The sequence below is a fragment of the Pleurodeles waltl genome, chromosome 4_1 (assembly GCF_031143425.1).
Source record: "Pleurodeles waltl isolate 20211129_DDA chromosome 4_1, aPleWal1.hap1.20221129, whole genome shotgun sequence".
NCBI classification, from domain to species: Eukaryota; Metazoa; Chordata; class Amphibia; order Caudata; family Salamandridae; genus Pleurodeles; species Pleurodeles waltl.
Genome location: NC_090442.1, coordinates 936785692 through 937848666, shown reverse-complemented (window position 1 = coordinate 937848666; position 1062975 = coordinate 936785692). Strand labels below are relative to the sequence as shown.

At 44.9% G+C, this 1062975-nt stretch overlaps 1 protein-coding gene across 1 annotated transcript; it reads left to right on the top strand.

Annotated features, from left to right (window-relative positions):
• The first annotated feature begins 95928 nt into the window (after positions 1–95928).
• Positions 95929–696316, top strand: IL17REL (interleukin 17 receptor E like). The gene is made up of 18 exons (XM_069229705.1): positions 95929–96103; positions 169100–169127; positions 244706–244855; positions 263243–263352; positions 280685–280799; positions 328183–328227; positions 340970–341109; positions 347018–347089; positions 358647–358701; positions 397159–397322; positions 427521–427565; positions 434984–435041; positions 480716–480861; positions 555446–555511; positions 566480–566537; positions 571250–571369; positions 692321–692392; positions 694418–696316. The coding sequence occupies exons 1-18, from the start codon at positions 96002–96004 to the stop codon at positions 694474–694476; spliced, it is 1605 nt and encodes a 534-aa protein (XP_069085806.1). The 5' UTR covers positions 95929–96001; the 3' UTR covers positions 694477–696316.
• Positions 696317–1062975: the final 366659 nt, after the last annotated feature.

Below are 1062975 nucleotides of genomic sequence, written 5' to 3'. Positions count from 1 at the left end.
GAGAGTCCTGCAGCATGCCACTGACAAACTTGACCTGAGTGAAGCCCTCTTGTGTGAGTGGGGAGGCCTAGCAAAGGCACTGCAGAAGCGTAGGGTTTCTACGTTAGTGAGTTTATGGGTTCTAGTAAGGTGAGAGAATGCCGAGTGGAATAACCCTTGGTGGCACTGAGTACAATGGTCTTATGTTGGATGCGGCCAGACACCAAATGGAGCTGTGCAGCTAAATAATGATATTCTAAGTCCAGACAAGCTAATCCATCCACAGTCAAGGCAGCTTTAGAGTTGGGAAAAAGCTACCCGGCTGAACCCCAGCCCCCAAATTAGACCTTTAACACGTTGAGGTATCTGAAAAAGGAACTAGGGCTGAGCAGATGAAGGTTTGCAAAATAATGCAATATCTGGGGTATCCCCACCATCTACACTAGTGCCACGTGGCCCAATAGTAAAAGTGGAAGAGAAGACCCAAAACCAAACTGGGCTTGAAGGGACTGAGTTGCTCTGCCCAGATTTCCTTCCAGCAAATTCAGTGAGTTGATGGTGGATATTAATCCCTTGGTATCAAAAGGTAACTGATTCCCAGTTCAATTTGGGCTCTAATTGTATATATATATATAGGAGGAAACACTACCACATGTTAAATAAACACTTCTTACATTATAAAACCTTTATCATGTTTTTACATTTTGCTTGTGTGATTTACATCCCAAATATTTTGATGAACCTGCATGTTCTTTGGCACTTAGGGATAAGCCTGATCACTGATTCGATTGTGGCTTAGCTGCAGGACTATTGTAAGCCATGGACAGAGTGGGCAATTGTCCAGCACAGCCTTCCAAAGGGTCTGGCCCCTGCTTACTCTTCACAAACGTGACATGTGGACATTTGTACCAGCAGTTTGCCAGGGTCAGGGGCGGCTCCTCTGTAATATCGGAGAAGTGTCACCCTCCTGGTCATAGGCAGTGAGAAAATGATCATAAAACAATTTTATTAGTATTTTATTTGTCACTGTCTCTCTGACAGCCATAGAATCTAGGGCAGGGTGGGGCCATAGGGGGGAGGAGGAAGGGTGGGCACTGTAAAGAGCGCATGGCGGTTTGGCCAGCCATCTTAGGGTGGGCAAACCAACATGTGCACTTACATTTCTCCAACCAAGCTGTGTTGCGCAGCTGGGTGGAGAAATGGTGGGTTCCTGTGTCTGAACGAGCATCAGACCAGCCCACTTAGGCCAATCCTGGAACTTCCCTCCTGCTTGGTATAGCATCAGAGCAGTATCTGGATTCGGAGCCTGTGCTTTGTGCCCCTTTAACTGCCGGAAGGACAAGGAGCCTGAGGCAGCCGGTGTTGGGACCAGAGTGGCGGTACATTTTTTAAATTAAATTTTTACCTTCCTCTCCCTTCGCCCTACCACTTTGGATTGGTAGCAGCCACTACTGGCTAAGGGAGGGTGGATGCTGCTTGTTCAAACTTAACAGTGACTTTTCTGTTTCTCTTCTCTCTGCTGAGACAAATCCCCAAGTACACAATACTTTCCGACACTCATGCTGGGCCCATCTTGTCTGATTTTAGAAATATTTCCACCTTGTTCTTCTCATCCTTATTTGTCCGGTTCTTAACAACCCTTTGCTGTGGATCTCCCATTTGATCTAATTTTCATCCTGCTCTTTAATTCTATTCATCTGGTATTCTGACCTAAATGTAGAGCTCCGGAAGCACACTCTAGCGCTGTGAGACTACAGCTTAGTTGTGGGTACCTGACATTAGGTTGGAGACTAGAGCCTACACCATCTGCCCTGCATCATTAATTCTTTTAGGTTTAAAATTGACTGGAGCTTGAAGTGAGCCAGAATGGTTTGTTCCGCTTGTCTAATCTAGCAAGTTTCACTTACCCTAACTGTTTGTGGTATGTTTTAAAATGCTCAGAAACATAATCAAAATTTTGCTGTTGCTTTCTGTCTAGGAAAGTTTGGGTAAATCTGGACAGGGACGACGCCCTTCACACCGTGCTCAGAGGCATCAATTTACTTTTGAACAAGAAAAATGATGTGCCACCTGAATGTAGCAGCATACCTGGAGGCAATCATATAAGGACCACAGTGAAACAATAGTGCTATGTAGAAAATAGTGAATAGATGCACTGATAAAGTAGTGGATATCGCCTCGCCTTGGATGTATCTGTAAACTTGGACCTTTTTGTCCTGCATTTTGATAGTCCTATCCAGAATTTGCCTCCATGTCAGGTGGTCACCCTAGTGTGCACAGGCAGGAGAAAAGTGAATTTAACTGGAATGGAGGATATGAACATCTTAACCTGGCAAACGGACTAGGAACGTTTAAATAGCTGAAGCTAAGGAGTCTCTTGTACTGTAAATGCTTAATACCCATTATTAATCTTGAGGCCTTGATGGACTGAATCAGGGCTATGGGTTGGTTTTACGTTAATGTGTTGGATGGCGAGCTTAAACTTTTCTGTAGGACTATGAGGAACATCTGAAGATATTCCCTGAAAAACGGATTCACAGGAGAGTATGATGTATTCAGGAGAATTATCTTTGATTTCTGTTTTATCCCTTGTTTTAGATCGAGTTATTTGAAAAGATAATTGTTGAACAATATTTAATATTGTGCTTATACAAAAAGGGCGCTGTTAATTGTTTGAATCCAAGTGTTTAGTTTATAAATGACATTGCAATCTGTTACTGTTCTCTACCCGGTGAATAGTCTTGCTAAAAACTTCAAATTGAAGACAATACTTAAACTTTGACATTGTCAATAGGTCTAGCCTTGGCAAACTGATGCAAAGTGTATTTTTGTTTTCCTTTTTATTGCAAGCACTTGGCACAACTCTAAGAAGAAGAAACAAAGAAAACATGCCACCTACTTGCAAAAAACGTTTTACAGTTTTAATATATTGTTGGAAAACAAGGCATATGAGTGCAAAGAAAAACTACTATTGGGTTTAAATTTCTGTAACCTGAAGGCAATGTAAACATATGAAGGCGATCAAAAAATGTAAAAAGGACAACAGTGGAAAGAAGATAACCTTGATAAAATATTGGTACTGAAGTGCCCTATTTTTTTTAAAGCAGATTTGTGTTTGTGGCTAGGAAAAATTCTATCACTCATGGCGCAAGAAAGCCAATGCATTACGAGTTGACTGTCCCATGCTGTATCCTGTGGTGTGCAGCAGCAAAATATGCAATGGCAGTTGAACAGATAGTCTAAGAGCAAGATGAACCAGCGCCCCGCTGTGGGGCGTGACGAAGTGGAGTGAAGAGAGTGCCTTGTGGGGAAGAACTATTAAAAAAGAAAGAGAGCAAAGAAGCACATGCAGGGGGAATGGATACAACTCTTCCAGTCAGATCAGTATGAAACCAAAATGCTCCTAGGTGGATCATATAAAAGAATTGGAAGGAAAGACATAAAATCGGGAGTAGACAACTGAGATACACAACATATACATCCACTCCTGAGTGAGGGGCTAACCAAAAGCCCTCTATGTATGTTATTTGTTGAAAACAATAGGTCTGCATGTTAGCCAAGACTTGAAGAAAAAGGTGTTTGTGTCTATGAATTCTGAACACATTGTGGTTTGCAACAATGTTGCAGCATTTTAAAGTAACTTCAGTTTAGGAGCTATTTAGGATAAAAATGTTAGCTCTGACAGCATATTTAGGTAGGACTCTCTTTTGTGGAGTCGTTCAGTGCCTTCATTTTACAGTCATTGAAATCTATCCCAAGCACTACTTGTAAATAAGTGTTGCCTAAGACTAACACTTGCATTGGATACGCGCTAAAGCTGGAGAATAAACAAATGGTAGACAATAATCACAATCCTGTTTTTTTTCTATTTAAAATAAAGGGTGTAGACGTAAGGCTTTTGCAGAGAGAAGGGAAATGGTAAGGCCCAATTTATCTTGCTGTTCTCCAAATCTAGGCAGATTGGTTACAAAGCAAAAAGCTTATCTGAGGCTGCTGGAAGTTTCTGCCATTACCTAACCTTAAAGGGGAAATGCCCTGCTTCAGCCCTAAACTGGGCTCAAATAACTGGTACAATTTTATGGTGCGCAGCAGAAGGGCAACGGTAAGACCATAATTAACTTGCTGGCCTCCCAGTGCCTGTCTGATTGTTTGAAAAAATGAGAAAACACAAGATCTGAGGCAGTTAGAGTGGTTCTGCCATTAGTACCCAACCTTAAACGGAACATAATCGTGCTGCAAGCCCCAAACTGAGGTGAAGTAACATATACAGTTATGGGGTGTATTGGAGGAGATAAGCCTTAGCAAAGGCAATCACTGTCCAGAGACTCAGAAAATAGCTGAGCTAAAAAACAAAATGGAACCCCTGAAGCCCTTTCAAATTTCACTTCCATTAGCCTGACAGTAGTAATTCATCCACTGGCTATCTAATTAATTGCTGACTGCAGGAGTTTAGGACTGAGAGATGTATTGCTATTCACATCTAACTGCCTAATAGCAAGGATTTACCTTTTCATAATTTGTGGAGCGGGATTTCACCACCTTAATCGGTCAACGTAGCCTAAGGAAGACGGCTATCAAACCAATTGGCACCATGATATGCACTAATTTATAAGAAACATGACAACTGCTGTAAAGTAAGTTTGCCTTACATAAGCAGGCGTTGTTAGTTTTTACATTATTGCATCGCACTATGGGTTGGAGCTACATTGATGATGTTTATGCACAGTTTGTACATTGTTGTTGATAAAGACCTCAACATCTCATTGATTAGTTGGCCGGTCTGTGTGCGTCCGAAGAGGACTGAGTAGGCTAATGTGATGGCACTTTTGTTGATGTGCAGACAAATCAGGAGTTGCACAGCTCACGCTTTCTTTGAGCCTTAGCAGTACACCTCTCCTCAGAGATTTGGCAGCCTTTGTGAGTGAGGCCACAACATGCTGGACAGTTCAGTGTGAGGGTTTTGCAGGTCGTGATGTTCATCTTGAGGGACTTCAGAGAGGGCTTCAATGTGTCCTTGAATCACATATTTTGTCCACCATGGGAGTTTTTTTTTTTTTTTCCTGAGTGAGTTCTCTGTAAAAGAGCTCTTTGGGGATGCTATCATCTGACAACATGTCCAACCCATTGTGTGTGTGGGCTCTCATCAGCACTGTAGGAACTGACAGCAGACTGGCTCTGGCAAGAATTTTACCAACCTGCACTTTGTCCTACCACATGATTCTTAAAAGCTTGCGCATACAGGACATATGTAGAAGTGATTCAGCCATTGTGCATGACTCCTATGAACAGTCCACATCTTGCAGGCAAGGAGCAGAGTTAGAAGGACGACTGCTCCGTAGACCTTCAGTTTAATTGGTAGGCTGATCCCTCAACATTCCCAAAGTTGGAGCGCAATCTACCAAAGGCAGAGCTGGCTTTCGAAATTTGGCAGTTTGCTTCGTATTGATTGGCATCATTCTGGACAGGGTACTGCCCAGGTACAAGAAGGGGTCCACTGCCTGAAATCTCTGTGCATTTATAGTGGTGGATGGTTCTGTGTACAGAGCGTGGGGAACTGGCTGGCGCATGACTACAGACTTGTTGATGAAGAGAGCAAAGTTGTTACATGCAGATGAAAAGTTGTCCATACTAGCTTTCAGTCTTCAACCAAATAAAGAGTTGCCCATATCACCCCTCAATACCTGGGTTCCTGAACATAAAAGACATATACTGTGGATTACCGAGGAAAAGATCAGTACATCATGGTACACAGATCAATGAAAATTTCAGTTTTCACTGAATCGAAATTAATCCTAATAGTTCAATGTATTGTAGTTATACAATGCCCTCAATCCTCTCATGATCCCACTCTAACACAATCATATATTGTATTTTATTGTGTTGTATTGTAGTAGTATTTATATAGCGCTTACTACCCCCTGATGATGCCTCGAAGCACTTTTCGGCGAGTAGCACGCTACTCTGGAACCCAAGAGGAATTGGTGGTGGATTAGTATAGGGAAATATGAGTTAACGTTTAGTATTTTTATGAGTTATTTTGAGCAGAGGATATGTGAGTTAATTAGTTGGATTGACTAGAGTAATGGAGGGATAGAGGAGGGAAGAATCCAGAAGTGTTAATTGGGAGTTCATAGTACTAGGATGAGGCTTGTGATGAGTAAAGGAGAGATGGAGGAGGGACGAGTCTGTTGAAAAGGGTAGGGAGATCATAGAAGCAGGAGGGGTTTTGGATGAGTCAAGGCGAGATTAATGAAGGAGAATTTATTAGGGTTGTACTAGAGATCATGGTAGTAAAGTGAGGTCTGGGTGAGCTAGATGTGGAAGAGACGGAAAGAGCTTAGGCAGGGTTATTTTGGAGATGAAAATAGTAGGATGGGTTTGGGATGAGTCACAGTTGGGATGGAGAACAGATTGATAGAGAAATGACATATGGTGATGGGTAGACAGTAAAGCTTATATGAGAGTAAATATATATTATGTATATTTATAATTTTATATATATATAGATATATACTTTTTAAATCATTATTTTATTTTCTTTAATGTATTTATTCTTTATTTTGTTACTTTAATTTACTTATATGAGTTTTATTTATAGATTTTATTTTTATTTATACACACACATATGTATATATATATACGTTTACACATATATATATATATATATATATATATATATATATATATATTCACATTCACATACATATTTAATCGTGAGTAAATATACATTTGTTGAACTGGTTTAACGAGTATGTGTGTAATTTATTGTTACTACATAGTAGCAATACATATTTCCTAAAGAACTATACATATCTAGAATATACACATATTCAGTTTAAAAATATTTATCAACACAGGCATATGCAGTCCATTGCTGTTTGAATATGGTGGTTATGAAGGAAAGAGCCAACTCTTGAGTATTCTTCTGAAGAGAAGATAGTTATCCGTGGATCTTATATTTGGGGGTAATGAATTCCATAGTTTGGCTTCAACGGAGAAGGATATACCACCTATAGTCTTTTTCTTGTATGATGGCGCTCTACGGTGGGGTGCCAATCTTGAGCAGAGGTTTCTTTGTTGAATGTATTTGGTTTTGCGCGTAGGCTCTCATTATTCTAATGAGACTACTGTATTTTGAGCAGCCGAATCGCCTGTGGTGTGGGAGACGGAATCTGACCCCCTGCAGGTGACACCTGTCTCTCCAATCCGGATTTTGCTCCGGCTAACTAGCAGTGCCTCATCTCTACCTGAGGGCAGAGATGACTGGGCAGCCGAGCGCATGACATAAATGGTTTCTCAGGGAAGCCATGGTCACTCAGGTCTCATCCGTTTCTCTGTTACATTAGTCTCATCTATACAGTGACAAACACAGGCAGTATATGTTTCAATGATGATGTTAATAAAACGACTGCATCTTAGATAGCAAAGCGTAAGCTGCAATAAACAGGACGACACAGCACAACAGTATTAAAATTGTTACAAGGCCAGTGAAGCATAAAAATAACGCTATCATATTGTCACTACAGTCAATGGACTAATCCCTACCTAAACTATGATAGGGCACAGCATGTTAAGCTCTAATTCTGCCCTTCAGGTTCCCCTGGGAAGACATCATCCCCCATACCTGAGCAAAGGCCTGCGCTCTGCATTAGCCTCAGTAGCGAAGCATTTGGCAACCAGCATACAGTTGTGGTTCCCTGGCTGGAATCTCCCTCTAACGTGTAAAGGACAGGGAGGTGTTTTTATAATAAAAAAAGCTGATGTTCTGAGAAAATGTCCCTACGTAAGGATGTTTTCTACGAATGTCGGAGACTAAACTTATACCACGTTCACCTGCAATGTACGGTGCTATAGCCTTGGAAGATGCACAGAGTAAGCAAGAATGTATTGTTTGAGAACAGAATGCTGGCCTAGGCAAAAATAGTTAGATGAACAGAAACGAAAACAAGACCGTAAAATTGGCTATTGTATCAATAATAAAATACAGCCAAATAAAAAGACCGAATGTCAAGAGTCAAAGTTATTTTTTTAAAGTTCCAATCGATTCTGGGACCAAAGAGGACAGGAAATCTTCCATTTTGGCAGGTATTAAAGTAGGAAAAGCATCGCCTAGAAGGACCAAGGAGCAGTCGTGTTCCATAGGCTCAGTCAAGGCGGCAATCCGTGGTGCATCCAAAGATGAGTTAAGAGCCACATCCTCCAGGAAGGGCAACTCAAGCTTCCCGTAGCAAACGCAACCTCAATGCGCATGTCTGATAATGAGCCCTCAGCGAGAACAACAGATCTGCGTCCAATGAAAGCAAGCGCTGCATAGAAAGACAGACTTCTAGTGCATGTTCAGAAGCGCACCAGAGGCACCGAAACATGGGTTGCACACAATGTAGAACCAGTCTGAATGACAGAGACTAGTCACACTCCAATTGCTCCAGGAGTGTTGCTCCAAAATACTGCATCATGCATTCATGACACAGCTGCGCTGATGGGAGCACTTTCATTCCTCCTTGTTGTGGCGGGACAGCCATTGCGCATAAAAAATAGCAATAGAAAAATGCCAGCTAATAAAGCCAAAGATATTGGAAATCCCCAGAAAATACTAGAGAAAATTTAGTGGATGGCTGATGGTATTAGGCCATACATGGAGGAGAAGGTGTGAATGAAACCAGAACCAACAGCCTTAAAAAAGTTTGCAATTCCAGTTGTACTGGATGCATTAAATATCCGTCCCACGAGTTCACCAAAGTGTCTCGGAAAGTTTGTACTTAAAATGGACTGTATCTCTACCGACGACCTTGCCACCTGAAGTGCGTAGGTCTCGCATGCAGATGTAAGGGCCACATGCTTTTGAAACCATAAAGCCTTGAGTCTGCTTAACTCATCAAAATTCACAGTAGAGGTAGCAATGCGAGTCCAAATGTCTGCCACCTCTTTTATTTTTGTAGGAGGAAACAGTACGTTCCCGCAGCATGTAACAATCTTAGAGACCGAAACAACATAAACTATTCCGGCCCGCATCCCACAACAGTCTTCACCACTGAGGAGAACATAGCTTCCGCCTGAAAGCACCTGTAACATAGGTAATTGAAGCATAGAAATAGGCAGATTAATGACCCCGTGTATTAGCCACTCAGCAGATCGTGTTTCAGCCACAGTAAAAGGCAACTTTTCTAATTTCTCAATGTTTAGCATGAACATAAGTTGCTTCTTTCTTATCCATTGTTGTTGCGTTAGATTAAAGGAAGAAAATATTTCCCTCACGCTGACATGTTGCCACGGAGCGCAACCCGCCTTCAGTGTTTGAAGTGTCCAACCCAACTGGAAATTGGAACTTAGCTGATTCTGTCCGTGGTGTAAGGAAGACATATCTGTTTGTATAATATCTGTAGCAGAAGAGACAATGTTGTTTAAGGTGTACATCCGGTCGGACAGGGTATTAATCCCATTATCCACAACAGCTAATGCCTTTTTTTTTTTTAGATTCTCTTGGTCTATTTGCCTTAACCGGGCAGCTGCCTTTGTTGGGAAATCTTTCAAATTTCATTATATACTTCATATAAGAAGCGCTTTCTGCTGTGTTTTCTGGGGCCTAACAGGAAGTCCTGTAAATTGGTATTACTAGACAGGAGACTGAGGTGTTCTCTAACCACTTCTAGTGAGGAAGTTCTTAATCATTGCTGGCATAGTTTCCCTACACTAAATGTCGTAGCTATACCCGCATGTTCGGATGATGTATAGCGAGAGTCCGGCCTATTAGTTCTAAACCCCCCTGAGGAGTTAATAAAACGTTTATGACACCCATTGGTATTTACTGGCCACAATAACCACCCGCCAGGTTGTGTCAGTGAAAAATTAAATGCATCATTCTGGACCTATTTGTCGAGCTTATCTTCAGTTGCATTTGTATATTTTTGCTATTTATAAACTTTTGCAGGGGCAGGTATGTGTGTTTAATTCTTTGATTTTTGCTAAGCCTAGACAACTTGTTTGTTGTACTGTTTCATTCAAGAATGTCATTTGTACAGGTATCAGGCATGCTCTGAATAAAACTTCCTTCCCTCTTATTTGCCAATGTCTAGTTCCCCACACACTTTTTAAGTCAATCTACTTCAGCCAATATTCATAGCCTTCTATAATCAACCGGGAAACCAAGGAATCTGAATATATACATTTCGTATTTGTCAATAATATATGCATGTTTTCCGTAGGTGACAATTTGAAATACTACGACTCAGCATTTGTAACATCATACCCAGAAACATATGTAAACTTCTCAGAATACGTTTTGGAACTCCCTTGTGGCGGAGTCAGACAATGTTCCCATTGTGTATAGCAAAAAATAGTTTTGGGGCTGCTTGCTCTGTGTATGAATTGGTGCCCATAATAATTATAGCAAAATATATCACCATAATTTTCTTTAGATTGATAAATATCTTTGTTTTCAAATACAGTATAATACTGCAATTCATCATTGAATCAACTGTTTTCACATCCCAATCATCAGAAACAATGCCTGGTATTATTATATCATTCATAGAAAGTTTGAACACATATGGTATTTGAATGACCTCCGTGGGGCCGTATATATCAAAAGTTACTTTATCCCAAACAATCCCATCAGGAATTGGTATCACAGAAATGTTCACAAAAGACAAGCCTCTTCAGGTCTTGTGTGATGAAAAATGTGGTTTTAAGACCTCATCCACCAGTTCAACTGTTGATTTTTCAGAAAGAAAATGATCATGTATTAGCAAAATGATGACACAACCAATCCAAAGTAGGAAAGCTAGTACAGTCAAGGAAAGCCACAGATAGTTCCATGGAAAAATAAAGTATGTTATTTTAAGCCAGTTCATTAGCCTCACGTGTTCTTTACAGTTCACATGTTGAAGAGGCAAATGAGTCTGAGACGTCATCGTTGATGTCAGCAAAATATCCAGAAGCAGTTTGTGCAAAAACTGGAGCTGTGTTAATTGGTGGTGTTGGTGTTTCTCGCGGATGCACAGAATAAATAGCACCATCCGTTTGTGTTGAAGCTGTATCGAATCGATAAACTATTTCTGTATCATTTGATCTTAGTGGAACCAATGCAAGATCATTTCCCACCCTCCCCAAGCTCGGAGAGGTGCTAGTGTTGCTACTCACAACTTTTAGAAGAACGTCCTGACCAGTAGTGAGAGGGATTCAGGAACTACTGGTTGTTCCTCTTGGTTGGCTGTGCGTGATCTGCCACATGATGTAGTTTGACATTGTCAATGGAGACAAAACTATTTTCTTTGGCACCTGCTAACGGTGGTAGAATTACAGTTCTGGTACTGTGTATTCCCACGACTGGGACTGGTACTCGATAAGAAGGACCAAGTTCCTATTTCACAGCAACCTTTTCATGTACTAAATCCCCAACTCTAGGAATCCAGCCGGTAGGCGTTACAGGTACATCCTTGATTCCTGTGGAGGGAGCACTGATAGAAGAGTTGTTGTCACAGAACTGTTGTAAATCCTGTAAGACAGTGACATGTTCATTTATGTCAAAGGGTGTTTCCGCCGCCTCCACGCCAGGACCATCAAGATCTGGAACATACACTTGAGTTCCGAACAGGCACTCATATGAAGTATGACCCCCCACTGACCTTCTAGGCAGATTGTTAAGTGCCCTCTGAACTCCATACAGGTGATTAAGCCAACTACGACCCGTACCTAAGACTCTGGCTGTTAAGGATTGCTTTAAATCACGGTTTAATCGCTCCAGAACACTATTTCCCTCTGGATGAAATGGCGACAAGTATTGGAGTTGGACCCCCAACGAAGCCATGGCGTCCCTGAATGCCCTTGAGGCGAAAGCAGGGCCCTGGTCCAAATGGAAAGCCGCAATCGCATATGTACCGTTAAAGACTCGCAAATCTTTAATAACAGTTTGAGTGTCACCCGAGTGTTGTGGCAGCAACCAACATATACTTGTATGCACTGTCAGGTGTTACAGGACCACAATGGTCCAAGTACACACATTGTAAAGGTTTATTTGAAATCAAGAAGGGTGTCTGCTGGCGGGCGTTTGGCAGTGGAAACTTTAATTTGTTGGCAGATGTCACAACAAAGGACATACTGCTTAGTCTCTTTGTAGAGGCCTGGCCCCCAATAACGGGCTTGTAAGATTGACATAGTAGACGCCACACCAGCATGGGCAGATACTACCCCTTCATGCGCTGCTTTAATCAGTTGTGGCTTATAGCTCTGTTGGAAATATCTTGCACCCCTACGCCTGGTATCTTAACTTCAGCATTCAGGAAACCTCCTATTCGGTAGGAATATTTGTCTGGAAATGCTTTTGTATGGGGTGTACAATCAGCCGTAGCTTTCACGGCAGCCCCTGTCTGGTTTCCAACTCAAACGAGTTACTGCAGCACTGCAGCTACATCAGCCACAGCCACTGCTGACTTTGCGGCTTCATCAGCCAGTGTATTCCCAGCAACATGTATTCAAAGGCGCAGGTGTCCAAGTGTGTGTGTACACAACTTCGACATTTGGTAGCGTTTCTTTTAGATCTGCTACTTTCCCCCACAGGAGTTTGTGTTTCATGGTGTTGCCTTTAGAATCTCTGAACCCATTCTGGCGCCAATAATGCAGGTACTCACTAAAGGACTGGACACAATAATATGAGTCACAAACAATCCGTGTATACGGTGCAGGCTCCGTATGTTCCAGTGCCATCACCAGAGCCTTAAGCTCTGCTAATTGTGCTGTGCAATCCCCTAGGGCTTGCGTAAATGTATGGAGTGGACGGAACTTATTGTCTTCCATATAGCCGCTTAAGACTGCACAAGCAGCAGAGTATTGATGCTTTGTGCCAATTGCAGGCTGTGCTGAGCCATCAGTGTACATGACTCTGTGATATTGTTCGATAGGCAAAGTGTCTGCTGGAATCAGATATTCCAGCTCGTATTGCAAAAATTCGTGAGTTTGTCATTTTGGGTCAAAGATGTAGTCTACATCAGTAGCTGTCAAAGATGTGGCCCACTGTATCCAACGTGGATGTAATGCTTTAGCGTTTGGGATGCTTGCTTTTGTAACAGCCTTTATGGCTGGAATTGGAGAAATTACAATAATGCGTTTGCCCTGGGCTAGAGGTCTTTCTTTAATGACATCCATCTGAACAGAAGTGAGAATTTTCTCAGTGAGAGCAAAGCGTTGTTCTGCTACTGAATATAAATGTGATTTGTAAGCTATCAGGGCGGTCTCACCCTCATTAAATGTTACAAAAGTGAAACCTATGACCCCAGCAATTACTCTGATGACCAAGTGTGTTTTATTGTCCCTTGTGTGTAGGCGTTGTGCTGCAAGGATGTCTATCTGCAGTTCACACGAATGTGTGTGTTCGACTGTCCAAAATGTACTTGAAAAGTCAGGACGTATTGTCATGTAATGGTTTTATGGGTGATGCATAATCTGGGATGTAAGTTCTGGCAAAATTTTGAAAACCCAATAGAGATTGGAGTTTTTTGATTGTGTTTGGAGGTTGTAGTTGTGCGCATTTTTCTAGGAATTGTGGCGCTAGGCTCTTTCCTTCATTCGATAGCTCATATCCCAGGAACAGGACGCTGAGGAAGGCAATTTTTGTTTTTTTAAAGTTTCATTTGTAGCCAAATTCCACAAATCTGACAACAATGCGGGCTACCCGCCTTAAATGTTGTAGTAATTCATCATCCGTAAGATATATATCATCTACATAGGACAATGCTTCAGGGTCAATCTTGTGTAGAATTGCAGTGACACGAGCTGCGAACAGTCCTGGGTTGTTTTGGGTCAAAGATGTAGTCTACATCAGTAGCTGTCAAAGATGTGGCCCACTGTATCCAACGTGGATGTAATGCTTTAGCGTTTGGGATGCTTGCTTTTGCAACAGCCTTTATGGCTGGAATTGGAGAAATTACAATAATGCGTTTGCCCTGGGCTAGAGGTCTTTCTTTAATGACATCCATCTGAACAGAAGTGAGAATTTTCTCAGTGAGAGCAAAGCGTTGTTCTGCTACTGAATATAAATGTGATTTGTAAGCTATCAGGGCGGTCTCACCCTCATTAAATGTTACAAAAGTGAAACCTATGACCCCAGCAATTACTCTGATGACCAAGTGTGTTTTATTGTCCCTTGTGTGTAGGCGTTGTGCTGCAAGGATGTCTATCTGCAGTTCACACGAATGTGTGTGTTCGACTGTCCAAAATGTACTTGAAAAGTCAGGACGTATTGTCATGTAATGGTTTTATGGGTGATGCATAATCTGGGATGTAAGTTCTGGCAAAATTTTGAAAACCCAATAGAGATTGGAGTTTTTTGATTGTGTTTGGAGGTTGTAGTTGTGCGCATTTTTCTAGGAATTGTGGCGCTAGGCTCTTTCCTTCATTCGATAGCTCATATCCCAGGAACAGGACGCTGAGGAAGGCAATTTTTGTTTTTTTAAAGTTTCATTTGTAGCCAAATTCCACAAATCTGACAACAATGCGGGCTACCCGCCTTAAATGTTGTAGTAATTCATCATCCGTAAGATATATATCATCTACATAGGACAATGCTTCAGGGTCAATCTTGTGTAGAATTGCAGTGACACGAGCTGCAAACAGTCCTGGGTTGTTCCTATACCCCTGAGATAAACAACAGAATTTTTTCTGGGAGCCCAGTGCGCTGAAACTTGTTAAGTCTGTACTCTCAGGTGCTATATTCTGGCAGAAAAACCCATTGGAAATATCCAGTGTTGTTTTTTTTTTTTTACGCACTATATTCTTCATCAGTGCTGTGCTCTGTGAGTTTTGTATAGCATATGTGCGTGTATGACTGTTTAAATGTCTGTAGTCTAAGACTATTCTGTATGAATAGTCCAATTTAGCTACTGGGAATAAAGGATTATTCATTGGAGAGACGCAGGGTTCAATTACTCCCTGGTACTCTAGTTGTGTGAGGATTTCTCTCGCTGGTGCATTTGCTTCATGTTTTATTGGGTACTGAGTTTGGGGTTGAGGTTCATTTTTAATGGGTATTACATGGTAGGGGGATTCTTTATCCCATCCTACATGATTGCGATATAACGCGGGTGCCTGTGCCAAAGCCCAATCAATGGCATAGGTTTCAGCGAGTTCCTCCGGAACAAGGGGCGAGAAAGAATGTTTAATACCAACTTCTCCATATGGGCAGGTGTGGACAACTTCAGGAGGCCAATCTTGTTCGGCCAATAAAACATCATATATATTTACTACGTGATCCCAAAAGATTGCATCTATTATGCGTTCAATGTCTCCTTGTAACTGTAGCATTACTTTATACACCCTATCAGGCGTGGAGACACGAATGTCGCAGTTTCCACTTGTAGAAAGTCATCAGTTGCTTTCACCTCCAGATGCTCTAGAAGACTCCGGCGAACTATTGTGACCTCTGCCGTGCTGTCTAGCAGTGCTAGTGCCCACTTCCTGTTTTTCAAGAGGACCCTCTTCTTGAGTGGCATGTCGTACTGTGACTGCTGGCACTTTATTTAATTTTTTTTTATTGGGGTTTTTGTTAAGGAGGTTTCTCTTCCTTTTTAATCGAAACCTCTGATGAGCGTTGTGATTCCTGTCTCAGTTTCAAGTACTCTGTTATTCGCTCTGATCGCCCACCCCTCTCACTTCGTTTTTCCGATGAGTCCTGAAAGGAACGAGATTGGCGTGTATCAGTATATTGACATCTATCAGGCGTTTTTATATTATCTCTGTTTCTAAGATTATACCTATTTTGTGGGGTCTCCGTACACGAAAATTGTTCCCTTTCTTTTTTCGGTGTTTTTTTTTTATCCCAGCGTTTTTTATTACCCTCAGGAGCTTGCTTGGAAAAATCTTTATTAGATTTACCCTGAAATTGTGGTTTAGTTGGTCTGGCCCCTAGACCATCTCGAGCAATGCTAGAATAGGTCTCTGCGATAATCTTGAGAATCTCACGTTCCTGATCCTGTTGAGGTACATCACGGAGCCACATGCACACTGCTAGTGCGACTTCTTCCCCTTTCAGATTGCTTAACATAATTGAGGTTACCGTGGCAAAATTGCCCATTAATTGCATCCCCAAGTCCAGGGCCGGGGCAGCCTCGTATTCATCTTGAATTTACTTCAATACTTGCGGTAAATTGGCAAGTGTTGGTGTACTGTGTGCGGTTGTATAGAGTACGGCAAATACTGTGCCCCATGTATTACAGTTATCTACTGTACGGACCATCCCAAATGGCAAGCACATCGTTAGCATTCTATGTTTATACTGAGGTTCCGTATGGAGAAAATACTGCTTCCAGCGCATTTATTTTTTGTGCTAACCAAAACGGAGTTTCCTCTTGTTTGGCAGGTACTTTACACATGATCGAATGTACAGTCGCCGGGTTTATACCTGGCGTTACTGTGTGTGGTTGTGCTGGAGCAGCACGTGCTGGGTTTGTATTTAATGTTTGCATTGCAAACTGTACTAGTCGTCTATATGTTGCTGTTAGTTCAGTTTATAAACGATGGACTTTAGCTACTGCTAAATTTGCTACTGCAGGGTGAGGTATATAGGTGGCCAACACTTAGAGGACCCAACTTTACTGGTAAGATTGTGTGGGGTAGGGCACCATCAAGCCAATTATTATGTTCTTGATAAGATAAAGGTATTTCTAAATATGCATATGCTCTGCATTGTCCAGATACGTTTGCAAGTGTATAGTGATGAAATATGTTAATGTTCCCATCAACTGCTGGAAGTGTGACCCAAGAATAGAAAAGTTCTGTTCTATAAGCTGGATGGGCATCCACCACAAATGTGACTGGACCCCCGTGTGCCGTTATGCCATTTGCTAATAAATGTGTAGTCATAGGTTGTCTCATATTGACTGCTATTGCTACCTGCTGCGGATTCGCCATGGTAGAAAATGTGTTCAGAGAAGGCACACCAAATAGGTTTTTCCTTTTAGTGTTCAAGCTTGAACTATCTCCAGCATCAGCTGGGATTTACCTGTGTAGCTGGGGCGGAAATCCTCAGTACCACGGACGTCTCCATATATTATACTGGGGTATCATGGTATATGAGACTGAGATATTCAGGAGGACCCGAAAATTAGAGCCTGACCAAACGTTGGCAGTGCCATGTCTTGTAGGCTCTCATTATTCTAATGAGACTAATGGATTTTGAGCGGCAGAATCGCCCACGGTGTGGGAGACTGAGTCTGACCCACTGCAGGTGACACCTTTCGCTCCAATCCGGCTTTTGCTCTGGCTAACTGGCAGTGCCTCATCTCTTCCCGGTGGCAGGGATGACTCAGCAGCCGAGCGCATGCCATAATTGGTTTCTCAAGGAAGCCGTGGTCACTCAGGTCTCATCAGTTTCTCTCAGTTACATTAGTCTCATCTATACAATGACAAACAGAGGCAGTATATGTTTCAATAATGATTTTAATAAAACAACTGCATCTTAGATAGTAAAGCGTGAGCTGCAATAACCAGGACGACACAGCATGACAGTATTAAAATTGTGACAAGGAGAGTGAAGCATAAAAATAACGCTATCATATTGTCACTACAGTCAATGGACTAATTCCTACCTAAGCTATGATAGGGCACAGCGTGTTAAGCTCTAATTCTGCCCTTCAGGTTCCCCTGGGAAGACATCATCCCCCATACCTGAGCAAAGGCCTGCACTCTGCATTAGCCTCTGTAGCGAAGCATTTGGCAACCCGCGTACATTTGGGGTTCCCTGGCTGGAATCTCCCTCTAACGTGTAAAGGACAGGGAGGTGTTTTTATAATAAAACAGCTGATGTTCTGAGAAAATGTCCATACTTAAGGATGTTTTCTACGAATGTCGGAGACTAAACTTATACCACGTTCACCGGCACTGTACAGTGCTGTAGCCTTGGAAGAAGCACAGAGTGAGCAAGAATGTCTTGTTTTGAGAACAGAGTGGTGGTCTAGGCAAAAACAGTTAGATAAACAGAAAATAAAACAAGACCGTAAAAATGGCTATTGTAACAATAATAAAATACAGCCGAATAAAATATATCTAGTTCAGAGTGCACAGCGGCTTGGCCAGGTATGTTTCTGATAAAAAAAAGCGGTCCTGTTCCATGTATAGCTTTGTGGGTGATACAAAGCAGATTTTGAAGGTGGATCTTCTGGAAACAGGTAACCAGTGTAGTGCTCTCAAGGCAGGGTAGATGTGGGCTTGTGGCTTTACATGTAATAGTAGCCTGGCAGCGGAGTTTTGAATACATTGTAATTTTTTCATAATAGATAGAGATGATCCATGGTATAGGTAATTGGCATAATCCAATTTGGATTGTACTAGAGAGATAGTACTCTGCACCTTGTGTGGAAATCCGAGGTGGGGGAAGATGCGTTGCAGAGTCTTCAAAGTGATGAAGCTTGTTTGTGTTAATTGGTCCACTTGGGCATTCATAGTTAGCTTGGAGTCCATGGTAATTCAGAGGTTTTTAACTTCCTTGGATAATTGAGGAGGGGGTTCGAGATCGTCCGACCAGGGGCACAGTAGGTCATAATTTTTCCAGTCACCGCCTATGAGTATTTCTGTTTTGGAGACATTTAGTTTGAGAGGGATCCAAGTCGTCCACTGATCAACAGCTCTGAGGCAACTGAAGATTTGTGAGTTTTCAATGTCTCTGGGGCGTTTCAATTTAAGTAGTATTTGTGTGTCATCTGCATAGTTGTAGCATGCGAGTTGAAATTCACTGATCAGGTCTGGGAATTATATCATGTAGATGTTGAAAAGCAAAGGTGAGATGATTGATGCCAGCTTTGTGGAGTCTTTGAATTAGGGTGTCATTTTCAACCGTATCAACGGCACCCGAGAGGTCCAAAGGAAGTAATGCCACAACTCCATTGAGGTCAACTGTGTTTTTAACCCCTTCCCCGCCGTGGGCGTAATGGTTACGTCCTTGGCTGCAGCGCTGAGGTGCCAAGGATGTAACCATTACGTCCAGGTACAGGCCCTCGGGGAAGCGCTAGCACTCCCCTCGAGGGCCAACCCACCTCAGATCAGGGTTGGATGGGGAATCGCTTCCCCTTCCGCGCCTAGCCCCTATACCTCAATGACGTCAGCGCGCAATTGCGCAATGACAACATCAAAGGGTACAAGACTCGCTGGAAGCCATTTGCTTCCAGCGCGTCTATGGAGGAGTAGGTGAGTTTTTCCTCCGGGTGGGTGGGGGGATTGCACAAAAAGAGTCATCGGGGAAAGGAAAGGGTTTTCCTTTCCCTCGATGTCTCTTTCAGCATTCCTGCTGCCAGATCACGATGCGATCGGGCAGCAGGAATGCCCACTAGACACCAGGGAATTAGTGTGTGTGTTTGTATGTGTGATTTTACAGTGTGAGGGAGTGGCCCCTTGGGCAAGGGTCGCTCCCCTTGGGGGTCTATTATATTTATCGATGTTTCTGCCCACCTTGGGGGCAGATCAGCCTTTTATTTTTAGGCCCATCTGCCCCCAACAGGGGCAGGAGCCACTAGAAACCAGGGATTGTTTTTGTGGCTTTTTCTTTGTGTTGGCAGGCGGCTCCTTGGGCAAGGGTCGCCCTCAACGGGCAAAAAGCACTATTGGGCCGTTCTAGCCCCCTTGGGGGCAGAGAATAGCCTATTGTTTTTGGCGCATCTGCCTGAAAGGGGGGCAGAATCCACTTGTGTGTGTGTTTTGTGTGGGGGGTGGCCCCTTGGGCAAGGGTCACCCCCCCTAAAGGGGACAATATAATCTATGCCATTTCTGCACCCCTTGGGGGCAGAGTGGCCTATTTTTTTTTCTTTTCTTTCTTTTGTTTTTTTTCTATGTTTGTGGGGCATCCCCTTGGGCAAGGGTCACCCCAAGGGGCAAAAAGCACTATTGGGCAGTTCTGCCCCCATTGGGGGCAAATCAGCCTATTTCTTTTAGGTTGATGTGTCCCAGATCCACTTAGCACCAGAGATCATGTGTGTGTGTGTGTGTGTGCTTTGTGTATGGGGTGGCCCCTTGGGGGGAGATTGGCCTATTTTTTTTTTAGCACTTCTGCCCCTGGGGGAGGAGGGGGCAGAAACCATAAAGACGCCAGGAATTATTTTTTAAAAAAATTTTTTTTTTTTGTGTTGGGGGCACCCCCTTAGGCAAGGGCCGCCCCCAAGGGGCAAACAGCACTATTGGGCAGTTCTGCCCTCCTTGGGGGCAGATTGGCCTATTTTGTTTTTAGGCCCATCTGCCCCAAAGCAGAGAACACTAGACACCAGGGAAAATTTATAAATGGTTGGTGGCGGGGTGTTTGTCAACTGGCGATGTATTTGCATTTGTGAATATAACAGTTTATTTCTCCTTTTTGTTCTAGTTCAAAGCTTTTGCTTCCCTTGCTGTGTCCTGCTGCAGTTTTGGCAGTGGTTGTCCTGCGGTTTGCGTAGTAGCATGTTTTGGGTAAGTGAATACATTTACTCCAAAGGAGTATTGTTGCCATGCATGAATGACATGTTTGTAGGTGGTGTACTGAATGCAGTATTGTGTGTGAAATTGTCCTTAGATTTATGCACAATGATATTTGTGTTATCTTAGGTCTTATTTGGTTTACTTTTTTCTTTTTAGTGGGATATCATTGGTGATTGCTGTGGCTGTGCAGAGTAGTTGCTATTGAGTCAAGCTTTTTCAGGCAAGTGAGCGGTATAGTTTTTGAGTTTATAACTCTTAGCGATAAAGCTACACTTTATTTCTTATCTTACACAGTGCTGGTTGTTGGTGGTGCATTTGCCCAGTTACTTTTTGTAGGAAGGATCGTAGCTAGCCGTAGGATGACTGCTCAGCAGGTGTGCTTTTTGAGTCGTCTTCTGACCATGATTATGACACTGACTCTGCATCTGAGGCAGAGGAGGAAGTGCAAGATTCTGGAAGTGAAATATCTTTCAGAGAGGAATCATCTGATGATGAAGCCACTTTTAGGGCCAGATGTAGAAAGCATTTTGCATGGCGCAAATTGCGAAAATTGCAGTTTGCGCCATGCAAAACGCGCATCGCGATGCACATTCCCATTTTGCGAGTCGGTACCGACTCGCAAAATGGGAATGCGACTCGCAAATAGGAAGGGGTGTTCCCTTCCTATTTGCGACTCGCACCGCAATGCAGAATTGCCTTGTGACCGCAAACACGGTCGCAAAGCACTTCGCAGTTACCACCAGTGTCACACTGGTGGTAACCCATGCGCAAAAGGGAAGGGGGGTCCCAATGGGTCCCCTTCCCCTTTGTGAATGTCACCATTAATGTTTTTTCATAGCAGGCAGTGGTCCAATGGACCACTGCCTACTCTGAAAAACCGAAACCAAATGTTTTCGTTATTTTTTTGTATTGCAACTGGTTTTCCTTTACGGAAAATGGGTGGCAATACAAAAAAAAAATGCTTTATTTAAAAAGCAGTCACTATCATGGAGGTCTGCTGTCTCCAGCAGGTCACCATCCCTGTGAGTGCAGGGAAGCTCAATGGGGTCGCAAAATGCGACCCACCTCATTAATATTAATGAGGTGGGTCTTTGCAACCCCATTGAGATTCGCAGACGGTGTCTGAGACACCGTTCTGCATCCGATTTTGCGAATCGGAAATTGAGAGTCGCACCAAATCGAAATTTCCGATTCGCAAAATCGGATTTTACTACATCTGGCCGTTAGTGCTGATGAAGGGCCTGTTTTAGAGGAGAATTCTGATGTGCCAATGGTGCAGCAGCCGATGGTTGAAAGGCTTCCCATTGGAAGACCTGACACGTGGGTTGCACCAAACACGGAGGTGCCACAGTTGCCTCCGTTTACTGGTTTCCCAGGGTGTCCAGTTAATATGGAAAACTTTCCATATTAACTTCTTTGAGTTGTTTATGGATGATATATTTTTGGAAGAGATTGTTGAGCAGACTAATTTGTGTGCAGAGCAGTATTTGAGGGACAACGCTGCCAGACTTAGGCGACACTCTAGAGCTATCCGGTGGATTCCCATAAATCTGGAAGAGTTGAAAAAGTTATTGGGTTTAACTTTTTTGATGGCGGCTGATAAGGAAGCCATCACTGTCTTCATATTGGCCAACTAGTCCCTTGATAGCAACTGCTATATTTCCTGCAATCATGAGTTGTAACCGGTATGAGCTTCTTCTTCGGATGTTGCATTTTGTAGATAATGCTTTAGCCTTGCTACAAGATCACCCTGCTTCTGACAGTCTTTTTTTAAGATTAGACCTGTCCTTGATCATTTGGTAGATCGGTTTTCAGAGATTTATGTTCCAGGTAAATGAATATCTGTAGATTAATTTTTGGTCCTGTTCAAGGGTTGTTTGGTTTTTAGCCAGTACATTCCTAGCAAGAGAGCACGATATGGAATTAAATTGTATGTGCTGTCTGAAAGTAGTACAGGATATGTTTATAATTTCAGGGTCTACACTGGATTCCAGTATTGACCCCCCTGGTTGTCTGCCCACTTTTGGAGTTAGTGAGAAAATTGTGTGGGAACTTGGTAGACGACTGTTTAACAAAGGTCACCATTTATATGTAGATAACTTCTACACTGGAGTTCAGTTGTTCAAGGAGTTGTTCAGAGTGGACACTGTTGCTTGTGGCATAATCCGCTATTATTGGAAAGGTTAACCAAGAGAGCTTGTCTGTAAAAAAAAACTTGAGAAGGGATAGTGCAGTGCCTTGCGGATTGATGAGCTGGGTAACTAACAAATTTGTAGACAGGAGGGATGTGTATATGCTAACTACCATCCATGATGAGAGTACTTCACCTGTGGCTGTTTGGGGTCAGCTTGCTGAAGTGCGCAAACCTGTGTGCAATTTAGACTACAATAAGCACATGGGTGGTGTTGATAGAGTAGATCAGAGGTTGGAACCTTACACTGCTGTTCGTAAGGCTTATGTTTGGTATAAGAAATTAGTGGTTCACCTGTTCCACTTGTCAATTTTTAATGCTTTTGTTGTGTACAAGGATAGTTCTCCAGAGTCAAGGATGACATTTGTGAAATTTCAGGAGTCTATTATAGTGAGCCTTGTTGTGCTGGAACAGGCAAGAGTTCCTAGAGAAGCAGTGGTGGAGGATGTGGCCAGATTGAATGATTGTCACATTGCTGAGCACATTCCTCCCACTGTAAAAAAAAAAAAAATAACTATCCTGCTAAGAGATGTAGAGTCTGTGCTCGAAGAGGTATCACGAAGGAGACAAGGATGTACTGCCCTGATTGTCCTTCAAAGCCTGCGCTGTGTGTGGGTGGTTGTTTCAGGAGCTACCACACACAGAAGCATTATTGGGAAATACCTTGAGCGTAAACTGCTGTTTTATATTTTCATATGTTCAGTTTCACGGTTGGTGTTACCTTCATGTATCCAGTTAGAGCTTTTGGCCCTCATTACAACCATGGCGGTAAATCCCTCTTACTGCCGTGCTGAAGGCCGCCAACATACCGTGACTGTGGCGGAAATCCTCTTCAGGTATTACGACCCACACCTCGTAATCCGCCAAAATACAGATACCTACACAAGTCCGCCACACCAAAGGTCAGTGATAAACTGGCAATACCAAAACCCACACGGTCACGCCAACAGGAATACGCTCACACTATCACGACCCACCAATCAATGTGACGGTCATTCAACTGTGGTAATCCATTGGCGGTACACACCGCTGCGCTTAAATACACACACATTTACAAAACGCAACCACATTGGACAAATCAAAATACACACACCTGATACACATACACACACCACACCCACACACTCACACCAATATAAAACACCCACCCACATTACCCCAAACCCCTTCCAACAATTTTTTTATAAAGAAGCAGAGAGAGAGAATAGCAAACACAACACCAGCATTCACAGGCGCACAACACCATCACTCATACAACATCCACGCACCCCAACACAACACACCCCAACACAACACATCACACAGCACAACAAACATCACCTCACACATTACCCACACCACATCATGGCACCTCAAAGACACCCCAGGTTACTGAGGAGGAGCTCAGGGTCATGGTGGAGGAAATCATCCGGGTAGAGCCACAACTTTTCGGATCATAGGTGCAGCACACCTCCATTGCTAGGAAGATGGAGCTATGGCGGAGAATCGTTGACAGGGTCAATGCAGTGGGACAGCACCCCAGAACACGGGATGACATCAGGAAGAGGTGGAACGACCTATGGGGGAAGGTGCGTTCCGTGGTATCCAGACTCCAGATAGCAGTACAGAGGACTGGCGGTGGACCCCCACCTCTTCCCCCACAACTAACAACATGGGAGGAGCAAGTCTTAGCAATACTGCATCCTGAGGGCCTCGCAGGAGGACTGGACTCTGGTAAGTCATATCTTTACTACTATATCCCCCACCCCACCTGCTTGCCATCACATACCCCCACCCTCACCCCATCAATCCAACACCTCACATATGCCCCACCATCACAACCCACCCATCCCAATCCCAAGCCCTGCATGCAACATCTCTGCATAGACACCCATCACCAAAGCATGTCCAGTACAGATACCCACCCAGAACCCAAAATCACTAATCACACAAGGGCAAACACAATAATGCAAGCACACGAGTAGAGGGTAATTCACCCGTTGCACAAGATGGCACACACAGATACAATAACTATGCATTTACACCCCAACAGGACCCCTACCCAATGTCACCGGACAGGAGGTGCCAGACATATCTAGTCCCCCCATAGAAGAGGCCCACAGTGATGACAGCAGCTCTGCACGCCTGAATCAAGATGACCAGCCCGGCGCATCAGGGACCTCTGGACAGTCGGTTCCCTTGCCACAGTCACAAACCACCACATACCCTCCACCCTCAGGAAACACCAGCACAGCACCGACCCAGTGGGCCCATCCCTCTGTCCCCAGGACACGTCAATCAGCAGTGTGTCCACCACTACAGGGACCCCAGTCAAACCCACCAACCCAAGACAAACAGGGACCTGGGGTCAGTGGCAGTGGGTACACGGTTCAGGGGACAGAGTCACAGGATAACAGGGAAACTGGGAGGACTGCTGTGCGAGAGGGGGAGGACAGGCACAGGGAACTTTACTCTCCACAAGGCACTATCCAACATCATGGGAGCATACCATAATTCCCAGGAGACCATGGGCACGGTACTGGCCAAGTTTCAGCTGCAGGAAGAACACTACCTGGGGATCAGGGAGGACTTGAAGTCCTTCAACACCACCCTGGACACCATTGCAGGGGTGCTGGCAGACCTGGCCAACACCATGAGGGACACAGTGACACCCAAGCGGGCCCCTGACACTAGCCTAAACGATGAACAGTCCTCCACCTCCGCTGGCGCTAGTGGACAGGAGGTCCCGCCACAGGACCAACAGGCCACCAGCACCCCACCCCCTGCAGAAGGAGAACCAGCCCGCAAACGGTCCCTGAGATCCAGGAACAAGACCGAGAACATTGCCAAGACCCCCGCCATGAAATAACACTCTCCTGATTGTCACCCTTTTGCCCCACTTTGTCACCCTGACAACTTTGAACTGCCATTACTCCACTTCCTATGCCCGCTTGGACAATTCACCTGTGAGACCAAGAGTCTGGACTCTACCATGGACATTCCTCCCCCATCACCCCAGCCCATTGCACACACCCCTCCACTTATTTGCACAGAAATGAACATGCTTGAATCACAAATCAATCTGGAGTCAGTCTGTACTTTCACAAATGTGTAATTGCAACCTCTCAGAAATATAGCAATGTCAATGTTCATGTTCACATACCAATGTTAGACAGTTGTTGGGCAGCAGTAAACATAGCAGAAGGCAGAAATTGGGACCCAGATCTGTGAAAGGGAAAGCCAAAGTGACATGTCAGGGTCCATACACAGAGGTAAAAAGGCAGATATATGCTATGTCCTACAGTAGTATGATGTGAGAGAAGCAGTGCCATCCTCTTACCTGTTTCTCACTGGAAGTATTGCATGATGATGTTGTTTCGGTTGTCTATATCTTCTTCTTCTGCCTCCTCTTCTTCACTGTCCACAGGCTCAACAGCTGCCACAAGACCAACATCAGGCTCATCCTCCTGCAGAAAAGGCACCTGGCGTCGCAAAGCCAGATTGTGCAACATACAGCATGCCACAATGATCTGGCACACCTTCTTCGGTGAGTAGTATAGGGAGCCACCTGTCAGATGGAGGCACCAGAATCTGGCCTTCAGGAGGCCGAAGATGAGCTCTATTATCCTCCTAGTTCGCCCATGTGCCTCATTGTAGTGTTCCTCTGCCCTTGTCCTGGGATTCCTCACTGGGGTCAGTAGCCATGACAGGTTGGGGTAACCAGAGTCCCCTGCAAATATCGAGGGACAACTGTTAGACATCCTCCAACCCTTAGGGACTCTCCCATACCCAGACAGCTATGTCAACTGTGTTGGGACCTTGGGCTCACCTATTAGCCACACCCGGTTTCTCTGGAGTTGCCCATCACATAAGGGATGCTGCTAGTCCTCAAAATGTAAGCGTCATGCACTGAGCCAGGATACTTGGCATTCACTTGGGAGATGTAATGGTCTGCCAAACACACCATCTGCACATTCATAGAATGGTAGCTTTTGCGGTTTCTGTACACCTGTTCATTCCTGTGGGGTGGGGGGGACAAATGCCACATGTGTACCATCAATGGCACCAATTATATTGGGGATATGTCCCAGGGCATAGAAGTCACCTTTCACTGTGAGCAAATCCTCCACCTGTGGGAAAACGATGTAGCTGTGCATGTGTTTCAGCAGGGCAGACAACACTCTGGACAACACGTTAGAGAACATTGGCTGTGACATCCCTGATGCCATGGCCACTGTTTTCTGAAAGGACCCACTGGTCAGGAAATGGAGTACTGACAGGACCTGCACTAGAGCGGGGGATTCCTGTGGGATGGCGGATAGCTGACATCCGGTCTGGCTCCAACTGGGCACACAGTTCATGGATTGTGGCACAATCAAGTCTGCAGGTGATAATGATGTGTCTATCTTCCATTGTCGACAGGTCCACCAGGGGTCTGTATACTGGAGGATGACACCATCTCATCACCTGCCCCAGCGGAAGTGACCTATGGAGGATAAGGGTGAGCAGAGAGTCATACACCACATAGGTTTCACAAGGCTGTTTAGAAGAATTGTGATTAATCGGTGTGTGGCGCTGTCTGTCCGTATTCCTGGCCAAAAGTGCTGTGATGCAGTTAGTTGCCCTGCCCTGTGCCCCCTGAAATGGCGGCGGCCTGACCTGTGAGGAGGGACAAGGGGAAATGGTAACTGAGCTGGCGTTGTGCAGCGTCGCGGTAGGCGGTTGAAGACCACGGCGTAATGAAACATTGGTTATCACTGGGCCCTATGCGTTCCAGGAGCCAGTGACGATGCACGCCGGAGGTGACGGTATGCACCGCCCCGGACATAACCACCATTTTCTATCTCTTCACTCATTTGATACCTGACCTTCAACAGGAGAGGACCTACACTTGCAGTGCTACTGTGACCTGAGTCTGGAAGCGACAATGGCTACACTGTCTGGGGAAAGGACCCTTGCCTTCACTGCAGAGGAGTTGGAGAAACTGGTGGATGGGGTCCTCCCCCAGTACACGCTGCTCTACGGTCCTCCAGACAAACAGGTGAGTACACTGTGAGCATGATGCATGGCACATGAATGTATGGAGTGTCGTGGATGGAAGAGATGGTGGGAAGCAGAGGCCAGCATGTGAGGATGGTGAGTGTATGTTTTTCTGGGCCAGGGTGGGAGGTTTGTGGCCAATGAGTAAGAAGAACCGGATGGGGGAGTAACATCCATTCTTACTTCACTATTCCTCTAGGTCAGCGCCCACCAGAAGAAGGGGATTTGGCGTGCCATCGCCAAGGAAGTGCGGAACCTGGGGGTCTACCATAGACCGAGCACCCACTGCTGCAAAAGATGGGAGGACCTGCGCAGCTGGAGCAAGAAGGTGGCGGAGGCCCAGCTGGGGATGGCCTCCCAACGTGGAATGGGTGCCCCATCGCACCATGACCCCCCTGATGTACCAGATCCTGGCGGTGGCATATCCTGAGTTGGACAGGTGCTTGAGGGCATCACAGCAGCCACAAGGGGGTGAGTACAGTCTCATTCTGCTGACTCTGCGCACTTAATGAGGTTTCTGGGTGGGGGAAGTGGGCTGTGGGTTCCCCTAGGCCAGGGCAGACGCGCCAAGGTAGATCCATTGTTTTGCAGGCTCAGTGCTACTCCAACCCCAAAAGTGGTAGTTGCCCTCTACACCTAGTCAGGCTCCGGTGGGTTCCAGCTGTGCATCAAGTGGGTCTAGGCAGAGTCCCCCATGGGCATGTGCTTTTCCCCTGAACTGTTAGTGCATGGGTTAGTGCATAGGGCTGCTCCCTGTGTGTTGTGTCTGCCAACCATGTCTCTTCTGTCTGCCAACCATGTCTCTTCTGTCTTTCCTCCCCTTTTTGTTTTCTCACCCTGTCCTTGTGTGCATTAGCATCATCTGGTGGAGGAGCATTGGCACCGGAGCAGGAGGGAGCTGCAACCCACATGGCCCTGGAGGGTGAATTTACAGAGTCTGAAGGCACCAGTGGGACGGAGGACGAAGGGAGCTCCACGACGGGGACAGGAGGAGACACCAGAAACTCCTCCTCTGATGGGAGCTCCCTTGCGGTGGTGGGCACCTCTGTGCCCACGGCATCAACAGGTACAGCCACCACCCCCCCTACCAGCACCGCCCTCCCAGCAGCCCCTCAGCGTGTTTCCCGTGCCCGCTCACCCTGGAGGGTGGGCATCTACTTCGCCCTAGGCACCTTAGGCCCTTCCCCAGTCAGTCCTGCTGCCCTCAATGAGAAGGCTATTGACCTCCTGCAAACCCTCTCTTTTGGGCAATCAACCATTTTGAATGCCATCCAGGGTGTCTAGAGGCATTTGCAGCAAACAAATGCATACCTGGAAGGCATTCATTCTGGCGGTGCAGCCCAACAGATAGAGTTTCAGGCTCTAGCGTCAGCACTGATGGCAGCCATTGTCCCTGTGTCCAGCCTCCCCCCTCCAACTTCCACTAACCAGACCCAATCCCCTCTACCTCAGCCTATCCCAAGCACACCATCAGACCAGCATTCACACTCATCAACACACAAGAGTGGACATGGCAAACATAAGCACCACACATCCCACAGGCACTCACACAAGCACCATTCCCATGCAGACACACCAACATCCACTGCCTCCACTGCGTCCCCCTCCTCCTCCCTCCCAGTCTCGTCTCCACTCACACCTGCATGCACTACATCCTCAGCCACTACCTCCATCACCACACACCGCTCACGTGCAATCACCACCCCTACTACCATGCTCACGTCCCCTGTGCCCTCTCCCAGTGTGTCTGTGAGCCCTCCTCCAAAAGTACACAAACGCAGGCACACACCCACTCAACAGCCATCCACCTCACAACAGCCTCCAGCCCATGCACCTTCACCCAAATTCAGCAGACGTACACCTCCTACAACCACTACCTCTTCCTCCACTCCCAAACCCCCTCCATCTTCCCGCCCCAGTGTGTCTATAAAACTTTTCCTGGCTAACATTGACCTCTTCCCTACACCTTCCCCCCCCTCCGTCCTTCCCCTAGGGCCAGGATGTCCAGATCCCAGCCCAGCCCCCGCCACCAAATCCTCCAGCACTGTGATCCCTGCAAGTCCTGTAACCTTGCGGGCGGCACCCATCAGGGCTGCCAGTGTGCCACTTAGCGAGGCCAAGGATCAGCCCATTCTGCCACCTGCCAAGGTGAAGAAGGGACCCACTTGCCGTAGGGAACAGCCGCACCAACCACCCAGCAAGGCCTCCTCCAAGCCAAAAGGGGACAGTGCCAAGGTCCCAGCAGTGACTTCCAAGGTGGGGAAGGGGCACAAGGCTAAAGGGACGTCCGCACAGGGCACAGGGCCTCCGGCTGAGGGACTGGTGTCACCCCTTCTGGCAAACAGAGCAGCAACCTGTACGGCGGTGGACACCGCCACCTGCACCGCCACATGCATGTCTTCTGCCTCAGCAACAGTCCCCAGCATCATCCCCAGTGGGCAGCCATCCGAGGCTGCAGGAGACGTCTGCTGTCTCCCTCCACAGGTGTTGACACATGCACCACCGGCAGCATCTCCGCCACAGACACCGCTGCAACCACTGCCACCAGCCCCGCAACATGCACAGACAGTGCCACCACAGCCGACATGGACAACATTCCCAGTAGATGGCCGTCCGAGGCTGCAGGAGACATCCTGGACCCTGCACAGCGTACATGAGGCAGCACAACCAGCACTGTTAGTACCAGCAGTTAGCAGGCAAAGTCCCAGCAGGGGGGAGTGTGTCTCTGACTCCATGGAGTATCATGCTACCTGTTCCCAGGCAATCTCATGGCATACACACCCAGGTGAGGGAATGGGACCTGCCACACAGCATGTGCAGCACTCTGGGCACAGAGCCCCCTCCAGAACCGGTGGAGAATAGCATTCACTACCCCAGTCCTTGGCAGCATGAAGCACTCTAGGCACTAAGCCCCCTCCAGAACCAGTGGAACATGTCACACACTTGAGAGACTGTGGCTTCGCACTCCCCAGGATAAAGCAGTGGGTAACCCACCCACATGAGAGACTTGAGAGACTGTGGCTTTGCACTCCCCAGGATAAAGCAATGGGCAACCCACCCACTTGAGAGACTTGAGAGACTGTGGCTTTGCACTCCCCAGGATAAAGCAGTGGGCAACCCACCCACTTGAGAAACTTGAGAGACTGTGGCTTTGCACTCCCCAGGATAAGGCAGTGGGCAACCCACCCACTTGAGAGACTTGAGAGACTGTGGCTTTGCACTCCCCAGGATAAGGCAGTGGGCAAACCACCCACCGGAGAGACTTGAGAGACTGTAGCTTTGCACTCCCCAGGATACATAAATGGGCATGGAGCCCCCTCGTGGAGCTGGCGTTGTGCACTCATCCGGCTGAGATGCCCCCTTTTTCCTTCCCCCTGAGGTACCGGTTTCATTTCGATCTGATGCCCCAGCAGTGTTCTCTCCGTTTGGAGTCTGGTATCGAGTGTGGGCCTCGCCCATGCCTTTTGGGACCAGAGGTCCAGGGACTATGAATGTTGCACTATCCGGACTTGTATAGTTGGTGTACAAAATTGTTTATACTGTATTTAAAGTTTTGACTAATGGATTTTTATTGATTACAATCGTTCAAATCATTTCATTTTGTCCTTGTGTTCTTCCGGGGGGGAAGGGGCTGTAAATGTAATGTTGCAGCATGTATTTGTGTGTATGTTGTTGTGGGTGAGGGTGGGGGTGGGAGTATTGCGTGTTGCGTGTGTGTGTCACTCTCTTTTCCCTCCCCCCTCCCCTGTGTTGTAGGTGCAGTACTCACTGTGGTCTTCGCCGCCGTCGTTCGTGCTCCTGGTAGAGGAGCAGGAATACTATTGCAGGGAGTATTTGGAGTTCTGGCTCCTTGGCGTCCTGGTTCCTCGTGGAATGTGTAGAGGTGAGTGTTTTCCCTTCCATGTGGGCAACTTTTTGACTTTTAGAGGTGGCGGAATGTCCTTGCTCTCGCTCCATGGAACACTTGCAGCCTTGTTGCTTGGCGCACTCCAAAAGCCCGCAATTGCTGGCACCACTGTGCCTGGTGATGTGGTGGCTGAGGTGCTGGGTTGGGACCTAGAAAGGCGGGCCCTATGGGGCAGACGGGGGGTGTAGGGAAGAAGTCAACATTAGATAGGAAAAGCTTTTTAGACACACTGGGACAGGTAGATGGAGAGGGTTTGGGAGTCGAGGTAGAGGTAGTGGATGTAGGAGGTGTATGTTTGCTGACTTTGGGTGAAGGTGCGTGGGCTGTAGGCTGTTGTGAGGTGGATGGCTGTTGGGTGGGTGTGTTTGTGTACTTTGGGAGGGGGCTCACAGACACACTGGTAGAGGACACTGGGGATGTGTGAATGGTAGTGGGGGTGGTGAGTGCACATGAACGGTGTGTGGTGATGGGCGTGCTGGTGATGGAGGTAGTGGCTGAAGATGTAGTGCATGCAGGTGTGAGTGGAGTTGAGACAGGGAGGGAGGAGGGAGACGTGGAGGAGGGGGACACAGTGGAGGCAGTGGATGTTGGTATGTGTGCATGGGTATGATGCTTGTGTGAGTGCCTGTGGGATGTGTGGTGCTTATGTTTACAAGAGCCACCCTGTTGTTGAGGTGTGTGCATGCTGGTCTGATGGTGTGCTTGGGATAGGCTGAGGTACAGGGGATTGGGTCTGGGTGGAGGAAGTTGGAGGGGGAGGCTGGACACAGGGACAATGGCTGCCATCAGTGTACAGGCCAGAGCCTGAAATGTTCTCTGGCCAGAATGAATACCCTCCAAGTATGCATTTGTTTGTTGCAAATGCCTCTCAACACCCTGGATGGCATTCACAATGGTAGACTGCCCAACAGTGAGGGATCTCAGAAGGTCAATAGCCTCCTCACTAAGGGCAGCAGGGCTGACTGGGGCAGGGTCTGAGGTGCCTGGGGTGAAGGAGATGCCCACCCTCCTGGGTGAGCGGCCACGGGACACACGCTGAGGGGCTGCTGGGAGGGCAGTGCTGGTAGGGGGGGTGGTGGCTGTACCTGTTGATGCGGGGGCACAGAGGGGCCCACCACCGCAAGGGAGCTCCCATCAGAGGAGGAGTCACTGTCGCTGATGTCACCTCCTGTCCCAGCCGTGAAGCTGCCCTCGCCCTCCGTCCCACTGGTGGCTTCAGACTCCGTTGTCTCTCCCTCCAGGGCCATGTGGGATGCAGCTCCCTCCTGCTCTGGTGGCACTGCTCCTCCGCCTGATGATGCTAATGCACACAAGAACAGGGAGACCACAAAAAGGTGGGGGAAAGACAGAAGAAAGACATGTTCAGTGCATGCAATACCTCTACCGTTGACGGGCACTACAGACACTGCAGCCCTCTCCACTACGCCATGCACTTAGAGTTCCCTAATTAATCCCAGGTACATGGGGTACAAGGCCTATGCCCGATTGCTGCACACATGGAAGTCACAGGAGCCTGACTAGGTGTAGTTGGCTCTTACCACTGGTGGGGTTGGGGTGCCACATAGCCTGCCTCATCAAGGGACCTTGCCTACAAAATTCACCCTGTCCTAGGGGAACCCACAGCCCACCTCCCCCACCCAGACACCTGGTAATGCGCGCAGAGTCAGATGGGTGTGACTGTACTCACCCCCTTGTGGCTGCTGTGATGCCCTCAAGCGCCCATCCAACTCTGGATACGCCACCGCCAGGAGCCGGAACATCAGCTGGGTCATGGTGCGACGGGCACCCCTCCCACGTTGGGAGGCCATCCCCAGCTGGGCCTCCGCCGTCTTCTTGCTCCAGCGGCGAATGTCCTCCCATCTTTTCCGGCAGTGGGTGCTCCGACTGTGGTGGACCCCCAGGGTCCGGACGTCCTTGGCGATAGCACGCCAAATATCCTTCTTCTGGTGGCCGCTGACCTAGAGGAATAGTACAGGGGAAAAGATTAATCTTTAACCGTCCGGACCGTCACAGTCATTGACCCATGTGTCCACCCTTGCCTTGACACATATACACTCACCGTCCGCTCATGCAGGCCTCAGTCCCCCCCCTGTATCTTCCATCCACACCACTCCAAACAGACATTGCCCATACAGCATGCTCACAGTGTACTCACCTGTTTGTCTGGAGGACTGTCGAGTAGCGTGTACTGGGGAAGGACCCCATCCACCAACTTCTCCAACTCCTCTGAAGTGAAGGCAGGGGCCCTTTCCCCAGACACATGAGCCATCGTTGCTTCCAGACTGAGGTCACAGCAGCACTTGCAGTGTAGGTCCTCTCCTGTTAAAGGTCAGGTATCAAGTGAGTGAACAGACAGAAAATGGCGGTCACGTCCGCGGCGGTGCGTACTGTCACCGCCGGCGTACATCGTCATTGGCTCCTGGGACCCCTAGGGTCCATTGTTAACCAATGCAGGATTGCGCTTCGGACTTCGACCGCCTACCGCGAAGGTGTACAACGCCAGCGCAGTTACCTCATATCCTCTTGTCCCACATTACAGATCAGGCAGCCGCCATTTCAGGGGGCCACATGACATTAATTTTAAATGCATCACACCTATCTAGGCCTTGCATACACATAGTAACAGGCACATTGCGGATTGACAAATGTGTGCAATAAATATATATTTTTTAATATCTCAGTGTTGGCTGACTCTCTGCTCGCTGTCTTGTCCATAGGGCACATCCGCTGGGGCAGGTGAGGAGATGGTGGCATCCTCTGGTGTACAGACCGCTGGTGGACCTGTTGACAATGGAAGACAGACACATCATTATCACTTACAGACTTGATCGTGCCACAATCCAGGAACTGTATGCCCAGTTGGAGCCTGGCCTGATGTCAGCTATCTGCCATCCCACAGGAATCCCCCCTCTAGGTCCTGTCAGTACTCCATTTCCTGGCAAGTGGGTCTTTTCAAACAACAGTGGCCATTGCATCAGGGATGTCCCAGCCTATGTTCTCAAATGTCTTGTCCAGAGTGTTGTCTGCCCTGCTGAAACACATGCGCAGCTACATCGTTTTCCCTCAGGTGGAGGATTTTCCCACAGTGAAAGGTGACTTCTATGCCCTGGCACATATCCCCAACATCATAGGTGCCATTGATGGGACACATGTGGCCTTGGTACCCCCCGCAGGAGTGAACAGATGTACAGAAACCGGAAGAGCTACCATTCAATGAATGTACAGATGGTGTGTTTGGCCGACCAGTACATCTCCCATGTGAATGCCAAGTTTCCTGGCTCAATGCATGACGCTTACATTTTGAGGAATAGCAGCATCCCTTATGTGATGGTGCAACTCCAGAGGCACCGTGTGTGGCTAATAGGTGAGGACAAGGACCCTATACCATGTGAATGATTGTCTGGGTCTGGGGTTGTCCCTATGGGTTAGTGTGTGTCTAACAGTTGTCCCTCGACATTTGCAGGTGACTCTGGGTACCCCAACCTGTCATGGCTACTGACCCCAGTGAGAAATCCCAGGACAAGGGGAGAGGAACGCTACAATGAGGCACATGGGCGAACTAGGAGAGTGATCGAAAGGACCTTCAGCCTCCTGAAGGCCAGGTTCCGGTGCCTCCATATGACAGGTGGTTCTCTCTACTACTCACCAAAGAAGGTGTGCCAGATCATCGTGGCCTGCTTTATGCTGCACAACCTGGCTTTGCGACGACAGGTGCCGTTTCTGCAGGAGGATGGTCCAGAAGGAGGTCCTGTGGCAGCTGTGGAGCCTGTGGACAGTGAAGAAGAGGAGGCAGAAGAAGAGAATATCAACAACAGAAACAACGTGATCCAGCAATACTTCCAGTGAGACACAGGTAAGAAGACATCACTGCCTCCCACATCTCATACAATTGTTAGACCTATCATATGTCTGTCACTTTCACCCAGTGTATGGACCCTGACTTGTCACTTTGCCTTTCCATTTCACAGAAGTGGGTCCCACTGTGTGATCTCTGTTATATTACCTTATGAAATGGACTAGAGCTGTGTGACATAGGTATGCTGACAATACAATCGACATTGCTATTTTCCTTAGTTATTGCAAATACACATTTGTGAAAGCACAGACTGACTCCAGATTGTTTTGTGATTCAAGGGCGTTTATTTAAGTGCAAGTTAGTGGAGGGGGTTGTAAAATGGACAGGGGTGATGGTGGAGGAATGCCCATGGCAGAGTCCAGTCTATTTGTTTCACAGGTGCATTGTCCAAAGGGGCATAGGAAGTGGAGCTAGGGCAGTTGATGGATGGACAGGGTGACGAAGTGGGACAGAAGGATGACATTCAGGGTGGTCTCATTTCTTTGCGGGGCTCTTGGCATTGTTCTCTTTCTTTGTCCTGGATCTCAGGGACCGTTTGCGGGGTGGTTCTCCATCTGCAGGGAGTGGGGTGCTGGTGTCGTGGTCCTGTGGCTGTGCGTCCTGTCCACTAGCGCCAGCGGAGGTGGTGGGCTGCTCATCATCCAGGCTAGTGTCAGGGGCCCCTTGTTGTGCCACAGTGTTCCTCCTGGTGTTCACAAGGTCCTTCAGCACCCCTACAATGGTGACCAGGGTGGTGTTGATGGACTTGGGTTCCTCACTGATCCCCAAATACTGTTCCTCCTGTAGCCGCTGGGTCTCCTGAAACTTGGCTAGTACCGTTGCCATCGTCTCCTGGGAATGATGGTACGCTTCCATGATGTTGGAGAGGGCCTGGTGGAGAGTGGGTTCCCTGGGCCTGTCCTCCCCCTGTCACACAGCAGTTCTCCTAGTTCCCCGGTTTTCCTGTTCCTCTGTCCCTCTGTCCCCCTGAACCGTGTGCCCACTGCCCCCAGGTCCCTAATGTTCTTGGGTTTGTGGGTTTGCCTGAGTTTCCTGTGGTGGTGGTGGACACACTGCTGCTTGACGTGTCCTGGGGACAGAGGTATGGACCCGCTGGGTGGGTGCTCTGCTGGTGTTTCCTGAGGGGGGAGGCGCTGTGGTGGCATGTGCCAGTGTGTGGGGAACAGACTGTCCCGAGGTCCCAGATGGGCCGGGCTGGTCATCTAGGTCCAGTTGGACAGAGCTGCTGCCATCACTGTGGGCCTCTTCTGTGAGGGGAGTGGACATGTCTGGAACCTCCTGTCCGGTGACGTTGGGTAGGGCTCCTGCAGGGGTGTAAAGGCATGATTATTGCTTCTGTGTGTGCCATCGTGTGCAATGGGTGGGTGACCCTGTACCCCAGTACTTACATTCTTGTCTAGGACCATGTGTGTTATTTGGTTTGGGGATCTGTGTGGGTATCTGTAGTGGACATGCTTTGGTTATGGGTGTCCATGCTTTGGTGTTGCATGCAGGGCTTGGTGTTGGGTGTGTGGGTTGTGATAGTGGGGCATATGTGAGGTGTTGGAGTGATGGGGTGGGGGGTGAGGGTGAGGGTGGGGTATGTGATAGCATGCAGGTAGGGTGGGGGATGTAATAGTTAAGATTTGACTTACCAGAGTGCTTTCCTCCTGCTACTCCTGCGAGGCCCTCAGGATGCAGTATAGCCATGCAGTATAGCCAAGACCTGCTCCTCCCATGTTGTAAGTTGTGGGGGAGGAGGTGGGGGTCCGCCGCCAGTCCTCTGAACTGCAATCTGGTGTCTTGAAACCACGGAACGCACCTTCCCCCATAGGTCGTTCCACCTCTTCCTGATGTCATCCCTAGTTCTTGGATGCTGTCTCACTGCGTTGACCCTGTCTAAGATTCTGCACCATAGCTCCATCTTCCTAGCTAAAGAGGTGTGCTGCACCTGTGATCCGAATAGCTGTGGCTCTACCCGGATGATTTCCTCCACCATGACCCTGAGCTCCTCCTCAGAGAACCTGGGGTGTCTTTGTGGTGCCATGGTGTGGGTGATGTGTGAGGTGGTGTGTGTTGTGATGTGTGAGGGGCTGTGTTTGTTTGTGTTGTTTGAGGTGCATGGATGTTGTGTGAGTGATGATGGTGCGTGCCTGTGGATGCAAATATTGTTGATAGTAGTGGTTCTCTCTCTGCGTTTTTCTCTATTTTTATCGTATTGGTTTGTGGGTGATGTGGGTGTGTGTTTTATATTGTATTGGGTGTGTGGGAGTGGTGTGTGTATGTGTATCAGGTGTGTGTATTTCAAATTGTCCAAAGTGGTTGTGTTTTGTAAATGTGTGTGTATTTTGAGCACAGCGGTGTGTACCGCCAATGGAATACCGCGGTTGAAAGACCGCTGCGTGGATTCGTGGGTCGTGATAGTGTGGGTGTCTTACTGTTGGCCTGACGGCGGAGGTTTTGTTATCGCCAGTTTATCACTGACCTTTGATGTGGCTGACTTGTGTGGGTGTCTGGATTTTGGCAGATTCCGAGATGTGGGTCGTAATAGCTGTAGCGGAATTCCGCTGCCGCAGCGGTGTGTTGGCAGTCTTCTGCACGGCGGTAAGCGGCATTTACGTTGTAATGAGGGCCATAGTGTTTTGGGGTATTTCTTGTTGCGGGCACTAGGTCAACCCACACAAGTGAGGTACCATTTTTATCGGGATACAAATATTTGAGGTTTGCAAAGGATTCTGGGGAACAGAACCTGGTGGGAGACCCACAAGTCACCCCATCTTTGATTCCCCTTGGTGTCTAGTTTCCAAAAATGCACAGGTTTGGTAGATTTCCCTAGGTGCCGGCTGAGCTAGAGGCCAAAAGCCACAGCTAGGCACTTTGCAAAAAATAGCTGTTTTCTTTGGGAAAATGTGATGTGTCCACGTTGTGTTTTGGGGCATTTCCTGTCGTGGTCAGTAGGCCTAGTCACACAAGTGAGGTACCATTTTTATCCGGAGACTTGGTGAAACACTTGGTGGAAGGAAATTTGTGGCTCCTCACCACGGATTTCAGAACCTTATGTCACCCAAATTTTGAAGTTTGCAAAGGATTCTGGGTAACGGAACCTGGTGAGAGCATTCACCCTATTTTGGACTCTCCTAGGTGTCTAGTTTTAAAAAAATGCGCAGGTTTGTTAGGTTTCCTGTTAGACTTTTCATCCTTGGCGTGGTCTCCCTTAACTTTTTGCCTCTGTTTTCCAGGTTGTTGATGTGTGCTGGAATCTGTTTTTGCTGTATTTGTTACTCTGGGCACTTTAGCACTGCTAACCAGTGCTAAAGTGCAAGTGTTCCTATACAAAATCTGTATGTAATTGGTTCATCCATGATTGGCATATTTGATTTACTAGTAAGTCCCTAGTACAGTGCACTAGAGGTACCCAGGGCCTGTAAATCAAATGCTACTAGTGGGCCTGCAGCACTGGTTGTGCCACCCACAATAGTAGCTCTGTAAACATGACTCAGACCTGCCACTGCAGTGTCTGTGTGTGCAGTTTTAAACTGCCAATTCGACTTGGCAAGTGTTCCCACTTGCCAGGCCTAAAGCTTCTCTTTTCCTACATGTAAGGCACCCCTAGGTAGCCCCATGGGCAGGGTGCAGTGTATGTTTATGGTAGGACATATACGAATGTGTTTTATATGTCCTAACAGTGAAATACTGCTAAATTCGTTTTTCACAGTTGCAAGGTCAATCCCTTACATAGGTAAACATGGGCCTGCCTTTAAATATAATTAAAGTGTAGATTCCCTTTGGGAGCGGATAGACGTGGAATTTGGGGTCTCTGAGCTCACAATTTAAAAATACATCTTTTAGTAAAGTTGATTTTAAGATTGTGTGTCTGAAAATGCCACTTTTAGAAAGCGAGCATTTTCTTGCTTAAACCATTCTGTTTGTGGATTCCCTGTCTGGGTCAGTTTGACAGTTGGACTGTTTGCACCTCTCTCTAGATAGTGACACAAAGGAAGCTCGGGTGTAGCCTGCATATCATGATGAGCCAACTGTGCTAGGATGGAGAGGAGGAGTGGACACTTGCACCGGAAAGGGCTGTGCCTGCCCTCACACAATGCAGTCTCCAGCCCCCTGGTGTCTGTCTGGGGCCTGGCCTGGCCAAGGCAGGATTTCACCAACACGAGACACTTTTCTTTGAAGTAAGCCTACTTCAAAGAGCAAAATGGGTATAAGAAGGGCACCCAAAACCACAGACTTTAAATCACTTCTGGAAACCAAGAGGCACCTCTGCCTGGAGAAGAACTGAGGAAGAAGAGCTGCCCTGCCCGTGACTGTGTTTTGTGGAGCTATCCTGCAATTGCTGCTTCTGCCTGTGCAAGGGGACAAAGACTAGACTTTGTGTGCCTTCCTGCTTGTGAAGAACTTTCCAAGGGCTTGAAACTGAGCTTGCCTCCTGTTGTTGAAGTTTCAGGGATAGCATAGTCTTCTCTCTGCCAGCACCTGGAGCCTCTGCTGAGACTCCTGCCCTGCCAAGTTGTACCCTATCGAGTTCTTGGGGCCTTGACAGGTGAAGCTGGTGGAACAAGGTTGGAAAACCACGCACGGATAGCACAAACGCTAGACGCCATCTTCACCTCCAGCAGCCACATCACCTTCACTCACATCACCGAACTCCACTGGACTGACCACCACTGCGTCCATTTCTCCATCATGAAACCCACTACCAACAACACACTGCACGCTACTGCAAGTGGAACAAGATCTCCAAGGAACACTTGATCTCCAACCTCGCTCAAGCTCCACCGGCCATCACCAACGACCCCAACACTGCCGCCCACAATCTCGCACAATGGCTAGAAACCTGCGCAGACTCATTCGCCCCTTTGAAAACAAACAATAACACCCGCACCATCAAGACCGCCACCTGGTTCACAACAGAATTTCAATCTTCCAAATGAGAATGCCGAAAAATTGAGAAAGCCTGGTGCCACGAACCCTCAATGAGCAACTTCTCTGCCTCCAAAACAGCCATTCGCAAACACAACCAACTCATCCGGACCACCAAACGGTCCTTCTACAAAGAACGCATAGACAACAACACACACAACAGCAAGAAACTCTTTGCCATCATCAAAGAACTCACCAAACCCAAATCCTGCACCATCGACCCTCCACACTCCCCTTTGCAACTCCCACTCCAGCTACTTCCACCGCAAAATTGCAGACATACATGACAGCTTCTCATCATCAACGCCCACCACCACCACCACCACCGAATCAACCAACACTACAACACCCTGCCGCACCAACCGACTGAACACCTGGACCCCCACCGACGACAAAGAAATTGGCAAAACCATGAACTCCATCGACTCAGGCTCCCCAACAGACCTGTGCCTGGGTTTTTCAACAAGGCCAGCCAAATCATCGCTCCCCAGATCCGTGCCGTCATCAACAGTTCCTTCGACACTGCAACCTTCCCAGATATTTGGAAGGACGCCAAAGTCAACGCTCTTCTCAAAAAACCCAAAGCAGACCCGGAAGACCTCACAAACTACTGACCCATTTCTTTTCTCCCCTTCCCCGCAAAGGTCACCGAGAAGATAGTTGTGCATTGACTGTCTCGCTTCCTAGAAGAAAAACAATATACTTGACGCCTCCCAATATGGATTCCGCAAGAACCACAGTACTGAGACCGCCCTCATCACCTGCCAGACAACATCAGGACCAGAGTGGACCAGGGCGAGACCGTCACCCTCATCCTCCTAGACCTCTGTGCAGCTTTTGACACTGTATGCCACTAAATCCTCCGCGCATGCCTTTTTAACGCCGGAATTCGCCACAAGGCCCTGGACTGGCTCACCTCCTTCTTCTCCGAAAGAACCCATAGAGTTCACCTCCCTCCTTTCCGGTCTTCAGCCACCAAGATCATCTGTGGGGTCCCCCAAGGATCTTCCCTCACCCCACCCTCTTCAACATCTACATGGCTCCTCTCACCAACATCCTCCATCCCCATGGCATCACTATAATTTCATACGCTGATTACACCCAGCTCATCATCTCCCTCACCAGGAACCCAGCCACCGCCAAGATTAACCTGCACGCTGGACTCCTCGACATCGCCAAATGAATGACAACAAGCCACCTCAAATTGAACTCAAACAAAACAGAGCTCATCATCTTTGACCCCAACAAGATAGCATAGAATGACTCCCTCGGACCACCCCTAACACCCACCACCCATGCACGCAACCTTGGCATTATACTGGACTCATCCCTCTGCATGACCCAGCAAATCAACGCCATATCATCCTCCTGCTTCAACACCCTTCGCATGCTATGCAAGACTTTCAAATGGATACCTTTAGAAACAAGAAGAACCCACGCCCTCATCAGCAGTAGACTGGACTGTGGCAATGCCCTCTACGCAGGGACAACAGGCAAACTTTTTTTTAACACTCCAGCGAATCCAGAACGCAGCCGCACGGCTCATCCTCATCCTCAACCTCCCTCGCCACGAACACATATCCACCCACCTCAGATCCCTACACTGGTTGCCCATCAACAAAAGAATCATTTTCAAAGTCCTCGTCCAAGCTCACAAAGCCCTCCATGACACTGGACCAGCCTACCTCAACGAATGAGTAAACTTCCACATACCAACTCGCCAGCTCCGCTCCATCGACCTAGCCCTGGCTACAGTCCCCCGCATCCAACGCACCACCTTCGGTGGCAGATCCTCCTCCCACCTCGCCGCTAAGACCTGGAACTCCCTCCCCACTAGCCTACGCAAGACCCAGGACCTCCTAACCTTCAGAAGGTACCTACAAACATGGCTTTTCAAGCAGTAACTGGCCCCTACCTGCCCCCCCCCACCGCCTTGAGACCCTACCGGGTGAGTAGTGCGCTTAAGAAATTATTTGATTGATTGATTGATTGATTGATTGATATCTAACATTGGTGATCAGATGTTGGGATTGGACTTGTATTTGTACTTGACATACAGTAATTAAGTGTAAACTACTATTTTGAGTTCAGACCACTTCGCGATCACATACTACTTGTCTTGTGATTTTTGCTTTTCTTTTTGGGCTTCTTTTTGTTCTTCTTCTTGCTGATCCCTTAATTGACTTTTTTTTAAACTTAATTTGGGAACTTGTTTTTTCTGCCTGTGGAACTTTGCACTTTCTTAACTCTTCATCATATCTCAATCTGGAGATGCATCAGCTGGAGCTGCTTTTGACATAGAGTAATTGGAGAGCTATACAGTGCCTCAGTTGTAGCAGTTCTGTAAGTATTTTGCCTGTCCCATTAAGAGCTCATCCAAGAAAGAGGAGCTATAAAAGGCGCTGAGGACCTGAGTGACACCCAAAGAAGCGGAGGGGCACACAGAGGAGGAGCAGGAAGGTGTGAAAGGGGTGCAAGTCACTCATAATGATGTAGTGGGAGGGCCTGTTATGTCCAGGGAGAGAGTCTCCAGGGCAGGTAGCAGTGTGTTTTCCAAGGGTCTGACTCTTGAATAGTTACATGACTGACAGGCAGAGAGAGAGAGTACAAATGGGAGCTGGAGAAGCTCAAACTCAAGAGGGAGAGGGAGGACAGAACGATGGCCATTGAGGAAAAGAAGATACTGCTGGCTCATGAGCTTAGCTTGAGGGAGCTAGATCAGAGGAGCCAGTCCAGTAGAGGTGGTGGCAGCAACAGCACGGTGCAGCCCGAGAGAAAGGTACACATTCCAAAAGACCTAGTGAAGGATTACAAAAGGGAGGATGACATATACTTGTGGTTCAAGCGGTATGAGTCTGCTCTCCACATGAATCTGGTCCTTGAAGCTCATTGGGGGGCGGGGTCTGTGGAAGCACTTTGAGGTAGAGGGGAGGGATATTCTGACATCATTGGGGGATTCTCAGGGGCTCACTTACTCATGAAGGATGCCTTACTCAGAAGATATGGTCTCACCCCTGAACAGCATAAGGACAAGTTTAGGTCCTATAAGAAGAAGAAATCCCAAACATGGTTGGAGTGTGTTGATTCATTCTGCAGGTCACTGGATAGTTGGGTGAAGGGCAGTAAGGTAACAACGTATAAGGGGCTTTACAATTTGAGTGCTTGGGATCACTTGCACAGTTTGTTTTCCAGAGCTGAGACAGCACCTAATCGACAGCAAGCTGACTAATCCCAGGAAGCGGACCACTGGGAGAGCACCAGTACCCTCAAGAGATATGGGGGAGACCACGTCAACGGTGGGCAGGGTCCCTCTCAGAAGAAAGGGGGGTAAGTGTAAACAGTGGGAGTTCTCTAAAGGGCCCCAATCTGATTCCCAGGGGAAGGATTCCCAGCCCCCCAGTGAGAGGAAGCCAGTGGCAGAGGGACCCCCACGTAAGTGTTATGGATGTGACCAGGTGGGTCATGTGAGGGGGGACCCCAAATGCCCCAAGAGTACACTGGCACCCACTAGTGTGCAGTCCCAGGGTTTGGCTAGTGTAGGGCTTGAGGAGGAGTTGGTTCCAGGTGGGTGGGAGCCAGCTGAGATGACCCTTGTCTCACTAGGGGACAGTGAGATGGTCCAGAGAACCCTCATGCCTGAGAACACTAAAAAGTACAGGCAATGGGTGACCATCAATGGACAGATGGTGGAGGCTCTGAAAGACACAGGACCCAGTGTGACTACAGTGAGGAGTCACCTGGTGTCTGAAGAGCAGATAGATCCCCAGGTACTTCACCAAGTAGTTGCAGTGGACAACTCAGAGTGCCTGTGCAGAGTGGTGTAGGTTCCCTCTGAATGGGGGGGGGGGTCTCAGGTTCCTTGAAAGTAGCTGTGAGTCCAACCATGCCTGTAGATTGTTTGCTTGGAAATTACCTGGAGGATTCCCCTTGGAAGGAGGTGGAACACAGGTCACACTTGAAGATGTTGGGTCTGCCTGGGTGGGTATGCGTATCCACCAGGTCAATGGCAGTCCGGCAGGGTGGTCAAAGGCCTCTGGAGCCTGAAACAGTGGCCCAGGGGACCGCCAAAAAGAGGAAGGGCAAGAGGCGTGGGAAAAGGGCCCCAGAAGTTCCCACTGTCCGGGAGGAGGCGAAGCCTGAGGGTGATGTCAAGAATCCCCAAGGTGCCTCCTGCGCTATCTGTCAGCATCTCCAGGGATTAGGGTTAAATCATATCTCTGTTCTTGGTTAAACATTCATGTTTCTAAGTAAACATAATGTGCTGTGTTACACAATTGGTTTTATCAATGCTTGTTTTACCAATACTTGTTTGCTAATGTGAGCAGGTGTAGACATGTTCATATAATTGGGTGTGGTGTAGACATGTGCTTCTAATTGGGTGTGGTGACTCATCCACATGTGGAAACTCAACTGCTTTCCTGGTTGGCTATAATGAAGCATGCCTCCCTGCTTGGCTTTTGTTTTACTTCCTGATCTCAGCATCTGATTTGGCAGTCCAGCCCCTGCTGTCATCCTCATATTCTGGACTTTTGAGGCACTTCTTTTCTTTGTTCCTGTATCAGCTGACACCAATCATTTCTCCAGCACTCTGGAAAAGACTGAAGCTAAGTGAGTAGTATTCTCCAGGGAGTTTGTTCTTTGAGCACCGCACTTTCCTAGAACAGCTGGTGTATTTCAGACCTCATATTTTGGCAGAGTGCTTATCTTGAAGAGACAAATGCATTTCTGAACATTCTCCATTATTATTGTAGTTACTTGCCTAAATGTGCTTCAGGAAATCTGCTTGAGCTCAAGTACTACAAAAAGTGACAGTGCAATTTTAAAAGAGCATTTACGTGGCTTTTCTTTCTCTAATAGCATAACTCTTGGATTTAAATTGTGTCATGCATGCCTGTGTTTCAGGTTTGAGGAATTTGCTCTTGAAGGGATTTTCACACACACAGTGAAACCAAACCAAACTGTGCCACCCTAACTGTTTAAACCCAGAGTGAACATTTGTATTTCTTGGATTGTTTTTGTTCCTTTTAGTTTAACCTTATGCATGCAGAAAAGTTATATGTGATATAAATAATGCCCTTGTTTGTCTTTCTTGTGCATGATAAGTGCAACCACAGTTCCAATTGTAGTGTGCAACAGTGAATCTCTGTGAAGCCAGCCTTAGTGTCACAGTACTTATTGTTATGGTACTCAGTTTGAGTTTTTCGTAATGCAGTGTTAGTAATTGTGCCAACAGTTATTATTATCCAAGAAAAGTGCTGGAGCATCCTGGTGCTCTTCTAACGCTCCCGTGCCCATATCAGAAAGAGAGATTCAGTTTCAAGGAAGTTGAGTGTACTAACTCTACTGTCACTCTGTCAACAATGACCTGCCCCCCGAAGATACAAGGTGCCTGGCTGGACCGGCAAGACGTGGCAGTGTTTTGTCTCTTTCTCTCCCACTCCCTCTTTCCTTTTGGGACACCTGACAGGGTTTCTGTGTCCACCAGGAAGTGCCAAAAGGTGTTCCAGGAGGTCAGGGGCATACCATTGTGCCTGCAGACATCCTGCTTTTCAGATGAGTGGCCCCGTCTCAATAGGTGATGCCCCAGAGCCTACAGGGGAATAGGTGGCTGAACTGGTGGATGTCCCTGATCTGTCATAGTGGCAGCAGGAAAGGGGGGGTGACCATGGAAGCATTCTGTGCAGCACAGAAGACATGCGTTACTCTGGAGGGTTTGCACCAGCAGGCTGCATACAAGGCGGCTGGCAAGGAGCCAGGATCTCACCTGATTTATTGGGAGGACGACCTCCTGTACAGTGAGCCTAAGGTTCCTGAGCCTGGGTCAGTCCGTGTGCTGCTGGTACCCCAGTGCTTCAGGGCCTTCCTACTGTGGTTGGCTCAATACATGCCTTTAGCTGGACATTTGGGGCAGGAAAAGATCTTTGAGAGGCTTGTCACCCACTTTCACTGGCCCCTAATGCGCAGGCACTCAGATGCACATTGCAGGTCTTGCCAAACTTGTCAGGCAAGTGTCAAGAGTGAGGGAGAATGTAAAGCTCCCCTCCAACATTTTCCTGTTGTTAGTTCCCCCTTTGAAAGGGTTGGTATTGACATTGTGGGGCCTCTGGATCTCAAGACATCCATGGGCAACAGGTTCATCCTGGTCTTGGTGGACCATGCCACCCTGTACCCAGAAGCCATTCGTCTAGGGCCAATCACTTCCCCTGTGGTGGGTCGTGCTTTGATGGGGGTTTTTACCTGCATGGGGTTCCCCAAGGAAGTGGTATCTTATGGTGGTACCAACTTCATATCCACGTTTATGAAGTCTCTGTGGAAGGAGTGTGGGGTAACCTACAAGTTTACCACCCCTTACCACCCCCAAAGTAATGGTCTGGTTGAGAGATTCAACCGCACCTTGAAAGACATGATTATGAGCCTGCCAGAGCCCTTGAGGCAGAAGTGGGACATCCTCTTGCCATGCCTTCTGTTCGCTTACAGGGATGTGCCTCAAAAGGGACTTGGGTTAAGTCCCTTTGAGCAGATCTATGGCCCCTCTGTGAGGGGACCTTTAAGTCTGGTAAAGGAGGCTTTGGAAGAAGCTCCTAGTAAACCTCCCGCCACCCCCCGGATGTATTTAGCAACATGCTGGCTCTGAGAAACCAGCCTGCCCATTTCAGGAGTCTCGCAGAGGAGAACCTGGAAGCAAGCCAGTAGGATATGAAACAGTGGTATGACCGGAATGCCACTCTGGTCGAGTTTCAACCTGGTCAGAAAGTGTGGGTGATAGCACCAGTGGAGCCTAGGGCTCTCCAAGACAAGTGGACTGGGCCTTATGAGGTGGTGGAGCGCCAGAGTGAAGTCACCTATCTGGTGGACTTGTAGACTCCAAGGAACCCTTTAAGGGTCCTGCATGTTAACCGCCTCAAACCCCACTTTCAGTGGACTGAACTGTCCATGTTCCTTGCAACAGATGATGGGGTGGAGGAGGAGAGTGAGCCTCTTCCTGACCTCCTGTCTGCAGGAGAAAAAGATGGGTCTGTGGAGGGAGTGATCCTCTCCCCTTCCCTGACTGCAGAGCAGCAGAGGGACTCTCGTCAGGTGTTGGGACAGTTCGCCTTACTGTTTTCCCTGATTCCAGGGGTCACACACTTGTGCATACATGATGTGGACACTGGGGACAGTCCATCCATTGAACAGAACATTTACAGGGTGACTGACAGGGTCAGGGCTAGCATTAAGGATGAGGTATCCAAAATGTTGACCCTAGGGGTTATTGAGCATTCCAACAGTCCTTGGGCCAACCAAGTGGTATTGGTTCCAAAGGCTGCTGCACCTGGTGCCACTACAGAACTCAGGTTCTGTGTGGACTACTGGGGACTCAATGCAGTCAGCAAGACTGACCCACAGCCCATCCCCCGAGCTCATGTGCTCATTGACCAGTTAGGAGCTGCCACCTACCTCAGCACATTTGACTTAACGTCTGGGTATTGTCAGATTGCCTTAATTGAGGGAGCCAAGGAGAGGTCTGCCTTTTCTACCCCAGATGGGCACTTTCAATTTAACGTGATGCCATTTGGGATGAAGAATGCCCCTGCCACCTTTCAGAGGTTGGTCAACCAGGTGTTGGTTGGGCTGGATGAGTTCAGTGCCGCCTACCTGGATGACATTGCTGTTTTTAGTTCCTCATGGGAGGAACATCTGCAACACCTCTGCAGAGTGTTGGAGGCCCTGCAGAAGGCAGACCTCACTATTGAGGCAAACAAGTGCCAAATAGGGCAGGGTTCTGTGGTGTACTTTGACACCAGGTAGGGAATGGCCAGGTGGCACCCCTACAGCCAAAAATTGACATTCTGGCTTGGGAGCCTCCCAAAACCCAGACTGAGGTGAGAGCCTTTTTAGGTCTCACTGGCTACAACAGGAGGTTTGTCAATTGATATGGTACCATTGTTACCCCCTTGACTGAGCTGACTTCTAAGAAGCAACCAAAGAAGGTGATCTCAACAGAGGCTTGCTAGGCGCTTTTGATGCCCTGAAGGCTGTGAGGTGCACAGCACCTGTGCTTCAGGCACCTGACTACTCCAAGGAGTTTGTTGTGCAAACAGACACCTCAGGGCTCTCACAGTTTAATAAAGAGGGCCTAGATCAACCCATAGCCTTTATTAGCAGGAGGTTACTTCCCAGGGAGCGTAGGTTGAATGGCATAGAACGTGTAGCGTTTGCTGTGGTCTGGGCACTGAAGAAGCCAAGACCCTACTTGTTTGGGACTCACTTCTGGGTTCAGACTGTAGTGAATCCTAGTTTGTTTTAATGGAATAACAAAAGTTAGCTCAGCCTTTGGCTTGCATACTCGTGCCCCTGTCACCTAGTGACTTTTAACCTACTTACCTTGCTCTATCTTAGCCCATTTATTTAATTAATTCTTATAAGATGGCGGCCTTGTTTATAGTTAGGCCATTTATTTAAATTTATGTTATCAGTGCCACAGCGCTGAGGTGTCAAATCAAGTGACAAAGACAAACAAACTGTAGGTGTTCACATTAGGTACTTTCCCTCTTCATGCCTTTGAGGGAATTGTTTATATTAAGTGCCGTCCCAAGCATGCTGTGTTATCTATTGTTTGGGAACAACCTACGTCAGGGGTCCAAGCAGATCTGTATAAATACACTTCCCTTTAAACAGATAATCAGAGGGATTCCGACTAGATACCATTGCTGCTATCGATGCTGCATGTCACCTTGACGCTGACCCAGACTTCGTGTTCCTATGGAGTCTGAGCTAGAGACCTCATTCCAACGTAACAAGGGTTGGGGGCTTTTCTCAGGGACATTGCATTGGCAGATTAGGTTTTACCCACGCCAAATTTGTGTCCCTTTTTCCCAACATCCTAGGGATTCTAGAGGTACCCAGACTTTGTGGGTTCCCCAGAAGGAGACCAAGAAATTATCCAAAATACAGTAAAAAATGTGTTTAAAAAAAAAGAAAAATGGAAAAAAGGTCTGCAGAAAAAGGCTTGTGGTTTTTTCCCTGAAATTGGCATCCACCAAAGGGTTTGAAGTGCTAAAATCACCAGCTTCCCAGCTTTCAGGAACAGGCAGACTTGAATCAGAAAACACAATTTTTCAACACAATTTTGGCATTTTACAGGGACATACCCCATTTTTACGATTTTTTGTGCTTTCAGCCTCCTTTCAGTCAGTGACAGAAATGGGTATGAAACCAATGCTGGATCCCAGAAGCCTAAACATTTCTGAAAAGTAGACAAACGTCTGAATTCAGCAATGGGTAACTTGTGTAGATCCTACAAGGGTTTCCCACAGAAAATAACAACTGAAATAAAAACATATTGAAATTGAGGTGAAAAAAACAGCCATTGTTCTCTACGTTTTACTCTGTAACTTTTTCCTGCAATGTCAGATTCTTTAAAGCAATATACCGTTATGTCTGCTGGACTCTTCTGGTTGCAGGGATATATAGAGCTTGTAGGTTCATCAAGAACCCTAGGTACCCAGCGCCAATAAATGAGCTGCACCTTGCAATGAGTTTTCATTCTATACCTGGTACACAACAATTCATTTGCTGAAATATAAAGAGTGAAAAATAGATATCAAGAAAACCTTTGTATTTCCAAAATGGGCACAAGATAAGGTGTTGAGAAGCAGTGGTTATTTGCACATCTATGAATTCCGGGGTGCCCATACTACCATGTGAATTCCAGGGCATTTCTCAAATAGACGTCTTGTTTACACACTGTTTTACATTTGGAAGGAAAAAATGTAGAGAAAGACATTGGGCAACAACACTTGTTTTGCTATTCTGTATTCCCCCAAGTCTCCCAATACAAATTGTACCTCACTTGCGTGGTTCGGCCTAACGCTTGCGTCAGGAAAAACGAAACATGGATACATAACATTAAAATCTGGCGTGTTTTTTGAAAGGTGTATAGCTGTAGATTTGGCCTCTAGCTCAGCCAGCACCTAGGGAAACCTACTAAACCTGTGCATTTCTGAAAACAGACACATAGGGGAATCCAAGATGGGGTGACTTGTGGGGCTCTCGCCAGGTTCTGTTACCCAGAATCCTTTGCAAACCTCAAAATTTATCCAAAATAAAACACTTTTGTAGTATATGTCTTAGGTGATCTCAGCTGGAGTGGAATGCTCACTAAGCTTTGCCTCGGGCTGAGGTCATCTATGACTTCATGATAGAATGTGGAGTGTTGGGTGATCGAGAGGCGAGCAGAGGGAGGAGCGTGTTGTACATAGCTGCTGGTGGATGGGATGTTCCAATAAAAGGACCTACGTTACATACTGGAAGATTGCTGCTTCTTCTTTTCCACACTGGCGACGAGGGTCTGTGGAGCCTCTCAACACAAACTGTTACCTCAAGGATTTATGGTATTGGATTTATGGAAGCTTTTGTTTTTCTGCTTATATGTATCCTGTTTGCTCTGCTCATGTGAGCTACAAAACAATTTTTTTTTTCTTAAGACTTTTCAACTGATTGGATCGTGAAGGTACTTTTATACTGTAATACTTTCTTAATCATTGCTTTACCTTTGCCATCAGTTCTTCTCTCTCGCGCTCCTTCACGCTCTCTGCCTTCCGACACGAGCTGAAGCGGTTGTGAACGCGCCTGTCCCTTCATCGTAACAGGGCTGGTGCTGCACTCGCGCTCAAGCCACTTAATAAACTCGCGCTCAGGAGCATGCGAGTATTTTGAGTGTTTTGATTGAAGTTATGTGCAGTTTAAAAACTGCATCAGATCGTCTACCGATCGATAACTGAGTGTGACCTAACCAGATCTTATTAACGTCGTATCGGAAGAAAAAAAAAAAGAAAAGATATAAAAATAGGAAGAAGATTAGGAAACAAGATCTATTTCCTATAGAAAAGGAGCTAAATTAACCATTTAAAACACAGACATCGATGTATATAGATGTGAACTGAGATTGTGCATTGAAACAAGGGATATTTCCTATAGAAAAAGAACTGAATGAACCAACTGCAACACAGACATCGATGTACTGAGATGTGAACTGAGACTGTTTAAGTCAAAATAGTGTTTTATTCACTTTATATTAGCAGCAGTACAACAATTTGGCTTAATTTCTTCATCTTACATTTCTGAAGTAAGAACAAAGTGAGAATATAAAAAGAAAGCATAATTAAAAATGACTACAAATTTAATTTAAACCCAACATAATGCAGAATATCCCACCACCTCCTTTCTTTCTAACCACACCTGGCAAACCACCAATAAAATGGTCCAAGTGGAAATAAATCTTTTCTCTATTATTCCGGAGTCTGAGGAACAAACTTATCTAATGAAAGAAAAACAGCACTTCTTATGCATTCTGGGTTGCGAGGGTCAGGAAATATTTGAAAACCTGACGGATCCTGGTGAAGAGGCTACAGATCTTAATGAGTTTGAAATGTGTTTGAAGAAACTTGATTTGCATTTTTTACCTAAGATCAGTACTATTTTGGAGTGTTTTCATTTTGGCATGAGGGAGCAGAGACCAGGTGTAAGTATTGAAGAATACATTACTGCTCTTAGTTAACTTGCTTCTACGTGTAAATTTGGGAGCACGATCGAAGAAAGGATCCATGATCAGTTTATGTTGAGATGTGCAAGTGACAAGATCAGGCAAAGGTTGTGGAGCAAAGATGATCCAACATTGCAAGAGGTGATTGTCCTGGCCAAAAGTGAGGAGCACACCATGGCGTGTGTAGAAGAACTGGAGAAGGAAAAAAAAGTTGATGTGAACAAAATTTCTACAAAGAAAGAACCTACTAGTGCAAAAGGCTACAGCATTGAACGTGAGGATGACAAAGTCGACCAGGGTGTAGTGAACCGGTACAAGGATGCTAGGTGTTTCCGTTGTGGGAACATAGGACATTATGCATCCTACAAAAAGTGTCCAGCTGTGAACTCAACCTGCAGGTTGTGCAATAAGAAAGGACATTTTGGTAAATGTTGTAAATCACATAGGAGTCAGACCACGGTGAAGGTAGTCGAGGACTGCATTTTAACAGTCTCCATGGGCACGGAAAAGAAGAAATATCCAAAAGATATAGGGGTTCATTACGACCTTGGCGGGCGGCTATCGCCGCCCACCAGGCGGTAACCGCTGTGCAGCCGCCATTGCGGCCTCACTCACGCGGCCCCCATTATGACATTCCCGCTGGGCAAACCAAACCAAACCAAGTTTGCACCCGCCGGCCCAGCGGGGATGAGGCCGCAACATAGGAGCGGGCTCCTAATGGAGCCGGCGGTGTTGCGGCCGTGCGACGGGTGCGGTTGCACCCGTCGCGCTTTTCACTGTCTGCTATGCAGACAGTGAAAAGCTGTCCGGGGCCCTGTTAGGGGGCCCCTGCACTGCCCATGCCAGTGGTATGGGCAGTGCAGGGGCCCCCAGGGGCCCCAGGACACCCCTTACCCCCAGCCTCTTCCTGTCGGTGCAAACCGCCAGAAACAGGCTGGCGGTAGGGGTGTCATAATCCCCAGGGCAGCGCTGCTTGCAGCGCTGCCCTGGCGGATTATCACCGCCGGGGCTAAAACGGCAGGAAACCGCCGGCCCCGGCGGTGCGACCGCGGCGCTTCCGCCGCGGTCGTAATAGGGCTAGAAGCACCGCCAGCCTGTTGGCGGTGCTTCCGTCCTTTTAGCCCTGGCGGTCTCGGACCAAAATGACCCCCATAGTAACCATTCTAGGAGTGTCGAATGAAATGTTATTGGACTCTGGGGCCTGGTTAACCTTGATCTCCAACAAATTTTTTGATGAACAACTGAGTCATAAAGTAGAGTTAAAGGATCCTGACATTGTTCCAGGCGGCTATGGAGGTCAAGTCATTGATCTGGGAGGTTACTTTGAGGCTGAGATTTGCTTCCAGACGAACACTATTTTCGGGAAGGTTTATGTTCCTGTTAAAGGAGATAGTGTCTTAAGGTGGCCTCATCATAAAGAGTCGAGTCTTTCTGGATCCAAACTCTCCTACACCAGTCATGATCAAGGAAGACTATGTTAATACCTTGCTTCGCATATGTGAGTTGGAAGTGCAGGAAAAAGTACCTTGGCCTGGATTTGTCGAAGAGTTCAAGGATGTTTTAGCGGGAAATTAGGCTGTTTAAAGAAATATTCTCATCAGATAAAGTTGAGGAAAGGCTCCATTCCGATGACAGCAAAGGTGCGTCCTGTTCCCATCTCTCTAAAAGATGATGTGGAAAGAGAAATTAAGAGACTGTGCGATGAGAGTATCATTGAGCCGGTAGAGTCGGCCGAATGGATTTTTCCAATTGTAGTAGCAAGGAAACCGTCCGGAGAACTGAGACTGTGCGTTGTCCTGAGGAACCTCAACAAATGTGTTGTCAGCGACCAGTTTCCTTCACCAAACATCTCGGAAATGGTCACGATGCTGTCCGGCTCCAAATACTTTAGTAAAATTGGTTTAACTTCTGCGTATCATGAGATTAAATTGCACCCAGATTCACGTGACTACACCACGTTCATCACTCTGTTTGGTACATTCAGGTTCATAAGAATGCCTTTTGGCCTAGTTTCAGCAGCTGCTGTATTCGAACGACTCATGTACAATCTGTTTGGTTCTGAACCTGGAGTGAAGTGTTATCAGGACGATATTTTGATACATGGGAGCACCGTAGATGAGCATAACTCAAGAGTTAGGAAAGTTCTAGGCATTCTCAGAGACCATGGTTTGACCCTCAAGATAAAGAAATGTTTTTTTGGGAAAACAGAGGTTGAATATCTTGGGCATAAGATAACAGCAGGAGGACTATGTCCCAAGGAAGAATTAGTGAAGAACATTTTGAACCTTTGTTTACCGGAAAAAAAAGAAGAATTGTTATAGTTTTTTAGGAAGTTAGAATTTCATGCTAAATTTTTACCTAATTTGGCATCTAAGACGGTCTACATGCGTAAACTTCTTAAAAAAAAAAAAAAGCCGAGTTTGTGTGGGACGATGAGTGTCTGAGAGAGTTTGAAGAAATCAAGGCAGAGTTATCTTCTATTGGGTCACTGATGTCGTTCGATCCTAACAAGAATTGTGTGATTATGACTGATGCGTGTGAGACAGGACTGGGGCCGGTATTGTTGCAAGATATGGATAATAATGATCTTAAACCCATAGTATTTTGTTCCAGGACGCTGCGGGGACCAGAAGTCAACTACTCCACCATAGAAAAAGAGGCACTGAGTGTGTATTGGGCAATTAATAAACTGAGGAATTTTGTGTGGGAAGAGAGTTTCAAATACTTACGGATCATAAGCCTTTGGTGGAGGTGTTTATGAGGAAAGGTCTGGATTTGATTTCAGGAGGAATCAGTAGATGGGTAATCAGTCTACAAGATTACAACTATACAGTGCATTATGTTCCAGGATCTTACAACAAAGTTGCGGATTGTCTATCCAGATTGAGTTCAGAAGTAGAAGAGTTTCCTGAGAAGGAAAGACAAGGAAATATATGTGTGTGCAGTGTGACGGGAAGTGTGATAGAACAAGATGAGTGGGTGAGAGCGGTAGCTGAGGATAGGATTTTGCAACAAGTGTGTGAGCAAATCAAGTTTGGCTGGAGGAATAATGCTAAACAGGATAAGGATCTGTGTGGTTTCTGGAGAGTGAAAGAAGAATTGTCAGTGGAGGATGGTATCCTGCTACATGGACAAAGGTTAGTAGTTCCAATAGAATTGAGGGACAAAATTATTGAGCTTGGGCATGAAGGGCACCAAGGTATGAGTAGAACGAAGGCAAGGATTTGTCTTAATTATTGGTGGCCAGGGAAGGACTTGATGGTTGAAAGATTTGTAAGGGAGTGCACAGACTGTTGCAGCAGTGACAAAATTTACAAGACAAGGGTACCTCCTATGTGTGTAAGATACATGCCGCAGAAACCGTGGGAAGTAGTAGCTGATGACATTGTAGGACCTGTGCATGGAAGAGGTGGTTCAAATTATCTTATAGTTTTAATTGATCAATTCTCGAGGTGGGCAGAAATTGGTATTTACAGTTCCACTGAGTCCAGAAGAATTATAAAAAAATGTAATTATGTTTTTGGCCGTGAGGGTTTGCCCACAGTTATAGTGATGGACAGTGGACCACAGTTTGTTTCAAAGGAAATGGAAGAATTACTTCAAAGATCTGGGATTAAGCATAGGAGGTTTTCTCCATATCATCCGGAAGGGAATGGTATGGTAGAGAGGTTCACCAGGTGTGTGAAAGAGTGTATTCAGTTGGAGGTTGGGTCTAATAAAGACTAGAAATAAGGTCTGAAAAGATTTCTTCATGCATACAGAGTCACACCACATTTCACCACGGGTAAGGTTCCATTTGATCTTTTCAGAGGTCGGAAAGCCAATACTTCCCTCTCACCTGCGTGGATGTTCTGGGGTAAAAATGATGGGGAACGTAAGAGTGTTGAGGGTGAAGAAAATGAGTATGAGAAAAAATGTGTGCAGAAGAGGAAGGAGTACTATGATGACAAGAAAAGTACACATTACTTTGATGTGAGAATTGGCGATCAAATTATGGTAAGAAAACCAACTTTGTGTAAAGGGGGAAGTACATTTTTGGGACCATTTGAAGTTATTAAACTTTTTAGGAATGCTGTGAAAATTAAGGATGGTACAGTGTGGAATCTTAATAGAGTAGTCAAATTCAAAGGGAAGTAAATTGTGTTGCTAGTAGTTTTTCACTAGTTTGCATTACTTTCTTTCTTTCGTTTTCTTGTTCTCTTAGTTATATATTCTTTTATCTCTGTGTTCATACGTGTAATTGCTTTTCTTGTGAAGTTTCAATGTTAAGAGGGAAGATGTGTAGTATATGTCCTAGGTGATCTCAGCTGGAGTGGAATGCTCACTAAGCTTTGCCTCGGGCTGAGGTCATCTATGACTTCATGGTAGAATGTGGAGTGTTGGGTGATGGAGAGGCGAGCAGAGGGAGGAGCGTGTTGTACATAGCTGCTGGTGGATGGGATGTTCCAATAAAAGGACCTACGTTATATACTGGAAGATTTCTGCTTCTTCTTTTCCACAACTTTTTCCTCATATTTCGGTGACAGAAAGTTCTGGAATCTGAGAGGAGCCACAAATTTCCTTCTACCCAGCGTTCCCCCAAGTCTCCTGATAAAAATGGTACCTCACTTGTGTGGGTAGGCCTAGTGCTCGCAACAGGAAATGCCCCAAAACAGTATCTGGACACATCAAAATTATCAAATAGAAAACTACCTGTTTTTGCGGGGGGCACCTGCATTTTTGGTCCTGGGCTTAGCAGCCATCTAGGGAAACCTACCAAACCCAGACATTCCTGAAAACTAGACACCCGAGGGATTCAAGGGAGGTGTGACTAGCGTGGATCCCCCAATGTTTAATTACCCAAAATCCTCAGCAAACCTCAAATTTTGCTAAAAAAAAAAAAAGAAATCCCATATTTCCGTGTGGAATCCCTGCATCAGGATAACTTTCCTACCACCAAACATCCCCCTTAGTCTCCTGGTAAAAATTATACCTCACTTGTGTAGGTGAGCCAAGTGTTTGTGACAGGGAAGAGCCAAAAACACGTCGAAATTGAAGGGGAACCAAAGTGGGTCCAAAAGGGCAGTTTGAAACAAAACATTTTTAGGCTGACAAGTGCAGCAGAACTTTTATCGGTATAGATGAGACAATGCTGGGTGGTAGGAATTTTGTGGATTCCTGCAGATTCCGGAAGGTTCCATCACTAAAATGTGGGAAAAAGTTGTGCTTTCCAGAAAAGTTGCACGTTTGCAGGGCATTGTGGGTAAGGAAATGGTGCGGGATGCATGTGAAGTACACCACCCTGGAATCAACTAGATGTTTAGTTTTTAGATGTGTCTAGGTCTTGTGGATTTTTCTACATGGCAGCGTCCCAAAGTTAAAAAAAAAAAAAGTGCAGCCCTCAAAATTCCAAGGGGGACGATTTTGAGACATACCAAGCTCTCATGGCCCAAATGTAAAACAAAAACCCCAAAAATCAAATGTCCTCTTGCTTGCCATGGGGTAAGATGTTTTAGTGTGCGGGGGAGAGCTGAATGACTGTTAGCCCCTTCAGTTCGGGTGAGGGCATAACCAGGCCCATAGTGGTTGGTAGTCACCATCCCACTATTTTTTTTTTAATTTCATGGCATCTAGTAGACTTCCTGCCCCCCCCGGGTGTGGATCGGGGTAATTGCCTCATCTGCTGGCGGGCAGAACAACTTTGGCCCCATTTATTTGGGGTGGGGGTATGGCCATAACCGCACCCTATCATTTTGAAAAAGAAAATCTTCCACGGTCTCTGGTGAGCTTTCTGCCCCCCTTGGAGGCAGATGGGCCTTCCAAAAAAACGTGGGCAGTTATGGCCAACAGTAATGTGTCCCCATGGGGAGCGACCCTTGCCCAAGGGGGTCCCCCCCCAAACAAAACACACACATACACACACACTAATCCCTGGAGTCTAGTGGTTTCTGCCCCCCCTTGGGGGCAGATTGGCCTAACAACAATAGGCGGATCTGCCCCCATGGGGGACAGAAATGGCCTAAATACAATTTGCCCCCCAGGGGAGCGACCCTTGCCTAAGGGGTCGCTCCCCATACATAAAAACATAAAGTAAATAAAAATATAAATGTATCCCTGGTATCTAGAGGTTTCTGCCCCCCCTGGAGGCAGATCGGCCTAATTCTATTAGGCCCATCTGCCTCCAGGGGGGGTCAGAAATGGCCTAAAAATATGGCCCCCTAGGGAGCGACCCTTGCCCAAGGGGCCACTCCCTTTATTAAAAAACACACACAAAAAAAATCCCTGGTGTCTAGTGGGCGTTTCTGCCTAAACACAATTTGGCCCCTCAGGGAGCGGCCCTTGCTAAGGGATCGCTCCCTGCACTTAAAAGAAAAAAATTCCCTGGTGTCTAGTGGGCATTTCTGCCCCGCCTAAAAATAATATGGCCCCCTAGGTAGCGACCCTGGCCCAAGGGGCCCCTCCCTTTATTAGAAAACACAAAGAAAAAAAATCCCTGATGTCTAGTGGGCATTTCTGCCCCCCTGGGGGCAGAAATGGCCTAACCACAATTTGGCCCCCCAGGAAGCGACCCTTGCCTAAGGGGTCACTCCCTGCACATAAAAAAAAACTTACAAAAATAAAAATTCCCTGGTGTCTAGTGGGCATTTCTGCCCCCAGGGTCAGCCTAATTATATTAGGCCGATATGCCCCCGGGGGGGGGCAGAAATGACATAAAAATTATTTGCCCCCTAGGGAGCGACCCTTGCCCAAGGGGCCGCTCCCCTCATGTTAATTTTTTTTTTTAAACGAAATTCCCTGGTGTCTAGAGGGCATTTCTGCTGCCCGATTGCATCGCGATCGGGCAGCAGAAATGCTCAGAAAGACATCGAGGGAAAGGAAAAGCCTTTCCTTTCTTCCCATGTCCCTCCCGCCCCCCTCCTCCCGAGCGGAAGAGAAATGCTAAGCATTTCTCTTCCGCATTGCGCTGGAAGCAAGCTTCCAGCGCGACGGGAGGCGACCTCTGATGAGGTCAGCATGCGATCGCGTGCTGACGTCATTAGACGTCACTGGGGGAGGATCGGGGGGTTGGGGGGATCGGGGGTGAAAGGGGAAGCGATTCCCCTTTCATCCCCGACGGGGGGTGTGGGTGCGGGGCTACGGGAGCCCGGTGCAGGACGAAGTGGTCTCATCCCAGGCACACGGGAACCATGTGCTGGGACGAGACCTCCTCATCCAAGGCACCATAGGGGTTAAGCCCTGTGTTTTTCCAAAGTGTTGGTTTTCTTTTGTCCTGTTTAGTTTTTCTGAGTGGTATTAGGATATCAAAAGCTTCCTGCAGTCACTCATAAAGTTTTGGAACAAAATTAATCATATTTACATTTGTGTTGGCTGTTAGTTTTGTTTCTACCTCATCAAAATTGAGTTTGCTCCATGGTCGATAGGTGCATGTATATAAGTAGTTGTGGAGTGTGTTGATTTGTGGTGTTTTATGTCAGAAAATTATGAAATGGTGGTCTGACCATGTGATTGGTGTGAAGCTATGAACGGTAACCAGCTCAGGCTTAGCAAAAATGGCCTGTAGGATGTGTTGAGCGATGTGTGTGGGATTGTGTACAATCAGATGTACGTCCAATGCGACTAGGCCAGTGGTGATAGCTTTTGGATGGGGCATCTTGGGTTTGTCAAACCAAATATTTAGGTCCACAAGAATGCGTAGGTTTGAGTAGAATGTAATAAGGTTCGAGACTGCATCTAGAAAAGCGTCTGGGAATGTTGAGTTGTTAGGTGGAGGTCTGTAAAGGAAAAGAAAGTTACAGGAGGAAGTTAGAGTAGGGTGGCATCTAGTGAGGAGGGCCGTCTCACAACCTTGTATGGAAATGTTGTCTGTTTTACTGAGATTTATTGCTTGTTTGAATATTATTGCTAGTCCACCTCCTCTCTTGTGTACATGGTTTTGTGTGATGGTTTGATAGCCTGGAGGAACGGCTTCATACAACACTGGGGCCACGTCATCTCCCAACCATGATTCTGTTAGGAATCGTAAGTCAGGTAGTGTGTCTGTGAGCAGGTCGTAGATGTGATGCATGTTTTTTTTAGAGGGATTAAACATTTATAAGCTGGCAGTATAGAAAAAGTAATGTATAATGTTTTTTTTGTTTTGTGGGAGATGGCAGGTTGTGTTAGTGGGAATGACAGAGTTGTGTTTGCTGTGAGAATGAAGGTGTTTTACTGTTGTAGTTGTTGTGGATATGTGTGGTTTATGGGGTTTAATGTTGGATGACGAGACATTGCAATCTGTAGGAGATCAGTTTGTGATGCAAGAGTTGGATGTCTTTGCTTATAATGTGTTTGCACTTTGATTGATGTGTAGTGAGTAAGGTCCCTTTTGGTACATGGCAAATTGAGCCGCATTTCTGGCCCTAGGCCCTGCCAGTCCTGAACAAGCCCAAACAGGCAACTGCCTTGTCCTCTCCTCCCCTAGCATTAACGCCCGGGCTGAGCCGCCATGAGCCCTAAGCTTAAATAGCCGTGCTGGCCAGTAGAAACCTAGACCTAACCCTAACCAATCAGAGCTGTAACCCTAACTCTCACAACCAATGGGAGACCCAACCCGATTCATCAATCATACCCCTAATCCTGACAACCAATCACAACCCCAACCCTAAAAACCAAAAGTCAATGGGAATCTCAACCCTTCTACCAATCACAACCCCAACCCTATGACCCAAGAGCCAATGGGAATCTCAACCCTATTACCAAACACAACCCCAACCCTACGAACCAAGAGCCAATGGGAATCTCAACCCTACTACCAATCACAACCCCAACCCTGCGAACCAAGAGCCAATGGGAATCTCAACCCTACTACCAATCACAACCCCAACCCTGCGAACCAAGAGCCAATGAGAATCTCAACCCTTCTACCAATCACAACCCCATCCCTACGAAACAAGAGCCAATGGGACTCTCAACCCTACTACTAACCACAATCCCAACCCTACGAACCAACAGCCAATAGGAATCTCAACCCTATTACCAATCACGACCCCAACCCTATGTACCAAGAGCCAATGAGAATCTCAACCATACGGACCAAGAGCCAATGGGAATCTCAACCCTATTGCCAATCACAACCCCAACCCTACAAACCAAGAGTCAATGGGAATCATAACCCTACGACCAATCAAAACCCCACCCTATGAACAAACAGCCAATGGAAAGCACAACCCTACTACTAATCACAACCCCAACCCTACGAACCAAGAGGCAATGAGAATCTCAACCCTATGAACCAAGAGCCAATGGGAATCTCAACCCTACTAACAATCACAACCCCAACCCTACGAACCAAGAGCCAAGGACAATCTTAACCCTACTACCAATCACAACCCCAACCCTACACGAACCAAGAGCCAATTGGAATCTCAACCCTACTACCAATCACAACCCCAGCCCTACAAACCAAGAGCCAATGGGAATATCAACCCTACTGCCAATCACAACCCCAACACTAAGAACCAATATTTAATGAGAATCTCAACCCCACTACCAATCACAACCCCAACCCTAAAAACCAAGAGCGTATGAGAATCTCAACCCCACTACCAATCATAACCCTAAAAACAAAGCGCCAATGAGAAACTCAACCCCCACTACCAAGCACAAACCCAACCCTAAAAACCAAGAGCCAATGGGAATCTAAACCCTACTACCAATCACAACCCCAACCCTAAAAACGAAGAGCCTATGAGAATCTCAACCCTGCTACCAATCACAACCCCAACCCTAAAAACCAAGAGCCAAGGAGACTCTCAATCCCAACCCTAAAAACCAAGAGCCTATGAGAATCTCAACCCTACTACCAATCACAATGCCGATCCTAAAAACCAAGAGCCAATGAGAATCTCAACCTTACTGCCAATCACAAACCCAATCCTAAAAAACAAGAGCCTGTGAGAATTTCAACCCTTCTACCAATCACAAACCCAACCCTAAAAAACATTAGCCAATGAGAATCTCAACCTTAACACTAAGAACCAAGAGCCTATGAAATGCTCAACCCTACAACCAATCACAAACCCAACCCTAAAAACCAAAAGCCAATGAGAATCTCAACCCTACTACCAATGAAAATCTCAACCCTAAAAACCAAGAGCCTATGAGAATCTCAACCCTTCTATCAGTCACAAACCCAACCCTAAAAACCAAGAGCCAAGGAGACTCTCAACCCCAACCCTAAAAACCAAGAGCCTATAAGAATCTCAACCCTACTACCAATCACAACTCCAACTCTAAAAAGCAAGACCCAATGAGAATCTCAACCCTACTACTAATCACAACCCCAACCCTAAAAACCAAGAGCCAATAGGAATCTCAACCCCAACCCAAAGAACCAAGAGCTTATGAGAATCTCAACCCTACTACCAATTGCAACCCCAGCCCTAAAAACCAAGCACCAATGAGAATCTCAACCCCACTGCCAATCACAAACCCAACCCTAAAAATCAAGAGCCGATGAGAATCTTAACCCTACTACCAATCACAACCCTAACCCTAAAAACCAAGAGCTGATGAGAATCTCAATCCTACTATCAATCACAACCCGAACCCTAAAAACCAAGAGCCGATGAGAATCTCAACTCTACTACCAATCACAACCCCAACCCTAAAAATCAAGATCCTATGACAATCTCAATCCTACTGCCATTCACAAACCCAACTCTAAAAACCAAGAACCAATGAGAATCTCAACCCTATTACCAATCACAAACCCAGGCCTAAAAACCAAAAGCCAATAGGAATCTCAACCCTACTACCAATCACACACCCAAACCTAAAATCCAAGAGCCAATAGGAATCTCAACCCTACTACCAATCACAAACTCAACCCTAAAAACAAAGAGCCAATGAGAATCTCAACCCTACTACCAATCACAAACCCAACCCTAAAAACCAAGAGCCTATGAGAATCTCAACCCTATTACAAATCTCAAACCCAACTCTAAAAACCAAGAGCCAATGAGAATCTCAACCCCAATACCAATCACAAACCCAACCCTAAAAACCAAGAGGCATGAGGAATCTCAACCATACTACCAATCACAAACCCAACCCTAAAAACCAAGAGGCATTAGGAATCTCAACCATACTACCAATCACAAACGCAACCCTAAAAACCAAGAGCCAATGAGAATCTCAACCCTACTATTCACAAACCAACCCTAAAAACCAAGAGCCAGTAGGAATCTCAACCCTACTACCAATCACAAACTCAACCCTAATCCCTAAGCCAGTAGAAAGACCAACTCCAACAACCTATCACAACACCCTATGCAACAACCAATAAAAACCTATATAAGGGCCAAGTTAACTGATGCCCCAACCCCGGTGGGAAGGGAGGAGGAAGCTGCTGCTCTGTTCAATATCTCCTTGGATACAGGCAGGAGGAATCCACATGTCCATGCTAGCAGAGTCTACTTTCCTGGTAAGTGAGAGATTGTAAAAAACACTAAAATACTGTTTGTCGCGCACTCAGAAATTTGGCTTTTTCAAGGCAAAACAGATGATGCAGATAGTTCCTAAAAACAATTTAAATTACAGTAACATTTTAAGCAGTCTCCTAAACATACTCTGGTTACCCACTGAGGTGTATGTAGCCTTTTTTTACTTTAAAAAAGGAGAGGGAGGGGGCTTTATGCACAAACTAGGCGGGAAAATTCGAACAGTCACTGCAAAAAAACCAGCACTTTTAACCCCTTCGCTGCGAGGCCTTAACCCCCTCAGGTGCCAAGCCTTTTTTTGACTATTTGGGGTAGTTCGTGCTTAGGCCCCCATAACTTTTTCTCCACATAAGCTACCCTTGCCAAATTTGCATCCTTTTTTTCCAATATCCTAGGTATTCTAGAGGTACCCAGAGTTTGTGGGTTCCCCTGAAGGAGACAAAGAAATTATCCGAAATACAGAGAAAATCTTGTTTTAAAAAAATAAATGGGAAAAGGGCTGCAGAAGAAGGCTTGTGGTTTTTCCCCTGAAAATGGCACCATGAAAGGGTTTGCAGTGGTAAAATCACCATCATCCCAGCTTTCAGGAACAGGCAGACTTGAATCAGAAATCCCATTTTTCAACACAATTCTGGCATTTTATTGGGACACACTCAATTTTTTAAAAAAATTGTGCTTTCAGCCTCCTTCCACTTAGTGACAGAAATGGGTGTGAAACCAATGCTAGATTCCAGAAAGCTAAACATTTCTAAAAAGTAGAAAAAAATATGAATGCAGTAAGGGGTCATTTTTGTAGATCCTACAAGGTTTTCCTACAGAAAATTACAGCTGAAAAAAAAAAAAAATGAAATTGAGGTGAAAAAACAGCCATTTTTCTCAACATTTTACTCTGTAACCTTTAACTGCCATGGCAGATTTTTGAAAACAATATATTGTTACGTCTGCTGGACTCTTCTGGTTGCGGTGATATATACAGCTTGTAGGTTCATCAAGAACCCTAGGTACCCAGAGCCAATAAATGAGCTGCACCTTGCAATGGGTTTCCATTCTTTACAGGGTATACAGCAAATAATTTGCTGAAATATAAAGACTGAAAAACAGGTATCAAGGAAACCTTTGTATTTCCAAAATGGGCACAAGATAAGGTGTTGAGAATCAGTGGTTATTTGCACATCTCTGAATTCTGGGGTGCCATAATAGCATGTGAATTGCAGGGTATTTTTCAATTAGATGTCTTTTTTACACACTGTCTTACATTTGTGACTTAAAATGTAGAGAAAGACAAAGGGCAATAACACTTGTTTTGCTATTCTGTGTTCCCCCAAGTCTCCCAATAAAAATGGTGTCTCACTTGCGTGGGTAGGCCTGATGCTTGCGACAGGAAAAGCAACATGGACACATCACATTTTTACATTAAAATCTGGCGTGTTTTTTGCAAAGTGCCTAGCTGTAGACTTTGGCCTCTAGCTCAGCCGGCACCTGGGAAAACCTACCAAACCTGCGCATATTTTAAAACTAGACACATAGGGAAATCCAAGATGGGGTGACTTGTGGGGCTCTCACCGGGTTCTGTTACCCAGAATCCTTTGCAAACCTCAAATTTTGGCCCAAAACAAATTTTTCTCTCATTTTGGTGACAGTTCTGGAATCTGAGAGGAGCCACAAATTTCCTTCCACCCAGCGTTTCCCCAAGTCTCCCGATAAAAATGGTACCTCACTTGTGCAGGTAGGCCTAGCGCCCGTGACAGGAAATGCTCCAAAACACAACCGGACACATTAAAACGATCAAATACAAAGCTACCTGTTTTTGTGGAGGCGGGCATCTGTGTTTTTGGTCCTGGGTGCAGCAACCATCTAGGGAAACCTACCAAACACAGACCTTTCTGAAAACTAGAGACCCAAGGGAGTCCAGGGAGGTGTTACTTGTGTGGATCCACCAATGTTTTCTTACCCAGAATCATCTGCAAACCTCAAATTTAGCTACAAGATCCCATTTTCCCACATTTCTGTGTGGTATCACCGCACTGGGACAAATATCCTACCACCCAATGTTCCCCTCAGTCTCCTGGTAAAATACCTCACTTGTGTAGGTGGGCCAAGCACCTGTGACAGAAAAGGGCCAAAAACATGTCGAAATTGGGGGAACCAAAGCGGGTCCAAAAAAACATTTTTAGGCTGACAACTGCAGCAGAACCTTTATCGGTATAGATGAGACAATGCTGGGTGGTAAGAATTTTGTGGATCCCTGCAGATTCCCGAAGGTTCCATCACAAAAATGTGGGGAAATGTGTGATTTCCAGCTAAGTTGGAGGTTTGCAGGGCACTGTGGGTAAGAAAATGGTGTGGGATGCATGTGAAGCTCACCACCCTGGAATCTCCCAGATGTTTAGTTTTCAGATGTGTCTAGGTCTTGTGGATTTTTCTACATGGCAGTGTCCCAGAGTTCAAAAAGTGCAGCCCTCACCATTCCAAGTGGGACGATTTTGAGAGTTAGCCAAGCTCTCATGGCCCAAATATAAAACCAAAACCCAAAATAATCAAATGTCCTCTTGCTTGCCATGGATTAAACTGTTTTAGTGTGCGGGGGAGAGCTGAACAACTTTGGCCACATTTATTTGGGGTGGGGGTATGGCCATACCCCCACCCTCTTATTTTGAAAAAGAAAATCTTCCCTGGTCTCTAGTGGGCTTTCTGTCCCCCCTTGGGGACTGATGGGCCTTCCAAAATATGGCCAACAGTAGTGTGACCCCATGGGGAGCGACCCTTGCCCAAGGGGCTGCCCCCCAAACAAACCACACACATACACACACCAATCCCTGGTGCCTAAGTGGTTTATGCCCCCTATTGGGGCAGATTGGCCTAATAGAAATAGGCCGATCTGCCCCCAAGGGCAGCAAAAATGGCCTAAAATAAATTTGCCCCCCCAGTGTTGCTCTCCATACATAAAAACATAAAGTAAATAAAATAATATATATATCCCTGGTGTCTTTCTGCCCCCCCGGGGTCAGATCGGCCTAATTATAATAGGCCGATGTGCCCCGAGGGGGGGCAGAAAAGGCCTAAAAATATTTTGCTCCGCCTGCGGAGCGTCCCTTGCCCAGGGGCAGCTCCCCTTATGCGTAAGTATATATATAAAAAAAAATCCTGGTGTCTAGTGGTTTCTGCTCCCCTTGGTGGCAGATTGGTCTAATAAAAATAGGCCAATCTGCCCCCTGGCCTAAAATTAATTTTGCCCCGCCGGGGAGTGACCGTTGCCTAAGAGGTCACTCCCCACATATATAAAAAAAATAAACCAAATAAAATTATCCCTGGTGTTTAGGGGGTTTCTGCCTAATTACATTAGGCCGATCTGCCCCCCGGGGGCAGAAATGGCCTAAAAATATTTTGCCCCAATGGGGAGCAGCCCTTGACCAAGGGGCCGCTCCACTTATGTGTAAGTATAAAAAAAAAAATCCCTGGTGTCTAGTGGTTTCTGCCCCTCCTGGGGGCAGAAATGGCCTTATTATATTAGGCTGATAAGAAATGGCCTAAAAATAATTTGGCCCCCGAGGTCCGACCCTTGCCTAAGGGGTAGCTCCCGACATATAAGAAAAAAAAAAGAGTATCCCTGGTGTCTAGGGGTTTTCTACCCCACCCCGTGGGGTCAGAAATGGCCTAAAAATAATATGGATGTTCCCCTTATTGAAATATATATATATATATCGAGCGCTCCCCCCGTGGGCCGGGTGCAGGACGAGACCAGCTTGCCCCAGGCACCCTGGGAGTTAATGGCTCTTAGGGTAGGATGGGCAGGTCCACTAGAAAAAAAACCTAGAAAGAGATTGTCTGATGATTAATTTCAAGTATTAAAGGATAGCACAGATCCTTTTCTTAAACTTAAAACACCGCAAAACTGTCATGCCACCTGGGTCCAGTACAATCAAAGGGGCTCAATTGATCATCATTCTGTTCATGCAACTAATACACTTTCCTCATTATTAGAATATGATAACCATGTTATAGATATAGCTTGCCCTCTTAATGGCCAGGCTGATCCCTGTGCGTGTGCTGGCGCCCTTGCAAAAAATATATCGGCTGTGGACGTCGACACATTCTAGGGAAGACTGGCATCCAGCGAAAGAGTGCTAAATACTTACATTCCCTCTATGTGTGAACCAGGTGTAGAGGAATCTAGAGTTCAACCTGTGCCGCTCAGATGAAGTCTACTCTTCCTTCTTCATTCAACAGTTTAAGGCCAGCAGGAGTCTCCCGTAATCAGACTAGATTTATTAATCGTGTCCCTTTCCCTGCCACATTAGCATTCCAGGAAGCAAATGTTAATAGCAAATACCAAAACCAATAGCATTGCTTATTTTCAATGTGGCAGGTGTTAAAACAGAACTAGAGAGTATAGAGTGGGGAAGTTCATTGAGGACCACGGAGGTCAACTGTCTTCGAGAGACATGATCAGTGGAAAACATCAAAGGAATGGCTATATATGCTCTTTGTCCCCCCAATTTACTCGTTCACAGGGAGACCCTCAGGAGGGCTACTAATTTAGGTTAACATCGCACTGAAATTTTCAGATAGAGCTGTTACTCCACTCTAATTTGCAAGGGCCAGTGTTGTCTTAAGGATTTTTGGGGCCCTGGCCCAGACACATTTTGAGTCCCCCGGATATGTAACTTCACTGCCTATGTAGTGCTAAACGAAGCCTGCATGATGAAAAAACAAATTCAGAAACAAAGTTCACACATGTCAGTTGAAATATGTCTTTCCATGGCCCACTAGAATCCTTAAGATGCCAGACAGAGAGAGACGCAGGGGTAGAGGTAGGCAGAGAGAAGAGAGGCTGAGTTATGGAAATAGACAGAGGTGAGCTATAAAAAGAAAATGTTCACCTTCTCGGGGGGCCCTTGGAAGGCAGGTGCCCTGGGACAATTGCCCACTTTGATTTTAAAAGTCTCTGTCAGGGGGCTTGTCGGGCTTTCTCTTCCAGGAAGCTTGGTGCTTACTTTCATTTCTCTGACTTCAAAGTAAGAGGATTTAAGTGATAATCCTGCTGGGTACCTGTTAGAAATGGGGTTTTTGGTTGGCAGTCAGGTTACCCTCTGTCCAAGCAAGAACCCTCACTCTAGTCAGGGTAAGTCACACACAATCCAAAATGTGCCTGTGCCCACCCTCTGGTAGCTTGGCACGAGCAGTCAGGCTTAACTTAGAAGGCAATGTGTAAAGCATTTGTGCAATAAATCATACAATACCATAATATAACACCACAAAAATACACCACACAGTGTTTAGAAAAATATATAATATTTATCTTGGTATTTGCAGGAAAAAACCATCAAAGATGCAATATGAATTTGTCAAAGTGAAAAGTGATATAAAGTGTCTTAAGTCTTTAAAAAGCAAATAAAGTCTCTTTCAAGCACAAAGTACCTGGTTTGGAGTGGAAATTCTCCGCAAAGGGCCGCAGAAGAAGAGATACGTGGAACAATAGTGTGTGCGTCAATTTCTTCCCAGCACACACGGACTTGCGTCGTTATGTTTCACTCGGGGAAGTCATGCGTCGTTTTCCGGCGTGCGGACAGTCTCTTTCTATGGATCGCGGGGATTACCAGATGTCCCGGGTCTGTGCGTGGATTCTCCTGCTTGTTTTCCGGCTGTGCGTCGTTCCGCGGGGCTGTGAGTCGAAGTTTCACTCTCACGGCAGGTGTTGCGTCGATTTCTCCTCTGGAAGTCGGGAGGCGTTGTCCTTGCAAGGCCGTGCGTCGAAGTTCCGGTCGTCCCGAAGGCGTCGCGTCGATCAGCGTCAGTGTGCGGCGTTTTTCTTGCCGCGGCACAAGCTGGGCATCCAAAATTTTGCCGTATGAAGCGTCCAAGTGAAAAAGAGAAGTCTTTTTGCTCCTGAGACTTCAGGGAACAGGAGGCAAGCTCTATCCAAGCCCTTGGAGAGCACTATTACAGCCAGATAAGAGTTCAGCAAGGCAGCAGGCCAACAGCAAGGCAGCAGTCCTTTGTAGAAAAGCAGACAGGTGAGTCCTTTGAGCAGCCAGGCAGTTCTTCTTGGCAGGATGTAGTTTCTGGTTCAAGTTTTTTCTCCAGTAAGTGTCTGATGAGGTAGGGCAGAGGCATAGTTTTATACTAAGTTGTGCCTTTGAAGTGGGGGTGACTTCAAAGAGTGTCTAAGAAATGCACCAGGTTCCCCTTCAGTTCAATCCTGTCTGCCAGGGTCCCAGTAGGGGGTGTGGCAGTCCTTTTGGTGAGGGCAGGCCCTCCACCCTCCCAGCCCAGGAAGACCCATTCAAAATGCAGATGTATGCAAGTGAGGCTGAGTACCCTGTGTTTGGGGTGTGTCTGAGTGAATGCACAAGGAGCTGTCAACTAAACCTAGCCAGACGTGGATTGAAGGGCACAGAAGATTGAAGTGCAAAGAAATGCTCACTTTCTAAAAGTGGCATTTCTAGAATAGTAATATTAAATCCGACTTCACCAGTCAGCAGGATTTTGTATTACCATTCTGGCCATACTAAATATGACCTTCCTGCTCCTTTCAGATCAGCAGCTGCCACTTCAACAGTGTATGAGGGCAGCCCCAATGTTAGCCTTTGAAGGGAGCAGGCCTCACAGTAGTGTAAAAACGAATTTAGGAGTTTTACACTACAAGTACATATAACTACACAGGTACATGTCCTGCCTTTTACCCACACAGCACCCTGCTCTAGGGGTTACCTAGGGCACACATTAGGGGTGACTTATATGTAGCAAAAGGGGAGTTCTAGGCTTGGCAAGTACTTTTAAATGCCAAGTCGAAGGGGCAGTGAAACTGCACACACAGGCCTTGCAATGGCAGGCCTGAGACAAGGTTAATGGGCTACTGAAGTGGGTGGCACAACCAGTGCTGCAGGCCCACTAGTAGCATTTAATCTACAGGCCCTAGGCAAATATAGTGCACTCTACTAGGGACTTATAAGTAAATTAAATAGCCAATCATGGATAAACCAATCCATAGTACAATTTACACAGAGAGCATATGCACTTTAGCACTGGTTAGCAGTGGTAAAGTGCCCAGAGGTCAAAAGCCAACAACAACCGGTCAGAAAAAATAGGAGGAAGGAGGCAAAAAAGTTTGGGGATGACCCCGTCAAAAAGCCAGGTCCAACAGTACCCATGTAGGGGAAGAAGCGATGTTCTTTTTTTTTTTCTAGCACACAACAAAAAAATGAACTGTGCGGATGTTTCAGACTATATCAGAATGAGTACAAATGAAACATTTTTGTGTAATTCCAAACTGTGGTGGAAACAAATGATTGATTACAGTCAAAAACATCAGTACAATAGGGCATGACATTTGCATACATTATTGTTTGTGTGCAGTAAAGCCGTATTTTGGTGCAAATGTAATCGTCATTTCAATTTAAGTGTTTTTTTTAATGCTAGTGGATTACCACACCATGCATACTCTACACTACGCCACTCCACTCTAAACCCTTCCATTCTATACCACGGCACTCCTTTCTACGACACTCAACGACATGGCACCCCACTCTATGCCCCTCCACTCTAAGACACTTTGCGGCACGCCATGCCACTCAACTCCACGCCACTCCAATCTATGTCACTCACTTCACGACACAACCCGCCACTCTATATCCCTCCACACTACTTACCCCACTGACTTCTATTCCTTTCCAATCTATCCCACTCTACTCCGGTGTACCCCAATCTGCCCCACCCCACTCAACTTTGCTAAAATCGACCCCATTCGCCTTTGCTCCAATCAACCGGACTCCACTCAATTGACCCCACTCCAGACTACCCCACTCCAATGTACACCACCCCAATTTGCCTACCCCACTTCACCCCAGTCTACCTCACATCACTCCATTCTAGCCCACATTAACCCAGTCTTCCCAACTCCAACCTAAGCTACCCCATTGCAACCCAATCTACCCCATTACAACCCAATCTACCCCAATATACTCCACTGCAATCCAGTCTACCCTACTCCACTACAATCAACCTCACTTCACTCTACCCCACTCCACCCCAAGCTACCCTACTCCACTCCAATCTACCACATTCCACTCCAGGGCAGACTACTCCTTTCCAGTCCGATCTACTTCACTCCACTCAGTCTAACCCAATCAACCCCACTCCATTTCAGTTCAACCCACTCCACCCCAATCTACAGTGCTAGACTATACTCCACTTTGCTCCTATCTACCCCAGTCTACCCCGACTCTACTCCAATATACCCAACTCCAATCCAACAATGAACCTCACTCAACTCCGATCTACCACACTCCAATCCACTCCACCCCACCTATTCCACTCTACCACATTCCACTCAAATCAATCCCACTCCACACCAGTCTATCCCACTCCACAGCTACCCCAGTCTACCCCACGCTACTCCAATCTACCCCACTCCAATCCAACAATCTACCTCACTTGACTCCAATCTACCACACTCCAATCCACTCTACCCCACCCACTCCACTCTACCACACTCCACTCAAATCTATCCTCCTCCACACCAGTCTAACCCAGTCTAACCCACTACACCCCAATCTACCCCAATCTACTCCACTTCATCTCACTCCACCCACTGCAATCTACCCCACCCTACTCTCCAGCATTTCAATCCAATCTACCCCACTCCACCACAATCTACCCCACTCCAAAGTACTCCACTCCAATCATCTCTCATCAGCCTACCCCACTCCATTCCAATGTACCCCACTCTAATCCACCCTAATCTACACAAGTCCACTCCACTGCAGCCTTCACCACTTCACTCTACTCCAATCTATCCAACTCCACTACTCCCCTCTCCACTCCACCCCACTCTACTCCAATGAACCCCACTCCAATCCACCCAATCTACCCCACTCCACTCATGTTTTTGAAACAAAAGAGCCTTTAGTTTGATCAGCTTGTCAAAAATTACATTTGAAGCAGTAATATGGGTTCAGATTTCTGCTTATTATCTCTCGCATGGGTAGAAAAAAAGCACATTTCTGCAACATGTAACAATTTGTGAGAACAAAACTACATAGGCAATTCAAGCTCGCATACCACAACAGCTCATTTATTCAGCATCACATAACTCCCACTTAAGAGCATCTGGAATGCCGAATGAATCAAAGGGACAGGGACCCCCTTCAGATAACAGGGTAAATGCTTATCTGAAGCATTACATGCTTATTCATTAGGGCAACTGTTTACAAATCATTGAATGACTTACAAAGGTTTCGCTCCCACTAAGAAAGACCTCCTTCATGCCATTAAAACATTTACAAGTGAAGTGTAGCTCCCACACCTCATGGATGTAACTATCTCCTAGGTTTTCAACTCTGCCAACAGGAATGAGCTTCAAACATGAAGCGAACTGAAGTGTTGAATTGGGCAGATCAATAACCTTGTGTTTTAACCACCACAGTGAAAGACACCTTTTCTAACTTTTCAATGTTTACCAAAAATATATGTTGCTTCTTTCTTAGCCATAATTTGTTACTGTCACATCAGGTTAAACATGCAATCAATTTCCTGGAGCTGATGTGTTGCTAGGGCACCCGACCACTTTTCAGAACTTGTAATGTCCAACCTAACTGCATAATGGACCTAAGCTGACCCTGTCCATGTTGCAAAAATGACATGCCATTTTGCATCTTTGCTAAGCCTTAACAACTTGTTTGTTGTACAGTTTCCTTTAAGAATATAATTTGCAACAGAGTAAAGAATGCACTAAACAAAACATCTCTCCCCTGTATTTGCTGATTTCTAGTTCCCCACACACTCTTTAAGGCAATCGACTTCAACCAATATTCATAGCCTTCAAAAGCCAACTGGGAAACAAAGGAATCAGAATAGATTAATTTGGTATCTGTTAACAAGACATTCTCACATTTCATGGGAGGCAATTTAAAATAAGACTCCGCATTTGTAACATCATTCCCAGAAAAATATGCAAACTTTTCAACCTAGGTTTTAGAACTCCCCATTGGTGGAGTTGGACAATGTTCCCATTGAGTGTAATTCTTGATCTTTCTTGGGGTGCTGGCTTTATGTGTGAAATGGTGTCCGTAATGATGGTAAAATAAAATTTCTTCATAATTTGTTGTTGTTTGGTAATCATCTGCATTTTGAAACACAGCATAACATTGAAGCTCATAAAGCATAGAATCCACTGTTTTCACATCCCAAACATCAGAAACCACCCCATGTGATATTATTTAATTCATAGAAACTTTGAATACATATGGAATTTGAATCATTTCCGTTGGTCCAAATATTTCAAGTGGTATTTGATCCCAAACTATCCCATCAGGAAACAGTATCGCTGAAATGTTCAAAAGGTCTCTGCGGACCTAATGTCAGGACAGGTGAGGCTTCAAATCCTCATTCACCAGTTCAACAGCAGAGCATTCAGGTAGATAATGACCATGCATCAACAGGAAGTAAACAATGACAAAACCAACCCAAAGAAGAAAGGCATGCGCATCTAACAATACCTATAGATAATTCCATGGATGAATCAGATAGTTCATTTTAAGCCAATTGAATAGCTTACATGCTCTTGATACAGGTGCAGTTGAAGATGCTGAAGTATTTGAGAAAGAATTGTTGATGTTGACAAAATATCCAGAAGCAGTTAGTGCAAACAATGGAGCAGGTGGTGGAGAAGGAGAACTGGCAGATGTAACCCTTAGTAGTCCGTAGTGAACAATTCCATCCATTTGCATTGAATTTGAGTAATATTGCTCAGAACTTTGGACATTTCTTGTTGTAGATGTAGAGATAGGTACTAATGAAAGTTCATTTTCCACCCTCTCCAAGCTCTGGGAAGTGTCATTGGTGTAGGTTGAATTTTGGAGGGACACATCCTGATTAGCAGTGTGAGGGGTTCGGGAACAACTCAGGTGTCCTCATGGTCTACTGTGTAGGACCGGCCACATGGTGTAATTTGAAATTGTCAATGAAAAAAAACGCTTTCTTTGGAACCAGGCAGTTGTGGTAGAATGACAGTTCTGGTACCGTGTATTCCCAGGACTGGGACAGGTGCTCAATATGATGGGCCAAATCACTCTTCACAGCAATCTTTTCACGTACTAGGGGCCAGATGTAGCAAACAATTTGCGACTCGCAAACGGCAAAAATCGCCGTTTGCGAGTCGCAAATTCGTGTTTGCTATGTAGAAATGCATTTTGCGAGTCGGAACCGACTCGCAAAATGCATTTCCGAGTCGCAAATAGGAAGGGGTGTTCCCTTCCTATTTGCGAGTCGCAGTGGTATGCAATTCCATTTGCGACCGCGTACGCGGTCGCAAATGGAGTCGCAGTTACCATCCACTTGAAGTGGATGGTAACCCACTCGCAAACGGGAAGGGGTCCCTATGGGACCCCTTCCCTTTTGTGACTGGACCCAAAATTATTTTTTCAGAGCAGGCAGTGGTCCAAGGGACCCACTACCTGCCCTGAAAAAATCCGAAACTAAAGGTTTCGTTTTTTTTTTCTAAGTGCAGCTCGTTTTCCTTTAAGGAAAACGGGCTACACTTGGAAAAAAAAAAACTGCTTTATTTAAAAGCAGTCACGGACATGGAGGTCTGCTGTTCCCAGCAGGCCTCCATCCCCGTGAGTGCCCAAAGTCGCTATGGGGGCGCAAATTGCGACCCACCTCATTAATATTAATGAGGTGGGTCTTTGCGACCCCATAGCGACTCGCAGAAGGTGTCTGAGACACCTTTCTGCATAGCAAATTGCGACTTGCAATTTGCGAGTCGCACGGACTCGCAAATTGCAAGTCGCAATTTGCTTCTTACCTACATCTGGCCCTAGATCCCCAACTTTTGGAATCCAGCCAGTAGGAGTTGTTTGTGAATCCCTCATTCCTAAGGTGGTGGCACATGCAGATGAGTTTTCATTACTAAACTGTTGTAGTTACTCACAGACAGTTAAACGCTCATTTATGTCAAAAGGTGTGCCTTCTGCCACTGCACCAGGACCATCAAGATCTAGGACATATATAGGTATGCCAGGCAGAACCTCATATGGGGTATGCCATCCCCAGGATCTTCTAGGCAGATTATTATGTGCTCTCTGGACTCTATACAGGTGGTTGAGTCAACTACAACCTGAACCTAGTACTCTAACTGTTAAGTCTTGGTTTAAGTCTCGGTTCTTCTGCCTCACAACGGCATTACCCTCGGGATGATATGGAGACGAGAAATGTATTTGGACCATCATCGTCACCATGGTGTCCCTTAATGCTTTGGAGGCAAAGGTAGGGCCCTGGTCCAAATGGAAAGCTGCAACTGCATATGTCCCAATTAAAACATGCAAATCTTTAACAACAGTTCAAGTGGAAGCTGATCGTTATGGCCATACCCATAGAAATCTGGAGCAAGAAACAACAGCTGCTAAAATGTATTTGTATGCACCATCAGGTGTTAGGGGACCATAATGGTCCAGGTACAAACAATGTAGTGGTTTGTTGGAAATTAGGAGGAGTGTCTGGGGTGGGCATTTAATGGTGGACTCTCTTATTTGTTGAGAGACGTCACAACAAAGGACATAATGGTCTTTTTGTCTAGGCCTGGCCACTAAAAGCTTTTTTGCAGTAATGTAATTGTAGCAGCCACAACTCTGTGGGCAGAAACAACCCCTTTATGTGCTGCTCTTCTTAGACCTAATCTCTGGTCTTGGTTGGGGATAACATGGTCACCCACCCCTGGTATTGTTACGAATGCAACATTCTGGGCACCTAAATGGTAGGAATATTTGTCGGGAAACACCTTTGGCAAGGGCTTGCTGTAAATTGAAGCTTTCACAGAAGCCAGTGTTTCATCATCAAACCTCATCTTGGAATGAGTAATCACAGCAACAGAAACCGTGGCTACTGATGACTTGGTGTCACAGTGCCCTTTCCTCAGGATCTGCACGCTGCTGAACAAAAGGCCCACCTCCCGGCGTCACCAACTCAGAAAGCTATCAGAGCATAGAGTTATGATGAAGCCAGGCGGGGGGAAGGGAATTAGGGTATGGAACTGCAGGGAAAGAGATCTGAAAAGAAACGGTTAGAACAAATATGCATATACTCATAACAGTATAAACTCACCAATAGACTCTTGAATAAAGGCATCTCTGTGATATCAGATTGAGACCCTTTGTGAGTTGGGCGTAGCCCCTTCTTTGAATCATGGAACAAGAACAAACTGCAACCTCTGAACCTAGAGATGGCAAGAGCTTTGGACTATGGTCATACTCTGAATTTCAATCATGTTACAACTATGCATTCATAACATAAATGTTTGATCTCAGCCTAGAAATTGTCAAAGACTTAAATATGTATCTCACATATTATGCTTCCCAAAAAACAAGGAAACTATAATTTGCTTATCTCCAAAACGTTTTCACATTTACTACTAAGGCCTGAAAGTTTTACTCATTGAACTTGAAGCGCTTTGTTCATTGGGCTGAAGTGCATTGTTTGTTGTTCATGAAGCGCTTTGATCATCATACACGAAGCGCTTTGTTCATTATGCCAGAGAGCGTTTTTACTTGCTTTGTCTGAAGCATACGCTCTTTATGCTAAGGGACGCTTTACGCATGTGGCCTGAAGCGCTTTGATCCTCGTGCCAAGACCGCTTTACTCATGTGGCCTGAAACACTTTGATTGTCGTGCCAAGGGTGCTTTACTCTTGTGACTTGAAGTGCTTTGCTCGTTGTGCTAAGGGGGCGCTTTACTCATGTGGACTGAAGCATTTTGATCCTCATGCCAAGACCACTTTACTCATGTGGCATGAAATGCTTTGATTGTCGTGCCAAGGGTGCTTTACTCTTGTGACCTGAAGCGCTTTGCTCATTGTGCTAAGGGGGCGCTTTACTCATGTGGCATGAAGCACTTTGACCATCCTGCCAAGGTCGGTTTACTTGTGTGGCCTGAAGTGCTTTGATTATCATGCCAAGGGCGCTTTACACTTGTGGCCTGAAGTGCTTTGCTCGTTGTGCGAAGAGGCGCTTTACTCATGTGGTCCGCAGCACTTTGATCGTCACGCCAAGGTCTCTTTTAGATCTGCTACCTGTCCCGATAGGTGTCTGTGTTTGATGGCATTCCCTTTTGAATATCTGAACCCATTGTGGCACCAGTAATGCAGATATTCATTAAAGGACTTGACACAATAATACCAATCACACACAATCAGTGCTAGGAGATCAGGATTCATGTGTTTCACTGCCAATAATATAGTCTTAAACTCTGCCAGTTGTGCAGTGCAGTCCCCGAAGGTCTGCTTGTATGTGTTTTGGGGGTGGAACTTGCCATCCCTCATGTATCCACTCAAAGCCGCACAAATGGCTGAGTATTGTTGTTTTTTGCCTACTGCTGCTTGTGCCTAACCATCAGTGTAAATAATCTTTTGATATTGATCAAAAGGCAAAATGTTTTCAGGTGTTGAGTATTCAAGTTCATATTCAAGGAACTGTTGTGTCTGATGTTTTGGATCAAAAGTATTATCAATATCAGTGGCAGTCAGAAAGGTGGCACATTGTATCCAACTTGGATATAATGCTTTTGCATTTGGAAGGCTGGCTTTTGGCACAGCCTTGAAGGCCAGTATTAGGGCCACAACAACAATTTGCTTCCCCTGGGCTAGAGATCTCTCTTTTATGATAACCATATTAACAGCAGTCAGACTTTTTTCAGTGGGTGCAAATTGTTGTTCAGCTGTTGAATACAAATATGATTTGTATGCTATTTGGACAGTATCACCTTAATTGCATGCTACATATGTGAACCCAATGGCACCAGTGATTACTCTGATTACCAAGTTTGTTTTGTTATCACGTTTGTGTAAGTGTTTTGCTTCAAGCATGTACAGATGTAATGCTTTAAGAATGCGAGTGTGTTGAACTGTCCAATATATACTCATAAAATCTGGATGTATCAGGTCATAAAGTGGTGTTATGCATTGTGCATATTCTGAAATGTATGTTCTGCCAAAACTGAAAAAGCCCGATAATGATTGTAGCTTTTTGATGGTGTTTGTATTTGCACACACTTCTCTACAAAAGTGAGGTGTAAAGCTCTTTTTTCATCTGATAATTTGTGTCTCAAATACAGGACAGTGACAAAGGCAATTTTGTTTTCTTGAAATTAAATTTGTAGCCTATTTTAAAGAATCCCAACACAATGCGTTCCACATGTCTTAGGCGTGTGACCATGGCGTCATCTGTCAAGTAGATGTCATCTACACAGGGCAACACCTCAGTGTCAATGATGTGTAGTATGGATAGTACACATGCTGAGAACAATCCAGGACCTTTCTTATACCCTTTTCGGTGTTGACAAATTTCCCTTTGTGAGTCTAATGTGTTAAAGGTGGTCAAATGACTGTTTTCAGGCGCTATATTTTGGCAGAAAAAAACTGTTGCAAATATCCAAGGTTGTTTTGTATTTTTGTGCACTAAATTGTTGATGTGTGCTGTGTACATTTTGTATAGGAAATGTGCATGTATGACTGTTCAAACGTCTGTAGTGCAAGACTATTTTATATAAATGTCCCGGCTTAGCTACGGGAAACAAACGGTTGTTCATTAGTGATATGCAGGGTTCTATCTCACCCTGGTACTCAAGTTGTGTGAGTATTTCCCTTTCTGGTGCTTTAGCTTCATGATTAATTGGGTATTGTGGTTGTGGTAATGGTGTCAATCTTACCAGTATTATGTGGTAGAGGGAGTCTTTGTCCCATACTACATAGTTGCGATAAAGTGCTGGGTCTTGTGCCATTGCCCAATCTACTGTGCAAGCCTGGCTTAATTCTTCAGGAACAAGGACCAATAAAGATGCCATAACGACATCTTCCCTTAACGGGAGATTACTGACAAATTCTGGTGGCCAATCTTTTTCGGACAATAGGATGTCATAACATAATGTTAGTTTTTCCCAGAACATAACTTTAATTGTGCGGACTATGTTTCCCTCAATTTGTATTTTCATCTTGTAAACCCTAATATCAATTAATTATTGGTGGTTTATGCTTAAAGTTTGCGCATCTGAACACAAAAAAACAATGTCCAATAATGAATGTAGCGAGTCCTTGGAAGGGTGCCAACCTGGTAGAAATACCCAACCACCAAGGGTATTAGTTGCAATAGATCAAGAAGAAGGAGAAAACTTCTTTTGAGACGTGCTGGAAAGTAAATTTCAAAAACAGAGATACCAGGGCACTCCAAATAATAATCCACAATGAGTAGAAGTCCAAAATCTTTAATTCCTTATGTTGAAAACATGGAAACGTATGTATGCAGAAAACAGCCAACACGTGTTTCATCCAACAGGACTTTTTCAAGGCTGAAACAATGGAGAATGGTATTTCTTTTTATATACAAATACAACACAAGAATAGTGAATAGTAAGCAAAACAAAAAACGAGTAGAAACATTCAAGGAAAAATTTAAAATTGAGATACTCTCATGCAGAGTAAGAGACCAAATTCTCCTAAAGAATGCCCAACACATAGTGCACGCACAAAATCAGAAATAGTAAGAGGCTAAAATAGAAACAAATATTATACTTGGAAGCACACAATTTAAATTTGTTGAACAGAAAGACAAAGTTGAACCTCTAAGTTCGGAACCGAAGGGAGGATAGATACCCAAAAAGCACTCAGTGCGATGTGAGTGGAAGCATGCGGAAACCCCCCGTAGTAACGGAAAAAGATCTCACCCATAGGTGTGAGCACATACGCAATGTATGTGTAGATGGCCAAGAACAGCCATACATATGGTAGGAAGTATTACCTGTAGTGAAGATTAATTTGTTTGCAATAATGGGTGAATATAATTAGCCCTAGAGAGTGAAATAAGTATAGTATGTAACGTACCAGAAATTGTATATATAAGAGGACGTATCCAAAGCAAAACCATGCGAATGGATTAGTTTCTGAAATAATTAATGGTGTTTCCTAGTCGCAGGAAACGTAAGTATTGAATAATGTTGGGGACATAAAAGCCAGCACTCCATGAGTCTTACGTGTAGTACCTAGTAGGGGTTCGTGATAAGCCCATTCACCTATAGGACAAAAACATTTTTTTGAAGAAAACACCATAAGAGAGAGCCACTGCTAACCCGAACAATACTGAAAACGAAATACAGAATATAAAGCGCAAAACGGGATACGATTAGTAATTAACAAGTCTGAACAAGCAAGAATCTATTGCCGGTCCAAAAGAGGAGGTTGTAAACTAATGGGGCAATACAAAATATGGGAGGAATCCAATATTATTTTGTGTACCTAAAACGGAATGAAGTCCGGTAAAACATAATAACAAAAGAGCTGTTTAAAGTGAGGACTATACATAATACTCATGAAAGTTGCGACAAAAGTATATCGCACTGACATTAAAAGTAAGTCTCTAGATATGTTGTGAGGTAATTCGACCTCGTTGGCATAATAACGGTCCTGTACTAAAGAAAGATTTTAAAGAAGCCAAAGCGGAGACATGGTCTGGAAATAAAATAACAACAATACTGGTTATGCTCGTGTAGGTGGATGCGGGAACAGGGAACTACTGTAAAGGAAAAAGACCCCTTACCTGTACTCTCCCGGTCCCTAGAGAGTCAGAAACAACGATGTCGGCGTGTGCGCGCTGTGATTAGAAGAAACACAGCGCCCGGCCATTCACTTCGTATAAGAAAGTAATAGACATCGAAAATGGACTATACTGGAGGCAGGATGATTTGTAACTGGAGCCACGGGGAAGAAACACGGGGGCCATCTTAAGAGGCACACAAAATGCTTGTTAAGCAAAGTGGTGTATATGATGCAAATAGATAAAAAACAAATCAGAGACGGTTATAATCAAGAAAAAAATAAAAATGAAAAATAAAATTAATTTGTTAGATACCGGCAAGTGAGTCGCATAACATTGGTATACAGACCTAGATGAAAAAAATTATTCCAACTAACGAGAGAGGCCGCATGGTAACAAAAATATGAGAATGTGACCATGAGAAAACACCGAGCTAAAGAAGAAACCGAGTGCATTATAAATGTAAGCAAGATGAGAAAATTAGAAATGGACAGTCAGGCAAAAAGAAAAGAGATGGAACTAAAAGTAGACATATGATTCAAGTTGATTACTTAAGTTGAAAACCTAAAACCATATGTAAGCAGAAACAGCCTCAGACCTGTACATTGTATATCTATAAAGTATATATTCGCTAGTCTCAATAAGAAAAACCCTTACTCATAGATCATTCATTGCAGGGACATCTGTGGAGCAGATCAAACGGCACCGAATCAGTCGTGCACGAAGAGATACATGATGTGTATATTGATATACATGTGTATACACGTGTGCAAGTTACATGCGTACCATCTAAGCGTACAATAGAAATATCCAAGACCAAAAGGTATAGGGAGACAAAATGTAACATTATAAGAACATATGCAGGTCCTTATGGATGTTCAGGCCATTTTCCACGGCCCTCAGTTCAATGATCCACCTGCTCTCAAGGCGTCTCAGGGACAAAGTCCTATTTCCCCCTCTCGGTTGTTTGTTCAATGAGTCAATTCCATGTACAGTAATGTCCAAGACCTCTCTTTGCCCATGTGCCTCGTTGTAGTGTACCGCAAACAGATAGTTTGTGTTGGATAAGCGGATGGCTCTCAAATGTTCCTGTACTCTTTCTTTCAGAGACCGAATAGTACATCCAACATAGATGAGACCGCAGGTACAGACAATACAATACACAACATAACTCATATTACAGTTGATGAAATGCTTGATTTTGTGTGTGACGTGTGTTATATTGAAAGCATACTATCCTATCCTTGATGTAGCTACAGATGTTACAAATGCCACACTTGTTAGAGCCTGGTGGATGTTTGGGCAACCAAGTGTCATTGTTGGCAGGTGGTATAAAACTGTGGCATAGATGGTCACTTAAGGTTTGTCCTCTCTTGTAAATAATGCATGGGCTTGTTGTCAAACCGCTCTTGAGTGTGTTGTCAGTTAACAGTAACGGCCAATGTTTCCGCATGATTTTGAAACTCTGGGTACTTAATGCACTATGGTTCATAATAAGAGACAATTTTTTGTGTGTCTTATCTCTTTTGGAACTAACGAGAAGGTCAGAACGTTTGATTTTCTAAATCCTACTACTGGCCTCTTTCAGGGTGTGAGGGTGGTAACCCCTCTGTGTGAATCGTAGTTCCATGTTGTGCAGTTCCTCCAGGAACATCCCGTCTTCACTGCAGTTCCGACGGATCCTTGTACTTTCCCCAAAGGGGATTGATTTTATCTGAGACTTAGGATGTGAGCTCGTAGCATGTAAAATCGCATTACATGCTGTTGGTTTCCTGAACAATTTAGTACAAATTTTACTGTGGTCAATGTAGAGTGTGAGATCAAGGAAATTTATGGAAGACAGGCTGGATTCATGTGTGAATCTGATGTTGAAAGTATTCGCATTGAGATGTTGGATAAAAAGCATCAATGAGTGTGCATCACCAGACTAGAACAAAAGGATGTCGTCAATGTATTTTCCCCAATACAGAATGTGTTGTGTTAGTGTGGGTGGACAGAATTGCCACACATGTGTTTTATCTAGGTACCCCATAAATAGGTTAGCAAAAGATGGAGAAAATTTGGCCCCCATAGCCACTCCTTGTATTTGGCGATACCAACAACCATTATGGATGAAGATGTTGTTATCCAAAACCGTTCAGATAAGATCTAGCAACATGTTGGAGTGTTCAAGTAGAGTGGCATCCCTGGTGTCAAGGTAGTGTTGGATGGCTAACAAGCCCTCTGTTCTGGGGATGCTAGTATATAGAGAGGTGACATCCAAGGTTACTAGAAAATGCCCCTCATTCCATTCAAAATCGGTAATCTTACATAGTAAATCCTTGGTGTCCCTGATATACGAGGGTAAGTTATGGATGAAAGGCTGGAGAAAGATATCAATATACTCCGATAGCTTCTTCGTGGGGGAACCTATGCCAGAAATGATGGGTCTGCCCGGGGTAAAGGTGCCTGTTTTATGTATCTTGGGCAAGATGTAGATGTAAGGTGATGTAGGTGTGGCATTGTAAAGATACTTAAACTCCATATCTGAAATAAGATCAAGGTCCAGCCATGTCTATAATTTTTGTTGTATGCAACTGTTTACCCCCCTCATGGGGTTATAGTTAAGTTTCTGGTAAGCAGTACTGTCTGAGAGTTGGCGATCCAGTTCGGAGATATAGTCAACTTTGTCCATAGTGACAATGTTCCCTGTCTTATCGGCTTCTTTGATTACAATATCCTTCAGTGTTTTAAGAGAATGTAATGCCTGTCTCTCTGCTTTAGTGATATTGTGCAGAGAGATTGTCTTGTGTCTTGAATGGTATTGTTCTTCCACGGACTAGAGGTCATTGGTTATCTTGTTATAGAAAGAGTCAATTGCATAATCCCTAGGTATGACAGGTGTGAATTTCGAAGTAGTTCTCAGGCCACTGGGTACCCTGGTGTTAGGGGCTACTTCTAGATCCACAAGAATCTCTGAGAGTGATGGAGGAGAACCCTCCTTATGTTCAATGGACAGCAAAGTTTGAACGTCCTTGATATCTTTGATGGACATGGAGCAAGAAGTGTTGCATAGGGCAGTGGCAACTTGAGGTGGGGTATTGCTATCTTGGAAGTATTTGAAAAGTTTACATTTGTGTATAAACTTGAACAGACTGACATGTAATTGCGTAAAGTCAGGTAACGCAGTGGGTACAAAGCCTAAACCTTTTTTGAGAATGTTTATTTGTTCAGGATTCAGAATGACTGTTAAAATATTAACAATCGAGATTTCATTGGGGGTATGTGTCAAAGAAGCAGAATCACCTGTCACTATTGCAAGTTGCATGTTGTTGAACGTGTGGTGAATCCCTCTAATTTTTTGCTTATGTCTGGATTTGTGTTTTCCCCGCCTGGTGGTCTTGCAGGTACCTCTTCCCTCCTGTGCATTTGTTTTTGGCCCTTCCGGAATCTCTCCAGTTCTAATAAAAAAGGCGATCTATGGGATAAACTAGAGGAAGGTTGTGATACCTGTTCTCTCATATCTTCACTTGCACTGTTGGAAATACTGGAGAGATCTGTGTCACTAGTTGTAGTATTAGAAAAAATAAGGTCTCTTTGTACAGGTTCCTTACTCCTATCCAATTTGGCATTGTCATATTTACGTGCAAAGGTAAAGACCCTACCATTTCTATAAGCATTATCAACTCTCCTGAGTTTGCGAAGCTTTTTGTCCTTTATATATAGTTGGTGTTTGTGTAGAACCTCCTTAAGAATATGGAAGTTTTTTACTTTGGTCTCAGGTGAATCTATGTCATTAATCTCTTTTTCTGGCAGTACAATGTCCTGTAATAGTTTGTCTCTTTTGGCCTTGGCATCTCAAATGAGAATGTCCATCATGCCAAATGATGATGCTATAAGGAGTTGTTCCCATTCTTTAAGTAAATCAGGGCTGAGATCGTCAAAGGAAGGGAAGAAAATGACCCTTAAACCCCCAGGAATTTGTTTGTTTTCCATATATCTTTGCAGGATAGTATAATCCCACCACCGTGAGAGTTCCTGTTTTTTTAGTCACTCAAGTTTAATAAACTTCATTCTTAAGCCTTCCTGCGAAGGATTATGTACGTTGAGTGATACATTATGGGTACCTGCCTGAAATAGTTCTTCCAAGAGAGTATCTCTATTATCGTCAAAAATAGCCATGGTTCATATGTAAAGTTACAATGTAAAGAAATAATAATATATATGAAACAAACAACAGTAACACGAGTGTAAATACAGAGTCAAGGTGACAGAGTGCTGAAAAACATCAAATAGCAAGTAATATCAATTAATTATTGGTGGTTGATGCTTAAAGTTCGCACATCTGAACACAAAAAAACAATGTCCAATAATGAATGTAGCGAGTCCTTGGAAGGGTGCCAACCTGGTAGAAATACCCAACCACCAAGGGTATTAGTTGCAATAGATCAAGAAGGAGGAGAAAACTTCCTTTGAGCCGTGCTGGAAAGTAAATTTCAAAAACAGAGATACCAGGGCACTCCAAATAATAATCCACAATGAGTAGAATTCCAAAATCTTTAATTCCTTATGTTGAAAACATGGAAACGTATGTATGCAGAAAACAGCCAACACGTGTTTCGTCCAACAGGACTTTTTCCAGGCTGAAACAATGGAGAATGGTATTTCTTTTTATATACAAATACAACACAAGAATAGTGAATAGCACGCAAAACAAAAAACGAGTAGAAACATTCATCAGAGTAAGAGACTAAATTCTCCTAAAGAATGCCCAACACATAGTGCACGCACAAAATCAGAACTAGTAAGAGGCTAAAATAGAAACAAATATTATACTTGGAAGCACACAATTTAAATTTGGTGAACAGAAAGACAAAGTTGAACCTCTAAGTTCGGAGCCGAAGGGAGGATAGAGTGGAAGCATGCGGAAACCCCCGTAGTAACGGAGAAAGATCTCACCCATAGGTGTGAGCACATACACAATGTATGTGTAGATGGCCAAGAACAGCCATACATATGGTAGGAAGTATTACCTGTAGTGAAGATGAATTTGTTTGCAATAGTGGGTGAATATAATTAGCCCTAGAGAGTGAAATAAATATAGTATGTAACGTACCAGAAATTGTACATACAAGAGGACGTATCCAAAGCGAAACCATGCGAATAGATGAGTTCCTGAATTAATTAATGGTGTTTCCTAGTCACAGGAAACGTAAGTATTGAATAATGTTGGGGCCATAAAAGCCAGCACTCCATGAGTCTTACGTGTAGTACGTAGTAGGGGGCCCTGATGAGCCCATTCACCTATAGGACAAAAAATGTGTTTTTTAAGAAAACACCATAAGAGAGACCCACTGCTAACCCGAACAATACTGAAAACGAAATACAGAATATAAAGCGCAAAACGGGATACGATCAGTAATTAACAAGTCTGAACAAGCAAGAATCCATTGCCGGTCCAAAAGAGGAGGTTGTAAACTAATGGGGCAATCCAAAATATGGGAGGAATACAATATTATTTTGTGTACCTAAAACAGAATGAAGTTCGGTAAAACATAATAACAAAAGAGCTGTTTAAAGTAAGGACTATACATAGTACTCATGACAGTTGCGACAAAAGTATATCGCACTGACATTAAAAGTAAGTCTCTATACACGTTGTGAGGTGATTCGACCATGTTGGCATAACAACGGTCCTGTACTAAAGAAAGAGTTTAAAGCAGCCAAAGCAGAGACATGGTCTGGAAATAAAATAATAATAATACTGGTTATGCTCGTGTAGGTGGATGCCGGAACAGGGAACTACTGTAAAGGAAAAAGACCACTTACCCATACTGTCCCGGTCCCTAGAGAGTCAGAAACAACGATGTTGGCATGTGCGCGCTGTGATTAGAAGAAACACAGCGCCCCGCCATTCACTTTGTATAAGAAAGTAATAGACATTGAAAAAGGACTATACTGGAGGCAGGATGATTTGTAACTGGAGCCACGGGAAAGAAACACGGAGGCCATCTTAAGAGGTACACAAAATGCTTGTTAAGCAAAGTGGTGTATATGATGCAAATGGATAAAAAACAAATCAGAGATGGTTATAATCGAGACCCAGGGCCAGGGCAGACCCATATCCATCCTGTATTTGTTTTTTATGCTACCAGAAGATTTGTGTCAGTGTACTGTGTGTGGTAGTGTAGAGTGCAGCAAATACCGCACCCCAAGTGGTGCAGTTGTCCACTGAGGGAACCATCCCAAATGGAAAGCACATTGTGAGAATTATATGTTTATCCTGGGTTCCTATATGGGGAAATACTGGTTCCAATGCACTAATTGTTTGCGCTAACAAAACAGAATCTGTTCACGTTTTGTGGGTACTTTACCCATAATTGAATGCACCCTAGCAGGACTGATGCCCGTTGTGGCCACATGTGGTGGCGCTGAAGCAGCCCACACTGGGGCGGTATTCAAAATTTGCATTTTGAATTATATTAATCGTCTATATATTTGTACTAAATTAGTGTATTGGTGGTGTACTTCTGCTAACCCCTTTAAACCTTTGTTGTGATATATAGGTAGCCAACTCTGCACATGTAGGTCTGCCATTACCTAAAGGACCTAGTCTAATGTTTTGTGTAACGTGGGGAAGGGCCCCATCAAGCCAATTTTGGTGTTCTTGATAAGATAGTGGTATTCCTAAGAATGCATCTTGTCTGTATTGTGCTTGCCCATTTGCTGAATGTAGTGATGAAATGTGTGTATATCCCCATCTGCTGCAGGAAAAGTGACTCAAGAATAAAAAGATTCTGTTCTTTATGCGTCTTGAGCCTCAACGACAAATGTAACCGCTCATCCATCATCTGTGAGGCCATTATTTAATAGATCTGTTGTGAGAGGGAGTCTCATGTTTACTGCAATTACGACCCTATTTTGGTCCGCCATTTTTTAAAGTGGAGTTTAATTGCTCAGAGATTGATTCACAAAATGGGGAATCCTTTTAAGCGTTCAAGCTTGAACAACCCACAGCCTCAAATAGGTTATACCTATCTAGCTGAGGAGGATTTTCATTAATACCACAGATGTCTCCGTATAAGGTAGTTAGGGTGTCTTTGCATGCAATGAGACAGAAATACTTGGGAGAACAGTACCTAACCAATGTTGGTTGTGCCATATTGCGACCTAAGGTAACTATAACTCAAGCTCTCGCCATTCACTGCTAAATACCCCTGATATTACAGCAGTCATTACACCTTCTATAACGCCCTTAAAACTACAAAAGAAACATTAGCAGTCACATTTCTTAAGAAAAAGCTGTGCATGGTGAGGGCACGAGTTATAGTTACTTGAAAGAACTCTAAATATAACTGCTGAATTTCTATGGTTTAGTTTGAGTAAATTCAGAACCAAACTATGAGGTCCCTGAAACTTTTGCTTTTTCAGTGAATTTCTAAGTTTTTTTAATTCTATTTCCTAACTATAACATCTCTGTAACCTTCATTTTTTTTCAGTGAAAATAAAAATAAAAAAAATAAAATATATATATATATATATATATATATATACCATCTCATATCTAACACTATTTTACACACCCTCAACACATCATTACATAGGTCTCAGAAACACACACAGCTGTGGCTGGTATTAAGCATGATAACATCTTGCACCACCATGGGATGTTTATGTGCTGACAGTGGTACGGTTTGCATGCGTGCATTACTTTCCCAAGGGGATGCCACTTTCCATACTCTTTTCAATTTGTGGTTCTAAAAAGTATACATGGACATCTCTTCCTACATTTGGATAATTTTCGACTGAAATGTGACCACAAACTTGCTAAAAGCAACTTTATAGTTGTATTTTGAGGTACAGATTTCCCTGGGTAAGTGTTGAGAACATATACTTGTACTACAAGGCGTAAAACTCGGCTCAGATTTGGTGAATTGCGCTTAGGCAGAGAATTACACAAAGATATGAGTAAATCCACCCCTGTGGCTATTGCCGTCCATAGATTTACCTTTGAGAATTGAGCACATGAAATCCAGAGCCTTCAGAGAGGCTGGTAGAGATCGGGCATAGTCACCCATGTTGCTTGTGGGTCTCCCCTATAGGCTGCCCATTCTGTATCAGAGATAAAATTGCAAGGTAATGTCTTCATGGTATCTGGTGGTTCTTTTGATTGTGCATCATGCAAGCACTCCTAGCCCATGGAAGACTTGCACAACTGCGGGTGGAATAAGTACATTTGTATCACAACTTCAGGTAAAGTGCTTCTGAAAAGCTGGGTGGGCTGCTGCAGAGTCGTTTCCCTTCTAGGTTCATCTGTGAGTGACCACATTGCAGTGTGGCATGCTGGTAAAGGCACTGGAAAGGACAGGAGGTCACATGTTTGGGTAGTCACATGTTTAGTCCTTATCTCTGGGCAGCCAGCAGGGCTGGGGGGAGGCAGTCACACAGCAAAGCTGGGATGCTGTTAATAACTACATGGTAGGCCAGCGCTCCTATAGATTCAGAAGGCTTTTGATACAATCACAAATCACACACAAAGTTGGGTAAGTCAGGATCACATTCAGGAAACTATTAGATTGATAACTCAAACCGCTCTGCGAGGCTAGCCATAGTATGTCATCTATCTTTTTTCGATTATTGTTTGTTGTTGAAGAGATACATAAATCAAATTAAACACTGGGAAGTTACAGACTGCACTCAGCTGTACCGGGAGGGACCCCCGGCAACGAACGCACAAGGGAGGGGCCAAGCCCTCCTCCATAGCGCTTATAGTGCTCTCGGCATTCCCGCCTCGTGGGACGCGGGCGGGCAGCGCCCAGGCGAAGCCCGGGCCAAGGGCGGGCCCGCCCTTCGACCGGAAGAGGCCGGGCCGAACACCCCTCCTGAAATCTAATTCGTCACCCTGGTCTGGACAACGTGTACTCGGCTGGAACCTGGTCAGGTACCCCCCTTCTTGTTGATGAGCGAACAACTGTATTCATTACAGGTTAATTTCACCATTTGTTTCTATTACCTGTAACTTAGTAAGGTTTTTATATTTCTTCCACTGCCTCAAGACTACTGACTCTTTGGTGTTGACTCTGAGTTTAAAAAATGTGTCATACAATTTGTATATGCACTAGGCTGTTCCTTATAGGTAACAAGTCCCTGATTGATATAGCGAGCCCTTTCTGTACATGTTGGCTTAGCCATAGTTACTGGATGGTAGCGCTCCAGAGTGGCTACAGTTGATCTTGATTGTACAACAAATAGATATGGGTAAGAGGAAGCAATTAAGTGCAAAAGATACGTCTCACCACAAAGATCACACTTCAATAATAAAATTCATATCCGGAGCAATGGGTGCTATTGATAAACAGATCATAAACGTTGAGGAAAGAATTTTAACCCAGAGAGGCCCGCTGGAATCTTTAGATAACCATAATAACCCCTTACCCCCAGAAGCAGTTCCTCAACCCCAGATCAACTTGCTAGAAAGCAGGGAATACTCGAAGGGCTTAAATGGATGTATCCACTATTTAAGCGAGACCATCTCCGAGGCCGATGAGTCTCCACCGCCATCCAAACATACAAGGAAACCTAAAGTTGCCCGAAAGAGTAGAGCTCCTAGCCTCGAGCCACCCGAAACAAGCACACACAACAAAAATGGAGACTGACTTACGGAACAATCTTTAGTTAATCCTCTCAATACAAAACCTTCCCAGAAGAATACCCGTACCATAGTAAAAGCAAAAACTAACACCCTAGATACCATCATTGCTTTGGAACAGCAAGTCAAGACGTCCTTTGAGTTACTGACTAAACGTCTAACTCAAGTGGAGGAAAACGTGGAGTCGATACTTAATTTAGTAAAGGCTCGGACCTCAGGTTCAACCCCATAACTTCCCAATACGGCAGCGATATAGAATCAAACCGGAACTCACACCTCCTTAAAGAGCAACAATACCGACCAAACATTTCTTTGGCTAATCAAGGCCACTCAGAACCTGGTATTCTTTCAAATCGCACCAGTAGTCTCCAACAATTAAATGTACTCATTAAGAGCTTGGAACCACGTAACATACTGAAACCCGCTTCGGACACATCATCTCCATCAAGAGATGCATTACATCTCCCTCCTGCAGCAACTCCTTATGTAGTAGTCCTTGCAAACGTCCCTATCATTCCTACGGAAAATAGGGAAACATGGACGACACCCAGAAACAAATCCCTTAACTGGATAGGAACACGCATGGAACCTGGTATGGTAGACACCCTCTTTGAAGACATTAAAATGGCCAGGAGAATGAAATGGGTGGGTAGGTCTCACAAAACATTAAGGGGTGATTGCGTGGTACTTTCATTCAAAACCCCAAAACTGGTTGAGCATATTTTGAGAACTTTATGCCCACTACAAATCGTGGACTATGGTATCTCTCTGCTCCCCCTAGGTTACTTCTACAAAATTAGGGGGAGGTCTGACCAACCCAGTATAGAGCCCTCAAACCAACAAGGTAGAATTGAAAGGAATTATCTAGTTCCTACCGAGAACAGATTCTTGGAGGAAGTCGATTGACTGATGGTAGATCATGTCGAGGGCAGGTTGATGACCATAAAGACGAACTCTGCCCCTGACCATCTGAATGGTGTAGTTGATCAGGCAGGGAGCAAAGAGGAAGAAACAACTGTAAAGCAGAATAGAGTACAACAAGACTCCACTGATGACTCACTGGTAGGTAGAACTCCTGCGCAACCGCCTACAGCCATAACAATCTTCACACCCTATATAGTGACAGAGATTACAATACCTACACCAACAAGGAAAGCAGGGCAACCTGACCCCCCGGGATTAGGTCCAATTATTTCGGGGGATAAACTCGTTTTTTGGAATGTGGCAGGTCTGTGTAATAAAATTGAAAAGGAGGCCTGGCTAGAATTTATTAGATCCTTTTCCTGTCTATGTCTACAGGAGACGTGGTCTATAGACCCCATCCATATAAATGGATACAGGACATTCCACACTCCTGCTATCCCTTCGCCACGGGGCAGGGCGAAAGGCGGCCTGTGCACATACATTTCTAACAAGTTTGACTCACTAAAGGTGTCTAGCCTAATCTCTAATACGTTTTTACCAACTGATCATATGCGAATTAAAACTTGGAGCGTATCTAGTCATTAATAACTTCTATAATAACGCTCCTTTACAAAAATGTTTACATATTCTCATACAATTGCAGGATGATATGGATCGCGTATGTAATCATACACATAAGGAGACCTGTATCATTTGGGGAGGTGATTTTAATATTCATTTGTGTCCCCAAATACATGAGAAAGTTTGTAGTCTAGGTGTAGGAGGAAATTACGATTTATTTCATTTTAGCCATAATTACCTTGGTAATTTGTTAAATGACATATTATTTCAATTTGATCTTTCTTTCTGTAATGGTTTAAATGATAGTAACCTACAGCTTAAACCCACTTTTAATGGTAGAGGTGCAAACACCATAATAGATTTCATACTAATATCAAACAACCTCATTTTTGGCGCAGCCGACTACAAAATATGTGACATTGCGTTTAGTGATCACTGTCCCCAAAGCATACACCTCGAACTGCCTCAAGCGATAAATAAAAACAAGAGTGCAGTAGAAAATGCAGCAAACATTGAATTGGGCTCAAGAAATGGGTATTCTATTCGCTGGTCACAGATTGAACCGACAGGCTTTATGGAACAGCTGTTGAGTGACTATTCCTCTCAGATAACATCAGAGCTTAGGAGTGCCTTCGAGCATTTATAGCAATCACCAGGGGAATTAAACAGTCTCTCACAGCAAGCGCAGGTAAATCTAGACCACGGGGCAACAAAGGGTGGTTTGATACCGAATGTACACGTGCCTATAGGAAACTTAAACAGTACCTACATAGTCAAAATCCTAACAAGCATGAGATCACTACCTTCAGGCACAAGTATAAATAGGCCATAAAAAATAGGAAAAAAGACATAAAAGAAGAGGCTTGGAACACTCTCTATGATACAAGTATCCAAAATAATAACTCTAAATTCCGGAAGATAGTAAATTCTCCTCTATTGGGCGAGGGTACGTCACCGAGAATTGAAATTGCTATTACTGATGAGGAGTGGGTGACCCACTTCTCCAAAATATACTCTTTGGGAAAGACATCCTCTGACATAAACGCCCATAGAGTGGATTTCCAGCCTATCACTCCACCATTTAGCTTAAGAGAGGTCATTGATGCTATAAACACCAGCAAGAGTGGGAAAGCACCAGGCCCAGATTGAGTACCAATCGACATTAATAAGTCTAATGTACCACTTTGGGGTCCCTTATTGACACAGGTTTTATGAGCCTGTTGTACCACAGCCTTTATCCCGACCTGGGCGGAGTCCATTATTGTCCCAATTTTTAAAAAAGGCGACCGACAAAACCCAGCATGTTATAGACCAATCTCACTACTTGACACCCTTGCAAAGATTGCAGGACGTATTGTGCTTAACAGGCTGCGGGAGTGGACGGAAGCTAATAACATATTAACAGACCTACAATATGGCGTCAGATCTGAGATAGGGACTGTGGAACAGGCCCTGAACTTAGATATGTTGATTGGTAAATATACGAAGGCCAAGCCAGGTCCCCTATACTTTGTATTTGTAGATTTGACCTTGGCATTTGATTGCGTAATTCACAGTAAACTTTGGCCCATCTTGCTGCACATGGGGGTCGATAACACAATAGTTCACTTTATTAGGGAACTATATTCCGGAGCAACAGCTAAGGTACTTTTCAGGTTCCAGGGGGAGTGTACTTCCTCTTTTTCTGTAAATCAGGGGGTACGCCAAAGTTGCGTTCTTGGACCTCTCCTGTTTTCTCTTTACATCAATGAACTAGAGGCTGTCTTGTCCACAGAATGTAGAGACCTCCCACAACTTGGCTCCCAACAGATTCCAGCACTAATGTACGCTGACGACGCTGTTCTCATGGCACGCACCCCATTAGCTCTTCAGCGATTATTGGGAATTTTTGCTAACTACATGGAAGACCTAGGCCTCAAAATTAACCACTCGAAAACCTACATGAGGACCTGTGGCATAAAATCTGCCACAAAAATCCCACATTACATTAAATGGCGCTAAATTAGATGATACAGAAACTTTCTCATACCTAGGAATTATGTTTGATAACAAAGGCACTTGGTCGCAAGCTATCAATTCCAGGAAATTACTTTTTACGAAAACTATTATGGCTGTAAAAAACGTTTCCAAAAAAGTTGGCAGGGCCACTCCTAAAGATATGCTGACAATTTACAACGCAAAATGTGTCTCTGTTGCAACGTATGGGGTAGGCCTATGGGGATATAGGAAATGTAATGTTCTGCAGTTAGTAGAAAACGATTTTTTTAAATGTATCCTCAGTGTTCCAAAATCTACCTCAACCATGGTGTGCCATTCAGAACTGGGGGTAACATATATTTTAGACTTATTAAATATCCAACCAATTTTACTCTGGCATAAAGTGTGGACCTCTGAATCCGCAAGTCTAAATAGGGCTATTATAGCAGATGCACAATCACTAAACTATTCGTCGAAAATCTCCTGGTTGGACTATATAAAGAACTTTTTTATGGCCTTGGGATATCCAGAGCTTTATCACACACCAGAAAAAATGGAAATATTTTCTAGGAAAGATCTGAAAAAAAATTGTCTCTCCTATCTGGCGGACCGAAGGTGGGCAATAGAGTCGAAGAAATCAAGTGTGATGAAGAATCTTTTGCTTCAGCAATCAGACGGCATGGAACCATATTTAAAGTATGTTCTGAACCCAAGGCATCGATATGTCCTCACAGGCTTAAGACTAGAGACATTTCACAGACTCATCAGCTTTCCTCTTACCAACGATTGGAGCCCAGTGTTGGAAAAATGTCACTGTGATTTTAAATCAGATCAAAGCACGATTTTAAATCAGATCAAAGCACTATGCATACTGTTTTATTTTGTACATTATATTCTGATTCAAGGAAAGTGTTCTTTATACCACTTTTAAAATCTTTGCAATTTACACAGTGTCGCCCTGCTTTTCTCTATCTGCTGACCCTTCCATCAGCTCAAATTTGTAATGCCCTAGCGGTCTACCTGTATGCAGTTATGAACTCTCGATTACACTTTTAGAGTAAATTTAGGAGGTCTCCCATGTATAAATGATTTTAGTAATGCCAGTAGTTTTCATCTCCTAAAATCCTGTTTTTATTGTCCTTCTGTTATTATGGTTTTTAATGAGTAACTGATTCCAGACTTTTGTGCAAATTTTATGACACTGTTTTAACTTCTTGAAGTTTTATTTATTTATATTAAGTGGAAGTTGATTGGTGTTGCTCTGTATATTTATGTGCTTCTATGATTGTGATAAACAATCGAATAAAGTATTTTGATGATAAATTAAACACTGTCAGTGAAAACTGTATTTCCCTGACCCCTTTTATGCTGTGCGTTAATCACCTAAGAGGTGTAGTAGGCGCTCATAGCGTTCAATCGAAACAATTTCTGAAACTGCTTAGTAATAATGCAGAAATTGCTTTCGCGCTGTGGCTGAGTAGAAACATATGTTTCATTGTTTTACGTATCTTTGTTGATTTTGTGCAAAAATTTCACTTATGTCGCAAGCAAGTGCTGACTTGGTTCTCAGGGCTAGAACACGAGTGGGAATTTCGCGAGCGGTTTTAGTTATCAAGGGGCTTGACACATGCAAGGGGATCCCAGCTGTCAACTTGATTAACCGCTCTGATAGCAAACAGACAAATGTCACCGACTAGAAACTGTCAAAATGACCTCTATGTAGCTTTTTTTGTGGAAAGTTAATGAATTTGAACAGGCTTGATGTCTGCAACAAAGATCCGATAATATATTTTATCGATACAACCGTCAACTATGTTTCACGTGTCACGACTGAGAAAGCCACCTAATTCGTCATTCACGAGTCTTGGCAGAGGTGCAATGAACATATTTCTGATGAACCGTATGAGTCAAATCCCACTAAATTACCCCGGGCACCTTAAATGCAGGAAGGGGCGTGGCCTAGCTTCTCATTCAAAGACGCTGAAGCGTTCACGGCCGTAGTGAGCGCGCGGCGTGCTGAAGAGACTTTTCATCTCCAGAGACTGGGCATTGGTCACCTTCGAAGATGTTAATAGAGGCAATAAAATTCCTCACGATGCTAATTTTAGGTGCTGGTGACTGCCAGATTATCCCCAGAATTGAACAGTGCGGTCTTACTTGTTCTCAGGTAAGTCAGACAAATGCGTCTTGGTTCAGCCTGTGTAACGCCGTGACAGTTCACACTTTCCGTTTGCAGTCTTTTTTTATCGTATATATGATGATTATTGTGACGACTGTTTGTGTCATTGAGAAACGCCAGACTTTGTAGGTGCTTAAATTTGAATTCATGCCGTACCAAAGAAAGCAGCATGTTGTATATCCAGTGTATATTTGTGCGGGTGACCTGTAGGTCGGGAGTTCGATTCCAAATAGGGCCCACTGGGTCTTCTATCTTTCCAAGGTCGATAATAGAGCAGCATTAAAATGGGTCATGTAGCAACTGTCCTTTATAGCGCTTCCATACAGTAAGGAATCTTGCTAAGACCTTATATAAGAAAAGTTATTGTTATATAGCAGTATATAGCATAGTGTGTATACGATTGGGGCTAGGAGTTCACTGCAGAATATGCGCATTTCCCTGTTGTCTAAAATGATAAATCAACGTTATATGTCATAGTGTCATCATTGAGCGTGCCCGATTATTCTTTGCATGCATGCTTGTCTGTACTAAATGCTAAGTATAGCGAGGAAAGTTTACACCTGAGGTGCCAGCGCCATTCCACAGTAAGATCACAGGGCAGTGTTGTGTTGTATTGAAGCATGTGTATAAGATTTACTACTATTCGGGGCACTCAAGCGCTAACGTGCTCAAATCAAGTTACACTGTGTGAAGTGTGTGGTAGGAAAGTTACTGTTTCCGGAGAATATTTAGTGATTGTTTTCATGTGGTGCTTGATGGCTACAGGATGTGCGGTTATCGTTATGGGTTGCTGCGCTTTTTGGAGTGATGGATGAGGGAATGTGAGTGGGCTCCGCTGCAGTTCCCATTATTATGTTTCTATTTGTTTATGTTTCTCAGTCCAGTGCCCTAGGCTGACACTGGGAGGTGGTCGGCCACTCTCAGATCTTATGGATCTGGAGCATATTACAGGTGTGGAGGAGCGAAGTGAGTCAAGTAGCGAATTAGTATATGATATCATGAGATGACCAAGACACTATTTCAGACTGAGACAGAAAGGAGCGTTTGAATGACAAAATAAATGGTTTTAATTGTGTGATTAGAAGTGGGTGGGGGGGGGGGGGGGGTTAGGTAGACATTATTTACTAAGGTACTGATATGTGAATAAAGGCTATGGTATTTCACTTGCCAAGAAGATGTTTTCAGGGGTTGCATGTTTGTCGGTATTTATAATTATGGGTGAAGAGAAATATTTAACTGATGAAATGGCTTATTTATTATATTCCATCTGTATGTCAGAATGATTGCTCTGCCAAGGTGTATGGACAGATACCTCCTTCCTTTGACAGGTCCCTGTGTTCACCTTCTTGTCATAGTCTACTGACTAGGACAGTCCCATATCTCTGGGCCGTACATGTACACACATGTGAGTTGCTGTTCCAAGGTTTATCCCAGGGTCAGTGTTGATGTAGTTATCTCAGGAACAGCCAGATATTCAACTATCTTTTTTTATTTGTTCCAGACCGCATCACATTTTAGCTGGCAAGGAGTTACAAATCTTGGCTGCTTGGACGGAGAAGCAGATTCTCCTTTCGCTTTCCTATTGTAAGATGTTTTGACACCTCGAGGTGCTACCCTAGGGCATAGAGGAGTCTTGCTACAGCGTACTGGATTGGTTGTAGTATGCGAATGATGAAACGGGGTGCTTCAGTGTAGGCTATTACATAGAAGACAAAAAGAACCAAACCCAGGTCTGCCCAGACACCAGAACATGGCTACATGCAAACAAAGAACAAATAGTTCTCACTTTAGACATTCTATGAGGCAAGAGTACATGCCCATATTTTTGATCTTGCACAAGAATCATAGTTTTACTTTTACTAATCTATGGTGCCAAGTAATATAATAAAGTGCAGATGACACAGTGCTCATAAGTGCAACAGTGCAATAATTAAATATGATACAAATATACAGTGTGGGTATCCATGAGTCAATCGTATCAGTCCAGCGTAAATGCGGCTCCAAACAATGTGATTGTTGCAAATGATAGCTGTTGACGTTTCGACCCAAAGATTACATATAGTGGTTCCCCTCAGGACTAGAACTCCGTCTGGCCTGGCACCTCTCAATTGTTTGTAACTTGCTTATCTGGAGGTCATTGTAAACTATTCCCAATTTAATTAGAGATAATGCAAATACTCTGTTTGGACTGCTTGGGAGAAAGGAACACTGGCATCATTGAATGAGTCCTTCATATAATCAAGTCACATACAATTGAGAGGTGCTGGGTCAGATGGAGTTCTTGTTCTGAGGAGACCCACTATATGTAATCTGTGGGTCGAAATGTCGACAATTATGTTGTCTGGCGCAGCATTTATGCTGGACAGATATGTTTGACTCACGGATACCGACCTTGTATATATACATCATATTTAATTATTGCACTTATGAGTTTTGCACTGACTGCACTTTATTCATATATTGCTTGGCACCATTGATTAGCAAAAGCAAAACTATGATTCTTTTGCATGATCAAAAACATTGTCATGTATTCTTACCTCATGGAATGACTAGACTGAGTCCAATGGAACCATTTATTCTTTGTCAGTATAGGTTATTGGCATAATTGAGCTTGTGGAGTACAAGTGTGGGGACACCTTGCAGTTTTTATTAGTTGATGAAGTATGGGAAGATGTATCGCAGTGTTTTCATTTTATAGAAGGTGCTTCTAGTGACCTTCTTGACATGTGGTATCAAGAATAGCTCTGAGGACATCATCACTCTTAGGCCCCTTGCCTCTCTTGCTGTGGCTGGTCGGGCATCAAGCTCTTTGGTCCATAAAGCCATAGACGGTCGTTCGTGCTATTATCAACAGCTCATGAACTCTGTTTTTGTGGTCTAGAGCTTTAGGTGGTTACTGGTCAGCCAAGCATCTATAGCACAGATGTAGATTTTGACTTGTAGAGGGCTTCTGGACCATCCATATTCAGGCTGATTCTGTATCACCTGCATAGTTGTAACACATTTGTAGGAAGCTGGCCTGGTGTGTGGTGAGCACCTATGGTGTTATCACATTATACCAGGTCCAGGTATCCCCTTTTAGTGAAGTGTAGACAGTGCCTAGGAAGCCAGGGCTCTCTACAGGTAGCTGTGGATGAGCAGCCAAGACGTATCTAGGAGAAATACAAAGCTTATGCAATACCACTATAGTCACACAGCACTCTCACACATGAAAGAACCACACAGTGTTACAAAAATAAAAGTACTTTATTAGGGTAACACAAATACTAAAATACTGAATAGGCAGTCCCCCAACTGGAGGTAAGTAAACACACTATTATGTAAACATTAGCAATCAGTAAATGGCTTAGAAAGCAATAAGCATTGGTAAAAGCAATAGCAAATAGTGAGGGCCCTAGGGGAGGGCCATACCATATACCAAAAAAGTGGAATGTGAAAGGTAGTCCCCCACCCAAGGAAGTGGGATCAGTAGAAGGGAGCTGGAGGAACAAGGACCCCAAGAGGTGAGTACCACTGTGACTCCCAACGACAGGGAGAGCAGAGGTAAGTACCTGGTTTGCCCAAAAACCAACAGGAGGACTTTGGAAAAGGATGAGGCAAGACCCATCCAATACTGAAAGAACCCAAAGGTGGATCCTGACAGAAGAGGACCTGCAAAGGAAGGGGACCAAGTCCAGTTCATCATGGAGTGTCCAGTTGTGGCAGGAGCCACTACCCACCCTTCTGTGGATGCAGGACCAGGTCGACGGTGGTCAAAGAAGGTCAACAGTGCAGCACAGGAGTGAAAGAGAAGTCCTAGAAGTGATGCAAGTGATGTTCCACATCGGCATTCATGACGCAGTCAGTTAGTGGTGCTGGAAAACCACAAACAAGCCTTGGCAAATGCAAGAGACAGGGAAGAACATTTGCAAAGCTGAAGAGGACCAGCAAGATCCAGGGGACTCGGCCCAAAGAGGGAAGTCTGGGGTGACCCTTCCCCACAGGCAACCCATTTCCAGCAGGACCAATAGTCCTGGTGAGGCCCACTCAGCATACCTGAAGAGGATTCCCACATCACTGGAGCAGCAAGCAGGAGATTGTGATTTGCACCAAGGAGTGCTGGGTGCCAAGGCTACACGGAGCCTGAAGATCCCTTGGAGGAGCAGCAAACAAGCCTTGTTAGCTGCAACAGCTGCAGTGCACGGGGGTACTATCCTGCAAGGAGAGGCAAGGGCTTACTGTCTCCCAAGTTGGAAAGCACTCCAGACCACCACCTGTGATACAGGGTCCACGCAATTCCGAAGAGAGAAGATCCACGCAGTCGGTTGTCATTGCAGTTGGTGCCTTTAGATGCAGGGGAGTGACTCCTTCACCCCAAGGGAGATTCCTTCTTACGTCTTGTGCAGGCTGAAGACTTGCCAACCTCAGAGGATGCACAGCTGGGGAAATGTTGCAGTTGCTGGAAGGAACCGGAGAAACAATGTTGAAGAGCTGACTTGTCACTGTAGTCGCAGATTGTCGGTTCCTGGAGGGTCCCGTTGCTGTCCCAGTAGCCCGAAGATGAAGTAAACAATGCAGAGAAGTCCTGCTGGAATCTTGCATGTTGAATCTGAGGACCCACCCAAGAGGTAGACCCTAAATAGCCGAGGAAGGGGGATTAGCCACCTAGCAGGGTGACCACCTATCAGGAGGGAGCTGTGATGTCACCTACCTGACCTGGCCAATCGGATGCTCCCAGGGGCCCCAGCCCACCTTGGATTCAAGATGGCAGAATCAAGTGGCCACCTGGAGGAACTCTGGGCACTGCCCTTAGGGTGGGGATGGACAGTGGAGTAGTCACTCCCCTTTCCTTTGCCCAGTTTCACACCAGAGCAGGGCTCCGGGGTCCCTGGATTGATGCAAACTAGTTTATGCTAGGAGGGCACCAAATATACCCTTCAAAGCATACCGGTAGCTTAGGGAGGCTACCCCTCCCAAGCCATTTAACACCTATTTCCAAGGGAGAGGGTGTTACCTCCCTCTCCCACAGGAAATACTTTGTTCTGCATTCCTCTGCCTGAGCTGGTCAAGCAGCAGGAGGGCAGAAACCTGTCTGAGGGGGTGGCATCAGCGCAGGCTGCCTGGAAAACCCCAGAAGACTGATAGGAGCAATGCTGGGGGTCCTCCAAGGAGCCCCGAGAGTGCATGGATTCATACAAATCAATACTGCCAACAGTATTGGGGTATGATTCTGACATGTTTGATACCAAACATGCCCAGGTTCGGTGTTACCATTATGTACCTGCGTCCAGTACATGGGTAAAATGGCTTCCCCAAATTTAGAGGGAGAGAGCACAGTCACTGGGGCCCTTGTTAGCAGGATCCCAGGGAAAACAGGCAAAGCACACTGACAGCAGGCAAAAAGTGGGGGTAACCATGCCAAAAAGAGGGTACATTCCTACAACATTAGATTTACTTAAACTGTTAGTTCTGGTGAGGGAGTTTTGTACATGTTGAATAAAAGAGGGAAGTTGATGGATCCCTTAGGAACACCACAATATTGAGTGTGAGGGGCAGATATGAAATGTATTGGAATACTACATTTTCTCTCTCAGGACATGTGTATTTGGAATATTATATATATATTTTTTTATTCTTGAGGCATAAGCTGAAAACTATACTCAGTACTAATTTAAAAAAGCCTCCGGTGGGAAAGATCCTAGCTCCAGTGACTTGTTCGGTATCTGTATAATTCTGACAATGTCTCCTGCACAAGTTGTCTAAAGAAGATGCTTGAATATTTTTGGGGTGGCTGAGTCTGAAGGTGATCCTGGTGGTCTGCCTCCGCTGATAATGTTACAGAATTTCTTTTTAGAGAGGGTGTAGTTGCAGAGGGATGGCACATAGGTGGTGGTAATCTTTTTTGGGAATTCTATTATGCGTGGGCAGTGTACTGGGTGTTTTGCCCATAATGTAGTTTTTTAGTGTGTCAATGAAATCCATTGCAGTTCAAGAGAACAACCTGTCCATTCCTGTTTATTTATTTTAGGTTGTGAGTTTGTTGGAAATTCTTGGTTCCCAGTTCTAGTTGGCTTCTGCTGAATCCAGTTAATGTCATGTGGGTTTTAGCATCTACTTAACCTCTACTGAATAATTCCAGCTATACTTTCCACCAAGGGAGAAGCGTTTGGTACAGCGTAGTATTGCATTAAATCTCCACAAACCAACAGTTTCACAATTCAAGCAATGACAACCCCTCAGTTTTAGAGCCTCTCAACTATTTGATTCCATGATTATTAAAAGCTGCAAACTGCACACCGGAAAGGCTGTAGTGACTCCCTCGTCATAAGAGGGTGTGTGATAATTTTAGTTATTTCCGCACAGTTCAAATAAAAGTAGAGCAGCAAATGTAGACTTTATTTTAACCCCTTCACTTTATTTTCTTATTTTCACTCTTTTTGAATAACTTCATTTTAAGTAACAAATGCCTACACTTAATTAAGCAAGACATCTCCACATCTAGTGAAATATTTATTGCACATATATGAAAATAAGTATTTACGTCAAGAAATAACTTAGAGGTCGTAACTGAGCAAAACACAACCGAACATTAGAAAAATGATCTACTGATAATAGACTACATTACATTGACGTTTGTATGGAGCGTCAAACCTCTGTCGAGGTGCCAACGTACTTTCAGTGGACCACAGCATGCTAAGACATTGGGTTTTGACCTTGAGTGAGAGGTCACCAGGTTGACTATGGACTTTGATTGTCTGACCCAGTTGGATAAAAAGTCATTAAAGACAACACTTTGTGCTCAATATAGGGTTAATAACCTAAATATATATTATGTGAAAGTCATTAGGTAATGTAGTTTTACCGTTACATACATGAGTTCACAAACCTATTAAAATCACTACAAATATGTAGTATTACAGAATTAATACATTACTGGAAAAGTTGACATCAGATGCAGGGGCGTATCTTGGTCAGTAAGATTTTGGGGGGTGAACTCCAGATTTCTCAACAATCACAATGACATATAATGTGAAAATAAATTGTACAACAAGCAAGGCACATGACAGGGGCTTGAGGGGCAGTGGAAAGGAGAGAGGAATGCAGATTGGTAGGGGTACTAAGTGAAAGAAAAACAACATTTTGTAAAATAACGAACATTTTGAGGGCTTTCAAAACAAAGGTGAAAGAGAGTTTGTGTTTTGTCAGTTTGTGCATGCAAAAATCCCAGGTGAAATCCAACGGACACCTCACCATACCCGACTGAAAGCACCAGTACCCAACCATTCATCAGAGGACACATTTATCAGGAGGGGTGTAACGCCCATATACCCCCTTGAAGCTGCGCTCTTAATCACATCAGTGTTATAAGAGTGTTTACTAAGCTGTGAGGATTGTATTGTGTCTTCTAGTTTGCCCTTCTTCCAGAAGTGGTGAACATTTTTAATAACACAATGGATAAGTTGAGGAATAGTAAATACATCAGACAGATGATTTTTGCATATCATGAGATGGATGTGGGATTGAAGGCAGAACAAAAAGACACTTTTCTAAGTTAGTCTTCCAGGCAGCGCAGCTGTCTAGTTGCAAATAAAAATTTGAGGACATGTTGAAAGTTTAACTAGGAATATATTCTGATGATAACTTACAGTTGGTTTGTGTTTTGTCACTCACAATTGCTTGCTTTCTATTCAATGAGTGATTTCTTTTTTTTTTTAGCCCGTTGTCTTTGTCCCTCCCATGGAGCATAACCTGCTTACCATCTCTCTGACTGGCTTCTTCTATTCTTCCATGAGTGTTTGTTTTCTGGGAACTATTTTTCTTGTTCGTGAAACACTTTGTGAGAGTGCGTGTGTATTCCAACTTTCTTCCTCATGTGCTTCTCTGCCCACCTCCAGCGCACCACATTGCTTGCTCTCCTGTGTTCTGCCCTCACCCCCTCCTTCTCTTTCTCTTTCTTTTCCCCCCTCCCCTTCATTGCTTCTTGATTTTCCTTGCCCTCTTTTTGTTGTTGTAATTGTTCTTCTGTTCTTTCAGCCTCTGCAACCATTTTTATTCCCCCCCTGCCCTCCCACCCTCCGTTCCCAATGCACCCCCGCAACCCACTCCCTGCTCACATTTCCAGCCTGCCCTCTCTCCTTGTTGCTTTACTGCCGACCACTTTTCCACTCAGCCCACTCGCCCATTTTGTAAGTGCTTTTGCACATTTTTTTATTAAAAGTTGCTTTTGGCGCTAATTTCTGTTTACCAATCCATTTCAGATTGGTAAATACAAGGAAAAAAATGCTCATCTCATTTTGTAGGTGTGTGCATGTGTGTTGCAGCAGCAGTGGTGCTGTACAGCATGGCTAAAAATAATTGGCAAAGAAAATAGGTCTCACAGGTGAGACCAATAGCCTATACTAAAGCTTGTTAAATGCTTTGAAAGCAAATCTCTTTTCCGTTCGCAACATCGGCATCAGCTATACATACATTTCTTTACCTGTTAGGTCAAAGGTGCTAAAAAGTGAGAAAGAAATGCAAGAAAACCAAAGTGTGAGATAACGTTCAGCGAGAAACAAATACATAGTTTGAAAAGTAACTTTACCTAGAGCTAAAGTTTACTGACGAGAGCCATGCCTCACATGAATACTTTAGAGCCATGCTATTAAAAAGGCGATTATCTCCGCTATTGCTGCAGATCTTAGTATCAACGCGTGGAGGCAGCAGAGATGAAGTTCGGACAAACCTTTAGCAAACTCAAAAGAAACAAGAGAGTGGCAAAGACCAATAAGATCAGAATACAATATTCACTCCCCTCTTTCATTTTTCGAATTCCAACTGTTGTTCGCTCGTTTGTGCTTCGTTTTATAACTAAATGTATCAATTCTGTCTTCCACCTTGTTCCATTCAACTCGGTTTATAATTCATAATCTGGCACCGGATGGGTGGGTAAATGACGCAGAAATTCACATCAATCTTCTGAAAGTCTGTTTGGAATGACCGACGCGCGTCCGTGTTGTCACTTTAGTCGTATGGACAGTGTAGTTTAAACATTTACGCCAGCCTTCGGATGCTTTCTGCCAGTTCCTGCAGCATAATCTGTCACAACAGTTTCCTTTCCAAGGAGGTCTGTAAATAGGATGTTTTGTGCAGCAGGTGCTATGATTTCGAAATGATAGAATATATGGAAACAACTGAACTGGCAAAAGGAGTAGTTGTGCACTTCGTAAAATCACCACAGATGAGTGAGTGTGAGGGAAAACTCCCACTGGCCGCAAGCGGTACAGAATCACGGTACAGCAGTAAGCCATCATAACTCAGCGAAGCCAGCTCTGAACGTGCTCCAGGAGGAACGGTGAAGTTAATGAACAATTTCAAAGTTTCCTACAGCTTACTTAAATCCATCTGGAAGAAAAGGGATCAGGGAATCTGCAGAAACTTGAACCGTACTGTACCGCTAAGAATCCACATTAAATGGCTTGCTGCTGATATCTAAATGACACGTATGTCAAAATGTTCAATATTGACTCGGTCTTTTATTCTTCAGTGGTTGATAAACTGAATGGCACTAAATTGGTTTATAATAACTGTGAACATTTACAGTGCTACGAAGTAGTAATACTGTGTCAGCGTGCATTATGTAAAAAGAGATAGCACTATTGTAATTATTATGGAGACAATTACCCAGTGCTTAATTTGTAAAGAAAGAGGTGTAATTATTATGGAGACAATTACCCAGTGCTTAATTTGTAAAGAAAGAGGTGCCGGTGCTGCAAGCCCTTCTCGGCTGCTGTAATTAAATCTGCCAGCTCTGAATACTGAGGCAGTGTAATCCTGAAGCCATCTCGGGTCTCTTCAATCCATTTACGGCCACCCCTGCCCCTTCAGCTCATCCTGCAACTTTCTACTTTCTCCCTCTATGACGCTTTTTCGTTTTTCCTTCTTCCGTCTTTCCCATATGTGTCTTTTGCTCGCAGCAAATGCTTGAGGCATAAGAATAAGCCCCGGCCCTCACAAATAAGGGCCGGTGCTCAGCACCGGAAACAACAAGCACAAATTAAACACTGCAATTACCCAAAGAATTCCTATTTTAGATGTTTGGACCAATCCTCCACATGGTTGCTATATTGCTTCTTAAAGACAGACCACTGTTTCCAACCGCAAGTTTCTCTTTTGAAAATCTTAGTTGTGGGATGTATTAGTCCAGTTGAAGGAAACCAACACTGCAGCTGCTAAAGTGCACAGTTTAGAATGGTTAAAGCTTAATGCTGGCTGTCAATCAATCAGGGATTTGTAAAATGCACTATTCACCTGTGAGGGTCTCAAGGCGCTGAGGAGAGGAGTGGGGAGAAGGCAGGGGGCTAGGTGCTGCTACTGCTCGAATAGCCAGGTCTTGAAAAATTCCCTGAAGGTAAGGAGGTCTTTGGTCTGGCGCAGGTGGGTGGGAAGAGTGTTCCACGTTTTGGCAGCGAGGTGTGAGAATGATCTACCGCTGGTTGTAGTTCTGCGGACACGTGGGACGGTTGTGAGGGCAAGGTCGGCGGAGCGGAGATGCCGGTCGGGGTGTAGAAGGAGAGTCGTCTGTTGAGTTATTTTGGTCCGGTGTTGTGCAGTGCGTTGTGAGCGTGGGTGAGGAGTTTGAAGGTGATTCTCTTGTTGACTGGGAGCCAGTGCAGGTTTTTCAGGTGGTCTGTGATGTGGCAGTGGTCGGGGATGTCCAGGATGAGGCGTGCAGAGGTGTTCTGGATGCGGTGTGGTGTCCTCGCGACATGGAACTAGTTGGGAACCCCAGTGTTCTCGGCTGGACATGGCTGGACATCTCATTCTAGTAGACTTAGCTTTTAGATATGACATATCTCTAGATGTCCGCTTTGAACACAAGAGTCACAATTTGGAAATCCATTAGGGAGTGGAAGAACAGCTTTGTGGTGCTTATGTTGAGTATTGAGCTGACCAGTTAAGAACAAGTGACAATTCTGAACCAATCTAGTACTTTAAATAGAAGCTTTTATGTCGTATGTGTGCCTCCAAAACACAGTACAGTGACAGGGGATTCCCAATGATACCCATGGCTAATATAACCAGTATATATACATTTCCTAGTATGACACTTCATTTCATCAAATAGTTATTCTTCTGGGCGTAAAAAAACATCACATTAGATCCCTTACACTTGCCCACATAAAAATAATGGCTTTCAACAAGGGTTCTCATTCTTAGAGTAGCATAGGCACATGTACCTGAAAGCTACGTATGTACTTGTACTTCCATTCTCTTTCGTGTGCTGGGCACGTTTTATTGATGGTTCATTCAACAAAATAAAAATAGGGCCACATCAGGGGAGCATGGCTTTGACTATATGTTGTGGATTAACCTGTTGGAGAACAACAGAGACTTCTGGAGCACAGCCTGTAGGTGCACAGCACAGTCTGTCATAGCACAACAGAGACTACGGGGCATAGCACAGACTGCAGGAACGCAGTGCAGACTTTAGACCGAAAAACACCGCAGAAGCAGAACAAAGAGTGTGGGAGAAAGGCACAGATTGCATAACCACCACGGAGAATATAGGGGCAGAGCAAGAATTGCAAGAACCCAGCACAGACTGCGGAAGCACAACAGAGACCGCACAGTCGTAGCAGAGACTGTCAGGGCACAGCACATAGTGCAGGAGCATAGGACAGACTGCCTGAGCACAGCAGGGGGTCAGCACAGACTGAGATCACGGAACAGAGTGCAGGAACATGTGCCACTTTGTAGTATCACGACACAAACAGCATAAACACACAATATACTTCAGGTGCAAGGCACTGTTTACAGAAGCAAGGCTCAGACATAGGGTTAAACAGACTGCAGGGGCACAGTAGAGACAACAAAAGCAGAGGCTAGGGATGAACCTCAACGACTGCAAGACAGATTACCGGGACATAATGCAAATAACAGGATCATGACACAGTCTGCCAGACCACAGCACATACGGTATGGGAACAGGCTACAAAGCACAGCACAGACTGTAGGACCACAAAGTACTGATCACCTCAGAAACTACCGAAGAAGAAGAGAGGCTGCAAAACCACAACAGAGAGCTCTGGCGCACAACATAACCTCTAGGAGCAATGCATTGATTGAGCACAAGAGAAACTGTAGGAGCACAGGATAGAGAAGCACATGAGTAACAGCAACAGTCCAACAGGGACTGGTGGTATTACAGTGGCACAGCTGAGACTGCAGGAGCGCAGCAGACACTACTGGGCCAACACTCCAGCAATACACAGCCCATGGCTGTACACAGACTGCAGGAACGCAGCAGACACAACCGGGCAAACACTGCAGCAACACACAGCCCACCCCAAGTGTACACAGACTACAGTAGCACAGCAGACTCAACCAGGCAAACACTGCAGCAACACACAGCTCACAGGTGTACACAGACTACAGGAGCACAGCAGACACTCCTGGGCAAACACTGCAGCAATACACAGCCCAGCCCACAGGTGTACACAGACTACAGGAGCACAGCAGACAATCCTGGGCAAACACTGCAGTAATACACAGCCCAGCCCCAAGTGTACACAGACTACAGGAGCACAGCAGACTCAACCGGGCAAACACTGCAGCAATACACAGTTCACAGGTGTACACAGACTACAGGAGCACAGTAGGCATTACAGGGCAAACACTGCAGCAGTACACCGCCCAGCCCCAAGTGTACACAGACTACAGGAGCACAGCAGGCATTACTTGGCAAACACTACAGCAATACACAGCCCAGCCCACTGGTGTACACGGACTACAGGAGCACAGCAGACATTACTGGGCAAACACTGCAGCAATACACAGCCCAACCCAAGGGCGTACACAGACTACAGGAGCACAGCAGACATTACTGGGCAAACACTGCAGCAATACACAGTTCAAAGGTGTACACAGACTACAGGAGCACAGCAGGCATTACAGGGCAAACAATGCAGCAATACACAGCCCAACCCCAAGTGTACACAGACTACAGGAGCACAGCAGACACTTCTGGGCAAACACTGCAGCAATACACAGTTCACACGTGTACACAGACTACAGGAGCACAGCAGGCATTACAGGGCAAACAATGCAGCAGTACACCGCCCAGCCCCAAGTGTACACAGACTACAGGAGCACAGCAGACATTACTGGGCAAACACTGCAGCAATACAAAGCCCAGCCCACTGGTGTACACAGACAACAGGAGCACAGCAGACACTCCTGGGCAAACACTGCAGCAATACACAGCTCACAGGTGTACACAGACTGCAGAAGCAAAGTAAAGACTGTGGGAGCAAAAGAGATACTGCAGGGGCACTGCAGAAGCCGAGCTGATACTTCAGGGGTACACAAGAGACTGCAGAAGCACAGCAGAGGTTGCAGGATCATGCTGCAGAGTGCCCCAACACAGGATAGACTGCAGGAGTAAAGACTGTGGGATCATAAAACAGACTGCAGGGACATGTACCAGACTGCAGGAGCACAACATAGACGGTAGAAGCACTACAGATACTTCATGGACAATACAAAGAATGCAGAAGCATGTCACGGAGTGTAGGGACATGACACAGACTGCAGAAGCACAGTAGAGGCACCAGAAGTAATGGGAGACCAAGGGTGCACAATAGAGACTAAAGGCCAGGAGACTGCCAGAACACAGCAGAGTCTGTAGGAGTACACCAAATACTGCAGGAGTGCTGTGTAGACTGTAAGATCGCAGACGAGACTGCGGGGCACAGGAGATAGAAGCACATGAGTAACCACAGCTTAGTAGAGGGGTTACTGCAGGAACATGACATACATGGCAGGGTCAGAGGAGAAACTGCAGAAATGCAGCACAGACAGCAGAGCATGACACTGACCGAGGAGCAGAAGACAAACTGCAAAGGCGTGGCAGACATCAGGCGTAAAGTGCAGGCTGCAGGAGCCCAGCACACAACAGCAGGAACACAGCTACTGAAGAGACCTCAGGAGGGGCTAAGCACAGATGGCCTCGGAAGGGTTCAGGGGCATAGCCATGGAGAAGGATAGGGAGACAGGAGGTCAGCAACATCCCTTTAAGAACACTGCAACAGCATCTCTGCTTTTTGTGATTGTTTCCTCTTAAACCGTTCTTTTGTCCATTTGTCTCATTGTAAACTCATCTAGCTACTGTATCCATTTCCCTTTTCCATCCCCGTTATTTGTTTACCGGCTCTTTACTCCTTTTTTAATCCTTATTAGGTCGCGGATACAGTCTGCCAAGCTGCTGCAATGTCAAATGAAACAAGTATTGACAAAGCCCAAAAGTCTGGTTTTAATTTGCTAATGCATGTACAGACAGACATATACAGATGATGCTTGCACTGCTTTGCACATTACCGTCACACATACTAGCTTTGCCTTTGCTGTTTTTGTGCCCACTAGAGATGCAGGATAGTAATGCATGAGTACTTGTTGGAATGAAGAAGACAGGGTGATATATAAAGATATTACGGAGCTTCTGATTTTATGGACCTTCAGATTTTTCATTGGTAATGATATTTCCCTATTTAAAACAAGGGGTGTATGGTGTTTGTTTTACCGTATCTTCTACAACTGGCTCTGTCCACTATGAATCTGAACCTTGTACAGAGACCTAATGTTCTATTTTTAAGGCTCAGCGAGTGCTTTTGTTTTTATTCTTGTTTTACATAGGGCAAAAGAGCTTTTATGCGCACTCTGCCCAGGTGATATAATCAGTTTTTATTAATCTGTATATTATTTTTTTCAAAACGTCCAACAAGAAGTTTGCTCAGTGAATCCCACGAGCCACTCAAATTCACTGGACTCTCCAGTAATGTCTTCATACTGCTCACAATTAAGTGAGGTCATCAGCTTTGTTCATTAATACTCAAAATAAGCAATTCCTTTAACTTTCTTTAGCTTTAAAGGATTTTGCTGCTCATTAGAGAGCTAGACATGATTAATCTGCTCACACCTGATGTTGAGGTCATGATTACACATTTGTTCATGTAGTGATGACCAGTCTCTCTCTCTGCTACTTCTTTCCACCAATCCAGTAGGAGGGTGGTCAATGCACACATGCCTAAATATATCATGAGAGTTTTACCATCTCCAAAATCCATTTCCTTTTACGTCCTGTTTGTACATTTGCTGCGGGGTCCAATATTCCCTTCCCTTTATTTGTAGTTTGGAGTTTTACACTGAGGCTATATAAATGATTAGGATAAAGTGACATATTTATTTTCAGTGTTGCAGTTAAGATCAAATTCCAAGTCTTGGACAGAAGATGCATATTGTGATTAATCAGATATTTATTATAGTTGCTAGGGGATGGGTAATCAGCAATATGTTTTAAAAAGTATAGTACAGTTCCTTTCAAGAAGGTGATGGTTTCACTGGATAGATTCACAATCCTGTGTGTAAAAGGATTAAATCTATCTCTCAAATGCTTTCATTAATATGTCTGCATGATTCACTATCACTTAATGTATGGATGTTATGTTACGACCGCTTCAAACTTTCCAGCAAATAACTTTCTTTTCTAACGTGATGCTTGTGTTCCAGATTTGTACTTTAAGAATGAGAAAGAGGAGTTAGCTGTGACATTTCCTCAACATTATTTGATTTTGAGAATTTCGTGGTTTTCATTTTTTAAAGAAGGAAGTCAGTAGATTTGTGAGCAGAAAGAGTGAAAAGTGTTTATCTATAATTAAAACACTTTTCTATTTCTACCCTTTACGGTTACGATGTTGCCATTTAAAGAGGCATGACCCAGTGTCTATTTTGGTGAAAGAGGAATAATGGATAATACTCTTAGTTTGGGGAGAATAAAGCTGCCTTTCTTACAGGAAATGTAAAGTTTTTTTTTAAAGAACAAGAATCTGTGTTTAGGTGATGAAATAAACTTCTTGGAACATTTCCTAGAGATATATAAACTGTATTGTCCCCTGTTGCACCGATATTTTGAAAGGCATAAATGATTCTGGTGATACGTTAATCTCGATGAGTTTATTTTAGCCCTTGCACTAAAGTTCATTTTTTTGCCAGAAAAGAGGTAGTTCCCACTTTATTAAGATTAATTTTGAGTAATATCTGGGCATCTCTTATAGATGGAATCCTAAAGTATATAAGTTGTATGGGTGGGTACCTATTGTAATCTTTCTTATTAATCATTTTTTAGATCAATAGCACATTTGACATTGACCGGTCAATTTTGTAAATGGAGAATGAACCAAAACTTTCTACAAATTCTCAGCAGGGTTACAATAACCTTGTTTGCAAGATCCCTTGGAAGCAATGTTCTTTTTCATATCTCACAGTCTCCACCAATAACTACATATGCAAATGCAAAAAATGATGGACCAGTGGCTAAAGTGAGGAAGGAGGAATTGGATTAGAGAGAAAATACACTTCCGTACCCACACACTGCCTCATCATTTCTAGGTTAAAGGAGGCCTGCAGGTTTTTGTGGATTTCTACAAGATAAAGAAATAGCGCAAGTAACTGGTCACTGGAATACTAAACATGGCTATACTTGTGAACAGATATACCTTAGCAATGTCTCTTTATAACCAACTCCTTATGCTTCAATAGATTAGTGGGAATTCCTAAAAGCTAAGCACAGGGGAACATAAGCATCTTGCAAAATACATGTTCACTCACACATCTCTCACTGTTTATAATAACTGCATTAAACTATACCATAAGAAGAATAACATTATTTCAACTTGACCTCTGTTGAAATGAAAAAATAAGAGCCTCAATAACACCATGTGGGTCTGAACTCTTAGCAACATATACTCAGACTGGCAATCTAATACCTTGTACACAATGTGCCTTAATATACACATATTTTTGGTATGCACTGTTAAGAATCTGTTCCTTCACAGAAACTCAGAACATTCACACTAGCATTTACAGTGCAGATAATTATAAATCAGTCATTAGATTTAAAAAGAAAATGCTCAAGAAATATTTCAAAGTTCATTTTCAATCACAAACAACTTTAGGATACTTATCAGGCATCCAAAAGGTCTATAATACATTTGGAAACTGTTAGGCTTGACATATGTGCCGTGCTCTCCCCTGACTTTTTACTTGTAGACCTCGTTTTTGGCACTTTACCATTGCTAACCAGTGCTAAAGTGAATGTGCTCTCCGCTTAAAACATAACATTTGCTGAATTGACATTTAATTTACCTAAAAAGTTCTAGCAAAGTGCACTACCTCTGCCCAGGGCCCATAAATTAAATGCTACTAGTAGGACTGCAGCATTGATTGTGCCACCTAATTAAGTAGCCATTCCAACATGTCCCCGGCCTACTATTGCAGAGCTTGTGTATGCAGTTTTAAACTACCATGTAGACCTGGTAAGTTAAACCTCTTGCCAGGCCCAAACCTTCCTTTTTTAATATATATGTCACCCCTAAGGTAGGCCCTGGGCAGCCCAAGGGCAGGGTGAAGTGTATTTAAAAAGTAGGACATGTACTTTTGAGTTTTACATGTCCTAGTATAGTGTAACACTCTTAAATTAGTTTTTCATTGCTGCAAGGCCTATCTCGTCCATAGGATAACATTGGGATTACCTTATTACATTTTATAAGTTTAATTTCCAATTGGGAAGAGATGGAAGCCCACGTTTTGTGTCTCTGGAATTACAATTTCAAATCACAACTTATGGTGAAATCAGATTTTAAATTGTAACTCTGAAAATGCCACTTTTAGAAAGTTGTAATGTTCTTACTTTATCCATTTGGTGCCTACTGCCTGTCTCTGAAGACACGTCTGGGGTGGGTGACAGCTGGGCTTTGTGCATTCCCTCTAGATAGCCACACACAAAGGGAGCTTAGGATGACTTATGGGCATCTGCTCATGATGGGCCATCCTGGGCAGGATAGGAGGGAGGAGGTGGCTTCTGAATAGGCTGTGTCCTGTCCCTACATAAAGGGTTGCATAGCCCCGGTAGTGAGCCAGGGCAGAAAGGGCAGGGATTCTGTGCACTTCGAAGGCTTCTTTTTGAAGCCTCCGTCATTTCAATGGCACAACTAGGTATAAATACTTGAACACTGACACCGGCACTTCAGTATACTTTGGACCTAGGCATTCTTTGCCAGGAAGGAGGACTGCTGTGCTGCTGAAAGGACTCCTTCTCTGCTGTGCTGATCTGCTGCCCTCCTTGTATAGGAGTGGGATGGACAGGACCTACGTCTCTCCAACACAGAACCACCGTGACTCCAAGGGCTTGCTGGCTTGCCTTCTGTGTTCTGAGGTCTCAGGGACATAAAAGACTTCCAACTCACCTGCTACAGCACCTGGACTCTGCCAACTGTGAGTCTTGCCCTGCCAAGTGGTGCCAATCCAGTCCTGGGCCCTTGAAAGTGGGTATAAAGTGCTGCTTCAGACAAAGTCGAAGCCGTTGTGCTGCTCGTAACCGATGGATCACCATCAATGCTGATACATCGCCACTGCTGCGAGGATCGAGGACACCACATGACTGAGGGTGCTGTGCATCACCTCCATTTTTAATGTGTTTCCGACTTTGTGAGGCTCGGAACAGACGCATCACTCACATCCTAAGGATCTAGGATGACGCCTCGCCTCCCCTGCTCCTCGCATCTTGCTTCACATCAACGCAAGCAAGGTACTTTTGCAGTGGGCCAAGGCTTTTCCCTGTATCTGACGAACACTCCATTGTGGCCAGCCTGAACTTTCAGATTTGATCTGGTCGAGTGCAACCAGATAGCCCCGGTTGGCGCTACATTTCAAGGTAATTCTTTAAAGACTCATATCTCAGGTTCTACCTATGGGATTTCTGTTGTTTGGCCTTGTTTTGTATATTAAATGAAAATCTATTTTTCTAACCAGGTGTGATGTCTTTTTTTGTGTGGTGTTTTCACTGTTTTACTGTTGCACAAATACTTTACACTTTTCCTCTTAAGTTAAGCATGACTGCTCTGTGCCAAGCTACCAGGGTTTGAATACAGGTTAATTTAGGGTGTGTTTGTGACTTACCCTGACTGGGATTGTGGTTCCTGTTTAGACCGAGTGCATACCTCTGCCAACCAGAAACCCAATTTCTAGCAAAATCCAACACCCGTGTAGCGAGATCCTGGCTGCAGCTATATAGTATCAAGTACATCACACACCATGAGAACAGTTATGCCAGAAGATCCAAGTTGACCACCATCTCTTTAGACATGCAGCAGTTTGTGGCCTACTGGGAAACCTGGTTCACTGCCAGAGCTCTGCTGCACAGCTTGTCCTCTGCACCTGCACAGCAGGAATGTAGTCAGCGTCAGCATTCTGTAATAACTACCAGCCTTTCTATCACTGACCGATATGTAACACTGTGGTTTACTAGATACTACTTCCTTGTACTCAAACTACGCTTAATGGTAAGCGCCACCTATAACTCCCTCTTCCTGACAGCGCTCCTCTCAATCCCCACTTTGGTAGGGCAATGTGTTTGTCAGGATATCTCACTTAAACATCTTACAATTATTGCGGAACATGAAGATTGGAAGCTAGTTCCTCTGATTGCTCTCTAGGGCGAAAACTCTTCCACCTCACCCAATGTTGCAATTTTCCTTGTAGAGTTCCTACATCCAATATCTTATGCACTTCATACTAGTTCTGTGAATTAAATCAACTGACACAACATGTGAAATAGTATGGGTTTTTGCAGGCCAAGACTAAAGCAGTCTCAGTCTTATCATAACTGGTTTGCCATCTGTCCTAGCACAAATGGCTCCACTAATTTAGGCTACAATTGTTAACACTAGTTCATATTATTTGTATGCGGCCACCTTGTCTCACTTACAGCACGCTGAGGTGCAGTACTTCTCGTGCAATCATTTAAAAACTTTTCAGCATATTTAGCTATTGTCAAAGGTTCTTGTGCAGACTGCTAGATAACAACTAAGCCCGTTAAATGTTGAGGTTGACAAAGAGTGATCCAAAGGAAATATATGAGGATGATGACTGTTAGACCTGACAGCCTTAGGGTGGTCACCCCCAACTTTTTGCCAACCTCTGCCCACTTTTTGACACTGTTTTTGCTGGTTTTAGGATTCTGCACACTTTACCACTGCTAACCAGTGCTAAAGTGCATATGCTGTCTCTAATAAAGTGCACTGCATGTGCCCATGGCCTATAAATTAAATGCTGCTAGTGGGCCTGCAGCGCTGATTGTGCCACTCACATAAGTAGCCCCATAACCATGTCTCAGGCCTGCCAATGCAAGGTCTGTGTGTGCAGTTTCACTGCCACTTTGACTTGGCATTTAAAAATATTTGCCAAATCTTAAACTCCCCTTTTTCGCCACATATGTCACCCCTAAGTAGGCCCTAGGTAACCCATAGGGCAGGGTGCTGTGTAGGTAAGACAGGACATATACGTGGGTGTTTTATATGTCCTGGTAGTGGAAAACTCCTGCTGTGAGACCTGCTCCTTTCATAGGCTAACATTAGGGCTACCCTCCTATACTGTTTGAGTGAAAGATTCTGAATGGAAGGGAGTAGACAGGTCATATTTAGAATGGCCAGAATGGTAATACAAAATCCTGCTGGCTGGTGAGGTTGGATTTTATATTACTATTTTGGAAATACCACTTTTAAAAAGTGAGCATTTCTCTGCACTTAAAATCCTTCTGTGCCTTACAGCCTGTCTCCAAACCACGTCTGGACTGGGCTGGTTGACAGCTCCCTTGTGCATTTCACCCAGGCAACCACAAACACAGGATGCTCAGTCACACTTGCACACATCTGCATACTGAATGGGTCTCCATGGGCTGGAAAGGAGGGGGTCCGACACTTACATTTCAAAGGACAGTGGCCTGCCCTCACACAATGGACTGCCAACCCCCCTACTGGAACCCTGGTAAATAGGGTTGTATTGAAAGGCGAAACCACTCTTTGAAGTCTCCCTCACTTCAAATACATTTTTGGGTATATAAACTGGGTCCCTGACCCTACCAACTTAGACACTTCTTGTTCTTCCGTACCAGAACCTGCAAACTGCCAAGAGAAGCTGCCTGGCTGCCCAAAGGACTCACCGGAATTGCTGAGAAGTGCCCTCCAAGGGCTTGGATTGAGCTTGCCTCCTGTTTCCTGAAGTCTCAGGGCCAAAAAGACTTCATCTCTGCAAAGAAACTCCTTGCGTGGCGAAAATCGATGCACAGCCTGCCTAGCTGTGAAATAATCCCTGCATCGCCGAACCGGATTGACGCAGCCCAGCTCCCAAGCAGAGATCAAGGCAGCGCCAGCGTTGCCCATTGGATTGACGCATCGCCGAGACGAAATGACACAGCCCGACTTCCTGAAAGAGGAATCGATGTCGCCTGTCATGTGACAGAAATTTCGATGCCTCGCCCACCAGATAGACGCAGCACCTGTGGCTTCGCCCTGCATGCCCAGGATTAACATGCATCGTCCTTGGGCGTCAAAGGACCCCACATAGCAAAGAGGATTTAAGTCTGTGTGCCGGAATTGGACGCAAAGTCCTTGCCATGTGGAAAAAGATCAACGTATTGTTTGTGTGCGACCAGAAATCCAACGCACACCTACCTTTCTCCACGCATCTCCTCCTCTGCGGTCCTTGTGCATGTAATTTTGACACAAACCAGGTACTTGGTGCTTGCAAGAAACAATTGTTGCTTTTAAGAACTAAAGACTCTTCTTATCAGTACAAAAGTGATATTTCAAATTACGATTATCAAATCTTGATCGTTTTGACATTAATTTAATCAGATAAATATCCTATATTTTTCTAAACCTGTGTGGTGTCTTTTTGTGGTGTTCTCACTGTGTTATTGCATGATTTATTGCATAAATACTTTACACGTTGTCTTCTAAATTAAGCCTGACTGCTCATTGCCAAGCTACTATAGGGTGGGCACAGGATAATTTGGATTGTGTGTGACTTACCCTGACTGAGATTGTGGTCCCTACTTGGACAAGGATGTATACTTCTGCCAATCAGATACCCCATTTCTAACAGTGACCATACATACAAAAGAAAGGTGTCAAACTTCTGCAAATTCTTTAGATGTTAAAAGAACAAGTGATGGACAGAATGCTGTAAAACATTCACCCTAGTACAGAGATATGGTCCTAAAGCCATAGTTTTTTTGCTACCCATGCCATTTCAGTTTGGACCCAGCCTTAAGCAAATGAGTCTTGACCCTGTTCCCCGTGGACTGGAATCAGGCATCCTGGGACTGGTTTCAGGGTATCACCCGACTCCAGTGGCATAGGGGAGCACAGGACCCACGTCTGGGCATACCTTCCCACTTAGGTCAGGGATTGCAAAAAGAACACGTGTTGGACGGAATGCTGAACAATGTCAAGCATTCACCTTCAGTTCAGAGATCTGGGCCTAAATCAATTTTATTTATTGTGCACCATGCTATTCCAGTTTGGACCCAGCCATATGCAAATTCGTCTTGACCTGCTCCCTATGGGAAGAGTACAGCCCGAACTGCCAGAGCAGATACTCCCTCAACCAGAAACAAGCATCCTGAGACAGGTTTCGGGAAATCAAGCATCATCAGCCAGGCTAGTTTGAATCCGGTGGCGTAGTGAGCATGAGACCCACGTCTGGGCATATCCTTTCCACTTAGGGAGACAAATCCAAAGGAGACTAGTGGTTTAACAACTAGACTGTAATAATAAAAGTAGAGAAAGCGCTATATAGTTTTTTAATCCTTCCATATATTATAAAGTTGTGAGGAGAAATTAAACTGAGTAGTGTGTAGCTCCTCAACTCACCTAACAGTAAGCAATTGGTAAAGGTGTAAACTGGACATGCACCCTGTTAGACTTGGCATCCATGGCGTGGTCTCCCCTAACATTTTGCCTCTGTTTCCCAGGTTGTGATGTGTGCTGGACTCTGTTTTTGCTGTTTTTGCTACGATGGGCACTTTACCACTGCTCTCAGTGCCAAAATGCAAATGCTTCTATGTAACATATATATGTAATTGGCTTTCCATGATTGGCTTATTTGATTTACTAGTAGGACCCTAGTACAGTGCACTAGAGTTACCCAGGGCCTGTAAATAAAATGCTACTAGTGGACCCACATAAGTACCCCTGTAAACATGGCTCAGACCTGCCACTGTAGTGTGTGTGAGTGCAGTTTTAAATTCGACTTGGCATGTGTACCCAGTTGCCCGACCTAAACCATCCCTTTTCTTACATGTAAGGCACCCCTAACGTAGACCGTAGATAACCCCATGGGCAGGTTGCAGTGTATGTTTAAGGTAGGACATATACTAATGTGTTTTGTATGTCCTGACAGTGAAATACTGCCAAATTCGGGGTTCACTGTGCAAGGCCTATCCCTCTCATAGATTAACAGGGGGGCTGCCATTAAATATTATTAAAGGGCAAGTTCCCTTTGGGAGCAGATAGGAATGTGGAGTTTAGGGTCTCTGAACTCCCAATTTAAAAATGCATCTTTTAGTAGAGTTTGTTTTTAGACTGTGTGTTTGAAAATGCCACTTTTAGAAAGTAGGCATTTTCTTGCTTAATCCATTCTGTGACTCTGCCTGTTTGTGGATTCTCTGTCTGGGTCAGTTTGACAGCTGGGCTGTTTGCACCTCTCTCTAGACAGTGACACAAAGGGAGCTGGGGTGTAGCCTGCATATCCTGATGAGCTATCTGTGCTGGGAGGGAGGGGAGGAGTGGTCACTCACACCTAAAAGGGCTGTGCCTGCCCTCACACAATGCAGTCTCCAACCCTCTGGTGTGTGTCTGGGGCCTGGCCTGGGCAAGGCAGGAACTTACAAACAAGAAAGACTTTCCTTTGAAGTTTGCCTACTTCAAAGGCAGAAAGGAGTATAAGAAGAGGACCCAACCCCCCTGAAAATTAGATCACTTCTGGAAACAAGGGGAACCTCTGCCAAGGAGAAGAGCTGAAGAGCTGAGGAGAAGTGCTGCCCCTGCCGGTGACTGTGTTTTGATGGGCTATCCTGCAGTTGCTGCTTCTGCCTGTGAAAAGGGACAAAGACTGGACTTTGTGGTACATTACTGCTTTAGAAGAATCTCCAAGGGCTTGGACTGAGCTTGCCCCTGTTCTGAAGTCTCAGGGCCATCAAAGACTTCCCCTACCAGCACCTGGACTATCTGGTCATGCCCTTACCAGTCCCTGGGCCCTTGAAAGGAGAAGCTGATGAAAATCCAAGAAAACTGACTTCGGACGACTCCGGACCTATGGTGCTGCTGAATCCCGTGATGCTGCCTGCAACCGACTCTGTGGCCCTCGCTGGAGTGCGACGACCCTCGCAGGCCCGACATAGCGGCAGCCCCGCTGAAGTCCGCGACTCCGTGGAAGTCACCACACCACGTCGTGACCACCGGATACCGACTCCGCCCAAAGTGCACAGATTCAACTCTCGCAGCGACGTTGCCTCACCTCCACCGCTCAGCAGCAAGGACCAAACGTCTCTTAGTGATGCCTCTGCCCTTTCATCTCCTAGCACCAGAACCGACACCACCTCGGATCCAGAAACGCCGCGATCCCCGACTTCATGCACCAGCTTGTGTTCACATTTTACTAAGGTTCTGTACCTGGGGGTCTGCATGACTCTGGAGCTGGCGCCATTGGCGTCTGATTTTTGGGAACGACTCTGTCATGACGCTGTGTTATCACCTCATCGAAGCATTTTGTGTTTCTAAGCGCTATTTTTGAGTTTTATCTTTACAAATTCATAACTTGACTTGTGTATGTCGGACGTTTGTCATTTTGGTCTTGTTTTGTTCAGATAAATATTAGCTATTTGTCTAACCTGCTGTTGAGTCATTTGGTAGTGTTTTTACTGTATTACTGTGTGTGTTGGTACAAATACTTAAACCTGGTCTCTGAAGTTAAGCCTGACTGCTCGTGCCAAGCTACCTTGGGGTGAGCGGGAGTTAACTGAGGGTGAATCTCCTTTACTCTGACTAGAGTGAGGGTCCTTGTTTGGACAGGGGTTAACCTGACTGCAAACCAAAGACCCCATGTCTAACAAACCCACAATTAATAGACTGGATTTTAGGGTTCGGTATTTGGAGGGTGTGTAGTGCTCCTGTCACAATTTAGAACAATGCATTAGTAATAGGTGCATTCAGTTTGCCTGTAAGGAAAAAGTTTGGCTTGCAAATACTAACCTGAAAGTATTCTGCTAAAAAATGCTGAGGTAAAGGATTACAAGTGCTCTGCCGGCTGCTACATCTGAGATGACCTTACCCTACAGTCGAGGGCAGGCCTTCCAGGAAATTTAAAACGTATATCAGTCTAATTGGAAGAGGGTGACAGTGGATAGCATGTGCTATGGTGCAGACTACAGGGCTGACCAAAGGCTGGTGCGACTGGTGCGGCTGCACTGAACGCTGACCTTGAGGGGGCCACTGATCTCATGGGGGCGCATTATTGTGCAATAACCTCCATTTTAAAAGCACCTGCTGCAGAGTTCCTTGTGCATCCAGTTTTCAGGCAGCAACAAAAATGTCATGATAACTCTTCTTACTCATGTTCCTGCTAGAGATAGAGATCAGAGTTTTGCCTAGTGGCAATTGTGAGTCACCATAAAGTAGAGCACACGGTTAATATGAATGCTGCAAATAACAGGTCTATATTTTAGCGGATACCTGAGTTAATTAGCTAGCCCTTACCAGTGCTTTAACACAAATAAAATGTATGTTAGAGTGGGGCTATGGAGAGATGAGGGTCACTTTTGCAGGATGGTAGTGAGGGAGTCCTGGAAGGGTGTCAGTGGGTGGGGGCGCCATATAATATTGTTGCAGTGCTAAAGCTGGGCCTGCCAGAAGATATTGCATCTCTTCCTTTAAAATGTGTGGCAAGATCGCTGGTTATTTCTCATCTAGAATATGCAAACTCTCTTCTTTATTTTAGGATCGCTAACAAGTTGCTATCCAGAACACTGGCCTGCAGAACCCTCGGGTTAGATTTATTACGAAACTAAGGAGGCTAGTTTCACGCATTCACTGGCTGAAAGTGAAAGATTGGGTCACATTTAAGTGCTCGTGCCCACAGTGCTTTGTTGGGCGCAGACAATTGTTACCTGCAAATGAAACTCTGCTACTCAGTAGGCCCTCCTCCAGGATCACCACATAGATAGCAAACGTTTTCATGTACAGACAGTCATGGAACAAAGAATGTCTGAACATATTTGATTCCTCATATTACTAGGGAGTTCACAAACGAAACTTTCCCCAGTCAAACATTACATTTGCCACAACATAGAAATTAAGTGGAGGTCGCAACTCCAATCTCTGCTTCACAAAATCAGAATTTGTGGAACTTCTCAATTTCAGAATCTTTCAACAAGGCACATTTTCTGCCGTTGAACTATTAGGGATAGCGTGGGAACATGAGTGATCCAAGAATATGGTCGCATGGGCCTTAAGGAAATTGGGGAATACAAACAAAGTCATAATTGTATAAGTGCGCACAAACATTGTCAAGTATTGGCATACCAAATTTGTACCCTTCAATGTGGTGGTAAAATTGCTGACATAAGTGTTCAAGTTTGGTTTTGAAAGAAGACCTAAACGCTGCTACGTTTTCCGAGGGCTAGGGGAATGCTTTTCTCCACAAGTGAAAACGAATCCATATGGAGAAGAAAAGGGAGAGAAGGAAAATATCTGAAGGTGTATTTACGCATAGTCGTAAAATGTAATGGTTTTCCGTGAGTTCCACATAGGAGCTTCCTAGATCCTAAACTAGTAGCTTAACGAATATTTTATGCATGAGCTTATCACTGGTGAAGTTATCCTATTTTGTGAAGCACTCTTGAACATAGACCTTCACACATCTTTACCACTGTATGAAAGTGAGGTTTCCGAAACATTTTAAGAATGTATGAGTCACACGAAACGCTGCCACATTCAGGATTCAAAAGGGCGTGTTCCTTGTCTGCATCATGTCAAGAGGAAGCTGAGAAATTAGTGCGGCCTGTGTTTTTTTCCTAATGACTTAATGAAATATTTTACCATATTGGAATAATCTTTTGGGGCAGTAAAAGTGTATGCAGCTGGACAGTTTAAACATTGATTTAACTTGGGCACATTTTTCACTAAATGTATACTTAGATCTCAGAGGCATCAGTCGTAAGTGCGAGTAACAAGAGACATAAGTACAGCCTGAAGAAAGAGACGAAAACACTTCCACTGCGCGTGCCCCAGCGACTGGAAAGCATAGCTGCATAAATAACTCGTTCCAGGATGTGCGGTTTCTCAATCTGCATGACATTAAGGTATTGATGAGAGTACTCATTGTGACTGTGTTGAGCAACATAAAAAAAACATGTACTCTTGCACTGTGGAACCCAGGGAGGAACTTACCGTAAGACAGGAAAAGGAGTAAAGACAGCAGCAGTCAAAGTTATGAAAGAAAACTGAATATTTGTGGAAGTTGACATGACGTCGGTTGATTCCTGCGTCAAGTTTAAAACCGTGAAAGATATAGATAATTTCCAATCTAGGTTTTAAGAATCGTGAATCATAACGTTATCCTCTACCTTCAATAGTATTTGATGTCTGTTACAGGCCAAATCCATCAATTGATCACCAGTAACATCATAGGCGACCACACTGTAGTGTTGCTCCAAAGTCTGGACATATATTTTCTCCATTGCTCTGAGCAGTGTACTTTGTTACCCAATGGAGTGGACAGTCTAACCCACCATTGTGTCATTTATGCATTGTCTCTACCAAGGAGTTTAAAGGCCCAGCTGGCTGGAGTTAGTACCCCTGTGCAGAGCGATGAAGCACTTACCCACACGAATGACGAGTTACATCGTGAAGCAATATCTGTTGCAGTATTGGTCCATTGACGAATGTGTAACTACAGGGCGATGTCCACGCTCCCACCCTGAGTTAAGAGAAAACATACAGTGACCAGGAGAAAAAGTTCTCCTGTGTTGGAAAAAACACGTAGGTGACAAGTAAGGTCGCTGCATGGTATTATCCTCTTTCTGTTCACCCAGAAGAATGACGTATTGACTGTGACATGGGTGTAGGGACCTTAGTCTTAAAGATGGCCATCGACCCTGAGTGGAGATTAAGGATTGTCTGACACAGGTTGACAAGTTATATATAGGGATGGTAGGGTGATAATACCCCTAGACCATGTCACACCCCTGTTTTTAACCATACCTAGGGGACCAGGAATAACATAGTGCGTTATATATTTTTAGGCATTCTAGGCTTGTTAAATTGTCACCATATACAAGGCCCCAGAGGGCAAAGTAGTCCCAGCTGTACAGCAAAAGCTCGAGCCACAGGAGAACTTGATAATGCATTGAATAATGGGAAAGGCGATGATTTTGGGGCACCTCCCTAACCTATGATGGGGACAGTGCGAGAAGCACAACAGTACTCCCCTGAATTCTTGATGTTCTGGGGGTCTGGGGATGGGATCCCGGCCCCCTTTATCATAAATCTGCAGGGGGATGGTGTCCCCAGGGGAGTTAGGAACATGGGGATGGGGCCCCACACACAGCCTCTTGGCTAAAAAGATAAATTCAGCTTTCTTGCACCATCCCCTTGGCCATGGTCCACCCCGGTGGAAAGTATTAGTACAGCAGTGAAGCCCCACGTGCTCTGTGGAAGGAAAGTAGGCCAAAGGTTGCCAAACTTTAAAGTGCCATGACGGGCCCAGTTAGGCCAATTTGAACAATCCTGGGCTCACTGTACTCCTGATGGTGAGCTCTATCCACCCGGGGCAGTTGCAACAAGCCTCCTCACCTACAAAGTGGGTCAGACCTCCAAAAGCTGGTTCTCCCAGTTTCCTGCACCAGTGCTCCTTTGTGGCTTTGTGGGTGGGCGCAGAAAAGTCCAGGACTTCCCCCAACTGGCCCTCAGGGGGAGTAAGGTGGCCAGCCTCACTGGCCCTACAAGAGACCCACTGGTTCTGGGGTCGACTGGACAGAGCCCTGGGTCCTGAGTGGAGGTCAGGGGTTCCTCCTTCCAGTTCTCCATGGCAGTCCCAGGATTCAGCAGTGCAGTAGTTAGAAAATTTGCAGGCAAGCAAGAGTTTTTAAAAGGCAGAGGAAGGTTGCAGAAGGCAGGCACCCCTAACCAATCCTGGGTCGCCACATCACCTCTCCCCTGTCCCACCCTCCGGCATAGCATGTTGGGACAATCCAAAATGACGTCATTTGGAGCCATTGGTCACATCAGATCCTAGGGTCTCAGCTCCACCTCTCACTGACATCACTTCCAGGGACTTGCACACTGGAATTTCAAAGGCAGCCCAGTGGATGGCTCCAGTTGACTGAGCTCTCGCCTTTGTTCAGTGGGCTGGGGCAGGCCCATCCCTGGTGCAGTGTCACGGCTGGGTGACTGTTACAGATCAATCCACCCCACCCCTTACCTCATCATGAGCAAGAAGAAGTAGTGCTAATTACTCCTTTTGTTGAGAGTGTGGCGGCCTGTGTTCTTGCTGCATGTAGTTAATGGACACAGGAGGGTGAAAACAGGCCTGAGCTCTGATCCTGAGCTTAGCCAGAAAAATATGAAAACTCTGAATGACACACAGGATATACAGTTATTAATTTTGTAAGATGCATATTTGGTTTTCTCAAACAGGTTACACTCTAATTTAAAATGTCAAAGGTCTCTGTAGGCCAAGGAAAAGGAAACCTACACTCTAAGGCAGTTCCCTCGTTATGTGGATAATGGAGTGTCACTAGAGTTAAAATAGTTAAGCACCCTGACTTTCCCTGATAGTGTACACTACTCCTATATGGCTTTTCCCAGCTAAATACCTATCCCTGCAGAGTCCCCATTGCACCAAGATACCTATGCTCTGTTACTGGGCTGTGCACGACAGTAGTCTCCCACTCACAGCCCACAAACATGTGCACATGCGGATGCACACTTGTTCACATGCAACCTGCCAAGTGTCCCTTGCCGCCTTGCAGTTTCTTATCTTAAAAGGTTGACACTGGCCGTAAACAAGCATAGTCCATTTACCGAGTGGTTACTATAGGCGATGCACCAATAGTGAGGCTCAACCACTGTAAAAAGTAAAAAAAAAACACAGGTGATCAGAAAATCAAAAAATTCAGGCGTACTGCTAGGGCACAACCCAGTGCAACAATGAGCTAGAGGATATGTTTGCTGACATTCAAACGTGGATGCCTCGGTTTAACCTTGGCTTAGACACAGACCAAAATATAATTATGTGAATCTGAGCTCATTACTTTATCTCCCAATGCCTCAAATGTGCCAATGTGTAATATACATGAGTAAAACCAAGTGTACTGTCTGTTGGGTACTACTATTTCAATGCCATGTTTCACCGTCCCTTACCAAGTTTATCCTGACGTTGGTATCTGGATCAAGCTCCATTGAAAGGATTTTTGGAACACCAGGCAAAATGGGGTTTTGCTGTTCAGGTGCTCTTTTCTGTTTTGTAGCTTTTTTAAAGCCATTTGCTGTGATCTGGCACCTTATATCGTCCATCAATTGTAGCACTTTTTGTTAGCTGCCTGCGGTGGCATTGATGTAACACTGTCCCTTATCTGTTCTCAACACACCCCAAAAACTACCTTGTACAAAGCTCAGAACCCAATCCAGTCTTTAAGAAATGCAAGTATGGTCCTCCTTTCGTCCAAGTACCTCACCAGTTGGATGATTTAAGGCTTTTGTACAAAGAACAGAACGAACACTTTGCAGCACAGATCTCTTGCTGGGTCGACTTTAGTCTGTCTTGTGCCAAGGAGACAATGAAAGGACTACAATTATTGTGGTGAATGTCATTGCCGACTGCTGGTGTCCAACTTCTGTCCTGCTGACATGGTACATCTTGTCAGCCAGTTGCTGGGGGGAAAAACGTTCGCTTCAAGCTGCTTCTGACTTATGTCTAAAACGCGCTAGAATACTATGATTTTTGGAATGTTTCTTTTCCAGGGGGTTTAAAAAAAGAACTAAAAAGTAGCTCGTCCAACAACAATCCTAGGGTCACTTCTAGCTTACGGAAATGACCCTATTTAGGGCTTCTCAAATAACCGAGAGAGAGCCTCCAGATGTTTCAGAAAGGGGCACTTTGCTTGGTCATCGAAGCATGAAGGTGTGACCACTAAACCCCTTTTTTGAGGTCATAGGATCGGTGTCCAGTGGTGTATCTCCGCTTAATCCTTAACTCCCTGCAGTCAGTGTTCCCTTTAGTTCTTCGGCCTCCTGACGACCCTCTGCTTTCAAAGAAAACGGAAGTGAAAGATCGTGCGCCGTATTGGCACCAACTCTATGGAATTAATTTCCTTTGACTTAGTGCTTTAAAAACAATTTTAATTCTTTAAAGAATCATATAACTATATTGCGCTTTCTACTTAATAATTTCCAGTTGCCAGGTTGACCTGAAAAAAAAAATACCAATCCAAGCTGGCTAAACATTATTATCTAAATGTAAAAAAATTCTGCAACATTGTGTTTAGATGCGTTCAGGTACCTGAATATCATAGCCAGAATATAGTTTGATATAAATATTGTGTCCTAAAGAGAATTTACAAAAATATCGCCTTATTGGGGTTAAAAATCTACTCCCAAAGGAACAATATTCATGTAAGCGATATTTAGGACACAACATTAGATGCAGTGTGGCGGCCCTCTTGGAAGCATAGAAAATGACTTTCCAAGATGACTATATGCTAATATTGGCCTCACAAATGCCATCACAGTTCTATAGACACTGGTAAGGCAAATAGCTGGTGGTAGGCACAGTGTAGGGAGAAAGAGATAGAGGAGGGGATCGAGAAAGCCAACAAGCCACAATACTGCTTGATTTTGGGTCATAAACGATGAGAGAGTAATATGGAGGCTTTGGGAGGAGCTGAAAATGACTGGGGAGGTGGATGGTGAAGAGAGACAGATAGGGAAAGAAAGAGATAACGAAATAAAAGGGAGAGCGAAGACATGAGCAGGGTCTGCACTCTTTTTGAGGGCCAAAACTCAAATGGTACAGAAAAATGCAAATAAAAAAAGTAGTTATGGCATCAGCAGTAAAAAGAAACTCAACCATTCATAAAGTAGGGTGAAACATAAACACTCTAGGGATGGGACAAATGTAATAATAGGGAGGAATATCATCAACATCAGGCAATTAGACAAGATTATCTACTCATGAGCAAGAGGCAGACTCACAATCAATAGGTATATGCTAAAGTATTGGCTATAGTGTTCTCTATAGCAGATAGCTAAAGCTGTTTGTAGTGAGACCGCAAACATATATAGTATACTTGACAAAACAGTGCATGGACCAGTTGTGTGGAGATGAAGATGGGCTATTCCAGGTCAAGCAATGACAAGATACTTCTGGACAGATTGCTTTGTAAATGTGGGCTGCTTTTGATACCATGAAGTAGAGTGGCCTCATGAAGAAGATACAGTAGTGCTGTAAGACTTTCAAGAACACATGGTGGCAATGCTTTCCTTAACAGTGGGCAATAATGTAACTTGGATACTTGGTCTCCAATCTTAGTCTCAGTCAACATAATTTACACCATATTTTTTAAGTCTTTGGTGAATTGGACGTAGTTCCTTTGTAGCATGTCGTGACACCCAAATTTGGTATAATAAGAATATTTCTTTTACAGCCCTGATGAAGTTCACGTGTGGTGAACAAAACACGTTGGCTGTCTCGTTTTATATCATCAAAGGAAATAAAGACTTTTTGGGACACACGTCACCTGGATTAGGTTTTTGTTCAACTGGATTGTAATCTATCGGTGCACTGATACTTATAAAGACTGGATTGAATTTGGCCTAGGGATCGCACCTTGGGAGCAGCAGATGCAGTGTCGTGGTGCACAAAGCAGGACTACATTGGTGCAATACATTAATAAGAATAAGGGTGTGTGTGGTTTTCTGAGTGGCTTGCTGCTCTGACTTCTTGTTGTTTGGCACCCAGATGTGTTTGCCTATTTTTTTTATGGATAATAAATATCACTGTTCCCTCGCCTTGCATAATGGAGGCCTGGACCTGGATAGGACATTGTTCTCTTCAACTCATCACTGAGAAGAAAGAAGGCTTTAGATCATCTCAAATCATTTCTTTATCTTATTGAATGTTGATGATTTATTTCTTTATATTTATTGTTGTGAACTGCAACCACAGGGGTAATTAACAAAATATCTGACACTAAATCCCAAACACAAGGCACTTAGAAGAGAATCAGTCACTATCTACCCCTTAACTGCTGCTCTGCTCCTCCTGCCTTGTTGAGCCCTTTTTTAGCTATTTGGGGTAGTTTGCTCTTAGGGTTCCATAACTGTTTTTCCACATAATGTATCCATGCCAAAATTGTGTCCTTTTTTCCAACATACTGGGCGTTCTAAAGGTATGCAGGGTTTGTGGATTCCCCTGGAGGGGGACCCAGAAAATAGACACAATTAGCTAAATTTGAAGTTTTTTTGGGAAAGATAGGACAAATGTGCTTCGGATCAAAAGTGTTTGTTTTTCCTTCCTAAAAATGGCATCGACCAATGGTTTGCTATTCTAAAATGATTTTAGAGGGTATTTTTCAAAATGTCTTCATTCTTACACACTGGCTTACATTTGGAATACACAAATGCCATGAAATCCAATTGGTAATAACACATATTCTACTAATATATGCTCCCACATGTCTACCGATTAAAAACTGTACGTCACTTGTGTGGGTAGGCCTAGTGCCCGTGGCAGGAAACATCCCAAAAACTAATATGGATGCATCAAATGTTTTCACTTAACACTTACCCTTTTTTCCAGTTTTGGTAGTGGTTGATTCTGTGCCCTAGCAAGTGCTTAATTTGTGCTTGTTGTTTCCGGTGCTGAGCACCGGCACTTATTCGTGAGGGCCGGCGCTTATTCTTATGCCTCAAGCATTTGCTGCTAGCGAAAGACACGGAAAGACGGAGAAAGAGAAAAACGAAAAAAGCATCACAAAGGGAGAAAACAGAAAGCTGCAGGAGTGAGTTGAAGAGGCAGGGAGTGGCTTTAAATGTATTGAAGAGGCCCGAGATGGCTTCAGGATTACGCTGCCTCAGTATTCCATGTTCACATTTAATTGCAGCAGCCACGTGTTTAAGTGGAGGGCTTTGGGCACTGGCACATTTTTATTTACAAATTAAGCACTGGCCCTAGCTCAGCATGCACCTAGGGCAACCTAGCAAACTGGCACATTTTTTTAAACTAGACCTGTGACAGAACCCCCAGTGGTGTTACGTGCATGTATATTGCCAGGTTTTTGTAAACAGAATCTCTTGCAAATCTCAAATCTTGACTAAAAAAACACACATTTCTGTGATGGAAAGTTCTGGAATCTGCTTGGACCCACAACCTTTTTTCCACCAAGCATTTCCCCAAGTTTCCAGATAAAAATGGTACGCCGCTAGTTTGGGTAGACTTACTGCCCGCAACAAGGATTGGCCTAAACGCACCATTGATACATCACATTTTTTCAGCGAAAAACGTACCCTTTTTCTGTAAAGTGGGTAGCTGTGGATTTTGGGCCCCCACTCAGCCACCACCTTGGGAAACTTCGCAAACGTTGACATTTTTGAAAACTAGACACCTAGAGAAATTCACGGTGCGGTGACTTGCATTGCTCTCACAAGGTTTTCTTACCCAGAATCCCTGGGAAACCACAAACCTTGACTAAAAAACACATTTTCCTCACATTTCTGTAATGGAAAGCCCTGGAATCTGTTGGAAGCCACCAACTTCCTCCTACCAAGCATTTCCCTAAGTCTCCTAATGAAAATGGTACCTTAAATGGTACCTTAATTGTGTGGGTATGCCTAATACTTTTTCCAATCAAAACTGAAACCTTTTTATTTTTTTGTGCAAAATGGGTAGCTGCCGATTTTGGGCCCTAGCTTAGCAGGCACTTACAGAAACCTGCCAAACATACACATTTTTGAAAACTAGACACCTGGGGAAGTCCAAGGTGGGATGACTTGTGTGGCTGTCAGCAGGTTTTTCTTTTACCTGAAACCCTTGCAGACTTCCAACCTTGACTAAATACAATACATTTTCTTCATCTGGAGGGAGCCACAAACGTCCTTCCATCCAGCATTTCCCCAAAATCTCCCGATAAAAAAGGTACCTCACTTCTGTTCTTGGTAGGGCGCAGTGTCCTGTGTACCTGTAATTCCTTTACATTATTGGTAATTCCTTTTTGTGATCTTGGTATGTTTATTCTATGGTATTAAGATTAGCTTTGGGGTCAATAGAGAACTAGAGCATTGTCCTTGCGTTTATGGATTCCGTATGTACATCATCCTCTTCCCACAGCTATACCTGTGCTTTGGACTATATTAAAAGTACAGTTACCTCACCACATTGTTTGGATTTTGTGGGGTAATCGGTGTGCTCTCTATGAGAAATTGGTTTGTTGGTTGACTGGCAACAGCCACAATCCCTTGCGGGTGAACCACAAAAAGTCACTAATTTACCCTGACTTAACCATGGGTACCCTGGCACAAAAAGCAGTCAAGCTAAACTTAGAGGCAGTGTATTAAGTATTTATGCAGCAACACAGAGAAAAAACAACACAATAAAAATCGGAAACTAGATTTAGAAAATAGAGAAAGTTTAAAAATGATATGACACCGAATCCATCAAAATCAAATTAGTAGAACCCGAGTTATGCATTATTAAAGTTTAATATTCAAAATAGCAAGTATTCCGTTTTGGAAAATGGCCACCTGGGCACCTTTAGCACCACAGCCAAGGGTCCAGGAGTGGATGGAGACCTCCTGGGGGTTCAAAACTCACTCATGCTGGATCCAGGTGACGTTTCAAGATGGTGGATACCTGTTAAGTCCCTGTGGCTCTGACCAGGGGGGGCATCTAAACTAGCCCAATGAGTCAATTTTGAAGTTCTAGGTGCAGATGAAAACACAGGTTTCCACAGCAGGGCTGGCCTCTGAATGTTCAAGGCAGGCTCCAGGCAGCAAAGCAGTCCTTCCAGGTATAGCAGCAGTGTGGTAGAGTGCACAGCAGGTCACAGCAGCTTGCAGTTCTTACACAGGTCCAGTAGTGAACTGAGGAGCAGGTCTGAAAGCCCTATTTTTATACCCTGGTGCCCTGCTCCTAGAACTTGGGGGACATTTCCAGAAGGATTCTCTGACGTTCCAGGTATTTCCTGCTTCCCCTTCCCTGGTCATTTAGCTGGCTGCACTGACAATACTGGGTAATTAAGCCTATTGTGTGGTGGCAGAGCCCAGCCTATTCAGTTGCAAGTGGGGCTGTGCATGCCCCACCAACAAGTCAGTTAATGGCCCAGTCAGACTCTGCTAATCCCACTATTGTGTGACTCTCTTGCGTGAATTCACAAAGCCCCAGCTGTCAGTTACACCCAGTCATGTTTCCTTGGCAGACTGCAGGCACAGAGGGCTAAGGGCAGGGAAATGCCAACCTTCTAAAAGTGGCATTTTCAAAAATGTAATTATAATTCTGACCTTACAATTAAAGAGGGTTTATCATTACAAGTTCATGGATACCAAACAGAAAATATCTACCCCCTCTTGTTTAGGAATGACAACATATTACTTTTAATAAGGAATCCCACTGATATCTCACAGTAGGGTAAAACCAATGTAATTGTTTTTCACTTTTAGGACATGTAAAACTAAAAACTACGTGTCCTACCTTTTTAATTACAGCGCTCCCTGCCATGTGAGTTACATAGGGTCTACCTTAGAGGTGACATATGTAATAAAAGGGGAGTTTAAGGCTTGGTAAAGAGTTTTCAAATGGCAAGTTGACATAGCAGTGGGACACTGCCTTCAGGCAGCAATGGCAGGCCTGGGACCTGTTTTAAAGTGCTACCTTAGTGCTTCTTAAGTGAGTGGCACAATAATGCTGAAGACCCACTGGTAGCATTTAATTTACAGATGCTAGGTATATGGTATACCACTCTATAAGAGACTTCCCTGCAAATTAAATATGCCAATCAGGTATATGCCAATCAAATCCTACTTTAGGGAGAGAACACAAGCACCTTAATACTGTTTAGCAGTGGTAAAGTGCACAAAGTCCTAAGGCCAAGCAGCAAAAATCCACCAAGAAGTAGGAGGAGGAAGGCAAAATGTTTAGTAGTGACCCTGTAGAGAGGGCCATTTCCAACACTCTCCTTGTCCCAATATATTGCTTTTTCTTACCAAGTCTTATATGCTTTCTTCCCTCTTGATCACATTACTGCATGCTCTTTGAGTCTTTGAATAAGGCTATTTTGGTCATTTTCCCATCTGAACCATTGGTAGACCAGGGTTGATCTTTCTCATTGTGTTCTCTTTTTGCACAATTTGTATTTCACACAGAGGTCTATGTGTGGCATACATGATGGACTGAGGTTCTGAGGCTCTTCCCATCCTGTTCTTATTCTTATTGGGTCACATGTTGTCACTTACACATGGTGGATTGAGATTCTTGAGACTTTGCAAGCCCCCTTTTTTAGTATAATTTTTGTTGGATTGTGAGCTGTCATGTGTATTGCTTTTATTGGCTTGTTGTCAGACAGGCTCGCAAGTGATGCAAGAATTTTCTTACATATGTTGTTTGCAGCCTTGAAAAAGCCCAGTGACGAAACACGTGTTTGCTTCTGTTTTTTAGACATATTGGGCCAGATGTAGAAAGATTCCAAATTGCGATTTGCAATTTGCGAGTCCCTGCGACTCGCAAATTGCAAGTCGCAATTTGGAATGCAGAAAGGTGTCTCAGACACCTTCTGCAACTCGCTATGGGGTCGCAAAGACCCACCTCATAAATATTTATGAGGTGGGTCGCAGTTTGCGACCCCATAGCGAGTCTAGGCACTCACGGGGATGGTGGCCTGCTGGAGACAGCAGACCACCATCTCCGTGACTGCTTTTAAATAAAGCAGTTTTTTTTTTCTCTTTGCAGCCCGTTTTCCTTAAAGGAAAACAAGCTGCAAATAGAAAAAAATACCGAAACCTTTTGTTTCGGTTTTTTTCAGAGTAGGCAGTGGTCCATAGGACCACTGCCTGCTCTGAAAAAATAATTTTGTGAGCATTCACAAAGGGGAAGGGGTCCTGTGGGGACCCCTTCCCCTTTGCGAATGAGTTACCATCCACTTCAAGTGGATGGTAACTGCGAGTTGATTTGCGACCGCTTTCGCGGTCACAAATCAACTTAAATCGCGGTGCGAGTCGCAAATAGGAAGGGAACACCCCTTCCTATTTGCGAGTCGGAAACACATTTTGCGAGTCGGTTCCGACTCGCAAAATGTGTTTCGGCATCGCTTGAGGGCTTTTGCACCTCGCAAACGGCGTTTTTCGCCGTTTGCGAGGTGCAAAAGCCTACCTACATCTGGCCCATTGTCTTATGTACAAGAATCCTTAAGGGAATTTGAGCAATAAAAAGACAGTTTGAGGAAAACTACTATCCTACCTTTGGCTTTGTGATTAAATATTAGTGTGCCTCTGTACCTCTTGTATCAGTATTCTACTCTGGGATTGTATTCCTGGACGGGATTTCCTCACCCATGGTGGTATGGTGAACGTACCAGGCGAGCACCATCTACAGAAAGGTGATGACACTACAAGAGTTTATTTTTTAATACTTTACCCTTTTGCTTTGGCTATCTCTGGATGTGTGGATGTTGCAGCATTGTCACCATTTGTGTTCTTCACTGGTGTGGGAAGGCCTACTGCCTTTGACAGGAAGCGTCCCAAAACACAATATGTACACATCAGATACAAAACTGACCCTTTTATTTTGCAAAGTGGGCATCAGTGGATTTTGGGCTCTAGCTCAGTTGGCACCTAGGGAAAGGTATCACACTTGAACCTTTTTGAAAACTGGACACCTTGAGAAATCCAGGGTGGGGTGACTTGCATGGCTTTCACCACGTTCTTGTACCCAGAATCCCTTGCAAACATCAAACTTTGAATAAACAAACACAAACACATTTTTCTCACATTTCTGTGATGAAAAGTTCTGGAATCTGCAGGAAGCCACACACTTATTTTTACCCACCATTTCCACAAGACCATCTATAAAAGTGGTACATCGCATGTTTGGCTAGGCCCAGTTCCCGGACAGGGAACGTCCCAAAATGCAACATGGATCCATCACATTTCTCCACTCAATACTGAACCTTTTTCGCAAAGTGGGTAGCTGTGGATTTTGGGCCCCAGCTCAGCCATCACATAGGGAAACCTATCAGACTTGCACATTTTTGAAAACTAAACACCTTGGGGAATCCAGGGTGGGGTGACTTCCATGGCTGTCATAAGGTTTTTTTAACCTGGAATCTTTTTCGAACCTCCAACCTTGACTTAAAAAAAAATGTTTCCTTGTATTTCTGTGATGGAAAGTTCTGGAATCTGTGGGGGGCCACAAACTCCCTTCCACCTAGCATTTCTCTACGTCTCCCAATAAAAATGACACCTCACCTATGTGTGTAGGCCTTGTGCCCGCAACAGGAAACTGCCCAAAATGCAACATGGATACATCACATTGTTCCACTCAAATCTGACCCTTTTTTCAAAGTGCAAAGCTCTGTATTTTGGGCCCTAGCTGATTTGGCACATAGGAAAACTAAAAATTTTCACATTTTCGAATACTGGACACCTGGGGAAATCCAAGGTGGGTGACTTCTGTGGCTGTCACCAGAATTATTTTAACTGAGAATCCCTTGGAAATCTCAAACCTTAACTAAAAAAACACATTTTCCTCACATTTCGGTGATGGAAGGTTCTGGAATCTGTGGGAAGCCACAAGCTCCCTTCCACCCAGCATTTTCCCAAATCTCCTAATCTCCCGATAAAAATGGTACTCTATTTGTGTGGGTAGACCTAGGCCCGTGACAGGAAACAGCCCAAAATGCAACATGGATACATGATATTATTCACTCAAGGCTGACCCTTTTTTGCACATCTGGTAGCTGTGGATTTTGGACCCTAGATCTGACTATCACTATGTAATTTTACTCAGAAACCCTTCCAAATGTCAAACTTTGATAAACATGCACATGTTCCTCACATTTCTTTGACAGAACGTTATGTAGTCTGTAGGGAGCCAGAAATTACCTACTATCCTGAGTTCTCACATGTCCCCCAATATCAATGGTACCTCATGGTCAACGAGACCATGACACAAAAGGCCCTACAGCGCTATGTTTTTATATAAACATTAGAAGTAGATGCAGTATTTGGGGCTGTGCGGTGGCATCACCCATGCAAACCTACCAACCACAGCCTTATTGAAAACTAGACAAGCAGGGGATTCCAGGCTAGAGTGTCTTGCGTGGTTCACATAAGGTTTTCCTACCTACAATGCCCTGCAAACCTTACATTTTTGTAATGGAAATCTGGAATCTGCAGGAATCCACAAACATCCTAGTACCGAGCATTGTTCGAGTTGTGCTGATAAAAATACTGTGCCACTAGTGTATCTGGGCTTAGTGCACACGACAGGAACTGATCAAACCAAGATCAACTCTAGCCCTTCCGAGGGGACTCCCAAACGCTGGACTTTAAAGGCAAACCCTTGCAGTTCCTTCAGGGATGTGGGTGCAACAGTAGTGCCCACATTTCTAGAAACTGGCATATGTCTGTAGCAGTAAAAAGATGTACAAGCCCTTCAAAGGACATACAATCACACAATGCTCCTTTTGCATCAACTAATGTTGCTAAATTACAGCAAATCTGTATTGTTTGTTTTTGTTTGGAGGTACTTTGCAGTACCACAACCTGTTATTATATAGGGGAATAATATTTACCACTGAAAGTATCATAGTTCTAATCCTTTCTAGAGTTTATAGGGACTCTTGTGGGCCTCATTTACATTGGAAGTGGCTATTCTGGAAAATCTGTCATTGGTCTGTAGCTTCATTGAGCACCCCAGCACTAGATGGTTATGCATTCCCCAGTTTGCTGCTTGCAGAGGCAGTAAGGCCATTCATGGGCATGCCAAGTGCTTGTATATAAGGTAACTATTCTGTCAAACAAGCATTTGGATTCCTGGCTTAATAGAGTCTAAACTTGTAGAAGCTCATAGATTCATATATGGGCAAAGTCGATTGGACTAAGGGTAACATTTAGAGTTTAAAAGTGATTGGCCACTGGGAATACGGCACACGTGCCCTCAGTATCATGTCCTTAACTTCACAGAAGTAAACCAGTTCAAAATTATAGTGGGTACTCGAAATGCAAGAGAGCCACCACTTCTTCTTTAGTTGGCAAAGACGCCCAAGTGAAGAAATATTTCAAGCACTCCAATAGTAAATCATAGTGTAGTAGATATTCCATCAAGAAACTCTTTATTCTTGCGAAACTTAGCACAAAGGTACAAACAGATCCTCCAAATAGGTTTCACAATCTTCAATTTCATAACAGAAGAACCATAAAACAGCATCCAAAGCCAACATGTATTTCATCTGCATAGACAATATAGTAGAAGACTTCAGCAGGGCTAAAATAACAAAATATATATTTATTTATAGTAAGACTAAGTCTAAAAAATACCAGCTATTCATACCTTCAAGAGAATCACTTATTGTGAAAACCAAGGCCATACCCCCACATTAGTCACTCACAGTGGCTTGTTACCAATCTCCATATAGCACCCTGTGAGAAAAAGAAATTTCAGAGTGCTAAAGCCAGTGTATGGACAGAGAAAAATAAGTAACTCAACAAAGTAACACCAAAAGGTAGAGGTAGATACCCAATGCTCACCTTGCACTAGAATATCTAATACCTTGCCTATCAAAGCTAAAGTGACTGGATCATCTTCACCTAGACCACATAGATATCACTAAGGGAACAAACTAAAGACCCAAGCCTAAACTACTCTCAAAGGTATATTTGTAATCCATAAACGCTCACCTAAAGTCAGGTAGAGGACTTATGCGGTATCTTTAAAATAATCACACAATCTTATAGGCACCCTCCATCCTGAAGTCATGAGTTTAGATAAAAGAATCAACAAGGTCAAATAATAAAAACCAAACTTAATTTAATCAAGAAACCAAAAGTGGAACACACATGTCCCAACCATAATATCCAAGTAATATCCTAATTGTCAAGAGATCATAATCATGCAGAGCAACTCAGTGGCATACTAATATATTTTCCTATGTGGGGTCATGAACTATACAGTGCAACATGAAAATGAATGTATACCAAAATAAGAGCCATCAAGTACCTAAATGATGATATGGGTAACCATATTGCCCAGCTTAAAAGTTTCTGAAACTACCAGCCTTACAGATGGAGAGTGCTGCAATTGGGTACGAAGAGTACCACAAGCTCGAGTTTGGCTGACAGCATGGCCGCCATCTTGATTAACATATTTATGGTAACAAAGTAGTGTTAGTAACACAGACAAGGGACTATCGGTGATGCTAGCACCTACAGTGCCCTGGGCACCAAAGTGGCAGCCATCTTAAACTGCTGAGCAACATATTAACAACCATGTGAGGTTGTAGGGTTCTGGGAATAATAATAACTAGATGAAAAGATGGGTGACCACACTGCCTCACATAAGAGTGTACAAAACTAACAGCCTTCCCCAATGGAGCATTTTTCTAGTGAGCATGCAGAGTCCCATGAGCTCAGGTTATTGGTGCACTGCATGGCTTCCATCTTTATTGACATATTCATAGCAACAAGCAAAGTAAGTAACACCGGCAAGGGACTATTGGTGATGCTAGCAAGTAAAGTAACTGGGGCTTCTATTGCCGGCATATAACACAGCTGCCGCCTTGGCTGGCATATTTCCAGGTCCAGACAAGGAGTAAGCAATCACATCAAGGAGGGACTAACAGCCTTAGATCAACACACTGGATTTCAACAAAAAGGCCCACTATGCCAAATGAAAAGTGGCAGCCATCTTGAACTAATGAATGCCAATATATTTATTCTAATGGAGTTGAGAGTACTGGGGAAATCCCACTCATTAGCAGTTAACATAGGTATAACCTCATCTTTTACATCACCATGTATATAGTATATATCTTTTTGCAGAAAATTAAAGTCGATAAAAAATGCGAGGGAAGGAGGAGATGAGGAAAGCACAGCTTATCAATGTGACAGGGGTAGTACCATCCCAACATGCAAGTGACTTTCGGTCATATTAGCAAATTGGCTGACGTGCTTGGCACCCATGCAAGAACATCATAACTTGCATAGTCCATTTTTTCTGCCATAAAAGCAATCATCATAATTTATTATTCAACAGTATTGTGTATATCACTTCAATGCAATTACATGATATCATTACTAAGCTTGCAAATCATAGTAAACTGTTCATTGATGAAACAATTTAATCCCAAAACCATATAATCTATGTTATCAGTACTGTCACATGACCTGTATGTAGAATATATCAGGTCACAATCACATAATGTACAGGCGGTAATTTGCCAAATCAAAATTTACAGACATGCTGTTATTCCCCCTGTGTTGGAGTTAGTCTTCCAAGAAATAATGGAATGTTTTATCAATATTGAGACCCCCGTCAGCTGCTTTCAATCTCGGAATCCATAATGCCTCCTCCATTCTCATTTTAATTCATGATTTCCCCTCTGGCGTCCAGATGAACTGTCTCTATGCCATGAAATTGAAAACTCTGGTGAACGTCTTGTTTGTGGCATTATAGTGTATGAGACGCAAAGGGTGACCTCAAGTTTCCTTGTTTCACTGCTCTCACATGTTGCTTTATTCTTTCATGGACTAGACTGTTAGTGCTATCAACGTAAATTCCATCACATTAAATATTAGTATATAAGTCACAAATTTAGTGGAACAATTTATATTATTGTAGCTAAAAGATGCTGTTTTATCTTTTGCTATTCTGCATATTCCACATTGACCACATTCATAAAAAATATTAGTCCTTGTTGGCCACCATGCCTCATTCCTGATTCCTAGTTGGGTAACTAGGGCTAGGTATGTTCCTGATGGCTCGACCTTTCGAAAAGATAATATATGGTTGAGTGTTAACAAACGCTCTGATCTTATCATCATTTCTCAATAGATGCCAATGTCTCTTAAGTATCCTACTAAGCTTATCAATGTTTTTACCAGATGTAATAACTGGTCTAATTTCATTACACAGAGATTATATCTTAGTCTTTCCTTGCTTCAAAGTGTCATTTCTATTTAATTCCAAAGCCCTTTTACTAGCATTTGTCACAGTATGTCTGTTATAACCTCTAGTCAAAAAACACAGAACTATATCATCCACATTACTTTTAAACTCATCATCAGTGCTACAGTTTCTTCTGGCCATAACTATCTCACCATGGGGAATAACATCCAGTTGATGTCTCAGGTGTGCACTAGAGGCATGCAAAGCTGCTTTGTTATGTTATTCAGGGTATTAACATAAAGTTCCACATCTAAAAATGTATTATGGGCCTTATTACAACTTTGGAGGAGGTGTTAATCCGACCCAAAAGTGACGGTAAAGTGACGGATATACCACCAGCCGTATTACGAGTTCCATAGGATATAATGGACTCTTAATACGGCTGGTGGTATATCAGTCACTTTTGGACGGATTAACACCTCCTCCAAAGTTGTAATAAGGCCCTATATCCTTAGAATAATTCAAGGTAGAGGAATGCTGTAGCTGTTGAAATGTCAATAGTTCATAAATTTAAGAAGTTCCTCTGAGCCAGTCCAAACCATCAAAATATTGTCAATAAACCTCCCCCAATAATTAATATACTCAATCTATTTTGCATCGCCCCGGACCCAGATCTGCCCCTCCTCAATCCAACCCAAAAAAAGGTTTTGTGTAACAAGGAGTAAATCTGAAACCCATTGCGGGACTACATATCTGATGGTACCATTTCCACCAAATAAAAATACATTGTTTTCTAAAATAAAATGTATCATGGTTAAGAGCACCTCTGTGTGTGAATATAATTCGACTGGTCTCTTATTTAACAAATGTCTAACTGCTGTGAGCCCAAATTCTGGTAAAATATTCACACAGTGGTCCAACACATCAAATGTTATTAGGGTCATGTCACGTTCCCAAACGATGTGACACAACATATTCAGTACATGTTTCGCATCCCTAATAAATGATGGTAGGTTAGATAAAAAAGGTTGTAAAAATGTATCCACAAATCGTGATAATCTTTTGGTCGGGCCCCAATACCTGAAACTATCGATCTCCCAGGTGGGAAGGCACCTCCTTTGTGTTTCTTGGGAAGTGTGTAAAAGCTGGGAACCTAGGTTTTACAATTTTTAGGTACAAGTATTTTTCATTAGAGCAGTTCCCTTTCATACCAAACTTTACTTCTGTAATGATTTTCTTAGAGATGTTGGAAATATGGTTTGTATCAAGTAGAGTGTAGCAGGATGTGTTGTTAAGATGACTGTACACCTTCTTGTCATAATCCTCCTTATTCATAATAACCAGGCATCCCCATTTATCTGCCTCTCTCTAAAAGCAATCTCTCTGTTTTCCTATATTTTCTTTAGTGTAAGGAGCCCCTATCCCATTCTCTTGCTGATTTATGGTTAGTATTATTTGTTCTAAGTATCAAGTCATCAGGGTCCCTGCATATATTTTTACGAACTTGTCACAGTTGTTATCAGGTGGTAATAATGGGGTCCATTTAGATTTTGAATGTAAACCACTGTCCACACTAGCTCCTACATCACGACCCAATGTGGATTTTGTTGTTGTCAGAATCACCAATTTATACTCACTCTTGGTCAAAGAGAAGTGAATGGCCATATCCATAATGTTCTGTATTGTATATTCACTAAATGTGGATTCATTAATAACATTGTCTCATTTACTAGGGAAGCTAATAAAGCGATTTTTTTTTTTTTACTTTTAGTTTGCAAATAAACATGAAGATATCAATTTTAACCAATTATTAATCCAGATTAAGCAGAGGACAGAAACGTAATCCATATTTCAAAACTTTAATCATTTCAGGAGACATTTGCATCTTCGATAAATTAACAACATTTATATCAGAGGGCATATGCAGCACATTGCTATTATCTATTTCTTGTGGGTCCAGGACCAGGTTTGCTTTCCAAACCTTTCCCTTTACTGCTCCTTTACGTATCTTCTGCCCTCTTCTTGTGTTTTTACACTCGATGATCTGGATGTCACATTTCGGATGCCCATTCTGATAGTCTTAGTTCTTCTAAAAAACTATTATTATCCCTTTCATTATAGGTACCTTCCCCAGAATCTGGATTACTCTCATTGGCACTACTTGATGATATACTTGAAGAGCTGTGACTAATGTTTCCCAAAGGTGTAGGATTAGTATGTTTAGTAATCAGGTGGTAAAAAAATTTCGTAAATGTAAACACTCTCCCACCTAGGTAGTCTTTCTTGTCCCTCTTTAGTTTCCTTGCCTTTCTACTCTTAATCTCATCCTGATATTTTTGTAGCTCCTCATTAAGGATTTCAAAATTCTTCTCTGTATGCTCGGGAAGATTCATGTCTTCAATCTCTTTCTCAAGGGCTGTGATTTCTAGTTGGTGTTTACCAATCTTCCTCTCTGCATTTTCTATTAGAATTTATATTAACGGCAATGAGCTATTGGTCTATTCTCTTTTCCACTGCATCAATTGATCTTCATCAAGATCATCCTATGTAGGGAATATGTGTGCCCTCAAACCCCTGGGGATTCTATTGAGTTTGATAAATTGGTTTAAAGTCACTGCATCCCACCATTTAGATGATTAATTCATTTTCAACTTCTCAAGCCCTTTAAATTCATCCCTTGTTTCAATTAGGTTTGGCCTTTTATTATTTGGTTATTTGCCTTGTTGGTTGTTTTATCTTAATTTATGACTTCAGGATGAAGGGTCCCTATATAATTGTGTGATATTATTTTTTAGATACAACTACGTAGGATTTTTTGAGAGGGTTGGTATACTGAATTAATCCTCTACTTGACTTTAAGTGAGCATTTATGGATTACAAATATACCTTTGAGAGTAGTTTAGGCTTGAGTTTTTAATTTGATCCCTTAGTGATATTTAAGTGTTGTACGTGAAGATGATTTGGTCACTATTGCCTGGTTAGGCAAGGTATTAGATATTCTAGTGCAAGGTGAGCATTTGGCGACTACCACTACCTTTTGGTGTTACTTTGTTGAGTTAAAAAAAAAATCTTCTGTCTATACACTGGCGTTATCACTCTAAAAGTTCCTTTTCTCACTGGTTGCAATGTAGAGTTTGACAATGGGCCGCTTTGAGTGACTTATGTACAATGGAATGTGGTGGATGGTCTTGGTTTTGACAATAGGTGGGTCTTTTGGTGAACGTATGAATATCTGGAATAGTTTAGACTTTGTCTTAATATATATTTATTGATATTATAGCCCTGATGAAGTCTGCTGCTATATTTGCCTTGCAGATGAAACGTGCTGGCTTTGGATGCTATTTTATGGTTCTCCTGTTTTGAAATTGAAGACTGTGAAACCTATTTGGCAGATCTGTTTGAAACTTTGTGGCAAGTTTTGTATGAATAAAGAGTTTCTTGTTGGAAGATCTACTACTGTACCACACTGTGATTTGCTATTTGAGTGCTTTAAATATTTTTTCATAAAATTCAGTTTGGTAGAGTGAAAGAACCTCTGTAAATTGATGTAGTTGCATGCCAAACAGGGGGTTCCTTTACGCACTTCCGCTACTGGTTTTTGCTACCCACTATTTCCTTTGGAGGCATGATGGTCCCAGGCATGAAATTAGCATAATGCCCCTGAGAGGCAGCAAGAACACTTGCTGCGCATCAGAGAATTACTTTGGCAAAGCAAAACGGAATACTGTGCAGGCTGCAACAATATGGTGGCCTGATTGGAATTAGGTGTGGGAGAAATATTCTGTTCCACAGGAGGAATTAGTGGAATTTTAGTGACTCTGTGTTAATCTTGCATTGTGGAGTTCTGGGGAAATTGAGCCAATCACTGCTTAGCAGAACTTTTTCTTGTGTGTGCCAAAACTGTATGTTGGTGAACATGATTTGGCATCATCTATCATGATTTTCAGTCGCTATAGGTCATCCAGTGAGATTCTTCTCATGCAGTCAGTTGCGGCTGTTTGCAGTCAAAAGGCTGCCACTCAAGTAGAAAATCTACATGAGCAACTGCAAAATCAACTCAAGTAACTGCGCCTTGTGACACACTGTGTGGTGTCGTTTGCGCTTATTTTTCAGCATGGAGCACACTCCTTGTGCTAAATCCCAGCGAGAGCAGCGTGACATGCCTATTACTGCCCGTTGGTGGAACTCCGTGAAATCTTGGGGAGTTTCAATCTGCTGATTCAAATTCCGTGAGTTCCACACACCCTTACTTGGCAATCATCTTTGCTGGAAGTGCCTTTTTATGGTCGAGCCTGCGAGTGTATGCTCTATCGTATGTGTCTCGCTTGCAAGACTCTGTTGTGTTCAGTAAAGCGCCTGTCGCTCACCATTTGTTGATTTGCATGGCACTCTTCTTTACAGCCTTGTAATTTGTAAAGGCACACCTGGCATCATTTCCGTTTCTCTGTGTAGAGCAGGGATCAAGCACTAATTGATCCAACTTAATTAGTGTCTGTCCACTGCTCCTGACGTGATTGAGGTACTATTTGTTCTTTTTAACTCCTAGTGCCCCACAAACAGAAGGCTTGCAAAAACGTACCCAACAGGACAAACAAAATGGCAAAGTTTTATTTTTTAAAGCTAACTTTTTTATTTTGCCAAGTCGTCTTATCTCCGTTTCCATGCATCTTTTCTTTTGTTTTTCCTCCTCGCTACTGTCATCAAAAGATGACAATTAACTTGTTCCAAATATGCGAGACCCCTTTGCATTGCAAACGCGTTTTGTACTGGTGGATACACCTTCAGCATACAGTAAACCAAGCCTGAGGCGTTAGTGGCCTGCCAGCCAGGCTCTTCCTCAAATCTTATGTGACCTGATGCCCTTTGACCCTTCTGAGGTTAATATATTGAGTACCCTTTAACTGAATAATAGCATCACTTTTAGTTTAGGAAACTTATAAATGCCAAAAAGCTAAGGTTCGCCTCATTATTTAAAAACAAAAGTAAGGCATAAAACAGATCTTCATGCTCGTTTGGAAGCAGTAAATAACTTTGCTTTTGGTTACATTTTCTAGCATACTGTGCTTTCAGGGGGAAGTGATATGGGCTTACATGGATATTCCATACATAAGGTCAGATTCTATGTGTTCAACCTTTCTAGTCATGAGGCGGAAGTCGTTTTTATAGGGTGAATCAATTTGTTTTAATTTCGTGATACACGCACTAATTTGCTTCCTTGATAAAGATACGTACCGAACTCCTGCAAGAAATAAAATGGTCTATTTACTTCAAAAGCATATGCAGTTTATTCCAGAACTTATATTTTTGGATAACTTTGACATTTTTGTTCTGGCCTGTGCGGGATCGCCACCATTGAGGAGACTATTTAAATATGAAATGTTCTTGACGTCTATAAACCCAGGATGAGGAATGCCTCCAAAACCCATCAATCCTGTGACGTTTTATAGAACAGCATTTATTGCGGCTACCTCACATCTAACAGCTGGAGAAGTTCCAGGGTTGATTGAAAAATCCCTTAATACTTTCGTGAAGTGCACTGTTTAATTTCAGTGTCAAAACCGAAACTCTGCTTATCTTTTTATTTTCAGTATGTTCTGTTCCCTGAGATGCTCTGGCGCTCGAGGAAGTAAGCAAACGTGACCGAGAGGGGAAAAGCCCCTACTCACGTTGTTCCTCTCCTTGAAATGTTACATAAATGTTGTGTGGCAACAGCTTCCCGAAAAAGAGCGATACAACCACAATTCAAATTTTGCGTCGCTAAAGCGACAAGGAAAAGGCGTGACTGATTTACATATGTCGCAATAGCGGGAAAGATACACTACATTACGTATTTACATATTCGGCTGCGGACAGTTGTCGGTAGCAACGAGTTCTGAGCAGCCACTGGAAGCAAGGGTGAACTTAACTGAAATCAAGCCAATTACATTCGTGTAGCGCGCTACTTCCTCTTGGAAACAGAATGCTCCTGTACTCTGGGCCCGCTGCCGAAAGGCTCTGGGATTTCCATTGGCTGCAACCCCTACGGCGCGGGTGGCCCCAACCGTTCAGAGCCCCTGCCTTACCCTTGCGGGGGCCCCATTGAGCCCAAGGCCAATGAATATTTGTGTGATGTGGGGAGCTTAATTGCCGCTCTTCACATTTCTGTGGGTGACTCAAATTTGCGTTATGTCACTACTGGCCATTGTTGTTTATGCAGTACTTACTTCGTGAAAAAAAATATATAAGCGAAGAACCCCAAAATAATTTTAGTGTCCACCGCCTACTGCTACTCGTCTAGACGAGGTGGCAGCCGAGGTGGCTGGCCCTATCTTCTTCGCCCTATGTACTTTGTACCAGGACAGCCGTAGCATTACCACTACTACTAAGAAACAGAAGTAAATGCATGGAAGAGTTTCATTGAGAACACAAGACTAATCCCGATAATCAGCTATAGCCAATAACCACTGGAATAATCATTACTCTTGGGGTCAGGAGTATATGCTAAACAAAAATTCTAAAATGTCAGTAGTTTCAGGATAGAGGGTAGCCCTCTTCAGTTTGTCACATTGCCCAGTAATATAAATCAGTAGTCTAATTTCTCTAATGAAACAGTAATGTTTTAAGTCTGCCTGCTCTTCTGCTGCAAGTGCAAAATATCTTGAAACTTGCCACAATAAATTCATGCACTTACGAGGCAATCCTCACGTTCAAGCGGGTGTTGTGTGTATGTGTCTGTGCCAAGAAGCCCTTCTGGGTGTACTCTGCTCTCTAGAAAATCCTAAAACAATATAAATAACGGTAATATAATGATAACACACCCAATAACATAAAATAATTTAATACATCACCTTTTATTGTTGGGGCTACAAATTGTGGTATTATCTACTTCCCTTTGTTCTTCCACTCCTATGTAAAAGTTGATGAAAACCAATGAGTCTTCGCAATGTCTGGAAAGCCCCACTCCCAAACTTCTCTGCAAAACAAATGGAAAGTGTGTTGAAAATGCAATCACTTAAGCCCCTACTAGTTTCCTCCCCTTCTCGATTCGCTCTCCTGCTCACTGATAGAAATGTCTCACTGCTTTATTGACGACGAGGACTAACCACATCAGTAGGCGGTGAGGCTTAACCATTCCGTTCCACAAAAGATCTTTTTACAACAGAGAAAGATCTTCCACCTGGGAGTGTAAATCTTACCATTTTTTTTGCAATTTTGCACCATTCTAGCACCAACATTTGCACCCATTCACTGGTCCAAACAGTCATTTTATTTTAGTCAAGTGATGCAAAGGTCCTTAAAAAAATATGCGAATTGTGTAATATGGATCTTTTGCTTTAAATTCACATTCAGCTCTTTGGTACCCTGTGCTCAGATACTTCAGGGTCTGTAATGTAATTGCCTCCACACTTGTTTGCCTCACATGTTTCATAGCTTGTCCGAGATTCCCATTCTTGGCACTGTTAAAAAATAGACCTGCTGATTACCGGTATATTATATATGTATACATTAGTAAAGAGAGTGTATCGTACAGGTTCCGTGGGTCATGTTAGCCAACAATAAGTAACATATTATACATCCAAAGAAAGTACCAAATTGCTACCTTAGTAGGCCAACGAAATTATTTATTTAAAAGCTTCTGTGGAAAGATTGTATTTCTTCAGACAGATTCCCAATGAGCCTTTGAAACAAATCAGGCGCAATATTTTGTTCAAAATGTCTAAGGTCTGTTTCCATTCCCTCTTTCCGTTTTATTAAGTAATTCCAGGTCGCAAGGTTTAAGGTTACACTATGTAGTCAGAATTAAAACTCTTAAACTTATATACCCCCGGCAAGGACATAGGGCCCATTTCTTAAAGGCAGCATCCTAAAGAGAAAGAATAAATGTCCTAAATGCCCTGCCATGCTTTAATTTAATCGTCTTGCATAGCATGCACTAGAACATTTGCAAACACATCTAATTCCCTTCTCTGAAACGTTGAGCATCTTGAAATTCTCCTGAATCCTTCTCTTTGTTAAGTCACAGGAAGCAGTTGATAGTCACATATAGGTTCCTATCACTGTACTTAAAAATAAAAACTTCTGTCAGATTGTTCTAACTTGGCATCGGTATACTATTTAGCTCCTTCTAGAACTCGTCTAAAAGCAATGCCCTTTGGTGATAAGCGGGATAGAGAAGGGCAAATCAATCGTTGGCTAAATTGTACAGCGTGTTACCAGGAAATATGGGATTCAAATTACAGCTTCCCTGCACAAATTGTGTGCTCTTAGTCAAATCACTTTACCTCATTGTGTTTCATTTTCCGTGATCATCACATTCTGAGAACACCATGAAGTAATTCCTTCAAGATGTGCCCTATACAAAAAGTATCATTTAAAAAAAAATACTTTACTTGAATTACGTTTTCTTTATTTACTAAATATCATATAAACATTTCATGGACATTTTTCCCAGTAATGTAAATCATAGAATTCAAGACAAACAGACGTGGCATATGGTTTCAATCTTACAGACCTCTCTGGACGATAGAGTCTTGCAAACTCACACAAGCAGCTCTTTTTGAATTGTAACTCGTATCCTTTTGCCTGACCAATGAGACAAACACACATGCATGCTAGCATGATGGGTCAGTTTTCTGAATGTACATCACTGTCAGTCAATGTAAAATGTATTCGGCCGAGGCCATAAAAGCAACATAATTATACAATACATAAAGACATTTTAGGCCTTATTACGACCCTGGAGGTCCAATGGCGTTGCAGTGGTAACACTGTGGTCTGATCGCCAGCATGCCAGATTACAATTTAACGTTGATCTTGCGGTGCTGGCGGTACTAATTTGCCAGGGCAGCGCTGCCCGGGGGATTATGACTCCCTTCTCCACCAGCAGTTTCATAGCGGTAGCGCCACCATGAAACAGTTGGAGGAGACAGGGTGCATGGTGCCCCTGGCATGGGCAGCGCAGGGCCCTCTTGGCCAGCCCCGTTTGCAGACAGTGACCATTGCAACGGGTGCTGCTGCACCCTACACGCTACAGCATTGCCATCGGCTCTATTATGAGCTGCAGACAATGCTGTAGGCCGTTTCTCACTGGGCCAGTGGGCAGAAACTCTGCATGTAATGAGTTTGCCTCGTGCCCCAATACAAATATGTAGTTCATGGTCCCCGTTGCTAGCACAGGTAGGCAAATATAAAAACTGCCTCATAAAAAGTTTGATGGCAGACTGTAAGAATTAGAAAACAATGTATGATGTAAGCTCTACTTGAAAGTAGTTAATGAAAACAAGTGAAATTAGCAAATTAACAACAGCATAAACACAAACTTATTTTGTGCGAAACATTAAACCTGGTAGTTATCATTTAAACCTTAATTGTTTAATGTGTAATCCTTCCTTCCAAGTGGGTATTTGGGCACGAATAAAGAAGCTGAGAGGCCTTTGTTATCAGAGTCATCTTTGAAAAGTTATGAATTTAGCCAATTTAAATTTGCAATTTGGTAATTTTACGTTTTCTTTTACTATTATGCATGTAACCTTGACATTCTCACTTGGTAAAATGTTTCTGCCTCAAAACAAATCACAGACAGGTGGTTTATGGGGTCATTTCTCAGCAGTGCAAGTGGACATGTGAGCCTGTTATGAGTTGTTTGTGGCTGTAAGCGTCCTTCGTGAGTTCTTTGTGTACCTGGGTGTCTCTGTACGTACTTTTGAACATGTGCCCCTTTATATGTCCTGTCTGTAGATATAGATGCCTGTCTGTTTTGCTGGGCTGTGTGTGCGTGAAACACTGTAACTTCATTGCTATGTCCCCCTTATGCTGATGTATGTGTGCGTGCTTTTCTTACGTTGTTCCCATACATGTCTGTTCACTGTACAGTAGCCAAACGAATTGGCTTTGTCAGTGCTACTGTTTCCCTGTCTGCAGAAATCTATCTTTTACAATGATGTACCTGCACGAAATGAAACTTACTGCAACGGTTCTAAGCAGGGCGTACAGCTGAACAGAATTTTAGATCTGAATGTGCCAGGTAATCAGGAAACACTTGTGTGACACAAGTTGAGACAATTAGCTGAAAAGTAATAAACATAAGCTATATTTGTTCCCTCGGTTGTTCTGTCTTTATGCATGAAGTGTTCTTGTTGAATAACTGCACTTTTTATATGCCACATGAAACTCTCAAAAAGTCTAAAGAAATTATTAATAGTGACCTTCTGAGCTGCGCAGGAACTTAGAATGAGGGTAGAATATAATATTTAAAGGCTTTGAGAAAATTAGATCTGGGAAAGTGATCACAGAAGGCAGGGTAGCCCAGAGTTTGGCTAAAATTTCCACCTGTGTGGCCGTCTTTTAAGGTGTGAAGGATCCCTTCCTTAATTAGGACTCCCCTGAGCTTTTGGGGGCGACATACGATGTCACTCTACTAGCGCGATAGGGTAATAGGTCTTCTTGAAAAGTGACTAGTTAATAACAATATCTGAGGGCCACTTACTTGATTTAGGGTATAAAACAAGAAAACTCAAACCTGAAAAGAGTACACTTTACACAGAATTCAAAAGAATCACATATTTAAACCACCGAGTAATAGCAAATAGTACATGTTTTCTGTGCGAGTCCTTTTCCACTGGAACTTCGCTAGGCTTCACAAACAAACATTTCCTAAGGTAAGGACCAATAAATGATCCACCCTACACAGCAGCCCCTACTCAGACAAAATACAGATAGTTGGTGATGGGCGAAATAAGCACCTTTCCCACAAAGCAAGTCCAAGTTTGACATTTGCAGTATTCCCCTACATGAACTATGACCGACAGGCACTTCGACCTTCCTTACCTCCATCTCTTGAACCAAGAAACAACCCATGCTTTTGAAAAACTCAAATATGCCAAGCTTCCACAGACTGAGAGACTCGAAACAAATAGCAATGGTATAGACACATCAATTGAACTTCTAATAAATTGAGACTGCCACACTACACTTTCACAATACAAATCGTAAGTCTTCTTAGAAAATGAAAACAAACCTGCTTCAGTTTTCAGCTGTCTGACTTGACTACTAGCCAACCCAAAAGATTCTCCACTTTCTCGGTCTCTCGTATCTCTCACAAGAAGGATTTACATTTTTCACATAAACAAACCTAGCAAACGATGTAGTGATAAGTATTTTGACAATCCATGCTGCGCTTCCTGAGGTACTTTCAAATTCGTCAGACAATCAGAGAGCGGGGCAGGACATACACTTCCTGCAGGTCCAAGGTCTCTCCCATCACTACTGCAGGTGACATTACTCTCCTGACTTGTTCTTACATAAGCTATGCACACAGTCTGTCAAATTATGGTAATGTGCATATTGATCGTGCAATGCTCAATGACAAAATTAACTAAACCACTAAAATGAAAAACAAATGTAAAATATACATAATAGTCCTGAGCCCTTTACATACCTCCGTAAAAAAAACTTGTTGTCCAGAGATTTTCATTTTTTGCTTGTGTTTTTGATCATTAGAGAAGTAATTTATCCTGGGTAGACATTTACTAATCTGGCCCGATTTTTTCTGGATGACATTTTTGAAAATGGCAGATGTGTGCAGTGCTGGTGTAATATTTCAGGAACCATGAGAGCTATATACTTCATTTTGGTGTCAAAACATAGGTTTTTAGGGGTCAAGTAGTCTAATAGAGAGAGAAAATAACTCCTCAGAGTAATCCTTCCACCATTTAAAAAAATTAGGTGCTTTAGTCATCATATTGGTCATTTACTATAACATTGTGTTCGTTTCAGGTTTTCCGTTGATTTAAATTCGTAAACATTAGCGAAGCAGGTGGTAGCAGAGGATCTTTACCTACTGACATAGTGCTACTAACCACAAAAGCTGAGGAGTCCTTCAACAAAGTAAAATGTGTCATATGACAAACTAATCTGAAAGAAAAGCTAACATCAACTTAGGATGGGCAGAAGAGAGATCGAAATGCAGAAGACGTATGGGAAGAAGCAGTTCACAAAAAATTCAAACTGATGGATGAAGAGGATCAAATATTTTATCATTGTAACAACAAGTGCTACAAGTCGAATACAATGGAAAAATGACTGGAAAGGATTTCTAAAAAAATAGCAGAAACCAATGAACCACAACAAGAATCTGAGTATTCTGAAAAAGCGAGGACAACCATGCCTAAGGCCCATTCACTTAGAAGATCAATGGCTACCCCTCGTCCACCTCCATCAACTGATCAGAAAGCAGAGGCCCAGGCCACGGTGGCGGTCTTACCGCCGATGGACTGGCGGTGAAAACCTTCACATTATGAGCATGTACTGCCAGGGCGGTTGGATCTGTTGGGCCAGAGATTAGCCTCTCCGACCCAGTGGTCCAATGAAGACCGACGGCAGTATTAGGAGTCAGCTTCCCACCATGGTTTCCGTGGCTGTAGCACCGCCACAAAAACTCTGTCCGAAAGGCTACCGGTGACAGGAAATTTCTTTCCTGTCACCGGTAGATGACTCCACCACCCCCTGCAAACCCAATTCCCCGCTCCAAACCAGAACCCCCACCAGAACAGCACCCCCAACCATGCATACATGCACACATACACCCACACGCACCACGCATACACTCATTCCCAACACTTGCAACCATGCATTCACTCACAACCATCCATACACGCATTCACTCACAAGCACCCATGCACATATTCACTTCAACATTCATACACACACTCACTTCAACATTCATACATGCATTCAACCACGCATACACACATACATTCACACACACACCCATACACACATGCATACACATACGCATACACATGCATACAAACATGCATACCCACTTACATTCACACATGCAGACAACACCCACTCAGACTCACACACAACACCTGCCTCCCCTGTCGGACGCCTGACTTACCTTGTCCGGCGAGGAGGTAGTCTGCCAGGGAACGGGACCTGGCACTTCCACAGCCTGCAGTGCCCCACCACAGGACACCGCCAGGCCATATTACAGGTCGTAATACGAGTGGTGGAGTCCTTTTGGCAAGGCGGGGCTAGTGGTGGAACCGCCCATGCACCTTCGACCAACAGCGCGACTACTGGAGGATTTCTGTCCAAAATGTGGCAGAAATCCTTCAGTACTCATAATATGGTGATTGGAAGCCCCCAGCTTTGGCCGTCTTGTGAAAAGAATGGCAAAGTCATAATGAGGACTGTTATAAATGGGGTCTTTGGTTGACAGTCAGGTTACACCCTGTTCAAGCAAGGACCCTCACTTTAGTCAGGGTAAAAGAGAATCACCCTCAGCTAACCCCTGCTTACCCCCTTGGTAGCTTGGCAGAGCAGTAGGCTTAACTTCAGAGCGCTAGGTGTAAAGTATTTGTACCAACACACATAGTAACTTAATGAAAACACTACAAAATGACACAACACAGGTTTAGAAAAATAGGAAATATTTATCTAAACAAAACAAGATCAAAACGACAAAAATCCACCATACACAAGTCAAGTTATCAATTAAAAATCAAAAAGAGTCTTTAAGTAGTTTTAAAAACACACTAGCGCTGCTATAGTGAAAATGTACCTGGTGTGCGTCAAAAATAACCCAGCACGGGCGGGTGTGCGCCAAAAATAACTCTGCACAGCGGTACTTGAGTCAAAAATCCAGCCGCACGATGATCCGAAAATCCCGCAGCGCAGGTTGTGATCTCCCAGCCTCCGTCAGCGATGCTGCGCGTCGTTTCTCCTGCTCCGTGCGTCAATTTTTCGGTCGCGTTTCTTGCGAAAGTCGTTTCTCAGCTGTGGAGCCGGCAGCGCGTCGTTTTTCTCAGCCGCAGATCGAATTTGCGTCAATCTTTTCCCCGCACGGCACTCTGTGCGTGGTTTTTCTTGTCTTTAGGCTGCCAGCTTCTCCTTTCAGGGTCCCAGGAACTGGATGGGCACCACAGGGCAGAGTAGGAGTCTCTCCAGAGACTCCAGGTGCTGGCAGAGAGAAGTCTTTGCTGTCCCTGAGACTTCAAACAACAGGAGGCAAGCTCTAGATCAAGCCCTTGGAGATTTCTTCTCAAGTTGGAAGGCACACAAAGTCCAGTCTTTGCCCTCCTACTCTGGCAGAAGCAGCAACTGCAGGATAGCTCCACAAAGCACAGTCACAGGCAGGGCAGCTCTTCTTCCTCAGCTATTCAGCTCTTCTCCAGGCAGAGGTTCCTCTTGGTTCCAGAAGTGTTTCTAAAGTCTGTGGTTTTGGGTGCCCTTTTTATACCCAATTTCTCCTTTGAAGTATGCCTACTTCAAAGTAAAGTCTCTTTGGAATGTGAAATCCTGCCTTGCCTAGGCCAGGCCCCAGACACTCACCAGAGGGTTGGAGACTGCATTGTGTGAGGGCAGGCACAGCCCTTTCAGGTGTGAGTGACCACTCCTTCTCTCCCTCCTAGCACAGATGGCTCATCAGGATATGCAGGCTACACCCCAGCTCTCTTTGTGTCACTGTCTAGTGTGAGGTGCAACCAGCCCAACTGTCAAACTGACCCAGACAGGGAATCCATAAACAGGTAGAGTCACAGAAATGGTATAAGCAAGAAAATGCCAACTTTCTAAAAGTGGCATTTTCAAACACACAATCTTAAAATCAACTTTACTAAAAGATGCATTTTTAAATTGTGAGCTCAGAGACCCCAAACTCCACATGTCCATCCGCTCCCAAAGGGAATCTACACTTTAATCAGATTTAAAGGTAGCCCCCCATGTTAACCTATGAGAGGGATAGGCCTTGCAGCAGTGAAAAACGAATTTAGCAATATTTCACTGTCAGGACATATAAACCACATTACTATATGTCCTACCTTAACCATACACTGCACCCTGCCCTAGGGGCTACCTAGGGCCTCCCTTAGGGGTGCCTTACATGTAAGAAAAGGGAAGGTTCAGTCCTGGCAAGTGGGTACACTTGCCAAGTCGAATTTACAGTTAAAACTGCACACACAGACACTGCAATTGCAGGTCTGAGACATGATTACAGAGCTACTTATGTGGGTGGTACAACCAGTGCTGCAGGCCCACTAGTAGCATTTGATTTTCAGGCCCTGGCATCTCTAGTGCACTTTACTAGGGACTTATTAGTAAATCAAATATGCAAATCATGGATAAACCAATTACATACAATTTTACACAGAGAGCATATGCACTTTAGCACTGGTTAGCAGTGGTAAAGTGCTCAGAGTTCAAAAGCCAATTGCAACAGGTCAGAAAAAATAGGAGGCAAGAGGCAAAAAGATTGGGGATGACCCTGCATAAGCAAACAAGTCCAACATGACCCCCTACCAGCCTAAAGCCAGGGGAGAACAAGCAATACCTTGATGTACTTCCCTGATTGGGGCGATAGAACAACAGCAGGGGCATGTTCCAGTTCTACACCTTCCTGACTCCAGTTGGATCCCTCTGTCCATACTCTCAGGGCCCACTAAGCTAACCCATGGGGAACCCTTCTCCACATCTGCCGATACCATCTGTGCAGCACCTAACTTTACTTTGCTCACAGATGTATCCCAATGGGCAGATAGCACCACCAGGGCCAACACAGTGGTGTTGCCCACTCCACCCCCAGGGTGTGACTCTCGCACCCCCCAGGGGCAATTCTGTCCACCAGGACAGCAAGCCACAGTGACCCCTGACAATTGTCAGGGATGAGAGCCCGACTTCAGGCCTCTCCAACCACTGTGACTGTGGAGAATGGGGGGCGGTAGCCCCAGGTGCCTGAAACCCTTCGACCACTCTCGATTCCATCAGGTCAGGGTTGACAACCTGACCCTGGTCCTCCCCACTGGGGCTCGGTACCCTCCCTCCAGGAGCGGCACCCCCAGAGACAAAAATTGTCAGGGTGCTTCTAGAAGCAGTCCTGCAAGGACCATAATGCAAAGCCAGACAATGTTCAATGTACTCATTTCATAATCAGAAAACCTGAAAACCAAGTCCATAGAGCTTTGTCAAAGAATATGAAGAAAAATCTGAACTTTGCAAGTACTGGGGAAATGTTTCACACATGATAGCTCTAGTGAAATACTTGGTACATGCTGATTGGGTAGGTGATTATGAGCTGCATGTGAAGACTGTGGAGTCACTGATTTCTGTTTCACGAATTTGATTACATAAACTACCTGAGATATGGATGCTGGCTTTTGGAAAGAGTGAAGAAGTTAGGGGTGCAAAAATCATACCTCTACAGAAAATTCATTCAAAGACATTTTGTGGTGAAAGCCAGAGAAGGAAGGTTCAATTCTGTAGTTCCAGATATGAGACTGGAACAGACGAAGGGAATTGTTAGTCAGACATGTAAAAGTGAATAAGTGGCTCAATAGCAGCTAATTTACCATGAAGTCTTTTCTATTTGCAATGTTTTCAGAGAGAAGATGAATTCAGAATTAATGGACCATTGTGAAAGAGAGGGAACATTTTTCTAAACATGTTGACAGCTTTCTTGATTTTATGCAGCAGCAAGAAACCCCCTTTGAAATGATGGAGCCCTTACGACTACACAACTTCGTGACCAAACAATATGTGGATAATGATATATAGACACATCTACTCGATGTCCTGGAACATGAATTGAAACTATACACAGAACTGAAGCAGGAGAGATTTTTTTATTGAAAGAGAAAAAGCTGTTTCACATATCACTAAGCTAAACTTCCACTCTTTAATTGCCACAGTAAGAGTTTCGTCCAACCAGACACTATAAAACAGGTTACAAAAAAACAAACTTTCCCGGGCACAGAGAGAAATGGATGTAGCAAAAGAAATGAGTGAATTGATCTATGACATTCTGTAGCATGATTTTCTTCCAACAAACACATTATTTGATGGAGATGCTTCAACCAAACCAGTAAAGCACAAACTCGTACAAGAGCTCAAAAACAACTTCCAACTGAATAATTTTAATTCAAAAGGTGTTCTAATTGAAAACTGCTGTTGTTGTGGACTATATTTCACAATTGTGAAAGGTCAAGATTTTATCCAGGCAAAACTTTTGAGAGGTTGTTCAGACTGTTCTACAAGTATCAAAGCCAGTGTGCACCTTTCAAGAACTGCACATTGTCTTTGACAGTTATCTTAAAATATCTGTGAAAGAATGTGAGAGAAACAAACAAATGTCTACAAGTGGAACATTTGACCTTGCCTGCATCATAAATTCAACACCTATACCTGTGCAAGTTGATAAAGTTTGGTCATCAACATCGAACAAGGTGAACTTGAAGATGTTAACTCGCCAAACATTGCTGATTCTTCAGTGAATTTCCAATTATTGCAAGTGGAATGATTGTCAATGAGGGGTTGTTGCTTGCAAAGATATATTCAAAATTGCCATATTATTCAAGAAATTTTAATAGCAAACTTCGTGTTGTGCCACATGTTGAGTGGGTTGTTCAAAATGGTTCCAATTGAGTCATTGTACTGTCAAGTGACAGAGATGTTATTAGCGTGTTAATTCGATTTTTTGCAATGTTCATAAGTCAAGAAGTGTCAGAGTTAATCCTGCTTCATATTCTGTGCATGAAACTTGACCCAGAGATGCCCAGTTTTGTTAGCAAGGCACATATTCTTATGGGTGATGATACTATGAGCAAAACTGCTGAACCTGTGAAGTTTCTAAAAGGATTTGCTGAGACAGAAGAAGAATGTGACTCTAAAGACATACAAAAATGTTTTGTGCATGTGTGGAGAACGAGTTCTGACTGTCACTCATTTGACAATCTTCGTCACAGTGAGTTTAGGAGATCAGTCCCACTAAGTGACCTTCCACCGACATCAAATTCTGTGCATGGGCACATTAAAAGAACGTTCTACTTGATCAGAAGATATGTAAATATTTTGGATCATGCATGTGTAGAGAAAAATCTGTGTGAATTTGTTTGGGAAGATACTGATGGGGTGCTAAAACCTACAAAATTTCTAAAGGCTCTCCCAACAGAACTTATACGTACTTGTACTTTCAAAACATGTGCTACAAAAAGATGTCCCTGTCAATATGCTCTTCTCAAATGTTCAACATTTTTCAAATGTACCTTGAGTGATTGCCAAAACAAATAAATAAAGTGAACAATGAAAATGTGTCTAAAACAGGAGTGATAAACATTAGTTGGTTTCCTACCCCGATCATAAACATTGTTTTGTGTATACATAAACGTTTTAAAAATATTATTATTTGTTTAATTTCTATCTTCCTCTATTACAGCTGCCATTTAGAAAAATGGCAAAAGGGTTGCTCAGAGGAGTTAGTTTCTGTCTATATAAGACTTCTTGACCCCCAAAACTTAAGTTTTAACACCAAAATGAAGTATATAGGTCTCATGGTTCCTGAAATATTTCATCAGCACTTCAACACATCAGCCATTTTAAAAAATGTTTTCCAGAAAAATTCGACCCAGGTCAGCAGTGTCTACCCAAGATAAATTTCTTCATTGATGATCCAAAAATACAAATCAAAAATGAAAATCTCGGGACAACAACATTTTATGGCGATATATCAGGGGGCCGAGATTATAATTGCATCTCTCACAGGCCCTAAATGACTACTAAAAACAAAACCCATTCTTCCTAGCTGTCATAATGGGTAGGTACAGCAATAACGGAAAAGCAGAAGACAGACACCACTCACACACGTTTTATGAAGAAGAGCTTCTACTTGGTGTCTTCAACTCGATGTTATCTTCATTGCTTTGAATGAAGACACACTACTACAGAGGTCTTCACACTGTGGGGCACGCCCCTCTGAGAGTTCTTGGCAGTATTTCCAGTATTGCCTCTACAAGGCTTGTAAATGAAGATGGCCTGGAAGAGTGACATTCTTTACTTGTCGCATTTCTAGTCTGTCTTTATGTACAGTGATTGAAGTACATAAAAAAATGGGACCTTTAGGTTACTACTTATAAAATAGCGCACACACCTTGTTTCTAAATGTATTTATTACTTTATAACATGAAACAAAAACAGCAATTGACTTGAATGCAGAGAGTAGCAGTATCAGTGCTTTTGCACAAAGTGGAAGAAATGTGTTAGTGTCTGAGGTATGTTCTGTGCAAAATAAGGAATGTTGTCAATTAATAGAATAAACAGGAAAATAGATATCTTTTTGCACAGAATTTAGGGGTTGCAAGTTCCTAATTGTGATTCTTTGAAATCACAGTTAGGAAATCGATATTCCTAATGTACAAAAAAGTACAAGTTTGAAACAGAGATTTCTAATGGGGTCACAATAGGCTAACCTCATTAATATGAATAGGGTAGGTTGCAATTTGTGACCCATTATTAATTGCAGGCCCCAAAGGGATGGTGGCCTGCTAGGGTCAGCAGACAACTATGTCTGTTTTAATAAAGCAAACTTTTTTTTAATGCAGCCTGTTTTCCTTAAAGGAAAATGGGGTGTGTTTCAAAAAATGAAATGAAACAAATTTGATTTTTTAAGAATAGGCATTGGCCTTTTAGACCACTGGATGCTCTTAAAAAATATTGGTTTCAACATTCACAAAAGAGAAAGGGGGTCTCTCAGGGACCCATTCCCTTTTGCGAATGGTTAGTATCACCCTTGAGGTGTCAGTAAAAAATGTATGTTTTGCGTCCATAATTCATTAGCAAACATTCATACATAGCACTGCAATTCAGAATTTTTAAGGGATGTTCTAAACATGCCCATCCAAATACTGAATTGATAAACACAAATTGCAATTCCGTAACATGTTACGGAATTGCAAGTTGCACTCTGCACATATGGAAAAGCATTTATGCGGTCAGTAAATATCCGATTCTGTGAACCGGGCCATTTCTAACTGCAAAACATGCTTTTGTACATATGTCATTTGTCAAAAAGATAATAAAGGCAGCACAAAGCGGAGAATAGCTGAAACCGATAAATGTTATATTATTGAGATGTGCGAATGACAGAGTTGAAGTAACAAAAACTACTAAACTAATATAGTTCACATATTGCTGCTAGGCTAGCACTTAGTATTTTTATTTATAATGTACAAAAATGCAAACTGATCAAGAAGAAAGGGATAACAATTGGGTAAAACTGTGTCATTGGAATAGTGGAATAGATCCGGTAACTGAATGTCAGGCATCCCAGAACATGTGTTTAGATGCGTAGAACGGCGAGAGCTGGTGGTCAAGGGGACATTGTATCACCCTGCTTCTTTGGTAGGTGTAGTATCAGAGTATCACACTGCAGCAGGGTACAACCTACATGCAGCCTCTGGCGGTGTGAGATCACATTGCCCTCTATTTCAGTCCATGTGTTCAATCTTTTTCCCATTCCCTAAAGGAAGGAAAAAGTAAGTGACTTCAAGGTCTGGACAATGAGTCATTTTGCCAATATCAGGCCCAATCAGTAAACATGGATTCATATATATGTTTGTTGGAATGTGTCATAACATCACAGTAAATAATGTCTTTCTTTATAAAAGGTCCATGGGTCTCATTGTTCTTGCCATTAGGGCGAAGGGCAAACTTGCTACAAAGTGAGACCTACTTATTTTTCTGAAAGGAAAAGAGAGCCTGTTTCAGGATTGGAGTGTTGACTAGGCATTGTGGGGAAAGGATGAAAAAGGCACAGGAGACAACCTGCTACTCTGAACCGCTGCTGTCATTTGTGCATCAGTGCAGTTGCACTGGGACCTAGGAGTATGAGGACTCAGATCACCTAATTTATGACGAGCAGTGTTTTTTGGCCAGTTTCTGTTTGATGCATTTGGTGGCTTATAAACCTCACACAGATTATGGAATATGAGCTATGTAAAAAAAAGTATCCCTGATGTAATCGCATAAGCTCCCCCCACCCGTGTTCAGCTCTGACAGTCCTGTTCCCTCAGTCTGTGCTACAAAGTTTTTGAAGGGGTCACACTTCGAAACATTTTGCTTAGCGAAGGATCAAATAAAAAAATGTTTCAGGACCTCTGCACTACCGTGTCCTACATATGCACAGCATACATAAACCACTAATCAACTCCGGTATTGACTGAAGCAACTTTCATATGGTGACTTTTTCATATAGGCCTGCACCTTCCACTCATATGCTACAGACATAAAATCATTACTATGTTGAGTCGAGTCATATCTTCTCAGACACGTCCTCGCATAAATCTTCAACACACACACAATACTGTACTGTGCTCTTGCTTCTTGCATGCCAGTGGGTTTCTCATAATCAGACACACACACACACACACACTCTGTCTACATACACACTACTTACTACTTCCACCTAAACCTACAATTAATATTCTGACTGCCAGTCAGTAGTTCTACAATGCCTTTGCTGAATGACCTCAGTTAATCAGTCTTCCATTCACTGTCCTAAGGTATGTTTTCCTGAGTCACAAATCAGTCCTGAAAGAAAATTTGTGAGGGTGCTAGCGTAACACCCAGCCAAACGACTACACACTTAAAACATAAATAAAAGAATTGTCTGCAGTAAAAAGAGAAACATTTTTTAAGGAAAATGCTGCCAAATTATTACTAAATATGCATACGTGTTTCACGTTTATTGTAAAAGGAAATACACCAATAAGAGTCAATGGGAAAACTGTTGCTAGAAATATGTTCTGAAAAGTGGAAACCTGATAGGTTTCGCGAGTGTCCCGCAGACTTTAGTGGGACTTAGGTACCGGAGAGTACCAAGTTTCAATGACAATAAGTTGAATGTTAGCAGGTGGTCGTCTGGGGAAGCACTCTACCTTCAATGTTAGAAAGGATTATGAACAAAAAATGTCCAGCATGGACATCCTTAACACCATATCCAAACACTGTTCAAGGGGGGCTTGACGGGTGTTGCTGAAAGTTCAGAGTAGGACAAGGTCATGCTGCTCTCCAACCAAGTTGCACCTTTGCCATGTATATCCTTTTATTTCACTGCAGTTCTCCATAACCCACGCGCATGGAAGTTTTTTTCCACAAGAAAAGACAAATTAACTACAAACTAATCAAAAAAGCCCAGGGGAACTCAAAAGGGAGTACATATGGTATTCAATGAATACAACATAAACATATTTCAACAGAGGCTAGCAGTGTCATCTATCCAACAATTAAGGAACTGGCGCACATTCTTGGAGAACATACATTGAGTTAGCAAAAGAAGGGCATTCACAACTTAAGATGTGCATTTTTCTGTTGCAGGGATTGCCCTGGGTCGGACCGGGACAGAAAATAGGCCCAGGCATCAAAATAAAATGGCCCCCATTAGTGAATTAGGAAGCTAAACAATGGCCCATCTTTGCAAACTTGGGCAGTTTTTAACTTGCTGCATTAGTGTTTTGCAAGGTAAGGAAGACTGCATGTATTTGAACTTGCTGCAGGCAATGTTTATTTTAATGTCAGGGAAATCCACAGTTAAAAGTGGCCCAGCAGGCCTTAAACATGCTCACAAGTAGCCAAAAACGTGGCACACACTGACTTGTCAGACCGGCGCATGGGCACAGCCTCATTGCCTCGTAGGCCAGTCTAACCCTGGTATTACTGCACTCAGTTTAGCGCAGGAAGCCTGATTTGGCTACTGCTTCTGTGCATGGATTTCACAGGCACACTTACAGGCAGGCAACTGATTGGCTCTAGTGCCATTGACTTCAGGATTAAAATATCTCCAGTAACTGTGGAATCATTCTTGTAGGAAATGTGGCAAGGCGCCACTGCTGATGGTAACAAGAGCTAAATGGTTTCAGGAATGATGTGCAGCCATGCCTACAACAAGTCTGTTATGATGGTCTGTTATAGCTATGAAGGTTGGCATATGTGATAGGTTTGCAACTTCTAGAACAACACTGGCTACCATAGGTTTCCTTTCCCTCGTTAGACATCCATACTGTGGTTGAATCTTGTTGGGGCATGCTTTTTCAACCTCCTGCCACTTGTCACTGATAGAAAATATGCATTATATGTAAAGCCTAGCTGGCTTCTCCAAACTGAGCCACACTATTACCACCGTAATTATAGCCAGGCCAGAACCCATTGACTGTGATCTTGCCTCTCTAAGGGCACTCCTTCCCTTGCAGAGATTCTCACACATTTCTCCCTTTTGCAGATGTATTGTTCCTTTCACAGGACTTCCAATGTTGACTTCACTAAGAAGGATTTAAACATTCAGGAAAGGAGAATGGCCTCTTCAAACTTAGGCCCATATTTATACTTTTTGATGCAAAACTGCGCCAACGCAGTTTTGCGTCAAAATCGTTAACGCTGGCTAATGCCATTCCAATACACCAGCCGGGCGTCATATTTAAGGAATGGCGGTCGCTGGCGCTGCGGCCTGGTTAACGACAAAATAAATGACTCTAACTGGGCAGCGGAGGCGTTGGGAAGACTGGGGGTTGTGCATCAAAGAATGGTGAAAGTCAGGTTAGAGTAAAAAAAAATGACTCTAACCTGACGCACAACTTCCATGGAAATGACTCCTGTCTGCCCCCTGCCCAATTGCCATGCCCAGGGGACTTCTATCCCCTGGGCATGGCCATAGGGCACAATGCCTCCTAAAAAAAATAAAAAAATGTACTTACCTCTACCTAACGTAGATGGGTCCCCTAGGGGTGGGAGAGGGTGGCAGGGGGTGTCCCTGGGTGCAGGGAAGGACACCTGTGGACTGCTTCCATGGTCAGAGACCATGGAAATGAGCCCACAGGTCCCTTAAGACCTGCCCTGACCCAGGTGTTAGAAAACAGCGCAAATCAGGCTGGGCGCCATTTTTTAAGGCCCGCCTCCTCCTGTGCGGCAAAATGACGATGGAGAATAAATAAGGCCACATGCCTTAAAGTCATTTTTGCATGGGAATGCCTACCTTGCATGTCATTAGCGCAAGGTAGGTTTTCACGTCCAAAAAATGACTCCAACTCCATAACATCCAAAGTGTAAATATGGAGTTAAGTTTGCGCCGGATTTGCGTAAAAAAAAAATGACGCAAATCATGCACAAACAGAGTATAAATATGCCATTAAGAGCTTTGTGAACTGTTTTGCTGTCTAAGATTATTTTGATTGTTTCATTGCAAGCAAAGTAGCTCTTCTTAACTGCGGTCCTTGGGCAGGATGCAACCTCGGAGATTAGGCAACCTGTATCTGAACTGAAATATCATATGATGGGGGACAGCGATGACATTTTGTTATTGGTGTCACCCATTATGTTAAATTTCATATTGTAATGGTAGATTTTGTGGGATTGGAATGCTTGTAACTGTAGGTGTGCGCCTAAGTTACAGTTTCAGCAGAGGTCACTAAAAGACTTATGCGTTGAGTCCTCCCTTATTGTTTAAACATTCAAACAGTCAGCATGAATTATTAAATTCACATTCAACTATTTATTTGAAAACCAATGGAATGTAATTTAGAATGAAAGATGAACATACATACACACACGTGCTGCAAATGTGGGGGAGGGGAGAACACAACAAAGTTTATTGTCTCAGTGCCTCCTCCCAGTTGTCAATCCACTACCCCTTTAGTTAAATTTTGTTGGCGCTCTTAAAGTAGTGTGACACTCCCACTGATGTTACAGACGAGGTCCTATACCACCGAACAGAATGAAAATGGACACTGCGGCCCAGTGCTTAATTTGTGCTTGTTGTTTACGGTGCTGAGCACCGGCCCTTATTTTTGAGGGCCGGGGCTTATTCTTCTGCCTCAAGCATTTGCTGCGAGCAAAAGACACATATGGGAAAGACGGAGGAAGGGAAAAACGAAAAAGCGACACTAAGGGAGAAAGTAGAAAGCTGCTGGAGTGAGCTTAAGGGGCAGGGTGTGGCTTTATATGGATTGAAGAGGCCCGATGTGGCTTTAGGATTACGCCGCCTCAGTATTCCGTGTTCCCACATTTAATTGCAGCAGCCGCATGTTTAAGAAGAGGGCTTTGGGCACCGGTACATTTTTATTTACAAATTAAGCACTACTGGGGCCACAAACAATGCAAATGTTTTTCAGGTTCATTTTGGAGTTCATTTTGGTATGGCAACAAGTCAAGCTTTAAATCCACCATCTCAGCACATAGTAAATGTAGTGTGAATTGAGGAAGAACTGTTGTACATTATTACAGCTAACTTAGTATTAGCCATTTTGGCACTTTATGAGCGTAAGCACAGATACTCACGCTTTGACTGCAGCATAAATTGCCAAATGTGTCTCCCTTTCAGGAACGAACTGGCAACCTCCTCTTAACTTTTGGATGGCCTCTGAAGTGTGTTGCAGAAGATTGGATCTAAATATTTCCTGATCAGTCTTTCCAGTGCCTCTCAAGTCTACAGTACTGAGAGTTGGCATTCCACTACCATTTCCTCCAAAAACTCAGGAATGCACTTTTTCACACCTAAGAACACTGTGCCTATCACGGGAATAGTGTCAAATATCCAGTTGAGTTACATTGTACAAACAGCATAGTGATCATGGTTGTCCTGCTCTGATGCAAGCCCAGCATTGGCAGATGAAGGAACTGGGGTACAGGGAGATAACATAACATGCCCAATATCCAACAAGTTAGTCAATTGAGATTCTGGGTTTAAACCTCTGGATCATTAATTTCACAGCTCTTAACCTACACATAGACCACATGTCTCACTAAAGCTCTGCATCTAACTTCTGTCATTGTTTCAGAGGCTAATAGTTTTGTGGGGTTGGCTAACATTTGACGATCTCTGTGGAAGGGGGATCTTGGATGGTGACTACCTCCTGGGCATCAGACCCTATTCCCAGGCCCCCCAATCTGCTGATGTCACAGCTGATGGGTTTGCTCATGAGTCAGGACCAAACTTAGCTCACTTTGTTTGTTATCACCTATGATCCTCTTCATTTTCAGAACGTTACTCACTTTAGTTCTCCCTATACCTGTTTGCCTTGTTTGTCTGCCCATAGGGGGTCTAACTTAGTCCAATGGAATATTTCATCTCCAAACACTTCATTCTGAAGGTGAAGCTCTCTAGCCAGAACCAAACAACCGTTCAGTACAGTAATCAACGGTCTGTGCAGGCTGTCACCTATGGTTCACTGGAGCAGCCCAATTTTTTTTACCCTCCTTGCTAGAAGTGCCTTTGGCTTATATTGTAGGTTTTCCTTTTTGTGTCTTTCTCCCAGAAGACACAGTTCTCTTTAGCCTGGCCAGATTCCTAAACTGGTGATCTTGTGGGTGAGGAAAGGCACATCAATGCAAGATGATGATGGAACTTTCCTGAGAATTGATAAGCTGGTCAACAGTGTACGGGTGGTTCAGTGCAGGTATATGGACAAAGGAATTGAAACAGCTATCATCCTCCTAGATCTGAGTGCGGCATTCGATACGGTCGACCTTAACATTCTTAAAGATAGATTGCGAGGGATTGGAATCTCTGGAGTAGCCTTAGATTGGATTTATCATTTATTCATGGAAGGTCCTTCCAGGTAGTGGACAGATCGTGTACTTCTAGGCGTACTATCAGCAGCTGTGGAGTCCCACAGGGTTCTGCCCTGAGCCTGCTGCTTTTTAATATCTATATGCTGCCATTAGCAGAGATTGTTGAGCCATTTGGGCTGAACCTGGTGTCCTATGCAGATGATACTCAACTTATTGTTTCCCTCTCCAATACTCAACCGGTAATATGTGACAGAACAACTAAGTCCTAAACAACTGTAGCCTAAACCACTATTGCTAAACAACTAAAAAGTCTCTACAACTAAGTACTGAAGAACTACTGTCTAAACAACAATCGTGCCTGAATAACAATTGCCTGAACAAAAAATATATATATATTCTAAACAACTAATAAACCATAAAAACCAAAAAGAAAACCTTACCTTAAAATTAGTTGTGCAGGCAATTGTTATTCAGGCACAATTGTTGTTTAGACAGTAGTTGTTCAGTACTTAGTTGTAGAGACTTTTTTGTTGTTTAGCAGTAGTGGTTCAGGCAAGTAGTGGTTTAGACCTAGTTGTTTAGGATGTTTCCCCTCAACCGGATATGGGGACAGCATTAGGTCCTTGCCTAAATGCAGTTGCTGCATGGATGTCGAGAAGTGAATTGAAGCTCAATGATGAAAAAACTGAGGTCATGTTCTTTGGGCAAACAAACACTTAATTAGCTTATCCTAGCATAACAACAGGAGTGGCCACTCTCCCGCCCCCTAAACGTCTTATTAAAAGTCTTGGGGTATGGCTGGACCCCCAACTCTCAATGTCGCAACACGCTAATAGAGTAGCTGGAACCTCCTTTGCCCTGCTTAGGACTTTGAGGAAGGTTTTAGCAATCCTGCCTTTTCTTGCCAGGAGACTGGTTATTCAGGCACTGATAGGATCTCGTCTTGACTATGGCAATGCCCTGTTTGTAGGATCACCAAGATATGTGATACAAAGATTACAGAGGGTGCAAAATGCAGCTGCACAATTGCTTCTAAAAACACCTAAGCAACAATCCATACGGACCGGAATTTCTTCCTTACATTGGCTCCCAGTAGACAAAAGGATTTAATTTAAGGCTTTATGCCATATTCATAGAGCTTTATTCAATCGGGGTCCTGAAATGCTCAAAACATTGGCATCTTTTTACACTCCGGGCAGTCCTCTCAGATTCTCCTCAGCTATGCTGGTCACAGTTCCAGCAGTGAAGAAAGCAAGATGGGGAGGAAGGTCGTTGTCATATCAAGGTGCTATACTCTGGAATAGCCTTCCTCTTAATATTAGATTCAATTTACAAGAGATTCCTTTCAGGAAGGCCTTAAAAACCTGGCTTTTTAGAGCTTAATTCCTACATGACTATGAACAGTGACAAGTTGTGTTGCAGTATAAGCGCTACGAGGCCTCTGGGCAGTTTAGGTGCTATATAAGCAATTTTAACATAACATATTGGGGGGGGGGCATTGTTTTGTTTCCTTAATTTTCTTCATTGTGCCTCTCACACAGCCTTCTTCTGCCACATTCAAAGTGTTAATTGCCATGTCACCCCATGTAAGGCTGTCTCCCACAATTGGTTGTATATTGTTTTTGCTTTTACTGTATATATTATGAAAGCATGGATGTTTGTGTTCCTCAAACTATACCAGATTGCACAGTTGTAGAAGGGGTGTATTCTTTCCCTCTATATTTAGAGAAAAATTTGAATTTAATAATTCTTTAAAAACATTTACCTTTCTTCCTGGGCTTCCTGAACTTTACTCTGCCTTGTGAACCACTCAGGGATCTTCAAAAAACAGGCTTTAAAAGTGTACAATAAACAATGGCCACTTTAGACGAAATTTCTTGCCGCGCACAGGTGAGTGCTGGGTTTGGTTTGTATTGGGCTCCCTGTGAAATGCCAGTTCTTCGAACTTTGACTTACAATGAAGCACTAAATAATTTAAATAATACTAAATGGAAAGGCAAAATGGAGGAGTTAGTACGAATATTAAAAGGTTGATGTGCTCGACTCACATATTTTATTTTTTTAGGTTATTTGAAGTGTTTCCATTGAAATTCCCGTTAGCTTACCATCTTGCCTTTGGGAATCTAATGTGCAGTTGGTTAACTTCAACCTTGTTCCATTCTGCCTTTTGTGCATTACCCTCCTCCAAGACTCATAATACAGGTGGTGAGCAATTTCTTCTGAATACGCTCCCTCCTATTCTTGGCCGTTGGTGATCTCTTTGACTGTTGAGTGACCGGCTAGGCCAAGCCCTCGTTACTTTTAGAATAATTTGGTACAGCGTGGGGAGAGTTTTTGGTTCATATATGCATCAGCCTTCAATTTGGCCCCCAAACAAGCACAATACATTGAAATAACAGTGGTGTTATACGACCGTCGCGGTATTTGCATTAGATTGCGTATATTCGTTTTGGTGCTATTTACTCTTCTAGCTCGATTGTCGTTGCACAGATTACTACTTAAAGTGCCATCTACTCTCAGTGTTTGTATCTACCTGTTTTTTCATCAGTACATAACTGTATCTTAATTGTGTCGCAGATGTAATAAATTCAAATGATTAATTTGGCTAAGAATTTACCTGATAAATTAATGCACCTTCTAGAGCAACTTACAGTTATCTTTCTTTTCCAGGCAGTTCCCTGCAAGAGGAAATCATCAGGCAAGTTTATACCCTTAATATTTCTCTGGCTATGTTTAAGACTTCATTTGTGTTTTCATAATTCATATCACTGACTCCTGTACTGGTGCCATATCTTAACAGAGGTCCAGGCCTCTTTTGTAATAATGTTTGTTAGAGGTGCACAGAGTACCAACTATACAGTACAAATGTGATAACATGGAAATTCTGTGACCTATTGATGCCAACTTAATCAGTGGTCAATTTCAGCATCTTTTAGCATAAACTGGCATTTTAGAAGTGAACCAACCAAATTTGTAGTCTTGGCTCTTTCCCAAAATGGACAATCAATCCCTATCAGGCTAAAACCCCTCTGATTGGAAACTCGAGCAACCCCAGGATTTGATGATGCCACGCCAAGTTTATTCAGCAATGGTAGCTGAATGCAGTAGTTGCACCAGATACTCAGCGTAACCACTTAATGTATAAGCAATTCTCTGTAAGTATCCTGACATGCAGAAACAGCTCTGATCTTCAAGACCAATGTTGTAGTTTGATGAAAAGGGATGGTTGAATTTCTCGATATCTTTAAGTGGTCTAAAGGAGCTGTGACTTGTGTTTACACCACTTCACCCCAGTTCGAGAAGAATTAACAAAAAGGAAATATAGTTTGTGATTTGCCATAAGGATAATTAAACCATCCCACCAACACAGAAAGGTATGTGCCCCTCCCTCATTGTGGTGCATGTCCATGGACGCCATTTAGAGGATACACTTGGGCTTGCCCTTGCGACCACTTGGCACTGCGATCCCTGGCTTCAGCAAAATCAGCGTCAGAAACACAGTGGCAGCCCTTTCTTAAGGACATTGTTTTGGGCCTTCACTTTCTTTGTGTTCTCAATTTTTTATTACACTAATAGCGATAGTGTTTCATTATTTACTATTAGTGTATTCAGAAATTAAGTACAATTAGCTGTAATATGTGTCCTTCCCTGGCAGCAGAGGTAAGGAAAAGATATGCTTTTAATTGCTTGCGGGTGTTTGTGCGCTTACTTGAGAGAGCATAAGTGCGAATGTGTACTTATGTAGCATGTGTGTGTGAGTGAAACTAAAGGCTGAAGGGTGTGTGATGTCACTGCCACTCCCCCTGACATTTTGGTGAGTTGACGTTCATGTGCATGTTTTGCACAAACAGAGGATTAGAAGCACAATCGGAACAAACGAGTGATAAAAATAGCACCAGAACAGAAATGGATAACATTACATCCAAGAATACTCTATGAACAAAGCACACAAAAGGAGAAGCCACACCTGCAGCCAAGGTGCTGAAAAGCTATATCAAAAGCGAAGCCATTGTCCTCGCAGCCTCTTTGTGGTGTAAATTTATCTTAGTTGGAAAAAACCCTACAATTCTTTGCAGATTTTCTTAGCATTGAAGTTTTTTTCTAAGTTTTTCAAAGTATTCCGGTCTGGGTTAAATTTAATCAGCTAAAATAGTATCGTGATTTTTTTATACTCTAACCGATGAGGTTATCTTTTATGTGCCTTCTGACGGTTATGCTTCTGTCATTGCATTGGATAAGTAGACATTTTGGGCCAGATGTCCTAAAATGCAATTTTGCATTTCCTAAATAGCGACTTCATATAAATCGCTATTTAGGAAATGTAAAATGGTATATACAGAGATACCGATTTCCTAATAGCAATTCCTATAAAGTAGGAATCGCTATCGGAAATCACAAATAAGTAATCCCATTAAATTTGTGTCAATTGGCCAGTTTTGCATTTCCCAAATAGTGATTTCCTACTAGGAAATCCCCAAATAGCGGTTTCCTAGTAGGAAAATTGCTATTTGGGAAATGCAAAACCAAGGATGGCAATGGGCAAAAGGTCCCCCTTGGTGAACCCCAAAAATAGGGGTGCACATATAGAGCACACATATGCCCAAGGGCCATGTGTATGCTCTAATGCAATTTAAAAAGCATTTTGCACATGTTTACAATCGACTTCAAGTAAATGGTAATTGCATTTCCGAAATGGCCAAATCGCATTTAGGAAATGTTTTGTACATCTGAGTAGGAATTGCAAATAGGTAATTCTGGGGATCACTTTCTACGAGGTAGAAATCTCAATTTGCGATTTCCTAAAGACCCAAAATATCGATTCGGACCGTTATTACCGTTAAGACATGCAAAAGGGCTTTGTACATTTGGCCCCTAGAGTTTGATCCAGTTTGTCTGGTGAACTCTCTACCCAAGTTTTCCATTGGACCACTTAGTGAATTAAAGTTTTAGGTTGCAAATCTACTACTGCCAGGCACCACTAGTGGCAAGTCTGTCACCAAATGTGAAACCTAGAATTGTTTTCCTAGTAGGGGTACGTTGTTTCTGCTCACTTTCTGCCCCCCCCTAAGAATGTCAGGTGTTCTTTTCAGCATGAAATAGACCCCATGTTTACCTTTCAATGTTTATCTGCAACCTCTTCCATGGTGGTGTTTTCTAGAGTTAACTCCACCGAGCATGGTGGCCAACCAGTCAGAACAGATTTGGGCATCTGATCGAGGCACCATGTTTGGTCGAGTTAACATTAAACCTTCTTGAAGATGGTAGCAAGAAAGCTTTCATCAGTAGCATATCACACACCTGGCTCAAAATAAATGTGGTGGTTACAATGCTGGTGTTGGAAAATGGGTTATTGGTAGGGCAGGTAGGTACCTACACCTAGCAACAAGCCACTAACCTCCACATAGGTACAGTTAGGTCTCAGTAAATTAATCCCAGCTCAACCCTTGGTAGCTTGGCAACGAGCGTCAAGGCTTAACTTAGGAGACAAAGTGTAAAGCATTCAAATATCACAAAACAGTAATTAAATAAAACACAGGAAACAGTTTAAAAATCCAAAACCAATTTATAAAAATAGTTTATATTTTTATCTTTAAAATGACACAAAAACGATTAAAATCGGTTCAGGGGAACCGGAGATATGAATTTTTAAAGAATTATTACTTTTCTAGCGCTTAGAAACAAAAAGCGCCAATCGGGTCATCTGGTTGCACCTCGACCGGGGCAAAGTCAAACTTTCAGGCCGACCGCGATGGAGCCCTGCTCGGCTACAGGTCGCGGGAGGCCTCGGTTAAAAAGTTACCTTCTGACTTAGTCTTTATTTTGAAGTTTTTCTTCACCGGGACGAACCTGCCAGTTGAATCCGACCTCCTGGAGCCCTTGTCCGGATACGCGATGTGGGTTTCCTCGGTGGAGACTTTTACCTTCGGACTTAGTCGTTTTTTCGAGATGAAAATCCTTCGACCGGGGTAAACCTGGATCTTGATCCGACGTCCATGGAGCCCTTCTCGGATACGATGGCTGGGAGGTCCCGGTCAACTTTTTACGTTCGGACTTAGTCTCTTTTTTGGATGTTTTTCTTTACCGGGACGAACCACAAAGTCAGGCCGGGTCGCGGTTGAGGCAAGCCGGCTAGAATTTCCGCGGCGGGTTGGTCCCTCTCTGGAGCTATTTTCCAAAAATTCTCAAATCTTTTCCAAACTTCTGGGGCTTCACCCAGATGTTCTTTTAAGGTTCTTTTAGGGTCCACAGCTCACCCCAAGGGTCCAGAAGTTCTGTGATGGTCCTTGGGGGGTGCGGACTTCAACTCCCAGAATGCACCTGGCGCAAACTCCTTTTTGGCCACTGGACAGTGGTCAGCTGGTCGCTTTCTTCAGGAGTTGGTGCAGGGGACTCTGGTTTAGCAATTTTTCACCTGTAGCAAACAGGGAGTCCTTCCTTGAACCAGTTGAAGCCAGGCAAAGTCCTTCTTGTGGTGAAGCCCAAGTGTGCAGCTGGTGCAGTCCTTCTGAGTGCAGGGTCCAGGTGCAGGCCAGGGGTCCAGCAGGGCAGTCCTTCTCATTCTTTAGTTCCTTTCTTGTTGAATTCTGGAGGGGATCTGAGGCGTGGGTGCAGGTCTGCCAGTTTTATCCTTGCTCCTGGGTGAAAAGCAGGGGGGCCCTGGTTCTCCAATCAGGGACAGGGTCGTCCCCCTGTGATGACCACTTCCTGGGAAGTGTGGCAAAAATCCATCCCAGAAGGCAACAGTCTCTAAAAATCCAACATGGATGAATCTGATTTTTGGAGGTTACATCTGGCTGAGCCCACCCACTGGTGTGGCTAAAAATCATAAACACACCCCTCTCCTGCCCTCTCCTAATCTAATCAAGGGGGCACCTAGCTGTCTGGGGTTGCAGGATGTGGGGGTGTTGCTGGGTGCTGCAAATGTCCTTCTCTGCCTTTGAAGACCAGTTTGGCAGCCCTCCCCCTTCCTGCCTCACCATCTGCTGAGGGGAGATTCTCTCCCCCAAGCACATTCCTTTGTGTGAAGCCTGGGCACTTCACACCTCATCAAGGCAGCCTGGCAGAAGCTGCTGCAGGCTGGCCAATCAGAGCACAGCAGCAAAAACAATGCAGAGCTGAAATTGGCAACTTTTTAGGTAAAGTCTAAACTTTTTACCTGAACTAGTTATATTAAATCCAACAACTGGAAGTTGTAGGGTTTATTACAACATTTAATTTGATACCAAATTCTTGGTATGCAACATTTAAGGAGACTTTAAAATTTAAAATAAAGTCTGCCCATTCTAGCCTATGAAGGCCATTTATTTCAATGAGGGAAAAACGAATTTGGCTGTTTTTACCTCACCGGGGCTTATAAATCTATTTTTATAAAGTCCCTGCTTATAGTTACATGGCACCCAGCCCTAGGGGCACATAGGGCACACCTTAGGGGTGACTTATATGTAAAAATAAGGTAGTTTAAGACTTGGGAAGTACCTTTAATTCCAAAGTCGAATTTGCATATAACTTTAATTTAAAAGCAGCCAGCAAGGCAGGCTTGCTTTTAAAATGACACTGGGCACCTCAGCAATGCACCTAGGTGTGCACCACCTATGCTGTGGTCCCTAAACCTACATGCCCTACCATATACTAGGGACTTATAGGTAGGTTAACTTAGCCACTTATAATTAGCCTAATTTGCATATCCATTTTACACAGAGCACAGGCCCTGGGACTGGTTAGCAGTACCCAGGGCACCTTTAAAGTCAGGAAACACCAGCAAAAAGTGGAAAATGGGGGCAAAAAGTTATGGGGCCTCTGCAATCAGCCCTGTTTTCTCACAGCTGGCTAGTGTGTTTCTGCCTTACACTAGAGTTTTTAACTTAGTTTGAGCATTTTCACTTCGAGTTGGTTCGATAAATACATATTTTTGTTTCTTTGTAGCAGCAGGGTCGCTCTAAATTGAGAATTGGCCGAATTATGAACTGGCATTCTCGGTGACCTCATTGAATAGTGCACCAGTAGTTGAGAAATCTGCTTTTTTGCCCAGTTCTCATTTACAGCCCACTTCTAAATGACTCAATAGGAGCACTAAGACAAAGGCAATGTTGACAAAGCTCTTTCCTGCAACCACCGTCGAGTATAACACAAAAGAGGAAGATACACTGCTTTTTTAGGGGGCTAGTTATAATTCCATACTAGAAAATTATTATCAGGCCTGCAACCAGTACAGCAACACCAAATACCAATCATTCAGCATAAATCTGGCCCTCTGTGGATCTGTACTCCCAGGTCTCTTAACCAAGCACCAGTGTTCCAAAATTTGTACTGGTATTTGTTACCCCCATAGTGCTTCATGCAATGAAAAGCCAGATGTTAATCACAGCTACCAAGTGTATACTGTAAGATTTCCTACAGAGACTCCTTGCTTGACTGCTGTCCTGTGAGAAGAGAGGCCACACGCATACTTCACAGTGAACATCTACACTTTCTTTCTCCGAGGGAGTCTATGTCCTAACTGCCCTCCCAGCCCACCATGGCTTCCATTTAGTGCCTGCTTATTGATGTGCAGGTTCAGTGTGTGTTCTACTAGCTCAGCACACGGGGAAGGCACTTCTGCTTTTGGTGAGCGACTGCTGTGACTTTCAAGCCCGGGATGGACTCTAAAGTCAGTCGTAGCAAAAGTTTTAGCCCAGCGCACGCTGCAGGATTCTGAAACTATATTGGGGCTTTGGACGCATGGTTGGGTTAAGGCTGCCCATCCTATGCTGAAAACATCCCCATAGCCTACAGCCCGGGACACTGGAATTGTGCGATTCTTCAGTTGCGGCAGTTTTCACAGTTATGAATATGCCGTACTTGCCACTTAATCGATCATCCGCCGCATTTGGATATTTTAATAAAAAAATGTAGGCCCAGCTCAACCTAATCAAAAGTAACTATGAATGCAGCAGCAGAAGGCAGCTGCAAAGGTTGACTGCTCACCTTTCAGTTGCTTATTGCTGTACCTGGGTGTTAAAGTAACACTAATGAGGTGAAACGTTTGTCCAGAGAGTGCTAACAAGCGTACAAATGACAAAATAATGACCTGATGCCAGCCCAAATGTGCTGCATTATGCCGCATGATTTGCATTTTCTTGCCACATAATTTCGTAAACCCTGCAGCATAATTTAGTCATCCCTTGCCGCATAAATCTAGCGGCCCTGCCTACTGGTGAAGTGAAGAGTAGTATAATGGCCGGTCCGACTCTGATCACAGTCTGTATGAGGCAAAATATCTGCGGTAAAATTATAAACCAGCGTGCATTGCACTTGCTACAGTAAAGGAGTGCGCAGAGACGAGATGGGCACATACTGACGCGTTACCCGATTTTGTTCTGAGTGCGCTCGTTCTCTGTTGATTTTGTACTATTACTGAGTGAGATCGGACATGCTCAGGCCTAGTGCTTTCAACTTGCCGCTATTGTCCGGTTCTGTACCTGCACTTCTCAGCACTTGTGCAATACATTTGATGGGAGAATACCAGCACTTCTCAGGAGCAAACAAGTACTCTCAAGAGTGAGTACTTGCACTTGTATATTCAGCCCTGCAAAGTTTCCCAGGTACTTGCGTTATGTGCTGCTCCAGTTCAGGTTTTTCCTTTGAATTTTGGGACTTGTAGGTTTTAGTTTTTTTTCATAATAAAAGAGGACTACAAGTCCCAGAATTCAAAGGAAGAAACCCGGACTGGAGCAGCATATCAGGCATGGACCTTTGGATCTTGGCTGCTATGTATATTTCCATTCGATGCACTACCATGGCAATGGCGCTGCACCCAAGTTGTGTGTGGCTGGACAGTGTGGGCTGGGTGAGAGAAAAGGAGGTGATAGGAGGTCCCCTTCTCTTTTGTCGCTATGGGACAAGTAGACCGGCGGCAGGAAAGGCTGGGAAATTGGGGAGGACGAGGCACAGTATGGGAGAAGAAAGAGAAAATGTAGGGGAGTGCAAAATTGACGGCGGATAGGGTGGAGCATGGAAGATACAGTTGACGGAAACTGTTGAGGGACAAGAGAGACATAAAGCACAGGGGGAACTGACAGAAAAGGTAAAGGAGGAGAGAAGCGCCGGACATGGACTAGGAGTGAAGCATGGGTGTGGAGATAAACTGAGTGAGGGGGCTGAGAGGGAGAGGGGAGGGGCAATGTGAGCAACAAAGGGGGAAGAGAAACACGGGAAAGCTAAAGGGAGAAAAAGAGCCACATGGTGCTCGAAGGAATATAGGAATATAGCAGAGAAGGAAGTTACCTTCTTTTTCCTGCCATAGTATACCTAATCCCTTTCTCATTGTTCCCCAATCTTTCCCGCACCCTTCTTTAACCCTTTCTGCCTTTCTAGTTCTTGCTGTTGGTCAAAGTCTAATTGAAACAAGCATTTACACTGCAACGGGTCTCGCGTTTGCTCATGTTAGAGCTGATCGCGTTGTAAACTCTTAACCCGACTTTTCACCTATCGGGCAAAAGTGCATTTATGTACATAACCCAAAAAAGTTCAATTAAGTATGTAAAGCGCTCGACTTCTGCCAAGCGAGATCGCGCTCGTAAATTAGAGAAAAAAAAGTCCACGAGCCTGATGGAAAACAGCGAGCCTCGCATGTTTTCTGTACTTGGTCACTGCACTCGAGAAGGGCTAGCCACAGGCATGACCTATGCGTGCCTCCGACTAATGAAAGAAAGCAAGCAGATTTTATTAGGCAAGCCCACAAACCAATAAAAAACACTGACGTGAAGTTGACAGGGCTCCGAGCCCTTTCCTAAATACAAAAGAGTCTTGTTGCGATACGCATGCGCGAGCGCATGCAACGCAGGCTCGACCCTAAAAAAAAAGGTTTCTATTACAAATAGTTCCCTGAAAGGACAAAGACATTCGTGCCCATGCGTGTGCGGCTCCTGGGCACTATGGATCACTGAAGGGGCCTCTCAGGAAGCCCCTTTCGTACTTTGGGTTATGCCTGCGCGGTGTGCCCAAGTGACCCCAAAAGGGTGTGCAAAAGAAGAAATCCTTTTGCGCCTAGTTACCGACAAGGGCACAGAGGCAAAGAGGCTGTTAGGAGTCCCGGTCTACGTGCACCACATAAGAGTTGGCACGTATTCATTGCGCCACGCAAGAATGCCACTTCTAAAGAGGGCACCTGGTCCCAGGGACCCCGAAGGCACCCCTCTGCATTCACGTGAAGGCAATCACTGCATCCGACTGCAGGGGATCTCTACCTTCCTTTGAAATTAGAGTCTGGGGCGACGCCTTCAGGCGGAGGGTGGAATGGTGGCTTCAAATTGCCAGGCTGTCTTTCACTAATGAGCTGTTTCCAGTGCTGGTACGGGCCCGTGCCTGACAGATTGTGACAGAGAATCTTACTGCAACATAGACATAGCACTATGTTGCAGTAAAATTCTCTGTCACAGTCTGTCACTGGCAATCCAGTTGAAGATGTGGTGCAGCACAGGATGGGCCAATGCGCCCTATTGGTAATATGCTACCTCATCTCCAAAATTAGTAGCCACCCTTGTGCACACTATACGAAGCACATCCCAATAAACGATGGACACAAGATCTTTGGAGTTAAAACCAAGATCGCCGCTTGTCATTTATCAAAAATGTAATGAATAATATCACACAGAATATAAAACTTTGAGCATTGTCTATTTGCAAAGAGAATTCAGGTAATAGGTATTGGCTTGAGATTACACAGTGAACCAGGTGGTCCGAGTGGTGCAATGCGCCTCTTCATAAAATCACAGATAACAGTTAAACATAAAGAGTGGGTGGAATTTAATTTCACGGAGTTCTGAGGATTTACATTAAAATTCTGCAAGATTCCGCAGAATTCGGCGATGGGGCAAAGCGGGTGTCTGGCACTAGTTTATTAGCGCAATATGCACCCTTGCATTCAAAAATAGATGCCAGGATGAATTTTGAGCTAAGAAAATAGCGCAGTCAAACACCACTCGGCGCCCTTACATACTCTGCAGTGGTTGCTGCAGAGTATGTAAGGGTGCTGTCAATGAGTGGTATGCAGTGGTTTCTAAACTTTAGAATCCGCTACATATCACTCAGCAGTGCATGCCTCTCAGCACCATTACATAATGACTGCAGAGTATGTCAGGGCCCGATGGATATGCACAGCTGTGCTGTACAGTGATCTTTTAACAGGGCTGGAAGAGGGAGCGGTCTCTCTATGTTTAAAAACCACTGCAGATTAAAGTTTAATCTGAAGTTAATTTTAAACATAGAGGGACTGCTACCTCTTCCAGCCCTGTTTAGAAACAATTCACTGCAGACTCATTCCTCTAGTGTAGCAGCGGAATTTATAAGTTATTCCGCATTACAAGAGTAATGCAGAATTACCAAATTCCTCTGATTCTGCTGGTGGAATTAATAACTCTGCCCAGGCCTACTAAGCACATTTAATACACCCTCATAGTGCCACACATCCTAGCACTAGTTATAGTCATTGGCATATTCATAGAAGACTCACAACATTCATGAGGTTATAACTAACTGTGGCTGAGCTCGACGTCACCATCACCCCACAATTTAGCCTGTTCCCAATCTGAGCACTCTGGGGTAGGGCTAGAATAGCAGGACCACCCTTAGGCCAGCCAAAGGCCCAACCAGCCCCAAACCCACATCCAAACCCTTTGAAAACGAGACACATTATATTAAATCTGGGATGTGCTGTGCCAACCTTTACAAATTCTGTTTGCCTTCCGCCTATCTGGCATACACCATCCCAGAAAAAACTTGGGGGAATCTGGTGGGTGGGGGAATTAACTGCCTCTGGCAGAAGGTCCTCCAGCTTGAGTCAGGCAGGAATACAAAGATGCCTGATTTAGTGATACAACAGGTTTAAATAATGGAGGGCATGCCACACCGCTTGACCCTCACAGCCCTGAACTCCGCCCCAGGCAACCCCTGTCGAACATCTGGTGGGAAATAACAAATGGGAGGCAAAGGGGGGGAGGGGCAACGGGCCAAAATGGTGGTTGTGACCGTCAATGGCCACTAAACCCTGGCTACCGCTAGGTTGCTTGTCTGGATGCATGATTGCCAGTGCCTACAACCTGGAACCATATGTACACAACAATTACTACGAGGGTCATGAAACGAAAGACAGTCTCCACTTCCAACTGGGATCAGTGCCAGAGTAGGCATATTCTACTTCTAGAACCAGTTATTTTACCATGCAGGATACCTTTTCTATGTGCCTGTTTGTGTGTCTGTTTGTGTGGGTCCTTCTTAGACGCCCCTTTGTGTTCCTACCCAACCAACCTCTGACCTGAGCCACATTCCTTCCCTCTTCTCTACACCTGTTAGATCCAAATGTAAGTCATTGTTTTGTTCTTCTGTCTTTTTGGCTCATTTTTTTAACTTTCAGTCCTTTTTTATTTGCACTGTTGACTTCATACTGTTCTAGAACTGAGTTAACATGTACTTTCTAAAGTGGAAGCCAGCACATCCACGTCAAGTGTTAGCCCACGCGTAGCAGTACTTTAGAGCAGGTTGGTTATGAAAAGTATAATTGTGTTCACTTTATAAAGTCTAATTTGTGGACAGCCAGGGCTGTACAGATCGCCTTCCTTATAAATTCACGAGATTTCCTTTGAGAGTTTTAAAGGTCTGGCTTTATTGTTTTCTTAACATTGCGATAGATAGAGCCTACTACCAGAGTTTAGGTTGCACAGTGCACTCTATTTAATTTATAAATTCCCCAATATATATACGTGTTCAGTTGAAGGCGTTTGCCGAAACGCATTGACATTTGGCCGGGACAGCGTGTTCTGGAATTACTACTATTACTATTTTTGATTTTTGATCTTCATATATTCACACATGTTTTTCTAATATATTTTTCAATAAAAGAGTCGACGAATTTCATATAGATCATTTTGGAATTTTTTCACGTTATCTACTACATACGATCTCTGGGATATTGTGCAGCCATTTGGTGATGGAAAAACATTTCACCGTCTTTTTAAATTTATATATATATATATATATATATATATATATATATATATATATATATATTAGAGCTTGTACAGTGGAAACTAGAGGAGAAACAACTGAGCATATGGGCATAGCCAAAGGGTGATTCAAAATGCTGTCTATAGTTGGGGGTCTAGCGAGTGAGCTGTCATGCCACATGAGGTTTTATTAGTAATAAATGTGTGTTGACTGTGTGGTACCTTTTAAATAATATTACAAAATGTCTCATGGAATCCAGACCTCGGCGCTCTCCACTCCCTCCCAGAGTGTAAAACGAGGAACATGCCTGGGCTGTGGTTAATATATTGTTAATGGGGAAAGAATAGCAAAGGTATGAGGAAGTGAAAATCATTGTCACGTGTGTCGTTGGGCGACTCAGTAAACTTTAAAATGGGTTCTGATTTGACAGGTGCTACAATTAAAGTTTCAACCTTTTCAAACGGTAACCAAAAATGAGAAGTTACCTTTGTATTCACGAAATATGAAGCAACGTTTCCTCATTTTAATTGCTTCGATAGTTACCCGCTGGGCAGGGGCGTAGCTGCTTGTGAATGGCTGGGTGTGGGTGCTTTCAGTCGCTATGGTGATGTGTCTGTCGATTTCACAAGGAATATTTAAACACACAACTACACCCTCTCCCTTTCTATGTTTGGAAAGACTTAAAAAGTGTTGCTTTTTCACTAAATAATGGCTTTCTCTAACTTAGGAAACCTACCAATACACATTCCTCTCGCTTTCCACTGACCCTTAAAGCCCCTCTCGCGCGCCCTGCTTGTTGTATAATGTATGTTAACATCATGTACCAGCGTGATTGTCGGGAAATCTGAAGCTAACACCCCCTCCCTCCCAGTCATACCGACCAAGCTAGGCCCCTGGCCCTGAGCCTGAGAGGAGTCCATGTTGGTTGGGCCACTGAAAGGAATTCTGACATCAAAGAGCAAGTCACATTTTTCCAACCCTCCCCTGGCATAGTAACAAGTACTGATACCTCTTGGTGAAAACTGTAGCCCCCTGCTGGTGATAGGCTAGGCAGCTGAAGAACCAGCCTCTGCTGATGGTAGGCTAGGCAGCTGAAGAACCAGCCTCACCTGCTAGCAGGTACAGCAGTGTCTTGGCTCACAAGGATTTTACGCACCATTGTCTAGCTCAGCGTGGATTCGTTCATCCTCAGCAATTCACCAAGTGACTATTGTCAGCTCCCTCTGTCTCCTTATCCATAAATATATTTTCTAAGTAGTTCAAAGCTGCATATTGAATGTATTAGCTTAGGCCGAGCAGGAAAATCCAGTTCGCAAAGATCTTTTTCTTTTGCTAAACTGCAAACCTTAATTGGCCACTGGCTGGAATAGTGCTGATTGCGCAAGAGTAATGCTTGACAACATCAATGGTTTGTGTGTGAGTAGCAGGCAGAGAGAGGGAAGGATAGATGGGGGCGACAGCTCTCTTTACGTGCTCTTGAATTCCACAGACCCGATTCACAAAGTTAACTATAGGCGTGTAGATCTATTCATATGTATATTTACTAGTCCACCTAGATGTAAGAGTACACTTTTTTGCCATTCATCATGTAGATTTACACCCAAATGTAGACATACATGTCTCCACTCCCTTATTTACGGGCCCGAGAAATATAAAACTCAGGCCCAGGTTGATTAAGGTTTTGCATCTCCCTTACGCCATGCAAGGGAATGCAGGTCGACACAAAACCTAAAATGAGATTTACCACATCATGCATTGGCCCACCTTGTGTAGCCTTGCATGGCTTGCTAAATCTGGAATAACACAAGGCAGTGTAAATTCGTGCCTTGCATTACTCTGCGTAGTAAGGGTATTGTATGGATGGTGTGTGGGTGTTCCCACGCATCCACCCATGTATTCTGAAGCATTACTAAACTTACCAACACTGATAGACCTGAGAATGCATTAGAATTACACACCTTCCCACTAGTAGTGCAATGAGGAGGAGTATCCATATTTCTACTCGTTGTTTCCTCTTTCTAAGTGCAGCACACAGAGAAAGAGGAAAATGCGTCTAAGGATTGTTTTTTAAGGAAGGTGTCCTTTCCTGCATGAAAACAATCCTGTCTGTAACACAGGCACCCTTGTGCCATGGCGCAGTGCCTGCTTTGAGGCTAGACTGCAGATTATGCACCAGTGCTGGCAGAAGACAGGAATGCACCATATTCTGATAGATATGGTACATTCCTGCCCTCTCTCCTTCATGCAGTGCTTTTCAGCAAGTCGTCTTGCTGCGTTGCCTGAATAAATAATAAATCTGCCCCTCAAGTTACGAGCATGAATTTACCAATAATAGATCTAGGTAGAAATTTCTACACTGTGGCAGAGCTTTCCATATGGGAAAGTATAAGGAGAATATTAAAGTTTATTGCTCTCTAAAAAAATAAAAAATAATTTTAACGTAAAAGGTAACTATAACTCATGCCCGACATGCACCGTTTTGTCTTTAATATTTGACTGCTATTGTTTCATTGATATTTTTATAGACGTTATAGCAGTTGTCATGAGTGTTGTAATATCTGGAGTAATTAGCAGTGCATGGCGAGGGCGCAAGTTATAATTACCTTAGGCCATGAGTTATAGTTACTTTAAATAAATGTATCTATAACTGCTGACTGTCTCTGGTTTTGTGCAAATACATTTAGAACCTAACTATAACGTCCTTGTAACCTTTAGTTTTTTTTCTGTGAATTTCTTTTAATGTGAAATAATTTTCATTACTATATGTTAATCCAACCACTAGCACGCTTGGTCTTTGGCCATGTGTGGTGGGGGTTAGCCACAGGGACTGGCTTGATGGCAGGACCTGTGGCCAACCCCTTATAACCACCCAACCCCATGCTATTTACGGACAAAGGCCATGCATGGAGGCGGTTGGCCACAGGCTCTGGAGCTAACTCCCATAACCCCAAACCCTGTGCCACGCACGGCCGAAGTAGTTAGCTGAGGATCCTGTCTCTCTGGCTGTGAGAATAGGTGTGAGAGGGTGTCTTGTGGTGTAAAAGTGGGTGTGAGAATGCCTTTCTGGTTGTGAGAGTGGGTGTGAAAGGGTCTATGTGAGTGTGAGACTGGGTGTGAGAGTGTCTGTGAGTGAGTGCATGAGTCTCTGAGTGGGTCTGTGAGTGTTTGAGTGCATAAGTCTTTGAGTGGGTCTGCGAGTGGGTGCATACGTGTCTGAGTAGGTTTCTGAGTGGGTTTTTGACTGAGTGCAAGAGTGCCAGAGTGGGTTTGTGAGTGAGTGCAGAAGCCTGAGTGGGTGCATGAGGGTCTGAGAGGGTCTGTGAGTCAGTGAGCGAATGTCTGAATGGACCTGTGAGTGGGTGCGTGAGTGAGTGGGTCTGGGAGTGGGTGCATGAGTCTCTGAGTGGGTATGTGAGTGGGTGCTTAAGTGTCTGAGTGCATCTGTGTGAGTGGGTGTGTGAGTGCCTGTGTGAGTCTGTCAGTAGCTGTGTGAGTGACTCAGTCACAAAATAACTTCACCTGTCCTTTTATCCAACAAGAGTCTACAGCTCTGCACAAAATATGTACCAAAGTGGAGTTCTTTATGTCTCCGTGGGTAAATGTCCAGTATGTATTCTACACTCCAGCTGTGTAACAGAGCACAAGGAAATGTCACCAGTGACCTCGTATGCATTTTGACATTATGATTGTTCCTGTTGCTTCTTTCTCTATAATGATGTTATAACATGAGTTCTCCTATAGAGAGGCCAACTTGACTACAAAGATGTAAATCTCAACCAAACCAGGGCCTTCCCCTTATCTATATGACGTAAGTGCTTCTTTGTTTTGTGGAGATGTCATCATATTTCTAGGTATCAGGAACCCACCACCAAAATTGCGAGAAACACACTGGAGGGCCCTTTGGCAAGCTGTCCATCGTCCTGGCAGAAGGATGGGAAGACATATGCATACTACTAAGGTGGACATTGCAGGGCCAAGTCGACGCAGCTTCCAGGGGATTCACACATTTGCATTCTAGTAGAAATTTAAAAGGAGAACCATAGACTCTAGGGGAGGGGGGCCATGTGGCCCTCCTCCCCAGGCCAATTTCAGCCACCGGTACCTAGCCATGTCTCTTGGGTACCCACCAGGGCACCCAGTGTGCAATGGGACCAGTTGGGATGCCTCAAGGCCCTCGTGGTCCCAGCCGGCTCCGTGCATCCTGTGGGAGTCGGCATTGCTCATGCACACAGGGAGCTGCTAAACATGCAGCTCCCTGTGTGCACGAGCAATCTTTTATTCTCTTTGCCTGCCCACATCTCTGTGGGCATGGAAAGAGATGATACCTCGGTTTCCAGCTGGCGAGAGCACTTTGACAGCTCTCACCTGCTGGAACTGAAGGGTTTGTTCTCACTTGGTGGGAGCTGTCAAAGCTCCATTCAAATCAGAGCAAACAGTATGGACCAGTGGTGGGCACCCTGGGACATAGCAGGAGCTGGTTCTTGGGGGTGGTGGACCCCAGGGCCGTTATTAGCTCTACAAGGGGGGTCACGTGGCCCCCTCCAACCTTTACTTTAGTGGCGGTCTCTGGGGCTGCGGTAGGAGCCGCATGGCCACCACATTAATTTCATATTTAGCCGTGGGGGGGTGGCGGTCCCCGGGGCTTTGGGGGAGGCAGTACGGGTCTCCCCCATTCCAAATTACTGTTTTGCCCTGGGGAAGCGGTGTTCCCCGGGGCTGTGAGGGCGGCCATGTGTGCCTCCTTCATTACAAATTACTGTTTAGCCTCAGGAAGGTGGTGGTCTCTGGGTTGCAGGGAGGTGCGCAGCCCTACCGCACACTTATTTTACTGTGCCCCGGGAAGGTGGCTGTCTCAGGGTCTATGAAAAGTCCTAGGAGGGGGGTTCCATACACCCCCTCCTTTTTTCACCCCTGAACACCCCCAGGATGTGGCACATCTGGGCAAAAAGAAAAGGAAAAGCATGGGAGGCCGCGCTTAAAAAAAAAAATCTCAGGAAAAAAAAAGCTTTTTAGCCCTGGCGGGGTCCGTGGTGGACCCCTAGACCAAGGCTGGGTGCTCATAGGTGCTCAGGGTGAGCATACCCTGGCCCCTTTTCTTTTATCTTTTCTGTGGGACTCAACTAAAGCAGAGTCCCAAGATGGCTGCCAACACTTCTTTGTTGAAGCGTTGGCCGCCAATCTGATATCAGCATGGGGACAGTTGGATCCGCAGTGGATCCTCAACCCTAAATAGCTATATTTTTAAACTCAAATATCTCAAAAACTATTGAACGGATTTACACCAAATCACAAAAAACACTCATTCTGGACCAAAAGCTAGCTTTCTGCTAAATGTGATGTAATTCCATCCACCGGTTCAGGCTGTAGTCATGCTCAAAATCCCTATGGGAAAATGCATGGGGAAAATGCGTTTTCAGACTCCCCATTTTTCTCAGTCCCCTCTTGACGGATCACCCCAAAACTTTCAAGACAGTAGCTGAACCGACTAAAGTATCCATTTTGAAAAATGTGTTAAGATTTATCATGCAATGCTAAAGTTATTGGCAAACCAAAAAGCTTTCTTCCTATGGAAACTAGGTCTTAGCTACAACTACCTACTGGCAACCGATATGGCGGCACAACACAGAATACACCCAGGCAAGGTGGTATATTTATAAGAACTTTTTTTTTCTTTATTGAAACGAATGCTGAAATCAAAGACACTAACAGCAAAAAGTTAAAATGTACACAGCCAACGCATATTGTCTAACACATTCAACTGGTATTGATAACTCCTTTCTCTGTTTCATCGACCCTTGGAGCGCTAGTGCTGTAACCCTATGTGGAGTCCGTCATTTAATGTCCTCCATTTTCCTCTCATCCCAATTACCCTTTTCTCTTTAATCTTTTCGAACCACTGCATTTTTTTACAGTGTGACAATGTTAAAATTAAGAAGGCATCTCTAATTATATTGTGCATAAGAGGAGATCCATGCCACTTAATTCCATCCAAAAGAGGAATACAACATGAATTAATACATTTCTCTTCATTAAAATAAATCATGATCCTCATTGCGTTCCACACACAATTAATGATATCAGTGGCAATGATATTATTATTCAAATTATTATGTAGTCTCCACATGTTGCATTGGGACCAGATTTAAAGTGCAAGTGCATAATTTCTAAGAATACCTGCATGTATTAAATTATAGATTTCTCTTCATAAAATAATTTATGCTCCACATCACATTCGATGCACAATTAATCATATCAGTGGCAATGTTATTGTTACTCAAATTATTAAACAGTCTGTACATATTGTATTGGGGCCAGATTTAAATTGCAAATGCATGATTCCTGAATACACCTGCATATCAGTGGCAATGATATTGTTATTCATGTATTACACAATCCTCACATATTGTGTTAAACCCAGATTTAAAGTGCAAATGCCTGATTCCTGAGTATATCTGCATGCATTATACCATATCATATACAGATTTAATATGAAGTGCAATAGCCTAATTCCTGATGGCATCTGAATTTATTAAATGTATATCCTTTTAATCACTAATAAACTGAGAGAGAAAATCAGTATCATAACCTGCGAGTACATGATATTCGACTAAAAGTGCAGTAATGAATCCTAGGGTTACTATTCCTAAAATATGTATGCTTTAAAATATATAATACTTTTAAATTGTATGATATTTGGGAAGTATATAAAATACATAACTCCCAGCAATACATTAGTTCTCCACTCATAACAAGTGCATATGGCGCTAGAATGCATATGATTATAAAGTGCGTAATATTTTTTTTAAAGTGCATAGTACCATGTCAGAAATTAACATGTCTCCAATAATATATAAAATCTCAATCCAAGTATCTTCATATATAAAAGGTTCATAGGATATATAAGGCTCTAAAATGCATGATACTTTTAAATTAGATGGAATTCCAATAGTATATAAGATGCATAATTTCCAATATATGTTAATTTCCAACTCATACGAAACACATGCTATTCTAAAGTGCATATAGTTGTAAAAATGCATAATGTTAAAAAAAAATGCATAGTATGTCAGAATTCAGGAATTCACTAAACTGATATACCATAGAATCCCTATACAAATAGCTGCATATATTCAAATTTGTCAAAGTAAACTGCTCGAACAAATATTATGATAAATTATGAATAAACGCCACACCTTCTCTTATGGGATCAGGGGGAAAGGGAGAATGGGAGGGGGCAAGGGGAGAGGGGAAACAAGAAGAAGTGTCAGTGCATAATGTCCTCCAATAATCATTAACAAGGGCAAATGCAGTTCAGCATCAGCATTGTGACCCATGGGGTTTCAGTGCCCAATGTTATTAATAATCGCAACCCTTGCTTTCTTAGCTCTCTTTCTCGCTCACCACCGCTAGGATGGGCACGTACATACTTGTTCCCATAATATCTGAATGCATTCAGGGACTGATTATGATAATATATATATATATATATATATATATATATATATATGCACACACATACATATATATATATATTGGTGGTCGCCAATTAGTTAGGACCATGTTTCCATAGATAAAGCATTTTTTGACTTGCCTATATTTTTGGCACGGTTTGACAAATCTTCATGAAATTATCCACAACAAGAGCCCTAGTGATTCTTGTTTTGTGCACGAAACGTTTCGGGTGATCCGTCAAGTGGGGGCTGAGAAAAAAGGGTCAGGTCAAAAAAGTCATGTTTCCCATGTCAATTCCCATAGGACCTTTGAACACGACTACAGCCAGAATCACTGGATGGAATTACTCCAACATTGGCAGAAAGCTAGCTTTCAGTACGCAGGTTATGCTTTCGCCTATTTGGTGTAAATCCGTTTAGTAGTTTTTGAGATATTAAAGGGCAAATAAATGTTTCTATCTCTGGCTGCGCATAAATTGCGAATATTCGTGAATTTTTGTGATTGCGCGCATGAATAGAAGCACTGGAATTGGTTGGCTGCAGCCTGACTAGATAGTTGTGGCCTCCATTTTATTTCATGGGACATGGTCCCTGGAGCTGAAAATCCAAATTGAAAGTGGCATAAGGAGATAAGGTGAAGGTACCCTGATGCCTGGCATGTGATTAAGGGGTGTTTTAGGGTCAAATTATGGGTTTAAAATGATTTTTCATCACTGTGTGCAATATTCGCGAATATCCTTGAATATTTGAGGATTTTCAGGGACATACATTTAAAAAAAAAAATAAGCAATTCAGAGACTCATTCATACACTAATAAAAAAAAACTGAAATTCACTGAAAAAAGCAAAGGTTACAGGATTGTTATAGTTAGGTTCTGAATTTATTCGTACAAAATCATAGAAATTCAGCAGTTACAGTAAGAGTTATTTCAGGTAACTACAGCTCGCGTTTTAAGGTAATTATAACACGTGCCTTCGCAATGCACAGCTAATTACTCCACATATTACATCATTGATGACATCTTCTATGCCATCTTTAATATCACCACTACAATATTTGCAACAAAATTATTGATGATAAAACAGTGCATGGCAAGTGCGTGAGTTATAGTTACCTTAGGACGAGAATTATAGTTACTTGAAATAATTTTAACTACAACTGTTGAATTTCTATGGTTTTGTATGAGTAAATTCAGACCCTAACTATAACATCCCTGTAACCTTTGGTTTTTCACAGAAAAAACAAAACAATATATCAAAACAAATCCCTTTCAGGGTTAGAGTGACGCATACATTATGCAAAAAAGAATAGAGAACTCTGGGTAGTTCCCAAGTTTAGGTGGAGAGCAGCTCCAGTAAGAAGCACCCTGCAACACCAGCGACACTCTAGATTTGCTCACCTCAAATGTCTGTTTATCTAGCAAAGGTTTTAAGAATAGGATCAGCACAGTATTACCCATGCCGAGCTAGATAAGGACAAAGTCTTATGCCATTTGCACAGCAAAGTCTTTAAGCATAGGTTTGACACAGTGTCAACCTTGCCGAGCTGTAAAATGACAAAAGCCATTTACCATTCCAGGCACAGTATTATAGCTTTGGACTGGTAAAATACCATCCAAGCCAACATGGAATGAGTAAAAGCAACCCCTGACACGTGTTTCGCTCTCATTAGATCTCATCAGAGAGGTTTAGCTTTGTCCCGACACAAGGGAGCACCCAGTATAAGTCAAAACAAATCCCTTGCAGGGTGAGAGTGATGCATAAATTATGCAAAAAAGAATAGAGAACTCTGGGTAGTTCCCAAGTTTAGTTGGAGAGCAGCTCCATTAAGGAGCACCCTGCAACACCAGCAACACTCTAGATTTGCTCACCTCAAATGTCTGTTTATCTAGCAAAGTTTTTAAGCATAGGATCAGCACAGTACTACCCACACTGAGCTAGATAAGGACAAAGTCTTTTTTGCATATATATATATAATATGCAAACTCCAACAAGAACCATCGTACACTCCCAGAGAGTATAGTTCATCCAAACAAAATAAATGTATTGAGACATAGGTCGGGCAGCAAAAACCAAACAAACACATTTGGCCACTTAGCCTTTTTCAGTATGCAGTGAACACTCAAGCAGGCTTGGTGGCAAAATGTGTTTGTTTACATATATCGCAGAGCAGCCTTCACAAGTCTGCACCCGTCACACTAAAGAGAGGCTCCAAATTTCAGTGGTCTGAGTTGAGCTTCAGCAGCCCTAAACATCAATAAATCAATCCTTGTGATCGAAAATATTACTTAGATAATCCTGTAACGCTAATCCAAAATTTAATGCAAAGCTTCCCCAATGCTTTTCGGCTGTAGTCTTGGTCTTATCACTGAGGTTATGGCCAAAGCACTCAGAAAGTGAAGGTATTTTAGAAGGACATTTTTGATAGGAGAGTCACTTCGTTATTTTACACTGCCCATATTTATATCACACACATATACACAATCTATGGTGGATGTAGAAAAATGTACTTGCCTTCAGTCACAAAATTTTGGATCAAAGTGCTGATGTCAGGATGGGATCCCTGGCTGTGAGAGGGAAGGTCACTAACTAGGCTACTAATCCCAATGAAATCTAAAAACAATCCAGACAATGGCCTAGAATCGTCATAATATAAAGTCAATGTCACTTTAAAGACAACTCATAATTTCTAAAAGATACACCCTTGGAAATGCCATGCTTTGACGTGAATTCAATCTCTAGCTCACACAAACATAAGTATGCAGCTCACTAGCAAATTATTGAAGACTAGAGAAACGTAACACACTTTGCACAATGCTCCACTGGTTCACTGGTTCCTTATGATGCAGAAGAAAATGTAATTGGTCCATGAGGTCTGGGCAGCTGCCACATTTAATCCAAATGGAATACATTTACGTACATTGCTCAAAATGGGAATTCTTTAGAAAGATAGTAGTTATCCTAAAACTGTGTCATGGATATGGCTATTGTGCACCAACATTGGACCCCCATGGCGTACATTTACCATGTCATGTACAAGAAAATACATAGTTTTATTTGGCAAGTTCCAAAGGTGATATTAAACTCCAGATCTTTCTGTGGGACAATAGGTAGGTTAGGACCAACTGTACTAAAATACTGGTCACAAAACGTGGATGGAATTGTGACTTATTTTTTGTGGCTAAGACACTTGTTTTACTAACCAGCGTTTTTAGTCAGTTTGAAAAACACTGAATTGTAGTGAGATGCAAAGCAATCTTCTTGATTAATATTAATTAGGGAGGTTGCAATTTGTGACTCACTATAATTGGCCCCAGTCACAGGCACTGTGGTCTGAAAGGGTCAGCAGATCACCATCCCAGTAAATGTTTTTCAAAAACGAAACTCCAGTTTTGCTAAAGAACAAGGGGTTGCTTTAAAAAAAAAACTTCAAAAAGTTTCTGTAAGATTTGGAAGTAGTTCTCTCAGCCACCACCTACGTGCCCTCAAGCAGCCACCACCAATAAGCGAAGAGGAAGGGGACCAACATGAGCTTCTCCTCCACAAATTGATTACCACCTCAACTTGGGAATCATTAACTTTTTATTGGGTTGCAACTAGAATTCTCATAGGGATCCAAATCGCAGTTTGGCAGGAATGCCCACAGTAAGCCCATTGCAAATTGTGAATTTGGAAATCCATTTTAGGAGTCAGTAACACTTTGCTGGCTTCTAAAATGGGGTTAGTAGATTGAAAATAAAATTTTAGCATTCTCAAACACTCTGATTTTGAGAATGGGAGTGTTTGTGAGTGCTCAACAGTTTTGTGCATGCAGCCCCTAGTTTCCAGTTAAAACATCTGCAGGCAGCAGCATTGTCCTACCATGCTTCATGTCGATTTATGCATCCCACTGAATTTCCTTCTTTTATTTTGAAATAATTCCTTATTAGGTTTGTAAATCAATCAGAGTATACAGCATAATAAAAGACAGAGACAACTATGTTGTTCACAGAAGTGACTCCTTCAAACAAATGAAATGTGTAATGCAATATTTGTTTCTATGAGTTTGTTATAAGTAATTTATACCACCATAAATGAGCCTGAACATAACTATGTATGTATGTGTGTATGTATGTATCTTTATATGTATGAACGGGTACATATGTATGTATGTATGTATACATGTATCTAGTATTTATTTAGCACAATTGTAACCGAGAGACAGCAGAGTTCTGTACGGGGTCAAAGGAAAAAATATAGTCACCGAGTGAGTGGAGGGGTAGGTAGGTTCTGAGAGAGGAAATGATTTGTTTTTGTATTGTGGGTCTGTATTCTTTACGTGATGCATTCCAGAATACTATCTCAATATACTGTAGTCTGCTTCATTATCTAATTGTTCAAATCTGTGTGAGTGTGGATGATCTCGAAAGTACATCGGGTTCTCATTGTGTAAACTAAAGGTTGTGTTCTCATTATACAGAGTTACCTATGATGAGTGCATCAAATGTTGAAGATGATGAGTAATAAGCAAAGGGTGGGCTAAAAATAGTAACATGTGTAAACAAAGAGTGCAAAAATAAACCTGAGGCTGGAAAAAGCAAAGATTCAGAAATAGAGATTGCCAAGCTACTGACTATACATAAATATCCCCCTTTCTTTTTTAACATGTACCTAAATGGACTATAAAACAACTGTCCAGTAATAATTTGGAACCAAAGATAGAATAGTTAGTAAAGCATTCATTCAGTAGGAGGGAAGTCATTATTGCTGGAGTTAGGATTTGAACACAGTTATAATTTTTTGTGAGTTATATTTGATATTGTGACCATCAATTTTTAAGTACTACATGCAATCTATGTTTTTCAGTTTACGTTTTCACATGGAACCCTAAAAATAGCAATAATGATGATACGTTTATGATTTACATATTAGCAAATAGAAAAATGGTTTTAAACGTTTGTCTCCATATATAAATAAAAGTCTAAATATGTAGAGGGAAATACGTGCAATTCTTAGCACTCATATAATTCACAGAAACTAAGTTAGTTCCACTGTCAAGAATATCTGTTTTGCCTAGAACTGCGTAATCTCTTCGTACAAGACAAGACTACCTACCAATACTGAGAAGCCTGATGAAAATCATGTAAATACCAGACCAACAGTGTGTGCTCTACATAGTTGGTCAAAATAACTTTTACATTGACATTGACATTGACATTGGTGGCAGACTGTTCAAAATAACTAATCATTTTAAAGTGCTAATAGTTAAATCATCTGAGTTTGCTTGTGGAATTTAAGGGCCCAGGTGGAATGTTGAGTAACTACAATCAGCTTCATTTTTAGGAGCTAGTGAAATAACATAAATGCATTTAGATGTTACAATTTTAAAGAACTGCATTTGTCTTCTTTCTTTAAGGGGCCTTCTTGTCAGATTACACCAGATTATAGACAAATTGTTGATTGATTCAGACTTAAATAAAGCATGTGTAAACAGGACCCACTGTGCTCAATCTGCTCCTTGCTGCTAATACAGTGGTAGGCGATCATTTTGTAATATCTTCAATCATTCCACGATTACTGCATATATGTGTGCATGTTTGTGCATGCTAGCATGCGTGGCAGGCACCTTGAAATGCTTTTTCTTAAGGTCTACTGGAGCATTTTCACCCTTCGCAGGAAGCAGTGCCCTTTGAGGTTGAGGAATCTTTAGACCCTGCGACAGAGTGTGGTAGAACTATTAACACAATTTCAATACAAACCCAATTAAGTTACATACCATGACCAATGTGGCCATGGATGGAAAACTCCAGTCGGAAATAGAGTTGAGGCATTTATTACAAGCTCAAAGTCATTAAGACTATTCCCAAAATCAAGGTATAAAGATACATTATCACAAAGGGTTGCCCAAGGTGACAAAATAAGCAAACATTAACAAAACTAAGCATTCAAGAAGAATAATTAATATTATTAGAAGAAATATCTGTGATGCAGAAATTCAGCATTGCTCAGAATTAGCAATCATCAATCAAGTCAATTTAGCAGAGTCATAATGTAGGTAAGCACAGGGAAATCCCTATAGTTGGCAAACTCTAATGAACAGATGTGTCGGACGAAACACATGAGGGCAAAAGACAAAAAATACAAAAGGTGCAAAAACATGTCAGGACCTCGAGCAAGAGTCTTTTGGAAGGGATTGGAAGAAAGATTTTTAAGTCTCAAAAATGCATCTCAAGGGGGCGAAGGCAGAAAGGAAGATACCTCTCCAAGGAGCACAGCATACAAGGATTCTTCATCAGCAAGGGTTCTGGAACTCTGGAGATGTCTGTAAAACACTGAAATGAAGTCCAACAGGTCATCGACATATTAAAGTTAATTCTAATTCACCAAAGGTATCAAGCCATTTTACATTGAAGGGGCATCATCCAATAGAAATCTATCACAAGACTCCAAACTGAAACATCTACGTCTTTTCCCAGGTCTGTTATGGGAACATCTTGAATCAATGTGGCTCCACATAAGTTTGAAACAATTGTATACAAAGACAGTCCATGGTCCATGATATACCATACTCAAGGACACCATTACACTTTCTCTCTATGGCCAAACAATAGGGGCCTTCTTCCAAAGCTCTTTTTCTCATGGGAACTAAGTCTGAAGGAAAGCTCATGTTAAGGAATGAATCACCATTTCCTGCACAGTCACAAAATACAAACTTAACAGGCCTCACTTAGGCCACCGCAAATTAATTATAGCAATACATTTTATTAAAACACATTATTAGGCAAACCTATAAACTCAGCATTAATAATACTTCATTAAGATGTGTGTTACATTCACTTTAAATGTGAAAAACGTTATTAATGCATTACATTAAGTATAATGGGGAAGTACATTTCGTCATTTTTGCATGCATATTTTAAATCATTATAAATTCTATATTTTTTCAATATATTCTATTAGCCTAGAGTCTACATTACATCATAATATCAGTTTAATCCTTCTAACATTTGATTTCATTCAAATACCACCTATATTGAATACTACAGTGAATTTGAATGCACGTTAGTAAAGATGTGTCAGTGCAGCTTCTACAGTCAAACCATTAGTGCTTTAATTAACATACGGCATAAACTGTCACATATTGATGACTTTTGTGACATAAGTGACGCTACTTAAACATTAGACTACATCAGCCCCCCCTTCGATGGCAAATTAAGCTATCACAAAGTACTGCCACTCTCATTTTCAATGAGACAACTCAAAAGGTTTATTTCAGGTAAGGTCTTTGGAAAAACTCTAATTGCTTGATGTTACTTTAATACAGTACAATTCTCCTAGTCTCCATTTCGGTCTCCTCTTTTCTCTGTCTGCCCTTTGCTCTTTTCTCATTCAACTTCTTGTATAGCTGTAAACCAGTCAAAGTGGCAGTGATGCTGAGAGCCAAGTAAACAGAAGGTCTAGGAGAAAAAGAGTGCCAGGCCGAAACTACTCAGCACCTGAATGAATATATTTTGCTGCTAATGACTGAGAGCAGGAATTTGTTACCTTTTGTGCTAAGAATTTGAATCCAGCTCAATATTCTTGAGATTGAAATGTCATTGGAGCTGAACTTTGAAATCTCTTTGCCGCTTGATGAACAAAGACATTACATTTCGAATTTCAGGTCCCCCAGATGAAACAGCACTTGTTCCAGAACGGTCGGTTACAGTGAGTGAAAGGGATCAGGCCAGCTAAGCTGTTGGGACTTGAAAAATGACTGCTATGCAAGTTCTGATGGGGTTCTCAGCAAGTCAACAACAGTGACTGGTGCAGAACGGTCAATCTGGAATCAGTTGACTCATGCTAGCTTATATGCTGATGAAGGACAGGTTGCTGTAAGTAACAGAGCTGTACCAGGAGACAGTTGGCCTAAAGAGCAAACTATGCCTGATTTGCAAGTGCCTCTGACTATTGCAGAAGAAACTGAAGTGCATACAATGACTAAGACATATCTCAGTGCATTGCACACTGGAAGCTTGATAAAATCTAACTGCATTCTCTTGAACGGTCCTCCTGATTTACCAATATATCTCAGTGTAACAACTGTGCACTTTTTTACATTCATCTGTTGACACGTGGCATATCTGTGGCATGCGGGTCCTGCAATCACTCTAAATCTAGGGTTAAACCATGTTTGTATGAATGTTCTGATCATTGCATTTCTACCTATGGGTGCTTGTCCATGGTAATGTCCTGCCATAGGGGACAATAAGCTATTTGGCAACAATGTTCTTCCATCACTTGAAAGCCAAACATCAACTTTATTTCTCTTAACACATCCTGCTCTGACCCAACTTTACTGCTCTTCCGCTTACATTTTTTCCTGCAATCTCTACACTTTCTCCCATGTATCAACAGCAGTTAATTGGAAATTTTGACTTGTCTCTGTCACGATTCGCCTTTCTCTTCCCGCCTCTGTTGGATGCAAGTGGAGTACGGCTTTGGATCTTGCACGTCCTGGCCTGGCCAACATAAAGGTGACCCCTTCCGATAACCACGTGCAGCTGGCAAGATGGAAGCCTAAGCAATCCCGGCCCTCCAGAAGGAGGTCCAGAGGAAAAACCACCAGAGAAAAACCTCCAGAAGGGAGCTCCATAAGATCAGAAAGGCACAGTAGAATTCAGGAATCCAGGAACTGGAAAATCAGGACTCTACAAGCAAAAACAGACAGGAACAATCCACAGCAGGAACACACAAGAGCGAGGATCACCACCAACCAGCATGTTGCAACGCAAAGAAAAAAGAAACTCAAGCTCCTTGTATACCAGAAAACAGGAACTGACCAAACAGGAAAAAGAAAAAACACCATGTTAAGTTGGGAAAGTGTCATAGGAAAAACTAGGCAAAACACCATATTGGAAAAGGACTAATTAAAGGAAAGAACAGTGCAGTAGCCCCCCACCAAAGCCCCAGGTTTAGCAGAAAAAAGCTGAATAAATCTATGACCAGGAAGGAGAGCATAGACAGAAGAGGCAGCTTCCCAAGAACAGTCACTAAGAGGGTATCCTTTTCAATGAACCAGAAATTGAAGACAGTTCTGAAAGAACCATGAATCATAAATTTCTTGTACCTCATACTCAAACTCATTATCCGCCAGCAGTGGAGGAGGACAAGCATGTTCTGTATGAAAAGAATTGGATACATACAGTTTCAACTGTGAAACGTGAAAAACAGGGTGTAACTTCCATGTCCGAGGCAATTGCAGATGGAAGGACACTGGATTCACTATATGTACGATCTTAAAAGGACCATAATGTTGAGGTTTAAACTTGTTTGTAGACAAACGAAGAAGCAAAAATTTAGATGAAAGCCAAACCTTATCCTGAACCTGATACAAGGGAGAAGGACATTATCTTACATCAGTAGTGTTCATCATGATTTGCTTTGCAGCCAACAAATTATAATATATATTTTTTTGGACACTACAAAGACGACAGGACAAAGAAGTTACAGCTGGATCAGAGGAGGACTCGATGTTCACTGTAGGAAACCCCATGGGATGATACCCATACGTATAAAAAAAAGGAGTTGCCTTTGATGCACTATGCACCATATTGTTGTATAAAAATGCTGCCAAGGATAGATAGTAGGACCAGTCACTTTGAGTTGCATTACAAAAACAACGAAGATACTGGCCTTCATTGTTCCTCTTCTTCTCAAGCTTCCAAGCGGCGTCACACATTACATTACAAGAACCACAAAGTGTCTTCTTAGGAATTTACTCACGCTGATTCACATCACTCCCTGACCTAAATCTCCTTAGACTTGAAGGAAGGTCTTTTGGAACTTGCTACGCTATGAGGTCAGGCAAAGTGGGTTGGCCACTTCACGACAGAAGGTCCCTGCAGGGGCAGTGTGAGAATTACCCTGGTCCTGCACCTTGGATTCAGACGACAGTTCCATATTGGGGCCCTTGGCCTTGTATTAGATGATCCTCTCAGGACCACCCAGGACCGGAACAACACTGGGAGTAAAATGCCCCACTGTGGGCCTAAGGCAAGTGTACAGTACTTCTGCAAGCAGGGAAAAATGAGGGTGGCGGTGAATGGACTGTCGGAAGCTTAGGTTGCAGCCATATAGTCTCCGACGGAGGCAGCTGGCGTTAGGCTAGTGCGGCTTGACAGGGCTATGCTGCCCTGCATCGTCCTGCCCCCTCTCCTAAATTCAACTGCCCTTTATTGTTCCTCTTCTTCTTTCAAGTTTCCAAGCGGTGCTCAGACATTACATTACAAGAACCACAAAGCGTCTTCTTTGGAATTTACTCACATTGATTCACATCACTCCCTGACCTAAATCTCCCTAGACTTTAAGGAAGGTCTTTTGGAACTTGCTATGCTATGAGGTCAGGCAAAGTAAGGAAGGAGCATCTCAGTCCTCAAAAGAGTAAGAAATGTTGCTGCAGTGTCAATGTGTGTAGTGTCACCTCACACTTATCACCGGCCCTTGAAAAGCAGATTAATCCTCTTTCCCCTACTTCAATTACAGCGGCCCCTTCACCATTGGCTGCTGATCTGCTTATTTCGGCAGCTTTGAAGCCTCAACTCTCTGTTGTTCATTCGTTGCATCCATGCTCCTTGAAACTCCATGAGTCCCCTCTTCTGGCTTACTTTAAGAAAAAACCTAAGCTGGAATCCAAGGTGAACAGTGGGGAGATCGAGCCAGAGCCAGGTTGGGGCGAACTCACGGAGTCTGCAGTTACAGATGTTCTCCCCATTGCATGTGGATCTTTGACAACAGCGGCGCTAATTAATTGTCCTGCTTCTTCTGCCCTCTCTCTGTCAGTATCATCACAATGGAGTGAGCCATTTTCCATCTCAGGAGGGCCAGCCGACCGCTTCTTTGTCAAAGCGGGAGCTTTCCCCAATCATTATTTCGAGTGACCATTCCTTTAATGTCGGAGAGTGGGTGACTTCTCTAGCTGCCTCTCCAACTGCTCTCTATCGGCAGGATGGGTCGGTCGCGAGTTGTCAAGATTACCCAAAGGATTGCAGCTTTGACCCATTAACCAGTCCCCCGACAGCACAATGGACTTGCAGCCCAACTGGCAGTATTCGTCCCATTCTGTTACCAACAAGGTCTTCCAGTGGGGCTGGTGACTGCAGCTCTGAAATTGAGTTCAATAAGGGTGAGCTCAATGATCAATCACTTCTTGATCTTTCCTGCCTTCAATCCGAAATCACTGGAGGTGTCGATGGTGAATCCATCCCTGAGCCTACCTCTAATACCACTGTAAGTGGCTCCACCTGGCCACTGCTTTTGCACACTCTTCAATCCACTGTCCTGGCTTTGAACTACCACTCTGATAAGCTAGACGTCCAAATTGATTTATTGTTCAAATTGATTTGTTGAATACAATGGCCAACTGCGTAGCTGGTATTGACCACAAAATAGAAAATCTAAACCAGCTAATTACTAGAGCCCAAACAAGTTCCAACTTTGTGCAAGTAACATGCTGCTGCTCTCCAATTATTGAAAGCCTCTCATCTCTGCCTACCTTTTTGAGTTTGGTTCTGTGTGAAATCAAGAGGCTATCCACAGTTCCTGTGCCTTTGGTGCCCTTGCCAAATCCAAGGTTCCATTCTGATTTGGCTCAGAAACCTACTAAACGAAAAACATTGGACAACTATTTATTTCTAGGTGAGAGTGCAACCGTCATCAACCCCTCTCGGCCAGTTGCTGCTGGAGTCTCGGAGCATGTCATCTTGGCCAACTGTGTTCCCAAGAATTCTCCTCTACCTAAAACTGAGTCCACGGAGCCTGCCCTCTCTCATCTCCCTTGCATTCCTACACAACCTGTTTTAATGCACCTATCACCTTCAAGAGCTGATTCCGTGGCTCAGCATCCATAGAGTAAGAGGTGAAAAAAAAGACTCTGCAAACGACAGAACAAAAGGCGGAGCTTATCCCCTCAAGGATCCCCAAACAATGCTCGACCGCTGGTTTGTCCTGAGGCACTGCAGCCCGCAGCTGCAGGAGGCTCCCAGGGCAACTCCATTGATCAATCTTTTGTTGCCCTCACTGGGCGGTTCCCTCCCCCCCACTGAGTACATCAAGGACCATCCGGCTGGTATCACTTGACAGGAATCTGAATTCCTCCCTAAGGACTCCGTGATCCTAGCTGAGAAAGGCAAAACAGGCAGTGTGTCTGATCCGACTGCTGTACACCGGGGGGTTAGAGTGCTCGTCCGCACCGCTGCCACACTGCTCAACCTTAAAGCGCTCATGGAAGTATTGATGGTGAAGTTCTGGGTCCCGGTCCTTCTAATCCTCATAAGTTGCCTTTGACAATACCAGCAGCCACCCTTTAATCCTTCCATCAAGGCACCGAATGTCTCCTACAGATACCCCGGACCTACAGATCCTTACAGCCCCCGTTCACCCCTGTGTCCGGTAACTGCCTCATTGGAGTGCACAACCAGCAAACTTGCGTTTATGCCAGAATATTGCTCTAGGGGCCCCCATGATATATTGAATAGGGGAAAACATCTAATGACTTTTTCAGCGCTATCACAAATCTGAATAACATTGGTTCTAAGGACATTGCGTCTATTGAATTCCTTAACTCAAGGGGGGTCTCAATTATGGGAATCCACTCTGGTTTCACTATTTTTTGCCTCAATAGCTCAGTCCATTCTTGCCAAGAGAAACCTATTCCACTCTTGAGGTATAACAATTATTCCCTATAAGGAGTCAGGTTGTCCTGCGCTGCTATCTGAATCCCAAAGTGTAATGGCTCCCACAGTATCAAAGCCCTTTTCAATTCTGAAAAGTGCTCTAGGCAGCACTTCCACTTTCAATGGCACCCCCTGTACCTGTCCATGACTGGCATATCTGATTTACTAGTAAGTCCCTATGAAAGTGTAGTGTGTGTGCCCAGGGCCTCTGAGTCAAATTCTACAAGTTTGCCTGCAGCACTGGTTGTGCTACACTGACATCCAGAACCTGTGTGTGCAGTTTAAACTGCCATTTTGTCCTGGCAAGTGTACTCACTTGCCAGGCCCAAGCCTTCCTTTTTATTACATGTAAGACACCCGTAAGGTAGGCCCTGGTTAGCCCCAAGGGCAGAGTGTAGTGTATTTCAAACGTTGGACATGCAATTTTAAGTTTAACATGTTCAAGTAGTGAAAAACTCTTCAGTTTTTCATTATTGCAAGGACTATCTGTTGGAAAATGGGTTATTGGGAAGGGCAGGTAAGTACCTATACTTAGCAATAGGCCACTAACCTCCACTTAGGTCCAGTTAGGTCTCAGTAAATTACCCTTGGTAGCTTGGCAACGAGTGGCAAGGCTTAATTTAGGAGACAAAGCGTAAAGCATTCAAATATCACAAATCAGTAATTAAATAAAACACAAGAAGCAGTTTAAGAATCCAAAATTAATTTATAAAAATAGGAAATATTTTTAGCTTTAAAATTACACCAAAACAAATAAAATCGGATAAGGGGAACCGGAGATAGGAAGACTTAATGCTTTCTAGTGCATAGAAACAAAAAGTGCCAATCTGGTAATCTGGCCGCACCCTGACCGGGGCAAAGTCAAAGTTTAAGGCCGACCGCGATGGAGCCCGCTCGGCTACAGCCCGCGGGAGGCCTCGGACAAAAGTTTACTGTAGGACTTAGTAGTTTTTCTGGAGATTTTCTTCAGCGGGACAAACCTGCCAGTCCAATCCGACCTCCGGGAACTCTTCCTCGGATACGCGTCACAGGAGCCCTTGGTGGAGGTTTTTACCTTCGGACTTAGTCGTTTTTTTGATGTGAAAATCCTTTAACCGGGGCAAACCTGAATCTTGATCCGACGTCCTTGGATCCCTCTTCAGATACATTGCCTGGGAGGTCCCGGTCAACTTCCTATGTTCGAACATAGTCACTTTTTTGGAGATTTTCTTCACTGGGACGAACCTGCAAGTCAGGCCGGATCGCGGTTGAGGCTAGCCGGCTAGAGTTGCCGCGGCGGGTCGGTCCCTCTATGGAGCTTTTTTTCAAAAGTTCTCCAAACCTCTGGATCTTCTTCCAGATGTTCTTTTAAGGTTATTTTGAGGTCCACAGTTCACCCCAAGGTTCCAGAAGCTCTGAGGTGCTCCTTGAGGGTGCGGACTACAACTCCCAGAATGCACCTGGCGCAAACTCCTTTTTGGCCACTAGACAGTGGTCAGCTGGTTGGTTTCTTCAGGAGTTTGTGCAGGGGACCCTGGTTAGCAAGTTTTCACCTGTAGCACACAGGGAGTCCCTCCTTGAACCAGTTGAAGCCAGGCAAAGTCCTTCTTGTGGGGAAGCGCAAGTGTGCAGCTGGTGCAGTCCTCCAGAGTGCAGTGTCCAGGTGCAGGCCAGGGGTCTAGCAGGGCACTCCTTCTTCTTCTGTAGTTCTTCCTTGTTGGAATCTGATAGGGATCTGAGGTGTGGGTGCAGGTCTGCCAGTTTTATCCTTGCTCCTTGGTGAAAAACAGGGGGGTCCTGGTTCTCCAATCAGGGGCAGGATCCTTTCCCCAGTGATGACCACTTCCTGGGAAGTGTGGCAAAAATCAATCCCAGGGCGCAACATTCCTCAAAAATCCGTCATGGCTGAAAGTGATTTTTTGAGGTTACATCTGGCTGAGCCCACCCACTGGTGTGGCTAAAAATCCTAAACATACCCCTCTCCTGCCCTCTCCTAATCTAATCAAGAGGCACATAATTGTCTGGGTTTGCAGGATGTGAGGGTGTTGCTCGGTTGCTCCAAATGTCCTTCCCTGCCTTTGAAGACCAGTTTGGCAGCCCTCCCCTTTCATGCTTCCCCATCTGCTAAGGGGAGATCTCGTCCCCCAGGCACATCTCTTTGTGTTGAGCCTGGCCACTTCACACCTCATCAAGGCAGCTTGGCCGGGCTGCCAGAGGCTGGCCAATCAGAGCAAAGCAGAAAAGATACTGCAGGGCTGAAGTTGGCAATTTTTCAGGTAAAGTTTAAAACTCTTTATCTGAACAAGTTATATTTAATGGATTTATTATAACAATTATTTTGATACCAAACTTGTGGTATCTGTTACTTACGGGGACATTTAAAATTAAAATAAAGTCTCCCCATTCTAGCCTATGGAAGACATACACTACAATGAGGGAAAAACAATTTTGGCTGTTTGACCAGGGCTTGTAAAACTATTTGTATAAGGTCCCTGCTTATAGTTACATGGCACCCAGCCTTAGGGGCACATAGGGCCCACCTTAGGGGTGACCTATATGTAAAAATAAGGTAGTTTAAGACTTTGGAACTACTTTTAATTCCAAAGTCGAATTTGCATGTAACTTTAATTTAAAAGCAGCCAGCAACGCAGGCCTGCCTTTAAAATGACACTGGGCACCTCAGCAGTGCACCTATGGGGGCACTACCTATGCTGAGGTCCCTAAACCTCCATGACCTACCATATACTAGGGACTTATAGGTAGGTTAATTTTGCCAATTATAATTAGACTAATTTGCATATCCACTTTACACAGAGCACTTGCACTGGTAAGCAGTACCCAGGGCACAGCCAAGAGTCAGTAACCACCATTACCTGTCCAAAAGGTTTGGGGGTGACCAGGGCAAAAAGGAGGACTTTCCTACACTGTCTCTTCCATAGGCTAGTATGGGGTTTGCCTTAAAACAACTTTTAAGTGTAATTTCCAATTTGGAAACAATAGAAAAATGGAGTTTGTTGTCTCTGGACTCCAAATTTAAAAACAAACTTCATGGTAAAGTAGATTTTTAAATTGCAGGTCTGAAATTGTCACTTTCAGAAAGTTGGCATGTTCTGACTTTAACCGTCCAATGCCTTAGCCTGCCTCCAATCCACGTCTGGTCTGTGTAAGATTAGGTGACATCTACTTTTGTGCATTCCATCTAGACAGCCATAAATACAGGACATTCAAATGCCCCGCATTCCATCCGCATACTGATGGGTCTTCCTGGGCAGGAAAGGTGGAGGGGCCCTCACACTTCAAAGGGTAGTGGCCTGACCCCTTACTGATAACCTCCCCATAGACCTCCTGGCAGGCATGACTGGACTGCAAGGGAATGGGGTGCTTTAAAAACACTCTTTGAAGTCTCCCTAACTTCAAAGGACCATGGTATTGTCAAGAGGGATTGCCACTTTGCTGTTTGCTCTGCTGTGTTGGCATGCTGCCTGCTTCTTCTTGCCTGGGAGTGACAGGACTGGATCTAACTCTCTACATCCTGCTGCAATCTAAAGTTTGTCCAAATCCTGACGGAGCTTATCTCCTGTTTTTGAAGTCTCGGGGACATAAATTGCTTCACCTGCATAATGCTACCAGCACCTTGGCTTCCTCCCCATTGAGAGTCCTGCTCTGACAAGTGGTGCCAAATCCAGTCCTGGGACCTTGTAGGTGAATGTGGTGCTGCAGCACAAGAACTGACACAATAACACAGGCGCATCACTTGGAACTGACCCATCCCGCTGCTGAAACGCTGCTTTGCCACTGCCTGCACCGCAGTTGCAGACACCACTTATTGACTGTGCAATGCAATGACCCCGACTTACAATGCAACCCTAGCTTGGCCGATGCAACACTGATGCATTGGAACCATTGATTCTGGACATCGGCGCATCAACGATGTTGCCTGGTAAGGAAACAACGCATTACTTGCAAGCGTGACAGTGTCCTCCTCTGGGTCAACACATTGTCACCGAGCATCGATGCAACAGGTACTGTCAGTGGGTCTGCGTGACTCCTGCACCTGGCCCGCGCTCTATCGCGGTTGGACTGCACTTTTGAATTTGCCCCAATCCAGCATGACAAGACAATTCTGGTTGGAGCAATTGTTTTCTAAACACTGCATTTGGATTTAATCTTTCAAAATTCACAACTTGGCTTGTGTATGCTGGATTTTTGTTGTTTTGGTATTGTTTGATGGATAAATATTGGCTATTTGTCCAAACTGGTGTGGAGTCCTTTTGTGGTGTATTCACTGTGTTGCTGTGTGTGTGCATAAATACTTTACACATTGCCACTTTAGGTTAGCCTTACTGCTCTGTGCCAAGCTACCAGAGGGAGAGCACAGGTAAGCTTTTAGTGTGTATCTTACTTTCCCCGACTAGGCTTGTTGTCTCTACTTGGACAGAGTACAAACCTCTGCCAACTAGAGACCCAATTTTTAACACTTTGTTAATACATTTCATTAAGTATAATGAGTAAGTATGTTTCTTTCCTTTTTACAAGCATATTTTAATCATTACTAATTCATCATTGTTTCAATACATTCTATTAGTTCCGAGTGTAAATTACATCATAATATCAGTTTAATCCCTCTAACATTTGATTTAATTCATGTACCACCTTTGTCGAATTCCAAAGTGTAAACAAATGCACCTTAATAAAGACATGCCAGTGCAGCTTCTACACTCAAACTATCAGTGCTTTGGTTAGTATAAGGCATAAACTGTCACATATTGATGACTTTTGTGACATGAGGAACACTGCTAAAACGTTAGACTACATCAGCCTTATAAGACATTTTTTCAGGTTAGCTATCAACGGTACATAAACATGAATCTGCACACACTACTCTATCATGAAATGCTTTTTATTAAGCCATTGTTATTATTTATATTCTTGACTAAATACCACTGATCACATTACACTTATTTTCAAATGCAGTAGAATAATAGGTATGTATTTTGTATGGTGTACACAATATTAAATAAAGTGGGATGCATTGTTTAAAATTGTATCCAGTGGTGGTGTAGTAAGTAGCCTGGCTACTGTTACTATTGTTAATGTTTCTGTAGGGACCTAACATTCTTTTTTCTCATCTGCATGTGACCTTGCTGTGTTTATGTTCTAATTGACCCACAGGCCTCTGCTTAACATTCATGGATCTGACTTTCAACCTCCTAAGAACAGATGAATTGATTGTTTCTTGCTAAATTGGTCATCTATTAATCAAGTCTGATACATACCACACAACTACACTAACTGAAAATAAACCCATGAAGGCAGCTGGAAATACAATGATTCAAACTCCAAAACTCACACGAGTTAAGATGTCATTAATTTTCTTTTAACTAGTTGTATGTAAAATGATACGTTATTCATAACCCCACAATACGGAGTCTGTACCAAGAAGTAAACTTAATAGCCTCATTTCTAGCTATTGAGTCAAACTGACATATTTTAACTCTGCTCAGTTCGTTATAGTCCTTTATTGGTGTAAATACCTACAGTGTATAACTTGTGTAGAAATACAAATAATTGAGTAGACAACAACAGTTAAATGACTAGAGATTAAACATAAAAAGCAGAGGGCAGGCATCATATTAGCAAAGATAACGAACGAAGCGTAGCATAGCGCATGTGCAGACCATACTTCCTGATTTTCCATGTCTCGGTTAACAAACACAATACAGTCTATTGCACACTTACAGGGTTAGTTGGATAACATAGGGGCTCATTCAGACTTCAGAGGTCTTTTGCATAGACCGCCAAAGTTGCGGGCCCCAGAGGACCGCCAGTGCTGGTGGTCCTCCGACCAACATATTCCGCGTACTGAATGATTTCTGCCTCAATTAGGGCAGAAATCCTCCAGTAGTCGTGCTGGCGGTCGGCGGTGCACAGACGGTTCCACTGCCAGCCCTGCCCTGCCAAAAGTACTCTGCTAGCCGTAATATGACCTGTAATATGGCCTGGCGGTTTCCTGATGGCGGGGCGGGGCCGGCGGTGGGAGAGTCGGGCCCGTCCCCTCAGGGAGGAGCACCTCGTCAGAAGGAGGAGGGGGGTGGGGGGCGTGAATGGGTGTGTGTGAGTGTGTGTATGCATGTCATGAATGTAGAGGTGGGAGGGGAGTGTTTGTGTTTGCGTGCGTGTGTGTCTGTGTCTAATTGTGGTGATAGTGATGCATGTGTGTGAGTGTATTGGTGGTGTGAGTGTGTGTCAGGTTGTGCATGTATGTGGGTGCATGTGTGTATGCTGGGGGGGCGGGGTTCAGTACAAGGATTGGGGGTCCCTACTGGGAGTTGGGGGGAGTCATCTACTGGCAACAGGAATGCAAATTCCTGTTGCCGGTAGCCTTTCCGCCAGGATTTCATGGTGGTGCTACTGCCACGAAATCCCTTGAGGAATGGGTAGCCGGAATACCAGCGGCAGTATTGGGAGACCCAGTGGGTCAGAGATGTTCGTCTCTGGCACAGCGGGTCCAACAGTCCTGGCGGCAGGAATGGGGAAAGGGCTGTTTGGCACAGGCCAAACCACCACAATTGTTATATGTCAGTTTGCACCGCCACCCTGGCAGCTGTCAAAAGACCGTCGCTGGCATGGCAGTTCAGTTACCGCCATAGTCTGAAGACTCCCCGTAGAGTCCTGGCAGCAATTTTTAACAGATGTCAGGCTTCATTTTCAGTAGAGGTTTTATCCAAACATCAATGCTATGGAGCATGGCTAAGATAAAAAAAAATATTTAATGCATCCGCTGATGTCATTTTGTAGGTGTGCATGCCTACACAATGACACAGATACTTTAGTTTGTTTTTAGTTACCGATGTGTGTTGAATCAGTAACTAAAACAAAACAAAATGTGGAAAAGCTGTTCTTAACTTCTTTGAAACAGGTGGAGGAACAGAAGTAATAGGGCAGAAGGCGGGGTGTCAGCAGCAATAGAGAGCAGGGGACACAGAAACAACAGGGGGAGAGCGGATGACATAAAAGCAACCCGGGGAGGGCTGAAGTCATGGAAGCAACAAGGGGGAGCGGAAGGAATAGAAGTAACATAGTGAATGGCAGGGTGACATTAAGATAGGGGTGGATGCAAGACGGAAAGACAGAGAAGCACACAGGTGAGCACAGCAGAGCGGGTGGGAAGAAGGATATTGAGGGACAGGCAGCCGCACAAGGGCAAAGAGGAATACACAATGGAGATGGCTCAAAAACACATGCAATCTCTCAGTGCTTACACAAAAGGGAAAAAGTAGTTCCCTGACATCAAGCACATGCACCAGGCAAATACACACATGGTCAAGAGGCAATGCTCCCTGGGAGGGACAAACACAAGGTTATAGAAGCTGGGACACAAATAAGAAGAAGGTAAATAGCAGTGACAAGGAAGGCCAACCAATGGTAAACAATGGGCGAGCGCCAAGTCAGTTTATGTTCATGGTAAGCCAGAGTATGCTTTGCAACAGACAGCACATGCGTTGACAAGTAGACTCGACCTAAAAAGGAGAAAGTGTATTGTAGCTTCAATATAATCAATCTGAGATCTGGAAACACTTTCCAGAACCAGTTGTCCCTTTGCTTGCCTTACAACATTTTAGAATGTTCAAGTGCAACATCCAATGACAAACAATCACATGTAGTAAACAACTCTACAGTACTTATCATTTTGATGTAGGATTCTGCGCCTTAATTGTCCTAAACCTCTAGCTATACAGCCTAGTACCCTAGTTTACGTTGCTCTATAGAATTCAAAACATTGATGCCAGCACATAATTTTGTACTAATTAAGACAGGTAATCAGTGCCATCTAGGCTCACTCAAGGCTGATTTAGAGGAAGAGGTATTTGCTTTGGCCATTACTTTTTGAGTTCAGAAAATATTTTTATTCTCTTATATGCTAACGGAAGAAAAAATTAATAATAAACAAATAAAACAAACAGCAGAAGCAAATTGGTAAGTAATATCACAAAATTACATAAGTAGTTTGTCTTAGCCCATGATATAACAATGAGTAGGTAATTTGGTTTGCTGGCAGGTTAGAGGTTTGAGCTCCAGGTATTAGGGATGAACCAACTAGAAGAGATTGTTCATTGGGGTTTACTGGAAGCAAAAAAGTTATCTAGGGTGCCCCATATGTTATGGGAGTGAGTTTTCCATGGGAAATGCTGGAACGCAGTATTGTCGGTTCCGTGTATTTGAATTAGCCAGTTCAGCTAAGATTGAAAATTAGTTTTGTGCGTGGATTTCCAGTCTGTGGTAACGGACTTGATTGCTGCAGTGAGCATAAGGTCAAGAAGGAGGTGATCTGACTCTGACTTGATGTTGGTATCTAGGAAGCCAGTAATTAGGTATAAAAAAAGTTTTTGGGATTAATATGGAACAATTTGGAGATAAAAAGGAATACTTCAGACCAAAATGGTTGAACCTGTGTACAAAAAAAGATTAAACGAGGAAGTCTCTTTCTGGCAGTTCCAACAAGTAGGAGTATCCGTTATATGTGTAGGCGAGAGGGTGTTCAGAAAATATTATGTAGAATCCAAAATTTAGTCTGCAAAAGAATAGGGGTGACTTTGTGTATAGTCACTGATCTCCAGATTTTTGTCCACTCCGAGCCTGTAATCATTGACCCAGATTGATTATTCTAAACGGCTATGGTCCTTTTCAAAGAGTTGGAGTTCGTAGTTGATGGTTGAAGGAAATGGTATAGTTTAGAAACTTGGTGGCGATTTTTTGATAATTTCAGGATTAAGGGAAGAATCGACAGGTCTTCATGAAGGCAGTGAGTTTTTGACAGTGCTACTTTAAGTTTGAGGAAGTTATAAAATTCCATGTTTTCAATATGGTATATATTCTGTAGATTCACAAATGTGTGAGGGTTTAAGGGTGTACGTAGTTGTTTTGGGTAGTAAATGCCCTTGTTTATCCATGATTGCCAGTGGAGGGTTTGACCTTTGCATTTGATATTTGTGTTGTGCCATAGGGAAGCAGTGTTAGAGGATTTCAATTTGACTTGTAGTTTATTGTCAATGAAGAGTAGTGCATGTTTAGTATTTCTGAATATATATTTAGAATATTGTGTATGCTTGTCAGTAAAAGTGAGTAGGGTTGCTGGGTCTAGGTTTCCCAGTATGTCTTTTTCTGCTTCAAAGCATAGAGGACTGTAATTTGAGAGTGGTGAAAGCCAGTAAGATTCTTATTTGGCAAGAAATGCTGCCAGGTAAGTTCTGAAGTTGGGTAGTTTAAGACCACCCAGATTTTTGGGGAGTTTTAGTTTGTGTAAGGCTGTCCTAGGTTTCTTACCTTTCCATAAAAAGTTATTGATTATTTAGTCTATTTTATGGTGGAAGTCATCAGTGAGGTATAAGGGGAGCATACTCACTAAGTAGTTCACTATGGGGAATATCATAATTTTTTTGTTTTCATGCGACCCCACCAGGTGATGAATTTAGGAGACCATCCCTCTATTTGTTGTTTGAATTTTCCCAGAGTTAGTTGTTTGTTATGTAGCAGGGTGTCCATTAGATCCGGTCCAAACTCTAAACCTAAGTATTTTATGTAATTTGGTTGCCATGTTAGCCCTGAATTCCCCAGTAGAGTTTGTGGGCCTAGTGGGTTTAGCAATTTCACTTCTGATTTATCTCTGTTTAAATTTATAGCTGAATACATGAGGATATTGTTCAATTGTGTCCATTAAGGCCTGAATGGTGCGTTGGTGGTCATCTGCTAAAATTCAAATGTCATCAGCATAGACTATCAGTTTGATTTTTTTCATTATAGAAGTCTATACCTGATATCTGTGGATTATTATTAATATGGGAGATTAATGGTTCAAGGGCTAGCAGGAATAGGGGAGGGTGAGAGTGGGCAACCTTGTCTTGTGCCTTTTTCGAGGTGAAAGGGCGTAGAAATCATGCTGTTTACAGAGATAGCGGCCCTATGGTGCTGTATAATGCCATGGTCATTTTTATAAAGACATTTCCAAGGTTAAAGTATTTGAGAGATTGTTCCAGGAATGTCCAGGAGACCTTGTCAAAAGCCTTTTCTGCGTCCAATGCTATAGCCACTGATGGTGTGGATAAGTGTTTGGCTCGTTCTATGGCATGGCAGAGAAGGTGTGTATTGTCGTTGACCATTCTGTTTTTCTAAAACCCTACTTGTGAATTGCTAATCAGTTGAGGAAAGAAAGGATTAAGGGGGTCATTCTAATCTTGGCGGGCAGCGGGCGGTGGGAGCCGCCCGCCAAGTGGGAACCGGCAGAAGACCGTACCGCGGTCAAAAGACCGCAGCGGTCATTCTGAGTTTCCCGCTGGGCTGGCGGGCGACCGCCAGAAGGCCGCCCGCCCGCCCAGCGGGAAACCCCCTTCCACGAGGATGCCGGCTCCGAATGGAGCCGGTGGAGTGGAAAGGGTGCGACGGGTGCAGTTGCACCCGTCGCGATTTTCAGTGTCTGCTATGCAGACACTGAAAATCCTTGTGGGGCCCTGTTAGGGGGCCCCTGCAGTGCCCATGCCATTGGCATGGGCACTGCAGGGGCCCCCAGGGGCCCCACGACACCTGTTCCCACCAGCCAGGTTCTGGCGGTCAAAACCGCCAGAACCAGGCTGGCGGGAAGGGGGTCGGAATCCCCATGGCGGCGCTGCCTGCAGCGCCGCCATGGAGGATTCTTCAGGCCAGGGGAAAACCGGCGGGAAACCGCCGACTTCCCTTTTATGACTGCGGTTTTACCGCCGCGGTCAGAATTGGCCTGGATGCACCGCCAGCCTGTTGGCGATGCATCCGCGGTCCCCGGCCCTGGCGGTCTATGACCGCCAGGGTCGGAATGACCCCCTAAGTCTTTTGGCGAGAATTTTTGCATACATTTTACAGTCAAGGTTTATTAGCGAGATTGGTCTGCAGTTCTTTGGTAGGAAAGAGTCTTTACCTTCTTTGGGTATGACAAAAATATTTGTGAGAGGTTGTGCCGGTGATTTCCCCAGAGGAGGCGTATGTGTTAAATAGTTTTAAGAGAGAGGGATGGAGGGAATTTGTGAATGTTTTATAGAATTTGGTGTTGAAGCCATCTGGTCCTGGAGCCTTATTATCTTTTAGTGTGCTAATTGCATCCGTGATTTCTTTTGTGGAGAGTGGTTTGGCTGATGTCTTCTTATCCTCATCAGATAGCTTGGGTAAATTTAGTTTATGCAAGTATTTCAAACATTGTTCAGGAGTAGTTTGGTTATCTTCAGAATATAACTCTGTGTAGAATTGTCTAAAATTGTCTATGATTTTTTACGGGTTGGTGTGGACTAAAGTTTGCTTATCCGCATTGGCAGATATAGGGGGTTATTCCAACTTTGGAGGAGGTGTTAATCCGTCCCAAAAGTGACGGAAAAGTGACGGATTTACCACCAGCCGTATTACGACTCCATTATATCCTCTGGAACTTGTAATACGGCTGGTGGTATATCCGTCACTTTACCGACACTTTTGGGACGGATTAACACTCCTCCAAAGTTGGAATAACCCCCTAAGTTTTTTGGTTTTGTTTATGTTTTAAGTATGAGGCTAACATTTTTCCTGCCTTGTTGGATTCACATAGTTTAAGGTCCTTAAGTGTATTAATCCACACGCCAGTGCATTTGCTAAGCATTCTGTTGTACTCATATTTCTAAGTGGTAAGTTTATTGAAGATTTGTTTACCTAGTGTTTTCATATGGGAGGCTTCTAAGAGGCCAATTTCACGTTCTAGCTCCAAAAGGGTGTTGTTCTTTGTTTTGTTGATTCTGGTTTTCAAATCTATCAGAGTGCCTCTTATGGGAGCCTTAAGAGCATCCCAGAAGGTTTGAATATGGACATCTGAGGAAGCGTTGTTTGAGCAAAAGGCAGTAATGGCCCACTCAATTAGTTGTATATTTTCTTGGTCTTTTAAAATCTCGTTGTTAAATCACCATTTTTTTAGTCTGGTTTCTGGGATTAGACCCAGTTATTAGCGTGTTGATGCATGCGTGGTCAGAGATCAGTATTGATGAGATATTTGTTTGATCTATGAGGTGGGTGTGGGAACCCGAGATGAGGATATAGGGGGTCATTCTGAGGCCAACGACCGCGGAAGCATCGCCAACAGGCTGGCGGTGCTTCCGGGGGCATTATGACCGCGGCGGTAAAGCCGCGGTCAGAAAAGGGAAGCCGACGGTTTCCCGCCGGCTTCCCACTGACCCAGGGAATCCTCCACGGTGACGCTGCAAGCAGCGCCGCCATGGGGATTCCGACCCCCTTCCCGCCAGCCTGGTTCTGGTGGCATGGGCACTGCAGGGGCCCCCTAACAGGGCCCCACATTGATTTTCAGTGTCTGCGTGGCAGACACTGAAAATCGCGACGGGTGCAACTGCACCCGTCGCACACCAGCAACTACGCCGGCTCCATTCGGAGCCGGCTTCCTCGTTGCTGGTGCTTTCCCGCTGAGCGGACGGGCGGCCTTTTGGCGGTCGCCCGCCAGCCCAGCGGGAAAGTCAGAATGACCGCCGCGGTCTTTTGACCGCGGTACGGTCTTCTGGCAGTTCCCGCCAGGCCGGCGGCTTCTGGGTCAGAATGACCCCCATAGTCTATTCATGTATACGAGTCCTGTTGGTGAGAATAGAAGGTGGAGTCTCTCACAGCGGGGTGTTGGAGCCTCCATGTATCTTTAAGATTGTGTTTCAAACAAATGTCCTTTAGGATTTTATGTGCTTTGGGTAGGCGATAGTTACATCTGGATTGTCTGTTTAGCATGATATCCAGGGCAAGGCTAAAATCACCTGCAACTATTATGAGATCATTATTTGGTATTTGATGTAATTTTCTTGAAATCATGTTCCAGAATTCACATTCGTCATTATTTGGGCCATATATATTAACTACGTGTATTTTCGCTATGTCACTCTTTAGAGTAGAAATTACCCATCTGCCTTCTGTATTTGCTGTGTAGGACTCTGTACTCAGATTGGCATTCCTGGAGATCAAAGTGACCACACCTCTTTTGTGTGTGTTGCCTCTGAACAGTGAATATCAGCAATCCAATTGGTTTTGACTTTTAGTGCCTCTGATTCGGAGATTCTTGTTTCTTGAAGGAGAATAATATTGCCTTTGGATTTGTATGGATGACTCATTATTTTCTTGCATTTTATTGGATGATTTATGCCCTTCACATTCCAGGATATGATGTTAATATTTTCTTTATTAGAAGAATTAGCCATCATAAAATAGGAGGAGATAAGAGTGTGTAGTAGTATGTTGTGGAGTACCTTCTTTAAAGAAAGAACAACTTTGTGGAAGAGGAGTCGCCTTAATATGCATTTGGAGACTTCAAACGTGTGTACTGTTCATAAAACTGGGTTTAGTGTTCCAGTATTCAGTGTATGTATGTTGGATTGAGCTCTTGATAACTGCGATCATACGAGATGGAAACTTGAATAATTTCATACCAGCCCTGTACTGTTCGGTAGTTAGATTCAAAAGGGAAATAGAAGAGGAAGGCGAGAAAAAAGGGAGAAGGAAGAAAAGAGACGGAAAAGATACAAAAATAAAAAATAAAACTAACTACCCCCCACCCAAGTAACCCTCCCTCCCTCCCTTCCCCTTGCACCAAAATAGTGCCATGGAGATGGCGACAGAAGAAGAGCAATACATCTCCTGTGGCAACGCGGAGTAATAACAAAGTGTAGCATATACATGCCGCTAAGCAGTTATTATCACAGGAGAGAATGAACAAAGGGCTAACTAGTCCTGTAACTCAGGTTAGGGTATAATTTTGTCCAAAAACTGTTACTATTTAAGCAACAACACAAAAATATTGTAATATCCTCTACATACTCATTGGGTAAAGTTATTATAGGAGTGATAATATAATTGTCTAGCATTATGAGTACATCAAGAGATAACCTTGTGGAGTATGTTCTTCTTTTGTTCAGCAAGATGGTGTGCAAATCCGTAAGTGATGCAGTGACACAATGAAACATAGTGATCATAGTATGCCCCAATAAAACCTAATAGCGAGGACAGATCCCATTCACGTAATGTACAGCAGCATGCAGAAGTTTACAAAGGTTTCTTTTTTTTTTCTTTTTAAAGATATCGTTTAGTGTAACAGAATTTACAGTTTCCTTTTGTTCGATAATGAACTATTTACATCCATTTCCTGTTCTGTCAAGTTCTCTCGATAAGATTTTAGCGCATTATGGTCATCGAAGATTTGGTGTTTTCCTTTTATTGTGATCTTGAATTTCGCTGGACCTGCAAAAGAAAATTGGATTTTCATGTCTCTAAGTCTACTGCGCAACACCAAGATTCCTTTCCTTGTGTCAACTGTTGTTTTGGAGTAATCTTGTGAGATATAGATTCTAGATCCATTCCAGCTGATGTGGTTATTTCTACGCATATAGAGCAAGATTGATTCCGTATATTGGAATCGCAGAGGTCTGCAAACTATTAGTCTGGGTTTGGAGGAAGGGCCATATTGCTGTTTGAAGGATGGGACTCTGTGTGCTCTTTCCACTTCAAATTTATCCTCAAATTGAAGACCAGTAACCTTAGGTAGCCATGTCTCAAGAGAGGAGATGCATTGATGGAGTGAGTCTTCTTTTGTTTCAGAGTCTTCAGGAAGTCCACAAATTCTCAGATTACCTCTACTGTTATGGTCTTCCAAATCAGGGATATTGCTCCTCATGGATGATGTAGAAGCATGAAAGAAGAGTTCCTTGTTTGTTTTGATTCTAGCATCTTCCAGATCGCTGATTCTTTGTTCCGCCTCAGAAACTCTATTATTGATGATGTTGATATCCGCTCTGATGGCTGTAAGTTCAAGTTGCATTGAGTCAGTGTTTGTTTTGGTAGATTTGGCCAGCTCATGTACATCCAATAGTGTTTTCAGGATCATATCCATCGTACTGTTAATATCAGTCTTCCTTTTGATTGGAGAATACGGAAAAGTTGGTTCCGCTTTGGAACGTTTAACATGTGGTTTGTTATCCTTATCAGTAATTTTGAGTAGTACGATTGGTAGGGCTTGGTTCAGATGTTTATTGTATTTGATGAAAATGGCTTTTAGGGGCCTTTGTCTGTCACTAGATCTTATTTGCGCACAGCCATGAGATTAGTTATGCCGAATGTCTGATCAGTGAAAGACCCCTGTGTGTCTCGTAACACGGTTAATTATAGTACTGCCAGCGTTAGCCTTATGACTTGGAGGTCATGTAGAGCGTTTTAGTTGTATGCCAGGAACTCTTTCAGTTGTCTTTTTATACCCAAGTTGTGGAGCAATGTGTAAAAATCAAAGCGTCAGCACATGATTAATGTCTGATTTGACATGCAAGGCCTCTGTGTGTCCCATAACACTGTGAATTATAGTTCTATCAGCGTTAGCCCTGTGATATGGAGGTCATGTAGAACGATTTAGTTGTGTGTCAGGGATTCCCTCAATTTTTCTCCCACATCCAAGTTGGGTAGCAGTGTGAAAAAATCAAAAAGTCGGCACATGTTCGAAGTATAGGCGCCATTTTAGGGTCAGGCAGACTGAGATCATTTCATACAGTTGAGTAGTTTTTATGCTTGATGTAATCAAGTAAGGTGTGCTTAGCCAAACTTTTTTTCTAATATAGATAGTGCATATTGTGTGAGCCCAATAGCATTCTTTGGGCTTTCGCCCGCTCCTCGTATTATTTAGGATCGGGGTGCCACCATTTTGTGAAATGCGTGATCGGAACTATGCAAAGAAACAAAGTTGGAATCCAACAATTTGGTTGTTTCTGACCTTGTTCCGAGTATGTATCTTGGGGTGAGAAGCTTCCCAAGACGGGATCCTCTGATCTCCAGTTGAATGAGGATCTGAAAGCGGCTTAATTGCTCATTTTTCCCACCGCATTGCCAGGAGAGACGGAGGTACACACCCATGCGTCTCCTCGTCCAAGCCACGCCCCCTTGCTTTGGCCATTACTGTAGTCAAACCAATACCACTGGTTTTAATCTGGCAATGTCTCCAATCATCTCTGACACTTTGCTCTAGCCTCGATTGCTTCTGTGGTGTTCCTTGGCAAAGGCTCAACTAGATTTCCAAAATCTGTTTAAGCCACCTGAATTGTATTGACCAAAGATTTAACTCAGAACTCGCTTCTGCAGGTGGCTATGCAGGGGCCTTTAGTCCATTTTAGTACATTCAAGACAGTAGGTTTGCAAGGTTGAAATCTTAGTTGTTAAACATCAATTCAGGGATCCCTATTTACTTAGAAATCTGTCTTGGGCCTAGATCTTCTTTACATAAGCATTGTTTTTATTTTTTAACTTACTATTGATTAAATATTATTATTAAACATTCAATGGTGCCATATTAAAATAAAAGCCCTCCATGATTTAGGCATTAATAATCAGATCTAGTTGGTAGGACAGCGATAAGATCAGCAACTCTTTGGTGTTTGGACTAGGATAATATATTTTCACAACTAGCAAATAAGATTTCAGATAATTGAGAAAAAGACTAAATAGTGTAGGGCTAGTAGGCATTCTTATCTGAACCCAGCGGTTATTGGAATGAGATGTCATATTTTCCTTGGATATTCCCTTGGTATTCATAAACTACAGGTTTATTTTTACTAATAGCAATTTTAGGACTGCCGAGACACTGCATTCGGGGCAGAGAACTCCGCTCATAAAAAGTAGGACAGACCTATTTTTATGTGCACATTGTACACACTCATAAAATTACTATTAGTAAAATTAAACTATTAGTTTGTGAGTACCAAAAATAGTAATATTATACAACAGTGTAAGATTACATTTGTGAATCAGGCCCCCAAACCCACTGTGTTACTTATAGAAAGTAGCTTAATAAACTGCAACATGTCAGGTGCTATTACTTCCCTGTGTAGTGCGTATCATAGATCTGGCATACTTATAAAATCAAATACTGCTTTCAAGTCAGAAAACATTGCTAAATGAGTAAAATTTTTATTTAGGCATATAATCATTATCTTGTATGTGTCATCACATGATGAAATATAGTTTGGCATACTCCGCAGTCAACCAATCCTGTATTTGATTCAAAGGGAAGCTCTTTTTGTATATGGGAAGTGCAAACACGTTTTTCATCCTTCACAGAAATCAGACGCTTCACTGACGTCTAAGGACCTTTTGACCCAGAAAGAGTGCGGTGAAGCATACACAAATTTACAGTAAAACCACCCAAACAATTTAGACACCATGACCAAGGTAGCTACGGAAGGAGACTCCAATCGATGAAAAGTTTCAAAGCTTTATTTTATAACCACAAAGCTAATGCCATGAAAACTGTGCAAAACCAAATTGTAAAGCTAAATCAACAATATCTGTTGCCAAAAACTGCAAAACAAGTTTAATCTGATTAGCATCAGCACAATTAAGCATCCAGAAGAATAATATATATCATTATGAAAATGACTTGAGCCACAGAAACATATCTCAGGTCGGACAGTATTAACGTTAGTCAAGGAACACAAACTGCACAGAGAACAGCAGGGTCAAGAGCCAAGAAAAGACTGACTGAAACTTACAAAGTCCACCCCTATAGTAAATCACATAATTAGTTCTGATTTGTCGGTTCAGTGGCCTCATATTACGCAAAAGAGGCACCATCCAATCAAAATTCAATACAATGTCAGGTAGCAACAATCCTGTGTTTTCTGAGGTTTGTTCTGAGTTCATCTCCTCTTTCAATGTGTATCCAAACAGTCAATTACAAATTACTTGTATCAATTCAATTTCTTCCCAGGGTGTACAATGGACTTGTCCAATGTGATCCTATGTTAGTTGAAACAATTTATTTCACATTATGTTGACAGGCCTAAATGTTCCAGAACCAAGGTCATTTAACTACAAGCCTCTCTACTTGCAAAGCATTTCATGAGAACAGAACCTAGAGGAAAATGTTACGTTAGAAAGAAAACTGATTCATCACTTTATATGACTGCAAATAGGAGCTCTGCAGGCCTAATTATGCTAACACAAGAAATATATTGCATTAATATACTTGTTAATAAAACAAACATAATATGCAAACTTGTAAACTCAGTATTAATAATATATATAATCAGTGAGAATAAAACATTAATTATGAATTGCAAACTTGTTAAGGTATCACAATAAATATGACAGATGTGCATTTAATTTTATGCTCATGTCTATTTAAACTCATAAATCACACATTAAACATTAGAAAATCAATGTGGTTTTCATACTAGCAATTATACTTTGACATTATTTAAATCTTATTAGCACATTGTCACATCTGGTAAGCACAATGGTGACCACCACAAATGTAAACATGAGCCCTTTTAAAACAAGTGTCAGTGTAGCTTATTTATGTTAGGCTGTTAATCATCAAACCTTCTGTTGATGTCTGGGTCACTGAAAGCATTACTAACATTTGCGCTCCATCACAAGGATAATAGCCCTACTCCATTGTTTGGGAAGTTAACCACTTTTGACAAAAGCATTGATAATCCTCCAAAGATCTGAATTACATGAACTACAGGTTCAGGGACGAAAATATCTACTGATAGAAATCAGATCCAAGAGCTTTCAGAAATTTTTGCAACATTTAAGCCTTTTTTTTACTTCTTCATTGTTGAACTCTGCTATCGCAAAGAAGGGCACAGACGACAACTGCAAATCAACAGGAATTGCTATTTGTTTTCCTCTTTCATCATCAAAGAGAAGATGGAATGCCACTCCTAATTTTTAATACACACATCAAATAATGCACCCTAATTTTGAATGTTCTATGTTAAAAGCTCCCAAAAATTCATGGAAACTTAGATCTTTCTGTTTCTGCTAGGTTTTTCAACATTTTGGGGCTCATTATAACTCCGGCGGTAAAAACCGCCAACTGCCGCGGTGACGGACACCAAAAGACCATTGCCACCAGCTGTCGGATGGATTTTGACCACAGCCAGATTTCTGCCACAAGGATGGCGGACATCGGGCTGGGGCCATGCCGGCAGGTGGTGTTAAGGTGGTGCTGCTGCCAGCAGCAGCGCCACGCCATTAGTCATCCGTAGACCGTATCATGACCCATGATATGGCTTGGTGGTGTTCTTCTGGCAGACACTGCTGCTGGCCGCAGCGCCCCGTTTCCTGCCGGAGGACCCACTGACATCAGGTAAGTTGGGTGCTCCAACGGAGGAGGGGTGTGGGGGGTGTTGTGTGTGTGTGTGGATGTGTGTGTGTATGTCTGTGCGTGAGTGTATGCGGGTGTGTGATGCATGTTGTATGTGTGTACATGTATGGATGTGTGAGTGCGTGTATGTTGTGTGAATGCGTGTGGGTTTGTATGAATGTCAGTGTGTGTGGATGTCTGTGTGCATGGATGAGGGTATGAGTGTTTTCGTGTGTGCATGAAGGTGGGGGTATGGGAAGTGGGGTAGAGGGGGAATCTGGGGAGGGGGAGGGGCGGAGAAGACCTCTGTCAGTGATAGGGAAGGAATTCCCTGTCACTGATAATGCCTACCTCCGTGGTTTTCGTGGCAGTAAGGTTGCCACGAAAACCATGGCAGTAGGCGGGGTCATAATCCCCCAGGTGGGCAAGTGACAGCCGCCAGGCTGACCCCCTTTATCTTTATACACTTGTTTCTTTATCATTATTTATTAATCCTTCTTTTCCCTACTCAAGTGTTCAGGCCAACTCTTGAACTGTTTTGCACACCTAAGTTCCTACTTCTGGTTAACAATTATTGCAGTTTATATACCTGTAGTCTATACATTTTACTAATGTCATGGTCATCTACTGGTACGGGGACTAACAATGATTTATATCAGTGATTCTAGAATTGATCATATCCTACATTACTTTATTTTTGTCCATTCTGGATCACTTAACTCTTTGGCTCGGTAAGGAGTTGCACAGTACTGGGTGGGTGGTGAAATCGCACCTACAAACCTGGTACTTTTGGATAACACCCTGCCAGTACCAAGCCACAGTCTCTCAAGTCTATACAGTGGGTGGGTTGCCCACTGTTACATCCTGAGGAGTGCAAAGCCACAGTCTCTCAAGTCTATACAGTGGGTGGGTTGCCCACTGTTACATCCTGGGGAGTGCAAAGCCACAGTCTCTCAAGTCTCTACAGTGGCTGGGTTGCCCACTGTTCCATCCTCGGAAGTGCAAGGCCACAGTCTCTCAAGTCTATACAGTGGGTGGGTTGCCAACTGTTACATCCTGGGGAGTGCAAAGCCACAGACTCTCAAGTCCATACAGTGGGTGGGTTGTCCTCCACTGTTCAATCCTGGGGAGTGCAAAGCCACAGTCTCTCAAGTGGATAACAGTCTCCACTGGTTCTGGAGGGGGCATTGTGCCCAGAGTGCTTCATCCTGCTAAGGACAGAGGTAGTGGATGACAGTCTGCACTGGTTCTGGAGGGGGCATTGTGCCCAGAGTGCTTCATCCTGCTAAGGACAGAGGTAGTGGATGTATTTCTCCACTGGTTCTGGAGGGGGCATTGTGCCCAGAGTGCTTCATCCTGCTAAGGACAGAGGTAGTGGATGTATCTCTCCACTGGTTCTGGAGGGGGCATTGTGCCCAGAGTGCTTCATCCTTAAGGACAGAGGTAGTGGATGACAGTCCCCACTGGTTCTGGAGGGGGCATTGTGCCCAGAGTGCTTCATCCTGCTAAGGACAGAGGTAGTGGATGTATCTCCACTGGTTCTGGAGGGGGCATTGTGCCCAGAGTGCTTCATCTTGCTAAGGACAGAGGTAGTGGAAGTATCTCTCCACTGGTTCTGGAGGGGGCATTGTGCCCAGAGTGCTTCATCCTGCTAAGGACAGAGGTAGTGGATGTATCTCTCCACTGGTCTGGAGGGGGCATTGTGCCCAGAGTGCTTCATCCTGCTCATGACGGACTCAGTAGCGTCAGTGCCCTTGGCGCTCATGGGCCAGCGGTGCTTGAGGTGGCGGTGCCCTGTTCAGCGGTGCTTGGAGCGGTGGTCCCCTGTTCAGCGGTGCTTGGAGCGGGGGTGCCCTGTTCAGCGGTGCTTGGAGTGGCGGGCTCCTTTGCAGTGACTCAGCTGCTGGCGGTCCTCTCTGTCCCCGCGGGGCTTGTGCTGGCGGTCCTCTCTAGCCAAGCGGGGCTTGTGCTGGCGGTCCTCTCTGTCCCAGCGGGGCTTGTGCTGGCAGTCCTCTCTGTCCCAGCGGGGCTTGTGCTGGTGGTCCTCTCTAGCCCAGCGGGGCTTGTGCTGGTGGTCCTCTCTAGCCTAGCGGGGCTTGTGCTGGCGGTCATCTCTGGCCCAGCGGGGATGATGGCGGTGGCCACAGTCTCTCAAGTGGATAACAGTCTCCACTGGTTCTGGAGGGGGCATTGTGCCCAGAGTGCTTCATCCTGCTAAGGACAGAGGTAGTGGATGACAGTCTGCACTGGTTCTGGAGGGGGCATTGTGCCCAGAGTGCTTCATCCTGCTAAGGACAGAGGTAGTGGATGTATTTCTCCACTGGTTCTGGAGGGGGCATTGTGCCCAGAGTGCTTCATCCTGCTAAGGACAGAGGTAGTGGATGTATCTCTCCACTGGTCTGGAGGGGGCATTGTGCCCAGAGTGCTTCATCCTGCTCATGACGGACTCAGTAGCGTCAGTGCCCTTGGCGCTCATGGGCCAGCGGTGCTTGAGGTGGCGGTGCCCTGTTCAGCGGTGCTTGGAGCGGCGGTGCCCTGTTCAGCGGTGCTTGGAGCGGGGGTGCCCTGTTCAGCGGTGCTTGGAGTGGCGGGCTCCTTTGCAGTGACTCAGCTGCTGGCGGTCCTCTCTGTCCCCGCGGGGCTTGTGCTGGCGGTCCTCTCTAGCCAAGCGGGGCTTGTGCTGGTGGTCCTCTCTGTCCCAGCGGGGATTGTGCTGGCAGTCCTCTCTGTCCCAGCGGGGCTTGTGCTGGTGGTCCTCTCTAGCCCAGCGGGGCTTGTGCTGGTGGTCCTCTCTAGCCTAGCGGGGCTTGTGCTGGCGGTCATCTCTGGCCCAGCGGGGATGATGGCGGTGGCCTCCTGCCCAGCAGGGATGATGGCTGTGGCCTCCTGGGCAGCAGGGATGATGGCTGTGGCCTCCTGGCCAGCAGGGATGACGGCTGTGGCCTCCTGGCCAGCAGGGATGACGGCTGTGGCCTCCTGGCAGCAGGGATGATGGCGGTCTCCTCCGCTGTGCTGCTCTTCCCAGACTTTCCTGGTTACTTGTGGCCCTTCCCCAACTTGGAAGGTGTCGCAGCTGACTCCACACTCCCACCGGGACCCCTGGGAGCAGCTTTGGTGGCTGGAGTCTTCCCCCTCTCCTGCCGGGCACTGGACAGCTTTTGATGCTTCACAGGTGGGGGACTGTTCGTGCTGTGGCTCCGTGCCACACTGGCTGCCCTGGTGGCCGGTGCACTCCAGATTCCGGTGACTACGGGCACCACTGGTCCCGGAGATGTTGTGGCTGGGGTGCTAGTTCGGGACCTAGGAGACGGACGGGGTGGGGGAGGTGTGGGAAAGAGTTCAAGGTTGGACAGGAAAGGTTATTTGGAGACACTGGGACGGGTAGCTGGAGGGGGTTTGGGAGTGGAGGAAGAGGTTGTAGTTGTAGGAGGTGTTTGTTTGCTGACTTTGGGTGAAGGTGCATGCGCTGGAGGTTGTCGTGAGGTGGATGGCTATTGGGTGGATGTGTGCCTGCGTTTTTGTATCTTGGAAGGTGGCGTCACAGACACACTGGGAGAGGACACAGGGGACGTGTGAATGGTATTGGGGGTGGTGACTGCACGTGAGCGGGGTGTGGTGGTGTGTGTGCTGGTGATGGCAGTAGTGGCTGTAGATGTAGTGCATGCAGGTGTAATTGGAGACGAGACTGAGAGGGAGGAGGGGGACGAGGAGGGGTACACAGTGGAGGCAGTGGATGTTGGTGTGTCTGCATGTGTCTGATGCTTGCGTGAGTGCCTTTGGTATGTGTGGTGCTTATGTTTGCCTGAGCTTCCCTTGTGTGTTGACGTGTGTATGCTGGTCTGTAGGTGTGCTTGTGATAGGCTGGGGTACAGGGGATTGGGTCTGGGTGGAGGAAGTTGGAGGGGGTAGGCTAGACACAGGGACAATGGCTGCCATCAGTGCTGAGGCCAGAGTCTGAAAAGCTCGCTGAAGGGCTGCCTGACCAGAATGAATGCCCTCCAGGAATGCATTGGTTTGTTGCAACTGCCTTTCGCCACCCTGGATGGCATTCAAAATGGTAGACTGCCCAACAGTGAGGGACCTGAGGAGGTCAATGGCCTCCTCACTGAGGGCAGCAGGGGTGACTGGGGCAGGGCCTGAGGTGCCTGGGGCAAAGGTGATGCCCACCCTCCCGGGTGAGCGGGCACGGGGCAAAGGCTGAGGGGCTGCTGGGAGGGCGGTGCTGGTAGGCGGGGTGGCGGCTGTACCTGTAGATGGGGGGGCACAGATGTTGCCGCCACCACAAGGGAGCTCCCATCAGAGGACGAGTCTGTGTCGCTGGTCTCAGCTCCTGTCCCTGCCGTGGAGCTCCCCTCGCCCTCCGTCCCACTGGTGAAGTCCGAGTCCGTAGTGTGGCCCTCCATGGCCATGTGGGATGCAGCCCCCTTGTGCTCCGGTGCCACTGCTCCTCTGCCTGATGATGCTAATGCACACAAGAACAGGGAGACCACAAAAAGGGGGGGGATGACAGAAGAAAGACATGTTGAATGCATGCATTACTGCTACAGTTGGCGACACGACAGACACACAAGCCCCCTGCACTACACGGCACTCTTGGGCTCCACTGTTCAATTCCTGGGAAATGGCCTACTAGCCAATGACGACATCTGCACACATGGATGACACAGGGGCATGATTAGGAGTACTTGGCACTCTACAGAGGTGCAGTTGGGTGCCACATGGCCTGCCTTATGGAGGGACCTTGCCTACGGATACTTGCCCTGGCCTAGGGAAACCCACAGCCCACCTCCCCCACCCAGACACCTCCACTGCGAGCTAAAGCAGCAGGATGAGAGTGTACGCACCCCCTTGTGGCTGCTGTGATGCCGTCAAGCGCCCATCCAACTCCTGGTACGCCACCCCCAGGATGCTGAACATCAGGGGGGTCATGGTGCGACGGGCACCCCTCCTACGTTGGGAGGCCATCCCCAGCTGAGCCTCCGCTGTCTTCTTGCTCCAGCGGCGAATGTCCTCCCATCTTTTCCGGCAGTGGGTGCTCCATCTGTGGGAGACAGGGTCCGGATGTCCTTGGCGATGGCACACCACATATATTTTTTCTGGTGGGAGCTGACCTACATGAATTGTACAGGGGGAAGAGAAACTTATTAGCAACTGCACCGTCACAGTCATTGGCCCCCATCCCTACCCTTGCCATGTGGCACATGCACTCACCGTTGTTTCATGCACGCCGCAATCTCCCCCCCCTCTTACATCCACCCCACTCCACAGAGGCATAGCCCATACAGCATGCTCCCAGTGTACTTACCTGTTTGTCTGGAGGACCGTAGAGTAGCGTGTACTGGGGTAGGACCCCGTCCACCAGTTTCTCCAACTCCTCTGATGTGAAGGTAGGGGCCCTTTCCCCAGACGCATGAGCCATTGTCTCTTCCAGACCGAGGTCACAGCAGCACTTGCAGTGTAGGTCCTCTCCTGTCGAAGATCAGGTATCGAGTGATTGAACAGATAGAAAATGGCGGTCACGTCCTGCGGCGGTGCGTACCGTCACTGCCGGAGTACATAGGCATTGGCTCCTGGGACCGACAGGGTCCAATGTTAACCAATGCAGCATTGTGCCGCGGTCTTAGACCGCCTACCGCGATGGTGTACAGCGCCAGCGCAGTTACCTCACATCCCATTGTCACAATTTACAGGTCAGGCAGCCGTCATTTCAGGGGCCCACATGGCTTAATTTTTAACTGCGTCACACATACCTAGGCCGAAACTCAACACACATACAGGCCACTTTTTGGATTATGATTCGTGTTCTGTGTAAGCTGTGGGTACGTACCTCTGAGTTGGTTGACTCCGTGCTCGCTGTTGTCCTTCATAGGCACCGTCCGCTGGGACATGTGAGGAGATGGCAGCATCCTCTGGTGTACCGACCGTTGGTGGACCTGTCGACAATGGAGGAAAGACATGTGATCATCACCTACAGGCTTGACAGTGCCACAATCCAGGAACTGTGCACCCAGCTGGAGCCAGATCTGATGTCATCTATCCGCCATCCCACAGGAATCCCCCTCAAGTGCAGGTGCTGTCAGTGCTCCATTTCCTTGCAAGTGGGTCATTTCAAACAACAGTGGCCATAGCATCAGGGATGTCCCAGCCTATGTTTTCCAACGTGTTGTCCAGAGTGTTGTCTGCCCTGCTGAAACACATGCAGCGGTACATCGTTTTCCCTCAGGTGAAAGATTTGCCTACAGAGAAAGGTGATTTCTATGCCCTGGGACATATCCCCAACATCATAGGTGCCATTGATGGGACACATGTGGCCTTGGTCCCCCCACGCAGGAGTGAACAGGTGTACAGAAACCAGAAGAGTTATCATTCCATGAATGTACAGATGGTGTGTTTGGCAGACCAGTACATCTCCCATGTGAATGCCAAGTTCCGTGGCTCAGTGCATGACGCCTACATCCTGTGGAATAGCAGCATCCCTTATGTGATGGGTCAACTCCAGAGGCACCGTGTTGGCTATTAGGTGAGCACCTGGAAGCAAGACAGTGGGAATGGTTGTCTGGGTCTGGGGATATCCCTATAGATTAGTGTGTGTCTAACAGTTGTCCCTCGCCATTTGCAGGTGAGTCTGGTTACCCCAACCTGTCATGGCTACTGACCCCAGTGAGGAATCCCAGGGCAAGGGCAGAGGAACGTTACAATGAGGCACATGGGCGTACACAGCGGATAATCGAGCGGACCTTCGGCCTCCTGAAGGCCAGGTTCAGGTGCCTCCATATAACAGGTGGATCCCTATTCTACTCACCAAAGAAGGTGTGCCAGATCATCGTGGCCTGCTGTATGCTTCACAACTTAGCTTTGCGACGACAGGTGCCTTTTCTGCAGGAGGATGGTCCATATGGCGGTGTTGTTGCAGCTGTGGAGCCTGTGGACAGTGAAGATGAGGAAGCAGAAGAAGAAGACATAGACAACAGGGACTCAGTGATCCAGCAATATTTCCAGTGAGACACAGTTAAGAATACATACCTGCCTACTACATGTACTTTAACACTACTACCTCCCTACTGTCTGTCGTTTTCACCCAGTGTATGGTCACTGAGTTGTCACTTTCCCTTACGATTTCACAGATGTGACTTCTGCTTTGATTCATCATGGACTACAGCTGTGTGACATAGGTATGTTGACATTACAAATGAAAGAGCTTTTTGACACTGTAATTGCTAATACACTATTCTGAAATCACAGACTGACTCCAGATTGTTTTGTGCTTTAAGGGTGTTTATTTTAGTGCTCAATGTTGGAGGGGGTAGCAAAATGGTGAGGGGTGATGGCGGAGGAATGTTCATGGCAGAGTCCAGTCTATTAGTCTCACATGTGCATTGCCCAAATGGGCATAGGAAGTGGAGCTGGGGCAGTTTAAGGATGGACAGGGTGACAAAGTGGGATGATGACATTCAGGGTGGTCTCATTCCTTGGCGGGGTCTTGGCATTGTTCTCTGTCTTTGTCCTGGATCTCAGGGACCGTTTGCGAGGTGGTTCTCCCTCTGCAGGGGGTGGGGTGCTGGTGTGGTGGTCCTGTGGCGGTGCCTCCTGTCCACTAGCGCCAGCGGAGGTGGTGGGCAGTTCATCGTCCAGGCTAGTGTCAGTGGCCCCTTGTAGTGCCACAGTGTCCAACCTGGTGTTGAGTACTTCCTTCAGCACCCCTACGATGGTGCCCAGGGTGGAATTGATGGCTCTGAGTTCCTCCCTGAAGCCAAAATACTGTTCCTTCTGCAGGCGCTGGGTCTCCTGAAACTTGGCCACTACCGTTGCCATCATCTCCTGGGAGTGGTGGTAGGCTCCCATGATGGAGGAGAGGGCCTCGTGGAGAATGGGTTCCCTTAGCCTGTCCTCTCCCTGTCGCACAGCAGCCCTCCCAGTTCCCCTGTGTTCCTGGGCCTCCGTCCCCTGGACCGTGTGCCTACTACCAAAGCCACCAGGTCCCTGTTGTTGTTGGGGTGGTGGGTTAGGCTGGATTCCCTGTAGTGGTGGACACACTGCTGATTGATGTGTCCTGGGGACGGAGGTATGGGCCCGCTGGGTGGGTGCTGTGCTGGTGTTTCTAGAGGGGGGAATCTCTGTAGTGGCTTGTGACTGTGTGATGGGGACTGTCCCGAGGTCCCCGATGGGCCGGGCTGGTCATCTATATCCAGTTGGACAGAGGTGCTGTCATCACTGTGGGCCTCTTCTGTTGGTGGTGTGGAAATGTGTGGACCCTCCTGTCCGGTGACATTGGGTAGGGGTCCTGCAGGGGTATAAAAGGATGTTTATTACATCTGTGTGTGCCATGGTGTGCAATGGGTGGGTGACCGTGTACCCCAGTGCTTGCATTCCTGTGTGGGACCTTGTGTGATGATGTTTTAGGGGATGTATGGGTATGTGCAGTGACCATGCTTTAGTGATGTGTGTCCATGCTTTGTTGTTGCATGCAGGGCTTGATGTTGGGATGGGTGGTTTGTGATGTTGGGACATTTGTGAGGAGTTGGAGTGATGGGGGTGAGTGTGAGGGTGGGGGGTATGTGATGGCATGCAGATAGGGTGGGGGATGTAATAGTTAAGATTTGACTTACCAGAGTCCATTCCTCCAGCTACTCCTCCGAGGCCCTCAGGATGCAGAATCGCCAAGACCTGCTACTCCCATGTTCTTAGTTGTGGGGGAGGAGGTGGGGATCCGCCGCCAGTCCGCTGAACCGCAAGGTGGTGTCTTGAGACCACGGAACGCACCTTCCCCGTAGGTCGTTCCACCTCTTCCTAATGTTATCCCGATTTCTTGGGTGCTGTCCCACTGCGTTGACCTTGTCCACTATTCTTCGCCATAACTCCATCTTCTTTGCAATGGAGGTGTGCTGCACCTGTGATCCGAATAGCTGTGGCTCTACCCAGACGATTTCCTCCACCATGACCCTGAGCTCCTCCTCCGAGAACCTGGGGTGTCTTTGCCGTGCCATAGGGTGGTGTGGGTGATGTGTGGGGTGGTGTGTGTAGTGATAAGTGGGGTGATATTTAGTGGTGTGTTGTGTGAGGTGCGTGGAACTTCTGTGGGTGATGGTATTGTGTGCCTGTGGATGCTTGGTAGTTGTTTGTGGTGTCTCTCTCTGGCCTTCTCTCAGTAATTGTGGTCGTAGGGGTTTGTGGGTGATGTGGGTGTGTGTTTTATATTGTATTGGGTGTGTGGGAGTGGTATGTGTATGTGTATCAGATATGTGTATTTCGAATTGTCCAATGTGGTGGTGTTTTGGAGATGTGTGTGTATTTTGAGTGCGGCGATGTGTACCACCAATGGAATACCGCGGTTGAAAGACCGCCGTGTGGATTCGTGGGTCGTGATAGTGTGGGCGCTTATTTCTGATGGCGTGACAGTGGAGGTTTTGTTTTCGCCAGTTTATCACTGACCTTTGGTGTGGCGGACTTGTGTGGGTGTCTGAATATTGGCTGATTCCGTGCTGTGGGTCATAATAGCTGTGGCGGAATTCCGCGGCGGTGTGTTGGCGGTCTTTTACCGCCAATGTTGTAATGACCGCCATAGTGTGTTGTACATATGCGGCCTTGGCAGCCCTCAGGATGTAGATGGGTACTTCAAGGGTAGGTCCCATGGTGAAAGGTGTTTTAAAATCACTTCTGCCCTTATTAATTTTAGTAATATTATCATTCAGTGGACCAGCACTGTCCCTACTGGTGCTTGCTAAAGTACCCATCTCCTGAAAAGTATTGTGACAACTAATGTTTCCACTCAATCCTATCTAGCCAGATGAAATTCATAAATGTTCTGTGGTTATGTCACTCTCATGTGTTCATCTATTTAATTTTTGATAAATACTTCTGTTTCTTGCCTGTAGTGGGAATTTTAACTTCCAGAGCAGATCCAACTTCATTGATTATTCCATCGATCTGCTTTCATATCTCTTTGACTACACATGTGTTTGATGCTGTTATAATTTGGTTGTGCTAACACCAGCCAGGGCTTCCACACAGGATGGATGCATTCTTCAGAAGTTAGTGTTCCTGAGGCAGTGAAATGGAGGCCACCCAGGTGAGACTTGGAGAGCAGTTACAGTCCCTGCATGCATGTGGAGAGCAGAACTTCTCCAGGCTTTTTTGCCAGGGTGTCAGGCACAATTCAGATCCTTCTTCAGATATTTCATCCAAGAACATTCTAAAAAGTTGGTGGGGAGGTGCCATTTTTATCCATTGCACTAGCCAGTTATTGAAGATTTCCCTCTGCCTATTCCTGGAAGAATTCCTGTCAAAAACAGTTGATTTTCATCACTTCCTCTTTCTTCCAAGATGGCAGGTGTCAAGCTCCTCACTCAGAAGTCTAAGATCACTCTCAAATTCAGCCCTATGAAAATGAGGAACCACCTGATCTGGGGACAGCTTCCCCTCATGCTGTGAAAAATGATTAGTATCTGAAAGACCCATCTGCATCAAACCATTCTGTCCTTTGGACCTCTTTGTGGGATCTTCTTGTGAACAAATGTGTTATTACTGTAATTTTTATGCCATCTGTGCTAATTCCTTCTTTATTGCTCATCCCAACTAAAAAGGTCACAATTTGCACCACACTAGTCTTGCTGACTTTAAAGGCTGATGTATTGTTATAAGACAGTGTTGGAGGCAGTACATTGTGGTTAGCTGAGGCAGGACCCTAGCCAGGCAGAACCACCCATTCCCATTAGTAATAGGTGATTACACTTCTTGGATAACCTGTGCTCAACTTTGGGTAGCTTGGCACAGAGCAGCCGGGTTTATCACAGAGGCAGTGTGTAAAGCAAAGACACAGCACTTCCCAGCCACAACTACGCAGCATGGCACAAAGGAGACTTCTCACACAGTGTATGTATAAAAAGATTGTATTCAACACACCCTGTCAAAACAGTACGGTTATAATGTAACTCTGGGCCTATGCCCCAACTTGCAATGGAAGCCACTATATGAGACCCAACTGTGTTAAACACTACTACTGTATGTACACATAAGGAAAACTGTACATTCCCTCCCTGCACCCACATAAGGTGCCAAATGTTGTCAGCACAAGACCCACCCTAAGATTCCCCGCAATCAGTATAATGCATAAAATCAAGGTGCACCCCGGTTCCCAACTTTAGTAGCAAAATGTACATATAAAGGTTACAACACTTTTGCATAGCACTGCAGACGAAGCCACACTAGTAAGACATAATGCCAACTGTAAGAAGTACCTGATAGGATAAATGTGACCAGCAGCACCATAGTGCTGCCTTCACATTCACCCACCCTTACTCCTGCACATCAAGAGTGCTGTGCCCTGCTGTGACCCGGGTATCAGCCGGTGTGTGTGTGAAATAAGTTAATGAGTCTCTTCTTGTAAGAGGCTGAATTTCTACAAGATAGAATACAAGGACTCAAAGTAGGTTTCCAGTTAGCATTTTATTTTGCTGCAGCAGGTCACCCTCAAAGAGTGTCGATGACTGACTGTCTCTGGCCAAGAGCAACTGACCTCTCCCTCCCCTTTTTGATGTCTTTATTGCAATAACCTCTTTACTCTGTCAAATGTATCTCCATGAGTCCCCGTTACGGGCCACCAAGTTTGTGAAATAAATTTACGAGTCTCTTCTTGTAAGAGGCTGAATTTCTACAAGATAGAATACAAGGATTCGGAGTAGGTCTAAAGTTAGCATTTTATTTTGCTGCAGTGGGTCACCCCAAAGAGTGTCGATGACTGATTCTCTCTGGCCAAGAGCAACTGATCTCTCCCTCCCCCTTTCGATGTCTTTATTGCAATACCCACTTTACCACATTATACATACGTCATCATTTCCAAACATGTTCAAGCAAATGTTTCCTGTAACACCATTGAACCACAGGATGTTCAAGTACAGAAATAACATTTCTGAGAACATGGGGCGGTTAGCCCATCTACAAAGTTTCAAAAGCAATTCTAAGAAACCAGCACATTTGTAAGAAACGAAAATGAGCAGGGTTGCTGAAGGCATACAATTTTGTTCGTAGCATAAAACAAATGTAGCTAAGGGTTGGACAAAATTGAGCCCTCACGCCAAATTAAGAAATCCATTTTCCACACGTGCACACACTCTCTTATATGCACTCACTCCTGGCACCCCAATGGGGTGCCTTGATACCCGGATAGTGGAGGCCACTGAGTTTGTGAGCACCATGGGTCCCAAAGCGGCCGTCACCCACCAACCAGCCTCAAATATCCTGCCCCTCCATGAGCCAAATATTGCATCAACCATTCCCTGGTTACTGGGGTGCTTGCGGCTAGTCGACAGTCTCAGGGGAAAGGGAAAACAACAGCAGGTAAACAATTAAGGAGGAGTCATTCGGGGTCCCCAGAGGAGGATCACTAAGAGGTCTGCAAAACAGAGCTGGAGGGTAACCAAGGCCTCCGTTAGACAACGAGGTGCCCAGTCCAGCCAGACAGTTCAGTGTTACCAAACAGTTCCCAATTTCAACACCTCCGGTACAGAGAGAAGCCATCAGGTCTTCTTGACATAAGTCACTCAACACTTCCAGTAGTACACAACACATTACTAGACCCACACCTCCTGTACCAGAAGATGCTGCGTCTGGGGGTAAGAAGACTCCAGTGACCCCAGAAAGTTACGAATCCACATGAAAAGTGCTCAGTGAAAGACACAAACTAAGCGGTCTGATGATCCGAGTCACTCTGACCATATGTGCATTCGCAAGGCAATTCACAATGTGGTACCTCCTCTGAAAGAGGCACTAGTCTGTGCATAGTGACTTGAACCACACCAAACAGTCCCGTATTCCCCCACAAATGATGTACATCCCGTACCCCACTGGAAGGCACAATGCCTAGCACACAATGACTTGAGACACACTAGTCCCTCCTGTCACACTCGGAATTTGGTTTCTGTACCTCTCTGAAATGAGGCACACTGTCTAGTGCGCAATGACTTTAGAAGCACCAGACTTCCCGGTTACACACTTCAACACAAGTTTATCTGGGCCATATGTAGCCAAATACAGCACAATTCAGGCTGTACGCCCACCTTGAGGGTTGCAACCAACCAAACAGGGCACCGCACACAATGAGCATGCATCCGATGCTCACATGAGAGAAATGTGACACACTTGGCAATAGTGGGCCAAACAGGGTCCCACACCGGGGGATCCTGTTCACACTAACAAGACTTTTTGGCGTTCAGTAGTCCCCATAATGAAGGGCCACTCACCTGAAGTGAGGGCAATCCTTGGCGAGCTCAGCACCAGGCAATTCTGGCCTCCAGACACATTACTTAGGCAACACCAATGCCTCTGCTGGCAGGTGAAATCCAGCATATGATGTGGACACAGCAGGGGGCACCGCTCTCCAGACATTACCAGTCCTCAACGTAAGTCCCTCTCAGGAGATCTTTGATGTCCTGGAGACCTCCTCCGAGAACAGGGGGCAAGCCAACGTGTCCTTGGAGAGTTACCCTTTGAGATGCTACATAGCAGCAGGCAATCAGCCCCAGGCCAGTCTCAAAGCAGGAAGTGGAGCTCAGATCCTCTCCTTGGACAGTTATCCTCCTGGGCACACAGATTCCTCTGCAGTGTGCCTATGTGGTCCAGCAGCACTCGTTCCACATCACATAAATGATACTCTCCCTTGCAGATGTTGAGTACCCCTAGTTATAATAGAAGGTTCCTTTGAAGTTGGGGGTGTTTCAAAAGGTTCTCCTTTGAACCACAGATGCGTCCCCTAAATTTCCTCCCTGTCCAATCTGAGGCTCTTGAATGTAGATCTTTATCTTTAGTGGGGCCATGCCCTGGCTTTGAGAGGCCAAGAGTCAAAAATCTCTCCCCTCAATCTATCTATCCAGGCCCCAAATGGCAGGGATATATTGTTCTGCATGCCCAAGTTTTATAGCGGTCACTTGGGGAATGCAGAGATGTACTTTTCCCCAGTGACCGCCTAATTTACAGAACACCTGAACCACTTTAGAACCAAGAAATGCCACTTCCTAGAAGTGCCATTTCTAGGGCATCACTGACAAAACCACCTTAACCATCCAAAGGGGTTTGTCATTCTGAATCCGACGATACTACATATCATGAGGCTACTCCCCTGCAATCTACTATTGCTGACAGACTTAATAAGACTCATTCTCCCTTCTTACCTTATAGGCAGAGCAGCCCTCATAGGTAGTGCGAACATGCATTGATATTTGGAACTCTCTGGGTCATGTATGCCCTGGCATACACCCATGCTTGCTGGGCATGTAGGACACTTTCGCTAAAGCCACCACAGGGTGCAAGTGCTCTATCAGGCTCAATTCCTATCTTAGATTGTCCGTGGACAAATGTGCACATCCTGTTGAGCTCCAATACCTAGACATAGAGAAAAGCCACCAGGGTGCAAGTTGCACAACCAGGCGAGTGTTACTTTCAGGTGGAAGGAAGGATGGCACTTTCACACTGTGGTTCCAGTGGGGAAGTGACATGGGCTGGTAGGCCCCTTGCGAGAACCAGCAAAACATCCTAGAAAAAAAAAATGAAACATTTGGGGTAACCACAACCACCACGTGACAGGTCTAACAGACAGCACAACACTTCTCGAATAATTGATATGTTAATTAAAGCCATTGGTGAAAAGGCAGGTCTGTAGAACTGATTTATTTCCATGTGCCCTTCACGCCGCACAAAGTGTAAAAGTTGCTTTCCACTTTACATGTCAAAATCTACTTTCACCATTGAACTAGATTTGAATGAAAAGTGAAAAATAACTTACAAACATGTTTCTTCTGCAAGTTTCACAGAAGAAACTGAAAATAGACTTACTCTGTATCAGACACTCCCATAAAAAAGCTGTTTTACTTACAGAGTGACAAAGAGCTATGAACACTTGTTCACTTTATCAAACATACATTTCTTTAATTGTCAGCATGGCTAAACATTAAAGATGTATGGCCTGATTTAGGTCTTGATGGAGGGGAATACCCCATCACAAATGCGACGGTGGTGGCGTGGCTAAGATAGCAGCTGAGTCGCACGCTTGGTGAAAAGCTCTGTTTCAGGACGCAAAATTATCCTGCTACATCTTGCCCATTCAGTTGCTACACTGAGAAATACGCTGCTTAGATGCATGCAGGGCACAGGGCACACATGAAATCTGCTTTTTATGCCTGCTGGGGTCGAGAAACCGGGGCTGATTGAAAACACACCACCCACCTGGAGGTGCGGCCTAAATGACCTCACTGCACATGCATCTAAACTGTGGCATCTGCAGCATCCGCTACTCCCTACCTATTGTCTTTGCTGACCAGAGGGCACAGACCCTGACAACACTGCACCGGAGCTGCGTGCATCCCGAAGCAGAACTACAGGGATCAACTTTTGGCTGACTCCAAGCGAGGCCTTTGCTGCACTATGAAGCAGCCATGGGGCGCAACGGCCCTTCGAAGTCCATGGTGCACTTATTCTGGTGAGTCCCATATACCCAACTGCGCATTGTCCTAGACCTCCCCATACATATATCTCCTGATCCATTCCTTGAGGCTGGCTGCAGCCATAGAAACAGGCATTACCTGGTAGGAAACCGTACAAGTAAACAGGCGGCCTGGAGCCTGTTCATGTAGGAAGGGCCCCAATACTAATTCTCCCTTGTCAAAACAACAACTCTGAGTGTGGGGCCTGAAGGAGTGCACAGTAATGTTTGAACCATGGCCTGATGGACTACAGCTCTGCTTGATCTCCCTTGGGTGGGCAGGTCTTTACACCACAGAACTCAAAGGCTGCATATCGCAGCAGCTGTCGGCGTTCGACATAGATTACCTGCACGTTCCCATTTGAAGGGACCTCCCTCCCTCTCGTTACCTAGTCATACTGATACCTGCATAATCCAAGTGAGGGAACATGTCGTCCTGCGCTACAGCACCTGGATGGGGCATTAAGTTAGGGACTACCTTTCACATGAGACCACCCCTGTTGGACTTTTATGCTTATGCAGGGTCATCCCCAATCTTTTTTGCATCCTGACTCCTATTTATTCTGACCTGTTGCTGTTGATTTTTTTAACTCTGAGCATTTGACCACTGCTAACCAGTGCTAAAGTGCGTTTGCTCTCTGTGTAAATTTTATTGTTGATTGGTTTATCCATGATTGGCATATTTGATTTACTAGTAAGTCCCTAGTAAAGTGCACTGGAGGTACCAGGGCCTGTACATCAAATGCTACTAGTGGGCCTGCAGCACTGATTGTGCCACCCACATGAGCAGCTCTGTAATCATGTCTCAGACCTGCCATTGCAGTGTCTGTGTGTGCAGTTTTAACTGTGAATTCGACTTGGCAAGTTTACCCACTTGCCAGGCATAAACCGTCCCTTTTCTTACATGTCAGACACCCCTAAGGTAGGCCCAAGGTAGCCCCAAGGGCAGGGTGCAGTGTATGGTTAAGGGAGGACATATGGTAATGTGTTTTATATGTCCTGACAGTAAAATATTGCTAAATTCTTTTTTCACTGTTGCAAGGCCTGTCCCTCTCATAGGTTAATATGGGGGCTACCTTTAAATCTGATTAAAGTGTAGATTCCCTTTGGGAGCGGATGGACATGTGGAGTTTGGGGTCTCTGAGCCCACAATTTAAAAATACATCTTTTAGTAAAGTTGATTTTAAGATTGTGTGTTTAGAAAGTGAGCCTTTTCTTGCTTATACCATTTCTGTGACTCTGCCTGTTTGGGGATTCCCTGTCTGGGTCAGTTTGACAGTTGGGCTGGTTGCATCTCACACTAGGCAGTAACACAAAAGGAGCTAGGGTGTAGACTGCATTTCCTGATGAGCCATCTGTGATCGGAGGGAGGGGAGGAGTGGTCACTTACACCTGAAAGGGCTATGCCTCTCCTCACACAATGCAGTCTCTTGACCCCCTGGTGAGTGCCTGGGGCCTGGCCTGGGCAAGGCAGAATTTCACATTCAAAAGAGACTTTGCTTTGAAGTAGGCCTACTTCAAAGGAGAAATTGGGTATAAGAAGGGCACCCAAAACCACAGACTTTAGATCACTTCTGGACATCAAGAGGAACCTCTGCCTAGAGAAGAGCTGAAGAGCTGAGGAGAAGTGCTGCCCTGCCTGTGACTGTGCTTTGTAGAGCTACCCTGCAGTTGCTGCTTCTGCCAGAGTAAGAGGGCAAAGACTGGACTTTGTGTGCCTTCCATCTTGTGAAGAAATCTCCAAGGGCTTGATTTAGAGCTTGCCTCCTGTTCTTTGAAGTCTCAGGGACAACAAAGACTTCTTTCTGCCAACACCTCCTGCTCTGAAAAGTGGTGCCCTATCCAGTCCCTGGGCCCTTGAAAGGAAAGCTGGTGGAAATCCAAGGAAATTGACTTCAGACGACTTCGGACCAACGCCGCTGCTGAATCTGGTGACGCTGCCTGCAACCGAGTCTGTGATCTTTGCTGGAACGTGACGACCTTCGCAGGCCCGACACTACTGCAGCCCCGCTGAAGTCAACGACTCCGTGGAAGTCGCCGCACCACGTCGTGACCGACGCCGCTCGAAGTGCACAGATTCAACGTTTGGCACAGACGCTGCGATCCCCGACTTCGCGCATCGACTTGTTTTCCCTCTTCACCAAAGGTACTGTACTTGGGGGTCTACGCGACTCCGTGTCCGGCGCCGCTGGTGTCGGCTTGTTGGGAACGACTCCGTCATGACGCCGTGTTAACACCTCATCGAAGCATTTTGGGGGTCATTCTGACCCTGGCGGCCGGTGGCCGCCAGGGCCACTGACCACGGGAGCACCGCCAACAGGCTGGCGGTGCTCCCACGAGTATTCTGACCGCGGCGGTTCAGCCGCGGTCAGAAGCGGAAAGTCGGCGGTCTCCCGCCGACTTCCCGCTGCTCGGGGGAATCCTCCATGGCTGCGGAGCGCGCTCCGCAGCCATGGGGATTCTGACACCCCCTACCGCCATCCTGTTCCTGGCGGGTCTCCCGCCAGGAACAGGATGGCGGTAGGGGGTGCCGCGGGGCCCCTGGGGGCCCCTGCAGTGCCCATGCCAATGGCATGGGCACTGCAGGGGCCCCCGTAAGAGGGCCCCACTGTGTATTTCAGTGTCTGCAATGCAGACACTGAAATACGCGACGGGTGCAAACTGCACCCGTCGCACCCCTGCAACTACGCCGGCTCAATTCTGAGCCGGCGTCCTCGTTGCAGGGGCATTTCCTCTGGGCCGGCGGGCGCTCTTTTGGAGAGCGCCCGCCGGCCCAGAGGAAATGTCTGAATGGCCGCCGCGGTCTTTTGACCGCGGTGCGGTCATTTGGCGGCTCCCTCCAGGCGGGCGGCTCCCGCCGCCCGTCGGGCTCAGAATGAGCCCCTTTGTGTTTCTAAGCGCTATTTTTTAGTTTAATCCTTAAAAATTCATAACTTGACTTGTGTATGTCGGATTGTGGTCGTTTTGGTCTTGTTTTGTTTAGATAAATATTTCCTACTTTTCTAAACTGGTGTTGTGTCATTTTGTAGTGTTTTCATTAAGTTACTGTGTGTGTTGGTACAAATACTTTACATCTAGCACTCTGAAGTTAAGCCTACTGCTCTGCCAAGCTACCAAGGGGGTAAGCAGGGGTTAGCTGAGGGTGATTCTCTTTTACCCTGACTAGAGTGAGGGTTCTTGCTTGAACAGGGGGTAACCTGACTGTCAACCAAAGACCCCATTTCTAACAGCCCCTATATTAATAAAGTCTCCCTTTCTGAACAGCAACACCCTCCAATCAGCTGACCTGAATGTTTGTCTCTCTGCCTTGGGGCAACACCATGTTGTGCGGCACATTTGCGGGACGAGCACTAACACTTGCTGCCCCGTGACATCATGGCGGTTGCCAGTCGCAGAGCTCCGCTCCAAAATGCGTCCTTAACCATGGACTCAGTCTGCTTCCCACCAAAGCTGATTCTTGCACAATACCTATCTGCACCCCCTGTTACAGTACCAGGGCGCATCACAGCATGATGGTAAAACCTAAAATCACCAAGCCTTCACTGCAGGTACGTCTGGACCCATCTCCTTCCTCGCTTAGCACAGATAACACCTCAGCAGCCCCGCATCAGAAGCTACTCTTCATACACACTCCACTCATTTAGAAAAGATCCTGCAGGCTAACCTAGACACTAACCCATAATTGGAAACCAAGATTGACTCAAGATGTCAGCCTTCTCCATGCTGACCACCGCAAACTGACCGATGAAGTGGAGGAAGCAGAATCCTCTATTGGGACCATGAGACTCACCATTGAAGTCTTTGAAATGCAGAAGTGGCAACCCTGCACTGCAGGGCGGAAGATGCGGAGGAGCACTCCAGATGCAACAATATTCGCTTTATGGGTTTCCCTGAATGAGTGGAGGGTCAATGCGCTGAACCTTTCATGAAAAAATGGCTGACGGACAATGTATTAACTGGAAAAGTCTGACCACGTCCAACAGGAGTGTTATCATGCCCATTAATTGCCCATCTCCGTAATTGTCACGATTAACACCTGATTTTACAACAGTTTCAAGCCCAGGGGCCGTGGCGATTTGAAGATGCTTCTATCATTGCGTATCTGGACTTCACTGTGGAGGTGCAGCAGCTATGGGGAGCCTACGCCAAGATTAAACAGCGTCTCTGCGACCACAACATTAAATATGCCTTGATGTTTCCTGCACAGCTCTGGGTAATAGACTGCGAGATAATCCACATCTTGTCCACGCCTGAGGATGTCTGAACACGGATGCACGCCAAAGGAATTGCCCAGCCCTTGATGGGGGAGCCAACATCTGGCAACTGGCTAACTCTTCGCACCCGTCACCACTGATTCAACCAATCACAAGCTAAACCTACCAAATCTCAGGCAGCGGAGGAACGAGCCAAGGTGCTACAGGAAACCACCCATTGCACCACAAATTCCTTCACAATACTTACAGAAAATCACCGTTCAGACTCTGGCTCAGATGCAGAGATCTCACATGCATCCTCAGGAGACATGACTAAAGGCCTGGTTATCACCCCTTGCATAGCTGATGATCTCTGAATATTGAGCATTGCACCGATCGCAGTGGTTCCATACACCTACTGACTTTGTGCATCAGGGGGGGCAAAAGTTTTCACTATCTGAATAGTGCTATAAGGTTGACATTTGTTTCTCTACTCCTACCATCGCTGTACGTCAAAGTTATACCTTCCAGTCACTGTCTCCATCCCCACTTGTGACACAGGAGTATCTGGGGATATGTGGTTGTAAAGCCCCAAGCTGCCACATTGATATGCCCATTCATGAGTGAAATGCTTTAGTTTTTGTAAAGGGAACTGGATGTGGACCCATTCATTAGGGGCTGAAGGTCTGAGGTAAAACACTTTCTGACCTACCACAGCCCGACCAGAGACTTCCACATGGACAGGTTTTACCCCCAAATGTTGTTCCTTTTGCATAAATTGTGGGATTGGGGTATACAGCGGTAGGACTGTGTGTCACCTGCCTTGGAGTTTTGCTAAGTATTGTTATGTTTAACTCCAATTTGTTTTTGCAGAGCCAGAGGAGCTGGGCGGGAGGGGGAGGGATGTCTCACTACAGGGAGATACTTGCCTAACATACATGCGAAGTACAGGTGATGGGGGTGGAGACTGTCATGGTCATGTAGCCTATATCACATATTTTCCATGCTTTTTGTCTCAATGAGTGCACACCAACTAAGTGCTACCAAATTCATGCATATCTCAAGTGCCACCGCATGCACTTTTCTGTATTACAAGAGACCCACCTTATGGACAGAGAGCTCTGGAAACTCAAATCCGAATGGCGCAGGCAGGTATATGGCACATCCTCATTGGCGTTTGCTTGAAAAATGCTACTATGGTTAGCACAGGGGGCCCCTTGCACATTGAAACAGTACAAGGCAGATGCTGATGCTGGGAGTTGATATATTGCTGTGGAGGGACTTTTGGGTGGGATACCCTTGACGATGGTGGGAGTCCATGCACCCAGTAACAGAGAATTCCTCGAAACACTCACACCTGCACTCTTTTGTGACTTGTAGGCCCCTTGTCTACAGGGGAAGACTTTAATTGTGAACAAGATGTAGAACTTGACCGGTCTTTCACCCACTACATGGGGTGCCAAGCAGAAGAGCATCCAAATGTTTTGGTTCTAGGCTCAAGGACAGGGGGCTCAATGATCTATGGCGTAGCAGGCACCCCTTAGATCATGAGTACTCCTTCTACTACCAGGCCCATGACCTCCACACTAGGATAGATCTGATATTGGGCACCATCTACCTGGGACGGTTGACTGTGCATTCAGAGTACCTAGCCCCTATTCTCTCTGACCACTGCACATTTCTAGTGGAGCTACAATGGGGCAGGCCATGCCCGAATATCCCCACATGCACTTGCAGACTGAGGCACTAACAGATCCTCCCTTCAGAGGGGAGTTCTCTGTATGTATCACGCAATACCTTGAACATAATAGGGAATCCACTGCCCTTCGTACCACGGAGAGGGATGCTCATAAATCAGTAGTAAGGGGTCACTGCCTATCAGCTACATGGGAAATGAGACACACAATGCATGCGGAATTGATGTTGTTAGAGAGGGAGCTGCATCCCTTGGAGAGAGGGGTCACGGCCTGGATGACTGAACTAGCCCATCTGCGGGAGCTTCAAAAGTGACATAGTGAGGCAGAAACGCAATTGTGCAGACATGACTATAGATATTATTTACCTAGATTACACGCTGAGGGTGACCACCTGGGAAGACTGCTGGCATGGCCCATTTGTGAAGAACATCAGCACACTCTAATTGGAGCTATTAAACTACATGACACTCCTTGGCCACCATGAAAACCACCATTAATTACACCTTCTGCTACTATTATCCCATATTATACATCGTAAATTCGGCTACCACCCCACAAGCATATGGAAACATTCCTGGGAGATATTCCTCTGACACTGCTCTCCCCTTTACAGACAGCTGACCTCAATGAACTCATTTGACCTCAAGAACTGTGAGAAGCCATTTCTCAAATAGCCAGGAACAAAATGCCTGGCACAGATGGCCTGCCGATTACGTACTACGCCACATACTCCACGCTCCTTAGCCAACCCCTGTTGGAGGTGGTTAATGAGGTTTTGGTACGTGGAGAGCTCCCGGAATCGCAGTGCGAGGCATTAATTGTAGTACTATCCCTCCTCCACCTTGACTGTAAGATACCCGTTAAGATCCTTGAGAACAATCTCCTCCACCCTGATCAAGACACTAGTCTATGAAGATCAGTCCAGATTCTTACCAGGTTGCAGCACGTTTCTTGACATTAGGCGGCTTCTGCATACAATCCATGATACCCCACGAGCTGCATATGACCAGGTTGCAGTATCACTAGATATTGAAAAAAGCTTTTGATACTCTCAGCTGGGAATTCCTGTGTGCAACCTAACATCAAATGGGCTTCAGCCCAGGATTCTCAGAGTTGATTTGCACTTTATACTCTAATCCAACGGCCAGAGCAGTCTTGCATTCCCCCATATTCACTCATTATTCCTATAACCCAAATAACGGGTAAACCTGCCGTGGTTGTGAGTCATGACTTAGCCCCTTGGAAATAGGCGGCGATGGTGACAACAGGGGACCTCTTCAATGACTGATCCTTTATGTCTTATGAGGACGTTATGGGCATTTCTTCCCTGGGCCCAGGACATTTCCTAACATATCATGCCATTCATCAATTGATGTGGGACACTTGAGGACCCACCACAATCGCCCATTCTCCACAAGCTCCTGTCGGGCATCGGCCAGAAAAGGGCCATCTCACTATTATATGAAGCCTTAATCATGAGCACTAATGTGACTATGGAAGGAACGCTTACCAGGTGGAATTTTGTTGTCCCACAACCTTTAACCCTGAAAACATGGACAAGAGCTCTCCAACAGGTAAAAGTAGTTTCCCATAATCCTAGCTTCTGCTTCACCCAGTTCAGCTATATACATCAAGCATATCTATCCCCCAGGGCATTAAACATATGTTCCCTACATCTGTGCCTGACTGCCCAAGATGTAAACTGGTTTTAGGCAGGATTTTACCACATGGCGTGGTACTACCCCCTGCTGCATCAAACGTGGCAAACAATTACTGCATAGCCTTCTCAAAATAACAGAACATCCACTGACCCATACCCCTCAATCATGTCTCTTGGGAATCCAACCCAGGACCAAGGGGGACAAATATCTCCACAGGTTTATTGACTTAGCATTTTATTTTGTTTGAAAGGCAAATAACAATGCAATGGAAAGCACCCGCAGCGCAAGGTACCTCCCAATAGCTCCAAATGGTACTACAATGGTCAAGGGCGGAAGCGAGTGTACTGTGATCCCTGCGTGGAATGGGCCTGCTGCTGTGCACAAGGAGCAAGAGCTGCAATGTCTTTGTAGTGAATATTGAGGCCAAAAATGACATTCGCCCACTGTGAGGGGGCTACTTAACACTTCAGAGATACCATCCTACAACTGCACAATCCCATATAACACAGACAATGAGATGTTCCCACCAGCTATAGCGAACTTGCTTTGTTTGCATCCTGCGGAGTGAGGTTACTTGTAGGTTGGTTCCTCCCCACTCACATCCATAGTTGTTCACCCTTAACCAGGTTAACCATCACACACTCCCACTTCCAAATAGCTGAATCATACCACGTGATCCAACACACCTGGTGCTGTGCCTTTCCACGTTCCTCAACATAAAACCCACCTAACTTACCTGTATGTATAATATATGAATACTGTAATATCTGCTGTGAAATGTATTTGTAAGGTTACTCTGTATTATGTAGCATGATTGTGCAATTCACCAACATGTGAAGGTCTCCTTGATCTCCCTCTACTCCCCTTGTGGCTTCATCCATTAATCTGCGACTGTTACTGTTGTTGTAATATAAAATAATAACAACAGATTTAAAAAACAAAAAAAAAAGCCAAACGCAACGGATTTCCCATCCGCCTTATTACAATCCCATGATATCCTATGGAGATAGTAAAAAGGCAGATGGGATATCCATCACGTTTGTGACGGAGTAATCCCTCCGGGAGGATCTAAATCTGGCCTTTAGTCTTCCGGGCTTAGAGGGCACAACTAAGGTTGACTTATTATGTCCAAAATGTAGGTTTCTCTAGACCACAGAGCATTTTCTCTGACATGAACTACTGCAGTGTTTTAAAATTGTGTGCTGCCAGAAAATAATAGAGTTCCCTGGAGTTATACCTCTAAGTCGTTACTCCAGGATCGGTGTAAATAAATACCACTGCCCACATATGACATTTAACTTCCATGACACTGGTGATTTTCCCATGCCAACTTACTATGGCTTTACTGGAAAGTTAAATAGCCAAATGTTGCATTATGTTTGGAGTAAAAGAACACATACCTTAGAACACTGAATACCAGTGTCACAGCCAACAGAATCGTAATACAAGCCAAACTCATTCCCTCTGTAGGCAAATAACCTGTGTAAATCACACAGAAAAAGTGAATTTGCTACAGGAAGAATACCTTTTTCTTTGTACGATAGCCTATCACGTTATGGGGTCACTGTCTTCTTTCTCTACAATTGAGAAAGAGGGAAGCTCACTGATGTAACGTCTGGGTTCTAATTCCAGTTTCAATACTTGGATACAAATAATCTGAATCTTTAATGCTGTGAAATGCAAATGAAAATTCCCACACCTATGTACATGATGTTGTTTTTATATAACCATTAATGTGCATTGATTCCTTGTTCCTCATCTAGATCAGCACTGCATGTGTGTCAGTACCAGAAAACATAGTATGCAACTTTGATGATAAATTGAATTTAGACCCAAATTATTTCCATAGGCATTGGAATAAGGACTGCCTTGTTTACTTAGGTCATGAGAGCTATTTGTCCTTGAAATATTTACCTACATTGCTATCTAGTTTTTTCATAGATTGAGGTCAATGATTGAATATAACGCATTTTCTCATTCTCTTCATTAACAGTTGATTTCTCCAGTCTTTTTTGCCGGGACGGCCCTTCTACTTTGTCCCGTTCTGTTTTGGAAAGTATGAAGATTTCCACAGTCATGAAGTGCACAGGCATAAGACGGTGCTCTCTTCACCTCAGTGTCAAAGGGACATTGCATCTGGATGGTATGTCAAACAAAGCTTCTCTAATAATTTAAGCCAAACAAATTTACTGTAAACAGATGTGTTTTATAATTTATGCAAAGAGATGTGATACCCAACTGGCACAGGGCATTCTTGGAATAATGTAGTGCACTTATAAGCAAATGTTAGTTTAAACGTTTTCTCAGATTGCAGCCTCAGTCTCCCCAAATGCCATTTTCCATAATCTCAATCAGTGAGCATAATGTATGGGTGTGGTCTTCCTTGTTTCCTTGCGTTTATAGCTAGCTCCTGTATGGATGCTATTTCATTTGCTAATGGCGTGGTGCTTGATAAATAGCAGCGTCTTGGTAATACCACATAAGTATATCTTTCATTCATCTCTAAGGATGGGGTGGTGGTGTAGGGGTGAAGTCCTGCGACTTGCATGCTGTAAGCGCACTATGAGTTGGCGTACCCTGTACATAGCAGAGGGAGCCCATCAATTGCTCCATAAGCAGGAGCTTTTGCCCTGAGGCAGTGCTGCATCATACAGAAACACACACCCTCCCACACCTGGAGAACACAGAAATATGAGCAGAAGAGAATGGGGCTTCCCTAGAAATTGGACTGATTGGCTGGTTTTGACCTCTTGATGGGGTAATGACATTGGTGGGCACAGGGCCTGCTGGCGGGGGAATGAGCAGGTGGAGGTCCTGGACCTTTCAGACCTACCCTAGGTTGCCTTGAGTTGATTATGGATGGGGTCTTCGCCTGGAAGCTGGTCAGGCCACAGTTACTCTGGCAGGGATGGTGCATTATGCGATGACTTGGAGTTGTATGTTATGTATCAAACTATGTGTATTTTCCATACCTAGTCTAGTCAGAGGTGAAAACATGTTTAAATTATTTTGTTTGACATAATCTGCCTAAGAACCCTAGGTGGGAATGAGAATTGCTGGCACCAGGTGCCTGCCCCAGCAGGGGATGTATATAGAAAGAATCTGCGAGCTACAATACATTTGTGAACTGTTTCACTGGACTTAGGAATCGTGGTTAAATGTATTTTGAATCATGCTATTTCATTTGCTAATGGCATATTGCTTGAATAAATAGTTATGTCTTAGTAATAGCACCCATTTGAGTATGTCTCTCATTCACATCTAAGGATGGGGTGGTGGTGTAGGGGTGAAATCCTGCAACTTGCAAATGGTGTGCACACTATACAACTTATGCAAAGAGATGTGGTGCCCAAATTGGATAGACTCATTCTTGGAATGATGTATTGCACTTCAAACCAAATGTTAGTTTAAATGTATTCTCAGATTGCGGCCTCGGTCTCCCCGTGCCATTTTCCATAATCTCACGCAGTTAGCAAGATGTGTTTCTGGTTACAATTGACATAATTTCATCAACTTGAAAAGGGTTTCTGAAGAGATATCCCTCTTCTGTGCTCCCCTGATGACATCAAAGCAAGTGTCATTAGAGGATTTGACACGATATGACAGCTGACCCTAATGAACTCATATGATTAACATTCATACAATTACAACCACAGTACGTGTGCTGTGGTAATCCCGAGGGCCTGGTACTGGGGGTTTTCAGCTCCTTCGGGACTTAAAGATTCGTGTTAACTCCTTACTCTGGAGATCTGGAGTATTCCACACCCTATGACTTTGGCCCTTGGAAGCATCAGAAATCCATTGGTGAAGTATCAGGCAAGTGCAGGAATCAGTGCAGAAACACTGATTACAATGTAATTCACCAAAATATCACCATTTGGAGTATTTCTGTCCAGAGAGTTAATTATGTTTCTGGTATGGGAACTGAGGGATGAGGAATCTGGACAGACAGCCTAAATGACCTGTAATGCGCCACTTAGAGTAAAATCATTACAGGACTTTAAATGTTGCAGTTCATGTGAAGACCATAGGAGTTGATCTTAGGGGTTATATTTGCAACCTAAGGTGATGTATAAATAATGTATTTAGAGTTCGGCAGGTTGGAAAAAGTGCACTGCCAAGCTTGTGGTGCTGCCTATCTCATTTAGAGGCGGGGAGCTGATATGATTTACATATCAGACCATTCATCGTCATCCCCTACACCAATAACTTCACTGCCAAAGATCTTCTAGCTTTAGAGCAATGAAAAGCATACCCTTCTTACGGTGGGCCTTCGTGAATAGCACAGTGTTCACAGAGAGAAAAATAGAACAATGGTCCCTTACTAGGGTAGAAAACTCCACGTTTGTCACGGAGATTGTTTTCTTATGCATAAATAACCCCTGAATTGGAATCTTGTTTCTACAAAACAAAAAACAAAAATGCCGACCATCCATGACCTGTTAATCAGCTGGCGTTTCAATTTTGCTCAAACTACATCTGTGGCACCAGCTGAAGCACTTTGTCAAAATTATCCCTTTTGTTAGGGATCTCTAAGTAAGGGTGCTTGATTTTTGACAGAAACGTAGAGGAGAGGCCCTCCGTCATCCTGGCAGGCTGGTGTATTGCAGAACATATTCTAAATAACCCCCCTGTCTTGTCATGTCTGGTCAGGGTTTAATTTGTGCAGATGTTTGTCAGTGCACTGCACCAGGACGTATTTCTCAAAACCAGCCCTTATTTCTGACAATCGACTGCATGGTGATGATGTCTCCAGTATTTTTGAGAAAAGAGATCAACTGGTCGGAGGTGTGGTCAATCCTGGGTGAACTGGAGGATGTTCGGATTACCATCTCTGACTGACTAGCTTTTTTACATGATATATCTGCTGTGATATTCCTGCCAAACCCAGGACATGGTGGATGGCGGTGCTGCTGACTATTGCCGAACTCTATGTCGCCCGTCATTGGAGAAAACCAACGGGTTCTGATGCGGCTACTTGGCTTCAGACCTGGCAAAAACTGCAGACTCTGAACGAACCATTTATAGGATGAACCGTCAACTAGATACTACACCTAGGGATGGGAACCATTTATGCTACCCCATGGAGCACTGGGGAGAAGACAGTGAGGCGTGGTGACCCACTTTCACCATGCAGATCCACATGACATGGGGGGAGGCTCACTCCTTCCTGGGACGTCTTTTTGGGGACATTTATTGTAACTGTGATATTAGTACAAATATCATCCGAGAGCAGTGATGGATTGGGGCCTGATGTCTAAGTGCTTATTGCCGATTACACAGCAGAGGTGCTGTTGGACTCCAGGGCCGCATAGAGACCTTTGTCCTGGTGGCGTTGTCATCGGACCAAACTTTTGCGATATTTTGGGCGAATACCCCGGCTTGGTGGGAGGGTTTCTGCTGGGGTCTATGGAGACTGTCAGTGGAAGATACTCTCTGTAGATATCGGTTACAGTAGATGGACTTCAGTGCACCAGTATTTGAGGTTTCATTTTGGCATGCTCTCTAAGAAGGGGTTTTATTCGACTGTTAAGGAATTCCAGTGTTCGAAGCGAGCAGAGATGCTGATGGCTTGCTTTCCTATTAAGCTCCATGTAAAACATTTGCAGTTCATTGCAGTGATAATTTCGCGCTCAGCGCCTGGAATTTTAATAAAGAATTATTGCAATAAAGAAAAGCACGCCAGTAGATCATTTAAAAATCAATATACACTGAATTTAAAAGAACAATACGTGGTAACGTTTGTTTTTACGGCTTTGGTGACATAATTCAAATTGTCACATACATTTCTTGGAGCTTGATGCTTAGTAGGCAACAGTGGCACTGGGCAGTACTGGTGTGGGAGCAAGGTGCAGTCACCTCCTGTGAAATATCTTGGGCCCTTGCACTTATCTTTTTACAAATCACCCAGTGTTTCTGACCTTCAGTTCCTCCTTGCCTCCAGCAAAAGGAAATGCTGTATAAAACCAGCCCTGTGCCACCACTGTGGATTCTAGGGGACCATAGTGTTTCCTGTGCAAATACCAGGAATTGCAAGTGTAATGCACACTTACAGCCAAATGACTTTCATTTTGCTTCCACAGAAGAAGTCAGAATATGTGCACAGCGCAAAGGGGATTAAAGCATCGATCCATAGTTTTAGACTCAAGTTTACTTTGTCCCACGTGATTGCATTGATCTGGATAGAAGTAGCTTTACAATCACCAACGTTCCTTTATATATGGAAAGCCTAATAGAGAGCTGTGAGCGACAGATCCGAGCTACCATTGCAGAATATGCACATAACATAAATGCAGATACTCTAAGTCTTAATAGAAATCATATGCATTGCTTGTGATTTTACCAAAAATATGTCGTGGATTTGTCTCTTCTGGACACAAACTATTTAGATTCTATTAAGTCCCATATACTGTTGTTTCCCTTACTGTGGCTATTCTCCTTTTTCGTGAAAAGCATTTCTCTCTGCGGCATATTCAAGATAGTTGAAAGAAGTATGCAGTTTTAAATTCCCTCTTCAATCTTCAGACTTCACAAAACCTATTTAACTCTTACTAACAGCACCAAAAATATGAGCGCCGTATTTACATATAATCCTGAAAACTGTACTTTAAAACTGGGTAGCTGAGGTCAAATTGTCTATATAACTGCAAGAAGTCACACACAAACAAATATGACGCCTGTAAATGAATATTTCTCTCCGGCATTGCAGAGAATGTGCCCTGAAAGCTCTGAAACAAAGATAGTTCCCCAGGGCCTCAGCTAGGGATGTAGGATTTCTAATCCACTTCCCTTAGTGGGTGTTGAGCAATTTAATAAGCCAAGGCGGGACTGACCCAAGAATCAATATAAAGGGATATTCTCCAATAAATATATCGGACATCTACTTGTAAATCAACATTTGTGTTAATAATTTGTTTTTAGGCATTTTTTGTAATCAGTTGTTGGCAGCTCAGATATATACAAACACACAAAAGCTGATGGGAGGATGCTTGCATTAAGTCACTGGCAACCGCTCTTGGTACATATATATTACCTACTGGCAGTCGCCAGTAAATAGCTATAGTTAGGTCTGCTTTTCCAAAGATGTAGTGGTTTTTGGTTTGCTAACAATTTTGGCCCCGTTAGACGAATCTTAACAAAACTTTCCAAAAAAAAGTGCATCCACCTCAGCTCTTTCCTGGAAAGTTTTTGGGTGATTTGTCAAGCAGAGGCCAAGAAGAAAGGGGGTACCAAAACATAAAGTTTCCATGCATTTTCATTAGACTTCTTTAAGACAGGTGTTAGCAAAAACTGATGAACTGAATTACACCAAATTTGGCAGTGAGCTCGATCTTGGGCGGCAGATTGTGCTTTTTGTGATGTGGTGTAAATACGTTCAGTAGGTTTTGTGAAATAAAAAGATAATTGTAAACTTTTGTAGTTGGGCTGGCAAGAGTCTCACAAGCCTCCCTCAAGAGTGCAAAATCAAAAATGAAGGCGTGTGATTGGTCGAGAGGTTGGTTTTCCTGTGAGCCTTCATGCTCTCATGGGAGCAGGAAGCTCCTGTGAGTCCGGGTAGATCAAGTGCTCTGATTGACTGGTTGTTGGAATGCTAGGAATGAAATGGCACTCATTACCAGTTACGATGAAAAACTGGAGATTTGTGGAAATGAAGTAAAAAAGTATAAGGTGGCAGAAGATGGACATGCTGTACCCCTAGATTTAGCAAGGAGGTATTTAAGGGATAACCACTGTGAAGATAATAAATGGATAATGTTTTTAACTAATTTTTGTGATCTCATGGGACTCTTGCAAAATTTTAAATAGTAAAAAGGATCATGTGAGTTCTCAATAACTTGTTATTGAGAGCAAGTGTGTGAAAGATAAGTACTGTGTTGAGTAGAAGGTTAATTCTTTTTTTTTTTTAAAGTTATGGTCTTGCAAGACTCTTGTGGGATCGTGAAAAGTAGAAAGGAGTAGGTGATCTTTGAATACACATTTAAGTATGCACAAATGCTACTGTGGGAAGGACTCTTACTAGAGATGGTGTTTATTAGTTCCTACTATTTATGGCCACTGGCTTGGTAAGAGTTGAGAGTACAGTTTCTTCCCACACCCTACAATGCACACCCATTATCAGAGAGAGGGATTTTAGTAGGAGATTTTCTGTACAGAGCATTCTATGCACAGCCATCATCTAAGAGAGAGGTCTCAGTGGGGAGGCCAGTCTCGTTCCACCCAGCCTACTACACACACTCATCTTCTGAGAGAGAGGTCTGAAAAGAGAGACCCGTCGATGCACACACCTTAATATGCACATCTCTAATCTCAAAGAGAGGTCTGACAGGAAAGGGCAGTCCATCTCCACTCACTACTATGTACACCTGTCATCTCAGAGAGAGAGCCCTGAAAAGAAAGGGCAGTCTCTCTCCACTCACTACTATGCACACCCATCATCTGAGGGAGATGTCTCAGCAGAGAGGCCAGTATCTCTTCCCACACCCTACTACACACACCCTGCAATGCACACATGTAATCTGAGAGAGAGGTCTGACAGGAGAAGCCAGTCTATGTATACACCATAATACGCACACATGTCATGTCAGAGAGAGGTCTGACAGGAACAGGCAGTCCTTCTCCATTAACTACCAAACACACCTGTCATCTCAGAGAGAAGTCATAGTGGAGACCGTAAAAAAATATTTTTTATATATTCTGTAGAACAGTACAAAAAAATAATTCTTCCGCCTTAACTAACATGCACAATGTTCTATTTTGTTCACAATTACAGCACAATACTGTAATTAACTTAATTCTAAATGTACGATCTTGCGAGTGGTTTGCAAGAGCTGAACAGAAAGTACAGCCCCCTCTGTGTTCATGCAGAGGATTGTGCATCTGGCTCCTACCAGCAACTGGTGAGAGCAATCACGTGAAAAAAAATCCAACCATCTTTTATTCACTACTCTAGTATAGAATAGCATTAAATAACCCAACGGTTAAAGTAACATTATAGTTAGATGTAATAAAAAATTGCTTAAAAACTGAAATTCATTGAAAAAAACAAAAGCTAAAGTAACATTCTAGCTAGATGAATTTGTCAATAACAACATTAATGTTTTGAACTAAAAAAACATAAAAAGTCAGCAGTTATAGTTATCAGCACTAACTATAATTTGTGCCCCCACCATGCACTGCTTATGATCTCACATATGACATCACTTATGGTATGTGCTATTACATCATTTATGACATCACTGATAGTGATGACATCTCAAATGCATCATTAATGACAGAAAAACAAAACTTTTGATTTCCTGCCAAATAAGTAGCGGCTGAAGTGGCTCATTTTTCCACTGTGAATTGAATTGGTGGGTTATCAATGCAATAGCTAACAGTGACGCCGGGGTACGCATACCGAACCACTAGGGAGGGTGAGGGTGTTTACAGCATCCAACTTTCAGTGAATATATATATAAATATATATATATTTATATATATATATATATATATATATAAAAAAATATATATATATATATATAGATATCCTACTGGCGGTCGCCAGTAGGTAGTTATAGTTAGGACCTTGCTTCCATAGAAACATTTTTTTGGGACTTGCCTATATCTTTGGCACCGTTTGATGAATCTTCACAAAGGTTTCTAAAAAAAAAAGTGCCCCAGTGATTCTTGTTGCACACAGAAAGTTTTGGAGTGATCCGCCAAGCAGGGGCAGAGAAAAAGGGGGGGTCAGAAAAGTTGCTTTTCCCATTTTAATTCTCATAGGACCTTTGAACACCACTACAACCAAACCCACTGGATGGATTTACACCACATTTGGCAGAAAGCTAGCTTTTAGTACGCATATTGTACTTTTGGTTTTGGTGTAAATCCATTCAGTGGTTTATGAGAAATTAAGGACAATCCAAATTCGTAAATATCTGGCTGAGAATAGAAACACTGTAATTCACTGGCCAGAACCTGACTAGAAAGTTGCTGCCATTATTTTATGCTATGGGCGAGGATCCCCAGGGCTGAAAATAAAACTGCTAAGTGGTATGAGGGGTCAGGATGATATTTTGCAATTGCTAACATTGACACCCGCGTAAGAGCACAGAACCACTAGGGAGGTGTTTTAGGTTCAAATTATGGGTTTAAAATGATTTTTCTTCACCATGTGGCATATTCAAGAATATTTGAGAATATGCAAAAAAGACATTCACAGAATCATTCATACACTAATTAATTCACTCTTACACGCACTCAGAGACTCATGTGCCCACTCACACACCCACTCAAACACTCATGCACCCACTCCGACCCACTCATAGACTCACGCACCCACTTTCAGACCCACTCAGACACTCATGCAACCACTCACAGATCCACTGACAGGCCCTATGATCAACACCCTCTGCCCACAGCCAAAGGCTGTGCGCTTTGGTGGTTGGATTAACATATAGTAATTAAAATTACTTTACATTAAAAAAACATTGAAATTCCCAGAAAAAAAACAAGGGTTACAGGGACGTTATAGTTAGGTTTTGTATTTACTCATAAAATAACAGTGAAATTCAGCATTTATAGTTAGTTACTTCAAGTAACTATATCTCCGTAAGGTAACTATAACTCGCGCCATCGTCATGCATAGCTAATTATTCTACATATTATATCATTGATGACATCTTCTATGGCATCTTTGATATTATCACTGCAACATTTGCAGTAAAATTATTGATAAGTAACTATGCATGATGAGGGCACGAGATAAAGTTACCTTAGGTACGAGTTATAGTTACTTGAAATAACTCTAATTATAACTGCTGAATTTCTATGGTTTAGTACGAGTAAAATTCAGAACCTAACTATAACGTCCCTGTAACCTTTGGTTTTTAAGTACATTTCCATGGTTCATTCTATTTCCTAACTATAACGTCACTGTAACCTTTGTTTTTTTCAGTTAATTTCTATGTTTTTAACGTAAAGTAATTTGAATTACTTTACATTAATTCAACCACCGCCAACCCCCTATAACCACCTAAACCTGCGCCATGAATGATCTTTGGCCGTGGGCAGCAGGGTTTGACTGTGGGGCCTGGCCTATGGCCAGGCCCTGTGGCCTACCCCACAGCACTTATGAAGTGCTTTTTTGTTTGCTGGAGATGTTATCATATTCCTGTACATCAAGAATGCATCTCCAAAATCATCAAGAAACACGCTCAGACGAGGTTCTTTTTAGTAAGATGTCCATCTTCCTGGGAAAATGGGGGGAAGACATTCCATATCACTAATGTATATGGGTGGGGCCAGAAGGGTGGAGCTTCTAGGCCATTTCACATACTTGTAGTTTTTAAAACATATAACACAATCTCTGGTCTCAGCAGCAGATGACAAGAAAGAACCCATTCGTCACAGTCACTATATGGGATATTGCACTCAAGAAAAGCAAGGATGCAAACGCCTCCATCAAGGATTACAGGTAACTTTTCACAGTGAAAATGCTGTAAAAAAACACTTGCTTTGCCTTGACCATGCGCAAGAAATTAGGATGATTTAGTACATCACAGATGTGAAGCTTCAACTTGGGAACATACTTTGTTTATATCTGTAAGTGCTTTCTGTTGAGGTCTCATTTCTGTGACATGAGCACCGTGCCAGAATGAATCCTGCCTTGCGTATTTATTTGAAATAAATACGCAGGGCAGCATTCATTCATTCTTTTATAAAAAGTTGAGGACTGTGGGGGGGAGCCTCAAAGTCCCTGCAGTCGCAGCCAGATCCCTGCCTCCTGTGGAAATGCAGCTCCATGTTCCATGCAGGAGCTCCAGCCAAACAAAAGCAAAAAGCTATCTCCCCAGAATGGGCACCTCAGGAGATATCAGGAGAAGGCCCTGGGGGTGGCAGTCCCCAGGGCCATATATGACTCCAGATGGGGGGGCCAAGCAGCCCCCCTCCTTTGCTCTGCACGGGCCGGCCCTGGATAGGTGGTGGTCCCTGAGGCCGTATATGGCCTAGGGGATGGGACACGTGACCCTCTCTCCTTCTTTTTAAACAAATGATTGGCCCAGGGGAGGTGGTGGTCCCTTTAACCAGGGGTCTGTGCAGACCCCCTCGTTAGTGTTTATTTTAGCCCCAGGGAGGTGGTGGTCTCTGGGGCCCAGGGGGGTCTGCGAGGCCCCACCACCTAATATTGGCTTATGCCCCAGGGAGGTGGTCGTCCCCGGATCATTATAAAGCCTTGGAGGGAGCCCCATGCAGCCCCTCCATTTTCTAAAATAAACTTGCCATGACCCCAGGACCTGGCCCACCCGGGGGCTACAAGTATAACATTTGTGAATGTTTTGAAATTCACTGTGAATTAAAAAAAAAGCTTTTTTGCCCTAGCGGAGTCCAAGGGGGAACCACAGGACCAAGCCTAGGGGGGTAGGGTATTTGTACCCTGCCCCCTTTTCTTTTTTCTTTACTTTTCTTTTTTTGGGACTTGGCTGAAGCTGAGTCCCAAATGGCTGCCAACACTTCCTGGTTGAAGTTTTGGCAACCAATCAAATCTCTGCATGAGATTGAACTATTTGCAAAATAATTGCGCTTCTAGATGTACACATTTGGATTTTCTTCAAAATCTTGAAAACTACTAAATGGATGTACACCAAATAGCAAAAAGCTGCTTTCTGGATCAAAAGCTACCTTTCTGCTGAATTTGGTGTAATTCCGCCAAGCGGTTCCGGCTGCAGTCATGTTCAAACTCCCTAAGGGAATTAACATTAGCATTTTGCCCCCCCTTTTTCTCAGCCCCCGCTGGACGGATCACTGCAAAACTTACCATGCACAACAAGCCCCAACTTGACACTTATTTTGAAAAAACTCATGAAGATTCGTCTAATGGTGCCAAAGATATAGCCAAAAGGTCTATGAAAACTAGGTCCTAACTATAACTACTTTCTGGCGACCTCCAGTAGGTTTTACAGCAAATAACAAAAAAGGCTCTTTTTAGACCAAGAGCTACCTTTTTGTCAAATTTGGTATAATTCTGTTCAGTGGTTCGGGCGCTATCACTGTTCAAAATCCCTATGGGAATTAACATGAAAATGACTCCTTTTTTGATCCTCCTTTTTTTCGCCCCCCCCACTTGACGGATCACCCAGAACTGTTTCAAACAACAGCTGGCGTGACTGTCAAATGTGTTAGGAAAATGTTAGGAAGATTTGTCAAGCAATGCCAAAGATATTCTATCTATCTATCTATCTAAAACCTACTGGCGGTCGACGTTAGGTATAGTCAGGAGCTAGTTTTCATAGGAAAAGTGTTTTAGGTATTGCCAATAACTTTGATGCTGTTTGACGAATCTTCACGAATTTTTCAAAATCAATATGATAGTCAGTTTAGCTGCTGTGTTGAAAGTTTTGGGGTGATCCAATGAGCAGCGGCTGGGAAAAACATCTGTTCCTCATGCATTTTCCCACAGGGTCTTTAGACACACTGCAGCCCGAACCACTGCACGGAATTACACCACATTTGGGAGGAAAGTGGATCTTGGTACGCAGATCGTGCTTTTTGTTATTTTGTGTAGATCTGTTCAGTAGTTTTGGAGTCATTAAAGGAATAAGAAATATAGATATATGGCTGGAGCCTAAGCACAGATCTCATGGTGAGATCTGATTGGCTGTCAGCACTTCAACCAGGAAGTGCTGACACCCATCTTGGGACCAATATACATATTAGCACCCCATTTAAGTGCATTGTGGTGAATGGTAGGTTTTGAGGGTCACAAAAAAAGAGAACATATAAAGGGTGATAACAGATTTGAGTTACAATATAAATAATTAGTTGATGATCCCATACTAATTTTAGGAATTGTGGTGTGTTCTAAGGTGATTTTACTCTGTGAAAAAGCCTTCTGCTAGGATTTCATGAATCATGTTGAGAGAAAACTGTTTTCTCATGATTTTCCCGTAGGTTATGGAAGGTGCTCCAGAAGCTAAAATGAGAGCATATTTTCTGTCAATTCACACTATCTTTCTCAGACACATGAGAATGAAATCTGACGTTCTCATTAAAACATGCACTTCCTACAGGAGCAGCCTTTCAGTTGATTCCCCTGTGTTCTACTGCATCCTCCCAGAGTGTTCTAAAGAACAATTAGAGCGCTAACAGTCCTACTTTTAAAACATTTAATTTGGGAGGGAACAAAATGTGGGGGTCCAATTTGTCATATAAATTATGGTTAGGGCTGTAGAAAGAAAAACTGGGGCATGTTTTAAGTGAGTTCTCAAATATCTTCCTCTTCTATTTTATTAAACATTCTAACATTCAGACTGAAATATGCACTTTCAGCACCAGCAGCAGACTGCCAGTTAACTCCCCGATTGTTAGCAGCTTTACTAGAGTGTTCTATTGTGCAGCTAGAATGCCAACATTCTGAATTTATGCCAGAAGTGTAGCACATCTGAATGCCATCTTGATGGAATCAAAGTGGAAAACTTAAATAATGTTCTATTGAGTATATTGAAGTAAATAAGGAAATGAGGGAGTTTCATAACAAACAAGACTCCAAAGATGGCCACCAGAGAAAAAAGAGTTGAAATGAAGCACATATTTCACCCAACTGTAGCCCAAGTATAGTCCAATGACAAAAGTGTGCAAAGAACTTAAATTCTTTTGTCTTTTTATAGCACAGACTTAACTCAAAGGTATTTGACTGCTTTGCATGAGTATCAGTTATATTACAAAAGGACAAGTTCTTTTTGGTTTTAGGCATGGGGTGATTAAGTGACTTGCCTAGAATCACAGGATGTCAAGCTGAGGCCGAAAGTCAAACCTGGTTCCCTGGTTACAAAGTCTGCAGCTCTGGCCATAACACTACATCCTGTCCTCTAAGTGTAACATATAATTAAGTGATCAGCTGAACTCCCAAAATAGCAAATAATACAAAAGTGCTTTGCCACTTTTTGAGAACTCAGGTAATATTTCCTCATTTTAGTTTTTTTAAAGTATTAACCATAATTTCTATGAGAATGAAAACTTCTAATTTTTATAATTTCTGAAGGAAATGCTTTAGATATCACATTTTTGATTGTATCAAGATGACATCTGATGTGCCACACTTTTATAACAATCATAGAACGTTAGCAATCTAGTTGTTCATTAGAATACTGTTCGGAAGCAGAGGTCAAGGGCACGGACTATGATAGTTGAGGGCAGGGAGGAGAGTGCAGGGGCAGCAAGTTGACCACGATGGGCAGGTGGTAGGGGTAGTGGTAGCACATTTGACAGTGGAGGGCAGGGGCAATAAAACAACCATGCACGACAGGCAAGAGAAGCTGTAGCAATATAACAGACCTTTGAGGGCAGAAGGAAGAGGCAGTGGGAGTACAACCATGGATGCCAACAGACCCAATTCAGACAGGAGACTCCTGATGTTTTTAAGCCCAAAAGGGCTTTATTTTATCTGACTCCTGCCTAAAATCTCCTGTTTTTCAAAATAAGTCAAGGGAGAAAATCAATTTCCTAGGTTTTGTTTTCAAAATCTCCCTCCTACCAAGTTCAAAATGTTGGCAAGTATGGTACATTGGATAACAGAGTGCAGAAGGGAGATGGGCAGGGACTCCAAACTGACCTTCCAGGGTAGGCGACAGGGTTTGCAGCAGCACAATACACCATACAGGGCAAGCGGGATGGCAGTGCAGCACAACGGACCATGGAAAGCAATAGGGAGGGACCAGGGCCATGATCATGGACACCAGAGAGCAAGGGGAAGAGGCAAGGGCAGCAAACTGGCCATACCAGACAGAGAGGACCATGAAGGGCAGGAGGGAGGGGGCAGGGGCCCAACTACGGACCAGACGAGGCAGGAAGGAGTGTTGTGGGTCCATTTTAGTTAGTTGTTTGGGCTCAGTGATAGCTTAGCTTAGGCTTTCAGCCTGCGCCCTTTTATTCAGTATTCATTCTCTGTATTCAATTTTATTCATGTTATATTATTGCTTCATTAGTGGCATTGTTTTAATTTCATTATCAACGGTTATTTTGCGAAAGCGTCATTATCAGTGCTCTGGATGACATCCTTTGCATCATGTTCTTTTCTCCAGGATTTCAAGAACAGAATGCAAGGCACACAGAATAATATTTTGTATTTCTGGCCCCAAGACTGCATAAGCAGTCCAGCACTTAGGTACATACCTGCATCAGACGTCCGTGCATGAACATAAACATGTCCACTATAAAAACATCTTGTAGAACAGAGAGCATTAGAGGGGGTTGCAGCCAGAATTTCCATCCAATGTTGTATGCCGGTTTTTGGTAGACCTCAGCCTTTGTGTCTCCATGGATCCGGATCTGGGGACGGACGGCCTTAACTTGTACCAAGGTAACAAGGGTGAGGTGTACTTCTCATGGCCACTGTATGAACAGATTTGGCTTACATCACCATGGTCTCACTTAGGGGCTAGAGATTAGGCTTTTAGGTAAAAATTGTATGTTCATGTTATGACAATACATTGGGGTTGTTTATATTCACATCTATAATTTTCACATAACCATGATTTTGTTGTTCCTCATTATCCTAATCATTGCAGTTCATGCAGTTTATCGTAAATTGCAGTCATTTCAATAAAGGTATTGAAAACTGTTCTGCATCTCTTTTCTTGCCTATGTCTGTCTAAGAGACTTGTATGTAGAGAAAAAGGATAAGAATTGTTTCCACCACAATTTCCCTGAGGGGTCTTCAGAGTCCATGCAAGGCTCCAACAAATCACCTATACCGGTTGGGTTTTGGTGAGGCACAGCTAGTAAGCTGAGAGGGTGTGTAGGAGTGACTCAGTTGCCTACAACACAGAAGTGCTGCTGCCTCAAATCCAGTAATCTCATTAGAGAACAAGAGTCCATATGTCAGAGGGGGATAGGGGTCTGCACTTCAAAAAAAGGGGGCCAGGGTGCAAGGGACCAGGGCAGGAGTGGCAAGCTGACCATGGAGGGCAGGTGGGATGGGCCCCGGAAACACAACACACCAGGGATGGCAACAGTGAGACTATAATGGCATACACACAGACAATGGAGGGAAGGTGGGATGGCATCAGGGACAGTAAGCTGACCACACGGCAGATGGGAGGGGCTGTGACAGCACAGAATACCATGGATGACAAGCAGGAGGGTTAATGGCTGCACAGCTGTCATGGACAAGACAGAGGGGGCAGGGGCATGCATAAAGGACTATGGAGGACAGAAAGGAGGGGTAGGGTGCTGGACACAGACAAGAGAGAGCAGGGGAAGGGGTTTCACAAGAGACCATGCAGGCAGGAGGAGCACTTGCAACACAACAGAGCATACAGGGCAGAAGGGAATGGCAGCAAAATGGTCCATGGAGGACAGGACGGATGGGATAGGGGCATGGAACTTGGACAGGCAGGATGGAGTTGGCAGGGGGGTTCAGCAGCCATCTGACCATGCTAGGCATGTGAGAGGGGCACAGTGGAAGCTCAACAGAACACTCAGAGTAGATAGGAGGGGCAGTGGCACGTCCTTGGAACATGGTGGGCAAAAAGGAGACAGCAGGGGCATGCACACAAACATCAGAGGTCAGTGGGAAGGAGAGTAGGGGCAGCAAGCTAACCACGAAGTTTAAGCAGGAGGGCAATTATGGGGCATAGAATGCATCAACAGAGGGCAAGAGGAGTGGGCAGAAATATCAAGCTAAATGGAGGGTAGTGGTAGCACATCAGACCATGAAGGGCAGGAGGGAAGGGGCTGGTGCATGGCCTCGGACAACAGAGGGTAGGGAGGAGGTGGATGGGGCAGCAAGCTTACTGTTCAGAACAGGCGGGAAGGACAGTGGCAGAAAAACAGCCACACAGGACTGTAATGAGGGAGAAGGGGCACAGTTTTTGACATGAACGTCAAGGAGGAGGGGGCAGGAGCTGAGATCATCCGGGGGAGGCAGCAGAATGCCAGGCCATTCCCTGCATCCCCCCCACCCCCCACTGTGCATTGTGATGATTATCTTAATGTTAAACACACCCTAGTAATTCACTGAACAAACAGAGGTTACAGGGACGTTATAGTTTGGAAATAGAAATTTGAAAAAAAACATAGAAATTCACTGAAAAAAACAAAGGTTACATGGATGTTATAGTTAGGTTCAGATTTTACATACACAAAACCATAGAAATTCAGCTGCTATAGTTAGAGTTATCTCAAGTAACTACAACTTGTGGTCTAAGGTAACTATAACTCACCAGAGTCCATGGTTCTCCCTTTTAATTACTGCTGAGTATGCAAATGTACAAATTCACCTGCAGGCTCCACTTGTTGGCCCCGCCCCTTCCACATTAGTAGACTTCAATGGTCTTTCTGCCATTTTCCATGCTGATGGACAGCTCAACTTACCAAATTGGCCTGAGCGTGTTCGTCCAAAGATTTTGATGGCACAATCTTGATTCTGAGGTATATGAGAACATCTCCACCAAAGAATCACTCACTCCAAGCACTTATTCCATATAATTAAGAGGAATTACCCTTGTTTGGTGTAGATTCAACTCTTTGGCTGTAGCCTCATTGTCTCCTCTATACAAGGATTCATTTTGTCACTGATTTCTGTATGAAGACGCTCAAGGAACATTCAGTCAAATGCTGTGCATGAAGTGTGGTTAATATCTTGCTGGGGTTTGGCCACAGGGCCTGGAGGCGGACCAAGCCCTGTGGCCAACTCCTGAGAGTGCACAGCCAAGGGGGTCTGCTGCCTATAGGGAGTTGGAAGCAGGGCCTGGCTGCAAGACTAATTCTGGGGTTGGCTGTCTCTTGATGGCTGCCTTTTGATGGCTGCCTAACGGAGTCCAGCACAGCTAGGCCATACGGCCAACCCCAACCTACCTGTGATGAAAAGCTGTGTGCAGCTTGGGGTTGGCTGTGTGCGGGGGTGAAGTTGGCTGCCTCTGGGTGGGTTTTTTACCAATCCCACCACCATACGCAGTCTTCTGCCATGCTTGGCTTTATGCATGGTAATAAAATATTACTTCACATTGAAAAATCCCTAGAAATTCACTGAAAAAACAAAGAATAAAGTAAGGTTATAGTTAGGTGTGGTAAACAAGTATTTTTTGTTTAAAAAAAACTTAGATATTCATTGAAAAAACAAAGGTTAAAGTAACATTATAGTTAGGTGATTATTTCAGTAACAACATTAACTTTTTTAACCTAAAAAACACAGAAATTCATTAGTTATAGCTAGCACAGCTAACTACATCTTGCGCTCCTGCCGTGCACTGCTTATGACCTCACATATTACATCACTCATGACATGTTCTAAATCATCATTGATACCATCACTGATGACATCTCAAAAGACAGCATTGATGACATCACTTATAACATCATCCAATGAATATGTTAGTACTTACGTCCACTCTTTAGATCATACGGAGTCAGGAAGTGCAAAGAAGCGGAATTGTTATGTATGCGATCAGATGAAAAACATATTGTGACGAAGGTCTCAACTTATATACTGGAGGCTTGGAAGTTACGTTTATCAATGCACCTGCAGTTGGCACAAGTATAATTGCTTGCATCGTCCCATAGCTGTTATCATCTTGAGAAGCGGGTGCAGGCTGCTGTAAAATGGGGATAGGTCCTGGGCCGCAATCAAACTGGTGGTTGGCACCGTAAGGCCCCAAATGATTAGTGCCAGAATAAGTTATCTAATTTCTAGATATATAATGTCTTTTAAGAATTTATTAAGTGTGCTATGTAAATTATTGTTATAAATCATGTTTATGATAATGTAGGGTAAATTGGGTGCACTTTGGCACACGTCAAACCAAAGATGCCAAGAGTAGTTTTTTATTGAGATGTTTTATCTAATGTGATTTTTACAGTGTTACGATGGATTGGTATTTATAGTGTGTAATTGTTATGGACGGATAGGCTGACAACAAATAAAAAATAGAATGGAATATGTTAGTTTGTTTTTTAGTTTCCATAGTGGTGGGGAGCTATCATAATACTTTTCTACCTAATCTGATCTGATGAATGTGCCTTATTTATGTACAAGCGAACAATAATACTCAGTACAATAATAGTATGTACCACCTCTGGATTTTAATCCACTATGGACGCCCATAAGAGCTTTTAGGATAGGGTGTTCACTGGATGTGGTTTTTGACAGGAAATTTGGCATAGCATGAGTAATCTGTATTTCCCACACAAATCTTTGCACGCTTTGACTTTCTTCCATGAATTTTCTCCAGAAAAATGTCACCAGGCTTTTGCTGGTAAACTCTTTCAGTAAAATCCTGTGGGCCTGCAATGAATATGGCACTACTTGGATTTGTGATTCCTTTTCAAACTCCTTTTTGCACAGAGATTGGAATTTAACTCACAGTCTAGAATAAGAGAATAACTAGTATCTTCTGCTTATGCAGAATTCACATAATTTGTCTACTCTAACATCTGACTTTGCTTTGGAATAATTATAGTTTCCAGAATTACAATACATTACTGATAACATTATATAGAAACCATTACTGCTAAGCAGAGTTTTAATAACTTGAAAACTTTTCATTTTGTTTAGAAAGCATTCGAGGGGTTGAGATTTGCTCACTGACACTGGACACATCTCACAGCCAATGTGTGAGTGTGAGGCTGTCCAGAAATGAAACCATGAAGTCCAACGGACATAAGGTACATTTCCATATTCATATTTGTTGTTGTCCTTTTCTAACTCTAAATTGTCTGACTAGCATTGTGGTTCCTGCTTGACCAGGGTGTGTAATTCTGCCAATCAGAAGACCAATTTCTATTAATTCCATTTTAAAGTAAGACATGCAAGAATTTAATGTTAAACGTCCTTAAAGTGAAGAGCCCCATAAGCTATTCTTACTGTAGTGTGGCTGGTTGTCCCATAGGAAAGCGCTATGTTTCATTATTACGTTTAATAATGCCAACTTCAGTTAGAAAGCAGCTAAAAATAATTAAACAGCTATTTTTATTAGTTATTAAAAATCTGATTTAATAAAGTCAGATTTTTGATAAATATATAGGAAAATGTACTTTTACAAAATTATCTTTTCCCTTCCTAAAGCCGTTTGAGACCCATTTGCATTTGCTACCCCAATTCTGCCAGCCAATAATTAGCATTTGAATAGGTGTCAATGGGTGTGGAGTGCCTTGCTGGAGCAAACAATATGGTGACCTGCATGGGTAGAGATGCCCCCTCTGAACTTAAAAGAATATGCAGGGTGAGGCTGTAAGAGTCTTTTTTAACTTTACAATGTCAAATCCTGCTTGACGGGTCTGGCATGGTTTTACATATAACACTTGGGCACCTTCAAAGAGACTTCCACTGTCACTGGCAAGTTTATAGCTGAAGCCTGGGCAGGGTCCATCTTTTGTCCTCCCAGCCAGAGAGGCTTCAATCACACCAGGCCTCTTTTTGACAATACAGTGTCAACCCCAGCCTGAATGTCAAATCCTTATTGAAAGGTGTACTGGTGGTTTACATATAACATTTGGGCACACATAAAAGGATGGAAACAGGATACCAAAACAATGCTTTTTTCCTTCACTATCTGGTTGCTGGAAAACCCACCTTTATCCTACTAGACTTCTGCATCTGAGTTCATTGAGGACACAGTGGCTGCTCCAAACTGGATTTTAGTTTTAGATGTTGGGGGGGCAATAGCATTACCATGGTACACTACACACACACTCACAGACAGCCATCAAAGACCAATTTTAGTGTGGCTGAAGATTTCTGCCATCTCGAAAATATACAAAGTGAGGTGGGTTACCCCAGGGAACTTTCACACAAAAGGTTTAGGGTGTGCCCAGGAGCACATGCCAGGTGTGGTTGTGGCTTCTCTAGGCACTTATTTCAGAACACTTCTGGACCTCGGGAAGATCAGAAGAGGACCCGACCTACTGTTTGTGACATGAGAAGAACCATAAAGGACTGGGCTTGTCTATCTTGCACCCATGACAAAGTTGTGTACTTCAAGATGTAGGAAGCTGGCTCTTCATATAGTGGACCAAAATGAGGTACACTGTGTGTTCTCTTTTGTGGTAGTGTGGGCAAGCAGTTAGGTGTATCATAGGGTAGTGCTAAGCAGTATTGTACACACAAAGACAGTAAGTGAGACACGCACTCAATAAAGAGATCTGACACCAATTTATAAAAATAACACATACTTTTATGTAAATTTTGATACCAAGATCATCAGAATCGGTTGAGTACTTTTTGCGTTATGAATTTTAACAGTTTTTAAATTTAAAAGTAGACAGTGCAATATTTGGAGTGCTAATGTTATCCTGTGGGGAAGAACATATGCGGCATATGGATACTTAGCAGCGGCTTACAGGACCCATCTTCTGGAGTTAAGGGAAGTATGGGGCACTTCAGGAGTTACTGGGGGTTGCGGGTGCAGAAATGCTTTTCGGCATTGGGTGCCCTAAAGATATCCTATTGGAAAAGAAAACTTTTACTGTATTCGGGCACTTAGCAATGACTTACAGGACTGTTCTTCTGGAGCTAGGTAAGTATGGGGCAAGGCCCAAAGCATCACCAACAGGTCACTTCAGGAGGCACTGAGACGTCTGGGTGCTTTTCAGCCTCAGGCTCCCTTTTGTTACCCTATGAGAAAGAAACAGACACTGCATGTGGATAGTTAGCAATGACTTACAGAACTGTTCTTCTGGACTTGAGGCAAGTATGGGGCAAGGTCCAAGGTCGCTGCAACAGTTCACCTCCAGGGGCTCTGGGGTGTCCAGGTGCAGAGGTATGTTACGGTGTCAGGTGTCAAATTAACTTCATTGCAGATCAGTCCGATCAGAAAGAGGCTGTAAGCAAGAACTTGAGGGACGGTTCGGGGGAACCCACAGAGGGGCTCAACCCCTGAGATCCTAGGGCGTATAGGAACACTGTTGGCCTACTTCACCTCGGGCTCAGGTGCAGTGGTGTCTTTTGGCATCGGGTTCTGGTGCAGGGCATACTCTTGGGTGAAGGGGGCCTGAGATGGCTGGCCAAACACATTTCACACGTAGATGCTGTGGCCGGGAAACCGGGGCCGGAGGAGACGTCATGGACAATGCTGCAGAGGAGGGCCTGCCTACTCAGTTCCCTGGGGTACCCGCAGAGAGAACACCACCCAGATGTTTTTACAACTTCCGGGTTAAAGACGGTGAGTACGAGGACGCTGGAGAGAGCACAAGGGGGAGCGAAAAAACAGAGACAAGGAACGAGGACAGTGGGAGCAGCAGGATGAGGAGCGAGGCCTGCAGGAGAGTGGAGGAGAGGAGCGAGGTCTCCAAGAAAGCAGAGGCGAGGAGCAAGGAGAATGGGAGCAGAGAGGCCTGAGTGAGAGGAAGAGAGGAACGATACCAGGGGGACAACAGGCACACACTCCCAGCTGCGTTCCACGTCAGCTGAACAAGGTACGGCCCCTCCTAGGGGCAGGAAAGGGAGAGAAAAAGGTGGGGGAAAAGAGGGGAAAGGAGCCAGAACCACTTAACAAAGCATGAATAATTCACTACCCCAACAACACTGGAGATGCACGGGAGAGCACCAAGCAGTATTTCAACACGATAAAGGTCCCTTCCCAAAAAGCACTTACCTGACTCCTTATGTCCTTTTCCTGTTCCACTGAGGTGACGTACACTGCCAAAACCACCACATTTGGAGAAGAAGAAGGAGGAGGAAAGGAAGTTACCCTAACGGACAGGAAGGAATAGAGGAGGAAGAACTCATAAGAATCCCAGACATCATTGTAGGATCATAAACCAAACCTTAAAATGAAAACAATATTTGCCCATTAATGGAGAAAGTATCCTACTTACTGTAGACTAGGATCTAATGGCCGAGGGGGCCAGTTACAAGTGCATTTGACCCTCCTCCCCCGTCCTGTGACCGAGCCCCGTGCCTACCTGTACTGCTGGCTGAGCCAGCTGATGAAAAATAAAGCAATATTAAAATATTGTTTAATTTTTCATCTCCTGGCTCTTGGCCAGGGGGTTGAAGCTCCTTTAACATTGTAGAGGAGCCGCCCCTGTTAGTTTTACCAGGATATCTGTTTATTAAAATTCCAGCTGATTCTCCAAATCCTTAACTCCTACTTTTTCTCTTGTGGTTTTAAAACATTTAGACCTTTATTCACTACTATATTTATAGCATGCCTGCACAGTTGAAATGCACATGTAGTTGTAACTCACAGTTTGTGCAAGCCATATTCCAAAATCATAGGCCAAAGCACATGTAAGTATTCCCCAAGTCACAGTTTTAACTTGTAGATATCCTGCTCTCTCAAATCCAGTATAGCATGTTTTATTGATATGTTTTCTTCCCCAACAATTACATTGGGTAGATAAAATGAAATGCAGATTCAAATCACATCAAATATTTTTGGAACTCCTAAGAGATCCGCATGAGTAGAAATACAAAATCATGTTAGTTCAACATAAAATAGTACACATTTCTAAGAAGGGGCAAAACATATAAATACATAATAAAATAGTACACTTTATAAAACATGAGGATTCAAAATATTTGCAAAAATGATTGAAAAAATGTAACAAATCCTGTAGGACAGACAGACAAAATTTGTGTAAGAGTCTGTACCCCACCTTGACAAGTGTTAGTAGAGTCATCCCACCTAGAAGTAAGATCTCTGAGGGGTATTCTATTAGGTCTAAGCAGGATACACAATCGCCTTACCCCTTGGTGTAGATTCCAGGTCAAATAGGGTTGCACCACTTTCATAGTTACAGAGTTAGTAAACTTCTCTAGACCTCTTCTTTGGCGACACGCATCCTGGTCCAACGAAAAGCCTTTGGACCATGTTGCTTCCTTCAAAAAAATGTTTAAGAATACATAGGGAATTGAAGGACAGAGGTCCAAGTCTAGCTCTAAAAGGCAAGTAGCTTTGATGTAGTTTCTAAAAAAAAACAGATTTTTCTCTCAGATTGTTAAAGATCTCACCATAGGCCAGGTTTCTCAGTGTAGATTCCTCGCTATGCATGAGGTTATGCGCCATTATCACTGCTGCAAGGCCTTGCGCAAAGATGTTCTTAATGCCAAATTCAAGTTGTAATGCTGCCCCTAAGACTGCATGAGTGCAGGAGACTATGCGTCTCAGAATGCGGCCCTCTGTCTTATTAAGAAAATCCCATTTGGTTAGTTCAATACATTCTATCGCGTATAAGAGAGTCACTGGAATCTTGACCTGATAGGCAGATAAAAAGTGTAGGAAGTGACGTTTACCATTTGCCTTATAAAAAGCCGACAGACCTTGGGCAAGTGAAAGAGCCTTATTAGTATTATGACAAATGTGGTCTTGTTCTTTTGTTGAAGCTGAAAAGTTCTTACCCAAAAACTGGTTTGAATCTTGCTGTTCCAGCTTGTATTGACCCAGAACCCAAGGGGAAAAGGGTTTCCTTCTGTTTTTCTTCCCGGAGAAGCAAACCACCTGAGACTTTGTTGTGTTGATTCTCAAGTAGTGCTCTGCAGAATAGGTTTTTAAGGTGGCCAAGCATAGAATTAGGCCTTTTGGGGTAAGATCGTACACTACTATGTCATCCTCGTACACTAAGCACACGATTGGCCAGCCCCCCACCACAGGGGCATTGCCAAAAGAGTTCCGGAGACTTATGGGAAGGGCATGTATATAATGGGGAAAAAAGCAATGGGGCCAGTAAGCAACCTTGTTTCAGGCAGTTCATTGTTAAAACATTTGAAGACAATCCCTGTTCTCCACCCATTAAGATTTTGCACCAGGTCGATGAGTGTAGGGCAATCACCAATCGCAGGAGACCAGGTGGGACCCCTAAATCTTGGAGTTTCTTCCACAGTATTCCCCTATCCACTCTGTCAAATGCTGTAGAGTAATCAATAAATGGCGCATACAGTACACCTCCCCTAGTCTGGACATACTTATCAATGATAATTTGCATAATCAGGATATTATCTAAGATATTATGGGCCTTTCTGAAGCCTGCCTGTTTCACTAGTAGAATACCATTTTCCTCTACCTAATCAGTCAATTGCAATAAAATGCCTTTTGCAAATAGCTTTCCAGTTGCATCTAATAGGGCGATTTGTCTGTAATTTGATGGTATTTTCTGTCTCCCTTTTTATGCAAAGGAAGACTTATTCTACCCGTCCATGATTCCGGGATGTTGCCTTGGGCATAACAGGAGCCAAATACTGGTTGGAGTAGTTTTGCCCAAAGCAAAGGCTCCCTTTTAATTAGGGTCATTGGAACCTAATTGAGGCCCATAGCACCTGAAGAGTGCGTTGATGTTAAGATGCCCTTTAATTCCGCCACTGTTGGAGCACCAGTATTATCCATTTCTCCCCCTCTGATTGATGCTAACACCTTTCTCCCTGGGTCAACGCCCTGGTTTTCAGCGTAAAGATCTTGAATATAAAATTTCCAATCTTCCTCTGCTATGAGGGGCGGCTAAGATTTTACATTTTCTACACCCCTCTGAGACAATAGCCCAAACTTTTCTGGGGTTTCTCTTTATGGCCGCTTCCCTCAGTGCAATACATTTATGGTCCTCTTCTTTTCTTCGGATTGCCAGTTTCAGCCGCAATCTTTTTCTCTTAAGTTTTGTTACTTTCCTATTCATTTCCTTAGACTTGAGTTCCAATTGTTGCCGTACTAGCTTATTTATTACTCTGCTCAGGTTCAGAATAGGAAGTTTACTTTTTTTCACTCTAGTTATATTGCGCTCAGGCTGCTTACGCAATGTAATGTGTTTTATTAAGTTGGAAAAATGTATTAGAACATCTTTCCCCCACACCTCCATATATCCCACAATGTTTTCCAGTAATGGATTAATTGATACAATTTTAACTGTCGTCCAAGACATTCTCCTATTTTTTCCATTGATTCTACGGTTTGTGCCTTTTATAGACCCTGAGTCTGTGGCCCCTAACTTCAAATTCAAAGTAAGCCTTAAGATTTAATGATCACTGTATAAGGTGTCTTATACAACCATATCCTCACCTTTTAGTGCTATATTGTATGAAGCACAGATGTAGTCTATAATAGGGTTATTCTTAACCGACTTATGGGTGGGGGCTGTGGGTGAATCCATACTGAAACGCCCATTCAAAATAATACAACTGCAGGCCCTCAAACCATTCAAAAAGATTAATCCTCTTTTATCTGTCCTAATTCTAGGAGGGAACATGATAGGATGGATGTTCAGCGCTTTTTCCCTATCTTTGTCACTGAAGGAATAAAGCGTGGTGTTAGAAACTTTACAATTTAGGTCCCACATTAAAATTAAATTACCAGGAGTTTTTATGGCACGAATTCATGAAAAAAGTTATTGTAAATTAATGTCTGATTCCTTTTAGGGGGGGGATGTATGCGCTTACAATAGTTAGGTGCAGTTTCCCACCCTTATCCCCCCAAACTTGTACTCGTACTATTTGACAAAAATTTGAAGAGTCGGGGAGGCAGTCATATTCCCAATTATATCTGTCACTTAAAAGAATGGCAATGCCCCCTTAAGCACACCCTTTTTTTGAAGGGAGTGCGTTTTTGCTTCAAACCGTGTAACCCAGACATGACAACTCAATTGAACACCAGGTCTCTTGAATTCAAATCAAATCGATCATCAATGAACACAAAACATGTAATTTACATTGATCTTTTACTAGACCTGCGGCATTCCAGGAGGCCAAGGAAAGGCCAGGGCTAGTAACATGGCTGAGTTAGCTTCTCCCTAGATTTAGGTCTGTTCAGAGCCCCGGCTAACCAATTCCAGTTTTCTTGATTGGGACCATAGGCCTGAGATTTAGGTCCTTCCAAGACATTCACTACCCTTATACCTTGATATCAAGAAACATACACACTTTCTCCTGAGGTGGGAGAATTTACGAGTGAGTTTGAAAAATCTAATCAATGAGTAGTAGACTGCCCACCAGAGTACATTGACTTCTCCCTGACTGGGATAACATCTATACCCCTCCGTTGGAACTGGGCACAATTAACCAAGATTAATTTCACAATAGCTTTGGAAGAGAACCAAACCTCTGCCTTGCTCCTACCCATACTTTGTTCAAGTAAGACCCTCACAATATCCATACTTTCAATTAAATTGGGCTCGTCTATTTCACGAAAGCATGAGAGGAGGAACGAACGATTTAAGCATACATTTAAGTCAAATATAGTCAAGAACTCCAGATAGTTCAGTAACTCCGTCTGCCCATGAAGGGCATTATTCCCTCTGAGTTTTTCTCCCACTTTCTGAGTGCTTAATCTGGATTGAATCTCCTTGGCCACAGGATGGACGGGATCAGGCGGAAACACGATGGTGGAGTCCGATCTAGCACATGGAATCGCTAGTTGGTCCGTCTGATCATGGACTTGTGATAGCACAACTACAGACACCACCTCCATTCTGTTCTGAGAGTTCTTAAATGAGGCGACCTGTTCTGAGATGTCCATAAATTCCACCTGCTCTCTCTCCTCAAACTTAACCTTCCTTTCTTTTTATTTTTTTGTAAATCTCCGGTTCTTTTTCTTTCCAGTTTTTCCAGAAATGGTACTGCTCTAGGATTTAGGGCAACTTCCTTTGGCTGGACAACATCATCCAGTGGGGTAGTGTTGAGCAGTGAGTTCGTATTAGACAACAGGTTGTCCAGAGAGTATATCTCATTCTCTTCAAAGGCTCGAATTGCTGTTGTAATGACTACTTCATCCAACTGTGGTTTTCCTGCTTGAGTTCCTCTATCGAAGTGAAAGAGCTTATCACCTGTGATTGTCAAGTCCTCCACAATTGGGAACTGCAGGCTTATGCCCTTTGTATTTAGACCTAAACTCTTACAAACTTTTTATTTAGTTGTCACAGTCAACTCTGCAGGGGAGTGGCCCATGCTTTAATTTGCTAGTCAGACTTTTAGAATGGAAAAAAGGATGTCTTGAGTCTGATCTGAGTTTTTTATAGATTTCTCCAAAAGTTTCAAAATGGATGATAAAATTCTTTCAAGGCACTTGAGAGATTCAGAAAGGACTATGGGGGTCATTCTGACTCCCGCCGAGCGCGGTATCCGCAGGGCCGGCGGGAGCTGCCAGAATACCGCTGCGCGGTCACAAGACCGCCGCGGGTATTCTGGGTTTCCCGCTGGGCTGGCGGGCGACCGCCAGAAGGCCGCCCACCAGCCCAGCGGGAAACACCCTTCCACAAGGATGTTGGCTCCGAATGGAGCCGGCGGAGTGGAAGGGGTGCGACGGGTGCAGTTGCACCCGTCGCGATTTTCAGTGTCTGCATGGCAGACACTGAAAATCATAGTGGGGCCCTGTTACGGGGGCCCCTGCAGTGCCCATGCATTTGGCATGGGCACTGCAGGGGCCCCCAGGGGCCCCACGATACCCCATACCGCCATCCTGTTCCTGGCGGCCAAAACCGCCAGGAACAGGATGGCGGTCGGAATCCCCATGGCGGCGCAGCAAGCTGCGCCGCCATGGAGGATTCCCCAGGGCAGCGGAAAACCGGCGGTACACCGCCGGTTTTCCGTTTCTGACCGCGTCTGTACCGCCGCGGTCAGAATGCCCTTGGGAGCACCGCCACCCTGTTGGCGGTGCTCCCGCGGTCCCCGGCCCTGGCGGTCCATGACCGCCAGGGTCGGAATGACCGCCTATATGTTGTGCTGGTGGGCACGATAAGTCTGGGGTATCTGATGGACTTATGTCAGAGAGAAAGTGATCCGAGGGGGTGTTGTTGCAAGCTTTAGCATGGGGGAATCGATAATAGATTGTGCTACTATGGGCGTTGTTGGTATAGACGATGGAGCTATTCAACCGGATCTATATCAGGGAGAGTAAATTCTATAACTTTGACTTGATTCGACCGCCTTATGGGGGGGAGGCAACAAAACCAGTAGGCCCCTCCGAAACGGTAGTGCCCTTGCCCATCAAAGCATTCAAGTTGTTACCCTGAACGGGGCCTTGAAGAGAATTATTATTGACACCAGATGTATTTCCCGACATAACCATTATTTTCTCACACGGATCCTTCGAAAGAAATGGGAGGATAGAGTTCAAACTTTTTATATTTTATTGCTGCACCCCCTTGATTCTTTTAAGTTTTTTTGCAGGCTCGCCTAAGGAAAGACCTACTCCTTCTCGTACGTTCAGAAGTCTTTCTATTTGCTTCTATTCTTTTATTCACACCCTCCAAGACCCTGGATCCTCTTCCTTCAACCAACCAATTATCCTGCCAGAGGATAGTGATCCCCAAGGCCTAATAGCTTATTATAAGTTCAATGTGTTTCTAATACATGGACTCTTCTTTATCCTTTACTTATAATGTCTTTGTCCTTATAAAGATGTCCTTATCTGCTGGGTGAAGGGCAAGGGCAAGGGGCAACCCTACCCCTATAAGTGGGCCCCAAGCATAACGCAGTCTCTTGTAGGGAAGGAATGGAAGGTCATAAGAAAAATGTCACTGGAACACAGCAGGGTCACACCAGGGGCAGAAGCAAGAAACAGAAGGTATGAAAAGGAAGACGGGAGCGGGCGGAAAGTGGAAGGATTAATACAACTGCCAGCCCTCCTAACTATTAAAACTCCTGATTCACTCTCCCCTGCCGCGGACTTCAGGGTCAAGGCTTCAAGGCTGCAGGGCCCTTGGCTAGGGGGAGCGCCTCACCGCCTGGCAATAGTCACGGCAACAGTCATGGCAGCTGTAGCACCAACAATCACACCAGCTCTGGCACCTTCTGCGTAACAGTGGAAGAAGGTGGAAGACAGTGTAAGGCGGAGGCAAGCAGACTGGGTGAGCTGGAAAAGCCGGGCAGCCGGTGACAGAGGCAGAAGTGAAGTGACGAAGCCTCAAAAGCAAAAAGCGGGGTGAGAGGAGGCTGAGGGTGAAGCTGCCCCCTCCCCCATTACCTTAATCCAAGGACCGGCTACCTGCCGCCTGCCCTCGTGCTCTGCTCCCCTCTCCGCTTTCTCTGCTCTCTCCTCTTCCGATCCTCCTCTTGCACCGGCACATCTGCTCTCATGCTCTCCTTCTGTGCTGGCATCTCCCCTATGTCGGTGTCTCGGTGGTCGGGCTCGCGGTCGGGCTCACAGTCAGTCTCGCGGGGGCTCCAGCTCTATGATACCGTCCTCCGTCCACTGACCAGCACACCTGGGCCCCCCCAGAGCCCGTGGGCGCCGTCCACTCACTGGGGGGGCTCGAGGGTAGGCTTGCGCTCCTCCGCACGGCCCTCCGGTGGGTCGCATCACAGCGTCCGGGCAATAGCACATCACAGAAGCACGTACCGGAAGCAGAAAGACCCACAGAAAGTCACGCCTCTCGAACTCTCTGATTCCAAACAATGTTAAAATGCAGATAATTTTTTGCCTCACAGTTTTGGTCAACAACAAGCACTAGCTCATTTTTGGGACTTTCAGATAAAAAGAGGACTTGGGAATTAAAGCAGATGATGCTGCAGCAATATTGGTTGATCCCTCTATGCATAACCAAGATGCAGACACATGATCACTGTTCTGTTATGGATTGGCGCCTGTAAGTCATGTGGATGTGATGTGCTGGCCTTTCACTGGTCAGCAAGCCAATTCCGCTTAACCCATGTGACCCATGAGAGCGCAGTCGCGTGGATGAGCCTTCAATGACCAATAATTGTTAAAGCTCAGAATTACAACTATACAGTGCTTAATTTGTAGAAGAAAGAATGCCGGTGCCCGAAGCTCTGCTCAGTCGCTAGTGGCTGCTGTAACTAAACAATCGGCATGCCGAATACCAAGGCTGGTAATCTACAGTCTACGTCAGGCCTCTTCAATCTACTACGAGTCACCTTAGCTCACTCTTGCAGGTTCTTGCTTTCTCCCTTTGTGACGATTTTTCATCTTTCTCTTCCTCCGCCATCCTGCTTCGCGTACTTTTCCCTCTGTTGCTCTAGGCAAACCTTTGATTTGGAAAAATAAGTGCTGCTCCCCCACCCTCGCCAGCAACCACAGGCTCAAATTAAGCAGTGCACTTCTAAATTAGTAACTGAGCTCTCCACCGCTCCTTCATATCAGGAACAGGTGGAGTAAGAGGTCTACAGTGCAAACAGGCGACATTTCTGTCCCCTGCCAGCCCTGCACATGGACAGGACTGCTGCACCAGAACGGTCCTGCATTCCTTAACGAATGGGATCGTCCACCCAAATTAACTTTAACATATTATTATTTTATTGAATCTTGACATTGCATTACATTTCTTCTCAAATGTTTTCTTTGTAACAGAAAAGATGCAAATAAACGTCATTTTGTGCACTGGCATCTGTTTTGTGCATGCTGACTTTCTCTTCGTGAACTAGTGTTTGCACAATAATAATTTTATTCTGTGGTAGCACAAATCTTGAACATGATTTCATTAATCAAATTTCAAAGTACAAAGCATAACGACTGCTCGAACTAAAATAAATAATGTCATCATATATAATACAATCATTGAAAATATAGATTAAAATACATTAAAAACGTCTACAAAAATAAAATAGCGACAATCCATTAGTAAGGGGTCCTTTAAATCACTGGAAAAGGAGTAAAAAGCTCATTAAAATTAAATTCCAGACATCCAATTCTCAAATAAGATGACATCACAATATAAATATGCCCCCCCCCCCACAAAATTACTAAGAATAACAGCCTTTCATCAACTCGCATACTCCAGGAGAACTTTACTTGATTTCTAAGAGTTCTTTCTGCCTACTTACTGATGCTGCATATATCAATTTAGACACCTCTGTCACTATCATCATTGCAGAATCGTTCTTGCAGAATCTATAAGCAGTAGCTTGATCAGATATCAAAAGATTTTTATAAAGGGGCACAATCCATCGTCACCTGGGGCTATCATATCGAGGGCCAAAAAGAACAATTGCTCATCTGTTTCATCAGCCTTGCAGCACAGTTGACACTTCCTGTCACCCTCTGCTGAAGGGGACCATTGGGCAGGAAAAAGCAGCTAGAGGTAACGTACCATATCTAAACTGTGAAAAAAAGGATCTGGCATGGGTTGGTCTAATCACATCCAAAAATGGCTCTGCTACAGGTTCATGTTTGGATTAAAGAAAACCTGAGAGCAATAAACCACTGTCTTTGGATTGAACGATCCGAAAACGAACCTCGGCCAAAATCTCAGCTTCACATTGGGCACATCAGTTGCTGGTATTGCTTCAGGAGTAGCCCAAAATTCTGGTAGGGATAGTTGTGCCCAGGTGGACCTCCGGTTCCTCAACCATCCTATCTTCACTGCTGCTAGTGCCCGTCCCAATATATCACAAATCCAGAAGAGCAGAGTTCTCAAAAATTGCCACATCTGTTATGGAATGAATTCTGAGGTTGAGCCTGAGGGGCACCAAGGGGGTTCCACTCCCCACCCCTGTAATATTCCTAAGGAAACTTTTTTCCTTAACAGCAATGGTATGTAGATTGCTTTGGCCCCACAGTCCATCCCCATATAGTGCTGCTCCCCTCTCTTGCATTTTGTATATATCAGTTGTAGGGTTGACTGGAAAATACTGGGCCTTTTTTGCCATTCTAACTTTTGCGCCCTCTGTAGCTAATTGAGTGCAAACTTTTCATTATCTGCGCTCCCCAGGCACCGAGTCACTAATCTCATTCCCAGGTAATCAAGCTTGGTGACTCTCTCTAGGCTTTCGGTTTTTAAAATAACCTTTGCATTCAGTTTCCTCCTCCTGGTGCAAATCATCAGTTTTGTTTTTGCTGCATTGACCTCCAGCCAAAAATCCTTACAAAAAACACAGAAGTTATTTATTAAATTGTGGAGACCCATCCTAGTTTTTGCAAGAAGGAGCTTTTCATCAGCATAAATGAAGCATGGTATTTTTTTGTCCACCCAAAGTAGGGCACTCATTGACACAGCTAATCAGAAATTCAATGCATTTGTTAATATATAGAAGGAACAGAGTGGGTGCCAGGACCAACCCTCACATACCCCCCTCTATAACCTGACTGGATCAGTTAGATCCCCCTTGCTGCCATATCTGATCCTTTCAAATGTACCCTTGTGTATATGAACAATAAGGCCAAGCAAATCTATCGGGACCTGCATTTCTTGCAATCTGCTCCATAGATTATTTTTAGGGACTAGGTCGAAGGCAGCACAGAGGTCTAGGAAAGCCATGTACAAATCCCCCCCTCAGATATCCACTGGCTTCCTTTTGATCTGGAGAAATTTAAATACCTGGTTTATACCACTAGTCGCTGGTCTAAATCCTGCCTGTGAACCGGAAATAGCACCACTCTCCTCAATCCATTCCAGCAACCAATCTAAAACCTGCTTGCAGAATATCTTCTGCAGATTATCTAACAGGCTAATCAGCCAGAAGTTGGACAGGTCGCTTGTGTTGTCCTTTATAAAAATGAGCAGTACCTCAGCCCCCTTCCACATAAGTGGAATTGGGGTACCAGCTGTGACCGCGTTACTGATGAAATTGATATGTGGCACCTAGGTAATAGTGTTAGATTTATAAAGATCACCTGGAACTTTATCAAGTCCAGGGGCCTTCCCCACCTTCAGAGTCTCAACCTCCGAAAGAGTTTCGGACATGGTGAATTCTGAGAAGACTGAGGACCCAGTCCCTGGGGATCTAAATTCACCATACCGGGATTCATCTGCCGCTGAGTAGAGGGAACTAAAATGTAACACCCATTTACCCGGGAGTATAGAGGAGCCAGTGAGGGATGTGGTGCTCCTATTATAGTTCCTTACTAATTTCAAAAAATGAGTCTGGTAATTTCTCCTGGCTGCATCAATAAATCATTCCAATGTTCCCCCTCCCATTGCCTCCTTGCCTGGGTTAATTCCTGCCTGTAGGCTGCTCTGGCTGATCTGATTACGTTTCTAGGACCTACTTTAATTGCCTTTGACAAGTTAGTCTTAGATACATTACACTTTTTGGTAAACCATCCGTCAATAAATCTGGTCCCCATTTTCCCAGTTGCTTCTGAAACGAATAGGGTGCCCAAGAGGTTATAGAAGTTAGAGAAGAACAAATGCTCAGGAAGTATTCTCCTATGGTTGACCAAGGACTGATACAGAGTAATAATAGTAGCGGTAGAACACTCTAGTGCTTCCCACTTAACATTTCTCCTATTATTGGACAACTTTAGTTGCTGGGCAAAGTCACCTAAAGTGGGAGTAGAAGAACAGGGAAGATCACAGATGAAGAGTATAAGAGGATCATGATCACTCTCTTTGTGCTCCAAAATCTCCATATCAACCATATATTCCCACAGCCGTACATCTAGCAGTACATAATTGATATGTCTCTTGCAGGACCCACATATAAATGTTGGGGCCAGATGGGCATCCAAGCGTGATCGACCATTACAAGCTCAGAGACCATGTGCTAATGTAATATCTACCACCTGTAGCGCCACTCTAGTTAACGTGCGCTTACAGGCCACAGTCATTTCAGTTATACACCATAGTTTATCCTCTTCCTGCAAAAGGTCTTGGGCCACTGCATAGGGCTCAAAGGTAACATTAACCCCCCCACAATTATTAGATGGTAGGCTCCCGTATACCCAGTGAAATGGTTGTCTAGCTTATACAGAGTTTCTGATTCACAGCTTTTCCCCACACTCTTGTACAGATTGATCAACAGAACTGGAATCTCTTTGTTTATTGAGAGGATGATACTCTGCATATCCTCGGATCCCAAATTTAGCTCCTTTACTGTATACTTATGACATCCTCTAAACCAAATAAGTAAACCCCCTGAGGCCCTCTCGGAAGCCGACCTCTGCGCAACAACCCAAAAGCTTTTAAAACCAAATCTATACTTAGGTTACAAAGCCCAAGTTTCTTGAAAAATACAGATTGAGTAGTTATCTACAAATTCCCCCCATGTCCGATTAGGCAGCTTTGGCCCTATTCCTGCTATGTTCCAACTTAGACTTCTTGTCAGATGATTGCGGTTACCCAACTTCAGGACCAACAAAGCAGATGTTGGATTAGGGCTCAAAAATCCCATTGCACGGATTGGGTCGGGAGAAGCAGATCAAATTCTTGTGTTTGGCCAGAGGGAGTGCCATTGCCTATTTGGATTGGCCCTGAAGGAAACCGCTGATCGCTGGGAGGAGGGTGGGATAACATACAGAGCCCCTGCAGTGCCCCATGGTGTTAATCCATCTCAGACAGAGAGCAAGAACCCTCCCTCTGACTGTACCGATGGTAGGCCGACACCGGTTCTCCACCTTTGCGGATAGTAAATTGCCTCACTCTTTGTCGGGCCTCATACAGCTTAACAGATTCTAACTGCAGATAGAATGCCACAAGTGGTTACAGACATGACACCCTGGGCCTGGCACCCACACCGTTTGGCATTTGAAAAAAATATGCTTGACAATAAAAGGGGAATCAGAATTAACAATAATGCAATCACCCTCACACTGTTTAGGCATCATACCTATCCACCTCACCTCCTCCCCATTAATATTGCAGGTGCTAAATGGTGGACGAAATCCGCATTGAGGTGCAGCCAATGGAGCACCTTAATTTTCAGTTCTATAAAAGACTCGCTGGAATTGGGCTGCAAACTAGGTACATTGACTATCACTGCTCCTAAGGGACTTGCTTCAGGGGAGAGATTAAGCACAATTTGTTCTAAGTTGCTATTATCCTTACCCCTGTATTCCATATTAACTTCATGTCTCTTTGGCCCTTCAGAACACCTTGGTTCCCAACATCACGGATGGGCTTAGGTTGAATCATGCTAGATCCCCGGGGGTCTTGATGTAACGAACCTGCCTGATTTAAAATAACGTTGTCAGTGGAGTCCTGAACATGGGGTTCAATTCTGTCACTGTCCGGGTCGACATTCATTGGACTGGGCACTGAATAGGATGTTTGATCCATGTTAGTATTTGACATTATACATATTTGATGGAGTAAATTCATAGACTGAGGGCCATGAGACACCTGTTTAACGAGGTTCCCTAAAACCTCCTCAATAGCCGTTAACTAGTCTATAATTGATTTTAGCCTCCTCATAAATTCTTTGGTGATCCTCTTGATGGCCAGTTCCAGAATTCCCTGAGGACTGGTCTCAGCGCCCCCTACTGGTGTTCCTTGATAAGTGTCTGCTGCAATACGAGGATGCTTGGTCTTGATAGTTTTTTTCATTTGCTTCCTCTTCCCTCTAGTATCTGCATTTGCGTCTGGTGGGCTTTTACAAGAGCTTCTTTGGTCAAGGGAACATCAGTAACAGAAGCAGAAAGGAAGCAACAGCCCCTTGTAGAAAGTTACATCCTCACCGCATAAATCCTTAGAGTGAAGTAACAAGAGACCAGATGGCATCTAGGTGGCAATGACAGTAGAAAAGTGCCTCTCTGCAGACTTGATCTCCCTATGAAGGGCACCTCCTGCCTTTTGTAGAAACCCATCTAGTGTGCTATTGGCAATAGACTTCTCTGCCGCTACTGATGCTTTGCGCTTCCCCATTCTTAGATTTCAAATTTACAGCTGCAATACCTAGCCAGGTTACAGCCATTACCCGGCCCCTCCCTCAGTAAACGGGAATTGAAATACTAATGAAGACATCACTTACTGTGGTTTACTGTCTGACTGCAGTTATTAGAGTTGGCCCTGTCCAGCCTTTTCTGGGTGATGGCGGCCAAAGACAGGCCCGGTCTTGGCACAATATTAGCCTCTCCTGCACGGGTCACTGGCAGTGGGGACTCAGGGAGCCTGATTTACCTCCGCGTTCGCGGTGCTGCTGGTCACCTGCCTCCTGTCAGGGCGAGAGGTCTCCTGGGTTTTGCAGTTTGGCACCACCTTTATTCTATTTATAATTTAAAATATTCATATTTAACAGCAAAATAAGCATACTAAATAGATACATATGTATTTAACTGGCACAACTGGTACACCAGGAATTGGAAATAAATACTGATACATTCTTGCGATGTCCATTGATATTTCACGTATTTTTTGAGGACTCTGTGTGAAGGTATTTACTTAAATTCAATTACTTTCCTATTAGGTGCAGGTGCAATACAACTGCTTTGAAGTAACTGCGGCCCAACAGGTCTATGTGACCATGAAGACAATTCCAAACTATTGTAATGTCAAGTTAGAACAGGAATATTTTGTTGAAGGTAAGTAATCGTATCTGTAAGTGCTTTAAAAGTATTTCAGTCAAGGACTTGTCAAACTGCAAAACTGTTAATCCAGACTAGTAGTGTAATGGCGGTACCTTGAACCAATAGATGTATACCTCTTACTTTGACTTTGGGAACAAGCTAAAAATTGAACAATTCTTGCCAAATCATGTTATGCTTCTGTGCCTCAAACTGTAGATATGATCCATTGTACGATATGTAAATGTATAATGTGAAATAAATCTTTAGTACACTGGCTGGTTTTGTAGCAATTACATATTAACACACCCCCTCTAGTGCACACCTCGGGTTTTTTAATCGAGTTTCATTAAGATCCACCAAACCCATTAATCAGTAAACAGAACACCATCTTTCAGATGTTCATGCCGTTGTACACTATTTCCTGCAATGTGCACTCCTGCTCCCCGAAGAAGCGAAACTTGTTTTATTCAACGTAACCAAGGTGAGACTTTTGGCTACTTTGTAGTATTCTAAAAATGGGAACACTGTCTGTGGGATGTGCATTTGGTCTATTTGTTATAAAACATACAAATAGTGGACTTTGGGTCCACCCAGAGACGTTTTACTTTTCCACTACAGGCTATTGTTTGGTGTATCATTCCCTATCCTGTGGAGTGCTTGCATTGCTGTACACGAGGGACTACTTTACATCTCAAAAGTATTTTTAACTATCATACAATAGATAATGTTTCTCATACATGCATTGCATGCACAAATCAGCCGGACTTTGGTTTGTTTTTTTCCCACTTCTGGCGGATCTTTTTTTTTACATGTTGGAGTCCGTAGACAAAATGGAAGCAAGGACTATTTGGCTTTGCCAATCCTTGTTGCATTAGTAATTGGTACACCAATAAACCTGATCACCATTAGAAACCTTGCACGATGCATTGTGACTGCCTCCTAAGCTTTGTGTTTGTGTTACCAAATGTCTATCTTTTTAAGATAAATATGTTTTCACATCAGCAAAAGGAGCGATTTCACCTGTAGCAATCAGTGAGTAAATCCAAGAAAGTTAATTCAATATCTCAAAAGAAAAGAAAAATAAACTTTTAAAAACGTACCTTCTCTCTCTTCTCTCTCTTCTGTACAGGATAAGTGTACTGTCAGTGGTTGCCAAGTCTCATGGAATTTATTTTCGCGGTGCAATAGATCGAGGCATTTTGCCCAGTGCCATGGTGGTCCATTCCAGAAATTGCTTCCCTTTTTCATTATGTAGTCATTTACTTCCTAGCTGCCCCCAGTATCTGTTGCAGAACAGCGATAATATGTAATGACATATGCCTCATGGTGCTGTCTCTTAATCCCAGCTCTAACTATTCTGGTCTTTCATAGATTATGAAGGCTGAGACCTTTTTAATGTGGCTCCCCTTTTCCAAAATGACTGTCTTCAGAAAGCCACGTAATATGGGTCAGTGTTGCCACCTTGCCTTCACACCTCCAGTACTGTGCATACACTTCTGGGTATATTTGCTTAAGCCATTCCGGGGAAAGATACCGTCCTTACGTGAGTTAATATCTCATATATCTGTATGAAATAAATGTTGATCCCTAGGATGTAACTGCCTGTAATATTTACCACTCTGCTTTGTCTGTCTCTACCTATTCAACAGGAATCTCTCGTATGTCCGTCTGTTCAGCGACCATCCCTTGGTCCGAATGGTATATGCATACATAAATAAGTTCAGCCCCGAAAATCACCAAATATCAGAAATAGATTTCTCAAACGGCATAAATTATCTAATTGCATCTTTCTAGTTAGCTGGATGAAATACCCAATGCTCAGTGTGGAGATAATGCATCCTTTGCTAAAATCTTGGATATTCTATTTCCTGTTGCCATGTTTTGCCCACAATTGGCTTTGTCAAAGCCACAATAGTGAGCAGTGTCCCACCTCCTATAAAAACAGCTCTTCGTCATAAACATAGTAAACAAACTGTTAATGTGTCATTCGTGAACTTTAACAAAAATAATAATTATGTTGTTTTCACAATAAGATCAAACCATGATTGATTATCTGTTTGGAGAAAGACAAGAGGCACGCAGACGTTTCAGTAGGCAAGTAGCTAAACAATCATGTTCATGTAGGATATAGTTTCACAAAATAAAATACATATTTGCAAACAGATAGCGGCTTAGTGTGAAAAATACTCAAAAAACCCATCACGAGCCAAGGAGGGGTGGGGGGAGGAGCGAGAGAGTGAGAGAGAGAGCCGAACTCTAGGACGGGTGCTCCAGCTCGTGAGGGTGGACTCATAGCTAACTTCAGAACACCTCCCAAAGGAAGGGAAAAGCGGGCACTCACGGGCTCCAGTATTCAAGTTCTTTATTTATAGCAAGCAAATGCGTTTCGGCAACATGTCTTTGTCAATGCTTCCATCGGTGAAGAAGACACCGTTGTAATTGTTCCATTTAAATTCCTCAAACCGTGCTCCAATTGGCAGATTGTGTAAACATAGAAAGAGGGCTGCTGTCATCTACATTTTATACTTCTTACATGGACACCATATTTGAATGTTATATATTGAGTAAGTTACCAATTGCAGCATCCATGCTGTTTAAAATATTGTAGAAACATACATTTGAAAAACAGTCTAGCCTCGGATAGGCATTTTCAAAAGAACGTCAGGATACGTGTCCATACTTCAAACACATGCAAATGGTTTATTTTACTCAGTCCTTCTTTCAAAATGTTGCCCTGTGAGGGCTACCACTTATCCCCCTGACAGCAGTTCCTCACTGTGAATAGAGACAGCATTTAATTGTGCATCAATAGCAATCTTAATCTTGGTGTGTATGTCTCTGAGTGGGTCTGTGAGTTTGAGCTTGAGTTTCTAAGTGGGTCTGTGAATGAGTGCATGAGGGTCTGAGTTGGTCTGTGAGTTTGTGCATGAGTGTCTGAGTAGGTCTGTGACTTTGTGCGTGAGTGTCTGAGTGAGTCTCTTAGTGGATGCGTGAGTGAGTGGGTCTGAAAGTGGGTGTGACTCTGAGTGAGTCTGTGAGTGAGTGCATGAGTGGGTGCTTCTGTGAGTGAATGATTTACTGTATGAATGAATGTAAGAATTTTTTTCATTTTATTTTCACTGATATTTGCAAATTAATTGCAACATTACTTGGGGGGGCCACGCTGAGCATCGTGACGTATTCGCAAATATCTTGCAGCGTGAAACAAATATTTTTAAGGTTATAATATGACCCTCAAAAACCCCTATGTCACTGCCGACCACAACCCCTTATTCCACTTTTCATCTTATTTTTCAGCACCGAGCACGTGTCCTGTTACCTACAATGGCGGCCGTAACTTTCTGGTCAGGTTGCGGCCAGTCAATCACAGCATTCCTTATGGCGCCTGCATTTGCAAATTCACCACGATAATTGAGAAAACGTTGTGACACATCCGTGGCCCAAGATATACAATTTATTTGATCTTTAATATCTCAAAAACTACAGAATGGATTTACGCCAAATATCCAAAAGCGTAATCTGCGTACTGAAACCCACCTGTCTGCCAAATTTGGTGTAATTCTGTCCAGCGAACCGGGCTGTAGTCGTGTTCAAAACTCCTATGAAAATTAACATGGAGAATGCACATTTTTTGACCCATTCTATTTCTAGGCCCCGCTTGACGGACCACCCCGAAACTTCCCATGCACAACAAGAATCACTACACACTTTTTTTTTTACGATTTGTCAAATGGTGCCAAAGATATAAGCAAGTCAAAAAATGCTTTTTCTATGGAAACATGGTTCTAACTAAAACTACCTACTGGCAAGCGCCAGTAGTTTATATACATATATATCTGTAATATTTTACATATTGAACATAGGTTGAGTTTAAAAGAACATTTTATTAATAATACGCCTCATCCAGCTTTAAATAATGTAATTCTGCACGTCTTGTACCAACTTGCTACAGTTTTATCAACATAACCACAGTTTTTATTTGCTCCCGTTGCTTCTATAAGGAACTCACTTCGTTTTACTAAGAACATTCAGAGAGGTTCACATATATTTGTATGCCTTAGCGTTGGTGGCAGTAAGGTGGCATATACCACACTTGGGTGCTATAATGTAATGTGGCTTGTCTCTTTGCTAAAAGTAGTGCCATTGCTGTATATTTCCTTTTATGTTTAGGCATTTCATGGACGCAGCCCAGCAGAATGAGTAATGGATTGGGTTGTATGTCCATATTCAGCTTTTCAATTATATCACTGTGAGATATTATTTTGTTGGCTTAGGGGGTGTGAAATCCTACCCAAGCAACAGCCATAATTCTTGTCATTGTAAACCACAATAAGTAATTAAGTTAATCTGTGAATAACCCTCTTGTAGCTTGCCACAAAGCAGTCAGGCTTAACTTAGTGGTAATGTGTGAAGTATTCATGCAGCACAGAAACAACAATAACTTGAAAAACACAACACAAGAAAAATTCCAATAGGCTAGTATGAAGTTTTTTGGTTGTGAACTGGACCAGTGTTTTTGAGGTGCCAGTGTGGTAGGTCAATGCTCCACCTCTCTCAAGCGACAATGGCCCTTTCTGCCAAAACCCAGACCCTCTATTGCGATAGTGTTTGAGAGGAGTACAAAAAGGCCAACTGCCAATTACATCTAGTTATGTGACCCAGCAATAGACTTCAGGCACTAAATGGGTAGTACAAGAAGCTGTCAACTTTCTTGCGCCTGAAAAAGGTTAGTGTTTTTTAAATACCCCAATTGAGTATCATTTAGGAGTGCCTCTGGATATTTAAAGCATAGACGTTTTCAGCTGTGGAGAACTTGCTTAAGAGACACCTTTGATTGAGTGTTTTGGGTGATCCATTAGAGACTTTGGCACACCTAGGGTTATTGATAGTGAAAGAGACTCAGAAATCAATTATTGATCAATTGAACAGTTGCTCTTGGTTTGTGAAAAAACATTAGTATCAAGAAAAAACCCTGACTTGAGTATTGCACAGGACCTTTAAAGGAAAATAATTATATGTGAATTAACGGTGGTGGCACCTTGTGTGACATGTCTCCTAGCCCTAAATGGTCCGAAAAGGCAAGTGAAATGGTCCAGAACTGTTAGTCAAAAGTGGGGCTTCAACAAACAGCTTCCCAGAGGTGTGCAAGCACACTCAAGAGGATCTACAGGTAACTTCGGTCTCCATGCTTACCCTATTGTTATTCCCTTAAAATCTGTTACTTTATTGGTAACGTTTTCTATTATTGCATTCTGATTTAGGTGTTGTGACACAAACCAAGTGACCCGTGGGTGTGAAGTGGAATTGTTTGAACACCAAAACAGCTCCCAAACAACATGAGCATCACAGAAGACAACATCTCTCTCTCTCTTCCTTCCCCACCTTCCTCTCGAGAACAACTGCCAACTACTGGTCTGGTGTCCTGGGTTGAGAGTTGTTCTCGGAAGGAGAGGCAGGACTCACATCACACCTTCGAAACACCTGGATCTACAGGTGAGTAGCAACATGACATAAAACTAAGCCTCACCATTTAGTGTCCGGCTGGCTGATATGGAATTCCCTGACCAAATAGATACCCATGACTCGGTGCAGGCCTTATCTGAGGAAGCTCTTGGAGTACTAGTTTTGGCCAGGGCTCTGGCCAATATGCATACATAGGTACAGGCCCTGTGGGAGGAAAATGCTGAACTATGCATGGAGTTAAATAGATATAAATCCAGTTATAACCCAACGGAGTGCACTGTTACCAAGGACAGTAGAGCTATTCTCCAGACCCCTAGGATCAGTGAGGTTTTTGTTAGGAGCACATGTTCCAAGTGGAGTGGCTACTCCACCTGTTAATGTAACTGTTGCTACTCCTTCTCCTTTCCCATTAGCTCCCCCGGAAATGTTTATGGGACTAGTTCGAAGTATGATGTTTTTAATTAGTCAGTCAGCTACAATTCCTCTCTAGACAAATGCCTTTCTGAACGATACTGCTAAGTGGCGTTCATTATTTCTTGTTGGGAGAGAACAGTGGCTGATTGATCTATTCCCTTTATAGACAACAGTGAGCTTATTTTTTTTATTTTAGTAAATTGACAGAGATGATAAGGACGTTGTTTGCTAAACGTGTATTTGCCCAACCCAGCGACAACAAACTTCTCAACTTGAAACAAGGAGCTAAAGTTTTCTTGACTTATATTACTACTATTAATAGCTTGGTAGTTGAGTCCCAATGGCCAGAAGAAAAAAGGTGTTCCCTGTTTTACAGGGGTCTCAGGGACTACCTAAGTGATTCTTTATCACATATGGTACACCTTGTGATAATTATTCTGACTTAATTGATCCAGTAATAAAACTGGACCGTCGTTTGGGTGAAGTACCCAGCAATCACTCCCTCAGAGACTTTCATCCCATATTTGTTAAGCATACAAAACGAAAACCAGAAAATAATAAAATTTTCAAGGTTGAACCCTTGCAAATTGATGAAATTAGAGGCCTCCTAACTACCTAGGAGAAAGACCTCGGACCTGGACACTTCACCAGAGACCTTGTCGCAAAACCCGAGAGTGTCAGAAGGACATCTGTAGCTGTCACCAATATTGATGAGAATGATCAGGGAAACTAGCAATCTCAGCGAGGGATGAGATTGACTTGTCGAGTAAAACTGAAGAACCGATCTGCCAGTACTAGTTTACTACATGTTGCCAAGTTCCTCCTCATTTAATTATCACGGTGACACTCGTGTATTCTCAACAAAGGGCATTACTTCCCCTGATGATAGATAATGGATCAACTTGGATTTTGTTTAGTTTTATCCCTTGCAGGGCAGTTGGGGTTAGAGAAAGTTCCCAAAAAGATACTTGAGCCAGTGCATATAGTGGAAGGCTCTGACCTATCTTCCGAGTTCATTAGGTTTCACACGTGGTCCATTGTCATGGTTTTTAAGAAAGGGCACACTGAGGAATCAGACTTTGATCTCATTGATACTCCCACCTTTGGAACCATCCGTGTTGCACTGTGGCTACAATATAATTTTCCCAAGATTGATTAGTCCCTGTGTAAAGTGACCCTTGATTCTGCTACCTGTGTGACTATGTGTTACCAAGAAGTCCCTGAATTGCCGATTCCCTTATGTTGTGCAGTTACCCAGGAAGAAGAGAAAAACCCAAAGATTATCTCAATATGATGAATGTGAATGATGCCAAATATGCTAATCATTTACCCCCTCATTATTCTTCTGACTTCAGAATAGATCTAATTCCTGGGGCACTCCTATTCTGTATTAGGGGTTATGCATTAAGGGAGCCTTAGAAACAATACCTAGAAAATGCATGGAAGAGCTCTAAGATATTCAATGTCGCTGTTGTCATCACCATTATTCTTTATGCCTCAAGAATGACGAGAGGTACCCCTGTATAGATTAGAGTTGTTAAAGAAGCACTATCAAAAATCTATATCATCTGCCTTAGATACTGGTCTTACTGGACTAGGTGCACAACTCTACCATCTATTTCAAACTGGATCTCTGAGAGGCCAACCACCTCATCTGTGTTTGTGAAGGCAGCAAGTAGAAAATTGATTTGAGGATGGAATTTGGTTAGTTTGAGTACACATTGATGCTCTTTGGGCTATGTACCACTGTAGCCTCCTTCCAGTACATCATCAGTGAGGTATTGCTGTAGTTTCTGGATGTCTGCTCGATCGTCTATATTGACAATACTCTCCTTTACTCAGCTTTGTAGACAAAAACACATGCAACATATCAGAACAATACTTCAGCATTTGTGTGAAAGCAAACTGTTTGCCAAATTAGGGAAATGTTATTTTTAAGTGTGTGCAGTAGAATTCCTAGGTTATGAGCTGTCCCACTCTGGGACAACCGTGGATCCTAAAAATGTGAATGCTGCATATCTGTGAATTAACGGAGTTGGCACATTGTGCAACATATCTCTTACCCCTAAGAAGGTCAATAAAGGAAAGTGATGTGATCTATAAGTGTTAGTTCCAGGTGGGACTTCAATAAAACAGCTTTCCAGAGGTGTGCAAGCACACTCAAGAGAATCTACAGGTAACTTTAGTCACCATGCATATGTAAGTTGATCAAAGGGGTCCAAAGTCTACTATGATTCACACATTTATATAGAAAATTAATCATGCATGTCTCCTAACACAACACCCCCATTATAACACTCATTAAAAAGGGCAGGTATTCATGTTGTTGGAAAAAGCAAATCAGGGCTCCGAACTGCTGAAACACAAATCCACTTCAGTCCCAGTTCTACGGCACCAGGATCCAGACACTCTTCTTTGTGTGGGCTGATGTCTTGCGAGGGGCAGCGGAAAGGGTGCTATCTCAAAAATACCCACAAACTGGATACCTACATCCCATAGCCTTCTACCCTGAAGAGCCCCTTTCAACTTAACAAAAATAGAAGAGGGAGAGCTGTCTTATCTATTGGGGGCTAAGCACACTGTAACAATTTATTCATGAGAACCTGTGATTCTTTAGGTCCTTAAAGGCTTTAATTCTGACACATATATATTAGCTGCATTTTTCCAAGGAGCATAATTGTATTATTACATACCGACCAGGAACAAAATAAGCAAAAGCTGAGGATTTACACCGATTAGGGCAGCTATGGCTGAGAACTTCCCTGAGGTGATCTCTAAGAAGAATATGATTGCAGTCTGCGAGAAAGACAAATATTTAACAAAGATTTAAAAGGATTTGCAGAGTCCAGACTCTGACCGATATGTAGAGAGTATAAAGGATGGGTCATTTTTTCACCATCATCAATTATTCATGCCCTTACCTGAGTTTTGTAAGCAAGGCATTTTATTGGAATCTTGATTGTCCTTTTGCAGTTCATCCTGGGGAAAAGAAAATTCTTGAGAACTGTAAAAAAGAGTTTTAGTCGACAACAGTATCCATGGACATCCAAGAGTATGTCTAAGCTTGTCCAGTATGTGCTCACAATAAAGCAAGATGCACATGTCCTGCAGGACTTCCTCAACCATTAGCAATCCCCCAGGGCCTTGACACTTTATTTGCCTGAAGTTAAGAAACCCACACCACCATCCTAGTAACAGAGAACTCCTTTTCAAAAATAGCTCACTTCATCCCCTTGGTTAAGATGCCTTCAGCCGAAGAGTTCAGTGGCATCTTCATTCAACAGATTGCATGGTTACCCCCACTAAAATAATTTCCTATCATGGCCCCAATTTACATCCAAGTTTTTGTGTGCTCTCTGCACTTCTTTGCACATTGAAGAAGGGTTATCGTCAGCCTATCACCCCCAGACTGATGGGCAGATGGATCAAGCCAATCAATCCATGGAACAAATGATACATTGTAACATTGCTACCCTGACTGGGATCAGGCTTTCCCACTAGCCAAATTGGCCTATAACTGATGCATTCAATTTGCCACTGGTTACCCTTGCTTCTACTGTAGAAATGAGATACACCCTAGGGCCTTACCCCTGAACAAACCCAAAGGTTAATGCCAGGTACTATCAGTGTCCAAATACGTTAAACATTTACATTGAAAAGTCATTACCAATTTAATTGAGCAAAACTCAGAAGGAAGGCATGAGCCGATAAACACTGATCTCCCAAACCCATGTATTATCAGGGGGACTTGGCTTGGTTGTCTATCTGAAATTTGAAACCTGACACCCTCCATACTTTTGAGCCCCAGTCTATTGGTTCATTCTCAGTTCTGAAAATGTTGAATCCTTCTCTACCAAACTGGATCCCCCCTCAGACTATAAAATACATCCTGTATTAAATGTCTCCCTACTCAAGGCCTATTACCCTGCATCTGGAGGGAGCAAGCCACCGCCGCCCATACATGTGCCAGACCACCTGGAATTTAAAGTTGTCAGAATTTTGAAAGCTAAACATATGCATGGGCTAAGGTCCTGGGGAACAAGTCCTGGGAACCCACTTTCTATGTTCATGCCCCCTGTCTTGTGCAGAGATTTCATGCCTTGTGCCCTGTTAATCCTCAACCTGTTACGGGGCCTTCAGTGGGGAGGACTGTTATGGCGACTCCTGCTGGCTTTAAAGGAAGGTGCCCCTTGCTGCACAAAAACAATCCTGCTTGCAATGTAGACACCTTTGAACCATGGTGCAAGAGTTCCTGCATTGGCACTATCTTGTTCCCACAGGAGTCAGTCTCCTGTGAAAGCGAGTGCTCTGATTGGCTGCTAGCAACATGAGAAAAATGTTGCTGGCAGCCATTATAGTACCTGAGGACTTAGTCCTCTGTCTTGAAGTTGTTAAAAAAAAGATATATTGGAGCAGGGTAGGGATTATCCTATCCCCCTAGGCCTCATGTATGGGACACAGAGAGACCGACTCCCTTCCCCACATGGGCAAAAAAAAGAAAAACAATGGCAAAAAATGTGAGGCTCCTGCAGGTCTTTTGTAGTATTTCAGGGAAAAAAAACTACAAAAACAAAACGGTGGCTGGGCAGCACTTTTTCATTATAAGTTCCAATGAGCTTACTCCTGGGGCTAAAAACAATTTTTATGTACAGGGTGGAACCCCTTCCATAGCCATTAGATACCCTGGGGAGCCCACCTCAGGGGCCGATCTTAATGATGAGATGTGGGCCCAAGGGAACCCACCGCCAGAGTGGATGTCGAATTTTATAGGGACTGGAATTCTTTTAAGGGAGGGGGACACAAGGCTCCCCCTTCCTGAGTCACCAATGGCCTCCGGGAGCCCATCCCCAGGGCCAATTTTGAATTTTATGGGAAGGGGGAGCCCACCCTGGGGCTGATTCCTTTAATGGAGGGGGCTCATGCCCCGCGAGCCATTATTGGCTCTGGGGAGCCCACAGCAGGGCCAGCTCAGCAGCTATGTCCCAGGGTGCCCATTTCTGGTACATAGTGGTTTCCCAGCCCGCAGTTGTGCAGGCAGGGAAGCCTGTGTTTGGTCTTGCTTCACAGGAGAAAGTTTAAATCTCCCGCTAAGCTGGAGCAAACACAAAGTTTGCTCACAGCAGACAGGAGTTTCAAAAATGCTTCCACCCTCTGGGAGTAGGATTTAGATCTCTTTCCCTGCCCTCACTTCTGTGGACAGGGAAACAGATCTAAATATTACTTCCACCCACAGGAAGCATCATTATTAGCAGCTCCTCTTCGGAAAGAGCAATGCCAACCCCTGCTGGATGCAGGGAGCCGACTGGGGCCGTGGAGGCCCTGGGGCTAGCCCTGCAGCCCCCAAAACTGTGGACTTTACTTGGACAAATAACATATCAGACAGGAGCTAGTACAGTTTTTCAGTGAGCACGAATATCTAGACCCTTCACAGAATGGATTAAAAAAAACATAGTTCAGAATCTGCTTTGCTTATGGTGGTGGATTGTATCTGCCAACAAGTCAACCAAGAGGGAGCAGCTATTTTGGTGATGCTTGACCTGTCCGCAGCCTTTGATATCATACCTTCATCTATTTTAGTGCAAAGGCTGAAACAGGCGAGACTGCAGGATGCTGCCTTAAACCTGAAGGAGTCCTTTCTTGGGGGGAGGGCTCTTACCATCTGCTGCAGAGTTTTAAGGGCTCAGTCATTTCAGCTCCCCTACAGAGTTCCGCAGGGCTCCTCCCTCAGCCCCACGTTATTTAACTTGTATGCCACCCATCTGGCAAAACTGGTGGGTTCCTTTGATTTTCAAATCTCTTCCTATGCTGACGATACCCAAATCATCGTCTTTATCTCAGATGATTGGGAGGAGCTGGCCAACAAATTTAGATGTTGAATGGCAGTGGTTAGCATATGGATGATGGAGAACTGATTCAAAATGAACAGGGAGAAGACAGAAATTGTGGTCTTTGGGGCAGAGAACTCCATCTTGTCTAATAGCTGGTGGCCTAAAACCTGTGGACTGCTTCCCGTGCTGATGAAGACAGCAAAAAATCTGGGGGTGATCTTTGACAATATGTTGACCTTTGATACTCACGTCAATAGAGCAGTGAGTTCTTGCTTTTGGATCCTCAAGACCTTGAAAGAAATACTCCTCTTTTTACCCAAGGAGCATATGGAAGCAGTAGTCATAGCGCTCATTATATCTCACCTTGACTGCTGTATTACCCTTTACTTGAATACCAACCAATATTCCTTAAATAAGCTACAAGTTATTCATCGCCATCCACAGAGATACAGTCTCTTCTAAATACAAACTCTCCAAAAGATTTTGATTAATTGGTCAGTCGCATCTTTAATGCATCGAACACCTCTGAGATTGTACACTTTTTTAAGGCTGTCGGTTCTGGATTTATCAAAGCCTTCCAGACTGTGTTCAGAGTAATACCTTCAGCCATCCACTCGCTTTTGTAGAGTGTTTTGGCGGATTTCTGATTACATTGGCATTAATTGGTGGTAACCCGCTATTGCTGATTCTCAATGGCTGCCGCCTCTCAACTAAAAGACAGGCTGGAACTCTCACCAGCCCAAATGTATCATGAACGCATGATGCTGTATTTCAGAGCATCACTGTTAGAAGAAGGAGACAAGAATTGATCACTGTCATTTTGGCCGGTCCTCAATTGTGTGCAGCCCTCCTTCTGTTGCCTGTGGTAGCGCTTTGAAAATGCACTGGAAGTGTGTCTTGCCCTACAACATGTACATTCTTTGGACGTACATCTGATAATGCTCCTGATGAGGGCTCATTACCGGACTTGTCCATTGAGTTGTGGCGGGATGCCTTCCATGCGCCGCCCTTTGTGGATTTGGTGGCTCCTGGTGCTTCAACATATGGCACAGCGTGGAATGATGCTCCCTCAGCCCGAACTGAGGATGAGACTGGGGATCCCGTGTGCTCCTTCTATCTTTTGTCTGACGAGCTGGAAGATTTATCGCCGCTGACATGGGGTCCATCCTGGATTCGCTTTCCAGTGACGCATTTGGAGAACTCCTGTGGAATCATGATTATTGTTAATTTTGCGTTTTGGATATTTCTTTTTCTAGTATTCTTAAATTGCTCTGTTTTGATTTGGCTGCATAATTCAGACTGGTCTGCTTGTCAACGTAGAATATTTTTATCTCTTTTATGTATATTTTAGCCTGCTTTTAGGTAGTTAGCTAGTGTAGTTCATTTTAGGTCTCAGACCCTGCACTCACAAACCGACAATGGGGAGAGTTTCCTGGGTTCCTTTTAGCACCTAGATTGGGCACCCATATTTTAGCTCTTAGGCCCATAGCCTGTACTTTTAAGACATTTATGTCCACATTTTATTTGCTTTTATTCATTTAAATATGTTTTAGCACAGCTCTTTTTAGCTTGTTTTATGTTTTATCAGCTGCATTTCTTAGAAAACATATTTGTTAATGTTTTTAATGTATCTGTCCCTTGCACGCAATTCACTATGACTCTGCTCAAGGCTGTCATAATTGTACATAATAGTTTACCCAGTAGTGCCACTTCAAGAGTCCATAGACATACCATCACGTCAAGCATGTTCTTAGAACACAACATGTTTTGTAATATCAACACCACATAAGCCTGAGAAGGATAGATGGCATTCCTGCCAGTGCCATCTTATGCTGTGTGCCACTTTGTTGACATCTGCACTGATCTTGGCCTTGTCTTTCCAGCCAACCAGGACATCTGTCAGCAGAACAACAGGCAGACCCTCACCTTCTCTCAGGTATGGGGTTGAGGCTCCTTCTATTGACTGGGGCAGGAAGAAGGGCTAACACTGCTATGCTCTCATGTTAGGCATTAAGGTGTAGGTAGGAACTAGTATATCGCACAATTATGTCAGGATGTTGGGACTGTTCATATGTTTTACTCTAATGGTCACAATCATCCCTGTATAATGTTTCATCGGCCTAATAATAATCTCAGAATGCAGTTGCTTCAATAAATACATTGAAACCTATCCTGCATCTCTCTGTCTGCCTTCGTATGTGTGAGACTTTGTGGAACTGAGACAAAAAAGTATGACCTTCTGGTGGATTCAGAGAGCCATGTTTGTAAACTGCCACAAATCACCTTTACTTTCTAGTTTTGGGTGCTACTAGATAGCTGAAAAGGTCAGGCCAATAGCTTCCAGTCGGTGTATGACTGACTCAGTCACCCACATGTGGTGGTGCTGCCTCCCTAATCAAGCAGTCTTACTCCCATGTTAAGAGCCCTATGACAGTATTTGCCTATCAACTTCAGTAATTTTTTGCATCTCAAGGTGAAGGATGCTATCCACTGAGGCCAATCTAGTTCTAATGGATTTTAAGACAACTGTATCCTTAGCTGTGAATACACCTCTAACATTGACTTGTAAAGGCTTCCATACTATTCCGAACCTGATCCTGACTCCACAATTATACAATAACGTGTTTAATTTCCTTTCAAAACACAGAGTCTAAATGCCTCAGTTGGAAATCGCCATGCCCTACAATATGTGTATAGATCAGAGGAAGTTAAAGTTAACTGAACTGGTTTGTGGTCAGACAGTGTATGGGCTAGGTGTGTGACCTCTGCAATCCAGTTGATGATCTCATCCAGGGTCAGCAAAAAGTAAATTGTAAAAATGTATTGTGCCTTACAGAATGGCATGCAAATGTGCGGGTGTGGGATTGTGGATTCAAGTAGCTGCATAACATGTCTTGTTGTCTGCCTTTGATGTGTCAATGATGAGGTAGAAGTTGCCTCCCCATATTAACAGGCGAGCAGGTGTAAGAGCAAGGTTTGTCTCACCTGTCTGAAAAATGGTCAGGAAATCAATGTTCGAGCCATATGTGTTTACGAAGGTGAGTAGTTGCCCCATATGGTGCCCTGCAAAACAAATTAATTAACCTCTGGGTCTTATTGCACTAATGTTGGTCTCAAGAGGACACCTTCCTTAATCGGAATTGCCACCCCTCTTGCATATGTTAACTATGAAGCAAAAAAAAAATTGGTGGGCACTGCATCCATCTGCGATATTGTACTCTGTGAATTTAGTGGTGTGTGTTTCCTGTACCATGGCTCTGCTTTTATTATGCCTCTCTAAGTAGGCCAGTTCTTAACATGCTTATTGCTGATTGTTTGAACTTCTTATGTTCTTAGTTAACATTCTAAGCTGTAAGTTATTAGTATGTGCTGTCTTTTCCATTTAATTGTTGATGCAGCTATTTAGCGCATAGTCACCATAGCAAACTACTGGATATTTTTAATACAATGTGTGATTATTTTACTATTACTGCTGCTACTATTACTGCTAGTACTAATTATTATTATTGTTGGAAATGGCTCTTTCTGCAGGGTCATCCCCAGACTTTTTGCCTTACTCCTTCTCTTTTTCTGACCCTGTTTTTTGTTGGCTTTAGGATTCTGTGCACTTTTTCACCATGGACTGGTGCTAAAGTGCAAGTATTCTGTGTCTAAGACATGGTAACTTTGACTTTGCCATGATTGGCATATTTGATTTCCTAGTAAGTCCCTGGTAGGATGCACTATGTGTGCCCAGGGCCTGTAAGTCAAATGCTACTAATAGGCCTGTAGCACTGGTTGTGCCACAGTAGCCTTTCAATCATGCCTCAGGCCTTCCATTGCAGAGCCTCTGTTTGCAGCTTAAACTGCCATTTCTACCTGGCTAGTGTACCTACTCGCCAGGCCCAAACCTTCATTTTTATTACATGTGAAGCACCCTTGAGGTAGGACCTTGTTAGCAACAAGGGCAGGGAGCATTGTATTTAAAAATGTGGACATGTAGTTTGAAGATTACCATGTTCAGGTAGTGAACAACTCTTAAAATCAATGCAAGGACTATCTCTCCCATAGGCCAGTATGAGGATTGCCTTAAAACATCTTTTCAGTGTAATTGCCATTTGGGAGAAGATAGAAATATGGAGTTTGGCGACTGTGGACTCAAAATGTGAAAACACATTTTGTGGTAAAGGTGGTTTTCAAACTGATGGTCTGAAAATGCCTCTTTTAGAAAGCTGCCATTTTTTTTTAACCATTCTGTGCTTTAGCCTGCCTCCAACTATGTCTGGTCTCTACGGGTTTAGGTGACAGCTAACACTGTGCATTACATCCATAAAACATGGGACAATCCACTGCCCATGCATTCCATCTGCGTACTGGTGTGTCTTCATGGGCAGGAAGGGTGGAGAGACTCTCATTCACACTTGAAATCGTAGTGCCTTGACCCCACACAAAGGACTGATAACTACACAGACCTCCTGGCAGTCAAGACTGAGCTGAAACGGAACTGAGAAACCTCAAATCTTCTCTGAAGTTTCCCCCACTTCAAAGGCACATTTGGGTATAAGTACTGGGCCTCTGACACCATAAATGAGAAACACTTCTGGACTGAGGTCATTCTACCAGGAAGAAGGATCGCAGGCTGTCAGGGGAAACTACCACTTTGCTGCTTACTCTGCTGTGTTGGTCTGCTGCCTGCTACTTCTTGCCTGGGAGTGAGAGGACTGGATCTAACTCCCTACATCCTGGAATCTAAAGTTTCTCCAAGGGCCTAACTGAGCTTGCCTCCTGTTTCTGAAGTCTCAGTGACATCAAAGCCTTCAACTACATCTTGCTACCAGCACTTGGACTCCTCTGCTGAGAGCCCTGCTCTACCATCCCAATCCAGTCCTGGGGCCCTGGAGGTGACTGTACTGCTGCAACACAAGAACTGACACAACAACACTGGTGCGTCACTTGGCACCGATGCATCTCGCTACAGAAATGACCCTCTGCTGCTGCCTGCACTGAAGCCACGGACTCCACTCACCGACTGTGCAACACACTACAGTCCCGGATTGGCCGAAGCAGCACTGAAGCATCATAACCAGCATGCTTTGCTTTTGGACATCAGTGCATAAACGACTTTCCCCGATCAGGAAACAACACATTGCCTGCAAGTGCTACACATCCCCTCCTCTGGCTCAGCGTATCGTTGCTAAGCATTGACGTAACAAAGGTACTGTCAGCGGGTCTGTGCTACTCCTGTTCTCGGCTTGCACTCCATCATGATCAGACTGCACTTTTGGATTGCCCTGGGCCAACTCAACCAGATAGCTCCGGTTGGAGATATTGACTTCTAAGCACGGCTTTTGATTTAATCTTTGAGATTACATAACTAAACATGTGTATGTTGAATTTTTATTTTTTGGTCTTGTTTGACTCAGATAACTATTGGTTATTTTTCTAAACTGGTGTGGAGTCCTTTTTTGGCGTTTTCACTGTTTTACTGTGAATGTGCACAAATATATTACACATTGCCTCTTTAGGTTAGCCTGACTGCTCTGATGCTAGCTAACAGAAGGTGAGCACAGGTAAAATTTTAGTGTGTATTCTACTTGCCCTGAATAGGATTGTGGTACCTATTTGGACAGCGTGCAAACCTCTGCCAACTAGAGACCAGATTTCTAAAACTGATTACTACTATTATTATTATTAGTATTGTTATTATTATTATTATTATTATTATTATTATTATTATTATTATTATTATTATTATTAGTATTATTGGTATTATCAATAGTATTATTATTATTGTATTGCAACAATGATGATGATAATAATAATAATAATGTATTATTATTATTATTATTATTATTTTTATTATTGCTATTTTATTATTATCGGCTAAAGATATTGTTACAATGGCACTATTAATAAAAATGCCTCCCCGAATAATAATTATGATAAAAATAAGAATAGGAATACGAATAGATAAAAATTCACTCAAGATAATTCTTAATTCGTTAGTTTAAAAAAAAATGAACTGAAGCTGAAACAATTATGAAGGAAGTTATTTCAGCCACTAAAAAAAAGAAGAATTTTAACATGATTATAAAATATTTGTGTAGTGTGTGAAATTATGTAAATAAAGAAGAATTTTAACATGATTATAAAATATTTGTGTAGTGTGTGAAATTATGTAGTGTATGTCACTCAAAATAAACATGATCAGTTGATTAAGGGTGAGAGGTTGAGCCTACCCACCAGCATTCAAATCTGCGCTTGTAGAGTTAAGCACAGGCCCTTGCAGTGGATGCATTAGTTCTTAAGCCCCCAGCCCAGCTATATGTGGCTTAGAGAGCTGGCAGCCCAAAAATATTCAGCTGCATATTGAGGTCACACTTCTCCTGTTCATGCTGATTGTGAGTTGATTCTCAAAAACAAAGCTACTGCTATTTTCTCCATCATCGTGGAGGGTATGGTGCTGTCATAGTTTCACTGCTGAGTTTGTTTCTCTGTGTAGAAGGATCAGGTAACCCTCAAGACTCCTAGTAGATTGTATGCCTTTCTCAGGAGAACGGTACTCATTAAATGTATGGTAGCGAGAGACCAGTCCTCTTCGCAAGTAGAGAGAAAACAAGTGTGTTGCGCCTATTAAACAACCATAAGTGCCAAATGTTCATTGTGGCACAGCCTCTTGTACTTGATTCGAATAAACGTTCTGCACTCTGCTATCTCTTCTATTCTTTTGACGACGACGTCAGATCAAAAGGCTCAAAAAACGTAAAGCTCACCAAGAACAAGCGTTCGACATGTGTACAACATGAATTCCATCTAACATCGAAAAACAAAAGAGGGATATCTGTCTCAAAAAATCCACTCTTCAATCTTTTTTTTAACAGAAATTATAAATATGGTCAAATGAGAATCTACCTACGCTGTGGCGCAAAACAATGGTTATCTGACATAGGTGAGAAAAGTGGTCACAATTGGTAGGCAACATAGATCTCTGATTAATCTCTGGTCTTCCTGACTCCAATTAAAACACCAGCTCATCCACTAAAAATGTTTTATAGTTTAATTCTTTATGCAAATGGAAGAATACTGCAGATTGCTTCCTCAGAAAAATAATAACATATTTATATTGACTATATGTAGGGTAAAGTACACCCCGCCATACATTAGAAGGTTATTATAAGTCACCCAGGAGTTCTGCGACCAGATAGAAGAACGAAGCCTAAGGCCGAATTAATTTAAGATGACTTGCAATATCCTCATAATGTACGGCAAAGGTTGTTGTATTACATATAATACGTCACACCCCTACCTTTACCACAAATCTCTTAAATCCTTTCATAGGAAAGAGGTAGAATGCTTACATGCATTGAGAATAGAAGCACAACTAAACACACCAGAAAGCAGTTACATATCTGTTGCAAAAAATAATGGAACCAATTTAATACAAATCAGATTTAAAAAATAGACTGTAGCTCAGAATGTGTAGAAACTTACAGAGAAATTCTGTCCTTCCTATAATCGTCCATAGTGTGCACAAAATAAACATTTTGCATAAATATCTTTTATTTTGCTCATTACTAGATCATCTTAAAACAGCAGAAAGAAAGACCAGGTTTCTTTTTTTTGTTTTAACAGCAGCTTTATTTATGCTCGTGTCATGCCTTTCACATTGGCTGCTCCCTAGGCAGCAAGCATTGTCACATCGAAGCTCTATGGTAAAAGTTTTTTATATCTGAACAGCTTTGCCATTTCAGGGCATTCAGAGACGAACTTTTGTTAACAGCACTTTATTTTTTTAATTGAGACACCGAATAACAGAAAAACATACACATACTACTGATCCACACAGGCGATCGCGTGTACATTTCCAGACACCACCCACCTTCAACCTTCCCCAACCCCTAGGAAACATGTGGATCTGCAGTGTGGTCCGTAGTATGACCACCATTCCTCCCATAACTTTAAGTGCTTCTTGGAGCATCCTCGGACCGGTATATGGCCTCATCCAGCTTTGATGAGTGGTACGTGCCAGCTCTCCACTCCTTCAGCATCTGAGCGATTGGAAATTTCTGACAACTGGCCACATCCCTTTTTAACATTAATCTGCCCAGCACCACAAGAGTGCGATCCCCTCTCGGGCCCTCCAAAGTCATCCACCAAAACCAACCAACGCAACGCAACAAAGCACCTTGAGGTTCTGGCCCAATTCCTCAGACAGAGCTACAAAATAGATACCCAGTATTTTTGGATGATGGGACATTCTTAGACCAAATGGTAACAACACTCCAATTCCCTCCAACATCTAGTGCAGGAGGGTAAGGTAGCCTTTGAGGCCCCCACAGGCTTCTGGGCCTGTAGGACGCGCTATGGAGGAATTGTAACTGGATAAGGTGTAACCGGGCAGAAATGGCTAAAGCACTGGGGCCATGCATGCCTCTCTCCATTCTGTCTCCTTTTTTGGACCCAGCCATCCCACCCAGCAGTCCATCTAGTGTGCTATTGTACAGAGTGAGTGGTTAACCAAGGCCTTGTAGACCTGGGATTTACCTGATTTAGCTGGTGCCCCTCAAGTAGCCTGACTTCTAAAGGGTTGTGTTTGGGGGGATCGGTAAGTGCACCATGATATTCATAGAATGTATGGAAGAGATGGAGGTAATGAACAGAGTGCGACTTATGATGGGAGACGGGTATTTGTATGTCCTGGAAAGACTTCACGTGGTCGCCCTCCCAGACATATAGTTGAGCTATAGAGTATGGCCATAAGATTATCAAACCCAATCAAGGAGACAACTAGCCTAAAGGCTATCATCCAATCATTCACTACAACAGTGTGTGCCGCTCGATAGCAGAGATAGATTTTTCAGAGAAGAGCTTCTATAGATGGATTGCAGGCTTTCATGTATTCTACATATAGAATTCAAGCTAGGAATTCGATAATTTCTTACCAGCTTCCGAGAGAAGAAAATGTATTCATTAACAACTAAACAACACTGATGCTAGTGCTACAAATTAAACAAATCTTATAAAAATATCCAAAATAAACTTGCAGTGGAGAATAATGCTTAGGTTTCTATGGCCATAGATAACGTCAAGATGGCTGATGACAGAAGGTGCTCTGGTAATATGTTTCTTCCCACTGCTAAACACAGCACAGAACTACTACAGCAAGTACAACACATGCATGAATGAATGATATCAGGCTGGGGAAATCTGAGTCAAAATGCCTCTGTCTTGCCAAAGTGCTTCACTCATTTGGAAAGGTAATCAATTTACTACACATATAAAATGTATGAGTGAATTAGACAAATTAAAAAGGATACTATTCAGTCCAGAACTTTTCATCTTAATAGTATAACACCTCAGTTTTCCATTGAAAGTCTACAAAAGAATCCCTGCAGAAAGGTTCCAGGATGTTGCAAATATTTGCTTATTTCAATGTATGCCTTGCCTAAATCTTAAGCAGTTACAGACACTCTGAAACGAGGAAAAAGAAATGCACAAGCAACTCATTATCTGTCTACGGCATCCGCATTTGTAACCCCACATTTCATACTTTTGAACATGTACAGGGGATTTTGCAAATAGAGTTGAAACAAAAAGTAGTTGAGAAAGTCAAATTTTTAGCCACATCGGTTTGATTATATCCAAGTGTATCATACTCCTGCTTTGCCTCTTTTAGGAAATAAACATTAGCAGATGAAACATTCCTAATTCTCAGACCATGTGTCACCCCCTCCCCCCTTTTCTCTTGACTGTACCGCCTTAGCCTGGCTTATTTATAGTTCCTTTCTGTTTCAGTTCACGTGATAAGACCAAACACAATGCTTTCTTTATATTTAACACCACAGAGAAAAGGAGCTTTTTCTAGACAGGCTAAGATAAACCTGTCTGGGTTCTTGTTACCTTTTCATTCCAGTTTATGGCACAACATCTCAATCCATTGCAGAACACCATGAGAATACTCACACCTCATTACCAAATTTGTGGAAACTCACTCCTCTCCCAAAGATCCAGAAATCAGGGGATGGCTATGTAGGAATGGTGTGCACAGGTGTGAAAGGCCCCAGGCCAGGGTAATCTTTCAGGCTGGCATCTTCTGGACAGGCAGCAGCATCACCAGGATGGCATGCTTTGGACTCTGTCTTAGGCTGGCTACCACTACTCTTTGTTCCTAAATCAAGAATGGGATTCCCTTGATTGTCTTTTGCTAACAAAGCAAAGACATTGAAATCATCAGGAATACTGAGGATCCACCAGGCGACCGGGAAGAAGAACTGAGACCCTGCACCATGTAACTCTACGTTCTTGCTAATGCCCCACTCCCTGTAGGTCACCCCCTCTGTTCTATTCTCTAATATAACACTTAAGCAGTAGTGGCAAAATACAAGAGTGTGAAAACTGGGTTGTTGGTTGAGGGGGTGAAACCCTACTCAAGCAACAACCACAATCCTTGTCAGGGTGAACCACAAAAAGTAAGTAAATTAACCTTTGCCTAACCCTCTGCTACCCTGGCACAAAAGCAGTCAAGCTTAACTTAGAGACGTGTGTAAAGTATGTATGCAGCACACAAGCAGCAATAAAGTGAAAAGAGAACACAAGGAAAATCCAACAACAATTTATAAAAATAAAATAAAATGTAATAAATTATTGTAAACCAAACCAGCAAAAATCCAATCAATAGAACAGGAGATGTGCAAAGTGCATAGTGCTTAAAAACACAAAGCGTAACTCACTGTTATCTTGTGTGCAAGTCCGATGAAAGTCAAACGTTTAGGCAAACCGCAATGGAGCACGAGGCGGCTACACGGACCAGGTTAGTTCTGCTGAAAAAGTTACTCCTAAAGTGCAGTGCAAAGAGTTCTGTTAACAGTAGAAGAGGCCACAAAGATCAGGGAGAGCATTGCAGATGGTTGTCTCTGTAGCAAAAAGAGCAAAGAGCAGGGAAGGTTATCACCGTAGCATGAAGATCCTGTTGGGCATCATGGACAGTTGTTGCTGGATAATCTCTTTGGTGGCCACTGGGGGCTGTAGATGTTGTATGCAAAGTGCAGATCTTGCATTACCGGCCGTTGCTGGTGGTCGCTGTTGCGCAAACAGTTGGGGTCACCGGAGCTTCACATTGATGGTGCAGACGGCAAAATCTTGACACCAATGGGTCCTTTTGTGATCACAAACAGCCCAACACATCAGGAGTTCTCCTTTTCTTTATGGAGAAACTCAACTGGTGCCACATCAAAGGTCCAGGACCCAGGAGGTACCTCTTGGGGATCAAGACCTCACTCAAGCATAGGCCAGCAGGGCTAAGACAGGTATAGTTGCAGGACATTCAGTTGAAGCGGGTCAGCTGGGCAGTTGTAGAGACTCTGGAGCTTGTTGTGTCCCTGAAGCTCAGAACAGGAGGTCAGTCAGCTGTCCCTTAGATTAATTTCAGCCTGAGATAAAAGGTGCAGATCAAGCCCTGTTAAGACAGCAGGGCAGGTGTCAAGCAGCAGGGTAGTTCTCTGGCAGCAGGACAGTCCTTCTGTATTATCCACAGGTCCAGGAGTCTAATGAAGACGGGGTCTGAGGGTCCCATATTTAGATCTGGTGCCCCCTTTTAAGTGGGAGAAGCTTCTGGAGTTTTCCCCTACAGAGGTGTCTGGAATTACGTGCCTCCCTGCCCTGGTCCCAGCTGTCTGCGGGCACAATAGGCTGGTGTGAAGTCCATTGTGTGTGAGCTGGGCCAGTACTTTTGAAGTACAAGTGTGGTAGGCGATAGCTCCTCCCTGCCCCTATCAAGCCAGGAGGGCCCATCCTGCCACCACTCAGACCCTCTAGTGTTATACTGTCTGGTAGAAATACACAAAGGCCAACTGTCAAATGCAGCTAGTCATGTGACCCAGGAAATAGGATGCAGTCACTAAATGATGAGGTCAATAAAATGTCAACTTTCTAAAAGTGACATTTTCAGAATTTCTACTTAAAGTCAGAGTTTACCATTAAAGAAGGTTTTAAATACAATTCTCCAGTCACCAAACATGACAATCCTGCTTACTTCCACACAAAATTGATAACTTATTAAATGTAATAAGGAAACCCAATACTATCCTATAGGAGAGGTAGACTCACAGTAGTGAAAAACACATTGAGAAATGTTTCTCTACCAGGCCATTTAAGACTTAAAAGTACATATGCAAATTTGTAAATACAATGCACCCTACCCTATGGGTTATTTAGGGCCTCTCTTAGGGGTAACTGATAAGTAATAAAAAGCGAGCTTTAGTCTTGGCAAAGGGGTTATTTTGCCAAATCGAATTTACAGTTTTAAACTGCATACAGGCTGCAACGGAAGGCCTGAGACATGTTTTAAGGGCTTATTGAAGTGGGTCAACCAATAAGTGCTGCAGGTCTACTTAATTGCATTTTATTTACCAGCCCTGGGTATATCACTTCATTAAGGACTTACAAGTAAATTAAAATTGTCAAACATGTGTAAGCCAATGTTACCATGCCTTTAGGGAGTGAGCACAAGCACTTTAGCACTGGTAATGTGCACAGAGTCGTAAAGTCAACAAAAACGAATTCAGCAAAACAGGAGCAGGGAAGGCAAAAGGTTTGAGGGGGTGGGGTGTAACTATGACAAGTATGTCGGGTCGAACAAACACACATTAGGACTATAAGTGAGATATTTGGAACTTTAGGCATTCCATTGGAGACTGTAGGAAACACTGAAACTGAAGAAAAGTAGAACTGTAGAAGATGATGGGAAAATTGTAGAAGAACGCCGAACACTGCGGAGATTGTAGGGGATGGCAAACAGTGCCTTTTAATGGTTACTGCATTTTGAGAGGTTATTAGGAACTGTCACTCAAAGAATAAAGAAGGAATTTTGGTAAAAAGGCCGAGAAAGGTTCGTCAAGTATATATAGAAAAAACAATGGGGGCTCTGTGCAAAAACGTGGTACAAGTACAGTCAGGCGCACTTTTACAGGTTTTTATATTCCAAAACATTTCCAAAAGTAAGCCTGGAAAGCTGCACCATGCACAGATTTCCACGCTTACTTTGGGCAATGTGACGTCTTCTGTGATGTTCTAACCCCTTTGTGTGGAACACTACATTCCCTGGAGTTTCACACCAGGAGAATTGAGCACCCTGTGCAAATGTATACTTTTCTTTTTTCTCTGTGGAAAAAACGTTTTCCCAGTGGAGGAAGCCCTTCACTTAGTTCCCCTGGAAATCTAGAGGTGATCCATTGTCCTGCAAATCCTGGAATGCTGATGTAACTTTACAACCATTTCTAAAGTGATTTGGAGTTTCAGAATGGCCACAACTATACATAAATTATTTTTGGGCTAACAGGTTCCTTTGTGGCTCTGGATCCCAGCATCTGAAAGGGAGACAGGAATGAAATGTGGGCTACTTTAGATAAGCAGCTCAGTTTCATGCATTGATCATATGCCAAGCATATGGTTTTGAAGTTCTGTTTTTTAAAATTTTATTTTGAATTTGTCTGTTCGCTTTCATGAATGTCAATTATGAGGTCGTCACAGGTAACAGATGCTATTCGTGGCTTGCCCATCGTGTCCCTTGGTAATGCCTTTACAAACCCCTAGACTGGGGGCTGGCAGGCTCAGCATCACGAATAAAAAAGGTAAACAAATCACGGAGATCAATATGTACCTTCTGTAGCCCCCTTAGCACTTCCCTCCTTTCGATCTTCTGTCTGTGTTCCCTTTAGCCTTCCCTCCCGCCCTGCGTCTGTGCTGTCTTTAGCCCTCCCCTCTCGTCATCGTCCATGTTGCCTTTAGCTCTTCCTACCTCCCACCCTCAGTCCGCGTTGCCTTTAGCTCTCCCATCCTCCGTCCTTGTTGCTTTAAGCCCTACCTCCCATGTTGCTTTTGGCCCTCCCTTCCATCTATCCATTCAGCAATTGTTGTCACATTGTTCTATCAATGTCTTTGAGACTATTACTGACTCCTCTGTCTAAGTGAGGCCCCATCCTGATGATGGTGAAATTGAATATCAGACCTATGCCTAAGTGTGCCCCCCATATCCTGGATTCAGAACATTAGAAATAGCCAACACAAATAAAAGTTACACTCACGAAAAAGAAAATAATTTAGCTAAGATGAAGTTCTTACGGGGATAAGGCGATTGCAACCCGCTAGAAGGAATGCATTGTTTGATGAGTGTCCCTTTAGAACTAGCTGTAACGTTCTTAGTCAATTTCTTTGAAAAAGTGATCTGTAAAATTCATTGTTTAGCTCCGTTATTTTGAAAATGTTCTTGGTGGAAGTTTGGGTTTGCATGCTTACTACATCATAAGCGTGTTAGCCTTTTTTGTACTGCGGGGAATAGTAAGTATATCTATATGTGAATTTATAAATGCATGTATGTATCTTGATGTGTTTGTTGGCCGATTAGAAATGGGCTGCCTCTACGTGTTGTCTGTGTAAATTGGTGAGTATATGTGTGTTGTCTAAGTGTGCATCATTGCCTGTGTGTCTGCATGTGCAACGCATATGTATGTTTGTAGGTCTGTATGCAGATGTAGGTATATGTTGACTGTGCATACGTGCCTCTGGGAGTGTTGGTCTGTGTGTGAATGAATCCCTCATATGCTCTGATTAAGAGGTTAGGTGTTTTTTAATCCCCCCCCCATGGGTACGTTATTTCATTTATCAGGTGCAATAAATAACACCTATTGCGAGTTATTGGGGACTACCATGCGGATTTTGGTGTTTAACATATACAAATCTGCATTGTAAAGTAAAACAGTAAACATTTCCTCTGTTAGATTTCAGCAGGTTTGACCTGCTGAAATAAATGAAGCTTGAGGTATTTAACGCATCAAATAATTATTAGATGCGTTAAATACCTTTTAACTTTCTAATTCCGACCAGTGCTAAAGAGTAGTTTAGGCACAGGTCAAAATATAACGAGACACTCATAATCAGGACCATAGATTGTTGATCTGTCAATGTGTGAATATTCATATGTGAATGTAGGTATTCTCTATATAAAGCCAATCGTATTTATATGCACTTGGGATGAGTGCCTACAAATTGGCACGTTTGTGGTTTTCACCACCTTTATGCTGGGCAGTAAATACAGTAATGTCCCTTAACCTAGAAATCACTCAAAACCCCTAACAGGGAGCTGCTATGTAATGTAAAATTAATGTACCCTAGTAAAGGTGAAACCCGCTTAAAAAAGTGAACCCCATACTAGGAAGTTGGTAGGGTCCCCTTGTGTCCCAGCTAAAAGACTATAATCAGAGTTCTTCACCCTTCTAATGTAAACTTCCTCTTTGCTCAAAAGTAGAAACATTCCACATCCGATTATAGCCATGTTTAACTGGCTAGCCAACATGCTCTTCCTGTAAGTGATGATAGGTTCTTGAAAGACAGTTTCTCTCTAGAATGCCTATAGAACAAATACACAAAGTTCATATCTGATGGAGTGTTTTGCGCTAGTTACTTACTCTTTCCCATGAATGCACCTACTAGGATATCCAGCAACACCATCAGATTTTTTAGGGCCAGATATACTAACATATATGTTTCTAACTCGGTAATTGAAGAAGAGTGCCTAGATACTCTCTAGATTTAAAGTCCTCTCGAATTTACTAAAATAAAAAAGGTCTGCTACACTGTGTACATATATGCATGCTTTTTCTTGTGGATTGTTGACTGTATGCGTGGCTGCCTATGACAATGTTGTTCTGTAGGTGCATGGATTCTTTTTTGGTGTGTGAATCTTCAATCTTTCTAGTTGCTATGCGGTTCCAGTAGGCTCAATGGTGAACCTTATACGAATTAAGAGTTATGCCTGGATAGTGTGCAAGAAGGGTGTGTAATAACATACTCATTGTTACATACTACCTGATTACTTAGAGAATTATCATTTTTCCTGTTCAGGTACAGAAATTCAGTTCTTGAAGGTGGACCTATTACTACATGATTTGCATTTATACAGCCAATTCCTTGTGGCAACTGCAATACAACAAAAATCTACCCCTGTATCCTCAAGCGTCCCTGGTGTATTAGACAATACTATATGAGCACAGATTTTAAGTTTTAAGTAAAATGGTTTCAAGAAGATTTCTAAAGACCCTAGATAGTGCGCTCTGAAATAGTCCTCCTGACAGAGTCATGATACCCTGATAGCTGTCTGATGCCAACAGGTTTAAGGAGAATAAGCATTGAATATGACTTGAAATGACCTATCTTTTATACATATTTCTTTGTAAAAAGGGTTATTTATAACTGTTAAACTTGGCATCCTTGGCGTGGTCTCCTCTAACATTTTGCATCTGCTTCCCATGTTGTTTCTGTGTGCTGGACTCTGTTTTTGCTGTTTTGTTTGCTCTGTATACTACCACTGCTGACCAGTGCTAAAGTGTAAGTGTTCCCTGTATAAATTATGGCCCTCATTCTGACCTTGGCGGGCGGCGGAGGCCGCCCGCCAAAGTCCCGCCGTCAGGTTACCGTTCCGCGGTCGAAAGACCGCGGCGGTAATTCTGACTTTCCCGCTGGGCTGGCGGGCGGTCGCCTTCAGACCGCCAGCCAGCCCAGCGGGAAAGAGGCTTCCACGATGAAGCCGGCTCGGAATCGAGCCGGCGGAGTGGAAGCTGTGCGACGGGTGCAGTTGCACCCGTCGCGTATTTCACTGTCTGCGCAGCAGACAGTGAAATACATGTAGGGGCCCTCTTACGGGGGCCCCTGCAATGCCCATGCCAGTGGCATGGGCACTGCAGGGGCCCCCAGGGGCCCCGCGACCCCCCCTACCGCCATCCGGATCTCGGCGGTCCGACCGCCGGGATCTGGATGGCGGTAGGGGGGGTCGGAATCCCCGCGGCGGTGCAGCAAGCTGCGCCGCCGCGGAGGATTCAATGGGGCCGCGGTACACTGGCGGGACCCCGCCAGTGGTGCCGGTCCGACCGCGGCTTTACCGCCGCGGTCGGAATCCCCATTGGAGCACCGCCGGCCTGTCGGCGGTGCTCCCGCGTTCCTCCGCCATGGCGGTCAAAGACCGCCAGGGTCAGAATGACCACCTATATGTTTAAATTGGCTTATCCATGATTGGCATATTTGATTTACTGGTAAGTCCCTAGAAAAGTGCACTAGAGGTGCCCAGGGCCTGTAAATCAAGTGCTACTAGTGGGCCTGCAGCACTGGTTGTGCCACCCACACTAGTAGCCCTGTAAATATGGCTCAGACCTGCCACTGCAGTGTCTGTGTGTGCAGTTTTAAACTGTCATTTCGACTTGGCAAGTGTACCCACTTTGCAGGCCTACAATTCCCCTTTTTATACATGTAAGGCTCCCCTAAGATAGATCCTAGGTAGCCCCATGGGCAGGGTGCAGTATATGTTAAAGGTGGGACATGTACTGATGTGTGTTACATGCCCTAACAGTGAAATACTGCTAAATTCACCATTCACTTTTGCAAGGCCTATCTCCCTCATAGGTTAACATTGGGGCTGACTTTAAATATTATTAAAGTGGAGATTCCCTTTGAGAGCAGATAGAAATTTGGAGTTTAGGGTCTCTGAACTCACATGTTAAAAATACATCCTTTAGTGATGTTTGTTTTTAGATTGTTAGTTTGAAAACGCCACTTTTAGAAAGTAGGCATTTTCTTGCTTAAGCCTGTTTGTAGATTGCCTGTCTGGGTCAGTTTGACAGTCGGGCTGTCTGTGGATCCTCTCTAGACAGTGAGACAAAGGGAGCTAAGCTGTAGCCTGCAAATCCTGATGAGCCATCTGTGCTAGAGTGGAGGGAGAAATGGTTACTTACACCTGGAAGGGCTGTGCCTGCCTTCTCACAATGCAGTCTCTAACCCCCTGGTGTGTGTCTGGGGCCTGGCCTGGGCAAGGCAGGTTCTTGTGGATAACAGAAACTTTTATTTGAAGTAGTCCTACTTCAAAGGCAGAAACAGGTATAAGTATTGGACCCAAAACCTCTGAAAATCAGATTACTTCTGAACCACGAGGAACTTCTGCCAAGGAGACGACCTGGAGAGCTGGAGGAGGAGTACTGCTCCTTTGTCTATGAATGTGCTTTGCCGGGTTGGCCTGCAGTAACTGCTTCTGCCTGAAAAAGAACAAAGACTGACTTTTGTGTGAATTCCCACTGGTGAAGAATCTCCAAGGGCGTGTAGTGAGCTTGCCTCCAAAAAAAAAAAGAAAAACATTTATAAAGTGCGCTACTCACCCGTGAGGGTCTCAAGGCGCTAGGGGAAGGCGGTTACTGCTGCTCGAAGAGCCAGGTTTTGAGCTGCCTCCGGAATGCAGGGTGGTCCTGGGTGGTCCTGAGGTTGGCGGGGAGGGAGTTCCATGTCTTCGCCGCCAGGTAGGAGAAGGATTTCCCACCTGCCGTGGTGCGGCGGATGCGAGGGACGGCGGCGAGTGCGAGGTTGGCGGAGCGAAGTTGACGGGTGGGCGTGTAGAAACTGAGGCGACGGTTGAGGTATTCGGGTCCCTTGTTGTGGAGGGCTTTGTGTGCCTGGATGAGGAGCCGGAAGGTGATCCTTTTGATAACGGGAAGCCAGTGCCTCCTGTTGTTGAAGTCTTAGAGAAATAAAGGTCTTCTCTCTGCCAGCACCTGGACTCTGCTGAGACTCCTGCCCTGACAAGTGTTGCCCTAACCTGTCTCTGGGCCCTTGAAAGGTGAAGGAAATGGACAGAAATCCACACACAGACCGCCGTGCGGGGACATTTTCGATGCACCATCCACAACGTGGTTGATAAATGATGCGCTGCCGGCCTCGCGGCCAAAATCGATGTTCTACCTGCATTGCGGCTGGTAGATCGATGTATCGCAGCTGGAGAAATGACACACAACATCTGTTAGTGGCTGCTGATAACGATGAAAGCCCCATGCAGCACAGTTTCCTGACAGCATGCGACCGGATTTCGAACGCAACATCACTGGGCATGAAAAATCAATTCAAATCCTGCCTGGACCCGAGATGCCAGTCTGGGAATTGACGCATCGCTCTCTTGTGGGAGAGAGGAAACGGCGCACGCTGACCCGACTGGAGCAGGAAGGATGCACAGTCTTGATTGCGAGTGAGAAATCGATGCATCGCTGGCCTTATTCAACACATGCTCGCCTGTGTGGCTTCATTTTTGACGCTGACCAGGTACTTTTTGTAACAACAGGATTCTCACTGTTTTCTAAGGAATAAGACCCTCATTACAACCCTGGCAGTCGGTGATATAGTGGCGGTAATACCGCCAACAGGCCAGCGGTAATAACTATGAAATTATGACCACGGTGGAAACCGCTCAGACAGACAGCCACTTTAACACACCGACCGCCAGGGTGAAATCAACAGGCACTACAGCGGTAACCGCCTACAGCCAGGCGGAAGACAATGTTCCGCCCACTGTATAATAACACACCAATCCGCCACCTTTTCTGGGGTGGTACCAATGACATCAAAAGCTTGGCGGAAACACTGCACAGAAGGGAAACGACTCACCTCTGGAAACTCAAGGAAGAACCACACCGCCATGGACCCCGATGTGCATGTCTTCTCCATGCTCTTTTACGTGCTGCTCCACTACGAACACCAACGCCGGCGAAGATGACCATGGTGAGTACTGCCGCCTAGCATACTGGGTAGGGAGGGAGGAAAAAGAGAGTGACACACACACGCAACACACCCACCCCCAACACCATACACACAAGCAGATCCAGCAACATAACATATGTACCCCGTACTCCTCAGGAAAAATGCAAGGACCAAAGGAATTGATGAAAGTGAGTGTAATAAGATAAAATAGTAGAAATATGTGCATCCAAAACAAAAAGTATATACATATTTACAAATCCAGGGACACTGCCCAGTCCTCAATGTTTGTGGGCCACAGGGCCACATCACAAAATCCAAGGCCCCACCTCACTCCTGCAACAACACAGAGAGAACAATGCAGGGGCATCAGGTCGAAAATAGCCAGGCACCTCAGAAGGACTGGGAATGGGGGGGCACCTCAGCCGGAAGATGGTACAACGCCACTGGTCCTGGAGGGGGCAACATGCCCATCACTCTGCCCTGGGGAGTGCAAGGCCACAGTCTCTCAAGTGGGTGACTTGCCCACTGGCTCTGGAGGGTGCAACATGCCCTGTGCTCTGTCCTGGGGAGTGATAGGCCACAGTCTCTCAAGTGGGTGACTTGCCCACTGGCTCTGGAGGGGGCAGCATGCCCTGTGCTTGGTCCTGGGGTGTGACAAGCCACAGTCTCTCAAGTGGGTGATTTGCCCACATGCTCTAGAGGGGGCTACATGCCCTGTGCTCTTTGTCCTGGAGAGTACAAGGACACAGTCTCTCAAGTGAGTGACTTGCCCACTAGCTCTGGAGGGGGCAACATGCCCTGTGCTCTGTCCTGGAGAGTGATAGGGCACAGTCTCTCAAGTGGGTGACTTGCCCACTGGCTCTGGAGGGGGCAAAATGTCCTGTGCTTGATCCTGGGGAGTGATAGGCCAGAGTCTCTCAAGTGGGTGACTTGCCCGCATGCTTTGGAGGGGGATACATGCCCTGTGCTCTTTGTCCTGGGGAGTGCAAGGCCACAGTCTCTCAAGTGGATGGCTTCTCCACTGGTCTGAAGGGGGCATTGTGCCCAGTTGTCTTCATCCTGTGGAGGATGGGGTGAGTGGATGGCTTCTCCACTGGGTTTGGAGGGGGCATTGTGCCCTGTGATGCAGATCTTGGGAGGTCACAGTCTCTCACCTGGCTGTCATACCCACAGGATTTGCAGGGGCCAGGCCGCTCAACAGCCCATGGACGCAGGACTACACACTGTCTGCCGGCGGTGATGGCTGCTCAGTGGTGGCAGTGGTGGTGCTGCTGGTGGAGCTGGCAGTGGTGGGGGGAGGCTCCAGCCCATCCCCTGCAGCCTTGGACAGCTGCTTACTTGGGCTGCTGCTGCTGGTGGCGGTGCTGGCAGTGGTGGGAGGAGGCTCCAGCCCATCCCCTGCAGCCTCGGATGGCTGCCTACTGGGGCTGCTGATGCTGGTGGCGGTGCTGGCAGTGGCGAGGGGAGGCTCAAGGCCATCCCCTGCAGCCTTGGATGGATGCCCACTGGGGCTGCTTCTCTGCTGGTGGCAGTGCTGGTGGTGGTGCTGGCAGTGGTGGGGGGGAGGCTCCAGCACATCCCCTACAGCCTCGGATGGCTGCAACACCCTGGTTGGTGGAGGGGGCTCGAGTCCCAGCACCAGGCCCCTTTTCACTACTGCTTGCTGTTGCAGGCCCCTTGCCCTTCCTTCCTGCAGCTGGGGCTGCCTCCTTGCCATTCCTTCCTGCAGCTGGGGATACCTCCTTGCCTGTCCTTCCTGCAGCTGGGGCTAACTCCTTGCCCTTCCTTGACGCACTTGGGGCAGGCACCCTTTCCGTCTGGCTGGCTGGTGGCCGGGATCCTTTCCCACCTGGAGTAGTTGGGGACACTACTGTGCCCGTGGACTGTATGGCTGAGGTGCCTGCCTAGGTTCTGGCCACCCTGGCCTGACGTGAGGGATGGGGGGGAGGGCTAGTTAAGAGGTCAATGTTGACGAGGGAAAGCTTCTTAGGGACATTAGGGCGGGAAGAGGGAGATGGTTTGGGAGTGGACGAAGAGGCAGTGGTGGTAGGAGGTAGCAGTCTGCTGTGTTTGGGTGCAGGTGCATGGGCTGGATGCTGTTGTGAGGTGGATGGCTGTTGGGTGTCTTGCTGTGTGCTTGGGATAGGTTGGGCTTGAAGGGAATTGGATTGGGAAGAGGAAGTTGGAGCGGGGGTGGAAACAGGGACAATAGCTGCCATCAGAGAGGAGGACAGAGCTGGAGATGCCCACCCTCCTGGGTGAGCGGGCACGGGCAACTCGCTGAGGGGCTTCTGGGAGGGTGGTGCTGGTACGGGGGTGGTGGCTGCACCTGTAGCTGGGGTGGGCACAGAGGTGTCCGCCACAACCAGGGTGCTTCCATCGGAGAAGGTATCCGTGTCCGAACTGTCCCCTCCAGTCTCTGCCGTGGTGCTCCCCTCGTCCTCTGTCCCACTGGTGCCCTCACCATTGGTGGATTCAGCCTCCTGGGTCCTGTGGGATGCAGCTCCCTCCATCGCCGGTGCCTCTGCTCCTCCACCAGATGATGCTAATGCACATAAGGTCAGGGTGACAAACAAAAAGGGGGAGAAGAGACAAAGGATACACCTGGTCAGTGGCATCAACAACACCACTGTTGGCGTACACAACACACTCACACAAAATGAACAGCCCTACGCACTAGGCAATGCACTACCAGTCACAATGCTAGTCACCAGCCCATGGATAGGGACACCTAATGCCAATTGCAGCATACCTGAGACCCACAGACCCCTACCCAGTAGTGGATGCCTACTAGCTTTGTTGGAGGAATTTCACATCAGAACCCTGCCCTACATGGGACCTACTGTGCAATGCCAAGCCTGGACTAGGGGCACCCACAGGGCCCACACCCCCCACCCGGATACCACCCCACCAGGTGTAAGGTGTAAATTAGGGCACTGTCCTCACCCCTTTGTGGCTGCTGTGATGCCCCAAGCGCCCATCTAGCTACAGATAGGCCACCACCAGTATGCAGGCTGTCAGGGGGGTCAGGGTTCAACTGGCACTCCTTCCTCATTGGGAGGCCATCCCCAGCTGGGCCTCTGCCGGCTTCCGTGCCCAGCGTCTCAGGTCCTCCCACCGTTTGCGACAGTGGGTGCTCTGCCTGCCGTAGACCCACAGGGTCTGCACGTCCTTGGCGATGGCACACCATATACCCTTCCTTTGATGGGCGCTGACCTGCAGGGAAATGAACACAGGGAAAGGTATTAGTCCGACCATCCTGCCTGTTACACTTATGGCCCACCATACCACTTCTCATCCCCATTTAGCACAGACATGGCCCACCATACATGCTGTACGCTGCCCAGGGCCCATCCACCAACACCCCCTACATGAGGCCTTCACACACAGCACTCCATGCATTCAGGCCCCATGCATCGTACTCATGGTGTACTCACCTGTTGGTCAGGTGGCCCATACAGCAGTCGGTACTGGGGTAGGACCCCATCCACCAGTCGCTCCAACTCTGCTGAGGTGAAGGCAGGGGCCCTTTCCCCAGTAACACGAGCCATGATCGGTTCCAGACACAGGTCACAGCAGCACATGCATTGTTGGTCCTCTCCTGTTGAAGGTCAGGTAGCAAGGGAGTGCACAGATAGAAAATGTCAGTCACGTCCGTGGAAGTGCGTATCATCACTGCCGGTGTACATCACCATTGGCCACTGTACCCCATGGGGCCCAATGTTAACCAATGAGGAGTTGCATAGTGGTTCTCGACCGCCTCCTGCAACGGCACACAATGTCAGCAGAATTACCTCATTTTCACCTGTCCCTCCATACAGGACAGGTGGACGCCATTTCAGGAGGGGGCGCAGGCCATGGATCCTTACTGCATCACAGTACACAAAATTCACTATTTGGACATTTCCAACAAAATAATGTTACAGTCACAATATGCATTGAACTGTAGTGGTTGGAATGTAGAAATAATGACCAGCTGATAACTCTTTTGCCCCATAGATTGCAACTGCTGCAGATGAATAGGAGATGGAGACATCCCCCGTGTACAGACCCCTGGTGGACTTGGCAACAATGGAGGACAGGCACATTATCCTAACCTATAGACTTGACAGGGCCACAATCACAGAGCTGTGTGCCCAATTGGAACCTGACCTAATATCTGCTATCCGTCACCCCACGGGATCCCCCCACTTGTGCAAGTGCTATCAGTGCTCCATTTCCTGGCAACTGGCTCTTTTCAAGTGACAGTGGGCTTGGCAGCAGGAATGTCACAGCCAATGTTCTCAATAGTGCTGACCAGAGTGTTGTCTGCCCTAATTAACCACATGTGCAGCTACATCGTTTTCCCCCAGGTGGAGGATTTGGCCACAGTGAAAGCTGCCTTCTATGCAATGGGACATATCCCCAACATCATTGGGGCAATCAATGGAACACATATTGCATGTGTTCCCCCCCGAGCGAAATGAACAGGTGTTCAGAAATCGAAAGAGTTTTCACTCCATGAATGTCCAGATGGTGTGCCTGGTGGACCAGTACATCTCCCACATCAATGCAAGGTATAATAGGTCTGAGCATGATGCCTTTATCCTGAGGAATAGCAGCATCCTAAATGTGATGGCCGAACTCCAGAAGCACAAGGTGTGGCTAATAGGTGAGCCCTGGTTCCCACCCAGTGGATGTTATTGTATGGGTATGATGTAGGCCCTAAGGGTTAGTGTGTGGCTAACAGTTGTCCCTCAATATTTGCAGGTGACTCTGGTTACCCCAACCTCTCATGGCTACTGACCCCTGTGAGGAATGCCAGGACAAAGGCAGCGGAATGTTACAGTGAGGCACATGGGTGAACAAGAAGGATTATGGAGAGGACCTTTGGGCTCCTGAAGGCCAGGTTTCATTGCCTCCATCTAACAGGTCGAGCCCTGTGATACTCACCCAAGAAGGTCTGCCAGATCATCATGGCATGTTGTATGTTGCACAACCTTGCCTTGTGTTGCCAGGTGCCTTTTCTGCAGGAGGAGGAGGCTGGAGATGGCCGTGTGGCAGCAGTGGATCCTGTGGACAGTGAAGATGAGGAGGATGAGGATGATGACAACAGAAGTACAATTATTAGTCAATACTTCCAATGAGACACAGGTAAGACAGTGTTAATACACATATAATTGACAGTTTCATGTGTGACATTGTCACTGGCAGGCTGTGTATTCCTACTTCTATGCCCACTCACTGTGCCCTTTGGCATCTGTTTTTGCAGATGTTGGTTTCCCACTATTGCTCCTGGTGTGTTCCGTGCAACCAACTACAGGTCTTCCCTATGTAAACATTACTGTACTGTTGAATTGCAATGTTTGGACCTTGTTAAACGAATACATTTTGAAAACATTTGACATACGCCATACTTGTATTTTATCAAAGTGTGTTTATTGCAGTGCTCTGAAGAAAAAGGGGTAGTGCAATGGGCTGGGATGATGATGATGGAGGAAAGTCCAGGTTGGAGTCCAGTCTATTTGTATCACAGGTGCATTGTTCCTTTCCGTTCCCTCCCGCCCTCCCGGTACGGACGCCTGAGTTGCTGTTTTGGGCTTGTTTCTGTACAGGAGGTGGTGGGAGCGAGGGGGACTTTTTAAAGGGGAAGGAAGGGGTCTAGGGGAGGCAAGGAGCCTCATTGGTTGGGAAAGGAAGGCGAGAGAGTAGGACTAGGAGTAATGCCATTACCGGTAAGTAATTGATGCATTTTCCATGAAAAGGCCAGGATATAAAAAACATCGCCTCCAGCTTGGAAAATGGCAGATAGATTCCTCAGTTATTTTCACTTAGTTTCAAACATCTGATTCCATTGTGGGAGCAGTTTTTTTTTAACCTTTAGTAGAAACGTATATTTAAGAAAATGTTCTTTGTGCTGTCTGAGAGGAAACTGATTCAAACAAGTTTGCCTCTCAGTCTTGCTCTAGAGGTTCAATGAAGATTTGTGGTTGTGTGTTAACAACCTTGCTCACAGAGCACAACGGCTTGGCTTCTAGGCCTAGGCAGGCATGGGTGTTGTCAACTGATGGCCACTTATCAGGGATTGGTGATTTGTGAGGGGACAGGAAAAATTAGCAGAATTCTTCCTTTGAGTTACAAATGCTAACTAGGGCTGACTGAATCTGCATCCATTCATTCCCAGAGCCATAATCGATCCTCAGGCTCCACCCTAGGAAAAGGGAGAGCCAGTTTAGATCCTGATGAAGAAGAGTTAAGTTAAATGTTTTTTGGGGCACCTAGTAACCCTTCTTGTGGAAGATAGGGTTAGCCATTTGGGACTTAGGGCTTATGGGAATTTTAAAATGTGATGAATAGGAAGCTTGTGCTGCTAAAGAAGGCAAGTGTAGTGCGGTAAACGCAGATAGGCTTTCAAAGGAAACATTCTCCTAATCACTCTGTACTGCATTGGATAAGAGTACATAACTGCACAACCTACACCTCCTTACAAAATTGCTGGATCTGAGGAGACTACAACTAAACAGAAAATTATTTTTGAATTAAAGAAGACTCATGGATTCCTTACTTCTGCTGCAATCAAGGACTGGAACTGCCCTCCAATGGTCAGGTAGCTGACTTCCTATTTGGCTGCTCTTGGAACACAAAAAGCAGACACTTAACTCCAGGAGGACACAGCTCACCCCAGAGGACTGGACACTGCAGACACCCTGGCAGGAGGGAAGCACTGGTTCCTAAAACCCTGCCTTGAAAATCTAGAGGCTGCATGAGTGATTTGAAAGAACATTTTCAGCAGTCAGAGAAAAGTGGGACTTACTCATTTTTTTCACTTCTGGAGGACTGGGACAAGATGCTCAGGCTTGCTTAGGGACATTCCAACCTAAGTGGGCAAGAAAACAAGGTTTACCCCACTCTGAGATTTGTGCATCACTGAAAACAGGTTTATCTGGACCCCATGTTGTATCGGCCTCATGGAGTGCTGTCTAGCTACAGCATCTAGTTAACCTGCTTGGTAGAAATTGAGTCTCTACTTGGCAGTGGTTTGCACCCTGTCTAAGTAGAGACCACAGTTCTAGTCAGGGTAAGTTAGTTGGTCTCCCTAAATTAACCTGTGCTCACCCTCTGGTAGCTTGGAACAAAGCAGTTAGGCTTAATGTAAAAGACAATGTGTAAAGTATTTGTGCAACTACTGTCATTAAATGAAAACACCACAAAATACTCCACACAGGTTTAGAAAAATGGAGAGTATTTATCTGAGTAAAACAAGGTCCAAATGACAAAAATCCAATAAGTAGAAGTCGAGATATGAATTTTTAAAGATTAAATTTGAAAACAGTGCTTAGAAGTACGAGCGGTCAAAAGGTCAGTTGAGGTCGCGAGGGACTGGTGCAAAGTCAAAATCCAGGCCCACCGCGATGGAGAGCTGGCTGGCTACAGAATCCACAAAGGGTCCACAGAAACGATACCTTAAGAGGAGCAAAGTGTTTCTGATGAGGGCACAATGTGTTGGTTTTCCTGCCGCACTCGGGGCACTGTGTCGTCGGTAGGCTCCAGGATAGTGGATGCGATATGTCATAGACGGGCCGGGCAGAGCCTTGTCATCGAACCGTGCAGCCTTTGAATCCGCTGTCATTTGGCAGCCGCTGCACTGCCGGTGGGGGTGTGATACGTTGATTTTTCTGCCACACTTGGGTGATGCATCATTTTTGGGAAATTGAGGCACAGGACTGGAGGAGACACCTCAGCCAAGGATAGGGCTCACAGATGGTAGAGTCCAGCAGCACCAGGGGAGTTGCAAGCAGTCGGTGATGTGCCTAAGAATGTAGAATAGAGTGCAAGCCAGCAAGCCCTTGGAGACACTCGGGTTCAGCAGGATAGATTCAGTCCTTGTCCTTAGCAGGGCACGATCATGAGTTGCAAGCAGTCGGTGATGTGCCTAAGAATGTAGAATAGAGTGCAAGCCAGCAAGCCCTTGGAGACACTCGGGTTCAGCAGGATAGATTCAGTCCTTGTCCTCAGCAGGGCATGGTAGGCAGCAGGGCCGCTCAGCAATTCAGAGAAGCAGTTACTTGGAACAGTCAGTCCAGACAGAGTGGCACTCCTTACAGCACATCAGTCTTTACTCCAGCAGAGTTCTTTCCAAGTCCAGTTGTGATTTGATTTCAGGGGGTCAGGGAACCAGTACTTATACCCAAAAGTGCCTTTGATTTGGAGGATGACTTCAAAGGATCTTTCTGAAGTGCACAGTTCCCCTTTCAGCCCAGCCTTGGCTCCAGACTATCAGTGGGGGGTAATCAGCCCCTTTGCGTGCGCTAAGGGCACTACCCTTTAAAGTGTAAGTGTGAGCACTTCCAAACCTCCTCCCCAGGAAGATCCATCAGTATGCAGATGATTGCAGATGCAGTTTAGTATCCTGTGTTGTGGGTATCTAAAGGGAATGCACAAATGCAGCTATCACCAAGGCTAGACTACACATGTATTGGATATAGGCTGTACGAATACCGGGCAGTGAGGGCAGAGAAATGCCAACTTTCTAAAAGTGGCATTTCTAAAATAGTATGATAAATCCAACATTACCTTTCCAATTATGCGAAACATGATGTAACTACTCATTTCTGATCAGGAATTACATCTTTAAAGTATATTAAGAAATTCCTAATGCTGGCCTGTGAAAGGAGCAGGTCTCACAATTATAAAAAAATTACTCTGGGAGTTTTTCATTACAAGTACATGTACAACTTAAAAGTACATATCCTGCCTTTTACCTACATGGCACCCTGCCCTTTGGGCTACCTAGGGCCTACCTTAGCGGTGTCTTACATGTAAGAAATGGGGATTTTAAGGCTTGGCAAGATGTTTTAAATGCCAAATTGAAGCAGCAGTGAAACTGCACACAAAGGCTCCGCAGACCAGGCCTGAGACATGTTTAGAGGGCTACTTAAGTGGGTTGCCCAATCAGTGCTGTAGACCCATTAGTAGCATTTAATTTAGAGGCTCTGAGTATATGGTATACCACTTTACAAGGGACCGACAAGTAATATAAATACGGCTATTGTGGATACATCAATATTACCATGTTTTAGGGGAGAAACCCATGCATATTAGCACTGGTTAGCAGTGGTATAGTGCTCAGAATCCTGAGGCCAACAAAAAGATACAGCTAAAAACAGGAGGTGAAAGACAAAACTTGTGGCGTAAGACTACCCTAAGGATGACTGGTCTAACGCCGCTGGAGGATTTTGAGAATAAAAAAAGAAACTGTGAAGGTAAACCCTTCGACCGGGCCTAGGCAACTAATCTGTCCCAGGGTTGATGCTACCTAGGTCGCTATGAAATACAGCTCTGAGATGTTGGTGCCAAAACCAACAGCTTCAGTAGGAACCTGATCACGATTTAAAGGGATCCTCGCTGACCTCAGTCTAGGACCTTGCCCTGCTGGAAGATTTTGACTTCCATAAAAAAACACCAAGGGTCTGATTTAGAGTTTTGTGGATGGGTTACTCCATCTCAACGTGATGAATATCCTGTATACATTACAACAAATGTATTAGGCTATAATGCACTTGGAATATGACTGACAGGACATTATATTTGTGATGGAGTAATCCATCTGCCAAACTCTAAATCAGGCCCCAAGTATGAAGCTAAAAAGTTTTACTGGGGTAGCCCACTTTCTGTGCCAGACATTAACTCCATCACTTTTGGCCTGAAATCACAGCTAGGTCTCAATCAACTCAAACTGATATTTATTTATGGTGCTTTGCTTTTTGTATATGCATTTGCCTTAAAACTTTAAGAATTCATCTCTGGTTACCCTTATCTGATTTTAATCATGTTGGTATCTTTTTGCTCATTAGATTTTCTTTATTTGGTTTAGGGATTTTATTGTGTCATTCTTATTATTGTAAAATATCTGGTACTGTTTAAACTTAACATACACTTCTCTGGAGAGATCTTCAATGAACTTTGATTTGGCCTAACCATATTGTCTTTATTATGTTGGTATGGGTGCTGGTAGGGGTCTTTCCCTCCAAAAATTATTAACCTTATTCCTGACATTTATGCATTGTTCCCACAAACCTCTTCAGTTCAGTGTGAGTGAATTACTCATGGCTTAGTATGTACATAAAAAGTACCTAAATCAAAGAAGCATGTCATTTTCATTACAGGTCCTGAGCATGAAACATGCACAAGAGCAAGTGCAAAGGGAAAAAAGTAATAATCACCCTTGACTTTGCTTAAATGGAATTTTTTCCATGGGTGATGTTTTCTTTTTTCAGGGAACACCTACACAGTAATATCTGTTTCTGTCGGCCACTTGCCCCTTGTCTTATTGTTCATTGGTTGGACCATATGTACTCTACTCCTGTGGAATCCAACAACTCCTGTGTAGTTTTGTGAATCATCAAATGTGCTATTCCTTTTGCTCATTTGTGACTGTAGAACAGAACATAGATGCAATTGTTTGCCCCAAGTCAGCCCCAAGAAACTTAATTAACACTCTGTAATTCCCTAGGAGGCTCAAATGTCTATGGCCATTCAAAATTGACATATGTATAAGTTACACATCCACAACATACATCATATATATACACATACACATACACATATGCATACAGAAACAGCACCCACCCATATGCGTTATTTATATATGGCAATCCAATGCATCTTACACCTGCTGAACCTGCACATATTTGTTGGGCATAAACCAGCTGGGAACAGCAATCCATTTGAGAACTAGCCACACTTTCCTTGACTTCAAAATCTTGATAGCTCTCCTCTGTAGAAATTGTGTGTGATTCTGGAGAACAATGTTGTTAGAGAAACCAGTTCCTGGAGAATCTTTTTCCACAAATCAGTTTCCTGGATTTTTTACAAAAAGAATGTAATTCCCCAGCTGATGAATCCATCCTGCTAACGTTTCTTCATACTGAAAAAATACACATCATCATCATCATCACATAGATCTCTTGTTATTCTTTTAAAGGAGAAAATCTCATATCCCCCTCTCCTCCTGCATGTCAACCCTATATTTTCTTTTTCTTGGGAGGACATCCCCACCCAACTCCCATTTTTCCTCTTTACCTCTCTTCCTCCCCCTTCTTATACCATAGACAGTTCCTTTCCCTTTCTCCTTAAAATGTGTTCCAACCTATAACTTAACCACTTAACCCCTACATATACCATACAACATTTACCTGTGCACTATCATTTCTACAGCTATCTATCCACAAGGTAATTCACCTGCTTACACCAGGACACATTATCTAACTATGGGCCAGATGTAGGAAATTCCTGAATTGCGATTTGCAAATTGCGAGTCAGAGAGAGGTTACCGACTCGTAAAACGGGAATTGGGCATCGCGATGTGGGTTTTGCACGTCGCAAACAGCTAAATTCACTGTTTACCACATGCAAAACCTTTCCTACATCTGGCCCTATATCCCTAGTTCTGTTACCACTGCGTTCCACCTACCTGTATCCTAGTACGTGGGCCTGACCCCTATCTATAGCCATTTACCAAGTCCCCTATCTCTTTTGCTCCTTTCCCTGTTTCTCCTTACCTATTTTCTTGTTGCAATTGCGTATTCCCTTTACTAATTTTTCAGTTTTTCTTTATTGCAGTTGTTCACATTTTTCGAAGGAATGTTTTTTCCTTATTTTAAAAATTAACCCAAATGTAGCTTTTTCTCCAAAATGAGGTAGAGCTATTTTGAATACATTTTAAATATCGATAATGTGCTTTTCTTTCTGTACATTTGGTCTCTAGAATTTATTTCAATTTGGTAGCAATTGCTATTTTACTTTAGGAACTCAACACAATGACCTTCCGTAGCCCGTCATTTGAAAGTGGTATTCTTGTAACCAGGAAGGCATGAAAGTTGGCACTTGACTATCAGTTGTACAAACTGAGCCATTGTTTACTCAAAACAGTCTCTATTTCAATGACAGCTAGACAAATTAGAATCTATTTTTGCCTGGACTGGTCTTTTGTACTACAGAGCACACACACAAGTGACCTTTAATGGATGGGAGTTCACTAGATTATCAGATGTGTTGCTGGCAGAAATGCATTCTTAGTAACAGGACAGATTTGAATGAAAATGGGAGTGGACACCAGTAACGAATGCTGAGATCGACCTTTGAAATGCAGGTCAACTTAGATGAATTTAACTATTATGAAACCTAAAGCCTGTCACCACGTACTGAATAACAGAAAGACAAATAGATACTTGGCCTCACCCTGTAAAGCCCCCACAGTGTGTTCTGGTAGGTGCTGCCTGAGGTTCGAGGAAGTGTACCTGCTGCTTAGTTATATCTGCAGATACAAATAGGGGATGTGAGAAACTGTAGATTTTCTTAACGTATCACACAAACGTACTAAAGGGATTATGGATTTGTGCATATTATGTGAGGGAGACCACCTCCAAGAAAATCAGGATTTTTGTAATGACTTTTATTGTGAAAATCCCAATGTTGCCATCTACCCCTGAGTAAAATTGTCCTCATGTAGCTTTCACTCGCAACTGTTCACTTTCCAGTCAGTCGTGCGGCAATTATATGTGATGTACACACTCTTATGTATATTCAGTTTCTGTAAGTTGCCCTATGAAATTTGATAGCACATGTGCCCTCACAACACATTCGGTCTCACAGTTAACCGGAGCCATTTTCTGTCTTGACCATATCTTGCGAGAGATGAGGCTAAGCAATGTAATAAAATCAGGAAATTACTTTTAAGATTGGTATTTCCCCCAAAATCAGGTTTTCTGCAAAATTAAATTCATAATATAAAACTTACCTCCAGCCCTACATAAAATACTCAAATGTAACAGTCAAAAGACGAATTCCATACTGGAGTTGTAGCAGCATAAACCGTAGGTGCCAACATAGTTTACTTGTTTAGTGGGTACTGCCTTGAATTTCTGAGATAGCCCTTCAATCGGCTATGTGAAAGGCTGCCCTATAACGCCTCATGGCTGATCTGATTATTCACATATTCTGAGCTAGAGGGGTCTTCCACTGCTTCTTCAAGGATAGAACATGCTCTCAAACCATGGCTGCAATAGCATGCCTCGCATGCTGTGGCATGGAATGCTGCTTATTGCGGAAGGCTATATCATCCATTAAAAAATTATTTGTAAACAAATTCTAGACGAGAAGATGGGTCTCTGCATTCCCCAAAAGTTTTTCATTATAAGAAAATGTACTGACATTATTGGTGCATTTATAAAGCCTTTTAGTATCCCGGTTAGTGTACTAACCAAAATTGACCTAACTGAAACTGTCACAGTGGAGATTGTATCACTGTTATAAAACGTGGCTTCCACAAACTAATGACGTCAGCTCACTGTCGGACAATTGAACTACTAATTGTTTTGCATTTTAGGTACCATGGAAGAGAGCTTTCTTCTATCATCCGCAAGTAAAAACATTGCATGAGGGTTTTTTTTAATCCAGGTGTTTAGCTTTGGTTTTGGTTTGACTTGCTGTTAGTTGCTGCCCCACTGTAGTGAAGTGCAGGATGTCACTCGGCTCTTTCACTGTAAAGACAAAGGGTCCAATTCACAAAGGTAAAGTTAGACTTTTGGTCTAAGTTTAGACAGAAAGTCTAACTTTAATACTTTTCGGTATTCACAAAGGTAAGTTATGAATATTATCTTTATGTCCACACTCAGGGCAATATCTCCGCACTTGGAACTGAGATCTTACTCTGGGTGGGGAGTGGAATCTCTGCACTCAGTTCGGACATTCTGCCCCGAGTGCGGAGATTCCACCCAGCGTGCGTAGGACCTGGCTTGTCAGTTCAGGCTGGACTGTTCCCATGAGGGACAGGGTCAAGACTGATTTGCATATGGCGAAGTCCAAACTGGGGTGGCGTGTTGAGCAAAAAAATGATGGATTAAACCCAGATCTTTGTGACTGGGGGTGAATGTTTGCATTGTTCAGCATTCCGTCCATCATCTGTTCTTTTTGCATTTGTTGCCCCAAGTGGGAACGGTATGCCCAGATGTGGGTCCCATGATCTTTTTGCACTTTTAGAAAGTAGACATTTTCTTGCTAAATCTATTCTATGACTCTGCCTGTTTCTGGATTGCCTGTCTGGGTCAGTTTGACAGTTGGGCTGTTTGTGAATCCCATCTAGACAGTGAGACAAAGGGAACTGGGGTGTAGCCTCTCACAAAGCAGTCTCCAACCCCCTGGTGTGTCTGGGGCCTGGCCTGGGCAAGGCAGTATCTTGTGAACAACAGAGACTTTCCTTTGAAGTAGGCATACTTCAAAGGCAGAAAGGAGTATAAGTATTGGACCCAAATCCCCTGAAAATCAAATTACTTCTGGAACCAAGAGGAACCTCTGCCAAGGAGAAGAGCTGGAGAGCTGGAGGAGGAGTACTGCCCCTTTGCCTGCACTAGTTGCTTCTGCCTGAAAGAGGACAAAGGCTGACTTTTGTGTGACTTCCCACAGGTGAAGAATTTCCAAGGGCTTGAACTGAGCTTGCCTCCTGCTGTTGAAGTCTCAGGGACTTATATCTGCCAGCACCTAGACTCTTTGCTGAGACTCCTGCCCAGCCAAATGGTGCCCTAATCTGTCTCTGGGCCCTTGAAAGGTGAAGCTGGTGGAAAAGGACAGGAATCCACACACAGACCGCAGTGGGGAAACTTTTTATGCACCATCCGCAACAAGGCTGATAAAGGACGCGTCGTCAGCCTTGTGGCTAAAATCGACACACCACCTGCATCGCAGCTGAGAGATCGATGCATTGCGGCAGGAGAAGCTAGCGGCTGCTGATAACAACGCAAGCCCCACGCAGCACGGTTCCTGACACCGTGCAACCAGATTTTGAAGCAATATCGCTGGGCATGAAAAATCAATGCAAAGCCTGCCCGGACGGGAGGTGCCCATCTGGGAATCGACCCATTGCTCTATTGCGGGAGAGAAGAAATGACACACGCTGACCCGACCGGAGAAGGAATGATGCACGGTCTTGCTTGCAAGTGAGAAATGACGCATTGCAGGCCTTTTTCGATGCACGCTCACCCGTGTGGCTTTATTTTTTATGCTAACCAGGTACTTTGTGTAACAACATCATTCTCACTGTTTTCTAAGGATTAAGACTCTTATTATTTTTAAAAATCATATCTTGACTTGTGTATGTTGAGTTTTGTCATTCTGGTCTTGGTTGAGTTAGATAAATATTACCTATTTTTCTAAGCTGGTGTGGTGTCCATTTTGTAGTGTTTCATTGTATTACTGTGTGTGTTGGTACAAATACTTTACACCTTGCTTCTAAAGTTATGCCTGCCTTCTCTTGCCAAGCTACGAAGGGGATGAGCGGGGGTTAACTGGAGGTGATTCTCCTTTCCCCTGACTAGAGTCAGGGTCCTTGCTTGGACAGGTGGTAACCTTACTGCCAACCAAAGACCCCATTTCTAACAGTTTGTTACACTGTGTTTTAGTAAAGATGATTTCACTTGATATGTTTGACCACAGGACTTTGACATTTGCATGATATGTTTGTACCTTAAGCAGCAGCTTGTAAATTAGTGCAGGAGCTAGCTTTGAAGACTCAAGCATAAGATATTGCTTTGTACTTGTCTAATTGTTGTTAAGCACCCCCTTTAGATGGCGGCTAAAAGCAATAAAAGATGTAGCAAGTTATTTGCTGAGCATATTATTATGGTTCAGAAAATATTTAAATTTACATTACAGTGTCAATTTTGAACACCTTGCATTAAGGTCAAAGATGAACGTTAGTTTAAAAGCACAGAGGTATTAACCTTATGTGAGCCAGCTCTCAGTATTTGGCTGCTATCATGAAATGGTATATCCACATTACTTTATGATGGCTTGTTCATCTGTGATATTACCCTCATGAGTCAAATGATAGTGACCCCAAGTGGCAATTTGTAATACGAGTCCCTCTTGAATTAGACCACATGACTAAACAACATTATTTCTCCAAAAACCAGACAAGAGTTCCAGTATATTTTTCTGCATATGAAAATAACACCAGTCCATGTGTAAATAGAGTGTGCATCATGTAAAGATATTCCTTAGACAGTTAGCACATGTTTATGCATAGTAAAGCTTTGGACAGAAATCTAAAATATCGAGCTTCACATAGGCATTGAAGAATAATTTTCTCATATTTGATTTTAATTTGTTTACGTTTGTAGATTGCAGAAACGAGGAGCTGGCAAAGAATGTTCCAGTCTGCATTGGTAAGGAATGAAGGCAGTATTGCATGAGCCAAATATATTAGTCTGCAAATCAGAACTTTTCTCACTCAGGTCTGAAGTGAAACAAAGAAGCAGACCTGGACAATATTTCAAAACACTGAATGAGCTAGGATAGTAACTTAAGTGAAAACGACCCACTCCATGGAGATTTTAGAAGCTACTCACCATAAAATAAATTCCAGATTATTAATGTTAAAGCAAAATTGTAAAATATGTTGTCTATTAATCAATTGGTTTTTGTCTCGGTTCAGCAGAGGTCGGGAGAAATATTCCAATTCTCAAAGCCGGCTCCTCAGTCAGGTTTTGTTAAGGGGCGATACATATCAGATAATTCTAGAACTTTTCTCAATATTATCTATCTTGCCTCTAAGTCCAGGGATCCTATAGCTGCCATAACTCAAGATGCTGAAAAAGCCTTTGATCGAGTTTGTTGGGCTTTTATGTTTGGAGCATTAAAATGGCATGGTTTTAGTCCTCATATTATTCAAATTATTAGACTTTTATACTCTTCACCCTCTACATCAATTTAGTCAATGGTAAACAATCTCATTACTTCCCTCTACACAGAGGTACTAGACAAGGTTGTCCTCTATCACCTCTGTTATTTATATTAGCCCTTAAGCCCCTTCTAGAGAAAATACGTGGGTCATCTGATTTTTATGGTTTTAAGCACAAAGATACTGAGATTAAATTCACAGTTTATGCTGATGATATTTTACTTTTTATCTCTAATCCTCACAAGACTATTCTGGAATTTGTTTAAATTATTACAAGAATACTCAAGTGTCTCAGGTTATAAGCTTAATGTAGATAAATCAGAGGTTTGCTATTAAATGCTTACTGTCTACCAGACATGTTTAAAGATACTGGGTTTGAGTGGAACTCTAAGCATATCAAATGCCTGGGCATATCCTATTCCAACTCTCTTAAAGACACTATTCGAACTAATCTCAAAGAGGTAGAGTCAAGGATTGTGAAATTACTTGATAGATGGTATCCTCTTTATTTAACTTGGTGGGGACGACTGGCCACGATTAAATGATGTTGTTGGCCATTTTACATTTTTATTCATCTATGCTTCCTGTTAAACTTCCTTCTAGTTTTTTTAAAATTATAAAGGCATTATTTATTAAATTGTTATGGAGCAAACGTAAATCTCGTATATCTCTAGTCAAATTGCAGGAACCTAGAGACAATGGAGGTGTACATTTTCCATGCCTTAGAAGATATCACTCTGCATTTGTTTTAAAACAAATATAGTTGTCCCTCTCTCCCACTTTTCATAAAGGGACCTCTCTATGGAGTCAATTGGAACACTCACAAATTACACCATTTACATTTAGAGATGCAGTTCGGCTTTCAAAACCCCCTAAATCTCTTTTCTCTTCGATAATAACTCAGTCTATTTCAATTGCCAGGCCATTACTTCTTGCCTCTCACTCCTCATATGAGAACCTTAGGCAAACTCCTATATGGTACAATAATGATATTACATTTCATAATAGAACTTTGGTATGGAAAGAGTGGATGCACAAAGGCATTATAACTTTAGATCAGTTAATTCTAGATAATGCTGTACTTGAATGTCAAGATATTCAACGGACATTTCATATCTCCACTTATTACGCTGTGAAATATCAAACTCTCGATGCTATCCTTTATAACTTATTGTCTCAATCTTTGGAGGCTCCCTCTTTTACATAGCCTAATTCCCAACCTTATAATTTTTCCTCACAAGTCCCGGCGTCTTTTATATACAGAACCCTTACACATACCACTCTTGTGAGACCAAAATCTAAAATAGAATTAGCATGGGAGCAGGATTTCAATCAAAGCATTCCTATATCTACATGGAAAAAAATATGGTCAAAACTCCATACAACATCCCGTTCAGCATCTACAACCCAAACGTTATTTTATTTTTACAATAGTTTGTACTATACTCCTGTAGACCTTTATAAATTTAAACTTACTACAGATAGCAAGTGTTGGTCGTGTTCTAAAGAAAACAGTCATTATATGCACATGTTTTTTGAGTGCCCTGCAGTTCACACGTTTTGGGAACAAGTTTGGGATAAAGTTAATCAGATTTTCTCCATCAATGTACCTTTCAATGTATTACATGTTTTTTGGGGTAGTACTTCATCTATTTGGTATTCCTAACCACTGCTTGGTAAATTGGCTGATTTGCTCATTGCTGGTGCACTGCAAATTATAACTTCTAATTGGAAAGATACTACGAAAATATCTGTTGTAACTTGGTGGAATCTGATCTGTTATAATCACAGAATGTGTCGCGGTTCTCAACGGTCTTACCCTCGCAGCGGAGAGGCGTAGGGGAACGGTCCTTGTTCCGACGGGTTCTGCTCTGGCCGAGGTAGGGGCGACCCCTTCCGGTAGCCACGGTGCTGTTTGGTATGAGCGAACCACTACAGTCCGTGCCCTCCAGAAGGAGTCCCAGAGGAAAAACCCCAGTAGGGTAAAAAACCTCCACAGGAACTCCCTGAAACGAAAGGAGGACACCAGGGTATTAGGACCGCAGTTCAGGAAGGCAGGAAAACAAAGCAAATCAGGAACAGACAGGATTCACAGAAGGATATCAAATAGGAGCGTGACTATCACCAAGGAGTGTTGCAACGCAATGAACAGGCAGTTGGAATCCCCTTAAATACCCCTGGACAGGAAACAGGAAACAGGAAGTAGAACACCGCCATCTTGGATTGGGGAAAAGAAAACAGTAATGAATTAGGTATGTGTGTTAGACAATGCATGCTGGGTAGAGAGGAAGTGGTAAGCATGCTGGGAAGAGAAAAAAGGCAAGTATAAAGAACCCCCAGTGTAAGGGTTCGGTTTGTCCTAGGAACATCGGTAAGTGGTGGTGGGCAGGTGAATACATGCAAGAGAAATAAATGTTAAGCGCATAATGCGCTGTGTGCGGCCATGCCTGAAACCCCCTCGGGGTTTCAGGCTCTGCCGCGTCTGCCTTTAAGGCAGAACTTGAAAAAGGGGGAGCGGCGAGCGCCGTGACCCCCAGACCGGCTCCCTGGAGCCTTTATGGCCCTCGCCGGAGCCACGGTGACCCCCGCGACCTGGGTGTCTGCCTCGGCGTCTACCGCGGCCCGGGTGTCGGCCGCGGCAAAATTAACGTGCCGCGCCGTGGCAACCTGAGCCCGCGGCCGCAGCGAGCGCTGCGGTGTAACAGTATGCCCCCTCCCCGAGGCCCCGGGTTTGTGAGGGAAGAGCCGAAAAAAGCGGCGGATTAAAAGAGGAGCATGGACTGAAGAGGCATCCTCCCAGGAACACTCACTCAAAGGGTACCCCTTCCAATGAATAAGGTATTGGAGGCGCCCATGGAAAAATCGAGAGTCACAGACCTCCTGCACTTCGTATTCAGGCACATTGTCAACCAACAAAGGAGGGGGACAGGGCAACTGCCTATGAAAGAGATCAGGACGGTAAGGTTTCAGTTGCGAGACATGGAATACTGGGTGGATCTTCCATGTCCGAGGTAGGCGAAGACGCATGGACACTGGGTTGATCTTCTTGAGAATGAGAAAGGCACCATAAAAGCGGGGCTTGAATTTGTTTTGGGTGAGTCGGAGAGGTAGGAATCTAGAGGAGAGCCAGACCTTATCATGGACTTGATATAGAGGAGCCGCACAGCGTCTCCTATCTGCTATTGTCTTCATGCGGGACTTGGTGGACACAAGGTTAGAATGGATAATTCGCTGTATACCCCGTAGCTGTCGAACGAAAGAGGAGATGGCGGGAAGGTTGGAGTTGTCTCTCAGGGGAGTTGGGAAGGCCCTGGGATGGAAACCATAGGAGCCATAGAAAGGAGAGACTTTAGAGGCACTGTGTAGAGAGTTATTATAGGAGAATTCGGCAAGCGGTAAGTAGGGAGCCCAATTACTTTGTGTAGCGTTACAGAAGCTACGTAAGTACTGCTCGAGACCCTGATTGAGTCGTTCTGTTTGTCCATTGGTTTGAGGGTGGAACCCGGATGACAAAGCCACCTGGATCCCCAAGATCTTGCAGAATTGGTTCCAGAAACGGGAGATATATTGGGGACCTCTGTCTGATATAATAACTTGGGGTAGCCCATGTAGCCTGAAAATTTCTTGAGTAAAGACCTGACTTAACTCCTTTGCCGTGGGTAACTTTCTCAAGGCCGTGAAGTGGGCCATCTTGGTGAAGGAGTCCACAGTTACCATTATGACGTGGTTTCCCATTGAGGAAGGTAAGGTGCACATAAAATCGGTGGATATGGTAAGCCATGGGCCTGGGGGAACAGGTAATGGGCGGAGTAAGCCCACAGGTCTGGTTCGGGGTGTCTTGGCTTGAGCACATGTAGGACAGGATAACACATATGCCTCAGTGTCAGCCTTGAGAGTTGGCCACCAGAAAGAGCGAAGCAAAAGATCTTGAGTCGCTTTCACTCCTCGATGACCCGCAATAGGAGAATCATGGCACATGTGTAAGGCTTCGATTTGCACTGTTTTAGTGGGTAAAAACAGGGCCTTATCATGATAATAGTAGTCATGATCTATGTGCAGCTGTGGACGTAACCTCTTTAGTTCTGTTTCGTGTAGACGGGCATATTCAGACTTAACTTGATCTAAAAAGGTCTGTGCTACCCCTATGATTTTATTGTTGTCGAATAAGTTTTGAACTGCGGAATCACCGCACCCAGGATAACGTCGGGACAGGGCATCCGCCAGGATGTTCTGAGAACCAGGGATGTAGGTGATATAGAAATCATACTGGCTGAAGAAGAAGGCCCATCGAGCTTGCCGGCTATTTTGGCACTGGAAATTTCTTAAACACTGTAGATTTCTATGATCGGTCCGGGCTTCGAAGGGCTCCTTTGATCCCATCAAAAAGTGTCTCCATTCAGTGCACGCGACCTTTAAGGCGAGTAATTCGCGTTCTAGCACGGAATAGTTTCGCTCAGAATCAGATAGAATGTGGGATAGATAGAATACAGGGTGTTCTAGGTCATCATCGTCTTGTCTTTGTAACAAGGCAGCCCCAATGGCTCTTTCTGAGGCGTCTGTGACAACAATGAATTGTTTGCTAGTGTCTGGGTGTCGAAGAATAGGGGCTTGACTAAAGGCTTTCTTTAAGTCCTGAAAAGCTGACTCAGCGCCTGGTGTCCAACAAAAACCTTTCTTTAGGTGTTCCTTTTTGAGGGTTTGAGTAATGAAGCTGGTTCTCTGGGCAAAGTCTGCTATGAACTGCCGGTAGAAGTTGGCTAGTCCCAGAAAACATTGAGTCTCCTTGATGGAAGAAGGAGATGGCCAGTTCAATATAGCCTGTACTTTGTCTGAGTCCATGGCAATTCCGGTTTGGTCTATACAGTATCCCAAATATTTCACTTCTATCTGATCAAATTCGCATTTTTCAGGCTTACAGAACAAATGATGTTGTCGGAGTCTTTCTAAGACTTGGCGGACGTGTTTGGAATGTTCCTCTGGATGAACCGAATAAATTAGGATATCGTCAAGATACACTACCACTGTTTGTTGCAAAAGATCAGAAAAGATAGAATCCATGAATCTTTGAAAGATGGACGGGGCATTAGTGAGTCCGAAGGGCATTACTCTATATTCGTAGTGACCAAAAGGTGTTCTAAAGGCGGTCTTCCACTCATCACCTTCTCTGACTCTTAGCAGATGATAGGCTCCTCGGAGATCCAGCTTAGTGAACCTCTTGGCTCCTCTGACTGCTTCTAAGATGTCTTTGATGAGGGGTAGCGGATACCGGTCTTTGATAGTGATCCTGTTTAACCCTCTGAAGTCGATACAGGGACGCAGGTCTTTGGTTTTCTTTGGTACAAAGAAAAGAGGAGCCCCGGCGGGTGAAGAGGAGGGAGTTATTAACCCACTTTGTAGATTCTCATCTAGGTACTCCTTCAGAATTTGTTTCTCTGGTTCGGTGAGGGAGTACATCCGCCCAAAAGGAACTACAGTGTCTGGCTCTAAAGAAATGGCACAGTCGTATTCTCTGTGGGGTGGCAATTCAGGTCTTTCTGGCTTCTGGAATACATCGATATAGTCCTGATACTGTCTGGGAACTCCCTGTAGAACATTAATGGATCCTCCCACCTGGGCAGGTGCTGTTGAGAGACTTTTTGGGGACCAATAATCCCCGGCCGGATAGCAATGGTGTTGACAAAAATGGGAGGATAACGAAATGGTTTTTGTTTCCCAGTTGATGTAAGGATTGTGCCGTGTAAGCCATGGAATTCCCAGGATCATGACATGGTGTGGTGATGAGATTAAGTCAAACGAGAGAATTTCCTGATGTTTACCGAACTGTAAACAGAAAGTAGGGGTGGTGTATTGTACCGGTCCAGAGGCCAAGAGTGACCCATCAACAGTATGTACCTGTTCTGGTATTTCTTTGGGTATTTGTGTTATTTGTTGTTCTTTGGCCCAGGTTTCATCTAAATATAGGCCACTGGCTCCGCAATCCAATAAAGCCAAAGTTCTTGCTTCGCGGCCATCAGTTAAATGGAGGATAACTGGTAAGAGAAAAAGAGCAGTTCCTTCCTCCCTGGAAGAGCAAATAGAAGGTATATCACGATATCCCGTCCTCACCGTTCTTACTGGGGACGGGAGTTGGCGTTTCCCAAGGGCTTGGTTGGACGAATGGGGCAGGCGCGAATTAGGTGACCAGCTGCACCACAATATAGGCAAAGCCCCTTCCTTCGTCTATGTTCCCTTTCGCTGGCGGATAGAGGTCCGCGAGCTGTGTCAATCTGCATGGGCTCTTCCTCGGTATTCCCTTTGGATTCAGGGCGGGCTTCCTCGGAACGATGGGCGAAGGGACGAGATGGTACTGAGTGAAAAGGCAAACGACTCTTCTTTTTCTCCATTCGTCGTTCATTTAACCGATACTCTATAGTTAGTGCTTGGTCCATCAACCCTTTGAGGTTTTCTATCCTGGCAGAATGTACTAGTTCATCTTTGATGTCCTCTCTTAGACCTCTACGGAAGAGTGTCACCAAGGTACGTTCCACCCAGGTTGTTTCTGCAGCTAATTGTCTGAAACCAGTGATGTATTGTAATACATCCTGACTCCCTTGTTGAACTTCGCAAAGAGCCTCTTCTGCTGACGCCTCGAGTCCAGGGCGTTCAAACATCTGTTTAAAAGTAGTGATAAAGGTGGAATAATTAGATAGACAGGGATCGTTTCTGGTTACTAGAGGTGTGGCCCAGGCCAAGGCTGGTCCTGATAAGGCACTAATCAAATACCCCACCTTGGTCTTATCTTGTACAAATTGCGAGGGGCGAAAGGCAAAGTACACCGTTAAGGCATCCAGGAATTCTTTTAATGTGGTGGGATCCCCGGAAAATCGAGGTGTAGAGGCGGCTACTGCAGGGACATCTGTGGTCCTGGAGGCAAAGGTTTGTCGATAAACAGTATTCTCAGTACGTAATTGCTGGAGTTCTTGAGCCTGTTGTTGTATCGTCGCCAGCAGGTCCTGGTTAGTAGGTTCCGTGTTTACCACTGGGTTATCCATAGTTCCGGACTGCAACAGGAATTGTGGGCGTTGCAATCTGTCGCGGTTCTCAACGGTCTTACCCTCGCAGCGGAGAGGCGTAGGGGAACGGTCCTTGTTCCGACGGGTTCTGCTCTGGCCGAGGTAGGGGCGACCCCTTCCGGTAGCCACGGTGCTGTTTGGTATGAGCGAACCACTACAGTCCGTGCCCTCCAGAAGGAGTCCCAGAGGAAAAACCCCAGTAGGGTAAAAAACCTCCACAGGAACTCCCTGAAACGAAAGGAGGACACCAGGGTATTAGGACCGCAGTTCAGGAAGGCAGGAAAACAAAGCAAATCAGGAACAGACAGGATTCGCAGAAGGATATCAAATAGGAGCGTGACTATCACCAAGGAGTGTTGCAACGCAATGAACAGGCAGTTGGAATCCCCTTAAATACCCCTGGACAGGAAACAGGAAACAGGAAGTAGAACACCGCCATCTTGGATTGGGGAAAAGAAAACAGTAATGAATTAGGTATGTGTGTTAGACAATGCATGCTGGGTAGAGAGGAAGTGGTAAGCATGCTGGGAAGAGAAAAAAGGCAAGTATAAAGAACCCCCAGTGTAAGGGTTCGGTTTGTCCTAGGAACATCGGTAAGTGGTGGTGGGCAGGTGAATACATGCAAGAGAAATAAATGTTAAGCGCATAATGCGCTGTGTGCGGCCATGCCTGAAACCCCCTCGGGGTTTCAGGCTCTGCCGCGTCTGCCTTTAAGGCAGAACTTGAAAAAGGGGGAGCGGCGAGCGCCGTGACCCCCAGACCGGCTCCCTGGAGCCTTTATGGCCCTCGCCGGAGCCGCGGTGACCCCCGCGACCTGGGTGTCTGCCTCGGCGTCTACCGCGGCCCTGGCGTCGGCTGCGGCAAAATTAACGTGCCGCGCCGCGGCAACCTGAGCCCGCGGCCGCAGCGAGCGCTGCGGTGTAACAGAATGGATCGAGCAAATGCTAATACTACTCAACTGTTAATTAAAAGGGACATGCTTTGGTTTCCCCTCACCTCTTTCCTTTCACAAAACAAGACTTAACATACTACTGTTAATACTTAATGGTTGCTTTATTGTAACTATGTGATTTTTTACTTGCATTGTTTTACTTTTTCTTTCTTTACTTTCTCTCTTCTCTTTCTTTCTTTACTAAAACATAACAAAAAATGCTATTATTCTACGGTACAATATTACAGTCTGGTTGTGTATACAAATTGTTTCTTATAGATATAATTATCTTTATGATTATGATTAATCCTTTTTTTTTAAATGTTTTTTCTTCTGGTTGCAAATGTATTTATTGTACTGTACCAGTGTATGCTAACTTATTCAATAAAGCATTACTAAACTAAAAAAAATAAAAACCCAGGTATCAGTCATAAATCGCCTTTCATGTCAGTCACATGTGTTTACTCTTATTTGTACCTCTTTGAAGGGTTAGTGTGGAAATATGTCCTGTTATTACAACCACTGCAAAGTGTACCTGGGTCAATAAACATACGAGAGTCACTCCACTTATAACATGCACTGGCAAAGCCAATAGATGTGGTTTACCATGCATTTCCAAAATGTGATTTGGGCATTTTCGAGATGCAATTACCGCTGACTTTAAGTCAGTGATAACCATTTGCAATTTAAAACAAAAAGCACCCCAAGGTCCTTTTTTTATTGCAAGAGAGCACACACATGCCCCTTAGACATATGTGAGTTCTACAGGGGAACTCCTTTTTTTTGGGGTGCACCAGGGGGAGCTTTTTCCCATTGCCATCCCTGGTTTTGCATTTCCTAAATAGCGATTTCTTAATAAAAAATCGCTATTTAAGAAATGCAATACCGGCCCTTTGATTCAAATGCAATGGGATTTCATAATACCAATTTCCTAATAGCATTTTCTACTCTGTAGGAATCGCTTTTAGGAAATCTGTATCTTTGTACGCAGTGTTTAGCATTTCTTAAATAGCGATTTCTTTGAAGTCGTTATTTAAGGAATACAAAATTGCATTTTCGCATATCTGGCCCTACATCCTCTCCCCTTTGTAACTGCTGTAAAGTTACCACATTCCCTCTCTCAAAAGTGCCTTGATGCAACTTTGTGGCAGTGTAGTGCAAATGTGTAACATATACATTTTATGTTGTCATCGACCCTATTGAGATTTGTACGGGAAATCCACATTGTGACACAAGGCAATCACTATTGTGATGTTCCATTACACTGTATTCTCTTGTTTCAGCATTGTGATATGATATATTTCCCCATCGCCATTATGTTCAGTCTGTTATCCAAACATTCCAGTCATTGCGAGAGATAAAAAAGCAAATCTACCATGCTGAACTGTAAGTGAACCCGTCAGGATGCAAACCCCGTTACTGCATTCAAGCAGTTTACTGAACTGATGACAACCGCACTCTAAGGTGACCAGAAGGAGTCACCTCAGGAGAAAGCAACCACACTACATACATTCAGTTTTCTGGGGATAAAGTTTCAAAGTGAAAGACTGGAATAAAGTGGTCTTTAAAACACAGGCTGGGGTGGAGTGCTGTAACCAGATGCTGGGGGAGGAAGTAGGACCAGGTAGAAAAGAGAGGCTCCTGAACATGCCCGGAAATCACCAAGGTGGTTACCAACTAGTTACCACCCGGCACCCTTGTTCAAAAGGGAGGGTCCAAAATTCAGTATGCAGATTATGTGCCGAGATTTGTCTGCAGACAGTCATTTCACCGCCTACAAGACAGTGCCCAATTAAACAGCTATACATTTGGAGGGAGAGAACCGAACCCCACATGGGTAGGATTGGAACAGTAGTGGTGGTACCGGGGGCACAGCCGTAAAAAAAAGAAGGAAAAAACAGTAATCACCACATGGCAAACAAACACTGCCCTCAAGAGTGTGTCGTGTTTAATCCATGGTGACACATGCAAATCCCAGAATTCAAGGTAGGCCGAGAGTTTAAAAGAATGTTGACATAGCTTTGAGAGTCATGGCTTCAAGAAGTAGATGAAACAGGGGAAGGTGAACATAGCAACTTAATAATGAGTTTAAGAAGCAAGGAATGTATCCGGGGAAAAGAAAACTAGAAAACAAAGATAAGTCAGTAAAGTCAGTTAAGAGATATGTTTCACAGACTGTTTTTGCTATTTAATATATTTACCTATAGAATGACTATAACGTGGACCTACCCACGGGAAAAATTGGTGTGCTTCAATGTAAATGGAACAATAAGAAAGAGGCTGCATGTTTCTGTGAGAAGGTCACTATTGATATGGTCCAAGCTAAGTAAACAGAGCATTGTTAGCTTAAAAATAACCTACTCTGAAAAATATGTGTCATCACAGGGACATTTGCATATCATAAAAGCATCAGTAAAACATTTAATACAGCAGCGACCTTCTCCACTTAGGAAAGGAGACTTTGTGCATGATATAGATGGTCCAGAACAGAACAAAGCCTGAAGTTGAGGGTTTTCTGGCCTTGAGAAGGGCAAGCTGTAACTCAGCAGTATACACTGGTGGCTGGGTAGTCTATAGTGATACTCAAAGTATAGCCCGGGAGCCGCAAGCGGCCCTCCTGTCCTTTACAAGCAGACCCCCCGGTCAACAGCAGCACTGAGCTGCTGTTTACTCAACTCAGCATTATGATCAAAATGATGTTAAATAAACAGGCAAACCTTCATTTAAAAGGTAATTGAAGATAAACAAATGAAGTAACTAGGTTGTCATGCACATTTAACTTTGGGAACACCTTTATTTTTAAAGGCGCACTGCAGCAAAAGTGTAAAAATATGATAAGGTCTCTTAAAAAAAAAATGAAAAAGTGTATACATTTCACCTTCGTTCATCCTATTATATCAGTGCATTGAAAAAGTATTTTCTTTTTAAGTAATAGCTTTCAAACATAATTCAGAAACATTCTTTCTCCCCCCTCCCCCAACCCTGAAAAAATGCCAATAGTGAACCAAGAGACAAGTCAGTTAGTATGTGCACTCTTTGTGTTTCCTGGGTTCCTTCTATACATGGACAACAATATAGTGTATTAAATGAAACACAGGAAAAGGTTTTGTGCAGCACAAACCCTGAAGTCATGTTTTTTGAGGTTCTTTTATATGCAATAATGACGAAAAGGGAGGGAAAGGGAAATAAAACAATTGACTAGGATCACACAGTTTGGTAAAGTGGAAAAGCCAGGCTTAATCCCAGGTTTTCTGGATCTACATTGTGCAATTCAGCCACTAGATGTATGTGCTTCTCTTCCCCTACACCTACCATACTGTCACTCTCCCACCATCCCCCAGCACTCTCCCAAACACCGCGCCACGGCACTCTGCTAGCATCAATGCAGCACTCGGTCACATCACTACCCAAACTTTGAGACCCCCCTGGAAAACATTTTGTGAGTACCCATGGTCAGTGCTTAATTTGTAAACAAAAGCCTGCTGGTGCACAGAGCCCTCCTCTTAAACTTGTGGCTGCTACTATTTAATGTGCGAGCAGGGAGTACTGATGCAGTGTAATCCTGAAGCCATTTCGGGCCACTTTTATCAATTTACAGCCACTCCCTGCCCCTTCAGCTCACTCCTGCAGCTTTCAGCTTTCTCCCTTTGTGACGCCTATTAGTTTTTCCCTTCCTCCGTTTTTCCCATAGGTGCCTTTTGATCGCAGTAAATGCTTGAAGCAGAAAAATAAGGCCGGCCCTCAAAAATAAGTTCCGGTGCTCTTCACCGGAAACAACAAGCACAATTTGAACACTGCCCATGGTCCAACGAATATGTGCTTCCGCATGACATGAAGGCCTTTATTACAATTTTCGAAACTGCTTCGAAGTGATCAGTGTTTATCGTGTTCGAGTTTTTCGTGAATTACATGCAGATCTTGGGGTTGAAACAAAATTCTTCAGGTTTGGCCTGCCAGTACTTCTCACAAAACTCATAATTCTGATACGTACAGTAACAGTAGTTAGCGGTCATCGAAATGTATTGCCATGCCTGTAATAACGGCTTCAATGTCATGTTATGCAAGCCCATTACCTCAGTAAATTCATTAGAGACAAAAGTCTGTATTTTCCTGTATATTATGTGAGCACATTTTTCAGTCTTTGCATTTAGGCAATATTAATATTATTTTATTTAACGTGTTCCTGTATATTTTACAAAATCATAAAGCAGCCTATTAAACCGAGTTTATTTTCGCCCTTTCAGTTGGAAATTTAAAATATAGATTGGACCGTGAAACAAAATCTATATTAGTAGATGTGTCAGAGTTTCTTGAAGAGCGAGATTATCATGTACGTCTCTGCCACAAATGGTTTAGCTGTCAAGATATTGGAGTGCATGCATTGGTAAGTCATTGTTTTATTAAATAATGAGGAATAGAGGCATGGTTTGAAACAATAATTAAACTATCGATCACGATGAGTCACTATACCTTATTGCAGACAAGCACGATGCTCCCATACCTAAATAAAAATGTATTTAAATCTTTAGAAGGCTAAGTGGTTGGAATGTCGTTGAAGATATCCTTGTGTAACATGTAAGTCAGAAATCTGAGTAACAACTGATGATACTGCATTTCATAAACCTGAGGTCAAATGAAGGGGTATCACTGAGTTGGATAGTATTACTAAACTTTTCGAAACATCAAAAGACTATGCAGCATGAGCGGTGTATTTACATACATGATGTAAATTCATGAAGCTCTAAGCAGACATCTGCCCTGCAGTGATTTGCACTGAAGGTACAAAAATATCGGATCATGTATTCAAGAATAGAACAAAATAGGAGCTGGTCACTGTCGATGGCTGGGAAGGCAGCAGGAGTGCTACACTGCCTGGCCAGTTAGGAATTATCTGATCGATGTCCAGCATGTGTATGTTCGATTGCCCCCTTCGTCCATTTGGGTTCAGACATCGAAGATGAGTGGTGTTAGAAATCGGATAAACTTCCTATCCGCATTTTTGAAAAATTGTGGAAAAGTTCAAAACTTTCATTACAATTTTCACTTAGCCAATATTTCTGCTATCTTGTGTGATTTGTTTATGCATAACTTTTTAAAACACGTTTTTATGCAAGTTCCATACTTCATGTATGTCTCACATAAAAGTCACCCAACCTACCAGGCAGAAGACTGTTTCAAGCAGAAAATGTCTCAGCGAGATATTTTCTGCATGAATCACTTTAGCAAAAGGCAAACATTAGGGAAACATTACTCAGTGGAACCCAGACTTTTCTGTCGAATTCACAGTATTTTTTTTTACAGCAGTGGAAGATGGCACATGGGTAATGGTGACTTCAGACAGATAGCTTCCATGTTAAGTTGTTTATTCAAGTAACTCTTATGTTTAGTTCACAAACAAAAGAAACCCCATTAAGAGCAATGTTAAAGCATTGTTTAGCCAATGGGATCGGTTTCCATCCCTATTCTTCAGCAAACGAACTTTTAGAACAATTAAGTAAGCACAGTCCTGGTATCTCTATAAGGCAAATACATTTCTCCTTTATAAAATTAAAATTGTTTCAGCTCATTCCGTCAAATTTGTCTTCCATTATTCTGCTTCAATTATAAATGCCTCTCTTTTTTAGATTAAATGGAAGTAATAGTGTACGTTTCTTTCAGAAGTTGTATTCCCTTCCCCTGCTCTGAATACTGAAATGCTGCAACAGCTGTGCCCTTTTATACTCTCAAAACATCTGCCAAATTGTTCAAAAAATGTACTAGGTCTGTGTTACACTACATTTTCCAGACATTGGTCCGGCAATAAAATATGCTAATCACCTAAATTATGAATAAGTGTTAAATAAGCTCAGTTTATGCCTCACATAAAATATCGAGTATAATCACAGTACTATTTAGTATTATTCCAGAGATACGGTTCAAATAGATAAAATGAGGAGCAGCTTGCTATGAAATTCTAAACAAGTTTTGTGTATTTCGTTCTTTCTCCTGCACTATTTGTGCAATGATGTGTAAGTAAAGCATCGCTCACAATAGGAGTTTTAGGTTTAAATGTTCAGCAATACTCTCACATGATAGTACTTCCTGTGAGATCAGAATGAGCCTAGAGATATGCTTTGAATTCACTCACTACTGACACTGACGACATGTTAAATAATTATTGTTATTTATTGGGTGTTGAACAAGATCTGAGGATGCCATGTAACTTTCTCAAAGACATTTTTGGACAAAGTCAATGCTTGTCTTTACAGTCAATCACGCACCCAGGGGCGGATCCCCCGCTATAGCAGAGGAGCACCGCCCCACCCCCAGCAGCAGCTGCAAAATGTTTATAGTAAAACCATAATAAACCATGTTTATTATGGTTTTACTGTAAAAGGGGTGGGGCCATGGGGCGCAATATGTGCAGAGAGGTTGTGCACAGCACTCCACCTCAGTACGCATGTATGTTTGGCTAGCCGTCTTGTGCCAGCCAAACACACATGCGCACTAGGCTCTCTCCAACCCAGAACTGTGTTGTTGGGTTTGGGGAGCAGGCAGAGACTCTCACTTTGCCTCAGAGCGCCATGGCTGGATGTTACGTCCAGTCCTAAGGCTGCTTTCATGTTGCCAGCAGCATGAAAGCAGCTTTAGAATTGGACGCAGGGCAGGCTGGGAGCCTGTGCCTGCTGTGGAGGAGGACCGGAGCAGATCGATCAGAGAGGTGCAGTGCGGCAGATATGTTTTTTTTTGTCCTTTCCCCTCCCCACTGTGTGCCACACTGCCCTGCCCCTTTTCCCTCCTGTGAGCCACGACTGCAGACACCACGTAAATTCAGTGTTCTCTTTGAGTAGCTCTTGGGGGAGCAGGAGAAAGATTGGCAAGTAGGATCATGGATGTCATGTAGGGGTTACCAGGGCTCACAGCTGCGACCTCTGGCTTGCACTTTGCTATCCCTGTCGCTGTCTTTTTGACCCCTGGCCTCAGAGGTGGCAAATTCGGAGTCAGGAACTCTGTGGCAGCTCACCCTTATGGACATAAGTTGAGGCTCCAATTTTTTTTTTTCTGTCAATTTTCTATTACACTAATAGTGAATGAAATATATGTCATTCCCTATCAGTGTAATAAAAACTGAGTACAATTAGGAATATGCCCTTCCATGGCAGCTGAGGTAAGTAAAAAATGCCTTTAAATGTTTGTTGTGTGCATGCTTGCGGGTGAGAGTGCGTTTATGTGAGAGTGTGTATGTAAGTGCTAATGTGTGGGTATGTTTAAGAATGAGTGAAAGCAGAGGTCATAGGGAATGTGATGCCACTTCCGCTACCCCTGACATTTCGGTGAATTGACGTCCATGTATCGTAAGGTACATTTTGAAGCTTGCTTGTTGATTTTTTTCTCTCTGCCAAGCAAAAAACTTTTTTTAATGATTTCTCATATACCCAAGGTTTTAAATCTCAAACAGGACAGGTGTTATAAATTGGCACCTACTGAGCCCTGCATTCTTGTCCTTAACTTTACTGGCAAAACCACTGATTTATTTCTTCAGAATGAATGTCATTTAGTAAACCCATGTCAGCTTTCCAGTAGCCATTTATATTTTACGTGCTTCACTTCATGTTGCCTTTCCTAAGATCCAGACTGTGTTTCTGTAGCTTTTATATGCAACACAATGACTTTATTAGAGTGCATAAAGTGACCTAAGTCTCCCCATGTGTCTGCAGGTGAATTCAGTTTGTAGGTGCATGTTTATGACAGGGTACACTTGAAAGCTCTGAATCTGAGGCTGAGGGCAGTAGAAGTTTCTCACAGTGCCCATCAGTGTGTTCAAATGGTAGTCAGACTACTGGTGCATCTAGTCATCAACATATCTGCAGTGTGCACATGGAAATGGTCACATATATGCCAATTGGGACTCTGTATGAAAGTGTGTGAAGGATGGACACAACCTTTGAAATATTGACAGTCCCAGAGGAAAAGAAAATACAGTGCTTATAGGTGAATGGTGGGTTATTAGAGGGGAGGAGATTAAATATAGTAAAGGAAATACATTGGGAAGAGAAGGGTGAAAAGACTGTGATAAGGAGAAAGGAGATGACACACAGGACACACTGATGGAGAAGGTCAGAAAGATCTGTAGAGAATAATGCTATATATTTTAATAGAGTCAGAGACTACAGAGGAAGGTTGTGTGAAGACGATAATGGGGTTGATTGAGACAATTCGAAGACCACTACCCCTCTCGCAGACCTCAGTAATGTTTGGTTCACAGTTTGGTATTTATGGATTTGAACCATTTTCAATTTTATTCACAACAAAATCACTTTTCGTACTCATTTAACTGACATGACTAATGAGCAACAGGTCTGGGTTGTTTTGGACATGTGCATTGTTGTGTTATATTTCTGGATGCAATAATAGAAATTGCATGGACACACACACAAAGACAGGTAAGGAGGCACGCTGTGTCACACAGAAGACTCTACTTGACATTTTTTCAGCCACACACTTTTTACGTAGACCGTGGTTCTTGGAAGAATTCCTAGTTATGCTTTTTTGGCCATGCTTTTTTAGAGACCCCTCACTCTTTTTCATTTCCATTAAAGCAGTATTAATACTTAATAAAATTTAAAGAGCATTTAACAATTCATTTACACTGAAAGGTAAAATCATTGATGCAGCTTAAATCAAATAATCCATGACTGAAGATTTTCTACCATGTGCATTGCCATAGTAAATTGGGTACATTAAGACTTTGATAGGGGATACTTGGGGAGTTTGTAAATATTATCAGTGAGACAATGTGCACAAACCTACACTGCAGATATTTACATTGCATATATCAACGGTTTAAGGTATAGAGATTCAAAAACATTTTCCTGAGATCAATTGCTTAGTAGACAACTGCCTAAGCCAAAACTGGAACCCTGAGAACTGGTTGCCTAGTCCAGTATCAGGCCCTGATTTTGAGTTAACTCTAAAGGGTCATTCGCCAAAAAATGTCAGAAGTCCCATCTACCTACTAAGGCTTTATTCCACCCAACTTAGAGGGTGGGGGCACGTCCGCCTTTGTAAATAATTTAACAGGGGAAGCCACCTCAACATGGTGGCAGACCCGCTGCTGAATTACGTTGCTTAAATGCCAACATTCTCAGCTGCACTTCCTTAATGGCCATCATAATCAGACATAGTGCTATATAAAACTAGCCTTTGAGAACATTCTCTGAAATCCTCAGTGACAGTTCTAATGTGAATACTGGAAATATACCCCTGTTTTGGTGTTGAGAATTCCATCATGTGATACAGAAAACACAGAACTGCTGTGATAGTCGTTTTCCCCTCTATTCTATTAGGATCTGCCTCAGGTGAAAATGCACTTCTGCCTCTTCATGGGTGGGTATTGTTAGATGCAAATAAACTGCTATGAGTAAGGAACTAAGACGTTCTAACTGTCAAATATTAAATGAATCCCATAACCATTAGATCCAATCTTATCATGACCCAGGCTATCATTGGTATTCTCTTAGCAAATAATAATTTTAAATTATGCTGTTCATATTGCTATTTAATTGAAGTCTTAAACGACTGACAGATCTTTCCATTTGATTTTTTATATTTATATATATATATATATATATATATATATATATATATATATATATATATATAGTTGTATGTGTGTACTTGTGTGTATCTATGCAGATACAAAGTCTGTTATATGCTATTTATTACCATTGTTGAGTGTGGGTGTCATGGCTTATTGGCTCGTGAGAGAGGAGGTATTTTTGATTATATATATTTGTTTTAACAAAGGCTTTTCACCAAAATCTAAATGCAAGTGTTTAAATTTGTGGAAAAAGATAAGTCCCACGTCACAGATATGTAAGGTTTAGGAGAGCAATTACCCAGTGTGGTAATAGTTACATGTAATCAGAGAGGCAGGAAAAAGTGTTTTCTCATGTAAAATTTCTGTATACTGTGGTAACTACACTCAAATTTGACCTTTGCACAGTTGTTATGAATATGTGTTTGTTATTACAGTTGCTATAACTAACATGTTGTTGGGCCATATTTATTTTCACTGCCATGGCACATATACATTTCTACTTTCAGGATTCTACATATCTCGTAGCAGACACATTTAGTTGAATCTCATGAACAAACACATACTATACTGAAAAAGGGTTTGTAAAGAAATGCAGTATCCTCCTTTGTTATGATATCACTAGCTACTAATACATATAATACAACTACAACATGTGTATGTGAAACATATGCTAAGGGTGGTAATCTGTTTGTAATTATTTGTTTACTTTTAGATAAAAGTGGAAGATCCTTTGAAATCCGCTTCTCTGCAGTACTCTGAGCTGTTGCCTTGTCTTTGTATTGAGGTAAATATATGTTTAACAATCTATTATTTTCTTTTTTTAGTTAGTTCATCTTCCTACAAAAAGCATATACTTAGTTCTGCAGCTAGTGGGGCAATTTTGCCATGATGCGGAACAAGAAAAAAGTGCATCTGCATTTTCACAATTGTTACTGCTTTTTTAAATAGGTAAGGGAACACCTAGTATTTGCACTTGGTGACACTTGTGGCACACAGATTTCATGCCACCTGGGCTGTTAACATAAAAAGAAATGGATACACTATACTTTCTTCACTTTTTAAATGTTGAAATATGCGTCTGTGTTTCGGGTAAAATCAGTCACGTTTACTATTTATCTTGTCATAACAAAACGCTTAGTGATGGGTTAGGATTTGCCAGGTAGTGTCTCATGAAACTCTGATTTTTATTTTTTTATTTTTAAGACGCCACTAGGTAGTTATAGTTAGGACTATATTTCCATAGAAAAAGCGTTTTTTGACTTGCCTATATCTTTGGCACTGTTTGACGAATCTTCACAAAACTTTCAAAAAAAGTGTGCTGGTGATTCATGTTGCACACGGAACTCGTGCAAGAGCATAGACATTCAGAATTTATAGTTAAAGTTCTTTCAGTAACTATAACTCATGCCCTAAGGTAACCTTAACTTGAGCCCTCAACATGCACTGCTAATTACTGCTAATTAATCACAAACCCTGCAGTGTCTGATTTCATCGGGCGCTGTAAATGTTTTTCTCTCCTTAGGGGGCTCATAATTAGGATTGTAGTGTGTACACTTAAGTAGCAAGTAGGGGCCTGATTTACAATTTGTAGGATGGTACACTGCCTGTCAGAGTGGTGAAGAGCACTGCCTCCACCTTCCTGATGGACTACTGTCTTTCAAATTTAGAGACAGCCACTGGCCCCACAGTCATCTCTGAACATTGAAAGGCATTTCCATCATGGTGGTTGCTTTCAGTCTACAAAATGTTTGGTGGATAGCCTCTGTTGATTTTGATGACCATTCACTAAACTTTAAACTTTTTTGTGTTTCGGAAACAAACTCACAAAGTGAGTGTTTTTTTTCATTAAAAAAAAAAATGAAACCCTACAACCTGAGAGTTTTCACTCAGGGTGTGAGGGGCATTTTTCTTTATTTTGTGCTTAATGTTCTCCCTCAGATGGACTTCATGCTATCTGGCCTTTGTAGAAATTTTACTTTGACAGAGCCAGAGAGGGCTCCATTGACAGAAAATGTAATATCTGCTTGACTGTAAATGTTGCTGCTGGACCAAAGGGTTGAGGACAGGTTTTAGACCTGGCATCTATGGTATGATTCTCCACCAACCTTTTTCCTTCAACATTCCTGTTTTGCTGACTTTGCTTATGCTGGCCTTAGAACTCGAAACACTTTACCATGGCTTACCAGTGCTACAGTGCTTACTTCTTAAAACATGGTGCAATTGGCTTACACCCAATTTACACATACAATTTACTTGTAATTTCCCAGTGAAGGGTTACTATATGTACCCAGGACCTGTACATTAAGTGGTACTCGTGGGCCTGCAGCATTCTTTGTGCCACCCACTTAAGTAACCCTTTAAACTTGTCTCATGCCTGCCATTGCATCCTATGTGTTCATTTTTAATCTGCCATTTCAACATTGCAAAATAAACCATTTGCCAAGGTACAACATCTCTTTGTAAACCATTTAAGTCATTCCTAGGGTAGGTCCTGAACAGCCCAGAGGATAGGGTGAATTGTATTTAGCTGGATCTGTGCTTTTACGTTTTACATGTCCTGGCAGTGTAAACCTCCTAAATTCGTTTTTCACTTCTGCAAGGCCTAGCTATCCCATAGGATATCATTGGATTACTTTAATATATTTAATAATTGATAACTTCAATTGGAAGCATGTAAACAGGCTAAATAAAGAATTGTAATTAAAAGCCCTATCTAATGGTAAAGTCAGATTTGTAGACACAGTTCTGAAAATGCCACTTTTAGAAACTTGGCCTTTTTGTCCTAACCATTTGGTGCCTGCAGCCTGATCCTGGGTTGCATTACTAGGTGTGGCTGGCAGTGAGTCTTTGTGTATTTTTCTCAGACAGTGAGACAAGGTGAAGGTAGGTGTTAGAAATAGGGTCTTTGGTTGGCAGTCAGGTTGCCGCCTGTCCAAACAAGGGCCCTCACTCTAGTCAGGGTAAAGGAGAATCACATTCAGTTAACACCCACTCACGCCCGTGGCAGCTTGGCACGAGCAGGCAGGCTTAACTCAAAGACAATGTGTTAAGTATTTGTACCACACACACACAGTAATACACTGAACCACTACAAAATGACGCAACAGAGGTTTAGAAAAATAGTAAATATTTTATCTAAATAAACAAGACCAAATACAACATAAATTCACTATACACCATTAAATATATGATCTTAGCACTTAAAAACACAAAAATAGTGCCTAGAGGCACAAATACTGCAATTTGATGTTAAACGGTGTTGTGATGGTCATTTCCCACAACACAATGCCACTCCTCTGTTTACGGAGTCGTACGGACCCCCAGGTACAGCACCTTAGTGAAATAAGTAGGAAATAGGCCGAAGCACAGAGTCGGGGAGTGAGATGTCACAGTATCTGATGTGGTGTCAGTTCTGGTGCTGCAGGGCAGAGTAGCAGAGGCGTTGGGTCCTTACTACAGAGCAGTGGAGGTGAGGTGGCGTCGGTTGTGAGGTGTCGGTCCCTCGGTACCTCCGGCAGAGATGAAGTCCGGTGAAGTCACAATGCTGTGGGGTGACGTCCCAGGGTCTCACTCACGTCATAGGGTCACAGGCACAGTGAAGGAGTCGGGTGTCACGAACATCATTGGTACGACACCCCGATCTCAGCAAAGTCGGGCGGCGATGCAAGGCCTGCAGTCGTTGGGGTCGTCGTGCATCTGCAAGAACCACGGCTTCAGGTGTAGGCGGCGTCGTGGGTTCCATGCAGCGGCGTCCTTAGCAAAGTCGCACGGCTTCGTCTGGCATCGTTTCACAGGATTTCACCAGAAATTCACTTCTATGGGCCCAAGAATTGAAATGCATCCTCTGGCAAGCTAGGGTCCACGGCACGTAGACTCAGAACTGGATGGTGAAGCCTTTGCTGTCCCTGAGGCTTCCAAACAGAGGCAATCTCTACTCAAAGCCCTTGGAGATACCGCTCTCACAGGCAGAAGCAGCAACTGCAGGATAGCCCAACAAAGCACAGTCACAGGCCAGGGCAGCACTTCTCCTCTGCTCTTCTCCTGGCAGAGGTTCCTCTTGATTCCAGAAGAGATCTTGAGGTGATCTAAAGTCTAGGGTTTTGGGTCTACTACTTATACCCCTTTCTTCCTTTGCAGTAGGCAAACTTCAAAGAAAAGTCTCTGTTGTTCACAAGATCCTGCCTTGCCCAGGCCAGGCCCCAGACACACACCAGTGGGTTGGAGACTGCATTGTGTGAGGGCAGGCACAGCCCTTTCAAGTGCGAGTGACCACTCCTCCCTCCACTCTAGCACAGATGGCTCATTAGGATATGCAGGCTACCCCCCCAGCACCCTTTGTGTCACTGTCTAGAGGAGATGCACAAACAGCTCAACTGTCAAACTGACCCAGACAGGCAATCCACAAACAGGCAGAGTCACAGAATGGTTTAAGCAAGAAAATGCCTACTTTCTAAAAGTGGCATTTTCAAACTAACAATCTGAAAACCAACTTCACTAAAAGATGTATATTTTAATTGTGAGTTCAGAGACCCAAAACTCCAAATTTCTATCTGTTCTCAAAGGAAAACTGCACTTTAATAATATTTAAAGGCAGCCCCTATATTAACCTTATGAGAGAGATAGGTCTTGCACAGTGAAAACCGAATTTGGCAGTATTTCACTATTAGGACATGTTAAACACATCAGTACATGTCCCACTTTTAACATACACTGCACCCTGCCCATGGGGCTACTTAGGGCCTATGTTAGAGGTGCTTTACATGTATAAAAAGGGAAGGTTTAGGCCTGGCAAGTGAGTAAACTTGCCAAGTCGAATTGGCAGTTTTAACTGCAAACATAGACACTGCAGTGGTAGGTCTGAGCCATGTTTACAGGGCTACTCATGTGGGTGGCACAACAAGTGCTGCAGGCCCACTAGTAGCATTTGATTTACAGGCCCTGGGCACTTCTAGTGCACTTTATTAGGGACTTATTAATTATGCCAATCATAGAGAAGCGAATGCATACAATTTCACATAGGGAGCACATGCACTTTAACACTGGTCAGCAGTGGCAAAGTGCTCAGAGTAATAAAAACAGCAAAAACTGAGTCCAGCACACAGAAACAACCTGGGAAGTAGAGGCAAAAAAGTTAGGGGAGACCTTGCCAAAGATGCCAGGTATAACATGTGTCCCCCCAGCTGAAAGTGGGGAGAACTGCCCAACCTCATGGAAGTTCTCATCACTAAGGCTGAAGAATCTGGACAGACAATAAGCTTTGGGGTGTTCTGTTCCAGGGGGTTGTTCTACCATAAAGTCCATCCCCTGGAGGGAAATGGACCACCTCAACAGTTTTGGATTCTCACCCCTCATCTACATTCACCATTTGAGGGGCCTGTGGTCAGTCTGGAACCAGAAGCGAGTCCCAAACATGCTGTGTCTTGGCTTCTTCAGCGCCCAGATCACAGCAAAAGCTTCACGCTCTATTGCACTCCACCTACGGTCCTTGGGAAGTAACCTCCTACTGATGAGGGCTTCAGGTTGATCTAGGCCCTCTTTGTTCAGCTGTGATACCACTGCTCCCACACCATGCTCTTAAGCGTCAGGCTGCATGACATACTCCTTGGAAAAGTCAGGTGCCTTCAGCACGGTGGCCGTGCACATGGCTGCCTTCAGGGCATCAAAAGCTGTCTGGCAGGACTCAGCCCAGATCACCTTCTTTGGTTGCTTTTTAGAGGTTAACTCTGATAAGGGAGCAACAATGGTGCCATACCCCTTAACAAACCTCCTATAGTAACCTGTGTGGCCTAAAAAGACTCTCACCTCAGTCTGGGTCTCGAGGAGCTCCCAAGCCAGAATAGTGTCAATCTTGGGTTGTACGGGTACCACCTGGCCACTCCCTACCTGGTGCCCCAAATATACTACAGAGCCCTGCTCTATTTGTCACCTGCTAGCCATAATAGTGAGGCCTGCCTTTTGCAGGGTCTCTAACACTCTACAGAAGTGCTGCAAATGTTCCTCCTAAGTGGAGCTGAACACAGCAATGTCATTCAGGTAGTCAGCACTGAAATCGTTCAGTCCAGCCATCACCTGGTTGACCAACCTCGGAAACGTGGCAGGGGCATTTTTCATCCCAAAGGGCATCACCCTAAAATGGTAGGGTTCCTAGAAGTCCACAAGTAGACCATATAGGTGACATCCCTCTTGCCCTCCACCACCTCAAAAGGCCCAGTCCACTTGTCCTGGAGAGCCCTAGGCTCTACTGGGGCCATTACCCACACTTTCTGGCCAAGCTGAAACTCAACCAGGGTGGCATTCTGGTCATGCCAGCATTTCATGTCTTCCTGGCTTGCTTCCAGGTTCTCTTGAGCGACCTTCCTGAAGCCGGCCATTCCTGAAGGCCAGTATGTAACTGAATACATCCTGGGGGTGCTTACTGGAGGCTTTCTCCAAGCCTTCCCTAACCAGACTCAAAGGTCCCCTGATAGGGTGGCCATACAACAATTCAAAAGGACCAAATCCTAGACCCTTTTGTGACACCTCCCTGTAGGCGAACAGAAGGCATGGCAAGAGGATGTCCCACTTACGCATCAAGGGCTCTGGCAGGCATGATCATGCCTTTCAAGGTGTGGTTGGATCTCTCAACCAGACTATTTCTTTGGGGGTGGTAAGGAGTGGTAAACTTGTAGGTTACCCCACACTCCTTCCACAGAGACTTCACATAGGTTGATATGAAGTTGATACCCCTATCGGAGACCACTTCCTTGGGGAACCCCATGCAGGTAAAAACCCCCATCAGTGCATGTCCCACTACAGGGGAGGTGATTGATATTAAAGGAATGGCTTCTGGGTACCGGGTGGCATGGTCCACCAAGACCAGGATACACCTGTTGCCCATGGCTGTCTTGGGATCCAGAGACCCCACAATGTCAATAGCAACCCTTTCAAAGGGGGTGCTGGTTACAGGAAAAGGTTGGAGGGGAGCCTTACATTCCCCCCCACTATTGCCACCTGCCTGACAAGTTTGGCAAGACCTACAGTGTACATCTGAGTGCCTGCACATTTGGGCCCAGTAAAAGTGGGTGACAAGCCATTCAAAGGTCTTGTCCTGCCCCAAATGTCCAGCTAAAAGCACATCATAAGCCAGGCCCAGTAGGAAGGCCCTGAAGCACTGGGGTACCACCAGCACATGGGTTGACCCAGGTTCAGCAACCTTAGGTTCACTATATAGGAGGTCGTCCTCCCAGTAGATCAAGTGTGATCCATACACACTGCCAGATGCCTGATCTGCAGCCTTCCACCGCAAACCCTACAGAGTAGGTCATGTTCTCTGTGCCTCACAGAATGCTTCCCTGGTGGGTCCCCCTTCCTGCTGCCACTGCGTCATCTCAGGGACATCCTCAAGCTCAGCCACCCATTCCCCCATAGGCTCCAGGGCATCACCCTCAGGCTCCGTCTCCTCCCAGACTGTGGGAACTTCTGGTGCCGGTTTCCCGCACCCCTTGCCCTTCTTCCTTCTGGCAGATGCCTGGGGCACTCTTTTAGGCTCCAGGGTCTCCTGAGCACCCTGATGGGCTGCCATTGGCTGGGTGAACACAAACATCCACCCAGCCAGACCAAACATCTCCAAGTGAGACCTGTGTTCCTCCTCCTTCCAAGGGGAATCCTCCAGGTCATTGCCAAGCAGACAATCTACAGGCATGGTTGGATGAACAGCTACTCTCAAGCCACCTGAGACAATCCCCCCCATTCAAAGGGATCCTACACAGGCACTCTGAGTTCTCTACCACAACTACTTGGTGAAGTACATGGGGATCTATCTGCTCTTCAGACACCAGATGATGTCTCAGAGTAGTCACAGTGGCTCCTGTGTCTCTCACAGCTTCTACTCGCTGTCCATTGATGGTCAACTACAGCCTGTACTTCTTAGTGTTTTCAGACACTAGGGTTCTCTGGACCATCTCACTGTCTCCTAGTGAGACAAGGGGCCCCCCCACCTGAAACCAACTCCTCCCCAAGCATCAAACCCTGTGCTTGAGCACCAGTAGGTGCCTGTGTCCACTTGGGACATTTGGGATCCCCTTTCACATGACCCACCTGGTCACATGCATAACACTTGCAGTACCCCCCTCAGCAGTTTTCCCTTTGGAGAACCATGGCATTTTCTCAACATGGGGCTGGGAAACCTTACCGTGGGAACTAGGTTGGGGCCCTTTAGAGAACTACACATGTTTACCCTTACCCCCCTTTCCTCTGAGAGGGACCCTGCCAAACTTTGGCGTGGTCTCCCCATACCTCTTTTGGACCCCTGTGGTCTCCTAATGGTCCGCTGCCTGCACAAGCTTCCTGGGGTCAGTCAGCTTGCTGTCAAACAAGTGCAGGCACAGCTCTGGAAAACAAAGACTGTACAAGTGCTCCCAAGCAATTATGTTTTAAAGACCCTCATAAGTTGTTACCTTACTGCCCTTCACCCAACCATCCAGTGACCTGCAGAGAGAGTCAACACATTCTAACTATGTTTGGGATTCCTTCTTCTCATAGAACCTAAACTTGTCCTTATACTGCTCAGGGGTGAGACCATACCTTGTGAGTAGGGCATCCTTCATGTTAGATTAAGTGAGCCACTGAGGATCCCCTAAGGATGTCAGAGTATCCCTCCCTTCTACCTCAAAGTGCTTCCACAGACCCGCCTCCTCCCCCAATGTGCTTCAGGGACCATGTTCATGTGGAGAGCAGACTCATACCCCTTGAAGCACAAGTATATGTCATCCTCCCTCTAGTAATCCTTCACAAGGCCATTAGGAATGTACACCCTCCTCTGAGGCTGCATTGCGGTACTGCTGCCACCATCCCTACTAAACTGGCTAATCTGACCTAGTTCTCTTAAACTAAGCTCATGAGCCAGCTGTAGCTTTCTGTCCTCAATGGCCACCCTGATCTCTTCCCTCTCCCCCTCCATCTTAAGCTTCTCTAACACAAGCTGGTGCAGCCTCTCTGCCTGTCTGTCCTGCAACTCTTCAGGAGTCAGACTCTTAGAAGACACACTGCTAACTGCCCTGGAGACCCCCCAGGCAGCATAGGTACCTCTTCTATGCCCTCATGGCTCTTGCATCTCCTCACCCTCATTCTCCTCCTCTGTGCCCCCCCACCTCCTTGGTTGTCACCCACACCCTCAGTGTCTTTTGCAGCTCCTCCTTCCTGGCGGTGCTCCTAATGGGACAGGCAAGATCCTTACTGAACTTCGTCAGTTGAGCAACTGTATAAATCTCCAGCTTCTCCAACTCAAAAACAGCTCCAGCTGGTGCATCTTCAGATTGAGACATGGTGGTAAGTCACAAAGTGCAAAGTTCCAAGGCAGAACAAAAAGTTCCCGAAGAGAAGTTGTCAAAGAGTGGAAGTAGATGAAGTCCAAAGCAGAAACACAACAGAAAGCAAGATCACCAAAAACAAGTGGTATGTGGTTATGCAATTGTCTGCACTGTAAATAGTAGTGTACACTTAACCACTATATGTCAAACACAAATACAAGTTCAATCCTCGCCGCTGATCACCAATGTTAGAAATGGGGTCTTTGGTTGGCAGTCAGGTTGACCCCCTGTCCAAGAGAGGACCCTCACTCTAGTCAGGGTAAAGGAGAATCACACTCAGTTAACCCCCGCTCCCTCCCTTGGTAGCTTGGCATAAGCAGGCAGGCTTAACTCAGAGACAATGTGTTAAGTATTTGTACCAACACACACAGTAATACAGTGAACCACTACAAAATGACACAACACAGGTTTAGAAAAATAGTAAATATTGTATCTAAATAAATAAGACCAAATATGACAAAAATCCAATCTTAGCAATTAAAAGCACAAAAATAGTGCCTAGAGGCATAAATATTGATATTTGATGTCAAGCGGCAGTGTGATTGAGTCGTTTCCCACAATGCGACGCCAATGACACCGTTTCGGGAGTCGTACAGACCCCCAGGTACAGTACCTTAGTAAAACAAGTAGAAAACACGCCAGTGCATGGATTCAGGGAGCGAGGCGTTGCTGGTTCCGGTGCTGCAGGGCAGAGGAGTAGAGGCGTCGCGAAGAGGGGTTGGGTCGTTACTGCAGAGCAGCGGAGGTGAGGCGGCATCGGTTGCAAGGTGTTGGTTCCTTAGTACCTCTGGCAGAGACGAAATCCGGCAAAGTCACGATGCTGTGGGGCAACCTCATGGGCTTGTGCTCACATCACAGGGTCACAGGTGCCGCAACAGAGTCGGGTGTCACGAACATTGGTGTTGGGACACTCCAATGTCAGCAAAGTCGGGCGGGATCAGTAGCTGTGGCAATGCGAGGCCTGCGGAGTCATTGGGGTCGTCACACTTCTGTGAGTTCAACGGCTTCAAGTGCAGGTGGCATCGTAGGTTCCGTGCAGCGGCGTCCTTAGCAAAGTTGCATGGCATCGTTTCACAGGATTTCACCAGAAATTCACTTCCAGGGGCCCAGGAACTGGAAGGGCACCCTCTGGTAAGCTAGAGTCCGCCCTCTGTACCAGCAGGAAACTCTTGATGGGACCTGTGGAAAGGTGGCCGCACTGGCAGCAACCTGATCGTCTGTACTTCGGTGGATGGCCTTTTCCGTCCGCCGAAGTCATAATCGACCCCTAAAATTCTAGCATGCAAAAATATGGAGAACCCAAAAAAAAAATATTACTATAAAATCATGAAGTCACCTCATCTGAAAAAAGAGTTTTACCAGCTAACCCATAAAATGAACAAATTTGAAAAGTGCCCTTGTGTCATTTGGCATATCTGCTCCGCAACACCCTATGCAACCATTGTGTAATCAAGACCTTAAGAATAAGGAAACATATTAAGGGAAAGCTGACTGGGGGTGAATGTTTGCATTGTTCAGCATTCCAACCATCATCCTTTTAGTTGCTAAAGTTTCTTTAAGTGGGAAGGGTATGCCCAGACGTGGGTCCCTTGCTCACTGTGCCCCTGGATTCAAGCTAGCCTGGCTGATGAAGGGTGATACCTTGAAACTGGCTCCAGGATGTTTGTTTCCGGTCCAGGGAGGCTCTGGCCTGGCAGTTTGGGCTGGACTGTTTGGATGCAGAACAGGATCAAGACTGATTTGCATGTGGCTAGATCCAAACTGGGGTGGCATGGTGAGCAAAAGAACGATGGATTAAACCCAGATCTGTGACTGGGGGTGAATGTTTGCATTGTTCAGCTCTCCGTCCAACATCCTTTTCTGTTGCTAACAGACTAGATCAATCTCAACTTGTGTTCATTAGCTATAGAAGCAAGGTATCTGCACTTTTAACAACATGCTATGGCTGGAAATTTCAAAAGAATACTGGAATCTGCAGCAAAAGTTACACTAACTGATCAGTGTGAAAATTGCATTTTTAATGTCTGACCTTCGTTGTGCAAAGAATACAATTGCCCTGACTGACTAGTGCAAAAATATTAGTACTAGCCACATAGTGAAATAACATCGTTTGTCGCAACCGCTTCGTGGAAAAATATTTACTAGTGCAACGCATTAGTAAGTTGTTGCAAATGTCATTCTTGCAGCAAGACTAACAAAGTGTATCTGTGCACTGATCGCCTAGTACAGCTATGCACTGCACCACTGCAATATATTGCAATATGGTCCCTGTACCAAAATATGAAGGTAGGGACCCAGTAGCACCATTATTTCAAAAGTGAAAATATGAATGAAGAATCATGTCTGAGGATCTTCTTTTTAGTGAAAAGGCAACATTGTTCTATCCGACGCAAATGGATTTTTGTGTCGAATTCGATATTACACATCAGGTACAAATTTTGCACTGCGACACCGGGTTTTCCTCACATATTTGGCCTGGTAATACGCGGAGTAGTGTGTGCGGACAACAACTGTTTAATTGCGAACTGGAGAAAATGTTGCATCACTGCGTCATCTACTATTCTAACCTACAGCACTCTCAAATTTAGGTGGGGGGTCAACCCAGAAGACACTGCCCTCGTAGTAAATGCTTGAAACTTCAACCAATGCGTGCTGCTTACTCTACCAACAACTATGATAAACTGTAAAGGAACACAGTGGAAATAACATGCACATCAATGTGTGTTTTGTTCTTTCTTAATCTGATCCCGAATAGAGTATTTTACAATCTCTGCTGTTACTTCTCAAGCAGACAGAAACATCTGTCACACAGAATGGGAAAACGGTAATTCTCCTATTTCGCTTAAAAGTCACGCGTTGACGTTTTTATGTGAAACGCATAAAATGTTGCATTAACAAAGTTGCAAATGTATATAAGTAACAGATTGTATCTTGAAGGACTCTCGACCTTGGAAGCGGGAGGCCGTGTCTCATTAAACTTGTGTTTACTTGCAGGGTTGGTCCGCCTTTCCCGATGCGAGGAGGAGACAGATATGCCCATTTAAAAACGGCAAGTATGGACCATGTTGGGGTGTAGCTTTATGAATAGTTTTACTGTGAGATATATGTTTGCTTTTTCTTATTTTTAAGTCTCGACTATAGGCAGATTCTGGCGAGAGCACATCGCGCACACTAAAAACACATTCAGTGCTCAACATATCAACGTACTCCTACACATACATACTCACACATGGATGACATGTTAGACAGCCCCTTTCAACTGTTGGCCAGTGTGGCTCAACTTGCTTTTGCCGCTGGGTAATAGGGCTCTCTTTTATGCCATTTTGCGGATATGAACACTTTAAAATTAGTCCACACATTAATTTTGTCTATATTATTATTTATTGCACTCTATGTAGGTGCTCCCTCTCTGCTATGTCTCCGCCATCCCACTCATACCTCTCCGGGTCCCTCCGCTGGTCCTGCTGTGCATATATTTTTTCTTTAAGGTGCTTGGTAGCTACAAAGTGCTACGGGTCTGCTCGCTTCACTTTTATACACTCTTGTGCACTTTGCTTTCTATTTTTTTGAGTTGGGGAAATCAAAAGTCTAACATGCTGTTAAATCAGAAAATATCAATAGGCCAGCAAAATAATTACCAAGAATTGTCTTTTCAACGAACCAGACCTTCCACCCCAATTCAGTTGACGCATATAATGCTAAAAGCTGTGTATTTCAGAAGCTGTCTTATACATTTTTTCACTCGATAGAAGTGAATGGAAACGTGAACATGTGAAGCTGCTCCTTCAACAAAACTAACCAACGAGCAGGAGGCAGGATCTTCTCACAAGAAAGAGTATGAGAATATCTTGCATAATTGATACAAACTCAAAAATATTGAATTCAAGTGCTCAACTACTGCCCAGCGAGATCGCACTGCCTAGGAAATAATGAGAAAAAGTAGTCCAGAAGCCATACAGAAAACATGGAGCCTCGTATGTTTTCAGTTGTTGGCCGGTGAGCTTGAGGAGGGCTAAACACCGGAAAAGGCATGACGTATACATGCCTTTCACTACTGAAATCAAGTGAATTTTAAAAGGCAAGCCCACGAACCAACCAAACTCATGGGCTTGACATGGGCTTGGTTACAAGCCCATAGAGAGATTACAAAAGGGACAGAGTGCTTTGCGCGCTTAACTGTAAAAAGTATTAGGAGCCAATGACATCCAATGATAACCTATGCTCGTGGTAGTCTGATCCCGATGGGACACACATTGGATGCATCAACCAGGTTCGTGATATTGCTTTCTGACTTTGGGCTTGATTTAGAGTTCGACAGATGGGTTACTCTGTCACAAGTGTGACTGATATCCGATTTGATGTATTACAAGTGCAGCTCAAAAATAAAGCACTCTTTATAAAGTGGATGGGACATCTGTTATGCTTGTTACATAGTAACCTGTTGGCTGAGATCTAAATTAGACCATTAGTCTTTTGAGTCCCAATGAACCATAGGAGTACACTTCTAAAGCACCACCAGGACCTCAGAGGTCAGGCAGAGGCCCACAGGATAGTCCAGACCAGGTCGAGTTGCCACTGATAACCTGGGTACTTCTAGGAAAAGGCCTCTTTCATCTGGTGGTCTCCCAGCAGCCACACAAACATTCCACCAACTGATTCTTGGAATTTGCTTCTTTGTCCTGTTCTTCCTCAGGCTCAAAAATTATTCTAAAGAGGGTAGATGAGGATGTCACATTTATGCCTGGCATCGCATTTATGCCTGGCATCTGCTTGTGGTTGGGGTTTGACCTCTTGCTCCTCCCTAACTAATGGGGTCGAAAATGTCAGGGGTAAGCATACCCACTTTTGCAGCAGTCCCTGTTTGCTTCATTGCAAACAGGCCCAAAATGTAATGTGTAAAAATATTTCGAAGGTAACAAAAGTCTTCGGCCACACTAAACTTGCTGTCTGAGGGCAAGAGGTGTGTGTTACTATAGTAATCTTATTGTCCTCCCACATCTAACACTAAAATCTAGTTTGAAACAGACATTGTACCCAAAATAAACCCAGAGACAGATGTCTGATTGGACAAACAAACCCAAACTATGGATCCAGAAGAATTGTCTTGCCATCCTGCTCTCCCCTTCAAGTGTAAGCCAAATGTTACACAAGGCTCAACAGACCGGCCAAGCAGGATTTGACAGTGTGGTGTCACAGGATGCCCATAGCTGTACTCTGAATATTCTGTGGAGTGCAGCCAAGTAATCTGTGCCCTTTCAGGTCAGCCTATTGTTTGCTTCAGAGAGAACTTTTATAACTCATTCATGCCTGTTCAAGGCTAATCACTGGCTGCTGTAGAGCCAATGCAAATTAGCATCTAGGAACTGCAGGCAGAGAAAAATAAACTTTCTTAAAGTTATGTTTCCTTAATATCTATTAAAAATTTGACTTCACCATTGAATTAGTTTCAATAACCCATAAGAATAGTGGTTTAATTATTTTTCTAGCTGATCCCTTTCCCGGGTTAGCAGGAATAGTATGTAATCCCCTATTCCATTGTTTTCTGTGCGCCAGCCCGAGCATTCTTACAGTGAAAATAGCTTTTGTATACTAGTCACTGTAAGGATGTGTAAACTGTATACACCCTGTCTTGATGGCTGCAAGACCTATACGGGGTGATTTATTTATATTTATATTTAATAGGAAGGTCACAAAGGGTTATTGTGAAAGGCCACAGCATGTGTTTTACACAGTAGCAGTCAGTCTATACAGGGTAGGCCTGAAGTCATGTTTGCCATTGCCACTGTAGTGAACAGCACATGCGACGCTGCAGTCCACCAGTGCCTATAACTTCCAAACCCTTGGTGCACCTTCCACAACATGTACAAGGGACTTATAGGTAAGTTAAATCTGCTAATTTGGAGTAAGCCAATTCAACCATATTTAAATGGGGAGCACAGGCACTTTACTACTGAATAGCAGGGGTAAAGTACACAGAGTTCTAAAGCCAGCAAAGCAGATAGGACAAACACATTTGTGGAGACATCACACAAAAAATTGTAATTTCGTAAAGTTATTGTGTACATTAAGGTCGATTAGAAACAACATTACAGTTCAACATAAAATATGTTTATGTATATTAAGATATCTTGGCATTTGCAAGTTCATGATTGGCATTGGTATTGAGGCACATAAATATATGTTTCTACTTTCTCAAAAGGCATAAATGAGCATGTGTCGTGATGAATACTTGCACAATCTTTGCACATGGTGTCCTTGTTGGAACAATCACACTCCAAGATGATCACTGTGCTTGCACATGGCTGTGTATGCATTGCAACACATGAATACATTTGTGTTGGAATGTGCTGATGGTCATTTTGGGAGAGACCCAATCAAAACAAGAACTTTGGGCCACATGTACAAAAGTATGAAATTGTGAGCTCCTAATTGCTATTTCATGTGAATCACAATTAGGAAAGCGTAATTTCAAATGTATGAAACTGTTTTGAGTGTCATATTGGATTCCCATTCCCAGTAAGTCACAAATAGACCTACCTAATGAATATTAATGAGGTAGGTCTCACTTGGCAATCCAATGCAAATCGCAACATTCACAGGGATGATGGACTGCTGGGGTCAGCAGACTACCTTGTCTGTGACCGTTTTTAAATGAAGCAATCTTTTTTTTTTTATGCAGCCTGTTTTCCTTTATTAAAATAGAATGTGTTTAAAAAAGAAAATAAAAAGCTTTCTTTTCATTCTTTAAGAGTGGGTAGTGGTCCATAAGACCACTGCCTGCTCTTAAAAAATACTTTTACAAACATCCACGAAGAGGAGGGGGTCCATTGTGTACCTCTTCCCATTTGCAAATGGGTTACAACCAATTTGAAACTGCATTTCAGTTGCAAAACATTCATACATACCAGTGTGATTTGGTATTAGGAAGGGACGCCCTAAACCCGCTGCTTCCTACTGAATAGCAAACCCAATTTGTGATTCGGTAACGGGTTACCAAATCGCAATTTGGCCTTAGTAAAAACAAAAATGCTTTTTAGCATTTGCAAACAACCCGACTCTGTGAATTGGACTGTTTGTGACCTCTAAAAAGCTTGGTACATGTGGCCCTTTATAACTGAGATTTGAACTGGAGACATAAATTACAAGGTTCTGGGAAATTTTGCACATGTTTGGGCCATCTTTCATAAGCTCCAGCCAATATTGCATCAGTAAAAAGTTGTCCTATAGTAATCAAACAGAAAAGCAGTGGTATAGCAAGAAATCCCTCGGTCTTAAGCAAGCAAGGCAAATGGGCACCAATTGTTTAAATCGATCAAAGTGTCAGCCAGCAAGCAAGTTCTTGGTCATGCTACTGGAGGTGTTTTTTCTTTTTTGTATATTCCTTCATGATTCCTGCTCTTTTGAGGAACATTTGTTGAAAGATGATAATTTTTGCATTTAGGATGCAACATTATTAAAAAATGAATATCATTTTACTACATCTATGATGGAAGGATTTCCATTGTGATGGTTTTTCCCTTGTGTTAGACCTGACAGCCATAGGGTGGTCACCGCTAACTTTTTGCATGATTCCATCAACTTTTGAGATACTGTTTTTGCTGGTTTTTAGACTCTGAGCACTTTACTACTGCTAACAAGTGCTAAAGTGCATATGCTCTCTCCCTTTAAACATGGTAACCTTGGATCATACCCAATTTGGCTATTAAATTTACTGATAAGTCCCTAGTAGAGTGCATTATATATGCCCAGGGCAGGTAGATTAAATGCTACTGGTGGGCCTTCAGCACTGATTGTGCCACCCACTTCAGTAGCCCTTTAACCTTGTCTCAGGCCTGCCATTGCAAGGCCTGTGTGTGCAGTTTCACTGCCAATTCGGCTTGGCATTTAAAAGTACTTGCCAAGCCTAACATTCCCCTTTTTCTTCATATAAGTCACCCCTAAGGTGTGCCCTGGGTAACCCCTAGGACAGGGTGCTGTGTAGGCAAAAGGCAGGACATGTACCTGTGTAGTTTGCATGTCCTGGTAGTGAAAACTCCTAAATTCGTTTTTACACTGCTCTGAGGCCTGCTCTGTTCATAGGCTAACATTGGGGCTGCCCTCACACATTGTTTGAGTGGTAGCTGCTGATCTGAAAGGAGTAGGAAGGTCATATTTAGTATGGCCAGAATGGTAATCCAAAATCCTGCTTGCTGGTGAAGTTGGATTTTATATTACTATTTTAGATATGCCACTTTTAGAAAGTGAGCATTTCTCAGCACTTAAATTTTTCTGTGCCTTACAATCCACGTCTGGCTGGGTTTAGTTGACAGCTCCTTGTGTATCCACTCAGACACACCCTAAACACAGGATCCTCAGCCTCTCTTGCATACATCTGCATTTTGAATGGGTCTTCCTGGGCTGGGAGGGTGGAGGGCCTGCCCTCACACAAAGGACTACCACACCCCCTACTGGGGCCATGGCAGACAGGATTGAACTGAAAGGGGACCTTGTGCACTTCTAAACCACTCTTTGAAGTCTCCCCCACTTCAAAGGCACATTTGGGTATTTAAACAGGGCCTCTGCCCCTACCAACTCAGACACTTTCTGGAGAAGAGAACCTGAACCAGAACCTGCATACTGCCAAGAAGACCTGCCTGGCTGCTCAAAGGACTCACCTGTCTGCTTTCTGTGAAGGACTGCTGCCTTGCTGATGCCCTGCTGCCTTGCTGCTCTCTGGCTGTGGTGAAGAAGTGGTCTCCAAGGGCTTGGATAGAGCTTGCCTCCTGTTCCCTGAAATCTCAGGACCAAAATGACTTCATCTCTACAAGAAGGACTCCTTGTGTGGCGAAATTCGAAGCCTGCCTGAAACGACGCACAGCCGGCACCGTGGTGAAAACTTCACCGCACGCCGAACCGAAACGACACAGCCCGACTTCGCAACGAGAAGATCGACACAGCGCCAGCGTAGCGACCAGAAATTTGATGCACAGCCTCACCGGATCGGCGCACTGCTGAGCCGGAACGACGCAACCCGACCTTCAGAGAGGAATCAACGCAGCACCTGCCATGCGGTAGAACATTTTATGCAACGCCTACCGGATCGACGCAGCTCCTGTGACTTCGTCCTAGCAGTGCCAGAAATCCACGCATCATCCCTGGGGCGTCTGAAAACCCTGCAACCCGTAGAGGATCCATAACCGAGCGCTGGATATCGTCACACAGCCGTCCCTGTGTGAAAACTGAATGACGCATCGCCATGTGTAGCCTGAGAAATCGACACACACCCCTTTATTTCCACGCATCTCCTCCTCTGCAGTTCGTTGGGGAGATTTTTCACACAAACCAGGTACTTTGTGCTTGAAAGAAACTTGTTTCGCTTTTAAAAGACTTAACACACTTTATATAACTTTTCAGTGATATCTCAACATATACTTATTGCATTTTTATCGTTTTGACCTGCATTTATCCAGATACATTTTATACATTTTTCTAAACACTCTGTGGTGTATTTTTATGGTGCTATATTGTGTTATGGTATGATTTATTGCACAAATACTTTACACATTGCCTTCTAAGTTAAGCCTGACTGCTCAGTGCCAAGCTACCAGAGGGTGGGCACAGGATTATTTGGATTGTGTGTGACTTACCCTGACTAGAGTGAGGGTCCTTGCTTGGATAGTGGGGTAACCTGACTGCCAACCAAAACCCCATTTCTAACATTGGTGATCAGCGGTGAGATAGGGCTTGTTTTTGTGCAGTGACATACAGTAGCTAAGTATTTCACTACCTACCCACAGTTGAAGGCCAACTTGATTTTGATCTCTTTTGCAAATTCGTTTTTTCCTGAACTAAAATCCTCAACTCAACATGTCTCAGGTTGGGTTTCAAGCAGGAGATTTTGACCTGGCCCTGTTGGAGACATATACTGTCAAACAGCTGAAAGGTTCTGCAAGGAGATGGGAGTACCCACCCAAAGTGCCTCCAGAAAGGAGGAATTTCAAGTGATGCTGAGGGCCTGGGCAGAAGCCCATTCAGAGGAGGATGCTGAGGAGGAGGATCAAGAAGATGGCTCCCCAGAGGATTTGTTGCCATTATTGGATGATGTTACCACTGCAATTGTGCCCCCTGCCAAGCCAGGAAGCAGTGTCTCTGATCAAGGCATAACCACAGAGGAAAGGAGAGAGAGAGTTTCAATTGCAAATGGCAAGGCTGAAAATTGAGGCCCAACAAGAAGAAAGAAGGGCAGAGAGAGCTTTGGCTGAGAAGAAACTTTTGTTGGCTCATGAACTGTGACTTAAGGAGCTGGATCTTAAGGTAAAGCATTCTGAGTCCAGCAGTAATGGTGGCAGCATTCAGGCAGGACCTGCTGGAGAAAAGAAGGTTTGTATACCCAAAAATGTGGTGCCCAGTTTTGTGGAGGGAGATGACATTGATAAATGGCTAGCTGCTTATGAAGTTGCACTAAGGGCTCATGGGGTTCCTGAAGAGCAATGGGGTACAGCTATATTGGGGGTATGTGCCAGCAATTGGGAGGGATACACTTCTCACATTGGACCCAAAGGATCAAAACACATACTCACACATGAAAGACATTTTACTTGCCAAGTTTGGGCTGACCACTGAGAAATACTGTCAGGTTCAGGGACAGCACCAAACAGTCCACACAAACATGGGTAGATTTCTTTGACTTTTCCAGTAAGACACTCAATAGATGGGTGCGGGGCTGCATAGTAGATGATTACACAGGATTGTATAATTTGATTCTGAGAGAGCATATCCTCAGTACTTCTTTTACAGAGTTGCGCCAGCACCTAGTAGACAGTAAGCTGACTGATCCCAGGAAGCTTGCTGAGGACGGGACACCCACAAAGGTGGTCATGGTTCCCATCAGAAGAAAGAGAGGGGAAAAAAACTTAAAAACAAGGAGTTCTCAAAAGGCCTGCAAAACAGTTCCTAAGGAAATAGTGGTAACCAGTCCCGGTCTGATTCCAAAAGGAAGGGATTCATTGACCATAAGACAGGGAGGTTTGTACCCCAATGCGCAGAGTGCAGTAAGTATGGGCACTCTGAGGGCGACTCCAAATGTCCCAAGAGGGCACAGCCCCCCAAAGGAGGGCAGACACCTGGGTTGGCTAGCGTAGCGCTTGGGAAGGAGGTAGTCCCGGGTAGTTTTGCGGAGCAGATAGAGGTAACTCTAGTGTCCCTGGGGGATGCAGAGATGGTGCCAAAAACCCACATGCCTGCCAATACTTCCAAGCATAGGCAGTGGGTCACCCATCAATGGGCAAAGGTTGGAGGCTCTGCGTGACACAGGAGCCAGCATGACCACTGTCAGGGGTTAGCTGGTGTCAGCAGAGCAGGTCCTCCCAAATACATTCCACCAAGTCATAGTCGCCGACAATCGTGAGAGCCACCTACTGGTAGCTCTGGTTCCCTTTGAGTGGGAGGGGGTCTTTGGTATTCTAAAAGTAGCTGTGAGTCCTGCCATACCTGTAGATTGTCTGTTAGGCAATGACCTTGAGCACTCTACCTGGGAGGAGGTAGAGCTAAGGTCTCACTTGGAGATGTTGGGATTGCCTGAGTGGGTCTGCGTGACCTCACAGTCCATGGCTGCCCAGGAGGGAAGTCAAGTGCGTCTGGAGCCTGGTGGAATGGCCCAGACAACTGCCAAGAGGAGGGGCAAGGGGCCAGGGAAACCGGTTCCAGAAGTTTCCACGGTGGTTGACGGGTTCCCGAGGAGGAAGCCCCCAAGCCAACTGGGGAAGACATTGCCGTCCTAGGTGACCTACCTGAGCTTGCTGGGTGGCAAGTTGAGGGTGGGCCCACCAGGGAGGAATTCTGCAAGGCGCAGAAAGAATGTCCCACTTTGGAGGGCATGAGGCAACAGGCCTCAGCCCAGGCAGCAGGTGAAGCCTCTGGCGATCACCATATATATTGGGAGAATGATCTCCTTTACAGTGAGCCTAAGGTTCCGGCTATTGGGGCAGCGCATTCGCTGGTGGTTCCCCAGTGTTACCGGGCCTTCCTACTAGGTCTGGCTCACGACATCCCCAAGGCAGTACATTAGGGGCAAGACAAGACCTTTGCCAGGCTTGTCACCCACTTCTATTGGCCCCGGATGAGGACAAACTCAGATGCGTCATGTAGGTCCTGTCCTACCTGCCAGGCCAGTGGTAAAACAGGGAAAAGGTTAAAAGCCCCCATGATCCCACTTCTGGTCGTTGGCACCCCCTTTGAAAGGGTGGGCATCAACATTGTTGGTCCATTGGACCGCAAGACTGCCGTAGGCAACAGGTTCATCCTGGTTTTGGTGGACCATGCCACCCGTTACCCAGTGGCAATCCCTCTGAGGACCGTAACGGCACCGGTGGTGACCAGAACTCTAATGGGGATATTTACCCGTGTAGGATTCCCAAAGGAAATAGTGTCTGACAGAGGCACTAACTTCATGTCTGCATACATGAAGTCCATGTGGGATGCGTGTGGTGTAACCTACAAGTTCACCACACCCTATCACCCCCAATGTAATGTTCTTGTGGAGAGATTCAACAAGACCTTGAAAGGCATGATCACAGGCCTCCCTGAGACCCTGAGGCGTAAGTGGGATGTCCTCTTACCATGCCTTCTCTTTGCTTACAGAGAAGTACCCCAGAAGGGGGTGGGGTTCAGTCCCTTTGAGCTTCTCTATGGGTACCCAGTCAGGGGGCCCTTAAGCATTGTCAAGGAGGGGTGGGAGAAAGCTCTGCAACCAGATGCACTGCATCTGGAAAACAGCCAAAAGTAACCTTGAGGCCAGTCAAGAGGTAATGAAATGCTGGTATGACCAGAAGGACACACTGGTGGAGTTTCAACCTGGAGACAATGTGGGTAATGACGCCAGTAGAGCGTAGAGCTCTCAAGGACCGCTGGTCTGGCCCATTTGAAGTAAAGGAGCGGAAAGGGGAGGGCACTTACCTAGTAGACCTCCAATCCCCTAGGAATCCCCTAAGGGTGCTCCATGTCAACCGACTGAAGCCTCACTTTGAGAGGACAGAGGTCAACATGCTTCTGGTGACAGATGAGGGTATGGAGAAGGAGAGTGAACCTCTCCCCGACCTCCTCTCTGCCAAGGAAGGGGATAGGTCAGTGGAGGGTATCATTCTCTCTGACTCCCTAACCCTGGAGCAGAGAGGGGACTGCTACCAGTTACTGGAGTAGTACTCCTCCCTGTTTTTCCTCACCCCTGGACTCACACACCTGTGTGTCCATGATACGGACACGGGAGACAGTCCCCCTGTAAAGAACAAACTTTACAGGTTGTCAGATTAGGTGAAGGCCAGCATCAAGGTGGAAGTCTCCAAGATGTTGGCTCTAGAGGTTATTGAGAAATCTAGTAGTCCCTGGGCCAGCCCGGTGGTACTGGTTCCCAAGGCTGCTGCACCCGGTGCCAAGCCAGAACTCCGGTTCTGCGTGGACTACCGAGGTCTCAACTCAGTCACACGGACTGACGCTCGCCCCATCCCCCCGAGCTGATGAGCTCTTAGACAGGCTAGGCGGTGCCAAATTCCTCAGTACTTTTGACCTTACATCAGAGTACTGGCAGATCGCCTTGACTGAGGGGGCCAAAGAGAGATCTGCATTTTCCACACCTGAGGGGCATTACCAATTCCAGGTGATGCCCTTTGGGTTGAAAAATGCCCCCGCTGCCTTCCAACGGTTGGTCAACGGGGTCCTAGCTGGCAAAGATGCCTTCTGTGCAGCCTACCTGGACGACATTGCCGTCTACAGTGACAGCTGCGAGGAACACCTGCTCTACCTCAAAGAGGTACTTCAGGCCATGCAGCAGGCAGGCCTGACCATCAAGGCCAGTAAGTGCCAGATTGGGCAGTGTTCCGTGGTATACTTAGGACACATAGTAGGTGTTGGCAAGTTGCAGCCACTCCAGGCAAAGATTGAAACTATCAAGGCCTGGCAACCACCTAGAACGTAGACGGAAGTGAGAGCCTTTTTAGGCCTCACTGGATACTACCGCAGATTTGTCAAGGGCTATGGTACCATTGTGTCACCCTTGAGAGAACTCTCATCCAAAAAGCAACCTAGGTTGGTGAATTGGACAGAGGCTTGTCAGAAAGCCTTTGACTCCCTGAAGGAAGCCATGTGCACGGCCCGTGCTCAGGGCTTCTGACTACTCCAAGGAATTTATCGTGCAGACAGACGCTTCAGAGCATGGCATAGGGGCGGTCCTAGCACAGCTAAATGAGGAGGGCCTGGACCAACCAGTAGTCTTTATTAGCAGAAGACTATTACCACGGGAACAGAGGTGGAGTGCTATTGAAAGTGAAGCGTTTGCTGTGGGCTGGGCACTGAAGAAGCTGAGACCATAGCTGTTTGGGACTCACTTCTGGGTTCAGACAGACCACAGGCCCCTCAAATGGCTCATGCAAATGAGGGGAGAAAATCCTAAACTCTTGAGGTGGTCCATTTCCCTACAGGGGATGAACTTTACGGTGGAACATCGCTCGGGGATTGATCACGCTAACGCTGATGGTCTCTCCAGATATTTCCGCCTCAGCGATGAGAGCTCCCAGGACGTTAGGTAGCTCTCCCCACTTTCAGCTGGGGGGACACATGTTAGACTTGACAGCCTTAGGGTGGTCACCCCTAACTTTTTGCCTGCCTCCCTCCACTTTTGAGATATTGTTTTTGCTGGTTTTTAGACTCTGCGCACTTTACCACTGCTAACCAGTGCTAAAGTGCATGTGCTCTCTCCCTTTAAACATGGTAACCTTGGATCATACCAAATTGGGCTATTTAATTTACTAATAAGACCCTAGTAGAGTGCACTATATGTGCCCAGGGCCGGTAGAATAAATGCTACCGGTGGGCCTGCAGCACTGATTGTGCCATCCACTTCAGTAGCCCCTTAACCTTGTCTCAGGCCTGCCATTGCAAGGCCTGTGTGTGCAGTTTCACTGCCAATTCGACTTGGCATTTAAAAGTACTTGCCAAGCCTAACATTCCCCTTTTTCTTCATATAAGTCACCCCTAAGGTGTGCCCTGGGTAACCCCTAGGGCAGGGTGGTATGTAGGCAAAAGGAAGGATGTGTACCTGTGTAGTTTACATGTCCTGGTAGTGTAAAACGTCTAAATTTGTTTTTACACTGTTGTGAGGCCTGCTCCGTTCATAGGCTAACATTAGGGCTGCCCTCATACATTGTTTGAGTGGTAGCTGCTGATCTGAAAGGAGTAGGAAGGTCATATTTAGTATGGCCAGAATGGTAATACAAAATCCTGCTGACTGGTGAAGTTGGATTTAATATTACTATTTTATAAATGTCATTTTTAGAAAGTGAGCATTTCTCTGCACTTAAATCTTTCTGTGCCTTACAATCCACATCTGGCTGGGGTTAGTTGACAGCTCCTTGTGCATTCACTCAGACACACCCCAAACACAGGATACTCAACCTCTCTTGCATACATCTGCATTTTGAATGGGTCTTCCTGGGATGGGAGGGTGGAGGGCCTGCCCTCACACAAAGGACTGCCTCACCCCCTACTGGGATCCTGGCAGACAGGATTGAACTGAAAGGGGGTCGTTGTGCACTTCTAAGCCACTCTTTGAAGTCTCCTCCACTTCAAAGGCACATTTGGGTATTTAAACAGGGCCTCTGCCCCTACCAACTCAGACACTTTCTGGAGAAGAGAACCTGAACCAGAACCTGCATCCTGCCAAGAAGACCTGCCTGGCTGCTCAAGGGACTCATCTGTCTGCTTTCTGTGAAGGCCTGCTGCCTTGCTGTTGCCCTGCTGCCTTGCTTCTCTCTTGCTGTGGTGAAGAAGTGCTCTCCAAGGGCTTGGATAGAGCTTGCCTCCTGTTCCCTGAAGTCTCAGGACCAAAAAGAGTTCATCTCTGCAAGAAGGACTCCTTGTGTGGTGAAATTCGACACACAGCCTGCCAGAAACGATGGACAGCCTGCACCGTGGTGAACATTTCACCTCACGCCGAACCGGAATGACGCAGCCCAACTTCGCAACAAGAAGATCAAAGCAGAGCCTCTGTAGCGACCGAAAATTTGATGCACAGCTGAGCCGGAACGATGCAGCCCGACTTCCATAGAGGAATCGACGCAGTGCCTGCCATGTGGTAGAAAATTCAATGCAACACCTACCTGATGGATGCAGCTCCTCTGACTTTGTCCTAGCAGCACCAGAAATCCACTGATCGTCCCCGGGGCCTCTGAAAACCCTGCAACCTGAAGAGGATCCATGACCGAGCTTCGGAAATTGACGCACACCCATCCCTGCGTGAAAACTAAACGATGTATCACTGTGTGCGGCACCAGAAATCGACGCACACCCCTTTGTTTCCACGCATCTCCTCCTCTGCGGTTCTTTGCAGAGAATTTTCAAGACTTAAGACACTTTAAATCACTTTTCAGTGATATCTCAACATATACTTATTGCATTTTAATCGTTTTGACCTGCATTTATCCAGATAAATATTAAATATTTTTCTAAACACTGTGTGGTGTATGTTTGTGGTGCTATATTGTGTTATGGTATGATTTATTGCACAAATACTTTACACATTGCCTTCTAAGTAAAGCCTGACTGCTCAGTGCCAAGCTACCAGAGGGTGGGCACAGAATAATTTGGATTGTGTGTGACTTACCCTGAAGGAAGTGAGGGTCCTTGCATAGACAGGGTGTAACCTGACTGCCAACCAAAGACCCCATTTCTAACACCTTGGCTATAGTATTTTTGCAAGATTTGTTTTTCATAAAGTGTCCAACTCTAATAGAGGTGTGTTGGAAATGTTCCCTTTCCGCAGGGCGGAGCTCAGCTATATCTAGTGGGTTTAAGGGTTCATCCTGACAAGGACTGTAATTTTTATTTGAGGTGGGTTCTGTGTGAGGAGGAGGCCTCTTCTTGCATGGTTAGTACCCACATTTAGCCTGATGTTGGTGTGTTCTAGAAGTTGGTAGTGCCCAGGGCCTCTGCTACACAGGTTCCCTGGGCCAGAGCTCTTTCCCTAAAACTGTTGTGATGCTTGGCACAATTGGTTATACTCTTAAATACCCCTGTCAGTCCCTAGTAAATGGGTACCCCAGTACCCAGGGCAAGAGACATCAAGAGTATGCCCCTGGGGGCAGCAGCACTGATTGTACCACCCCCAAAGGCCCTGCACCCAGATGCACCCAGCATTGCCGTTGCAGCATTCCCATTTCTGGGGCAACCCTAAAAGGATAAACTCGACATGGCACACTCTCTGTGTGCCCTTTCCACCATACACTGCATATGTTATGGGTAAGTCACCCCTCTAGCAGGCCTTTCAGCCCTAAGGCAGGGTGCACCATAGTATATGTGAGGGCATAGCTGCATGAGCAATATTCCTCCACTGTGTCCTTGCTAAACCTAGGACATAGTGAGTGAACAGGGCAGCCATTTTAATGTATGTACTGGGCACAAGTCAAACTCGAGTACCCCAGCTACATAATGGCCACTCTGCACCCTGGGTTGTTTGGTATCAAACAGAATATTACATCCAAACTGATACCAGTAATGGTTTTAACCCTAAACGCACCTTAGAGGTTCCCCCTGCAAAAGCTAACTCTAACTGGCAGAGTTGCTGGCTTGTTCCATCCAGCTGCAACTCCAGACAGCCAATATACAAACCTGGGGGAGAGCCCTGACTCTCTGGTTTGTAAGACAATGCCCTTCCTGGGTGGAGGAGCTAACTCCCCTTACCTCAGGAATGTGCAACACCCTGGCGGTGAGCTTCAAAGGGCTACTGCCCCAGAACCTCGAGCCTCCAGGCTAGCTGCTAGCAGCAGAGGGCTTCCCCCTTTGCAAACCCCCACTTTTGGTGGGAAACCAGACAAAGGGAAGGAGAAGGGGCCTCACTGAGCATGCACCACCCCTAAGGGCTTGTATGCGAAGTGTACCCTCTGATTCAGATTTCTCTATCTTGGAATGGAGAGAAACAGCCAATGAGGTTTAGGGAATTGACCCTTCCCAAAGGAAGTGGTCACTATAGTGGGGGTAGCCACCCAAGTGCAAGTGCCTCATTGGACACTACCAGGTTCCCCCTAAAACACCCACTAAATTCAGTATTTAGTGGGCTCCCCTAGACCAAGATTTTAGATTTGAAAAGGATTCCAAGAAGACAAGAAGACCAGCACCAGAGAAACCTCCAGGACGAGAACTGAGGACCTGCTGCACCAGAAGAGGTGCCAAGACCCCTGCTTGCAGCACCAGAGTCCAGACAATCACGACAGCGGAGGAGCTGAATCCTGGACTGACCCCAAGAAACCCAGGGGACCTCCAGGCTTCAAGTTCACCCCGATCTCCCTCCTGAGTGGAGGCACCACTCTAGAAAAACAAGTAAACTGCAAAAGACCAAGAAACCAGTGAAAGACACTTCACTGGATTGCCAATATCCCTGTGACTGGAAATCACAGCTGGACCCCACAACACACAGACAACAGTCCAGAAGTTCCCCCCAACTGTACCAAGTTTGGAGGAGCTGCGACCCCCAGTGGCCGGGATATAGCAATACATTTGGTCCTGGTTAGCTGATGTTGGACCAGGAGAAAAAAAGCTCCCCCGGAGCTAACAGAGGATCACAAAGAAGCCCTAGTCGAGGGACTTCAGGAACACCCCAGACCTTTGACAAGAGTGCCCCCGTTGTTCTGCAAGTGGCCCCCAAAGAGACTTACCTCCAGCTCCAGTGGACTTCGTTGCGCATAGCATCCAAGACCTCCAAAACACCCTGCACCTGGCCACCCTCTGCCTTGCATCATGGGTTCTGCTGTGTGTCCCAGTTCTCCAACCTCAACAGCCAAAGGGGACCGCCAGGCATCACTTTGAATTTGCAAACCAGCTCCTTTTCCAAGTGGCCCATCCAGGTGGCCCTTTGCCAAGAACTTTTCCAATGCTGCTTCCGCCAGAACTGGGAGCTGCCCAAAGCTCTCCAGCTGGCATAAGATGCCCACTGACCACTGCGACCACCCTGTAAAAGAAGAGACTGGTAACTCAACAGTACGATTTTTAATGCATTTTTAAAAGTGACTGCCTATTGATTCCAATGGTGCGTAATTACATTGGTGTCTAGCCATGAGCTAATGTACCACTTTGTGATTTAAGTTCAAATAAGCTAAAATCTAAAATCCTATTGTAATCTGACATTAACAATGATGAGACAGAAAATGAGGAAGGACTAGAGAAAGAAAATAGGGTGTCCCTACAATTGACCCAGTGCAAGTGGACGAGGATGTGCCCACAGGTTCCAGGTCACCTGCCTTATCCAGGATAGAGAGCAGTGTGTTTCTCTGGCAGCTTGACCCAGTCAGAGTCAGAGGGCAGATACACAGAGAAAGCAATGAAACTACAACTGACAAACTTTGCCTGGAGGAGAAGAAGTTGGCTTTGGTTACTTAGGAGAAGAAATCAGCAGCATCAACTTAGGCAATGTAAGAGAAAACATTAACTGTGGTCTGCGAGATGAAGAAGGTCCTGCTGACTCATGAGACAGGCCAGTGAGAACTGGACTTGAGATTCAGGGCTCTTGAATCCAGTGAAGATGGTGGAAGCAACAATGAAGTGCCAATGAGAGGAAAAAGAGTTCACAACTCCAAATACCTGGTGCCTAGCTACGTAGTGGGGGATTACATTGATAAGTGGTTTGCATTTGCATAGAGTCCCAGGGGTGATCTGGGGGAGGTGTAGTCTGTGGAAGCTCATAACAATTGATGGGAGGTACACCCTATTGGCCCTAGAGGTAGCTGACCAGATTAGATGTGCTCCAGTTAAGAAAGACCTTATCACCAAGTTTGATTGGACCCTTTATAGGGTTCACCTGAGCTTGAAGGATGGCTAGAAGAAGTCACATCATTCATAGGTAGACTTTGTAGATTTATCAAGTACGGCACTAGATAGCCGGGTGAAGGTGAGCAAAGTAAATGGTTATGATGGAGTTTATAATTTGATGATGAAGGAGTGTATACAGAACAATTATTTTACAGAATTGTGCCAGCACCTAATTCTTTCCAAGCTAACTGTACCGAGAGAGCTAGGGAAAGAGGTTAACCGAAAGATCAGTACCTATATTTTCAGAAAGACACCTGTGGGGGGGCACTGAAGGGTTGATAGGGTTTCCACACGCAGAAGGAGGAGGGAAACAGGGAACGCCAAAAGGAGTTCTCTAAAGGCTGCCCGCTCAGGGAAGGAAGTCCCAATTTAATCCTGACTGTAAGAAGGGAGGGTTTAGTGGCTTTTTCCAGCCCAAGTGTTATGACTGTCACCAATCAGGGCAAAAGATGGAGGTTTCCTGCTGTCTCATTAAACTACCCACAGAGGGAACTTCATGGGCGTGGCCAATGTCGCATTGCGGGGAAGGTGTCCTCAAGAAGAGAGGGTAGACAATGCTTTAGTGTCCCTTAGTTGGGAGGTGTATCCAGAAGGTACATTAGTAGTTCCTGAGGGTGGGAGTCATCACCTTCACCAAATCACAGTGAATAGGGTCCCTCTCATTTTTCTCAGGGACAGGTGTGCCAGCCAGACCATGCTGGTGGAAAAGCTGGTTTCCTCGAAGTAGTGTCTCCTAGATATGTATGTAGGATGACTCAGATGCCCAAACACAAGGAGAGTCACCCTTAGCCATAAAAAAGGGACAGGGTAGTTCACAACTGTATCAACAAACAAGATTCCCTTTTGTGCCTGGTGATTGTACAGGACTCCTCCCTTGTAGCCATTGAACTTTGAACCACCATACACTATTCGGGTCGAGCTTAGCAGTCTTGGCTGAAAAAGGCAATATTATATAAAGATCTACAATATATAGAACAATACTATGCAAGTAATCTCTGTCTCACTAAATTTCTATAAAATTATTCATTTATTTTTATACCAAAAAGCATATTTTTAATTACCACATTAAAGATTACACATTCAGGTTAAAAACCTTCTAATACATCTGACAGAATTTGTAAACCAATGTCTTTTAAATTGGACTGTGTATTAACTGATGTATAGATAGCATTGTGGACTTGAAGTTTTGATGATACATTGTATTTTCATTGATGTATATGTGAGAATTATAGATGGGGTATAGTAGGTTTTTAACCTGAATGGTATCAAGCAGAGAGTACAGAGGCCCAAATGGGAATCAAGGGGTAGAAGGTGGAGGACATTCACAATGGGAGAACCAGTGGGTCAGGGATTACCTGATCTGAGAGAAGTGCACCCCAACACTGACCCTGGTGAGGCCACTTCTGACCTGATGATGCTGCCAGTGCTGTCACAAAGGCAGAACACAGGTTATCCCAGCTTTCCCAGGCAGACCCCAACATGACACAGACAGAGAGAGTCAAACCCTAGGGAGTCTGTGGTCCCCCCCGGACGTCCTGGACTGCCAGGCCCCTGTTCAGTCTAAGGGTACAGGCTCTGACCTGAGAGGCCAGACTCAGGATATCACCCCTGAGGTAGCAGAAATAAAAGTCGAAGGAGATTGTCTTTCACCTAAGGATGTAGCCTCCCCCTCTCTAAGGCCAGAGAGACCTCAGGAACAATTGGGTTACTTTGTGCCAGCCTCAAAGCTGGAAGTGAGGCCTGCCCCAGGGACAATGATTGTAACTTCCACACCTTCCAAGGGCCTGGATTTCAAAACTAACAACTGTCAGTGGACTCTTGTTAGTTATTTGCCTTGTCTGCAGAGTATTCCCTGGGGTGGAGGTAGAGATTCTGGTACAGGGGGCATAAATGGCCATATCACCTTGCTGGCCAGATTGCAGTGGCGGCTGCTGCAAATCTCAAGGGGAGGGGCGGGCACAGGGGGTGCGAGGGACAATAAATAATAATACCAAATGAATAATAATAATAAAATTAAAATAAACATACCTGTCCCAGTGCCTCCGGCCACCTCATGCTCCCCTACTGATGGTGTCTCAGCAGTCTCTTGGACACCAGCACAGGCTCCTCACGCAATCCTGGTGCTGCTCTCAAGCTATACCTAGCATGAGAGCAGCATCAGGATTGGTCTGAGCAGCTTGGTCTGCCACTCAGACAGCGCATTGGAGTCTGTGCAGTTTCTCCAACCTGGCTGCACAACACAACCGGGTTGGAAAAACCTAAGTGCACATGTTCGTTTGCCTGGCCGAACTGACAGGCACACTTAGTGCAGTCACTCCACTCCCCCTTCCATTGCCCAGCCCCGCCCCTCCCTTTGCACCCTGACTCAACTAAGCCAGCAACTGAAAACTAAAATGAAATATTGTTTTATTTTTCAGCTTCTGGTTCCTAGCCAGTGGGGTGCTGCTCCTTCTCCATTGCAAAGGAGCCACCCCTGCTAGACTGGTAATCTATGGATTCCAAGATTAATCTGTAAGCAAACTATGATTAGGATCCTCATGGTTTGGGCATGTGGATGAGGAGAAGGGTTCTCCATGGGACAATTCACTGGTGACAGAGGGGTACAGATAGGTTCAGGAGGGCATAGAACAGACAAGTGCCACTTCAGAAGAGGCGCATTGTCCAATACTATCACCTGAGCAGGAAAACCCATCAAGGTATTAGTTTTTGTAGCCTAGCTTCCTAGTTTTTGACTGGGTGGGCAGTGCTGGAAATTAGCCCTTTCTGAAAGGTTGCCCTGACTTTTTTTGCATGGTACAATTGACATACTCATGATTTACATATTTAACTTACCTACAAGTCCCTAGGTTATGATACCAATGTGTACCCAGGGCCTGTAAGTTAAATGCCGCAAGTGAATTGGAGCACCGTCTGTGCCATTCACTACGCTGACAATATAAACAAGTCTGCAGGCCTGCCACCAGTACCCTGGCTGCACAGAATTTACCTGTGAATTCCAACTGGCACAAAAACGTCTTTTGACAGTCCTAACCCTTTCTTTTAAACATTTATATGTCACCCATAAGAAGACCTTATTGCCCACAAGGCAGGATGCCTGGTATTTAAAAGTATAATATGTAAAATGTTTTTGTTAAACATGTCCTCACAGTGAAAACGCCATAAAGCCTACTTTTACAATAGCCGGGTTACCTGTTTCATGGGAAAGCCCTGGGAGGCAGTGTTAAAAACTAATGCATTTCTCGAGAATCAGAATAGCTTGAAAAGTAATTAAACAACAATATTAATAGTTATTGAAAGTCCAATTCAATGTTGAAGTCATACCATTTCTAGATATTATGAAAAATGAACTTACAGAAAATCACCTTTGCCCTGCCTGAAGCCCTTGAAAGCTAAATCTGCACTTTGCTCACAAACATCTGCCAGCTAATAATTAGCAATTAAATAGGCATAAACAAGGTGTCAACTTGCTCCCCGGAACAAACAATAGACTGACTAGAATAGGCAGAGATGACCCATCTAAATCTGACAGAATATGCATGGGAGGCTGGGAGGATCTTATTTGACATTGAAGTTCTTCTTTAATGTAACATCTTGCTTGACAGGTCTGCTGTTATTTTCATATGAAGTTTGGGATGCACTTCAGAGACTTTGAGAGAATTGGGCAAGCAATTCAAGGGGCTACATTCATGCTACTCTGATTGACTATGTTTCAAAGTAGAGAGAAAGGAAGCTATAGGCATTCAGTGGTGTCTTGTGCAGTGTGAACAGTGAACACCGTCCTGAGGCTGTTGATTTGGCTGGTTTTACAGAAAAGTAAGATTGAACCAGTGAAATATCACTAGAGACCATGTTGTGTGTCGTAGAAGGCACTGGCATACAGCATACGGACCAGCTGGGATCAGCCAGTGGGCTGTGGCTTTAGCTATTTAGTACTTAGTATATTTTCAAATTGGGTCAGCACCACTTTTTATTCTGCTTGTCTTGCCTGTTAGGCGTTTGCAGACTTGAAGCGGCTTATCCCTCCTTCTCATGAGTTAAAACGACAGTGAGGAAACTTCGATCCAGACATCTGATAGGTGAATCAGCTCATAATTTCTTGAAACTAAAAAAGTCTATTTGTCACAGGAAATCTTCCCAGTTGTCCTGCTTAAAGGCCTACCCCACCATCTTGAGCTTTCTTTTAACATGTGGCAAAGAGGAGGGAAGAATGCCGATGGATATTGGAAGGTATCAAGCTGTCAATTCTCTCTTGGGCCCCCCTCCCTCCTGAAGTACTGATATGTGCGCGGGAACACAAGTTGGGTAAATCTCTCCTGTGATATAAAAATCTACCTCATAATGTGTTCCTTCCGGTTTAGCAGCAGGGGGAGTTAACCTAAGGGTGCCTAATTTTGGCAGTGATCAAGAGTTGGGTTCTGTGGAGGTCACGATGCCAGATCTTCTGCCAAATAGTCACTCTGAATTCTTCCCAGTAAATTGCTTGTCCAAAACCAGAAGCAGGACTTAAGAGGAACCAAGAGTGGTCCCTTGGACTTGCTGCACAGTCACGACGTCCATTTCTTGGATGTTTTGTCATCTATGCTTTTGGGTGTACAACACTTGACTACCTCGGGTTGGGATCATTCGCAGGGCCAATTGGTAAAAGAGCTGAAAACTGAGGCTTCCCAAGTTAATAACTTGGTTAATGGGGGGGGGGTCAAACGAAATTGGTACACAGGTGGGCAAGCACAGAGGTGTACGAATGTCACCCCCAAAAGCAGATAGGGAAAAATCAGGCACAAATTTGGAAGAGGATAACGTGTATTCAATAAAATATATATTTCAGGGATGTGATCAGAAACAACTAAAAGGCCAGTGGTTGAGGAAAACTTTACCTATCTCCCATTTTTAACAAAGAAGCAGCCGCTTTTGGAGGAGCTCCACCTCCTAACTCTTGCTCTAGTGCTGCTCCTCTGTTAGTGCCGACCAGTGGGGGTCCCTAGGGGGAGGTGGCCTACCTTGCGGGTCCCAGAATTAAATTCCCAAAGGAAAAATTAAAAAGAAACAGTGCATTATGAAATACAAGCCTAGAAAGTCAAAGTTTGGGAGTGATCTTGCTGAGCCTACTTCTTTGGAGTCTCCCTAGAATTCTGAAAGGCTGAATGATGCCCTTCTTAATCGGAGCTGTATGCCCTGTGGGTCAGAAATTTCCACCCTCTTGTATTTACTAATAGCCCAGAAGAGCTGGGCTTAAAAATTCCACATCAGGAATTGGAGTCTGCTCCCATTAAGGGGGAGGTCACCTTTGAGATTAATGATAGTTTAAATAACACACAGGAAGATCATGGGAGTGGGGTGGATGGTGGGCATGATGGTCTATGGGTCAAAGTAATACGTAGGAATCCCCAAGAGGTGAGACAGGATTCAGTGTTGCCCCCTATGGTCTCGCTTCAGGGAACATACCTACACAGCACAAGTTAGCGATTCTTAGACCTCTCAAAGGGGAGGCACAACCTTTTTTCCCTCACAAATGAATTTCTCTGGAGCTCTTGAGACAATCTCTGGTAAATCGAGGGCGAGTAAGGATATGGTTCAATTTCATATATGTTGGACTTTGTATCTCTGTGTAATGGGGTATTCGGTCCTTTGGACAGACAATTTATTTTGCATTCATTATGGGAAATTGAGTCTTTGAGATTGATTGCAATTTAAGACATTCACACCATCTATATAACTACATCTGCTTCTTACTCAAGTTCAAGGGTAACATTTTGTTCTAAGATCGTAGTGTCATTGATTTTAGAGAACACTGACTATGTTAGAAAGAGATTGATTGATGTCTTCTCTGTAGTACCCTATAAAGAGTAAAAGTGTGACAGACCAAGGTGGAAATCTCAGGGCTCCATGCAGAATGTGTATCCTAAGGGATCTGTTAATCAGGAGGATATTACCATCTCTGTAGGGAAAGATACGGGGAGGAGAATAATAAGGACAGTGTTAGACTGTTCATCCTTGGCGTGGTCTCCCTTAACTTTTTGCATCTGTTCCCCAGGTTGTTGATGAGTGCTGGACTCTGATTTTACTGTTTTTGTTACTCTGGGCACTTTAAGACTTCTAACCAGTGCTAAAGTGCAAGTGCTCCTTTACAAAATGTGTATGTGATTGGTTTATCCATGATTGGCATATATGATTTATTAGTACGTCCCTAGTACAGTGCACTAGAGGTGCCCAGGGCCTGTAGATCAAATGCTACTAGTGGGCCTGCAGCACTGGTTGTGCCACCCACATAAGTAGCTCTGTAATCATGTCTCAGACCTGCCACTGCAGTGTCTGTGTGTGCAATTTTAACTGTAAATTCGACTTGGCAAGTGTACCCACTTGCCAGGCCTAAACCTTCCCTTTTCTTACATGTAAGACACCCCTAAGGTAGGCCCTAGGTAGCCCCAATGGTAGGGTGCAGTGTATGGTTAAGGTAGGACATATAGTAATGTGTTTTATATGTCCTAACAGTGAACTATTGCTAAATTAGTTTTTCACTGTTACAAGGCCTGTCCCTCTCATAGGTTAACATGGGGGCTACCTTTAATTCTGATTAAAGTGTAGATTCCCTTTTTGAGCGGATGGACATGTGGAGTTTGGGGTCTCTGAGCTCACAATTTAAAAATACATCTTTTAGTAAAGTTGATTTTAAGATTGTGTGTTTGAAAATGCCACTTTTAGAAAGTGAGCATTTTCTTGCTTATACCATTTCTGTGACTCTGCCTGTTTGTGGATTCCCTGTCTGGGTCAGTTTGACAGTTGGGCTGGTTGCACCTCACACTAGACAGTGACACAAAGGGAGCTGGAGTGTAGCCTGCATATCCTGATGAGCCATCTGTGCTAGGAGGGAGGGGAGGAGTGGTCATTCACACCTGAAAGGGCTGTGCCTGCCCTCACACAATGCAGTGTCCAACCCACTGGTGAGTGTCTGGGGCCTGGCCTGGGCACCCAAAACCACAGACTTTAGAAACACTTCTGGAACCAAGAGGAACCTCTGCCTGGAGAAGAGCTGAATAGCTGAGGAAGAAGAGCTGCCCTGCCTGTGACTGTGCTTTGTGGAGCTATCCTGTAGTTGCTGCTTCTGCCAGAGTAAGAGGGCAAAGACTGGACTTTGTGTGCCTTCCATCTTGAGAAGAAATCTCCAAGGGCTTGATCTAGAGCTTGCCTCCTGTTGTTTGAAGTCTCAGGGAGAGCAAAGACTTCTCTCTGGAGAGATTCCTACTCTGCCTTGTGGTGCCATCCAATTCCTGGGACCCTGAAAGGAGAAGCTGGCAGCCTAAAGACAAGAAAATCCACGCGCCGTGCGGGGAAAAGATTGACGCAAATCCGATCTGCGGCTGAAAAAAATGACGCACCGCCGGCTTCGCAGCTGAGAAATGACGCTCGCAGGAAACGCGACCGAAGAATCGACGCACGGAGCAGGAATATATTTGACTCAAGTACCGCCGTGCGGAGTTATTTTGTACGCACACCCGCCCGTGCAGGGTTATTTTTGACGCACACCAGGTACATTTTCACTCTAGCAGCGCTAGTGTGTGTTTAAAACTACTTAAAGACTCTTTTTGCATTTTTATTGATAACTTGACTTGTGTATGGTGGATTTTTGTTGTTTTGGTGTTGTTTTGTTTAGATAAATATTTCCTATTTTTCTAAACCTGTGTTGTGTCACTTTGTAGTGTTTTCATTAAGTTACTGTGTGTGTTGGTACAAATACTTTACACCTAGAACTCTGAAGTTAAGCCTACTGCTCTGCCAAGCTACCAAGGGGGTACGCAGGGGTTAGCTGAGGGTGATTCTCTTTTACCAGGACTAGAGTGAGGGTCCTTGCTTGAACAGGGGGTAACCTGACTGTCAACCAAAGACCCCATTTCTAACATTGGTGATCAGCGGTTGGGATTTGGACTTGTATTTGTACTTGACATACAGTCATTAAGTGTACACTACTGTTGTGATCTCGGACCACTACGTGACCACATACTACTTGTTTGGTGATCTTTTGATTTTTCTCTTTGGGACTGTTTTTATTCTACTCCATTTTTTTTTATCGCTGATTCCTTGATTTTGGGAACTTGTTTTTCTGCCTTTGGAACTTTGCACTTGTTTTTGAATCTTCATCATGTCCCAAACTGGAGATGCATCAGTTGGAGCTGACTTTGACCTTGAGAAATTGGAGGGTTATACCAAGGCTCAGTTGAAGCAGTTCTGTAAAAGTTTTGAGTGTCCCATTAAGAGCTCATCCAGGAAGGAGGAGCTGCAAAAGGCACTGAGGGCCTGGGTGACAGCCAAGAGCACTGAAGGGCACACAGAGGATGAGGGAGATGAGGAGGAAGAGGAAGTGTTCAGTACATAGTGGTATTGTGGGTGGTCCTGTTTTGTCCAGGGGGAAGGTCTCCAGGGCAGGTAGCAGTGTCTCATCCAAGGGTCTGACACCTGAAGAGTTGCAGGACAGTCAGGCAGAAAGGGAGTACCAATTGGAGCTGAGAAGGCTAGCTGTTGAGGAGAGGAAGATACAGATGGCTCATGAGCTTAGCTTGAAAGAGATGGATCATAGAAGCCAGTCCAGTAGAGATGGTGGCAGCAACCCTACAGTGCAGCCTGAGTGGAGGGTGCACATTCCTAAAGTCCTTGTGAAAGATTACAAGAGGGAGGAAGACATATACTTGTGGTTCAAGGGGTATGAGTCTGCTCTCCACATGAATCTGGTCCCTGAAGCTCATTGGGGGGCGGCGCTGTGGAAGCACTTTGAGGCAGAGGGGAGGGATACACTGACAGCCTTAGGGGATGCTCAGAATCTCACCTACTCTTAAATAAAGGATGCCTTGCTTACAATGTATGGTCATACCCCTGAGCAGTACAAGGATAAGTTTAGGTCCTACAAGAAGAAGGAATCCCAAACATGGTTGGAATGTGTTGATTCTTATTGCAGGTCACTGGATGGTTGGGTGAAGGGCAGTAAGGTAACTACGTATGAGGGGCTTTATAATCTGATTGCTTGGGAGCACTTGTACAGTTTATGTTTTCCAGAGCTGCGCTAGCACCTTATTGACAGCAAGCTGACTGACCCCAGGAAGCTTGCGCAGGAAGCGGACTGCTGGGACAGCACCAGGGTCCAAAAGAGGTATGGAGGAGACCACGCCAAGGGTGGGCAGGGTCCCTCTCAGAAGAAAGGGGGGGGGTAAGGGCAAACAGGGGGAGTTCTCTAAAGGGCCCCAAACTGATTCCCAGGGTAAGGATTCCCAACCCCCCAGTGAAAAGAAGCCATGGTTCTCCAAAGGGAAGTCAGTGGCAGGTGGTCCCCCACGGAAGTGCTATGCATGTGACCAGGTGGGTCATGTGAGGGGGGACCCCAAATCCCCCAAAAGTACACCGGCACCCACTGGTGCGACGTCCCAGGGTTTGGCCAGTGTAGCACTTGGGGAGGAGTTGGTTTCAGGTGGGTGGGAACCAGCTGAGATAACCCTTGTCTCACTAGGGGATAGTGAGATGGTCCAGAGAACCCTAGTGCCTGAAAACACTAAGAAGTACAGGCAGTGGGTGACCATTAATGGACAGAGGGTGGAGGCTCTGAGAGACACAGGAGCCAGTGTGACTACAGTGAGGAGTCAGCTGGTGTCTGAAGAGCAGATTGATCCCCGGGTACTTCACCAAGTAGTTGCAGTGGACAACTCAGAGCGCCTGTGCAGAGTGGCGCAGGTTCCCTTTGAATGGGGGGGGGTCTCAGGTTCGTTGAAGGTAGCTGTGAGTCCAACCATGCCTGTTGATTGTTTGCTAGGCAATGACCTGGAGGATTCCCCTTGGAAGGAGGTGGAACACAGGTCTCACTTGGAGATGTTGGGTCTGCCTGGGTAGGTATGGTTATCCACCCGGTCAATGACAGCCCGTCAGGGTAATCAAGAGCCCCTGGAGCCTGAAACAGTGGCCCAGGGGACCGCCAAGAAGAGGAAGGGCAGGGGGTGCTGGAAACCGGGCCAGAAGTTCCCACGGTCCGGGAGGAGGCAGAGCCTGAGGGTGAGGCCCCAGAGCCTACAGGGGAACAAGTGGCTGAACTGAGGGAGGTCCCTGAGCTGTCGCAGTGGCAGCAGGAAGGGGGGCCCACCAGGGAAGCATTCTGTGCAGCACAGAAGACATGCCCTACTTTGGAAGGTTTGCGGCAGCAGGCTGCAGACCAGGCGGCTGGCAAGGAGCCAGGATCACACCTGATTTATTGGGAGGATGACCTCCTGTATAGCGAGTCTAAGGTTCCTGAGCCTGGGTCAGCCCGTGTGCTGGTGGTACCCCAGTGCTTCAGGGCCTTCCTACTTGGTTTGGCTCATGATGTGCCTTTAGCTGGACATTTGGGGCAGGACAAGACCTTTGAGAAGCTTGTCACCCACTTTTACTGGCCCCTAATGCGCAGGCACTCAGATGCACATTGCAGGTCTTGTCAGACTTGTCAGGCAAGTGTGGGAGGAAATGTAAGGCTCCCCTCCAACCTTTGCCTGTTGTCAGTACTCCCATTGAGAGGGTAGGCGTTGACATTGTGGGGCCTCTGGATCCCAAGACAGCCATTTGCAACAGGTTTATCCTGGTCTTGGTGGACCATGCCACCCGGTACCCAGAAGCCATTCCTTTGAGATCAATCACTTCCCCTGTGGTGGGTCGTGCTTTGATGGGGGTTTTTACCCGCATGGGGTTCCCCAAGGAAGTGGTATCTGATAGGGGTACCAACTTCATATCCACGTATATGAAGTCTCTGTGGAAGGAGTGTGGGGCAACCTACCAGTTCACCACCCCTTACCACCCCCAAAGTAATGGTCTGGTTGAGAGATTCAACCGCACCTTAAAAGGCATGATCATGGGCCTGTCAAAGCCCTTGAGGCGGAAGTGTGACGTCCTCTTGCCATGCCTTCTGTTCGCCTACAGGGAGGTGCCTCAAAAGGGACTTGGGTTTAGTCCCTTTGAGCTGATTTATGGCCACCCTGCGAGGGGACCTTTGAGTCTGGTTAAGGAAGCTTTGGAGAAAGCTCCTAGTAAACCCCCCCCCAGGATGTATTCCGTTACATGCTGGCTTTGAGAAACCAGACTGCCCGCTTCAGGAGTCTCGCTCAGGAGAACCTGGAAGCAAGCCAGGAGGATATGAAACGGTGGTATGACCAGAATGCCACTCTGGTCGAGTTTCAACCTGGTCAAAAAGTGTGGGTGATGGCACCAGTGGAGCCTAGGGTGCTCCAGGATAAGTGGACTGGGCCATTTGAGGTGGTGGAGAGCAAGAGTGAAGTCACCTACCTGGTTGACTTGCGGTCTCCAAGGAACCCTTTAAGGGTCCTGCATGTCAACCGCCTCAAACCTCACTTTGAGCGGACTGAACTGTCCATGCTCCTTGCGACAGATGATGGGGTAGAGGAGGAGAGTGAGGGGGTCATTCTAACCCTGGCGGTCGGCGACCGCCAGGGCTAAAATGACGGAAGCACCGCCAACAGGCTGGCGGTGCTTCCTTGGCCATTCTGACCGCGGCGGTAAAGCCGCGGTCAGAAAAGGGTAACCGGCGGTTTTCCCCCGGTTTCCCCCTGGCCCAGGGAATCCTCCATGGCCGCCATGGGGATTCCGACCCCCTTACCGCCATCCTGTTCCTGGCGGTTTTCACCGGCAGGAACAGGATGGCGGTAACCGGTGTCGTGTGGCCCCCTAACAGGGCCCCACTAAGATTTTCAGTGTCTGCAAAGTAGACACTGAAAATCGTGACGGGTGCCACTGCACCCGTCGCACCCCTTCGACTCCGCCGGCTCCATTCGGAGCCGGCATCCTCGTAGAAGGGGGTTTCCCGCTGGGCCGGCGGGCGGCCTTCTGGCAGTCGCCCGCCGGCCCCGCGGGAAAGCCAGAATGGCCGCCGCGGTCTTTTGACCGCGGTGCGGTCATTCGGCGGTTCCCGCCAATGTAGGAATGACCCCCTGAGTCTCTTCCTGACCTCCTGTCTGCAGGAGAAAAAGATGGGTCAGTGGAGGGAGTGATCCTCTCCCCCTCCCTGACTGAGGAGCAGCAAGGTAACTGTCGCCACATTTTGGGACAGTTTTCCTCATTGTTTTCCCTGATCCCAGGAGTCACACACATGATGTGGACACTGGGGACAGTACACCTATTAAACAGAAGGTTTACAGGGTGACTGACAGGGCCAGGGCATGAATTAAGGATGAGGTATCCAAAATGCTTACCCTAGGGTTCATTGAGCACTCCAGCAGTCCTTGGGCCAGCCCAGTGGTATTGGTCCCAAAGGCTGCTGCACCTGGTGCCACTCCAAAACTCAGCTTCTGTGTGGACTACCGGGGACCCAATGCGGTCAGCAAGAATGACGCACACCCCATCCCCCGAGCTGATGAGCTCATTGACCGGTTGGGAGCTGCCAAGTACCTCAGTACGTTTGATTTAACATCTGGGTACTGGCAGATTGCCTTGGCTGAGGGGGCCAAGGAGAGGTCAGCATTCTCTACACCAGATGGACACTTTCAATTCAAAGTGATGCCATTGGGGATGAAGAATGCCCCTGCCACCTTTCAGAGGTTGGTCAACCAGGTGTTGGCTGGGCTGGATGAGTTCAGTGCCGCCTACCTGGATGACATTGCTGTGTTTAGTTCCACATGGGAGGAACACCTGCAACACCTCTGGAGAGTGTTAGAGGCCCTGCAGAAGGCAGGCCTCACTATTAAGGCGAGCAAGTGCCAAATAGGGCAGGGTTCTGTGTTGTACTTAGGACACCAGGTGGGGAGTGGCCAAGTGGCACCCCTACAGCCTAAGATTGACACAATTCTGGCTTGGGAGCCTCCCAAGCCCAGTCTGAAATGAGAGCCTTTTTAGGTCTCACAGGATATTACAGGAGGTTTGTTAAGGGATATGATACCATTGTTACCCCCTTAACTGAGTTGACTTCTAAGAACCAACCCAGGAAAGTGATCTGGACAGAGGCTTGCCAGAACGCTTTTGATGCCCTGAAGGCTGCCATGTGCACAGCACCTGTGCTGAAGGCACCTGACTACTCCGAGGAGTTTGTTGTGCAAACAGACGCCTCAGAGCATGGTATTGGATCAGTACTCTCACAGCTTAATGAAGAGGGCTTAGATCAATCCGTAGCCTTCATTAGCAGGAGGTTACTACCCAGGGAACGTAGGTGGAGTGCCATAGAACGTGAAGCGTTTGCTGTGGTCTGGGCACTGAAGAAGCTAAGACCCTAGTTGTTTGGGACTCACTTCCGAGTTCAGACCGACCACAGGCCCCTCAGATGGTTAATGCAGATGAGGGGTGAGAATCCCAAACTGTTGAGGTGGTCCATTTCCCTCCAGGGGATGGACTTTACGGTGGAACACCGTCCTGGTACAGAACACGCCAATGCTGATGGTCTGTCCAGGTTCTTCCGCCTTAGTGATGAAAACTCCCATGAGGTTGGGTAGTTGCCCCCCACTTTCAGCTGGGGGGGACACGTGTTAGACTTTTCATCCTTGGCGTGGTCTCCCTTAACTTTTTGCATCTGTTCCCCATGTTGTTGATGTGTGCTGGACTCTGATTTTACTGTTTTTGTTACTCTGGGCACTTTACCACTGCTAACCAGTGCTAAAGTGCAAGTGCTCCTTTACAAAATGTGTATGTGATTGGTTTATCCATGATTGGCATATTTGATTTATTAGCAAGTCCCTGGTACAGTGCACTAGAGGTGCCCAGGGCCTGTAAATCAAATGCTACTAGTGGGCCTGCAGCACTGGTTGTGCCACCCACATAAGTAGCTCTGTAATCATGTCTCAGACCTGCCACTGCAGTGTCTGTGTGTTCAATTTTAACTGTAAATTCGACTTGGCAAGTGTACCCACTTGCCAGGACTAAACCTTCCCTTTTCTTACATGCAAGACACCCCTAAGGTAGGCCCTAGGTAGCCCCAAGGGCAGGGTGCAGTGTATGGTTAAGGTAGGACATATAGTAATGTGTTTTATATGTCCTAACAGTGAAATATTGCTAAATTCGTTTTTCACTGTTACAAGGCCTGTCCCGCTCATAGGTTAACATGGGGGCTACCTTTAAATCTGATTGAAGTATAGATTCCCTTTGGGAGCAGTTGGACATGTGGAGTTTGGGGTCTCTGAGCTCACAATTTAAAAATACATCTTTTAGTAAAGTTGATTTTAAGATTGTGTGTTTGAAAATGCCACTTTTAGAAAGTGAGCATTTTCTTGCTTATACCATTTCTGTGACTCTGCCTGTTTGTGGATTCCCTGTCTGGGTCAGTTTAACAGTTGGGCTGGTTGCACCTCACACTAGACAGTGACACAAAGAGAGCTGGGCGTGTAGCCTGCATATCCTGATGAGCCATCTGTGCTAGGAGGGATGGGAGGAGTGGTCATTCACACCTGAAAGGGCTGTGCCTGCCCTCACACAATGCAGTCTCCAACCTCCTGGTGAGTGTCTGGGGCCTGGCCTGGGCAAGGCAGGATTTCACATTCCAAAGAGACTTTACTTTGAAGTAGGCCTACTTCAAAGGAGAAATTGGGTATAAGAAAGGCACCCAAAACCACAAACTTTAGAAACACTTCTGGAACCAAGAGGAACCTCTGCCTGGAGAAGAGCTGAATAGCTGAGGAAGAAGAGCTGCCCTGCCTGTGACTGTGCTTTGTGGAGCTATCCTGCAGTTTCTGCTTCTGCCAGAGTAAGAGGGCAAAAACTGGACTTTGTGCGCCTTCCATCTTGAGAAGAAATCTCCAAGGGCTTGATCTAGAGCTTGCCTCCTGTTGTTTGAAGTCTCAGGGACAGCAAAGACTTCTCTCTGCCAGCACCTGGAGTCTCTGGAGAGACTCCTACTCTGCCTTGTGGTGCCCATCCAGTTCCTGGGACCCTGAAAGGAGAAGCTGGCAGCCTAAAGACGAGAAAATCCACGCACAGAGCGCCGTGCGGGGAAAAGATTGACGCAAATCCAATCTGCGGCTGAAAAAAACGACACGCTGCCGGCTCCGCAGCTGAGAAACGACGCTCGTAGGAAACGCGACCGAAGAATCGACGCATGGAGCAGGAGAAACGACGTGCAGCATCGATGACGGAGGCTGGGAGATCACAACCTGCGCTGCGGGATTTTCGGATCATCGTGCGGCTGGATATTTGACTCAAGTACCGCTGTGCAGAGTTATTTTTGACGCACACCAGGTACATTTTCACTCTAACAGTGCTAGTGTGTGTTTAAAACTACTTAAAGACTCTTTTTGCATTTTTATTGATAACTTGACTTGTGTATGGGCGATTTTTGTCATATTGGTCTTGTTTTGTTTAGATCAATATTTCCTATTTTTCTAAACCTGTGTTGTGTCATTTTGTAGTGTTTTCATTAAGTTACTGTGTGTGTTGGTACAAATACTTTACACCTAGCACTCTGAAGTTAAGCCTACTGCTCTGCCAAGCTACCAAGGGGGTAAGCAGGGGTTAGCTGAGGGTGATTCTCTTTTACCCTGACTAGAGTGAGGGTCCTTGCTTGAACAGGGGGTAACCTGACTGTCAACCAAAGACCCCATTTCTAACAGACAGTATTCGCCTTTTAGAAAGTCTGAGATCAAATGAATTTGTGTTTCTGAACGGCATATGTCCTGATTATTCTCTTGTCTCTTATATGTTTTATTCTCCTCGAGGACAATCCTTAATCGATTATATGGTGGTGTCCTACCAAATGTTTAATGGTTATACTCAGCTGCAGATTCTGTGGACTGATTTGAGTGATCATAGTATTCTTTCTGTGTCAGTTGATTTAGATTTTGTGGCATTTGATTATTGGAATTCTGCAAAGGACACAGCAGAATATAATAAAACGAATGTGCGTACCCTTTGATCATGTGATAGTATGAAGCTTTTGGGCCAGAATTGCAATAGTATTCCTGGGGCCCTGTGATTGGTCTCTCAGTGATCTGATCTCTTGGTTTGAAAAACAGTTGATCCTCTTCTGAACCCTGGGGAGGAAAGAAAGTGTACATTGATGTAAACCTGTTGTAAAGGTCTCTTGAGTAGTAAAAATGTGAATCAAGAAATAAATTACCTTGTTAGAGAACAATTTAAGCTTTTTGCACCTGTTAGACAGAGAGAAATTAACTGCGTTAGGAGGAAGGAGGAGAATATGAAATGGATTAATCTGAGGGAAACAGCCGTGTCACATAACTCTCGTAAATACTGGGCTGCAGTGGCTAAATATTGTGATTCCAGAGTCACTGCCTAGGCGATTTCGATTTCAGATGATGTCTGTACGTAGTACATTTTTGATCTAAATGCTAACTTAAGTAACTGCAATTAGCATGTCTTTAGTATTGAAGTAGATGATAAGGAGACATTTGTTCTGACCTCTTGTAAGAAGATTGAGTAATTTATCCAAAGATGCTTGAGCTTCAGGTGCTATAGTCCTTGATGAATTTTCAATTGCTCTTATTAAACAAGAGTTTTCTTTATGGGCTACTTGTTATGCCCTTTATTCCAGCATTTCTATTTTTGGGGTGACACTCCATTTTCCTGGATGTGTAATATTATCTACCCATATATATAAAAGGTCCCAAGTCCTCTCCCACCAGTAATTGACAAATTGCTCTTCTTGATGCAACAGGCAACTTATTTGCTAAAAGTTTACTTTCTCATCTTCAAGATTGGGCATTTGGCATTAACCTCATTCCAGCTCAACAGGCAGGTTTTCAAAAGAACTGCGGCGCTCTTGATAATATGAATGCTGTTGAAACATTGATATCAACGTATCCCAAGAGTAGGGGTATGCCTGTGTACACTGCCTTTATTGATATCTTCACAGCCTTCGACAGAGTAGACAGGGGGACGATGTGGAGAAAATTATCTGCATTAGGTATCCCTGCTTACCTTCTGAGGTTAATCATTGCATTGCACTCTTCTACCTGGAGTCAGATTTTGATGGAGGAAATTGAGGTTTGTCCAGGAGAGTGGCAATGCGAAATGGTTTAAAGCAGGGGTGACTGCTTGCACTGTTTCTTTTTTCCCTTTACTCTCATGAGTTGCCTGACAGAGTTGGTTTGGTAAAATGAGACCCACCTAAACTTAGCTTAATGTGTGTTGGTTGTCTTCTGTATGTGGACAATGTTATCTTGTTGGATCTAACCCTAATAGGTCTTCAAAGACGGCTTTGTGCGCTGGAAATGTGTTCTACCTGAGTTTGTATTTAAATTATAGTGTTTATGGTACTTTCTGGATGCGCTGTTTTATTGTTATTGTTTGTGTGGACCCTGGTTGAGATCCGAAACGTACATAAAATAAATTGGGACATTGGGACACAGAGTGCCAAAACAGTGTGTGTGTATCTACTGTCTGGTTGCTTAAAGTTCTTTGCTGGTTACTGAATCAGACCTAGGCTTCATTGTGGTCAGTGTTAAATTGTGACTAGGTCATGATCTACCACAGCCACTGACTAGCATTGGCACTTTGTGCTTCATGGTGCTATGTCTACTTACAACTTGTCATTTTTGGTGTCATTTTGCTTATTACATTTTACTCTATGGTTCCAGTTCATTTTAGTTTTTTTTGTTGTTGTTTTGTCTTTTGACTTTTTAGACAGTTTAGTACTGCATAAATACTTCACGCATTTCCTCTAAATTAAACCTGTCTGTCTGTGCCAGTGTTAGAAATGGTGTTTCTGGTTGGCTAGGGTATCAACCTAAGTTAGGCAGAACCCACCCACTCTAGTTAGGGTGAGGGAGTTACACACCCAAGATAACCCCTGCTCACCTCCTTGGTAGCTTGGCACGAGCAGTCAGACTTATCCCAGAGGCAATGTGTAAAGCGATTGCACAATACACACAACACACATGATGCAATAAATACACCACAAGGGAAACACAACACCCAGTTATATAAAAATAAACTGTATTGAATAAAACATCATTAGACCAAACACAACATGTATCAGTAATACTCTGCTACACAAGCAGTTGTCAGAACATCACACAGGTTACTAGTACTCTGCAAAAGCAAGCAGTAGTCAGACAAAACATATAGATTACCGGGATTCTGCAACACAAGCAGTAGTCAGGTTGTCATTATTACCAAAAATGCACATGTGGTAATAAACATACCATCATAAATGCCAACACAAAAGTAGGAATGCACATAAAAGGGGAACATGTCCTGAAAAACATTTCCATACTGTTCTGGTCACAAGTTCTGTTGCAATGCCTCTCCTGAAATGTATAGCCTGAACCTACACATGTCCCACCCTAACATGACAAGTACGACATATGAGGGGAACTCTCAGGCAGATTGCACCAAAATATTCCGCAGGCCACAAAGGCATAACATCCTAGTGATAAAAGCCATGAGTGAGGAGGTAATCACCCCACGGTTCCTCTGATACATAAGGTACAGCACCGCTGCGCTTCTTGTAAGAACCATATGGTAGCCGGTCTGTGCTCTGTCCCCTCTGGAGCTCCCACACTGCTGTTACTTAAGAGGGGGGGTAGGTAAAGGTGACTGGGCCACCACCGGATCTCCGGCAAGGTTCTCCTCCCGTTCTGGCCAGCCATCATAAACTGCTACACTTAACCCCTACCTCAGGGGCAGATCCTCCACGAGGCCCCCTCACCTCAGCCACGACTCCTGTGGCATGGGGCAGCCTCACTGCTTTCTCTGGCACCATGTGAGATGGGCTCTGGTGGCTCCTACCGGCTCTGCCATTCCTTGCACACCATTCCTCAGCTGGATGAGCCTCATGGCTTCGGGGCACAAAGCTGACTCCTCCCGCCTGGCCAACAGGGTTTCCTATGGTTTCCCTGGAGAGTGGATGTCCCTTTTTGGTTGCGGCTCGGGCCTCGGCGATGACTCCACCAAAGCAAGAGTCGGCTTGTGCCCCTAGGTCACCTGTAAGACGGTGCCTTCTCCACTCTAGCTAAAGCACTGCTGATGGCTCTCTGCAATTTTCCAGAGAAAAGGGGGGTCCTGCCACTAGGTGAGGCAGGGATGCTTCTGTGCACCCAGGAGGACAAAGAAAAGCGATCTTCACACGCTTAGGAAAAGTAAAATGTAGTGCTCAACGTGGGACAAGTGACTCCACTGGTGCCCTTCAAAGGAGGATGCACCCAAAATTCCCAGGAATGCAGGGGAGACTTGGGGGCATACCACCCAGCCTCTGCAGACAGCAATGAGGACACAGGATTGCAGGGCCCAAGCAGGCAGGCCAGCACAAGGGCTCAAAGGTAGTGGCAGTCCCACTCAGTGACCTAGCAGGTCACAGGTCAGCACAACAGCAGCAGTCCCAAGGGGGTTCCTGGCGAGTCCTTCAAGAAGCATCCAGTGTACAGTTCAGTAGTTCATTAGTGTTTAAAAATGTGGGGAAACCCCCTTGTACTTATACTCATTTTTTGCAGTCGTCACAAAAGGGGGAGAAGGGTTCCAACCAGTACTAACTAGTTCCAGGAGTGTTCCCTTTTTCCTCCAGCACTGGCTCCAGACATCAGCGGGGGTAAACAAGCCATGGCATTGCCTTTACAAATGCAGGTGTGTCCTGCTTCTCCATTTCCTAGCCCAGGAAGACCATTCAATATGCAGATACACCTCTGTGACACCTCCACCCTTCCTGTGTACAGACTGTCTGAAAAGTATGCACAAAGCCCAGCTGTCAATCTGCTCTAGACGTGGATTGAAGGTAAGCAGCAAAACACCAGATTCCTAAGCACATAGAAATGCCCACTTTCTAAAAGTGGCATTTCTATAATGGAAATAAAAGATCCATCTACACAGTAAGCAGCATTTCTCATTACCATTACAACTATATAAAACATGCCTATGCTAACCCACATAGATTAGACAATACTACTTAGACATATGTTAGGGCATTTCCAATGCAATCCTATGAGAGAGGCAGCACTCACAGTATTGAGAACCTAGATAGGCTGTTTATCACTACCAGGACAGGCCACACAACCAGGCACATGTCCTGCCTTTTACCAACACAACACCCTTCAACACACAACACATAGAGCTAGCTAGGGCCTACCTTAGGGGTGACCTATATGTAGTAACAGGGAAGTTCCAGGCCTGGCAAGTAAATTTAGAAGCTGGGTCTCTGTGGCAGTAAACTGTGCACACAGGCCTTGCAGTAGCATGCCTGAGACAGGTTTGAAAGGCTGCTTCTGTGGGTGGCACAAGCTGCGCTGCAGGCCCCCTAGTAGCATTGAATTCACAATCCCTGGGTATAGGGATACCACTGTGCAGGGGACTTACAGGTAAATTAAATGTGGCAATTAGGTGTAAGCCAATCATACCAAATTTAGAAGGGAGAGCACTTGAACGTTAGCACTGATCAGCAGTGATAAAGTGTTCAGGGTTGTAGAATCAAGAAAAAGAGGTAAAGGAAAATAGGAGGAGGAAGGCAAAAAGTTTGGAGAGGACCCTGCAAAAAGGGCCAGGTCCAACACACAGCTACCAGGGGGTCGAGCTCAGATTTATTTAATGGCTTTAAGGGTTCAACCTTACAGCCAATTTCTTACAAGGTCCAAAGTTACAAATGTTGCATAAAATGTGTGTTTGTGTGTATCTTTTGTAATGCATTGCATAACAAATCTAGTCTTTCTTCCTGGGTGTATTATAAAGCTGTTTCTGTACTAGCATGCACAATTCCCTTTTGATCATGCAATGTACTTTTAATTGCTTTCCTTGATTATCATGGTATTGGGGAACCAACCCTTTGAATGCTGGTAAATCAGGGACCCAATTAATGAATACCTTCAGCATTTCTCGATTCTGGTTAGAGTTGTGTGACATTAGGGTTTTTGTACCCAAAAAGCTATTGGCTCTTACCAAGCATGCTAGGTAACACATGTAGAGCTTCTAAAGCAGATAAGGCCTCACAGAGACTTTGGAGTATCCAAGAGAGAAGTAGAAGTCCAAATGAGTGTTTCCAGCTTTTAAGTACTCTTCGAACTATAACTACTAAGAAAGAAAGGATTTTTCCCCTCACTCTGCAAACCTGGACGAGAGTTCACTATAGGTTCGAGACTGGGGAAGGCATGATTCATGCATGATTTGCTGGATAATCAATAACTATGTAAATGATTTCCAATCAGATTTATTACATGTGCTCTTTCCTTATTTCAAAATTATTACTATCTATTGGATAACCCACGCTCTATGCCTATCCTGTTCTGTGGAACCCTTCTAATGGTGGTTTGATTACTGGTGTCAAATCCAACAGACAGCTGAAGTAGGCGAAATGCTACCACTTCATCACCATCACATACGGACAGCAGGGTATCTACGACATTTAAAGAAAACTCTTGTGTGCTCTTGGTGATGAGGCTATAGCTTGTTCAATTACTTAAATTTACAGAACAGAAAATGTATATACAGAATCACTGCTACTTATTTGAGTGTTGCAAGAGACTGGTGGAATTTCTTTTTTGTGGACAATTTATTTTATTATTTTGTGAAAAGTTGTTTTAGATGTTTATTTTTTTCCTTTATATAAGAATAACAGTTTTTTGTTTAAGTGGTGTCTATGAGTTACTAGCGGCATTAGCCATTTTACCTTGCTCTAGTTGTTGTGAACATTTCACCTTTTATCAGAGAAGTTTGCTGTTTTTTAAAGCAAGTTATGCCTTAAACACTGCATCTGAACCACATAATCACAGGGACATCACATATTTATTTTCCTCTCTTTTTTATACAGATACACATGCACTCTGGAACGGTGTAGTTTATGATCCTGTTGCTCAGTCTTTGGCTTGGCAATCAGCTTGCCCAGTGCAAGCCATCGTGACTCTATGTCAGAAATCAGAACTTCATGATAAATGTATGAATCTGCCAAATTCGTTAAGGTCTGGAGTAAAGAAGGTCAGTCCAAGTCATATGCATGCATTTTATTAAGAGTGTATTGGATTTATTAATGTGCTTGAATTTCATTACGTGTACCAATATGGTATATTGTTTGAGACGGAAGCTTTCACAAAGAGTTGGCATATCTTTCTCTATGTAAACATTTATAATTTGGTAATATGTATGCATTTAGATATGTGTATGTCCTTGCAAACATATGCATTCGAACTATGTTTTTTTAAAGAAAATATAGATATTCTTTAAGACTGCTAAACACATGTGTATATTACTTGTGGTTAAATATATATTATTTTATGCAAAAAAGAATAGGGAACTCTGGGTAGTTCCCAAGTTTAGGTGGAGAGTAGCTCCAGTAAGGAGCACTCTGCAACACCAGCGACACTCTAGATCTGCTCACCTCAAATGTCTGTTTATCTAGCAAATAAGCATAGGATCAGCACAGTGCTATCCACGCCGAGCTAGATAGAGACAAAGGCCCTCATTCTGACCTTGGCGGGCGGCGGAGGCCGCCCGCCAAAGTCCCGCCGTCAGGTTACCGTTCCGCGGTCGAAAGACCGCGGCGGTAATTCTGACTTTCCCGCTGGGCTGGCGGGCGGTCGCCTTCAGGCCGCCCGCCAGCCCAGCGGGAAAGAGGCTTCCACGATGAAGCCGGCTCGGAATCGAGCCGGCGGAGTGGAAGCTGTGCGACGGGTGCAGTTGCACCCGTCGCGTATTTCACTGTCTGCGCAGCAGACAGTGAAATACATTTAGGGGCCCTCTTACGGGGGCCCCTGCAATGCCCATGCCAGTGGCATGGGCACTGCAGGGGCCCCCAGGGGCCCCGCGACCCCCCCTACCGCCATCCGGATCCCGGCGGTCGGACCGCCGGGATCTGGATGGCGGTAGGGGGGGTCGGAATCCCCTCGGCGGCGCAGCAAGCTGCGCCGCCTTGGAGGATTCAATGGGGCGGCGGTACACTGGCGGGAGCCCGCCAGTGTTGCCGGTCCGACCGCGGCTTTACCGCCGCGGTCGGAATCCCCATTGGAGCACCGCCGGCCTGTCGGCGGTGCTCCCGCGGTCCTCCGCCCTGGCGGTCTTTGACCGCCAGGGTCAGAATGACCGCCAAAGTCTTTTGCCATTTGTATAGCAAAGTCTTTAAAGCAAAGCCATTTACCACTCCAGGCACAGTATTAGAGCTTTGGACTGGTAAAATACCATCCAAGCCACCCTGGAATGAGTAAAAGCAACCCCTGACTTGTGTTTCGCTCTCATTAGAGCTCATCAGAGAGTTTTAGCTTTGTTCAGACACAAGGGAGCACCCAGTATAAGTCAAAACAAATCCCTTTCAGGGTTAGAGTGACACATAAGTTATGCTAAAAAGATATATATATAGTATTCTATGTTTAACATGTATATAGGTCACTGCTTAGTTTTCATCTAAGTTATTTTACTAGATGCTTATGGATCTCTATTTTATGCATCTATCACAATATGTAAATCTGATCTTAACAGTTGTATTTACAAGTGCTTTACTATTGACATATTGAGGAAAATATGAAATAAAAGAAAATAAAAAAATACATAAAACAATTAGTTTCAAATACAGCAACACGTGAAAGTCTGAGTTTATACAATACATCTCTATATCTATAAATGTTATCTTCCTTATACATGTATATCATTTCTATGTAGTTATGTATCTATTCATTTATCACTTTGCTCCTACTGTAGAAGAAAAGTAGAAAAACATTTATTTTCCCCAATTCACTATCCTATGTTATTTCTCATCCTTGCTTTCTCTCAATATATCCTCTACCTCCACTGTCTGACATATCCCAAACCTCATTCTACTACTATGATCCCCAAAATAACCCTTTGTAGGTAGACTCTTCCCTCCTCTATCCCTCCTTGGCTCACCCAAACCTCATTTACTACTATGATCTCCCTAATAACGCTTTCTAGATTCTTCCCTCATGCATCCCACCCTTGACTCATCCCAAAACTTAATTTTATTACTATGATGTCCCTAATCCCTTTCTAGACTTTTCCTTCAACTCTCCTTTGACTCATTACAAATCTCATCTTAGAACTATGATCTTCCAAATAACACTTTCTAGGCTCGTCTCTTCTCTAACCCTCCATTATCCAATTCAATCCAACTAACAGTCTTCCATGTCCACCGCTTACATTAACAACTCATATTTCCATTACTAATTCACCACTAATCCTTTCTGGGTTGCGAAGTAGTGTGCTACTCACCGAAAAATGCTTTGACGCCTCGTCAGGGGTAGTAAGTGCCATATAAATTCAATTACAATTACAAAATATATGTAATAGCACTTGTAGTAAAAATAAATGCCTTCTGATTTTGAAAATAAGACATGCTTTAAATTTGCCTCTGTACACAAGGAGTCTTTACTGGTTCTGTCTAATGTTCCAAAGTCCTAGATGAGAAGTACAATACTTCATGTAGCTACATCACTACCAGTCATGCCAATAGTATCATTAACACAAGTAGAGCCACAGTATGTCTGAAGGGACACTACAAATTTTAAAATGCTCACAGCCATTCTCTCCTCTCCAGCCTACTGCTGTACTGTATCTCTTCCCCTTTCTTTCAGCAAAGTCTTGAAATGTCTGGTTTTGCACAGGATTACACACCCTTCTACTACCCACAACCTAACTGATCTTGTCCAACCTGGCTTTCATACTCCCTGTCCTGTGTATACCACTCTCAGCTATATCTCTAATTATATCATTTCAGCTTACCATTCAGCCATGTCCATCATTTTTGAACAATTAGCCACACTCAATTTAGTCAACCATTCTATTCTTCCTACCATCCATGTATTTGTTGGAACTGCCAGACCAATGAAGTATTGTCCTAGATTTGCCCTCATCCTACCTTTCCAACCATCCCTTTTTTTCTTGGTACTCAAATTCAAACCAGTTTCTCTGTGGGCACCCCCTAAGACGCAATTTTGAGACTTCTGCAGTTCTCATGATACACTTTGTACCAGGAGACAATATTTCCTCCTTTCATCTGACATATAGCCTCACCTCTTTGCTGATGACACCCAGTCTTCTTCTACATCCTGTCTCTCACACTTGAGATCCATATTACCATAATTAACTGACTGCCTCAAAGTGATCAGACACACGAGGTCCAATTCTTAGGTCATCCAAAATGGAAATATTATTCTTTCCACACTACTCTAGCCCAACCAAATGTTCTCTGCTGTCATTGATATAATTTCCCTGAAGTGCATGCTCACATCTCTATGACCATTAACCTAGATGTACTGTTCAATGTCCGTACACTGCACTAAAACTCAAACTTCCACATACCTCTTAAATCGGCTCCTTCCTCTCATCCCATATGTATAAGTGCCTCGTTAGCGCACTGGTCATAAGCAAACTTGAATGCCTTTTTTCCATAAACTTTGCTTACCTGCATGCTCTTTAAGATCCTATTCCCCTTCTCAGAAACAAGGTGGGCTGGGTTTGATTCACAAACAGAGTACAGTTCAACATCCACCTAACCCCTAACCAATAATGTGGCTACCATATGCCCCAGGTATACTATGTAATATTCATAAAACATGTATTACAATGATGCTTGCATTTTCTTTACTTTAGGTCTCTGACAGTCCTCACTACTGTCATCTAATTTTGATCTTTAAAACTATCAATGAGCTACTTATCTCCTCCTCCCGTCCACTGTTCCCCATCCCGATCTGCTCCTCCAGTCTTTACCTGTCCACTGTTTCCTAGCCTCTCTGTACTCAGTCTCACTTCGGACCATTTCACTTCCTTGCCTGCTCAACTGGAAAGGTTTCTTGCTCAAGCTCAACGCTGTTACTTTTCTAGCAGCCTTATTCCTAAAATCCAAATTCCACCTTCACAATCCACATTCTCAAGACTCCCTTTTTACTTTGCCCTCATCTTCATGCTCTATTTTATCTCTCAATCAGTATTTCAGCTGCCATATGCCCAATTTAAAGTATGTTGTATTTTTAAAACATACCTTATAATACTGTTTGTACTTTTTTGCTTCACTGTAACTCTTAGTCCTCAATAACTTCAACTTCAGGGACACATCCCACCCTGCTGATAAATCCTCACATGCACATATGTTTCCGGGTTTGTAGAGAGTTTCTTGTTGAAATGTGTAGCAAAATTGATTCTGCCCATTTGATCAACCCAGATTTTTCACTGTTGATCACCCTTTTTTTGGACAATTACAGGTGGTGAGTCTCATAACTAATAATTAAACAGACCCTGTTTTCCACCAATGTCCACCTTTTATGATAAGGCCTCTGCTGTGTAGCTATGGTAATGGGCACTGGACTGTTTACACATGGACATGCTTGTGCTCATGTGTGGAGGCTGCGTGGGTGAGACTACTGTTGTGCGTAGCCCGGTAATTGTGCACAGGTAGCATGGTGCAGAAGAGACTCTGTCACGATAGGTGCTGACCTGGGGCAGGCCTTATAACATTAGTGGGCATTCATAGATAGGTCCGTAGAATTTACTGAAAAATCTGTAGCATGTCACTGTGTTACACAGAAAGGTGAAATCTGCAGTGTTTCCCCACTTAGGCCTACACAGTCGAGAAAAGTGTCAAACTATGGTGAAATATACACACCAAGTTTGAATATACAGGTCCTAATAAACTGCATGCACATCCTATAGGTCTTGAAGAATTATCATTTTTCTCTGGCTCAGCTCATGATCAAATTCCAGGCCTTTTGCCCCTTGCTGGGTCAAAGTATTTACTCTGCTCCCCGGCAGAGGGACCAGAGCCCCCCCCCCCCCCATCCCTCACACCAAAAGGAGCAGTTATGACTCAGTTCCTGAGAAGGAAGGGGTGGACAGAACAATCTGCATCTGATAATTAAAATGTCACACTGCACCTGGACTAGGACAGCCCAGGTCCGCTGAACAAAGGAGGAAGTCCAGACATTTGGAACCAACACAGGAGGTGATACGCTTTGAAGTTTCATGGGAAAGATCCTACCAGTGGCAGTAATGTCAGCCTCTGATGGAGCTGAGGCTGTCAGAAAAGCTTGTCACATAGAACACCTGATGGCATCATATTGGATTGTCCCAGAATGCTGCACAGGACAGTTGGGGTGTGAGGGAGGTTTTGGTATCCTATGAGCAGGGATGCCTGGCACGTAAAACATTCCACCCACACTGATAAACCCATGCACAAGGGAGAGACAGTGAGCAAGACCCTAGAAGTGGATGGCGATGACATCAGAATCATGGACATCTGCAAGAAGTACCCACATGGTGCTCCTGATGGGCTGAGAGTTTTGTCTGCAGCTGACACTCAGGACTAGATGTGTCTCTCCAGGACCAGTAGCGCTGGTGCCAAATGCCCCCTGAGGACCAGTTGGAGTAAGATCTGGACTCTACCACCACCCAAAGATCCCTGCAAGACAGCTAGGAAGCTTTGGGGCTTGTGAGTGTGGGCAGGAGGGTGCTCTACTAGCTGGTAACAGAAGGGCTTTGCAAAATGCCTTCACAAGAAGGAGTGGAAAAGACTGGCTCAGGGAGTCAGTAAACCCAGCTCCCTGCCAAATGCGCCCTTTAGAGGATGAAATGATCCTGATAGCTAGGGCTCGCCACCAGGAGTAAAATGAGCCAGCGATCATCACATCCGCTCAATAGGGACCAAGTTATACACCTCTGAAGGTTTGATCCTTTATACGTGGCAGCCCAAGAAACAGAGTGTGTGGGGCTCTGCCAGGATTTGAGAATTATCCTAGGCGTGGGCCAGTACCCAGGGGTAGGTGCAACAATGTGTTAAATTTGGACGTGCTCTCTATACTCCTACCCCGTGGTCCCCATGGTCTGGGCCTGGCACACAAAAGGCCTGATGCAAGAAAGGGGCCACTGCAGCAACTTTGGTTTCCAGGAACCTATCCTCAAGGATGCAGTCACCTCTTCTCTGGGTGAGTTGCTGTCCCCCAGTGCCCCTGCCTGGGGGTAGTGTGTGCCCAAGCATACAAAAAAACTCCTGCTCTAGACAAGATTTGGGGAGACAGTGCTTCCACCAAGGGAGCAACAAAGCTACAAAGAAAATGTTGACCCCCAAGCACTACACCCGAGTTGTGCACGCAAGTGGGAAGCCAACAGGGTTGCTAGGAGTGGGCTTCCTGTGCTGTCACACTTCCATTCCCTGCATCTGAGTGCTTAGTGGACTAGGGCACATAGGAATTGAAGAAAAAAAGAAAGAAATACATCAAAACTAGTGGTGTCTGAACCACTCATTTGTATTCATGGTCAGTGCTTGGCACAGTCCATAATGCACCCTCACGGGTTAAAGGAGTGCTATGGGAAGCTGCAGGAGTTGCAGCAACCACCCTCACTAATGGTTTACAAGTCTGAACCTAAGTCTCTTGGGGACGAGTAGGGATGGCTCTGGCTGGGAGAGCTATTCAAACTATTCTCAGAGCTAGATTTCTGTTCTGTTGCTCTGGAATGCTTGGATCCCTTGTGGTTGGTCCTGTGGCTACATTAAGTGATCTGATGAATGTGAAGAAAGACACTAACACATGTTATCATGATTTGCAATGATTTTAGTAATGATAAGGGCCACAATTAAATTTAGTAATTGATCCTATTGTTATGATGGTGACATCTAACGTGATTATTGTCCTAAGACTGTTGTGACCCATTGACTGACAAAGCCAATAGGCTTGTTTTATATTTTAATGTAGTAAACCCCTGACAAAGCCAATAGGCCTGCTTTATATATCATGACACCCACCTGCATTATGAGATGCGTCTGATATAGGTGAATGTATTGTTATTAGGTGGGTCATGAGCCAATAGAGGTCAAATATGATTTGAGAATGTCACTAAAGTTATTTTCATCTGGGTTATCTATGTATTTGTAAACTGATGTGTAGTAGTTAGTGTTTTGTGAATAAAAAATGTGATTTTCCTTTAAAGAAAAATCACTGATTGGATGATAATTTATTGACTGTTGTTGTTGCATGCCAGTTAATGGACAATACTAGCCCACACCAACTCTCCCTGAGAAGGTCTTGGACCACTCTGGTTCACTACTCTAAGAGAGTCAAGTGCTATAATGTGTTGCTTGGTTCTCAGTAAGGAGACAATTGTCAACCTATTAGTTGTCTAGGAGTTACACCCTGCACAACTTCTAACCAAATTAGTTACAAGGTATATTGTTTCCTCAATAAATAATAAAGAATGAGCCTTGAAACATACCTTCCACCATGCTTATTGAGATTGCAGCATTTTGTGACCTGGAATGATGTATCTGATTGCTCTGAGTAGCCCGATTGTTTATGGGTATGAAACACATTTATCTTCCAATGTAGTTGACCGTTCTGCCAACTTGTTAATCCAATGATTATACCCCAGAGCCTCCAGGCCACAGGTTTAAATTTGAAGTAGGTTTTGTGTGTCATTGGTGGCCTATTTGGAGTGGGATGGTGGTCTTAGTCCAGTTTCAAGTGGACAGGCTCTAATTCACAACAACGTACAAGCACACCAACGTTTAAGTGTACATTTATTTACTTTCACAGAAAATAGATGCCAAATTGGCACCTCAAACTTTGAATCTCATGTGAACAGTTACTCTTCAAGTCAAATGTATCTTATTGAAGGAAGTGTTTATTCACATTTTGGTATAGTTTATTGTCTAGTGTTTTTTCCTGAAATGTGTAATAGAACTAGAGTTGGACTATGGTGAAGGTAAAGGAGACATACAAAGTACACACAAACACAGGCACACACACATACACACTCACACACACATGCACACACACACCCATTATCACTGACCTATAGATGATATTGCTCTAGGGCCCTGAAATACACGTTAGCTTTTCAGTAAAAGTAACAGCGCACCCTCATCATGGTTCAGTGTTTGATAAGAAAGTAAAGGGCAAACAGTTGTTAAATCATCCAGTGCAATTGTGTGTTATAATGTACAGAGTGACTTACTAGAATTCTAAGTCACAGGGCCTCAATTCCAAAGGTAAACCTGGTAATCCTGTGACGATCACCCTACCACCTGGACAGTCAAGAGATTGAATTCTGATTGACATGCAGGTAGATGCAGGAGCCCAGCACTGAAGGGGTGGCGCAAATCTAGGTGGTGGTGAATTCTGAAAATTGGTAAAGCTTGGGCTAGCTGAACAGTAGGAGTCAAGTATATGCCCTTTGCCCTGCATTGAGCAATCTCTTACTTGAAGTTCCCTCAGAGCTGATGTTAAATACCTTTGCAGTTTGCAGTGTTGACCCTTTTTCAATAGTCACCCCCAGGGTTTCATCTTTTTTCGGACTCACCTGCTGATAAGTGCCAAGTTTTGGCCTGTAAAATAAAGTTGAAATTGGCTTAAACCTGTTTGGCATATTTAATTTTATTATAAGGTCATTGTTCATGAAGAAACATTTACTCCTATGGCATCTAAAATTAACGGTCACATGTGGACTGATGCATTATATTGTGCCATCCACTGTGTAACATTGAAAACATGCTACAGACCTCCATTAAAACCTGGATCCCTCCAACCTGCAAACTCTAATTTGCGCAGAAAGGCTTGTAAAAATAACATTTTACAGGCCTAAAACTCACTTCAAGGTGCTAAATAAGTCACTAGCAGTGGTACATATCTAAATCAATGTTAGCATGTGCCTACCGTGAATAAGTAATCAAAGGCTATTTTAACTGCATTGGGTTGAGCTGTTCTCATGGGAAATCCTTGTAAAGCAGATTAAATTACTATTTCTGCATTATCTATTAGGACACATCTACAGATAAGGGTCAGGTACTGTTCCTAACTGCTTTTAAGAATCCAATTTATTGGTACAATTGCCTTTTTTCTAACTAGTTGAGAAATAACTTTCAGAAAAGTTATATTTAATTGCCCGCATCACAATAGGCTAATTAGCCTTAGTCTGCAGCTGTTGCCCTGCCTGTAATGAGGTGTGAAATTTCATCCAGAAGCCATAGAATAGACAACTTTGACTGACCGGTCAGCCTGAATTGTCAGAGATAACCCATCTGAGCTCAGCAGAATATGCAGTGTGGAGCTGCTGCCCTTCCTATTTGGCACAACTGTGTTAAATCCTGCTTCATTGGCCTACCTGAGGCACGTGTAAAACCTTTGCAGCTGGTCAGATAGGCCCAGATCACAATTCTTGTGTATGCCCTGTCTCGTTCCTATAGGACCCTGCTTCATCCTCCTAGGCTTCTGTCTCATACTTTGTTGTGTGTCCTAGCCTCCCTCAAATTAGAGTTTATTGTTAGATATGGAAATATACTAGTAATTTCCATAGGACACTCCCCTACACACTCCCAGCTCTCATTCAGAGTTTAGTGTGGTTGAAGGCCTTATCTGTCTTGGATTTGCCCTCTCATTGGCCTTTTGGGCCAGGGACTGAGAACATTGACTCCATTGGTCAGCGAGGGACCAGGAATTTCTTAGGGTGTCCTCCCACCCACAGACTGTGAAGTCTATACAGCTGGATCCTCACCCAGCCTTCCTCAGAACACTGCTGGACTTGTGAAAGGGTAGAAGGCAGACTGCACTTGGCGTCTGTGACCTGTGAGAAAGATCTAAAAATGTTGAACCACCTTCCACTTGAAATCTAAGGACAGAAAAAACTCCAAGAATCATATGGGTGATTGCAGTAGGTCAATGGCAACAGTACTTTGAAGTTGGCCTCAGCCTGAGACTCTGAGAGTTTCTAAGTGCCTTTCCCGAAGGTCCTGAGGGCCAACAAATGTGTACTGCTATGCTTGCATGAGGACTAGTACAAATTCTGGGAGCCTTTGAAAACTTTTCCTCCAGAGCTTCACCTGTACCCAAAAGAAAACTATGCAACTGGCAGTTGCATAGTATTGAGCATTAGACTGGATGACAGTTCACCCTGTGCAGATACTTCTGCTCTTCTAAAAAAAACTATACACATTTCAGTCAGAAACTGGAAAACAGATCAAGAGCACCTGGAAAACCACCCTGCTTCAGGTGTCTGCCCTTCAGTTCCACAGGGGCTGCTATAGTGTTAACAGTGTCCCACACAGAGAGCATTTTCTTCTCAAAAAGTGATAAGGTCCTTTTTTGATTTGGGACTTAGAAACTTCCACAAGTTTTTGGACTTCCAGACTTTCATCAGGATCGGCCAACCTGATCCTGGGCTCTATCATGGTGAGCCTGAAATTACATCTTGGTCCTAGTCTAACACAGACAAAGACGCACATTGGGCAGTCTACATTTCTCTTTTTTTAAACTTGGTTGTGGAGTTTTATTGTGTTTTTGTGGTTTTTCCTGCTGTTTATGCACTGCTAAAACAATTTATACTTTGCCTTTGAGTTAAGCCTCACTACTTTGTGTCATGTTACCGGGGATGAAGCACAGTTTTATTTTATTTAGTTTGTTTGTCATCTAGAGCTTGCTGCTGGAGGAGGGGCAGGAGCCCTTTAAACTATTCTTGCGCTCCCGCCTCACGGGACGCGCTTGCTGCTGGAGGAGGGGCAGGAGCCCTTTAAACTATTCCTGCGCTCCCACTTCGCGGGACGCGCTTGCTGCTGGAGGAGGGGCAGGAGCCCTTTAAACTATTCCCTTTAAACTATTCCCCCCCTGTGCCCTGTTGACTTATACACGCGTAAAGTGACAGCAAGGACTATCGTGTTGTAATTCCAGGGGCTTTTGTGGCAGGAAGTTGTGCCCGGATAATTTCCCTAAGATAGAAGATAGAAGTCGAGTATTATTTAGTTTCACTCTTCCCTAGTTCGAGGCACCGAAACCAGTAAAGAAACACACTGCGTTTTCTCCTTTGAAAAAGGACTAGTTTGCCTTGATGGGGAAACGCAAAGGAGACTGTGGGAGAAGGGATCCCATTCAGGAGGCTCCCCCCCCAGGTTGATAACTAGCTATTTAACCTCAGTAATGGGTGCCATTGAGTCGGAGATAGGGAGAGTAGAACTACCTTAGAGTCATCCCTTGAGAAAATAGGGAAGGGTGGGGGGAGGGAAGGATTCTGCCTGTAACATCTTCACTAGGCAAGACAAAGACAGGAAATCCCTGTGTAACAACGGAAATTGATTTAATTACTCCTATAACTCCAGAGAGTCCACCTCCAAAAAAAAGTAGGCAAGTAATCCCCCCCATATTGTAGTAACTCCTTCAGACTTAGCCTGATCTCCTAAAAACAGTCACGAGCCCGGAAAGTTTTTGGCAGGAACAGAGAAGAAAAAGAGGAAATGTTTATCTAACCCTTTAAAAAAACAAATTATAGGAAAACAGCCAAAAGACAGAAAGAACTTGGATCCTCTTAATATCTGTTTCTCCCAGATTGAAGATCAACTCAGGGATATATAAAAGCTGTGTTCATTGGTTCTGGAGAGAGTGGCTGTCCTTGAGGAGAAGGTTGAACTTATAACAAACACAACAACAATGAATTCCATACTACCGAGGGCGGAACCCCAGAACAATCATCCCGCCCCTGTATGCTCACCTGTCCTGGCCATTCATCAGCACCAAAACTACAGGCCGATTCCTGTTTAGAACCCAGCCCCAAAATCCCTGAACTCAGAAGTATTTCAGGATTCTATAAATTTACAGCCTCAGTGGGGCATAACCAAGCAGGAAGGCTTAGTGGGTCAGGTGACTACAAGAACTCAAATAGCCTGTCCGAGGATCCCGCTGGTATGCGCTCCCTATATTTTAATCATGGAAAACGTCCCTACATTAGAAAATACTCACTATGAGTCCCATGCATCACAGTTAAATAAAGTGACGCATTGGGTAGGAAAGCATTTGGGAGGGAGGGTAGATTTCTATAGGGACATTTTAACTGTAAGAAGGGTCCTCTGGGTTGGCCCATCCCCTAAAGCATCACAAGGGGATTGCATCATTATAAACTTTAGGAGCCCCTGGATTGTCAATGCTTTGTATCACCTTTTTTCAACTATGAGACCATCTGTAGGGTCTATAAGAGTACATCGTCTATCTAAGTTCATTCCCTCAACATTTAATCCTTGTCACTCTGATTCTGGCAATCTCGGTGCTTCCAATTCCTCTGATACTGTCCTGACACTGTCTAACAGATTTGAGCCTCTGGCCTCACTGGAGGAGCTAGATTGACCACCAGCAATTGGGCCCTTTTTGCAAGGCCCTCTGGAGATAAATATACCGCAACAGTCCCTCTCGCAGTCTAAGGGAGCTTCTGACATACATGACACACAGGGTACGACAGCCTTAGGAGTAATTTCTTGGAACATTGCAGGCTTAAAATCAAAAATTGGAAACCCCAACTAGTTAAAACTTGTGACGGAAAATCTTTTAATCTGCTGCTAGGAGACCTGGCTTGTAGAACCCCCGCATATTAATGGCTACACCACATATAGTGTCCCTGCAATTAAGGCCTCTGCAGGTAGGGCTAAGGGTGGTGTGGTTACTTTCCTATCAGTAAGGGCCGGGGGGATGGAAGCACGTGTTGTGGGCACATCCCCTTTCTTTTTGGGTTTATTTCTGAAATTAGCAGAGCCATTTGATATGCTACTGATTAATTATTATAATAATACCTTTTGATAATTCAGACACAAGTGTGGTTGGCAGCTTGGAGATGTCAATATATAAGGCAACAATCATTAGTAGAAAGGACCTAAGAATAATTTGGGTCGGCGATTTTAATGCCCATTTGTGTGAACCAGAGTAATTGGACTGCTGCGGACTCTTGGATGAAAATGATAATCCTATTCAGCATTTTAAACATTCTTTATATGGGAATGCTCTTAACTCTTAGATAACAGCTAATTCTCTACTTTTCCCCATACCAGCTACTAGAGGGGTACCAACATTTATAAGAGGAGATACTCATACTATTATTGACTATATTATCTACTCTAGAGAACTATCCTCTCTTGTCGGGCAGTTCAGGGTGACCCCGACCTGTATTAGCGATCACAACCCTTTATCTATTGTAATTAATTTGGACTTGACGAGTGACTCAAGAAGAGAGAAGCGACACCCCGATATGAAGTTTTCAGCCCAAAAAAGACTTACAACCAAATGGGGAAAGATAGATAGTAATAGCTTTTTTAAAGATTTAATGTTGAATAAATGGTCTGATGTTATGATATCCTTGGGTGAAGATAGGGCCCCCCATGAAATTGTCTGTGCATTTTCCTCTTTGACAAAGTATATGGCTGAGAAATTACAGTCCTTTGGCACTAATAAAGTACATGGCCCAAGATGGTTTAACCACACATGTACCATATCCTTAAGTAACCTAAAGAAAATAACCAGCGCATTTCCCCAAGACCGACAAGCAGTTAAAGTTTCTAGGAAAAATTACAAGGAAGCACTTGCCAAGAGGAAAACCGAATTAAGTGAGTCTGCGTGGGAGGAATTGATGGAAGCAAGCAAAACTAAAGATACAACTGCGTTCTGGCGTGTGGTTAATTCTTCATTGCTGAATGACAAACATGAGATGTCCATGGATACTGTCATTCCAGCCAAAATTTGGGTGGACTATTTTTAAAAAACTTTACTAATGTTCAACTAGAAAAGTTAAATTTGTTTGAAGTTAAGAGGAAATGATCAGTCAAGTCTGGCTTTCAGTAATATTATAAGCGTGGATGATCTAAAACAAGCTATTCAAGATTGCCCCTCTGAGAAAGCTCCTGGCCCAGACAGAATTCCTGCTGATTTATATAAAGCGCTTCCAGATTTCTGGGGGCCACTGCTTACTAATGTCCTGAGATTGGCTGTGACAGGCCCTTTAGTAGATACCTGGAAAGAGGCGATCATTGTCCCGATTTTTAAGACGGGAGACAGGGCAGATCCTTTATGCTATCGTCCAATTTCTTTATTGGATAGCTGTAGGAAAGTACCATCTTGCCTGGCATGTTACCCCCATTTTTCACTGTATATATGTTGTTTTAGTTGTATGTGTCACTGGGACCCTGGTAACCCAGGGCCCCAGTGCTCATAAGTGTGCCTGAATGTGTTACCTGTGTAGTGACTAACTGTCTCACTGAGGCTCTGCTAACCAGAACCTCAGTGGTTATGCTCTCTCATTTCTTTCCAAATTGTCACTGACAGGCTAGTGACAATTTTTACCAATTTACATTGGCTTACTGGAACACCCTTATAATTCCCTACTATATGGTACTGAGGTACCCAGGGTATTGGGGTTCCAGGAGATCCCTATGGGCTGCAGCATTTCTTTTGCCACCCATAGGGAGCTCTGACAATTCTTACACAGGCCTGCCACTGCAGCCTGAGTGAAATAACATCCACGTTATTTCACAGCCATTTTACACTGCACTTAAGTAACTTATAAGTCACCTATATGTCTAACCTTTACCTGGTAAAGGTTAGGTGCAAAGTTACTTAGTGTGAGGGCACCCTGGCACTAGCCAAGGTGCCCCCACATTGTTCAGAGCCAATTCCCTGAACTTTGTGAGAGCGGGGACACCATTACACGCGTGCACTACATATAGGTCACTACCTATATGTAGCTTCACAATGGTAACTCCGAATATGGCCATGTAACATGTCTATGATCATGGAATTGCCCCCTCTATACCATCCTGGCATAGTTGGCACAATCCCATGATCCCAGTGGTCTGTAGCACAGACCCTGGTACTGCCACACTGCCCTTCCTGGGGTTTCACTGCAGCTGCTGCTGCTGCCAACCCCTCAGACAGGCAGCTGCCCTCCTGGGGTCCAGCCAGGCCTGGCCCAGGATGGCAGAACAAAGAACTTCCTCTGAGAGAGGGTGTGACACCCTCTCCCTTTGGAAAATGGTGTGAAGGCAGGGGAGGAGTAGCCTCCCCCAGCCTCTGGAAATGCTTTGTTGGGCACAGATGTGCCCAATTCTGCATAAGCCAGTCTACACCGGTTCAGGGACCCCTTAGCCCCTGCTCTGGCGCGAAACTGGACAAAGGAAAGGGGAGTGACCACTCCCCTGACCTGCACCTCCCCGGGGAGGTGTCCAGAGCTCCTCCAGTGTGCTCCAGACCTCTGCCATCTTGGAAACAGAGGTGCTGCTGGCACACTGGACTGCTCTGAGTGGCCAGTGCCACCAGGTGACGTCAGAGACTCCTGCTGATAGGCTCCTTCAGGTGTTAGTAGCCTATCCTCTCTCCTAGGTAGCCAAACCCTCTTTTCTGGCTATTTAGGGTCTCTGTCTCTGGGGAAACTTTAGATAACGAATGCAAGAGCTCATCCGAGTTCCTCTGCATCTCTCTCTTCACCTTCTGATAAGGAAACTACCGCTGACCGCGCTGGAAGCCTGCAAACCTGCAACATAGTAGCAAAGACGACTACTGCAACTCTGTAACGCTGATCCTGCCGCCTTCTCGACTGTTTTCCTGCTTGTGCATGCTGTGGGGGTAGCCTGCCTCCTCTCTGCACCAGAAGCTCCGAAGAAATCTCCCGTGGGTCGACGGAATCTTCCCCCTGCAACCGCAGGCACCAAAAAGCTGCATTACCGGTCCCTTGGGTCTCCTCTCAGCACGACGAGCGAGGTCCCTCGAATCCAGCGACTCTGTCCAAGTGACCCCCACAGTCCAGTGACTCTTCAGTCCAAGTTTGGTGGAGGTAAGTCCTTGCCTCACCTCGCTGGGCTGCATTGCTGGGAACCGCGACTTTGCAAGCTACTCCGGCCCCTGTGCACTTCCGGCGGAAATCCTTTGTGCACAGCCAAGCCTGGGTCCACGGCACTCTAACCTACATTGCACGACTTTCTAAGTTGGTCTCCGGCGACGTGGGACTCCTTTGTGCAACTTCGGCGAGCACTGTTTCACGCATCCTCGTAGTGCCTGTTCCTGGCACTTTTCCGGGTGCTACCTGCTTTAGTGAGGGCTCTTTGTCTTGCTCGACGCCCCCTCTCTCTTCAGGTCCAATTTGCGACCTCCTGGTCCCTCCTGGGCCCCAGCAGCGTCCAAAAACGCCAAACGCACGATTTGCGCCTAGCAAGGCTTGTTGGCGTCCTTTCGGCGGGAAAACACTTCTGCACGACTCTCCACGGCGAGAGGGATCCGTCCACTAAAGGGGAAGTCTCTAGCCCTTTTCGTTCCTGCAGAAACCTCAGCTTCTTCTGTCCAGTCGAAGCTCCTTTGCACCCGCAGCTGGCATTTCCTGGGCATCTGCCCATCTCCGACTTGCTTGTGACTTTTGGACTTGGTCCCCTTGTTCCACAGGTACCCTAGATTGGAAATCCACAGTTGTTGCATGGCTGGTTTGTGTCTTTCCTGCATTATTCCTCTAACACGACTCTTTTGTCCTTAGGGGAACTTTAGTGCACTTTGCACTCACTTTTCAGGGTCTTGGGGAGGGTTATTTTTCTAACTCTCACTATTTTCTAATAGTCCCAGCGACCCTCTACAAGGTCACATAGGTTTGGGGTCCATTCGTGGTTCGCATTCCACTTTTGGAGTATATGGTTTGTGTTGCCCCTATCCCTATGTTTCCCCATTGCATCCTATTGTAACTATACATTGTTTGCACTGTTTTCTAAGACTATACTGCATATTTTTGCTATTGTGTATATATATCTTGTGTATATTTCCTATCCTCTCACTGAGGGTACACTCTAAGATACTTTGGCATATTGTCATAAAAATAAAGTACCTTTATTTTTAGTATAACTGTGTATTGTGTTTTCTTATGATATTGTGCATATGACACTAAGTGGTACTGTAGTAGCTTCACACGTCTCCTAGTTCAGCCTAAGCTGCTCTGCTAAGCTACCATTATCTATCAGCCTAAGCTGCTAGACACCCTATACACTAATAAGGGATAACTGGGCCTGGTGCAAGGTGCAAGTACCCTTTGGTACTCACTACAAGCCAGTCCAGCCTCCTACATTGGTTGTGGAGTGGTGGGATAAGTGCTTGAGACTACTTACCACTCTTGTCATTGTACTTTTCATAAGAGAAAAATATACAAAACAAGGTCAGTGTATATACACATAGCCAAAAAGTTTTGCATTTCCTCTTTTCACTCTTTTCTAAGTGCTGAAAAGTACTTCTAACTTTCTAAAAAGTTCTTAAAAGTTTAAAAAGTTTTTTCTGTCTTTCCAAAAAGTTCTGAAATTTTTTTTTTCTCTTTTTCTATCACTTTAACTCTCTCTAAAAAATGTCTGGCACAGGCCAAAGTGTTGATCTGTCCAAACTTGCATATGACAACCTTAGCTGGAAAAGAGCAAGGAGTCTCTGTATAAAGAGAGGTTTGAGTGTAGGGAAGAATCCTTCCTTGGAACTGTTACTAAACATGCTTAGAGAACAGGATAAGGCCATAGGTGCCCCATCTGTTGAAAAAGTACCTAATAGTTCCCAATCTGATTCAGGGACTCCCCCAGGAAAAGATTCAGGAAAGAAACTTCCTAGCCTGCCCATTACTAGACAATCTAGCATAGATGGTAATGATGATGAGCCACACCAAAGAAATAGTGTTGTCTCACATCATAGCAAAAGCATTTATTCTCACCATACTGGTAGTAATGTTTCTGTAAACCAAGCTGTTAGGTTGGCTTCTGTAAGGGACAGGTCTCCTTCTGTTCATTCCCATCATAGCTCTGTTTCTAGAAATGTCCCTCCCACCAACCCTGATGACAGAATGTTAGAGAGGGAACTCAATAAGTTGAGGGTGGAACAAACCAGACTGAAGCTTAAAAAGCAACAGCTGGATTTGGATAGACAGTCTTTTGAATTAGAGAAGGAAAGACAGAAGTTGGGTTTGGATACCCATGGTGGCAGCAGCAGTATTCCCCATAGTCATCCTGCAAAAGAGCATGATTCCAGGAATCTGCACAAGATAGTTCCCCCTTATAAGGAGGGGGATGACATTAACAAGTGGTTTGCTGCACTTGAGAGGGCCTGTGTTGTACAGGATGTCCCTCAAAGGCAGTGGGCTGCTATCCTATGGCTATCATTTAGTGGAAAAGGTAGGGATAGGCTCCTTACTGTGAAAGAAAATGATGCTAATAATTTCCAAGTTCTTAAGAATGCACTCCTGGATGGTTATGGCTTAACCACTGAACAGTACAGGATAAAGTTCAGAGAGACCAAAAAGGAGTCTTCACAAGACTGGGTTGATTTCATTGACCATTCAGTGAAGGCCTTGGAGGGGTGGTTACATGGCAGTAAAGTTACTGATTATGACAGCCTGTATAACTTAATCCTGAGAGAGCATATTCTTAATAAGTGTGTGTCTGATTTGTTGCACCAGTACTTGGTGGACTCTGATCTGACCTCTCCCCAAGAATTGGGAAAGAAGGCAGACAAATGGGTCAGAACAAGAGTGAACAGAAAAGTTCATACAGGGGGTGACAAAGATGGCAACAAAAAGAAGGATGGTAAGTCTTCTGACAAGGGTGGGGACAAATCTAAAAATGAGTCTTCATCAGGCCCACAAAAACACTCTGGTGGGGGTGGTGGGTCCAAATCCTCCTTTAATCAAAACAAGGAAAAGAAACCATGGTGCTATTTATGTAAAATAAAAGGCCATTGGACAACAGATCCCAGTTGTCCAAAGAAAGGCACCACAGCTCCTACCACTACAACCCCTACTGCTACACCTAGTGTCCCTACTAATAGCAGTGGTGGTGGGAGCAAACCTACTAATAGCCAATCCAAGGGAGTAGCTGGGCTCACTTTTGGTAATTTAGTTGGGGTTGGTCTAATTAGGGAGACCACAGAGGCTACTTTAGTCTCTGAAGGGGCTATTGATTTAGCCACTTTGGTTGCTTGCCCCCATAACTTGCAGAAGTACAAGCAACTAACCCTAATAAATGGTGTTGAGGTCCAGGCCTACAGGGACACAGGTGGCAGTGTCACAATGGTGATTGAGAAACTGGTGCACCCTGAACAACACATACTTGGACACCAGTACCAAGTAACCGATGCTCACAACATAACACAAAGCCACCCATGGCTGTTGTAAATCTCAACTGGGGGGGGGGTAACTGGTCCAAAGAAAGTTGTGGTAGCTTCAGATTTACCTGTAGACTGTCTATTAGGGAATGATTTGGAGACATCAGCTTGGTCAGATGTGGAGTTGGAGGCCCATGCAGCAATGCTGGGCATCCCAGGGCATATTTTTGCTTTGACAAGGGCTCAAGCCAAAAAGCAAAAAGGACAGGGAAGCTTGGATCCTGGAACAATGGACCAAGTGCTCCCTAAAGCTAGGGCTAGTAGAAGCAAACCACTTCCTACTATCCCTCCCTCTACAGTGGATTCTACTTCTGAGGAAGAAGAATTCCCTCCCTGTGCAGAACCTACACCAGAGGAGCTGGAAGCAGACACTGCTGAGCTTTTGGGTGAAGGGGGGCCTGCCAGAGAGGAGCTGAGTGTGGCACAGCAAACCTGTCCCACATTAGAGGGTCTCAGACAGCAAGCTGTCAAACAGGCTAATGGGGATGTCAGTGACTCTCACAGAGTTTACTGGGAGGACAACCTCTTGTACACTGAGCATAGGGATCCTAAACCTGGAGCTGCCAGGAGATTAGTGATTCCTCAGGAGTACAGAAAGTTCCTCCTAACACTGGCACATGACATTCCCCTAGCTGGGCACCTGGATCAAATGAAAACTTGGGACAGATTAGTTCCATTGTTTCATTGGCCTAGGATGTCTGAGGACACAAAGGAATTTTGTAAGTCCTGTGAAACCTGTCAAGCCAGTGGCAAAACAGGTGGCACCCCAAAGGCACCCCTTATCCCACTGCCTGTGGTTGGGGTTCCCTTTGAAAGGGTAGGGGTTGACATAGTTGGCCCCCTTGACCCTCCTACTGCTTCAGACAATAGGTTTATCTTAGTGGTAGTGGACCATGCCACAAGATATCCTGAAGCTATTCCTTTAAGGACCACTACAGCACCTGCAGTGGCAAAGGCCCTCCTGGGAATATTTTCCAGGGTGGGCTTCCCAAAGGAAGTAGTATCAGACAGGGAAAGCAATTTCATGTCTGCATACTTAAAGGCCATGTGGAAGGAGTGTGGTGTAACTTACAAGTTCACAACACCCTATCATCCACAAACAAATGGACTGGTGGAGAGATTTAATAAAACTCTCAAAGGCATGATTATGGGTCTCCCTGAAAAACTCCGCAGGAGATGGGATATCCTTCTACCATGCCTCCTTTTTGCCTACAGGGAGGTACCCCAGAAAGGAGTGGGCTTCAGCCCCTTTGAACTTCTTTTTGGACACCCTGTTAGGGGTCCACTCACACTTGTAAAGGAGGGTTGGGAACAACCTTTAAAAGCTCCTAAGCAGGATATTGTGGATTATGTACTTGGCCTCAGATCAAGGATGGCTGAGTACATGAAAAAGGCCAGTAAAAACCTTCAGGCCAGCCAAGAGCTCCAGAAGCAATGGCATGATCAGAAGGCTGTTTTGGTTCAGTACCAACCAGGGCAGAAAGTGTGGGTCTTGGAGCCTGTGGCCCCAAGAGCACTCCAAGATAAATGGAGTGGACCCCACACAATTGTTGAAAAGAAGGGTGAAGTCACCTACTTGGTTGACTTAGGCACTGCCAGAAGTCCCCTTAGGGTGCTCCATGTCAACCGCCTGAAACCCTACTATGACAGGGCTGATCTCACCCTGCTCATGGCAACAGATGAGGGACAGGAAGAAGACAGTGATCCTCTACCTGATCTCTTCTCTTCCACAGATCAAGATGCTCTTGTGGAAGGTGTAGTTTTGGCTGATTGTCTTACTGCTGAGCAGAAAGACAATTGCATAAATCTCCTAGGACAATTTTCAGAACTCTTCTCTACTGTGCCAGGCACCACTTCTTGGTGTGAGCACACTATAGATACTGGAGACAGTTTACCTGTCAAAAGTAAGATCTATAGGCAGCCTGACCATGTCAGGGACTGCATAAAGCAAGAAGTTCAGAAAATGTTGGAACTAGGAGTGGTTGAGCACTCTGACAGTCCATGGGCTTCTCCTGTGGTACTGGTACCAAAACCCAATTCTAAAGATGGAAAGAAGGAAATGCGGTTTTGTGTAGACTATAGAGGTCTCAACTTGGTAACCAAAACTGATGCTCACCCTATACCCAGGGCAGATGAGCTTATAGATACACTGGCATCTGCCAAGTATCTAAGCACTTTTGATTTGACTGCAGGGTATTGGCAGATCAAATTGTCAGAAGATGCTAAACCTAAGACTGCATTTTCTACCATTGGAGGACATTACCAGTTTACTGTAATGCCTTTTGGTTTGAAAAATGCACCTGCCACTTTTCAGAGGTTGGTGAACACATTCCTGCAAGGGCTGGAGGCTTTCAGTACAGCATATTTGGACGATATAGCTGTCTTTAGCTCCAGCTGGGATGATCACTTGGTCCACCTATGGAAAGTTTTGGAGGCCCTGCAAAAGGCAGGCCTCACTATCAAGGCTTCAAAGTGCCAGATAGGGCAGGGTAAGGTGGTTTATCTGGGACACCTTGTTGGTGGGGAACAGATTGCACCACTTCAGGGGAAAATCCAAACTATTATTGATTGGGTTCCCCCTACCACTCAGACTCAGGTGAGAGCCTTCCTAGGCCTCACTGGGTATTACAGGAGGTTTATTAAGAACTATGGCTCCATTGCAGCCCCTCTTAATGACCTCACATCCTAGAAAATGCCTAAAAAGGTATTATGGACAGCAAGCTGTCAGAAAGCTTTTGAGGAGCTGAAGCAGGCCATGTGCTCTGCACCTGTCCTGAAAAGCCCTTGTTACTCTAAAAAATTCTATGTCAAAACTGATGCATCTGAATTAGGAGTAGGGGCAGTCCTATCACAACTTAATTCTGAGGGCCAGGATCAACCTGTTGCTTTTATTAGTAGGAGGTTGACACCTAGAGAAAAGCGTTGGTCTGCCATTGAGAGGGAGGCCTTTGCTGTGGTCTGGGCTCTGAAGAAGTTGAGGCCATACCTGTTTGGCACTCACTTCATTGTTCAGACAGACCACAAACCTCTACTTTGGCTAAAACAAATGAAAGGTGAAAATCCTAAATTGTTGAGGTGGTCCATATCCCTACAGGGAATGGACTATACAGTGGAACATAGACCTGGGAGTAGCCACTCCAATGCAGATGGACTCTCCAGATATTTCCACTTAGACAATGAAGACTCATCAGGTCATGGCTAGTCTTATTGTCCTTCGTTTGGGGGGGGGTTGTGTAGGAAAGTACCATCTTGCCTGGCATGTTACCCCCATTTTTCACTGTATATATGTTGTTTTAGTTGTATGTGTCACTGGGACCCTGGTAACCCAGGGCCCCAGTACTCATAAGTGTGCCTGAATGTGTTACCTGTGTAGTGACTAACTGTCTCACTGAGGCTCTGCTAACCAGAACCTCAGTGGTTATGCTCTCTCATTTCTTTCCAAATTGTCACTGACAGGCTAGTGACCATTTTTACCAATTTACATTGGCTTACTGGAACACCCTTATAATTCCCTAGTATATTGTACTGAGGTACCCAGGGTATTGGGGTTCCAGGAGATCCCTATGGGCTGCAGCATTTCTTTTGCCACCCATAGGGAGCTCTGACAATTCTTACACAGGCCTGCCACTGCAGCCTGAGTGAAATAACGTCCACGTTATTTCACAGCCATTTTACACTGCACTTAAGTAACTTATAAGTCACCTATATGTCTAACCTTTACCTGGTAAAGGTTAGGTGCAAAGTTACTTAGTGTGAGGGCACCCTGGCACTAGCCAAGGTGCCCCCACATTGTTCAGAGCCAATTCCCTGAACTTTGTGAGTGCGGGGACACCATTACACGCGTGCACTACATATAGGTCACTACCTATATGTAGCTTCACAATGGTAACTCCGAATATGGCCATGTAACATGTCTATGATCATGGAATTGCCCCCTCTATACCATCCTGGCATAGTTGGCACAATCCCATGATCCCAGTGGTCTGTAGCACAGACCCTGGTACTGCCACACTGCCCTTCCTGGGGTTTCACTGCAGCTGCTGCTGCTGCCAACCCCTCAGACAGGCAGCTGCCCTCCTGGGGTCCAGCCAGGCCTGGCCCAGGATGGCAGAACAAAGAACTTCCTCTGAGAGAGGGTGTGACACCCTCTCCCTTTGGAAAATGGTGTGAAGGCAGGGGAGGAGTAGCCTCCCCCAGCCTCTGGAAATGCTTTGTTGGGCACAGATGTGCCCAATTCTGCATAAGCCAGTCTACACCGGTTCAGGGACCCCTTAGCCCCTGCTCTGGCGCGAAACTGGACAAAGGAAAGGGGAGTGACCACTCCCCTGACCTGCACCTCCCCGGGGAGGTGTCCAGAGCTCCTCCAGTGTGCTCCAGACCTCTGCCATCTTGGAAACAGAGGTGCTGCTGGCACACTGGACTGCTCTGAGTGGCCAGTGCCACCAGGTGACGTCAGAGACTCCTGCTGATAGGCTCCTTCAGGTGTTAGTAGCCTATCCTCTCTCCTAGGTAGCCAAACCCTCTTTTCTGGCTATTTAGGGTCTCTGTCTCTGGGGAAACTTTAGATAACGAATGCAAGAGCTCATCCGAGTTCCTCTGCATCTCTCTCTTCACCTTCTGATAAGGAAACGACCGCTGACCGCGCTGGAAGCCTGCAAACCTGCAACATAGTAGCAAAGACGACTACTGCAACTCTGTAACGCTGATCCTGCCGCCTTCTCGACTGTTTTCCTGCTTGTGCATGCTGTGGGGGTAGCCTGCCTCCTCTCTGCACCAGAAGCTCCGAAGAAATCTCCCGTGGGTCGACGGAATCTTCCCCCTGCAACCGCAGGCACCAAAAAGCTGCATTACCGGTCCCTTGGGTCTCCTCTCAGCACGACGAGCGAGGTCCCTCGAATCCAGCGACTCTGTCCAAGTGACCCCCACAGTCCAGTGACTCTTCAGTCCAAGTTTGGTGGAGGTAAGTCCTTGCCTCACCTCGCTGGGCTGCATTGCTGGGAACCGCGACTTTGCAAGCTACTCCGGCCCCTGTGCACTTCCGGCGGAAATCCTTTGTGCACAGCCAAGCCTGGGTCCACGGCACTCTAACCTACATTGCACGACTTTCTAAGTTGGTCTCCGGCGACGTGGGACTCCTTTGTGCAACTTCGGCGAGCACCATTTCACGCCTGTTCCTGGCACTTCTCCGGGTGCTACCTGCTTCAGTGAGTGCTCTTTGTCTTGCTCGACGCCCCCTCTCTCTTCAGGTCCAATTTGCGACCTCCTGGTCCCTCCTGGGCCCCAGCAGCGTCCAAAAACGCCAAACGCACGATTTGCGCCTAGCAAGGCTTGTTGGCGTCCTTTCGGCGGTAAAACACTTCTGCACGACTCTCCACGGCGAGAGGGATCCGTCCACCAAAGGGGAAGTCTCTAGCCCTTTTCGTTCCTGCAGAAACCTCAGCTTCTTCTGTCCAGTCGTGCTCCTTTGCACCCGCAGCTGGCATTTCCTGGGCATCTGCCCATCTCCGACTTGCTTGTGACTTTTGGACTTGGTCCCCTTGTTCCACAGGTACCCTAGATTGGAAATCCACAGTTGTTGCATTGCTGGTTTGTGTCTTTCCTGCATTATTCCTCTAACACGACTCTTTTGTCCTTAGGGGAACTTTAGTGCACTTTGCACTCACTTTTCAGGGTCTTGGGGAGGGTTATTTTTCTAACTCTCACTATTTTCTAATAGTCCCAGCGACCCTCTACAAGGTCACATAGGTTTGGGGTCCATTCGTGGTTCGCATTCCACTTTTGGAGTATATGGTTTGTGTTGCCCCTATCCCTATGTTTCCCCATTGCATCCTATTGTAACTATACATTGTTTGCACTGTTTTCTAAGACTATACTGCATATTTTTGCTATTGTGTATATATATCTTGTGTATATTTCCTATCCTCTCACTGAGGGTACACTCTAAGATACTTTGGCATATTGTCATAAAAATAAAGTACCTTTATTTTTAGTATAACTGTGTATTGTGTTTTCTTATGATATTGTGCATATGACACTAAGTGGTACTGTAGTAGCTTCACACGTCTCCTAGTTCAGCCTAAGCTGCTCTGCTAAGCTACCATTATCTATCAGCCTAAGCTGCTAGACACCCTATACACTAATAAGGGATAACTGGGCCTGGTGCAAGGTGCAAGTACCCCTTGGTACTCACTACAAGCCAGTCCAGCCTCCTACAATAGCTCAGGTAAAATCTTAGGCCGAGTGATCCTAAACAAGTTGGAAAATTGGGCGACTGAATCTCATTCCCTTTCAGAAGTTCAATTTGGCTTTCGGCCCGGTGTGGGCACAGTAGAACAAACTCTCAATTTGACCCTCATAGTTCAAAAATATACCAAAGTTAAAAGGGGGTGTATACATGTAGCATTTATGGATCTGTCCTGCGCCTTTGACACAGTTTACAGGGAGAAACTGTGGTTGGTCATGCTGAATATGGGCGTCGATAAAGATATAATCATTTTACTTAGTAAACTCCATGCCTGCACAGAGGCTCAGGTACGCTATTCTCGGGAGGGTGGCCTGACAGAGAAGTTTCCCTCATTAAAGGGGGTTAGACAGGGTTGCGTCCTGGACCCTTTTCTTTTTCTTTTATATATAAATGGGTTAGAGAAATTTCTCTGTGAATCGGGGAAGGATTCCCTAGTCATTAATAATTCCCCAATTCCTGTACTATTGTATGCGGACGATGGTGTACTCAACTCAAGGACAGCAAATGGCCTCCAGATTTTATTGAATGCTTTTAATACTTTTATGGGGAACCTTGGTCTTAAAATTAATAGAACTAAGTCATTTGTGATGAATACTGGGCCCAAATTAGCAAAAACTAAAAAAATTGCTCTAGATGGGCATGAGATACTCAAGGTCCCACATTTTACGTATCTGGGGGTCCCCATTGACGTAGATTTTAATTGGAAATTTTTAGTAAATATACGTTCAATATAATTTCAAAAAGCCATAGAAGCAGTTTTTAGGTTTGCAAAAAGACTGCGATACAAACCTGTCAAAGAAATGATGACTGTTTTTTCCTCCAAATGTCTTTCTATTGCGACATTTGGAGCTGGGGATATGCATAATTTTCAGGCCTCCAGATCGTAGAAAACAAATTTTTAAGAAGGCTATTAGCAGACCCCCAATCTACACCAGTAACGTTTTGTCACAAAGAAGTAGGTTTGGGATACATATCTAGTTATATAAAGCTTCAACCCATATTATTATGGTTAAAAATTTGGACTAAGCCAGAAGCGTCTCTATGCAGAAAGGTGATACAGGACTGCCTCCTTTTATCACGATCTCTGGATATACCCTAGCTTAGATACGTTCATCTCTCCCTACTATCTTTAGGATTAGGAGAATTTTTTCTTAAACCGGATATTTTAACAAAACAGGACATTAAAAAGGTTAAAGATATGTATTGGCAGAAAAGCCAGGTTATGGAGCCAGCCTCGGGTGCAAATAGATTATTGGTGAGGCACGAGATACAACAATTGCAACCAAAACTATATTTGACTACTATTAACCATGAGCGACAAAGGTTTTTACTCACGAGGCTAAATTTAAATACATTACATTACTTGGTAGCATTTCCAGTACGTGGAACCTGGTTCAAGAATCTTCCTCCTTGTTGCTGTGATGGAAAGACACCCCAGAGTACATTGCACTTTATGCTCTTTTGCACATTAAATGTTGTTCTGAGAAAAAGGTTTTTACGTCCGCTATTTTTATCTAAAAGTATTAGAACTAGTCAACTTGCTTATTTATACTTACATATCCTGGGAAATGCTGATATAATTCAGGCTGTGTTACATTTTATATATGCTGCTTATGGTATTCGAAATATGTATTAATAACGCTTTTTAGTAATTTTATGATTAAGAAACTTGTATGTTTTATTTATTGGATGTCTTTTATGGTCTCTTTGTACCGAATAAAGTAATGATGATGATGATGTTCTAGCAAATGGTGGTCTTATTATTCAGTGCAAAAACTGGTTAAGACAAACTACAGTAATGATGCCCTGTTTATATTGCCCATCAGTGATTTTAGTATTAAGGAAAGCAGGGCAAAGGTCACCCTACTAGTGCTTTATTGTAACCTGGAAAAAAGCAAAAAGTGAAACAAGTCTACCAAAACATTCAAATTGCAGAAATAATTATTACATCTCTGGATGCTGGAAGCCACCTTTCATTAACCACATTTATTTTATGTTTGCTGCAATGTCAATAGAACCTCAAAACAAGCAATGTAATGGGATTCACTGCACATTTGTCATAGGGACATCCCACCAGTGGCTGGAGATCATCTTTGACAGCACTAAAACCATGAAAGGGGAAGTTAATGACAGTCTAGCCTAAACTTTCTTTCAAACTGCTACGCAGTATTAACCCCATGTATTAGAGAATAATGAGACAACAATAGTGAAAGCAGTTGTTTGTGGAAAAATCGACTATTGCATAAATTTTTTGTAAATACGGTGGAGGACTACCTCTAGTAACTGCCAATTCCTTCAAAAGTCACACTCAAAGAAGGTAACATATATCACTAGTGCTCAAAAGACTGCACTAGTTACCTGCCAAGACTAAAATTAGTTCCTAAGCACTTGTAAATGACACTCAGCAAGGGAATTCTTCAGCATACCTCAGAACACCAGCAAAACTTTGTGCAAGTGATTTAAATTTTTCAATGTCTTAAGACATACTCCTTTGATTTGACAAATGCTTTTTGATCCTACCCGAAGACTTTAAAACAGTGAGTGCTCAGACATGGAAAACTTCCCCTTTCCTGGAGAACCATTAGGACTACACATTTGTAATAGCTTTCCATAGTTAGCATAAGACGTGTGCTTGGGTACTATTGATATAAATACTTGATCATTTTTTAACATTTATTTATGATACTTTATTACTGTATATTCACTACATTGAAAGTAAATAATTGAATCTTCCGAGATGGGTTGGCTTCTAATAAAGCAGTTTTTTTGTTAGAAATTGAGTTTCTGTTTGACAGGGATATACACCCTGATCAAGCAGAAACCACATTCCTATTCAGGGTAAGTCACAATCACACCGTAAATTAATCTTTGCTCACCCTCTGTTAGTATAACTCAAAGCAGTCAGGCTTAACTTAAGAGGCAATGTGTAAAGTATATGTGCACCACTTCAAACAGTAAAACAGTGAAAACAACACACAAAAAGATACCACACCTGGTTAGAAAATCTGACTTAATGTAATAAATAAAATAAGATCAAAATGACTGAAATCCAATAAGTAGAACTTGACTTATTTTTTTTTCATAGAATAAACTGTAGAAAAGAGATTAGAAGCAAAAAGCTCCTACTGGGGCTATGTGATCGTGCTGGGCTGGGGCAAAGTCAAAAGTTCATGCCGACTGCGATGGACTGCGGGACGGCTACAAGGACCCAGTTGGACCTGCTGCACCAAAGTATCTTAATCCTAGTTGTGTTGATGTGAAGATGCTGGGAGCAGGCTCAAGCGATGTGTTGGAGTTGATCCCCACCGTGACGGCGATACATTGATCTTTCCCGGACATTTTCTCCATGCACCAGCAGCGATGCATTGTGTAGGTGCAGCAGTTCTGAAGGTGATGGGCTGAGGTCGATTCGTGCTGGAGGGGTGATGCATTGACTCTAATCCACACAAAAGGGCTGATGTGCCAGTTCCGGTCATTGCAACAGGGGCAATGCTCTGGTTTAAATTCATGTAGCAGTGATGTATTGTTTCAGCTGCAGCAAACACATTAAGCCCACCTCCAAGGGTTCAAGACTGGGATGGCACCACTTGGCAGTACAGACTCACAGATGGCAAAGTCTAGGTGTTGTAGATTGGTTCAAAGTATTTTGTGTCCCTGAAACTTCAATCAAGAGGCCAGTCAGCCCTTGGAGTCACTATGTATTCTGGGCTGCAGAGATACAGGTCCAGTCCCTCTCAGGTCAGCACAGCAAGGCAGGAGCCAATCAGGTAGCAGTCCAGCAGAATGGCAGTCCTAATAGCAGCACAGCAGTCCTTCTTCCTGGCAGAGTAGCCTCAGGTCCAGAAGTGTACTGAAGTTGTGATGTCAGAGGTCCAGTACTTATACCCAGTTGTGCCTTTGTATTGGGGAAGATTTCAAGGAAGGATCTTTTAACTGCACAGACATCCTCCCTTCCTGCCCTGGCGCCAGACTCACCATGTGGGGGAGGGGTATACAGCCCTTTCTGTGGGGACAGGACACAGCCCATTCCGGTTAAGTGCGAGGGTGTGCCTACCTCCTTCCTCCCACCCTGCCCAGGATGGCCCATTAGGAGGTGGATGGCCCATCAAGTCATCCCTAAGCTCCCTTTGTGTGTGCTTATCTGGAGGTAATCCACAAAGCCCAACTGTCACCCACCCCAGGCGTGTATTCAGAGACAGGCAGCAGGAACAAAATGGCTAAAGTAAAAATATATAAACTTTCCAAATTTGGAAATTTTAGAACTGCAATTTAAAATCCGACTTCACCAAAAGTTGTGATTTTTAATTATGAGTCCAGGGACACCAAACTCGAAAAACATATCTCTTCCAGATTGTGCATTACACTTATGTGATGTAATAAGTGAATTCCAATATTAACCTATAGGCCTTGCTGTAGAGAAAAATGACTTTGGTAGTTTTTCACTACCAAGATATGTAAAACTTAAAAGTATGTGCCCTGCCTTTTAAATACGTTACATCCTGCCCTCTGGATTGTCTAGGGTCTAACAGAATAGGGTGACGTATATGTATGAAAAGGGCAGGTTTGGTCCTGGCAAGAGGTTTATCTGCCAGGTCGAAATGGAAGTTTAAACTTTATAGACAGGCTTTTCATTAGGAGGCCTGAGCATTGGTTAGAGGGCTACTTAAGTGTGTGGCACAATGAGTTCTGCAGGCCCACTTGTAGCATTTATTTTACAGGGCCTAGGGACATGTAGTGCTTATTACTAGGGACTTATAAGTAAATTGAATATGCCGATTTGGGGATGAGCCAATATTACCATGTTTAGGGGATAAAGAACAAGCACTTCAGCAGTGGTAAACACACAGAGTCCTAAAGCCACCAATAACGAGGTCAGTAAAATGGAGGAGGTAGGCAGAAAGTTTGTCGAAGATCACTATAATGCTGTTAGGTCTAACAGTTTTACAGTTCCTGATAATCTAATTCTTTGTTTAATGTATAGCATTTTTGAAATACTTATTTTATACAAACACAGTTTTTCTCATTTTCTTTCAGGTAGAATATTTGCAGGTAGATGCACATGCCCATCTATGCATGAAGGTACTGTAAACTGCTTATATCATTTTATCACTTTCTCATTTAAGGTGTTCTATATTCATTGGTATAAGTCAATAAAAATGTGTGTCAAGATGTATCTTAATGTATTCATAAATGTTCAAAAAATTAAATAAATACCTAGAGCACATTCCCCTTTGCTTATCCTGCATATCATCTAGAAATTAAAAATGTTCAGGCAACCTACTACTCTAGCAAAATTGAAGCTGCAGCTAACTCTCCTAAGGAAATTTTTAATGCCTTAAAATACCTTATTCATCCCAAGGAGGAGCCACAAATTATAGAATCCCCGCAGCAACATGTGGAGGATCTCGCAAGCTTTTTTCTAAATAAAATTCAGGACATATATGTTTCTTTTCCTGACACCCAACCTGGAGGTCAGGAAGGAAATCGCTTTAACAAGTTTCATCCCGATTGGCCAAGACATAGTGACTAGATTACTGAGTTTAACTAAAGCTGGCTCCCCACTTGATCCTGCTCCCCCACAGATTCTCTGTTTGGGAACTCCAGTGTTAGGTCCGGTAATCACAAATCTTATTAATACCTCGTTAGCCTCTGGCATTGTACACGATTCTTGAAAATTGGCTATTGTCAAGCCTCTCTTGAAAAAAACAATTTGGATTCTAAAATTTTGTCCGACTATAGACCAATCTCCCTGTTACCTATAATGGCCAAAATAGCAGAAAAGTACATACACACTCAGTTATCCACTTTTCTGGAAGGAAAAAAGCTTCTACATCCCACCCAGATGGGTTTTAGACCACGGCATGGGACGGAAACCGCCTTGGTTGCGATCCCAGAAGAAGCAAAAAAGAGGATGGATAAAGCAATGGAAACCGCCATCATCTTATTAGATCTGAGCGCGGCGTTCGACACTGTTGATCTGAATATTCTCAAAGATAGACTACAAGGATGTGGCATCTCGGGAGTCGCACTGGAGTGGATTCGATCGTTTATTCATGGAAGATCCTTCCAGGTCTTAGATAGATCATGTACTTCCAGACGTAGCCTCAGCAACTGTGGAGTTCCACAGGGGTCTGCCTTGAGTCCACTACTTTTTAATGTCTATATGCGACCCCTAGCAGAAATCATCGAATCATTTGGACTGAAGTTGGTGTCCTACGCAGATGACACTCAACTGATTGTCTCTTTTTCTAATGCTCACCCAGACATGGGGACAGCATTGGGTCCCTGTCTGAAAGCAGTTGCGACTTGGATGTCAGGAAGTAAATTGAAACTTAATGATGATAAGACAGAGGTCATGTTTTTTGGGCTACCAAAAGCTTCCGCCACCAATCCAAGTACATCAATTGGAGCTCTCACTCTTCCGCCCCCTAAAGGTCTCATTAAAAGCCTTGGGGTGTGGTTAGATCCTCAACTTTCAATGTCACAACATGCCAACAGAATAGCTGGAACCTCTTTGCTCTGCTTAGAACTTTGAGGAAGGTTCTAATAATACTTCCGCCACTTGCCAGGAGACTGGTTATCCAGGCACTGATAGGTTCCCGTCTTGATTATGGCAACGCATTGTTTGTGGGAGCACCAAGATATGTGATCCAGAGGCTGCAGAGGGTGCAAAATGCAGCACCACGTCTACTTTTAAATACCCCCAAACTTTACTCCATAAGGGCCGCAATTTCATCCCTACACTGGCTTCCAGTAGATAAAAGAATCCAGTTCAAGGCTTTATGTCACTTTCATAGAGCCATATTTAACCAGGGCCCTGAAAATGCTCAAAACCCTGGCATCTATCTACAGCCTGACTAGATCACTGAGATCCTCCTCAGCTATGCTGGCCACAGTTCGGACAGTAAAAAAAGCGAGATAGGGACGAAGATCCCTATCCTATCAAGGGGCCATTCTATGGAATAGCCTTCCTTTTAATATCAGATCGACATCACAAGAGATTCTGTTTAGGAAGGCCTTGAAAACCTGGCTATTTAAAGCTTAATCTCTATACGATTTTAGATGGTGACACTGACCGTTTTGCAGCTAAATTGCTACGAGGCCTCCGGGCAGTTTTAAGCGCTATATAAGTAATGATAATATAACATAACAGATAACATTATCCCTGAGGACCTTGTGTTCGTGAGCATGGAGTATCTTATTTGAGAATAAGGCTTGCTTGAGTCCTTTAAGTGCACTCGAAACTTTGAGGGGCAGGGAAATCTTTATATTAACACTACTGAGGTGTCTTCCATACTTCTTGAATGGTACACAGAGGAGATAACGTAACCCAGAGTGGTAACAATGTAACTACAAAAATCACCCTATACGAGGAGAAGGAGAGCACAGGAGACACAGATGGAATTGTTTTCAACAGAGGAGACAAATATATAGAATACTATTCACCCATATTGTTAACGGGTTCGATAGGTCACTTGTATAACACCCATCTGCTACTGAATGAAGCATGAACTAGAATGTTGTCTTACAATAAGAACGTAAATACTGAGATTAAGAAGGTAAACGTATGATCTAAAATATTTGATAGATTATGATACCACAATATTTGATAGATGAGAAGGCATGCCTCAGCTTAGGCTAATCAGAAAGGTTCTGGTGCATAGTCCCTGAATGAAGGGATTTACACACTTTTCTTTGTGCTCTGTATGTGATTGCCCATCAATGCTATGAGCAATGGCACAAGTGAAAGGTGGACTTTGTACATCATCATCTAACATCAATAGCTGTCTTGCAAAACAGTCAAACACCTGGGACTTCTTCATGTATTGATGCCAGTGGCTATGTGGAAGGAATCGGTCACTGTGTATGGAACCAGCACAAGAAACAAGGTCTCTCACACATCCTATGGCTGCCACCACCACCCCCTCATCATATAATTTGTGGAACATAGTTAAATGGTCTCGTTTTCCTTGAAGGCTAAGTGGTCCTCTCACTGAAAGACTGTCTCAACAGAGCTGTAGAATACTCGTTTATCTCTTGATGCAGTAGCCTTCCAAAGGCAGGACTCAGGTTTACCACAGGGCTTTTTCACCCCTTCTGATATGACTGCTTTTTGCTGTTGGGTCTCAGCACTGTTGCAGGGCATTTTGTTGTATTCTGACTCCGATTCTTACCTCACATGTTCTCTGCAGTCTGTCTTAGCATCCTCTGATGCAATAACGCACTGCATCTGAGGACTGCAATATGTAAAACCTGTTGGTATGTGCTTGGTGGTCTACTGTATAGTAGTGGACTATACACCTCAAGCCTTGTTGTTCTCGGTCGTGCTGGTTTCTCCTGCAGTATGACGTACAACACTGATGGTGGAGCTCTGGCTGTGATAGATGTAGGCCTTAATTAAGATAATTACACTTTATGCCATAAGCCTTATGACAGATATTACTGTGTGATAATATCACTCAAACCAAAGATAAGTTTAGATTGTCCAAACTGATCATCAAGCGAAACTACTTCCTCTTTTTATACTTCCTCTTCATGTTAGAATTCTCTAGTATATAAAAGGTTCAGTGGAATTTTTCAACTTCGGTCTTCCTGCTCTGTTGCTTCCTCATGCAGTTTATTCTGCCCCTTACTATGTGCTGTAAGTGAACCACATTGGAATACATGGAAACAACACTCAGCGTAGACAGGAACCAACCACAGAATGCAACCGCTTCAGAAGGCACACAAGACTACCACAGATCTGCAGAGATCTGGTCCCCCCATGACAGGTCCGGACTGAGATGATTTGAATTGTGACAAAAGTTGAGTAGGTGAGGAAGGGAAAGAATAAGGGTGTTGTTCACCAATGACAGATCAGACCTTTATTCAGTGATCTGTTCGGTATGTCGCTTTTTAATAGGACCCTTGCTGTGATTGCATTGCTTAAAAAATTCTGGTTTTAACATTTCTATTGAGAAGACTGATGTGGCTAGGTCATTTTTAATACTTTGTCCATTTCTAGAAAAACTCTTCCACAAGGCCTATTTTATCAACATGGGCTACAAGAATAAGGTCATAGTTCTGGTAGGGAAACATTAATTCTAATTATACGAGCTTTTTAATAAGTATTTATCATTTGAAAAATGTCAATAGATCTTTATATATTTATTGCCAAACTATCATTTTGCGTTCCAATATTTTGTTCAGGCCTTGTAGGCTCCAGAGTTTACCAGACCACATGTCTTTTTTGTTTCCTATGAGGTTTACAACCGATTTGCACAGTTCTCTGATATCAGATGAAAGTTTGCATTCCCTACATAGTTAGCATTTTAGTTTTTATATGTTTTCTTCTTGTAGCAAACCAATGAAAGTGTTTCCAGTTTTTGCATTGCATTTTGTGGTTCATGACCATATCAAGCTATTTGACTGCTATAGCGCTGACTTTTGGCCGATTCTAATATCCGTTCCATAATTTTTGAGTTTATGCCTACTGTATATGTGGGTTGAATAGAAGGCTGACACTGTTATAGCTATAGGATCTGTATACAGCTAAGGCAAGCAGGAGAAGGTTCTTAATACAATGTATGCAGCAAATACTTGGTCTAAAGAGTACTCCACCTTAGAGACAGATTCATTCACAGGTTCCGTAAATCTTAACTCATGCATAGGCTTTGCAGTAGTGAAGCCTGCCTTATTTTCTTTAATGCTCTATAGACAAAAACTACCCATTAATGACCATATTTGATCTGGTCATATATTAGCATAGTCAATGTATTGCAACTTACATTCCTAGTGCCAGCATACTATGTGCATGTTATTTATGCTTGTTAAGACATCATCTTCTGGTGTATAAGTTAAGTATTCCATTATAGTTATGGGTAAGCATTTCACTATACAAATAGAACACTACATTATACACAGAGGGGTAGACTCACAAAATAACTTATGAACACTTGTAGTAGTATTGGCGTTCTCTTTCATGCTTCTACGTGTCTTTCTAAAATGCCCTTAAATATCTAGCTCCCTTTTAGTAAACAAGCAAAGATGACGCATTAATTTCTATGTGAACTAGAAGAGTATGAATATTCCCTGAATTGTACCATGTAAACTCCATTTTAGATGTGTTAATGCCAATTCACAAAGGCATGTAAGTTTATATTAACACAAGTGCTACAGGATAACTAATTTACATAAACCAAAACGCCTATGTGAATGGGCTTCAAAATTGTGATATATACAGAAGTAAATACAGTAATAAGCAAAGAAATTGAAAATCACTGTTGACTGTTTGCTATGGGCATCTGAGCTTTGCCGTCTCTTTTTACTGGCCTCATTATTTCTTACATCAGTTAATCATTTTCACTATAAAAAAAAAACTTGAAGTAAAAAAAAAAAAAGTAATATTTAATTTGAGTGACTGGTTGCTAATCATACTTCACTATGAGCGAGTTTCATGAAGTCAGACTTTCATAAAGCATGGAGCTCAAGTGTGCATGCATCCACCTTCAGAGATTTCACAGGGCTTACAGGTATCTTGCACAATGAGATTCATGGGCCAACCTAAAATGACTTAAGCGACAAGAAGCTAACTTTTTCTGGTCTACACTTCTAAAGCAATTGGAAAACTTGTAAAGCTGTGTTCTATTTACAGATGATCATCCAAAGTTTCTCTTGCTTTGCTGTGAAATTCCAATGTCCAAATTTGATCATAGGCTACAAGCCCATTGTGATAGATGTATGTATGTATATGTTTATGTATATGGTATTTATATAGTGCAAATATAGCCAAAAAGGAAGCAGAATGATGTAGAGTTTCAAAGGCAAACATGAGGTCCCCAAGTTATGAGAGAGATAACTTGTTTGTGGAATAATGATGCATTGTGATGATGTGCTCTTCAAAGAGATGTGTCTTCAACTCTTTCTCAAATAGGAGCAATGTGGGGCAGCCCTTGTGAATACAGGGATGTTGTTCTACATCCTGGGTGCAGAAATGGAAAAGCAATGCTGCCTTGTTTTTTTCGTTTTTGACATTTCCTAGTCTGCATTCTGATGGTGTCCTGTATGTGGGTGTGCTTGGAGCAACCAGGGTTAATTAGCAGGGATGCTGGTCATGATGGCTTTGTAAATGATGCAGCTGGATTTGAAGATACTGTGGATCAGCAAGGGCAGCATGTGGTGTTCCGTCAGGGTGGGGGCAATTGGATCATATTTCTTACGTCTCTGGATGAGACGTGCTGTGGCGTGTAGGAGGCCCTCAATGGGTGTCATTGCGAAGTCTGGAAGGTTATGCAACAGGATGCCACGACCTTTCCGATGCCAAAGAACAAGGGTGTGAACCTCAGTCCTAAAGTCACTATCTGCATAGAACGGTTTCTCTCTTTTTTTTTTTTTAGAAGACAGAACTGGTAGTAGGCCATCTTCTTGTTTTTTGGCAATATATTCCTTGAGGGTGAGGTTGGTGTCCACAGTGAATTCAAGTGACTTGGCATTCAGTGGAATTTGGGGCTCGCGATAATCACGGTTTATGTAATTGAGCCAGGTTTATACTGTTTCTTGCTTATTGATTATTACATAGATCAATAAGCACCTTCAGAATTCAGAGACCACTAGCGGAGAAAGAAAATATACAACAGGAAGCCGGTATGCATCTTCCTAAATTATTGATGAGTCCATTTTGACACCAGGACTCCCAACAAGTTTGACAACCTGACTGTCTAAAACAGTTTCTGTTACCCATCATTTACTCCAACTCCAAATCTTGGTATGCCATGACTGCGGTATATGCACATGATGTTGATAGACATCAGAAACATATGAATGAATGGTCTACAGAAAAAAGATATATCAATTATTCCTCATACCTAAAATTAATTTCCATCCGAAGTACGCACTTCGGATAACTTTTCTGATCACTTGACAATATTAAAATGGTAACTAAAGTAAAATAAGCTGGATAGAGAGGATTCTGATGCAGCACGTTGTACGACATTTCGCTTAAGAGTAAGAGGAGCAGTTTTTTCCCTGAAAGACAAACATTTTTGATACTACCCACCAGCATTCAGCGTGGCTCTTCAGTAATCCCTAAATCCCAGAGGGGTGAAAAAACCTGGTGCAATTCAGATCACAGTTCATATGTATCCCTTTCAATCGGATTTTTCACCGTGCACAACTAACGCACTGAGTGAAGTTATGTGTTAAATTTCTTATTTCACATCCACAGAGTTATCTAATGCGTTCAAAATGTCATGTTCCACAATGCGGCTCTTACAAAAAATTACAGATGATGGATTCATCTTTTAGACGTACCATTCACATTTTGTGAAAAGCCCCTTGGGGCATAGTTTTGCTGTTTTTCATCCTAAAGTATGCTGACCCAAATTGATGTGAAAACACCCACAGAAATGAGCAGACATAATTAAAATACGTATATTCTTTTATATATCCTGCGAAGGACACTTCGCAGTACATACTGATATTAAAATATTTTTATTAATTATGTTTTCTTACACTTACAGTTTACGACACAACAAGGGTCCTGGTTAAGATGTCCATTTGCTCACGGACAGTTTTCAGGTAATTACCACAAAATGTGTTTTACATAGTTCAGTTTCATTTTAAGATTATATTGCTGCCAGATGGGTGAATGTTAATCTAGTAATGAGAAAAGAAACAACCAGAAAGTTGATGAGCGTATTGTAGTGCTGTGTAACATCAACATGACACCACCATATCAAAGGGACACATTTTTTCTTAATACACATTATAATGTTAAAACAGACTAACCCTTGGAAAAAAGATACGCACATGTTGTAAATTAAGAAAATTATATCACGCTTGGCACAGTAGAACTACCTTGGCATAAAAACAAAAACACAGATTAACAGATTCTAAAATTTCACTCACTAATTATGGCTCTAAAAAGAAGCAGGAAAATTGCTTTGCGTGTATACTCCTCTTAAGATAAAGATGAGGTCAATGAAGACTTTCCCCAGGTTGATTCTATCCGTCAATAGTGTCTGCTTTATACCAAGCCTCTCTCTCTGACTTCGGGACGTACGTAGAGGGAAACATAAGACAATAGGCCTGATTACGACTTTGGCAGATGAGTACTCAGTCACAAACGTGACGGATATCCCGCTTGCCGTTTTACAAGTTCCATAGGATATAATGGAGCTTTTAATATGGCAAACAGGATGTCACATTTGTTATGGAGTATCCCATCCGCCAACGTCGTAATCAGGCCCTATTACTTGGAAGACCAGAACTCATAGTACTGAAAATGACTGCTAAGAAATGTGCGTATTTATTCCTCATTTATCTTTCCTGTCCTAGTGCTAGCACTGTGAGTATATATAAAAGTAGGCAGTAGACACGTCTACAGGTTATTCATGAAGCTATGCCAAATTACTGCAACAATCTGTCGTTTATTAAGCTAGTATTTTTCAGCAAGAGGCAGCAGACAAGACTCTGGCAACAACATTTTAAGCGAGAAATATTCCCACCATCAGCACAGAATGTTTCATGATTGTGTGAAGGGAAACCCTTGTGGACGCATTACATATATACCTGAGGGATGCATACTAAAATAAAGTCCAGGATGCTGCCATCAGTTCAATAGATCTTTCCTGGACTATTTCCATGAGAGGGACTCCTATCTTGTTATATGTGAGAGAGACCGTAAACTAAAGCCATCTTCTCAGGGCTCCTGATGATCCCTTTATTCATTTAAACAAAACCTAATAAGCTACAAAAACGCAAATTAAGTTGTCCTGAAGGAGGAGGCACAACAGATAAGTATTGCAGTGTCCCAGAGTTTGTGCAAAGTAGCCAAGTCATGGGGAATGACTGGGAGAAAAATGTCATTTTATAAGTGAAAGGATAATAGATCTTTAGGTGAAAACCAGACCCTGGCCGCAGCATGACCTTGCCGTATCTACTTAAAGTAGTTCCTCTATAAAAATAGCCACATGTTCACAAGTCCTTTTCCTGGCATGAAGGTTATTGGTATAAGTATGCAACTTATATGGTGCAAACAACTACTAACAATAGAGTGCTGCATGCAATGAGGGTTTCACAGTGAGTAATGTAGGAGGAGGATACCAGGGAGAGCCAGAGAGACAGCATCAAGGTGGTTTTAATGTTTAGATGGGAAGGGAGCTAGGTTGAGGAATACAGATAGGTTCAAAGCAGTTTGAGGATATTACAGATGCAGGTGAAAGGTGATTGAGTGGGTTCAGGGTGAGAGTGGAATAATCTTCAGTAGATTTCATGTAAACAAAAAGAAATCCTTGTCTGAGAAAAACCTATAGTCAGCCTCTGGTTGGTGCTCAATGAGCGGAGAAAGCAAGGCCAGAAGGACCATTGAAATATCTAAGGATAATGCTAATAAACAATGAACCTCTCGTTATCTGTTTTGAAAGCTTCATAGGCAACAAGAAGCCAAACACTCATCCTGGGGTAATGAAGAGGTTTATAGGTGACCACTAGCTCCACAAGTATGAGGCTGCCAAATCCAGGTGGGACCAATTTGTGAGAAGATCCAATATCTTCGAGGGGTACCAAGAATCTGTCTGCAAGCCTGTAGGTAAAGGCCACATGAAAAATTAATCCCATGTTGCGCAGAAAACTAGAAGGTTGAAGGACATGGAGAGTGTTAGACATGTTTTACTCCTTGATTAGAACAGCCCTTTACCTCTGAATGTATCCTATCCAGCGCTAGATGTCTAACCAGTGTGAAATCCAAGGCTTAGAGAAATTGGAAGGTGTATTACATAGGTTAGAAACACCATGAAAATTAAGGGGTATAGGACAATACAGCAACAAAAGGGAAATTATGGCCTTTAGAGCTCAGAAATGAACACAAGGATCAACCCAGCTCTATTGTCCCTTATTTTCTGCTACACCACTAGGCTCAGAGGGCAGAGGAAAATACATAAATAATGTTCTTGGGCTGCTACCGAGGCAAACTATCTCTTAGGATAGCCAGATGTGGCTTATAAACAAAATTGGGAATAGAGGGTATTTTGATCGAAGCATACCTCCAATCATGGATGATCAAACTTCCTGGTAATCAGTCTGAATGCCCTCTTGTTTATCGGGGAGATAAGAGGAATCTCCCAGAGGGGCTCATCCTCCTAATTGCATATACTTCTAGAAAAAAAGGAGCCTGTCCATTCTATGTGTGCTAACCCTCTGCAGAGTGGAGAAAAAGCGATAGTTTTTTTTATGTAACCGCTTCCCAGGCAACCTAGACTAACCCACGAGGGCTCTCTAGCTGCCAATGGCCAGAACCAGGCCCCAGGCCATTAAGGAGCCTCTGGTCTCTGAAACCACAATGAGTCGGGGGCGGTAGCCGCAGGTGCATAGCAACCTGTCTCCACTCCAATTCCAATCGGTTCTTGAATTCTGCCCTGCCACTGATTCACCTACCTTGGGTCCGCACCCATAGGTTCCACAGGGGCTAGAGGCGAGGCTCTCCTCCCTCTACACCTCCTTCTAGGATCCCGCCCTCCTCTCCTAGGAGGGGTATCACCAGAATCCATAACTGCAGGGTGCTGGGTACAGCAGTCCTGCACAACTCTCTCGCCAGCCCAGGATCACTACCTGGCGACTGACCACCCAACCCAGGGACGATACCCTTGGGTTGGACCGGGGTCCAGGGCGAGCTTCCCCCTCCCTGGACCCTACTTCCAGAGTTCTGCATCTCCCCACCTTGGGAGAGGCCACCAGAAGTTTCACACGGGGGTGAGCACGCTAACTGCCCCCCCAACCAGATCAGAGTTTATCCCCTGAACATGTCTACCCAGTCCAGGGGTGATACCCTTAGGCTTGAACATTGCCAAGTGAACCAGGACTTCCTTGGGAGCACACCTACTCCCCATAAGGTCAGAGTTTACACCTGAACCTGATCATCCAACAAAGAGTCACCACCCTGCAGTTAAACCATTGCCTGGTACACCAGGACTTCCTATGTATCACACCTTTCCCCCACAAGAAAAACTCATTCCCCAAGGGCCACAGAGGAGTCTGGCAGGCGCAGGTCTCCTGACCTCTGCTCATCTGACAGAGTCTGGATTCCCCCCAGCCCAGAAATGGTCTCACCAAGGTCAATCCTGGGGGGCTCTGTTCTCAGAGCAGACCCCGGAACCCTGACCCTCCAGGTTCTCCACTGGGGCCCGCAGTCCCCTATCAACCCTATGCCTGGATTTCCGCCTCCTCCACTCTGGAGTGAGACTAACAGACAACAGGACAGGCGGAATGCTATCACCAGCCACCTACCCAAATCCTACTGGCAAAATGGGATCCCTCTGAGCTGCTGGCCCTACAGTGCAGGCTAGGCTCCCCTCCTGGCGTCCACTCATGCAACCAGAGGTTTGCCTCCATTGCAAGCTCCCTGGGGTCAGAGAGCTCACACACTGACAAGTATTGGCGTAACCCTGAAAAACAACAACAAAGCAGGTGCTCTGTGACAATCAGATTAAACAGCCCTTCAAAATTGTTTACAGTGCTACCATTCACCCATCCATCTAGTGCAATGTAGCAATCCTCCACAAACCCCTCCCAAGACTGGTGGGACAGTTTCTTACAGTTCCTGAACCTCTTTCTGTATTGCTCAGGGGAAAAACATACTTCTCAATCAGTGCATTCTTCATAGTGGAATACCCCTCCCTGTCACTCTCTTCCAGAGTCAGTAGGGCACCCCTCCTCTCCTCAGGAATATAGCTCCTTAGGCCAGTCCCCCAATCCTTCTCAGGGATCCTGCGCTCTACCAGAGCCGTCTCATATTCCTTTAACCACTGAAGTATATCACCTCCCTCTTGGAACCTCGGTACCAGATCTATGGGTATGTGAGGAACATCTTTGTTACAGCACTCTACATTGCTGCCACCACTGGACTCCACCTGCAGCACTGGTGAGTCCAGAACCTTCAGACTGCACTGAACAGCAAGTCTCTCTCTGGCAAAGGCCCTCTCTGCCTCTGACATCCTCTCCTGTACTAAGGCCTTCTCCACCTCAGCCCTTCTCTCCTCAACAGCTAGGCGTGCTAGCTGCAACTTCTGCTCCCTCTCTTCCCGCCTCTCTCTTAGCTCATCAGACGTCAAGGAATGAGAGGTAGCCCTGCTTCTTACACTGGACCCAGCAAGGGACTCCCTATCACTGGGGCCTTCCCTGTCAACTGGTGTCCCCGCCCGCTCATTCTCACCCTCCTGATCAGTTTTTCCACCACTCTCTAGAGATGAGGTCTGGGAGCCCTCCAATTGGGAACCCTCGCTACACTCAGGATCCTCTGGGTACCCCATAAGCACACTCTTCCCCTGGGCATATGTCACAAACCTTTCAAAGATATTCAGAGATCTCCTGAGGTCCCCTTCCACTGGCAGCCCTCTCTCTCTACAGAACCCCTCTAACTCCACCTGCGTGTAAAATGACAGGACCTCTAAATTAAAGGTTGGCCCCATTTTGAAAAGGTAAAGTAAACACATGTGTGACAATCCAAATATCCAAGCGTGAGAACTGAAAAGAGGAAAAAAAGACCAAAGAGAGAGAGTTAAGAGAATCAAAACATGTGATGGTCTAAACACAATCTTTGTAGTGAAATAATGAGTCACAATGGTATTGTGCAAGCTCAAGTCCTGTCCTCACCGTTGGCAAACCAATGTTAGAAATACGTTTTCTGGTTGGCTAGGGTATGCACCTAAGCGAGGCAGAACCCACCCACTCTAGTCAGGGCAAGGGACTAGATAACCCCTGCTCACCCCGTGGTATCATGACACGAGCAGTCAGGCCTAACCTGGAGGCAATGTGTAAAGTGTTTGCACAACACACGCAACACATGTGACGCACTATGCCCACCACAAAGGAAACACAACACCAAGTTATATGAAAATATACTTTATTGTACACAACATAATTATTAGACCAAACACAACATATCAGTAATATCCTTCTACCTTAGCAGTTGTCAGAACGTTACACATCAGTTAATCCGCATAACGAGCAGTAGTTGCATATAACACATAGGTTACTTAGTATTCTGCAACATAAGCAGTAGTCAGGAGTCACATTACTAAATAAATGCACTTGTCATGAAAGCATCATAAATGCCTGTACCAAGAGCATTATAAAACACATGGCAAGTCAAGAAAACATATTAGCATGTCATGCGCATAAAAGGAACATTAGTACATATAGGTTGCACATTATAAAAATAGGCTGCAACATATAAATCCATAATGTCTATACAAAGAACCTATGACATATATATTGTCCTTTAAAAATACCTGGTTTTATGATGTAGGCACCTCCAGTGCCATGAAAAGATCAAAAGGGCCCCCCGGCGCTCCACTACGCAAAACAGGGGCCCTCTGGTGATTTGGGGGAAAAGGCCTACGATCTCTGGGGGCCCCGGGTCTCAGCACGCAGACCAAGGGCTACTCGGAGCAGGGGGAACCTCCGATGAGGCTTCCTTCCCCCCTGCCCGTTCCGCAGAAGGAGACTCATGGGGACCGGTGGGGTGGGGAGCCTCCGATGAGGCTTTCTTCCCCACCCGTCTGTCGATGTGTGCAGGAACCAAGGGGGGTGCCTGCTTGTGCCCGGGGCACTCCTGGGAACGTGCTCGTGTCTTTCCTTTCGTTTGGTGGTACCCCAAGGTCACCGGGGACAGCGTGGCTCCAGCATGCTTTTTAACATAAAGCTGGGTCGCGGCAGTGAAATCGGCAGGGACAAAGCACTCTCCAAATCGCCAATGATTTACAGCAACAGCGCGCCCCATGCTCTATACAGCCTAGTTGAAAAGTGCTCTCAAGGCACTATACCAGGACAGGAGAAGCGCTGTTCAGGTAGAGTTGCAGGGGTCAGGGGCCACAGCACCCTGCCCCTGGGGGACAACAGTCCAGGACAAAGGAGCAGAGGTGACAGGGCCCAGCAGCAGGCCAGCACAAGGGGGATGAAGGCAGATGGTAGTTCCTCCAAGTGACCAGGTAGGGCACAGGTCAGCACAGCAGCAGCAGTCCATGGCGGTTCCTGGGGAGTCACGCCAGCAGTCTGTGTCCAGTTCCAGATAAGTTCCAAGAGTTCCCCAATTGTGAGGAAAATTCCTCTGTACTTCTACTCATTTTTACAATGTGTTACAAAGGAAGGGGAGAGGAGGTTCCAACCAGTTACAACTGATTCAGGGACTGTCCCCTCTCTCCTCCAGCACAGGCTCCAAACATCAGTTAGGGGTAAACAACCCTATTGTGTGAGGCCAGGGCACAGCCTTTACAAATGCAGGTGTGCCCCGCCTCTCCCTTCTCTCAGCCCAGGAAGACTATTCAGTATGCAGATGCACCTCTGTGACACCTCCACCCTCCCTATGTACAGCTGTCTGAAAAGTATGCACAAAGCCCAGCTGTCAATCTGCCCTAGATGTGGATTGAAGATAAGCTGCAAAACACCAGAGTCATAAGCACAGAGAAATGCTCACTTTCTAGAAGTGGCCTGCCTGTAATAGTAATAAGAAAATACACCTACACCAGTAAGTACCATTTCTTGGCACCATTACAACCATACCAAACATGCCTATGCTACCCCTCATAAATCAGACAATACCCCCTACATATAAAACAGGGCATTTCTAATGCAATCCTATGAGAAGGCAGCACTCACAGCAGTGAGACACCAAGTTAGGCTGTTTGCCACTACCAGGACAGGCCACGCAACTTGGCACATGTCCTGCCTTCTACATACAAAGCTCCCTGCCCTTAGGGCTAACTAGGGCCTACCTTAGGGGTGACTTACATCCAGTAAAAGGGGAGTTCTGGGCCTGGCAATTAAATTTAGATGCCAGGTCCCTGTGGCAGAAAACTGTGCACACAGGCTCTGCGCTAGCAGACCTGAGACAGGTTTGAAAGGCTACTTCAGTGGGTGGCGCAAGCAGCGCTGCAGGCCCACTAATAGCATTTAATTTACAGGCCCTGGGTATAGGGATACCACTGTACATGTGACTTTCCGGTAAATTAAATATGCCAATTAGGTATAAGCCAATCAAACCAACTTTAGAAGGGGGAGCACCTACACTTTAGCACTGATCAGCAGTGATAAAGTGCTCAGAGTCCTAGAGCCAACAGCGAGAGGTCAGAAAAAATAGGATGAAGGCGGCAAAAAGTCAGGGGATGACCCGGCCACAAGGGCAGCTCCAACAGTCATCCACCAGGGGTGCTCCTTGGTGGAATGCTTCATCATAGGGTTCATACCTTTATGCTGCGGAATGGGGCACGCCTTGACCTGTCGGTTATGCAAGAGCACTTAATGGTATGCTCTTAGTGATCAGAAGAATAGGAGTAGGAGAAGTTTTCTTATATATGGTGAAAGGTTAAAAATATCTACCTAGTTGGTGAGCTATGCTTTAATCCGTTCCCCAGATGAATGACACCCACCTTCTGGAACTCTCCACCTCCATTTTATGCCCTCTGCAATAAAACACTCTATGAAGAACTGGGAACTGCAAAAGACATTGAAGAGCAGATCTCATATGGATGAACCTCTATCTGGAGTGAAGGGACACACTGGACTTACGTTTACTTGCATCTGTGTCGCAAGTACCTCCAGACTCCCGTGGTGGGAGAGGAGAGGGTGGACTGGCTAGGGACCCTGGAGGGGAGGGTTCCCCTGGAATATCTGTGGACAATTCCTGTTGAGGATACCCTCAGAGGGGGACCTCTCACTGCTTCTGGAAAATAAGGTGTCCTGCAAAAGGTCAGGAAGTCAAGACCCTTAAGAATGCAGGCAAAGAATGTAACCTGCTTTGAAGGCCCAGGGGTGCTGCTGACAAAGACCTTGGTCCAAAGAGATTGCCAGGAGCCCAGAAATAGGAGCAGGCCTTGGGTGCTACACAGATCCCTGCTGCTGTAAGAAGGCAGTTGGGTGCTGAAGCTGAATCAAAGACTTTAAAACATGCAGCAGAGCTAAAGGGACAGGAGAGCAAGTTCTGAGGTGCTCCTCATTGGTGGGGAGAACAGTTGACAAATCGCCTTAAGAAATTGCCACACATTTAGGGCTGTAGGATGACACCAGGAGAAAAATTCAGAAAACTTCATCTAATTTCTAATGACAGGGATGGAGAAAACTGTGTGTGGTTGATTCATGTTGGTCCAGCCCAACGGGGTCTCCACTGTTGTCAGACTTGAAAAATCTTTACAATGACCAGTGGCTTTGTAATAATGTCCAACAGAGAGGACCAGTGTCCCTCAGGATTATTTTGTGACAGGGTGCATGATGTTACCCCATTTTTGCCATTTGCCCCCAGTGAGGTCCCATGCCCCAGTGATATTGCCAATTTGAAGTGCACCACACTGGTTATCCCTGGAGAGGTCCAGGGCACCAGACGGAGAACTAAAGGCCCTCACCTGATGGCATACTCATGCCCATTTCCTGGAGGAGTGAATGAGTAAGTCCCACAAGGGTTGTCTGCTGCATTACAGCCAGTGAGTATACAGAACAGTGATGGATGGAATGGTTGAATTAATCACAGCCTCTGATAATCTCTTGGGCTCCCAATCTATCATTATTTTGTACAGCATTCCACCTCAGTTTGGACCTAACTATATGAAAATCCGTCTTGACCCTGCTCCATTAGAACAATACAGCCCAACTGCCAAGCCAGGTCATCCCTGAACCGGAACACAGGCAACCTAGGACTGGCCAGGCAGTTCGGACTGGACTGTTCCCATGAGGAGCAGGGTCAAGACTGATTTGCATATGGCTATGTCCAAACTGAGGTAGCATGGTGAGCAAAAAAACAATGGATTGGAATGCACCTCTGAGTGATTGACAGTGGCTGAGATAAATTCAAACATTTCATTTTTTTGTTGTGTGTATGGCAGCAAGTGTGCAGGTGTGAAAAGTAAGACGAGTTAACTCTACCACTGGCATGTAAAAGTGTGTGGGATTGGGCTCCTGTCCAGCCAGAAGAAGATCCACAGGTGCTACACACAGATATGCAGAGAACTGACTCTTCAAAAAGTGTGCACCAGTTTGTATATCGATTTTAAAAGAAAAAGAAAAAAAAAAAGGTGTGGCCCATGTCAGCTTCAGAGGTAATTGCTGTGAGCCAGAAAATCAACTCCAGGCTAAAGGGGCACCCCATGATGGGAAACATCCTGAACAACTAGGTCTAAACCACTACTTGCCTGAACCACTACTGCTAAACAACTAAAAAGTCTCTACAACTAAGTACTGAACAACTACTGTCTAAACAACAATTGTGCCTGAATAACAATTGCCTGAACAACTAATTTTATGGGAAGGTTTTCCTTTTGGTTTTTATGGTTTATTAGTTGTTTAGAATATATATATATATTAGTTGTTCAGGCAATTGTTATTCAGACACAATAGTTGTTCAGACAGTAGTTGTTCAGTACTTAGTTGTAGAGACTTTTTAGTTGTTTAGCAGTAGTGGTTTAGGCTATAGTTGTTTAGGACCTAGTTGTTCTGTCACATATTCCCCCATGATGCATTGAGATCTCCTGGAAAGGTGCCTATGTTTAGAAGGAGCACCCCATGAGGAGCATGAGTACCACCAATGTGTTGTCTTTGCTCTGTTGGCTGCTAGGAGAGTGGCAGGCCCTACAGGAGCCTACTCTCAGTTGTTGTCTTTCTGGAACATTGAAAACTTAATTGACATGCATTTTTAACAGTAAATCACTGCCTATATTGTTCAAAGTCATTAAAAGGTGGTACCTTCCTGAGGTCACCCTGACAAAACCAGTAGGACTGATTTTTATTATATACTACCCTTTGTGTTAAGCTTTTCTGGGATATTGTATTTTTTTAGGGTTCAGGACTTGGTAATGTGCAGGCTATTCGAGGTGCTTCCAAAGGTGGAGGGTGGGGCTCACACTAAAAAGTCCTATGGATCAGGTAACGCTTACATGCTTACATGTACACAGGAAGCACTCTGGGTCCAGGATACAAGGAGAGGTTACTTGACCTGCAGAACATATCTTTAGTGTGCACACACTTTTGATTATGAGACGCTTTAGAGGGTGTCACTTTAGGCATTTCCACCTGCCATTTCTTTATATATTTGTTTATTCATGCATTGTATTTAGTAGGGTGCATAATACTGCGATTTTTTTGTTAAAAGAAAGGCAGTGACTGGACAATAAATTATTGAGTGCTGTTTGTTGCATTACTGAGTTCTGAGTCTTGAGCTCACACACCTCCAATGAGTATATGTTGTACTGGTGTGCCTAGCTGCACAGAGAGTCAAGTAGAGGCACTATGCCACCAAATGAGAATTTAGGCTGACACCACAGAAATTGTGAAATTTATGGGAATATGGCTCAGGGAACGTGATGAAAAGGTACAGTGCCTTTTTTGAGGTTTTCAAAAGATGAGTTGAGTTCTCTTGCTCATCTCTAAGGGCCTTCACTTCGCTGTGTACTATTCTAGTCTTTCCCTCCATGGTTAGAGCAATACCATTAGGCCAGGTTATGTCCCTCAATGCTATCTCAGTGTTAACATTGAATATTGTGCTAGTTATCTTCAATTGAACTACTTAACTTCAGAAAGAAACGCAGGGCATGTCTACTGGTATACATGGAGTGTGAGAATGGCCAGGTAAAATCTGTAACAAAGCTCTAGCAAAGACAATGAAAATTGAGAATTTTCTGCATGGACAACAATTATGGGTCACAAATTCCCCTACTTTTTGTAAAAAAAGACAACTGTCTCTGTATGGGTAATTCCATTAGTTCAAATGCTTCAGCTGAAGTGTCATTCAGGGAGTCCCCTGTGCGGTGAAACAAAAGGTGGCCAGACAGCTAAACAAGAAACAAGCCTTCTTGCCTTGGTGCCTGCTTGCCTGAAAGAAATACAGATGTGCACAACTAGTCAATGTGCAAATGTAAAAGGTGCTTGGGAGCCGGTACTTTCTTTAATTGATGGAATCACTTGAAACTTTGCGATGACACTGATTTATTATTTTTGAACAGTAGTGCAAAAGAGTTACCAGCTGATCTGTGAAATGCATGCTTTTAAGGGACAGTCATATAAAAAATACTGCATTACGTACAGTCTGGGTATTACAAATATTAAAATTTAGGAATCACCATTTAAAAAAAAACCATTTTATGCATTTTGTAGAAGTCTATCTTACACTGTGTGTAATGGAAGTTTAAAATAAGGACTTACATATTCACGGTGCTTTCTGTCACAAACTGGAACTTCTTAGCAGAAAAAGTCTCTATTATCCACTGCACCACCCAGGATTTAATTCTGAAACTTTCTGGTTACAGACAGACCTCTGAAGTGCATTAACTATTAGAGGTTTCATAATGAACTGTAGCGTATTTCCCACTTATTAAATTAACTTTTTATTTATTTATTTCTCATTTAAGATGTACATTATTTTAAATGTAGCTACCTGAAGGTGAAAGGCCAAAACAAGTACAGAATATTTCATTTTTAGCCGCACCTTGGACCCTGCCCCCAAGCTCTCCGACCCTGTCCCCATTGCGTGCAGCATCACAGTTCCTGTAGTGTCCTCTCCAGCCCGAGAGCATGCTCTGTAACAAACGTCTTTATTCTTCAACATACAATTGCCCTCGGCTCTCATTGCTTCATAGCTTTCATAACCACACATTAACACCTCCCATCAGATTATGTAATTCCTGACTAGAGTCCAACCTGGACTGCAAGGGTCCTAGCATGCATAATATTAAAGACACTACAGTTCCCATACTTTTTTAATGCACTTCACCTGTGGCCAAGGTTTGGAACCACGGCCACTTGCTTGCACTTCTGGGACCCCTTGCTCAGTGATCATGTCAGCAGTTAACAGTAAACAGGTCTCGTGAAACAAATGTGCATGTTAGCTGCACATGAGCTCATGCTTAAAACTCAGTGGTGTCTCTCAGACGAAAGTGTGAATTGCTCACAGGCAAGGCCCTGTGGTGTGGTGGGGGACCCAATCAATAGGAGGCCCACTATCCAATTAGCCCAAAGATTGGTTCCAACTTTCCATACATAAGACTCGGTTTCATTTTTTCAGCCACTGGAATTTCATGAGCTGCGTAGAGTTGGAGAAGATCAGCAAACTCCCTAGGCTGATAGGTCTCCCACACTCCCTGTTTCTCTCTGTGGACTGCTCAACACATTTCAGTGTCGTTGGAATGGACTCACTCCAAGATCTTGCAGCTTTGTGTCTCTGAGGTCCCTGGATGACTTATTTTCAAGGTAATCTTAACTTTGTCATGGACATCAATTAGGGGTCTCCAGAGGTTACAACTGCGACCCTGACTTGCCCCTTGCGACCCTTGACACTGCTTTAGCGTCCTCTATCCCCGACCTCGGAGGGAGCAAATTAATGCCAGGAAGACAGTGGAGACACACCCTTTCGAGCATTCTGCACCACCTTCGTTTTTGCCCATTTTCTATTACCCTAATAGTGACTAATAGTTTATTATTCACCATTAGTTTAATAAAAAACTGAGTTCCAGGACTCTACAACAAGACGTTCAGTGGTAGATGTAAGTGAAAAAAAGTTTTTTAAATGTAATGTGTGTGCCAGTGGCTGACTGTATATGTGTGAAGAAAGCGTGTGTTTGTGAGCATGCCTGTGTGAGTTAAAGTAAGGGTCAGTAGAAAGTAATGAGTGAGAGTCAGTGACAGGCTGTAAGTGAGAATAAGTAAGATTAGGTGTCATTGAGTTTGACTGAGTCAGAGTGAGTGACAATAAGAGTGAGTGCACACAAATCAAAGTCTGAGTGAGAGTGTGAATGAAGGAGAGTTTAGTGAGTGAGAATAAATGAGCATCAGTGAAACCGATGGAGTTTGTACAAGTGAGTATGAGTAACTATGATTGAGTCAGAGAAGAATGAGTGAGAGAGTGAGTGAGTGAAAGTGAGTGTGAATCATAAGGTAGTATTATGCTTGCTAGTCTGCTATTTCCCCTAGCATACTAAAGGTAATTCTTACCTTATAGAGGCCCCCATGGGAAAATGCTGCCACTGGCATACTGAAAATAATTATTATAACGATGGGCACCTGTGAAAAATACCGGTACTGGCATGCTGGAGGTAATTCTTGGCAGAAGCACTCATTGGAAAATGCAGGCACAGGCACACTTAAGGAAATTGTTGGAACTTCATAGCATAAGAGAGGAAAACATGACATACGTTATGGGAGAAGCCTTGGCAAAATACTGGCCCTGTTTTAGAGGTAATTTGAGATAAGTATAACCCAGTGTAAATGATATTAATTCTGACACAGGGATATTGTATGCAATTTTTTGCATAAGGGGGGTACTCCTGGCACATGTGAACCCATGATATAATGCTGGCCTTGGCACAATGGGGACGACTTTTGACTTAAGGGGGCATCCATAGCACATTTAAAATAATGGGGTGATCTCCTTGTGAGCGTCAGGTTTCATTAGCTTGGCATATCTTGGCACACCTTAAAACACCTATAGCCTTTTAGCAAATCTATGTGCAAATTGTATTTTTTAATACACTATTTGCCAACATTATTTAAAAAATGTTCTCAGGGGGGAAACCCGCCCTTGATCCCACCTTGAAAAGGTCTGGTACACTATAATTGAAGTAATATTTTTCACCTCTTTCGAAGATCAAGTCAGTACCCTAACATAGGTGGTTTTTAAAACGGTCATGTCTCTGTAGCAGTGTCAATTATTCAGGTATCTTCAGGGTGAAGGGCACGTGACACCACTTTCTGGGCACATTTAGGGTCAAAGGTCACATGATGTCACTTCCTGGACATCATCAAGGTCAAAGGGTGTGTGATGGTTTGTTTGTTTTTTTACATGTTAGCGAGCCACAGACGGGACTAGACATAAACAAATACTAAACCATTGAGGATTCACAGCCAGCTCCCATACCAATGGCAAAAAGGGCATGGCAGAGATTTTATCAAACACCAGTATGGAAAAAAATCTTTAAAATGATGTCCATTCGTTGTAGCAGATTGCTTAGAGGAGTTCTGGGATCTCAGTTTTGGGCTCAAAAACTAATTTCAGTTTTAGAATCAAAGTGCACTTGAAGTTACTTTGAAAGTTACTATACTTGATCTTGCAGTTTATCACATTTAGGTTTGTGCGCCTCGCAAATTCCATATAGTATGCTACTCTTTCGACCAATGCTTGCATTTTAATTGACTTTATTTTGCAGTGTGCTACATTTTGCCATTCGAATCAGAGGCTTTAAATCAGAGCTTGCAAATAGTTTTGCATTTAAGAGCTGGCTGAAGGTGAGCGATACAACAGTCGACTTGGGAACGGTGCGCTTTTCTCCTTCACTGATCTTCTGTTTGGCAGCTGACTAAGGTGTATATGTGTTGTGAGCGTGTTCTACTGTTGCCTGTGTTGCGTTTTTTTTTATGAGGGATGGCCTTCTGCCTCCTCCGCTTTACATGCTTTTTGCTCTGCCGGTTTGTGGATGAAGCATGCAATGCACTGCAGCTTTCCATGCGCCACATTGTGACGGAACCACACACTTGCTTTTTCTGATGTAAATGCTTTTGCGAGGGAGGCTTGAACAGCTTCTTCTATGTTGTATCTGTTTTACGACTAAAGCCTGCATTTTTGTTTTCCCATGTTATATTGCTTTAGCATAAGGTAAGTCAAAGCAGTCATTCCATGCCTGTTTTTAGAGGGGGGCTTGCAATGCTACATCCCATTTAGTGCATGCTTTTTGTGATTTAATTGCACAGCAGGGGCCTTACTGTGCCTCTTTTATGAGAACTGCTGCTTCTCATGGTGTATCTTTTTGTGTAATAGAGGCCTGCAAAACTGCTGTTTGTGCTCTGTCTGTTTTTGTGAGAGTAGTTTACACTGCTGCTTTATATTCTGTGTCTGTTCTGCACACTTGAGACTTACAGAGACTAATTCTTTGCTACATATATTTTGTTGGCGTTGTTTTCACATTTACTGTCCATGTGGTGTCTCCTAAAAATCCTTTTCTTAAGGGCTGCATTGAATAAAAGTTCTGTGACATGAGCCCATATCCCAAAATGCCAATCTGGTAATACAGTAATACTAAAATCTGTTTACAGTGCATCATGCTGGCACTCTTACACTCTGGCACTCTTACAACATGACATTTTGATATCAAATATGTATCCGTTTTACTTAGACCTTAGCCATATTGCCGAAACTCCTGCAGACACCATTGCAGTGGGTGCTAGCAGGGAGATAGAGCCACACAAAAGGTTTCCAAGGTGACTACATGGGGATACCCCTCAGCCTTTGTAATGCCACAGCACAGAGCCCTTTTAGTTAGGTTTTAGCTATGTTTTAGGCATTATTTCAAAAAGCTGCAAAATGACACCTCATAAGCTTAGTCAGGAAACAATTAACGCCAATAGCTATACATCACAAAGATGTCAGTGTGTGCGCACACCTGGAAGCTGTTTTCTTATCTCCCAATGTCAATCAGTTGTAATAGTTGGTGTCTGAGGCCATGGAGGTCCAGTCGAGCCATGCTATCTTCTCTTGCACAAGCTTTAGTTACGCCTTAGCCAAAGTCCCGCTGGCATTGGTATAAGAGGTTATGTCTAAGCATGTGAGGCTATGTAAGCAAGTGTGTTCTGGGCACTTGAAGCTTATTCCTGGGCATTTGAGACTAAACTTGGCAATATGGTGGCTGTGCTAGCTAACTATGATAACTTGTCTCTTGGGCTGTCATGGGCCTACCTCTGGCATAGAATGGCAGAAATGTGCATTTATCTGCTTCAACATCATCTATATTTTCAGGGCAATTTGCTTTTATTGTAGGCTTTTAACGTTGAACTCTGTCACTTCATGGAATGTCACCACAATTGTGCGAGGTCACTTCCTGTGATGTCATGAGGGGCGTGACAAAGAGTACCATGTCACTTCTGCTACCTCTGGCATCTTGGTGAATCAACATTCATGAATTTCTGCCTACTTACTTATATACGATGATTAAAATTGAGAACTTTAAGAATACTGGAACTGTAACTACCATAGTGATATTCATGGATTCCTCTCACCGCCAGAAAAACGATTTAACAAACCACTGTGACAACATCCAAGCAGCTTAATTCATGTTTCATCTACTTACAAATGGAACTTCCAGTTTCCAATCGTGTTATTGTAGGGACTATAATTTGATTTAGATTAGTGCTACGGATTGAAAAGGAACCACAAGGGCTTTTTATTTACAGTCAAAGTGATAGTTACAATATATAGGGGGTCATTCTGACCCTGGCGGTCATAGATGACTGAAGCACCGCCAACAGGCTGGCGGTGCTTCAAAGCCCATTCCGACCGCGGCGGTAAAGCCGCGGTCGGAAAACCAGGTCCGGCGGTTTCCCGCCGGATTTCCCCCGGCTGGGCTAATCCTCCATGGCGGCGCTGCAAGCAGCGCTGCCATGGGGATTCTGACCCCCTTCCCGCCACCCCTTTACCGCCAGGAACAGGATGGCGGAAACGGGTGTCCAGGGGTCCCTGGGGGCCCCTGCACTGCCCATGCCAATGGCATGCCAATGGCATGGGCAGTGCAGGGGCCCCCTAACAGGGCCCCAGCCTGCTTTTCACTGTCTGCCTAGCAGACAGTGAAAAGCGCGACAGGTGCTACTGCACCCTTCGCACACCTGCAACACCGCCGGCTCCATTCGGAACCGGCTTCAGTGTTGCAGGCCCCTTTCCCGCTGGGCCGGCGGGCGCTCACTTGGCTAGCGCCCGCCGGCCCAGCGGGAAAGTTGAAATGGCCCCAGCGGTCTTTTGACCGCGGAGCGGCCATATGGCGGTTACCGCATGGCGGGCGGCTACCGCCGCCCGCCGCGGTTAGTATGAGGGCCATAGTCTCACATATACATGATTGTTATCAACTACCACAGTAGACATCATTGACAACACAGAGCATCATACCAGCACCCATATCATAGACTTCATTTAGGATTCGCCAGGCGTTGCAGCTTTAACCTCAGCTTGCTCCTTGTGACCTTGGCACTGCCTTTGGAACCCCTGGCCTCAGAGGTGGCAAAATCAATGACTCTTCCTTCCTTAATTTCTGCCCGTTTTTCATAATAATAATATTCTGTCGTTCACTATTAGTGTAATGTAAACTGGAACAGGACTTTTGGGTGTAGATGTGGTAAGTAAAAATGGTTTCAAATGTATGTTGTACACATGCTTGCAGGTGAGAGTATGTTTCTGTGGGAGCAAGAGTGTATGTGTGATTATATGTCTATGTGGAAGCATGTATGTGAGAGCCAGTGACAGGTAGTGAGTGAGTGTTGGGAAATGGGTTATTGGTAAGGGCAGGTAGGTACCTACACAGAGCAACAAGCCACTAACCTCCACTTAGGTCCAGTTAGGTCTCAGTAAATTAACCCCAGCTCAACCCTTGGTAGCTTGGCAACGAGTGTCAAGGCTTAACTTAGGAGACAGTGTGTAAAGCATTCAAATATCACAAAACAGTAATTAAATAAAACACAGGAAACAGTTTAAAAATCCAAAACCAATTTATAAAAATAGTTTATATTTGTATCTTTAAAATGACACGAAAACGAATAAAATCGGATAAAGGGAACCGGAGATATGAATTTTTAAAGAATTATTATTTTTCTAGCGCTTAGAAACAAAAAGCGCCAATCGGGTCATCTGATTGCACCTCGACTGGGGCAAAGTCAAACTTTCAGGCCGACCGCGATGGAGCCCTGCTCGGCTACAGGTCGCGGGAGGCCTCGGTTAAAAAGTTACCTTCTGACTTAGTCTTTATTTTGAAGATTTTCTTCAGCGGGACGAACCTGCCAGTCCTATCCGACCTCCTGGAGCCCTTCTCCGGATACGCGATGCTGGATTCCTCGGTGGAGATTTTTACCTTCGGACTTAGTCGTTTTTTCGAGGTGAAAATCCTTCGACCGGGGTAAACCTGGATCTTGATCCGACGTCCATGGAGCCCTTCTCGGATATGATGGCTGGGAGGTCCCGGTCAACTTTTTACCTTCGGACTTAGTCTCTTTTTCGGAGATTTTTCTTTACCGGGACGAACCACCAAATCAGGCCGGGTCGCGGTTGAGGCAAGCCGGCTAGAATTTCCGCGGCGGGTCGGTCCCTCTATGGAGCTTTTTTACAAAAATTCTCAAATCTTCTCCAAACTTCTGGGGCTTCACCCAGATGTTCTTTTAAGGTTCTTTTGGGGTCCACAGCTCACCCCAAGGGTCCAGAAGTTCTGAGATGGTCCTTGGGGGGTGCGGACTACAACTCCCAGAATGCACTTGGCGCAAACTCCTTTTTGGCCACTGGACAGTGGTCAGCTGGTCACTTTCTTCAGGAGTTGGTGAAGGGGACTCTGGATAGCAATTTTTCACCTGTAGCAAACAGGGAGTCCCTCCTTGAACCAGTTGAAGCCAGGCAAAGTCCTTCTTGTGGTGAAGCCCAAGTGTGCAGCTGGTGCAGTCCTTCTGAGTGCAGGTTCCAGGTGCAGGCCAGGGGTCCAGCAGGGCAGTCCTTCTTCTCCTTTAGTTCTTTTCTTGTTGAATTCTGGTGGGGATCTGATCTGTGGGTGCAGGTCTGCCAGTTTTATCCTTGCTCCTGGGTGAAAAGCAGGGGGGTCCTGGTTCTCCAATCAGGGGCAGGGTCCTTCCCCCTGCGATGACCACTTCCTGGGAAGTGTGGCAAAAGTCCATCCCAGAGGGCAACATTCTCCAAAAATCCAACATGGCTGAATCTGATTTTTGGAGGTTACATCTGGCTGAGCCCACCCACTGGTGTGGCTAAAAATCATAAACACACCCCTCTCCTGCCCTCTCCTAATCTAATCAAGGGGGCACCTATTTGTCTGGGGTTGCAGGATGTGGGGGTGTTGCTGGTTGCTCCAAATGTCCTTCTCTGCCTTTGAAGACCAGTTTGGCAGCCCTCCCCCTTCCTGCCTCACCATCTGCTGAGGGGAGATTCCTTCCCACAGGCACATTCCTTTGTGTGAAGCCAGGCCACTTCACACCTCATCAAGGCAGCTTGGCTAAGCTGCTGAAGGCTGGCCAATCAGAGCACAGCAGCAAAAACAATGCAGGGCTGAAATTGGCAACTTTTTAGGTAAAGTCTAAAACTTTTTACCTGAACAAGTTATATTAAATCAAACAACTGGAAGTTGTGGGATTTATTACAACAATTAATTTGATACTAAATTCTTGGTATGCAACATTTAAGGAGACTTTAAAATTTAAAATAAAGTCTCCCCATTCTAGCCTATGAAGGCCATTTACTTCAATGAGGGAAAAACGAATTTGGCTGTTTTTACCTCACCAGGGTTTATAAATCTATTTTTATAAAGTCCCTGCTTATAGTTACATGGCACCCAGCCCTAGGGGCACATAGGGCACACCTTAGGGGTGACTTATATGTAAAAATAAGGTAGTTTAAGACTTTGGAAGTACTTTTAATTCCAAAGTCGAATTTGCATATAACTTTAATTTAAAAGCAGCCAGCAAGGCAGGCCTGCCTTTAAAATGACACTGGGCACCTCAGCAGTGCACCTATGGGTGCACCACCTATGCTGTGGTCCCTAAACCTACATTCCCTACCATATACTAGGGACTTATAGGTAGGTTAACTTAGCCAATTATAATTAGCCTAATTTGCATATTGATTTTACACAGAGCACAGGCCCTGGGACTGGTTAGCAGTACCCAGGGCACTATCAGTCAGGAAAACACCAGCATAAAGTGGAAAATGGGGGCAAAAAGTTAGGGGGCCTCTGCAATCAGCCCTGTTTTCTCACACAAGCCCCCCCCCAGCCCACACGCCCAGGAGACTCAGCCCAACCCTGGGAGAGTCTTCCTGGCTTGTTAGGCGAGGAAGACAGTGAAGAAAACTGGCTGTCCCTTTGCAGGGCCTACTCTGCCTTACATCCTCCTGTCATGGTCACTCCCTCTGGGTATTGAAGCCATCCCAACAGTGAAAGGACCCATCTCAAACTGAAACTTCCCTCTAGGGGGGTCTTCCTCCTCTCTCTCTGCCAACTTGGGTAGTGAGGTGCCCACCTCCCCTACTCCTAACTTTGCTAGGGAAACACCTAGCTTACCCAAAGAGGTCACCCAACACTTGAGCAACCCCACCATGACCAACAGGGTCAGGGGGCCTACTTTGCTATTGGCCCTTGGGTCTGCCTCCCAGGCCAAGTACAGTGCTGCCAGGAAGGCTAGCACCCAGCAGAGACTACTGACAGCTGTCAGTACCCAGAACCACACCCTAAGCTCTCCACTGACAGGTGGCTGAGCTGCTTTAGGGGCAACTTTGGGGTCCTGGCACCCCTCTTGCTGTCTAGAGTGGGGGGCTACCACCTCCTGTGGCAGACACCCTCCTTCCACTCTCCCTTCTGTCAGTGCAGGGGCAACACCCTGCATCTGGACAGCTGCCTGACTACTCAGGACTTCCTTGGGGTCAGGGGAGGCCTCACCAGTGCCAACTCTGGGCTCCCCCCCTACTGGGGCAGAAGGCCTTTGGCTCCCTGGAACTCTCTTTAAGAGTGGCCTACCCTTCCTTTTCTTCTTTCCTTTTCTTGGGGACCCCTGTCTCCTAACTGTAGGGACTGACTCCCCAGGACTTTGGTTTGGGGGGGCGCCCTGGGGACCGCCCCATCTGGGACCAGACCCACCTCTGGGAGGTCATTGCCCAGGATACAATCTAGGGGGAGGTCAGCACTGACTACCACCCTAAACCAGTCAAGGATACCCTCCCTCTCTAGGGGCACTATGGCTACAGGTTTGGTGGTGACCTCCCCTGTGGCTATCCTGACTTTCCTTGTCTCTCCTGGGACATACATGTCTGGGGTCACTAACCGGTCACTCACTATAGTGTGACTGGCACAGGTGTCTCTCAGGCCAGTGGTAGGGATCCCATTCACCTGATTGGGGTGGAAGTGCCTACTTCCACCCTCAGGGATCACCAGCTTACCATCTGGTCCAGTCTCCCAGCTCAATGCTAGGAGGACTTCATCATCTGAGGAGTCCTCCTCCATGGCTACACTGGACAGCCCAGTGCTAACCACCTTCTTTGGACAGGCTGCATCCCCTCTGAAGTGACCTGTCTGCTGACAGTCAAAGCAAGCCCTACTGTCCAAGAGCTTTTTTAACCCTGGGTCTCCCTGTCTCTGCTTGTCAGATTAGGAGTGGGATTACTCTCCTCCTTCTTAGGGTTCTGGGGTACAGAGGGAGTCTCTGTGGTGGGCTTACCACCTCCCTCCTTAGGCTTTTGGGGACCTGACCCCCCCTTCTTGGAGTCTCCCACCTGGGACTTGACAACCACCCTGGTTCTCAACCACTCATCAGCTGCCTCCCCTAGCTCTCTAGGGTTGGTCTGCTTAGAGTCCACTAGATGCTGGCGTAACCTTTCTTGGGTACAATTGGTCAAGATGTGCTCTCTCATGATCAGATTGTATAACCCCTCATAAGTATTTACTTTGTTACCAATAATCCAGCCCTCTAGTGCCTTTAGTGAGGTGTCTACAAAGTCAACCCAAGACTGGGTACTGACCTTCTGGGTGTCCCTAAACTTGAGCCTATACTGCTCTGGGGTCAGACCAAACTTTTTAGTCAAGCAACTCTTCATACTGGGGTATGAGTCTGCATTCTCCCCCCTCATGGTTAGGAGCCTATCCCTCCCAGAGTTGGGAACTAACTCTCAAAGAAGTGAACCCCAGTACTGAGGCTTGACTCTCCTCATCTGGAGGGCCCTCTCAAAGGCCCCCAGCCACTTATCTATATTATCCCCCTCTACATAGGCAGGAACCACCCCTTTGGGTAATCTGGGGGAAAAAAACCCACCCAGGGCCACCTCAGGTTCTTTATCGCTGCCACCATCTCTTTTCTCCTTGTTTGCCCACTTTTTCTTTTCTAGGGCCAGCTTGTCTGCTTCCAAAGCTATATATGCTAGCTGGGCCTCCAGCTCTCTTTCCCTGATGGATGGGTTCTCTCCTCCTGAAAGAACCCCCTTCCCACCACTAGCTTTGGGTCTGCCCCTAGTGACTGTATGTACTGAGGACCGTTCTTCCTCATCCTCACTTAGGCTCAGATGCCCTCCCTCCCCTGAGTGGTTAGAGCTAGCACCCTCCCCTGTTTCTTCCTCCTCTGGAGCTTCCCCTAGGTCTACCTCTTGGGCCTCAGCCCATGCTGTCAGGGATTTGATCAGGACTTGCTTCCTGAGGTCAGTGGTTGCAGGCAACCCTCTTTCAGTACACAACCCCCTAAGCTGGACTACTGTCAGTGTGGGTAGGCTAGCCAGATCAAGCTCCATGGTTCCCTGGTTTTGTGTCAACAAAAACTTTTTGCAAAAATTGGAAACAATAATTTAGAAAAATTACAAAAATTCAATAATAGAAATTAATCCAAATTAAAAATGTAAAAAAAAAATTAATAAAAAAAAATAAAATAATAATAATATTTTTTGCACTAAGACAATTTAAAGGATTTTTTATTTGTTTTACTTAAAACTGTAACGTGATACTGAACACAAGTACAGGATCCCACCGCTGCCACCAAAAATGTTGGGAAATGGGTTATTGGTAAGGGCAGGTAGGTACCTACACCTAGCAACAAGCCACTAACCTCCACTTAGGTCCAGTTAGGTCTCAGTAAATTAACCCCAGCTCAACCCTTGGTAGCTTGGCAACGAGCGTCAAGGCTTAACTTAGGAGACAGTGTGTAAAGCATTCAAATATCACAAAACAGTAATTAAATAAAACACAGGAAACTGTTTAAAAATCCAAAACCAATTTATAAAAATAGTTTATATTTGTATCTTTAAAATGACACCAAAACAAATAAAATCGGATAAAGGGAACCGGAGATATGAATTTTTAAAGAATTATTATTTTTCTAGCGCTTAGAAACAAAAAAGCGCCAATCGGGTCATCTGGTTGCACCTCGACCGGGGCAAAGTCAAACTTTCAGGCCGACCGCGATGGAGCCCTGCTCGGCTACAGGTCGCGGGAGGCCTCGGTTAAAAAGTTACCTTCTGACTTAGTGTTTATTTTGAAGATTTTCTTCAGCGGGACGAACCTGCCAGTCCTATCCGACCTCCTGGAGCCCTTTTCCGGATACGCGATGCTGGATTCCTCGGTGGAGATTTTTACCTTCGGACTTAGTCGTTTTTTCGAGGTGAAAATCCTTCGACCGGGGTAAACCTGGATCTTGATCCGAAGTCCATGGAGCCCTTCTCGGATACGATGGCTGGGAGGTCCCGGTCAACTTTTTACCTTCGGACTTAGTCTCTTTTTCGGAGATTTTTCTTTACCGGGACGAACCACCAAATCAGGCCGGGTCGCGGTTGAGGCAAGCTAGCTAGAATTTCCGCGGCGGGTTGGTCCCTCTATGGAGCTTTTTTACAAAAATTCTCAAATCTTCTCCAAACTTCTGGGGCTTCACCCAGATGTTCTTTTAAGGTTCTTTTGGGGTCCACAGCTCACCCCAAGGGTCCAGAAGTTCTGAGATGGTCCTTGGGGGGGTGCGGACTACCACTCCCAGAATGCACCTGGCGCAAACTCCTTTTTGGCCACTGGACAGTGGTCAGCTGGTCACTTTCTTCAGGAGTTGGTACAGGGGACTCTGGATATCAATTTTTCACCTGTAGCAAACAGGGAGTCCCTCCTTGAACCAGTTGAAGCCAGGCAAAGTCCTTCTTGTGGTGAAGCCCAAGTGTGCAGCTGGTGCAGTCCTTCTGAGTGCAGGTTCCAGGTGCAGGCCAGGGGTCCAGCAGGGCAGTCCTTCTTCTCCTTTAGTTCTTTTCTTGTTGAATTCTGGTGGGGATCTGATCTGTGGGTGCAGGTCTGCCAGTTTTATCCTTGCTCCTGGGTGAAAAGCAGGGGGGTCCTGGTTCTCCAATCAGGGGCAGGGTCCTTCCCCCTGCGATGACCAATTCCTGGGAAGTGTGGCAAAAGTCCATCCCAGAGGGCAACATTCTCCAAAAATCCAACATGGCTGAATCTGATTTTTGGAGGTTACATCTGGCTGAGGCCACCCCTGGTGTGGCTAAAAATCATAAACACACCCCTCTCCTGCCCTCTCCTAATCTAATCAAGGGGGCACCTAGTTGTCTGGGGTTGCAGGATGTGGGGGTGTTGCTGGTTGCTCCAAATGTCCTTCTCTGCCTTTGAAGACCAGTTTGGCAGCCCTCCCCCTTCCTGCCTCACCATCTGCTGAGGGGAGATTCTCTCCCACAGGCACATTCCTTTGTGTGAAGCCAGGCCACTTCACACCTCATCAAGGCAGCTTGGCTAAGCTGCTGCAGGCTGGCCAATCAGAGCACAGCAGCAAAAACAATGCAGGGCTGAAATTGGCAACTTTTTAGGTAAAGTCTAAAACTTTTTACCTGAACAAGTTATATTAAATCCCAAAACTGGAAGTTTGGAACGAGGAGCTTCCCGATGATGAAGCATGACACCCTTTGGGTGTGTGAGGGCTCTAGCTCCTAAACTCTAATTGTTCACCCTAGAGTTAGGAACAGTGTACTTTTTGCATTTGATCAGTCATATTGGGAGTACGTACACTGGACCTTCAATCCTCCCGATCCCTCTCGTTTTCGATACCAATAATCTGTATACATATTGTAAGCAATGCTGACATGCCAGTTCAAATGAAACTCATGACAAAATTAATGAAATCAGGGAGGAGAAACAATTAGGTCTGATGCAGATCACCTGAGACACTGCCCACTATGGGTGCACCACATACACAAACAAATTAATTAAGCACTAGTGACACCCTTATGTAAACAAACCATGGTGTAAATGTACTGCAACAGCCTTGCAGAAATGTCCCTGTTTATCATTAATACCACTGACCTGGTTAGTGAACTGCTCTGCCTCCTGTGGCTCCACCTAGTAAGTAGAGCCCCTCATCCCTCGCTCCTCTGAACTCCTGACCCCTGTCAGGAGTTCGAGGCCCTCCTCCACCCGCAGGCTTCTGCCTGCACCTCATCCCTGGTGTCTAGTGGGAGAGCTCTGCTTTCCCACTAGGCTGCCCTCTGCCTCTCTCCTCCTATTTTCTGACTTGCCCTCCGTTCTACCTTCACTTTTGTGTCTGTCGCTTGTTGTGCTTCTTTGCCCTCTGCCTCTCTCCTCCTATTTTCTGCTTTGCCCTCCGGTCTGCTTCACTTCTGTGTCTGACCTTTGCTGTGTTCCTTTGCCCTCTGCCTCTCTCCTCCTATTTTCTGCTTTGCCCTCTGTTCTGCTTTTACCTCTGTCTGTCCCTTTTTGTGCTCCTTTTCTTCGTGTCCACCCTTCCCCGTTTTTCTCTCACTCTGCTCTCTCTCTCACTTCGCTCTCCCCTCTATCTCTCCCCCACCCCTTCTGCCCCTGCAGCTCCACCCCCTCCTATCTCTCACGATGCACTCCCGCCACTCCTGCCTCCGCAGCCCTGCACCCTTTCCTCACCATTTTTTGCCCCCACTCCTGCCTCTCAGCTGTCCTCTCCCCCAACCTCCCTACTTCATGGCATCCGCTATGTGGGCATGCCAAAGCAAGCCCGTCTGCACCTGTCTGCGTCTGGACTGCACCCAGCGCCAGAACTCCAGACTCTCGTCCCCTCCACCACCGCCACGCATGTCTTCACTACGACACTGCCACCCTCTGTGCCCTCAACACTGGCCGCTCTCCCGCCTGCCTTCAAACCTCCCCACAGACCACCAGCGGACCCTTCTCCTGCCGGAACTGCACCTTCACAGCCTCCACACCAAAGACCCACCCACCAAGGCAGGACGCAACCATCTTAGATGTATCCTCCTCAACACCCGCTCCGTCCACAGAGCTATGGAATCTACTCGACTCAGCCTTCCCAGACGTCGCCTTCCTGACCGAGACCTGGATGAACCCCTCCTCAGCACCTGACATCGCCGTAGCAATCCCGGACGGCTACAAGATCACCTGTAGGGACTGCCCCAACAAACAAGAAGGAGGCATTGCCATCATCCACAAGAACACCCTCAGGATCACGACCAGCACCAAAGACACCCTCAACACCGCCGAACACCTGCACTTCGAGATCCACCCCGACCCAAACACCACTCTCCGAGGGACCCTCGTCTACAGGCTGCCCAGCCCCCCACAACAGTTCAGCGACTAGATCACCAACGTCATCAGCATGCATGCTCTCGCATCCACTGACTACATACTCCTCGGGGACTTAAGCCTCCACCTCGAGAACACCAACAACAACAACACCGCCACCCTGTCCAACAACCTCTCCAACTTTGGCCTCAAACAGCTCGTCATGACACCAACCCACTAAGCAGGACACACACTTGACCCTATTTTTTCTGCCAGCGATCACGTCTCCTTCAACCACACCACCAAACTCGACTGGACAGATCACTGTTGCATCCACTTCTCCCTCAAGAAACCCACAACACACCACCACCCACAACGGATCCCCCACTGCAATTGGAACAAGGTCACCGAAGACCAACTCATTGCGACCCTCTCCCGGAACTCTCCCATTGACACCACCGACACTGATGCAGCTGCCCGCAACTTCAGGCAATGGATCTACACTTGTGCCAATACTCTCACCCCGATCAAGAATCCCTCCAACAGATGCACTGACAGAAGGGCCTTCTGGTTTACCGCCGACATCCTTGAATCTAAGCAAACCTGGCATAGACTTGAAAGAAAGTGGTGCCAAGATCAGACTCTGGACAACCACACAGCCTTTAAAATCGCCATCCGCATACACCACCAACTCATCCGAACCGCCAAGAGAACCGTCTTCAAAGACTGAATCAACAACAACGCTGACAGCCACAAGGAGCTGTTCAGCATTGTGAAGGAATTTTCTAACCCCAGCTCCAACACTAATTACATCCTGCCATCTGAAGACCTCTGCGATTCCCTGGCCTCCTACTTCCACCGCAAGATTGCAGACATCCATGATAGCTTCAGCACCCAGAAACCCCGGCAACCACCACCACCACCACCACAGATTCACCTCCGACCAACCTTCTGCTCTCCTGGACCCCCATCAACGACAACGACACCTTTGAAATCATGAACACCATCCACTCCGGGTCACCATCTGACCCCTGCCCTCACCACATCCTCATCAAAGCAAGCTCCATCATCGTACCCCAACTACGGAAGATCATTAACAGCTCCTTTGAGTCCACCACCTTCCCAGAGAGCTGGAAAACCGCTGAAATCAATGCCCTCCTCAAAAAACCCAAGGCGGACGCAAAGGACCTCAAGAACTTCTAGCCTATCTCCCTGCCCCACTTCCCGGCTAAAGTCATCGAGAAGGCTGTCAACAGACAACCAACCCACTTCCTTGAGGAGAACTGCATCCTGGACCCCTCCCAATCCCGGTTCCGCAGCAACCACAGCACCGAAACTGCCCTCATCGCCGCCACCGATGACATCAGAACCATACTGGACAACGGCGAAATTGTGGCCCTCATTCTCCTGGATCTCTCAGGCGTGTTCGACACCGTCTGCCACCACATCTTACTTTCACACCTCAGCAATGCAGGAATCCGCGACAGAGCCCTTGACTGGGTAACCTCCTTTCTCACCAGCAGAACCAAGAGAGTCCACCTCTCCCCATACTGCTCAGAGGCCACCAAAATCATCTGTGGCATACGCCAGGGTTCATCCCTCAGCCCGACTCTGTTCAACGTCTACATGGCCCCACTCACTAACACATCCCGATCCCACAACCTCAACATCATCTCATACGCCGACGACACCCAGCTGATCCTCTCCCTCACCAAGGACTCCGCCAAGACCAACCTCCACGAAGGAATGAAGGCCATCGCCGAATGGATGAAAAACAGCTGCCTCATACTCAATTCCAACAAGACAGAAGTCCTTATCTTCGGCTCCATTCCCTCCGCATGTGATGACTGCTAGTGGTCTGCCTCCCTCGGAGCAGCTCCGACTCCCACCGACCACGCACGCAACCTAGGATTCATCTTGGATTCCTCATTATCCATAACCCAGCAAGTCAACGCAATCTCCTTCTCGTGCTTCAACACCCTCCGCATGCTCTACAAATGGATCCCCACCAAAACCAGAAGAACAGTCATCCATGCCCTCGTAAGTAGCAAACTGGACTACGGCAATGCCCTCTACGCAGGAACCACGGCCAAACTCCAGAAGAGGCTGCAACGCATCCAGAACACCTCCGCACACCTCATCCTGGACATCCCCCACCACTGCCACATCACAGGCCATCTGAGAGACCTGCACTGGCTCCCAGTCAACAAGAGAATCACCTTCAAACTCCTCACCCACGCTCACAGGTCCAGAATACCTCAAGAGACAGCTCTCCTTCTACCCCCTGACCCGATCTCCACTCCGCCGACCTTGCCCTCGCAACCGTCCCACGCGTCCATACAACTACAATCAGCTGCAGATCATTCTCGCACCAAGCCGCTGAAACGTAAAACACTCTTCCCACCCACCTGTGTCAGACCAAAGTTCTCCTTACCTCCAGGAAACTTCTCAAGACCTGGCTGTTCGAGCAGTAGCGGCACCTCACCCCTCACACCCCCGATCAGTGTCTTGAGACCCTCACGGGTGAGTAATGCGCTTTACACATTTCTGATTGATTTATCAGTAACATCCAGCTGAAAAGTGAGAGAATATACAAACAAGGGACCATACTCTTGGGAATTGCTGCCGCAGAGTTAGGAAGATACTGCTCCCCTCTCCTTGACATGGTGAGCACCATACACAAACACAAGGCATTCTAAAGTGCCCTTTTGGTTTCCTATGGTCACACATGGAATGTGTGCATCGCTCAGCAGTATCGCATGCTTCTCCTCAGAAGTGGTTTGTGAGATAGGACTGACATGCTGTTTGCTGCTGTTAATGCGGAGAAATCCTAGCTATATTTTAGTCACAAGGGACTAGATAGTGGATTTCACACACTAGGTCGATGAACCGAACCGAATCTGCTTTAAAGAAAACATCATCTGAATTACGCCATCGACATTTACATAAGACATATGATAATCAATTCAACATCAATAACCACACCAATTTATTAAGAAGTTAACGATCTATTTCCCTATATTAACAATGTTAAGGTCACAAAAATAATTCTCCAACTCAAATGATACATGTAGAGAATAAATAAAGGCTGATTTGAATGACGAATATATCTAAGTTTAATCAGTGCAAAAAAGATAAATTATCTCAATGGTTATAACACAAAACCATAGCAATAAAATCTGAGCAAGAGAAATTGAATACATCTGATAACAATTAGAACAAAAGTATCAATGACTGTTCATGAACATGAGAATAACACCTCACTAACCACTAATTACCATCAACATGTTGGACTTCATATCAAGGTTTTAGTAACATAAATTTGGAAAACATCTAGTTATGGAGCTATCAAAAATAAGCAGCAGTAAATAAACATTTGCAGTTGGTACCTGAAAAACAAAAGACAAATAACAATTCACAGCTCAGATTTACCAAATCACTACGGTAATCAGCAACAGTGTCTACTTCATCAGGGGGACAGCAACATCAGGCACCAACATCAGGACGGGAACAAGTAGCATCAGCAATAAGAGTTGGGCTGATGGTTTAGAATTTGGACTATAAGATACACTAAACCATCTAAGCATAGGTTCAGTATTGAACAGACATAAACTGATAAAGTACCAGAATGTCAATAGACTATCTGGAAAAACCTGAAATGTCAAAGTGACAGATCATAAAGTAATTCTCTGGAACTTAGGATACACGAACAGGGAATGAATGAATGACGAATGCTGAATGTCTCTAGAACCACAGTGACTGAACATTAAATTAAACTTGTTGATTGAAAATGATTGGATAAAAGATGATGTGAGAAAGTTATGACCAATCAGAACATTAACAGATATCAAAATTACATAAAGTGTATGTTCTGAGCTCTTCTATTTGCTGTTATTTCATTGGCGAAAACAAAACATATACAATTGTATCTTGCGTATCCTCCTCTCCGGCTTCATCCGTGGACCCTTTGTTTCACACCAATGGAATATGATATCACAGGAAAGTGATTACAAAATACCTTAACAATTCTTGTTGTACCATTTCCTTGTCCCTTGAGGAAAAAGCTTACGAGTTCAAAACATGACTACAGACAATTAAGTCAGTCAGACTACGGAATTATACTCAAGAAACAGAACACACTAGAAACATTTTATACAGCTTATTTTGTAAAGTGACCTTACATATGCTTCTACTTCAATCCAGCAGAGGCCACTAAATAAACATTTAATTCTATCATTTATTTTAGTTAAGAAACACACTCTTTTGAAAAGACAAAATAATTTAATCAGCTTAAGTTTGCATGGAAAACAAAATATAGGCCTTACATATGAGGGTGGCCATTTAGCTGGTCACAATTCTCGTAAATACAATATTATTACTATTTAATTCACACATTATTCTGCAAGTATAATTACGTAAAGTCTAAACATTTATCAAGAAAATCTCAGCTCTCACACTGCACAGTACAGCATTCTGACAGGTCATACATATTGACCTTAGTGCTGTCTTTTATCCAAATGAAGGATAACCTGTGGTGAGGCACTTGTATCAGCGAATGCGTGTCCAAAAGATAATGCTAGACATCTAAGTTCTCATTGTTTGATGTCTCCCGAATTACAGGGCAGCATCTAGTAAACAATGACATTGTTTTAAGATGCGTCCATCATTTACATGCCGAGATGTCATTGACCACTTGTTGTGGTAGACGTTGCAAGAGACACATATGGTGGTTGACCAACCCAAATTTGAAGAAGAAGATCATCTACCGTGGGTTTGTGATTAGTTATATCTCAGGACAATTTTATATTTGAGTAATTAGTTTTAAACTGTTTTATCACTTTTGATGAACTGAGTGAAATATATGTGATTAACTCATTTTTAATAATACTCTTTTCCTGTTATTTTTTTTTATTAGAGGTCTCTGGATGTCATTTTTGTCCTACTTTCTGTCGACATTTTGACAGCCAGCAGTCTTGTTGTTTTAGTATGGGCGGAGACGCAAGAGAGTTAAATGGTGATAAGGAAACCCACAACACGGATGCGTTCCCTCTGAACAAAGCATTCTTGTCCCATTACATTTGTCATGCTTGCAATTTTGCACATTGGGGGAATCTGTTGATCTGTTGTTAATATTCTACCTCATTCTCTACTGTTTATATGTCAGGGGATTTTTGTATATTTGGGTAATTGGTTTTAAACTGTTTTATCGTTTAGGATAAACTGTATAATTTTTATGAGGTTAAGTCATTTTTAATGCTACGGTTTCCCTGTTCGTTTTTTGGAATTAGATTTCTCTGGATCCCATTGTTTCCTCTTTTTCTGTCACCATTTTGACAGTCAGCAGCCTAATTGTATTAGTAAAGGATTGGACTGCGAGGCAGTTAAATGATTATAAGTAAACTGGCGGTGTGGGCACGCTCAGCAGGTGCACAACTGGCATGCCAAATGTGCTCCAGAGGCAAGTCCATCTGCACCTGTTTGTGTCCATTCCATGTCCTGAGGCAGCCGTGCTGTTGGTTCTATTCCAAGTCAGCAAAACCTTACTGTTTATGCCTCAGCAGAAATTATGGGGGTTATTACAACTTTGGAGGAGGTGTTAATCCGTCCCAAAAGTGACGGTAAGGTGACGGATATACCACCAGCCGTATTACGAGTCCATTATATCCTATGGAACTCGTAATACGGCTAGTGGTATATCCGTCACATTTGGGACGGATTAACACCTCCTCCAAAGTTGTAATAACAACCTATGTCTCTTGATAGGAGTCTATGTTGCAAGTCCAGTTTTGATCCTGCTAACTTTGCGGGGTCATTCTCTTGTGCCTTCTGTAAAGAAGCTATTAATTTTACAGAGAAAGATGCTTTCTCAATTAAGGGCGGAGGCCAGGGTGTCAACAAGGTCTTATCCAATAACTGCCAGAGCAACGCTAAGCTACAGGGGACACCAGCATTAACAACATGCACACAAGGGACTGGAATTGATCATCAGACGATGGACGGTGCATCAAAATTTAAGAGAGCTAAAAGAAGGAAGGGATGTAACAAAAAACGTCTTCTGGCAAGCAGTTTGGGGGCCTATCCAATTTTCATTATAAGAAGCAGGTCACCTCCACCCTACCATGAATAAGAACCCCCCGTATACATGGGGGGGAGGAGCAACTGGCACAATGTAGGAAGTTAGCAGTGAGAACAAAGGGTGCAGCAGTATAGGGATTGTTTTAGAAGCAGCCCCACTGGAATTTCCAATCCCAGTTATTGTTATAACCGGCCTCTACATTACAACCCTTCTTTGACCATCTGCACAAATGAGTTGGTTAGAATACAGACAGATATTGCTGCGGAGCTCCATTTAATTCCTAAGAATGAACATTCCAAGAAGAAGCAGCCGGAGCTATGGATACTAGGGCTGAAAAGGATTCAATTAAACCACAAATTACTTAAAACAGTTTGGGTCTAGAACCTAACCCTCAAGAGAAAGCGCAGCTGCCATTTTTCTGGGGAACAAAGACAAGAGAGCAGTTACTGCCAATGTTGTGCGTTGAACATGAAAAAGAATCAAGGCACTCATGTGCAGCAGCCTATACATTATTATAAACGGAATACAGGCCCATTTGATATTTTAAACAGGAGCAACGTCCTGCAGCTGATACGCACCATGGATACACTTTGAAAGGTCATATGAAAGGATATTGTTTCAATAGAAATCATTGACCCAGGCACTGGACAGTGAAATTAATCTAGTAAAGTCACTTGGGTTTCTGCCAAGTGGGCCAGAAGGTATTGAAAAAAGCAGAAACTTTTCAAAGTTGGGGGATCATAATCACCCTGTCAAGGAGCACGGGATAGCTACATGTCCTCGAGGTTTCAAGGAATGTAGGGATAACAGAGTTGATCTAATAATGTCTATTCTCTCTTAAGAAATTTGCTGAGGAAATCTCCAGGCCCTCCAATGCAACATGCTAAAAAGTCTCCTAGAAAGCCTGTTACAGACATCAAGGTTGAAGAAGATTGGGGCCGGCTCACTGGGGCCCTGAATATGACCAGACTATTAAGATGACAAAATACCCATCTAACCCTTCAGATAGACAAGGTGCTCAGAATTGCTCTTAGAATATCAATGGATTGGTTAGCAATCTGAATGGCCCAGAAACCCTTCACTGTCTGTATTCTCTTCAGGTTGTGCTTTTACAAGAGACTTGGTCACAGGTGACATTCCTTCTCGAGGGCTTCGTCAATATCTTTGCCCCTGCAACTAAAGCTTGTAAGCTTGGGCACTGTAATGGAGGACTTGCAGTGTACGTATCAACTACCAGTGCAATTGAACGCATTGAGTGTGAAATCAATGAGAATGCCTCAAGTGGTAGGCATGGCTCTTAAAGCATCAGAAGGCTCTTTTAAGACAATTACAGTGGTGGAAGTTTTATATCCATCCAAGCAGAAGATCAAGGACAGAGCTAACTGAAAAGGTGATAGACCTGATTCTGGGGCAAAAGTGGGAATGACTCCATAAACAGCAGATTGTCTCAGGTGACATTAACATGTGGCTAATGAACACAGTCTTTAATGAAATCACGTAGGCCCAGGATGAATTCTGGATGATCCCTAAGAAGAGCTCCATTAGCATAAAGGAAAAAAGAGGTCAGAGGTTGCTAGGCAGTTTAGAACAACTCGGTCTCAGAGCTCTAAATGGTCATATAGCTCCCAACAAGCCCCCTGGTCTTTCTTACTTAACCAAAATGGGGCATCCTTGATCGACTATACCTTCTTGAGTCTCCCACTGCTGGGGTTTGCCACTGCTTTTGGTTTCGTAGAAAGATCTGGTAAGTGACCACTGACCTAAAAAGATAAATATGGTAATAGATATTGAAGATCACAGACTTGCTGCCAACCAGGAAATTCTAAGACATACAATTAATCTTGAACACATCAGATGTACAGCTGCCTCTCTACTAAAACTGGTGCACAGAGCTAAGCAACTAGCGACATTCAAACAGATGGTGGGAGAAAATCACTTGACCAACTGGAAAAGGTTCACCACAATTTTTGTGGATCAATACGCTAAACCAGCTCTAGCCAACAGAAAGAACTATGAGTACAAGGAGCCTTCTCATCCTACTTGGGGGTGTAATCCTTTGATCAGGACAGCCAAAATGAAAGTAAATCAACTTTGATGGGCTCTCAAAATGACCCCAACGGACTCAGAGATCTTTCAAAATCTCAGGAACGCGAGGAAAGATCTAAAAAGAGCAAAATGTATGATTCAAAGGGAGTGCTGTGACTCTTTATGGGCAAAATTGCTGTATGATAGCAGGAAAAACAACTTTATTGGCTTTTGGCGGACTGTAAATGTAATTATCTATAAGGATGATCCACCTTCCTGGGCAGCTCACCTAACTCCTTTACTCAACTTTATCTTTCAGCACCACTGCTTTCTATCCGCATGGAGTGGTTCAATTACTTCAATTTTTAAGGGAGGGGACAAAGGGAACCCTGAGAATTATTGCTTGCTGGGTTTAATAGACAATGATACTAAGTACTTTGCATAAGTACTGCTGGAAGAACTACAGCACTGGGTGGAGGCGAATACCATCATACCGTTAAATCAAACAAGGTTCACCAAACACACAGGGACCTCAGTTAACCTCCTGGCTCTCTCTCTTTTGGCGAATCAGCAATGGAAAACAGCTATACTGTTTACTTGTTCTTTATAGATTTTAAATCTGCATGTGTCAAGGTCGACGGGGAGGCTTTTGAGGAAACTGGCCAATTGGAATATTCCAGACAGCTTGTTAAGTTAGAAGTACTACATACTGATATATGGCTCACAGTCAAACTAGGGGATGGCTCCTACTTGTCAAGGGCTGTTAAAACAATGCAATGTCTGAAACATGGCTTTGTGCTCAACCCATCTTTGTTTAATCTCTTTTCAGCTGATCTTTCATCTGTGTAAAATGCAATTATTTCTCATGCTCCCAAACTAGGTAGTATTCAGCTTTCAAACCTCTTAAATGTGGATGTTTTAGTCCTTATCAAAAGAACCAAAGAGGGTCTGCAGCGACTTATAGATACACCTTTTGCTTATTCAGTGAATAACGGTCTGACTTTTAGAAAGAAGAAAACCAAAACACTAGTAGTTCAAGGAGAAAGATCACAGAAGCACTCCTAGCTTCTGGGAAGTAAAAAAATAGAATTGGTAAAAAGCTTCAAATACCTAGGGGTTTTCTTCAATACAAATGGGTGGTTCAGTGACCAACTGGAAGAAATAAGTAGGAAAGGCAATGCCCTGGCTTTTGGCCCCAGGACCCTTTACAATGAGCTGAAAGGCCCAAGTTTCATGTCGGCCCTGCAGGTTGCTCAAGCAAACGTTCTTCCAACACTGCCCTATGGAAGTGAGGCCCAGAGGGGACAAGACAGTACCATCCTAGATAAAACAATACTTAAAGTATACAGGTCAATTTTCCAAATACTAGCATATACATCAGCGGCCCAAATTAGGTTGGAGTTTGGCAAAAAACAGCCTTCGTGAACTGCTGCCACAGGCTAAAACTGTCTCCGGACGGTTCCCTAGGCCATCATCTCTGGACCAAAATGAAATATAGGCCAAGCTGTCCTGCATAAGATTATCTGCATCATGCCTTATGCACCCTTGGTCTATCTGCCGCCTGGTATTCATCCCTGAGTCATTCCAAGTTAAAAAACTGACCAAATCTAGTACTCAGTTGTTATCTGTTGTAGAGACTAAAGCCAGCCTATCTTAACACAGCCATGGGTAGATGATGCTTCGAGGCTACAACAAGTTCAAATCACAGTGTTACTTAGGAGAACCCATTAGTACCCAGGCTAGGGAACAGTTCTTGAAATACAAGCGGGGTATTACCTGTTTTAAAACATTGTTCTCCATGGAAGCGAAGGGATGGACAGGATAGACATGAATCTAGCAGGTCAAGACATAAGACGCCAACTTTGCGGTGTTGGGATCACACCATGGGGCCACAGGTGCTGTGGAGAAGTCAGAGTTGAGTGTCCCTGATATTGGGGACATTGCACTCAGGACTCCTGCTGTGGCAGTCGTTGCACTCAGAAGGGACTACCGCTCCTGGTGCACGCAATAGCGTGGAGTCGGACAGCTGCGCCTGTTCTGAAGTTGCTTTGTAGTCAATGTACTTGGTTTCTTCTTGGTTTCACCAGATCTCACTTCCAAGGGCCCAGGAACTGGATTTCACACTGCTTGGTGAGTCAGGACTCTCAGCAAGAGAGCCCTGGTGCTGGCAGATGAGTTCTTTGATGTCCCTGAATCTTCTAACAGTAGGCAAGCTCAGTTCAAGCCCTTGGAGGACCTTGGAAAGCGGGATGTTGAAAGCAAAGTCCAGTCCTTTCACTCCCAGGACAGAAGCAGCAGGCCAGCACAGCAAAGCAACAGGCAGAGTAGCAGTCCCTCCAAAGGCATCTAGCTCTTCTTCCTGGCAGAATGTCCTCAGTCCAGAAATGTCCTGAAGTTGTGGCCTCAGAGGTCCAATACTTATACTCATTTCTGCCTTTCAAGTAGGGAAACTTCAAAGGAAAGTCTTTGTAGTGCACAAGAACCCGCCTTTGCTGCCCTGGCCCCAGACACACTCCAGGAGGTTGGAGGCTGCTTTGTGTAAGGACAGACCACTTCAATATTCAGGTGCACGTGTCAGCTCCTCCCACCACTCTCGCCAAGAACGACCCATCAGGATATGCGGTGCACACTGCAGCTTCCTTTGTGTGAATGTCTAGAGTGAATTCACAAACAGCTCAACTGTCATCCTGACCCGGACGTGTATTCCACAGACAGGCAGAGGCACAGAATTACTCAGCATTAACATGCCTGCTTTCTAAATGTGGCATTTTGAAACTTACAATTTAAAAGCCAACTTCACCAAAATATGTATTTTTATATTGTGAATTCAGAGACCCCAAACTCCACATCTCTATCTGTTCCCAATGGGAAATTACACCTGAAAGATATTTCAAGGCAATCTCCATGTTAACCTACGGGAGAGATAGGCCTTGCAATAGTGAAAATGAAATTTAGCAGTATTTCACTATAAGGACATTGAAAAAACACAGTAGTGCAGGTCCTACCTTATAAATACACTGCCTTGGGCCTGCCTTAGGGGTGACTTACATGTAGTTAAAGGGAAGGTGTGGGCCTGGCAAGTGGGTATACTTGCCATGTCGAGTTAGCAGTTCCAACTGCCCACAAAGACACATCAGTGGCAGGTCTGAGACATGTTTACAGGGCTACTCGTTTGGGTGGCCCAATCAGTGCTTCAAGCCCACTTGTAGCATATGATTTACAGGCCCTAGGAACATACTGTGCACTGTACTAGGGACTTACTAGTAAAACAAATGTGCCAATTATGGATAAACGAATTACCAATACAATTTAGACAGAGAGCACTTGCACTTTAAGACTGGTCAGCAGTGGTAAAGTGCCTAGAGTCTTAAAGCCAGCAAAAAAAGAAATTCAGAGCAGGATCAAGAAACCGGAGGTCAGAAGCCAAAAAGACAGGGGAAACCATGCCAAGAGCTTGCAGGTCTAACAAACGTCTTCAAAAAGATCCTTAAAACTCAGCTTTTCTCCCAATCAATGTGGGTTTCTTTCTTATTTTTATTTGTTTCTCGTTTCTACACATTAGTTGAGGCTGAACAAGTTTTCTTTGTTTTTTATTTTAACACTGAGATGCCCTTTGGCCATTTCGAAATGCCATTTTATTCATTCATTCAGATATGAAGATATTGTTTATAACAAACCATGCACCTATTTTGCTTTGATTTGCCACACTAAGCTTTTCTGCCCAATGCATGCTTTGATGAACCTACATATCATCTTAAAATGCTATCTGATAACATATCTAAATGATAGTTATGAATGTGTAATTTCTTTTCAAGATGAGCGATTTCACATGTGTGTACACAAAAGGATATATGTCATTAAATAACATCTGGTTCACTTACTTTATCCATGCCATAATAAAATGAATGGAGACTGAATGTATATTTGCCAAAATAACTGCACAGCATGACTTAGTTTAATAAAGGGTATTACATACGGCCACTAAAACACATTTTTCCATAGACTATTTTTTTCTGTGTTTGAGTTAGTTAAAAATGTCATCTATGTCACATATGTATAACAGGAAATGAACTATAAGGAAGTACAAAACATGCTCTTCCTGTGTAATCTACCCTAAAGTGAGAATGATACATGTCTATTTTACCTCTTCCTGAAGTTGTACAGAGTGCAAAATGATGGAAAAGTGCTGACAATAAGCCCCCAACTTTTTTATTGGCAAAATAGAGATAGCTAGTGAAGGCTTCTCTCTAACACCCCACTCTTTAATGGCCTTCAGGTCAGCAGTTTTCTCTCAAAGTTAAGATAAACATCTGGGAGGACACTGCATAGAGAAGCACTGCAGTGGTGAATACCATCTGAATATGAGAAACTGCTGAGAGGATATTGTTAGACCTGGCATCCTTGGCAGGTTTACCCTTTAAGTGTTTGTGCTGTCTCCTCAAAACATGTTAGATTGGCTTATACAGTATTGGCATATTTACTTTACTTGTAAGTCTCTAGTAAAGTGGCTCTATCCATGCACAGGGTCTATAACTTAAATTCTACTAGTTTACCTGCAACACTGATTGTGTCATCCACTATAGTAGCACTTTAAACATGTGTCAGGCTTGCCATTGCGGCCTGTGTGTGTGTGCAGTTTTAAACTGCCATTGCGCCCTGGCAAGTTAAACCCTTTGCCTGACCAAAACCTTCCTTGTTAATACTTATAAATCACCCTTAGTGTAGGCCCTGACAGCCCAGGGAGCAGAGTGGAATGTAAAAGTAGGGCATGTACTTTTAAGCTTTACATACCCTGGTAGTGAAAAATGTTTAAATTCATTTTGCAGTACTGCAAAGCCCACCTATCCTATGGGATAACATTGAAGTTACCTTATTATATTTTATAAGTGTAATTTCCAAATGGAAACAGGTGATCAGTTCAAGTTTGGTGTCTCTGGAATTGTAATCAAAAATCCTAACTTATGGTGAAGTCTGATTTTAAATTACATTTTTGAAAATTCCAGTTTTAGAAAGTTGGCATTTTCTGGCCTTCGCCATTTGTCCCTGCGGCCTGTCTCTGGGAGTAGTTGAAAGCTGGGCTTTATGTATTCCTCCTAGACAGCCACAAACAATGGGGAACTTAGGTGTGTCGAGATGGACCATCACGGGCAGGATGGGAGGGAGGAGCTGGACTCAGCCCCTTACAGTTAAAAAGATATTCCCTATAATTAGTCTGCTGCCATGGCCAGGAAGGCAGGGCACCGGTGCACTAGAAAGGCAACCCCCTGAAAGCTTCTCTCCACATCAAAAGCATACCTGGGTATAAATACTGGACCTCAGACACCAACTCTTCGGTACTCTTCTTGACCAGTAGATGCCCTGCCAGGAAGAAGGACTGCTGTGCTACTAAAAGGACTGCCACTCTGTTGGACTGCTGCTCTGAATGACTGCTGCTCTGATGTGCTGCCCTCGTGCCTGGGTGAGAAGGGCTGGACCTTCATCTATTGAACCCAGGAACCCAGAATGACTCCAGGGGCTAGTTGGCTGGCCTCCTGATCTGAAGACTTAGGGACAGAACAGGCTTCCAACAACCTTGCACCTGGACTCTACCATCTGTGGGTTGACCCTGCCAACTGGTGCCACCCTAGTTCTGGGCCCCTGGTAAGTTGGTTTAAGGTGCTCTGACAGCCTCTGTGGATCCAACAACCGATGAATCCTTTCTGCTGTGCAGCACAACCCAGAGTAGAACTGACACATCGCCTCCGCTTCATGGATTTGACCAGTCACTAAGACCTACACCGCCTCTGCTGGATCATTGGAACCACAACTGCGCAAGACATCCTCATGCCTTCATGTCCCTCATCAACAGCAGCCAAGACAGTGATGCCGGACTCTGCATTGCAGTCTTGCAGCTTCTCAGGACTAATGCAGTGCCCTGACTGTATGCCACATTCTTTATGCCGGACTTTGCATCGGATGTCCCATCAACAGGATCCTTGATAACGATGCAGGCCCTTGCAGTGCAGCATTGATGTATCATGGAACGGATGCATTGCTTTGGTTGCATGACATATCTTCAACACAGATCCTCACAATGCTCTGCAAACTAGGATTTAAGGTACTTTGTTGAGCAGCCTAAGTGGGTCCCTGTAACAGGAGTGAGCTTCATCGTGGTCTGCCTGAACTTGTGGCTTATGCCAAAAGTCCAGTGATCCAGGTATCCACAGTTGGCGCTTGGTGCTTTTTGGTGCTATTGTCTCTAAAACATTTAAAACTGTATATCTCTGGTTCTACTGATTGGATTTCTGTTGTTTTCGTCTTGGTTTATTTATTAAAGAAGGTTCTTTTTTTCTAATTTGGTGTGGCATCCTTTTTATACAGTGTTTTCACTTTATTACTGTTTGAGGTGGTCCACAAACTCTTTACACATTGCCTCTGAGTTAAGCTTTATTACTCTGTGCCAAGATATTATAAGGCTGTGCACAGTTTAATTTGGGGTTAGATTGTGCCCAACCCTGGCAAGGATCGTGGTTGCTGCTTTACCATGGCTCACACCCCAATCAAACATCTACCACCGGTCAGGAGTGAAGTCCATAGATAACCCTGTACAGTCCTGACAGAAGAAGACGAAAGCGAGGTCGCTAGGGACCCCATGGTAGACAAGGATGTTGGTGGTTTCCTGGCTGGAACTATGTAGCCAGGTACAAGCATGCAAACTTAAGAAAGGCTGTTAGTATCCTTCACATCAATGTGATTTGAAATATGGATGTGTGAACATTTTAGCATGGATGTAGATGTAAAAATTAATGTGCCACAGGACTTGGGGCCTGGTTTAAAACTTGACGGATGAAATACAAATGTCCACTGCGGACGATCCAATTATATCCTATAGGGTTTGTAATACAGCGGATGGGATATCCGTCATGTTTGTGACGGAGTCTGATGTGATAATTATATTGTAACTTTACCAGAGATGCCACTTTTAGAAACTTGGCATTTTCTTACTTTAGCCATTTGCCACCTACTGCCTGTATTTGATTACGCGTCTGGTGTGGACAACTGCTGGACTGTTCCGCATTCCCTCTAGATAGCTAATTCTAGATTACTTCTGCTCTGTTAGCATGCAATCATAAGTGATGGGGGTTTGCATCTCAGGATGGATTCTGTGGGTGGCTGGCTGCTGGGGACTATTCAGAAGGATAAGGTCCAATTTACCATCTGTGTTGTATATGGTCCTAATGTAGATGATCTTTGATTTCTTGATGCCTGAGCTTCATTATTGCCCACCACTGTACATTATTTGTGGCATCTTTAATATAATGGTATGCCCTTACAAAGACTCTGACCCAGACTCCTGATAGTTTGGCGTGCAGTGGTAAGTGTTGACTTTGCGGGTTCTACATCAACTAATCTCATATGCTTTGGTTTATTTTTGACGCTTTGAGCGACCCAGTGAACCAGGCTTTACATATTGTTCTGCCCCCTATAAAGCAATGTCGAAGATAGATATTTTATTTGTCAGCAATACTTTGGTCTTGACTTCTAAGCTAGTGCTTAACCCGAGGGTCCTATCAGACCACAACTCTCAATGTTTGTTTATCAAACCTAGCAAACCTATTCATACTTTGGGGCCTTGGTGTTGGACCTTTGAACTCAAATTATTATACAATGATAAATATGTTACCTCTATAAACGCTCATTTGCGCGTTATAGCATTCAGCAGAGGCTCTTCACCACCTTCGTTCATTTGGGATGCTCTTAAGGTGTTCTGCCAGGGACAAACTTTAACATTTTCTTCCTGCAAACGCAGACTGGTATTGCAGGAGGAAATGGTGGCTTGTTGATGTCTTAGTCTGGGAGAATCTGAGTTGGATTGCAGCATTATCGCAAGGGTTAGGTTTCGGGTCAAGCGGCTTCGGTTTCAGTCTGCAGTCCTCAGAGCCTCACTTAGAAAGCAAATCTGGGATCGGGCGGTGAAAAATGGATGAGCTAGGCAAATGGTTAGTTTTGAAAATAGTGAAGAGATGGGCCGGATTCTTTACTTTTGAAAAAGGGATCGCTCTAGTATTAACACCATCCAACAGATCAGGGGTGGGAACAGGGAGCTCATAGTCGATCCTTCACCTATCAGAGTTGTTTTTCAATGGTTTTACCAAGACCTTTACAGAGACAACTGTTCCTCCTCCTTTGAAGATATCTTTGTGGAGCAGTATTTTCCCTACAAGGTGACCCTTAGCCAGAGTGCAAAAAATTAAACGCACCTATCACTCTGATGGAGGTTGAAAATGCTATTGGCTCCTTTCCTAACGGAAAAGCATCCGGTCATGATTTGATCTCGCTAGAGTTCAATGCCATCCTTTCACGGATTCCTGCCCCAGTGCTTCGGGACATGTTTAACTCTTTAGAGTTGTCCAAGGGAGTCCTCAAGTCTTGGGGCACTAATATTGCTATCTTTCCCAAAATAGGGAAGGATCCCACGCTTTATGTTCATACCGCCCAATCCCCTTAATCAACATTGATTCTGAGATCTACACATGTATCCTTGCCAACCGCCTGTCCACTATTAACTCAAAGCTAGTTAATCCGAATCAGCCCAGCTTTATCCCAGGTCATGATACTACATCTCATGTTAATATGGCGAGTATGGCTCTGGATATGGCCTTCTTTGGAGGGGGGCCAAATGGCATGACATTTTTAGACACTGAGAAGGTCTTTGACTGGGTCTTCTGGTCCTTCGTGTGGGGGATCATGGAGACTGCAGGCTTGGGCTCTGTCTTCATCTCCAGAATTTGTTGTCTCTATTCTGTCATCAGAGCATGGATTTCCTGTTCTGGTTCTTTCTCAGATATAATCTCTATATCTCGCGGCAGTAGGCAGGGATGCTCTCTTTCTCCCCAGCTATTTGCCCTTTACATAGAGCCTTTTATTTAATCCCTTAAATGGTCCAGAGAGATTTTGCCCCTGCGAATACATTCGTTTGAAGTCAATGTCCTAGCCTATCCTGATGATATGGCAGTTGTAACCCCTACCCTGGTTACTGGCCTACACTCAGTTGTGGGCACAACCCAATCTTTTGGGGAAGTCTCTGGTAATAAAATGAACTGTGAGAAGACTCAGGTCCTGTCTAATGTGAACATCCTCTTCTCACAATAACAGATTGCTACGATCAATAATGTATTTAGGGGTTACCCTATCTGTTCATATTATGGAAATCGTCAAGCGCAATTACGGGAAGCTTTATCAACATTCTGTGAATTTATTTACCAAATGCAACCTTCTTCATTTGGGCTAGATTGGCCTGTGTAACCCTAACAAGATGGTCATTCCTCTGCGGGACCTTTATCTTTTCTGGCATATCCCCATTTTTTCTTCAAGCAACCTTCTTGTCTAAGATCGAGGCTTCTTGGCAGAGATTTATTTGGGGGTACTAGAAGCCCTGTTGCAAGATGCAGGTCTTACAACAGCCCAAGGAAGACGGGGGTGGGGGCCTGACTCGACTACGCCTGGTTTTCGGGTGGGGATGTGGAACAAGGTCATATGTTTACTGATTATCTGCCCTTGGGGGAATCAGTTGTCCCCGGGATGGGCATTGTGGATACATTATATTTCAAGAGAACTCGCTTTAATACCTTAAAGGTTTTCCATTTAATCTAGGGATTTGTTGAGCGTATTTTCCCTGATATTACCCTATTTAACCAGCTTGCATGCATAGGATATAACCCTAGCTTACCCTTCTGTGTTCATAATAGCTTGTGGGAGATCTGAGAGAGGGTTCATCTTTTTGCCTTGGGCCAACTGTTTGAGGATGAGGAGTTTCTTTCTTTGAGAATTCACGGCAACAATTCTCGCTTCCTCATACCTGTTTCGCCAGATATTTGCAGTTACAACATTTTATTGTTTAGCCTTAAGAAATGAGTTAATGTGTTCTGATAACTCTCTACCTGAGCTTATCGTGAAAGCTCTGGTGAAGAGAAATATTGGGAATGCCTATAAATTAATCTACTCCTCTATTGAGGACCATTTGGTCGATCCATTCCATTTCAGGGCAAATAAATGGAGTCAGCTCCTTAATACAGAGGTAATGGTTGGTGACCTGTCATACAGTAATATCTTGACCCATTTGGCTCTTAATGTGTCACGTGTGAGGTGCATCACTAACATCCATTAATGATCTATATTATACTCCTCACTGCCTCTTTTTAATGAAGATGTGGTCTGAGGACCACTGTTTTTGCCGTGGTCTTTCGTTGTGCAGGGGCCAATGTCCTTCATGTATTGGCGGCCTGCCCTACTTTACATTTCTTTGGGGAATTCGTTTTTGGGAAGATGCAGGCTTTATTATATCTTTATGTCATTATGCACTCTAAGCTGATTATGCTGGGACATTCCCCTGCAGTTAGCAGACGTATATTTTTTTGCGATCTCTTTGGCCAGATTGATTCTGCCTCGTTTCAAGCTCTCGTCCAATCCTCTGGATCTGGTGGCGGGAGTTTTTGAATACAAGTCTGTCGGAGATAACGCTGATAGAGAATGATCCTCGAGGAGAAGTTTGAGCCGGATTTTGGACCCTATAGGTTCTGAATGGCAGCTGCTGCAACTACTCAGGACGTGGACATTTAGCCCACCCTTTTCTTTTTTTTTCCTTTCACCACGTTGCTCCCCTCCATCTTTATCCCTGGATATTAAAAAGGAAATGTTATTCTAGCCAATGACCTGTTTTAGTGGCTTTTTTTGGTTTATTTTGTTTGATGAAGCCTTGTTTTTATTCCCTTTTGGGGATGTAATGGATCCGTCTTTTTGTCCCGCACCCCCCCCGCCCCCCCTTTCTTCCTTTCTTTTTTCCCTTGGGCTTTGTTTATAAAAAGTTTTAAATGGACTTTGGAAACAAATGGGCGTGATTGACAATCATGTATTATGATTTGTCCAAACATTAATGAACCAGAATGTAATTTTCTCTATTCCTAATGATACAATATTATATGCACTCGGTTATTTTGGTTTTCATTCAAGTTTATATCACCATACCTGCCGTTCTGATGACAAATCCTGTTATTTAAGATTGTTTCTGAAAGAAAAGGCCGACTTTTCCATATTGTTTACATTTGTAAAAGCTATTTGGGAGGGAATAAGTGCTCATCATTGACTTTTTCTTCTATTAGGATGGCAAATGAACTTGGAAGTAGTAGCACACGTCGTGCAGGTCACACTCACATCACAAGCAAAAGCAACATTTTCTGTAATTGTGTACAACAAGACTCAGTCATCAGAAAATGATCTCCTTTACACGTTCCCATCTATCCAAGTGGTAAGTGTGCTTTGGACCTTTTTGATATAATTATTAACCTTTCCATCCATCTTCTTTAAATCACCAATACCACTGAAAATAATAAAGGTTAGCCACCGAAATAATGTGTGCAGTATTTCTTCTACACCTACAGCACCTGCAGAGTTGGACAGTGAAGAGTAGGTAAAAGAGTTTTATTAAAGTCAAGCTACCAACGATGACGGATATTCTTTTTGATTGATTCTGCCATCCACTGCAGGGGGTGTGTGTTCATAAAGTTCCTGACAAATATAAAAATGTAAACATTTACATATCCAATGGCCTCATCTATTTGCAAAACGCACAGAACAATATATTCTTACAAACATAGTAGGTCATTTACATGGGCAGTTAAAGTCACCACCTGTTGTCAAGGAACAGATTGTTCCTACATGTATCAAATGTGGCCCTTTTACTATGGGCGCCGACAGCAGATGTTATTCTGCCCCCCCATAAAATCATTGCACCTCTCCAGATTTGTGCTGTAGAATAAAATGCTAACTTGCCTGGGTTAAAACCTGAAAAACTTGTTGGCAGCATGCATGCAGATTATGACAGATTAATTAACAGCTTAAAGTCTTTAATTTTGAAGTCATTAGATACATATCACTTTATTCTGAGAGCGGATATTTTTTCCCGACAGGTAAAATCGACCATTGAAAAAATGTATTACTGCTCTTACCGTTTTTTCCCTTGATTGATTTTGCCTACTGGTGTCAAGTTTTCTATGTTAAAATGGGGAATAAAAAGCAGATGTTTTATAGCCAAATTTTCCCTATTATCGACGTGAGAAGGTCAGAAAGGGGAGAACATTCCTTGCAAAAACTCTGGCAGGTGATACCAAAGAGTGATTTCCCAGATCCAAGAGCAATTTTTGCTGGCATTGTTATACAAATCAGATGCAAAAACTATTTGCCCATGGCTTTTGAAACTCAAAGTGGGAGGCTTAAGTAGGAGATGGACCACTTAATAAGGTGATATTCAAGTGTGTAGGTAATTTTATTATGCTTAGTTGTGTTATGTTATTATGTTATGGTATGGTTATGTTATCTTACATTATGTAATGTTATGTTCATTTGCATGACATGCATCACACCCGGGACAGTATCAAGGCATTGAAGCAGGAGCTGTATGGCCAGAGACCAGAATTCAGGAACTGAGGAGGTGGCACTGATGTGCATGGGCATGTCCTTCCAAGCTTTAGGGGTGAGCTAGAAGAAGGCATGACCACTGGCACTAATTTTGTGCATGGGAGTTAGGGGGTGAGATTAGGAGTCCCGCTGACAGACGATTCTGATAGGTTTATGGAGATTTATGCAGTTGTTGAGGTATGTGGGGCCAATCTTGTGTAAGACTTTGTATGTGAGTAGTTTTCTGAGTCCTCGTTTGTGGAAGGGGAGCCAGTGGAGCTCTTTTAGGTGAGGGGATGCAAGGGTGGGGTGGGTGGTGAGAGTGAGCCTGGTCACTGAGTTTTGTAAAGTCTGGAATCTTCTGGTCATGTTGAGAACTGATTCCAGCATAGAGTGTGTTGCTGTAGTCCAGCTTGCTGGTTGATGAAGGTTTGGGTGATGGTTCTGTCAGTGATGGTTGGGAACCATTTGATGATCAGGAGATGGAGACTGCGTTCACTATGCCATTGTGAGTTAGTTTGTGTGGGAATCAAGGACGTTTTGCAGTGGCCTACAACTTTTTGCCCCCATTTTTTATTACTAGATGAAGGTTTTCTGACTATGCTCTGCTAACCAGGGCCCGTGCTCTGATCAAAAGTACATGGTAATTAGGTGTCCCATGCCTGCACCATAACTTCAACCACAGAAACTAAAGGATTGACCAGGAACTCACTACCCTGCTCAGCACTTCAATCCCCACAGCAACATGTCAAATTCTAACCACTACTCAAAAAAAACTTCCACCAACCCCAGTGAAGTAAAAAAAGTAGCAGCCTATCTCCTTGATCTCATTCCTAGCCAAGGTACTGGAAACGTCCATCAACAGGCAATTCATGACATGTCTAGAGCAGAACAAGCTGCTCAATGCTTCCCAATCAGGTTTCTGTAGCAATCAAATCACAGCACCAAGACCGCCGAAATCGTAGCCACCAGCAACATCCAAACCCTCCTCGACTGAGGTGAAACATCAGCCCTGATCCTCCTTGACCTCTCTGCAGCCTTCGACATTGTTTCCCACCACACACTGATCAAAGGACTCCACCACATCAGCATCCAAGGGAACACCCTTAGATGGATCACCTTCTTCTCCATCAGAAGGAAACAGAAGGTCCGCCTGCCATCTTTCACCTCGGAACCCAGAGATATTGTCTGCGGCATCCCCCAGTGCTAATCCCTTAGCCATACTCCCTTCAACGCATACATGACCCCAGTGGCCAACATCATCAGATATCATGTCCTCAACCTCATATCCTATGCAGACGGCATTGAACTCATCATCTCCCTCACTGATAACCCTACCACAAGCAGGACCACTTTTCACAGATGCATGAAAAGCATCAGTGCCAGGTTGAAAAACAACTGCCTGAGATAATCATGGGCAAGATGGAAGTATTAATCTTTGGCAACAACAGCAACTCCAGAAATGATGCCTGGTGGCCCCCAGACTTGGGACCTGCACCCATACCCACTGCCCACTTGAGAAACCTCAGAATCATCATTGACATGAAATTACAGAATAGCACCATCACCTTTGCCTGCTTCCTTACTCAGTGCATGCTACAGAAGATCTTTCAAACAAGATGCACTATGACATAGGCCCTTATCACCAACCGACTGCACTATGGGAGCGCCCTCTACATAGGAATTGCCGCACTCCTTCTACAAAGACTCCAAACCATACCTCAGCCTGACTCATCCTCCACCTCTTCTGATGTTCCCACGTCATACTTCACCTAAGGCAACTCCACTGGCTCCCCATACAGAAAAGATGCCAATTCAAGCTCCTGACCCAGGCCCACAAGGCTTTACACAACTAAGGACCCCACTACATCAACCACCACCTAAACATCCACCTACCGTTGAGAAGCTTATGCTCCACCTCCTTTTCACTCACACACATGTCCCTCATCCACTGGTGCAGAAGTGGAGGGCACTCCTTCCACATTGTAGCAAAGACATTGAACAGCCTTCCCCTGCAACTCGGAACCATGACTTCTCTTCCAGAGTTCTGAAAGGTCTTCAAGACCAGGATTTTTAAATGAGCCGCTAGGAAGTGCAAGCGCTTGGATACCCTTTAGGGTAATTAGCAGTGTTTTACAAATCCTTACTGATTGATTGATTGAGCTAAGGATGGACTGAAAAACAGTGTTGAAGGCTGCGGAAAAGTTCAGTAGAATAAGGGCAGTGGTGCCACCTCTGTCCACAATCATAAAGATTTTGTTTGTGATGGCGATGAGAGTAGTCTCAGTACTGTGGTTGAGGCTGTAGCCAGATTGAGTGGTGGTGAGAAGGTGGTTGTCATTGAGGTAGGTGACTAGGCATTTCTTTATTATACAGTTAGCATTGTTTGTATTACTTTGGACAGTTCCTAGACTTTCTACTCTGTTAGATATAGATTGATTCTTTGAGACGTATATTTGACCAATTGTTCCATGCTTGTAAATTAGGGTGAACATTTTCTAAAAAGCAAATTTTACAAGTGTTTGCTAAACAATTTAGCCATGTGCAGAGGAGGAAAGAGAAAGGTGCGTGTTGATAAATGGAAGGATATTCTTGTGTCATGTATGTGCTCTTACTTGTACTCAGCTGATTATTGCTTTTGTGGTGTACACTATTTTCTTAGCACAAAATGTATCCTTAGGCCCATGTTGGAAACAAGGGTGAATTTTGTACTAAGATAATGGTGGTAAATGCTGCATTACACTTTTCACATAATAATACATGATTACGAGTACTATTATGGTAATTGTGAGTATTTCAAGAGAATTATGCCAGATATTCCCACCCCTAATGAAAGTACCACACAGATCACTGTTTTATTAACTTGTTCACAGCAAGATAATTCTGGCACATTCTATTGTAAAGCTCGTTTGCATTTTTAGCAAACCATGTTAGTTCAATTTGATGCTTTCCTGTGAAGGAAGGATAGTCAATATTTGCTTTTTTTCCAAATGGATTCAGAATCTTATCCTTTGCAAAAGGGGGTGGCCTGATTGGGAACCATATATTCATGCAGTTTCTGCATTGAGTTGCTGAGAGCAAAATTTGAAATGTAATTATTCCTCAAGAGAAAATATTCTGAATTTGTTGCTCCCCAGATTTCAGTTGGTTTTCATTGGTTTTATTTTTTCAGAAGAAGGTGTGCCAGTTCAGGCAAAAGGGCTGATTTAGAGTTTATTGGGCATAGGTAAATCAATACTGTGTGTCCTCTGCCTAATATCAATGTATTAAACATTTGACAGATGGGCTGGTACTGTCCATCAAACATTTCAAATGATCGTGTTTTTAAAAACAAAATCCCAAAGTTTTTGAAAAAATGAAAAGTAATGGCTTGGAAACCATGGGAGTTTTTTCTCCAAAGGTGTGGGGGTCATTTAAATATTTTACTTTCTGTTACCTCCACGTTTTTTTATGGCTGTAAAGAAGAGTAAAAACTTGCCAATTGACTCTGAATTAGACTAGCAGTCGAATGGACAAACCTCTGATGGTCTTTATGCCATCGGGCCATTAGAGGAGTATGTTGGCTACAGAGATGGAGTAGTCTCTGCAGCTGACATACTTAACATCGACCTTACTTGTACTCAGCTGATTATTGCTTTTGTGGTGTACACTATTGATCTTTTTGTTTCGTAACCCATTGTTGATACTCTGATTTCTTGATTTATTATGAAAAGGTTTAATGTCTAAAAAGTGTTATTGATATGAAAAAAATCAAAGCTGATAAGTGATGTGAATATGGATGGTGTCTTCAATCTAATATCAGATCTTTGATAAAACAGAATGGTAAATAGGTCTGGGTGAAATTTCAGTTGCACAGGAGTAATCAGAGTTATTTCAGTAACTCTGTTTTACTCTTATGATGCAAAATTACTGAAATTACACCAGCTTGAGTAATGGATGCTGGATGTGTGAAAGTATGGCTGAAAATAAAAATCAAGCAGCAGTATCCCTAATTGAAGTTGTTGGGTTTTTGGAAGCTGAACCTGATGGGTGGAGGTAGTGGCAAGCTTGGGTCAGGCTGCACTCAACGGAACTGGATAGCAGAAGTAAGCGGCTGAGGGAGTGTGCTGTAGCTGGTCGTTTCTGGGTAAAACTACGGAACCCAGTAAGAGGAGGGGAGTTATTCTTTGCCCTGGTTGAGTCGGCAAGAACAAAAAAAGATCAAGTGGTGGACCTAAGGTAAAAAATTGGAGGGAAAGCTAGGGGGGCCACATGGGATTACAGCCATGGCAAAGGCTGGCACTAGAATAAGATAAACTATGAAACAGAAAAAGCAGAAAAGCCGGCCTAGGGTGGATGACACTTTTACAATGGGAGAAGGGAACATGGGGTAAACCCCCAGAGAACAAATAGTAAGAACAAGGAGTAAGGGCCAAAGGAAGTGTTGTATAGCTATTTAGACACGTTATTTTAGCAAACCAGGCCTGTCGTTGTGCACTTTAGCCCAGTTACACTTTATTCAGCATTGGTTTATTTTTATAGCAATAGCCACATTTGCAGTGCTGTTTTATTTTCTCCATCTAATTGTTCTTTCGCCTAGGAAAGCATTACGTTCTCAGTAGGACATTCATTTCATTTAGTGCTTTCCTCAAGGCTGCAGTCAGATAGAGTTGCCGGCAAAAGTGGTACACTATGGCCCTCATTCTGACCCTGGCGGTCGGCGGAGAGACGGCGGTCGGACCGCGAACAGACCGGCGGTATTAAAAATGGCATTCTGACCGCGGCGGTCCCCGCCGCGACCGACCGCTACTTCTCCACTCCGACCGCCACGGCGGTCATGACCGCGGGGCTGGAGTTTGCGCACTCCGGCCCGGCGGTCGTCCCAAGACCGCCAAGGGTATTATGACCCTGCCTACCGCCGCGGTTTCTTGCGGGCGGGAACCGCCGTGCGAACCATGGCGGTAAGCACTATCGGGGCCAGGGAATTCCTTCCCTGGCACTGATAGGGGTCTCCCCCACCCCCCACTACCCACCCGAGTCCTCCCCCCACACCCTCCACCCCCCTGCCACCCCCCAGAGGTGGTACGAACCCCCTCCCCACCCCCACCCCGACATGCACATACATGTACCCCGACATGCACACACCCCCAACATGCACATATACACATCCCCTACACACACATACACAACGGGGACACATACCCGCACACATACATGCCGACATGCGCACCTGCCGAACAGCACACATTACCCATAGACACAGCAGCACCCCCGCCCGCATACACGCACTCACACACCCCCTCTACACACTCACACGCACACCCCCATGCACGCCCACATCACACAACACCTTACCTTGTGCGTTGGTCCTCCGGGAGGCGACGGGAGCCATAGGGACGTGACCGCCAACAGAAGACCGCCAACAGAAGACCGCCACACGGAAATGTGGGTCGTAATTCTGTGGGCGGTGTTCTGCTGGCGTGGCGGTGGAGGTTGACCAGTCTCCACTTTCCCGCCGACCGCCAGTGTGGCTGCTGGCGGTTTTCCGGCGGAACGCTCCCAGCGGTCAGAATGCGCACAGCGGCACACCGCCGCGGTCGGCGGTCTTCACCGCGGCGGTAACTCAGCGGTCTTGCGAAAAGACCGCCAAGGTCAGAATGAGGGCCTATGTCTCCAACATTCACAGAAACACACACATTCTTATGTGGGGACCCTTTCTTAGAATGTCAGCTTTTTTATTATAAAAACACTTCTTTGTCCCCTTCACGTTGGAGAGAGATTCCAGCCAGATGACCACAACTGCATGCTGATTGGCTCGCTACAGCTGCTTGCTTAGACTGTTGAATCCCTGGCCTATATGGAGACAGTGTCTTTCTAGACTACAGGCTTCCTTGTTCAGGAATGAGGGATGATGTCTTCCCATGGGGGGAAACCTGAATGGCAGATTAGGCTTATTATGCTGTGCTCTAACGTATCTTAGGTAGGAGAAATAAATACCACTCCTACTGACAGTATGGTGGGACTGTTTTTGTGTTTCACACTCCTTGTCACCTTTTTGCTTTTAGTGTGTTTTATCACCCTAGTTATTGCAATACTTGCCATTTTATCTAAGATGCAGTTACTTCAAGATACAAACAATATTTATCCCGGATTAGGAAATTGAGGAAATGTGTAGGGAAGGTTAAAAAAGAGAAGTGGCAGAAGCAGAAGAAGAAGGATATAGGGGCTAGCTGGTGGACAGAAACGTCCAGTAAAGGATCAGAAGGTGAATACTTGAGTAATGTTACCCACTTCTAAGGAATCTATCTCTCAGAATTGTAAGAAGGTGGGACATCTGGAAGGTGAGAAGTTGGGCTTGCATGATAAAACACTGAGAAATAAGCAGCTTCTGAAAACTAGGAGAGAGAACAGTAGTAGGAAGTGACTCAGCACAAAGGAAATTGTGACCCTGAGAGACAAAAGGGCAAATGGAAGAAAATGGAAACAGTAGGAGGTAGTAGCAGGGAAGAATATGTGGTGAGATCTTGGGAAATAGGAAGTAGAGAGGAGAGGGACGTGGTTATATTTTGAACCAGCTCACTTGGGGAACAGTAAGAAGAAGACTAAGAAGCTATTGCCATTAAATTGATCTCAAATACTTTTCTCAGTTTATGAATGTCCTAGCTTAAAAACATTTGAGACTAAAGATCTTAGGCAGGTGAGCTTCATGAAAAATTATAAGGAAAATTAAGTTACAAGAGTCCTGCTAAATTCAGGGATGATAAAGTCTGCAATTATAAAAGCAGAACATGAGATACTAAAGGAAAGGATTAGCGTAGTCTGCAATTAGAAAATGTTAGAGTCAGAGAATCATGAAAAACCCTTGTTACGGTAGCATACAAGACAAAGGCAGGTCAGGTTGATTAGTCAGGAAGGTAGGCATAAGAGCAAACTAAAAATTACTGTGCCACATGTTGAAACAACATGATTTGAGAGTGAATTCAATTATAAAAACAGGTATTCTGCTCTTGCACCACCTGGATATGGCAATGATAGAGGGCTAAGTGATATATATTATGATGGTTGGTCGTCGCATAGCCTTGAGGTATTGACATGGAACATCAATGTGTTTTAGAGAATGTCAAGGCTAGAAAACATTTGGAGGCTAGTCAATCGCCATGAAATTGTGTGTCTGCAAGAAACATGGGTGTGTGTTGACACCCTTACAATTGATGGTTTTGTTCAGTTGAGCAGGCCAGCAAAGAAAAGCCAACAGCGGCGCCTATCTGGGGGGTTGGTTTGCATAGAACTGATGCGTAGTTTATTGAACTATGTTCTGCATATAAGATAAGGGTTGCTAGCGTCCCAAAATTCATTTTGGCAGCACAAGATATGGCTCTAAGAAAGTTCCCGGGTTCAAAGGGATTAGTTTGTTTGAATGGAAGAATGGAGGCTGACTGTCCAGAAAATCGTACGTTTAAGATAGGTCGGTGACCCTGCCCAATAGACTGTGGCCCTCATTATGACACTGGCGGTAAATCCCACTTATCGGCACGCTGACGGCCACCAACTTACTGCCGCGGTGGCAGATACCTGTTCACCATATTATGACACACACACACCAGTCTGACAGAATACAGCCACATTCACAAATCCGCCAGACCAAAGGTCAGTGATAAACTGGCTGTACCAAAACCTTCACCGTTATGCCAACAGATCAACGCCCACCACATTATGACCCACGATTCTCCACAGCGGACATTCAATGGCGGTAAACCATTGGCGGTACATACTGCTGCACTCACAATGGACACTCACAAACAAAACACCACCCCATTGGACAATTCAAGCAACACACACCTGACACCCATACACACACCACACCCACCCACCCACACCACTATAAAAAACACACCCACAGTACCCACAACCCCTTACGAATATGAATAAGTGCCACCAGACTGACACCAAGACCAGTGAGTCAACTAGACACACACACCACATACACCCATACATCCCTCACGCACCCGACTTCACACATTCTGACACAACCTCACCAACACACATCATAGAACACCCATGGCACCACAAAGGCACCCCTGTTTCACTGAGGAGGAATTAAGGGTCATGGTGGAGGTAATCTTCATGGTAGAGCCACAGCTATTTGGAGCACAGGTGCAGCAAATATCAAGGAAGATGGAGCTCTGCCGGAGAATCATGGACAGGGTCAACGCCGTGGCACAGTACCCAAGAACAAGGGATGACATCAGGAAGAGGTGGAACGACCTATGGGGGAAGGTACGTTCTATAGCAGCAAGACACCAGCTCGCTATGCAGAGGACTGGCGGTGGACCTCCACCTCCTCCCCACAACTCACAGCATGGGAGGAGCAAGTCTTGGCAATACTGCAGCCTGAGGGCCTGGCCGGAGTCGGAGGAGGACTGGACTCTGGTAAGTCAAATTCCATCAATTATCACCCCCATACCTGCATGCCATCACATACCTCACCCTCACTCCCATCACTCCACACCATCCCACACATTCCACCATCACATCCCACTAATCCCAATGCCAAGCCCTGCATGCTGTACCAATGCATGGACACCCCTCACAACTATACATGGAGACTCATCACTAAAGCATGCACTGCATAGGGATACTCGCAGTCCCACCATACATCAACATACACAAGTAAAAGTTGGCAGGGCAACACCAACCATAGAGGGGAAGCCAGGGATGTACAATATGTCATACCCATTAACCATAACACATCATTAACATCCCCACAGGTACCCCTGCCAATGTCATTGGAGAGGAGGTGCCAGCACTATCCAGTCCCCCAACAGAAGAGGCCCACAGTGATGACAGTAACTCTGGTCTTCAGGATCTGGATGATCTACCTGGCCCATCAGGGACCACTGGACAGCCGGCTACCCAAGCCCAGTCACAGACCACCACAGAGCCTCCCCCATCAGGAAACGACACCACAGCACCCACCCAGCGTACCCAAACCTCTGTCCCCAGGACACGTCAATCAGCAGTGCGCCTACCTGTACATGGACCCCAGGCTACACCTCGCCCCCAAGACAATCAGGGACCTTAGTTCAGTGGCAGTGGACACACGGTTCAGAGGAGAGAGTCACAGGCCAACAGGGAAACTGGGAGGAGTGCTGTGCGCCCGGGGGAAGACAGGACCAGGGAACCAACTCTTCAGGAGGTGCTCTTAGATATCCTGGGAGCCTATCAACATTCCTAGGACAAGATGGGCCAGATCCTAGACAGCGTGCAGGAGAACAGACGGCTGCAGGAGAGACAGTATCAGGGGATCAGGGAGGACTTGCAGGCCATCAACAACACCCTGATCTCCATAGCAGGGGTGCTGGCAGACATGGCCAACATTATGAGGGAGGCAGTGTCACACCACCGGGCCCCTGCCACTAGACAGTCATCTGAACAGCCTTCCACTTCCGCTGCCACTAGTGGCCTGGGGGCCCGCCACAAGACCCACAGGCCACCAGCACCCCTCCCTCTGAAGAAGGTGAACCACCTCGCAAACGTTCCATGCGATCCAGACAGAAACCAGAGACACTTGCCAAGACCCCCGCCAGGAAATGAGACTCTCCTGATTGTCCCCCTTGTGTCCCACTCAGTAACCCTGTCCACCTTGAACTGCCATTGCTCCCCTTCCTATGTCCCCTTGGACAATGCACCTGTGCTAAGAACAGACTGGAACAATACCCTTGACTTTCCTTCATCATCCCCGCACCCATTGCACTTTCCCCTCTATATATTAGCACTACAATAAACATCCATTGATATTAATTGATTTCGAGTATGTCATGTATTTCAAATATGTATTGATTGAAACAGGTACAACGATTGCAAATGAACAGTACATAGAATGAGCATAGAATCAATGACCTGTAGCTGGCTGTTGTGATCACTCCAGGAGTATTTGTCAAATCATCAACGTCTGCAAAATGAATAACCAGAGGTAACAGTAAGTGGGAATAGAAATGGGGAATACGAGCATGCCAATGCCACACAGAATACAACCAAATTCACAGAACTGTAAAGTTGCACTGTCTCACCTGTGTGTCATTGGAAGTACTGACGGATCACAGACGTTCTGTTGTCGAAATCCTCATCCTCTGCCTTCTCATCCTCACTGTCCACAGGGTCCACTGCTGCCACAGGGGCATCTCCAGTCTCCTCCTCCTGCAGAAAAGGAACGTCCTCTGAGGGCCAGGTTGTGCAACATGCAGCATGCCACTACTATCTGGCAGACCTTCTTGGGTGAGTAGCACTGGGATCCACCTGTTCTATGGAAGCACCGGAACCTGGCCTTCAGGAGGCCAAAGGTCCTTTCCATGATCCTTCTGGTTCGCCCATGTGCCTCATTATAACGTTCTTCTGCCCATGTCCTGGCATTCCTCACAGTGATCAGCAGCCATGATAGGTTTGGGTAACCGGAGTCGCCTGCAAATATTGAGGGACAGCATTTAGCCACACATTATCTATATGGCCCACACTATAGGCATAAACCAACATATATTAGGTGGGAACCAGGGCTCACCTATTAGCCACACCCTGTGTCTCTGTAGTTGTGCCATCACATTTGGGATGCTGCTGTTCCTTAGGATAAATGCATCATGCACCGACCAGGATACTTAGAATTGACGTGGGAGATGTACTGGTCCACCAAGCACACCATCTGCACATTCATGGAGTGGAAACTCTTACGATTCCTGAACACCTGTTCATTCTGGTGGGGGAGGGGGACAAATATAATATGTGTTCCTTCAATCGCCCCAATTATATTGGGGATATGTCCCATTGCATAAAACCCGGCCTTCACAGTGGCCAAATCCTCAACCTGGGGGAATGCAATGTAGCTTACATGTGTTTTATCAGGGCAGACAACACTCTTGTCAGCTCTATTGAGATCATTGGCTGTGACATTCCTGCTGCCAAGCCCACTGTCATTTGGAATGAACCAGTTGCCCCGAAATGGAGAACTGATAGCACTTGCACAAGAGGGGGAATCACAGTGGGATGACGGATTGCAGATATCTAGTCAGGCTTCAATTGGGCACACAGCTCTGTGATTGTGGCCATGTCCAGTCTATAGGTGAGGATAATGTGACTGTCCTCCAGTGTAGCCAGGTCCACCAGGGGTCTGTACACTGGGGTATGCCTCCATCTCCTAATCATCCACAGCGGTAGGTATCTAAGGGACGAAAGAGTGAGGAGTCTGTCACAAACTGAACAATGGAGTCACAACAGTCCGCAGTCTGTAAACATTCAATGGGACAGTGCAATTTGTCATGTATATGTATGTGCCTATTTATCCTGTGACCCAGCATTATTCCCTAGGCCTGTTCCCCCCACTGAAATGGCGTCCGCCTGTCCTGTGTGCAAGGACATGTGGAAGTGAGGTATTGCCACTGACGTTGTGCACCATGAAGGTAGGCGGTCGTGAACTGCCGTGCACCTCCTCATTGGTTACTATTGGGCCATATGGGGTACAGTGGCCAATGGTGATCTACTCCGGCGGTGACGGTAGACACCGCTGTGGACACAAACGTCATTTTCTATCATATTCCTCACTTGTTTCCTGACCTTACATAGGAGAGGACCTACACTTCATGTGCTGCTGTCACCTACCATGGCCCGTGTGACTGGGGAAAGGGCCCCAGCCTTCACTTCTGAGGAGTTGGAGAGACTGGTGGCTGGGGTTCTACCCCAGTACGGACTGCTGTATGGGCCTCCAGACCAACAGGTGAGTACACTGTGGGAACGATGCATGTGGCATGAATGCATGGAGCTGTGTGTGAAGGCGTTGTGTAAGGGGGGAAGGATGTCCTCTTAGCTGGGTACACCTTGTGTGCTGGGCTATGTGTGTGAGTGATGATGGAAACAGGTATGGTGGGCCATTCGTGTTACTGGCTGGACTGGTTGTCTAATGGTATTCTCATGTCTCTATTGCCTCTGCAGGTCAGCGCCCATCAAAAGAAGTGTATACGGCGTGCCATCGCCAAGGAGGTGCGGACCCTGGGGGTCTATGGCAGCAAAGCACCCACTGTCGCAAACGGTGGGAGAAACTGAGACACTAGGCACGGACGACCGTGGAGGCCCAGCTTGGGATGGCCTACCAATGAGGAGGGGTTACCCATCCTACCCTGACCCCCCCTGATGGCCCGCGTACTGGCTGTGGCCTATCCAGAGCTGGATGGGCGCTTGAGGGAATTACAGCAGCCACAAGGGGGTGAATACAGTGGCTGTCATTGAAGCTCAGGGCTGGAGGGGTGATATCCGGGTGGTGGTTGTGGGTCAGTGGGTGCCCCTAGGCCAGGCCAGACATAGCAGCACAGGTCCTCTGGTGGATAAGGGTCTGAAGGGGGAATACTGCCTACCTAGCTTGTTAGCATCCACTACTGGTCAGGGCTGCGTGGGTCCCAGATGTGCTGCAGTTGGCGGTGTGTTCTCCTCCTCATGCCTTGGTGGGTAGCAATATCACTGGTAGTGCAATGCATAGTGCGTAGGCCTGTACCCTGTGTATGAGGGTACTGCATACACCAACTGTGATGTTGGTGTGGTCATTGACTCAGTGTATCCTTTGTCTCTCTTCCCCCCTTTCATTTGTCCTCCTGTCCTTATGTGCATTAGTATCATCTTGCGGAGGAGCAGAGGCACCAGTGACAGAGGGACCTGCATGCCACAGGACCCTGGAGGCAGAGTCCACTGACGCTGAGGGCACCAGTGGGACAGAAGGCGAGGGGAGCACCATGGTGGCGACTGCAGGGGACAACACAGACTCTGATACCTCCAACGATGGGAACTTCTTGGTGCTGGCGGACACCTCTGTGACCACCCCAGCTACAGGTACAGCCGCCACCCCTCGTACCAGCACCGCCTTCCCAGCAGTCCCTCAGCGAGTTGCCCGTGCCTGTTCACCCAGGAGGGTGGGTATCTCCTTCGCCCCAGGCACCTCAGGCCCTGCCCCAGTGAGCCTGGCTGCCCTGAGTGAGGAGGCTATTGACCTCCTGAGATCCCTCTCTGTAGGGCAGTCAACCATTGTGAATGCCATCCAGGGGCTGGCAGCCCAGATGCAGCAATCTAATGCATTCCTGGAGGGCATTAACAGTGTATTGGCGGCCCAACAGAGATCGACTCAGGCTCTGGCCTCCTCTCTGATGGCAGCCACTGTCTCTGTTTCTACGGCCCCCCCCACAGCTACCACTTCCCAGTCCCATTCTGCTCAATTCCAATCCATCCTAAGCTCCCAGGCAGACGAGCATGCACACAAGGCAACACTCAAGAGTGTCACAGGCAAACACAAGCACCACACTTCATCTAACAGGCACTCACACAAACACCATTCAGTTGCACACACAACATCCACTATTTCCACTGTCTCCCCCTCCTCCTCCTCCTCCAGCTCCCACCCAGTTACGTCCACACTCACACCTGCATGTACTACATCATCATCCACTAGCAGCATCATCACCACACCAAGCAGAACACACACCTCACTGGCAGACACCTCCAGAACATCCATGCACACATCCCTTGTGTCCTCTCCCACCATCTCTGTCCCCCCCTTCTAAAGTACACAAACGCAAGCACTCAGACACCCAACAGCCATCCACCTCACAACAGCATACAACCCATGCACCTGCACCCAAATCCAGCAGACAAACATCTCCAACAACCACTCCCTCATCCTCCACTCCCATTACTTCTCCCTCTTCCGGCCCCAATGTGCCTAAAAAGCTTTTCATTTCCCAGATTGACCTCTTCCCTACCCCCACCTCCATCCTGCACGTATGGCCAGGGTATCAAGGACCCAGCCAAGCACCTTAGCCAAACAGTCCACAGGCCCAGTTTGAGCAGCACCTACTCATGGTGGAAATGATTCCAGGCCACAAATACTGAAGGGGAAGGAGCCTGCACCAGCCACCAAGAAGGGGAAGGAGCCTGCACCAACCACCAAGAAGGGGAAGGAGCCTGCACCAACCACCAAGAAAGGCAAGGAGCTTACACCAGCCACCAAGAAGGGGAAGGAGCCTGCTCCAGCAGCTGTCACAGAGCCCCCACAACCAGCCACCACAGTGCAGTCATCGGAGGGTGCAGGGGCTGAGCAGGAGCCTTCCACAACCCCCACCACAGTGCAGACATCGGAGGGTGCAGAGGCTGAGTAGGAGCCTCCCACAACCACCACCACAGTGCAGCCGTCACCGCTAATGGACACCATCTAGTCCAGCCTCCATGGGCTGCTGTGCGGCCTGCCCCACCAGAACCAGTGGGCAAGTCACCTACCTGAGAAACTGTGGCCTTGTACTCCCCAGGACAAAGCATAGGGCTTATTGCCCCCTCTATAACCAGTGGGGAAAAAACCCACTCCGGAGATTGTGGCCTTGCACTCTCTAGGACAAAGAGCACAGGGCATGTTGGCCTCTCCAGAACCAGTGGGGAAGTCACCCACTTAAGAGACTGTGGCCTTGCACTCCCCAGGACAAAGCACAGGGCATGTTGCCCCCTCCAGAACCAGTGGGAGAGACACCCACTCCAGAGACTGTGGCCTTGCACTCACCAGGACAAAGCAACGGGAATGTTGCCCCCTCCAGAACCAGCGGTCTTGTTTGCGCATCTGGCTGAGGTGCCCCCCGAGGTGCATGCATATTTGACAACTGATGAACCCTGCAGTGTTCTCTCCGTATTGGTTTAGGAATCGAGTGGGGCCTTGGACTTTGCCCTGTGGCCATATGGCCCCTGTGAACTATGAACTAGGCAGTGTCCCTTTTTTGTACACTTGTACATATCTGTAGCATTGCCACATCGAGTTATGATTTTTGATGTTGATCTTATTACAATCACTGTAGTCAATTCCTATTGTCCTTGCATTATTTTGCCGATTATCGTGACCAAATTGATTATCTTGTGCAGGTGTTTTTGTGTATGGTGTGTGTGTGGGGTGTGTGTAGTTCGTGTGTGTGTCACTGGCGTTCCCCCCCCTGTGTGCTGGGCGGCTGTACTCACCGTCGTCCTCTTCGCCGGCGTTGGTGTTGATGGTGGAGCATGACGTAGAAGATCATCGGGAAAACAATGCAGTTCTGGTTCCATGGCGACGTGGTTCTTCCCTGTGTCTCCATTGATGAGTCCTTTGATTTCTGTGCTCTGTTTCCGCCAGGCTTTTGATGGCTTTGGTACTGCCCCGGAAAAGGTGGCGGTTTCCTGTGTCATAATATGGTGGGCGGTACTTTGTCTTCCACCTGGCTGTAGGCGGCTACCGCCGTGGTGATTGTTGTTTTCGCCCTGGCGGTCTGTGTGGTACATTGGCTGTCTTTCGGAGATATCACCACCATGGTCATAATTTGGCAGTAGTTACTGCCTGCCACTTTATCACCCACCGACAGGGTCGTAATGAGGGCCTATGTTTTTTATACATGTCTGGAATTATGATAAAGTTAGTGAGTTCCAGGTGCTACAAAGTGAGGGAAGTGATCATTTCCCCTTAAAATTTAAACTAGAGGGAGGGGAAACAAGGCAGCAGATACAGTGATCCTGGTACAAATGGCTTACCTACGGCGTCTTACTACCAGAATGAATGAAGAGAGTTTGGAAAAACTAGCTAACTTCTAGCAGAATCAAGTGCTAAGGAGTGCCCCCATAAACAACCTAGAAGGGTATTAAAATATGATCAGTCATGTAGTTAATTGGCTGAGGGTTGAACTTTAAAGGAATATAATTATTGAAAATAGGGACCAGAGAAAATTAGTGAAAGGGCAGATTTGGTTCAATGATGAATGCCAGAAATGAAAGGCCCAGATAAGAAAAGGGGAAGGAAACCTCAGAAAAAGGTATAACACTGAGAGCTGTTATGATCTTCTGAAGAAACAGAAAATGTATAAGATGCTTATGAGGAAACAGAAAATAATTTACAAAGAGAAATGCTGGGCAGACCTTCTGGGAGCAATAGAAACAAAAAATATGAACACATTTTGGAAGTGAATTCAGGAAGGTTCGGGTAAGGCGCAGTGGACTATGAACTTTGTGGTGGAAAATGTTGCCTGGGAAAAACATTTGGAAGAAATATATGGGAAAAGGGCAGCATTGGTAAAGGAGAGAAAAATTCCCTGGCCTGGCATAGAAGAGTAGTTTAGGTCCCACTTCTCACTAATTAACATTGGACACATTATAGCGAGCTTAACATTGACTACGGCAGCTGGTCCTGATAACCTGAAAGCTTACACGGCTATGGTACTGCCTCAATTTCAGTGCAGAGCGGAATTGTTATATATACGTGGGAAAAGGTATGGGATGTGGAGGAGGGAAAATGTTAAAAATGTCTAGTATTGCTACCTAGGTCTTCCATGGCCCATGCCATAAGAAAGGAGATAGGCTTGGTATCATGGTATGTACTGGCCAGATTGGCGGTGATTACATTTTGGCAATGGCTGAATAGTGGGTAGGAGAATAAGGTATCTTAATGATGTAAGAATGAAACTCAGAAAAGTGAACTGAAGTGGGTCAAAGGGGTTAGGAAAAACTTAGAGAAAGTTAGCAGGTATATGGGAGCCAAGTGGTATCCGCAGAATGTACATATAGAGGTTGCTAAAAGTGAGTTCGGGAAAATGAGCAATGAATTGTGTGATCAACAATATCGGTAGGGGAAAAATCTGCCCATTTTATGCGCACCTCGTGGCAGAATGAAGCTTGGTTTGCTTATGTAGATATTCTACTGAATCGCCATCTTAGAAATGAACTGATACGGTTAAGGATCCTAATTAAACTATGTTATACTAATGAGAAAATGCAAACGATGATGGTAGATTCAGGGGGGAATTGTACATGTGTTTTAAATACTAAATGAGATATCTTTCACATTTTATTGGACTGTTTAAAGGTTTTAACTTTTTTCGCAAAATGATTTTACTGCCAATCAATTACAGTATGATATTAACGCTGCATGCAAGCAGTTGAAATATTAACTGAAACGTTTTCCCTGGATATTTGTTGGGCTTCTGGGAGGTTTAAGATTGTGGTAAAAATGGTTTTATGTGTATGTAGGATAACAGGTTTTATGATACATGTACTTATAAAACCTATTTTTAGTCTCTCTTACAAATAGTTTATTTTATACGTTTACATATGTTATTTAGTTTAAGGACAAAAGTCTACATAAATATTTCTCGGTCTGACTAACTAACTGGCCAGTATAGTAAAAGGTACAATTACATTCACATCCCATTTTAAATGATTCACTAATTTAGAGTAAATTACATTACAAATTGATATTAAGGTAATTTTAATTTATCACTTTTTAATAAACCTTTAAACAAGTCCTTTACTTTCCATGCAAGTCAAGGTCCACATGCAGCTGCCAATTTAATCATTTGCTACAGTTTTGAAGTAAGAGTGATAGTAGGTGTTTTTGTAATGGAGTAATACAAAGTCGAAATAACAAAGGAACAAGCATTTGCAATGCAATGGGTCTCGTGTTTGCCTGAGTTAGAGCTATTAGCATTGTAAATTCCTAACTGGACATGCCTTATAAATTGAAAATGAAAAGTAAAAAAGTTGACAGAAGAGAGACGATTCAAAGCGCCATGACCGCCATGAACGTGAGCACGAAGGAGGGACACAAAAGTAAAAAGAAGTTCACTCAAAGTCAAAAGTATTGGCAAAAGTGCAATTATCCATGTAACAGGGTCAATGGCCATGGCGGTAACAAAAGTGCCCAAGAAAGGAAAAATGTAAAGCACTTACCAATGGATTTTTGAAAGGCACGCCCATGAACGAGTGATAGTGATGGGTGTGCAGTGGGTGTGGTTAAAAGCCCATAGATAGACTGCAACACATTATAGCTTGTCCTCTGGACTTAAAAATGGGGCCCGGCATGAAGACATATTATTAGAATGGTTCAGCCTATGACCGCGCTCTTAAGTTTACTGAGTACATGGTGACTAACTCATTCAGTCCCATTTATTTTATGTTTGCCTTATGGGACTTGTAGTCTTGACTTCATAATGGTATCGCATTTCTTGCAGAATGCAAAGAAAAATCCCTGATCAGGATTTACCACTTGTGCTACAAATAGGAAACTTGCCACATGCACCTTGGTTCTAAATCTTGATCTTCACAAGCTTCCTTGAATGACCACCTCCATGGTTGGGGGTTACAGTGGACAGGCAGCTGGCATCTCGTTGAGAGTTGAAGAAGGGAGGCAACCTGTTTAGTTTCTTGATAGTCTCGTTGGTATCCACTGAGTAGTTTGACATTTTTTACTTTGTGGTTATAGATATTAGGGTTGTGAAACTAAAGAAGCCACCCCACTATATTTTCTGCAGTATGCCAATAGAAAATGTTGAATTATTTTTTTTTTATCAAAAATTGCATTTCCAGCAATCGTTAATTGATAACAGCACACATGAAGCAGCGTAATCTTGAAATGATTTTTCAAAGAGTGCTTTTTTCCCTTAGCCCCTTCTAAAAAGACTCATTACGACCCTGGCGGCCGGTGGTAAGCTGGTGGTAACACCGCCAACAGGCTGGCGGTGTTCCGCCAGCTATTATGACCGTGGGGCAATAGCCACAGCCATACCGCTGGCCCCTCCAACATACCGCCAGGCTTCCGCCTAGTGGTCATAATCCCCAGGGCAGCGGAATCCCCGACCTTCAGCCTGGCCAGAGCGGTAAACACTCCCATGGAAAGGCTGGTGGTAAGGGGGACTCGGGGTGCCCCTGGGGGCCCCTTTCACTGCCCATGCACTTGGCATGGGCAGTGCAGGGGCCTCCAGGCACAGCCCCATTGTGCATTTCACTGCCCAAATGTACTGCACATCAGCATTGCTGCCGGCTCTATTATGAGCCGGCTGCAATGTTGATGTGACTTTTCCGCTGGGTCAGCGGACGGTAACACTGTTACCGTCTGCTGGCCCAGCGGAAAAGTTGAAATAGGGAGCTGTAGGAGGCTGGCCTGGCTTGTAGTGGGTACCAAGGGGTACTTACACCTTGCACCAGGTCCAGGTATCCCTTATTAGTGTAGAGGGGTGTCTAGCAGCTTAGGCTGATAGTAAAGGTAGCTTAGCAGAGCAGCTTAGGCTGAACTAGGAGACGTGTGAAGCTCCTACTATACCACTGGTGTCATATGCACAATATCATAAGAAAACACAATACACAGATATACTAAAAATAAAGGTACTTTATTTTTATGACAATATGCCAAAAGTATCTCAGTGAGTACCCTCAGTATGAGGATAGCAAATATACACAAGATATATGTACACAATACCAAAAATATGCAGTAATAGCAATAGAAAGCAATGCAAGCAATGTACAGTCACAATAGATTGCAATGAGGGCACATAGGGATAGGGGCAACACAAACCATATACTCTAGAAGTGGAATGCGAACCACGAATGGACCCCAAACCTATGTGACCTTGTAGAGGGTCACTGGGACTGTAAGAAAACAGTGGGGGTTAGAAAAATAGCCCACCCCAAGACCCTGAAAAGTGGGTGCAAAGTGCACCTAAGTTCCCCAGAGAGCACAGAAGTCGTGATAGGGGAATTCTGCAAGGAAGACCAACACCAGCAATGCAACAACAATGGATTTTCTGACGAGAGTACCTGTGGAACAAGGGGACCAAGTCCAAGAGTCACGATCAAGTCTGGAGTGGGCAGATGCCCAGGAAATGCCAGCTGTGGGTGCAGAGAAGCTGCCACCGGATGGTAGAAGCTGTGGATTCTGCAAGAATGACAAGGGCTGCAAACTTCCCCTTTGGAGGATGGATGTCCCACGTCGTGAAGAAGCTTGCAGAGGTGTTTCTGTGCAGAAAGACCGAAAACAAGCCTTGCTAGCTGCAAGGGTTGCGGTTAGGGTTTTTGGATGCTGCTGTGGCCCAGGAGGGACCAGGATGTCGCCAATTGGGTGAGAAGACAGAGGGGGCGTCCAGCAAGACAAAGAGCCCACTCAGAAGCAAGCAGCACCCGCAGAAGTGCCGGAACAGGCACTACAAAGTGGAGTGAACCGGAGCTCACCCGAAGTCACAAAGGAAGGTCCCACGACGCCGGAGGACAACTCAGGAGGTCGTGCACTGCAGGTTAGAGTGCCGGGGACCCAGGCTTGGCTGTTCACAAAGGAAATCCTGGAAGAGTGCACAGGAGCCGGAGCAGCTGCAAATCACGCGGTTCCCAGCAATGCAGTCTAGCATTGGGAGGTAAGGACTTACCTCCACCAAACTTGGACTGAAGAGTCACTGGACTGTGGGAGTCACTTGGACAGAGTTTCTGAGTTCAAGGGACCTCGCTCGTCGTGCTGAGAGGAGACCCAGAGGACCGGTGATGCAGTTCTTTGGTGCCTGCGGTTGCAGGGGGAAGATTCCGTCGACCCACGGGAGATTTCTTCTGAGCTTCTAATGCAGAGAGGAGGCAGACTACCCCCACAGCATGCACCACCAGGAAAACAGTCGAGAAGGCGGCCGGATCAGCGTTACAAGGTCGCAGTAGTCGTCTTTGCTACTTTGTTGCAGTTTTGCAGGCTTCAAGAGCAGTCAGCGGTCGATTCCTTGGCAGAAGGTGAAGAGAGAGATGCAGAGGAACTCTGATGAGCTCTTGCATTCGTTATCTAAAGAATTCCCCAAAGCAGAGACCCTAAATAGCCAGAAAAGGAGGTTTGGCTACTTAGGAGAGAGGATAGGCTAGCAACACCTGGAGGAGCCTATCAGAAGGAGTCTCTGACGTCACCTGCTGGCACTGGCCACTCAGAGCAGTCCAGTGTGCCAGCAGCACCTCTGTTTCCAAGATGGCAGAGGTCTGGAGCACACTGGAGGAGCTCTGGGCACCTCCCAGGGGAGGTGCAGGTCAGGGGAGTGGTCACTCCCCTTTCCTTTGTCCAGTTTCGCACCAGAGCAGGGCTGGGGGATCCCTGAACCGGTGTAGACTGGCTTATGCAGAAATGGGCACCATCTGTGCCCATGAAAGCATTTCCAGAGGCTGGGGGAGGCTACTCCTCCCCAGCCCTAACACCTTTTTCCAAAGGGAGGGGGTGTAACACCCTCTCTCTGAGGAAGTCCTTTGTTCTGCCTTCCTGGGCCAAGCCTGGCTGGACCCCAGGAGGGTAGAAACCTGTCTGAGGGGTTGGTAGCAGCAGCAGATGCAGTGAAACCCCGGGAAAGGTAGTTTGGCAGTACCCGAGTCTGAGCTAGAGACTCGGGGGGATCATGGAATTGTCTCCCCAATGCCAGAATGGCATCGGGGTGACAATTCCATGATCTTAGACATGTTACATGGCCATGTTCGGAGTTACCATTGTGAAGCTATACATATGTCGTGACATATGTATAGTACACGCGTTTAATGGTGTCCCCGCACTCACAAAGTCCGGGGAATTTCCCCTGAACAATGTGGGGGCACCTTGGCTAGTGCCAGGGTGCCCACACACTAAGTAACATAGCACCCAACCTTTACCAGGTAAAGGTTAGACATATAGGTGACTTATAAGTTACTTAAGTGCAGTGGTAAATGGCTGTGAAATAACGTGGACGTTATTTCACTCAGGCTGCAAGGGCAGGCCTGTGTAAGAATTGTCAGAGCTCCCTATGGGTGGCAAAAGAAATGCTGTAGCCCCTAGGGATCTCCTGGAACCCCAATACCCTGGGTACCTCAGTACCATATACTAGGGAATTATAAGGGTGTTCCAGTATGCCAATGTAAATTGGTGAAATTTATCACTAGCCTGTTAGTGACAATTTGGAAAGAAATGAGAGAGCATAACCACTGAGGTTCTGGTTAGCAGAGCCTCAGTGAGACAGTTAGTCATAACACAGGTAACACATTCAGCGCATACTTATGAGCACTGGGGCCCTGGCTGGCAGGGTCCCAGTGACACATACAACTAAAACAACATATATACAGTGAAATATGGGGGTAACATGCCAGGCAAGATGGTACTTTCCTACAGGAGCCAGTTATACCACCAGCACTGGCAGTATACTGGCGCCCGCGACCGCCGACGTTGTAATGAGGGCCTTAATGTCTAGCGAAACACTTTATGGAGTGTGGAAATTGGTCCATAAAGCGAAAACTAAAATGACACTAAAGGAAGTCTCAACTTCTAGTTTATAAGAGAGAATACCATAGTATTCTCTGCAGAAAAAAATAAAAAGTAAAAGAGTTGACATAAGTGAGCACACACAAAAGGAAAAAAGAAGTTCGCTCGCAGTCAAACATATCGTCAATCATGCAATTATCCATGTAACAGGGGTGGTCCCCAAGGAGGGACAAAATGAAAGCATTTAAGAACTATAACAAATAATTTGTGAAAGGCAAGCCCATGAGAGAGTGAGAGTGAGGGCGTGAGGTGAGCGTGGTTAAAAGCCCACATAGATACCAAGACGTCAATTGCTCGACCTAAAAATGGGGGTGCACATGACTAAGTGCGTTTGTGCACCGCTGATCGATACTGCTCCCTCCTCTTTACTGAGAAGCAGGTCTTTAGGGCTCTTATTACACGTCCCCCTTCATTTTGATGGCACAGTATCAGCAGTTACAAGCCAAATTTAAATAATGACGAGTGTCCTGTTTCCACAGATCTATTTATTTTCACAATTCATAATTTGGGCTGCTATAAATCTGTGTGTGAAAATCGGGAAGAAAATGAGTTTTTTCCAGGAGAATTTGACCCAGAGTTACCGATTTCTTCAATAAATTGTTAATTCGAAGGGAACTGTTTTGCCCCACGGCCCGAATCGGTTCATACGAAGGTTAGGAAAATCCAGGCTATTTTCCAGGCCACCTGTAATGTGAGCGTATGCTGATGTTTTCTTGTGTTGCGTGAAACGAACCACAAGGTTCTTTGCAAAAAAAATATTAGAGAGGAAGTAGACTAGTGCAGTTTAAATTACGCTAGCCTGTAAGGACCATAACTAGTACATCCAGCTCAGCAACAAATACTTATCAAAGGATCATTCCACTCGTGACTGATCGATACATGATGGCCGGGTAGGAGCCACCTGAAAAAAGTTAACCCTTATTTTTTGAAATCCTTAGTATTACAAAGAGAGTTCTGTGTTACAAGGCAGCGTTGTACAAATTAATAAAGAAAGAAACAAAAGTAAAAATGTCTGAAAACCAGGATCCAGGTTAAATAGAGTTCATTCATGCGTGAGCAATTTCTCGCTAACGTTTGTGGATTACATTGATTGTACAGGTGTCAGTAAAGTTTTTTTACTGATTTCTTTTCAACATCAGTTAAACGAAGAAAATGGCCAAAAAGTTTAATTTTTGTACTTCTCAGTTGGCTGGAATGTAATTTTGCACTTGTCAAATAGTGGAAAAAACAAAGAATAAAACTGTCTTCGCTGAAAAATAATGCACATATAAAATGTCGATAATACAAAGGTGCAGCCTGTTTTCTCTGACAACTCTCCAATTTACTGGAACTTGTAAATATTTTTGCAATTTTATGGTTCACAAAATATTTTCCAAGAAAAAGCAACAGCAACGTCATCTGTTCTCAAATACAAGATATTATGAACATTCTTTCTAATCAATTTTCCTGAGTAATCTCATTAAACCTTTGCAATGATTAAAGAGGCTATATGTTGTATAAAAATCCATTACCTGTTCCAGGAAGCAGTTAAAGAGTGAGTTTATTTAAAAGGAAGGGCGAGCTTTGCAAAGGGAGCTTCTGGATTAAAATAAACATTGGCCATGTGCATTCAATTATCTCTTCAAGATGGGTTTCCTGCAAAGCACCAAGGGTTGATGAAAGGGGAAATTGAACTTATTTTATGTAAATGTAAACTAAAACCATTTGGGCTGGAACTTAAAGGTCAGACCCACATACTGCGAACAGAGTGCATGGTATTAACCCATGTTAAGCCATTCGTAGAAAAGCATGCTTTTTAAATAGGGCCTGAATGCAGGGGAGTAACAAAGGCCCTTGCAGCCCCGTGGTGTGTGTGTGGGGTTGGGGGGAGGAGCACCAGGGGTCCCCTCAGCACAGTATCCAGGCCTGAGAGCTCCTGAATAAGTCTGCAGGGGGGCCCTCTATGTACTTTGCAGGTGGGCCCCCTCAAGTTTCGTTATGTCACTGCCTGGATGAACTCTTGGCTAGCATATCCATGGCCAAATTGCCCCCATATAAAGGCGCAGATGTGGGTCAGGCACCAGTTTTCATTGCAATTGTGCAGTATATACTATAGGGTCCTGATTATAATTAGGAGTTAAATCTCTATCCCTGTGCAAACAGAAGTTTGTGCAGTGATGGGAATTCCAAGTTGTGCACAACAGCTGTTTTCCCAGAACATTTTTCACCTGGTATAATGTGGCACAATTTATTAAGAGAAAGGGCCTGTTAAAAAGACAAACATCACGGATTTTGGTGTGACAAGTCGAGATACGTAATCTTATGCATAATTTGCACAGTGCTTTACTTGTGAAAATATAAGTGCCAGGGCACAAGGTATTCCACTGCAAGCGCAACCACCCACTAATGCCAGTACCAGCATTACCTACTAATCATCACACTTGAACAAGCTTGACATTATGACTATTCCAGGTCACCTTAAGCTGTAAGGATGGCCTGGAAGTGTGAGCTGTATTATTTTTTTAATACAAAAAACGTGTGCTGAGAAAACAACAGTCTTGGGTTGCTTGTATTTCAGTTCAGGGGGACCTGGTCTGGCAATTCAGGCTCAACTGTTCCTATTGGTGCAGTGTCGGGAACTGATTTGCCTATGGCTGGGTCCAAACTGAGGTAGCATGTTTTGCAAAACAATATTTGGCTGAGATGGGGCCTGAGTAATTACCAGTGGTTGAGATTAATTCCTACATTCCATCCATTTATTTTTTATGTGCTTCGATGTAATAAAAAAAAAAGTCTGAGAGCACCACCATGTGGTCTACGCTCATAAATAAGTAGCTGCGTTTAAAAATAAGAGCTGCTGCTGAGTTCTGAAAAACACTGGCACAAATTAAGCACTGCTTTTCAGTAACCAAGCTCCCAGTGAGTTATGTACCCTTCTCCTTTCTGCCACTTGTGGAATCAGGCCCTCTATAAATAACTGTAATAATAGGTGAAAGACATGGAAATAGCATGTTGTAAGTGTTGGCTTCACCTCCTTTTTTCTAAGCCGTGCTGTCAACAGCTAATGTACAAACTCATAGTTTCACTGCATTAGGTACTCATTATGAGTGGCGGCGTGTCAGCATTCACATATGCAGTTCATACAGATCGCATGCATCTCGCCTGAGAGCACACACATGTCCTGTCATAGCAACACACATTTGCACTCAGTAGAATGGTGGCAGGTAAGGAGGCAGAATCACAGCCGTCATTTTTCTGTCACACACTGTGTCACAGCTGTGACCTCTGACTTGCCCCTTGGGACCCCTGGCTCTACAGTTGTGAGCAACATTTGTGCCAATAGTACATAGGTGTCTCATCCTTCTGGACATCATGCATCCAACCTCATTATTTTCTGCCCAGTTTTAATCCGCTTATATCAATCAATCAATCAATCATTGAATTTATAAAGCGCGCTACGTAACCGTGAGGGTTTCAAGGCGCTGGGGGGGGGAGGCGTTTTGGATACGTTGGAGGCGTAGTAGGTCTTTTGCTGGGATGCCTGTATAGAGTGCGTTGCCGTAGTCCAGCCTGCTGCTGACGAGGGCCTGTGTCACTGTTCTTCTTGTTTCTGTCGGGATCCACTTGTAGATTCTGCGGAGCATGCGGAGTGTGTTGTAGCAGGAGGAGGAAACTGCGTTGACCTGTTTAGACAAGGTGAGGGAGGAGTCGAGGATGAAGCCCAGGTTGCGAGCGTGGTCGGACGGTGTCGGCGGGCTTCCTAGTGGGGTGGGCCACCAGGAGTCGTTCCAGGCGGAGGGGGTGGGGCCGAGGATGAGGACCTCCGTCTTGTCCGAGTTCAGTTTCAGACGGATTTCGGCGTGTTTCAATTTTTCAGGAAATGTCGCTGTTTCAAAGGAGATGTTGATGACCTTCCGTAGTTGGGGGGCGATGGTGGAGTCGGCTTTGTTTTATACGTGGTGAGGGCAGGGGTCTGACGGAGATCCTGAGTGGATGGAGTTCATGATCTTGCATGTCTCTGTGTCTTTCACGTTGGTCCAGGAGGTCAGGTGGTTTGCACAGGTGGAGTGGTCGGGGGTGGGGTCAGGCGTGGGAGTGGCGTCAAATCTGTCATGGTTGTCGGTGATCTTCCTGTGGAAGAAGGCGGACAGTGCGTTGCAGAGTTCTTGGGATGGAGGGATGTTGTTGATGTTGGCGCTGGGGTTGGAGAGTTCTTTCACGATGCTGAAGCGCTCTTTGCTGTCGTGTGCATTGTTGTCCAGGCGGTCCTTGAAGAGGGATCGTTTGGCTTGTCTGCTGAGTTGGTGGTGCTTGCTGGTGGCGTCCTTGTGGGCTGTGAGGCTGTCAGGTGTGCGTTTGAGGAGCCATTCCTTTTTTAGCTTTCGACAGTCCCGTTTGGAATTTAGGAGCTCGTCGGTGAACCAGGCGGCTTTTCTTCTGGCTTGGTTGTCGGTGGGTTTTTTGAGTGGTGCGAGGGTGTTGGCGCAGCCGTTGATCCACAGGGTGAGGTTGTTGGCGGCGGTGTCTGGGTCGGTGGAGTCGGGGGGTGGGTTCTGGGCGAGGGCGTTGGTAAGCTGGACTTCCGTAACTTTGCTCCAGCATCCGCGGGGTGGTTGTTGGGTGCGGTGGTGCTCGGTAGGTTTCTTGTAGGTGAAGTGATGCAGTGGTGGTCGGTCCAGTGGAGTACGGTGGTATGGTTGAAGGTGACGTGGGTGCTTGAGGAGAAGATGGGATCAAGGGTGTGGCCGGCGATGTGGGTTGGTGTGTTGACGAGTTGTCTGAGGCCGTGGTTGGTGAGGTTGTCGATCAGGGTAGTGGAGTTGGTGTTGTTGTTGTTCTCCAGGTGTAAATTTAGGTCCCAGAGGAGGATGTAATCCGTTGAGGTGAGTGCGTGGGTGCTGGTGAGGTCGGCGAGGGATTCGCTGAATGGTGCTCGTGGTCCAGGGGGTCTGTAGATGAGCGTTCCTCTGAGAGTGGTGTTGGGGTCGGTGTGGATGCAGAAGTGTAGGTGTTCGGCGGTCTTGAGGGAGTCGTCAGTGTGGGTGTCGACCTTGAGGGAGGATTTGTGGGCGATGGCTATGCCTCCTCCGATTCAATTTTTGCAGTCCCTACGGATGATCTTGTAGCCGTCCGGGATGGCTATTGCGATGTCGGGCGACGAGGAGTCGTTCCACCAGTTTTCGGTAAGGAAGGCTACGTCTGGGGCGGTGGAGTCGAGCAGGTCCTAGAGCTCGATGGCGTGCTTGCTTGCGGAGCGGGTGTTGAGGAGTATGCAGTGGAGGTGGTTAATTTCAGTCTTTGTTGGTTTCGTTGTTCTGTCGCAGGTGAATCTGCTGGTGCGGCATGCGAAGGGTCCATGGGTGTTCCTTGGTGAGGGCTGGGAGCATGCTGTGATGCGGCCGGGGTTGAGGGCGATGAGTTGGTCGGCCGTGTAGTGGCGTCTGGAGGTGCAGGGGTCTCGCGGACCAGGGGGGTTGGCGATGGGCATGGTCCAGGCGCCGACGGGCACAGATGGGCTTGCCTTTGGTGTGCCTTTGGCGTGCCAGCGGCGAGGACGTGGCTGGCATAAGAGGAGGGGAGGGTGGGTGTGGCAGCTGGGAGGCAGGAGGGCCTGTCCAATGGGAGGGCTGGGGGGAGGGGCCGCAGGGGATGCAGCGGTGGGAATCTGGCTGAAGGAGTGGTGAGAAGGAGGGGCCGCAGGGGACGCAGCGGCGGGAAACTGGCTGAAGGAGCGGTGAGAAGGAGGGAGAGGGGCCGCAGGGGACGCAGTGGTGGGAAACTGGCTGAAGGAGCGGTGAGAAGGAGGGGGGAGGGGCCGCAGGGGACGCAGCGGCGGGAAACTGGCTGAAGGAGCGGTGAGAAGGAGGGGACGCAGGGGACACAGCAGCAGGAAACTGGCTGAAGGAGCAGTGAGAAGGAGGGGGGAAGGGCCGCAGGGGACGCAGCGGTGGGAAACTGGCTGAAGGAGCGGTGAGAAGGAGGGGGGAAGGGCCACAGGGGACGCAGCGGCGGGAAACTTGCTGAAGGAGCGGAGAGACGGAGGGGGGAGGGGCCGCAGGGGACGCAGCGGCAGGAAACTGGCTGAAGGAGCGGTGAGAAGGAGGGGGCGGGGCCGCAGGGGACGCAGCGGCGGGAAACTGGCTGAAGGAGCGGTGAGAAGGAGGGGGGAGGGGCCGCAGGGGACGCAGCAGCGGGAAACTGGCTGAAGGAGCGGTGAGAAGGAGGGGCCACAGGGGACGCAGCGGCAGGAAACTGGCTGAAGGAGTGGTGAAAAAACAGGATGGAGCGCGGAAGGCGGAGCGGGGAGTGTATTTGTAGAGCGCACTACCACCCGCTAGGGTCTCAAGGTGCTGAGGGGGGGGTGCTGCTACTGCTCAAATAGCCAGGTTTTGAGCCGCTCCCTGAAAGTCAGCAGGTCTTCGGTCTGTCGTAGGGGTAACGGAAGGGTGTTCCAGGTCTTGACGGCGAGGTGGGAGAAGGACCTGCCTCCGGTAGTCGCTCTTCGGATGCTGGGGACGGTGGCGAGGTCGGCTGACCGGGGTGGGCGGGACGGGGTGTAGAAGGTGAGTCATCTGTTGAGGTAGGCTAGGCCGGTGTTGTGGAGCGTCTTGTGTGCGTGGGTGAGGAGCTTGAAGGTTATCCTTTTGTTGATGGGGAGCCAGTGTAGGTCTTTCAGAAGGGGAGTGATGTGGCTGTGGTGGTGGGCATCGAGGATCAGGCGTGCGGAGGTATTTTGTATGCGTTGCAGTCGTTTGAGGAGTTTGGCCGGGGCTCCTGCGTAGAGGGCGTTTCCATAGTCAAGTTTGCTGCTGACGAGGGTTTGGGTGACTGTTCTTGTTGTATCTGTGGGGATCCATCTGTAGATCTTGCGGAGCATGCAGAAGGTGTTGAAGCAGGATGAGGAGACGGCGCTGACTTGATTGGTCATGGAAAGTGTTGAGTCGAGGATGACGTCCAGGTTGCGTGCGTGGTTGTTGGGTGTTGGGGCTGCTCCACAGAACAAGGGATGACGTCAGGAAGAGGTGGAACGACCTATGGGGGAAGGTGCGTTCTATGGTAGCAAGACACCAAATAGCAGTACAGAGAACTGGCGGTGGACCCCCACTACCTCCCCCACAACTAACAACATGGGAGGAGCAAGTCTTGGCAATCATGCATCCTGAGGGCCTGGCAGGAGTAGCAGGAGGACTGGACTCTGGTAAGTCAAATCTTTACTACTATCACCCCCCTACCTGCATGCCATCACAGACCCCCACCCTCACCCTCACTCCCACCACTCCACCACCTCCCACACACCCCAACATCACAACCCACTGCTCCCAAAACAAAGCCCTGCATGCTACACCAATGCATGGACAGCCATCACAGACCTGCATGGACAACTCTCACTAAAGCATGCACACTAGAGACAATCACCTAGCCCTCCAAATCACTACTCACACAAGGCAAAGCTGCCAGGGCAAGAACAACCATACAGGGCAACACACCCATGCACAAGATGTCACACGCAGAAACAATAACACTACATTTACATCCCCACAGGCCCCCCAGCCAACGTCACCAGAGAGGAGGTGCCAGTATCATCCAGTTCCCCCAGAAGAGGCCAACAGTGATGACAGCAGCTCTGGTCGCCTGGATCTGGATGAAAAACCTAGCCCATCAGGGACCTCTGGACAGTCGATTACCCAGGCACAGTCCCATACCACCACAGAACCTCCCCCCTCAGGAAACACCACCACAGCACCCACCCAGCGGGTCCATATCTCTGTCCCCAGGACACGTCAGTCAGCAGTGTGTCCACCACTACAGGGACCCCAGAACATCCTTCAAACACAGGACGATCAGGTATCTGGAGTCAGTGGCAGTGGGCACACGGTTCAGGGGACAGAGGCACAGCACAACAGGGAAGCTGGGAAGACTGCTGTGCGACAGGGGGAGGACAGGCCCATGGGAACCGACTCTCCAGGATGCACTCACCAACATCCTGGGAGCATACCGCCATTCGCAGGAGACAATGGGCCTGATACTGGCCAAGTTGCAGGAGACCCAGCGGCTGCAGGAGTTTCAGTACCTGGGGATCAGGGAGGACCTGAGGGACATCCACACCACCCTGGTCACCATTGCAGGGGTGCGGGCAGACATGGCCAAAACCATGAGGGAGGCAGTGGCACACCAACAGGCCCCTGACATTAGCCACACCGATGAACAGCCCTCCACCTCTGCTGCTGCTAGTGGACAGGAGGCCTTGCCACAGGACCAACAGGCCACCAGCAACCCTCCCCCTGCAGGAGGAGAACCACCCAAATGGTCCCTGCGATCCAGGCAGAAGCCAGAGAACATTGCCAAGACCCCCACCAGGAAATAAGACTCTCCTGAATGTTACCCATGTGTCCCACTCTGTCACTCTGTCCACCTTGAACTGCCATTGCTCCACTTCCTATGCCCCTTGGACAATGCACCTGTGAGACAAATAGACAGGACTCTATCCTGGACTTCACTGCATTATCACCCCAGCCCATTGCAATGCCCTCTCCACTTATTATCATTTAAATAAACACCCTTGGAAAAAATACAAGTATGGAGTCTGTCAAATGATTGAACTATGTATTTGTCTAGCCATCTGTAAATTTTGCAATTAAACTGTACAGTAATGTATACATAGGTATGACCTGTAGTTGGCTGCAGTCAACACACCAGGAGCCAGAGTGGGGCACAGATATCTGAAAATAGAGATACCAAAGGGTAGAGTAAGTGGCCATAGAAGTGGGAAAATCAGCCTGCCATGTACAATGTCCAACACAAAACTGTCAATGGAAGTTGAAGTTACAGTGTCTTACATGTGTGTCACTGGAAGTGCTGTCGTATGGTTGATGTTCTGTTGTCCTCATCCTCATCCTCTGCCTCCTCTTCTTCACTGTCCACATGCCACACAGCCATCTCCAGCCTCACCCTCCTGAAGAAATGTCTCCTGGCGTCTCAAGGCAAGGTTATGCAACATGCAGCATGCTACAATGGTCTGGCAGACCTTCTTGGGTGAGTAGTACAGGGATCCACCAGTTAGATGAAGGCAATGAAACCTGGCCTCCAGCAGGCCAAAGGTGCTCTTGATAATCATTCTTGTCCGCCCATGTGCCTCATTTTAACGTTTCTCTGCCCTTGTCCTGGCATTCCTCACTGGGGTCAGTAGCCATGAGAGTTTGAGGTAATCAGCCATGATGTTGGGGCTATGTCCCGTTGTACAGAAGTCAGCTTTCACTGTGGCCAAATCTTCCACCTGGGGTAAAACTATGTAGCTGCGCATGTGTTTAAGCAGGGCAGACAACACTCCGGTCAGCACTATTGAGAACATTGGCTGTGACATTCCTGCTGCCAAGCCCACTGTGACTTGGAAGGAGCCAGTTACCAAGAAATGGAGCACAGATAGGACTTGCACAAGAGGGGGGATCCCAGTGGGCTGACGGATAGCAGGTATCAGGTTAGGCTCCAATTGGGCACACAGCTTTGTGATTGTAGGCCGGTCAAGTCTATAGGTGAGGATGATGTGCCTGTGCTCCATTGTAGCCAAGTCCACCAGGGGTCTGTACACGGATGTCTCCATCTCCTATTTATCTGCAGCAGTTGTGATCTAGGGGGCAAATGGGGAGTAGCTTGTCAGTATTCCACATTTCCAAACACTACACTGCATTGCATGTTTTGAATGTAATAGTATATTGTTGAATGTGTGCTGTGATGCAGTTAGGTGCCATGCCCCTGCCCCTCCACCCCCGAAATGGCATCCACCTGTCCTGTGTGGATGGACATGTGGAAATGAGGTAATTCTGACGTTGTGCGCCGTTGCAGGAGGTAGTCGAGTACTGGCGTGCAACTCCTCATTGGTTGTCATTGGGCCCTATGGGTTACAGTGGCCAGTGGTGATGTATGCTGGCTGTGACGGTACGCACCACCGTGGACGAGACTGCCATTTTCTATCTGTTCACTCACTTGCTACCTGACCTTCAACAGGAGAGGACCTACACTGTGCTGCTGCTGTGACCTGTGTCTGGAACCGACCATGGCTCGAGTCACTGGGGAAAGGGCCCCTGCCTTTACGTTGCGGAGTTGGAGAGACTGGTGGATGGGGTCCTACCCCAGTACCGAATGCTGTATGGGCCTCCAGACCAACAGGTGAGTGGGGGGGTTGGTGGAGGGACCCTGGGCAGCGTGCTGCATGTATGGTGGGCAATGTCGGTACGTAAGGGAATATGAGGGCTATGGTGGGACATGAGTGTAACATGCCGGACGGTCTGACTGATACTTTTTTCTATGTGTATTTTTCTGCAGGTCAGCGCCCATCAGAAAAAGGGTATATGGCGTGCCATTGCCAAGGACATGCCGACCCTGGGGTTCTATGGCAGGTGGAGCACCCACTGTTGCCAATGGTTGGAGGACCTGAGACGCTGGGCAAGGAAGACGGCGGAGGCCCAGCTGGGCATGGCCTCCCAATGAGGAAGGGGTGCCTGTCGAACCCTGACCCCCCTGATGGCCCGCCTACCGGCGGTGGCCTATCCGGAGCTGAATGGGCGCTTGAGGGCATCACAGCAGCCAGGAGGGTGCGTACAGTTTCACTATATACTACTTGCGCATGGTGGGGTGGTCTCTGGGTGGGTGATGTGGGCCTGTGGGTGCCCCTAGGCCAGGCCGGACATTTCAGGGTTAGTCCCAAGTTGGGCAGGGTCTGATGTACACCACCTCCTACCAAGCTAGTAGGCATCCACTACTGGGCAGGGGTCTTTGGGTCTCAGGTATGCTGCAATTGGGGTTAGGTATCCCTCCCCATGCCCTGGTGACTAGCATTGTGACTGTCAGTACATTGCCTAGTGCATAGGGCTGTTCCCTGTGTGTGTGTGTGTGTGTGTGTGTGTGGTGTACGCCAACGGTGATGTTGTTGCCTCCATTGACCAAGTGTATCCTTTGTCTCTCCCCCCTTTTTGTTTTGTCACCCTGTCCTTATGTGCATTAGCATCATCTAGCGGAGGAGCAGAGGCAGAACCACGGTGGAGACAGGAGGGGACAGTTCTGAGAGTGATTCCTCCTCCAATGGAAGCTCCCTGGTGGTGGCGGACACCTCTGTGGCCACCCCAACTACAGGTACAGCTGCCACCCACGTACCAACACCGCCCTCCCAGCAGCCCCTCAGCGTGTTTCCCGTGCCCGCTCACCCAGAAGGGTAGGCATCTCCTTCGCCCCAGGCACCTCAGGCCCTGCCCCAGTTAGCCCTGCTGCCCTGAGGGAGGAGGCTATTGACCTCCTACAATACATCTCTGTTGGGCAGTCAACCATAGTGAATGCCATCCAGGGGCTAGCAGCCCATTTGCAACAAACAACTGCATTCCTGGAGGGCATTCACTCTGGCATGGTGGCCCAACACAGATCAATCCAGGCTCTGGCCTCCTCTCTGATGGCAGCCATTGTCCCTGTTTCTAGCCTCCCCCCTCCAACTTCCTCTGCCCAATCCCATTCCCCTCAACCCCACCTATCCCAAGCACACAGGCAGATGAGCAGGCACCCAGGACAACACACAGGAGTGGCTCAGGCAAACACAAGCACCAGACATAATCCCACAGACACTCACACAAACACCATCCAGAATCAGACATACCAACATCCACTGCCTCCACTGTGTCCCCCTCCTTCTTGTCCTCCACCTCCCTCCCAGTAGCGTCTCCACTTCAACCTGCATGCACTACATCCTCATCCACTACTGCCAACACCAGCACGCCTATCACTACATGCCCCTCACTGGCAGTCACCACCCCAACATCCATGCACACGTCCCCTGTGTCCTCTCCCACTGTGTCTGTGCCCCCTCCTCCCAAACACACAAACACAAGCACTCAGACACCCAACAGCCATCCACCTCACAACAGCATCCATCCCATGCACCTGCACCCAAACTAAGCAGACACCTCCTACAACCACACCCTCTTCCTCCAATCCCAAACCTTCACCCTCCTCCCACCCCAATGTCCCTAAGAAGCTTTTCCTCTCCACCATTGATCTCCTCCCTCCCTCTCCCCCCTGTCCTTCACGTCGGGGCAGGGTGGTCAGAACCCAGGCGAGCCCCTCAGCCGCAGCAGCAGCCCCAGTGGACCCAGTCCACGGCCACAGTAGTGTTGACAGCTGCTGCAGGTGGGAGAGGCTCCAGGGAACCAGGCAGCAGCACTGGAAGTGTACCCGCACCAGGCGTGTCGAGGAAGGGCAAGGAGGCACCAACAGCTGCCAGAGTGAAGGGCAAGGAGGCACCACCAGCTGCCAGAGTGAAGGGCAAGGAGTCACCACCAGCTGCCAGAGTGAAGGGCAAGGGGTTTGCACCAGCAGACAGGAAGAACAGGAGGCCTGGTGCTGTGAGTTATACAGAGCCCCCACCACCAACCATGGTGGTTCAGCCATCCAAGGCTGCAGGTGAAGGGCTGGAGCCTCCCCCTACCACTGCCAGCACAGCCACCAGCACCACCACCAGCAGCCCCAGTAGGCAGCCATCCGAGGCTGCAGGGGATGGGCTGGAGCCTCCCCCCACTACTGCCACTGCAGGAGATGGGCTGGAGCCTCCCCCCACCACTGCCAGCACCGCCACCAGCACCACCACCATCAGCACCGCCACCAGCAGCAGCAGCCCCAGTAGGCAGCCATCCTAGGCTGCAGGGGATGGGGTGGAGCCTCCCCCCACCACTGCCAGCACTGCCACCAGCAGCAGCAGCCCCAGTGGGCAGCCATCCAAGGCTGCGGGGGATAGGCTGTAGCCTCCCCCCACCACTGCCAGCACCACCACCAGTAGCAGCAGCCCCAGTAGGCAGCCATCCGAGGCTGCAGAGGATGGGCTGGAGCCTCCCCCCACCACTGCCAGCCCCGACACCAGCCCCGCCACTGCCACCACTGAGCAGCCGTCACCGCCGGCGGGCAGTGTGTAGTCCTGCCTCCATGGACTGTAGTGCGTCCTGGACCCTGGAAATCCTGTGGGTGTGTCACCCAGGTGAGAGACTGTGACCTTGCACTCCCTAAGTGCCGCATCACAGGGCACAAGGCCCCTTCCAGAACCAGTGGAAGAAGCCATCCACTCACCCCATCCTTGCCAGGATGAAGCACACTGGGCACAAGGCCCCCTCCAGAACCAGTGGAAGAAGCCATCCACTCACCCCATCCTTGCCAGGATGAAGCACACTGGGCACAAGGCCCCCTCCAGAACAGGTGGAAGAAGCCTTGCACTCACCCCCTCCTTCCCAGGATGAAGCTCACTAGGCACAAGGTCCCCACCAGAACCAGTGGAAATAGTCACCTACTTGAGAGATTGTGGCTTTGCACTCCCCAGGACCAAGCAGTGGGCAAACCGCCCACTTGAGAGACTGTGGCTTTGCTGTCCCCAGGACCAAGCAGTGGGCAAACCACCCACTTGAGAGACTGTGGCCTTGCACTACCTAGGACATCGCATTGCACATGTTGCCCCCTCCAGGACGAGTGGCGTTGTACAATCTTCCGGCTGAGGTGCCCCCCATTCCCTGTCCTCTTGAGGTTCCGGTGTATTTTCGACCTGATGCCCCTGCTGTGTTCTCTCCATGTTGTTGCAGGTGTAGGTGGGGTCTTGGCCTATGTGATGTGGCCCTTTGGCCCACGGACATTGAGGACTGGGCTGTGTCCCTCCATTTGTAAATATGTATATACTGTACTTACTTGGATGCACGTATTTCTACTATTTTATGTTATTACACTCACTTTAATCAATTCCTTTTGTCCATACATTATTCCTGAGGGGTACGGGGTGAATATGTAATGTTGCTGCATCTGGTTGTGTGTATGGTTTTGAGGGTGGCGGTGTTGCGTGTGTGTGTCACTCTCTCCCCCCCTTGTGTGCTAGATGGCAGTACTCACCATTGTCGTCTTCGCCGGCGTTGATATTTCGTAATGCAGAAAAAGGTATACAAGCATGGGGTGTGCAACTCAGGCTCCATGGCGGCGTGGTTCTTCCTTGAGTCTCCAGAGGTGAGTTGTTTCCCTTCTATACAGTGTTTCCGCCGTGCTTTTGGTGTCATTGGTACTGCCCTGGAAAAGGTGGCAGATAGGCCTGTCTTAATACAGTGGGCGGAATATTGTCTTCCGCCTGGCTTTTGGGGCGGTTACCGCCACAGTGCTTGTTGCTACCGCCGTGGCGGTCGGTGTGTTAAAGTGGCTGTCTGTTTCGGCAGTGTCCGCCGTGGTCATAATTAAATTTTTGTTACCACCAGCCTGTTGACGGTATTAATGCTGCTTTATCACCGACCGCTAAGGTTGTAATGAGGGCCTTAATATTTTTAAAAAATCATATCTCAATTTCTACTTGTTGGATTTTTGTTTTTGTCTTGTTTTAATCAGATACATATTATCTAATTTTCTAACCTGATATGGAGTCTTTTTGTGGTGGCTTCACTGTGATACATTAATTAAGTGTTGCACAAATACTTTACACTTTGCCTTGTAATTTAAGCCTGCATGCCCTGTGCCAAGCTACCAGAGGATGAGCACAGGCTGATTTAATTTGTGTATCTGACTTACCCTAACTAGGATTGTGGTCTTTACATGGACAGGGGGCATACCTCTGTCAACTGAAGACCCAATTTCTAAAGTCCTAATTTTAAATATCCTGGACCTTGCCTTGTGAAGTATAAGGCTTAAATAAAGGTGACATATTAATATTTAAAAGGGTTTATTTAGATAGGTAGAATTGCAGTTTTTTACGCTGCTATAGTTAGGCTACAGTGGTCGGCCTGAAGCAATGTTTGCACTGCCATTGTACTGGATGGCACTGAAGGCAGCAACAATATAGGTTCCAACAAAAGTAAATAAATCTGGGTTGAACACACAGAAAAGACAGATTTCCTACACTCAGCTTCCAATATGAATTGATAGATGGATCGATTAGCCAGTTCATTCTTTGGAGGAGATGGCACTAACTAAGGAAATTACAACTCACTGGACAGCCAGAGTCAAACTTGATGGCTTCAATTAGAGAATTAGCAAAGTGAAGTGATTGACTCTGAACTTAATGACCCTGAGCTTCTGAATTGCTACATTTAGAATGCTATGATTGAGGTCCATGGATTTGGAAGTCCATGGACTTGGAGGAGTTTACCCAAATTTTTTTAATACTTTTCTGCAGGGTGTAGTGGTGGAACATTAGCTTTCCCTCAATATAATGAGCCAAATGTAAGTTGCCCCCTAATGTTTTGGTAGTGTCTTGCACTAAGGATTTTATTCAGTATGGTTTTCTGTTACCTTTTGTTTATTATTAGGCTGGTTACTGATGGTTGCTCATGTCTGATGACAGGCAATAATTTGTTAACAATTGTATAGGGAATTAGTGCATGAGTATTGATCTTCTCTACGTGCTGTCTGGTTCATATGATTTAAAATTTGGTTGACCATGATGAGATTTCCTTTTAGACCTGAGATCTAAGTTTGATCAGGGAGTTTCAATAGTGTTAATTTGATCAGGAAGGGTGGGTGATTTGGATTGCTGAGTAACTGAACTACAAAAGCTTAAAGAGTTTAAAGAGATATAGCTTCTTTATAATATCTACATACCTGAAATGATGGTGACAGCCATAATTCTTTTACATGTTTATGCCTTCTGCATACTAGAGTTACTATCATCACTTGTATATTAGTTTCAGTATTTTATCTTCATTCTCTTTCATATTTTTACTCTTTCTTTGGTATGGTACCCTAATTTGTGTGCTTTTTTCCTTTTTTCTGTTCTTACAAGATTCAAAGGGCGTTTTAAACAAATAGAAAATGCTTTTTGTGTTGTTTTTATCCTGTCCCTGTCTTCAGACAAAGGGCGAGATTTATACTTTCGCAGATGGGGTACTCCACCAAAAATATGCTGGAGTACCATGTCTGCCAAAAACATGGCTTCACCTCTCTAAAGTCAGGAGAATCACAATGTTTCTGATGGCAAAGGCTATTCTGACTCAGTGAGTGGAAACCTTCAACTGATAGCCTGGCTGACACAGGGATGTTAGTGAATGGACATCAGACCATGTGATTTACTGAGGGTGGATGTCTAGGCATCACATTGTTATTTTCAGGACCACACGACCAGCCAGTCTGAAACAGGAAATGGGATTAACGACCCCTGTAAGAAAATGGATTATCATTTTGGATGGGTGACTGTCCAGTTCAAAGAAAAACCACAACCATTGTCAAGGTGAACCCTGCAAGTCACTAAATTAACCTGAACTCAACCTCGGGGGCCGTACTATGTGTCAGTTGCACTGTTCATGTTTGGGCCATGGCGCACCTTTAAACAGATGCGCCAGTTGCAAACTTAAACATTGCACCAGATTACAATGGATACACTTCCCTCTGAGCAGCTGTGAACTCGGGCTGCTTTGACAGCATCACATTCAATAAAATACGAAACAGCTGATTCAATCAGCCACACTATGTTTCACTGTGCAGACTGCACCCACCTACATTTAGAGAAGACAGAGATCCCCCCGAAGACAGGTGCAGTAAATCACTACACCCACCTGCCTGGGGGATCCAAGAGACAAGCTTTCCCTCCTGTAACCTCCACAGTGCTTCTTTAGAAGGTACACTGATAGTGTGCTACCTTTTTGTGGGCCACTCATAAGGGCCTGTTTGTATCTTTGCCCATGTTTATAATATGGCATGGGTGCAGAAGCAAAGAGATTCCCTCATTTGCATAAGGCCATGCCCCATGCAAGTCAGAGAATAGAATGATACTGCTTTGCTACACATGTGCCAGTGCTATCAATATTACAGAAGGGCACACAAGCATATGCAGCCCCTTCTGTAATACCATTTTGCCACGGGCTTGCACAAAGCAGGTGCACACACAAGCTGTGTTCCCATATAATGCCACCTCAAGTAGCTACGGCACAGACCAGACAGGCTTAATTTAGGGTAAGGTAGAAATTATTTATACATTACAGAATCTGTACTAAAATTAAAACATGAAATAAAAATCCCCAAAAGAATTAGAAGAAAATTTAGTAAAATGACAAAAATCTAATTATGGGAACAGAAAATATGAATTTCTAAAGTTTTATGTAGAAATAATACCATAATGCTCTTGGTGCCTATTATAGTTTATGGTCACGTAGAGGGCGATGTAGGTGCAAATTCAGACTGACACTGATGGAGTGTGGGCTGGGCACACCAACCAAGTTCAACTCAGCCTTTACCTTTTATCTTAGTCTCTAAGTCTCAGTCGACCATAGGAGTACACTTCTGCCACTTAGAGACTCACAGGGTATCCTGCTGAGGCCACTGGTAGGGCTCAGCTCGTGTCCAGTTGACAGTAGCCAGATGGGTGATTCTAGAAAAAGTCCTCTTGCAGCTTGTTGTCTTCCTGTAGACACCTAGGAGGTCAGTCAGCTGACCCTTGGAGTCTACTTTTTTCTCCTAGGTACAAGAGGGAGCAGGTTAAAACATTTAAGGCTCCTCTCAGCTCACAAACAGCAAGTTCTGTTCTTATATTCCACAGGCCCAGAAGGTCTATCCATCTGCTTTGGGGTGCCACATTTAAGCCTGGCACCAGCTAACCAACAAGTGGGTGGAGGTGACTCTGGGCACTCCCTAACCAATGGGGAAAAAATTCCTGGGGCAAATCCTATGCACTTTTTCGATAGTTCCTGTTTGCCTTACTGGGAAGAAGCCCAAAATGCTGTGTGCCACGGGCATGGTGAAAGTCTTCAGACAAACTAAACTTGGGCTTTGAAGGCTGAGGGCATGTGAGGTGATTGTACTATGGCAATCCTAGTGTCCTTCCAAACGTCTACTAAAATCGAGTTTGAAACAGGCACTGTGCCCACAAGAAACCCAGAGATGTCTGGTAGGACAAAAGCAGGGACTTTCAGTAACAAAATAGGGGATACCCTATGATTGTCTTGGTGTCATGCTCAAGTGTTACAGATCTGCCAAGCATGATTTGACAGACTTGTATCAAAAAGGATGCCCACAGCCCCTACCTGGCATATTTTGTTGAGCACAGAGGAGTCATCTCTGCCCCTTCAGGCTATTGTTTGCTCAAGGGAGACATTTTCTACTTCATTCACATTTATTCAAGACTGAGCGCAGTCTGAGAACTGGCATTAGCTTTTGCTCAATAGCCTTCTGACAGTTCAGATAGGTAATGTTTAACTTTCTAAAATGTACTTTTCCTTAATAGTTATTAAAAATCCAACTTTACTATTGAATTATAATTATTGTAACTATCAACAGTAGTGGTTTCATCCTTTTTCAAGCTGGTCCCTTTCTCAAGTCAACAGTATTAGTGTTTTAACCTGCACTCTTTTCTACATACTACAGCTCAGCCTGTGACACTGAAAATAGCTTGAAGAGCCTTTTCGCTGTAGGGACATGGTAATGTAATGTTCTACATGACCTAGTTTTAAATAGCATATACCTTGTGGGCTACAAGGCTTACAAACGGGTGACTTATTAATATTTAAAAGGGAGGCTTTTGCCTGTCAAAGGGTTATTTTACTAGGCAACCACAGGCTTTACCCTACAGCAGTCAAGCTACACTGTGTAGGTCTGAAGCCATGTTTTTACTGCCACCATAATGGATTGTACACTAAGGGCCAGATGTAGCAAAGGGTTTTTCCCATTCTGTATCAATGGGAAAATGTGTTCGTACATATGGCCCTTGGTTCTGCTGCCCACAAGTGGCATTTAACATTCAGGCCCGGGGTGCACTTTCTACCCAATATGCTAGGGACATACAGGCAAGTTAAATGTGTCAATTAGGAATAAGCCAATTTAACCATGTTCAAATGCACGTGCACTCTACTCCTGTTTAGCAGGGTTCTAAAGCTAGCAAAAATGTAGGGTCCAGCAAAAGACTAAAATCCAGGGTGATCATACAGAAAAGTAAGAGTTCCTACCATCTACATGCACTGGGAAAGAGAACTACCAGGATATTAGCGTGTTTAATTGTTTTGTTTTTCAACAACAAAGTCCCACTTTGCATTAAACATGGCGCCTGCTCAGTGAAGCTTGAGTGCCTTTAGCATAACTGCTGTTACCACAACTCTGCTGAAGGCACAGCAATCTCCTCTTGTATAGCAGAGATGCCTCTATACTGCGGGATGTACCCTTCCCGGGCAGCAGAGTACGTGTCTCAACTGACTTGGTTGAACAGAATACCAATCTCTATACTATAAATAAGGCCCTAAGCATGGTTGGCAGAGGAGTGAATGTTTGTGGAGTGGGGACTATCAACCACCAAAAGTTGTTTCCAGGGGATAACTGTAGCTATTTCTATTGTTGATTCACGATTCTTGGACAGAAAGTGGCAGCTATCACATAAGACAGGTTACTAAATCCATTTTTAGTACACTAAATTAAAAAGAACCTTCTTTTCATTGTAGGCTTTAAAGTGAAGCTAAAACCGTTTGATTAATGAGCAAAGCTTTAGATACTAAAACATCACTTGACTATTGTTCACCAAAGGGGCAACCAGACTTCAACTAGCACAACACATAGTTGGTTCCGGATATTGTGTTCTATTTTCCAAGCCTCCCCTTTCTTTTTCTCCAATTGACAGACATGGACAAAGAACCTATACTGTTTCTCCTTACCTGTTTTTAAAAGCCTTACACTTTTCATATAGTTTAATTTACGTTCTCCAGTGCAAGCACACACACAAAGGTAATGCAGGACCTATTTAGAGCCTTAAATTGTGACTAATATGCAAGCCTGCTGGGGCAAGTCAGGTGCAAATGGCCACAGCAAAATTGAAATAGGGAGTTTGAGACAAAAAATGAAGACAACATATAATTGGCACTGAAAAAAAATAGTGCTCACTGTGCACACTCACCACTCATTACAGCTGCATTTATAATTGACACTTGAACAGTTATCCTTCAGACTCTGGTCAGTATATAGAGTGTATTGGTACTCAGTGCCCACGTCTCTTGACTTCTTTAGCTGGCTGAGGTCTTTCATGAAGGAATGGTCATTAGTGTCACAGCTGAAAGAAGAGCTGCATAGGTTTCAGTTTTGTCCAGGTATACCTTATGGCTTCCACTCACACTACTGTGTGTACTTTGCCTGATTAAAAGACATTAAAGGTGCTGCGCATACCTGGAGGGAGAGTGCCTTTCTGCTGTGGCTCATGTGTAGGGGACTTGGTGCATGGTTGTTGCTGTTTCTTTTTCCGTCATGTCCTTAGACTTCCAGGCATCATTAGGGCCTTGGACTGCCACGGTACAATTTCTTGATGTGCTCTTGCAGGTACAGGATGCTGGTTATGGGCAGTATGTGGACACCTATTTTTATGAGTGGGGAGGCAACAGTGAAGAAATGAATGAGTGTGCCACGTCTCTGAAGGTGATTCTTATTGTTTGAACCTGTGAGACCCTCCATGAGCATTATCGGGCTTCCATTTCCTGTTTTTTACCTGCCTCTTCCTGCCTTTTCCCATATCGTTTCTACCACTTTATAAAGGGCTAAGACTCACAACACTTTGCCTCGCAATGCAGTAGTATGTATTTTGTAACAGGATTGTTGACTCCTGGCTATAACTTTTGTCCCCATTTTTTCCAGCTAATCCTTGCCAGAAGAAGAACATGTTCACTATTTTTTCTCCCTTTCAACCCTGTGCCTGGTGTACTTCTGCCTTCTTCTTCAGCTTATTACCACCTCATTCTATGCCATCAGTTACTTCAAAGTTCAAAGTTTATTTGATTGATTGAAAAATTAATTTCATCATCAAAACATCATAAAATACATAATATAATAAAAGCAGTACCAAAATAAATAGTTAAAACTCGAAAATATTCACATGTTTACAAGTTGTATGATAAAAAGTTAAACAAAGGTTTCCCAGGAGCCACTTAAAGATCTTGGGTACCATGTGTAAGGTGTGGAAGCAGGCAGATGAGATTGTGTTTGAAAACAAACAGATCCAAAAACGGAAGGGCCCAAGAACCACTAGACTCCTGTATAAATGCCTATTTTATAGATTGGGGGACTTGACCAGAGGACAGGGACCCACGTCCTCTAAGGCAAGACAGTAAACAAAAAGAGGTGAAGTCCCACTCAGAGAGTTCTTGATTTTATTGTTGTGCAAACATTAAAGTCCCAGTTTCACAGTCAGTCACTGGTTAGTAGGACAGAGAACAAAGTCCAAAATCCAAATATGATAAACATAGGATGAATAGAAGATCAGCCAACACGTGTTTCGCCCCCTCTGGCTTTATATAGACCGGGGCTTTCTCAAGGCTGAAAATAGAAAGAGATGACAAATTGCAATTCAGAATTATTCATGTGAGTAGATGAAATGTCATTGAGAGGCACCATCAAGAAAGTGAACGAAAAGGGAAATCCCATGCAAGGGTCGAAGGGAGTGTGGTAAGTCAGGATGTGAGATAATTGGAGCCCAATGCTAGATAGAAGGACGAAACGTTGATGCGTAAGTGCAATTAGTGACTACAGTCAGACCCCGACGTATTTGAAAGACCAAGAAAAAAGAGAAACAACCTGTGGTATTTTCCAAGATAAAGTAATGATAAGAGAAATGGTGAGATTGTAGAAAAAATTATAATCCGCAATTAATTCCAAAATCCCAAGTGTCAGATAAGGCTAAAGTACCACCTAGGTTAGCTAGTGCTCGAGACTGAAGGGTGGAAATGCTAAGGTACTGACAAACATACCTCGCGAAATGAGGCAGACATGTATTAGTAACAAATTGTAATAATCCTTTTCTGTAAGATAACAATAGTCTATCAGTTAAAACATTCAAGGTTTAACAGTAAGTATATAGGAGAGTATCTTACAATAAGTCAAGCAACTGAAAGACCAGATTTAAAAAATACATTACAACATTTAACATTTTTGAAAGTAGTACTTATACTTGAGAATGTGAACAGGAACCATCATATGGCTTAAAATTCAGAAATTACATTGCAGTGTTCAAGATAGGAAAAACGACTGGGAAACTTAAATCAGAAAGAAAAAAAGAAAAAGAAAAAGAAAGGGAAAAGTGCTACATGGTAATATATTGAATATGACGTACTGGACAAAAAACAATGGAACAAGGCGGCTAGTATCGATCAATAGATTCGTTAGTTTCAGAGCACAACCACATTGTATAGAAAACGTAGTTTAACTACGGCTGTATGGCGGGCACAGTGTGTAGAACTTAAGTCCATCTTCATAGAAAACGAAGTTACGGCATTCAGAGAGCCCGAACATTCGCTTTAAGAACATTAATTGTCTTTTCCCTTACCTCAAGCGCTGCGGAATCAAAGTGCCGTGCAAATACGGCCAGAAACAAAGAAAGAACACGGGAAACGGGACGGACACGTCCGCGTCTAAAGTCGCGTTTAAATAATCCGTGTCGAAATGAATATAATCAAAAGGGAGAAAGGACTCTCCCGTAACGCGCTAAGTTGCGCCATTTTGTTAAAGAATGTACACAAATAGTTGTCCTGAAGAGTCAAATAAATACATGAGTGCTGATACGATAGAATCTATTTATACTATATAGGTATTTCTTCCAATAATCTAGTACAAAAAGAAAGACTGTATAATTGCCTAACAAAAGGAAAATAGAAGTAATAAATCAGCCGATTGCATTTTCTCCAGGCGAACTCTATTAGAGTTAAATTGTGGTCACGAAGTATATTTGTAATGAAACCTGAAGGGCAATATGAGAGCAAATAATGGAGGGTAGAGAAAGAGAAAGAAAAAGAGAAAAGAAAGGAGAAAAAAGGCAAAGGTTTTGACTAAAGAAGAAAGAGAGAGAAAAAAAAGAAAAAAAATATAAAGAAAGAAAGAAAAGAAAAGAAAGCTAAAAGAAAAAAGAAAGGAAAAAAGTGGAAAAATACATTAGGTTACAGGTTCTTTACATTAGCCAAAAATGCCATTCATGGTCTTTGTTGAGCCCATTGTTTACAGTATCATATTTTAATATTAAACGGCTCTCTTCCTGGCGTAGTCGCAATGGTGTGTTGCCTCCTCTAGGGGAGGGTGTGATACGTCTTAAACCACAAAAAGTAAAGGTACGTTGGTATTGGTGATACTTAATAAAATGTTCCACCATGGGTGCTTGGGTATCAGACTTTTGTATATTTCGAAAGTGTTCCTGTATTCGAATTTTTAAAGGCCGGATCGTACTGCCAATATAAGTCAAGTTACAGGGACACCAAATGGCATAGATAACAGAAGTACTAGAACAGTTTATAAAGTCGGTGATCCGATATGTGCAGTTGTTAATGCTTACTGCTGTAGATTTGGACAGGCCTAATTTGCATATAGAACATTTGCTGCAAGTGTAGAAGCCTTCAGGTTTAGATGGTAGGAAAGTAGTGGGAGACTTGCGTTGAAAGAATGAAGGACACAGTTTATTACGTAAGTTAGGTGCCCTCCTAAATCCTATTTGTGGGTAGCTAGTAATATGTTGGTTAATCGAAGAGTTATTCACCAGTAAAAACCAAAATTTTTTGAGTGATTTACGAATATGCTTGTGCCCATTGTGAAAGGCCGTGATGAAGCGAATGGTCGTGTTCTTGTTGATTTGTTTAGGTTTATTCAGCAGAGAATTTCGATCCATACTTCTCACTTCATTTCTGGTAGTGTTGAGAGAGGCCTGATTATACCCCCTGGAAAATAATCTCGTAGTCATTTCAGAAGACGTGCTATCATAGTCATTTATATTAGAGCAATTGAGTCTAGCACGTTGGAATTCTCCTTTGGGTATATTCCGAATGGTACTAGCCGAGTGACAACTGGTGGCATGGAGAATCGAATTGGCAGATGTCATTTTGCGAAAGAACTTTGTCAGGAGTTTGTTATCCTCAACATAAATCAAAAGATCTAGATATTCAATGGAGGAATTAGAAATTTGGTAAGTTACTTCAATCTCCCAAGGGTTAGGTGTTAATGACTGAATAAATTTGTGAAGGTGAGCCTCTGAGCCTTGCCAGATAAGCAAGATATCGTCAATATACCATCCCCAAAAGATGATGTTTTTGATAAATTGGTCGGAACGGTCTGACCAGAGCCAATGGTTTTCAACAGCTCCCATCAGGATGCAAGCATAGGATGGAGCAAATTTTGCTCCCATCGCAGTTCCTTGCAGCTGTAGATAAAAGTTGCCGTCAAAGAGAAAGTAGTTATTTTGCAAACTGAATTTGAGAAAGTCCAGGATCATAGCATTTCGTGTCAAATATTGAACTGATCTAGTAGACAGACATTTGCTCACTGCTGTTAATCCATCAGTGTGTTTGATGGAAGTATAAAGACTGACTACATCAATCGTTGCAAGGAAGAAATCAGATTGCCACTCAATATCTTGTAGCTTTTGCAAGATATCTTTGGTATCTCTCACATATGATGACAGGTTTGTCATGAAAGGTTGGAGCTCTTGATCAATAAGGGATCCCAATTTGGAACATATGGAATTAACTCCAGAAATAATAGGTCTGCCCTTTGGAGGATGACCTGCTTTATGGATTTTGGGTAAAAGGTACAGGGTCGGGATAGTAGGATGTTGGAGAAAAAGGGCAGTCTTTTCGGAGCTGGAGAGAGTGTGGCGGGAGTGCCAGTATTCCAATCTTTCAGACAGTTTCTTTTGTATTTCAGCTGTCGGGTTATGTGAGAGTTTCCTGTAGCATGTCTTGTCTTGAAGCTGGCGACAGGCTTCGGTGAGATAGTGATCCGTGTTGAGGACAACAATATTGCCTCCTTTATCAGCTTCCTTAATGGTAATGTTGTAATTAGACCTCAACTGTTTTATCGCCTCAATATGGCCACCGTGAATGTTAGTAGGTAAGTATCTACGTTGGTCACAATATCGTTTATATTCATGATCAAGATCATGGAGAACCGCTGTGGAAAACAGATCAATGGAGTTGCCCGCTGGAAGCGTGGGGGTAAATGTAGAATGAGGGCGGAGATCAGAAGAAAAGTATTGGTTAGTCTGAAGGTTAAGTTCTTCAGCAATAGAGTGTAGAGTAATATCTGGTTCAGTGGTGTTAGAGAGGTTACATAAAACGGAAATGTCAGATAGATCTTGAATCGTAATATCCTGTGTGTAACAAGTAGAAAAAGATGGGGTAAGGGGTGTGGGTGTAGAGGCAAAGAAGGACTTAAGTTTCAAGTGACGAATGAATTTGAAGAGGTCAATTTTGGTTTGAGTGATATCCCAGGTATTAGTAGGGCAAAAGGACAGACCCCGATTAAGGATTGATTGATCTGTGGGGGATAATTCGTGGTTAGAGAGATTTACAATTAGGTTTTCTGAGTTTAGGGTTGGACCGTTTTGCTCCGAGCTCTGGTTTGTATGCCTGAGGTATTTGGAGTAACTGGAATGATATCTTGTGGTTTGACTCTTATGTCTTTTAGAGTTCCCAGTCGATGGCGTCTTGCCTCTTCTAAAAAATTGACTTGTGGTCTAGTTAGAGTACAAGCTGTAGAGTCGTCTACTGATTCGACCTCAGATGAGGGGGGAGTGTCATGATTGGTTGGTGTGTCTAAAGAAAGGTTTGAATCCTTAATATTATCATATTTCCTACTGAAAGTATATACTCTCCCATGTTGGTAATCAAATAGATCTCTTCTGAATTTTCGATTCTTTCTCTGTATTATATCTTCCTCATATCTGTCTATAACACTGTTAAGAATAGCATAATTTTTGGTGGTGATTTCTCCCCAATTAGCTTCTTCGATACGCTTGGTTAAGTTGTCGACTTCTTTACGATGTTTATTATACTCCTCCTCGGAAATTTCAATTAGTTGGTTAATCATATTGATTGAGGCCATTTTCAGGTTGGTTTCCCATTTCTGTAAATGTTCCTGAGAAATAGTGTCCATTGGTGGAAAGATCAGTATGCGAAGGCCTCGTGGTATTCGATCATTCTCTAAGTATTTTTTCAATGAGGCTATTTCCCACCACTTAGCTGTTTCCTTCTTCAACGATTTTTCCAAGGCCAGAAATGCACTTTTGGCCGACAATAGATTAGGAGAAGAGAGGTGGGGGATACCCACCCCTGTAGAATTGAAGACTTGTTGCAACTTGTGGTCGCGTTGTTCGCGTCTGTTGATGTGAGAGGACATCTTTTCAAAAGCGTAAGTGCAATTAGTGACTACAGTCAGACCCCGACGTATTTGAAAGACCAAGAAAAAAGAGAAACAACCTGTGGTATTTTCCAAGATAAAGTAATGATAAGAGAAATGGTGAGATTGTAGAAAAAATAATAATCCGCAATTAATTCCAAAATCCCAAGTGTCAGATAAGGCTAAAGTACCACCTAGGTTAGCTAGTGCTTGAGACTGAAGGGTGGAAATGCTAAGGTACTGACAAACATACCTCGCGAAATGAGGCAGACATGTATTAGTAACAAATTGTAATAATCCTTTTCTGTAAGATAACAATAGTCTATCAGTTAAAACATTCAAGGTTTAACAGTAAGTATATAAGAGAGTATCTTACAATAAGTCAAGCAACTGAAAGACCAGATTTAAAAAATTAGATGAGATTGTGTTTACCTGCTGTTTCATAGATAGCTTGCTGTCCAAGATGATGCCTATGTTGCGTGCATGGTCCCTCGGGGCGGGGCGAGTTCTGCAAGCCACCATGTGTCATTCCATGGTGAGATATTTTTCCAAAAGATGAGAACTGTTTTGTCTGTGTTCAGCTTGAGGCAGTTGGCCTTCATCCAGTCGGTGATGTTTAACATACATTTGTGGAAGTTGGCAGGTGGTGGTAGGGTCTGCTGTCAGTGAGAGGATGACCTGGGTATCATGAGCATAGGAAATTATGTTGAGCCTATGTGATCTGACGATGTTGGCCAGCAGGATCATATATGTGTTGAAGAGGGTAGGGCTGTGGGAAGATCCTTGGGTGATGCCCCAGATGATCTTCTTGGATTCAGAGGTAAATGGAGGGAGTCAGTTTTTCTGGGTTTTTCCTGTGAGCTATGGGGCAAACTGTGTGAGGGCATGTCCCTCGATTCTGATGTGGTGTGGTGGGAGATGGTGCTTATGTGGCTGATAGGTCCAGTTGGATGAGGGCTGCTCTTTTGCTGTGGTCCAGGATGGCTCTGATGTTGTCAGTGGCTGTGATTAAGGATGTCTCTGTGCTGTGGTTTGCTCACAATCTGGATTGGTTGTTGTTTTCCAGGTGTTTGGTGAGTTGCTGGTTGATTGCCTTGTTGAGGACCTTAGCTGGAAAGGGGAGCAGAGAGAGGGGTCAGTAGATCTTGGGGTCTGCTCGGTCCAGGACTGGTTTCTTCAGGAGGGACATTACTTCAGTGTGTTTCCAGTCTTCAGGGAAAGCGGCTGAGGTCATGGAGGTGTTCAGGACTTCATTGAGCTCGTTGCCAATGGTCTTGCTTCTCAGGTTGAAGATGTCATGTGTGCAGGAGTTTGTGGGTGCTCCTGAATGAACGGAATTCATGATGGCGATTGTGGCTTGGGAAAGAGTCCCAGTGGGTGAGCAGCTGTTCAGGTTTTGTGTCCGTGGGTGGGATCCTTCAAAGCGGTGAAGGGTTGGGGCTTGAAGTTTTCGTTGATGACAGAGATCTTGTCATGGAAGCAGTCGGCCAAGGTGTTGCACAGTTCTTGAGAGGGGGTGCTGTTGTGTATGGTGGCCGTGGGGGTTGTAGAACTCCTTCACCATAGCAGGAGCTCCTTGTTGCGGAGGGTGCTGGCTGCTATGCGGTCCATGAGTGTGTTCTTTGATCCTTTTATCAGGTGTTGGTACTGGTTGAGTGCTGTTTTGAAGGCGGTGAAATATCCTGTTTCTTTGCTGGTGTGCCACTTCCTTTCCAGTTGCTTGCATTTGCATTTGGTGGATTGCAGTTCTGGAGTGAACCAGCTGGCTCTTCTGGTGGGTCTTTTGGACTTAGTTGGCTTGACAGGGATACTTGTGTCAGCACAGTCTGAGATCCACTGGGGGAAATTCTCAGCAGCATCATCTGGGTCATATGTCTGAGAGGTGGCAGGTGAGAGCGTTGTGCCACTGGTTTTCCAAAATCATCTTCCAGTTTCTGTGTGTGGGGTTGGTGGCACGGTGCATGTGTTGGTAGGCCCTTAGATAGGGAAACGGGTGCTGTAGTGGTCAGTCCAGGTGAGCTATGTGATGTGGTTGTATATGACTTTGTTTCTGAATGTAAAGAAGGGATTGAGCATGTGTCATGTGATGTGGGTGGGGTTGGGGACCAGTTGTTTGAGGCAAATGTTCATGATTTCTAGGAGGTAAGTTGTGTTGGCGTTGCTAGGGTCATTGAGGTGGAAGTTGAGATGCCCTAGGAGGATGTAGTACTTGGAGTTGATGGTGAACAGGGCGATGATGCCTGTGATGATTGCAGAAGCTGGAGCATGGTCCTGGTGGTCTGTAGGCGAGGGTGCATCTAAAGTTGCTTTTGCATCTGTGGAGTTGGAAGTTGAGGTTCTCCATTACTGGGGTTGGTTTGTGTATGTACCTCCTCCTTATTGTTTGTTCAGACCCGGTGTGTTATCTTGTAGCCTTTGGGGGTAGCAATGTCTGGTGCGGAGGCATGGTTCAGCCAGGTCTCTGTGAAGAAAATATCATCTGGGTTGAGGGATACAATCAAGTCAGAGATTTCTGTGGTGTGCTTTCTGAGAGATTGTGCGTTGAGTAGAGTGCACTAAAGTAGTGGAGTGGCAGTCATGGTCGGTGAGGTGGACGTGGTCGTGTGTGCAGTGTCTCCTGTGTTGTTGGTTCTGTTGGTTCTGCAGGTGAAGTGGCAATGCCAGCAAGAGAACGATTCTCTTGTAGTGCGTCGAGATGTACAGCATGGTTGATGCATCTGAGATCCAGCCCTCGGAGCTCATCCTGCTGTAGCTGAGTGGGATGAAAGAATCAGGGTTCCTGGTGCTGAGCATGGTCCAGACAGGGATGGGCAAACTGGCCCCCTTCAGAAGTCCTGGGAGGGGCTGGCAGGGTGGTGGGAGGACAAGGAGAGGGATAATGGCAGGAGCAGAGTGGTGAAAAACAGCAGGTAATCAACACAGAAATACAAATGTAGGCAAATTCCAATGGCATGGAAAAAATAAACAAACAGACACAGAAATACAGTGTAGGCAAGTTACAGTGGAGTAGAAATAAAATAAACAGACAAAGTGCAATGCAGGAAAACAAAAAACGAAATCACCCAAACAGCGGGTCTGATCTAGTGGGCCAGAGGACTGTGGGAGAGTCACAGTACCGGTGACCTATCGCAGCAGCAGCAGGGGAGTGACATGCTTGACTCTAGTGTTCGGGGGCTACACTAGTCTTGGACCTAAAACCTTTCTGTGGATTCAAAAGGGTATGATTTTATTTTATTTATACCAATCCAAGAGCCAATCCAACAATTGTTCACGTGTTACCTTTTAAAGATTATCTATGAGGCTAATTGGGCAGTAGTTTGAGAGGTTGCTGGGGTTCCCCTTCTTAAAGATAAGGACAATCTTAGCTCCTTTCCATATGGCAGGCATGGCTGCCCCAGCCGTAACTGTACTGGAGACCACGTTAATGTAAGGGACACAAATGAAAGTAGCTGAGTTGAAAAGGTCTGCAGGGATCCTATCCATGTCTGGGAACTTCCCTTGTTTACGATCTCTGAAAGGGGAAAAGGTACTGGGGTTAATTAGACATAAGGTTGTAATCCCAGTAGAAATAGATTGTAGCTGGTTCATGGGCACTGGAGTACAAGATCATAAAATAGTCAACCCATTCATGTGGCAGGATAGATGATTCTGCTGGCTTCCCAAGTTGCCCACCACCTTTATTAACTAGTTGCTAAAATTTCTTGAGATCGTTATTAGCTGATGCTTCTAAAAGGTGAGACCAAATTTCACATTCCCAAGCAACTTTGGCTTGCTTTATTACTAGTCGATAGCAAGTTCTGCCATCCCTTATCTCCTGGGTAACTCCCTTTTTATCTGCTCGCAGAAGATTAGTCTGATTGTCTCTACAAGACTGGGTAAACCATACGTTTGGGGAATTCATTACTGGTCTCCATGTGAGAAGTGAGAACTGAGTACATATCTGAGACAGCAATAGGGAGGAGCACACTACCTGCCACTTCACATTTCGATGTGACTTCTAACTGCTGTTTGGCCATCTTGAATTCTAAGTATTAAAGAGTAGTGATTGCTCTCCTTGCACTCTAGCACCATCATATCAACCATCTGGTTCCAGAGTCTAACATCAAGGATAATGTAGGGACTAGGGTTATATTGGAAGGTTTGCGGCCATTGGAAGCTCAAAGGCCATATGCTAAAGTGAGATTAACCACTTGAGAGGAGCCCTTGTGAGGTTCCCCCTTCTTGCTGAAGTTAGTTCAGTAATTCCCCATTTTTGATCTTCCATGCTATATAGGTCTCGAATAATACAGTTGGGTTAAAAAATAAGATTAAACTCTTCGGTCACAGTAACATAGTGGGACTCCAGGTGGAGTGGCAGAATTTTGCCCAACAAATGGAGGATCGGTGATGCTTGCCTATACCCAAGTCTCTTGCTATAGATGATAATCAACAAAAGAGGCTTTGCCCTAGGCAAAGGGAGAAAATGAATTGGCTATACAGAGTTGAGAGAGAAAAGAAACTAGCTGTACCTGTTCGTTCCCAGATGAAAGAGGGGTAGGCCAGCCCAGTCTCCTCCAGGCGATGGTAGGCAAAGACAGGCCCTCTCTTCACCCGGGCTGCAACCAGGCACATCCTGTGCTGCAGTAGTGTCCTCATGCCAAATACCGTTTTCTGGTGGTATCCCGCCTCCTACTCAGCCCAGCAGCAGGATTATTAGCAATGTAGTGCTCCCAAGGTGCAGACAAACAGGCAAAATGTTACATATTGAATGGGCTTGCACTATCCTTTGGGGTTTCACGTTGGGAGATGGATCAACTTGGTAAGAAGGGTGAACTGAACTGAATAGGAAACAAAGTGAACACCTTAGTGGGGATTGTGTGATTATAAACATTAATAGGCCATTTACTGCTGGGAGAGTTCTTGCTTTTACTTGCTTCTCTTGATCATTCAAATGTCAACTGCCCTTTAACCTCCATCTTAGCATTTTCTTTGGGCTTTTTTTTACCTACCAAATACAGCGGTCCACTTCCCTCAGCATCCTCATTTGCAGAGCACAAGGCTGCAATGCTAAGCTCTGGAGCAAGTTAATCAATCTATTGCACCCTGTCAGATGGATACTTCTATCAGATATGCCCCATTGGCCTCCCTTAATGCTTGTAATTGACTGGATGGTTTGAACTGCCCAGTCTGTATTACAGAGGCATTAGCAGCGCAGTTTGTTGAGAGCTCAAGAAATCTTAACCCCAAGGTACTGAACCTTATTAGTTGGGCTATTGCTTGGCTTGTTGCCAAGTTTAAGAATCCAGTCTGGTTGGAATTCTTAAGAGGCTTTGGGGTGGTCTGTTTATAAGAAACCTGGACCACCACAAGCTGTTATTTTCTTGAGGGGTATAAGACTCTCTTCTTTCCTGCTCCTGAGTCCTGGGCGAGTAGACCAATAGGGGGCTTGATTGTCTTTGTCTCCCAGGCAGGAAAAAGAAGAATGGAGGAACTTCTTTCGAGAACCTCATCCCTTCAGGCACTGTCATTTTCTCTGCCTGGTATTTCTAAGGTGTTGCTGCTGAATTTTTATAATGCTGTGCCTCCTCCATTTGATGTCTGTAACATACAAATGCTGGCCTCTTTCTTGAGGGGCTTGAATGGGACTGAAAGGCCCATGGCTAATATCACCATGGTAGGAGGTTTTAATGTTCACCTATTGGGGAATCCCAGAGTGGAGGGGTATCATGCCTATGGCTGCATGTCTTTATCTGGTCTGCATATGGAGTGTTCCCACCAAGGTTCACTTTTAAATGCAATTATGAATTATTTCAACCTGGTTTTATCCCTTGACAAGCTTATTTCCTCTAAAGCTAGAGCTATTTACCCCACGTTTATTGGGAGGGGATGTGAGACATTTATTGATTTTATCTTTCTTTCTGTGCCACTTTTTTCTTGTGTTTTAGAGGCTGGATGTCCCTGAGCTCTTTTAGCTATATGTATTTCATTAAACTGGTCTCTACCGATACAAGAGTGTTTACCTGATGTAAGTGGGTTCACCTAGGTAGGTAGCCAAGGAAGAAGATTAAGGTGGTCCCTGGAGATTCCTGACACCTTTTAAATGACCCCCTATTCTTGCTGCGAAAGGGAATTTAGTATCTGTGGACTCAACAATCCTAAACCCTTGTGATAGCTTAGGGACATTCACGACTATTTCCCTCACGGTATCTGCTCTCCTGGAGGTCCTGCTGTGCTGGAAGGTGCTAAATGGTTTGATAAAGGTTGTTCCGTGGCGCTAAAGAATCTTAAGTGAGCCTGAGCACTAACCCAAGGGATATTGCCCTTATTAAGTACAGTTGTGAACAATACAAACTTGAAATAGCGAGGCGTAAGAACACTTTAAGGAACACTGCCTGGGAAAACCAATTAGATGCAAGCACCTTGAAATGTAGTTCAAATTCTGTGGTATTCTCAACGGTTCCTTTATGGCCCAAGATATTGCAGCCTCCCTGGTATTACACAACACCGATGACAGCTGGGTATGGCATTTTGAGGAGGTCTATAATATACCATCCAACAATGAATGCAGTGGGGTGCCTTTGGTAGAGGGAATTTCCAAATTGTTTTTCTCCCTCGATAAAGTTAAAAAAGGGAATAGCTGGGCTAACCAAGAACTAGGGGCCAGATGTACCAAAGGATTTTACCCATTCTGTGTCTATGGGAAAATGCTTTAGTAAATATGGCCCTAGGCCCCTAGCCCTGACAGAATCCCCCCTCAATTTGTATATTAACACCATTGAGGTATGGGCCCCTGTTTTGATCTCAGTTATCAACTCAGCAGTCACCGAGGGAACCCTGTAGTCCTGGGTCCCTACCATCATTGTTGGAGCCCTTTCCCCGCCCACAAAAATACACTGGTGAGATGATGATTCATTCCCTGCAGGGACCAGGTTGTGTAAGCCCACATCACCCAGGGCTTTCAGGGCATTCTCACCCTATAGTCCAAGGCTATGATACAAAGGGGCGTCTGTCCCCCAAGAAGGAGTTACTATTAAGCCCCAATTTTGAATTAAAATCTCCACCCAAGATGACTCTAAAACCCTTTAATAGTATAAACGATCTGGCCTCAAGCATAGAAAAACCTTGAAACGACCTAATTCTGACAGCTCGGGTCCCTTACTGAGTTATAACAATTTACTAAGAAAAAATGAAACTTCATGGTTACTACCACCCAGAGTATCTGAATCCCACCATGATTAAAAGCAACTGGAATAATATGGAGATTATTGGCAATAAGGTCCATTATAGCCAAAAACCCTTGAGCTTTGACCCCATTTGATGGTGCCGCAGAAATATAAAAACGTTTGTAACCCTCCCATGTGATACTTTCCTGGCTCTAAGTCTCTTGCAACATCACCACATCATATTTGGAACCATATTTAACCATTCTGAGTCCTGGCCCTTAGACCTGAATCTCGCTTTATCCTGGCCTGATGTGGGTGCCTTCAGGCACAGGGATGACGCTGGGATGACATTTGGCGACCTTCCTGTCACTTGCCCCTCTGGGCTCTATAGTCCACTGTGCCCCATTGCTTCTTGCAGTGTGTCCACTAATGTGTGTAAATGGTTACCCTACCAAAATCTTAGCTTATGCTGATGATATACCCAGCATGGCTAGCGATCCCAGAGAAGCAGTACAAATAATAGTGAAGAGGCTAAAAAGTTTGGCAAGATATCCTGGTATCTATTGAACAAACATAAATCTCAAACATTAGTCAATCAACAGATTAGCTGGCAAGAGCACTAGAACATTTCACTTTCCCTGCCCCCGCGGGTCCACCTGCTTCCCGATTGCACCCATTGAGGGTGCAGTGGGAGCTGGAATTGATCCACCCTCTGCAGGAGCAGTTTTAATTTGCTTCAGTGGCGTGGGAGCAATTCACGCTATTTCTATGCCTGAGAGTGCGGGCAGGAAAAGGTTTTGTTCTCCCACCAGCAAGAAGCAGCTTTGCCCTGGGCCTCTTCTGACTCAGGGAGGGGTGAGCCACATGCCCTCCTCTTATTAAAAACATCTGAGGGTTAATTGAACCATGGAGACACAAAGTATAATAATTAATATGATCCACCTTTACAAGAATTGAGAAATTAACTACAGAAATGGAATATACTCAACTACACATAGTAGGTTAATTCAATAAAATAAACAATTTTAATATTACTCAAAATATTGTAATATTTTAGGGCTATACTGCTGGATCCTCACACTCATTGGTTAAGTTAGGCTCACTTTGTTTTAGCTATCTCTGGAAAAATAGAAGAGCTCGCAGAGCTTTCAATTATTTAAGACTCATCTTAATGACAGGAGGACTGAAATGTCCCAACTTTAGATTTTATAGTTTCTCTTCAGTGCTATCTAATATCAAGTTGTTGATAACCGGGCAAACATTGGTGGCCTCTGAGGACAACACCTTACCTTCAACTTATGAGTTGGGGTTAAAAAAGGTCAGAAATGTGTCATTTCCTTTTCATGAATCAAGTTTCTTCAAGAAAGCATGGTTCAAAGAGGTTAACAATGCCATCAGGGTATGGAAAATCTAGGCTCAATATTGCACCTTTCCATTTTTATATCTAATTGTGATACTCGACAGCTCTACCCCTAATATTTCGTGATGCATGCATAAAAATCAGTAAGAATACCGGAATACGATGGTTTGATGAAATATGCGAGGCGAAGAACGTACACTTTTTCACGTATCTGCAAAGTAAATATTTACCAAATCAATTTTTTTTAAATGCCTTCAATTCAGAAACTTTTTGCAGAATATTGAAGACAATCATATTGATATGCCTAATCCCCTGATGCATTATCGTGCCCGTCCCAGTAGGACTAGGGCTCAGACCTGCTACAAAATATTCATTGAAAATACATGGAATGAGTTAGAATAGATGGCAATGAAAGAGAATGCAACATTAGAGATAAATATTACATCAATTAACTTTGTAAAGCCACTATAATTGAGGAATTTGGTACCAATATCCGCTAATTTCTAAAGTCCAGCATTACATATCCCCTCTAGATTTATATTACACACCAGCCGACCTTTATAAGTGAGAGGACGACCAGATGATAGATGTCTGCGTTGCCTAGGCACTCTCACTCATTTGATACATATGTTTGCAGTATGTCCAAGATTGCAAGGTTTTTAAAGTAGTTTAAAAAAAATGTGTACCCTTGCACAGTGGTCGATTAAGATTACATCAACACTTATAATGCTAGGTGCAGATAACAGCTCCAACACTATGACAGCACATGATAAGATGGTATTTGTAACAGTTTGAATTGCGCGTATATTTATAGCAATAAGATGTCTGCATACAAAACCACGCTCATGCAACCAGTGGAGAGCACATTCTCTGGCCTCATATTGCACTGAGAATCTATTGTATCAGTGCAAGGAGCAGGATTTCAATAATGAAGTTAACGTGATACATGTAATCAGTGTAATCTTGAACATGTATTTTCCTTGTCTTAAATATTTGCCTGCTATTACCATGTAATATTTGTCATTTAAAACTGATCGTAAGTCTATTTAGTTTTGTACTCTGGACATGCAACATTCAAAATGCATATATGTTATTGTTAGGACCAAGTTTTCACAAGAGAAGCGTTTTTGCTTTGCCAATAACTTTGATGCCGTTTGATGAATTAAAAAAAAAAATCAAAATGAGTACAATGCTTAGTTCAGCTGCTCTTTTGAAAGTTTATGGATGATTTGTCAAGTGGGGGCAGAGGAACAGGGGGTCCCAAAATGGTTTTGCCCTATGCAATTTGGCATTGGGATTTTGAACACAATTACAGCCCGAACTACTGGATGAAATGACACAAAATTTGGCAGAAAGGTAGATCTTGGTCCAGAAAGAGCCATCTTTATTATTTGCTGTAAATCTGTTCAGTAGTTTTTGAGATATTAAAGGAAAAAGGAATATAGATATCTAGGGACATGGGTTCACTGATTGATTGCCAATACTTCATCCAGGATATGTTGGCAGTCATTTTGGGACTCAGACTCTGGCAAGTACCACAAATAAAGTAAATAGTAAAGAAAAGGAGGCAGGCTAGGAGTACCCTGACCCCAAGGCCTGATGCTGGGGTCCACCAGGGACCCTGCCAGGACCAAACAGCATTTTTTTAAAAAAATGTTCCCATGTTATCTGTGAAGGATCTGCAAATTCCTGGACAAAGTAAAAAAAAAAAAATACAAGCCCTGTCTCCCGCTCTTGTTTACAGATCGCCTCGGGGTGGGTCAGGGCCCAGGGGCATATATACAATTAAAATTTTCAGCACTCGGTGGTAGTGTTGCTTGCACAGGTGCTCACAGGCCCCACCACACACACCAGCAGATGGTTGAACTCAGCAGGCCTCCTTGTATTTTGATAATATGGTAAACCTGCACGTTTATCAGTCTTGTGGAAAGGGAGAGCTGTCTTTAAAAGAAGTTCCAAGAATATTTACTTCAAAGTCCCATGGAGTCTTGGGTTGATATTGCTGCAGGTCACACATGTATGTGCACATTACCTGCATCCTGATAGAAGAGAACACCTTGCGTTTCTTCTCAAGTTTCTAAATCGTAGGCCTTGGGAGTGAATGCTTCAATGTAATCTCTGTTTCCACTTGTCCCTATGTTGTGTCACTGTGCGCACATCTCTGTGTTCCCCAACCCTGGAGTGATGTAAAGCAAAATAATGGGGAATGTTATGAAGGACCCCTGTGTCTTCTATATCTTATTCATTGTTCATGGGCTGACTAGGGGCCCCCTAAAATATTGGGGCTCCTTGCAGTGTTGTGGACCTGCAGCCCTGTCCTGCAACGTAAACATGCAGAGGCAACCCTCTCCGGGTCACTGGCAAGGCAGCTGACTGAGGGTGAGCCCATGAACACCCAAGCAAGACCAAGAACTGAGGTACCTCCTTATGCCATCACACCCCCAACATACCTACACACACTAAATTTCAGCAGACAGAGACAACAGGGCTGCCTGTCTTATTCTGCTGTCTTGTCTCTAAACCAGAACTCCCTCCTAAATATCAAGACAGCACAATAGAAAGAGAGTGGGCATCTATACACACCGTTTTCCTCAGTGACATCTGCATAATGTAAGCATTTGGTGCTCTCCGCTCTATTTTTGTATACTGTTTACACCACCTTGGTGTTTACAAAGTAGCATAGTGGTTTCAGTTCCTTGTTAGCAACTGCAGTGGTGGAAGCACGCACCTCAGCTGCTCCTGGGGTTTCTAAGACAAGATTTCACAGTTTTCTGATAGACTAAACATTACTCCTTGAATGTTTCTCTTTCAATCATTGTCTGCAGTCGAGCACTTGCTGTTCACTGGGACACAGAGCGATGCCACTTTCTACTTGTTTCTCCCTCTCAAAGCCTTTCATGGGATGGTTTAAAGGCATTCAGTTGTAAATCATTCATTTGTGAACAGCTTTTTATTCACCCTAATGGATGTTCATTTATCTATTGACGTGCACAATATCTAGTTTACATGTTAACAACAGGGTGGTCCAGTAAGTTGATGCCCAGAATGGAAGGATCTGATCTAGGGGCCAGATGTACAAAGCAGCTTGCACGTCACAAACAGCGAATTTCACTGTTTGCGACGTGCAAAAGGCACTTTGCAATGCACAAACCTCGTTTTGCGATTCGGTAACCTGGTTAACGAATCGCAAAACAGGTTTGCGAGTCGCAATTAGGAAGGGGCGTTCCCTTCCTAATTGTGAGTCGCAGTGCAATGCAGGATTGGTTTGTGACCGCGAACGCGGTCGCAAACCAATCGCAGTTTGCACCCTTTTGAAATGGGTGGTAACCCATTCGCAAAAGGGAATGGCACTGCAAACATTTTTTCGGAATGGCACTGCAAAAACGTTTCATTTTTCGTTTTTGTAATGCATTTCGTTTTCCTTTAAGGAAAATGGGCTGCATTACAAAAAAAAAAACCTGCTTTATTAAAAAGCTGTCACAGACATGGTGGTCGGCTGTCTGCAGCAGGCCACCATCCCTGTGAGGGCCGCCATTCGCAAGGGGGTCGCAAATTGTGACCCACCTCATGATTATTCATGAGGTGGGCCTTTGCGACCACCTTGCGAGTCGCAGATGGTGTCAGGGACACCATTCAACAATCCAAATTGCGACTCGCAAATTGAGATTCGCTCTCACTCGCAATTTGAGGGTCGCAATTCGGAATGTTCCTACATCTTGCCCTAGGAGTCCTATTGCTACAATTAGGTGGCAGGGGGTGGTAGGTAGAGGGAGGGGTGCTGGTTGGGGGGGCTGTGTCAGGAGATTTGGGGAGCAGGGGCACAGGGGTGATGTGGTAGAGGATTGTGCATGGATGGCACAATAGACACGGATAGGTAGGGGGAAACAAGAAGATAAAAAGAGCAAATCTTTTTTTCCAGGTTAGCAACAGCAATAGAAGCAGTGATATTTTGGTGGCTTCTCTTTTGCTGTGCTTTTTTAGAGTCAACTACATTTGCCATCTTGGTGCCCTTGTTTTTCCTTGCTTTATTCGCTATGGGGCAGATTGATAGTAAGCTGCGTATTTGCACAATTACCATATGTGGCCTCAGAACTTAGAGGAGGAGAGTGGCAATGGGTCTGAGGGGCATGGCACCCGATGTATTATGTATACAGGAGATGCATATCCCCTGGGATAAATGGGGGCTGTTTATTGATTTCGACCTCTCATTATCGGCCTGCACAATGCAAGGCCTTATATTTAGAGGGATGACTATTCTTGCAAGGAAATCTAGATACTCTGTCAGCCACAGTGTGGTGGATGCGTTTGGCAGATGGGTTATTTTAGAATGTGGTATTGGTGATGGATTGTTTACACTGTGTTCAGTTATGGATCTAACATGAATGAGGACAATACTCTTGAATACAGAACTGGCCTTATTGCCACTCCTCCTCACGTTTTATCTCATCTGGATGTGAAAAAAAATCACTCAGCTATTCAACCATATGCAGGGAGGAAGCCTGGTGTTTATAGGGCTTTGCAGTGGTTGATTAAAGTTCATGGCCTCATTGAGGTGTGGAACAGATGCAGGGACCCGAACCTGGGTTTTATATTTTTCTTTTTTCCCCATGCCAAGTTGGTATGGTTAGACTACTTTCTTTTATCTACGGTCCTGGCCAGCAGATGATGATAGAGAGATACCCGAGGGCCCTCACAGATCACAACCCACTGATATTGGAAACTCAAATGACTGGTATCATTCAGCATTGGGGACGCTGGACCTTTCCTTTTGGAGGCAGCATATCTGGATCATATGCATCAATGGATCTTAGAATTTGTGGAAATCAATAGAGTAACGGCCCAGGTGGTTTGGTGTGGGATGGTTTTAAGGCTGGAATTAGTGGTGAAACCCTGAGTTTTAGTTTATTTTGGCAGAAGCAAGAGCAAACTGTTATTCGAGGACATATGGGGAACTATACCTGGCAGAGGAGGACTTAGCCTGGGGGCTGACTGAGGGCACGGATATTTAGGAGATTCAGCAGAAAATAGACATATTAAAATGAAAGATTAACCAGCACTTTATTAGAGAGGTGACTCCCAAATTTCTTCATTATAGCTTGAAGTGTTATGAGTACGAGAAAAACACCGGAAGATTATTAGTGGATAAGGCAAAGGGAGGTGGAAAGGAGGCTTGGGGCTATAGTGGGTAAGGAAAGTAGGACATTTGAATTCCTGGCCAATATTATCAGGGTTTTTAGAGACTTCTATGAGACTCTTTATACAGAAGAATTTGAAACCTGTCTAGATGGGTATGGGGAGCTATTTGTGGGCCTGGATAGGATCAGGTTAAATGCAGAGAAACAGGCGGTCCTGGATGCTCCAATATCCCTGGAGGAGGTTGTTCAGCTATGAATTTGCTAGCTGTTGGGAAAGCCAGATAATTTACCTCTCAAGTTTTTCAAAGTTTTTTGGCTGAACTTAAGCAATATACACTTCAGGCCTTTTACAGGCACAAGCAGGGTTTATTCCACCTTCCTTGGTAACAAATAATATAATCGTTTTTAGGAAAAAAGATAAATCACTTCTGCAACAGAGATCATATAGGCCAATTTCTTTAAATAATTGCATGACAAAATCTATGCCAAAGCATTGACAAATCGGCTGGGGAGGGTTATCTTGGCATTGGTTTAATCTCAACAGCATGGCTTTATACCAGGGCGCAACATGGTGAACCGCGTTAGAAGGGTGATTACGAATTTTGATGTTACAGATGCCTCTGGTGTTCCTATGGGTTTAATTTTATTAGATACTGAGAACACCTTTGGTCGTGTGCAGTGGTGGCCCGCCCTTTAGGGTGGAGGGGCCGCACCCCCCCACCTTTTGCCTCTCATGAAAAGTGTCTGTCAGGCTGATCAGCTCAGACAGCCAGGAGTGAGCCATGCGCAATTTGCGCAGACTCCTGGCTGCCTGAGCTGAACTTTGCTGGGCTGAGGAGGTCACAGCTCCTATGGGCGTGACCTCCTTAGCTCAGCAAAGGTGCCTCGAGGCCCTCCCCTGGGTGATGAGGAAAGCGTTACCCATTGATACTCGCCCTGGGCGCTTCAGGTTTAAGCCCTGAAGCACCAGGGCGAGTGTCAATCAGTGACACCTCGTCACAGAGTGGGGTGGGGTCAGCAGTCTCACTGACTCCATCCCACTCTGTGACGAGGCTGGGACTGCTGCCTTCCCTCATTGGCTGACCTAAGGTCAGCCAATGAGGGAAGGCAGCAGTCCCAACCCTCCTGGGACCTGGAGGCTGAAGGTAAGTGTGTGTGTGTGTGTGATGTTTAAAATTGAATGTTTGGTGCGCATGCGCATGTTTCAGTGTTATGAGTGTTGTTAATGGATGAGCGTGCGTGCGTGTGTGTGTGTGTGAAAGAATGAGTGTGTGTGTGTGTGCTTCCCACCTGTCCCCCTCCCTCCTAAAGCTGCCGGCCACCACTGGTCATGTGTCTGGGCTGTCTGGGTGGAAGTTCTTTGGTAAGAGTTTCATTAAGGCCATTAAAGCACTGTAGAAGGTGCCTAGGGCCACATTACGAATAATGGGGCTGGAGTCAGATAGTGTACAAATTTCAAGAGGAACAAGACAGAACTGTCCATGTTCACCTCTGTTGTTTGCACTATACATTAATCTTTTTATAGCTTTTCCTGAGAATAATATATGCATTAAACCATTTGTAGTGAAACAGATAGAATATAAAGCTCTTGCCTACGCAAATTGTATTGCTGTAGTTTTAGCAGATCCTTGAGAAGCCCTCCCTGCAATTGAAAAGCTAACTAAACAGTTTGAAGCATTATCAGGCTACAGATTAAATGAGGGCAAAAGTTGGGTGTTATTCACTGTGGGACCTGGATTTAATGACCAGTGAAGCATATCAGATGCAATATATCTAGGGGTCAGGGTTACTGCTACCCTAGATAGACTGGTAGATTTGAATAGACTTTTTTTAACATAATATCTAGCAAGAACTTGGCAGAATCAATCACCTACATCTTTTGCTATTAGGTACATGTAAAGTTTTAAAGATGGCTATCTTGCCAAAGGTGTTGTAAATGTTTAGGGCCGTTCCATTAGAATTTAATAAACTGTGGTGATCAAATTGGAAAGTGCATGTTTCAGCTTATTGGGCCTGCATGTTACAACACATGGGGCTTTTTATAACTGTGGAGGGGGGAGGGTTGAAGGGATTCAGTTTGGCAGAATTTCCAAAGATTTATGAGCTGTGTTGGGAAGCGAGGCTAAGGGCTGCTTTTTAAAGAATGTGGAACCTAGCTGCTATAAAAAGGCCAAATTTAAGATCTTAAGGACATATTAGGGGTCTGGCTAAAGGTATCCTGACCCCATAGGACACATAGAGGGGTCCCTTAGAGTTAAATGATGTGTGGCAACAGATAAAGCAGAGATTGGGGATAATTTCTATACACCTCTGTCAGCATCGTCAATTTTACTTTAAGTGTTTCAGGGTGCAATCACAAACAGCTGAGTTAAACAGGGCATTACGGTGCTGGGTGAACTATATCGCGAGAACCATCTTCATTTGTTCAGTGAGCTACAGGAGATTTTTGGCTTGAGTCAGGCGATTTTTTAAGATTTCTTCAGATTCACAATTTCATTAACAAAAGAATAAGGAAATAATCTCTAATGGTCAAGCCACCCTTAATTGAGGCTGCAATGCGAAGGTATATAATTGGCTCAATCTATAAACTTTTGATACAAGGCGTACCTGATGTTCTGGAAGAGAAACATTCTAAGTGGAAAACTAGATCTGGCAGAGAGGACCATTTTCTTTAGGAGTCACTAGATTTAGGCAATATTGTGCTGGTAACTGCTGGTCTGAGAAGTCAGCAGTTCAAGATGATATTCAACTTATGCCACACTCCAGCCAAGATGGGGTGGTAGGTCTAGTGACAACTGTAACCAATGTGGAATGAAGCAGGCAAAGATTGTCCATATGTTTTTTTCATGTCTTAAGTGTTGTGCGATATTGAGAACTTTATGGGGTCAGCCATTGGGGGGCATGTCCTGATTACCCTGTATTATTGATTAATGGAGTGGTAGATTGTTCTGAGGGCAGCAAAGCAGTAAACAGAGAGACATGTATTTTATTTAGCTCTACAATGGTGGCTCGACTTTGTATTACACCAGAATGATTTAATGTGGAGGTCCAGATTTCTAGAAGTATACTCCATGGAATATACAATATGGAATATAGTCTGTATAGAACAAAAGGGGCACAGGAAGCAGGCCTGGCGGCCAGGATCTGGTCTGCAGTTACTAACCTGGTGGAGGGCCTGTCTGGGCAATGAGGAACTTAAGGTGGTAGCAATATGGGGTAGCTATTGGAGTGTTAGACGGGGATCTATTAACCTTTGTTTAGAGGTCATGGGTTCATTTTTATGTCCTGATTTATTTTGGGGGGACACCGTTTATTGTCATCTGAATGCTTTTGAGAATGTGTGGCTAAATTCGATTATAAAGATAATAGTATATTGAATACTCCACGATCGTGTCACTGCTGTTATGCATTTGCACTTTGCAACTGCTTGATGTTTTAGCCTATATAGGCTGAGCATGTTTACATCCTCTCTTCGATATTATGAATATCTCACCTTGATTACGTATCTGCACTGTATGGAAATGGCTATAGATATGCTGCTATTTTACAAACATGTCAATGATTCCTTTTATATCAATTAATACGTACTTCGTATTGTGTGGGTGTTTATTGGCCATGGCTGAACTTGTCTGTGTGCTGACCTAGTTGGGGCTCGATTTGTTTTGCACCTTATTAAACTGTGCACTCACACTTTTCCTTGTTAATTGATATGAACTAGTACGGCTCTTGGCTTATGATCAAGCATATGCACTTGGATATTTATAATGAGGACTGTATGGTTCTTTATGTGGCATGGTAACTGATAAGTGCTTATCATCTATATTTGCGTATCTTGCACATTTGCTCTGGGGTATGATCGGGAAAGTTGAAGAGGGATTTGTATTTGTGTATACATGCATCGTGCAATGTGTTCTCTTTTGGTTTTATGTCTACTGTGTATCATGAGGAAGCTGTATGTTTAATTCAATAAACAGAAAATAATGGTATAAGCTATTGTTTACAATGATACAATAGGGCAGATCGCTGTAACAAGTGCTATGTACAGCAAAGTATTATTTAAAAGTGAGTCAATAAAAAAGTAAATACTTGGATACATGTATGAATTGTTCTCAGAATGAAAGACACCTATCCACTGTAATCTAGGAGTATTGTGTCTGGTAGAAGTTTATACCACCAGACCAGTAACTCCATAAAGGAGGCACCTGATACACCATTGGCCACATAAAGCGCTACACCTGTAAAAAGATTGGCTAGTGAGTTGGATGAATGAGTTCATTTCCAAATACAATAAATAATGTCAAATGGATAAAAGGGAAACAATTTACTAACAGGTATTTGAGAAATTATATATACTCAAATCTATGGGAGGAATGAAAGTCAAATGTGCTCTTGAATGCACTTGGGGAATGCCTCACAAATGTGTGGATTCAGCAAAAAAAAAAAAAAAAGTTTTTAAATGGGAAATATTCTTGCAATGATCATGTGGCCCTTATTATAACCCCAGGTTGTGGACTGCTTCCAGATGCATAAAGCAGACCTGATATATTCAACACAATATTTTATACAAAGAGACATGATTTCCTGCAGTGGAGAAATGATAGCAATCGAATTAAAAAAATCCTTAGAAATTCACTAAAAAACTAAAGGTTAAAGGGACGTTCTAGTTAGGTTCAGATTATACACGCACAACACCATAGAAATTCAACAGATATAGTATGCTTATCTCAAGACACTCTCGTGCTGTGAGGTAAGTATAACTCAAGCCCTCACCATATATTACATCAGTAATTACTTCATTGATAATATCACTGCAACATTTGCAAAAATATTATTGGTGAGAAAACTGTGCTATGAAAAAACAAACGTTACAGGGACGTTATAAATAGGTAGAAATGTCAGTTGAAAAATGTTTTAAAGATGCAAACCACTGAAATTTACCAGTTATAATTATCACAAGTAATGATAACTCGTGCCCTAAGGCAACTATAGCTTGTGCCTCCGCACAGCACAGTTTTCTTATTAATAATTTAATTGCAGATGTTGCAGTGATATTATTAATGATGTCATAGAACATGCCATGAGTGATGTAATATGTGGGGTAACTAACAGTGCATGGTGAGGGCCGTGGGGGGGAGTAGTCGCAAACCCATTTTTCAGCCTGTGCAGGAGCCAGCATTTTATTTTATTTAAGGGGTGCCCCAGTGCTGACCCGGGGGACTCCAGACCATTATAGTTCTTTTTGGCTGCAGGGGGAGCCCCAGGACCCCACGGCCCCACAGACTCTCTGCAGGAGCTGGCTATAATTTCTTTTTATAGTGACGTGTTCCAGTGCCTTCCTGGAGCATGCCACAACTACTTCCTTGTTGGGGGCTGCAGGGCAAGTGTCTGCAATGTGGATTCTATGCTGCGTAATATACCAAGTTTTGAGCATTAATTGCTCACAAACTACTGAACTAATGACCACCAAATGACAAAAAACACTCTTTCTGGACTAAGATCTATGTTTCGGTCAAATTGAGTGTAAATCCATTTGGTGGTTTGGGCTGTAGCTGTGTCTAAAGTTTCTGTGGAAAACATGTTTTGGGACCCCCCTTGTAACTTTCCTGTCCAAACTAGTCAAAAACTAATACTTTTCAGGAAAGTTCTGTGGAGATTTGTGAAGCGGCGCCAAAGGTATAAGCAACAGTTTAAAGGCAATTTCTATGGAAACACCATCCGAACTGCACCTAACCTGTGGTGACTAATACTGACTACTGAGTTTTTACATATATACATTTAAAATAAATATTTATTGTCTATAAAAATGTCTTTCTGTATACCTTGTAAACTTTTACATTCAAAGGTAAGGTAAGTAACTATAACATGCAAATAAATGTTACAAATCAGACAAAACAATGTGAGTACTATTTTAAAACTGTCCTGGACTACACAATCTAAACAGCCTGGGAACTCTTTCAATATAAAATACAAACACATAGAAAGGAACTTGTAGCAGCCAAGATTAAAAAAATCATTTTCATGTACACATTCAGAATATCTCCCAGTGCAGGAGCTTTCTAAGAGCTCAATGACACTGTTCTTTATTAGAAATCTGTGATCTTTGCAGCTGTTGGAGGAAGAAGGTGTAGTGATATGTGGGTGGATATGGTAATGAAACTTGTCTTAGGTACCAGCTAAGAATCTCTCGGGTGGATATTGACCAGCTAGGAACCAACACAAATGCAGCATTTTTTGGGAGTGTGACTTACAATTAAAATTACTGCTCCTCTTGCTTTGAAATTACATTCTGACACACAAAGCCATTGTCCTTTCTAAAACAACTGCATCTTGTGAACTTCTTCCAGTTGGAGTATCTGTGGGAGGCTGCAATCACTTAGGATTTGTTCCTGCTGGTTAACACTCAAAAGAAAAGTCACGGTCTTTATGGTCTCCAGGAGTCCGTGCAATGTCAAGGGGAACCTGAGGTTAAAGAACACTCATGTACTAGAAAATGTAAAGAATTTCCAGAACGCAAACCTCAATAGGGTTCAGTGCTTTCTAAGAAAGTTAATATTCAAGGGGCTGAGAAAGATCTTATGCATGTAGAAGTGCAAGGTATGAAAACAAGTCAAACAATAGTAGAAAATGTTTCCGTACAATTAGTGCTCAGAGCTGATGCTCCTGAGGGCAAGGGAAACAATCAGGATATTAAATAAACTGATACTGCTGGGACAAAGTCCCAGCGAACGGGTGGTAGTGATGGCCTCCCCTTGATGCCACTTTTTGTAAGTAGGTCAGATGATCGGCTAAATTTAAGACAACAGGTGAAGCCCAATAAGGAGGATATCTCATGGGACACGAAAAAGGAACATTTTGGCCTATCCCATGAAGTTAATTAGGACGCGCCTACAGGTGACCCTCAATATAATCTCCCAGGGGGTGTGAATATAATAATTGTTTCCCTGCAATTCTAGTCTAGGGGTCTGGACGACATACTCAATCGCGACAACATATTAAAACTTTTAAGAGCAATTCCATCTCTAGAGAACATCCAGACTAATGACATAGGTAGGTGCCCCAAATCTACCCTAGTGACTTAGATGTCACTTTGGCTGGTAAGCAAGGTTTTTAATGAAAAAGGTTCCTTTTTAAATGGGGAATCATGTTAACTACACCCCAGCAAATTGGTTACCCTGACCCCTTAAAAATGTACAATAGATCACCAAAACTAAAAAGAAAGGACGGACCACATCAACCATTCTCAATTCTTAGAACTGCAATTGGATACTCAACTCCTCCTGCTCACCATTCCATAAGCCAAACATCACACAATTGACATCTTCTTGAGCATTAAATTTAGGATAGCTATCAGCTGCTCCTCATAAAGGTAGGAGCCCCTGACAGCCACTCACTTCTCTATTGTGTTCAGAAAACGGAAGACCCCATCAAAATACTCTTAAAATCTGTTCTTGGAACATAAATCGGATCTGTGGTAATAATCAACCGAAGGATTTGACATCCAATTTCCAGATTATTCTGTTATAGGAGACATGGGCTACCAAGCCTTTTACAATTAATGACTATCTGGGTTTCTTCTCCCCCGCACAAAAGGAAAAAAAAATGTGGTCGTCCAACTGAGGGACTAGCGACATTTATCTCAGCAGGACTAAGAACATCCTGCATACAAATAAAAGAGAAAAACATTGATCTTTTGTTACTAAAACTGCAAGACTGGCATAAAAAGTTAGGGATACCGCTTGCAAGATCCTGATGCACCATAGCTGCTAATAAGAGGTGATTTCAATATAAAATTACTGCAAGCTTACGAAAGGGATTGATGAGATTGTGCATCAGGATCCTATATGTGCAGTCCCACAACAATCAACGTGAACTACAGGGACCGCTATAACAGATTCAATTGCGATTTCCTTTGTTAAAAATTTGGAGGCTGTTGGTCTCAGACTCTTGAATGGGAAATTTCAACAAGACAACCCACCTTCAGAAACTTGTTACGCTTATGGAACTCAATCAACAATTGATTACACAGTAGCTTCTTTATCTCTCTTAAACTTAGTAAATTACTATCATAAAGCCAAGATAGATATGAGTGACCATGGACAGCAGAGAAGGGAGTTAAATTATCACAATCTTAAACACAAACCTGCAACTACCCAACCTGGGGATATCACCTCTACTAATTATAAGAAACTTTGATGGCGTGATGACTCAATTGACGTTATTGGTGTTATAGGTGTAAATTCTATTAGACTGTATAACTGAGATCCTAATAACCTTATGGTCGTCTTTCTAAATTCTCTAATAGATTTTTTTACTGGAAAATCTCAAAACCTATGCCAGCGCTACGCACTTGATAAAGTAAAAAATAAATCTGAAATAAAAATGTCAGCTTCCATAACTTTAATAAGAAGGAAGAGAATAAATTGTTAAGACTTGCCAGGAAGTACCTAACAGATTATCAAACCAAAAAAGTGCTGACAATGATTAATAACACCTATCGGAAGCAGATTTGGCAACACAAGGTACAAATAAGGCACAACTTTTGGGTAAAAGCATTATTCCTAAGTAAAAAAAGCAATTCACAGGGGTTTCGGAAAATGGTAAACAATCTAAACAGAGCCCTTACGATTCTGGCAAATCAAACATTACAGAATCTTCTTGATTTGCTTTTTTGACGTTTTAATGAACCCAAAATAGACTATACTAATACGGGAAGCCCAGTGGGGACTTGAGCCCAGGATAGGACACTAATATGGCCCATTTATGGCAACCTGGCGCTACTGAATTAACATTCTCAGTGGCTCAGATTACCAGACTGATTAAAAAGAGCAGGCAGGCAGGGGCTCCAGGCCCAAACGGGATCCCATATAGAAAACAAACCCGGGTTTCTGGTTGCCATGTTTAACAGTTCATCAGAGCTTGAAACTATCCCTAACTTTTGGAAGGGTGCAATAATTCTCCTGATATTTAAAGGTGGAAATCAATCCATGGTGGAGAACTATCGTCGAATTACTCTGACGGACTCCAAAGTAAAATAGTATGCGGGGCCACTTTTGGAGGAGCTTCAGAGCTGGGCAACTGAACACAATATTATCCCGGTAAACCAATATGGGTTTACTAAAGGGCCAGGAACAGCACTAAATATACTATCTTTTTCTATTATAATAGATAAATGTAAGCATAGAACTCAACCCCTGTATTTGTGCTTTGTGGATTTTAAATCTGCCTTTGACCTGGTACAACACAATCTTTTATGGGGAAAGTTAAACTCCTGGGTTATACCCACTCCACTGTTAAGAGCCATACAGATGCTATACACCGACACATGGGTTAGAGTAAAGGTAGGGGATGGCTATTCTCTATCGAGGAAATTGAGACTTATCAAGGCCTTAAACGGGGCTGTTTGCTTGTGCCGTATCTTTTTAATCTCTTTCTATCAGATCTGTCTAATGAACTAAATGAGGTTAATGCACACACCCCACAAAGATTGGATATTTATTTATGTCAAACCTGCTTTATGCAGACGACGTAATCCTCTTAAGCCAAACCAGAATTGGATTGTGGCGATTGATCTCTAAGTTAGCTGAATTTGCTGGCGAAAATAGAATATAAGTAAATGAGAAGATAACCAAAATTATGTAAGTAAGTAAAAAAAAACAAAAAACGTTCAAATGGCATTTTCAAAGGCCAGAATTAGAACAAGTTAAAACATACAGATACCTGGGTGTACTATTCAATACTATTTTATTTTCCATAAACAGGATTTACAGCGGAAAGGGAATGCGTTGTTGTCAAATTTCTGCACCATGCAAAGATCATTAGATGGTCCCAGCTACCGCCCTCTACTGCAAGTAGTTGCTGCTAAATTAATACCCAGTATTACTTAAGGTAGTGAAGCTCTACGAGGTAGAGATGCTGCCATTCTGAACAGAAAATTGGAAAGGTGTTTGATTACTGTTCCACCTTCCAGGGAACGCCTCGCAGGCCCAGATTAGGCTAGAATTTCAGAATATGAACCAAATGATAGCAAGGAAGGGTAGTTACATTAAGACTTATAATGATGTTCAGCAGGCGGTGGGGAATCAGTTGTGTCAGGCACTCTGGAAGGAGATGTGTCAGAATCCGTTGGCTCCAGCCCGGCAATATATTGATCAAGCACTGGACGCCGTGGACACTAGTTCACTATGAGACAAAAATCTACCATATAATGTATTTAAAAAAAGCATAAATCGATTAATGAAGATGAAATCTTTAATGATGGATAAGGGTCTTTTTGCAGGTAGATCCCATGCGTGGATGCTAATAAATGATTACAAAACCTTGAAATTCCAGCTATACTTTGAGTTGGGCTGGACAAAAGCAGATAAAGACCTATATATTAAGTATTGATTCGGCCATCGTCCAGGCAGCCCAAGTTCATTCCACTGGGATCAATCCGGGACAAACCCCCTTGTACTTTGTGCGGTCGTGGAGTGGAGAGCCTTACCCATTTGGTCTGTCTCTGTAGAAGTTTACTGAATGAGTGCAGAAAAATCTTGAAGTTTGCCTTTAATCAGAGAGATATACAAACATGCAGACAAGTAGTGCTCCCTAGTTTTAAATCATCTGACACTACATTGAATGCGAAATCAATATAATTCTTTTGCCTTGCATCTTTAAAACTGAATGGACAAAAAAAGATGAATTTAAAAGAGACACTCGACTGAGTCTTTCTATAGCATGAGTTGTTTTTTAAAATAAAATAAATATGTTTACTTTTGTTCCTTTTGAAAACTTTCAAAACTCAACTATATATGATTTTTTAAGCTTAAACATTGGAGAATTTTAAATTTCAATTTTGTTGCTATTGGCTTTCCGGTTATTTTATGGGTTTAAACTGATTTTTTTTTTTATTGAGTTCTTTGTTTGCTCAGATGGTGTAATGGTTTTGATTAATTATGCACCTGAATAAAAATGAATTGAATTGCAAACACTTAGCAGTCCATCGTGTTTCACCAGTAATTTTCACTGAGGTGAGGTTCCATTCAATAATTTGCACAAATGTGTTCATTGTCTATTAAGAGTGCTGATACATGGTATACTGATGTTCTGGTCCTACTGCTGTCAAAGTTTTTTGCAATATTCCATGCTATCATCAATTGATATTTTTGAAAACAACCTGGCTTTACGTATTTAGACAAATATAAAAATGGATAAACATGTATTTGGCATTCAAATGAAATATATTGAATGCTTGTTACAGAATTCTTTTTAAATTGTGTCCATTGGAGTCAAAGTTTTTTTTCAGGCCATGAGTATACTCGACATTTGCAGAATAATTATATTATGAAGTGTCTGGTTAGCCAGTTTGATAGTTTCTTGAAAAGCGTCTAGGAGCTAATATGAATGACTGGTATGATTTTTTCAAGTTATAAGTTGTCACGGTGTGGGGTATGTTTTTATAATGATATGAGGTATCTTTCTAGTGCATTATGAATGCTCCCACAAAATGTGTAGAATGTTATTAAATAATTCTGGTAAGAAATTGGCAAAACAATGTCCAATCATATCAATGCCAGGAGAGAGTCATGTTCACATATGAATAAGTCAGTATGGGCACAAGCATCTAATTATCCTTGATTGTAATCTTCCATATTTCTACTTCACAGGAAAACACTAACTCTGTGAAAATGAATGTTTCCCATCAATGGTGTGGGACGGATAACTGCATAAAGGTAGGGCGGTGGTAAAAAAAAATATCACGAGAGATAACTGCTACATTAAGTTTAAAATAGACTACTGTACAATTGATGCTGATCACCAATTCAAAAATTTACTGAGGAGGAAAATAAGAGTGTTAAGTGCTGTGCGATGTAAAAGATACAGCCATAGTGTCTGAGCTATACGGGTGCCTCTGTGTTTGTATACCAGTGCATAGAGTGGTGAAACAGTTAGAAAGCCCTTTGACTGTAGCAGTCTGGGATTTCATTACATCATATGAATCAATCTGAGGATACTAATTAAATTTTAGCCTCCAGTTTCAATTTCCTTGACATTTACAATACATTTTAAAATGTTCAGTTGTACATGTAGCCACTTTATTTATATACACTTTATTAATCTGTTAATGGTATTTAATTTTCCAGCAGTCACACTCAGGAGGCTTTGCGGACCTCCAGGTGTCCCTGGACTACAGGTTGGGAACCACTGATAAATAGATTTTGTTGATTGGTGTTCCTAAAAATTAGTTGGGCAATTCATCTCACAAAAAAGAGAACTGTGAATTATTTCCTTTCATTCACAACTTATATGCAGGATATTTAGCTCCACCGGTACCCAACAGCCCAGATATTGCTAACATTTTCTGAACGTTCACCCCCTCCATGCTCACCTGGAGTCTCTGTTTAAAGGCTAATTTCGTGAAAACTTCTGAACAGATGTACACCAAATCACAAAAAGCCCAATTTCTGGATCAAGATCTAGCTTCCCCCAAATTTTGTGTAAATCAGTTCAGCCATTTTGAAAGTATCACTGTTCAATTTTCCCATGGAAACGTCTGAGCAAATTGCGTTTTGGGATCCTCTCTTTTTTCTTGGCCCCTGCTTCACAAATAACTCCGAAACCTTTCAATAAGGGGCTGTGGTGGATGAATTTTTCTTTTGAAAGTTTCATGAAGATTTGTCAAATGGTGTCAAAGTTATTGGCAAGCCAAGAGATTCATTTCCTAATGTAACTAGGTCCTGGTCAGTGCACTGCTCTGCCTCCCGTGGCTCTACACTGTAAGAAGAGCCCTTTCCCTGGCTCCTCTGAACTCTCTCGAGGCCCTCCTCCACCCGCAGGCTTCTGCCTGCACCTCATCCCTGGTGTCTAGTGGGAGAGCTCTGCTTTCCTACTAGGCTACCTTCCGCCTCTCTCCTCCTTTGCTTTGCTTTGCTCTCTGCTCTGCTTCACTTCTGTCACTTAGTGCTCCTTTTCCTTGTTTCTCTCTCACTCTGCTCTCTCTCTCACTTTCGCTATCCCCCTTTCTCTCTCCCCGCCGCTGCTGCCCCTGCAGCCCCGCCCCTCCTCTCTCTCCCACGCTGCACTCCCGACACTGTTACCCCTGAGCCGGCCCCCTTTTTCATGCCGTTTTTCATCCCCTTCCCACCTTCCAGCTGTCCTCTCCTCCCCCCCACCTCCCGACTTAATGGCAGCCGCTGCGTGGTAGGTGGAGCAATAGCACTGACCTGGTTAGTGCACTCCTCTGCCACCCGTGGATCCACCCTGTAAGTAGAACCCTTTCCCTGACTCCTCTGAACTCCTGACACCTGTCAGGAGTTCGAGGCCCTCCTCCATCACACCATCGATCTCCTCCTTAGTGCTCCTTTTGCTTTGCTTTGCTCTCAGCTCTGCTTCACTACTGTCCCTTTGTGCTCCTTTTCCTTGTTTCTCTCTCACTCCGCTCTCTCTCTCCCTCACTTTCGCTCTCCCCTTCTCCCTCTCCCCGCCTCTGCTGCCCCTGTGGCCCAACCCCCTGCTCTCTCTTTTGCACTGCCCCCGCTGCCTGCCCTCTTTTTTCAGCTCCTCCCCTTTTTTGCATCGTTTTTTGTCCCTATCCTGCCTCCTAACTGTCCTCTCTCCCCCCACCTCCCTACTTAATAGCGGCCACTCACCAGCCTGCTTTCGAGCCTCCCTGCAGACCACCCACGGACCCTTCTACTGCCGGAACTGCGCCTTCACCACCCTCCACACCAACGACTCACCCACCAAGGCAGGAGGCAACCATCTCAGATGTATCCTCCTCAACACCCGCTCCATCCACAAGCATGCAATAGAGCTATGGAACCTACTCGACTCAGCCTCCCAGATGTCGCCTTCCTGACCAAAACCTGGATGAACCCGTCCTCAGCACCTGCCATCGCCATAGCCATTCCGGATGGCTACAAGATCACCCGCAGGGACCGCTCCAACAAACCAGGAGGAGCCATTGCCATCATCCACAAGAACACCCTCAGGATCATGACCACCACCGAAGACACCCTCAGCACCGCCAAACACCTGCACTTCCAAATCCACACTGACCCAAACACCACCCTCTGAGGGACCCTCATCTGCAGGCCCCTCGGCCCATGACGGCAGTTCAGCAACTCCATTACCGACGTCATCAGCACGCACGCTGTCGCATCCTCTGACTACATACTCCTCAGTGACTTAAAGTTCCACCTCAACAACAACACTGCCACCCTGCTCTACAACCTCAGCTTCAAACAGCTCGTCACAACACCAACCCACTCCCCAGGACACACACTCGACCCAATTTTCTCTGCCAGCAATCACGTCTCTTTCAGCCACACCACCGAACTCCACTGGACAGACCACCACTGCATCCACTTCTCCTTCGAGAAACCCACAACACACCACCACCCACAACGGATCCCCACCGCAGTTGGAACAAGGTCACCAAAGACCAAATTATCGTGACCCTCTCCCAGAACCCACCCATTGGCACCACCGACACTGATGCAGCTGCCCGCAACTTCAGGCAATGGGCCAGCACCTGTGCCAAAACTCTCCCCCCAATCAAGAATCCCTCCAACAGACGCACAACAGAAAGAACTTCTGGTTTACCGCCGACCTCCACGAATCTAAGCAAAGCTGCAGAAAACTCGAAAGAAAGTGGTGCCAAGATCAGACTCTGGACAACCTCACAGTCTTCAAAAACACCATCCGCAGACACCACCAACTCATCCAAGCCACCAAGAGAACCGCCTTCAAAGCCAGAATCAACAACAACGCACACAGCCACAAGGAGCTCTTCAGCTTTGTGAAGGAACTCTCCAACCCCAGCTCCAACGACAACCCGCCATCCCAAGATCTCTGCGACTCCCTAGCCTCCTACTTCCACCTCAAGATTCTCTCCCTCACCAAGGGCTCCGCCAAGACCAACCTCCACAAAGGAATGAAGGCGATCGCCGAACGGATGAAGAGCAGTTGCCTCAAACTCAATTCTGACAAGACGGAAGTCCTCATCTTCTGCTACACTCCCTCTGCATGGGATGAGTCCTGGTGGCCTGCCACTCTCGGAACCCCTCCGACTCCCACCAACCACGCACACAACCTAGGATTCATCTTGGGCCCCTCACTATCCATGACCCAGCAAGTCAACTCCATCTTCTCCTCCTTTCTTGCTTTAAAACCCTCTGCATGCTCTGAAAGATCTACGAATGGATACCCACCGACACCAGAAGAACAGTCACCCAAGCCCTCGTAAGCAGCAAACTGGTCTACAGCAATGCCCTCTACGCAGGAACCATGGCCAAACTCCGGAAGAGGTGGCAAGACATCCAGAACGCCTCCGAACGCCTCATCCTGGACATCCCCTGCCACTGCCACATCACAGACCACCTGAAAAACCTGCACTGGGTCCCAGTCAACAAGAGAATCACCTTCAAACTCCTCACACAGGCTCACAAAGCACTGCTCAACACAGGACCAGAATACCTCAACAGACTACTCTCCTTCTACACCCCGACCCATCATCTGCACCAACCTCGTCTTTGTAACTGGCCCACGCGTCCACAGAACAACAACCTGCAGTAGATCATTCTTGCATCTCGCCGCCAAAACATGGAACACTCTTTCCACCCATCTGCGCAAGACCAAAGACCTCCTTACCTTCAGGAAACTTCTCAAGACCTGGCTGTTCGAGCAGTAGCAGCACCTCTCCTCCCCTTGTCCCCCTCCTTAGTGCCTTGAGACCCTCATGGGTGAGTAGTACGCTTTAAAAATTCCCGATTGATTGATTGAGCTATTACTGCAGAGTGGCGGTAAAATACTTTTACAGGATCATCCCAAAACATTTTGCCTCCTTCCTCCTGGGTTTTCTGACCTGTTTTTGCTGATATTGGTACTCTGGGCACTTTACCACTGCTGATCAGTGCTAAAGTGCAAGTGCTCGTTATCTAATTTCTGTCTAAATTGTGATTATGATTGGTTATCACTGATTGGCACATTTGATTCCCTAGTAAAGTGCACTTGATGTGCCTGGGGTCGATAAATCAAATCCCACTAGTGGACATGCAGCACTAATTGTGCCACCCAAATGAGTAGCCATATGAACATGTCTCATACCTGCTACTGCAATGTCTGTGTGTGTAGCTTACAACTGCCACGTCAACCTGGCAAGTGCACCCACTTGCCAGGCCCAAACCTTCCCTTTTGCTACAGGTAATTCTTCCCTACGATAGGCCCTAGCAAGCCCCATGGGCAGGATGCAGCATATTTAAATGGTAGGAAACATACTTATGTGTCTTATATGTCCTAATAGTGAAATACTGCCAAATTAGTTTTTCACTATTGCAAGAAATATCGCTCCCACAGGATAACATGGGGATTGCCTTTAAATATTTTTTTACACACAGTATCCCACTGTGAGCTGATAGCGATATGTGTTTGGGGTCTCCAAACTCACAATTTAAAAAAACATCTTTTGGTAAAGTTGGCTTTTAGATTGTCTGTTTGAAAATGCAATTTTTAGAAAGTGGACATTTTCTTGCTTAACCATTCTGTGCCTCTGCTTGGCTGCTGAATCTACGTTTGGGTCAGACTGACAGTTGGGCTGTTTGTGCATTCACTCTAGACAGTAGCACAAAAGGGAGCGGAGCTGTGTCCTGCATATCCTGATGAGTCTTCCTGGGCTAGAGAGGGAGGGACGAGCTGTCACCTGCACTTGTAAGCTCTGTGTCTGTCACCTCCCAATACAGTCTCCAACCTGCTAAAGTGTGGCTGTTGCAGGGCAAGGAAGTAGCAGGGTCTTGAGCACTACAAAGACTTTTCTTTGTGGTTTCCTGCTTCAAAAGCAGAAATAAGTATGACCCAAAAGCCAGTGGACCCAAAAGCCCAGAATTTTAGAAAACTTCTGGATCAAGAGGAACCTTTGCCAAGGAGAAGAGCTGAAGAGCAGTGAGGAAGAGTGCTGCCCTTTTGGTGTAGGTTCTTTGCTGTGTTGGCCTGCAGTTGCTGCTTCTGACTTTTAGAAGACAAAGAGTGGGCTTTGCTGTGTATCCTGCTTGTGAAGTTTCTCTAAGGGCTTGAACTGAGCCTGCCTCCTGTTAAGAAGTCTTTGGGACATCAAAGACATCATCTGCCAGCACCTGGGCTCTCTTCTGAGAACCCCTAACTTGCCAAGTGGTGCCACATCCAGTCTCTGGGATCTTGGAAGGAGAAGCTGGCAGAACCAGAGTGCCAATCCACACAAACAGCTGAGCAGCAGAAAAATTAACGCAGCACCTGCCTTGAGGCTGTAAAATTGACATTGCACCTGCCTCGCTGCTGCAGAAATCAATGCAGCACTAGCTCAGCATGACTTATTTTTCCACGCATCGTCCCTGGGTGTCAGATCTTCAACATTACCGCACTGAACCGAGGCTGCCTGCCCGGACATTGATTCATTGCTTACTTTTCTGATGCACCCTCACACCTGCGGCTTTATTTTTGATGAATACCAGGTACTTTGTGCTAAAACAACACATCCATTGATTCTTATGGATTAAGACTCTTTTTTAACTTTAAAAATTGATATATTTTCTTGCATATGTTGGATATTTGTAATTTTGGTCTTGTTTGATTTGAATAAATATTGGCTATGTCTCTAAACTGGTGTGGATTCTATTTGTGGTGTTTTCACTGTGTTACTGTATGTGTTTGTGCAAATACATCACACATATCCTGTGAGATAAGCCTTACTGCTTGTGCCAAGCTACCAAGGGGATGACCAGGGTTATCTGAAGTGTTTATCTCCCTTACCCTGACTACCGCAAGGGTCCCTACTTGGACAGGGTGTAAACTGACTGCCAACTAGAGACCCCAGTTCTAACAGCGACAGAGCACTTTTAAATTATTTGCTATCTTTATGTTTTTTATCCAGTTGATCTCTTGATTATTTGTTACACTTGGGATGAGAAAATGTAGCATTACAGGCAGATCTTCAGACTTTGCAGCTGGGGAACCAGGTTTGAGTCTCGGTTTCAGCTTGACATCCTGTGATTTTGGGTAAATCACTTCATCTCCCCATGCCGAAAACCAAAATGAATGTTTCCTTGTGTACTGTAACAGATGCTCATGTAAAGCACCCCAATACCATTGGGTCAAGTCTGCACTATATGAAACTGCAAATAAAAAACAGAAAAATAAGTGTTTTGCCCACTTCTGTCATTGGGTAATACTTGGGCCACAGTTGGGGGATATTTGTGCTACATTTGGGCTCTTTTTTTCTCTGGTGGCCTTCTCTGGATACTTATTTGCTAAGAAGCTCTCTAATTTCCTCATGTACTAAGGTATTTGTCAATTAAAAGTATTTGTCAATTAAATATATTTGTCAGTATGAGCCTTAAGCATTTGAAGTTTAAGATAAATTAAAGGAGGGAAATGATCAAGGACATGCCTGGAGTAGAACCCTCAACTTTCATTATGCAGGTCTGAGACCTTAACCATTAGGCCATTCTTTTTTTAAATCTTTTCCATTGTTTGCACTTTATGGGCTAACTGGGACCCCGGTGCAGAGTCTCAAGGTGTTCCCCGTGGTCCCTTCCAATTCTTTTTTTTTTTTGTTTTACCTCTATGGGCTATCTGGGGCTGCGGAGAGAGCCTCAAGGCCTCCCCAGTGATCACAGCAGTCTCCAGCCTCCTGCATGAGCCAGCATTACTCCAGCAAGCAAGGAGCTGATTTTAACAACAGCTCTCTGCTTGCTGGAGCAATGTTTTCATCTCTTATATCTGCATGCAGGGAAAACAGATGAAAACTCTGCTTTCTGACAGCAGTACCTGTTTGACAGGTACCACTGTCAAAAAGCAGAGTTATGTTTGCTTGTGCTTGGTGGGAGCTGTCAGCGCCCACCAAGCAAAAGGAAATAGCTATGTCCCAGGGGTGGGCAACCTGGGACATAGCAGGAGCCAGCCCTGGGGGTTGGCTTCCCCAGGGCCAACAGTGGCTCATCAATGACGGCCACATTTCCCCCCTTCGAATGTGGAAATAGCTCCAGGTAGGTGGTGGTCCTCAAGGCTACGGGGATCTCCCACCCGCCTCCTCCGCTCCTCTGGCCTCGCACTCGCTGCTGTCCCTCGCATCCGCCGCTCCACGGCGGGTGGGAGATCTTTCTCCTTCCTGGCGGCCAAGACCTGGAACTCCCTCCCCACCAGCCTCAGGACCACCCAGGACCACTCTGCTTTCCGGAGACTCCTAAAGACCTGGCTGTTCGAGCAGCGATAACCCCCCTTTTTCCCCTAGTGCCTTGAGACCCGCACGGGTGAGTAGCGCGCTTTATAAATGTTAATGATTTGATTTGATTTGATTTAATTTTTTTTACTATTTGCCCCAGGGAGATGGTGGTCCCCAGGACTGCGGGGGAGGGGTTGTTCAGCTCCCCCACACCTAATTTCTGCAATGCCTCAGGAAGGTAGTGTTCCCTGGAGCTGCGGGGGGCCAAGTGCCCCACTGCACCCAATTTCTTCAATGCCCCAGGGAGGTGATGGTCCCTGGGGCTGCGGGAGGGCTGCACCGCCCCCACACAACATATTAATTAAAAGCCCTGGGGAGGAGGTGGTGGTCCCCAGGTCTGTGGGGGAGGGCGTTGCGGCTCCCCACATCAGAAAATCACTTTGCCCTGGGGAGATGGTGCTCCCCAGGGTGCGGGGACCATGCAGCCCTCCCCCAACAAATTTAGTAAGTGCCCTGGAGAGTTGGTGGTCCTGGGGGCTGTGGGGGGCCAGGAGGCTCCCCCTATTTAAAAGAAGCAATGCCTCCGGAACCAGGTCCTGGTCCTGGAGGCTTCTTAAAAAACAAGGGCGGGACCCTGCACTCATTTTTTTTTTCATTTTCCCCACAAATTTGCAACGTTGTCACAATTTTGCACTAAAAATAATAATTAATACAGTTTTCCCCCAGGGGGATGATCCCTCTGGGACCCCGGCATTAGAGCCAAGGGGTCAGGGTGACTCTACCCTGGCCCCTTGTCTTTTTTTTTTTACACTATTTTTGTGGGACGCAGCTCAAGCTGAGTCCCAAGAAGGCTGCCAACACTTCCTGGTTTGAATTAGAGCTGTGCATTTCCATGCACAAGCTCGTCATTGTTTATGAAGTCTTCACAATCACAGATGTACAAATTTGGATTTCCTTTACTATCTCAAAAACTACTGAACAGATTTACACAGAAAAAGTGTAATCTGCGTACCGAAAGCTAGCTTTCTGCCAAATTTGGAGTAATTACGCCTAGTGGTTCGGGCTGTAACTGTGTCTAAAGGTCCTATGGGAATTAACATGGGAAACACAACTTTATTCGAACCCCCCTTTTTCTGGGCCCCGCTTGACGGATCACCCCAAAACTTTCGGAGCGCAACAAGAATCACTGGGCCACTTCTCTCCCAAAAATGTTGTGAAGATTTGTCAAACGGCCAAATATATAGGCAAGTCAGAAAACACTTTTTCTATGGAAAGATGATCCTAACTAAAAGTACCTAATGGCGACCGCCACTGGGTAATATATTTTTATGTGCTTTTCAAAGTGCTGCCAACAATAGGGACTGGAATGAGAATGTTTAAGGTTTGCATGCTTTTGTTGAACAATTTGATAATTAAACTCTCTCGGGGAGAGCTTCCACTCTCTAAATTACTTACCATTCCTTTTCAGGAGTATCACTAGTTGACCATAAGATCAATGGTATGTGATCACAGTTGCAGTTTGCAAAGCACTGCTACATTGCATAGCAAATTTCAAAAGGTGGGGGTGACACCTGTCACACACGCCCATTTCCTGCACTATTCCTTATGGGTTGCAAAGTGCACATGTGAGTTGGAAAACTAATCAGCATTTAAAAGATAACGGACTACTTACAGTTAGCAGATGAGGGGGAAATGAGAAATACAGCAAACAGAAGATTGGTTGTCAGGGTTATAGCATCTATGTGCACACACACATGTACTGTTTGGACAGTGCACAGGAGTTCCTCATCAGGGCGGGCAAGCAAGCTTTAGTGGCACATGCCACTCACACCGGCTGTAGGGTCCTGCACTTTTGCTGCACACACCCGCAGTTGGAGGTGGGTCAGCTCAGCTGTCAGGGTCAGTGAAAGGGGCTCAGGGCGGGTGAAGTCCAAAGCATGACCCGTCGCAGACCTCCTTTGAGAACCTCAAAGGTCTGTGCAGCTCGTGGCAGAGCTCAGTGATTTATGCTGCATCCAAAAAGGCGACATATTCAAAGCTATCTCACACACCAGGCTCCACCCCAATGCTGATTCCTCCTGCCCAGGGAGCCCCCATCAGTGTTCCCACTAAGCAAGACGCAGGAGCAGAGATTGTGAAGTCAGGGACAGGGACCCAGCAGGCACTGGAGTGCAGTCCGCTCCTTTCACGCTAAGGCCCAGAGGATCAGTGGATCTGATGCAGTCCAGGGAACAGTAGAGCTAGGAGGTGAGGTTGCAGTAGAAGCGGCTGCTTCCTGAGGCACTGCTCTTATGCCCCTGGGATGCTCAAGTGCGTGCTTCTGTTCTGTGCGGTTCGGCTAACTCCCACCTCTTCACTACTTTTGCTGGTTTGGAGTCTAGGACAACACTCTACTGGGTAAGAAGCAGCAGCTGCAGTTTTTGTATTAAAGGCGGGACCTGCACAGTTTTCCTTGCAGAGAGATGAGGTGCCACAAGCACAGAACCCCTGCTTATTGGGCTGCGATGCTGAGCATGCATCCTTAGTGTCACTGTCATAAATTCAATAGCTGCACCGAGCTGTGGCGCAAACAAATTGTTTTTGTTTTTACCCCTAACACCTCCTCTCCTACACCCCTCTGCCTACCTCTACCCCCAGTCATGAAACTTAAGCTGAAACCTGAGAGTCGATGCACCTCACGATTGACATGCAGCAGTCCAATCAGACCTTCCTATGAGCGAAGGACCAGCAACGTCAACAAGTAAGTGACTAATAAGAGTTTGGGGCATAAAAACAGGATGGGGCTCGACAGCTCTGAGATAGTTTTTAGGTGGACATTGGAATGTATGGGGAGCACACGAGTAAACTCCCCTCCGCTGGCAGTTGACAAAGCTTTTTGCTGAACTCCGTGCTCCAGGTGGAACGTGGAATGACAAAAACTTCACAAACTCCACTGGCAGAGTGGAGTTTCCCACCCACTCCTACTTTTGCACAATGGGACCAGTGTTTTTGAATTTGCAAAATCTGTGACTTTGTGATTTGCAACCACAAAAATGCTTAGTTCATCAGATAGAAAAACCTCATAAAAATCAAAGTATGAGTGCCCACTGATTAGTTAAAAAAATGTGAAAATAAACTAGTTGCAGCTTTATTGTTTTCACCATCCATGATTTATTTTGTATGGATTTCAAGAAGATGAGGAAATTATATATATGCAGATGGAAAAATCAAAAAAGTGAAATATAATAAAACAAGGAGCTCTACTTATTATTTCTACACTTATTTTATTCTGGAAAAATCATGTGCTACATCAGTGTGAATTGTGGGTATGTTTTATAGATGAATGACTCCTAATGACTAGAGGCCTGATATAGAGTTTAGCAGAGGGGTTACTCTGTCACAATGGTGACAGATGTACCGTCCGCCGAAATATAAAGCACATAGGACATGATTTATAGTATTATGGTGATTGATTGGGAAACATATTGATGTGCATAAATAATTACAGTTTCTTTTTTACATTTTTTAGGGCTGGAGAAATGACATACAATACTCTATTCCAATTGAGATATGTGATATCCCTTGCAGTAAGTGTTACCACTCCATTCAAAATTATCAGTTTATTAGATGAGGTATCATTTAGAGAGCACACATTGTGTATGTTTGCAAATGTACAAACTAGTTTAGAACACATATTTGGTCAAAAACATTCAGAGGTGTCCTTGTAAAACCCTTTCTTAAACTTGGCATAGTAGCCCAGATTGCGTATGTGAGAGACAGCATGTGCACAACGTCAACCACGTTTCTGCTGTGCATCTTCTGATCAGTGAAAGCTTTAGGGAATCATCCAAAAGGGCCAGTTTTGACTCCTAAATGTGTGGTGTCGGCGTGCAGAGGGACTATTGTCTTCGATATATACTGTTCTATAATATTTGCCTTAGAAGCCACCAAAAACAGCAGTAATATGTTTGCTATTTATCAATCATCCGCAGGACAGGGTTTGTAAAATCATTAAGATTATGGTAAAAGCTGCATACTGGTGAATCTGATCGCAATCACCATGCAACAGTTGCTGCAAAATGTATCATTCCAATTTGTGAGTTCCGAGCTACTACATCTGCTCAGTGAGAGCAAATGAATGGAGCTTGTACAATGTTTGCCTTGTGCATGCTTAAGCTCACCCTATTATTTTCACCAAGATGTACAGAGGCCTAGTTTTTGCTTGTGTTTCCACAATTTAAACAAAAGATTGCAAAAGGCAAACTCTTATTTTTGGGAATACTTCTCAGCTGATTATAGGCTGGAATGCCTGCATTGTGCATCAGGCCCAAAGAGGTCACTGTCCCAGCATTTTCAGGGTTAGCTAACACCTATGCTAACGTTTTAGGCCGGACATCCTTGGTGTGTCCTTCCTCAAATGTTTTGTCTTCACCCCTCCTGTTTTCTGATTTCATTTTGTTGGCATTAGGACTCCGTGCATGTTATCACTGATAACAAGTGCTAAAATGCTTCTGCTCTCACTAAAACATTGTACAATTGGCTTACACCTGATTAGCACAGTTTATTGACCTTATAGTTCCTAGTATATGGTACTACATGTACATTTTGGGCTTGCAGCACTCATTGTACCACACACTTAAGTAGCACTATAAAACATGTCTCAGGCCTGCCATTGCGGTCCATAGTGCAGTTTTAAACTACCATTTTGAACTGGCAAAATAAACCTTTTGCCATGTCTTCACCTTCCTTTTTAATACATATAAGTGACCCCTAGGGTAGACCCTATTGCCAATAGGGCAGGGTGCATTATATTTAAAAAGTAAGATTTGTGTTTTTAAGTTTTACATGTCCTGGCAATGAAATACTCCTAAATGTGTTTTTCACTACTGAGGTGTAAGGTCTATCTCTCTGATTGGCTAACATTGAGTTACCTTATTACATTTAACAAGGGCTAACTTGATTGGGAGATGGTTGACATATCATGGCTGTATTTAAATTAATTTTAATCCAAAATTCTCTTTATTAGTAAAGTCAGATTTTAAGCCACAATTCGGACAATGCCAATTTTAGAAAGTTGGCTTTTTCTTGTCCGAACCATTTGGTGCCTGCTGTTAGTGTCCTAGGTCACGATTGTGAATAGCTTAGCCGTTGGACTTTGTGCATTCCTCTCAGACAGTGAGACAGAGGAGGACTAGGTGCTGGCTTGATTACCATCCTGCCAGGATGGTTGGTGCTGACCTGTTCCCTGCCACACTTATATTTCAAAAGGCTGCCTCCAGCACACACTCAAAGGAACCTGACACTAGCCTCTTGTTACCCTAGACTTCTTGGAGCTTTGGTGGGGGAAGGGAGGATTTTTCTAGAACCAAATGTAAGGGTGGCACCAGGTATAAATAATGGACCCCCAGAACAACTCTTCAATAGATGTCTGAGCCTATGGGTGACCGCATGCATGAATCCCCAGAGGATTTTAATGCTGCTTGAGCCCAGCCTGTACCCCAGAGGACTATCCTGCTGCTACCAGAGGTCTGCTCTGCTGCTTGAGGCCTGCCTTGCTCCCCAGAGGACTGCCCTGCTTTTATAGGCCTGCCTTGCTGCTTGAACCCCAGACTACCAAGATGACTCCAAGGGCTTCTTGAATGGCTGAAATGCAAAGGTACATACAAGTTTCAGAGACCTTGAACACTGCACCTGGTCTCTGCTGCATCAGGTACCACATGGATAAGAAAAGAAAATGCCAACTTTTTAAAAATGGCATTTTCAGAATTCTGACTTAAAATCTGACTTTACCATAAACAGGGATTTTAAATGACAATTAATTTGAGTTCAAACAGGATATTTCTACCTACTCCTAATCAAATGTTAGCACTTTGTTAATGTAACAATGTAACTCACTGTTACCAATGGGAGAGATAGGCCTTACGTTAGAGAAAACAAATTTAGACTTTTTCACAACCAGGACATGTAAAACTTCAAAACATGCCCTACTTTTTAAATGCAATGCACCAAGCTCCTTAGGGTTTTAGGGTCTACATTAGGAGTGACATATATATATTAAAAAGGAAGGTCAATGCCTGGTAAAGTTTTATTTTGTCTGGTTGAATTGCCCATTTAAAACTGCACCACAGGCTTTAAATGCAGACCTGAGACGTTATAAAGTCTTAGTAAAGTGGGTGACACAATGAATGCTACAGGACCATTCGAAGCTTTTAATTCACAATCCCTTGGTACATGTAGTACTATATAATAGGGACGTATAAGAAAATTAAATATGCCAAGAATGTGCAAGCCAATTTCACAATGTTTTTAGGGAGAGAGCACATATTCAGCTTTTAGGTCTATCACCACTAGTTAAGCATCAAGGTTACATTCACATTGCTCAGTTTAAGTAAGGGCGTAAGTGTGTGGGCTCTCCGCAAATACCACCTGTTTGAAAGTAGTGCAGGTATTCAATGTTATTTTGGTTGTCCTATTGGGTTTGCTCTTGTCCCTGACACAAACAATTGTGTTCACATTTTCAAGTGGACTTATATACTGAATCACCTAGAGTTTATCATCGGTTAGTATCTAATCAATTGAAAAGCATCTTTAAGTTATGACAAAATGTCCATGATTTCTCTCACAATACAATGTTCAGGCACTGTGCAGTTATTTGACAGACATTTCTTGAGTGCTGGTTTTTAGTAAGTGAATACATGAAAAGACGTCAAGCTGATGTGGGATTTAGTTTTATTAGTTGCGTAAATTTTCTTTTATATATTATTTTTCTCATGAGTTTAATTCTTCCAAAATTATATATAAATATACTTAAGGAAATGTGTTTCTCGTTTTATTAAACAACATATATGGTAAATTATTAAGGCTTGGGTTATAGCTCTATGTTATCATTTTTAAATTGTCATTCATCAATGAAAGTCCTGGGAGAGTGTAGGGACCATCCTCCTTCCATCGCGAGGGGTGCCCTGCAGTCTTCTTCCACTCTAGTAGTTTCTTATGTTTATTAAGGGATCTCTAATGCATTGTGGACATTGCTCGGAACATAATATTGGAAAGAGATAGAGAAGCTGCATGGAGACAACACAGAACATGTTTTTTAGGGTGATCTTGATGGACACTACCTTTGGTAGGGCCCGTGCATAACATGTGCTGCCCTTTTGTCATTTGTCTCCCCTTACATGCAAATGGTGTTATATTTTGCACCCCTGAAAGTGGTGGCATTGACATTCTTCTATAGTTGCCTTGCACTAAAACTGTCTCTGACCACATGCAATGGAAAAGATCACTAGTCATGCAGTTACATGCCACGAGAGAGAGCTAGAACGAGAGAGAGAGAGAGAGAGAAAGAAAGAGAGATTCTCTATTCTTTTAGCCTTGGTTACTAGAGTTATGAGGTGAAAAGGAATTTGTGGCAGAACAGCCAAACTAACACTAGCTACAATGGCATGTCTTCTACCACTTTTGCCCCAAGATACAAAAAATGTGAATGATGTTTAAAATGAAGGCCATTAAAAATGGATATTTAAATGTATCTACATTCATTGTTGGGAATAAAGATAGTCATTTGTGAGATACAAGAGATCAAAAGGAATGAAGTAAAATGTTACTATTCACATTACTACTCCATAATGACCTTTCAGATATTGACATAACCATGACGATTTATAAAAAGAATCGTGTGAATACAGAGGACATTGATATTTCCCCACCTGTAACAGATATTTGACAATACAATTGTACTTTCCTTGACCCCCATCAGGACCTCTGAGAATGTACAAATCATGTGCATAGCATTGTGATTTTTACCAAATGGAAAGCAACTGGAGGTAGAAATATTGGACCTAGAGATACAAATTTCAGCTGGTATCTCACCCCAATCGCCACCCATAGTGAGTTACTTGGCGTGTAATTCGGAAGAATATGTGAGACCAGACCTACAGGGTCCATTACCGCATTTGGTTTTGAAGTTCTTGTTGTGTTTTCAGACCCCCATAACATTGAGAAACATGTGGTGTGTTATCTCCTGTGGGCCTGCCATGTTTCTCAGACTGGACTCCTTCAACAATAAAAAAGCTGATAGATGAAAATTCCTGGTATAATTGTGGCATAGTGGACCGGATCAGCTGACATAGAACGTTACGTAACAAGCCAAAGTGCTGCACTTACATTTAATAAATTGAATACTGCTCTCATTTATTCAAGTTCTGCAATATTTTCAGATCTGTTGACAATATCTGATGAATAGGAATGAACTTATCTAGAAAGTGAGGTGTAATATGTGTTATAATTCTTCTTCTTTTAGCTCATTTGTCCATGGAGCACAGCGATGGTGGTGAAAATTATTTGCTGAAGGTAGCAATTGCTGTGGTCTCAGTGATACTGATGATGTTTGTGGGCATGGCTGGATATATCAAATTAGAAGGTACAGAATTATGACTAATATTTTCTAAACTTTTAAATGTTTTAACATATATTATGGCAGTGATTAAAACACTGAAGACCAATAATCATAATATTTACGCTTAAAAGAATTAGGACATAAATATCATTTAGTTTACTTGAAAAAGATACTCCAAGAGTATTCATTTGCGTCCTGCCAGAATGTTGGAGTTCGAAAACTTTTGGGCTTCCTACTAAGAACTAATGCACAAAAAGTGGTCACACACTCCTCATCAACTTTTTGTGAACCATTCCTGACTTTGTGAACCCATCAGTGTACTAATAGGCCGGTCCCAAAAATAACAAATCGCAGAGGGTCCTAAAAAAACCTGACTAAGGAATATTCACTAGGCAGGTAGTAATATGCAACCCTCTACAATTGGACACAATCACTGGATAGTGGCCTCATAGCGTCAGCAGACCACTATGTCTGAAATTGTATTTAGATAAAGGTTTTTTCTAATGCAGCTCTTGTTCCTTAGAGGAAACGTGACTGTGTTTCAAATCTTTCACTGCTGATTGCAGGATTGTTACAAACTCTCTCTGAAACTTTTTTCAAGATTCACAAAGGAGATCAAAGACACCCTTCCCCTTTGGGAATCAGATACCACCCCCCTTTAAGGTGTCAGTATGTGGCCAATAGTTTGTGACCACAATTTGGGTCACAAACCACTGATACTTTCCTCTCCTACTAGTAATAATGAGGGGGCGACCCTTCTTATTTGTGATTTTGACAAAGTCTCAAAACCACTTTTACATGTCAGAAAACTTTTTCTGACTTGTTAAAGGGTTTTTGTACATAAAGAAAAGCACTTTTGCAGTCACAAATCCTGTAATCTTGCGAATTGCAGGGTTGGTTATTGCAAAATTGCTTTGCACATGAGGACTGTTGGAAATTGGATTACTGATTGACTGAGGTATCAGCCTTGCTCAAGCAGCAACCACACCTTTAGTCAGGGCAAATGTCAGGTAACCCTTATATTAACTTGTGCTCACCTTCTGATAGCTTGCACAAATCAGTCGGGCTGAACTTTGAGGCAGTGTGTAAAGTATTTGTGCAACATTTCAAACAGTAAAACTGTGAAAACACCACTCAAAATTAATACCACAGCAGGTTAAAAACATGGAGCATACTTTACCAAATACAGCAAGATCAAAAGTACAAAAATCTAATAAGTAGAACTGAAGTTATGAATTTTGGTATAATACACTGTGAAATAGTGATTAGAAGCAAGAAGCGACAACTAGGGATATCTGGTTGCACTAGAACAGGACAGAGTCAAAAGTTCAGAGTGACCTCGCTGCATCCAAAGTACCATAAATCCTGGTTGTGCAGCGTTGCGTGGGTCTGAAACAAAGCTGTATCGTGCAGTCAGGGTGATGCTTTGGTTCCGAGATGCGATGTGGCTGTGGTGCACGATCCATCCTGATAGGCTGATGTTAAGGTTCCTGTTGACAGGGCTTGGAATGCAGAGACCGGTTTCGAGGATGCATGGTGCAGTTGAGATTATGCTTTGGTTCCTATCCACGCAGTAGCAGTAATGTAGAGGTTTAACGTCTTGGAAGCTGCAGTTGATGAGGGATGCAGGGGGCTTGCGCTGGGGAAAGCATCACACAGCGTCACACAATGGCGGTTCCAAAGGCAATGCACTGGTCCCACGATGCTGCTATGCAAGTCTGCTGTGTTGCTTCCAGCCTTTGTAGCAGTGATGAGCGTGTCCTGTTCCATGCAGCAACATAAATGCACCAGTTGGTTCTGTTGGAGCAAGCACCCTAGGCCCACCAAGAGTTCAGGACTGGGGTGGCACCACTTGGCAGTGTAGATTCACAGCTGGCAGAGTCCCGGTGCTAGAGCAAGGACGTTCAACTTCTTTCATTTTCTTGAGAATTCAGATCAGGATGCCAGCCAACTAGCCCTTGGAGTCTCACTGGGTTATGGGTTGGAGATATGCAGGCCCAGCCTTTCTCACTCCCAAGCAAGCGGGCACCAAACAGAGGTAAGCACAGCAAACCAGGAGTCCAGGAAAACAGCAGTCCAACCAAGTGGCAGGCCTTTAGCTGCCGGCAGTCCTCCTTCCTTGCAGAGTATCCACAGGTCCAGAAGCGTACTGAAGTCAGTTATTTATACTTTGTTGCCTTGGTTCTGGAAGGTGGCAGAAACCTCGAGACAGTGACTTTGAAGTGCAAGGAATCCCTTCACTACCCTTCCCTGGCTATAAGATGGCTGGAGTGACGATGCAGTGTTGCTAAGCCCTTTGTGGGTGGACAGGACACAACGTATTCAGGTGTAAGAGAGGCTGTTTCCAGCTTTTCCTTCCCTTCCTGTCCACGATGACCCATTAAGTCGCACCTAAGCTCCCATTGTGTGGGTTGTCTAGAAGCAATATACAAAGGTCAATTGCCAACGCCACCCAGTCATGTTACCAGAGACAGACTGCAGGCAACAAATGGCTAAGGCAAGAAATTGTCAACTTTCTGAAAGTGGTATTTTCTGAATTTCAATTTAAAATCCAATTTCACCATATGTTAGGATTTTAAGGTGTAATACCAGACAAAACAGGCACGAAGGGGTCATCTCTTCCCATTTCGAAGCAACACTCATAAAATGTAATAAGGCAACCTCATTGTTATCATATGGGAGGGATGGGCCTTGCAGCAGTGAAAAACAAATTTAGGAGTGTTACACCACCAGGACAGGTAAAACTAAAAAGTACGACCTATTCTTTGATTACATTGTACCCTTCCCTCTGGACTGTCCAGGGCCTACCCTAAGGGTGACTTATATATATTAAATAGGACGTTTTGGGCCTGGGAAAAGGTATTTTTTGCAAGGTTGACAAGGAAGTTTAAAGTGCATACACAGGCATTACAATGGCAGGCCCGAGGCATGTTTCAAGGGACACTTTAGTGGGTGGCACAATCAGTGCTGCAGGTCTACTGGTAGCATTAAAGTTACAGGCCCTGGGGACATGTAATGAACTTCACTAGGAACTAACAAGTAAATTAAATATGCCAATTGTGGATAAGCCAATATCACCATGTTTTAAGGAGTTAGCATGTGCACTTTATCACTGGTTAACAGTGGTAATGTGATCAGAGTTCTAAGGCCAACAAAAATAGGTCCAGCAAAATGGAGAAGCAAAAAGTCTGGAGGAAGACAAACCTAAGGCTGACAAGTCTAGCACAACCCATATTTCCTTACAAATGACTGAGATAATTAATTCATAAATTATCAATGATAGTAGAGATGTTTAAATGCCACATTTCTAATACTAATTCTGGCAATGCTCAACCTATGAGGTTTAGTATCTTATTACATGGAAATTGTGTATTCCTCTGGTGGGACTTTTCCATGAAATGTGTTCTTTTTCCTATATGAGGAAGTGACATTGAGAGTAAATTACCTTGAAGTGTAAAACAAGTTGGAACTATGTCAGGCTCCTTTAAATATTTGAAACTTCAATAACTGTTGAAACTATGCTTATACAGTTGAATAAGTTAAGCTTTACTTCTTTAAGAAATAACCCTAATTTTAAAAGTTTGTGTCAGTTTTTCCATTTGTTTTACAATAGTTGGGATTGTTTCTTAAACAGTTGTTAACAGTTGTATTTAAATTTATACTACGCATGCACATTTTACAATGGTTGTACATTCTATTTAGCAGTTTAAGAAATATTTATATTGTTTTCTTTTAAGACAAATACAACTACACATATTTAAGTGTTTTAAAATCTGGAATTATTTGCTCTAATGATTATAAACAAATTGTTTTAGTAATAATATAATGTGGGCTTGCTTTTTCCCCCCAAAAAATAGGTATTTTGAAAAGATAGCGTATTTGGTTTGCAAGTATTAACTGTTTTTAATTTTAAGCCTGGTTAGGTAATTTTATAAGTAATATACAGAACATTATAAAACATATGCCCAGCATTGGAAAAACTTGTAATTTTGCATGAGTTCGTAACAAAAAATGTCAATATTTTGAAAAAAAATAGTTACAAGTATTTTAGTGAAAACACTAATGGTAAGGTGAATATGTCATGTGAAGAGGCGAGTCTTTTCTCAGATCTGTTTTCATTTTGAGGTTTCACTTAGGGATGTGGATTTTCATGGCAATATTTGTAAAGCAGATATTATGAATTTCTCCTAATACTAACGCCTAATCAACCAAACTAGGCTGTGATTTTTATGGTGCCAGGTACACATGGGAAACCCCATTCATTCAAAAGATGTATATACGCAATTTAATTTGTGCATCTGCATGTAGGCAAATGGAAATGTAAAAATGCACACAGAATTCACAAAAAAGTATACATTATACAAAGGATTCTGTAGCCTAACCTTGTGAGAAGAGCATATTGGAGAAATCAGAGGATGTATGTGCAAAATGCACAAACTGAAATGCACATTAGGGGGAATAACCTATGAATACAACTACTGCAACTGCACTGTGTGCATGTACATCATGCCATCTGCACACGTTGGCACTCAAAGCTATGTTATATTAATACTATCCCTACATTTCAAAGTCACCCAAAAGGTATTACAAGATATTTATAAGGAAACATGCCTGTGAGCATTGACATATAACAAACAGCTCAGTCTATCTAGTCCATGTAAATTTGAGGTCTTTTGAGTGCAAAAATCTATAGATTGCCATTCCAGAATTTGGTGGCAAAGTATGAGAACATTTAGCCACCTTTATGGGCCCACTTAATCTGAGTAGTCATGACCAGAAATGGATAAACTATAAGCAAATGGTGCCCTGTGCACTATGACAGTATGTTGGTACTTAAAAACTTCAGTGCCTTGTTTCTAAAAGCTCTAAAAGCAATGCATGCACATCATTGGATGCCAAATGTATAGGACCAAAGCATGTGTGATTTACACTGTAACACTTTATATTTGCATTTCCATTAACAAAGATCATTCTCTCTGAGCTGCATCCTTCTCCCCACGTGGTGATATTATTGAAAAGTTCAGAAGCAACACTTTGTAGAGATTCAGCCACATCCTTGAAGGCTCTACCACAACTGTGAAGGGGAGTTGTGAATCAGACACTTAGTGGCTCATTACGAGTTTGACGGTCCCAACGTGGGACGGCCAAACTTGCAGGGAGGACACCACTGCCATTGCAATGGCACCCCACCTGCCCTATTACAAGGTTTCCCCCTGCCTAATCTGGCTGACCAATAGAAACCTTGAAATAGAACTGTCTGCAAAGCAGACTCTGATGGTGCTGGGCAGGGGCGCCCTCACACTGCCCATGGGAAGTGCAGGGGCCTCCTGTGGCCGCCTAGACGTGTTCTCTGCTGGCCTTTTCATGATGGGAAAACTGCCATTAAATGGCTGGTGGTGAAAAAACAAGATTGCAATCAGCGGAGCAGCGCTAAGTTCAGCGCCACACTGGCTGATTACAAGCAAGACTGCTGTCACCCCATCAGGATCATGGATCCTGGCGGCGACAGAGGTCAGTTGGTGGGCCAACCACTAAACTCGTAATGTGGCAGTTGGACAGCCACATCTGCAGCAGTCCGAATTCCACCACAAGGCTGGCGGTCTTGTGACTGCCAGTCTCGTAATGAGACCTTTAGTGAGGGATTTACGTACTTTGCTCACATTCAAAATATATTTTGCTATATTAACCTTATGGTTAATGAACCGTATAATTAGGATCATTTTCCTGCTATTGGTTAAAAGGCAAACACTGCCTAAAATGTTCTAATTTCTCAATAAATACTAGCAGTGTGAACCCTTGTTTAGTACCTCTTATTTGAGCCCTTCCACCACTGAGTGGGTTATCTTTGGTACTTACTGTGTAATAGTTATGCTGTCTCGTGGCTTAAGACTCTCTCCTGATCTAGTCTCAGGTCAGAGTGCAAATCTGCATTCTGAAATTTTAAAATGTGGATCCATATCTCATCATAAATTCTTTACATATTGGTTTCTAGACAGACTACAGTAAGTAACTGGTGAGGGCCACCTTTAGTAAAAAAAACATGCATGTTGTCACGCTTTTAAATATGTACCAAACACTTTTAACTTAAGGCATGGCTACTATAAGGTTACTTATATTTTCTAGTGATAGACTTAACCTCTCCGTTTTGGTCTCCATTCTTACAAGAGCTAGACGTGGTCAAGGTCAAACGTTTGCAGAAATACATTTCAGCTTTAGCATCAATCCAGTTGTATACCAAAATATTGACCCAATTTTTTTAGACACATAAATATTTTATTCAAAACATTTACCTCAAACTTTTGGACTTTACATATATTTATTGTAAATTGCAAAAATATTTACTACTAAGTGATTTTGGTGCACACATTGAAACTATAATGGTAAGTTCATGCATTTGATTGTAGTTAACATTACTATAATTCAAAATAAAAGCTACAAATATTTTTTAACTATTTATAAAAATACATAAATAAAAATATATAATTCTTACCAAAAATAAAGATATTTTAAAATACATATAACTTAACAAGACTTACTAATGAATACAAATACATTTTAAAATCAAATTAAACATTTGTTATAGAATAAGAATAAAATACTAAATAAAAATTATCGTTACTATTTTTTTATTAAAATTGAAACAGCTTAAACATAAAATACATATTCAGATTTAGACACAGATGAAAACATATTTTAAATGTAGTCAGAAATTAAAATATGTTGTGAAAATATGTAATAAAAGTTAACATTATCAAAATACTAACCAAAAAATAATTAAAAATACATAATATAACATTAATTATAAGAAATAAAATACAATTATTTGAAAGGTATATACTTTTAAACTTTTAATTTAACTATGCTCAAAATATTTGAAACACCTTGCAGGATAATGTAACAAGGTGTAATCTTACTTTAATTCAAAAATAACAAATACAATAAACATTTGTATACTACACTAACCATAAGCCTACAAACTATGTATACATCATGTGAGGGTCATATGTACTTATCTGACTTAAGTCTAAAAAACATTTGGGGGCATATGTTACGGGGAGTGGTCGTCTAGTGTACTGTCCTATCTCCATTTAAAAAAACAATGAAGACAATCCATACATTGGACAGAACAGTAGTTACTATTTTAATTCTAATAAAACACATATTAGGGAAACCGCACACAGGGTTACAATTCCTATTCTAGCCTTAGTCTAACATTGTGGTAAATACTCTTTGTAGGGATGGTGAATTTACTTTTCTAAACCCAGTCTGACACACATTAGAAAAGAAGCACACTCAAGGTGGGGCAATCTCACTATTCTAATCCAGTCTGATGAAGGTTCATACATGAGAGTGAGGTCAGATGTACTGTTCTACCTCTTCTATAATGCATTTTATTTTTATGAAAATGACCTAATATTTCAGAATTGCACTTTTTTCCAACTTATTAAATAAATCATATTTCAAATATTTATCTGTTACCCAACCCACTAAACATGCAAATATAAAAATAATGTGATAAACTTTGTTAATATAAAAATGTACTTTTTATTTAATTATAATGTAAGAATATAAAACAAAACATTCCCACTCATTGCTCATTATACCCTACTTAGAAGAACTAGAAATAAAATCTGTAAACAAATAAAAACCAATGTCAAATATTAGAAATTTAACACAGTAAAGAATTAAGCATCATTGATGTCACTCCCTATGCACCCTGCAATCCATAAAAACTAAATAAACTGTTTAAAAAGTAAACATATATTTTTATAAATTAAAATCAATTAAACACATAAACAAATAATTTGCCAATTAAAAATGTGAATTATACATTATTCTATGTATATATGATTTGGATTATACACTACAACCAATCACACATAAACTCCACAGCACCAAGTTACCATTTATACAATAATTAAAAATGCACTTAAGCATTTAAACAAGTAAATAACAACTAGAAGTGTGATTCTAACCAAATAACACAAACAATAAGTAATTTTAAGAAACACTATGCACACAATCCTCTAATAAAAGCAACAACCCCAAATTTAAACTACGAAACAAATTCAAACAATAATTTGGAAAGAAATACACTTAAAAAAAACATTTCTCAAGTAACATCAAATAATATATTATTTAGAGGAAATGACTCACCCAATCATCACTAAACTCACCAGTCCACAAATATGCATTACAGTAATGGTATTTAAAAGTAATTGAAAATAAATGTCACAACAACATAAATAAAGATAGGAAAATATAATATAATGCAATAACAAAGGCAATATTATAAAACAGTATTTTTTTAAACTTAAATAGTATTGTGAAAAGTAAAACATACAATACATGCATTCAGTATTTTTGTTCACAGTATTTTGTAGCCACAATATGTGGACCACATTATTATGGACAATTGATCTTTTGAGTCAATATTTAGGTAGAATACGGTCAATACAAAATTTAATTTAGTCTGAAAGACTACAGTCAGGTCCACTATTTGTAGCTGCTTCATTCCTTTCCCTTTAATTTCCTTCTTATTTCTCCACAAACACATCTAGCCTCTGCTGTGTTGGGTGCAAAGAGCACAAATAGATCTAACTGCCCTTAAATGTTGCATGTATTTGATTCCTCATGGCCATTAGCAAATTTACTTTGTAGAGCAGTTGTTCTACCTGGTGTTGTGTGTGTGCTACATCACATGTAATTAATATTACATGTGAAATGGTAAGGAATAAACTCTTTAAGAAGCGTTTCCACAGTGCTCCTTTCTGTATTTTCTAGGACACACAGAATCTTACTTAGCTCAATACTAAGCAAAGTTCTGGCTCTAAGAGTTTTCTTTTCCTCCATGCTATATTTTCACATTAGTTGATCTCACATCTGTGACCATGTGCCATGTCTTCAACTGTTGACATCCGGTGTTTGGTGTTTGTGCAAAATTATTATGCATTGGCTGTGAATGTACACACAAGCCCTTAAGATGTTATTACATTCAGTCCCATTATTACATTTCTAACCTTTTTCACTTTGATGGACAAGTGCACTACAGATTTTAGTGGAAATAATTATGTAGTAAGATTTTCCTACCACACAGTTTTAAAACATTACAGCGAGGAGGAAGAGCAGCTAGTAGACACAGCTGATAAATATTAGCAGTAAATTACATCAGGTGATTCCTCCTACCCCACTCTAACAGAGTAACTGCAGTGATTCAGATGATGAAGTCAAAACACTGTCTGCTCATTGTTCACTGAGAGAGAACGAGGGATTGACTTACTTACTCAAGCACAAACGACTAAAGCAGCCACTCACAGTTAAACATTTTCCTGTACCCAGAAAATTAATTTGAAAAATACACAACATTGAGATGGTATAATCAGAATTATGACTGGATAGGGGAAGGGCATGATTTGTTTGCATGTCGAGGGCAGCGAGAAGGTGGCACGGTACATGATGACTGTAGTAAATGTATAGTGTGCTGGTAAACTAACAAGCAGGGAATAGCAAGACAAAATTCCCCAGTTTTTAAAATATTTTTTAGGATCCTTCAGAAAAGAGATTACATTGAGAGTAGCTTTCAGATGTTGTACAGTACATTATGATCCAAGAGCAGGTCTTCCATTTTGGTGTCACTTATGCCCTGATTATGTGTGAGTCAGTGTTTTCTGACCTCTGAGAAATTACGACCCCTGATCAAACTCATGATTGCACAGGGGTTACAATAACAAGTTGGGTTTTAATTAACCCTGATACACCTATGTATTGGTTTTGTGAGTTAAGGTGTTATTTAACACATCCGGAAATCACCAAAGGGTGCATTAAATATCTCATCCTTCATTACATTTTAGCATGTCAGACCTGTCGGAATTTAATAGGGAAAACGTATACGGTATTAAACATACCATGCAGATTTTGGTAGAGTAAGTAACAAATTCTGCATCTTATTCCTCCAAAAAAATTGATTGGTGACATTTTTGCATCTGATAAATAATGAACCCTGAGTTATCATTATTTATGAGGATTTATAAATAACACATTGATTGCAACAAACTCAGATTCAGAGCACTAGTGTCAGAAGGTAGAATGACTGCTGTTGTACATCATAGATAAAGGGCCTCATTATGAGTTTGTGGGTCTTAGGATCTCCATGTTGGCAGACGTACCACCAACAGGCTGGCGAGAAGATTGTTAAATTATGACATGGGGGTATTCACAACAAAATACAACCAAAACACCGCCACTGCGGTCTGGATGAAGTTAGCCACCTGCAAGCTGGTGGAGACCATTTTCCACAGGACAGATTACGAAGTTGCACATCACCAAGGTTTCCACTGCAGTCGCACCACCACGGAAACCCAGGTGGAATCGTACTGCATAAAAGGAGACACCCACCTTTAGGAAGCCATACTTGTCCGGAGCCGCCATTGAACCAAAACTAGACATCACCCCGCTGCTACTGCTCCTGCTCACCCAAAGATTTCAGAATCCTCTACGAAAGCAACTGTAAGTACACACACACTTACATCTTATTATTGTATATTGTCAATTCATGTACACTCACACAACATATAGTCGGAAAGGAGGTGCGAGGGCAACACCCACATGTAACAACACACTCACACTCAGACTCACATACAGCCACACACTCGCGCATACACACCACCCACGCTGTGGCCACCACACACACACACACACACACACACAACCACACATACCCACATACACATGTCACAAACACACACGGATATGCACGGAAACACTGGACAGGCCCACTCTCACACAGTTCCACACAACACCACAACATATCACAACTACAACACATCCGCATCATCCTCAATCTTTTGGGAGGGACCCGCAGTGGACACTACCCAGTGATGCATCACACATACAACACAACCTACAACCAATAGGGAACAAACACATACGATTACACAACCATACTACTTACCGATCTACTTACACAGAACATCGTATCTAACATCCCATACACAAAACACGCACACAGTCAAAGCACCCAGAGCCACACAACACCAACAAACACATGTCAACACAAACAACACTCAAAACCTACACAACAAAATGTGTTGAACATACACATGTCCACCACACAACACACATCCTAGCATTGTCAGACAAAAGCACTGCACACAACCTCACATACTGGTTAAACAGCACAGATAGCACAAGCATCAAACACACACACATAAATAATGTCAGCCAGGAACAACTCCATACTAGTGAAAGAGATACATGACAAAGATTTAACCACTCAACCAATAACAGGTTGGTTGAAATATATTAAAACGTAGTGCAAATGCGCAAGTCAAAGGCCAAACACCAGTCCAAAACAATACGGTCTATATACACCCAGTGCACAGATGTTTGCCCTGAACCTGACTCCTGACTGCCATGTAACCTCCACAGGAATGGGCATCTATGGGACAGGCAGGCACCTCAGAGGATATCTGGGAGGAGTGGTGGAGGGGGGTTTGGGCCTAGGTTTTGGAGTGGGGCCCTTGGGATCTGGCTTGGGAGGGGGGGGTTTAGGCTTAGTTTTAGGCTTAGGGAAAGGTTATTTTTTTAGGGAAGGGTAGAATTCTTGACAGGGGGAGGGCATGGGTACTTACGGGGGGCATGGGAGGATTTGGAGGTGGAAGGGACTGACTTTGAGAGGGACACTGATTGTCTAGTGGTATCACGGGGAGGAGAGGAGAAGGGAAAAGGGCAACCTCTTCAAGGAAAGATTTTGTAAACACAAAGGGGCGGTCAAAGCAAAAAGGTTTGGGTGTGGAGGGAGAGGGAGTAGTTGCCTGAGGAGTAGGTGTGGATGTCCTGGCTGCATGTTTGTGTGAGGTATGTTTGTGGGTGGTGGGTGTCTGTTGGATGGGTGAGTGAGAGAGTTTATGTGTCTTGGGATGAGGGGGTGGAGGTGTGGGGGGATGCCATGGTTGGTGGGTGACTGTTGGGGTGCTGACTGCAGATATGGTGGAGGTGCTGCATGTAGGTGTGTCAGTGGTAGTGGTGTCTGCGGGGTCTGCTGTGGTGCTGTCTGTGGGTAAGATTAGTACAGTGGCTGGATCACTGAATGTTAGTGTGGTGTGAGGTGCGCTATCAGTGATGCTGGAGGTGTTTGAGGTGTCAGGGCAGGTTGTGATTGTTGCTGTGCATCTGAAAGTTGTTTGTGTACATGCTGGTGGTGTGTCTTGTGGTGCCTATGTTTGTCGGAGCTACCCTTGGATGTTGAGGTGGATGCATGACTGTCTGTGTGTGTGCTTTATCCTGAGTTTGGAAAGAGGGGTTTGGGATTGGGAAGAGGAAGAGGAAGAGGAAGGTGGAGTGGGGACGTGAGAGAAAGGGTGACTGGCTGCAGTCAGTGTGGGGGCCAGAGCCTGAAAGGATCTCTGTAGGCTAGCCAGTGCACAGTGAATGCCTTTCAGGAACGCATTACTGTTTTGGATCTGAGTTACCAGTCCCTGGATGGCACTCACGATGGTCGACTAACCCACAAAGATCGACCTCAGGAGGTCAATAGCCTCCTCACTGAGGACAGCAGGGCTGACAGGGCAGAGGTGCCTGCAGCAAAGGTGATGTTCACCCTCTTGGGTGAGCGGGCACAGCCCACTGGGTGGGGAGCTACAGAGAGGGTGGTGGTAGTAAGGGGTGTGGCAGCCATAGATGGTGCTGGGGTGGTCCCAGATGGGTCTGCCACTGCCAGGGAGTGTCCACAGGAGGAGAATTACAAAGTTGATGAACTGGATCCTCCCCTGTGGCACTCCCCTCACCCTCCAGGCCATTGGGTTTCTCGGTGTCAGTGGCATCATGACTTTGGGTCCTGTGGCCAGCAGCTTCCCCAATCGGCTGTGCCCTATCTCCTTCATCTGCTGATGCTGAGAAACTGAGAGAGAGCTAGGGTCATCACATTATTTACATATATCACACCATACACTACAGTAATATGTCATCTATGTGTAAAACACCCCCAGGTATGAACCATTTTGAGACAACATCATGTCACATAAACATACATTCCACAACCCTATATGACAACAATATTACACAACACATAAGCCAACTATCTGACTACAGCCTCACCATCCTATCAATCCAGCTATGGCACAAACAAGTCCTACACAACCTGATTTATCAAGATGAAAATGGGTCCTTATACAGAGCATCACTGTGAAACAGCAAACCATCATTAGGAATTAGTGTTAACATAGATTTCTGTATCATACATACTCCCAATCTACATATGCTCAGTCCATTACCAGATGTAATGTTCCATGAAAGTGACCTCCAAACATACCAATAACTACACAGCATGTTGCTTAGCAATAACATACATCACATGTCACTGTGTCAATAACATTCATAATGGCACATACCTCAGATGCACATACTCCATTTGGCATATCCAATGTGTAGTATAATAGACCCGAAATCCATTTCAGCAGCACATGTATCTAATTTGTTGTTGCAAAGATTGATACAGACTTTGTGGACCTACTCGTCTTAGTCATTCTCATAGAAAACAAAGCCAGGTACAGCAATAGGGGCATACTTAGCACACAGGATTTAGCCATGGACAACCCCCCGGAGCATACCAACACCTTCAGTACAATGGGCAACTATTATGTTCATGAAGGCCACATACAGTTCTACAAATCATGATGAGTGGCAACATCAAAATAACATATTCAAAATACCAGCTTTGGTATCAACACTTCAGATATGAGTAACCTTACATCTTTGGAGCAAAGTTCCCTGACTGTCAGGAATAAGGCCAGACGCGGTCCAGGTCTCGCCCGAAATTCCACTACGCGACTCTGCGGCTCTTTATGCGCACCACGTGTCATCCCCTCTTGTTCCAAAGGTGACCATCAGCATTGTTTGCCCTGTGGCAAAGCTAATAGAGCTGCAGGTTCAGGACATTGGTGGACAAGATGCACTTATCAGTGCTATTCTATGAAGGGACTACAATTCCCATGTTTTTAGAGGCAGCAGCCATATTGGGGTGTGGCAGGCCTATAAAGCCCAGCCACATCCAAGCGCGTTGCTCACTGTTTTGAAGGCTTTGATGCAGCCAGACCTCGTGGGGGTTTCTCTGGAGAAGAGCAGAGTTCCTGAATGGCAGAGTGTTGTCTAACCAAAGTATCCTTGTTTCCATGGTGCATTAAAAAATGAGTAGGTCGTACTCGTAGGGGTAAGGCCTTGCTGAATCCAAGTTTGGAGGAAGTCATTACTTCCAAAAGGTAAAGCGCTTTTGTGCACAACAATTCAAAGCGTTTCCGTTCACAGATGTAAAGCTCTCTTTTGCACAGCAATTCAAAGCGTTTCAGTTTACAGACGAAAAGCGCTTTTGTGCACAGCAATTCAAAGCATTCCGTTCACAGATGTAAAGCGCACTTTTGCACAGCAATGCAAAGTGTTTCAGTTCACAGACGTAAAGCGATTTTGTGCACAGCAATTCAAAGCATTTCCATTCACAGATGTAAAGTGCTCTTTTGCACAACAGTTCAAAGCATTTCAGTTCACAGATGTAAAGCGCTCTTGGCACGACAATTCAGGCGCTTCAGTTCATAGATGTAAATCGCTCTTGGCACGACAATTCAAGCTCTTCAGTTCACAGATGTAAAGCGCTCTTGGCACGACAATTCAGGTGCTTCAGTTCACAGATGTAAAGCGCTCTTGGCACAACAATTCAGGTGCTTCAGTTCACAGATGTAAAGTGCTCTTGGCACAACAATTCAAAGCGTTTCAGTTCACAGATGTAGAGCACTCTTGGCGTAGCAATTCAAGCGCTTCAGTCCTCAGGTTTAAAGCGCTCTTGGCACGACAATCAAAGCGCTTCAATTCACAGGAGTAAAAGGTTCTTGACACAACAATCTAAGTGATTCAAGGCTACTTCGGTAAAAGCGCTTCCTGGTATTATTAAGTAAAGCGCTTCAAGTTCAATGAGTAAACCTTTTTGCCATTTAATGTTGTGAATGTGAAAGTATTTCTGGAGATAAGCAAATCATAGTTTTCATTGTTTAAGATGTGAAAAGCACATTTAGGCCCTCATTCCAACTCCGGCGGGCGGCGGTAGCCGCCCGCCTGGAGGGAACCGCCATTTGGCCGCCCCGCGGTCAAAAGACCGCTGGGGCCATTCTAACTTTCCTGCTGGGCCGGCGGGCGCTAGCCAAAATAGCGCCCGCCGACCCAGCGGGAAAGCGCCCTGCAACACTGAAGCCGGCTCCGAATGGAGCCGGCGGTGTTGCAGGTGTGCGACGGGTGCAGTTGCACCTGTCGCGCTTTTCACTGTCTGCTAGGCAGACAGTGAAAAGCATACTGGGGCCCTGTTAGGGGGCCCCTGCACTGCCCATGCCAGTGGCTTGCCCATCCCAGTGGCATGGGCAGTGCAGGAGCCCCCAGGGGCCCCAGGACACCCGTTCCCGCCATCCTGTTTCTGGCGGTGAAAACCGCCAGAAACAGGCTGGCGGGAAGGGGGTCGGAATCAAGCAGCGCCGCCATGGAGGATTCACCCAGCCGGGGTCGGAATGGGCAATGAAGCACCGCCAGCCTGTTGGCGGTGCTTCAGTCATTTTAGCCCTTGCGGTCTCGGACCGCCAGGGTTAGAATGACCCCCTTAATTATTTGAGATTTTCTAAGTCATGATCAAAGGTTTATGTTGTGAATACATAGATATTACAGGATTGATATTCTGTGTATAATCATAGTTCAAAGTTCTTGCCATCTCCTGATTCTGAGGTCGTAGTTTACTCTCATTCCATGTTTCAAAGAAGGGACTTTGCCCTCATTTCAAAAGAGGTTGCCACCTGATATCTCAGAGACACATTTAGTCAAGAGTCTATAGATGAGTTACATTTCTATGAATGAGTAAATGCATATTTGTTCTAACCTTTACTTTTCAGATCTCCCTCCCTGCTGTTCCCTACCCTAATTCCCTTCCCCCCAGCTGGCTTCATTATAACTCTGTGCTATAATAGCTTTCTGAGCTGGTGACGCCGGAAGGTGGGCCTTTTGTTCAGCGACGTGCAGATCCAGAGGAAAAGGACGCTGTGACACTGACATAACCAACTGCTAAGGTAATCATGATTGAGGCATAAACCTAGAGCCAAGCAAATTGACTGACAACATATAAATGTCAACTACAACACCTGCAACACAATGAAGTCAGTGTAAATTGAGGTTAGCCATACTAATATACTTCAAAACAGAATCAGAATAGCAAAAGTAAGTATGCCAAAGTTGAATCACAAATCTGAAAACTTGCAGGAAATACCAATGTACACATGATGTTGGCAAAAAGCAGTGTATATTGTACCTGTATATTGGATGTCCTGCCCTATGTAGCATGGGCAAAAATACATTGGATAAGGGAATAGCAAGCTAGCCACTAACCTTCACAATACCATGCACATGGTAAAAATGGTCTGAACTCACATGTCAATGATATGTCTTGCACTAGGAATGTAGTTATGTCACCATGCTCTTCATCATATAGGATGTCCATCCTGATTAAACATCATATTTGCCAATGTCCACACTTAACAATGGGGACACCTCCTCACACCTCTGAGTAAGTGTAGCAAGTATGCAACGTGAAATCTCACATTGAGATCACACACTCACATAAACTTGACATGTATCTCACAACTCAGGTATATTTGGCCTGTTTCTCACCTGTCAAACCCTATGTCGCACATAGAGCTAGATTCAGTGGCATTGGAATGGACAGAGACCAAAGACCTGGGCAATTTACCAACAGGATATTTGGAGAATGGATCAATAGGTGGTAAGGATGAACCAGCAGGTTACATATATAGAGCAGTATAGTGGTACACATATGACAGTCACATGTGCATCTACACATGCAATCATACACTAGGGTTAACATTCGTGAGTAATATGTCCTTATTCCCAATAGAATGTCCACACCTGTGAATAAATGTTAGCTGGTGTACATTTAGGTGTTCCTATGAGACCCTTTACCTTTAGCACTTACCACATTGTCACAGCTTAGATACTTAGACATCATATACTGAACTGGCAGAGGGATTTACATGTGTTGTCATTACGAACCCCCTTGCGGCTGCTGTGCTGCCCTCAAACACCCATCCAATTCAGGGTAGGCCACAGCCAAAGTGTGGGCCACTAGGGGGCTCAAGGTCCAAAGGGCACCCCTCCCTCCTTGGGAGGACATCCCCAGCTGGGCCTCTGCTGGCTTCCGGGCCCAGCATCTCAGGTCCTCCCACCTCTTCCTACAGTGGGTGCTCTGCTGGCTGTGGACCCAAAGGGTCCACACTTGCTTGGCCAGATTCCCTTTTTTGATGGGCGTTGACCTGCATGGATAACACAGACAAGCAGAGAAAGCTATGTCCACATGGACCATCCCAACACAAGTGGTGATAACACTTCATTCAGAGCAACTAAGCAAACTTTCCCTTCCTCTCAGTTCAAGCACCTTCCCAATTTACCATCTGCATCCAGTCCATGTGCGAAGTGGAGTCATCCATACAACATGCATGTTCAATACCAGGTGTTGACTGTACACATATGACCAGGCCACATGATTGTCCATAACATAGTATGTCTTCACTAACATTTCTCACACCATTATTGCTGTACATTCTGCAAACTATGTTTTGGATCAAGGAAGATAGATTACACACTATCTAATAACTATTATTACTGTATATCTGTCTATGCACATGTACACATGCGCATACACCCACACATGATTTCCCAATCCGTCAGTCTTGCACATTTCATGTACAACAACATACACTCCACCTTTCACACATTAGTATAGCATTGGACTCACCTACTCCTCTGGTGCACCATATAGGTGTTCATACAGGGGTAGGACCTCACCCATAAGCTTGCCCAGCACTTCTGAAGTGAATGCTGGGGCCCTACCACCTGCAGGATGTGGCATGATAGCTCCAGGAGACAGTACACAGCAGCCCAGGCAGTGGAGGTCTATTTGGCAGCAGTGTCAGGAGGCAAGTGAGCAATACTGCCGAAGATGGAGGTCACGTTCCCCATGTACATGACGATAACAGCTGGTGGACGTCGCCATTGGCCCAATTCCCACAAAGGCAGCAATGCGTTCCAATGGCAATGTCCAACGCAGCTGTAACCTCCTACCACCATGATGACATCTGCCGGCAGAGTTAGGTCACTTCGTCACGTACAGTACAGTAGGTCAGGCAGCTGCCATTTTGAGGCAATTATATCTATGGGAAAGAAAAGGACGGTGCGCCATTTACCATTTACTATTCTATGCAAACAAGTCTTGAGTGCTGCCTTCATGTTTAGTAGTCTCACAGTGCATGTGAGTTGTAAAAGCTGCGTAAAAGAGGTATGACTGGTAATGGAAATGATAATCTATTCTCAACATCCTATTTGTGACGTAAATGGAGTATAGATGCAACTAATATGTTTCACAAGTAAACTGGGTAAGACTATCAATCACTGCCAGCCACATATGTATGCATGTAAAGTACATATGAGGGTTTAGGGGATCTGAATCATGGGAACTGTCACAGAATGCATAGCAATGTGCTGTCCATCAAATGTAATATGTTTAATCTGACATCATATTAGGATATCTGTGACTTGTATGTGAACATATCCATGATGTGTACATTGTAAAATTTACCTACAATCTGTTACTGTCCCACATAGTTATTCTAGCATGAGGAGAGGAAGTAAACCTCCATTGTACCGCCCACTTGTAGACCTGCACACCATGGAAGAGACACATTATACAAATCTATCACCCGAATAGGAATACAACCATGGATCTCTGTCATCATTTGGATCCAGAACTGATGCCTGCCATTCGGAATCCCAATGGCATACCTCCCATCATTTAATTCATGTCACTGCTACACTTCCTGGCCACTGGGTCCTTTCAGAATACAGTGGCCCTAACAGCAGGGATGCCTCAGCCCATGTTCAGTCTGGGTTTGAAGGCTGTACTGTCCGCATTGTTGAAACACCTGGACAGCTACATCATTCTTTCCCAGCGTGAAGATTTGGTCTATGTGAAGGCAGAGTGTTATGGTTTGGGACACATTCCACAAATGGATGGAGCCATAGATGGCTCACATGTAGCCTTGTTTCCCCCCCAGTGCCAATGAACAGGCATATAGAAACAGGAAAAACTACCAATCCATCAACGTCCAAGTGGTATGTTTGGCAGACCAGTAAATTTCCCAAGTATGTGCAAAGTATCCTGGATCCGCCCATGATTCCTTCATCATGCGGAACAGCAATATCCCACTGCTCATGACATGACTCTACACAGAGAGGGCCTGGCTAGTTGGTAAGTCACATATGTCATATGTGTCTGCAAAGTCTTTCTCCTGCTATCACAAATGTGCATGTCCAGGATATTAGTTTGTGTTGTTGTACCTATTCCTTACAGGTGACTCTGACTATCCAAACCTTCCATGGTTGTTGACACCAGTGAGGTACCCAGCCACCCCAGCGGAAGTCTGCTTCAGTGAGGCCTACAGAAGGACAAAGCATGTTGTGAAGAGGACGTTTTGGCTCCTGAAGGCAAGATTTTGCAGCCTGGACAAATCTGTAGGAGCCCTCCTATACTCACCCAACAAGGAATGTTAAATAATTGTTGCCTGCGCATGCTCCACAACCTTGCCCTGAGATGTCAGATACCATTCATACTAGCTGAAGAGGAGCCAGCAGAAACTGTGGGTGGAAATGTAGATTTGCCAAGTGAGGATGAGCACGATGAAGCTGGAGACATCAGGGCAGATCTCATCAATCAATATTTCAACTGACTAAAGGTATGTGATGTGTTATTAAATGTGAGATTCCATGGTGTAGTGCTGTCAGTTCCCAGTACTTAACATGCCATTTCCAAGGGCTGTGGACCCAGGTGAGTTTAGTGGGCTTGTGGCATGCCAGAGAGGGGTATTTGTACATTTGGCACAGCAGGGTGATGGGTGGTTCAATAATTAAAGTGGAAAAAGGTGGTGATGGAGCATGCAAGACAAAACATTGTTGTGACATGAATGTTGTGGGGACTTACCCGACTCCACTCCCCCAGGTATTCTTGTCAGGCCCTCAGGATGCAGAATGTCCAAGACCTTCTCCTCCCAAGATGTGAAAGTAGGGGTTAGAGGCAGTTTTGAGTACCGCCAGCTGGTGCCTGGAGCCATGGAATGTACCTTCCCCCTGTGGTCATTCCACCTCTTCCTGATGTCATTGCTTGTGTGTGGATAGCTGCTTACAGAATTCACCCTGTTGAATATTCTTTGCCACAACTCAAGTTTTCCTGGCTATTGATGTTTGCTGGGCCTGTGCTCTGACAATTTTGTCCACTGTGACCCTCAACTCATCATCAGTGAAACCTGGGTGTTTTTGTGGGGACATGGTAATGGTGGTAAAGACGGTGCGGTATTGTAACAAAAAAAGACGGTATGGAAAATTAGTGATGAGGTATAGGTGCTGTGATGTGAGTGGGTGACGGTTGTTCTGTATTGTGTTTGACAGCAAATTGTGTGTTGTATATGTTGTGCAGGTGTGGGGTGTATGCATGGTGAAATGTTTTCCACATAATCTGGGACAGCTATTCCTTCTCTGTGGCTGTAAGTGGCATTCTGTTTGCAAAGGATTGTGGGTCGTGTACAGGTGTGTTACATAATGCAGTGTGTAAGTCTGTCGGGTTTGTGGATGTGTGTCAGGTGTGGGGTTTTTCTAAATGTCCAATGTGGTGTGGTGTTCTGTGGTTCACATCACCAATGGTTTTCTTCCATGGAAGAAACGCTGTTGTGATTTGTGGATTGTAATCAGATGGAAGGATTTTGTCGAGCTGGTGGTGCTGGTGGTGGGACCGCCTCTTCTTCATCCTCCAGTGTCCTGGTGGTTTCAGAATCTTGGCTGTTTTTTGGCAGACTTCAAAATGTGATTCTTAATACAGCGGTTCAATTATCACTAACATGGCAGTGTTTTGGCGGCCGCCACCACGGCGGTCTGCCCAAAAAACTGCCAAACTCATAAAATGACCTCCAAAGTCTTGATGATCGATGCACCTTCTCAGCCAACATCCTTGTACAATTTGCTGCAGTTGGTTCGTAACTTGTCATGGGTAACCTGCATTTAGTCAACATTGCCATTTGCACTATAGAGAAACATCATATTAGCAGGGGCAAAAACACAAAAAGTCACCTTTCAGTACATTATAGCCAGTATCAATTTGGAAAGACCAACAATGATACGTGGTTAAATATATTTAAAAAAAAAGCATGTGTTGCTAGACACATTGCCATTGGGATGGTAGTTTCAGTGTCAGTGGGATGGTGTGGATAGCAGCAAAGAAATTATGGTTTACAACTGGTCACAGGCTCCAAAAATGGCAGCTGCAGGCAGCTGTGACATTTTAAAGTCACATTGATTCAGGATTGTGAAGGTAGTGTCCTGGTAGTCAACACTGGAGGAGTCCTTGGACAACTATTCAAAGGTGCAAGAGATAAATGAAAGAATGGCAGCGGGTTGCTGTGGACCACTTTACCTTTCGCCTTGGGTTGAAAAAGGCTTTCTAAGTTTGATGTTTAGTAAACAGTCTTTATGGAATGTCCCACCCCAGTCATTTATCGTGCACTTCAGTCCCAGACCTTTGGAGTAAACGTAGAGCAAAGTTGTAGAATTAATCAAAAAGTACAACATGTCATCTATTACAACAATCAACTAATCAATCAAATCAAGTATTGCAAAGTTTACCCATTATGTAACTCTCACTATTTACTAGTTATGCTTCACTTTCGCAGGTGCTTCTGCCTGCTACAGGCAGGTCTCCAAAGAACAATAGCTGTTGGTCAGAAAACATCACTTTGCCCTAGTCTTTCATAAAGCACTGCAGATCAAGATTGTGGGCCTCATTTTACTAACTGATTGATTGCGGAGTGGTTATCAATACCTGGAGCTTTAGTTTGTATATGTTAACAAAACTCTACTTGCACATTATGGTAACACAAACATTCATGTCTCCCTAGTGTCTTCATCCTGGTGTTATCTCTCAACTGTCTCAGAAGTCAGTGGTTCTGGAGAGACCAATTTTAGGTCCATTCTGGGAGCAGTAGTAAGGAGCCACAGTCAAGTAAAGGGCACTCTTCCCTTAAAATCATGTCTAGCTAACCTATCCATGGTGCATCATCTTCAAAATGTCTACACTATATGGGAGGGAAAAGCACCAAATCTCCAGAGAGATATGGATAGGAAAGACAAAACATAGACATACAGTACTTCAATTGCTGGGCATCAGGGTCAGACTGGAAACCAAAATCATCCTCTGCAAAAATGTTCAAACCTCCCACACTGAGGAAAGCCAATGCTAGAATGGGACCATGGGTGCATTCATGTTTGACTGTGATAGCTAGTCCAGCTCTGAGCCCAGTCCTCTCTTCTGCAGCCCACTTGAAAAATTGCAGCAAGGCAGAATATCCACTACAGTCCTGCTGGGCAGTTTCAAGCATACAAATGTAGAAAGAGTTGAATAGATGTGTAATGAGGGTAACAACTGATGAGATATGTGGGCATAGGGCTGCCAATGTAGCCAAAACTGATTTTGGTCAGCTCTTTGTTTCAGTTCAATTTAGACATCCAGGCCAGGCAACCATACCAAATGTCGACAGGGGTCTCCAGATACAGGTAGTCACATTTACAGGAACAATATCATACTGAAGTGGTCCCCGCATTTTGTGCTGGAAGAGGACACCATCCCACAGCAATTGGACCCCCAAAAGTACAGTCATTCAAAATGATAAAACACACTTTCAAGAGGAGGTGAAGGATGGAAGAGATTTTTCCTATGGTGGTAGGAGACACGAGAATAGGCAAAAGGGTCCTTGCTTGTGCATCTATAGTCATAAGTGATGAACCACCAGTCACTTCATAGCTGGTGAAGGTTCTAATCACCATCTACTTGGAAGTGGGTAGGTCTTTTGTATATCTCCAGTCCAGCAGAACAAAATCATGGGACACCTCCATGGGATGTTCATCACAAGGTGGGCCACAAAAAGATGCTCAACCACAAGGTGAGCCAGAAAAAGGTGCACAGTGGCAGGGTGTTACAGATCACCACAGTGCAAAGATTTTCATTAATACTGATGATTTGATGCTGTGTTGTACCATTTAATTTTGACTTGCAGAAAAGTTGCACAGACTCGGAGGAAGGATTGCCAGAGTGTTTATGACTGCAAATCTGTTAACACTGTAGACCTGGCATAGCACAACATAAGGTAAACAGTTTCTGCCAGAGTTAGAGGCTTAAGTAGTACAGTGGCTAGGGCTCCTTCTGCCTCAAAATTGACACTATGGGTCTACATTGCAATCAGATTACTCTATGGATGTGTTGCACAAACCTTTGTTTGGTGATGATTTATATTGAGTTTCAGTATTCAAGTATTAATTTTCTGTTTGTTTATAAAATGTTACTTGACACTTCCTTCCTATTGTTTTGGTCTTGTTATCTATATGATTCATGCTGGTCTCCTCGGTTGCTGTGCCTAGAAGGTGAGTCCTGGTCCTTGTTTGTGAATTTCGGAAACAAGACTTAATATTTAACTTTTAGGGGTGCTGTTCTTCTGCTGGTGGTGATCACTCTCCTTGGGATGCTATAATTGCCTCCTTGCATTCTTCACAAATGGCACTTTAGTGAGGTTAAACCCCTACATATCAAAGTTATCTGTTGCCCTGGGGGTCATAGATGTTGCCACATGAGACAACACACTGCAGGTAGGGGAAAAGCTGACTGTGATAGGATAGGGAGCTTCTAGAAATCATTTGTTGTAGGAGTAGGAGCAACTTTTAAGTGTGTTGTTGCACGTCAATATATTGAGGTTGATTATACAAGTCTACAATAATATTGCATCCATTACATTGCTGTTCACTACTTTTTAAGTCTGATTACAAGTTTGGCAGACGGGATGACCAGTCTGCTGAACTTCTGACGGGGAGGCTGCCGCCCTACTGGCTACCACCCCACCAGGCCCATTATGTCTTTCCCGCTGGGCTGACAGGCGGAAACCAAGATTTCTGCCCAGCAGGAAAGTGACAGAAGCATTACACCCGGCTAGTAGTTGAGGTGGCTGCAAGGCTGCCGCCCTCAGGGAGCACCAGCACCCTCACAATGCTCACTGCCTGCACAGCAGACAGTAAACATTGTAAACATTGTAAGGGTGCTGGGCAGGGGGACCCTGCACTGCCCATGCCAAGTGCATGGGTAGTGCGTGGGCCCCCTTGTGGCCCCTGCACCTGTTCTTCACCATGAAAAAGCCACCATGAAAAAGCTGGCTGAGAACCAGGTCGTAATCAGCAGGGAGGTGTCCGTTGGGATCGAAGAACCTGGAGTAGAAGACGGTAGGTTGGTGGGGCTGTCTGCCAACCTTGTAATGTGGTGGTCGGATCACCACAGCCACTGTGGTCTGACAGCCACTGCAAGTGTGGTGGTCCGAGGACTGCCACACTTGTAATCAGGCCTTTAATCTCTAATGCCTAATTTACATAGTGGATATGTGCTAATGGTTTCACTCTATTTCCAAGTCATTGCGGTTTTATTGATGCGTACATTGCCTGGTTGACAATTTAGCAATCAGAATTTAAAGGACGTGTGCCAACTTACAAGTGTTACCAAGATGAAGTGTTGTGTGTCTCCCACACATGATTGCATTTTAGTTTGCACTCTTGAACGGCTCGCTGAAAGCTTCTCTAGGTCTCGCTCTTCAATATGCTGGGTGTAATGCACAATTCTGTGACTGACGGATCGAAGATCTGCAGTGCAAAATGCTCTCCTTAAGACTTTGCTCGAAAGAGGACCAGCGCAGAGAAGATAAAGTGCGAGGAGACAAAATAAACATGGCGAGCGAGAAGAGAGGAAGAGTGTCAGGGAGAGAGACATAGGAAGTCAGACAGCAAGAGGCTAAGAGTTGGTGGAAGAGATAGAGAGAGACGGTATGATGCATAAAGGCAGACAGTCAGCTAGAGACGATGGAGAGAGGGCTCAGAATAAAGGAAAGGCAGAAAGAAGTATTAAAAGAGAGCAGAGATATAAAAATTGAATTACGAAAGAGCAAGGTGGTTGGACAAAAAGAAAAAGGAATTACAGGCAAAGGAAAGAGAGAGCAGGACAGAGAGAAGTGACACTGTGCAAATAGGAGGAGAGGAAGAGCGAGGGAAGAGACACCGGGAAAGAGGAGGCAGTAATTAAACAAAGCATACAAAGAGAGAGAAAAAGAGACAAACAGTGCGACTTAAACAATCGAAAAGCAGATGTTTTTTTTCCTGGGTCTGAATGCAAATTTTCTGGCACTGGGAAGTATCGTATTTAATTATTTATGCTTACCTTACAATCGTGAGACATCCAGCCACCTTTTTAATGTGTAATTTGCAGGTGAAGGAAGTCATTATTTGGCTAGGGAATTTCCCAGTTTCCCCATGAACTGATTTGCCTTCTCACTTCCTTCGCACATGTGAGCTCTTGTTTGCTATGTGATACAGTAATGATAATGGTTGCTTAACACACAGACACGTAGACTCACAGTCGTACACGCTATGCGTTGTGTAACCAATTGCAGATCTGTCATTATGCCACATTACACGCTATGTACTGTGACTAGGCAGTTTACTAAAATATAATACATGCAATCTCTGACCTCAGTTGCACCATTGGTTCACCTGGTTATTTAATGCCATTTTTGTCACGTTTGATGTGCGTGCTGCTGGCTGACTCACAGCCCGTGTGTACATAAAATTAGACTTTGGAATTTCCTCCTTGAAATGCGTTGGAATCACAAGCGGTGGGTCATATTAAATGTGTGCACGAAGCAGTTTACCGCATATTTAACATTTGCTTCCAATTTCAAGCGACGTGTTACAAATACGTGCAAATGCCGCTTTGCCGTACAGGAAAACAACGCCTGTAATAACTTTAACAAAAAGCTGGCATAGCCTATTTATTGTACAATAAACTGCGCCCAAGTCCTGAAAAACAAGAAGTGAGGGGAAGGGGGGGCACATGTCCTAAAAAACAAGAAGCTGGGGACTAACCATGTTAGGCAGTATGCAAATTACATCACGGCTCGTGACATCGCACGTGGCATCACAGGAAGTGACATCACAACCTATGACCTCACAGGAACTGACGTCAGATCTTAAAACTTCACACATATTCTTAATTTAACGCAAAGTCTGCATTTTTAAGTGTCTTATGTGGTTAAAGCATTGGCTGCAAAGAACTTTGTGTGCCTAGTAAATCTCAGGGAGTAATAATAAAGGTAAGATAACTTTGCAGGTTAACGCATTTGCTGGAGACATCTGTGTCTAGTCTACTGCCAGTTTTGAATCAGAGTAGCATAGAGGATTAATATGTCTCCTGCAAAGCACATCATGTAACATGCAGATGACAGATTTTCAATTTATGTAGATAGGTAGGTAGGATGCTGCTTTTAATACAGAGATCATTTTGTTATTTGTTGTTCATACATTATAATCCTTCTAATATAGCACAGTGAGCTATGAAGGACATTTGACTGCTGCGCCTTGTAATAGAAGAAAGAGAGCTGAATGAGGGTCTGGCTCAGATCTTAGAGCCCCTGCACAACCTGAGACATGAAAAGTTTTGCAATGTAAATCAAACAGCGAACAACACGTAAAACAGGGAAAAGCCCTTCAAAATTAAAACAAGCATTTGCAATGCAATGGGTCTCGCGTTTGCTTGAGCTAGAGCAACTAGCATTATAAACTCCTAACCGGACTTTTCTTGCCACCTAAATTGAAATTGAAAATAAAACAGTTTCACATAACTAACTGGACTTTTCTTGCCATATAAACTGAAAAGTAAAAGTTTCACATAAGCGATCTTACGGCCGCCATCAGTGCAAAGCAGACACACAAAGGGAAAAAAAAGTTCACTATAGTGAAACCTATAGGCAAAAGTGCAATTATCCATGTAACCGGCAAACGTGCAATTATGTACGTATCCGGCAAAAGTGCAATTAACTATGTAACAGGGTCGGTGTCATGCAAAGTGCTTGACTTCTGCCCAGCGAGATTGCGCTGCAAAAAAAGAGAAAAAGTAGTCCAGAAACCGGACGGAAAACGTGGAGCCTTGTATGTTTTCAGTACTTGCGCTTGTGGAGGGATAAACACCGGAAAAGGCATGACTTATGCATGCTTTTCACTAATGAAAGCAAGCAGATTTTAAAAGGCAAGCTCACAAACCAAATAAGGAAACTGACGTGACATGGGTGTGGTTTGAAGCCTAAAGAGAGATTACAACACAGGTTGGAGCGCTTTGCGCTCGCCACTAAAAAGTGCATTTCTTTAAGAACGTCACATTAGAGCGTTGAACTTAAAAGTGATAATTTTTAAACATGAACCATTAGTGAACTGAGAGGCAAGACAATTGTCATGTATACCTTGCTGGGGGCCAGGATTATTATGAAGCAATATTATACAGTCTATTAAATCAAATACAATAGGTCTTTTATACCTGGTATTCTGAAATCACATTTGAAAGTGCTTTCATATGAGATACTGAAGAAAAATAATTTTGTTGACAAAAAAAACATTTGCCTATGATAAGGAAATTAAAGCAGGGAAGCAGTGATTTACCCTCACTTTCTGGTTTCACTTTGTACAAATTAGCCTGTAAATTGGTATCTATTTGTCTTATGTTAAGTCTGCTTTGAGCATTTTTCTAAAGTGTTTATTTAGAGCTAACTCAACCTAAAGGTATTGGAGTGCTTTACATGTGCACTAGTTACATTACACAGGGTCACCGTTCATTGTTTATAGAAATGGGGAGATTAAGTGATTTGCCCACTATCACTGGATGTTGAGCAGACAGAGGGGGTCATTCCTACCGGAGGGGACGGAGGAAGCACCGCCAACAGGCTGGCGGTGCTTCAGGGGCAATTCTGACCGTGGCGGTAAAGCCGCGGTCAGAAAAGGGAAACCGGCGGTTTCCCGCCGGTTTTCCCTTGCCCCAGGGAATCCTCCACGGCGGCGCTGCAAGCAGCGCCGCCATGGGGATTCCGACCCCCTTCCCGCCATCCTGTTTCTGGCGGTTTTCACCGCCAGAAACAGGATGGCGGGAACGGGTGTCGTGGGGCCCCTAACAGGGCCCCATTGAGATTTTCAGTGTCTGCATAGCAGACACTGAAAATCGCAACAGGTGCAACTGCACCCGTCGCACACCAGCAACTCCGCCGGCTCCATTCGGAGCCGGCTTCATCGTTGCTGGGGCTTTCCCGCTGGGCGGGCGGGCGGCCTTTTGGCGGTCGCCCGCCAGCCCAGCGGGAAAGTCAAAATGACCGCCGCGGTCATTTGACTGCGGTACGGTCTTTTGGCGGTCACCGCCTGGCGGGCGCCGCCCGCCGCCCGCCGCCCGCCGGGGTAGGAATGACCCCCAGAGTCTGAGCCTGATTTGCCAGGTCCAAAGTCATCAGCTCTGGCTGTAATGCCTCATTGAAGGTACAGAGAGAGAGGTAGGATGAAGTCACATGAAAACTTGGCTTCTAATGGGCTTGAAGTTCCAAGAGAACCTCAAGATGAGCCAGAGCCAGTCTTCAGGTTTGAGTTTTCAGTGGCTTGCCCTCCTCTATCCTCTAACCCTCACTGTCATATGTAACACATCATGTACATTGATTTACGTATATGATTTATTATATGATTTATTGTCAATGTAGAATGTGTATGTGTGATGTAAAGTGCTCTAACACCCTGCATTGGGATGAGTAGTGCTTTAAAAGAAGTAAAACAAAGATAGTCATATTTAAATTATTATTTGTGTAAATACTGGGAATAACGAAGCACTCTCACCCCTGCACATTGCTGCTTGAAACATACCCAGATAACATGAAGGGACTGATGAATGTGTCCTGGTGTCTGAAAATTACACTGGGATGATTTTAGCATATTACTGTGGGGCCTTACGTCTTGGCAAGGTAGACGACGTCCACTCTGTGAAATGCTTGGATAGACGCCATATACCTGCTTGTACCTCCAACTTGGGCCTTAACAATAAATGTGGAAAAAATCATAGAAACACTGTTTTTACAAGTTATTTCTCATTTAGTTGTTAACGTGTTAATATTGTGAGTACTGGGTATGGTCACATAATGATCAATTCAGAGTATTACCTAGAGACACTAACTTACGTCTTACAGAGACAGGGCACAATAAAGTAGCATTCATTAGTGGTCATAAATGCAGAAGGGACCTGTTCACTAGTTTCTGCAATAAATTGCACATTCAGTGCCACATGTGGTAATTTACGTGTATTTGTTGTAGACAGTCGGCCTGATTCACAACTGTAAATCGGTAGTAACATGAATGTACGACTGAGTTTATGTCTTTTATACCTACTAGAAATTCAAAAATAGATTACTAGCAAGCTTACAGTAGGTCGTTTTGTACCAAGAGTATTGATAGTCCACGGGGGCGTGGCCAAGATGGCGGCTGGAGTGGAGGCAATGTAAGAGCTGCGGTCGCGGCCCTACAACCGTCTGGCATATATCCTGCCATGTGTGGTCAAGATACCGGACCTGTGGAGTGCGCTGCCCCCCCATCTCCCCCCCCCCTCCCCCCCCTCCCCCGGGACTGTGGAAGGAGATTGTGTGCCCGGAAACCAAGCGTTGTCTGCTACAGGACGCGGACCCAGAGACCGGGCCTAGGTGCTTGGAGGACCTGGGCAGAGCAACGGGACACGGCCGGACGTGGCTGGGAGAGCGAGCGGCTGCCTGCACGGCAGCAGAGGTGCTGCTATCGAGAGGTCGTTGGGGGGCCGGCGGCCCGTGAAGGAACGCAGGAGGCGTCTGCGCTGGTGCGAGCCTGCGTTCGGCCTGACGTGGAGGCGTGGGCCCTCGGGGTCCCAGTAGGTGTGGGGGACCGTCTGGGGGCTGCACCCCGGTGGAAGGAAGAGTGGATGGTCGGACAGCTATTGATTTTGGAGATGACCTTCGGAGAGAGCGAGCGGCTGCATAAACACATTGGTGACAATGGGAGGACAAGCACAGGTGGTGGAGGGCCCGGCAGATGGCCGACAGCCTGGTCCGGAGTAGGGCACTGTATGGGACCGCCCCACCATCACGAGAGGACAACATTAGACATTGGTGGCAGGAAGCACGGGATTCAGCTGTGACGTTGGACTGCCTCTTCCTGGTGGGCTTGTGCTTGGGAACACCGAGTTGGACACGAAACTGTGAGTAATGGCATCATCGCCACAAGAAGTACAAGTGGACTCAGGGGTGTAGAGTCTAACTACTGAGTAGTTTCCTGGCAGTGAGCTGGCGACGTTGCTGGATGCTGTGGGTGGTTGTGCGGAGGTGCCAGGCTACATATTGGGCCTTCCTTGGGCTCGCACAGCGCAACAGGCCCGGGAAAGGGTGGCAGCTTAAACAGTTCACAGGGAGCTAGGAACTTGAGGACCTCCGGCGGCTCGCTGTAACACGAGTGCTCGGTGTCAGCACATAGTGACCACCAGTGCACAATTTGTTGCAGACTGGGTCGAGAATTGACTTCTCGGTAGATCAGAGCAACACATAATTTGACTGCTTATCACCACCGTGAGTAACCATGGTTAAACCAAAGCAGGCCAAAGCACAGTACAACGCAAAGGGGATGTTTCCCCCCGGCGTGCACCCCAGTTGCCCAGGCTCCCACTTTGCATCAGGTGAGTGAAACACTGCGAACTCACTCCCTACAATTTGACAAGATACTACAAGCAGTGATGGACACTAAAATCTCATTGGAGGGGAGAATCGATTTGGTTGACCTGGAGGTCAACCTACTCCGCACGGATCACCGCAAATTAGTTGACAGAGTCACTGACACTGAGGCGATGCTCAGCACAGTCCAGCCGGACATTACTGCCATGAAAACTCAAGTTTAACAACTGGAAGGGGAAATTAACCAGTTGTAGCGCAGGGCTGAAGATGCGAAGTGTCGCTCAAGATGCAACAATGTTAGATTCCTGGGATTCCCAGAATGCACAGAGACACCCAAAGCCGAGGTGTTCTTGGAACAATGGCTGCGTGACACAGTCCTGTTGCATGATGCGCCCTCTGCTTTGGTAGTGGAGCGGGTGCACCGGGTGCCGGGCAGACCCCGCGACCAGGGACTCCACCCCTCCCCTAATTGCACGTTTCCTCAAGTACCGCAATAGAAATCAGGTCCTTCAGTGCTTCAGATCTTCAGGCCCCATCCGAATGAACAATAGTGTCATTACTGTGTACCCAGATTACACTGGGGAGGTGCAGCAAAAACGTGCATCGTATGTGAAAGTCAAACAATTACTCTGTGACTGCCACATCACCTACTCACTTCTATTCCCGGCCCGCCTCCGAGTGATAGATGGAGAGAAAACTCTTATCTTCCAGACTCCAGAGGATGCCTGGACATGGCTGCACGCTAAGGCTTCTGGTGGACCCGTCTAAGGAATCCTCCAGTCAGGAGGTTTGGTCTACCCCTCGTACTCGCAGGAGAGAAAGGACGGGCTTGGGGCCGCACCCGTCAAAGTCACAGGCAGCGGATGACTAGGCACAAGCACTGAAAGAAGCTAGCATGTTTGCGGGGGGGTGATCCTTAAGTCACTGAGGGACTGAGATAGTTGACTCGTCTCCAACACAAAGTAGTCCTAGCCCGCCTGCCTCCCCGCTACTGTGCGGTCCGGACCTCACCCCGCGTGCTGCTGACGATATCTGAGGTCGCTCGCTGCTGTGACTGGGTAGCAACCTTACAGGCCAGAGAACCAAGCTGAATGCAGGAGGCTTACACACGCTTTTTCGCTGAACTACACTCAGGGATTGATTGTGCTCTTACAAGCAAGATAGAGGTCCGTGCGAGTGGTGCTGCGGAATCGTGCCTCCGGTGAGGATCGAGTTGCAGTACTTCTTACGGGCGCTGGAACACCTGAGACCATGCAGGGACACAATTTGTCTGCCGCAGGCCGTGACTTGGGATTCACACATCTCTCCCTGGCTACGCCTCCCCACACCCACATGGGTCTCCGAAAAGGAGCTGTTCGAACAGTTGTTCATACTGGCACCTGTTGTGCCCCAATGTTTCTAGTTTGGCTTCACCTTGTACGTTTCTTCTGTTTCCTCCGCTACTGCACTCTTTTCTTTATCTGTGATTCTTTTCTTACTCGGTGGGGGGCTTGGGGGGTGCAGGAGGGAGGTGCTGCCAGCCGGGATGATTGGGGATGCCTGCCAACTTGGACTCATCTCACAGCGGCACAAGTGTGGCTGCATTTCCCCTCACACCACTTAACATCAAATCAAATCAAATCAAATCATTAACATTTATAAAGCGCGCTACTCACCCGTGCGGGTCTCAAGGCGCTAGGGGGGAAAAGGGGGGTTATCGCTGCTCGAACAGCCAAGTCTTTAGGAGTCTCCGGAAAGCGGAGTGGTCCTGGGTGGTCCTGAGGCTGGTGGGGAGGGAGTTCCAGGTCTTGGCCGCCAGGAAGGAGAAAGATCTCCCACCCGCCGTGGAGCGGCGGGTGCGAAGGACGGCAGCAAGTGCGAGGCCAGCGGAGCGGAGGGGGCGGGTGGGGACGTAGAAGCTGAGGCGTCTGTTGAGGTATTCCGGTCCCTTGTTGTGGAGGGCTTTGTGTGCGTGGGTGAGAAGACGGAAGGTGATCCTTTTGCTGACTGGGAGCCAATGCAGGTGTCTCAGGTGTTCGGAGATGTGGCTGTTGCGGGGTACGTCGAGGATGAGGCGGGCCGAGGCGTTTTGGATGCGTTGCAGGCGGTTTTGGAGTTTGGCGGTGGTCCCGGCGTAGAGGGTGTTGCCGTAGTCCAGGCGACTCGTGACAAGGGCGTGGGTCACGGTTTTTCTGGTGTCGGCGGGGATCCAGCGGAAGATCTTGCGGAGCATGCGGAGAGTGAGGAAGCAGGCGGAGGACACGGCGTTGACTTGCTTGGTCATGGTGAGAAGAGGGTCCAAGATGAAGCCGAGGTTGCGGGCGTGGTCTGCGGGGGTCGGTGCGGTGCCGAGGGCCGTGGGCCACCAGGAGTCGTCCCAGGCGGACGGGGTGTTGCCGAGGATGAGGACTTCCGTTTTTTCAGAGTTCAGCTTTAGGCGGCTGAGCCTCATCCAATCTGCGACGTCCTTCATACCCTCTTGTAGGTTGGTCTTGGCGCTGGCGGGGTCCTTGGTGAGGGAGAGTACAAGTTGGGTGTCGTCGGCGTAGGAGGTGATGATGATGTCGTGCTTGCGTACGATGTCGGCGAGGGGGCTCATGTAGACATTGAAGAGTGTCGGGCTGAGCGATGAGCCTTGAGGTACGCCGCAGATGATCTTGGTGGGTTCTGAGCGAAACGGAGGGAGGTAAACTCTTTGGGAGCGGTTAGCGAGGAAGGAGGCGATCCAGTCCAGGGCCTGGCCTTGGATCCCGGTGGAGCGTAGGCGGGTGATTAGGGTGCGGTGACAGACGGTGTCAAAGGCAGCCGAGAGGTCGAGGAGAATGAGGGCGACTGTTTCACCGTTGTCCATCAGGGTTCTGATGTCGTCTGTGACTGAGATGAGGGCGGTTTCCGTGCTGTGGTTGGTTCGGAATCCGGTTTGTGAAGGGTCGAGCAGGTTGTTGTCTTCCAGGAAGGTGGTCAGCTGTTTGTTGACGGTCTTTTCTATTACCTTGGCTGGGAAAGGTAGAAGAGAGATGGGGCGGAAGTTTTTCAGGTCGCTTGGGTCAGCCGTAGGTTTCTTTAGTAGGGCGTTGACTTCAGCGTGCTTCCAGCATTCGGGGAAGGTAGCAGAAGAAAAAGAAGAGTTGATGACGGTCTGGAGGTGCGGGGCGATGATGTCGTCGGCTTTGTTAAAGATGAAGTGCGGGCAGGGGTCCGAAGGGGCGCCGGAGTGGATAGAGTTCATGATGGATTTGGTTTCTTCCGTGTTGATGTGGGTCCAGTTGTTGAGGGTGGTGTCCGGGGAAGCGGGTTCAGTGGTGTATGGTTGGGTCTGGTGTCCGAAGCTGTCGTGGAGGTCGCTGATCTTGCGATGGAAGAAAGTGGCGAGGGATTCGCACAAATCCTGTGAGGGCGTGACGGCGTTGGCGCTGGCGCTGGGGTTGGAGAACTCTTTGACGATGCTGAAGAGTTCTCTGCTGTTGTGGCTGTTTTTGTCTAGTCTGTCGGTGAAAAAGTTCCTTTTGGCAGTGCGGATCAGGTGGTGGTGTTCGCGTGTAGCGTTCTTGGGGGGGGAGGGACACATTGACGTGGGACCTTCAGAAGTCTGAGGGGGAGCTTTGTGCCGCGGAATGTGGCTCCGCAATGGGCACAGTGACACAAGAGGATCTGAATTTGTCACGAGCGCAATGGACTGAGGTAGACTCATGATTGTGACAATATGATTATCGTCACTATATAACCCGCGCGCACTCTGAGGGAGATCGCTCTGGCAGACTGCTGGCCTGGCTGTTAAAAGGCGACCAGCAGCACACACCCATAGGGGCGATCATGCTAGACACGGGGGTCATTGTTAATACTCAGTCAGAAATTAACGAAGCCTTTAGGGGATATTATAGTGCTTTATACCAGGCAAGTCCCCCCCTCGGCCGGAATGGTTGGAGGACTTCTTCGAGGGGCTCCAGCTGAACCGCCTCAATGTAATGCAGGTCCAAGACCTGGAGAAGCCAATTGACCTGGAAGAAATTAAGCAGGCCCTAAGTCAATTAACCCATAATAAGGCTCCGGACAGCGACGGACTGCCTGTGGAGTATTATAACACATTCTCTACACAAACACTCGCACCATACCTGGACATGTTGAGAGAGGCCTTCGAGGTGGGCCGACTCCCGGAGTCTCAGCGGGAGGTGGGGAATAGTGGTGCTTCCCAGACCTGGTCGTGACCGATTGGATGTCCGGTCGTACTGCCCCTTGTCTCTGCTGAACTCGGATTGCAAATTATTAGGGAAAGTGTTGGCTAACCGGCTACTTCCGTTGATGCCGATACTGATACACGCAGATCAATCTGGCTTAATACCTGGCTGCAGCACCTTCATCAATATACGTTGTTTACTGAGGCTCATGGTGACTGCCCCAAAGTCAGACTTCCAACGGGTAGCGGTATCATTAGATATCAAAAAAGCATTCAATACTCTGGGCTGGCCCCTCTTGATTGGAGACGCTAAGCCACATGGGGTTTGGTAGAACACTCATTAAGTGGATAAAGGTCCTGTACTCTGGTCCGAAGGCAAGGGTTAAAATGGGGGGTATCATATCTGATGGGTTTCATATTGAAAGGGCCACGAGACAGGGCTGCCCTCTATCGCCTATACTATTTGCACTGGCGATTGAACCCCTGGCCATGTGGCTGCGCACCAAGGCCATGGATTGGGGCATTCCGGATCGAGATGCATATTGCATTATCTCTTTATACGCAGACGATGCACTAATATACCTCCCGGACCTGCTTTGCCTGTTGGACTTGTTCAGGGATCTCTCAGGATTAAGGGTGAACTGGTCAAAATCATGTCTATTCCCGATGAGAGTGATACCAGAACCTCAACGCTTAATCACTCTGACCAGTGCTTTGCCATGGTGCTTTACCACTTTCAAATATCTCGGGATGAACATATATCATGAAGTCACTAACCTTAAGGAGGGTAATTTGGGGCACATGATCAGGTCTGTTAGGGGCTCCTTACCATTTTCGTACTCTCTCCTGTTATCGCTGTTGGGCAGGGTGGCGATCGCAAAGATGATCATACTCCCACGGCTACAGTAGCATTTCTCTTCACTGCCTATGGTGCTCCCCCGATCTTTTTTTGGAGTCCTGTCCAGCCTGCTGATGGACTTGGTGTGGGGCAGTGGACGCCGACGAGTAGCGGTCACCAAAATATAACAACCTCTGACGCAGGACGGCCTCGGCGCCCCGCACTATGAGCTGTATTACGCAGCTGTGCAGAACCAGTGGGTGGTGCGCTGGATACAAGACCCTCAGGGCTCAGAGGCGCTGATGGTGCATAATACCTTGGGACACACTAATGTGTTACGATGGCTACTTGCACATGATGGCCCGCCGCAGTCACGCAATAACCTACTTGACGTGGTCCACTGGATTTGGCATTGATATGTGTCCTTTGGGGCTCGGCTCACACAGTATTCTCCCAAGATACCCCTGTTGGCCACGTCAAACATTGGGACGGTGACCGGAAGACACAGATTGTCGGCGTGGCCCGCGAAAGGCATACAAACAATAGGGGACGTATTTCAGGAAGGGCATTTCTTGCCTTACGCGGTTTTGGCGAGCACATATGATTCGGGGCAAGGATGGTTCATAGCATACAGCGCGTTGTGCCAGTTAATACGCTCCACTTGGAAATGCGGAGACCATGAACCACAGATGGCCCCAATTCTACATGACTTACTGGACGGCTTGGACACAAAACCCAGTATATCACGGATATACAGATCCTTGCTAGCATACCCAGCACACACACAAGCCCAGGCAAAGGCTAAATGGGACGGGGTACTGTGTGGCGCTTACTTCAATGCATGCAGTCTCGCGTAACCATCGATTTAGATGTACACAGTTTAATTACCTACACCAAACGTATCCATCTCCGCAGAAGCTTCGCTGTATGTTCCAGCAGACTGATCAGGAGTGTCTGAGATGTGGTGCCACGGACGCCACTTTCTATCACATGACATAGGAATGCCCCCCAATGTTGAGGGCATGGCAGGACATAACCTCATTAACAGCTGAATGGGTGGGTCACCCTTTAACTCCCACATCGGAATCTTGCTTACTAGGGATCTGTCCAAGAGCCAGAGGGGGGAAATAGATACACAGATGTATAGATGTGGCGTTCTTGTAATTTAAGCGCCTCCTAGCAATGTACAGGAAGGCTCAGAGTGTGCAGAATGAACATCAATGGGCGAGGGATCTGCTGTGTTGGACAAGGGCGGAAGCACAGGTATTACACTCCCTCCAAGACAGAGGGGTGATAGTTAAAGGGGTGGATGCATGGGACTCCCTCATTGTCTAATTAGAGAATAAAGATGACACTCAACCCCCTTGATCCTTCATCGATTTGGTGATACACTGACACGCAGACACTAAGGACAGGGGCAATAGGGTGAAAGAGTAAGATAAATCGGAGGAACCCCAGCTGTCCCCTGGGGTCTCACACAGGGTCGCCACGCGAAACCCATGCAAGGTAACAATAATAACAGGATCAGCTTCTGAGGTGAAAATACATCAGGGGGTGACAGTGACGTCACACAGCGCCATACCCTGTGTAGCAGAACGCATGGTGACTGCCCGCGCAGGAGAGGGGGTTTGGTTTTCCTTCCTCCCTCCGTTGGTTCCCCCTCCCTCCTCCTCCCCCTCGCCCGCCACGGGCACACACCCCCTGGCTGGGGGGTCTTCACTCTTCACTTTATTACTCCTTCTCCCCTTGTGATCACCCACGAGCAGTTGCTACACTACTCTATTGACAACTTTACGCTTTCCTTTCCTCTTTCTTTTGTTCCGTTGACCACAAGTACTCCACTTACTGTGGGTTGCTTTAACTTGTGCTGACACAAAGATGTGTACAATAATATAGTACCTGGATGTACACCTGGTCGGTTATGTGATAAAAGCAATAAACCTAATTAAAAAAAAACCAAGTGTATTGATAATCCTTACTAATAAAGTCATCTCAGCAGAAGGGAACAGGGCATTCCTAGATCTCATTTGCCTGGGAAGTTTCGAAATACCCACAAATATGAATGTTAGTGGGCATTCCCAAACTCTTCTCCATCCCATTTCAACCCTCAAAGTTGTCAGAGATTTCCTAGAGCCACATTCTGGCATTACTCTTCTACCAGAATAGGAAGGGGAATGGATCGCCCCCCACATTTGTAAGGGATCCAGGGACAGGGCTTTTTCCACTGCAGAAAAAGTGCACTAGCACGGTAGGCTCCATTTAGCCTTCACTACTCCTGGGAAGTGATCTCCGCCGTAGAGAAACTTGACACAAGGCAGATAGTGGCTGTTTAAGATGTCATATGCCATTCCCATAAGCATGCATGGACAGCTGTACCTTTTAAATGGAAAAAATAGTAGGCCCAGGCATATGCTTAAATCTCTGCCTGCACTGTTTTCTTTTGGGTATGGGGCACAGTGATTACTTGAACATGTGATCATGATATAGCCCCTGTATTCTAATGCTGACCTTGCCACCTGACAGAACCTAATGTGATTCTGGACAAGTCACCTTATCTCAATGAACCTCAAGCTGTCAGTACTTATAATAAAAAGTAATGAAAAGAATCATGTGCCGTATATGGAAAAGCAAAACCTACAGACTGCTTATTACTTGACTGAGGTTGAGTACATAACTAAATGAGGGTGCCCTGCACTTGGATAATATTTCTACCAAAAATTTGACAATTAACAGCCTCATTACGATTTTGCAGCCCCAACACAGGACCATCAAACACGCGGGTTTGACTGGTGGAAACATTGTAATAGAGCATTCTCGCTGGTCAGACCGGCAAGAACAGTTCTATGAGATAGCACTATGCTCCCTTAAAGGGCCGAGTGCTATCTCGTAGCACAGAGGGGAGCCGACCAGCACCCTCAGAATGCACACTGTCTGCAAAACAGAGAGTGCGCATTCCAGTGGTGCTGGGCTGTGGGGCCGCTGCACTGCCCACACAATGGGCATGGGCAGTGCTTGGGCCCCCTGTGGCCACCAGTACACTCTCACTGCTAGCCTTTCCATGCTGTTGAAACCACCATGGAAAGGCTGGCGATGACAACTCAGACCGCCGTCACCACATCGGGAACCATGATAGTCGGACAGCCCGGAGTGCGGCGGACTGACTGTCATCGCGAGTGTGGTGATCCCCAGTTGGCCACAATTGTAATGAGTCCCTAAATCTTGTTAGATTTTTAATTTTGCCATGGTAGTATTTAAGTGGAAGGTTATATGAAAAGTGTGAGGGCTACACCTTTTTTTTTAACTGCATTGCGGTGAATATCTTGTTTTTAGAGTAACAATAAGATAAGGAGCTTACAGAAAAGGCGATAATACATTTAAGTCTAAAGATAATTAATGTTTTGTGGTGCCATACTAATTTTATAAACTGTGGCACATTCTGAAGGGATTTCACCCTGTAAATTTTTTTTTGATTATATGCTTGATGACTCATCTTTGAGAGAATGCGGTTTTCTCTCCTGATTCCTTGTGGAAATTATGGGTAGTTCTCCATAAGCTAAAATGAGGCCCACAATTTCTATTAAGTCACAAATGCTTTTCACATCTATGCAAGAAAATAGGTGACATGATGGGTAAAAGAGGTACTTCCAATAGCAGCAGCCATCAGTTGATTTTCTGCTGCTACAGAATTTGAGTATTAATCATTATCTAGAATGCTAACATTATATAGTCTTGACAAATGTAAGGTATTTCTGAAAGCCATGTTGCTGGGTTAGGAGCTGTTGAATTCAAAGCCTTTCCTTAAAGCAGATTGAAATGAATGAGCAATGAGGGGTGAATGTAGCTATGAAACAGCCTTTCAAACATGTAGGAGCGAGAATGGGTTTTGAGACATTTATGGCATGATGGCACTGATTTAAGCCAAAGAGGTGCAGCGAGGTGCTGTGCCGAAAATAGCAACGCCGCACTGCAACACTTTTGAAACCCAGGGGTGTGCCCTATTAACAGAAATAAAACACTGTGTTTCCCCTTGCACCGGCACTAAATTAAGCTGCCTGCACCAACGCAGGTATCGTTCCACCATAGTGCAAGGGTTTCTGCGTTGAGGGGATAGAGGAGATAGATTGTTTATGTGCAGTAAGGTGTCCCTTCCTGAAAGTAAACAATTTAAGCGATTTGGCACTTCTGGCAAAATGCAGCACACATAGAAGTTCCAAAGCATCATTTCAAAATGATTGTTTATGTGCATGAAGGGACACCTTCCTGCACATAAACAATCATCCATGGCATTTTGCTTCTTCTATGTGTACTGCAGAATGCAGCACACATAAAGCAAAAAACAAAGAGGAATAAAAGCATTCCTCCTCATTTTGCATGCTAACCCCACCCCTGGGGTGGCATTAGTATTTGGTGCTGCCTCATGTTTATGACAATTCGTAAATCTGAGGATTCTTCAAAAGCAATTGGGGTTGCGGTGAAACACCCACTGCAACACCCATTGCACACCCTTCTGACACAGAAAACTGCATCAGAGGGGCCCATATTTGCAAGGAGGCATAATGCTACAAAAAGTGGTATTACACCTCCTTGTAAATATGGAGCAGTGGTTAGTGCCACTGGAGCGTCACGAAAAGTGATGCTCCGGTGGCGCTAGGGGCTCTTAAATCTGCCCCTATATATTTTAAAGGGCTATCTTAGAGGACTAAAATCAGATAATGAGTACTATCCCTACCTTAGTCCAGCATCTTCTTTCCACATCTCTTTCCACAGACTATCCATCATCTAGGTCATTGAATACCACCTTAATTTTAAAACAGTAATATTTGGCGGATTCTGAATACATCTTCCATTTAAATACATGGGAGTCGTTTTTATTGTAAAGGGGGCACATAGCTATTGCAGACTGATTTAATTTCAACATGAAAGATGTGTGCTCTTTTGGGTCCCCCTCGAAATGAGCTGCTATTTTGACATTTCACTATTCAGATTACATTTTCTACACTGTAAATCATAAAGAACATTGTGACAACTATTTTAAAACATCATGTCAATTGTCATTTGACTACATAAATATACACTTAAGACACTTTAAATATATTGTTGGAAATTGGATTGTTGGTTGACTGTGGTGTAAATCTTTGTCAAACAGCAACCAATATCCTAATCAGGGCAAGTGTCAAGCAAACCCTAAATTAAGCTGTGCTCACCCTCTCGTAGCTTGGCACAGAGCAGTCAGGCTTAACTTAGAGGCAGTATACAAAATATTTGTGGAGCACTTCAAACAGTACAACAATGAAAAAACACAAAACGAATCCACACTAGTTTAGAAAATAGAGTAAAATTTAATAAAATGAAACTAGACCAAAATGACAAACATTCAATAAGTAGAACTTCAGATATTGATTTTTAAAGAATAAACTGTAAAAGAGTGCTTAGAAGCAAGATGTGACAATTCGTAATATCTGGTTGTGCCAGATAGGGATAATGTCAAATGTTTAGGCAGACCACGATGAAGTGCGGGCTGGCTAACGGGACCTATTGGACCCACTGAACCAAAGGGCATTAAATCCTGCTGCGGAGCATTGCATCAGTTCTGAACCACACTGTAGAGGTGATGTGTCAGTTCTGCTCCACACAGCAGCGGTGATGCATCAGTTTTAAATGCAGCGGGGCTGTGGTGTGAGTTCCCCATGCATTGACATTGAAGATCTAGGCACCAGGGCTTGCAATGCTAAGACTGGTGTCTAGGATGTGTTGTGCAGTTGAGGGAATGTGTTGGTTCCGATGAGTGTTGAGGCTCCAATGTGGAGTTTCTTAGCCGTCGAGGTTGCAGTTGATGGGGATGCTAGGACCTTCTACCCAGAAAACCACCACAGTGTTGTTTCTGAAAGCAATGCACTAGTTCCAAAATGCAAGATGCAGTGGCAATGCGAGTCTGGTTGCATCAGTTCTGACACAAGCAGTAGAGATGATGCATCTGTTCCATTTCTCACAATAGCAGTGATGTGTCATTTCTGCTCATGCAGCAAATAATGTGTCCATTCTTCTAAAGCAAACACCTTAGGCTCACTTCAAATGGTCCAGGACTGGGATGGCACCACTTGGCAGAGCAGAATCATCACAGATGGCAGGGTCCAGGAGCTGGGTAGTTGGGAGTCCCTTATGTCCTTGAGACTTCAGATGAGGTGGCCAGCCATCTAGACCCTGGAGTCACTGTTGGTTCAAGTGGTGCATGTCCAGTCCTTCTCAACGAGGCAGGGGAACAGCAGGTAAGCAAAGCATGGCAGGAGCCCAGCAAAGAAGCAGTGCAGCAGAGTGGCAGTCCTTCAACAGCACAACAGTGTTCCTAGCAGAGTATTCACAGGTCTAGAAGTGTAATGAGTTGGTGGTGACAGAGGACCAGTACTTATACCCAGTGAGGCCTTTGACGTGCGCAAAGATCCTGCCCTTTCTGGCCTGGCTCCAGGGGTATGCAGCCTCTGTGTGAGTACAGGACACAGCCTACTCAGATGTAAGTGAGGCTGTGCTCAGTGCCTCCCATCCTCCCTGAATAGCACATGAAGTCACACCTAAACTTCCATTGTGTGTGGCTGTCTAGAGGGAAAACACAAAGCCCAGCTTTCACCGACCCCAAGTATGTGGTCAGAAACAGGCAGTAGGAATCAAATGGCTAAAACCAGAAAAGGCCAACTTTCTAAAAGTGTCATTTTCAGAATTGCAATTTAAAATGTAACTTCATTATAAGTTGTGATTTTAAATTGTGATTCCAGAGGCACCAAGCATACAACTTTTATCTCTTCCAGATTGTGAATTACACCTATACAATGTAATACGGTAATCCCAAAGTTATCCTATGGGAGAGACAGACCTTGCTGTAGTGTAAAATAACTTTGGGAGTTTTTCAGTGCCAGTACATGCAAAATTTGTAAGTGCATATCCTGCCTGCCTTTAAAATACATTGCACCCTGCCCTCCCATTGTCCAGGACCTAACTTAGGGGTGACTTCTGTGTCTAAAAGGGAAGTTATGGGTCTGGCAAAAGGTTTAGTTTGCCAGGTCAACATGGGAGTGTAAAACTGAACAAACAGGATCTGCAATGGAAGGTCTGAAACCTGGTTAAAGGCTTACTTAACTGGTTGGCACAACCAGGGTTTCAGGCCCAGAAGTAGCATGTAGTTTACAGGCCCTGGGCACATGTAGTGCACTTCACTAGAGACATATAAGTATATTGAATATGCTAATTGGGGATGACCTATATGTTTTCTGCATGTTGTTGTTAGAGGGTGCAGACATAGAGATTTGTAGGTTGATACCATCTATCTAGTCCCTGGAACATCATTTAAACAGATGTTGTGATTACTATAGACCGTAACTCCCACCATGTATTGATCATGACTTCAATTACATATATACCGTAAAGCATAAAATGTGTGTTCTGTACCAATGCCCCAGACCCTGTTGGGCATAGTATCATCCTTCAGCCATGAGCATTTGTCAGAACTTATGAGGATATCCTCAGTGCATTGCGTGGTCTAGCCGTATAGCCCTAAACACATTAAAAAATTGACCTATCTCTTTTTTTCATGAATTGCATTTTCCTTGACTTCTGTTGCATAGTGGTATGGTACATGAGTCATCTAAGCGCCTAAGAAAGTGCATTATTACTTGGATAGGCAACTGTCTACATTAAGGAATAATGACACTTCTTTAACCCTTGAAGTCAGTAAATTAACCTGAGTTCAATGTCCTTGTAGCTATGGCACAGAGCAGGCAAGTTTAACTTAGAGCATTGTGTAAAGTATTTATGTAGTACCCAAACAGTCATAAAGTGAAAACAGAAGCAATAAAACTATCAAACTGAATTAGAAAAATAGCGTAAAAGTTGATTAACAAAATTACAGTAAAATGGCTAAAGTCCAACAAGGGGGACCCAAGATATGTATTTTTACAGTAGTAAGTAGAAAAAAACTCAAAAAGCATAAGGTACCAGTAATAGTGTTTCGAAGTGTTTGAGTGGGACCTAGCTGCAATTTGAGGCTGGCTGCAATGGAGTCTTGGTCAGATATGCCAAGTGGATTGTTACGGGTGAAAGTATGGAAGTTAAAAAGTCCAACAAAGTTTCTAATCCCTCTCAAGAAAGTGACATTTAAAAAAAAAAAAAAATTTAAGTCCAAAAGCAGACTCTTACTTTGTCACTTATTGAGAAGAAAAACCCTCCATGATCTTGCAGCCACTGAAACTGCAGCCAGTGCAGTGGAACAAAAGGAAGGGTATTTCAAGCAGGTTGGTCTTGCTGGAGCTAGCAGCTTCGGAGATTTTTAGTGGAAAATGGTACCAGTACAGAACTGGACTGCCAGCCCTGCCACCTATTTGCTGTGCGGCCCTGAACCACCCTCACTCCTTGCCTCTGCCTTGGGACTGGAAACCCCAAATGCACCATCACCAAGGTACTGGCGCACCACATGTCAATGAACAAAGGACACAAGTGGTGCCCAACATTTCAGCACCACCCAGGGAAAGTTGCCTTGAAAGACCATGCCATGTGGGGGGGAATCGACTACATTTGAACTTGCCAGAACTATTGTGAGGTCAGCAATTTCTGTGAGGAGAGGCAGCCATGTTTTGTGTGGCTCCTATTTCAACTTGCTTGCTACTTTAGGCCTTACCTGAAAAGAAACCACTCTTTGGTTGCCGTGCCAGTGATTAGAAAAAATATTTAATTTAAATTCATGGGAGACATAAATATCAGAAATTAACTATTGTGACAGAAATATTGTGTTGCACTAATATTGTTCTAATTAATATTATGTTTTCAATATCGTTTTCAGTAATATAGTTGTTAAAAATATTGTTTTTTAAAATTATTTTAATGTGCTAGGGTTTATATATTGATTGTATGGTTTACACTTGTTCATATAAATGTTAATTCTTTTTTTAAAATATAGTTCTAATTTAAAAAAATTTAGTATTTTTTTAAGTAATTGTTAATAGTAATTTATAGTGTCTTAGTGGTTGTGGACCTAGGACGGGAAGTTAAGTAATAATGTAAAATTAATTATTAATTGATTGTATTTACGTAATCTATAGAATACCTATTTATTTTAGTAAAAGGTGACAATAGTTACGTTGTGGGCTGCTCTGTTTGTAGGGTCTTGGGTAGAAAGTGTATTAAGTAATAATTAATTAGCAAATTATTTTTAAATAATGATCAATTTTTTAATTGATTTTTAATTATGTAAAATATGAAATACTGATTTTCCCATCATATTGTAGTTGCAGAATGCTAAGTTTATAGAGGCTTCAGGTGGGAAATGAATTCAGTAATAATACATGTACTATTAATCATTATTTCTAAATTACATATTTGATTGAATTATAAATATGTCATTTGTGGAATAGTTAAATATTTTACTTATGTTTTATTTGCAGGCTGCTAGGTGTGTAGGGGTCTAGGGTGGGGAGTTAGTTTAACAATTAATACATTAACACATATTTATTAGGTATTTATTTTGATTGATTTTGGATATGTAAATTATGTAATGCTTAATGTTTCAGTTATATTTTAGGTGCAGGCTGCTAGGTTTATAGAGGTACCGGGTGGGAAGGCAATTAATAATTGAATAGCATTTAATAATTGATAATTATTTTATTGAATGCTTATTATGTCAATTCTTTAATTGGTTTTAGTTTTTTACTACTGATATTATATTCCATGTTAGTTAATAATGTTCATAGTAAGAGTTTAATATTTTTCTACGTTCATGGGGTTTCTCATATATGCAAAAATAATGTGCTTGAATGTTTGAAGTAAAGCACCTTCTCTAATCTTGCTTGGACTGCAGTAGGAATAGTAAAATTAACATGTTTGCAGCTCAACACTTTCCCTAGTGTTGCATTGTTTGGAATGGGAATAATACATTTCACCCCTCTGAAATGTAACACTTTCCCTGCTGTTACACAGACTTGAATGCAAATAGTAACTTTTATCCCCCTGGAGTGCAACACCTTCCCTTCTATTGCGTTGTTTAGAGTGGGAATAGTACATTTTACCCTCCAAAATCCAGGGCTTTCCTCACAGTTGTTTGTTTGGATTCAAAATAGTAAATTTAACCCCTCCAATGTCTAACACTTTCCCTACTGTTGTGTTATGTAGAGTGGGAATAGTAAATTTTACCCCTCCGAGGTTCAAAATTTCACTACTATAGCACAGATTGGAGTGGGAATAGTAAATTTTACCTCTCCAAAGTACAACTTTCGCAACTGTTGTGCTGTTTGGGGTGGGAATAGTAAATCTAATTCCTCCAAAGTCCAACACTTTCCCTACTGTTGCGCTGTTTCAAATGTGAATAATAAATGTAACCCCTCTGAAGACCAACTGTTTCCCTACTGTTGCGTTGGCTGTAGTCAAAATAGTAAATGCAACCCCTCTAAAGTCTAATGCTTTCTCTTTTGTTGCTTCAACTGGAGTGGGAATAGTAAATGTAACCCTCTGAAGTCTAACACTTTCCCTATTGTACTGGAGTGGAAATAGTAAATCTTATTCGTCATAGTCCACCACTTTCCCACTGTTGCCTAGATTGGACTGACAACAGTAAATGTAACCCCGCTGAAGTCTAACACTTTCCCTACTGTTGCACTGACTGAAGTAGGAATCATAAATCTAACCCCTCCGAAGCCTAACACGTTTCCTACTATTACGGTGACCGGAGTAGAATAGTAAATCTAACCCCTCTGAAATCCAAAACTTTCCCTACTGTTGCATAAATTGGAGTTGGAATAGTATTTTTCACACTGCAATAGTTTTCCATAATATTGGTTAAAAAGATTTTATGGCATTCATTTTTTCATGAATTTTATACTATTTGTTTTTATTTTTGACTTAATTTTAATACTAATAATAGTTTTAGTAAATGTGTCTTTTAGGGTTTTTATTTATTGCTTAAATTAATTAATATAGTGTTACTTTATTGTTGATATTTTTAGGGTTATATTGTGTGCATGTATATTATTATACCATATGTGTATGTATATGTATATATATATATATATATATATATATATATATATATATATATACATATATATATATTTAGATATATATTGAGCAAGCGTTCCTCCGCAGCGTTCTCCCAGCCCAAAGTTCAATATGTATTTATTTTCTCATTGTCTCAAATCATTCTATAAAATGCAGGGTGCGGAAAGAAATATATATATATATATATATATATATATATATATATATATATATATATTCACTGAAAAACCCAAAAGTGACTGGGACATTATAGTTAGGTTGATGTTTTACTCATACAAAGCCATAAAAATTCATCAGTAATAGTTATATTTATAGTTATAATTTTGTTAAGAAACTATAACTCTTTGCCCAAAGTTACTTTCCGGCACAAGTTATAGGGCCTCATTATGAGTTTGGCGGTCCAAGGACTGCCAAACCCACGGTGGCGGAGAGACTGCTGCACGTCAAGCAGTCCTCACTGCCATATTACAACACTTGCGGTCCGACTGCCAGGGGACTGCCGCCACTGCCAGGATCATAGATCCTAACAGATAGTTGGTGGTCGAAATCGTGCTCAGCCATTGTGGTACTTAAAGCAGCACTGCCATGCTGATCACGACTTCACTTTCTGCCAGCCTTTCCATGGCAGGGTCCCCACCATGGAAAGGCTGGCGGAAAGCCAATGCTTGGGGCCACAGGGGGGCTTTTGCACTGCCCACGACCATGTCGTGGGCAGTGCAGCGGCTCCCCTACCCAGCACTCTCGGAATGCACACTGCCTGCTATGGCAGACAATGTGTATTCTGAGGGTGCAAGGAGCACCCTCTGTGTGACAGCATTGGCCTCAGCTCTATGGGGAGCCAGAGCCGATGCTGCTGCACGGTTTTCACAGGGCTGACTGGCAGAAACCTCCAATTTGGAGGTTTTTACCAGTGAGCCCAGTAGAAACCTTGTAATGGGGCAGGGGAGGAGCCCGCCAGCCTCAAGGTGGTCTCCTCCCCACTGGTTTGGCGGTCCAGGTTTTAGACTGCCAGATTCATAATGAAGGCCCATAGCTTATTCAGATAAGTATAACTATAAGTATAACTACAACTGCTGAATTCCTATGGTTTTGTATGGGTAAAACATCAACCTAACTATAACTTCACAGTAACCTTTGCTTGTTTCCATTAATTTCTATGGTTCTATGGTTTTATTAAGACGCACATTCATATATTTGTCAGGCTGTGGCCAGCCACTCAGGGCCTACTTTTTGCCTGGATTCAAGGAGGATCAAATGAGGATCTGAGGAGGATTCAAAGAAGATTAGAAGATCCATGGATCAGATGAAAAAGCGGCAATATCTTGACATGAAGGGTCCCTCTCCAGATGACTCACCTTCTACACCCCGTCCTGCCAACTCCGCTCAGCTGACTTCACCCTCGCCACCATCCCCCGCATCCGGAGAGCGACTACCGGAGGCAGATTCGTCTCCCACTGCATCATCAAGACCTGGAACACCCACCCTTCCCTTGCCCCTACGTCAGTCCGAAGACCTGCTGACTTTCAGGAAGCGGCTCAAAACCTGGCTATTTGAGCAGTAGCAGCACCCGCCCCCCTCAGCGCAATGAGCCCCTCACGGGTGGTAGTGCGCTCCACAAATGCACTGATTGATTGATTGAAGGGACCCCTCCATGTATCCTATGAGGTCAGTATACCAGCAGCCTGACCCCTTATATGTTTTACACAGTTTGTCCCTCCCCCCAGCCAATGTGAGAAACAAAATGGCCTCAACTTTTCTGTCAGGTTGTTGCGAGCCAATCAGGGCGTTGCTTTTCCTCTGGACTCGAGGATAATCTGCACCTCTAGATATACAAGATCTAGCTTCATGCCAAATTTGGTATAAGTCCATTTAGAGGTTTGGGCTGTAGTCATGTTCAAAAATTCTAAAAATCCTGTAGGTGTAGAATGGGAAAAAAGAGCTTTGGGACGCCTCCCTTTTTCTCAGCCCCGCTTGATAAATCACCCTTATATTTTCAACACAGTAGCTGAACTGACTGTCTTATTAGTTTTGAAAATTTTGTGAAGATTCGTCAAATGGCACCAAAGTTACTGGTAGAAAAAAACACTAAATTTTTGGAAAAGCGTTGGTCCTAACTATAATTCCGCCCTAGGATCATCAAAGCCAGCAGGAGGTGGAATTTCCTCACAGATTTGTCGGCAGATGAAGTACTTAAACAGCATTTGTGCAAACAATATTTATATATTATTATTATATATATATATATACATATATATATATATATATATATATACATATATACATACACACACACATATATTTTATACACATGTATATATTTATATATATATATATATATATATATATATATATATATATATATATATATATATATATATATCCTAATCCAAAATTGCTCCGTACAGGGCCACAGACCCTTCAGGGTGGCCGCGGTAAAGGGCGAAGCACCCCAGTATTAATTGCAACAGAAAGCCGAAGCACCAATCCACAGTAAAATCAAGCGTTTTATTTCCACTTCAGTGCAGCAGAAATTGTGAGTTCTCAATCCTGACGCGTTTCGGCTAATGCCTTGATCACAGGTAATATGAAACAGATGTACTTTCTCACAGTGTTTTTCAATCATCAGCACGTGGTTCCTTAATCTGAAATACAAATCCCATAATACACCTTAATGTTAGTTATTGCGCTGGACAGTACTTAATCTTTATATTGCTCAAATAGCGTAAAAGGTATCACAGTTCCAGGCATGTTATACAGTATGCAGTCCATATCCACGGGCTGTGCCAGGCACCTGCTTAATGTTAGTTATTGCGCTGGACAGTACTTAATCTTTATATTGCTCAAATAGCGTAAAAGGTATCACAGTTCCAAGCATATTATACAGTGTGCAGTCCATATCCACGGGCTGTGCCAGGCACCTGCTGCTCCCAAAAATAAAAGTTCACGTCGAAAGTCTGTGGAAAGCTAGGACAGAGATAGAATACCTCTGTCCCATCCCCTTCTCACCTTCATGACACCAAATCTTGGATAAATGCCGTAATGTGCACGAAGTAGAGCGGGTCGGGCCCCTCACTAAACAATCCTAAGTGGAAATAAAACGCTTGATTTTACTGTGGATTGGTGCTTCGGCTTTCTGTTGCAATATATATATATATATATATATATATATATATATATATATATATAAATATATACATATATATATATATATATACAACACAATATCCTCGTAAATCAAATGAAATGCTCGGACACTTTTGAAAATGCGTGCAGTCTTTTACTATAATGATACTTCCTCCCATATATATGTATATATGTTACACTGAAAAAAAACAAGGTTACAAGGACGTAATAGTTAGGTGCTGAATTTACTCACAAAAAACATAGAAAATCAGCAGTTATAGTTATGGTTACACGCGCCCGCCATGCACAGTTATCTCATTAATAATTTAACTGCTAATGTAACACTGATATTTTTAATGATGTTATAAGTGCTGTAATATCTAGGGTAATTACAGTGCATTGCAAGGGTACAAGTTATAGTTACCTTATGGCACGAGTTATATGTACTTTAGATAATCATAACTAAAACTGCTGAATTTCTATGGTTTTGTGCAAGTAAATTAAGAACCTAACTATAACATCTTTGTAATCTTTGGTTTATTAAGTGAATTTCTATGGCTTTTTCAATTCTATTTCTTAATTACAAAATCCTTGTAACCTTTGTTTTTTACAGTGAATTTCTAGTTTTTTGTTAATGTTAAGTAATATACATGACATCAGCCATAAAGAAAACATTTATTAACATCAATAATGACATTACATTTCTAGAATATACCGATGAACGCATTATATAGCATCCTTAGGTGCAGAAACATAGCTGGTCAGAATACCTTCATCTAAATGTAGAAAAAGAAGTGCAGTACCTCTTTTAATTTATTTGTGTTTGCATACTATTATTTGTGCTTCCAAATTAATATTTTGGCAGGCTGAGCTTAATAGGAGGCTATTCGGTGCTTTTATTTAGATTATATATTTCTATTTTTTTCGAGGATGCACTGCCTAGGTTGTAGATTAGTCATATCTCTAAGGGCCAGATGTATCAAAGGGTTTTACCCATTCTGTCTCTATGGGAAAATGCTTTAGCACATATGGCCCTAAGTCCCTCTCACAAAAAGTGAAAATCCGGGCATTTTAATTCAGCCTTTTTGGTCATTTAAATTGGTCATGGTGTCGAGAGATAGCGGGGTTCAGACCTTTGGTGGATAGGAGAGTGTTTTGGGGTCTCACGAGAACTTTATATAAGTACCCAGGTGGCAGGCTCGATGCTGGGAACACTGAGAATGGGATGTCACTAACAGTTCGTCCTACTGCAGTTAGAGCAAGTGCCAGCTCACCAGGGCTGGCATCTAGCCAGCAGGGACATCTCACTTTCACAGCTTTCCTTCCACTTCCCTGTGGCACAGGCAGAAGTCAGATTTCCAATTAATGGGGAAGAGTGGTTATTGAGTCTGGTCGTTATGTTAGAGGACAATGCCAACAAAGTATTTTGTTTCCTTTTAATAAGGCAAATAAAACCCATTATTTCCAGGCTGGATGCCTGCAACTGGGTGGTACTGGCCCAAATGCTCTCCCAACAGCAAACACAGTTCCCGTCACAGGGCCCAGAATGAAAGAGGGAGTCAATTAAACCGCACAATTCACCTCAGGAAACAAGCAGCCCGTGCAGCAAACAGGCATGGTTCACCTGAATCAGCAATTAATGGAACAGTACTAACTGCTCCCTCTGTGGAACACAATGACATTATCAACAAAATCCTGAATTTATAGTCTTGGTGGATACATTTCCAAAACATAACTATAGATGACGTTGCTCCCTTTAAATATATGCGCACAAGTATGTATGCACTGTCATGCTCACTTCCACTGTACATGTGCCCTAAGAAGCACTGTCTGGGTCTAGGCACTAACAGGCACACTGACACCACCACTGCCACCACTCACTGTGACAAACACTGGTGGACTTACCATGTAGACTGTGAATCCAGCTCCGGACGTGGGGCCTTCTCCAACCCCGATTTACAAACTCAGTGGATACTACACAAAAAGCTAGTACCCAGTCACAAAAATGATAATTAGGCATTGCACAAGTGCCCATGCACTTAAACCAGATCACAGAGCTAGCTTAGTATCACCTTTTGTTATAAAAGCACGAGCATGCATTAACATGCACAAATATATATTTACATGCGCATATGTACCATATAGTTACATCAATGTTAATTTCAAGAATAACTCTTTAAATTATATTATTCCCTTTAAATATATGTGAAAGTTATGTAGGCACTTTCATCCTCACTTCCCTTGTACATGTGTGCTGTAGAGCCCAATCTAGATCTAGGCACCAGCAGGCACATTGGTACCCCCACTGCTACTTGTCACTGTGATAAGTGTGTGGTTTAAGAGTGTCCACACAGTTAAACTGAATCTCAGAGACAAGCTTAGTATCACCGTTTATTATAAATGCACAAGAATGCATTAACGTATGCAAATACATATTTGCATGCGCATATGTACCATATACTTAGATCAATTTTACTTTCAAGAATAATTCTACAAACGACGTTGTTCCCTTTAAGTATATGCACATGTATGCATGTACTTTCATGATCACTTCCATCATACATGTGGGCTAAGGAACCACGGGCCAGATGTAGCAAACCATTTGCGACTCGCAAACGGCGAAAATCGCCGTTTGCGAGTCGCAAACGTGGGTTTGCCATGCAGAAATGCATATTGCGAGTCGTTACCGACTCGCAATATGCATTTCCGACTCGCAAATAGGAAGGGGTGTTCCCTTCCTATTTGCGAGTTGCAGTGGGATGCAATACCATTTGCGACCGCGTACGCGGTCGCAAATGGCATCGCAGTTACCATCCACTTCAAGTGGATGGTAACCCACTCGTAAATTGGAAGGGGTCCCCATGGGACCCCTTCCAGTTTGTGACTGGACCCAAAAATATTTTTTCAGGGCAGGGAGTGGTCCAAGGGACCACTCCCTGCCCTGAAAAAATACCGAAACAAAAGGTTTCGGTTTTTTTTAAGTGCAGCTTGTTTTCCTGTAAGGAAAACGGGCTACACTTAAAAAAAAAAAACTGCTTTATTTAAAAGCAGGTCACGAACATGGAGGTCTGCTGACGTCAGCAGGCCTCCATGTTAGCGAGTGCCTATACTCGCTATGGGGCCGCAATTTGCGACCCACCTCATGAATATTCATGAGGTGGGTCATTGCGACCCCATAGCGAGTCGCAGTCGGTGTCTGAGACACCGTACTGCATAGCAATTTGCGACTTGCAAATTGCGAGTCGCAGGGACTCGCAATTTGCAAGTCGCAAATTGCCGATTTGCTACATCTGGCCCCACATCTGGATCTAGGCGCCAGCAGGCATGCTGCAGGTCACTGTGTCAGACACTGGCGGAATTACCATGTAGGTTGCGAATCCTTCTCTGAATGTGGGGTCTCCTCCAGCAGCGAGCCCTCAAGCCCCTGGTCGCTGCTGCAGCCTTAGTGCTGAATGCCATAGCCATTCCTCGGTAAGAGGAATGATCAATTTTTTATCCATACTTCCTCATGATCTTGCCCACCCAGGGCCTTTTTTTAAAACAAGTGTAGTAGCCTGCAGTTGTTTTTAAAAAAGATTTTGCGTGAATTCACTGCAAATTCATGGCAAACATTTTAGCAAATGCTTTTTTGCCTTGGTGGGGTCCCAATGTGACCCCAGGACCAAGGCTAGGGGTTCAGGGTATTTATTCCCTGCCCTCTTTCCTTTATTTTTTGGGACTTGGCTGAGTCCCACTCTCAAAACGATATTTATAAATAAGATATGTATGTATATATATATATATATATATATAAATGTTTGTGTGTCTGTGTATACATTATTATTATATATATATATATATACATATATTATATATATAAATAAATATATATATGTATATCTATATATCTATATATATATATATATATATATATATATATATATACAGTTGCAGTGCCCACAGGTTAAATATACTTAGGTCAGTGTTTCCATAGAAAATACGTTTTTGTGTTGCTTGTAACGTTGGTGCCATTTGATGAATCTTCACCAAACTTTTAAAAAATGTGCTCTTTTTTTGGCTAGTTTGTGTATAGGAAATTGTGATCCATCAAGCAAGGGCTGACAAAAAAGAGGGGGACCCAGAATTCAAAGTCCCCATGCGTTTTCCATAAACTTCTTTAAGAAGCACTACCACAAAAACTGCTGAATGGAATTACACCCAATTTGGCAGGATGTTAGATCTTGGTCTGCAGATTGTACGTTTTGTGATGTGGTGTAAATCTATTCAGTAGTTTTTGAAAAATTAGGATTGAAAAATATTTGCATATCCGGACATTTAGCTGTCCACTAGAGTCTTGAATGAGTGCTCCGACTCTCTGCCCCACCTGCTGCACCACCCGATATAATATGGGTACTATATAATTTGACACTTAGGAGGTTAGAAATGTATGTAGTGCCCTAAGCGTGGGAGGTTCACTGGGAAAGTCAGGTATTATGGTTTTAAGCGGATCAAGAGGAAGATGTCTAATGGTGTCTGAGGCGTCGAAGTCAGCAGTGTGTCACGGTCTGCGAATCGGCCTTCTCTGTAGAGATCACCCCATGTGTGCAAACCACCCTTTATGAGCAAATTCTGGCTCGTCTGTTCGCAAATGATTGGAAAGGCAGCTTGATGATGGAGGGGTGTAGCAGGTGAGTATAATAATTGTTTGCCCGCCCATTTGGCCAGTATGTCCCACATGCAAGCTACAGTAGAATTGGGCCATGTAACTCTGTTCAACAGCTAGGTTTGTCATGTAGTGGGGAGGGGGGTACCAATATATTGTATTGTGGGCTTGAGCACAGGCCTAATACAATTCCATGTCTGGGGCTTCAAAACCTCCCCGGTCAAAGGGTTGGGGAAGCATTTCCCATTTCATCCGTGTCTGCTTACCTGCCCAAGCCACCAGGATTATTTGTGACTTAAGGCGGCTTGGCGAGTATAGACAAATAAGGAACGAATATAATAATTTCGGTAGTATAATTATCTTCATGAGGGAACTCCAGCCTGCTGGTGACAAAGGCAGTGAAATCCAGTGAGTAATACTGTCCCTGATATTTGCTAGTGCAGTGCCACAATTCGCACACAATCGCTCTTCCCTGTCTCACGATTCTTCTATATCCAGGTACAGAAGGCTTGAGTCACACAATTTCAAGGGATAGTCCAGTTGAAATCTCTGCATGTTTGTGGTTAACAGAAAGTCTGCATCGGGTATGCTGTGTTTGAGTTTAATTGGATGGAAACTACCAGCATACAATATAGTGTTGCCTACAGTACTGTATGTGTCCATGTGAATGTCATCTTGCTCTACATAAGCTACTAGGTCGAGAAAATGTACCTCTTCATAGCTGACATGGTAAGTGAAATATAATTTAAGATTATTGTTATTCAACCTCTCTGTGAAACTCTTGGCCTCATTAACTGTAACCCTCCATAAAATAAATGTCATCTATGTAGCAGGTCCACAAAACAACATTGTTCATCACTCACTGCCAAAGTCCAATGTGAGCATCTGCTCTTCCCACCAGTCCATATGCAAATTAGCATAGCTCGGGCCGAAGCAGGTGCCCATCTCCTTACCTCTCCTCTTCCTGTACACAATTCTCTCAAACAGAAAGAAATAGTTATACCAACACCAATGCAGCATCTGTAAGAGCATTTGAATATGTTTGTATAAAGCAATAGAGCTACTGCCCAGAAAATGTTCTACCGCCCTTAGGCCATCTTCATGAGAAATGTTGGTATACAAAACATTCACATCCAATGTGATCATCACAAAATCTTCCTCCCATGCCACATCATACATTCACCTCAAAAATCCCCAGTGTCCTAGATATACAAAGGCAAACTTTAGACTAATTTCTGTAAGTCAATATACTTGGTGTTCTCAAATAAACTCCCAAAGCTAAGATTATTGGCCTACCAGGACACACATTCACATATTTAGGGAATTTAGGAATAAGATAAAGAATTGGCATAACTGGGTGCTCAGTTTTTAGAAAAACATAATCATCTTGGTTAAGCAAACCCAATCCCCTCCACTCTCCCAACTTCCTATGGTACATTGCTTGGACTCTTGTGACATCTAATTTGTCTTATTGGCCATAACAGTTCTCATCACCCAACTGGTGCATTGCTTCTTCCTTGTACAAAGGAATGTAATTAACAAGTTCTGTCAGGTAGCTTCGGGACTCCTCCTCGGTCAGTCCCTCGTCGAGCCCCTCCTCTTCCACATTGTACAAAGAAAGAAGGAACTAAACTAGGTTACCCCCTTTATTTGCTTGGCAAACCACAATATCCAGTCTGGCCCAGAGCTTATCAAACAATATGTTGTAAGGCCCCCTGCCACAGGTACCCTTACCATGTCTCCTCTCCACTTGCAACTTTACTAGAAGTCTTTTCAAGTTCTGTATCATCAACTCTGAAAAGATGTCAACTGAATCTTGTGGCAATACTTGACAAAAGGACGACTTAAAGTTAAGTGGAGTAGCAATACTGCAATAAACATCTAAGTCCTGCTCCATATACAATTGTTCACTGCGTGGTCTTGTATCACCCTCAATCTCTCTCTCCAGTTGACCCAACTCTGCAAATACGTGAATATCAGAAACCAAAAGATTATTGGTGATGCACCCATGTTCCTCAATGCTCTCCACTCCAGGAGCTCGTATGTCCAAAAAATACTTACACAATTTGATTTTTCTAATGAACTTGTATGAATCTATTCTCATGTGTGCATAATTGAAATGAGACTGGTTACAAAACATCAGACCACACATCAAGATCTGCTTATCCTGCTCAGAGAGTTCAATGCATGACAAATTAATTATAGTTAATGCATCCATCATGCTTATTTGCTCATCAGCCTGCCCAGTTTCACTTTCTGTGGAGGCATCCGCTTTGGATGAGGCTGTCCTGCACCTCTTTTTCCTTTTCCTCTTCCTCCACTGCATTGTACATTTTCCCTTGGTGGCCGTGGTCTTAAATTCAATGTCCTGTCTAAGCGTAAGAAACCCAACTCCTCCACAACTGTAAGTATATCCTTTGCACCACTTGTGCTACCTGCATCACCACTTTCCTGATCTGCTTCGACTTCAGAATTTAATTCAGAGCTGCTAGATCTTTGCATTTCTTGCTCTTTGGTTCGTGGAATGTCACAAAGAGCTTGCTGTTGGATGTTTTCAAATCGCTTGTAGAATGTTTAAATCTGATCCAGCTGAGAATCCAATTTATCATGCTGAGACTTAACTGCTTGTCTATTCTTAATAGACTACTCATATTTTTTCACATGTTCCATCATGTCCTTTTGCATGCTCATGATTGCTCTTGAGTTCATGCTCTAGCTCCTTAATTTCTTCTAAAATCTTGTTTGATCAATGTCTGCATATTTGATCAAAATGGCCATCATCCTGCCGGATGAATTAGCATTGTTCTCCACCCATTCCCTTAGCATATCTTTACTGGGATTCTCGTATATCAGGGCTATCATCATTCTAAGACCTCTGGGAATGCGCCCCACATCCAAATATTTCTGCAACAAGCTACTCTCCAACCATTTTTATGCAGCTTCTCTAATCTTTTCAATTTTGTTCGTGTGTCTATTCCAGTGTTTATGCCTGTCGTGCTGGGACCTCCCTTAGCTCCACGCAGTCTGTCCAGGGCCTCATTGACCATGATTAGGGTGGCCTCTTCCCTGTCCTTTAGCCAGTCATTTGCCATTGTGCTTTAAAGTAAATCAGTGCCAGCCGAAGCCCCTTTTTGTTGCCAGTGAATGGGACAACGCCTCTCCCCGATACTTGTGTGAATTATGACACAGTGCGATGCGCAGGTCACCCCTCAACCACAACCTGTCATAAATCAGGCCAATCCACATGTCCGATCACGATGCAAGTGGGGGGAACCTCTGTGGCGTCTTGTTTCAAACAGTCTCTCTGTCTGCACTGGCCAGCCGCGACCCTTCTTCGCAAGGGATGTGTCGGAAAATGTACCCAGATCAGCCATATAATATTAGCACAGCAGCCCGCATGCTCAGCAGTCTTCAAAGCGGGCTCCGACACTCGAGGGCTTCAAATCAATTCATCAAATTTATTGTGCACAAGACTGTGACAAAATGCCTTTTGGCCGATCACCTCAGCCTTTTTCAAAACACACACAAGACAGGATTTTTTTCTTTCAGCTTATAAAAGGTCCCATTATACATCACCTGATATGCACGCAGCCATAACACTGTAGAGTTACTCCTTTCATTGGCTGCCAACCTGAATACATTCATCAATTAGTAGATAAGTGATCCTAACATTAAAATGAGTAGTGCAATCATGCTATGAACAAAGTGCTGCATTCAAATTCAATTCAAAATAATCAAAACTAACAATAACAAACTGGCATTATAAATGAATGGAAAGGTTGATAAATAGCTTGTTTTACGTTAACAAATTATAACCAAATTCATTTAATGTCATATGCCAAAGCTGCAAAAACTGAACAAGCAATTGCCTTAAATACACTGTGCCACTGACTGGACTCATTATCAGTTATTCAATGACCCATCATTTGTCATAAAAACAAATTCACACAACATATATATATATATATATATATATATATATATATATATATATATATATATATATATATATATATATATATTATGATCCACAAATAGAACTCGGAGTGCAGCAGCTGGCAACACAGCGGTCCTGGCCAGGAATCCGAGTCGCCCAATATAAAAGACACACTCCTTAAATTCCAAGAGAGCCAGGAAACCTCCGTACAAAAATGGCTCAAATTTATTTAAACAGCAAAACAAAAACCACTCCAACGTGTTTCGGCACTAAGCCTTGTTCACAGGTAAAGTGCATTTTCCATTTCTCACTTAAATATCACATTTAAATTAATCTAGAAAGAGGACTGGTTCAGGTAGAGACGTAATGGTGGCAGACATCTTGCAAGGTCTCAACCATATAGATGTTAACATAACAATCACCATTTCTGCGTAGATTTCGTAGTTCTCTCTAGTGCATCATATAAAAATTAATTCATTTCAATCCCACAATGGAAATACAATCTACGACATTATAAAAGGAAGGATATATATGATAAGGTGTGAAGTATAAAATATATAGTCTCACTCTTTGAATTATAGCCCAAGTGGGCTGGATTACTTGACCTCGCTGCTCTGTCCTTCTAATTTCCTCAAAGTAATTGTGACCTTTCTAGCCATTCTGAACCCTGTTTCAGTCCTCTTCCCCAATAACCCAAAACTGAAAAAAGAAACAAATATACACAACACAACATAATTAAACCTAAAAACTCAAATCGGCTTATAAAAACAAACAAGCACATTGCATGTATTGTACATGTTACCTGTACATTTCTTTTCATACCTTCTTTCATTTACTCGTTGCTTCATTTTATCCCAAATGTGTACTTAACTCCTCACTAGAGTTCAACCCTATCGGATCCAATGTTTCGAAATTTATAATGTAACAAGATTCCAAAATTCTCAATGCCTTTTCTCTATTACCACCCCGTTTGTTTTTTGCAACCTGGTTAATCACCACAAACTTTAGGAGATTCTCATTACCATAATGTTGTTTAGCAAAATGTCTCGCTACTGGATATCTCTTGTTGTTGTTTTTGATGGCACGTCTGTGTTCTGACACTCGTTTCTTAGCACAGTGAATCGTGCTCCCTATATACAATTTCTCACAATAACTGTAAAAAATTGAGGATACCAGGGAGAGATCAGGATTTTGACATCAAAGGTAATTACGATTGTATGACGACATACTGTGTGTATTGTCTAATATGTCCTTGTGAGAAATTGTATATAGTAATGAGAATCTCCTAAGGTTTGTGGTGATTGACCAGGTTGCAAAAAACAAACGGGGTGGTAATAGAGAAAAGGCATTAAGAATTTTGGAATCTTGTTACATTATAAATTTCTAAACATTGGATCCGATAGGGTTGAACTCTAGTGAGGAGTTAAGTACACATTTGGGATAAAATGAAGCAATGAGTAAATGAAAGAAGGTATGAAAAGAAATGTACAGGTAACATGTACTATACATGCAATGTGCTTGTTTGTTTTTATAAGCAGATTTGAGTTTTTAGGTTTAATTATGTTGTGTTGTGTATATTTTTTTCTTTTTTCAGTTTTCGGTTATTGGGGAAGAGGACTGAAACTGGGTTCAGAATGGCTAGAAAGGTCACAATTACTTTGAGGAAATTAGAAGGACAGAGCAGCGAGGTCAAGTAATCCAGCCCACTTGGGCTATAAATCAAAGAGTGAGACTGTATATTTTATACTTCACACCTTATCATATATATCCTTCCTTTTATAATGTGGTAGATTGTATTTACATTGTGAGATTAAAATGAATTAATTTTTATATGATGCACTAGAGAGTAATACGAAATCTACGCAGAAATGGCGATTGTTATGTTAACATCTATATGGTTCAGACCTTGCAAGATGGCTGCCACCATTACGTCTCTACCTGAACCAGTCCTCTTTCTAGATTAATTTAAATTTGGTATTTAAGTGAGAAATGGAAAATGCACTTTACCTGTGAACAAGGCTTAGTGCCGAAATGCGTTGGAGTGGTTTTTGTTTTGCTGTTTAAATAAATTAGAGACATTTTTGTACGGAGGTGTCCTGGCTCTCTTTGAATTTAAGGAGTGTGTCTTATATATATATATATATATATATATATATATATATATATGTATATATATATATGTAGCGTGTGATTTTTTTTTTTATTACAAATGATGCTCATTGATTATATATATATATATTCACACATTCACTATATATCAAACAGAGTAACAGTAGTCATACTTAGGATTCCCAGAGATACAAATTCCTCTGTTTTTTTTATCTGTAATAACTTTTTACCTATTTGATGAATCTCCAAGAAAATTTGCAGACCTATAGCTTTTTCTACATTAGCAGGTGATTCATCAAGGGTACACAAAAAAAGAGGTGTCCCAAAATACATTTTTCTCCCAAAGCATTTTCAATAGAAATCTGTAATGAATGTAGTGCCAAGATTTCTGTGAAATTTGACAGGATTACAGATTTCCCTGGACAGATGACCATTTTTGGTAGTACAGGTAAGTGCGATCAGTATTTTTTAAGTTAAGAGGACTTTTATCTTAGTGATTTCTGTGGTTTTGGTTGTTCTACTCCATGCCACTCCACTGTATTCTGCTTCACTCAATGCCCTCCACTTTTCGCTACTCCATTCCACGCCACTCTATGCCACTCCACCACACTGTACCCAACTCCAATCTACCACACTTCACTCTACACTACTACACTCTATACCACTCCACCATTGTGCGCTGTTGAACTCTATGCCACTCTACTGTACTCTACTGTACACCACTCCACTTTATGCCACTACACTGCATCTCACTTTACCCTCTACACCTCTCTACTGTATGTTATTCCACTCTATGTCACATCCCTATTTGCCACTCTTCTGTACAATATTTCACTGTATAACACTCGACTCTACCACAGTCTAATCTATGCCACTCCACTCAACATCACTTCACTGTACACCACTCCCAGTCTAGGCCACTCTGCTGTATGCCACTACACTCTACACCATCCCACTGTATACAACATCTTTCTACGCCACTCCAGTCAAGGCTATTCCTCTTTATGCCCCCACACTCTACACCACTTGACCCTATGCCACTTCAATCTACGCTATCGCATTCTACACCACCACATCCTATGCCACTCCACTCTACGCCACTCCACTCTGTGCCACTCCACCCCACTCAATGCCACTCAACTCCATGCCACTCCACTCTTTGCCGCCACTACACTGTACACCACTACTTTGTACATCACTCAACTCTGTCATTCCACTGTGCAACACTCCACTCTATACTATTCCACTGTATACCACTGCATTCTATGCCATTTAAATCCACTCCACTCTATGCCAACCTACTTAGTCACTCCATTCTGTGCCACTCCACTCTACACTATTCCACCCTACACCACTCTACTCTATGCCACTCCACTCTAACGTATTCTACTGTATCTCACTCTTCTCTATCCTACTATACTCTTCACTGTCCCCCTGTTTGCCACTCCACTCTTCACCACTCTACTGTTTGCCAGTTCACTGTACACCTTTCAGCTTTATGCTGCTCCACTCTGCCCCCTCCACTTAATGCTATTCCACTCTATACCACTCCACATCACTCTACTCTATACCGTTTCACTGTATGCCACTACACTCTATGCCACTGCACAGTGCACCAACTCCATTCTATGCTATTCCACTGTACAACACTCAGCTCTAGCCCACCGTACGCTACTCTACTCTATGCCATTATACTCTATGCCACTCCACTGCTATTTGACTCTACATACTCCACTCTGTGCCATCCTACTGTATGCCACTGCACTCTACACCAATCTAGTGTTTGCCTCTCAACTCTGCACTATTCCCACTGCATGCCACTTGACTCTACGCGACTGTACACCACTACGCTCTATACTATTCCACTTTACACCACTACAGTCTAAGCCACTCCACTCTATTCCACTTTACACCAATACAGTCTAAGCCACTCCACTCTATTCCACTCTACACCACTTAACTCTACTCCACTTTACTCTATGCCCCTCCACTTTAGGCAATTCCACTCTGTGCCACTCCACGCTATTCCACACTGTGCCACTCCATTGTACACCACTCCAGTCTATGTTACTCCAATCTTTACCACTGTGCTCTACGCCACTCCACTATGTGCCACTCTACTCTGTGCCATTCTCACCATATCAAACCTCTTGATGCCTCAGCACTTGATTCCACTCCACTGTACGCCACTCCACTCTATGCCACTCCACTCTACCGTATTCTACTGTATCCCACTCTTCTCTATCCCACTATACTCTTCACTGTCCCTGTTTGCCACTCCACTCTTCACCACTCTACTGTTCACCAGTTCACTGTACACCTTTCAACTTTATGCTGCTCCACTCTGCCCCCTCCACTTATGCAGTTCCACTCTACACCACTCCACATCACTCTACTCTATACTGTTTCACTGTATGCCACTACACTCTATGCCACTGCACAGTACACCAGCTCCAGTCTATGTAATTCCACTGTACAGCACTCAGCTCTAGCCCACCGTACGCCACTCTACTCTACGCCATTATACTCTATGCCACTCCACTGATATTTGACTCTACATACTCCACTCTGTGCCATCCTACTGTATGCCACTGCACTCTATACCACTCTGTTTGCCTCTCAACTCTGCACTATTCCCACTGCATGCCACTTGACTCTACGTGACTGTACACCACTACGCTCCATACTATTCCACTTTACACCACTACAGTCTAAGCCACTCCACTCTATTCCACTCTACACCACTTCACTCTACTCCACTGTACTCTATGCCACTCCACTCTAGGTCATTCCACTCTGTGCCACTCCACGCTATTCCACACTGTGCCACTCCATTGTACACTATGTTACTCCGATCTTTACCACTGTGCTCCAAGCCACTCCACTATATGCCACTCCACTCCATGCCCCTCTCATCATACCAAACCTCTCAATGCCTCAGCACTCGATTCCACTGCACTGTACGCCACTCCACTCTACGCCACTCCACTCTATGCCACTCGACTGTACACCATTCCACAACACTCCACTCTGCACCACTCCACTCTACACCACTCCACTCTATGCCCCTTCACTCTGCACTATTCTACACTATGCCACTCCACTCTGCGCTATTCTACTCTAGGCCACTCCACTCTATGCCTCTCTACTGTTGTCAACTCTAAACCCCTCCACTCTACTCCCTCAACCCCACTTTACTATACTCAATCTATGAGACGCTACTCCACTCTGCTCCACTGTACTCCACTACTGCACTGTACGCAACTCCACTATACACTACTCTATGCCACTCAATTCTACAATACTCTACAGCAGTGTACTTTACTCCATAGCCCTTCACTAAACAACACTGTAACCCACTCTGTGGCAATTCACTTTACTCCACTCTATGACACTTTACAACACTGTACAACATACCAGTCCACTCCACTGTATGACACACCACTCCACTCTACAACACTTAACTCCACTGTATGCTGAGCCAGTCCACTATACTCCACTCCACCCCAAACCACACTAATCCACTCCATGCTACACCACTCCACTGGAATTCACTACACTCTACTCCATTGCCCAGCACTTTACCACTCATCTCTATGCCACTGTACGACATTCCACTCTACACTGATCCACTCTACTGCACTCTACCCCACTCCATGCAACTCCAATGTACATGACTCCTCTACGCTCTGTGCCACTATACCATGCTGTACTTCACTCTCTGCCCCTACGCTACACTCTACGGCCCTCTACTCCACTCTGTGACCTACACTCCACTTTACAACACTTTACCTTGCTCTACAGCAACACTCTATGACACACCAGTGATGACGGCAGAAGGTAACAAGAAGTGATACATTAATGGATAAGGACAAACAATGCTTAATATAAATTGTATCTAAATATTCTGTGGCAAATTTAGAAACAAGTTGTGAATTGTATTCTCTTTTATTTCAATAAGGAGATCAAATATTTTAATACGGATTACATTTTTAAACTAGTTCAAAAAATTGGACTTAAAATAAATTTTACTAAAAATGTACAACTAGGCCCAGATTTAAAAAGGCTTAGCACTGAAGTAGAGCAACACATTGGTAATTCCTTGCTAGTACAATATGTATTATGTGCAGAAAAGGTAGCCTTTTCTCAGAGCAGAAAGGGCTTTGCATTAAGGGGGCATTAGTTGGACAGGTCAAAGCAAACACATACAGGTTTTAAGAAGCCAGCCAGGCATTGGCTTCAAAAGAGGAGATTTATTTTTATTTTCATTTAATTTCATTTCTCAGAAGACCGACACATTAGAGTGCACATCCTTTTTGAAACAAATCTTTATTCTGATTTTTAATTTGCAATAAACAAGCAACAAGACGGGTGCAATCACACTTCCTGCAACAAAGGAGTAGGCAGGTACACGCAGGCAGCCCTCCACACAGGCCTGGTACATGACCACAATACTATGATTCAGTAGGATAAGAGACAATGACTTATAGGATGAAAGCATGTGCACAGGGAAATTTCATTTAGAAGCGTCTGCCACTTTGGCAGGGACCAGTATGTCATAATGTTTCAACCAACTCCTCCAAAACTTGTAAAACCGTTTGTGGTCAGTCTTTAAAACTATATGTAACCATTTCCGCTGCCCTGTGGAGATCTACCCGACCTCCATTCTACCACAGTTGGGACTGCAGGGGCACCAAAAAGAGGAGTTTCACCCTATGGACGTCTACATCTCCGCGGACCCCAATGAATATATTTTGGCTCAAGATGGTTGTGTTCTGCCAACACCTTACTGGGCTCCCCCACCACTTGTGATAGATATAGTTGAATGACTGGGCAGCTCCAAAGTATGAACAAATGTACTCAGAATCACCCTACACTGCAGACAATCCGTGGATGCAGCCCTCCCATGCTATGCAGATGGCCCTTATCATATTAGACTCCCTGCAGTATTTTGAGTTGTATCAAGTGCAACCAGGACTTTATGGCCACCTCCCTTGGGTGCATCAGAGTCGCCTCCCAATCCACCTCCTCAAGTTTCCCCAGACCTCCACCCCCGCGAGCTCTCAGCTTAATCAGTGTGCCTGACATATTGCTATTTAGATTTTTATACATGAGGGAGATAGTCTTTGAATGCAACTCCTCCAGGAGCAGTCTGCCATCGAGCAGGTCGTATTGGGCAGAACCAGTTCCCCCAGCCACTCCACCTGACAAGCATGATCCAAATGGTCATATTTTAAGTAGTGGTTGGAATTTATATGATAATCTCCTGTAAGGGAGGAGAAGGGCGTCAGAATCCATCTTCCAAGAGGTGCCCATTTAGGAGAGCCCCAGCAAGCCCTAAGACCTAAACTCATTACATTTTCTCAATTTGCGCATCCATGTCTCCTCCCAGAGTGGAGTCACCTGCGTTAACATCCCTGACCAACTTACACATCTAGGTGGCTCTCCTCCAGACCTCCATCGCCACCCGCATCACTGATAGTAGATACTGAATACCCTTCCCACCATACAAGTAATGGAAGTAGGACTGAATGGTAAACTGTGCTTGCTCTAGGCTGTAAGTAAGCTTTTTGGTCCTGTGGAGTCATTGATACCTACCAGATGGGATGTCCAGTAATAGGTCCTTATGTCTGGGAGAGCAACCCTACCGTTACATGGGTTGCGTTGAAGGATCATGGGTGCTATCCTAGGATGACTGCCATTACACAGCAAGGCCTGCAGGTCTCCCTCTATCTTAGAGAACGTCATCTTGCAAGCCAGTTATATGTATTTTGCATTGAGCAGTTTGAGAGCATTATAATTTTAAAGACACCCACCCTCCTGGACAGAGTGAAGGGTGAGTATGCCATCTTTTTGCATCCTTTTGAAATTTTGACACCACTCTGCCTAAGTTCCTGAACAAATACGTCCTCGTATGAGGAGTCACAAATATACCCAAAAAAAACAGCAGTTTCCATCTGAAGCATCCACGGGAGAATGGCTGGATACAAGGGCCCAAAGGGATGGTATAGCCTAGATTTGCTCCAGTTAATATGGTAACCAGAACAATAGAAATACAACTCAAACATTTGTCGGATAGCTGGAATTGTGGTAGCTGCTTCAGTGACATAAAGAAGTATATTGTCCTCATATAGTGAGGTTTTCTCTTCATCACTTTCAGCCTCAGAAATGCAGAATTCATGAATATCAAGACAGGAATGAATATGGCAGTCAGTGGCTCAATAGTAAGAATGAAAAGCAATTGGGGGAAAACTCCGTCTGCCAAACTCCCAACAGGGTGGCTTCTGCCTATGCAGCGACCTACCCACCGGAGCTGTTATGGGTTTCCTGATAGGTCGGCGGGCGGAAAATTACGTTTCTACCTGCTGCCCTCATAGGAAACAGGCTACAGCATTGTCTCCGGCTTGTAGTCGAGCCGGCAGCAATGCAGACGCCTGCAGGGTGCATCAGCACCCTTGCAATGTTCACTGTCTGCCAAGTGCATGGGCAGTGCAGGGGCCCCCCTGTGGCCCCCTGCACCTGTTTCATGGTGGTGCTACTGCCATGAAACCACTCGCAGAGAACAAGGTTGTAATTCCCCAGGGCAGTGCTGCTTGCAGAGCCGCCCTGGCAGGTTAGGATCTTTGCCACAGCCAGACCGCTGGGAACCAAAATCCGGTCAGAGCTGGCAGTTCCCTGGTGGACAGAATGCCAGCGTTGTTATTTGGTGGTCAGACCGCTACATTGGCAGTGGTCCAGACCGCCACCGCAAGTGTGGAGGTCTGGAGACCACCACACTCGTAATAAGGCACTAAGGCCCTCACTATGAACATGGCAGTGTGGGCCGCCATGCCGGCGGTGGCGGCCCACATCGCCACATAATGAAGCCATGGAGGACTGCCATAGGCGGCCCTCACCCACCGCCAGGCTGCCTCCGCCAGGCAGCCGGGCGGTGGACGACATCATTATCCGACAGGGCAGCGGTGCTGCCCCACAGATAATGATCCCAAATCCCCCAGCCTTTCCCTGGTGGGTTTCCTCACCGGGGAAAGGCTGGCGGAAGGTATGCACCGGGGCACCCCTGGGGGCTCCTGCACTGCCCATTTATCGTTTTAAGATGATTTAGTGAAGGGGGGTCTAACGATTAACAATCAAAATATCGTAAATTATTTTGAATATATATACATTCTGAGAATAGATTTAGATTATTATTAAAGAAGAAAAAAGCTTCATATATCCAATATTTCAGTATCTGTCCTTCGTGATTGAGCTGAGTTCCTAAATGTCTAAGAGAGTGATATACTATTTACTTGTGGTGTCCCTGTGCAGTGCCCCATTGTACACGTTACTGCCCGATTTACAGGCAGTGATCTGCGCAACGGGTGCAGCTGCACCCGCTGCACAGAGGCATTGGTGGCGGCTCCATGTGGGGCCGCCTTTAATGTCCCGGCCAGGCATTCCTTTGGGCCGGTGAGCGGAAAATATGTTTCTGCCCGCCGGCCCAGAAGAATGTACATTATACGGCCAGAGGGGTTCCGGGGGAGCTGGCGGTCACTGGGAAGACTGCCAGCATGAACACAGCAGTTTTGACCGCCGTGTTCATAATGAGGGCCTAAGTCTGGTCCATGGTCTTCCATGCAAGAAGCCAGGCTGATCTTTGTGAACTATAACTGCCAAGAGACTGGTGGCCAGAATTGTGGCCAAAACCTTTATCTCGATATTTAACATGTAGATTGCGCAGTAAGAACCACAACCCGTCTCTGGCTTGCCCTTCTTGTGTATTACAGCAATAGCAGCATGTTGCAGGTCCGACTGGAGTTCGTCTCTGTCTCGGGCCTCCCTGAAAAGGTCTAACAGATATGGACTCAATAGTCCGGAGTAGCATTTGTACAATCCGGCCGGTTTTTAACTTGTCGATAGCCACCTGGACCTCCTAGAGTGTGATGCCCTCCTCTAGGGATAGCCGGTTTGCAGCTGGGACTGCTGGCAAATCCACCTTCTCCAAGCAAGCCGCTATAAAGCTGTGTCTGCCAGTGGTTTGGAACTATAGAACTAGGCACACAACCTAGCAACGCACATTTAACCCACCGTGACTCAGCCTCTCAGTTGCTTAGCCAAGGAAGCAGCTTACCTACTTTGTCCCCAGCATTATGCAGGTAATGCTGTCAAGCCAGCAACTTCCTACACCACCTCCCCCTTTGCCAGGTCCCTTTATTCTGTCTGCAACAACTCTGAATCACAGTGAACATGCTGATTCATCCAGGTCCCTAGTGTCCCCTTACACATTCCACATCCAGTGTGCTGGGTTGTTTTGGCATTGGAATGTATAGGGAAAGTGTATGCTTCCAGAACAAATCCTATTTTAGGAAGCTCATACTCACCTCTGCTCTAGCCACAATGGTGCGAGGCAGTGTATCACTCAAGGTAGCCTACTTAGAGCACCAGTGCAGGGGTTGACAGAAGCCAAAGGCCAGTCCTACTAGGTATAGCTCTGCACTGTTTTCCCCCAGCACAGTGCAGCACAGCAATTTTGATTGCAGAGTTGTGTTGCATGAGAAATAATTAATCTGTTCCTTAGATGCAACCAAAATGAGATCAAATGACTGTTTACATATGGGTCAGACTGAGAGACAGGTTTATCACTCAAATACATAATGCCTATTGAAAATTGGATTTTGAAAAGTGTAGAAAAAACTGTGGAAAGTTCCAGATGAAAATGGTAAGCACATTTTGTTTATAAAGTTAACTTGGTATCAGACCTACATGTAAGGGTAGGCCTCTCATTATATTTATGTTTTGCTCTGACAAGGAGGTCATTTCTCAAGTTGTTGAAGCCATATTACATATTACCTTAAAATGGCCCTGTAGGTTAATATGAAACAATTGAATAAACATGTATTGAATCAGGTAAACAATGAGTGGTGGATTAATCACCATACAAAAATAATTGTTATAAGAGAACACTTAGTTACACCAGTCCAATAGTGGCCAAGTAAAATTCATAACAGTCTAAAGCCTCATCCTCGATGAACTGAATAGAATGTCCAAGCAGAGTCTCAAGACTATTGTCAGCATATAGCAATAACATTTTATTACCTTTAGTTCACGAAACAGACATTTATGTCCTGTGCATTGGATACCTCTATCAGAAGGAACGCATGCAGTGAATGGAACAGGCAACATAACAAACTCAAAGAACTAGCCTAAGATTCTTAAGCCAATTAATTTCCACTGCACTCAAGTACAACTATGCTGTTAAAATAAGTCATATTAATTGCACAACACATGAGGAGCAATGGGATCCAAAATTCACTGGCATATCTTCATATATCAATTTGAAAAACTTTATTTATGTTAGATAAAACAGACTGGCATATCTATATTACATTTTGGATACCTTAAATTGGTGACATTTTAGTGTATAGTATATTGACTACAACCTAATCATAATCTAAGGACTGTACACATATTTTAATTTGTTACCTCGTACAGTGAAGTCTACGATGCAGATTGATGGCCAAAATTGAAGATGTCCAAATACAGATTTGTCAGTTTATATCACTGGTCCACGTGGAAGGTTTCGTGCTGAGGAAACTAACAAGCCTCTTCCCTTTGCCAACTAACAAGTGTAGAAATCATTAATTCTGTTGTGATTATAATGCAACAAGATTATAATGAACTCCTTTAACATGTTCAAATATAAGTAAATCTGAAACTGCAAAAAACCTAGTGAATTGGATTGCAATAAAAATTCAAGCTATGCTCCTAGTTCCAAGTAACACTGCCTGCGAATAGCATGATCTAAACATGTGATAATTGTTGCTATATATTTCAGAAAGAACTTGAAGCTCTAGCACGTTATTGTTAGAAATAATATGCAAATATTTGAATCACATTTGACAAACATCAATACTTTTGGTTATTATGTTGTTCTTTGTCTCAGCTGTTATGTGCCATCACAGAAACAAACCGACCTAATACAAATATTTTTAGGCCAAACCATCCCTAACTATTAAGCAATATTCCTCTGAACACCAATAGAAGCAACCCAGGTCCGATGAAGCAAGGGATAACATTACCTGTGGGGCAAAGCATATCTTCCTATGTCATAGCTAGTTCGGAGCCCATATCTGAAATATCCATCTTTTTTAGGAAGAGTCACTTAAACAGCAAAATATCTGATGGATGCGAACACCTAAAATCAGAAACATCTGCAGTCATAAATATTAACACCAGCTTGTTCAAATAACACTAGAAAGTAATTTTAACATATTTGTAGCTCACCCATTCTTAGCATTTAAACACAGCCTACTAACTGAAATGACATAGTTGAAAATAGTTTCATAGAAAATTAGTTCATATAGTGTCATTACAAATAACTTTTTAAAGGGGGGAACGCCAAACCATCACATCTTACACCTCTATAAATATAGCCCTTACTGCTATTGTTACAAAGATCCCATCAATTTTATTATCCTGTTCTTAGCTTAAAACTAGTTCTAACCCTAGTACGTACCTTACTGAGAACTCCCATAGCTGAACTGTAACTGTCCATTTAGACAATAGGGCACAGTCAACCCAAACACAACTTAAGACATGTTTGATCATTGTGGAAGATTGGATGAGCATTACATCGCTCAAATGAAATTCTAAAAAGACAGAGGAATTTCAGTTGGAAGTCTCCACTTTGCTTTGTTTGACTGAGAGTGGCCTTTTGAAGTGGACCAAACTTCAACATTCGTCAGCACATTATGTAACCTCGGCTTCATAGTCAATGATAATCTTTCTCTTAAGCCACTGATTGACAAGTTGACCTCTGTGTATTTTTTTGTTAAGGACTTTGCACAAAATTCTCCTGCTTCTCCCCATCGCCTGCTGAAAAAGTGTAGTTCAAGCAGCAATTGCATCCCACTTGGACTATTTCAGTTTTCCCTCTTGACTTAATACTTTTCTTATGGCATATTGCAAACTATTGAAAATGTGGTTGCTAGGCACTTTCCCGGGTACCAGGGAAAAAAGACCTTTCCAAACACCTTGTTAATTTGCTCTGGCTTCCAATGGCCGAATTGGCCTTTTGCACATGTCTCTTCATCTGCCATCCTGCAGTCTAAAGTTATGGCTCTCTTTCCTATAATCTCATTTCCACTGCTACATGTTCCAGATTAATGAAGTAGTAAATCTGCACCCATAGATTTAAGTCTATATACTGGTGAAGATTTAATACTAACGCCAGGAATAGCTTCCAGGCGCACTACACAAAATGGTAGGGGACCCACACGGTGGGCTGCTATTTCCATTGTGTGGAGTTCTCCACAGCTGATAAATCTGCATGGGGAAAAGGAGACCTCACTGCAAACACACAGTCTTTGTTTCTGTGGGAGGAGAATGTTTAGCTACTTGTGTAAAGCTCTTCCCCTACGTCCTCACCAAAAGTGGTGGTGACCATTTGACAATTTCTCTTTCCCAACCTGAAAAATAAGTTATTTTTGCCAAGCCTTGGAGTATATTTTCAACCATTTCTAGGTTTAAAATGAGTTGGACTGAATTTTAGAAATGGTCACAACTTTCTTTGTGGGCATTTCCAAATCTCCAAAGCAAGACATGCATTGGAACGCCACCCCCCAAATCCCCCATGAGGAGTTGAATTTATATGTGCAAATTTCTCTTTATTCATGCCAGAGATGTGCACACTCATAAAACCATTAGAGCCTGCCAAGAATTCATTTGTGAATTCCTTGCAGTTGTAAAAAAGTTACATTTGGGCTTAACCTTAAATTTACAGCAGAATTTACCCTTGTGAAATAGAGCCTTTGAATACTTTTATTTATTGCATTAGTGGCAATCATTTTCCTCTCTCACATTAAGTATGTATATTTAGCCAAGGTACGGAGTGCTCATCGTTGTTCATTGGCATGTGCACCACCTTTTTAACAAGCACTTGAGGACTCCATATGGGCCTTTTTGATACCAGAAATCCATTGTCTGTATACCATTATGTGTAATGACAAATGCCTCTAAAATGACTGTGCAGTTGTCTCCTCTATTCCATTGCTTACATTGATCCTGAGATTCCTCTACATTTTCCCGTTTTTTGGAGTACGCCTGTCTATCATTTTGCATAGACCCCAGCTGCAGCAGTTGTTCCTTTAGGACTCATTCAATGATTTGGCAGACTAAAATTAACCAGCAAACTAATTACGTGTTTCCACATGTTTAGCAGAAGCAACCAAGCTATTTCAGAATTACTGACTTAGAACTGAATACAATATTTACACAGAGTATAGGAGCGTTCTGAAGAGTGGGTCTCAGTGTCCAGTGTTGTTTCTTGGGGACTGCTTTGAAATGGGAGAAACCTCTAAACTTTACCTACATCTGGTCCTTGAATTTCCTTCCTTCTCATGCCCTGGCACCAAGTGGTCTGGAGTAACAATAGACTAATATGGAGTGCTTTTTTGTGTGCTGAGGCAGCCCCTTTAAATTGCAAGTGTGGTGACACCTCCACCCCTCCCTTCCTTACAACTCCTTGCCTCCCTTTGTATCCTTGGAGGAATATACAAAAGCCATCTGCCAACTACACCTAGTCATATGACCTAGGATACAGGCACCAAATGGTTGGGACAAGGAAATGCCAACTTTCTAAAAGTGGCATTTTCAGAATTGGTATATAAAGTACGATTTTACCATTAAAGAAGGTTTGCGATTACAATTAATTAGAGATCAAATATTACATTTCTATGTATTCTTCAGAAAAAGTTATGTTATCACTTATTAAATGTTATAAGGTAGCCCAATGTAATCCTATGGGAGAGGTAGGTCTTGCAGAACTGAAAAACTAATGTAAGAGTATATGTCCAACATTTTAAATACACTGCACCCTGTGCTATGGGCTGTTTAGGGTCTACCCTAGGGGTGACATATATATTAAAGAGAGGCATAGGCCAGGCAAAATGTGTATTTTGCCAGGTTGAAATAGCAGTTTAAAACTGCACACACAGGCTGCAGTGTCAAGCCTGTGACTTGTTTGAAAATCTTCTTTAGTGGGTGGCACAATCACTTGCTGCAGTCCCATTAGAAGGATTTAATATACAGGCCCTGGGTAAATGAAGTACCACTTTACTAGGAACTTACAAGTAAATGAAATGTGCCAATCAGGCATACGCCATGTTGTAGGAGGAGAACACAAGCACTTTAGCAGTGGTTAGCAGTGTTAAAGTACACAGAATTTTTAAAGCCAAAAAATGGGTTCAGAAAACAGGACAGGTGAAGGCAAAATGTTTGGAGCTTTGACCCTGCAGAGAGGGCGAAGCCCGACACTATCCCTCAAGCCAAAAGAAGGGTAGACTAATCAATACCTTGATGTGCTTCCCTGCTTAAGGTCTTATGCGGTGTGGGGTTGCTTGCCTGTAGGAAATTGGACACAGGGCCTCAGAGAGTGGCTCCACACTTCAGTTTGGCAACTGACTCCTGCAAATTCAACACATTAGACCCGGGATCCCTGACTTCATGGAAAAGCCTCTTCATACTGGACTTACTAGATTTCTAACTCTTACCCGCTCACTCGAAAAATAATTCAATATTCTTCTCATGAAAGGTCCAGTGATTCAAAAAAGGGCCACATCATATATCAACATGCAAAACACTCCTTTATGCATTTATTTTCTCTCAATGCCTTTCTTCAGTATGTTGCAACAAATTCTGATACTGGTAATTTTGACATTATTTAGCTGAGGTTTTGACACCAAAAAAAGGTCATTTTTTATCATTGCCTTCTAGAATTTGCTTTATGAGTTGCTTTTTATGATGCTATGATATAAACTAACCACAATATGTTAGTTTTTAGACAGCCCCATGTAACGTGCTGCACCTTTATTCGGTCCAACATTCATAGTCCCCGTCACTTGACTATAAACCTATCAGTGTGGGAAGGTGCATTTCAATATGCAAAGTGTGGTTAGTTTAAGATTAGATTAAGGTTTTGTCCATGGCCTGGGGTCACTTAACAGGTAACCACCCAAAACAGAATATTCAAACTTAAAGGCGCACCAGATATTGTGTTCACCATTGTGGAGAAATGTTCACGTTTGCCAAGGTAGAAGTTTTAATTCCACTATAGTCTGTATATACCTTATAAAGAGCCACTTTGGTGATCGGCGTGCCTTTCTCATGGAAAATCAGCCATTGGTCATTTCGGATTGTGGAATTTCGCCTGGAAAATGTGGGCACAGGAAATGAATGCCCAAATACTACCATACATGTTTGGGAATTGTTTTCCAAATTGTAGAGCCCGAAATGCTAACCTTTTTGAGAAAGCCTTCTATCTTTCATATGAGATGCTTTCATATATATAACCAGTCACTTTAGAACGGGGGTTAGCGCTGCATCTTGGCAGGTGCCGTTGCAGTGCCAAAAGGTGACTCTATACAAGGTTGCAGCAGCGCCGGAGGCACGGGTATGGAATCCGCTATTTGTGGCACATTTCCTATTAGCACTTTGCTCCAAAGAGATTTGAAATGGTTATTCTAGAGCATCAACCAAGCCCTCCACGTTCTCAGTCTTTTTTGTACTTAGTTGTATTTGGTTCATAGTCCATAAAAAGAGCATGTGTTGCCTACGCTACTTACATACTTTGGTTCTTTCCTCTCACACAAATGAGGTAGGTTTGTACTCGGAGACATTAGTAGTGACTGGTATCTCGGATTTCAACTTTGTTTGAGAACATTTCAAGTGGTGAAATGTATGACGTACCACAGACGCATGTTTATCCTCTTTGCAGACTGCTGATATGCTTTGGGATTAAGTAGAAAGCCAGCGTGCCCTCACTAGACCCCATTGCTTGTCGGTTTTTTGGCGACATGTGGTTATACAGAGACCTCTGTTTTTTCTCAAGGCTTAGCTTGCTGTTTAGTATTGACTGGAGGCGTTTGTTATAAGTCGTTTAAGCTCAGCGAATGGCTTGCACTCGCTTGCACTTTCCACAACTATGTCCTACGTTGGCAATTATCTATGTGATACATCAGTTCTAAGATTGTTATCGGTGGCTATTTTTTTTCAGGGAAAAAGTGCTCCTATATTACAAAATATTTTACACCCGGACCTCCTCTAGATGGTATTCTCGTCTTTGTGCTTTTGCTCATAAGCTGTTGCGTTACCAAAGTTTGTAAAGTAACCACATCCTCGTGTCTGTAAATAGTCGCCATTTTCCCATTGGTCTCAGAGGCGTAAGAGGCCGCGTCCATCACAGAGGTTGCTTTTCGCAAACACTGCATCCGAAAAACAGACCAATCAGGAAATTTTGATGGTTGCTTCTTGGGAAACCCTAGCATGTATTCTAATAGTGGACATATCGTTGGGTTACACACATAAAGTTTTTTTAAAGCACCACATTTTAAAAAACATAGGAAGAGAGTACTATATAAAGCAAAACCACAAATTTGTACTTAAGAGCAAGAAAACAGGAAACACAGCATTGTTTTTTCTCATAATCAGTTTGATTGGTAAATATTGCAAGCAGTCAGCAGACCTCATGTAGTCTTTGGCCAGTCCAGTTTTTCCAAGCAATAGTGAGGTCACTGGGAATTATAGTTTATCCGTTACAGCCTAAACCCCCTTGTAAGGAAGGAGGGCGACATGTAAACGTTTTATATTTGATATCGGCTATTTACACGACTGCTGTGTAAATAGTGAATTTTTCCTGCTATTTACTAGGCCAAGGATAAATGGTAGAAACTATTGACTATTTGGCCGGTGGCCTCAAAATAGTAGAGAATCTTCATTATTTACCCGGCCACTGACTAAATAATAGAGAATCTGCTTTGTGTAGCTGATGGCCATGCAAATAGCAGAAAAACTTCATTATTTACCCAGCTGTTAGCTTAGTAGTAGACAGTCAGCACAGATTGGGTGTCAGGCATGTGAATAGCAGCAATACAACATTATTTACCTGGCCACTGGCTACATAATGAAGATCCTACATTGTCTGGCCAGAAGCTGTGCAAATCGCAGAAAAACTTCACTTTTAACCATCATTTGGCTAAATAGAAGAGATTCCACACTGTTTCACCAGTGGCCATGCAAATAGCAGAAAAATATCACTATTTATCCAGTCACTGACTCAACAGAAGAGATCCTGCATTGTTCGTCCAGCGGCTGTTTAAATAGCAGGCAAACTTGAATATTTACCCAGCTACTGAGTGAATATTAGAGATTCAGCACTATTCGGCTGGCAGCCAGCAACTAGGAGATACACTTCTCTCTTTACCCGGCAGCTGTCTGAACAGTAGAGATTCTGTATTAGTTGGTCAGCAGCCATGCAAATAGTAGTACAACTTCATTAACTACCTGGTTGCTATCTAAATAGTAGAGATTCTGCACTTGGCTGGAATTTTAAAAAAACCTTCTCCCCACCCAAGGCTGCCAACTTCCTGTCCTAAGGGGACCCCTTCCCCTTTGCAAATTAATTACTACCCAAACTCTGGGGTCATTAACTCATCAACTGTTTGCAACAGCAATTGCAGTCAGAAACTATCAATAAATTCCTTTCTGAATGGGAAAAGAGAGAAAGGACTCCCCTTTCATGAAACCTCCAATTTGCAATTAAGAAACAATTGCAAAAGTCCTTGTACTGGTCTAAATATGCGTCCAACTAATAAAAAAGATCTTGGGCATAATGTTGTTTGTTTGTGGTCACAAATCCTGTGATTTTATGACATGAAGCCCTTAGTGCTAACACTGGCTTAGATGCAGGCACTACCTTATACATCTAAAGGTCCCAAATGTTTCAATGTTTCCAATTTATTCAGACATCTATGGCATAGAAAGCCATTACATTACACCATGGGACAAGATATAAGGACTTGGGAGGCCCTTTATGGAATTTTCTCATGTTCCACAAATACTCCTACTCTTTTACATTTTCCTACAGGTGTAACTAATGATAAAGATGATTAAAACCTATGCAAGACTACTTTAAGCTGTCCACACTTCTAAAGCTGCACACTTACTCATAAAGCCATGGAACTCTACAAGGCCCAGATACAGGAGTACTAAAAAAGCTCCTATTACAAGAACACCATCTATTTTTCTGCAGCAAATAAGTGCATTCTAGAGTCATTCATTCTGGTTCCATTATATCAAACAAATCAGACTATATCACCTGAAAACAATGATTTGTAAAAGCAAAAAACAGAAATGTTGTATTCCAGTAACATTGAGCCTTCTTATATTTAGTGTGATTTACTGTAAATAGGGTAGAAAGACATTCCTTTGGCAGCTCATACTTTGCTCATACTTTGCTGGGCCATCAGAGAACGTATTCTGTTGAAAAGTCATAAGGAAAGGAACAGGACTATAATTAATTAATTAAACTGGTGTCATTGGAATATGAATGAACTTTCCCAATAATTCGGAGAAAGACATATAGGCATCAAAGACACAGAAGAAAAGAAATTCACAGAGATATTCATCCACTGACTTTATTACAAATATTGTAAAAAATATGACACTGAATAAACATTTTGTTACCTATTGATCTATCATTTCACAGTTCCACTTTAATAATAATTTTCCACACAGGGGATGTGGATCCACTATTGTGGTTTCAGATCTGATTTGGAGTGTTTATCTTCCAAATATCATTTACTGGTTGTTGTCAGACACAGCCTTTGTGCTAGGTGATGGCTGTCACAGCAGCAGCAATAGTGCTGCTCCAAGCAGAAGTATCCAAAATGAGGATACAGTGAAACAGGTCTCAGCATCTGGTTGTCATCAGCCTTTCTGAGTAGTCATTTGGCACAGTCAAGAGCAGAAACTTTGACATCTTTGACAAGAGAAACTTATGACCTACCCCTTACTTCAACCAACTACCCTCTGTCGTCACTCAAGAAGATTTAATTTGCAGCCCATTGTTAAGACGGCTTTTTGGGTATCCTTTTCTTTGTCCCCCCTCAATTCCGTTCTGGGTCTCCACCCTCTATCCACAGGGATGCAGTCAATATACTCTCACTGTGTACTCTCCATCACGTCATACAAAATGCATCCCACTGGTCTTTGCACTCATCATGTCATACAAAATGCATCCCACTGGTCCTTGCACTGAGACTTTCATCACACTAGGAGTCTTACAACTATGCACTTTGGGCCACATTTGCTAAGGGGCTTGCATTTCCCTTGCATTAAACAAGGCGATGTAAGGCAACACAAGCTCTGAAATTGGATTTACTAAGCCATGCAAAGCCAACTCTCTTAGAAAATCCAGAGTAACACAAGGCAGCGCAAATCGCTGCCTTGAATTCACCTGTGTTAAGAAGGCTTTCCGTGGGTGGAGAATGGGCATTCTCATGCATCCACCCATGGACCTTGACGTAATCCCAGATTTACTAAAGTGAGGAAATCTGGGATTGAGTCAAAATGATATGCTTTCCCAGTGGAGGCATGATGAGAATAATAATCTGTATTGCTCCTCGCTACTTCCTCTTTCTATGAGTGCTGCATTCTGCAGCACACATAAAAAGAGAAAAATGCCTCAAAGGATTGCATTTGTTCAGGAAAATTCCCATTCAGCACCAAAACAATCCTACTCATGATGCAGACACCCTTACAGCACCTATGTTTGTGCTAGGCAGCATACAGTGTGCAAGTACCGGAAAGCAACAAGAATATGTCATATCTTAGTAGATATGGAGCATTTCTGCTCTCTCCTTGTCACGTGACGCGGCCCAGCAAGTTGACTTTCTGCCTTGGGTTGCGTGACTTCTTAGTAAATCTGCCGCTTGCTACATACTGATCTCATATACGCACAAAAGGAATGTCAGAACAAAGATCTAGGGATCACACTGTATCCCTCTTTGGGCCATTTAAGATGATCTACCTGGAGCCTCCTTCACCCCCTCTTCTACTCATCAGAGCCTTCTTATGATTTTGATCTTCCCTTTACCGACTGCCATATCCCTTTGATCCCTGTGTTAGCCATTAACCATTTTCTCCTGGCTTCAGCAATTTGAGTTTCTCAAACCCTTTCTGCCCACAGACCACACTCATTCTCACCCATTCACCTATAAACTCCTCTGACAGGTTTCAGTCTCTGTGCCCTCAGATCCACCCTCAGACTACTGTGCCAGCATCCGACCACATCTTCTACACTCAAAAGTCAATGGGTAACACTTCACTTTGCATATGCCTTTTTCAGCAAATACTTACCAGTTCTGTATGTGGTCTGAAGAGATGGGGGTTTCTAGGGGATGGTGGTATAAGAAGCATGAAAAATAACCTTTTACAAAAGGGATAGTCTAATAAATGTGGTCTAGGATAACCTAGGTGTCCTCCTGCTTCTGGTCTTCTTCCTTCACTTCGAGGTTGTTCTGTGTCTTTAAGTGTTTGTCCTCCTTCTTGTCCTGTTCCAGGTCCTCTGTTTCTGGCTTGTTTTAGTTCATCTGATCCTCATCCTGGCCTTGGTCTTACTAGTTATAGTCTCCCTAGTACTGGTTTCCTGAATCTGGGAGTCCTGTTTGTAGTCCTTCCTGACCCTAATCTTTCTGGCCCTGCTTCTGACTCATACTTGTAGCAGCCCTTCCTGGGCCTCCTAATCCTAGTACTACTGATCCTCATTCTGGTCCTGCTGGTCTGCTGGGTCCTTATCCACCTAGCCTGTTGTCCTGGCTGTCGTAGGGATGGCATTCCTAGTCTTCCTGGTTTGCGTCATCCTGATTCTCCTTGTAATGGTCTTTGTGGTCTACCTGCCACTGCCTCCACTGGTCCTGGTCCTCCCTGTTAGGCCCTCTTGGACTGGGCTTGGTCATTTTGGTCCTGGTCTTATCAGATTGGTTGTGTGGCTCCTACTGTCTTGGTTCCCCTGATCATCATCAGCCTGATCCTAATACTCTAGTTTTTAGGCCTCCTGCTCCACTTGGAACTCCAGGTACTGGGCCCTTGGTTCTGAACTCTCTGTTCCTCCCAGGCCTGTTCCTGCTTATTCTGATTCTTCTAGTCCACCTAATCCTCCTCCATCTGGTCTCTGGTTTAGTGGCCATAATACACCTTCTCCTGACCTGGCTAGTTCTCTTAGCCCTCCTCCAACATGCCATGATACTCTTGGCTCTGGCCCTCCTACTGGTTGCCATCTTGGACTAGCTTGTCCACTTTACCCTTATGCTCCTTGTTTGAGACTGTGACGATTTGGGTGTAATATATGGTATGGCTGGAAAGCCCTATAGGGAAGTACACTCGTGATTACCATCTTGGGTCTAGTCAGGTACGTTTACTTAACTTTAAGCTCAGCCCTGGATAGCTGTGGGTTTGAGCAGTAAGGCTTAGCAAAGGTCCAATGTGTAAAGCTTTTAACAACACCTAACAACAGAATAAGAAAGTCACACAACAAGAAAGAAACAGGATACTGATTTATAAAATTGGAGCATGTTTTAATACATTTTTAGAGACCTTAATCATCAAAATCCACCAGAAGGTTCTGGAGATACAGATTTTAGAAATGATAAATAACTTTTATATCAACCGCCAACAAGCATTGCCCTGCAAAAGTTTGAAAAAGTTAGTTCAGCAACTCCGGCCCAAGTTGGGTGACCAAGTCCGGCAGGACAGAGGTCTGGGGGCCAGAAAGGATACTTGTACTGTAACCTGGCTCTCAGAGTGTTTTTAGATCAAGATCCAAACTTTACAGGATGACCACCATAGACGACAATGGAGTGGTCCTTATGCTGATTGATGCAGGTTGAAAGATGCCCTAGGATGCTCCCGATGCTGTGTAGTCAACAGGGGTGAAGTCTGCTCAAATCCTCTGTCCACAGGTGAGTGGGGGTGGCTCTATCCAGGTATCTTGAGGTCCCACAAAGGCCTCTTTGAAGGGTTGCAAGGGCTGCTAATACAGACTTTGCACTTTTGAAAGACAGCAGTCAATGTGCAAATCTTTGGTGGAGGGTGGTGTCCTTCTTGGGCGATGAATCCAGTCACACTAACACCCATGGATCCAGCAGACATGGGTGAACCTTTCGGCTATCTCCAAATTGTCCTTTTGTGAGCCCCATGTCCAATAGCGGCCAAAACATCTGTGGTAGCAACTTGGGCTCTTTCACTTTTTATGTCACCAGTGCCATTTTAGGAGGTCAGCCAGCTGACCCTTGGAATCTCTGTTCCGCACTGGGGCCAGGAATGAGCTTTTCCCTGAGCCAGGCACACAGAACAGTGTCCAAACTCCACAAGGCCAAAATGCAGCAGGTGCATTCACTCTGTCATTGCATACTTTGTATGCTTCCAACGTTGCAAAGCGGTCTTCTTTTCATCCTCCTCACAAGTGCAGCAAGTACTAATGCTCAGTGTGCCAGTGGTGCCATATTTATCCAAGGAAAGTGCCCTGAGGGGACCATGTAGTCACTAGTCGATGGGCTACTTGGTCCATTCCTAGCTAGTGATGATGATCATGTGATGTGTTGCATCTGTCTATCCCATATTCTTGCCCCCTTCAAGCTGGCATGACCTTTAACTGGCCTCTCTCCAAGCTGTCTACAGGAACAAAAGGCATCCTCCTCAGGGGTTTTGGGCCAGACAAACCATCAAAGGCAGCTTCCCCTTGGAAGCATGCCTCTGGACTAACCAGCTAAGTGGACACCCTAGCAGAGGAGGCGATACTGCCTTTTTTCCTAAGCCTGGGAGTCATTCACACATCTCCCCAGGTAGTCAGAAAGCTGTCTGTGTGTATATGCCTTTGTGAAGCTTTGTTTCTCCTTAACGTCCAAATGCAATATGCTAATGGACATTTAGGCCCTCATTACGAGATTGGCGGTCACCGGATCACCACACGGTGGCAGTTGACCCGCCACCAGGCTGGTAATGCAGACTGCCATATTATGACCACAGTGGTTATCCAACTGCAACACAGCCAAGTCACCACCAGTGCCGCCAGTGCTGGTGGACTGCCGTTTCCTGGGCGGTGTGACTGCAACGAAAAGCATGGTGGAAACTGGTAGCATAAAAGGAGACACTCACCTCCAGGTACACTGATGCGTCCGTGGCCGCCATGGAACCTGAACTGGAAGCCATACACCACCAGAAGCCACGACAACAGAGACGACAACCGTAAGTACCCCCACCAAGCACACACTGGAAGGAAGGGCATTATTACACACCCACACACAACACACACACACACGGAACAGACAGCGACAGCCACACACAGATGCGAACAAATGCATGTAACAACACGCACAGCTACAGACACACACGCACACACTAACTACACTAACGCATGCGCAAACTACACACACCACAGCCAACAGACACGTGCCACTCCTACAGCACATCACACACCACCACCACTGTCAAACTCAGCCATACACAACACCCCACAATCACACAATAACAACAACATCACCAACACACAAATGCATAGTCAGAAAGGCACATCAAACAACTTCACCCAACAACACATACTGTCAGCAATACATAGCAACAAAACACAATCATAGAAACAGTACAGACATCCAAACAAGGCCTCAGGTGACACACCACGTCCAACCAACATTCAAAGGACATCACACATGCATCACTATACACAATGATGTACACACTACTACCATACAATGCCACACACAACCATAACAACACATCACAATAAGCACAAAGCACAAACCATCAACCTAGTGCCTGCAGCAACATAGACGCCCTCAAGTGCTCATCTAACTCCGGATAGGCCACCTCCAACATGCGGGCCATTAGAGGGGTCAGGGTCTCACAGGCATCCCTCCTTTGTTGGGAGGATGTCCCCAGCTGGGCCTCCACAATCTTCTGGGCCTAGCATCTCAGGTTCTTCCATTGCTTTCTGCAGTGGGTGCTCTGCTGGTTGTGCAAGGTCTGCACTTGCTTGGCGATGTCTCTCCATAAACTCTTCTTCTGATGGGCTCTGACCTGCATGGAAGACACAGACAAAAGAAGAGATTCATGTAGATTTACAGTACATCTACAGCAGTGGCCTACACACAGCATGCACAGCACATCCTCATACAGAGTCCGTAAAACGTCATTCTCATTCATGCAACACAACTCCAGCAGTCAATCATGCCATGTCTATGTTCAAGCAACGTTCACCGTCAAACAACACCCTAGCTGATAAACATACCACATTGTACTAACCTGTTTATCTGGAGCCTCATACAACTATCCATGCAGGGGTAGGACCCCCTTTAACAAGCTTCTCCAGTTCCTCAGTTGTGAAGGCAGAAGCTCTATCTCCTACAGGACATGCCAGTGTGGCTTCCAGCTATAGAACACAGCAGCTCACGCAGGGGAGGTCTTGCTTGCTCGAGTGTCAGGAGTCAAGTGAGGTTGGTTATAGAAAATGGCAGTCACAGCCGCCGTGGTCATGGCTGTCACCACCAGCGGTGAACATCATTGGCCCCAGTTTCCCATAGACATCAATGTTAACCATTGAGGAGTTGCATGGCGGTTCAGACTGCCTACCGCCATGACGAGTAATGCCGGCATAATGCCGTCACTTCCGTTTGTCCTCTGCATGCAGTTCAGGTGGCTGCCATTTCACATATTCTAAGGATTTCAGTGTAATCCTAGTGCGTCATAGCATGTAGTTAAACACGAGTTGCTTGATTCACAAGAATGAAGTGAGTGTCACCTGCCAATATGTCTGCTGTATAATCTTTTCAATGTGTGGATGTTTGAGAACTGTATCTGACTTAGGGATGAATTTACTATGTCTGACATCCATCTCTGGATAGACTCCTTGTAACAAGTAGATTCATGGAAATAACAGCCAGGATGTCGCAGTTGTGTAGCTTGTGTAAAACTATTTCTCTGTGTCTGATTTCAAATACCTTACATGACTTGTCCTGGTCACCACTCCTATGGTGCACTTTAGAAACGACAGTGTAACACACGTCCTGAAATGTGTTTTGTCCCATGCCTAGATACTGTCCAATGGGGAGATTGAGAAATGCGCCCATCTACCGGCCCCTAGTCGACCTTGCAGACAAGGAAGAAAAGCACATAATAGAGACTTATCGTCTGAACCGTCAGACCATCAGCGAACTGTGTACCCAGTTGGAGCTGGATCTCCTGCCAACCATATGTAATCCATATGCTATCTCACCAACAGTACAGGTGTTTTCTGTCCTTCATTGTCTTGCCTCAGGATCTTCTCAGGTGACAGGTTGCAGGAATGTCACTACTGATGTTCGATTTTGTGTTACAGGATGTACTGGATGCCTTACTCAAGCACTTGAACAGCTACATCAGGTTCCCACATCATGCTGATCTGTACACTGTGAAGTCTGCCTTTTATGACATAGCACACGTTCCACATGTCATAGGGACCATTGATGGCACCCACATCGCCTCAGATCCTCCAGGGCCAATGAGCAAGCCCACAGGAGCAGGAAGAATCACTGCTCGATCAATGTGCAGTTGGTGTGTCTTGCTGACCAATACATATCCCATGTGACAGCTAAGTTTCCTGGATCTGTTCATGATTCTTACATCCTGAGGAAAAGCAGTGTCTCGCAAGTTATGTCACGACTACATCAAAAGGGGGCCTGGCTCATTAGTAAGTGTACCACTGTCTATGTCTAACGCTATGCTATTTCACTCAACAGACAGCGCTGGGCCTCTCATGGTTCCCAAATGATCTGTGCCTTTGTGCGCACAGGTGACTGGCTACCCCAGCCTGCCCTGTGAGGCACCCTACAACTGATGGGGAGGACAGTTACAATGAGGTTCATGGCCGAAGGAGGCGAGTAATCGAGAGGATATTTGGTCTACTGAAAGCAAGATACAGATGCCTACATGTGTCCAGCGGTGCCCTACAGTACAGACCACAGAGAGTGTGCCAAGTCTTTGTACCATGTTGCATGCTACACAATCTTGCACTGAGAAGACACATTCCACTGTTGGATGAGGAGGAGGTGGCAGCTGGACAAGGGGCTCAGGTTGATGACCCTGGAAGTTACGACAAGGCAGATGAGGATTCAGCTGACTCTATAACTGAGTTGATTTTGCAAATCTTCCAATGAATGGCAGGTATATGTGGTCTGAAGTATGTGGGATCTCTACCCCAGTCTACCTTGTGACATTGTCCCTCCTTGAGTTTTGCATCAGGGGATGTGAACGTAAAACATCCATCCGTCTGTATAATACATTTTGATGTGATGCTGTTTACCATCAGGGGAGGTGTAACTGCTATACTGCCAAAGGCTTGTGGTACTTGCTGCTGGCATGACCTCAGCATCAGGTTACCCATGTTCCAAGACTGCAGATTGGATGTGTATGGTCTGGCCTAAACCTATCACTTGACAGTCCAGCTACCCATCCACACTGTTCCCAAACCTGATGTACATAACTACCTGTTTTATACATTGCAAGATAGGTTTTCTGTTGGTGATGTTAGCCATGAGGAATGTTTCTTTTACTCTGAATATGTGTGTCATACCGACCTACCTTGCTGATATGTGGTGACCCGCCCCACTGCAACATGATTCCTGAGGATTGCATTGTGTCCTGTTTGTGTATTGGCTGTGCAACATGGGAGACATCATTGTAGCTTTACCCTATCTTGTTCTATATTCAGGTCAGATGTGTGGTCCCACTCTGCTTGCTGACATGGCTGTTGGCACCCTTGGCATAGGATTAGGGTACAGGAAAGATGTCATGACAAACTTGCTGGACATTCCTGTACATCTGCCCGACTGTCAGACTTATTGACACACACATGTGCATTTCAAATTATCTCTTTCACATTAAATGGTGCTGGTGACAATGATGACACGTAAGCCATTACTATGCTGAAATGTGTTTATTGTGATTCAAAGTGCACTTGCTGAGGAGTGGGGTCAATGAGATTGGAAGTATCAAAGAAAGTGGCCCAACTGTTGTTTTCATAGGTCCAGACTCCAAGGGCCAGGGGGTTTTGGCAGTGGGTAGTCAACTGGGTGTCTCAGTGGCACACAAGGGAGAATATTCAGGAGAAAGATCACTTCTTGGTGGTGTTTTTGGTCTTGGCCTCAGGTCCTGCAGGATGCCTGGATGGACAACCTAGTTTGCGTGGGGAATCCTCAGCTGCAAGGGCAGGGTGCTCTTCGCCTGTGGGTCCTCTGTCTGTGCTTCCATTGCATTGGCTGTAACAGATGTAGATGGCACAGGTGTTGCTTGGCTACTGGTAGGGGCCTGCTGGTGGGTGGAGGATGTGTAATGATGTAACATGGCTCCATGCCAGAACACTGGGCATGGAACCAGCTTGTTCTGAGGTTCTGTGATGCAGGGTTCTCTGCATGACAGTTGATATGCTGGCTGTTGGTTGAGGCTGTAATAAATACCTCCTACCACATATCTTCATCTGGTGTGGATTCACTTTATTACACTGGCGACGAGTGGGCGGAGAAAGGAACCCAGAGGAAGGGACAGCCTCAACAACAACAAAGAAGGAAGAGCTTGGATTATTTAAGAGAAAAACGGAGATAACTTACAGAGACGTGCTGGGAGAGGATAGAGCGTCTTGCAGCATGTTCTAGCGGAGAAAAGTGTGAAATTGCGGTTGTAGGGGCTTTGTGGAAAGCTGTTGGAGCATTTACTAAGGATCAAAGTGGTCTCTGTATGCTTCACGACGTCAGAAGGTCAGTGAGCAATTGAAAAAGGACTGTAAGCTGTGGGAATTGTTGGCGGCCATCTTGAGTGTGGTGAAAGGAGAAAAACAAGCCAGATTGACTAAAGAAAATAGACTGGATGTTTGGTTGCGGCCATTTTGAGTGAGGAAAACGATCCGAGATTGCTCAAAGAGAAAGCAAGCCCAACTGCCTGAAGAAAACGGACTAAATGTTTCGTGGCGGCCATCTTAGATGAGGAAGAAGGATTTTTTTTTTTAATTTAAAAAAAAAAAATTTTTTTTTTACAGCGCAATTGTTGGAGGACATCGAAGAAGAACATCGACGGTCTATTGGAAGTTGAAACTTAGAGGGAGACTGGATAAGGATCACTATATTGGTTTGTGGTCACGGGAATATACAATTCTTTTGAAACTTTATTGCACTTGTGGAATACAAGTATTGGGCGTTGTAAAATGAATTAAACTGAAAAGGTTGTCTCTGCGGTGACAGACACACCTGAAGACCTGTGTTTGATATAGCGGCATCGTGCTGGGACATACGGTGACTGGCACACCTTTTGGACTTTAAGTACTTTTAGCAACTAGTAGGGTTTGGAATATATTGTGGGGAAGAAGTGTTTTACACCTCTTGTGAGTATGCAGAATGTTACGGCGCCGCCATTTTTCTTGTCAGATCCAGGAGAACCGGTTATTAAGTGGAAGAAATGGAAAAAGATTTTTGAGAATTATGCCAGGGTGTGTGGTACGAATTTGAGTGGTGAAAGGAAGCAGGCACTTTTGTTACATTGTTTAGGAGGTGAAGGACAGGAGGTGTTGGAAAATCTACCTCCATTGTCGCAAGCTGATCAGAGGGGGTTGAATGAGTATGAAATATGTGCAAGACAACTAGATTTACATTACTTGCCAAAGATTAGTACTATTATGGAAAGGTACCATTTTGGTTTGCGGGAGCAAGGGAAAGAGGAGAGTGTTGAAGAATATATTACGGCTTTACGGAAGTTGGCTTCAAGTTGTAAGTTTGGGGCGTTGGTAGAAGAAAGGATTAGAGATCAGTTTGTGCTGAGGTGTTGCAGTGATAAAGTGAGGGAAGAACTCTGGCTAAAGGACGAGCCACCGTTGGATGAGGTTGTTAGTATTGCAAAAAGGGTAGAGCATATGTTAAAGTGTGTTGAAGAACTAAGTAAAGCACATAAAGAAGACAAGGTCAGTGTAAAAGCACAAGAAGTGGAGTGTCAAGTCATACAAAAAGATGAGAAGGAAAAAAAGTATAAGGGTGTCCGTGAGAAAGGTGTTGTAATAGAAAATAGCGCAGAAAAGACACAGGGGAATAGGAGGTTTGCAACACCTTTTCAAGGAAATTGCTACAGATGTGGAAGATTTGGACACATGGCTAATGCAAGTGAGTGTCCTGCTAATAGGATTACTTGTAATGTTTGCGGAAAAAGAGGACATTTTGGAAAAAATTGTAGGATGAGGAATAGGAGAGATTTTAGATCAGAAATAAAGGAAGTCAGTTTTCAAGTTAGTGAGAGTGAGGTGGAACATCCCTCTGAATGGGTTTTGGTGGGGGATGTTAGAGTCAAAATGAAATTTGATTCGTGCTCTCACATCACGTTTCTCTCAAAGGATTTTTTTATGAAGAATTTTCAAGGAAGGAAGAAACTGTTCAAACCTAATATTAAACCTACGGGTTATGGTGGGTTGCCAATTAAGTTATTAGGTTATTTTGATGACTGCATTGAGTACAATGGTAGGTTCACTGATGCTAGGATTTATGTTGCTGAGAGGGGTGATAATTTGTTGAGCTGGAGTCATCAAGCACGTTTGGGTGTCATTCTCAATCCTAATGCACATCCATCTGTTCAGGTACAATCTATTGAGGGTGACGAAAACAAGTTTGTGAGAGCTTTTGGTGAATTGTTCAGTGACACCTTGGGGTGTTTAAAGGGGTACAATCACCATATTAAGTTGAAACAGGGCGCAGTACCAGTTGTGGCAAAAGTTAGACGAATTCCCATTTGTGTCCAAGACGCTGTACAAAAAGAGATAGATAAATTGTTGTCCACTAGTGTTATACAGCCTGTAGAGGCAACGGAGTGGTTAGCTCCCATTGTTGTGGCACGTAAACCAAATAATGAAATCCGTCTATGTGTGGATCTTCGTGCCTTAAATAAAGAAGTGGTGGTTGACAAGTTCCCACTTCCCAATATTGAGGAATTAGTATCATCGTTGGATGGTGCTTGTTATTTTACCACTCTGGATATGGCATCAGCATACCATCAGGTTCCGTTGAGTAAAGAGTGTCAAGAATTAACAGCTTTTATTACGCCAATGGGGGCCTTCAAGTTTTTGCGTATGCCGTTTGGGCTGGTTTCTGCGGCCTCAGTATTTCAGAGGATTATGAAAGATCTTTTTAAAGGCATTTCAGGCGTAAAGTGCTACCAGGACGATGTATTAATATGTGGGAGAGACGTGAGAGAACATGATGAGAGGGTGCATGCTGTGCTTAAAAGGATGCTTGATGCTGGGTTATCTCTTAGGCGAAGCAAATGTAAATTTGGAGTCACTGAACTGGATTATTTTGGGTCATCATATTTCACAGCAGGGGGTGAGTCCTAAAAAGGATTTGGTGGACACTATCGAAATGTTAAAAGAACCGTGTACAAAAGATGAGGTTTCTTCATTCTTAGGTATAGCAGAATTTTATAACAAATTTATACGAAATTTTGCAGATAAGACAGTAAATCTAAGGAAGTTGATGTGTAAGAATGCAGAGTTTGTTTGGACGGAAGAGTGTGGTACAGAATTTAAACAAGTAAAAAATGATCTCAGGAATGCACCAAACTTACAAGCTTTTGTACCTGGGAATCCCACTTTCATTGTTACTGATGCGAGTATAAAGGGGCTGGGTGCTTTTCTTTTTCAGATCAGGAAGGGCCAAGAGGTGCTAATAGCTTGTGCTTCAAGATGCTGGAAAGGGGCAGAGATAGGGTATTCTGTTATAGAGAAGGAAGCGTTGGCAATTTTCTGGGCCATAAACACGTTCAGAAAATTTGTGTGGGGATCTTCTTTCGTAGTCAGGTCTGATCATAAACCCCTGAAATTTTTTTTTGAGAAGAAGGGTTTGGACTCAATTTCCTCGAGGATCAGGAGATGGGTCATTTCCTTACAGGAGTATAACTTCATGTTTGAATACATTCCGGGAAAGACAAATGTAACGGCAGACTGTCTGTCGAGATTGGTGGAAGTGGTAGAGAATGATAAATCTCAGGATGAAAATGATCAATGTGATGCTGAGTGTGGCATAAGAGTTTGTGATGTTACGCTGGGGGCTGTAAAGGAAGATGAATGGAGGGATGAGTTGCAAAAGTATAGTGAATTGTGTTCTGTGATGTCTCTTTTGGAACAGCATAAGTCTCGAAGTCTGGTTAAACCTTGGTCGTTAGTTGCGAATGAGTTAGCCGTTGTTGATGGTGTTCTAATGAGGGGCACAAGAATGATTCCCCCATTGAGTTTGAGAGAAGTCATCGTGAACATGGCTCATGAAGGGCATATGGGCATTTCTAAAACCAAAGAGCGCATCCGTCAGGATTTCTGGTGGCCTGGATTAGATTTGATGGTGGAACGTACTGTTAGGGAGTGTACACCTTGTCAAGCTAGTGATAAGGTGCTCAAACCAAGATGTTCACCTATGGTTTGTAGAAGTTTACCAAAAAGTCCATGGTATGAAATAGCTATCGATATTGTGGGGCCGTTGCATGGAGAACATCAGACTCCTTACCTGTTGGTGTTGCTGGATTTGTATTCACAATGGGTGGAGGTGAGTTTGGTGAGAGAGATCACTTCTCAATCTGTGATCAGTTTTTTAGAATCTGTGTTCAAACGCGAGAGTTTTCCTAACTCTATTCTTTCTGACAATGGTCCGCAGTTCTGTTCTGCTCAGATGGAGGAGTATTTTGTAAAATGTGGAATTGTACATAAAAAAATTGCGTTTTATCATCCAGAGGCGAATGGTGCTTTGGAGAGATTTAACAGGACTTTAAAAGAGAGTATACAATTAGCAAAGGTAAACTGTTTAGATTGGAGAAAAGAACTGCAGGGTCGTATAACAGCTTACAGGTACACTCCTCATGCATCAACGGGGAAGACTCCTTTTGAACTGCTCAGGGGAAGGTCTCCAAATACTTGTTTGTGTCCTGGCTGGATGGTTGCTGGGAAGGGTTTGAAAAACAATGGTATTGGGGATTGGAGAGACAAAGAAGTGTCTCTGCAAAGCAAAAGGAAGATTTATGTTGATAAAAGGAATAATGCGAAAGTTACAAATTTTGAGGTTGGAGATAAAGTAAAGGTCAAAGCTCCTGTTGGGTGTCAAAATTGGTCAAAATATACCTCTCCAAAAACTATCATTAAGCTGTTTAAAAATGCTGTCAAGACGGATGATGGTCGCATCTGGAATCATAGTCGTGTAGCACATTTTGGGGGGTGTGGTGTGGCCGACAGGAGAGATGATACTTCTTATCGTTTTCCCTCTGACATTGATTTAAGGTCTGATAATACTCGTAGGAGTGTCAGAACACGCAGGTTTCCTTTACATTTGCGTGATTTTGTGTAGTTCTTTCTACCCTCTTTTTCTTTCTGTTCAAATGTGTTTTTTGTTCTCATGTTACTTCTGTTCAAATGTAAAGAGGAAGAAGTGTAATGATGTAACATGGCTCCATGCCAGAACACTGGGCATGGAACCAGCTTGTTCTGAGGTTCTGTGATGCAGGGTTCTCTGCATGACAGTTGATATGCTGGCTGTTGGTTGAGGCTGTAATAAATACCTCCTACCACATATCTTCATCTGGTGTGGATTTACTTTATTACAGGATGCACGCAGGATGCTGGTGAGTTCAGTGAGCACTCCACAAATGGAGGCTATGGTGGCATTGTGTGTCTGCAACTGCTGCATGGCCTCCTGGTGGTATTCCCCCTGCAGCATCTGGTTCTCCTGCAAGGTTGTCACTATTTGACCCATTCTGTCCTGGGATTGCTGTATGCTCCCAGGACTCTGGAGATGGCCTCCTGGCCAGTCGTTTTCCATTGGTACCTTATCTCTGGACCAACAGTTGCCCTCCCACTGCCCCTTTCCTCCTGTGCCTGTGACCCTGGCAAAGTATGCCCACTCCCATTGACACCAGGACCTTCATCGTCTTGGATGTTAAAGGTCGACTCAGGCCCCTGTACTGTGCGGCACACTATAGATTAAACTGTCCTTGGGACACAAGTTTAGGGAGGAGGGGTTTCCTGTGTTGTGGTGGTGGTGGACTGACCAGTCATCCTGGATGGGCCTTGTGAGGCGTCCCATTCCAGACATTCAGAGTTGTAGTCCTCAATTGGGCATACTTCCAGGGGCTGGCTGACTGTCTCTGGCATCCTCTGTTGGGTGGAAGTACTAGATATACCTGTGGATGGAGAGGAGGTGTGTTACATTGATGAAATGTACTTCTTGTTCACATATTGTATATTATATATATATATATATATATATATATATATATATATATATATATATATATATACATATTATGTATGTTTTTAATGAAGACTGAAGGAACTATACTTGTGTTCTCTTGAAACTTGTTTTAAAGCCATTTGTTGTGTATGCCATCACCTTTTTTTTTTTCCTAGTCGAACAATGATTGTGCTTAAATAAAGACCTCCTTCACACTATTTATCTAGCTACTGGTCAAATTATACTTCATCATTACTGTTTAGTCTATTGCCGACTAAATAGCGGACAATATATACTATTTTGTCAGCTGCTGGGTAAATAACAGAGATTTTGGACACTTCCTTCATATATATCTTTAATCTTTTCATGCCCAAGCATCAACAAACTGGATTTCTGAGCACTGCAGAGAGGAGAAATGAAGCAGGGGGTGGAAAGATAACCATGTATTGACTTTGGTAACATAACAGCATATTTTTGGAGAATGTACACCATTAATCACAATGTTTACACAGTTAAGGATGATTACAATAAGCGGAAGGTCTATGCATAAGTGTTGAGAAATAGATATACGTCTGACTGGAGGAAAACTCCAGGTCGGTCCATTCAAGGTTCCGTGTTTAGCTCAGTAGGATTTAAAATAATGTGTACATATAATGCATTTTGCATGTGTCCTGAGCCACTTCTTACAAATATAAACCTGATAAGTTGAATCTTGATCGAGGTTCTGATTGCCAGACCATTTTTTTGCTTATTGGGTTTTGTTTGAATCCTGTACTGAAGTCCCCGAAGGGTCTGTGATGTAGATTTAATTTTGAGGAATACCCATTTTCTACTGCAGGTTGCATTTTCAGCATATTCCCTTGTTTGCTTTTCTAATAACATAAAATTTGGATTGGCATTAGTCCTAGAAAAATGCTCTGTACCCCTGCATGCCAGTTGTACTTTAGAAATTATCCAATTCATCTTTCCCAGAAGCTAAATGGACCCTAACTGTAGAGGGAGTAAGCTAAAGCAGAATTAACTACGTTGAAAATATTCTTTCCTCTGAGTGATCTTTCTTTTTCACTATAAGTGGACGCATATTTGACCCATTGTCTATTGCCTAACTCCAGTACAAATTGTTATGTGCCACCTCTGTATTTATAAATGTTAAACAATACCCCTTCACCTGTTTTAAGTTGTCCAAGTTAATTGACTCTCATGGTTTGAGCAGCTTCTCACACATTTATTAAATACCTAACCAAACTCCCAGATACCCATACCTACCATTGACATATTTCACTACCATGATCAATCATGGATGCACGTCCCATCCACAGCCACTTGCTCAAGTTTTCTTAAGAGGCACTCATTCCAATATCCAAACACTCCAAACATCACTCATTCATACCTGTACATGAGACCATTACTTACACCCATTAACTCCACTGTATCTACATCAGCTAACCCTACCAACTATTTACAGCCACTAGCGTCCCTAACTATATCCACCACTGCCTTCATAATTTCACTTCCCCTAACATCATCAATAAATATAGGCCTCCCTGGGTACCCCGCACCTCTTATAAAACCCTTGCATCACATCACTTAAATTGTCAAGCATATATAGTTCCACTAGGATATTGTTTCGCATAGCACAGCACAGAAGGCAGTACAGCAGCACTTGTACAATAGATTCTTCCTTTGTACAGCCCCAAGCACAACTTGTTTCTGAAAAACTTTGTGAGTGCCTTCTTCCTATAACAGGAAATTTCATAACTGGATTGCTTGTATGGTAATATATCCAAAACCAAAATATTGAAATATGAAAATATAGCAGAAACAAATTGCGGTTCAAAATATCAACTTTACATATATACAATGTAAGCTACTAGACTATCGGCAACCTAAATGTGGAGGCCCAAAATATATATATTTAAATGAACTAACATTAATGTAACTTAGAAATGAGCAATTTTTATAAAAAAATAGATTTTTAACAGTATATCACATAAAAAAACATTATATATATAACTTTTATATATTTAAAACATACAAATGTACACATATAACTTTAAAATAAGTTTAATGGCATTACAATCTCATTAAATTATACTTTATAATACCATTTTGATGCTAGCAAAATAATTCTTAAAAATTGTTCTTAATTGTACTAAGTAAGAAAATATTGTCTAATCATATATAATGAATAGTATATTTACAGAAATTATGAACATTTTATATGTAAATATCAAGAAGAAATGTATACATATATCATTAAAACTAATAATTATTAAATAATAAAACACATAACAAACTATCTAAAATATTTTTTTAAACCAAAACCAATTAAAAATTAAAATGGAAATATGAAATATATATATATATTAAATATAATACCATCAAATTAGTTAAAAAAAAGCTGAATTAAATTACAAAATAACAACACCATAATAAAACATGTAAAACTATAATAAGAAATTCAATTTAAGTACACCACTGTATTTACAATCCTACAAACATTAGCAAAAATTAACACATTGTGTAAAATGGGGAATCAGATTTACTATTTGAAGTGCAACCTAGCAAATGTTAGGGGAAATGGATACATGGGGGGATCAAATGTATTATGTTAACTCCACTCCAACAAACGGAGTAAGATTTACTATTGTTACTCCTGTCAAATTAACGTTGGCAAAAATGTATGATTGGGGAATGAAGAAGGGGCTAAATTTAAACTCCAATCCAACAGAAACTAGGGAAGTGTGCACTTGCGGGTGTCAGATTTATTGTTTTAAAACAACTCTAACATTGAAAAACATGTATGCAAAGGTGAAGGAGGGATTGGAATTTAATACCCTAACTCCCATTTAACAAACTTTGAGGAAAATTTGTACATTGGGTATAGGGTTGGGAGATCAGAAATGCTATCCTAACTCCAGTCCAACAAACAAAAGGACAACTGGAAACATAAGCAGGAGGTCTGATTTACTATTCTAACTCATCTAGCAAATGTTGCAGAAAGTGCATAAACCAGGGTGGGGGTTAACATTTACTATTCTAACTCTAATCCAAACCAAAGGGAATAAGTATACATCAGTGTGGATACAGATTTACTATTCTAACTCTAGCTCAACAATCTTTGAGGAAAATGGATATACTGGGGCTGGGCGGGTTAGATCCAGCATTTTAAATGTGGTGTTTCCAAAAAGGAGAAAACACATACACCTTTGAGGTGATTAGATTAATTGTTCTGTCTCTAGGCCAACAAACATGGGAGAATACAATACATTTGAAGGATCACATTTACAATTATAGCTCGCTTCAAACAAACAATGAGGAAAGTGTATATGTTTCAGGGGTGAAATTCACTACACACATATCAATTAGCTTCTCATTACAAATATTAAATATATTACAATAATTAACAAAATAACATGCTTTAATAAGCATATGTTCAAACGTTTTATATATTTTTTTAAATATGTTTAGATTTAGCTAAAATATTATTTAAAAACTAAAAACATTTCTTTTAAATAACAGTACTCAGCAAACTCAGCAATAAAGCAAGCACACAACTAATTATTCATTGGCACATATAATAATTATTTATAGAACATATCTTTTTATTTGTAATTTAAAATATGTGTTTTACCTGAATACAATATAACATCTTTTTACTACAAAATCTCAACTCACTATAGTGAATAACACTTAATGTGAATAATAGGTTTGAAAATAACATTAAGGAATATGGTTTAATGCAGACTTAGAAAGTTAATTAAAATTCAATTTATTAATTGCCAGTTTAAACGCCCAATGTATTTATTAATCAATCAATATATAAATGTACACATATTTTATTAAAAAGTAGGAATCCAATCCTTCGATATCCTACTTTAAAATGTAATAAATTAACTAGAAATATATTTTATTTTAAAAATAAAAAGTATTCTTTTCAGAAAAATTAATGACTAAATCAATTAACAATAATAAATATATTTAAAAAGGCTAGACACCCAATACCCAAGCAAACCACACAACACTAAATGAAAATATAATACATAATCTCAAGATGTATAAAACAATTAAACAAATAATTACCTATTAAAATGTATAACATAATTTACACATGAATCAGTTAATATTAATGAAAATGTAAATAAAATCACTACACATCCAACCCCTTAATAAACCCAACTGCCCAGACTATAAATTCAACACATAATTTGAAATGTATTCATTATTTCAATAAATAAGATTTAAAATGTATAACAAAATTAAACAAAAATAAAAAATAAACATGAATGAATATATACAATTAAAAACACACTACCCACCCAAGCTCCTAATAAAACCATCATCCCAACAAATGTACCTTAAAATAATATTTAAAAAAATATACATATCAACATTAGATTTAAAATAAAAAATAACAACATATGTTAAAACACCATATTAAACACAATATCAAACTAAACAATGTTGTAAAATGTGATATTACAGTCAAACACATAGAAAATACACTTACCTTCAAACCTTTGGCCTACAATTCTTTTATAGTTCCATTATTGTGACCACAGTATTATGGTCTGATGATTCTTTTGAGTCAATATTGTTGGAGCAATACTCTTGATTAAGGCACCTTCGAAACGTTTTCACCATTTTTTGTAGAATGTTTATTTCTAGGGTTGTAATTAAGGGTGTGCAAGTTCACAACTACACTGGAGGACAGAGCAGGTGTGAACTGTGCCTTTGTGTCCCATTTATATATCACAGCCCCAGATCAGCAGAAAGGCCAAATATGGCATCTACGACTTAGTGTACGAACAAAAAGTCAACTGCTTCTCTATCACAGCAAGCTGGCAAGCACCACTCACAGAACTATTATTACAGAACTTAGGGACAGATGTTGCAAAAATAAAAATTGCGACTCGCATTTTGCGAGTTGATGCGACTCGCAAAATGTGAATCGCAAATTGGAATGCCAGAAAAAAAAGCGATCCGATTTTGCGACTCGCAGCCGGACTCGCAACGCTGTGTGCGAGTCCGCAGTTTGCGAGGTCGCTGTTTGCGAGTGTGCAAAAAACGAACTCGCAATTAGCGAGTGGGTGTCGCAAATTGCGATTACCTTCAAAATTGCTTGCAGATGCAGCAGAACACTCCAGAAAGCATACCAGAACACTCTGGAAACACTTCCTGGCACATGATGATGACATCACAGCCAGGAAGTTAACAAATACACCTGGGAGGAGGGCTCAACAGTGAGCAGTGTCTCTGCCACTCACAGTAGGGTGCTGAGGAGTGGTAGGCACAGCACCATGGACGCAGCAGGGACCAGCCAGGCTGGCAGGAGGGGCAGGAGATCATAGATAACAGCCAGGACAGATTAATGTGGCACATGGCGTTAATGTGCCAAATGACTGGTTGGCATTTTCCTGCCCATGGACAATTTCAACTTGTATATAGTTTCTTCATGACATTAATAAAACAGTTATTTTTGTTCCACTTAACAAATGGTTAATAGGTGAGTATGGTGGGAGTTGACACGTACCGTCCAAAATATTGCGTTGCAATGTGGTCCCGTCTCAGTCTGCCTTGATTAGCTAGACTCCTATCCCCATGATGGCGATGTGGTTGTTCTTGCTCTTCATCATCAGGATCTGGGTCTGCAGGGGTGAGAGGTAGCCCACGTCGGGTGGCTATGTTGTGGAGGATGGCGCATGCGACCACAATTTTGAAAGCGGTAATGGGGGTGTATTGGAGGGCACCTCCACTGCGGTGGAGGCATCTGAATCTTGCCTTCAGCAGTCCGAAGGTGCGCTCGATCAGGTTCCTGGTCCTCTTATGCGCACTGTTGTATTGCCTCTCTGATTCAGTTCTGGGTGTTAAAAACGGAGTCATGATCCAAGGGCTGAGAGCATATGCACTGTCACCTGTTGGGCACAAAAGTACACGGTTAGGAAGTCCAGATTGTCGTGCACAGTGACCTGTGTGTATGTCTGCAAGTGTCTGTGGCTCTACCTAGGAGGTAACCGTCTCCAAATTCCCCACGTTCCAGGCGTTGATGTATCCCACTATGCCTAAAAATGTATGAGTCATGGGTACTGCCAGGAAACTTAGCTACGATGTCCGTGATGACATAAAGGGCATCACAAACAACCTGTATGTTGAGTGAGTGGGTACACTTCCTGTTGCGGAAAATGTGTTCCAGATTAGCAGGGGGGCATATTTGAATGTGTGTCCCATCTACACACCCTATGACATGAGGAAAGTGGGCAATGCGGTAAAAGTCCAGCTTGGTGCTGTTAATTTCTGCCTCATTCCTTGGTAAGTATATGAAGTGAGACATGTGCGTGACTAAGGCATCTAGGAATGCCCTGAGGAACCTTGACACTGCACTTTGGGATACCCCACCTGCCACGGCAATGACCCCCTGATAGCTCCCTGAGGCCAAGAGGTGCAGTGCGCATAGTACTTGCACATGCGTAGGGATGGCGCAGCCACGCAGAGTCTTGTGTTCTAGCTGTGGTTTCAGTAAATCTATTAATTCTAGAATGGCTGCGCTGCTAAGGCGGTATTTGTCATAGATCTCCTCTTCAGTTTGCTGAAAAAGAGTCTGCCTGGTTCTATATATCTTCTCCTGTCTGTGGCCCCTCCTCCTCCTCTGCTGGGCTGCGTAGACTCTCCTCCTCACTGCTATCAGGTATATCTCCGCCATCTTGAGTAACCCAGATGCCTTCTGGGTCCCCTTTTATACTTTGGTAATGGGTACCACCTGCTCTGAGTTAGTGGTAAATGGGACATGCAAACTGGGCTTTTTGCGAATAGTCGCAATTTGCGAGTTGCAATTGCATAAGGTTTGCGACTTGCAATTTGCGGGTCGCAAAATGGGGTCGCACCGGATGCGACTCGCAAACGGGTCCCATCGCTTTTTGCGAGTCGGAAATGGGCTTTTTGCATCCCATTTCTGATTTTGCACTGTCGCAAATTGCGATTCGGCCCGTTTGCGAGTCGCAATCGTTTGCTACATCTGGCCCTTTGGGCCTAATTGTGAGTCTAGTGGTCACTAGACTGACAAACTGGCAGTGGTGGGCTGGACCGCTGCGGTTTTGACGGTCTGACTGTCAAATTAAGAGTTTGGAGGTTAGACCGCTAAAAGACTGCCATCTCCACCAGGATCAATGATCCCTACTGGATGACAGCGGTCATGGGTGTAATCAGCCATGGCAACGCTGAAGTCAGTGCCGCTGTGCTGATTTCAACCTTGTTCTCCACCAGTCTTCTCATGGCAGACTGACCGCCATGAAAAGGCTGGCAGAGAACAAGTGAAGGGGTCCATGTGGGGCGAGTAATTCCCTGTCTGATAAGATTGCAAACTGTAGGCCTATTTCATTTAATAATACACCTGCAGCCATATTTCCAAGGTCAGCTTTCAAAATATCATTCAAATTAACTTTCTGGGCTGCATGTTTATGCTGTGGAGAGAACACTGAGGGGCATATTTATGAGAGGTTTGCGCCGCCAAAGAGTCACTTTTTTAGACACTTCAGTGGCACAAGCCTCTCAACCATATCTATGAGACAACACAGAGCTACTTTGGGTGGCTTTGAATGGCCTCAAAGATATTGAGTAAGGCAAGGCAACAAAAGTCAGTGCATTGCCTTACTCTCCACCAGGGAAGCATTTTATGGGCAGTGTGGTGGGTTTTCCAATGCAATATGCATGGATTTTGACAAAGCCACATATTTACAAAATCATGTAAACCTGGAGCAGTGCCAAAACTTTAGACCTCCCCAGAGCAGGAGTAACTAGAAGAAATATTTTCCTTTCTCCTCATTTTTTGTCCTTTCCATGTGTGCTGCATTCTGCAGCAAAACATAGAAAGGGGGTAATGCCTCTCTGGATTGACCTGCATTGGCTCCTTGTCAATCACGTTTAAACTCGTCACCCTTCCTCACAAGGCACTACACAACACCGGACCAGAATACCTTAACAGACGGCTCTCCTTCTACACCCCGACCCGACAGCTCTGCTCCACTGACCTTGCCCTCGCCACTGTCCCATGCATCCACAGAACGACCACCGTCAGCAGATCGTTCTCCCACCTCGCTGCCAAGACATGGAACACTCTTCCCACCCACCTACGACAGACACAGGACCTACTTACCTTCAGGAGACACCTTAAAACCTGGCTGTTCGATCAGTAGCACCCCCCCTTCAGCGCCTTGAGACCCTCATTGGTGAGTAGTGTGCTTTACAAATGCTCTGATTGGTTGATTGATTGATTGTGTGTTTGAAAATGTCCCTTTTAGAAAGTAGGAATTTTCTTGCTTAAACCATTCTGTGACTTTGCCTGTTTGTAGATTACCTGTCTCGGTCAGTTTGACAGTTAGGCTGTTTCCACCTCTCCTCTAGACAGTGGCACATAGGGAGCTGGGGTGTAGCCTGCATATCCTGATGAGTCCACTGTGCTGGGAAGGAGGGGAGGAGTGGTTGCTCACACCAGAAAGGGCTGTGTCTGCTCTCACACAATGCAGTCTCCAAGTCCCTGGTGTGTGTCTGGGGCCTGGGCAAGGCAGGATCTAACAAACAAGAGAGACTTTCCTTTGAAGTTTGCCTACTTCAAAGGCAGAAAGGGGTGTAAGTAGTGGACTCAAAATCCCTGAAAATTAGATCACTTCTGGAATCAAGAGGAACCTCTGCCAAGGAACAGAGCTGAAAAGCTGAGGGGACTGTGCCTTGTTGGGCTATCCTGCAGTGCTACTTCTGCCAGTGAAAGGGGACGAAGACTGGACTTTGTTGTGCATTCCTGTTTGAGAAGAATCTCCAAGGACTCAAACTGAGCTTGCCTCCTGTTGTTGAAGTCTTAGGGCCATCAAAGACTTCCCCTGCCAGCACGTGGACTGTCTGCAGATAACTCCTGCTCTGCCAAGTGGTGCCCTATCCAGTCCATGGGCCCTTGAGAAGTGAAGCTGGCAGACAAGAACTGAAAATCCACGCAGAGAACGCCGTGAAGGGAAATTTATGATGCACCTTCTGCAACGAGGCTAATAAACGACACACTGTCGGTTTTGCGGATGAAATCGACGTTCCACTTGTAACGCGGCTGGGAAATCTATGCAACGCAGCTAAAGAAACGATGCACAGGACCTGCTAAAGGAGGCTGATAATGACGCAGCGCGGTTTTCTAACACTGTGCAACCGGATTTTCCACACATCGTCCCTGGACGTCCAAGTCAGCCCGACTCTGCGCGGATTCGAAGTGCCCCACCTGGCATCACTCTCTTGCGAGGGAAAAAAATACGTAACGTCGAGCCGACCGAGGAAGGAAATGATGCACTGCCTCACTTGCGAGTAAGGAATCGACGTATAACTACCCTTTTCCAATGCACGCTCACCCGTGCAGCTTTATTTCTGATGCTAACTAGGTACTTTGTGTAACAACAGCATCCTTACTGTTTTCTAGGGATTAAGACTCTTTTTCTTTTGAAAATTAAAACCTTGACTTGTGTATGTTGGATTTTTGTCGTTTTGGTCTTGTTTGATTTAGATAAATATTCCCTACTTTTCTAAACTGGTGTGGTTTCCATTTCATAGTGTTTTCACTGTATTACTGCATGTGTTGGTACAGAGTGAGGGTCCTTGCTTGGAGAGGGTGTAACCTGACTGCCAACCAAAGACCCCATTTCTAACATTGGTGATCAGCAGTGAGGATTTGAACGTGTATTTGTTCTTGACATACATTGATTAGGTATACACTACTGTTTTTAGTGTAGACCATTATGTGACCACATACAGCTTGTTTTTTTAGCTTTTACTCTTTTTTGGATTTCTTCCCTACGTCCATATTTTTGCTGACCTTTTATTGACTTTTGAACTTCATTGGGAACTCTTTCTTCCTTGGAACTTTGCACTTTTGTTCATTCTTCATCATATCTCAATCTGGAGATGCATCAGCTGTAGCAGCTTTTGACTTAGGGAAATTGGAGAGCTATACAGTTTCTCAGTTGAGGCAGTTCTACAAAAACCTTGCCTGTCCCATTAAGGGCTCCACCAGGAAGGAGGAGCTGCAGAAGGCACTGAGGATCTGGGTGACTGCCAAGGAAGCTGATGGGCACACAGAGGAGGAGGATGAGGATGTGGAGGTGCAATCCATACATAATGGTATAGTGAGTAGGCCTGTTATGTCCAGGGAGAGGGTCTCCAGGACAGGTAGCATTATGTCATCCAAGGGTCTGACTCCTGAAGAGTTACAGGACAGACAGGCAAAGAGGGCTCACCAGAAAGAGTTGGAAAAGTTTAGGATGCACAGGGAAATGGAAGAAAGGAGGATGGCCATAGAGGAAAAGAACATACTGCTGGCTCGTGGCCTCAGCTTGAGGGAGCTAGATCAGAGGAGCCAATTCAGTAGGGATGGGGCATCAAAGTACAACCTGAGAGGAGGGTGCACCTTCCTAAAGACCTTGTGAAGGATTACAAAAGAGAGGGTGACATATTATTGTGGTTCAAGGGGTATGAGTCTGCTCTCCATATGAATCTGGTCCCTGAAGCTCATTAGGCGGCGGGTCTGTGGAAGTGCTTTGAGGTAGAGGGGAGGGATACTCTGATATCTTTAGGGGATCCTCAGGGGCTCATTTACTCTATCAAGAAGAATGCCCTACTCACAAGGTATCGTCTCACCCCTGAGCAGTATAAGGACACGTTTATGTCCTATAAGAAGAAGAAATCCCAAACAGGGTTGGAATGTGTTTTTTTATTTTTTTTTGCAGGTCATTGGATGGTTGTGTGAAGGGCAGTAAGGTGACAACGTATGAGGGGCTTTGCAATTCAATTGCTTGGGAGCACTTGTACAGTTTATGTTTTCTAAAGCTGCACCAGCACCTAATTGACAGAAAGCTGACTGATCCAAGGAAGCCTGTGCAGGGAGTGGACCATTGGGAGAACGCCAGGGTCCAGAAGAGGTATGGGGAGACCATGCCAAGGGTGGGCATGGTTCCTCTCAGAAGAAAGGGGGGAGTAAGGGTAAACAGGGGTAGTTCTCAAAGGGCCCCAACCTAATTCTCAGGGTAAGATTTCCCAGCCCACCAGTGAAAAGAAACCATGGCTCTCCAAAGGGAAACCTGTGGAGGGGGTGCCCCCTAAGTGTTATGCATGTGACCAAGTGGATCATGTGAGAGGGAACCCCAAATGCCCCAAGAGTACACCGGCATGCACTGGTGCTCATTCACAGGGTTTGGCTAGTGTTGCGCTTGGGGAGGAGTTGGTTCCAGGTGGGTGGAGGCCAGATGAGAAGACCATTGTCTCGCTAGGGACAGTAAGATGGTCCAGAGAACCCTTGTGCCTGAAAACACTAAGAAGCACAGGCAATGGGTGACCATTAATGGACAGAGGGTGGAGGCTCTGAGGAGTCTGAAGAGCAGATAGATCCCCATGTACTTCACCAAGTTGTTGCAGTGGACAACTCAGAGCATCTGTGCAGAATGGCGCAGGTTCCCTTTGAATGGGGAAAGGGTCTCAGGTTCCTTTAAGGTAGCTGTGAGTCCAACCATGCCTGTGGATTATTTGCTTGTCAATGACCTGGAGGACTCCCCTTGAAAGGAGGTGGAACACAGGCCACAATTGCATATGTTGGGTCTGCCTTGGTGGGTATGCATATCCACCAGGTCAATGGCATCCTGTCAGGGTGGTCAGATGCCCCTGGAGCCTGAAACAGTGGCCCAGGAGACCACCAAAAAGAGGAAGGGCAAGGGCTGCAGAAAACCGTCCTCAGAAGTTCTAATTGTCCGGGAAGAGGCAGAGTCTGGGGGTGACACCCTGGAACCTACAGGGGGAGGTCCCTGAGCAGTCACAGTGGCAGCGGCAGCAGGAAGGGGAACCCACCTGGGAGGCGTTCTGTGAGGCACAGAGAACATGCCCTACTCTAGTGGTTTGTGGCAGCAGGCTGCACACCAGGCAGCTGGCAAGGAGGCAGGATCTCACCTGATCTATTGGGAGGACAGCCTCCTGTATAGTGAGCCTAAGTTTGCTGAGCCTGGGTCAGCCCATGTGCTGGTGGTACCTCGGTGCTACTGAGCCTGCCTACTGGGTCTGGCTCATGATGTGCATTTAGCTGGACATTTGGGGCAGGACAAGACCTTTGAATGGCTTGTCACCCACTTTTACTGGCCCATAATGTGCAGGCACTCGGATGCTCATTGTAGGTCTTGCCCAACTTGTCAGGCAAGTAGCAAGAGTGGGGGGAAATGTAAGGCAGCCCTTAACATTTTCCAATGGTTAGTGCCCCCTTTGAAAGGGTCGGTATTGACATTGTGAGGCCTCTGGATCACATGACAGCCATAGGCAACAGGTTCATCCTGGTCTTGGTGGACCATGCCACCTGGTACGCAGAAGCCATTCCTCTGAGATCAATCTCTTCCCCCTTAGTAGGTTGTGCATTGGCATGGGGTTCCTCAAGGAAGTGGTATCTGATATGGGTCCCAACTTCATATCTACTTATATGAAGTCTCTGTGAAAGGAGTGGGGGTACCGTATAAGTTCACCACTCCTTACCACCCCCAAAGCAATGGTCTGGTTGAGAGATTCAACCACACCTTAAAAAGCATGCTCATAGGTCTTTCAGAGCCCTTGAGGCAGCAGTGGGACATACTCTTGCCATGCCTTCTGTTTGCCTACAGGGAGGTGCATCAGTCAGTCTACCCATTAAACAGAAAGTTTACAGGATGATTGATAAGGTCAGGGCTAGCTTCAAAGATTAGGTTTCTAAGATATTATCCCTAGGGGTAATTTAGTTTTCTAGCAGTCCTTGGGCCAGCCTTGTGGTCTTGGTCCCAAAGGCTGCTGCTCCTGGTGCCACCCCAGAACTGTGCTTGTGTGTGGACTACCTCGGTCTCAATGAGGTCAGTACAAGTGATGCACACCCATCCCCTAAGCGGATGAGCTCATCGATCGGTTGGGATCTACCAAATACCTCAGCACATTTGATTTGACGTCTGAGTATTGGCAGATTGCCCTAACTGAGGGGGCCAAAGAGAGGCCAGCATTTTCTACCCCAGATGGACACTTCCAGTTTAAAGTGATGCCATTCAGGATGAAAAATGCCCCTGCCACATTCCAGTGGTTGGTCAACCAGGTAGTGGCTGGGCTGGACGACTTCAGAGCAGCATACCTGAATGACATTGCAGTGTTCAGTTCCACTTGGGAGGAACACTTGCAGCACCTCTGCAGAGTGTTTGAGGACCTGCAGAAGGCAGGTCTCACTACTAAGGCCGGTAAGTGCCAAATAGGGCAGGGTTCAGTGGCATATTTAGGACACCGGGTAGGGAGGAGCCAGGTGGCGCCCCTACAGCCAAACATTTACACCATTCTGGCTTGGGAACCTCCCAAGACTGAGGGGAGGGCCTTTTTAGGCCTCACTTACTATTACAGGAGGTTTCTCAAGGTGTATGGCACCATTCTTGCCCCCCTTGAATGAGTTGAGTTCCAAGAAGAAACCAAAGAAGGTGATCTGGACAGAGGCTTGCCAGACCGCTTTTGATGCGTTGAAGGCTGCCATTGCACAGCACCTGTGCTGAAGGCACTTGACTACTCCAAGGAGTTTGTTGTGCAAACAGACACCTCAGAGCATGTTAAAGGAGCTGTACTCTCACAGCTTAATGAAGAGGTCCTAGATTTATCTGCAGCCTTCATTAGCAGGAGGTTACTTCCCAGGAATGCAGGTGGAATGCTATAGAGCAGGAAGCTTTTGCTTTGGTCTCAGCACTGAAGAAGCTATGACCCTTCTTGTTTGGGACTCACTTCCTGGTTCAGACCAACCACAGGCCCCTCTGATGGTTAATGCAGATGAGGGGTGACAATCCAAACCTGTTGAGGTGGTCCATTTCCCTACAGGGGAAGGACTTTATGGTAAAACACCGCCCTGGTACAGAACATGCCAATGCTGATGGTCTGTCCAGATTCTTCCGCCTTAGTGATCCCATGAGGTTGGGTAGTTTTTCCCCACTTTCAGCTGGGGGGGACACTTGTTAGACTTGGCATCCTTTTAAAAAAAAATCTCTATTAGTTTATGTGCAACTGTTACAATGGACGTCTGACTTGAGCCATCATGAGCATAACATTCTTCATATATCACATGCACAACATGGAGAGGGGGAGGATCACCAGCAACGGGAGGAATGGGTGCCCCAACTGTAATGAACAATGCTATGTGTAATATCCACTCACAGAAGTAAAGTTCAGAAGAGGAATAGCAACCACGTCATCTCGTCCCCCACATGATACAACAATGAGAGCTGGTAACACCCTCTGGACATTTCCTTTTGTATACCCAGAGTGTATGTTGAATATTGTGTTTTCAGCATTTTGTACAGTGAGGGTATCACAGCCCTTAATGCATTATTACCTATTAGTATGTGCAGGTGGTATGCAATCACTTTCAGGCACATAGTACCCCAATTCCATAGGGGCCTACAGCGCCTGGTGTACTATTTCACAGCCAGACTGCTATGCCCCCATCCTCGACCTGTGACTGCTATTGTGTTAATAGCACTTGGTTATAGTTCCTGATGCTTACAGGACCAGAATGTAGGAAAGTACCATCTTGCCTGGCATGTTACCCCCATAGTTCACTGTATATATGTTGTTTTGGTCTATGTGTCACTGGGACCCTGCTAGGCAGGGCCCCAGTGCTCATAAGTATGTGCCTTGTATGTGTTCCCTGTGTGATGCCTAACTGTCTCACTGAGGCTCTGCTAACCAGAACCTCAGTGGTTATGCTCGCTCTGCTTTCCAAATTTGTCACTAACAGGCTAGTGACTAAATTTACCAATTCACATTGACATACTGGTACACCCATATAATTCCCTAGTATATGGTACTGAGGTACCCAGGGTATTGGGGTTCCAGGAGATCCCTATGGGCTGCAGCATTTCTTTTGCCACCCATAGGGAGCTCTGACAATTCTTACACAGGCCTGCCAGTGCAGCCTGAGTGAAATAACGTCCACGTTATTTCACAGCCATTTACCACTGCACTCAAGTAATTTATAAGTCACCTATATGTCTAACCTTCACTTTTGGGTGCAAAGTTACTTAGTGTGTGGGCACCCCGGCACTAGCCAAGGTGCCCCCACATCGTTCAGGACAAATTCCCCGGACTTTGTGAGTGCGGGGACACCATTAAACGCGTGCACTATACATAGGTCACTACCTATGTACAGCGTCACAATGGTAACTGCCATTCTGGGGGGACAATTCCATGATCGCCCGGGTCTCTAGCATAGAACCCGGGTACTGCCAAACTGCCTTTCCGGGGTCTCCACTGCAGCTGCTGCTGCTGCCAACCCCTCAGACAGGTTTTGGCCCTCCTGGGGTCCAGGCAGCCCTGGCCCAGGAAGGCAGAACAAAGGACTTCCTCTGAGAGAGGGTGTAACACCCATCTCTGCATAAGCCAGTCTACACCGGTTCAGGGATCCCCCAGCCCTGCTCTGGCACGAAACTGGACAAAGGAAAGGGGAGTGACCACTCCCCTGACCTGCACCTCCCAGGGGAGGTGCCTAGACCTCCTCCAGTGTGTCCCAGACCTCTGCCATCTTGGAAACAGAGGTGTTTGTGGCACACTGGACTGCTCTGAGTGGCCAGTGTCAGCAGGTGGCATCAGAAGCTCCTTCTGATAGGCTCTTACCTCTCTTGGTAGCCAATCCTCCTTCCTAGGTAGCCAAACCTCCTTTTCTGGTTATTTAGGGTCTCTGCTTTGGGGATCTCACCAGATAACGAATGCAAGAGCTCATCAGAGTTCCTCTGCATCTCCCTCTTCACCTTCTGCCAAAGGATCGACGCTGACTGCTCAGGACGCCTGCAAAACCGCAACAAAGTAGCAAGACGACTACTAGCAACCTTGTATCGCTTCATCCTGCCGGCTTTCTTGACTGTTTCCAGGTGGTGCATGCTCTGGGGGTAGCCTGCCAACTCTCTGCACCAGGAGCTCTGAAGAAATCTCCCGTGGGTCGACGGAATCTTCCCCCTGCAACCGCAAGCACCAAAAGACTGCATCACCGGACCTCTGGGTCCCCTCTCAGCACGACGAGCGTTGTCCCTGGAACTCAGCAACTCTGTCCAAGTGACTCCCACAGTCCAGTGACTCTTCAGTCCAAGTTTGCTGGAGGTAAGTCCTTGCCTCCCCACGCTAGACTACATTGCTGGATACCGCGTGCTTTGCAGCTGCTCCGGCTCCTGTGCACTCTTCCAGGATTTCCTTTGGGCACAGCCAAGCCTCGGTCCCGACACTCTAACCTGCAGTGCTCAACCTTCTGAGTTGTCCTCCGGCGTCGTGGGACTCCCTTTTGTGACTTTGGGTGGACTCCAGTTCACTCTTCTTCTAAGTGCCTGTTCAGGTACTTCTGCGGCTGCTGCCTGCTTCTGTGAGGGCTCCCTGACTTGCTGGGCACCACCTCTGTCTCCTCATCCAAGTGGCGACATCCTGGTCCCTCCTGGGCCACAGCAGCATCCAAAAACCCTAATCACAACCCTTGCAGCTAGCAAGGCTTGTTTGTGGTCTTTCTGCGTGGGAATACTGCTGCAAGCTTCTTCACGACGTGGGTCATCCATCCTCCAAAGGGGAAGTTCCTAGTCCTCTTTGTTCTTGCAAAACACCAAGCTTCTTCCATCTGGTGGCAGCTTCCTTGCACCATCTGCTGGCATTTCCTGGGCTCCTGCCCACTCTCGACACTGTCGCGACTCTTGGACTTGGTCCCCTTGTTTTACAGGTACTCAGGTCAGGAAATCCACTGTTGTTGCATTGCTGGTGTTTGTTCTTCCTGCAGAATCCCCCTATCACGACTTCTGTGCTCTCTGGGGGTTGTAGGTGCACTTTACACCTACCTTTCAGGGTCTTGGGGTGGGCTATTTTTCTAACTGTCACTGTTTTCTTACAGTCCCAGCGACCCTCTACAAGCTCACATAGGTTTGGGGTCCATTCGTGGTTCGCATTCCACTTTTGGAGTATATGGTTTGTGTTGCCCCTATACCTATGTGCTCCTATTGAAATCTATTGTAACTTTACACTGCTTGCATTACTTTTCTTGCTATTACATGCATAATTTTGTTTTGTGTACATATATCTTGTGTATATAACTTATCCTCATACTGAGGGTACTCACTGAGATACTTTTGGCATATTGTCATAAAAATAAAGTACCTTTATTTTTAGTACTTCTGTGTATTGTGTTTTCTTATGATATTGTGCATATGACACCAGTGGTATAGTAGGAGCTTTACATGTCTCCTAGTTCAGCTTAAGCTGCTATGCCATAGCTACCTTCTATGAGCCTAAGCTGCTAGAAACACCTCTTCTACACTAATAAGGGATAACTGGACCTGGCACAAGGTGTAAGTACCTCTGGTACCCACTACAAGCCAGGCCAGCCTCCTACATTGGGAGCAGCGATGGGATAAGTACTTGTAACTACATACCACTTTGTCATTGTGTACTTTTCATAAGAGAATAATATACAAAACAAGTACAGTGTATGTTCGGGGGGACGAATGTTGATTTTTAGCCTCAATTTTGATTATAATATTGTCCCAGAGCTCCAGTCCATTAATCAATACACCCTGTCATTGAGGGAATGAAGTGTGTGTGCTTACGCCCTTGCCCATCTTAGCAAGTCACCCAACCAGCGGCGTGTGTCTGGCACCCCTGCTGCTTTCCATTGCATTGCTATGGGGTATTTGTCTGTCCTTTTTCGACCTTGTACGTATGGCTAAAAGGCAGGATTCCGATGTAGGAAGTAATGTGTGACCAACCAATTCACCTGTTTAGGAGGTAATGTCATGCCAGGCTCGTTGTATAGGTGGGCAAGTCCATATCATGTAATAGAAAGTAGTGCCCAGTTCCTCACAGCGCGGGAAGACATAGTTAGTTTGAGGGAACAGGTGATGAAACTGGTGAGGGCAAAGGTAGGTTTGGTGTACGGAATCTGGGATTAAATGATATCTCCTTTATCATTCAGATCGCTGTGGCCCATGCAGATTATGATAGCGATTCATGGAGGACCCCATCCCATCTTTCCCGCGCCCCCACCTGATCTGTGTCGAGGTTCCCCAGGAGAGAGCTATAAAACTGAGATATAATGTGGTTAGGACCTATGGCGGACAGTATTTTATGTAATGTAGGTGAGATCAGGGGTTCCAAATCTCTGCCTCACAAGATGATATGTACAAGTTGTTTGATTGCAGTTAGGAATCGCCCTGGACCTATGCCATAAGTGTCATCTAATTCTGTGTACGTCATGATGAAACTTTCCTTGGACTTCTGTAACCATTGAAGCGGCCATTGCAGTTGCGCTGCTGCATAGGCATCCCCAGACCCCCCTTCATAAGCGGGTGATGTGTTTAAGTAAGTGCAGCTCACCGACGACCAGTTTCCCATATTAATTACAGCATCGGGCCATTCACGATCCTGAAGAAGGATCGAGGTACTACTAACGGAAGTGCAGTAAAGAAATACAGCAGTCTGAGAAGTATGATCATCTTTGCAATAGCCACTCATCCCAAAAGGTGACAGTGGTAACAACCCTCAAAATGGCAAGGATCCCTTCATTGTGTGCAACGCACGTCCCAAGTTGCCCTCCAGTAAGTTCTCTTTAGTATAGTAGATTTGGATGCCAAGATACTTAAAAGTAGAATGGCACCATGGTAGCCTATGGATTGGAAGAGCAGGCTGCAAGCTTTCTGGAATCTGAGTCAATGGTAACAAGTAGGATTTCGACCAGTTTACATGCAATCCGGATAAATCCCTAAAGTGATCTAGTAATTGTAAAAGCTCCGGAAGGGATGATGTGCATTTATATAGATATATTAATGCATCATTGGCATAAAGGGATACTATGGGGGTCATTCCGACCCTGGCGGGTTTACCCCCGGCTGGGCGAATCTGCCATGGCGGCGCTGCAAGCAGCGCCGCCATCGGGATTCTGACCCCCTTACCGCCAGCGTGTTTCTGGCGGTTGTCACCGCCAGGAAGAGGCTGGCGGTAACGGGTGTCTAGGGGCCCCTGGGGGCCCCTGCACTGCCCATGCCAGGCAGGGGCCCCCTAACAGGGCCCCATGAAGCTTTTCACTGTCTGCTTAGCAGACAGTGAAAAGCGCGACGGGTGCAACTGCAGCTGTCGCACGCCTGCAACACCGCCGGCTCCATTCGGAGCCGGCTTCTGTGTTGCAGGCCTCCTTCCCGCTGGCCAAGCGGGAAGGTCAGAATGGCACCAGCGGTCTTTTGACCGCGGAGTGGACAAATGGCGGTTCCCGCCAGGCGGGCTGCAACCGCCGCCCGCCGGGGTCAGAATGACCCCCTATATGTTGTTTGCAACCCTCGGGTAACTCCCATTGTTGCGCCCGTAGTCGAAGCTGAGCCGCTATTGGCTCAATTGCTAGCGCAAATAACAGCGTCGATAAGGGACACCCGTGTCTGGTGCCACAACAAATGGGGAGGCATTCAGAGATGACCTGGCCTGTTTTGACATGGGGAATGGGATTGGAATACAACATATCAATCCAACTTAAAAATCCTTGACCAAATTCCACGTAAAGCCTCTTTGAGGAAAGGCCACCTGAGGGTGTCAAAAGCCTTCTCGATATCTAACGATACCACAACTCTGTCGTGTTCCCCTTCAGGACTGCCCATCACTTACTTCAGTTGTCTGACATTCAGGAAAGTGTTCCGTTCCTGAATGAAACCGGATTGGTCCTCGTGGACCAAGTGGGTCATTAGCGGAAGCAAACAGTTTGCAAGGACCTTGCCTAATATCTTACAATCCAAATTAAGCAATGACAAGGGCCTGTAGGATGGCACATCAAGGGGGTCCGGCCTGATTTGGGCAAAACCACAAGCAGTGCTTCACGTTGTGAGTCTGTAAGTCTTTGCGTAGTACCTCCAGGAATAGTGTAGTTAATTGTGTAGCGAACGTTGCATAGTATTCCACCGGTAACCCGTCTGTGCTAGGGGTATTGTTGCAGGCTAATTGACACAACACCGTTTGGATCTCGGCAATATCTATAGGTTCATCTAACTCTGTATGTTGTAATGGAGTAAGGTATGCAAGGGGAAGCAAGTCAAAAAAGTGCGCTAGTTGTGTGGCGGGGGGGGGGTCCGTTCTCGCCTCATAAAGCGTGCTGTAGTAGAGTCAAAAGGCATCAATTATGGCCATTTGAGTATTGACCACAAGTCCTGAGTCAAGCCTAGATGTCCCAATGGGAGCACTGTGCTGCTTGCCCCTGGTCAGCCATGCCAGCAGCCTGCCAGAGCGATCGCCCTCAGCATGTGGCCTAGAGATGTAATGTCAGTAATCATAAATGCGCAAGTGCCTGTCTACCTTTCTGTTTCGTGCACGTTGTTCGTGGAGAACCTCAGGGTCAGATGAGCCCCTTGCTACTGCACATTCCACACTGCGCAGGTCTATTTCTAGAGAGGCTAGTTCCCACACCATTGTGAGCCGTACTCCTCCTGTGGCCGTGAGACAATGGCCTCGCACCACCACCTTGTGTGCATCTCACTCCACTGCGCGTTGTGGCTGTCCCTCCCATTTAATTCAAAGTATTGGGAAATGCAAGCAATCACTTCCTGACGGAAAGGAGGATCCGCCAACATGTTGGGCTATAGAGGCCAAATAGGTATGGAGGTACGCGGTCTGGCCCCGTGCATGTTGACCTTCAGTGGGCAGTGATCTAACAGCATCTTGGCTAAGTAGTCCGCCCTAGTAGCATCATGGGCCAGACCAGCCTGGCTTAAGAGCAAGTCTTTACAGGTATGTAACACATGTACTGAGGAATAGAAGGAGTATTGTCGATCCTGTGGGTGTAAAAGGCACCATATGTCATAAAGCTCCCTTTGATACATCCATTGGTACAATTCGCTCACCATTTTCCTGCTAGCAGCGCCCACAAATGGTGGATGAGATCTGTCCATATCTACATTTGGTATGCAGTTTAAGTCTCTCCCCCCATATGCAATTGGCCATTGGGTCCTGGAAGAGTGTAGGTGTGATGGACCTCAGGAAATCCCCCTTCTTTGAGGTGGGGGCATATATTCCAGCTATGGATAGGGAATTGCCATCTAGGGAGCCCTCCAGCAGTACATAACTGCCCTCCCTAACCACTATAGAACGCTCAACTACATAGGGAACCTCTGGAGCTATCCATATTAACACCCCTTTGGCAAATGCTAATGTTACTGTACCATGCGCTAGTCCACGCCATTTAGTTTTAATGCATTGCAAGTCTCTGTCTGTGAGATGTGTTTCTTGCCAGATTGCAATGTGGACCCTATGTCGCTTTAAGTATGCATGTGTCCTATGACATTTGATTGGATTGGCCATACCTCATACGTTCCACGTTACTATGTTGCAGCTGTCAACCTTCATGTTTGTGTGTGAGTATGTGATACCATGTGTGGGCCGTTGTCCTGTGATCTCTCAGTATGGCCACATTAAGAAACACTAGACCCAATAGGTCCCAATCCCCCAACCACAGTGTCCCCCCAGGACTCAACAGCATTGTTGAAACCCACATGATGTCACAAAAAACAATAAACAGTGTTCAGCCATCCAGGGCTAGGGCCAACAGGGCCTTGGCCACCCAGTAATGTATTAGAAAAACAGGTGCAGTTAATATTAATGGTTTGAACAGTGTCAATTCGAGAATCCATTCGGAGTGGGGGGCATAGGTGTGGGAAGTTGGCATCATGTCTCCGCCAGCCCGCATTCATTACTATGGTTACCTCACCCACCCAGACCTCCCCTTTCGCTGGCTGGTAATATATGCATCCTGATCACTAGTTCCCACAGAGTGAAGGTATACAGGCGAGCAAGTGTGGCTGCAGGCTGAGGAGCAGAGCCGCTCACTGCAACACAGTAAATGCAAGACCTGAACTCCGGCGCCCATGCTTCCAAAGGCAAGTTTGTTCCTTACTCACAAATTGGGACCAGAGTGTTGTCATCCAAAATCAACATGTAATATTAGAGGTCGTCAGCTGTACGTGGAGTTACTTCTGGGCCCAGCATCAAGGGAACTGTAGATTCACTGGAATGGCCCATCAATGAGTTAGAATCCGATGCTTTATCATTGCGGAGGGCAGCATATTGATTGGATGTAAGTTGGGCCGGCTCAATTAGTGCCTGTGCTTGGCCTTCAGCTGCTTGAGCCTTGGAGGGGTGCATCTTAAATCTCTTTTTGCACCGGGGTTGGGATGTCAGCTAGGCTCCCTCTAGAGGGTCCTCACGGTGCGGTTTGACCAATCCCTTGGCATGCAACCACGTCCATGCATTTTCAGGTGAAGGGAAAATATGAGTTTTCCCCTCATCCACCACCTGTAATCGTGCCGGAAACAACAAGGAATAGGTGATGTTACACTTGCGAAGTAGCTGTTTGACTTTTATGCATGAAGTACGCTTGCATTGCACCTCCATGGTGTAATCAGGACAGACCGTGATGACCGTATTATCGAGCCTCCAGAGTCCCTGTGTGCGGAAGCCTTGGAGAATCATCTCATGGTCCTGAAATTTTAGGAGACAGGCTATTAGTGGCCTAGGCGGAGCTCCTGGTCATGGCAGCCTTCCCGGAATCCAGTGTGCTGGTTCTATTGAGAAGAAAGACGGTACATTGTTTGCGAACACCGTGGCCCTTCAACCATTGTTCAAGGAATAGTTCAGCATTAGGCACCTCTGCCCGCTCTGGAAATCCCAGAAAACGAATGAGTCCCTCTGCATCATCTGATCTGCGTTGTAGAGAAGAGACCTCCGCCGTCAACTGTTTCACCAGGTTCTGAAGGTCCTCAACCTCTGGTTGCACCACTGCCAATGAGGCTTTGTTCTCAGACACCTTTTCAGCTAGTTTGCGATGACCTACTCGGAGCAGATTGATCTCCCAAGCCACAGAGTCAATTTTTACTTCTAAAGTCGTTTTGGTGTCCAATATTGCTTGTAGGAGCTTGTCAAATTGTGCAGAATTTACCTGTAGAGTTTTGTTCATATGTTGGAGGGTTGCTACGTTATCTTTAGCAATGGGGGGCAGGAGTGGCATCACTCCCTCAGCAAGTGGCGGCAACTGCGCTGCTTTTGGTTTGACCATAAGTACTGCCGATTGGGAGAGCTCACCCACTTGTGCGCACTGCCTTATTTTGTGTTCTCAGCTACCAAATGATTAAAAAACTAAGACTAGTAGCATTCCTTTGATGGGGGCCAATGCCCCTCTCCCGTCGAGGCCCTCCACTCGCCTGTGTCGTATTCCAATGGGGTCGCTCAGGAGTAAACGTCCCCAGTGCTCCAGAGCCGGGCCTTAACATCCAGGTCCTCGGTATCATGTTGGGCCCTCACAGTTAGCCTGCGGGCCCCTCTGAGCTAGTCATGCGGAAGAGTAAGTTCCCTCTACAGTCCCTATTTTGAGAATAACTACCACCTTTAGTGCAGCCAGTAGGGTCAGGAGCCCTCCCTATGCACCTTCTGCAATCTACACCGATGTTCTCTGGTGCCAGACAGTGCAAGGCTCCCCACCCTTAGGGCCTCACTGCTGATTTACATGTCCAACCCATGTCCCTGCCAGGGGCCACACAGGATTTCAAAAGGAGGGCTGTCTCCTCAATCCCCAAGAGAGGCCCATAGTCGGAGCGTGCTCTCACCTCAGACCCAGGCACCAGCAAGCACAGTCCATCGTCCTATGGGCGTGCCTTCACTCTATGGCACTTCCCACACCTCACATGCTCCAAAGGCAACTTGGCACCTCCCGACTGCAGCACGTTTCGCTCGCCGCCTCTTCCGGTGCCGGCAGCTCCATCAGTTGTGGTCCCCTCCGGCCTCAACATTCACACCAGCATTCAGGACTGTGGCGTGACGCACCTCTTCCGCCCCTCAGCATCAAGACAGGCCACAGCAGGGCCCCGCCTCCTTTCGTGAGGTGGCCATGCAGGCCGCTCAGACTTCATGTACGCTGGTCGTCACCAGCGGGCAAATCAGTCTCCGCAGCATGACTCGCCAAGCCTGGGGTCAGTGAGACCACAAATCCAACATCTGGGGGTTCCGGATAGGGTGCTATAACAGGATTACTTCTGGGGCGGGAGCGGAGCTATTCACTGAGCGTTTGCTCCGGTCCCCATCTTGGCCACGCATCAGACTTGGCATCCTTTGCGTGGTCTTCCTTAACTTTTTGCTTCTGTTTCCCAGGTAGTTGATGTGTACTGGACATTTGCTTTTTTGATACTCTGTGCACTTTACCACTGCTATCCAGTGCTAAAGTGCAAGTGCTCCTATGTAAAATGTATGTGTAATTGGCTTTTCATGATTGGCTTATTTGATTTACTAGTAAGTCCCTAGTGCGGTGTACTAGAGGTGCCCAGGGCCTGTAAATCAAAAGCTACTAGTGGGCCTGCAGCACTGATTGTGCCACCCACATGAGTAGCCCTGCAAACATGTCTCAGACCTGCCACTGCAGTGTCTAGGTGTGCAGTTGTAAACTGCCAATTTGACCTGGCAAGTGCACCCACATGCCAGGCTCAAACATTCCCTTTTACTGCATGTAAACCTTTAAAAAGGCCCAAGACAGCCCCATGGGCAGGGTGCAGTGTATTTAAGAGGTAGGCCATGTAGTAGTGTGTTTTACATGCCATGATAGTGAAATACTGCTGAATTTGTTTTTCACTATTGCAAAGCATATCTCTCCCATAGGATAACATGGGGATTGCCTTAAAATGTCCTTTAAGTGTAATTTCCTATTGGGAGCAGATGAAGATTATGGGGTTTGGGGTCTCGAAACTCACAATTTAAAAAAGGCATATTTTGTTAAAGTTGCTTCTTAAATTGTAAGTTTGAAAGTGCCACTTTTAGAAAGTGGGCATTTTCTTGGTGAACCATTCTGTGCCAGCTGAATGCAGGTCAGACTAATAGTTGGGCTGTTTTTAATTCACTCTAGGCAGTCACACAAATGGCGCTGAGGTGTGTCCTGCATATCCTGATGGGTCTTCCTGGGCTAGTTTGGAGGAGCTAACACTTGCACCTAATAGGATGGTACCTGTCCTTACACAAAGCAGTCTCCAACCCCCTGGAGTGTGTCTGGGGCAAGGACAGGGAGAGGCGGGGTCCTGTTCACTACAGAAACTGTCCTTTGAAGTTTGCATACTTTAAAGGCAGAAATTTGCATAAGTATTGAACTGCTGATCCTAAATCTTCAGAACACTTCTGGATGGAGGACATACTGCCAGGGAGATGCTTGATGAGGAACTGCCACTCTGCCTGTTGCTTTGCTGTGCTGCCTGCTGCTGATACTTCTGCTCTGGGAGTGCAAGGACTACACTTGGCTTTCCTCCTCCTGCTTTCCAAAGTTCTCCAAAGGCTTGAACTGAGCTTGCCTCCTCAAGGGCACCAAAGACTTCATCTGCCAGTGCCTGGGTACTTCTACCTAGAGTCCTGACTTGCTAAGTGATGGCAAATCCAGTCCCTGGGCCCTTAGAAGTGGAAGCTGGTAACCTATGGGGACAATCCATACACTACTGTGTGTGCATCAGAAAAATATAGCTAGTGCCTGTCCCGCAGCTGAAACTTTGATGCAGCACCTGTTCTCAACGCAGACCCTTCGAACAGCACATTGGAATTTTCCATGCATCGACCCTGGGCATCAAATCCTCAACATTGAAGCAAAGACCTGAGGCTGCGTGTCCGGAAATCGACCCATTGTTCTAATGCAGAGGAAAGAATCGAAGCATTGCCTAACCGGCGGGAAAAGAACCAAATCAATGCACAGCAGCACTTGTGAGTAAGGAATCGACACATTGCTTGTCTTTCTGATGTATCACCTCTCCTGTGGCTTTATTTTTGACACATACCAGGTACTTTGTACTATAACAACACATCCATTGATTCCTATGGATTAAGACTCTTTTAACCTAAAGAAATTGATATATTTTCTTGTGTAAGTTGGATTTTTGTAATTTTGGTCTTGTTTCATATAGATAAATGTTGGCTGGTGTGGTGTCCATTTGTAGTGTTTTCACTGTGTTACTGTGTGTGTGTGTGTACAAATGCTTTACACTTTGCCTCTGAGATAACCCTAACTGCTTGTGCCAAGCTACCAAGGGAGTGAGCAGGGGTTATGTTAGCTGTGTGACTCCCTTACCCTGACTAGAGGGAGGGTACCTACTCGGATGGGGTGCAAACCACTGCCAACTAGAGACCCCATTTGTTGGAAGGCCAGTGGCTAAGTCTATTTGTGTGGGGGCTAGATTCCCCTGCCAGCTGGAGAACATTTGGCATTGTCAGCACTTTCTGATACAGTCGTTCCTTCTTACCCCTTGATAGAAAGGCTTACTCTTTTTCTACCCTTTAATATGCAGGGGAAAGGTTTTGTACATGTACATAGTAGCACAAATCCGATCATCCACTAGGGAAGTGTCAGGATCCTTTCTTAAAATTACAACATAACACTTCACCTTATGGTGCTGTTACACTGCGCCTGGAGGCAAAGCCTTACATGGAGAGTTGGCAGGTCCCCTACAGTGTAATGATGCATATATTACATTTTAGCAGCATTATTATTGTATTACCATGTTAAGGCCCCTGTCACATCCTGTTGTGTACAGGAGATCATGTGGAACTGTTTCACTAATCCAGTAGTTATGCAACATAGATATAAAGTGGGCCAGATTTATTAAATATTCATGCAACGCAGCAAGAGACCTCTCTGTGCTGCACTGTGAGAAAGGGAGATGGCAGTAATGCTCTGTATTTTACATCATATGGTGCATTTCTGCTCTCTACCTGTGCAGGTGTACAATCTGCAGCCTGGCACCAATACTGGCACCCTTGCACCATGGTGCAATGGTGCCTGCATAATAGGCAGGATTGTTTTTTGTACAGGAACGGGTACCTTGTTGTACAAAAACAATCCTTAGATGCATTTTCATCTTTATATGTGTGCTGCAGAATGTAGTTCACATAGAAAGAGGAAAAAACAAGAAAGGAGAAATAAGCATATTTCTTCTTCTTACGCCTGCCCTGAGGATGCGTATCAATTTATGCATCCCGAGGTTTACCACTAATGGTAAATCTGGGAATGCACCATAATCCATGGGTGGATGTGTGGGAATACCCACCCACCACACATGGCACGCCTTCATGGGCAGAGTAACATAAGGCAGTGACTTGTGCTGCCTTGCGTTACTACAGATTTGCTAAGTAATGCAGGACCACGGAAGGTGCCCTGGTAGCTCTTGGTAAATCTGACTTAGGTATTGCATTGCCCTTGCGATACCCTGCGTGAATGCAGATATTGTCAGCAAATGTGAATAATGCATATTTTCGAGGTTAAGTAATATATGAAAAGTATATGAACATTTACGTGGCCAAACAAGAGCATGGGCTCGCCAGGCCTTGCCAACCCCTCCAATCTCCTCACACTCTCCTGCAATATCCCTGCTATTGACTTTCTTTGCTTTTTTAGTTTTGTTTAATATTGATATTTTCAGAAACTCTGTATACTGTGACAGAGAATACAAAAAGATACACCGATCTGTAATGCTTTCCTGACTTCTTGTTCTACCTTCAGGAGGAATTACACCCCACCATGCTGTCCCTATTTTGCAATGTTCAAAGCTTCCCCTTTCTAGCCTTCCTTCCATCTTCATCTTTGACAGCAGCAAGTGGTATCCAGTGTTCAAAACATCTTGTGATCTAGTGTCTACATGATGACATGAACATCTGATCTGCCTGCTAAAACACCAAATATGGAGAACGGAAATTATCAGGGCAAGTCATGTTCTGGTTCAGAAGTTTCTAGTGATTCTTTACAAAGCCAGAATACATCCAATCTCAGGCATAACAAACAGTGTAATGTTCCATACAATTAATTTACACAGATCTGTGGGTGACCTCCGTGACATGACATAAAAATGATGTGGTCTCCTACAGGATTTTATGAGGAGCTCCTGAGCTTCCCATATCTTTCAAATGTTCATTGGTCTTGGGAAGAATGAGGCCTTCTGTAGTGCTGGGGACCCTCTTGACTCGCAGGGACTGCACGGGCCTGTGTTACTCCCCTGGCTATCCCGATTTGTTCTTCCTGGACCACTGTTAGACACCCTTAGGCTAAACTCTAGCCACAGTGTCCATAATTTGAATCCAAACCAATTTGTGTTATTCGCAATTGCTACTAATTACATTTGAATTGTATTCTATACAGGTCCTCTTGCAAATTGCATGTTACAAAATACACGTTTTACCTACATTTATTAACAAGATATAAATAGCGTTCAATCCATCATACATGCTGCCAAATTCATTCCTTGTTGATAGGACTGCCAAACAATGTGTTTGATTTTTTGATAATGATATACACCGTTTTTCACAGTGCACCGGAGAAAGCAACTTGAACATGAATATTCTTTGAAAGCAAAGGTCCAGCATATATCATCAGGGAGAGGTAAGTGAAGAGTAATGAGGTCAACCTAGTAGAAATGTGCTAAACATCTTCAGGGAGTTGTAATATTGAAATGAAGAGAGAAGGTAATAGGAGTTGTAAAATAATAGAAAGACAAATGAGACATAGGATTGTTCATAGGAGCTTGAGAGTTACTTGGTAACAGAAAATCCTCTCATCTGGTTTGAGCACATCCCTTCACAAATCAAAGGATATCCTTTTCTGAATAAAGCCCGAGAAAAGGAAGGGGGTAAGGAGCTCAATCATGTTGGTGAACAAATATGAATTTACTCTACTCGAAAAACAAGTGAGACTTTTTCTATTATTATGTTTGTGTAATTTGGCGATAGAAAGAGGAGATTTGGGCACAATGCTTAATGGTGGAGAGGATTGCCTAGTCATGCATGATATATTGCACTTGATAGAAACAAGAATAGTTATTATACAGAGAGACAAACAATCGGAGGTGTGGTGCAGGGGCTGAAGGGCAGAATTGTATGCATCAATTGGAGACCCGATTTACAAAATGTTTTGCACACTGTTGTGCTACTAAACATTGACATTGTGTTAAGGAAAACCTAAATCCTGATTCTGATCCTTTCACTTTCAACTGGAGGAAAACCTGCATGTACAGAGGATTTCCACCACTGTCTGTATAAAGATATAGATGGGAAAGGGGTATGGTACTAATTTGATATGCTAGAATATTGAGTTTTACATATCATCCTACAAGAATATCATAAAACTAATATTGACAACCAAACTATCAGCAAGGTTTAAGAGTAGAGTAATAAGTATAGGTTTACTATACTTAACTCTACATCTATTTACCTTTGCAATATATGCATCATCAATTTGCATAGATCTGGAGTTAACAATAGCAAATCTATACTCACTAGTGTGTACTTACTTGCACAATATTTTGGTTGTTTATATTTGTGCTATAATGTTCTGGTAGTGCAATATATCTGTATTAGACATTCTGAAATACATAGGGGGTCATTCCGACCCCGGCGGGCGGCGGGCACCGCCCGCCGGACGGAAACCGCCCAAACACCGCCCCGCGGTCAAATGACCGCGGGGAGCATTCTAACTTTCCCGCTGGGCCGGCGGGCGATCTTCAAAAGATCGCCCGCCGGCCCAGCGGGAAAGCCCCAGCAAAGATGAAGCCGGCTCCGAATGGAGCCGGTGGATTTGCTGGGGTGCGACGGGTGCGGTTGCACCCGTCGCGATTTTCAGTGTCTGCCAAGCAGACACTGAAAATCCTAATGGGGCCCTGTTAGGGAGCCCCTGCACTGCCCATGCCACTGGCATGGGCAGTGCAGGGGCCCCCAGGGGCCCCACGACACCCATTCCCGCCAGCCTTCACCGCCAGAAACAGGCTGGCGGGAAGGGGGTCGGAATCCCCATGGCGGCGCTGCTTGCAGCGCCGCCATGGAGGATTCCTTTGGCCAGGGGAAAAACGGCGGGAAACCACCGGTTTCCCTTTTATGACCGCGGCTTTACCGCCGCGGTCAGAATTGGCCAGGAAGCACCGCCAGCCTGTTGGCGGTGCTTCCGTGGTCGTTGGCCCTGGCGGTCAATGACCACCAGGGTCAGAATGACCCCCATAGTCTTGCTGTCAGCCTTGTTCTAAAAGAGCCTTGTGTCGTAAATCACCTAAGAGTTGGAATTCTAAGAAAACCATACAAGAAAACATGTTTTACCTTTTTCCTAATCATTGGTGAATCTCACCTTGTGTAGCTAGTATGAATTTTCATAATTATAGGTAAAGAAGATGGCCTATACACAGTTGCCAGAGACAAAACAGCTATATGAATTTTCTGCTCTCGCACTCACTCCGATGCCTATCATAAAAATCCACGGGCTGTACAAAAATAAAATAAGTCACTTCTGGACTCTTCTTTAAAGAACGTCTTTTCAAACACACAATTTGGCAAACGTGGCTTTAATTGTTGTTGTAGTTTTATACATGAACTTTGTATACAAGAAAAAATGCTAATATAACTGAATATTTGTGCTTTGTAGCATCTTCCTTAGAGCAACGAGTATCGATCCTTTCTGCCAACGTGGATGATGTCTACTGAAAAGAAGAACTCCTTTAACACTCAGTTCCAGCTGTTTTCTAAGACAGTGTTACCAGCCAATTACAGCCAAATCCAAACCGTGCACTTTCTTCCATCTCACACTTGTTCATGGTGGATAGCTCTCTACAGTGTGTTTTCAAAAGCAACAGACATGCTACTTAAATGAATCCCAGCTGGGAATAACAGCTGGCCTTTCAGAGATGGTCTCTACTGGTATCAAGCGGTGGCATATGGGTTATATGAGTACAACTGCACAAACTATCAAGAAAATTCCACCTACATTATAGAAATTGGTATTAGCTTCAATAATGGTGTCTCTTGGTTACTGTTATACCATTTGTGACAGTGTGATTGGAATTTATACTAGGAGTCTGTATCCCTAACCTGCCTTAAACTTTAAAAAAAAACAAGTGAGTCTGAAGTGAAGAACTTGATTACAACATTTGCTTAAAGCACACACACAATTAATGAATATATTTCTCAGTTATATATATTAAATACTACAATGTGAAGTGTTTTTAGAGTGAAGATTTTAGTCAGTCATTTCAAGCAGACTTTCTCTTTCTTGAGTATTCAATGGCATGTATCCAATTGGCTTGAAACAGGCATGGATTCAAAGATGGTGTGATGGTCAAATAACAGCTACAGTGTAAAGGCTGCTTATGGAGAGTAATGAGGAAAGAAAAGTCAAATGTCTGTGAATTATCTGAAGTGAGTTTCAAAGGTTTATCAAAAGTAGGCAACTTGACGCCATGTGTCGCGCAACAAAAATCTCACACCGCCATATTTATTAAGACCTATGTGCCATTACGTTATCAGCTGACCTAACAAGATATGCCATTTTGTTACAACTTAAAACTTTGCGCCACAACACCAAAGTGAGGTGGTGGGATTTTTCATGACATTTGTGCTTGTGGTAGACCCTCAATTACAAATTTGTAAGCGATGACAGCCATGGGCGTCTGCAAGCATTTTGGACTGTTTTTAGCAGGGGCCGTGGCTGTACTAGTACAGGCAGCATAACACTATGTCGACTGTTGTGTTAATGTTGCACTGTGAGCCTGCACACCAGGCTGTACCTTACTCTGGCCCCCACTTGTCCCCTTCCCCTAAGGACGCCCATGATGACAGCCGTCCAAAGGTAGCATAGGTAAAGTATGCAATTTCTTGAAAATTACGCATGGGAACATAATGCGCTATATCTAGTGATTGCACATGGTTTCACTTGGCATTAGAGTTTCACACAAAAGCAAGGTTGTGCTAGTTTAAGTTGATGTGGCTTTGTGTAAAATACTAGGAATTTCGCCTGTTCCTGCTCTCGTACACCCCACTACATATATTGTTTGATGCTACATGACAGAAAGCATTTGGCATTGCGTTTGTGTCAACTTTTCAGCACAAAATATATTTTTGCTCGGAAATTTGATCTACGGTGCTATTTCTGTTAATTACATTTCCGATTACCTCATTGCATTGTGCTACCCCTGCGCATGTTAAGTGTGGGCTCTAGAATTATGCTATAGCCATCATACCGCATACATGTTTAAGTATAACAAAAGTAGAAGACATTTTGAAAGATATATGTATAAAGAAGCTAATTGTTTCGTGATAGTGATGTCACACTTAGTTAAGAGGAGGGAGATGGGTCACAAAGCCAAGTAGTCAGATTCATTGCTTTTTACAAAACATATTTAATTGTTTATTAAAATAGTTTTAAAGTATGAAGGCTCAAGCCCTGGGGATAGTGATTTAGTGATGAAACACCCTTCAAACAAATCTCCATGATAATTAACATAGGTAGATGGGCTGATCAGTGGTGGTTGCTGCCAGGAAGGGTTGGAGGGGCAGGGTGGGCGGGGGGGGCAATAAAAGAAAAAAAAAGAAAAAAAACTGCTGCCTTGATGTTCGGCAACTCCCACACCTCCCACCAAATCCCGATGCTTCTCTCATGCTGGTATCCAGCATTAGAGAAGCACTGGGATTGGCCTGTGTGGGCTGAACTGCCGCTAACAGAAGGAGTGGGAGACTGCACTTGGTCTCCACTTGGCTGTGCAACACAGCCGGGTGGAGAGTTCTTAGGAGCATATTTATACTTTTTGACACTGAACTGTGCTAACAAAGTTCAGCGTCAAAAAGTTTACCGCCGGATAGTGTCATACCAAGATGCCGGCATGGTGTCATATTTATGGTATGACACCAGCCTGCGGTAAGGGCCGCTAGTGTCATAGAAAAGGACGCTAGCCAGGTGGAGGAGGCATAGGAGGAACAGGGGTTTAGCCTCAGAGGATGACACTAGTATGGGCAGAGACAAAAAAAATGCTTCTGCACAGACTAGCATCATTTTCTGACATTAGAACCCCATGGACATGACTCCTGTCTCAGTTAAGACAGGAGTAATGCCCCGCAGCCCAATGGGCATGCCCAGTGGACTTATGTCCCCTGGGCATGGCCATTGAGCACAGTGCCATGTAGGGGGGCCCAAGTTAGGCTCCTCCCCATGGCACTTCGAAAAACAAAATACTCACCTCTACCTCCCTGGGATGGGGGCTCCCCATACTTAGGTGTCTTCCTGGTGTGGGAGGGGGTGGGTCAGGGTGTCCCTGGGGTCAGGGAAGGGCACCTGTGGGCTCTTTCCGTGGTCTCTGACCATGGAAAAAGGCCCACAGATCCCCTAACGCCTGCCCTGACCGAGGCGTTAAATAATGGCACTAAGCAAGCTCTGCGCCATTATTTAAGGCCTCCATCCCCCGTGCTAGATTTTAGCACTGGGGGATAAATATGGCGCAAGGGCCATACTGTAGTTTTCTGCACAAGAACGCCTACCATGCATCTCATTGACACAAGGTAGGTTTCCATATCCAGAAAATGATGTGAACTCCATAACTTTGGCGCTAGACGCAGCTAGCGCCAAAGTAGAAATATGGAATTAGGTTTGCGCTGAATTAGCGCAAAAAAAATGATTCTAATTCGACCAAACCGAGTATAAATATGGGGCTAAGTGCGCATACTAGTCCGCCCTGTGCTGACACGGATGTTGCTGACCCTAAGAAAGCCGAAAAATAAAGTGATAATAAAATACTTTTATTTTCACTTTATTTTTCTGCTTTCAGCAGCGAGGTGACCATTCTCCACCATAGCAGAGGGGCTGCCCCTGGGGCTGATATTAACAGAGGTCCCCATCAGGAAAAGTAGGATGCAACAAGGAAAGAAATGCTCCATATTATTGAAACAGTAATTTGAGGAAGGCCTGTGTTAGGTAAATGTCTGTTAAAAGGAAGGTCAAATATAGTCATTCATGGTTTGTCAAGTGTAAGTCATGGATAACCATTATTTGTGCACGTTTTAAAAGGAAGGGTTCTTGCAGCCCTCCTCACAGAAGAACAACTTCGGTGTTATGGACTGGTAGCTTGGTACAAAATCAGTCAAACTGAACTTTGAGGCAATGTGTAAAGTATCTATGCTGCACATACATCTCAAGTCATGAAAAATGTCACACCAATTTAGAAAAATAGAGTAGAAATGTAATAAATGATTTGATACCAAGACAACAAAAATCCAATCAGTAGAACAGGAGATATGCAATCTCAAAAATGTAAGATCAGTATATCACGTAAAGGCACAAAGCGCCACTCACAGTTATCTGGTATTGCGAGACCTGGTGAAAGTCACAAGTTCAGGCTGACTGCAATGGCGCTTGGGCTAGATATAGAGACCAGGTTAGTCCAGCTGAAAAATTTACTTTCTAAAATCCCGCACAAAGAGTTCCGTTCATGGTGTGGAGGAAGACATGAGGAGCAGGGAGAGTGTTGCACATAATTGTTGATGTAGCGTTAAAAGCAAGACAGGTGCTACAGACTGTTGTTGCTGGAGCTTCGCAATTGTGGTCATCGTGGGCTGAAAATGCTGTATTGCAAAGAGCAGATCTTGAGTTGCCAGTTGCCCCTGACAGTCGCTGCAGGGTGAACAGTTGGGTTCACCTGAGATTCATGTTGTTTGGCACTGATGGTAAGATCTTGGTGTGAACTGGTCCGTTCATGGTTGATAAGAGCCCAAAACATCAGGATTTCTACTTTTCTTGCAGGAGGAGCTCAACTGATGCCACACCAAAGGTCCAGGACCTAGAAGTCACCTCTTGGGGATCAGGAACACACTCCAGTAGAGGCTAGCGGAGTCAGGCAGGTCTTTTTGCAGGTCCAGGCAGGTCTAGTGTAGCAGGTCAGCTGGGCAGTTGCAGGTAAACCTCTGGAGCTTTTGTTCGCCTGTAGCTTAGGAGGCAAGTCAGCTGAAACTTGGAGTCATTTCAACCTGGGATGAAGGGAGCAAGTCCAATCTTCCTTCTCAGACTGAGGTGCAGACCTCAAGCAGCAGGGCACTCCTTATTCTGTGGTATCCACACGTCCAAAAGTGTACTGAAGAGCAGGTCTGACGGTCAAATTTTTATGTCTGATGCCAGCTTTAAAGCGGGAGAAGATTCTGGAGTTTCCTCTTTCAGCTGTGTTTGGAATTTCCTGTCTCCCTGCCCTAGTTCTAGTCTGTCTGCAGCCACAATGGGCTAAAGCAAAGTTCTTGGCGTGTTAGCTAAGGTAGTGTCTTTAAAGTGCAAGTATGACAGGTGACAGCTCCACCTCCCTCATCATGTCAGGATGTGCCAACACCCAGGCCCTCTATTGCGATGCTGTCTGGAGAAATATACAAAGGACAGCTGGCAACCACACCTAGTCATGTATCCAGGATACAGGCCACAGGCACCAAATGATTAGGGAAAGAAAATGCCAACTTAATAAAAGTGGCATTTTCAGAATTGTGACTTAAAATCAGGCTTTACTATTAAAGAGGGTTTTAAATTACAACTCCTCAGACACTAAACATGATACTCATACCTGCTTCCAAACAAAAGCTATACCATATTACATGTAATAAGGTTACCTAATGTTATCCTATGGGAGAGGTATGTCTTGCAACAGTGAAAAACAAATTTGGGAGGTTTTCACTACCAGGACACGTACAACTTAAAAGTGTGTGTCCATCTTTTTAAATACAATGCTCCATGCCCTATGTGCTGTTTAGTGCCTGCGGGTGCAGTATATGTGTTAAAAAGGAATGTTTATTCCTGGCAAAAGGTTTATTTTGCCAGGTTGAAAAGCCAGTTTTAAAACTGCACACATAAGTTGCAAAGGCAAGCCTGAGACATGTTTTTAAAGGGCTACTTACCTGGGAGGCACAACTTGCGCAGCAGGCCCACTAGTAGCAGTTAAGTTACAGGCCCCAAGTACCTGTAGTACCATTTTACTAGGGAATTATAAATAAATTAAATATGTCAATTGAGTGCCAGTTAGTTTTTACCATGTTTACAGGAGAGAGCACTGGCACCCTAGCATTGATTGTCTGCAGATGATAGCAAGGTGAATTGATCCCAATCTGGACAAACCATTACCCCACAACTAAGATAGATCAGCTCTTTGTATGAGTACCTGTACACACAATGTGAGTTTGACTGCTGCAAACTATCTGCAAAAATGTCTAAAGAATAGCAACTGTCCTGGATTTGTTGTATACTGTCTTGTAAATCAGGGCATCATCTATTTTTAAAAAATGCACAAACAACAGATGATGGAAGGAATGCAGAGCAAATCAAACATCCACCGCCAGTCACAGATCTGGGTTTAATCCATCAGTTTTTTCGCTTGCCATGCCATATAAATTTGGACCCAGCCATATACAAATTAGTCTTGCCCCTGTTCCCCATGGAAACAGTCCAGCCGAAAATGCCAGGCCATGTCTCACTGAACCAGAAACAAGCATCCTATGACCGGTTTCAGGGCATCACCCATCATCAGACAGGCTAGCTTGAATCTTGCGGCATAGCAAGCATGCATGGGACCTACGTCTGGGCATAGCCTTCCCACTTGGGGTGACAAATGCAAAAACAACAGATGATAGACAGAATGCAGAGCAAATCAGACATTCACCCCCAATCACATATCTGGGTTTAATCCATCAGTTGTTTTGCTTGCCATGCCATTGCAGTTTAGATGCAGCCATATGCAAATCAGTCTTGACCCTGTTCCCCATGGGAACAGTCCAGCCCGAACTGCCAGGTCATGTCCTCCCTGAACCAGAAACAAACATTCTGGAATCGGTTTCAGGATATCAACCTATATCAGCCAGGCTAGCTTGAATCTGGTGGCATAGCAAGCACAGGACTCACATCTGGGCTTACCCTTCCCACTTGGGGCGATAAATGCAAAAACAACAGATGATGGACGTAATGCAGAACAAATCAAACATTCACCCCCAGTCACACATCTGGGTTTAATCCATCAGTTTTTTGCTTGTCATGGTAAAAGCAGTATGCTAGCTGAATATCGAGTTTTAAATATTGTGCTCCTAAATCATCACAGCCAGAGTTAAGAATATTATTTCTGTATTTACCTTGATATCCTTACCTTCACAGTATTTTAGTAGCCAATATTCTTCTGCCACAATTCTTAAGAATTTAAGACATTGAGGCAATGCTGACAGTGAGAGCTGACATTGATGTGCAAACTAAGCATCTCGAAAAGACTCTATTTAAGACCTTGACGTCTCCCAAATTTGCATCAATGCCTGATACAATATGTTCCTCAGAATCCACCTCCAAGCTTACAGACCAGCAGAAATAATTTATTCAAATAAAAACATGAATTATATATGAAATACTAGTTATACTGGTTATGTTTTACTGCACACATTATTAATATTAAGAATGTTTTGCATTGTTATTTATTAAATGTATACAATAGCATGTCATATACCGATGTTTATTATGTTTTAAACTAGTAATGTTAATGTTAGAATAAAAGGCCTGTTTATTTCACTGATATTATGTTTGAAAGAGACTGAAGAAAGCATATAATCCTTCTACATTCAAATGCAAATTATATGTATATAATATTGTATGTGTAAAGCTTGTATATAGTGTGTGACACAATAAAAATGTTGGAGATGTATTGCAGTTGGTTTAATTAATTGTTTATTATTGATTCTAAAGCAGTTTACTTGTTTGTATCTGATTGTGAGTTTACGTTTTTTATTACATGCAAACATTACAGTTTAAAGGTTCACCCTAGTTTCTATTCATTCTTGTTACCATCAGGGCCATCGTCACACAACTGTGGGGACTATACCAAAAAGCAATATACGAATTATCAGTACGTTGTACATATTCCCATACCAAAGTTCTTTGGACAGGAAGCACTCCTCATCCGTGCCTTTTATAACTGTTGGCCACAAATGCCCAATCAACATTTCAGATCTGGTGGATTTGGGACGAAACACTCCCAGAAATAATCAGCTGGTGTCTGTTTTGAGGTCACACTGCATGACACAAATTGCACTGAGCAAAGTCACTTCCAGTAGCCACAACCTGAGAGCACCTTGTACGAACGAGATGGCAGACAGTTTATCAAGCCACATGGCATTTTGTGCCCTCTCCACCTGAGTGAAGCTGCTGTAATTCATCAGCGTTCTTGATTTCCCGCCCAGTGGAGTAAGTTATTGTCTGCATCAGAAGGTGCTACATTATATGCAGTAAGGACCCAGATACAACTAATATGCCATATATCATGCTGACAGCCTATAGTACAGGAGAGTGGTGTGGTAGACAGTCAAGGAGGCCTTCTATCCACAATTAGGCCAAGCAGTTCTTCAAATGCTTTGTAGTAGTCGCTTAAACTGACAGAGCCATTAAACCTTCTACAAGGTTGCTCTTTGTTATATAGTCACAGGTCCAGCAGGGAGTTTGAGAGTGTTTAGTATGATTAATCACACTCTGAAAACAAAGCTTTAGGTAGTGGAGTTGTATCCATGCTGTTTTGTTACGTCAGCTGTTCAGCTAGATGATTGGCCTCCAAAGAAGCATCCTAAAAATATGCAGTACGCTCCTATGTGAAGATATGGTTTAGGGGATAAATATGGTCAGCATAGTTATTCCTGTCTCGTTATTGTTCTTCCTCCCAGTCAAATTAAAAAAAAAAAAACGGTTTCTAAACCCTGAGATTATAGCTTGGATGAGCCAACAGAAATGTAGCAAAAACATCTTCCTCAAATGGTTTCTGCATTTGCATCGCTGGATCATCTACTTTGAACTAGATCTACTCGTATTGATAATATTGTATCAATACTGCAAGGTTTCTATGAAAGAACTGGAATCCTCTTGCTTAGCACATCACCCAGATTCGACAACCCTAATAAAGGAACACGTCTCTTTCCTGGAAATTCTGACCTTCAATGCGTGGGAGCTTGAACAAAAGATACAAGGTGTGGATTGACAGTGTTTTCAGACTTTACAGATAGATCCAGTACAGAAAATTATTGTCTCCCTGCTTCATGTTTGTAAAAAAGTTATTTGATACAAGGCAAAGGGCTGTCCAAATGAAAAAAATTGCTGTTAATTTCCTGCCGATTAAAGCCCCAAATCCAATTGATCACTGTTTAGAAGTGCATGGCAAAGCAGTATGACATATGGAATATTTCTTGTTCAATACTTTTTCTGAGCCTTCCCCCGAGACAGCACATTAGGTTAGACCACAATTCAGAACATGAAAAGTAAACAAGACAATAATGGCTTTAGACATTTTACCGTAATCCCCATCAAGTTTTACTGTATTATGAAGGTGGATCGGAAAACCGGGAAACACCCAGCTGAGAGTTATTTAGAAAACACATCATTGATAACACTCCTAGGTCATCCAAACCTGTTATTATTGAGGGTGTATAAGCACCTCATTCGGATAATCCCGGGGTCAATGTGATCTTACATACTCTTCCAATTATTTTACCGGAAGTCTCTCAGTGTCAGTCTGACTTCTCACTTTCGTGCCTGGGTGTTTTCAATAAATTGAACATTTTTCACTAATATAAGTTATCTTATAAATGTTGCTTGATCAATTTCCTTTTGAAAAGCAAGCTGGTTTCAAGGACTGTACACATTAACTATGTTGGTGCCCAATGCTTTTCGGTAAGGGAATCTATTTATCAGATAACTATTAATTAATTCATTATGGACACCAACTTCATATCTCAAGCACAATTTTGTCAGTCTCTCTGAAGTATTACGTGATTAACATCTTCATTCATGCTGATCACCTTGAAATTATCGAATTTATGTCCTTGGCTGGTATTTGTTAAATGAATGTAGAACACAAGTGTTTTTGGCTGAAAGCCAGGTTCTGTTAGTGATATCGTATATGAAAAAGAGCCGTTTGGAAGCTCAACAAACACAATGCTTTTACCATTTTCTCTGCGGGTTGTCGTCCCTCTCTTCTTATGGGGGCTACTGCGCCCCTCCATGTTTTGCACAGAGAACACATATCTCCAGTTTACCTGATTCTTTTCAAGCTACAGCCCTCTTCTACCCAGGATTGTTTTCTCCAGGTGATGACTCTCATTCAGTCCTCTGCCAGGTTAAGTGGATATCCTGATGCACTCCCATTCAAGGGAGTGTCATGATTTACTCATTTAGGCAGTGCTGGAGAGATGCCGACGCTGAGGTCAGACGCTGACGCCGATGCTTGGAGGAGTGCCAGAGGTGGACGGAGTCGACTCAGAGTGCGGAGCTCAGAGTTGGGGAGCGGCGCCTCTGTTCGCCTCCATTTGCAGCAAAACCCTTACATTTTAAACTGTGGCCCCCCAGATTGTGTCACAACACACTGAACTGTTTACCACTGCGGTTTTGAATCCTCTCAACCATGTTGTTAATATGCCTCATTCAAGCTCACTGAGGTTTCACGAGTCTTATCTGCTGGCTTATTTCAAGAAGAAGTCTCCTGTTGTAACAAAGGTGAATGGTGGTGTCACCCAGCTTGCAACAGGTTTGAATGCACCCTGATGTCCGGTTCCTTGGAAGTGTCACCAAAGGCGTCACCAAAGGCCTCTCGATCCTTGGAAATACTCACACAAGTACACTGTCCGGTTTTAACAGTCAATTTTGTGGATCACTCTAGCTTAAGAAGCACCCCAGAGGCTGAGGAATTAGACATCGATCTGTCAGCCCCTAAAGAAAACTTAATCCCATCGGTGTCACAGGTGGTTAATTCTGTTGTGGCTCCACCAAAGCATGAGACCTCTCCAATAGTTATTTCAAGTGACCACTCCTTTGATGCCATGGACTGGGTTGCTTTCTCAGCAGCACCCCCTCGGCAGAAATTGCCAGCAGGACCACATTATGGCCTATTTGATTAGTCCTCCGGCCACTCAATGGACTCATAGTTCAACTGGCAGCATTTTACCTATGCTCCCTACGAGATCTCCTAATGGGCTATGCAACGGTAACTCTCAAACAGAGTTTAAGGAGAGAGAGCTTAATGATCAATCACTCCTGGACTTCTCTTGTCTTCAAACTGAATTCGTGGAAGGTGCACATATTCGATCTAACCCCCGTTTCCAACACTACAGCCGAATTTAGCGGGCCTGTTTAGTCCCAGTTTCTTCACACTTTGAAATCTACTGTTTTGGTCCTGAATTATCACTCTGACAAGCTTGATGTGCAAGTTGATTTGTTGAGTACATTGGCCACTTATGTAGCCGGGATTGACCACAGACTGAACAATTTACACCAGTTAATCATCAGAGCGCAAACAAACACTAATGTAGTTCAAGCTGCTTGCTGTTGCTCTCCGATTATAGGAAGTTTATCATCTCTTTCAACTTTTTTAAGCTCAGTCTTATCTGAAATTCAGAGGTTTTCATCTTGCTCTACGCCCTCAGTCACTCCATTGAATCTGAGGCCCTATGTAGCCTTGGCACGGAACAAAATGAAAACCAAAACATTGGATGATTATTTTCTTCCAGCAAAGAGCTCATCAACCATTAATCCAAGCCAGCTCGATGTTATGGAAGTCCCCGAGCAAGGCACTCTTGCCAGTCCAGTTCGACAGAAGATCTGCTCATCTGAAGTTGAACTTATGAATCTAGTTCCTTCCCCCAACTCTTATTGTGTGTCACAAGCAGATCCCTTAAAACCATCTCCTCTTGGGGTAGTGCCTGGCATTCAGCGTACACTGAGTAAGAGGGAAAAAGGCTTTTTAAGCATCAGAATAAAAGATGGAGCCTACCCCCTCCAGGAACGTAAAATAAAGGTCTACAATTGGTTCAACATGATATATTGCGGTTGCAGGAGGCAACAAGTTTGACTTTGCCAACTGGTCCTTCCACGGACAATCAGGGTGGTCTGCTGCGCCCAGTGATCCTGTGCATAGTTTGTTGACCAGCATCCCCAATAAAAGAGATGGAACTTCATCTAAAGAATCCGTGGGCCCTTTTAATAAAGGCAAAGTCGACAGTTCTGCTGTACCCACTGTCACAAGCTTGGGAGAGATGACTCTGTCCGCATTACAGTAATATGGTAGAACCTTAGAGTGGCCCACGAAATGGCCAGTTGTGTTACAGTGGGACCGAGAGCTGATAGCTCTCTGGGAATGTCTTCCCAAAGTCAAAGTAGTCAGCACTTTTCATTGGTTCCCCACCATCAAGACTTCACTACCGATCATTTGGTGATGGGGCCAGAGATTCTCATGGGCCCGACCAGCTTGGTGGACCAGATCCATCTAAGGCCATCATCCTGTTTTTTAATTTCTTCATCTAAGTGTCCTACTGCTGAATTACTTTTCATGCCAGAATACCGCTATAGGGGTGCTCATGATATCTTGAACAGAGGTAACATTCTAAGACTTCTTAAAGGTATCCCAGAGCTGAGAGATATTGGATCTGGTGGCATTGTCTCCATCAAATTCCTCCCTCACATTGTGACACCGCGCTCTACCATGCCGTCCCTTGTTTGAGCCGCGGTTGGGCTGCCGATCCGAGTATTCGAGCGCCGGCATCGCCGCGGGCTGCGTTTTTGTATCTCTCCTCTTGCTGCGCGGCCCAGAAAGCACATTTCATGCTCCCGGTCATACCGCTTTCCCCGCTTGCCTTCCTGATATTTTTTCCCTTCCTTACCTGGGGGGAATCCTCTTCTTTCTTCCTTTTTTCTTCTTCCTTTCTTTACACTTTGCTTTTTTCCTTGTTCTGGTATCCATGTTGTCTTCTTCTTGGTGCTCTTTTTCCCAACATGCTTTTTTTTCTTTTTCCTTTTATACTGCTACTTTTTTCCTATTCTTTTCTATTCAGCCTTTCCCAATCCAAGATGGTGTCGCTCTTTCTTCCTGTTTGTCACTTCCCGTCTCCTGGTATATAAGCCTTTCAGTTCTGGTCTTCCTCGCGTTGCAAACACTTCTGCTTGGTGGTGATCCTCGCTCCAGTTTCTTCGTGTTTTTCTCCAGTTCTTGTTGCTCTTGGCAAGAAATTATTCAATTTTTTCCCTTTTTTTCCATTATCTCTTTTCCACTTTTTCAGGAGTTCCTGTGTAGAGGTTTTTCCCACATTTTTGTTTTTGTTTCCTCTGGAACTCCTTCTGGAGGGTTGTAGGAGGCTGGCATGGCTTGTAGTGGGTACCCGAGGTACTTACACCTTGTGCCAGGTCCATTTATCCCTTATTAGTGTAGAAGAGGTGTTTCTCGCAGCTTAGGCTGATAGAAGGTAGCTATGGCACAGCAGCTTAGGCTGAACTAGTAGACATGTAAAGCTCCTACTATACCACTGGTGTCATATGCACAATATCATAAGAAAACACAATACACAGATATACTAAAAATAAAGGTACTTTATTTTTATGACAATATGCCAAAAGTATCTCAGTGAGTACCTTCAGTATGAGGATGCCAAATATACAAGATATATGTACACAATACCAAAATTATGCAGTAATAGCAAAAGGAAGTAATGCAAGCAGTGTAAAGTTACAATAGATTGCAATAGGAGCACATAGGTATAGGGGCAACACAAACCATATACTCCAAAAGTGGAATGCGAACCACGAATGGACCCCAAACCTATGTGAGCTTGTAGAGGGTCGCTGGGACTGTAAGAAAACAGTGAGGGTTAGAAAAATACCCTAGTTCAAGACCCTGTAAGGTAGGTGTAAAGTGCACCTACAACCCCAAGAGAGCACAGAAGTCATGATAGGGGGATTCTACAAGGAAAACCAACACCAGCAATGCAACAACAGTGGATTTCCTGACCTGAGTACCTGTAAGACAAGGGGACCAAGTCCAAGAGTCGCGACAGTGTCGAGAGTGGGCAGGAGCCCAGGAAATGCCAGCAGATGGTGCAAGGAAGCTGCCACCAGATGGAAGAAGCTTGGTGTTTTGCAAGAACAAAGAGGACTAGGAACTTCCCCTTTGGAGGATGGATGACCCACGTCGTGAAGAAGCTTGCAGCAGTATTCCCACGCAGAAAGACCACAAACAAGCCTTGCTAGCTGCAAGGGTTGTGGTTAGGGTTTTTGGATGCTGCTGTGGCCCAGGAGGGACCAGGATATCGCCACTTGGATGAGGAGACAGAGGGGGCGTCCAGCAAGTCAGGGAGCCATCACAGAAGCAGGCAGCACCTGCAGAAGTACCGGAACAGGCACTTAGAAGAGGAGTGAACTGGAGTCCATGAGAAGTCACAAAAGGGAGTCCCATGATGCCGGAGGACAACTCAGAAGGTTGTGCACTGCAGGTTAGAGTGTCGGGGACCCAGGCTTGGCTGTGCACGAAGGAAATCCTGGAAGAGTGCACAGGAGCCGGAGCAGCTGCAAATCACGCGGTACCCAGCAATGCAGTCTAGCGTGGGGAGGCAAGGACTTACCTCCACCAAACTTGGACTGAAGAGTCACTGGACTGTGGGAGTCACTTGGACAGAGTTGCTGAGTTCCAGGAAGCACGCTCGTCGTGCTGAGAGGGGACCCAGAGGACCGCTGGTGCAGTCTTTTGTTGCCCGTGGTTGCAGGGGGAAGATTCCGTCGACCCACGGGAGATTTCGTCAGAGCTCCTGGTGCAGAAAGGAGGCAGAATACCCCCAGAGCATGCACCACCTGGAAACAGTCGAGAAAGCCATCAGGATGAGCGATACAAGGTTGCTAGTAGTCATCTTTGCTACTTTGTTGCGGTTTTGCAGGTGTCTTGAGCAGTCAGCGGTCGATCCTTTGGCAGAAGGTGAAGAGGGAGTTGCAGAGGAACTCTGGTGAGCTCTTGCATTCGGTATCTGAAGAATTCTCCAAAGCAGAGACCCTACATAGCCAGAGAAGGAGGTTTGGCTACCTAGGAAGGAGGATTGGCTACTAAGAGAGGTAAGAGCCTATCAAAAGGAGTCTCTGACGTCACCTGCTGGCACTGGCCACTCAGAGCAGTCCAGTGTGCCAGCAACACCTCTGTTTCCAAGATGGCAGAGGTCTGGGGCACACTGGAGGAGCTTTGGGCACCTCCCCTGGGAGGTGCAGATCAGGGGAGTGGTCACTCCCCTTTCCTTTGTCCAGTTTCACACCAGAGCATGGCTGGGGGATCCCTAAACCGGTGTAGACTGGCTTATGCAGAGATAGGCAGCATCTGTGCCCATCAAAGCATTTCCAGAGTCTGGGTGAGGCTACTCCTCCCCAGCCATCACACCTATTTCCAAAGGGAGAGGGTGTTACACCCTCTCTCAGAGGAAATCCTTTGTTCTGCATTCCTGGGCCAGGGCTGCCTGGACCCCAGGAGGGCAGAAACCTGTCTGAGGGGTTGGCAGCAGCAGCAGCTGCAGTGGAGACCCCGGAAAGGCAGTTTGGCAGTACCCAGGTTCTGTGCTTGAGACCCGGTGGATCATGGAATTGTCTCCCCAATGCCAGAATGGCATTGGGGTGACAATTCCATGATCTTAGACATGTTACATGGCCATGTTCGGAGTTACCATTGTGGCGCTATACATAGGTAGTGACCTATGTACAGTGCACGCGTGTAATGGTGTCCCCGCACTCACAAAGTCCGGGGAATTTGCCCTGAACAATGTGGGGGCACCTTGGCTAGTGCCAGGGTGCCCATACACTAAGTAACTTTGCACCCAACCATCACCAGGTGAAGGTTAGACATATAGGTGACTTATAAGTTACTTAAGTGCTGTGGTAAATGGCTGTGAAATAACGTGGATGTTATTTCACTCAGGCTGCACTGGCAGACCTGTGTAAGAATTGTCAGATCTCCCTTTGGGTGGCAAAAGAAATGCTGCAGCCCATAGGGATCTCCTGGAACCCCAATACCCTGGGTACCACAGTACCATATACTAGGGAATTATATGGGTGTACCAGTATGCCAATGGGAATTGGTGAAATTGGTCACTAGCCTGTTAGTAACAATTTGGAAAGCAGAGAGAGCATAACCACTGAGGTTCTGGTTAGCATAGCCTCAGTGAGACAGTTTGTCATCACACAGGGAACACATACAGGGTACATACTTATGAGCACTGGGGCCCTGCCTGGCAGGGTCCCAGTGACACATAGACTAAAACTACATATATACAGTGAAATATGGGGGTAACATGCCAGGCAAGATGGTACTTTCCTACAACGGTACAGCCTGCTTAGGCGTTTTTTCAGTCAAGCAGCATCGTGGCTACTAGAAAGGGTCGCCCTTATTTTGGTCAGTCCAGAACCAGCAGACCGGGTGCTCCTTCAAGTTCTTGAGCCAACGGTGGAAAGCGACGTGCAGAACGTGAAACACATGGGTTCACTGACAGGGGAAGCCACCTTGGTATCATTGGCTTCTGCTGCCTTAGCACAGTCAATTCTTCCTAGAGAAGACATATTTCATTCTAGGGATATTAAGTCATTCCCCATAAGAATCCTGGCTATCCAGTGTTATTGTCTGAATGTTCTAGTCCAAAGGCTCCCCCAGTGTCGAAACCATTTTCTATTTTGAAAGGTGCTCAGGGCAGCACCACTACTTATAGTGGTATAGGAAGGACTGATGTCGGCAACCACCTGGGGCTAATTGGGATTGGCTGCCACCTGCTCTTCTGCATGGGTAACCTGAATGACCCTTGCGCGATGTGTCTCCTGTGTCAAAATATGAACATTTGTCATTATATTCCTGGAATATCAGTGGGCTTGCTCAAAAGTTTGAATTGGTTGACCTAGTGTTTTTAATTTGTTATGAAATAATTACTTTGCAGAAAACATGAGTTGAGGTTAACTGCCTGCTGCCAGAGTTTCTGGAAGTTTGGAAATCTACCCATAGAGTTAGTAAAAGTGGCCGTGCTAGGGGGGGAGTTATCATATATGTTGCTTCCAAAATAAAGGCTGTATTATGACACTTGTTTGGGAAGATAATTCGTTTCAGGGGATTAATATTAGTTACTGGAGTTCGCAACAAATACTCTTTGTAATATATGTTTATATTTCTCCAGGGACAATGGAAAAAAGAGGGAAGTTAACCTGCCTAAAGCAGATTTTGGTTGATTTAGCTGGGGAACATCCTTTTGCTGACTATTTGGTAACTGGGGATTTTAATATGAATTTGTTTTGGGATACCTCGGAAGCTCTTGAGGGTCCTGACCTCTGTAACTGCCAGTTAGTCCCCGAACAGTTGAGACCAAGGGATTGTCCACATAGCCCCTTGGGTGGGTATGTGGTAATGCACCTAAATAGTATGGGATTTAAAGTCTTGAATGGCTGTCTGCCACAAGACTCCCGTCTGTGTTGGACGAGATCAGATGGGCAAACCAATTCTTACTTGGATTACTCTATCTGTAATATGGATCTGTTCCCCTTTATTGAAAAGTTTTCAATATCCACTCGGTGTGAGAGTCCCCAGACTGTAACTATAAAATCCATCTTTCATCATCATTCTGTGGCATGGGCCATATGCTTTGAGTCTTTAAAACGTATAAAATAGAGCTCTCCTTCTAGTGGTGCAGCAATGGCTGAGTGCGTTAACTTCAAAAATCCTGATGTGACAGGCTGCGTATCTCCAATTAAGCTATGGGGCAATTTTGTCTCCTTTTTATGGTGAAGGTGTCATCAAACTGTATAAATCCTATTTCTTCCATGCAGTTCGTCATTTCAAAGGAAACCCAGAAGTTAAAGAAAGACTGCAAAAAATCTACTGGGGCAATTAGGGAGAGTCCTGACTCCCAGGCACTATTAATCAAGTTTAAGGAATTGCCGAAACATTATACGAAGGCTGTTTTTGAAGAAAATCAGAGACGCTCTAATTTGTTTTGAGCAAAACTTATAAGAGCCAGTAAGGCCTCCAACACAAGAAAGTTCTGGTTCCTCATTAACAACCTAACAAAGAATCAAGGGGGGCTTGGCACTGTTAATATCTCAGAAGGTGACCGGACCTCTTTTTTGGTCAGGCACTTCTCAGGAAGTCCGTCTGAAGAGAACCATCCAGGTGCCGTGGCCCATCCCCCTATAGTAGTCGAACCGATTAAATTTCAGCCTTAGACAACAGTGTCCCTTGCCCCTCCAATTAGAAGTTATGTTTTTTTTAACACCACGACTTTGTTGCATTATCTCCAAGGCAAAATGGGATGGAGCTTCAGGTCCCAATGGCCTTTCGCAGATGCTGTTCAAACAGGATATATCTTTTTGGGCAGATCATCGTGCAAAGCTTTTTGATTATTGTGTCTTGTCCTCAAGAATTCCCAAGTCTTGGCGTGGTGCTATAATTCACCCATTACACAAAAGTGGCTCAAGGTCTAATCCAGCCAACTTTCGGCTGATAGCATTCCTTGACAATGAGGCTAAGTTTTATGCCAGTCATTTGCTAGAAGATCTTCAATCTTGGGCTGAGTTGAAAGGGCTAATTCCTATATGCCAAACGGGGTTCTCTGCTGTATCGGGTACACTCAATTAATCTATTAACCCTATCCATTTTGATGAACAAGTGTAGGAAAGTAACCTATTTCTAGCTTGGTTACCCCCACTTTTTGGCCTGTTTGTGAGTGTGTGTCAGTGTGTTTTTACTCTGTCACTGGGATCCTGCTAGCCAGGACCCCAGTGCTCATAAGTTTGTGGCCTAATGTGTATGCCTGTGTAGTGCTTAACTGTGTCATTGAGGCTCTGCTAACCAGAACCTCAGTGCTTAGGCCCTCTCCGCTTTTAAATTTCTCACTGTAGGCCAGTGACTTCATTTACCAATTTCAATTGGCATACTGGATCCCCCTTATAAGTCCCTAGTATATGGTACCTAGGTACCCAAGGCATTGGGGTTCCAGGAGATCCACATGGGCTACAGCATTTCTTTTGCCACCCATAAGGAGCTCAGACAAACCCTTACACAGGACTGCCACTGCAGCCTGAGTGAAATAACGTCCACGTTATTTCACAGCCATTTGCACTGCACTTAAGTAACTTATAAGTCACCTATATGTCTAACCTTCAATTGCTGAAGGTTAGATGCAAAGTTACTAAGTGTGAGGGCACTCTTGCACTAGCAAAGGTGCCCCCACATAGTTCAGGGCCATTTCCCCGGGCTTTGTGAGTGTGGGGACACCATTACACATGTGCACTACATATAGGTCAATACCTATATGTAGCTTCACCATTGTAACTCAGAATATGGACATGTAACTTGTCTAAGATCATGGAATTGTCACCCCATTCCAAATCTGATATTGCATGCATCCTGGGGGCTCCACCATGGACCGCCAGTACTGCCAAACCAGCTCTCTGAGGCTTGCACTGCAGCTATAGCTGCTGCCACCTCACAGACAGGGTTCTGCCCTGGGGTCTGGGCAGGCCAGTCCCAGGAAGGAAGAACAAAGTACTTCCTCTGAGAGCAGCGTGTTACACCCTCTCCCTTTGGAAATAGGTGTTAAAGGCTGGGGAGGGGTAGCCTCCCCCAGCTTCTGGAAATGCTTTGTAGGGTACAGATGGTGCCCTCCATGCATAAACCAATCTACACCGGTTCAGGGACCCCTTCTCCCCTGCTCTGGTGGGAAACTGGACAAGGGAAAGGGGAGTGACCACTCCCCTGTCCATCACTACCCCAGGGGTGGTGCCCAGAGCTCCTCCAGTGTGTCCCAGACTTCAGACGTTTTTCTTTGCAAGGTGTGGGGGCACTCTGGAGGGCTCTGAGCGGCCAGTGCCAGCAGGTGATAGGTCCATACCTGATAAGGAAGCCAATCCCTTTCCCAGGGCTATTTTTGGTCTCTCCTGTGGGTTCTCTTCAGATTCTGCTTGCAAGTTTTCCTTCAGGAATCCTCTGCAACAACTTTAGCATCCTCTGACCTTGGATCAAATGCAGCCTACTCCAAGAAATGGTGTAACTGCAACAAAGTGTCTACAAGAGACACTTTTCTTCAGCAACCTTAGCTTCAAGTCAGCAACTGCAACAGTTTCCCAGTGTGCATGCTCTGGGGACTCCCTGTCTTCATCCTGCACCAGAAGGACCGAAGAAATCTCCCATGGAGTGATAGAGTCACTCCCCTGCTCCAAGCAGGCACCTTTCAAGGTGATGACCGGTAACCTGGGACTCCTCTCACAGTGACGAGCGTGCTCCTAAGGACACAGAGGTGGACATCATTGACATAGACTGTCCTGAGGTCCTGCTGACACAATTTGGAGGAGGTAAGACCTTGCCTTCCCCGAGAACGATGGTACCCCTGTGTTTTGTGTCTTCTTTACCTCCTGAGGCCTCTGTGCACTCTTCGCAAAATTCCTTTGTGCACAGCCTGGCCCAGGTCCCCAGCACTCCACCCTGCGATGCTCAACTCGCTGAGTTGTTCTCCAGCGGTGTGGGACATTCTTTTGCTGTGCTGCATCAACCGCTTTTTGGACCTCCTTTGATCTCAGATCCTGTGGCTTTTGTGGGTGCTGGCTGGCCTCCTGAGGGCTCTCTGAAGTGCTGAGAGCCCCCTCTTCCTCGTCAAACAGAGTTGAGGCCCCCAGGTCCCTCCTGGGTCCATCCAGTGCCCTTTCAATGAAAAATGCACTTTTGCCATAGTCAAGGCTTGTTGGTGCCTTCCAACACAAAATCTCATCTGCAACGATCTTCACGCAGTGGGGCATTTTTTGAATCATGCAGGAACCCGCTAGCATCTTCCTAGGGTGCATTTCGGCAGTCTTCAACTAACAAGGGACTCTTGTTTTGCACCCTCTTCTGGGTTGGCAGGGGCTCCTGTCCTTCCTGGAACTTCTTTTGACTTTTGGACTTGGTCCCCTTCCTTTGCAGGTCTTCAGGTCCAATAATCCATCAGTTGTTCTTTGCAGACTTGGTTGGTTGCTGCAAAATCTCAAAAACGGGGTGTAGTGTGTCCTAAAGAAACTTGCAGTACTTTACTCCTGCTTTTCTGGGCTCTGGGGTGGAGTAATTTACTTACCTTTACTGTATTCTTACACTCCCAGCAATTCTGCACACACTACACTTGTCTAGGGGGGAATTTGTGATTCACATTCCACTTTTTTAGTATATGGTTTGTGTTGCCCCTAGACGTATTTTCTCCCGTTGCATTCTAGAGGATTTCCTGCTGTTTGCATTGTTCTATGACTATTTACTTGTCTAATTTTGGTGTCTAGTGTATATATTGTGTATAATACTTAACTCCAGAAGGAGTAGTGTCTCTAAGATATTTTTGGTACTGTGTCACCCAAAAAATACCTTTATTTTTAGTAACACTGAGTATTGCCTTTACTTGTGTATAAGTACTGTGTAACTATAAGTGAAACTGCCTGAGCTTTCCATGTCTCCTAGTTCAGCCTAAAATGCTCTGCTATAGCTACTTCTATCAGCCTAAGCTGCTAGAACACTACTACATTCACTAACAAGGGATACCTGAACCTGGTGTCAGGTGTAATCACCCAAGGTACCCACCACAAACCAGGCCAGCCTCCTACAACAAGCCAAGCTCATTATGCTCTATGCTACATAGTAGTTTTGTTGATTTTTGTTGATTGGGTCCCCAGGAGTTCCATGTGGGTTAAAATACAAAATTGGGGAATTCCACCTGTGCTCCTGGGGGCTATCAAAGACAACTGGGTCTGCATTAAATTAGGAGATGGCCGATCTCCCTTTCCAGGAAAATTCCCATCTTTTGTGGTGTGAAGCAGGGATGTGTGCTTGCCCCCTTGCTTTTTAATCTGTTTATTGCAGACCTGTCATCTGCTCTTGATGCAGTTAACTCTCACCCCCCTAAGATAGGTGGTCTCCGGTTTAGTGATTTGCTCTATGCTGATGATTTGGCAATGTTTTGCCACACCACAGTTGATCTGCAATGGTTGCTTAACTAACTTGTACTTTATACAGTTGTGAATCATCTGGAAGTAAATCTGCTAAAAACAAAAGTGGTTTATTTTGGCAAGAAAAGGCCTTTGGGAAGCAACTGGTATAATAGGAGCAGTAAACTTATTTCAGACCACTCTTATAAATATTTAGACGTGCATTTCAATGCTAGGGGCAGTTTTGTTAGGAAGAAAAAGGCGATTGAAGTTAAAATTGCCACCTTGCAGGTGGCGTTTTCCAAACTACTTAAAATTCTTAAGGGTCCTAACCTGCTCCCTTTAATGGAAGTTGTGAGAGCAAAGATGACCCCCTCGCTGTCCTATGGTCAGGAAGTTATGTTGGGTAGAGGCTCATATCTGCTAAATAGGTTGGTTATTAAGATTTACAAGAGGGTCTTTAATCTACCGCAATCTGCATCTCCTGCACAGGTTTGGCTGGAATTTGGCCTTTTAGATCATTGGGCAGTAGGTGCAGATGCTTTCCTGAAATTCTGTCATAAATTACGGTTGGTTAAGCCAGGTAGTCTGGAGTCAGTTCTTTGGCTTGAAATTAGTGCAACCGAGGTGATGGAGTCTCACTGCCGCTTTTTATCTGATTGCAAGTGGCTGTTGAAGTTGAGGACCTTTGAGCTAACAACCTTTCTCAACCCCTTTTCAAATTGGGTATTAAAAAGAGTGTTCAACTCTGGTCTGACTACTCAAATCGACCTCTCCTTGGCAAGCGTAAACACACCTGAGACGTTATTAATTCATTGCGGCCAGCTACCCCAGCTGGCTATCTTTCCTGCTCTTATGGCACTCGTTTGAAAGAAAAATTCATGGCTCTAAGGATGGGTGATTGGGCTTTTTTGAAGCATTTACCCACCTGGCTGCCCAACCAAGAGGAGGGTGTCAAGTGCAGGGGTTGTGGCAGCATCGAAGAATCCATTGAACACGTGGTCTGCATGTGTCCATCTCTGCTTAACAAGCGTAGATCCTTGTTGAGGAATAAGTGGAATGCTCGGGGGTCCGCTCCTGTCGGACGGCTATTATGTCCTTGGACCCTGAGAATACAATGCTGAATGTTTTGTTTACTAAATTTATTAATGCCGCCCAGGCCAAGTTCATCAGGGGCATTGCGAGCAGTGATTAATGGTGTATGAAAACTATCTTCTACTCTTGCTCCTTTGGGTTGTGAACTAATTTTGCACAGTCATGAGTTTTTAATTTCCTATTATGGATTATAATATTTTGTTGGTTGCCATTTTTATGGTGGAATAACTAATGCACGTAAGCACTTTAAAGACCCAGACAGCTGTTGGTTTCATGTTTACTGTTCATGGGGTGGGTGCCTGGTCTGAAGTAATTCTAATTATAATTATGTGCAATGTTATACTTTGAAGCAGGATCCCCTGCTATTATGAGAATGTTTTAATTTTTGATGTTGATGTATATGTATATGAGTTAGTTAAGTATATCATCCTGTATTTAATGTCTGACATTAACATAGTTTTTACCGGTAGTTCGGATTCTTTAACTTTTGTATTGTATCACTTGATTGCTCTTAGTTTTAAATTGTAATGGATTTTTATCTACAATAAATTATACATACATACATACATACATACATACACAGGCCTCTGTAGGCCCTGTGTTGCAGGGTGACCCCAGTCCTTCTGAGTGCCCCAACCCTTCAGGGGGCCGCCATTCAGCCCAAGGACAACAAATATCGGTGTGATATGGGAGACTCAAGGGCCCCTTATCACATGCTGCAGGGGACCCTGTCATATAGCGTTATGGCACTGCCCTCGTTGTGGGAGTGCTCTTTTTTTCCAGGCTCATGGTGCTGAGGGAAACCGACTATCACCTCTTTGCTGGGACCTAGAATTCCCCCCTTCACCTTCAAAGACCTAATTGATTGCAGACCCTCTGTATTTCTCTGCATGGCTCGCTTGCCAACAGTGAAGTTGTCTGTTTGGTGCATTCAGAATCTTTGCCATCCCCCCAGCGCTCTCTAGGTAAGAGGGCAAGGAAGGTTCCAGGCCTTCTCTACTCAAGAGTCTCCCTAGACTTCATATTTAACGAGTGAATAGGTTCTCTCAGGATGATTCTAGCAAAATACCCTCAAAGTCTTCTCAGTTCAGATTGGTACAGCCTGTGTTCCCCATGGCAGATAGAGTTCTGGTGGGTTTTGAACTGACTGGGGAGAGGGGGGCCTACATGAACTTTGCGGGACGGCCCCCTTAAGTTTCGTTACACCATTGAATAAAGACAGTGAATCAAGTACAACATTCTTACCCCACCCTTCTGGCAGACTATTGGGGTCATCCAGAAGGTTATTCTCTATCTTTGACCATTATGCCCATTGTTATTTCGTTACTCTTTGGTCTCCTTCTTGCAGAGCTCTTTGAGGTTTTGTTTCCTCAGTCCTGAGTCACATTTTCTGGATACAGTCGCATCCCACAGGTGCCTTGCATATTGTCCCTTGCTTTGTTCCTACTAGCGATCTTTTCTCTTTGGCTTCTTGCACATCTTGTTCTATTGTAGGCTCCTCAAACCCTTCTCTATGGCTTTTGTTGCTCCATGTCCTGTTTGTAGTTTGTTGCTGTATTTGATGGCTATGAATTATGTATTGTTTGCCCCATGCTTGATGTCAAATGCTGTTCATTGAGAAGGACACCTCTGCATGTGATACTCTGAACTGGAAGCCAGTTTTGTGTTGCATGTTACTGTTTATGGTCCCGATCGGATGACTTTCTTCTTAATATATATTGCTATACCTTCTCAAGGCAGCTGCTGTCCTACCACGATACAGTGATGTCATTGTTTGTTATCCTTCTTGATTCTGGTAGTCAGAGTGAAAAATACATTTGCATATTATACTCTCATTGTCTTTAACCGTCTTGGATTTCCTTTTTGCTAATCCTGAGAAAATCTCCATCTGTGCACACTTGAGTTTATTTAACGGCTGGGAAATTCTAATTTACACATCCTAAAACAGATTTTAGGGTGTGTACATTGGAATTATGTTCTCTTTGCCAACATGAGTGTCAAGGTAAGTTTACATGTTGAATTTTACTAAAGTGAAGGTTTACTCCTAGACCTAGATGTAAAGTTCCACCTTTGTGCTATTCACCATTTCTGAATGGAGATGTAGTCTTAAGAGTCTCTACACCTTCACATCAAAGGAAAGAAGGGTGTAGACTCCTACGACTGAGTTTACTATTGTAAAGCTGCCATTAGTAACATATGGAGATGTCCACCACTAGGGCAGAGATTTCACTACAAGAAAGCTTAGGGAAATTTCATAATGTTCACTAAAATACATTAAACTAATCTAATGTATGAATCCAAAATGTAAAATTAACTTTAAAAAAGAATGTCATTGTAGGTCTTCATATATAAAACAACACATTACTTCCTAAACTTACTTTTGTATTACATTGTGAATTAATTTAAACTAAGGTAATAATGAATTTACATTTTTTACAAATTAGTGTATTATTAAAGTAATAACATTTTTCATTTATTTTACCTCAGATTTTAACTTAAAAAAATTGTTTCTATGGAATGCATTTCAATATGAGTGGTTGGCCATGTGGGTTTTGACATTCTTCAAGGCTGGACTGAAGTACATTTATATCTGTTTGTCACTATTAGGGCTATAGTAGAATTAGAAGTGTATTTTGGGAATTGTAATTGTCTTACTGTGTATTAGCACACTCCTCCCTGCTCCTTCCTTGAGTTTCCCTTTAACCCATTCATTTTGTAATCATTATTTGTCGTTTCCCCACTACTGTCCCTTACGGGAAGCTGAGGTCTCTACTATCTGGCCGTAGCTTTGTCAATTGGAGTTTGTGGTACATAAAGTAACACTATTTGTGGTACATAAAGTAACACTACTGTAGTATTACTTTACATACTCCAAAATGTCTTTTGTGAATAGGGCTCTGCAGGTACGTCTTTCAAGCACTCAAAAACTTGTGGCAGGGTCTGATACAAGTCTGCTGACCTCCTTTAACCAATGCACCATGAGCACTAGTATAAAACAATACTGTACTACACAGCAGTTTACAAACCTGTGACGTTCCTGAGTTTGCCACTTCACCCTCACCTACTTTAAAGGGAGTAGTAACTAAAGGGCCTTTGCTAATAATGGTAAGTGATCTCTCCCCGCCCATTTCAGCATTCTCCCAAGCCATTTACATTGCAGGAAAAGAAAGTGTTCTAGAAGGTGAAGCCACAACAGCTTTCATCATTGGGAAGACCATTGGGAAATGTTGATGCTTCCAAAAATGGCATGGGATGGATGCAATAATTAGTATACAGGTTTACTACTATTTTCAGAGGTGCCACCTCTGTCCAAAACATAATTTAAACTATGCCAGTCATCCACAGAAATACAGACAGAGTCATCATGGGGTGCTGGGGGAAAACTCCCAGAACGCCAAGGATGCCTTTATGCGATTACTGCAAATGTATCCCCCCTTTAGTAGCACAATGTTAATATACAAATTTGTGACCGTAATATCCACCATGTCGACAGGGCATGTTGGAATAGTTAAGACTGTGTTTTCCCCCTTGAGGTGACTGTGGCCCTGTTGGACAGAGCCACTTTAAAGGGAAAAAACATATTAACATGTTCAAAAACTCTAAATACAACAGACTCTCTTTTGCTGGTGTAGCAGGAATGTTTCCTCTGCCACATCAAGGGGTGGTGAGTCTCACCATGCAACCTGAAATCGCCACCCTAATGTAAAGGCCTGATTGTCAAAGATTTCTTTATTTTTTCCATTCTGCACATGTAAAGGTACCAGAAATTATAACTTTACATTCACATTAGGGACATATATACATGAACTTTATTTTTTTCTCACATACCATGTGTTGTAAAATGGCCCTTTATGGATGGTCACCCCCCTACTTTTTGCTGCTTGATACTGTCGTTTTGTGTCAGAAAGTGCACTGAGACCTGCTAATCAGACCCAGGTGCCAGTGCTCATTCTCTTAAACTGTACTGTAATTGGTAGTCCCAATTGGCAAGGACTTTATCACCCCTGTAAGGCCCTAGTAAATGGTACCAGTGGTACCCATGGAATGGATCGTAGAGGGATTAAAAGGGCTGCAGCACTGATTGTGCCATCCTGCTTTACCTGAGTAAAAGCAAAGCCTGCAGAGCTGCCATGTAAGCCTGCACAAGCAGCTTGCCTGCTCGAGTTCGGCTCTGCCCACACCAGGTGCAGACAGAGGGGGTTATTCTAACTTTGGAGGAGTGTTAATCCGTCCCAAAAGTGACGGTAAAGTGACGGATATACCACCAGCCGTATTACGAGTTCCATAGGATATAATGGACTCGTAATACGGCTGGTGGTAAATCCGTCACTTTTCCGTCACTTTTGGGACGGATTAACACCTCCTCCAAAGTTAGAATAACCCCCAGAGTTTCTTCACTGCCCATAGCACAGGTCAGTCACTCCTAAGGAAGACCTCCCATAGCTCAGGAGGCAGGGTGCATTGTGTTATGATTGTGGACATATATGTGCAAGCATATATGACCCAGTGGTAGCATTTAAAACGTAATACTACCTAAAGTGACCGGTGGTCCATAGGATAACATGGGCTGGCAGCTGGGCAAACCCCAGAAGTCCAGGTCATTGATGGCCTGACCAAATCGCCTCATGTTTGGTGTCACACAGAGTGAATTTTAACCCTGAACACGATTGTAGTGCCCAAGTTTACTTAGCATGTACCTAGATGGAGTCGTCAGAGGATGCCCACCAAGTTGCCAGCTTTCCCCTGCATTGGAAGGCTTTCCCGAGTGTTTGCCCAAGACAGTGTTCAGACTCCATGCTGGGGAGTGCGTGCTGCTTCCAGAGGTCAGAACAAAGACATCTGCAGGAAGGAGGCCTAACCTCCACTCTGCCAGGATGGCTAGTGACAAAACCCATCACAGCGGTGAGCTTTAAAGGCTGCACCACTGCTGCTGGACAAAGGAATCGGTCCCAGACTTGAGGATTAATTCTCCCCCTGCCCAGGCACGTTCTAAGATGGGCCGATGGAAAAATGAGCTAGTCAGGAGGTGGACACTCCCCTAAGGGTGACCACACCTCTAGGGTGGGCCAGCTAGAGTGCACTGTGACAGAATGCCTGGCTTAAGAACAGTGGCTTCTGGGTAGTTTAGAGACACACTCCCACCAGCTTTGGAAACCGCAGGGGTGGGTTAGCCGAAGGACTAAGCGCACATAGGACCCTGGTCCTCACACCACTTAACACACTATCTATGATTTAAAGGGCACCACTGGCACCAGAACCTCAGATTTACTGTGAAACAAGAAGAGACCTGAATCCAAAACAAGCCAGGGCACTACAAAGAAGAGGCGCATTAGCTTCACCTGTGGTAGTCACTCTGCACACTGCTTGATTTCGACTTGCCCCAGACCAAAAACTGGTTCCAAAAGTAAGGTGAACCTCTCTGCAACCAAATCCCTTCACCAGAACTCCCTAGGACTAGAGGTACTAGTTCCCTGACAAAGGCAAGACCAGACCGCACTTCCACGACCACTGAAGAACTGTCCACCAGTCCCATAAGCGTGGCCACCTGAAAGTAACTGGTCAGGAGCCATCAGGGACCTGCAACCCCAACCGTCAGTGATGCTCAACTTTCAGCATTGTCGCCCTGGTCCTCTGGAAGAAGATTGCCTAAACTGCTGTGCTTGCCGACAGCTTGTTGGTAGCCAACCTGACTATCACTTGCTTTACTCAGCACTCCTGGCCCAAGGAACCATCATCACCAGGCAACCACCCAGCTCAGTGGCTCCGATGTCCGGTCTTTGCATCTGCTTTCAGCCTGTGTTGGCAGCCTGGTAAAGCCAGCACCCATCCCATTTAGCACTCCGGATAGCCAGGAGCACCTCTGCACTCAAGGCCCCCGAGTGTCACCAAGCTACTGTGCCTGGTGATTCCTGATCTGAGGCAAAGTCCCAAATCAGGAACCAAAGGGCTTCACTGAACTTGACCTGCAAGGAACCTTTTGCTAAGGTGCCATCTTCAGTACTGCAAGTGCACTTTCAGCACCAAGGACAGCCAGCACCACTCTGCCTCCTGGCCCCCCCAAGCCACGTAAAATGGTATTGTTGTTGCTTGGGCCAGCAAGACCTTAACCTCACATGGGCTTCACAGAATTCACCCCGCAAGTGATCAATTGCATACTGTGTTTTCTCCCATTGACCACAATGATAGAGTTTGACAGCTCTGAAAAGTACTGGTTTATTAATGCTCTAAAATTGATGACTTTGATTATCTGCAACATATCAACTTTGGTTTGGTGTCTAAATTAATATAAAAATTTGCTTTATTTTTATAAATTGGTGTTGAATTTCTTTTGAGTCGTGTAAATTACTTCTCGTCCATGTTGGTGTTGTGAAATGCTTAACACATGTTCCTCTAAGTAGCCAGACTGCTCTTTGCCACGCTACCAGGACTGCGCTAAGGTTTACTGGTGTAAATCCTGGGTCCACTTCTGGGTAACGTGTTAGTGTTACATGGTAAGACCCCAGTCATACCACATAATACTGCCACCTTACTAAACCTTGGTGTTCAAATACCACTTTGTCGTGGCTGGAAGACAATTGATGGCACTACACCAAATACCAAAAACTATTTCTATACACAAATGGTAAATAGCTGTTTTTTCCAGGAGAACTCCTTCACCAACTATTGGTTGTCCCATGCCCTGTCTTAAGCCATTTTAAGTATTTAAAACAATTTCTAATATCAGACCTTTCCTTATACAATTGCCACCTTTGTTCTCATTGTGATTACAGATTATACCATGTGGTGTTTTCATATGTCATTTATTTGTTCTGTTTTCATTACCTAGAGATGTGGCTTCAAGAATTGAATATGATATTATTCCTTGTGTGATCTAGTACACAATGATAAAAAGTTTTACTCTCTCAAGGGTCTGTTTCTCATTGTCTACACCAAATTTGTCACCTCACCATCCTTTATGAAGGATATGAAATATAAAAACCTTAAGATCTCTTTTCTTTTTTGCTTTCTTAGAAACGTACGGAAATTGTATTTCCTGATTGACAGATTATATGAAATTATAATTTATTCTCCTGTTTTTTTTATAAGGCTCTGTATGCCCCTTTTCAGACACTCCAAGGACGTTTGTGGGGCACAAGCCGTAGAACATAAGGTAGACTAGTCAGTCAATGGACATAGAGGAGGCAGTCCATAGAGAAGCCCATATTAGGCAAGAGGTAAGACCATGCTGTCCTTCAGCAGTATTCATTCCCTACCAGTAGTTTGTAGTGGAAAAAGATATTTATTTGTTTGCCCAGGTCATGCAGATTTTAGAATGTATGTGCATAGTAAAGGTTAATCTTGGAATCTTGATGCCTAGGTGCTGAAATAAAAGAAAGTTCTGGTTGTCACTTCTTTTTACAGTACGTTAGGAAAGCTGTTGCTTCTGCAGCTTTAGGCTGAACTGCAGGCTCTTACAACATTTTATTTTGTGTTATGTGTGTAACTAGCCACATGGCTTGCAGCCACTACTATGTCTCACACACTCATCATAGGCCAGGCAGGGTCTAGGTGGTAAGTTTATTTGTGACAAATATGGGTGCTCCGTGTCAGCTTTGACACACTGGTAAAGAGTGTGCAATGTATTCCCTGGGCTGTCTAAGGGGGCATATCTGCAAGCACCTGCTAATCATAATGGAGGTCACTTCACCAACACCACTGCTAGAGAAGAACACTGCTGAGACCCAACCCACTGACATACGCAAGGCTCCTCTGTTCAAGTTGCAGCCCATTCTGGCTTTAAGCGACAACCCAATTCAATGAAGATATCAGAGAGGCACTGGCACAACATAACTGGTCCGCCTCCTGACTCTTCCTTGCTCTCCCAGGCTTGAAGTTAGTACATGGCACACACCACAGCCACTGGTTTGTGTCCTTTGGAGAGTGAATCTCCACACAAAGACTGCCCATTTTCTTCATTTCAGCTGTCCCAGTATTAAATAAGGAAATCAAGAAGGCGTGCCTACAATTGACTGGGTACCTGCAAAGTCAAGTGGAACCACACATACTGGTGACTTGTCTGGGTTACAAGGTCTAGCTATTGTTGATGACTTAATGGATCTCTGAGTCTGCCTGCAGTGCCTGTAGACATCTGGGGTGACACTAGCTTGCTCATTATCTCATATTTAACAAAGACAGCTACAACAAAGTGATCCAGATGAACCCTGCAACATCAGCCACACATGCCAATCAGGGCAGAAGATGAGCAAAAAGCAGCAGGTTTGGTACACAGGTTGAACAATCACTAAACTCTCCCCAATAAAGGAAAAATGCAAAACTACGACTCAGTGGTAACTGCTCTGGATATGTACTTCAACCCTCATCTCCACCTGCATATGAGTGCTCCAAACTACACTTTCAAGTCAGAATGATGGTGAGATGATTGAATGTTTCTGTGCTCAGCTCTGTGAAATGGCCAGCAAATGAAATGAGGATGCTGCTGTACAGGAAGTGAGAGCTCAAATCATTGAAGTATGACCATCATTGATTCTCCAAAGACTGATCCTCAATAAACCAGAAATGCCCCTATATACAATGCTAATGCTGTGGAAATGTCACTACCTGTCCAACATCAGTGCAGAACACATGGAATGAGTGCTAACCAAGTTTGCCATAAAGCCTGAACATGACATGTGACATCCTATAAAGTTAGAAATCTTTGATGCTGTTAGAAATGAGGGAAAGTTTCCCCAAAACGTTTGACACCCACTTGGCATCATTACCCAAAGCACCAAAAATTGGGCATTGGCATAGGAGAGATCATACATGGCTAAGGACATGCAGACTAGCAACATAAGGCATTTGTAGGTTGACAGTAAACTGAGGTGGTGTCAACCTAAATGCAAGGTCTAATTTTAAAGGTTATCAGATGCAGCCCTCATAAATTCCGGTGCTTATGTCAATATCATGGACAAAGTCCAATTCATAAAACTGAAACCCAGGCCAAAGGTGATGCTGGGCAGGACTAGCACACGTATGACTGCGCTTCCCCTAACTGAAAATTTCAATACAACATTCAAACATTTTTAAAAAACTGTATCAGCTACTCTACTTATCTGCACCACCTTGACCTGTTTTTCTTTTTCCACAGCATCAACACAAGTGGCATAAAATATCATCCAGTTAACCAATCACCTATTTGAAGAGCAAAAATGCTTTAAGTTCAAAAGGGTCAAACTGCACATTGACCTAATCAGAAAATCAATAGCCCTGAGTCACAGAATAATACCTTTCCATGTAGAACAAGAACTGGTAAAGTTAGAAGCACTGGCTATCATAGGAATGGGGTCAGGTGCCACATTATTTGTCTCGCTCACAGTACTCACTTCCAAACCAAGCAACTCTCAGGGACCCTGCTGTGACTGGAATACAGCTAACTAAAAGGGAGTGCTTCCTCTCTGCAGGGACCAGGTAGTGTCAAAGGTTGTGTTTAGTATAAACAAGTCAGTACCTGAAAGTCAGGAAGGAGAAGGACTAGACAGAAGCAGTGGACTGTACTAGGTTGGAACAAGTGGTGATCAGAAAACTGTACATGAACTGGGTAAGCCTGTAAACAAATAAGACAATTCTAATACAAAATAACAAACTGCAGGAAGTAAGAAGCTGGAAAATGTTTGACAAACTAACATAAATGATTCTCTCTATGAGATGAAGCTCTTATAATAAGATAAGGTGCAGTTTATCTCTCAGAGTCTTGTTAGACACCTAGCAACTCTTATCAGGGTCAGATTGGGATCACAATTAGTTCCAGGCGCTCCCAAAAGGTGGCCCACATTCCCTGATAATCCCTTCCATGGACTAACATCTGGTTAGTCTCATTGGAATCTGGCTCGTGATTTTTTGTTATCTTTTTCTGTCATTTTATAGAGTGTGAACTCGGCCTATAGGCATGGGAGTATGTACATGAGCAGTTACATTACACAAGATCAAATTCATTTTTATTTTAGGTAAGAGGAGATTAAGGCCCTCATTACAACCCTGGCGGTCGGTGTTAAAGTGGCAGTAATAACGCCAACAGGCCAGCGGTAAAAAAAAAATGTGATCAAGACCATAGCGGAAACCGCCAACACAGACACCCACTTTAAAACTTAAACCGCCAAGGTGGTAGCAACAAACACCGCAGCGGTAACTGCCAACAGACAGGTGGAGGACAATGTACCGCCGACACTATTACAAGGCACCAACCATCCAGCTTTTCCAGGGCGGTACCAACGCTATCAAAAGCACGGCAGAAATAGTACAAGGGAAACCACTCACCTTTCGACATCCAAGGAAGAACTGCAGATCCTACCCACATTGCTGTATCTATTAATACACCACAAAGTAGAAAGAAGATGGCGGCGGTGACTGTGAGTACTGCACCTAGCACACAGGGGAGGGAAGGAAGGAAAAGAGAGTGACACACACACGCGACACGCAACACCCCCACCCACAACAACATACACACACACATATCCAATAACATCACAGATACACCCCTTCACCCCCTGGAAGAACGCAAGGACAAAAGGAAATGAGTTTAACTAGTGTTATATTTGAACAATCAGATAGATCAAGAGAACAGCAAATAATCAGTATACACAAATATTTACATCAAGTACACAAGTCCGTACACTCTCCCTTGAAATGTCCGTGGACCAGTGGTCCCAAAAAGCATGGACGAAGCCCACACGTGACACCTGCCTCAAAACGAAGAGAACACTGCAGGGGCATCAGGTTGAAAAAAAAACAGGCACCTCAGGGGGGAGGGGAGGGGGGGCACCTCAGCCAGATGATGGTACGACGCCACTGGTCCTCGAGGGGGCTCCATGCACACTGCTTTGTCCTGGGGAGTGCAAAGCCACAGTCTCTCAAGTCTCTCAAGTGGGTGCACTGCCCACTGCTTGGTCCTGGGGAGTGCAAAGCCACAGACTCTCAAGTCTCTCAAGTGGGTTCACTGCCCACTGCTTGGTCCTGGGGAGTGCAAAGCCACAGTCTCTCAAGTGGGCGGTTTGCCCACATGCTCTGGTAGGGGCTTTGTGCCCAGAGTGCTTCATCCTGCCAAGGATAGGGTGAGTGGATGCATTTCTCCACTGGTTCTCGAGGGGACTTTGCGCCCAGTGTGCTTTATCCTGCCAAGGACTGGGTGAGTGGATGCATTTCTCCACTGGTTCTGGACGGGGCTTTGTGGCCAGTGTGCTTCATCCTGCCAAGGACTGGGTGAGTGGATGCATTTCTCCACTGGTTCTGGAGAGGGCTTTGTGCCCTGTCTGCTTCATCCTGCCAAGGATAGGGTGAGTGGATGCTGCACCGGGATGTGGCAGTTGACATCTCTCACCTGGGTGTCTTAGCCACGCGATGTAACAGGTAGCATGATATTCAATGGAGGCAGAGCCACACTCCATCCTGCAGCGACTTAGGCTGCCAATTGCTGGTTTGTGTCAGTGCTGGAGGTGGTGTCTCAAGTAGCGTGTCCAGGGTCCAGGACGTCACCTGCAGACTCTGATGGCTGCTCACTGGGGATGGGGCTGACGTCCGACAGTGTGGCATCAGCTGTGCACGTGGCAGTGCTGATGGTGGTGGAGGTGGTGGTGGCTGCGGCGGAGATGCTGCCAGTGCTGGCTGTGGTGCAAGTGACTGTTGTGGTGGATGGAGACACCATACCATCTCTGGCAGTCTTGGATGGCTAATCCTTGGGGAGCGTGCTGCAGCCTGATGTTGTGGCAGTGACGTGCCCTTTGGCTTGTGGCCCTTCCTCATCTTGATACTGGAAGCCGGCCCCTTTTTTACCTTTGCAGGTGGTGGAATAGGGTGGTCCTTCTTTTCTGTCGGTGGCACACTGGCAGCTCTGACGGGTGCCCCCTTAGATCGTACTGGACTAGCAGGGACCACAGCGGATGCAGATTTGGTGGGTGAGGTGCTGGGCTGGGATCTAGACATCCTGGCCCTAGGGGAAAGACGGGAGGGGATGTGTAGGGAAGAGGTTAATGTTAGCTAAGAAAAGTTTCTTAGACACACTGGGATGGGAAGATGGAGGGGGTGTGGGAGTGGAGGAAGAGGTAGTGGTTGTAGGAGGCGTACGTCTGCTGAGTTTGGGTGACGGTGCATGGGCTGGAGGCTGTTGTGAGATGGATGGCTGTTGAGTGGGTGTGTGCCTGAGTTTGTGTACTTTGGGAGGAGGGCTCACAGACACACTGTGAGGTGACACAGGAGATGTGTGAATGGTAGTGGGGTGGTGATTGCACGTGAGCGGTGTGTAGTGATGTGCGTGCTGGTGATGGAGGCTGTGGCTGTTGATGTAGTGCATGCAGGTGTGAGTGGAGACGAGACAGGGAGGGAGGTGGAGGATGAGGAGGAAGGGGACACAGTGGAGGCAGTGGATGTTGGTGTGTCTGCATGTGGATGGTGCTGGTGTGAGTGCCTGTGGGATGTGTGGTGCTTATGTTTTCCTGAGCCACTTTTGTGTGTTGATGTGTGTGCATGGTGGTCTAACGGTGTGCTAGGGATAGGCTGAGGTAGAGGAGATTGGGTCTGGGTGTGGAAGTTGGAGGGGGAGGCTGGACACAGGGACAATGGCTGCCATTAGTGCTGAGGCCAGAGCCTGAAATGCTCTCTGTTGGGCCGCCACACCAGAATGAATGCCATCCAGGTATGCATTTGTTTACTGCAAATGCCTCTCGACACCCTGGATAACATTCAGAATGGTTGACTGCCCAACAGTGAGGGATCTCAGGCGGTCAATAGCCTCCTCACTGAGGGCAGCAGGGCTGACTGGGGCAGGGCCTGAGGTGCCTGGGGCAAAAGAGATGCCCACCCTCCTGGGTGAGCGGGCACGGGAAACACGCTGAGGGGCTGCTGGGAAGGCGGTGCTGGTGGGGGGGTGGCGTCTGTACCTGTTGTTGGGGTGGGTACAGAGGTGTCGGCCACTGCCAGGGAGCTTCCATCAGAGGAGGAATCGCTGTCGCTGGTATCCTCTCCTGTCCCCGTCGTGGAGCTCCCCTCGCCTCCGTCCAACTGGTGCCTTAACCCTCTGTGGATTCACCCTCCTGGGCCATGTGGGATGCAGCTCCCTCCATTGCCGGTGCCTCTGCTCCTCCGCCAGATGATGCTAATGTACACAAGGACAGGGTGACAAAACAAGAAGGGGGTACTGACAGAGAACACACATTGTCAATGCCAGGAACACCACTACCGTTGGCGGACACAACACACAGGGAGCAGCCCTATGCACTAGGCCTTGCACTACCAGTTAGTAGGAAAGTCACCAGGCCATGGGGTACAAGGCCTAACGCCATTTGCTGCACACCTGGAACCCACAGGAGCCTGCCCAGTAGTAGATGCCCACTAAAAATATTGGGGTTGGAGTGCCTCAGAGCCTGCTCAACAAGGGACCTACCCTGCCATGTTCGCCCTGGCCTAGGGGAACCCACATCCCCCAAACAGACACTTCGTAAAGCGCGCAGTCAGCTTTATGACACTGTACTCACCCCCTTGTGGCTGCTGTGATGGCCTCAAGGGCCCATCCAACTTCGGATAGGCCACCGCCAGGATGCGGAACATCAGGGTTTCATGGTGTGACGGGCACCCCTTCCATGTTGCGAGGCCAGCCCCGGCTGGGCCTCTGCCGTCTTCTTGCTCCAGCGGCGCAGGTCCTCCCACTTCTTGCGGCAGTGGGTGCTCCGTCTATGATAGACCCCCAGGGTCCGCACTTCCTTGGCGATGGCATGTCAAATACCCTTCTTCTGGTGGGCGATGTCCTAGAGGAAAGGTACAGGAGGAAAGGACATTACTCACTCATCCAGACCATCAGACTAATTTCCCACCAGTTCCCAACCATGGCCTGTGGGAAAGTACCATCTTGCCTGGCATGTTACCCCCATTTTTACTTGTGTGTCAGTTTGTTTTTGCCTTTGTCACTGGGATCCTGCTAGCCAGGACTCCAGTGCTCATAGTTTGTGGCCTATATGTGTTCCCTGTGTGGTGTCTAACTGTATCACCGATGCTCTGCTAACCAGAACCTCAGTGTTTATGCTCTCTCTGCTTTTAAAATTGTCACTTCAGGCTAGTGACCATTTTTACCAATTCTGATTGGCACACTGGAACACCCTTATAATTCCCTAGTATATGGTACCTAGGTACCCAGGGTATTAGGGTTTCAGGAGATCCCTATGGGCTGCAGCATTTCTTTTGCCACCCATAGGGAGCTCAGACAATTCTTACACAGGACTGCCACTGCAGCCTGAGTGAAATAACATCCACATTATTTCACAGCCATTTTACACTGCACTTAAATAACTTATAAGTCACCTATATGTCTAACCCTCACTTAGAGAAGGTTAGGTGCAAAGTTACTTAGTGTATGGGCACCCTGGCACAAGCCAAGGTGCCCCCACATTGTTCAGGGCAAATTCCCCAGACTTTGTGAGTGCGTGGACACCATTACACGAGTGCACTACATATAGGTCAATACCTATATGTATCGTCACAATGGTAACTCCGAACATGGCCATGTAACATGTCTAGGATCATGGAATTGTCACCCCAATACCATTCTGGTATTGGGGTGACAATTCCATGCATCCCCGGGTCTCCAGCATAGAGCCCGGGTACTGCCAAACTATCTTTCCGGGCTTTTCACTGCAGCTACTGCTGCTGCCAACCCTCAGACAGGTTTCTGCCCCCCGGGGCCTGGGCAGCCCAGTCCCAGGAAGGCAGAACAAAGGATTTCCTCTGAGAGCGGGTGTTACACCCTCTCCCTTTGGAAATAGGTGTGAAGGGCCTGAGAGGAAAAGTCTCTCCTGGCCTCTGGAAATGCTTTGAAGGGCACAGATGGTGCCCTCCTTGCATAAGCCAGTCTACACTGGTTCAGGGATCCCCCCAGCCCTGCTCGCAGGGGAGGTGCCCAGAGCTCCTCCAGTGTGTCCCAGATTTCTGCCATCTTGGATGCAAAGGTGTGAGGGCACAATGGACACCTCTGAGTGGCCAGTGCCAGCAGGTGATGTCAGAGACCCCTCCTGATAGGTGCTTACCTTTCTCTGTAGCCAATCCTCCTCTGAGGGCTATTTAGGGTCTCTCCTGTGGGTATCTCACCAAATAACAAATGCAAGAGCTCACCAGAGTTCCCTCTTCGACTTCTGCCAAGGATCGACCACTGACTGCTCCAGGATGCCTGCATAACCGCAACAAAGTAGCAAGAAGACTACCAGCAACATTGTAGCGCCTCATCCTGCTGGTTTTTACCGACTGTTTCCTGGTGGTGCATGCTCTGGGGGCTGTCTGCCTTCACCCTGCACTGGAAGCCAAGAAGAAATCTCCTGTGGGTCTTCCCCCTGCCAATGCAGGCACCAAAACTTCTGCATCACCGGTCCTCTGGGTCCCCTCTCATCTTGACAAGCATGGTCCCTTGAACACAGGAGCTGGATCCAAGTGTCCGCGACAGTCCAGTGGCCCTTCTGTCCAAATTTGGTGGAGGTAAGTCCTTGCCTCCCCACGCCAGACAGTAATCCTGTGTACTGTGTGAACTTCAGCTGCTAGGGCTTCTGTGCACTTTTATAAGACTTCCTTCGTGCACAGCATAGCCCAGGTCCCCAGCACTCTGTCCTGCATTGCCCAACACTCTGAGTTGGACTCCAACTTCGTGGGACCCCCTTTTGTTGTGCTGAGATGATGGCCATGCTCAGATCTTCTGAATGCCTGTACAGGTACTCCTGTGGGTGCTGCCTGCTTCTGCGTGGGCTCTCTGTATTGCTGAGTACCCCCTCTGTGTCCTCCTCCAAGGGGCGACCTCCTGGTCCTTCCTGGGCCCTGGCAGCACCCAAAATCCTCAAGTACGACTCTTGCAGCTAGCAAGGCTTGTTTGCGGTCTTTCTGCATGAAAACAACTCTGCATCCTTTAGCATGCCGTGGGACATCTTCTGACCAAAGGAGAAGTTCCTAGCACCTTCCTTTGTTGCAGAATCTTTGGCTTCTTCTACCCAGAGGCAGCCCTTTTGCACCTTCATCCGGGGTTTAGTGGGCTCCTGCCCCCCCGGACACTTGTGTGACTCTTGGACTTGGTCCCCTTCCTTTGCAGGTCCTCAGGTCCAGGAATCCATCTTCAGTGCTTTGTAGTCAGTTGTTGTCCTTGCAGAATCCCCTATCTCAACTTTACTGTCTTTCTGGGGTAGTAGGGTAACTTTACTCCTACTTTTTAGGGTCTTGGGGTGGGGTATCTTGGACACCCTTAGTGTTTTCTTACACCCCCAATGACCCTCTACACACTGCACTAGGCCTGGGGTCCATTTGTGTTCGCATTCCACTTTTGGAGTATATAGTTTGTGTTGCCCCTAGTCCTATTTTCTCATATTGAATTCTATTGTGTTCTGCAGTGTTTGCACTACTTTTCTAACTGTTTACTTACCTAAGTTGGTTTATGTGTGTATATTTTTTGTATATTACTTACCTTCTAAGGGAGTATATTCTCTGAGATACTTTTGGCTTATTGTCACTAAAATAAAGTACCTTTATTTTTAGTAACTCTGAGTATTGTGTTTCTTATGATATAGTGCTAAGTGATATAAGTGGTATAGTAGGAGTTTTGAATGTCTCCTAGTTCAGCCTAAGCTGCTCTGATATAGCTACCTCTATCAGCCTAAGCTGCTAGAACACATCTAATCTACTAATAAGGGATAACTGGACCTGGCACAAGGTGTAAGTACCACAAGGTACCCACTATAAGCCAGGTCATCCTCCTACAGCTACACAAGGCAGGGGGCCTTATGTGAGTGCTTCAAGGACCAGAGCAACACTGAGCCCCTAACCTCAATTTACAGCATGGCAAGGGAGTGCCCATGATCCTGGCACCACATTAAAGTGGCCTGGCAGGGACTAGGGAAGAAAGTAAGTTTCTTGGTCCGGCTAACAGAGGCCCTAAAAAACTGTCCCACAGGTGTCGCTGAGGCACCAGCCCATCAGCCAATGCCTGAATGCCTGCCTTCCCAATTAGACCCTGACTCTTATGGAAAAGAGCACTTGGTGAGTCTCTGCACTAAGCCCTAGACTCTCACTGACACCCTTGATAATAATGGTCAAGTTTTCAACACAAGAAACAAAAAAGGACTAAGGAAAATAGAGCAGAGAGCACTGAATAAAGAACTGGGATCATAGAAAGGCAGGACTTGAATCAAAGAACAGGAACTGGACTGGACTGGACTAGAAGAAAGCACTTAAATGTTTGGACACTAGAATCAAGACTGGAAAATATGCACACTAAAAATGAATGGATGGAATTATGCAGACAGAACAAGAAACACCAGAAAACAAGGTCAGGCGTCTTTATGCAATAGGGACAGGTAAGGAAGTGGCGATGGCAACTGCAGGAATAGAGAAGCAGGAATAACAAGAGACAGGAGCAGACATGTAAGAACTGGGTTACTGGTATGCCTGTGCAGAGCTCGCAGAGTTTTGCTAAGCCGGATTCCGTGAAGTGACTAAAAACTCCATGAGAACTTCTCCTCATTCTGAGAACAGATGGAGTTGTGCTGGCCGCTGTAGAAGGCTGGCCTGGTCTGTAGTGAGTACCACAGGTACTTACACCTTACACCAGGTCCAGTTATCCCTTAGTGTATGTAGACAGTGCCTAGAAGCCAGGCTCTCTAGTGGTAATGTGGATGAGAAGTCAAGGCCTAACTAGGAGACATGCAAAGCTCGTGCATTATCAGTACAGTCATACAGTACTTAAACACATGAAAGGAAATACTAAGTGGTACTAAAATAAAGGTACTATATTTTGGTGACACGCTTGCCAAAAATACAATAGAAACTATAGTCCCTTAGGGGGTAAGTAAAATACACAATATATACACTAGTATCCAAAAACCAGTAAGTAAACAGTTAGAAAACAGTGCAAATTGTGAAAATCGCAATAGTCAGAAATGGGCCTAGCAGGAACAAAAACCATATACTAAAATAGTTGACTGCGAATGTTGGTTTCCCACCTAGGCAAGTGTAGTATGTAGAGGGGCGCTAGGAGTATTAGAAAACACCAAAGGTAAGTAATAGAACCCACCACAGAGCCCAGGAAAGAAGGAGTAAATCACAGGAACTTTTCTAGAACACACAAGAGAACGAAAAAGAAGATAATACAAGAACCAGAAGAGACTGAAAGACACCAACAATGGATTCCTGGACCTGAAGATCTATGGAAGAAGGGGACTAAGTCCAAGAAGCCCTGAAGAGTCCAGGGAAAACAGGAGCCCCTGCTAAACTGGATGAAGGTGCAAAAGAAGAACCACTAGTGAAGAACAACAGTCAGTACTGCACCCAAGAAGACGGATGGGGGTGCCTGGTTGATGCAGATGAAGTCCCACGCCAGATGGATGATTGCAGTCTGGTTTGGGTCTCTGGATTCCGCCAACAAGCCTTAGCACATGAAAAGCAAGCAGTAGGGGAAGACAGCGGGGGGCTCTCAGAAATTCAGAGAGCCCTCAAAAGACCAGGCAGCATGCACAGGAGTCCCACAGCACGGGGACAAAGAAGGTGCAAATGGAGGTCCACGCAGCACTACACAAACGGATTCCACACCACCGGAGAACCACTCAGGAAGCTGTTCATTGCAGGAAGGAGTACTGGGGGTCGAACTTCTTGGAAGGTCACAAACAAGAGTGGGCAACTGCAAATCACGTGATGGACAGGATTACTGTTTTGCACGGGGAGGCAATCTCTTACCACTACCTAAGTTGGACAGCTGGACGTCTGGATCATCGGGACCACTTCAGTCCACCACCCGTGTTGCTGAATCCATGCACTTCTTCAGGAGAAGAGACCCAAGCCACTGGTCGTCGCTGCAGAGGGGCGCCTGCTCGAGCAGGGAAGTGACTCCTTCACTTCAAGGGAAATTCCTTTGTTCTTCTGGTGCAGGCTGAAGACAGGCAGTCCTTGGAGGATGCACAACCTGGAAACAGTTGCAGTTGCTGGCAGGAGCTGAAGATACAATGTTGCAGAAGTCAACTTTGCTTCTTTGTTGCAGTTTGTAGCGTTCCTGGAGGATCAAGATGCAGTTCCATCTGTACGAAGGTAAAGTAAAGGATGCAGAGGATTCCTGCTGGAGACTTGCAATCTGAATCTCAGGAAACACCCAGAGGAGAGACCCTAAATAGCCCTGAAAGGGGGGTTGGTCAACTACACAGGTAAGCACCTATCAGGGGAGGGCTCTGACGTCACCTGCTGGCACTGGCCACTCAGATGCTCCCAGAGTGCCCTGCCAACTTGGAATCCAAGATGGCAAAACCCAGGGACACTTTGGAGGATCTCTGAGTACCACCCCCGGGGTGGTGATGGACAGGGGAGTGGTCACTCCCCTTTCCTTTGTCCAGTTTCACACAAGAGCAGGGACTGGGGCTCCCTGAACCGGTGTAGCCAGGAGTATGCAAGGAGGGCACCATCTGTGCCCTTCAAAGCATTTCCAGAGGCTCTGGGAGGCTACCCCTCCCATGCCTTTAACACCTATTTCCAAAGGGAGGGGGTGTAACACCCCTCTCCCAAAGGAAATCCTTTGTTTCTGCCTTCCTGAGCTCGAGCTGCTTGAGAAACAGGAGGGCAGAAACCTGTTTATGAGGTGGCAGCAGCTGGGGCTGCCTGGAAAACCTCAGAAGGCTGGTATGACAGTACTGGGGTTCCACTATGGAGCCCCCAGAGTGCATGGAATTATACAACCAATGTTAGAATTAACATTGGGGTATAATTCTAAGATGTTAGGCACCTTACATGACCATATTTGGAGTTACCACTGTGAAGCTGGACGTAGGTATTGACTGCGTACAATGGCATCTCTGCACTCAAGAGGTCCGGGAAAATTGTCCTGGATGATGTGGGGGCACCTCTGATAGTGTAGGGGTGCCCTCACATACTGGTACTCTGCACCTAGCCTTCAGGGCTGGAAGGTCTGACATATAGGTGTCTTATAAGTGACCTGGTACAGTGTAAATGGCAGTGAAAGTGTGCATGCACTATTTCACACAGGCCGCAATGGCAATCCTGTAGAAGCCTTTGCATGGACTCCCTATGGGTGGCAAAAGAAATGCTGCAGCCCATAGGGATCCCCTGAAACCCCGATGCCCTGGGTACCTAAGTACCATATTCTAGGGAATTATAAGGGGTGACCAGTATGCAGATTTGGGATGAAATACTGGGTTACCAGTATGCAGTGACAAAATTTAGAGGAGAGAGAGCATAAGCACTGGGGTCCTGGTTAGCAGGATCCCAGTGACACAGTCAAACTCACTGACAAACAGGCCAAAAATGGGAGTAACATGGCAAAAAGTTCGTGCTGATTGGTACGAGTAGCGCATTCCGTTTTGTGAAGCGAGTGCAAACGGTACCACGCTGTTACATGCGCATGCGGCCATTTTGTTTTACCTCTTTTGTGCATGGTGCTGGGCCCAATTTTCAATCTCCTCGCAATCTCTGTAACCCTTTCCCTTTACCACTTATCCCCTCTGTTTTACCATTATTATATTAGTGTGTTTATATTTGTGTTTGTGTATTTTTATTTTTTGTTTATTTTTTTAATTTTCTGTGACTTATTGTCCTTTTTTGTTTTCCCTTTACATCCTCATTTCTTCCTTCTATTCCTTGTATTCGTAATTTCTCATTTTCTTTTCTTCACCCAGCACAATGACAGAGCATTGGCAAGGTGGCGCCACTGCAGGTGGTGCTAACTGCAAAACTTGCGGTCGCCGGTGCTGCCAAGGGGTGCAGATCCACACCATTTTCTCTGAGGTGCAGATGGCCACATTAGTTTTTTTGTGCAGCACCATTTTCCTTCAAAGCTGACAGCGAACGGCAGGCCCGGGAGTGGGCATGGCCTGTAGGAGCATCTGCTGCTGTGGGGAGTGTGCACTAATGTGCGCGGAGGTATACTGTCGTTCGGCACACCCAGCAGCAGTTGACGCACCGATGGACCAACTTCCTCATCCAGGAGCAGGACTTGCTCTACCTGCTGGGCTTCCAGGTTGCAGTGTTTGGTGAGTAATTATCTATTTGTTGTGCCCCACAATGCTGTGTTTTTTTCATATAGCAAGCTGCTTACACTCGGAGGTTAGTTAAATTCACGTAATGTTACAAATTTCATTTGATCCAATTTGAGGGAGCCAGGTGCCTGATGCTACCTAATTTTACTCGTTCAGTAGGTGCTTGCTTGGGCTCATGATTTAAGAAGTCATGCAAGTTCATATGTCCTGTCACTAAGATAGTGATACTGTGGTAGTAGTAATATCAGTGAGTTAGCATTCTCTGAGTCTTTCTTTTTATGTAGATTGTAGAGTCCCAAGCAAACTCCCAGAGATGAGTAGTAAGCATCTATGCATTGAAAAGGGAAACTGACTGAGTGGGCCCATTAAAGAGGTTGCAAAGCAAAGATCAATGGTTGCAATGCATCACTAGTTCCAAAAGTAGTTAAGGAAATTCAAAATAGAGCTTAGGTAAGCTTTAGGAAATTAGGACCAGGCCAACTCGATATGAGTAATATTGGTGATCTAATTTAGAAAAGTAGAATGTCGAGATGTTCATGAGTTTGTCTTTGCCTGTCAAAATAATGGGAGATTAACTGTATCATTAATCTATTTTTGTTACCTTCTTTATTTCTTACATCAGCACCCAAGGGCAAGAAGAAGAGGGCATCACAGGGTGAGACCCAGGCTGCTACCACCATTGCTGTGGTGGGTGAGAGTACCACTGCCACCACCAGTGCTGCAGCTGATAGCTCTGCTGAACCCTGTAAGTCTTGTTAATATTATTTATTTTTCTAACTTTTATCTCTCCCCATCAGAATAGCGTTTCCATGTTTCTCTTATATTGTGACTTTTTTTTAAAATCCTCTTTGTTCTATTTAACGTTTGGTAGTTCTTCTTATTCCACCCTGCATTATCCTTTTTTCTATATTTCTTGGTTCTGTAGCTGACTTCCTCCTGGCTGTACTAATCTGTAGATTTCTTCTGCTTGGTTTCCCCTCCCCTACCTTATATACCCTGTGGACTGGTGCTGTAAGACTAAGAGAACAGATTAGGTACTCTACTGTGAAGATTGCAGTTTGCAGACAAAGCAAACTATTTTACACTTGTTGGTTGAGAAGGCTTTCTTTTTCTTGCTCATCCTCAAATGATGATAGAGTGGCCATGATTATGGTGCTCCTCCCAATGTTGTTTTGTATGTTTTATTCAGTATCCCAGCAGTTTCAATGACAGTGCAGCATAGCAGGAAAGTAGTATAGGATGATCCCATTGCATTTGCTAACCAAAAGCATATGCTGGTCATTGATCGATTTATTCTATCCCTTTACTGCACTTAAAATGACTCACAGTCATCATTATATCTCTGCCTCTCCATTATGAAAAGTTTTTGATTGGCTTCACTACCTGACTTTGTCTAACATTGCCAACCAACAAAATGCCCAAAGTGATAGTTTAGGTAGAAGGAAAGAGAATGTGAACCGAACTGTAGTCATATATTTCAGTTGTATTTTGTAAAAAAACAAAACAAAACGAGGGGTGTATCTGGCATCTAAAATGTGCAATTTTATTTTAGCTGCACAGACGACCACTGCCGGGGCCAGCACCAGTGTTCCAAACCACGCTTGATGGGGGAGTCCCTGCTGCGGAAAGGATGGACGGTGGAAAGTCATATTGCTTGGTTCTTGACAATTACTAGTATACCCACTGTATTTGTTAAACGAGCATGATCCCACCTGTCATCATCCATGACCCCCCTGCTCATGGAATTTTGCAACCATGGGCCATGACCTAACTGCAGCAAGGTTCAATTTGGCACTGCAGTGTTGGCTGTTCAATGTGTATCTGCTTCAGCTGATGCAGTATTTACAAAGCTTTCAATGGATTGCAAACTGACACCAAAACAAGATGTCTTTCCGTTCACTCCCAGTGCCCATTCAGTCGTCTCCTAGTACTTCACTCCTTTATGTGTTCCCAAGTTCTGTTCTAGCCTACCAAAAACAATAGAAAAAAACATTCTGAGTATGTGCCAAATGTTACGCCTGTTTAAATTTTTCCTTTTTGACATTCAGCAACTTTCAGTGTCAGCTACAGTGATTGATTAAGTAAAAGCTTAGGCACATGATGATTAGTGACACCCCATTATTTCATAGCAAAACCTCTATCTTTTCCCTATATCCTACTCTGCAGCAGAGTAAGTCATGTTTCCTTTCCTTACAGCCAAGCAAAAGTGTTTGAATGTTTACTTCTATGTCAGTATGTTTTTGCCTGTCTCACTGGGATCCTGCTGGTCAGGAACCCAGTGCTCATAGTTTATGGCCCCATGTGTGTGTCTGTGTAGTGCTTAACTGTGTCACTGAGGCTCTGCTAATCAGAACCTCAGTACATATGCTCGCTCTGCTTTTCAATTTGCCACTGTAGGCTAGTGACTTCATTTACTAATTTCAACGGGCACACTGGACCCCTCTTATAAGTCACTAATATATGGTACCTAGGTACCCAGGGCATTGGTGTTCCAGGAGATCCATATGGCCACAACATTTCTTTTGTCACTCATAGGGAGCACAGACAAACCCTTGCATAGGCCTGCCATTGCAGTCTGCGTGAAATAACACACACGTTATTTTCCAGCCATTTTCACTGCACTTACGTAACTTATAAGTCACCTATGAGTCTAACCTTCGCTTGCTGAAGGTTAGGTGCAAAGTTACTAAGTGTGAGGGCATCCTTGCACTAGTAAAGGTGCCCCACACAGTTCAGGGCCATTTTCCGGGACTTGGTGAGTGCGGGGACGCCATTACATGCATGCACTACACATAGGTCAATACCAATATGTAACTTCACAATGGTAACTCCGAATATGGCCATGTAACATGTCTAAGATCATGGCATTGTCCCTCCATTATAAATTTGGTATTGAGACAATTCCATGCATCCTGGGGTCTCCACCATGGACCCCCAATGCAGATAAAACAAGCTCTCTGAGGCTTGCACTGCAGCTACAGCTGCTATCACCTCACAGACATGGTTCTGCACTCCTGGGGTCTGGGTAGCCCAGTCGCAGGAAGGCAGAACAAAGCATTTCCTCTGAGAGCAGGGTGTTAAGCCCTCTCCCTTTGGAAATAGGTGTTACAGACTGGGGAGGGGTAGCCTCCCCCAGCCTCTGGAAATGTTTTGAAGGGCACAGATGGTGCCCTCCTTGCATATGCCAGTCTATACCAGTTCAGGAACCCCTTCCCCCCTGCTCTGGTGTGAAACTTGACAAAGGAAATAGGAGTGACCACTCCCCTGTCCATCACCACCCTAGAGGTGGTGCCCAGAGCTCCTCCAGTGTGTCCCAGACTTCAGCCATCTTGCTTTGCAAGGTGTGGGGGCACTCTGGAGGGCTCTGAGTGGCCAGTGCCATCAGGTGACTTCAGAGACCCCAACCTGATAGGTCCATACTGGAGAAGGTAGCCAATCCCCCTCTCAGGGCTATTTAGGGTATCTCCTGTGGGTTCTCTTCAGATTCTGCTTGCAAGTTTCCTTCAGGAACCCTCTGAAACTACTTCATCATCCTCTGACCTTGGATCAACTGCAGCCTGCTCCAGGAACCACTGTCACAGCAACGAAGTATCCACAAGGGATACTTTTCCTCTGCAACTTCAGCTCCAACCAGCAACTGCAACAGTTTCCATGGTATGCACACTCTGAGGACTCCCTGTCTTCACCCTGTACCAGAAAGACTGAAGAAATCTCCTGTGGGGTGACGGAGTCACTCCCCTGCTCCTGCAGGCACCTTCTGGGACGAGAAACTGTACCCTTGGACTTTTCTCACAGTGACGAGCATGCTCCTAAGGACACAGAGGTTGGACCCCTTCGACACAGACTGTCCTGAGGTTCTGCTGCCTCAATGTGGAAGAGGTAAGACCTTGCTTTCCCTGAGAATGATGGTACCCCTGTGTACTGCATCTTCTTCACCTCCTGAGGCCTCTTTGCACTATTTGCAAAATTCCTTCATGCACAGCCTGGCCCAGGTCCCCAGCACTCCATCATGTGATGCTCAACTCGCTGAGTTGTTCTCCGGCAGCGTGGGACCTTCCTTTGTTGTGCTGCACCAACTGCATTTTACATCTTCTTTGTCCCCATGTCCTGGGACTCCCATAGGTGCTGCCTGGCATCCTGAGGGCTCTCGAAAGTGCTGACAGACCCCTCTTCCTCCTCATACAGAGTTTAGGCCACCAGGTCCCTCCTGGGTCCAGCCAGCTCCATTTTGATGCAAAACGCACTTTTGTCGTAATCAAGGCTTGTTGGTGACTTCCAACACAAAATCACGTCTGCCATCCATCTTCACATCGTGGGACATCCTTTGATTCATGTAGGAACCCACTGACATCTTCCTAGGGTGCATTTCAGCAGTCTTCAACTAACCATGGACTCTTCTTTTGCACCCTCTTCTGGGTTGGCAGGGATTCCTGTCCTTCCTGGAACTTCTTTCGACTTCTGGACTTGGTCCCCTTCTTTTTCAGGTCTTCATGTCCAGGAATCCAGTAGTTGTTGTTTGCAGACTTGGTTGGTTACTGCATAATCCCAATCACGAGATGTAGTGTGTCCTAAGAAAGCTTGCAGTACTTTACTCCTGCTTTTCTGGGCTCTGGGGTGGGGTAATTTACTTACCTTTACTGTATTGTTACTCTCGCAGCGATTCTGCATACACTACACTTGTCTAGGGGGGAATTTGTGATTCGCATTCCACTTTCTTAGTATATGGTTTGTGTTGCCCCTAGACCAATTTTCTCCCATTGCATTCTAGAGCATATTCTTTTGTTTGCATTGTTCTACAACTATTTACTTGTCTAATTTTGGTGTCTAGTGTATATTGTGTATAATACTTACCTCCAAAAGGAATATTGTCTCTAAGCTATTTTTGGTACTGTGGCACTCAAATAAATACGTTTATTTTTGGTAACACTGAGTATTGTCTTTACTTGTGTATAAGTACTGTGTAACTATAAGTGGTATTGCATGAGCTTTGCATGTCTCCTAGTTCAGCCTAAGCTGCTCTGCTATAGCTACCTCTATCAGCCTAAGCTGCTAGAACACTACTTCATTTCACTAATAAGGGATAACTGGACCTGGTATAAGGTGTAAGTACCCCAGGGACTCACTACAAACCAGGCCAGCCTCCTACATTAAGTGTCTGTGATTTTATGTTTGCAGATGGGATACTCTGTGACCAATGTGTCCAATAAAATCTATATATCCCATTCCTTTCCCTTAAATGCAGTGTACCGTTTTCCCTCACTCTACTTATGGCAGACAGGATATGTATCATCCACATGTTATACATGATGTGTGTGACATGCATTATTCATGTGCCTCTTTTGAGTCAGGGTAGAAGTTAAAGGCATTAGAAGAAGAGCAGGGCCATTGGAATCAAAGTAAGATATTTGTCCAACGCAGCTGCCCCAGCTGCAGAGAGCAACAAATGAGTACCTGATGCGCTAGCTAGCTCATCTCCATTCATTTAGCAAAATAAGATTTTAAAATGTGTACTCCATAGTGGATGATGCCTTAATCATTAATGAGAGTTATTTTTCTTTTTTCACTCAAAATGTCTGTGTGGCTTACTTTTTAAGGAAATCCATTACAAGAAAAAAATCACTCTGTTTTTTTTAATCAGGGTTATGCTGCCTTAATTCCTTTCAGCCAGTCAGTGATTTTATATGAGCATGTGTTGGTAAAATCATGTCCCTGTGACTCTCTTACTTACATAAGAAATTCCAATGTCCTTAAGGGACCAGCAATATACTGCTATTGTGCCCCTATATAATTTTAGACAAGTGTTTGCACAGAGCATTGCTTACAATTTGTCTTTTTAACTTTTTTACGTTCTTCATATAGCTGCTGTTGCTGGTCCACCACTACCATGACCCAGGAGGAGATAGCAGCCTGGCTCAGGTGGCAAGGGTTGGAGGCCACCCAGGTAGAGTATCAATAGCTGATGGAAGAGAGTGAGGCATATGTCCCTTCACCAGACTGGAGATCCACAAGCCAGCCGATAATGTCTCCAGCCTCCAGGCCACATTAGCACCAGCATTGCCGACAGCTTGCAACCACCCGCGCCCATACCATCAATAATGTCCCCCTTAGGACTGCCTACTACATTGCTGCGTTCCGCATGAGCTGGCATATTAGGGTCATAGGATGGCCTCCTGTCCTAACTTCAAGACCTGTTGACCTTCCTGGAGAATGCCCTCTTTTAAGTAATTTTTTTAATTTTTGTTTTGGTGGGAGGGAGTTTTATTGTGGGTGGAGATGGTGGGAACTGGACAGAGCATTTTATTCTTTAGGACTTTGTTTTGGACTTTTATGGACGTTTGCATTTTGGACATTGGTGGGAGAGATTGGGTGGGCCTGTTGTGGTGGAGAGAGTGGGTTTAATTTTTTACATTTGTTAGTAAAGGGAAAAAAATCTATTATACTTTGTCTGAAGAAGTTTTTTTGTGTTTTACTTTAACTTTGTATTGATGCCTTTTCCCACAGCCTGTCTTTTTAATCTGCTTCTGAAAGTGTATGCCAGTTAGTTATAGTTAGTTAAACCTTTGTCGTACTACCCTCTGTAATGATACTGACTCTTAGGGGGTATGCTGCCATTCCCTTTATTGCCTATAAAACCTGAATACACAATTATTTATCTCATCTGCAGTAGACGTTAGTTACATAGTAACTAAACTAATTCACTTCACCCCATAGTTTTCTTACCTGCTGCCTCTCTCAATCTTCCAACACCTTACTGGAAGGTATCCCAAGGTGCCTTCTTAATGGTAGTGGTAGTGCACTAACAGGGAAGGAATCACAAGTGAGGTCCCACACCCTCCTAGGTGATCTCCAACTATAGGATTAATCAAAATGATTATCCATCACAGGCAACTAAATTGAAAGAAAAACACAGAGTTAGTGGGTTATACATATACATTTATATTATATTTTTAAAAAGACGGAGACCAGACTACTACTACCATGAAACAACAAAGAATACCAGATATTATAACAAAAACTAGCAAGAGTACATTATATTGAGCAGAGGTGAGAATGGAATGTAATGAAAACCAAAGTTACAAAATCCTCAAGCCAGAGAAAGTGTACCCACTGGAGTGGATAAGGTTAAGCGCTTGTGCATAGCAAAGGTCTGAATGATGATGTTGACAAATGATGCTCTTGTATGCGTGGTTGGGTAAGTGGGACTGGTGTGGGCTATTCCTCAGGTAATAGAAGATCCTGTAGTGAGTTGGTGTTGCATTTAACCAGCTACACCCCGCCAAAAGGGTGATCCATTTGGTGTAAATTAAGTCACACTTCAATAAATCACAGAGCCAGGAGGAAGAGGGTTGCAGGTTTGATGAATGAATGGGAAAAGGGATTTGGGAAAGGTGCGACAAAGACAAACATTACACAACACAACAACAATATTCATCAGGGTGATGAGCAGCACATCACCATCAATCTTTTGTGAAAGGAAATGGAGGAACGAGTCTGACCCAGTTCAGTTAAATGCATTGCAAACAGTCCTTTTGTCCCAGAGACCCAAGTTATTAGAAATCTAAATGTTCTGTCATCTAGGTCTGAAAAATTGAAACTATAGATGAGTGATTTGAAGTCACACAGTTCTAAAAAATATGATTGGTAAAAGAAAAATGATACTGCATTGCCAAATTGGGTGGTGTATCTGCCTTATTCTCGAAAGATCTGTCACTCTTGGGTGCCTGACTGAATCGGTCCGGTAGATAAGCAGGAGTGTTGATCTCAGCTTTCACCTTTTATTCGTGCAGGAGAGGGGAAGGTCTGCAGATTGCAAAACAGAAACTGCATTGCAGAGTCAAAGAGAAGGACCGAAGGAAGATAAGCTTCATGAGTAGTATATCAAGAAAACTTAGAGGCAGGACGAAAACAAGAGGAGTTTAACGTTTGCCAGCAGTGCAGCACACATACTCAGCAGCATTTCCCAGATAAACGCACCTCTTTCCATTCCACAGATCTGAGTACTAGACCTCAGAGTCCTCATCATCATGATTTCCCTTTGAAGTCGATAACTCTCTTCTTCTGGCTGTTGAGATAGTCTGGCCCTGAGTCCTTCCAACCTCCTCCTGACTTTGAGTAACTCCGTCCCATTCCTGACTCGAGCAAGATAGACCTGTAGTGACCTGCTGTTAAACAACAGGCAGAGAAACTGAATTTGAGTGTTTTGTGTAGATTTATGATAGTTAAGTGAAGTGACTTGTCTGATTTCTGCAGAATCAGAGAAAAGAAATGGAACCTGCAGGTACATTTTTGCTGAGTTTGAAAAGACCAATCACCTTCCGGAAAAATGATCACCCATCAGGCCCTAAATATTGCAAATCATGGAAATCAAGTTTTGTAATTAATTGAACACCCTTCTTCACTGTTTGCCACCACATAAATCATCAATCATCACTCACAATCACTCATTAACATATTATCACTCATTGGTGCACTAGTTAGTAGTTACCTCTTCGAATCCAGGAACAGTGGTAGGTACATAATTGTATTCCCTCTTTCATGCAAGCAACACATTGGAATTTGGCATTGACAGTCTTGTAAATCAATGATCTGGGACAGCACTGCTAGGTGAAGATAGGCATGTGAGGGAGGCATGCATTGTCTTTAATGTCTGCAAGGGAATGGGGAGGCTTCTTCACTGTACACTGGTCCAACTCCAATCTGACCATACATGTGACTAAAAATGGTGGGGCAGCATAAATCGGACACAAACTTAATGTTCCACTAGCTGTATCTTTTTTGGCAAAGAATACGTTTGATGCTAAATAATTTAAAAGTTCTATGGCGGCATACTCAATCAGAGAACTAGAGTTTGTCCTCAAACTCAGTTGGTTCACCCCAAAGTTGGTCAGCTAACATACTTGATTGTGACCAATCCTCCTCCTCCTGTGCTGTTTCAGGAACAGTGTAAACGTGTGGTATGAAATGTTGGTTCATTTTGATCATGGTCAATCTCTCCACATTTTGAGGTGAGAGACTGGTCCTTTTCACAGTGACAGCTGTACTGAATACATGCTCAGTAGACACAATGGCTACAGGGAAAGTCAGATAATTAATTGCGGGCCTGCCGAGCACTGGCCACTGGTACGTCTTCGCATAACAATACACCAATGGGTTTGATCTACATAGACCTCATTTGGGTTATTCATTCTCTGAATGGTCCTTGGTGCTGCCACTTGCTCGACCTCTTTTGCCTTTGCTAAATAGGTCCCACTTGGAACCTTCCATTTCAGGCAGATGGCTGCCACAAAATATAAAATTCCCACTCCTTCCACAAATGAAAAAGGGAGGAGGTTCAGCACTAACATTTTAGCCACCTTCTCATTATACAAACGGGCCACTGTGGCGGGTGATAGTAGCACACTGCTGGGGACACGGCTGCTTTGAGTGAAGATGTCACCTTCTTCTTCCTCATGACCTACCATTGTAATTGGAGCTGATGTTTCCCGGCTCTCCTCACCTTCACCACCACATTCTGTAATTTTTAAAGGTGCTCCTCCCACCACACTGCGTGATGTTTTTTCATATGGGTCGTTTGGCCTCCAATACCATACTGTGAACCAGGCTGACCTTGACGAACACCTGCACTGCAAATGGACCATATTGCAATGTTCTCCTTCTGCTTGCCATGCGTAAAAAAGTCCCAAACCAGGGAGGAACACTTTCTTAGTGTGCGAGTGCCAATGTCGGAAGAAGAACCGGAGGTAAGTGGGAGGGTTGTCGATTGCCTCTCTGCAGTGGATACTTTTACTGAGGTAGGAGTTAGTGCAGGTTGCTGCTGGTGCTTTACAAATATGGGAGCTGGTGGTGGTACCTATGCCACATCCCTAGGAGCAGGTTGAATAAGAGGGGTAAAGTCGGACTTCTCTGTGCCAGCTTCCATAACAGTGACTGGATCATCGTCATCCTCCTCATCATCCCTTCCCATCATTCTAAGGCTTTCAGGAACATTTATTTTCCCTTGTCCACCTGGTGTCTCCCAGGATCCACTCCATGTTCAGATCATCATTATCAGAAGGGATGCTTGGAGACGATGGTAGAGTACCCTTCCTTTTTCTTGCTGGAGATCTGGGAGCCAATGATTCTAAAAGAGGAGGTTCTTGCTCAGCAGGAAACTCAACCTCCTGTTCTGCTTCATCTTAAGGAAGATCTACTATCACTGGCTGTGGCTGTTGTCCACTATGCTCTGTTTCCTGAAACTATTGGGTACTACTTTGTGAAAGGGACAAATCCAATTCAAGGTCACTGCTCATCGGCATCACTGGCATTGTCATGATTGCAGTGGCTGCCTCGCTTACAGACATGGGCTTGGGCTTAGGTTGGGGTGGTGCCATTGATGTGGGAGTGCTGCTCTGGGACAGTAAGCACAAGTCTCCAGAAAAAGGTTGTGGTCTGCATGCCACAGGTAGTTGCCTGCACCCTCTCACTGGCCACTTTCTTGGCAACACCTTTCGTTGGAGCCATCTTAAAGCTGGCACTGAGCTGCACAAACGGGAGAGATTGGAGGACTGACGACGTGTTGTATGGTCATGTGCTTTTGTACGAGCTTTCTGTCTGGCATGCAATGTGGGTGATGTTTCTTGTCCTTTGCACCTCAAAGCAAACAAGCAAGAAGAGCATTTAGTGAAACATGGCTTTGTTACATTTTGAATTAGTGCATTCAGACAATATAGTTGGTTGGCTACTAAGGTCATTATTAACAACAATTTATTCCACCATTTTAAATTCAAATAACACCTCCATAGCATAAAATATTTCATGTCCAATCAGGATAACACAACATATAAACATAGCTCTTTGCTTTATGTGCATCTCTTCTGAAGGAGACGCCTGTGGCAGACAGGGAGGTGCAAGGGTAAATGGAATAATCCTTAAAAGATGAGGACTAGTTTGAGCCTATGGCAGGCAAAGTGGTCCAGGGGGAAATCGAATGATCATTAAAAAATGAATGATGGTGTGTGTGCAGTGCATCTATTCTATGGCAGACAGAGAGTCCAGGGGAAATAGAATAATACCTAAAAAAAATGAATGCGGTTTTGCGGCTGAGCACCTATGGCAGTCAGGGGGTGGATGAATCAAGGCAAAACACACACAAAAAAAGTTTTAAAAAATGTAAACAAAATATTAAAATAAAAAAACAAAAATGAATTGATGATTTTTATACTACGGTAGTATGAAAAACCTATCAGGAGGCAAGGAGGTGCAGGTCAAAAATGCAAAAAATAAAAAAATGCATGACATGTAACACCCTATTCATCATAATCATATTTATAATAATGTACATATACTGCTATGATTCTCAAGCATATTATTAAACTGATATCACATGCAAGCCTATAGCTAAAGCAGACTGGCTGGCTGTAGGAAATGGCTGCTGGCCACATGGTCAAACAACAACAGCGAGCAAAAAGACATTGAGAACAAAGAACATATGCAAGCCTTTGGCAAAAGCACACTAGCTAAGTATACAAAATGGCCTCTGGCCTCATGGTCAAACCAACAACAGCAAGCAAGGAGTCATGGAGATCAAAAAACATATGAAAGCCTATGGCAAAAGCACACTGGCTGAGTAGACACAATGGTCGCCGGCCACATGGTCAAACCAGAAACAGCGAGCAAAGAGGCATGGAGAACAGAAAACACATGCAAGCCTATGGTAAAAGCACACTGGTTGAGTACACCCAATGGCCTCTGGCCACATGGTCAAACAACAACAGTGAGCAAGTGGGCTGGAGAACAAAGAACACATACAATCCAATGGTAAAAACTCACTGGCTGAGTACACACAATGGCATAAAGCCACATGGTTACACCAACAACCGCACGCAAGGAGGCATGGAGAACAGAAAACACATGCGAGCCTATGGCAAATGCACACTATCTGGCTGCACAAAATGACTGCCAGCCACATGGTCAAACAACAACAGTGGGCAGGGAGACAAGGAGAACAAAGAACACATGCAAGCCTATGTCAAAAGCACACTAGCTGGCTGCACAAAATGGCTGCCAGCCACATGGTCAAACAACAATAGTGAACAAGGAGGCGTGGAGAACAAAGAACACATGCAACCCTATAGTAAAAGGTCATTCGCTGGTTGCACAAAATGTTTGCCGGCCACATGTTCAAACAACAATAGCGAGCAAGGAGACATGGAGGACAAAGAACACATGTAAGTCTATGGTAAAAGCACACTGACTGGCTGCACAAAGTGGCCACCACCCACATGGTCAAGCAACAACAGCAAGCAAGAAGGTATGCAGAACAAAGAACACAATCAGGCATATGGATACAGACTACAAAAACATTTCCCTGGCCACATGGCATGGAGAATAAAGACAAATGGTGGCCTTTGGCAAACCCATTCACACATGCACACTGGCCAGACAAAGGAGGCATGGTAACATTGAAAAAAACACCACCATTATTTCAACAAAGCCAAACATGAAAATTAACTGAGGTATAAAACTTCTACAACAGCACACATCCTATGGCATCAAATATTACCCCACATATACACCTTTTGTAGAAAACAAACATGAAATACAAACAATGGCCAACATTTTTAATGTAATCAAATCCATCCCTGCTCTAAATGATGTTCTAAAAAACATATATCACAGAAACAGTTCTTTCATGCACTGATGACTAGACTTCGGCCTTCTGGCTGGATGGGCATTGGTAGACTAGGCCACATAGTAAAATAAATGAATACTGCAAATGTAGCAAACATGGAGAAAAAGTACTGAACTGTGCAACATTTTTCCTTTATGAAAGGTGAAAAATTAAATAGGAAAAAAACTAGGCCCCTACTGAAACTCCAGGCCACCCACAACAATGAAATGTAAAAATCAAATAAAAGTACAAAGAAATACTAGTACACGATCTATTAAACAAACAGCAACCTTATACAATAGTTTTCAAATGTATTTGTGTGATATAAAAAGACAAAGTCCTTAAATCCAAAGGTATATATTCAACAGACAAAGCGAGTGATCCTTCCCCCTTGAAATTCAAATGAAAAGTGACCAGGAGCTGGGCTAGGCACTGGGAGGAGCCACTTCCTTCGCGTTTGAAAAAAAGTACAAAAACAGAAACATTTGTCGCACTCAAAACAACTTGAAGTGTCTATTGGAGTAGAAAATCCTCTCCAAAAAGTATTTCTCAGTAGATTTAGCTGCTTCTCGAGCAGAGAATCTGCTCGAGGTACACCCGCGGTCACTCGCACTCGTGAGCAGCACACAACAGCATAATGGCGCTGTCGCCGCTGCTAAATCTCTCTCAAGTGGCCTGAGACTATTGTGGCACTAGGGATTGAGTGCCAAAAACAATTCTCACTTGCACTAATGGAAAAACAAATCCACCACATGCCTAATGGCAGAATTTGGGAACTCAGCATTACCCTGTGTAGCTCCGAGTGCCCGTATCCTGCAAACTCCATGAGTGGAGTAAATTCTACCATCCGGGCATAGTAATTGGTTAAGGAGGTTGGGAGCCCACTTAGCCAACAACCACAATCCTCGTCAGAGTAAACCACAAAAGTCACTAAATTAATCTGTGCTTAACTCACTGGGAGCTTGGCACAAAAACAGTCAGGCTTAACTTACAGTCAATGTGTAAAGTACTTTTTCATCACACAAACAGTAAAAAAGTGAAAATTCAACAAAAGAAAAATCCCAAACCAATTTTGAAAAATAGAGTCATTTAATAAAAAAAAAGACAGAGAAAAAAAAACTGAATCTAATTGGTAGAGCAGGAGTTATGTATGTACATATTTTTGGGTGTAAACTAGAGCCTTAAACATGTAAGAGCTAACTGCAGGGATCTGGTTACATGAGACCGGGGTAAAGTTAAAAGTAAAGGCGAGGTGAGGGAGCTCGAGTCGGATACATGAGTTAGATCGGGCCCGGTCATGGCATACCTTCAAACTTGGAGGTACGTTCCTGAGAAGGTAGGGCTCAGCTGAGCAAGATGGCAATCAGTGAAGGGGGAAAGGCATTGTAGTTTGGGAGCCACTGGACGAGCTCTTGGTGAGGACTTTTACCTTCGAACTTTGTCACTTTTTTGAAAATTGAAATCTCTAGCAGGACAAAGCTGTAGGCTGTATTCGAAGAGGGCTTCACAAGGCCTGATACCTTCACTGAGAGGTCCTACTGAACAAGATTTGCTACTGTGAATAATAATGTAGCAGGAGGTACCACAAAATAAGGCAGGTAGGACCTAATCTTAAGATGTCAGTTCTCAGAGCACTTTTTGGTAAAACAAGTCTTAAGTTTTAGGGTTAAGAAGAAGCAACACTTGTAACATAGTGGTTCCAGTACCCAGTAGATGGAGTTTGCACTTGAGGGGTTAGGACTCACTTTAGCAGAGACCAGCTGGATGGTTCAAGGACTCTGGAGCCTGTTATGTCCCTGTAACTGACACAGGAGAATGCCAACTAGCACTTGGAGTTACGTCTGGTGGTTCTGGGTTCACAGAGATGGCCCAGTTCTCTTTTAAGTAGCAAGACAGGACTCTAGTAGCAGCAGGGTAGTCATTCTGAGGAGTCCCAACAGCCCTTCTGAAGTCTTCCACAGGTCCAGGAGTGTATTGAAGTGGTGTTCTGGAGACACAGGGGGTCATTCTGACCCTGGCGGCGGGTGACCGCCAGGGTCACCGACCACGGGAGCACCGCCAACAGGCTGGCGGTGCTCCCTCGAGCATTCTGACCGCGGCGGTTCAGCCGCGGTCAGAAACGGAAAGTCGGCGGTCTCCCGCCGACTTTCCGCTGCTCGGGTGAATCCTCCATGGCTGCGGAGCGCGCTCCGCAGCCATGGGGATTCTGACACCCCCTACCGCCATCCTGTTCCTGGCGGGTCTCCCGCCAGGAACAGGATGGCGGTAGGGGGTGCCGCGGGGCCCCTGGGGGCCCCTGCAGTGCCCATGCCAATGGCATGGGCACTGCAGGGGCCCCCGTAAGAGGGCCCCACAAAGTATTTCAGTGTCTGCAAAGCAGACACTGAAATACGCGACGGGTGCAACAGCACCCGTCGCACCTTCCCACTACGCCGGCTCCATTTGGAGCCGGTGTCCTCGTGGGAAGGTAGATTTGCCCTGGGCTGGCGGGCGGCCTTTTGGCGGCCGCCCGCCAGCCCAGGGCAAATCTCAAAATACCCTCCGCGGTCTTGCGACCGCGGAGCGGTATTTTGTCGGGGGTAGACTGGCGGGCGGCCTCCGCCGCCCGCCAGTCTCGGAATCACCCCCACAGTATTTATAACTGGTGCTAGCCTTTGACATGTGGGGCTTCCCTATGTTACCTTCATAACTGGTTCTGGAAAGTTCTTCCCTTCCCCTGTCAAGGCTCCAAGAAGTCTTGGGTGACAAAAGACTAGTGTCAGGTTCCTTTGTGCTTGCTGGGTGAACATCCCTGTGAAGTGCATGTGGGCAGGGTCATCTATTCCCCCAGCTAACCTGGCAGAATGGCTCACCCTGTCAATCCTAAATCCCTTTTGTCACTGTCTGGGAGGAATACACAAAACTCAACAGCAGAGCCATTCACTCTCATGTGACCCAGGATACTTTCAGAAGGCACAAATGTTTAGGACATGAAAATGCCAACTTTTTAAAAGTCAAAAGTGTCATTTTCAGAATTGTGACTTAAAATCCAACTTTTTCTTAAAAGAGGATTTTAAATTACAATTCATTTGAGTCTAAACATGGTATTTCAACCTGCTCCCAAAAAATGTAAGCACATATTTATACTTTTTTGTGCCCCATTTACATCATTTTTTGATGCAAAAGCGGCGCAAACTTACAAAATACAACTATATTTTGTAAGTTTGCGCCGCTTTTGCGTCAAGAAATTAGTATGGGCCTAACTGTAATAAGGTGTTATGCGTTATGCAATGCCATCCACAGGAGTCTGAAACAAATTTAGAGGTTTTTCACTACCAGGACATGTAAAACGTAATTTCACATGTCCTACTTGTTAAATACAATGCACCCTTCCCTATGGGCATTTAAGGCCTATCTTGGGAGTGACTTATAGGTATTAAAAAGAAAGGTTTAGGCTTGGCAAAATGTGTGTTTTGCCAGGTCTAAAGTTCTAAAGGGTAGTTTAAACTGCACTACAGGCTGCAGTGGCAGACTCAAAATAAGTTTTAAAGTGCTACTTTACTGGGTATCACACTGAGTGCTGCAGACCTAGTAGTAGGATTTCATTTACAGACCCAGGGTACCATCTAGTACCATATACTTGGGACTTTAATTGGTAAAAGGAAAATTGTGTGTCAATTAGGTGCAGATCAATTTTACCATGTTTTAGGGACAGAGCACAAGCACTTTAGCCCTGGTTGATAGTGGTAAAGTACACAGAGTCCTAATGCTCACAACAGCAATTGTAAAAACCGAAGGGGTGAAGGCTAATCATTTGGGAGAAGACTGCGCCAAAGATGCCAGTTCTAACAATATTCAACAAAGTAGCCACAAACAACAAAATGGGAACAAGGTGCTAAGGAAAACTAAAGTGCACAGAATCAAAGAGCAAGTCTGTAAGCACAATACAAAAAGCCTCAACAAAAAGGACTGTTGTGCACCCTCACCATCACATACACCCCACTAGCTTAGAGGATAAGCAGCAATCAGATCTGTAACTGAAGTACAGGGTGTGCTGTTTATTCCCCGGAGCTGGCAAGGGACAAGCATGCAGGCCTAGTGGAGGGCACTACAACGTGCAGTGATTATGCCTCCAATGGATCGGACCATTAAAAGAAGCCAAAGGATACTTTCATGGTAAATATAAATAATGTGGCAGGTTTTTGATTGAAGATCACATCAAATTCTGGTGCCATTCTTTATTCAGTTGAAAATGTTCAAAGAAGAAGTCTAACTCAGCAGCACAGTTTTAAAAACATTCATACAACTATTTACACGTTCATTTTTGATAACAGTTGCATGGAGATGGCAGACTAAATTGTTTTCTCTTGTTGCTTCACATTTGTCCCAAGTGGGCTCCAGCTATTGAACACATGCAAGCAGCAATGAAGATGTTATAATTCTTTTAATTAACTGTACAAGTACAAAATATCATTGTTTGAATGAATATGTTAAAGGATGGCCTCTTCCTAGTCTATACGTGTGTGCATGCCATGCGGCTGAGACCAGGCAACTGAAAGTAGGTTGTGACAGCAGTATGTGTAGAAACGTGATTCTTACAGCAAACCCCATACCGTACAATTGGATGGATACACATATGTACATTGCCCATTTTTATGAGACTAAGGGCCTGATTACAACTTTGGAGGAAGGTGTTAATCCGTCCCAAATGTGAAGGATATACCACCAGCCGTTTTACGAGTCCATTATATCCTATGGAACTCGTAATATGGCTGTTGGTATATCCGTCACATTTGGGACGGATTAACACCTCCTCCAAAGTTGTAATTAGGCCCTAAATCTCTCATGAAAAACTTGCTCATAATGGTTTGAAATTCGAAAGTGTCTGGTAATTGTGTTAATATCGATCATTTTTTCTTCTCAACATTATTTACAAGTGTGAGAAAGTAGCCTCTTTCTAGTCTTGTTACCCCCACTTTTGGCCTGTTTGTGAGTGTATGTCAGGGTGTTTTCACTGTCTCACTGGGATCCTGCTAGCCAGGGCCCAGTGCTCATAGTAAAAACCCTATGTTTTCAGTATGTTTGTTATGTGTCACTGGGACCCTGCTAGCCAGGACCCCAGTGCTCATAAGTTTGTGACCTATATGTATGCGTTCCCTGTGTGGTGCCTAACTGTCTCACTGAGGCTCTGCTAACCAGAACCTCAGCAGTTATGCTCTCTCTGTACAAATTGTCAGTAGCAGGCTAGTGACCAATTTCACCAATTTACATTGGCATACTGGAACACCCTTATAATTCCCTAGTATATGGTACTGAGGTACCCAGGGTATTGGGGTTCCAGGAGATCCCTATGGGCTGCAGCATTTCTTTTGCCACCCATAGGGAGCTCTGACAATTCTTACACAGGCCTGCCACTGCAGCCTGAGTGAAATAACGTCCACGTTATTTCACAGCCATTTACCACTGCACTTAAGTAACTTATAAATCACCTATATGTCTAACCTTTACCTGGTAAAGGTTAGGTGCAAAGTTACTTAGTGTGTGGGCACCCTGGCACTAGCCAAGGTGGCCCCACATTGTTCAGGGCAAATTCCCCGGACTTTGTGAGTGCAGGGACACCATTACACGCGTGCACTACACATAGGTCACTACCTATGTGTAGCTTACAATGGTAACTCTGAATATGGCCATGTAACATGTCTATGATCATGGAATTGCCCCCTCTATGCCATCCTGGCATAGTTGGCACAATCCCATGATCCCACTGGTCTGTAGCTCAGACCCTGTTACTGCCAAACTGCCTTTCCTGGGGTTTCACTGCAGCTGCTGCTGCTGCCAACCCCTCAGACAGGTTTCTGCCCTCCTGGGGTCCAGCCAGGCTTGGCCCAGGATGGCAGAACAAAGGACTTCCTCAGAGAGAGGGTGTTACACCCTCCTCTCCGTTTGGAAAATGGTGTGAAGGCAGGGGAGGAGTAGCCTCCCCCAGCCTCTGGAAATGCTTTCATGGGCACAGATGGTGCCCATTTCTGCATAAGCCAGTCTACACCGGTTCAGGGACCCCTCAGCCCAGCTCTGGCGCGAAACTGGACAAAGGAAAGGGGAGTGACCACTCCCCTGACCTGCACCTCCCCTGGGAGGTGCCCAGAGCTCCTCCAGTGTGCTCCAGACCTCTGCCATCTTGGAAACAGAGGTGCTGCTGGCACACTGGACTGCTCTGAGTGGCCAGGGCCAGCAGGTGACGTCAGAGACTCCTTCTGATAGGCTCCTTCAGGTGTTGCTAGCCTATCTTCTCTCCTAAGTAGCCAAACCCTCTTTTCTGGCTATATAGGGTCTCTGCTTTGGGGATTTCCTTAGATAACGAATGCAAGAGCTCATCAGAGTTCCTCTGCATCTCTCTCTTCACCTTCTGCCAAGGAATCGACTGCTGACCGCGCTGGAAGCCTGCAAAACTGCAACAAAGTAGCGAAGACGACTACTGCAACTCTGTAACGCTGATCCTGCCACCTTCTCGACTGTTTTCCTGGTGGTGCATGCTGTGGGGGTAGTCTGCCTCCTCTCTGCACTAGAAGCTCCGAAGAAATCTCCCGTGGGTCGACGGAATCTTCCCCCTGCTACCGCAGGCACAAAAGAACTGCATCACCGCTACCATGGGTCTCCTCTCAGCACAACGAGCGAGGTCCCTTGAATCCAGCAACTCTGTCCAAGGGACTCCCACAGTCCAGTGACTCTTCAGTCCAAGTTTGGTGGAGGTAAGTCCTTGCCTCCCCACGCCAGACTGCATTGCTGGGAACCGCGACTTTTGCAGCTACTCCGGCCTCTGTGCACTTCCGGTGTAAATCCTATGTGCACAGCCAAGCCTGGGTCCACAGCACTCTAACCTGCATTGCACGACTTCCTAAGTTGTCCTCCGGCGACGTGGGACTCCTTTGTGTGACCAGGTGAGCACCATTTCACTTCTCTTCGTAGTGCCTGTTCCGGCACTTCTGCGGGTGCTGCCTGCTTCTGAGAGGGCTTCTTGTCTTGCTCGATGCCCCCTCTGTCCCCAGACGCAATTGGCGACATCCTGGTCCCTCCTGGGCCACAGCAGCATCCAAAAACGCTAAACGCACAACTTGCAGCTAGCAAGGCTTGTTGGCAGTCTTTCTTCAGGAAAACACTTCTGCACGACTCTCCACGGCGTGGGGGATCCATTCTCTAAAGGGGAAGTTTCTAGCCCTTGTCGTTCCTGCAGAATCCTCAGCTTCTACTGTCCAGTAGCAGCTTCTTTGCACCCACAGCTGGCATTTCCTGGGCATCTGCCCATCTCCGACTTGCTTTTTACTTTTGGACTTGGTCCCCTTGTTCCACAGGTACCCTCGACTGGAAATCTATCGTTATTGCATTCCTGGTTTGTGTCTTTCCTGCAGAATTCCCCTATCACAACTTCTTTGTCCTTTGGGGAACTTTAGTGCACTTTGCACTCACTTTTCAGGGTCTTGGGGTGGGCTATTTTTCTAACCCTAACTGTTTTCTTACAGTCCCAGCGACCCTCTACAAGGTCACATAGGTTTGGGGTCCATTCGTGGTTCGCATTCCACTTTTGGAGTATATGGTTTGTGTTGCCCCTATCCCTATGTGCCCCCATTGCATCCTATTGTAACTATACATTGTTTGCACTGTTTTCTAATACTATTACTGCATATTTTGGTATTGTGTACATATATCTTGTGTATATTTGCTATCCTCATACTGAGGGTACTCACTGAGATACTTTTGGCATATTGTCATAAAAATAAAGTACCTTTATTTTTAGTATATCTGTGTATTGTGTTTTCTTATGATATTGTGCATATGACACTTGTGGTACTGTAGGAGCTTCACTCGTCTCCTAGTTCAGCCTAAGCTGCTCTGCTAAGCTACCATTATCTATCAGCCTTAGCTGCTAGACACCCTATACACTAATAAGGGATACCTGGGCCTGGTGCAAGGTGGAAGTACCCCTTGGTACTCACTACAAACCAGTCCAGCCTCCTACAGCAAGCATTACCAGTAATTAACAGGAGATGTGACTCATCACTCTGGTATTTACATAAATATCTCAGGTATTTCCACAGATTTTTGCTGGGAGAAAGGTATGCAGCAATGAACTGCAGAAACAGAGCATATGCTGACCCCTCCCCCAAAGCACCCGAAAAGTTAAAAGTTTCAAATACAGTGGACCAGACCTTCCCAACATATCTTCCAGCATGTTTTACGTTGAAGCTAAAGAAGATCACATGATTTGCTGAAAGTCACACTGTTTTCCAACCAAGTGCTGTACCCTGTTTTCTTGTTCTAAGTATTGTTCCTTAACTAGAGCAATTATGATATGTCATATCGTAGAGCTTCTAACACAAGGCAGTAATCACGAGCCCACAATGGAATGCATACTGTCCTTCAACTTTAGAAAACATAATCACATCAAACCTCCCTCGAAAGCTCTTCACTGAATTCCAGTAGAAACCAGGTTAACATTTACAATTCTCTGTACTGTTCTTGGAGCATATTAAGGTGAGAGAGCGTAGTTTTTATTACATATTATAGACGTGAAATGCTTATGATTAACAATGCTACATTAAATAAAATATTCATTGAAATATATTCATTAACATAAAGGATTTTATGTGTGTAAACTAATGTCAACTATAAAAAATAATCGTTCATAGATTGCTAAAACTGTGCACATTAAAACGCATAAAAACTGCATTCATTAGAACTCGTATATCTTAAGTTAGCGTGAGTCAAGCAAAGCTGTGTAGCTCTCATATTAAAGCGTATTCTTCTGTCTCTTCAGTGTGCTGACTTGCAAAAGACCATGACCCAGCGATTGTTCTTTTTCTTCAATAGTTCGCAACAATGCCAGATTTTCTCATCCGCATGCTAGCAGCTTTTAGTATAAAGTTATGTGCTTCGAAACATTAATGGACACTTCCAAGGACGATGGAGCGAGAAGAAGAAAACTTTTGACCTGATACTTATAAAGACAATGAAGTAATCCCGGATGAGCCACCTACGAAAATACGTCAATTATGATGACCAATTAGAACATAAAGATTTATCAAAAATGACAAAATGCATTACTTAATGCATAATTTGATAGGTTAACAATGGTGGGGTGTATTGACAGACCAATAGAATTTTGGGGGAATGAATCACGAAAAAGGGATAAAAAACCCATGACACAGGAGACAAACATTCATTAGGTAGGGAATGATATCGATTGCATCCAGAAACTCTGTCACTTTATTTGGTGATTTGAGACTTAGACAAAATCATCCTAGCCCATAGACTGCCCCATTACACTTTCCTCCTTATGAGGAGAGTGTCCCGTGCCTCTAATTTAGATAGACTGATGGTGAACTAACTGATGTCCTGAGGACGAAGACTAATCCTGCATGCTGACCTATCTCGAGGAGGGTAATTATAATGCTAACAGAATCTATTTGCCTTTTCTTTCTAGGTACTAACTGCTGTATGTTTTGATTAGAGACCTTAGTTAGATGTTTTCCAAATTGGTGTTCAAATTGTTTTGCATGAAGCCCAACATGCTAATGCTAATTAGAGGTTAGACGAGGTATTCATTTTGACTGACAAACCGACGTGACTGACATGATGCTATGCTGAACTAGTATCTTAGAACATTCGATGTATTATGATTCGCTTATATCCATCTGATTATCTATGCTACTGATCTATGCATTATTGAAAGCTTATTATGGTTGTCATCTTGTGACTGTGCTTATATGCTTCCTGGCTTTGAGATTGATGCCTTTGCTACTAGATTGTAATCAATAGGGAATAAAACTCATAAAACTTCATTAAGGTGTGGTTATTCATGACTGGAAGGTCATGGGTGCGCCGAATGTTTATTAAATGTTTAAAGTAAGAGATATTTTGGTGTTAAATATTGACAATGTTATTGACATATTGATTGATATTTTGATCAGTTATCTCGTCCTACGGTGTCTTACCACTGGGCCCAAAGATTCATTGGCCTAAAACGAGTCCTGATGTGTATAGATTAACATAGACGGACGCGTTAGCAGTTCTGGTAGCAGAGCGACGGTTTGGCCCTTGGGGGCCCTAGGACGGAGTTTCATTGTTTAATTTGTTTTCTTGTGATAATACAATTTGGAGAAATGATGAGTTGCTAGATTCGCCATGGCTTTCCCGGGATCTCGGAGCCTGCCTAAATGAGTTAGGAATGTTCCCGGCGCCATAGTATGTGTGGTTAGGGTCTTTTGCGCTAATTAAATCTTATGCACTTTGCAGGTGATTGTGAATATTTGAGTGCGATTAGGCCAAATTAAGTGTTGTTTAGAAGGAGTGGGCGTACTCCACAGCATGAGAGTAGGGAAGTCGGCGTACTTCATGTGAATGCAGCGCTTGTTGCTCAAAATTATCCACGTGGTTGGTTGTTGTATACGGGCCTATGGAGGTCTAAGACTCCGGAGTATGATGTTAAAATGGTTTATGTTGTAATCTGTGCGGTTTAGTAGGTCAATCGGGCGTGGTTGACAAGTCAAGTTTCGAGTTATGATGCATGTGTGAAACCTTCGATGGAGATTTGACAAGTTCTAAAGTGAACTAGAAGGAGTCATTGACAAGTCGAGAGTAGGATTTGCAGGTCGAATTCTGCTTGCGTATGAGGGAACTGAGAAGGAGAGAGTAGCGGCCGAGGCTTCAAGTGAAATCTCTGTAAAGTTCTGAAGCGAATGTGTTACCCTTCCTGTAGTAAACCGGCAGATTTGTGTTGTCATTTAAGTGCTAGCAATAATTCGCATTAGTTTGTATGAGTTGTAAGGAGTTAGCGAGGTGTGGACAAGCCGCAAGACTTTGTCAGCTGCAGTGTGTGTGAGTGTGACATCAGTGGTGCCGCGCTGGGATAGGTCAGATGTTGAGAGGGGTTGCGCACGGATTGGCTGCCATCCGTGAGAGGCAATAGGGTGAGCAAAGGGTAGGTGAAGAGTGTCCTGGGAACTAAGCCGTTTTCCTGATTAAATATAAAATAAAATGAATTTTGTTAAGGCATTCAAAAGCGCTTTGAAAGGAGATGTGTATATTGTTGCAACTGATGGGGAACCTACACCACCTGAGGGTACACCAGCTTACACGGTTATGGAGGAAAAGAGTGTTGCACCGTGTTTATGGATAAAACAATGGCGCAAATTAACTGAGAAAGAGGGGTGTCTAGCGTTTCCGGAACATGGAACATTTAATCAAAAGGTGTTAGAAAATTTGAGGTGGATGTTAAGTACGCAGAAACCACCTCCAAGACCGGCACAATATGAGGCTTTGGCAATATGGGATCTGATGGCTCTTAAACATAGACAAGAAAGATTTCACAGAAGATTGACAAGGGCAGAAAAATCCTATGCAGAGGCTAGGTGGGATAATGAAAACAAAATGTGGAGACGAGGAATAGTGGATGGGTTAAAGTTGTTTCCGGCAATAACACAGGGAGAGGAGACACAGGGAAAGAAAGCTTCTTGCAAAACTGACAAAGATTCAGGCAAACTCAAAGAGAATAAAAGGTCCTGGGAAGAAGAGGATGATTCAGATGATGAGGCGTTTATGGATAGATTGTTACATGATCGTCAGCCACCATACGCGGTGAACGACAGTGCTCCAAGTACTAGCTTGGATCCTGGGAACCAGACGCAGGAGAAGGGAGTTACTGATATGGTACAAACTAGCAATACAGCCTTGATACAGAATGGTGACAGTGTACCTACTGCACCAGACGTGCCGATACAGTTACAACCTCCACCACAGATCAAAATAATTTATCCCGATGTTCCAGTGCTTGAGACTACTACGAACTTAGTGGTGCCGCCAGACCCGATATATACAAAACCAAGATTGATTCAGATTGAGTCAACTCCAAAGCTAGTGTCTCAACCGCCACAGCTGATACCAGGATATAACTCTGTAGCAGGGCCCCCGTTAGTACCTGTACCAGGTACCTTAGAACAGACCTATGGTGTTGCGGCTCCTAGAAGCCTGGGTGCAGGTCAGACACCTGCCGCTATATCACTACCTATCACTGTCGGTCCTCCAGTACCGTTATATGCCCAAGAGAGAACAAGGACATGTGAACAGGGAGTCATGACTCATGAAACGATAAGAGGAGGGTCTATTAGAACTCCACAAATAATGGCTCAGGAAGAACAGGTATGTGAGCAACAGAGACCCTTAATGGACCTTAGTCCAATAGGGGCACCTCTGGAAGCAATGCGACAAGCAGGGTTGGGAGTCCTGACTCCCCAAACTATGAGTACAAATATCTCATACACTCCAATGATACATGCAGGGAACATTTCACTGCAGGGTTTTACAGTACAACAGTTAAATGAGTGGTTAGAGAAAACTTGCACATCACAAAAGACTACAGCGACTACAATCGAACCTGAAAAAGAAAAACAAGATGAATACCTAAATCTAGTACGACTAGGAGCAGAAGCTGCTGAATTGGTAGATGGAACAATGGGAGTAAATAGGTTGGAGTCTTACACTGAGGCAGAATTAAGGGACTTATGCCCTAAAATTACCAAAGAGGTAGGCAAAGTACACCAGAAATTAACGAATTTGGCAGACAAATACAATATCGACATTGGAAACACGAAACATTTGAAACGGAGATACAGATTAGATTTTGACACGAAGAATTTTGAACACATGAGATCTGCAGGCATGAAGACACATTTGAAAGAGTTGCTGCAAAGCGCACAAATTTGGGGTGCACTAGAGAAATGGGAAGGCCGATGGGTAAAGAAAAGAGATAAGGGAAAAAGAGATAGTCCAGGATCTAATGAAACAACAGTCACACCAAATTTAGACACAGTGAAAATCCTACCTATGAGAGAAACAGCTGGTGGTGTTTTGGTGCATGTGCCTTGGTCCAGGGGAGACATTTTGTCTTTTACGAATGATTATCCTAGGTTAAGAGAAAAACCGATTGAGTGGTATCAACAGACAGATAGATTCGTGAAGCTTGCAAAATGTCTCTGGGAAGACTTAAATACCTTGTTTGAGATTATTGTTCCGCCAGACTTGTGGCTCGAGTGTAAGAGAGGGGTAGATTGGCCCACAAAAGAACCAGCAAGGGATAAAGTGACTGGAGCATCTTCTGAAGAGGTGATGAAATATTATCATAAAGTAATTGAGTTTTTGAAACAAAAAGTGTCGCCGAAGGTGACTGATTGGCAGAAAATCGACCGGACCTCTCAAGAGGTTAAAGAGTCAATACATGCATATTATGAAAGGTTGTTGAAGGCATTCAAACATTACAGTGGTACTGAAACAATTGAACCGAAGGACATGAATCATCTTGTGTTCAGATTCGTCGAAATACTGTAGTGACGAAATTGAGTTGAAGCAGAAAAAGTTGAAGGAGAAAGTGATGGTGATGCAGATAAGGGCTGCACAGGCTGGAATACAGGGAAATGGTGTTCAGCAAATGATACAGCAACAACCGCATTTGAATGGTGTGTTTCAGGCACAGCCGAGAGGTAGAGGTCGAGGGTTTGTGAACCGTGGTTCAGACATGAATAATGTTGTTATTCAAAATGATGGTCAAGGAGTGAAAAAGATGTCACCATGTCATGCGTGCGGGGGCGTGGGACATTGGAAAGGGGATTGTCCGAATATAATGCAGGATGGTACGGTTCAGCAGAGTATTAATGCCGGTACACTACAAAATTCACGAGGTCCAAGAATGAGACACCAGAATCAGAACTATCAAAATAATTTGGTGCAAATGTCAGGAGTGCAACCTATGCAGCAAATGCAAATGCTGCGTTTCCAAACAGTGTCAGTACAACCAATACAACAGCAGATCCCTATGGTGCCTAGACAGCAAATGCAGTTACCCCTAGCTCCGATGGGACAGCAACAGGTGACTCTTCCTCAACAGGTCACAGGTCAGGTAACAAACCAAAACAACACTGTACAACATTTCCCATTACGAGGTGAAAATGATATGAATGAGGATTGGTCAGATGACAGCTCAGACAGTGAAGAGTGCAGACTCGCAGCATCCTTAGAGGTAGACCAGAGAGGCCCATATGTGGAGGGAAAAGTAATGGGCTACAAAGTCTTATTTTTAGTCGATACAGGAGCCACACGATCTACGGTTCGCACTGCAGAGGTCCCAAGATTACCTCTCTCGGGCGCACCATACGAGTGGTTGGTGTGGCTAACCAGTACCTGACTAATCCAATCACTGACCCAGTGCAGGTTGAAATCGGAAATTTTCAGGGCCTGCATAGATTTGTTGTATGCGACTCAAGCCCAGTATCCTTATTAGGAAGAGACTTATTATGCAAAACCAAATGTTCGATTACCTGTTCCAATGGTGGAATAGAGGTACAGACAAACAGTGATGATGAGGGAGATGAGGGTCAACTCATAGAAGAAGGAGGAGAGATGAATGAAGATTACCCTCTAATTACGCTTTTCCCAGTGTTTACCTTGATCGATCTACCTGCTGATCTGCAAGGATCGGTAACAAAGAAGGTGTGGGATTTGACTGGAAAGGAGGTTGGATTAATCAAGGGAGTAGGTCCAGTCAAGGTGCAGATAAAGCCGAATGCAGTGTTCCCACAAGTGCCACAATATCACATGACTCAGGATGTCCTTATTGAAGTGACACAGATAATTGCAGATTTTCTCAGGCAAGGAGTTTTGAAAGAAGTTTTGAGCATTCCGTGTAACTCACCTATTATGGGTTTGAAAAAACCCTGTGGGAAGGTTCGAATTGTGCAGGATTTGAGAAAAATAAATGAAATCGTGATAGAATGTTGCCCTGTGGTACCTAACCCAGCGGTAATAATGTTCCAAGTTCCTTGTGATGCTGAATGGTTTACTGTAGTAGACCTATCACAGGCATTTTTCTCAATACAGCTACATGAGGATAGCCAATTTTTGTTCAGTTTCAAATTCCTGGATAAGGTGTACAGTTGGTGCAGAATCCCTCAAGGGTTTTCTGAGTCACCATCCATCTTTAATCAGATATTAAAGAAGGATCTGGAACCTCTTGTGCTGCCTTTTAATTCAACTCTTGTGCAGTACATTGATGACTTGTTGATTGCATCCAAAACCAGAGACAGTTGTAAATATGATACTATTGCATTGTTGAACCATTTGGGAAAGAATGGGCATAATGTGTCACCTAAGAAACTGCAATACTGTCAGAAAGAAGTAAAATATTTGGGGCATCTAATTGAGAAAGGATCCCGAAGGATATCAAAGGAGAGAATAACAGCTGTCATACAGATGAATCCCCCAACAACAAAAAGAGATGTCAGGATGTTTTTGGGAATGGTGGGCTATTGCCGTCAATGGATACCCAACTTCTCAATCATCGCAAAGCCCCTAGTAAAACTGACAGGAAAAGAAGTTAAGGATGAACCATACACAATCATATTGACAAAAGAAGAGCTTGAGTCATTTTTAGAGCTGAAAGAGTGCATGTGCAGGGCTCCAGCATTAGGAATGCCTGATTATGAGAAACCATTTTTGTTGTTCTGCCATGAACGTGATGCTTGTTCTTTGTCTGTTTTAACACAGGTCCATGGAGATGCAAATCGCCCTGTAGCATATTTTTCAGCTACTTTGGACCCTGTTTGCGAGCAGTCGCAGCAGTTGGTCAAAGCCTTTCACAATGTGAGGGCATAGTCATGGGATACCCTTTGACAGTATTGGTTCCACATTCTGTTGAAATTCTGCTGACACGAACTAAGACACAACACATGACAAATGCACAACTTACCAAATATGAGACAATGATTCTGGGGTCACCCAATGTTACATTGAAAAGGTGCACTGTGCTGAACCCGGCAACTCTACTTCCCAATGAGAATACAGAAATAAAAGACGGGGAAGAGTTTGAGCATGATTGTCTGGAGGTGACTGAGCTCAGTACCAAACCTCGCTCAGATATAAAGGATACCCAGTTAGAGGAAAACAATTGCATTATGTTCGTTGATGGGTCATGCCTAAGAGATTCAACAGGAACATTGAGAGCTGGTTATGCAGTATGTACCATATCTGGCATAGTCGAGGCCTCCTGGCTCGAGAAAGTGTTTTCTGCACAGGTGGCAGAATTGATAGCTCTCACAAAAGCCTGCCATGCTGCTGTAAATCTGAAAGTCACAATCTATACAGACAGCAGATACGGATTTGGAATTGTACATGATTTTGGTCAACTCTGGTCACAGAGAGGGTTCATGACATCCTCTGGTTCACCAGTGAAAAATGGAGAACAAATAAGAGATTTGTTCCATGCGATTTAGTTGCCTCTCGAAATTGCCGTGGTGAAGTGCAGTGCTCACACCAGATCACAAGACTTTGTGTCAATGGGGAATGGTTATGCAGACCAAGTTGCCAGATTTTGTGCATTAAACTGGATATCTTTTAAGGAGCAGTGGGAACTGTTACCACAACCTGAGAATGACACAACCTTAAGCCTAGCATTACGAGTGGTTGATACTTTAGATGAATTAAAGACACTACAAAACCGTGCTAGCAAAGAAGAAAAACGTTCCTGGCAGAAAATGCAGTGTGTACAAAGAGCAGATGATATTTGGGTGTCAGAAGAGGGAAAACTGGTTTTGCCAAACAATCTTCTGTCACAATTTGCCCGATTTTATCATGGGCAGGCACATTTAGGAAGAGATGCCATGATCAGATCATTTAAGATTGATTGGTTCAATCCAAAATTCAGACATGCCGCAGAAATTACTTGTCACAGGTGCGTCATCTGTCAACAGATGAACGCTGGAAAAGGAACCGTGGTAATTTTGAGCCACATTGGGAGAGCTGGTGGTCCATTTAATAAAATACAAATGGATTTCATTGAAATTCCTGTTTGCGGAGGTTTGAGGTACGTGTTGGTGATTGTGTGTGTTTTTAGCCATTGGATTGAGGCATATCCCACACGTAGGAATGACAGTCTTACAGTTGCAAAACTACTACTCATAGAATTAATACCCAGGTTCGGGTTTCCGGTTTCTATAGAATCAGATAGGGGAAGACACTTCGACAATGAGGTGATTAAACTTCTGTGTGCCGCACTCAACATTGAACAAAAGCTGCATTGTAGCTATCGCCCTGAAGCCTCAGGACTAGTCGAGCAGATGAATGGTACTTTGAAATCAAGAATAGCAAAAATGTGTGCAGCAACAAACATGAAGTGGCCAGATGCATTACCTCTAGTGCTGATGTCTATGAGAAACACGCCAGATAAGAAAACGGGATTGTCCCCACATGAAATCCTCATGGGCAGAGCAATGAGGTTACCGACGGTACCTGCAAATGCACTAGTGAATATTACAGATGATATGGTGTTGGATTACTGCAAAAGTTTGGCTGACGTGATTGGCTCTTTCTCTCATCAGGTGGAAGCTAACACGTTACCACCAATCGGCAAACCAGGACACTCTCTGCAAGCTGGAGATTGGGTGGTTGTCAAGAAGCACGTAAGAAAATCGTGTCTTGAGCCGCGTTGGAAAGGGCCATATCAAGTGATATTGACGACCACTACTGCTGTGAAGTGTGCCGGGGTTCCCAACTGGATACATGCCAGCCATACAAAAAAGGTAACGTGTCCTGTTGAAGAGGAGCTTGAAAATTCCGGTACAGCATCTTCAAGAGGAGAAGTCTCAGAGTCAGAGATCAGTCAAGAAAGATCTGAGACTACAGGAGAGCCCGCTGAGAACAGCCGTGTCCCTCAAACTATCAGTGAATTCGAGAGAGGTGACGGAGTGCCAATCTCAGTGGAGGCAGCAGGAGAACAAAGACAAGGAGAGGTTCTCCCAGAAGCAGACAAATACAATTCAGATCCTGAATACAGTATCGAACAGGAAGGAGAGAGAGACGGAGAAGTGGTAAATTTAAATCAGAACGAATCAGAATCTCCTGAACAAGTTCCAAGCCTATCAGGAGAAAACACAATATCACAAGAGGAGAGTGCTGTCCAGCGTCCTGAAGGAAAACACCGAAACAAGACACATAGAGGTGATAAATGGCCAGAAAAGTCACCTTTTAGAATAAGAGAATTAACAAACAAGTCAATAATAGAAGAAAGCGATGCCTCACAGGCAGATGATCTGAGTGAAGGGGAACAGCAAGGTGAACGAAGATTAAAAAGAAAGAGAATAGCAAACCGAAGGTACACAGGTCCTGAATGGGCATATGCTACAACTTCTGAATGGCAACAAGAATTCTTAGCATTTTGTTTTGATCGAGAAGTGCCAGGCCAATACTACGGTACCTGAAGGGAAACTATAAAAGAAAAACTTGATAAAATTAAAGAAAGAGACTTTATAAATTACCAGAAAGAGACAAGTAAATTTGGATTTGACATCAATAAACCGAATTACAACAAGCTGCTAACCTGAACTGACGAAAAAGGGTCCTGGAGTGAGAGAAGACGCTGTAAATACGCAGGGAGAGTTGTCATCTTGAGTTGATTGTTGATCTACTATTCTGATTCTATACAGACATGGCTTATAGTAACAAAGGAAGTAAGGTGTGTGGTTGGTTAGGATTTATGGTAGGTGTTGTATGTGCAATAATGATTGCAGGAGTGATTGTAGGAATGCCGTGGAGAGAGAAAGAAACTATTAACGCAACCTCAAAACCAGAGACTACTACTATTACTAATAAATTATCACTGTGGGAAAAATTTGAACAAGATGCTAGACATCTGCATGAGGGAACAAATACAAAAGGGGAACTTTATACTAATGTCTTCTATCGCTTATTAAATGAGTATGTGGAAACCATGGATACGAAAGATTGTTATGTGTGCACTAAAATTCCTTCATCTGTGCAGGAGGGAGTTACTTATCATAGCCTCCCTCTTACTTATGGGATTAGCTGTAGTTTGCTACTAACAAGATTGTATAATCAAGATTATGTACAATACTTTTATTCAAATCTGGATGTTGTGTTTTCTTTTGTGCCTGTAATTGAATTTTTGAATAAGCTAGCTAAAGAACATGATATTAAACTAGTTAGAGGATTCTTTGAGCCGACACTTACATTTGGAACTGCTTACGCACATTGCAATAATCTGACTTGCTTATTGTCTTCAGTAGAGAAAAGCTTTTTAGACCACACAGATGATAGACGCAAAGCATTAAAGGAGAAGTTAGAAAAAGGCTTAGAAAAACGTACTTATGCAAATGATTATGCTTACACAGCAATTAAAACCCAAGGCAAATTAGCTATAGATGCATTACACGTAGGTAGGCTATGTATATACAGACCAAAATCCGATCAAGACAATTTGTTTGTGGGTACGAGTGAATGTAGACATGTGTTTTTGTTTCAGAGTAAATGGACCTTCATGTTAAATGGACAAGACCCAGCGATTCCTGGAATCTATTACATCTGTGGGTTAAACGCATATTACCGTCTCCCAAAGGGATGGTAGGGGGCATGTTACTTGGGAATAGTTTTCCCAAAGATATACCAGATTGATGACTTAAAACAAATACCTAAATCTTCTGAAATACAACATTCTAGACAGAAACGAGAATCAGTGGCTGCTGTCATTGGGGACATATTTGGAGCAATAATCCCATCAGTTGGGGTTATCTTAAATTCTATGAAAATTCAAAAGTTGTCTACTATTGTGGATAACATGCTGGCAAATTTCACAGGAGCAATACTATTGATGGATACTGAACTTGCTGCAGAAAGAGCCATGACTCTTCAAAATCGGCTTGCTTTAGACATTCTTTTAGCAAAGAATGTAGGTGTGTGCAAAATGCTTAATGAACGTCACTGCTGTTCATATATACCTGATAACAGTAAGAAAATTAGAAGCATGCTTACTAACCTGACTAGAGATAGTACAGATTTGAAGGGTCCAAAAGAACCTGGTGTTTGGGAGAAATTTGGAAAAGGAATTGCCCGAGTGGGAAGCTGGTTTACCAACATTTGGAATGGGGTACTTGCAAAAATTATGATGGGATTATTAATTGTTCTGATTTGTTTATTGGGATTTTGGGGAATATGCAAAATTAATGATAAAGTGAAAAGAAATTGGACTAAAAGAACCAAAAGAAACAAAGAAAGTGAAAGAGAGAAAATGTTCAATGAAATATGGGAAAGCTCACATAAAGGGAAAGATGTTAAAATGCGTATTATGCGCAAGGTGAAAAATTAAGACCAAAGGATTTGTGATGACGAGCGTCATCAGAGGAGGGACTGAGAGAGCGTAGTTTTTATTACATATTATAGACGTGAAATGCTTATGATTAACAATGCTACATTAAATAAAATATTCATTGAAATATATTCATTAACATAAAGGATTTTATGTGTGTAAACTAATGTCAACTATAAAAAATAATCGTTCATAGATTGCTAAAACTGTGCACATTAAAACGCATAAAAACTGCATTCATTAGAACTCGTATATCTTAAGTTAGCGTGAGTCAAGCAAAGCTGTGTAGCTCTCATATTAAAGCGTATTCTTCTGTCTCTTCAGTGTGCTGACTTGCAAAAGACCATGACCCAGCGATTGTTCTTTTTCTTCAATAGTTCGCAACAATGCCAGATTTTCTCATCCGCATGCTAGCAGCTTTTAGTATAAAGTTATGTGCTTCGAAACATTAATGGACACTTCCAAGGACGATGGAGCGAGAAGAAGAGAACTTTTGACCTGATACGTATAAAGACAATGAAGTAATCCCGGATGAGCCACCTACGAAAATACGTCAATTATGATGACCAATTAGAACATAAAGATTTATCAAAAATGACAAAATGCATTACTTAATGCATAATTTGATAGGTTAACAATGGTGGGGTGTATTGACAGACCAATAGAATTTTGGGGGAATGAATCACGAAAAAGGGATAAAAAACCCATGACACAGGAGACAAACATTCATTAGGTAGGGAATGATATCGATTGCATCCAGAAACTCTGTCACTTTATTTGGTGATTTGAGACTTAGACAAAATCATCCTAGCCCATAGACTGCCCCATTACACTTTCCTCCTTATGAGGAGAGTGTCCCTTGCCTCTAATTTAGATAGACTGATGGTGAACTAACTGATGTCCTGAGGACGAAGACTAATCCTGCATGCTGACCTATCTCGAGGAGGGTAATTATAATGCTAACGGAATCTATTTGCCTTTTCTTTCTAGGTACCAACTGCTGTATGTTTTGATTAGAGACCTTAGATGTTTTCCAAATTGGTGTTCAAATTGTTTTGCATGAAGCCCAACATGCTAATGCTAATTAGAGGTTAGACGAGGTATTCATTTTGACTAACAAACCGACGTGACTGACGTGATGCTATGCTGAACTAGTATCTTAGAACATTCGATGTATTATGATTCGCTTATATCCATCTGATTATCTATGCTACTGATCTATGCATTATTGAAAGCTCATTATGGTTGTCATCTTGTGACTGTGCTTATATGCTTCCTGGCTTTGAGATTGATGCCTTTGCTACTAGATTGTAATCAATAGGGAATAAAACTCATAAAACTTCATTAAGGTGTGGTTATTCATGACTGGAAGGTCATGGGTGTGCCGAATGTTTATTAAATGTTTAAAGTAAGAGATATTTTGGTGTTAAATATTGACAATGTTATTGACACATTGATTGATATTTTGATCAGTTATCTCGTCCCACGGTGTCTTACCACTGGGCCCAAAGATTCATTGGCCTAAAACGAGTCCTGATGTGTATAGATTAACATAGACGGACGCGTTAGCAAAGGCAAAGGCTGGTAATCCCTGCAGGAACTAGGCAAACGCTTCACCATAACAAGAAATCTCCATTCAGCATCCACCCACCTGATCCATCAACAGTCATACAAGAGGAAAACATTAGGGTGGGAGATCACTGGGAGTGCATGAACCTTTGCTGTACAGCTCTACCTTATAGCCCAATCTAACAACTACAGTTCAGGAACACTTTAACACTGTATTCAGGCAAGATTTCTAACTGAACTTTAGGTAGTAAGGGGTTGTGATAGAGGAATACCAGGCCTGGCCTCCACTCATCGTATTGTACTCACTTCCCCAGTGTTTTCACTGAAGTATATTTTGTCAATATAGCTTGTGCTCTGAATTAATCTCGAGGGCACATGCATTGCTGTACTAAACTTACAACAAGTATGTAAATGAGTATACGCTTACAGTTATACTTATGTTAGAAGCTATAGCTCGTTGTCCAAAGTTCCTTTCTGGCACAAGATATAGGCCTTCAATGTGACATTGGCGTTAAATGCCGCTTACCGCCACAGTGACGGCCACCAACATACCGCTGCGGTGGCGAATATCCGTTTGCCGTATTATCACACACACACACCAATCCAACAGAACACAGCCACATTCACAAATCCGCCAGCCCAATGGTCAGTGGAAAAGTGGCGGTCTCAACACCCATATCGTTACACCAACAAAACAACACCCATCACATTATGACGCACGAATCACCACAGCGGACATTCAATGGTAGTAAACCATTGGCAGTACATACCGCCGCGCTCAGAATGGTCACCCACATACAAAACAACATTACATTGGCCAATACCAAAAACATACACCTGACACTCATACACACACCACACCCACACACCCACACCACAATAAAACACACACCCACATTACCCACAACCCTTTAGGAATACAAATTATTGCCACCAGACTGACACCAAGACTACTACGACAACTACATACACACCCCTTACACCTATACATCCCTCACATGCTCCACTATGCACACCCAATCACACCGCCCAACACCTACATACTTACATACATCACACAACATCCATGTCCCCACAAAGGCACCCAGTTTCACTGATGAGGAGTTAAGGGTCATGGTGGCGGAAATTGTCAGGGTAGAACCACAGCTGTTTGGAGCACAGATACAGCAGATATCCATTGCAAGGAAGATGGAGCTATGATTGAGAATCGTGGGCAGGTTCGGCGACGTGGGACAGTACCCAAGAACAAGGGATGACATCAGGAAGAGGTGGAACGACCTATGGGGGAAGGTACATTTCATAGCAGCAAGGCACCAGCTTGCCATACAGAGGACTGGTGGTGGACCCCGACCTCCTCCCCACAGCTCATAGCATGGGAGGAGCAAGTCTTGGCAATAATGCATCATGAGGGACTCACTAGAGTAGCCGGAGGAGATGACACTGAGAAGTCTACATGTACTACTTATCAACCCCATACCTGCATGCCATCACACTCCCTCACCCTCACTCCCATTACTCCAGTCCATCCCACACACTGCACCTACATATATGACTAACCACAATGCCAAGCCCTGCATGCCATACCAATGAATGGACACCCCTCCCAGCCCTGCATTGACACCCATCACAAAAGCATGCGCAGCATAGGGGAACTAACAATCCCACAATACATCACAATACACAAGCAAAAGGTGGCAGGGCAACACCAACAATCGAGGGGAAACCAGGGATGTACAATATGTCACACACATGAAGCATGATACATCATTTACATCCCCACATGTATCCCAGCCAATGTCAGCAGAGAGGAGGGGCCACGACTATCCAGTCCCCCAAGAGAAGATGTCCCCAGTGATAACAGTAACTCTGGGCTTCAGGATCTGGATGACCTACATGGCCCATCAGTCTACCACAAAGCCTCCGCCTTCAGTATCCAACACCACAGCACCCACGCAGCGTACCCACACTTCTGTCCACAGGAAACATCAATCAGCAGTGTGCCCACCTGTACAGGGACCCCAGTCCACACCTCGCCCCCACTTGGAGGACTGCTGTGCACCGGGGGAGGGCAGGACCAGGGAACTGACTCTCCAGGAGGCAATCTCCGAGATCCTGGGAGCCTACCAACATTCCCAGGACACGATGGGCCAGATCCTTGACAACGTGCAGGAGAACAGGTGGCTGCAGGACGGACAGTATCAGGGGATCAGGGAGGACTTGCAGGCCATTAACACCACCCTGATCTCCATTGCAGGGGTGCTGGTTGACATGGCCAACATTATGAGGTAGGCAATAGCACACTAGCGGGCCCCTACCACTAGCGAGTCCATTGACCAGCTCTCCACGCCCGCTAAAGCTTGTGGCCAGGAGGCCCGACACAGGACCCACAGGCCACCAGCACCCCTGCCCCTGCAGAAGGTGAACCACTCCGCAAATGTCCCCTGCCACCCAGACAGAAGACCACCGCCAGGAAATGCACACCTTGTCCACTTTGATCTAGCGTTTATCACCTTCCTACGTCCCTCTTCGACACGGCACCTGTGCTACAAACAGACTGGAACAATACCTTGGACTTTCCTCCATCATTGCACCTTCCCCTAAATTTATTAGCACTGGCAATAAACACCCCTGAACACAGCTTGACTACTAGTATTTATGGAGTGAAAATGTGTATGTATGGAAACAGTCACATCCAGTGCAATAGAACTGTACACTGTGAGAGCATAGAAATTATGACCTTCAGCTGGCTACAGTCAGCACATCAGTACACAGTTGTTATATCACCAACATCTGTAAGAATGACAAACCATAGGTGACAGTAAGTTGAGATAAAAAGGAAGTTAATGCCATCATGCTACAGCCACACAGAATACACCAATAGTCATAGAAATGTGCAGTTGCCATGTCTCACCTGTGTGTCATTGGAACTACTGATGGATAACTGATGTTCTGTTGTCCTCATCCTCAGCCTCTTCATCCTCACTGTCATCAGGGTCTACTGCTGCCACAGGGGTATCTCCAGTCTCCTCCTCCTGCAGAAAAGGTACATGTTGTCTGAGGGCCAGATTGTGCAACATGATTCATGCCACTACTATCTGTCAGACCTTCTCTGGTGAGTAGAACAGGGATCTACCAGTCAGATGGAGGCACCTGAACCTGGCCTTCAGGAGGCCGAAGGTCCGCTTGAGGATCTGCCTGGTTCACCCATGTGCTTCATTATGACGTTCCTCAGCCCCTGTCCTGGCATTCCTCACAGGGGTTAACAGCCACAATAGGTTTGGGTAGCCAAAGTCACCTGCAAGTATTGAGGGAGCACATTTAGCCTTACACAATCCTATGGGGTTAACACCAGAAGGCATACACTAACATACACTGGGTGGGGACCAAGGCTCACCTATTAGCCACACCATGTGCCTCTGTAGTTGGGCCATCACATTTGGAATGCTGCTATTCCTCAGCATAATGCAACAGCCCAGGATACTTAGCATTGCTGTGGGAGATGCACTGGTCCGCCAGGCACACTATCTGCACATTTAGTGAGTGGAAACTCTTACGATTCCTGACCACCTGTTCATTGTGGCAGGGGGGACAAACACAATATGTGTACCGTCAATCACACCAATATTATTGGGGATATGTCCCATTGCATAGAATCCGGACTTCAAAGTGGCCAATTCTTCTACCTGGAGGAAAGAAATTTAGCTGTACTTGTGTTTTACCAGGGCCGACAAGACCAGCACGATTGAGAACATTGGCTGTGACATTCCTGATGCCAAGCCCCCTGTCACTTGGAAGGAACCAGTTGCCAAGAAATGGAGCACTTGCACAAGAGGGTGGATCCCAGTTGGATGAAGGATAGATGAGATCAGGTCTGGTTGCAATTGGGCACAAAGCTCTGTGCTTGTGGCCCTGTCCACAGTCTGTAGGTGAGGATAATGTGCCTGACCTCCAGTGTAACTAAGTTCACCAGAGTCTGTACACGGGGGTATTTCTCCAACTCCTATTCATCCACAGCGGTAGGTATCTAAGGGACACAAGAGTGTGTAGGCTGTCACAATTTGAACAATGGAGCCACAACTGCAGTCTACTTGGTGCACTTATGTAATGGGACAGTGTTAATGGCGAGGTATGGGCCAATCTAATCTGTGACGCATTTAATGTCGGTATGACTGTTCCCCCCTCCAAAATGGCGACCGCCTGGCCTGTACATAAAGAGGGGTGGAAGTGAGGTAATTCCACTGACGTTGGGCGTCGTGGCGGAAAGCAGTCTTGCACCGCCATACAATTCCTCATTGGACAATAAGGTACTCTATGGAGTACAGTGGCCAATGGGGATCTGTGCTGGCGGTGTACACCGCCTTGGACGTGACCACCATTTTCTATCTGATTCCTCACTTGTTTCCTGACCTTCCACAGGAGAACACCTGCACTGCGTGTGCTGCTGTGACCTGTGTCTAGAACCTACCATGACCAGTGTGACCGGGGAAAGGGCCCCTGCCTTCACTTTGGAGCGACTGGTGGATGGGGTCGTACCCCAGTATGGACTGCTGCATGAGCTCCAGACCAACAGGTGAGTAAACTTTGGGCACGATGCACGTGAGAAGGATGCATGGAGATGTGTTTGCAAGGATCGTGTAAGGAGGGGTGGGGGAATGTCTTGTGGTGGTGTACATTGCTTGCGCTGGTCAATGTGTCTGCCAATGGTGACTTAAACGGGAATGGTGGGCCATTAGTGTGACAGGCTGGACTGTTTGTTTAATGGTGTGCTCCTGTCTGTATTGCCTCTGAAGGTCAGCACCCATCAAAAGAAGGGAATATGGCGTGCCATCGCCAAAGACGTGTGGACACTGGGGGTCTATGGCAGGCGGAGCACCCACTGTCAGAAACTGTGGGAAGACCTAAGACGCTGGGCACGGATGACGGCGGAGGCCCAGCTGGGAATGGCCTCCCAACGAGAAAGGGGTGCCTGTCGGACCCTGACCCCTGATTGTGGCCTACCCTGAGCTGGATGGGTGCTTGAGGGAATTACAGTAGCCACAAGGGGGTGAGTACAGTGGGTATCATTACATATTTATGAAGGTGGGGTGGGATCCGGGTGGTGGATGTGAGTTACTGGGTACCCCTAAGGCCAGGCCAGATCATCTCTAGGGTAATGGGTGTATATCAAATACAGGTAACCTAGCTTGTTAGCAGTCCATTTCAGGCAGGGAATCGTGGGTCCCAGGAGTGCTGCAGTTGGCGGTGTGTGGCTCTCATCTTGCCTTAGCATCTAGCCATATCTCTGGTAGTGCAATGCATAGTGCTTAGGCCTGTTCCCTGTGTGTGCCAACTATGGTGTTGATGCAATAATTGACCCCGTGTTTCCTTTGTCTCTCCCCCCTTTTTTGTTCTGTCATCCTGTCCTTGTGTACATTAGCATCATCTGGTGAAAAGCAGGGGCACCGGCGACAGAGGGAGCTGCATCCCACAGGAACCAGGAGGCAGATTCCACCGATGCCGAGGGAATCAGTGGAACGGAGGGTGAGGGGAGCACCACGGCGTGGACAGGAGGTGACAACACAGACTCTGGCCCTCATTACGAACCTGGCGGTCAGTGATAAAGCGGCGGTAATACCTCCAACAGGCCGGCGGTAATAAATATGAAATTATAACCACTGCGGAAACCACTCAGACAGACATCCACTTTAACACACTGACCACCAGGGTGAAATCAACAGGCACCACAACGGTAACTGCCAACAGCCAGGCGGATGACAATGTACTGCCCACAGTAATATGACACACCTATCTTCCACCTTTTCCGGGCGGTACCAATGACATCAAAAGCCTGGCGAAAACACTGCACAGAAGGGAAACAACTCACCTCTGGAAACTCAAGGAAGAACCACGCCGCCATGGAGCCTGAGTTGCATGTCTTCCCCATGCTCTTCTACCTTCTGCTCCATTACGAACACCAACGCCGGCAAAGACAACCACGGTGAGTACAGTCTCCTAGCACACAGGGGGGGAGGAAAAAGAGAGTGACACACACACGCAATACCCCTATCCCCAACACCACACACACAACCAGATGCAGTAACATAATATATACACCCCGTACCCCTCAGGAATAATGCAAGGACAACTACTACAGCGTAAAAAGGCTGTAATAAGATCAATATAGGTGACATTTGTGCATCCAAATCAAAAGGTATATACATATTTACCATGCAAGGGACACTGCCCAGTCCTCAATGTCCGTGGGCCATAGGGCCACATCACAAAGTCCAAGGCCCAACCTCATTCCTGCAACAACACGGAGAGGACAATGCAGGGGCATCAGGTCCCAAATAGATAGGCACCTCAGGGGGACAGGGAATGGGGGGCACCTCACCCAGAAGATGGTACAACGCCACTGGTCTAGGAGGGGGCAGCATGCCCATCACTCTGTCCTGGGGAGTGCAAGGCCACCGTCTCTCAAGTGGGTGACTTGCCCACATGCTTTGTAGGGGGAAACATGCCATGTGCTTGGTCCTGGGGAGTGCAAGGCCACAGTCTCTCAAGTGGGAGACTTGCCCACTGGCTCTGAAGGGGCAACATGCCCTGTGCTTGGTCCTGGGGAGTATAAGGCTGTAGTATCTCAAGTGGATGACTACTTCACTGGTTCTGGAGGGGGCTTTGTGCCCAATGTGCTTTTTCCTGTAAAGGATGGGGTGAGTGGATGGCTTCTCCACTGTTTCTGGAGGGGGCGTTGTACCCAGTGTGCTTCTTCCTGGGAAGGATGGGGTGAGCGGATGGCTTCTCCACTGGTTCTGGAGTGGGCATTGTGCCCAGTGTGCTTCTTCCTGGGAAGGATGGGGTGAGTGGATGGCTTTTCCACTGGTTCTGGAGGGGGCATTGTGCCCTGTGATGCAGGTCTTCGGTAGTGCATGTCACAGTTTCACAGCTGGGTGTCAGACCCACAGGATTTGCAGGGGCGAGGACGCACAACAGCCCATGGACGTAGGACTACACACTGTCCCCCGGCGGTGACGGCTGCTCAGTGGTGGCAGTGCGGTGCAGGTGTTGGTGCTGGTAGTGATGGGGGAGGCTCCAGCTCTTCCTCTGCAGCCTTAGGCGGCTGAACCACCATGGTTGGTGGTGGGGGCTCCGACTGAGTCCCAGCACCAGGCCTCTTGTCCTTTTTGCCTACTGTTGTAGGCCCCTTGCCCCTCCTGCCAGAAGCTTGGGATGGCTCCTTGCTCCTTATGGCAGCAGCTGGGGACTGCTCATTGCCCTTCCTCTCAGCAGCCAGGGTTTGCTCTTTGCCCTTACTTTTACCAGCTGGGGGTGCCTCCTTGCCCTTCTTTGCAGCAGCTAGGGTGCCTCCTTGCCCTCCCATGCAGCATTTGGTGCAGGCCCCCTATCAGTCTGGCTGACTGGTGCCCGGGATCCTCTCCCACCTGGTGTAGCTGTCGACACTACTGTACCCCTCGACTGGGTGGCTGAGGTGCTGGACTGGGTTCCGACCACCCTGGCCTGATGTGAGGGATGGGGGTGGGGGAACTAGGGAAGAGGTCAAACGTGGAGAGAAAAAGCTTCTTAGGGACATTGGGGGGAGATGGTTTGGGAGTGGAGGTAGTGGGAGTGGTTATAGGAGGTGTCTGTCTGCTGTGTTTGGGTGCAGGTGCATGGGCTAGATGCTGTTGTGAGGTGGCTGTTGGGTGTCTGAGTACTTGAGTTTGTGTACTTTGGGAGGAGGGGGTACAGACACAGTGGGAGAGGACACAGGGGATGTGTGCATGGAAGTGGGGGTGGTGACTGCCAGTGAGGGACGTGTGCTGATAGGTGTGCTGGTGATGGGTATAGTGGATGAGGATGTAATGATTGCAGGTGTGAGTGTAGACGCAACTGGGAAGGTGGACGAAGTGGAGGAGGGGGCCACAGTTGAGGCTGTGGATGTTGGTTTGTCTGCATCTGGATGGTGTTTGTATGTGTGCCTGTGGGGTGAAGTGTGGTGCTTGTGTTTGCCGTGTCGACTCTTGTGTGTTGTCCCTGGTGCCTGCTTGTCTGACTGTGTGCTTGGGATAGGTTGGGGTTGAGGGGAATGGGATTAGGTAGAGGAAGTTGCAGGGGGGAGGCTAGAAACAGGGACAATGGCTGCCATCAGAGAGGAGGTTGACTGCCCAACAAAGATGGATTGCAGGAGGTCAATAGCCTCCTCACTCAGGGCAGCAGGGCTCACTGGGGCAGGGCCTGAGTTGCTTAGGGCAAAGGAGAGGCCCACCTTCCTGGTTGAGCAGGCACGGAAAACACGCTGAGGGGCTGCAGGGAGCTTCCATCAGTGGATGAATCTGTGTCCAAACTGTCCCTCCTGTCTCCATCGTGGTGCTCCCCTCGCCCTCCGTCCCACTGGTGCCCTCACAGTCAGTGGATTCGGCCTCCTGTGCCCTGTGGGATGCAGCTCCCTCCATCTCCGGTGCCTCAGCTCCTCCGCCAGATGATGTTAATGCACATAAGACCAGGGTGACAAAACAAAAGGGGGGAAGAGACAAAGGATACACTTGGTCAATGGCGCCAACAACACCACCGTTGGCATACGACACACACACACAGGGAACAGCCCTACGCACCAGTCAATGAACTACCAGTCACAATGCTAGTCACCAGCCCATGGATAGGGACACCTAACACCAATTGCAGCATACCTGAGACCCTCAGACCTCTGCCTAATAGTGGATGCCTACTAGCTTGGTTGGAGTACTTTCACATCAGAACTCTGCCCAACATGGGACCTACTCTGCAATGTCAGGCCTCGCCTAGGGGCACCCACAGGCCCACAGCCCCCACCTGGATACCACCCCACCAGGTGCAAGTTGTATATTGGGGCACTGTACTCACCCCCTTGAGCCTGCTGTGATTCCCCCAATCTCCCATCCAGCTCCGGATAGGCCACCGCCAGTATGCGGGCCATCAGGGGGGTCAGGGTTCGATGGGCACCCCTTCCTCGTTGGGAGGCCAACCCCGGCTGGACCTCCACCGTCTTCCATGCCCAGCATCTCAGGTCCACCCACCATTTCCGACAGTGGGTGCCCCACCTGCCGGAGACCCTCAGGGTCTGGACGTCCTTGGCGATGGCATGCCATATACCCTTTTTCTGATAGGTGCTGACCTGCAGGGAAATGGACACAGGGAAAGATATTAGTCTGACCATCCTGCCTGTAACACTCATGCTCCACCATGCCCCTTTCCATCCGCATTAGCACAGACATGGCCCACCATACATGCAGCACGCTGCCCCGGGGCCCAACCACCAACTCCCCCTACATGAGGCCTTCACAGACAGCACTCAAAGCATTCACGCCCCATGCATTGTTCTCACAGTGTACTCTCCTGTTGGTCTGGAGGCCCATACAGCATTCAGTACTGGGGTAGGACCCCATCCACCAGTCGCTCCAACTCTGCCGAGGTGAAGGCAGGTGCTCTTTCCCCAGTGACACGAGCCATGGTCATTTCCAGACCCATGTCACAGCAGCACTTGCAGTATAGGTGCTCTCCTGTTGAAGGTCTGGTAGCAAGTGAGTAAACAGATAGAAAATGGCGGTGGCGTCCGCGGCGGTGCATACCATCACTGCCGGCATACATCACCATTGACCACTGTACCCCATAGGGCCCAATGTTAACCAATGAGGAGTTGCATGGCGGTTTTCAACCGCCTCCCGCAACGGCGCACAGTGTTGGCGGAATTACCTCATTTGCACCTGTCCCATCAAACAGGACAGGCGGACACTATCACGGGGGTGCATGCCATGGCTCCTAACTGTGACACAGTACACATATGCACCATTTGGAACTATCCAACAAAATACTGTTACAATAACGACATTGTAGCAGAAGGTCAGTAATGGAGGGACACACGGGTCTTTGATGTAGTAGTTTATTAAGGTAAATATGGGTTTCACAAGTCTCTGAATCTTTTATCCTTGTTCTGTTTTGGCTCTTCGTCTTTATCTTCCCCTTTGATATTCACATTTTCTTTTATTCTTCTTTATCCAGAGGACGACTCAGGAGGAGCATGGAAAGAAAGAAGAATCCAGAAGGTTGGTATGTATGTTCTCCTTTCTACTTCCATTCTTTCTCTTCACTGTTTCTGACTCTTTCTTCCTACCTCTCTGCTGTTCTTTTCTTTTCTGGTGCTATTATTTTTGCTTTCCTCTCTGATGTTTTCCTTCTCTCTATCTTGTAGCCTTCCTTTATTTCCTGATATGTTTCTTCCTCTGTATCTTCTCTTTGTATTTCCCTTTTCTTTCTGCCTTAGTTTATTTCCTTTTCTTTGGTTGAGTTATTTTCCATCCTGCTCTATTCCCTGAGCTGGATTGTCAAAATGTCAAAATGCACAAACAAAATGACGAACATATGTATGTAAAATAATAGCAGAGAACATAACCTGCTTTATTTCCCTTTTTTATGTCTATCTACATACCATATGTACAAAACAACAGGAATAATAAAGAAAAAAGAAAACAAGCTTTGTTTGTGTGAGATGAACCTCACTTCACAGTTGTATCAACCCCTTTTCTGTATCAATGTTTGAAAACAGGTGTCCCCTTTATCCGTTCCGTACCTGGTTAGGCCACGCTCTTCCTAGAGCATGGCCGGCTTCAGCATCCTGCTGCCTCCTGTTCGTCTCCTCCGTGGCTTGGTCCCGGCATTGTCGTCTCTTCTGTCAGTGTCGCGGGTGGCCCGTCCGTGGTCTTCTCATTGCGCGGGTCCAGCTCCTTCGTCTCAGGGGTCAAATCAGGGGATTTAAAAATCTCATCACTATCCGGCCATTCGGCGTTCCTCGGGGCTGGGAAAATTACTTCCGGGTCAGAGCAGAAGGCACCGGAGGTACCCCAGGGCCTCGGGAATCTGCGGATGTACCCCAGGGGGAATTAGAGGGATGTGTTCACCGAAGACTCCCTGCCACAGACATGCATTGAAGTGTAGCAGTTGGAAATAAGAGATTCTGACCAGCTGCTCACCATTTTGCCCCACAGATTGCAACCGCTGCGGATGAATAGGAGATGGAGACAGACCCCTGGTGGACTTGGCAACAATGGAGGGCAGGCATATTACCCTCACCTATAGACTGGACAGGGCCACAATCACAGAACTGTGTGCCCGAGTGGAGCCTGACCTAATATCTGCTATTTATCACCCCACCGGGATCCCCCCTCTTGTGCAAGTGCTATCAGTGCTCCATTTCCTGGCAAATGGCTCCTTCCAAGTGACAGTGGGCTTGGCAGCAGGAATGTCTCAGCCAATTTTCTCAATAGTGCTGGCCAGAGTGTTGTCTTCCCTGATTAAACACATGTGCAACTCCATCGTTTTCCCCCAGGTGAAGGATTTGACCACAGTGAAAGCTGATTTCTATGCAATGGGACAAATCCCCAGCATTATTGGGGCAATTGATGGTACACATATAGCATTTGTCCCCCCGCCGGCGAAATGAACAGGTGTTCAGAAATCGAAAGAGCTTTCACTCGATGAATGGGCAGATGGTGTGCCTGGCGGACCAGTACATCTCCCACTTCAGTGCAAAATATCCTGGGTCTGTGCATGATGCCTTTATCCTGAGGAATAGCAGCATCCCATATGTGATGGCTCAACTCCAGAGGCAGAGGGTGTGACTAATAGGTGAGCACTTGTTCCCACCCAGTGGATATTGGTGTATGGGTATGGTGTGGGCCCTAAGGGTTGGTGTGTGGCTAACAGTTGTCCCTTGATATTTGCAGGTGACTCTTGTTACCCCAACCTCTCATGGCTACTGACCCCTGTGAGGAATCCCAGAACAAGGGCAGAGGAATGTTACAATAAGGCACATGGGTGAACAAGAAGAATTATAGAGAGGACCTTCGGCCTCCTGAAGGGCAGGTTTCGTTGTCTCCATCTAACAGGTGGATCCCTATACTACTCACCCAAGAAGGTCTGCCAGATCATCGTGGCATGCTGTATGTTGCACAACCTTGCCTTACGTCGCCAGGTGCCTTTTCTGCAGGAGGATGAGGGTGGAGATGGCGGTGTGGAAGCAGTGGACCCTGTGGACAGTGAAGACGAGGAGGCAGAGGATGAGGATGAGGACAACAGAAGTGCAATAATTCATCAATACTTCCAATGACAGTTAAGACAGAGTAACTTCACATTTAAAGGACAATTTTGTGTTTGACATTGTCATTGGCAGGCTGATTTTCCCACTTCTATGGCCACTCACTGTAGCCTTTGGCATCTCTATTTGCAGATATTTGTGCCCCACTATTGCTCCTGGTGTGTTGACAGCAGCCATCTACAGGTCATTCCTATGTATACATTTCTGTACAGTTGATTTTCAATGTTGAAACCTTGTTTAACGAACACATACTTAAATCATTTGACATACTCCATACTTGTATTTTTTCAAAGGGTGTTTATTTAAGTGCTAAGGAGTAGATGGGGATGTAAAATGGGCTGGGGGATGATGGAGGAATGTCCAGATTGGAGTCCAGTCTATTTGAATCACAAGTGCGTTGTCCAAGGGGGCATAGGAAAGGGAGCAATGGCAGTTCAAGGTGGACAGGGTGACAGAGTGGGACACAAGGGTGACAATCAGGAGAGTCTAATTTCCTGGCGGGGGTCTTGGCACTAGTCTCTGGCTTCTGCCTGGATCGCAAGGAACATTTGTGGGATGGTTCACCTTCTGCAGGAGGAAGGGTGCTGGTGGCCTATTGTTCCTGTGGCGGGGCTTCCTGTCCACTAGCGGCAGCGGAGGTGGAGGGCTGTTCATTGGTTTGGCTAGTGGCAGTGGCCCGGTGGGGTGCCACTGCTTCCCTCATAGTGTTGGCCATGTCTGCCAGCACCCCTGCAATGGAGACCAAGGTGGTGTTGATGTCCTTCAAGTCCTCCCTGATCCCCAGGTACTGTCCCTCCAGCAGCCGCATGTTCTCCTGCAAGGGGGTGTGGCCCGAGGCCGATGGAGCAGCACGCTTGAAGTGGAGCTCCCGGCAGCCCTCCTTGGGCCTCAACTTATCCTGCATTACTGGCCAGCCAGGGTGTAGGACCGGGGTGCACCGAGTAACAACGAGCACCCAGTGCACAGGAAAATACCTCGCCCGAGGACCCGAGAGGCTCTGGTGATCAAAAGAGAGCGATCCGAAATAAGTGCTCATAAAACAAGATGACGGCCGTGCTGCAGGGACGAGCGGGGCTACTGCGGTGGAACTGAGACCTGGGGGCACTGCCCTGAACTCCGGGAGTGGAGTGGAGTGGGGAATTTATGGAGGAGAGCCCCCGCGAATCTGAAGAAGTTGAGAGTGGAGTGGGGGCCAACCCCGACCGGCGACCCTGAAGAAGCCAGCATCTGGGGTGAGTGACAGCCGTCGGCGTCCGACGACCGGTGGGGCAGACACGGCTCCATTGCTGGTGCGCCGATCACCTAAGGGAATTGCCGATGCTCCCGTCTTCCTCCCCCTTTACTACAGGGTGCAGTGGCGACAGAGTGGAGGAGAGGTGAAGTTTGGCCCTCCGCACCGGTGACCATCTGAGGAAATTGCGCACTTGAGCGGGGAGGCACGCGCTACTCACCAAACCGATCGCAGCTGGGATCCTGTGTGGCCCTATGGAGCACTGCCATGAGCCAAGATCTGATATGCGTTGACTGGACCGGTGGAGTGTCAACATCTGGGCAGTGTGCACTCTATGGGCGACTGGAATGCAAAAACCCAGCACTTTTGAGATAACGTAATTCATGATTCTTGATCAGGGTGGTAAGACGGAGGTCGGGTTGGGCCCCCGATCCTGTTCTCAAAGGATTTCGAGTTCTTGGGCCTAATTAGTATGATAAATCTAATTTGCTCTTGTGTGAAAGTGCGCTTGATATTTAATGACATTTACATGCTGACATTTGAATCGGCTAGACGCGAGATTCTTTCCTCGTGTGCAAATCTAGATATTCATTGTGCGCAACCTTTTTCTGACATTTACAAGGTTGCATTCGAATCAGCAACACGCGCAATTCTTTACTCGCGTACAAATCTAGATATTCATTGTGCGCAATCATTTTATGACATTTACAAGGTTGCACTCGAATCGGCAAGACGCGCGATTCTTTACTCACGTACAAATCTATATATTCATTGTGCGCAACCATTTTATGGCATTTACAAGGTTGCCTTCAAATCGGCAAGTCGCGCAATTCGTTTCCTGTGCTTAATTCATGTTTCTCATTGTGCATGCTACCATTTCTTGGCCTTCACATGGTGGCTTTCGAATCGGCAAAACGCGCAATTCACTTCTTGTGTCTAATTCATGAAATTCACTGTGCGTCACCATTTCATGGCATTCACATGGTGGTATTCGAATGGGCAAGACGCGCAATTCATTTCCTGTAATGAAATTCATGATATTCAGGGCCATATTTATACTTTTTGACGCAAAACTGCGCTAACGCAGTTTTGCGTCAAAAAAATTAGCGCCGGCTAACGCCATTCTGAAGCACCATGCGGGCGCCGTATTTAATCAATGACGTTAGCCGGCGTTAGCCGCCGGCGCAGCCTGGTGTGCGTGGAAAAAAACTACGTACACCAGGCAGCGCCGGCGTAGGGGGATATGGGGCTTGGGCGTCAAAAAATGGGGCAAGTCAGGTTGAGGCAAATTTTTCGCCTCAACCCGATTTGCGCCATTTTTTTCGACTCCCAACCCCCATAGAAATGACTCCTGTCTTAGCAAAGACAGGAGTCATGCCCCCTTGCCCAATGGCCATGCCCAGGGGACTTTTGTCCCCTGGGCATGGTCATTCGGCATAGTGGCATGTAGGGGGGCACAAATCAGGCCCCCCTATGCCACAAAAAAAATAAAAAAAATGACTTACCTGAACTTACCTTAATGTCCCTGGGATGGGTCCCTCCAGCCTTGGGTGTCCTCCTGGGGTGGGCAAGGGTGACAGGGGGTGTCCCTGGGGGCATGGGAGGGCACCTCTGGGCTCCTTCAGAGTCCACAGGTTCCTTAACGCCTGCCTTTTCCAGGCGCTAAAAAACGGCGCAAAAGCAGCCGTACGTCATTTTTTTTGACCCGCCCACTCCCGGGCGTGAATTTTGCCCGGGAGTGCAAATACGGCGCACATGCCTCGGAGTAAATTTTTTAGACGTGAACGCCTACCTTGCATATCATTAACGCAAAGTAGGTGTCCACGCTAAAAAATGACGCAAACTCCATGGACTTTGGCTCTAGACGCGTCTAACGCCAAAGTATAAATATGGAGTTAGTTTTGCGTCGGAATTGCGTAAAAAAAAACGATGCAATTCCGGCGCAAACGGAGTATAAATATGCCCCTCAGTGTGCGCTACCAATTTACGGCATTCACACGGTGGCATTCGAATCGGCAAGACGCGCGATTCATTTCTTGAACTTAATTCATGTTATTCATTGTGCGCAACTATTTCATGGCATTTACAAACTCTTGTGAAAATCCGCAATGTGCGCAATTCGTGTTCTTGCATTCTAAGAATCTGAAGTGCTAGAATTCTGGATATTATATTCTATGTCCATGTAAGGTCTTTGGTACAATTTCTATGGTTTTCCAAGGAATGTTTGGATGGCCTTTATCCTCATGTAATGAGGCCGTGTTTGTTCTGCGACATTGTTCTTGAAGATTCTTGTATTCCTAGAACAGTATGCTTTCAATTCATGAAAATTCCATATGAAACATTGTACTAATCAATTTTTATTCTTTTCCAGGTACCTAGATTTAGTGAGGCCTAATTAGAGTCTAGTTCTAGGCCATTAATGTTTCCTTAGTTTTTAGGTATTATTTCATGTTCCGAGTATCACTGAACTCTAGACTCAACAGAGTGTTATTTCATGTTTCAAGTATCACTGAACTCTAGATTCAACAGAGTGTTATTTCATGTTTCAAGTATCACTGAATTCTAGACTCAACAGAGTGCTATTTCATGTGTCAAGTATCACTGAACTCTAGGCTCAACAGGGTGTTATTTCATGTTCCGAGTATCACTGAACTCTAGGCTCAACAGAGTGTTATTTCATGTTCCGAGTGTCATAGAATTCTGGACTCAATAGAGTGTTATTTCATGTTCCAAGTATCATTGAACCCTAGATTCAACAGAGAGTTTTATGAATCTAAATTTGGTTTTGAATCTGATGTTGTGTTCTTTAATGTTTTGCTTCCCACAGGTCTCCTTCCCAGCTGTCCCCTTCCTAATCCCCTCTTCCCCTCTTGAACTCTCTTAGCCTCTGTGATTTATCTATCAGAGTCTTGGAGCTGTTCAGTGGTGGACGTGTTGGGAATGTGCGCAGACCCGAGGATCTGGTGACTCTGACATGGAGACAGCTGGCGCGCCTCACCTCGCCGATGGGGCACTGGGACAAGCAAGAATCACACCAACCTTCGTTGGAAGCCCCAGGACCGTGCCGTGAGGGGCTGGGCTAGGTCCTGAAAATAGCGGGCTTGGGCTCCGGATCCCTGGACTGAGTTCACCCCTGTGCCAAATAGCTGGATCGTGAGACCCACACTTGGGGTGATCTAGGATCCGCTCTCTTTTCTCCGACCGGGAGTTGGTTCTGGCTGCTAGACACTGCAACCTAATCCCAGCGGCCTGCTCCCACAACAGGAGGGAGAACAGCAGTCAAAACAATGGGTAAGCTGAAAAAACGAGAGGGCCAAGACATGGAACCAATGGGGGAGTGCCTTCCGGAGGGGGAGTCGCTGAACAAACGGCCATAAATCGCAATTTATCCCAGGAGATCACCCTTGACACCATACTTCAAGCGATTCAAGCATCCCAAAAGGCCCTGGAATTAAAGATTGGCACTCTAACTATGGATCTGACCCTGATCAGAGACAATCATCGCTGGCTGACGGATAGAGTTGTAACAAATTAAAAATCCCTTGAACAACTTGCCCCAAGCTGTCAAACATTGACAAAAGATTTATCCGAACTCACATCACACATTAAAATCCTACAGACTTGGGTGGAAGACGCAGAAAACAGGGCTCAAAGAAGTAATCTGAGACAGGTGGGACTTCCAGAAAAAGCAGAACAGGGAGCGGCAAACATGGAAGTATACTTGGAACAGTGGATACGCGACACGGTGGCCCCTGAGGGATTATCGCCATATTTTGCAATTGAACGGGTTCACAGGATGCCGGCGAGGCCCCCACCACCGGGAACAAGGCCTAGTCCGATCATTGCCAAGCTGCTCCACTTCAAAGATAGAGACCACATCCTGACCCAAGCAAGATTGAAAGGGGAGATCAAAATGGGGGACCAGCAAATAATGATCGTGCCGGACTTCACCAGAGAGACACAAAAACCAAGAGTATCTTTTACTGAGGCAAAGAAAAAACTCAGAGAACGGGGAATCCAGTATGCAATGCTGTTCCCAGCTAAACTAAGGATAATCACCAGCAACAAGGTTCTTTTCTTCACTACGCCTCAACTAGTGTGGGAATGGCTGGAATCGCGCGACCCGGCCTCTACAGAACCATCAGCAGGTATAAATCATCCAAGTACCAGACTGCGTGGGAAAACTGGGAAACTGCAGACCGCCGCAGCGCCTCCGCGCCACTAAGCACTACAGGAAATGAGAGAGGCAGTGGACATCGCAGAATCTAGTCTAATCTAGACGGCGTACCCAATTAATATCAGATGTGAGGGGCTCTCACCTGCTGGAGGGTACAAGGAGAGAAAGTATTAGAGAATCTGAGGACTCCACTTTAGAAAGGATTTATTTACTTTTCACATGTTGCCCCTATGTGGTAACAATAGCAAATGCACCACCACTTGCAGTTGGTGTAATGAAATCATCAGCCCAATTAAGAAATAACATCTTACACTGGCTACACATAAGATTTCTATTTCAGATGCAGACCAAACCCTGTTGACAAGGAGGGTGGAATGGATTTTCCCACTCCAATAAAACATTGGGATGAGGTTGTGTCATGATTAAAATGACATAATATTGCTTCTCCAACATTGATAAAGCTAATATAGCTGTCCTTCCCCTTTGCTTCTTTTTAGGCAGTTTTATTATCCTCATGTAGGCACAATCACTCTGATGCCAAAAGGGCTCTGGCCATTCTGTTTTGTTTACCCCCTCTCTCCAAAAAAGTGCCAAAGGGACATGTGTCATGGTTTCATGGAATATAGCGGGGCTCATGAATAAAATAGATGAGAATGAGCGGTTAAACATTATCAGTCTTGCACATGTAATTTGTATCCAAGAAACATGGCAGGTGGTCCCTCTTCATATTGAAGGGTTTTATTTTCTGTTTACTCCTGCCATTCTGTCGCCATTTGGTAGAGCAAAGGGTGGACAATAGTTGCCTCTGTCCAACTTACTCCCTGTTACGGTGAAAAGATATGTCACATCTTCTCCGTATTATCAATTTGTGTGGTTCAAATTTAAGGGGCGGTTTGATATGATTATTATCAATTATTATAATAATGTATTAAGCTCCTACGAGGGGAGGTAATAAGATATTTGGAAAGAGACCTTGATGCATTTGGGGGGAAATTTAAGACCTTTGCCTAATTATTTGGTCAGGCAATTCTAATGTACAAAGATGTTGGCTTTCAGCTAATCGGGTTTGTGGTTTTACAAATGAGGCAGGCCGCTGGACCCTACATTTGAAACATTCTGAATATGATAAATGTGTGAATACCATGCTGCACAAATATGATTTCTCATTGTTGGAAGAATCTAAGACCTTGGGTATCTTGCAGACACACACATTTGTGGAGGGGTGGGCACCACTCTATAATTGATTACATTTTGATAAGTTTGAGTCTTAACCAGCTGATCATCAATGTCAGGGCGAAAGAAACACTAGTGAGTGACAATTATCCGCTGATCTTATCGGTCCTTTTACAAGACATTAATTGTGAGAAATACAATAGAATCCAATATATAGCCCCAAGTGGAATAAAAGGCACCCGCATAAAATGAACGGGGATTGACCCAGAGTGTGTTTTATGGTTATTGGTGACTCAAAGGTCCAAAGAGTTTGCAATTTGTTTTACTGACGATGTGGATAAAGGCGACTTAATGTCAGCCTTCAAGCAGATTAATGAGGCCCTTAATTTATTATTGACCTGCCCAGTAAAAGTAAATTTGTCGGTGGAGAGGGATGGTTTAACCAAGATTGTGCTCAGACCTCCAAATTATTGAGAATAGCCCTATATCAGATTCCTAGAGATCAATTATTGATCAATAATCTAAGGAAGCAGTATAAAGCATCCACACTAGCTAGAAAGGAGGAGCTGAGAGATAAGGAACAGCTGAATTTGGTTCTGGCTGCTGAAACTAAAAAGGCACAACTATTGTGGGCCACTGTAAATACCCAGTTCCTAAAGGGAGATCTAAGCCCAATGCCTGCATCTTTGGTTCCCCCCACAGGCCTGGGTTGGGCATTTTGAGAGGGTTTTTGACATAGTAGCAACTGATGAGTGAAGGCCTTAGGTAGTGGTTTCCAATAAATGATCTAAGAATTCTAGTCTAACTAATACTGCATGTTTGCGATGGACAAAACAGTGGATGTTCTGCAAAAATGTGCAAAGGGAAAAGCTCCAGGGCCCGATGAGGTCCCAGTTAATGCTTTTTTTGGAGTGGGCGAGCTGTGGGCACCGCTACTTACCTATGTTTTAAATGCAGAAGCGCTGAGTATTGTCCCTTCTTCATGGGTCAAGTCTGTTATAGTCCCTATCTAAAAGGAAGGTGACAAAGCGGATCCAAAATGTTATAGAAGTATTTCTCCTTTGGATTCCTCTGTTAAACTTCTGGAAAGGGTCATTCTAAAGAGGCTGGAGGACTTGGCATTGGAAAACCTAATTTTGTCCATGGCTCAGTACAGATTTAGAAAGAGATTAGGGATTTAAGAGCAATCCCTAAATATTGAACTCCTGATCTGGAAATATACCAGGGCTGAGGCAGGAACACTCCATATTTGTTTTGCAGATGGTATGGCACACTATGCTCCCTTACGGGGCTCAGTTGGAGATAGTTAGCCTTCTTGCCGAACTATATAGAAATCATTCAGCTGAGGTAAGGTTTGCTACTAATATAGAACTATCGCCTTCCTTTAGGATTAGGTGGGAGTTCGCCAGAGGTGTATTCTGGTGCCAACTTTATTTTCCTTTTTTATAAATGTGGTTGATGAAATGCTGCGGGCCTTATAAGCTGACACGCCAATTGTTGCTGGTCACCCAGTACCTGTCCTTCTCTCTGCTGACGACGCTGCCCTTATATCAACAACTGCGGTTGGTCTGCAGAGATTAATGGATTCATTTGCAGCTTTTATGTGTTCCAAAACATTACAAATCAATAAGGCAGACATATATAATGACTTGCGGGAAAGTGCCAAAAACTATAAAATCATTCTATGTAGAAGATGCTCAAATAATAAGGATCAAGATTTTTTGCTACTGGGGCATGATGTTTTGGGCGAGGGGTACTTGGGTCGAGCATATTAATAATATGAGACTTGAGATTAAAAGAATCTGTGAGGGGGTATTCAGATTTTCTAGAAATTTGGGAAGTCAGTCCATCAAAGAGGCAATCACCATTTATAATGCTATGGCCTTATCTGCTGTAATTTACGGTGGAGGTGTGTAGAGCTATGTGCCCAGAAAGTCTATAAAGACGGGGGAAAACAATTTCTTTAGGTGTTTGTTGAGCGCTTCCCCATCATGCATAATGAAGTAGATCTGTTACTGTGGAGGATATTTTTTCATCTAAATCATTCTCCTTATGGCACTCAATATAGTCTAAACCAGTGAGTGAATTTGCAAGGGTGATTATAGGGAATAGTCTAGCTCTGGAGTATGTTTATAATATTCCATGGCTTTCCTTTATTAATACTACTCTTAAGATGGCATTTGGTTTCTCTAAGTTGGAATATCCGACCAGGATTGTATTGTTACGTTAGGAAAGCAAATTTTGAAGGCTGACCTTCTAGATGTTAGGGCAAACAAAAGAGATTGCAGGGATAGGGGGAAACAAACAGTATCAACATATAAGTCTCATTCTCTTTTATCAGGCTTTCAACCTTATTTAACCTGGGTAAATAATTCTCAATATCGCTATGTCCTGATTAGGTTATGGCTAGGACTGGTGTCTCATCTTGTTTCCTGTCCCAAAATTAACCAGTGGAAATTAATATCTATCATGTGCCTATGCAATGGAATTTCGAAGCAAAGCCCTGTACGTTTTATGCTTTTTGGCCGGTTTTATTTTACTGTAAGGAAGCAATTTTTAAAGCCTTTACTAATTGCAAATAAGGTTAGGGATCACAAAGCTGTTATGCACATTTTGTTCTCTATGGAACCCCCAGCCATTTGTTTTGGGGTTGCCTCATATATTTGTTACTCAATCTGTATTAGGAAGAAGTGTTGTTTTTTATAGAAGGCTGTGTTAGTTGTGCAGGATTATGAATGTATGTTTTACCCTTGCTGTTTTAATTGAATGCCTTTTGTGGTGTTTTAAAAGAATGTATTATATCTTTTATGTACTTTCATTGCCTGTAGCAATGGAGTCGAATAAAGTTTTTATGATGATGATTATGGTAGTAGAGATAACTATAATATATAACAATATTTTAAACACTGATATTTTAACACATACAAACGATATACAGCTCATTGCTTTTATTCCCTATTATATTTTTATGGACCATGATGATATTATGATCAAATTATTTTTTAAACTCGATATTCAAGTACCATTCCCAACTTGGACCTCAACTATGGCAGTGTTTTCTAGAATAATGCCCTCGTACCAAAATCAAAAATTAAAAAACGCCCAGAACGTTGCAAGCTTATTCTTTTTTTTAGCCTAAAAATGCCCCTTGAGACCCACCCCTGCTAGAAGCCTTCATGTCATGGAATAGTGTAAACACCGTCCCAAGGGTATTAGGATACAGTCGTGTGAAGGAATCTGATTCTGGGATTCTGTAGAGTGTGGTTGTGAATAGATGGTTTCTGGTAGCTATGTGACAGAGCTCACTGGGTGTACATGTTCTCTTTTTCAGCAAAGAAGATGAGCCCAAGACAATTTAGCTCTATGACTATTTCTACTGTATGCTAGTCTCAAAAAGCGAAGAGTATGGATGACCTCATTAGATTGAATTTGGTTTCAATGGCACAAATATTTAAAACTAAGTAAAAACCATGCAGAGTTCAATGTTAGGATTGAATCCCCAGAGCTGACACATGAAGGCACATGGAATGGTACTTGCCGCACAAGAAGAACATTGGACTATCTGAATTAATTGTATTACAGAGCATTACACCACCACTCTTTGTTTCAGTCATTGTTGTCTTGCCGTGTCAGTTTGGATTTCTTGGTAGCTCAGTAACCCTAATAAAAAAACAAATGAAAAAGCAAAGCGTTAACTCGCTTCCTCAGCAAAGCAGAATCTCATTTAGCATCAGGACTCTCACATATAACTGACAGGCAAGCGCCAGACTATTCCGCCTTCAGACAAAGATCCAAATCTACCAGCGTTCCTGTGCTCCTAATAGTCCCTAGCGCTAGGTATATTAGCAGAGAAGACAGACAGTGCGCCGCCACTGGAGCCAGTCAGGACAAGACCCCTGCAATATTTCCATCCTAATGCTATTCACAACAGGAAATGTGCTCCTTTTCGAAGTTAACTAATCACTACAGCACAGTTCATACATTTTTATTGATAATCTGCGTTACTACGTATATCTAATCAAAGGCTAACTATCCCTGTTTGTAACTGATTCTGTTTGCAAGATTATAGTCAATTTAACACTGATTACTTTTCAAAGCTGTATATAATCCACAGGGGGTGTCCCTGGGGACAGGAAAGGGCACCTCTGGACTGCCTCCATGTTCAAAGACCATGGAAGTGAGCCCACAGGTCCCTTAACGCATGCCCTCACCCAGGCGTTAAAAATCGGCTCACATCAGGCTGTGCACCATTTTTTAAGGTCCGCCCCCTCCTGTGCATCAAAATGACGTGGGAGTATTAATAAGGTGCACAGGCCTTAAAGTAATTTTTTGGACGGGAACGCCTACCTTGCATGTCATTAACGCAAGGTGGTTTCCAGCATCTAAAAAATGACGCACACGGAGGATTTTTGATGTCCGGGGGGGTCGGGCGTCATAGTATAAGTATGGGGCAAGGTTTGCGCTGAATGTGCGTCATAATGTTTGACGCACATTCGCCGCAAACAGAGTATAAATATGCCCCTAAGTTATTCATGCTCTGCATAATGAGGTACAGATTGCACCTGGCCTCGTGGTAAGAAGCCTGTGAGTCCCACAAGTGACGACCACACATGACCTCCTGAAAAAGAGGCCTAGGGTAGGTTCACAAAATATGGCCAATGCCCACTAAGACTTTCACTATTTGTGCATTGCTGAAAATAATAGTTACTACTTCATTTAGCACAAAGCTGACATTTCTCTGTGTAAATTACACTGTGGCTGAAAACCTATGCTGATTTTCCATCTGCTGCTGAAAGCACTGTAACCTCCAGGAATATGTGACTTACAACAATACAACAAGGTAAAGAACAACAAACAAGCATTGCCAAAGCCAGTAGGTCAGAGTTTTATGTGCTACCAAATGCAGCGTGAGCATATTAAAGCCAGACAGGGAACAAATGGCGGAATGTATTAAAGGCGTCCTTTCCTTTGCATCAATCATGTTTTTGTTTCCATTTCAAACATAGGTTAGGAGCCTTCATCTCATTGTGAATCGCAAATAGAAGGGAACGCCGCCTTCTACTGACACTTCAGAATAGGCGGTTAAACCCATTTTGCAATATGGAACAAAATGGTATAATAAGTGAAAAAACACCATCTTGCGGTTGCAATTGCTGTGATTTCACGAAAAGCATGGTTTATGACTACAAGATAGTTTATTTCCAGTGGCCCAAGATTGTCTAGCTAAGATGCCAAAGTAAACAACTCCAAAAAAGCAAAGTGTAAAATGGCATGGAGCACAGAAGTTTATTACATGGCTTTTGAGACTGTTTTGTTTGAGTTGAATACAACTGTCTTGCAGGGGCACATTCGTTGTTTACTATCTGGCTAATCAGAGAGCTTTTCTCGTGAAACATTGCGTCGTCCTCACACCCTCATTCCGAAAACATTGTGTCCTTTCTACATGTTACTCTTCTTGGAAAAATCAACACATGCCTTTTGCGGGCACTGTCTCATTCACGGAAGGCTTTTCAGATGTTTCCCATTAACATACGCATTCTTCCTAAACACAGACACAGGCCATTGGAATGTACTGTACAGATAAGAGGATGTTTTCCAGGACCGACAAGACACCTTCCTCCAAAGGTCAGCGAACTCACTGAAAGTCTTAGGGGGACAGAAAGGAGATACACAAAAGTGGCTTCTGGGGGAAAGAGAAGTGCACAGGCGAAGGAGGGAGAGACAGGAGGGAACAGGGAGAAAAACGGAACAAGAACGGAGCAGACACAAAAGAAGGAACCAGCAGGAATGGGTAGAGAAATCCACAGTAGTTGAGTAGTTCCTCATGACTCGAGTTGATAAAGTATACACTCAAACAGCCAACAGAATTAAAAAAAATATATGTCTATTCCACTAGGGTGTACAATTAGGTGATTGACAAAGTCTCAAACCAATGGCTGGTCAGAGAATGCTAATGAATGAAAGGTGCAGAGCCCTTAGTAAGCAATAGGACTGTTTGGTAGTTGTGCTGTCATAGTACAGATCTAAAATGGTTTGCTGTATATAATTAGAAGAGAGAACTGAGGAAGTGATAGAGGAAATGATTTTCTAACGAAGATGGAACCACATTATTTTGAATAAGCCCTTTTAACTACATAGAATTATCTCAAGAACTCTTTCAAAGACATGATTTCTACTCTCTGAGACTAATAGTTTAAACCCTTCGCAGCCAATGGCGTAACCGTTACGTCCTTGGACTGGCTCATGGGGGGAGTGCCAGTGCAGGGATAAAAGGGGAATCGCTTCCCCTTCCACCTCCGCCCCCTAACCCCCCATTGCGTCTGATGATGTCAGCGGGCGATCGCGCACTGACCTCATCAGAGGCCTGCCCCCTCCGCACTGGAAGCTCAGCTTCCAGCACCGATCGGAGGAGAAATGCTTTTGCATTTCTCCTCCGATAACATGGAGAGGTGAGAGAGGCATCAAAGGCAACGAAAGGCCTTTCCTTTCGTTTGATGTCTTTCTCAGCATTTCTGCTGCCTGATGCTATCGGGCAGCAGAAATGCCCACTAGACACCAGGGAGTTTTTTTTTTGTAATTTACGCAAAAGGAGAGCGCCCCCTTGGGCAAGGGCCACTCCCCAGGGGGGCAAATTATTTTTAGAGGGGTTAGATTGGCCTATTTTAATTAGCCCAATCTGCCCCTGTGCGGGGGGGGGCAGAAACCGCTAGACAACAGGGATATATATATATATTTTTTGATATGTTGGGAGTGACCCCTTGGGCAAGGGTCACTCCTAGGGGGGCAAAATAACTTTTAGGCCATTTCTGCCCCCCCCCTTAGGGTCAGATTGGCCTATTTTTTATTATGCCAATCTGCCCCTAAGGGAGGGCAGAAACCAGTAGACACCAGGGATTTAAAAAATATATATTATTGAATGAGGGGAGCGGCCCCTTGGGCAAGGGCTGCTCCCTAGGGGGGCAAAATATTTGTAGGGCTTTTCTGTCCCCTATTATAATTAGGCCAATAACTCCTAGACACCACAGATATATATATATATATATTTTTGTTTACTTTATTTTTTTTATATATGGGGAGCTACCCCTTAGGCAAGAGTCGCTCCCCTGGGGGGCAAATTGTATTGAGGCTTTTGGGGGCAGATCGGGCTGTTTTGATTAGGCTGATCTACCCCTGAAAGGTGGGGGGCAGAAACCACTAGGCACCAGGGATTTTTTATTGTGTCAATTTCACGCAAGGGAGGCAACCCCTTCTATAAGGCCGATCTGCCCCCGGGGGGGGGGGTGCAGAAACCACTTAGGCACCAGGGTTTGGTGTTTGTGTATGTGCAGCCCTTTGTGTTTGGCAGAATACCTACCAGAGATCAGGGAAGATTTTTTTCTCCAAAATAAGAGCCCAATATGACCATACCCCCACCCCAAATAAATGGGGCCAAAGTTGGTCTGCCCACCAGTGGGCAGATGGGGCAATTACCCCCGATCCACACCCCGGGGGGCTCAGAAAGTCTACTAGATGCCAGGGAATTAAAAAAACAAAAAATAGTGTGGTGGTGGCTACCAACCAGTATGGGCATGGTTATGCCCCCACCCCAACTGAAGGGGGTAACAGTCTTTCAGCTCTCCCCCGCACACTAAAACATCTTATCCCATGGCAAGCAAGAGGACATTTGATTATTTTGGATTTTGGTTTTATATTTGGGCGATGAGAGCTTGGCTAACTCTCAAAATCATCCCACTTGGAATGGTGAGGGCTGCACTTTTTAGACTTTGGGATGCTGCAATGTAGAAAAATCCACAAGACCTAGACACATCTGAAAACTAAACCTCTGGGTGAGTCCAGGGTGGTGTGCTTCACATGCACTCTGCACAATTTTCTTACCCACAATGCCCTGCAAAACCTCCAACTTTGCTAGAAATCACACATTTTTTACACATTTTTGTGATGGAACCTTCCGTAATTTTCAGGAATCCACAAATTTCCTACCATCCAGCATTGTCTCATCTATACTGATAACAATTCTGCCCCACTTGTCAGCCTAAAAATGTTTTTTTTTCAAACTGCCCTTGTGGCCGGCTTTGGTTACCCCTTAATTTCAACATGTTTTTGGCTCTTCCCTGTCACAGGCACTTGACCTACACAGGTGAGGCAATATTTTACCGGGAGACTGAGGGAAATGTTGGGTGGCAGGAAATTTGTCCGGGTGAGGTGATCCCACACAGAAATGTTGGAAAAATGTAATTTGTCAGCTAAATTTGAGGTTTGCTCAGGATTCTGGGTGAGAAAACTCTGTGGGATCCAGGCAAGTCACACCTCCCTGGACTCCCTCGGGTGTCTAGTTTTCAGAAATGTCTGGGTTTGGTAGGTTTCCCTGTATGGCTACTGAGAACAGGAACAAAAACGCAGGTCGTTCCCCCCACCCCCGGCAAAAACAGGCAGTTTTGTATTTGATCATTTTGATGTGACCAGATAGTGTTGTGAGGCATTTCCTTTCGTGGTACTAGGCCTACCCACACAAGTGAGGTACCATTTTTATCGGGAGACTTGGGGGAACACTGGGTGGGAGGAAATTTGTGGCTCCTCTCAAATTCTAGAACTTTCAGTCACCGAAATGTGAGGAAAAGGTGTTTTTTTGGCCAAATTGTGAGGTTTGCAAAGAATTCTGGGTAAAAGAACCTGGTGAAAGCCCCACAAGTCACCCCACCCGGGATTCCCCTAGGTGGTTTGTTTTAAAAAATGCACAGGTTTGGTAGGTTTCCCTAGGTGCCTGCTGAGCTAGAGGCCAAAATCCACAGCTTGGCACTTTGTAAAAAACAGCTCTGTTTTCTTTGGGAAAATGTGATGTGTCTATGCTGTGTTTTGGGGTATTTCCTGTCGCGAGCACTAGACCTACCCACACAAGTGAGGTACCATTTTCATCGGGAGACTTAAGGGAATGCTGGGTGGAAGGAAATTTGTGGCTCCTCTCAGATTCCTGACCTTTCTGTCACCTAATTGTGAGGAAAAAGTGTTTTTCTGGCCAAATTCTGAGGTTTGCAAATGATTCTGAGTAACAGAACCTGGTGAGAGTCCCACAAGTCACCCCATCTTGAATTCGACTAGGTGTCTAGTTTTTAAAAATGTATAGGTTTTGTAGGTTTCCTTAGGTGCCGGCTGAGCTAGAAGCCAAAATCCACAGCTAGGCACTGTCCAAAAAAACAGCTCTGTTTTCTTTGGGAAAATGTGATGTGTCCATGTTGTGTTTTGGGGCATTTCCTGTCGCAGGCACTAGGCCTGCCCATACAAGTGAGGTACCATTTTTATTGGGAGACCTGAGGGAACTCTGGGTAGACAGAAGTTTGTGGCTCCTCTCAGATTCCAGAACTTTCTTTCACCGAAATGTGAGGAAAAAGTGTTTTTTTGCCAAATTTTAAGGTTTGCGAAGGGTTCTGGGTAACAGAACCTGGTGAGAGGGCCACAAGTTATGCTATTCTTGGTTCCCCTAGGTGTCTAGTTTTCAGAAATGTCCAGGTTTTCTAGGTTTTCATAGGTGCCGGATGAGCTAGAGGCTAAAATCCATAGCTAGCCACTTTCCAAAAAACACATCAGATTCAATGTAAAAATATGATGTGTTCATGTTATGTTTCCTGACGCGGGTATTCGGCCTACCTACGCAAGTGAGGTACAATTTTTATTGGGAGACTTTGGATAACACAGAATAGAAGAACAAGTGTTATTCCCCTTGTCTTTCTCTACATGTTTCCTTCTAAATGTAAGACAGTGTGTAAAAAAGACAACTATTTCAGAAATGCATTATAATTCACCTGCTAGTATGGGGACCCCGGATTTCAGAGATGTGCAAATAACCACTGCTTCTCAACACCTTATGTTGTGCCCATTTTGGAAATACAAAGGTTTCCTTGATACCTATTTTTCACTCTTTATATTTCACCAAATGAATTGCTGTGTGCCCGGAATTCAATGAAAACCCATATCAGGGTGTAGCTCCTTTATTGGCTCTACATACCTAGTAGTCTTGATATACCTTCAGGTCCTATATAGCCCCCCAACCAGAAGAGTCCAGCAGACGTAATGTTATATCGCTTTTGAAAATCTGACATTGCAGGAAAAGGTTACAAAGTAAAGTGGGGTGAGAAATGGCTGTTTTTTTCACCTCAATTTCAATATTTATTTTATTATTTCAGATGTTATCTTCTGTAGGAAAACCTTGAAGGATCTACACAAATGACCCCTTGCCAAATACAGAATGTTGTCTACTTTTCAGAAATGTTTAGCTGTCCGGGATCCAGCATTGGTTTCACACCCATTTCTGTGACTAACTAGTAAGAGGGTAGAAGCACAAAAAATTGTAAAAGTGGGGTATGTCCCAGTAAAATGCCAAGCTTGTGTTGAAAAATGTGGTTTTGTGATTCAAGTCTGCCTGTTCCTGAAAGCTGGGAAGATGGTAATTTTAGCACCATAAACCCTTTGTTGATGCCTATTTTCAGGGAAAGAACTTCTCTTTTTTTTAAAACAAAATTTTTGCTGTATTTTGGCTAATTTCTTAGTCTCCTCCAGGGGAACCCACAAACTCTGGGTACCTCTAGAATCCATCTCTAAGATGTTGGTAAAAAAGGATGCAAATTTGGCATGGGTAGCTCATGTGGACAAAAAGTTATGAAGGCCTAAACACAAACTGCCCCAAATAGCCAAAAAAAGGCCTGGCACTTGCGGGAGAAAAGGCCTGCCAGCGAAGGGGTTAAGGTGGCACAGAGTATTTTCTATGCTCAAAAGATAAATTAATCCAATACCAGCCCAAAGGAGATCTTTAAAATTGTAACCCACTTTATGGACTCAAAGGGGCGATCCCTGATTTTCAAATCTAATTTAAATTTATGTTGCAGGCTAAGTGACATCTTCAAAGATAAAATTGTTATCATACAGCTGAATTTATTGTCTTCGAATCTTGCCTCTTACTCTGAATTATACCCAAGATCATGACTCCTTCCCCCAAATGCAAGCTTCCACAATTTGTACAATGGGTGAGGGAGAATTTGAAAATATGCTTCATGAATCTGGCCCATCACTAGACGGATGCACCCCTACATCTTGAGACAGACTGTTGACATTATCTGTCAAATCTATCTCAGTTTATTCAGTTCCTCCCTGCAGATAAGAATTGTCTCTGAGACATAGAAAAAGGCTAGTGTAATCCCTCTTGTAAAAAAATCTACTGCTGATAGCATTGTCCTTTTTAACTTTACACTTATTTTCTTTCTTCCTGCAAACTCAAATATTAGAATCAATCGTCAACTGACAAGTTTCAGAGTTTGTTGAAACCCAGAATGTCCTTTACCCATCCCAATCCGGTTTCTGTGCACGTCGCAGCGCAGAAACTGCCCTGCTAGAAATTACTGACTCCATCAAGTTGACATTGGACTGGGTCATAACACTGCCTTCCTTTTACTAGATTTATCAGAGGCATTCTAAGATCTTCTCTCATGATATTCTGCTCCAACGTCTGGCAGATATCGAGCTGGGTGGACTGACTCTGAGGTGGCTCAGTGTTTTTCTGACTGCTAGAGAACAATAGGTGTAGAAACCCCATTTCTCCAGTACAAAAGCTCCTAGGTGTGAAGTACCTCAGGCATCAGCATTAAGCCCCTGCTGTTTGATTTCTATATGTTCCCGCTTGCCTTCCTGCTCAAGTCTTATGGTAACAATATTATTTCTCCCACTGAGGATACCCAGCTTCTACTTTCATATAAGAGTGATATTCTGATTCAGCTAGAAAAACCTTCTCTGTGTGTATGAGGGCTGTCATCAGCTGGCTGAAAATAAATCACCTGCAATGCAATCTGGAGAAGACAGACTTCTCTTTGTGCCTAATATCTCTCCTGGTTGGTCTAATTGCTGGCCAAGAGATGGTCCCCCCAACCCCCCTGCCTATGGGAACGGAGAGGAAAATTAGGGTAATATTTGAAGGCCAGCTCTCTTTCAAGGACCAAATTTCCACAATAGTAAAAGTGTGCTTTTGGTTAATGAAGGCACCGAAAACAATCTTGACTTTTCTTTAAAGAGATGATCTAGAAATTGAAAATTAGTTGGTATTCAAAGGGGGAAAGTGTATTCCACCTGTAGGCATGCAAGCAGTCATTTTGAAGTTGGCACACGAAGGGCATCCTGGGATGTCATCCATGAAAAGACTTACTTCCTTTTGGTGGCCAGGAATGGACAAGATGGCGGAGAGAACTGTCAGGGAATGTGGAGTATGTGTGAGAAGATGTTGAGGACAAGGCCAGCCCCATTGCATCCTGTTCGGTGTCCGGAGTCTCCCTGGCAGAAACTAGGCTTTGATATTTCTGGTCTGTTTTTGTTTTTGCCTCATGAGGCTCGATTCACTTTGGTCTTAGTGGACTATCACTCCAAGTGGCCAGAGGTGAAATTGGTGCCACATGTCACAACAACCCTTGTGATTGAGTTTTTCAAAGAAGTGTTTGCCAAGGAAGGTTATCCCGAGACTATAGTGTCGGACAATGGTGTTCAACTGGTGTCGAAGGAGATGCAGAAGTTTCTCAAGTATTGCAATATTAAGCATGCTACAACTCCACTATATGAACCACAAGAGAATGGACAGGTTGAGAGATTTAATCGGGTTTTGAAGGAGTGTATTTGTTGGGCACGTGGTTTTGATGGGTTGTGGAAGGAGAAAGTGAGAGAGAAATTGTGGTATTATCGTATCACTCCTCACACTACCACAGGTGTGAGCCCGTTCAGCCTGCTGAGGGGTAGAGATCCTGTATCCAAATTGTGTCCATGGTGGTTTAAAAAGAATAATTGCAAAGAGCATGAGAATATTAATGTGGAAGTGATAAGAGATCGCGTGAGACTGAAGCAAGAGAAGTGTAAGGAGGCATATGATAAAAAGTGGAGAGTAAAAGATCCCATGTTTGTTGTGGGAGATTGGGTTAGGGTAAGGAAGCCCGGGTTGTTGAAGAAAGGTATGTCCAGGTTTGGTAAGGCCATGAAAGTGGTAAAAGCTTTTAGGAAAAAAGTTGTTACACAGGATAGGAAAGTTTGGAATGTGAGTAAACTGGCCAGGTGTGCTCCAGAAGGTGGGGAGACACAGGATGGATGCTCTGTTGTTCCCCATGAACATTCCGCTGTGTCGGGACCAATTGTGCACAGAAGGGGTGATGAACTTGTTGTCGAGGACCCAAGTCAAAATGGTGCATGTACTGAAAGTGAGGAGTGTGAGATTCCTTCTGATGTTGATTGTAGGGAGAGTGATGTACAGAGTGGTATGGAGGAGAGTTGGAAGGAGCACTCCATAGTCTCATGATTAAAGCATGAGGGTCGTTCCAGACAAATGTCGACTCGTTTGGTGGACTATGTGTAAATAAGGAGTGTTAATGTGTTTAATCTATTGTCATCGAATTTTCTTTAATCTATTGTCATTGAATTTTCCTATATGTTTTGTTTGTTTTATTTTGTTTAAAGGGGGAAAATGTGTTATATTTAGCGAAGTATGGTTTCCTTTAAAGAACCTTGGGGGGACTGGAATGGAATGTGTATGGGGCAAAAAGAATGTAGAAGCAGGATTCTCGGAGCGGTTGAGCTGGACTGCGGACGCAAAGCTGGGTTTCAGACGGAGAGAAATAAACCTTTTATGAAATTCTCTTTGTCTCTGAACTGGATTATACAGTTCAGTCCAGAAATTTGTTGTTCATTCCTCTTTTATATCTAGATTGGATCACTCCAATGTCTTATATTTGAATCTACCAGCTTATCTGATTCAACAACTTCAAGTAGTGCAGGGTATGATGGCTTGCCTTCCTTTCAATCTCTGTAGGTGCATTCCAAAATCCTCATACTTAAAACAATTTCACTGGTTACCAGTCAATAAAGCTTCCAAAGCTTTACTGCTTTCCCACCGCACCTTGCACAGAGTAGGGCCACACTATCTAAATAGAAGAATCCAGCACCATGCCCCTGGTAGGGCCCTACGCATGGCAAAAGCTCAACTGATAGTTGTCCTCGCTTTAAAAGATCAAACCTTGGTGGTTCATCCTTCTCGGTCTGTGGCCACGATCTAGAACCAACTACCCATGCATCTTAGAAACGTGTAAAATGAGGCTGCTTTTCATAAACAATTGAAAACCTATCTATTCAGCCTCTAACTTTCACAGTTCCAACCTGTACACACTTTAACTTCAGGACACTCTCCGAGTAGCTGTGCGCGTTATCAGTTCTAGCATTCTTTCATTCATTCATTCACATATTTAATACACATTACATTGATTGTGGGATTGAAAATAAATGGCATTGACAATTGCTGAAAGCTCCACGTTGCCTCATGAACCAGTATGCATTGCAATGTCCACAATATGAATCCCCATGCTCACACCACTGCATGACGGTTAGAAATTGGAGCCCATATTAACAACCCCCCAGATTTTTGAAGCTACGCAAGGCTCTGTTAAGGTGGCTTTGCATGGCTTCATAAATCTGGAGTAACACAACACAGCAAAATTGTGCACTGAGTTACTCTGCCCTGAGAAGGCGGTCCATGATTGTTGAGGTGGGAGCTCCTCTGAATTTCCGATAGATTTTGATGCATTCCCAGATTTAAAAGAAGTTGTAAACCTGGGAATGTGCCAAAATGCTATGCCTTTCCAGAGGAGGCGTAATAAGGAGAAATATCTTTATTACTCCTCGTTACTTTCTCTTTCTATGTGTGCTGCATTTTTCAGCACACATAGAAAAAGGAATATGCTTCTTGGGGTTGTTTTTATGCAGGAAGGTCTTCCTTCTTGCATAAAAACAATCCTGTATGAAATGCAGACACTCTTGCACCATGGTGCAAGGGTGCCTGAATTGCCACTAGGCTGCCAAAAGGGTGCCAACCAAGAGAAAAAAGCAGGAATGTACGGTATTCTTTTAAATACCGCTCATTCCTGCCCTTTCCCTGTGACGCAGTGCAGCACAGCAAGATGACTTGCTGTGCTGCACTCTATCATGCTTCCGTAAATAGGGCCCCTGGGTCTTTAGCTGCCAGAGATATGCACCCTCACCAAGTATAGACCACAATTCTGGTCAGGATACGTCCATTACACTCCCTAAATTAACCTCTGCTCACCCTCTGGTAGCTTGGCACAGAGCAGTCAGGCTTAACTTAAGAGGCAATGTGTAAAGTATGGGTGCCACACACACACAGTAACACAATGAAAACACGACAAAAAGACAGACTCCACACAGGTTTAGACAAATAGGGAAATCATTGTCTGAGTAACACCACACCAAAATGACAAAAGTCCAATCAGTAGAAGTCGAGATATGAATTTTTAAAGTTGGATTCCAAAATAGTGTTTAGAAGTCACTAGCGGTCAAAAGGTTACTTGAGGTCGTGAGGGACCAGTACAAATCCAAAGCTCAGGTCGACCATGATAGAGGATAGGCTGGCTACAGAACCCATGAAGGGTCTGCTGAAACAGTACTTTGGAGCAAGCATTGTTGTCAAGGGTATGATGTGTCAGTTCTAATCCTCACGGTCGGGTCCCACATTGGTGTCAAACTCATTGAAGTAAACGGGAAGTGTCGTTGTTAAGCTACGCAGAGCTTCGTCATCAGGCCACGCAGGCTGTGGATCCGATGTCATCGAGCAAGCTCTGCATCACCATCGAAGGGTGATGTGGCAAAATTTTACACGCACTCAAGGTGATGCATTGGTTTTTGCAGGATTCAGCTGCAGAACACCTTCTGAGGCCCAGCTCAGGAAGGGGGCACCTGAGGCAAGGATAGGACTCACAGATGGCAGAGTCAAGCAGCACTAGGAGTGTTTCAGGCAGTCTTTGATATCCCTGAGACTGCAGGAGAAAAGAGCGCAAGCCAACAAGCCCTTGGAGAATCTGACCTGAGACACTTTTGCCAGTCTGCACATGATTAGGTGCTGCTGGTATTTTTAATCTTTTTAACTTGCGTTTTAGCTGCATTGTGTTCTAGTTTAGGCTTTGAAGGTGTTGAGGGATTTTGACACTGACTCGCCTGTTAGAGCGAGTGAGCTGGTGCCAATTTTTGTAGTTGGCATTCTAGTCTTCCAAATAAGGAGATTATTTAAGTGGCATGATAGCACGTCTGCGCAGCACTTATTAAGACCTGAGACACTTTTGCAAGATTGCACATGATAGGGGCTGCTGGTATCTTTAATCTTTTTAACTTGTTTTTTAGCTGCATTGTGTTCTAGTTTAGGCTTTGAAGGTGTTGAGGGATTTTGGCTCTGACTCGCCCGTTAGAGCGAGTGAGCTTGTGCCAATTTTTGTAGTTGGCGTTCTAGCCCAAATATGCAACTCTGAAATTATGCAAAAATTGCCTTCAGAAAACATTTTAAGGATAATCCTAAATTCTTTTCAACATATATATGGTTGAAAAAGGTACAATGGGCACCAAAGGACTTCTGCAATCATGCCCAAATTCTATTAAAACACTCATTTTGAAGACCATGCGCCACTGTGATCTTCTAATTGGCACTTCTGTAACCACAAATCCACACTCAAGCCTGACATTCATGAATTAGCTCTAGAAGAGTAGATTGTAATCAACCTTAATGAAATCTAAGAACTAGACTTCAAGGCTATTTCAGCAGAGTGGCTCCAAAAGAGAACATAGAATGGATCTTGCAGAAGTAACACCACACAATGATATATGTTTAATGAAACAACCCTTGTGCTAAAGTAAATCCAGTAGGACTTGTCTGACAAGGTTTTCATTCTATTGATTTGCCTGAAGAAATTCGAACAAGAAAGCCTCTTTTACAAGGCATTAATCACAGTATAGGACAACAATAAAAATGAACATTGTGGCAGACAATTAATAAATGAAGTGACAGTGTAAAAGCATAAAAGACGCAAAGGAGAGGAGTTCTGTTTGACAGCTGCGAGGGTCATCACAGTAAGATGAAGGGCTCACACACTTCACTTAAAATTTCATGAAGAGGCCACAAAAGAGACAGTCACTTACTCTGAGGTATTCCCTTCTCTGCCGTCCACTGCTATATAATCTGGCACTGAAAATAATACTGTACCTGTGTAGTTGCCTTCATGTTGCATCAAAATCTAGACTAAAGCTCCCAAACTTGGCAGAGTATGTGCTTTTTCCAGATGATGTTTCTGTAGTTTTATTGTCATGCAATATATCACTATTGTATTGTACATCCTATAAACTGATTTGCCTCCTAGTGTCTGGATGAGTTCAGATTGTGGGTTGGTGATCCTAATGGGCACGACTAAGAGCCCTAAGGCTGAAAGTGGTACAAATTTCTCACAGTGCTTTCCAGTAAGTAATTGAGTTCAGACTAAATGCAAATGCAATCCTTGGCCTCTCTGCAGAGCACACAGATCAGTGGTCAAATATATGTAAATTACAAGAGAAAGCAGCACTACACTTGTGCAGTAGGATGCTGGGTCAGTTTTGCAAGCCCTTCTGAGCAAGGTGAGGTTAGGCTTGCAGATCCCCTTTTAACCCCACATCTCTTAGCCCTTCATTACCAGTTTCCATTGTCTCATTCTGTACTTATTTCATATACTCAGTGGAGGGAAGGAGGGGGTCTGCCAGCCATTATTGAACTGGATCTAGGATAGGGGGCAGCATCCATGAAATAAGCTGAATTTGCCCCTGTGTCATTTGCTGACACCATGACTCTTTCAGCAACAGCCGCACAATGACTGCTTTACTTTCAGAAAAGCAACCTGTAGGGGGTTTCTTATTCTCACTTCCATCTGGGCCCAAAACAAAGGTCTCAGTTAAAGAGCAATTAGCCCTCCTTTTGTCAGACTCCCATCTTGGGTCAGAGGATTCTGGAGCCTTACACTTAGATATCCATGCAATGGATGGAAACAAAGACACTCAGCTTATTACTTCACAAGAACTTAAGAAACACTATGATTTGGATGCATGTTTTTGACTTTGTTCACATCTTTATAAGAGACGTGGATGCAATGTAAGAATAGCAAATATATGTCTGTATGAGTTATTACACCAGTGATGTAAACACCACTTACTAATTTATTTTTAATCAAATTCTTTTATACGCTAATAATTCTAATGTATAGTATCGAACTACTTTACAACATACAACCATTACGTAGACAATAAATCATACAAGTGTGTAAATCAATGTACGTAAGCTTTCTCCATAAGGTAATGAGTGTTATAAGGTGTAGGAGTCACATGTCATTTATTCTGGTAGGCATTATAGGTTACGAATACATGGTCTGGAGGGAGAAATTAACTAGAAAATGTCAGGACACTGTGCCAAATTTGGCAGCACTGTGCTCCTACATTTCCAAAAGGCAGGGATGTGCCACATTTAAAATAATATGGCGCATCCCTGTGTTTACCCCTGCGCGGGCGCTAAATTAGCTGCTTAGCACCAATGCAGCCACCCTTGCTCCATGGTGCAAGGACGGCTGCATTGCGGGGGAGATTGTTTTGCTGCCTGCACAAAAACATTCTTTAATGGCGATTTTCTCCTACTATGTGTGCGGCAGAATGCAAAAAGTATTTCTCCTCGTTTCGCCATGCTAACGCCATCCCTGGGGTGGCATTAGTATTTGGCACTGCCTCAGGTTTAAAATTTCTCGTAAATCTGGGGCAGCTTCAAAAGCAATGGGTGTTGTGGTGGAATACCCACTGCAACACTCATTGCATGCCTCTCTGCCGCTGAAAACGGCACCAGCGGGGTCCATACCCCATATTTACAAGGCAGTGCTAAGCCACGAAAAGTGGCTTAGTGCCGCCTTATAAATATAGAAAATGGCACAACGTCACTAGAGCGTCACAGAAACTGATGCTCTGGTAGCGCTAGGGGCTTGTAAACAAGCCCCCAAAGTCTGAACTTTTACAGTGGTTGTCTCTGCTGATAACACTTCATTATATCCCAAAATAACCCCTTTTAGCAACCTTAGAATAATGAAGGCCCTTAGTATAGCTAAAGAAATGTCACTAGAAACCTCACAGGGCTAATAATAGATGTGGGCCGGAAACTTAAAGCACATTGTGGAATCCACATAAAAAGACCAGTACAAAAAAGAAACCGAATGCACCATTGTACCTGAAGTTCTGGATCTCTAAGAATTCACACAGCAAATACCCCACACACGAGATTAAGTAACAAAACCCTGGTATGAGTGCCGGTGCTTCTTGATAACCAACAGAACCCATGCACACAAATGCAAGCCACTTTCAACCCTGCATGAGTGCAATTCTAAGAACGTGCATTACCCACAGTATACCCCTGGCGATAGCCTGAAAAAGAACGGTTAAACAAGCAATACAACTCTGAAAATACACAGAATGCAAGAAGTGGATGCAGCAACTTTGGGGGGGGGGGACATTTTAGAACTCAAGTCCTTGCGCCACCATCAGAACTCAAAAGTACACGTGATAGGAATTACTTTCTGGTCCTAGCCTACTGAGAATCCCAGTACGTTACAAACAGTACTTCTGACAACCAACGTAATATTAAACCATACACAAGTGCCAGCATGTCAGAACTCCTAAAACATATGTACACCTGTACAACTCCCAAATAATTTACGTAACTAATGAACAACTGCCAAAGCCTCTTGAAAACATGAGGAACTGCACATGAATGTCATCACTTCGTATAACCATCAAAGCTGAGGTATTTTCCCCTAGGAAAGGTGGAAAGTGGTGCTTTGCCGCAGTTACAACAACCCTCTGCACTATTTTATGACCAGGCAAAACTATGACTAGATAAAATAGAGCTCTCTGGCCAGATACTTAATCACAAATTATCTTACCTTATTTTTAACCTTTGGACATCAGGGGACATCAGTTGGTGACATCTGCCACACACATTGCAGCTCATACTCTAGATGCCATTTTCTCAAACTATTCGGCACTGAAGATGGGCGCAATAATTCCCTTAGGCTGATCTAATCATTATGCAGTCCATTTTAAACTAGATTTAATAGTACAAAAGCTGAAAGTCATCTCCATGGGGAACACCATCAAATATTGTGCCTGGAATAAATGTAATTTTGATGGCTTAGAAGAACATATTAATGGTTCTAGACCGTTGCTTCTGGTAACTTTAAATGATTCAGTAGGAGTGTATAATAAGTGATTGATAGATGCGGTTTCTAGTAGTGTCCCAGAGAAAAACCTGAGAACATTTAGAAATAGTCCATTTGCACCATGGTTCTCCTACAAGCTGATACAAATGAAGCAGAAGTGCGGTAGACAAGAAAAAAATCTGGAGATCTAGCTATAGAGCTGAGGATAAATTCAAGTACAAAAACATTATTCATGAGTATAAGAAATGTATTATAGAAGAAAAAAGAGCTATAACATAGAGAAAATAAATTATGCTATTCATTCTTCACAATAACTTTTTAGCACTGTTACGGTGCTAGTGGTCTCCAGCCATTCGGTCTGCCCTCTCCCGATCCAGCTGTTCTGCAATAAATTGGCCTCATAGTTTAAAGATGAAGTGGACGCAGTTTATTATGACTTTGACTGTACTAGATCCTCAAAAGTTCCAGGGGCCGTATCTTTCCCTCAAGACTCAAAGAATTTTACGTTTTCGGATTTTCCTCTGCTTTCAGACAAACAAGTGATTGATCTTATCTTACACATTAAATCAGGCCCCCCTCAGACCGTGTTCCACCTAAGATAATATGCCAGTCCAGAAGTGGGTGATTTCTATAGTCCTTTGTTTTGATTACACGGCTTTTGACTCGCAGGGGTCATCCTGCCTCAGTACCGCCTTCAATTGGTATGTCCCTTTGAGGCCCCTGAGATCTACGGGACGTTGGAAGGTAGTCATTCCTAGATGTTAGAAAGACAGGTGGGGAGAATGGCTTATCACACTGACAGCCGTCAGGCAGTAGAGTGCCCTCCCGGAACACATCAGGAGATTAAAGTAGTACCTGATATTCTGTAGGCAAGTTAAAACTTGGCTATTCTCCAACTAGCCTTCTGCAGAAATGGAGAATCGTTTTTTGTCCTAGCTGCTGTGTGTCATTGCATCACTCTTTCTCACTCAGCTTAGCGCTTAGTTGCCTATGGGTCTTATGCAGTATAGAAATATTACAATTACAATTGCTTTAGGGAGTCTCCCTTTTCCCAGACATCATCTTCTATTTGGACGTCCATAGGGATTTGGTGGAAAAAATCATCCAGAATCTTCTAGTTAATATTGTGTTCTTAGAATAGCTTAGGAGATCCTGTCCTGACTTCGCTGTGGAAAGACCTGCCCTGCACTCTGTTGATTTTCCCTGCCCGAAGTTTGGAGCTTTATGCTTGAACATCTGTGCCTATGCCTCTGTATCTTAATTTGTTTCTTGTGATGCTGGCACCATCCTCATAGAAAATCCCTTTCACTTTTGAAGCTTTATTTAGATTTGGGAAGTCCCTTTATGGAAGCAATCTATTTATAGTTCTGTGCTTTGTGTCCCGTTAAAGCTTGCATCTTCTTTATAATATACACATTCAGATTGCACAATTATATAGATATACATGCTTTTTGGACAAACTAATTTACTGATTGATTAATTTGTAACTTAACCAACATTTGCTAATAAATCTTCATAGTTTGGGCATTATCCTCTCTGTCATGTTTGTGGAGCCACATTGGGTTCACTGTAATTTAAATGTGTTGCTGTTGTTAGCTCCTTTCTTATGAATCAAGTTGACAGCCAAAGGTCCATACAACCAGTGGAGTATCCCGTACAATGATTATACTAAAGTATTTAGGTACAGGAAGATCTGCATGATCAATGGATAGCAGACATAATTTGTACCTGAATTGTAGGGAGCAATTAGTGTCCCCCGAAAGAACTTGCCCAAATCCAGCTCATGTCCTTAACCCCTTCGCTGCCAGGCCTTTTCCCCTCCTGTACAGAGCCGTTTTTCGGGGCAGTTCTCGCTTAGTTAGGCCCTCATAACTTTTTGTTCACATAAGCTACCCACGCCAAATTTTCTTCCTTTTTTTCCAACACCCTAGGGATTCTAGAGGTACCCAGACTTTGTGGGTTCCCCTGCAGGAGACCAAGAAATTAGCCAAAATTCAGCAAACATTTCGTTTTTTCCCAAAAAAATTGAAAAAAGGGCTGCAGAAGGCAGCTTGTGTTTTTTCCCCTAAAAATGGCATCAACAAAGAGTTTGTGGTGGTAAGATCACCATCTTCCCAGCTTTTAGGAACAGGCAGACATGAATTAGAAAACCCCATTTTTCAACACAATTTTGACATTTTACTGGGACATTCCCCATTTTCACTATTTTTTGTGCTTTCAGTCCCTTCCAATTAGTGGCCAAAATGGGTGAGAAACCAATGCTGGATCCCAGAAAGCTAAACATTTCTGAAAAGTAGACAAAATTCTGAATTCAGCAAGGGGTCATTTGTGTAGATCCTACAAGTGTTTCCTACAGAAAATAACAGCTGAAATAATAAAATATTGAAATTGAGGTGAAAAAACAGCCATTTTTCTCCACGTTTTACTCTGTAACGTTTTCCTGCGATGTCAGATTTTTGAAAGCAATATACTGTTACGTCCGCAGGACTCTTCTGGTTGCGGGGATATATGGGGCTTGTAGGTTCATCAAGAACCCTAGGTACGCAGAGCCAATAAATGAGCTGCACCTTGCAATGGGTTTTTATTCTATAACGGGTATAAAGCACATTCATTTGCTGAAATATAAAAGTGAAAAATAGGTATCAAGAAAACCTTTGTATTTGCAAAATGGCCACCAGATAAGGTGTTGAGAAGCAGTGGTTATTTGCAAATCTCTGAATTTCAGGGTGCCCATACTAGCATGTGGATTACAGGACATTTCTCAAATAGAAGTCTTTTTTACACACTGTCTTACATTTGGAAGGAAAAAATGTGGAGAAAGACAAGGGGCAATAACACTTGTTTTGCTATTCTGTTTTCCCCTATGTCTCCCGATAAAAATGGTACCTCACTTGTGTGGGTAGGCCTAGCGCCTGCAAAAGGAAATTCCCCAAAACACAACATGGACACATCACATTTTCACAAAGAAAACAGAGCTGTTTTTTACAAAGTGCATAGCTGTGGATTTTGGCCTCTAGCTCAGCCGGCACTTAGGGAAACCTAGCAAACCTGCGCAGTTTTGAAAACTAGACACCTAGGGGAATCGAAGATGGGGTGACTTGTGGGGCTCTGATCAGGTTCTGTTACCCAGAATCCTATGCAAACCTCAAAATGTGGCCAAAACGCTTTTTTTCTGATTTCGGTGACAGAAAGTTTTGGAATCTGAGAGGAGCCACAAATTTCCTTCCACCCAGCATTCCCCCAAGTCTCCCGATAAAAATGGTACCTCACTTGTGTTTGTAGGATTAGCGCCCAGGAAAGGAAATGGCCCAAAACACAACGTGGAAACATCAAATTTTTCTACGGAAAACAGAGGTGTTTTTTACAAAGTGCCTACCTGTGGATTTTGGCCTCTAGCTCAGCCGGCACTTAGGGAAACCTAGCAAACCTGCGCATTTCTGAAAACTAGACACCTCGGGGAATCTAAGATGGGGTGACTTGTGGGGCTCTGACCAGGTTCTGTTACCCAGAATCCTTTGCAAACCTCAAAATGTGGCCACAAAAACACTTTTTTTCTCTAATTTCGGTGACAGAAAGTTCTGGAATCTGAGAGGAGCCACAAATTTCCTTCCACCTGCGTTCCCCCATGTCTCCCGATAAAAATGGTACCTCACTTGTGTGGGTAAGCCTAGCGCCCGCAAAAGAAAAAGCCCCAAACACAACATGGACACATCACATTTTCACAAAGAAAACAGAGCTGTTTTTTACAAAGTGCCTAGCTGTGGATTTTGGCCTCTAGCTCAGCTGGCACTTAGGGAAACCTAGCATTTCGGTGACAGAAAGTTCTGGAATCTGAGAGGAGCCACAAATTTCCTTCTACCCAGCATTCCCCCAAGTCTCCCAATACAAATGGCACCTCACTTGTGTGGGTAGGCCTAGCGCCAGTCAAAGGAAATGGCCCAAGACACAACATGGACACATCACATTTTTCCACAGAAAACAGAGGTGTTTTTTACAGAGTGCCTTCCTGTGGGTTTTGGCCTCTAGCTCAGCCGCACCTGGGAAACCTAGCAAACCGTTGCATTTTTGAAAACTAGACACCCAGGGGAATCTAAGATGGGGTGACTTGTGGGGCTCTGACCAAGTTCTGTTACCCAGAATTCTTTGCAAACCTCAAAATGTGACCAAAAAATACTTTTTCCTCTCATTTCGGTGACAGAAAGTTCTGGAATCTGAGAGGAGCCACAAATTTCCTTCCACCCTGCATTCCCTCAAGTCTCCTGATAAAAATGGTACCTCAATTGTGTGGGTAGGCCTAGCACCCATGAAAGGAAATGCCCCAAAACACAACGTGAACACATCACATTTTCACAAAGAAAACAGAGCTGTTTTTTGCAAAGTGCCTAGGTGTGGATTTTGGCCTCTAGCTCAGCCGGCACTTAGGGAACCCTAGCAAACCTGCGCAGTTTTGAAAACTAGACACCTAGGGGAATCGAAGATGAGGTGACTTGTGGGGCTCTGATCAGGCTCTGTTACCCAGAATCCTTTGCAAACCTCAAAATGTGGCCAAAAAACACTTTTTCCTCTCATTTCGGTGACAGAAAGTTCTGGAATCCTAGAGGAGCCACAAATTTCCTTCTACCCAGAATTCCCCCAAGTCTCCCGATAAAAATGGCACCTCACTTGTGTCGGTAGGCCTAGCGCCAGTCAAAGGAAATGGCCCAAAGCACAACATGGACACATTACATTTTTCCACAGAAAACAGAGGTGTTTTTTACAAAGTGCCTACCTGTGGGTTTTGGTCTCTAGCTCATCCGGCACCTAGAGAAACCTGGCAAACCAGTGCATTTTTGGAAACTAGACACCCAGGGGAATCTAAGATGGGGTGACTTGTGGGGCTCTGACCAAGTTCTGTTACCCAGAATTCTTTGCAAACCTCAAAATGTGACCAAAAAATACTTTTTCCTCTCATTTCGGTGACAGAAAGTTCTGGAATCTGAGAGGAGCCACAAATTTCCTTCCACCCAGCATTCCCTCAAGTCTCCTGATAAAAATGGTACCTCACTTGTGTGGGTAGGCCTAGCACCCATGAAAGGAAATGCCCCAAAACACAACGTGAACACATCACATTTTCACAAAGAAAACAGAGCTGTTTTTTGCAAAGTGCCTAGGTGTGGATTTTGGCCTCTAGCTCAGCCGGCACTTAGGGAACCCAAGCAAACCTGCGCAGTTTTGAAAACTAGACACCTAGGGGAATCCAAGATGGGATGACTTGTGGGCCTCTGACCAAGTTCTGTTACCCAGAATCCTTTGCAAACCTCAGAAATTTGGCCCCAAAACACTTTTTCTTCTTATTTCGGTGACAGAAAGTTCTGGAGTCTGAGAGGAGCCACAAATTTCCTTCCACCCAGCGTTTCCCCAAGTCTCACGATAAAAATGGTACCTCACTTGTGGGGGTAGGCCTAGCGCCCACAACAGGAAATGCTGCAAAACACAACGTGTACACATCACATTTTCACAAAGAAAACAGAGCTGTTTTTTGCTAAGTGCCTAGGTGTGGATTTTGGCTTCTAGCTCAGCCGGCACTTAGGGAAACCTAGCAAACCTGTGCAGTTTTGAAAACTAGACACCTAGGGGAATCCAAGATGGGATGACTTGTGGGCATCTGACCAAGTTCTGTAACCCAGAATCCTTTGCAAACCTCAAAATGTGGCCCAAAAACACTTTTTCCTCTCATTTCGGTGACAGAAAGGTCTTGAATCATAGAGGAGCCACAAATTTCCTTCCACCCAGCGTTCCCCCAAGTCTCACGATAAAAATGGTACCACACTTGCGGGGGTAGGCCTAGCGCCCGCGACAGGAAATGCCCCAAAACACAACGTGGACACATCACATTTTCACAAAGAAAACAGAGCTGTTTTTTGCAAAGTGCCTAGGTGTAGATTTTGGCCTCTAGCTCAGCCGGCACTTAGGGAAACCTAGCAAATCTGCGCAGTTTTGGAAACTAGATACCTAGGGGAATCGAAGATGGGATGACTTGTGGGCCTCTGACCAGGTTCTGTTACCCAGAATCCTTTGCAAACCTCAAAATGTGGCTCCAAAACACTTTTTCCTCTCATTTCGGTGACAGAAAGGTCTGGAATCAGAGAGGAGCCACAAATTTCCTCCCACCCAGCATTCCCCTAAGTCTCCCGATAAAAATTGTACCTCGCTTGTGTGGGTAGGCCTAGCGCCCGTGAAAGGAAATGCCCTAAAACACAACATGGACACATCACATTTTCACAAAGAAAACAGAGCTGTTTTTTTACAAAGTGCCTAGCTGTGGATTTTGGCCTGTAGCTCATCCGGCACCTAGGGAAACCTAGCAAACCTGCGCAGTTTTGAAAACTAGACAACTAGGGGAATCGAATATGGGGTGACGTGTGGGGCTCTGATCAGGTTCTGTTACCCAGAATCCTTTGCAAACCTCAAAATGTGGCCAACAAAAACACTTTTTCCTCTCATTTCGGTGACAGAAAGTTCTGGAATCTGAGAGGAGCCACAAATTTCCTTCTACACAGCATTCCCCCAAGTCTCCCGATAAAAATGGCACCTCACTTGTGTGGGTAGGCCTAGTGCCAGTCAAAGGAAATGGACCAAAGCACAACATGGACACATCACATTTTTCCACAGAAAACAGAGGCGTTTTTTACAGAGTGCCTACCTGTGGGTTTTGGCCTCTAGCTCAGCCGCACCTGGGGAAACCTAGCAAACCAGTGCATTTTTGAAAACTAGACACCCAGGGGAATCTAAGATGGGGTGACTTGTGGGGCTCTGACCAAGTTCTGTTACCCAGAATTCTTTGCAAACCTCAAAATGTGACCAAAAAATACTTTTTCCACTCATTTCGGTGACAGAAAGTTCTGGAATCTGAGAGGAGCCACACATTTCCTTCCACCCAGCATTCCCTCAAGTCTCCTGATAAAAATGGTACCTCACTTGTGTGGGTAGGCCTAGCACCCATGAAAGGAAATGCCCCAAACACAACGTGAACACATCACATTTTCACAAAGAAAACAGAGCTGTTTTTTGCAAAGTGCCTAGGTGTGGATTTTGGCCTCTAGCTCAGCCGGCACTTAGGGAACCCAAGCAAACCTGCGCAGTTTTGAAAACTAGGCACCTAGGGGAATCCAAGATGGGATGACTTGTGGGCCTCTGACCAAGTTCTGCTACCCAGAATCCTTTGCAAACCTCAAAATTTGGCCCCAAAACACTTTTTCTTCTCATTTCGGTGACAGAAAGTTCTGGAATCTGAGAGGAGCCACAAATTTTCTTCCACCCAGCATTCCCCCAAGTCTCCCGATAAAAATGGTACCTCAATTGTGTGGGTAGGCCTAGTGCCCGCAAAAGGAAATGCCCCAAAACACAACATGGACACATCACATTTTCACAAAGAAAACAGAGCTGTTTTTTTTACAAAGTGCCTAGCTGTGGATTTTGGCTTCTAGCTCAGCCTGCAGTTAGTAAAACCTAGCAAACCTGCACAGTTTTGAAAACTAGACACCTAGGGGAATCGAAGATGAGGTGACTTGTGGGGCTCTGATCAGGCTCTGTTACCCAGAATCCTTTGCAAACCTCAAAATGTGGCCAAAAAACACTTTTTCCTCTCATTTCGGTGACAGAAAGTTCTGGAATCCTAGAGGAGCCACACATTTCCTTCTACCCAGCATTCCCCCAAGTCTCCCGATAAAAATGGCCCCTCACTTGTGTCGGTAGGCCTAGCGCCAGTCAAAGGAAATGGCCCAAAGCACAACATGGACACATTAGATTTTTCCACAGAAAACAGAGGCGTTTTTTACAGAGTGCCTACCTGTGGGTTTTGGCCTCTAGCTCAGCCGCACCTGGGGAAACCTAGCAAACCAGTGCATTTTTGAAAACTAGACACCCAGGGGAATCTAAGATGGGGTGACTTGTGGGGCTCTGACCAAGTTCTGTTACCCAGAATTCTTTGCAAACCTCAAAATGTGACCAAAAAATACTTTTTCCTCTCATTTCGGTGACAGAAAGTTCTGGAATCTGAGAGGAGCCACAAATTTCCTTCCACCCAGCATTCCCTTAAGTCTCCTGATAAAAATGGTCCCTCACTTGTGTGGGTAGGCCTAGCACCCATGAAAGGAAATGCCCCAAAACACAACATGAACACATCACATTTTCACAAAGAAAACAGAGCTGTTTTTTGCAAAGTGCCTAGGTGTGGATTTTGGCCTCTAGCTCAGCCGGCACTTAGGGAACCCTAGCAAACCTGCGCAGTTTTGAAAACTAGACACCTAGGGGAATCCAAGATGGGATGACTTGTGGGCCTCTGACCAGGTTCTGTAACACAGAATCCTTTGCAAACCTCAAAATGTGGCCCCAAAACACTTTTTCCTCTCATTTCGGTGACAGAAAGGTCTTGAATCATAGAGGAGCCACGAATTTCCTTCCACCCAGCGTTCCCCCAAGTCTCACGATAAAAATGGTACCTCACTTGCGGGGGTAGGCCTAGCGCCCGCGACAGGAAATGCCCCAAAACACAACGTGGACACATCACATTTTCACAAAGAAAACAGAGCTGTTTTTTGCAAAGTGCCTAGGTGTAGATTTTGGCCTCTAGCTCAGCCGGCACTTAGGGAAACCTAGCAAACCTGCGCAGTTTTGAAAACTAGATACCTAGGGGAATCCAAGATGGGATGACTTGTGGGCCTCTGACCAGGTTCTGTTACCCAGAATCCTTTGCAAACCTCAAAATGTGGCCCCAAGACACTTTTTCCTCTCGTTTCGGTGACAGAAAGGTCTGGAATCAGAGAGGAGCCACAAATTTCCTCCCACCCAGCGTTCCCCTAAGTCTCCCGATAAAAATTGTACCTCGCTTGTGTGGGCAGGCCTAGCGCCTGTGAAAGGAAATGCCCTAAAACACAACGTGGACACATCACATTTTCACAAAAAAAACAGAGCTGTTTTTTTACAAAGTGCCTAGCTGTGGATTTTGGCCTGTAGCTCATCCGGCACCTAGGGAAACCTAGCAAACCTGCGCAGCTTTGAAAACTAGACAACTAGGGGAATCGAAGATGGGGTGACATGTGGGGCTCTGATCAGGTTCTGTTACCCAGAATCCTTTGCAAACCTCAAAATGTGGCCAACAAAAACACTTTTTCCTCTCATTTCAGTGACAGAAAGTTCTGGAATCTGAGAGGAGCCACAAATTTCCTTCTACCCAGCATTCCCCCAAGTCTCCCGATAAAAATGGCACCTCACTTGTGTGGGTAGGCCTAGTGTCAGTCAAAGGAAATGGACCAAAGCATAACATGGACACATCACATTTTTCCACAGAAAACAGAGGTGTTTTTTACAGAGTGCCTACCTGTGGGTTTTGGCCTCTAGCTCAGCCGCACCTGGGGAAACCTAGCAAACCAGTGCATTTTTGAAAACTAGACACCCAGGGGAATCTAAGATGGGGTGACTTGTGGGGCTCTGACCAAGTTCTGTTACCCAGAATTCTTTGCAAACCTGAAAATGTGACCAAAAAATACTTTTTCCTCTCATTTCGGTGACAGAAAGTTCTGGAATCTGAGAGGAGCCACAAATTTCCTTCCACCCAGCATTCCCTCAAGTCTCCCGATAAAAATGGTACCTCACTTATGTGGGTAGGCCTAGCACCCATGAAAGGAAATGGCCCAAAACACAACGTGAACACATCACATTTTCACAAAGAAAACAGAGCTGTTTTTTGCAAAGTGCCTAGGTGTGGATTTTGGCCTCTAGCTCAGCCGGCACTTAGGGAATCCTAGCAAACCTGCGCAGTTTTGAAAACTAGACACCTAGGGGAATCCAAGATGGGATGACTTGTGGGCCTCTGACCAAGTTCTGCTACCCAGAATCCTTTGCAAACCTCAAAATTTGGCCCCAAAACACTTTTTCTTCTCATTTCGGTGACAGACAGTTCTGGAATCTGAGAGGAGCCACAAATTTTCTTCCACCCAGCATTCCCCCAAGTCTCCCGATAAAAATGGTACCTCACTTGTGTGGGTAGGCCTAGCGCCCGCAAAAGGAAATGCCCCAAAACACAACATGGACACATCACATTTTCACAAAGAAAACAGAGCTGTTTTTTTACAAAGTGCCTAGCTGTGGATTTTGGCTTCTAGCTCAGCCTGCAGTTAGGGAAACCTAGCAAACCTGCGCAGTTTTGAAAACTAGACACCTCGGGGAATCGAAGATGAGGTGACTTGTGGGGCTCTGATCAGGCTTTGTTACTCAGAATCCTTTGCAAACCTCAAAATGTGGCCAAAAAACACTTTTTCCTCTCATTTCGGTGACAGAAAGTTCTGGAATCCTAGAGGAGCCACAAATTTCCTTCTACCCAGCATTCCCCCAAGTCTCCCGATACAAATGGCACCTCACTTGTGTCGGTAGGCCTAGCGCCAGTCAAAGGAAATGGCCCAAAGCACAACATGGACACATTACATTTTTCACAGAAAACAGAGGTGTTTTATACAAAGTGCCTACCTGTGGGTTTTGGTCTCTAGCTCATCCGGCACCTAGAGAAACCTGGCAAACCACTGCATTTTTGAAAACTAGACACCTAGGGGAATCTAAGATGGGGTGACTTGTGGGGCTCTGACCAAGTTCTGTTACCCAGAATCCTTTGCAAACCTCAAAATGTGGCCAAAAATCACTTTTTCCTCTCATTTTGTTGACAGAAAGTTCTGGAATCTGAGAGGAGCCACAAATTTCCTTCCACCCAGCGTTCCCTCAGGTCTCCCGATAAAAATGGTACCTCACTTGTGTGGGTAGGCCTAGAGCCCGTGAAAGGAAATGCCCCAAAACACGATGTGAACACATCACATTTTCAGAAAGAAAACAGAGCTGTTTTTTTTACAAAGTGCTTAGCTGTGGATTTTGGCCTGTGGCTCAGCCAGCACCTAGGGAAACCTAGCAAACCAGCGCATTTTTTAAAACTAGACACCTAGGGTAATCCAAGATGTGGTGACTTGTGGGGCTCTGACCATGTTCTGTTACCCAGAATCCTTTCCAAACCTCACAATGTGGCCAAAAAAACACTTTTTCCTCTCATTTCGGTGACAGAAAGTTCTGGAATCTAAGAGGAGCCACAAATGTCCTTCCACCCAGCGTTCCCCCAAGTCTCACGATAAAAATGGTACCTCACTTGTGGCGGTAGGCCTAGCGCCCGCCACAGGAAATGTCCCAAAACACAACTTGGACACATCACATTTTCACAAAGAAAACAGAGCTGTTTTTGCAAAGTGCCTAGGTGTGGATTTTGGCCTCTAGCTCAGCCAGCACTTAGGGAAACCTAGCAAACCTGCGCAGTTTTGAAAACTAGACACCTAGGGGAAACCAAGATGGAATGACTTGTGGGCCTCTGACCAGGTTCTGTTACCCTGAATCCTTTGCAAACCTCAAAATTTGGCCCCAAAACACTTTTTCCTCTCATTTCGGTGACAGAAAGGTTTGGAATCAGAGAGGAGCCACAGATTTCCTCCCACCAATCGTTCCCCCAAGTCTCCCGATAAAAATGGTACCTCACTTTTGTGGGTAGGCTTACTTCCCGCAAAAGAAAATGCCCCAAAACACTATCTGGACACATCAAAATTATCAAAAACAAAACTACCTGTTTTTGCGGTGGGCACCTGCATGTTTGGTCCTGGGCTCAGCAGCCATTTAGGGAAACCTACCAAACCCAGACATTCCTGAAAACTAGAAACCCGAGGGAGTCCAGGGAGGTGTGACTTGCGTGGATTCCCCAATGTTTCTTACCCAGAATCCTCAGCAAACCTCAACTTTAGCTAAACACTCACATTTTTCCAACATTTCTGTGTGGGATTACCGCACTGGGACAAATTTCATAACACTCAACGTTCCCCTCAGTCTCCCGGTAAAAATTATACCTCATTTGTGTAGGTGGGCCAAGTGCTTGTGAAAGGGAAGAGCCAAAAACATGTAGATATTGAGGGGGAACCAAAGGGGATCCAAAAGGGCAGTTTGCAAAAAAACATGTTTAGGCTGACAAGTGCAGCAGAATTTTTATCGGTATAGATGAGACAATGCTGGGTGCTAGGAATTTTGTGGATTCCTGCAGATTCCGGAAGGTTCCATCTCAAAAACGTGGAAAAAATGTGTGATTCCAGCCAAGTTGGAGGTTTGCAGGGCATTGTGGGTATGAAAATGATGTAGGGTGCATGTGAAACATACCACCCTGGAATCACCCAGATGTTTAATTTTCAGATGTGTCTAGGTCTTGTGGATTTTTCTACATGGCAGCGTCCTAAAGTCCATAAAGTGAAGCCCTCACCATTCCAAGTGGGATGATTTTGAGAGTTAGCCAAGTTCACATGGGCCAAATGTAAAAGCAAAACCCAAAATAATCAAATGTCTCTTTGCTTGCTGTGGGATAAGATGTTTTAGAGTGTGGGGGAGAGCTGAAAGACTGTTACCCCCTTTAGTTGGGAAGGAGACATAACCAGGCCCATACTGGTTGGTAGCCACCACCCCAATATATATTTTTTTTTTTTAAATTCCCTGGCATCTAGTAGACTTTTTTCCCCCCGGGGTGTGGATCAGGGCTAACTGCCCCATCTGCCCACTGGTAGGCAGAAAAACTTTGGCCCTATTTATTTGGGGTGGGCGTATGGCCATACCCCCACCATCTTATTTTTGAAAATTAAAAACTTCCCTGGCCTTTGGTGGACTTTCTGCCCCCCCTTGGGTGCAGATGGGCCTTCCAAAAACAGTAATGTGCCCCCATGGGGAGTGACCCTTACCCAAGGGGCTGCCCCCCTAAAGAAAACACATGCATACACACACACCAATCCCTGGTGCCTAAGTGGTTTCTGCCCCCCTTGGGGGCAGATTGGCCTAAAAATAATCGGCCAATCTGCCCTCAAAGGAGGCGGAAATGGTCTAAATACAAAATTGGCCCTACAGGGGAGCAACCCTTGCCTAAGGGGTCGCTCCCCACCGCTAAAAAACAAAAACAACAAAAACCCTAAAAAAAAATGTCCTGGCTCCTAGAGGTTTCTGCCCCCCACCCCCGGGGGCAGATCGGCCTAATAACAATAGGCCGATCTACCCCCAGGGGGGCAGAAATGGCCTAAAATAAATTTGCCCCCCCACCTGGGGAGCGACCCTTGCCTAAGGGGTCGCTCCCCTTGCGTGACATTGGCGCAAAAAAATAAGATCCCCGGTGCCTAGTGGTTTCTGCCCCCCTTGGGGGCAGATTGACCTAAAATCGGCCGATCTGCCCCCAAGGGGGGCAGAAATGGTTTAAATACAATTTGCCCCCCAGGGGAGCGACCCTTGTCTAAAGGGTCGCTCCCCTTCTCTAAAAATCAAACAAACATAAAAAACACACAAAAAAATTTGCCCTGGCGCCTAGAGGTTTAAGCCCACCTGGGGGCAGATCAGCCTAATAACAAGAGGCTGATCTTCCCCCGGGGGGGTCTGAAATGGCCTAAAATAAACTCCCCCCCTCATCCCCCAGGGAGCGACCCTTGCCTAAGGGGTCGCTCCCCTTGCGTGACATTGGCACAAAAAAAAAAAGATCCCCGGTGCCTAGTGGTTTCTGCCCCCCTTGGGGTGCAGAAATGGTCTAAATACAAATTGCCCCCCAGGCTCCCCATCTCTAAAAAAACAAACAAAACACAACCACAAAAAAATTAGCCCTGGTGCCTAGAGGTTTCTGTCCCCCCCGGGGGCAGATCGGCCTAATAACAATAGGCCGATCTGCCCCCAGGGAGGGCAGAAATGGCCTAAAATAAATTTGCACCCCCAGGGTGCGACCCTTGCCTGAGGGGTAGCTCCCCTTCTGTGAATTTGGTGTAAAAAAAAAACCCTGGTGTCTAGTGGTTTCTGCCCCCCTTGGGCCTCATAAAAATAGGCTCCAGGGGGGGCAGAAAAGGCCTTGAAAAAAATAGGCCCCCTGGGGAGCGACCTTTGCCCAAGGGGTTGCTCCCCTTGTGCCGGTTTCGTTTTTAGAAAATTTCCCTGGTGTCTAGTGGGCATTTCAAAAGCCGGATCGCTTTACGATCCGGCTTTTGAAATGCTCTGAGAGACTTCAAAGGGAAGGAAATTCCTTTCCTTCCCTTTGAAGCCTCTCAGGCCCCCATCACATGATCGGAAGAGAAATGCTTTGCATTTCTCTTCCGATCGCGCTGGAAGGTGAGCTTCCAGCGCAATGGGGAAGTGGCCTCTGATGAGGTCAGCGCGCAAATGTGCGCTGACTTCATCAGACATCACTGGGAGGTTAAGGGGGGGTCGGGTGGAAGGGGAAGGGCTTCCATCCCTGCCTTGAGGGGTTGGGAGGGAAGCCCACAGAGGGAGCGCTCTGTGCCCAGGATGTAAAGGTTACCTCCTCGGCACACGAGCACTGTGCCGCAGGACGTAACCATTACGTCCGCGGCACAGAAGGGGTTAAACTCCATGGCCCAAATTGGAGTACTATCAGTGGTTCAGCTGTTCTGAAGCAGGTTGCGGCATTCGAGGAGTGGGTATAAGTGGGGTTGCACATCCCAAATTGTGTCTGTCAAGATGGTGATGGTGGTGATGATAATGTGTGTCTAGTGGTGTAGTGTCTATTATAAGTCAGAGAAAGCTGCGAAGCTGGACTGGAAAGCTCATATGCTTCTATATGTATATTACTTGTTTATGTAAATGCACATGCACTTCTGGTTGAAAGTTAATATCGTTCTCATTGCAGCCCAAGATCCCGGGACAGATAATACATATATATTGTAGTTAACTTGTCTTTTAAGATGTGCAGTGTTGGTCTGTGAGGTACCACCAGCCGCATATTTGAGATAGGGAACTGTAACTGATTGTTGTGAGGTACTAATAGTGAGTGGTGTAAATAGATCATGTTACGCAGAGGAGAAGCTGGAATAATGAGGGTGATTTCCCACTGGTCAAGATTTCACTTGTGTGTGTGATCACTTTGGAAAACGTTATTCCTCAATTATTTCCTTCAGTGAGTGATAGCTATAATTTCTTTATTGGAACAAGTAAGGGATATTTTTGTTCTTTATGCTTGCTTTGGAGTCTTTCTAAAAAGTTTTGCTTCTGTGAAAGAGTTGTAAAGGAGGAACAGCCGCTGCCAGGTGTTGCAAACTACATTGTCCAATACAATTTTAATTAATGGTTGTTTGATGTGGGTGCTGCATCTCAATGGTTCATTTCACTATTAGGTGCAGTGTTGTGAAAGCTCTGCATAGAAAGTGCCACACTGAGATATGACCCTGGTATTGTTACGCATTGCATAGTGATTTGTTGGGAACTGCTGGGCATTTAAAATTGAGATTGTTTTGTCCTGATCACTGCCAATTCTTGCACAAATGGAATGTTTTAGAGCACTGAGGAATTTAGTGAGGGTTCCTGTCCAAGAGGACAAAGAAGCTCCTCCGGGAGGACCTCAGGTCACTCTATGGCATCAATGTCGGGCTCCACACAGACATTTGATTTAACTAATGGTAAAAAATTACTGGGAAAGAAAACTAATTGCAATTTCCCTGGTATGGCACCTTCAAACTGAATATAATCGAAAATCTGAGACAAGTGTTATATGACATGAAACCAGCACAATGTGGGGCTTTGAATGCCTGGAAGTGTCCTGTGAAAGCTAAAAATAATGAAAAGTATAGAATAAAGCTAAGAGAACAGTTCGGAGTTGGATATACCCTAAATGGGATGCTGTGCATCAGATATAGAGGAGGGATGTGGTGGAGGGAGTTAAGCTGTAGCCAGAATGACAAACTGAAAAAAAGGAAAACATAGGGCGACAATACAGACATTCAGAATGAATATAGCACTGGTAAAGACTCTAGTGATGATTTTGTGGAAGGTTTGCTGTCCTCCAGATCACCTCACTACAACACAATCGTGCATGCTGGTGGGGGTATTTAGGCAATGGTGGTTCTGTGACAGTACCTGTCAATCCTGCTCCAACTCAGGTAGGAGGATCTACTCCGGCAGCCCCAGCTGTAACTGCCCCGATTTAGATGACCCCCATTGTGACAATTCCTATTACTACCTCCCCGGTAACACCTGTTCCAGTAGTGACTACCCCTATTGTAACTACCCAACCAGTAACTGTTCCTGCTGTAAGTACCCAACCTCTAAAGCTCTGATCCCCGTGATCCCAGGTACAAGGCCCAGAACTTGTGTTACCCCTGTTGTCCTCCACACTCAAAATTCACAAGTAGTTGTTTGGAATCCCTATCTGTTGACAAGAACTTTTCTTCCAAACTGACTTTAGTGTTTGCAGCACTAATTGCTCAGGGTACTACTGGGTTTTTGGATCTATGACCATGACCCGAATGGTCACCCGGCCTGAATCCCTTTAAGGCCTTTAGATGCCCATAGATTGGTTGTGGAATTAGATTAACTAATTAAAGGAAATTTGGATACATCTTTCCTGGATAGGTGCCAAGGAAACAAGCTCCAATTTGTAAGTACAAAAATAAGTAGTGTGCTGTAAGGGCACACAATAAATTGGCAAAGCTAGCAAATGCTTATAGCATTTATATATAGAAGGGTCCTGCATTACAAAGGAGTTTTAGTGTACTTGTTGATGAAGAGATGATTACTACTATGAGGACTTCTCAGATGAAGATCATCATTAGAGAATTGGTGGCAAGCCTACAGATATAGAGTAATTTGGATACAGTAAGAAATAACTACATTAGAAAGGAACAGAAAAGGAAGAACAAGGAAAATATTGGGATGGGAGCAAATAGAGTGTCCCTGTAAGGGAATACCAAAACAGGTGCTTTTCCTTTAAGTGTAGTACATAGAGAGGGATATGTGCATGTGCTTTTTGGAGTTGAAGTAATTTTGCAATATTTATAAATCAGTTTCCTGTCAGGAATCCCCAAGGGAAAGAAGGCAGACCATTGGGTCAAGACAAGGGTAATCAAGACTTCCACAGGTGGTGACCAAAAGAAAGGGATCACAAATCCTCCCCGGGGGAAGGGTGGTGAGACATCAAAGGACAAAACTAAAGAGTCTTCTCAAGGGCCCCAAAAACCTGCTCAGGAGTGTGGGCCCGAGCCTCTTCACAGTCCACAAATGGGTATAAAGGTAAAAACGTTGATCCCAAGAAGGCCTAGTGTCACACCTGTGGGCAGAATAGACACCAAACTGGAGACATGGCCTGTCCCAAGAAAAGTCCCACAACTTCTACTCAAGTTAGCACTGGAATCGCCAGTCTCCAGGTGGGATCAACAGTGTGCCCAGAGCAAATCCGAGTTCATACTGAGGCTACTTTAGTCTCTGAGGGTGGGGTGGGCCACACTAGCTGCCTGGCTGCATAACATGCAAAAATACAGGCAGCCGCTCTTGATAAATGGGACAAAAGTAGAAGCCCTGAAGAATACAAGTGCCAGTGTCACCATGGTGACAGAAAAGCTGTTTTCCCCAAGACAGTATTTGGCTAGACCAACATATCCATTTACCAATGCTGACAATGAAACTAAAGTCCATCCCATGGCTATGGTGACTTTAGAATGGGGAGGGGTTACTGGCCTGAAACAGGTGGTGGTCTCTTCTGCAATCCCAGTAGAATGTTTGCTAGGGAATGATTTGGAGTCCTCAGCATGGGCTGAGGTACAACTCAAAACCCATGCAGCCACGCTGGGTATCCCTGAACTGGTGTGGGTAAAAACAAGAGCGCAGAGCAGAGCACAGGTTGAAAAAGGAGTGACTGGAGCCTGGAATAATGGCCCAACCTTCCAAGAGAAAAGGTAAGAGGACTGGTGGACCAGCCTCTGTACAGTAAAAGAAACAGGACTTCTCTTCCCTGGAAGATGTCCTATCCCCTGAGGGAACTGAGTCCATGGAGCTGGAACCTTACCAGGTGGAGGTCTTGGGCCCAGGGGGCCCTCAAGGGAACAGCTGTGCCATGGAAAAAGGACTTGTCCCACTCTTGGAGGCCTGAGACAGCAAGCAGCTGAATTGGAGAAGGGAGATGTCAGTGACTCCCACAGGGTCTATTGGGAAGATGGACTCCTTTACACTGAGGCAAGAGATCCCAAACCTGGTACCACTAGGAGAGTGGCAGTGCCTCAGGAGTTTAGAAAGTTTATCCTCACTTTGGCCCATGACATCTCCTTAGCTGGGCTTTTGGGACAAACCAAGACATGGGACAGATTAGTGAACCATTTCTATTGGCTCAATATGTCCCAGAAAGTAAGGGAGTTTTGTAGTTCCTGTGTCATCTGTCAAGCAAGTGCCAAGACAGGTGGCCATCGAAAGGCCCTCCTCATTCCATTTCCAGTGGTGGGGGTCCCCTTTGAAAGAGTTGGTGTGGTCATTGTGGGTCCACTTGAACCTCCCACAGCCTCAGGGAACCAATACATACTGGTAGAAGTGGATCATGCTACCACATACCCAGAAGCAATTGCCCTAAGTTTGACTACTGCTCCTGTAGTAGCCAAGGCCCTGATTGGTATTTTTACCACAGTCGGTTTACCTAAGGAGGTGGTTTCTGACAGAGGTACCAACTTCAAGTCAGCTTACCACAAACACATGTGGAATGAGTGTCGGGTGACTTATAATTCACCCACCATATCATCCACAAACCAATGGCCTTGTTGAAAGGTTTAACAAGACATTGAAGGGCATGATCATGGGGCTCCCTGAAAAACTCAAAAGGTGAAGGGATGTCCTCCTGCCATGTTTGCTTTTCACCTACAGAGAGGTGTCACAGAAGGGAGTAGGGTTTTCCCCCTTTAAGCTTCTGCTTGGCCATCCAGTAAGGGGACCACTGGCACTTGTTAAAGAGGGCTGGGAGAGACCTCTCCATGAGCCTAAACAAGATGTGATGGCCTCCACTCAAGAATGGCTGAGTACATGGAACAGGTATCTAAAAACCTTGAGGCCAGCCAACAACTCCAGAAGTTGTGGTATGACCAAAAGGCTGCAATGGTCGAATTCAAACCAGGGCAGAAAGTCTGGGTTCTGGAACCTATGGCTCCCAGGGCACTTCAGGACAGATGGAGTGGCTTTCTTGAGAAAAAAAGTCAGGTCACTTACTTGGTGGACCTGGGCACCAGCAGCACACCCAAGAGGGTGATCCATGTTAACTGCCTTGAACTCTATAATGATAGGGCAGATATAACCATGTTGATGGTTACTGATAAGGATCAGGAAGCAGAGAGTAAACTTCTCCCTGATCTCCTCTCAAATGACCCTAAAGATGGGGCAGTAGACGGAGTGGTCTATTCAGACACCCTCTCTGCCCAACAGCAAGCTGACTGTAGGCAAGTCCTGCAACAGTATGCTAAGCTCTTCTCTTTGACCACTGGTCAGGCACGCCTGTGTACCCATGATGCAGACACAGGAGACCGTTTACCTGAAAAATATTCAGACAGTCTGACCGAGTCAAACAGAGCATCAAAGTGGAAGTCCACAAGATGCTGGAGCTAGGGGTCATAGAGCACTCTGACAGCCCCTGGGCTAGCCTAGTGGTCTTAGTCCCCAAACCTCATACCAAGGATGGAAAGAGAGAAATTAAGTTTTGTGTGGACTACAGAGGGCGGGCTAAATTCTGTCACCAAGACAGATACACACCCCATACCCAGAGCAGATGAACTGATTGACAAGTTAGGTGCAGCCACATTTCTGAGTACCTTTGACTTAACTGCAGGGTACTGGCAAATTAGGATGGCACCTGGTGCAAAAGAGATAACAGCATTCTCAACACCTGATGGGCATTATCAGTTTACTGTTATGCCCTTTGGCTTAAAGAATGCCCCTGCCACCTTCCAAAGCTTGGTGAATTAAGTCCCTACTGGTTTGAAGCCCTTTAGTGCAGCATATGTAGATGATATTGCTCGTTTTATTTTCAACTGTCAGGATCACCCGGTCCACCTGGAGAAGGTATTGCAGGTCCTGCAAGCAGCAGGGTTCTCTATCAAGCCATCCAAACGCCAGATAGGGCAGGAAACAGTTGTATACTTGGGCCACCTGGTAGGTGGAGGCCAAGTGCAACTTTTACAGCCCAAGATCCAGACAATTCAGATCTGGGAAGCTCTAAAAACCTAGACTCAAGTCAGGGCATTCCTTGGCTTGACTGGATATTACAGGAGGTTTGTGAAGGAATATGGGTCCATTGTGACTCCCCTCACAGAATGGACCTCTAAGAAAATGCCCAAGAAGGTAAACTGGACCCTAGACTGCCAAAATTCCTTTGACACCTTTAAATAAGCTATTTGTTCAGCACCAGTTCTAAAAGCTCCAGATTATTCTAAGCAATTCATTGTTCAGACAGATACCTCTGAACATGGGATAGGAGCAGTCTTATCCCAAACCAATGATGATGGCCTTGACCAGCGTGTTGCTTTCATTTGCAGGAGGTTACTCCCCAGGGAGCAGCATTGGAGTGCCATTTAGAGGGAGGCCGTTGTTGTGGTTTGGTCACTGAAAAAGCTGAGACCATACTTGTTTGGTGCTCACTTTATTATTCAAACTGACCACAGACCTCTCAGATGTCTTGTGTAAATGAAAGGAGAGAACCCTAAACTTTTGAGGTGGTCTATTTCCCTGCAAGGGATGGACTTTGTGGTGGAATACAAACCTGGGGCTGCCCATGCCAATGCAGACGCCCTTTCCAGGTCATTCGACTTAGAAAATGATGACTCTCTTGGGAAAAGTTAGTCTCATCCTCTTTCGTTTGGGGAGGGTGAAAAAATGCCACTGTTGACAAGGTCACTCCCCACTTTTTGCCTAGTGTTGATACCAGCTTTTGATTGGAAATATGCTGGGGCCCTGCTAACCAGGCCTCAGCACCGGTGTTCTTTCCCTAAAACTGTATCTTTGTTTCCACAATTGGCACAGCCCTGGCACACAGTTAAGTCCCTTGTAGAAGGTGCCCCTGGTACCAAGGGCCCTGTGTCCAAGGAAGGTCCCTAAGGGCTGCAGCATGTATTATGCCACCCTTAGGGATCCTTCACTCAGTACATGCACACTGCCTTGCAGCTTGAGTGTGCTAGCGGGGAGAAAAGTCGACATAGCACTCCCCTCAGAGTGCCATGCTCACCTACCACTGCCTGTGGCATAGGTAAGTCACCCCTCTAGCAGGCCTTGCAGCCCTAAGGCAGGGTGCACTATACCACAGGTCAGGGCATAGCTACATGAGCACTATGCCCTTACAGTGTCTTAGTCAATTCTTAGACATTTTGAGTGCAGGGTAGCCATACTGAGTATATGGTCTGGGAGTTTGTCATTACGAACTCCACAGCAGCACAGTGGCTACACTGAATACTGGGAAGTTTGGTATCAAACTTCTCAGCACAATTAACCCACACTGATGCCAGTGTGGGGATTATTGAAAAATGCACACAGAGGCATCTTAGAGATGCCCCCTGTATATTAGCCCAACTTCTAGTGTAAGAATGACCGGTCTATGCCAGCCTGCCACTTCCAGACGAGTTTCTGACCAAATGGGGTGAGTGCTTTTGTGAACTCTGTGGTCAGAAACAAAGCCTGTCCTGGGTGGAGGTGCTTCACACCTCCCCCTGCAGGAATATAACACCTGGCGGTAAGCCTCAAAGGCTCAAGCCTGGTGTTATAGTGCCCCAGAGATGCCCACCCCCTGGACAATCCCCCACTTTTAATGACAAGTGCAGAGGGATAATGAGAAAAACAAGGAGGAGTCACCCCCTCTGCCAGGACCACCCCTAAGCTGTCCAAAGCTGAAGTGACCCCCTCCTTGAGAAATCCTCCATCTTGCTTTGGAGGATTAGGACCAATAGGGATAGGGATGCGCCCCCCTCCCCAGAGAGAGTGGGTACAAGGAGGGTGTAGCCACCCTCAGGGAGAGTAGCTATTGGCTACTTCCCCCTGACCCTAACACACCCCTACATTTTGTGTTTAGGGGTGACCCTGAACTCAGCTCTTCAGGTTCCTGATGACATCAAGAAACAAGAAGGACTGCTAAGCTGAAAACCATGCAGAGAAGAGAAGGAGACAACTGATTCAGTTCCAGCCCTCCTGGCCCGTCTCCTGCTTCCAAAAGCTGCAAGAAAAGAAGCAACGCGTTCTGCAGGACTACTGACACATGAAAAGCCTCCAGGGGACTGCCTGCATCACCGGAGGAGCAAGAAACTCCAACGGACAGCGGACCTGTCCAAAAAGAAGACAAAGAACCCATCTTTAAAGGGACTCTCACCTCGCTCCAGAAGTGTGAGTCAATCGACTCAGCACCTGATGCCCCCGGCCCGTGTTCAGGGAAACCAACTAGCCAGAGAGGATCCCCATGTGATTCTGACTACGTGTCCACCCTGGGATGACCTCCCTATACCCCCACGATGACACCTGCGGAGGGAATCCCGAGGACCCCCTGACCACGACTGCCCATGACGAAGAGATCTGTTGCATATAGAAGCACTGCACCTGTAGTCCCCAGGCCCCAGAGAAACCGACCACCAGTCAAGCAACGACCAGCAGGCGGCTATCACCCTTGCCCAGTTGGTGGCTTGCCTGAGAGGCCCCTCTGTGCCCTGCCCGCAGTGCCTAAGTGATCCCAGGGTCCCTTTATAGAGTTCTATTGAGAACCTGATGCCCTGTTTGTACACTGCACCCGGCTGCCCCCGTGCCGCTGAGGGTGTGGTTTTTGTGCCTACTTGGGACCCTTCCAGCACTCCTTCAAACTCCCCCTAGTCAGCCCCCACCCAACGACGTGGGTACTTACCTGCAAGGAGACCGGAGCTGGAGCACCACCTGTCTCCATAGGGGCCCAGGTTAGTTTGGCTCCTGTTTGACCTCAGCACCTAACCGGCCCTGTGTTGCTGGGTGCTTGGGGTAATCTTGAACCTCCAATGGTGGGCTATCTATGCCCCAGAGATTGAACCCGTAAGTTTGTTACTTACCTCAAAAACTGCACTTTACTTACCTCCCCCAGGAACTGTTGAAAATTGTAATGTCCACTATTAAAATAGCTTTTTGCCATTTTAAAGAAAACTGTGTACATTTGTGATTTCATTCAAAGAAATAAGTATTACTATGCAAAGTACCTTTCATTTAATGTACTTACCTGCTAAATGAATCTTGTGGTTCTAGAAATAAATTAACAGAAAAATATTTTTCTATATAAAACCCTATTGGTCTGGAGTTAAGTAATTGAGTGTGTGTTTTCACTTATTGCTTGTGTGTGTACAACAAATGCTTAACACTACCCTCTGATAAGCCTAACTGCTCGACCACACAACCACAAATAGAGCATTAGTGTTATCTAATATTGCCTCTGTCAAGCCTCTTGGGGAATCCCTGGACTCTCTGCACACTGTGGCTCTCATTGTGAACATGACGGTCCGTACTGCGCCGCCGGCGGTGGCAGTAAAAACCGCCAACAGAGGAGCGGTCCGGACCGCCAAATAATGAACCAAATGAAACACAGGCACCCAGAAAACCACCCACCACCAGTAGAGGAGTGCCGACAATGACGGCAGAGTCCACCCACAGGCTGACGGAAAGGCCCAACCCGCCCATCAAATAATGAGCCACCAGTCCGCCGTCAGTTTCGGGACGGGAACCACTGCCATGCAAAGCCAGGCGTAAATGAACCAAATTCAATGAAACACTCACTGGAGGCCCTCACAAGGCACCGAAGCAGACATGGATAGAGAGCTGCAGATCATGCCTGCCCTGCTCCTTGCCACATGCCCTCCACCACCGAGAGCGCCGACGAAGACGACGACGGTAAGTACCGCAACCTACGAAACAAAGGAGGAAAGGGCACAGTTACATACCCACCCACCCCACCCACCCTGCAATGCCCCCAACCCTTCACAGCAGCACAAGTCATACACCCCACAACAAGAGGTACTTACACGACACAAGGCAAATCCAACTTGACCATAGTACATACAAATGCCCCACACCCATAAACAATGAAACAAAAGACCATAGTTCAACACTGTGGCACCAAAACACAGGCCACACATAAATGTTTTATTAAAGCTCACAGAGCCAACTACTTCAAAACGCGCCAATGGCCAGTCCGTACTGCTACAAGTGTCATGGGCCACAACGGACACAACCTGCACGGTACTCCACCTAATGGGGCAACAAAGGGGCATCCAGGCACCTCATGGAACGGGGCAGGGGTTAGTGGGGGTGGGGATCTGTGACGGGGGTGGGCCTTGGACTTTCGTTTGGAAGGTGGAGACAGGTGGACTTGGCTCTGCCTGGGCCTATTTTCCTCTGGGGAAGGGGCACGGGAATGTGAAGGGCGGACAGGGTTGGGCTGTGAAGTGGAAGGAGTGGAAAGGGCAAGGAGGTGAGCACGCTTAGGGACAAGACGGGTGGGCCAGTGGGTTGGAAGAGGTCAGCACGAGAGAGGAAACGTTTTTTTGGAGCAATTGGGGTGGTCCTGGATGAGGGCTTGGGAGTGGAGGCAGAGGCAGTGATGTATGTGGTGTAGGGGTGCGTGTAGTGGGTGCAGGTGACTGGACAGTATGCTGTGGTGTGGTGGATTTGTGATGGGTGGGTGTCTTGGTGCGTTTGTGTGTTTTTGGAGGGGGTGGACACAGTGGGAGAAGACAGGAAGCTAGTGTGGATATATGTTGTGAGGATGTCTGCAAGTCTGGTGAGTGTGCTGCATGGGTCAACTACAATAGTTGTGGTGAGTGCAGGTGTGGTGTATGGGATTTATGTATGGATGTCTGCTATTGTGGTGAGTGCAGGAAGAGGAGCAGCAACAGTGACTGAAGGTGTAGTGCATGAGGGTGTGGATGTAGAGGGGACAGACAGGGAGGCAGAAGAGTTGGGCACACTGGGGAAGTGGATGTTGTTGTGTGTGCATGTGTCTGTTGGCTGTGTGAATGCTTGTGGTGGGAGGTGTGGTGCTTGTGTTTAGAAGTGTTCTTCTTGTGTGTTGATGTGCTTGATTGCATGTCTGAATGTGTGCTTTGGATGGGTGAAGGGAGTGGGGTGCTGGAAGGGGTAGAGGAGGTTGGAGGGGGGACAGAATGGCCAGGGAAACTGGCTGCCATCCAAGAGGAGGCCAGAGCCTGAAACTGGTCCTCTTGGTGTCGGATGTCTCCGCCTCCGAGGATCCGTGGGCCGCTGCATTCCCACTTGCCGGTGCCTCAGCTCCCTCACAAGATGTTGCTGCTGTACCAAACCAACACAAGACAACAGGGATGGGGAGACAAAACAGGGGAGACACTTGTAAATAGCTGAATGGAGGTACATAGTGACCAGACATACACACGCCCAGAAGACACACCCAACAGGCAGCACCTTTCACTATGGCCATGCCCCTGACTACTGACCAGAATACTGTTCTACACCCATCCCCTGGACTACCTAAGGAGGCGACGTGTGGGAGACCTGACAAAGACACCCCTACACCCTGTAGGGACGATCATGTACATGGACACCAGTGAGAATCCCTGCCTCTAAGCAGCATGAACCCTAATACACACACAGACATCCTTCCAGACTGAAGTTTGTGACATGAGTACTCACCCCCTTGTGACTGCTGTGCAGCCTTCAAGCGCCCATCCAGGTCTGGGTATGCCACCACCAGGATACGTCTGGTGGTGGCATACCCAGGCCCTCCCACCTCTTTCTGAAGTGGGTGCTCTGCCAGTTGTAGACCCCCAGGGTCCGCACCTCCTTGGCGATGGCATGCCAAAGTGCTCTCTTCTGGTGGGTGCTGACCTAAAAGGGTGACATAGATATGGAACACAGAGGTCAGGCACATGCAAGTTAGGTACAGCTGGCTATTTGTCCACTATGGGACGGACTTACAGGCCATACGCACGCAGCATGCCATGCACCACGGCCCATGCAGGCTCAGAGGTTCACACATATGTCCATTCAACACCATCCATTACACCCAAACAGTGCCCCCCAAACCCAGACTCACCTGTACCTCTGGCGGTCCGTAGAGTTTTGCATATGGGGCATGACCCCGTCCACTAGCCTCTCCAGTTCCTCCTGGGTGAAGGCCGGGGCCCTTTCCCCTGCAGAATGAGCCACATCCATGACCAGAGGCAGGCCACAGCAGTACACACAGTGGAGTACAAGTCCGCACGAGAACAGGGAGGCAAGTGAATAATAGATGACGAAATCGCATATGCACCGTGACAGTGTGCACCGTCATCGCCGGCGGCGATCATGATATGCTAGGATTCCCCATTGGTATTCATGTTAACCAATGACGGTGCGAATGGCGGTAAGCACCGCCTTACGCTGTGAAGTCAACTGCTAGTGGTCACTTCCACAACGAAAGGCCTGGATTACAGTGGACAGACATTTTGGCAGTAACTACGCATCTCGAAATGAAAATGTGCACAATGCAGGCCCTTCTAGCCACATGAAGCACTTATGCATGTGACCATTCCGTAATATACCACACATGAAAAACACTGTTCCCTCGTTGAGGTGTAGATGCAGATCTGTCAAGAAGCAGTTAATGTTGAGTCACTACAATGAAATATGCAGTGCACAATTAATGACAATGTGTGCCTATATATGTGTGTTCATCACACCTTTTTAATACCCCTTGTAGGTAGCGACCCTTGTGGCGAGGAAGGGCACCATTGGTGTACAGACCACTTGTGGATATGAGGACCATGGTGGAGCGTCAGATCATAATCAATTACAGACTCACACGTGCAACAATTCAGGAACTTTGTGCTTTACTGGATCCTGCACTAACTCTGGGAAATCGTAATCAGAATGTCATCCCTACTGAAGTGCAGGTGTTCTCCGCACTCCATTTCCTGGCCACGGGCTCATTTCAAGTGACAGTGGGCATGGGTGCTGGATTTTCACAGTCAATGTTCAGCATGGTACTGACAAGATTTCTAAATGCATTTGTACGACACCTGCAGTCCTATGTAAGGTTTCCCCAAAGTACTGACCTCCCTGCCATCAAGTCAGAATTATATGCCTTTGCCAACATACCCCATGTGATAGGTGCCATCAATGGCACCCACAAATCGATCATCCCCCCAAGAGTCAGTGAACAGGTGTATAGAAACAGAAGGAACTTTCACTCCATGAACATCCAATTGGTATGTACTGCAGACCAGTACATCCCACATGTGAATGCCATGGTCCCAGGTTCAGTCCATGATTCCTTTGTGTTGAGGAACAGTGGTGTGCCACAGAGGATGGAAAACTCCAAGAGGACAGAGGGTGGATCATAGCTAAGTGTGTCTGTCACTAACAGACACATAGCAGACAGCCAGGCTGTCTGACTAAGGGGCTTAACAATGACTACTCTGTATTGCACCTTTTTCTCGGTCATTCTGCCTATCCAAACTTGCGTTGGCTCCTGACACCAGTGAGGAATCCTAGGACGGATGCAGAGAGGAATTACAATGAGGCCCATGGACGTACTAGGAGGGTGACTAGATGTCATTGTCTACATATCTCTGGGTGTTCCCTGGCCTATGGTCCTGAAAAGTTGTGAAGAATAGTGGTGGCCTGCTGCATGCTGCACAATGTGGCAGTGAGACAGTCTATCCCCCTCTTGGAGGTGGAGGGTGCTGTATGTCCTGACCAGCTTCCTCTGAGCGGGGAGGAAAGTGATAGTGATGATGCAGAAGGGGAAGATGTCAATTCCAGGAACCAACTGATACAATTCTACTTCCAGTAACTGTGTGGGACTAAGAGCTGACATTGGGATTTGTGACACATACTGTCAGTGTGCTCAGTCATAGAGGGAGGGTTGATAATGATATGTGAAACATGGTCCAGGTCTGCATGGTACAGATAAATATTTTCTGAATTTACTTAGGGCCCACATTTAGGCACACAGGACTCCCTTCATGCAAAAATATGACAATAAAGTGGTTATCAGCCAGTTGCATCCATACTTCACTTTTTTCACATTTTAACACAGGGGACAGTGTTACAGGTGTGATATGTGTTTTATTGGTTGCAGGGAGTGAATAGTGATATTTACAGTGATGGCAAGTCGTAGGGGGTGGGTGTTCTCAAAGCCAACATGGTGGCAACCTTGTTGGTAGTATTGATGGGTCCATCTTTTCTTACATTAGTTCATATTGCCTCTTAGCAATGTGTGGTGTCTGATTGAGTGGGATGGTTGCTGTGCAGAGTGTAGCAGAGTTACTTCTTGAAGGGGGCCTTGTTCTTTCTTGGGATTCCAGTGCCTTATCTTGGCCTGAGGGTCCGTTTGGGCGCCTGCTGTTGATCTTGAGGGGATGACATGGTAGGCCCTTGGGTTTCCTGTGAGGGGCGTTCCTGGGATGTTTCTGCTGATGGTGTAATTTCATGGTGTGTGTCTGGTGCTGTAGTGGCGGCCTCCTGTCCTGTGTGGGTCTCAGACAGGGTTTGTACCAGTTGCAGCAGTGCTCCTGCTATGGTGGCCATTGTGGTGTTGTGCTGTTTCCACTGCTCCATGGACTGTTGGTGGTGTTCATGCTGCATACTCTGACTGTGCTCCAGGGTGGACACTATCTGTGCCAACCTGTCATGGGTATGCTGGTAGGCACCCAATACCTATGCGATCATGTCCTGGGCTGTTGCATCCACCCTGTGGCCTCCCCCCTGTCCCACAGACACCCTTGCACTAGCCCTAGCCCCCTGTGCCTGTGTTCCCTGCACAGATCTGGAAGTACCACTTGCACTGGGGCCCTCGCCTTCTTGCATGTTGGGAGTGGGAGACTGTGGCCTATGTACCTGTGTTCCACCAGTCTGTGGTCTGGATACACTGGTGTGAGGACGCTTGCCCTGGGCTGCTGGTCTTGACTGGGTAGTAGGGGTGACAGTGGTTTCCTGGGTTGGGCTGCTGCATGGTGACAGTCCAGGACTGTGTGAGGGGCCTGCCTTCTCAACAGTGTCCAGGGATCCTTCACCAGTGTCCTGTGAGGTGTCTCTGTCTCACTGGGGGGCACCGGCACTCCTTATCCCATCTGTTAGGGTGGCATGGGTGGTGGTGCCTGTGGGGGGACATAGACATGTCTGTTACAGATGCATGAACATTTGGGGTGAACAGGACTGGGCTATTTTGTGCTGGGGTTACTTTCAGTGGCCTTACAGGGTGCCTTTGTGATGTTGACACTGCATTTTGCTTCAACTGTGGGGTTGCATTGTGGTAGGGGTGTTGTTCCATTGTGGGTACTTACAGGGGTAGGTGGCTGTGCACAGGGGGAGGGATATGGGCCTGTTAGTGGGTTTGTGGTCATGCAGGGGGGGGTGGATTTAGTGGCTGTTGCCTGGGTGGGGTGTTGGTCCTGGTGGGTGTCGGTGGGGTGGTGCATGCATTACAGGCATGGTGTATATGGAGTATATGTTGATGACTTACCCAAGTTCATTCCTCCAGTGAGTCCAGTGAGACCCTCAGGGTGCAGGATTGCCAGTACCTTTTCCTCCCAGTCTGTGTATTCTGGTGGTGTTGGTGGCGGTCCTCCCCCAGTCTTCTGAACTGCAATGTGGTGCCTTGATGCCATGCCCCTGACCTTCCCCCACAGGTCGTTCCATCTCTTCTGGATGTCGTCCCTGGTGAGTGGATGGTGTCCCACTGCATTGACCCTGTTCACAATGATCTGCTATAGCTCCATCTTCCTTGCGATGGGTGTGTGCTGCACCTCGGCCCGAATATTTGTGGCTCCACCTTCAGGATCTCGTCCACCATGGTCCTTAACTCCCTTTCTGTGGATGTTTGAGGGGTGACATGGTGAGTGTGGTGAATGGTGTTGGGGCTGGGAACGCGGTGGAGGTGCTCTTCTGTGGGTTGGTGTGCATCTTGTGTATGGTGGTGTTCGGTGTCTGCCTCTGGTGCTCTCCGTCTTCTCGTCCTGTTTTCATTGTAAAGGATTGTGGGGTATGTCTAGGGGTGTTTTATGGGGTTATGGATGTGTGTCAGGTGTGTGGGTTGCACGCTTATCCAATGTGTGCACTTCTTGCTGTTCGGACTACTTGCCTCCCGTGGCAGTCGGCACCACCAATGGTCGTCCGGCCTCCACTGTCCGCCAAGGTGATTTGTGCATCATTATTTGGAGGGCAGGATGTGGGTGTTCTTGGCGGTGGCGGGGTGGGGAGGTCCGAGATTCCCACCGACAGGGTCATGGCGGGGAGTGGTGTCTGGTTATTTTTGGCAGGGTTGGGATTTTCGTTCATTATATGGTGGGTTTCCATTCACCGCCAACAGCGGGCTTCTATTCACTGCCACCAAGGCGGTCGGCGGTGTTTCCCGCTGTGTTCATAATGACCGCCTATATCTCATTATAGTATATACAAAGACAGATTCCTACAGTGCTCAACTTTTCTCTAGTGGCAAAACCTTTACGGATGTTGACACATAAGGAAATACCTAATTTGATGCCATGGGACAACAAGAGCATGAATGCTTTCCTAGAGTTGAGAAAAAGTCTGTGCCATGCTCAGGGCCTGGAAATGCCAGATTACAGTAAAACGTTTGTATTATTTTAAAGTAAGAGGGAGTGCTGCGCTCTCTCAGTGCTTATAGAAACATGGTGATTCTTAAAGACCTGTAGCCTACTTTTCAGCCACCTTTGATGCTCTAGCCACAGGACTGTCTTGCTTCCTTAAAGCCATCACCACAGTAGGTGTTAGCATCAAACAGAATAAAAATTTAGAAATAGGCTATCCTGTTACAGTGATGGTCCCCCATTCTGTAGAGATACTTCTTACATGCACTAAGACCCATCATCTGACCAGTAGCTTATTAACAAAATATGAACAAATAATATTGGCAGCTGATAACATAATGTTGAGATGTTGCAGCAGTTTGAACTCTTCCTTTGCCATTGCCTGAAAGTAAGGCCTAGAGGGAGGAGGTTGAGCACGGATGTCTCAGAGTGACTGATCTATACACCAAGCCAAGAACTGATATTAAAGATGGACTCATGCAGAGCCTGACCATATATTGTTTGTGATGGCTCATGCTTAAGAGATGAGGGAGGAATTTGAGAGCTACTCAAGCAGTTTGCACCTTAGAGGGTATGGGGGAAGCCGCTGGTTCTGTGATGTAATTTCCACCCAAGTGGCTGAATTTATCGCTTTTACTAGAGCTTGCTGTGTCTCAGACCAATTAAAGGTTATTTTTTTCACTGGCTTGGGTATCGTTTATGACTTTGAACAACCTTGTTCACAAAAACGGTTTATGGCATCTTTTGGTTTACCCAATAGAAATAACAAATATGTATTGACATTTTTAAGGGCGTTGCAGATGTCTCTTGACATTGGTGTAGTTAAATGCAGAGCACACAAGAGTGGCAATGACTATGTTACAACAGGAAATCGCTATACTGATTAAGTTGCCCGGTATTGCGCGCATGGGTCCTGTGCAATTAACTGGGAATATGCAAGTAAAAGTGAGAACAGGACCAATTTAAATTTGTTGTTGACTATTGCTAATACGTAGGATAAAGTCAAGAGATTGCAGGAGGAAGCCCCATAGTTTGAACAGCAGGTCTGGGTAACAGCAGGTTGTGCGATGAATGGAAAAGAGATCTAAGTTTCAGCAGGCAGAAGCCCTGTGTTGCTAGACAGTTTGCTGTCCCCGATGGTTAAAAATGTCCTTGGTCCTGCACACATAAGGAGAGACACCATGTTGTAGTTAATCAAGCAGAATTGGCTTAATCATCATTTTAGAGAAATGGTTGAGAACCTTTGCTACCTTTATATTACCTGCCAGCCAAGGAATGTAGGGAGGCAAACCCCACTAACCATGAGTCATATAGGGAGATCAGGATGTCCCTTTCACAGAATGAAATTGCATTTTCTTGAAATACCAATAACGGGTTGTAAAATGTCCTGTTTGTTGTGTGTATGTCCTTCGGGTTGAAGCCTACTACAGTAGGAGGAACGACAGTCTCACTGTGGCCAAGTTATTACTGCGGTAAGTGGTTCCCCATTTTAAATTTCCAGTTTCTCCTGAATCTGATCATGGAACCAATTTCAATAATGAGGTTTTAAGAATATTATGTGTGACATTTCCCATTGAACAATGCCTGCACTTTAGTTATCAACCTGAAACATCTGGCTTTGTCAAACAAGTGCATGGGACTCTGGAATCCTGGCTGGTTAAAGTGAGTGCTTCTTCCTCTAAGAAATGGGCAGATGTTTTGATTTTGATGTTGGTGAGTTTTCCAAGTACCCCCGATCAGCAAATTGGATTGTTTACCCACAAGCTCCTCATGGGAGGGGCCATGAGGTTGCCTACCATGCCTGATAACATAATTATAAACATTTCAGATTATATGGTTCTTGACTAATAAAAGGGACTGTCTAGTGTGGCTGCTCTGTCCCTCCCCAAGTCAAAACTTTAACTGGCTTTCTGAACAGTGCCACAACCTTTGTCGTGGTGAATGAGTCATGGTGAAGAACCATATCAGGAAGTCATGTTTTTAGCCCCACTGGCCTGGCCCGTCTGTGTGATCCTTGTGATCAACACAGCCGTCAAATGTGGTGGACTACCTTACTGGTTGCATGCCTCTCATGCACAGTGAATGAGACGTACTGAGGAAGAGGTGTTGACTTCAACCACCGAAGCACAAGGCAAAACTCCTGATTATCATGAAGGAGCCAGGAGGGGTGTAGAGAGCACCGAGGCACATCAGAATCAACCAGATTCAAAATTCCAGAAGTGACAAAGAGTCAAATTGAGGCAAGTCCTGAGCCTGTGGTGAGTGAGGCAAGACTAGCCACAGTGTACCAGCCTAATGGACAAGTGAACAACGGCTCTGATCTTGTAGAAAGACCAAGGAATGCGACCAGGGAAGACTACAGAAGAGGAGAACGACCAAGAATTCATGAGAGACTGATCCCAAGTTTATTCATGGAATATATCCCACAAACTGTCACAAAGGAGACTGAATCAAGCAGAATAAGTGATAGTGAAGATAAACAGCCAGTAGCCAGGAAATCAAATAGAAAGAGGATGCCTGATTGAAGGTATTCAGCTCCAGAGTGGACATATTTTGTTGACAGTGAATTTGACCCAATTACCTATGAACATGGTGATCCATGGACAATATCTGCAGAACCACCATGAATAGGGGCTATCAGTGTCAAAAGTTTTGAATTTCTTTAGGATGCTGGTTGAACCATTGTAATTGAACTGTAACTGAACTGCACTTATGTACTGAACTTTGTTGAACTTGGAGAGTCCCTAGGGCCCAAGCTCTGAAGAGTAGGGTTGCCAATTTTAGAACAAGATAGAGGAGGGATGATTTATGAAGATAATTGTACATAACTTTGTCATGTACCAAGGAACACAGTTTTGCTGTTTTACACAAGTAGAAATAGTATCCAGCAATCATCAACTTACTAGCAACTGTTCTTTTCCTTTTAAGGTCTGACTATAGAGAAAAAATGGTTATTCTTTGAAGGAACCAACTGGGAGCAATGGTGGCAGTAGTGCCTATTGTTAGTATAGGTTTCCTGATTGCCTTAATAATAGGTCTAAGTTCCCCTTAGGATACAGTTTCTGCTAAACTGAGCCACAAACCCAAACTCCAATTACTCATGTGACAGAGCAGCATAGTTTTGATTGGAAGACTTTCCATATAAACATTTCTAAGGGGAACTTCACTTCAAATGTATTTTTAAATTTGTTGCATGAGTACAACAGTATAATGAAAGCCATAGGTGACTACCTGTTTACTCATTTACCTGCCTCTGTAGCTGAGGGCATGACCTATCATAATATTCCGTAGAAACCTTCTTCTGTGGCAGAAATGGTTACACTCCACCACACTAGTGTGTATTGACGTTTCATTGTAGTCCTGGTGCTTTATCCCTAGAGTTATTCTGCCATACAAACTCCTTGAATACACATAAATGAGACCCAACAAATTCGAAGCACTCAAGCTAACTATAGTCCAATATCCACCTATTCACATTTCCAATTCAATCAAGATTCCAAGATCCAAGATGCAAAGACAGTCTGATATGATGTAAAATCCAGAGTATTAGGCACAGACATTGTGGTTTTTAAAATAACTCAGTCAATGTTTATTCCTCACTCGTCAACAAAAAAAAGTGTCAGCCCAGCCAATGTGTTTCCTCTCCAAATCAGACTTCATCAGGGGTAATTCAGAACACCGGTTCATGAGAATGGAAACCATCCCAGGTATGGAAGAAGGGTCGGGAATCAGAAAACAAGAACTATAACCACCACCTTGGGAAGGAGAAGGCTTACGTCTGGAAGTCTAACAAGTGAGAATGCCCAACCCACATACCAAAACACAAAACTAATCCAGATAAATCTGTATAGCACAGGCCAAGTTCAAAGGCCCCCAAAAACAGCAACTGTGGAGCTGGAGGCACCAGATAGGGGCCGTTAATCCAGGGAACTTTAACCAACTGATAAAAAAGGGTCTGGTGAGTCAGAGGCATGAGTGCAACCAGTGCCTTGTATATCAAGCTAAGTGAAGAAATATGTAAAAGGTATGGACTATTGGAGACACATGACCATGGTGGCAGCTGGACCTTAACCATTAAACTTCATCCATGAGCAACCCTCCCCAAGCAACCAACTGCCAACAAAATAGCTATTAAAAACAGATCAGAGAAGGCCACTTTAGCCCACAGACAGACAACACAACAAATAGCAGGCCCTGAAGTTGGAAGAATAGAGACCATCCAGGATAAAACATTTTTAGTAGTGGGAGGTAAATTTGAAAGTTTAATGTGGTCAAAACAGACTAAGGTATGGCAGAATCCAAAAAGAGGAGAAGCAGTATCTGTATTCTGTTGCAGACACTGGTCACACTGCCACACTGCTTTTGAGACCCTGGAAACCACAGTTATTGGATTGCCAAGTCACGGTGGGCCAGGCAGACTGCGGAATGACAGCAGAGTCCCCTGGGTGGCTGCCTGCTTCCTCTAAGACTATGTAACCTGAATCCCAAAGAGGAAGCTGCTCCCCTTTGCAGCTCTGTTACCACCTCCTTTTGTGAGTAGTGTAAGGAAAAGCCTTTTTTGCATGACCATTTATATGTCCTAACAGCAAAACTTCCAAATTACCTTTTTTTGCTATGGAAATGTTGAAGCCCCATTAGCGAACAAAGAGTTGCTGACTGACCACTCTCTCCAAGCTAACTTCTGAATGGGCCGACTAAAACTGGTACTTCAAGGTGTCAAATAAATGTGGCATTAAACTCTACTTGATGCCCAAGTCAAATTTAATTGGGTATTTCAAGGTATCAGATTACTCGTGGCAATAAATACAACTTGATGGCCATATTAAATTTAATGTCACTTTAACGGAAAAGCAACTTTTAGAAAGTTGCCCCTCTGTAGCCCACTTAGTCCAATGGCCTCACGTGGTTGCTGGCCACCAGACAGCCTTCTGCCCTCCTGGAGAGTTTTGTGAAGGACTCCCTTACTCTGAGGAAATGGTAGCCTGTTACAAAGGGGGGAGAGGGGATGTTATGTTCCTCTTTCAGGAAGCTACCTATTGTGTTGTCTCAAAAAGGTGTGCTTTAAAGGGCAAACTGCCTTTGGTGGGCAAATCACACTCCTGAAGGGTTGCCCTTTTGTTCAAGTAGACAGGCTGGCAGTGAAAACCACTGCCCACACTTTTTTTCCCATGGGGGTGTAGCCCACAGGTAGCCACACCTCTAGGGAGGGTTACCAAGCTCCTAACTTCCAAGGAAGGGTTCATACATATTGGGAGTGGACAGAATAGTGCACCCTGGGCCTGATAAATGCCACACATAGCTGGACGCTGTCACAGGGTGAGCGGTATCCTGGTAGCCATTGGTTAATGATCATATCATCCCTCAAGGGTACTTATTGGGCATACATATGCCATCCCTGGCACCCTGAACCTCAGAAAAACTAGAACTGGAGAAAGGACCACAGAAGGACTGCCCTGCTGACCCCTGAACCTGGAAAGATAGGCATTGTCTGAAGGATGACACATACCACACCTTCCCTAGGCTGGTAAAGAGAGGGCTGTGCCTGTGGCTCCTTGCTCGATAAAAAGATGCTCTTGAGACCGAGAGCAAAGAAGTGACTTCGAGGCTCAATTGGCTGACACCCTGGGGCTAGCATCAGGGTCATCAAAGCTAAAGAAGCCCCATCTGGCAAGTTGGTAGACACATTCTTGGAATCATGGTTAATTGCTGCTGCGATTCCTGACAGACCAATCCTCGATGGCCAACAGTTGCACCCGAGTCTACAGAACCCGGGAGTGTTGTCTCGGTTGGTCACCACCAAAGGGCACAAGCCTCCACCAAAGTATACCTCTGGACCCTCCCTGTATGGACAATGGTACCACAGCAGCAGCTGGCCTTCTGATGGCTTGAAATGGACTTCGAGGGACCATGAACAGTGCTTAATTTGAGCTTGTGGTTTCTCATGCTTGGGACCGCTAATTAATTGTCAACACCAAAACTTATGACAGTCTGCCACATGGTGGTACTGTCAGTCAAATTTAGAGATGAGCACAACAGACGTTTATTAATTCAATACACAAAAAACAACTATTCCTATCACGCAGGACCACTCCATTAAAATCTATGGCAGGTTTTGATGTAAGGCATGGAACAGCACTTGAGCCACTCTGGTGATAAATACTCCTTAGTGGCTATCCTGACCTTCTCCCACTCAGATTTGATCAACCCACTCGGGCCGGAGTAGTCCAACACAACTCTTTTAAACTTTTCAAAAGTTTCTTATCTTTACGGTTACCAATGCTTGTTTGTGTTTTGGACTAAAAACCTGAGATTTATGTTTTACTTTAAAATCTACATCTATGGAACCCTCTGGTGGATCTTGCTCACCTTGAAGTCTGAAAATTCATAAAAATATAATAAAATTTGTGTTGGATTTATTTTGTGCCATGTGACTTTCTTATTTCATTGTTTGGTACTTCTAAATGCTTAGTCTAAATTCTTTGTTTAAGCCATGCTGCTCAAAGCCACAGTTACCCAGGGTTGAGGTAAAGGTTTTAGCAATCCAGCATGACTGAACTCAAGACAGTTTTGAAAATGTATTACACGGTAAGGTTGCACAACCACATCAAATAACATACCACAATACTCACATTGGTGCCTAGAGGTGAGATCCAGAACTTGTGTTTATATGTACCAGACAGTTAATAAGCTAGTGACCACTGAAAATCCACTAAGTTGACACTGAGAACACATTCCAAAGGTTTTTGCCAACTTATGTATATCCTAGGCACCATTTTCCATGACCTTTACCAACTAAAAGTAAGTAAAAGAAATCAAAGTCCACAAAACTCATTAAAGCTTGGTGAATGATTATGCGGTCTCCAAAAGATGGAAAAAATGGAAATCTACTTGGCCATCCTGCTCACACTGACAATCAATGATTTGAGGATGCTGTACAGGGATAGAAAATACGTCTGGGGATCTCTGCGAAGACAGAGGGCCCGGTGAAGGCCCTCACAGTATGTAAGGAAGCCAGGAGAGCTCAAGTCAAACATGCCCAGGAGATTACCAGATAACAGTGACAATGAGTTTATGCAAGGCATGCTTCCAGAAGTGAGTAGGGTTCCTCTTCAGTAAGGGGGCCGAAGGCCCAAGAGGCCAGCTCAGCCTCCTAAAGATCCAACGGAAGAAGCTTCCTCTAGAAGATAGAAAACTGACCATGGAGGAGTGGAAGGTCAAGATGGGGCTGTAACTCCAAGGACATGATGGCAAGAACAAAGACACAAAGGTAAATACAGGGGGTACATGTGACCCTAGGTTGCACAAGGACATTATGCCCAAATCTACGCAAGGGTGTGATACAGGAAATTGGCTAGAATCCTGTAAGAGGGCTCTCAGGATAGGAAGGGTGGGTGCCCATCATTGGAGATCCTTGTTGTGAGAGATGATTCCAACAATGTGGAGAGATATGCTGCTGACACTTAAAGATGATGTGTCAGAGTCTTTCACACACACATGAAGGAGTCATTAATTCAGCTGTTTGGTCTAACATATAAGGAATATAGACAGAAGTTCAGAAAGAAGCACGAGCAGTCAACTCAAACATCGGTGGACTTAGAGGCTTCTGTGAAGTCACTGGAAAGCTGGATCAAAGGTAATCAAGGTAGATATTGATGAGGGGCTCTACAATTTAATGGCAAAAGAACACAAGAAGTTGTACCTCAGAGAAGTTACACCAGCATCTAGTTGATTATAAGCTATCTAGCCCTTGAATGCTGGGAAAATAGGCTATGCACTGGGGTGTCCAAGAAGTTCAAAGGTGGTGATCACAAGAAAGGAGAAGAGGCCCACATTGATGAAGGATAGGTCTAAACATAAAAAGTCAGAAACTCCTAAAGAGTCCCAAAAAGATGCTTAAGGAGAGGGGTAAGCCTAGAGCCACATCTCATTCAAAGGTTGGAGGGTACCTGGAAAAGGATTTTAACCATACAAAGGCTGGAGTGTTCTATGACTGTAAACAGCCAGGACAAAAGAAGAGATATACTGTTTGCACCAAAACGTCACCCACTTGTGACCATCTCAAAGACATGGCAAGTGTAGAGGCTGGGATAGAAACTGGCCCTGGGGATTGCAAGAGATACACTGAAGCCATTTTAGTCTCCATGGTTGCCAAAAATCAGCAGGGTTGTAGTTCAGGCCATGAGGGATACATGTATCAGCATCACCACTGTCATGGCTTAGCTGGATTCCCCAACCCAGATTACACATGGAGCGGTTCACCAGATAGTTAACCCTGATGATGTTACAAAGTCTCATCCCATAGTTATGGTAGACTTTGAGTAGTGGGGGACTACTGGCCCTAAGAAAGTAGCTGTGTCCCCTGTCATCCCAGTGGAGTGTCTGTGGGGCAACAATCTTGAAACAGTTGTCTAGGTAGAAGTGGAGAGAAAGACTCATCCAGTTATGCTGGGTCTCCCTGAGTGGGTATGGGTCTCTATTAGAGCACAAACGGCCTTAAAGGAAAGTCAAGGGACTTTGGAGAATGGGAAAATTGCCCAAGGTCCTAGCTCCAAGAGGAAGGACAGGACTTCTTGCAAGGATACCTCTCAAAGGCTATACGCCCAGGAGGACCCTAACCCTCAGGGAGAAGGCCTGGGGTATCAAAAGGAGACTGCTTCTTTGAGGGATTTGCCTGACCTGGCAGAATTCCAAGGAGCAGGTGGACTCTCCAGGAAGGATATGAGCCAGGGGCAGAAGACTTGCCCCACTCTTGAGTACCTGAGACAGCTAGCTATCAAATAGGAGAAAGGGGATGTCATTGGAACCCATAAGGTGTACTGGGAGGAGGGAATCCTGTACAGTGAGGCAAGGGACCCAAAACCAGGAGCAACCAGGAGAGTGATGGTCTCCCAACAGTACAGATAATTTCTCCTTAACATGGCCCATAAAATCTCCTTATTTGGACATCTGGGGCAGACTTCGACCTGGGTGAGGTTGTTCAACCACTTTTACTGGTCCCAAATGGCAGAAAAGGTGAATGAGTTTTGTTGCGCCTGTGCCACCTGTCAAGCCAGTGGCTAGACAAGCGGCAAACCCAAAGTCCCCTTAAATAAGTGCATGGAGTGGGGACTCCCTTTTAAAGGGTGGGTATTGACATTGTTGATCCCCTAGACACCATCAACTGCCTCTGGCAATAGGTTCATCTTGGTGGTAGTAAACCACTCTACTAGATACCCTGAAACCATTTGCCTTAGCACAGTTACTGATCCAGCATTACCCAGAGCCCTGGTTCGCATCTCTACCAGGGGGTGTTCCCTAAGGATGTAATTTTAGATAGGGGCACAAATTTCATGTCTGCCTATTTGAAAGTCATGTGGGATGAGCACTGAGTCACTTATAAATGCACTACCACTTACCATCCCCAAGGAAATGTTCTTGTGGGGAGATTCAATAAGACCATGGAAAGCATGTTTGTGGCATACAATTGGGTTTGCTTGAGAAACTCAGAAGGAGATGGGATGTTCTCATACCATGCTGACTGTCGGCATACAGGGTTGCTCCTCAGACTGACTATTCTTTGGACACCCTGTAAGAGGCCTCTTGAGTTTGATGAGAGAAGGTTGGGAGAGCCCTTTCAAAGAGCCCAAACAAGATATCTAGGGCTATGTACTGTACCTTCGCTCAAGAATGGCTGAGTACTTGAATAAAGCAAACAGAAACTTGGAGGCCAGCCAAGACCTTGTCAAGCATTGGTATGACCAGATGTCTTCCATCATTCAGTACCAACCTGGGCAACTAGTGTGGGTCTACATGCCTGTGGCTTTAGGGCCCTCCAAGACAAATGGATTGGGTGTTACATTATCTTGTAAAATAAGGGTGAAATCACATATCTGGTGGACTTAGAGACCCCCAGACACCCTAAGAGTGTGATACATGTGAAAGGGCTCAATCCCCATCATGACAGAACAGTTGTCACAATGCTTGACAGGTGGAAGGGAAGAGGAAGAAAGAGAACCCTTCCCTGACCTTCTGTTCACAAATGTAAAAGTGGGATTACTGGAGGGAATAGATCTCTCATCCACATTGACAGAATAACAGAAAAAGACTGTTATAAACAGTTTGCCAGTCTTTTCTCATTGACCCCAGAGCTGACAACATGGTGTACCCATGATGTGGGCACCAGTGACAAAAGCAAAACCTACAGATTGTCAGACTAAGTCAAGTCTAACATCAAAGCTGAGGTGACAAAGATGCTAGAGCTGGTGGAGACAGAGCACTCTAGTAGCCCATGCGCTAGCCTAGTAGTTGTGGTGCCTAAGTCACACTCTGAGGGAGGAAAGACATAAATTAGATTTTGGTTGGCCTACTGAAGCTTGAATGCAGTTACCAAGAATGATGCTTACCCTATAGCAAGAACTGATAAGCTCAGGGACCAGTTTTGAGCTGCGAAATATCTGAGCACCTTTGACCTGACCATGTCATTGGCAGATAGCCCTCACACCATGAGCCAAGGAGTGGTCTGCGTTTTGACCCCTGAATGCCACTTTCAATTCAGGTGGTAGGAGAATTGTTCAACCTTAGAGGTGGAAAATGTTCCTGGCACCTTCCAGAGGTTTGTGACTAGGGTGCTTTTAGGTTTGAAAGACTTTAGTGCAGCTCATCTGGATGATATTGCTTTGTTTAGCTCCATCTGGGAGTATCACCAGGTCCACCTCAGGGAAGCGATTCAAGCCCTACAACAGACAAGGATGGCTATGGAGGCAAGCAAATGCCAGTTAGGACATGGTTCTGTTGTGTACCTGGGTTACCAAGTGGGCGAAAGCCATGTACAACCTCTCCAGCCCAAAATTCAGACAATTCTGACTTGGGAAGCTCCTAATACTCAAACTCAAGTCAGAGCCTTTCTTGGCCTTACTGGGTACTGCAGAAAATGTTTCAAAAATTATGGTACCTTAGTGACACCTTTGAAGGAGCTAACCTCCAAGAAATAGCCCGGAAAAGTAATCTGGACTGAACAATGCCAAAAGGCCTTTGACACCCTAAACAAAGCTTTGTGCTCAGCACCTGTCCTAAAGGCTTCTGATTTTAGCAAGGAGCTTGTTGTCCAAACTGATGCTTCAGAGCATGGGGTTGGGGCAGTTTTCTCAGGGCTGAATGACCAGGGTTAGGATAAACCAGTTCCCTTTATCAGCAGGCAACTCCCTCCCAGACAACAGTGTTTGAAGGGCCATTGAAAGGGGAACATTTTCCATGGTTTGGTCCCTAAAGAAGCTGTGACCCTACCTGTTTGGGACTAAACTCAGACTTCAAATTGACCACAGACCTCTTAGATGGCTGATGCGTATGAGAGGTGGGAACCCCAAACTGTTGAAAAGGTCTATCTCCCTATATGGTATGGACCTCACAGTGGAACATAGCCCTTGGACAGACCATGCCAATGCAGATGGCCTTTTCAGGTACTACCACTTAGATGATGAGAACTATCAGGATAAAGGTTAGTTGCTCATCACCTCTCATCTGGAGGGTGGCCTTGTGAGAAAATTCTTCTTTTTGCATGATCACCCCTTACGTTTTGGATTGTGGCTGCTGGTTTTTCAACTCTTGGAGTGCAATGAGGCCTGCTAACCAGACCTCATTACCAGTGTTCTAACCCCTTACAAAGAGTATGTTGAATTGTCTACCCTCAGTTGCATAAGCTGACTTACTTATACATCCTGAGTATAGGGCACTAATTTTACCCAAAGCATGTAAGACAGAGTGCCCCCTAAGGCTGCAGCACTGGTTGTGCCACCCTGTGTGTGACTAAGTACAAAATGTCTCCCAGCCTGCCACTGCAGCCTTGAAGTGCTGTTTTAAACTGCTAGCTTGACTTTGTAATTTAAACCCTTGGCAAAGCCCCATTTCCCTTACTAATATATGTAAATCTCTCCTGATAAATGCACTTTTTATATGTCCTAACATCAAAAGTTCCAAATTGTCATTTTTGCTTTGGAAATGTGAGTGGCTTCATTGGCTGACACAAAGTTACCAGCTAACCACCCAGCTTGGCTAACTTCTGAATAGGACTACTAAAATGGGTAGTTCAACATATCAAATTAATTGTTTCATTAAATCCGACTTGATGCCCAAGTCACATTTGATGTCATTTTTATGGAAAAGCATCTTTTAAAAAGTTGCTACTCTGTAGCCCAGCTTGTCCAGTGATCTCACATGGTCGTTAATCAAGTACACTATGCAGAGGGTCCAAACAACCACATATTCGTTCTCAGGGGTAAAAATGAGACCACCTAATGTTCCAATTTTTAAGGTAGCTGGTCGAGCAGTTAGGCTAATCCAGGCGATGTGCTACGTATTTGCTGTACTCACAAATCCAATCATGCTCCACACACACTCAATGAATAAGTTGAGACCAGAATTTATAAAAATACTTCCAACTTTTATATAATTTTTAAGACAAAAATCTTTAGAATAGGTTGAGTACTTATCTTGTTATGACTTTTTAAAGGTTTAGCAGAGTTAGTCTTTCTGTGCATAATTACGCACCATTGGAATCAATCGGCAGTCACTTTTAAAAATGCATAAAAAATTGTACGGATGAGTTACCAGTCTCTTCTTTTGCAGGATGGTTGCAGAGGTCGGTGGGCACCTTGTACCAGCTGGAGAGCTTTGAGCAGCTCCCGGGTTCGACAGGAGCAGTGTTGGCAAAGTTCTTGGCACAGGCACAGGGCCACCAGGATGGGCCACTTGGAAAAGGAGCTGGTTTGCAAATTCAAAGTGGTGCCTGGGGGCACCCTTTGGCTGTTGGGGTCACAAGGAGGCGGGGACCCGGGGCACACAGCAGAACCCGTGATGCAAGGCCCAGGGCAGCCAGGTGGAGGGTGTTTTGGAGGTCTTGGATGCTGTGCACAACGGAGTCCTCTGAAGCTGGAGGTAAGTCTCTTTTGGGGTCGCTTGCAGGACAATGGGGACACTCTGGTCAGAGGTATGGGGTGCTCCTTAAGCCCATTGACTGGGTCTTACTCTTGATTCTTTGTTAGACCTGGGAGAGCTGGTTTTCTCCTGGTCCGATGTCAGGTGACCAGGACCAAGGGTATTGCTCTATCTCGGCCACCAGGGATCACAGCGCCACCAAACTTGGTACAGGTGGGAGGCACGTCTGGACTGTTGTCGGTGTGTCGTTGGGTCCTTCTAGAGGGGTGAGTTACCCATAAAATATGCAGTGTATGGTGGACAGGGCACACAGAGAGTGTGCCATGTTGAATTTATCCTTTTAGGGTTGCCCCAGTACACTCAGTCTGCAATGGGAATGCTGAGTGCAGGGCCCTTGGGGGTGGCACAATTAGTGATGCTGCCCCCAGGGCCTAATCTTAATATCTCTGTCCCTGGGTACTGGGGTACCCATTTACTAGAGACTTTCAGGGGTATTTAAGAGTATAACCAATTGTGCCAAGGATCACAACAGTTTTAGGGAAAGAGATCTGGCCCAGGGAACCTGTTTAGCAGGGTCCCTGGGTACTATCCACTTCTAGAACACATCATTATCAGGCAAAAGGTGTGGGCTTCCTTGCTGGGAGCCACTCAGAGTGTTGGCCAAAAAAGGTGAACTTGAAAGGCAAAGCTGCCTTTGGTGGGCAAATGATGATCACACCTGCCCCTTTGCTCAGGCAGACAGTCTGTAGGTGGGAAAAGAGAGGGGAGATCGGTGTCCAAACCAGTTTTTCCATGTGTGTGTAGCCCACAGGTAGACAAACCTCTAAGGTGGGCTACCAGGCTCCTAACATCCAAGGAAGGTATGAGAGATATAGGGAGTGGATCAGGAGGGATCCTGGTAGCCCATTGGCTGGTGACCACATCATCCCCTCAGGGCACTTTCTGGCATAATTATGGCACCCCTGGCACCCTGAAGCTTAGCTTATGTTGGAACTGGAGGAAGGACCAACGATGGACTGCCTTGCTGACACCTGGATCGGGCAAGAGATGCTATGCTGCTTGATGGACTACACTGGCTGCACCTTGGGCTAGCAAATGAAGGACTGTGCCAGTGGTGCCTAGCTCAAGCAAAAAACACTCCTAAGCCCAAGACCAAAGACTTGCCTCCAAGAGTCAGTCGGCTGACCACCTGGGACCAGCACCAGGGACAACAAAGCTGAAGAAGCTGCATCTGGAAGGTTGGTAGCCATATTTTGGAATCATCCCCCACCAACACTGGGTATCCAGGGAGACCGATCCTCAATGGTCAAAAGTTTTTCCTGAGTCTGTTGGACCCAGGAGTGCTGCCTGAGTAAGGGTTGGTCAACCCCAAAGCACACAAGTCTCATGGTGGATCCGCTGCGCAGGGGACCAGTACAAGAGCAGCAGTTGGCCTTCTACTGGCTTAAAGAGGACTTCGAGGGAACCCAACCTCTGTGGCTTAAGTCATCCCACCTTGTTGTGGACCTAAGAATAAACACAAGGACACCTCCTTAGCATCCTGCATCCCCACCATAAGGACCACTCCATTAAAGTTGATGGTGATTTTGATGTAAAGCGTGGAACTGGACTTGAGACTGCTTTGATGGCCAGGTAACTGTCCAAATACCCCTTAGTAGCCTCTTGACCTTCTCCATGCCACATTTGGTTGCCCCACTCTAAACTTTCTATACTTTACAGTTATCAATGCTTCTTTACACTTTGAACTAAAAAGCTGAGGTTGTCATTTTACTTTAAAATCTATATCTCCAGAATCCTCCAGTGCACTTTGCTCATCTTGGTGTTTCTAAAAATTCATTAAAAATATAGGTCCTCCTTATGAACACAGTGGGAAAGACCGCACCGGCGGCGGTGGTGGTAACTACCGCCAACGGGCTGGCGGTCTGGGCCGCCAAATAATGAAGCACATGAAAAACAGGCAGCCTGAAAAACACTCACCGCCAGCAGAGGAGTGCTGACAACGATGGAATAGGCTGCCCACAGGCTGACGGAAAGGCCCAGTCTGCCCAACAAATAATGAAGCACCAGACCGCCATCAGTTCCGGGGCGGGAACCACTGCCACGCAAAGCCAGGCGGAAAAGAACCAAATAAAAGGAAATACTCACCGGAGGCACACCCCTGGCACACAGATAAGTCCCTTGTAAAAGGTACCAGTGGTACCAAGGGCCCTGTGACCAGGGAAGGTCCCTAAGGGCTGCAGCATTTGTTGTGCCACCCTAAGGGACCCCTCACCTAACACATGCACACTGCCATTGCAGATTGTGTGTGTTGGTGGGGAGAACAAGGCAAAGTCGACATGGCATCCCCCTCAGGATGCCATGCACACAAAATACTGCCTGTAGCATAGGTAAGTCACCCCTCTAGCAGGCCTTACAGCCCTAAGGCAGGGTGCACTATACCACAGGTGAGGGCATAGCTGCATGAGCAATATGCCCCTACAGTGTCTAAGTCTATTCTTAGACATTGTATGTACAGTTGTGGCCATATTAAGTATATGGTCTGAGAGTTTGTCAAAACGAACTCCACAGCTCCATAATGGCTACACTGAATACTGGGAAGTTCGGTATCAAACTTCTCAGAATAATAAACCCATACTAATGCCAGTGTTGGATTTATTAAAACATACACACAGAGGGCATCTGAGAGATGCCCCTTGTATTTTACCCAATTGTTCAGTGCAGGACTGACTGGTTTGTGCCAGCCTGCTGCTGAGAGACGAGTTTCTGACCCCATGTGGTGAGGGCCTTTGTGCTCTCTGAGGACAGAAACAAAAGCCTGCTCTGGGTGGAGGTGCTTCACACCTCCCCCTGCAGGAACTGTAACACCTAGCAGTGAGCCTCAAAGGCTCAGGCTTCGTGTTACACTGCCCCAGGGCACTCCAGCTAGTGGAGATGCCCGCCCTCTGGACACAGCCCCCACTTTTGGCAGCAAGTCCAGGGGAGATAATGAGAAAAACAAGGAGGAGTCACCCACCAGTCAGGACAACCCCTAAGGTGTCCTGGGCTGAGGTGACCCCTGCCTTTAGAAATCCTCCATCTTGATTTTGGAGGATTCCCCCAATAGGAATAGGGATGTGCCCCCTCCCCTCAGGTAGAAGGCACAAAGAGGGTGTATCCACCCTCAAGGACAGTAGCCATTAGCTACTGTCCTCCTAGACCTAAACACGCCCCTAAATTCAGTATTTAGGGGCTCCCAGAACCGAGGAAGATAGATTCCTGCAACCTGACGACGAAGAAGGACTGCTGACCTGAAGCCCTGCAGAGAAGACGTAGACACCAACTGCTTTGGCCCCAGCCCTACCGGCCTGTCTCCCCACTTTAAGAAAAACTGCAACAGCGACGCATCCCCCAGGGTCCAGCGACCTCTGAAGCCTCAGAGGACTACCCTGCATCTAAAAGGACCAAGAAGCTCCAGAGGACAGCGGCCCTGTTCACCAAAACTGCAACTTTGCAACAAAGAAGCAACTTTTAAAGACCACACGTTTCCCGCCGGAAGTGTGAGACTTTCCACTCTGCACCCAACGCCCCCGGCTCGACATGCGGAAAACTAACTCTACAGGGAGGACTCCCCGGCGACTGCGAGCCCATGAGTAGCCAGAGTTGACCCCCCCCTGAGCCCCCACAGTGACGCCTGCAGAGGGAATCCAGAGGCTCCCCTTGACCGCGACTGTCTGCTTCAAGGAACCCGACGCCTGGAAAACACACTGCACCCGCAGCCCCCAGGACCTGAAGGAACCAAACTCCAGTGCAGGAGTGACACCCAGGTGGCCCTGTTCCTAGCCCAGGTGGTGGCTACCCCGAGGAGCCCCCCCTTGCCTGCCTGCATCATTGAAGAGACCCCCGGGTCTCCCCATTGAATCCTATTACAAACCCGACACCTGCTTGCACTCTGCACCCGGCCGCCCCTGTGCCGCTGAGAGTGTACGTTCTGTGTCTGCTTGTGTCCCCCCGGTGCCCTACAAAACACCCCTGGTCTGCCCTCCGAAGTCGTGGGTACTTACCTGCTGGCAGACTGGAACCGGAGCACCCCTGTTCTTCATAGGCGCCTATGTGTTTTGGTCTCCTCTTTGACCTCTGCACATGACCGGCCCTGAGCTGCTGGTGTGGTAACATTGGGGTAGCCTTGAACCCCCAACGGTGGGCTACCTTGGACCCAACTTTGAACCCTGTAAGTGTTTTACTTACCTGTGAACTTAACAATTACTTACCTCCCCCAGGAACTGTTGATTTTTGCACTGTGTCCACTTTTAAAATAGCTTATTGCCATGTTTGCCAAAACTGTACATGCTATTGTGATAATTCAAAGTTCCTAAGATACCTGAGTGAAATACCTTTCATTTAAAGTATTGTTTGTAAATCTTGAACCTGTGGTTCTTAAAATAAACTAAGAAAATATATTTTTCTATATAAAAACCCTTTTGGCCTGGAATTGTCTTTGAGTGTGTGTTCCTCATTTATTGCTTGTGTGTGTACAACAAATGCTTAACACTACCCTCTGATAAGCCTACTGCTCGACCACACTACCACAAAATAGAGCATTAGAATTATCTCTTTTTGCCAACTATCTTACCTCTAAGGGGAACCCTTGGACTCTGTGCATGCTATTTCTTACTTTGAAATAGTACATACAGAGCCAACTTCTTACAGCACCCACAACCCCTCACAACAGCACAAGCCGTACACACCAGAGCCAGAGGTACTTACCCGACAAAAATCTAATTAATCCTGCCCAAAGAACACACATGTGCACAACACTCCCCCACAATGAAACGAGCAACCACGGATCCAGAGTGTGCCAACACCAACACTGGCCACACAAACTTTATTAATGCTCCAGGATCAACAGAACGTCCACATTAGGCCAATGGCCAGTCCATAGCTGAAAGTCTGATGGGCCCAAATGGCCCCAACTTGACTCCCACATGTGCACATGGTACTCCACCATAAAGGGGCATCAATGGGGCAGCCAGGCAACTCAGGGAATGGGGGGGGTGGCGACTTTCGTCTGGGAGGGGCGGACTAGGGCTTACGTTTGGGATGTGGAGGGGGCTTGGGTTTCCCCTTGGAAGTTGGGGGAAAGGGCTTTGACTGGGGTACGTCAGATGTACCTGGGCCAGCACGGGGCCTCTTGCTCACAGGGTAAGGTGCACGGGAATGAGAAGGGCGGATAGGGGCAGACTTGGACATGGGAGGAGTGGATAGGGGAAGAGGGTGGGCACGTTTAGGGATGAGACAGGGTGGGCCGGTGGGTTCAAAAAGATCTACACAGGATAGGAAAAGTTTCTTAGTGGCAATCGGGGTGGACCTGGAGGAAGGTGTGGATGTGGATGTGGAGGTAGAGGGAGTGGTCGTAACAGGTGTAGGTGTGCGTGACGTGAATGCAGGTGACTGTACAGTATGCAGAGGTGTGGTGGATGTGTGTTGGCTGGGTGTCTGGGAACGTTTGAGTATCTTGGGAGGAGAAGGGGTGGACACAGTGGGACAAGACAGGCTTCCAGTGTAAATGGATGTTGTCTGGATGTCTGCAGGTCTGGTGAGTGTGCTGCATGTGACAGTCAATGTTGTTGTGGTGAGTGGAGCTGTGGTGTCTGGAGTGCATGACTGGATGTTGATGTTGTGGTGACTGCAAGAATGGGGCCAGAAACAGTGAATGAATGTGCAGTGCCTGTGAGTCTGCATGTAGAGGTGACAGACAGGGAGGCGGGAGAGGTGGACACACTGGGGGAAGTGGATGTTGATGTGTGTGCCTTTTTATTTTGGCGCTGTGTATGCCTGTGGTGGGAAGCGTGGTGCTTGTGTTTCTCTGTGTGTTGAGGTGTGTGCATGGCTGTCAGAATGTGTGCTTGGGACGGGTGAAGGGAGTGGGGTGCTGGAAGGGGTGGAGGTGCTGGCCGGGGGGCGGAAAGACCAGGGACACTGGCTGCCGTCAAAGAGGAGGCCAGAGCATGAAAAGATCTCAGTTGGCCAGACACAGCACAGTGAATGTCATCCAGGTAGGCATTGGCCTGCTGCACCGGTGATGCTAGCCCCTGGATGACATTGACGATAGTTGTCTGCCCTACAGATGTCAGAAATCCCCAAGGTGCCTCCTGCGTTATCTTTCAACATACCCAGGGATTGGGGTTAAATCATATCTCTGTTCTTGGTTAAACCTTCATGTTTCTAAGTAAACGTAATGTGCTGTGTTACACAATTGGTTTTCTCAATGCTTATTTTACCAATGCTTGTTTGCTAATGTGAGCAGGTGTAGACATGTGCTTCTAATTGGGTGTGGTGACTCATCCACATGTGGAAACTCAACTGCCTTCCTGATTGGCTATAAATAGCAGAGTGAAGCATGCCTCCCTGCTTGGCTTTGTTTTGCTTCCTGATCTCAGCATCTGACTTGGCAGTCCAGCCCCTGCTGTCATCCTCATATTCAGGACTTTTGAGGCAATTCTTTTTTTCGTTCCTGGACCAGCTGACACCAGGCATTCCTTCAGCACTCCGGAAAAGACTGCAGCTAAGTGACTAGTATTCTCCAGGGAGTTTGTTCTTTGAGCGCCGCGCTTTCCTTGAACAGCTGGTGTATTTCAGACCTCGTATTTTGACAGAGTGCTTATCTTGAAGAGACAAATGCGTTTCTGAACATTCTACATTAGTATTGTTGTTGCTTGCCTAGTGACATTGCAATTTTAAAAGAGCATTTACGTGACATTTCTTTGTCTAATAGCATAACTCTTGGATTTCAATTGTGTCATTCATGCCTGTGTTTCAGGTTTGAGAAATTTGTTTCTTGAGGGGTTTTTCACACACACAGTGAAACCAAACCAAACTGTGTCACCCTAACTGTTTGAACCCAGAGTGGACATTTGTATTTCTTGGATTGCTTTTATTCCTTTTAGTTTAACCCTATGCATGCAGGAAAGTTATATGTGATATAATGAATGCCCTTGTTTGTCTTTCTTGTGCATGATAAGTGCAACAACAGTTCTAATTGTGGTTTGCAGCAGTGAATCTCTGTGAAGCCAGCCCTAGTAACGCAGTACTTATTGTTATGGTACTCAGTTTGGGTTTTTGGTAATGCAGTGTTAGTAATTGTGCCAACAGTTATTATTATCCAAGAAACATGCTGGAGCATCCCGGTGTTCTTCTACCACTCCTGTGCCCATATCAGAAAGAGAGATTCAGTTTCAAGGAAGTTGAGTGCACTAACTGTACTATCACTCTGTCAACAATGACCTGCCCCCCGAAGATACATGGTGCCTGGCTGGACCGGAAAGATGTGGCAGTGTTTTGTCTCTTTCTCTTCCACTCTCCCTTTCCTTTTGGGACACCTGCTGGGGTGTCTGTGTCCACCAAGAAGAGCCGAGAGGTGTTCCAGGAGGTTGGGGCATCCCGTCTCCCATGCAGACATCCTGCTTTTCAGGTGAGTGGCCCGTCTCAACAACAGATATTGTCCTCAGGAGGTCAATAGCCTCTTCCGTGAGGGCAGCAGGGCTGACTGGGGCAGGGGATGAGGTGATTGGGGCGAAGGAGATGCCCACCCTCCTGGGTGAGCGGGCACAGGCAACTGGGTGGGGAGCAACTGGGACGGCGGTGATGGTATGGGGGGGCGGATGAATAGGATCCACCACCACCAGGGAGCTCCTATCGGAGGAGGTGTCAGAATCACTCCATTCAGAGGTAGTTGCCTCCCCGTGCTACTCCCCTCGCCGTCCAACCCACTGGTTCCCTTGGTGTCGCTCGACTCTGCCTCCTTGGAACCTTGGGCCGCTGCATCCCCACTCGCCGGTGCCACTGCTCCCTTGCCAGATGATGCTGATGTACACAGACAACACAGGAGAACAGGGGTGGGGAAACAAAACAGGAGAGACATTTGTAAATAGCTGAATGGATGTATATAACTGGTTCACACATGCTCCCACCCAGCAAATATACCACCATCCAGCACCTACAGCTATACTAATGGCTATACCTCTGACTATTGGCCACAACCCTGGTATACATCCATCTCCAACATCACAGAAGGACCTGAAGAACTGCAGACCTGTCCCTTATCATCTAACTGGCCATGGGGGCCACCATGCCAAATGACATCTGTCCGAGTCCCTGCCACTAGACATCACACCTACTACAGCACCCTCAGACATCCATCAAGGATGCATACAATGGTCTCTGTACTCACCCCCTTGTGTCTGCTGTGCAGCCTTCAAGCGCCCATCCAAGTCTGGATACGCCACTGCCAGAATGTGGTGCATTAGGGGTGTTAGTGCCCAACGGGCACCCCTTCCTCGTTGGGAGGACTTCCCCAGCCGGGCCTCGCAGGCCTTCCTGGCTCAGCGCTGCAGGTCCTCCCACCGCTTCCTGCAGTGGGTGCTCCACTGGTTGTAGACCTCCAGGGTCCGCACCTCCCTGACGATGGCCTGCCATAATCCCCCTTTCTGATAGGCGCTTACCTGTAGGGGACACACAGAAAAGTGACACAGAAACAATGCCCATTTGATACAGCTGGCTATACGTCCCCTATGGGATGGACACTTAAAACAGCATTACAGTACCTCACACATGCATTATGTCATGAATTCCACGGCTGTACAGTGTTAAATCGTGCACACTTGTTTACAGCCATCTACCACCATTTCACACATCCATGCACCCCAATATGCCTATTCACCTGTATCTCTCGTCGACCATAGAGCTTGGCGTACAAGGGTAGGACTCCGTCCACCAGCTTCTCCATTTCCTCAGTGGTGAAGGCCAGAGCCCTTTCCCCTGCCACTCATGCCATTTCCAGGACCAGGGTCAGAACACAGCACCACACTCAGTGGAGTACTTGTATGCATGTAATCCGGGAGTCATGTGAAGTTGGGGTGACGAGATAGCATACGCACCGCACCGTCACCGCCGGCGGCAATCGTGATAAGCCCATATTCCCCATTGACAACCTTGTTAACCAATGAATGGGTGCACAGCGGTGAACACCGCCTTACGCCATTAAGACAACTGCTAGCGGTATGAGGTCACTTCCACTGCTACATATCTCGATTACTGGTGGCAGACATTTTGCACACTACTACGCTGTTATTAGTTTCTCATTGGCCCCATGCAGTCCCTATGGACCCCATCCCCCAAATGCATGGCCAAAAAATATGTACTCACCAGAACAGTCCGGATGTATGATTGAGGACATGTCACTCCAGTTTAACATCCTACAATGCATATGTGTCATTGACTTATTTGCCAGCAGTGATGAATAATCAACATGTAGTGAAGATGAATATGTGTCCCTCACATGTGTTCTCCACTCCTCCTAGGTATGGACCCATGTGGCGAGGGAGGGACCCATCAGTGTACAGACCACTTGTTGATTTGGAGACCATGGTGGAACGTCACATCATTATCAATTACAGACTCACTCGTGCTACTATTCATGAACTTTGTGCATTACTGGATCCTGCACTGAGACCGGCTAATCGTAATCAGCATGCCATCCCTACTGAAGTGCAAGTGCTCTCTGCACTCCATTTCCTGGCCACGGGCTCATTTCAGGTGACAGTGGGCATGGGTGTCATACTGTCCATATTCCTGAATGCATTTGTACAACACCTGCAGTCATTTGTGAGGTTTCCCCAAAGTGCTGAACTCCCTGCCATCAAGTCAGACTTTTATGCCTTTGCCAACATCCCTCATGTGATTGGTGCCATCGATGGCACCCACATAGCTCTCTTCCCCCCAAGAGAAAGTGAACAGGTGTACAGAAACAGGAAGAACTTTCACTCTATGAACATTCAATTGGTGTGTACTGCTGACCAGTACATCTCACATGTGAATGCCATGTTCCCGGGATCAGTCCATGATTCCTTTGTGCTGAGGAACAGCAGTGTGCCACATATGATGGAACAACTACAAGGGATAGAGGCTGGATCATAGGTAAGTGTACCTGACACATTTTCTACACATAGCTGACAGCCAGCCTGTCTGCAACTGAGGATTGTTAGTTACAGTCCTGTTTTGCACACTTTTTGCAGGTGATTCTGGCTACCCCAACATGCATTGGCTCCTGACACCAGTGAGGAATCTTAGGACAGATGCAGAGAGGAATTACAATAAAGGCCATGGTCGTACTAGGGTGGTGAAAGAGCACACTATAGGTCTCCTGAAGACTAGATTTCATTACCTCCATATTTCTGGGGGATCCCTGGCCTATGGCCCTGAAAGGGTCTGTAGAATAATGGTGGCCTGCTGCATGCTGCACAACGTGGCTGTGAGGAAATCCATTCCCCTCTTGGAGGAGGAGGGTGCTGTATATCCAGACCAGCTTCCTCTAAGAGAGAATGAGAGTAATGGTGATGATGAAGAGGGGGAAGATGTACACTCCAGGAACCAACTGATCCAAATATACTTCCAGTGACTATGATGTACTATTTGCTGCTGTTGTTATCTGTGCTGCAAACTGTCTGTCTGACTTATCCCTTATGTGGGTGTTGGGTCAATAGACATTTCCACTGTAATAAGGTTTGCATGTGACATGTGACATGATGAACAACTTGTTAGACATTTCTGTTGACACCATTCCATGTTGTACTTGGGGTGCCATTCCTGCAATAAAGGTATTATTATATGTTTACAATGACAGTTGCATGCATAGTTCGATTTGATTCAACATACTGACAGGGGACATTGACATTGGTGTACATGTGTTTATTAGGTGTCAGGGATGCCAGGGTGTTCTTTACAGTGATGGGAGTGGGCTGAAGGTGGATGTCCATACTGGCTACATGGTCTCAACGATTGTTGGCAGTGGTAATATGTCCATCTGTATTTTACATGTTGTTGAGTTGATATTGCACGGTGGGGATGGCGGTTGAGTGACACACTTGGGGGACAGTTCATGTCAGAGTCCCTTCTTTGAGGGTGCCTTGGTCTTGGCAGGTGTTCCTGTCCCATATCTGGGCCTGGGGGGCCGTTTGGGTGCCTGGTGTTGGCCTGTACGGGTGGAGGTGCTGGTCTCTTGTGTGTCCTTAGATTGTGGCACCAGTCCAACTGCTGCTGCTGCTGTTGATGGCTGGTCAGTATCTTGGTCTGTGGTAGGGGATTCCTGGTCTGTGGGGGTCTCAGGTTGGATTGGGAAGTGGTGCAGCAGCACCCCTGCAATAGTGGCCATGGTGGCATTGAGCTGTTTCCACTGCTCCATGTTCTCCTGGTGGTGTGCTATCTGCAGCCTTTGATTCTGCTCCAGGGTGGCCACGATCTGGCCCTTCCTGTCTTGGTTATGGTGGTATGCTCCCAGGACCTCAGAGATGACCTCCTGGGCTGCAGAATCCATCCTTTGGCCTCCCCTGGGCCACTGTTGCCCTCCCACTGGGCCTAGCCCCTTGTGTCTGTGTCCCCTGCACAGGTCTAGTGGTGCCACTTGTACTGGGGCCCTCGTCTTCCTGCCTGTTGGTAGGTGGTGACTGTGGCCTCTGTCCTTGTGTTCCACCAGTCTGTGGCCTGGATACACAGGTGTGGGACCGGTTGCCCGGAGCTGATGTTGGTGGCTGGGTGGTAGGGGTGTCAGTGGTGTCCTGCGTGGGGCTGCTGGATGGTGACAGCCCAGGACTGTGTGAAGGGCCAGGCTATTCCTCACTGTCCAGAGTTCCCACTCCAATGTCCTGAGTGGTGCCTCTGTCTCCATGTGGGCCACTGCCACTCCTCGTCCTGTCTGCCAGGGTGGCATGGGTGGTGGTGCCTGTTGGGGGGAATGGACATGTATGTTACAATTGTACAATCAGATGGGGGTGCAGAGGGCCATGCAGGGTGCTTTTGTGAGGTTGCCATTGCATTTTGCTTGGGATGTGGAGGTGCACTGTGGGCGGTGTAGTGCCATTGTGATGCCTTCCAGGGGTAGGTGGCTGAGCACAGGGGGAAGGATGTGGGCCTGTTGGTGGGTTTGTGGGCATGCAGGGTGACTGGATGTAGTGATTGTGCCCTGGGTGGGGTAGTGGTCCTGATGGTAGTTGGAGGGGTGGGGTGGTGCATGCATTCAAGGTGTGGTGAATATGGGGTAATTGTGGATGTCTTACCTGAGTCCATTCCTCCAGTGAGTCCAGTGAGGCCCTCAGGGTGCCGGATGGCCAGTACCTTTTCCTCCCAGTCAGTGTAGTCGGGGGTGTTGGTGGAGGTCCTTACCCAGTCTTCTGTACCGCAATGTTGTGCCTGGATGACATGGACCTCATCTTCCTACGCAGGTCATTCCATCTCTTGAGGATGTCGTCCCTTGTGCGTGAATGGTTTCCCACTGCGTTGACCTTGTTGGCAATGGTCTGCCACACCTCCATCTTCCTGGCGATGGGTGTGTGCTGGACCTGTGCCCTGAACATTTGTGGCTCAACCTTGAGTATCTCATTCACCATGGTCCTTAGCTCCCTTTCTGTGAAGCGTGGGTTCTTGGGGGTTGCCATGGTGTGTGTTGAGGGTGGTGTGTTGTGTGGATATTGGTGAGAGTGCTGTTGTGTGTTTGGGTGTGTGAGTCGTGTGATGTGGCGTTCAGTGTCTGTCTGTCTGCAGTGTTGTCTGTCTGGCTTCTCCTACTGGCGATGCAAAGGATTGTGGGGTGTGTCTGTGAGTGTTTTATGCTGTTGTGGATATGTGTCAGGTGTGTGGGTTTCAAACTTGCCGATTGTGTGCATTTCTTAATGTTGGGTCCACTTGCTGGCTGTGGCGGTTTGTGCTGCCAATGGTTGTTCGACAGCCACTGACCGTCGCAGTGATTTGAGGATCATTATGTGGAGGATGGGGGATTTGTATGCTCGGCGGTGGCGGGGTGAGATGTGCAGCTTTTTCCCCAACAAGGATCTGGCAGTGACTGGTGGTAGGAATATTTTTGGCGGATTCAGTTTTTTGCATCTTTATATGGCGGGTTTCTGTTCACCGCCAATGGCGGGATTCTGTTCGCCGTCACCACGGCGGGAGACGGTGTTTACCGCCATGTTCATATTGACCCCGTAATCTTTTTTGATAAACTAGTTCTTTCATGTTGTGCGACTTTCTTTGTTTCATTGTTTGGTACTTCCAAACGTTTTACATTAATTTACTTGTTTAAGACTTGCTGCTCGAAGCCACACCTACCCACGCTGAGTTAAAGGCTTTTACAAATGAGCCTAAGTAGACCCAAGACAGTTTTGCAAGTGTATTACATGGTATGGTCACACAACATTACCATAATACACCACAATCCTCACAAGCAGGCAGCCTTTCAATGGTTTGTGACCACAAGTGCAATTGCAAAACTTTAGTAAAATTCATTGTGAATAACAAATAGAAGGTGCTAATGCCTTCTGTTGATGCTTCAGAAGAAGTTGTTAAACTCCTATTGCAGTATGGAAAAGCTTAACCAAATCACAACATGGGTTTAATAGATGACAAAAAACACTGTGAACATGCAAGTGCTGTGATTTCTTTAAACAACAAGGTGATGGATGGAACGCTTGAATTAATCTCAGCCACTGGCAATCACTTGGGATTGCATCCCAATTCATTGTTTTTCACCCATAATGCCACCTCAGTTTGGACCCACCCTTATTCAAACCAGCCTTGACTCTGCTCCCTCCAAACTGGCATGGTGTGAAAAAATACAGTGGATTGGGATGTGGCCCCAAGTAATTACCAGTGGTTGAGACTAATTAAAGCATTGCTTCCATCACTTTTTGTAAAGCTTATTATGTCTCCCTAAGTTGGACAGGTATTCACAGACATGGGTCCTGTGCGCACTGTTTTACTTGAACCAGGCTATACCCAGCTGATGAGTCATGAATAGGGTGAAACTGGTCCTGGGTTGCTTGTGTTCTGGTTTAAGTTGGACCTGGCAAGGCAGTTTATACTGTATTGTTGCTACTAGAGCAAGGCCAAGACTGATTTGCATTTAACTTGGTGAAAACTGAGGTAGCTTGGTGGCAAAATAACAATGAACTATAATGAAGGCCTGCATAATTATCAGTGGTCGAGATTAATACAAGCATTCCATCCATTTCTTTTTTGTATACATTAGTAATTTAATGAAAAGCAAAATCGATTCTTTCGTGTGGCCCACAATTCTTTAATTAAGAAGCCAAAGTAAACAACTCCAAGGTAGCAAAGTGTAAAATGGCATGGAGCCTGGAAGTTTATTTTATGGTCTTTGAGACCTGATTTAGAGGTTGATGGACGGATATCCCATCCACCATATTACAATCCCATAATAGCCTATGGAGATCGTAATACGGTGAATGGAATATCCATCATGTTTGTGACAGACCTACCCATCCGCCAAACTCTAAATCAGGCTCTGTGGGCCAGATTTTGGCAGACAAGCTACTCCATCACAATGGTGACAGATATCCCGTCCCCCAAAATGTAAATCCTATAGGATATAATGGGATTTTTATTTCGGTGGATGGGATATCCGACACTGCTATGACCCATCCACCGAAATCCAAATCAGGCCCTATTTTTGTTTGCGTTTAATACAACTGTCTTGCAGTGGCACATTTCATCGTTTACTAGTCTGGCTAACAGATATTTCCTTGAAAAAATGATTTTTGCATCAATTCAATTCATAAAGCTTTATTCGGCACATATAAATGACCATGAAAGCATGAACAAAGAAGAAGAAAAAAAAGACAACAGTACACATTTACAAAGACATTGCAACCAAAACCCACAGTTTTCAATCATAGTCAATGGCTCATTGAGTAATACATACAGTCATTCATAAGTATATAAAATGAACAATAAAATATATTAAAAACTCATACTTTTCCTGGAATTGATGCACTGATTTAAAAAGGTGGCAGTATAAAAACAAATATCTGCCGATTGCAAATTAAAAATTAAAGCCATGGCATGTTTAGCTGTACGTGTTCCGTATTTAACAAACAGAGGTTTCAAAAGTACTATACGAAAACATGTATACAGTTTACAGAACAGCAGAAGGTGCACAGTGCTCTGTGTAGATACATTATCGCACCTACATGGCCCATTCGGGTGTTTCTTAATGTTTGGATGGGCTACTAAACAATGTGCCATCCCAAATCTTAGTCTGGTTAGCACAAATTTATGTGAATTCCTAGTCACCATAGTTAGGTAAGATGGAAAACCCTCCATTAGATTGTATCTATTATAAAAAATGACGGAGGACAATGATCCGGCTATGGTAGCTCGTTTCCTTTCTGCATAAGTTAGAAATATACTTTTCATTTCTGATTTGGAGATCGTGGTTGCTGCACTAGGATTATTTAAAATATTCAGATTAAAAATGTCTAAAAAACAGACAACAACATATTTAACCCAGGGAATATCTCGATATTTATCCAAACGTAAGCAATCCTCAACAATAGTTCTGTTAAGTAGCTTCTCATCGCCAAGCCAGAAAGACCGCCAGATCATCAATGGTCTAAGTGATATCAGATCAGTTAAATAATTAATGGCTAATTTGCGGTGGCTTAATTCAGTTGAGGCAGAGATGGGCAAAAACAGGAGCTTTTTAAAAAACATATTTTCCTCCAACTGTAAGTTGTAGGTACAGCTATAACCCCATACTCCTGCCCCATACAGAGCAATAGTCACACATCTAGCTTGGTAAATCTTGAGCATATCCCTGGTTCGACGATCCCCAACTTTTGCAGCAAATCTATAAATACCATAAGCATTTTTTGCCATTTTATTCCGGATGTTATTAAATTCATTGTTCCATTTCCTGTCATTAGAGAAGGTAATACCTAGGTAACAAAATGTATCCACCTGTTGCACCTTTTCGCCGTCTATAAAAAAGGCATTTAACGTTTTGGCTTTAGCTCCGCAGGTCATGGTATGCGTTTTTCCCTTATTAATTACTAGTTTTCTATCTTTAATAAAGGAGGAAAAACTATCCATTAGTCGTTGTAGTCCAACAGGTGTTCGAGAGAGTAAAACAGCGTCGTCGGCATATAGTAACACCGGTACCGGAACACCGTTGATCTGAGGGGCATCAGCATTAACCTTTTTTAAAATATCATCAATTCCATTAATAAATAAAATAATAAAAGAGGCGCCAAAACACAACCCTGTCTAATTCCTCGTGTAACACAGATTTTTGGAGTACATTCTCCTCTGGTTCCATAACGTACGTTGGTTTTCAGTTTCTCGTATAACCTAGCGAGGAAAAAGATTATGCCTTCTGGGGCTCCTAAATTTAACAGAGTTGGCCATAAAATGGAATGGTCTACCATATCGAATGCGCTGCTCAGGTCAGCAAAACAAAGATACAGGGAACCGGGTTTCGCTTCAGTATACTTCCCGATCAGATTGATGCACTGGTCGAGCGTACCTCGTCCCTTCCTAAAACCATACTGGCTATCAGCCAGTATGCTATCCTGCTCAGCCCATTCCTCTAGTCTTACTAACATCACTCTACTCATAACCTTGACTGAAGAGTCAAGGAGAGAGATCGGGCGGTAATTCTTAGCGTCAGATCTACTTCCCTTTTTATGAATTGGCACAATGATTGATTCACCCCAAGTTACAGGGGCCTCGGCACACACGGCAACATTAAAAACAATGGTTAAAAGGGGGCCCCAGACATCTGGCGCAGCTTTATAAACGTCTATAGGTACCCCGTCTGGGCCCTGAGCTTTCCCTCCTTTGCTAGCCCGTATACCATATTTGACCTCACTGACGGATATATCCAAAGGCAGAGTAGGCCACTTATTGGGACTAGGATCATTGACTTTATCAGAGTCAAAAATGCTTGAGAAATGTGCAATCCAACCCTCGCTAGAAACATTAGAAGTCAACTGTGGTGTTTTTTCATCCCTTAGAAAAGGCGAGTTGACCGTGGCCCAGAATAATGTACAATTTGATAATTCAGCAGCTTGGTTGAGGGAATCCCAAGCCTGTTGCTGCAGTTCACCCTTCCTCTGTTTGAGCGCACATTTATATTCCATTCTTAATTTATTCACCAGTTTTTTGTCCCTGGGCCTCGCTGCTAAAGCCTGCTTGAGGCCAGTTAGTGCGGAAGTGCAAAGGTGATTAAACCATCTCGGTCCGTTCCTACTTTGCCTACTATTGCGACTGGTAAACTTGGCATCAATAGCTTTATTAATTTGGTTAAAACAATATAAAACCCTCTCAGAGTCAGAACTATTTTTTAAAATAGAAGCAATGTCCAGCAGGCTCTCATTAATTATGGAGCTAGTTAAATCATCGGCTCTTTCACCAATCCATCTTAGCCTTACACCGTTAGTCCTATGTGGTTCTACATTAGAAATAATAATTCCCACATCCACCGAACTTCCGGCCCAAAGGGTAGTGTCCAGAATAATACGGTTGTGGTCACTTAGGGTAGTTACTTCAATTCTTGGTGGATCACAGTAAGAACTAATATTAGAAGATGTGATCACATGGTCAATGACCGAGCTGGTGTGCCAATTTTTAAAAGTGGGAATGGGTAAACCATTAACATCTTTACAGCACTCCACTATTTCCAGGTCATAGCAGCCCATGAACTTATGCAGTGCTTCCCCATAACTGTTATGTCCAAAATGCGGGACATCCCAGCCGGCACTGTTAGTAACCCCACAAACCCTTTGTGTAGACAAATCGCACAAAGTAGTATTGAAGTCCCCTACCCAGATGAAGTCAAATACAACATTCTGTTACAGACATAGATTTTCGACAGCGCCGGCTAAGTCTGTTACTATTTTGACCCGGGTAACATCAAAAATGTTATTATAATAGTTAATCAATAAAACATTATGGTCTTTGTCATCCACAAGCCAGAGGATCTGCACAAGGTCCCCTACAGGTATATACTTTTTAACCACAATAGGACGACAGATCGTTACAAGTATAAGGAGACCGCCTTTCGCTCTACCTATACCACCTCCCAACGCCGGTAAATTGTAAGAAACGAATCCCTCATAGTTAACTTCATCTTTACACCATGTTTCTTGAAGACATAAAATGTCATGGGCATTAACAAACGTTAACCACCCCGGATCCCTCTCCTTCGATTTCAGCCCTGCCACATTCCAACAAACAATAGTAATAGTATCCTTACCCCTAACACAATTACTATCAGGCACCATACCATTGTTTCGTCCCCAATTCGCATTCTGGTTTGAATTGCTTATGTCCCCACAATCAGGCGGTGCCCTTATATCCACCGCCAATTCGATTTCTGTGTTGTTGGGCATCTCTTGGGCCATGGTATTGTCTATACCAATATCCACACAGGGAATAATAATCACCTGGGGTAAGAACTGCCCTCCCTCATTAAGTCAATCATTTGCATCCAGAGAACTTAGGGGTTGAAACCGGTTTTGCATTGAAATATCAGGGTATAGCCTGTGTGTAGCAGGGCATAATCTACTTCCTCTACTCCCATAAGGGGCATTATTATGATGGCTGTAAAAGAAAGCAAGCGAGCGGGCACACACATTATTATCAATAATTGGTAATGAGGCAGCTCTTAATAATACAGTGGCAGCATGTTGAGGGTGTTTAAAGTTTATAATGACACAGTCACCACTAAAACTTTTCTTAGAGCTCCCTATCCAATTTACCCTTCTGGTAGTCAGAACTTGATCTGAAAGTTCAGTTGGGAATCCACAATGCCTGTGCATCCAGGAAACGGTTTTATTTTTTAAAAACTCGTGGGTTTCCTGATGATTCCCCTTAGCAACAGGGGGAACATTAGCTAAAACTACCACATATGGTGCGCAGTCAGGAGGGAGATTAATGGCGCGCCTTCGCCTTACCTCAGTCCAATCCTCTTTTCTATCAGGTATTAAAACAACCTGACTATCATTACAGGCTAAGGACTGTGCTGTCGGTAGTTCTGTACAACACTCCTACTAATATCTAAACCTGTAACATTACCGGGAGGAGCAACCTGAATATCATGATTGCTTATTGTTATTGGGGCTGACACACTATCTGCTTCCACCAGTGTTTTTTTGAGGAGATCGCCTAATCTATTAACCTCTGCGGTTAGCTGATCAATTTTTACCATAAGAGGTTTGACAATACCCTTAATCTTTAAGTCAATAATACTTACTAAGTTTTTTGTTTTTTCTGCATCTAGTTTAACGTCGTCGATATTTGCCGTATTATCCTCATCCTTATCTGGATTCTTGAGGGGGCTAACTAATCTTTTTTTTGCGGGCCGTGCACCCCCACGTTTAGTCTGGGTCTTTCTACATGCTCTAACCACTCTAGATAGTGGGGTGGGTGGATGTTGCACTATGGGATCAGTAGAAACCTCTAGATCGGCTAAGGTAGAAGTATTCTGCATAATCATTTCCCTATCAGGAAAACTGGAATTAGTGCAGACACTACTACTGTCATCCAGAACCAATGGAACAGGTGAAAGTTGCACACTAGATAATGGGGGGGGGCTGCTAAGCCCTAGGGATTGTCTCCTCTCACAGTTAATTTTACTAACAATCTTCACTAAATAATTATCCAATGTCTGGGGTATAGAGGGGACTTTTTGCTTTGACATGCTTAACAGTCACAAATTATCACTTTAAAATCGAATAAGGCTTTCCCTAATTACACACAAATAATAAGATGATAAGGGCTGCTTGAAAACAAAAAGTGATATACACAACCTACATACAGTCCAAAAAAACACTTAAAGAACTCTCACAGTGTACAGGTATACAGGTATACAGGTCTACAGGTCACAAAAGTCAGCAGCCTGTATAAACCAGAACCTTGTCACGAACTGTCACGAACTGTCCGCCCTTTATCCAGGCTTCGTCCTCGACAGTACACAAACACCGACAGAGCCCGCTCACGAAGGCACACAGACACCGACCGAGCCCGTCGCACAGACACCGAAAGAGCCTGGTCTCGGCAGTATACAACACCGACAGAGCCCCTTGCTTTGCTCCGTCTTTGCCTCCACACCTCGTCACTGTCTCGCCTCCCCTGCTCGGAGCCCGCAATCCTCGATTCCGGAGGTGCGTTGTTGATGCGCAGTTAAAGCTCAGCTGTCAGGAAGGTTGGTGGCTGGTTTCACGTACTTTCATACAGTCACAGCTGTCTGTCAGTTCATTCACTCCATTACTGCAGTACAAACCGCAGCTGCCCTCCCCGTGTTATTCCACAACCTGGGCCCATAGCACTTCCTCTTGCGCGGTTTCAGTCACGATGGTACACAGAGAGTGAAGTTGCACCGATCTCATGTCATCATCGAGAAAATCAAAAGCCGCCAAACTGGTCGCGTGCACGCCCTGTAAATCCGCGTACAACCAAGAAGGGGGGCGAGGGAAAGGGCCACTTACGCGAAGGGCGATGCAGAACTTCCAGACAGTCCTGGGCAGTGCGTAAAGCACAAGATCGCGCGAGGCTACGGGGCCCTGTCTCTCCTGGCGGCCGGCGGGGGACAGCTCTTCTCTCAGGTGGTCTTCCAGTGCCCCTGCAACGCCTGGAGCTTTAGCTACAATCTGGTCTCCATGGTGGTGCCCGCTCTGGTGCTGCTGCTGCTCGGCCTCCTGCTCAACTCGCGCACCTGGCGGCTGCTCACGGGCTGTTGCGCCCCTTTTCCAGAGCGCAGCTCTCGCCGCTGCTGGCTGCGAGTCCTCGGGCTGCTGACGGCCGGCGCCTCGGTGGTCCCCTTCACCTGGATCGCCGTAGCCTACTACGAGTGTTTGGTTACCGGGGAGCAGCCGCTGGCACCCCCCTGGCTACAGACGAGGCTACAGACGCGGCTCTGCCTGGACAGCACTACCGGAAGTGAACGTTGTTATAAATGATTTTTGCATCGTATTCACCTCCTCATTCAGAAGAATTGTGTCCTTTCTATGTGTTATCTTCATGGAAAAACCAACACATGCCTTTGCCTGAACTGTGTAATTCACGGAATGCTTTTCAGAAGTCAGAAAGATCAGAGAATGACTGACAATGTCCTGCACATTCCATTACCAAACACATTTTTCCTAAACACAGGCACAGGCCATTTGAATGCGCTGTACAAGTAAAGGATGTTTTTCAGGACCGACAAGACACCTACTTCCAAAGGGCGTAGAACATATTTAAAGTAATGGCGTTCACCGGGTACCTCCCATGAGCTGATTAATTATATGCTACCTTAAGATACCTTTCAAATCTACTCATACCTGTGAATTGTAAGAAAAGGAGTTTCCTAAGGGGCTAAACCGATCCATTAAAGTTGTCCCAGTTATTTGTTCCTCAAGGGACACTCACCTCTCAGGCAAGAGGAAAGAATTGTGGAAAGAGCCCTCACACATTTAAGTACTCTGTTCTCAGGGAAGTACATTTTCTGATTCCATGATTTTTAACACTGTATAAACATTACTATGAGGTACAAACCTCATATGGCATTCTTTGTCCAGAGACACCTGCTAGCATAGTTAAACACATACATTGAAATGGATCCATCTTCTGTTCTTTATTCATAGCTAACATGTTTCAGCATCCTCTTATACCCAAAGAGGGTCTGACGTCGTCATCAGGTTCTGGCCCTGTACTGTCATCTTCCATCACTCTGCACTCAAACTACTTTTAAATAGTAATAAGATCGCAAGGCCTGACAGTTGCTGATTCTCTGGCTCAGTTTTTTGTCCAGAGACACCTGCTAGCATAGTTAAACACATACATTGAAATGGATCCATCTTCTGTTCTTTATTCATAGCTAACATGTTTCAGCATCCTCTTATACCCAAAGAGGGTCTGACGTCGTCATCAGGTTCTGGCCCTGTACTGTCATCTTCCATCACTCTGCACTCAAACTACTTTTAAATAGTAATAAGATCGCAAGGCCTGACAGTTGCTGATTCTCTGGCTCAGTTTTTGTAAGGTCTTCACCCTGGAGCTGCCTTTCAGCATGAAGAATGAAGAATTAGGATGCAGCCTCCGTGAAATTAGATGCAACGACAATATGCTACATCATGCTGGAATCAATGGTCACCTGTGGTCCACTGTTAACCTGGAACAACGCAAAGATTTCCTGAGCCATAGGCAAAATTAAAAAATATCAAATAAGGCCTGTATGCTGTATATACAACTCCCAGCTGATATTTGACACCTGTGCTTCTCCATGCTGGTAGCTCACTGCTGCCTCACACTGGTAGTATGTGGTGGATATATGATGTATTGATGATGTAGTGTCCATTCATTATGCTGCATTACGAAGTGTGTAGAAGCTGCTGCTATCTTGTAGCACTGGTATATTTTGCGCACCAATACTGTTTAATAATTACCTTTCTAGAGGCAAAAGAACCACTTTGCATATGTGCAATTCACAAAATGAGTCATACTGCTGCATAAAATGGTTAATTTGTGCGCTGATCTGTAAATATTTTTACAGATGAAGACAGAAAAATATCCATGAAGACTTTTCCAGCACTTAAGTCATGAAAAGAGGTGCAGTGTGGTACACATACACCACCTTTTTGGCACAGCACGGTTGATTTTTTTAAAAAACAGTCATAAAGCACAAAAGCAACCAATACCTTTGTGTGAACCTGAGTATTTAGTGACATGAAAATAAGTGGTTCACCCGGATCTCATATAAAGTAAAATAAATAATTCACAGTGAAATGACTGAAAGAAGTAAATGTGTAAAATTATAAAACAGCTTCTTATCTTTAAAATATGGTTTATTTAGAGCATAAACCTGATTCCTTAGAAATAATCTGACATTGTAACTATAAAATGACCCTAGTGCGACGACCACAACCCAGAACAAGTGAACAATAGTACGTGAATCGACAACTGTATGTTTGTATACACTCAACTCAATAACTCATTCCATTAGGGCAGGTCCAAATTGCATGTGTTCATAGAAATCACAGAATGCAAACAAGTTTGTTTGTGTAACATATCAACAACATTTCAAACAAAAAACACACAGGGCAGTGGTACTCAAACTTTTGACTTCTGTGGAGCCCCACTTTATTATTAGTGGAACCAGGGACCCCCACTGAATCATTATTAATATCTGGGTACCCCCACCTAGCCATTAATAGAAGCTGGGGACCCTGTCCTAAACATTGTTGATGATTTGAATCACAATACAATACACAACAAATACAAAAACAATCACATACACAAATGATATTCCATTTTATTTAATTTGCAAACAAATTTTAAATAAAAATACAAATGTAATGTTTAATAGGATAGTAGGAGCTTTTCTAAATTCAATTGAAACCACACATCATCCATACTATATTCTGTTTGATGCACCTGCACTCCTCCCACAAATTGATCTGAGGATACTGATTTAGTTTTGGCCTCCAATTCAAATTGTTTGATATTTACAGTACATTTTAAAATTATAATGTGTACCTTTAGCCACTTCATTTATACACACTTTATCAATCTGTTAATATTATTTAATATGTTAAGCAGTCACAGACCCCTGGTGAGGTTTCGCAGACCTCCAGAGGTCCCCAGACCACAGGTTGGGAACCACTGGCAAAATTCCAATCAGTATATTAAAGAGGAAAAGTACATGGGTTACCGTTTGTAGTCCATCGATATGATACGGACACTGAGCAAAGCTGTACTATACAGCATACAAGGTGCAATACAATCAAATAATATAGAGCAGGCTCTGGAAGCTCAAACCCCTTTAGCAGGATGCATTAAATGAGTGACCAGAAATTAAAATGCTTACTCCCATGGAGAGTGTCTCTGCAGTGGGATCCAATCTTACAACACTGTGCTGGATCAAACGCCATAGTCCTGCCAGAAAAGTGCAGGGAGACTCAAGCATGACAATATGAAAGATGGTGGCTCACCCAGTCTAGGTGTGAAATGCAATGTGTTTCACTCAAGATACCTTGTTACAGTGACAACAAGGCATGGAACTGAATGTGTTTCTTGGCGAAGCAAGGATGCATAATGAGTATTGGAGAAAAAGATTCATTCTTGATAATGTGGAAGTCCATTGCTGTAAAGGCAGATTCAATACTAGAACAACACGAATGTATACAAACTAGAGTAACTAAGAGAGGAGACATGTGACTAGGGTAGCATTGCAACAATAATCAGTGCACCTACAAAATACATTCTTGGGTCTCAACTAGAGAACCATCCAAATGCACACCTTATGGTATACCATTGCTGGAGTGGGGATCTCAGTTACGTTATCGGTGTACGAGAAAAGATTTACCATTCACCAGAGAGAAATCCCTGCTTTTATTCTTCCTGGGCCAATAGATCTTTGGACTTTGCTGAAATTAATCAGGAGCTGTACATGTACATCACTTTAAATTGTAATCACAATCTATAATCTACTTTCTGTAAATAATGAGAGTTTGTAAGAGTTAACATGTTTATTAATCAGATCTTTTAGCAATCCATCTTTATTAGATCCATAATATAAATAAATCGATATCAATCACTAGTTTTGTAAATAATCAAAATATGAGTAACCAATAAATCATAATAGATTATTAAAGTGTGTTCCGTAAAGGAAAAAAAAACCTATTCTAGGAATAAGAAAGATAAAGAGGTCTAAGTTCAAGGGAGATCTATATTCATTACACTTTTTAGCATCAAATTTCAGCTCAACAAATCACAATCAACCAAAGCTGAACTTCTCACAAAGAGCGGTTCAAAAAACTCAGTAGAGTCTCTGAGCAGCCTGGATATAGGCTATGTGGCTATGTGGCTATGCAGAATGTGGAATGAAGTGATCTAATCCAGGAACACACACCATTCTAAACAACACATTTATAGTGTTGAAGTTTGTTGTTTCTTCTTTCTTCAGCCAACCAACCATCTTTCGATGTACTCATGGGAGGAGAATCACTCTTTGTCTTCTCACCAGGAACACAATTAGCTTAAGCAGCAGTGTAGAAATAAACAATTTATCATGAAATACAATGTTTTTTCTCTCACACATTCACATAATTCATCAGAAATGCTGCATCTTCATGTGTGAACTTCATTACCTCACTGAATACCAAATCTCTATTAGCTAACAGTGATATTTGTGTGAGTTGACACATTTGCAGAGATGAAAACATTTATGCAACTAGTATTCATTTTGAAAACAGGTCCATGGGAAGGTCAGGAAATTAACATTTTGTGCTAGTTTAGCATTCTCTAGTCATGTCAGCTTAGTCGGAAAAGATTATTTGAACTGTTCAGGCCTAGTATGAGTAAATATTGTTGCCTACTACAATTTTTACATTTAAACACATTTATTTTCATTAAAGGCTACATGTTAATTCTGCACATTCTTTAGCAGCTGGTTACCTTTGAAATTGGTGGGGCTTAAAATTTTAGGATCAGTTAGGCTTAGCGAATGAGTGAAGCGAGTGAGCCCCACTAATATAAGGGGAGTGTCGGAGCGTTCTCCCACAGAGAAACGTTTTAAAAAAGAGGGACAAATTGAGCATTTTCAAACTTCATTTTAATAAAGAATTTTGTGAGAAAGCAACAAAGTTTTTATCTTTATATTTTGAAACTAAAGTATTTATTAAATGCCTGTCACTGCAGAAATGCAATCTAATGCACACAGGTAAAACGCTTGTGCGTCTTAAAGAAACGCACTGATTTTGGAAGCAACGTTATTTTATTTTCATATGTTTTTATACAATTGTACATGCCAAACATGTTCATAGCTTGACTCGTTATCGGCTCCTAGAGACAAGTTTGACTCTTGGCTCAGCTCAGCTCTGCTCTCCTGTTAATATGTTGGCTCGCCTACATCTAATTTCTATTTTAATATAAAATATCTGGTCTGCGAGTTATGGGTACTGAGAACAATGAGATGTGTGGGGTATTCAGGATTTTACAGTTGTGCCGGTAAAGCCAAGATTACAATTTGTCGTCTGATTCCTCAGACCGCACACGACCCAGCACCTCAGATCATTTTACTCGTACGGACAAGGTTAACAGCAGTGAGTTTCCAAAGTGCCCTTACAATACAATACTTTGTTTCCTCACATAGTGCTTTCTGCCACTATTTGTTTTAGATTAGTAATGTAAATATCAGGAAGCAGATTACAAGGTGAAAATGTAACACAGCGCAGTTTCCATTTATCTTAAAAATGGGCACTGGTGCAAAAGCAACATTGACAACAGTCACTCACAAATACAATTCTTGCGCTACTATCAGTAGATAGTGTACAGGGTAGTGTAGTGCCATGCCTGCACTGGTTGGTGTACATTTGCAGTGCAGCAGTATTTACATTGCGTACTCTTGCTGCAGATTTCATTTCAAGAGTCCACATTGTTTGTTGTCTACCTTTCTAGAAAGATGAAAGGTTGAGTCAGACAGTGGGACTCGAGTCTGTGACCTTTAGATTTCATACAGATTGCAGAAGTGAGGACCCAACTCTATGAACTATTCTACATTTGAACGTGGAAATACTATAAATCAATAACTCCAGTAATGCAGCAAGAGGGCCAGAAGCGTTAATGCAATAAAAGAAAATAGTTCTTCCCTCCCTTTAGGCAGTAAAATAGAACCATAGGAGGTGCAGAGGTCCCCTGAAAAACCATGGGCCCTAGTGCCACTCCATCCGTTGCTCTAGTGATTCCAATGCCCCAGATGACTTTTATCTCAAAGGACTTGTTGAGGCAGCAATATTCTTCCTCGACAGGTCTATCCAGGTGAGTTAAGGTTGTTGGGTGTGTTTATGACATGTCAGTATTAGGAAATCTGGAGCTGAGTGTCTATTAGTGGGTCATAAAGGTATTCTCTACAGGCACATTCAGGCCCATATTTATACTCTGTTTGTGCCGAGCGTGCGTCAAACCTTTTGACGCACGTTCGTCGCAAACCGTGCACCATATTTACAGTTTGACGCCCGGGAACGCCAAAAGTCCAGAGTGTGCGTAATTTTACATACGGACGGATTGAGACAATTACACATATACACAACAGATGTACAGGCATATAGACCTTCTGACACTGTAAATGACAACCTCACAACCAAGTTAGCCAGCTGAACTAGAATATGTTCAGTAGTATAGGTTCACGTTTGAACCTGAGTCGACTTGCAAGGGCAGAGAAATAGGTCTGCAGAGAATTTGTCACAACACGTCAGTGCTGACAACTTATGGAGCTGTGTTGTACATTGTCACCTTGCCAAATCTAAGGGCCTCATTGATGTTTAACTAATTCTATTGCATATGTTAAATTGGATGGGGTGTCCAGGCCATATAGATGCAACCGTATTACCACCACTGTGGAATTGATTCTGTGTATGGAAGTATCATGTCACCCCCAGTTAAGACACATGGACACCTCTTTCACATGACATAATGCAAGGGAGTACACAACGTACTGCAAGTCTACAAAAATACCCCTGACATCTGGTCAGTCAGCCAAACACCAGTTCAGATAAGGAAACAACCTGTTGTGTAGCTATTTTAGTTATAGCTCCATGCACGTTAGTTTAACACACTAGGCCGCTGTGCGCTTTGACCTAGATATCTTATATTCGGCTTCGCATTGTTATTTTTACAATAACCAGTTTACAGTCTTGTTTTATTTTCATCTATCTAACTGTTTTTGCTTAGCCCGGTATTCTCAAACAAGACATTCTTGATCACTTTATTTTTTTTAATTTATTTATTTATTCGGTCTAAAATTAGACCATTAAAGTGCATAAAAACAACCGTACATAAAAGATAAAACTAAGATCATGACCTTCACAAAAAAAACAAATACAATTAATACACTCCTTGTCTAACAGGACAGGTGTTAAATGATACTCCTAACTTGGTGCCTCCTCGCCCTGATGAATACCATTTACCAGAAAAAATTGAAAGAACCGAATTATATACTAAATCTTTTCCGATCTTGCCTATATAAACTACAGAGTGCCATATATTTTAATCTAGACATACATAAATTTAAATTTTTTTTAAAAACACTGTTCTTAAATAAATTATTCATGGAAAATAGTTCATAGTGCTTCAAAAAATACTTCATGCTGCAATACTATGAACCAAACATTAAAAAAGTACCGCAGAGTGAGACTTATTTCTCAAATAAATTATTCATAGGAGTTCAATCTTATTACTTCCAAAGTGCTATGTGCTACAGTACTATAGATCAATTAGGTAAAGAATCTGATAAAAAACACAAACAACAATAAAACCTAATATCTTTGAAATTAATCTAGAGATAAAACAACATAGATACTCATATTTAAATTTCATGACCATTTAAAATCCTTGTCCATTAGCAGCTAGACCTCTCTCCAACTAATAGACCAGAGTCTAAGATAATCGTACTGCTGATGGTCCAAGCTGCTGACAAATATTTGGAGACTGAGCTTACTATTAAAGTGGAAGAATCGTATTTGCATAATCTGTAAGCACTGGCTCGATCATGCAATAGCAAAACCTTGCACAGATTGATAATCCACTTTCCTCTAGGACACTTGTACAAGGGACAGAAAAACAGAACATGCTCAGGTGTTTCCTTACATGAGTGGCAATTAATACATTTATCAGACATGGAGCTGTTAGTTGACCAACAGGCCGTGAAACTATTAACTGCTAATGTACCATATCTGAGCTGAAGGAATAGGGCTCGGGCACGTGCTGGTATAGGGAGATCCAGAAAGTTCTCGGGCTGGGGTTCGTGTTTAACCAGCAAAAACTCTGCTGTCAACCGACCTGACCGGTTACAGTGAAGAGACTCATCATGAACTTTCCCCCAATATCTCTCTTTGGTCAGCAACCTGGCGTTAGCAGGAATCATCTCAGGATTCTACCAAAAATGGGAACTTGACCCAAGCTGATTTCATCTCCCTCAACCAACTAACTTTTTCCCATCCCTGATAAGATGTTATAAGATCTTTGATTGCTGCCCTGAAAGGCTCAAGTTTTTCCGTTTTCCACAATCGAACCCAATATAAAAGTGGTCTTAAACCCGCTGTATCTTTGATACTATTTATACCCAGATCTAATCTAAGAGGGATCATCGGCGTGCCCTTCCCCAAACCTAGATATGTGTCTGAGAAAATTATTTTCTTTAGTTTGGAGGGTATCCAATTGTCTGTAAGAACCCCAGAGTTCCGCTCCATACAGGGCAGCAGCACGGACTTGGACTTTGTAAATTTCAGAAATGGGAATCAGAGGGGGGCTCGCTACGGCTCTGGCCTTTCGTTCTAACACTCCACCTCTTTGACTAATAGCAAGTGCCCCTTTTCTAATGGCTGCATCCCAACTGCCCCTATCTGATAACCTAATGCCCGGCAATCGTACTCCGTGACCCTCTCCAAAAGGACTGAGTCCATCACTATATTTGCTTTTGTTTTCTTATTCGGGGCGCTATATATCATAAGCTTTGTTTTCTTAACATTGACATCCAGCCCATAATCTCTACAAAATGCACAGAATTGATTGACCAAATTTTGAATTCCCATAGATGTTTTAGCCAACAAAATGGTATCATCCGCGTAAAGCAAACATGGCACTTTCTTCCCTCCCAACTTAGGCGAGTCATTGATACAATTTGCTAGGTAATTAATGCAATTGTTTATATATAGGAGGAAAAGGGTTGGGGCTAGAACACAACCTTGTCTAACTCCTCTTTCAATGGCAACTGGATCTGTTAGATCGCCTTCCTTTCCACTCCTAATTTGTGCATAGGTGTTCTCATGCAGTCGAACCATAAGTTTCAAAAGACCTTTAGGAATGCCCATATTGGCTAATGTCAACCATAACATGTTCCTGGGGACCAAATCAAATGCGGCTCTGAGGTCAATGAAAACCACATACAAATTTCCCCCTCCTACTTCCACGGTCTTCCATTTGATTGCTAGGAATCTTAAGACTTGATCTATGGTACTGGCTGCAGGTCTAAACCCTGCTTGCAAATTAGAGATGGCTTTGGATTCTAAAATCCATTCTTCGAGATGGGACAAGACTTGCTTTGCAATTATTTTTTTAGAATTGTCATGTAAGCATATTGGGCGGTAGTTAGCGGGGTCAGAGGGACTGCCTTTTTTAAAAATAGGAACTATCTCCGCTCCCTTCCAGGAGCTTGGGACAGGCGCTCCTGCTGCAACTGCATTAAAAACCAAGTTCAAATATGGGGCCCATATGTCCGGTTTTGTCTTATAAAGGTCGCCTGGGATTTTATCAAGACCTGGGGCCTTTCCCCAATTCAAGGAAGCAATCGCAGCCTTGGTTTCTGCCAAGGTAAATTTGATTGGGGAGGCCTCAAAGGTCATACTATCATTCAGTTCCCTAGTAGTAGCTTCTGCAGGCCCTGAGTATAATCGGCCAAAATGTTCAGCCCACACTATGGGAAGAATTGAAGTACCGGGCTGAAGACAAGATTCCCCACTAACTTCGGCAACCAATTTCCAAAACCTCGAAGTATCATTGGCTTTTGCAGACTCCAGAAGGGCAGCCCATCTTGACTCATCCCAGCTCCTGCGGGCCCTGCTAAGTTCCTGTTTGTAGTCTTTCCTTGATCGTCTTATGTGCTCTGTCTGTGCCCCTCTCAGAGCCCTCAATAGTTTATGCTGTGCTTCCCTACATGAAATGCTAAACCACCTTGCGTTGTACTTCTTTTTTGCTTTACTAACAATCTCTTTGGTGAAAAAATGTTTTCAAGAATTAAATAATTCTATATGGGCTGCTATAAGCCCTTTACCATCCTCTAAAAGCAGGGACATATGCTCCATTTGGTCAGCCAATAAGCTATATATAGATGTAATAGAACCTAAATCAGTATTCACAGATTCCCATTTGACATTACTTCTATTATTTGTCAATACAAGCTGTTGATCATAAATCTTAGGACAAGGGGTTTCAAGTAAAGGTAGCAGACCCCTAACCGATAAAATCAGTGGCTCATGGTCACTTTCCTCATGTTCTAAAACATTCATATCAGCCATGTGACCCCACAACCGAATGTAAAGCAAAATATAATCTATCTGGCTCTTTTGGGCTCCACGCCTAAAGGTAGAATGGAGATTAGCATCCGAGCGGGAGCGACCATTACAGGCCTGAAGACCATATGCCAGTGTGATATCCACGACTTGATGTGTTAACCTATTCATTTCGGTCTTTTGCTCGACACCAATTGTGGGATGCCCCAATATGCGTCCTCTTCTTTGTATAATTCCTGAGCCAGCGAATAGGGCTCGAAGGTAACATTAAAATCCCCTGCAATTAGAATGAAGTAAGTGGAGGTTTTACAGGAAAGAAAGCTATCCAAAATAGTCAAAGCATCTGACTCACATTTACATTCTTGATCACTTTGTGCTTCAGTCAAGGCTACAGTTTGATACATTGCCGGTGAATGTGGTAGAAGTTTAGTCTCCAACATTCGTAGAAAATACACATCCTTACGTAGGGACATTTTCTTAGAACATCAGCTGTGTTATTATAAAAACACTTCCTAGTCCCATTGCATGTTAAGAGGGAGATTCCAGCCAGGGTACCACAACTGTATGCTGAGTGCTGAATGCTTCGCTGCAGATGCTAACGCAGACTACAGGCCTTTGCTCAGGTATGAGGGTTGATGTCCTCCCAGGGGAACCTGGAAGGCAGGATTAGAGTTTAACATGCTGTGCTCAGATTATGACTTAGATAGGAAATAGTCCATAAATTCTAGTGACAATATAATAGCGTTATTCTTGTGCTTCACTCTCCTAGTCACCATTTTAATATTGTCATGTTGTATTGTCCTGGTTATTGCAGCTCACGCTTTGCTATCTAAAATGCAGTCGTTTTATTAAACCAGTTATTAAAACTTATACTGCTTCTTATTGTCATTTATATATGAGACCGAAGTGTGAATGAGAGACGCAGATGCGACCTGAATGACCACGACTTCCCTGAGAAGCATAATATGTCATGCGCTCGGCTGCCCAATCATCCCTATCTTCTGGTAGCGATGAGGCACTGCTAGATAGCTGGAGCAAAACCTGGATTTAGAGCGACAGGTGTCACCTGCACTGAGTCAGACTCAGTCTCCCACACCGTGGGCGATCTTGCTGCTCAAAATCCAGTAGTCTTATTAGAATAATGAGAGCCTACGCAACATGGTACCACCAACGTTTGGTCAGGCTCTAATTTTCGGGTCCTCCGGAGTATCTCTGTCTCATTATATATAATGACACCTCAATGCCGTATGCAGAGACATCCGTGGTGCTGAGGATTTCCACCACAGCTGTGTAGGTAATCTTACTACAACTAACGGTTGTTCAAGCTTGAACCGCCACGTCATCAGAACACAACCCACCGAATCACATCCCATGATTCGGCGTGGCAGTGTTCTGGTGACGGGGTGCTGGTGGCAGAGCAGCCCTCATGGATCCCATTCCGTCCCGGATGATCGCCGGAACAGGTAAGGTGATCGTCCATTATGGGAGGGGGTTGGGGGGATGTTGTGTGTTGTGTGCATGCATGGGGGTGTAAGTGTGAGTGTATGGGGGGGGTGTGTGAGTGCATGTATGCATGCGGGGTGTTGTGTGTTTGGAAATGTGCGCATGTCTGTCTGTGTGTATGTCTGTGAGTATGTGTGCATGTATGTCTGTATGTATGTGTGCGTGTATGACTGTGTGTGTCTGTTGGAATGTTTGTTATTATGTGTGCGGGTATGTGTAGTGGTAGTGTCTGTGTGCATGACGGGGGTGTGTGTGTCTATGTTGGGGGGTGAGGAGGGGGGTCCTGCCACCTTTTTGGGGAGTTAGGGGGGGTCGTGGGTGTGGGGGGAGGACTCTGGGGTTGAGTCTCCTATCTGTGCCAGGGAACTAATTCCCTGGCACTGATAGTGCCTACCACCATGGATTTCGTGGCCGTTCCAAACCCCACGAAATCCATGACGGTATGCGGGGTCCTGATACTGTCGGCGTTCTAGTGACGGTCGCCGGGCTGGAAACCGAAGTCTCCATCCCAGCGGTCATCACCATGGTCGTAATTCCATTTTTATTTCCACCGGCCTGTTGGCGGTATTACCCAGATATTCCCTCATCTACACACACCCAGACTCACATTCTGACTCCAGTGTGCTTCCCTCTTTAGAATGGTATGCCATAGTCATTGTTCTTCTGTCTGCATGGACTTCTGGTCGAATAATGCACTGCCTTGTAGTCAGCAGGACCTGCAATCACCTGTCTATTGCTTCCCATGTGAAAGGTACTGTTGGCCCTTTTAACTTGATTCTTACCTACAGGACTTGTGAGAGACTGAAGCTGCACACACTTGTTTGCACCTCCATGCAGACCAGCCATTTGAACATGCACTGGCATTGCAGCTGCCTGGAATGGCATAGAAGCTGCCATTATATGTATAACACTGTTATGCATTGCAGTATAAATCACTTGTGTAACGCAGGCCTTGGGTTATTGTGTTATATTATAACACACAGGACAAATACAGTTTTCATTTTCCACAGTGTTGTTCCAGCTTTGACCAGTCTCAGTCTGCTCACTGTGTATTTGCCTTGTTCATTTTTGTTCCTGATTGACCCTGCATCCTGTTAGCCTGACTGGTTCCTGTCTTTGCGTCACCATAAAGGTTCCCTGTGGCTACATTTGTCTCATAGTTGCTTTCCATGCCCTCACTCTCCTCCTGGGGTATTGTGTCATGTAGGTCTACAATGAATACTCAAATACATTGTATAGCGTAATCAGTTTACTTATCGTATCATGAGGTGGAGCTTGTCTTCAAATAGCCTAATCATGGCCCATCCCTTGTCTGGGTTTCATTTATGCATGAGTGACAAATAGTGGCAGTGTACCATGGCTCTATGCATGGATTGGGTCTGGTGCATCCAGCACAACAAACAACGTCAGATAATGTGCATGAAATGTCAACACATGTTTGTACCCTGACAGTCCACACACTGATTCACATTGCCCTCAACATATTGATAGAGCTTGCCTGGTGAATAGCTGTGAGATTAATCAGCACAGAGGCGCTGATGTTCCCGGCTGCAGTGGGAATTTTAGAGGCCACTCTGTGTACAAATGTTGTGAGGAAACCTGCTGGTTTTAAATTCCTGATCCATTAACTTTGTGAGCACACCAAGGTTGCCCTGTTGTCTGTCTCATAAAACTTCTTCAGTGCCATAGCTGGATTATCCCATGTGTGTTCTCAATTCCTCTTCAGCTTTCATTCAATTCAGCTGTGAAGGATACTTTGTTAATGCAGGGAATAGCTCCACAGACTCATGACTAGACCTGCATGTAACTGTGATAACATGGACCCCAATAATGACACAGGCTACACATGGCCCACACACTTGAACTGGACACCTTTGTGCAATTAACCATTGCAAATATGTACTGCTTGGTCTGCTGGTCCTCCACTGCCACAGGAGAAACATAGGTCATTTATACGACTCAAACTGTGGAGTGACATTACATTTGTGGATTGGTGTTGGGACTCGGTGTCACAAACACCGTACCCACACAGCATTTTCAAATACCTGACTCATGGGTAGTATACAAACAAGTGACCAGGAAGTGGTATCCAACATTCCAGGACATGTGATGGCTTAGTCTTGGAACACTGCCATGATCAACCGTCCTCTATCTATCCTGTGCATGGTTTGACATAGGAGATGCTTATGTCCCAAAAATCTGGGAAGTTCACACAGCATTTGTTGCTAAGTGTATGACAAACACATTTCCTTACTCATTTCCATACTGAATAGCATCTGATGGTTGTCCCCATTGACAACACATGCATACAAGCACATATATTAAAACATGTCTTGTGATGTTCACACAGTGGGACAACTAACATTGTAAGAGCCAATTCACACACATTGAAACACAGGCAATGAGTTATTGTGTTGAGTTGCGTAGCCTTGCTATCCTCTATTGATGCACAACCTGCTTAAACTGGGTAATACCAATTTGTATTCCAAAAGTTTGGGGATCTATTGCGTCAGTGAAGAGTGCAAATCTGGTACAACAACTAGAGGATCATGGTCTGCAGTAGTATGATTTGTTACATGTGCCCATACATCCAGAATGCACAATGTAGGTGCAAACAGCCTATCTCTGTATTGTCACACTATTAAAACTGAGAAATGACCCAAACCCAGTGAAAGACAGAAATTTTGATGCATACGCATCAAAAAAGACGGACATGCGTCAACTCTCTTACAGCTGTGTTGATTTCCTTCACACTTTTTTGAGTTCATGCAAGATTGATGTTCTCCCTTGCATGGCTGCTGCCTGTTCTGTAGTTGACATCATGCATGAATGCACCCTCTCTAGGCTGGCTGCCATATTTTCCATCCCCACCTACACCTACTTGGCCAGCTCCCGCTGTACTCCAACTACAGTTCTCTCAATGCTGGTGCCAGTGTCATCAGAGTCCTTAGCTGGGTTGGAGCTGGCAGGTCATACAATTGGGGTGGTGGGTGGGACCTCTGTGATGGTTGCTACTTCTGTGCTCCTCCTTGTGACTGAAGGTGGGGTCTGGAGGTTCCCAAGGACATCTTGGAGGGTCTGCTGGCTGATGTTTGTCAGCTCATCATCCATGTTATCAGGGAAGTCCAGGACAGGCATATCCGCAAGAGAGCCATCATCTTCTGCAATGAGATATTGTACTATTAGTGCGTTTGTGTTGTGGGATTTGTAATGTGACATGCCTGCCTTCCTATTTGTTGCACATTGTGATCTTGGTTTCGGTTCATTACTCCTGTCTTTCATATTAGCATTCTCCCATGGCCTATGCCCCAACTGCATGTCACATGTATTATGGTCAGTTTGGGGACTTGTCAGCATCACATCCTCTAGGTGTTGGTTCTGGCCAAATTGTGAAGTGCCTCCTTCTTGTCCTACTCAATCCTCTGTCTACTTCCATTCTCATGATGAGGCATTTCACTGCGTGTGGTTGTTCTGATGGCACTTGCACCACACTTAACAATCTGGAACTGACCCAGTCTCTGATATTTCACATCCACCTATATGTTGCTGAGACCTAGCATACACTATGCATTACATTGGCATGGCACGATACGGGTGTCAACATTGGTAGTGTGTACTGCTGATGTTGGGAAATGTGTGCTACATTGGATTGCACTGATGGCCCTAGCAGTGTCCCATACTCTGAATATGCGGATGTATTTCACTAGCCAGTCACATATGTCCTTCCCCTCAATGCTGTTGTCTGAGCAGTATGACATTTGGGATGTTGCATAGTGTCATTGGAGCTATTGTGACCCAGGCACAGGGTGGACCCTGACATATGCAGCATGGGTATGACATTAGTGCTGTGTACCTCTTAATGTTTATGACAATGGCTGATGTTTGTAGCAACTATGGAGAATCACATTTGACAGGATTGGAACATTTGTATTGATTACAGGGGATTGATAAAGTTGTCATCCTGAACCCTCTAATTTGGGTGTGTTTGATCCATGGGGACGATACTGCCATTAGCTACTTGACCTGCACACACAGCAGAGGTGGTAGTGGCAACTGTTGTCAATGTTAAATTCCACTTGCAGATATGCCCTGAGACTGTTAATTGAGCCCTAGTTCATGTAGGGAGAATACCAGCTGAGCTGTGACAGCAGGCTAGTTTTACGTTGTACCCTACCCTCCTGGACTGGCTTTACCATTCCAACATCCTTGGCATGGCAGCATACCCCCATGCAAAGGTTGTTTGTGTTGTGTAGTACTGTGCCCCAGGTTTCCTCTGAATGGGCCATGCCCCCGTGCCGTGCCCCTTTACCCATGCCACTCCCTGATTATCATGACTTACATGCATTGTGTAGTAGGTACTTTAATTCCCCATGTGACTTACCCTGCATCTGTGTGGTCTCCTGGTAGTCTTCGCTGTCCTGTCCTTGAATCCCTGTGACGATCTTCTCAGGGATGACGGCTGCCACCATCTCCTCCATGTGGTCCAGGGCCTCCTGCGGTGCTGGACTCCCACCTCCAGTCTGCAGTGCTGCCTTCCTGTTCCTGGCCATCTTTTCCTTGGTCCTGCGCTTGCAGTCATGCCAGCGTTTCTTGCACTCGATGACTGTTCTCTGTACTTCTGCCACACTGTTTATCTTGTCAACAATTTGTTGCCATATTGCCTCTCTCCTACTGATTATAAAAAGGCAAAGAATGACAGGTAGGGACAAATTTAATACTCAGTTATAAGAACAGCCATTAATTCTGTTACTTCTGGGTTTATTTCTTATCCATATTTATTTCCAAAAAGAATTTAATATAGCAAAAAGGATCTATTGTGATATAATACAGGACTGAAAAACACATTACATAAATACGTGTACACAGGACTTAAAACACATTCCAACAATACGTGTACACCAAATATTACTCACAATACATAAATTACATATACAATTTTAACAATATATACAGAAGAAGAGAAGAAACCATCTTGAGGTGATCCACTGTTATTTGCTAAGGCACTGGGCTTTTCGTGCACTTAACTATCACTACCTAGTGTCTTTCTTTTACACAAGCGTGATATCGTGCATCTCAAATTTTTACAATATAATCCATTAATTAACAAGCCCAATCTACTTGCAATACAAAGAGGTCAACGCGTTTCGGCCAACTTATTTATGGCCTCATCAGGACTGGAGAAGGGCAATCGCTTAGCAACGTTTTCCACACGGAAGACGCGCTTTGTATTCAACTCACGGACGTGACAGGAATAGTAAGAACACGCCGTACACGACTAAACGAGCGCCGATACAAGCCGTGTTGATGTAATTTGAAATAACAACCGCTTTTGCTTGCTTAAGAACATTGGATAGGATGGGTTTCTCCATTCTTCTTCTATAATTAAGAACTATGATTGCCCTTCTCCAGTCCTGATGAGGCCATAAATAAGTTGGCCGAAACGCGTTGACCTCTTTGTATTGCAAGTGGATTGGGCTTGTTAATTAATGGATTATATTGTAAAAATTTGAGATGCACGATATCACGCTTGTGTAAAAGAAATACACTAGGTAGTGATAGTTAAGTGCACGAAAAGCCCAGTGCCTTAGCAAATAACAGTGGATCACATGTGGAGTGACATAATAGTGACCACATTTCTAACATGTAGGGCACCACCTCAAGATGGTTTCTTCTCTTCTTCTGTATATATTGTTAAAATTGTATATGTAATTTATGTATTGTGAGTAATATTTGGTGTACATGTATTGTTGGAATGTGTTTTAAGTCCTGTGTACACGTATTTATGTAATGTGTTTTTCAGTCCTGTATTATATCACAATAGATCCTTTTTGCTATATTAAATTCTTTTTGGAAATAAATATGGATAAGAAATAAACCCAGAAGTAACAGAATTAATGGCTGTTCTTATAACTGAGTATTCAATTTGTCCCTACCTGTCATTTTTTGCCTTTTTATGTTGTATTTACCCTGGCAGGATAGGGTTATAGGGTTTCCCCTAGTTTTGTGTTCTCTCCTACTGATTGGCAACTTTGAGGTGACAAACAGTTGGTGCTGGTGTTCTGTCACCTCTTTCACCAGAATTTCCTACTCCTCTGCACTGAAGCGACACTTTCTTTTCTTCTTCTCCCTGTCCTGGGTCTTCTGTGGGTCCTCCTGGCTGGTTCCTGGTCTGTTGTCATCTTCCTGGGGTCGGTGCAAGCATCTGGGATCCGTGTTGGCTCTCCTTAGCACATTTTGCTGTGTTTGCACCGCTTTTTAATGCAATTGCGTCAAAAAACGGCACTCATACGGTTTGCGACGTCGTAAACTGGCTCACAGTCATTTTCGTCGCGTTAACGCCGTTTTTCTTTACGACATGACGCACTGGTTTGAGCAAAAAAAAATGACTCACACCAGTGGTTTGCACCGCCGTGCGTCAAAGTATAAATTTGACGCCTGAGCGGCACAAAGAAATGGCGTTAGCCAGTGGTAACATTTTTGAAGCAAAACTGTGTCTGCGCAGTTTTGCAACAAAAAGTATAAATATGGCCCTCAATTCTCTGCCTCCCTGCAGAGTATGGTGATAATGGTAAAATGTGTCAATTGTGGGAAATTATATAAAGGGGGTCTCACAGCTGCCAAGTATGGTGATTTGCAGCATCATTTCTAACAGCATGGGCTCGTTTTGGTCAAACCAGACCTCCTGCCATGCAAGGCTGTTGGGGAGGTGATGGGGTTAAGTCAGCAAGATCGGTATTAGACATCATTAACAGCACATTTCCTACAAGAGGCACCAGGGGTCAGGGATGAGTTAAACTATTAGACCTGATGTGCTGTGAGGAGTTGTTGAGAAGGTTTCAGGCTGCTAGGCTGGCACACATTTATTATGCACAGCAATGGGTACCAAGGAGCAACAGGGGTCTTAAAGCAGATAGCATGCGCTCTGAAGACTGTAAATTGGGATTGGGCCTCCGGATTGGCGGACAGCAGCAGGCACCAGGACCCACAATGGGTTAAACTAAGTCTGGCGACATACTGCAAGGCGCTTTATGGAGCACTCCAAGGCGTCATGCTGGCGCTTAACATCATACATACGCAGCGGTAATGGTTTAAATAACACTTGATGGGATATACCTGGCCTGACTATTTCGTTCACCACACTCTGAGGCTGGAGGTCTCTGGGGTGGAGGCTAGAGTAGGGCTAGAGGGGTCTCATCTCGTTATAGCATGGACTGAAGTGGCTCTCATGGTGACAGATGAGGTCGAGTCTTTTTTTTTTATTAATTAGTTGCCGAGTCAGACTTTTATTTGGAGCTTTGTGTTTTTGTTCGTGAACAAGCTTCCTCGAGGAAACGTGGTAACAAGCAGTGTATCGGCTCTATATGTGTATGAAACACACATGTGTAACCTGTGAAACTGAAAACATTGCATTTCTTTCATAGGACCTTCCTTCCCTATAATGTTCCTGTACCATTAGAGTACCAAAGATGAAAATGGGACAGCTTAGTGCTGCAAACCACAGAAAATAAATTATGGTTATGAACCACACTATCCACATCAAACAGCATTTTAAAATGCACACCGTTTGAAAATGGGGATTGCGTCTTCACAGCTTAGTGTTAACAAATACAACTTCCTGGAGAACTCTTGAGGGTCTCAGTTCCCTGAACTGCATGGGTTGCAGATCTATGAATAAACATATGTTGGTCTTCATTGGTTAGCGTTAGCCTCACCCATTAATTAGGCAGCCCACAAGCTTACACTGTCAGACCTTTCACAATTCGAGAAATCCTGCTTTTACTCTGGACTAAGCGTCATTGAATTCGTTTTATATGTTTTCATGGTTATGTACTTGGGTCATCCACATGGATAAATGGGAAGGGACACCGACATCTTAATTCAAGTGCAGAGACCATATAGACCAACATTTAGAAGACGTAAGTGTGAGATTAAAAAAAAAAAAAAAACGATCGGGAAAATGTAATCCACCTTTAAAGTCTACGGAAGAAGAGACAATTTCAGGGGGATGACAGCCAAAATACAGCCATTTGTGGGTTAAAACATCTGGAGGCTCCCACCTGAATCTAGTCTATTGACATAGATGAGAGACATATCAAAACATATACCTGCTGAGAACCAACAGATTGAATCACCAACTGTGGCACTGCAAATAGGTTAGTTTAAGGAGCAGGTGACTCAAGTTCAGAGATTTATGTTTTTTAAGAATATGATGTGAAGCCCTCGTTGAAGACGAGGCTCCTTTAACCACGAAAATATGTCAGGGCCCTCAGTTTGGTATGCTTTTATGTAATAATTTTGAAACTAAGGGGGTCATTACAACCCTGGCGGACGGTGTTAAAGCTGCGGTAAGACCGCAAGCAGGCCGGGCGGAAAGAAAAAGGGAATTATGACCGTGGCGGAAACCGCCAACAAAGACAGCCACTTTAACACTCCGACCGCCACCGTGGTACAGACAAGCAGCGCGGTGGTCACCGCCAACAGACAGGCGGTAGACAAAGTACCGCCCACAGTATCACAACCTACCAATCCGGCACCTTTTCCGGGGCGGATTCACCGTGGATAAGAACACGGCGGAAACAGCCATTTCAATGGGAAAACGCTCACCTCTACACACTCCACGAGGAACGAGGGCACCATGGAGCCGGAACTCCAAATACTCTCTGCGATAGTCTTCCTGCCCCTCTCCGATCATCAGCAACGCCGGCGCCGAAGACGACAGTGAGTACTTGTTGGAAAGTACCATCTTGCCTTGCATGTTACCCCCATATTTCACTGTATATATGTTGTTTTAGTTGTATGTGTCACTGGGACCCTGCCAGCCAGGGCCCCAGTGCTCAAAAGTGTGCCCTGTATGTGGTTATGCTCTCTCATTTCTTTCCAAATTGTCACTAACAGGCTGGTGACCAATTTCACCAATTTACATTGGCATACTGGAACACCCTTATAATTCCCTAGTATATGGTACTGAGGTACCCAGGGTATTGGGGTTCCAGGAGATCCCTATGGGCTGCAGCATTTCTTTTGCCACCCATAGGGAGCTCTGACAATTCTTACACAGGCCTGCATTGCAGCCTGAGTGAAATAACGTCCATGTTATTTCACAGCCATTTACCACTGCACTTAAGTAACTTATAAGTCACCTACAGTATATGTCTAACCTTTACCTGGTAAAGGTTGGGTGCTAAGTTACTTAGTGTGTGGGCACCCTGGCACTAGCCAAGGTGCCCCCACATTGTTCAGGGCAAATTCCCCGGACTTTGTGAGTGCGGGGACACCATTACACACGTGCACTATACATATGTCACAACATATGTATAGCGTCACAATGGTAACCCTGAACATGGACATGTAACATGTCTAAGATCATGGAATTGTCACCCCAATGCCATTCTGGCATTGGGGAGACAATTCCATGATCCCCCGAGTCTCTAGCACAGACCCGGGTACTGCCAAACTACCTTTCCCGGGGTTTCACTGCAGCTGCTGCTGCTGCCAACCCCTCAGACAGGTTTCTGTCCTCCTGGGGTCCAGCCAGGCTTGGCCCAGGAAGGCAGAACAAAGGACTTCCTCAGAGAGAGGGTGTTACACCCTCTCCCTTTGGAAAAAGTTGTCAGGGCTGGGGAGGAGTAGTCTCCCCCAGCCTCTGGAAATGCCTTGATGGGCACAGATGGTGCCCATCTCTGCATAAGCCAGTCTACACCGGTTCAGGGATTCCCCAGCCCTGCTCTGGCGTGAAACTGGACAAAGGAAAGGGGAGTGACCACTCCCCTGACCTGCACCTCCCATGGGAGGTGCCCAGAGCTCCTCCAGTGTGCTCCAGACCTCTGCCATCTTGGAAACAGAGGTGCTGCTGGCACACTGGACTGCTCTGAGTGGCCAGTGCCAGCAGGTATTGTCAGAGACTCCTTCTGATAGGCTCCTACAGGTGTTGCTAGTCTATCCTCTCTCCTAAGTAGCCACACCTCCTTTTCTGGCTATTTAGGGTCTCTGCTTTGGGGAATTCTTTAGATAACGAATGCAAGAGCTCATCAGAGTTCCTCTGCATCTCTCTCTTCACCTTCTGCCAAGGAATCGACCGCTGACTGCTCTTGAAGCCTGCATAATTGCAACAAAGTAGCAAAGACGACTACTGCGACCTTGTAACCCTGATCCGGCCGCCTTCTTGACTGTTTTCCTGGTGGTGCATGCTGTGGGGGTAGTCTGCCTCCTCTCTGCACTAGAAGCTCCGAAGAAATCTCCCGTGGGTCGACGGAATCTTCCCCCCTGCAACCGCAGGCACCAAAAGACTGCATCACCGGTCCTCTGGGTCCCCTCTCAGCACGACGGGCATGGTCCCTGGAACTCAGCAACTCTGTCCAAGTGACTCCCACAGTCCAGTGACTCTTCAGTCCAAGTTTGGTGGAGGTAAGTCCTTGCCTCCCCACGCTAGACTGCATTGCTGGGTACCACATGATTTGCAGCTGCTCCGGCTCCTGTGCACTCTTCCAGGATTTCCTTTGTGCACAGCCAAGCCTGGGTCCCTGACACTCTAACCTGCAGTGCACGACCTCCTGAGTTGTCCTCCGGCGTCGTGGGACCTTCTTTTGTGACTTTGGGTGAGCTCTGGTTCACTCTTCTTTGTAGTGCCTGTTCTGGCACTTCTGCGGGTGCTGCTTGCTTCTGAGTGGGCTCTTTGTCTTGGTGGATGCCCCCTCTGTCTACTCACGCAATTGGCGACATCCTGGTCCCTCCTGGGCCACAGCAGCATCCAAAACCCTAACCGTGACCCTTGCAGCTAGCAAGGCTTGCTTGCGGTCTTTTTGCACGGAAACACCTCTGCAAGCTTCTTCACAACGTGGGATATCCATTCTCCAAAGGGAAAGTTCCTAGTCCTCTTCGTTCTTGCAGAATCCACAGCTTCTACCATCCGGTGGCAGCTTCTTTGCACCCACAGCTGGCATTTCCTGGGCATCTGCCCACTCCCGACTTGATCGTGACTTTTGGACTTGGTCCCCTTGTTCCACAGGTACTCTCGTCCGGAAATCCATCGCTGTTGCATTGCTGGTTTTGGTCTTCCTTGCAGAATCTCCCTATCACTACTTCTGTGCTCTTTGGGGAACTTAGGTGCACTTTACACCTACTTTTCACGGTCTTGGGGTGGGCTATTTTTCTAACCCTCACTGTTTTCTTACAGTCCCAGCGACCCTCTACAAGCTCACATAGGTTTGGGGTCCATTCGTGGTTCGCATTCCACTTCTAGAGTATATGGTTTGTGTTGCCCCTATACCTATGTGCTCTCATTGCAACCTATTGTGACTGTACATTGCTTGCACTGTTTTCTATTGCTATTACTGCATAATTTTGGTATTGTGTACATATATCTTGTGTATATTTGCTATCCTCATACTGAGGGTACTCACTGAGATACTTTTGGCATATTGTCATAAAAATAAAGTACCTTTATTTTTAGTATATCTGTGTATTGTGTTTTCTTATGATATTGTGCATATGACACCAGTGGTACAGTAGGGCTTTACACGCCTCCTAGTTCAGCCTAAGCTGCTCTGCTAAGCTACCTTTTCTATCAGCCTAAGCTGCTAGACACCTCTTCTACACTAATAAGGGATACCTGGACCTGGTGCAGAGTGTAAGTACCCCTTGGTACCCACTACAAACCAGGCCAGCCTCCTACAGTACTGCACCTACGACATAGGGGAGGGGGGAGGCAAAAGTCAGAGACACACAAACGCAACACCCCCACCCCCACCCTGACTCTCACCCACTACAACACACACACCAATGCATATCCAAACATCACAGTAACAACCCCAAACCCCTCAGGAAGAATGCAAAGACAAAAGGAAATGAGTTCAACCATTGTAATGTATCAAAATACAGTAAGCTAATATATACAGATATATATATATATATACACATTCAACAAAATAAACATCACGATTAGTTGTGCAGGTATGCACCATTCAATGTCCGTGGACCACTGGGCCCAAAATGCATGGGCGAGGCCCACATCAGATACCTGACCAGAAACGGAGAGAACACCGCTGGGGCATCAGATCGAAATACAACAGGCACCTCAGGGGGAAGGGAAGGGGGGCACCTCAGCCGGATGACAGCACCACGCCAGATCCACGACGGGGCTCCATGCCCATTGATGTATCCTGGGGAGTGCAAAGCCACAGTCTCTCAAGTCTCTACGGTGGGTGGGTTGCCCACTGTACCATCCTGGGGAGTGCAAAGCCACAGTCTCTCAAGTCTCTACGGTGGGTGGGTTGCCCACTGTACCATCCTGGGGACTGCAAAGCCACAGTCTCTCAAGTCTCTACAGTGGGTGGGTTGCCCACTGTACCATCCTGGGGAGTGCAAAGCCACAGTCTCTCAAGTCTCTACAGTGGGTGGGTTGCAGACTGTACCATCCTGGGGAGTGCAAAGCCACAGTCTCTCAAGTCTCTACAGTGGGTGAGTTGCCCACTGTACCATCCTGGGGAGTGCAAAGCCACAGTCTCTCAAGTATCTACAGTGGGTGGTTTGCCCACTGTACCATCCTGGGGAGTGCAAAGCCACAGTCTCTCAAGTCTCTACAGTGGGTGGGTTGCCCACTGTACCATCCTGGGGAGTGCAAAGCCAAGTCTCACAAGTCTTTTCAGTGGATGGGTTGCCCACTGTACCATCCTGGGGAGTGCAAAGCCAAGTCTCACAAGTCTTTTCAGTGTGTGGTTTGCCCACTGTACCATCCTGGAGAGTGCAAAGCCAAGTCTCACAAGTCTTTTCAGTGGGTGGTTTGCCCACTGTACCATCCTGGGGAGTGCAAAGCCACAGTCTCTCAAGTGGATGACAGTCTCCACTGGTTCTGAAGGGGGACTGGTGCCCAGAGTGCTTCATCCTATTAAGGACAGAGGTAGTGGATGCTGTTCTCCACTGGGTCTGGAGTGGGACTGGTGCCCAGAGTGCTTCATCCTGTTAAGGACTGAGGTAGTGGATGCTGTTCTCCACTGGTTCTGGAGGGGGACTGGTGCCCAGAGTGCATCACTCTCCCCGTGACGGTCCCAGTTCCGTCACTGCCCCTGCCGCACATGGGCTACCGGTGCTTGACTTGGCGGTGCTTGCCCTGTTCAGCGGTGCTTGCCATGGCGGTCTTTGCCCTGTTCAGCGGTCTTTGGCCTGTTCAGCGGTGCTTGACTTTGCAGTTTCTGACCTGTTCATCGGTGCTTGCCCTGTTCATCGGTGCTTGCCATGGCGGTCCTTGCCCTGTTCAGCGGTGCTTGACTTTGCAGTTTCTGACCTGTTCAGCAGTGCTTGCCCTGTTCAGCGGTGCTTGCCATGGCGGTCTTTACGCTGTTCAGCAGTGCTTGACTTTGCAGTTTCTGCCCTGTTCAGCGGTGCTTGCCATGGCGGTCTTTGCCCTGTTCAGCGGTCTTTGCCCTGTTCAGCGGTGCTTGACTTGCTGTCTCTGACCTGTGCAGCGGTGTTTGCCATGGCGGTCCCTCATTGCCCAGCGGGCCTGTGGCTGCTGGGGCCCTCCTGGGCACTGACTCTGGCGGTGGTCTCCTGACCAGTGACGATGGGACTGCCCTCCTGGGCACTGACTCTGGCGGTGGTCTCCTGACCAGTGACGATCGTACTGCCCTCCTGGGCACTGACTCTGGCGGTGGTCTCCTGACCAGTGACGATGGGACTGCCCTCCTGGGCACTGACTCTGGCGGTCCTAGCGGTGGTCTCCTGACCAGTGACGATGGGACTGCCCTCCTGGGCACTGACTCTGGCGGTGGTCTCCTGACCAATGACGATCGGACTGCCCTCCTGGGCACTGACTCTGGCGGTGGCGTCCTGGCCAGTGACGATCGGGCTGGCGGTGGCCTCCTGGGCAGCGGGGATGATGGCGGCCTTCTCCGCCGTGCTGCTCTTCCCAGACTTTGGCGCTTTCTTCTGCCCCTTCCCCACCTTGGGAGGAGTCACAGCTGAGTTGACACTCCCCCCGGGACCCTTGTGAGCGTCTTTGCCGGCTGGAGTTTTCCCCCTATCCTGTCGGGCACTGTCCAACTTCTGGTGCTTCACAGGGGGGGGGACTGGCTGTGCTTTGGCTCCGTGTCACACTGGCTGCCCTGGTGCCCGGTGCACTCCACATACCTCTAACAGGCACAACTGGTACCGGAGATTTTTTGGCTGAGGTGCTAGTACGGGACCTATGAATTGGAGGGGGGGTGGGAAAGAGGTCAACGTTGCTCAGGAAAAGTTTCTGATGAACACTGGGACGGGTAGCTGGAGGGGGTCTGGGAGTGGAGGAAGAGGAGGTGGTTGTAGGAGGTGTAACTTTTGATGATTTGGGTGCAGGTGCATGTTCTGGAGGCTGTCGTGAGGTGGATGGATGTTGGGTGTGTGTGTGCCCGTGTTTGTGTACTTTGGGAGGGGGCGTCACAGACACACTGGGAGAGGACACATGGGACGTGTAAATGGTAGTGGGGGTGGTGAGTGCAGGTGAGCGGGGTGTGGTGGTGGGTGTGCTGATGCGAGTACTAGTGGCTGTAGTGGTAGTGCATGCAGGTGAGAGTGTACACGACACTGGGAGGGAGGAGGGAGACGACGAGGAGGGGGACACAGTGGAGGCAGTGGATGTTGCTGTGTCTGTATGTGGGTGATGCTTGTGTGAGTGCCTGTGGGATGTGTGGTGCCTATGTTTGCCTGAGCTTCCCTTGTGTGTTGACGTGTGTGCAGGCTGGTCTGATGGTGTGCTTGGGATAGGCAGAGGTACAGGGGATTGGGTCTGGGTGGAGGAAGTTGGAGGGGGGAGGCTAGACACAGGGACAATGGCTGCCATCAGTGCTGAGGCCGGAGATTGCAGGGTTCGATGATGGGCAGCCTGACCAGAATGAATGCCCTCCAGGAATGCATTGGTGTGTTGCAACTCCCTTTCTACACCCTGGATGGCATTCACAATGGTAGACTGCCCAACAGTGAGTGATCTGAGGAGGTCAATGGCCTCCTCACTGAGGGCAGCAGAGGTGACGGGCAGGAGCTGAGGTGCCTGGGGCGAAGGTGATGCCCACCCTCCTGGGTGAGCGGGCACGGGGCGAAGGCTGAGGGGCTGCTGGGAGGGCGGTGCTGGTAGGGGGCATGGCGACTGTACCTGTAGAAGTGGGGGGCACAGATGTTGCCGCCACCACAAGGGAGCTCCCATCGGAGGACGAGTCCGTGTCGCTGGTTGCTGATCCGATGACCACTGTGAAGTTCCCCTCGCCCTCCGTCCCACTGGTGTATTCTGAGTCCTTGGTGTGGCCCTCCATGGCCATGTGGGATGCAGCCCCCTCGTGCTCCGGTGCCACTGTACCTCCGCCTGATGATGCTGATGCACAAAAGAACAGGGAGAGCACAAAAGGGGGGGGGACGACGACAGAATAAAGACAGGTTGAGTGCATGGCTTACCGCTACCGTTGGCGGACAATACAGACACCGCAGCCCCGTGCACTACGCCGCGCTGTTGGGCTCTACTGATGCAGTTCCTGGGATATGGCCTACATGGCTATGGTGGACATCTTCACACATAGATGACACAGGGGCATGTATACCTGTACTTGGCACTCTACATAGGTGGGGTGGAGTGGCACATGGCCTGCATTACGGAGGGGCCTAGCCTACGGAACTCGCCCTGGCCTAGGGAAACCCACAGCCCTCCTACCCCACCCAGACCCCTCCACTGCACCCAAAGTCAGCTGAATGAGAGTGTACTCACCCCCTTGTGTCTGCTGTGATGCCATCAAGCGCCCATCCAACTCAGGGTAGGCCACCGCCAGGATCCGGAACATCAGGGGGGTCATGGTGCGACGGGCACCCCTCCCACATTGGGAGGCCATCCCCAGCTGAGCCTCCGCCGTCTTCTTGCTCCAGCGGCGAATGTCCTCCCATCTTTTACGGCAGTGGGTGCTCTGTCTCTGGTGGACTCCCAGGGTCCGGACGTCCTTGGCAATGGCACGCCAAATATCCTTCTTCTGGTGGGCGCTGACCTACATGACATATACAGGGGAAGAAGAGAAGTCATTACCAACTGCACCGTCGAAGTGAGTGGCACACATCCCTACCCTTGCCATGTGGCACATGCATTCACAGTCCTTCATGCTCGCAGAACTCTGCCCCCTTCCTTCTTACAACCAGCCATCTCCACCCAGGCATAGCCCATACAACTTGCACCCTATGTACCTATGTAGCGTGTACTGGGGGAGGACCCCGTTCACGAGCTTCTCCAACTCCTGTGCAGTGAAGGCAGGGGCCCTTTCCCCCGACGCACGTGCCATTGTCTCTTCCAGACCGAGGTCACAGCAGCACTTGCAGTATAGGTCCTCTCCTGTCGAAGATCAGGTATCAAGTGATTGAACAGATAGAAAATGGCGGTCACGTCCGTGGCGGTCACGCCCGCGGCGGTGCGTATCATCACTGCCGGCGCACTTCGTCATTGGCTCCTGGGACCCATAGGGTCCAATGTTAACCAATGCAGCATTGCGCAGCGGTCTTCGACCGCCTACTGCGACGGTGTACAATGCCAGTGCAGTTACCTCACATCCCATTGCCCCACTTTAGAGGTCAGGCAGCCGCCATTTCAGGGGCCCACATGGCTTCATTTTCAACTGCGTCCACATACCTAGGCCTGCACTCAACACACATACAGACAACTTTTTGGATTATGTTTCGTGTTCTGTGTAGCTGTGGGTACATACCTCTGAGTTGCTTGACTCTGTGGTCGCTTTTGTCCTTCCTGGGCACCGTCAGCTGGGACATGTGAGGAGATGGCGGAATCCTCCGGTGTACTGACCGCTGGTGGACCTGTTGACAATGGAGGAGCGACATTTAATCATCACCTACAGGTTTGACTGTGCCACAATCCAGGAACTGTGTACCCAGTTGGAGCCAGACCTGATGTCAGCAATCCGCCATCCCACAGGAATCCCCCCTCAAGTGCAGGTGCTATCAGTGATCCATTTCCTAGCAAGTGGGTATTTTCAAACAACAGTGGCCATGGCATCAGCGATGTCCCAGCCTATGTTTTCCAACGTGTTGTCCAGAGTGTTGTCTCTCCTGCTGAAACACATGCGGACCTACATCGTTTTCCCTCAGGTGGAGGATTTGGCTACTGTTAAAGGTGACTTCTATGCCTTGGACATATCCCTAACATCATAGGTGCTATTGATGGGACCCATGTAGCTCTGGTCCCCCCCCCCCACACGAGTGAACAGGTGTACAGGAACAGGAAGAGTTATTATTCGATGAATGTACAGATAGTATTTTTGGCAGACCAGTACATCTCCCAGGTAAATGCTATGTTCCCTGGCTCTGTGCATGACGCCCACATCCTGCGGAATAGCAGCATCCTTTATGTGATGGGTCAACTCCAGAGGCACCAGGTGTGGCTATTAGGGGACTCTGGTTACCCCAACCTGTCATGGCTATTGACCCCAGTGAGGAATCCTAGGACAAGGGCAGAGGAACGCTACAATGAGGCCCATGGGCGGACTAGGAGGGTGATCGAACGCACCTTCGGCCTCCTGAAGGCCAGGTTCAGGTGCCTCCATATGACAGGTGGTTCCCTATTCTACTCACCAAGGAAGGTGTGCCAGATCATCATCGCCTGCTGTATGCTTCACAATCTTGCTTTGCGATGCCAGGTGCCTTTTCTGCAGGAGGATGGTCCAGATGACGGTGTTGTGGCAGCTGTGGAGCCTGTGGACAGTGATGAGGAGGAAGCAGAGGAAGAAGACATTGACAACAGGGACTCAGTCATACAGCAATATTTCCAGTGACACACAGGTGAGAACACTTTCTTGACTACTACAAATACTTTCACACTTCTACCTTTATCCTGTCTGTCAATTTCAAGCAGTATTTGGTAACTGAGTTGTACATTTCCATTATAGTTTCACAGGTGTGGTTACCAACGTGTGTCATCTGCTTGCATCCTTCATTGACTTGTGAGGTGTGACATAGGTATGTTGACATTACATTTGAAAACGCATTTTCTCACTGTCATAGCTAATACACATTTTCAAAATCACAGACTGACTCCAGATTGTTTTGTGCTTCAAGGGTGTTTATTGAAGTGCTAATTATTGGAGGGGGTGGTAAAATGGTGATGGGTGATGGGGGAGGAATGTCCATGGCAGAGTCCAGTCTATTAGTCTCACAGGTGCATCGCCCATATGGGCATAGGAAGTGGAGCTGGGGCAGTTCCAATATGGACAGGGTTACAAAGTGGGACAGTGGGATGACAATCAGGGTGGTCTCATTTCTTGGCGGGGGTCTTGCCATCATGCTCTGTCCTGTTCCTGGATCTCAGGGACCGCTTGCGGGGTGGTTCTCCGTCTGCAGGGGGTGGGGTGCTGGTGTGGTGGTCCTGTGGCGGGGCGTCCTGTCCACTAGCGCCGGCGGAGGTGGTGGGCAGTTCATCGTCCAGGCTAGTGTCAGGGGCCCCTTGGAGTGCCACGGTGTCCCTCATGGTGTTCTGTATGTCATTCAGAACCCCTACGATGGTGCCCAGGGCGGAGCTGATGGTTCTGAGTTCCTCCCTGAACCCCAAATACTGTTCCTCCTGCAGGCGCTGGGTCTCCTGAAACTTGGCCAGGACCGTCTCCTGGGAGTGGTGGTATGCTCCCATGATGGAGGAGAGGGCCTCGTGGAGAGTGGGTTCCCTTGGCCTGTCCGCCCCTTGTCGCACAGCAGCCCTCCCAGTTCCCCTGTGTTCCTGGGCCTCTGTCCCCTGGACCATGTGCCCACTACCACTGCCCCCAGGTCCCTGTTGCTGTTGGGGTGGTGGGTTATCCTGGGTTCCCTGTAGTGGTGGACACACAGCTGATTGACGTGTCCTGGGGACGGAGGTATGGGCCCGCTGGGTGGGTGCTGTACTGGTGTTTCCAGAGGGTGGAAGGTCAGTGTTGGGCTGTGCCTGTGCGAGGGGAACCGACTGTCCTGAGGCCCACGATGGTCCGGGCTGGTCATCTGGATCCAGTTGGCCAGAGCTGCTGTCATCACTGTGGGCCTCTTCTGTGGGTGGGGTAGAGATGTCTGGACCCTCCTGTCTGGTGACGTTAGGTAGTGGTCCTGCAGGGGTGTAAAAGCATGATTATTGCATCTGTGTGTGTCATGGTGTGCAATGGGTGGGTGAGCGTGTACCCCAGTGCTAGCATTCCTGTGTGGGGGCTTGTGTGATGATGGTTAGGGGGTGTTATGGGTATGTGCAGTGGCCATGCTTTAGTGAGAGGTGACCATGCTTTGTTGTGTCATGCAGGGCTTGGTGTTGGGATGGGTGCTTTGTGTTATTAGTACATTAGTGAGGAGTTGGAGTGATAGAGGAGGGGGTGAGGGTGGGGATGTGTGATAGCATGCAGGTAGGGTGGGGGATATGATCGTTAAGATTTGACTTACCAGTGTCCATTCCTCCACCAACTCCTCCGAGGCCCTCAGGATGCATGATGGTCAAGACCTGCTCCTCCCATGTTGTTAGTTGTGGGGGAGGAGGTGGGGGTCTGCCGCCAGTCCGCTGAACCGCGATGTTGTGCCTGGAGACCACGGAACGCACCTTCCCCTGTAGGTCATTCCACCTCTACCTGATGTCCTCCCGATTTTTTGGGTGCTGTCCCACTGCGTTGACCCTGTCCACGATTCTTCATCATAGCTATGGAGGTGTGCTGCACCTGTGATCCAAATAGCTGTGGCTCTACCCGTACGATTTCCTCCACCATGACCCTGAGCTCCTCCTCCGAAAACCTGGGGTGTCTTTGCCGTGCCATGGGGTGGTGTAGGTGATGTGTGGGGTGGTGTATGTGGTGATGAGTGTGGTGATGTGTAGTGGTGTGGGGTGTTTTGTGCGTGGATGTTGTTTGGGTGATGGTGTTGTGTGCCTCTGTGTGGTGGGGTTGTCTATGCTGTGCTCTCTCTCTCACCTTCGTCTATAATTTTTGGTCGTAGGGGTTTGTGGGTGATGTGGGTGTGTGTTTTATATAGTATTGATTGTGTGGGAGTGGTGTTTGTATGTGTATCAGGTGTGTGTATTTGGAATTGTCCAATGTGGCAGTGTTTTGGAGATGTGTGTGTATTTTGAGCGCGGCGGGGTGTACCGCCAATGGAATACCGCAGTTGAAAGACCGCCGCATGGATTAGTGGGTCGTGATAGCATGGGCGTGTTTCTGTTGGCGTGACGGTGGAGGTTTTGTTTTCGCCAGTTTATCACTGACCTTTGGTGTGGCGGATTGTGTGGGTGTCTGAATTTCGGTGGATTCCGAGATGTGTGTCATAATAGCAGTGGCGGAATTCCGCGGCCGCAGCGGTGTATTGGCGGTCTTCTGCACGGCGGTAAGCGGCTTTTACCGCCAATGTTGTAATGACCCCCTAAAAGTGCAGACTATAGCGTTTGAGACAAAATATTGAATAACTCTTTCTGAGTCCGACAAGTAAATTTTTTAACTACAAGTACAATTTAAGTACAATCAATCATTGCAGATCAGAGCTGCACGTACTTATCGAAATTAAACCAACCATACGTTCGGGTAAAAATGAAACAATGATCACATATTTATGTTGTCTGAGCAGGCAGGTTTTAGTCCCTCTGAGTTGTGTGTTCTTTCATGACCCCACAATCTGGTACCTTGAAAATCTGTGGCTGCTTTCGGTACACCAAATAAAAAAATGCAGACCTTGATTGACTCTTAGGTAGGTCCTCTGCTCTAAGTGCATGGATGTGCGGTACAACTGGGCTAAGGAGCAGCAGTACACTACAGCTCTCTTTCACTCTCGTGTGTGCAATGCCATGACCGACGCTGGGTACAAAGGAAAGAGAGCAAAGAAAAGACAATGACGAATGGCTTCAAGTAAAGCCATTCAGTGATTGGGCATGTTCTTTGAACCTCCAGCCCCTATGCTACCTCGTGTGTACAGGCCCACTTCGGGGCAAGAGGTCTTCCACTGGCCTCCAGAGCCAATCCAGATGCTGCTTCCTTGCTGTTTATTTTGGTCAACAGCAAGAGAGCAGTGCAAGGATTGGCTGGAGCAGGCAAACCCAGTGCTCCTTTGCATGACGGGGGCCTGTGATTGCAATACACTCGGGTTGGTAACATTGTGCTGCTAGGAATGGCCTCAATGGTGCATGTCGGGTTGGTCACGCAGTGGCACCAGTCCAATCCCGACATTCGCACTTCACTTCATGGCCACTTCCCCGATGTCCTTGCTGTCACTGAAGCTCAGTGCGGCTAGAAAAATGCTTATAATTTAAGAATTAATTAAAAAAATATAGGGGGTTAACTACTTTACACCCAGAAGAGAACCCCCTCATGCACATTATTACATAATTTTTCTCATTCCTGTAAAACGCTTCAGGAATTAAAATGGTTACCACCGTGCTCTGTGTCTTTGCATTGGGAACCTATCTAGAACCACTGTGGTGGCTTAAACGCCACTGTCATGCCGTATAGCGGCAGGAAGACACAAGCACACCAGTATGAAAGAAGGCAGCTCGCCCAGTCTAGGCACGGAATACAATTGTGTTTCACACAAGATACCTTGTTACAGTGAGAACAAGGAACAACACAATGAGTTTCCAGGTGAAGCAAGGACGCATAATGAGTATTAAATTAAAAGATTCATTCTCAATGATGGTGAAGTCCATTGGTGTAAAGGCAGTTCCAATATGGATCACGTTATTAGAACAGCCCAGGTGAATAAAAACAGGAGTAACAGGCAACCTTGTATTCCCAATAAAATAGAATGGTGGGACATGAGGGTAGTGTAGCATTACAACAAGTTTTAGTGTACTTAAAAAATATATTCTTGGGTCCTAATTAGAGAGTCATAACAAGCGCAAATCTTACAGTATACCACATCTCAATAAGGCCATAGCACTGCAAACTATTTATCAGAATAAACTAAACAATGTATTTATACGCATACAATTGAAAAATTGGTTACATGACATAACATAATGAAACCTTTACAATAAAGATTGTAACACTTATCGTACTGGGTTGCCCAGTAATACAATAGCTGAGTACATTTATAGTTTTTCTAGTGCTATTCTGCCATGACCCCTCATGATGCCTAAATTGAAAACAAAAAAGCAAGCAGGATGTTGAGGCACTGTGGAAGCAACACCTTAACTTTTGGAATCCCATGGAGTACTGAAAGTGAAAGAAACATGTTCTATTAAGTCGGTCCGTGAAGTCAAAGGGATGGTAGCATAAAAACTCTGCTCCAAGGAGGACACACACACAAGAAGAGGAAGGAAAGCAATCAAATAAGGTGCAGCCAAAAGAGAGTAACAAGAAAACCAATAAAGTGATAAGCAATGAGGTTACAGAAAGCCCACTGTAAGTACTGGTATTGACCAGGAAAGGTCTTAAACAACACGCTACTGTAAGCTGTTTCTTGCCAAGATCCAAAATGTTACTTTCTTTTTATTTTGTTCTTGTTTAAATCTGTACCCTTTAATTTGGGAAAATTAAAATACTGCTTTGGATGATATCCAAAATGGGATGTATGAAAGATCAACACATGCGTATATCATGAATGCCTTCACAACACAGTCTCAACAACAACTGCATTTTTACCACACATGCCTTTACAACACATGGCTTTACCATGAATTTCAGTGTAAAAGCATGTTTGGTAAAGAAACATGCATGGTAAATTCTCCCCGCCCTGCCTCCTAACACCTGATGTTATACTCCACGCCGCCCAAGCCCTTAAAACTGTCCCTTTCACCTGTCTGAGCCCTAAACTCTCCCTCCCTGAGCCTCATAAGTAACCCTGCCCTGTCCTAAAAACTACCCCCACCCCACCATGAACCCCAAAACATACCCCGCCATGTCCTAAAAAATACCCAACCGCAGCAGTGAACCCTAAAACCTACTCCACTCTCTCGTAAAAATTGCCTGAACCCCCCACCCACCCTATATCCTAAAACCTACCATGCACTGTCCTAAAAACTACACTGACACCTGCCCCACCCCAACCTTGAAACCTACCCCGACCTGAGCTCTAAAAGTAACCCTGCCCTGTCCTAAAAACTACCCCACCCCGTCATGAACCCTAAAACATACCCTGCCATGTCCTAAAAGTACCCCAACCCCCCGCCTTGAACCATATAACCTATCCTGCCCTGCCCTAAGAACGACTCGCCCCACCCATCACCCTAAAACCTACCCCTAAATGTGCTTAAAACTACCCTGACCCCACCCCTGCCCTGATCCCTAAAACATACCCGCCCTGTCCTAAAAGCCACCCAACCCCTGCCCTGAATCCTAAAACCTACCCTGCATTGTCCTTAAAACTACACGCCCCAGCCCTGTACCCTAAAACCTAACCCACCTTGTCCTAAGAACTACCCTGACCCCCTACCCAAGCCTGAACCCTAAAACCTACACTGTCCTAAAAACTACGCAGTTCCCAGTACCCACCCTGTACCCTAAAACCTACCCCGCACTGTCCTAAAAGCTACCCTGACCCCCAACCCTGTCCTGAATCCTAAAACCTACCCCACCCTGTCCTAAAAACTACCGATCCCCCACCCTGCCCTGAACCCTAAAACCTACCCCACCTTGTCCTAAAAACTATCCCGACCCTCCGCCCCTGTCCTCTGAACCCTAAAACATATCCCGCCTCATTATAAAAACTACCCAAGCCCCGTACCCCACCCTGACCACTAAAACCTACCCCATCCTGTCCTAAAAACGACCCTGATCCCCTTCTCCTGCTCTGAATTTGAAAACCTGCTCCACCCTGCCTTAAAATCTACCCGACCCCGGCCCCTGCCCTGTACCCTAAAACCTAACCCACCCTGTCCTAAAAACTATCCAGACCCCCCGTCCTGAACCCTAAAACCTACCCTACCCCCACTTTGAACCCTAAAACCTACCCTGCCCTGTCCTAAAAACTACCCTGACCCCCAACCCCTGCCCTGTAACCTAACTTCTACCCCGCACTGTCCTAAAAACTACACGATCACCCACCCTGTACCCTAAAACCTACCCCTGTCCTAAAAACTACCCTGAACACCCCACCCCCACCCCCACCCTGAACCCTAAAACCTACCCACCCTGTCCTATAAACTACCCCAACCCCCTGCCGTGAACCCAAAAACTACCCCACCCTGTCCTAAAAACTACCCCAACCCATCCCCCATACCCACCCTCTCCTCTGCTCTTTGCTCCTTCATGTTCCAGCCGGACACCTAGACCGCTTTCTCTGCTGTTACCACGCATATGCGTAGTAAATGCATGCGTGTTAAATGCATGGTTAGTGAATGTTTATGTGTGAAAATGGCAGCATGGTCAATGCGTAGCGTTGCATTGACCACGCTGTAAGTGATGTTCCTCTCCAAAATGATTTGGTTGTCCTTCACATAAAAGAGCACATGTGCAATATTCTTTCAAGCACTGTTCTAAGACGACTTACTAAAGATTGACCAAAATGCCTGATTCAAGCAACCTCTGAGAACCAGCCAATGGCTGTATTTTGACTAAGGGTGAACACACCCCACAGTGAAAATCACCTGAGATGTTGGGGCAATTTACCTTTTTGAGACTGGAGTGAAGTAGTGGTGTTTCAAAATCCAGCATGGTTTGGTATGCTTTGGCGGTATTCTTTTGTTTAGTTTCCTGCTTTTTTTTTGAGTGATCATCTTGCACTGACTACACTCTACACACAGTGAGACCAATGGTAAATGCATGTTAGCAACTCAGTTCATGAAAGATCTTTAATAATGCAGTTTAATCCCACCACTGCAGTATAACGACTAGTGTCCAATATCTTGTTTATGGAGGACTATGAATCAATACTATCTAGACTCTTCCCTCTTTAATCCCTCCATTATCATATTCAAACCAAATAACAGACACAGCTTAAATCAACTCCCTATCCTAATCCCTCACTAATCCTTTGTCGGTTCTAGTGTAGCATGCTACTCACCAAAAAACACTTAGATGCCCCTTCAGGGGTAATAAGCACCATATAATTACAATTACAATTGCGTAGTTGATAATGGACAATCAGATACACAGCTCAGACTTTTATCCATCAGTTAATGATATGTAGCTCCGCTATTCTTCTGTGGTGATTATTTCCTCTGTAATGGAGTTACACTTGTATATCCACTTGCACTGAAATATTTGTGGAATATGTGAGATGTTTCTCCCTCTCTTGTAACATCAATTATCTGCCCCCTAATGTCACCCGCAGAGTGGTTCAGATCCTTGAAGTTTGAGATCAAGGGCCATTGGGTACTTTGCAGTGTGAGAGGATGGTCCTGACTATCTGGTCCACCCTTATTTTGTTTTTAGATCACCTGGTTTTTTACCTTTTACTGTGAAGGAGTCTAATAGTTTGGGACTCACTCACAGGAAAACTCATGGTAAAATGGACTGCGCATGTTTACTGTCATTGCTGCCTTGTTAAGCAAAGGCTGTTGTGACAGAGAAAGGGTAGGAGGCCTGGGGTTGGTTACACGTGACCACATGTGCACCCGTGTGAGGGCTGCGCGGGAGGATTCCTGGTGTGCGCAGCCCAAGAACTGAGCTGAGGTAGCCTGGCAAGGAAGGGACCATGCGAAGTAGGCGGTGACCCAGAGTAGGCCTTGTGAGATAGGTGTACACATGTGAGGGATAGTGAGTATGCTTTACTGTCTTGACTGAAGTGGCACACCATTACATGTCAATGAGAAAGGATCACCTAGGGCACAACTCCAGTTCCCTAGGGTCCACAAACTCCAGAGTCACACCAATGTACACTATAGCCTGTATTAAAAGAATAATGCAGTAGGTTACAAAAGCATATTTGTACAACTTACAGGTCATCCAGGAATGTCATCTTTCTCTGACTCAGCTCAGCATTCGGGCCAATTACTGCTCTGTCCAGCTGCAGGGGCAGGGCCTCGCATCAATCAGCCAGCTGTCATTCCATGCCAGAAACTGGGCCTGCCCCAGGCCCCTCAGCAAGGAGGGGCTCCTTGGATGAGTTACTGTGAGAGGCCTTGGCAGGAATGTCAAAGATAAGGGGCTGAGTCTCTCAGAGCACATGTGGCAACTGACTCCTGGATGATGCCATTTTGAGCTATCCCAGAACACTGTGCAGGAAGTTTGGGACAGGCCTGGAGAGGTGTTGTGGCACATCAAGATAGGCCAGAAGTGCAGCCGTGCTGGACATTTCCGTTACCACTTAAACTATCTAGCACAGAGTAGGGCTCTCTCTCTTGGCTGTGCTTCTCTGCAGAACACTGGGACTGAAGATGGGTGTCATTGGCAACTGGAAAGAAGAATCCCCTGACTGCCCACTGGGACAAGGACTCTGCTCCTTAATGACCCCGGACCCAGTGGGGCACACACCAGAGCAAGGTAAGCAGACCCCCTTACACACCCTGAGGACAAGTTGGGGGAAAGATTGGGCCCTGGTGCAAATAGAGCACGCTGCCCAGAAGAAAAGAAGGCACCCAGAAGAAAGGCTGCTGCAGGGAATCAGTGGGACCGGCTACCTACCAATTTGGGAAAGTTCTAGGTTAGGAAGCCTCGAGAAAGTGCTCCTGGTGGCAAGGGCTTACCAACAGAAGCAAAAAGACACCAAGATCATCCACAACAGCCTCCAGGGCCCAAGTTATGAGCACCGGAAGGTCTGTGACCTTTGATTTTTCTGGTGCGAGCGGTGACATGAGTGGGGCTCTGCCGCTGTCTGCCCTGTGCCCCTGGGGTGTACCTGGGGGCTGCCCCTGAGAAGAATAGAGCAAGGGAGTGCTGTCACACATCCCTGGCAAAAAATGCAGCTGTGAGGGAGCGCTGTGCTCCCTCGAAGTTAGTCAGGAGGGGTCCCGGACCCCATCCCTGGGCCCCACAAAGAAGTAAAGATGGGGGTTGCCGTTGCACTCCCTGTGATGATGATGGAAAGGAGCACCACACCCTATTCCAGGGCCCCATAAAGAAGTCAGGTCAGGGATGCTGTCGCACCCCATGTGAAGATGGAAGAGGGAGCCCAGAGCCCATTCTGGGTACCCACCAGGCAGCACAGTTGTGGTGCACCATTGCGCTCCTGTGAAGCAAGAGGAGGGGCCCGTGACCCTATCCACTGGCCCTAAAGGTACTGGAAAGGCAGGGGGAGAGTCCCCACCCCCCGCGGCCTGCCCAGTCACAGCTCCAGAGGAGTCAGCCCACTGGAGCAGGCAGACTCACATCAAGGAGCCAGCTTCCATTCAGCCCTGGAAGGTGCTGGGTGTGCGGAGAGCTGAGGGGAGTGGCCGCGGTTGGGCTTCCTGCACCTCCAGTGAGCTGTACCTAAATTAATGGTGTCTGGGGGGGACTGGATGTCCCTGAAGCGGTGATCGCTATCTGGTAGCAAAGCGGCTCTCCCCAGTGCAGCGGGAGAGCCACTAATAAAATATGCATAATCCAGTGAGGAACGCCCCATAAACTCTTGTGAGGCATAACAATTTGGCTCCCCAAAAGTGCTAGTTTTCAGCTAGTGGTAGCTCCAGGAAGATGGGGTCACCACCAATGGAAAGCACATGGGTTGGGGGAGCTGCAGGAGCACCCAACCTCCCCCCAAACAGAAAGTTGAGTGTGCCCTCCCTAGGTTGGGTGGGACTGGGAAATGATAACCCCTGCAGGGTCACACATGTTCCTGAGCAAGTCCCAGCTGTAGCGTTTGTTTCGGGGTGGTGAAACTACATTCTCTAGGGGTGAAGATCATTGGCTTTAGTCCCTATGGCCTGAATGGTGATAACAACAAGATTATTGTAATGTAAAACACCCTCTAGGGGTGTAAGATTGGAATTACAGGTGTTTTTACAGTCTTTATGGATTATGGTGCAAATGACAGCATGTCATGTGTAGTGATATTTGTGTGTTGACCACTGATTTCATGTTGCACCACTTTGCACTTGGCTTAGCTGCCCACTGTCACTTTAGTGGTCTCTAGTTATAGACTCCATTTTGTGTTCAGCTTAGCCTCACTGCCACGTTAAAGGTGCGAGGACTCTTCCGTAGAAACATGTTATGCAAGGCGTTTTCTATTTCTGTGTGTTCTCTTTCTCACCGAAGTGCTAGGACATAATATCACCTAAGAGCTGGTACATAATATGGAGGAGTTAGGCAGTCAGCATGATAAGAATGTACCAGACTGATGTTTATAGTGCAAGCAGGGAACGGTTTGACTTTGGGAGAGGTGCCTTAGAATTCTGGCCAGGTCCCAACACATTTCTTTCCAAGCTTACCTAAACTAGCAGCATTTTTTTATATTTTTCTTTTTTATGGAAGGGTTTTTTCTAGAAAGCCCCTTCTCTGATTCTTTAAGACATAAAACATGGTCCTGTTCGGTAGTCATGGATTCCAAGACCTTGGTCAGGATTTAGACGTCAAATGCCTGACATCTGTCCCGTGAGGGTGGAGATCTCTTTCTCGCAGTTGAACGGGGTCATTGGCTTGCTGGGATGAGAAAGACAAAGCATCTGGCAGGCCCTACGGTGATGCATTTTTATTAATTATTTGCTTTGCATTGTGTATGAATGTATATCCATATATCAATATGTGTTTGTATCCTTGCATGTATATATTTGCTGTTTAAAAGAAAGATATAGATAGTGCACCACTGTGCAAAGTCAGTAAAGTCCAGTAACACAACGTTGTCTTTTAAAAATCTTCATTTTTTATTATTGCTTTTTCTTGGACAAACAAGCAATCAGCCAACGCGTTTCATCCTACACAAAAGGACTTCTTCAGGGCTTATATTTGCATGGTATTTAAATTGATTGTCTTTCCATATTATTGGAATTAAATGTCCAACCTATTATTACCCATAACATAAGGGATCAGCCATGTCCGTCCCGGTCGGCAAAGAAAGTAAAACTTTGGCTGATTGCTCGTTTGTTCAAGAAAAAGCAATACAAAAAAATGAAGATTTTTAAAAGACAACGTTGTGTTACTGGACTTTACTGACTTTGCGCAGCGGTGCACTATCCATATCTTTTTGCATGAAATCCTTTCAGGATTGCCCCTGTGGTGGCAGGTGCCGTGATTTGTGCACAGGTATAGCCATAGATATTGGGCGACAATATAGTTTACAGAGTTTTAATATTTATGGTAGTCCAAGACAGGTGCATTTGTAAGGTTAAACCCACCACCAATTCAGTAGCAATATATTTGCTGTTTATAGATTGAAGATTCTTCATACATGATCTTACTTCATTGTTGCGCATTTTGAAAGTAGACTTCTTACTCTTCAATACTTCCTTCACAAACCTTGCAAAAAGCTATAATAAATGTCTTCTTCAGACTAAGAAGAGCATTCCAGAGAATCTTTTCAACTCCTTTCAGTGTGTATATTTTGTCTCAGACAAAAGTAAAGCAAAACATCATGTTAAATGTTTTTTACAAATGTATAGCAGCAGTGCTGTGTCCAATGGTCTGACTTGTGCAGGGTCATATGAAAAGACAACCTGTAGGGGTGAAATATGATAGTACATCATGGATAACCACCAAGTGATGTCCTTTAGGGACTGTCAATAAAGCATCATTTTATGTTGAATACTTCAATGTAGATTATGATGAACTTTGACCCACTCCCTTTAGTGGTGTGGGTAGACTGCGGAGATCATACAGAGTAATCCTAGCAATGTCAACCACTCCAGCCTGCCTAGACACTGTCCTTCTTGATGCTTATTTGAGTAAAGAGTATGACAGTCACTAGTGATCATAGTAGATGTACTTTATTGTCAGTCTCAGGTGCTCTCACTTCCAAAGTACAGTCAAATATTGCATCAGACTACAAATTAGTGTTCTTTCATGTAGGTTGTTGGTTTATACCTCCCTGCACGAGAGACAAGAATGATTAGGCAATGTCATCTAAAAGTAATTCCATCAGCCACAAATTGTCCACCACACCATGTGATGCACCCATAAGAGTCTTTACTCACTGGAAAAAGAATTCCACCAATTTCAAAAATGATTAATTTGAGCAATCATAAAGAAAGAAAGAAAATTGATCAAATCAACTAGCTGAAACAATGTACCCTATAACATAAGAAAGCAGTAAGGAAATTAAAGGATGCTCACCTGGAAGCGCCATATGGCTCTCTTGCAAACACTGCAGTGAAATTTGCAATCATGAATAATATGCTCAGATTTGGGCCTGACAACCAGTCAGCATTTATAACAGCATTTATCCCCATGGAAGTAAAAAGGAGACTAAACATAAAAGAGGTTCCAAAAGGATCTTTTGACTCAGATCCTTACCACCCATGTATGGAAATAGAGCTCCAACCTCTAGAATGTTGGTCATAAAGGGAAAATAAATCTTTTTTGCATGATTCACTTATACCCACTGCTTGAGAGATATTAGTGTACAAAGACACAATGGCCCTCATTCTGACCCTGGCGGATACAATCCGCCAGGGCCAACGGGGGCGGGAGCACCGCCGACAGGCCGGCGGTGCTCCCTTGGTCATTCTGACCGCGGCGCTTTGGCCGCGGTCAGAACGGGAAAACCGGCGGTCTCCCGCCGGTTTTCCACTGCCCCCAGGAATCCTCCAAGGCTTGGGGATTCCGACTCCCCCTCCCGCCATCCAGTTCCTGGCGGTTCTCCCGCCGGGAACCGGATGGCGGGAGGGGGAGTCGCAGGGCCCCTGGGGGCCCCTGCAGTGCCCATGCCAATGGCATGGGCACTGCAGGGGCCCCCGTAAGAGGGCCCCTACAAGTATTTCACTGTCTGCTTGGCAGACAGTGAAATACGCGACGGGTGCAACAGCACCCGTCGCACCTTCCCACTCCGCCGGCTCGATTACGAGCCGGCATCCTCGTGGGAAAGGAGTTTTTCCCTGGGCTGGCGGGCGGTCTTTTGGAGACCGCCCGCCAGCCCAGGGAAAAACTCATAATACCCTCCGCGGTCTTTTGACCGCGGAGCGGTATTATGGAGGGCTGAATTCTGGCGGGCGGCCTCCGCCGCCCGCCAGAATCAGAATGAGGGGCAATATCTAGACACGCCAATAATTCTTCCTTTGGCTTGAAATCAAAATCTTCAATTTGTCTGATCATATCACTTTTGTCCCACACATAAATCCTGGTATTCAAAGCAAAATCCTTAATGAAATCAACAATACATTTGAACATCTTAATTCAATAACTCCAAGGACCCCTGTCCTGTGCACTCTGCCAAAAATACATATGGACCTATAATGCCCATGTAGAAGGCCATTGTATCCAGGTGCAGATCTATCTTAGTTCCCCTGTGCAAATATATTGATGTTTTCATTAAGAAGTTTGAGTCTTTCTATACTTATATCCCTCAAGCCGAGGGTATCAGTGTAATAAAATACATTTTAGGTGCCCTACCTGGCCCAGTGATTCTCTTCACAGAATTTAGCATTGATTTGCTGAACATTTCTTTGACAGTCAATTATTTTGAATTTGATGGTCAGTATTATTTGCAAATCAAAAGGACTTCAGTGGGGCCTTCTTATGCCCCTAACTTTGGAATCCTATTTCTTGACAACTTTGAAAAAAAGCAGACCTATGATCTAACGAGTAACCATTTGTTTCAATAACGTAAGGCATTGGCAGAATTATATTGATGATATTTTCCTTATATGGCATGTTTTTTGGAATGGCTCAATGCTTGTTCAGTAGATCTGAATTGTACGTCCCACTCTAGAAGTGTATCAATTGACTTTTTGGACCTAACAATCATGGGACATGAGGGCAAGTTGGCTACAAGATTGTACACTAAACCCACGGCCCACAATACTCTGCTCCAATAGACTATCCTTCACCATAAGGGGCTTAAATATGTGATTCCTTTTGGTCAATTTCTCCAGATCCGGAGAAAATGTAAGTTTAAGGAGGACTATTTCAGGGAGGTTAATATCCTGGCTAAAAAATTGGAGGCATGTGGTTATCCATTGAGATCAATTAAGAAATCTCTGAAGAAAGTATTGAGGAACCACAGGGAATTCCTGCTGACTTCTAAGCTTAAAAACCCCATGGAGAGAATTGTGTGTGTGTTTTACAGAAAGCAATGCAATCACAAAGGACTTTTGGGCCAGATGTATCAAGCGTTTTTGCATTCGCAAACGGTGCGAAAGCCTGTTTGCGAATGCAAAAATGCATTTTACGATGTATGAAAGGCATTCGCAGTGCAAAAACTAAGAAATTGTAAAAATAAAGTTTTTTTGTGAATGAGACACAAATTAGCGTGTCGCAAACAGCGTATCGCAAATAGCGATATGATTTATCAAATCACATTTTGCAAAATGCTAATTGCGATACAGAATAGCGAATCTCAGATAGCGATCTCCTAAATCGTGCCGCTATTTGCAAGACGCAGATTAAGACACGCAAAACCAGATTCGCAATGCGACGTAGCAAAAAATCGCAAATTGCGATTATTAGCAGAATGGCCATTTGCACATGCAATTTAACACGAACTGAAACCAGGTGGTAACCAGGTGCAACATATATAAAGATGCCCAGAATGCCTCAGCCTCTCTTCCACAATGGCTGCACTCTACGTCATGGCGAGGAGAATGAGGATCTTGGCAGATTTGAGGAGAAAGAGGAGGAGACAGGAGCGCATTTTCAGAGTGCACATATCCCTTTCTGACCAGACTGAGGAGGAAATTTATGAGAGGTACAGGTTAAGCTCAGCCATGATACTTGACTTGATAGCTGAGCTACAACCCATGGTGCAGCGCACAACACACAGGACCAATAGCATACCCACCCATGTGCAGGTATTATGCTCCCTGCACCTACTAGCCTCAGGGAGCTATCAAGGAGTCATAGCAGCAGCTGGAGGGGTATCACAGAGTGCCTTCTCTAGATTTTTCAACGCATTTCTCAATGCCATGCTGAGCAGAATACAACTGTACATAAGATTCCCCAAAATCCCACAGGCTTTACAACAAACTAAAGTTAATTTTTACCAGATAGCAAAGTTCCCACATGTCCTAAGTGCCATTGATGGGACACATGTAGCAATCTGTCCACCATCGGCCAGCGAGTATGTGTATCACAACCGTAAAAACCATCATTCCATGAACATACAGGTGATATGCAATGCCTCCTACATCATTACCGATCTCGTGACCAGATACCCAGGGAGCACACATGACTCCTACATCTTTTGCCACAGCGGGATACACACAAGACTGCTAGTTGGGGAGTTTGGGGAAGTATATCTACTAGGTAATTTAATAGTTCCGAATAATGCATTGATGTAAGAATGACGTCAGACAGCAAATGTATTCATTTTACTCTCTGTGCATTCAGGACACAGTGCCTACGCAGTGCGCACCTAAATGCTAATGCCCTACCTGAGCCCTGCAACTCCAGCAGAGATGAGGTACAATGCTGCACATAAGGCAACCCGCAATGTGGTGGAGGGCACTTTTGGGCTGCTGAAATGCCGTTTCAGGTGCATCCATAAGAGTGGAGGTGCACTACAGTACAGCCCTGAGACAACATGCAAAATTGTGGCCACATGTGCTATCTTGCACAACATAGCAACCACCAAGGGCACACCAGTGGAACTCATGGAGCCAGACTCAGATGAGGATGATGATCCCTTACCACCCCTTCTACCAGCAGACAGGACCAGTGCAGCAAAAGGCAGGCAAAGACACGCTGACATCACGCACAACTATTTTTGATGTAAGTAATGACAAATCCACTTAAATGAAATGTAGTTCAGTAGTTAGCATCTTTATTACCTTGACTTCAGGTAAACAATGTGTCATTAGGACATAGCTATTCACAATGGGCAGACATGAACTATTAACAGTGTCACAATATTAGCATCACAGCATGACTTTATTTCTACATGTTTAGGGGGTCCCAGGTATCCCTCAAAATAACTTCTTACGTCCACGCACTCCACGTGAGGGCTCAGTGCCCTCGCTGGCACCTCTAGTAGCAGGTTCACATGCAGTACTGTGTCTGGCACTGCAACGCCTTGGATCAATCACAGGGACGGTAGGACTGCTGAGGCTAGAGGACTCCTCATTGTCCCCAACACCCAGTTAGCTGGTTGTGGCACTGCGTGCTGTTTGCATGGCATCCACGACGTTGGTAATTTGCACCAGTCCCTGTGCAATGTCCCGACTGCAATGTGCCATCTCCACCTGTGTGGCAACGGCATGCCGTGATATCTGGGCTGTTGAACTTGCAAGCCGATTGACTGATCTACAGAAGCAATCAAACTTTCCCAAATATTGGTGATGGCGCCTGCGCTGTCTGAGGCGCTCCTGTCAGATCTCAGTGCAGAGTTCCCCAATGGCTTGTGTCAACTCCTTGGTGTTTTCAGCAGCTCTTTGCTGTCCCTCAATCAGGGTCTCCAAGTGCTTGTTTTGTAATCCTATATTGCTATTGTGAGACACTAACTGTCTGTTCAGTGACTTCAAATGTTTGCATTGCAGGCGCTGCACCTTCAGCATGGAAGCTTCAAGGCCGCCAAAGATTGATGGGCCCCCTCCTTCTTCTGTGCACTGTCCGCCTGCATCGAGGCGCCTCCTAAGGGGAGTTGACTGACACTGGCGCTGGAGCTGGTGCAGGGACTGCTGTCTTCCTGTGGGACTCGCCTATGGTGGTTGTGTGGGTTCGTGTTCTGGCATCTCATCTGAGTCCAGGTTGTACTCTGGCAGTGGTAACACCCTTGCCCTGTGTCTAGTCGGAACAATATTGTAGGAATCACTGGTATTTGAGTCAGACTGTGGCTGTGTTTCTGCTTCCCCCACTTTTTCAGATCCTGCAGCAGCAGGCAACAAGTCATCTGCAAGGACAATGTGCAGCATGTCAGTTCTAGGATCTGTCACAGATTTCCACAGTGTTGCTTTAAATGTACAATTAAATTGTGTCACACTGAGTTGTTTGTGGTGTTTCTCTATGTGGCTGACCACTATCTTGCTATTTATGTTGTGTATTCATCTTAGGGTTGTGTACTACCACTCCCATAAGGCACTGTTGTGTTGTATGTAAGATGTGACATAGACTACTTTTCACTGTGAATCAAGCTATGTTCTATTTCCTAAGGGGCATGTGTACATGCACATGTGGGGATACACATAATAACTGGCCTTACCTTTGCTGGTGCTGGGTGTCCCTGAGGTGTCAATGTCAGTTACACCACTGACAGCTTCTGGCAGCAATGTGGACTCCACCAGGTCTTTCATAGGGGTGGACGGTGTGAGGGTGGATGGTCCGCCTCCGGTGCTCCTTGCCTCCCTAAGCCTGCTGGCCACCCTCTCCTTTTGAGTTTATTTCTTACTCAATTTTAATTTAAACCAATTTATCAAATAGCAAAAAAGGATCTAGGATGATATCAAATTTATATACAATACAATAAACAAAATATAGACAAAATGTTACTTCACAAAACACACACAATGGGCCTAATCACAAATACAACAATACAAAACTTTAGAGACAAATAGTATTAAGAAAAATATTAGGAAACAATGCCCTATATATTTGAATGGTGGTCACTGTTATAACTCCACATGTGATCCACTTCTAAATGCTAAGGAACTGGGCTTTTACGTGCACTCACTTATCAAAGTATTGTGCATTTCTTTCACACAAGTATGATATAGTGCATCATAAGACATTACAGTATATTCCATTGTTTGGCAAGCCCAATGCACTTGCAATACAAAAAGTCAATGCGTTTCGGCCTATTAATTTAAGGCCTCATCAGGACTGAAGAAGGGCAAATGTAATTCTAGAAAAAAAATCAAAGAAAACAAAAGGAATGCTTACAATTATACATCCATACATGTAATCTAAGAGTCAATAAAAAGATTTATAGTGCAAGCCTACAGGATATCTGGTGTTAAATAAAGCTTATATATATTTTTTAAAAAGAAACATTTTTTATAAAAACAGTATTCGCTAGATTAAGTAGCGTCTCCTACTATACAGATAATCATACGATAATTTTATCACTGGCTGTGGTAAAGTGCTACCCTACTTGTAGATTTATTAATATTATCTATCAAGATGTATACTTTGTTTAAAGTATATATACTCTATTAAAAATATAGAATATAAAGACCAAATATTTTTACCTTAATTGTAAAGATCAAAAACGGGGAACAGGACTCGTGTATATCATCTTCGATTAACTTAAACGATGGACTTTGCTACTTAAAGACGCCCATCAGGAATCAGACATGTTGCTGCTAGTATCATCTCCCTGGCAGGGAAACAAATGTCAAAGTCAGCATGCACTCTGTCCTTATTGCTCCCTCACAACTCAAAGCGGCTACCAAGCCTCAGGACATCTCAAAGTGCTGCCGTCTTACCGTATTCTACACGTAAAGTCTGAGGCTCGCGCTACAACGCGTACACCGAAACGCGTTGACTTTTTGTATTGCAAGTGCATTGGGCTTGCCAAACAATGGAATATACTGTAATGTCTTAAGATGCACTATATCATACTTGTGTGAAAGAAATGCACAATACTTTGATAAGTGAGTGCACGTAAAAGCCCAGTTCCTTAGCATTTAGAAGTGGATCACATGTGGAGTTATAACAGTGACCACCATTCAAATATATAGGGCATTGTTTCCTAATATTTTTCTTAATACTATTTGTCTCTAAAGTTTTGTATTGTTGTATTTGTGATTAGGCCCATTGTGTGTGTTTTGTGAAGTAACATTTTGTCTATATTTTGTTTATTGTATTGTATATAAATTTGATATCATCCTAGATCCTTTTTTGCTATTTGATAAATTGGTTTAAATTAAAATTGAGTAAGAAATAAACTCAAAAGCAACAGAATACAGGTCTGTTCTGACAACTTAGGATTTAATTTGTCTCTACCTGCCAGCTTTTTCTTTGTTGATGATATATTTACCCTGGGCAAGGTAGAGTTATAGGGTTCCCCTGTTGTTGTGCAGCGGCCACCCTCTCCTTGGCACGGGCCCGCAAGTCGTACCATCGCTTGCGTATCTCCTCCACAGAGCGCTGCCCAACACCCACTGCGCATATTTTTGTCTGGATGTCAGACCAGAATTTCCGCTTCTCACTCTCAGGTACTTAGAGTGAGTTTTTTCCAAAGAGTCTATCATGGTTCCCAACAAACCTCCTCAATGAGCACATCCAGTTCTTGCTCACTGAATTTTAGATTCCTCTTCCTGTCTCCCTTCTCCTTCCCATTGCCAGCATTGGCCATGTTGCAGTTTGGCCCTGGCTTACTCACAATACTGACTCCCTGGTGCTGGGCTGTGTCTCTCTCCCTGCTCCTGGAAACAGCATAGGCTGACTCACTTCCTGGTTGTGATGTCATCAGGCTGTTCCGGTATGCCGTTTTCGCTATTTGTGATTTTCAATTACCGAATCGCAAATTCTTTTGCGATTTGGTATTGGCAACTCACAAATTGCGTTTGCGAATTTTAAGAAATCGCTATTAACGATTTTCAAATTCAATACATTGCGTTTTGCATTTCTTAAATTGCTATTTCTTAAAATTCGCAATTTGGAAATCGCTAACTGGAATCTTGATACATTTGGCCCTTTTTTCCTTTAAAAAGCAATGCAATCTGATGTACCATTTAGTTTGGAAGATGTATCTAAGATAACCTCTCTTGATTTGACCTCATTGTGGGACGTAAACACAATTTTGGGCCACTTCATGTGTATCAATTGTATTCTGTGTGATTCCACCTTTAACACTAAACAATTAGTTTATGAAGATGTCACTCATAATTTACAGGACTATGGAACCTGCACTTCTCAGAATGTTGTTTATGTGATCCTGTTCCCTTGCTATTTGGTTTATGTTGATCAAACTACACAAAAGATCAAATCTAGGTTGTCATATTATAAGAATTTTTTGCAAGACCTCATCTGCACCACTAGTATTGCATTTTAGTCAATTAAATCACTCCACTAATGACTTACAATGGCAAATCATTGAATTGATTAAGAAACCTCCTTGTGGCGGTGACGCCCAGGCTGCCCTTAATTGTGCTGCATGAAGTTGGATACATAGTTGTGACAGTATTACTAAGGGCCTGAACACAATGGTGGAATACAATTGTATGAAATTGTGATAAGTATATAGAGTCTTCTGCATACTGTCCATGTACTGTACATGACTTGTATGACTTGTATGTTTCATGTTTACATTGCCTGAAACATATTTCATTGATGTATGTGCATGAAAACCTGATGTTACGTTTGAGTAATAAGTAGCCTTTATTCTTTAGTTTAATATGCCTGTATGTTATCGCTTTGTGTATTTTTTCCATTACTGTTGTGTAGAATGTTATTGAAACATATTATGCTATTTTTAGCACTGATATCAGCTCACTGAATGGGTTTTGATACCACATATTTAATCATATTGTGTTATAATGTTATATATACATACTGTGCATTGCTGTAGCACACACTATACTTTGCTATGTGATTTTCTTTAAGCAATAATGTGAGGAGGGTTAGTATTTACTCCAACAATTGTGGTGCAAATTGGAAAAAACTGTATACACCACCGGCCACCTATCTTACTTGTGGCCATTGCATATACTATCTGTTGCTGAGGCTTGCCAATTTCCCCATGTTTTAGGAAAGTATATTTTTTCTATGCTATTTTCTAGGCTGCCTTTTTTAAATTGAATAGTGTGTGGGCATGACTACAGGTGCTGATGGTGACTTTTGTAGCCCCTTTAAGTGCTTGGTGCTTGGACATGAGTGATTAAACATCGCTAATGCTTTGTTGCTGCCCTTTCATTTAATGGCGCTTGGGCAGGGGTGTTTGGCGAGTGACCGTGATTAGTGTTTCAGCTTTATGTGCATTATAGGCCTGCGTATCTACCTCATTTTCTTAGATGGTCCTTACTTATTTGTTTGGTCTGCTTCATGTGAGAAAGATTTGTTTTTCCTTTATGATCAACATTCTAGCGGTTAGCCCTCTATTTCCATGCATGCACAGTAAAAATCTGAGTTGGATCCTCTTTTATGTTTAGTTCCCTTTTTTACTTCCATGGGGATTAGTGCTGTTATAAACGCTGACTGGTTGTCGGGCCCGCATCTATGGAGATCCCTTTCTGATTGTCAATCTCATGGTGCTGTTTGCAGGAGAGCCATATTGCGCTCCATGGTGAGCCCTCTTTAATTTCCTTAATGTTTAACTTGTGTTATCGCGTACATTTATTCAGCTAGTTGATTTGATCAGTTAGCTTTCTTTCTTTACAATTGCTTAGGATTATTACGTTTTCAACTTGGTGGGATTATTTGTCTGGCGAGTAAAGACTCTAATGAGTGCACCACATGATGTGTTGCGGCGAATTGTGGTCATTTCGAGGGTTTATTAACTTTCCATTCTTTCTTTTTAGAACGAGGTCCAGAGAGACTCTAGGATTTTTGTTCTTCAGGACCTATGGTCTCCTACTTCTAATTGGTTAAAATGCTACAAGTAGGTGGTGTTTTTTACATACCACTTTTAGCATAATATTTTTATCACCGGTGTTATTCACTGGCAATGAGGAGTTCATGGTTTGGTGGTAGTATAACATAGTTCTTTATCACTTCACTTTTAGTCATGGTGAGAATTTGGTCAAGGTGATAATTTTGTGGATTGGTATTGTAATGAATTTTTTCATTGGAAATCAGGATGGTACATGGTGACTGTAATGTTTAGGTTGACCGTAAGCGTACAACCTCCTGTATACTCTAGTATACTTCTCTTGTGGGCTTAAAGCCATCTAATTTGTTAGATACAGTGTCTTTTAAAAATCCTTGCTTGCTAGTGGTCAGTTCTGCCTCTTTGTTCCTCCTTTTTCTCAATCACGGAGCAGTGACTGAGTACAGTATAGTTACTCCATGGTTCTTTATCTCTTGATTTCAGGGACTACTTTATTTTTCCTTTCTTGATGGTGTTACACTGTGGATGCTTCAGACTGTAGCTGCTTGAATTAATTGCAGCATTTATCCCTCCCAAGCTGGAAAAGACCAGCTGTTATGCTCCGATTGGAGCTGGTTTTTTGTTAAAGAGAGCTGGAAACATGCTCAGCAGGACAAACAAAGTTAGAAATGTTTTATTGGCTCTTTTTTCTTTTCTTACTGATGCTATTTTTGTTTAATTAATTTCCTGCTTGTGTTCCAAGTTTTGCTCCATATTTTGTACTCTATCTGACTGTCATCATCTTTTTTTCCTCACTGCACTATTTTTTGCAGAGCACTCTAGTTCCAAGATTCTCTCCATATGTGTAAACAGTCCTGCACTGCATCTGCCTACCTTCAATAAAAGTATCAAATTGTTTATTTAAACATTATCATTTATTGCTTCTTCTCTGTGAAGTCTTTAGTTTCCCAAATTCACTGATTTCAGAAGACAAAGGGCCATCTGATCACTTTGTGTACACAGCAGCAGGGGGACAGTGACATCAACCCTGCTGTGGCTAAATAACCAGGCAGGCAGCATGAGAAGCCAAGAGCCATAAAGTATGTTGATTGTAGCCAAGGAACAGTGTATTGCCAGGATTGTATGCATGTATATACCTTTGCCAGGCATTAGTACCACAAGTGCGCAAACAGAATACCATCAATTTGTTTAGCCTGTGTTTAATGATTTAAGTGGAGGTGAAAAAGAGGATGTTGGCATTAACCTTTCCAATGTGCATGATTCCTCAGCAGCTGTGTGAACGTTTTTGATGGGCTTGCTGTGTGCACCATTGTGGCTCAATGTTTGTGCACGTAAGAACAGACTGCCTCTGAACTGTTACCTGCCCTGCACTGTTTGCTTCATGATTCACCCATACTTGTATGAGCCAGGGACATGTTTGAAACAGAAGTGCTTGTTCCTCCTCTGCAAAGTGAACAGGGTCAAAGTTTGTGATTTTAAGACCCAGACGCTGAGCTCGAGGTTGGTATTTGCTGGTGCTCCTTCATTGCACTTCTTGTCAGAGCGAGGAATGCAGGCTCCTTTGTTCTTAGCTGATTGCCTTCTGTGCAATCTGTCGCAGGCTCTGGAGAGCACACATCTATCTTTCTGACGTTTAAGTTTTCACTACAAGGATTCTGTAATCACATATTCCTGAAACTTACTCTACCAAAGCTCTGCCATGTTCTTAAATCATGCTTCATATTAAAACCATCGGCACAGTGTTCTGTTTAGTTCGATCCAATCCCATCACACTGTTTTTACAGTAATCCAGCCTCAACAGCCCACCACACCACACCATGCCACTCTGTGTACTTCTTATGTTCATGCTACTGCCATGGTGATATAACCTTTCTGTTAGGCACCTGGGGAGACATTTTAATAGTGTCTCCCAGTGCTTGTCTTTATTGCATGTTCAGCCTCTGCGTCCGACACACACCACGGTCATATACTGTAATAAGTGAACCCAAGAACACTTGTTGCAGATGAATAAGCCATGTTCAGTTTAACACAAAAGGCATTTTTTTCTTTTGGAATCTGATCTGGGAACCCGATTGAGTGGACAAGCCATTTACATCTTCTTAAGTGGGCATTTCATTCTATACACAACTGTTTCACTTTGGGGTAATTGTCTTCTACAGTAAGTGTTTAATATTGGACAGATAATATTACGACACAGCGACCTTAACAGTACGCATTTTGTTCTACAGAGTGTAATTCAAGACCTGCACATTTCGACTAGGCAAAGCTCTTCTAAATAATTAAAACAATGCTGTCAGTAAGGATGTGCAATGCTTTTTGACCAGCAACCCCGTGAAGGTTCTGCCATTTTTCAAAATGGATACTATGTAAGTTTCTCTCAACAGTTGTAATCTCGCTAACCACTAAGAGTCGAATATGAGCTCACGCTAGGGATTATAGGACAGAAACATCCTATCAAATAGGTGGGCAAATCTTCAGAGCTTGCACAGTTTTTGCCTATTGCCCATTTGCCTCCTATGAATTGTCTCAATAGGACAGTGATTTATATGTTTATATTGCAACATATATTTCTCTTAAAATGGCTTATATGTTCTAGCACAAGGGAATGTGGGATTTTATGGGTTATTTGCAGACTGCACTGGCATACCTCAAGAATACTCTTTAAACAAACCTCTGAATCTTCACAAATTCCACACAACTTGTCCCTACGCGATCCATATGCATTAAACACATCCTCATTATTCAATCAGGCACTTAACACTGCTTCAAGCCATACAGTTGGCTAAGCGTTTACTTCATCAACAGCTCATCCACATAATTCCAGTACACTCAATACCACATAATTACTATCCACATAATTCCACTGCACATCATGCCACATACTTTCACTACACAAATCCACTCTACCACACAATTCCACCACACACAATTCCAATCCAAGCCACATAATTCCACACTCTTGCGTAGGTTCTCATTACCTGGATTCGGGCAGCAGAATCACTTGTACTGCGGAGGACTGAGTCTGATCCCACACCATGTGATGCCTGTTGGCCTAATCCAGGTTTTGTTCCGGCTAACTAGCAGTGCCTCATCTCCACCCAAGAGCAGGGATGATTGGGGCAACCTGACGCATGACATAAATGACTCCTCAGGGGAATCGCGGTCACTCAGATCTCCTCTGTTTCTCTCAGTTACATTAGTCTCACCTATGCAAGGACAATCAGAGGCAGAGTATAGTTCAATAAGGTTTTCTTGAAGGAACTGCATCTTAGATATTAAGCCATGTATTGCAATAACTAGGACGATGAAGCACAATAAGATTAAAATTGTGACAAGGAGAGTAAAACACAAGAATAACACTACCATATTGTCACTAGTGTTTGTAGAGACAGCTCCTACCTAGACTATGTTAGAGCACAGTAGGTTATGCTCTAATTCTGCCCTTGAGGTTCCCCTGTGAAGACATCATCCATCATACCTGAGCAAGAGGCCTGTAGTCTACATAGGCAGTTACACCAAAACAATCAGCAATCAACATATGGTCGTGGTCATTTGGCTGGAATCTCTCTTTACCATACATGGGTCAAAGTAGTGTTTTTATAATAAAACAGCAGATGTTCCTAGAAAGGTTCTCCACGTAAGAGTGTGTATGTTTCTGTGAACATTGGAGACAATGCGCACCACTTTTGCCAGCAACCTACCTTACTGCAGCCTTGAGAAAAGCACAGTGAAAGAAATGTCATGTTTAAGAACATAGTGCTGACCTAGGCGAGGAACAGCTAGATATAGAAAATAAAACAACACTGCAAATGTGGCTATTATTAAAATAATATAACAAAGCTAAAATAAAACATATCTACGTTAAAGTGCACAGTGGCAGGCTTAGTTTGCTAAAATAACATGTATAAAACTATAACTAAAATGGCTACACAACACCCTCCCCTCGCCGGTTCAAAGGTGGTTCAAAGCCTAGTTATATATATATATATGGAAGCTACTAAAATGCATCCTAAGGCATATATGTGGGAATGTCAATAATGACAAGTTAAAAGACACTTGAACATGTACTAAAAGGACAATTTGAAATGTTGATTGTGGCGTCAAGAAAAGCTGAATTTCAAAAGTCAGAGTAATTTTTAAAATCGCCAATTGAATCCGGGATAATCGAAGACAGGAAATCTTCCACTTCGACAGGTGTGAATGTAGGAAAACCAAGCAACGTTCGTGCCTGAGCTCCATCTGAGGCAGCAGCATTCCGTGGTGTGCCCAACAATGAGGCTAGTGCTGCTTGATCCACAAAAGGCAACTCATAGACAGCTTTCTGTAGCCAATGCACCTTTATCACGCATGTCTGGCAATAAGCCCTCAGCAAGAACATCAACAGATCAGCATCCAACAAAAACAAGCGCTGCATAGAAAGACAAACTTTCAGTGCACATTCAAAAGGGCACCAGAGGGACCGAAACACGGGATGCACACAATGCAAGACTGGTCGGAATGACAGAGACCAGTTACATTCCAATCGCTCCGGGAGTGATGCCCCAAAGTACTGCATCATGCGTTCACGAAACAACTGCGCTAGTGGAAGCGCTTTCAGTCCTCCTTGTTGCGACGTGACAGCCATTGCGCATTACAAGTAGCAATAGGAAGATGCCACCTATTATAGCCAAAGTTATCAGAAATCCCCCAAAAATACTGGAGAATATTGATTGGATAGCTAAAGGTATTAAACAAAATATAGAGGAGAATGTGTGAACCAAACCAGAACCAACAACCTTAGAGAAATTAACGATTCCAGTAGTACTGGACGCATTAAATATCCATCCCATGAGTTCACCAAAGTGTCTCAGAAAGTTAGTATTTAAAAGGGACTGTGGGGGTCATTCTGACCCTGGCGGGCGGCGCCCGCCTAGCGGGAACCGCAACATGGCCGCTCCGCGGTCGAAAGACCGCTGGGGCCATTCCGACCTTCCCGCTGGGCTGGCGGGCGCTAACATAGTTAGCGCCCGCCGGCCCAGCAGGAAGGCGGCCTGCAACACTGAAGCCGGCTCCGAATGGAGCCGGCGGTGTTGCAGGTGTTCGACGGGTGCAGTTGCACCCGTCGCGCTTTTCACTGTCTGCTAGGCAGACAGTGAAAAGCAGGCTGGGGCCCTGTTAGGGGGCCCCTGCACTGCCCATGCCAGTGGCATGGGCAGTGCAGGGGCCCCCAGGGGCCCCAGGACACCCGTTCCCGCCAGCCTGTTCCTGGCGGTAAAAACCGCCAGAAACAGGCTGGCGGGAAAGGGGGTCAGAATCCCATTGGCAGCGCTGCTTGCCCAGCTGGGGGAAATCCGGCGGGAAAACGCCGGACCCGGTTTTCCGACCGCGGCGGTACGGAATGGGCTTTGAAGCACCGCCAGCCTGTTGGCGGTGCTTCAGTCATCCGCGACGGGGTCAGAATGACCCCCTGTATCTCTGTAGATGACCTCGCAACCTGAAGCACATAGATCTCGCGTGCAGATGTAAGCGCCACATGTTTTTGAAACAATAAAGCCTTGAGTCTGCTCAACTTGTCAAAATTCACATTTGAAGTAGTGATATGGGGCCAAATCTCAGCTACTTCCCTCTGTCGTGTAGGAGGAAAGAGTGCATAGCTTCAGGATGCAAAAATTCTGGAGACCGAAACAACTTAAACTATTCTGTTTCGCATCCCACAACAGCTCTCACTAGTAAGGAGAAAATAGCTGCCATTTGAGAGCACCCGGAACGCAGGTCTAATCAAGGGGACTTGGACTCCCTTTAGATGACAAGTCAAGTTCGCTGCCGAAGCGTTGCATGTCCTGTGCAAGGACAGCTGTTTACAAACCATCGAATGGCTGACAGAAGTCTCGCATTCACTACCACAAAGAAAGACCTCTTTCATGCCATTGAGACATTTGTACGTGAAGGGCAGCTCCCACACCTCGTGAATGTAACTATCTCCTAGCCTTTCATATCTACCCACTGGAATGTGTTTTAAGCAGGATGTGAATCGAAGTGTTAAAATAGGCAGATTGATGACCCCGTGTATTAACCACTCAGCAAATGGTATTTTAGCCTCAGTAAAAGGCAATTTTTCTAATTTCTCAGTATTGAACATGACATAAGTTGCTTCTTTTTTAGCCATTAGTTGTCGTTGTCGCGTTAAATTAAATGTGGAAAATATGTCCCTCATGCTGACATGTTGCCAGGGAACGCAACCTGCCATCAGTGTTTGTAGTGTCCAACCTAACTGCATAATTTATCCTAGTTGACTCTGTCCATGATGTGAAGAGGACATGTCGCACTGTACTATGACTATTGCAGAGGGAACAATGTTGTTTAAGGTGTATATTCAGTCAGACAGGGTATTAATCCCACTAATGCCTTCAGTAAATTTTCCTGATCTATTTGCCTTAACCGGGTGGTGACTTCTTGTTGAGAAAACTTCCAAATTTCATTATAGACTGCATATAAGAAGTGCTTTCTCCGTTGTTTTCCAGGGCCTAACAGGAAATGCTGTAATCAGTATGTATTATTAAACAGGAGACTGAGGTGTTCTTTAACAGCATCTAGTGAGGAACACTTCAACCATTGCTGACATAGTTTCCCTACACTGTATGTTGTCACTATACCTGCGTGTTCAGATGACACATGGTGAGGGTCAGGCCTACGTGTTCTAAAACCCCATGTGGAGTTTACAAAACGTTTATGACACCCATTGGTATCTATTGGCCACAATAACCACCCACCAGGATGTGAAAGTGAAGCATTAAATGTGACGTTTTGGACCAATACATCGAGCTGATCTTCAGTTGCATTTATATATGTTTCTCATTTGTAAAATTTTGCAGGGGCAGGAATTCTGGGCACATTAAAATCCTTCAACAATATATGTATATTTTCCATGAATGGTAATTTGAAATACCATGACTCAGTATTTTTAACATTGTGCCCAGAAAAATATGCACATTTTTTCAAATATGTTTTAGAACTTCCTTGTGGTAGAGTTGGACAATGTTCCCATTGTGTGTAATTAAAAATAGTCTTTGGGGGACTTGCTATGTAAATGAAATGGTGTTGATAATAATTATAGCAGAATATATCACCATAATTTTCTTTGGATTGAAAAACATCCTCACTTTCAAATAAACTAAATACTGCAACTCAGTCATCATAGAATCAACTGTTTTCACATCCTAGTCATCAGAAACAACTCTGGGTATTATTACATATTTATAGAAAGGTTAAACACAGATGGTATTTGAATGACCTTCGTCGGGCCGTATATATCAAATGTGACTTTATCCCAAACAATCCCATCAGGAATTGGTATAGCGGAAATTTTCACGTAAGATAAGTCTCTGCGGACTTTGTGAGGAGCTAAATTATGTTTTAGGACCTCATCCACCAGTTGAACTGTTGATCATTCAGGAAGGTAATGACCATGTATTAGTAGAAAGAAAGTAATAACGAAGCCAATCCAAAGGAGAAAAGCTAATACACTCAAGGAAAGCCCCAGATAGTTCCATGGGAAAATAAAATAATTTGTTTTAAGCCAATTTCTCAGCTTAAATGTTTTTGGTAGTTCAGATGCAGAGGAGTCAAATGAGTCCAAAAAGGTGTCAGTGATGTCAGCAAAGTATCCAGAAGCAGTTTGTGCACAAACTGGAGCTGTATTTGAAGGAGTAGGACTGGTAGAAGTCTCCCGCTGTGGTTTACAAGAAATGATGCCATCCGTTTGAGTAGAGGTCGAATCAAATCAATCGGCAATTTCTGTATTGCACTTTGCAATAGATGTTAGTGGAACTAATGCAAGATCATTTTCCACCCTTCCCAAGTTCAGAGAGATGTCAGCGTTGCTGCTCAAAACATTTAGAGGGACATCTTGACCAGCAGTGTGAGGGATTCGAGTACTACTAGTTGTTCCTCTTGGCCTGCTGTGCAGGATCAGCCACATGGTGTAACTTGACAATATCGATGGAGGCAAAGCTGTTACCTTTAGAACCAGGCCGGGGTGGTAGTATAACAGTTTTGGCACCGTGTATTCCCAGGACTGGATAGGAAGGACCAAACTACTTTTTCACAGCACCTTTTTCACATACTAGAACCCCAACCTTTGGAATCCAGGCAGTAGGTGTTTTTGGTACATCCTTAATTCCTAAGAAGGCAGCACTGGCAGAAGCTTTGTCGTCACAGAACTGTTGTAATTCCTGCAAGACAGTGACACGTTAATTTATGTCAAATGGTGTTTCTGCTGCCTCCGTGCCAGGACAACCAAGATCTGAAACACACATTTGAGTTCTAAACAGGCGCTCTTATGAAGAATGACCCCCCCAGGGACCTTCTAGGCAGATTATTAAGTGCCCTCTGGTCTCCATTCAGGTGATTAAGCAAACTACAACCCGTAACTAGTACTCTGTCTGTTAAGGATTGCTTTAAATCTCAGTTTCATTGCTCCACGACACTATTTCCCTCGGGATGAAATGGAAATGAGTAAAGGAGTTGGAACCCTAACAAAGCCATGGCATCCCTGAATGCCCTGGAGGCGAAAGCAGGGCCCTGGTCCAAGCTGCAACTGCATATGTGCCGATAAAGACTTACAAATCTTTAACCCCTTAGCTGCTGCCCCCTCCCGTGCTGAGACCTTTTTTTTGGGCTATTTGGGGTAGTTTGTGCTTAGGCTTTCATAACATTTTGTCCCCATAAGCTATGCATGCTAAATTTGTGTCTTTTTTACAACATCCTAGGGATTCTAAAGGTACCCAGAGTTTGTGGGTTTCCCTGGAGGAGACCAAGAAATTAGCCAAAACAAAGCTAAAATGTTGTTGTTTTTCAGAAAAATTGGGAAAAGGGCTGCAGAAGAAAGCATGTGCTTTGTTTCCTGGAAATGGCATCAACAAAGGGTTTGTGGTGCTAAAATCACCATCTTCCCAGCTTTCAGGAACAAGAGACTTGAATCAGAAAACCACATTTTTCAACACAATTTTGGCATTTTACTGGGACATACCCCATTTTCACTATTTTTTGTGTGTTTTCAGCCTCCTTCCAGTTAATAACAGAAATGGGTGTAAAACCAAACATTTCTGAAAAGCAGACAAAATTCTGAATTCAGCAAGGAGTCAAGGTTTTCCTACAGAAAATAACACCTGGAATAAAGAAATTTTGAAATTGAGGTGAAAAAAACAGCCATTTTACTCTGTAACTTTTTCCTGAGATATCATATTTCCAACAGTAATATACTGCTACGTCTGCTGGACTCTTCTGGTTGCGGGATATATATAGGGCTTGTAGGTTCATCAAGAACCCTAGGTACCCAGAGCCAATAAAGGAGCTACACCTTGCAATGGGTTTTCATTGTATACCGGGTGTACAGCAATTCATTTGGTGAAATAGAAAGAGTTAAAAAAAGGTATCAGGGAAATATTTGTATTTCCAAAATGAGCACAAGATAAGGTGTTGATAAGTAGTGGTTATTTGCACATCTCTGAAAACCAGGGTGTCCATACTAGCTTGTGAATTACAGGGCATTTCTCAAATAGAGGTCTTTTTTACACACTGTCTTACATTTGGACTGAAAAAATGTAGAGAACGACAAGGGGCAATGACCCTTGTTCTGCTATTCTGTTTTCCCCCAAGTCTCCCGATAAAAATTGTACCTCACTTGCGTGGCTAGGCCTAATGCCCGTGACAGGAAACGCAACATGGACACATCACATTTTTACATTAAAATCTGACGTGTTTTTTGGAAAGTGCCTAGCTGTGGATTTTGGCCTCTAGCTCAGGCGGCTCCTAAGGAAACCTACCAAATCTGTGCATGTTTGAAAATTAGACACCTAGGGGAATCCAGGATGGGGTGACGGGTGGGTCTCTCATCAGGTCATCATCATCATCAAATAAACTTTATTTGGCTGTTCACAAGCCATTAAAGCACATAATAAAAATAAATACTCATAAAACTACACAAAAAGGGCAATAAAAACATTACAAACATGTCAAGTACAATACAAATAGTCTCAGAAATTCATAAATTCATAAATTTGTGTGCGTTCCTGCTCCACCCCAATAAAAACACTTGAACATCTCTGCAGACCCCACAAAGTATGAAGTTACTACACAAAAGCCCAGATCGCACAGTTACTGGAGAAGAATAATGCAGCCATATAAATTTACATTTTAGCAAACATTAAAATTAGCTCATATGACTCCTCCTTGGACAAAAGTATAGTATAAAAATAAAGTGTAATACATGGAGTCTGCTGTCGAAAGCACCACAAGAAGATCAGACTGTTTGTACTCCGAGCAACTTCCTAAGAGGGCAAACTGCAATAAATCTCTTTAAACAAACCAGATAAAGACCAATTGAATGCAATCATACAGACAGCAATACATCGATATAGAAATTAAAGGCTTCCTAAGGTTCTTGAGGGGGCTAAGCCTAAAATCCAATTGTCAGCTCGTTCCTGTAATCTCCTCTTATGAACTATTAAATCACCAATCATAATTAGTTAAAATGGGATGTATAATAAGCATATAAAACTATTTTGAGCACAAAGGCCTGGCACAAATGCTACTTGTTATCCTAGTTTTAGCGCTGTAAATAGTAATAAAATCAAATTGGAAAATAATGTGATTAAAACCATAAAATGGAGACACCTGATCCGAGGGAAGCATCCCCAAGAACATGCCTGTCTAAAAGTCCCCAGTGATCCTACAGTCCCTCATGATGTTAAAGATCTGGCACTGTGATAGCCCTACGGTGAATAAAACATGCTGATGTTAAAAACGTAGTTACCGCAATTACGACTAGTGTGGACGAGTCATATCTGCATATTCTATAAGCGTTAGCTCGATCATGAATTAGTAAGACTTTGCAAAGGGGAGTAATCCATCTTCCTCTTGGATTATTATACAGAGGACAGAAGAACAAAACATGTTCGATAGTTTCCTCACAGGTAGTACAATATGAACATTTATTGGCCTCTGAGCTATTTTTGGCCAATGGGCGATAAAACTATTAACTGGTAGGGTTCCGTATCTGAGTTGAAGGAATAGGGCACGTGCGTGGGCAGGTATGGCAAGATCCAAAAACTGCTCTGGCCTAGGTTCGTGCTTGACCATCAGAAACTCTGAGGTCAATCGTCCCACCCCTGCACTGTGGAGGATCTCCTCATTGGCCTTCTCCCAATACCTTTGCTTAACTAATGGGATGGCATTTGTGGGAATCAACTCCGGCCTCTCCCAAAAAAGGGGGAGAGCCAGTTTGTCCCAAGCCATTTTCATCTTCCTTAACAGCTGACCTTTATCCAGTTACACTGGGACTTTATAAGATCTTTAATTGTCTCTCGAAAGGGAGACAGTTCTTCCTTTTTCCATAAGCGAATCCAGTATAAAAGGGGTTTTAAGTCTGCTATATCTTTAATGCTGTTTGTTCCAAGGTCGAATCCAAGAGGGATCAGCGGCGTGCCCTTCCCCATCCTAGTTATATATCTAATGAAATGATTATCTTTGGTTTGTAGGGCATCCAACTGCCTATGAAACCCCCAGAGCTCTGCCCCATACAATGCTCCACCTCGGATTTGGACTTCATATATTTAGAAAATGGGGTTTAAGGGTGGACTAGCTACACTTCTTGCTTTGCGACCTAAGGCCCCTCCTCTTTGACATAAAGTGAGGCTCCCTTTTCTAACAGCCGCATCCCAGCTACCTGAATCCATTAATCTAATTCCCAGATAATCGTACTCAGCAACCCTTTCCAGAGGAGTAGTATTCATTAAGATAGTCACTTTTGTTTTAATCTTCCGTGGGCTGTATATCATCAACTTATTTTTCTTAACATTAACTTCCAAGTCAAAATCTCTACAATAAAGGCAGAATTGGTCGGCCAGATTTTGCAGTCCCTTAGGTGTTTTGGCTAATAAGATGGTGTCGTCCGCATAAAGCAGACCTGGAATTTTCTTACCTGCCAGTTTAGGTGAATCATTGATACAGTTATTTAAATATTTAATGCAATTATTTATCTATAAAAGAAATAGGGTCAGAGCTAAAACGCAGCCTTGCCTGACACCTCTTTCAATAGCAAATGGGTCTGTTAATTCACCATTTTTGCCACACCTAATCTGAGCAAAAGTGTTTTCGTGAAGTCGGACTATAAGATCTAAGAGGCCTTTGGGGACACCTATATTCGATAATGTCAGCCAGAGTTTGTTCCTAGGGACCAAATTAAAAACTGCTCTCAGATCGACAAAAATCACATATAGATTCCCACCTCCAAATCCACCATCTTCCATTTAATTGCTAGGAATCTCAGAACCTGGTCTATTGTGCTAACCGCTGGTCTAAACCATGACTGAAGATCCGAACTAGCCCTATTCTCTGTAATCCACTCATCAAGGTGAAACAGAATCTGTTTTGCAAAGAGTTTTTGTAGGTTGTCAAGAAGACAAATTGGACGATAATTAGAGGGGTCATTAGGGCTACCTTTTTTAAAAAGAGGGACTATCTCAGCTCCCTTCCATGTCCAGGGGATGGGTGCTCCTGCGGCGACCGCATTACAAACCAAGTTCAAATAGGGGGCTCAAATATCAGGGTTTGATTTGTAGAGGTCACCGGGAATTTTGTCAAGAACCGGGGCCTTGCCCCACTTCAGAGAAGTTATTGCTGCCTTAGTTTCTGCTACGGTGAATTGGATTGGGGTGAATCGAATTTCCCATTTTCCACCAATGTCCCTGAATATGGAACTTCCACCCCTGCATAAAGTGACCCAAAGTGTTTTGTCCATGTGACAGGAAGGATCGAGGTACCAGGCAGGGACTGAGATTCGCCGCTATAATTTGAGATCAGCTTCCAGAACTTAGAGGTATCATTTGCTCTGGCGGAGTCCAAAAGCGCAGCCCACCTTTCTTCCTCCCAACTTCTACGGGCTTTAATGAGCTCCTGCTTGCAGCGCTCTCTGGATTGTCTGATAGGCTCTCTAATCCCCATTCGCAGATCTCACTGCTTTTGTTCCTTGGTATAGCAGCCGATTCTTTAATAGAATGTTTTTTGAGGGAATTAAATAGTTCTGTATGTGCGGCCAAAAGCCTATCCCCATCCTCAGGTGAGCGGAGCATATGCTCCATTCGATCTATTAGTAGGCTATATGTAGATGTGAGGGAGCCCAACTATGAATTCAAAGTGTCCCACTTGATATTACGTTTGTTGTTAGTTGTAGCAAGCTGCTGCACATAGTCCTGCGATTCAGAGGCATCTAATGAGTGCAACAGACCCCTAATACTTAAGACTAATGGTTCATGGTCACTTTCTTCGTGTTCCTTTACTGACATATCGATCATATATCCCCACAAGCGAATATCCAGTAGGAAATAGTCGATATGGCTCTTATGGGCTCCCCGCCTAAAAGTAGGGCGGGTTTGACGTCTGAGCAGGAACGGCTATTACAAGCACGGAGACCGTATACAGGTGTGATATCAACTATTTGGTAAGCTGATCTGCTCATTCTAATGCTTTTATTAAAAGATAGCTGCAGAATACCCCAATAAATGTCCTCTTCTTCATAAAGTTCCTGGGCCATTGAATGGGGCTCAAAAGTTATATTAAAATCCCCAGCAATTATAATATAGTGGGAAGCAGATTTACAGAATAAAATACTATCTAAGGCCCTCAAGGTGTCAGACACACAATTACTCCCCACACTTCTGCAATATATGTTTAATAGTAGTAGGGGTTTTTCCATAGCAGTCGTCAATATCAGTCCTTGCAAGTCGATACAGCCCGTGTCCATCTCTTCGATCTGGCACTTAAGGGGACAACTAACCCAGGTCAATAACCCTCCGGAAGGTCTCCCAGAAGTCGCCTTATGGGCTGGGACCCAATAACGTTTGAAACCGCACCTGAACTTGGGCTCCAAAGCCCATGTCTCTTGGAATAAGCAGGTCTTGTGCTCATCTATAAAAAAATCCCCAATCAGGGATTTGCATTTTACGCTCTAGACCTGCTATGTTCCAGCAGAGAACTTTCCCTGGGATATCAACTTGAGCTTGAGGTACATCATTCAAGACTTCCGGTGTAACTTGGGATGCCTTGGGTGGGTTGCTTGAAGGGTGCAGAGGGTTTATATTACACATTTGGTCTATCAAAGAATGACTCTCCGTTAGTCCCCAATCATTGTCGCTAATAACATTTCTCTCCTCCGAAAATTCGAAGTCGGCGTCATTACTACTAGTAACCGGGGGCCTTTCGTCATTCTGGATTAACATAATGGTCTGCATAGAATCCGGAGGGTCCACAGTTGGAATCAAAGTTCCCTCTGGGATGCCAGCTCTAAAACCTCCTTGGTCGTTAGCATTAGGAGTAGTGCATTCCCTAAGGTAAGAAGTGCCTGCTCTCAAAGTGATAGACATGTTGTGATTGAAAGCATGGAGGATCTCTGAAAACAGGTATCGTCCTGCTAGAAACATCATTAATTACTGGGGGATAAAAGGACGCCAACCTGCACAAAGGGACTCCATCTGCTACTGGTCCAGGACTGCACGTATTTAAAAACAGCTGTTGAACCAATACGGGAGAATCAAAGTTAACAACACTACAATCGCCCTGTGGGCATTATGGATTTAGGGCTATTAACCGCTGGGTTTATTAGGGACCTAGCTCTCTGGCCCACCTCCGGATGACAACAGGAGTCACAACAGTCCTTAAGTAGAAGGGGTCCCTCCGCTGAGTTAGGAATAGTCCTGACATTAGTACCAGGAGGATGGCCCAAAATAGTGGGTTGGTTATTCAATTGATAATATCTCGCTGGTGGTTATCAGGGAGAGGGGGCTTACCAAATCCTCCAAGTTTGGCCTCGATAGCTTGAAGACAAGTTTCAATGGGAGCAATCTCCTAGTGAGCTCCTCCCTTATATGCTCTATTATTCGGTCAAGCGCCACTTGGCCAACGGCATTATCTAATTGCATTGTTGAGCCCAAACTCATGGTACGGGCTCGTTTGTTCCTCAGATTAACCTCCCCTTGCTTTCTTTTCCCTTTCGGGTGAGGTTCTAAGTCAGGTGTAAGTATTCTCGCTGGGGAATCCAAAATCCGCTGAACTGGGTCTGCTGAAGTGGCTGTATCCGAGATTACTGTAGTGGTATCCCGGATATTTTTTGGGCGAGCATCTGGGAATACAGGTAAAACTGGTTGCATGCTCTGGGACTGCTGTGGGGAGAGTTGAGATAGAGGTGGGGGAGAGAGAGTAAGAACTGTAGGGACTGGAGACGATGGAATGGATAAACGTTGCTCAGCCAGCTCAGTCTCTTTATCTAAGGCGTCAAATGCCTTCTGTAAGAAGCCGCCTAAAGTTTGATTTATTTTACAGTTGGTTTGCGAGGGTACCCCCTTCCGCCTGCCTATTCTCGCTTTGATTTCAACGTTGCCTTGTCTCCCTCCTCTGAAAAACCTGCAAAACACCCCCAATAACTCTTCAATCCCAGAGCATCGGTTGTTTGCCTCACCTCTAGTAGAAATCAGGTCTTCGGGCGATGCTGCTTTTCCTGGTTTGCCCAAGCCTCAGAGGGCCTCGGCAGAGACTTAAAACAAAGACTTAAAGGGGTGGCCCAGCCTGGCCTCTCACAGTCGCTGACGGACGAAGGACGGGCCCGCCCTTGGCCCGGCCCTCGTGCGTCCCGCGCCGCAGGAAAAGGATCCACGCTTTCAAGCGCTCATTGGAGGGTGGGGCTCCTCCCCCCTCTCAGGCAGCAACAACAATTGCGTCCCGCGTTGCAGGAAACGGATCCGTGCTTTTAAGCGCTTGTTGGAAGGTGGGGCTCTTCCCCCCCTCTCAGGCAGCAGCAACAACAATCGCATCCCGAACGCGGGAAACGGATCCGCGCTTTCAAGCGTTCAGTGGAGGGTGGGGCTCCTCCCCCCCTCAGGCAGCAACAACAATCGCGTCCCGCGCCGCAGGAAATGGATCCGCGCTTTCAAGCACTTGTTGGAGGGTGGGGCTCCTCCCCCCTCAGGCAGCAGCAACAACAATCGCATCCCGCGCCGCGGGAAACGGATCTGCGCTTTCAAGCGCTTAGGAAGGGTGGGGCTCCTCCCCCCCCTCTCAGGCAGCAACAACCTCTCATCAGCTTCTCTTACCAGAATCCTTTGCAAACTCAATATTTGGCAAAAAAAAAAATCCTTCAGGTTTCGGTGCTGCAAAGTTCTGGAATCTGAGAGGAGCTGCAAACTTCCTTCCACCCAGCATTTCCCAAAGTCTCCCGATAAAAGTGATACCTCACTTGTGTGGGTAAGCCTAGTGCCCGGGACATGAAATGCCCCAAAACACAACATGTACATGTCACATTTTTCCAATGAAAACTGACTTGTTTTTTGCAAAGTGCCTAGCTGTGTATTTTGGCCTCTAGCTCAGCCGGCACCTAGGGAAACCTACCAAACCTATATATCTTTGGAAACTAAACACCTAGGGGAATTCAGAATGAGGTGACTGGTGGGGCTCTCACCAGGTTCTGGTACCCAAAATCCTTTGCAAACCTCAAAATGTGAAAAAAAAACATTTTTTCCTCAGATTTCGGTGCTGCAAAGTTCTGGAATCTGAGGGGAGCCACAAACTTTCTTCCACCCAGCATTCCCCCAAGTCTCCCAATAATAATGGTACCTAACTTATGTGGGAGGCCTAATTCCCGCAACAGGAAATGCACCAAACCGCAACAGGGACACATCACATTTTCCCAAAGAAAACTAACCTGTTTTTTGATGTGCCTAACTCTGGTCTTAGGCCTCTAGCTCAGCTGGCACCTAGGGAAATCTAGAAAACCTATACATTTTTGAAAACTAGACATCTAGGGGAATTTAGAATGGGATGACTTGTGGGGCTCTCACCAGGTTCTGTTATCCAGAATCCTTTCCAAACCTCAAAATCTGGCACAAAAAAAAACACTTTTCCCTCATATTTCGGTGACAAAAAGGGCTGGAATCTGAGAGGAGCCACACATTTCCTCCCACCCATCATTCCCCCCCCAGGTCTCCTGATTAAAATGGTACCTCAGTTGTGTGGGTAGGCCTAGTTCCTGCAGGAGGAAATGCCCCTGTAACCGTGTGGGTATGGAGGAACCACTCCAGACTGCGTTGTAGGCTTAAAACGAAGGATTTTTATTGATGATACGGTATATGGTGGAATACAGGTAGGTTTGTTTTCAGTCTTTGCGAAGCTGGGCTTTACTTGGTGGGATGTTCTTGAGGTTCCGTTTCTTTACTCATCTCTCTCTTGCTCACAGGTCTTTCCCCGGGAAGCGCATGTGGAGAGAAAAGAATAATAGCTGTAAGTGACCATTTAATGATATTTCTTTTCTTATACAATGTCCTTATGATTCCTGTCTTTCTATTCTTGGCAATGTTACGTTACTCTTCTTATCTCAGGTTAGCCCGTACTTGTCTTTTGTTTCATGCTATTCTGATTCCTAATCTTTGTTCTCTTTCTGTTTTCCTTTAGTATTCAGCCGTATCTGAGCTTGGGTTTCGGCTGGCTCATTAAAGGTAACGGTAGTCTATGGTGCCTGTCGGTAAGTTTTCGTGTTTCTCTCTACTCCTCGTTTTCCCTCTTTTCCCTTCCTATTCCCCAGAGCTAGTGTCTTTCAGTTTCCTCTTTGTCTGTCTATTCCTCCCTGCCCGTATTCCCGTGCTACCCTTTTCACTCCACTCCTTTCTCTCTCTTATTTACAGTCTCTCAGGGACGTATTCCCACGCACCTGAATGGCCACGCTTCTCCTGGAGCGTGGCAGGATGCTGCATTTCGTCTTCCCGGTCGCCTGGAACAGGGTCCTCTCGGAATCGCCTCCCAGTTTCTCTTCCGATACCCGGACGGTACCTCCGATGTTGGTTCACAGTCAAGCTCTGCTCCTCGTCTCTCTCCTTCCCACCTCTGACCGCCGAAAGTGCTGACACTGGTACATTTGACCGACTGGCGTCCCGCAGCTGTGGAACGATCGACCAATCACAGGCCGCAGGACCGGGAAGCTTCGGGGCAACTGCGGCAGAGTCAGCACAAGTGATAGCCATGTGCGGGCGCGCAGGCTCTAGCCCGTCACATACACTCCCCCTAGGGAGCGGCCTGTCGAGACGCTCCAGAGCCGGGTAACGGGAAAGGAAATCCGCCGCCACCATGTGTTTCCCAGGCAGATGTTGGATCCGAAAGGAGAAGGGCTGCAAGGAAAGGAACCAGCGGAGAACACGGGCATTAGTGTCCTTATGATGGGCAAGCCATGTGAGAGGCGCGTGATCAGTGATCAGGGTAAAAGTTCTGCCCGACAAGTAGTATCGGAGAGATTCAATCGCCCACTTAATCGCCAAACATTCCTTCTCTATAGCTGGATAATGACACTCCTGCGGTAGAAGCTTCCTGCTGATGTACAACACTGGGTGGAGGGAATCATCAGCCTGCGGTTGGGATAACACAGCCCCAAGCCCCACGTCGGAGGCATCAGTCAACAATACGAAAGGTTTATCAAAATCAGGGCAACACAGCATGGGTTCTTAAGTGAGAGCGGTCTTGAGCTGCTCAAAACTACGTACAGCAGGCATAGAGGGGGGACCCAGGGTGTTGGGATAAGAGTTCTTCAATAGATTAGTCAGAGGTTCTGCAATGGTGGAGAAATGAGGGATAAATCGCCGATAATATCCAATCAAACCCAGGAAAGCTCTAATATCTTTCTTTCTCTTGGGAAATTCCATTTTAGAAAAGGCTTCTACTTTTTCTACTTGGGGACTAATTCTACCATTCCCCACAATATAGCCCAGGTACTTGATACTAGTCTGTCCGAGTTTACATTTGTCAGGATTGGCAGTTAAGTTGGCCTTTCGTAGAGCATGCAATATGGTCCCTAGATGTGTCATGTGCTCCTCCCAGGTCTTACTGTATATAACAATGTCATCGAGATAGGCAGCAGCATATGACTGAAAAGGACGTAGGATTTAGTCCATGAGCCTCTGGAAAGTGGCGGGGGCCCCATGGAGACCAAAAGGAAGTACAGTAAAGTGATATAAACCCGAAGGGGTGGCAAATGCTGTTTTTTCTTTATCGTCCTTTCTTAAGGGTACCTGCCAATAGCCCTTCGTGAGATCTAAGGTGGATAGGTATTTTGCTTGGCCTAATCTCTCAATCAGTTCGTCTATTCTAGGCATAGGATAAGCATCAAAATAGGTTAAGTTGTTGACACCCCTGTAATCTACACAAAACCGTGTACTGCCATCGGGCTTAGGTACCAATACGACTGGCGAGCACCAGGGACTGGTTGATGGTTCTATGATACCTGCTGCCAACATAGTTTGGACCTCTTCTTCAATTATCTTCTGCTTTGCTTCAGGGATGTGGTATGGCCGTTGTCGTGAGACAGTGTTTTGTTTCAAACCGATGGGGTGTTGGACTAGGGTAGTTCTACCCAGATATCTAGAGAAGACATCTTGATTGTGCTGTACTAACTGGGTTAGTTGATTGTGATACCCTTTTGTAAGATCAGGATTGATCCATGGGTGTACCTGGTTGGACCGATCCTGGTAAGTTATCTTGGGATATGGGATGTCGTCAGGAATCTCAGAGTTGATAAAGTGAACAGAGGTGTCTTCTGTGGGTTCTAGCAATTTCTTCAGTAAATTGATATGATATCTTCTCCCTACCACTCCCTTGGGGAATGGCCAGCTTATATGTGGTGGGGTTGATCTGAGCTATCACTTCAAACGGTCCCTGCCATTTGGCCAATAGCTTATTGTCAGTGCTAGGGAGCAAGACCAGAGTCTTGTCTCCTACTGATAAGGTGCGAACAGCACTCCGGGTATCGTATCTTTGTTTCTGCCTATCTTGTGCTTCCTTTAAGGCGTATGGGCTTCTTCCCATACTGTATGTAGATTGTCTCTTAAATCCCTGGTGTAGGTTAAGAGATCTTTTACTTCCTCTTCTGTATCCTCCCACTGTTCAGCTAACATGTCTAACAGGGTGCGTGGCTGTCGTCCGAATAACTTTTAAAACGGACTAAGGCCCAGTGACGCTTGTACATGTGTACGGATAGCATATAAAACCAATGGTAGTTTCTTTTCCCAGTCTTTCCCAGCTTCAGATATACTTTTTCTGAATAAGATTTGAATGGTCTTATTGTATCTTTCTACTAGCCCATCTGTTTGCGGATGATAAACTGAGGTACGGATTTGTTTCACCCCTAGTAGTCGACATACTTCTGCCATTAATCTGGACATAAAAGGAGTCCCTTGATCCGTCAAGATCTCTTTCGGGAAACCCAATCTGGAAAAGAACTCTATCATAGCCTGAGAGGTAGTTTTCGTATGTGTACTGGGAAGGGGTATGGCCTCGGGATATCGGGTACCATAGTCCACCAAAACTAACACATACTGTCTTCCCTGAGTTGAAGGGGTAAGGGGGCCGATAAGGTCCATTCCCACCCGGGTAAAAGGAATGTCAATAATGGGAAGTGGCTGAAGGGGAGCGGGTTTTTGTGGAGAGGGGTTATATAACTGGCATTTGGTACACTCAGAACAATGCTTACGTATCTCGCCATAAACCTCAGGCCAATAAAATCGTCGAAGTACCGCTTCTTCCGTTTTCTCCCTTCCTAAGTGTCCTTCCCCATTATCCCCATGTGCCAGCTGCAATACCTGTTGACGGTGACTTTTAGGTATTACTAATTGTAGGTTATTTCCTCTTGTGGGCGTGGGGTTTCTGTATAAGAGATTATTACGAACCAAGAATCGGGGACCTACCCCTGGCGCTGTTCCAGACTCAGCTTGCTGCCAGGCATTTTTTAAGGTAGGATCCTCATTTTTACTCTGTTGGAAATCTCCGGTGATTGTGCAAACCTTCCCAACACCAATGGACTCTTTGTGGGATGGACAGTTCGGCATATAAGAGCGTAGTTGTTCTCTTTTTTGTCTTCGGTTGAGGGCAATTCGTACTTGTTTGGGGTTCTCTGGGTCCAGTACTCTAGGTGCTTCCCTCCACCATTCCCTCAGAAGGTGCTCTTGTCCTGCTTTCTCCAATAAGGAGGGAAAATCCACATAATCTGTCCCAAGGATTATATCCTCATCGAGGCTGGGGAGCACCCCTACCCTGAGGGTTTCACTCTGTTCTTTCCATTTCAACTGTATTGTCGCAAGTGGGTAAAACCGTTGATCCCCATGTACAAAGGTAATGAGGACCTGTGTCTCTGTTTCTACCTGCCCTGGGAATATTAAATCATCCCTGATCATGCTCTGGCTACATCCAGAATCAATTAGAGCCATCCTTTCTAATTCATTGATGAGGAGAGGGAGGGTGTATTTGGGTTTCTTCCCTCCAGCCCAGAATACCCTTCCCTTGGTCAGGTCTATCTCCATAGGTTCTTCTGTATCTTTCTTCTGAGGGCAATGCCGGGCAATATGTCCCCATTCTGAACAGTGATAACACTGGGGTCCATGGCTGGTATATCCAGAGGGACCCGGACCAGCTGGTTGTGTTCGGTCCGTTCCAGAATTTCCTACAGTCCGCGGCAGCTGTAATCTAGGTATGGCTGGACGGGCTGGGGTTGGTGGGGTCCGACTAACATTAGCCCTGAAATCCGAGCCTCTATGATAAGCACAGGCCAGGTCTATGGCTGTTTCATTTGTGAGACCAGGATGTTGCCGAACCCAGTTCCGGGTGGTAGGTGGGAGAGCATCTAAGTATTGTTCCAAGACTATAATGTCAAACATGTCTTCTCTTGTGTTCTCTGTTGGAAGTAGCCACCTCCCGGCTGCATGTTGGACTCGATAATACAAAGTTCGGGGGTTCTCCTGTTGCTGCCACTTCATGTGTCTAAACTTAGTGCGATAACTCTCACTGTCCAAACCTACTCCCTCTAAAATGGTTTTCTTAAGGTCTTTGTATGGAAGAGTACCACTGGGGTTAACAGCTTGATACGTTGCTTGTAAATGACCGGTGAGAAGGGGGGCGATATATTGGCCCCATTTATCCTCTGGCCAGTTAGCAGTGCTGGCCACCCTCTCAAAGTTGGTGAAAAACGAATCAGGGTCTTTCTGTTCCTGATAGCGTTGCAACACACTACTCGGTACTGTGGGGTGTACTTTTGTATGAGCGAAGGTATCTGTAAGTTTACCTAAGGCAGTCTCATGTACGAGTTGATTATTGGCCATAATTGTTGCCTGACTCTGAAGAGCTGTTTGCAGTGCCTCTCGTTCCTCTTTAGCTTCTTTCATTTGTTGTTCCCACATTATCTGGAGATACCTTTGTCCTTCTGCCAACTGAGCGATTACGTCTGCCATTGTCGTCTTTTTCTCCATGGTGGCGGTATCTCCACTCTATCCCACTTCTGACACCACTTGTAACCGTGTGGGTATGGAGGAACCACTCCAGACTGCGTTGTAGGCTTAAAACGAAGGATTTTTATTGATGATACGGTATATGGTGGAATACAGGTAGGTTTGTTTTTAGTCTTTGCGAAGCAGGGCTTTACTTGGTGGGATGTTCTTGAGGTTCCGTTTCTTTACTCGTCTCTCTCTCTCTCTCTTGCTCACAGGTCTTTCCCCGGGAAGCGCATGTGGAGAGAAAAGAATAATAGCTGTAAGTGACCTTTTAATGATATTTCTTTTCTTATACAATGTCGTTATGATTCCTGTCTTTCTATTCTTGGCAATGTTACGTTACTCTTCTTATCTCAGGTTAGCCCGTACTTGTCTTTTGTTTCATACTATTCTGATTCCTAATCTTTCTTGTCTTTCTGTTTTCCTTTAGTATTCAGCCGTATCTGAGCTTGGGTTTCGGCTGGCTCATTAAAGGTAACGGTAGTCTATGGTGCCTGTCGGTAAGTTTTCGTGTTTCTCTCTCCTCCTCATTTGTTTTACCTCTTTTCCCTTCCTATTCCCCAGTGCTCGTGTCTTTCAGTTTCCTCTTTGTCTGTCTATTCCCCCCTCCCCGTATTCCCGTGCTACCCTTTTCACTCCACTCCTTTCTCTCTCTTATTTACAGTCTCTCAGGGACGTAGTCCCATGCACCTTAATGGCCACGCTTCTCCTGGAGCGTGGCGGGATGCTGCATTTCGTCTTCCCGGTCGCCTGGAACAGGGTCCTCTCAGGATCGCCTCCCAGTTTCTCTTCCGATACCCGGACGGTACCTCCGATGTTGGTTCACAGTCGAGCTCTGCTCCTCGTCTCTCTCCTTCCCACCTCTGACTGCCGAAAGTGCTGACACTGGTACATTTGACCGAGTGGCGTCCCGGCGCTGCGGAACGATCGACCAATCACAGGCCGCAGGACCGGGAAGCTTCAGGGAAACAGCGGCAGAGTCAGCACAAGTGATAGCCATGTGCGGGCGCGCAGGCTCTAGCCCGTCACAGCCCCAAAACTCAACATGGACTCATCATATTTTTTACATTGAAAACCAACATGTTTTTGGGAAAGTGCCTAGCTGTGGATTTTGGTCTCTAGCTCAGCCGGTACCCAGGAAAACCTACCAAACCTGTGCATTTTTTAAAACTAGACATCTAGGGGTACCCAGGATGGGGTAACTTGTGGTGCTCTCACCAGGTTCTGTTACCCAGGATCCTTTGCAAACCTCAATATTTGGCAAAATAAACAGTTTTCCCTAACATTTCGGTGATACTAAGTTCTGGGAGCTGAGAGAAGCCACAAATTTACTTCCACCCAGCATTCCTCCAAGTCTCCCGATAAAAATGGTACCTCATTTGTGTGGGCAGGCCTAGTGCCCAAGACAGGAATAGATCACGCAACGGTCAATGTTGGTCCTTACCTGAGGGCAACTGTTGACCCTGGGGTGATCCATTCCTGATTCAGGCACTAGGTACAGATACTCAAGTGCAGTAGTGTTTTTATCAGGACAGGTGGGGAAACACTAGTGGTAGGAATTTTCGGGGTACTAGCAAATTACTGTAGTTTATGTGACAGAAATGCAAGAAACAATTGAGTTATTATTCAACACTTCACAATTGCAGGGTATTCTGGATAAGAAAACTGTGGGGAATCCACACAAGTCACACCTCGGTGACCTCCCCCAGATGTCTAGTTTCCAGAAATGTCTGGGTTTGGTAGGTTTCCCTATATGGCTACCGAGCCCAGGACCAAAAACGCAGGTGCCTGCCTTACAAAACCAGATTATTTTGTGATAGATAATTTTGATGTCTCCACAATATGATTTGGGCAGTGGAATTTGGGATTGAACTAAATTGGGGAGCTCCCAAGAGAGCACTCTCTCTGTGCTTGCCGCTGCATGCACCTGCTCTCTGGGTTTGGCTAACCCACTAATGTCACACTGCACACTGTGCTTGCAAAGGGACAGAAGGACTGTTTTCATCACCTCCCTCATAATCAATGGAAGAGCCGTTATCGAATGGGACTCCTCTGACTGAAAAATCACTCCCAGAGTCTGCGCCATTGTCCTATCCCTCAGATGCTGTCTCAGTTTCTGACCCTACGTCAGAGTTGCTACTGGCTAAACAGTTCCTCTAAAACACTAGCCTATGTAGACAATCACAAAATTGCTGATGGGTGTGTGTGTGTGATACGTGCAACTGTAGAGGTCACCTTACCTTTGCTTCGTCCCCAATCAGCAGGTTCTTTCAAGACACTAAAAAAAAAAAAACACTATTACTTCACCATGTCACATACCAATTGTCTCCGTCTTTAGCACCCAGTCCAACAATCATTATTGGTGCTCCCACTCGCATGACTTCCTCCTCAGATTCCCTCACTACCACCCAGCAAAAGTGCCCTTCATCGCTCCATAGCCCCATAGCACATAAATATAATTTGTATTATAGCGCAGGTAATGGCTGACTTTACTAATCTACTCAGCTATTTTCATAAAATACAGATTTGATCTTTGCAGTAGGCATATAAACCTTCTGCGCTACTTTATGGCATCAAATCTGCCACTAGACAAAAGTCAGATGCTTTTGTAGCAGAAACATAATCACAAGACTTAATTGACTTTTTTATTGCTGCCTAAAACCTATAGTTGAAACACGCCAGTTGAAGTATGTGCATTGCTTTGAAGACACAAGCTGCAACTGCAAGAGAACTGATGGCGAATATATATATATATATAGACATAGTGATCGCTATATATATATATATACACATATATATATATATATTTCTATATCTATAGCTATACATATACATATCTATATATATTGATGTATATATGGACATCTATATATATATATATATATATATATACAGATATATCTACATAGATATGTCTATATATAGATCTATATATATAGATCTATATTTTTTTAATAGCTGCATGGTTTCCTTGGGGCCCATAGTGGCCCCCAGGGAAACCATACAACTAATAAAAAACAATATTGCCCTCACAGGGGGTCGACCTGCTCACAGGCCACGCCCTGTCAATTTAAAAAAACCAAAAAACATTTAAACCCCTGTGGGGCACGATTGGGCGCCCACCCCAGGGGTAAACCTACCTTAAAAAAAAAAAAAAGATATTTCCCAGGGGGCCGGCCCGATTTGCAAGTATGTTGACCCCCCCCAAGTGAAATCCCTGGTGTCTAGTGGGGTTTCCTGGCCCTCAATCGCAGCGGTTCAGGAAGGCCTTGTTTGAAAAGGGCCCTTGCTCCGGTTGAGGAAATAGATAGTGACGTCAGCGCGCCTCGTGGTGTGCTGACGTCACAACAGGGCTGGGAAACACGGAAGATCTTATGTGTCTCCCGGGGTTTTTGAAATAAAAAAAAATCCTTGGGTGCAATGCACCCAAGGATTTTTTATCCCCCTCCCTGGTATCGGACACTGGTCATGACCTGCACCATGGAGGCATTGTGGGTGTCGGCCAGGGGCTGACCCCTGCACTGAAGGGGTTAAAACAGTACAAGCGTTAGCTGAGCGTTCTGGCAACACCCATAGAAATCTGGAGCAGGAGTCAACAGCGACTAAGATGTATTTAAATGCACTGTCAGGTGTCAGGGGACCGCAATGATCCAAGTACACACCTTGTAGTGCTTTGTTAGAAATTAGGATGGGTGTCTGCGCTGGGCGTTTGACGGTGGACCCCTTAATTTGTTGGCATATATCACAACAAAGAACATACTGCTTGGTCTATTTGTATAGACCTGGCCACCAATAACAAGCCTGCAATAATGATATTGTAGCCACCACATCAGCATGGGCACAGGTAACCCCTCATGCGTGGATTTAATCAACTCTGGTCTTTATTGGGAATTACTCGAGCTCCCACGCCTGGTATTTTTAATTCTGCATCAAGGAAGCCTCCCATCCGGTAGGAATATTTAATGGGATATCCTTTAGGTAGGGGTGTGCTGTCAGCCAAGGCTTTTACGGCAGCCAGTATTTCATGATCCGGTTTCGTTCTAGAACGAGTTACTGCAGCAACAGAAGCCATGGCTACTGCTGATTTGGCTGCTTCATCAGCCAGTGTATTCCCAGCAACGTGTATTCCAATGCGCTGGTGTCCAAGTGTACGTACAACATGGACATTTGGTAGCATTTCCTTAAGATCTGCTACTTTCCACCACAGAAGTTTGTGTTTGATGGTGTTACTTTTGGAATCTCTGAACCCATTCTGGTTCCAGTAATGCAGATATTCATAGAAGGACTGGATACAATAGTACGAATCACAGACAATCAGTGTTAGCTGGTCAGGATCCATATGTTCCAGTGCCATCAACAGAGCCTTTAGCCTTGCTGGTTGTGCAATGCAATCCCATAGGGTTTGCATAAAGGTATGTTGTGGATAGAATTTACTACCTTCCATATAGCCGCTCACGACTGCACAAGCAGCGGAGTATTGATGCTTTGCTCCTATAGCAGGTTGTGCTGAGCCATTGGTGTACATGACCTTTTGATGTTGATCAATAGGCAATGTATTTACCAGAACTGGGTATTCTAGTTCATATTGCAAAAATTCTTGAGTTTGTAACTTTGGGTCAAAAATATATTCAACATCAGTGTCTGTCAAAGATGTTGCCCATAGGATCCAACGTGGATGAAATGCTTTAGTGTTTGGAATGCTGTCTTAGGTAACAGCCTCAAAAGCTGGGATTGGAGATACTACAATAATGTGTTTCCGCTGGGGTAGTGGTCTGTCTTTAATGACAGCCATCTGAGCAGCAGTGAGGATTTTCTCAGTGGGAGCAAAACGTTGTTCTGCTGTTGAGTACAAATGTGATTTGTATGCAGTCAGGACTGTCTCACCCTCACTGAATGTTACCTAGGTGAAACCAATGGCACCAGCAATTACTCTGATGACCATATGTTTTTTATTGTCCCTTGTGTGTAAGTGTTGTGCTGCAAGCATGTCTTGTTGCAATGCTCTGAGAATTGTGTGTGTGCTTGAATGTCCAGAATTTATTGGAAAAGTCAGGACGTATCAAGTCACAGAAAGGTTTTATGCGTGATGCGTGATCTGGAATGTAAATTCTGCCAAAATTGAGAAAACCCAATAGGGATTGGAATTTTTTAATGATATTTGGAGGTTGTAACTGTGCGCATTTTTCTAAGAATTGTGGCGCTAGTTCTTTCCTTCACTTGATAATTCAGATCCCAGAAACAGGACACTAAGAAAAGCTATTTTTGTTTTTTTTAAAGTTGAATTTATAGCCAAATTCAGCAAATCCTACAACAATGCGGGCTTCCTGTCTTAGGTGTTGCAGTAATTCATCATTTGTAAGGTAGATATCATCTACATAGGACAATGCTTCAGCGTCAATGTCATGCAATATTGAAGTCACACGAGCCGCAAACAGTCCTGGACTGTTCTTGCACCCCTGTGGTAAACAACAGAATTTGTTCTGTGAGCCTAGTGCACTGAAACTTGTTAGGTCTCTACTCTCAGGTGCTATATTTTGGCAGAAGAAACCATTGGAAATATCCAGTGTTGTTTTGTATTTTTTGCGCACCATGTTGTTCATAAGTGCTGTGCTATGAGAGTTTTGTATGGCATATGTGCATGTATGACTATTTGAGTGTCAGTAGTCTAAGACTATTCTGCATGAATGGTCCAGTTTAGCTACAGGGAATAGAGGATTATTCATTGGTGAGACACAGGGTTCGATTACGCCCTGGTACTCTAGTTGTGTGAGGATTTCCCTCAAAGGTTGTTAGAAATGGGGTCTTTGGTTGGCAGTCAGGTTACCCCCTGTCCAAGCAAGGACCCTCACTCTAGTCAGGGTAAGTCACACACAATCCAAATGATCCAGTGCCCACCCTTTGGTAGCTTGGCACTGAGCAGTCAGGCTTAACTTAGAAGGCAATGTGTAAAGTATTTGTGAAATAAATCATGCAATAACACAATATAGCACCACAAAAATACACCACATAGTGTTTGGAAAAATATATAATATTTCTCTGGATATTTGCAGGTCAAAACGATAAAAGATGCAATAAGAAATTGTAGAGATATCAAAGAAAAGTGATATGAAGTGTCTTAAATCTTTAAAAAGCAAACAAAGTCTCTTTCAAGCACAAAATACCTGGTTTGGAGTGAAAAATCTCTGCAGAGGGCCGCATAGGAGGAGATGCGTGGAAAATGGTGTGTGCATCGGTTTTGCACCTTCACACACGGACTTGAGTTGTTATTTTTCACGCAGGGAAGACGTAGCGTCGATTTCCGGTGCGCGGACAGTCTCCTCTGTGGGTCGTGGGGTTTTCAGACGCCACGGGGTCTGTGCTTGGAATCCTGGGCTTGTTGTCATGCTGCACGTCGTTCCGGTGGGCTGTGCGTGGAATTTTCTCCTACACGGCAGGCGGTGAGTCGTTTTCCTCTCTGGAAGTTGGGTGGCATTGTCCAGGCGGGCCGTGCGTCGTAGTTCCGGTCGCACGGCAGGCGCCGCATCGATCTTTTCCTTGCGAAGTCGAGCGGCGGCGTCCCGGGTCGGCGTGCAGTGAATTTTTCACCGCGGAGCAAGCTGTACGTCTAATTTTTCACTGCACAAGGAGGCCAGTTGAAAGAAAGAAGTCTTTTTGGTCCTGAGACTTCAGGGAACAGGAGGCAAGCTCTATCCAAGCCCTTGGAGAGCACTTCTGCAGCAAGACAAGAGTTCAGCAAGGCAGCAGGGCAACAGCAAGGCAGCATTCCTCTGTAGAAAGCAGTCAGGTGAGTCCTTTGGGCAGCCAGGCAGTTCTCTTGGCAGGATGCAGATTCTGGTTCAGGTTTCTTCTCCAGCAAGTGTCTGAGGTGGTAGGGCAGCGGCCCTGTTTTATACCCAAACTCAGATGGTGGCAGCAAAAATCTTGCATCCAGTGGTGCTGAAGAAGTGCACAAGCCCAGAGATGTGGTGCCCGACTTGAAGAAGGGAGTTGACACACCCCAGGCGGTTCAAGAGTATGAGGTAGTTCCCGTTATGCACAGGGTCCCTGAGAAGGATTGGGGAACTGGCACAGGGAGTCATATTCCTACTGGGGGGAGGGACACTTTACTGGCTCTAGAAGAGAGTGACAGGGAAAAGGGTTCCCCCCTGGTGGACGTACTGGATATAGAGTGTGGAGACATCCCAGAAGAGTATGGGTTGAGTGTCAGGGACAGTCAGATACTGTCTCACCAGTCTCAGAAGGGTGATGTAGAGTGCTTTTTCAAGGCTGAGTCACTGGATGGTTGGGTGAAGGGTACTGTGGTTAATACATGTGAAGGGCAGAGTGATGTAATTGCTGGAGAGAATATGTCTGGTCCTTATTTTCCAGAGCTACGCCAACACCAGGGGGAGTGTGAGTTCTCCGACCTCAGGGAGCTTACAATGGAGGCAGACTTCTGGGTGAGTACCAGAGAGTCTGAAGAGGCATTTGGGGGTGCTCCTGAAGGGAGTGATCTAGGTGTTTCCCAACTGAGTGAGGTGGGAGAGGATTGTAGTGTGCCAGGTAGGTCCCAGGTCCTAGAGGGTTCCATGAGGGAACACCAGGAGGGAAGCCTAGCCTGTACCGTAGGGCCACCTGTTGAGGGAGGCCCGCAGTGTCAGAAGAACTTGGGGGGGGTGACTGTAGCCAGCATCCCACCAGTTCTGGTGTCTGGCAGTACCACTCCTAGTGAGGGGGTGCAGAAGTCCAGACAGAAGGTTGAGAGGGTGTTGCCGACCCCAGTGGAGGTCCTGGAGAGTCAGGGGTCAGCTCTGAGAGCAGAGCCCCCCAGGAATGACCCAGGTGAAACAGTTTCTGGTTTGGGGGAGATCCAGACTCTGCAAGAGGGGCAGAGGTCAGGAGACCTGAGTCAGCCAGACTCTTGTGTAGCCCTTGGGGACGGTGTGTCCCTTGTGGGGGGTGAGCGTGCCCCTCAGGAAGTCCTGGCATGCCAGGCAATTGTTCAACCTCAGGGTGGTGACTCTGGGTTGGATGACCAGGTTCAGGGGTTAAACTCTGGCCTGGTGGAGGGTCAGTGTGCCCCACAAGAAGTCCTGGTGTGCCAGGCAATTGTTCAACCTCAGGGTGGTGACCCTGGGTTGGATGGCCAGGTTCAGGGGTTAAACTCTGACCTGGTGGGGGGTAGGTGTCCCCCCCAGAAAGTCCTGGTTTGCCAGGCAGTGATCCAGTCTGAGGGTACAGACCCTGGTGTCCCCCCTGACCTGGAGGAAGGGGCTACTGATAACAGTGCCCCTACCATGTTTTCTTCTGAAGAGGCCACTCCTAGTTGGAGGGTGCGGGACCCCAGAAGGGAGGGCAGGGGGACGGAAGCCTCACCCCAGGCCCTAGTCCAACCTGAAGGTACAGACCCCAGGTTGGAGGGCCAGTTGCAGGTTAACAGCCCTGCACTGGTGGAGGAATGGTGCCGGGCTGCTTCTATAAGCACCCTGACCATGTTGGACTCTGGGGGTGCCGCTCCAGGAGGGAGGGTACAGAGTCCCAGAGGGGAGGACCTGGTTCAGGCTGTCATCCCTGACCTGGTGGAAGGGAGAGTGGTCAAAAGGTGCCCAGCACCTGGGGCTACCGCCCCCCACTCTCCACAGCCACAGTGGTTGGAGAATTTTGAGAGGCCTGGGTTCTGGCTCTCATCCCTGACAGCTGTCAGTAACCACTGTGGCTTGCTGTCCGGTTGGACAGAGTTATCCCTGGGGAGGGGACAAGTGTCACACCCCAGGGGTAGAGCGGGCCACACCACTGTGTTGGTCCTGGTGGTACTATCCTGCTCCTGGGATACGTCTGTGAGCAAAGTAAGGTTAGGTGCTGCACAGATGGTATCCACAGGTAAGGAGAAAGGTTCCCCATGGGTTGGCTTAGTGGGCCCTGAGAGTATGGACAGAGGGATCCAATTGGAGTCAGGAAGGTGAGGAACTGGAACATGCCCCTGCTGTTGTGGGCCTGGGTCCTTGTTCTATGGCCTCAAACAGGGAAGTACATCAGGATAGTGATTGTTCTCCCCTGGCTTTAAGCTGGTGGGGGGTCATGTTGGACCTGGCCTTTTGACAGGGTCATCCCCAAACTTTTTGCCTCCTTCCTCCTATTTTTTCTGACCTGCTGTTGTTGGCTTTTGAACTCTGGGCACTTTGCCACTGCTAACCAGTGCTAAAGTGCATATGCTCTCTCTGTAAATTGTACTATTGATTGGTTTATCCATGATTGGCTATTTGATTTACTTGTAAGACCCTAGTAGAGTGCACTATATGTGCCTAGGACCTGTAGATTAAATGCTACTAGTGGGCCTGCAGCACTGGTTGTGCCACCCACGTAAGTAGCCCCTTAACCTTGTCTCAGGCCTGCCATTGCAAGGCCTGTGTGTGCAGTTTCACTGCCACTTCGACTTGGCATTTAAAAGTACTTGCCAAGCCTAAAACTCACCTTTTTCTACATATAAGTCACCCCTAATGTGTGCCCTAGGTAACCCCTAGAGCAGGGTGCTGTGTGGGTAAAAGGCAGGACATGTACCTGTGTAGTTTATAAGTCCTGGTAGTGTAAAACTCCTAAATTCGTTTTTACACTACTGTAAGGCCTGCTCCCTTCATAGGCTAACATTGGGGCTGCCCTCATACATTGTTGAAGTGGCAGCTGCTGATCTGAAAGGAGTAGGAAGGTCATATTTAGTATGGCCAGAATAGTAATACAAAATCCTGCTGACTGGTGAAGTTGGATTTAATATTACTATTTTAGAAATGCCACTTTTAGAAAGTAAGCATTTCTCTGCACTTAAATCTTTCTGTGCCTTACAATCCACGTCTGGCTAGATTTAGTTGACAGCTCCTTGTGCATTCACTCAGACACACCCCAAACACAGGGTACTCAGCCTCACTTGCATACATCTGCATTTTGAATGGGTCTTCCTGGGCTGGGAGGGTGGAGGGCCTGCCCTCACACAAAGGACTGCCACACCCCCTACTGGGACCCTGGCAGACAGGATTGAACTGAAAGGGGACCTGCTGCACTTCTCAGCCACTCTTTGAAGTCACCCCCACTTCAAAGGCACATTTTAGTATAAAACAGGGCCTCTGCCCTACCACCTCAGACACTTGCTGGAGAAGAAACCTGAACGAGAACCTGCATCCTGCCAAGAAGAACTGCCTGGCTGCCTAAAGGACTCACCGGACTGCTTTCTACAAAGGACTGCTGCCTTGCTGGTCCCCTGCTGCCTTGCTGAACTCTTGCCTTGCTACAGAAGTGCTCTCCAAGGGCTTGGATAGAGCTTGCCTCCTGTTCCCTGAAGTCTCAGGACCAAAAAGACTTTTCTTTTTCAACTGGACTCCTTCTGTGCCGAAAAATTTTATGCACAGCTTGCTCCGCGGTGAAAAAATCACTGCACGCCGATCCGGAAAGACGCTGCTCGACGCGACGCCTGTGGTGCGACCGGAACTTCGACGCACGACCTTGCCTGGACAATGCCGCCCGACTTCCAGAGAGGAAATCAACGCGACGCCTGCAGTGAGGAAGAAAATTCCATGCACAGCCCACCGGAACGACGCGCAGCCGGATAACAAGCCTAGGATTCCACGCACAGACCCTGGGACATCTGGTAATCCCGCGAACCACAGAAGGAGACGGTCCGCGTGCCGGAAAACGACACACGTCTTCCCCGAGTGAAAAATAACGATGCAAGTCCGTGTGTGAAGGTGCGAAACCAGCGAACACACCATTTTTCTTCCCATAGAACGACGCACGTCTCCCCGCGTGGAAAATAACGACGCAAGTCAGTGTGTGAAGGGGAGTAACTTACGCACACACCATTTATTTTTCCACGCATCTCCTCTTCTGTGGCCCTCTGCGGAGATTTTCCACTCCAAACCAGGTACTTTGTGCTTGAAAGAGACTTTGTTTACTTTTTAAAGACTTAAGACACTTCATATCACTTTTCATTGATATCTTTACAAATTCATATTGCATCTTTGATCATTTTGACCTGCAAATACCCAGATAAATATTATATATTTTTCTAAACAATGTGGGGTGTATTTTTGTGGTGCTATATAGTGTTATTGTGTGATTTATTGCACAAATGCTTTACACATTGCATTCTAAGTTAAGCCTGACTGCTCTGTGCCAAGCTACCAGAGGGTGGGCACAGGATAATTTGGATTGTGTGTGACTTACCCTGACTAGAGTGAGGGTTCTTGCTTGGACAGGGGGTAACCGGACTGCCAACCAAAAACCCAATTTCTAACAAAGATACAGTGGCAAAATTGCCCATAAGTTGCATTGCCAAGTCTAGGGCGGGGTCAGCGCCGTATTACTCTTGACTTTGTTTTAAAACCTCCGGAAGATTGGCAAGTGTCGGTGTACCGTGTGCTGAAGTATAGAGCGTGGCAAATACCATGCCCAAAGTATTTCAGTTATCTACTGTGGGAACCATCCCAAATGACAAGCAGATAGTTAATATTCTATGCTTATCCTGAGGTCCCGTATGGGGAAGTACTGCTTCCAGTGCATTTCTTTTTTGAGCTAACCGGCGGGTATCTTACCCATGATCGAATGTACTGTCACAGGATTAATGCCTGGTGTTGCTGCATGTGGTTGCACTGGGGCATTACGTGCTGGGTTTGTATTTAATGTTTGCATTGCAAACTGTACTAACAGTCTGTATATTTCCGTAAGATAGGTATATAAGCGGTGAACCTCAGCTAATGTCAAGGTTGCTGCATTAGGGTGCGGTGCATATGTGGCCAATAAAGGCCAGGTAGGACCATCATTACTAAGAGGACCTAACCTAACATGTAGGATTGTATGTGGTAGGGTGCCATCAAGCCAATTATTATGGTCTTGATAAGATAGAGGTATCTCTAGATATGCATAAGCTCTATATTTGTGTTCCCATCAACTGTTAAAAATTGACCCAAGAACAGAAAATTTCTGTTCTATAAGCTGGATGAGCCTCAGCAACAAATGTTACTGGACCCCCCTGGGCCGTTAGGCCATGTCTCAATAAATGTGGGGTAAGAGATGGTCGCATGTTGAACGCAATTGCTACCCGTTGCGGGTTTGCCATGGTGAATGGTAAATTTTGTTCAGAGATATGCGGGGATTATCCTTTTAAAGTTCAAGCTTGAACAACCTACAGCGTTAGTTAGGTGCTCCCTACTTAGCTGAGGAGGAAAAACCTCTTTCCCGACGATGTCTCTGTAAATAGTATGGAGGTATCTTTGCATGTCGTGAGACAGAGATACTCAGGAGGACCCGAAAATTAGTGCCTGACCAAACGTTGGCAGTGCCATGTCATGTAGGTTCTCATTATCCTAAAGAGGCTACTGGATTTGAGCGGCAGAATCACTTGTACTGCGGGGGACTGAGGCTGATCAAGCACCATGTGACCCCTGTCGGCCTAATGCGGGTTTTGTTCTGGCTAACTAGCTGTGACTCATCTCCACCCAAGAACAGGAATGATTAGGGCAACAAGGCGCATGACATAAATGACTCCTCAGGGGACTTCTGGTCACTCAGATCTCATCCGTTTCTCTCAGTTACATTAGTCTCACATATGTAAGGACAATCAGAGACAGAGTATAGTTCAATAAGATTCTATTGAAGTAACTGTATCTTATATAATAAGGCATGTATTGCAATAACTAGGATGATGAAGCACAATAAAATTAAAATTGTGACAAGGGGAGTAAAACACAACATTGTCACTAGAGTTTGTAGAGATAGTTCCTATGTAGGCTATTTTAGAGCACAGCATGTTAAGCTCTAATTCTGCCCTTCAGGTTCCCCTGGGAAGACATCATCCCTCATACCTGAGTAAGACGCCTGTAGTCTCCATAGGCAGCTACAGTGAAGCAATCAGCATACAGCCGGAATGCTGGAATCACCCTCTAACGTACAAGGGTCAAAGTAGTGTTTTTATAATAAAACAGCTGATGTTACAAGAAAGGATCCCCACATAAGAGTGTGTATGTTTCAGTGAACATTGGAAACAAAGCGTACCACTTTTGCAGGCACCCTATCTTACTGCAGCGTTGAGAAAAGCACAGAGTGAAAGAAATGTCTTGTTTAAGACCATAGTGCGGTCCTAGGTGCGCAACAGCTAGATAGAGAAACTAAAACAATACTGCAAATGTGGCTATTAATAAAATAATATAACAAAGCTAAAATAAAACATATCTAGGTTAAAGTGCACAGCGGCAGGCCTAGTTTGCTAAAATAACGTGTATAAAACTACACCTAAAATGGCTACACAACAACACCAGATCACTTACCTCCACTACAAACCAAAACACTGGTTTCAAAAACACTGTCATTTACAGTGCCAATAGCTCTAACTCTTAAAATTGCGAGGTCTATTGCTTTGCAAATGCTTGTTTGACCTAGAGATTGGATGTTATTTGTTAAAATTGATTTCCTTGTGGATAGTAGAGGGTTTTGCTTTGTGCCAGCAATGTAAGTACTCAGCCGTTGGCTATATGCATGTATATATATTTTGTTTAAAAAATAATCTTTCATATTGATACAGTGTCTTCATTATTATTTTCTTTGTTTTGGTGCTACAATTTTGTTTGTCCTATGATAACCCATCAAGTAGCAAGGGTTAAAATGCCACCAATGTCCCATTGGCAAATTGAGATAAAACATTGACTGTATTAGGTTTCATTCTTTGAAGACCGTCTAACCGATTTAGAGACCCTTTGCCTGTGTTTCCTTGTTTACACTGTATGTTGTCTTAATATGTCTATCTACTGTAAAGTGCAAAGCCATTTTTGTTTGTTCGTATGTTAACAATTTGGAAAGAAACACTACTTAGTAAGGATCATGAGGGGTATATTTATACTCTGTTTGCGCCGCATGTGCGTCAAAATTTTTGACGCACAATCGGCGCAAACCCTGCCCCATATTTATACTTTGACGTACGACCCCGCGGGCATCAAAATTCCACCATGTGCGTCATTTTCTGGAAGGGGGAACCAGCCTTGCGTTAATTATATGAAAGGTAGGCGTTCCCTTCAAAAAAATGAATTTAAGGCCTGTGCCCCTTATTTATACTCTGGCGTCATTTTGACGCACAGGAGGGGGTGGGCCTTAAAAAACGGCACACAGCCTGATGTGCGCTGTTTTTTAACGCCTGCGTCAGGGCAGGCGTTAAGGGACCTGTGGGCTCGGAAGGAGCCCAGAGGTGCCCTCCCCTGCCCCCAGGGACAACCCCTGCCACCCTTGCCCACCCCAGGAGGACACCCAAGGATGGAGGGACCCATCCCAGGGAAGTAAAGGTAAGTTTGGGTAAGTATTTTTTTCTGATTTTTTTTGTGGCATAGGGGGGCCTGATTTGGGCCCCCCTACATGCCACTATGCCCAATGACCATGCCCAGGGGACATAAGTCCCCTGGGCATGGCCATTGGGCAAGGGGGCATGACTCCTGTCTTTGCTAAGACAGGAGTCATGTCAATGGAGGTTGGGCGTCAAAACAAATGGCGCAAATCCGGTTTGAGGCCTGAATTTTGCCTCTGACCTGACTTGCACCATTTTTTGACGCACAACCCCCATTCTCCCATACGCCAGCGCTGCCTGGTGTGAGTCTTTTTTTTTTACGCACACCAGTCCGCAGCGCCAGCTAACGTCATTCCATTAATAAGGCGCCCGCATGGAACGTTGGAATGGCGTTAGATGGCGGTAAAATTTTTGACGCACAAAGTATAAATATGGGCCTGAGTTTGTTCCATAATACTGCGTTTTGCACTGTCTCTTAGACTTATTCTTTCTTTTGTTTAATTTGTGTTATATTTGAATGTTACATCCAGGAACCACTGGCAAGAGGTGTAGGTACACCACTGACATGTGGTATTTCAAAACCAAAGATTTCACCCTGCTGCAAGCAGGCAAAGTCTTCGATGAAGTACCAGGAAAAACATGTAAATATTACTCCTGCATGTTATTCCCCCAAACATTTTAATTCTCATGATTTCAACTCCCCTGGAATTATTGGGGACTCATGATGGATGTTTAGGGACACAGAAAAAACAGAGATTACTAAAGGCCACTTATTAAAAGTGCCTAAGTGGGAACAGTAAACAAAGCAGATGCTACTTTTACACAATATGAAATCTTTAGTATTGTGGTTGAATAGCTGATATAAATTACTTCATAGCATGACTTGTAAGCCATTTTATTCATCCATGGATATTATTATGTTGTTGTGGCAGCGTAAAATACCAAATTCATAAATCTCAAGTGGCCTTGGGCCTTTCAGGAGAAAAGAACTTTGGAATGGAATATAGGTGAAAATGGCTGCATTACAGACTTTTATTATTCATATACATATAGCTATTAGAGTCAATGATGAGAGATTAAGGCCCTCATTATGACTTCAGTGGACTTCTATGAAGACCGCCGAAGTCCCTCCAGACTGGAGACAGCAGGTGTTGGCAGTCTTCCGACTACCATATTATGACTGCTGGCGACTCTCCGCCATAATTTGGGCGGAGAGCCGCCAGCAGCCATACTGGTGGTCGGAGGTGCAGTGGAGGTTGCTCCTCCCTCACCGCCACATCATCACAACACACCCCACCGAATTACGTTACAGTATTTGGCGTGGCGGTGTTGTGGTGATGGGGTGCTGCCGGCAGAGCAGGCCCCATGGATCCCGTTCCCTCCCGGATGACCACCGAGACAGGTAAGGTGATCGTCCGACAGGGGAGGGGGTGGGGGGGTGTTGTGTGTCATGTGCGTGAATTGGGGTGTGACTGTGTGTGTATAGAGGGGGTGTGTGAGTGCGTGTATGAATGCGGGGTGTGGTGTGTGTCGGGGGTGTATGTGTGAGTGCATGTGTGTGTGCGTGTATGTGAGTGAGTGGTGAGTGCATGCGTGAGCGGCAGTGGGGGTATGTAAGGGGGGCCCATGGAGTTCTGGGGAGGGGGCCCTATCAGCTTTGGGGGGTGGTGGGGGGCCGTGGATGTTGGGGGAGGACTGTGGGGAGGGGGAGGAGGGTGGGGGAGACCCCTATCAGTGCCAGTGAAGGAATTCCCTGGCACTGGGAGTGCCTACTGCCATGATTTTCGTGGTGGTACAGACGCCACGAATCCCATGGCAGTATGCAGGGTCATAATCCCGCAGGCGGACTAGTGACGGCCGCCGGGCTGGAGACTGATGTCTCCAGCCTGGGGGTCATTACCGTCATGGTGGACGGTGTGGTACATTGGCGGTTTGGCATGTGCCAAACCGCCAATGTCATAATTTGGCGGTGCTACCGCCAAGTTAACACCGTCCGCCAGGGTTGTAATGAGGGCCTAAGCACTTTATATTTTTATTAAAATTAATATTTCAATCATTTTATTAGTCAAATAACTTTACATAAATTTGCATAAAGCATGTCCTGAAATATGTCCCTATTCTGACATTCTAACACTTCAGTCTAGTCTGCAGAGGATATTGATAGACTAGTCTAGCCAACTGGAAAGTAGGTCTGAAATATCATTTGTCGAAAGAAACTAAAATGGTTATTCTCTACGCTATCTTCCTTTCACTCATACCTCTAACAACTCAACAGCTTCTGCAGCTCTTTCTCTCTCTAATAACCCTCGGTAGAAGTCAATAAAATGTAAAATGTCAATATTCTGTATTTTTTCCGTAGTCGATGTAGCTTTTCACAAACAAATAACATTTCAGAAATGGTTTCTATGAGAATGACTTCATTACAGGCCTATAAATTCACACATGCTCTGCCTTCTGAAAAACAAAACACTTGCATAAGTTTAAAAGTTTATTTTCTCTCGTCATCTCTGTTTCACACATCCTCACTCCATAAGCTATAAAAATGGTACCTCATTTGTGTGGGCAGGCCTAGTGCCCAAGACAGGAATAGATCACGCAACGGTCAATGTTGGTCCTTACCTGAGGGCAACTGTTGACCCTGGGGTGATCCAATCCTGATTCAGGCACTAGGTACAGATACTCAAGTGCAGTAGTGTTTTTATCAGGACAGGTGGGGAAACACTAGTGGTAGGAATTTTCGGGGTACTAGCAAATTACTGTAGTTTATGTGACAGAAATGCAAGAAACAATTGAGTTATTATTCAACACTTCACAATTGCAGGGTATTCTGGATAAGAAAACTGTGGGGAATCCACACAAGTCACACCTCGGTGACCTCCCCCAGATGTCTAGTTTCCAGAAATGTCTGGGTTTGGTAGGTTTCCCTATATGGCTACCGAGCCCAGGACCAAAAACGCAGGTGCCTGCCTTACAAAACCAGATTATTTTGTGATAGATAATTTTGATGTCTCCACAATATGATTTGGGCAGTGGAATTTGGGACTGAACTAAATTGGGGAGCTCCCAAGAGAGCACTCTCTCTGTGCTTGCCGCTGCATGCACCTGCTCTCTGGGTTTGGCTAACCCACTAATGTCACACTGCACACTGTGCTTGCGAAGGGACAGAAGGACTGTTTTCATCACCTCCCTCATAATCAATGGAAGAGCCGTTATCGAATGGGACTCCTCTGACTGAAAAATCACTCCCAGAGTCTGCGCCATTGTCCTATCCCTCAGATGCTGTTTCTGACCCTACGTCAGAGTTGCTACTGGCTAAACTGTTCCTCTAAAACACTAGCCTATGTAGACAATCACAAAATTGCTGATGGGTGTGTGTGTGTGATACGTGCAACTGCAGAGGTCACCTTACCTTTGCTTCGTCCCCAATCAGCAGGTTCTTTCAAGACACTAAAAAAAAAAAAACACTATTACTTCACCATGTCACATACCAATTGTCTCCGTCTTTAGCACCCAGTCCAACAATCATTATTGGTGCTCCCACTCGCATGACTTCCTCCTCAGATTCCCTCACTACCACCCAGCAAAAGTGCCCTTCATCGCTCCATAGCCCCATAGCACATAAATATAATTTGTATTATAGCGCACGTAATGGCTGACTTTACTAATCTACTCAGCTATTTTCATAAAATACAGATTTGATCTTTGCAGTAGGCATATAAACCTTCTGCGCTACTTTATGGCATCAAATCTGCCACTAGACAAAAGTCAGATGCTTTTGTAGCAGAAACATAATCACAAGACTTAATTGACTTTTTTATTGCTGCCTAAAACCTATAGTTGAAACACGCCAGTTGAAGTATGTGCATTGCTTTGAAGACACAAGCTGCAACTGCAAGAGAACTGATGGCGAATATATATATATATATAGACATAGTGATCGCTATATATATATATATACACATATATATATATATTTCTATATCTATAGCTATACATATACATATCTATATATATTGATGTATATATGGACATCTATATATATATATATATATATATATATATACAGATATATCTACATAGATATGTCTATATATAGATCTATATATATAGATCTATATTTTTTTAATAGCTGCATGGTTTCCTTGGGGCCCATAGTGGCCCCCAGGGAAACCATACAACTAATAAAAAACAATATTGCCCTCACAGGGGGTCGACCTGCTCACAGGCCACGCCCTGTCAATTTAAAAAAAACAAAAAACATTTAAACCCCTGTGGGGCACGATTGGGCGCCCACCCGAGGGGTAAACCTACCTTTAAAAAAAAAAAAAAGATATTTCCCAGGGGGCCGGCCCGATTTGCAAGTAGGTTGACCCCCCCCAAGTGAAATCCCTGGTGTCTAGTGGGGTTTCCTGGCCCTCAATCGCAGCGGTTCAGGAAGGCCTTGTTTGAAAAGGGCCCTTGCTCCGGTTGAGGAAATAGATAGTGACGTCAGCGCGCCTTGTGGTGTGCTGACGTCACAACAGGGCTGGGAAACACGGAAGATCTTATGTGTCTCCTGGGGTTTTTTAAATAAAAAAAAATCCTTGGGTGCAATGCACCCAAGGATTTTTTATCCCCCTCCCTGGTATCGGACACTGGTCATGACCTGCACCATGGAGGCATTGTGGGTGTCGGCCAGTGGCTGACCCCTGCACTGAAGGGGTTAAAACAGTACAAGCGTTAGCTGAGCGTTCTGGCAACACCCATAGAAATCTGGAGCAGGAGTCAACAGCGACTAAGATGTATTTAAATGCACTGTCAGGTGTCAGGGGACCGCAATGATCCAAGTACACACCTTGTAGTGCTTTGTTAGAAATTAGGATGGGTGTCTGCGCTGGGCGTTTGACGGTGGACCCCTTAATTTGTTGGCATATATCACAACAAAGAACATACTGCTTGGTCTATTTGTATAGACCTGGCCACCAATAACAAGCCTGCAATAATGATATTGTAGCCACCACATCAGCATGGGCACAGGTAACCCCTCATGCGTGGATTTAATCAACTCTGGTCTTTATTGGGAATTACTCGAACTCCCAGCCTGGTATTTTTAATTCTGCATCAAGGAAGCCTCCCATCCGGTAGGAATATTTAATGGGATATCCTTTAGGTAGGGGTGTGCTGTCAGCCAAGGCTTTTACGGCAGCCAGTATTTCATGATCCGGTTTCGTTCTAGAACGAGTTACTGCAGCAACAGAAGCCATGGCTACTGCTGATTTGGCTGCTTCATCAGCCAGTGTATTCCCAGCAACGTGTATTCCAATGCGCTGGTGTCCAAGTGTACGTACAACATGGACATTTGGTAGCATTTCCTTAAGATCTGCTACTTTCCACCACAGAAGTTTGTGTTTGATGGTGTTACTTTTGGAATCTCTGAACCCATTCTGGTTCCAGTAATGCAGATATTCATAGAAGGACTGGATACAATAGTACGAATCACAGACAATCAGTGTTAGCTGGTCAGGATCCATATGTTCCAGTGCCATCAACAGAGCCTTTAGCCTTGCTGGTTGTGCAATGCAATCCCATAGGGTTTGCATAAAGGTATGTTGTGGATAGAATTTACTACCTTCCATATAGCCGCTCACGACTGCACAAGCAGCGGAGTATTGATGCTTTGCTCCTATAGCAGGTTGTGCTGAGCCATTGGTGTACATGACCTTTTGATGTTGATCAATAGGCAATGTATTTACCAGAACTGGGTATTCTAGTTCATATTGCAAAAATTCTTGAGTTTGTAACTTTGGGTCAAAAATATATTCAACATCAGTGTCTGTCAAAGATGTTGCCCATAGGATCCAACGTGGATGAAATGCTTTAGTGTTTGGAATGCTGTCTTAGGTAACAGCCTCAAAAGCTGGGATTGGAGATACTACAATAATGTGTTTCCGCTGGGGTAGTGGTCTGTCTTTAATGACAGCCATCTGAGCAGCAGTGAGGATTTTCTCAGTGGGAGCAAAACGTTGTTCTGCTGTTGAGTACAAATGTGATTTGTATGCAGTCAGGACTGTCTCACCCTCACTGATTTTACCTAGGTGAAACCAATGGCACCAGCAATTACTCTGATGACCATATGTTTTTTATTGTCCCTTGTGTGTAAGTGTTGTGCTGCAAGCATGTCTTGTTGCAATGCTCTGAGAATTGTGTGTGTGCTTGAATGTCCAGAATTTATTGGAAAAGTCAGGACGTATCAAGTCACAGAAAGGTTTTATGCGTGATGCGTGATCTGGAATGTAAATTCTGCCAAAATTGAGAAAACCCAATAGGGATTGGAATTTTTTAATGATATTTGGAGGTTGTAACTGTGCGCATTTTTCTAAGAATTGTGGCGCTAGTTCTTTCCTTCACTTGATAATTCAGATCCCAGAAACAGGACACTAAGAAAAGCTATTTTTGTTTTTTTTAAAGTTGAATTTATAGCCAAATTCAGCAAATCCTACAACAATGCGGGCTTCCTGTCTTAGGTGTTGCAGTAATTCATCATTTGTAAGGTAGATATCATCTACATAGGACAATGCTTCAGCGTCAATGTCATGCAATATTGAAGTCACACGAGCCGCAAACAGTCCTGGACTGTTCTTGCACCCCTGTGGTAAACAACAGAATTTGTTCTGTGAGCCTAGTGCACTGAAACTTGTTAGGTCTCTACTCTCAGGTGCTATATTTTGGCAGAAGAAACCATTGGAAATATCCAGTGTTGTTTTGTATTTTTTGCGCACCATGTTGTTCATAAGTGCTGTGCTATGAGAGTTTTGTATGGCATATGTGCATGTATGACTATTTGAGTGTCAGTAGTCTAAGACTAATCTGCATGAATGGTCCAGTTTAGTTACAGGGAATAGAGGATTATTCATTGGTGAGACACAGGGTTCGATTACGCCCTGGTACTCTAGTTGTGTGAGGATTTCCCTCAAAGGTTGTTAGAAATGGGGTCTTTGGTTGGCAGTCAGGTTACCCCCTGTCCAAGCAAGGACCCTCACTCTAGTCAGGGTAAGTCACACACAATCCAAATGATCCAGTGCCCACCCTTTGGTAGCTTGGCACTGAGCAGTCAGGCTTAACTTAGAAGGCAATGTGTAAAGTATTTGTGAAATAAATCATGCAATAACACAATATAGCACCACAAAAATACACCACATAGTGTTTGGAAAAATATATAATATTTCTCTGGATATTTGCAGGTCAAAACGATAAAAGATGCAATAAGAAATTGTAGAGATATCAATGAAAAGTGATATGAAGTGTCTTAAATCTTTAAAAAGCAAACAAAGTCTCTTTCAAGCACAAAATACCTGGTTTGGAGTGAAAAATCTCTGCAGAGGGCCGCATAGGAGGAGATGCGTGGAAAATGGTGTGTGCATCGGTTTTGCACCTTCACACACGGACTTGAGTTGTTATTTTTCACGCAGGGAAGACGTAGCGTCGATTTCCGGTGCGCGGACAGTCTCCTCTGTGGGTCGTGGGGTTTTCAGACGCCACGGGGTCTGTGCTTGGAATCCTGGGCTTGTTGTCATGCTGCGCGTCGTTCCGGTGGGCTGTGCGTGGAATTTTCTCCTGCACGGCAGGCGGTGAGTCGTTTTCCTCTCTGGAAGTTGGGTGGCATTGTCCAGGCGGGCCGTGCGTCGTAGTTCCGGTCGCACGGCAGGCGCCGCATCGATCTTTTCCTTGCGAAGTCGAGCGGCGGCGTCCCGGGTCGGCGTGCAGTGAATTTTTCACCGCGGAGCAAGCTGTACGTCTAATTTTTCACTGCACAAGGAGGCCAGTTGAAAGAAAGAAGTCTTTTTGGTCCTGAGACTTCAGGGAACAGGAGGCAAGCTCTATCCAAGCCCTTGGAGAGCACTTCTGCAGCAAGACAAGAGTTCAGCAAGGCAGCAGGGCAACAGCAAGGCAGCATTCCTCTGTAGAAAGCAGTCAGGTGAGTCCTTTGGGCAGCCAGGCAGTTCTCTTGGCAGGATGCAGATTCTGGTTCAGGTTTCTTCTCCAGCAAGTGTCTGAGGTGGTAGGGCAGCGGCCCTGTTTTATACCCAAACTCAGATGGTGGCAGCAAAAATCTTGCATCCAGTGGTGCTGAAGAAGTGCACAAGCCCAGAGATGTGGTGCCCGACTTGAAGAAGGGAGTTGACACACCCCAGGCGGTTCAAGAGTATGAGGTAGTTCCCGTTATGCACAGGGTCCCTGAGAAGGATTGGGGAACTGGCACAGGGAGTCATATTCCTACTGGGGGGAGGGACACTTTACTGGCTCTAGAAGAGAGTGACAGGGAAAAGGGTTCCCCCCTGGTGGACGTACTGGATATAGAGTGTGGAGACATCCCAGAAGAGTATGGGTTGAGTGTCAGGGACAGTCAGATACTGTCTCACCAGTCTCAGAAGGGTGATGTAGAGTGCTTTTTCAAGGCTGAGTCACTGGATGGTTGGGTGAAGGGTACTGTGGTTAATACATGTGAAGGGCAGAGTGATGTAATTGCTGGAGAGAATATGTCTGGTCCTTATTTTCCAGAGCTACGCCAACACCAGGAGGAGTGTGAGTTCTCCGACCCAAGGGAGCTTACAATGGAGGCAGACTTCTGGGTGAGTACCAGAGAGTCTGAAGAGGCATTTGGGGGTGCTCCTGAAGGGAGTGATCTAGGTGTTTCCCAACTGAGTGAGGTGGGAGAGGATTGTAGTGTGCCAGGTAGGTCCCAGGTCCTAGAGGGTTCCATGAGGGAACACCAGGAGGGAAGCCTAGCCTGTACCGTAGGGCCACCTGTTGAGGGAGGCCCGCAGTGTCAGAAGAACTTGGGGGGGGTGACTGTAGCCAGCATCCCACCAGTTCTGGTGTCTGGCAGTACCACTCCTAGTGAGGGGGTGCAGAAGTCCAGACAGAAGGTTGAGAGGGTGTTGCCGACCCCAGTGGAGGTCCTGGAGAGTCAGGGGTCAGCTCTGAGAGCAGAGCCCCCCAGGAATGACCCAGGTGAAACAGTTTCTGGTTTGGGGGAGATCCAGACTCTGCAAGAGGGGCAGAGGTCAGGAGACCTGAGTCAGCCAGACTCTTGTGTAGCCCTTGGGGACGGTGTGTCCCTTGTGGGGGGTGAGCGTGCCCCTCACGAAGTCCTGGCATGCCAGGCAATTGTTCAACCTCAGGGTGGTGACTCTGGGTTGGATGACCAGGTTCAGGGGTTAAACTCTGGCCTGGTGGAGGGTCAGTGTGCCCCACAAGAAGTCCTGGTGTGCCAGGCAATTGTTCAACCTCAGGGTGGTGACCCTGGGTTGGATGGCCAGGTTCAGGGGTTAAACTCTGACCTGGTGGGGGGTAGGTGTCCCCCCCAGAAAGTCCTGGTTTGCCAGGCAGTGATCCAGTCTGAGGGTACAGACCCTGGTGTCCCCCCTGACCTGGAGGAAGGGGCTACTGATAACAATGCCCCTACCATGTTTTCTTCTGAAGAGGCCACTCCTAGTTGGAGGGTGCGGGACCCCAGAAGGGAGGGCAGGGGGACGGAAGCCTCACCCCAGGCCCTAGTCCAACCTGAAGGTACAGACCCCAGGTTGGAGGGCCAGTTGCAGGTTAACAGCCCTGCACTGGTGGAGGAATGGTGCCGGGCTGCTTCTATAAGCACCCTGACCATGTTGGACTCTGGGGGTGCCGCTCCAGGAGGGAGGGTACAGAGTCCCAGAGGGGAGGACCTGGTTCAGGCTGTCATCCCTGACCTGGTGGAAGGGAGAGTGGTCAAAAGGTGCCCAGCACCTGGGGCTACCGCCCCCCACTCTCCACAGCCACAGTGGTTGGAGAATTTTGAGAGGCCTGGGTTCTGGCTCTCATCCCTGACAGCTGTCAGTAACCACTGTGGCTTGCTGTCCGGGTGGACAGAGTTATCCCTGGGGAGGGGACAAGTGTCACACCCCAGGGGTAGAGCGGGCAACACCACTGTGTTGGTCCTGGTGGTACTATCCTGCTCCTGGGATACGTCTGTGAGCAAAGTAAGGTTAGGTGCTGCACAGATGGTATCCACAGGTAAGGAGAAAGGTTCCCCATGGGTTGGCTTAGTGGGCCCTGAGAGTATGGACAGAGGGATCCAATTGGAGTCAGGAAGGTGAGGAACTGGAACATGCCCCTGCTGTTGTGGGCCTGGGTCCTTGTTCTATGGCCTCAAACAGGGAAGTACATCAGGATAGTGATTGTTCTCCCCTGGCTTTAAGCTGGTGGGGGGTCATGTTGGACCTGGCCTTTTGACAGGGTCATCCCCAAACTTTTTGCCTCCTTCCTCCTATTTTTTCTGACCTGCTGTTGTTGGCTTTTGAACTCTGGGCACTTTGCCACTGCTAACCAGTGCTAAAGTGCATATGCTCTCTCTGTAAATTGTACTATTGATTGGTTTATCCATGATTGGCTATTTGATTTACTTGTAAGACCCTAGTAGAGTGCACTATATGTGCCTAGGACCTGTAGATTAAATGCTACTAGTGGGCCTGCAGCACTGGTTGTGCCACCCACGTAAGTAGCCCCTTAACCTTGTCTCAGGCCTGCCATTGCAAGGCCTGTGTGTGCAGTTTCACTGCCACTTCGACTTGGCATTTAAAAGTACTTGCCAAGCCTAAAACTCACCTTTTTCTACATATAAGTCACCCCTAATGTGTGCCCTAGGTAACCCCTAGAGCAGGGTGCTGTGTGGGTAAAAGGCAGGACATGTACCTGTGTAGTTTATAAGTCCTGGTAGTGTAAAACTCCTAAATTCGTTTTTACACTACTGTAAGGCCTGCTCCCTTCATAGGCTAACATTGGGGCTGCCCTCATACATTGTTGAAGTGGCAGCTACTGATCTGAAAGGAGTAGGAAGGTCATATTTAGTATGGCCAGAATAGTAATACAAAATCCTGCTGACTGGTGAAGTTGGATTTAATATTACTATTTTAGAAATGCCACTTTTAGAAAGTAAGCATTTCTCTGCACTTAAATCTTTCTGTGCCTTACAATCCACGTCTGGCTAGATTTAGTTGACAGCTCCTTGTGCATTCACTCAGACACACCCCAAACACAGGGTACTCAGCCTCACTTGCATACATCTGCATTTTGAATGGGTCTTCCTGGGCTGGGAGGGTGGAGGGCCTGCCCTCACACAAAGGACTGCCACACCCCCTACTGGGACCCTGGCAGACAGGATTGAACTGAAAGGGGACCTGCTGCACTTCTCAGCCACTCTTTGAAGTCACCCCCACTTCAAAGGCACATTTTAGTATAAAACAGGGCCTCTGCCCTACCACCTCAGACACTTGCTGGAGAAGAAACCTGAACGAGAACCTGCATCCTGCCAAGAAGAACTGCCTGGCTGCCTAAAGGACTCACCGGACTGCTTTCTACAAAGGACTGCTGCCTTGCTGGTCCCCTGCTGCCTTGCTGAACTCTTGCCTTGCTACAGAAGTGCTCTCCAAGGGCTTGGATAGAGCTTGCCTCCTGTTCCCTGAAGTCTCAGGACCAAAAAGACTTTTCTTTTTCAACTGGACTCCTTCTGTGCCGAAAAATTTGATGCACAGCTTGCTCCGCGGTGAAAAAATCACTGCACGCCGATCCGGAAAGACGCTGCTCGACGCGACGCCTGTGGTGCGACCGGAACTTCGACGCACGACCTTGCCTGGACAATGCCGCCCGACTTCCAGAGAGGAAATCAACGCGACGCCTGCAGTGAGGAAGAAAATTCCATGCACAGCCCACCGGAACGACGCGCAGCCGGATAACAAGCCTAGGATTCCACGCACAGACCCTGGGACATCTGGTAATCCCGCGAACCACAGAAGGAGACGGTCCGCGTGCCGGAAAACGACACACGTCTTCCCCGAGTGAAAAATAACGATGCAAGTCCGTGTGTGAAGGTGCGAAACCAGCGAACACACCATTTTTCTTCCCATAGAACGACGCACGTCTTCCCGCGTGGAAAATAACGACGCAAGTCAGTGTGTGAAGGGGAGTAACTTACGCACACACCATTTATTTTTCCACGCATCTCCTCTTCTGTGGCCCTCTGCGGAGATTTTCCACTCCAAACCAGGTACTTTGTGCTTGAAAGAGACTTTGTTTACTTTTTAAAGACTTAAGACACTTCATATCACTTTTCATTGATATCTTTACAAATTCATATTGCATCTTTGATCATTTTGACCTGCAAATACCCAGATAAATATTATATATTTTTCTAAACAATGTGGGGTGTATTTTTGTGGTGCTATATTGTGTTATTGTGTGATTTATTGCACAAATGCTTTACACATTGCATTCTAAGTTAAGCCTGACTGCTCTGTGCCAAGCTACCAGAGGGTGGGCACAGGATAATTTGGATTGTGTGTGACTTACCCTGACTAGAGTGAGGGTTCTTGCTTGGACAGGGGGTAACCGGACTGCCAACCAAAAACCCAATTTCTAACAAAGATACAGTGGCAAAATTGCCCATAAGTTGCATTGCCAAGTCTAGGGCGGGGTCAGCGCCGTATTACTCTTGACTTTGTTTTAAAACCTCCGGAAGATTGGCAAGTGTCGGTGTACCGTGTGCTGAAGTATAGAGCGTGGCAAATACCATGCCCAAAGTATTTCAGTTATCTACTGTGGGAACCATCCCAAATGACAAGCAGATAGTTAATATTCTATGCTTATCCTGAGGTCCCGTATGGGGAAGTACTGCTTCCAGTGCATTTCTTTTTTGAGCTAACCAAAAATAATCTCTTCCCATTTGGCGGGTATCTTACCCATGATCGAATGTACTGTCACAGGATTAATGCCTGGTGTTGCTGCATGTGGTTGCACTGGGGCATTACGTGCTGGGTTTGTATTTAATGTTTGCATTGCAAACTGTACTAACAGTCTGTATATTTCCGTAAGATAGGTATATAAGCGGTGAACCTCAGCTAATGTCAAGGTTGCTGCATTAGGGTGCGGTGCATATGTGGCCAATAAAGGCCAGGTAGGACCATCATTACTAAGAGGACCTAACCTAACATGTAGGATTGTATGTGGTAGGGTGCCATCAAGCCAATTATTATGGTCTTGATAAGATAGAGGTATCTCTAGATATGCATAAGCTCTATATTTGTGTTCCCATCAACTGTTAAAAATTGACCCAAGAACAGAAAATTTCTGTTCTATAAGCTGGATGAGCCTCAGCAACAAATGTTACTGGACCCCCCTGGGCCGTTAGGCCATGTCTCAATAAATGTGGGGTAAGAGATGGTCGCATGTTGAACGCAATTGCTACCCGTTGCGGGTTTGCCATGGTGAATGGTAAATTTTGTTCAGAGATATGCGGGGATTATCCTTTTAAAGTTCAAGCTTGAACAACCTACAGCGTTAGTTAGGTGCTCCCTACTTAGCTGAGGAGGAAAAACCTCTTTCCCGACGATGTCTCTGTAAATAGTATGGAGGTATCTTTGCATGTCGTGAGACAGAGATACTCATGAGGACCCGAAAATTAGTGCCTGACCAAACGTTGGCAGTGCCATGTCATGTAGGTTCTCATTATCCTAAAGAGGCTACTGGATTTGAGCGGCAGAATCACTTGTACTGCGGGGGACTGAGGCTGATCAAGCACCATGTGACCCCTGTCGGCCTAATGTGGGTTTTGTTCTGGCTAACTAGCTGTGACTCATCTCCACCCAAGAACAGGAATGATTAGGGCAACAAGGCGCATGACATAAATGACTCCTCAGGGGACTTCTGGTCACTCAGATCTCATCCGTTTCTCTCAGTTACATTAGTCTCACATATGTAAGGACAATCAGAGACAGAGTATAGTTCAATAAGATTCTATTGAAGTAACTGTATCTTATATAATAAGGCATGTATTGCAATAACTAGGATGATGAAGCACAATAAAATTAAAATTGTGACAAGGGGAGTAAAACACAACATTGTCACTAGAGTTTGTAGAGATAGTTCCTATGTAGGCTATTTTAGAGCACAGCATGTTAAGCTCTAATTCTGCCCTTCAGGTTCCCCTGGGAAGACATCATCCCTCATACCTGAGTAAGACGCCTGTAGTCTCCATAGGCAGCTACAGTGAAGCAATCAGCATACAGCTGGAATGCTGGAATCACCCTCTAACGTACAACGGTCAAAGTAGTGTTTTTATAATAAAACAGCTGATGTTACAAGAAAGGTTCCCCACATAAGAGTGTGTATGTTTCAGTGAACATTGGAAACAAAGCGTACCACTTTTGCAGGCACCCTATCTTACTGCAGCCTTGAGAAAAGCACAGAGTGAAAGAAATGTCTTGTTTAAGACCATAGTGCGGTCCTAGGTGCGCAACAGCTAGATAGAGAAACTAAAACAATACTGCAAATGTGGCTATTAATAAAATAATATAACAAAGCTAAAATAAAACATATCTAGGTTAAAGTGCACAGCGGCAGGCCTAGTTTGCTAAAATAACGTGTATAAAACTACACCTAAAATGGCTACACAACAACACCAGATCACTTACCTCCACTACAAAACACTGGTTTCAAAGACACTGTCATTTACAGTGCCAATAGCTCTAACTCTTAAAATTGCGAGGTCTATTGCTTTGCAAATGCTTGTTTGACCTAGAGATTGGATGTTATTTGTTAAAATTGATTTCCTTGTGGATAGTAGAGGGTTTTGCTTTGTGCCAGCAATGTAAGTACTCAGCCGTTGGCTATATGCATGTATATATATTTTGTTTAAAAAATAATCTTTCATATTGATACAGTGTCTTCATTATTATTTTCTTTGTTTTGGTGCTACAATTTTGTTTGTCCTATGATAACCCATCAAGTAGCAAGGGTTAAAATGCCACCAATGTCCCATTGGCAAATTGAGATAAAACATTGACTGTATTAGGTTTCATTCTTTGAAGACCGTCTAACCGATTTAGAGACCCTTTGCCTGTGTTTCCTTGTTTACACTGTATGTTGTCTTAATATGTCTATCTACTGTAAAGTGCAAAGCCATTTTTGTTTGTTCGTATGTTAACAATTTGGAAAGAAACACTACTTAGTAAGGATCATGAGGGGTATATTTATACTCTGTTTGCGCCGCATGTGCGTAAAAATTTTGGACGCACAATCGGCGCAAACCCTGCCCCATATTTATACTTTGACGTACGACCCCGCGGGCATCAAAATTCCACCATGTGCGTCATTTTCTGGAAGGGGGAACCAGCCTTGCGTTAATTATATGAAAGGTAGGCGTTCCCTTCAAAAAAATGAATTTAAGGCCTGTGCCCCTTATTTATACTCTGGCGTCATTTTGACGCACAGGAGGGGGTGGGCCTTAAAAAACGGCACACAGCCTGATGTGTGCTGTTTTTTAACGCCTGCGTCAGGGCAGGCGTTAAGGGACCTGTGGGCTCGGAAGGAGCCCAGAGGTGCCCTCCCCTGCCCCCAGGGACAACCCCTGCCACCCTTGCCCACCCCAGGAGGACACCCAAGGATGGAGGGACCCATCCCAGGGAAGTAAAGGTAAGTTTGGGTAAGTATTTTTTTCTGATTTTTTTTGTGGCATAGGGGGGTCTGATTTGGGCCCCCCTACATGCCACTATGCCCAATGACCATGCCCAGGGGACATAAGTCCCCTGGGCATGGCCATTGGGCAAGGGGGCATGACTCCTGTCTTTGCTAAGACAGGAGTCATGTCAATGGAGGTTGGGCGTCAAAACAAATGGCGCAAATCCGGTTTGAGGCCTGAATTTTGCCTCTGACCTGACTTGCACCATTTTTTGACGCACAACCCCCATTCTCCCATACGCCGGCGCTGCCTGGTGTGAGTCATTTTTTTTTACGCACACCAGTCCGCAGCGCCAGCTAACGTCATTCCATTAATAAGGCGCCCGCATGGAACGTTGGAATGGCGTTAGCTGGCAGTAAAATTTTTGACGCACAAAGTATAAATATGGGCCTGAATTTGTTCCATAATACTGCGTTTTGCACTGTCTCTTAGACTTATTCTTTCTTTTGTTTAATTTGTGTTATATTTGAATGTTACATCCAGGAACCACTGGCAAGAGGTGTAGGTACACCACTGACATGTGGTATTTCAAAACCAAAGATTTCACCCTGCTGCAAGCAGGCAAAGTCTTCGATGAAGTACCAATAAAAACATGTAAATATTACTCCTGCATGTTATTCCCCCAAACATTTTAATTCTCATGATTTCAACTCCCCTGGAATTATTGGGGACTCATGATGGATGTTTAGGGACACAGAAAAAACAGAGATTACTAAAGGCCACTTATTAAAAGTGCCTAAGTGGGAACAGTAAACAAAGCAGATGCTACTTTTACACAATATGAAATCTTTAGTATTGTGGTTGAATAGCTGATATAAATTACTTCATAGCATGACTTGTAAGCCATTTTATTCATCCATGGATATTATTATGTTGTTGTGGCAGCGTAAAATACCAAATTCATAAATCTCAAGTGGCCTTGGGCCTTTCAGGAGAAAAGAACTTTGGAATGGAATATAGGTGAAAATGGCTGCATTACAGACTTTTATTATTCATATACATATAGCTATTAGAGTCAATGATGAGAGATTAAGGCCCTCATTATGACTTCAGTGGACTTCTATGAAGACCGCCGAAGTCCCTCCAGACTGGAGACAGCAGGTGTTGGCAGTCTTCCGACTACCATATTATGACTGCTGGCGACTCTCCGCCATAATTTGGGCGGAGAGCCGCCAGCAGCCATACTGGCGGTCGGAGGTGCAGTGGAGGTTGCTCCTCCCTCACCGCCACATCATCACAACACACCCCACCGAATTACGTTACAGTATTTGGCGTGGCGGTGTTGTGGTGACGGGGTGCTGCCGGCAGAGCAGGCCCCATGGATCCCGTTCCCTCCCGGATGACCACCGAGACAGGTAAGGTGATCGTCCGATAGGGGAGGGGGTGGGGGGGTGTTGTGTGTCATGTGCGTGAATTGGGGTGTGACTGTGTGTGTATAGAGGGGGTGTGTGAGTGCGTGTATGAATGCGGGGTGTGGTGTGTGTCGGGGGTGTATGTGTGAGTGCATGTGTGTGTGCGTGTATGTGAGTGAGTGGTGAGTGCATGCGTGAGCGGCAGTGGGGGTATGTAAGGGGGGCCCATGGAGTTCTGGGGAGGGGGCCCTATCAGCTTTGGGGGGTGGTGGGGGGCCGTGGATGTTGGGGGAGGACTGTGGGGAGGGGGAGGAGGGTGGGGGAGACCCCTATCAGTGCCAGTGAAGGAATTCCCTGGCACTGAGAGTGCCTACTGCCATGATTTTCGTGGTGGTACAGACGCCACGAATCCCATGGCAGTATGCGGGGTCATAATCCCGCAGGCGGACTAGTGACGGCCGCCGGGCTGGAGACTGATGTCTCCAGCCTGGGGGTCATTACCGTCATGGTGGACGGTGTGGTACATTGGCGGTTTGGCATGTGCCAAACCGCCAATGTCATAATTTGGCGGTGCTACCGCCAAGTTAACACCGTCCGCCAGGGTTGTAATGAGGGCCTAAGCACTTTATATTTTTATTAAAATTAATATTTCAATCATTTTATTAGTCAAATAACTTTACATACATTTGCATAAAGCATGTCCTGAAATATGTCCCTATTCTGACATTCTAACACTTCAGTCTAGTCTGCAGAGGATATTGATAGACTAGTCTAGCCAACTGGAAAGTAGGTCTGAAATATCATTTGTCGAAAGAAACTAAAATGGTTATTCTCTACGCTATCTTCCTTTCACTCATACCTCTAACAACTCAACAGCTTCTGCAGCTCTTTCTCTCTCTAAGAACCCTCGGTAGAAGTCAATAAAATGTAAAATTTCAATATTCTGTATTTTTTCCGTAGTCGATGTAGCTTTTCACAAACAAATAACATTTCAGAAATGGTTTCTATGAGAATGACTTCATTACAGGCCTATAAATTCACACACGCTCTGCCTTCTGAAAAACAAAACACTTGCATAAGTTTAAAAGTTTATTTTCTCTCGTCATCTCTGTTTCACACATCCTCACTCCATAAGCTTATTCATAAAGATGTAATTTTATAGATTAAGTTAACTAATTCATGCATTCCAAAGCAAGTCAGTAAGGCAGAAAAGAATAAATGAATATGGTTGTCTTTGCTATAGCAGGAAGAAATTATATCATGCACAGGACATGCAAAGATTAGAACAGAAACATTTATGATGAGTTAAGTTTTGAAGAATGTGTTAACTTTAGCAATTAAGCAAATCAAATAACATAGGTCATGCAAAGTTTAAATGAATTCACGTTTAGAAGAGGAGCTTCGGTTAGGTCTAGTTTTGACTCATTCAGGTTAAGCATATTGATTTTTATGTTTTAATGAAAGCTTTCACAACCTTTATCACAAATCTATAATAATACATTCATTTATGACAATGCCCACTAATTTTCATCAGCATCAGTTTCTTATCCTTTTCTTTTCAGGCTTTCTCTTTCTTTCAATTTCTTATTCACTCTGTCACTCAATTCTAAATCACTCTTTATACTTTTGTCCATTTCTCGTGCTCTCTTCTTTATCAGAATCATTTTTATTGCTTTATATATGCTTAGAATAGACAGGAAACAAGCTAATACAACTAATAGAGGTAGTAGTATAGTTTTAGGCATCCCTTCTCCTAGTCCTCTAAACCAGGTAGCTACTGTTGCAATTCCTTTGGAAAAGCTTTGAACTACACCAGCAGTTTCTAAATGTTCAGGATCAAGTTTCAAGTCAGTAATGTTCTTTGCATATTCTACTATCTTTCTATTCTCATCTGGTATGTAATTACAGCAATTTTCGATTTTCAGCATCTTTCAGACTCTGCCTACTTCAGCTAATGTCTGATGCACAACAGTTTTGCAGAACTATAGATCTAAAAACTACAAATGCTGTGTTTTTTTAACAATATAGCTTAAGATGCACTAGTTGTCAATCCATCAACTACTGTTGAAAGCGTTCTTGTTTTCTCACTATTCAGAACTACACCTACAATAGGTATTGTGGCTCCAAATCCATTTCCCACTAGTTGAGTTAATTCATTCCCGTATATCGTTTATATGCTGGTGTCTTTGCTAATGTATTTAAGCTTTGTACATGATATATCTTTGGAAGCAGCACGCCTAAATAACAAATTCCCTCCCAACTTGCAGGCAATCTACGATATGCATTCTCTCCGCATAATAAATACACTCTTGGTATTTTTGGATCATCCTGTTGTAAAATTTGCCATTTAACACCAGATAATTCAATGGTGGTAATTCAATGCATGTGCACAATTGCTATATCCCACTGGCACCTTCTGCCTGCTTATTCTTCTTTTAAACACACACACTTTCCCCTTGTTTCTTTTATCTAACTTTAGCTTTAGCTTTCTAAATGTATACTTGTCCTTTTTGAACACATTCTTTTGAACATCCTCTTTCTTAAATGTATTTCTTGAAAGTTGCTCATTTCACTCCTCTAAAAATTAGATGAAAACATTTTCTTGTGAGTTCATGAAACATGTTAAATTATTCTCATGTGCCTTCACAGTATTCACAGAACAAAATGGTCTGAAATAATGTCAAGCTGTTTCCATTTTTCTAGCGCATGGATGTAAATTCATACTTTTCATTTTTACTTTAGAGAGCACCACTTAAAAATTGGAATGATAATATTCAAAATGTCATTGCCTATAAACTAAACTAAAATCTACAAGAAACATTATATGAAAGTAGAACATGGTGGTAGGAGAACTGTTCATCAGCTAAAGGTGGCATATGTGCACAAATATAACAGTCCTTAATTTCTGGAGCTCCTTGTACTACTGTAGAAGAACATTTTATTTCATAATCTTTATCCATATAACCTACAAAAAATGCTTTTAAATCAGCTTCATCTATAATTGTTGAATTGTTCACCTTGGCAGCAGGCAGAAGGCTTGGTTCTGGGTACAGCCTCCGAGAGTGCCAGCAGCACTGGGAGAGGGTGTGCGGGGCTGCATACCACAGCTCTGGGGTCTGACGCACCCAGCAACAGCTGACGCATCAGTTGGCTGACATCCTGGATCCAGAGACAGACCTGTTAGTCATCGAGTTTGGGGGGCTCAGTGAAAAAAAATCTATTATTATTAGTTGTGCTCTATGCTAATAGTTTCTTCCCAAATAGCAAGCATGCTGCTCAGTAACATGCAGGTAAGTTAACTTTATGTTACAAATATAATATTGTGTGACTGTCATCTAGACAGATGCTCAGCGCTACTTAATTGTACTTATTTTTAGTGCTTGCTTGGGCTGATAAAGAAGTAATGTAGAGACTCCTCCTTTGTCCTGTCAAAGATAGTCATTGTTAACATAATAGTATTAGTGATTTTGCATGTTCTCTCTCTTCTCTTTGCCTTTCTTTTCTGTAGCTCATACAGTGCCAGTTGGGAAGCAATTTCTTAGTGATGTGTAGTAGTTTTCCATGCATCCGATCTAATGCACTGAGAGATTCTTAATGAGATGAGAACTGTAGAAATCATTCATTGCAACTTATTAGTAATTCCAAAATGTAGTTTAGGAAACAGGAATAGGGTTAGGCAATTTAAAATAGGGAGATTGTCCTTGATACTAATATTATCATTCTGATGTAGAAATGTGACTGCATTTGCTTTTTCCTTTAAAAAAAGTAACATTCTTGGAGAGATTTTTTATGAACAGTAATACTAATCTTTTCTAATTGTTTTTCTTATAGCATCCAGTATCCAGGGGCCGGGAGAAGGCTGTTGAGGTCGGTGAGGCAGCGGAAGGTGGCCCCTAAACTACTGCCAGGCAGATGGGTCTGCTAGCCTCAGTAAGTCCTCCTCTTGTTAATATTAATATTTATTTCCCTAACTTTTACCGCTTCTCACTCAGAATTATTTTCTACTTTTTTACTGTGCCTGCCTCCTATTTTTTTTCCAAACCCACTTTGCATTATCTGTTTCATAAAATCTTATCCCTGCGTTCTCCGATTTACTTATTTTCTATACTTCAAGTTTCTTTATATTGAACTGTCTGGCTATGATAGTCTGTCTGTAGCTTTCTTTCTTCTGCTTTTCAGTGAACGTCCCTTCTCCTCTTATGTATCTTATCTTGTGTAGTGGTAGTAAGGCTCAGAAAACACGTACTGTTATGCCCATGTAAGGCATCCTACAAATGTTTCGTGAGAAGTAGGCCTGGATGGAGCGAACAGAATCCGGCTTAGTGGAATTCCGCGGAGTTGAAAAAAAAAACCTCTGTGTAATTCTGCAAAGCCGGAGTTCCGTGCCCCGCGGAGTCCTCCTGAATCCGCCCATCTCGGAAGCGCTAAGCAGGGTCGGCAGGCCGGTGAACAAGAGGCGCAGCTTGCTTTTGCTGCCTATTGCCCTGGTCTGAATTCAGGCTGCCAGCAAAAGCTGCAGGCGAAAGTTGTCATTTCAGTCCTTGTTTGTGCACCAGTGTGCACAAACAATGACAAAAAAGGAGAAGAGGACTTACCTGGGTCTTACCCGGGGATCCTGATCTCCAAAGAGTCCTCTGCTCTGTGCATCTGCTTCCCTCCTCCACTCGGGTGCGCGCTGCTGCCCAATTATGGGCTGCACAGCAGAAGCACAGACTGTCTGTGCTTGTGCAATACAGCCCATACTGGACTGCAGCACACCCCTGGTGAGCTCCGCTCCGTTGGAGGGGCTAGCAGCTTTTTTGGACAACTCTACGCTCCAAGCCAAGCACCAAGTTCCAAAAACTCCGTTAGCTCCGCCAGCAGAGAGGAGCTCCCTGCACACCCCTACTCTTAACAAATTTCCAAACAACAAAATGCCCACCTAATATTTTGATAGAAGAGAATCCGTACCCAACATTTAGTAATGTATTCTCAGTTGTATTTTGCTATTAGAAAAAAATAACAGGTGGAAGCTTATTTGACGTCCAAATTGTGTAAAAAAAAAATCTAGCCACACCGACCAGCAACGCCGGTGCCAGCAGCAGTAGTGCCAGCTGACGCAGCAGCGGGAGCAGAACAGGGGGGAGTCTCTCTGGCGACAGTGGCAGGCGGTGGTAAGACATATTGTTTCTTTATTGGCAATTACCAATATAGTCACTACAAGGGTGTACTAGTGTTGTTGACTCACTTATCAACACCCTGGTTTTGCAGATGCAACAGGAGATAAGTCAGTATTGGGCTCTTCTATCTGCAACTCAGCAGACTAAGGCCCTTATTATGACCCTGACAGTCTTCTGACCACCAGGATTAATTGGGTGGTATTACTGCCAACAGGCTGGCGGTGCATACTACCACATTATGAGTGCAGCCAACCTGCCACTTCTTCACTCATACCGCCATGACTGTATGAGCCGCCAGGCCAGAGTTGTCAGTCTCCGACCCTGCGGCCCACAGAGTACCGCTGGTGGCATTATGAGCCGGCCTACCACCAAGGTTTCCAATAGTCACTGGTGCTCCACCTTGCTCGCACTCTGTTGCCTTCACCTCTGCAGTGGACTTAAGCCCTGCCTTTATAAAACAGTCCTGTTCCTGTTGTTGTTGCTGGTGTAGATATTGGCTGCTGTGAGCCAACAGCACTCTCCGCAGGCTCTATGGAAGTTATAGGCTGCATCGCAGAACTTCTGCCCAAGAGTGGGCCTCTAATTTCCAGACGTTCTTTTTCTAGGTCTTTGGCTTTCTCAGCAATCCATGTTTTGTAGGTTGAAACAGCAGAAAAAGGAATGAAAGTGACCTGCAATTGTTTGTACCGTGGGTCAAGAATTGTGACACAGATGTAATGTTTGGATGACACAATGGCCCTCATTATGACCCTGCCGAACGGCGTTATTTTGGAGAAAGATACTGCCAACAGGCTGTGGGCAATGTACCACTCCATACGCCAGAGCGGAACAGCCGCCGGGCTGGAGACTTCGGTCTCCAGCCAGACTGCCATCACAGTCCTACCCTCGGGATTATGACCCGCCTACCGCCATGGTTTTCTTGGCAATCTTACCGCCACGGAAACCATGGCGGTAGGCTCTATGAGTGCCAGGGAATTCCTTCCTGGACACTGATAGGGGTCTCCCCAACCCCTCCCCTCCTCTCCCCCAGAGGCCTTCCCCACGCTCCCAACCCCCACACACCTACATGAACTGACATACACACGCATACACACACCCATATACACATTCACCCATGCATGCATACGTACATTCACACACACATTAACACACACTGACCGTCGCTGTGGCGGTAGGCGGCATTTACCGCCAATGTCATAACGATGGCCAATGTGTCTTTGAAGCCATGGTACAGTCCTCCATGCTGACTTCCTGTGTAAACTTTTCAAAGGGAAGTAGCATCTCTGTCAGACATTTGACCAGGCCCCATTGATCCATCTTAATGATCATGCCTTTCACAGTTGCATTCCCTCTTTGCATGACATATTTGTGGATTGCCCTGTCCTGCTCAAACAGACTTTGTAACATGTAATAAGTAGAATTCCAGTTGTGTTGGCACCTCCTGTATGAGGGCTTTAACTGGTATTCCATTATCATGCTGGATAATCCTCAACAGCTTGTGGGCTTTAAGAGAATGACTAAAATGAGTGCAGATTCTTCTGCATGTGGACAGTAAGTTACTGACTCGAGGTTCTTTTTCAAGGAAGCCGTGTACAATGTTATTCACACAGTGCGCCAAACACTGGACCCTGAAATAGCCACCATTGGACATGGCCTTAACTACATTACTGCCATTGTCTGTGGCAACAAATCTAACGTTAAGTCCTCTGGGGCACAGCCATTCATAGACCTTGTTTCTAAAGTCATTCATGATGTTTGCAGCTGTATGGGATTTCTCCATGGCGAACATAGCTACTGTTGCATGCTTCAGAGCACCATTATAAATTTAGGCTGTGTCAACACCTGAAGATATCATGTCTCTAACCCCCACAAAAGAGATCTAGTTTGTAGTGATGCAAATGTAATCAGTGGCTTGGCAACTTGTCCACATGTCTGTCGTCAGGTGGATTCTCTGGACAGCACTCTGCTGCAAAGCTTGTCCAACCAATTCCCTCACATCATGATGTAGTGCTAGAACAGCAACTCTGGCAAAACAGGTCGAGCTGGGAACCTTCTATTTTGGGCATATAGCCAGCACAAATTCTAGAAAACCCACTCCTTCCACAAAAGAAAAAGGGAGGAGGTCCAATGCTAACATCTTAGCCAGCTTCCAATGGTACAAACGTGCTGTTGGGTGGTTGCGTTCGTACTGCACCTCCTGATAAACATGGCAATAATAGTAGCCTGGATTTTTTTTGCTAGTGCCACTGATGCAGGTGACTGAGAAGGTGGTGGTAGGCTCAATGTGCGTCTCAGGGGGGAAGCTACTGTAGGTTCTTGCCTTGGTGTTTTGACATGACTTTAAGGGCCTGATTTATACTTTTTAAATTATATTTTGTAAGTTTGCACCGCTTTTGCGTAAAAAAATGATGCAAATGAGGCGCTAAAAAAGTATAAATCAGGCCCTAAGTCTAACAATACTACTGCACTGCTGGGGAGAGGGGTGATTTGTGTAACAAAAATGTTACCCTCTTCTTCACCTTCCACCATGATCGGATCAGATTCCCTGCTTTCAACACCTTTACTAACACCACTTGCAGGCTTTTCCTTTTGGCCACTAAGGTGTGCCTCCCAGAGGATTGCGTGGTGTTTTCTCAAATGGGTTGTTTGGCCTCTGGTTTCATAGTTTGTACCAAGCTTACCCCGACTAACACTTGCTCGGCAAATGGAGCATATGGCAATGTTTGGCTCATTTTCACTAACCGCAAAGAAGTCCCAAACTGGGGAGGTCAACTTTCTAACACTGGTGCCACCGCCAATGACTGAAGAAGTGGCAGGAGGCGGATGTTTTTTTTGATGATGTTTGCCTCTCTGCAGTGCCTTCTTCTGCAGAGGTGGGTGTGGATATAGGTCATACCCGGGGCCTTACAAATATGGAAGCTGGAGGAGGTGGTGGTATCGCTGCCACATCTTTCAGAGCAGGTTGAGAAGATGGGGTAATGTTTGACTCAACTGGGGCTGGGTTAACATCCATAATGACTGGCTCATCATCAGACGCATCATCCTCCTCTTCTTCATACATAACTCTAAGGCTTTCAGGAATCTTTCTTTTTACTTCTTGCCTCTCCTGGCATATTTCAGACTGAGGTGCCATGAAAGTGGAGTCTTGATCATCAGTAGGGGTGCTTGAGGAAGAAGATAGTGGCGATCTGGAAGACAGTGGATCTTGTGAAAGAGGGGCTTCTTCGGCTTCCTCTGCATGAAGCTCAACATCCTGATGTGCTCCTACTTTGGGAGAAATGGCTATTGCTGGCTGCGGCTGTAGTTCACTGGCCAGAGTTTCCGGCAATGATTGGGTACTAGTTTGAGAAAGAGATAAGTCCAATTCAATGTCACTGCTTGTCAGCATTCTTGTGATAAGAGAGGCCCGCTCTGTGCCTGACATGGGCTTGGGCCTACTTTGGAATGGGGCAGCTGATGTGGGAGTGATGCTCCCAGCATGCTCCCCAGAGGTTGGTGCGCCAGGCACACGTCTTGCCCAAAAAAAGGTCTGGGGTGACATGCCAGTGGTGGGAAGCTACTTCTTATTACTGGCCGCTTTCTTGGTAGCAGCTTTCTTTGGGGCCTTTTTGAAGCTGTCAGTTGGCAGTAGCACTTAGCTTCAGCAGCTGAAGAGATGTTCTTGTGGTCACGAGTGTGGTCACGAGTCACGTCAATCACAGGCCTTCTGTCTGCCAGTATTATGGGTGATGTTGCTTTCTCTTCGTGCACCTAAAAGCAAACATGCAAGAAGGATAAGTGAAACGTGGCACTGTTGTTGCAGTTGCATTAATAGTAGAAACAATCAATATCAAAGAATGGTTACTTTAAAAAACGTATAAATAATTATGAAATACATTGTACCCATTTGTAAAAAACAACATACCAACATTAACGTTCATTAGCATGTAAGTTATGAAGGATAAGAAAGAGCAACAACTACAACATACAGAATGCAACTGTTAGCTTTATCTGTCTGCATCAAGTTGGCGTGTGGCACTCAGGGAGGTGCTGGTGGCAAATGGAATAAAAATAATCCTCAAATAATGTAATGTTATGAAAAGTAATGCACCTGTACGCCTATGGCAGACGTGGGGCTAATGGTAAAAACTGGAAAAACAAAATTAATTTATGTGAAAAAAAGAAAAGCAAGAAAAAAGTGTACAAAATATAAAATATTATTATTATTATTATTATTAAACTGATATAAAATAAAATAAAAGTTGTGAAAAATTTAGAAGAAAAGGATAAACATTTTTTAAAATAGATTCTAATTGCTGATGTTGTAGGGGCATGGTACTAACATGAAAAAACACAGATATTTCAGAGGCAAGGAGTGGTGGAGGTGAAAAATGCAAAGAAAGTACATAAATATAAAATAAAAACTGCTCATACACTACATTTAGCAATAGGTATCATTGACCTACTAGGCCTGAATAAACAACACACAAAATGGCCACCAACCACATGGTCAAAAACAACCAGCAAGGAGTCATGGCCACCAACACTGGCTGCCTACACAAAAAGGCCACCAGCCACATTGTCACAGATACAGGAGACAAAACAGCATTAGGTCAGTATTAGTAATTCCAAAAGCTTAAATTAAATTACATTTACAACAATGCCACACATCATACAAAGGCATCAAGTACAATAGAACCCCCTGATACACGGTTTGCAGAAAAAAAGTTGAAATACAGCCAAACAACATTTTGTTATCTTTAATCCAATACCATCCAAGGTGTTTCAGTTCCACAGGCACACAAACTGTTATTTTTTTCATCATAAACCTATGACTAATACTGGGCCTACAGCTGGAATTCCTACTACATTAGCAGGCTAAGCCACTTTATATTAATATTCAACTTAATGAATACTGCAGATTCACAAAACAGAACATGTAGCAAATGTAGTGGAATGTTAAACATTTTTCCTTTGTAGAACAAAAATTACAAGTAGAAATATAACTAGGCCACAAATGCTAGCCACCGACCAGCATAAATTCTAAAAAAGATTGAAAGTACAGATAAATCCTGGGGCATGCCCCCTATCAAACAAACAAGTTGTACAAGACCCTTATACAAGTGTTTTTTAATTTACTTGTGAAAACTCAAATACAACTGCCCTTCAATCCAATGATATATCCATGAGAGAAAAAAAGTGATCCTTCCAGCTCAAAATCCAAGTGAAATGTTGCCACGAGATGGACAATGCAGTGGGAGGATCCTGCTGAACAAGAATAGGAAGTTGGAGTCTATGGGGCACTTCCTGTTTTTTGGGAAAAAATGTACTCCTTGCACAACAATATCAATGCGAACGGTCAATTAGAGAAGATTTTCCATTCAAAGTTTTAGATTTTAGCTGCTTCAGCTTCGTCAGGTTGGGCAGCAGTCGATCATGCTCACTCGCCATCCCCTACGTCAAAAAAGACGTGCCAGAAGTCACTAGCATAGTGCTAACTTTCGGAAGCGGGTAAAAAATCTTGTTTGTGATTGCGCAAGAGCGGAATTCTTTCATCTCACATCTCGCATGCACAAAATGACTGAAAGCCAGCGACAACAGGGGAAAATCAGAAAAAAACTCTGCTATGTTGTGGAGTCTATCATGAACTTGTTATCCGCAGAACACAGAGTTCCACAAACTCCGCAGTCACAGCTTCAATCTGTCAAGAGACAGCAAGTATTATATCAGTCAGTGCTTTGCAATAATTGAGTACCATGTCATCTACAATATTCACAAGTGCATTTGCTGGAACTGCAGATAGTCTCATTGCTCGACCCATCAGGACCTCATGGGCGATAAGCCAATCTTCTTGTTAGGTGTACTTCGCAGGCTCATCAATACTAAGGGCAAAGCATCAGGCCATTTTAATGAAGTGGATGCACAGACGTTTGGCTGTCTTGATTTGATAGTGCCAATCATTTGCTCCACTATTTATGAGGCTTTTGGATGATAACTACAATGGAGTTTCTGTTCAACTTGTAATATTGCACATAACATTTTAATAATCTCACTGCTAAAGTGAGTACTTCGATCTGTCTCTAGAGAGTACCTAGGTGCTAACTCCCTCAAAGGTAACTTTGCTACAGTGAGTCTATCATTTCTCTTTGTTGGATAGGCTTCTACCCATAGGGCTAAAATGCAAACTATCACAAGGATATACCTTAAACCATTGCAAATGGGCATTTTGATTAAATCCATTTGCATCCTGTTTCAAGGACCTCCTGATCTCCCTACTTGACTCAATGTGACATATGTCCCTTTACCCACATTCATTTGTTGATATGTCATACATCTATGTCACAGCTCCTCTGCTTGAGGTCTGAATTTGGGATTAGACCAGAATTGTTTAAAGGATCTAACCATTGCATCTCTACCCAGATGAGCTGTGCCATTAAATTGTCTTGTCATTGGAACAAGCAGACTGTCTGGCAAAATTGGTCTTACATCCATTGATACCCAAACATTGTTTTAAGCAATCCCACAACCTGTTCTGAGCTAACCCTATTTTTCAGTTTCTGGTACATTTTCTTACATTAATCTCAACTCATCCCAATTGTCAGCCTTTCTCAATCTTGTAGCAAGGATACTTACTTCGTGACTTCCTGTATTGATTGACACATTTTACGTGCATTATAAAGTTGCACACTCGTGTGCCACTTCATCGGCGTACCTGTTTCTGACTGTGAGATAGCAATTTCTGCAGGGTCCTGCAAAGCTTTCAGTAGATTTGTAACCTTTTCCCATTTCTGTTGGATGAACCAGCAGAGGTCATAAAATCTTGCTGTGGTCACAATTGCCCATAATCATGGACAGCACCAAAACCATATTAACTATCTGTGAAAATTGTCACTATAATTTTTATTGTCAAGCTGCACTCTCTGGTAAGGGCAATTAGTTCTGCAACTTGTGCTGAAGAAATACCTTGAAGCCATGAAGCTTCCACTACTTCTGGGATTGTACATACATTATTTGAGGATTATTTTTATTCCATTTGCCACCAGCACCTCCCTGAGTGCCACACGCCAACTTGATGCAGACAGATAAAGCTAACAGTTGCATTCTGTATGTTGTAGTTGTTGCTCTTTCTTATCCTTCATGACTTACATGCTAATGAACGTTAATGTTGGTATGTTGTTTTTTACAAATGGGTACAATGTATTTCATAATTATTTATACGTTTTTTAAAGTAACCATTCTTTGATATTGATTGTTTCTACTATTAATGCAACTGCAACAACAGTGCCACGTTTCACTTATCCTTCTTGCATGTTTGCTTTTAGGTGCACGAAGAGAAAGCAACATCACCCATAATACTGGCAGACAGAAGGCCTGTGATTGACGTGACTCGTGACCACACTCGTGACCACAAGAACATCTCTTCAGCTGCTGAAGCTAAGTGCTACTGCCAACTGACAGCTTCAAAAAGGCCCCAAAGAAAGCTGCTACCAAGAAAGCGGCCAGTAATAAGAAGTAGCTTCCCACCACTGGCATGTCACCCCAGACCTTTTTTTGGGCAAGACGTGTGCCTGGCGCACCAACCTCTGGGGAGCATGCTGGGAGCATCACTCCCACATCAGCTGCCCCATTCCAAAGTAGGCCCAAGCCCATGTCAGGCACAGAGCGGGCCTCTCTTATCACAAGAATGCTGACAAGCAGTGACATTGAATTGGACTTATCTCTTTCTCAAACTAGTACCCAATCATTGCCGGAAACTCTGGCCAGTGAACTACAGCCGCAGCCAGCAATAGCCATTTCTCCCAAAGTAGGAGCACATCAGGATGTTGAGCTTCATGCAGAGGAAGCCGAAGAAGCCCCTCTTTCACAAGATCCACTGTCTTCCAGATCGCCACTATCTTCTTCCTCAAGCACCCCTACTGATGATCTTAAAAATTGGAATGATAATATTCAAAATGTCATTGCCTATAAACTAAACTAAAATCTACAAGAAACATTATATGAAAGTAGAACATGGTGGTAGGAGAACTGTTCATCAGCTAAAGGTGGCATATGTGCACAAATATAACAGTCCTTAATTTCTGGAGCTCCTTGTACTACTGTAGAAGAACATTTTATTTCATAATCTTTATCCATATAACCTACAAAAAATGCTTTTAAATCAGCTTCATCTATAATTGTTGAATTGTCCACCTTGGCAGCAGGCAGAAGGCTTGGTTCTGGGTACAGCCTCCGAGAGTGCCAGCAGCACTGGGAGAGGGTGTGCGGGGCTGCATACCACAGCTCTGGGGTCTGACGCACCCAGCAACAGCTGACGCATCAGTTGGCTGACATCCTGGATCCAGAGACAGACCTGTTAGTCATCGAGTTTGGGGGGCTCAGTGAAAAAAAATCTATTATTATTAGTTGTGCTCTATGCTAATAGTTTCTTCCCAAATAGCAAGCATGCTGCTCAGTAACATGCAGGTAAGTTAACTTTATGTTACAAATATAATATTGTGTGACTGTCATCTAGACAGATGCTCAGCGCTACTTAATTGTACTTATTTTTAGTGCTTGCTTGGGCTGATAAAGAAGTAATGTAGAGACTCCTCCTTTGTCCTGTCAAAGATAGTCATTGTTAACATAATAGTATTAGTGATTTTGCATGTTCTCTCTCTTCTCTTTGCCTTTCTTTTCTGTAGCTCATACAGTGCCAGTTGGGAAGCAATTTCTTAGTGATGTGTAGTAGTTTTCCATGCATCCGATCTAATGCACTGAGAGATTCTTAATGAGATGAGAACTGTAGAAATCATTCATTGCAACTTATTAGTAATTCCAAAATGTAGTTTAGGAAACAGGAATAGGGTTAGGCAATTTAAAATAGGGAGATTGTCCTTGATACTAATATTATCATTCTGATGTAGAAATGTGACTGCATTTGCTTTTTCCTTTAAAAAAAGTAACATTCTTGGAGAGATTTTTTATGAACAGTAATACTAATCTTTTCTAATTGTTTTTCTTATAGCATCCAGTATCCAGGGGCCGGGAGAAGGCTGTTGAGGTCGGTGAGGCAGCGGAAGGTGGCCCCTAAACTACTGCCAGGCAGATGGGTCTGCTAGCCTCAGTAAGTCCTCCTCTTGTTAATATTAATATTTATTTCCCTAACTTTTACCGCTTCTCACTCAGAATTATTTTCTACTTTTTTACTGTGCCTGCCTCCTATTTTTTTTCCAAACCCACTTTGCATTATCTGTTTCATAAAATCTTATCCCTGCGTTCTCCGATTTACTTATTTTCTATACTTCAAGTTTCTTTATATTGAACTGTCTGGCTATGATAGTCTGTCTGTAGCTTTCTTTCTTCTGCTTTTCAGTGAACGTCCCTTCTCCTCTTATGTATCTTATCTTGTGTAGTGGTAGTAAGGCTCAGAAAACACGTACTGTTATGCCCATGTAAGGCATCCTACAAATGTTTCGTGAGAAGTAGGCCTGGATGGAGCGAACAGAATCCGGCTTAGTGGAATTCCGCGGAGTTGAAAAAAAAAACCTCTGTGTAATTCTGCAAAGCCGGAGTTCCGTGCCCCGCGGAGTCCTCCTGAATCCGCCCATCTCGGAAGCGCTAAGCAGGGTCGGCAGGCCGGTGAACAAGAGGCGCAGCTTGCTTTTGCTGCCTATTGCCCTGGTCTGAATTCAGGCTGCCAGCAAAAGCTGCAGGCGAAAGTTGTCATTTCAGTCCTTGTTTGTGCACCAGTGTGCACAAACAATGAGAAAAAAGGAGAAGAGGACTTACCTGGGTCTTACCCGGGGATCCTGATCTCCAAAGAGTCCTCTGCTCTGTGCATCTGCTTCCCTCCTCCACTCGGGTGCGCGCTGCTGCCCAATTATGGGCTGCACAGCAGAAGCACAGACTGTCTGTGCTTGTGCAATACAGCCCATACTGGACTGCAGCACACCCCTGGTGAGCTCCGCTCCGTTGGAGGGGCTAGCAGCTTTTTTGGACAACTCTACGCTCCAAGCCAAGCACCAAGTTCCAAAAACTCCGTTAGCTCCGCCAGCAGAGAGGAGCTCCCTGCACACCCCTACTCTTAACAAATTTCCAAACAACAAAATGCCCACCTAATATTTTGATAGAAGAGAATCCGTACCCAACATTTAGTAATGTATTCTCAGTTGTATTTTGCTATTAGAAAAAAATAACAGGTGGAAGCTTATTTGACGTCCAAATTGTGTAAAAAAAAATTCTAGCCACACCGACCAGCAACGCCGGTGCCAGCAGCAGTAGTGCCAGCTGACGCAGCAGCGGGAGCAGAACAGGGGGGAGTCTCTCTGGCGACAGTGGCAGGCGGTGGTAAGACATATTGTTTCTTTATTGGCAATTACCAATATAGTCACTACAAGGGTGTACTAGTGTTGTTGACTCACTTATCAACACCCTGGTTTTGCAGATGCAACAGGAGATAAGTCAGTATTGGGCTCTTCTATCTGCAACTCAGCAGACTAAGGCCCATATTATGACCCTGACAGTCTTCTGACCACCAGGATTAATTGGGTGGTATTACTGCCAACAGGCTGGCGGTGCATACTACCACATTATGAGTGCAGCCAACCTGCCACTTCTTCACTCATACCGCCATGACTGTATGAGCCGCCAGGCCAGAGTTGTCAGTCTCCGACCCTGCGGCCCACAGAGTACCGCTGGTGGCATTATGAGCCGGCCTACCACCAAGGTTTCCAATAGTCACTGGTGCTCCACCTTGCTCGCACTCTGTTGCCTTCACCTCTGCAGTGGACTTAAGCCCTGCCTTTATAAAACAGTCATGTTCCTGTTGTTGTTGCTGGTGTAGATATTGGCTGCTGTGAGCCAACAGCACTCTCCGCAGGCTCTATGGAAGTTATAGGCTGCATCGCAGAACTTCTGCCCAAGAGTGGGCCTCTAATTTCCAGACGTTCTTTTTCTAGGTCTTTGGCTTTCTCAGCAATCCATGTTTTGTAGGTTGAAACAGCAGAAAAAGGAATGAAAGTGACCTGCAATTGTTTGTACCGTGGGTCAAGAATTGTGACACAGATGTAATGTTTGGATGACACAATGGCCCTCATTATGACCCTGCCGAACGGCGTTATTTTGGAGAAAGATACTGCCAACAGGCTGTGGGCAATGTACCACTCCATACGCCAGAGCGGAACAGCCGCCGGGCTGGAGACTTCGGTCTCCAGCCAGACTGCCATCACAGTCCTACCCTCGGGATTATGACCCGCCTACCGCCATGGTTTTCTTGGCAATCTTACCGCCACGGAAACCATGGCGGTAGGCTCTATGAGTGCCAGGGAATTCCTTCCTGGACACTGATAGGGGTCTCCCCAACCCCTCCCCTCCTCTCCCCCAGAGGCCTTCCCCACGCTCCCAACCCCCACACACCTACATGAACTGACATACACACGCATACACACACCCATATACACATTCACCCATGCATGCATACGTACATTCACACACACATTAACACACACTGACCGTCGCTGTGGCGGTAGGCGGCATTTACCGCCAATGTCATAACGATGGCCAATGTGTCTTTGAAGCCATGGTACAGTCCTCCATGCTGACTTCCTGTGTAAACTTTTCAAAGGGAAGTAGCATCTCTGTCAGACATTTGACCAGGCCCCATTGATCCATCTTAATGATCATGCCTTTCACAGTTGCATTCCCTCTTTGCATGACATATTTGTGGATTGCCCTGTCCTGCTCAAACAGACTTTGTAACATGTAATAAGTAGAATTCCAGTTGTGTTGGCACCTCCTGTATGAGGGCTTTAACTGGTATTCCATTATCATGCTGGATAATCCTCAACAGCTTGTGGGCTTTAAGAGAATGACTAAAATGAGTGCAGATTCTTCTGCATGTGGACAGTAAGTTACTGACTCGAGGTTCTTTTTCAAGGAAGCCGTGTACAATGTTATTCACACAGTGCGCCAAACACTGGACCCTGAAATAGCCACCATTGGACATGGCCTTAACTACATTACTGCCATTGTCTGTGGCAACAAATCTAACGTTAAGTCCTCTGGGGCACAGCCATTCATAGACCTTGTTTCTAAAGTCATTCATGATGTTTGCAGCTGTATGGGATTTCTCCATGGCGAACATAGCTACTGTTGCATGCTTCAGAGCACCATTATAAATTTAGGCTGTGTCAACACCTGAAGATATCATGTCTCTAACCCCCACAAAAGAGATCTAGTTTGTAGTGATGCAAATGTAATCAGTGGCTTGGCAACTTGTCCACATGTCTGTCGTCAGGTGGATTCTCTGGACAGCACTCTGCTGCAAAGCTTGTCCAACCAATTCCCTCACATCATGATGTAGTGCTAGAACAGCAACTCTGGCAAAACAGGTCGAGCTGGGAACCTTCTATTTTGGGCATATAGCCAGCACAAATTCTAGAAAACCCACTCCTTCCACAAAAGAAAAAGGGAGGAGGTCCAATGCTAACATCTTAGCCAGCTTCCAATGGTACAAACGTGCTGTTGGGTGGTTGCGTTCGTACTGCACCTCCTGATAAACATGGCAATAATAGTAGCCTGGATTTTTTTTGCTAGTGCCACTGATGCAGGTGACTGAGAAGGTGGTGGTAGGCTCAATGTGCGTCTCAGGGGGGAAGCTACTGTAGGTTCTTGCCTTGGTGTTTTGACATGACTTTAAGGGCCTGATTTATACTTTTTAAATTATATTTTGTAAGTTTGCACCGCTTTTGCGTAAAAAAATGATGCAAATGAGGCGCTAAAAAAGTATAAATCAGGCCCTAAGTCTAACAATACTACTGCACTGCTGGGGAGAGGGGTGATTTGTGTAACAAAAATGTTACCCTCTTCTTCACCTTCCACCATGATCGGATCAGATTCCCTGCTTTCAACACCTTTACTAACACCACTTGCAGGCTTTTCCTTTTGGCCACTAAGGTGTGCCTCCCAGAGGATTGCGTGGTGTTTTCTCAAATGGGTTGTTTGGCCTCTGGTTTCATAGTTTGTACCAAGCTTACCCCGACTAACACTTGCTCGGCAAATGGAGCATATGGCAATGTTTGGCTCATTTTCACTAACCGCAAAGAAGTCCCAAACTGGGGAGGTCAACTTTCTAACACTGGTGCCACCGCCAATGACTGAAGAAGTGGCAGGAGGCGGATGTTTTTTTTGATGATGTTTGCCTCTCTGCAGTGCCTTCTTCTGCAGAGGTGGGTGTGGATATAGGTCATACCCGGGGCCTTACAAATATGGAAGCTGGAGGAGGTGGTGGTATCGCTGCCACATCTTTCAGAGCAGGTTGAGAAGATGGGGTAATGTTTGACTCAACTGGGGCTGGGTTAACATCCATAATGACTGGCTCATCATCAGACGCATCATCCTCCTCTTCTTCATACATAACTCTAAGGCTTTCAGGAATCTTTCTTTTTACTTCTTGCCTCTCCTGGCATATTTCAGACTGAGGTGCCATGAAAGTGGAGTCTTGATCATCAGTAGGGGTGCTTGAGGAAGAAGATAGTGGCGATCTGGAAGACAGTGGATCTTGTGAAAGAGGGGCTTCTTCGGCTTCCTCTGCATGAAGCTCAACATCCTGATGTGCTCCTACTTTGGGAGAAATGGCTATTGCTGGCTGCGGCTGTAGTTCACTGGCCAGAGTTTCCGGCAATGATTGGGTACTAGTTTGAGAAAGAGATAAGTCCAATTCAATGTCACTGCTTGTCAGCATTCTTGTGATAAGAGAGGCCCGCTCTGTGCCTGACATGGGCTTGGGCCTACTTTGGAATGGGGCAGCTGATGTGGGAGTGATGCTCCCAGCATGCTCCCCAGAGGTTGGTGCGCCAGGCACACGTCTTGCCCAAAAAAAGGTCTGGGGTGACATGCCAGTGGTGGGAAGCTACTTCTTATTACTGGCCGCTTTCTTGGTAGCAGCTTTCTTTGGGGCCTTTTTGAAGCTGTCAGTTGGCAGTAGCACTTAGCTTCAGCAGCTGAAGAGATGTTCTTGTGGTCACGAGTGTGGTCACGAGTCACGTCAATCACAGGCCTTCTGTCTGCCAGTATTATGGGTGATGTTGCTTTCTCTTCGTGCACCTAAAAGCAAACATGCAAGAAGGATAAGTGAAACGTGGCACTGTTGTTGCAGTTGCATTAATAGTAGAAACAATCAATATCAAAGAATGGTTACTTTAAAAAACGTATAAATAATTATGAAATACATTGTACCCATTTGTAAAAAACAACATACCAACATTAACGTTCATTAGCATGTAAGTTATGAAGGATAAGAAAGAGCAACAACTACAACATACAGAATGCAACTGTTAGCTTTATCTGTCTGCATCAAGTTGGCGTGTGGCACTCAGGGAGGTGCTGGTGGCAAATGGAATAAAAATAATCCTCAAATAATGTAATGTTATGAAATGTAATGCACCTGTACGCCTATGGCAGACGTGGGGCTAATGGTAAAAACTGGAAAAACAAAATTAATTTATGTGAAAAAAAGAAAAGCAAGAAAAAAGTATACAAAATATAAAATATTATTATTATTATTATTATTAAACTGATATAAAATAAAATAAAAGTTGTGAAAAATTTAGAAGAAAAGGATAAACATTTTTTAAAATAGATTCTAATTGCTGATGTTGTAGGGGCATGGTACTAACATGAAAAAACACAGATATTTCAGAGGCAAGGAGTGGTGGAGGTGAAAAATGCAAAGAAAGTACATAAATATAAAATAAAAACTGCTCATACACTACATTTAGCAATAGGTATCATTGACCTACTAGGCCTGAATAAACAACACACAAAATGGCCACCAACCACATGGTCAAAAACAACCAGCAAGGAGTCATGGCCACCAACACTGGCTGCCTACACAAAAAGGCCACCAGCCACATTGTCACAGATACAGGAGACAAAACAGCATTAGGTCAGTATTAGTAATTCCAAAAGCTTAAATTAAATTACATTTACAACAATGCCACACATCATACAAAGGCATCAAGTACAATAGAACCCCCTGATACACGGTTTGCAGAAAAAAAGTTGAAATACAGCCAAACAACATTTTGTTATCTTTAATCCAATACCATCCAAGGTGTTTCAGTTCCACAGGCACACAAACTGTTATTTTTTTCATCATAAACCTATGACTAATACTGGGCCTACAGCTGGAATTCCTACTACATTAGCAGGCTAAGCCACTTTATATTAATATTCAACTTAATGAATACTGCAGATTCACAAAACAGAACATGTAGCAAATGTAGTGGAATGTTAAACATTTTTCCTTTGTAGAACAAAAATTACAAGTAGAAATATAACTAGGCCACAAATGCTAGCCACCGACCAGCATAAATTCTAAAAAAGATTGAAAGTACAGATAAATCCTGGGGCATGCCCCCTATCAAACAAACAAGTTGTACAAGACCCTTATACAAGTGTTTTTTAATTTACTTGTGAAAACTCAAATACAACTGCCCTTCAATCCAATGATATATCCATGAGAGAAAAAAAGTGATCCTTCCAGCTCAAAATCCAAGTGAAATGTTGCCACGAGATGGACAATGCAGTGGGAGGATCCTGCTGAACAAGAACAGGAAGTTGGAGTCTATGGGGCACTTCCTGTTTTTTGGTAAAAAATGTACTCCTTGCACAACAATATCAATGCGAACGGTCAATTAGAGAAGATTTTCCATTCAAAGTTTTAGATTTTAGCTGCTTCAGCTTCGTCAGGTTGGGCAGCAGTCGATCATGCTCACTCGCCATCCCCTACGTCAAAAAAGACGTGCCAGAAGTCACTAGCATAGTGCTAACTTTCGGAAGCGGGTAAAAAATCTTGTTTGTGATTGCGCAAGAGCGGAATTCTTTCATCTCACATCTCGCATGCACAAAATGACTGAAAGCCAGCGACAACAGGGGAAAATCAGAAAAAAACTCTGCTATGTTGTGGAGTCTATCATGAACTTGTTATCCGCAGAACACAGAGTTCCACAAACTCCGCAGTCACAGCTTCAATCTGTCAAGAGACAGCAAGTATTATATCAGTCAGTGCTTTGCAATAATTGAGTACCATGTCATCTACAATATTCACAAGTGCATTTGCTGGAACTGCAGATAGTCTCATTGCTCGACCCATCAGGACCTCATGGGCGATAAGCCAATCTTCTTGTTAGGTGTACTTCGCAGGCTCATCAATACTAAGGGCAAAGCATCAGGCCATTTTAATGAAGTGGATGCACAGACGTTTGGCTGTCTTGATTTGATAGTGCCAATCATTTGCTCCACTATTTATGAGGCTTTTGGATGATAACTACAATGGAGTTTCTGTTCAACTTGTAATATTGCACATAACATTTTAATAATCTCACTGCTAAAGTGAGTACTTCGATCTGTCTCTAGAGAGTACCTAGGTGCTAACTCCCTCAAAGGTAACTTTGCTACAGTGAGTCTATCATTTCTCTTTGTTGGATAGGCTTCTACCCATAGGGCTAAAATGCAAACTATCACAAGGATATACCTTAAACCATTGCAAATGGGCATTTTGATTAAATCCATTTGCATCCTGTTTCAAGGACCTCCTGATCTCCCTACTTGACTCAATGTGACATATGTCCCTTTACCCACATTCATTTGTTGATATGTCATACATCTATGTCACAGCTCCTCTGCTTGAGGTCTGAATTTGGGATTAGACCAGAATTGTTTAAAGGATCTAACCATTGCATCTCTACTCAGATGAGCTGTGCCATTAAATTGTCTTGTCATTGGAACAAGCAGACTGTCTGGCAAAATTGGTCTTACATCCATTGATACCCAAACATTGTTTTAAGCAATCCCACAACCTGTTCTGAGCTAACCCTATTTTTCAGTTTCTGGTACATTTTCTTACATTAATCTCAACTCATCCCAATTGTCAGCCTTTCTCAATCTTGTAGCAAGGATACTTACTTCGTGACTTCCTGTATTGATTGACACATTTTACGTGCATTATAAAGTTGCACACTCGTGTGCCACTTCATCGGCGTACCTGTTTCTGACTGTGAGATAGCAATTTCTGCAGGGTCCTGCAAAGCTTTCAGTAGATTTGTAACCTTTTCCCATTTCTGTTGGATGAACCAGCAGAGGTCATAAAATCTTGCTGTGGTCACAATTGCCCATAATCATGGACAGCACCAAAACCATATTAACTATCTGTGAAAATTGTCACTATAATTTTTATTGTCAAGCTGCACTCTCTGGTAAGGGCAATTAGTTCTGCAACTTGTGCTGAAGAAATACCTTGAAGCCATGAAGCTTCCACTACTTCTGGGATTGTACATACATTATTTGAGGATTATTTTTATTCCATTTGCCACCAGCACCTCCCTGAGTGCCACACGCCAACTTGATGCAGACAGATAAAGCTAACAGTTGCATTCTGTATGTTGTAGTTGTTGCTCTTTCTTATCCTTCATGACTTACATGCTAATGAACGTTAATGTTGGTATGTTGTTTTTTACAAATGGGTACAATGTATTTCATAATTATTTATACGTTTTTTAAAGTAACCATTCTTTGATATTGATTGTTTCTACTATTAATGCAACTGCAACAACAGTGCCACGTTTCACTTATCCTTCTTGCATGTTTGCTTTTAGGTGCACGAAGAGAAAGCAACATCACCCATAATACTGGCAGACAGAAGGCCTGTGATTGACGTGACTCGTGACCACACTCGTGACCACAAGAACATCTCTTCAGCTGCTGAAGCTAAGTGCTACTGCCAACTGACAGCTTCAAAAAGGCCCCAAAGAAAGCTGCTACCAAGAAAGCGGCCAGTAATAAGAAGTAGCTTCCCACCACTGGCATGTCACCCCAGACCTTTTTTTGGGCAAGACGTGTGCCTGGCGCACCAACCTCTGGGGAGCATGCTGGGAGCATCACTCCCACATCAGCTGCCCCATTCCAAAGTAGGCCCAAGCCCATGTCAGGCACAGAGCGGGCCTCTCTTATCACAAGAATGCTGACAAGCAGTGACATTGAATTGGACTTATCTCTTTCTCAAACTAGTACCCAATCATTGCCGGAAACTCTGGCCAGTGAACTACAGCCGCAGCCAGCAATAGCCATTTCTCCCAAAGTAGGAGCACATCAGGATGTTGAGCTTCATGCAGAGGAAGCCGAAGAAGCCCCTCTTTCACAAGATCCACTGTCTTCCAGATCGCCACTATCTTCTTCCTCAAGCACCCCTACTGATGATCTTAAAAATTGGAATGATAATATTCAAAATGTCATTGCCTATAAACTAAACTAAAATCTACAAGAAACATTATATGAAAGTAGAACATGGTGGTAGGAGAACTGTTCATCAGCTAAAGGTGGCATATGTGCACAAATATAACAGTCCTTAATTTCTGGAGCTCCTTGTACTACTGTAGAAGAACATTTTATTTCATAATCTTTATCCATATAACCTACAAAAAATGCTTTTAAATCAGCTTCATCTATAATTGTTGAATTGTCCACCTTGGCAGCAGGCAGAAGGCTTGGTTCTGGGTACAGCCTCCGAGAGTGCCAGCAGCACTGGGAGAGGGTGTGCGGGGCTGCATACCACAGCTCTGGGGTCTGACGCACCCAGCAACAGCTGACGCATCAGTTGGCTGACATCCTGGATCCAGAGACAGACCTGTTAGTCATCGAGTTTGGGGGGCTCAGTGAAAAAAAATCTATTATTATTAGTTGTGCTCTATGCTAATAGTTTCTTCCCAAATAGCAAGCATGCTGCTCAGTAACATGCAGGTAAGTTAACTTTATGTTACAAATATAATATTGTGTGACTGTCATCTAGACAGATGCTCAGCGCTACTTAATTGTACTTATTTTTAGTGCTTGCTTGGGCTGATAAAGAAGTAATGTAGAGACTCCTCCTTTGTCCTGTCAAAGATAGTCATTGTTAACATAATAGTATTAGTGATTTTGCATGTTCTCTCTCTTCTCTTTGCCTTTCTTTTCTGTAGCTCATACAGTGCCAGTTGGGAAGCAATTTCTTAGTGATGTGTAGTAGTTTTCCATGCATCCGATCTAATGCACTGAGAGATTCTTAATGAGATGAGAACTGTAGAAATCATTCATTGCAACTTATTAGTAATTCCAAAATGTAGTTTAGGAAACAGGAATAGGGTTAGGCAATTTAAAATAGGGAGATTGTCCTTGATACTAATATTATCATTCTGATGTAGAAATGTGACTGCATTTGCTTTTTCCTTTAAAAAAAGTAACATTCTTGGAGAGATTTTTTATGAACAGTAATACTAATCTTTTCTAATTGTTTTTCTTATAGCATCCAGTATCCAGGGGCCGGGAGAAGGCTGTTGAGGTCGGTGAGGCAGCGGAAGGTGGCCCCTAAACTACTGCCAGGCAGATGGGTCTGCTAGCCTCAGTAAGTCCTCCTCTTGTTAATATTAATATTTATTTCCCTAACTTTTACCGCTTCTCACTCAGAATTATTTTCTACTTTTTTACTGTGCCTGCCTCCTATTTTTTTTCCAAACCCACTTTGCATTATCTGTTTCATAAAATCTTATCCCTGCGTTCTCCGATTTACTTATTTTCTATACTTCAAGTTTCTTTATATTGAACTGTCTGGCTATGATAGTCTGTCTGTAGCTTTCTTTCTTCTGCTTTTCAGTGAACGTCCCTTCTCCTCTTATGTATCTTATCTTGTGTAGTGGTAGTAAGGCTCAGAAAACACGTACTGTTATGCCCATGTAAGGCATCCTACAAATGTTTCGTGAGAAGTAGGCCTGGATGGAGCGAACAGAATCCGGCTTAGTGGAATTCCGCGGAGTTGAAAAAAAAAACCTCTGTGTAATTCTGCAAAGCCGGAGTTCCGTGCCCCGCGGAGTCCTCCTGAATCCGCCCATCTCGGAAGCGCTAAGCAGGGTCGGCAGGCCGGTGAACAAGAGGCGCAGCTTGCTTTTGCTGCCTATTGCCCTGGTCTGAATTCAGGCTGCCAGCAAAAGCTGCAGGCGAAAGTTGTCATTTCAGTCCTTGTTTGTGCACCAGTGTGCACAAACAATGAGAAAAAAGGAGAAGAGGACTTACCTGGGTCTTACCCGGGGATCCTGATCTCCAAAGAGTCCTCTGCTCTGTGCATCTGCTTCCCTCCTCCACTCGGGTGCGCGCTGCTGCCCAATTATGGGCTGCACAGCAGAAGCACAGACTGTCTGTGCTTGTGCAATACAGCCCATACTGGACTGCAGCACACCCCTGGTGAGCTCCGCTCCGTTGGAGGGGCTAGCAGCTTTTTTGGACAACTCTACGCTCCAAGCCAAGCACCAAGTTCCAAAAACTCCGTTAGCTCCGCCAGCAGAGAGGAGCTCCCTGCACACCCCTACTCTTAACAAATTTCCAAACAACAAAATGCCCACCTAATATTTTGATAGAAGAGAATCCGTACCCAACATTTAGTAATGTATTCTCAGTTGTATTTTGCTATTAGAAAAAAATAACAGGTGGAAGCTTATTTGACGTCCAAATTGTGTAAAAAAAAATTCTAGCCACACCGACCAGCAACGCCGGTGCCAGCAGCAGTAGTGCCAGCTGACGCAGCAGCGGGAGCAGAACAGGGGGGAGTCTCTCTGGCGACAGTGGCAGGCGGTGGTAAGACATATTGTTTCTTTATTGGCAATTACCAATATAGTCACTACAAGGGTGTACTAGTGTTGTTGACTCACTTATCAACACCCTGGTTTTGCAGATGCAACAGGAGATAAGTCAGTATTGGGCTCTTCTATCTGCAACTCAGCAGACTAAGGCCCTTATTATGACCCTGACAGTCTTCTGACCACCAGGATTAATTGGGTGGTATTACTGCCAACAGGCTGGCGGTGCATACTACCACATTATGAGTGCAGCCAACCTGCCACTTCTTCACTCATACCGCCATGACTGTATGAGCCGCCAGGCCAGAGTTGTCAGTCTCCGACCCTGCGGCCCACAGAGTACCGCTGGTGGCATTATGAGCCGGCCTACCACCAAGGTTTCCAATAGTCACTGGTGCTCCACCTTGCTCGCACTCTGTTGCCTTCACCTCTGCAGTGGACTTAAGCCCTGCCTTTATAAAACAGTCCTGTTCCTGTTGTTGTTGCTGGTGTAGATATTGGCTGCTGTGAGCCAACAGCACTCTCCGCAGGCTCTATGGAAGTTATAGGCTGCATCGCAGAACTTCTGCCCAAGAGTGGGCCTCTAATTTCCAGACGTTCTTTTTCTAGGTCTTTGGCTTTCTCAGCAATCCATGTTTTGTAGGTTGAAACAGCAGAAAAAGGAATGAAAGTGACCTGCAATTGTTTGTACCGTGGGTCAAGAATTGTGACACAGATGTAATGTTTGGATGACACAATGGCCCTCATTATGACCCTGCCGAACGGCGTTATTTTGGAGAAAGATACTGCCAACAGGCTGTGGGCAATGTACCACTCCATACGCCAGAGCGGAACAGCCGCCGGGCTGGAGACTTCGGTCTCCAGCCAGACTGCCATCACAGTCCTACCCTCGGGATTATGACCCGCCTACCGCCATGGTTTTCTTGGCAATCTTACCGCCACGGAAACCATGGCGGTAGGCTCTATGAGTGCCAGGGAATTCCTTCCTGGACACTGATAGGGGTCTCCCCAACCCCTCCCCTCCTCTCCCCCAGAGGCCTTCCCCACGCTCCCAACCCCCACACACCTACATGAACTGACATACACACGCATACACACACCCATATACACATTCACCCATGCATGCATACGTACATTCACACACACATTAACACACACTGACCGTCGCTGTGGCGGTAGGCGGCATTTACCGCCAATGTCATAACGATGGCCAATGTGTCTTTGAAGCCATGGTACAGTCCTCCATGCTGACTTCCTGTGTAAACTTTTCAAAGGGAAGTAGCATCTCTGTCAGACATTTGACCAGGCCCCATTGATCCATCTTAATGATCATGCCTTTCACAGTTGCATTCCCTCTTTGCATGACATATTTGTGGATTGCCCTGTCCTGCTCAAACAGACTTTGTAACATGTAATAAGTAGAATTCCAGTTGTGTTGGCACCTCCCGTATGAGGGCTTTAACTGGTATTCCATTATCATGCTGGATAATCCTCAACAGCTTGTGGGCTTTAAGAGAATGACTAAAATGAGTGCAGATTCTTCTGCATGTGGACAGTAAGTTACTGACTCGAGGTTCTTTTTCAAGGAAGCCGTGTACAATGTTATTCACACAGTGCGCCAAACACTGGACCCTGAAATAGCCACCATTGGACATGGCCTTAACTACATTACTGCCATTGTCTGTGGCAACAAATCTAACGTTAAGTCCTCTGGGGCACAGCCATTCATAGACCTTGTTTCTAAAGTCATTCATGATGTTTGCAGCTGTATGGGATTTCTCCATGGCGAACATAGCTACTGTTGCATGCTTCAGAGCACCATTATAAATTTAGGCTGTGTCAACACCTGAAGATATCATGTCTCTAACCCCCACAAAAGAGATCTAGTTTGTAGTGATGCAAATGTAATCAGTGGCTTGGCAACTTGTCCACATGTCTGTCGTCAGGTGGATTCTCTGGACAGCACTCTGCTGCAAAGCTTGTCCAACCAATTCCCTCACATCATGATGTAGTGCTAGAACAGCAACTCTGGCAAAACAGGTCGAGCTGGGAACCTTCTATTTTGGGCATATAGCCAGCACAAATTCTAGAAAACCCACTCCTTCCACAAAAGAAAAAGGGAGGAGGTCCAATGCTAACATCTTAGCCAGCTTCCAATGGTACAAACGTGCTGTTGGGTGGTTGCGTTCGTACTGCACCTCCTGATAAACATGGCAATAATAGTAGCCTGGATTTTTTTTGCTAGTGCCACTGATGCAGGTGACTGAGAAGGTGGTGGTAGGCTCAATGTGCGTCTCAGGGGGGAAGCTACTGTAGGTTCTTGCCTTGGTGTTTTGACATGACTTTAAGGGCCTGATTTATACTTTTTAAATTATATTTTGTAAGTTTGCACCGCTTTTGCGTAAAAAAATGATGCAAATGAGGCGCTAAAAAAGTATAAATCAGGCCCTAAGTCTAACAATACTACTGCACTGCTGGGGAGAGGGGTGATTTGTGTAACAAAAATGTTACCCTCTTCTTCACCTTCCACCATGATCGGATCAGATTCCCTGCTTTCAACACCTTTACTAACACCACTTGCAGGCTTTTCCTTTTGGCCACTAAGGTGTGCCTCCCAGAGGATTGCGTGGTGTTTTCTCAAATGGGTTGTTTGGCCTCTGGTTTCATAGTTTGTACCAAGCTTACCCCGACTAACACTTGCTCGGCAAATGGAGCATATGGCAATGTTTGGCTCATTTTCACTAACCGCAAAGAAGTCCCAAACTGGGGAGGTCAACTTTCTAACACTGGTGCCACCGCCAATGACTGAAGAAGTGGCAGGAGGCGGATGTTTTTTTTGATGATGTTTGCCTCTCTGCAGTGCCTTCTTCTGCAGAGGTGGGTGTGGATATAGGTCATACCCGGGGCCTTACAAATATGGAAGCTGGAGGAGGTGGTGGTATCGCTGCCACATCTTTCAGAGCAGGTTGAGAAGATGGGGTAATGTTTGACTCAACTGGGGCTGGGTTAACATCCATAATGACTGGCTCATCATCAGACGCATCATCCTCCTCTTCTTCATACATAACTCTAAGGCTTTCAGGAATCTTTCTTTTTACTTCTTGCCTCTCCTGGCATATTTCAGACTGAGGTGCCATGAAAGTGGAGTCTTGATCATCAGTTGTCAGCCTTTCTCAATCTTGTAGCAAGGATACTTACTTCGTGACTTCCTGTATTGATTGACACATTTTACGTGCATTATAAAGTTGCACACTCGTGTGCCACTTCATCGGCGTACCTGTTTCTGACTGTGAGATAGCAATTTCTGCAGGGTCCTGCAAAGCTTTCAGTAGATTTGTAACCTTTTCCCATTTCTGTTGGATGAACCAGCAGAGGTCCTAAAATCTTGCTGTGGTCACAATTGCCCATAATCATGGACAGCACCAAAACCATATTAACTATCTGTGAAAATTGTCACTATAATTTTTATTGTCAAGCTGCACTCTCTGGTAAGGGCAATTAGTTCTGCAACTTGTGCTGAAGAAATACCTTGAAGCCATGAAGCTTCCACTACTTCTGGGATTGTACATAGTGCATATGCTGCTCTTAAACATCCTTCATTTGCCCTCAAACATGAGCCATCTACAAATTAAACGTATTCTGGACTTATTAAAGTCTCAGCTTTATGTGTGATCTGGTTTGGTGCATAGGTTTGTGACATCAAGGATGAATTTCAAAATGATCAAATTCATTTTCTTCAGGGATTGGTAGCAGTGTGCTAGTATTCAGTACTTGACATCTTCTCAGAACAACATTACTTCCTGCCAAAATGTGTTGCTCATATTTAGTCAGTGTCAAATTGGTGAGATGCTGTGTTTTAGTTTTTGTTAGTAACACCTCAACAAAATGTGGGATCATAACTGTTAAAAGAAATCCCATCACAATGTTTTTACATTTCTCCAGTTTCACTCTCACTACAGCTACCATTTTCACACATCCAGGCGAAGCAGCAGCTGCAGGATCAAGCATCACCTAGAAATATTCTATGGGCTTTTTGGAGTCTCCATGAATTTAGGTTAGCATTGAGAGAGTGCAGCCCACCTGCTCACTGTAAAACAGGATAACTTATTTTTTTTTAATCTGGCATTCCCAGTGCTGGGGCACAACAGAGGCTTTCTCTCCACTATAGGAATGCTTTCAGGCATTTATTGTCCCATGGAATCATATCTGGTACATCTTTACGTGGCATCCTCAATAAAGATTTAAGAATCAACAGAATGTTGGGGTCACTGCCTATAGTAGCCAACCATTCCCAAAAACATTCTGACTACTTTCTGTGTCCTCAGGGAATTCATTTTCAGAATTGTCACAACTCCTTCTCTTGACACTTTCCTTATTCCTTTTTCAGTAATGTGTCCCAAATTTTGCACTTCTCTTCATCAGTACTGTAAAGTATTTGGAGACACTTTGGGCCAGATTTGCTCAAAAGTGATGCAGCGATGTGCTGCGCCAAAATTAGCAGCGCCGCACTGCGTCACTTTAGAAAAGTAGGGATGTGCCGTATTTATTAGAATATGGTGCACCCCTGCATTTCCCCCTGCGCTGGTGCTAAATTGAGCTGCCTAGCATTGTTGCATATAGGAGTTTGATTGTTCATGTGTGGAAGGTGTCCCTTCCTGCACATAAACAATCACTAATGGTGATTAGGCACTTCTGTGTGTGCTGCATTCTGCAGCACACACAGAATTTCCAAAGCGTCATTTGAAATTATTGTTTATGTGAAGGAAAGGACACCGTTCTGCACATAAAAAATTATTTCTGGCATTTTGCTCTTTCTATGCGTGCTGCAGAATGCTGCAGAAGGGCTGCGTGTGAAGGGGCCATATTTACAAGGTGGCGTTAAGCCACAAAAAGTGGCTTAATGCCACCTTGTAAATATGGTGCAGGGCCTTGAGCCACCGGAGCGTCACAAAATTGATGCACCAGTGGCGCTAGGTGCTCTTAAATATGCCCCTTTGTGTCCACATTCTGCCAAATGTTTTAACAATGCAATAAAATCAAGTTTTCAAGATTCTCTAATACTTGATGCAACCAATAAGTCAGGAATGAACTGAGCTTCTATGCAGCTCTACTGTATACAGATTCCTTTTCAGTATCTGATTAAAAATCAGTGGGCTTTCTGTATACCCATATGGGACACGCACCACATTAATACTTTGTCTTGGACACGACAGAGAACAGAAATTTAATGTCTTCATATAGAGGTATTGTGAAAAAAGCTGTCAGGAACAGAACCATGCGCGGTCCAGGTCCCGCCTGAAACTCCGCTGCGCGGCTCTGCTGCGCTTTCTGTGCACCACTTATCATCCCCACTTGCTCCAAAGGTGGCTATCAACGTCATCTACCCTGTGGCAAAGCTCATAGAGCTGCAGGTTCAGGTCATTGGTGGACAAGATGCACTTATCGGTGCTATTCCATGAAGGGACTACAATTCCCATGTTTTTAGAGGCAGCAGCCATCTTGGGGTGTGGCAGGCCTATAAAGCCAAGCCACACCCAAGCACGTTGCTCACTATTTTTAAGACTTCGATGCAGCCAGACCTCATGGGAGTTTCTCTGGAGAAGAGCAGAGTTCCTGAATGGCAGAGTGTCATCCAACCGAAGTATCCTTGTTTCCATGGTGCATTTAAAAACGAGTAGGTCGTACTCGTAGCGGTAAGGCCTTGCTGAATCCAAGTTTGAAGGAAGTTGTTACTTCCAAAAGGTAAAGCGCCCCTTAGCATAATAAGCAAAGCGTTTCAGGCTACACTGGTAAAGCGCCCTTGGCACGACATTTAAAGCGCTTCAGTTCACAGGAGTAAAGGGCACTTAGCTTGGCATTCAAAGCGCTTCATTTCACAGGAGTAAAGCGCATTTGGCATGGTATTCAAAGCGCTTCAGTTCACAGGAATAAAGCGCACTTGGCACGACATTTAAAGCGCTTCAGTTCACAGGAGTGAAGCGATTTTGGCACTACATTCAAAACGCTTTAGTTCACAGGAATAAAGCGCACTTGGCATGGTATTCAAAGCGCTTCAGTTCACAGGATTAAAGCGCACTTGGCATGGTATTGAAAGTGCTTCAGTTCACAGGAGTAAAGCGCACTTGGCAGGACATTCAAAGCACTTCAGTTCACAGGAAGTAAAGCACCTTTTGCACAGCAATCAAAGCGCTTCAGTTCATAGGAGTAAAGCGCACTTGGCATGGCATTCAAAGCGCTTCAGTTCACAGAAGTAGAGCGCACTTGGCACACCATTCAAATCGCTTCAGTTCACCGGAGTAGAGCACCCTTGGCACAGCGTTCAAAGTGCTTCGGTTCACAGGAGTGCAGCGCCCTTGGCACGGCAATCGAGGCGCTTCAGTTCGCAAGAGTAAGGCGCCCTTTCACAGCAATCAAAGTGCTTCGGTTCACATGAGTAAAGCGCCTTTGGTCTAATAATCAAGGCGCTTCAATTTACATGAGTAAAACTTTCAGGCCTAGGTGGCAAATGTGAAAACATTTCAAAGATAAGCAAATCATAGTTTTATTGTTTTTGGAATCATAATATGTGAAATACATCTTTCAGTCTTTGATGATATGTGAGATACATATTTAAGTCTTTGCTAATTTCTATGCTGAGACCAAACATTTTATGTTTATGAATGCATAGTAGTTGCATGATTGATGTTCAGACTATGTCCATGGTCCAAGCTCTTGACTTCTCAAGGTTCACAGGTCTCAGTTCGTTCTTGTTCCATGATTCAGAGAAGGGCCACGCCCAGTTTTGTCTAAAGTTCATGAAATTCTGAACTATCATGATTTTACTAATTGTTCTTGTTCCATGATTCAGAGAAGGGCCACAGTTTTGTCTAAGGCTCATGACGTCCTGAAGTATCAGGATTCTACCAATTGTTCTTGTTCCATGATTTAGAGAAGGGCCAAGCCCAGTTTTGTCTAATGCTCATGACATCCTGCAGTATCAGGATTCTACCAATTGTTCTTGTTCCATGATTCAGAGAGGGGCCACGCCCAGTTTTGTCTAATGCTCATGACATCCTGAAGTATCATGATTCTACCAATTGTTCTTGTTCCATGATTCAGAGAAGGGCCACGCCCAGTTTGGTTTAAGGCTCTTGACATTCTGAAGTATCATGATTCTACAAACACTTGTATCCCCAGAGACACCTTTGTCTATTCCATAAGGGTCTCAACACTTGCCTCCACAAAGACGCCTTTGTCTATTCCATCAGGGTCTCAACTCTTGCATCCACGGAGATGCCTTTGTCTATTCCATAAGGGTCTCAACTCTTGCATCAATGGAGACACCTTTGTTTATTCCATAAGGGTCTCAACATTTGCATCCACAGAGACGCCTTTGTCTATTCCATAAGGGTCTCAACACTTGCAGTCACGGAGATGCCTTTTGCTATTCCATAAGGGTCTCAACACTTGCATCCACGGAGACGCCTTTGTTTATTCCATAATGGTCTCAACACTTGCATCCACGGAGGCGCCTTTGTTTATTCCTTAAAAGTCTCAACACATGCATTCACGGAGACGCCTTTGTCTAAGTGTATAATTGAATGTTAATGATATTATTAACAAGTATATACATACATGCTTAACCATTTTTCCTTTTCAGATCTCTCTCCCTGCTGTTCCCTACCCTAATTCCCTTCCCCCCGACTGGTTTCACCATAACTCTGTGCTATAATAGCTTTCTGAGTTGGTGACGCCGGAAGGTGGGCCTTTTGTTCGGCGGCATTCAGATCCCAAGGAAAGGACACTGTAACAAAAGCATGGCGCAGATCATTCACAGCGAACCATTCTGCTGTACATGGAATTTGATAGAGCATGGCAGCTAGATTCAGTACTACTGGACAACATGGGATTAGGATAGCATTCACTTTTCTTAGGTACTGCACAATCCTAAATTTACCAATGGGCTTTCATAATCCCATAATTGGGTAGTTGCATGGACTCCCAATTATCTCCATTAAAATGCCCTTCTTCAGCATATTTTTAATAATTAAGGGCGTAATTCCTTCTATCACTTCTGGAGTCATCGGAAAAGATGGTTTTCTTTGAAAAACTGCATTTAGTTTAACAGTTATTCTGACTAGTTCAACTCCCTTAATTAATCCAACATCCATTTCTCGTCTCATACCACACTTCTGGTTTAATCTTCTCAAATAATTCTGTAGGCAAATCATTTATCATTAACATGGGGTAGAATCAGGGTGGTTCTTGTTGAACTAATTTATGTTCAGCATCCTCATCATGTTTCTGAAATTCAATTCTCTTTGGTGTACAACTAATGGTGCAATTTAACTTGTACAATAAATCTCTTTCTAGTAAATTAACATGACTTAAATCACACATCACAAATTGATGATTTTCCTCATTTTCTTATTTTCCTATTTCCTATTTTTACAGTTATTTCTTTTGAAATTGTATCAGTAACTTGCTTATCTGTAACTCACACAACTTGGATTGCTCTTCCAGAGAGGGGAAGATCTATTACTTTCGCTGTTCGCAAGTGAAATGGGTTGCTCCTTTGTAATAAGGAATGACACTTGGTGTCCATTTAGTTCTCCATCTAAATATGGTTCACTCTGATCTACTTCTAAGCTTGCAACAAGCATGCAATCTGTCTCCCCTCTCAAGCACTATCATTGTGACGTGCTAAAATCTAGCATCTCACTGTTATCAAACATTGGAAACTTCTGAATAGCATTTTGATTCTGAGCCTGCATCACATTTTGATTTTGCTTGGGTACTTGCAATTGTCGCAGCAGAACATTTGACATTGGCATTTAATTCACTCCTTGCATTTGGGTATTTACATTTTTATCTTGATACTCTCACTTACAATGCCTCACCTTGTTCCACTTGTGACAAGGTGTAATTTTCTTCAATATTGCAACATCAACACCTGTACTTTGATTTCAGAAACACCTCTTCCTCTCCCTGGAAACAACATAATCCCTCCCTGCACTCCCTGCATTCCTGCTTGAAATCCATTTGCTTGCATTCCCCTTACACCTAGCATTACACCACCATTGTCAACAACCGACTAATTCTGGAAACCTCATTGGGCAAACTTTGTTTGAGATAACATCAATTTCTTTTTCATGCTTCCCTGCTTCATCTCCTGCTCATCACTACAGTATTTTGTATACTTCAAACTCTCATCTAAAGTTTTTGTTTGCCAACAAATGACATTCTGCTGTATGTTTTGACAAATTGTAGGCCTCAAATCAAGCTGAAACTATGTAATGAAAGATTCCATGTCTACAAGTGTTTATCCTGTATGCTGTTAAAAAGCTTTCATTAACCTTTCATAGAATTCATGTACAGTTTCCTTGACTTCCTGTTGCATTCGATTCAGCTTCAGATAATCTAAGGTGCACATTTATACTCTGTTTGCACCAATTTTGCATCATTTGTTTGACACAAATTTGGTGCAAACTCAACTCCATATTTATATTTTGACGCTAGACCCACCTAGCGTCAAAATATTGGAGTTTGCACCATTTTATGGATACAAGAAACCACCTTTTGTCAATGAGATGCAAGGTAGGTGTTCTCATCTACAAAATGACGCTATCCCCATAGCGCTATATTTCTACCCCCTTGCTAAAATGACGCACGGGTGGGAGGCGGACCCAAATAATGGTGTTAAGCTTGCTTAGCGCCATTATTTAACACCTGTGTCAGACCAGGCGTTAGGGGACCTGTAAACCCATTTCCATGGTCAAACACCATGGCATGGGCCCACACATGCCCACCCCAAGCCCTAGGAACACCCCGACCCACACCAGGGGGACACCAGAGGATGGGGGACCCCATCCCAGGTAAGTAGGGCAAGTATAGGTAAGTATTTTTTCTTTTTTTTTTTAAGTGCCATTGGGTGCCCTAACGAGGGGCAATGGCCATGCTCAGGGTACACTGGTCCCCTGTGCTGGCCATTGGGGTGGGGCACATGGCTCCTGTCTTTTCTAAGAAAGGAGTCATGTTTTAGGATGGTTGTGCCAATGGAAATGACGCTTGGCTGGTTAGCGGCATTTTTTTTTTGCCGCTAACCAGCCTAATGCAATTTTTTGATGCACAACCTTCTATTCCCATACCACTACCCACACCCAGATAATGTCATTTTTGTTCATGCTAGCCAAAGCTTAGAGCCGGCTTGCACCATTCCTTAAATATGGCGCCCGGCTGGCACTCAGGAATAGAGCAAGCCAGCTGTAAACTTTTTCGCGCAAAACTGTGTTTGCGCAGTTTTGAACCAAAAAAGTTTCAATATGGACCTAAATCTTTAAGTGGAACTGTGCCTACAAAAATTGTATCACCTCATTGTACTTGGCCAATACCACAGACAAAGGTGTATTTGTAAATGGATCTCTTGATGGTTTTGTATTTACCCAATGAACAACAATCTTACATCTGCCCACAAATCACATGGAAACACAATATTGAAAAAATTATCAAAGTCAATCCACAACACTTTTGATAATTTAGCAAATCTCTCAACTTGTGTATATTACTACACTGGGCTCTTTCTCAAATTTTGAACATTGTCTATACATGATGTAAGATCACCCCTACTCCAAGGGACATGCACTTACCCTCCATCTGATGTTTCTCTTAAGAATATGCTGAAACTGTCACTTTCTTTTTGATTGTTTTTTCTGCTTTCTGTTCCCCTCACCTTCTTCAGCTTGTTTCTTTTTTGTCTTGTTTTTTCACCCATTTAATTTTATATTTATCCATGTCACTCCATTTATGTACACACTTTGTTAATTTTGTAAGATGAAATCATAACCCTGAAGAGTGCATGTTCTCATTAGATTTGTCATCTAGCTACACACTGAAGCTTTTCTGCAAAGGTACACTTTTATAAATAGCCACATCACATTTATTTGCCAATTCAGTTAATTTGTTGTATATTGTTGCAGCTTTTCTTGCAATTTCTGTACATGGGTAGACTAATTCTTCTTCTTGATATTGTTCTATGCGATCAAGATTTAACATCCTTCTTAAAATTTCTTCCAATTCACCCTTTAGCTTGGGCACATTTAAAAGTCTCTCACCTTCAGAAACTGGGCTAACTGTTGTACTTGTACTGATGCTCAGTCTTTCTGCATTCTCAACGTTTGCACAATTTCGGACATCTTCTTCAGTTCAAGAGGGAAAATAACACCTTCTAAATTACTTTCACCTGGTGTCGTTTGTGTCATAAGGACAAACTGCCTTCATTCCACTAATCCCTCCATATTATGTGGTGGAGTCAATACTACAACCTGTGAATACTGTGAAGTCGGATAAATCCATTTACTGGAGTACCCCCAGTTGGTTTTTGAACAGCTGTAGTCAGAGTAATATGTGCAGGTAGTGTTTGTTGAGTAACCAAGCCAGTAACCTGTCCAGTTGTGAGCATATTAACTGGAGCATTTGCTGGAGATATTTTGGGCTTTACAGGAGCACTGGCAATTGCTGGTTGTGATAGAGACTGTGTTATAACAGGCTATGCAGCAATTGGTTGAGTTATTACTCACTGCACTGTAGTGTGAGTCAACACAGGTTGCACCGGAAGAACTGTTTGCATCTGGCTAGTAATTCAAGAAACGTCAGGATCTATGCGAGCTATACCTGTGACCACATTATTTATCAGCTGATTTCTATCAGTCTATGTTGGTTCCACATATTGTGGATGATGCGTAGACAACATTTCTACCAAGATATTGGGGGTTATTCTAACTTTGGAGGAGGTGTTAATCCGTCCCAAAAGTGACGGAAAAGTGACGGATTTACCACCAGCCGTATTACGAGTCCATTATATTGTATGGAACTCGTAATACGGCTGGTGGTATATCCGTCACTTTACCGTCACTTTTGGGACGGATTAACACTCCTCCAAAGTTAGAATAACCCCCATAATCTCCAGAATCTGATTTTGAATCAATTTTAATTCAACATTTGATTCTTTTTTTCCTTTAATTTTTTTCACTTACTGGTTTTTCAGAATCTTTAGTCCTGTTTCTTCTCTTGTATGTAAGGGATATAGGCCCTCATTACAACCCTGGCGGTCAGTGATAAAGCGGCAGTAATACCGCCAAAAGGCCAGCGGTAAAAAAAGTGGAATTATGACCATGACGGAAACCTCTCAGACAGACAGCCACTTTAACACACTGAGCACCATGGCAGTAGCAACAAGCACTGCAGAGGTAACCGCCAACAGCCAGGCAGAAGAGAATGTACCGCCCACAGTATTACAACAGGCCTATCCGCCACCTTTTCCGGGGCGGTACCAACAACATCAAAAGCACGTCGGAAACAGTGCACAGACGGCAAAGGACTCACCTCTGGAGACTCAAGGAAGAACCACAACGCCATGGAGCCCGAGTTGCACATCTACCCGATGATTGTATACCTCCTCATTTACTACAAACAGCAATGCCGGCGAAGACGACCACTGTGAGTACTGCTGCCTAGCACACAAGGGAGGGGGAGGAAAAAGAGAGTGACAAACACATGCAACAAGCAACACCCCCACCCCCAACACCATACACACAAACAGATGCAGTAACATTACATATACACCCCATACCCCTCAGGAATAATGCAAGAACAAAAGGAATTGATTAAAGTGAGTGTAATAAGATAAAATACAAGAAAATTGTGATTCAAAATCAAAACAGTATATACATATATACAAATGGAGGGACACTGGCCAGTCTTCAATGTCCGTGGGCCACAGGACCACATCACATAGGCCACAGCCCCACTTGACTCCTGCAACAACACAGAGAGAACACAGCAGGGGCATCAGGTTGAAAATACACAGGCACCTCAGGGGGACAAGGAACGGGAGGGCACCTCAGCCAGGAGATGGTACAACACCACTGGCCCTGGAGGGGGCTACATGCCCTGTGCGATGTCCTTGGAAGTGCAAGGTCATAGTCTCTCAAGTGGGTGGTTTGCTCACTGCTTTGTCCTGGGGAGTGCAAAGCCACAGTCTCTCAAGTGGGTGGTTTGCCCACTGCTTGGTCCTGGGGAGTGCAAGGCCACAGACTCTCAAGTGGATGGGTGTCCAATGACTTGTCCTGGGGAGTGCAAGCCCGCCCACAGTGTCTCAAGTGGGTGGGTTGCCCACTGCTTTGTCCTGGGGAGTGCAAAGCCACAGTCTCTCAAGTGGGTGGGTTGCTCACTGACTTGTCCTGAGGAGTGCAAGGCCACAGTCTCTCAAGTGGGTGGGTTGGCCACTGCTTTGTCCTGGGGAGTGCAAAGCCAAAGTCTCTCAAGTGGGTGGTTTGCCCACTGCTTGGTCCTGGGGAGTGCAAAGCCACAGAATCTACAGTGGGTGGCCTCTCTACTGGTTTTGGAGGGGGCCATGTGCCCAGTGTGCTTCATCCTGGCAAGCAGGGGGTGAGTGGATGGCTTCTTCCACTGGTTCTGGAGGGGGCCATGTGCCCAGTGTGATTCATCCTGGCAAGGAGGGGGTGAGTGGATGGCTTCTTCCACTGCTTCTGGAGGGGGCCTTGTGCCCAGTGTGCTTCATCCTGGCAAGGAGGGGGTGAGTGGATGGCTTTTTCCACTGGTTCTGGAGGGGGCCTTGTGCCCAGTGTGCTTCATCCTGGCAAGGAGGGGGTGAATGGATGGCTTCTTCCACTGGTTCTGGAGGGGGCCTTGTGCCCTGTGATACAGCACTTGGGGATTGCAAGGTCACAGTCTCTCACCTGGGTGTCACACCTACAGGATTTGCAGGCTCAAGGACGCACTACAACCCATGGAGGCATGACTACACACTGCCCTCCGGCGGTGACGGCTGCTCAGTGGTGGCAGTGACGGTGCTGGTGTCGGGCTGGCAGTGGCGGGGGGAGGCTCCAGCCCTTCCCCAGCAGCCTTGGACGGCTGCCCACTGGGGCTGCTGCTGCTGGCAGTGGTGCTGGTGTCAGGGATGCCAGTGGTGGGGGGAAGCTCCAGCCCCTCTCCTGCAGCCTCGGACGGCTGCTCACTGGGGCTGCTACTGCTGACAGTGGTGCTGGTGGCGGTGCTGGTGGTGGTGCTGGTGTCAGGGATGCCAGTGGTGGGAGGGGCTTCAGCCCTTCCCTTGCAGCCTCGGACGGCTGAACCGCCATGGTTGGTGGTAGGGGCTCAGAAGAAGTCCCAGCACCAGGCCTCCTGTCCTTCCTGCGTGCAGGTGCAGGCCCTTTGCCCTTCCCCTTGGCAGCTGGTGGTGCCTATTTGCCCTTTCCCTTGGCAGCTGGTGGTGACTCCTTGTCCTTCCCCTTGACAGCTGGTGGTGCCTGCTTGGCCTTCCCCTTGGAAGCTGGTTGTGCCTCCTTGTCCTTCCCCTTGGCAGCTGGTGCAGGCACACTGTCAGCGCTGATGGTTTGTTCCCATGAAGCCTCTCCCACCTGCAGTAGCTGCTGACAATACTGTGGCCATGGACTGGGTGGCTGAGGTGCTAGCCTGGGTTCTGTCCACCCTGGCCCGCCGTGAAGGACGGGGTGCAGGAAAGTACCATCTTGCCTGGCATGTTACCCCCATTTTTACATGTATGTCAGTTTGTTTTTGCCTATCTCACTTGGATCCTGCTACCTAGGACCAAAGTGCTCATAGTTTGTGGCCTGAATGTGTATACCTGTGTAGTGACTAACTGTGTCACTGAGGCTCTGCTAATCAGAACCTCAGTGCTTATGCTCTGTCTGCCTTTAAATTTGTCACTATAGGCTAGTGACCACTTTTACTAATTTCAATTGGCACACTGGAACACCCTTATAATTCCCTAGTATATGGTACCAAGGTACCCAGGGTATTGGGGTTCCAGGAGATTCCTATGGGCTGCAGCATTTCTTTTGCCATCCATAGGGAGCTCAGACAAATCTTTACACAGGACTGCCATTGCAGCCTGAGTGAAATAATGCACATGTTATTTCACAGCCATTTCCACTGCACTTAAATAACTTATAAGTCACCTATATGTCTAACCTTCACTTGCTAAAGGTTAGGTGCAAAGTTACTGAGTGTGAGGGCACCCTTGCACTAGCAAAGGTGCCCCCACATATTTCAGGGCCATTTCTCCAGACTTTGTGAGTGTGGGGACACCATAACACACGTGCACTACATATAGGTCAATACCTATGTGTAGCTTCACAATTGTAACTCCAAACATGGCCATGTAACATGTCTAAGATTATGGAATTGTCTCCCCATGCCAAATCTGGTACTGGGGACACAATTCCATGCATCCCCGGGGCTCCACTATGGACCCCGGGTACTGCCAAACCAACTCTCTGGGGTTTTCTCTGCAGCTACCGCTGCTGTCACCCCACAGGCGGGGTTCTGCCCTCCTGAGGTCTGGGAAGCCAGGTCCCAGGAAGGCAGAACAATGAATTTCCTCTGAGAGAGGGTGTTACACCCTCTCCTTTGGAAATAGGTGTTAAAGGCTGCGGATGGGTAGCCTCCCCCAGCCTCTGGAAATGCTTTGAAGGGCACAGATGGTGCCCTCCTTGCATAAGCCAGTCTACACCGGTTTAGGGAACCCCCATTCCCTGATCTGTTGCGAAACTGGAGAAAGGAAAGGGGAGTGATAGGTGTGATGGTGATGGTGGTAGTGGATGAGGATGTAGTGCATGCAGGTGTGAATGGAGATGCTACTGGGAGGGTGGTGGATGAGGAGGAGGAGGGGGACACAATGGAGGCAGTGGATGTTGTTATGTCTGCATCTGGATGGTGTTTGTGTGAGTGCCTGTGGGGAGATTTGTGGTGCTTGTGTTTGCCTGAGCCACTCCTGCGTGTTGTCTTGGGTGCATGCTGGTCTGAATGTGTGCTTGGGATAAGTTGGGGTTGAGGGGAATGGGACTGGGTAGAGGAAGTTGGAGGGGGAGGCTAGAGACAGGGACAATGGCTGCTATCAGGGAGGAGGTCAGAGCCTGGATTGATCTCTGTTGGGCCGCCATGCCAGAGTGAATTCCCTCCAGGAATGCATTTGTTGGTTGCAAATGGCCTGCCAGCCCCTGGATGGCATTCACTATGGTTGACTGCCCAACAGAGATGGATCACATGAGGTCAATAGCCTCCTCATTCAGGGCAGCAGGGCCTGGGGCGAAGGAGATGCCCACCCTCCTGGGTGAGTGGGTACGGGAAACACACTGAAGGGCTGCTGGGAGGGCGGTGCTGGTGGCTGTACCTGTAGTTGGGGTAGGCACAGAGGTGTCCGCCACCAGCAGGGAGCTTCCATCGGAGGAGGTATCACTGTCAGAACTGTCGCCTCCTGTCTCAGCCGAGGTGCTCCCCTCGCCCTCCAGCCCACTGGTCCCCTCACCGTCAGTGGATCCGGCCTCCAGGGCCATGTGGGATGCAGCTCCCTCCGTCGCAGGTGTCTCTGCTCATCCACCAGATGATGCTAATGCACATAAGGACAGGGTGAAAAAACAAAAAGGGGGTGAAGAGACAAAGGAGACAAAGGATACACTTGGTCAATGGCAGCAACAACACCTCCGTTGGCAAACACCACACACACACACACACACACACACATACACACACACACACACACAGGGAACAGCCCTATGCACTAGGCAATGCACTACCAGTCACAATGCTAGTCACCAGCCCATGGACAGGAATACCTAATGCCAATAGCAGCAAACCTGACACTCACAGACCCCTGCCCAGTAGTGGATGCCTACTAGCTTGTTAGGAGGTGGTGTTCATCAACCCCTGCCCAACATGAAACCTACCCACTGGGTGGGAGCTGTGCTGGTGTTTCCTGAGGGGGGAGGGTCCGTTGTGGTATGGGTCTGTGCCTGGGTAACCAACTGTCCGGACATCCCTGATGGGCCAGGTTGGTCATCCAGACCCAGGCAACCAGAGGTGCTGTCATCACTGTGGGCCTCTTCTGTGGGGGGACTGGATGTTGCTGGCACCCCCTCTCTGGTGACGTTGGGTGGGGGACCTGTGGGGATGTAAATACAGTGTTATTGTTTCTGCGTGTGACATCTTGTGCATGGGTGTGTTGCCCTGTATGGTTGTGATTGCCCTGTCAGCTTTTCCTTGTGCAAGTAGAGATTTTGTTGTGAGTTGGGGGTCCAACGCCAGTCCTCTTTACAGCTATCTGGTGTCTTGCAACCACGGAACGCGCCTTCCCCCGTAGGTCGTTCTCCTTCTTCCTGATGTCCTCCCTTGTTCTGGGGTGCTGCCCCACAGCATTGACCGTGTGCACGATTCTCTGCCATAGCTCCATCTTCCTAGCAATGGATGTCTGCTGCACCTGTGATCCGAATAGCTGTGGCTCTACCCGGATGGTTTCCTCCACCATGACCCTTAGCTCCTCCTCTGAGAACCAGGGGTGTCTTTGTGGTATCATGGGTGAAGTGTTTCTGGTGTGTGTGAGGGTGTGTGGGGTGATGTGTTGGGGTGTGTGCTGTAAGGTGCGTGGATGGTGTATGGGTGATGGTGTTCTCTGGCTCTGGTTTTGTGGGTGCTCTTGGTGTGTCTCTCTCAGTTGTCAATTTTTTGAGTCATGAAGGGTTGTGGGTAATGTGTGTGTGTGTTTTATAATTGTGTGGGCGTGTGGATGTGGTGTGTGTATGTGTGTCAGGAGTTTGTATTGTCCAATGTGGTGTTGTGTTGTATGTGTGTGTGTATTTTGAGCGTGGCATTATGTACCACCTACGGTGATTCGTGGGTCATAATGCTGTGGGCGTAGTTCTGTTGGTGTAACGATGTAGGTTTGGATACCGCCAGTTTATCACTGACCTTTGAGCAGGCAGACTTGTGTGTGTGTCTGTATTGTGATGGACTGCTATGTGTGGGTCATAATATGGGTAGCGGTAAACCGCTTAGGTGGTATGTTGGCGGCAGTCGGCATGGCGGTAAGCGGACCTTATCGCCAATGTCATAATGAGGGCCATAATCTAATACCTTTCACTATGACTTTCCTCCATATCTGTTCCCTACTATCGCAAATTACATCTGCAAATTTTATCTGCTATTTTAGTTCTCTTTTCAAATCTTTCTTTAATTTTTTTAATACCATTCTTTCTAATTCAGTTAGTGCCTCAAATTGTGTAGGTCTAAGACGTGGCTTAATTTCATGTAAAACATCCCTCAATTTTCCAAGCACTCCCAAATTAAACATTCCCCATCTAGGAAAGATCACTGGTTCTTCATTTTCAGTGATACCAAACCATTGAGGAAGCCAAAGACATATATGTTATCCCTTCTCAACCATCATATGATATGCTGATGTACCCTCCCAAGTTGTCTCTTCACCCACTGGAAACACTATGGCCATCATTATGACATTGGCGGTAAATCCAGCTTACCGCCACACTGACGGCCACCAACTTACTGCCTTGGTGGCGGATATCCATTCACCATATTATGACACACACACACACTGCTCTGACAGAATTCAGCCACATACACAAATCCGCCAGACCAAAGGTCAGTGCAAAAGTGGCGGTCCCAAAACCCATAACTTACGCCAGCAAAACAACACCCATTACATTATGACTCACGAATCACCACGGCAGACATTCAATGGCGGTAAACCATTGGCGGTACTTACCGCCGCACTCAGAATGGACACCCACATGCAAAACAACACCACATTAGCTAGTACAAAAAACACATACCTGACACCCATACACTCACCACAACCACACACATACACTCCGACACCACTTTAAAACACACATCCACATTACCCACAACCCTTTACAACCAACAATTGCCGCCGGGAGACTGAGAAGAAGAGCACAGAGACAACTAGACACACACACCACTTACAACCATACACCCCTCATGCACTCCATATCACACACCCCACCACATCACCCAACACCCCCTCACCAACACACATCACACAACACCCATGGCACCACAAAGGCACCCCCATTTCACTGATGAGGAGTTAAGGGTCAAGGTGGAGGAAATTGTCAGGGTAGAGTCACAGCTCTTTGGAGCACAGATACAGCAGATATCCATTGCAAGGAAGATGTAGCTATGGCGGAGAATTGTGGACAGAGTCAATGCCGTGGGACAGTACCCAAAACAAGGGACGACATCAGGAAGAGGTGGAATGACCTACGGGGGAAGGTACATTCCATTGCAGCAAGGCACCAGCTCGCCATACAGAGGACTGGCAGTAGACCCCCACCTCCTCCCCTACAGCTCACAGCATGGGAGGAGCAGGTACTGGCAATACTGCATCCTGAGGGAGTCGCTGGAGTAGCCAGAGGACTGGACACTGGTAAGTCTACATTTAACACTTATCACCCCCCATACCTGCATGCCATCACACCTCCTTACGCTCACTCCCATCTCTCCACATCATCCCACACACTGCACCTACACATATGACTAACCACAATGCCAAGCCCACTATGCCATACCAATGCATGGACACCCCTCCCAACCCTGCATGGACACCCATCACAAAAGCATGCACAGTATGGAGAACTAACAATCACACAATATCACCATACACAAGCAAAAGCTGGCAGGGTAACACCAACCATAGAGGGGAAGCTAGGGAAGTACCAATGTCATACACTTGAAGCATAATATATCATTTACACCACCATAGGTAGCCCAGTCAATGTCAGTGGAGAGGAGTTGCCACTGTTATCAAGTCCCCTAACAGAAGAGGCCCCCAGTGATGACAGTAACGCTGAACTTCAGGATCTGGAGGACCTACCTGGCCCATCAGGGACCACTGGACAGTCAGTCACCCAAGCCCACTCACAGACCACCACAGAGCCCCCCCCATTAGGAACCAACACCACAGCACCCACCCAGCGTACCCACACCTCTGTCTCCAGGACACGTCAATCAGCAGTGTGCCCACCTGTCTAGGGACCCCAAGGCCACCCCTCGCCCAGAAGACAATCAGGGACCTTGGGTCAGTGGCAGTGGGCACACAGTTCAGGGGACAGAGGCACAGGCCTACAAGGACACTGGGAGGACTGCTGTGCGCCAGGGGGAAGACCGGACCAGGGAATTGATTCTCCAGGAGGCACTCTCCGGGAACCTGGAAGCCAACCAACATTCCCAAGACACAAAGGGCCAGATCCTTGACAACGTGCAGGAGAACAGGCAGCTGCAGGATGGACAGTATCAGGGGATCAGGGGATCAGGGAGGACTTGCAGGCCACTAACCACACCCTGATCTCCATAGCAGGGGTGCTGGCAGACATGGCCAACATCATGATGGAGGCAACAGCACACCAGCAGGCCCCTACCACTAGCCAGTCAACAGAACAGCCCTCCACTTCTGCTACCGCTAGTGGCCAGGAAGCCCGTCACAGGACCCACAGGCCACAAGAATCCCTCCCCCTGCAGAAAGTGAACCACCCCGCAAACATTTCCTGCAACCCAGATAGAAGCCAGAGACACTTGCCAAGACCACTGCCAGGAAATGAGACTCTCCTGATTGTCCCCATTGTGTCCCACTCAGTCACCTTGTCCACCTTCAACTGCCATTGCTCCCCTTCTAATGTCCCCCTTGGACACTGCACCTGTGCTACAAACAGACTGGAACAATACCCTGGACTTTCCTCCATCATCACCCCATTGCACTTTCCCCTCAATATCTCAGCCCTACAACAAACACCCTTGGAGAAACTTCAATTACTAGTATTTCATGGATTGCACATTTTTATTAATTGAAACAGCTACATTGTTTGCAAATGAACTGTGTATAGTGAGAGCACAAAATGAATGATCTGTTGCTGGCTGTTGTGATCACATCAGAACATTGTTGGCATATCACCAACATCTGTAAAATGACAATCCATGGGTGACAGTAAGTAGAGGAAACGAGTGGGTAATGCCAGAATGCCAATGTCACACAGAATACACCAATAGTCATAGAAATGTGAAGTTGCACTGTCTCACCTGTGTGTTATTGGAAGTACTGACAGATCACTAATGTTCTGTTGTCCACATCTTCATCCTCTGCCTCCTCACCCTTACTGTCCTGAGGGTCCACTGCTGCCACAGGGACCACTCCAGTCCTCCTCCTGCAGAAAAGGTACATGGCGTCTGAGGGCCAGGTTGTGCAACATGCAGCATGACGCTACTGTCTGGCAAACCTTCTAGGGTGAGTAGCACAGGGATCCATCTGGCAGATTGAGGCACCTGAACCTGGCCTTCAGGAGGCCGAAGGTTCTCTCAATTATCCTTTTGGTTCACCATGTACCTCATTATAACGTTCTTCTGGCTTGTCTCAGCATTCCTCACAGGGGTCAGCAGCCACAAGAGGTTTGGGTAGCCAGAGTCACCTGCAGGAATTGAGGGACAACATTTAGCCACACACTATTCTATTTGGCCAACAGCATAGGCATACACCAACATACACTGTGTGGGGACCAAGGCTCACCTATAAGCCACACCCGTGCCTCTGTAGTTGGGCCATCACATTTGGAATGCTGCTATTCCTCAGGACAAAGGCATCATGCACCGACCCTGGATATTTAGCATTGACTTGGGAGATGTACTGGTCCGATCACACCATCCACACATTCATGGAGTGCAAACTCTTATGATTCCAGTACACCTGTTCGTTCTGCTGGGGGGGGCGCAATATGTGTACTGTCAATCGTACCAATAATATTGGGGATATGACCCATTGCATAAAATCCGGCCTTCACAGTGGACAAATCTTCCACCTGCTGGAAAGCAATGTAGCTGCACAAGTGTTTCACCAAGGTGGACAAGGCTGTTGCCAGCACAATTGAGAACATTGGCTGTGACATTCCTGCTGCCAAGCCCACTGTCACTTGGAAAGAACCAGATGCCAGCAAATGGAGCACTGATAGAACCTGCACAAGAGGGGGGATCCAAGTGGGATGACGGATAGCTGACATCGGGTCAGGCTCCAACTGGGCACACAGATCTGTGATTGTGGCCCTGTCCAGTCTATAGGTGAGTATGATGTGCCTGTCCTCCAGTGTAGTTAAGTACACAGGGTTATGTCTCCATCTTCTATTCATCCGCAGCGGTAGGTATCTAAGGGACACAAGAGTGAGTATGCTGTCACAAATTGAACAAATATACCACAACGGCAGTCCACATCGTGCAATCATGTTTTGGTGAGTGGAATTTAAAAGTATGTGCCTATTGATCCTGTGACGCAGCAATCATTGATAGGCCTGTTCCGCCCCCTGAAATGGCAACCACCTGTCCTGGGTATAGGAACAGGTGGAAGTGAGGTAATTCCTCTGATGTTGTGCGCCATAGCGGTAGGCGGTCGTGAACCACCGTGCAATTCCTCATTGGACAATATTGGGCCCTATGGGGTACAGTGGCCAATGGGGATGTACGTCGACAGTGACAGTATACACTGCCGCTAACGTAACCACCATTTCCTATCTCAATCCTCACTTGTTTCCTTATCTTCCACTGGAGAAGACCTACACTGCATGTGCTTCTGTGACCTGTGTCTGGAACCTGCCATGGCCAGTGTGACCGGGGAAAGGGCCCCAGCCTTCATTTCTGAGGAGCTGGAGCGACTGGTGGATGGGGTCCTACCCCAGTCCCACTGCTGTATGGGCCTCGAGACCAACAGGTGAGTACACTGTGAGCACAATGCATGTGGCATGAATGCATGGAGATGTGTGTGAAGGGATCTTGTAAGAGTGGGTGGGGGGATTTTCTCTCGGCGGTGTACATGTTGTGAGCTGGCCTATGTGTGTTGCAATTGTGATGGGATCGGGTATGGTGGGCCATGAGTGTGACAGGCTGGACTGTTTGTTTAATGGAGTTCTCCTGTATGTATTACCTCCGCAGGTCAGTGCCCATAAAAAGAAGGGACTATAGCATGCCATTGCCAAGGATGTGCAGATCCTGGGGGTCTATGGCAGGCGGAGCACCCTCTGTCGCAAATGGTGGGAGGACCTGAGACACTGGGCACGGAAGACTGTGGGGGCCCAGCTGGGGATGGCTTCCCAAAGAGGAAGGGGGGGCCGTTATACCCTGGCCCCCCGATAGCCCACATTCTGGTGGTGGCCTGACCTGACCTAGCTGGGCGCTTGAGGTAATCACAGCATCCACAAGGCGGTGAGTACAGTGGTTATAATTACAATTCATGTCTGGTGGGGTGGTATTCGGGTGGTGGTTGTGTGTTAGTGGGCGCACCTAAGGCCAGGCCAGACATGTCAACCATTGTGAATGCCATCCAGGGGCTGGCATCCCAGATGCAGCAATGCAATGTATTCCGGGAGGGCATTCACGGTGGACAGGCGGCCCAACAGAGATCGATTCAGGCTCTGGCCTCCTCTATGATGGCAGCCATTGTCCCTGTTTCTACTGTCCCCCTCCAACTACCACTTCCCAGTCCCATTCTCCTCAACCTCAACCCATCCCAATCACACAAATAGACGAGCATGCACATAAGGTAACACACAAGAGTGGCACAGGCAAACACAAGCACCACACTTCATCCCACAGGCACTCACAAAAACACCATGCACTTGCAGACATGACAACATCCACAGCCTCCACTGTCTCTGCCTCCTTCTCCAGCACCTCCCTCCCAGTTACGTCCACACTCACACCTGCATGCACTGCATCTACATCCACTATCAGCATGACCACACCAAGCAGAACACACACCTCACTAGCAGACACCTCCACAACATCCATGAACGCGTCCCCTGTGTCCTCTCCCACCGTGTCTGTCCCTTCCCTAAAGGACACAAACGCAAGCACTCAGACACCCAACAACCATCCACCTCACATCAGCATACAGTCCATGCACCTGCATCCAAATCCAGCAGACATACACCTCCAACAACCACTCCCTCATCCTCCACTCTCATTACTCCTCCCTCCTCCCACCCCAACGTCCCTAAAAAGTTTTCCTTTCCCAAATTGACCTCTTCCCTACCCCGGCCCCCCAGTCCTACACGTATGGATAGGGTACGAAGGACACAGCCCAGCATCTCAGCCAAACAGTGCATTGGACAGTGGTAGCACCACCTACTCATGGTGGTAAGGATACCAGACCTACTACACTAAATGGGAAGGAGCCAGCACCACCAGGCATAAAAGGGAAGACTTCTGCACCAGCTGTGAGGAAGGGGAAGGATCCTACACCAGCTGTGAGGAAAGGGAAGGAGCCTACACCAGCTGTGAGGAAGGGGAAGGAGTCTACACCAGCTGTGAGGAAAGGGAAGGAGCCTCCACCAGCTGTGAGGAAGGGTAAGGGATCCCCGACCCATGAACAGGCACTCTACACCAGCAGAAGCTGTCAGGCTAACACCACCACCAGATGTCACGGGCCCCACCGCCAGTTGTGGATGTGTAGCCATCAGTGGGTGCAGGGGCAGTCCAGAAGCCTCCTCCAACCACCACCATGCAGCCATCAGTGAGTGCAGGGGCTGCCCAGGAGCCTCCTCCAACCAACACCACCATGCAGCCATCAGTGAGTGGAGGAGTTGCCCAGGAGCCTCTTCCAACCACCACCATGCTGTCATCAGTGAGTGCAGGGGCTGCGAGGAGCCTCCACCAAACACCACCACCATGCAGCCATCACCACCGGTGGATGCTATGTAGTCTCCCCTCCAGGAGCTACTGTGCGGGCTGCCCCCTCCAGAACCAGTGGGCAAATAACCCACTTGAGAGACTGTGGCCTTGCACTCCCCAGGACAAAGCAATGGGCATGTTGCCCCCTCCAGAACCAGTGGGCAATACACGCACTCAAGAGACTGTGGCCTTGCACTCCCCAGCACAAAGCAATGGCCATGTTGCCCCCTCCAGAACCAGTGGGCAAGTCACCCACTCGAGAGACTGTGGCCTTGCACTCCCCAGGACAAAGCAATGGGCATGTTGCACCCTCCATAATCAGTGGGCTTGTTCTCGCATCTGGCTGAGGTGCCCCCCTTCCGCTGAGGTGCCTGGTTATTTGCAAACTGATGCCCCTGCAGTGTTCTTTCTGGATGTGCTCAGGATTCAAGTTGGGCCTTCGACTGTGCCCTGTGACCTTGTGGGCCACTTGAACTTTGGACTGGGCAGTGTCCCTTTGTGTACATGTGTACATATCTGTTTCATTGACAAATCTAATTATTAATTTTGATGTTGATCTGATTACAATCACTTTAGTCAATTCCTGTTGTCCTTGCATTATTCTGCCATTTTTTCAGGGACAAATTGTTTTTCTTGTGCAGCTGGTTGTGTGTATGGTGTGTGTGTGTGTCGGGTGTGTGTTGTACGTGTCACTGTTTTCCTCCCACCCTCCCTTGTGCACTAGACGGCTGTACTCACCGTTGTCATCCTCGACAGCATTGGTTTTCCAGGTAGAGCATGACGTAGAAGATCATCGGGGAAACATGCAGTTCGGGTTCCATGGTGGAGTGGTTTTTCCCTGTGTCTCCAATGGTGAGTCCTTTCACTTCTGAGCTCTGTTTCCGCCAAGCGTTTGTTGGCGTTGTTACCGCCCCAGAAAAGGTGGGGGTTTGCAGGGTCAAAATATGGTGGGCGGTACTTTGTCTTCCTCCTGGCTGTTGCCGGCTAACGCTGTGGCGGCTGCTGTTTCCGCCATGGCGGTTGATGTGGTACATTGGCTGTGTATGGGAGTTATCACCCCCATGTTCATAATTTGGTGGTACTTACCATCAGAATGTTGGTGGTATTACCGCCACTTTATCACCCACTGCCAGGGTCGTAATGAGGGCCTCTATCATATTTTATTAGACTCTTTACAGCCTTTAAGAATTTCATGATTTCAAATTTAATTGATCAAGTCTAATAACAAAATCACAGTGTTTTATTTGTTTTTAATCTGTTCCATACGCGTTAGGACTCAAACCCCCTTTTGTCAAACACAATCTACCAATACCTTTGCATTTCTTACCCAACTAATTGCAGTGCAACTTCATACCAACTGACCCATAACAGTGTAGCACAAATTGATGTCACAACTTGCTCCTTGCAGCAGTTCCCCTCTTTTCCAATTTTTCTTTCTTAAGGAAATCCATCATATTTGTGACAGAGTAACGCCATCTGCCAAGATTTAAATCAGGGCCTAAGTTTTTAAACCTTTCCGATTCTTAACTAATAGAAGTCACCTCTCTCAATGATGAACTCTCAACCTGCAGGAAGTCACCTAATCAGTGTTGTGTCACCTTTGAGCATCAGGTTCCCTAACACCAATCAATATTAGTACAATCACTACAAAGTATTATTATGTCCCTAGCATTTGTGCAAAGTCAACAACATCTCACGACTTACATTTCTCCTAGCAGACAAAGGGGGTCATTGGACCGCCAGGGCCGGGGACCGCGGAAGCCGGGGACCGCGGAAGCACCGCCAACAGGCTGGCGGTGCTTCCTGGGCTATTCTGACCGCGGCGGTAAAGCCGCGGTCAGAAAAGGGGAACCAGCTTGCAGCGCTGGCATGGGCAGTGCAGGGGCCCCCTAACAGGGACCCACAAAGATTTCCACTGTCTGCTTAGCAGACAGTGAAAATCGCGACGGGTGCCACTGCACCCGTCGCACCCCTGCAACTCCGCCGGCTCCATTCGGAGCCGGCATCCTTGTTGCAGGGGCTTTCCCGCTGGGCCGGCGGGTGGGCTTTTGGCGGTCGCCCGCCGGCCCAGCGGGAAAGCCAGAATGGCCGCCGCGGTCTCCTGACCGCAGAGCGGTCATTCGGCGGTAACCGCATGGCGGGCGGCGACCGCCGCCCGCCGCGGTCAGAATGACCACCAAAATGTCTTACTGTTCTCTGTATTTGTTTTTTTCTATTCTTATCTCTATACCCCAGGATCTTAGACTACTCCTAGGCCTGATAATCTCTTTATCTCTTCAACAAAGCACATATAACATAAACATAGTGTTAGAAATGGGGTCTTTGGTTGGCAGTCAGGTTGCCCCCTGTCTAAGCAAGGACCCTCACTCTAGTTGGGCTAAAGGAGAATCACACTCAGTTAACCCCCGCTCACCCCCTTGGTAGCTTGGCACAAGCAGGCAGGCTTAACTTCAGAAGCAATGGGTAAAGTGTTTGTACCAACACACACAGTAATACAGTGAAAACGCTACAAAATGGACACCACACCAGTAAAAAAAATAGGTAATATTTATCTAAAACAAAAAAGACCAAAATGACAAAAATCCAACATACACAAGTTAAAAAATGAATTTTCAAAAGAATGAGCCTTACTCCATAGAAAACAATAGAAATGTTGATTTTGCACAAAGTACCTGTTTAGTTTAAAAAATAAAGCTGCATTGGTGAGCGTGTATCAGAAAAGGCAGCGATGCGTCGATTCCCTCCTCTCAAGGGAGGCCGTGTGTCATTTCTTCTCCCGTCGGGTTGGCGACGCGCCGTTTTTCTTCCTCTTAAGAGAAAGATGCATCGATTTCCAGATGGGGCACCTCGAATCCACGCAGGTTCATGATGACTTTGATGCCCAGGGACGATGCGTGGAAAATCCTGTTGCACAGTGTTAGAAAAACTGCGCTGCATGGTGTTTGCGTTGTTATCTGGAGCCGCAAGCAGGTGTTATGCGTCGTTTCTCCAGCCGTGATTCATCGATCTCCCAGCCGAGATGCAGTTGGAGCATCATTTTAGCCACAAGGCCAGCGGGGCATCATTTATCAGCTGTGGTGCAGATGTTGCATCGTAAATTTCTCCACAGACCATTCTATGTGTGGATTTTCACCTCTTGGTCTGCCAAGTTCACCTTTCAAGGGCCCAGGGACTGGATAGGGCACCACTTGGCAGGGCACGATTCTCAGCAGAGAGTCCAGGTGCTGGCAGAAGAAGTATTTGATGGCCCTGACATTTCAAAACAGGAGGCAAGCTCAGTTCAAGCCCTTACAGATTCTTTTCAAGCAGGAATGCACAACAAAGTCCAGTCTTTGTCCCCTTTCACAGGCTGGAGCAGCAACTTCAGAATAGCCCAACAAAGCACAGTCACAGGCAGCACTTCTCCTCAGCTCTTCAGCTCATCTCCTTGGCAGAGGTTCCTCTTGAATCCAGAAGTGATCTAATTTTCAGGGTTTTTGGGTCCAATACTTTTACCCCTTTCTGCCTTTGAAGTAGCTTACTTCAAAGGAAGTCTCTGTTGTTCACAAAATCCTGCCTTGCCCAGGACAGGCCCCAGACACACACAAGGGGGTTGGAGATTGCATTGTGAGAGGGTAGGCACAGCCCATTCAGGTGTGAGTGACCACTCTTCCCTCTACTCTAGCACAGATGGCTCATCAGGACATGCAGGCTACACCCCAGCTCCCTTTGTCTCACTGTCTAGAGGGGATTCACAAATAGCCAAACTGTCAAACTGATCCAGACAAGCAATGCACAACCAGGCAGAGTCACAGAATGGTTTAAGCAAGAAAAGGCCTACTTTCTAAAAGTGGCATTTTCAAACTAACAATCTAAAAACCAACTTCACTAAAAGATGTATTTTTCAGAGACCCCAAGCTCCAGATTTCTATCTGCTCTCAAAGGGAACCTGAACGGTAATACTATTTAAAGGAAGTTCCCATGTTAATCTATGAGAGAGATGGAGTTGCATCAGTGAAGACTGAACTTAGCACTATTTCACTGTTAGGACATGTAACACACATCAGTACATCTTCCATCTTTTAGATACACTGCACCTTGCCCTTAGGGCTACATAGGGCCTACAATAGGGGTGCCTTACATGTATAAAAAGGGAAGGTCTGAGCCTGGCAAGTGGGTACACTTGCCATGTCGAATTGTCATTTTAAACTGCACACACAGACACTGCGGTGGCAGGTCTGAGCCACGTTTACAGGGCTACTCATGTGGGTGGCACAACCAGTGCTGCAGGCCCACTAGTAGGATTTGATTTACAGGCCCCGGGCACCTCTAGTGCACTGTACTAGGGATTTACTAGTAAATCAGACATGTCAAACATGGATAAACCAAATACACATACATTTTACATAGCAGCACTTGCACTTTAGCACTGGTTAGCAGTGCCCAGAGTATCAAAAACAGCAAAAACAGAGTCCAGCACACATCAACAACCTGGGAAGCAGATATAAAAAGTTAGGGGGGACCACGACAAGGATGTCAAGTCGAACACTTAGCAATTTCAATTAAATTTCAATTCAATTCAAAATAAACCTTTTCATTTATGTCGCAAATCACCATATGTATTTTCGACGCATCAACCCTATTGATACTCATATCCATCACATTTTTCACAAACTCTGCAGCTGCAACTGCAACTGCTTCGGAACCCGCACCTCATCAGTCCACGCAATCTGGTCCTGTGCACTTTATCTTTTTATCTAACTTCTTAAGCCCTTTTTAATTATTGTTGCTAATTTTCCCTAACATTGTTATCTTGCCTCTGCTACCAACTTTCTAGGGCAGCCTAAACTACCAAATTCATTCATGAGCCCTGCAGGAGAATAGACATTAGGAATGGAATATAGGTTAAAAAGTATGCAATACAGACTTTTATTATCCATACACTTATAGCTATAAAAGTCAATGATGAGAGTTTAAGCACTTTATTGTTTTATTGAAAATAATATTTAAATTGTTTTATCAGTCAAATAAGTTCACAGGACATTTCATAAAGCATATCCTGAAATATGTCCCTATTGTAACATTGTAGCACTTCAGTCTAGTCAATAAAGGATATCAGTACTCATAAAGAAATACAGTAGCAGACTTGAGAGAATAGTCTAGCCAACTGGAAAGTAAGTCTGACGTATTATTTCTCAAAAGAATCTAAAAATTTTATTTTCTACACTATCTTCCTCTCACTCAGTCAACAATCAAGCAGCTGGACATCCTCCGCTGCGATCTCTCGCTCTAGGCACCAAGAGGTCAGCGGCAATCTTTTTGAAAGCTCCCTAAAATACTGATGCCCCCTGCTTTCCCTAGGACACTTTTCTAACATAATTGAAAAAGGAAATAAAATGTAAAATTTCCATGTTCTGTATTTTCTCTGGAACTGTGGAGTTTTAGTTGATTTAGCATTTCACAAACATCGAACATTTCAGGAATGGTTTCTTTGATGATGAATTGTTACATGCACATAAATCCACACACGCACTGTCGTATTCACACACGCACTGCCTTCTGGTAAACAAAACACTTGCATAGGTTCAATAGTTTATTTTCTCTCCTTATCTCCCTTTCACACATTCTCACTCTATAAACGCATTCATAAAGATGTAAATGTATAGATTGTTAGCCAACTCATGCATTCCAAAGCAAGTCAGTAAGGCAGAAAAGAGTAAAATAATACTTTTTTCCTTGTTATAGCAGGAAGAAATTGCATCATGCTTAGGCCTTTCAAAGAATGTTACCTTAGTAGTTGAGCAAGTCCAGCAACATAGGTCATGCAAAGTTTAAATGAATGCACATTGAGAAGAGGCAGCTTCGGTTAGGTCTGGTTTTCACTCATTCAGGTTAAGTATATTGAATGTATATTTTAATGACAGCTTTTTCAGTGTCTCGATGGAAACAGGAGTATTTTTAGGGCATCAAGCAGTGAGAGGTAAATAGATTGAGGTTCTTCACATAGTGTTGGCTACATCTTTCCTCTTCTATAAATATACTTCATGATTCATTATCCCACTACAATGTGACCGAGGCCCAAAATGTACCCTTGTTATATCCCTGCTATTCATCCCTAGGGCTGAGAATCTCTCTTTCCTCTGCTGCAACTACTTTCTTGCCAACTCCATGCTGATACTTTTTAGTGATTCTTATCAGGAACCTTCACTGAGTGTACTTAAAATGTGGCAAGTATGTTTTGCAAATTTGATGGAAAAGTAGCCTCTATGCTTGGTTATGGCCAAGAAATATTGATTGCATCAAAAATAATAAACATTTCTGAAAATCAATCATTGTTGAATAGAATTAAGTCAAACTATGTAGGGTTACAGTTATAGCTTCTTAATTTCCATTTGCATACATTTTCTAACGTTACCTATAGGAGTAGTAGTTTATCCACGATAACAATAAAATATATCAATTTAGCGGCGATAGTAAATTTTACTCAGCTACCCCGATTCATGCTTTGTCAATTCAAATAGAGTTGCAATTTCAAATATAATGAAATTGCGTCACCTAGTGTCCATTTAGGCCCATATTTATACTTTTTGACGCTAAACTGCGCTAACGCAGTTTAGCGTCAAAAAGTTTTGCGCCGGCTAACGCCATTCTGAAGCGCCATGCGGGCGCCGTATTTATTGAATGGCGTTAGCCGGCGCAAGCAGACCGGCGCTGCCTGGTGTGCGCGAGAAAAACCACGTACACCAGGCAGCGCCGGCGTAGGGGGAAAATGGCGCATGGGCGTCTTAAAATGGGGCAAGTCAGGTTACGTCGAAAAAATCGTCGTAACCCGACTTGCGCCATTTATTTTCGACGCCCATCCCCCATCAACATGACTCCTATCATTGTAAAGATAGGAGTCATGCCCCCTTGCCCAATGGCCATGCCCAGGGGACTTCTGTCCCCTGGGCATGGTCATTGGGCATAGTGGCATGTAGGGGGGCACAAATCAGGCCCCCCTATGCCAAAAAAAATTATTAAAAAAAAAAAAAAAAATACTTACCTGAATGTCCCTGGGGTGGGTCCCTCCAGCCTTGGGTGTCCTCCTGGGGTGGGCAAGGGTGGCAGGGGGGGTCCCTGGGGGCAGGGGAGGGCACTCTGGGCTCATTTTGAGCCCACTTGTCCCTTAACGCCATGCCTGACCCAGGCGTTAAAAAGCGGCGCAAATGCGCCGTTTTTAGCCACGCCCACTCCCGGGCGTCTCTTTTGCCCGGGAGTATAAATACCACGTAAAGGCCTGGGAGTCATTTTTTAGACGGGAACGCCTCCCTTGCATATCATTAACGCAAGGAAGAGGTTCACGCTAAAAAATGACGCACATTCCGGGAACTTTGGCGCTATTCGCCTCTAACGCCATAGTATAAATATGGCGTTAGTTGGCGTTAGTTTAGCGTCGAATTTGCGTCGAAAAAAACGACGCAAATTCGGCGCAAACGGAGTATAAATACGGCCCTTAGTATTTTGCAATTTACATCGAGTATGGAGCACAAAGATGACTCGGGTCTAAAATAAATAAAGGACATGGAGACACTTATATTCAGTGTTAAAGAGAAAAACATAATGAGAGTCCTCATTTTATAGTACATATTTAGCACATTGATTTTATTTCACAGTTCTTTGTGAAACCCTGCGTGCAGGCATACTGGGGAGATCTGGGTTCTTGAAAGAAGGTACGATTGCTGGGATTCGTTGTCAAAGCTGTACCATATCGAGAGAAACTGCAGGACTCCAGAATTTATAACTGTAACTTTTTTATGTTTTGAAAATATAAGCTTATTATACTAGAATAAAATACAACCAAACAATGCTCTAAATCTGAAGGGAAAATACAGTAGAATGACAAAATAATTACAATTGTAGAAAGATGAAAAGAAAAAGAGGGGGCAATATATATATGGTTCATAGCAACAGTAGTCTGATAATATACATGGCCCAGATTTAAGAGCCCCTATTGCCATTCTAACAACACATTGTTTACGTTAATGTGGCATTAGATGGCCAGAAACACAGATTCATGTTTACAAGGTGGTGCAATGCATGCATTATCCCACCTTGCAACCCTTTGCGCTACATTATGCTGGTGCCAGGCATAATGTATGCAAAGGGGGCGTTCCCCCATTAGAGGGGCCAAAAGAAATGGTGCTCTGAGCAGGCGTTAAAAGGAGGCTTCCTTTGGTTACAATGGGCCTCTGGGTGCTTTACAGACTTAGGGGGTCATTCCAACCCTGGCGGTCGGTGTTAAAGCGGCGGCCAACCCGCCAACAGGCAGGCGGTAAAAAATTCTGACCCTGGCGGGAACTGCCAACACAGCCCGCCACTTTAACACTCCGACCGCCACGGCGGGGCAAACAAACAGCGCGGCGGTCACCGCCAACAGACAGGCGGCAGACAATGTACCGCCCACCTTATCACGACCCACCAATCCGGCACCTTTTCCGGGGCTGGAAGCCACCGATAAAAACATGGCGGAAACAGATCACGAACGGAAAAACGCTCATCTCTATGCACTCCATGAGGAATCTGGACAGCATGGAACCCGAATTAAACATCCTACCAGCAATTGTCTACCTGCTCCTCTACCAGGAGCACGAACGCCGCCGCAGGAGACAACGGTGAGTACTGCACCTACGACACAGTGGAGGGGGAAGGAGAAAAGATTACGGGCACACACATACGCGACACCCCCCCCCCCTCCCCCCTCCCAATTCCCCACACACCAATGCAGAGCAACAAGTCAGATTTACACCCCCCAAACCCCCTGGAATAATTCAAAGACAAAATAAAATGATCATTAAAATAGAAGTATATTAAAGCATATTTGAACTTAAGTGAAATATGAGATTATTAAAACAAATAAATCACAACATGAAGAATATGAACATAGTCCAAAAGTCCGGCACATATTGGCTACATGCCATTGTCCGTGGGCCAATGTGCATAAACACATGGGCAAAGCCCACACATGAGACCCGATTCCATTGGAGAGAACACTGCTGGGGCATCAGATAATAAAACCACAGGCACCTCAGGGGGAAGGGAAGAGGGGGCACCTCAGCCACATGAGTCCACGACGCCAGATCCATGAGGGGCCTCCATGCCCACTGTACCATCCTGGGGAGTGCAAAGCCACAGTCCCACAAGTCTTTTCAGTGGGTGGATTGCCCACTGTACCATCCTGGGGAGTGCAAAGCCACAGTCTCTCAAGTCTCTACAGTGGGTGGATTGCCCACTGTACCATCCTAGGGAGTGCAAAGCCACAGTCTCACAAGTCTATACAGTGGGTGGGTTGCCCACTGTACCATCCTGGGGAGTGCAAAGCCACAGTCCATCTGGTGGATTACAGACTCCACTGGTTATGGAGGAGGCATGGTGCCCAGAGTGCTTTGTGAAGCCCTGCTCGACACAGATCCGGCCCTGCCAATGGGCCAGCGGTGCTTGAGATGAAGGGCCCAGCGGAGGGGTGCTTGAGATGAAGGGCCCAGCGGAGCGGTGCTTGAGAGGAAGGGCCCAGCGGAGCAGTGCTTGAGAGGAAGGGCCCAGCGGAGCGGTGCTTGAGATGAAGGGCCCAGCGGAGCGGTGCTTGAGAGGAAGGGCCCAGCGGAGCGGTGCTTGAGATGAAGGGCCCAGCGGAGCGGTGCTTGAGAGGAAGGGCCCAGCGGAGCGGTGTTTGAGATGAAGGGCCCAGCTGAGCGGTGCTTGAGATGAAGGGCCCAGCGGAGCAGTGCTTGAGATGAAGGGCCCAGCGGAGCGGTGCAGAGACGGCGGGGCCCAGCGGAGCGGTGCTTCTCACGGCGGGGCCCTGTTCAGCGGTGCTTCTCATGGCGGGGCCCTGTCCAGCGGTTCTTCTCACGGCGGGGCCCTGTTCAGCGGTGATTTTCACGGCGGGGCCCTGTTCAGTGGTGCTTCTCATGGCGGGGCCCTGTTCAGCGGTGATTTTCACGGCGGGGCCCTGTTCAGCGGTGCTTCTCACGGCGGGGCCCTGTTCAGCGGTTCTTCTCACGGCGGGGCCCTGTTCAGCGGTTCTTCTCACGGCGGGGCCCTGTTCAGCGGTTCTTCTCACGGCGGTGCCCTGTTCAGCGGTTCTTCTCACGGCGGGGCCCTGTTCAGCGGTGATTTTCACGGCGGGGCCCTGTTCAGCGGTGCTTCTCACGGCGGGGCCCTGTTCAGCGGTGCTTCTCACGGCGGGGCCCTGTTCAGCGGTGATTTTCACGGCGGGGCGCTGTTCAGCAGTGCTTCTCACGGCGGGGCCCTGTTCAGCGGTTCTTCTCACGGCGGGGCCCTGTTCAGCGGTTCTTATCACGGCGGGGCCCTGTTCAGCGGTGCTTCTCACGGCGGGGCCCTGTTCAGCGGTGCTTGTCTTGTGTTCCTAGGGAACCAGATCTGGGCAATCATTCCCGCTCAGTCGCCATCCGACCTATTGCTTGCGGGGCCCTCCTGTGCTGGACTCCTGGGCCCGTGGGTGTCCTCCGTCACACCCCAAATGGGGCTGGTGGGGCCCTCCTGGGCAGCTCGCCTGCTGCCAGACTTCTTCGCCCTGCTGCCCTTGCCCTCCTTGGACAAATCTCTGGGGCCCTTGCCTCCCTTGAAAGTATCTCTGGGGCCCTTGCCCTCCTTGGACGAATCTCTGGGGCCCTTGCCTCCCTTGGAAGTATCTCTGGGGCCCGTGCCCTCCTTGGAAGTATCTCTGGGGCCCTTGCACTCCTTGGAACAATCTCTGGAGCCCTTGCCTCCCTTGGTGGATGGGCCAGGTGACGGTGCAAGGCTGGTGTCCTTGGGGGCAGCCGTCTCAGGCCTCTGGCGCCGGCCCTTCACTTTTTTGCTTCTTTTCCCAGGGGGTGGGCTGGCTGTCCCCTTGCTGCTGGCCGATGTTCCTGCCCTAGGAGCTGGTGGACTCCAATAGCCCTGAAAGATGGTCCTAGTAGGTGCAGGGCTTGTGGTGGCTGAGGTGCTGGTTGGAGTCTTACGAGATGGAGGGGGAGGGTCAGTTGTTGGAAAGAGGTCAAGGTTGGAAAGGAAAATCAATTTAGAAAGACAGGGACGGGTAGTTGTAGTGGGTATGGGAGTGGAGGAAGAGGATGTGGTTGTAGGAGAGTCAAGTGTGCGGTCTTTGGGTGCAGGTGCTTGTGACGGAGGCTGTCGTGAATTGGATGGCTGTTGGGTGGGTGGCTGCCTGCGTTTGTGTGGTTTGGAAGAGGGGGTGACAGACACACTGGGAGAGGACACAGGGGACGTGTAAATGGTAGTGGGGGTGGTGACTGCACGTGTGCGGACTGTTCTGGTGGGTGTGGTGGTGATGGACGTACTGGCTGATGGTGGTGTGCATGCAGGTGTGAGTGGAGACGTCACAGGGAGGGAGGAGGGAGACGAGGAGGAGGGGGACACAGTGGAGGCAGTGGGTGTTGCTGTGTCTGCATGTGGATGTTGCTTGGGTGAATGCTTGTGTGATCTGTGGTGCTTATGTCTGGATGAGCTGCCCTTGGGTGTTGATGTGTGTGCAGGCTGGTCTGTAGGTGTGCCTGGGATAGGCATAGGAACAGGGGAGTGGGACTGGGTTGAGGAAGTTGGAGGGGGGAGGCTAGACACAGGGACAATTGCTGCCGTCAGTGCTGAGGCCAGAGCGTTGAACGATCGCTGATGGGCAGCCTGACCCGAATGAATGCCCTCCAGGTATGCATTGCTCCGATGCACCTCCCTTTCCACCCCCTGGATGGCATTCAAAAGGGTAGACTGCCCAACAATGAGCGTCCGGAGGAGGTCAATGACCTCCTCACTGAGGGCAGCAGGGGTAACTGGGGCAGGACCTGAGGTGCCAGGGGCGAAGGAGATGGCCGGCTTCCTGGCCGAGCGGGCACGGGGCGAAGGCTGAGGGGCTGCTGGGAGGGCGGAGCTGGTGCGCTGGGTGGCGGCTGTACCTGTTTCTGCGGTGGGCACGGATGGTGCCGCCACCACAAGGGAGCTCCCTTCCGAGGACGTGTCGGTGTCGCTGACGTCTCCAAGGGTCCCCGTTGTGGAGCCCCCCTCGCCCTCCGTCTCACTGGTTAAGTCTGAGTCGGTTGCAGGGCCCTCTGGGCCCATGTAAGATGCAGCTCCCTCGTGCGCCGATGCCACTTCTCCTCCGCCTGATGACGCTAATGCACACATGAGCAGGAACACCAAAAAAAAGGGGGGGAGAGAAGAAAGAAAGACATGTTGAGTGCATGCATTGGCGGCACCGTTGGCGGAGAGGACAGACACAGAAGCCCCCTGCACTACGCCGCGCACTCGGGGTACACTACTCAATTATTGTGACTTGGCCTACAAGTCTATGGACGACAAATGCACACATAGGTGAGCCCGGGCCATGGATAGCTGTACTTAGCACCCTACAGAGGTGGGGGGTGGGGGCACAGGGCCATGTCTAACGGAGGGGCCTATACTACAGAAACCGCCCTGGCCTAGAGATAGCCACAGCCCTCCTCCCCCACCCAGATGCCTCCACTGTGCGCTAATATAGCAGAATGTGCTGATACTCACCCCCTTGTGTCTGCTGTGATTTCCTCACGCGCCCATCCAAATCGGGGTAGGCCACCGCCAGGATCCGGGACATCAGGGGGGTCAATTGACATCTGGCACCCCTCCTACGTTGGGAGGCCATCCCCAGCAGAGCCTCGGTGGTCTTTCTGCTCCCGCAGCGGATGTCCTCCCACCTCTTGCGGCAGTGGGTGCCCCGTCTGTTGTGGACCCCCAGGGCCCGGACGTCCTTGGCGATGGCACGCCAAATGTCGATCTTCTGATGGGCGCTGACCTATGTGACATGGACAGGGTGGAAAAAGAAATATCATCACTTTTCTGCATGGTCGATGTGAGTGGCCCCCCCTCCCCAACCTTGCCATGTGGCACATGCTCTCATCTGTCGTGCGTTGCTCTCCTCATACGCTCCCCTCCCCACCATCTTACATCCACCCCACTCAACACAGGCATAGCCCATACTACGTGCTCCCGGTGTACTTACCTGTTGGTCTGGAGGACCGTAGAGTAGCGCATACTGGGGGAGGACCCCATCAACGAGTTTATCCAATTCCTCAGATGTGAAGGCAGGGGCCCTTTCCCCAGTCGCAGCAGCCATTGTCTCTTCCAGACGAGTTCACAGCAGCACTTGCAGTATAGGTCCTCTCCTGTGGATGATCAGGTCTCGAGTGATTAAGCAGTTAGAAAATGGCGGTCACGCCCGCGGCGGTGCGTACCGCGGCGGTGCGTACCGCGACCGCCGGCGCACATCGTCATTGGCTCCTGAGACCCATAGGGTTCAATGTTAACCAATGCTGCTTTGCGCCGCGGTCTTCGACCGCCTACTGCCACGGTGTGCCACGCCAGCGCATTGACCTCACATCCCATTGTCACACTTCACAGGTCAGGCAGCCGCCATTTCAAGGGCCCACATGGCAGAATTTCTACGGCGTCAAACAGGCCTAGGCCTTACATTGCCACTCATACAAGCCATTCAATGCATAGCGAATCGTGTACTGTGCAAGCTGTGGTTACTTACCTGTGGGTTGCTTGACTCTGTGCTCCATGTTGTCCTTCCTAGGCACCGTCCGCTGGGACTTGTGAGGAGATGGAGGAATCCTCCTGTGTACAGACCGCTGGTGGACCTGTCGACAATGGACGAAAGACATGTCATACTTACATACAGACTTGACCGAGCCACTATACAGGAACTGTGTGCCCAGCTGGAGCCAGACCTGATGTCCCCCATTCGCCAACCCACAGGGATTCCCCCTCTGGTGCAGGTTCTGTCAGTACTCCATTTTTTGGCAAGTGGATCATTCCAAACAACAGTGGCCATATCATCAGGGATGTCTCAGCCTATGTTTTCTAAGGTCTTGTCCAGAGTGTTGTCTGCCCTGATGAAACACATGCAGAGCTACATTGTTTTCCCTGAGGTGGCTGATTTGGCTACAGTGAAGGGTGATTTCTATGCCGTTGGACATATCCCCAACATCATTGGTGCCATTGATGGGACCCATGTGGCCTTGGTTCCCCCCAGTGGCAGTGAGCAGGTGTACAGGAACAGAAAAAGTTATCATTCTATGAATGTCCAGGTGGTCTGTTTGGCTGACCAGTACATCTCCCATGTAAATGCCAAGATCCCTGGGTCAGTGCATGACGCGTACATCATGCGAAATAGCAGCATCCCTTATGTGATGGAACAGCTACAGAGACACCGTGTGTCGCTAATAGGTGACTCTGGTTACCCCAACCTGTCGTGGGTACTTACCCCAGTGAGGAATCCCAGGACAAGGGCAGAGGAACGCTACAATGAGGCCCATGGGCGAACTAGGAGGATTATAGAAAGAACCTTCGGCCTCCTGAAGGCCAGGTTTAGGTGCCTGCATATGACAGGGGGATCCCTAATGTACTCACCAAAGAAGGTGTGCCATATCATCGTGGCCTGCTGTATGCTTCACAACCTGGCTTTGTGACGCCAGGTGCCTTTCCTGCAGGAGGATGGTCCAGATGGTGGTGTTGTAGCAGCTGTGGAGCCTGTTGAGAGTGAAGAGGAGGAGGACGACGGGGACGACACAGACAACAGGGACACAGTGATACAACAGTATTTTCAGTAGCACACAGGTACGAATCAACCCCGCCATTTTACATTTACTTAAAGTCTCCTGCCTCTCTACTGTCTGAGTTCCCCCCCAGTTCCTGTTAACTGAGTTGTGACTTTCCCTACCGTTTTCAGAGCTGTGGGCCCCACTGCGTGACCTCTGCTTTGTTTGCCCATGGACTACAGCTGTGTGACAGTGGTATGTTGTCATCACAATGTAACTGAACATTTTGGCACCGTTATGTCTAATACATTTGTTCAAATTACAAGCAGACTCCAGATTTTTTTAGTGCAAAAAGTGATTTAATTCAAGTGCTAAATTTATGGAACATGATTGTAAAACGGGGATGGTTGATGGTGGAGTAATGTCCATGGCAGAGTCCAGTTCTTAGTCGCACAGGTGCATTGTCCATATGCCTGTGGAAGGATGGAGCAGGGGCAGTTCAAGGTTGGACAGGGTGACATTGTGGGACAGTGGGATGACATCAGGGGGTATTGTTTGCTGGCGGGGGTCTTGCAATCCTACTCTGTCTTCTTGTGAGATCTCAGGTTCCGCTTTCGGGGTGGTTCGTCTTCTGCAGGAGGTGGGGTTCTGGTGGCCTGTCGTTGTGTGGGGGCCTCCTGTCCACTAGCGCCGGCAGATGTGGTAGGCTGTTCCTGGTCCAGGCTAGTGACAGGGGCCCTTCGTGGTGCCACATGGTCCCGCAATGTGGTGACTATCTGGGTTAGGGCCACGACGATGGTCCCCATTGCGGAACTAATGTTCCTCAGTTCCTCTCTGAACCCCATGTACTGTTACTCCTGCATGACCTGGATCTCCTGGAACCTGGCCAGTCTCCTGGGAGTGGTGGTATGCTCCCATGATGGAGGAGAGGGCCTCTTGGAGAGTCGTTTCCCTGGGCCTGTCCTCCCCCTGTCGCACAGCAGCCCTCCCAGTTCCCCTGTTTCCCTGGGCCTCTGTCCCCTGGACGGTGTGCCCACTACCACTGCCCCCAGGTCCCTGTTGTTGTTGGGGTGGTGGGTCAACCTGGGTGCCCTGTAGTGGTGGACACACCGCTGATTGACGTGTCCTGGAGACAGAGGCATGGGCCCGCTGGGTGGGAGCTGTGCTGGTGTTCCCAGAGGGGGTTAGGTCTGGTGTAGCCTGTGGCTGTCTGTGGGGAACCGATTGTCCCAAGGTCCCCGATGGGCCGGGCTGGTCATCAGGCTCCAGGGAGACAGAGCTGCTGTCATCACTGGGGGCCTCTTCTGGGGGTGGGATGGACATCTCTGGACCCTCTGTGGCGGTGTGGTGGTGTTCGGGTCCTGCAGGGGTATAAGAGTATGGTTATTGCTTCTGTGTGTGGCATTTCGTGTAATGGGTGGGTGGCCGTGTCCCCCAGTGCTGGCATTCCCTTGTGGGGGCTTTTGTGACAGTGGCTTGTGGGGGTGATGGGTGTGTGCAGTGGGCATGCTTTGGGGATGGGTGTCCATGCTTTGGGGAGGCATGCAGGGCTAGGTTTTGGGATGGGTGGGTTGTGATGGTGAGCCATTAGCAAAGAGTTGGTGTGATGGGGGTGGGGGTATGATTTGGCATGCAGGTGGGGTGGGGGAATGAAGTAGTGAAGATTTGACTTACCAGAGTCCATTCCTCCGCCTACTCCTGCGAGGCCCTCAGGATGCAGGATGTGCAAGACTTCCTCCTCCCATGCTGTGAATTGTGGGGGAGTAGGTGGGGGTCCGCCGCCAGTCTTCTGCACCGCAATGTTGTGCCTTGATACCATGGAACGCACCTTCCCCCGTAGGTCGTTCCACCGCTTCCTGATGTCGTCCCGATTGCGTGGATGCTGTCCCACAGCGTTGACCCTGTCCACTATTCTTTGCCATAGCTCCATCTTCCTGGCAATGGTGGTGTGCTGCACCTGTGCCCCGAAGAGCTGGGGCTCTACACAAACTATTTCCTCCACCATGACCCTTAGTTCTGCGTCAGAGAACCTGGGGTGTCTTTGGGGTGCCATGGGGTGGTGTGGATGAGGTGAGGGGTGGTGTATGTGTTGTAGAGTGTGGTGAGTGTGGTGGTGTAGGGTGTTTTGTGTGTGGAAAGTGTGTGGGTGATGTTGTGATTTGCCTCTGTGTGATGGTGTACTCTATGCTGTGCTCTCTCTCTCTGTCCTTCACTCGCAATTGTGGTCATAGGGGTTTGTGGGTGATGTGGGTGTGTGTTTTATACTGGATTGGGTGTGTGGGAGTGGTGTGTGTATGTGTCTCAGGTGTGTGTATTTTGAATTATCCAATGTGGATGTGTTTTGTAAAGGTGTGTGTATTTTGAGCGCGGCGGTGTGTACCGCCAATGGAATACCGCGGTTGAAAGACCGCTGCGGGGATTTGTGGGTCGGAATGGTATGGGCGTATTTCTGTTGGCGTGACGGTGGAGGTTTGGTCATCGCCAGTTTCCCGCTGACCTTTGGTGTGGCGGATTTTTGTGGATGTCGGGTTTTTGGCGGTTTGCCAGTTGCGGGTCAGAATGACCGTGGCGGTTTACTGCGGCCGCGGCGGTGTTATGGCGGCCTTCTGGCCGGCGGTAAGCGAGTTTTACCGCCGAAGTCAGAATGACCCCCTTAGTGTCAACATTTTTTACTCTAATCCTGTAAAGTGTCTAATTAGCTTAAACAATTCTGATGCTAGTTCCATAATTACCTCCATGGTGTGCTGGATATTAAATATGACACACACATGGTGGCGTTAGGGGACAATAAGTGGCGCAAGCAAAGTGGCACTGCACTAGGAGCAGCACCACTTTTCCTAAATATGCCCCATAGAATAAATAGAATAGAATAAATAGCAATAGATACAGAGTGATGTTTAATATTAGGAATTAATACTGTCATAGAAACTTCAGGAGGTCGAAGAAGTGCTAATTGTCACTTTTGATGCGAAAGACTCTGTTGTCTGATTGCGTAAATACAAAGGTCAATATTTATGCTTTTTGACGCAAAACTGCGGTAACGCAGTTTTGCATCAAAATCCTTAGCGCTATTCCACAGCGGCAGCCAGGTGCCATATCGATGGAATGGCGCATGCAGGCACTAAGGAATGGTTAGCGTCTAAGAAAACGAAGCCAGCGAGGAGGAGTGAGGATGGAGGTAGGGGAAAAGGCACTAGTGGGACACAAATGACTCTAGGCTGATTAGGGGCAATAAATATGCCGCTAGCCAGCTTAGCGACATTATTGATGCACTAGCACCCAAAAATGACTCTTGTCTTAGTAAAGACAGGAGTCATGCCCACCAGCATAGGGGACCAGTGTCCCTTGGACAAGGCCATAAGACCCAGTGCCAGGCAGGGGGCCCCATGTAAGGGGCCCCCAATGGCACTTTAAACAATGTAAAAAATACTTACCCAGTATGAAGTCCCCGATCCTATGGTGTCCCTGTAGTGTGGGTGGGGGTGTTTCTGGGGCCTAGGGTGGGCATCTGTGGGCCCATTCCATGGTGTTTGGCCATGAAAATGGGTTCACAGGTACCGTAACGCCTGGTCTGACCCGGGCATTAAATAATGACGCTAAACAGGCTTGTTGTTTCTGCACCAGAGTATTAATAAGGCGGAAGGGGGTTAGCGTCATGTTGTGGACGGGAACGCTTATCTTGCATCTAATTAGCACAAGGTAGATTGCTGCATGCACAACATGATGCTAACTCCAATATTTTGACGCTGGATGGGCCTAGCATCAAAATATAAATATGGAGTTGAGTTTGCGCCATTTTAGTGTCAAATAAAATGGTGGTAAAATGGCGCAAACAGACCATAAATATGGGCCGAAGGCCAGTCTTCCACGTTTGACTGGCTGGACGGCGAGGGCAGTATGTCAATACAGAACGAGTTGTAGGCTTCGGTTAGAGGTTTGTTACTTGAATGGAAGGTCTGGTTTGTGAGTGGTGACAGCAGAATATGTTTTCAGACTTTCACTGAATTTTAGGAGGTTCTCTAAAGAAATGGCTTTGCAGACTGATCTTTTTTTCCATAGAGGCAGACGGTGATTTCCAAATCATTTTTAGCCAAGGTGTGTAAATAGCCAGTTAGCTCAGAGAGACGGATCTCACTCTCATGGTTGAATAAAAAGGTTGGAAAAAATATTAAGCTAGCCTGGCCGTGAAAGTACCAGAAGAAAACCAGACTGGAAATAAAAATCTTCTAAAATGAGTTGACCCGAATATACGTCCCCTGCTTCACTGTAGGGTATGAAACCAAATAAGTACCACACATGGCTCTAGAAAGTGATGTTTTTTGGATTTTTAGCCTCAGCCCATGAAACAATCATGCGTGTGTGCTGAAAGCACAATGTGGCATGGAAAGGGACCCCAAATAGGACTATGTAATCTCGAGGGGTACACCATGTACCCCTCCCTTTCCCGAGCATGACTACCATCAACTCAACAGGATGTGAAGATCTGACAATGATGACAACATATTGTAGTGGAAGCAAAGACCTTTTAACCAGTCACCTGCCATAGAGTTGCCCTCAGGCCTCTCTCAGGGGTTTAAATTATTCTGCAAACCTTCTTTAGCAAGGTGCTTCACTTTATCTATCTAGGACATGAATGGCATATATAAGTTTAGTAAATGTTTGCATGTGGTGTATATTCTCCATAAATGAGAACAACATTAATCAATTTGATTCCACGCGGTACATAAAATGGTCATTGAAACAGTTTACCACAGTGCTTGAAATTGTAAAATAGAAGTTCAGGTACTCTCTTCCAGACTACCTGCTTGTTTTCTGGGAAGTGCCAGTACTCTCCAATTAAAAGTATTATGTTTTTCTTAAGAAGTGCAGATACTCTCCAGAATAAATCACACAGAAGAGTATGGTAGCACTTCAACTATTCCATTGAATGTAAGTTAATTGTGAGAGATTAGTTGGAAACTTCATCAAAGATATTGGATGTGCAGACCTCACTCACTCTTTTATGCAATGCATTCCTGGGGTCCTCTGTAGTGTAGGACTCTAGGGTGTGGATGATAGGAAACAGAGGGCCTCTTTAAAGTGTAGAGAAACGATTTGCACTCTTCCTGCTGCATTTTTACCCTGAAATGTTAAGCAAATTAAGTTCAGGGGTAGTTATCTGGGGAAGCTCCCAGCTCCACTCTATTTTACAGCCAATACAAGAGGATAGAGACTGTAGCATGACCCTTCAGGAAGAGACACAAAATAAATCCTGGAACTGCCTGAAACCATTTCCTGAGCTGAACTTGTAGAACACTCAACCTCTGTCTTTAGAATGAATATAAGTATCGGGTGGAAACCACTAGTTAGGGTGCAAGATATCACATCAAACAGAATCTTGGCTCCTGTAGCAGTGGGTCTGAGAGACACTCCTGTCGTCCAGGGCAGGGGTTCTGACTACCAACTCCTCTTTGCCAGGTTTGATAACAACAAAGTGGTGTTTCTGAAAGGTGCAGGGAGAAAAGCTACCCTGAACCTGCCTTGAAGGACAGAGATGACTGAAAGCTGAGGAGGAGTGCTTGAGGTATTCTTGCATTGAGGAAAATCAGCCTAAAAAAAGGAGGCCTGGAAGGAGCTGGGGCAGGGAGAACTGAGAGCACCTTCGTGTAGCCCAGGGAAGGGCCTGCACTGCCATGCTATGTGGTGAGGCCTGTATGCTCTAGTGTCCCTCTGGCGTGCCGACAAGCAGAAGCACCTAAGACTGTTTGGAGCTTGAGAAGAGTTACAATCGTATTAGAAGGTTCCAGAAAACGGAACTGAAGTCCCTGTGATGACATGAAGCTACAGAAAGATTGCAACCACAGTCACTGACCTCATCAGAAGTAGACATGCCTTTGGGGAAAAGTGCTGTGCCTAAATCAAAATCTCAGTCAGAGGTTACGTCTATTTATGCTATCTGATGACTTTTTTGATCTTGGGTGGCCTGTTCACTTTGTTTGAGTGGTGGGTTTGAGATTGGGGCAGAGGACGATCTCCAAATGAAGATCTACCAGGCAACAATTGGAGACAGTGGTGCGTGGCTTCCCCTCATCTGTCTTTGCGCAGCCCAGCGTTTACAAACTGGAGATGCACTCCTACACTAGATGCAGAAGCAGTAGCGCACAAGTTTCAACTGGCTTAGAGTAAGAAAGTTCCCTTTTGATTGCCTCTTCGGCACAAAACGCTAATGGGGGTGATGCAGCCGCTGCCTCCACTCTGCAGAAGTGGACTGTCTTTTGAGGAGTGAAATGTAAGACACTGTACTTGAATGTCCTTTTGATATTTGTTCTGCTCTTACATGGGCCAATTTACACGGCTTGCGATTTAAGCAGATTAGTATTCAAGTTAAATAATTCCATATAGGAAATGTTGCCATTTATTAGTTCTTGTAAATTATTTGTTATTCTTGATGAATTAAATTATTTGGGAATTTATTAGGCACTACTAACCACTGTTTTCATGGTTCCAGAATACTTAGGCTCATATTTGTACTTTTTGACGTGAATCCGCGGCAGGGCAGATTTGTATAAAAAAATGTACCGCCGGCTAACGTCATTCTGTTGTGCCCAGGTTCGGCGCGCACTGCTGCGTGCTGAACCCGAGCTGCCTCGGTCGCGTCTGCGGGGTGCTCGCGCTGGGGGAAGACGGTTAGAGGTGGAGAGGAAAAAACGGAGGCGAAGCAGCTGGACAGACGCGACCGCGGCGCTTGAAATATACTTTGGATATTTGAATAAATGACACAGAAAACGCTCACCTTGGTGTCTCCTCAGCTGATTACAACATACATTTTGTGGCGACGAGCTGGTTTTTTTTCCTACGCGTTTGGTGAGAGCATATAGAGACAATTTTCCTTTTCACAGTCTGCGTGTGGAGCGTCTTCCACATAATTTTACTGAAGGAAACAAGTGTATGCTGGGCATTTCCCTGTGGAGGTTTGGGGATCAGCAGTTGTTTTTGTGATATAGAACGTACATTTACTGGTACTGTGAATGGACTTTTCAGGCGCCATCTTGGAAGTACTTTGTTCTTGAATCTCTACTGAAAAATATCACCAGTAATATATAATTGCTATGTTGTTTACAGCACATTGACATTGATTGTCACGTCTGGTCTTAAGTAATGCAATCAGTCAATCCTCCACCACCTTTTTTGGAAACTCCTGGTGCCCCTCCCATTCCATGGAGACAATGGTTTGATGGTTTTGAAACCTATCTGGGTGCCATAGGAGCCTCTCGTTTTCGCCCAGAAAGAAAGAAATGTTTGCTTTTACATTCATTGGGATATGAAGGGAGAGAGATTTTCAAACACTTACCTGAGCTACCGCAATTGGATGAAGAAGAACTGGATGAATATTTGATGACTACCAAAAAGTTGTCCACAATATTTGATGTTTTACCTAGTTTGGTAGTTTTGCGGCACAAATTCTTCAAGCATCAGCAATTTCAAAGTGAGGATGTTGATGCATATGTCAGTGCTCTAAGACAATTGGCTTCCAAGTGTGAATTTCGGGATTTTCAAGATCAACTTATAAGGGACCAGTTCATTGGTCATTGTTCAAATAAACATATTCAGCAGAAATTACTCACCATGGGAAATCCAACATTGGATGAAGCTATCAAAGTAGCCAAGAGCGTAGAGCTTGCCCAGATCTCGTTGATGGAACTTTCTTCTAGCTCTACCATGAAGGACTCGGATCCTCTTCATGTCAGTGTTGTTGCAAGAAGGGGTGCGGCAAAGAATGCTGATATGAAGAAAAGTGACAATCCTTTTTTTAGATCTTCGAATATCTGTTTTAGATGTGGAAACATGCCTCATTTTAAAGATGGCAAGCCTTGTCCAGCAAAGAATCTTACATGTAGAAAATGTGGTAAAACTGGTCATTTTGCTAGAGTCTGTCAATCCACTAGTAATAAGCAAACTAATGTCAAGTGCATAGTGGAGGACGGGGAAGAAAATAGAGAAGAAAATAGAGAAGAATCTTTTGTAAAAGCCTTCCAGGACATGATTGTTGTGGTCACAGATAAAGTATTAGGGATCAAGGAACATAACCAATGCATAGATCCCATGGTGGATATTTGGGTGGGGGATAAAATGCTTCGGTTATTGGTGGATTCTGGTGCTCGCATTACTATGATTTCATCAGATCTGTTCCATAGTACTTGGGGTGACAGAAAGTTATTTCCTCCTGATAGGTCTCGGTCTCGTATGAAGGCAGGAAAATTGAGTTAGAAGGTTACATAGAAGACAGATTGGAGTTCAAGGGTCGGAAGATTTTTGGTAAAATCTATGTGGCATATAAGGGTTTGAATATTTTGGGGTGGTATCATCAGGGTCTGTTTGGCATGGTGCTGAAACCTGGAACTAAAGAGCAAGTTTTGGTGGTGGAGAGTGCCGATCCCAAGACACCATTTGAGGATGAGTTTCCTGGTATTTTTGCTCAGGGTTTGGGGAAGATTACAGGATTCAAACATAGAATAAAGGTTAAGGATAGGGCTATTCCTGTAAGACACAAAGTCAGGTCAGTACCGTTTAGTTTGAGAGAAGATCTTAAATCTGAATTGGACAAGCTTCAACAGAATGGTGTAATTGAGCCGATTGAGTCCAGTTTGTGGCTTTCTCCGTTGGTTGTTGCCCGTAAACGCAATGGAGACCTGCGTTTATGTGTTGATCTCAGGAGTCTCAATAATGAAATATGGGTAGACTCGTATCCTTTACCCAAGATCAGTGATCTACTTGATTGGCTCAGGGGCTCAGTATGGTTTTCAAAGATTGATCTGGCGTCTGCATATCACCAGGTTGAACTGGAAGAGGATTTGCGCCATTACACTGCTTTCAATTCACCCTTTGGCACTTTCCAGTTTTGCAGGATGCCTTTTGGGTTGGCTTCTGCTGCATCAGCTTTCCAACGCATCATGCACAAAATTTTGGGGGAAATCCAAGGTATTTTAATCTTTCAGGATGATGTATTGATTCACACAAGGGGTTTAGGAGATCACAGTGAAAAAATTAGATCAGTATTTAAAATCTTTCAGTCCTTTGGCGTCTGTGTAAAGAAGGAAAAATGTGAATTTTATTTTTTAAAAATAGAATTTTTGGGCCATTGTGTGTCTCGGGAAGGTATTACACCTCGTCCGGGGTTAGTAAAGGCGATTGTGGATTCCCCTAATCCCAAAGATAAAGATGAGTTACGATCTTTTGTTGGCATGTGTGAATACTACTCAAAGTTCATTTCCAACTATGCTAGCAAAATGAAAGTTTTGTCCAATATGCTCAAAAGCAAAGTTCCGTTTAAATGGGACAGTGAATGTCAAACCATTTTTGAAAGGATGAAGCGAGAGTTGGTGGATGCCAGACCACTGTGTCCTTATGACCCTAGCCAACTGTGTACCATTACGGTGGATGCGAGTAGGTATGGGTTGGGTGCTGTGTTGTCACAAGGTCTTGGAGAAGAGGAGAAGGTTATTAGTTATGCTTCTAGAGTCTTACGTGATCCTGAACTGAATTATTCTGTGATTGAAAAAGAGTTGCTAGCATGCTATTGGGCTAGTGAGAAATTTATGAGTTATGTATGTGGCAGAAAATATGCAATTCAAACAGATCATAAACCATTGGTTTACATCTTAAATGGGGATAAAATTAACTATACGACCCCTCGTATTGCACGCCTCACCACAAAATTGTTGCAGTATGACTTTCAGGTCAAGTATATTCCGGGGAAAGATAATTTCACAGCAGATTTTCTATCTTGTCTACCTATAAGTGAAGAAAGTAAACTCGATTGGGAGGATGATGTGGAAGATTGTTTCATAGCTGCAATTGATGCTGATGAATCCAAGGTGTGCACGGAGACTGTGTGGAGGGAGGCTGAAAGCAGTGATGAGGTGTTGTCCATTGTTAAGCAGCATATAATCAATGGCTGGCCTAAAGAAAGAAATGTGAATCCTGAAGTTCAGCCATATGTCAAGGTGGGAGATGAGTTGTCAATTGAAAATGGTATCATTTTGAGGAATGATAAATGTGTTCCCCCGTGTGAGATTCGTACAAGGTTGGTGGACCATGCTCATGAGGGTCATCTTGGTGCCACTATGACTAAGAGACGTATTAGGGCACACTTTTGGTGGCCATCGATGGACAAGGATGTAGAAAGAGTGGTTGGTAGGTGTGTGGTGTGTAATGGTGCAGAGAAAGGATTGAAGATTGCAAAACCTCCATTACAACCCATTTCATTACCGGACAAGGCTTGGGTCAAAGTTGGGGTCGATATGGTTGGACCTTTCAATTTTCTCCCCAGCCAGATGCGTTATGCTTTTGTTTTAATGGATTATTTCAGTAAGTGGCCAGAAGTGCGTTTTTTTCCAAAGCCTACGGCTGGTAGTGCTATTCAGTTTCTCAAAGAGATCTTTTGGAGGGAAGGTTTTCCGGAAACCTTGATTTCGGATAATGGTGTGCAGTTTGTGAGTTATGACATGGAAAGGTTTCTGAAAGAATCTGGTGTGAAACATTTGAAAAGTTCTCTATACCATCCTCAAACAAATGGTTTAGTAGAGAGAATGAATAGGGAGGTTGTGGAGTGTATCAAATGGGCCAAAGCGAGTAAGCTGGATGTGGAAGAATCAGTCAATTCGATGTTGTGGTTTTACCGCACCACTCCACATTCAGTGACAAAGATTTCCCCTTTTGAACTGCTTAAAGGAAGACGTAGCGTCTCAAGACTGTTTCCAGCGTGGTTGGCCAGAGCAGTCTCTGGTAAGATTCCTGATTCTGTGAACAAGGACGGGGTGTGGGGTGAAGTAAAAAAAAATCAAGAAAAGGTAAAAGCTAGGTATGACCTGCAGAATTCTACAAGAAAACTCTCTTTCCAACCTGGAGATCTGGTTTGCGTCAAGTTACAGACATTTGTTAGGAATGGAGAAGCCTGCTATGGTTCTCCTATGAGGGTGAAGAGAGTATGTGGTAATGCCATCATGGTTGAGGGGGGTCAATGGTGGAATATGGGGAAGGTTGTTAAGGTTAAGTATGTCCGTCACCGTGGTGAGGAAGGATGTGACTCCTCTGGGTCAGAAGGATGTGACTCCTCTGGGTCAGAGGGTGTTCATCGGGAACGCAAGGTGTTAGACAATCATTTGTTAGAACCCGACACCTTGAGGAGGTCTGTTCGTGAGAAACGGGTTCCGATCAAACTTAGGGAATATCATAGTATTTAGCAAGAATGTGTTATGTTTTTTTAAAATCTCATGGACACACTGATGTAATTGTCAAATGTTAAGTTAAGCATAGGTTATCCAATGCAGTTATGTTTTGTTTTAATTTTTGTAAGTGGTCTTTTGATGTAATTGTTAAATGTTAAGTTAACCATAGATTATCCAATGCAGTTATGTTTTGTTTTAATTTTTGTAAGTAGTCTTTTGTTAAAAAAAAAAAAAAGAGATAATATGTTGTGCCCAGGTTCGGCGCGCGCTGCTGTGTGCCGAACCTGAGCTGCCTCGGTCACGTCTGCGGGGTGCTCGCGCTGGGGGAAGACGGTTAGAGGTGGAGAGGAAAAAACGGAGGCGAAGCGGCTGGGGCAGACGCGACCGCGGCGCTTGAAATATACTTTGGATATTTGAATAAATGACACAGAAAACGCTCACCTCGGTGTCTTCTCAGCTGATTACAACACATTCCAACGCACCAGCCGGGCACCTTATTTATGGAATGACGTTAGCCGGCTCTGCGGCCTGGTTAGCGCCAAAATAAATGACGGTAACTGGGCAGCAGAGGCGAAGGGAAGACTGGGAGTTGTGTGCCAAAGAATGGAGCAAGTCGGGTTAGAGACAAAAATATTGGTTCTAACCTGACTAGCGCCATTTTTTGGCGCACAACCCCTATGGAAATGACTCCTGTCTTAGCAAAGACAGGAGTCATGCCCCCTGCCCAATGGCCATGCCCAGGGTGCTTCTCTCCCCTGGGCATGACCATTGGGCACAGTGGCATGTAGGGGGGCCCAAGTTAGGCCCCCCATGCCACATGTTTTAAGGCCCACCTCCTCCTGTGCGTCATTTTGATGTCAGAGGATAAATAAGGCGCACATGCCTTAAAGTCATTTTTTTGCTCTGGAACGCCTACCTTGCATGTCATTAGCGCAAGGTAGGTTTTCACGTACAAAAAATGACTTCAACTCTATAACTTTGGTGCTAGATGGGTCTAGTGTCAAAATATAAATATGGAGTTAAGTTTGTGCCGAATTTGCGCCAAAATAAATTACACAAATCCTGCGCAAAGAGAGTATAAATATGGGCCTTAGATGGCAATATGGTATCCAAAAACAAAGAGGAACAGGGATTAACCTGCTTCTTATTCTCAGGGAGTTTGGAGCCACTCTTGAGGCATGCAGCAAGAGCATTGATGTATAGGGAGAAGATGAGTGGTGTCGCTTCTATCTCAGATTTAACAGAATCAGTACACTCTCCAGGCACTTAATATGACACACATGGATGAGATAGACTGGATATATATATTTAGGTCCAACAGATTGCCCTCCAGACCAAAGAAGTGCAGTATGCACACAGATTGAGTATATGAACCAGACCTTGAGCCTGGTTCACAAAGGTAAACGTACACTTTTGTGTTAGTTTAAGCTTGGTTTGGAATTCACCCAACTGGATTTGAATAGTAAGATTAGGAGTGTGGAGACTCCACAAGCAGGGTGAACTCTACACATAAAAAGAGTGACAAATTTTATCTTTTTATCTCCGCTACAATTGCAGAGTTTCCACACTTGCAAACTTTGGGGCATATTTCCAAGCCCCTTGCGCCCCATAGCACAGCTGTACCATCATTTTTTATGCTACAGCAGCGCTAAACATGCCCTCACCCTGCACCATATGTACAAATTGGCTCAATGCTAGCATTGCGCCACTTTGTAAACCCTTTTGCCACATTATACCTGTGCCAAGTATAATAAATGCAAGGTGGGCATTCCCCCACAGGGAGGCCCAAACAAATGGCACTGTGAAATTTACAAGTTTTCATTGTGCCATTCTAGCGTTTTTTTTTTTTAACACCTGCCAAGGACGGGCGTTAAAGTGACTCTAGGCTATTTCCTATGGACGTCCAAAGCTTTGCTTTACAAGTGCCAACATTTTTGGCACTAGTCCGGTAAAGTTCCACAATAACATAAAAAATGTTGACGCTATTGTGCTAACATGTGCCATGGTGCACTGTAATGTGAATACAATGCTACCATGGTGCAGTTCCTTGTAAATATGCCCCCTAGAGTTAAAATGCGGTTTGGTGAATTCCAAAACATAGCCTTATACAAAAGTGAAAGTTTATTGTAGTGATTTAGGCCCTGAAAGTCCACAAAGGCGAAGTGAATGTGCCCTTCAATGAGCATTGATCCGGATTCAATATAAAACAGCCCACCTCTGCTCATGGCTATCGTATGTACAGTACCAATCTTCCTACATATGCATCAGAAGACAAGCTCGAGAAAACTGGATCTGAGCTGTCACCTTTTATGAAGATTGGTATAAAGGTGTAGCCGAACCACAGTTGAGGTAGGGAATGAGATTTCGGGATGATACTGAATGCTTTGATCCAATTTTTACAAAAGCCCCAAGCATAAGCTGAAAAAAAGGACCTGCTTCAATACTCCCTTTTGTGATCCTGCACTTCTCCAGTCATGCTTTCTGTCAGCAGCTGATGAAGACTGGTCTAAGCAGGTATGTACTTTGGCAACCTTTATACTAGAGGCAACTGTTTTCGTCACATTCTTTCTCCAGTGACATTCGTCATCCTGCACCCCACCGGCTCCCCCGAAACACCAGATGTTCTGCCCTGTTCCCATGTGCACCTCTTTTCCTTTTCCCCTGGACAACTCTTTTCTTACTGCCTCCTCACCAGCGCCACTTGTCCTCCTGACCTCTGCTGTCCTGTAGAACCATCAATGCAACATTTTTCCTGTTTCCCCTCTCCACGTGCTGTTTGTCCTTCTGCTTCCTTCCCCCACAGCACCAGTTGCTCAGCCTCCTCCCCTATGTCAACTCTTTTTTGTGGCCTTCCACTTGCCTCCCACATCATTTATAAAGTGAATGCACAGGGCTAGAGAATGCTGTTACATTAGCACCTCCCTCCTGCCAACTTAAATTGAGATGGAGAAGGGTGGAAGAGGAAACACTAATAACTCCCTCCAGTACTGTGTACTTTACGCTAGGCAGAGAGATATTAAGGTTGAGCCAGAGAGAGCACAGCTTTAAAATTGAATTCTACTTGGGGCGTGCACTAGAGAACCTGGCGCAAGATGGCAGCACTGTAGTGCTGCTCTGGGGATCAATGTAGGAGGCTGGCCTGGCTTGTAGTGGGTACCAGAGGTACTTACACCTTGTGCCAGGTCCAGTTATCCCTTATTAGTGTAGAAGAGGTGTTCCTAGCAGTTAAGGCTGATAGAAGGTAGCTATGGCAAAGCAGCTTAGGCTGAACTAGGAGATATGTAAAGCTCCTACTATACCACTGGTGTCATATGCACAATATCATAAGAAAACACAATACACAGATATACTGAAAATAACGGACAAGCCTTTCCCATGTTTTAATTTGACCCAAATGTCCAGCCAAGGGAATGTTGTGTGCCAGAGTTAGGAGGAACTCTCTGTATTGCAGGGGAATGACCAATCTCCTGGCTGCTCCAGGTTTTGGGTCCCTTGCCTCTGTATACAAGAGGTTGTCCTCCCAGTAAACTCTATGTGAGTCACTGACAACCCCATTTTGCTGTTTGACAGCTTGCTGTCTTAGACCCTCTAATGTGGGACAGGTTTGCTGTGCCACACTCAGCTCCTCCCTGGCAGGCCCCCCTCCACCCAAAAGCTCAGCAGTATCTGCTTCCAGCTCCTCTGGTGAAGGTTCTGCACAGGGGGGAAATTATTCTTCCTCAGAAGTAGAATTATCTGTAGAGGGAGGGATAGAGGGTACTAACCCTAGCTTTAGGGAGCACTTGGTCCATTGTTCCAGGATCCAAGTCACCCTGTCCTTTTTGCCTTGTCGAAGCAAAAATATGCCCAGGAATACCCAGCATGGCTGCATGAGCCTCCAACTCCACTTCTACCCAAGCTGATGTCTCTAAATCATTCCCGAGTAGACAGTCTACAGGTAAATCTGAGGCAACCACAACTTTGTTTGGACCAGTAACCCCCCCCCCAGTTGAGATTCACAACAGCCATGGGGTGGCTAAGAGTGTTGTTATGAGCGTCTGTCACTTGGTACTGGTGACCAGGTAGGTGTTGTTCAGGGTGTACCAGTTTCTCTATTACCATGGTAACACTGGCACCTGTGTCCCTGTAGGCCTGAACCTCAACACCATTTATTAGGGAAGTTGCTTGTACTTATCCATATTAAGGGGACAAGCAACCAAGGTGGCTAAATCAATGGCACCTTCAGAGACTAACACAGCCTCTGTGGTCTCCCTAACAAGACCAACCCCAACTAAATTACCAAAAGTGAGCCAAGCTACTCCCTTGGGTTGGCTATTAGTAGGTTTGCTCCCACCACCACTGCTATTACTAGGGGCACTAGAGGTTGCAGTAGGGGTTGTGAAGGTGGGAGGCTTGGTGCTTTTCTTTGGACAACTGGCATCAGTTGTCCAATGGCCTTTTACTTTACATAAATAGCACCATGTTTTTTTTACTTGATTAGAAGAGGATTTGGACCCACCATCCCCACCAGAGTGTTTTTGTGGGCCTGATGAAGACTCATTTTTAGATTTGTCCCCACGTCTGAAGACTTACCATCCTTCTTCTTGCCATCCTTATCACCCCCTGTATGAACTTTTCTGTTCACTCTTGTTCTGACCCATTTGTCTGCCTACTTTCCCAATTCTCGGGGAGAGGTCAGATCTGAGTCCACTAGATATTGGTGTAACAAATCAGACACACAGTAGGCTGAACTAGGAGACATGCAAAGCTCCTACTATACCACTGGTGTCATATGCACAATATCATAAGAAAACACAATACACAGATATACTAAAAATAAAGGTACTTTATTTTTATGACAATATGCCAAAAGTATCTCAGTGAGTACCCTCAGTATGAGGATGCCAAATATATACAAGATATATGTACACAATACCAAAAATATGCAGTAATAGCAAAAAGAAGTAATGCAAGCAATGTAAAGTTACAGTAGATTGCAATAGGAGCACATAGGTATAGGGGCAACACAAACCATATACTCCAAAAGTGGAATGCGAATCACGAATGGACCCCAAACCTATGTGAGCTTGTAGAGGGTTGCTGGGACTGTAAGAAAACAGTGAGGGTTAGAAAAATAGCCCACCCCAAGACCCTGAAAAGTAGGTGTAAAGTGCACCTATATTCCCCAGAGAGCACAGAAGTCGTGATAGGGGAATTCTGCAAGGAAGACCAACACCAGCAATGCAACCAAAGTGGATTTCCGGACGAGAGTACCTGTGGAACAAGGGGACCAAGTCCAAGAGTCACGACAAAGTCGAGAGTGGGCAGATGCCCAGGAAATGCCAGCTGAGGGTGCAAAGAAGCTGCCACCAGATGGTAGAAGCTGTGAATTCTGCAAGAACGAGGAGGGCTAGAAACTTCCCCTTTGGAGGATGGATGTCCCACGTCGTGTAGAAACTTGCAGACGTGTTCACACGCAGAAAGACCGCAAACAAGCCTTGCTAGCTGCATGGGTTGCTGTTAGGGTTTTTGGATGCTGCTGTGGCCCAGGAGGGACCAGGATGTCACCACTTGGATGAGAAGACAGAGGGGGCACCCAGCAAGTCAGGGAGCCCTCACAGAAGCAGGCAGCACCCGCAGAAGTACCGAAGCAGGCACTTGGAAGAGGAGTGAACCGGAGCTCACCCGAAGACACAAAAGGGAGTCCCACAACACCGGAGGACAACTCAGGAGGTTGTGCACTGCAGGTTAGAGTGTTGGGGACCCAGGCTTGGCTGTGCACAAAGGAAATCCTGGAAGAGTGCACAGGAGCCGGAGCAGCTGCAAATCACGCGGTACCCAGCAATGCAGTCTAGCGTGGGGAGGCAAAGACTTACCTCCACCAAACTTGGACTGAAGAGTCACTGGACTGTGGGAGTCACTTGGACAGAGTTGTTGAGTTCCATGGACCACGCTCGTCATGCTGAGAGGGGACCCAGGGGACCGGTGATGCAGTCTTTTGTTGCCTGCAGTTGCAGGGGGAGGATTCTGTTGTCCCACTGGAGATTTCTTCACAGCTCCTGGTGCAAGAAGGAGGCAGGCTACCCCCAGAGCATGCACCACCAGGAAACAGTCGAGAAGGCGGCAGGATCAGCGATACAAGGTTGCAGTAGTCATCTTTGCTACTTTGTTGCGCTTTTGCATGCGTCCTGAGCAGGCAGCGGTCGATCCTTTGGCAGAAGGTGAAGAGAGAGACGCAGAGGAACTCTGATGAGCTCTTGCATTCGTTATCTAAAGAATTCCCCAAAGCAGAGACCCTAAACAGCCAGAAAAGGAGGTTTGGCTACCTAGGAAGGAGGATAGGCTAGCAACACAGGTAAGAGCCTATCAGAAGGAGTCCCTGACGTCACCTGCTGGAACTGGCCACTCAGAGCAGTCCAGTGTGCCAGCAACACCTCTGTTTCCAAGATGGCAGAGGTCTGGAGCACACTGGAGGAGCTCTGGGCACCTCCCCTCAGAGGTGCAGTTCAGGGGAGTGGTCACTCCCCTTTCCTTTGTCCAGTTTCATGCCAGAGCAGGGCTGGGGGATCCCTGAACTGGTGTAGACTGTCTTATGCAGAGATGGGCACCATCTGTGCCCATCAAAGCATTTCCAGAGGCTGGGGGAGGCTACTCCTCCCCAGCCCTGACACCTTTTTCCAAAGGGAGAGGGTATAACACCCTCTCTCTGAGGAAGTCCTTTGTTCTACCTTCCTGGGCCAAGCCTGGCTGGACCCCAGGAGGGCAGAAACCTGTCTGAGGGGTTGGCAGCAGCTGCAGTGAAACCCCGGGAAAGGCAGTTTGGCAGTACCCGGGTCTGTGCTAGAGACTCAGGGGATCATGGAATTGTCTCCCCAATGCCAGAATGGCATTGGGGCGACAATTCCATGATCTTAGACATGTTACATGGCCATGTTCGGAGTTACCATTGTGACGCTGTACATAGGTAGTGACCTATGTACAGTGCACGTGTGTAATGGTGTCCCTGCACTCACAAAGTCCGGGGAATTTGCCCTGAACGATGTGGGGGCACCTTGGCTAGTGCCAGGGTGCACACACATTAAGTAACCTTGCACCCAACCTTCACCAGGTGAAGGTTAGACATATAGGTGACTTATAAGTTACTTAAGTGCAGTGGTAAATGGCTGTGAAATAACGTGGACGTTATTTCACGCAGGCTGCAGTGGCAGGCCTGTGTAAGAATTGTCAGAGCTCCCTATGGGTGGCAAAATAAATGCTGCAGCCCATAGGGATCTCCTGGAACCCCAATACCCTGGGTACCTCAGTACCATATACTAGAGAATTATATGGGTGTACCAGTATGCCAATGTGAATTGGTAAATTTAGTCACTAGTCTGTTAGTGACAAATTTGGAAAGCAGAGAGAGCATAACCACTGAGGTTCTGGTTAGCAGAGCCTCAGTGAGACAGTTAGGCATCACACAGTGAACACATACATATAGGCCACAAGCTTATGAACACTGGGGTCCTGAGTAGCAGGGTCCCAGTGACACATAACAAACATACTGACAACATAGGGTTTTCACTATGAGCACTGGGCCCTGGCTAGCAGGATCCCAGTGAGACAGCGAAAACACAATGACAGATACTCACAAA

What these genes read in the sequence shown, in the direction of transcription:
- IL17REL (XM_069229705.1), top strand. Translation starts at nt 96,002, where the DNA reads ATGTTAATAGAGGCAATAAAATTCCTCACGATGCTAATTTTAGGTGCT. An exon ending in TGAAGTCCAACGGACATAAG is followed by an intron (nt 263,353 to 280,684) that starts GTACATTTCCAT and finishes CTTTCCTATTAG; the next exon opens with GTGCAGGTGCAATACAACTG. An exon ending in ATGCCCATCTATGCATGAAG is followed by an intron (nt 427,566 to 434,983) that starts GTACTGTAAACT and finishes TTACACTTACAG; the next exon opens with TTTACGACACAACAAGGGTC.